At 33.8% G+C, this 1,153,433-nt stretch overlaps 1 protein-coding gene and 1 long non-coding RNA gene across 4 annotated transcripts; both read left to right on the forward strand.

Moving 5' to 3' along the window:
• The first annotated feature begins 66,566 nt into the window (after positions 1 to 66,566).
• Csmd3 (CUB and Sushi multiple domains 3) lies at positions 66,567 to 926,894 on the forward strand. Of its 3 annotated transcripts, XM_048358905.1 has the most exons (71): positions 66,567 to 66,836; positions 172,119 to 172,341; positions 188,841 to 188,953; positions 244,348 to 244,542; positions 303,823 to 304,030; positions 359,803 to 359,915; positions 385,223 to 385,534; positions 406,907 to 406,984; positions 414,256 to 414,343; positions 429,844 to 429,968; positions 459,789 to 459,910; positions 477,784 to 477,887; positions 488,926 to 489,038; positions 576,322 to 576,504; positions 578,531 to 578,857; positions 581,940 to 582,134; positions 601,181 to 601,319; positions 612,460 to 612,647; positions 617,049 to 617,237; positions 622,946 to 623,062; positions 628,612 to 628,827; positions 630,659 to 630,847; positions 665,418 to 665,587; positions 671,566 to 671,722; positions 679,911 to 680,102; positions 682,606 to 682,732; positions 685,128 to 685,330; positions 702,916 to 703,107; positions 710,001 to 710,139; positions 713,991 to 714,178; positions 720,558 to 720,752; positions 744,446 to 744,562; positions 792,270 to 792,383; positions 792,908 to 793,003; positions 794,560 to 794,763; positions 800,248 to 800,372; positions 807,843 to 807,939; positions 810,220 to 810,324; positions 824,504 to 824,622; positions 825,633 to 825,702; positions 830,642 to 830,758; positions 832,384 to 832,593; positions 835,201 to 835,389; positions 836,407 to 836,584; positions 837,443 to 837,588; positions 848,347 to 848,427; positions 849,241 to 849,354; positions 853,232 to 853,420; positions 853,771 to 853,917; positions 856,864 to 857,052; positions 857,274 to 857,459; positions 858,800 to 858,994; positions 861,278 to 861,451; positions 876,089 to 876,262; positions 880,522 to 880,695; positions 882,260 to 882,445; positions 884,295 to 884,468; positions 886,175 to 886,357; positions 888,451 to 888,627; positions 902,405 to 902,584; positions 904,152 to 904,325; positions 905,056 to 905,229; positions 905,890 to 905,963; positions 910,394 to 910,505; positions 913,207 to 913,386; positions 915,797 to 915,862; positions 916,382 to 916,540; positions 918,167 to 918,279; positions 920,558 to 920,645; positions 922,688 to 922,823; positions 926,533 to 926,894. In XM_048358905.1, the coding sequence occupies exons 1-71, from the start codon at positions 66,656 to 66,658 to the stop codon at positions 926,690 to 926,692; spliced, it is 11,127 nt and encodes a 3,708-aa protein (XP_048214862.1). In that variant the 5' UTR covers positions 66,567 to 66,655; the 3' UTR covers positions 926,693 to 926,894. The 3 variants fall into 3 exon arrangements, with proteins under 3 accessions (XP_048214862.1, XP_048214863.1, XP_048214865.1); XM_048358906.1 differs by lacking the exons at positions 385,223 to 385,534; positions 858,800 to 858,994 and having other exon boundaries at positions 66,656 to 66,836; XM_048358908.1 differs by lacking the exons at positions 385,223 to 385,534; positions 406,907 to 406,984; positions 792,270 to 792,383; positions 792,908 to 793,003 and having other exon boundaries at positions 66,656 to 66,836.
• A 181,325-nt stretch (positions 926,895 to 1,108,219) lies between these two features.
• Positions 1,108,220 to 1,139,517, forward strand: LOC125360825. Its single transcript, XR_007212811.1, has 3 exons — positions 1,108,220 to 1,108,473; positions 1,131,761 to 1,131,825; positions 1,139,079 to 1,139,517. It is a non-coding gene; the product is annotated as an uncharacterized LOC125360825 (long non-coding RNA).
• Positions 1,139,518 to 1,153,433: the final 13,916 nt, after the last annotated feature.

Below are 1,153,433 nucleotides of genomic sequence, written 5' to 3' on the forward strand. Positions count from 1 at the left end.
TGCTTTTTTTTTTTTTTTTTTTTGATACCCTTTGTACTGTATATATGTTTACCTGATTTGGGGATGGGAAGGAACATCACAAAAATGGTGAGGCAAAGGACAAAGTATGAGCCAATTCAACAGTGATACTCACAAGACACTATGTTGGAAAGGAGCTTTACAACATGGGGAGGGGGAGTCAGAGGGAAGGGGTAGGAGGAGAAAATGAGGGAGGGAGTAAGAATGTTTGATAAGAATTGTACTCATGACCTTACTTATGTAACTGTAACCCCTCTGAACATCATTTTTACAATAAAAAAAGAAAAATCTATCAAGAAATTATAAAAGTGAAACAAGCTTCCAAAATATCAACTATAATTTTATACAAATTTAAAAATCCCAAAATAGATATCCTTCAAAAATAAATTGTTTTTGCTACTTAAAGTTAGAAATTCCTGAAAAAAATGTTATATTAGGAAAACATTTGGTCAATGGTAAGTTTTATCAGATAATTTTGGTCAAAGATTCACATTATGATTGTATACATACTGCCCCACTATGAACATTATTTTAGATGACTTTCATAGGTTTATTTTTGTTTATAAACAATTGAGGAGAAATTGTCAGTCTGTTATATTTTGTGATTTTCCTGAGTAACATGATAATGTTACTAACAATAATATATTCTGTCCATATCTTATAGGTCCCTTTTTCTCTTTTTTACATATGCTTGAGAGTTATTCTTTCTTTCCTCTTCTTTAAGTTTCTTCTAGAATAATTTATAATTGTCATGGTCCCTTATGTTCTTGAGATACTATAAATTTATCAAACTTTTTATAGTCTTTTGAATAATTAAAATAAATATGTCAGAGTACATAAAACATATTATGGGAAATCTGTAGACACTGATAATTCTGATCAATTTCATCATATCCTTGGGATGCATACATTTGATTTGAAGTGTGGCATATTTTCAGTATTAACATAGGCAATCTAGAATAATAATGAGGCTGAAATACTTAAAAAACATTAATACATTCATATTATAATTCAACCATGTTGAAGATGGAAATGTTATAATATATTCAAGCAATTTTTAAGAGCTTGAATAATTTTTCATATATTTATTTCTCTAGAATTAAACTGATTGATTGAGCCTCTTAAATTTTTTATTAAAAAATTTCTCAATCACCAAAAAGTAAAATAAGAGCAAAAAATTAACAGATCTCTTGTTTACATATCATGGAGTTAGCTTAGATAGATGATAGAGAGATAGATGGATAGATAGATGGATAGATGTAAATAGTTATATATGAATAAACTATATCTTTAATATAAATATAAACTGGTATATAGGGATTGTGCCTTTTTGTTTCTGTCCTAAGAGTATCCCCTTTTTGTTTCACTGTGTGTGTAGCTATAATCCTTTGTATTTTATCATATGCCAGAGTATTTTAGATCTAATTTCCACATATCAGTAAGATTATGTAGCGTTTTTATCTCTCTGAACTTGGCTTACCTCATTTAACAAGATTTGTTCTAGTTCCACCCATTTCACTGCATATATCAGTTTTAAAATTATTTCTGAAATTAAAAATTTCTCATTTGTTATATAGAAAACAAACTAAATTGAATGATATCCATTGTACCATTCAGAAGAGTTTCTAACTGCAGGAAACAGAACATACAACTTACTTAGGTCTTACATAGTTTAAGAAGGCTAGCATTGTCTTTTATTTTCTCCTTGTGGCTTTATTATAATGTAAACATTGTTATGTAGTAAGACACTTTCAATGAAGCCAGTAGTTTTCATCCCATGTTTTTTTAAAGGCTCCTAAATTTTGGCTAGAACCGTGTCCTATTCCTCTCCCTAGATTATCTCAAGAAAGGATAATTGCAAAGTCATTAAGGAATTAAATAAGAAAGTATTCAAGGGCTAGGATAATTTTTTTTAATGGTGGCAATCCTATTAGAGATCTGTTGGCAGGTGAAGAAGGGAAAGAATGAAATGCAATGGAAGGACAGAAAGCTAGAAAATATTTCTAACACCTTGCAGAAATACAGTTAAAACATTCAAAAGGGTATGATATAACTTTATAATGTTTATTAAAATTGATATTATTTCTCACATAAACATCTGACATGAAGGCCATTTTGTAAAATAGTTGCTTGCGTTAGTTACCAATGGAATCAGAACAATATCTATTCTGAAAGAGGTTCCCAAATCAAAGAATATAGGAATTTCTGTGCAATGTAGGGAACTAAATAAGATATTACAAGAATAAAATGATCCAAGTTTCCATTTTGTGTTATCCTCACCTGGCCTGTCTACAGCACTTATGGGTTGTAAAAAAAAATACAAGTGTTCCAACTGACACATTATAATAGAAATTGGAAATCAAATGTGCTCTCAATATTTCAACTGAAAAAGGAACATGGGCTTAGAATGTAGGATAATTGGATTCTTTGCTCAGTGGATACTTATAATCCTAGGTAATGATGAGTTATGTGAACACACAGCCCTTATTTCAATCTGCTTTCAGTTCCAATAATTCTCACTTGGGATAAGCATGGGGCATCCTGAGTACACAATGTAATGATATATTAGTCATCTGGCATCGAAGATCAGTCCTCAAACGGTTGTCTTGTAAATTAAACATTCCTGTAAACCTAGGTTCATTTTGTGAAAGAAACATTTCAAATCTTGAAATACCTATGTGTGGGAAGGCTGGTATTATATCTAAGGTAATCCTGGAATTAAATAAAATTGTGCTATTTGAAATTCTTGATAGAGAAAATTTTATTGCTAGTCAACAGAGAATGAGTGATGTTTCCAGAAGAAAATAGTGGAGACTTCACTTGAAAGATGGTCCTAGGGTCCTGTTTAGAAAAACTTAGCTCGTCATCCACCATTGGTCTAACCAAGGAACATGTTTATACTGTAATGTAACCTGGAAAAGATTGTACCCCAATTCAAATGTTGGGCTTGAAATTGCTTTCAGTGCCTCATGGCAACATTGTCCCTGAATGTTCATGGTCATTTTAATTCCTTCTCATATGTGGTCTGCTGAGTATCAGTCAAATTTTCAGCCTTTATTCACTTATTCTAATTTTTTTCCTTTAAAAGTAAAACCCATCTTAGTGTTTTAAAACCATCAATTTTGCTGCTTTTACCATCCAAGTTGTCTCATATTTTTGATAAAATTTCACTTTCTGATAGGCACTAGGAAATCTGTAGTAATTATAAAAACATGCTTTTCTATGCTAATTCTTTTAGTGAATCTAATAAACTACATGCCAAATCTCCAGTTTCAAAATTTTTAGCAATTTTGTAAAAACAATAGTAATAAGTTAGAAATGGACTTGTGAGAAATATAAAATTTTAAATTAATCTTTAAGCCATGTGACTAGAACATCATTTTCTTCAGTATCCAATATTCATCATGAAGAGACATGTTCTCAATATGTGAGAGCTCAATTGGACTCTCTTAAGCCAGGAATTTCTTTAATATTAGTCTTGTGAATATTTACATCTTGTATGCTGTAAACATGGTAACCCACATTGAAATTCTAGCAATTTATTTCTGAATGCTCTCCAAATATTTTAAAGTTTTTGAAACAGCTGTATTACAAAAATAATAAGACACTTCAGAGTCCAACAGATAGCTTCTCACTTTTCAATGTACATGTATTAAGGTATTAGGTGCAAAATTCTAAGTTGTGTTTCACATACCAGGTGGTATTTTCCCCTCCGATGTGAAATTAAACATTTTTATTGTTTCCATCAGTCTAATTTTGTCAAAATTTTATTTGTAATTCAAATGATATGAAAAGGACTTGCCTCCAACAAAGTTCATTCAAGGACATTCAAACTTTTAAACAAACTCACTTTTTTTCAAGCAATTTTAAATCATAATAATAATTATTTCTTTTCTTTCTTAAAATGGAGGTCTTTGAATTCTATTTTTAGGGTATAATATTCAGATAGTTCAGCTTTACAGGGGCCATTTCTGTTCACATAGTGAAAATTTATCATGGATCATCTTGCCCCCAAACAGGTATCTATTTGAAATGTTCCTATTGTTGTATTTTGAAAAAAATAATGTAAATGAAATGTAAATGTATTTTCCTGAGAGAGAATTTTTCCATGTTCCTAGCATAGCAAATGGAGGAGGGGATTAAAAAATTAACAAATAAATCTTAGATTAAAATCATTTCTTCATCTTTTCTCTTCCTATAGCCAAGTGATTTCTATTGCACTTTATAAATATGAACATAGAGTTAGTAAAGTATATTTAGTTATCCCTAGTTATATACTTCCTTTATGGATGAAGTTCAATTAAATTTTGGAGTTCTAGTGTGATATTCTCATCTCTTGCATGGACCATAGTAAAACAAAACTTTCAATACTGCCTGGCTACTTTCATAATAGATTTTTCTTTGGTTTTGTTTCAACATTTTTCAGTTAACCTGCCATTTATAGCCTTATTAAATGAACCTAGTTGTCTAAACTTCGTTTACACAATGTAAACTAAAAAGTCTGCAGTTCTGAATTTTAGGTTCCATTCTCAGTGATACTGAATCATTAGGTTTCATGAGAAATATAGAAATATTGTCTTATGAAACTTCCTAGGTAACTGTAGGGTACCCCCAGGTATATCAGTTATGGTACATTTTACCTAAGATTTTTTTTTAATTTTTATTGTCAAACTGAGGTACAGAGAGGTTACACTTTCATACATTAGGCACTGGATACATTTCTTGTACTGTTTGTGGTGGCGCATGCCGGTAATTAACGAGGAGGATGACGCAGGAGGATCAGGAATTTGAGACCAGCCTGGGCTACCTAAGGTTTTGATTTATATAGAATGTAGCCCACCAGAAGAAAGAGGACCCTTAAGTATTTCAACCTTTACTTCTAGTGACTGCCTCATCATTACTAGGCATCTACTACTAACTTATTACTTAATGTGACCTTAATAATTCTTTACTTTTATTACTCAGCTAGACAGCCAGTGTTATAGAAATTGAAGAACACTATAGTTCACTATGTACAATAATTGTAATAATGGTACATGCCCAGTTTAGAAAGCATTTGGTGCCATGTTTCATCAGTAAAACAATTATGAGTAAATATTTGGAAATCATTTCCCTAGCTACTTTACAAAAAGCCATATAGGTTAGATTCATTTGACTAGAAAGAGAAAGATTTATGCACATTTTATAAAGTAGTATCATGGAAATTTTATTACTCTGCAGCCAGTAATTGGTTGATTATACTATGCCAAAAATACTCTTAAAAGAAGGTTCAGATTAAAAACTAGTCTACAACATCAACTTATAAATGTAGAATTATTGTAAGTGCTCTAAGAAAGGAATGCAAAAGGCAAACAGATAATTTGTGCAATTTTCTAAAACTCAGTAGTTATTCTACATCTTGGAGCTTTCTCTTTTCTCAATTGCCAAAACTCCCTGTGGATATAAATTTCCATTAAAGAAAGAGTTAGTAGCTAGCCTGTAATCCAAACTCCATTCATGGGAGGAAAGGGGGAAAGAATCAGAGTCTTGTACCTTTCTGATGTTAATTATTAGCAAAAAGAGGGAAAATGTTCTGACTTACGAATTTCTTTTAGCACAAACTCCTTATTGCCTAGGTTGTTTGTGATAAATAACCTGAAACCTGGATCCTGAAAGTTCAAATTTGAAAAAATCTCCTGAACTATGAAATGCTGACTTTCCATTGTTTGACTTGCTTTCCTTGAGGAAGTGAAAGTGGTGCATGTATGATCTACAACTTGGCAAGTTAAAATTGGACCACAGTGCTGCTTGAATAGCAATTACCTGTGGCTATGCATTAATACTATTTCTTTACGTTATACCTGTGACTTCAATTATTACTCAACCATTACTGTAATTATTTGAATTTAAACAAATTTAAAGTACAATACTGTATGATAGGACTGATTCAACATGAGCTCCAGAAATAAGATATAAATAAATGGCATCTATTCTATATCCCAACTATTGTGACTGTACATTCAACATATTTTATGAAATCAAAATCATAAATACTTATCTTTTGAAGATTTGTTTTGAGCTGCACAATAATTATATGTGTTTGTTTTTTTGAGAAAGAGAAAAAGTAGGGAGGGAGATGAAAGTAGTAGAAAGTAGAATAGGGAGTCAGAAGAAAGACGAAAACAAGAAAAACATAGAGAGGGAGAGAATGACAGAGAGAGAGAGAGAGAGAGAGAGACAGAGAGAGAGAGAGAGAGAGAGAGAGAGAGAGAGAATAAAGAAGACCTCTACAATCTCACAACCAGGATAGACATAGTCTTGGAAAAAGAGAAAACAAATAACTTCATCTATAAATAGTTTTCCAAAGTGTCAAAAACAGAATTATGTGATATTAAGATTTAAATTTCTCCATCTAAAAATTTATTTTATCACAGTGAATTCGCACATAATATCGTAGAACTCTTAGCCTACTCCTAGATTTACCAGTTAAAATTTCTTAAAGGTAGGTCTTGGAAAAGCTCATTTTGAATAAACTTCATGTTTGATTAACTGAATAAATAAATTTAACAAACAATTGTAAAGATTCACAGTGAACCAATGCAGCAGAGGTACTTACAAGACAATATGTTGTAGAATAAACTGTATAAGGCTGGGGGAGGTGGCAAATTGGGGAGGCAAGAGGTTGGGAGAAAAATGAGAGAGGAGGTAAGAAGTTTGACAAGAAATATACTCAGTACCTTATGTATGTAACTATAATACCGCTGTACATCACCTTGATGATGAAATTAAATTTAAAAAGATTTACAGAAATAGGAAAATAAAACAAAACAGTAAAAACCTATTTCAACAAGTATAACTTTGATGATGTCCAGGATTAAGTCTCCTCTTCTGGACACAAAACCATCTCATTAATGCTTCTCTTGGCTATGACAAAGATGGAAAACCAAGTAAAATAGACTTAAGCACTGCCCAATGCAGAGATATCCTTAAGGATAGAGACTATTCGGTTCATACTTAGAGTCCTAAAATAGAGTGAATACGTACTTATCTGCCAAAGCAATGAGTAATACAATCGTGAAGTTTGCCATCTCAGACAGATGTCAATTAATGGCCTATTCAAAGCACAGCAAAGTCTTTTTCGAAAATGCCTGTCAGACAACCACATGAGTACTTATCCATCCTAAATACACTGAAGGCAGTAGTTGTGTAAGGGGAGACTAATGGAAAATTACCAGCTGACAAAAGCCGGCTATGTTCTTAACCTGATTTTCCTTTGTCACTATGTAATTGGCACTTACTCTTTTCATCACTGCTACTTCTGTTAAGTTATACTTATAAATATTATCCTCTATGAAGTTTTATTGTAGTTACACCTTTTTTACCTTCAGTTTATTTTTTTCAGTAGTAATTTTATTTTATTCGCAAACTGGTAAATAGGTAATTAATATCATGAAAGGTCAAACTTTACCTATAGATCTTAACACATTGATTTTTAAAGAATTGCATTTTTGGAATAAATTGAATTCCCCAAAGGGGAAAAAAAATCAATACCTAGCAAATTGATAATCCAAGCACTCTGGCAAAAGCTGGTAATATTACAGTGAACAAAAGCAGATGGATTTATGAACACATATATCACAAATTGAAAAGTATGTCCAACCTTAATGGTTACAAATACATGATCACAAAATATAATTTTATAATACAAAAATCAGGTAAAATTAAGGTAAGTTATGTTACACAATTTTTAAAGTTCTAGCTTTCCCAAAAATACTCAATAAAGTTAGTGATTACTTAAATAAAATATTTTCATAAAATAAAGAGGGAAATTAGAAAGTGATGAATGGCTTTAAAATGGGTTGGATTTTTATTCCTAGCAACAGTAAAAAGATTAGTGCCAGGTGCTTGTGGCTCACACCTGTATTCCTTGCTAAACAAATAACAAAAAGTGATTAACTAGTTACTAATTTAAAGTTATTTATAGCATGCATTTGAAGTTATATGTACCACTTACAAATAAGTTAAGGAGCTATGAAAATCTAATGTTGCCTTCTTTCATGGCACTAATTTATAAATAATTTACTTTTCTCAGAGAATGTTTATGTATTATTTTCATAGTGTTAAGCATCAGGGGGAAATGCAGCAAAAGTTCAATATATACCCTGTCGGATGTCGGGATCTGAACGATCCCCTTCTCCCCAACCCCACGAGGAGAATGGTGAACCCCGAAAAACTATGAAAGAGCACTCGGCCTTGCCCTCCGGCAGCGGAAGGCCAAAGGTGCACTCACATGGACCTGCGCTAAGTTGAGGAAAGGTTGCTGAAGCCTCCCCTCCCCCCAGTCCCCTCCCATGTTACCAAGAGCGGGGGCGAAAAGGAAGGCATCAGGGACACGCTGCGGTGGTACTCAAAGACTTTAATATGGAAAGGCACTTATATAGAAGTAATGGCGGGAAAGAAAGGGGGCTGGCCAAAGGGCCAGTCATAGGCTAAGGACCATGTCCATCAAGTGACATCACGAAACTTCCTTTGTGGGCAGGACAACCCCATCATGGTGGCACGCACATGTTCACCTCCCAAGGGGCGGAGGCCAGAAGGTGGGAGGGACTTCCATTGTCCCAAGGCTGGTGGAAGGGCAGCCTTCCCCCAAGGCCATAATAATCCCCAACAATACCCTAAAAAATTAAGTAAAGTGAGGGAGAATACATTGGGTAGGATAGGTGAAATGTTGAAAGGAATGAAATCGATCAAGAAGCTGGGTGCTGTACAAATATATGAAAATGTACTAGCTGAATTACAGTAAATTCAAGAGTGAATTTAAATAATGTAATTCCTTAGAAAGGGGAAATCAGCAAAATAAAATACCAGGAAGCAGGTGCTTAAAAGGAGTTGGGGAGGGTCAAGGGGAAAGAGGTAGAGGAAGGAAGAGGAGGGAAAATGCAGTCAGGAATACAATATATATCCTACAAAATGAAGAATGAGTGACGAAATGGGGTAGATAGGGGAAAGATTGGTGAGAATGTTGAAAACTATGACATTGATCAAGACATATTGTATTCACTAAGTGTTTTGTTGAATGCCAACTCCTTTGCATAACTACTTAAAGACAATAAAAAATAAAAGGATAAATGCTGAGAATCATAAACTAGGTTTGGAATAGAATCAAGATAAAATATTTATCATGTCTTATTTACAAAAATCTCATAGGATATATTTCACAAATGCAATGTCAACAATTATGACAAAATGAAATATTGAAATGGAAATTATGTTGATCATGAACAAGTGGAAAGGTAAAGGAAGGAGTGAAAGTTATTTAAATCATTTCAGAAGCCTTAAAATTCTCAAGGTGCTTTTTCTCAGTCCCAAAGAAACTATGGAAAACAGAGAAGGGCAGAAAATGATCTAGCACAATAACTATGTTGTGGATGACATGTGAGTTTTACTTTACTCTCTAACTTCATATCTGAATCCTTCATTTTGTTGTGTACATACACCTTTCCGGGTCTAGCCACTATCTGCAATTCAAGCTTATGACTCCTTTCTTTGTAACTCATGTATAGCATACCTCCTTTGCATCTGGACTATTTGCTTTCTCAATCTCTCAGCTAAAAACTTTAAGTACAGTTAACTTTTAATCTCTATCTTTTAAGACACTAAGCACTAAATGCACACAATGCTTAACTCTTGATAACTATCAGACCTGTGAAAAGCTAAGTTGCTCTCTCAGACATGGTGCTTCCCTTTCGATTTATGGTTATTAGAGCAATAAAACATTATGATCCAGAATTTTGTACTTTATAATTGTGCTTTCACCTATTTGTGAGACCCTATAGATATATTGCCATTTGATTTAATTAGATAATTGCAAAGTTGATAAAATGATGTTTATGAATATAAAATCATATAATCAAAATTTAAATATTCTATTTGCATAGATTTTTATATTTTTGGATTCAAAATAGATCTGAATATATTTTTAGGATTTCCTTATTAACTGTGGATAAACTTAATGTTTTGTGTCCAATATTTGAAGGAGAACCTATAAGCATGTAATCCAAAGGAATTAATATTTACATAATAACATTTAAAAATTACTTAATAGTGCAAAGTGGCTGAGCATACATTATAACATATTATTGATAGAATATTTAAGTGTTAATACCTGTATTTATTGGAAATTGATCTCTTCATATTTTTTAATTTAGGCCACAGCCATGAATATCAAAGTTCACTTTTTAAATTTTCCACTCATCCCTATATCTTTCCAAACTATTGTACTTAGACTACCAGAACATATATATAATAAAGCCCAAATCAAAGTTTATATCATCACAAATAGTCATTAAATTCACTTTAAAAAGAATTAATCCTTTTATTGAATACTGATAAAAATCAGTTTTCCTAAAGCTTGTCAGATTTGTAAATTATCACAACAACCAACAATCATTAAAAAGAGATTTGGTATAATTCAAGGAATATCATAAATGATGGCCATAAAATAAATGTATTTGATGGTTCATGAAATAATGTACAAATGTCTATACCCATTTGTAAATCTAATACTCTATTTCTATGCATAAAGATATAGAAATGTCAAATGTTAATGCATAATAGAAACAAGTAACATTACTTAGTGTGTATATTATATATACTATGTAAGTATAGTGTGTATATATCACATAAACATATTATTACCTTACTTTTTATTTGTGTTTCAGTCCTGAGGGTTGAACTCAAGGCCTTAGCACTGACACTAAGCTTTTTGCTCAAATCTATATTCTTTCACTTGAGCCAAAACTCCACTTCCAACTTTTTGGAAGTCTATGGGAAATAAGACAGTACAAGAAATGTGCCCAAGGAGATCAGGAGAAGATGGCAGAGAAGCAACAGTGCCCTAGCTGAGCTCCCTCCAACAGCACAGTTTTCCCACCCCAGAGAAACTTTTACTGCTAGATAGACAGCTCAAATAAGTTCTAACAGTACAGGGATTCTGGCTAGGAAGGAAAAATCAACTTAGCTGGTCCGAAATCACAGATTCGAGCTCTGGGCAGAGTCTCAACACCACACTAGTGCAGGCGCCGGCACCCGCTGCACACCCCACGCAGCTCAACTGAGACGAGGGAGAAATTCTCCAGACGGCAGCATACATACAGATTGCAGGCTGAGCACGGATGGGCTGAAATCTCAGAAACAGCGTGAGTACTCCCACGAAAGACATTCTCACTCGCACCCACAGAGCAGCTCCTCCCCCAACCGCCAGAGCAAAGCGCCATCTTTGACACTGGCAAAGGGTCAGACCAGACTGGAGCTAAAGCCTGCCTGGGGAAAGCGAGGACAAAGCGGCCATCTTTGAGAAAGGCAAGAAGGACCAATTAGCAGGAGCCAGCTCCACCCAGGAGAATGACGCTTGCCCTGGCAAGGTGCTTGTCCTGGGCCTAGGCTCAGCTAGAGGTCCCGCCCTCCCTGCCGGAATTCCTAAATTAAAAAGCAAAAGCAGCGAGCAGCTATCAGTGGCATTGAACTGCCAAACGGGAGAACAAACTTCCTGAGACAGATAAATGGTCCCATTTAGATGCCCAATTCCCAGCCCGAAACAGAGCTGAATTCCATACCCAGCTCTGCCCAGAAGGCCGCCCTGCCCAGGAGGGAGGAACCTCCCCAAGGCAAGTGACTCAGCCCAGTAAACCAGGTCAGAGTCACCCCACCCTGCTGAGTCCGCAGCCTATTCAAAGCAAGGCGTCAAAGGCAGCGGCCCTACAGCAGATGGGAGGAGCCACGGCTTCCGAGACTGCTCATGTACCCACCTACAGAGCACGCCAAAGTCTTACCTGCAAGCTGACCCAGGATTGCACCAATAGGGGAGGAGGGTCAGAGCAGATCCACCCCTGCAAACTGAAGGCACGTCAAGCCAGCCAAGTGGCAGAATAGACTGCAGACCATCACAAGGAAACCAGAGACTTTAGAAAGTCCATCCAAACAAGGAAGACTTTTTTTTTTGTCTCAAAAGATTTTTAAGCTTTCATTTTTATTTTTATTTTTTTTCTTATATTTTTATCTCTGAAACATCATTGGTTTGTTTTTGTTTCCCATTTTCACCTATTGGTTCTATCATTTTTTTTGTTTTTTTGTTTTGTTGTTGTTGATCATTATTTTTTCTTTTTTATTTTTCTGTTTATTTCTGTTTTTCCTTTTTATTTTATTTAAAATAACTTTTCTCATTTATGTGCATCTGTCTTGCAGTATTCTCTCTTTATTTCTCTCTATGTATTCTCTTTCTTTAAAAATTACTTTCGATGAATAACATCTCCACTCTTTACTGCTAACTCTCTACTGCCTATCATTTTAACCTTGTTGTTTCTACTGATTCTAGTCTCCTCCACATTTCCACGTCACTGAAACTAAACCAAAATCATCATCCCCCATACATTTTACTCTAGTTTCTTTATTAACTCTAACTTACCCTCCTGACTTACTACTAGGTCCTCCAGATCCCACTGATGCCTGGATATTGGATAGAGGGTATCCCCGCTTAATTCGAGTGAAACAAAGGGGTTCATAGAGAAAGCCAGTCCAAAAGGAACTTAATATAAGAACAGGAATTGCTCATAGGGTTGTAACAGTAAATAAGTAACTACTGAATACAGGGCTCAGGATTGGTTGTTATATTGAAATTGTATTCTTTAGGAACACAAATCTAATTTTATACACAGGTATAAAAGGTATGTGTATTTCATTGTCAACTTGTAAGATTTACACAACAGTGCTTGATAAGGTCTGCTTTGGGTCTTAAACAGTGCTCACAAGTGCTGGTAGACTGGCATTCCCAATCCAAATGGGCAGAAGGAACACAAGAAAGATGGCAAACAATGAAGTCTTATCCCCCACTCAAAACAAGCAGGAAGCAGAGCAGTCAATCAAAGACATAGAAGAGAACCCCCAAAATGCTCTACAAAGTCTACTGATAAACATGATAAATTAAAAGTTTGAATCTCTTCAGTCAATAGTTCTAGAGCGTGAGGAGGCAAAGCAAAAATTAATGGAGAATTTCATGGCATCCACAAATAGAAAGATAAATGAACTTCAAGAGTCAAATGAAAAGATAGCTACGCAGCTTAAAGATTTGAGAGACAGCAGTCAACACCAAACTAATGAAGTTAATGAAGTAAAGAAGTCCATACAGGACCTAAGAAATGACATGAAAATCATCAGGAAAGACCAGTCAGAAGGAAAAGAGATTCGAAATCAAGTAGCTAGCCTACAGTCCCGACTAACCAAAGCAGAGAATCGAATCTCAGGAGCTGAAGATTCCCTAGAATCTATGGAGAAAGATAAAAAATCAATAAAAGTCCACTCCAATCAACAAAACAGATCACTCCAGGAGATTCAAGACACGATCAGGAAGCCCAATTTAAGAATAATAGGTATTGAGGAAAACTTGGAGAAAGAAGTTAATGGGATAGGTAACCTATTTAACAGAATATTAGCTGAGAACTTCCCAAATATCCAGAAGGAAAGGCCTATACAGATACAAGAAGCATTTAGAACCCCAAACCGACCAGACCAGAATTGGACATCCCACCAACGCATAGTGATCAAAACAGGATCAGTAGAGTACAAGGAAAGAATCCTTAAAGCTGTTAGGGAGAAGAAAACAATCACATATAAAGGAAAAACAATCAGAATTACCCCAGACTTCTCAGCAGAGACCATGAAAGCAAGGAGAGCCTGGAATGAAGGATACCAAACACTAAATAAAAATAACTACCAACCAAGAATAGTGTACACAGCTAAACTCTCATTCATAGCCGAAGGTCAAATAAAAGTCTTCCATAGTAAGGAAAAACTGAAACAATATATCTCCACCAAACCAGCTTTGCAAAAAATCCTTAAAGATGTATTATACAGGGAAAATAATCAAGATCCCAATACAGACAGAGAAATGAACCCTGAATAGTAAACATCAGATCAAGAAATGGGAAGACACAGCTTTTAACAAGATAGTGACAATGAAAGGAACAAACAATCATCTCTCAATCCTAACTCTCAACATTAATGGACTTAATTCTCCAATCAAACAACATAGGCTCATAAGTTGGATCAAAAATCAAGATTCATCTTTCTGCTGCCTCCAAGAGACACATCTATCCAGCAAAAGTAAACATCTTCTAAAAGTGAAAGGCTGGAATCAAATCTATCAAGCAAATGGCCCCCATAATCAGGCCAGAGTTGCAATCCTAGTATCAGACAAAATTGACTTCAAATTAAAAAAGGTAAGAAGACACAAAGAAGGTTACTACATACTAGTAAAGGAATCTCTCCTACAGGATAATATAACCATTCTAAATATCCACACACCAAATGTAGGAGCACCCAACTTCATCAAACAAACACTACTGACTCTAAAAACACTCATAGATCAAAATACATTAATAGTTGGGGACATTAACACTCCACTATCACCTCTGGACAGGTAAAGAACCACATGGTTTTATCTCTGGATGCGGAAAAAGCATTCGACAAAATCCAGCACCCATTTATGCTAAAAGCCCTGAAAAAACTGGGATTCCAGGAAACATTCCTGAATATAATCAAGGCAATTTATGACAAACCAACAGCAAGTATAACTCTAAATGGTGAAAAACTTCCTTAACAATGACCCAGAAAGGCTACAAATCAAAGAAAGGTTGGACAAATGGGACTGCATCAAACTGCAGAGCTTCTGCACGGCAAAGGACATAGCTCGCAAGATAAACAGAAAGCCCACAGACTGGGAGAAGATCTTTACCAGACATTCAATGGACAAAGGCCTCATCTCTAAAATATATGCAGAACTAAAAAAATTACCTTCCTCCAAAACAAAATCACAAAGAACCAATAGCCCACTCATCAGGTGGGCTAAAGACTTACAAAGAGACTTCTCTGATGAGGAAATGAGAATGGCCAAAAGACATATGAAAAAGTGCTATACATCACTGGCCATAAAAGAAATGCAAATCAAAACAACATTGAGATTCCATCTCACCCCGGTAAGATTGTCATATATCAAGAAAACTAACAATAACAATTGTTGGAGGGTACGTGGCCAAAAGGGAACCCTACTTCATTGTTGGTGGGAATGTAAACTGGTTCAGCTACTCTGGCAAGCAGTATGGAGAGTCCTCAGAAGGCTAAATATAGAACTCCCCTATGACCCAGCAGCCCCACCTTAGGGTATCTATCCAAAAGACCACAAACAAAATCACAGTAATGCCACCAGCACAACAATGTTCATCGCAGCACAATTTGTCATAGCGAGAATCTGGACTTGCACTTCGCAATCTTACTTTTTGATTGATAATTTTTTTTTATTCATTTACTATTTATTGCTTCTTTTCCCTTTTGGCGTTGCTTGGAATTTTTACTCTAACTTTCAAGATTACATTAAATTGAGTTTTTTACCTTATATTTTAACTGATTGATTCCCTCTAGTTCTCCAAATTCTATCAGTAAATAGAATATTGGCCAGATGTTTACCTAAATTATTATAGATTTAAATACTTAAATATTACATTTTAAAATAATTTCTCCTTAAAATATTCATAAAAACTTCTATAGCAGTTCACATATGGTAGATGTTTAGAAAATAAAGCACAGTGGTCTGTGGAGAAGCATTTGTCTTTTGAAGGATAAGTAATAAGGATAGAGGGCCTAACTCTGGGTATTAAAAAGCAATTTGAATTTATTTATCCTGCAAAATCCACATTACTGGATAAACTACAAAGAAACCAGAAAAGAAAAAAAAATAGAGAAGTAATAAGGAATAAATATTTACTGGACTTAAAAAAAAAAAAAAAAAAAAAAAAAAAAAAAAAAAAACTTCCTTAAAACTAGAAGTTAGGACAAATGGAATTGTGCCTCTTACATGACCCAGAACATCCACATCTAAGAACTTCATAATGACAATTTTCTCTATAAATGAATCTCTTTTCATGCCTGCTATTTCAGCTTGATCACAGAATGCTTTGAAAGTTTGAAATGCATTCCCACTTAGCTGTTAATGAACTTTTGCATTAGGGGAGAATTTTAAGCCTGATGTGAATCATTTTTTTCCCACCAGGCTGCAAAATGCCTGTGTTTCCCAGCTAACAAAGGTGAATATATGATCTGGTCTGTATGATTCTCTCCACAATGACCAAATTGAAGACATGATTACAGAACAGCTCCAAAAAATAACTACACCAAATCATTTTTATTCGAATTTTTTTATTTTTTCCAGTTTCCAAAGTGCTGGCATTACAATTCAATACATGGTCACGAAGACAGCAAACTTCTGATATCTGTACTTGGATTTATCCTTTTAACAATTCACTTATTTATTGCAGTTTCCCAACTTTTAAACAAAACAACTTTGAAGAAATAAATGTCAACTGTCTATGGTATGCCTCCTCAAAAAAAAAAAAAAAATCTTTGTAATAGCATAGAACTGTACCTAGAACCAGCAAAAGGAATTTTTAATGTAGTAATAAAATTTATAATGTTGAGCTGGGTACTAGTGGCTTCCTGTAATCATGCTTCGAAGCCAGTACTGACAGGAAAGTCCAGGAGACATCTCCAATTAACAACCAGGAATTAAGAACCAGAGGTATGGCTCAAAGTGGTAGAGCACTAGCCTTGAGCACAAAAGCTCTCAGACAGCACCTAGGCTCTGAATTCAAGTCCCATGACAAACAAAACAACAACAACAACTGAAAAAAGAAAAAAAGAACTTTAGATTGTGCAGGCAATAATAGCTTACATATTCAAATATAATAGGCAAAAAGCTCAGACAAAATAATTCATTACTCCATGGAACTCTAGGTAGAAAGTAAACATTTATATACCTTAAAGTAGAGATATTTCTGTTTTATCACCAGTTGTTAAACCAAACTATAGAGAGCCAGGAAAACCTAGGAAGTTGCCATCTGTTCAATTTCTTCCCTCCAGTTTCTTCAAAGTAAAAATATATAGAAGCAAATTCTTAGAAGGATAAATAGTGGGAAAATAGATTGTTGTATCATCTGGAAACATTTGAAAACAATAACAGCAATACATCAGGACTTACTATGTTTTACACTTCTATCCTTGTCAATACACAGAGATCAGGAAAATATCAAAGAAAAAATATGCAAAAATAGGAAAGATATAATAATCAATAAAACAGGTATTCTTGACTCATTTCTTCATGTAATACATGGTACATTCATCACAATAGGCTGACACTCAAACTCTGAAATGAACAAGTTAGTCCAATTCTTGGGTTTTTTTTTTTGATAGTTGACATCTAAATCTTCAATATCTCTGTCTTGCTACTTAACTAACCTTCAATGCCCCTCTGATCTATTGTCCTTCTCTTTTCTCATTTGCTAACCACAAAATTTCTAAATGATCTTTATGAAACATAGAACATCTATTGAGGCAGGAAGATAATCGTAGCCCTATCCATAATACTTTGTGACTTGTCTATTGCTTATTTGCTTACTTATTCATACATTTATTTACAATTTAGAAAGTGTTAACTATATGTTATGGCTTGGTTTCACTTTGATCTCTTTTAAAAGCTATGTTTTATTTATTTGCCACTCTAACAGTGGATCCGTTAGGGGGTGATTAGGTAATGAGGACTTCACCCTCTTCCCTGGTATTGGCGACAAAGCTGTGTGCAGACACTCCTGCTTTCACTGGCCCTTTTACCTTCTGTCAGGCAAGAATTTGGCCATTGTTTTCTCTGGAGGACAAAGAATGCAAGACACAATCCTGTTTGTTTGTTTGTTTGTTTCTTTGTTTTAAAGGCAATGCCACTCACCAAAAGCAGTTATTCTGTAAGGATCTTTATTTTAAACTTCCCAGCTTCCACAAAAGTGAGCTAATTAAGTATTGCTCATTATGAATTACCCAATCTGTGGTACTGTTTTAGCAGCATAAATTGAACTGGACAATGATTATGATGCTACAGATTTTGTGACATAGATAAAGTCATGTCATGACACTAATGTCTGGAAGAAAGTGAAGGAAAACATATAGGAAAGAAGAAAAAAAGAAATCCTAGAAAATGAAATTAAGAAACTACTTCAATGTGATCATACAAATCCTCTAAGTAGATATTTACATTCCAGTAGACAATGAAATAGAAAGGAAGAGACAGCTCAATGAAGATTTGAACTTGTTGTTTTCACTTTCAATGAATGAGTAACAATAGGATGAAATTGATTTTCCCATGTACGTGTGGCATACTAGGACAAAAGGGTCCAGTGTTTAGGGGAGTCTTACAAAAGAGGGTGAGAAAATTTTATTTTACTTTTTCTAAATATGCCACCAGGCAGACATTTAAACTCATTTATAATTAGAAAATAAACTGAGAAAAACAGTAGAATCAGATGGTTTGACAGGAATTATTTTAGCAGTATATAAGAAACATAAAATATTCTGAGCAGCCATCAGTCACAATGATGAAAATGATTGGAATAGTGGAAAATTTTAGAGGCTGAGAAGGCAAGATCTCTGAGATTGAGCAGGAAGAGAGAACATGGAAGAGAAAGGAAGTGTGCATGATTATGTCTAGTTGGGGCCAAAAAAAATGGAAAGGAAATAAATATGTTCTTGAAGACAAGCATGAACCTATTTTAAGATTTGTTAAACTTAAGATTCACTTGTGGCATCTACACATTATTGTATGAATCGTGAGTGAATTTACTTATATGACCTTAACAATATATTATTTTCTCAATACTTATCTGGAGAATCCACTGATGTGGGATATCTTTTTTGTTTTTTGTTTTTGTTTTTTTTTTGCCAGTCCCGGGGCTTGGACTCAGGGCCTGAGCACTGTCCCTGGTTTCTTTTTGCTCAAGGCTAGCACTCTGCCACTTGAGCCACAGCGCCACTTCTGGCCATTTTCTGTGTATGTGGTGCTGGGGAATCGAATCCAGGGCCTCATGTATATGAGGCAGGCACTCTTGCCACTAGGCCATATCCCCAGCCCCGTGATGTGGGATATCTTAAAAACCCATGCTGATATATACCTCTCCTCTGTTCTCCTATTGGTCCAAATTCACCTCCAATGTCTCAGAAAATAGCAGATTTTCATTCATCAGTTTTAACAGAGCTCCTGACTTAGGATGTATTCAGTTAACGAACTTTTAACATCCACTTTTTCTCATTTTTTTTTTATTTTACACAAAGAAGCTTTTTCCTTCAAGTAATATTTTGAAAATATCAAGGAACCAGACAACCACATTATGTTAAAAGGAGCCAAAACAGCAGGAAATAGAAGACAAAGAACACACACACACACACACACACACACACACACTTTTAGGAGTCAATATTCCTTAACAGAAAAGTAAAGACACAGAAAATGTAGATACTAATCTCATGTCAAGTGACCTGCTTTGCTTTCTGCCACTTCATGCCAGGTTACTAAACATACTTTAGAACCTTTTTTGCCATGTCATAATGTACCCCAATTTATATTTTCATATATATATATATATATATATATATATATATATATATATATATGCCAGTCCTGGGGCTTGAACTCAGGGTCTAGGCACTGTCCTGAGAGATTATTTTCCTCAACACCAACAATCTACCATCTGAGCCACAGCGCCACTTCCAGAATTTTCTGTTTATGAGGAATCAAACCCGCTCTTCCTGCATGCAACACAAGCACTCTAATGCTAAGCCATATTCCCAGCCCCTAGTTTTATATTCTTTATTTTATGAAAGATGACTTATTGTTTCCTTTTTCCATCCATGCCACAAAGATATGTTAATGGACTTGGATATTTGTTCAACTGTGGATTTTATTCTCTCCGTCTCTGTCCCTCTCTTTCTGTTTCTCTCTCTCACTAAGACCTTCTAGCTTTGCATTGGAACTAAACTCTGGATGGTCGGTCTCCTATCACGTGCTGTTGTGGAACATGTGTTATAGGTAGCACATTTCCCACTCAACATCTTTTGTATCTTTTTTTATTATATGACCTAGCAGGAAGTCATTTTTGTACTTTTACAGAAGCAAAAGTAAAGCCTAGGAATATTAAGACAGATCCTTTCAACTAAACTAATTATAATGATGAACTTGACATCTTTAGCCTTCATCCTCAGCTGAGGCAATTAAGGAACACTGTCTTTGCTACTGTGAACCAAAAAAGTTTTATGAGGTTTGTATTTGTATTAAAACACACAAGTTCAAAACAATACAACATAAATTGTAAAGTATTACTTATAATAAAGCAATCCCATCTTGAAACAAGAGCTATGGTTTATTTTCTTAAATATCTATTATTTGTGTCTATTATTACATAACACTATCAATAAATTCCACTACCTACAACACTCAGATCAACTCCAATTCACTTGAACTATAGCTTGGCCACATAGCTCCATAAACAAACTTACAGATGTCAGGAAAATTTGAACTCAAACAGCAAACATTTAATACATGTTCTCAATATACATTTTAGTCTCTGAGAATTCATAACTTTCATTATTTTCCAAGAAATAACAATTCATTTAAAAGTACATATAAGGCATTTCAGTAGAAGAGGAGTAGTAAGGTTTTGTGACCATAGTAGAAGAAAGACAATATGAGAGAAATGAAATATCAAGGTCACTCAAATTCTAGAAACCCCAATTATATTTTGCATAAGGAAGCAAATCATTGAAGCAATATTAAGAATATTCATTTGTGTGCATGAGTCAGAGAGAGAATAATAGAAAATGGAGAGAGACTATAGAGAAAAATATATACTTGCAGTTGCTAATATCACGAAATTGAAGGACAAGATTTTATCAAATGAATTTGGAGGGGGTATAAATAGATATTCAGGACATTTCACTATGAATAACACAGTAGCACAAAATATTTGTAACATAGATAATAAATTGAATTGTAAGTCAGATAGCTTGAGATGAAAACAGCCATTTTTCCATATACTTAATAGTTAATTGAGAGTATAACAAATTACAAAGTACAAAGAAATAATTTGAAATAATTATGTATGTCCTTCAGTAATTTCCTTAAAGCCCTAACCAATAGTACTTTTCTTAATAAATTATTTTTAATTGTTTAGGTTAACCTCCTATTTATATATAAGTTAAAGCAAACTAGTGAAAATTTTATTATAATATTTTATGTAATGGGAAAGAATTATTTTTTTTCAAATTTTTATTATCAAACTGATGTACAGAAAGGTTACAGTTTCATATGTTAGGCACTGGATACATTTCTTGTACAGTTTGTTACCTTGTCCCTCATACCCCCCTCTCTCCTCCCCCTTTCCCTTCCCCCCCCCACGGAGGTGTTCATTTCACTTACACCAAACAGTTTTGCAGTATTGCTTTTGTAGTTGTTTGTCTTTTTTTACCCTGTGTCTCCCAAATTTGGTATTCCCTTTCAATTTCATACTTCTAATACCAGTATACACGGTTTCCAATATACTGAGATAAGATTACAGAGATAGTGTAGGTACAACCACAGGAAGGTGATACAAGAACATCATCAATAATAGACACTACAGATACACATAGGACATTGAAAGTAGTTACAACTGTTTCCATAACATGGAGTTCATTTCACTTAGCATCATCTTATGTGTTCATAATGGTATAGCTATGGGGCCTTGTGATGCTCTGCTATGACTTGCCTAAACCTGTACTAATTATTTCCAATAAGGGAGACCATAGAGTCCATGTTTCTTTGGGTCTGGCTCACTTCACTTAGTATAATTTTTTCCAAGTCCTTCCATTTCCTTACAAATGGGACAATGTCATTCTTTCTGATAGAGGCATAAAATTCCATTGTGTATATGTACCACATTTTCCTGATCCATTCGTCTACTGAGGGGCATCTGGGCTGGTTCCAGATTCTCGCTATAGCAAAGTGTGCTGCCATGAACATTGTTGTGCTGGTGGCATTACTGTGATTTTGTTTGTGGTCTTTTGGATAGATACCCAAAAGTGGGGCTGCTGGATCATAGGGGAGTTCTATATTGAGCCTTCTGAGGACTCTCCATACTGCTTGCCAGAGTGGCTGAACCAGTTTTCATTCCTACCAACAATGAAGTAGGGTTCCCTTTTGGCCACGTACCCTCCAACAATTGTTATTGCTAGTTTTCTTGATATATGTCATTCGTACTGGGGTGAGATGGAATCTCAATGTTGTTTTGATTTGCATTTCTTTTATGGCCAGTGATGTAGAGCATTTTTTCATATGTCTCTTGGCCATTCTCATTTCCTCACCAGAGAAGTCTCTTTGTAAGTCTTTAGCCCACTTGATGAGGGGGCTATTGGTTCTTTGCGGTTTTGTTTTGGAAAAAGGCAATTTTTTTTAGTTCTGCATATATTTTAGAGATGAGGCCTTTGTCTGTTGAATGTCCGGTAAAGATCTTTTCCCAGTCTGTGGGCTTTCTGTTTATCTTGCGAGCTATGTCCTTTGCCATGCAGAAGTTCTGCAGTTTGATGCAGTCCCATTTGTCCAACCTTTCTTTGATTTGTAGCCTTTCTGGGTCTTTGTTAAGGAAGTTCCGTCCTGCACCAAGGAGCCCAAGTGTTTCTCCTACTCCTTCCTTTAGGGATTTCAGGGTGTCTGTTTTGATTTCAAGGTCTTTAATCCATTTGGCATTGATTTTGGTGCAGGGTGATATATAAGGATCTAGTTTTAATTTGTTGCATGTGTTGAGCCAGTTTTGCCAGCACCACTTGTTAAAGAGGGTACTTTCTTCCATACTATTGTTTTAGCTCCTTTATCAAAGATTAGGTAGGCGTAGTAGTGTGGGTTCATTTCTGGGTCTTCAATTCTGTTCCATTGGTCTTCAGGCCTGTTCTGGTGCCAATACCAAGCTGTTTTTATTACTATAGATTTATAATACAGCTTGAAGTTGGGTATTGTAATTCCTCCAGCACTGTTCTTTCTGCTTAGAATTTCTGGATTGCTTCCTCTATTTCATTAAAGAATGGTGTTGGGATATTAATGGGTATTGCGTTGAATTTGTAGATAGCCTTTGGCAATATTGCCATTTTGATAATATTAATCCTCCCAATCCAGGAGCATGGGAGGTTTTTCATTTCCGTAGTTCTGACTTAATTTCGTTTTTCAAGCTTTTAAAGTTCTCATCAAAGAGGTCTTTCACTTCTTTGGTTAAGGTTATTCCCAGGTATTTTATGTTTTTGGGGGCTATTGCAAAAGGAGTTGCTTTCCTGATTTCAGCCTCGGTCTTTGGGTCATTAGCATAGAAAAAGGCCATTGATTTTTGAAGGTTTATTTTATATCCTGCAACTTTGCCAAAGTTTTGGATCAGCTCTAGTAGCTTGGGGGTAGAGTCTATGGGATTCTTTAGGTATAGGATCATGTCATCTGCGAAGAGAGAAAGTTTAACTTCATCTTTTCCAATTTGGATCCCCTTTATATATTCTTCTTGCCTAATTGCTTGGGCTAGGCATTCTAGTACTATGTTGAAGAGCAGGGGAGAGAGTGGACATCCCTGCCTTGTTCCTGATTTTAAAGGGAATGGCTTTAGTTTTTCACCATTTAGAGTTATGCTTGCTGTTGGTTTGTCATAAACTGCCTTGATTATATTCAGGAATGTTCCCTGGAATCCCAGTTTTTCCAGGGCTTTTAGCATAAATGGGTGCTGGATTTTAACAAATTCTTTTTCCACATCCAGAGATAAAATCATGTGGTTCTTTAGCTTGCTCCAGTTGACGTGGTGGATTACATTAATTGACTTGCGTATATTAAACCAACTTTGCATCCCTGGGATGAATCCAGTGTGATCGTGGTGTATGATTTTTTTGATGACCTGTTGAAGTCAATTGGCCAGAATTTTGTTGAGAATTTTTGTGTCTATGTTCATCAGGGAGATGGGTCTGTAGTCCTCTTTTAGTTATGAGTCTCTGCCTGGTTTTGGGATGAGGGTTATACTGGCTTCATAGAATGAGTCTGGTAGTGAATGTTCTCTTTCAATTTCATTGAAGAGTTTGAGAAATATTGATGTGAGTTCTGTTTTGAAGGCCTTGTAGAATTCGGCAGTGAATCCGTCTGGACCTGGGCTTTTCTTGGATGGGAGATCATTTATTGCCATTTCTATTTCAATACTGGATATGGGTCTGTTTAGAAGGTTTAAATCTTCATGGTTGAGTTTGGGGATATCATTTTTTTCTAGGAAATCATCCAGTTCTTCCAAGTTCTCGAATTTGTTGGCATAAAGGTTTGCAAAATAGTGCCTTATCATTTTCTGAATTTTGGTTATTTCTGTGGTGATGTTACCAGTTTCATCTCTAATCTTGTTTATTTGAGTGTGCTACCTTCGTTTTTTGGTCAGGTTTGCCAGGGGTCTGTCTATCTTGTTGATTTTTTCAAATAATCAACTCTGTTTTGTTGATTCTTTCGATGGTCTTTTTCGTCTCTAATTGATTTAATTCTGATTTGATTTTAATTATTTGCTTCCATCTATTGACTTGGGGTTTGGCTTGCTGTTCTCTCTCCAGAAAATTAAGGTGCTTCCTTAAATTACTTAGTTGCTGTTTCTCCAGTTTGTTGATGTATGTACTCAGAGATATAAATTTTCCTCTGAGTACTGCCTTTGCTGTGTCCCAAAGGAGCTGGTACTTTGTGCACTCAACTTGGTTGAAGTCCATAAACATTTGAATTTCCATTTTAATTTCTTCAATGACCCACTGATGGTTCAGCAGTGTGTTGTTTAGTCTCCATGAAGTGTAGGATTTTCTGTGGTGGCTGTTTGAGTTGAGCTCTAATTTTATTCCATTGTGGTCTGAGAGAATGCAGGGAATGGTTTTGATACTTCTGAATTTGTACAGATTTTCTTTGTGCCCTAAGATGTTCCATGTGCTGCAGAGAAGAATGTGTATTCTGTTGTTGCTGGGTGGAATATTCTGTAGATGTCGGTTAAGTCTAGTTGGTCTATGCAATTATTAAGATCTGTGGTTTCTTTGTTCAGTTTTTGGCGTGTTGATCTGTCCAGAGGTGTTAGTGGAGTGTTAAAGTCCCCAACTATCAAAGTGTTTGGGTCAATGAGTGTTTTTGGAGTCAGTAGTGTTTGTTTGATGAAGTTGGGTGCTCCTGCATTTGGTGTGTAGATATTTAGAATGGTTATATCTTCCTGTAGGAGAGATCCCTTTACTAGTATGTAGTAACCTTCTTTGTGTCTTCTTACCTTTTTCAATTTGAAGTCAATTTTGTCTGATACTAGGATTGCAACTCTGGCCTGCTTATGGGGGCCATTTGCTTGATAGATTTGGTTCCAGCCTTTCACTTTTAGATGTTTACTTTTGCTGGATAGATGTGTTTCTTGGAGGCAGCAGAAAGATGGATCTTGATTTTTGATCCAAGTTATGACCCTATGTCGTTTGATTGGAGAATTAAGTACATTAATGTTGAGAGTTAGGATTGAAAGATGATCGTTTGTTCCTTTCATTATCACTATCTTGTTTAAAGGGGTGTCTTCCCATTTCTTGATCTGATGTTTACTATTTAGGGTTCATTTCTCTGTATGTATTGGGATCTTGATTATTTTCCCTGTATAATACATCTTTAAGGATTTTTTGCAAAGCTGGTTTGGTGGAGATATATTGTTTCAGTTTTTCCTTACTATGGAAGACTTTTATTTGACCTTCGGCTATGAATTAGAGTTTGGCTGGGTACAGAATTCTTGGTTGGTAGTTATTTTTATTTAGTGTTTGGTATCCTTTATTCCAGGCTCTCCTTGCTTTCATGGTCTCTGTTGAGAAGTCTGGGGTAATTCTGATTGTTTTTCCTTTATATGTGATTGTTTTCTTCTCCCTAACAGCTTTAAGGGGTTCTCTTCTATGTCTTTGATTGCTCTGCTTCCTGCTTGTTTTGAGTGGGGGATAGGACTTCATTGTTTGCCATCTTTCTTGTGTTTCTTCTGCCCATTTGAATTGGGAATGCCAGTGTACCAGCACCTGTGAGCACCGTTTAAAACCCAAAGTAGCCCTTACCAAGCACTGTTGTGTAAATCTTACAAGTTCACAATTATATACAGATAACTTGTATACCTGTCTATAAAGTTAGATTTGGTGTTCTTAAAGAATACAATTTCAATATAACAACCGATCCTGGGCTCTGTATTCAGTAGTTACTTATTTAATGTTACAATCCTATACGCAATTCTTGTTTTTATATTAAGTTCTTTTAGGACTGGGTTTCTGTATGAACCCCTTTGATTAACTCAGATTAAGCTGGGATACTCTCTATCCAATAACCACCAGTCAATGGAACCTGGAGGTCCAGGCAGTAAGTCAGGAGGGTAAGTTGGTGATAGTAAATAGAATAGAGTAAAATGTATTGGGGGTGGGGTGATGGTGATTTTAGTTTAGTTTCAGTGACGTGGAAATATGGAGAAGAGTAGAATCAGTAGAAAGAACAAGGTTAAAATGACAGACATTGGAGAGTTAGCAGAAAAGAGTGGAGGTGTTATTCATTGGAAAGTATTTTTTTTTTTTTTTTTTTTGGCCAGTCCTGGGCCTTGGACTCAGGGCCTAAGCACTGTCCCTGGCTTCTTCCCACTCAAGGCTAGCACTCTGCCACTTGAGCCACAGCGCCGCTTCTGGCCGTTTTCTGTATATGTGGTGCTGGGGAATCAAACCTAGGGCCTCGTGTATCCGAGGCAGGCACTCTTGCCACTAGGCTATATCCCCAGCCTGGAAAGTAATTTTTAAAGAAAGAGAACGCAAAGAGAGAAATAAAGTAAAAATTCTGGAAGACAGATACACAAAACAGAGAAAAATTATTTTAAAAAGAAGAAAAAATAAATAAAAAGAAAAAAAAACAGATTAAGAACCATCCAAACAAACAAACAAACAAGCAAACAAAAAAACTTGATAAAACAAACCGGCAAAAATGGAAAACAAACAAACAAATAAAAAACAAACAAACAAAAAAAAAACAACCAACGATGTTTCAAATGTGAAAAAATTAAAAAGAAAAATTTTTTTTAAAAAATTTAAAAAATGTTTGAAAAGAAAAAAAATGGAGTCCTCCTTGTTTGGGTGGTCTTTCCCCAGTCTCTGGTCTTTCCCCAGTCTCTGGTTTCCTTGCAATGGTCTGCAGTCTATTTTTCTGATTGTCTGGTTTGACTTGATTTCAGTATGCAAGGGGTGGATCTGTTCTGACCCTTCTCCCCTGTTGGTGCAATCCAGAGTCTCTGAGGTTCGCACAGCTTGCAGGTGGGCCTTGGCGTCCTCTGTAGATGGGGACTTGAGCAGTCTTAGGAACTGTGGCTCCTCTGTCTGCTTTGGGGCCGTTGCCTTTGATGCCTGGATTTGAATAGGCTGTGGACTCAGCAGGGCGGGGCGCCTCTGGCCAGTTTTGCTTGGCTGAGAGTTGCTTGCCTGGGAGGGGCGGCCTCCTTGGCGGAGGTGGCTATGGAATGCAGCTCCGTTTTGGGCTGGGAATTGGGCTTCCTCTGTGACTGGACTGTTTATCTGTCCCTGGAACTGTTTGTTCCTCCATCTGGTGTTTCCGTGCCACCAGTAGCTGCTCGCAGCTTTTGCTTTAAATTTAGAAAATCCGGCGGGCAGGACGGGTAACCTCTGGCTAAGACGCTGCCCAGGACTCGCCTCCCGCCAGGGCAGGGGGCGTTCTCCTGGGCGGAGTTGGCTCTCACTGTTCAGTCCCTCCTGCCCTTTTCAAAGATGGCTCCTTTGACCTCGCTTTCCCCAGGCCCGCTTTAGTTCCAATCTGGTCTGACCCTATGCCAGTGGCAAAGATGGCGCTTTGCTCTGGCGGTGGGGGAAGGGCTGCCTTCCAGAAGCTGCTCTGTGGGCACGAGTGAGAATATCTTTCGTGGGGTACTCACACTTTCTCTGCGATTTCAGGTCGTCCGTGCTCAGCCGCGGTCTGGAGTATTTCTCGCTGGTATACGCTGTGTGCTTTAGCCGTGCGGAGTGTGGTTGCTGTGCCGGGAGCTGTGCCAGCACCGGCACTGGCGTGGTGGTGGGACGCTGCCCGGAGCTCAATTCTGTGTTTTCAGACGAGCAAAGTCGATTTTTCCTTCCTGGCCAGAATCCCTGTACTGTGAGAACTTACTTTGGCTGTCTTTCTAGGAGTAAAGTTTCTATGGGGTGAGAAAACTGCTATGTCGGAGGGAGCTCAGCTAAGGCTCTGCTTCTCCTCTGCCGTCTTCCGGGAAAGAATTATTGAGTTGAAATATTATGTACATACACAAAAACACACACACACATAATTGAGTTTTTTATTGTTGTTTTGTTTTGTCTTTTTCAGTCATAGAGTTTGATCCAGGATGCAGTTTCTGAACTTTTCTACTGAAGGCTAGCACTCTACCACTTTGAGCCACCACTCTCCTTATGATTTTCTGATACTTAATTGGAGCTAAGAGTCTCATGGACTTTCCTGCCTAGGCTGGCTTCAAACTCTGATCCTCAGATCTCAGCCTGCTGAGTAGCTTGGATTAAAGGCATAAGCCACCAGTGCCTGACAATATTATATAATTTAATATAGAACATACTTTTCTAAAGTTTGTGTTACATTATTTTTAGGAGAGTTAAATTGTTTTAGTGCTTTTGATATCATAATTTGCTTGATAATCTTCTCAGTCCTTACATTAGGCATACACAATATGTTTCTGCTCAATGTGAAGAAATTATAGTCTTCCAGATAACATAGTTTTTACTTGTAGAGATCAATTTTTAATTGAAATGACCATTAAAATAAGTATGCTTAACAGCTATTATATGAAAAATCTAGACATTTATCGTGAAATATAACCAATAAACTAACTATATATAAAAGTATGTATTAAAAGAATATGATCATATATTCTCTGGGTAATTCTGTAAATGTATATAGTGTTCAATATTTCAACATAATATAACAACTGAAACAAACATGGCTACACTAACATCTGTATTTTCAGGACCTGTAATTTATTTCTTTATTTCATTTTAATTTATTTAGATTAATTTCTATATAACATAGAGGATGAATTTTTATTTGTTTATGAAACTTGAAATTCATTTTTGTAGTTAAAATTTAGTGGGACAGCATGTATTTTTTTGTTTCCACCAGGGAATATTGTGTAAGCTGCTTATCTTTAAAAAATTCAGTCAGCATTACCCATAGCAGAGGCATCATGGAAATATAGAGGCAATAGAATTAGTGGATAAAAAAAATAAGTGCTACTTTTCATATGTCCTACTAAAAATAAAAGGAAAAAGAAATATATCAAACAATTGGAAATTAACACTCAATTTTTATGTAAACTTATCAATAAATAAATCTAGATTGAAGTAAACACACACACACACACACACCAAATGTAGCAACTGAAGATTAGCTATTTTCAACTTTGATTCAGAAAAAAAATATATTAAGCAATGAAATCTTCAGCTTATAAATATTCAGCCTGTTTGGCCATATAGTAATTTGGTCACAAATTTGACTAGGTTGTCAAGACATAGTGTAGACTTGTTATGAACCAATATCATCTTCTATATCAACATCATATATGTATCACTAGCCAGACATCAGACAGGAATCTTGGGATACAGAATAATAGCAATAGACTACTTTTCTAATGAGCAAATTTTTCCCCACTAACCTTGAAAGATACTGTGGAAGACACAAAATCTTTCGAAGTTGGGCATTTGAGCCTGCAGCTCACACATCTAATCCTAGTTACTCAGGAGGCTGTGATCTGAGGTATTCAATCCAAAACCAGCTCAGACAAGGAAAGGCTATTCTTATCCCCAATTAATTGCCTGAAAACCAAAAGTAGCACTATGGCTAAAAGTGGTAAAGTACTAATCTTGAGAGCAAAATGATCAGGGATAGCACCCAGGCCATGAGTTCAAGCCCCACAACTGACTTTAAAAAAACTTTCAAAATCTAGTTGCTTTATTTGATCCCTATCAGTGAAGAATTAGGGAGAAATGTTAAGGTCCACCTTCTCTTTCCTAACTACTCCAGCTCCATTGACACAGAAACAGTAGTTAATTTACTATAGGGATGTCTCAAGCAATACTGCTAAATCATCCAAGTTACAACAACTTATCTCTGCCTAAGTAAAATTTCACCCCCATGCCTGCCTAATTTTTCATCCTGCGATGGATGATATTTTCAATTGATTGATTTAGTATACGTTGATTTTCCTTGTCAGTCAATAGTTATAAGATTTACTAGAGGCATTAGAGTCCTATTTACCACACTGCTTGAAAGAAGTAGAAAAACAGGCTAAAGGACTTTTACTAATTTCTTTTTAATTCTGACAAGAAGACACCAAAGTAACTCCTGCTTTTTCATAGTCAATTGGTGAAATCATCAGGCAAACTTTAGTAAAACTTTAGTAAAATCACAAGATGTTCATGGCAATATTTTTTAACACATACTATGGTCTGACATGTGAAAATACAAAAAGAAGCAATAATGATTAGATTGCATATTTCCTAGGTACTCCTATGCTTACTACATGAAATGACCATCAAAAAGCATGACTAGAAATTTCAGCTATTCAAAATTGTTTCTCTAAAGTTTAATATATGGAAAATTAACAGTAATTTGAAAACATAAAATAAGTAGCATGAAGCTATTTGGAAAATTTTTATTGGTGAGTTGGGAAAGAACAGAATTTGGAATTAATTATTAAAGAAGAAAACCTAATATAAAATTAAAAAATGATTAAACCTATGATGATGAAATAAACTTTGCAACTTTTCCAGACCCTTGGCTAGCCTTCCTAATTTATGCAAAACCCCAAGCTCTCAGAGCTGACCCAAGCAAAACATGAATATATCCATCAGGTTACTAAGAGCTTGCTATGATTTTATCTCATGCAAGGATTACAAGATAACATAATCAGTAAACTTTAAGATTACAAAACCACACAGAGATTAGTTAATTATATTATAGTGAGTTTAAAAATGTCTGAAGTTCACAAAGTCAAAATTGTCTTGAGACTCTAAATGTATATCTGGACATGGCATTATACACCTGCTTTTAAATTAATTCAAGTATCTAAAAATGTAGCTAACAACATAATTCAGTACAAAAACAAATTCTAGAGAATTCTGAGTTAAGGTCCTCAGATCAAAGTTTGCTGCTAAGAAAAGAGAGTGGAGAAAACAAAAATTTGGAAGATTGTGTAAACAGCACAGCAAAACCTAGAGTCTCCTTCAAGACCAATAAAACAAAGAAAAGAGGTGGATCATGAATATGTGTTTATTGTAAAGAAATATTGCTTGGGGAGCATTAAATATTAATTCTAGATTTTAAAAAATGCATCTACAGTATTCCATCAGATATCAAAGTGAAACCTTGACAAAATGAAATATTTATATATAAATAAAAGTGGCCATAAAGGGATTTAAAGTTTATCCCTGCATCTGCCATTCTTTTACCACAACACCAGAAGGTTGTCAAAATGACATAAGTCTACTTCCTTGACAGAAATCATGTTTGAAAAGTCACACAAAATTCTCTAGTAAAAAAAATGCAGTGAAGATAAGCATTTGATGTTGTTATTAATTTAAAAGTCACAAACATTTGTAGTACAGATTATTTTACTTTATACTTTATAATCAGTTACTCAACTATATTTTATTTAGAATTCTAGAAAATAGTAATCCAGACTTAGAAAATATAAAAATGACTTTGTTTTTATGAACCTTATATTTTAGTTGAAATAAAATTAAGATAGGGAAAGGAATATTTAAATTAGGATTTGGGTATATAGCTCAGTTGTAGAGCATGCATCTAGCCTCTATAAGGCACTGGATTCAATCCCTGGCACCAAAGAAACATAAGATATTGGTTTAGAAGTTCCATTAAGAAATTAAAGAAGGAAAAAAAAAAGAAATTAAAGAAGGATATCAAAAGAGGTATTTAATTGCATCGTTTTATTTGTGAAGATTATGCAAGATACAATGTGAAATGCAAAATTCATTCTGAAAATAAACAGCATTTTTAAGGAACTACTGTATTTGTGGAATTGATGTGCTTTTTTTCAAGTCAGCCCCATCTTTAGAATGTAAAACAGTTTTATTTTTTGCTATGAAATGTGAGCTACGTAATAAGGAACATCATTGAATTACCAGACATATCTGGATTGGTTTTGTATTAATCACTCATTCATCTGTGTGTGTGTGTATGTGAGAGAGAGAGAGAGAGTGAGAGAAAGAGAGAGAGAGGAGAGGAGGGGGGGAGAGAGGATGGGTGGGAGGCTTGAACACATGCCTCCTACCCTTGCTCTACTTCTCTGCTCAAAGATGGCCCTCTACCATCTGAGCCACGATTTCACTTATGACTTTTAATTGAAAGATTTTAATTCAAGATAAGTAGCTCTTGTGTTTGTATGTTCAAACTGGCTTTGAACCTTGATCCTCAAGTCTCTTCCTCCAAAGTAGCTAGCATTACAAACATGATTCACCAGTACCGGACCATTTAACTGCCTGAACTTATTTTTCTTCATTTAACATTCATCTATCCCACATATAGTAAAGCTAGGGATTCTTAAACAGATAGATCTCTTGGTATAGAGCAATTAATACTGCATGTAAAACTTTGACCTATTTTATTTCTATTACAGAAAATATAAAATTTAAAATAAGTGAGTAGATTTGGTTGATTTCCTTTCTCAAGACTATATCTATGATGCTGTATGCTGAATCCTATATCACCAATACTGTAATAAAGTAGATGTCTGCAAAAAATGAAAACCTTACCAAATGCCAAAACTGATTAAACTCTTGGTCATGTACAAATACATAAGAACAAATTTTAAAAACCTACCAGTTTAATACAAGCACATAAACATTTGAATGAAAAAAAGAGCTGCTGCCCTGAAAGTATCCTTCCCAACCTGTAAAGGAAAATAGTCAGAGCACGATAGTGAGGATAGGGGATGTTACATTCTTCCTCACTGCTTGTCTTTAGGTAGGATACAAGTCTAATATTAGACACTTTACTGACATCAGGTGAATAGTTCTAACAACCTAGAAGACATTTTTTCTACAGTGGTTAATGTAAACTCATTGTATGCAAACTGATTTGTTTCTCCCTCTAGTCTTAACATGTGTTCCCAATCTTAATATCAACTTGCCATCCATCTCATGGTATAAGCCAAAACCTTTGTGAGTATCTCCCTTCCTTAGCCACTTGAAAAAATTCCCTATCTTGGATTTCTTAGTCATATCAATTTTCCTTATGAATTTGTCATACTTCCTCCTAGGGCTACCATAAACCCTTTTTCTCCATTAATATTCTTGGGACTATAATCTTACTCACATAAGTAAAGTGAAATTAATAATCTCAACCTAATCATTACCTCCACAAATGAATGACTTCAGTGACTAAACTTTCATAATAATAACCTTAGCCTGGAATAAAATTTCCAGTAATTTAGTCCATAATTACCTTCTCCACCAAATATTTTCTGTGTTCAACTTATTCTTAGTTGCTAAACATTTCTCAAAGGTTTCCTTTATTTTCTTCTCCATATCTTTTATTATATTATTAAATCTATCTGATGCACCCTCACTTCCTTTGATACCTAGTTAAATCCTCTTTATCTCTTATTTCCGAGAAACCCCTCTTCTATAAATTTGCAGTCTTAGCAGGAACACTCATTTCTCCATTGTTGCTTGCAAATTGCATTAGTACTATATGATCAATATTGTTTTCTTTACTAATTTTTGAAAATTGAAATTTTCCTAGAAATCAAAATGTCTTCTCCAGTTCAGTTATAACAAGTTGTAGTCTATAGTTAGCTTTAACAAGTACTAAGAAAACTAGTTAGAAAATTAATATATCACCTGATTTCTTAACTGCTTCACTCATATCTTAACTCCTCTCATTGAGTTTAATTAACTATGTCATCTCTAAAATATTTCCTGTAGATGTTGTTCTCTAATTATTAAAATTGTGATAGCTATTGAAAAACATCAACTATATTCCAGGATCAGACATTTATTCTGAGAAGGAACTATTTCTTTTTCATTTCACACAAAACTTATATGTATGCATGCACACCTGCATATGCACTTTCCAATCAGCATATTTAGTTTTTCCATCAGTAGAAAACAAGAGTAAAGAGGAAAGATGTGGCAATGTAAACATTATGATTCTATCAATAGAATATTCAAAACTTCAATATATGCGAATGAAGCATTTTAAATGATACTTATTTTCTTCTCATAATTTTCTGAAGAAAATTCCAATAGTCTAAATTCCTCCAGGTACAGATTTGAGTGAAATAAATTCCATATCTCATTTGTATTGGTGTTACTGTCTCTGTGTTGCTATTTCTCTCTACCTCACACACACACACACACACACACACACACACACACACATATACACATACACACTCACAGCTTTGTCATTCAAAGATGAATAATATTTAAGTGTGTGGGTTTTAAATATGTCTATACATTCAGAATGCTGATGTCAATAAAAAAATGCTCTGTAAGTCAGCATATCAGACACTCTCCTAAGAAGAAAACAATAACTAAATCCTTAGACTAACAGTTTAAATCTAGTCATGCTTTCTTACTCTTGATTAAATAAAACACAAAGTAATTCAGATGCTATTGACACATTAAGCTATAACCAAGTCCTAAATAACTCAAACTTTTCTATTATTAAACATAATCAAAGAGAACAAAATAAATAACTCTTGGTAGTCTGATCCCTAATTAAAAGAGAAAAATCATCCAAGAAAATGTAGCCCACTGATGCATCGTTTTAAAGAAAACATCTTAAATATCTTAAGTCACTTATCAGATTTGAGTTAAATCTATGAGAATGCTGATAGAAGAGGACTCGATCATCACATTTAAAATCTGAATTTATGGATCAAATAATGTGGTATATATACACAATGGAATTCTACTCATCCACGAGAAAGAATGATAGCATACCATTGGTAAGGAAATGGAAAGACTTGGAAAAAAATATATTAAGTGAAGTAAGCTGTTAAGTGAAATAAAAATAGGCTGTATGATTTCCCTCATTTGTGGTAACTAGAATATGCTTATGCATCTACAAGTAAACATACTCAGTAGTTTTTTAAAATCTGCATTCAAGTCTTCATTACCTTATTTTATCCATTGTGTTTTCCATAGTACCATTTGACAGACAACATCAGAAGTGTTTTTTAAGTACTCTTATTGAGGCTTGTGTTATACTGACATGAAATTGCTTATTTTCTTGTTGTCTTCTTGCTATGGTACCATATACTGCTGGAGCACACAGTATGTTTTCTATATGTCTTTATGCTTAGTTTTGCCCATATCATTTCCTCTTGAGAAAAGTGAACAGAACTACCTAGAGCACTCTGGTAGTTAGATAATTAGAGCTGCTGACCCTTTGCTCTGTATGAAACATGTGGAGAACTACAGGCAATTCTACTAAAAGTGTGTTAGGAAGTACTTAGGAATCCCATTTTGTTTTGTCATAAGTACCTTTGGGAACTCTCTTAAGGAACTATAGGACTTTTTTCTAAGTAAGATGCACCCATGATAAGGAGTTGATTCAATGATTGGATATCTTAATGCATCATATCTGGGAAAAGTGTAAGACTCATCAAAGGAATATAATAATGTTAGGGTTTTTTACATTTTCAGTTTTTTCATGCTGATGGTGGAACTGGAACTCAGGGCCATATAGAGCCTCCTAAGTAGCAAGTGTTAGCAGAACCTGGGTATTGGCTATTGTTAATGACTTTAGTGCTTTTAAAATAGAATTTCAGACTTATTTCCATTTGTTTTTGATATTTTCTTCAGTGTTAACCATCAGAATCCTAATGATTCAGCTTAGTGTAAAGATGCCCAGCCTAGTTATCTAAGACAGAAGGTGGGTGGTCATGTGGGGAAGTGTGTGGGCAATGAATATTTGAAATTTTTCTTTTTAGAACTTTAAGCCATACCTGATACCAACTGAAAAAATAAAACCTACATGACTATGATTAAGTGAAGCCAATAGATGTAATAAGCTGTCAACCAAAACAAGGGAGAGAGGGAGTAAATGAAAGTTGTATATTGCAATTTTCTGACTTGATTAGAGAAAATGAAAGTTGGAACAAAGTTTGTCTGAAGTGGGTGGGACTAAGAGAAAAAGGTCGAAGAATGGAGAGAGGCTTGGTTGGTGAATACCATCGTAATACTCAATAAAACAAACATGAAAATAGAACTAGAAATCTTAAGGAGAGTGGGGATGGGATAGATAGGGAAAAATGCTAGAAGTTGTGACTGATTGAGATGCATTATGCACACAAAAAGACACTGAATTGAAACTCCTTTGTACATCTATTTAATAAAAAGAGTTCAAAGAGATCTGGAGGAAATATTAATTCTCTCATTTTGACCTGGTACACAATCTTCTCTTGCCCTCAAATATCCAACGGAGCTTTTGGTTCTCAGGGCTTTAGACTCAGACTATATTATAATAATGCTTTTCTGATAAAGGAGCAGATGAAGAAGGGAGAAGAGGAAAGAGAGAGAGAGAAGGAGAGAAAGAGAAAAAGAGAGAGAGCACGAATATGTTCCTAACTTTATGTAACCATTTTGGAGTATCAATAGAACTATTGCATTTAACAGATCACAGCCGTATTTCTAGCATCTTTTACATACTGAAGCCCTAAGATTGATGTCAAAAATTTACTGAATGTTGACTTGGAAATATACACAGAATATGATCCAAGAAAAATGGATTTCATTTATAACTCGACTGATACCAACTAGAAAAATGGAAGAATAAGTCCAAAAGTTTGTTCTCTCACATCTTAACTCCATGATGTTTGACTCTTTAAAAAAAAAAATCCAAAGTAAGCAAAACATACTTCCCTGTGGCTTTGATTGTTTCAGTACAACAGGCACCTGTGGTTTTCTAAGAGAGAATAGAACAGGAAACCAGTAAATCAGGTGTCTGGCTGGCAAGGAAGCAGATACTAAAAGTGTGGTCCCAGTGGCTGGAAAGGAGACAGCACTAATGGTTGTGGTGAGGATGGCAGGGAGTCTGGTGGCCCTTTTATGCCTAGTCTGGCAGGCAGCAGCTTTCTAGGCATATATTTTCAAACCGCTGAGGTATTAGATATGGGAAAGTTTATAAAGCAGCTGAGAAGTGCTGTTACTTCATACTGATGCAGTTCTAACAACACCAAAAATAAAAGGTTTGAGGGAAGAGAGTCAGATCACAAAAGAAGTTAAAGTCTCAGTACTACTTTTAATTGTACCCCTGTTTTAAGATGTGTGAGCTATTTCTTGCTGCTTTTGCAGACAGGGTGAAATGAGAGTACTGACCTTGGAGCACTGTGATTTGTGCAAGCTAATTGGGTTACAAATGGTGGCATTCAGAAGACTGGGTATCCGAAATAATTTTCTAATTAGAACAGGTGGCCTCCAAGAGCAAATGTGAAAGTACTTAATTAGACAGAAAACTTTAATTGGCAAGAGTAGACAAAAAGCAATTTCTTTTTGAAACTTGTGATTAAGATGTGGTAGATCAGTGTATGAGATCTGGCTAGAAATACAGTGCTCTTTGCTAGAATTCTAGTACTACCATTTATTTTGCTTAGAACCAGCTCATCGACGGGAAACCTTTGAGACCCTTGCCTTCTCCTCATGTAAAGTGGGAAAGAGGGGGGCAATCACCAAAGAAAACCATTTGCACTTTATATTTTTGAAAACCAGGTATTGTGTTGTGATTATAAACTGATTAATTTTAATTGATTACTAATGTCTTACATGTCAAATTTGTACAGTCATGTGAACATACTGACATCTACTTCTAGTGCTATTTCAATAAGTTTTGACAAACATAACAATGTTCAATATCTTATCAGAGAAACACTAAAGAAAATTGTTTAAAGAGACACAGAAAACTTCCCAAATTCAGAGATCTATACAAACAGCTGAGCACAAGAAGATTAAAGCTCATCAGGTAATTAAATTCAACCAAGACAAACTCTTTCTCTCTCTCAATATATAGATATATAGATACAGATATATATAGACAATATATAGATATATAGATACAGATATATATAGAGAGAGGGAAAGAGATATAGCTATACGTTTCTGTCTGTACAGAAATATATATATATATATATACAAAACAAGCTCTGAATATTAAAATCAAAGAGATAACTTTTATAGTTTCAAGAGGAAGGAAACAGACTTAAGTGTACTCAGTTTACCTTACAAGAAACTTATCAGGAGCAGTAAGTTTAAAAGATTTAAAAGGACTATTTGAAATTCTCATACATCTAAAGGAAAAATACCCTGTGATAATGAAGAATGCTGTATGCAGCATAGACAGTACTCAGAAATGAAGAAGATGTGAATACATTTAGAAATAAAAGCTGGGCTGGGGATATAGCCTAGTGGCAAGAATGCCTGCCTCGGATACACGAGGCCCTAGGTTCGATTCCCCAGCACCATATATACAGAAAACGGCCAGAAGCGGCGCTGTGGCTCAAGTGGCAGAGTGCTAGCCTTGAGCGGGAAAGAAGCCAGGGACAGTGCTCAGACCCTGAGTCCAAGGCCCAGGACTGGCCAAAAAAAAAAAAAAAAAGAAATAAAAGCTAAGAGAATTTACCAGGTCCATGCCTATTGAATATAAAATGTTGGGAAGTGTTCTTCAAAATGAAAGAACATACTATGGAATAAGAAAAAGATATTTGAAAGGATAAAAAAATCAACACTAACATTTATATAAAATCACAGTGCTCTAATATTTAAGTGCTATGTGCAAACCACTTATATTCTTGGGAAAACTTATAATACAGTTAGGTATAATTGAATTTATATGTTAAGACAGTTAAACTAAGTAAACATAAAACAAAGATTCAAAATGCAGTCAGATTTGGTGAAGCATACATGCTATCCTAACTACCCAGAGGCCCTGATGATAGTGGTTTGAAGCCAGCCTAAGCAAAACATGCAATTTTTTTTTTAAATGGTGGTAGTGTCATATTCTTTTAGTGTTAGGCTAAGTGTAAAGCTTAAATATTAGGAACACAGTTTAGCTTGTTTGTGATTCTGTTCAATAATTAACAAAAGCCAAGGGCTGGAATGTCTGCCTAGTAAGCTTGAGTCCCTGAGTTCAAAATCTAATAGGGAAAAAAAAGCAAATAAACAAAATAGAATAGGAAATGAAAAGACAAAGAGAAGAAAACTCATTGAAAAAAATTTTTTTTGTTTGTTTTTTTGGGCCAGTCCTAGGCCGTGAAGTCAGGGCCTGAGCACTGTCCTTGGCTTCTTTTTTGCTCAAGGCTAGCACTCTGCCACTTGAGCCACAGCGCAACTTCTGGCCATTTTCTGTATATGTGGTGCTGAGGAATCGAACCCAGGGCCTCATGTATACGAGGCAAGCACTGTTGCCACTAGGCCATATCCCAGCCCCCATTGAAAATTTGGTAAATAATAAAGAATAAGTGAAGATATTTTATCTGTATTTCTCACTCTTTTTCATTTGCTTATTTCTTTTCATATCTTCATGATTAGTATAATAATTGTTTCAATATAGGTCATTAAAATAAAGAAGGTATTTGTATATATCATCATAATCACAAGGCCAAACTCTATATGCCAGAAATAATGAAGGAATCAGGTCTCTACCAGGGAAACTCAGTCACACAGAGAGATTATAAGATAGGAAGTTTAAAAGAAACTAAGTTCAATAAAAAAAAAAGAAAGCAATAACAAAGGGTCAGTAGTAAGGCCTTTCCTATTTATAATTACATCAATAATGGACCAATGGATGAAACACATTAAATTAATAGATTAGTTTCCAACTAAAATGAAGGATAAATGAATGGTTATTTTTAGAAGAAAGCCAAACCACAAATACACTGATTACAAGATGAGTACATGCATAGAAAGGTAAAACAAAATATTAAGAAACGTGGAAGGTCATTGTATAATAATAAGGAAATTCATTCCAAAGAAGAGATACCATTATAATATGTGTATGAAGTAGCAGAGTGGCCAATGAAAAAGGCAAATTTTAAAAGAGGAAGGGATAGACAACCATAAATAGCCCTATAGATCTTTCTTCATTCTGCAATAAACAGATCATCCAGCCAGAAAATGAACCAAGAAATAATCAAGTTTGATTGGACCATACGCTAAATGCAAAGAAAATAAATCTATCAAGGAATTTATCCAACAGCCTCAGTTTACAGATGTGTCTCGAGAGTTTACGTAACATTCACAATAGATCATATGGTAGAATAAAATAAATATTTCAACTAATGTTTTTAAATTTGAAAGCTTATTGAGTGTATTAATGACAATGGAACAAAACTAAATATCAAAACTAAAAACAGTTTAGAAACTATACATGAAAATATGAGTAGTATATTAATGAGTAACCCTTGGATCAAGGAATAAACTAAGAAGAAATTTTAAAATTCCTCGGAAAATAAATGAAGATGGATACACAACTCAAGAGATACAGAAAAAGCAATACCAATAGAGATGTTTAATGCAATGAAATAAAATAGTGAGATCTTGAAAAGTAGTTTATTGTGTTGTGCCTCAAGGAACTCAATACACAAGAGCATGTGAAACTAAACATTTATAAGATGCCAACAAAGCAGAGACTGAGAAAAAGAACAGAAATATAACAAACTAGCTTGATATTCCATGATATAGGATAGACTAAGAAAAATGACTGAAATAAATAGTGTAAAACATAAAAATAGAGACCTTGCTTTTTGATACTACAGAAATGCAAAAAATCGTTAGAAAATGCAATATGTAATTCTCCACCTACAAATTTGATAACCTAAAGAGGTAAATAAGTTCCCTGGGCACATATACTTTTGCAAGAATAAATATTAAAGAAAACAGAAAACCTGTGCAGACTCACATGATTAATGAGATTGTGTCAGTAATACAAAGCCTTCCATCAAAGCAAAGCCCAGGAGCAGATGGCCTCACTGTTGTATTCTATTAAACATTTAAAGAAGAACAGAAATCGGTAATCATCAAACTTTTAGTATCATTCTGATACTAAAAATAATAAAAACCAACCAAACAACAACCACAATAAAGAATGTAGGATAATATCACTGATAAAAATTTGATATAAATATATTCAATAAATAATAGAAAATTGTGCCATACCTCAACCAGAAGTTTCCTAAATATTCAAACGAATAGAAGATACACTATAAGGAAAATGAAAGATAAGAAAACACATGATTATGTCATGAGAGGTAGAGAAAGTATCCAATTAAAATTAACTTCTCATAAAAAGCACTGAATAAACTCAGAATAGAAAGAATAGAACAAAAGTGGGGGTACTGGATCATAGGGAGCTCTGTGTTTAGCCTTTGGAGGAACTTCCATCTTGCTTTCCAGAGTGGTTGAACAAGTTTACACTCACACCAGCAGTGTAGAAGAGTTCCCTTTTGGTCACATCCATGTTAGCATCTGTTGTTATTCATTTTCTTGATAGTGAACATTCTTATCGGGGTGAGGTAGAATCTCAATGTTGTTTTGATTTGCATTTCTCTTATAGCCAGTGATGCTAAACATTTTTTCATGTGCCTCTTGGCCTTTTTTCTTTCCACTTCAGAGAAGTCACTCTTTGTCTTTAGCCCACTTTTTGAATGGGACATTGTTTCTTTGAGGATTTGTTTAGGGAGAAATTAATTTTTTGATTTCTAAGTATACTTTAGATATGAGGCTCTTGTCTGTTGTATACCCACTGAAGATATTTTCCCAGTCTGTGGGCTTTCTAATTACCTTGCAAGAGAACTCCAAGTTATGGAAACAAATAGTTTTATCATTCTTGTTATTTTAACACATTATATGAAATTATTTTTTCTTTTTTCTTCTTATTTATTGTCAAAGTAATGTTCAGAGAAGTTACAGTTTCGTACGTTGGGCATTGGATACATTTCTTGTACTGTTTGTTACCTTCTCCCTCATTCCTCCTCCCCTCTCCCCCTCTCCCTCTCCTTCCATGAGTTGTTAAGTTTTACAAGTATTGCTTTGGTACTCATTTGTCTTTTTATACTGTGTCTCTCGATTTTGGTATTCCCTTTCACTTTCCTAGTTCTAACACCAGTATATACAGTTTCCAATGTACTCAGATAAGATACAGTGATAATGTGGGTACAACAAGAGGATCATCAACAATAGAAGCTACAGTTTCACATGGCATGTTGAAAGTAATGGCAACAGTGATATAGCAGTCGTTTCCATAACATGGAGTATATTTCACTTAACATTATCTTATGCATTCATAGGGGCATAGCTATTAGGCTCTTGTGATCCTCTGGTGTGACTAGCCTAAACCTGTGCTAATTTCTCCCTATGAGGGAGACCATTATTTTTTATTTTGTTTATTCTCTATGGTTTAGCCCCTGTTGTCACTATATTTGATTTTAGTGTGCTGGGTATTGTACATATACATCAAAATGATGATACGAGTGTAAAAGTCAAACTAAGGCAAACTAAGACAATATGTTATAAACCAACTGTACAACTCAGGAAGTGGGGGAATTGGGGAGAGAGGAAGGTGGGCGAAAATTAAGGGAGGAGGAAACAAGTTTGACAAGAAATGTACTCAATACCTTACATATGTAACTGTGACCCCTCTGTACATTATCTTGAAAATGAAATTTTTAAAAAATAAGCAAAGAACAATATAATAAAAGCGTCATAAATTGAATAATTATCTACTTTCATATTCAATGAAGAATAGTTGCAATTTTATGAGATATTTAAGAGGCAAATTTTTTACCTTTTACACTATTGTTCAATTTAACATTGAATATCCTTTCTAGAAAAATTGGGGAAAAGAAATAAAGACATTCAAATTAGAAAACACATCAAATACTTTGTCATTGGCATGATCCTGCACATAAAAGCACCCCAAACTTCATCATTAAATCATTATCAATAATTTTGGTAGTTTCACGTAAACACACATATACACACTCACAGCATTTCTGTTTACAAATAAAGAATTACCTGAAAAATGTTAAAGCTTATCTTATTTACAACAACTGCAATCATACTATCTAGAAAAACATACATAACTCAGAGATTGAAAATTCTATATAACAAAGATTATATTGAAACTTGAAAAAGCAAACGTATTCACTGGTCAGAGGAATATATATATATAGTATAAATATCTGTACTATGCAAAGCAATCTACACACACAGATGCAGAACCACACACGCACATGCACATACAGACACACACGATAGCAATCATCACACAAAAAAAAGAACAAACCATGAAGCCTATTCCTTGAATCCTAAATATATGGCAAAGCTGCAATTTTCAAAACACCAAACACTTGGCTTACAAACAGAGACATGGACAAATAGAACAGAATTTCCACTAAACTGGTGAAAGACAATGTCTTCATTACGTATTGCTGAAAACATTAAATCTCCTCACATACAAGAATGAAACTAAATCTCAGTCTCCCGCCATAGAAAGATGTTTTTAAATGCATGTAGACTTAAATGTAAGGCGGAAACTTTAAACATACTGTAAGAAAGCAGGGTGAACACCTGGGGACATTTTAATAGGAATGGACTGTTGTTTCCTTTTCAATAAGGCCCTAAAAGTATTGGCAAATACAGCAAATAGAAATAAGATAACTAGAGGGCTGGGAATATGGCCTAGTGGTAAAGTGCTCACCTTGTATACATGAAGCCCTGGGTTCGATTCCTCAGCATCACATATAAAGAAAAAAGCCGGAAGTGGCTCTGTGGCTCAAGAGGTAGAGTGCTAGCCTTGAGCAAAAAGAAGCCAGTGACAGTGCTCAGGCCCTGAGTCCATGCCCCAGGACTGGCAACAAAAACAAAACAAAACAGAAATAAGATATCTAAGAAACAAAACCAAAAAACTAAGAAGCCTGTGTGCACTTGAAGGTAATAGTCAAAGGGCAGTATACAATTGTGGAAAATATTTACAATTTATATATCTGACAAAGGCTAATGTCCAAAATAACATATTTAAATTATTTATGGGAAGTAAATAAATATATCAAACTGTATTCAAGATCAGAAAATGAAAATATTCAATTAAAAAAGAGTACTTCAAACCTATAATTCTTGTTACTCATTAGTGTATTAAAAAGTTGCTACACACCTATACCTATTAATATCTAAGCAATGAAAGCAACTGAGGTGTCTATCACCAACTGATGAACTAAGAACATGACATAGTTGTACACATAAAGTACACACATACACACACCTTTTTAATGTTATTTAACAATAAAAGAAGATGTCCTAGTGTTTGTGCCAAAGTAGAAGGAACTGGAGGTCATGTGTTAAGTGAAATATACAGACTACAGAAAGGCAAGCACTATTACATAGTATTCACATATAGGAGCTAAAATAGTTGATCTCATCAGACGGAGTGTAAAATACTAGTTACTATAGGCTAGGAAAGGAGAGGGTTATTATGGATTTGGAAATACTGATCTATAGGTAATAATTTCCAGTTGGATGAGAGTTTCTCACTACTATCTCATGTGATATTTTAATAATAAGGTAGCTATAATGATAATGTACTATATACTTTAAAATAATAGAAGCAAAGATTTTGAAATTTCTCACCATAAAAATATGACAAATATTTGAGTAGGTACCTGGCCAATGATTTGATAGTTACACAAAACATACATTGATAGAAACATTATATGGTGCCTATAAGTACATAAATGTTTCATGATTTACATATCATCTCAAAATATTTTAAAATATCAAACAGTAAATGCATAAAATATACACACATCAAGTGTGAATTATGACATGGAGAGAAAAAGCCTGGGTTCAAGTCTTAACTTGACATTGCACTCTTTTTTTTTTTTTTTTTTTGGCCAGTCCTGGGCCTTGGACTCAGGGCCTGAGCACTGTCACTGGCTTCTTCCCGCTCAAGGCTAGCACTCTGCCACTTGAGCCACAGTGCCGCTTCTGGCCGCTTTCTGTATATGTGGTGCTGGGGAATCGAACCTAGGGCCTCGTGTATCCGAGGCAGGCACTCTTGCCACTAGGCTATATCCCCAGCCCAAGTCTTAACTTGAATATTAACCAATATTTATACTTTAGTTTCTTTGAATCTCAAGTGAAATATCAAACTAGTTCTTTAGATGGATCATGTTGGAATGTAAGATCTGTGTTGTTGAGTTCTCAACTGTCTGACTGAAACTAGTGTTCAATCTCTATTTGATTGGATTTTTTCTTTATTTTGTCTTGGTTTTTAGTTTGTATTTGGGACAGTAAGAGGGGGTCACAGAAGAGGTGGAGCAAGGGTGAGCAAATACAACAGTGGTGTTCATGAGACACAATGCAGAAAATGAACTGTAGCTCTTGTGGGTGGGGATGGGAGACAACGAAGGAAGGGGAGACATAGTTAAAAAATAATTCTACATATCACTCATTACTTGATTCATGTAACTGTAACCCACTTGAATGTCAACTCTACAATAACAATTTTGATTAAAAGGAAAATGTTTTAAATGGGTTAGTTAATATTGACTTTACTTTATCACTTCATCTTGTCATTCTCTATGACAGAGAAAAATGGCACAGAGGCAACTGGTACAGATAAGTATAATTTTTCAAATAAAATCACCCTTGTGCATATTGCTCAAAACTGAGGAGTCTAATCATACAGTTATGATTTTTCCTTTACTAGAACCACAAGTTTTAAGCAAATCTTCCGGGGGGGGGGGAAGAAATCACTGAACTTACAGGAAATCTAAATTGCATATTTTGCATACATGAGCTTCCAGACATGTAAATCATTTGAAAAATAATTCAGATCAATCGAACTGTTATTTCTATGAATTTTTCTAAGTACAACTTGCAAAAGGAGCACAAGTGTTGCATAAATAGATTAAATATTTTCTTAGAAAATTCAAGGGTACTTGATTTAAACAGGTCATATGTATCAGAAGTAGCTTTACTGGAAATCAGACTGGAAAATATTTGATTATTTTGAAAATGAGAGTCAATATAGAACAGAATATTGGCTTCAATAACTATATTATATGTAGCATATAAAAGAAAATTTGACATTAGTTTCTGCCAGTAGGGATTACCTTCATTGATTGGAGTAATTACATATACTTTAACTGAGGGATAATGGATTAATTATAGATTAATTGTATTTAGAGCATTTTTTCTGTCTAAATACATAAAATTAATAACTTTACAACCCTCCAGACATTGTCTATTAAGCATCTATTTTTTCAAGGTTATAAAAGTACATAAACGGGCTGGGAATATGGCCTAGTGGCAAGAGTGCTTGCCTCCTACACATGAAGCTCTCAGTTTGATTCCACAGCACCACATATATGGAAAACAGCCAGAAGGGGCGCTGTGGCTCAGGTGGCAGAGTGCTAGCGTTGAGAGGGAAGAAATCAGGGCCAGTGCTCAGGCCCTGAGTCCAAGGCCCAGGACTGGCCAAAAAAAAAAAAAAAAAAAAAGTACATAAACACTACATAAATGAAGTCAACAAGATAAACTCAATTTGAGTCTAACCATCCAATAAATGTCTAGTGATATTTGGACAATATAGGACCTGCTGTCAGAATGCAAAAGACAAAATGTAGTGGTCAGGGTAGTAGAGAAATAAGCTGCATACACAAATATTTATAATGCAAAAATAAAGCAATAAATGTTAAATGGAGAAAATTAAGTAATTGTAACATTACTTCTGGGTATAGGTTTCAGGAAAAACTGATGGTGGCAACCTTTGAAGAAAGATTGTGTCATTAAGAAAGAGAAATGGCCAGGCACATTTGGTTCACGCCTGAAATGCTAGATACCTGGGTCCTAGATCTGAGGATCACAGTTCAAAGTTAACTGGGGAAGGAAAACCTGTGAGACTCTTATCTCCAATTAATCCCCAGAAAACTGGAAGTTGTACTGTGGCTCAGGTGGTAGAGTGCTAGCCTTGAGCTGATCAGGATACCCTTCAGGCCTAGAGTTCAAGCACTAGGAACAACAAAACAAAACAAAAAACAAAAAAGGAGAAATGCAAGGAAAGACATTTAATGAAGAAAATGCTAGAAAAATCATCCTGTTTCCTGGCATTTGAAAACAGTATAACACAACAGAATTCTGTGAGGATGAGAAAGTCCCACAGAGGAGCTATCAAATACCATAATGACAGCCATGGGAGGCTGCTGAGCACTTGAAAATATTTTTTTTTCTGGTATATAACTGGCTACTTGTCTATTGACATAGAATTTTTATGTGTGATAAGTTTACCGACAGATTTTTTTTCATTTTACTTGTAATTTGAATTTAATTTTGACTTTGATATTTTTTAAATATTTTCCCCCTTGTCTTACTACATTTAAATCTGTTAATTTATTAATGTTTCCTATGGCCTTTTTGTATTATTTTGTTTGTAATTTTTTTAGTATCTCAGAATCAAATAAATATATTACATATTATACTTGAATTGTGAGATTTTTTCTTTTACATTTAACATCGTAGAAAGCTCTTGGATTTCACTTTTGTTAATTAGTTAAAAGTAAAATTATTATACTTATGCTTCCATTTTTTATACCATGTCATAAAGCTATAATTTTCTCCACAGGAAATTGAAATTGACCTTCTCTAATATTACATCAGTATACAATTTATAAACATTACTTAGTAGATGTGTAAAATCTATCTAAATTGGGATATTATTATGGCTTCACTTCTGCCCTTGGAAGAGAGCACTTAACTAGGACACACACAATTGAAGTTGCTATCCTAATGCAATATTGCTGCTACACTAAACAGACAGTTTTAAATTCATCTTAATATTCCCTCCTTTGCTAAGCACTACTTTCATTGTATTTTTAGGACTATATATTCTATTGGAAGTCATTTAGGGTCCTATATCTATGTTTTATTCCCTCTTGACAAATTCATTCACTGATGACCTAAATCCTAATCTACAAGCCAGAAAGACATCTTCTCCAGAAACGCAATTAATTAGTATCTGCATCCTGAACCAAACCTCTTGAATTCACCCTTTTTAAGTCTCTGAGTTTATGGTATTTCCTTTTGGAAACCCAAGCTGACTCTCCTGAACACACGTTTGGATGTGCTATTATGGCACCCTATAATCTCCTTTCAAATCAGTTAATGAGTATCAGAATGTTTTGGGCTTTCTTTTTTAAATTCTTTCAGAGAATTATAAATTCCTTGAAGATAAATACTTGGTCCAAACATGTTTATTTTTTGGTATCCTATGTAATAAGAATATGGTGTCTAACTCACAGTATTCATGTAAACAAAAAGCAGGTAAATAAATGGATAAACAATCCGAATTAGCTTCATATTCACTCAATAAATAGACAATAGTACATATATGAAGGGAGGCCTTTTAAGGTACATTTCAATAATCAGTGATGACTGAAATTCTTAGTCATGACATGAAAAGATTCATCCTTAGAAGAATTGATTAATTGCTACTGAAATATCAGGAGCTCAAGTGGTTAAGCAGCTACCAGCTATCCCCATGCTACCAATTTTGATGTTTAAATCTTGAAACTCTACGTAGTAGCATTGGCGAGGCACATATTCCTTAGTCACCTTCTTCGGTCCATCTTCTTGACACCTGAGATTCTAAGTCTCCAACTTGTTTATGGATGATTGAATTATATAATAAGGTGATAGTGTCTTTTGAGTTTAAAATATCTACCTCAATATGATATTTTAAAATCTACTTATCCTGATCATTTCATGTAGTAGAAACACAAAATGTAAATAACTTAAACATATTTTACTCTATTATATCTCTACAAACTGGCTGAAAATTTGCTAGGTACCAGTTTTGTTTGTCCTCATTTAATGAGGCAAATTTAAAACACATTACTAAATAATTTTGTTATGGAAACTTTATTTTTATCTAATTGTTGAAAATGGATTTGTCTTTTTAATGTGTCTTAATTTTTGCATTGTAACAAAGCATTCAAATTTAACTAATAGCAAATGTTTCTAGTATTGCTTGAGGCAGTTAAAATTTGAGTAGCAAATGTTTGTTTACAGTGATTGTTTTAGAAATATAAACAGAATGAAAAGCAATAATGCACTCAACTTTATGTAAATAATAATGTTCACGGAAACAAAAGCAAGGGCCCTGAGTTTTAGGTAAAAGCAAAATATGTTTAATATAAGTTGGATAAGAAAATAAACTCATTTCTTGTAACATTTCACTAATTACATAAATTTATGGTAATCCCAAATCATGGACAAATAATATGCCATTAATATGCCATGGTCTTAATATGCCCCCAAACTTCATTTGGACAACATTACCAGTTTTGACCAGCAGATTCTGGGACAACAGATGAACAGATGACAATGTAGTAATCACTGAGAATATTTTTTTAAGTAATCAATATCCCAACACCACCATGGGAATGAGGGTGAATGAGTTTAAGCCACAGGCATATTTAAACTGTAGATATGTCCCCCATATTCTAATTTTAAAGTTCATATTGGTCTTGATTTTTTTTGAGGAAATTATGGGAAAATTAGCAAAGGAGCATAATCCAAGAAGTAGATACTGGGAAATTAGGAAGCACTAAGCAGCTTCTGATAACACATTCAGGATCCAAGGAAAGACTAAGATAAAAACATACAGGCGACTCTTGATTTTTCACCAGTTTAACAAGAATGATCATACAGTCAGAGTCCCCCGTCTTTACTTAGACATTGTATAAACAACTATACAACCAGAGTTTTCCACAAATACCATTCACATGCCAAGCAAACTAGTCAAATCCTCTGACATTAGTCACAGTCCCCACAGGGCACTAGGGTTCCCATGGAAACTCAGTCCCCAATTCAGTCAATTGGAAGAAAGACCCCATGAAAGGATTTTAGGTCATAAAGTAGAGTTTCCTGGATTATTGCCATTGGACAAGAAGGGTTCATAAGAGAAAGTTGCCAACTTCCAACATCCGCCACGTGTGGACCAGAATTTCTCCTCTACGTGCAGCAACATGGCACCATCTTGGAACCTGACACCAAATCTGCTGGTCCAATCTGTTACTGGACTTCTGAGACCACAAACTGTGAGTAACAAATATCTGTTGTATGTAAGATTCATCTCTAAGATTCCAGTATAGAAATATAAAACAGACTGAGACACAAAGCAAGCATATTGTCGTAGAAAAATACTGAATTAATTCAAGTCATGCTTAGTCCCTATTCTAAACAACATTCTCCCTGACAATTAGAGATTTAAATGGAAAGATTTGAACCTATATTATTTGTAGTGGAAATGTTCTTGGTAGGAAAGGGATTTGGAGAAGAGGGCTTGAAATAGTGTCACAAACAAGGCCTTCAACTCTGATGTCAAATATAAGAGGACATCATCAAACTCTGTCCAGATAAACTATTTTAAATACCATATTAAAGAAATTAACCAATGTCTTCGTTTAAAAAAAAAAAAATAGAAGCAGGGCTGGGGATATAGCCTAGCGGCAAGAGTGCCTCCCTCGGATACACGAGGCCCTAGGTTCGATTCCCCAGCATCACATATACAGAAAACGGCCAGAAGCGGCGCTGTGGCTCAAGTGGCAGAGTGCTAGCCTTGAGCGGGAAGAAGCCAGGGACAGTGCTCAGGCCCTGAGTCCAAGGCCCAGGACTGGCAAAAAAAAAAAAAAAAGAAGCAAATATCTGTGCTCTGTATTTTGTTTTATAGCAGTCAGCCCAGGATTTACAATGCACATGGCAAGTGGAATTTTGACAGATGACAGTGGGACAAAAAAGATGGAACCACACCAGCTTTACATATTGTCACTGTTTTATTGTCATGTTTAAATTAACTTCTTGCATCTGCTTTACAATACAGGAGAAGATTGCCTTCAATGTTTGTCATCTTGAGACATGTGCTGGGAAACATGATGGCATAACTGGAAATAAGAGGAGTGGATATCATGTTGTAAAAACAAAATTAACCTGAAAGAAAATGTAAAAGAAAAGAAAATACTGCCTATGGTATGTCTCTTAAAAACCACTATGTATACATAGATTAGGCAGGAATCATGTGCAACAGAGAGCAAAAACAAAGGACGTCCCTACTGTTAATAGTATGTCGAAAACAGACATAAGATGAGTGAAAAGAGAGCAAGTCAGATGTCTTCACACTATTCAGGAAATGCAAACAGAAATTGCCATGCAAGTGTTTGGCAAATCATTGATCATGTCTGAGATGTGCAATCCAATACAGACACTGATGGCTGTGCCTTGTCTTTGAGTCATCACAATGCACTTGAGCACAGGAAGTATATGTTTCACTGTGTAGACATTTCTAGCCACCATAATTATTCTAAATAACATATATTTTGAATGATACTGAAAGCAGCATCCTCTCTGACACCTGGAAAACATCTGTGATTGAGAAACAATATATATTTCCCTATTTTTGTTCTAAAGAAATAAATTGTACTGTTGTCATGCTCGGAGTATAATAAAGGAAAAACAATGTGTCAAAACTGTAGCCATGTTCTATAAAATATATGAGGGATTGGTAGTGTTATCCAACTATGCAACATTTAAATTCAATCTTTTAGGATTCAGTGAACTTTTAGTAGTCTATATTCATTAGTTTGCTAAAAATTTAGGACTTTGAAATGTTTCCAAATGCTATAAATTACAAAAGCTCCTGATATAAAAGCCCTGAATTAAACAACAACAACAAAAAAACTATTTTATTTTGCAAAGGACAAAAAAGACTTATTATTTTCAGGTACATGAAAGACTTAGCTTGCAGTTTTCTTGAACAGTGGCAGTCAATTCCAGTATCCTGCATTCCAGTCACCAAAAAAACAGCCAAATAATTACTGCCAATATATTTATTAGAGCAGTAACTAAACTTATTTATGAATAGTTTAATAGAATGTCCTTTTCCTCCTCCTCGCTTGCCTAGAGTCTCAAATTTGTTGTGGCTGATTAAATACAAGTACCAAATATTACAACTGAATATTAAGGATCTGCTTGTATAATTTGCATTGAGAAAAAAATAAAACATTTACTTCGATGACATGCTGAAATTTATTGACATGTATTTCCTTAAATATCATATTTTTTACCTGTTTTCTCATTCACTGAGTAGCCTAGGACACCTTGAAGAATCCTGTATAAAGAATTAGAAGCCTTCATCTTTCTGGAAAACTTCATTGATGGTAATTTAGACATCCTTTTTGTCCAAAAGAGTATGATAAAAAAAAAAAAGGGGGCAACAAACCCATCAGATCATCTTAATGAAAATTAAAGTCTTATTTTATTTGTTCATGCAACAACAAATCCCAGTTACTTCGAGAGGGAAAACATTCAGAGGTTCCAGAATTTGAATGGAACATAAGCTTAACTTAATAGAAAGCAGCGGGACTGTTATAATATCCTCTCTATTGTTGTGAAGAACAGCTCTCAAGCATCCACTAGGATGGCTTTTGACACGATTTCTTCAATAATAGAAAAAAATGTTGTATTTTTCTTGTAGAATTTATCTTCTTATGTTTTATCCTTTCAAAAAGTTTGAAGAATATATTTTGTTGCTTTGGCCAGGTATCTCTTCATTTTTTCTGAACTTTAGCAAGGTACACTAAACGTAACATATTTTTGAATCTTTTTTTTTATTATCATTAAGTAGTTGAACAGAGGAGTTACCATTCTACAAAGCAGTTTATTAACACACTGCATCTTGATCAATGTCACCCCTTTCAACATTCTCACTCCTCCCAAACCATTCCTTCCTTTACTTATCTTAATTTTAAAGTATGTATTGTTGTTTTTTTGCCATTTAACAAAGCTTTTTATGTGTATAATTTATCTTGAGCTCTGTCACCACTTCAAACTCTACAAACTCCTTTGACCCATCCCTTCCCTTATTTTTCACAATACTTTGGTATATACAATGAGTTATTGCAGATGTTCTTCTCCTTTACCTTTTCATTCTTATACACCTCTCCCCTAGGCCCTTCCCTCCCCTCTTGAAAGTACCCATTTTCTACTACTTACTCTGTTGGGTTTTGAATTTTTTTTAAATTACACTATTTTCACTCACCTTAGAGTCTATTACATTACACCTAATTCATTTATAATCCCTTGCTTACCCCCAGAATGTTTACTGGTAGATTTAAAGGCACATTTTATCTACCAAAAATGTGGGAAACAATGAAAGGTATTTCTCTACATCTTGTTTATTTCACTTAATATATTTTTCAAGTCTTTTCATTTCCTTACAAAGAGTACAATATCATTCTTTCTGATGGAAAATCACATTTTCTTGATCCATTCATCCACTGAGGAACATCTGTGCTGCTTCCCTATCTTGGCTATGGTAAACAATGCTGCAAAGAACACGGTTGTACTTGATGCCTTAGTATGGCCTTGTTTGTGTTCTACTGGATAAATGCCCAGGAGTGAGATTGTTGGGTCCATAGGATAGCTCTGTGTTTAGCTTTGTGAGGAACCTATATAATGCTTCCCACAGTTATTAAATAAGTTTTCATTCCCACCAACAGTGTAATAGATTTCCCTTTTGGTTGCATCCATGACAGCGTAATGCCAGAATAAAGATGAAGCCAGCTTCTCCACTGGGTACAGAGTAGCAAGTGAAGCGCTTCATCCAGGATGAAGTCTCTCAATACCACACTAAATTTAGATATTTACACTCTACAATAGCTGTCCTTTTTTGTATCGATTGAAAGTATTTAAGATACTTGATAGATTAAGTTCAATCTACTTGAGAATATTTTAAAAGAGGATAAGAAATAGTTACATTTAACTTGAATTCTTTCAAAAACTATTTCTTTTTATTTTTAAATAGTTGTTCAAAGGTGTTTTCAAATACACAGTCACCTTGTGAGTAACATGCGTCTTGATCAATGCTTCTTCCAGCATCCTCCCCCATCTCTTTCCATCCCATCCATGCTATTCTATTGGATAGTTACTTTTCTATATTATGCATTGAATATGATGGCTGTATTTACTGACCCTTCCTCCTTCTATTTCACAAGGAAAAGATGACAATATATTTTGATTAGTGTCCCAACAGGATTATGTGCATGATCTTACAGAAGCATAGAAAAAGGATATATATATATATATATATATATATATATATATATATATATATATATTTTTTTTTTTTTTTTCCCCCAGTCCTGGGGCTTGGGACTCAAAGCCTGGGTGCTGTCCCTAAGCTTATTTTGCTCAAGGCTAGCACTCTACCTCTTGAACCACAGCATCACTTCTGGCTTTTTCTGTTTATGTGGTGTTGAGGAATGGAACCCAGGGTTTCATGCATACAGTGCTTCAAGTGGTCTATGGCTAAACCACATTCCCAACCAAAGAAGTCATTTTTTTCTTACTACAAAGAGAATTAGAAATAAGTTCTACCACCAAAATACATACATACGTACATACATACATACCCTGAATTTGTCTTTGAAGCCTCTTTTTGAGTTTTTCTTTCTTTTTTTTTTTTTTGTTTGTTTCTTTTTAGGATTGGGTCTTACTGTGTGTCCTGGGATTTTTTTTTTTTTTTTTTTTTTTGGCCAGTCCTGGGCTTTGGACTCAGGGCCTGAGCACCATCCCTGGCTTCTTCCCGCTCAAGGCTAGCACTCTGCCACCTGAGCCACAGCGCCCCTTCTGGCCGTTTTCCATATATGTGGTGTGGGGAATCGAACTGAGAGCTTCATGTGTAGGAGGCAAGCACTCTTGCCACTAGGCCATATTCCCAGCCCGATTTGTGAGTTTTTCAAAGGCAAAATAGAAGCATAAGTGAAGGGATCAATGTCAGAAGAAGGACCAACATATATCTAATAACATTGCACAGATATTTTCCCTCTTGATTTTGAAGGAAGTGTAAAGAATTAGAAGAATGTGAAGTAGGAGAGTAAAATGACTGCTTACTCCTAAGTGGTGCTTTACATTGAAGTGGATGAGAATACAAAATTAATTTTCTTTAGATTCATAGAGGATACTAATTTGAGGGATATTTAGGCAACATAAGTGAAAGAAATGAAGGAATGGGAAGAATCAGTAATAACACACACATTTATCTGTTTAGACATTAATTTCAAAATCATTAATAAACAAGTTAAAATAATAAAATATAAACATGATTGTCTGAAATAGTATCATTATTGTAATACAGAATGTCAAGATGTGTTTTTATTGGCTCACCTCAGTTTTAACTGACAGCAGTTTGGTTATCAATAAAGCTAGGCAGACACTTCACCAATGTTCATAAACCAGACAATAATTTACTAATATTGGTTTACTGTTATTAATAAGAAGATTTATTCATTTTACTACTATGATTTACTAATCTGAGAGCCATAAACATATGTATTGAACAACATGAAGATCCCTTACCCATAGGTCTTTCTTATCTTCCATAAATGAATTATGAATAAGACAAAACCAAAAGCTGTTTAAGAGATAAAAAGAATTAAAGAATTTGAAGCAGATGGTACCAGCTGTGCACATTTAATTCCAGCTCAAACAATCTGCCAAACAGTTAGACAGAACTGCTTTAGCATGTGAAAATGGAATGTCTCAAAGCCAAAGAAGAAATGAGAGTAGTCATTCTGGCATTCATTATCTGACCTCTTATTATAATTAATGTTAGTGGTCATAACCTTCCTTCTTTTCACTGCTTCTTATCACTAATATTCTCCCCACCTCCTCACTCCTCATCTCACTCCTAATTCTCCTCCTCTCTATTTCAAATAAACATACAAACAACAACACATGTAGATATATACACAACCATGTGTGCATCAAAACTTCAAAAATTAATTCAATCTTCAAAAATTAATTTGTTAAAATGCATTGAAGTAGCCGTTCAACAAATATGCATCAAATTTAGAATAGTTCATTGTGAATAGTTATAAAGGCTCTGAGGTATTTTCACCTATAAATACATAACTAACTACTAAAGCAAAAGTAGAGCAGTAGAAATGTCATCAGAAAATATGTAAATTTTTTAAAGTCCATCGGTATGGACAAATAAAACCAATCAAGAAAAATATTTGAACCTTAAATCAGAGGTGAAAACTGAAGTTTGAATAGATTGATAAAGATAAGCAAGTATGAAAGTCTGAGAGCATTAATATTCTAAAGAGAAAATATCAGTACATTCAGAATGTGCAGGGTCTTGACTGTGAGATAACAAGATGGAAAGGCCTATAGCAACTGTTGGATAAGAGCAATAATGAAGTGGTTACACTCCATGCAATAAAGAATAGCCTAGGATTGGTAAGACTGCAGACAGGCAATGAATCGTTGAGGCAAATAACATGTGAAGAGGTCATTATCATTTGGGCTCAGATTATGTCAGTGAAGCAAATAGAAAGGGACACAGTCTAACACAACTACACACAGGGAAGTCTAATAAAAGGGAGAGTTCTTCAGAGACAAGGATGAGAGGTATGCGAAAAATAACTTTGGCCAGGAACTGGTGGTTCATTCTTATAATCCTAGCTACTCAGGAGAGTGAGATCTGAGGATCATGATTTAAAGCCAACCCAGGGAGAAAAGTCCCTGAGATTCTTATCTCCAATAAACTACCAAAAAAAAAAAAAAAAAAAAGCCAGAAGTGCTACTTTGGTCAAGTGGTAGAGCATTAGAAGAACATTTCTTGAGCAAAAGAGGCCTAGGGATCCATGCCAAGGCCCTGACTTCAATCCCCAAGCCCAGCAAAAACAGAAAGAAGGAAAGAAAGTACCGTGAAAGAAAGAAAGGAAGAAAGAAAGAAAGAAAGAAAGAAATGAAGGAAGAAAGAAAGAAAGGAAGGAAGAAAGAAAGAAAGAAGGAAGGAATAGAAGGAAGGAAGGAAGGAAGGAAGGAAGGAAGGAAGGAAGGAAGGAAGGAAGGAAGGAAGCAAGGAAGGAAGGAAGGAAGAAAAGAAAAGTAAAAAAAAAAAAGAAATTGGTTCTGAGGAATGGAGATGGCAAGGGCAGTATTAGTGAGTGCATTCAGAAGCAAATGCACAGAAGGGAGAATTTTTGGGAATGGTGAATATATATATGATATATGATATATATATGATTTTAGCTACACGGACTTTGAGATTTTAAGGATAAACTGGATAGAGTTCATACTCAGGCTAAGGCAATGTAGTGCAAAATCAAACACAGATTTAGGCAAAATACAACCTGGTGCCAGTGATCATCAGAACATATGTTAGTATTTTAAAATTAATAAATGCTCACATGAAGAATGCTGCCTTTCAGATTGAGAAAAGGAAGAAATTCCCCTAAACAAAGTAGAAAGACTAACAGGACAACATTGAAATTGAAATGCAGTAAACACATTCCTAAATCCTGTGTCTTTGAAAGTTCAGGAATTAAATTACTTTTCCAAGGCTACTTTAACCGTGACCAGATACTCACTCAGTGCTTTAAATCAACAAAATTTCATTCTCTCTGAATGGAAATAAGATGTCAAAGATTTTGATCATTTGGAAGCTCTGGGACTGAATTTGTTTTCCATGACTGTCTTCTTAGTGCTGGTCATCTTTAACTTGTGGGCATCTGTTTCCTTTCTCAAACTGCTTTCTGTAATCTTTGTTTCTCAATAGGTGTTCATACTTCATATTGTGTGCATTTAAAATCTTCCCCATACAACGTTCTTGGTTCTTGTTGTATTTCTATCTGTCAAGCTCTTCTTTCTTATATAAATTATGTTTTTAATTGGCAAACAATTGTGTGTATGTATTTGACAAATGTTAGGTTTTCATATATGTGTGCATATATGAGTAGTGGTCAAAATAGTCTACCATTACCATTACTTCTCATAGTTGCCACTTTCTAAAAGCAAGATCACATTCATGGATCCCATTATACTTTGGAGAAATACTTTTCAAGCCACTAGGAGCAATGCCATAGAGGTTGAGGACAGTAGAACATAAGGCAGTTAAGAAACACATAGTTTAAAAGAAAAAGTTCTCTGATCTAGGTGAGCATTCTCATTTTAAATTTGAAAATGAGAACTAGGGTAAACTTGTAAGAGTAGCATATTTAATGACTCTCATATTAAAATGTGATACCATTATTAACCTGACTACTTAATCATTCCCAATTTTTTCCTCTCAAATGCATTAGTTCATATTGATCCAGATTGTACAAAACATATATTTTATTATTTCCCCTTTAGGATGACTTTGATTTTCTGATCATGTCTTCTCTTCTGTTTTTTGTTGTTGTTTTGTTTTGTTTGTTTTTCCGTTTTTGTTTGCATTGATTGTGCTTTGCTTATTTGTCTTTTGATTTAGAAAAGGAAAAGTTAATTGAAAAAATTCTGGTTAAGAAGAACTAATACTTTTAATATTAAGGTTATACAATAGAAAATGATTATATTATCATTAACAAATAGCTTAACTTCTTAAATTATAATGATTTTTTTTTAAATCTCACATCATGAGCCAGGAGTTAATGTCTCACATCTATAATCCTAACTACCCTGGAGGCTGATATTTGAGGATTGCTGTTCAAAGCCAGCCCAGGCAGAAAAATCTAATCCATGAGTCTCTTATTTCCAATAAACTACTCAGAAATAGATACACTGTTGCTCAAGTCATAGAGCACTAACCTTGAGTGCAAAAGGCTGAGGGACAGTGCCCAGGCCTCAAGTTCAAGCTTCAGGACCATAAAAACAAGAAATCTCACATCATGAACCTGGCTTTTGATCCAATCAAACTTACTCTATGAAATATTCCATAACTCATATCAATATTCATATGGCAAGAAGATAAACTCTAGGTGCATTTATAAATATAAGATGTGTTTAATGTCACTAGTAATAACTAGAAGCAAATAATTCTAAATGTAACTGCTAATTTATATAATTATAAAATGTGCATTGAGCCCTATAAAGTATGTTTTACAATAAATACACCATTTCTAGAGTGACATGATGGATTAAGTATTTTAAATAAACCACTGCATGCAAAATATCATTAAACAATGAACTGATTTGTTCATTTAATAAGGCAATCTAATCATTGAATTATTTAAAAATTTACTAATAGAAGTTTATATCAGCTGACCAATCATTGTTGTCCATTGAGAAAATCACAACAGAACATTTTGGATGGACTGTCATTGTCTCAATTTTCCCATCTTCTGGGCTAATTTACTTTTCCAACATCTTCTCTCATTTATTTTCTTAAATGCTAATTGACTACATTTTAAATATGCATTTAACATTTTCAACCTTATGCAGAACATTTCTGGAAAACTATCTCCCTTCTGGGATTTCTTTATCCTGTCAAATTTCTTCACATAATTCTAGGATGTCTGAAATATTTGTCTCTTTCATGTAGTTTTCTCCAGTTCTGAAATTATTAAAAAACTTCCCACCACATTGACATCCACTGACCATCCCTTCACCCGATTTTGTATGTTGATACTTGCTACTTTTATTTTTGAGTATACTTTCGCTCTTCTATTAAGCTGTTTGAAAATAGGTTAGTGTATACTACTTGTATTTGTTTCCTTGTGTTGAGGTATCAAAAATGATTCCCCAAATAAAGAAAACACACATGGAAATCATCCTACATATACGGAGTAAAGATGGAACTGATCCCTTTCAAGACATAACAGCTATTTGTACTTACAAACCAAATTGGATTATGTGTAGCCAAACAAAAATTGATTTTCTTTCCTTTTGTAGCCGAAGTGATCATTCAAGGTCATTCTTATCATCTATCTAGAAAAAAACAGGTATTTATTTTATTTGGCTTCCTGAACTCTCATTCTGGTAAATATTTTAACATTTAAAATTATAAGATACATTAGAAAACAGCTAAATAACAAGATTATTAGCAATTGTTTGGGGAGTTTAAAAAATAGGTCAAATTATATAGTAAAAATATTCATAATCTTAGTGTGGTTCAAAAGCATACAATGCAAATGAAAATAGTGAAGAACCCAGTGATTGTTTTGTTCTCCTGTGTTTATAAATATTTCACAAAATTAACCTCAGAATTAGAAGTTAAAAAGAGGTAATAAATTCTGCTTTACCATCAACAGCAGTTTCCTAGGATTTGAAAAGTAATTTTATTCATTGTTGATATGAACTTGCCTTTTGTTTAAAGACAACATTTGACTCAATTGAGACTTCTTGGGTTTACAAGAGACATAATCTTAAAAAAGATTCTCACACCTTTGTAGAGATGACTTTCAGTTGTAGGATTGCTAATGTAAATGTCTTGATATCTCAACAAAATACCCCCCTTTCAAAAAAAACCCTAAAACAAAAAACTATGAACTTTTGAAAAGTGATGAAACAAAACATATAGAAGTCTGACACATACTACATGATTCATGTGAGACTAGATAGAAAAGCAAATGCTATCACTAGACTGTGGATATCTGAGAATATACCTTTATCTTATAAAATTGTCAAGTTTGAAGAGTAGCAGAAAATGTATAAATGATACATTTTAAGTGAGAATGAATGTTTTGGCAGATAAAATCAAATGCACACTGCATTTTGATAATAATTTAGATAACTTTTCTATTATTAATTCCACAGTACTGATTTTTATTCCCTAAATAGTTATGTATTCTCAAGTGTATTTGAAACTGATAGTAGAATATAACCATATTAAATAAATAATGATAAAGAAATCTGCTACAATGGGAATTTGAGTTTGCTCAGCTAATGTCAGCATGACAACTTTATCACTTTTGAAACACAGAGACAGAGGCCACCTGGGTTATATTCCGAAAGCTATTTCTTGCACCCTGCATAGAGAAGCACAAATTAAAAGATTAAGCAATGATATTAGCCTAGATGACCAAGAGAGTGAAGCACTCAAGATAAACAGAAAATGTATTGCCATTTCTATTTGCTATTTCTTCCAGATTATTACCCGCACATCCCCCAATGCTCTATTCTTTCAGGAAACAGAACTGCATATAGTTTATGTTAAACTATGAATGCATTATACATTCAACCATCTAAATTTGGGACAAAAACCATTGTGAAAATTCAAATGTTGATCTAAATTGTTCAGGGTCAACCTCATGTCAAACACATTTGGTTTTAGGTTAAAGTATAGTTTGTTTCTGTGAATAATGCAAGTAGATACTTCCATCTATTTTAATGCTTTTCTTTGTTTACATACAATATCATAACCTTTACGTGACAGATAAACTTGATTAATTTTTTTAATGCGGTAAAAGCTTAAAAAAAGACTGAAACACAGAAAGAGAACAAGGAAAGGGGTGACATTCTCCAAAAAGGAATGCATTCTTTACCTGATTTATGTAACTGCAATCCTTCTGAATTATCACTTTTGAATAACAAAAGAAAAATAAGAAAAGACTGAAATACCTGCCAGGCTTAAGTATTTGTGAAATGGTTACACGAGTCAGGACATATAAAGAAAGAAGCCTAAGGAAATTACCTTGGCAATGTATCCAAGGAGCTGGCCCTTTACCTGTCTATTCGTGTTCTAGATTACCTGCAGGAAACTCGGATACTTCTATCTCTGCCTGGTAACTTTTCTTCATAAATGTACCTCTTATTTAGAATCATTTTATCACAGATATTAGATTTCTTCTTTTCTTTTTTTCTCAAAAATAGGTATTATTACTAATAAAGAACATGCATGAAGTTGAATTAGAATCATTGTATTATTCTGAAGTTAATATTTAACTTCAAATATTTAGTAACCAGGAGTTGGAAAAGACAGATAAGACTGAACTAAAACAGATATGTACCTAAAAAAAATTAGAAAATCAGTACCTTAAGCACAACTAGCCAGGTGCATATAAAAGAGAGATTATATACATATATGTATATATGTAGAGATCTACAATAGATATATGGGTTTTGCATAAGTGGTAGAAGATAGATTGCTATCTTCTATCCACATACATATGTGCACATATGTATTGCAAAGAGCAGGAAAAAATTCTATATGTGAATACAAACATCATCTTTATTTTACTCTATTTTTATTTCTCCCTACAGAAGACCCTAGGCCTGTACTTGAGCCTCTTAATTATGAAGTACAAATGCACAGTTAGTGGATATTAAGCTTTAATAAACAGAAGTAATTCTAATACACCACCAATAAAAAAAAGGCTTAAATTGAGCAACAATTTTCCTGTAAGAAGAAAAACCTTTTATAAGTTTATATCTCAGCCAAATGTCTATGTACCTCTTTAGAAAATTGAGGCTGTTTTGCCAAGTTTTTATGTTTTTTTTTCCCCCTCAGTGTACTTCATCTGCTTTGATCAGTTTATTCATTTTTCAGTGAAAAATGTCCCTGTGGTGCTAAAACAGAGTAGATAAATGTCAAGTCACTATATTAATGCAAGGCAATTTTTGGAAAGGGTTTTATTTTGTTCTTTTTAGTGCCAGTTCTACTACTTTAGGATCAATGCTAATTGTAAGCCACAGGTATTTGTTGGAAGAACTGTAAAAGAATGGAAATCTGGGACCTCAATTTCAAACAACCTCTTGCCTGTTTTCTACCTCATTTGTTTTTTAAGTTCTAGAGGGTATTTTTTCACTGTAATGTGTCAAGTCAGCATTCCCAAGTTATTTGTGTGAGAAGATCAATATACTATAGAAAGTAGAAAATGGATAAAACAAAGACAAGGATTTTAATGATTAATAACTATAAAGCTTTCCTCTGTATTTTTACAAGTATTTTCATTTGTGTCACTAGATAGAAACATTATAGAGGATTCTACTTAACTGTGGTTGCTTGACTTGTGTGAGTGTGTGTGTGTGTGTGTGTTGCTTCTGGGGCTTGCACTCAGGACTTGATTTTGCTCAGGGCTAGAACTAAAGCTCCACTTTCAGGTTTTTAGTGGTTAATTGGGCTACAAATCTCACCTATGTTCTTCCTTGGGCTGGCTTAGAACTATGCTCCTCAAATCTTAGGGTCAAGACTAGCTAGGATTACAGGTCTGAGCCATTGGGACCACTATCTTGTTGCTCAATTTTCAGAAAAGCATCTCCTGGATCTAGTGTTGTATTCTTTCTTGTAGGCAGCTTTTTGGCTAAGCAATAAGATTATTTGACTTCACATTTCCTTGTATATATTACTCAGGCTGAGATAACTACATTTGCCATTTATCAATTGCTTTCTCTATAAAATGAAAATAATGGCAGTGCCTGTCTCAGCAAATGACGTAAGGATTGATTGAGGTATATGTGATATGCATATAATACAATGCCCAGGACAGCATAAACATTTAAGGTTTGCTACTGTGTTAGGTATTCTTCTGTATCCAACTGTATTAATTTCTTCTGGATTACCTTTTTCCTTCCACATATAGATGCTGGACATTTTCTGTCTGGAGACAATAAGAGATTTATTGAGGTTATTCATAGATAATATCGTTTCTGAGTACTGGCTGATAATCTAGATACTTGTGGAAATTCTATCTTGCAAAACAAGTCTTGATTAAGAAAGTGAATTATTAATGTGTTGGATTAAAAGCCAGCTCTCCTGACAGGCACCAGTTGCTCATGCCTATAATCCTAGCTATACAGGAAGCTGAGAATCATAGTTCAAAGCCAATCCAGACAGGAAAGCCCCTAAAACTCTCATCTCCAATTAAACACGAATAAACCTAAAGTGGAGTTGTGGCTCACAAGGTACAATGTAGACTTGAAAAGCAAGCAAACAAACAAACGCTCAGGGACAGTTTCTAGGCCTCAATTCAAGCCCCAGGACTGGCATAAAACCAAAAGAATAAAAATAAAAAGTAAATAAAAATAACAAATGGTGGTACTTCTGATGAGGATCTTGGTTAAAGCACTTGGTTTTCTCCTGCCTTGACTTTTGTTCTGCTTTTTGTAGAATATGATTTTCTATCCTGTCTCAGAGACTGGAAGATGTGAGTGAAAAACAGTTTGTGATTTATTGTGAGCTACAGAATATGGAAACTCTAGTATTTTCAGTGTATTATGATCTACCAGATAAATCTTCCCAAAATCTCACTATGAATTGATAGGCAGGATTCATTTGAGAAAGATAATTGGATTATGGGATTACCTATGCATTTGAAAAATAAATGCCAGGGATTGTTCTCTTAGCAGTATCTTTATGGTACCATAATCAAAATTTATCTTGTGCACAATAATTACAATGCAAACATGGCTGGCTTTTGAGAAATAAAAGTTCTTTGGTTTAAAATCCTTCTGTCTGGATACATAGTCATGCATTCAAATAGATTTCCTAAATCCAAGACTTCGGCTTCCTTTTAATAGAACGTGAGACCAGTTGAGCTGACTAATTTCTGCCCACTTAGTAAAGAGGTTTTGGTTGTGTATCCTGATTAAGTGCCAGGACTCGTTTGCATCCACTCCTTGTCCAGCTACGCAAAAGTAACAGCGGCAACAATACACCCTGACATCTTGACTGAAATCGACGCCAGCGCCACTTCCAAGGTGGCTGAGCAGGCTAATGACGTTCCCAAAGCTGATCCTCCCTAAAGCCTTTCAGTCCCAGCCCCGAGGCTCACTCCCTTTGGAAATCTGCATAAGCAGATAATGAAAGGGCACGGATGCGCCGGAGCTGCATTCGGTCCCACCGCTCCTTAAATGCACCTCTGAAATTTAATGAGGTCAGTTGGGCGTCTACAGCTTTTGCCTTTTAGCTGTCCCTGCCTGGGAGAAAATAAGAAAGAAAGAAATCCCTATGTTAATGTACACACACATACACACACACAGTCTTTCACGCATCTATGTATGCACAGCACAAACACACTTGGGAATACACCTACGCATGGGAAAAAAATCACACCTTCCATCATATTGCATTAACATACACCCTTACCACTTCATTACAAGATCTCTGTGTGTGTGTCTCTCTGTGTCTCTCCCTCCCTCCCTCCCTCCTTCCCTCTCCCTGTCTCTGATTGTCTCTGTAGCTCTGTCTCAGTCACTCTGTCCTCCTTATGGATATCCGAGTGGCCCCCGCCCCCTCGCCACTCACGCCTGCGGATGCTTGCTCGTAGTGTGCCCACTTTCCGGAGAATTCCCTCCACCTGCCTTGGTCCATGGAACTGCCAGCTCTCATGCAAGCCCAGCTACAGAACCGGCCTGGGGGTGATTGTGTGGGGGCATGGGACAGAATCCATTATTTGTGAGCAAGGTGGGGAACTGCAAACTCCAATCTGGCAGCCCTTTTGAAGGCTTGCTCCCCACCCCAACAGTTTTTGACATACAAATAGGGATCCTGGCATTTGCAATTACCTATTCTACAGAACCCACAGTGTGGCCCTCCCACTCCTGAGAGGAGGCTATTCCTCGAGAGGTTAGGTCAGCAGTCTGGGTCTAGTCTGAAGAAAACAAAAAGCCAAGCAAACATAATAAAACTTGCCTGCCTAAAGATCTGGGCTGAGAAGCATGAGGAAATTGGAAAAGAGGTGGAAAACGCACAGGTCTGTGGGACGCAGCTCTTCTACACCCAGAGAAACAGAGTCCCTTCCCGGACGAGGAGAAGCGGGTGGCTCGGAGATGGCCGGTAGATGGCGGAAGAACTCTTCCATGGCACAATCTTAACCCTTGCAAAGCCTCGCCGGCTGCCAAGTCCAGATGTATAGATATATACATTTTGCATTTTGAAAGAAACCTCTCATTAACATATTTGGGACAGATTCCGAATTAAGACAAACGAGTGTGTTCTAAATAACTGCCACAGATAAAGTAGTTGAACGGAGATGCAGATCGGCTGATGAGAGGTTGGGAAGGATGAAAGAAAGAACTATTTGGGGGTAAAAAAAATAAATAAATGAAAGAAAGAAAGAAAGAAAAAGACTGACTTTCTCTCCCCACCCTATACCCGGCCACAAATGAAATCTGTTGACCAAATCATAGAATCCCTATGATGGGTGTACACGTAGTTATTTGAATATGTAAATGCATGTGTGCAAATAAATCCTCCCTTGTGGTCCCCCCCTTTTTTCAATTAAACTAAAGGATAATAAATGCAAGACTCCTGCCTGAAAATACACTGCAACTACTGTAGTAATAACACATGTTCCATTATAACGAGGTGACCATCCATGGAACCGGATTCATGGTGATCAACATAGTGTGTGTCGTTCCACCCCCCCCCCCCCCCCCCAGCAACGCAGATCTTCGGAATCAAATATTCCTTTAGCACGCTTCTGGATTCGCAGGCTGCAAAGGAGAGCTCACGAACATAATATTTCTTGGGCTGCTTTTACAGGCAGAATTGATCTATTCGGGGAGGTGGTGGTGGTGGGGAGGAGGAGGACGACGACGAGGAGGAGTGAGATAAAGCCCAAGCCCCTTAATTTCAAATATTGTGGGGAGTTTATCCAAGAGGAGAGTTGGGCTTTCGAAGAGGCTCCTTGATGTTTGCTGGTGGTTGTGCAAACCAGCTAGAATTGAGGTAGATTTTGGCTGGCGGGGTGGGGGGGAGAGGAGGGGGAGAAAAAGCACCAGAAAAGACAGAATCGAGAGTAAGCGGAGACTTTGTGCCCCCGTTGGAGAGATGGTTGAGTCCTCCTCAAGGTTGCTGTGGTATCCCAGAAACACCATTCACTCCGAGCAGTGACCGCGCACCGCCGACACCACCACCAAACTCCACTGCGCCGGGCGGAGGAGCAGGAATTAGGAGCTCGCGCATAATATGAAAAGGATCTGCAAAGGGGAGAGCCGCGGAGCGAAGGAATCCGAGCCCAGGGAGCCTGGCACGAGGGGATGCGCTAAATGTGGCCGCCGAGACTCCATCCTAAGGAAGAACATGGGGATTAAAAGTGGATTTACGTTTTGGAACCTCGTCTTTTTATTGACGGTGTCTTGTGTGAAAGGTAGGTTTGCTCTCTTTCGTGGGGGAGAGATGTGGGGGGGGGGGTCCCCTCTGTTTCACTTGTCGTCTAAGCGAGGCTGGAGAGATTACTTTGCGATTTGTACCCGGTAAAATCATCATGATAATACCGATGAAGGACTTGATTCACAGCGCTTTCACACACATCCCCCCCCCCCCCCAACTTTCAGATAGGAAATGCATTTTGGTTGCCAGATTTGGCGTTCAATGCGGTGATTGAGCTTGGGCTCAATAAATATTCTTGCAGTATGCTCAAACGAAGACGTGAGTTGATTCCTATAGCCTATAACTAGGATAGCCAGGCAGAATTCCACTGCAAGACTTTTCTTTTCTTTTCTTGGTGGTGAAGATTATCTTGATGTCTTGTTAAATCAATGAAGGTTTGAGTGGAATATTTTTTCATTGTTATTATTAAAGACATGGGTGTAAATGCTCTTTAACCCTTTGGGTGGAGAATAAAGTTAGCAATGTGGTGGGAACGTGCTCGTTTTAAGTGCATTAGGACACGGGGGATCTTCTAAAACATTTCAACAGGAATGTCTGCATACATATGTGAATTATTTCTACGTGGGCTTTTGGCAAGGAAAGAAAAAGAATAACATACAGAAGACCTTCCTTGGCATCGGTGGTAAACATTCGGCCGGAGAAAGAAAAAAAAAAAGGAAAGGAAAAAAATGAGGGTTTCAAATGGTCTGACATTCTACAAAGTGTAAAAGGTCCACCTTCTTCGGGGGATGAATGAAGGTAGGAAGAAAGTCATTAGCTCATGATCAAAATCCAACATCCCCAGCAAGTGTCAGCGTTCAGACAGGTAGAGTGTCACATGTACAGACGAGGGGGAGCGGGAGGGGGAAGGTAGGATGTAAGAAAAAAAGATTCCTAAGAAGGAAGGCAGAGGACAGTCGGGATCATTTGAAGAACTGTTGCCCAGGCGCTAGGCTTGGGGGGGGGGGGCGGGGGAGGATAGATCTCCAGCTCCCTTCCACAACTTCGGCGCCCCGTGTCCATTAATCGCTGCAAGAATTCTCAGGAGGGGTTTATGACTCATGCCATCATTTCTGAACATCCCCGCTCCAAACCCCTGGGCAGGGCCATGGCAATGGATGGACTGACTGGTTTGGGGGGCGCTGGTTTCCAACTTGGGGCGTACTCTGTCAGCGGGTGGGGGGGCTTACGAGGTTTGGAGGGCTGTTTTGGCCCCCGGCGCGCCACGGCTGTCAACACAAACTGGAGGCTTCTTCCTTTGTAAAGGAGAACCTCTCTGAACCGCAATCGGGCCGCGTCTCCATGAAACAGTTTATTGTCCAGCTTGCAGCTGGCTGTCCCCACACAAGGCAGCGCATTTGCATTCATGGAAAATGACAATTCACGGGTGTTTTTTTGGGGGGTACTGAAGTGGTTACTTCTCCCTCTAAGATGAAGGATGATGATGGGTAGCCCCAACTCCAATTTTAATTCACATCCCTAAATGCCAGGAAGTCACCCCTGGTTCCTGTGGCTGTAAATGTCTTGTAATCACCACCTTCTGCTCCTTATGAGTGTGTGTGTGTGTGTGTGTGTGTGTGTGTGTGTGTGTGTGTGTGTCTGGAGCCTCAGCACAGATCTGAGCTTATAATTGCTTGTCCCAAATGGTGTAACACTGCTGGCCGCACAAAACACGTCTCAGTGTGCTCAGAAGGGGTTTTCCGTCCCCAAGTCGACTTGTGAAAGCCACACATATCTGCTTGGCTCCCGCGTCTCCCGAGTCTGTGGTTAATGGATGGCCCGGGGCTGCCTGCTAGACGCGGCTCCAGTGGGGCAGGCAAAAGGAGCCAGCACCCTAGTTCGGGGGAAAAATAAATGTAGGACTGTCTTTTTCCAGAAGATGACCAAGGGTTAACTGTGAATTTCCCTGTGTTACCTGTTGAGCCAAAACATTTGGGGGGCACATAAGCAGGAGTGAGTCTCTGAAGCGGGAATGCTTGCCAGCCTGACAAACGCTGAGCCTGCTCCCCTGCAATTTCAGCCCAGGCTGCCCGCACCTACCGTATTTTCCAAACAAAACGCACCTGAGGATTTGCTTTTAATAGGACTGACAATGCGACCCCTCCCCTCGATTCCCAGTTCATATCATTTAGACTGAGGTACAAGGTCTTTTTGAGTATACTCCAGCCCTGGAGATTTTGGAAAGGATGAGCGTAGTATAGTCTTTCTTCGGTCCTGTTCAATCAATATTCTACAAGCCTTTAAAGTCGTTTGGTGGTAATAAAGTTCTTCATTGCCACCATTGGACACTTGAAAGACAGCTCCCTATGCTCATGACTTAGAATGTGGACCCCAGCTAATTCTGAGAAACTTACACAGGTCATGTGATTTCTATCTATACCCCGATGGCTGCGTGATGCCGATTAGGGTTCTTCTTGTTCACCTGCTCCTTCTTATATTTTAATTTCACCTCAGCCTCAAGGATTTATTAATAACAGGAATGCTGCAATGACTGAAACGTGGCGAGTTCTGACATCTGTTCCTGCTTGCTTTTGTCTCTCACACTGTTAGTTCTGGGCTCAAAGCCCACCTTAAAGCTTAGATCCAAGAGTGTTTTCAGAGATTTAGCAGATTCTCATCTAGGTTCTAACCTAGGATGAGAGTTCAAGTCCAGGCTATTGCTTTTCCTCCTGAGCAGCCCCAGCCAGGAGAATTCAACCATCTGAAGAGAATTCCCACCCCTCCACCTTCTCACTTCACAGTGCAATAGCAAAAACAATGAGCTTCCCTGGGAGGAACTGCCTGAGGTGGGAGATTGAAGTGGTAGCTGCTAGGCTTGGGCCTCTTGGGTGGGGCTGAAAAGGACTGTTCCAATATCAAGGGAATTGCTGTGCAGGATACAGGATTGGAGAGTCATGGGGTGGAGGATATTTAGACTGGATCCAAGCCAATTCCTAGTAGGAAAGAGGAGAGAGGGAGTCAGAGACTAGAGAGGGAGAAAGGGGAGAGGGAGAGAGGAAGGGGGGGAGAAGAAAGTAGGAGGGAGGAAAGGAAGAGAGGAAGGGATGAAGGGGAGAGAGGGAAGGAGAGGAGAGAGCAAGAAGGAGGGATGGATGGAGAGAGAGAGAGAGAGAGAGAGAGACATGCTTTGGAATCACCAGCAGCAGCAACTTGTCTGTATCCTAGTTGAGTTCAGGAGTCCTGCACTCATAAAACACCCGCAGGGTGCTCTCCAGGGCTTCTGGGCTTCTTCTCTGGGGACCGCTGGGGCACACACACCTGGTGCACAGAAGGAATCTTAGACCAGGACCTCTGGTTGCAGCAGGTGGGAGGGAGCCAGGTACTGCTATTTTGGGAGCATCCCATCCCTGGGTGAGCTCCTAGGATGTCCTACAAGACCTCCCTTTGGGAAGGATGGAAGGCTTCTACAGGCCCCAAGACTTAGGGGATCTAGTACTTGTATCCTGGAGATGTTCTGGGGTCAGAGAAAGGATGAAACCTCACTTCCAGTGAATTCTGTCTGGCTCAGGACCAGGTGTCCCCGTGGGGGCAGCATGGGATTGAGCCCTGCTCCTCAGTACTTTGTGCCCACTTCCTAGGTGGTCTCCCCCAGAAGGCTTAAACACTGCTGTGTCAGCCGGGACTGAAATGCTCATCCATCTTCTATGAGACTGTCCCACTTCACCTATCAGGGAAACAAACAACATGAAGAACAACAGCAAAGATACATAGAATCCCCACTGAGCTTTTCCAAGCTGGGATGGGTAGTGTGAAGACTTTAATGTATCCTCAGAAAACAACAAAAAAATAACAACAAGAAACTATAAAGAACAAGAACAACAAACTCACCCTAAGCTATGACCTTCACCACCACCCTTCCCTCCCTGCTAGGAAAGGACTACCCACCCGAGTTTGGATTGCTGTCTTTCCCTCCGGAAACATTTATGAGTTGGTTTTAGAATCCAGACTCCAAAAAAATTTTAATGAGTAAAACCAGAAGGAAACTGCTGGGTGCCTGAAGTGGGCATGGTGCAAATAACTCGGTGCGTGCATGCGTGTGTGTGTGTGTGTGTGTGTGTGTGTGTGTTCTTGTGATTGCTTGTGTGTGTTCCTGCCCATGTGGGCACGTGCCCTTGTGTGTTGCTAGGAAGAAGGATAATGACTTGACTCCCAGAAGCTCTCAGGAGGCCCTAGATAGTAGGTGTGTATGAGAGGAAGAAATACTTGTCAGTTGATTTTCTGCCCTCTAAATGGTCCCTGGGCCTCTGGGCTGCTGCTATCACAGCTCCCTTTCTCCTAGCAGACTGCAGTGATGCCCTTACAGAGCTTCTCTTCTAGGAGGCACTGGGAAACTCAGTCTAAGCAAGTAGATAGAGGTCAGGGGATGAAACAAGGTAACCTAGGTGCTCTAAGAGGTCCTCTTTCATATGCTTTAGGGTGTCCCATTGAGGACTGCAATCAGCACACAGGGGAGGGAGCATTGCTGTGCATTGCAGAATAGTAATGAGGCAGGACCATGGAAGGCAGAAAGGATCAGGGCAGGGAGTCTGAGGGTTCCTTTTTCTATCTGGGGAGGCCTTGTACCCTTAGATACTAAGCCAACCCAATATCCAGCCTAGCTAACAGAAATGTCCTTTTACAGCAAGCACTTTCCTAAATCTGCATGAGGGATGGTGAGGAGGTACTGGATTAAACCCTGGTTGGAATCTGTGTGTGAGCAGAAATAATTAAGGAGTAAGTTTCAGCACTTGAAAACCTGATGCCAGTTCCCTCGAGATCCTTCAAGGAGAAAAAAGGGTAGAATTATTCAATAAATGAAGTACTCCAAGAGCACAGGCTTTGTTTCAGTGGTTAGTACAATAAAACCTTGATTAGTTGTTCTATTTGTGGGGTAGCTGAATGTGTGAGGTATATATGTCATTCCACTGAAAGTAAAATTTAAAGTATAAAGAAACAAACCAAAATAAATTGGCAGCAAATGGCATAGAACTAGATATGTTTGTGAATAGATAGCAACTTTATTTCAATGTCTGATAAAACAAGAAGAAAATACTAAGAGAAATAGAGCAGTTAAAAAGGCCTGGGTACTCATGTGGAAAGAAATTGATGTTGAAATGCTTGCCTTTGATTTCAAATGTAAATAAGTGAAAGGCACTGAATTTTTCCACCCTTCAGATAAAGTTCTCTCTACTTCAGAGAAGCTCTCAAGCATGGAAAATTTCCAATATTGCAGAAAGTTGGGGAACATAACTTGAATTGGGGAAAATAACTTTAAAGCACCAAGCAACATATTTAATAAATGGTTCCTTTAAGCAACATGATTACTTCAGAATATATCTCATTATGTACTTTGCTTGAAACTTCAAGATTTGGGATATTGAAAGCAAACTGACTAGATAAAGGGGATTAAAAATGCACAAGACAAATAAAATGCAAAGCCATTTTATTTAAATATTCACTAAAACTTGCCATAAAAATTTTTCCGCCTGATCTCTCCTCGCTCCCCACCCCATTGCCTTTACTCACAATAACAGGAAGTCTATACTTTACAGGAATAGTGAAAGCTAGATTTTAGATGAGATATGAGAAAAGTGACAGAATAGACACAGTGGGTAAGGAAAGTATCTTTTCACTATCAGAATCAGCAAAAGGGAGACTCGTGGTATTTTCCATGAAGATTTATTTCCAGGGACACAAATTGTTTTTCCAGAATTTTGTTCTTTCTTCATAAGATTCTTATGCTCATCAGGAATAGCTCTTTGTTGAATGACATTGATAAATATTTCGTGGATACCTTCCAGAACTCACCAATTTATGCTAATGGCTGTTTTTCCTTCACTTAAGGTGCTGATGTTGCAGCCTTCAAATGAGTTGCCTATCATCAAACTAAGCTCTTTTGAGCAGATGGAAGATACCTAATATTTCCAACACATGATACTTTGTTGCCCAAGCCCAATTCAAAAATCCCTCTAAACGGTCTAAACTCACAACTTTCACATACCTTGTGGCTAGTGTACTATCAGTGCTGATCCCACATGATATTAGTCATTATATTTTTCTAGTGCTCCTTCAGTGTTTTTATTGCTGTAGTTTGCAAGTTCCCTCAACAAAGGACGCATGTTTTTTTCCTCACATGTGGAAGTTAGATGGAAAGTACATATGTAAACATATGCAGAGTCACCTGAATATATATATACATGTATATGCACACACAAACCTATTATCTAATGTATAGCATATTCAACGGAGGATTCTAATGGTATAACTCCTTTTTAACAATGAATAGTTTAACAAAACGAGTATCAGGAAGCTGAAACCTGTGTTGTCAAGAAGGTGAAGTTAAAGGGAGAAGGAAGTAGGTAGAATGGAAAGAGGTGGAGTTGAGAAATGCAGTCATAATATTGAATATACCTGTGTAAAATTGTAGCTAGGCAAACTGACAATGGATGGGGTTGGGAGAGACAGAGAAGAATGAAGAGAGGGGTATAATTGATCAAGATGCACTGTATTCACAAAATGATGTGTTGAGTTGAAATAGTTTTCTACAACTACTTGAAGATAATACAAATAAGATAAACTTGAAACTAACCTAAAAATAAATAAAAGTGTCTCACTAGCATCCTCTGGGTAGAGTTTAGAAATATAAAATCTCAGGTACAACAAGATGTGTATGCGTCGGGTGTCTGAAAGTCAGGCACATATATTTGTGATTTTAGCAAGCCATGTAGAACATACTGGTGAATTCTGACATCTCACAACCATTCTAGCAAAGTGGAAAGAACAAGGGCTCTCCAATTTCTAAGACCTGAAAGACAAAGAATGATTCTGCCACCAATTTTCTTTGGACTAGCAACTCAAATATCTCAATACTTTGTTTCATTATTTATAAAAAAGCAGATTCTACTACCATTGTGTTCGCTGTGTACATTGTATGTAAGTCATATATGTAGCCAGTACCTGGTAGGAATGTCTGTCATTAGTATTAATAAAATAAATGTGTATGTACTAAACTAGTGTGAACTCCCACACACTTCATTCCTAACAAAACAACCTTAATGTTTCCTTCACTGTAGTCTATGCACCCTAGCTATTATTTCATTTTGGCTGAGTTCCCAGGCTATCACACATCTGAGAAATACTCTGAAGTTTTTACTTATCACCTTCACACATTTACTTCTAGTCCTGGATTTCTGAATCAAGGGCAGATCCCTTCTGAAAAAAATATTACCCTGCTGCTGAGCTGATTTTTTTTTATTCCTTATTTCCTGGTAATGGTTTCTTCTAATATTGATGGATTAATGTACTTGCATGAATTTATTCATTCATCTTGTCAAAAATCATGGCACAGATAGAGTTAGAAGGGTCCTTAAATATCAGCCAGTTCACTGCTCATACATTATAGAATAAGAGAGCCTGTCTAGAATAGATAAGTGCTTTTATGCTAGGTTACAATAATCATGAGTTCTAGATATACTATAAGACTGGAGATGATTCAAGATACTGTTCAAATTTTTGTCTATGTGCTCATCAATTTTATTGCAATTAGATCCCAAGGTACCCAAAAAGATCATCAACTACAAAATTTGAGCAGCTGAGAGCATACAATGAGATCTGTCTCTAGTAAAATAAACAATAACTGGTTGTTCACTATAAGGCCAAATGATAATATGAATGAAAATATTTTGTGACTGACATACATATTATATAAATAATCATATTTTCAGTAAAACGTACCCACTTCTCGGCATCAAAAGTCAACAAATAAAACCAGTACATAGATTGCTTTTCTATCTTAGAATGCAAAAGCCTTTAAGAGTAGGAAGATTTCATGTATTTTTTTCATTTCTTTGAAACACTACATGATTTCTTGCATGTGTCTTTTTTTTTTTTTTTTTTTTTTTTTTTTTTTGCCAGTCCTGAGCCTTGGACTCAGGGCCTGAGCACTGTCCCTGGCTTCTTCCCGCTCAAGGCTAGCACTCTGCCACTTGAGCCACAGCGCCGCTTCTGGCCGTTTTCTGTATATGTGGTGCTGGGGAATCGAACCTAGGGTCTCATGTATCCAAGGCAGGCACTCTTGCCACTAGGCTATATCCCCAGCCCTGCATGTGTCTTTTTAAATCAAGATAATCTGTTTGTACTTTTCTTTATGGTTCTTAGATTAATTGATATTTGCATAAAATTTATAATTTTTATTAGTCTTCTTTTGGATTAGCACATTTTCACATTACTTGTCATTTGAATTCTACCATAGAACTAATATTGCATTTTAAAGTTATTAAGGCTGCAAGAACAATCTATAATATTAAGTGGTTATCTCCAGTTAAGTGACTATGCTAAGCAGCATATAGAATCTTATGAAGATATCTTTTAGACATGGGAGTGAAATCTGCAAAGATAATGAAACTACTAAATTTGAATGGTTGAAATGTTCAGAAAGAGACTGAGATATATAAAAAGTAATGAGTTATTCCCTTAAAAGCTGAGTTCATAATGTTCAAGAATATAAAGTTATTCTTCCTTTACCTTATGGTAGTAATTTTAAAGAAATATTTGTGCTGATATAATTTAAAGTAGAAGTGTTTAGGTACTGCTCTGAAAAGAAAATTGCAAATGGACTTGGGTTCCTTGGAGGTGTCTTTGTCAATTCCTAAATAACTTTAATACGAATGCTCCCTCATTAACTTTTCATTATACAAGTTCATCTGGGATGATGCTTAGGGGTGCTAGGTCATAGAGAAAACATGAAACATTATTACATTTTAGGACAAAAAACGAAGGATAAAATTCTTATATTCTTTGCTTTATATGGGAAACTGTTAATTTCAATACCCAAAGTGTCATTTACATCTCAAACAATCGTTGTTTCCCATATTTTCCTAATTTAAATTTCAAACAAGTGTGAGCCTGGGAACAAATTTTAATTCCAATTTGCAAAGTAAATTTTTCCAGTGCCAACAGAGATAGCAAAGCCTTGTCTGGATTACTGTTTTAGCTAGTGGTTAAGTTAAATAAGAAATATGAATTTGAAATATGTTCAACTGCTTCATTTTTAAGAGAACATTCAGGATCTTGAGATTTATCTAAGATTGACAGTCGCAATATCTACTTCATTCCACAGTGCAGGTGAGTGTCGTCTTCGAATAAAAGAAGGGATAGCCCAGAGAAACACTGGCTAGGTTAAAATGTAAACCATTCTTTAACTTCTCTATCTTTTGGAGTGTTTTGTTTTGTTTTGTTTTCCATTTTTGGAAACTATCCTAAAAACCAATTTGTTTAGTCCTAGTTGGATTAAGGAAGTAAACTTCCTGGAAAGGAGAAATCATTCTGATCAGATACAAAACCCTGTTTTGTAAAAGAACTGTATAAGAGGATATGGGTGGTAGAATGTAATAATGTAGATAAGAGGTAGTCTTAATGGGCAATTTAAAGAATAACTTAGAAATCAAATAGCCAATTAAATGTATATAAATGTATATCATAGTCTTGAAAAGAATAAAAAATACACATTTTAAATTCCACTTTACTAAATTTTGTTTATTAAATGTATTAATTTAATTAGCTCTATTTATTATTTTTTTGAAATATGGGTTTAAATATGGGATCCAGTTTCTAGAGCAGTGGAATTAGTTGATATTTTGCTCAAATTTTATAACTTACTTTCTATTGGATATGAAAAAATATATTTTCAGTTGTAATTAGTACATTTTGTCCTTTCTTTATGAAGTTCAGCTTTTAAAGACTTCCATTAAAAGCTAGCATTTTTCCCTCCTTCCGTCATTACTAAAGCTTTATTTGTGGACCTATTTTCAGAAATGACTTATAAAACTAACTAAAAACTTTAAAGCTCAATTACTCTAATCATGTCCAAGAATGTATTATTCATAGAATGTTATTATATTTGACAAATTTTATGAGGTACCCTTATTTCAAATGTTTTTGGTACACACTTTATGATTTTTTTTTTTTTGTCTTTTCCTTTTTGGTACTGGGGATCGAATCCAGGTGTTGCACTTGCTAGGCAAGTGCTTTGCCACTGAGCTACATTGCAGCCCTATGACTTGATAAATGATTTATATTACATGGTTTTTCAAAGGTGTCAAAAGTCATAGATGGAAATACAAGTTGGAGAAATTGTCTCTATGAAGGTGTTTTGTAACTATGCATTTCAATATTTTATTTAATACTGAAAATAAAGTCATCAGTTAAGTATTCCACTTTAACATTAACACACAGTTGTAATAATTGGTTATATTTTATTGAATTCTTACATCATGAATTGACATGACATTTTATTTTTATGATCTTTGGAGTGATAGGGAAGCAAATTGAAAAGTAAATGTGTGTGTTGGCATGTATCTAGCCATGTATTTCATTTACACTTAATTGAACTATTAGCTGTGCTCCCTTGCTTAATATTATTCAAGTTTTTCAGTTGTTTTACTACTTTTACAGGAGGATGTTGGGTTTATTTTTTTATGCCTATACTTGGTAGGTTTTTACTTTAAGGAAGTCTGAGAAAGGTTTTTAATTTCTATTTCTCTTAAAATACCACAAAATGAGCATATACATTATTTTAGATTATCAACTCAACTGAAGATTTAAAAATATAATTTTAAGTTTTAATTTAATTCCCTTAATACACAAGAGTAGATGTAGTCTACACTGTCATTCTATCAAAGCATAAAAATACTGTTAAACTTTCATCTTATGTAATTACCATCATTAGAAGTGATTTTGGGTTTTAGCATTTATATCTATATTTTCACATACAGAGATGATGTTTTTTGAATCCATTATTAGAGGTATAATTTGATTCCTTCTCGAATGTTGGAAATGAAGAGATTTGGCACTACCTGTGTGTCCTAGTTTTGAAATCTGTGTTGTGGCTAAAGGCTGCATTTTCAAGAAAACAGATCAAAGTTAGGAGAACTGGCAAAATGAGTAGAATTTTCCTGGAAATGAAAAGCTACAAAACTGTGGTCTACAAGAAATACAGAGTGGTCAGGAAGCTCTTTTAGATAAAATCTAAAATAAAACAGCTGAAGTGATTCAATTGTGTTGTGTAAACAAATCGGTATCCAGGCTGTCATGTGTGAGTCACACTCAAGAGCTGCATAGTTTCTAAGATGATGGAGATAATAAAGTCTCTCCAATGAAGTTTCTGTAGAACTGCTGGCAAGTTCAGGAGTACCAGGAACCAACTATTTTTCAAGATATCTGATGGTTTTTAAGAAAACCTTTATCTATAAATACTTCTTACACTAGAATGATACTTTCCCTGTAAAATCATTATAAAAGAGGCCATACAGAATCTTTTTTAAATTTATTTGTCAGTGTGATGTACAGAGGGGTTACAGTTTCATATGTAAGGCAGTGCATCCTACATTTCTGATCCAACTTCTTACCTCCTTCCTCAGGTTTCCCTTGACTTCCAACCTCTCCATTTCCCTTCCCCCATGAGTTATACAGTTGGTTTACAGCATATAGTTTTGTAAGTATTGGTGTTGCATTGGTTTGTCTTTTATCTTTTGTCTCTCAATGATGATCTTCCCCTTCTCTAGGTCCAATACATGAATATAAAATATCCAGGGTACCAAAATCAGTTACAGTTACATAAGGGGTAAAACTATGGGAAAGAAGGATAAAAGAAAAGGGCATAATCTTAAAATCAATTTTTAAGAAAGTTCTATAATGTCCTTAACCTGTTTTATAAGGTTGGCAATTTTCTTTACTATATCGATAAAGAGTAATAGCACAAATAGCATTTTGAATGTAAGACTTTAAATATTAGACATGTGCGAATCCTTAGAAATCTGTAGTTTTAGTAGTTTGAAGATCATTACTTATTTTTAAATCCTTGGCAAAATTAGTGAAAAGCAATTCTTGTTTTGGAAATACTTCATAATTATGGGCTTCTAAAGCACAAGTTTCACAAACATGACGGAAAGTTGGAAGATTTCTTTCACAGTCAAGATGTTTGCTATTTCGTGTAAATATCAGCTTAATTATTTCTATCATTTACTATTAGTAAGAGTCAAACAGTTAAGTTTGCCTGGAATATAAATAGAATTTTTTTCAATCTAGTATTGTGGAAATGACCAAATTTCGTAAATAGGAACAGAGGCTAATGTAGGAATTGTGACTGTATAGACCTCTTCTACCATCAGTTGAGCAGAACAGTGTTCTGTTCACACATTTGCCTAAATTATGAAAATATGCACATGAAGGTCCAGTTCTCTAGTCTAGAAGAAGAAATCATTCATTTGAAATAGACCTTGTAGAAATATTATATGGAAATATCACTATAGCTAATATGACTTTTCATTGTGGACATGCCCACTAGAACATTACATCCTATGCAATGTAAGTTCATTATTCTGCAGCTATTGGATGAACATGTCCAATGAAAAGCTTTGTTTTTGTTACCTATTTATTCCCTTGTAATGTTCCTTGTTTTTTTTTAATTTTCCTGGATTATTTTCAGTTAAAATGTTTATTGACTCCCATCTGTTCACCCAACTGATATTAACTGGCCTAACCAGTATTAGCAATGATCCCAAATATATTTCTGTGATAGTTAAGCACAATTATGTAATCCTTTGTGATGAACAAATGGTGCTTCTTAGAAAAACATTGTTTTCCTTTTTATAGTTGCTGCCTCAGAACTCCTCCCAGTCTTCTGAATACTTTCCACTTAAATTCAATCTTTGTTTCTTTCATAATTTACTTGAAAAATTCCCTGAGCTACTTATTAACATTGAACATGGAAAAGGCAAGAAAATAATTAAGTATCAAAGTAAGGATACAGTGAAAGTTTCCTATTCTCTGGTGTTTATTTGGAAATTGTAGGTGAAACACTGTATTAATAAATAGTGCATGTTTTCTTTTTAGTTCGTAACCTGAAGAGTAATAGAGTAACACATAGCTAATAATAGCTAGTGGGAAAAATGGCATTGCATCACTACCACTTTTACTACCTGAGGTTAGTGGAGGTGAGAGTGGTAGGTTATATCTGTGAATGTAAATGGGGCCTTCAGAATCAGACTCCACGTGATCCTGAAACATGGCACACAGACTACCCATTTATCTCTTCTTTATTTATTTCTAAATTGTAAATGGATAGATATTTACTGCCTTAACTCAAATCATCCTGTGATTCCAGTCTGTGAGGTCAACATTTGGACCAAGTGATTTATGCCTATCTGACATGCTCTTCGTGAAGCCAATTTGCATCCAAAAGGAAAGTGTGTTATTCAAGCTTCAAGTACACTTTTAACTGCAGTCAGTGAAGTGTATCAAACATGAACGTACAATATACTTTAGAACACCAGAATTTATAATGTCTGAATTTTATCATTGATATTTAGAGCAATTTCTACAATAGTTGTTATTTTGTTTTTTTACAAATAATTCAGGGACAAATTTCTTTCAGAGAGATAAGTCATCAGCATTTCTAATTATTATGTTTCTTCATCTCTGCTTTCATCTTCATGGGAGGAAAAGGAACTATCATGCCTTGTCACCAGAGACATTCAGACCCAGTGATGTGGATAGACTGAATCTCTCATTTAAGCCTCTGAACCCAGGGAAAAGTATACTTAGCTCTTTGTAATTGGAAGAAATAGCATAGGAAGGATAAATTACCTAGCAAATGTACCACTCAATGTTATGGGATTTATTTTTAAATTATATTGTAAAGGTGAAATAGAGAGGGGATATAGTTGCATGAGTCAGGTAATGAGTACTTTTCTTTTTAAGCAGTGTCACCCTGTCTTTCATTCTCTCCCAGTTTTTCACCTTCCGACTTCCCTCACTCCACAGTTGTATAGTTCATTTCCAACCTAGTGTCTACTGTCTAGTGTCTAGGGCTGGATTAGTTCACCCTTTACCCTATCATTTCTGTGGCCCCCCCTCACATCAGATAAGACAAATGGTGCAGAACTTCAAAACAGTGATAGAAGGGAATAAACAAAGAAGAAAGGAAAGAAAAAAAAAGAAAGAAAAGGACAATCACAAACAATATAATAAAACATCATCTTACTTCCATTTCTTGGAGTTCATTTTGATAAACATCATTTTATATATCCTATGCATACAACTATTGAGCTCTTGTGATCCTCTCCTAGGAATATTCTTTATTGTTCTGACTGTGTGAATATTTAGACTGCTATTTAATTAATCATGTCCAGGTGTAATTACTTGTCTTTTATTATCCATTGGATTAACTAGTAGATTTATTGATTAATTCTAGTTATTACAAATAAGGCATAACTTGTAGCCTATGTTTCTTGGTGTCTTGGATGACTTCACTTAGTATATATTTTTTTTCCAAATCTTTCCATTCCCTTATGAATGGGGCAATATGATTCTTTCTAATTGACGCATAAAATTCCACTGTGTACATATAAAGCATTTTCTTGATACATACTAGCTATGTATCGGACAAGGACCTCGTACCTAAAATATATTCAGATCTCAAAAAATTAAACCTCTCAAAAACAAATTCTCGAAGAAACAATAAGCAAATTAACAAATGAGCCAAAGACTTATCAAAGAGAGACTTCTCCAAAGATGAAGTTAAGAATGGGGAACAGAGGAAGAGCTGTTCCACATCTGTGGACATAAAAGAAATGCAAATCAAGACAACATTATGCTTCCTCCTCACCCCAGAAAGGCATTATCAAGAAAACTAACAATACCAGATGCTGGTGCGTATGTAGCCAAAAGGGAACCCTACTACAATGTAGGTGGGACTGTAAAGTTGTTCAACCACTCTCAAAGCAGTATAGTGGTTCTTTTTTTTTATTTGTTTATTAATTGAACACAAATTTTTTTACAAGGTGTTGTGCAAAAAGGGTACAGTTACATAGTAGGGCAGTGTGTACATTTCTTGTGATATCTTACGTCCTATTTTTCTATCCCTTCTCTAGGTCAGGTAGACATATATACAATATACAATGTATCAAGAACATATACAGTATTCACAGACTTGGTCTCTACCACTGTCTCTCCGTCTCCCTTTGTTAACAGTCATATATCAGAGAGATCATGCCCCTTTGTTTTCTGTGTTCTAGGCTTGTCTTGCTCAACATTATTTGTTCGAGTTCTGACCATTTCCCTGTGAATAACAATATTTCACCATTCCTAATCGCTACATAGTATTCCATTGTGTATAAGTACCATATTTTTTGGATCCATTCATCTGTGGAGGGGCATCTGGGTTGTTTCCATATTTTGGCTATTGTGAATTGTGCCGCGATAAACATGGAAGTACAAATGTCTTTTTGATATCTTGGGGTTTGCTGTTTAGGATAGATGCCTAGGAGTGGTATGGCCGGGTCATAGGGTAGGTCTATATTGAGCTTTTTGAGAAACCTCCATACTGTTCTCCAAAGTGGTTGTACTAATTTGCACTCCCACCAACAATGGAGAAGGGTTCCTCTTTCTCCGCACCCCCTCCAGCATTTGTTGTTGCCTGAGTTCAGAATATAGGCCATTCTAACTGGGGTGAGGTGGTATCTCAGGGTTGTTTTTATTTGCATTTCCTTTACTAGAAGGGATGGTGAGCATTTCCTCATGTGTTTCTTTGCCATTGTTATATCTTCTCTTGTGAAGTCTCTCTTTAGCTCCTTTGCCCATTTCCTAATAAGTTTATTGGGCTTGGAGGGGGTTAGATTTTTGAGTTCTCTGTAGATGACCGATATCAGGCCTTTGTCTGTTGCTGTGCTGGTAAATATCTTTTCCCATATCGTTGGCTGTCTTTCAGTATAGTGGTTCTTCAAAAGACTAAACATAGAACTTCCCTATGACCCAGCACTCGCACTTGTGGGAATTTATCCAACTGACCACAGCCAGGATTCACTAATGCTACCAGCACAACTATGTTCAACGCAGCATCGCTTACCATGGCCAAGTTATGGAATCAATCCATGTGCTCCTCTGTGCATGTATGGATCAAGAAAATGTGGTGTTATGGGATATTTTAAAGGATTCATTATTATGCTGAATCAAATGGACCCATTCTCAGTTTCTCACCATTGCTTCTTTCTTCATGATCAAACAGAATTTCATAGATTTGGAGAGAAATAGAATGAGGATTGTAATGATCCCTGAGGGGATTTCCACTGTTGTAAAGACTATTCCTGGATAAAGAACAGTATAGTTTGCATGTGCCAATTGGAAGGGAAATAGAAGTTGTTACAGTTAAAAACAAGTAGACTTAGTATATTGTCAGAGATAGGTCTCATCTTTGAGGAGGCTGTGCAACATCTTTTATTAAGTTACAATTTGCTCTGAAAATGCAAACAAAGAAGCATATTATGGGAATCTGTAAGTGTCATGATGTTATTATTTAGCATTTTGCTTCATAATGTCTGTGTTACATATTTCCTCTTTAAAAAACCTGAAGAAATATTATAAATGTAATATTATAAATGTAATATTATAAATGCACAATATCACTTTGTATTTTGTTATGTTCTCTTTTACACATAATTCACACACTGAGGAAAATTATATTCTTTGAGTTTAAATGAAATTAGTAACTTCCCTGAGTGTATGATGTTTACACTGTAAAAGGGATATCTCACTGACCTTTGAGCAAATCCGTATCCTCAATCTTTAATACCATATGATATCCAGAGCATGCACTCTAGAAATGAATTAAATTGCTGTATTTTTTTTCATTAACTTAGTTGAGGTCAAAACCTTAACTCAGAAAAATCTATCATTACTGCCCAAATCTTACTATCATTCTACACTTCCAAGGTTGTCAACTCCCATCATCAGAATTGTGTGTGTGTGTTTGTGTGTGTGTGTGTATAAAAAGGTGTATCCTAACCACCACCATCTCATTTCTAGATATATAGCACAACAGCTTTCACTTTACTAATAACAGTTATGTTAATATGGTACTATCATCATTATCATCACAGTAGTACTTCTTTTTTGTTAGTCCTGGGACTTGGACTCAGGGCCTGAGCAATGTCCCTGGCTTCTCCTTGCTCAAGGCTAGCACTCTGCCATTTGTGCCACAGCGCCACTTCTGGCCATTTTCTATATGTGTGGTGCTGGGGAATCGAACCCAGTGCTTCATGCAAAGGAGTCAAGCACTCTTGCCACTAGGCCATATTCCCAGCCCACAATAGTACTTCTTTACATTGTTCAGCTTGTAAAAGTTATGTTTCCTATGACAAATAAGTTCCTTCAGGATATTTTCTCAAGTAGTACTTTTAATATCACACAGCAAATTTTATTGGAAATATTGATTGTGAATATTTTAAATTTCTAATCTGTTCAGAGAGAACTTCGGTAACTTTTTCAGATTTTTCTTTTAAATTTGTTTTGGAGTTGCTGGAGTTTGCTTTACAGGTCTCACTTTTTTTTTTTAAAGGAAAGTTACTGGAGTTTCCTTAACAGCTGACTTTGAGTTGCCATCATCATATCTCAGTCTTCTGAGTAACTAAGATTAGAGGCATAAGCCACCAGCAGCTAGCCCAAATAATTTCATTTACATTTTAACATAGACTGTGCACTGGGCTTAGTGATATAGTATCTGTAGTGAAAAATGTTTCAAAATGGTCTTCATGCCATTCCAGTGTTTTAAAGAAAATAATACTAAATTTTATTTAATTGTCTTATTGGAGACGTATGCACACTCATGCCCACACACAGTTTTTTCTGTTACAGTGATTATGTTAACCATGTGATATGAGTGTGTCCAGACTTCCAGTTTTAGAAAATTCCCTGTTTTACCCTAGTTGGCTTTCTTTAATATAATTGCATCTTTTTGTTTATTTATTTATTTAATTTTTAACTCTAAACTCCTTAATAATTATTTGTTTTCAGTTTGGGAAATTTGAAGCATGAAAGTCATATTTTTGAAATTATTTCCTTGCATAGTTTTGTTTTAGTAAAAATATATGCATCAATTCAGACATTTTGTGTTTGTATTTATGTTTAAGAACAATATTGCTAAAGGATTAGCAGATATTTATGTACGTCATCATGATCATACAGTTTTTGTTCCTTATTCTTTTAGTTCAGGTTGCACTCAAAGCTCAAGAATTTTGATTGTGAGTGTGTGTGTGTGTGTGTGCACACGCTTTTAGTTGGGCTTGAACAAAGGGAGTAAGAGTTTTTTGTTTTTTTTTTTAATGGAAGGCTAGTGTTCTACCACTTGTGGCACAGCTCCTCTTCCTGCTTTTTTGCTAGTTTGCTAGAGATTAGAGATAAGATTCTCAAAGTCTTTCCTTCCCTGCTTGGCTTTGAAACAATACTCAGATCCCAGCCTCCTGAATATCTAGAGTTATCGGCATGAGCCATCAGTGCTTGATGATGTATTTTTTTCTAGAAAGATACTCTGCATGTTTCTATAATTTATTTCTATTTAGATTTCTTAGTCCTATTTGGTTTGGTTTTCTATCTTGGTAATTTTAGAGAAGAAATATTAAATTATGCTTCTATTTTCCTGTCTTAATATGACATTTGAATCAACTTTTCAAAAGCTTACTTGAAGAAAAATATTAAAGTTATATTAATAATGAACATTATTTTAAATAATTCAGATTTGGGTTTGAATTAATTCCTTCATTTAGCAAATATTTTTTTCCAAATTTAAATTATGTAGTCAAATTCATGTTATGGTAATTTTAAAATATATTACCTTGATATTACTTGAAAAATAGATAAAACCACATTTTTACTAATATATCAATACTTAGTGTAAAATATTTATGCCAGACGGAAATCAACTTTATTATTACTTTGTTCTTAAGTAATATTTTGTCAATATATATTTTCTACTTTATAGTTTATATTTGAGATCTTCAATTTTGACTATTTCTTAATCAATGCTGTTTTTATTAATTCCTAAAGTTTTTTTTTCTAATATGTCAACTGAAATAAGAAAATGTAAATTTTAACTTTCATTAGGATTTCTGTGACATTTTCATGTCTAGAAACATTTATTAAACTCCTAGCTTAAACCTATTATTAGAACTGTGGGATTGATAGAGTAATAAAGAGTTGAATAATATATCTATTCCTTTGGATATTTCACAGTTCTTTCTAATGGAAAAGGAAGTTTGTGATCAAGTGATTTTCATATACTACAATGAACACTATTATAAAGGCAGAGAAGGGAAGAACTGCGTTAATTGTAAAATAGAATAATGAATGTTACTGGAAGTAAGAACATTTTGCCAGGGTTTCCCAGAGAACCAAGATATTGCAGAAGAGTTCAGACCAGACCCAGGGGCTACAACAAGGAGCACCTTCTGTAGCCCTATCTAGATTTGCTGCCACAACCATGCTGAGCTTTTAAGGAAGTATAGGTCTTTACCACATCACTAAAAGAAGTGCTATAAAACATAAATCATCTCTCTATTTAATAAACATTTTAAACATATAAACCAATACAAAAATACATTCAATTATTTAACTATATAATTATATATTTGCATAGTTAAACAGAGGAATAGGGAGGGAAGGAGGGAGGGAAGGAGAGAGGGAGGGAGAGAGAAAGAAACAGACACAGAGAGAGATTTTGTAGGCACAATACATATAAGGTTCCTGATAAATTTTTTTCATGTAGTAAAATTCCATTTTATTTCCCCCAAACCAAACAAACCAATATTTACCAATAGGGCTCTCACTTTGTAATAAATACAAAAGCTATGTTAATAATATGCTTGATTTCTTCACTTCTCATATTGGTTTCTCTTGGCCGCATATCTTCTGGTATTACTTCTCCAGCTGGAGATTTGGATTCACAACCTGAAAACTTGAGTTTTAAATTTACTATCGTAGTTTCTTTATATTGATACCTCTCTGCCTTCGGTTGCATTTTCCACTATGCTTGAAAGAACTCTGAGTCCGATCATAACTTTTATGAAGACGGGTCTAGTCTTCCTCTTACACATAACCTTAGATCTCTGAGTAACTCAGAAGTATGAGGAGTAACTAGATGTCCCAATGAAAGTAGGACAAATCGAATTACCTACATTTACACTTGATAAAGCTTGGAAAATCCAGTATTTTCTAGTATTCTATTTGTCATTAGTTGATGTTGTTTTTTATATGCACACACTTATTTTGCCTTTTCATTCTGTTTCTGTTGATTATGTACATTTTGACTTAGTTTTGCTCTTAAATTTCTTTCTGATATTCAATATATTTCATTACCAAAATCTTAATAACAACCACCTATTTGTCATGATGCACTGAAAGCCACATGGAAGGGAGTTTGTACATTCTCACATATTCTTTCATTGATATTAAACTAGTCCTAGTTTTAAACACAAGACATGAATTTGCAATGTGTGGAAATGCCATATCTGTTTTCCTGACACAATTCTCAATGGCTCAATAGCTAATATTATATCTTCCTCTCCCCACATCTACTGCAAAATGTATTTGTATTTGAATTACAATTTTAACATAATGTGACTGTAATTAAATTATTTTTTGCAATCATTTTTTTCTCATGTAACAGAGAAAAATAGGAGGTCAAGGGCTGGGCTCTTAGCATTTCTCTAAACTTCATTATGCTTTCTAATAATAAATACTAATTGTTTTAAACTAGAGTAGACTGCAGTAGACTTAATTGACCAAGCATTTTACAATATTTTAAAATATTGTTTTGCATAATCATGTTACTTTACTTAGCTAAACAATCAGTGGCTTACAGTTTTTCTTTTCTTTTTAATATTCTGTTATATTATATTTACTGAGCTTTAGTTCTATTCTGGTGTTTTCTAATTTTGCATTTAATTCAATTTTGAGGCTTTATGCATATACTATATTCATTTTTTTCATTTTGTCATCACTTCCCTTTTGTATCTGTTAAAAACAAAATTAGGTGTTTGAAGTGTCTCTTTACCCCAGTATTGTGGCTCTGAAAAATTCTGGATGCATTATTTTTCCCGTTAGAAAAATTATTAAATAACAAGATAACTTCCTACTAAGTACTTTGAAAAAATATATAGGTATTTTTTCCTTCAACCAGGATGTCTTAAATTTTTTATTCTTCTCCTATATAAACATCTCCTTGTATTAATATTGTGGGAGTTGGCATATGTATTTAAAACTTCTATTCACTTTGAAAACTTTTCTACAGTACTCTATGTCTCACCAAAAATGGTCCTTTATTTGTTACTTATTTTCTTTGTGAAATATTTTGTTTAATTAAAAAAAGAACATATTTTGTGTTCCACATTCAGTCTTCTTTCGCTTGACCATGAGATTTATTTATGTATTTAAGTTATTTATTTATATGAACATTTGTAGGGTAACTTGCTTTACTGTGAGAGGCTTCTTTGCCTCTTCTTATAATTTCATAACTATGGCTTCACTGATTATCCTTGTCATTTTTATTTTGTGTCCAGGTAGCCAATGTCATAATCTAGTTACTTAAAATCTTTATTATTTCAGTAAAATGATTTACAGGTATATAGTGTCATGTTTGAATATTTGATATTATCTGCCAGTTTATGTTTGTTGAAATTCTTTTTCCATCTTTAGTATTGTGATCTCTCCCTCCTTCTCTTTCTCTCTCTTAAACTATCATCTCTCTCTCTCAAACACTTGCATACACACACACACACACACACACACACACTTGTTAGCACTGGTGTTTAAACTCAATACATTGACTTTGTTAGACAACCACTCTAAGATTTTAGCAATATTTCCAGCTCCACCCTTATTTTGATTCAAAGAGTAGAAAAGACCTTTGTTAAACCATATAGTTGAACTTGGTTCATTCATTTTGCCATGAAAACAATTGTAGTATAAATAATAGGGCCCCATACTAGCTGTAAGGTTTACAATGGCCTGTGACATAGTAGGAAATTCAGGTTGTAAGGGTTTGCTCTTTACCTTGCTCTGTTTTGACTGACTTCTTGAGTAAGTGGAAAGGAAGCAGATGGTGATGAACAAAAGCATATTTCAACATATATATACATATACACACATATATAGATATCCATACATACATATGTACACACATTTCTTTTTATGTGGATAGGAAGGAGATATTCACTTGCAAATACCAAGTAGATGTAACAGGTTAGTGATTATTTGCAAGGCTGACATAGTTTATAGAAATGGCATTAAAATTGTTTTCCACAGTATGAACGAATCTGACATTTTGTTTTAGAGATGTAATAATTTCCCATGCCAAGTTTTCAACTTTAAAAATTTAATAGATTGCATAAGACTTCTTAGTGAAAACTACTGTTACATTTTAATGTTATTGGCAAGAAAATAAAATAGCTGTAAAAGCATGACACATAGGTAGCAAAAAAAATTTCTGTACTCTTATAAAACAACCACCAAGAATGAGAAAATAGAGACAAAAATATTTTAGAGATTCCATTGCTTTTTTAACCCTTCAACCTTAAAAATTACTTTGTATATCCTGAAAAATGTTTTATAAGGTTTATTTAAAACATCTTTTAAATATTCTAAAGAAGTAATTTACATATTATAAAGCCTCTAATATCCCAAAACAACATGTAGAACATAGCACAAAGAAAAAAATGTAATCAGGCATGGTGGCACACACCAGTAATCCTAGCTATTCAGGAAGTAGACACAAAACCATCTGAAGTACAAAGCCAGAATGGGCAGGTAGTAGACACAAAACCAAAGGGCTGAGTCTTAAGCTCTAGTGGTAGTGGCCAACCTCAAAGTGCAAGACCTACCCAATCACTAGCTCTGAAAAAAGAAATGAAGTTACTTTAGTATTTAATAAATAATCCTCATTGTTTTATATAAACTTTTCTATCAGTAGTATATCCATTTGCCATTCTAGGTTGTGTATAACTACACAGAAGATTAAATGATCTACAGCAAATAATGATTAATATACAACTATTAATAACTTATTCATATTTTGTTTTAATATTGAAAACTGATTTTGATTCATTGTTTTGCATCTCAAGCAGGTTTATACTATTTTCCTTACTATTATCACTATAAATTCCATTTATTCATTAGAAGAAGCTAGTGCATAAGCAACATGAGACAAGAGCAAAAACACTATTAATGAGTTTTGAACCATTTGGAATCATTACATTTTTCAAAAATTTACCTTAAAATCAGGTGGAAATACATTAAAATTGTAACATGCCCATATCCTAAGTTCAAAATTATTTTGGAAATACGTGTCAGCACAAATAAAAGTATATCATCTGCAAAATATTATAAAACTCTACACATTTCTTTAAAAAGAACTTGAAAGCATGAAGGAACCCACACATACAAACAAGACATTTTAACCAGTCTCAAAACAAAGAAACAAATAATAACAACAATAACCCAAGACATCTTAAGCACTCTTTCTAAGGTTTTGGAAATATTGATTTATTTTTTATTTCTTTCTTTTCTAAAATTTATGTTTCATTATTGTAGCTTTCATCCTAGTCTTCCTTTAATGGGTCTTGTCTTTAAATAGTGCAACTCATCTGATTTCCTTTCTAGTTCTCTCTTCCCAGCCACAGAATTCTCTAGGTAAAATTTGTTGTCTTAACTTAAGATTATTTTCAGGCTCAAACACCAATGCTATGTAGCTTATTTTCAATATTAAATATTTTTCTCAGTCCTCAATGTTACACAATAAATATATAATGAGAGCTACCTATGGGATTTAGTGTTTTGATCAGCAAAGGAACTATTCATTACTATTATCATGTATATTATATGACATAATATATCAGTTTTGCATGTAAGCAATGTAACTTTTTGAGATGCTTTACTTTCTCTTTATCCTGACAAAACATTAAAATTTATATTACTAATATTTACTTTTTATGTTTTTATAAGGACACACTATTTGTCTATCTATCCTAACAAGGTATAGAAGATTGATAAAATATGAATGTACAATGTATAATAGTCAAGTCAATATAATATTCTTTTCTGTTTCTTCAAACATAAATCCCTATCTTCGGTTAGTGATTTTTTATTTTTTATTTTCTATGCATTTTGAAATCTATAAAATATTATTTATTAGATTATTTGCAGTAAAATTGCTGTACTGAGCCATATAAACCCGTTATTTCTACAATGCACTGTCTATGTATCTATCTATGTATCTATTTATCTATTATCTATTTATTCATTTGTCCAGTATGGGCTTGAAATTAGGGCTGTGCACTTTCCTTTAGCTTTTATTTTTTTATCCAATTTTTTACCTCCTCCTCTCCTTTCTCGCCCAGCCCCCTCCCCATCTCCCTCTCTCCCAATGAGTTGTACAGTGGGTTTGTACCAAATACTTTTGTGAGTATTGCTGTTTTATTAGTTTGTTTTTTTTATCTTTTGCCTCTTGATTTTGGTATTCCTTTTCCCTTCCTTAGTTCTGATACATGTATATACAGTATCCAGGCCACTAAAATCAGTTACAGTGATATCAGGGGTAAAACCACAGGAAAGAAATATGAAAAGAAAAAAAAAGGAGCATGGTTTCACATGGAATGTTGAAAATAACAGCAGTGATATACCACTTGTTTCCATTACTTGAAGTTCATTTCGCATACGATCATTTTATGTGTTCATATGGGCATAGCTATTGAGCTATTGTGATCTTCTGCTGGGACTATCCTAAACATGTACTAATTATTCCCTATGAGGGAAACCATAGAGTCCATGACTCTTTGGGTCTGGCTCACTTCACTTAGTATAATTTTTTCCAAGTCCTTCCATTTCCTTATGAATGGGGCAATGTTATTCTTTCTGTTAGAGGCAAAAATTCCATTGTTTATATGTACCACATTTTCTTGATCCCACAGATTGGGAGAAGATCTTTACTGGCCAGACAACAGACAAAAGCCTCATAATTAAAATATACGTAGAGGGCTGGGAATATGGCTTAGTGGTAGAGTACTTGCCTTGCATGCATGGAACCCTGGGTTCAATTTCCCACCACCACATAAAAAGAAAAAGCCAGAAGTGGCTCTGTGACTCAAGTGATAGAGTATTAGCCCTGAGCAAAAAGAAGCCAAGGACAGTGCTCAGGCCCTGAGACCAAGCCCCAGGACTGGCAAAAACAAACAAACAAACAAACAAAAAAACCTAAAATATATGTAGAACTCAAAAAATTAAATTCCTGCAAAACAAATTCTCAAAGAACCAACTACCCTCTCAACAAATGGGCTAAAGACCTAAAATGAGACTTCTCTGAAGAGGAAATGACAATGGCCAAGAGACACATGAAGAAGTGCTCAACATCACTGGTCATAAAAGAAATGCAAATCAAAACAGCATAGCGTTTCCACTTACCCCAGTAAGAATATCCATTTTCAGGAAAACTAATAATAACAAATGCTAGAGGGGATGTGGCCAGAAGAGAACCCTACAGCATTGTAGGTGGGAGTGTTAACTTGTTCAGCAACTTTGGAAAGCGGTATGGAGGTTCCTCAGAAGAATAAGCATAGAGATCCCCTACGTTCCAGCAGCCCCACTTTTGAGCATCTACCCAAAATATTACAGCCATACCTCAATAAAGCGTCCAGTACAACTGTTAATCGTAGCACCATTTGTCATAGCTAAAATATGGAACCAATCCAGATGCTCCTCAGTAGATGAGTGGATCCTTTAACTTTAAAGACTAGTTATCTACCACTGGTCCTCACAACTCTGCTTCTATCATCCTGCATGTTAGTCGAATTCTCATGAACTTTTCTGCCAAAGTAGCTTCAAACTGCTGTCCCTACATCTCAGCTTTTTGACTAGTTAGGATTAGAGCTGTAACAATGATATTTACTTAGATATCATTTTTGCAGTTGAAATGGTAGATTTAAAAAGCACATTATATATGATAATTAAAATGTCATAAATGTTATGAAATACTTTTGATTCCCATAATTTACATTATATTAAAAATATATTCACTGATTTTTGAAATAAATTATCTAATGTAAAAGCAAGTGTATTTTAATCTCATCATTAATTATAAAATATATAGTGTAAATTTGTGTAATTTATTTATTAGTACTTAAGTGTTATTTTGTACATTGACAGCAATTCTAATTTTATTTATATTAATCAAATACTTTGCATTCCTCTAGCTTTTGTAGAAAATTTTCTTATTACTACTTACTGCTGGAGAAATATGATGTGTATCCATGTCAGAAAGTGTGAAATTATTATTATTCCTTTGTGTTATAAAATATTCATTTTCTCTATGAATTTTCATTTCTTTCTAACAAGTTTGCAAATTAACTTTTCCTTCAATTGATGCTCAAAATTTAGCCATGCATATTTGATAAGTATCAGTAAAGAGACATAAATCAGACTTCTGATTCTGTTCTTGGATAATTGAATGTTTGGCAAACATTCTTTTTAATTCAGAGAATTTTAAATTGGAAATAACAAACACTATGGTAAATATTTGTAAAATTCATCCAGATCTCAACCACGAAGCATTGGAAAAACCGCAAATCTTTGAATATTTTGTTTTCCATTTCTTTCAACAATTTCATGAATGGTTGATGACTCATAGCTTGCATGTGTATGTACTGAATGATTTTGGAAACTAGACCCAAAAGACTGGAATGACGCACTACCTCTTGTTTAATTTTTTTTTTAAATTGGCTCGCTTTTGGCTGAACATACACTAAAACAGGAATGAAGATAGAAGATCACCGTAGCCCTTAAATGAGGATGACTCATAAATGTGTGAAGCATTTCATTTTAACTACAATATGACCCAACAATCCTCTCAGGTTCATGCAAAGCAATCAAAGTCAAGACATAAAGTCAAGACATTGCTTTCTCAATATACACTACAAGCAATGGGTGACTACAATGTAAAATGAATCTTGCGTGAGATATTAGTGGTAGTGCAATATGGAAGGTGAAAGGAGAAGATGCAAAATGATGACTATGGTCAGAGTCCTTTATGAATAGTATAAAAATAGTTTGGTTTAGGAATGGTAAGAGGAGAGGACAGAGAATGATAGAGAGGTAATCAGATCAAGGCTATTGTAAACACATACAAGGATGTCAAAATGAACTCTCTGATCAACTAACTGATGCTAATAAGATGTGGAAACTTAAAATTCTGGTATTTGATTTACATCACCATAACTGAAGCAAGCTATCTCAATCATTGTAGAAGTGAATTAAATCATATCTACTTGTACTTTTTTATTTGGCATGTAAGTTTTGTAAAAAACCTAATAAAAAGTGAAGTTATATAACAAAGAAATACAGTTTCAAAAAAGGAATACTTTAACTCGGTGTTGATTTACTATGTTCTGTAAATTACATACCTTCTAAAATGGGATGCTGTTTTTTCAGCTCTATTTTTTATTACTCTTGTTCTTATGTGAATGATTATGTACCAGGTGGTAGCTAAACATATCAGAAGTGAGGAATGTAGCTCAGTGGCAGACATTTTCTTCACTTGCATGAGAGTCTGAGTTCAATCATCAGTACTGTAAAACAAATGAACAAACAAAAATAATAACATCAAGAAGTGATAATTCAGTCTCACAGATGTTAGGATATACTCTCTGGTTTTAAGACATGTAAAGCTTCAGTGGTTTAGTTTTCTTACGTGTAACATCACTAAGATTCAGATAAAGATCACAAGCATTCTCTTCTAAGTCAGAAACATGTTAAATGCTACACTAGTGAAAGAATAGAAGTGTGACTGGTCAAAAGAGATAGTTACAACATTACAAAATATTTTATACTGTAGCTTAAGAAAAATTAGGCGAAATGTATCCATGAAGGTAGAGGGACTCTTATTAGAAGAAATGATTTCTCTCAACACCTACATTTAAGTGTGAGGTTACAGTATCCTCTTGCATCATTCACTGAATTTTCCTTGAGGCTATGTGTTTAAATTCATAAAAGAGCAACCAGTCTATATGAAGATTCCTCAAAAAATTAAATGTAGAACTATGGTATTATCAGGCAGTTCTACGCCTGGTCATATCCAAATGTTTACAAACCAGTGCACAGTAAAAAAAAAAAAAATCAGCATAACCATCTTCACTGAAGCACTATTCACCATGCCAAAATATGGAATCAGCTCAGATGCCCCTCAATGGATGCATTGTTCAAGAACATAGATATATATCTTTACTATTTGTAAAGAAATGCAAAGACTTGGAAAAATTATGGCAAATGAAGTCAGGGCCAAAGAGAAAAGGGATGCTTGGTTTTTCTTCTATGTGGAAGCTAGATTTAAGTTATGAACTCAAAAGTAAATACATTGGATGGTATGCAAATAAATTAACTGAAATATAGTAAATTTATGTGAGCCTCTATCATAATGAATAGAAGTAGAGTAACTAAAAAGAGAATACTGTACAAAGTACCTGTCTAGGGAAATATGAATGTTTCTTGCTCTCTAACTTATGGGTCAAAAGATGCAATCAAGAGCAAGACTGACAAAATAATTCAGTTTATAAATAGCTACTGAGCAGAAAGAATACGTGAGCATCAAAAATGTGACTATCACAGTGCTCACTCATTGATTAAAAATGAATTCATATTTTAGCTTTTATTACCTGGAAGAAATGAGATACATTGGAATTCCTAGTGTTCGCCATGTTACATATATTGCCAAGATTTGTCTTAATGACAACAGGTAGGAAATAAAATATTTTGGATGTAGGAAAATGTCTCACTTTGGAGTCTTTCAGGAATAAAAAAGATTTGGTATAAAAATAATAAATTGGTTTGGTCCTACAAACAATAGACATTTTATTGCAAATGTTTATTATAACATGTGCATTAAATATAGGTACTATAATTGTACTCAAACTTCTTTGTTTCTGTTTTATTCCTTACATTATTTGGACAAGACTATTTTCTGTTTAGATCTCTAGTGTGTGCATTCATATAAAAATTGTAGAAAGTAGCATCACTTGTTTAGAATTACATTTGTATTGCTTAATTTAAAAATGTTTTTGGGGCTGGGGATATAGCCTAGTGGCAAGAGTGCCTGCCTCGGATACACGAGGCCCTAGGTTCGATTCCCCAGCACCACATATACAGAAAACGGCCAGAAGCGGCGCTGTGGCTCAAGTGGCAGAGTGCTAGCCTTGAGCGGGAAGAAGCCAGGGACAGTGCTCAGGCCCTGAGTCCAAGGCCCAGGACTGGCCCAAAAAAAAAAAAAAAAAATGTTTTTGACTCTCTTTTTCACTCCCTTGATTTTAACCCTTGTTTACCACTACAGGGTCAGCCAAGTTGTTCCCTAGAGATTGGACATCTTAAGTAACATTGAAACTCATGGGATAGGCCTACTTATGACTTCCACTATTAAAAACAACTTAGAATTAATGGAACGTATTTATATTTGTTTAATTGTATTAAAATTTATGTGAAAATCAAGAGTACCACTGAATATTTTTTATCAGCCAATTGGTTTATTTTTCATTCCTATGCGCTAGAGTCAATTGGGGAACTATCAAAAAATGTGGTTTTACATTGAGCCATAAATGCTAAAAGTTGAAAACTGCTTAGTTAGATAACTGTGCTTTTTGAGCTACACAGAAATTCCCTTTGTGATTTCTGAAAGACAAAATTTACATTTTATGTTTGCTTAATGTTTTTCTTTCTCAATTTATAAACTAGTAGTAATTGACTGCTACATTTTTTAGCATCAACCTGAGATTCTGTAAATTTCACATATAAGTAGTGCACATATTTAGAATAATTTCATATTTTTCTTCCATTGACTAGAAATTACTAGTGTCTTACTTTTTCCCTAGGCTAGCTACCAATGTTTTCAATTATTAGTCACAATCTCTGAATTAATAAACCAATCAGTGTTCATTGAGCATATTGTCTGTGCTAAATCTTAATATATCTATGTTATGCACACTTAGTGTTTCCATTACATGGATGGGGATTGCCATGTTGATACCAATACAACCATGATCAAATGATGATACTGTTAACATTGGAAAATGCAAAAATCAAAGACACTCATTAATGAGATTATGATAGAAGTGAGATGATACAAAGCATGACAGTAGCACTAATTTATCTAAACTCACTGCACACTTTTTACAAGAGGTATTTTTTTTAATCTGGTTGATAAGGGAGTAAATCAGAACATTGCAGGCAAAGACACAGAATATTCAATGTATTGGAAAAGAACAAGGGATTAAGAGTCATTTATTAAGACCAAATAATAGTAAAGCATACTAGTCCCCATTTTTTTATATTTCTCTCCTCCCTCTCCCTTTAACCCTATGCCTCCTTCTATTCTTCTCCATCTCTATCTCTATAAGACCTATGTCACTGAACTAAATAAACATGTGTGTAAATTATAATCGTATTGCCTGACCACAGATTCAAAATTATGCCCAGTCTGTTAGGCTATAGGTTATAGTAAACTATTACTGGCCCCTTACTTTTTTTTTATATGTAGTAAAGATTTTATGGCTCTATCCAAAGTGTTCTAACTTACTCTTTTATCTTGGAGACTAAAATTGCCTCTTCTAAAAAGTACAAAATCTAGTTAAAATTTGTTCTAGCTTTTCATGATGTCTGGTTCTAAATCTATCACAGTCCTCATGTAATGTGTGCCCTTTCTTTAGGATCCTGAGCATTCTGTGTGTGTGTGTGTGTGTGTGTGTGTGTGTGTATGTGTGTGTAATATATTTTTCCTTAATTGTTTATCTGAATTAAAATACAATCCATTACAATTGGAGATGTTTGTATAAAGATTTGAAAATTAGAATTGAGTCTGTTCCAAAATTGTGTCAGTCTTATATGTCAAGCAATTTCCCTTGTTTTTGGAATCTGCTTCTCCCTTACTTTGATATTTGATGATATTTGCATCTACTTAATTTACATACATTGTGGCACTAGTTCCTGTGATCTTTCGGGTATTGGCTGTGGTTGTAGGACAGTGTCTGCATCTTTTCTTACCTTGCTTGTAACAAATCTTCTTAAACAGCTTGACATCCTCTAAATAATCCTCTCATTATTACTAATCTTCATGTCTCTATTTTTTAAATGAGAGATATTCTTTCTATTCTTCCATCTCAATGCCACATAGCAGAAGAATTAAAGGCAAGAGGCACCACTCAATAATATATGAAACCATTGTTTTCAAACTTAAACAAAACCATGCTACAAGGTTTCTAGCAAAACACATGCATTCGATTTATACCTGAGACCCACTCCCTTTCTCATTTCACAGTTTTGTGTATCACTGAAAGCAGGGTTTTTGTTTTTGATCTTTTTGAACTTTAGATTCTCCTAAATTTTAATTAATCATGAAAGTGGTATAACCTTCATTTTTCCTTGCTCATGAGACTTACATCATAGCCAAACCATTTGTATACAGCCGTCAAAGTGAAGTTGGTTCTGAGATTGAGTTTTCTTTTTTTATCATTATAATGAGTGCTATAGTTTCTAAGGCTTTGAAATATTTTATATTCATACCTTTCTCCTTGTAGCTTTACAGTCAATAAAACAATACTTTACTTAGTATATAGATTATTTGTAAAACTATATACCCAGGAACCTAGTTATGTGTTTTCCACACAATGCCTACACAGTTCGTATATTTTTCATAAGGGATACCCTTTTATACTTCTGTTTCTTTCCTTCCTTCCTTCCTTCCTTCCTTCCTTCCTTCCTTCCTTTCTTTCTTCCTTCCTTCCTTCCTTTTCTTTCTTTCTTTCTTTCTTTCTTTTTTTCTTTTGTTCTTTCTCTCTTTCTTTGTTTTGATGCTGGGAGTTGAATCAGGATCTCAAAGAGGCTAAGCTTATATTGCACCTCTGAGCTCTACCTTGTATTTGTTGCTTCAGTTCTCTACAAAGTTAAATACATCATATTTGTGTGCACGTGTTCATGTGTGCATGGATGGACATGATTGCATCTTTACTAGGGCATTACCTCAGGGACTCAATTATTTTGTTCTCAGCTGATGCTACTACTTGAGCCATGGCGCTAGTACAGTATTTTGCTGTTTAATGGAAAAAAATAAGTGTCTCACTGATTGGTCTTTCTAAGCTGGCTTTAAACTATGATCCTCACACATCAATAAATTGAGTAGCTAGTATTACAAATATAAGCCACTGCATCCCAGTTAGAATATATGCTCATCACTTAATTGCAGTCTGTCACCTGTTAGTACACCATTGACAAGCCCATCTGCATTTTTGAGTTTTCTTCCTCAACCTGGATAATGTCTTGTTTTTATTCTAAGGTAAGCAGAGAATACAAACATTTTGATTCCTACTCAAAATATCTCATGTTTTCAAGGACAAATGAGTAAAGAAAATCTCTTCTTTCTAGATAGTGTGATATGAGAGTAAAATATCAAGTAGTCAGCTATGGTTTAAAAAGCAGTTTCACAGAATGCTCTTCCTTTGCTGTCCTCAAACCATGAATGAACCTTTCTTAGACTCCCAAGTAACGATCATTACCGACAGTGACAACCAGTTCCTTGTTTATTACTTTAAATCCACATGCTTATTTTATTGGATTGATTTTGAAGATTATTTGGTGTTTGAAGATTTATTCTTTTAACTATATCTAAAACTTTACTTGTGAAAGAATCATAAAGTATTTCCTAACAATCTAAGAGATATCCCCTATTCTTCACAACTCTGTCCCTGATTAACTTCTATTTCTTTGAGCACAAAAGTTGCAATTTTAGCAGATACAAATATGTGCAGAGAGGAAATGTGGTCTGTCTGGTGACATGCTCCTTTATTCATCTTAATTTCAAAAGAAGTATTTACTTTTATATTTGTTATTGGTTAATTTAAAACAATCATCATTGCATAGTTCAGAAGGGGTTTCCCCCCAAAGATAAGTGCAAGAGGATTTTCTCTTCACCATTTATTACTTAAGTTTTAAATATTTCTAACAATATAAGAACTGTCTTTTATCTCCCGGTGTTCTCTGAAGTACCAAACAAAACTAGTATATGAAAAATTTCAAATTTCAACCTGGTACATTTAAGAGATTTTCTATGTATTTTCTATTCTTAAATTCTTAGATTTGAATTTATTTGAAATATAATATCTATCTATCTGTCTATCTATCTATCTAATCTATGTGTGTATATGTAAACATACACACGTATTATATGTTTTCCTTTTTCAAAAATTAACCATATGTTGGCACCATAGAAACATACTTCAAAATATTAAATTTGAAATCTTGGTTCTACACATCCATTTTCTAGACTATTCACTGATACTATCTTTTAAAGAAGGAATCCAGAAAAAGAACTGTCAAAATTTGTCACTTGTTTTTTAATTATTCATCATATTTTTAATACAAAGCAGTTAACATTAAAAATTTGATGAATCCTAGGGGGAAAAAAGCAATGGTAAAATGGACACAGCTGTGGGTTTATTAAATCCAATTCATTCCTAATTTAGTAAGTACTCCCACTGATTCCAAAGATAGTTTTGCTTGAGTAAGGACTGAAAAAAATGGTCTTTATATGCAGAGAGTGAAATTGTATTTAATGCTCTGATAGTCATTCTATTCTGTTGTGAAGTCAATAGTGCACCTGGTTTATAACTTAATATTCAGTGTTCAAATCAAAACATACTCGCTGAGAAAAAGTAAAGTACAAAAATGAATTATCTACTGAAAAGAAATATTTCATTGTGGCCTACTGAGGGAAAACATTTAACTCTTTATAATAATATTATATTTTGTCTAAAGTTATTCACTTAATTTTTAATGTCAGCAGTGCATGAGTGCTTCTCTAAAATGTCCAAACATTTCTGAATTGAGATGAAAAAGTGGGCTCTGAATACAAATATTTCAGCTTCACTTTGCAAGAGGGAGCCCTCGGTATTTAGAATGATGGTGATTATAGTCAATAAGATTAGGCCAGAATATTTTACTTTTATTAATGCATAGATACTGTAGAATATTAAATCATGGGACATTGAAACCTTACCACAACTTTGTTGGATGGAACTCAGCCTTTCTTGTGGACAGAATACTGAAACACATAATCACAAAACTCAATTTGCCCAGGGTTTGTCACTGCTATTTAAATGACTTCAGCAACAAAATCTATTTCTCATTTTCTATCTATAAAGCAAGTTTCACAGAATTGCTCCACAAGTTCTTTTTTCTAGCACAATATTAAGTGTGCCATGATGTTAAACTATGTGGATTTGTTGAACATCCATCCATAACACCTGAGGAATATTTTCCTGTATTTTGTGCATACAGGATAGGACATGCAAATAAAGTTCTCTTCTTTCTGTTTACTACTCCAGTATATCTATTCTGCAATGTTACTTTCACAAGTATTTTACAATACATTACACATTAATCAATGTGTTTCCTTGAAATGCCATTATTGGTTACAATTACTGATACTTCCAATGTCAGGACTGATGGGGCATATTGCATTCATTATTTCTGTGCTTCTCTGTGCTTCACATCTACTTTAAAAAGTTTTAGAGTCAATCGAAGAAGTAATAACCAAATCTTAGTAAGATAACATCATATTTTAGTAGTCACTGTGAGTCTATGTTAGTCATCAATTAACCAGTCTTCAAATACGCACCCAATCACACTGGTGGCGTTCACTCAGTTTCTCCATGCTAAAACAGCAAATCAGATCTAGCACTAATCCCAACATCACTGGAGTTACTCCTGAACTCAATATCCACAAAAAGTGGCTTCCATTAATATTTTCTTTCCCTTATTTGGTAAAATTGAGGTGGAAGATAATTCATTATTCAAGATAGTGTGAACATATAGTCATTTTCAATCTAGGGTTTATTATAAAAATTGTGAAAATTCTATAACATAAACAGTAAAACACCCAATGAAATAAATGGGCACATGACCTTGCATATTTCTCAGAAGAAGATGTACAAGAAATAGACAAATGTATGAAGAATAATATCTCCATTGATCAGGAAAATACAAATTGAAACCAACATAAGATACTCCTCCATTCTAGGTTAAATTGGATAAAAAAATAGACGAAAATAACAGTAACTGATGACCATATAGATTTTTTAAAGAAGCAATTATATCTGATAGTGTGAATACCTTGGTACAGCACTCTACAAAATAATTTCTTCAAAGTACTAAACATAGAATTAGCAAGTAATATACCAATTTTTACACTGGTGCAGATCCAAAGGAAAGAAGATCAATGTACTGAAGAGTTGCCTGTACTTTCTAAGGAAATGATTTATTTTAAAGAAGAAAATATTGGACTAGAGTTTAAGAAGGAGAAAAGGAGGCAGAGAGAAAATTGGGATAGCAGGATCCAGAATGCTTTTTGATTGTGTTCTACAGCCTGTAGTTTGAGGTCAGTTGAGAACAAGTCTTACCTATGTTGTAAAGAAAGAGAACAGAGAAGTTTCAGTGTTTCTCATTCAAAAAAATAGTTAAGAGATAGAAATGATAATTACCCTTATCTAGCCATTATACTTTGTAGACATTGAAATTCCATACTGTGCCCTACATTTTCAATTATTATTTCATTAAAATAAAAATATTATGCTTGTAATCTGTGTGCTATGACATACCCTATCTAGGATTCAGGTAGCAATCATTTTAGTCATTTTTTTCCTAATGAAGTAAAATAGCTAAAGATTACTATGAGGATTATAAAATATGAGGACAAAATGAATAAACATATTGTTTCAAAATGGGTATAAGTTCTTTGTCTTCAGAGCTAATTGTATATTTTAAAATTTTCAAAACTCTGAAAGACAATTTCCATTTTTGTTAAAAAAACAGTTTATTGGAACATTAAATGAGAAAGTACAAGAGAAACTGTTTTAAAGATAAAATATCTAATATTAAAATTTTTTTCTTATGAGGCCATGTTTTTTTTTTCCATTCAAATAACCTATCCTAGAATATCCACACCTTTGCTATTTATGTTCTTTCATCAGTGGATTTTGTTTCATTTACTTTGCATTGCTCAGAGAGAGAGAGAGAGAGAGAGAGAGAGAGAGAGATAGAGAGATAGAGAGAGAGAGAGAGAGAGAGAAAGTAAATAAGAGAAAGAGTAGATGTGTCTCTCTATTGGTAGCTCTGTATGTCAGCACTGGGATATTTCATTTTCTCTAAATTGTCTAAATGTATTCCTCTAGATGCCTTTGAAAATGCCATGCTACTTGCTCAATTATTTTACTAAGAAATACATGCTGAATATTCTTCTCAAAGTGGAAGGTTTTTTTATTCAGGTTTTTTATTTCTTTTAATTTACTTCCCCTTCCCCCCAAAAAAATAATCCTCATAGCACTGTAAATTTTTGTTTCTAAATCAATAATTGTCTTGCTAATGACAATAATTTTTCTTTTAATTTCATCCTAGTTCATGTCTTTCTTACCTCTCTTAACATCCTTAACCTGAATGTTTTATATATATATATATATATATATATATTTATTATCAAACTGAATTACAGAGAGGTTACAGTTTCATACATTAGGCGTTGGATACATTTCTTGTACTGTTTGTGACCTCGTCCCTCATTCCCCCCTCCCCCCTGCCCCTTCTCCCTCCCCCCCATGAGTTGTTCAGTTCATTTACACCAAACAGTTTTGCAAGTATTGCTTTTGTAGTTGTTTGCCTTTTTTACCCTGTGTCTCTCAATTTTGGAATTCCTTTCCAATTTCCTAGTTCTAATACCAGTATACCCGGTTTCCAATATACTCAGATAAGATACAGAGAAAGTGTAGGTACAACCACAGGAAGGTGATACAAGAAGATAATCAGTAATAGAGGCTACAATTACATATGGCACGTTCAAAGTAGTTACAACAATCGTTTCCATACATAGAGTTCATTTCACTTAGTATTATCTTATGTGTTCATAAGGGTATAGCTATTGGGCTCCTGTGATCCTCTGCTGTGACTTGCCTAAACCTGTGCTAATTATTCCCTATGAGGGAGAGCATAGAGTCCATGTTTCTTTGGGTCTGGCTCACTTCACTTAGTATAACTTTTTCCAGTTCCTTCCATTTCCTTACAAATGGGGCAATGTCATTCTTTCTGATAGAGGCATAAAATTCCATTGTGTATATGTACCACATTTTCCTGATTCATTCTTCTATTGAGAGGCATCTGGGTTGGTTCCATATTCTAGCTATGACAAATTGTGCTGCGATGAACATTGTTGTGCTGGTGGCTATGTTGTGCTGAAATAAACAATTTTGACAAAAATTCTTAATTCTATTCCTATGTACACAAAGATTTTCTTTTTCAGACATTTTAAAATACTTGCTCATTATCTTAATTTTCATTAAAAATGTGTGCGTATGTCCTGGGGTTTGGACTCTGAGCTTGGGTGCTGTCCCTGTTGTTTTTTGTTTTTGTTTTTTTCTTCTGTGTGTGTGTGTGTGTGTGTGTGTGTGTGTGTGTGTGTGTGTGTGTTTCTTGCTCTACCACTTGAACAACAGCTTCAGTTCAAGCTATTTTGATGCTTAATCAGAGATAAGAACCTCATATATTTTCCTGCCTGGCCTGGCTTTGAACCAGAATCCTTGGACCTCAGCCTCCTGAGTAGCTAGGAATATAGGCACAAGTCACTGGATAAGATTCATTTTTTAAATTATCTTCAAGTCGTTGTACAAAGTAGTTGCCATTCTGAACACAAGAGATGATGTTAAGTGAAATGAACTCCATGTTATGGGAATGAGTGTTATATCACTGTTGTAATTACTTTCATCATGCCTTGTTAAACCATAGCTCCTTTTTGTTATTGATGATCCTTTTGTATCCCCTGCATGTGGTTGTACCTGTGCTATCACTGTATCTCATCTGAGTACCCTGGATACTGTATATACTGGTATTAGAACTAGGGAAACGAAAGGGGAATATCAAAATCAAGACACATTGAATAAAAAGACAAACGACTCCAAAATCAATCCTTGCAAAATCATTTGGTGTAAACCAACTGAAAAACTCATGCAGGGGGAGTGGGGAGGGGAGGAAATGAGGGAGGAGGTAACAAATCATAACAGAAATGTACCCACTGCCTTACGTATGAAACTGTAACCCCTCTGTACATCACTTTGGCAATAAATAAGAAGTTATTCAGAAAAAAATTAAAAAAAAAAAACAAAAAACAAAGTATTTGCCATTCAACAAAGCATTTTAAATATCCCATTACTGTAGCATTTTTATTGTTTAGATCAAAATTTCATTAGTCTAAGAATATTCAGAATTTATGTCAAATGAATCATGTCTAATGCCACGACTGATTGCATACAGCTAGTGAGTAGTTGATGAACATATATTCTTAACTAGAGTATGTCAATACTCCGTGTAACAAATTACTGTTGTTGTGTTCCAAAGGAAAAACTCATATTTTCTTCAATCAAGAGTGTCGATTTGGGGCTGGGAATATGGCTTAGTGGTAGAGTGGTTGCCTTGCATACATGAAACCCTGGGTTCGATTCCTCAGCACCACATAAGCAAAAAAATGCAGAAGTGGCGCTTTGGCTCAAGAGGTAGAGTGTTAGCTTGAGCAAAAAATAAGCTAGGGACCGTGCTCAGGCCCTGAATTCAAGCACCAGGACTGGCAAAAAAGAAAAAAAAAAGGGTCAATTTTAAGTTATTAAAAAGTGATGGGTATATGTAAGATAATCTATTGAACAGTGAGAACATGCGACAAGCCACTGCAAATAACAATGGATTTGAACAGATTTTATTTCTTTAGCACCAAATTCTGAAAACTTTTGTTAGTAGCTTATTTGTTTTTTTACATGATCATCATTAAATGTCTGTCTAGTGTACCTGAATCTGCTCCTTGGTTCTCATCCATCTGTCTCAAATTCCAGGAAGGCAATGGTGGACATATGGTCATAGTAATGGCTAAAGACCAGAGCTGAGGTGGAGATGCATAGTACTTTGTCCTGTGTATCACATCTATTAACATGCCAAGAAACAACACAATCTTTTTCTCAGATTCAGAATTATTTCGTTTTCTATTCTTAGAAAAACTTCAATCCCATAGCAAAAGAAAATAGATGCTTGTGAGGAAAAAGAATTGGATTCTTTAAGCAATCAATCTTCAGTTACTTAACTGATCTCATATCCTTCATGTTGGATATATGTAAGAGATGGCCTTTGTTTTTGAGCTTAGTAGAGATTAAATGTTACATGAAATAAAAAGCATTTTCCTCATGTCATTCTCTCTACAATCACTGATGTTCAGATATTTTTTCCACAGGTACTTTAAAATCTTATTTTGTGTTTTAAATATTTTAGGATTTCATTTGCATATTTTCGATGATATTTGGCAATTTATCTTGTACATATTGCCTTTAAGTATTCATCAGTCACTGGCATTGTCATGTCTTTCTATTTCAATTGTCATATTTTATTTTATTCTAAGTAGACCATTAATCACTCCTGTGAAACTAGAGTTCCCTAATTCTTCATTGTATCATTGCTCTTTGTTCAGTCATTTTTCAGTAACTCAAGATGGTGACATGTTCAAAAATTACATTTTTATTAAAATTTACTGTGTTTATTGTGTAATGCATCTTTGAAGTTGCAGTAAAAATTAAATCCAAAATATTAAACTTGAAGTATTTCTGAAGTGTGAACATGCAGTTTGAAACTGTGGGAGCATGTGCTTGTAAATACCGGAAACAATTTTTTTTCTTTTTTTTATTGTCAAACTGATGTACAGAGAGATTACAGTTTCATACGTTAGGCATTGGATACATTTCTAGTACTGTTTGTTACCTCCTCACTCATTCCCCTTCCCTCCCTCCCCCTCTCCCTCTCCCCCCATGTTCAGTTGGTTTACACCAAACAGTTTTGCAAGTATTGCTTTTGTAGTCATTTTCTTTTTATCCTGTGTCTCTCGATTTTGGTATTCCCTTTCAGTTTCCTAGTTCTAACACCAGTATATACAGTTTCCAGTGTACTCAGATAAGACACAGTGGTAGTACGGGTACAACCCCAGGAAGGGGATACAAGAGGATCATCAACAATAGAAACTATGGTTTCACATGGCATGTTGAAAGTAATTACAACAGTGATATAACAGTCGTTTCCATAACATGGAGTTCATTTCACTTAGCATCATCTTATGTGTTCATAAGGGTATAGCTATTGGGCTCTTGTGATCCTCTGCTGTGACTAGCCTAAACCTGTGCTAATTATTCCCTATGAGGGAGACCATAGAGTCCATGTTTCTTTGGGTTATTCTTAAACTGTTAACTTTATGTCACTTTTCACTGAAGAGATACGATGTAAATTCTACTTAACTGTTGATGTGTTAGTATTGGAGATACATTAATTCTTTTCAATACACCAAAAAAATAGCAAGTGTGATTAAAGGAAAAAAAAAACAGAATAAAAATAATCCTTAGCTCTTTTCTTTGCTATTTGTGAGGTGAGCTAAATCATTTATCCTGTGCAGACACCTCTAAAGTTCTAGAAGTATTAGTACTACAAAAAAGATAATTTTAGTTGTGAGAATAGTCCATTTGTGAATCCTCATTTATAATATGATATTTGAAATGGCTAAATTCATCCAATTAAGAAATGCCTGACTTTATTATTGCTTTTATGGTGACAATACTTAATGTCCACTCTGTAAACTTTTTTCAAGATTATAATAAACTGCAATTAACCATAGCCTGCAAGAACAAATCATGTATATTTATTTCTTTAATTGAACCGTAAAGATGTATTCTTTGACCAACACTTCTCAGACTATATATACATTCAATTATTCTATCATTTGCTAAGGACTTTTCTGTCCTATGCTTTTATAAAATCAAGTTTTTAGAATCAATTTCTTATGCTCCTTCAGCCACATCTCCAGCCTTGTTGGTATTGGGTGTTAATTTTTATTTTTTATGTTGTCTGGCCTTTGTTCCTGAGTCTATCTGGATTGTGATCTCCCTGTTTATATTTCCTGCAAAGCTTAGATGACAAGGATGCACCAGGACACCCACTTTTTATTGAGATGGAATATGATTATTTGCCCAGGTAGAAAATTTGTCTATCGAGATTGTGGATGCACACCTTACTACAAGCTATAAAGGAAAAAAAATATAACTAAAAATATAGAAAAATATCAATTTTATATCCTATGTGATACATTTTGTTTTGAACTCTTATTGTAAAATTAATTAATATTTATGTTAAAGTTTTATTGTGAATGCAGTATTTATTTTAAAAAGCAGCAACAGCATGTAGTAACAACCAACATTGCTATTTTTCCCTTTGTGATATACTATACTACTATTAAAATAATAATAAAAAAAACATGTATTATTTTCTGATCATTTTCAATTAAGCAACATTTAATATAAAATAGAGGGCTGAAATATAAAAACACTGTAATTTCATGATCTCATAAGTACAAATAATTCTGACAGCTTAATCTGAAAAATCATAACACAATGCTGTGTAAAATATAATTCATTTTGAATATTTTTTTACAAATTTTCTTTTGTATCTTGAAGACTTTATCTTAAAACATATAAAACAAAATATCTCTGACCTATAAAATGTGTCTGATGATTTTTTACTTATTAGTTTTCTGCATAATTATAAAAATAGATACTTTATTTTGTTACAACTTATTTTTTTTCTTGTTTTATGTCAAAGTAAATCTCTAACACTTTATTCTACATGTTTTTAGAGGGTATATTTTCCTAATGTTCTTTTTTGGGTTAAAAAATGCTTCCAATTCTTTTAACTACATGATTAAAAAAGTCTACCACAACTAGAAAACTGAAGAGTATCATAAACTTGGAATTCTCTATGAAGAGATTTTACTGATACTTGAAGTGCATATTGAATCTTGAGACGCAAAAGCCAGCATTGGGTAGATTTTCATAAAACATTTTATTCATTGATACTACCTAAAAAAAATTAAATGTTTTCAGTAAATGAGTTTCAACTAATACGTCAATCTTTATTTTTTATTTTTTGCTTGGATTATACAGAAAGGCAAACATGAAATAATTGCTACTATGATTTCTTTTATTCTCTGAAGTATCTACCAGAACTTTGGAATCATACAACTAAATTTGCTAAAATAAATATACTGAATTTTCTAATTTTTGAAATAGAAAATGTACAATTACTCTTGCCATCTGGTTTAATTAATATACCCACAGCTTATAAAATGTGAACAAGCTACAAACACACATTTATTTTGAGAAAAAACCCTCTTAATTATAGACAAGTTAGGCTCATCTTTTGTAAAGCAATGAATGTGCCAGTTGCTCATGCATCAAATCTATATTCCTAGATAATTAGTAGGCAGAGACCTGGAGTATTGAAGTTTGTGATGAACCTTGTCTACAAAGTCTGTGAGATGCTCCAACATAAATAACAATAGCAATCAATCAGTCAATCAATAAAGCCAGACAAGAAGCTTAACTCAAGTGCTCAAGTGTCAGCTGAGCAAACATGAAGCCCTGAGTTCAAATCCCATCTCCAAACAAATTAAATTACACAGTAAAAGTTAATTGTAAAATGGCCTACTGAAAAGGCCACCTTACAGTAATTGTATAATGGCCTACCTATTCTTTACTTGATTTGATATCATTAAGAAAATCCTCATAAAAATTTGTCAGTCACAAACTATACATAGTTTCCTATAATCATGAGAAAAAGAAAATAGAAAAAATATAAGGAGATTTTTTAAAAAATGATGATATACCTAATGTGTAGGTGCCTTTATTCCCATTTCATTCTTAATTTTCTTGCTGCTTTTAAATTTACTTTGAAATGTATTGTTTTGTTTGATGTTTTTTGTTTTTTTGCCAGTCCTGGGCCTTGGACTCAGGGCCTGAGCACTGTCCCTGGCTTCTTTTTGCTCAAGGCTAGCACTCTGCCACTTGAGCCACAGCGCCACTTCTGGCCGTTTTCTATATATGTGGTGCTGGGGAATCGAACCCAGGGCTTCATGTATACGAGGCAAGCACTCTTGCCACTAGGCCATATTCCCAGCCCTTAAATTTACTTTGAAATGATTCTAAGATTTAGGTCATGCTTTCCTTTAGGATCATAAAATATTTTTTTTCAATTTTGTTCATTCACAAGGGATCATGCCTAGAAAAATGAAACAACCATTGTTAGACATATATTTAAAGACAATTATATTAATCGGTGAATGTTACTGTATTGAAAAGGGCCAATTGAACAAATAAAATTAGAGAAAGTATTCTAGAATGAGTAAAGAAATATGTAACACAAAAAGAAAAACAGATTACAATGTGCTATTTCTCCTTCAATTAATAATAAATTTAATGGTGTTTCAACCAAAATAACACTAATATATTTGGGAGTTGTTGACTTGAAAATTCTTTTGAAAAATCATCATGACATAAAGAAAAGAAAACATTTGCCTAACCAAATAATATTCTGTAAAGGCACAGTGACTAAATCCTACTCGTGGTGTCATAATAACTCAAAACAAGCAGAATATGGCCAAATGCTCACTGTAGCATTTCACGTCAGTGCAAAAACCTGCTTCATACACTAAACTGCTTCTGGACAATTGACTACCCATTTAAAGGAAAGCCATTTAATAGATACATCTCACACTTCAAAACCAAGAAAATTTCAGGTACATCCGTGAGTCCATAGTCCAAATTATATATACTATAAAATTACTACAAAAATGGATAAGAAGTTACAACAAGGTGAGAAGCCTCTCCCAAATTACTAAACCTAAGTCTTTATACAGCAATGCCAAATTTGTATAGAGTTTATACTACATGCAACACTTTCCTAAGCTGATTGAAAGTATTAAATGTGCTTCATTCTGACAACCATCTACATTAAACTTCTAGAGCTATTCCTATTGTGCAGATGAGAAAAAGTGGAGGCAGAGTGAAAAACACATTCAGTATTGCAATGTTAGGGTACTAACGCAATTGTTGGAATCAGCTGTCTACTTCCAGTGTCTGGGTCTCTGTGACATCACTTCTCCTTCCAAAATAACTTGAGATTCAAATAATAACATTGAAGAAGAAAATAAGGTGAAAAAAGAAAAACACTTGTTAAATATTGAACACATCTGTGGGTAAATGCCCTCTAAAAAGTAATAAGCTTCAGGTCACATGGAACAACGACAAATAACTCAAGGGGAAAATGGGTAAATAAAACAAAGAAATTATTACCAAAAAGCTCTAAGGTTTACACAAATATACTCACCTTTGCCAATATGGAGAGAAAAACACATTAAAACAAAGGGATAAGGGTTACTACTCTGGATCACAAGACATAGAGAGAAAGGAATCAATCACCATTTTTCAAGTTTCCAAAACTGCAAATTAATATTACTTGAGAAAAATATTTTCCACTTTCTATGAAAATTCAAGGAAACATTGTCTTTAATTCAAAATTCACTCAGTTACCTTTTCAATAATTATATACTGGGTACATTTTGTCTGTTATTATTTTTCTATGTGCTAGGGATACAAAGTAATGAAGAAGGTGAAAATCCTGCTCATACAGTTTCTATATTAAACAGAGAAATTAGAAAAAGCACAACAAATTGTATCTACTTGTACAGAGTATCACAAAAAAATGTGATTTTACAGACTTAATTCCTCACATTTTTTGTTAGAACATTTATACTAGACAAATTTATTTGATACTCTTTTATAAATACTCAGTTCTCTTGACTAATTTTGTTTGTACTCTATTTTCTGTTTATTCAGGAAAGTATTTGTCAGGAAAGATTTCCAAATATAATAAGGTCTTAGAATTTAAATAAAGAAATCTTACTGAAAAGCTTATGTTTACTCATCAAATTTTATAAATACCAAATGATTCAAATTAGCTGAGCAATTGGAATATAGATTCATTTTCTGTGTATGCCATAACTTAAATCTCCCCATAGCAGGAATGTTGTCTAAGTCTACAAAAACTAGCCCAAATTAGTTGATTTGGGATGAAACGTTATTACAACTTTGAGATTATTTACCAAACAGTTGTAAAAGTGCCTGAAAGGCTCTGTCCAGCTCTTAGTTACGATTTGCATACACAGCACAGAAGAGTACACAATATTTCATGTAGTTATGAGTTAATTAATAATGAACTCCAGTGGGGATCTTTCTACATTACAAAGTCTGAGCACTCTGACATAAATTTAAAGCATACAGAAACCGTTTACCCAGGTCATTTCTCAGCCAGGTTTTTACCAAGAGAAAAAAAAGTAGCATATTTAATTTGGTTAACTATTACTTGTCTACTGGAGTAGACAAGTTTTACGAGGCAAGCACTCTTGCCACTAGGCCATATTCCCAGCCCAAGAGTAAACAAGGTTTATCATCCAAAAATCCTTTACTCACCAGGAAGAAACCAAACAAGAAAACCAATTATTATTGGCAAGAGTCAAGTAAGTGACACCCAAGTAGGCTTCAATTCTACAATCCATACAGCTGAAATTTAGTAGTGATAAAAAGATCTTCATAGCAAAGGAATGTTGCAGAAATAAAGCATTTCTAGCTAAAAGATCATTTTAAATAGATATTTGTAGTACTAAGATCCAGTGGGAATATTTTGTTGTCCTCCTGTTAGTAATCAACATCAAGGATCCACACAATATAAAGTCAATACATCATTCAGACTATATAGCATTCTGAGATAGATTTTTTTGCATCTTAGATTTCTCATAGGTTACCCAATCTTTCTATGTCTTTGTATTCTTGTATAAAGTGAGGATAATTGTATTAAATATCTCATTGGGTGGTTAATAAGGTCTTTTGTGATGGAAGTAAAGTGCTTGTGGTGATCTCACATCAGGTACATCTAAAACTTGTCTGGAAGCCTAGCTATTCAGTAGGCTGAGATGTGAAATCCTCAGTTCTAAGCCAGCCCAGGTGAGGATTAACATCCCAAAGTGGACCTGCAGCTCAAGTGATAGAGTTGTAGCACTGGGCACCAAAGCTCAGAAACAGTGCAAAGATGATGAGTTCAAGCCCCAGGAATGCCTCAAACAAACAACAACAACAATCACACAAAATTTGAACTAATATTACAATTACAGCAATAGATATTGTTATATCAAGTTCATTTTTTCAGGAAATAGAGATAAGCTGGTGATACTTCTATTTTCTATTGTTATAGCATTTATAAAAAGAATATTTAGATTTCTTTGGAGAAATGTGAGAAGGTGGGAGTTATATACTATATTATTTCCTCACATTCAGCACACACTTCGTTTTTTAACGTATCAGTACTTCTCATTGCTTTTTCTTCTGCCAGTCACTGCTGTGTTTTTGATGTTGTTATTTGTTTGTTTTTTGTGATTCTGAACCCTTCCAATCTTGTGTCCCGCATCCAGTTCTCTCAACATAAACAACACATTATCACTTTTTAACTGTGTCCTCTATTCATCCAGACCCTATATTCACATATATTTCATATTTTCAGGGTAAGCAACATATAGTCTTACAGGTTTTCCTATAAGAAAATGTTAGATTTTATCATGAAACTTATGTACTAATTAAACCATCACCATCATCCTATAATTTCTTAAAGCCATTCGTTTTCACTGTTTTGGTATTGCTCTTCTAACAGAAATAATTACTTCTTTTTTCCCCATTTCTTCATTGTTAAAGTGATGTACAGAGAGGTTACACTTTCATACATAAGGCAGTAAGTACATTTCTTATCCAACTTGTTACTTCCTCCTTCATTTTCCCCCACCTCCCCTTCCCCAGTTTCCCCCCCCCCACCCATGAATTGTACAATTGGTTTACACCATATAGCTTTGTATGTATTGCTGTTGCATTGGTTTTTCTTTATATCCTCTGTGTCTTGATTTTTCCCTTCCCTAACTCCAATACACACATCTACAATATCCAGGGTACTAAAATAAGTTACAGTGATATCACAGGTAAACCATGGGAAAGAAAGACAAAAATGGGGTGGAATTTTACATGGTATGTTGAAAATAACAACAATGATAAACCACTTGTTTATTCATCGCAGCACAATTTGTCATCACTAAAATATGGAACCAACCCAGATACCCCTCAGTAGATGAGTGGATCAAGAAAATGTGGTACATATACACAGTAGAATTCTATGCCTCTATCAGAAATAGACATTGTCCCATTCTCAAGGAAATGGAAGGACTTGGATAAAAAACATACTCAGTGAAGTGAGCCAGACCCAAAGAAGCATGGACTCTATGGCTTCCCTTATTAGGAATAATTAGTACACATCTAGGATACTCTTAGCAGAAGATTCCAATAGCTCAATAGTTATGTCCTTATAAACACATAAGATGATGCTAAGTGGAAAAATAAATAATTATTTCTTAGACCCTGGTACATTTAGGAATTTATTCAAGATCTCATATACAGTCTAATCATCTGTGTTACTACTATGGGAAAACAAGAGGAACATTTGCATATATTGGATTTTCTTTCTAATTAGTACAATGTTTCATCATTAGAAAACAACTTGAAAAATTCTTAGAATATTTGAAATGTACATAAGTAGTGGCTATTGTTAGCTCTTTTATCTAGGACAACTTTTGCCTCTTTCTACTATAGATCTTCTCCTGCATAGTTCTTTAACTGTTGAAAATATTTTTGCCAAATCTATGATTTTTCAAAATTCAGTCTATATAATTTTAATAAGATATTTGATAGTTTGCCAGTATTTATTTTCACTCATCTTTCAGTCCTTGTTCCTCTAATATATAAAGATTGTCAATGACTAATAAAAAAATCTTGATTACTGGTTCTGTGACTAACGAAACATGTCAAATATGAATATTTTGTATTTAGATCATATTTAGCAATGTTGTTTCTTTCATCATGCTGATTTTTAAGATTCCTAGGCCTTAGAATTCAGATGATGTATCTGGAGATTGTTTCCAACATATTTTGAGAAATAAAATTATTATTTGAATCAATGTATCAATTCATAAAGAAGTCATTGTTAAAAGGCAATGACCATTTGAATACATCATTAGTTCTTGCATTTGGTCACTTGTTGTTCAAATTTTGTTGGCTATTTTATTGGAGCTGGATTCTTTCTTGAATAGGTGGACATATACAAGAAGGTAAGAGATATTTCCTTTTTTTGTAGGCTTTATTCATCTTTGTAGGACTATTATTTTGTCTACTTATTTTTGTTGTTGTTGTTGTCACTCCTGGGGCTTGAATTCAGGGTCTGAGCACTGTCCCTTGCTTCTTTTTTCTTGCTCAAGGCTAGCACTCTACCCCTGGAGCCACAGCTTCAGTTCTGGCTTTTTTCATATATGTGATACTGAGGAATCTAACCCAGGGCTTCATGTATGGGAGGCAAGCGCTTTAACACTGGGCCATATTCCCAGCCCATCTAGTTAATTTTTTATTATATTATTTTCCATAAGTGAAGTAACACATAAAATTCGGAGTCACTATCTAAACATGAAAGAATTTTAATCAGAAAATTAATCAATTTATTATTTATTTAGTCAATGTATTATTTATTATTATACTCTGCCCTAAGAGATAGAGGGATCATTGCTATTGTGAACTTTAGAAAATATTCCCCAGAAGAAAAACTCTGCTTGAATCTAATTCTAATAACATTTTTCCAAATGAAGAAGTCAAAGAGGACAATTCTAGTAGAAAAACAAGACAAAACAATTGCTTGTGAAATATTAGGTATCAATTTTTTGACAATTGTGTTGATTTTGTGAATGCAAGGGCAGTGAATGAGAAGGAAAGGCAGATGTGAAACCCTACAGAAATGTTTTACCATTTGATAGGGACTTGTTCATTGTAGACACAATCTACACCATTTCTCTTACAGAGTTAATGAAGCAAATATTATTGTGTACTGTTTAAAATTTAAAAATGACTAAAACATTATGAGACTTAACATTGTTGGAAACACTAAAGGTAAGAAAGTGAAAAATGTATCCCAAATGTGGATTACATGTCCACAGTCCCTGCTCGCTGCTTTCATTTAGATTAAATGTCCTAACACTCCATAACCTGTCTCACGAAGTTTGCTCTAGCTTGGAACCTTCAGTAATAGGCTTAAACAGATAATAGGCTGGTTAAACAGATAATATGGTTCATCACAGCTTTTCAGCAAGAGAGTGGCCTTATCAATTTGAAGTCTTATAATTCATAATAAAATATAGGAAAATGTCTAAGATAAAGATTCTATGAGAGAAAATAATAACAGTGAGAAAAGAATTAGTTTCCTAAATAATCTGGATAAATCATCATGATAAGCACTGAAAATATCATTATACACTCAACAATATTGTTAATGATGGCAAGTTTTACTATACTCATTTAAATAAAAATGATGGTCAATTGTTTCTGATTGTAAGAATTATTGACCTTAAAATCATGTTTTATTGAAAGCTCTCAGTCTCTTGCAAACCAAGATAATTTATCACCTTCAGTCTTGAGCTGATTAAGAAAATCTCCCAGGATCAAACAGGGAGCATATGGTCAAATCAGAATTTAAATTCAGAAAATATGACTTTGAAAACATGTGTGTCCTTGAATATGTAAGTTAATCTTATTTTTTATCATTTACTTTCCTCAAGGACAGAGTGAAGATAATGCCAATTTTTGTTTTTTGGAATGCTTTAATTATGAAATAAATTTATTAGGCATGTATGTGTATAGGAAACTGTGGATCAAAATGCTCCTTTATCTATCTCTGCTCAATTATTATATGGGCATTTGCTGGTTAAGATAAAATAATATCTTGAATGGAGAGATTGAATTAAGGATCCAAGTTCTTGTTCTTGGATTTGTCTTTGCTGCTTTCTTTTTTTGTCTTTTTGTTTTATTTTAGCCTTAAATATTCTCTACTCTACAAAGATCTATGAGAGGGCACTTACTTAAAGAAATAAGGTTAGTAATTTTAAAAATTGAATTTGAAATTCAAAATATTTTTCCCCCCAAAATGTGTCCCTGGTTTTCTCCACTCTGTTAACTAAGTCTAAGATACAGGTGAACACACCCTAATGAGGGTAAGCAATGTACATTTAATATTCATCTCAGTAGATTTGTTGTTATCAACTTTGTTGTGGTAAGTTGTCATTTTACATCTGATTTATTTTCACACATATTACCCAGGAACAAAGCAGAAGGAAAAAACAAAAAGGAGAAAAGCAAGAAGAGGGATTATGTTCTCAGACAGCTGTAAATCAAAAATCTTGCTGCATTCCCATCCTCACACTGTAATTACTCCCACCAGTGCTTTAGAGGCTGATGATAAACAGGTATCTTATTTGATTACCAAATATGTCTCAGTAGCTAATATCTGTATGCTAAAAATATCTTTGAGATGAAAGTCAATGAAGCTAAAATTGTGAAAAGAGCAATTTAGATCGCTGAAGATGTCTTTTCTGAAAGGAATGCATGCTGGTAAATTCAGAACTTTAGCAACTGTAATCATGTAAATGTTTTTCTTTAGATTGAATTTCCTTGATGGAAATTTAGTTAGCTTGGTAGTCTATTTTAAGGGCCATAGTGAACATATTCAATTGAATATGACAAATGTGTTTGGAGTCCTACTCTGTTACATTTTTAAGTGCTATGAATTAAAAAAAACCTAAAATATAAAGATGTCATTTTCTATTCAATCACCATTGAATGGTTCAGAAACTGTCTTAAGTAACTAATGCAGTGAGAAATATGCTAAATCACATAGTTAAGAAACTTAAAACCAAACTAATTATTTTACATTCAGAATGACTTTCTCGGGGAATGGTTCCATAATGCATTAATTCATATGAATTTGAAATGTGGTCTCTCTCCTACACATCAAATTCAATAATATTCTTTATTTCCTTTTAGCCATTGTATTATCACAGTATTATCTTCCGTCTTGTGTGAATATTATTTTTGATGATGAGAGGTATATTTATCTTTGTCTTCATTGCAACTATACCCATAAGTGGGACATCTGTTTATGGAATGTACCTATTTAAATACTTTGTTTTAGCTGTACAATACAGTATATACAAGACTTAAAGAGAAATTGGTTGAATGAGTGCTCCTACCAGCCATTGTAGGCTCATCTTTCACTTTTCCTTAAGCATTACAGATTGTCTAGTCAATGAACACTACAAGCTTTATGAATGTGCCACCATATCAAATGCTTCAGGTTCTTCTCCATGATGCAATTCAGTTCTGTTATCTCTTCAGATGCATTCACAGTGAGTGGAGACTTTCTCTCAATCACTAATCTCATGAAGATTTAAAACCCTGTCTCCTCCTAGTTATACTCATTTCACTCACAGAAAGCTGTAGGACTTGGATTTTTTGTCTTTGTTGATTCAATGTCTAATGCTGTCCTCAAAACCTGGTAGGACATTAATATATTTGTTGATTTATAAAGATTAGTATAATGTGGACAAGTCATATAGAAATATTACCATATTCATCAGTCAGGTATCATTCCATTCAGTTTGGAATTTCTAAAAAGGTCTTACAGACATTATCTCATTTCAGTATCATTGTTGTGAGATCACTTATTGTGATGACAAAATGTAATGCATATACAGAGAGAGATATAGATATAGATAGATAGATAGAGATATAGTGACATTCTATCCATCAATCTGTCATTCACTGCTGGATTCATAAAAATTCAACCAGGGGCTGGGGATATGGCCTAGTGGCAAGAGTGCTTGCCTTGTATACATGAGGCCCTAGGTTCAATTTCCCAGCACCATATTTACAGAAAATGGCCAGAAGTGGCACTGTGGCTCAAGTGGCAGAGTGCTAGCCTTGAGCAAAAAGAAGCCAGGGACAGTGCTCAGGCCCTGAGTCCAAGCCCCAGGACTGGCAAAAAAAAAAAAAAAAAAATTCAACCATTATGTATGTACATAGTTATGTATCTAATTTAGTATTGCATTTGTGTTGAATCTTCTTTAAGAGACAATAGAGTTGTTCTTTTAAGAAAAGAAATACTTTCCTCACAAGTGAATCTAAATAATACTTTTCCAACTTTCAGCTGAAAGCAAATTGAAATTTTTCATAATGTCTGTGTTCTCCTTGGGCTATTCCTGACAGCCTTCTGCCCTCGTGCCACCTTCTTTTAGAAATTTGGGAACTTATTCTTTTGTACAAATATTTTCTGAGAAGAATATCAGGTGATAGTGTGAAACATTTCCTAGGCTTAATCTAAGTGGTTTACATGAAGTTGAGTTGGATTCAGACATCTTCTTTAACAATGATGACAGCTTATTCTGATGTAGTAGTTGATAGATCACTCTTTGAAAAAGACTACTGGACGTAGTTAAGGAGCTGTGTTTGGCACTGAATACAATATTCTTGAGTTTTTGTTGAAAACATTACCATATGACATTGATTCATTTTAAAAATAGATTTATTATTAATAAGCAGAGAGAACGATGGGGCAGAGAAAGAGAGAGCCAGAGAGAAAGGGAGTGAATGTTACTTATTACACATTTTTTAAGTGTAGGCATTGATCAAAGTTGTTTTATGCATCAAGTCACATTGAATTCAGCTGAGTTAATGAGATATATTTGAGATATATTTATAGTCCAATTTTAAAATAAAGAGACAAGAGTCCCAAGGAAGCTACATAGTTTGCCCAGGCACCTGGAGCTTTTAAATGGGCATGTTGAGATTGATATGAACTAAGTTTCAGTTGCACACTTCCCATCCATCTCCGAAACTTTATTATTATTTTTTTGCCTAACAAAATATATAAGACAGAGATGAGAAGAACACTCCACAATATATGCTACAAAATCATGTATCTTGATTTTCTAAAACTTTTGCATTTGGGGGCCCATAATTTGTTAGTTTTGTTAACTGTACTCAAGGCAGTTTCAGAGCATTCAAGAATGATGTCACTGGAGATGAACTACCTATTTGAATTTAATGTTAATGGTTGATACAACTATCTAAAAGAGCAGCATGTACGTCTCCAAATAAAATCCATCAGACATAAATAGAAAATCTTTGCAAAGAAAAAACTTTTGACTTCTAACATAAGTAATTCAATCAATTAGACTTTTATTAAAATGCAATCTAAAAGAGCAATGTGATAGATAACAAGATTGAGCTTTCCTGAATTTGCATCTTTTACTGTTTTTCAATCTCTATTTGTTTCCATTCTTAGCCATAAACTAAATATTATTGCATTCGAAATAGCATCTGGAGCACTTTATCTCCTTAGATACAGCTCTCTTGGAAGTTTCATCCTTAGTGATTGCGAGAGTATTTTGAGAAATCCACAAATTCTATCCTTCATTGCAACTCCTTACTTGCAGTGAATGCAAACTTCCATTTCTATGAAAAACAAAGACCCCCGGTGTTATGCAATGCCACTGAATGACTTTAGCACACGACTTATTGAGTGTCTCTCCTTGATAGTGTATTTTTTACAATGTTGAAACATGGTAGCACCTAAGAATGTGGTGAGCTCATTTTTATTATAGATTACATCATTGCAGCATGGCATAAGTAAAATCCGTCCCTAATACTTTAAGATACTCATAAATCACATTTTCTTTTCATACATAAATATAATACTATATAATTTCCTTTCCTTTCTAGACAGTTTATTTTATTTACTGATTAGCACACTAGAGTAAATGTTCAGGTGTAACTTGGTTTATGCATATACTGCTTATTGTGTTATTCTTTAACTTCTAAATCTCTCCATTAATTTTGATGGAAAAATCAAAGTGAAGCAAATTTAAACACTTTTTGTGTACTTGGGCTAGGATAATGCAAATTTAATTTAGCTCTACTGGTCTCATTATCAATACTGCTAGACAATAGACAGAGTGGAGAGGAAAACCTGTCGTCCTGTTTGTCATGATTGTCTCTCGTGTTACTCAAGCCTTGACTCTGACCCTAAAATGGCACTTTGTTCAATCCTTCCAGTTTTTTTGTTCGTTTCTTAAGGATTGAAGAATAAATTCAGGAGGCAAGTGTTCTGCTCTTCCACTGAGCTAAATCACCAACAATCCAGTTTTGTTTTTGTTGTTGTTGTTGTTGTTCTAGTAGAATAATTGTACCTTCAAAAATGAGGCAGAGCTAGAAGAATGACCATTTCTTTCAAGATCTTATTCTTTGTCCTGTTTATAAGCTCATCTGATCCATGGAAAGGAATCACAGAAGCAGAAGGAAAAATGATTAATTGATTCAACAATGATACAAGACACTGTTAGAAATGAACTTTAAAAATTGCGGTGGGGGGAGGGGGAGGGAAAATGGGAGAAAATGAAGGGGACTAACAGTGTTCCAAAAGAAATATACTCATTACCTTACTCAGGTAACTGTAATCCCCCTGTTCATCACCTTCACTATAACGATGCAAAAAACATCATGATATATTTCTATGTGAAGTTGGGATAAGAGTTAAGAATTAGCAAATAAAACATAATTCATAAACATTTGATTTCCAGGTAGTTTTCTAGGAATCACAAGGAACAGGAACTTGTCAGTGTCAGTGTATTAGAAAGGTACCTTTGACCAAATTCAGAGAAAAGTGGTAAAAGTGAAAGAAATGACCAGTTAGGAAGCTATGGCAACCTAGCTAGTGAAGGGCTACAGACATCTACTGAAGAATGTGGGAACCAGAATCCGATTCCGTAATTACTAATAATAGCAGGTGGATCCAATCAACCAATAGGACATCATTCTCTTTCAAGTATTTTAATTATTTGGAACTTTCTCAACCATGCTAAAAAGTCAATTGCAAAAAAGTTTTCTAAAAATCTAAAGTCCTTATTTACTGGACATTTTTTACTAATGGAATTGGCAAACATCTAAAAATCAACACTCTAAAACCAATAATGATGCATTTTTAAATCATAGTAGACAATTAAAAGGCTTCTAACAAATTTTGTCTAAATTTATGCTTAATTAAAAAATACAAAAATCTGTGTATCGCTAGATTTTTTTGCACTAAGAGCCATCAAGCAATTGGATTATGCTATGATCTATGGATGCCAGACATGTCTCTGTCCTTTTCCTCAAGTGTCCTCTCAATATGAGCTTCCATTGCTCTTCCTATTAGGGAAATGTTGAATCAGGCCTTTCTCAGAGATGTATTATGAAACATTTTAACAGACTCAGGGTTATTTTGTTTTCTGTTCCATTCTCCTTTGATTCCTTAAGCAGTCTTTCTACAGCATAAATGTACACAGGTGATTATTTTGCGGAGTATTTTTGTTGTCTAAACCAACTCAATTGCACAATTTTACTGTAACAGATTTCCAATTTTTCTATGTTTTGTCAATCTGTAGTCCTTTAGATTTTATTTTACAGTACTCTCTCCTCATTTCCCTCAACCTCTGTGTCTGTCTTAATATATTTTCCCTTATAAAAATGGCCCACCCTTCTTCTTCATCTCAACTTGTGCTTTTGCACATATTCTATTTCCATAGTGGTCTCAGTTTATTTCCACAGTGAGGTTCTATAATGTTTGTTAAGTGTGTGCCTGTGTGTGTGTGTGGGGGGGGTGTTTAGAAGTATGCAACCAATGTATGCTGAGTTAAAAACTATGGTTTTGTAGGATTCTCAGTGAAAACTCAGGGCTTTTTCCATTAAGCTTATCAATTATAATAATCCTAATTCTGCATTTCAGTTTGTGATAATGATAAAAAATAAATAATTTAAAAAATTGTCTAAATGAGTCCTTAATTAAAAATATACAAAATATAAAATAAGAATTAAATTCCGTGCCCCCAAATGATTTCTAAAAACAATTTGGAAAATGACTGAATAAAAAAAAAATAAATGTACTCTTAGTTAAATATTAAAGGTAAATTAAGATTATATATAAATTAAACTTGGATAAATAAATATTAAGGTAAAATGAATAAAATACATTCTTAATGAACGATGTTTGTTTATAAATCATAGAAAACAGAACTAACAAAGTTGCTATAAAGTCAACTTTGTTTTAATTCAATATTCTTGAAAATGTTATAAAACATATTTTTGCAACTGATAAATATATACAAGGATCTGATAAATGAGTATCATTAACCAACTAGGTCCACATGTAGGATTTCAGGCAGATACTTGGAAATATATCCAGGTTATTTGTTATGGTAAGAGAAAATTTCCAAGGATGTCAGTGTGGTTCAGTTAGTAGAGCATGGAGCAATCAGCAAAAGCATCAGGTAATGAGTTTGAGTCCTTATCTAGGATAAAAAAGGGAAAAGAAAATACATGCATGCATATTTTGTTTGAATAAATTGAATTTACACATGTAAAATAAAGGGTTGTCAGACACACTAATATAATTAAGATACATAGTTCTGATTATGCTATTAGTAATAAGAATATCAAAGTTCTCCATTTCTGGATTAACAAAGATAAAAAGTACTATTTAAAAACGTTAGTGTAGGTTATCTGTGTGTTGCAAGTGTGCTAATTTCTTTCATAATGTTTTTGCATAATTAAAAAGTCTATGTCCACTTTCATAATCTCCTACTAATAAATAAGTTATTTAGTCATTTAGTCAATGTGATTTTTGCTTTCCAAGACCTACAGTAGGAAATCTAAACTTTATTTATTCATTTATCTATATCTAGAAACCACCATGTCAGAGTGTAAGGACCATTGAATGTTCCTTTAAAAAATGAGTAAATAATAGGACTGTGCTTTAAAAAGTGTTTCCCTCCTTCAATGGAGGCATATATATTTATTCTAATGAAGTTTAAGACTTGGAACACTAAATTTTCTGAAATCTCTGTAAATATAGAAAAGTCTGGAGTAATTTTTCTTTTCTCAAAAGTTTGGTTATTTTTCCTAAACATGAGACCCTTAACAGAAAAATCTCTAAACTTTAAATATCTGAACCTGTCTTTGTTTCTATTCTTTATTGTCTTTAATTTCCTCTTTTCTCTTCCATAGGCTCCCTTTTCATTTTAGTGAATTGTCTGTAATCTCCAAATATACTCTATAAATTGATTTCCCTCCATTTATTTCTTAGTTATACTATATACACCACTTAATTGTACTTTTTTCACTGACATTTAGGAAACCATTTGAGTACCTGTAATGATAAATTCATATCAGTTGGGCCAAATAAGGAGAAAATCTCCTAAAATAATTTGACAAATTTATTGAAGAGAAACATCTATTTTTGAAGTCAAAAAATGTGTGAGCCTGGCATTTATATATGGAAATGGAATTTGGATTCATTCCTAGCTGAAAGAGTTGGCTGCCTGGAAAAGGCCTGGGGGAAGAGATGAGAAGCATTCTTATGAGACTCTCTCTCTCTTTCAGTAATTTACTTTAGACTACATGACTTCAAAACACCATATTCTGAATAGCATTTTGTGTCTGAATAGCATATATCTAAAATAACATGAGGATATGAAACATTCCTTGAGTAAGATGAAACTTTGATTTGGTAACTTATTGACATTTATAAATTAAAAGTAATTGCTCCAGATTACACTGTGCAGAAATAGTTTAAGAGCATTTTTGTTATTATGGAAGATTATCAGTGAGAGCTCTTTGGCTGTGAAATTGGAAATTGTGTTTGATTTTCCTCTGTCAGTCTCTAGGAAATGAACAACCTTTATTTCTTATCAGGATGTTGTGGGAGCAAGAGGCTGCACTTAGCTCCATCTCAGTAGGAGATTTTTAAAATGAGACTTCCTCTAATTATTTCTCCTTCCTTCAAATTAAATAGAAGCATGTATACATCTCTATAAATTAATATTCTATTGTATATTTAGGAAAATATGCTTTGAAATGGGATGTTTTTTACCAACATAGTGTCCATTCCTTAGTGTGAGAAATTTCTTCATGCAAAGGTTCACAGCTAGAGTTTGATGGAAAGTGATGCCTTGTGAAATTAAAGAAGTGAATGAAAGGGTTTTGTTTTGGTTTTAAAAAAATTTAAAGGGAAATTGCAGTGGGAATGTCAGAAAAGACTCGAGGAAAATATTTCATTTTCTTATTAATCAATGACAGAAGAAGGTGGAAGTTATCACTGATTAAAAAGAGCATTTTTCAAAGACAGAAGATTGCTGCAGAGTGAGAAGAGTATGCAAATGGAAGCACAATCTACTTACCCACAAAAAGATAAACAAATTAAGAACACACTGGACTAGGGCTAAATTTGCATGACCATATGATGTTATTTAGATTTGTTATGGAAATTTTCTACAATATTCAGACTTTAAAACTGTTTCCAGGGGCTGGGGATATGGCCTAGTGGCGAGAGAGCTTGCCTTGTATACATGAGGCCCTGGGTTCGATTCCCCAGCACCACATATACAGAAAACGGCCAGAAGTGGCACTGTGGCTCAAGTGGCAGAGTGCTAGCCTTGAGCAAAAAGGAAGCCAGGGACAGTGCTCAGGCCCTGAGTCCAAGGCCCAGGACTGGCCAAAAAAAAAAAAAAACTGTTTCCATGCAAAAAGAATCTGATACAATGAAGAGATGTACTCTAATACATAAATAATGCAGTTTCATGTACATATCCATTTCCCCTACATATATGTAAAACTACTGAGTGATGGTCATTTTCTTCTGCTTTGTCCCTATAAGACTAATATTAGAATAATGGTTAAATAGAAATATTAATGCATTACATGGGAAGACATGACAATCACAGCAAATCTGTTCATTAAACACAATTTTCTCTCTTTAGTAGCAGCACCTGATTTACATGAGTGTCATTCTGATACCCATATTAGTTGCTCTCTGCAATTGGAACAGCAGGATGGGATTTGGGAAAGCAGAGCAGGAGAAAGAATAGATGAAAACGGAGTAAAGCAAGCTAGGACCAGTGGTCTCAAGGTTCCGGCTGGTACATGAGCCTGAATTCCTATAAGCAAGCCTGTTTATTTAGCTTAGTACAGGGGAGGTTATCATAGGTTCATGCAGAAAATGAGGGACGGCATGTGTATCTGTAGCTTCTATTATTGATGATGTCCTTGTATCACCTTCCTGTGGTTGTACCTCACTATCTCTGTAATCTTATCTGAGTATATTGGAAACCGTGTATACTGGTATTGGAACTAGGAAATTGAAAGGGAATACCAAAATTGAGAGACACAGGGTAAAAAAGGACAAACAACTACAAAATCAATACTTGCAAAACTGTTTGGTGTAAGTGAACTGAACACCTCAGGGGGGGAAAGGGTAAGGGGGACGGGGGAGGGGGGTATGAGGGACAAGGTAACAAACAGTACAAGAAATGTACCCAATGCCTAATGTATGAAATTGTAACCTCTCTGTACATCAGTTTGATAATAAAAATTTGAAGAAAAAGAAAGAAAATGAGGGACGAATATATTTTGTTATTACAGTCATTGATATGAGACAGGGTTGGTGCACTTAGTTTAACTGACTCCCTTATTGTTAGGGGGCAGAGAAAAGTAAATATATTTGAAATCTGCAACTGTAACTTAGACATTGATCTCCTTCCTATTGTCTCAACCTTCATGAGTTCCAGTTATCAGCCTCTGAGAGGCATTCCAACCATTTCACCTTTTCCTGGTCTTCTCCATCAGCCTTAGTGTTCCCTACTCCTAACCATCCCCTTTACCCATGATTCCCAGCCAAGCTATCCCTTAGTCTTTGGTATTCTGCTGTTGTGAATCTCCCTGCTTCACTTCTTTGCTTCTGATAGCTTTCTAAACCAAGCTTAAATCATATATGTTCTTCCAGGGTTGCTGTAATAGCTTTCGTACAAAGACACGCGAATGTTAATTAATAATTTAATAAAGATTTAAAATGGACATGTGCCTGTGCTCATTCACAAACATTGCTTATCAACACCAGAAGGTAGGGGCCTGTGCTTATACTTTAAGCTATCATGGAAGCAGAAATAAGGAGGAGGATGGTTTGAGACCACCTTAGCCAAAATGTTATCAAGATCTCATCTCAACCAATAAAGCAAACACCTATGGAATTTCTATGCAGATCGTTGTTGGTAAGTGGATCATTGTCTTAGGCTGGTTCTAGGTAAAAAGTTAAAAAAAAATAACTTACCACACACACAAACATTCCTCAAATTGGCATCAGCATTTGTCTAGCAAGTGTGAGAATAATCTGAAGTCAAACTCAGTATTAATAAGAAAATTGTATTATAAAGAGTAGGTATCCAAGTTTATAATGTTTCTTACTCTCTTGCAAAAAATAATAATATGGTTAATTTGCTCAAATGAATTCAGGTTTAATTATCATTTACTTGTGCCCTTATGACTGACAGGCAAATAGTGCCCTTAAAGAACCCTGTGAGTGCTATTGTAGCCTGGGCCTGCAATCCCAACTCATTGGAGGTGGCGATTACAGTTCAAAGTCAGCCTTTGCCAATGAGATTCCAAAACAGACTGCTTCTCCTGCTCAACTGGAAAGACAACCAGTGGCCCTAGTGCCTTGAGAGACAAGTAGGAGGCTTGCAGGTCCAGATTGACCTTGGGAAAAAAATACACTCATATATTAGTAAAAAGCAAATAGCAGTCTGAGGGTATGGATTGAGTGACATTACTTTGCTTCTCAAAGTAATGATTTTTAAATAGAAAATGAAATGTCCTTCATATTTTATTTTAAACATAAAGGAGGACACATATTATATTTTTTTCTCAGAAACCTGAATTCAAACTTCTTTTCCTAGACTATAAGCCTCTTCTCTTCTAGTAGTACTGTGATCTGAGAAAATTGGTACTTCTTTCAGTTCCATTAAAGTAAAAAAGCTTGTCTTTTAAGAAGGTGCTTGCTGTATATATTGGGATGTTTAGCAGTATTTTTAGTCTCTATCCTGTAGTTTTTTCTCTCTTTTTTCCTCTCTCTCCCCTTCACCCTCTATGTTTTAAAAATGGTGGGATTTTTGTGATTTAGACAACGTGTACGAGACAAACCTGTATAGAAAACAATATCTATCTATCTATCTATCTATCTATCTATCTATCTATCTATCTATCTATCTATCTATCTGTCTATCTATCTGTCTGTCTATCTAACTAATGAGCTATCTATCAAGCTATACTCTATGTGCTTTATATAGACTGAAAAAAATAATCTCAATCAAATAAACCCCAGGTCATAGATACCTCAGAAAAAATATTAACAAAACTATTCATAATGTCTTATCTCCCCTTGTGTCTCACTTCTGATTCAGTTACCTTTCTCAGAATTATACTTTGATGATTTAGTATGCTATATAGTTCATGTTCAAATACAGTATCCAGTCATATTTACCCAACAAAAAAGAAAATAATCCCTCAAGCTATATTTTGTACGTATTAATTTATTTTAGAAAAGAAAATTAAAAAAAAACATAATACAATAGTGTTTATCACTTACAAGGAAGCATATTAAACACTTTCCCTAAAATACTTGACATTCAAGTATATTTTTCCTATACTTAAATTTGGATAGAAAATGCTATTTGTAACACAACTAATTGTATTTGGCTCTTCTGCTTGTTTCCAGTTTGCTTTCCCAAGAAAATTTGAAATATCCAATTTCTATATTTATCTGATTTGCTCTTATGCCATTCCTGGTTTTGTACAATTATTCAAGCCACTTGGTTATATAGTATTCTTATTTCCATAGTTCTTATTTCATGTTGATGAAATTTTTTTATCAACGCACATTAATACTGCTGAATTTTTTTAACGTACAGAATGCTCAGTTTTAAGAATATTTGTCAAGCAAAGTACCTAAGAGAATACTCAACTACTAATGTATTGTTCTGGAGAATCTTTTTTTTAATTTTTTCTTTCAAATTTTTTCTTATCTATACTGATAACAAAGATATATATATATATGTCTTTTGATATTCTTTGCTAAGCATGAGTAGTTGCTTATTTTCCTCGACTTGATCTCTGTGTATACTTTCAATCAATAAGGGATCGAGAGCAAATTTCATACTATTGTTTAAACACAAAGTGAATTTTAAATATTACATATATGTACATTGACAACAATGACAGCAGAGGTTTATTATGGTATAGTATAGTATGTATAGTATAGTATGGTATAGTATAGTATAGTATGGTATAGTATGGTATAGAGGTTTATGGTATGCTGACTGACAGCAATACGGAGACAGCATATACTCCTCTTTTTTAACAAGAAGATGTTACATTACTACTGATTCAGTTGGCTATTTTCTAAGTTATTTAGTAAACACATTTCTAATTTACATTATTTCTAATATACATTTCTATTGTTTACTTGTATTCTGCTTAGGATGAGATATTTTTGCACTATTGCCTTGAGATTGATTTTGCAGATGAGACACAGGCTTAAACAAACTCTGATAAGTTTTTTACTAAAAAGAAATGATATTATTTTCTCATGTGTGGTAAAATGTGGTCAAAACTTCTAAATAAGTGTGAATTCATATGTCTGTATTACAGCTCAATGTCTGCCCACTGTGAGATCTACCATTGATCTTCAGATATGAATAAGGATATGTAACTATTAATCCTATCCTCATACTAAACCTTTCTCCTATTGTCATTCTGTCATTGAACATCTTTTACTCTTTAACAACAAAGGGCATATGAAAGTATGAACAAAGAATTGAATATGCACTTGTATTTGAATGAGAAGTAAATGATGAAGCCATCCACTCTTGCTGTGTTTTCATAGGAATACTTTCAAATATCTTTCTTGCTGTGTTTTCATAGGAATACTTTCAAATATCTTAAATTTCTCCACAGATGACCTAATAATATTAACAAATTATATAGGTGCTTGATTTTAAAACAGCATGAAAGTGCCTTACTCTAAAACATGCTTACTAGTTTCTAACTATCTGAAAGTCTGACCTATAATCCATTTATTCATACTTGCAGAAAGTTAGCATTATGTGTATCAAAGAATGTACTTTTCAGTTGTTACATTTGGATTTCAAACTCACTTTTAGAATACAAAACCACAAAGGCCATATAGCATGCTAACTCAAAAACATTTAATGCTTATTTGCTTGTGAGAGCTTAGTAACTTGACTAAGTCTAATTGTAATACCTTCAAGGAATTTACACAGAAGGTAGGGGTAGAGCTGCAGGAGCTGGGTGATGGGTGAAGTAAAAACCAAACGTTTATATTTCTCAGTATTTCTAACACCCATTTTTTTTTCCTCCAGAAAAAAAGAAATTGGGAACCTACAGGTAATCTAGACAAAATTTCAAACTATCTTATATATTAAGACATTTTTAATAAAAATTGACACAAAGTATAATAAAATATATTTAGTATTAGAGTGTGGATTCAGGATCTCATACTCAGCTATGTGCTAATGGCTGACACTCTACCACTTGAGCCAGGTTTCCAGGATTGGCTTTTAGGTGGTTATTTGCAGACAAATTGATTTGAACAAAGATCCTCAGATCATATTCTCATGAGTTTTTAGAGTTGTAGGCAAAAAGCACCAGTGCCAAACAAAGTTTTCTTCTTTCTCCCTTCCTTCCTTCCTTCCTTCCTCCCTCCCTCCCTCCCTTCCTCCCTCCCTCCCTCCCTCCCTTCCTCCCTCCCTCCCTCCCTCCCTCCTTCCCTCCCTCCCTCCCTCTCCCTCTCCCTCTCTCTCTCTTTCTTTCTCTCTTTCTCTCTTTCTTTCTTCTTTCTTTCTTTCCTTCTTTTCTTTCTTTCTTTCTTTCTTTCTTTCTTTCTTTCTTTCTTTCTTTCTTTCTTTCTTTCTTTCTTTCTTTCTTTCTTTCTTTCTTTCTTTCTTTCTTTCTTTCTTTCTTTCTTTCTTTCTTTCTTCTTCCTTTATTTATTTATTTTTTCCAGTCCTGGGGCTTGAACTCAGGGACTGTGCACTGACCTTGGCTTCTTTTTGCTCAGGCTAGAACTCTACAACTTGAGCCACTGTGTCCCTTCTAGCTTTTTCTATATATGTGAAGCTGAGGAATCCAACCCAGGGCTTCATGTATAGGAGGCAAGCACTCTACTACGAGACCATATTTCCAGCCCCCAAAGTATTCTTTATATGTTTTAAAACCTTGCTTTAAAACTTTACAATTTTTACATTTACTTCTGATGTTCTGTATAGTCTATCAGAGAGTGTTTGCAAATATATGTGCCTGTATGTGCTTTATAATGTACATGCAGAGTTTTTTTAGTGTATACATGTATGATTGTTCTGAGCTATACATATAGAGCATACATAAATATAATAAGTATATATGAATATATACATTATCCTTATATAATGTTAACTATTTATTTTTATTTATATCTCTGTATATATAGAGAGATATCTGTATATATGTATATATGTATGAACCGGCAAATAAGAAAAAGATATAAATGCATAGATACATATATTTATGAATTAAGTGTTTATTAGCTTTACAGTTATTGTGAATATCAAAGAAAGATTTTTGAGATGTCTTATGAAGAAATGCTTATTATTAGATATGGATGTTAGAAACATATTTAAGTAAATTTGCATCATTAAATTTCATTTTGACTACAGAAATAGATGTTCCCGTGTTTCACCATTTGTATATATGTATTCAATATAATTGATATGAATAAAGTATTTAAAACTCGAGCAGTTGGATAGAAAATCATAACTGTAATTTTCACTATTCAGAAGGCCAGGATCAGAGTATCATGAGTCAGTTTGAGCAGAAAAGTCCCTAATATTCGATCTCTGATTAACCTGCCAAAAGCTAAGTTGGAAATGTGATTCAGATGGTAGACTGCCAGAGAAACAAATAAGTGTGAGGACCTGAGTTCAAACCTCTGGACTTGCAAATATATATGCATACATAGATGTGTCTATACATATAAGTGCATAGATATGAATATGTAATTGATGTATACATTTGTATATATATGTAATATGTGTAATTCGCTTATATGTGCAAGATAAACTCATATAATATATAATCTGTATATCTCTATCTATGTAGAGATCTGTCTATCTCTATAGTGGTTATCCATTAGCATGTGACTGACATATGCCCAGTTATACTCACCGTTTTACCAGTTGCTCCAGTAAGTGATCAATTTTCTGGGCTTCTTGTCTGTATGAAAACTCAAATAGAGCTAATGTCTTCTACAGGTCTCATGATTTGGCATCTTACTAATATTGAGGTAAGAGTATTTAGAGGATATATTTTCATTAAAATAGAATATTTAATAGATAATTTTAGTTCACACATGTATGCATATATATGCAGAAGCTAAAAGTATTAACATATCTGCATTCTAACACACAATCATATCTATGGAAACTTGAGCTCCTGTACAAAGTTTAGTTTGAAAAATGGTGTGTGAAGACATGCCATAAGATAAAGAAAGTCAATAATAGTCTTAAAGATTTTATATTTCCATATAATTGAAGAAACACCTCTGATTATTGTTTTCAATAACCAGATGTCAACAGATTTTTTTTTAAAAGATAAATCAACAGAGAAAACATTTTGGGGGTGAGTTTGAGTCCAGATTTGAAGCAGGTGCTGTGTGTGAAGGCTCAGAATATAGGAATACCATCTGTGCATGTCTGCCTCTTGCCAAAATCGTTTCCTTCACAGCTACTGAAAGATTAGAGGATTTGATTCTTCTTCAGAGTGTCTGTGGGACTAGTGACTAATCCAAACGAAAAAAATCAAAGGAAAATACTAATTGTAAATAATTAAGAGGCCTGTTATATTCTCATTTAAAATTTATTGTCTAGTTCATGTGTATATTTTTTTCACCTTACAGCAGGGCATAAATCCAACAATTCTCATGTTTTTAGAATGGTGAGGCATGGGGGTTGGGGGGGAAGAAGTCAGATTCCTGTAATTATGTGTCAAAACCTATGAGCTCTTGGAGATAAGATCAGGTCGCCCCCTACTGGTTGCTTGTCTACCTCATTTGCATTAAAATGAGGGTGAAAGCATTTCTGAAACACTGAAGTCTTTATGTTTTATGCACGAAAATAATCATATGTATATATATATATAAATTGAGTTCCCATATATCAATAGATTAATGCTTATGTCCATTCTCTATAGACTCAAACATCTAATCCACATTATCAATCAAAATTACAAACAATACAGTAACTAGTCAAAACAGTAAGATAAGACATTTTGGGCAAATTTCTGCATCAATAGAAAATATTCAAAAATTGATTGGCCATAGAATGTTCAAATTACAAGAGACTTGAGAAATAGCATATCATTTACATTAAAACTTCTTTATACAGGGCTGGGATGTAGCCCAGTACCAAAAGCCGTGGCCACAAGAGCAACATCCTGGGTTCAATCCCCAGTACCAACAAAGTAAAGACAAAAAATTCAATTAAAAAATCAAAGAAAAAATTCTCTATACATATATTTTAGTACCAAAAGAAAATTTCACTAGGCAAATGAACTTGTATATATTTAAAATTTATGGATAGTCTCAAATATAGAAAGGTAGAAAATATATCTAAACTGCTAGTGTCTAAAACCTAGATTTGAGATTTGTAACCTCACAGAAAAGCAGCTTGTTTTATTATTTTTCCCCACCTACAGATTGTCTTGAAATAATCCCTGATATAAAGTTAGTCCAGTATTTATCTTACATGACTTTGGTGTAAACCAACTTCACAACTCTTGGGGGGAGAAGGGAAGGAGGTGGGGGGAAATGAGGGAGGAGGTAACAAGTAGAACAAGAAATGTACTCACTGCCTTTCCTATGAATCTGTAACCCCTCTGTATCATACTTTGACAATTAAAAAAAAGACTTTGGGAAGAAATTAATCTAATTAGCTCTGTAAACTTTTTCTAAGGGCAAAATATCGATTTTTAGATAAATTAGAAGAGATGCAAGGATAGATTGGTTAATTTTATGTCTTAGGACAAGAAGATGACAGTGAGTGAATGGCAAAAAAATTTCAGAAGCTGATTGCTGAAAAGTATATATGTATATAATAAACTTATGAGAAATTGAATGTATACTGTGTATTTAGTAAAGAATGTACAGATCAGAGAGAGAAGGGAATAAATCTTGAAAGTTAGGATAAATGGTTTGCATGTCACCCTTGAAGTGTGATTTATTTATATTGTCCTAATAAAAGCAATACATACAAATAATTTAAAATGTGTATTTAAACACAGCAAATGACTTATAATGAACATTTGTGTTATGCACTTTTGTACAAATAAGTCATAGTAACAAATCATTCATAGAGGACAAAAATCAAACACTAAGTACAACTTGACAAACATTTAGTCTTACATTAAATGAAGAAACTGAAAAGGACTCAAAAGCTTCTTTATATCATGTCAGCTACTTGTCATTTTAGTTTGTTAGACTATTCTCCATAAACATTTTTTTCTATTTTATGTGAATGCTTTTTCAATCCTGCCAACAGTCCTTTGAAATGCTTATCAGAGAAGAAACATCTTTCTTTCTCAATGCAGTAAACTCAAGCTTGAAATAAATGAAGGAAAAATTCATGTAAGAATTTGGATGTCGTTATTCCAGTTTATATACTTTTAAAAGCCTAATCTTACCTCTATTATTGCTGGCACACACATTCTCTGAGATTATAACATTTTGATTAGCTGCATGAACATGAACTCATTTTCAAATTGAAATATTATTTTCAAATAAAATGGCAGCAATTGAATATTTTTTTTAACAAACTCACTGATACTACCAAGAAGATCACAAATATTCCATTTTGGAGGATTCATACCCTATCTTCAAGCATAGTAACATATTTTTAAATAATTATTTTTGGTTATTTTTATTAAGATTAATTGAACTGGATATGACTGCTCTAGGGATTATTATATTTTTTGAGAAGTAAAACAAGTCTTATTTGCTAATATCCCATATGATTTTGTCAATCCCAACAAACTCTGGATCCCCCTATGATTTTGAAATATGATTTTGAATACAAACATAGAAAATACATCAACATTAGAGAAATATCAAACTAGTAGTAAGTATAAGTATGTGGAAATTTATATTAAAACTCCATAAGTGAAATTTTAAAGATGAAAAGATGTGATGAGTCTCATAATCCTTGTTAATCCTGGAAAAACAACCTAAAGTTTTCAATTCTTGGAAATGGAAACCTTGTTTTGGAACTTGAGACTATGCTCCAGATGGTGGTTTCACATGTGGCCCCAAGTAAGAAATTACTCTTTTACCATTACTAAGGAAAGTGGTCATAATAGTCATAAAATTGTTTCTTTATAAGTTTGTTAGTTTAACAATTGACCATTTACACCATTTTGTAGACAGTTAGGTCAGAAAGAAAATTACATTTGTTCTACAGAAGAGGACATATAGAAATTGTAATTAATTGATTCTTTAATTCAACAAATACGAATTAGCTAATATTGTTATATACACAAAAATCAGTAAGACATAAGGAAACTCAATCATTATGATATTTCTACCTCGCTGGTGAAAATAGAAAACATGTAAATATAAATCAATAAATAGTTATACTTACCACAGAGAAAATAAAAGAGGACTGTGATAGGAAGCATACAGGATATCACTATGTCCACTTTAGTTATGGCATTCAGGGAAAGTGCATCTATAGAAGAGCTTAATTTGGGACTTGTACTATGGAAACAGGATAGTAATATACTATTCGGGAGTTTGTGTTATTATTTCCAGATGAATAGCAGATGCCAAGACATGGATGGAAGACCTCATTATTTTGTCTGTTGTTGTTTTTCAGTGAAACATGAGCAAAGTCAGGTTCAAAGAATGCAATGATTTAGATATTGTATTGTTGAATGAAATTTCAGTTATTACTAAGAAACCAAGTACTTTCAGGACAAAGTAAATCAGAATTAATTTATTTTCAGTAAAAAGTTTCAAAACCTTTAAAGAATCAGAATTACAATTTAAGATATATTGTTCTCGTTTATCTATAAGGCATTGTATGACAATGGAGAAAAGATTTATGAGAAATCTTATAATTTACAAATATTTAAAATTGTATTTAATTAGGATCAAAATCTTTATGTTTTTTTTTTGGCCAGTCCTGGGCCTTGGACTCACGGCCTGAGCACTGTCCCTGGCTTCTTCCCGCTCAAGGCTAGCACTCTGCCACTTGAGCCACAGCGCCGCTTCTGGCCGTTTTCTGTATATGTGGTGCTGGGGAATCGAACCTAGGGCCTCGTGTATCCGAGGCAGGCACTCTTGCCACTAGGCTATATTCCCAGCCCGATCAAAATCTTTATGAAACATTTAAATACTTTCAATACACTATGTCACAATCCATGTTGAATAAGACAATGATTGCTAATGTAGAAAATATAGAGCATGTGCAGAAATTCTAAAGGAGGATCTATATTAAAGATTTACTGACAATGGCACAGCCAAAAGATGACTGTAGGTGGGGATGCAAACTTGTTTTATCTTTCTGGAAAGCACTGTGGAGATTCCTCAAAAACATTAAAACTTAGAACTACCCTATGTTCCAGCAATTACACTCCTGTGCATTTATCTAAAATTCACAAACCCATATAGTAAAGCCCCCAGTACAACCATGATCATTGCAACTCTCTTCACCATAATCAACATATGATATAATCAGCATAGATGTCCCTAATTGGATGAATGGAACAAAAAATATAGTATGTATGAACAATGGAATTTTACTCATCCATTATCAAGAATGATATTGTAGCCATTGTAAACAATGCAAAGACCTGATAGCATGGTTACATTTTAACAAATATTTTATCAGTATGTTCTATCATTTCTGTATTTAATATGTGGAAATACTAATAAGACTCATTGCCTACTGTGGAAAAATGGAGTCCCCTTCAATTCCATTACTATGTTTTTAGCTGTAAAATCATTTTAGTGGCAAAATTTGTCACAGGAATAACAAATATTGAGGCACGGTATGCTGTTTAGCAGAGTTTATGAAAAGGTTCCAGCTTTATTTAAGTTTTGTGAGTCATGTAGTTCACACAAACAAATTTTATCAGGCAATTAACATAGAGAGTAATATTCAAACTTTAAATTCACCCAAGAAATAATTTCAGAGGCAAGGGATATGTTCAAACATACAGAGAAAACGATAATTGGATGGTCTCAACTCAAATATACTTATTCTAATTATTAACTGGAGAGTGGGAGGATGGAAGAACATGTTTTTTTAAAATAATATTGCATATCATAGGATAACACAGTTTTTGTTTGGTTTTTGTGCCAGTTATGGGGCATGGGTAATGTCCCTAAGGTTCTAATTGCTCCAGGGTATCTCTATATCACTTGAGCCACAGCACTCCTTCTAGCTTTTTCTGAGTAGCTTGTTGAATATAAGAATTCCCTTTCTGTGACTTGTAACCTGCACTACCTCTGTATCTTATCTGAGTATATTGGAAACCGAGTATACAGGTATTAGAACTAGGAAACTGAAAGGAAATACCAAAATCCAGAGACACAGGGTAAAAAAGACAAACAATTACAAAAGCAATACTTGCAAAACTGTTTAGTGTAAAGCTAATGAACAACTCATGGGGGGAAAGGGAAAGGAGGAGGGGGGAGGGGAATGAGGGAGGAGGTAACAAACAGTACAAGGAAATGTATCCAATGCCTAACATATGAAACTGTAACTGCTCTGAATATCAGTTTGACAATAAAAACTAAAAAAATAAAAAAAAAAAAAAAAAAAAAAAACTAAGCCAAAATAAATCAAACCAAATCCAAAAAAAAAAAAAAGAATTCCAAAGACTTTTCCTGCCTGTGCTGACTATAAACTGTGATCTTCTGATCTCAGTCTCCTGAGTAAGACAAAATTCATTAGACAACAACACCCAGATTAGAATAACAGTATAGAACAAAACAATGTATACTTTAATATTATATACTTCAGTATTTAATATACTCTAATATTAAGATATTTTGTTTTGCTTTCTCAATAGTTTTTTAATATATTTCTTTTTCAAAAGAAAACCTTAAAGACTTAAACATTGAGATACTTTATAAGAATAAAGTAGATTTTTAGCAATAGATAAATCTTCAGATTCACCATTGAGATTTCTAAATAATGCTTCCAAAAATAAATGGCCAGACAGTTCTTTAGCAGGGTATTAAAAAGTAAGCTCAAAGTTGTATAGAGTGATTTTGTTCCCTGCAAAACAGAAGGAATTTCGGCAAAACAAAAGCTGGGACAAATGGATCATCCATGATACCAGAAAAGACACAATTGTCCTAGGTTACTGGTATGTGTTTGTACTAAATCCTGGATTTTTCTTTTTTCTCTTGTTTTATTTGTGTAGTTTTGTTGTATAAAATTTTGAATGCAAACTTAGCACTGACTGGGACAGTGTAGAGACACACTGTAGGATATTAGGAGAAATATATGCTTGAATTAACATTAAAATTGTTTTGGTTAAACTGGAAATGTTTTAAGTCCTAAAGAAAATAGATTTAAGTTAGAGTGTTATGCTTCCGGTTGCTTCATTCAACTTGAAATATTCAATTTTGAAAAAAATGGTGCCGCACATTAAATTATCAGATTCTACAGACTGAATAAACTGATTTCCACACACAGATGAAAAACTATAAAAGGAAACCTTTGTATTATTTCATGAACCCTGGTGTAAAAGGTAAACTTGTTCTGGATAGAAAGCTTTGTTCAAGTTCTTTTTGTTGTTGTTTGTCTTAGTTTTTCTAGTAATAATCATTGATTTTCTGTGTATTAAATGACTACCAAGAAAACAATTCAAACAGCCTCTATAGTTAATGAACATTCAATGAATAACTTGCATAAGTTTAAAAATAAAATGTAAGATACTTCTGGAATGCATAGTTTCACTATATTAGTTTAATCTCAATAAATGTCTTACAAAATGTTTTTCTTGGATGAAACTAAAGCATTAGCATAAAACTCTTTCCAAAGGAGACTTTGACTGATTTACAAATTCATTTTTTGTGTTAATACTTTGTTATGAAAATGTATTATTTTGCACTTAGACAACTTTATGGATTTTACTTAAATTAACTTTATCAGTCTTGTTATTTACTCAAGTCTGACACCTTTTTGAATACATAATAACATCTTTTTCAAATCTTTTGCATGTTGAATTTTTCCTTCTCTATTAAGTTATTTTAATTGTCCTTCTGTTTACCTTCACTCTGATTATTGTAAAAGTCATAAACCTTTGCTCATTTCCTTCAAGGAAAGCTAATTGGGTCTTTGCCTTAGGCATTGTTATAACTCAACATTTCATGTAAATAAGTTTTACAGAACACCAAGCATTTGAGAATTCCCCAAACACATGCTATTAAAAAGAATTCCAAGGACATTTATTTTGAAAATTTTGGTAGACCATGAATTCTCATTTGAAATGCATACACCGGAGTAACTAAACTATTTATGGTAAATATATTTCAAAAATACTTGAACATTATATATATATATATATTTGCACACTTCCATATAAGGACATGTTACTAATAATATACAGGGTTACAATAGTCTATTCTTAATACTCTTGTAAGAGTATTATGTATAAAGCGATCAAATTCAAAATGCATACATATGTATGTGGAGTCAAGTTGATCTACCATGTACTGTGACCTATTTTATGTTACTAAATTTCTCCATACCTCAGCTTTTCAACTGCTATAAGGAGTCTATAACGAAATGTATTCCAAAAATTACAATAAACAATAAATATATTCAAATGCATAATAATTTGCATACATCATTTATACTATGTTATCAATATCACTATTTATTTAGGTGATGACTATCTATTTTAAGTTATTCAATCATAAGTTGTTTTTCACAAATAGTTTAATTTCTTGGTATACTCAAGAATTTTTGCTTGAATTCTAAGAGGACTTGTTGTGCAAATATTTCCATTATATTTATTCTAATAATGTGTTACTAGAAATAAAATAAAAGGCTAATGACTTTCCCCATAAAAATCAGTTGAAAAGATTTAGTGTGTTGTATATCAAAATTTTTACTTCTGTGTGAATGGCTGTGTACTAAAGCTGTAAAATTGCTCAGATTCTATTAATTTGCTCCTTATATTGTGGTCAGAATTGTATAAGTACAAAGGACTGCATCATAATCACATACCTGTACCTTTTACATACTTATTTTTTGTGGGCAGGGTCATATTGAAGGCACTCTTCAGGTGTGACTGTTGCATGCTCACCACGAACTGCTGCAGGCATCTTGGCCAGTGTACACTTTAAAACCTGGCTTGCTTCAAATGACTGATTGTGTGTCTGAGAAGATCCAGTAGCTTTGTCCTGCTGCTAAAGAAGTCGACAAATGAGTGCATTCTTTAATCTCTCTCTCTCTCTGTCTCTCTCTTTCTCTGTCTCACTCTCTCCTCTCTTTCCATCTATCCTCTCTTTGTCTATATATTGATATATCTATATGCATTTGATCATCTCTCTATACATGACTGTGAAATATTATTACATAAAATTATGTTCTTCCACAGTGATATCATTATGTAGAGCAAGAATAGTAAATGAAGGAAGGAGCTGGGAACAGCAGTACTCACTGTGTTTATTAGGAAATCTCTTCTAGCCAGGCAGTTTGGGCAGTTATGGCAGTTTTTTTTTTCTTTTAATGTAAAGAAATTTCTCCTGGCTATTTTTTGTACGGATATAACATTCTGTTGTATATTTGCTTCTCAGTACCAAAGTCATTTTCTAAAATTATTTATTTATTTATTTTAGTCACTGCACTTTTTCAAGAGTAAAATATTAACTAAAATAACAGGCTTAGTTTCTGTAGTCATTTTATTTCCTGCCATTCATAAAATGGCCTGAGACTTTAGTTGGTAGTTTTACAAGGTTTATGTGTGTTAACTATGTTTTTTTTTATTGATTATTTGATATTTATTGTTAAATAGGTTCATTCTTCCATTCTTGAACTCACAAACTACCCATCACAAAAGTGAATGTTCAGCTTGTTTTGAGGTTTGGAAAATGCAATCTAATAAATTGTCTTCTCTCTGTTCTTTTACTGCTATATCTAACTATAACACTTCATCATTCCCTAATGGCAATCACCAGTTCTCTCAATTATATTTGTTTTTACATGTATGCAGGCATGTCATTATTGTAGACTTTTTTCTTCATCTATCTGTCTGTTTATTTACCTACCTATCTATCTATCATCTACCTGCCTATCAGTCTGTCTGTCTCTCTGTCTATCTGCCTACCTACATATCATCTATATCTATCATTGAGTTTGTTTGAATTTTTTCTATCAATTTTCGGGTAATTCCACAGAATTTTATCCAAGTTTTAAGTAAACAAATAAAGGCCTTGATCACACAGACACACACACATACACACATATGTGTATACACTTAAATATATATTTAAGTACATACTCCAATATACTTGAAACAAATGGTAAAAATCAGATTTCATGAAAAACTATATTGTACAACATGATAGGATTGATATCAGAAAAACATAGAATTTAAATCATGCCTATCTCAATTCTGTCAAATAATAAACCAGAACAGCCTAATAAAACTTTTTAATATATGTGACTTGTCTGTTTTGTTTAAGGAATGTAAACAACACGTTCTGGTATAAAATACCAAACTGATTTCCAACATGGATTTTTTTTTTGCCTCTTCTTCTCTCTTGATCACTCGATCCTTCCTAAATCAGTATTTAATCCACCTGCTGATCACCTAAGGCAAGAAAATTAATGGTCATATTTGCCTGATGAGAAGACATAGTTCAGAAATATTTAAAATATCAAATAGATGATGAAAGGTGTGAGGAGCTGATCTCATGTATCTAAAACAGATTTTGTTTTGAAGTTGGTATCAAGATCCCAATTCTCCTACCCAAAGTGAGAAGGAAGACATACCTCACATAGATTTTTTCAGTAATTTTAATTTACTTTTGTATTTACATATTCTACCCAATTATGAATATAAATATGAATTTGAATAAATACAAACTCTCCTTTTAATTATGTGAGCCAATTATGTAAAGCAAAATGATATACTGTACATGGCAAACACCTTACAAGAAATATTTTATGATTTAATAGAAATTCAAGCATGTTTCCAAGAACATGAAATGGAAAGAAGATGGAAATTATCCAGGAAGAAGATTGTGGAAATAGGTTAGATTTCTGGCTGATTTGAGGAACCCTTTTTAGGAAAAGGAGATTCTACATTTCCATTTCTTAACATTGTGATTAGATGTAGATATGAACATCTCTAAAAGGTTAGGGTTCTGTGTTATGGAGTTCATTCTACCTTTAAGACAAGAAGAGCGCAACTATTTCCCAAGAAAACAGGGAGAAAGAAGCTGTTATCGATGTCCACATTTATTTCTCTTTGTAAGGGTCATTAAGAGAAGATAAGCACATAACATTAAAGGAATGAGTGAATGTAACATACAAGAAAATGATAATAGTGCACTATTATTTTTTCACAGTGCTTACAGAAAAGAAAAGAAATATATTGAGTGGCTAGGTCTGTTTTCCTACCTATTTTATTTGACTAGTGCTTTAAACATTCTCATTAACATAGCAAATGACACTGTTTCATATAGTGATAGGCCATGGGGCCTCGGAAAAGATGACTTTTTAGCTATGAGGGAAATGTTCCTAACTTTTATGCAAATGCATTTTTATTATTGAGAAGTATGCCAGAGAGTGTCATTTGAAGATCAAATACACTTACTTTTCATCATGAAGTTTACCTAATGGGAAACAGTTTCAATTTTCGTCTTTGCCTCTACTATGTGTCTATAGAACCCAATGATATACTCTACTGCTATAAACTGTAAAATCATATTTTCTCTTTTGTCCAACTTTAGGACATATAAAGCCTAAGGATCTGAATGTTAAGCTGTATTCCATTTATCTTTGTATGCTCCAATCTTAGCAAAATTTGTAGCCCACTGTGTGTGCTAAGTCATTATCCCACAATAGGAATATTTCAACAAGGATGCTTTTTTAATTAATTATTAGCTATAAGTTCTATTATTGTTGGGTACTTTAAAGAGACACTAATTTTATTTAGATTATTTATTTGTGTAAATTGTTGCCAAATAGAGATTGCAAATGGTAATTTTTTTCTCCAATTTCCTTTGAGGTCAGTCTAATTTTTAAGATACATGAATAGGTAAAAGTGACTGTAACCCTAAGCATAGTTTAAATTAGTCAATGAAGCATGATGATTTTCCTGCTTTATGGCTATATTTACTGCTTAGTTTCTCAAAATTAATTTCACATGATCAAGTCTAAGTGATCTATGAAGTTTTTCTATGATTTCATTCATTTCAAGTTATTATTTTAAACCACACAAAAGTAGAAAAATACATAATTGTGTCTAAGTTTTAACATTTAATTGAAAGCATGACATTTTAATGAAGTATGATCTAGCTAACCATCATTATATTTGTCATTATATCTGTTTAGAGAATCTGAGTATCAATGTCCGAGGATCAAGGTTTGAAGCAAATCTGGGTAGGAAAATTGTTAGACTCCTACTTCAAATAAACTATTGAAAAAATTAAAAGCCAGGAATGGTGCTGTCACTCAAGTGGTAGAGTACTAAACTTCAGGAACTTGGCTCTACATTCACGTCCCAGAATGATCACACACAAACAAGAATAATATTTAGGTATTGTTACATATCATCATGTCTTGATCCATCCTTTAATTATGATTTCTAAAAGTCTTATGGTTCCAGATACTTTTTAATTTTGTTATTAGTTACACAGTTCATTAATAAAGAACCACTGAATTAAAATAGAAAAGTGTAACAGAGGTGAAATTTCAAAAATGATTTTCAACTAGGCAATTGCATATAATTATTTGTTTGAGGGTACAGAAGTCACCACAAAATTTGATTATAATAAATTTGCAGTGAAATTGAAAGCCAGTAGATGGAGCTTTTCAGTTACTGTTATATAATATTTACATAAGGCTGTCACCTAATAAAATATAGAAGCTTCAGAAGTTTTTCATGTACTGAATATTTTCCTATTAAGAACATTTCTGCTTTATGTATATATTAAGCAAATCATTTTAGTGAAATATTACTTAACAGTCTATATCATTTTATTCTGTTTTTTTTTAAACAAATCATTCTGTTAATGTCATGTATCATGCAGTTTGTTAGAATCATGACTCAGTGACTTATTTGCTGATCTTTACATAAGCAAAAATCATGTTATGTTCAAGAAAAGATTACAATAGTTTATCATGAAGTCATGATCAAAATAAATGAATGTGTCTAGCCACTAAGTATATTTCATGTCTTAATTTACATATATACTGTTATGAAGTGAAGATGATTGCTTTAAGTATATATTTTTTGTTTGAGAGAAACAGAGGCTCAAGTTCATGTTTAGATTTATAGTTACAAGGTGCCAAAGGCAGATATAAATCCAGGATTATTTCAATCCAAAAATTTTGCAGTGTACTTGTCCTTACATATGGTTTCATTTTTATGACTTCAGTCACTTTCACTCAAAGTAGGATTGTTATGTCACCAAGATCCCTTTTCTATATCGTCAGAAGATCACTACTACCTTATAGCTGTATCCCAGAACTTGCACTATTCACCTCACTTTTCAAAATGAAACATTGTATACTTTCACATCTTTATAGGAATAAGAACTATAATTATAAAACTAGTGCAAACAGAGTTGCAGCAATATTAGGACTTCTTGGCACAGGAAGAAACTTTCTGAGAAAAGATGCAGAGGTATAGATTTAGAAACAGATAAAAAAAAAAAAACCTTGATAAATGAGAATAAATAAAACCCAAAATTTCAACATGGCAAAGGATATATAGTCAATGAGCAAAATTGTAAACAAAACAAACACAAGAACAAACAAAAAATCAAATAGCTTACAGAATCGGAATATATTTTTGCCAGCTACATATCGGATAATGGCTTAATATCCAAAATACATTTAATGCTCAAAAAATAAAACCCTCAAAGAAACAAAACCCAATGAATAAATGTGATGATGACATAAGAAGAGACCAGAAGAAGTACATATGGCTGGCAGATATATGAAGAAATATTCAACATTTCTGACTATAAAGGGAATGTAAAAACAAACAGAAAACCCGAAGATTCCAGTAACTAAATTTAGAATGACCATTATCAAGAAAACAAACAATAACAAATAATGGCAAGTGTGAGTTCAACAGGGAAGTCTAATACACTTGGTGGAAATATAAACTTACAAAACTACTCTGGAAAGCAGTATGGAATAGACTATGATACAGCACTTCTACTCGGCCATTTATCTAAAAAAACAAACAAACAAACCAGGATACCTTAAAGCCAGCAGTACAACCATGTTCACTGCAACTCTATTCACCCTAGCCTAGGTATGAAATCAGCCTAGATGCTCCTCAGTGGGCCAACAGATCAAGGAAATGTGTGTGTGTGTTGGGTGCGTGGGGAGTGTTACATATGTGTGTGCATGTGGGGGGTGTTTATATGTATATGTGCACACTGCAATTTTACCCATTCATTAGAAAGAATGATATTATATAATCAAAAATAATCAGAAGTTCTGGAAAAATTAATATTAAGTGAAGTAAGATAGGACCAGAGAGTTGCGTGAATTTTCTTATATATAAAAGGTAGATTTAACTTATAAACTTATAATACATTGGTTGGCATGAACACATACACAAATGTATTATCTAAAACATAGGGGAACTCAAATCCTGTACTTCTTTAGAAAAGCAAAGTGCTATTTCAATAAATTAAACACCAGGATACTGGTATTTGAAAGAAATGTAATGGGGTAAAGGGAGAAAGGATGGATGGATTATGAGGAGAAGAGAAAGAGAATTCCATCAAAAATTCAATGTATATCTTACAAAAATATCGAGTGAGAGTGTGACATTGATCATGATGCATTGCATTCATAAACTACCTTAAGTACAACTCCTTTGTACAGCTACTAAAAAAATGATAAAGAATGATGTAAAAACAATAAAATGATGTAAAAATAAAATGAACAAGTAAGTGCAGTTAGAGAAAAGCAAATGATTCTTCCTTCCTATCACTGACCTTTATAGTATATGATTAGACTTTTTCTAGTTTCTTATTAGTCATTATTTTAAATCTCTTCTAATCCATGAATGGACGTTATTATGGACATGTATATAAGTGTACTCATCACTAATACTACAGTGTCTGTCCACATCTGTGGTTCTTTTTACCATACCTGCTATCTCTAATATCCTAGAGTGTCTATAATGCTTCATCACAGTTATTATGTATATTGTAAAACTAAAATTATATATATATATATATAGTTAAAAGCAATGCCAACAAAATTAAATCTTTAGGGAAGATGCTAAGCAAACCTATAAGGCCTTATTATAAAATATTCTATTAAAGCTATGAATAACCATTTTCCTTCTACTTTATCCTTCACTTTGGAACTTAGTGGTCTGTAGAATAATGGGAATGTATATGATAAACCAAAAAAATCTATACATTTTCAAGGTCTACCTGTCTGCTTTGTGATTCTTTAATCTGAACTCAGTTTCCATTATTCATATTGGATGTGTTCTCATTTTCATCAAAATTTTCTCCAATTCAGAATTCACTTCCTATATGACAGCCCACTGTACTATATGGAACAGGAGGCACAAATAAATTTATTTCACATTTCTACGATTTCTGATTGAAGGTGAAAATTTTCAACCATTAAAGATTATGTGTAGTAGTTATATCAGGAGCAGAGCCTAGGATGGGTAACTACTTTCTCTTATTTGGAGATTGCGAGCAGTTGGTAGATAAAAGCTTGCTGTCATGTATATCCTGCTCTCAATTTCTGAGTTTCCCTGAGCTGAGACTATAATCCCTGCTAACTCATAGAGGATCAACCTTTATCCCCTTTCATATGATCTGTGCTTATCACTTGCCCCCACTTATTTCCCGCAACAGAATTCTGGAAGTTCTCGGGCACTCCAGAGGCAAGTTATGCTCACTCCTTCTTTTACTAGACAGTTAAACCAGTCACCTATTTTCCTACAATTTTTGGCAATTTCATCAGAGTATTTTCAGTATTTCACAGATGAACAACCAGTGTCCCACATGGAAGCTAATGATTACATTTGAGAAAGAAGGCACAAACATATACCTTGGTGTGCACAGAATTTCCTCTCTGGTTCTGGAATCCATTTCCCATCAAAGAATGATTGCATGTCTTTTGAGGGAAATCATTTAAAATTCTCATTTCTTGTATATATCTTAGACAATTTCCTTTATATTTTAAGACAATTCACCTATCAAGTAAATTAATTTGCCTTTCCTCTATCACTTATGAGTTTTTTTTTTTTTTTCTGGAGTTCTTAGTTTAGGCACTCCGATTTAGGAGAGAAAAACGAAGCTGACCAACAAACAAAGGTTTCTGCTGATATATTCTTATACCTTAGCAATGTGAATATTATGTAAACGGAGAAATGAAGGGAACATTTTATCTCTCTCTAACACTGTGAGTTCTGATTTTACTTGTCATCATGTTTTCAGTACACAGAGTGCTCTTTCACTCATTTAAACAAGTAATTTACACATGTGCAATGAACAGCCTATAGATAGATATTTATAACAAACGACAAAGGATTCTCTAAAAGAAAAATAAATACTACAGAACAACTAGGAGATAAGAGGGAAAAGTTAGCAGTGAGCTTTTGAAAAGCCCAAGTAGGTCACTGAGACAAGCTGAAAATATGCAGTAATTCTTAAAAGATGTATTCTAGCCACTGGTATTTTTAATAGAATAGCGTAAGACTCAAAATCATGAAATACTATTTATAGAGTGAACCATTACCTGATTTGAGAGGAAAAGAAAATGTTCTCTCAAGTAAGTGTAAAGGACTGATAAGAAACCTTATCTGTGGGGTGAGCTCACTTTAACTAGACCATGTAAGGTCACTGCAGAGAACTGGCCAGAAGGTAAAAATATTTCCCTGAACCCAGGAGAAATGGTTTAGAATTAACTCAATTTGAATAAAATAGAGCCAAATTTAAAACAAATCTAAAATTGTCTCGGTGCTGAGGATAGACCTAAAACAGGAACATAGTAAAAAGAATGTGAGGTTAACAAATTTGAGGCAATTGAATAATTTCGTGTTCCAGTGTTGTATATAATTACTGCTCTTTATAGTCAAAGGGATATAAACAGCTCAACTGAAAATTGGTCTTGTTAGAAGAATATTTAGTACAAAAACCCTCTATCCATGATTCTCTCTACAGACTCTTGTTTGCATCATTCATATGCAAATTTTAAAATATGAGTAGGCCACCATTTATTATGCAAGAATCTCTTTCTTGGAGCCATATTTCTTAATTTTTCATTCCAGGTCACTCCTTACTTTTACTCCTCTCTGTGACCCCTAGTATCTTATTGCAGAGATTTGTTGTCTCATTCTCCATCCACTTTCATTGGTACACTATCTCAAGACAAACTCTAGAAAAGTACATATTATAATACATTTACCCAATATGACTGGAACTTCTCAAAAACCCTTTCACTAATTTTTAAATCCTGCTTGATATCTTCTTCTTTTCAGAAATTTAACTTCCAGTTTATTTTCTAGATAATGATAATAGATTTCACTTTCATGAAACACCAATATCCAGTATGCATGCTTTTGGCTTTTGTCTCCCTAAACTCCCACTACTGAAAAAGAAATCATTCTGTCATTGAACTGAACTGAGAATGCAATATCAACTCTTATAGAAAATACCAAATATGCAGATCTTTTCTCCTCGCCATCAACTACTGATTCTTTCACCTGACCACCTATTGAATTGCACGCACAGTGTAAAACTTTCTGCTTTTCAAACATGTCTTAAGTTCTTTATTATCTTCAGAGTGATGGTTCTTTCTTCTCATTTTATTGTTTCCTTTTGTGTCAGTACTTCCTTTATTGTGTGTGTGTGTGTGTGTGTGTGTGCATGTGTGTGTCTTGAACCTTGTCCCTCAGCTTTTCCCTCAAGACTTCAGTATTGTATCCAGTTGAGACCCAGAAACATTGCAAACATTTTGGTGGTTAATTGGAGATAAGTCATATAGACTTTCCTGCTCAAGTTGAAGTGTTCCTCCAAATGCAGCTCCTGTGTAACTAGGATTACAGGTATACGTCACAGGCTCCAGCCTCTCTAATATAGTCTTTGATGTTACTTTGAGAAAGAGCTTTAAATATTTTCGCCATGAATATAATTAGGCAAGTCACCAGCTTCTTGCTCTTGTGGGACTCTCTGTGACTGATATACAAAAGCAAGAACTAGATTATTACCCGAGAGAACAAATCACCACCTACTTGGTGGCTTAAAACCAAGGAAATGTAGTCTCAATAGCTTTGAGGGAAATAAATTAAAAATCAAAATGGTGGCAAAGACAAAATCCATTGGAAGCTTATAGGGCAAGATTCTGCCTGACTTTGTTTCACTCTTGGAAATGTGGAAATGGATATAATTTTGTTTATGACACTTTCATTCCAGTCTCTGTATCCATCTTTATGTGATGTGCTCCCCTTTGTAGCTGTGTGTCTGAATTAAAAAAAACAAAACCATAGCCCTGTAATATGTTTGGAACATGTATAATTTCTCAGGGACAAGATCGTTGATTTTCCCAAAACTAGATTAATGTAAAACCATAGTACTAAAACTTTTAGAGTTACTTTAGAAATCACTAAGCAATGGGAGGAAATCATAATTTTCTTCTAAAACAGATTATTGAGTACAAGGAATTTCATTCTGTTTTATAACTAAAATCAAAGACTAGGATCATTGCTTAATAAAATTTAGTGCACTTTTTTATTTTACTTAATTTATTTGCATACTATTTGTATTTTTAAAATTATTGTAACACTTAGGATCAAACAGAAATTAATGTAATTCTTTTCATTATTTTAATGTTCATAAATAATTGTATACTTAACTTACTACTTTATATTAATTTAGAAATAGGACAACATTAAGTCCTACTTCTATCATGTACATATATGAATATATATAATTGTATATATATCATTGGTTTATATGTATATATGAAATAATTTTCTCTTTTCCTCAGACATATAACCTTAACTGTTTTAGATTTCATTCTATTTTTTCCTATTTATTGTTAAAGTGATGCACAGACAAGTCATTCGATTTTTATAGGAACTGTTTTTAGAACATCTTCATAGAAAAATTATCAGAATAATATTTCTGAAGCACTTTAAACTTTATAAATATGTTCATATCCATTTTCCATTTTATCCATTATTCACCACTCAATCAAGAGACCCTGTATTTGCTAGTGTTCCTGCCAGTAAACTCTGTGTGGGGATAAAGAACTAAGAGCTCTCCTTCAGTACTTAGAAAACACATTAATGGACTCTGGTAAGTGCTACAATTGGTATATTTATCTAGTACTATGGTAATTCAAAGTTAGGGCAAATGGTTCCAACTTGAATGCAGTTTAAAGGGTAGTAGCATATGTTTCCTGTTTTTCAAAATACCTAGAAATGCTCCCTAATGGAAGAAAAGAAATTGAGACAAGGAGAACAATATATGTGATGGCATATAACCTTAACATGACTTCATAGAGTCTTTAAGAAGAGTGGTATGAATTCAGAATGAGTAAGAAACATTAATCAGATCTCAGAGGTATGCAAAGTCATGATAAGGGATTGGACCCAATTCTTAAGATAATGGGAAGTCAATGGAAAACATTAGTTTGTCTGAGTACAATCCCATCTAATTTAAGAAATGAGCAAATTGCACTAGAAATAAGCTGAGAGTATTGTGTTGAATTTGTAGATAGCCTTTGGCAATATTGCCATTTTGACAATGTTAATCCTCCCAATCCAGGAGCATGGGAGGTTTTTCCATTTCTTGAGTTCTGCCTTAATTTCTTTTTTCAGGTTTTTGAAGTTCTCATCATAGAGGTCTTTCACTTCTTTGGTTAAGGTTATTCCTAGGTATTTTATGCTTTTTGAGGTTATTGCAAAAGGACTTGCTTTACAGATTTCAGACTCGGTCTTCGGGTCATTAGAATATAGAAAAGCCATTGATTTTTGAGGGTTCGTTTTGTATCCTGTTACTTTGCCAAAGTTTTGGATCAGCTCAAGTAACTTGGGAGTAGAGCCTATGGGGTTCTTAAGGTACAGGATGAACTCGTCTGCAAAGAGAGAGAGTTTAGCTTTATCTTTTCCTTTTTAGATATCCTTGATGTCTTCTTCTTGCCTTATTGCTCTGGCTAGGAATTCTAGCACTATGTTGAAGAGGAGAGGAGATAGTGGACAACTTTGTTTTGCTCCTGATGAGTGGATCAGGAAAATGTAGTACATAAACACAATGAAAATTTATGACTCTATCAGAAAGAATGACATTGCCCCATTCATAAGGAAATGGAAGGACTTGGAAAACATACTAAGTGAAGTGATCCAGACCCAAAGAAACATGGACTCTATGGTTTCCCTCATAGTGAGTAATTATTACAGGTTTAGGCTGGCCATAGCAGAAAATCACAAGAGCCCAAGAGCTATGCCCTTATGAACACATAAAATGATGCCAAGTGAAATGAACTCCATGTTATGGAAACAAGAGTTATATCACTGTTGTAATTACTTTCAACATGCCATATGAAACTGTAGCTTTGTTGTTGTTGTTGTTGTTTATCTTGTATCCCCTTCCTTTGGTTGTACCGTGCTATCACTGTAACTCATTTGAGTACCCTGGGTACTGCATATACTTGTATTAGAAATAGGGAAAGGAAAAGGAATATCAAAACTGAGAGACAGAAGATAAAAAGACAAATGACTCCAAAAGCAATACTTACAAAACCATTTTGTGTAAACCAACTGAACAACTCATGGGAGGGAGACGGAAAGGGGGAGGGGGTTAGGGGGGAAAAGAGGGACAAAAAGAGGGAGTGAAAGGAGTCATGCATATACAGCAATGAGACGAAATATTTAAGGATAATTTATCAAACTACATGACTGAATGTTATCTGTTTTCAGATTGCTTCTGAAAGTAAGTATTCTTTTTACTCTGTAGCAGTTATTTTCCTTGTAATAAATATTTGTTTAAATTAAAGGGTAATTGTTAGATGTTTATGAAACATTTGATCCCTCCGAATGAAAGGAATTTTTATATCTTCTTTGTGTAGTCCTCTGAGATATGCTTGAGATGTATGGTTTAGATCTCATGAGAAATGCACAAGGCACATAGGTCATTTAGTTTATCATTTTTACTTTTAATAGTGGTAAGAAAATTTCATGAGCTAGCTATTTTTTTCCATAAGACGTAAATTTAATGGCCACCTCATTCAGAGGAAAAATATTATTGTGTAACAAATTACCATTATTAAAATTTAAAGAAGTAATTTATATGTTAGACATTGTTAGGACTGGGTTGATGGAGGCATTACTTTTGTGAAGGCATTAAATAATCCTTCTAATATAAACAGAAACATAGGGATAGAAATTCTTCAGCTGTGTAGCTTGAGGATAGGAGATACAGAGATCACTATCAACTGATGTGTGTGTATTGTGCATGTGTTTGTGAATATTTGTACATGTTATTTTTTTCTGAAGTACATGTTGCACTGCCTACTTTTATTATTTTCTTCTTAAACTGAAACAGAGGTACAACAAAATTTTCCAAACTAGTAAACCTCCTCAGGACCTGAAATTAATAGGTATATTTGCAATTGAACCGAAAATAAACTATTTGAAAGAGCTGGACTTAAATGAAGTTCATTGAATTAATAAAGTTCACTGCTTAAGGATTTTGAAATGAATGTACTTGAATAAACACAGGGAACATTCTTTTTTATGTAAACTTAAAAGCATAGAGTGTGAATTTGAGTTCTTCTCAGCCATAGTAAAAATAAGAAGCAAAAATAAAAACCCAAAGGTATTAAGTAAATGTTGCCTCCTTGAACTTTCCATTGCTTATTCATTCTATTTATTACAATACATCTAAGGTATATTTAAATGAAAATGCAATCAACTTGGATACAACTTCTTCCTTCTGAACATACACATACTTGCCTCTGTGAGCTCCAGGGCTCACTGTGTTATTCCTAAATCTACAATGTGTTTCCAGCCATCTTCCCCTGACTCCAAAGCTGTGTGCATGACAAGGAACATTACAAGGAACCATTTAGGATGGTTTTGTGTCTCATGAAGAAGTTTAACCAGCTCTTTTACAATAATCATTATGGGTTTGGACAGCTGGTAGGCTATCTTATATAGATGGCTATCTGTGACAGATCTTGAGAAATGAAATTATTTTGTTTGCATTGCCTTTTTTATAAAACAAGAATGGAAATTCTAGGTACTCTGATTTATGTGCTCTAATTTATTTTAAAGACTTCAGAAGAGGTCCTGACAGATCTATCAATTAACAATGGTACTCAAACTCATTGAAAATAATGAAAGATGTCAACAGAGATGTCAAGACAATTGCCAAGCATATATTGTGGTCATGTCATATTAGATTTATTCTGGTCTTTCTTTTTTTCCCACTAAATTTCTGATTAGCTAGAGATAAAAGCCTTTCTCAGTATCTGGCACCCTTTGGTGTTTTCACTGAACACTCTTATCCATACAAAGCACAAACACAACAGCAAGCCCTTCAGTTAAGGATTCATTTTTCCTTGAAGATGCTCAGTGCTAGGATGCTTAGTTAGGTCTCTTTTGCCAACTTTAGCCATGCATTCAGCATTTACACATTTTTCATATAATGTATGTGTAAAAAAGCATTTCTCTTTATTTTCATCATCCTTTGAAATGCTCTTTAAAATGTTGTTCAGTTAACATGAATGCTTGTATCTTGACAGTAAGTCTCAAATATATCTTTTTGCTAGCAGCCATCTGTCAGCAGGTTGAGCAGTACTGTCACTACCATTAAACTAAAATACACCTTCAGTGGTATGAGAACCAGTTTAATGACAATTTATCTCTCACCTCCTTTATTCGTTGCATAATGTCACATACAGGATGTGTCCCCCAAATGCCAAAGCTGACTTAACTGTCATTCATCTCTTGTTTGCCAAACACTGCAAGAACGAAAGCCTGAAAGGGAATTTAGAAGTCCGTGTCAGTTGTTGGCTGATGTGCCAAAGGTCTCTAAATTTCACTTTATCGAGCAGCCCCACTTTGGGCATCTACCCAGAAGATTACAAGCAAGACCACACTAAAGCCACCAGCACAACTTATATGAAACCAACCCAGCTGCCCCTCAGTAGATGAGTGGATCCATAAATTGTGGTATATATACACAATGGAATTCTATGCGTCCATCAGAAGGAATGATACTGCCCCATTCCTAAGGAAATGGAAGGACTTGGAAAAAATCTTACTAAGTGAAGTGAGCCAGACCCAAAGAAACATGGACTCTATGGTTTCCCTCCTAGCGAATAATTAGTACATGTTTAGGATAGTCAGAGCAGAAGACCACAATAGCCCAATAGCTATGCCTGTATGAACACAAAAGATGATGCTAAGCAAAATGAACTCCAAGTTATGGAAACAAGTGGTATATCATTGTTGTAATTATTTTCAACATGTCATGTGAAACCGTACCTTTTTCCCCCCTCTCATATCTCTTCCCATGGTTTCACCCCTGCTATCACTGTATCGGATCTTAGTACCCTGGATATTGTATATAGGTGTATTGGAACTAGGGAAGGGAAAATACATACCCAAATCGAGAGATAAGGGATAAAAGGACAAACCATTCCAAAAGCAATACTTACAAAACCATTTTGTGTAATTCAACTGTACATCTCATGGGGGGAGAGCGGAATGGGGAGGAAGAGGCAGGGGAAATGAGGGAGGAGGTAACAAGTTGGATAAGAAATGTACTCATTGCCTTCCATATAAACCAGTAACCCCTTTGTACTTCATGTTGACAATAAAGAAGAAAAAATTATATGAACCTAATTTCCCTGTTTATGTATCTCTATATGTATGCTATTCCTTTAAATTAAATAATGACTCCAGTCTTAAAAGAAGAGTCAAGGAGGTGTGGAAGGTTATACTAACCAGAACAGTTATTATTTGCAGTAGGTTAAAAAGTGTAGAATAACAGCAATGATAAAAAATAAATCCCATTGATGCTGAAATTTTAAAAAAGTGTCAAAAGTCAGGTAAAAGATGAATCCATGAAAGCTTTTCAGTTACTTAATTGATACAAATATTTTTTGTACTTTATTTTCCAGTTCAGTACTTTCACACAAAGTTATTTATTCTTTACAGAAGTTTTCAGGAATTAAGATATGAAAGCTAGCTCCTGGTCAGGGGACTGTTAAATACGTCTGGATTTTATAAAATAAGGAAAAGTGTGATTAAGAGCAAAGTACCTCAAAACATGGTCATCTAGATGAATATCTTTATTTTTTTATAAAGACATGATGAGTGGCTGGGAATATAGTTCAGTCATATAGTGCTTGCCTAGGATGTGCAAAGCCCCAGGTTCAAACCTTTGTACCACAAACAAAAAGATAAAAAAGTAAATACTGGAAGGTGAATTAAATGTCAGACACTGGGATATATTAATGCATTTTTCTGCTGGTACTCCCAAAGCTCTGGATGTCCTATAAAGAATAGATAAAACAAAACTTGATGATATCCTTAACAAAACAAAAATATAAAGTCAGCAAGCAATAATCACTGACATATGGCTAAGTATTATTCACTACAATTGTCATGCTTTAGTTGTTATGCTTTGCATTGATTCTGATGTCTAGTTCTCATAGATCTTTCCTTATTTTACTATGTGACTAAAATGGGAAATGGAGTAATATGCAGGTTGAATTATATAAGATTGTTATAACAAAGAAGGGTGAAACTACAGAAGCCATAGATGTATTAGACAAGAAAAATAAAACAAAATGGAAAAAAAAAACACTGCAACCAAACAAAACCCTTCCTTACAATGAAAGTATGGTGGGTTGGAAGAAACATTCATTTGTTGAACAAAAATCTAGCTTTTTCAACTTGTCAGATTGTAATAGAAAACCCATCTTTATTAGAATTGTGACCTTATTATGCCATGAGAATTGAAAGACCTCTGGGACTACTTGTTTATTGCTTTCTTTTGTTTGGTGATGCTACTGGAACTTGAACTTAGAATCAAAGTAGCTCAAATTTCTCACTTAAGGCCGACAAGCTATGAATTGAGTTGTACTTCTGGTTAATTGAAGATAAGATTTTTTGCTGGTTAATTGAAGATAAGATTCTGCCAGAATTGGCTGCTTGGGCTGGTTCCAAATACATATTTTAACATCTCAGCCTCTTGATTAGCTAATATTACAGACATGAATAATCTTTGAGGTTGAATCCTTTCATTCAACTACCTTTTTAAAGTGTAACTCCACAATGTGTTTCCTTGAATGTTTATCTTACAATCACGGTTTTAAGAACTCTTTTTTGGTATTTTTTTTTATCATTTAAGAATTAAGAAGAAATGACTTGAAATTCCAGAATTTAAAGCTACTAGGACTAGTCAATAATTAAACTACTGAGGGTAGATGGATAAATGATAGATAGGTAGGTAGATAGATAGATAGATAGATAGATAGATAGATAGATAGATAGATATGGGGATATATAGATATAGATATAAATATAGATATATAATTAACTGAAGATGGGTAGAAAATGTGATGATGGCAAAACTATTTTAAGAACAAAAGTGGAAGTTCCATAGTATATAATAGATGAAGATGTACCAAAATGAAATGTTAAAAAAGAAGGCAAGAGAAAACATAGTTGAAAGCTAAATTCTGTAACTTAGCTATGCCAGTTGCTGCCTCGATGATCACACATAACTTTTGACTACTGTGACTTTCGGTACTTTTTTAGTCCACTGAGAATTGAGATATGCTTCTAGTGACTTTACAGAACTATTGAAAGGATTTAGTGGAAAATTAAATATAAATATTTAAATAAAAGATCTAGATGTTATATTAATTCTTTGTCTTTCTATTGTAAAGAAGTAACTTAATATTGAGATTACAAATTTACCTTGAAAATTCCAAATGGGCTGAAACATGGCAAGGTGTTAGTCCACTGAGACTTCTGCAAGGACTTTTTTTTTTGGTGACCAGCCCACTCTGTTAGCATTTGTGCTTATTTGTCAAGTTATGTCATTTATGCAGTTTAGTAGCAATTGTACCTATAAAATGTAATATTTAGTATTCACAGCCATATTAAGCAACAATGAGCTCTCTTTCTTCCTGAATTTTTATTTCTCTTGTGTTGCTCATTGGCTGAATTTGCCTAGACGCTTGCAGGCCATAACAGAGATTGAGTCCTGGATGCTTGGTTCAAACTCTAAGAGCATAAATCACATAGGAAAGCCAGATGAAAATATTAGGGTGTGGAAGGAAACAACTACCAGACATATTTCCAAGTTTAGGACAGTAAATTACTGTAAAGTTGCCCAAACATCCAGGGACTATAACAGCTTTATAAATATGTATTTTGATATGTGAACTAATCCTTTTCCTGTAAACTTTAAAAACAGCTCAGTGTCACTCACTAAAAAAAAAAAAAAGAAAAACAAAGAAAAACAGAGGAAGTGATATAATTAAGAATATTTGTGATGGACTATAGTCTGGAATATTCAAATCTAAGTAGGATTAGCTGGCATGACTTTCAGAAGATTAAGATATAACTACCTTTTCCAATTTCCAGGAGTTTTCTCAGCAGCATTGCTAATTTTCATAAGCATTGTCAATCTTAAGGGTGATCATCTCTGATTTATAGTGCAGGAGTTGTTATAGTCTGATTCACACAGCTTTTAATAGATAAAAGGTCAGTTCCTGAAGAGAGGAAGATAGGGAGAATTCAGCAAATATTATACCATATTAAAAAAATAAAGCAAGTGAAGATTGGGAAGGAGAAATGAGAATGATGGGAGGGATGAAACTGATCAAGATGCACTGTATTCATGAATTGTTTTGTTGAATGGAAATTTCTTTGCACAATTACTTAAACATATAAACAATAATAAAAAGACCAGTTCTATATAAATCTCTATCAATTCTGTAACAGTACAGATAACACTGAGTATAAAAGACAATAAAGTTTATATATAGGAATTATAATAACTGACATAAAGAGTATAAAAAAGACTAAAAATCAATATTAAAATTTATTCAGAGGACACATCAAAGAGTGGATAAAAGCATTTTATCAGATTATTTCAAAGGCATTGAGATTATTCCATTAGGTATAATTATTTACAGTTAACACCGATTTTAGCATCTAAAGATCAGAGAAACTTTAAAGTATTATTAAAAGAAAATTATGATGTAACATTTCTACATTAATGAACTATATTAGAACAATATTTATTTCCTTCCTTCCTTCCTTCCTTCTTTCTTTCCTTCCTTCCTTCCTTCCTTCCTTCTTTCCTTCCTTCCTTCCTTCCTTCCTTCTTTCCTTCCTTCCTTCCTTCCTTCCCTCCCCTGATGGGGCTTTAACTGAGGATGTGGGCACTGCTTTTTCACTCAAGGCAAGTGCTACCACTTGATCCACAGCTTTACTTCTAGTTTTTGTTTGTTTTTTGTTTTTTGTTTTGGTTAATTGGGAAAATGTCTCACAATTTCCTGTTCAAACTGGCTTCAAACCAAGATCCTGAGATCTCAGCCTGTAGAATAGAAAAAAAAAGTGTGTAAAATATTATTTTTAGAAATAACATATTCAATTCATATAATTTTAGTGAGATGGTATGACACCTAAAATTGATGACTGACAAAGACTATAATTTCTGAAAGTTTAAATTTTCATGGTTTCCCTCATAGGGAGTAATTAGCACAGGTTTAGGCTAGTCACAGCAGAGGATCACAAGAGCCCAATAGCTATGCCCTATGAACGTATAAGTTGATGTGAAGTGAAATGAACTCCATGTTGTGGAAACGACTGATATATCACTGTTGTAATTACTTTCAATATGCCATGTGAAACCGTAGCTTCTTTTGTTGATGAACCTCTTGTATCCCTTCTTGTGGTTGTACCTGCGCTATCACTGTATCTCATCTGAGTACCCTGAATACTGTATATACTGGTATTAGAACTAGGGAAGTGAAAGGGAATACCAAAATCGAGAGACACAGGATAAAAAGACAACCCACTCCAAAAGCAATACTTGCAAAACTATTTGGTGTAAACCAACTGAACAACTCATGGGGGGGAGAGGAAGAGGGGGAGTGGGAGGGGGAAATTAAAGAGGAAGTAACAAGCAGTACAAGAAATGTACCCATGGCCTAATGTATGTAACTCTAACCCTTTTGTACATCACTTTGACAATAAATAAGTAATAAAAGATAAATAAATTTTCAATTTTTTAATTTATTAACACTGCACTTCATTTGGCTAGAGTTCTTGATATCCAATTAGTTTCTTAATCTCAATTTCTCTGTGATATATTAAAAACATTTCTGAAAGCATTGTGAGGAAGGAGGTCACATCAGTGTTTCCATATGTGTAAAATGTAGTATGTTTGTAAATTATGAGGTTATTTACATATGTTCTGAATGACACAACTCTCAGTGTCCAGGTTTGTACAAGTAACTATGTAGGAACATCTTGCTCATATAATTCGGTGTAACAGCTTCCCAGGGCTGTGGAAGGGTGAGTGGGACCTACAAACTGCCTCCCAAGCCTGTATCACAAAAGTCCAACTCATAAGACAGTGAGCTATGATCGTGTGTAGCTAGAGCATAGTTGGAGACATTAGTAGGGAGTCCAAGTGTTGTGACAGCAAGCAGTTCACCAAAACAGGGCCTGGCAAGGCTAAAATGTTATTCAGCAGAACAGAAACCTCACATTGCTATGACACAAATAGAAATTCCCAGAGGCATCCTGTTTATCTGATCTCTGCCAACCAAAATTTTTCTTGCTTTGAGACTGTTCTGAGGAGATGAAACAGTAGAGAATGTATGTTTGCTTCCTTTCTTTAGGAGCAAATCAAGAATAGATCTCTATGCTATGCAACATAGCTGTTACATCTCCACTGTACTATTAGTGGCTTTCACTATCTACTCTAGAGAGAGAGCTCCCAGTTTTCATTTATTTTGGTCCTTTCTTGTGGAGAGAATTATTACAGAAAATTCTATGCAGTCAGTTTGGTTAAGCTGTTTATGCCAAAAGAGAATTAGTTACACATAAATTTGTAAATACAACCTTATATCAAAGAAAAATGTCTTCTTTTAGATCAAGGAAAGAGCTGTATGAAAATATAATGATGCTGAGAGTTTTGCACTACAAATGATTATGCTTTAGCTATGATCTGAAAATTCTTAATACATAATTAAGGACAGAAATTAATCTGCTGAGATTGATCGGGCTAAAATAAGAATTTGAAATAATGTCCAATACTTAGAGCATTCATTGTGATTACAAATCCTTTAATTTATTCTTTCTCCCAACTTTCACTGTCTCTACTAAAATATTGATTCTCTTGAAATTTCTGTTTTTGCCTGAGCAGATATTTTCAATTAAGTTGAAAGCTTATATTTAGTACAATAGCGATATCATCTACAAATTAAACACAACCAGAGAAGTGTATTCAATTGTAAACAATGAATAGATATCAACACAAATATTAGTATTTTAAGCTTTCCACACATTTACAATACAGGATAACTTTAAAAACTAATGAATCATCCAACCATTTTTCTGATTGAAAAATACAGACCCCCCCAAGACAGGATTTATTTTGCAAATACGTTAACATAAATATAAAAATAAAAAAGAAGAAAAATTTCCTCACTACATAGATAGGAATAGATAAAAATAATATTTAGATAGTAAATTTATTTTTTATTTTTATTTATTTATGTATTATGTATTTGATTCCCTTTTAGAATAAAATATATGTATAATTAAATTAACTGCCTTAGAATATACAGTAATTCATTAATTTTTAGTATCTTCAAGTTTACATAAATATCAATGTTATCTTATTTAGCAATATGATCTTAAGTAAAGACTTTTTAATCTATGAGTCATCATATTCTACCGAACTCTTAAATCTGACCAACTCTAATCAACCACTACTCATTTTATCTGTGTATAGATTTGTCTCTTTAGGACATTTTATTATGCATGAACCATTGACTATAACCTGTATTTTTGATAATTTATCTGATCATGTTCTGGATGTTTCCACCTTCACAAATGGAAGTGGATTTCATTTGTTTCAGTTGGCATTGTCAAAAGGTAGACACTTCTACCAGTGGAATGAAACAGAAAACACAGTGACAAGCAAAACATAATGAAATAATTCTGCAATGAACATGATTGTGCTGGCAGCTTTAGTGTAGCCTAGTTTGTGTTCTATTGGAAAAATGCCAATGGAAATGCTGGGTCACAGGGATGGTCTCTATTTAGTCTTTTGAATAACCTCTACACTACTTAGTACTACACTACTTTAGTAGCTGAACAAGTTTACATTCCCAACAACAGTGAGTGTAGTAGTGTTTCCTTTTGCCACATTCCCTGACAGTATTTGTTATTGTTAGTTTTCTTGATATTGGCCATTCTGAGTGGGGTGATGTGAGATCTTAATGTTGTTTAGATTTGCCTTGCTTTTATGGCATTTTTTTTATATACCTACTGTCTATTCTTACTTCTTTTTCTGAAAAGTCTTTCTGCATATCTTTACCCCATTTATTAATTGGATTGTCTCTTTGCGGGTTTACTTTGGTTAATTTTTGAGCTCTAAGTACATTTTAGATATGATGCTCTTATCTAGTAAACATCACTCTTTTGCGAGCATTGTGTACTATAGCCAAGTTATGGACTCAATCCAGATGTCCTTCAATGGACAAATAGAGCAAAAACGTATATATATATATATATATATATATATACATATATATGTATATATATGTATATATATGTATGTATGTATGTATATTCTATGGAATTCTACTCTTCCATCAAAAAGAATGATATTGTACCCCTCGCAAGGAAATAGAAAGCCATACTCAAAAAACATAGTTGGCATGTTTTCCATCATTTGACATAAGTAGAATGTGCCTTTATGTCTATACGTAAACACACTGGAAGGTAAAAAACAAAAAAATTCAGTTTACATGAGAAATATATAGTACTCTAGACATTCACACAATGAAAGCAGAGGAGGATATTCTGAGGAGAGGATCACAAAGACTCAATAGCTATGTGCATATATAATATTATTTATCAAAAAGAACTTTATGAAATGGAAAAAGGAGTTCTTTTTCCTTTGTTGATGCTTCCTTTGTTCCTTTTGTTTTCTTTACCTTCTCATTGTTTGCGCATTTATCTATTTCAGGGAGTGTAAGAGGGGACACAGAAATATTTTTACAAACTGTGAAGAAATGCAGCAGTGATACTGACAAGACATTATGTTGAAAATGAACTGTACAACTGCTGAGGGGAGAAGGGAGGGAAAAACTGGGACAAACCCATGGAAGGGGTGACACTGTTAAAAAAAATGTACTGATTTCCTAACTTGTGTAAATGTAAGTCCTTTTCACACTCCCTTTACACTAACAATAAAACATACTGGAATAAATATTTGAAAATAAAAAGTACTTGGAGATCACACATTGGAGAAAATTCTAGCATCAAGAGTTCATAAAAATCTCTGGAATGTCAACAGAAAAATTTTCAGACCAAATAGTAAGCAAATATTATTGCTTATAGTTAATGGTGATTTTATACTACGTCAAACTCAGTTTTTATGAAAATAGAATACAATGCTCATTTTTTCTATAACTCATCTAGTGAATAAATTGACTATAAATGCAAATTGTATTCGTACGTTAAAATACTGTTATTAATCTGAATTATAATGATATTTATTTTGCTATAATTAGAAACCTGAGCAGCTTTTTTTTTGAAAAAAAATACTTTTCAAATTTTCACTGATATGTATGTATATATTCCCCAGTTTGAAAAATTAATTTGATTTTCCAAACATATTTCTTATTTTTATGGAAGAGGTAATTGTAGATATTTTCATCTTTCCATTCCCAACTATCATTAAATATAATCAGTTTACTTTTAAAGTAAGAAATAAATCAAAGTGTTGTTTTCTGAATTTATTCTAATTGCATAAGAAATTATATTAATACAGCCATCACAGTGATAAGCCATTTATTTAATTAGAAATTAGATGAAATAATAGAAACTTTTTACTTGAGTAAGTTATACTATGAAGAAAACTTTAATTTTCATATATTTTCACTTTTATATGAGTTTTAGGGGAAGTGGAAAGTCTAGCCATTACTTGGAATTTTTGAGCCTATCCAATTACACTTGACATAGTTTGTTATATTCTTTCTAAAACTGACACATTTTGTCACAAGCTAAGAAATAATTTCTCTCTTCTGATACATTTTTGCCCCTTTATTATCAATTGTGATTATGTTCAACAAAATTATTTCTAAAATATCAAAAGGTAAACTAACTTGGAAGTGTTTATTAACTTTACAAAATTACCTTTGTGAACGGCTGACATTTGTCTGAAGAGAAGGGCATAAAACCACAGAATCAGAAGAAATCAATCAATATCACAATATGTGCAGTAGAGTTTGCATGACAGTAGTGGATAATTTGAATAGATGGGTAAATCTGTGATCCAAAGGCGGAGATAGACACTGATCTATTTTGCAGATTATACTTAGTTATATAGTTATTCAGCTATAAAATGCACTGTATAATTGTGTGCAGGTCAAAAATTGGTTTTGAACATTAAATTAAAAAATGCATGTACCTGGATATGTGAAAATAAGTTGATTTTCAAAGAATCTTTTGGTTGCTTATTTGCATTTAATTTTAAGACAAGTTGTCTACACAGAAAATAATCTATGTTGAAGTTATTTTGAATGTTATAGTGAAGATTACAAAACATATACATGACATAAAGGAAACAGTAATCTGCAAAGAGAGAAAGTTTAACTTCATCTTTTCCTATTTGGATCCCCTTTATATTTTCTTCTTGCCTAATTGCTCTGGCTAGGAATTACTTTTAAAATTAAAAACATATCAAAATTGTATGGATGAGAATAGTTAGGTTAAAGAAAGAATGGCTTCTGTATCAAAACAATTTATGATCAATGAAATTCTATAAACATGTTCAGAATAACAAAAATCAAAAATAAGGGTTTTATTTCAATTTTGAACCACAAAAAGGTGAAAAATGAGAAATAAATATAAGCATTACTTATCAAGATATCACTTCAGGAATTAAATTGAGTGTATTTTTGTAGAGGAATGACAAAGGCTACTTACCATGGGTGCTGTTAAACACTGGGAAGTGAATTACAATTTAACTTGTTCTGAGTAGTTGTGCTTTAATTCATGTTTCCTAAACGACTGACAAGACCTACCTACTTGAATATTTATTTTTATTGACCTTTGCTATATACATAAAATAGAGGAAATTAATAGAAAATACTGTCACTGTAGACTTACTTTATACTGTGTGATATTATTTATTGAAAGCCTACTTCTAATGAACAAACTCCTTAATTTATGACCATAGTATACTCTCTGACAATCTGAGCCTAAGATCTAGACTGAACTGTGGAACACTGAGGAAATTGCTGGAAACAATAAAACATTTTTGGAAATTGAAGCAGAAGTCTTAGCCCTAAACAAGGTTTTGTGACATTGTGTTATAAAAGCCTTTTGTCTAAAATGATTGCACAAGATTTTTTTTCACCCAATTTACTGTTCACTTATAAATGGGATTTCTGAGTTAAAACTCCTTTCTAGAACTACTTAAAGGCAATACAAAATGGGATTTTTTTCACTTTACCTATCTTTTCATTATTGCTGAATTATGAGTGAGAAACAGATTGAGAAACTTGAGTTTAAAAGTGATGGATCTTTTCTTATTACCTAGATATTACATCTAACTTGTTTAAAGTGATCATGGTAAAAGTTATAAGGAACACATGTTCTTAAAACACCCCTTCCCCCTACACACTCATATACTTTACAATATAACAATAATTATTCCTGTTATTTTAAACTACTTAAAAATACTTTTCTTAATGGAGAAACCACATATTTGGTAGAGATTAATTGGAAGTAACATTCAGTACCTTTATTAAGATATAATTAGGACAAATAATCTGATATGCAGCTACAGAAGAAAGAACAGAGAAATAATATTTTTCTCTTACCTCAGACACTTGGTTTTGGCTTATTTAAAAATGGGCTTCATATTTATGTTGTAAATTTATGAGTAATTCAAGTGGGATAACTTGGAAACTTTAAAACATATAGTTTTAAACTCATATTAAACTTTTTCCTGAAAGAAGTAAAATAAGTTTGTTCAAACTTGAAACATCCTATATGTTGAATAGATGACATTATTGGATAATCCAGTAACTGTTTTTATTTTGGGAAATATTAAAAGTAAAAAGTACGGGCTGGGGATATGGCCTAGTGGCAAGAGTGCCTGCCTCGGATACACGAGGCCCTAGGTTCGATTCCCCAGCACCACATATACAGAAAACCGCCAGAAGCGGTGCTGTGGCTCAAGCGGCAGAGAGTGCTAGCCTTGAGCGAGAAGAAGCCAGGGACAGTGCTCAGGCCCTGAGTCCAAGGCCCAGGACTGGCAAAAAAAAAAAAAAAAAAAAAAAAAAAAAAGTAAAAAGTAAACATAGTTCAAATAAAATTGAACAGTGTGACTATTTTGTTTCTTTATTTTTAAAAAACTTAATTTCATTGTCAAGGTGATGAACACAGCAGGTACAGTTATATACATTAGGTACTGAGTACATTTCTTGTCATATTTGTTACCTCCTCCCTTATTTTTCACCCACCTTTCCTCCTCCCCAACCCCACCACCAAGTTGTACAGTTAGTTTACAACATATTGTCTTGTAAGTATCACTGTTGTACTGGTTCCAAATAAATATAGACTATGATTTCCCTTATTGGTAATAGTATGTATCTAGGATAGGCCTAGCAGAGGATAATAGTAGCTCAGTGAATATGTACATGTGATCATATAAGAGGGTGTTAAGTGAAATGAATTCCAAGATATGAAATTAAGTGGTTTTATAACATTGTTGTTATTTTAAAATTGTATTTGAAATTACTTCTTTTTTATCTTCCCTAAGGATTAGCCCATATTGTCTCTATTTGATTTTGGTATCCAGGGTATTGTATATATGTTTATCTTAATTAGGGAAGGGAAGGAGAACATCAAAATGTTGAGACAAAGGACAAAGGGTGAACCAGTGTTTCTCTGATTTTTACCATTTGTTTATTTATATACATACATACATACATACATACATATATACATACATATATACACATATATATTTGCTTAAGACTGTCCATTGTATACCAAAAATTTGTATTGGCTTTCATGATCCAGAAATTATTAAGACAGGCAAAGTCTCGAATTTCATGGCTCTTTCATTTCATTGAAAACAATTGACACCAAACAAGTTAGTAGATAATTTCAGAACATAACTAGTACTTCAAGAAGTAAGTCAGAATAAAGCAGAGTTACTGACACTGGAATAAGGTGGTAAAATATATGTCCAAGTTTTCAAGTCCAACATCGCTGTAGAATTTTATTGTAATAATGCACTGAAACTTGATGTTGCAAACATCTAATTCACTTATATTTGCCTATAGTTTCAGTCAGAAGTTCACATTTTTACTGTAAATTCACATATTTTTTTCTAAAACATTTGTGTAAGTGCAAAGTTATGCATAGAACCAAAAAATTGGATGTAGATAAAGTATGAGGACTTGCATATCTGGGTAAAGCAATTATCCTAACAAAGATATTTTGTATGAATTTATAGAACCATAAGTCTGGAAACAGATTTGCATACCTATTTTACTACAAGATGAATTGTGGCAGGAAAGACTACTGCTTTACATCAGTGGAATTGACATCATTCCTATCTTCACATAAATAACATGAGTTAATATTTCTTCTAATACCTGACTTCAAAAACTAATTGTAGATCTTAATGTAATAAGTAAATCAATAATAATGATATGTAGGTAAATTTCATCATTTTGTAATGACAAAAATGCATACTTACACATTATGTAAATCTGATGGCAATTAATATTTTAAGGAATAATGAAAGGTTTTGTCATTATATGCAGGAGAAGCTCCAGGATGAATGATAGTTCTACTTTAGATGTACTTCCTGGCAGCATAGGTTTTCATTCTGTAATTATTCATTGAATTTTCTAGGTCTGTACATTTCTCACTGCACTTAAAATAAAAAAAATAATTAAAAATTTAAAAAAGGCTTATGAAGTAATGCCATTTGTGCTTATTCAATAAAACATTGCAATGGCCTGAAAGCTTTTTTGGCATTATAATATAGGAATAGTATTCCACAGTGAATGTTATTAGTTTGAAAGGTATGCAAATGTGTTCTAATAATATGAGACTTAAAAGATAAATGCACTTACCCCAACCTTTACCAAAATCGGTTGCTCAAAATGTATAGAAAATTAAAATACTGAGCTTATTTCTTTTTGAGTTTCCTCAATTTGAAAGGTTGGATGATCTCATGGTTTTTGACAAATTAAAACTTTGAAGAAATGATCATTTGATCAAAATCATTCATCGACTTTCTACTAAACACCAGACTATTTTTTAGCTACAGTTTATAATACCTATATTTACATCTACATATATATCTATCTATCGCTCGATCGATTAATCTATCGATCTATCTATATTTGTCGCTCTGTCAGTCCGTATCTGTCCTCTGGTCTGTCTATATATTACACACTTTGGCTGTGTATATAGTTCTATTCTGTAATTCTGGCTACACAGGTGGTGGATCACATTTTCAGAGCAGTTTCATGAGATCTCCATCTCAGCAAACAAACTTGGCTTAGAGTTTCACAGCTGCAATTCCAGCTGCACAGGTATTGGTAGCGGGGAACAGGCTAGTCTGACAAAAATGCAAAACCTTTTCAGAAAATTAACCTAAAATTAAAAGGGCACAGGAACTTCTTTATGTGGTAGCGTGCTCAGTTTGCAAGTGCATGAGGTCCTAAGTTCTACAGTTCTACCAAAGAGTAAAAACAAGTCAGAGGTGATAAATACTGAAAGGGGCTTTTCAGTAACACAAGGAGAGAGAATTGAAATAGAAAAATGACCCTTTCTGTCAATATTGTAAATTTCTGATTACATTGAGGAACTGGAGGGACAGGTACATATGTTGAGACTAGAGGAAGAGGCTTTGTGCAACTTCAGAGTGAAGTTCCCAAGACACATTCAGCAATTAAAAAAAAAATCCATGTAAACATTTTCAAATTAAAATTGGAACATGACTCAGTAAAATAGAAAAATTGAACATATATTTATATATTCACACACAGACATATATGCATATGCACACATCTATGTGTGTATATATGTGTTTAGACACATATAAGGGATGCATAAATATATAGAGAATACAGAGATATTTATTGACACTGATTTCTTCAAGGAATTCATTTTAGTAATGAAGTCAGAAATTTGGGTTTGCAACTTACAGAAGACTTACGAAAAGTGTGGAAGGTTGTGTATTCATAAACTAAAGACTGTTTCAGTGTAGAATTGAATGCTACTGAAAAACTGAAATAAATCTAACCTCCTTTCATACCATGCCCCCCAATAATGCCATTAAAAAGAATGGAATAAATAGACTCAAGAGACAGTGAAGTATGAGCTGGAAAACTCATGCAACATGATTCTTTATCTACAAGTTATTCCAAAGGTTAGTAAAATAAAAATAATTACACTTGGACATGGCTAATTAAACAGCACTGTAAGCATCTCAGTGTGAAAACCAAGGGAGATATTCTTAGGAGAGGATCATGATGGCTCAATATTTATGTGCATACAACCATATAAAATGATGTTTATCAAAATTAATCCTGTGAAAGAGAAACAAGTTTTTATTGCTGTAATGCTCAGTTATTTTTTCCTTTCTTTTTTCTCCTCGATTTATTCCTTGTATTCACTGTTTTTTATTTCTGTACACTTTGTCTTGTACATAAGTTTATCTGGTTTGGGGAGGGGAAGGGGAATCAAAGAAATGGTGGGACAAAGGGTGACCTAATTCAATAGTGATATTAATTAGACACTATATTGGAAATGAACTTTACAACTTAGAGAGAAAATGGGTTTGGAGGCAGAAAGGTTGAAGAAAATGAGGGAGGGTATAACTGTTCAAAGGAAATGTACTTATTATATTAGTTATGTAACTGTAACCCCTCTGTACACCTACTACAAAATTTAAATTACGAAAATGAAGCAGTCTTTGTCATGGCACACTGTTAACAAAAACATGCAGAGCAGATAAATGGTAATACATAAATGATCATATACTTCCTTTATGAAAACCAGTGTTATTTATATCTATGTGTGTGGTTGCTGAAAGACCTGTAAAAGTGGAAGACACATGAAGAAAAAAATTTAACAAACTGATGGTACTGGAATAAGAGCCCATGAGATGAGAAAAGAATATCTTCATAGAAGTAATTATGAAAACTTACAGAAGGAAAAGGAAAAGATCAAAAGCGCCAGATGCATAAAGAAGACAAGAAGAACAGAAAAAAATGGCTTTAGTAGTAAATGTTTAGGCACAATCTTAAAAGAGTTATGCCAAAATTATATGGCAAAGATCACTTACAGGAGTTTATCAAAATATTAAAAAAGAAATGCAAACTTGAGTGATATTCAATCACACATCTTTGCTAGCACAAAATACAGTTTAAAGTAACAGTAAAATACTTTACAAATGGCCATTACAATTTTCTGTATGTGAGGAAAGATTAAATGTGAAATAAATGAGAAAGAGTTAAAAATTAAATATATTGGGTGGTATGTGTGTGTACACAAATGTGTTAACCAAAATTCTATATGTTCAGGGGAGAACTCAAACAGTCTAATTCCTTTGAATTTTTTTTTTTTTTGCCAGTCCTAGGGCTTGAACTCAGGGCCTGAGCACTGTGCCTGGCTTCTTTTTGCTCAAGGTTAGCACTCTTCCACTTGGGCCACAGCACCACTTCTGGCCATTATTCTGTATATGTGGTGCTGGGGAATTGAACCCAGAGCTTCATGTATAGGAGACAAGCTCTCTTGCCACTAAGCCATATTCCCAGCCCAGTGTAAATCCTTTGAAAGGCTTAACAATTTTTAACAAAATAAACACCAGGAAAAAGGTACTTGAAAGGGGGTAGGATGTTGCCTTTCCAAATATTTAGTGTTCCCAAAGTTGTTTCTGAAGATGGGAAACATTTCATGTTGTAGCTGTAGTATCATAAATGTCCCAATTATTGGGTGCAATTGCATTGTCTAAGTTTAAAATACAGCAACTTTAGTTTGAGGATTTCATCTTTCATGCATCCAAAGTTATTTCTCATGTTTCATATGACTAACAATAAAAATTAACAATAGAAAAATGGAAAATAAATTTGAACACAGGCATACTACATAAAATGTACTGATTTTAAAAACCGTGTAGTTGAACTATCTATTTGGCTCAGAGTTCAAACAGTGGTCTAGTAGGGATTCTATTAATCAGCATCAGAAACAAAAATGATTGGTTAGAATTATTCTTCTGAACCAGAGAAATATCACTGATTTTTAACATAAATACAAAGAATGCATATTGTATGATTGACTCAATTTTGAAAATATGTACTAATACATACTATGTGAAGATTTTTCTGTATAGTATATCTAATAAAATCTTGGAAAGTCAAACACCAGGCAGACAATAAGGACCAATTTTGTGTTATATATGAGGGAAGATATATCCTTTCTACTGTTTAATACTTTTGTCACATTATATTGATTTAAAATACAAAACTTTTGAAATAGCTTTAATTGTGATGCATAATGTCATGTTCATATTTAATAAAACTGAAAATAAGATGGGTAATGAACACAAGGCCGATTATTTTTAAGTGTGGGTTATAATTTGCCTAGAGAAAAAAACACACACAAAAAAAGATGACTTGGAAGACATGAAACATCATGCCCATGAAATAAATGTGGACAGCCCTGGGCAAGTTAACTCAGGACATATGTCCTCCTTCTGAAGCAATCAGAACTATGAGGCTTGAAAATATAGAAAACCTCCCATAGAACAGATTGTAGCTGAAGGGATACATGGTTACATTTTATCTGAAGTTCAAATTAGAAGCTGTTCAGGCAGAAAAGTAATAGAAATGGGCGATAGCTAATTAGCCTAAGGCTTTAAAGCAAATTACTCTCCAAGAAGAAATTTTAAAAGGATATATATATATTTTTTTAATTTTGACAATCATAAAGTGCCCTTTTTGATTATTGGTGCTACATACAGTTATTGATTTCTTGAATATATTGGTCCATTTACTTGCTATTTTTTGAACAACAAAAGAATACAAAAATTTTGCTTCACTAACCAAGTTTAGAGCTTCATTCCATAAAGAGATAACCTTGTCATCAGTCATCAGAGTGAAATACTTTAGAACTTACAGGTGTTTAACAGAAAAATGACTTCCTATGTAAAATACAAGATAGAGCTGTAAGGAGAGACTGTAATTGGTGTATAACTTTTACAATCAGCCTCTATCTGTCACAGCTGGAACTCGGCCTTCTAAATTGAATACGTTTACTCTTACTTTGCAAAAAATATACATATCCACATTTTATTGAACTAAATCTTCAAAAAATACAAGAGCTCAGGCTCTCAGTGACTCAGACCTCCTACATAACCAGTATAGAAGTTGAGCTCACTGCCACTAGTTTCCCATGACCAATTTAGATCTTATCTTTACTCTTCAACTGTAGGATTCACTCTGATGAGATGAATGCAGGAAAACGTTTAAATTACACTGCATTTTCTCATCAAAGGTAGAACAAAAGTATAGACTTCTTAAAATCTTTTCTGTCTAGTTTGAGGATGGATGTAGATTTTTCCTAAAACACGAATCACACAGTAGAGTTGTAGGTAAGACAAACATGTACTGCCAAAAAAAGATAAAGTGAAATTCATCCCTTTGAGGCTAAATGAACATACCATCATCATCAATTTTTATGTTATTTATTATTTTTTACAATTTCATGGGAAAAATTTTTGAAAAAAGATAAGCATATTCAAGAATTTTTTGGCTGAAATATGCAATGTATGTTGAATGTTGAATGTACATTGGATGTTTGTTTCTTTAAATGATTTCTATTGTTTACATCAATAGGAGGGATAAAATTTTCTGTATTTTGTTACAGATTTCTTCACTTATATTTACACATTTTATTTCTATTCTTACAATAAACATTTTAGTTGTGTGCATATAGTTAGGAAATTTTCACAGTTTAAAAGTGCAACCTACAAAATTATTATTAACCTCATTCTTCCACAAATAAAATATTTGAGAATGTTATAAATTAAGATTTTTAATGATATTATTATCTCTTTTTTTCTTTTGCTGCAGGATTTATTTATACATGTGGTGGAACTTTAAAAGGACTCAATGGCACTATAGAAAGCCCTGGCTTTCCATATGGATATCCGAATGGTGCAAACTGTACTTGGGTAATAATAGCAGAAGAACGGAATAGAATACAGATTGTATTTCAATCCTTTGCACTAGAAGAAGAATATGATTACTTATCCTTATATGATGGACATCCTCATCCTACAAACTTTAGGACCAGGTCAGTGTACCTTGAGTAGAAGAAGGGAAGGGAAATATTGTATGGGTAAGCTTAATTTGTGTATTGAAGAATGGTTTCAAAGTCTTGGCAATTTATATAATGTTTGCTTGGAAATATGTGCTCCAAAAATGTTTTCTATATTTCTAACAACCAAATACCGGTCTATTATTTATACCTCTCAAAAGGTAGAGACAAATTGAATTGTGGATTTTTTTACAGTGGTTAAAGTTTGGGGTTTAAGATAATTATATCTTAGTGAAGTAAGTTATTCTTTATGTTTGTAACTCATGGCAAAATGAAAGTGTGTTGTGTAATGTGTCATCCAGTGGTATGCATCCAGTTTTTATAAACAGCAATACACAAACATAATTTAAATTTAACATTGACATGCTATCAGTACACACTATTTTCATATAGTATATTAATATCTAAGCAATATATCTTTTTGTATATCACAAACATGAACATTCATATTTCCACTCTTCCAAATTAAAATGTTTATTTCAAATTACTTGATAAAATGTAAAAATTAGCTCTCATTATTAAAGTATTTCTACACAATTGCCTCTTGTTAAATAGTGTATTCAAAAATAAGTAGTGCCATTGCTATATTAGTGAAAGCCCTGTGTAATAATAAATCATCTATAACTTAACCAAAAAATTAAATATCTGCTGTAACACACTTCATTAATACTAGATTTTTACCTAGGTTTACATATTATATATATATATTTATTTACATTATTTACATATAGTTGTGTCTTAATTTCTCCACTTGAAATATTTGGAACAGAAAACATGTAGGAAATTAAAGACAGAACATACTTAGCACTGCTTGAGTTTTTATTCCATAATTTTATCACCGTTTCCTATTAGTTGATAAATATTTTCTCCTTCCAGTCCTACCTGATCATGATCAACATTGAATATCTATCATATTGTATAATTATATTGCTCACCTTTTAAGTAAAAAAATCCCTTTAAAGTTGTACTGTAAAGGAAATGATGGACCCCGACATAATATTCTTATACACGTATAGTTTTGTTACTTATTAGTTTATAGGGCAAACCACACCACATCTGCTTAATGTGGAAGATATTAGCAAAATATTAGCAAGGGATGTCATTCTCTTCATTGTTCTCTTCTGATAGTTTTTGAGAGAATATAGAAAATAACTACCTTGAGTATAACTGTTATTAGAGCACATTTGATCTGTTTCCAGTATTCTTACAGATAATAGTGCTTGAGTTGTTTCAAGTCACATGAAAAACTCAACAATTTGATTTCTGGTCAGGCTTTAACTTTCCTACATTTTCCTTCTCTGACTTAAGGGCATTTCTGATTTTGTTTTTAACTTATGTTGTTAAACTTACAGCATCTATCCATTTATAAAGACAGTGTATGTCATATATGAATGGCAGTCCTCTTATCATCAAGTCATCTTATTAACAGCTGGATGTCTATATTTAATGACACAGACCAAAGTCAAGATAGGTAATAAGGAAACCTGTGTACATATGAGTTTGTCTTAACTAGTAAGTGTGTGTATGTGTGTGCATGCTTGAGTGTGGGAGAGGGCATCTGTCCATACTTGTACATAAAAAATCAGATTATAAATCCAAGTGTAAAGGAAGAGGGAAGCCATATGTAGAATTTCAAGGCATCTAAAATAAAATGTATAAGTACCTAAACACTTTTGGATATCTTCTACTCTAACAAGGGTATATGCTTTACAAGTAAAATACAAACAAAAATGAATCCTTTTCTGCAATGTAGATTCTATAAATGTACTATAGCTTCCTCTGTATAAGTATCTATTTATAATCATATGAGTTTTGTCTTTAATTCTCAATTTTATCACATGATTGACATACATCTGATTATTATAGATACTTACACCGTCACATATTCTAAGGTATCTTATTTACTCTTATAAAATTATTTTTTCTTTTTATCTTTCTAAATGATTTATATAATTTATTTATACTTAAATGAATATTCTTTACGGTGATTCAATTATTTACCAGGAAATCACTTTCTTTCTTTAGTTATTTTGGTTATAAAAATTAATGAAAAAGGAGCTGGGAATATGGCCTAGTGGCAAGAATGCTTGCCTCCTACACATGAAACTCTCGGTTCGATTCCCCAGCACCACATATATGGAAAACGGCCAGAAGGGGCGCTGTGGCTCAGGTGGCAGAGTGCTAGCCTTGAGAGGGAAGAAGCCAGGGATGGTGCTCAGGTCCTGAGTCCAAGGCCCAGGACTGGCAGAAAAATAAAAAAAAATAATGAAAAATTAACAGAATTTTATATAATGATATAAACCATTCTTTTTTTTTTCATTATTGTAAAAGTGAAATGCAGAGGGGTTATAGTTTCATAGGCAAGGCACTGAATAAATTTCTTATCCAACATATTTACCTCCTTAATTATTTCTATGTACAAATTTTAGAAGATATCCACACACTACATAAACTTTATTTTTTTTCTATTTTTGTATATGCAACGGTAATGCATTCCTAAGTTTTTAATATAGAATTGAAAAATATTGTAGGGCTCGAACTGTGACACAAGTGGTTCAGCACCTGCCTTTGTAATGACTTGAGTTCAATTCCTAGTACTTCCAATTCACACACACACACACACACACACACACACACATACACACACACCTTCTTTAGTAGTAGAAGACTTTGACCTTGTTTTTCTCATTTGTCTTTGAATATGAAATGTCTTGTAGATATTTGGCTGTATCAGAAATCTGGGGCACAGTATCTTAAGCAGAAACAATTTTGTTCTCTAATATATCAATAACTTCATTCATGTACAACTGATCAGATTACCCAAAACTTTTTTCAAAGTCTGTACAAGATCATTTTTTTGTATTATGTTCCAGAAGATTCCTATAACATCACCTTTGGCCAGCAGCATTTCCGCTTCAGACTTGATTGTGCAAAGGATTGTGAAACCTAAGGCTTAATCAACTGGTGGAATCTTTCACAGTATCCTGAGATTCCTACTCAGTTTTTATTTTGCTTCTTAAAGTTAACCAAAAGTGAAATATGAAGAATGTTTTATCTTTAAAGTTCTTCATAAATTACACTTGCCAAAGAGGAAGTTCATAGTCATAATGTGGTTCTGTCTGAAAATAAACTGTATTTTGTAGAATTACAGAAATGTACATGAAAAATGATACTGAAATAAAAGGTAGGTTAACATTCAATACAAAAAAACATATATGCTTATATAAATGAACAAAAATTCTTATTGGCAGAAGCATAAAATATACTCAAAATGGATCTACTGCAACAGAAATGGAGAGGTTGTGATTAGAAAAGATATTTTATGAGAGACAAGCTGACATAGAGTCAGTGACAGCTGGGGAGATATGGCAAAAAGTTGAGAATTCTATGTGAAAGAACAGCCAATATAAAACTCTAATTCTGCAACATGCTCTGAAAGTGAAGAAGCAAGGAAGAGGGATAGAGATGGAAGAGGGTGATGTATCACACACAGCCACACAAGGAAACCTCTGTAAGTTTGAATTTTTACCAGAGAACTGAGCAGCCATTGTAGGGTTTTTAGTTTTTATTTTTTATTGTCAAACTAATGTACAGATTCATACGTTAGGCATTGGATACATTTCTTGTTCTGTTTGTTACCTCCTCCCTCATTCCCCCCTCCCCCTCCCCCTTTCCCCTTCTCCCCATGAGTTGTTCAGTTCATTTACACCAGTTTTGCAAGTATTGCTTTTGTAGTCGTTTGTCTTTTTTACCCTGTGTCTCTCGATTTTGGTATTCCCTTTCAGTTTATTAGTTCTAATACCAGTATACACAGTTTCCAATGTACTCAGATAAGATACAGAGATAGTGCGGATACAACCACAGGAAGGGGATACAAGGAAATCATCAATAATAGAAGCTACGGTTACACATTCCACATTGAAAGTAATTACAACAGTGATAAAACAATCGTTTCCATAACATGGAGTTTATTTCACTTAGCATCATTTTATGTGTTCATAAGGGTATAGCTATTGTGCTTTTGTGATCCTCTGCTGCGACTTGCCTAAACCTGTGCTAAGTATTCCCTATGAGGGTTTTGAGTGGAGAGATTCTGTCTTGGCTCATCACCCACAGAGCTGACAGGTATTACACAATTTGTAAGGCCTAGGTTGAGCCTCCCAGGCCCTGCCAGTCTACTCAGGTACTGCTGTAAGCCAGAGGCAAAGAGAGAAATACATTCGCAAGAGGGGTCTTTTTTCCAATTTTACCAACCAGTAGGGACACACTTTTCTAATTTCCACAGCCCTTGACACTGATGTGTTTTATACTCTCAAAAGGTCATTGCTCTATGATGATTTGTGGAGGATGGATTAGTCAAGTCCACAAAAGTTGTTATCTTGGGATGCATAGAGTTTTGTAAGTTTTGTTCTTATGGAGGAAATATTGTGTTATATAATACTCAATAATATATATATATATACCTTTACTATATAGATATATATATCTTTATTTCTTTATATTTGAAGAAACTGTAACCTCATGTGAATCTATAAATTACATCTGCTACTATCAGCTCTTTGAAGGGATTAAGCTGTGAATAATATTTAAATAAAAGAAATGTGAAATGCCGTGGTGGGAACGAAGCAGTGAGGCAGGCCTGATTTTCTTTTTCTACAGTCCCAGCTTTTCAAGAGACTGAGGCAGGGTGATTATGGGCACTCAGCAGTTAAAGTCAGTTTGGTTAATTTAGAAAAAAGTTTTACTGTATATTCTCAAGAATGAAACAATATGAGATAATAAGCACTGTTTCAATGCTTTAAAGAATATAAAGATGCTTAGTTTGGTAAGTGTACAAAAAATTACTGGTAGACTTAGGCTTAATGTTATTCTTGTCATAAAATAAGAAACAGATTCCCCAAACAGGATTGAAACTTTCTTAATTCCTTTAAGTATATAATATTTATATATGCCTGTTAACATATTGCTTAACTTTATGACTTAAAGAAGAATAAGATAGTCATATATATTTACGTAAAATTGGAGACCATAAAACTACAACTTTTTTTTTACCATTAGAAAACAAGTGAGGGAAATAGTTTTTGTATGAACGCATTTTTATTTCACTTGGATAAATGCTTAGGAGGAGAAATGTAGATATTGCATAGAAATATGTTTAATTTAATAAAAATATCTTCAAAAATAAAACAGATGTTCAACGCTGTTTTTCCATTTTATAACACTACCATTGTACAAGAGTTCCAATTATTTTATACATCTTTGTAACCATTTGAGATTATCAGTCGTCAGCCTATGTATATATCTCTCTCTACACACACAGATACAGACACACACACATATGCACTTTTGTGCTATCTAGAGAAGTGAGTATATGCTTCTTATCCATTTATTATATGCATTTATGAAGGATCTACTAAAATACTTTCCTCATATTCGCTACATTATTTTCTATGTCTTGATTTTGCTGCAATTTTTATAGCATGTAGTTTATAATTATGTGAATTGCAAGTGTATTCCAATATGTGACTTGATTTTCTGTTTTTATATTAACTTTTGATGAACTACAGTTCAAAATTTTAACACAGTACAATATATTAATATTTATTTAATGGGTTCTCCCCATATAGCCTAGTGAATATTCTTTTAGCCTACATTTCCCTTCATGTTTTTAAATTTATAAAGCTATCCTTTATAATTAGGTACACTGCCTGTCAGGTATGAAGGAGTTTAGGTACATTTTGGTCCATTTGAGTATTTCCTTGGAGAAGGCTTGACATGGCATATATTTATGAGATCCTAGAAATGACAATTCAATATATTATGTGTACCCGCTGACTGCCTCTGGGTACAATTACAATTAAGCATGTTTCAAGTAAATTTTTAAATGAGTACTTATTAGCTAAGTTTTGCTATTGATACTGTTTATTAATATTTTTAACCCTAAATTATATTTTCCCAATGTAACTTTCAATAGCCTATTGACCACAATCATTTTTCATCATAATAAGGCAATGTGCTTCACTTTTATGGTTAAAGTGTATGAACTTTAGATATTCTTGAGTGTAATACCATTTAACTACTCAGTATTTTTTTAGTATTTTTTTCACAACTTCTTATTCAGTTTTGGAATGTGCAGGATTCTTGACATTGCCATAGAATTTGCAAGCCTAAGAGACACAATCACACTCTAGGAACTACAGGGAATAAGCAACTACGTGTAGCTTACTTTACCACATGCATCATTTGTAGGACTTTCCTACTTCAGAAAAATAACAGTGTGCCATAACTGTGTATATATTGTGCTATTATTCTTACATTTGCTTCTCTATTTTGCTACCTGGACATCCTACAAAACATTTTATACTCCTGATCATTTTTCCCCTCTTGTTTCTCTCTGTTCCTTTCAATATCATCTAATTATCTGCCTCCTTACATTTAGGTATAATGAAGTAGATAAGGTCTTCTTCCTGAAAATTATTAGACAATATTGTTAATTCATAGGAACAATTGGGTATATTTTATGACAGTGTACTTTGGTGACTAATCTCCACTTGATATTTCTTTTCTTGTCCTTGTCTCCAAGCTGCTTTATAGGTTAGATTCAGAGTGGTACAACTCAGTCTAATTTTCTGTAACTGAAAATTCCTCTCTTAGAGGAAATGGAACCAGCCATGCTATCTTGATTATCTTTCATACACATGAGATGTCTGGGAAATGCAGAGGCTGTACTGCTGAGATAACAGCATAAATAATTTCTATGCGTAGGTGACTGTCCTGCAACAGCATATGTGAAATTAACTACTGTTTACTAAAAAATAAAGTGAATTAATGCCAGGCTTTTCTTATTTTATTTAAAACATTAATGAGATGCCTCAAGCAGAAAAGTGATTTTAATTTCAGTTGGACTATGACATTAGCATTGGCCTTTTGTGAAAAAGTAGACCTTGGGAAAAAGGGGACTTTTCTTGTTGTTTCTTTGTTTTACTATAGACAAGCTTTTAAAGGATGATATGCTGTTCATACCTCTTCCCTGGTGCAGTAATTTACTAAAGACATTGCATTGCCATTGGGCATGGAAGTGAATTAGCTAAAAAGTCAATTAAAATGATGATGCACCTTAGGTAGTTAATGACTCTTTCATTAAAATATCATTCCTCATTTTGAGGCATTCAGATTAATTGTTGGATAGATCTCAAGGACAGTTAGGATTTTTAAAGTTTTTGTGAACATAAAAAGGCAAGGATTCAAGAGTCTACACAGTTATTTCTTGTTGATATTAGGCATGTTGCCAAAAGTAATTTGAGGTGGCTTCTGATGAAAAATAGACCAATTTAATCCATTACAACTGATAATAAAACAAAACAAAGATAATAAGCAAGATTGTACACTTTAGTCCATGGATCATAATCATTCAATATTTTACAGGCAAACATGTGAAAGAGTTTTTGTTGTTGTTGTTTTCAGTTAGTTAACTTCACTAAAACAGCACTGATATCAGGAAATCAATTAGACATGATATTAGGAGCAAGTAGCAATTGTTCTTCTTCAAGTCACTCTTTCTAAACATGTATTTCCCCATCTGTGAAAGTACAGAATCAAAATCTCTGCTTAATTATCTCACAGAAAGGAACTTGATGTTCACATAAATGTTTATAATAAAAGAAAGTTTCCTATAAGTAAACTCCTAAATAAGAATTTATGTTTAGACAACCAATATGTATACTGTGCCCTGAGTTCTCTTCTCCTGGAATTATGTGATATTTTAACAGAAGGCATAGGAACTCAGAAGCTAAACATAGCTGTAGCATTTCTGAACACACACAAAGTAAGAATATTCATTAACTTTTTATGACATCAGTTCAGATATTCATCCCAAGTTCTTATGATACATATAATATAATCAAATACTAGTAATACTGACAATTTTGAATAAATTCAGAAGCCAAAATTCATGCACAGGTCCCAGATTTATATTTCTTTACATTTTTCAATCACAACATGTTTTCAGTGACAGACTGAAAAACTTTATTTATCATTATTATTTTTATTTTTATTTTGTTCTTCTCTCTTTGTTTTTTTGGTTCTGTGGTTTGAGTCCAGGTACTTCAGCATGTAAGAGGATCAATCTAGCATGAACTTTAAAACTCGTGCAAAATACTTGAAAATAGGCAACTCTAGAACCACATAATTTCATTGGCTATGTTATAGTTAATTGACACTATGCTTAAAATGCCAAAATGTTAAATATTACAAGTAAAGGATCCACATTTATAATGATGTCCATGTAGGAACAACTCACAAATTTGTGTATGTGTATGCCAATCTTGGGGTGTGAATTCAGGGACACAGTGCTGTTTTGCTCAAGGATGATTCTCTACCACTTGAATCATAGCTCTACTTCTGATTTTTTTAGGTTAACAAGAATTAAGAGTCTCAAAAACTTTCTTGGGCTGGCTTCAAACTATGATCCTTAAATTTCAGCCTCCTTAGTAGCAGGGATTACAGACTTGGGACACCAGTACCTAGTAGTAAATCACCATTTGTTTTTAAAGAAGCATATGTTCCAAGGATATTTTACCATGAAAGTAATTGGGAAAGGAAATACCAAAATCAAAAGACAAAAAAGGATAAAAAGACAATCCAATGCAACAGCAATACTTATAAAATTATATGGTATAAACCAACTTTACAACTCATGGCAGGGAGAGGGAAATGGAACCGGGGAGGTAACAAGTTGGAAATGTACTCATTGCCTTATGCATGAGACTGTAAATCCTCTGTACTTCACTTTTACAATAAAGAAAAAGAAGTAAAGAAAAAAGAAAAGTAATCACATGAAGGGAATTTCTTCAGAGACACCTTCAAATTTTATTTGTTCAACATATCTATAACTCGCTGAGAGCACATAATAATTGAGATTGGTGGTGTAAAAGCATGTATAATTGATTATGTTCAAGTCTACTTATTTTGTCTTCAGAAACTCCGAAGGTGCTTCAAGTACGTTTTATACGATGTTAGAAAAACATAAAATTTTAAATGGTTACTTAAAATGGCTTATTATATATTGGTTTTATAAATGCTGTAAGTTTGGGAATGCTAAGTTTGGGAAGATAAGTAATTGACTAGAATTCTGGAACTTCATATAATTACTTTGTAAATATTTTTTCTCACAAAATATTAATATCAAAGCAATACAACAGATCTCAGTTTTTGCACACACACACATAAACACATGACTGAACAGAAAATCTTTCAGATATTGTTAGTCCCAATTTATATTACAGTGCATTGTAGTTATATATTTCTATATAGTTTACAAGTCTTTTTTTTTTCTTCTCTCCCTTCCTTTGCTTTGATGACACTATGGTTTTGATTTGTCTAGACTTTGTGTTCCTATCCCAAAAGCAGAAGGAAGAGAGATCACATCTGTCTGCTGATTTTCAATATTCTCTTTTTGATAGCATAGCATTCACAGGCAATTATGCAAAATGAATTGCTCTGTGCTGATCGATTCTACTGTTCTTTAAAAAAACAAAACCAAAAAAAAAACAAAAAAAAAAAACCTTCTAATGTCTGGCCCTGCAATTATTTTCAAAGTCATTCCTGAAAATTCTTCCTTTGAAAATGAGAAGAGGGCTGGGGGTATAGCCTAGTGGCAAGAGTGCCTGCCTCGGATACGCGAGGCCCTAGGTTCGATTCCCCAGCACCACATATACAGAAAACGGCCAGAAGCGGCGCTGTGGCTCAAGTGGCGGAGTGCAAGGCCCAGGACAAAAAAAAAAAAAAAAAAAAAAAAATGAGAAGAGATTTGTTGGTACTATTCTGTATTTTTTACTTACATTAATTGGTCTGCTTTTTTATCTTTAACTTTATTGCTTCCAATGCTTTTTGACTTACTGGTGGAAAATTTATGTTTGAGTAGCATGTGTTTTGTTTTAACATGCTGTGATGAGAAGACAGTTGGAATTACACGTTCGGGCTGAAGATCTGTAATTTCAAATGCCATTCATCTTCTCATCATATCTAAATTGTGATGATAACAGTCTGTGGTGGACAGAACAAGAATTTTGTAGTCAGAAAAACATCTGTTGAATTCTAAACCATCCATTAATAAGTATAACATGGCAAACCAGTAATCCTCTCTAAGATTCACAGAATATTTACAAGGCCATCTCCACTGTGTCTGTGGATTAAACATGTAAGACATTGACTCAGTCTACAGTGCATAGAAATTATGGGGGTTTCCATAAACATTCCTTATGATTATTTTAAATTTTGGCTTCTGTAACTATCCATAAAGTTTTCGGTATTATTTAAATAGTACTTCATTTTCTTTTTCTTCTTCCATAAGATGTTGTCAGGGATGTCTTCACCAGAGTGAAAACTAATCACACTACAAGTCACTGCTTCTCAGCCAACCTTCTCCAGAAGTAGTCAATGTGTACTTTCTGTATTTCCTCTGTTGACATATCTCCCACTAATCACTAAATTGGATTTGTCATTTCAGTGACCCTACTGAGAACAAAGTAGTAATGATCCAATTGCCAGATTCGTGGATTGCTGTTTAAGTTCTTCAGATTAACTTTCAATGTCCAAATAATTTGTTTTAAAGGATCAACTCATTAAACACTTACAAAATGAATTAAGAGTCCTCACCGAAAGAGCAAAGTGATCAGGAAATTAATCTCTGATGTGGTCATTTTCTAATGATATAGCTTTAAACATAGAATTTCTCTTTGTAGATGTTTTATTTTCCAAAATAGTAAACTTAAAGTCAGTTGTAGTAGAAATGTTCTGTAGCATACTGAGAATACACTGGTAAATAGAATTATAATAGAAATTTAATCTTGTTTACATAAACATTTTACTTTTGTTCCAAAGTCATATTAGTAAAATATGCTTAATGGTAAAATGGACACATCTGTATTTATGAATAACAGAATTTGAATACATATACATAAAATTAGTTTGTAAACATAGAACCATGGTTGAAAAAATGTATATTTTTTATTAAAAAATAATATTTACAGGCTGGTAATGTGGCTTAGTGGTAGAATGCTTGCCTCACATATATGAAGTCATGACTTTGATTCCTCAGTACCACATACGGAGAAAAAGCCAGAAATGGTGCTGTGGCTCAAATGGTAGACTGCTGGCCTTGAGCAAAAGAAGCTCAGGGACAGTTCTAAGCCCTGAGTTCAAGTCCCAGGACTGGTAAATAATAATAATAACAATAATAATATATAAATGCTTTTTTATAATCAGTGAGGTAGTACTCAGTCATCTCTAATGTATTTTTCTATAATTTGGGTTTTTAAATCCCTTTATTTTAAAAATATCTTTTGTCAAAAAACCTTTAAAGTCATTTTAAAAGTTAGCCCTCTTAATTTCCTTTTCACGACCAAACTAGAAAAACAAACTGCAAAAACTGGAATTTAGTACAGGAAGGTAGGAGAGGGGAGTACGAACTAGTAGTACTGTGCTTCTGAACGGAAATGAGCTCCACTGTACGCCAAAGGAAGATTGCTAAGAGAGCTGTAGGCACCTGGATGTTGCAGTGGGGTGGGAGGCACTTAGCAGATTCTGGGGCAGTGGGGATTTCATTTATATTTATTCTGATATTTAATTTTCACCTGTAATTTTACTAATGTTGAGCTTATTTTGATCAAATTAGCTATAGATTTTTTCAATGTTAGTTTTTCAAAGACAACTAATTGTGCCATTTTTTTTTCAGTCTTCATTTCTTTAATTTCTGCCCTAACCCTTTTAGCTCATTCTGTAGGCTTACTTGGGTTTTTCTTTTTTTTGAATTTCAGGTTCGTGAAGTGCATTTGCAGTGTATTTATTTGAGAGGTCTATGGTAGACTTTTCGTTTTGTTTTGTTTGTAACTGGATACTCCAATCAAAGCTACAATTTTCCTCTTAACCCTGCCTTTGCTGTATCCTAAAGATTCTAATATACTGTGTTTTTATTATCATTACATTCCAAGAAATGTTTGAGTTGTTTTATTTTTTAAATGACTTATTGATCATTCGGAGATGTACTGTCCACTTTCCATGTGTTTGAATATTTTCTGTAGTCTCTTGCATTATTTCAGTACTAGGCTAATTCCATGGTGACCTGATAGAAAGTAGACAGTCATTTTATGTTTCTTCTTGGTTTCTTCTGATTGATTTTAAATATTCTGCTTGATTTCTAATCAAATATAAGTATAGTTTGTCCTTTCTGCTTTTGTGATCCACTTTTTGGAAGATTTTTTTCCCATCTTTTCTCTGTAAGCCTACAAGTGTCTTTGATAGTGAAGTGTGATTCTTATAAGCAGTATTAAATTGGGTCTGGGACTTCTAAGGCAAATTTTCCATTGTATGTTTCATCATTAGAGAGTTGATATGATTAGCATTCAGTATTAGTATTGAAAAATATAGTACAAATCATTTTTCAAGTTTTATGTTAATTTCTTCTTTCCTATTCCTCCTTTGATAATATATTCATCTTTTAGGTGTTGACATTTCCATATTTTAGGGTTATCCATTAGTTGACAATTATTATCTATCACAAATGGATTATATATTCCTGTGTCCTCATTGAAGTTATTTTGTGTTGAGAAGTCTGCTGTTATTCTAATGGCTTTGCCTTTTTAGTAACTCGTTGCTTCTCCTTTACAGCTTCCAATATCCTTGCTTTGTCCTATATATTTAAGAATTTTAACTACGATATGACCAGCGATGTTGCTAAAATGCTGGCAGCGCAGCCTTAATCCTCATGAAGTCACTGTCTGCTATCTGAGCCAAGCTTTACTTCACATCTCTTGTATCAGTCTTGATGAGGACTTGCATCTCTCCTGTGTACTGGGAGTCTTAGATTAGGTACATGGGTGAACAGCAGTGTCTGTGTTCTGGGTATGTCTCTAAACGTCCAGATCAAAAGTAGATACTTCGTGGACATTTTCTGTGCTGTTGGGCAATGTCCAGGCAGAGAATGCCTTTTGTTGGTTGTGGAACCTCTTCTCCAAATTTCATTTCACTCTTATAGGCAAGCTTCAGAGGTAGCCATTGCCTGGGGATCACCCCTGAACTTGAAGGACTGAGATTATGACCCCAGTGGTTTTGTCTGGCTATTGGGGCATGTGAGAACGTTGCTGGCTGATGGCATGTGCCAGTGTTGGGGCTTTTGTGGCCATAGTGTGAGAATCCACATTGCTGTGTTGACTTGTCCCTTGTGGGAGGGTGAGATCAAATTAGGCTGTTAGGAATACCTTTTTAGGGGCTGTGGATATGGCCTAGTGTGGCTCAAGTGGCAAAGTGCTAGCCTCAAGCAAAAAGGAATACCTTCTTAGAAATTCTTAACACAATTATGGTGAAAATAGTATATGCACCCAGGGAAATGCTTTGTGATAAAACTTTCTGGCCCTGGGAATATGGCCTAGTGACAAGAGTGCTTGCCTTTTATACATGAGGCTCTGGGTTGGATTCCTCAGCACCACATATAGAGAAAAGGCCAGAAGTGGCACTGTGGCTCAAGTGACAGAGTGCTAGCCTTGAGCAAAAAGAAGCCAGGGACATTGCTCAGGCCTTGAGCCCAAGCCCCAGGACTAGCAAAAAAAAAAAAAAAAATCACCCCAAACATTTCTGCTTTGCAGATTTGTAAACAAACCACTCACTTGAATAAAATCAAAACTAGTTAAAATTAGACTACAGCACTTCCAAAGAATGCCTATATTCATCCCCCTACACATTAACTGTAATGCCCCCCCATTCATCATCTTTACAATATTTTTTAAAAGAAGTAATAACATCAGAGAAAGGAAAAAATTACTCAGAATCAGTAGTAAATATTTCTTAGGTATCACAAGAAGAGGGATTTTTTTTTCTTTTCTTTTTTTTTTTTGCCAGTTATAATGCTTGGACTCAGGGCATGAACACTGTCCTTGGCTTCTTTTTGCTCAAGGTTAGCACTCTGCCACTAGGGCCACAGCACCACTTCTGGCCATTTTCTGTATATGTGGTGCTGGGAATTGAACCCAGGGTTTCATGTATATGAGACAAGCACTCTTGCCACTAGGCCATATTCCAAGCCCAAGAAGAAGGATTCTTAATTAATTTATCAGCAAAATATTTATGATAATTATTATGAAAATAATATTGACTATACATCAAGCACAGGATTAAATTTACAAGCTTTATTTCACATACTTTTTAAAGTAACATTGGGATAAAGTTTAATGTTGCATTTACTTATTTTTAGTTTATTTGGAAAAATGTTACTGGTCAAATATCAAATTGTTATAAGAAATTTTTACATGTTTTCCAATTATACATGCTAATAAATATTCTACTTGATGTTTCATTCAGTCTGAAAATTTTAATATTAGTCATACATTTCTGAAAAACCATAGGAATCTTATATATTAATTTACAATAATCAATGATTTTATTTTGTGTAGAATTGCCAATAATTTTATTTACTTTCAAATAGTAATATTTGTATTTGCTATAGTCAACTATGTCTCAAAATTATTTTAAACTTAAAAAGATATATATTTATAAACAGTTCTATCTGTGAATTTGGACATTTGAAATAGATCTAAATGTCTGACCTTGATTAATTGTGCAGCAATATTTCCTTTCATTCAAGTTATCTCAATGTTTCAATAGACTACCTTTGTAATTCCAGTTACTTATAGCCTTAAAGATCAATGATTCAATGAATAAAGAAGGGGAAAAAAAGTAGGAGACATTAAGGTGGTTTTGAAGTACACACAGAAGAAAGAAAATCAATTGAAATTATATCTTTTTGAAGGAGATTTCTTTTTCTATACTGTATGCATCCTAGGTGTAATGTTAACCTTGAAAAACAAATTCCAATGTCACTGGAAAAAAATGAGACATGGAAACAAGGTGCTTCTACATGGGGTGAAGTAAGGATTTTTTAATCTGTTATTCTGAGATAAAGAAAAGTCTTTTTCATGAAAGAAACAAGTTTAATAGTCTATATACATCACAACACTCAACATTAAATGAAACAAAGAAAAAAAATAATAGTTAAAGAGAAATGCTGTTTAATGAAAAATTTAAGCCTTGTATTAGGATATGAAAATCAGAGACAGAATTCGTTCATTTGCAGAAAATGTGAAATTTGCAGAAAATATATGATAATATCAGTCATTAGCTCAATATTTTGCAGAACCAGATATCTGCTTCAGAATAAAAAAAATCTTGTAAACAGTTGGAAACAGTGCTAGTAATTGAAAAACCTAACACACATATACAATAAGACATACTTTTAATTCCCAGGATAAATGCAGAAAAGTAGATTCACCAGCAAAATCTTAAAAAAATTAAATAAGGGAGTCAATAAGACAGGTAACAGAAGTCCTAAAATTTACAGATTTTCTAATAGTGTGGAAAGAATGAATATGAAAGCTAATAAATTCCAGGGCTTACTTTACCCTACCATCTATATTTATATTCATATATCTTTGTACAAAGATCCCATATAACATCTATACATCAACATTTAATACCTATCTGTAATCTATCTGTCCATCTATCTCTCTACCTACATTTCCAAATTTACTTCTCCACTCTGGACACATGTTCTCATTATGCTGTATTTTGCTTATTTGCACGTAATTTTTGGATTGCTTCATAGTTGTACATTGTTTAATGACAAGACATATTTAGAAATATATTATTAGACAATTTCAACATCATGTAAACATCACAGAGTTATGATTACAGAAATTTAATAGTCTGCCTACTTTAGTATGGCTACTTGTAGGTCAGTTTGGTTATTTGGTATAGCCTAGTACACTCAGTCTGCAAACCCTCCTCCTATTTTATTATAATGACTTTTACAAGCATTTATGGTACAATGTAAGTATGATACCCCTAGGAAATAAAATTTTTTGCATCATAAAAAATATCATCACATACCATGTACATTAACTATACTAACTGAAATGCCATCATATGACTAATGAATGTATTTCATAGAATTTTCATCAATGAAACATTTTAAAATCTCTCAATGACATACTTACTCAAATACTACCATGAGTATCTTTATCTTGAACATCACTGATATCTTGCCATACCTATGACTTCTGTTGTGCTTTTTGTTCCCAGATATTAATAGAACAGGCATGATTTCTTCTCCCAGAATACCATTACTTTAAGTTTTATCTCTCTTGTGTGATTTCTTGTTGGATTTGAAATTTAATTTAATAATTACTCCATGGGAAAATAGTATTATATAAAACTTCTATGATATTTTATGATCTATACTTGGTAGTATAAATAGCAAAGATATATATATATATATATACATTACATATATACATATACGTGTGTGTGTGTGTGTGTGTGTGTGTGTGAGAGAGAGAGAAACAGTCAGAGACAGAGAATTTGGTTATGTCGTTTTTTATATGGTAAAATAATTGGACCACTAACAATTCATTCCATTTTGTTTTCAGGCTAACAGGATTCCATTTGCCACCACCTGTGACAAGTACCAAATCTGTGTTTTCACTACGTTTGACCAGTGATTTTGCAGTGAGTGCTCATGGGTTTAAAGTATATTATGAAGGTAAGTGATAACTTCAGTGAAATCACTTCTCTGTTTAATGACATCAAGCACGATTTTTCAACATTGACAAGGGTGAAAGTCTCAATATGAAGAAATAGTTTGTTCAGCTACCTTCAGCCATATCACAAGATAATTTTGTTGATTAGCATTTAAATTACAGCAACCTGCTACTTTTTACTGTTTGATGTTACTCTTCCTAGAAATGGAATATCTTTCCAACTTATTTTCTTAATTTAATCATGTAGTAACTACAAAGTTGGGCATTGTCAGAAAATATAAAATTGAGAGGCTTGACTAGATTTAGGAACCAGTCATCAATAGTTCTACCTAATTGTTCCTATATGCTGCCTCTATACAGGAAACTAGTCTTCTGTGTTCTCTGAAGGTCAAGAAAAAAAACTCCAAAGAGGCACAATAGTGTGATTATTGTGTCTGAGCGGGTTTGTGGATTTGTTTGTTTTTTTGTGGTATCTCTGTGCCTGAAGAAGAGAGTCAAACAAATCAAAGTAATATCTCATATAATTAAGATGTTGAGGAAAGTATTTGTTGAATCAATATCAATATAAAAAGTATAAAATATCCATCAATATAAAAACTTATATTCTAGACAAAGTACTTAATGTAAAAAGAACAGCAACTTCATCACCTTTGATATTGAGGTGATAAATCTTCCCTTCATTTCATTTGTGTTTCTATATATGATTAATAACTTAAAATAACATTTTTAAATATACATGTGTAGAAAATATTAATTATCATATCATTTATGAGGATAAAACATCAATGTTTGTTAAGGTAGTCTGGTATATTATTGTGTCTTGATCCTCAAAACAGTTTCACACACTTGCAGTTTATTTAATTTGCAGAAGAGGTGGTAAAGTAACAGTTGAACAATTTTTGATGGACCACGAAGGTGCATCTTCTATTGCAAAGCAAAAAAAAATCACAACAATTAAATGTTACACCAATGTCAATTCCTTTTGATTTCTCTACTTCATGGGGACAGGCAAAAATAGTTCAGGAAATCATAGGCTATTCTGCCTCATAAGATAGTCTGACTGTTTACCTAGTAATTCTATGTTATCTAAAATAATTTTAATATTGTCTTCCACCGTAAAAACCATTAAACAATATTCAAATCAATAATTAATATTTTCTTAATAAATTATAAATATACAGATATCAGTATATTATTCCTATAGCAATTGTGTACAAAGACACTGAAATACACTTTCACATACTGGATTCCATATACTGTTCATATTGATATATAGTAATTTCCATAGCTAAATATTATTATTTCAATCTTCTAATAAAGAAAAAATAACCTTGAGTGACTTACAGGTAGTAGTCCAACTGAGGCAGCTCAGAGAGTGACAACAGAGTAAATGGTGCCTGTTAGTTTCTCACAAGATTTAGTAACTTTATGTAGGCACTTTAAAATCAACCAAGTGAGGTGCATTTGCCCCATACAAGTCTGCAAAGTTTCAGTAGCATTTTACTTCTTTTTTTCTTTTCCAAAAGCTAGTTTAGAAACATTTACCAGCCTAAGTTAGTAAATGGCAGGCTGATTGGCACTGAACACTCATTCTCTATGTTCTGCGTTTCTTTCTCCCCTACATTACTGGTAATCAGTTCTTTCTACACATAAGTGTTCTTGAAATCCACCCTATGAACTTGCTAAAATACAACTTCTTATGGTGCACACCTGGAGTGGAGCTCATGATCCACAAAAATTCTAAAGGATCCACTTATATTTCTGGAAGAATTCAATCTATGCCATACACCTGTGTCCCATGCATCACTAACTGGTATCAACATCCTTTCCATTTGCTTTAAAATTTTCAGTGTCAGTTTGTTCCCTGCATCATTCCAAGAGTACATCAGGGAGCCAGTGCTTTCCATAAAAGATGGAATTCCCCGTAAATGAGTCTATTCTTTCTGCAGTGACATGGCTAAATTTGATGTCAATTATTTTTTAGTTAGAAATAAAAGTAAACTTGAGCTAAGGGTGTGTTTCTGCATTCTAGTAATGAGCCTAGAATTAAGAAATTTATTCCTCTAAAAATTATAAAATTCTTAAAATTTTCCAATTATTGACTTCTGAATATACTCACTGTTAACATTAAGTACTGAGTTGAATGATCAATTGTAAAGTAATGTTGCCTATTATATCAGCTTCATTTACAATGATGCCATTAGCTAATATTACACCTGCTATAGCGCTTGATCTGGAGACATAGGAATGTCATTGCTGCTCGCCATGAAATCCGGAGTGTTTAAATTTAATACAAATTCAAATTTTCTTATAAGAATTTTCAGCATTACACACTCAATGATTTATAGTCTTCCAAATATGTGTTAGAATTATATTAGGATGACTAATGGCATCTTTATGAGAATGAACTCATTTCAGAACAGCAGTTTTACCAATAAATCCAGTATGGAGGTAGTTAAGATTTTTATAATTTAGTTTCCTTTCCATTTCTTTTTTCTTCTTGCTGTAATTCATTTTTTCTCCTTCTTGTACTCTCTATTAGCATGTAAGACAAGCATGCCATTTATTTTTCATTATCTTTATACGTGACTTTTGATACATTTGTGAATTGTAATAAATATTCATGTTAAACAAAGAATCAGGGGTTCAAATAAGTTAAATTAATTAGTCACCTAAATAAATTCAATTACTCTTAAATTAACTAATGATACATTATAAAATATTTGTCACAGTGTCAAATCGTCATTAAAATGGCAAAATTATAATAAAAAAACTGATTACCAGTGTTTTCAAATTTCAAAAATTTCAGAAGATATTTGCAAGTAAGTAACATAAACAAAATCTGTGCATTTGTGGCTTTAATATCAATAGCTTAAATAGATTTCAGGAATATGGAAAGAACTTATGGCCTCCTCTCATTTGCATAACTAAATATGTTAATTGCATTTTTTTAGCCCAATAAAATAATGATTCTCAGGCTAATAAGCAGAGAAATGGTTTTAGTTGTTAATCAGTGTGACTCTGAGAATTGCGAATTTTTAGCTTCATGCAATTAAACCAATTTAAATATCGACAAGAAAAAATATGTTGCCTTATCACTTTTTTCTGCAAAATCTTATTCTTTAGTTTTAGTTTTTTATCATTACTTTCATAGAAAAGTAAGTAGTCAATACAGGTCGTTTTCTAAATTTTGAGTATACTCAACAATCTCTTAAAATAAAACAGAATACAGTGAATGAATAGAGATCAAGACATGGAGATGTGGCTCAAGTGGTAGAGTGTTCGGCCTTGAGGGAAAAAAATGACCCAAACTACAGTGCCAGGCTCTGAGTTCATGCCCAGCACCAGCCTCCAAATCAAAACAAATGGGGGGGGGGGAGGAATAAAACTTGGAATAAGAAATCAAGTAATAGAGGAAATACTCCTCTAACAACAAAGTTTGGTTGAAAGTTTAATGATAGGTTTTTTCCATGAGTAATTAAGGAGTTAACATGTAAAAGTTTTGCATTTATGCCGTTTAGGTTAACATTATTTCAAACTTTGGAGAATGAAAACAGAATCTCTTCTTCTGTCTAATATTTTATGGTATTAAAAATGAATTAAGATCATGCATGAGCACATAAGTAAGAAAACTCTGTCTCTCCTTAACTTTTCAACATTATCTCACAATCTCCCATCTATCAACCCACTTTCTTAATTCCCTCCAGTACTGTGCAATAAATTGATACTGAATGAATAAATATCACAGGTGATCCATGGTGGCTGTAACATTGCATGTTGCTTGGAAATAAATAGAAATTTCTGATGAATATAAATGTCTAAAATAAATGTGCAAGTTTCAGATACAATCAAGATGTTCATTACATTTTTACATTTTACATTTAAAATGAAATAAAAAAGTTGTCTTCATTTTAGACACCTGAAACTTCAATTATACCTTACTACTTTTAGCCAGATTATGGGCTCTGTCATTTAATATTGTTAGAAAAAAATAGAGATACATGTTTTAAAGTGTTCCTGGGATTTAATAGCTTTTGTGTGGTATAATTCACTTTTATGTTAATGGAGCATTTTGTTGAACTAATGGATAATTATTCTCCTGTGAATAGAAAGTTCTGGTATCAATCTTCACATACGATTTGAATTTAGGTGCAGTGTTTCAACATTATACACCATTTTTAGGTACCTCTTTAATACATTTTAGTGAATTATAGAATGCTGAGATTAGATGTTAAATGTGAATATTTTTAGTGCACTATATCAAGGGCTTTTACATAGTTGCTTAATTATTTTGCGTACAGGTTCCATTATGTTTTTCTTAAAGGGCTAAAATATAAAAGGCTTATTGACTATCTACTAAAGTTAATCTCTAGTAATCAGTTATATAATTAATAAAAATCCTCAGAAAATTCTAGAAGACTGTAATGGTGAGAATTAGATTTTATTATTTTCTTCAGTTATAATGGGAATATACACTAAAATATATGAAAAAGTTAACTTTCTTTAGTTTTTAGGTTAAATTCTATCTATCTCTCTACCTACCTACCTATCTACAAATACACATATAGCTGGGTTTGATGGCTCATGCCTGTAATCTTAGCTACTCCAGAGGTTAAGACTGGGATGACTCCAGTTTGAGTGCAACTGAGGCAAAATTAGTGATATCCCCATCACATCCTGTAAAACGTTGTTTCTTCATGGCTGTTATTCCAGCTATGTGGGAGATATAAATAAGATGATCTTCAACAATAGAAGCTACAGTTTCACAGGGCATGTTGAAAGTAATTACAACAGTGATATAACACTCGTCTCCATAACATGGAGTTCATTTCACTTAGCATTATCTTATGCATTCATAGGGGCATAGCTATTAGGCTCTTGTGATCCTCTGCTGTGACTAGCCTAAACCTATGCTAATTATTCCCTATGAGGGAGACCATAGAGTCCATGTTTCTTTGGGGCTGCCTCACTTCACTTAGTATAATTTTTTTATCCTCTTGTATCCCCTTCCTGTGGTTGTACCATACTATCACTGTATCTTATCTGAGTACACTGGAAACTGTCTATACTGGTATTAGAACTAGGAAATTGAAAGGGGATACCAAAATCGAGAGACACAGGATAAAAAGACAGACGACTACAAAAGCAATACTTGCAAAATTGTTTGGTGAAAACCAACTGAACAACTCATGGGGGGAGAGGGAAAGGGAAGGGGAGGGGGGTATGAGGGAGGAGGTAACAAAAAGTACAAAAAATGTATCCAATGCCTAATGCATGAAACTGTAACCTCTCTGTACATCACTTTGACAATAAATAAGAAAAAAAAAAGAAATAAAGCAAATAAAAGTAAAAAAAAAAATAAATAAGATGATCTTGATCTAGGCTGACTCCTGTAAAATAAAAGTGATAATAAAAGTGAAAAGGCTAAGAGAAGTAGCTCAAGTAATAGAGTCCTTACCTAGTAAGTACTAAGTCCTAACTTGTGTAATTCAAATTCCTGTAGTAACCCTGAAAATTATGAGCTATAAAGATTCAAGTAAATTACTGGTTACTCCAGAACAACAGAATCAAAGAACTCATGGAAAAGCCAAACATTTGAACAGTTCTCAGTACTAACAATCAATAAGAAATACCTTTTGGTCAGAAAACTGCCAGGAAACTTAAAAGTCAAACGTTATTGCTAGAATATTTTATTTCATGTCTCCAGTAAGTTTCTGATCTTGAAAAAGGTAACTATCTCTAGATTTTTAGATACAGAGATCTATTAATAGCCCCACTAACAAGGGAATATTAGTAAATTTTTTCATCCCTCATCCTTTATAATGTTTGTTGCTTTGTTTTTGGAATAATAGCCATTCTGAATGATAAGTTGCATGTATGAAAATGTGTTAGTGACAACTGGAACAATTATTCTGAACTGGACATCTGACTCAAGCAGTAGTGTGAAAAATATACGGGAAAAGTAAGGTCCTTAGCTAATCCCCGGAACCTCAAAAGGAAAGAAAGAAAACAAATAGTTTCTCCCACATTCTGAATTTGATAATGAAATTATATCATTCATACTAGAGTAAGTCATAGAAAATGGAACAAAATTTTCAATTTTAAAGGAACTTCCTTCCCCTTTCATTGCTCTAATTAGTCTACTGTAAACTGTCTTATTTAAATAAAAAATAAAGATGGTTGACAGTTTTCTGAATAAAGAAGATTAGGGACAATATAATGAAGATGCAATATGCTCTCACAACATTCAGAATGATTGAAAAGTACTTAAGTTCTTACTTGAAATCATAATATTCCCAGAATTGTATTTTCTTAATTACATGTAATAAACATGGATAAAAAGAATTGTGAATTCTTTGTGGTTCATTGTTTTCTATTGATCATAGGACAGCACCATCAGTTTGTTTTATTTATTTATTTATTTTTAAAAGACTGTGTAAATCAATGGTCCAGGCACTGATTTTATAGTTAATGGTTATCAAATTCATCAGACAGAAATAGGAGAGTATTGATTTGGAAAAGTGGGTAGAATAGAGAAAGGAAACTTGCTAATAAGGATTTATAGAAATTAGGACAGCTACTGTGAAATTGGGACCTAACTTTGCAAAATGAATAAATCCATTAACTTTTCACAAATAAAAGTTTAGCAGTATAAAGGAAGATAAAAAAGTGTTAATTGTACTTAGCATCCCCTGTGAATATTTTAACCATTTAACTTTTATACAATATATAAGTACTAATTAGATACCAGATATTTCTGATTTTGTTTATATAAAATTTTATTTCATACTTTTGAAATGAGAAGTTAGGACCTATAAATTATATTTCCAATTTTTATATAAAGAAATGGAGTGCTGGAAATGTGGCTCAGTGGTGGAGTTACTTGCCTGGCATGCAGGAAGCCCTGGGTTCGATTCCTCAATACCACATAAACAGAAAAAGGCAGAAGTGATGCTGTGGCTCAAGTGGTGGAGTGCTCAGGAACAGTGCCCAGGCCCAGAGTTCAAGCCCCAGGAATGGCAAAAAAAAAAAAAAAATGGGCAAGGGCAATAGTTGAATCATGTCGAAATGTGATCAATAAAGTGATAGCATTGTTACTTCTTAATTTCCTGACAGATTTCTGAAATTGGGGCCAATAGTTTGCTATATATTTTGGTGTTTCTACTACAAACCAGAAAATATGGAAAAATGGAAAAAAATTAATGCTCACTTAAGTAATTGAAGCTCATATTTACAAAATAGATTAATCTCTGATACAAAGATGGACATCTCAAAATAAATATATATTTAGGAATATATTTTCCTCTGAGAGATTTCATGTAACATGACATTAAAAGAAAAATAAACTTCCTTTTTAAACAGAGTAAGTAAAATTGAGGGGAAAAGGCTTTGTGTCTTATGTTATTCTTCTCTATATTAAGAATTCAAATTATGAACTTGGTTTGAGTTTAAAACACACTCAAAAGAAGACACATGAAATAGATTAAATAATAAAGTCTAAATCTACTTCATTGTGAAAATACCTGATGTTATTTTATTTGAAAAGGACAGACTTCTTTTGCCTGATAACCAGATGTTTTTGCCCATGATCAACTGACAAACTGTAATTCATGAGTGGATACTGAAAGTAAAGGGTATTTTGTAATAATTGAAAGATTTATCTATTCCTGCTGATAGTGCTCATAAGCATCTATGCATTTTGCAATGAAGACACGACTAAACTGTCAAGAAAGGAAGTAAAATAGACAATTCAATAACAACAACATTAGTAAATACAAAATCCCAGTTTCAAGAAGAAGTATTTCAATTAAGGCAATTGATCAATAAACAAACAGAAGGTTTCAACATCATGAACATGTATCCAATGGCATATTAAATATAAATTATATTGTTATTGTATTGGTGGTGTTCAGAGGGGTTAGAGTTATATAAATCAGATAAAGAGCACATTTCTTTTTTAACAATGTCACCTCTTCCCTCACTCCAGTTTTTCCCTCCTTTCTCTACCCGAATCTTTTTTTTTTTTTTTGGCCAGTCCTGGGGCTTGGGAGTCAGGGCCTGATCACTGTCCTGGCTTCTTTTTGCTCAAGGTTAGCACTCTAACTCTTAAGCCACAGTGTCATTTCTGGCTTTTTCTATGTATGTGGTGCTGGGGAATCGAAACCAGGGCTTCATGTTTGTGAGGCAAGCACTCTACCACTAGGCCATATTCCCAGCCCCTCTATCCACATCTTTTATACTTTATTTTCTTCATAGTGTCTACTTGATCCTACCTTTTCTGTCCGTCCCACTTAAGTTCCCAAAGGCAAATAAACTCACATAACAAAAGGAAAAGAGAGTAAAAACAACTACAAAAGCAACAACAACAAAATCTCTTGTTTCCGATACTTCAAGTTCATTGTGATGAATATTATTTTATATGATCATATATGCACGGAGCTATTGAGCCTTTTAACACCCTACCATACAATAGAATAAATAAACATGCTAGAAATAAACCTTTATATTTATGATCAAATTCGTAAGTGAGAAAACGGATTTTCTTAATATACTTTAGGAACAATCTAAAATTTGCAGTTAATGGGGGAAAAAAAGTATCATAAATAGTGAAATTTCAAAATTGAAAATTAATCCTTACCTGGGTGCTGGTGGCTCATGCCTGTAATCTTCCAAACTCAGGATGTTGAGACTTGAGGATAGAGGTTTGAAACCAGACTGGGCAAGAAAATCCATGAGATTCTTATCTCCAACAAACTACTCAGAAAAAAAAGCTGGAAGTGGCACTTTGGGTCAAGTGGTAAAGCGCTAGTCTTAAGCAAAAGAAGCTTCTGGAGAGATCTTTGGTCCAAAGTTCAAAGCTCCAACTTTAAAACTTTCTTGTTTACATATTCCACAAGTGAGATATGTTTGTTCATCGAGTTATCTCAGTGAGGAAGTATTGATGATGCAAATTCCACCACTTGGTTTTAATATGGTGATAGCATTCTGTACATTTTTGTCAGATTGTAAATGTCAGCCATTTTGGCATTTTACACTCATGCTTAGGATAGGTTATCATGTCATTCTACTGATAGTATAGAGTTCATAAATCTGATTACATCATTTGAAATTACCAATACATGATAGAATTTAGAGAAGATATGACTTATGTTGGATTTTATTTTGATAATCATGCTGAAAAGTTGGGACTATATTTTTGCTTTACAAAACAGAATTAAAGTAAAATGTGTATTTTGTTTGTATAAAAGTATATATATGTGTGTATATATACACACACAATGAGCTAATTTTACATATGACACATACACATATATTATATATTGTATTTATATGTATACATGATATATTGTGATAAATTTTGCATTCAATCCATGTCGACCTATTAAAATTTGCTCTTTTCTATTGCCAGTGTACACACTTTTATGAAAAACTCAGTGATGTGTGTCAAAAGATAGGACAGATTCTCCCACTCAAGTCTTTTCCCCCTTTTGAAGTGACATTTATTCTTTTGAATTTCTAATGTGTAATGCCTTAGGTGAAACCTGTTTTATTGAGTGATTTTTTAAGTGCTTTCTTTTCTATAAAACTGTACTTCCTCACTCCTATTTTGCAACTTAGCCTTTTGTATTGAAGATGTTTGTGTGTTTTTTTTCCTCAGCAAAGACTCTATGAATTCAAGCATAGCATTTACAGATAGCATTCAAGAGCTGGTCAGAGAGAGGCTATATTCAATATACAATCCAGTGTGCAGGGGAATGCTTTATTCCCACCAAATATTGAGAATTCTGTAAGTCCGTTTTGTGAAGAGTATTTTGGAACATATCAGCATTTCATACCTGTAGTTATTTTTTTGTACTCTTTGAGAGGTCCACTGATTAGTAATCCTAAATGGGCACCAGGCATTAATACCCACACTTTTATTCTTATTCTAATTTGAAGTCAGAAAAATCTCAGCATCTCAGAATATCCATGGCTGCTATTTTAATCATCATATTTAGAATCCTAAAAGTGAATACAGACTATTTGAATGGAGGAAAGAGAAAATACCTGAAGATAAAACAAAACACTGTAGGTTAATATCTTGAAGTAGAGTGTTGCCATTCCTGCATTCTGACATGCCTCGTATTAGATTTGTGCTTCTCTCATTTTCTTGTGATAGGATGTATTATTCAGAATATCCAAATGAAGTAGTAGATTCTTAAAGATCTTTAATATGCCACTGGAAATTGGCTCAGAGAGAGAAAGAGAGCAAGACAGAGAGAGCGAGTGAGAGAGAGAGATTGCAGACAAATGTTATAGATTCTGTTTACTAGTCTCTGCTTCATGTCATTTCACATATCATTTGAGAAAGAAGCCATCTAATTTTTCAAGGTCATCTAGTATCTTTGTACAGGTGCTCAGTCTGATTCCCTAAAGTGCTAGGTTGATATCAATCCTGGAATTTGATATCATCCTTCTCCTTGGACCCCTGTTGTTTGCCACCTTAATTAAATCCTACATGGCACAAATTGAACAGATTTGATGCCAGTGTCTGTCAGTAAGATTAATTTGACTGGTTGACTAGGCAGTGTACTCAAGGGGGTATTCTTGCAGCAATTCTGTTTGTGTCATAGATTTCTGTGTGTTCTGAGTAGTGATACTGACAGTAATTATTTTGAACTACCTTCTCAAGTAATTTGTGGTGGTAAAGGACTTGGACAAACAGAGTCTTCACCTGAAATTGTAAAAGAGGAGATATGCCTAATGTCTATAAGAGTTGCTCAGGGTTCAACAGATCACACCCTTTATACTGTAAAACCAAACCCTACTAAGTTGTCAGATATTCAAGAAGCCCCTTTATTATATCAGCATGTACAAAATGACATTGGGGAAAATGAGGAACAAAAGCTCTAGAAGTCAGGTTACAATTACTAAGGTGACAATAAGAAGTTGTCACTGATGGAGTAGTGTGTTTTCTTAGGCAAGTAACTCTGAGATTATAGTAGGCTAACTTAACCTTTAGGGAAAATAAATATTAGGCCTTTCACAATTCTTGACCTTTGCTTTATCAAGCATCATGGAGTCTTTCTATGTCTCTTTTTTAAGCTCTGGTCGGTGTTAATCCATATATATGCATTATATTTTTGTGCATACATAATTATAAATTGGAACATCTTCCAAAAGAATTAGCCCTGCCATTCATCATAAACAGACATTCTTTAAATTAGGGAGGATGTAACAGTGCTTAAAAAGAAATGTAATAATTACTTTACTTATGTAATTGTAAACCCCTTAATCATCACCTTTGAAATAATAAAGCAAACTTTAAATGGGAATAGCATAAAGATTTACTAGGATTCATGCTTCCCAAAATCTCTTTATTTTTTTTGTGAAGTCGATATATTTAACATGATTTTGTTTTCTTACTAACAACAAAATTTTCCTCATTATTTATGTATTTCTCCACTTTGGGTGTTGAAAATCTTATAATCTGTATTTAAAAATAAAACACTTTTCTGCTTTATTGTTAGAAGTGGTCAGTGTCCATTTCAACAGACTTTTTAATTTTGTTTAAATAGGAACAATTTCATTGTGTAAAACAACTTTAAACTGAAATGTCAAAATTGACTAAATGATTCAAATTTACTGTTGATTTATACTTATTGTGCTTCACTTACCTTTTGAGGAAGGGGTCCTAAGCCTTCAAATAACAAATAAAGATCATATAGGGAAGTAGGGATCAATTATTTAATTAACTCTTTTAACTTCCTGAAACTTATTTTAATCTATCTTTTAAAATATGGTCAGGAAGAGAGTTGAAAAGATAAAAACTAAATGTTCCTGGTACATAAAAGAGTAATGTTACAAAACATTAAATCTGTCACAGTTGCAAACACATTTGTGGGAGGAAAACTTACACGAGTTACACAGATTGTTTGCTTTTTTGTTATTTTTTTAGCTTAAATTGAGTTTTTATGACAGTAATGTTTGTAAAAGAGCCAATGAGCCAATAAATGACTTTTATGCGTTATAATACTCTGCAATGAAGGCAAGATATTCGATTATCTTGAAAGTTTTTTTTTTTTTTCTCCAACACACTGGCATAACTCCTCCTCTAAACAGCAATGTGGAATTGGTAATGAATGCTTCCCCAAGCTACAACAGACAATCAGAGTTCATGTTCCCATTCATTGTTGTTACTAGTCCATGTAGTTCCTTGCCATTCAAAATGGAAGCCATCAGACCTATGGAACTGCAGTCATATACACAGTACAAGAAATGTATCCAATGCCTAACGTATGAAACTGTAACCTCTCTGTACATCAGTTTTATAATAAAAACTTAAAAAAAATGCGAACAGTAGTCCATACCATAGAATTACTGAGACTTTAATTTTTTCCATAATTTAAGGTCATATCAAACAGAAAAAGAAATAGAAATTAAATGTACTATGTCTTTGAAATATTGAAATATGGAAACTTCAAAGGACATTTTTTTCTTCGTCTCTTGTTAAAATATTTTAATTATAATATCATATTTTAATATTTTTCAAACATTCCATAAATCAAAATCATTGAATGTAAATTTTTCTAGAAGTAAATAACTAGTATCAGAAAAAGTACATGCAAATTACATATCAGTACATTTAATTATAACATACTAATCTTGCATACTTCAAAACTGTTTAAAATTTGCAAGCCAAATGAGATGAAATTTCCTGAGTATATGCTGAGTTTGAGTTTTAATACAAGTATCTTTAGAAAAACATTCATAAGAAAATATGTGCTTGGACCCTCACTTGCACTTTTTAATATTTTAAATTATTTTTGTATGTATAATAGATATGGGCATAAAATTTGAGACCTTGCTTATCCACTACCTGAGATACCCTGCTATTCTCCAAGGAAGTAACACTTTTATCACTTTAAAATATATCTCATTTTATACTTATACACCATTAGTAGCAATCCTGAATTTCTACCTATGTTGTAGCTGAAGCTATTGGAGACCTAAGGAACCAGAATCTGTTTCCTTAGCACTCATCAGACACATTTGCAAAAAGACATTTAATTTAATTGAATAACCTCTTGTGATTTTCTTTTCAGTAGTAGGAGCCATATAAAATATGGCAGATAGAGTGATTTAACCAGAAATCATAAGCTCTGTCTCCAGATAGTATGGAATCTCAACAAATGGCCAGAAATACAGATACTGAAAGAGTAATTAAAAGCACAATGATTATTAGTACAACAAGCTACATGCCAATGGAATCTATATAGAAAGGACAGGTAATTTACATAGGGGTGCCAGTGAAGATGTAGCAGAAAATTTTCAGCAAGGAAAAGTTACAGTCTAGGTTTCATCAACCTGTAGACAAATGTCCTGTCTGATTTATGTAAAGTTATAAGGTCAAATAGGTTTTCCTGAGGCAAATTTATTTTACAGTTTTTACTTATATTTACATTTTCTTCAACCTTGCCAACTTGTAACTTTTTTTTAAATTTACTATTTTATAAAATTTATGGCTCCAGGTTACTTCATTCATTTCTTTCAGAATTTGTAAAAAGATTGGTCCTTATTTTATAATTAGCTCTTTGTGGAAAAAAAAAACCCATATGATTAATAAGTAGGTATGTGTTTGTGTGTGTGTGTGTGTGTGTGTGTGTGTGTGTGTGAAGCAGTAGGCACAAGGCTTCTCTTTTAATAGTCTCATCAATTCAACTTAACTGTCTATTACAAGTACCCAAACTGATAAACTGTTTCAGATAAACTGTATTCATGTTCTTCAGTTTTATGGACAACTAAGCATTTGCAAATACAGACTCCCAATGTACCTTCCAGCTTAGCAGAGCCAATTAGGTTCAACAGGTCCTCCTTCTAATCTATGGTAGATACAAGGCCTCATTCTCTGGTAACATTTTGGTTAGGATTATGTAACCTTTCCTTTTGGGACTCTAGCCACTGGTTCTGTTCCTATGTTAATAAATTCCACCACAGTCTACTCTCCATGTACCCATGGCTTAAATATATATATATATAACAACAAAGCAAAACAAACAAATACCCGTACTTCATGGCTTTTATTCTTGCATTAACTTATCACTATAATATGGAATAAGTAAGGAATAAAGTCCCTGTAAACATATATTCCTATTGCTCTTATGATACAGATTAAGTTAAATATATCTAAGTTGTGAGTGGCCTGTTGTGAATGTGTGCTTCAAAATCATTTGTACTTATACATGTAGGTGACAATACTTATTAAAAGTAAAATAAAATATGTTTTCTTGATAGCTTCAGAGGAAGGAAGAATTCTTCTTTCGATTCAGTTACAGAGTAATTCATTTTACAGCTATATACTTGAGATTAAGTATTAGATCATTTAGGAAGAATCTCTATCTCTGTGAACATTAAGACAGCAAGCAGTAAAAGAGAAATTCTCCTTCACTATATCTTTAAATAAGAGACTCCATTTTAAACAAATTTTGTAATTCACAAATATAAAGTGTAGGCTTACATGGAAAATATTTTAGAATTTGATGAGTGTCCTCTGTTTTTAAAATATAAATGTAATAACAATTAGGACTTCAACACAGCATTGAGACAGAAAGAATATTGATGGTGTTTTCTCTTAAAAAAAACAAACTCTGCCGTCTCTGCTATGGTCTTTTGCACTAGTTAGAAAATTTGATATGGGTAAGATAGTATATGAGGAATATTGGAATGATTAGGTCTTGAAATTGATGAAATATTTGGTTGGATATTTAATGTGTGCAGGAAACATACTGTTTTCATAACTAGGTACCTAAGTTTTATATATCTATGCACATTTACATACTACACATTTTATAAATGACATCCAAAATTTTGTATTATTTTAGATTATTTTTACAGATGTGCTAGAGCAAGTGTCTAGTAGTTCCATGCCCTTCCATAATCCTTCTTGAATGTGCCACTTCCAAAGTAACATCTGAACTTAAAAAAAATATGAATTATTTAGCAGTGAGTTTTTTGAGTTCTGTGATATTCTTCAGTTATTAGTGGATTAGCAGCAGAACAATTCTGTATTTCAACCAATGAAATATGTGGAAGGATTAGTACTTGTATGTGTATAAACACAGCAGCACTCATAGCCTTAGCACACTTCTTTCAAGACAGCTCAATCAAATATGAGATTGAAAAGATAAAGTTTGAGTCACAATTCAGGTCATGTTTTGAGTATAGTATTGGAATTGTAAAAAGTGCTATGTGATTACTTTCTAGGTTTGTGCTTGTTAAGCTTGAATTCCTTTTTGACATGACAGAAAGATTTTGGGGATAGTTGCATTAAGTTCTTGTTCTCTTATTCATTTTAAGGTTCTAGGAGTTTCTGATGAAAATGTATGTGATATTTTTGTCTGACATTCTTGTTATTTTCTGCTGTATTAGTGAATTTGTGTCCTGTTAAATATTATCTCTGTGAGCTACACTAGTGCCAACAATTCTCTTTAAATTATTTTCTATCTTAGCTATCTAATTTAACTCTATAATTTCATCTAATTTTGCTTAGTTCTTGCTACCTTCTTCCTCCCGCTTTTCCTTGGAGAAGTGATGATTAATCAGGAAAAAGAAACTGAAAGTTAACTTGAAGAGTATATAGAAAAAGAATGTACTACGAATTTTTTTTTCTGTTTTTCCTTTCCTATGGCTTAGCCGTGGTGTCAGTGTATTTGATTTTGGTGCCCTGGATATTGTGTATACAGTTATCTGAATTAGGGAAGGGAAGGGGTAGAGCAAAATGGAGAGAAAAAGGATAAATGGAGAACCCGTGCAGTAGCAATACTCACAAGACAATATGTTGGAAATTAACTGTACAACTCTGGGGAGGTGTTGGGGTGAGAGAAGGTGTGAGAAAACTGAGGGAGGGGGTAATAAGTGTAACAAAAAATGTACTGATTATCTTGCCTATGTAACTGTAACCCCTCAGAACATCACCTTGGCAATAAAATTAAATTAAAAAATAAATTTCTAGGTATGAGTTTCGAAGTACAAGTTTAAAACCAAAGCACCATTATCTTTTTTGTTTCTTTTTTTCATTTATTTATTATCAAAGTGATGTACAGAGGGGTTATTGTTGCCTACATAATGCAGTGAGTAAATTTCTTATCCAACTTGTTAATTCCTCCCTCATCCCCCCCTCCCCATTTCCCTCTCCTCCTCATGAGTTGTACAGTTAGTTTACACTGTATAGTATTGCTGTTGCATTGTCCAGTCTTTTTATCCTTTGTCTCTTGATTTTGGTATTCCCTTTTTCTTCCATAGTTCCAATACACATATATACAATATCCAGGTTACTAACATCAGTTGCAGTGATATCAGGGGTAAAACCACGGGGAAGAAAAACAAAAGAAAAAGGGTATAATTTCACATGCATGGTGAAAAATAAAAAAAACAACAACTATGATATAGCACTTGTATCCATAACTTGGAGTTTATTTCACTTAGCAACCTCTTATGTTTGCCTATGGACATAGCTACTGAGTTATTGTGATCTTCTGCTAGGATTATCCTAGACATGTACTAATTATTCCCAATGAGGGAAACTACATACAGTCTATGTTTCTTTCGATCTGGCACACTTAGCATGTTTTTTTCAAGTCTTTCCATTTCCTTACGAATGGGGCAATGTCATTCTCCCTGATAGAGGCATCAAATTCCATTGTGTATATGTACCACCTTTTCTCGATCCACTCATCTACTGAGGGACATCTGGGTTGGCTCCATATTTTAGCGATGACAAATTGTGTTGCAATTAATATATCTTTTTTAAAAAAATAGAATAATCTTGGTAAGATGTTATAAGTGATAAATGATAAAATTATACAAAACCCTTCCCACAATATTCCATCACATACAAAAACTTTCCAAATATTTCTGATAATCATACCATTGTTTCCTGTAACATATCATTAATCCTATCAAAATTAATTATTATACAATTATTATAGGACATGGAAGAAAGGTATTGTAATAATTGTATAGATCAGGCAGTGGTTTCAGCCAACTATTTTTTTCCACAGACTATGATGAAAGCCTCCTTCAAGAATAAGAATAGAATTGGAAAGTTTGTGTAGCCTAGCACGATCTTATCTTCTTGGTACAGATTGTTTTTCTTTGAGAATATAGAATTAATATGTTAAATCACATACTGAGGGCAATAATCATGAAGTAACTTGTAGTTCTTTCTAACAAACAAGATTACCTGACCTAATTTCTCTTGAGTCATTGTAAAACGTGGATTGAACCAACAAAGTCCAGAGAAATTAACCTAGTGACGGACCATGTGTGTAATGAAAATGACTCTAGGTCAAACATCTGTTTATTCAGAAAGATTCATAAATACCATCTGTGCCTTATGATTTGCAAAGATATATTGCAATGTGTGTGTATTGGTGTGTACAAATTAAAAGTTATATATGCTTATGTAAAGTTGTTTAAACCATAAACCAGTATGTTTTAAATGATGTTATGCCTGTATTAAACTTTAATAACTTTAATAATTTTGAAAATTGTGGCAGTTTGCTTTCTTCTTTACAATATAAGTATTTATTTTTGACGAGTCCATGCCACATTCTGATGAGGGCATTATAGTGTTTATTACTAAGAAGTATGAAAGCAAAAAATATTGTGTATATTCCAGCCTGATGAAGAAATTTTCATCTAGATACTTAGAGACACAGGTCAGCATAGAAATGTGTCATCATTATCCTTTTTAGTTTCTGTTCCTAATGTTTATATTTACATGCTGGATTTTTATCTATAAGATTAAGTATAATGCTATTAAAGAAATCTGTTCATGTAAACAACAGTATTTTTTCCATACAGCATATTTTCTTGTTCTGTCTTTCAAGAAGTAAAGGACAAAATGCTGTTTGGGGAAACTAAAATTTCTCTTTATCATTTTTGAGACAAAAGAAATGTAATATATGACTAGTGGAGGAGGGCAACAACAATGTGATGTGTTAAGATAAATGTCACATACATCCATAGAACAAACAATTTCTGCATTTTCTTCCTTAGTAGTTCAGTAAAGTAACCCACCAGAATGATTCCGTTTTCTGTTCTCTCCAGTATCTTCTAGCTGCTGATCCAGGTATTAAAATGGATTAAAAAAAAATGCTCCTGTATTTTCCAAGCCACCTGTATTTCCATACAAACTTTATAAGTACAGCAAAGATATGAATCCAGATTTGGGAGATAACATTGTGTTTAAGTCTTAGCTATTCTTAAATCATAATTTTTGTTGCCATTGTTATCAAATCACATAAGATTAAAAGAAGAAATGCAATAATACATTCATTTTACTCTATTGCAGAGTCAAACTTTAACTTTTCAGGTACATATTAAGGTCTAGGAAACCACCACTGATGTTTGTTTAGATACAAATGAACCCTGACACCACAAACCACTTTGATCCTGTCACATGAAAAAGAGAATCAAAGGCAAACAGGATGATAAACAGAAATAAATTTATAAACAAATCACAGCTGGGTCCAAAAGTTGCATAATCTGCATCTACTTTTCTGTTGTTTGAGAATGGACAGAGGGATGGTACACACACACAAGTTGGTTGTAAGCAAAATAAGCTCTGTTTAAGACCATGATATAGAGCTATGTTACTGGAAAATGATTCTACCCATTTAATAGCATATTTTACACGATTTCAGTGATTAGTTTTTTGCTTATAACAATTATAAATTCAAATCTTATTGCTTTCTGTATTTGATAAATAATTACAAGCAACATTCATCCAGCAAAGGCATGATTCAAATTAACTTGAACTGGATAAGTAGGTGAATTTATTAGTTACATGCAATAAGAACAAACCAATAATTATCAATATAATTTGAAGGAAAGTGAATGAATAACAGTGTTCTTAAAAACAGAATTTGCAGATGATAGTGAATTTTTACTAGGGATAATTATACATGTACAATTCAAATCTTATTTTTATAAAATTTGGTTTCAGTTATGTAATATAAAAGTTATTTTTAGAAGCCAATGCATTAAAATATGTGTCTCTGTGTGTACGCGTATGTTTGTGTGTTTCCCCAAGTAGAGATGTGGTGTGGGAAGTTATAACCACATTCAAAATATGTGGCTTCTCTGTGTTATTCTGGTTAATTTATATTATTTTGTTTTCAAATTCAATAATCTTATATCATTAACAACATGCTGTTAAGTCCCATTAATGAGCTACTCATTTCGGAATTTTCTAATATGAAAATTCTAATCATTTCCCACTTTTTTAGAGTGAATTTCTCTGCTGAAATTTCCCATTTGTTGATTCATTATGTCTACTTGAAAGCTCTTCCTATTATACTCAATGTTTTTTGGTACCCTTTGATTTGTCTCTCTCTTGTCTTTTCTACTCTGTTTCAATTATTTTTCTTTTATTATGGTTTAGTTTGGTTTGATGGATGAACATTTGGAATATATCTGTATTATATTCTCTTTACCCCTTCCCTCATTTTTCTCCCACCTTCCCACCCCTCATTACCCTCCCCCACCCCCCAGTTGTATAGCTAATTTCCAACATATTGCCTTGTGAGTATTGCTGCTGCATTGGTTCATCCTTTACCCTGTCCCTCCATTCTGATGTTCCCCTTCCCTTCCCTAATTTTTATTTCCATTCTTTTAAGTTTGAAAACATACAATGAACTATAGTAACCACAGATTTTGTCAATATCTCCTTTCATTTTAGTTCAAATTCATAGATATGAAATTAAGTATAGTGAATTTCTTTTATTTCAATGATTTTGAAAATGTTTAAGGAACACACTATTTAGAAGAAATATATATATATATATATAGAGAGAGAGAGAGAGAGCATAATGCTTTTAAAGAAATCTGTTCATGTAGACAACAGTATCTTTTCTCATTTTTTTTTAACATTTTATTTATTTATTTGTTTTTTGCTAGTCTTGGTGCTTAGACTCAAGGCCCAAGCACTGCCTCTGGCTTCTTTTTGCTGAAGGGTATCACTATGCCACTTGAGCCACAGCACCACTTCTGGCCTTTTCTATATATGTGGTGCTGAGAAATCGAACCCATGGCTTCATGTATACGAGGCAAGCACTCTTGCCACTAGGCCATATTCCCAACCCAATAGTAGCTTTTCAATACAGCATATTTTCTTGTTCTGTCTTTCAAGAAGTAAAGGACAAAAGGCTGTTTGGGGAAAAAATATATATACACACACACATAGACACATACACATATACATATACATACTTTTACCCATCAAAGTGGCATATCTACTATTAATAATTAATTCATTTAGGTCTACTTAGTTCATTGTATGAATGAGTGATAATTTACCTGTCATATGAAGAATATTTATTTTATTTTTGATAACATGAAATATGTTCAGTACAGATGTTATTCTTCTAATTTTTTTCTATGTGATAGATTCCTTATGTGAATTTGCTGGATCAAAGGGTAAGATGCATTTCCATCTTTTGATATTACTTAGGCATTAGCAAATTTCTTCCACCCACCAGATAGAACACCAGTCACTTGACCTTCACAAAACACACTCGCAAGATTAATGTATCTATTTAGTATCAAACTTCTTTTAAAATTACTTACAAGAGGTAAGCCTGACTGATATGGAATAAAAGGTTGCTCTAATTATAATGTGTTATTTTTAAAATATATGAAATGTTTTCACAAATGAATTAGAACATTTGAAAGTTATGTAAACTAATATAAACTGAAGCCAAACAGAAGGAAAATGAACATGTTATTATTTATCTAAGCTTATTTTTGTTTTGTTTGGGTTTTCATTATCACATTTAAGATTGGAAATGTAATTTTATTTTGAAATTGATTAATTGGCATACTTACTTGATAATAAACAACTTTCAGAAAAGAAGATTTGCAGCTATGAGTTAATGACCCAAAGTCTGTATGAAATTATTTTCACCTGCAGTGGAAAGTCCTTTTAGAAGGTAATGATTTTTTTCCCAAGGTCAAATACAATTAATTTGAAGGCACTTCCATTTTGATTAGCAATTTCACTCACATCATTAACAACAAATGGTCTACCAGCCTGAGAAATGTTAAACCCACCGACCTATTGAGGAACAACACTAATCTGACTTAGTAATGTTTTTTTTGCCTTTAGTTTTCCATCTAAGATAGGAAAATATGAAAAGAAATCCAGGACTTGCAAAAAAAAAAAAAATAAAAGAAGAGTACAATACCATACCAGCTTTAGTGGTTTAATAACTGTTTTATGGCAATATCTTCTTTAAATAATATTTTTATTGTAAAGGTGATGTACAGAGGAGTTGCAATTATGTAAGTATTGAGTGCATTTCTTGTTAAGCAGTATTATATCCTCCCGAGTTTTCTTCCACTTTACCTCTCCTGCCCTCTCAAGTTGTAAAGGTCATTTCAAACATAATGTCCTTTGAGTACCACTTAGTCTTCTTTGTCTCACCATTTTGTTATCCCCTTCCCTCCCTACAAAATCAAGGAAAGTGAGGTAAGTGGTGAGTTGGGAGGGATGGATGAAAATGTGAAGTGAGATAACATTGATCAAAGTGTATTGTATTCATAAGCTGTTCTGTTAAATGTTGACTCCTTTATATAACTGCTTAAAAATAATAGAATAAGGGCCTGGGGATATAGCCTAGTGGCAAGAGTGCCTGCCTCGGATACACGAGGTCCTAGGTTCGATTCCCCAGCACCACATATACAGAAAACGGCCAGAAGCGGCGCTGTGGCTCAAGTGGCAGAGTGCTAGCCTTGAGCGGGAAGAAGCCAGGGACAGTGCTCAGGCCCTGAGTCCAAGGCCCAGGACTGGCAAAAAAAAAAAAAAAAAATAATAATAATAATAATAAAATAAAAATAAACTTAAAAGAGTTCAAGAGCTCTATGTCCTTTTTAAGTACAAATATGTTCTTAATTAAAAGAAGGAAGACTTGGAAGACCAAAGATAGGTCTTTTTTATACTTTACCAGGAAGAAAAGTCATATTCTTGTATTTTTTTCCATTGATGCATAATGCAGTATCACAGTTAATTAACAAAACACACATTGACAATGTACTAGGAGTAAGGCTAAACAGCTGCCGTGAACATTCAGGATGACCCACGTTTTCTCCCCAATTATAAATACCATAGACACATTCTGTCTACAAACTGCATTGGCCAGGGATACTGAAAAGTAAAGCAATCTAAAATAAGATATATGTTTTATATCTGAGGATAGAATATACTTGTTACCTACTCAAGGAGGAAAACTTGCATAAGATTAATAAGAATCAAAAGGTACATTTTATTTTAGGTTTCACTGAAGCATTCGACTCTTTTTTTTTTTTTTTTTTTTTTTGGCCAGTCCTGGGCCTTGGACTCAGGTCCTGAGCCAGTCCCTGGCTTCTTTCCGCTCAAGGCTAGCACTCTGCCACTTGAGCCACAGCACCGCTTCTGGCCGTTTTCTGTATATGTGGTGCTGGGGAATCAAACCTAGGGCCTCGTGTATCCGAGGCAGGCACTCTTGCCACTAGGCTATATCCCCAGCCCAAGCATTCGACTCTTAAAGACTTGTCTGCATTGTCTCATGATCTTCATAGCATCGATTACTAAGATATATAATTTATATATGCATTGCTATAATGGCAATGGCATTTATTGTAACTGAAACTCTTTCATTTCTGTATCTGACTTCTGATGCCTTCTCAATAAAAATTTGTTTATGGGAGTAATAAACATTAATTATCAAAGCACTAGCATTCATATGATATAGAAAATGGCTATTCCACTAGTCACTAAAAGGAAGGTAGACACAGGTTGTTTTAAGATAATAGACATGTGCAGGAAAATAAAGTAATAGTTCAAGGCTGGTGTAGTGCAATCTTAGACGATGGAGGTAGGACATTCAAAGGGTCATAGCTTTAAATAAGGCCAGAAAAAAATGTCTTGAGACAACATCTCAACAAATAATAAATCTGGACACACTTGCATTCTGTCATCCCAGTCACATGGGAACCAAATATAAGAGGATATTATTCCAGGTCTAAAAAGAAAGAATTATATAAAGAATGACATAATCAAAAGTGTGTGTGTGTGTGTGTGTGTGTGTGTGTGTGTGTGTGTTTAGGGTGGGTTCATTGTGACATTTACTTATATACATATATACATTCAGATATATTGGTCAAATCCTCCTATCTTTTAATCACTCTTGTCTGTTTCTAATTTTAGCAATTTCAACAGGCTTTAGTGCTCTATTTTCACACAAGCAAATAACAACTTTGTCAAGATGACCATATTCAACCTCCTTATTCACACTCCCAAGTCCACTGAAATCCCACCCATAGGAGCTTGTCTTACTTTTTGCCACTTATTTGCATGTGTATGTGTGTTATCTGTTTCAAGAGTCTTCACTCTGATATTTCAAATGTCCCTACATTTTAATCACAATACCCCTTTTAAGTGCTTTCTCTTTCCCTACCCCTCAACCCCGAGGGAACAATAGCTTTCATTGAAATTTCTTATTCTATCATAAAACATGATTGCAGTGTGAAAGGATATGTCCCGGCCATCCCAGGGGACCATGCGGAGATAATCACAGACAGGAGAAGAAGGTTCATAAGGAGGTTTATTAGTGGGGCCATAGTTCCCACGGGAGAGGGAGCTACAGGGCGTCTGCACCTTATCCAGGTCCCAGCTTCTCTCTCCCGGGGTAAAGGGGAAGTGGGTAGATAGTGAGCAGGAGTAGCTCACTAGAAATGGGTGGATCTGGGGGCTAGTGGGAGGAGCTGAGGACCTAAGGCTAGGGAAGTGCTAACACAGTGTATTTTCAAATTATTCACCTGTCCACTTTCTATTTTAGAGCTTTTACCATAGTTAAAAATCATAGCATAGGTTTTTCCAAGGGAGCCATTCTGACTTCCTAAGAGCCTATTTGGATTTATTGTTCCGATTATGATCAATAAAAATGATGAAATTAAATTTGAATTTACAGAGAATTTATTCTCTTATCAGGAATTAAGTGTATATGGAGACTTCTCTAATGACTTAAACACTATCGTTTGGACTTCAGTAAAGAGCACAAAAGAAAAACAAATGCCATGAAATTTTTCAATTGCTTTCCAGAAACTAGGGAAGCTTGTTAATAGTTCCCTTTGAGTTGTTGGTCAAAGCCAAAGATCAAGGAGGTGGAGTGCGTCCATCATCCCTGATTTTCCTCCAAGGAAGGTGCAAATTAGAGGCTTTTCAGGCTGGTCTGTCATCCAAATTTAGAGGCTCCTCTCATGCCCTGTCCGGTGACTCACAGGTGACATTGAATGGAATTACTCCAGAGTAGTTGGTGTTTGTGAAAACTTTTGAAGAAATGCCTCTATGGAAAAGTATAAAACTTCATATTCCATTTTAATTTCTGAAAACTCTGTCCCTCTCTGTCTCTCTGTCTCTCCCATTCTCTCCCCTCCCCCCATGTGTCTGTCTGTCTCTCTGTGTCTCTCTCTCTGTCTCTGTCTCTTTCTCTGCTGGTAGGTGGGACTCGAACATTGTCTGTGCTTGAGTGCTATCCCTGGACGCCTTTTGCTCAAGGCTAGCTCTCTCCCACATGAGCCACAATCCCACTTCCAGTTTTTTTCTGTGATTAATTGGAGATAAGAGTCTCAGGAACTTTCCTGCTCTCTCTGGCTTCCAATCTCCATCCTCGGATATCAGCCTCCTGGGTATATAGGATTACAGATGTGAGTCCCTGGCATCTACAATCAATGAGACCACTCAGATGACAATCGAGGATGCAAAGAATTTTATTTAACTAGAAAGTACTGACCCACTGCACTCGAAATCAAGATCTCAAGATGCAGCCTAGAGCTTTCTTAGCAGGCTGCTTATAAACCCCAAACCACAGAAATTTCCCCTTTAGCCTGACTATAGTGACTCATTACTTTATAGGAACCAGTCACAAACAAGTCAGGGCATCTTGACCTTTTCTGGAAATCATCTGACCAGGTGATAAAACAGGATAAACTCTCCAGGGGTCTTACAAGTGTGGGCAACATAGAGCAAAACAATTTCAAAACAATTTTGGTATATACAGCTCAGGCCAGGTTACATTAAACAATACCAGTCATCGTTGTTCAAAGCTAGGGTCCATAGATGGTCAATTTTCTGCATTCCCATCATTTAACAGCAACCAGCCTGAAAGTCATCTTAACTTACATAAAACAAATTTCCCAGATGAAATTATCTACAGGTCCCATTGAAGACTGCAATATATAAGGGTGGTAGGAAAATACAGCCTTTTAACAGTTGCTTCTTCAGGTCTGGTGTGTGGAGTTTTATTTTCTTCAGAATTTTATATATTGTGAAAAAACCTGCATCATTTGATGCATTGCTGACAAATATATATAATTTTGTGATTTTATTTGAATTCTATGATGCCCAGATAAGAAATTTGAGAAGAGTTTTTACAAACAAGTTGAATGTGTGTCTCTTCTACATGGATTCATTCTTTAAGTAAGATTTTTTTTTACTTTATTCATTACACTTTTGTCAGTCTATTGTTTTTGATAATCTGTGATGAATCACAGTGAAGTACCTACATAGTGTTTACTTAGTGTTTGTTTTTCTTTTTTTTTTTTTTTTTTTTTGGCCAGTCCTGGGCCTTGGACTCAGGGCCTAAGCACTGTCCCTGGCTTCTTCCCGCTCAAGGCTAGCACTCTGCCACTTGAGCCACAGCGCCGCTTCTGGTTGTTTTCTGTATATGTGGTGCTGGGGAATCGAACCTAGGGCCTCGGGTATACCGAGGCAGGCACTCTTGCCACTAGGCTATATCCCCAGCCCCTAGTGTTTGTTTTTCTGAATCCTGCCAAAAACTTATAGAATGGTTCTCGTACACAGCAATTCCAGAAAATTTTAAATATTGGAGCTTCTTTTATCTTATCCTATAAGGCATGCAGATTTTCTGAGACAAAGAACAAAACATGAAACAGCCATACTCACAAGACATTATGTTAGAAATTAACTTTACAACTTGGGGTGTGGTGAGGGAGGAAAACTAGGAAAAAATGGGAGAAGGAGCAATACTGCTTGACAAGAAATGTGCTCATTACCTTTCTTATGAAACTGTAATCCCTCTGTACATCACTTTATAAATAAATCAAATTAGAAAACACAAAATATTTTATTCACTTATTTATATACATTCGTTTTCTGTTCTATGCATTTTGAAAATTTTCCAATAAGTTTCACTAGCAGAAACTATTTAAATTCTTTTTATCCATCAGATTCTACTTTGAGTTAAAGAATTATACAAATACATTATATGTAATTTATTAGACTTTTCCAATTATTCAGCAGAGAGGCACAGTAATGTGAGAAATTATCTTGAGTCAGCCCAGATGTCATGGTGAATCAAAGCAAAACACAGGTTAATTTTCCCCTAAGGTATGAGCTCAACAAACATAAATTTGCATGTTTCATTTCCCATGTCTACAGAATTATAAATACATTAATGAAATTCAGAATTATTAAATGACTACATGAGCATTTGTAAATATAGGTAAGTTTTCTGTATGTCAGTCATTAATTCCTTTGATAGAGATGACAGTAAACATGGTAGTGGCAAAGTTTAAAGCTCCTAACTATCTTCTATGCATAGCATAAGAAACTGTTAATGCTGTTTCATCCAAATGTATGTTTTGAAGGCATGAGGACTGATTTGTGGACACTATATCTGTACGGATGCATGTATAGAAATATGTGTAAATGTGATATACATATATATGTGTGCAATGTATGTATGTGATATATATATGCATATATATGCATGTGCTATATACACACACATATATCTGTATCATTTATATGTGGTATATATGTATGCATATATACACAACACATGTATTTATATATGTATATATGTGTAGGCATATGTGTAGACATATATGCATATAAATGTGCATATACCCATATGTATATACATATTAATACATATATAAACATATGTACAGACACACACATATATGCACATAAACATAAACAGCTTTTTTATCTATTTGTTCATTGAAGAGAATTTGAGCGATTTCCATATCTTCGCTATGGTAAATAGTTTTGGAAAAAGCATATCCTATTGAAACAAAAGCATAATATGAATCATATGGTCTAGGCCAAATGGCCATAACATGAGAATTACCTTGAAAAGTAGGTTGACATATAACTGAGCCTAATCTTTGCGTTCCTTATATATTGAATTGAGGATTCACCCTTATTCACATCCTAATACTATAAAAAAGAAAAAAATGACTGTCATCTGTTACTATGATTTTTTCAGTACTGAAGGAATATATCTATTCTAAAGATACTTAAAAATATTTAAATATAATAATTATTGAACTATTGTTGGTTTTTGGGCATAGTATTTAATGTAGTAATATATAGTCTCCTAAGTGACATCTCTAACATATGTTGCAGAAATGCAGTTTCAATTTCATATGTTTATTTTTATATTTACAATATAGTAAAACTAATGAACTAAACGTAAAACATAAACAACCATAGAGCCTTAATCATTTTTTTCAGTTTTTTGGAAAAAAGAATTTCCTAAACTTGTATTTGGATAGTAAATTAAATAAATATAGATTAATGCTCTGTGTTTTCCAGGAATGTTTCAAAATATTGAAGGATGCCCAAATGGAAGGCCAAGTTTTTCCCTACAGATCAATTTGAAGTCAGACAGGAAACGGGCTCCTGACTTGTCATATATTACTAAGTAGCAGATGTCTTAATTAGAAAGCTAAATGTATATTATCAGTCAAAAGGTGTGGGAGGGAGATTTTTCAGGTAAATGTGGAGGCATGCTATGATGGACTACATCACATAAAAAACATAGGAGATATATTACCAATAAATTATCTGAACCCTACTCCACACTTTTTGTCATAGTCTCCGTTTGAGGAACACAAACTATCCACATTTTAAGCCCAATAAGTCAGTAGAATAAGGTACTTGAGAAAATCAATTTAAAATAAATTATCAACAGATAAGCACAGACTGGACAATATGTGTGACTACTTGCACAGGAATTTTATTGCAATTGTAGTTAGTATGAAATCAATGTGGAATTGACAATAACATGAATATCTATCAGGTAGGAAGATGACTGAATACACTGCTGTGTGTACATGTTTGTGTGTGTCTCTGTGTGTGTGTCTGTGTCTGTTTTTCTGTGTCTGTGCATGTATGCATTTTTTTATGCTTGTATGTGTTGTTTAAAATTGCCTTACAACTTCATAAATCAATCTGGCTAAAATCTCAGAGTAAAAAGTCAGATAAGGAAATGCATTAAATGATACTTCATATTTATACATAACTGTAAATTCTGAAAAGAAAGGCAGAAAATGTAAAAATATAAGCAATATGTTTGGTTTTTTAATTGTATTCCTTTTGTCTCTTCACTGCAAAGTTTCTCCTCTATTATGTGAAATGATTTAATGAATTTTATTGATTTAGAACACCAATTTATTCTAATGCCATAATACATTCTTCTCAAGCCTCTGAAACACCTCAAAATTTTAGAGAATAAATTTCCAGGAAAACCAAAACCATCAATACTATTCTTACTTCTTCATGACAGGATAGATCATTTCAAGGAGAGAAAATGAATACAAAAATGTATACAAGTGATAAATGGGAAAATAAGTAAATGTATGTGAGAGCAACAAATGCTTGTTCAAGAAAGGAAATGTTTACTAATTGACTCTCAAGTGAATAATGTTTTTCAGATTTAGCTATATAAACAAACATCATTAATATAACTAAAGTGAAGCATACACCTGAATAAAAAGTATTCAGATTAGAAAAGATTAGAAAGAGGTTCATCTTCTTGAAAATATTTATTTATTCATTTATTTACTGTCAAAATTATGTACAGAGGGGTTACAGTTTCATATGTAAGGCAGTGAATGCATTTTTTCTCAAACTTGTTACCTCCTCCCTCATTTTTCTCCCACCTTTCTCCCTCCCCAATTCCCTCTCCCTCAGGGTTGTATAGTTTGTTTGCAGCATATTGTTTTCTATGTATTGCTGTTTAATTGTTTCACCCTTTACCCTTTGTATCTTCATATTGATGTTCCCCTTCCCTTCCCTAGTTCTGAAAAACATATATACAATACCCAGAGTACCAAAATCAGTTACGATGACATCGGGGATAAAACCATGGGGAAGAAAGACAAAAGAAAAAGGCCTAATTTCACATGGTACATTGAACCTAACAATAACATTGATAAACCACTTATTTCCATAACTTGGAGTTCACTTCAATTAGCATCATCTTATATATTCATATGGACATAGCGATTTAGCTATTGTGATCTTCTAGGATTATCCTAGGCATGTACTAATTATTACCAATGAGGGAAACCATAGAGTGTATGTTTCTTTGGCTCTGGCTCACTTCACTTAGTATGTTTTTCTTTCCCAGTCCATTTTTCCTAGTCCATTTCCTTATGAATGGGCAATGCCATTCTTATAGAAGGAAAGAATTCCATTGTGTATATGTACCACATTTTCTTAACCTGAGGGGCATCTGGGTTGGTTCCATATTTTAGCAATAGTAATTTGGGCTGTGGGAGTGAAGTATTTATATGGGAGATGAAATTTTACTTGTCTGATAGTAAATAAAACATTTTATATTATTTTAAAATGCTTAGTTTATCATTAAGATAAAAATAGAACATTCAAATTTTTGTCTATAAAGACCAAGACAGATATGTGAAAATGCGGAAGTAGAAACATTTGAGAATAACTATGTGCATTGTGTATAAAGAATTTCTAAAATATATTAGCTCACCAATGAAAAACTAAACTTCTTTAATACTACAGGTTTCCACAATTAAATATGGTTTTGCCAAAGTGCCAGAAACTTGGATAATTGTTCAAATGAAAAGTGTTTTGATTTTAAAATAGAATTCAAGTACACTTTCTTATTTTTGATTCATTATGGAATTACTATTCAACCCCCACGTTGCATGTTAGCATAAGCCTATAAATAGTTGCCAAATCATTATTCTTTCTCAGGTTTGTTCCAAATTGAATTCATCAAGATATGGCAGTTTGAAGTAAAAATAAGTGGGTTAAAGTCAATCTTCTGTGTGTTTATCTGTATATGTGATTCTTTTACAAAGGATTAGGGATTTTATCCACTCTTCACTTGAGACGTGACACCAGTTTATTGCTTAAAAATGGGTTTTACATATAGAGTTTCTTGGTCACTGTGCCTAATATGCTAGTAAAATATTCCCAACTTCTGCATCTCCTGTAGCTGGGATTACAGGCATGTGCCACCATGCCAAAATCAGTCTTTATATAGAAGTGTGTCAGAAGTGCATCCATTTCTGAGAAGGATAGCACAATTATACAGACTTAAGAAGAAGTTCTAACCAAATATACTAACTAGTCTTTAAGACTAGAAAAAACAAAAAGAAAACAACAACAACAACAAAAAACAACAGTGCCACTGGGATGTCTGATGGAAATTTTTCAGAACTGAAATACAACATTAAGTGTCGCAACACCAGACTTGTGAAACAGGCATTTCCAGTATGGAAGCTCCATATCTATGAATTTCATTCAAAATCTAAGGAGGCTTTTTTTTTTTTCCATTGGCAACAGCCTGGCAACAAAATTTGCTAACTCTCCCCTTTATTAAAATTCATTGTTGCTTTCATAGTTAGAGAACTATAATTTCAAAGAGCTGAGAAGTCCAGGAAGAAATAACATTTTATATAATCACTTTCCAGAGCTGCTATATAATTAACCACATGTGCAATTAATTTTAAGCAAAAACAGCAGCGATTATGCAGTGGAAAGTTGCTTTCTACTAACGCTGGTTTATACCAACAGAATGCATATGATGTCAAAATGTTACGATTTGGAGAGATTCCAGTAAACTTAGAATTTTGCAAAGCCCCATCAGTAGAGCATTGTTTTTGCTTCATTTTACATTTTCCCCAGCTTTGTGTCTCTGTTTCTGTAGCAAAACATGCATTGTGCCATTTGGGCTATAGCTATTGGACCTTGAATGCCAATCAATGGATTTGAAAGATGTTTTATAATTTATCTTTTCTTCAAATTGGTGAGAAAAGTGAATGGAAAATTGACACACTTGCACTTTCATATTATATAATTTATTAAACATATAATTTATGCAATGTATTTATAAGTGATTATGATTTGCATTGGGCAATTAAACATCAATGTTTTACTATGAAGTTTTATATAAATATTGATTATTAATTTCCAAATATCATACAAAAACAATTTCCATATTAATTGGTAGTGAAGTCGAGAGGTACAGTAACATATGTGTGCTGGTATATGATACCTTTTACACAAAATTCTATTTTATGCCTCTAGATTACATGAAAAATTGTAGTTTTTTAAAGAATGGATTATGGCAAAATAAAGTTTCCTTAACGCACGATAAAAGTCAAACAGGCCAATAAAAATTGTTACTTTAGTTTCAACATTAGGTAATGTTTAAATGAGGTCAATCTAAGACACCTGTTACATGAGTGGTTGAATATACGTTTGACCAGAATTGTGAAATTTGGTATTACCAGTTCTACTTAATCATTGATTAAAAAACTACATAGGTATTTCTGAAATTATATAAAGTATGGGGGGAAACTATAAGAAAATGAATGCAATCATATTCTCAATGAACTTCACTTCATGACTGAAATGCCAGCAGATGCCAAGAAATTATTAAACTGGAAAAGTTTTGAAGTAACAAGAAGATTCCTAAATCCTTTAGAATACATTCAGCAGAATTAGGACTATAGGGAAAGATTTAAATCTTACACCAACTCATGAATGTGGCTAGTATTTGCGTGCTCCTTTCTTGCCACTAGACATGGCACAGTGTAATAAGAACCATGAACAAACAAGTAAACAAAACAGTCATAGGCCCTACCTAGAGACATTTTATATTCTTCATATATGATAAACAAATATATGTCAAGTTCAGTAATTATTTTCTCTAAATGCTATTGAAAGATAAAGATTTCTTTTTTGAAAAAGAGAATGCCCCTTTTCGTTTGTGACATTTAACATGGGATTGAAAGGGAAACATTGAAGCTGGGACTGGAAAAAGGAAGTAAATGTAGGAATAAATTTTCTTTGTTTCAAGGAACAGGAAGAGTTCTATAGAGCAAGAATAGAACATTTTTGTGTTTTGTATTAATTTATTGTCAAAATGATATACAATGGGGTTAGAGTATCATATGTAAGGCAGTAAGTACATTCCTTATCCAACTTGTTTCCTTCTCCCTCATTTTTCTCCAACCTTCCCCCCTCCGTATTCTCCCACCATGAGTTGTACAGTTGGTTTATAGCATATAGTTTTGTAAGTATTGCTGCTGCATTGGTTCGTCTTTTATCCGTTGCTCTTCATTTTGAAGTTCCCCTTCCTTTCCATACTTCCAGTAAATGTATATACTATACCCAGGGATCCAGGAATTTGATATCACTGATGGCATTATGAAATGAAAGAGAGGCACTGAAAGTCAAATGTAGAGTTGCTATACTTGATATACCTTCTTAGATGACCATACTCAGAATAAAATAACCTTCCAAGCTACTGAATGAAAGTAGAAGAAAAAAAGGAATTAAAATCTAATTTTAGTTCCTTTTTTAGAGGGTTTAAATTTATAGGTAGTTTATATAGAAGAAAATTAAATATTTTTTTATGATAGGCATATTAGCCTTTTTAAAAAATGAAGCATAAAAACTATGTGTATTCAAATTATTCTTGCACTAGAAAATCAAGTGTAAACTTGGAATTGTTTTGAATTTTTTTTTTTTTTTTTTTTTGTCAGTCCTGGGCCTTGGACTCAGGGCCTGAGCACCATCCCTGGCTTCTTCCCGCTCAAGGCAAGCACTCTGTCACCTGAGCCACAGCGCCCCTTCTGGCCGTTTTCCATATATGTGGTGCTGGGGAATCAAACCGAGAGCTTCATGTGTAGGAGGCAAGCACTCTTGCCTTGCCACTAGGCCATATTCCCAGCCCTGTTTTGAATATTTTCTAAAGAGTAAAGAATACTATGTGTGTTTCTGTGTCATCACAACATTCTTTTAATTTAGATGCTATATACTTTCTTATACAAATCACTATAAGTCAATGAAGAAAAATCAAACCAAGCTTAATCTATTTTGTTTCTCCATTTTCAAATGAAAAGCTTGAAATTTATATCCATGAAAAATAAATGTCTATTCAGTTTTAATTCTAAATAGTTTATCCTTCTACAAATTTTGAACAGAAAGGATTCATTTTGACATTCAACATATAATAACTCACATGACTTATTTTGGGCAGAGATAATTTTTATCTCTTTTTGCCAGCATCTCTTTCTGTTTATTTTCTTGATAATGGCCATTATAACTGGAGTGAGATGGAATCACTGTGTTATTTTGATTTTCATTTTGTTACAGCCAGGAATGTTGAACATTTCTTCATATGTTTATTGACCAATTTTACTTTTTCTGAGAAGACAATCTTTAGCTGATTAGCCTAAGTATTAAGGAGGTTGTTGGTTTTCAGACGGTTTTATTTTTTGAATTCTGTATATAGTCGGAATAGTAAGCCATTGTATGTGGCTTGCAAAAATCTTCTCCCAACCCATAAGCTGTCTTGTTTAGCTTTTTGGTTATTTCCTTTGCCATGCAGAAACTTTTTGTCTGACGTAGCTCAATTCATCAAGTATTTTCCATCCAGTGCTTCATCCAGTGCTTCAGGTTATTTACTCAGAAAATTTCTGCCAGTGCCCAGGAACCCTAATGTTTCACCAACTCTTTCCTGTAATAGTTTTTTATTTCAGGTGTTGCACTGAGGTCTTTGATCCATTTTGAATTGAGGCTGGTGTAAGGTGATATATCAGGATCTACTTTCAGTTTTCTGCATATGAATGAGTTTTGCTGGCACCATTTATTGAAGAACCTGTCTTCCAGTGTGAATTTGGATTCTCATCAAATATTAAATGGCTATGGTGTGTAGGTTTATTTCTGGGTGTTCTATTCGATTCCATCAGTCTTCAATCCTGTTTTTCTTTCTTTTTTAGTTTCCTTTCCTTTCCTTTCCTTTTTCCTCTCTCTCTCTCTCTCTCTCTCTCTCTCTCTCTCTCTCTCTCTCTCTCTCTCTCTCTCTCTCTCTCTGTATGTGTGTGTGTGTGTGTGTGTATGTGTGTAAGTACCAACTGTTTTCAGCTTGATAATAGAGTCTATAGTTATTCCTCCAGCACTATTCCGCTTGCTAAGGATTGCTTTTGGTATTTGACATCTTTTATTGTTCCATATGAATTTTTGGATAGCCTTTTCTATCTCTTTAGAGAACGCTGTTGGTATTTTGATGGGTATTGAGGTGAATTTGTACATTGCTTTTGGCAGTATTACCATTTCCAAGATGTTAATTATTTTCATCAAGGATCATCAAATGTCTTTATATTTGCTTAAGTCTTCAATTTTATTATTCAAATTTCTAAAATTTTCACTGCAGAAGTTCTTCATGTCTTTGGTTAATCCCTATTTCATGTTCATAAGGTTATTGTAAATGGAGTTGCTTTCCAGATTTTAATCTCAGTCTTCTTCTTTTTTTTTTTCTTTTTTTTTTTTTTTTGCCAGTCCTGGGCCTTGGACTCAGGGCCTGAGCACTGTCCCTGGCTTCTCTTTGCTCAAGGCTAGCTCTCTGCCACTTGAGTCACAGCGCCACTTCTGGCCATTTTCTGTATATGTGGTGCTGGGGAATAGAACCCAGGGCTTCAAGTTTAAGAGGCAAGCGCTCTTGCCACTAGGCCATATCCCCAGCCCAATCTCAGTTTTCTTGTTGGCATACAGAAAAGCTGCTAAGTTTTGTGGGTTGATTTTATGCCTTGCTACTTTCCCATAGTTTTGAGTCAATTTCAGTAGCTTGGAGGAAGAGTCTGTAGGTTCCTTTAAGCACAGGATCGAGTCACCTGCACACAGGACCATTTTATTACTTCCTTTTGTATTTGGGTCCACTTTGTGTTTTTCTTTTGCCTTATTGCACTTGCTAGGAATTTCAGTACTATACTGAAGAGGAGTCAAGGCAGTGGGCATCCTTATCTCATTCCTGATTTGAGAGGAATTGCTTTTAGTTTTTCACCATTAACAGGGTTGTCTGGAGGCTTGTTATACACAGCCTTCATTATATTAAGAAATATTCCATGTATTCTTCACTTCTCCAGAACTTTTATGATAAAGGGGCATTGGATCTTGTCAAAACTTTTTCTGCATCTATTCAGATGGTAAAGTGATTCCTGATCTTCTGTTGATATGTTATATTACACTGATTGGTTTACATATGTTGAACCAGGTTTGCACCCTTGGGATGAATCTTGTTTGGCCATAGTGTATGATTTTGTTATTATTCATTGTTAAATTCAATTGGCCAGATGCTGATAAGAATGCAGACAAAAGGGAACACTAATATACTGCTAGTAGAAATGTAAACTTCTTCATCTGGTTTGGAAAGCATTGTGGAGGTTCCTCAAAAAAAAAAAAAACAAAAAAGCACAGAACATTCCAATGATTCAGAAATTCTACTCCTGAAGATTTAATCAGAATATTACAGACCAGGATACAATAAAGCCACCAGCACAACCATGTTTACTGAAACACTATTCACTATAGCCAAGGTAAGGAGCAAAACTAGATGTGTCTAAATGGACAATTGGATTAAAAAAATGTGATATATATTCATAATAGAACTTTCCTCATTCATTAGATTGATTTTTTTACCACTTGTAAATAAATTAAAAGACTTGGAATAATTCTGTTAACTAAAATAAGTCAGTCCAGATAGAAAAAGGACCCAGGTTTTTCTCTGTATGTGGAAGCTAGACAAACCTTACAAACTCATAAGAAAATAAGTTTGGAGGTGTGCAAGTGTTCTTAGCTGAAGATCAGTAGATTCAAGGGAGATCTTAAATAATATAATTTCTCAAAGAAGACAAAATCAAGCTCAGGCAAAATAAAACACCAGGAAGCTGCTACTCAAAATGGACATGGTAAGTGAAAGGGAAGAAGAATGAAGAAAAGAAGGGAGAAATGCAGGCAAGAATCTGATGTATACCCTACAAAATTAAAATGAGTGAGTGAAAGAAGGAATTGGCAAGGAGGGATGGATAAGGATTTTTAAATGGGTAACAATTAAGATATATTGAATTCATAAACTGCTTTGTCAAATATCAATTCCTTTCCATATCTTCATAGAGATAATAATAATGAAAAAAGTATTATCTCATTATGATACTCTTGAAATGACTAAAGTTCTTTCAAGATCACAGAGAATCAACAAGAAAATAATATATGTGCAGAGTAACTATGATATGAGTTATTAATGATAGCATATAGTTAAGCATTAGGCAATGTGACAATGTGTTAATATTGCCTAGACCCAACATCATAACACCTATAAAATAATATGTACATTATTGTCTGCATCATGTACATATGGACAAAGTCAGAAGGTAATTTAACAATGGTTACCTAGTTTATAAATGACACAGAGACAATATAGGTCTATGATCCCTTCAAACTTCAAATGCAAATCTTCAAAATCATGATTTACAGCTTGTATTTATATATATATATACACACACACACAATAAGTACAAATATAGATACATGTATTCATGTATTGATTATTTCAACATGACTTCACCCATGTTTTTGTTTTAACTAATATATGTAATAATTCTATATGCTTCTCAGATATAAGTATATGACAATATTTACTTTTCTAGGGCATTTTTTTGTTCACAAACTAGATATTTATATAAGTGAATATTTCTGCTTAATTCTGTTCACAAAGTACATTGATGTTGTCTTGTATATACATACTACATTCTTAAATCAGAATATTAAGTGAGATTTAATAATATCAATGAATTTTATAATCTATTATTGGTAGAGAAAATATAAATTATTCTGGGTTATCTCATCTTTTGTGGTATTTATATATCTATAGAAAAAATTGAATATAAATGCATCTTGATTGTCTAGCAATGGTATAATACTGTTTTTTTAAAAAGTCATCAAATTTAAAGTTTTACCTATATTACTTTTATAATTTTACCCTATGCAGTTACAAATATGTACATATATGAAATATTTTGAGAATTAATAGTAATCCAACTAATATTTTAAGTGACTTTATATTTCATAAATTGTTATAACCCTACAGTCCTTGATTTGTAACATCAAAGTACCAGTATTTAGTATATAAGACAAATATATTTTTATCATTTTATTTAATCCATGCTTATTGTGCACTTAATATGTTGTATATCCTGGCTTTGTAGGTTCATTGAACCAATCAGCAAGCAAAAGATTGTCCTTCAAAGAACTTAGCATACTTAACTGAGACCACACCACAAAATATGCACAACTAAGTTTGATTTCAGGTTTCCATTATATTACTTTATTACAAGTTTTAGGATCATGCTTACATGAACATCGAGCAGGAGAGGATTATGTAAAAATGAGTTCAAAGTGTGGGTGTCATCAGTACCAAGAAGATTAAGGCTTTCAACAACTGTGAATAAGAAACCCCTGGTCTAGCATACATATTTGTTTTAAAAACATTAAAGCCACTCGGCGGCAGAGCTTGTGTGTGGGGATGTAGTATGCTTTAAAAGGAAGCAAATACAAATAAGTTAAAAGAAAAAGAAAAATGAAACTCCTGATCTGTTACTGAGCATGAAATCAACTTCTCTACTGAGAAGTTAGTTAACTATTTGTGCTAAGCATTTATTTTCTATAATTGAGAAATCAGTAATGATTCTTTGGTCTTTATTCTTCTGCTGCCTGTTGTTCATATTCAGCTTAACTCTGCTACCTCAACTGCATTCTAAAAATGTCATCCTGGCTGCCGTTTAATTTCTGTGAAAGTGTTCCATGCACACCATGATGGTGAATTGAAATCTAAAGAATAACATTTGCAAGTAACTTCAAAGCCCAACCAATATGTTGTCATATTTTGAGTCAATTTCAAACATCATCATGCACACTCTATTCAGGTCACGTATTAGGTGTATTTTCTAACAAATAGATTCAAGAGATTGGGGAAGATAATATACTCCCTCACATATGCAGAAGTTCTAAAACTTCTGCATGGGAATGATGTGCAACCCTCTTTCAGAAGTAAAGAAATAGAAGTTAAAATAATTATCAATAGCTGGGGAAGAAAGTGTCAACCTATAATTTCATCTTCACTATTATTAAGGCAGAAGAAGAATTTCTTTTTTCTTTTCTTTCTTTCTTTCTTTCTTCTTTCTTTCTTCTTTCTTTCTTTCTTTCTTTCTTTCTTTCTTTCTTTCTTTCTTTCTTTCTTTCTTTCTTTCTTTCCTTCTTTCTTTCTTTCTTTTTTTTTTCCGGTCCTGGGGCTTGGATTCAGGATTTGAGCACTGTCCCTGGTTTCTTTTTTGCTCAAGGCTGGGACTCTACCACTTGAGCCACAGCACCAATGCTGGCTTTTTCTGTTTATGTGGTTCTGAGGAATCAAACCCAGGGCTTCATGTATATGAAGCAAGCACTCTTGCCACTAGCCCTTATTCCCAGCAGATGAATCTCTTAAGCACATAATTTGTGATCAGACTGGACAAGAGCATAAGATCCCATCATATACAAAATAAATAGTAGTAGATATAGATCTATTTTGTCAAATACTTGACATCAAGCAAAAACATACATATTTTAAAAACCTCTTATATAAATTTAGCCTTAAATCCTCTCTTACTGTAATAACCAGAAATTCAGTTCATTGTGCATTACAGAGCTTTCCATTTTTGATAATTCAAACTGAGTTCTTAAACCCACACCATTGAAAGCATATAAAATAGAGAATTTATCTTATATTAAAACATTGTTCGTTCTTATATCAAAATTCTATTTTAACTAGATTTTTCTGACAATCCTACTCAATAAAGAAAAACATAGTCTTCAAAGGAGAGATGTTTTTACACAAATTCCATTTAGTGCTCAGTTCCAAAGTACTTTCTTTGTGATTTATAAGACCAAGGTCTTTAGAAGTGAGCTATTTCAATAGTCTGCTTGTGTTCCAGACACTTCAAAATCATGTTTCATCCTGAAGTACAAAAGTCTTTAGCAAGTACCCGAAGCTTAAAAAACACAAGAACATAAAGCATTCTTGAAGCAGGGAAAAGGCAGATTCAAAAATAATTTCTCTTACTGAGTGTTCCTTAAAAGAAAGACACAAAAAGTAGCTCATTAACTTCCTTTTATGAAGAGAATGTAAAAGATAATATAAGACTAATATTTAAATGTCATTGATCTCTTCATAACAGTGAGGTTGAAATAAAATGACCTGAAATCAAGTGGAAGGGATTATAGCAGTGCAAATGACTTTGCTGGAAGAAAATAGAACCAAGTGAAGATGGAAGATAATTTAATGTACTATATTGTGCAAATGATTTACTGAAATCTATTTTATTGGTGTATTTCTTCACTCTGTCAGATGATGCAGAAGCCATGAAATTGCAAGCTTTATAGAAATGGCCTGGAGAGTGCAACAAGTTTTCATCCATTACAATTCCCCACAATGTCACAGACATTCTCTCAGCATCCTATTTAAGAATGGTACAATGATTGCCTTCATTGAGCCTTCACAATGCATCAGTTGCTTAACAAAATCAATAGCTTACATTAGAATTCATTCACAGTGTTTTATATTTTGGAGATTATATTATCTACCACTGTTTTAAAAGTGCTCTTTGCTCTTAGTTACCATCCTATCTTTCTGCCTGTTTTCTCTTTTTTATCTCATTAACATGTTTGATGGATATGTGCTATGAATGTCACAGTATGGTCTGCAGACATTTGTAAAAATTGATCAAACTGATAAAAATGCATATCATTCTTGATAATTAAATAGTTAAAAAAGTAATTTAAAAAATTAAGTAGTTAAAAACTTTAGAAAATTATCTTGAATATTTGATCTACTTGGGAATTCAAGATTAAAGGATGACTGAATGTGGTCAATTAATGTCAGGATCATAGTGTATTTTGGTGTTAGATTATGATACACAATTTTGCTTCTTCAGGGACTTATTCAGACTCTGATGACAGATATCTGAGAGAACTGCTTTGTAAAAAAAGAATGATTTACTCGTGGTCATGGTTGGCTGGCTCCATTGATTTGGTCCTGAAGTGAGGCAGAAAATCATGGCAACGGATGTGTGTGACAAATTTTGCCAGTCAAGATGCAGAGAAAGATAGGAAAACTTCAAGGCAAGTTGTCCTTGGAAGACATGTCCCAAGTGACCTGCTTCCCCCAAGCAAGTCTCATATCCTGATAGCTGACTGATGAAGCTATCACCCTGGTGTCCAATCGTCTTTCAAAAGCATCACCAGGTGACACTGGCTTTCCTTATGCGTGTGTGTGTGTGCGCACGCACGTGTGCACGTGCATACTGTTATCATTCCTGGAACTCAAGATCTTGCACTCAATCAGATTTGCTTGTTCTTGACTGAATCACACATCCAATTTGGTATTTTTGCTGATTAAGTGGAAGGCAAATCTCTTGAATGTTTCAGTCTACACCGGCTGATCTGTGATCCAGTAGTTCTGAAAGTTTCCTCAGTTGCTAGGATTAAAGGTTTGTGTATCAGTGCCCAATTACAAATGACTCAGAGGACAATAATTGAAATCCAAACCACAATTTTTGAAGTTAGTTTTAAGGAATATATTTTGTTGTGGTGAGGTATCTTTTTTAATAGATAGTTTTTTATTTCATGACATTTTTCTAATTTGTAAACCTGTTGACAACAACACATATTTCTTTCTATGTTATTAGTGTTGCTTTATGTAATATAGACTAATGAAATGAAGTACAGTACATATTGAGTTCAATTTAAATAACTAGCAGTCATATATTACGGATACAACATATTTGGTAATTTAAAGATTCCAAACGCTCCATAAAATTATATATTATTATAAATATTCATATTTATTTTTAAACATCATTACACATTATAAAATATGTTGTAAGAAAAGTTCTGGTGGATACAATATTGAATGCAGCTATTATCTATCTGTAATCTAATTTATGTACAATATACATCATGAATAATACTCACTTTATATTTTATTTAATTTTGAAGCAATGTATGCTTCATACAGAATATTTTGCAAAGATTAATTATTAAACATTTGTTCTATATCTTTTGAAATCTATAACATGAATTAGAATTTTAAATAACACAAGTGTAAGAACATACAATGGAAGAGTATGAAATTCAAGAAGCAGTATTAGTGATGCTAATCACCAGATGAACCAGTGGCAAGAGACTTAGAAGTCATCAGAGGTTTGAATCTTGAGTCTTTAAATGAGAAACAAAAAAAAATTCGATTTTTACCTCAGAATTCCCAGAAATCTCCTGATTTGGTGAAACCTCAAACTTCTACAAGAGACAGTGATGGTCAGGCTTAAAACAGGAAGATGGCTTGAAAATACAATTAAGATGCAACAAGAAAACCCACAAACACTGCTACTAGGCAATTTCCTTTTTCCTAGCCCAGCTGAATATTTGTGGTCTCTCTGAAGGGAATATTACAGTCTTTGCATGTGGAATCTCAGATAAAATTTAAAACAGGTATACTGTGGTAATCAGGTGGACAAACTGATACAGATACTGACATATTCTGTACCGATATTATTCACCACTGTCTGCTGTCAGCAAGTGATACGTTTTTCCAAGGTGATGATTCTTTATGCAGAACTTTAGTAGTTCAATAGGGAAGACCTGCTGTTATAATGAGTCTCTCACTAAAGCAATCAAGACAATCAGCTCACAGTTAAGTGCAAATGTGCCAAAAGCTACCCAGGTAGTGAGAGTACCTATTGAGATTATTTAACTACTGTACTTTTAAACAGCAAACAAATATTATTTTACTGATGAAGAATTTTCTAGTAAGGGAGCTGAAGTCTAAAACAAACAGAGTAATTTCAAATAAACAGAAATAACACAAAGAATACTTCAAAAATGAATAGAAACCTAGTACAAATATATTCCAGAGGTTATAAAAATTGAAACAGGATACTACAGAATAAATAAGAGAAAGTGTTATTAAAAATTAAAATACCCAAGCTTATTACAAGTATATAACTTTAAGGCTGACACTGAAGAAAAGTTCTCATAGAGGAGATGAGGGTCAATTTCAGGTAATAGAAATACAAAGCAGAAGCAGTCACAGTGATGACGTAAGGAATAGTGCACAGAGCTTTCCAATACTAGCTATTGTTAAAGAAAATCATTAACAAAATTAAGAATAGAAACCAGTGGAAAACATCAAGTACATTTTCTGGGACAGGTAATGAAAATCTCTTTACTGAAAAGTCTAGAATAAGCAGAAATATGGTCCCCATTTATTTCAGTATTTTTATGTGATTATAAATTTGACAGTCATTACAAAAGCAATATAGAAAAAAATTCAAGAAAACTAAAAGTGTACCATCCAGAGAATCTGATTATCCTACTCATGGATTTATATGAAGTGTACATAATCAACATACAAAAGGAATATTTTGACACTGAAAGTCACTAGAGCATTGTTTACAAATAGTTAAGATAAGAAATTAGCTAAGTATCTATCTGTGAATATATGGATATAGAAATATTAAGCACCTATTCTCAGGAATTTACTGTTATTTCTTCATAACAAAAAAGAGTGTACTGTGGCATAAGAAAAGAGAATCATTTAACTGAGAAAAAATAATGGAATATCTATGCATGTTCCTAGTCATAGCAACAATGAAAACTAGGGATCACTTTGCCAAGACAGAGAAGATCATAATGTGAATATTTTTTCTGATTATAGTTGAATTTGAATATGTCACACATTCCTTGCCACCTCTTCAGTTAGTCCACTCTACTTATAAAGGATCATTACTATCTCATAACACCAAAAGGCATGCTGTCTTTCAAAGTCGTGGCTTCATTGTTTCTTGACCTTGGATGCTTCATCAGATATCCTGTTTTCCTTTTTAGTGTCTTTCTCTATTTTTATTTTTATTTTTATTTTTGCGGTCCTGGGGCTTGAACTCAGGGCCTCAGCACGGTCCCTGGCTTCTTTTTACTCAAGGCTAGCACTCTGCCACTTGAGCCACAGCGCCACTTCTGGCCTTTTCTATATATGAGGAATTGAACCCAGGGCTTCATGTATGCAAGTCAAGCACAATTTCCACTAGGCCATATTCCCTGCTCCTTTAGTGTCTTTCTCTAACACGTATTGTTAACTAATAATCCAGTATATTCTTTATTTTATTTATCATCTGTGTTCGCTCTCCACCATTTATTCACAAATATATTTCAGAAACTCTGTGAGGATCAAATGTGTAGTTTAGTGATAAAACATTTGTTTAATATGACTGAAGCCCTGGATTGGCCTCCCTGCCAGACACAACATGAAAACAGGCTCCTGGAGGAAACACTGTTCACTGTGTAATCTGCAGCACCTGCTTTGCATTTGCCAGGTAATAGATGTTTAGTGAACAATGTGTGTTGCACAATATTATGTAAAAGCATGAAGTAAAGAAATACTTAGGGATTGACAGTATCAAATGCTTATTGAATAGGTTGAAAATTCATTTCTAGGGCTGGGGATATAGCCTAGTGGCAAGAGTGCCTGCCTCGGATACATGAGGCCCTAGGTTCGATTCCCCAGCACCACATATACAGAAAACGGCCAGAAGCGGCGCTGTGGCTCAAGTGGCGAAGTGCTAGCCTTGAGCGGGAAGAAGCCAGGGACAGTGCTCAGGCCCTGAGTCCAAGGCCCAGGACTGGCCAAAAAAAAAAAGAAAAGAAAATTCATTTCTAAATATTAATTATATCCCAATAAAATAACAAATAAATATCAGTTTTAAGTAATTAATGTATTAATTGTTTTTGTTGTATGTGAAGTATTTAGATATAAATGGAATGTAAACAGCCTACATATTATCCCAAAAAACATGATCATTACCAAGAAGCAAAATATAACAATTATTTTTTTTCTGGAGAAATTCATTTGACTTGCTCTGCTTTTCAAAAGGTAAAAATAGTCAAGCTATTTTCTTGCTCGACATTTCTTGCAAGATTCCATTTTATTAATAGTTTCATTATGTAGAACTCAGTTATTGTCATTCAGATACAGTGTGGAAATATATGTAGTTATAGAGTTTGCATGCATAAATAAGCATATTATTAATAATCAATGGAAATTAGCACACAATACACTTCCTCTTAAATTTAATTATATGCTTGATTAAAATCGTTTGGGTACATAATTAAAATAAGAAGGTCCAATGATACTTAATTCTTTCTTATATTCATACTACAGTCCTAATAAGTGCAGTCTTCACTCAATCCATGCATAACCCTTATTAATTTTAATCAGAACTGTGCCTGCTCATTGAATAAAGCCTGAAATGCAATTGGGCAGGTCACATCAGGGAAAACTGTATGCAATCTGACAGTATAACATGTGGGAAGAGTCTACTGGAAGCTATTGAACAGAGATAATTGCCATAATTAGATTCAATTACTTTTCAGAGTTGTAGTTAATCAATATGTATTGTACTATACTGTAAGCTATAACTAATAACAAAACCAGTCAGTATGATTAGAAGGCATTACTTTTAAGAGCTAAACATATACTAAATGTTAAGATCACAGTGAAGATAAGTGAATAAAAATGGAAGTACATCATTAGAGGACCTTTGCATTGTTAAATAAAATATGGTTTGAGTGGATTGAAAATTATTGACATAGTCTATAAACATGGGGCCAAAAATAGACATGCAAATATCTATAATAGGAAAATGAGTTCCTGTATAAGCCATCTTTTCAGTATGAAGCAAATAGAATAAAATGAATACTACTATGGGTGATTAGAGTACCAGGAACTCACAACTCAAGGAAAATCTTAGTGAATTTTTATCAATTTACTTGAGTCACAAAAGTAAGTCTCAGAGCAAAGGATGATATGCAAAATGATATTAAAGTATAAAATGCCCAGCTCAATGATGTAGATACGATTCAACGAAATCTTATTTGAGTTCATTACTGGAAATTTTCCCACTTTATTTCATTGTCTAATGATAGAGTCACTTGTAAGAATATAAAACTGCAAAGGTATATTTCTTCTCCTTTCCAATTTTCTTTCATATTTGCAGAACAGTTTCAGTAAGGAGCTAACTTTGAACATTACTCTAGAAGAATAAAGTCAACAATATTTATTGTATTGTCAGCTGAGAGCTTCTTATGTAATTTGTAAATCTGTGCTTCCACCTTCCCAATTATTTCTGCTCTTGAAAAAATATGGTCTAAATACTATACTTCCCTATGTCAGTTAGAATTCAGAGAAATTTCTGTCCAAAGGAGACTTCATGTGGGACTTCTAATATTTTCTGATTTGTCCAATTCTGAAGCTAGTTCTTCAAGCATAAGCAGACAATGTGGAAAAGCTTGATGGAAAAGCTAGAAATAGATTTTAACGGCTAGAAGATCTGGATAGAAGAAAGGATGTATATTCCAAAGTAGTGAAGAAAGAACACATACCATGTATTGGAGGGAGGGCAAGGAATATCTGAATAGGCAAACACCAAGAACTGTGATTAATGAAAATCTTTATCTTTAGATGGTATATGAGACATCGTCAGTGCAATCAAAGTTAGACTATTTAGTTGTGTTTTGGAAAATTAGCCAACGAATTGAAGGAAAAAAAAAACCGAATATACAAGGAAACATGATTGGATAAATCATATGAGTTTCCATTTCATTCTTATATTTGAAACTATTAGGAAACAAGATAATCAAAATCACAATTTTGAAGTTCTTGTAGAATGTGAATCAATGTTCAACCACTACAACACACTTCTGTGCAAACAAAAACATGCATTTTCCTTGGAGATTCTGGAATTTGGTTTTGATGTGAACGTTGAAATCTTCCTAGTGACTATATTAGTTGCCCTTGAAGTGGTTTCTTGATCCTTGAAGTTGTAACTCTAGGTGATATTTTTTTCTCTAGTCTCTTTTTGCTATTAGGGATGGGGGAGAAGAGACTAGGTTAATTTAATTCCAGTGGTGGCCTCAGAATAACAGTCCTCTTATGGTAAGCAAAGATTTAATAATTAAAGAAGCTTAGCCTAAAGTCTGTTCCTAGAAATTATACTAAATTTATAGCTTTTTCATTTCTGAAAGTTGTAAGTAAAATGCAAATTATGTGTTACTATGAAGTCAAAATAGTAAAAAGTAAGGGTATTACAAATCAGAACTTGTAATCCTTTATCATGAGGCAAATGTTCAGTGAAATCACAGGTGTACAAGGTGGAGGGTAGAGTAAGGTTTAAAAGATCACCATCACATGACCTGCCCCAGAGCGTCATATCACAGGTATGAAGTAACTATGTTCAAGGAAGGCCAAAAGGAAATTCAAACTAAATTTGGGGAAAATTATTTGTTTTTGTATACAGCTGCAAGAAATTTAATAAAAGAAAAAAAAAAGAGCTTTCCCAGAGAGTGTCCTCTTAAGTTTTTTAGGTAATGGATGGAAACTTACCTACAACTTAATAATCAGATAAGCCACGTAGAATTCCTGCCCGAGTTCCTTTTTTTTTTCTTTCGGATCAACACGATGCCTTTCCAATTAGCAAGAGAATGAAAGTAACTGGTAACAAATAAAGCATTTTTTTTTTAAGTTACTTGAGGGACGTTTAACTAAACACATTTCATGACTCATCTACAAAACTCTCAGACCATTCTGGCCTTGGGAGATTTCAAGGACCTGACATGCATCAGCAATGTAGTCTAGTACTGTGTACTCCAGATGATAGTTTATCCTCCCACAACCGCTGTAAATCTGTCCACAGAAAATGTGGACATGAAAGAACTATTCAGAAGAAAAGACAGGACACAAGACAAAGGAGACAAGAACCTATGTCTGACAGAGCAGGTGGCCCGTTATAATCTCTGTCAAACAGAATCTATTCATCCACATGACCTGTACAATTAGCTAATCCTCTCTGTACTTTACACAAGGTACAACATAATTTAACACTTTGTGTTCTAAATTTCTCTGATCAGTGGGAATACATGGTTTCTCTTGGTGAAAACAAAAAGAAATAAAACATTTCCAGCAGCAAATTAAAAAAAAAAACAGAAAAATAAAACAGCATTGCTGTGCATATTGTAGAAAATTGAAATTGGGGCTCCATTCAATTGCTAAAATACAGTGGCATTCTGCGATTAAGAGATTGTGGGGGGAAAAAAGAAAGAGATTGTGTCAACAATGAAAAGGCAAACAGCACAGACACTGAAACTACTAATTTTTATCTCTGTAATGTGTGGCATTACAATTATTTTCTGATATTAATTCCATTTTCCTCATATGGATTTGGTTCTGTATAAGGCAACCTGATTTGCATTACCCTGGGTTACTTCTTACATGTTCTTTTGTGTGAGTCTCACACCTGGAATGTATTTGAATATTCACTCTTCACCAACTAAAATTCTGTTATCTCATTTCACACAATAACATTCCTTCACTATAAATATATAATAAGAACAATTATTTTCTTTATAAATGCTTAAGTTATAGAAATATCTTTGATTACTAGATTGTCTTATGATGCTTGTCTTCTTATTCCAGTGTATTTATAAGTTCCAACAAGAGTGATATGGTGTCATTTTTATAAGACCTGATTGCTGGTCCTGCTACAGGCTTCAATAATTAGGTGCTCAGAAATTGCTATAAAACAATCGCATCTCATTTATCATTTTTGATGATTATATAATTCATTAAATTACCCAGGATCAGCTTAACACATCTTTTTAAAGAATCAAATTGCTTTGATTCCAAAGTTTTAATTCAGATCCTTGTCCTAATTCTGTCACAGGGGAAGCAGAGTCAATTCACATATTTCTGTTCATCTGAATCAAGCTATTAAATGCCACCCTGATCCACATGCAGTATTATTCATTTTTAGAAACATTAAAGCGAATGCTTCTATTCTATGTTATTTCTTTGGGCTTTGGTAATATTTTAGCACCTATATCCCATGCAACTATATTCTAAAAGACTCCAATTTTTTCCATATTTTATTAAAATTCTACCAAACTCTCTTTGTACATTTGATGTTAGATATATTTTTTTAAATATCATTTTCTTAAATTTACCTTGAGTTTACTTTTAGGTAATAAAACTTATTGTGAAAAAGAGAGCAGAGATATTTGACTAAAAAATCATGAGTTATTTTTTACTTCTAAGACAAGATTATTATTTAAAAACAAGTCTTTATCACATCAAGTATTTTATGTTCTATATGAAATTAGTCCTCAATTATTTGCCTATATTTCCATGTGGCCTATTTACATACTTAACATAAAAACAAATTGGTATAATGTAGTTATGATAGATTTTTATGCATCTGTCTTTGCACTAACTCTTCTAGTACTTCAGTTATTTTCTTTGGGAATATATTCATAAAAAATATGGTTTACCTTAACTTTTTTTGTGTAAATTGCAACAACAGACTTTTCCTTTACTATCTGAAGTATACTTAATCGCTATTGGTTCTTTTCCCCAAATCAATTCTGTCACCTTTTTTTCTTCTTAGGCAGACAATGTGGAGTACCATTCCTTTGTTCCCACAGTCAATACTTGATTTGGGTTTCTTTTCTTAAAGTTAAAATAATAACCAATACTCAGATTTCTTTTTTCCATGTACAAGACAACCTTTTGCAATTTCATGATCAATTTCAAGATGACGAATGTGGCCTCCTATATGCTCTATCTCTAGCTTTCCAGTGAGGACCATGGCACAATCAGATACTTTGGAATAATGTTTATATAAAGAAAATTATTATAAGTGATAATATTTTCATAGACAAAGAATTGAATGCAAGTCAATTTAATCTCCCTCATACAAAAATTACATTCCAATATGATTTAGATCTTACAAAATCTAGTATAGTACTACAAAACTAGTTCTATCCTGTTATTTTGTTGTGGCAATCATTTATAATTTCCTATTGAATGAGATATCTAACCTGACAGTCCTGCATTGCTTGCCTCAAACATGACCTAATGAATTCCTGATGCACAGGGTTGAGTCCGAGTCCCTATTCACAAGGTTCTTGTACTAGAGTGTGGGAACACAGACACACGCACACACACACACACACACACCACACACATACACACACACTAGTTTTATGCAGTTATATTTAATGAAGAAAAAGTGCTGGGGATAGGATTAATAATTAATTACATTTACAAAACTTTTGTTCAACCAAATTCACAAATAAGTTATCATACTCCAGTAGAAATGACTTATACAAATGAACTGGTGCAATATCTGTAACACAGAAGATTTTGCATCATTGACAGTTCAGAAAATGTGTTCATTTGTTAAGTGGTTTGAGGTCTCAGGTACTAGGTACAAGCATTTTTCTTTACTTTGATGTTATGCTCTCCTAAATTATTTTTAATCATCTGGGAAATAAAACCCAGAGATTAGTTTTCTGTAAGAAGTACAAACAATGTGATTTTACTTCCCTTCCTAGATATAACTTTACAATGTTTTAAAGCATTGTTAATTGATCTCAGCAGGACCATGCTTCATCTATTTGATGGAATAATTATGCAATTCTGCACACAAGTGCCCTGTATCTTTCCTTTCATTTTTTTATTCTAATTTTCAAGGTCAGGTTTTTTTCTAAGTTATTTGTTAGAAATCTTGTTTTTCCCAATTATCAACATATTCCTAACAAGTTGAGTTTCTTAGAGACAGAGCTGTTTTGATATGCTTATTTGTGTAAATCAATCTTTTTTCTAAATAGATTGATAGAATTTTGTTGGATATCTCTAAGGAAACCATGGTTTACTATTGTGTGTTTCCTTATGTACAGCGTCTATCAGGATTTACATTTTATCTTACATTTTTAATATGTTTAACTTCCCTAGATTTTGTTAGTTAACAATATGTTAAGGATGACTCTCCAATTCCTGTTATGGTATTGCATATTCAATATCAATCAAAAGATGCATGCACACAGGAATGGATGAAACAGTGACACCTGTATAGAAGTTTGGTGAAATTGGTTATAATTTTTTAACAAAAATGTAGGTAAGACCCACAATTTCTTACATGATTTAGAAAAGAGTAATGGAATTTTACCCCTGACTAAATTACTACTATTTAACATTGCAATAAAAAGATGTAGTAAATAGTATTTAATGATAGGTGGCATATACAATACTGCCTCTACAGGAACATTACATATCTATGTTGAATTTAAAAGCCTCAAATACCAATTTAGTCATAACAATGAAGAGGAAATTTACTTTCCATGGATTGCTCACGTATTCACCATATAAATTACACACATAAAAACTTTTAAGTACATTTATAACTTGATGCTCAACAAAAATTTCCTGCTAATGATTGAATTGATACTAAGAAAATTCTCATAGTAAATATATCATACATAAACATGAAAATCCATATTTGATTCATACTTAGAATACATTTCAGTTATTTATTTTCAATTATTCTACTGTGAAGAGTCGACAGCATCCCCTCTAAATATTTAATGTTAGACATCACTTCTTATTCATGAGTCCATGCAAAAAGTCTATTACCTTTTTCTGAATATTTTTCCTAACCTACTTTCTATTTTGTCATTACTATAAAACCTATCCTCCTGATTATGCCAATCGAGTAACTATTTTAGTACTTTGATTCTTATTCCTCAATTTTGAGTCACCTAGTTTTCATGTCTTTTTATCTGTTTAATTGAAAGCTTAATCTTTGAGTATCATAAATTAAACTTGGCTTCATTAGGAATTCCATTATAGATTTAGGATTATTTATTCTCATCATATTTTTATAAAATACTTCTTTGTATCACACGTCATATAAAATTTCTATACTAAATTATTTGCATTCCCTGAGGACAGGACCATGTATTCCTTTGGCAAGACCATCACCTCAGAACATTGCCAAAAATAGATTTCAATAAACAGTTGGAGAATGATTATTTCCTTTTTATTTTGTAGTTAGCATTACATATTGTAAACTGATCTAGTGCTTTGAGAAAATCTAGACTTGAATTACAAGTCTTGTATTATTTTCTTAATTATGGACTTTAGTTCATTATCGACCTAAGTATCAGTGTTTCTCATTACACACTAGGGAAAATTATGTATTTTTTGTGATGAGATACAAGAGGAAAAATATGAATGCTTAAATGTCTAGAAAGGGAATAGCTGAGTCTTGATGCACAGGGTCCACATTGACTTCTTGAAATGGTTAATGAAAAAGTGCTATTTTCTTCACTGGTATGTATCATATGACAATGTTAATGTCACATGAGCCATAAGGTTTTCTGATGACTGACTTAATATGTGCTTCTTACCGTATCACTTTTATTGTATTTTAATATAAAATGGTCAGTGTCACCAAACTCTATCCTCGGTAAAAATTTGTACTTTGAAATTATGATGACTTTTCATGTTCGTGTTACACTTTTATTATATTAACAATTATTTCCAGCACACAATGGTTTCTTTTGCCTAAAGTTCCTCATATTATTTGCTGATGCTTTTAATATTTAGAGAATTAATAAAGAAGACATTATTCCACCTGAAAAGCAGCTACTATTTTTTTGTCTCAGTCATGGTTTATGGGTAGCAGAGTAAAATTGACAGTAAAGGTCTCTGACATTTTTCAGACATTTTGAGTGCAGTTTTGTTATTCTTTTTCAAGGAGAATTACCTAGGCTAAGCATTTCTCCAATATCTATGATCATGACCTTATTGGACAGTTTCCAAGGATTTGAATAAATTCAAAGAAAGCTGGAGTACATGGATACTTTCTTTTGTTTATTCATATTTTCCTTTTAAAAATAGTTCAGTGTCAATAAAAAAAATACTGTGAAAACAATTTGAAAGTACTCCCTCCCCTACTCCAATTTTATTTTAATTTATGCATAATAGAGTCTTTTTTCAAGGTCAATACTTGTTTCATTATAGTCACCTAAGCTTTTCAATCGATATACTGATTTCACTTGGTGGTGGAAGTAATCACTACAATCTTTTCAGTAAGTCTGCCTCTTAGGTAATTATTTATATCAGAAGCAAATTGAAGTAACAGGCTTTATAAAAGCTGGCTTACATGTATATTTGAAGATTTATATGAAGATTTTCACTGTATTTCTTAAACCTGTTAATGAGTAAGATTAATTTTATAATTTTTAAATAGTATTACTACTTACTATAAATATTTGTATGACGTGTGTGTGTGTGTGTGTGTGTGTGTGTGTGTCTGTGTGTGTGTTTTGGTATTTCATCCTCTTATATGGCAGCTCTTGAGGGATATAGAAATAATACCTAAAATAGTGTGTGTTGCTTAAATATTTCTAAAACAATTTATTATGTAGTTATAACAACAGCTTAAAATGCAGTACTGTCTATTTTTAAAATCAATAAGTGATGATTATGCAGAACACAATACTTTTCAAGGTGGATCATAGAATTCTACACTTGTTAACATAGTGTCTATTTTCTTCAGTTTTAAAATGGAAATAGACACATTAGAGGAGGATCCAAATTTAAAGGTTTGACAAAGAGCTAAAAATATAATCAAAGAGGAATGGATACAAAATGAAGACTTCCTTAACTTCAGTGTGAAGTATCTTAATTAAGCTCAGTTATTCAATAGTGGGTGAACAGATGTTATTACACACAGTGGCAGACAGGAGCAAGAAATATTAGGGCTTTCCTGAAAGTGAAGGACAGAAATGTTTGAGAATTCTCTTTTTAGCTTCATCTAGAAACAGCCCAAGTTTATATCATGTATCCATTTTGGATCTATATAGTCAAATCATGTTAATCATTCATGACTTTACTTCATATGTTGTCTTCTTTTACTTTAGACACTTTGTTCTAGGTAACATATTTATGCATTCATTTAAATATAAATTAAATCTGAGTATGAAAAACTATTTAGAGCTTTCTTCTCTATTCTTTTATTTCCCATCAAGCTACTTCCTGTGAATTAATATGAAAACTACCCATACCCTAGATATATAAATTTATAAATAATTGAAGTCCTGACCTTAATTATTTTGTAGAGGGTAAAAAGGAGAAGAGCAGTTTGATTATAAGGCCCAAAGTGGTAGTTTCATTAAGAGTGTTGCCTTTGTTAATACTATACTCAAAGGATTGAATTGCTATGCATTTTATCAAAACTTATTAGCTCCAACATCTATTCCAGAAAGCATTTTATCCATTAATCACATGAATTTTCAAAACTGAAATATTTAAACATAAACAAATGTTCAAAATCTACAGAAAATATTTGTATGTTTTAGTGAAAATGTAAGATGTTATATATGAAGTAGAAAAAATAAATATTACAAATAACTAGTCTGTAATTTTATAACTATTTTTCTCTTTTCTTTTGTCTTTTTTTTTTTGGTACATGGGATCAAACCCAGGACATCATACTTGCTAGAGAAGCACTTTGCTGCTGAGCTACATCCCAACCCTTATTGATATTTTAAATATTAATAATTATCTATTATTAAATTATTATTAAATATTTTTACTTTTTAATATTTATTCACTTTTCTAGGTTGAGAAATTTGAAACAGGTATTTTAAACTCAAAGTTAATATGTTATTTGTAAAATATATCATAAATTCTATGTATTTTTTGTCCTTAATACACATTTCACCAATTAAAATGACATACTATTTAAAATTAATCAGTGGTCTTTTTGTCCTTTAACCAGAGTTGGAAAATTTATAAGTAAATGAACATAAGCAAAATATTTCCCAATGTCTCAAAAAACTTACTGTATAGAATTATAAGCTTGAACTCTGCATACAAGTTGAATGAATAATTATCTTTAAGTTTTGTAAATTTACTGCCACACATAACCAATAATTTTGTAGTCTGATGTTTTGCCTAATATTGAAATTGATAATTTCAGTGTTATATTGGTTTATAATTACTTGGTTAAAAAATAATAATGTTATTGTCAAGAAATAACTGGGGCTGGGAATATGGCCTAGTGGCAAGAGTGCTTGCCTCCTACACATGAAGCTGTGGGTTCGATTCCCCAGCACCACATATATGGAAAACGGCCAGAAGGGGCGCTGTGGCTTAGGTGGCAGAGTGCTAGCCTTGAGCGGGAAGAAGCCAGGGATGGTGCTCAGGCCCTGAGTCCAAGGCCCAGGACTGGCCAAAAAAAAAAAAAAATAATAATAATAATAACTAACTGAAGAAAGGAAAAAAATGCAAAAAATGAGAACATTTTACTACCACCATACTCATTTATTCATACCATGTTCTGTAAGTTCTGATAAAATATATACATATATATAGATCACCATTTTAATTTAAACATGGACGTTTTTTCTAAAGTGACTATTCTTTTAAGGAAAAAAAGACACATCCGTATTGTAGTTACTTTGAAGCATCACATAATAAAATCAGGGGCTGGGGATATGGCCTAGGGGCAAGAGTGCTTGCCTAGCATACATGAAGCTCTGGGTTCGATTCCCCAGCACCACATATACAGAAAATGGCCAGAAGTGGTGCTGTGGCTCAAGTGGCAGAGTGCTAGCCTTGAGCAAAAAGAAGCCAAGGACAGTGCGCGGGCCCTTAGTCTGGAGCCCTAGTCCCAAGGCAGAGGACTGGCAAGAAAATAAATAAATACATAAAATTAGTGACATTTTCTGACCCATCAGACACTTTAATTATACTGGAATAGGCGCTATGGTAATTATTACTATATTTTATTATAAATTCAAGGTTAAAAAAAAGCACATTTTTCTTTGGCAATTTACCATTTTTATTTATCACTATATCCTATTTGAATTTTACCCCCAAATGTTTATTTTTTCTAAATAAATGCTCATTGTAAGGGTTTACTTAGAAATAGCAGAAGCACATAGATCACAATAATGAAAATAGAATTACTTATTATGGTTTTATTAGAATTCTACCTTGAAGAAGCCATACAGTGTTATTAATCTTAGTTTACTTCTCTGGGAATAATAAGTAATACTGATTTCAAAGCTTGCTGTGAAAACTGAATGATGCCAAATAACTAAATTTTCCAGCACATATAATGACACAGATTACCTGGGCCATAAATGGCTTCTTTTTCCAAACTTGACTATAATGGGTGTTGAAATAGAAGGCATTTCTTTTGTGACTCTATCCAAAGGAAAAGTGAATACTCATATCCACACATGATTTTACAATTTAACACATTAATATACATTAAATAACTACCAATTCTCACTTGCTCTTTTTTTCTGTAGAACTGCAGAGTAGTTCCTGTGGAAACCCAGGAGTTCCGCCTAAAGGAGTATTGTATGGGACAAGGTTTGATGTTGGGGACAAGATCCGCTACAGCTGCGTAACTGGGTACATACTAGATGGACACCCTCAGCTGACCTGCATAGCGAACTCGGTGAATACAGCCTCATGGGACTTCCCTGTTCCCATCTGTAGAGGTAAATATTATATTTTACACTGATTAAAAATTAAATTGACCCAATTAAAACTTGTTAAATGTAGCAGTTGTCACCAGATAATACACTTGAAGATAGCACTCCTTAAGTAGAATCTGAAAAGTAATATATAGTCAATGTAGTGTATGTATATATATTATATATAAATTATATGTAATATTTATTATTTCTTACATATACTACTATATGATGTATATACTATATGATGTATATATTAACCTTTTACAATTTAAATCTAAAATACATATATGCTAAAATGATTGACTATAATTCTGGGGTTTGAACTCAGGGACTCTACTTCTAAGCTACCTTTCTAGATTAGTATTTTTCAATGACATATTTATACATATTTACATATATACAATGTATATGTATAGGCTTTCTGATTTGTATAGGAAAATACAAGGAGTTTCCAATGCTTAGAAACTAGATTTCTTGTTGCTTGGGCTTTCATTAAGTATTAAAGAGATCTCTGAACCTTCTAAAGATTTGTCAAAGAGAACCTAGCATATTTGCTTTGTTATCAAGAGTATAGCAAGTACAGTTAAGATCATAAAACAAATTGCACTACAGGAAAAATAATGTACAACAATGTGGACAAATGTTTCATTAAAGAACATAGAAAATAGACAGCTTAAATATGTCTAAATACGAAGATGATGCTAGCCCCCCCGAAATGCTGAAGATGGACATTTTTTTCCCAAGATTTCCTTCCCTCATGATTGCTGTTTCATTTGTCTTTTGGCATATTTGACACATTTGTATAATTCCACCATGAAAGAAATGTGGACATGTAAATTACTAGCTTTTTCCTGAGCTAAGACTTTAAATGAATGTAAGTCATCCATGTACATCACACACAGGCAGCTTCTTACCCCACCTTCATCCATTAGCATGTGAATTAGCCTAACTAATTCATGTCAACAAAGTGAGTCTCATGTATCTCTCCTCAGTGAGAGAAAATCCCCCACATGTTCCATTTGTTACACATTAAATGAGAAAGCCTATAGCTCCCGCTTAATAAAATCTCTGCAATATATTTACACTATTTTGTTTATAAACGCAATTCCTTCTGTTGCTGGCGCTTCTAATGTTATTATCATTGCTGTTGCTTCTTTCAATTGCTGTCCATCTTTCCTTATCTGTCATTGCCAACACTGAAAAATGCTGGGGAAATTACAAGCATTATCTCTTTTAAATTTCATGATCACAAGCTGAAGTCCAGATATTTTAAAATAATTGCTAGAGGTTTCTGAACTAGTAAACATCAGAAAGAGGAGAGTGTAAAACTTTACTTGCAAGTTTTCCAGTTTCTCTACTAGTCTTCTTTACTAGTATTCCACATAGAGATGAAAGTCACAAGATTCCTAAGTCAGAAATGAGGGATTTGTGCAAATGTATGCACCTCCAATCCCTAATTCTTACAGTTCATTATGATGGGTGAATCCTGAATTCAGGAAGCTGAAACTTGTGTGGTAAACAAACACTTCCTCTCCTTGCTCTGAAAGCAGTTACCATCTATATGTCACAAGGTTTGTACATAAATTTGTTCTTTGTTCTTGTGGAAGACCATATATATATATATATATATATATATATACACATATATATGGATATATATACTTCTGTTCTAGGGCAAGCAAACGTTTTGGTGAGGGTATTCTGATTCAAAAAGACAGAATTTCTTTTCAGAAGATATGTGGCAATATGAGAATGTCATAGAAAAATGTCTTCCAAAGGCAAATGGAATGATTAAGAGAGGTTGGGTTTGAGCCCATTTTCTCTGGCTTCCATCCCCAACTGTGCTAGCACTTTAAAGAAGTTCACAAAATTAAGTTATATCTCCCCATCAAATAATTTTATTATAATGAGAAGAAATCGTATATTTTGTGTAAATCAACAGATGTGTAATTTTATTTTATTTTTTTTGAAGAAGCTTAGAACTCTTTAACTCAAAGGATAAGCAAATGAATCAATGCTACTCACTAGTCCTATGCTGGAAATGAACTCACCAGGCACCTGTGACTCATGTCTATAATCCTAGCTATTCAGGAGGCTGAAATCTGAGTATCAGTCCTAGCAGAAAAGTTTTCATGAGACAGTTACCCCCAGTAAACTATTCATAAAACCTGCAATGGGTGCTGTGGCTCAAGTGGTACAATGCTAACCTTGAGCACAAAGAGGCTCAGGGACAGTGCCCAGGCCCTGAATTTATACACCAGGACCAGCAAAAAGAAAACAGGAAAAAACGAAGAAATGAGCTATATAGCTTGTGGATGTGGATGGAAGGGTAAATTGGGAGAGAGAGAGAGAGAGAGAGAGAGAGAGAGAGAGAGAGAGAGAGAGAGAGAGAGAGAGAGAGAGTGCTCAAAAAGAAATATACTCTTTCACTTTTTTCTTTTTTTGGCCAGTCGTAGGCTTTGGACTCAGGGCCTGAGCACTGTCCCTGGCTTCTCTTTGCTTAAGGCTAGCACTCTGCCACTTGATCCACAGTGCCACTTCTGGCCATTTTCTATATATGTGGTACTGGGGAATCGAACCCAGGGCTTCATGTATAGGAGTCAAGCACTCTTGCCACTAGGCCATATTTCCAGCCTGAAGTATAGTCTTTATCTGACTTATACAACTGTAACCCCTCAGACAACAAATTAAATTAAGAAAAAAAACTGTGAATGAATAACACAGATAGAAATATTTTAAAAGAAAAAGTATCAGAAAGTATAAAAGATTAAATTATGCACCTTGGAGATGTACCTTGAAGTTTACAAACAATAAACACATGTTGAGTTTATAGTAAAGCATTCCTAGTTTACCTAATTATTTTTTGTTATGGGTATGATACTAGGTAACATAAAGACTGACATACAGATATTTTAAACATCTATTCTGATACTTATTGATAAGAGCTTTTGAGAAAAATGCTTAATTTTAGAAACCAATGCTTTCCCTACATTGGCTAAAATACATAGTTAAGAAGAGAAGCACAATACTGTTAAGGTTTAATGTATCAGCACAAATGCACACTGAGTTTATATTTGCAATAGCTCCATTATCCCAGCTTTTCTTTAGCTTTTTTATGTGGTCTACTTCTCCACATATACAGAGAAATTAATTTGAAATAGGTAATATCAAGCAAAATTAATTTGAAATGGTTAATACCAGGTAGCTCTCTCTCCAAGTCTTACCCTATACTCACTACATCTCTTGTTTTCTTGAAGTTCTTTTATTTCAGGACTAAACTCAGCTTGCAGGGTGCAGACAGAACCCTATTTCTGCTTCCTGCAGACGTATTTCTTTGCTGTTCACACTAACCTGCATTATTAATTCATGTCATTAATCAAAAAAGTGTGGCAAGGTTGAGAATGTGGCTTAATGGTAGAGTGCTTGCCCAGCACGCATGAAACCCTGCGTTCAGTTTCTCAGTACCACATAAACAGAAAAAACCAGAAGTGGCACTGTGGCTCAAGTGCTGGACACTAGCTTTGGCCAAAAGAAGCTCAGGGACAGAGCACAGGCCCTAAATCCCAAGCCCCAGGGCTGGAAAATGAAACAAAACATAACAAAAAAGAGCTCAGAGACAGCTTCCAGGCCCCATCACTGACCAAAAACAAACAAGCAAACAAACAAGGAAAAAATGGCACACTGCATTTGGAGATATTGCCAGCTTCCAATTAGTCTACTAAGCTCACCTTTTCTCCTCCTAAACAATAAAATTGAGAGACACAGGGTAAAAAAAGACAAACAACTACAATAGCAATACTTGCAAAACTGTTTAGTGTAAGTGAACTGAACACCTGGGGAGGGGGAGGGGGGTATGAGGGACAAGGTAACAAACAGTACAAGAAATGCATCCAATGCCTAATGTATGAAACTGTAACCTCTCTGTACATCAGTTTGATAAGAATTTGAAAAAAAACACAATAATGCTCATAAATACATTTACTCATCCAAATGTATTCATGAAAGCACTGTCCTATGAAAAGTAGTATTTCATACGCTTAGGGTCAAATAATTGATTAAGAAACACTTCTTATCTTTAAAAACCTGTAGTCCAGTGGGATAGATTGTATGGAAATCAAGCAATTACAATAATGGGTGATAATTGCTTTAATGGCAGAGTGTGTGGAGAACAGGAGACACCTTGATAAGGAATGTATTAATGTCTCTGTGGAGGGGATGGAAGTTCATTTAGGGACAATGATTTAAGAGAAATGTTCACAGAGGATAGCTAAAAATACAAAGTATATGGAGCAGGAACATTGTGAATGAGGCAATAATTCATGTAGAAAGTACAAATTTTCCTTTCCAGCTTCAAAAGTACTTCTCATGTGTTACTAATATTTACAGGCTTAGGGTAGGCTTGAAATCATACTTCACAGAGCACATGATCTAATTTTCTAAGTTGCAATTTATCTCCTACTAACCTTTTTTAAAAAAAAAACACAAAAAACCTAAGACTTAAGGCTAATATACTTACAATGAATATCTTTTTCATCAAGTTCTGACGGGTAGGGTGGGACAAAGCTAGGAAACTCTTCAGTTCATATCTTCCTTTGTCTGCTTCTTGCCACTTGATAGCATACTGTTTCTTTAATTTATAACTTTGCAGGGGGCTGATAAGTTTGTAATGATCTGCTCATTGCTACTCCTGGAGTTTACATGACATCTCTCCTTGAGGAAACCTTTGCCTTTTCAGAGTTCTTTGAGGGTTCCTAACAATGATAATTTAATTAAGGGAAAAAAAAAGTAAAAAGAATGCCACATAAACCTAGAGGGTATGGTGCAAGAGGTTTTTGTGTTTGTAGGCAGGATGGCTTTTATCAACACCATCTGCTGGTATTCTTGAAAGGCAAAGAACTGCCTGCTGCTGGGCTAAGCGATTTCCTATAAAGGGAAGCCTAATGCCTGTGTGCTCCAAATCCCCAATGAAAGTGCCACAAACTCAGAGCCCTCACTTCTCTGCACCAGCTCCTTTTATTCCCACTGAGCTTCGATGTGGCCTGTGTCCTTGCAACCCAGTGCTCCCAACACTCCTGTCTAATTAACAGCAATTGGCTGGCGAAGTAAAACGGTTATACTATTAGTTGGTGAAAGCTTCTAAATCTCATGATATTCTGCATCCAGTAGGGCATTTGCATAGATATAGCACATATCCTAGGGAAAGTGAATTAAAAAAATATATATATATATGATTGATACTCAAATTACAGTGCTGCACTTTGAATCTAAAACTGAATCTACCTTTCTTTAAACAATTTATTGGGAGTGTTGCTGTAAAAATTTTAAGGAATCAGTTATAGAAAATTTGGGGCTGTAATAGAAAATGCTGAACATTGGATTAATTAGAGAAAACAAAGGGTATTTTTACTCTTGAAGATTTGGTGATGTTATTATAGCCCCAAATAAAAATGTAAAAATTCATACAAGGGGTAAAGAAAAGCCATGAGCAGAGAAGGGGCAAGGGGTGATGAGCTGTTGATGGGATTAATTTTTTTTTTTCCTGATAGGAAGGTGATAAATTTGGAGAAGTCTTGGATATCAGTAATATAGATGTCACATGGCCAATTGGTGCTGTGTGACCTGAATGATATGTTTAACAGTGCTTTTAATCAGATGGGCTAAAGGAGGGAATTCATATCACTGACAAAGCAACAAAATGTCCATTAGCTGAATCAATAATGAAAAGTGAAAAAGGGCTTTCTAACAGTTACTATTTTTTCTTGGAAGAAAAACTGAATTCTAATACAATGTAAAGAAAATTGCTGAGGGATAAACAACATTCAATTTGCTTATCCAAATTACTATTACTTGCTAGAAATCTTGATCAAGAATTCTGGATAAGAATGTAATATAAAACTGTACATATGAACCTAATTTATTCATTTAATTTTTATTGTCAAGGTAATATACAGCGGAGTTATAGTGTTAGGTAGTGAGTACATTTCTTGCCCAACTTGTTACCCTCTCCCTCATTTTTTCTCCCAACTTCTCTCCTCCCCATGCAGTCCCCTTGAGTTATACAGTTAGTTTACAACATATTGTCTTTTAAGTATTGCTGTAGTTTCCCTTTTACCCTTTGTCTCACCATTTTAATATTCCTCTTTGCTAATTCATCCAGACATATATAAATAACCCACGGTACCAGAAAATTCACATAGTTGGTTGAAAATAACAACATCAATGATAAATCAGTTTTTTCCATATTCTGGAGATCATTCCTCTTAGTGTCATCTTAATCTTATGTACATAGCCATTGTGCTATAGTGATCATCTTCTAGGACTCTCCTAGACATATACTAATTATTACCAGTAAGGGAGACCATGCAGTTTATATTTATTCGGGTCTGGCTCACTTCACTTATGGAATTATATGCTTCTATCGGAAAGTACTGAGCCTAATTTTAAAATAAAGTAATAGTAGCTGCAGACATAGAGACTGGACATGTTATACTTTTTTTTTTTTCTGTATTTAAATTGCAGCCGAAGTTCTCCAAAGAAGTAGTGACTTAGGTTGTGGAACAAAGTGGTGTGTTTACATGTGGTTAAACTTATTCACTAAAAATCACTTCTAAATGACATTAGAAAAATATAAAGGCAGTTTATTGTCTGTGTAGAATGCAAAGAATAATTAATGCTAAAATGGTGTATTCAGCAATTAGACATTACCTTAATAATTTATTATTGATAAAATGTCAGTAAAAGTAGCTTAATGAACTATAACACAATTACTCTATGGAGGAAAAAAAGTCATACTATATTCATATCTGCTTCCTGGAGTGGGTGGGAACCTCTAACAGGTTACATAATAGCTAAAGGAGAGACTGGAATCTTCAACCCACCCACTTATAATGTGTGAATATAATTTGACACATTATCGAGAGCAAATACCTATATTTCCTATGTATTTATCTTTAATAGCCATGGACTTCCTGCTCTAATGTTAATTTTGTATAGCCTGTTATAATGTTATAAATATCCAAATGTCCACGTCAGAGGAAAAGTTTCTGATATTACCAATCCAGTAAATAAAAATAAATTGAAAACCAAAGTATAAAAATATATACAATTATGATATATTAAATATTAGGATGTGAAAGAGTTCAGTTTTGTCTGCTTCTTGGTCATTAATTTTTTACATTTTGATAGCTAAAATCTGTTCACATTCACTTAACAAAACTTTGCAAATTGCTCTCTTCCATTTCAGTCTACTCCCAAAGAAGAGAATGTCTTTTTGTAATTCTCTAAGTGGTAGAAGAACATGAATAGTAAACTGCCTTATGACGAAAAATAAAATAATTCAGATATACTGTTGACTCTCTAGAACACATGAACTATACATTAAGTAATGGAAAGACCTGGAAGAATTATATTAAATGAAATTACGTCAGGCCCAAAGAGATAAAGGATGCGGAATCTAGAATTAGCTTATAAACTTACAAGTAAAAACAATGGGTTACATAGTGTCCAAGTATATACAAATATTTTAACTAAAATATTATAGCTTCAAGGGAAATCTCAAATAAAGTAAATCTGTAGAAATGCAAAGGAAAAATTCAAAAAAAAAATACCAAGAAACAGGTACTTAAAGGAGTGAAGGGTAAAGTTATAGATGAATAAACAGGACGAAGATTGGGAAAGGCAGTCAACAATTCTATGTCTTTCCCACATAATTTTGAGTGAGAGAATGTGTAGGTTGGGGAGGGATAGATGAGGATGTTGAAAGGGAAGAAAGACATTGAGCAAGATGCACTGTATTTCCAAATTGCTTTGTTAAATAGAAAATCCTTTTTACAAGGACATGAAAATAATGCAAAGTAATGAAAAAATGAGAAAGTATTCCTTAAGGACATTAGAGAACTGATGGTTTGATTTATTTTAAATATTTTTTTTTTTTTTTTTTTTTTTTTTGGCCAGTCCTGGGCCTTGGACTCCGGGCTTGAGCACTGTCCCTGGCTTCTGCATGCTCAAGGCTAGCACTCCGCCACTTGAGCCACAGCGCCGCTTCTGGCCGTTTTCTGTATATGTGGTCCTGGGGAATCGAACCTAGGGCCTCGTGTATCCGAGGCAGGCACTCTTGCCACTAGGCTATATCCCCAGCCCCTATTTTAAATATTTTTAATGTTACCTCAGAAAAATATTTTAGTATAGACTTTGAATTTATCACCATTATTAGAGCAATATTTATACGCACAATTTTGTATCATTATCCTGATCATCCAAGTACCTTCTAGTCTCTTAAAAGGAACATTATTATTGATGCAAATGAGAAAAGCATTTTCTACACACAATTACCTGTGGGTCACTTTGAAATGAGGTTCTATGATCACTGCAGTACCTCATACAGAAAAGTTCCAGTATCAATAGGACACCTGCATGAGTTTACAAATATCACAGGTCACTTGCTGCTTTTCCATTCCCTGGAAATAAAACTGTTTAACCAACAACCGGGTCAAAATTGGATCATTCTTTCATGAAGACCAATCCTTTTGTGAATAGTATGTTTGTGATACAATGATTTATATGTCTCGATGTGATTGTTTCAGGGTTTGATTTGTATTTCTAAGGGCACAAAATATGAGTTATTTTTAAAATATTGTGAAGGTTAAAGAGATTAGAGAAAGTGTGGTTATTATATTGAAATACTTGTATATTATTTGTAAATAGGGCTTATAAAGTAGATACTATATACAGAATATATATGTATATATGTACATATACATATATGTGTGTTTAAACGCAAAAAGAGGAATAATATGAGAGTTATCTGAAAACAGCACCAGAAAATGACATATGCAGATACTAAGTAAAATTAGATTTTTCTGAGTTGTGGTGGATAAGGGAAACACTATATCCCCAAATTAACCTATTAAAATTGATTGGAATGAGTAAGCAATATACACCACTGTTAGTGCAAATGAATGTCCTAACTTCACTCCAGCACTGCAAAGTCCACTTATTTCCAGATATTCTCAAACTGAAATATATCCAGTGCCTGGACTTTTATATATGCATAGCATGAATTATGCACGAGGCCTCCTGTGGATGGATGAAGGAGCCCCAGGTTTCATGAAGCTCATTAAATATAGAGGCTTTGTATTTGAAAAATAAACTCTATGGTGACCAGGATCATTGCTCAAATATAACTTTAATGTTTTGCAAAAGAGAGTAGTGCTCTTGTGCAAGCAATATTGTCTAGCTGCTGGAGTGTTTCTTATGTTTAAAGAGTATTTGTAGGACTTCAGCTGGATTGTTGAAATCACCAGTAGTATCTTTAATATTCAACTCACTCTCTGCAATTCAGTATAGGTGAGTTGTAATTTCCTTCACTCAATAAGTAATTTTCATTCTTCTCCGTCATGAATATAATTACTCATTTTATTGTTTTTTGGGACTGAGGATTAAACCATCATCACACATATACTAATAGCACTATGACACTAATTTGCATCTCTTCCTCCTCAAATAGTTTAGCTTCTCTCCCTTTATTGTAAACTAATTCACATACTTTGACATTTAAGAAATAGACACCCTATATACTTATCAGTGTTTTATAGTATGACAATTAACTTACAGATATTTGTTCCTTTAATAAATAATGTTCGCTTCTGTCACTTTTTGTGTAGTTCTAAGAAAAATATGTCGACAATAGTACTTTAAAATCAAAGACAAAAGCCAGCCATTTTTGAGGCTTCTTTGAGTTAATTTTATGACAATCGTGTGCAAGTTGGAGCTATATTATTCTGTGAAATCTTTGATTTACAGATATTATATTTCAACTTAATTGTATCTTTATTATAAAACTGATGAGCGGGGGGGCTTCCAGTTGCTTAACAAAGGTAATGATTACATTTGTTTTTAAACAATGTTACCCTATCTTTCCTATTCTCCTACTTCCCCTCCCTACTCCCACTTCCTCCCATCCCCATGTTATAAAGTTGATATCTAACCTAGTGTCAAGTGAGTATCATTGTTGCATTAGTTCATCTTTTGCTGTTTCTGTAATTCACTTTTCCATTCCCTGGTCGAATAATTTTATATACAAGACACAAGGTACTGAAAATTACAAGAGATGAAAGAAAAAATAAAACTGAAAAATAAATAAATAACTATGTACAGCATAATAACAGCCTCCTTTTTGCATATATTCTATTTGTGTTGACCACAAATAATTTAAACGTATAAGTCCAAAAATATAGTATACCTCCAAATCACATATACCTACAGAAATCGTACAAATAATTTAATAAAATTGTTCTCCAATTAAAAGCAATTGATAGCTGCTAAGTACTCATTTCTAATATAAATCTCCATTCCATATTAAGTAGAAAGAAAAATTATATCAGTGTTTACAAAACAGTTATATGATTTCACAGACACATGATTTCGATTTTATTATTTTAATAATAAAGCATCTTCAGCCAAAAAAAATCTATTGACAGCTTCAGCATGCCCTGTAGTAAAATAGACTGTTTGATGCATGATAAGGACCTTGAAAAGCAATCATCTAACTTTCTGCTAGGATATAAACTCAATGAACCACAGCAATGGCCATCTGGTATTAGGTTACTCTTTATAAGGCCACAACTTAAATATGAGGCAAAATAATTTAGGACAAATAAATGGAAAGAGAAGAATGAGCATTACAAAAGACACTGGGTAAACTATGAGATATATATTTTCATGGACTGTCCCCTCATTAAAATGTCTATATTTTATGTTGTAGAACATAATCAGAAATTCATTTGGGAAAGACACTCTACCATCCTTTGTGTGGGATTCTTTTTTCTAATAGTTGCCTATTAATTTAGGTCCTCTGTCATTGTTCAGTGATAAAAATTCTTCTGTGAATTTAATCATAGAGGACAAAATCTGAAGTCCTGAAGCTTAAGTGGCTTTAGAGTCACTCGCTTTGTACATTGATTGATGTTCTTAAAATCTAAAACCCGTCTGTAGTTATTTTCCCTTAAGCTTTTCCCAGTGCTAAATCTGACACCAAAATATAGCTTTGCTGTTTAGGAATTACATATATGAAAGTGTCTATAAATGAACGAAATACTGAAGAAGACTTGGAAGAGTGTATTTCTCCATGGTTATTTTTGTTCTTGGTTTTGTGTGTAAGTTCATTGTATTTATGGCAAAGGCAATTGTTTTCATCATTCTCTGCCTCAATTTGAATATCATTGCATTCACTAACCTAAATGTAAAGACTACTTATAATTGAATTTATGACTGACATTTTACAAAAGAAGTCGGCACAGTCTAAAAATGAAATGGACACAGCAATTATCATGTATTAAAAGCAAATGAAGAGGGCTGGGGATATAGCCTAGTGGCAAGAGTGCCTGCCTCGGATACACGAGGCCCTAGGTTCGATTCCCCAGCACCACATATACAGAAAACGGCCAGAAGCGGCGCTGTGGCTCAAGTGGCAGAGTGCTAGCCTTGAGCGGGAAGAAGCCAGGGACAGTGCTCAGGCCCTGAGTCCAAGGCCCAGGACTGGCCAAAAAAAAAAAAAGCAAATGAAGAAGTCTATGTACAGATAAAATAGTGAGATAGTTAGATGAAATAAAAATGTACAAAGTGCGGAAAGGAATGACAAGTTCTGGATCTCCCAGAGATCCTTATTGAAATCAGCCTTCATTTTAGCTGTGTTTCATTTGACAGATTAAATAAATTTAGAAAACATATTTTATAATCTCACAATGTAAAAGAAAGCCATGTGGAATAAAACTTTTTCAATACATCATAAAGTAATCAGAGTATAATTGAATATCCACATCCGGTAGATTTTTGTAACATAAGCTCAGGAAATTAATTTCCCAGGCCACAGCACAACTCTCTAATGATACATGAATACTTTGTTCCTTAGAAACCTAAGTATTTGTAGAATAATATTATCAGAACACACATGCATAGTGTCAGTAACCACACACAAATATTGTATAACTGTCTGAATTTAATTGCATATCTACACATTAAAAACCTGGAATTTGGGCTGGGATATGGCCTAGTGGCAAGAGTGCTTGCCTCTTATACATGAGGCCCTGGGTTCAATTCCCCAGCACCACATATACAGAAAATGGCCAGAAGTGTCGCTGTGGCTCAAGTGGCAGAGTGCTAGCCATGAGCAAAAAGAAGCCAGGGACAGTGCTCAAGCCCAGGACTGGCAAAAAAAAAAAAAAAAAAAAAAACCTGGAATTTAAAAATAGCATTTCTTTATACCAAGTATGGAATCTGGAAAATACTTATCTATAAGCAGAGCCCAAACCACAATAGTTCTATCTAGGCCATAGATGATCAAGTAGTTTAACATTTCTTTTAAAGTTCTTAGTTATATACAGAAATTTCAACATGATTATAGTTGAGAGGTATTTTATGCTTTGGCTTAACTTATAACTCCCTTTATGTATAAATTCAATATTTGCATATTAATGTTCACGTTTTGTGAAAGTGTTATCTGATTGTATTTATTGCAACTCATTCTAAGTGGCTATTGCTTCTAGTAATTACATACACAATCAAAGAAAATAGTCTAGAGAATAGCAGTAAAGTCATTATCATTGCAATTGCATAGTTAGAAAATGATCACTTCACAAAGTGCTAAAAGTCAACAGTAATATGAGCCACTGAATAGCTCTCTTTCTAGTTTTCTAATAAAGCACAGAATAAAATTGTGGAACTATTAGTAGCATATGTAGACTTAATATATTCACTTATTAAAGTGTAAATAATTTTGTTTTTATGTTCTCTGAATACATATCTATTGTTAGGTAATGATGTAGGCCTATATACAGTTGTTGATTTCAATGAACTATATATTGATGAAGTATGAGATTCCTCCCCCCAAAACAACCTGTACATAAATTATTAACTCTGCCATAGACAGTTGAGAGTTTCGTCCATTGGAAGTTCCTCCAAAATTAACCCATTTTGTCTTTACACTCCTGCTTTGTAGTGGGAAAAAACTGAAAGTCCATTTTATTGATCAAGAAACTGAAGCCTGAATAAGTTAAGAAAAACAGTGTACAGAATGAAACAACTATTGAAAGAAGTGGCTACGATTTTTTTTATTAAAAAATTGGACAATGAGGACAATTCTATCCTCCATACACTGTCATGAATCTTTCTTGGTCTAATTTTTTTTGTCTCTTATCTAATGGAAATACTCAGTATTTTCTTATAAATGAATTTAAATTTCTAACAATTTATTTACTTGAGCCACTCTTCTGGTCCTCTGTATTATTTCCATTTAATTGTTACTAATATTCTTTCCATTATTCCTCTCTCCTAACCAAACATTATTTCAAGCTTCAGAAATTTTAGTTGTGGTAGAAAGTATAACACACACACACACACACACTTTGACCAGGAACTGGTGGCTTACACTTTTAATCCTAGCTGCTCAGGAAGCTGATGTCTCTTGGATTGTGACTCCAGGCCAGCATGAGCAGCAAAGGTGCTGCTCACCATTTCCAAATATAACCAGGGAAAAGCTGGACTGGATGTCTGTCTCAAGTAATAAGAGTGCTAGACTAGTAAAAATGTGCCTCTGAGTTCACATTGCATTAACAATAAAAAAATGAAGGAAAATTAAAGGAAAGGAAGAGTTAAAAAAAGTAACGAGAAAGGAATGAAAAGGAAGAAAAGAGAAAGAAACAGAAAGGAAAAAGGGAAGGGAAGGGAATGAGAGTGAAGAAAAGGGTGAGAGAGGAGAGGAGGGCTAGTAGGGAGAAGGGGGAAAAGAAAAGAAGGAATAAAAAAAACAGGGAGGGAGGGGAGAAAAGAAGAGCCTTTTGTAGAGCTCTCTGGACTTATATATAGTCATAAATATAGTTTACATAATAAATGTATACTTAAATGTATTTAAACATATGAATTTGGGCAAACATAAATTGAAGGTGATTATAAAAGTTTTTAGTTTTAGTAAAGAACATCACTTGAGAAACTAAAACTGAATTATCTTTGACTGATCTAGATGAATATAATGGGGATCAGTGACTGCTGGGCTTACTCTACTTCCCTTCCGCTTGGGGGGGGGGGGGGTGGTCCTGGGCTTGTCCGCACCTTCCTGTGTGGTCCTTTATCACTCTCACGTGGGAGCGATGGCCACAGGTAGCCTCTGTAGCCGGTGGTCCCAGGGTGCCCCAAACCCGCCATGGAAGACACAGCTGCATGGGGTCCCGGGAGAAGCCTCAGGGATGTTCTGGTTTATTCAAGGGAGGGGCTAACAGTTTATACCCCCAGAGGCCCTCGATTGGCTGATGGACGTTCCATCAGGTGATGTCACAGAACTTCCTCTATGGGCAGAGACCACAGCCCCCCAAGGACCTTGTCTCCCCCATTACACATGTGGCCGAGCTGAGAGGCGGGGCTGCTATGCTTCTCTTCGGGAAGGTGGGAGGGGCCACCCTCTGCACTGCCCCAGGGCTGGGGGAAGGGCAGCGCCCCGGGACCACTCCCATCGCCCTTTCCCCCTCAAGGCCAAACAGAACCCCCAACAGGTGACTATTTCAGTTTGAAGACTGATGGTTGTTAAGGAATGGTTGAGGATACTTTGTCTTTTTCTTTAAAAGAGAACTGGGGATTTGAACTCCAGCTACTAGTCAGGTACCAAATGGCTACCCTGTACCTCCAGAACCATTTTCATGGGTGTACCTGTGTACCTGTAGTCTGATGTACCTTTCTGTTGGGTCTGACCTTGCACCTTAGCCCTCAAAGTTCAGCCCCCTATGTAGGTCTGAATAATAGGCAGACGTATGTGCAACTACAGCCAGCTGTGGATTGCAAAATGGTTTTTGACGCTTTCTGCGGGGGCTGGCCTGGGTGTATGACTCTCCATTTCTGATTCCTCAATAGCTAAGATTACAGGTATGAGCCACCAGTGCTCAGCTGAGGGTTTTTTCTATTTAACCTTTCAAAAAAATAACACAGCTTTTATTAAATTTATGTTCTGAGCCAATTCTTGAACCTTATATCAAAATGATCATATTTGACACTTATAAAAACTAATAACATATGTGATGTTTTTCTTCCTTAAAAGTTAAAAAAAATCAGAGTATCAAAGTTAATAAACTTATCAAGTCCACACAAAATGAAGAATTAAAATCTAATAATTTAGAACAACTTTTTGTAACATCATTTTGAGATTCTAGATCCTTCCTAAATACTCAGTGTTGTTAATACATAGTTTTAAATACCACCAATCCTATTCTTTCAGATAAATCAATGGTCTTCATCTAATAGGCGTTAACAGAAATTGTGCCTTAGAAAATACATTATTGATGATAATGTTAAGTAAAGTTGCTGAGCCTTTTCTTGATTATTATAGAAGGAACATGTACTAAAATGGTTTTTATGTTATGTTTAAATGCACAACCTTCAGAATTAGTTCACTTTAGATCTTATTACTAAACTTTATTGGCATGCAATAAAAATATTTGGCTTCATCACTTTATGGAACTCATATTTAAATGTCATACTTTGGGATTTGAGGAAAATGTGAATGCATGATTTGTATCTATAGTCATTTGAAAAAAGTGTCAATTTAGTGCCATGTGTTTACTTCCCAGAAAAAGGGTTTTTTCAGTGGTTTTCTTTCTGTGCCAGGGGTGCTGCTACTTTAGAGGGAGGGAAGCTTTGTTTCCACATATTCTGATGCATCCACTAGATGAAATAATTAGTGAGCAAAAGCTGCTTTGATAGTTCTTGTTAGTTAAGCAATAAAGCAGTTATTTTATATTCCATGGGGTCAAACAAATGACTTAAACATGTAGTTTCTATGGTTTTATAAGAATGAGCTTCAGTGAGAACATCCTACCCATTTCATCAATTTTAATTAAATTTAGATTAATTCCTTTTATTCTTGTGTTTAATTCAGATTAAGAGAGATGTGATGAATTTTTTGTATATGTTTATATCAAATGACTTGAACTTACTCATTCTATTTTAGTTAATATGTAAATGTTGACTGATTGTAAATTAGTTAGTATATTAGTTAGTATTTGTTTATAACAAGTAATTTCAATAATATCAGTAGCATCATAATTTTTTTGCTTACCCTATTAAATTTGTCCCTACTTAGGATATTTCATCATAACTGCTACAATACAGAAATATCATAGTCCCCTCCAAAAATGATAGCTAAACATTTTTTTAATTAAAGATGTTGGTGAGAAATTAGAAAAAAAAATGCCATATGGTGTATCTATTTATATTTCATTGGTCAAAACCAGTCACACCAAATATGCTTACTTCTTAAAGTACAAAGAAGAACAAATTCAGGAGACATGAACTTACTGCATATCCTCACAGAGCTTATTTCCTGTCTGGAATTTCTAATAAAGCTGTATTTTTTTATTTGAAAGCCTGAAGAAAAACAGCAATGTTGTTTGACAGGCAATGAAATCTTAAAGATGTTTGTTTGGCTAATGTAGGGAAAACTCTATAAAAATCATGAGACAAAGACAAAGGGTGAACCAATGCAACAGAAATACTCACAAGACACTGTGATGGAAATGAACTTTACAATTTGGGAGGAAAGCGAGTTGGTGGGGGGAGGGAAAGTGGGAAAAAAAACAAAGGAGGAGGAACAATGTTCAACCAGAAATATACTCATTACTTATATAACTGTAGCCTGTTTGTACATTACATTTACAATAAAATTAAATTAAAAAATAAATAGCACGGAAACAATACTATAAACAATTTTTTTTTTTTTTTCCAGTCCTGGGCCTTGGACTCAGGGCCTGAGCACTGTCCCTGGCTTCTTCCCGCTCAAGGCTAGCACTCTGCCACTTGAGCCACAGCTCCGCTTCTGGCCGTTTTCTGTATATGTGGTGCTGGGGAATCGAACCTAGGGCCTCGTGTATCCGAGGCAGGCACTCTTGCCACTAGGCCATATCCCCAGCCCTATAAACAATTTTTAAAAGGAAAACCTTCCAAATTTTAAGACTACTTGGTACAGTTTTTTTTTTAATTTTTTTCTCTTAAATGTAGGAAGCTGATTACCTCATACCAGAAATATGTTAACATTTCTATATTACCATGTAATATGTAAAATATAATATGTAAATACTATGTAAATTTATACTCATACACATGCACCTCCACACATATATATATATCAACATAATTGTGTCCTAGACATATATATCTTTGCATAGCACAATATCATATAGGCTTCTCTTTAAATGGATAATTATAAGGACTTATTTCACTTGGGATTACCTATGCTTTCAAGAATCAGTTCTTTGCCTTTTGAATAAAGAAAAGATTATGCTTTGCTTCAATTTGTTCTAAGAATAGAAATGGTTAGTTCAGTTTGAGAGCTGCAAGCTCTAACAGAGTCACTTCATATAGCGATAGCCAACTTTTTTTCTTGTATTTTTGTTTATAATTATTGATTGCACAAATTCAGGAATAATGTGGGACAGACCTTCTGCTATTGTACATGTGGTCTACAATTGTCCAAACATTTATGGGTGTTATTTCCGTGCTCTATATACCATTTGTCAGGTCACTATCCACTAACATTGGATGACTGATCTATTTTTCACTCCTCTTATTGTGTATGAATATTAATATCCTGCAAATTTTTAATCATAATTAATGGTAATAGTGAAGGCATTTTCTCTGCCTTAGATGTTTGTAAACAAATACCTAATGTGTGAATTTTCAACTCTCTGTTTTCTGCCCACTTATGTTTGGAAATGATCATAAAAGTCTTCATACTGAAAGGTGATTCATAAATATATTCTGAAGAATTGTATTTTTCCCAGGAAGCTCACTAGAGGCAGAAATGTTATGGTTCAAAATTCTGAACAATGCTTTATTTAGCATTGTAACTTTTTCAGAGAATAGCATCAATTTGATTTCTTTGCTTTTCTTCATGAGGTAGCCATTTTTATAGCTGTCACAAAATTAGATTTAAATTCACCGTGGAGAATTTATGAATTCAGAGAGCTGTGCGTATAATACACCTCTCTTCCTCTGAAAATTTAACTGCCTCTGCATTTTGAATAACTATTTCTGAAGTACTGAATGCAAAAATACAAAGCATATGAAAATATACATGCTTTCTTCCTTTCCACTCCATCAATGTTCAATGAATTTGATGTACATTCTTCAAGAAAAAAAGCACGAAGGAACCATTAAGCATTCATAATCCACAGGGCTATATAAAACAATATTTTTTGGCATAAGTAACATCTACCAGATGAAAAACTGTGCCATAAATAAAATTTCTCAGATTTTTATTTACCTTCGAGGAAAACCAAGAGAAAAAAGTACAATGCTCTCCAAAAATATGAGATGGCACCCAATTTTTAAATCTCAGAAGTCAGCCTGTCACATTGCTTTATAGGCTAGTTAACAACAGGAGACTTCTGGACCAAAACCAAATGACTTTATTAATCAAATTACAAAACAGCCTGAGACTCCTAATCAAATCTCTTCTCTCAGTAAAAGTTGCCATTTGGGGAGCCACCAGGTAATGTGAAATCACTCAGCAGACTCGGCAATTCAGTGAGCTTGTATCATATGTAAGAAATCCTCATTAGTGCAAAGCCCATCTAGCATGTTTATATTAAAAAAAATATTGTTGCTTCACTATATTATATTCCTACCAATGACTTAACATTATACAGCATTTCTATTTTTTTTGAAACACAATCAACACTTTCATTGGAAAGGAACAATAGTGAGGGAGGCTTAAACTCAGGGCATAGTCACTCTCCTTTATCTTTTTCTATTCAGGATTGGCTCTCTACCACTTAGTCTATAGCTGTACTTGGGGATTCAATTGGAGATAAGTCTCATGGAGTTTGCTACCTAGCTTTGCTTCAAATTTGGGTCTTCAGATTTCAGGCTCTTGAGTAGCTAATGTTAGAGAAGTGAGTTGATGCCCTGGAACACTAAGTTTTAATTAATGAGATGAAATTACCCCTTAATTATTTTATATATAATTGAAAGATACATTGATTTGCTACCATCATTCAGTATAAGTTGGCTCTATTATAAAGTCAGGAAAATTACAGTAGAAAAATGAAAATTAACAGTAAGGAACTTCTAACTATGTATTTATTCACTGGGCTGAAAACCCACATATTACTTTAAAGTAAATAACAATATAGTTCTTATGATGGAGAGAACATTTTAGTAAAGAAGAAAGACTCTGGCATTTAATCATGTAATTACAAATTATGATGGGAAAAGTTAATAAAAAGGACAAATTAAAATATGTTTTTGTATTTATACATAAACAAACATTATGTAACTTGTTGTTTATATAGTCAGTGTTAATAAAGAGATATCACAATTGTCTATAACATGACAAGAAAACAAATTTATATTTGGTACATCAGTAAACTTTAAACATGAGTTGATAAGCACATTAATTTTAAAGGTTAACAAAGAAATTTTCCTTTCTTAGTGTTTTTTTCTTTCCCCTTTGTTTTCGATTTTAAGCTCCATTCAGACTGACAAGCTCAAAATGCTCGACGGTTGGCTTACTGCCCATTGCAAAGTACTTAATGATGGGAAACAAAACAAAATCAAGGAAATGAGAGACCACCTATAACCTTGATTTTAGTCTTTAATTCCAGGAAGCAAAGAATTTTCAAACCTTATTACAGACAGCCGTTAGCAGCTGGAGAATTTGTAACCCTTCTTCCAGAGGTCTTCACATTGCCACATGACTTCCACCAGCTGGAGAACTGAGAAGTCTAAACCTTATAATTAATCACTCAGTGTGAATACATCCTACTCCACAGCTTAGGACAAGACTTACTGTCAGAACTAACATTAGTGTAATGCTACATTTCTACTGTAATGAAACTATTGACAAAGATTGAACTAATTTTGTTTCTTTGTCTAGGAGTCTTTATCTCAGAATTGGTGAAAGACTTCAAGCTCACTTCTGTGTAGGAATGTAGATATTTAAGAATGAGGATGGATGGGTTAGATTCTCTTCTATCTATGCCCCGTATTCTCATGCTTCTCCTCACATAAGAAAGTACTGATGTATATTTGTCACAAGTTATTGATTCTTGTTCATTTGAAGTGTAAAATCTGCTTAAACAGTCTAGTGCTAACATTTTCTTGTCTTCGTACTCTCTGCTCAATCAACTATCTTTAAGTTTTGTCCAGATCTTTCAACCTTTGTTTGCATAATGTGAATGAAGCATGAAGCAATGCTCAATTCTTTCCAGACAAAGTGGATCAGAATCCTGGGTAAAAGGCTATAACATGAATACTCTTTCTGAGACAATTCTCAAGCCACATACTATCACACTGTATGGATTCCCACAGAGGACTTCTACTGTGACCCAACTACTGGAATGTACATCATGGCCAAATAACTTATAAACAAATGTTTAAATGTATGGGACTTGAAGATTTTAATGGTACAGCTTTGGGGTCATAAGTACTTAAAAATTAATACTAAACTATCTCCAGAAATTTCTAAAAGAAGTATTTTTCACCAGTCATTTGTTGAAATTCCTGTTTTGTCCTACAACAATTTGGTATAATCAAAAGCTTTAATGCATGCTATAGAGGGTAAGCATGTTTCCAAGATCATATACTAAGATTGTGGCAGGAATAAAATTCAGTTTTAAGCAGCTTGACTCTAAACTTTTAGGCTGTCTAGAGTAGTCTGTTCTTTGAGAATACTCTTTAGGGAATAATCTATTCTTAGAATAATCTTTTACCAAATATCTGCAAAGCTTGCTTCATTCTGCATGTGTTTTTTATTGCTTTCATAACAAAATCACTGAGAACTTAACAGCTCAGAAAAAAGAATTGTTTTGCAATTTGTGTAGGTCAAGACACCTGGCATAGGTTAGTTGGGTGCTCGGACAAAAGTCTCACCAGACTGACCACACATTCGAGTCTACGACGCTTTTCACGATTAAATATCAGACTTTTGTTCCTTGCACACTGAAATGAGGCACCCAAATATAGTCATTCTTTGCCACATGACACTCTCTTCAAGGTAGTTTCTTTACATTCAGTAGAACAACTACTGTTGCCTTTCTTTCCTTCTATGAGCTCATTTGATTATATCAAGTCCACCAAGAACATTATACTTTTGTGAAAAACATTTAAAGTTAATTAATTCAAAATCATAATTACACTCAGTCATAACAATATAATAAAAGAGAATTGCAAAGTGCTATGCAACCCAGGATCTGTCAATCCCCCGAACAGAGCATGGTATCCTGCAAATTGTACCCTCCTGCAGAATATTCTGGAAAAGCATGAAAAATTTTAGCTTGTTTGTTATTTAGCCATGGTAAGTCTCATGGAGTCATGATTAAATATTTACTAAATTAATGAATGAATAAATGAATGGATGAATCTTGTATTTAATTTTGTTACTCTGCTAGTAAAATATTTAATATTCAAAAGTCATTCTCAAATAATGACTTTTAGTGAAATTAACTTATTTCTAGGAATGTAATTCTGCTAATTAGTTCTGACCTAATCCTAAATTGTTGGCTTGGAGTCTGTGTTGATGGCATGCATTTGCTGTTGGAACTGGATTCAGCTCACAGACGGCTCCCCAGCTGTTACACCTTGGGGACTTTATCTTTGAGGGATAACATATGTAAAATCTCAAGTTTTTTCCAAAGTAAATTCCTCCCTCATAAATGGTCAAATTAAACTAGAGGAAAATATACTAGCTATAGTCTCTAGTTAAAAGTACACTCTGGCCTTATATCAGGTATAGTTAGAAGACTTGGATCTCACTGACAGTGCAAAAATCAGAGTTGGAAAAGAAAATTAGTCAGAAGGTCACATTTTGAACCTTTGGCACTGTGAAGAATTTAATATATTTTAAGATAACTAAGCAACTGTAACTTAGGTGATAAAAATGTTTGTTTGTTTTATGGCTTTACAAAGAGTAAATTTTTGAAGTGGGAAATAAGAACACATCTATATTTATAGATAACAAAGATATTTAGGGAAGCCAATGAACTTCCACACCATATGTGTTACATTAGGGACTTGTGTGTAAGTAACACCAGAAATGAAATAGAATCAGGCAGAAGCCATACAATTGTGCAAGCATTGTCCATGTACTAGGTATTGTGAATTGTATGAATGGAACTATAAGATTCCCTATCTAAAACATTAAATTTACTCTGTAAGTCAAAAGTTTCACAATAATTTTTGAGTTGCATTACCTAGTCAGATTGAAATGTTAAATTATATCTCAAATGCAAATTTTCAGGACGACTGAACACTATGCATAAGCATCTGTGACAAAATTAGATTAAATAGATACATATAAATACGGTCATTTATTGTATTTACAGAAATTTCTATAAAATTATAAACTAAGTACTGAAAGATTATATGGAGGTATAGCATTCTATATGATATGATAGTATTGGTGTTATTTTAACCAAGTTTAACAAACTATTATGTTGGTTTTTATGAAAATTCTATAAAAGATTTCTGTTTTTTCATTGCTTTAACAAATGGTAGAAAGGGTTGCTCCTGGAAACTTCAAACAAGACAATGCTGAATTGACAATTTGAGGGTATGCTCACAGAGATCATTCAATGAAATCATAACTCATTGATTAATTTACTATTTAATAGTAATTAAATTTTTGCCCTATGTACTAGACAATCCTAAGGAAAGATACTCATATCGATATATCAAGATGAAAAAATAAAACACACACAGCAAAAGGCCATGGTAGAGAAGGTTGAATGAAAACAATTTTAACATTTGGAACAATTACATGGTCTGAGGATATCGGTTCAAAGCTAGCCCAGATAGAGAAGTCCCAGTGAGACTCTTATCTCCAATCAACCACTGAAAACCTGGCAGTGGAGCTGTGGCTCAAAATGGTATAGTGCTAGCCTTGAGCAAATGAGGTTAGGGACAACAACAAGGCCATGGGTTCAAGCCCGACAGCTGACAAAAAAATAAGAAAGAAAGAAAAATAACAGAATTAATGGGTGATAGAAAATGGTAGAGAAAGTTTAAAGGAGTTGCACTGATCAAGGTACATTGTATCCACAAACTTCTTTGTTAAATATCTCCTTTCTGCAACTACTTAAAAATTATTAAGATGGGGCTCGGGATATGGCCTAGTGGCAAGAGTGCTTGCTTCATATACATGAGGCCCTGGGTTCAATTCCCCAGCACCACATATACAGAAAATGGCCAGAAGTGGCACTGTGGCTCAAGTGGCAGAGTGCTAGCCTTGAGCAAAAAGAGGCCAGGGACAGTGCTCAGGCCCTGAGTCCAAGCCCCAGGACTGGCCAAAAAAAAAAAAAAAAGATTTTTTTTTAAGATATTACTGTTTGAACAATAGTGTATAGTCATGGATAGACTGAAAATATTATATTAAGAGGTCAGGCTCAGAGAGACAAAAGGTACATATATTTCTCTTTTATGTTAAAGATAAACCTAATTATAGACACACAACCCATCATTTTGACTTACATATGCTGTATTTATTTTGGAAAATGAACAAGCAGTTTAACAAAATTTATATTAGATAGCTGAATCATGTATTCCTTGTGGTGAGCAGGGCACAGGGAAGTGAGTGGACCAAAAGAGAGGGGAAAGGTTCACAAATCTCCTCATACTATTCACTGCATATATGTGAAAAATAGAACAAGGTAACTTGAGGGGATGAATATGTCTTGGGCAGATAGGGTGGGAAGAATGATGGAAGGAGTGAATTGATCAAGATGCATTATACTAACAAATTGACCAATTAAATTGAAACCACTTTATATAGCTATTTAAGATAATGACAATTTAAAAATGGAGCACATTTGCAGAGGAAAGAGGTGGCTGGGACTGAGCTATATTAAGGAATGGAATTAACTTAAATGAGAGATTAATTTATATGTGGGTTGTGTGCAGAAGTGATGAAGACCTACTAGGCCAGGGTGGGGGATATGTGGCTTTTACATTGATGTTAGGAAAGTTGAAAGGGAAAAAAAGTTTAAAAGAAAAATAATATTTGGGGGCACTTTAATCTTGAGGTAATACTGATAATTAAATACTAATACTAATAATTAAATAAAAATACTTAGAGATGAGTCTGTCTGATCAGAGAAGGGGAAAATGGAGTTATAGTCTTGGGGAGATTTTGAAATGTGGGATGAGTAATGAGTTAGGACTACATGCAAGTATCATGGAATACATAATGAATGTCTATCCTCATAGAAAACCCTTCTTGAAATAATCTCTTTATTCCACATTGGAAAAAGTACTAGTATATGTGATATCTAGCTGTTTTATTTATTTGTTAGTGATTTTCATTAAGCTAAGGGATTAGTGATTAAAGATAAGCCTTATACAGCTGTAAAAACCTACATATTTTCATTTTCAGTTGTATTTTTGTTCTATGGTACAAATAAACATTCCGGTAGCACATAGGACAAGTGCTCAATCATGCACATCACTGTTAAGTGCAACAGTTTAGCTACTAACTGCATTCATAATGATTCTAAAGCTGGCTGCTTTTCATCATACATGAACATCATTTTCCCACCAAGCAGGAAACACTTTCTTAAGAGACAATATGTTTTAGTAATCTCTTACATAGTCCTAACTAATGATGTGTCATTCTAAGGTCTCTGCATTACCAAAGACTAGCAACTGTTTCCATGTACAAGACAGGATAAATAAATGAGTCACTCAGCTGGTGGTTACACTATTTTTTTTTAATGTCCAGATCTTTTCCAGCTACATGCATTACTTGTTTAGCTTAATTTGTTCATTCTGGCTTGTGTATTTTCCCTATGAAGGCTTTTAACTTCCCTTTGTGAAGCTTCTTCCTCAGACTGAATAAAATGAATATTATTTTAAAACTTATTCAAATTATACTCCCTATCCTTATATTTACTCATTCACCCATTATGCCATCATTTAGACTTTTTAGGTTTTCTGGCATTAAGAACATAGTTTGTGCTGAACGTATGCATGTTGAAAACAAATAGGTAAAGGTTAGGCCTAATGGTAATTGCAGCTACTTGGGAAATAGGGGTAGGGGGGGTCAGTAGTGCTGTTTGATGACAGGCCAGGCAAAAGCATGAGGCCCTATCTGGAAAACCAACTAAAAGTAAAAGGACACACACTGCTAGAGTGCTACATTAGTAAGTCAAAGGACCTGAGTTAAATCCTCAGTATTGCCAAAAAAGTAAAATAATCATTGGCAAAATTTTATATCGGGCACTTCAATTCTGTCACTTATTATACCTGTATGACATAAACAGTCATTTATTACTTTAAAGAGTGAGTACAATTGCCAATCAAAATAGGATATTCATCTATTTAATACATTCTTATTATTTACCGACATTGAACAATGTATTACATAAAATGAAAGTCTAAATTGAGTGGAACAGGCCAACTATCTACGGCATATATTCTAGTGAGAAGAGACAAGTCAGTATAATAATTGCAATTCATTCATTTAAAAAACTGAATTGAATTACCTTGTGCAGAAATACTAGTATATTTCTGAATCAGATGGCAATGTAAATATATTATTATTGTTCCCTATATTTTAATAGAAACTATAGTTCATGATAACTTTGAATATTACAGAAGAAAATCATTGCGGCTACAAGCATAAAAGACTGGGGAAATATAGAGAAATGAGAGTTACTCTAGCAGTGAGCAATAGGAACATGTAGGTTAGGTAAATTTTGTAACAATAAGATCTTATTTTGATAGACATTGAACAAATATGCAAAAAATCTACAGAAATTGTGTCTAATAAATTATTGAGCAGGGTGCTGGTGGCTCAAGCTTCTAGTGTTCACTACTCAAGAGATTGAGATCCGGATAATCACTGTATGGGGACATTGTCTGTCTTCTTGGCTCCATCTCCAATTAACCAGCAAAGTCTAGGATGGAAGTGTAACCCAAATTGTAAAATAAATCTTAGCAAACTTGGAACCTTGAACTCCCATCATAATACCACCAAAAACTAAAAGCATCAAATGGCAATGTTATTGTAATAACCTTACATAAGGCTAGAGTATTTCACACCCCTTAATTGCATTCCATTTCACTTAGCAAACACCAAACCTTTACAATCATCTTTAAATACCTACACCATCTGCAGCTCCTTTTCCTGACTTGTTTATCCCCAACTGTTCCTTCACCACTGATCCCAATGTAGCCATGCCAAACACTTTTGATAGAATCATTCCACCTGCAAAGTATGCCCTCCTCAACATTTAGACTCATAGTGTTTGTAATCCCTTGGCTTCCTTAACCAGACAGCTGTTAACTCATCTCTATTCATCATAATTTTTTAAAATATTCCCTCAACCATCAGGCCTTCTCAGATTTCCTAGAAAGCATGGACCATCATAATTACCAACATTTTTCCTTTTCCAAATATATAGTTTACCTCGAGATTTTTGTGTGTGTTACCATTACACCATACTCTTATTTCCTTTCTCTCTTATCAGAATACCAATTACTGAATTATAAGACTTGGTCTTCTTCACTGACTGTTTGCTTGGATTTTTTTACCATCTAGGTCTGGATCCTTACACATAATAACATTTAAAAGATGCTTGTTAAGTGAAAAAGTGTATATTTTCCTAACTATAGAGATAAAATGCACTGAAGTAAATATGTTCAAGTAAATTTTCTGTGGCTTACTTGGGGTGGAAGGTGGGAACATGAGAAAATAAGTCTAAGTAGTTCAAATAAGTATATACAGATTACAAACACTGGATTGTAAACAATCCAGAAACAAGCCTAGGAAAGATCCCATTGTCCACTCCCTTGTTTTTCTCCCACCTTCTCTCCTCCCTAACCCCCACCCCCAGTTGTGCAGTTAATTTCCAACATACTGTCTTCTGAATATTGCTGTTGCATTGGTTCGCCCTTTATCTTTGTCTCACCATTTTGATGTTCCCTTTCCCTTCCCTAATTCAGATAAATGTATATACAATACCCAAGGTACCAAAATCAAGTACAGTGACAACAGGGCATAAACCATAGGAAAAAAATGAAAGAAAGTGATCATATGAACATAACTATTAAGCTATTGCGATCTTCTGCTAGGACTGTCCTAGACAATTATTATTATTACCATTGAGGGAAACCATGGAATCTATGTTTCTTTGGGTCTGGCTCACTTCACTCAATATGTTTGTTTCCAAAGCTTCAAACTCTGAAATCCTTTGCAGTGCCTTTTTCTCACTGATTTCAACTCTGGCACTAGCTTACTCTGGAGGCTGGAATTGAGAACATATGAAGGACATTGGTAATTTACTTTAGAACACTTGTGATTTCTTTCATTGAGAAATTTACAAGTAGAAAACCTTTTAATACAAATAACAAGAATGAGTTATTACACTGTACTTTAACAAGACTTCTATTTATTTATTTATTTATTTTCCTTTATTGTCAAAGTGAAGTACAGAGGGGTTTCATATGTAAGAGGGGTTTCATATGTAAGGCAGTGAGTGCAAGACTTTTATTTTGAGGTCATGGGGATTCATATATCATTGTTACAAAAATCAAAGAGGTTCCACCTGCCTTATAGTTTCTCTCAATAATGTCTTGAAACTACATAATCCAATATGATGGCGAGGATGTTGATACTAATAATTTACAGAACAGTTCCATCATTACACAATAATTTTGCCCTCATGTATATTTATAGTCAAACTAGGCACACACACAAATGCGCATGCACACACACAGATATACCATCTTCTATTTAAACTCTTGCAATAAATAAGCTAAAAATTTCTACCATTTTATAATTGTATAATTTATCAAATATTATAGGAATGGGAACATGATACTTGTAATTTTTTCAACTACATTTTTTACTCAGCTAAAACCACTGGAGATTCCTTCAGTTGGCTGTATGTATCAGTAAGTTGCTTCTCTACATTGCGGAGTTGTATTTCATTGTTTGAAAGTACCGAATATTCTGTCTTCACCATTCACTCCTTAAAGGACATTTCTGCTATTTATGTTCACCTGCTATGTATACAGTTTTGGATGTGAGCATAACTTTTTTATGACACTAGGATAAAAGCTTAGAAGTGGTCTTACATAGATGTTTCATGAATCGGGAAACTTATATTTTGAGTGTAATTTAGTCAAATCATTTTCTTATATCAGTTGATGTTGTGATGTGCTTCTTGTCATTTAGTCTGCAAATATGGTGGTTTAAAATGATTGATTTTTAAATATTCAATGATGCTTTTAAGTCTGTGACACATTTCAGTTGGTTTATTATGTTTTAAATGTTTTTCTGTGTCTATTTTAAAATTCTTTAAGAGGAATTTTACATGTATATGTTCATAAGGCATATTTCCACAATGATCGGCAGATTTTTCCCCCCTCTTTTCATGGGAGTTATTAGCCATCTCTAGTTTTGGTACCAGGGATAATAATATCTTCATGGATCATTTTATGAAATACTTTCTCCCAATAGGAATTTTTAAAATAAATGATATTATTTATATTAAACATTTGGTAGAATTCTCCAATGAAAATACATAGGCATAGAAATGTCTTATTCTGAAATTATTTCTATTACTACAATTTTAACTTCTTATTGCTATAAAATTATTGTTTATATTATATTCTTTATATCATGCAGATTGATTTTTGATTGATGAGTAGAGCTGAACTTTATCTCAGTCATCAAATTATGTGTGGATTATTACAGTATCTCTTTCTTTATGATGTCTTCAGGCTTTATAGTAATTTTTCATTTCCAGTTCCTCATATCAATAATTCTTTTTTCTTTTATCAATCATGGCATTGTGCTTCCTAAAGACCAGAATTTCTTTAATTCTGTTTTTCAGTTTCATTGATTTGTGTTTTCATTTATCTCCTTTGGGTTTCATGAACCTTCTTTTTAAAAAGAAGGTTCTTTATTGTGAATGTGATGTACTGAGGGGCTACAGTTTCATACGTAGGGCAGTGTGAACATTTCTTATCCAACTTGTTACCTTTTCATTCTTTCTTAGTGTTAAAGTGAGTGGTAATTACTAATTTAAGATAGTTCACTGTTAAGTACATAAGTGTAATACTAAAAATGTTTATGTTATTATTTGTTTTATTGTGTTAACTGTATTTTGTGATGTTCTTTCCAAGTTGTCACCCGGATAATTGTGATTTATATTATACATGAGGCTTTCTCTTTGACTCAGATTGTTCTCAAATACATGCTTTATTTCCAAGGATTTGGAGGTTTTTCTGTTATCTTTCATTCCCTAAATTTCTAGCTTTATTCCATTGTGGCTACAGAACATAGTCTGCTTAATTTTTGTTCTTTTAAATTTGACATAGTGAATATTGTTGTCCAGAGTATTGACTGTCTTTCGATACATGGCTTGATCACTTGAAACAATGTATATTGAGACCCAGTGGTAGATGGGGACATATTCTAAAAAAATGATATATTTAAAAAAATAATTTTATTGTTGAGATGATGTACAAAGGAATTATCTTTTAAACTTAATCAGTCTATATGCTTAGTGATTTCTTTTTTCTGGATTTTCTATCAGTTAGTCCAAGAGAGTGCTAAAATGATCATTTATAGTTGCAGTTTATCAACTTGTCAATTCTATAGGTATTTTCTTTACAGACATTTGTTTTCTTGCCATACTGCTTTATTTATTTGCTATTGTGGTTGCTCATACACATTTAGGACTACTGTATTTCCCCTAAATTAATAAAAATGTTTATACCTATAGATGTATAGGTACCTATACATAGATAGATAGATCTTCGTGCATAATACACACAAATACCTACATATGTGCATATACATCTCAAGCATTGTAGTGGAAATGGGGACATTGTAAACATGTGATTGGATATTAAAGGTAGTGACCATAAAATATGCATAACTATATTCCTATTCAGTTTTTTATGGCACTTAAACTTGTTCTTCCAATCAAATATGTTAGTAAGTTTAAGTACTGTTTAGAAGCACAGAAAGCTCTACCACTCATGAGTGAAGAATTAATAGTCCACACAAGTAAAGTTATGCACTATAACTTTCACCATTAGATACAAGACCTGAAGGAACAGGCTAAATTATAGAGTTGATGTGTTATTGTAGTACTGGGGACCTAGGAGAGACAACTAGATTTGATGGTCAACTGTCGAATCAGAATATAGACTATTTAACTTCACTGATTTCCATTTCCATAAGTTATTCTCACAACTAAATACAATATGATGTATATCAAAATTATTTTCAGAATTAAATACCAATGTGTGTGTGTGTGTGTGTGTGTGTGTGTGTGTGTGTGTGCAGCAATAAAATAAAATGCCATCAGTGGTATGAATCCTCATTGAACAAACTTGTGGCACCTACTTGTAGCTATCAGAAATACAGAAACTCAAACATATTTATGGGCTGAAATAAAGTACTGAATATTTAATAGTTAATGATTAATCCTTAATACGGTCTAATTGCTTTTGGCAATCTGGAACAAAGCAATTAAGGTGGCCGATGAAAAAGAGCCATAATTTAGAGCACTGTGTGTGATTTGATTTTTCCCTTATGAATTCTACAAAAGCTGTTATCACATAAGAAAAGTGTGTGATAGGTAATGTTAAGTAGGGATGTCTATGAAAATTATTTTTTATTTGTGATTTTGTTTTTCCAGTCCTAGGACTCGAACTCAGGGTCTGAGAACTCAATACTAGCACTCTAGCACTTGAGCCAAAGCACCACTTCTGGCTCTTTCTATATATGTGAGGCTGAGGACTAGAACCTAGGGTTTCATGTATGCTAGGCAAGCATGCTACTACTAGGCCATATTTCCAGCTCAGTCTCTGAAAATGATGGTGTCATGAGCTAAATAATTCTGCTTTCTTACAAAAGTATCAAGACACTCCTTTTGAATATTTTTATTATCTTTAAGTAATTGTACAAAGGAGTTGCTGTTCACTGAAGCAGTTCATGAATACAGAGCAGCTTGATCAATGACACCCTTTCTAATATTCTCACTCTACCTTTCCTTCCAATCCACCCCTTCCCTTACTTATCCTAATTTTTGGTTATGTGTAGGTGGTATTATTATTTTTGCTATTTTGCATTTTATCAGGGCAGTTTATGTGTACAGTGCATCTTGACCTGTGTTGTCATTTCAACATCTTCACCCGTCCGTCCTCCTCTGTGGACCAACCTCTTCCCTTGTATTTATCGATTCCGTTGTGCCTACAATGAAGTCTTGCCTTCATTCTCCCCTCTTCCCCCTTCATTTTTTCCATCCCGCTTCCATGAGCACCACCCTCCCCTCTTGCCAGTACTCTTTTCCTGCTACATATTGTGTTGGTCTTTTTAAAGAACTGTACTATTTGTGCTTTCCATAGAGTCTGTTACACTTCAGTTAATTCATTTGTACCCCCTTGCTTACAACTCAGAATGATTTCTTGTAGACTTATAGGCACATTCTAGCTACTACAAAGAAGAAAAACCATGCAATCTGTATTTCTGGGTCTGGCTTACATATTTTATGAGCCAGAAATTCCAATCCCTGGTGCTTGCTTATTCAATAGAGCACAAACAAGGCCACACTGAAGCTACCAGCAAGCCTATGTTAATCACATCATTATTTGCCATAGCTATGATGTCGAATCAACCCAGAAGCCCCTAAATGGACCACTGGGTCAAGAAAATGTTATATACAGTATACACAAAATAGAATTCTACTCATCCAGCAGAAAGGATGATATTGCACCACTTGTAAGGAAATGGAAAACTTCAAATGTCCTGTTTGTGGATGAAGATTTAATTTAAAAAAGAAAAAAAAACAAGCAAAAAATCCAAAGCCAAGAGTTCAATTTTACATGTTAAATTTACCCTAAATACTAAGAAGATAAAAGCTTAAAATCACTATTTCCAAGGCTAATATAACTGTTAAAATCTAGGCAGGCAGGAGAGTCCTTGAGATTCTTATTTCCAGTGATCCACCAAAAGTAGAGTGATGTTGGAAGTGTGGGACATTAGCCTGAAGCCAAAACAATTAAAAAAAAAAAACACTAGCTTAAAAAGAAAACAAACAAAAAACTCGCCTCGCCTCGCTCCCACAACAAGATCCTGAATCCTCCAGGAGGCAAATCCAGCATCTCCTTCTACTGAGAAGCTCCTGCTTTGCCTATAACCAGAGCAGACACTTGAGAGATTGAATGTTAGTGTTTCCTGTAAGGCAAACTAGTGGATGGGAGAGGGTTATTGCACAGGAGGCTGGCTGCTCAGTGGCTTTGTTGCCTTCTTAAGAGCCACACAGAAGACTGCCTTCTAGACTGCTGAGAAACACATTTAGGGAGAAAATGGGATTCTTGGTATCCATGCATTGTTGGTTCTGCATGGAGCAAAACAAAGATGGGAAAAGAAATTTGGCAGGGCCTTCCCTGTCCTGGTATCAGTAGTTGGTTGGCTGGTCAGGCATCCAAGAATGGATATAAGAAAACTCAAACAACCTGTCTGTCTCTAGGGGGTGGGATGGGGTGAAACATAAATAGAAACAGTATGAAGGTGTTGGTCTCTCTCTGCCTTAAACACTCCATGGTAGGAAGTGCTACCACCAGAAGGGCCTTCCCTTCCAAGATTACCACAAAACCCCAACACCTTTCCAATGTATTTTCCTGCAGTCTTCTTGAACCATCTTGTTTTTTCTTGACAGCAGTCAACAAAAGCCAGTCTCAGTCTTCTGCTTTGTGGAAGATTTTACACACTAATTCTCTTGAGTAGTCCATTCCTGAATCTAAAACAATGGCCCAGTCTCACATACAAATCTGTGGAGGCTGGTTGTGCTCCTAGTCTTGACAGGTTTACTTCTAGATTGTTCTTTGTGTTTGTCTCATCAACTTAGGTCTAGGCCCCCTCTCCACAGTTCTTTCTACACAAGACCTCCTAGCCTCTGCAGGACTTAAAAAAACCATTCAGATACTTCTGAGTACTGGTCTTAATCAGTTTTCTTCCTTGCTTTGTTCCTGTAGTTGATGGGAAAAAGGCATGCTTAAGAACCTTGGGTTTGTAGGTTTGTTTCTTTAATGATACCTGAAAAGTTGTTTTTAAATATCAGCTTCTCATAGCTTTTCTAACATCTGGGAGCAAGCACACCAAAGCAGAAAAAGAGCTTTTCCAGCCACCTGTGGAAAGCTCAAAAACCTCTGGACCACATTCACAAATTCTGCTCCTTTGGCCAGGATGTTAAGTAGCCTGCCAACAAAGGTAGTGGGCCTGCCCAAGTTGTGTTGCATCTCCTGCCTGCTAGAGATCTCTGCTCAGCCCAGAAGGGCTGCAGCCTCCATTCCCCCACTTCCCTGAATAACAGTCAACAGGAGACACTCTGGGTGCTGCTATTGCTCCTGTCTGCAAAGCTCATGCCAAATGCCAGGTGTTCTTGTCATTATTAAGCTTAACTAAAGTAACACCTTGTATAGTCACAGTCATGTTTGCTTAGCTGCATAAGTGCCTACAGGAGCTCTATTTGCTATTACTGACCTATTGAGAGGTCTGCATGGGGCTGTGTGAACCAGAGTTTTTACCCACTTCAGTTGCCCTGCAGACTCTGGAGCCAAGAAAGAAGTATTTCATTTGATTGTAAGATTGCAAATGGGTTCTACTTAAAATCATTTATAAGGATTTCATCTCAAATTCAGGGCATTTTTTTCCTGATTAAAGGAAATATAAATGATTCTTAACTTTTTAAGCCAAAACACAGTAACTTGTTTAACTTACCAGCAAATACTCTGATGGTAGCAATGAACCTTTTTGTGACTGTTTTCTTTATGAGAATTTTACTTGTGAACTCTGAGTCGGATTGCGAAGAAGAAATCCAACATTAATTACTGTGCTGATCCAGTGGAAGATAATCCAGTCATAGGGACTTCTGGATGAAGAGGAAGCTACAGCAGCAGCCCAAGTATCCTCAACTCGCTGGGAAGCAGAGTATCCTGCCTTACTTTCCCTTTCTTCCTCTTGTCTTCCTATGAGGCTGTGGGTTGGGCTTAGAGCCTAAGCAGTGTAAAGGATCAGCTGAGGCCTGTGGGTGAGGTTATCATTTGTATGGGGCCTCTGGAATGCCTGTGTATGGATGAATACTGTTCTCCATTCCTTGTTACATTGAGAAATTACTAGTTTGTATTTTTAAGCCTTAAAACTTCTTTTAAGAGCATTTGGTGCCAACTTTTTTTCTACAGCCGTATGAAAACCTGTCCTCACATCACAAAGCAATTTTGATAGGAACATTTTATTTTTATGAAGTAGAATTGGATATAATTTAATTAAACTTAGTAACCATGTAAAAATGTACAACAATTTTAAAAACAAGTTTGTTTTGACAATGGCACTGGCAGTTAGATGCAAAGAATGTATTTTAGGGGAGGTATATGTATTTTAGGGATGGCAGGTTTAACATTAAAATACTCTATCTTGCCTTTCAATAAATATTTTGACTACATCATTAACATTGAAGTAAAGTTTGTTTAGATGAAAGCTTATACATTTCAAACGAATAAAAAATATAAAGTTTATGTGAACCAGAGTGCTTGCCTCTTGTCCCTGGCTTCTTTTTGCTCAAGGTTAGCATTCTGCCACTTGAGCCACAGCACCACTTCTGGCTTTTTCTATATATGTGGTGCTGAGGAATCGAACACAGGGCTTCATCTATATGAAGCGAGCACTTTACCACTAAGCCATATTCCCAGCCCTCCTCCACACCTTTTGCACAATTTTTAATCCATCTTCATTATTCTATTTTTATACCTGTGGGATGGTAACCAAATTCGTTGTGCAGGGCAAAGTATTCTCCTATGTATATGAATCAGAAAAAAAAAACCTGAAATCTATTTTCAGATACTATGATGCATTTCTATAGAACTGAGCTTTATTCCAATATGTTTATTGTAATAAGGGAAAAGTTTGAGGGGTTGATCATTTCTGTGATTAAATGATTTTCGCCACCCAAATTCACATTAATTTCAAATACGCTTTATTGAGAAATGTTGCTTTGGGAGTTCCCCAAGGCTTGATAATCCCACCTAAGGCATGTGATTAGAAGGCCTTCCAAATTTTTCTTTAACCACTTAATTATCCATGTAATAGTTACAATGGGCTTGTAATGTAATTTGATAAAATTCACCTCCTCTATTTACTCTTTCTTTACTATCCTCTCTTCTTTCCTTCATTGTAACAGTTTTTGTTGGGTTTCATTCTGCTATTTTCATACATGCCATTTGTATGAAATTTAATTTATAATTTAACATGTAAAATGTACTGTAGAAAATTCTAATGTCCATAATAGCTGGACTAACAATGGTTACACATCAACAATAAATAAGGTTCCCTTTCTCCCATATGATGGCAAGACACTTTATGAAAGGCTTCACACAGTTTCTACCCCTGCCTTTCTGCCTTCTTCTATTCAATGATACAGGAAATATGATACATTTTAGAAGCAGGAATCAATGGACACCTGACAAACAACCTGCCATCATACCTTAATATTGCACAGATACGTATACCTCCTCAGGAATCCCCATTGAGGTAGTTTTTCCTCCTTCATATTTCCACAAGATACTCTACCTTTATATGCAATTTATTATTTCCTAAGTGATTTCTTGAGAATGTTATGAGTCATTTGTTTTTCTACCTTTTACGTCAGATACAGTGAATGGCATTAACAGGTACCAATAATTATTCACTGAATTAGTAAATATTTTATCATAAGCCATATTTTCTGTCAATATATTAACACAGAGACGAAATACTTTGTGTTCTTAACTTTGACTAGGAGTTAAGGAGACTAGTCAGAATAATAGGAGATGAAATGATTTGCTTATACATTTCTAGCTGGATTCTTTTATTTATTTTTTAACCATTTGAATGTAAATATAGTATGTTTCTTAAATCCTACAGAGGAACTTGGTCCAAACTGTCCCCTCAATACTTTTAATCCCTAGATTTTAACCTGCAGGTTCTTCTTTAGCTTTAAAGATTAAAGTGGCCCCTGGGTCTACTCTATTGCTTGGCAGTTGCTGAATTTCTGCCATTCATATTTATACCAAAGACAAATATAAAAATATGGGCTAGAGTTTTACCCCTGCTATCACTGTAACTGATCTTAGTCCACCAGATACTGTATGTTTGTATATTGGAACTTGGGAAGGGAAAGGGAATACCAAAATCGAGAGGCAAAGGATAAAAAGGCAAACCATTGCAATAGCAATACTTAAAAACTAGTTGGTGTAAACAAACTGTACAACTCATGGGGGGAAGGAAGTGGAGAGTGTGAGCTGGGGGGGAAATGAGGAAGAAGTTAACAAGTTGGATAAGAAATGTACTTGCCTTACATATGAAATTGTAACCCCTCTGTACTTCATTTTGACAATAAAGAAGGAAAGAAAAGTAAAAATAAAAACAAGAAAAACCAAAAAAGAAAACAATTATGCATGTTAATATTTTTGTATTCAACAATTCATGGCTGCCATCATCATTATTGAGAAAATATGAAAAGTCTACTGATTGCTTCAAAATATATGGCAGAATAGTATCAAATCATTGTTATTCACATACACTTATTCAGTAAAGTGAATATTTTGAGTAAAAATGCATTTTGAGATTTGATAAAGTATCATACCAACCAATTTGACAAATCTGTATATAATTTAGTTGCTTTTTGCTACACCATAAGGATTGAATTTATACAGTAACACAGTGCTTTTGAGCAGCCTCTACCTATGTACTAGTCTGAAAATAACACAATCAATGAGAGCCATATTGGACTTTTTTCCTAAAATTACAAATCATCATTAGTATGGCTTTCCATTTAAGGAACTGAAATAAGACAGTCTCTGAATGTATATCATATCTACAATGTTTTGTTTAATCACATTTACTATGAAAATATTTTCAAATATTATTGAAATATATTTGCTTTATTAATGATTGATGTTAAATATTTGAATTTTTGTATAATTTATTACTTGAAATTTAGGTAATACAGCATTTCTAAATTTTCAATTTGATCTGCTCATTGAATAACTGAGTAAACATTTTATGTTCAGAATTTATTTAGCAACTATTTTTGAAGTTTGATATCTTTTGTAGAGTGACAAACCCATAGATATTACTTTAAAAAGTATTCATAATGCTCTTGTATTTTAATAGAGAAATAGTAAACAAAAAACATATACAATTTTTCTTACCTACTTTTACTTTCATATTTCTTTTCCCATTTCTCTTTTTATTCATTTGTTCACAAAGAAGCTTCACCATGGAACTAAGCCTGGATTTTTTTCTCCCGCCTTGCAATGGGCAAATATAAGTTGTATAATTAGAGAAATGTTATATTGTGCAGAAAGCAACTTGTTTCACAACAGAATAAAAACATAAGAAAACACAATATACAGACATTTTATATAAAGTAGTCAGACAGACTTATTTTGGTGGCCAACAGTTAAACTAAATTATTTAAGATAGTAGATAAAAATAATATATCCACAATGGGAAACGGGGTAAAGAAAATCATAGATAATGCCCTATTATTGCAACTAAGTTGTAGTGTTTGATAAAAGAAAAGAAAAACAGAGGGTTGTGTTAGACTGGAGAAACACAAAATATGATGGGGCTACCTTATCAAGCAGACTTATGAGGCTTAGTATACTGAAGATACGTAAATTAATAAAATAACAACTGCTTAAATATATTATGAATGCAGTGCTATGTTCTGATTGATATTTTAGAACTTAATTCTTTTCGATGCATCCAGTATTGATCAAAAATGACTACAATTCAAATATAGATGTAAATAAGTAGAATTTGTTAATAAGCTATAAAGGCAACATGGACGAAATCAGTGATGCTGTTGATATGAATAGAAATTCAGGATTCTTTATAGGATAAAATGAATAGGATATGTTTATAAATTAGGTATGAGGAGATTGGATAATGTGAAGTAGAAGATTGCAAAAGGTTCTTTTTTTAATAATACAAAAATATTGTGATTTTTTTAAAATTTCATTTTATTGTCAAGATGATGTACAGAGGGGTTACAGTTACCTACATAAGGTAATGAGCACATTTTCTGTCATACCTATTAACCCCTACCTCGTTTTTCTTCTACCTTCCCACCTGCCAGCACCACCCCCCAAAGATGTGCAGGTAATTTCCAACATATTGTCTTGTGAGTATTACTGTTGCACTGGTTCTCCATTTATCCTTTGTCTCGCCATTTTGATGTTCTCCTTCCCTTTCCTATTTCAGATAAATGTATCTAAAACATTCATGGTAGCGAAATCAAGTACAGTGACAACAGGGAATAAATCATCAGAAAGAAAAACAAAAGAAAAAAGAAATAATCTCACACATTACATTAAAAAATAACAACAATGAAAAAAACCTCTTGTTTCCATATCTTGGAGTTCATTTTTCTTAGCCTCATCTTATGTGATCATAAGTACAGAGCTATTGAGGTGTTGCGGTCCTCTTCTATGAACATCCTAGACATATATTAATTATTATCAATGAGGGAATCCATGGAATATATGTTTTTGGTGGTTTGGCTCACTTCAATTAATATCATTTTTTCTAAGTCTTGGGGCAATGTCATTTTTTTCCAGATGGAAGCATAGAATCCCATTGTGTGTGTATATATATATGTATATATACGTATACGTATATATACATACATATCTATATATATGAGATTTTCTTGTTCCATTCATCTACTGAGGGATATCTAGGTTGGTTCCATATTTTGGCTATGGTAAATAACGCTGCAATGAACATGATTGTGCTGGTGATTATTGTGAGTTTGCTGCTGTTTCCAAGATCGTCAAACACACAGATAATTACTCAATATATGCTAGAATGTGAATAGCTACTGAATAAATTGATGCCCTTAATAAAAGGAGAAGGTAACAAAGAAATGTGGAACAAGTGAATTTGACCAAATTACATTATATGCATGTATAGAAATATGAAAAAGAAAAGGATGCAAAAACAGAAGCAAAGCATGACCTTATTTTATTCCTATCTAGTGTGAAATTACTGTGAGATGCTCAAGTTAATATTACAGATGATGGGTAACATGATTTTTTGAGCTCTGATTTATAATGTAAGAATCTTTCTTGGTTTGATAATCCCCTCTCCAAAAGTGACAATTCATCATCTCCCATAAGCACTCTTCTAGAAAAAAAAATGGGAACAGGTATAAAGTACATATTTGGCCTCAAAGACTCCATTGTTGTCCTGAAGATACAAATAAATAATTGTATTACTAGAAAGTAAAGCAACCACTTAGGTGAAGATTATTGCTTGGTTTGGAAAAATGCCTTCTTTAGGAGAACAGTGACTTAGATATCGCTGATACCAAAATTTAAAGCTCTTTTCTTGGAGAAGAGGAAAAATAGGAAGAATTATCAGGGAGAAGAGCAAAGGGATTCATTTCTGATGATGATAATAAGCTTGCTGGATAAATTCAAATGAGCAAGAACATAACATATGAAGGGCAAGAATAGATATAATCGAAACTTTCAAGATAAACAGTGTCTTCTGTGTAAATTTTCTGTAAATTGACTGCAGAAAATCAGTCAGCACTAATGGTTAAAAAAGAGTTGCTGTCATTGACCCAATTCTTTCCTTTCCTCCTGCTCTTCCTTTTTACATTTCATATAATCTGTGCTATCCTTTGGACACTCTGCTTTGAATGTCATCAGCTCATCAAAATTATATTCATTCATCCCATGGAAATCATTACCTTTTATGTATTATGCTTTTCCCATCAAGTTTGTTACACTTCTTTTTTCTATTTTATATGTTATTTTGTTTCCTATCACTTTTTTTTTTTTTAGACTGGAGACCGTGTCTTTTTATATAGCCCGGACAGGTCTTGACTTGAAAATCCTCCTGCCTGAGAGTTCTCAAGTGCTAGGATTAAAGATGATTATCACCATGTTTGCTTTATCACTTCAAATATGGATATACTTTATATGACTTTAATGTCATACGTCCATATATTTTTCACACATATGTGTATATTTGTATAGATGCAGTTTTGATGTTTCAAATTTTCTTTCAGTTTTTCTCCTCCTGAGAGTTTGTTATCTTCTCTGTTTCTTTACATAGCTTTACATTTGTTCTCAGACTATGAGATGTTTGCAACCTGAATTTTAATCCTAGCTTCTTGGTCTCTCAACTATAATAACTCTTTTATCTTGTTGCCTTTCACAGACTTGACTAAATAAACTTATTATCATGAAAAAATTAATAGAATTTGAAGAGCTACATAATTCTTAAGACTTTTGTTATCGAGTACATTGCTATTATAGCAGAGATCATTCATATCATAAGAGAATATTGAAAACATATGGCTTATTTTGACTTAGGACCAGATTAACATTTCTTATGCACATCAAATTTTACCAACCTTCCCTCAGCCTACTCTAACTTTGATAAAATACTCAAAGGCATTGTTTAAGTATTGTTCAGTTCCTTTTTCTCTCCTCTCCATCAGGTTTCTAATCTACTGATGAAAAAAATGTATCATTGACTAAAACTCATCAGTAACCTTCAAGTTCTCAATCCAATATCCAAATCTCAGTCTTTATCTTGAAACATTTTATTTACATAATTTCCAAAATTCTTTACAGTCATAGCTTAAGTGTACTATGCTAGCTATTTCTTCCCACAATTTCTTCTTTTCTACTTATTCCTCTTCCTCATCTATCACTTCAGAGTACTTTAGAGACCTAGCCTCTTTACTCTTTTTCTTCTTACTGTCTCTCTATCAAAGCTTCTTTCCCATCTTCTATTCTTCAGTTACCTAGACATTCCAATGTGGTGTATCAACAGATAATTTTACTTGTCAGCTTTATGCTGAAAACTTTCGAACGTTTATATCCAACCCCAAATTATTACTTAAGCTTTTGGTTCAACTGAAGTATCTTAAGAAACTTGCTTTGTTTTAGTTTCAAGCAATTAGGTGATAGTGAATAGAGAAATAGTTATTGGAGAATAAAGTGAATAGAGAAACACAGATGAATATAGAAACACAGAGGTAACTTTAAACAAGAATGATATATATACCACGGGGCCCAAAGCACTTCAAGATAGTACCTATAGTCCTAAATGTTTTTTCTTGTATACTCCTGCTCTTTCCAGAGCACAAAAGACAAGGTTATTCTTTATTCAAAAGTAGATTTTAGAATTGATACATGAAGGATGCAGATAAAATTTTGAAGCAGAAAGAAAATACTCAGTCTTAACAACCCAGGAATAGCACACAGCTGTGTCAGGAAGACACAGGTTTCAGTATGTTCGTAGGGCTCATGAGATTCCATATTAACCTTTAACCAGCCAGCATTGTGTACAACCAACTAAATGGTGTTAAAGACAATCACATGAAAAAATTGTATTTTAGAAATATTATTTTAGTTTAGATTTATAGAATAAGGCCAGTGGGAGTAACATTTTATTTTTCAGATTGGTATCTGTGATTTCCTTGGGTGAGAAAAGAGCAATAACACCGGAGTGTTGAGGTGTAAGGAGAAATGAGAGATGACAAATGTGACAAAGACTTGAAGTGACAAGTTTTCTTTCCAAGCAGGGATCCTTGCTAAGCTTCTCAACCCTGACAGTGTGATATCAGGCTCACTGATCATGGCTGACTATTACTATAATACATAATATATTTTTAATCTAGGTACTTTTCAAAAGTTGTAACTTCTAAACCTTAGCCTCTATTCATTTATTAAATATTTCACTGAAAACCAAAAGAGATTTATGGAGAAATAAAGGAAATTCCTAAGAGAATTACTTACTGTGATGTTCAGTGAAATGAACCCCATACCGTTGTTTTATTTTTCAGATTTTGTGGAGGGATATAATGAAGAATGATCTCAGAATCTTTTTTTCTGAAGTGTCTGAGTTGGTATGCAGAGAGTTCTTTGTATATAGGCTAAAAATAAATACTATGATATTCAGAAAAAGGAAATAATAGTGCCCATGTTTCATTGACACTTGTCTCATGCATTTTATATCCATAGATGAGAAGTCTAAAGGCTAATACAATGTGAAATTGATGGTCTTTATTTTTTGAGATGATTCTTAAGATGTGGACCATCTAGCCAATAGTAAAAGAGTGATCTATATGCATTGGCAACATCATCCTTAGTCTTGTTTAATATCTTTTCATAATCATCTCCTAATGTTCTTTGATTTATTGTTGTGGAATCAGTAGAGACCTTGAAATTAATAAATTATTAGATATACACCACCACCTGATATGTAGTATAGATACAATGAAAGAGGGAAGAAGTAGGCTTAATTTCACAATTTTTTCTTTAAATAATGAGTCTGGATTGAATCTTGTAGGCAGAGAAAGAGGGGGTGGGATAGCTCATTATAAAACTAGATGTGGGAGTAACTGGAGTGGAATTGATAGAACAGTAGGTTTTCTTAAAAAAAAAAGTTAACCTGAACACATTTAATCATAAACAGATATTGTATAAATATTTGATTAAATTTATCTAGAGCCCCAGAGTCAAATTTGCATTTATTTTAAGCCACATGGAGTCTATATTCAATAAGAGAGTAAGTATATAGTTAATCGTAATGTTTTCTTTATCTAAGCAGAAGTACCGAACAACCTAATAAAGCATTCAATTGCAAATATTTTGGTATTGTAGAGTTTCATCTTTATGTCTGAGGATAAACCCCTCAACTTATCTTATGCTACTAATTCTATACCCAACCCAGGAGGTTTAATAACTAGTGACCAACCTAGAAATTATATAGAAAATGTAGGAAGGCTGAAGCATTTCAATTCATCTCATTCTAGTCTTTTAAGAATTGGCTACCGGGCTGGGAATGTAGCTCAATGGTTAGAGAGCTTGAAAAGTGGTGCTGTTGCTGAAGTGCAGTGCTAGCTTGGAGCAGGGCCCAGGCCCTGAGTTCAAGCCCCAGGACTGGCAAACAACAACAACAAAAAGAATACAAGTTTTATACCTGTACAGTGTGGAGGGTGACAGATCTTTCTCTATAGCATCACAGTAAATACTTGAGTCTGTGAACTTTCCAGTGTCTATCAAACCAACTCAATTCTGACACAGTGAAAAAGGAAACCATAGACAATGGATGACAAACAGGTATGGCTGAGTTACAATAGAACATCATTCGCAAAACTCAACAACGAACCAGATTTGTCTCACGAGCTGCTTTCTTCAGTCTTCTTTCAATTGATATTGGTAAGTCTTGGTTTTACATTTGATCATAAGGCAAAGAGAACATCAGCACATGGGAAGATTGCTATTGAGCTTTTTATTTAATAAAGAAACTACTTAAAGCAAGCATTAAAATAAGCCTAAGTTTATAACAAAAGCTAGGCATTTAAAGACAATTTTAGAACAAATTTACTGGACTATTTATAATTAAAAGCATTAATCATGCTTTAGTGTTATTGCATCCATCACACAGAATCTACTGACATTTTTCTCTAATAGACAAATGATTTCACTAAGTCTTTTTATCAACAACAGTACATAGTTGGTCAGTAATTCCATGTGTAGGCCATGACATGCCACACTGTTTATGACCTCATATCCTAGCTTCAAACTGCGTCACAACATTTAGACTTCAAAGCAATTTAAGACTTATAAAATTATGTTAAATGCTTATTATATATACTGCTTTAACCAATTATTATAAAATAATGTTTTATTTATTTAAGCAATTATATGTATATTTATTTATTTACTGACCTACTTCTGGGAAAACAAAATCAGGACTTCCAACATGTTTGCTTATTTATATGGCCACTTCTCTACCACTTCAGGTACACTTCCAGCTCTGTGTTTTGCTAGATAATTCGGACATAAAAGTTAATGGACATTTATTTCTTCCACGGATGGCTTGGAACTATTATTTCTATATCTCAGCCTCCTGAGTAGCTATGATTGCAGGCATGAGCCATTAACTCTCAGCTCAAACATAGCACTTTAAAACAATACAATTTTATTGTTTTTTAATTCTGTAGGCCGTAGGTCTTCCAGATTGTGATAGGCTGGAAATAAAATGTTGGCAGGTCTGTACTTTCTGCAAACTTTAGAAATGAATGATTTTGCCTGACCTTCTCTAGCATCTAGGGTTTAACTGTCTTGCTTGTCTCCTGATAGTCAAAAGTATGCTATTGCTCTTTCTTCTATTTTTTTCATTTTTTAGATTCATTAATTACATTGAGCTTGCTGGAAAAATCCAGATATCTTTTCACTATGAGTTAGCAATTGCACCTTAATTATGTCAGCTTAATATCCTTAATTTCATCTTCAACTTTCTTCTTTATGCTCCTGAAGAAAAAAATTCATAAAGGGTGAACCAATGCAATAGTGATATTCACAAGATGATATGGTGGGAATTAGCTGTACAACTCAGGGTGGGTTTGGGGAAGGGAAGCTGGGAGAAAAATGAAGGAGGAAGTAACAGGTTTGATGAGAAATATACTCAATACCTGATGTTTGTAACTGTAACTCATCTTGACAATAAAATCAAATTTTTAAAAAAGAACATGAATTTCTCAGGGATTTGCTGTTTTGGGAGAGTCAGTATTTTTGCCTAGGACACATTGTTTATAATATTCAAGTATAGATGCTTTTACTTATTTGCATTGTAATGGAGATACATTAATAACCTTCTCTGTGTTAACTTTGCTTTTATGTAAAACAGCCTGGTGAATATAGGATAAATTATCCCTGAAAGTAAACTGTCTAACAAAAGATTTGTTTAGTGCATATGCTCAATTAATGAAGCTACTAATTTAAGAATGGAAAAATTGTCTATGTTCCTGTAGGTAGGCTTCAAGTAGAAAGAAAGATGATTGTCTGAGAACAAAAATTATAAGTATTATAAATATCTCAGCTGAATTGATCTAGAGCCAAGATGGAAAAAAAAGATATGTCAAACATACATGATTTTGTAATGTTTACTTATTTTATTTATAATTTATTATTTGGATGATTTCTTAATAACAGCAACAATGTAATTCATCAAAAATTCAGATTTCAAATGTTAATATGAGATGGATTATTAATTACCTGAGTAAATAAGGATTTTGTATTTTAGTTATTCTTTGATATCCATTTTTTTAATTTTTTTTTTTTTTTTTTTTTTTGGCCAGTCCTGGGCCTTGGACTCAGGGCCTGAGCACTGTCCCTGGCTTCTTCCCGCTCAAGGCTAGCACTCTGCCACTTGAGCCACAGCGCCGCTTCTGGCCGTTTTTTCTGTATATGTGGTGCTGGGGAATCGAACCTAGGGCCTCGTGTATCCGAGGCAGGCACTCTTGCCACTAGGCTATATCCCCAGCCCCCATTTTTTTAATTTTTAAGTTTAATATTTTACTTATATTTTTTGCCAGTCCTCAGAACTCTGGAGCTGTGTGCTGTCACTAATTTCATTGTGCTCAAGGCTAGCACTCTACCACTTGAGCTACAGAGCCACTTCAGTCTTTTCCCATGATTTAACTGAAAGATAAGAGTTTCACAGGCTTTCCTACCTAGTCCAGCCTCAAACTGCCATCTCAGCCTCCTGAGTTACTCGGATTACAGGCGTGAGTCACTGGCAACCCACCTAAATGTTGATATGTTTAAAATTCATAAAACAAACTCCATACAAACCACTGCTTTTTAGAAGTTGTGCTTTAGTGATCTCTAATTATTATAGATGTACCTGCCAATGTCTTCATCAACAATTTTAGATTATAAGTCATTTAAGGAAAGGATTTACTGTTAGATTTACTATTCCTCATTGCTTGCTAGATTTGGAAATTTCCAGCTATTTATAAAGTTGTTTTTTGTTTGTTTGTTTGTTTGTTTTGAGTTTTCAGCCTAAATCAGTTTGGTTCCAGATTGAAAAGAGGCAAAATGTTTGGTAAGAAAGTCACTGGGATTAAGTAGTGGAAGATACTGTATGTAGCCAGGAATGTAATCGATGGGCAAAAACCTACCAAAGGATACTATAACAGAAGATACTCTAGAGGAAGGTGTCCTTCGAGGGATTTCCATAGCAAGGGGTGTTGTAGAAAGAGATATTGTAGCAGAGAATAGTGTAACAGGGATGCTCTATCAGGTCATGTTACAGCAGTGGCTGCTGTACCCAAAGATGCTGTAACAAGTGTAGCAAAGGATGCTACAGCAGAGGATTCTGTGGTAAAGGATCCTGTAACTGGGTGATTGTGTAACAGAAGGAAGATTCTGAAATAAAGAATGTAGCAGGAGATAAAATAGTAGGAGATGCTCTGGGAAGAGATGTTTTAACAGAAATGTAGCAGGAGATGCTGTATCAGGGGACCCTGTCACAACAAAGAAAAGATCATTCAGGGAATGCTGTAGCAGCAGATGCACTATCAAGGGATGTTGTAGTAAGACATGCTATAGCAGAGAACGTTGTTGCAAGGAACACTGTAGCATGGGATGCAGTGCAGAACACATAGTAGGATGTGATATTGTGCAGTGGATGCTGTAGCAAGGGCTGTTGTGGTGAAGAATGCTTTATTTAGCAATGGATTCTCTAGCAGTAGATCCTGCAGCAGATGTTGTGGCAAGGGATTTTGTATGAAGGGATGCTGTAGCAACGGATGCTGTAGCAGATGATGCTATAGCAGGGAATGGTGTAGCAGGTGAGGATGTAGCAGGGTATGATTTAGCAAAAGATACTATAGCAAGTGATATTGTACAAGAGGATTCAGTGTGAGGAGATGTGGAAGCAGAAGACGGTTTAGAAGGTAGCAGGAGGTGCTGTAGCTGGAAATTCTGTAACAGGAGATGCTGTAATGACTATTACTATAGTAGGTAGCACTGCAGCCATTCTTTCCAAGAATTGATAGAGCATATATAGGAGTGCTGACAGTTACTGCTAATAAATCCATCTTGATAGAAAACAGTAGTATGCTCAGAAGCACATAATAATTCATACTGGAACTATTAACACTCCACCCCAATAGTTTCATCCTGAAGGACAAGAGAAGCAGATGTTTTCTACCCCCAGTATTTAACACAGTCGATTGTGCATGACTAATTCTTTTGCTAATCTTGTCTGGTGTCAATCTTTCGGATTTTAGTGAAGGTTTCCTTTGGGGATTTAGACACACACATGGCTGACCTGCATACTCCTTTATCTCCAGGGCACTAGTGAAATATTAGCACACAAAGCTAAATTGATTTGGAAACATAAGGCACAGAAAAGCTTGTTTTATACAAATGTTAACACAGTTTAAAAAGCCCTTGGATGTCATTTATAGCACAGCTTCACCTCACTAACGCTCACTGACATTTGGATAGGTGCTAAAATTTACCATAAATAAAACCCTAAAGTATTGCCTTGTCTAGTCCCTGCATGTGGTGACTCCTACTCTCATTCACCTTTTAAATTTTGGGGAAGCCAATCTTGCAATAATCATGCCAAATGAAAAAAATATCCAAAATGGCTGAGTAGCCAAAATTCATTGAATTTGGCTTTGGAATCCATAAAAATCCATCCATATTCCCTAAACACATGCTAAACAACATACTGAGTAGGTGACCCAGATAAATAGTAGGTGGTAAAATTTTGGCTGAGCAATACAACAACTTGAAATTTACATCTGGGATACTGATTAGCCATATTTTTGGATAAATATGTTTATTCCCTGCAAGTTGAAAGACACTTTTTTCTTTCTTCTTTTTTTTTTTTTTGCCAGTCCTGGGCCTTGGACTCAGGGCCTGAGCACTGTCCCTGGCTTCTCTTTGCTCAAGGCTAACACTCTGCCTCTTGAGCCACAGCGCCACTTCTGGCCATTTTCTATATATGTGGTGCTGGGGAATCGAACCCAGGGCTTCATGTATACGAGTCAAGCACTCTTGCCACTAGGCCATATTCCCAGCCCTGAAAGACACTTCTGACAATAGTAACTTGCTAAAGGTTAGTGCTAAAATTATCTCTTGAGTAAATGAAAACAGTTTACTCTTGTGTAAAGCAAAAGTTATTTGTTAAAGATATTAGAGCTGGGAATGTGGCTTAATGGTAGAGTGCTTGCGTAGAGTTGTCTACTCTTTATAATCATTAAAATTTCTTAGATGAATATTTTAGTATAGATGAACACTTGCATGTGTACATAAAATGTTTCCTTTTCTGTTGTTTTTCTCCCGTTGAAACTCAAAGCAGTGTATTTTTCAAGGCTTGATTTGCTTAAAGTACTATTTTACCATTTTAGCCATGTTCCCAAGTTGGCTGTTTTTTGGCTGATTTCTGGAGGTATAATCTAGAGAACTTTCTACCTGGGCTTGCTTCCAACAGTGATCTTTTAGGATTACAGGCATAAGCAATGGGATCCTGGTTAAACCTCCCACTTTTGTAATAAATATTTGAATAATTGAACACTTTGTTAAAGAAAAAAACACCAATAGTATTAGAGAGGAAAACAGATTTCCACTCTAATACATATCACTTTTTCTGCTAATTTAGGGCAATATAATCCAGACAGGAAAAAGAGCATGAGAGAGGGAGAGAATTAATCTGATTATTGTTACTCTGAATGGATCTTTAAGTACAAGATTTATCCAAGTGTTTTAATTTTAGAATGAATGTAGGTAATGAAGCAAATGGTATTTACCCTTTATAAGGAATGGGAAATATTTCAATGGAACCAAGTTTTTATAAATGTAAGAGTAGATGTATAAATTTTCACAAGAGCATTTTGTATAATTGATTCCATTGAAATTTTAAAGAAAATCTTGATGGTTGAAGTCAGTTATAGTTACATTCATTAAACATTCTCTTATAAATTTGGTTTTGTGCATACATACACATGATTATACACACATATATTTATGATGCAATTGTAGGATCATACTTTTTCAGTAATTGATTAACTAACCAGGAAAAAAATGTTTACGTAAATTATATAAATACCTAAACAAATTATCAACCACTTAATGAAACTTTAACCAACTTACTTTAAGTCTACATTCTAGAGAAAATAAAATTACAGTAATACTACAAAGTGTAATAGAAATATTACAAAAGTTTAATTTCTGTAAGTCAATAACCTTTTACTTCTTAAATAAAAACAGTCTTAAATTTAATAAGCATTCTGACTTCCCATTGTGGTAACCACACAATTCTGCACTGTATATTAATTATTTCCGTGAAAAATCTAATTCTAAAAAAATAGACAAAAACACAAAATTCACTGCAAATATTACTTATCATTGTAATACTTGCTATGTTGGATCATTGAGGGATTCTCTAGAAGGAACACAGGCTGTGCTTCTCAGAGATTTGTTTTTGTTAAGCTTCCTTTGGTTTTTACCTTCAATTTCCCTATTTCTTCTCTGTCATTGTACATGTTGGCATGCTTTATTCTTGAATTTCCTGTACTTTCATATACTGAATTTCAGGGTATTGAAGGATTGAAGGTATTTTCTAAGAGGCATTCTCTGGAAAAATTAAAGTAATGAACTTAGAAGAATCATGGAGCTAACTTGCTTCATTTGATCTCCTGTGAATAATGAAAAATAATTTTCATGGATATACATATCTAAGTACATCTTTTCTTTTCTTTTTTGGAGGTAGTAAATTTGATCTTAGGGTCTCCTATACGTTAAGCTGCTACTCTACCGCCTGAGCCATATGTGCAGACTTACATATTGCTGATTACAATAAAAGTGAATTCTCATGAACTTTTCTGTGTGCACTGGCCTCTATCTGCATTCCTCCAGATCTCTGCTTCTTGATTAGCTAGGATTACAAAGATGAGCCAGTGATTCCTGCCTAATTGACATGTTTTGTGTGTTTTTTTTTCGTTTTTTTTTTAATTTTTGTATGTCTTTCAAAGATATTGGTAGGATTAAGTCTGAAAATCTGTTTTATTGTTCATTTTTTTTTGTTTGTTTGTTTTTTGGCCAGTCCTGGGGCTTGGACTCAGGGTCTGAGCATTGTCCCTGGCTTCTTTTTTTTGCTCAAGGCTAGCACTCTGCCACTTAAGCCACAGCGCCAATTCTGGCCGTTTTCTGTATATGTGGTGCTGGGGAATCGAACCCAGGGCCTCATGTATACGAGGCAGGCACTCTTGCCATTAGGCCATATCCCCAGCCCCTATTGTTCATTTTTTAAATTAGAAAATATTAATTGTACATATTTATGGAGTATAGTATTATGTCTCAACTCATGCATATAATATGTACTGTTCAAATATAAGTACTAGCATTTCCACTTTGAACTGGTGGTGTGTTTTTAAGATTAAGTAGCTTTTAGGTCTGCAATAACATGAACCATATTCACCAAAATTGTCTAGTCAATATTTTATGTAATTAGCATATAATCTCTCCTGTATTTCACTTATACATAGTAATTTTGAAAGCAAACTTTATTTAAAATATAGAATTCAGGGCCAGGTTGAGAGAAAACTAATGCTTAAGCCATCAGGCTCTGTAGAGCTATTTAAATAATCAAACAACAACCACTCACATACATTGCTAATCTCAAGAGTCTTTTCATGGACAAGAGTTTGCTGCTTTTTTTCCCTTCTTTTTCTCACTTTGTTTTATCTTCCTTCTACTCTATTTTGTAGCAGAAAATGGGAAACAAGCAGCAGCAGTGAACCTGTCATTTAGCTAGTAGAGATGACAAACGTGAAAAGAAATGCTGGGGACGGAGAATGCCTCCTCCGTAGCCTGCTGTGACAATTTTGCAAAAGGGAGTAACAAGTCAATTGTGCCGCCACCCTGCAGGAAATTCTTCTCACCTACAAAAGTAAAACTTCTGTGACTTGATGACACTGGGAAGCAAAAAATAAAATCTATAACTAAGAGACCATTGGCCGCATTTAAGACAATGATCATGAGCTGTCTCATAATGATTTTACAAATAAGAAATCACCCTAGCAGTTAAGTAAACTGATAGAGGGCACACTATTATTGCCATATTTGTCCCTAGCACTTAATTGTTCCAGAGCATACATTTGTAATGGCAGTATGATAGTGTCTCTCAAACATTTGCTTGAGAAATTATATGAAATTTCAGAGAAATACCATGCATATTTAACTACACAATACTTTCTTAGATAACTACTGTACGTAAACTATATTCTAGGTACTTAATAGTACCCCATGACTGTTGTCATAATAATAGTTTATAATCTCATGATATTCATCCATTTATGCTATTATTTCTCATAGTTCTATACATGGGAAATTTAAGATCTAGTTATTTGTAGAGTCAGTGGGTAATGAGAGCCATAATACAAGCTTTCTATTGTTGTTTGGTTGGAGCATACCCACTTCATTTCCATTTTTGATACCTCTGCCCTCATAAATCTAAATCATACTAGAATACAATTTCTAATGCAATTGCCATGGCCAATTGGATTCCAGTGTTGATTTGCGGTACAGACAGTATGGGTCCAGAGAAAGACTGCTATCAGTGTCCATGTCATTCTCAGTGCAAAACAGAGTTCCAAAGGATGTTTGAGAGGACAAGACAAGTCTGTAAATCCCCAATCCTATTCCCTGTTAAACTGTCCTTATCTTGGGAAGACATTGTACCTGCTATAGTGATAGTAAAAACAGACTTACTGAGGCAACAAGAAAGAGTCTCCTTCTTGTGTTCATATCATAAATAGTGTAAATATTATGAAAGCAAAGAGTCATTATTGAAACACTAGCAATTTATTGGTTTACTTGTCGTCAGCAACTGTGTCAGACTCTTACAGATTTTGAGAGACTCTTGCAAATGATAGTCAATATTCTTGCCTCACTGAATTTCCTGTAACCTAAACATTCCTTAAAATTAAATAAGTTTTGGGAAAACTAATTTCTACTTAAAGTATGAAATATGTTTCACATCTATTAAACATTTCACCCAACAGTTGAATGAGTGAAGTCTGAACTAAACAACAGAAACTACATAAATATAATAATCACCATATATTGATGATAGTTGAAATAAAGAGAATAGTTGTAAATTTGCCAAAAAGAAAACAAAACATGTATTTGAACAGTAAAAGCCTGAGATACAATTACTATTTGAGCAATGTGGTAGATGAATGAGGTTACGTATATATTCAATTATTTTACAAGGAATCAATAAATGGAAAGAGATTTCTCAAAGTAATGAGTTGGTCACAATGACAAATATCATGAGAAGCTCTGCTAGAAAAAGAATAGTGAATATGCCCACTTCCATTAAGAAGTTACTGTGAATTTAGAAAAAAAGAGTTAATATAAAACATGGTACATGTATACAGTAGACTATTATTCAGCTATAAAATCTTAAAGAAGCCACAAAGAATGGCATAGTCTTATCATCTCAGCTACCTGGGGTTTGTGGGTGGTTGGAGATTGAGCTGGTTCTGCTAGAACATGGCTAAAATTCTAGGCAGAAAGAGGAAGATAGGAATTTAAAGACAGCTCTGAAAATGAGCTGGACCTGGTAATTCATGACTAAAATTCTAGGCAGAGGGAGAAGAATAAGGGTTTAAGGATGCTAGGGAATGCTGTATAAAAATAAGCTAAATTTGAAAAAAAATACTCACTATGGTATAGTTTAAGAGGTAGAATTCTTATATATATAACAAGGCTATAAGTACACACTAGTAGAACATACCACATCAGATACAGAGATAGAGATCAGGACAGTAGGAAATGGAGAGGGAGAGGAAGATGCAGAGAAAGAGGGAGATGGAAAGGGAGAGTGAGAGAGAATGAAATTCTACCACTCTTTGGAAAATGCATGAAGCCAGAAGACATAACATTAAGTGAAATAAGTCACACACTGTAGGAAAACTACCATATATTTTCTCATGTGTAGAAACAAACAATGAGATGATCTGAAGGCACAAAAGACCATAAGGAACTATGAGATGATTGGAAAGAAGGAGCTGTGGAAGTAGGAAGAACAGAAAAGGAAGGGAAGGACAAATCCATGTAGAATAAATATTGCATGTATGGGGCTATCAGAGTGAATTACAATATGGTGTACAATTCCTAAATGCTAATAATTATAATAAATGAAAGTACAAACAAGATCATAGCCAATTAAGGGATCTCATGTAAAGAGATGTTTAGTAATACTAAAGATGAGTATTATGAGAAATATGAAGTGAAAGTGAGGGATTTACTTAGGATATAAGGAAGCTAAAGATGGAGAATTGTCTAAGAGCTGTTAGTCTCTAATTGCTAAAAAGCAAAGGAATTTCCTTTATTGCATTCTTCCTCTTTATTTTTGAGCTTGAACTCATAACATGCACAAGCTGTTTTTTTTAAATATGGCAACTTCCTTCATCTTTTGACGATGTTTTGTCATTCATTCTTAGTTGCCATGCTATTTCTGTTTCATATGACTTAGATATGCCGTTTTCATTCTCTTTAGTGGATAGATAAGAAATGAGGATGCAAGCGGCAATCGATTTAAATTCTGGATGTACTTATTCGTTCATATCATATTTTACTCATTAATTCCCTATGGATTCTGCTATATATAAGTGTTTTAAAATTATAGAGACATGATATAAACAAAAAGTGACTAAATCCCTTCCCTTTTGGAATCCACATCCTAAGTAACTGGGAGCTGGGAGATCATGAGTGTAATCCTAGCTACTCAGGAAGCTGAAATCTGAGGATAGCAGTTCAAAACTAGCCTGAAAAAAGACATCTGTGAGAATCTTCTATACAATTAATATGAGAAAAAAAAGTGGGAATTGGAGCTATGGCTCAACTGGTAGAATGCCAGCATTGAGCCAAAAAAAAAAAAATGCCAATGGGACAATGAGTTCAAGCCCCAGTACTGAGACAGAGATAAAACTTTTTCGAGTCTCCTATCTAGCCTGCCTCAGTACCTGACACACATAAAGCAAAACTGGAAATCTTGAAGCTGGGCTGATTCCTTGTAGAGTCTAGGAGGAGTGTAGTCTAGGGGGAAAAGTCTTTGTAAAAGCAAAAATTTATAGCCTCAAATGATTAATTGTAACTAAGAACAGTTATGATGAAGTGAACTGTTCCATGTATACATGGTAGTTAATAGCGGTGTAATTTTTATGCAGTTTGTCTAATTATGAGACACACAACCATGCCTGTCACTAAGACAAGAAATCCCACGTAGATGTCGGATTCGCTTCAGTGCTGATGAACGTTTGTGATTTAGCAAGGGAGGTTGCAGCAGCAGATCCCATGGAAAATTTAAGTTAGGGTTAAGCACATAGCATCTGGAATTGACCATGTGTATGTCTCTCCCACAATTTACAGCTCATTTTGCTTTGGGGACAAACCTATTTCCTACACACACACACACACACACACACACACACACAATGCCCTCTCTAAGCTATTTCAGAAGAAATTGATAGCAAGAAAGATACTGATCTCACACAGCATGAGATCAGTGTCTGAAAAGATGTGTTACAAAAAGCTGTTATAGGTGATTTTTTTGAACTGTGTTCATTTTTTTTTTTTACCAGCTATGCTTTGGAGCAGATCCAATCTCTATTATCTTACATGAAACATGCAGTCTCATATCCAAGACCCACACATGTTCACTTATTTTTCTGAACCTACATAAGTATGTTGGGAATTAAAAGTAAATAAAATGTCATCCTAATATCTAGAAATGGGTTGAATTTTAATTCTAATCTTTGCATTAAAATAAAATAACTTTATTACCATTTATCCTCTTGGATAAATGAGATTAAGTAGTGTTGATCACTTTTATAAATTTAATTATTTAAAAATATTTAATAACGATTATTAGATTCCAGTTTCATACTGTAGTATGATTAACTACTAAAAAGAGGTAAAAATGTTTAAATTTAAGCAGGGTTACCTATTGGAAAATCTAAGAAAAATATATACCTAATTCCTAACTTTCAGTCCAATGCACCAAGTTTTGCCAGAAAATTAGAGCAGCTATATTGACAATAGTTCTTTCATCTGGCAAGAATAAAATTAGGCACGATTCAGACATAGTAAAGTAACAGGAATGCTTCCTAGAAAGCAAATATGGCAGAATTAGAACTCATGGTATATTTATGCCACTTTAGCCCATGTTAGCTACTTTGTGTCATCTTCCCAGATAGAGAGCTTAGCATTGGGTTAAACAGTTTCGTAGTCCTTAAAGATAGTTTGTTGATTGGTGGGTCTTCTTTCTGTGTCCTAACATTATTTGATCCTTCTTATTTCCTCATACTTTTCTACCTCCATCCTAATTTATTGTCAGAGAGGTTTTGGCTTTTCAGCATTATCCGGCTGTAGTATATATTCAAATTTGCTACATTCCTGATTTTTCTAACTGAGAAAATATAATCTTTTTGTAAACATTTGGATGTATTCAAGGCCAGTTGACAATATAAAGTATCTAGTGATTAGGTAGGTAGGACCAAACCAGATTTCTTTTTTTTTTTGCCAGTTCTCCAGCTTGGACTCAGGGCCTGAGCACTGTCCCTGGCTTCTTTTTGCTAAAGGCTAGCACTCTGACACTTGAGGCACAGCACCGCTTCTTGCCGTTTTCTATATATGTGGTGCTGATGAATCGAACCCATGGCTTCATGTATATGAGACAAGCACGCTTGCCACGAGGCCATATCCCCAGCCCCCAAACCAGCATATTTTGTAAGCATGTTTACATATCATACACTTTCTTGGGATCTAATTATGTGATTAGCTCTGTCAATGAAGAGGGTATAGAAATACTAAACATATAGCAAAATACAAGAATTCAAGGACTTTGTTTTCAATTCTTGAGGAACTGAATCTTCATCCTTGTTTTTGAGTGCAAGTCAGTCAATTTCTTTGTTGGATCCATTTTATTTCCTTAAATCAGACTACTTTGTAAGTTGATCTCCCTTCTATGCTTCATCTGTTTGTAGTGATTTGTTTTTGATATGAAGCTAAGAAAACTCCAAGCTCTACAACTAGAGTAGGCAATGCATTATTAATGACTGAAAGGTTTAAATACATACTTTTGACTCTGAGTGTTCTGTTTTGACAAAATTACATTTTTCACAGAAGATAAGCACATAGACACACTTTACCATTTTCATTTAAACAAATGCAGATTTGAGGGAATGTTTGATTGACATCATTTTGATTCTATACAAGAGGCCCACCAAGAAAAGTGTGGGGGCATAATTGGAAGGAAGATGAGACTATAATGTTCTGCCTTCTAGTATGAGTGAAAAATGTAGTCAACAAACCAGACATATATTTGTTGGCAGCAGAAGTGATGGGAGCACATGTGAGCATCTGATATAAAGGCCCTGAGCTTTCTTTGTTAAATAATCTGGGAAAACCTTGGAGCACTGTGACCAAATCAGGGCAAAAAAAAAAAAAAAGAGGAGGATTCATGTCCTCCTTTCCTTTCTACTTGCCACTTACTGGGGATTATAGCATTCTCAGAAAGAGAGAATAAATAGAAATTTAGGCAGGGAAAACTGAGAGCAAGATCTCACTCCTCTGCCTCAGCTCAACCTGGCAAGACCAAGTGTCTGATGGAATGCATGTCCTCCTCAGTTACAATGTGCAATTGATCCCTAGTGTGAAAGTCGCTCCTCCAAATTCCCAGTGACCAAGTACATTCTGTCTCAGACATCCTTAAGTTGTATTACCTTCTATTGAGAAATTCAAATACATGTACTCCTTCAGACTGGCTTATTTTAAAAGCAGATTTTCGGTTGAGTCAATCCTTTCTTTCTTCTGTGGTAGAAAGGCTTTTCTGAACATGTACACAGTTTCTAAACCTTTACTTATTTTCTTTCAGTCCAATCTTCCCCTTCCTAATCGGCCCCATTATATTGAATGTTGTGTGTCTACAAACTTTCCATGAAATTAGTCACATCAAAAAGTCTCTGTGTAAGCAGGTTACTGGTAATTTTCTACATAAGGTTATATATCCAATCTTGAAATTAGACTACCAATGACTTTATTTATTAATTTATCTTTATTTTATATATGTAGGTACATATGTATATCTATATGTCTGTCTGTATGTCCGTCTGTCTGTCTACCTGTCTGTATGTATGTATTTGGTTGTGAGGTTTAAACTCAGGGTCTGAGTACTGTTCCTGAGCCTCTTTGTGCTCAAAGCTAGCTCTCTACCACTTGAGACACAGCACTATTTCTGGTTTTTGAGTGGTTATTTGGAGATAATAGTGTCACCAGGACTTTTCTACCTGGGCTGGTTTCTAGCAGCAATCGTCAGATCTTAGTCTCATGAATAGGTAGGATACAGGTATGAGCACCCAGCACCCAGCTTGATTTTATCATTTCACAATCCTATGATATTAAAGGGTCTATTGATGTTACAGTCATGTTAATCTGTATAGGTATATACCACTTTCCTCACAAAACAATGAAATTGTAATTTTTTGGAACATATCATTAAGCAATGCTTGGCTGTGTGCATACCTGGTGAATAACTAAACAGTATAGCAAACACATCTGTTACATGACATCCTTGCCAGGTATTGTGGTATCAACAGATGAGTTATAATCTTTGAACTTGAGGAGTTATTTATTTTATATGAGTATGAAACAAAATAATATGTATCTACTTCAGCTTTTATCTATGCAAGAAAGTAAACAGCTAATAATTAAACAGTGGATCACTAAACTTACGCTGGGTTGTGACATATTTTATTCCAATGTTTTTTGCAAACTTTGAATTAATACTTAGATATTAAGAAGTAGTCCTGATTTGCAATTGGGAGTCATGAGAGGCAGGAAAAATTTATGGGAAACTTTAAAATATTGAGAACATTGTGTGGAGAAGCACAGCTGCAGTAATATACTAGGAGGTCTAGATAGGACAAATTGGGCATTCTAATTATCTAACAAACATGAGCCATAGAGAAAGCATAGAGTAAAACGTGTAGTAAAATCATGTATCATGGGCTAGGAATGTAGCTTAGTGGTAGAGTGCTTGCAGGGCATGCATGAAGGCCTGGCTTTGATTTCTCAGTAACACATAAACAGAAAAAAGCCGGAAGTGGCACTATGGCTCAAGTGGTAGAGTGCTAGCCTGGAGCAAAAGAAGCCCAGGGAGTGTGCTCAGGCTCTGAGTTGCAGCACCAGAACTGGCAAAAACAAACCAAAACTAAGTATAATATTTACAATAGTATCTGATGAAAGTTACACGTTTTAGGAGGAATACATGTGTGTTTCAATTCAAGGATTCTGAAGCTAAATGAGTAAAGAATGTGATGGAAAAGGCTAGCACAATTTGATTCAGAAGATATAGTAATAATGTTCTCACCTGTTGTCAGGAGTTAAGTGGAAAGATATTCTTTTCTATTTATTGTGCTTCTAGAGTTATCCATTACATCAAATAATAATTGGTCATTAAGGCAACATATTTTCATCAAATGAGTTTAAATTGAAGGAATTCCCTGAGTGGGTCAAAGAAACCACAAAAATCATGATACAGTTCATTGCACAGGTAAACTTGTGGCCTATTAACTTGATTGTGCTAAACAATGCTATAATAAGGCAAAAGTTAAAGCTTCAATTCCTTTCATCAGTAGCGGTTCTTTCTGACATTTTTATTCTAAATCCAGCAGCTCCTGAAACCATTCAGTCAGAATTCTAACATCAGCCAAAGTTCATTATTTGAAATCATAGATTTAAATGTAAAGGAAGTTGAGAAGTTGGTGTTTTTAGTATTGTATATGCATGTATCAAATGATGCTTTGGTTATAAAAATTTACATTATTAAATGGAACAATATGAAATGTTTTCACATGTAAACCTAGTTAATGTATTATTTCTATTTAGTTAAAATAGTTTGATCATATGATATACATTTATCTGATTTGCATTCCCAGAAATATTTTTTTCTATAGCTTTCAAGAATATACCACAAGCAAACTATATTATGTTCTTTCTTAAGCCATATCATTTTGTTATACAACTACATTAAAAAGCAAAACTACCGTAATCAAGCAAAAAGTAATTGACAATTTCCTTCAACCCCTTTGGAAACATATTTCTTGGTTTTAGTCACTTTGTGATGTACATAAAAAAAACAGGATTTAGCATTACTGTCCTATATTATTATTCTACCATTAGTTGTACAGGTATGTTTTCTATTTACATATGTGATTGCAAATTTCACCTTAGGTTTATTTTATTCTGTACAACTGGCTGTCAATATGACAATATTAAGATTGCTGTTTTTATTCAACAATATTGAGTTGTCTTAAGGAAAATTGCATTTACCGCAATAGCTTACAAGTCAGCTTTTGTTATTGTCTCTCCTAGCTGAAGATGCTTGTGGAGGGACATTGAGAGGTTCCAGTGGCATCATATCCAGCCCTAGTTTTCCCAATGAGTATCACAACAACGCAGATTGCACCTGGACCATTGTGGCAGAGCCCGGGGACACAATTTCACTCATATTTACTGATTTCCAAATGGAAGAAAAATATGATTACTTAGAGATTGAAGGTTCTGAGCCACCTACAATATGGTAAGTAGATAGTTTCTATTAAACTATCATTGCTGTCATTGTCTGAAGCAATTTGAAAAATGGTGGATCTTAAAATGTTTAGACAAACAATCATATAGTTACAGGAAAGTCATAAAGAAATACTGTCAGAGCTGAGGGATATTTTTGAGAATTGAGGTTGCTGAAGACACAGAGTGAACTTTTGCAATATGAAGTTCTCCATTAGTCTTACAGTATCAGTCAACCAATGAAAGGAAATCAATATTTTTCACAAATTTAAGGAAACTGTATGTGCTCCTGTAATAATATGCATTTGTAGTTCATAGCGTGTTAGTTCATCCTTCACAGCTCCTTTTAAATTAAGTGGATAATCTTATATATGATTTGTTGTGTTTATGCTGATAGATGATTTACACATTCTACCATCTGAAAGTAAAAACTGTGTATAATTTTTTGAGTGGAAGATGTTCTGTTTATCTGGAGAGTCAAAATGTAGTCTAAAAAGCATGACATGTTTTAGAATATCAGTTTTAGGGCATACTGTTTCTCTTTGTTCCACTACAAAACAGTCACTATTTATGTACACATATAAAACCCATAATAGATTCATTCTCCATGTAAATTGTTGTCAATGAAAAGAATTAAGACATAGATACAGCTAAATGACTATGCTTGGCAGTTTGTGTTTCCATGCAGAACACCACAACTGCTTGGAGTACTGTCCAATAAATTGTGATTATCAAAACAAAGTATATGTTTCTAAGACATTTAATTTATGAGCATGACTATTAATTTAAAGTAGCCATTAGAAAATCAACTAAAGAATCTTAAGAAAAGGAAACTTCCTTTCCTTGGGAACCTCTAGGACATCTGTAAATGCTAAGTGTTTTACATAATGTATATACATTTCATTCTGTCATCTGAAACTTAAGATGGTATATTTCTTTCCCAATAAAGTTGCACTTGGATTCCATTTTCAAAGTAATGTCATACTGCTAGTCATCTCATCTGAATTCTAGGCTGGCAGCAGAAAGGGAAGGAAAATGAAGCAGTACACCTTTCTGATGAAGCATCTGGGTGTAAGATGCCACCCAAAATGCTATATAATTAGTATTTACATTACTGCATTCAGATATCAAGAATGTTTCAATATGTGTCTCAGTAGAATTGGTTTTGTCACTGACACAAGGACTGGAAATGATCACTGGAAATTTAATAGAATGTCTTATGCCATATTCTAGACAGACATTTGAAGCCAGCCTGGGTAGATAGATCCACAAAACTCTTATCTCCAAATAAAATTATACTATTTTTATAAATTGGATCTATTGATGTTGACCAAATTATCACTTAGTTTTTTGAGTCAGGGAGAAAAATGATATCTTTAGTTAAGAAACAGGTAAATATTTGATTAGGTAAACAGGTAAATACTTGATCTAAACTTTGTGGAGGAGCTAGGATTTTTAGCATAATTACATGATGAAATTAAAATTGTCAAATTGTTACTTTTACTAAATTGTACAAGTTATTTGAATTGGAGTTCTGTTGACTAAAGGATGGTTACTTAAGAGGTGATTATATAGATCTAAGAAAATATGAAATCTTGGATTATAATTTATTATTTTCCCTGCTTTTAAAAATATATTTTTTATGGTTATTGTCAAGGCGAAGTACAGAGAGGTTACAATTACATACACTAGGCAGTGAGTACATATCTTGGCCAAGTTTTTACCACCTCTCTCAGTTTTCCCCTACCTTCCCTCCTCCTGAGCCCTGCCCACCAGTTGTATAGTTAGTTTACAATATATTGCCTTTTAAGAATTGTTGTTGCATTGCTTTACCTTTTACCCTTTGTCTTGCCATGTTAAAGTTCCCCTTCCCTTCCCTAATTAAGATGGGATCCAGAATGAAATACAGTGACAACAGTTGCTAAATCATAGGTAAGATGGACAGAAGACAAAAAAAGTTCACAATTTCTATACTTCTATATTGCAGCCAAAAGGACTTACAATGGATTAGAGATAAAAAGGAAATCTTAAAAACCTGTTTTTCTGAGTTAAAAGATAGTGAAGAAAATAATGATATTCAATTAGCTGGACAATGCTGAAATAACTTAAATTTATAATAGGAGTCTATACATATTGAGATCTACTTTGAATGCACCAAAGCTAAATGAAAGGTAAGATTGTAAGATCTGGAAACTTAGAGTAGACATAACACCGAAAAGAAGCAGAACACTGTTGTTTAGCTGGTATGGGTCATAGCTTAATAATTAGGAAATGATATATTTGACTAGATATAAACACCATGGAATAAGATATACAATGTGAGGGTGACAGTGCATCTTAGGTTCAAGAGCATGTGAAGTCAAGACATAAGAGTGTGATCCAAAAAAAGAAGAAGGAAGGAAGGAAGGAAGGAAGGAAGGAAGGAAGGAAGGAAGGAAGGGTGGAAATGTAGGCGGAGTTTGGAGGGATAATGTCCTATACAAAAGTAAGGAAAAGTAGATGCAGGTACTGATGGTTGGCAACTGTAATCCTAGCCACTGATAAGACCAATATCTTGAGGCTCAAAATTAAAAACCAGCCTGGGTAGACATGTTCACAAGACTCCAAGTCCAAAATAACTTCGAAAATACAAAGACTGAGGCATATTTAAGTCGTAAAACACCAGTGAAGCCAGAGCCAGTAAAGCTACCAAATGTGAGGCTTTGAGTTTGAAATTTGGCACTAGCAAGAAAGGTCTAGAGAAGTAAAATCACATATTGTTGTAGATTTTTGCAAAAAAGAAGAGAGGTAACTGTTAAAATAATAATAACAATAATAGAATAAAATCAAACAGAGTTCACAAAGCTACAAGTAATGCATCAATTCTGTTATTATAAATGGTTTTTTAAAATATGCAATGAACTAATAAGTAACACTTAGCTACCACCATGCATATCCCATTCTACTTCTAGGCCTGTGTAATTAGTTACATGATTTTACTCATTCGCATAATAGTGTTTATGTCAGAGTGCCAGAAAACATGGAAAATTTGGGTTTATCATATTAAAGAATTTTAAATGTAATTCAACAATTTCTATGTGATTCACATTGAGTTCACATAGAATAAATGATAGTGTCATGAATACAGACATTTTAAAACTTACACAGACTTTTTTAAATGGATATAATGAAGAAGTGAGAAGTGTTGTTTGGTAGTGATAATTGCTTTGTTGCCACTGTACTCTAGAAGCTAAAATTAACATTTCATTCTGTGTATTATTATATTCTTATTTTCAAGAAAGTCAGTTTCTCAACTCATAGTAATGGATTGAAAATCATAGTAATCATATTAATGAGTTGCTAGAACAATGGAGGTTATCTATTAGTGTAAGGGCTAACCTGAGAACCTGAGTGACTAAATATAAGTTTTAGTGTTAAAATTGTAACAGCTTCTAAACCCTGGTGATGACTCCATGCTAGACGGCTGTACCCCCACCCGTGTGAGACTAGTTTTTTGTAGTTTGTCATTTAAAAATATAAAGAGCCCTTGTTCCCCTCTGTACCTAGGTAGCAACCATGGTAACAGACAGTAAAAAATGATCATAGTCCTAGACTAGAAAAATAACCATAATAGTAGTAGAGAAGCCATGGTAACTGTTGGGTTGGTTTACTTATGATTGAGTACTGGATTGTTTTAGCCGGCTCATGCTTGCTTAGTGGTAATGGGAAAACATGGTAGCAATTGTTAAAATAAAGTTGGTACTAGATCAGTCTGACCACAAATTTCTGCTTTTGTAAACAGCTTGCTTAACCCATTTGTGACTTGCTCTACCCCCTGCATTAATCCCCTGTATCATTGCTATGTGACCACCGGCTGTCATTTCCTGATATTAAGGCCAGTTCCCTATATCAAAGCCAAAATAGGTAACTGAAAGGGTAGATAGCCAATAGAAATAGGACAAGACTTGCTTGCTAAATGCCATCCAATCAAGTATCTGCCAAGTTAGAAATACCCTGCCCTGTTGTAATCACAATAAAAAAACCCTGCCTATCTGAGGGTCTGGACTCTCAATCCAGATCTGCTGCGTAGGTGACAGTTGAAAGTCCAGACTGGAGCTTGGGAAAGACTCTCCTGTGTTTGCATCACAATCGGCTCCTTGCTGGTCTTTGGGGACCAGAAATCTAGGCATAACAATAGCACAAAATCCATAAATTTCTTCTTCTCATTTGTTTTTCATTTTAAAATATATTGCCCTATATTATGTCCCTCCTGATCTGAAGCAAATGGAAATTGAGAAAAAAAATGTTTCATTGGTTTTCAAATTAGTATTACAGTGAATATCTAGGTAGACTTGTCAGTACATTTGATATATAATAAACCAACAATAAGGTGATTAAAAAGGTCCAGGTGATATCACATCTCCATAAATTCAAATGTAAGGAAAGAGGACCAATGTATCAAGGCTATTTTAAATGCTCATTTAAGTAACATAAAGGCACTCCTTAAAATTTGAATTAGTTGAATAATTAATTATAAAATTATATGAGAATGAAGTTTTTATATCAAACACTATTAAATTATTTACCATCCTCATGCTTTTAAAATATACTGTCAAGAAAAATGTATTATTTTCAGGAGTATTATTTTAAGGGTGTTCCTTTTTCATTATTAATTATTCCAATTTTCCAATTAATAAGAGCATTCAAGGAAAATATGAAATATTCAATTAAAAATAAAATTACAAATAGTTTCTTTGACTTCAGATTTTTCATTCAGATCATCAACTTTTCCCTGGGTACAATACTTCATAGTTTTTTCTCTAAAGTTCTGACAGCGAGGTAAGGCTTCATGTAGCTTGTGTTTGTCATTGGCCACTCAGACTAAGTGAACCCAATGAACATAATGTGTTTTGACAACTCATGGCTCACTACAAGCTAAATTATCTAAGTCATTAGTTCTTGATGATTAGAAAATAATCAGCAGCAGCACTGCATGCTCCAAAAGGAGTGCAATGGCATCAATAGTGGATGACAAACCTTCATGAGATTTGATTATGTCAACTGATTTTTTATTGTTCAATAAAAAATGACAGAGCTTATAGGTATATGTATCCTAATTTGTTGGGGGTCCTGGGGCTTGAACTCAGAGCCTGGGAGCTGTCCCTAAGCATCTTTGTGCTCACGGCTAGAACCAACTGTGCCCCGCTCCTGGCTTTCTTATATAGAGCTTCAAGACTTCTATTAATTTAAATACTGTGTGGTATTATTTGCATTTATGTGATTGCAGGGACAAAGAGTTGGAAAGTAACATAATCCTGTCTTATTTAGAAAACTAGAATTAATCACTGGATTTTATTCTCTTTATAATTATTTCCAAATGCCATTGATCTTATTACTGTAATTCCAAGCACTTGATGTTCATTTTAAAAGTAAAGACTGGAATATCTGCTAGACAATGTCATAAGAAGAAGAAAACAATCCATAGATGACTGTGGAGGTATGATCTGGAACTACAATCGTCACGTCTTGAGTTTGAGATGTTGAATAAACAGCCAATTAAAGATCTCAAAGAGACAATTGAAGACATAAATCTTAGCTCACAATAGAAATTGTGGGCTGGATATCTGAATGGAAAACTTTAAAAGTAGAAGTGATTACTTTTACTTCTACAAACAGATGTTGTTAAACTAGAGTGGGGAAGTTGAGACCAATGGCAGTTCAAAACTAAAATCTCAACAAAATTGTAATAAACTAGTAAAGGAGATAAGGAACTAGAGCAAGTGAGGAAGGCAGGAAATGTACAAGAGAATACACTTTCTGGGGAGCCAAACAGAGGCAATATCATAAAATCGATCAATTGTATCAAATGTCAGAAAGTAAAAGTGACAAAGTAGTTTTGCAGGTGACAGTTTGATTGGAGTGGATTTAAGAACAAACTGGAGAGGAGATATTGCAAAAAATCCCTTCAAACAAATCACTCTAGAAATTTTGCAAGAAAGTTTCCTGAAGAAGTGAGAGAAAAGGGCTGGGAATGTGCCTTAGCGGTAGAGTGCTTGCCTAGTATGCATGAAGCCCTGGGTTCAATTCCTCACCACCACACAAACAGAAAAAGCCGGAAGTGGCTTGTAGCTCAAGAGAGTGGTAGCCTTGAGCAAAAAGAAGCCTGGGACAATGAATGCTCAGGCCTTGAGTCCAAGCCCCAGGACTGGGAAAACAAACACACACACAAAAGTAATTTTCAGAGACATTCCTACTTAACATTGCCTACCACACATCTTTTTCTTATGTGGTAACAGCTTTTGTAGAATTGATATGAGAAAAATCAAATTACATACTGTGCTCTAAATTAGGACTCGGAAGTGGCACTGTGGCTCAAGCGGTAGAGCACTAGTCTTGAGGTGAACAGCTCAGGGACAGTAACCAGCCCCCGAGTTCAAGCCCCTTGACCAACCCGAAAAAAAAAAAAAAAAAGTATTATCGAAAAATTTACATTCACTGGCTAGCTAAAATCAGGACAAGCCATTTAATTTATATTATTAAGTCAAGCTTATTAATTTCCAGTTAAAGGTAGTTCTTATCTCAAGTCTTCGGTGTTGTTTGTGCTTATACACTAGGTCATATTCCTTCTCACCTCCAGTGCCATGCCTCCGATTTCCTTAATTCTCTGCTGCTCCATCAATTATTGTTCTCTGAGTACTAAGACTTCATTCAAATAGCTATGTTTTAGTTTGTTCCACCATGTCCTTGAAGGTGCTTTTCACAACATGGCCAACAAAATTTGAGTTCCTAATTTAATAGTTAACTCAAATTGATTTGTCAGGGACAGTTCAATTTGTGGATTGTTTCCTGTGTTCTCCAACTTTCTTCTACCTTGGCTCTTTTCTCTCTCTCCTCTTTTTTCCTTTTAATGATTGGCTGTCTTTTCCACTTTTCTTTGTTTATTAGTGTTTTGTACTTTCTACATATGTTATCCACATATATATATATTTTGGTCCTCTCTTTTATACCTTGTTCAGTTGGATTGTGGAATTAGGGTTGAATTCCCTGACTTCAACTATTTTAAAACTTTACAATTTCCATTTAGTAATTATTTGCAATGAATAATTGTATGTACCTATATATGCTTAATAATAGGTATACATCCTGAAAATTCCAAAAGGTGATTTTGTTATTGCATAAATCCCATGAAGAGCTCTTAAATGAAATAGGATGACATTATACTCATAGCTATATTTTTACTGTTTCATTGCATATAAATATGTATGTATGAATACAAGTGTGAAAATGTATGCAAAAATATATTTATGTTTTACTTTCTATGGGCAAGGGCTTAAGAAATCTTTTAAAAAATTCCAAAGTGTGTAAAATTTAGTCTTTTACATGTGTAAAAATTCAGATAATACTTTTCAAAAAAATTGAAATATGTCATATTGTTCCTTGAGCACCCCTCAAAAATGATAACTTTCTCCATTATTCAAAAAATTGACAAACCAACACAATTTATAAAGCTAATTAATACGTTGTTTGATACGATTTGATATAAATTATGTAATAAATCGAAAAAAGATTGAGCTACTAGATTAACAAATTGTCCAACAGAACAAATTACCCAAAGGAACTACTTACAACTCTCATTAAATAAAATAAACAACACACACACTAATCTCATCAAGGAGACTCTTCAGTCTGTTATTTTAGAGTGCCAACTGTGGGACTAAACATACAATGCCTCTATGGTTAAGTTACAACTAAGCTGAGTGCCAAATATCCCTTAATTCAACATCATATGTACACACACAAACACACACATACATATATACATATACATACATATATATATTCCATATGTATGAAAATATATATGGATATATATATATTATACACATGTAAAATATATCTATATTTTATATAGATGTATACATGTATAGTATATTGCATAGATATTGCATAGATATTGTCATATATTGTCCTCATATCTTGTCATATATTGTCCTCAGTCATCAGGCTTGAACTCAGAGCCTGGACACTGATCTTGAGCATTTTTTGATTCAAAGTTTTAGCTCTCTACCACTTGAGTTCAACCTCTGGCTTTTTCTGAATAGTTTATTGGAGATAGTCTGTGCTCTTTTCTGCCCAGGCTAGTTTCAAACTGTGATCCTCAGATCTCAGCTTCCTGAGTAACTAATATTAAGCCACCACTACCCAACTGTATGACAATGATTTTTAACTATTTCTTTTACGTATTTTTGCCTATCTTTATGGAAATCTATCAGAGTACTATTAAAACAATAATATAGCTTAAAGCAACTCTTTAAATACTGCTCCCGAGTTTCAACTTATGATGGAAGAAGAAATTAGGGCTCCCTGTGATATATTAAGATTCCAAGTTGATTCCTAAGATCCAGAAACCCACAAAATCAAAGAAAGACTGAATAAATGCGTTTACATTAAATGGATGAGTTTCTGCATGGTAAGTACATAGTTAACAGGATAAATAGAAATTCCACAAATTGGAAAGATACATGCTATCCATACATTAGACAAGCGCGTCATATCTAAAGTATACTTAGAGATAAAGAAATCAAGCCCCCCCAAAAAAAATCCTCAAAGAAATTGCAATCTCAAAAAGTAGACTAAAGACTTAAAAATTTAAAGAGAGACTCCTCAGAAGAAAGAATAGCAATGGGCAATAGACAAATGAAGAAATTCTCAACATCTCAGGCCATAGAAGAAATGCAAATCAAACAACATTTAATTCCACTCAACACAGTTAGAATGCCCATTATCAATAAAACTAAAAGTGACAGGTGATGGCAAGGATGTCACCAAAAGGGAATGCTACTGGTGGTAGGAATGTAGACTTGTTAAGCCACTCTGAAAAACAACATGGAAATTCCTCAAAAGACTAAACATAGACCTTCCCTATGACTCAGTTTCACACTCCTGAGTATTTACCCAAATGATCACAAACCTGCATACACTAATGTTACCAGCACAACAGCACATTTATTGCAGCATTATTTACCATAGCTAAGATAAAGATTCAACCCAGATGCTCCTCAGTACATGAATGGTTCAAGAAAATATGATATAAATACACAGTGGAATTCTGGAAACAGAATTCCATCAGAAGGAATGTCATCACATCATCCATATGAAAATGGGAAGACTAACAAAAAATATGTTAACTGCAGTAAGCCAAAGAAACCTAGGCTTCATGGTTTCCCTCATTTATAATAGCTAGAATGTGTCCAGACGCTTACAAGTTAATCCAATGGATATTAAAAGACAATTAAATGAGGACATGATTAATTAAATTGCACAGTTTAAGCATAGCACAGTGAGAACATAGGAGGGCATTGTTAGGAGAGGATCACAATAGCTCAATATACATATGGTCATATAAAATGATGCTTATCAAAATCAACTGCAAGAAATGAAACTTATTTTTATTATTATTGTACTGTTTTTGCTGTTATTTCTTTTTCTTTTCTTTTTTGTAACTTTGGTTTATTCCCTGTTGTCACACTTTTTGATTATTCTACCTTTTGTCTTTCTGAATAATTATATATTTATTGTCAAAGTGATGTACAGAGGGGTAACAATTCTATACCTAAGGCAATGGGTACATTTCTTGTACAATTTGTTACCTCCTCCCTCATTTCCCCCTCTGCCCTCCCTGTTTCCCTCTCCCCCTGATGAGTTATTCAGTTGGTTTACACCAAATGGTTTTGTAAGTGTTGCTTTTGGAGTTGGTTGTCTTTTTACCCTTTGTCTCTCGATTTTGATATTCCCTTTCCCTTCCCTGGTTCTAATACCAGTATATACAGTATCCAGGTTACTCAGATGAGATACAGTTATAGCATGGGAACAACCACAGGAAGGGGATACAAGAGGACCATAAACAACAACAAAAAGCTATGGTTTCTCATGACATGCTGAAAATAATTACAACAGTGTTATAACACTCGTTTCCATAACATGGAGTTCATATCACTTAGCATCATCTAATGTGTTCATAAGGGCATAGCTACTGGGCTCTTGTGATATTTTGCTGTGGCTAGCCTACACCTGTACTAAATATTCCCTATGAGGGAAGTATAAATTTATGTGGTTTGGGGGATGACAGAGGAAGCACAGTTATAGGGGAACAAAAGATTAACCAATGCAACAGTGATACTCACTAGACAGTATGTTTGAAATGAACTTTAAAACTTGGATTGGAGTGGAGTGGGAGGCAGAAGAATGAGAGAAATGCAGGAAGGGATATCAGTACTCATTACCTTACATACATAACTGTAACACTCTGTACATAATAAAATATTACAAAAGGAATCCAAGTTAAGAGTGGAGATTTTTAACATATATTCCACGTACATTTTCATAAACTAGGATGTATAGGTGTATATACCATTTTGTAATAAATGATATATTTATTTACATATATAGTTAAATGTATATATTTATTTAAATATGTTCATGTGTTTTTCCTTAAATTTCCTGAAATCAAACTTGATATAAAGGGCTGGGGATATGGCCTAGTGGCAAGAGTGCTTGCCTAGTATACATGAGGCCCTGGGTTCAATTCCCCAGCACCACATATACAGAAAATGGCCAGAAGGGGCGCTGTGGCTCAAGTGGCAGAGTGCTAGCCTTGAGCAAAAAGAAGCCAGGGACAGTGCTCAGGCCCTGAGTCCAAGCCCCAGGACTGGCCAAAAAACAAACAAACAAACAAACAAAAACTTGATATATGTCATAGTATAAATTAATGTTTAAAAATAAAGTCTAAATTTACTACTCTAGATTACATTTATATTTAATTTTATTTTTAATAGGTATGACTTACCAAAGCTTAAAATTCTCAATATGGGTAACTATCAGTCTTAGTGTACTTAAATGAGTTATTAAAAGGTTTAAGAAAAGTTCATGTGACTTTGCTACAAGAAGGAAGGACAATCGGTTATAAGGCTTCTCCCACATGTACAAAGGGCAGATATAAGTGTATAGGGAAGTATTTTCAAGGTTTTGAACAAGGCTATTTCAAATGAAACGTCAAAATATATTTCTTTAATTTTATTAGTAATTTGTTGTCGATTGCTTCTTTAAGTAGTCTGAAGCTAGTCAAACAACATGACAAAATCCTCTTAAATAGGATAAAATGTTAAAATCGAAAAGAAGAATCAGAGTATAAGTGCATTGTTGAGATAAATAAAATATATACTAGTCCTATAGAAGCTTAGTTGCACAAAAATCAAACAAAGCCTTCCTGTTTAAAATTTAGGAAATTAATTTGAATATTTGAAAAATGTGTAATGCATGTTAATTTTATAACTACCTATACTAATTTCATAAATGTACATATCTTGCATTGATTGGGTTTTGCCATTTCATTGCTTCCATTTTTTTCTTCTTTTGTGTCCATCTATATTTCAATTTCTTTCACTGAACTTCTGTATATCTTTATCATATATTGTCAAAATGTACTTCAACTGTTAATCACCTTGCACCATTTCATTCTCGTTCTTGCTTTCTTTCTTGTTCTTTTTTCATGCCTTTGATCCTCAGACATCCCTCTATTCGAGGTTATAGTCACATATATGTAGAGTGTGTATATTTGTGTCTGAAGATACATATGGTATAAATACAATGTGGAATTCTATGTTCCTTTAGAAAGAATGACATTGCATCATTCATATGGAAATGAAAATAGTAACAATATATTAGCTGAAGAAAGTCAAAGAAACCTAGACTGCATGATTTCCCTCATTTGTAATAACTAGAATGTGTCTATAAATTTACTTTACATTGTTTACCATAGCCAAGATATGGAATCAATCCAGATGCCTCTTAGTGGACAAATGGACACGTATATACAATGAAAATCTATGCCTCCATCAGAAAGAATGGCATTGCCTCATTCATAAGGAAATGGAAACACTTGGAAAAATAAAACACACTAAGTGAAGCAAGCCAGACCCAAAGAAACATAGACTGCATTGTTACCCTCAAATTTAATAATTAGAATATGCCTATAAATTGACAAGTTAAACTCAATGGATACTAAAAGACAAATAATCACACTTGGACATGATTAATTAAATAGTAGTCTAAAGAGGCAAACTTTTATCCCCTTGAGCTGCACTTATTTGGCTTAAAAATGATAATCTCCAACTTCTTGCATTTACTTGCAAATGCCAAAAATTCACTCTACTTTATGACTAATACTCCATGGTCTATATACACCACATTCACACACACACACACACACAAACACACACACATATATATATATAGAGAGAGAGAGATGATGGGTGTATATTATGATTATATATATGCACACACACATATATATACATTTATGATTATGTAATGAATAATACAATGATTGTGCTAGAAGATTAACAAGTTCTCCAACAGAACAAATTTTCCAAAGGAACAACTCACCACCTTATTCAATAGAATAAACACCACAGAAACTGATCTCATCAAGCAGGTTTCCCTGTCTGTTATCTTACAGTGGCAATTGTGGGACTATGTGCATGGTTAAGTTACTATTAATCCCTGTACCAAAGTACACACACACACACACACACACACACACACACACACACACACTCATCATTTCCAGGGTCCTACACTGCTTTTATAGAAGAATGGGTTTAAAAGTCTTTCTATCATATCCTGACTTATATTACTTCAGATATATATAAAAAAGTGTAGCATTGAATTATGTAGTACTCTCATTTTTACTTTTCTAAATTATATTCAAAGATGTTCAACTTATTGTTTCCTTTCAATCTAATATAGTTTTCTGTAAAGGTGTAATAAACCTTGTAAAATTCTAAATAAACCAGAGCTCTATGTAATATGTGGCCTTATTTAGCTCATATGAATATAACATCTCCTTGTATATCATCATGATCCAGGATGAGGGCTCAAGATGCACAATTCATAATCTCCTGCTTTCCTCAGTGAATGACTCCTTTTTACTTTAATAAAGGACTCTCAGGAATATCGCGAGAGCCATTATGACTCTGGCATTCTGAATGGAATGCCACTTACTCTTTCTGTTATGCACCTTCGTTTATTTTTTAACTTAATCAGAAATTCCAATTCTTTCACAAGCTTTATATAATTTAGTATAAAAGTTTTCTATAATTTAGCAATGTAGGATGTGGCTTCAGTTTAGAGTAAACACCATTTCCATTTTAATTGAAAAATTATTTTAAAAATAATTTTCATTGTTCCAGGTATTTTTCAAATGTGCTGCTTTTTAAAATATATATTCATCTTTACTAAGTAATTTGTTTTGGCTTATTATGAATATCATTTCATTATTTCATTTAAAATAAATGTGATATTAGTAAAATATTTAATCTGAAATGGTTTTGAGACCACTGAAGAGGACAATCTCATTTTACTTAAAAGAATTTTTTTAATGTAGGTAATCAGATTTTTTAACTTGTCCAATTATTCACAGAGCTTTGTGGTTTACTTTTTACTTTTAGTAATTAACATTTGTTATTACTATTTATATAATTATTACATCTAAATTTATATGTGTAGTGACACAATTGAACTATTTTTCTTTTCATCAAATCCAATTTTCTCCCTGACGGGAAATACACAGACAAGTTCTTAATATGAGGAGCAGTGATTTTTAGGTTAAGGATTCTTGGAAGAGTGAGATTTGCCTGAAATACATTCTGAGGAGAGCGAGGAAAGGAGAGGATAGTTGAAGGATTACAGAGCATTGTGCCTCCAATCTACTATTTAGTGTAATAACAATTTATGAATGAGTGGATTATTCCTACCACATGGGTTGAAAATTTCAGTGTAGATCCAATGAGACAGACAAAGGCTTTCTAGGATCAGAAAACACTGACAATGAAAGCTTTGGCAGAGAATAGAATGCAGAGAGAAGAAAGGGTCTTCCAGTGGTAGTTAGGTCTTCTAAACACATGGGTTTGTTATCAGTGAATTTTATCAGTAATGTAATGGAAGCCATACCTTATTCACAGATTTATTAAACAGTGGATGCTAATCAAACATCTTTAAAAAAAATTTAGGAAGCTGAGGCAGGAGGATTTTAAGTTCAAGGCCAGGCTAACAACAGTGAGACCACTGTCAAGATAGAGAGAAGAGAAGGAAAGGGGGAGACAGGGAGGGCAGTGGGCAGGTAGGAAGGAGGAGAAGGAGGGAGGGAGGAAAGAGTAGAAGTACAATATGTGCTTGATTCTTCTACTCAGTATTATACTGGATGTTTAACCCAGGGAATGAAGGCAAGAGGAAAAAAAAAATGAATGCCTTCCAGATTGGATAGGAAAATATGAAACATTTCTTTCATAGATAAAATGATCATCTATATACAAACTGATAGAATCTGAGAAAGGTACTTAGAAGTACTAAGTGAATTCAGCAAGTTGCAGGATACAAGATTAATGTACAAGTCAATGTTTAAAGTTCCTTCTCAATACAGCCACACAAGACTGGTTCTGCAGGAATGTAGGGTGAGCTAGGTGTAACTGTGAGATAGCAGGTTGAAAGACAGGTGTTAACATGCAGTGTTTTTGCTTCTACACTTAGTGTTCTCTCATACTCTTTCCTCCGTGTTTCCTTCTCTGCCTGCCTCCCTTTCCCCACTCTCTCTTTTTCTCTCCTTACTCTTTTGCTCTCTTTTCTTCTCCTCTCTCCTTCCCTCCCTCCCTCCCTTCCTCCTCTCTTCTCTTTCTCCCTCCCCATCTTACATCTTACAATATATAAAATATGGAAATGTAAATTTTAGAGATATTATAGATTATTTTACACACAAGGTACACAAAATCATAGTTTCTAAATAAAAAATAAACTTTGAAATACGCCCAATGTATTTATTTTAGAAGGACAGTTTTTGGAGACATTTATTTCAATTAATGTAAATCAAACTATAATCATTTAATTATCAATTTAAAAATCACTTGCTGTAACTTTTGCCTTTTGGTATGGTCATTGTTATGTTTCTGGTCTATGCCTAGCTATAGTTCTTTGAGATTCTTGTGTGGAAATTAAACTTTTATAGCTAAATGATTTATCTCTAAGGTGCATATATTTCAATCAAAGATAATCAATTAATTCCTAGAAAACTATTGTTATGTAAACTATAGCACAAAGGTTAAAGTTTCAAATCTACTTTTGAAAGAGCTCTTGATCAAACAACAGAAGGCATTTCCAACCGTTCATTTGGCCCATCCACAATGCTGTCCTCTGCTGTGGTGGTTTTCACATTTTTCTTGAACATACTGTGCATGTGTGTGTGTGTGTGTGTGTGTGTGTGTGTGTGTGTGTGTCTGTTTCTAAAATTCATTTTGCCACAGGCATTCAATAGCATCCCACATAGCTCTAAAATAATATTAAATTGATTCAATAGTCATAATGATTAGAAAATGTGGGAAGTTGTGCTTCTCTTTTTTACTTTGTTCTTGCTCCAGCATGAACCAGTAAAGAGAAGAGACCTTGCAAATTGACATGATGTTTTCAATTTTGGAAAAAGCAGATGGCATACCAGAAACTAGGAAGAAGCAAATAGGAATCTTCCCCTGGATTGTTCAGAGAGAATTCACCATTGATGATACTTTGGTTTTGGATGTCTGAAACCCAGAATTAGGAGACTCATTTTTTCTATGGTTTAAAGATCACCACCCACTTTTTTAAGTAATCCCTTCCCCATAATTTATTAATCATTTAGTTATTTTGAACACTTTGTTTCATATTCAAACTATATTTATAATGAATTATAAGCTAAACTTCTCTATAGGGTAGACAATATTGTACAAGGAGTTAAAGAAGTATAACAGTGTGCAATAAAAAATATAGTGTCACTCAGGTTATCCAGGTGAACATGAGAGAAATGGAATCTGAATTTCCCAATTTTAGCAACAGTGCAGTACAACATACAATATGCATTTTACTCATTTTTTTCGATTTCATTGCTTAATAATCAAATAATCATGTAGAAGAACTTAACTGACACTGAAACAAATTATCATGGATTTTTGTGTTTCTTTCTCTCTTAACTGGAAATAGAGAGAATGCATTTGTATGTTAATTATTATCCCTCTTAATCAAATGTGTTTTGTATAATCAAAAGCTACACCTAGGAAAATCTCTTTAAACTTGCTGAGCAAACATATAATTTTTCCCCCTTTCTAGTTGCTTGTTACAATGAAAATATGCAGTGCTATATAAAATAAAACCCTAACAGGACTTCAAAAAATAATAGCTGCTTTTTCTGTAGCTCTATTATTTTCCTATTAGAATCAAAGCCGGTCTTGGTTCATTTATAGGACAAAGACTTCACAGTAAGTAGAAAATTAATAGTTCCTTGTTTGCAAAACTACTTGTGGACATGCGAAAGCTCATGCATTTATAAGTCCCTAGACAAACAAATCCAATTACAAGACAAGTGATTGGCTATGCTTCTTCTATGTCTTTTCCATTTGTCAAAGGCTACAAAAATTTGCCTTCTACTATCTCATTTAAAAGAGTTTTCATCTTTCTGTAGCTGATATGTCATTCGTTATATTCATTATGCTGCCTTAAATATGAACTTTATAGAAATCAAAATTTTGTAGCGGCTTATATAATATTATTTTCTGTACTAAAGAGATAAATAAAAATAAGACTAAACTGAATGGAGTGACAACTAGAAAATGATGCCAGTGAAAATTATTTTGGTCATTATCTCACCATTGCCAGCAAGTACAGTTGGGAATAAACTAACTCTTGATGGAGTTGTAAGTGTAAAGTGGGCACAGTGGCCCTCTGTAATTTCAACACATGGAAGACTTGAACAAGTGGACCCTGAAGTTGAGGACACCCTGGAGTATTTACCAAGGTCAGGAACATTCTGGATACATAGAAAGACTGTTTCCAAACAAAGAACCAATTAAATCAAAGATACATGAATACATATAAACATAGAGTTTATATTAATACAATAATTTTATGTGTGGTTTGCTAAAATTAGAATGTATTGAAAATATATGTTGAGTAATGATATTTATTGGAAGATTTCTAATTATTTTACTATCACATCAACTCTTCAGCATCTCTACAGTAGTCTCACTCAGTTTGTAGGAATGTATTTACAGATCTCAGTGGCTATGCACCCCACAGATAGTGCTGAATCCTATATACACCTTTCCCCTACTCCTTTTCCATACTATTGGTCATTGTTATCCATAGGATTCACAGTCACAGATTCAGAGAACCTAATATTGAAAATATTTAGAAAATATAGTTACAGTACTGAATATGTTCTCTTATAATTGTATGATAAACAGTAATCAAAATTAACATAACATGTATGATACATAATTTGACATTAGAAACTTAAATATAATAAACATTTAAGAAAAATGGTGAAAATTACATTCAAATATAGTTTAACTTAGTATTTCTAAAATATAATACGAAAGATGCAAGCCCAAAGCAGATTTTTCTTTTGAGTTAAAAATATTTTGCCTATGAGACATAACATTTATCTCACAAGTTATTGCTGAAATAATCCTGGGTGTTCCCAAAATGATGGAATACAATATAGGAAAACTCTAGGCCACATAGTCGCTGATTCAAGAGTCCTGGCATGATTTTGGTCTTGTTTTTGCAGGTGAACTGTGAGAGCTCCTCTCTGCCGCATTTACATGTAGATGGGGATTTTAGGAGAATTCCATTTAGCTAGTACTTTGTGAACAGAATCAGAAAAAGATGCAGTGCTTTTAGCTAACTCATGATATTTTCAAATTAGTTTTAACCACAGAGGAGAAAAATGGGCTATATAATGAGGATTTCCACCTTCATTAAAAGCTAACATGATGTTCAAAAATTAACTACAAGTGAAGCTATTAAAATCCTAAAATTTATGTAAAAGCAAAATGACTAAAGCTAAAGTGGCCATGAAAAAATTAAGTTTTATGTTCACATATCTTTATAAAAGGTAGATTGAGATTTTGTGTGATTATGTCCTCACTTTTTACTAGGAGGATTTTAGAGCACAGGTCATGTTTGAGGTTAATTTGCAAAATGCCTGTGCCCATACATGTTGCTGAAAGCTACATATGTACTGAAAGATGTTCATCAGGATTAGTATCACAAGAAGATTACTTTTCCATTTTCTGTGCAATTTATTTTAATAGGAATTATATGGCACATAGATTAAATTAATAAACAGTGTTCAGTTCACCTGAAAACCACTATAAATAAGCTTATAAAATAAAAACATAGTTCTTCAATATTTGTTTTAGTTTATAGGGAAAATCATTGCCACAAAACAAATAATGATATATATTTTGTGGCAATGGCAGTAAACATATGGCTTCTAGTTCCTTGACTGTTGTCTACCAAATGTTCTAGCTAATTATAGCATGTAAGATTATATAACTTAATCCCATTTATTAAGCCTCTGATTGGAGCATGCAAAAGTTTTACATTCTAATTTTCTAGTTATCTAGGTTTCTTCAAATGACATACTATTAAAATCCTGGTGGAAAGGTCTGCCTTAAGGTTATACATCCCATAGCTCTTGATAATATTCAGTTTCCAAATTGAAATAACTTAATTACATTCTCCAAGGATCCATTTGCCGAGTAGGTGCAGCTGTTGCATTTTCTTTTTTAGAAAGACAATTATAATTACAGGCAACTTGCTTAAGAAGATGGAATTAATAATGCATTAGAATCTTAGAGAAAGAGTGAGAATAAAGTGTTGGTTCATGTTCAAAAGAGAGACAGGTGATGATAGATAATAGGAAGTTATATGTGTGTTTAATACACATCTCCAAGAAATCATAAGGAAAATAATACATAGTTTCTCAAAAAAGTGCCCCCCACTGTCACAAACAGGCATGTTTTGTCTACTATAATGATCATGATCTGAGAATTAGGCCAAGTAAATTCAGGAGAGGTCACAAAGATAAATATGAAGCTATATGTGGAACAACATACAAATAGAGTTGCTCAAGGATCAAAGGAAAAATCACAGAAGGATTATATTTTAGTTTAGTGTTAAAGTAAGCCTATGATCAATTAGGATGATAAAACTGGAAAGCTTAGAAAGTAAACTTACACAATATTCCCAATGGAGGAAAATGATAAACTGGAGAGGCACAGCAGAGCACTTCCTGTTTGTCAGTAGATTGCCTTGCTAGGTTTCCAGTGTGCTTCATAAAATTTAAGGTACCTGCTTTCTGTAACATGATTGATAAAGATTATTGTCGGGGTCTCAGCCCCCAGCACTCTCCCGACCTGCCGGAGAGACTGGGAAGCTTGCCCCAACCAGGGTGGGCCAAGAAAGGAGAAGGGTCGTTGGACCGCCCACACCCAGCCCCCCCTCGCTGGAGGACAATCAGAAAGAGTCCCAGAGAAATGTCTGTGCATGACTTGCTTTATTGAAATAAGCTCAGCTCTTAAATATATCAGAGAGCAGCAGGAAGGGGAGAGGTGTACGTGTACCTATCTAGGGACTGTGAGGGGAGGCCTGAGCTGTCCGTCAAGGGTGGAGGGCCGAGGGACCAATCCTAAGGGGTGGCCTAATTCTAAGTCACAGCCCACAGGACCACCTCTGGGTTCACCACCAGGCGCCATCTTGGCCACACATGATCCCAAGGCTGGGAGGTGGGGCCAGCTAGGACCACCTTTCCAGGTTCCCTGTAATAGCCACACATGGCCCTGGGGCCAGAAGACAGGTGGGGTCAACTAGGACCGCCTTTCCAGGTTGTGGCATAACAGCCACACCTGACCCCAGGGCTGGGAAACAGGCAGGACCAGCTAAGGCATCCAGGCATGCCTGCACAGATTATTACTTCAAGGTTGACAGGGACAATGGTGCTAAATAATCATGATACAACAATCAGGATGAACATCAGATTTGCCTCAGTTTAATTTTACACATCATCATGAAAAGAGCCAACAGAATTGTCAATGTGCAAAAAGCTAAGCCCTAGGACTGGGGAAAAAAAATTCCCAAAGTTAGAGGGTACAAAATCACATATAAAGGGCTGGGAGTATGGATTAGTGGTAGACTGCTTGCCTTGTATGCATGAAACCCTGGGTTTGATTCCTCAGCACCACATAAACAGTTTTAAATTTACACAATTGTTGGGATCCGGCCCTTAGGCTTGACGCCCCTCCCCCAAACCCTGGGGGAATGTGGAAGCAGGCTGCCCTCTCTGGGTTCGCCCTTGCACCCAGCCCACAACTCTCCAGCCAGCCCAGGCGTCTCCCAGCCTAGCCAGCCCGGCGCCTACCAGCTCCGCCCTGGCTAGGCGCTCTAGTGACTTTAGCTCACAGGGATCAGGTGATACCTCTCAGCCTATCAGCATCCTGGCCAATCCCCCCCCCCCTCGGAATCATCTCCCGTTATCCTTGTCTCAATAAAGTTAGTTCGCTCTAAGAAGCTGACCCCGAGACATGCGTATGCCTGACTTTGTCTAAAGGGGGCGGGCACACATTCTCGGCCAGGCCAGGAGCGCGGCAGGCGGTGCTGGCTCCCCGGCTCTGCCCTAGCTTCATCTGCGGGCCCGGTGACTAGGGGAGAGGGCGTGAAAGGGAGTGTGGAAAGAAGAGTACCCGAGCCCAACACACAATAAAGGAATTCTCTTCATTTTTTTTATTGTCAAACTGATGTACAGAGAGGTTACAGTTTCATACGTTAAGCATTGGATACATTTCTTGTATAGTTGTATAGTTTGTTACCTCCTCCCTCATTCCCCCCTCCCCCTTCCCTTCCCCCTTTTCCTCTCCCCCCCATGAGTTGTTCAGTTAGTTTGCACCAGTTTTGCAGCTATTGCTTTAGGAGTCGTTTGTCTTTTTATCCTGTGTCTCTCTGTTTTGGTATTCCCTTTCAATATCCTAGTTCTAATACCAGTATATACAGTTTCCAGTGTACTCAGATAAGATACAGTGGTAGTGCAGGTACAACCTCGGGAAGGGGATACAAAAGGATCATCAACAATAGAAGCTATGATTTCACATGGCATGTTGAAAGTAATTACAACAGTGATATAACAGTCGTTTCCATAACATGGAGTTCATTTCACTTTGCAATTTAATGGCATTTACATGCACAAATAACTAATCATCTAAAATGGAAATTACAAAAATATAGTAATATCAATATAAGTATAGGTATATAGAAATAAATTTATTAAAAGAGGTACAACAAATCATTCAATTAAATTTACAATATTTTATGTGGTAATTGCTCACGCCTACAATCTTAGCTATTCAGGAGGCTTAAATCTAAATGATCACTCTTCAGAGCTAGCTTAGTTAGAAAAAATTCCACAAGAGTACATCTCTAAAATAATCAGCACAAAGCCTGACCAGAGGTATGACCAGAATCATAAAGTGCCAATCTACCAAGCAGGACAAGTGACAGTACCTGCATTCAAACACCAGATCTAAATAAATAAATATATTAGAAATCAACACATATGTATAGCTGTGAGTGTAACTAACTAAAATATAAATATAAAATACCTTGTACACATTCATAGGAAGAGAATTTTTTAAAAAAATATCTTCTCTACACAAAGTGGCCTACAAGCTCCATGTAGTGCTTATCAAAAACTAGAACATTATTTCCACTAGAAAAAAATAATGTTCTAAAACTAGCGGAACAACAAAAACTCCAATTCCAATGATGGCTTTGAACAGCTATGGCAGTCTTGAACAAAGCTGACAGCATCAAACCTGATGATTTCAAAATTATTGTATAACCTCAGCAAACACAACTGGATAGTGCTGTTATAAAAACAGACATACAGATCAATAGAACACAATAGAGCCTCTGGAAAATAAATCCCCACCTAGAAGCCAACTGGTCTTAGATGAGGTTGTCAAAACACAAAATGAAAGAAATCTTTTCCTACATAAATGTGGGGAAATGCACATACAGAAGATTGAAAACGCTAAATTATACAAATCAACTGAAAATGGGCAAGATACTTAACTATAATACCTGAAATCATTACAAGTAAAGAGAGATAGACTGCTTGACTTGGATTTTAGGAGTAATTTCTTGTTGTTATGATATAATACTAAAACACAGTAGAAAAAATAAACTTGTATAGCTTCATCAAACTGAAGTTGTTTACGGCACATAGGTAAAATGTTTTTTGTTTAAAAATTTTTCAGTCAAAGATGTGAAATCCTCTCTAAAAAAACTTAGTAATGACTAAAAAGTCTAGGTATACAACTGAAGTAATTTAGCATCTGTGTAGGAGCAAGACAAACTTCAAAATAAAGTGCTGAAGAAGGGAAGGATGAAGGGAAGAAAAGAAAGAAGAATGAACTAAAAATTGAAGAAAAGAAAAAGAAAGAGTTTGAAGAGGAAATGAAAACATGAAGCAACAAAATGAGAAAGTAGCCTATAGAATGAAAACTAATTTCAGATGCTGAGGGGGAGATGACCAAAAGAGAACACTAAACATAGAGCTCCTTTATGAGAAAACAATCCCACTCCTGGACATTCACCCAAATGAACACAAACAAGACTACACTGAAGCTCTAGCACAACCAGGTTCATTGCAACATTGTTGTAGCTAAAATACAGAACCAACCAGATGCCCTTCAGTAGATAATAGATAGACAGATAGACAGAGAGATACATAGACACATAGATAGATAGATAGACATAAAGAAAGGGAAGAACATGGGGAAAATTATATTAAGTGAAGCAACCCAGATCAAAAAAAGCATAAGTAGCATGTTTTCTCTCATTTGTAATATCTAGAATATGTCTATGATAGTCTTAGCACAGATCACAATAGCTCAATTGCTAGGTGCATATGACCATATTTAATGAAACTTATCAAAATGAACTCCAAGAGTTGGTTCTTAGAAAAAATTAGCAAGATAGACTGACCCCCAGAAAACCTGACCAAAAAAAAAAAAAAAAAAAAAAAAAAAGGCAGCACACTCAAATAAACAAGATCAGAAATGAAACAGGTAACATCACCACAGAAACAACCAAAATTCAGAACACAATAAGGGACTATTTTGCAAACCTTCGTGCCAACAAATTCGAGAACCTGGAAGAACTGGACGATTTCCTAGAAAAAATTGATATCCCCAAACTAAACCATGAAGATTTAAACATTCTAAACAGACCCATATCCAACATTGAAATAGAAATGTCAATAAGAGATCTCCCATCCAAGAAAAGCCCAGGTCCAGATGGATTCATGGCAGAATTCTACAAGGCCTTCAAAACAGAACTCACACCATTATTTCTCAAACTCTTCAATGATATGGAAAGAGAAAGTTCGCTACCAAACACATTCTATGAAGCCAGTATAACCCTTATCCCAAAACCAGGCAAGGACTCATCATGGAAAGAGAACTATAGACGAATTTCCCTGATGAATATTGATGCAAAAATTCTCAAGAAAATTTTGGTCAAACGACTTCAAAAGGTAATAAAAAAATCATACACCATGATCAAAATAGATTCATCCCAGGGATGCAAAGTTGGTTCAGTATATGCTAGTCAATTAATGTAATCTACCACATTAACCGGAGCAAGGTAAATAATCACATGGTTATATCTCTAAATGCAGAAAAGGTGTTCAATAAAATCCAGCACCAATTTATGATAAAAGCCCTGGAAAAATTGGGATTCCAGGGAACACTCCTGGATATAATAAAGGCAGTTTATGACAAACCAACCGCAAGCATAATTCTAAATGGTGAAAAGCTAAAGCCATTACCTTTAAAACCAGGAGTAAGACAAGGATGTACTCTCTCTACCCTCCTCTTCAACATAGTACTAGAATTCCTAGCCAAAGCAATTAGGCAAAAAGAAAACATAAAGAGGTTACAAATAGGAAAAGACGTAGTTAAACATTCTCTTTTCGCAGATGACATGATCCTATACCTATAGAACCCCACAGACTCTACCACTAGCTACTAGAACTGATCTAAAACTTGGCAAAGTTGCAGGATATAAAATAAACCCTCAAAAATCAATGGCATTCCCATATGCTAATGACCGGAAGACTGAGGCTGAAATCAGGAAAGCAACTCCTTTTGCAATAGCCTCAAAAAACATAAAATACCAGGGCTGGGGATATAGCCTAGTGGCAAGAGTGCCTGCCTCGGATACATGAGGCCCTAGGTTCGATTCCCCAGCACCACATATACAGAAAAAAACGGCCAGAAGCGGCGCTGTGGCTCAAGTGGCAGAGTGCTAGCCTTGAGCGGGAAGAAGCCAGGGACAGTGCTCAGGCCCTGAGTCCAAGGCCCAGGACTGGCCAAAAAAAAAAAAAAAAAAAAAAAACAAAAAAACATAAAATACCTAGAAATAACCTTAACCAAAGAAGTGAAAGACCTCTATGATGAGAACTTTAAAAATATGAAAAATGAAATTAAGGCAGAACTAAGGAAATGGAAAAACCTCCCATGCTCCTGGATTGGGAGGATTAATATAGTTAAAATGGCAATATTGCCAAAGGCTATCTACAAATTCAATGCAATACCCATTAATATCCCAACACCATTTTTTAATGAAATAGTGGAAGCAATCCATAAATTCATATGGAACAATAAAAGACCTAGAATTGCAAAAACAATCCTAAGCAGAAAGAACAGTGCTGGAGGAATTACAATACCAAACTTCAAGCTGTATTATAAAGCTATAGTAATAAAAACAGCTTGGTATTGGCACCAGAGCAGGCCTGAAGAACAGTGCAACAGAATTGAAGACCCAGAAATGAACCCACAAAATGATACCTACTTAATCTTTGATAAAGGAGCTAAAAAATAGGATGGAAGAAAGATAGCCTCTTTAACAAGTGGTGCTGGCAAAACTGGTTCTACACCTGCAACAAACTAAAACTAGATCCTTATATATCACCCTGCACCAAAATCAATTCCGAATGGATCAAAGACCTCAAAATTAAAACAGATACCATAAAACACTTAAGAAAGGAGTAGGAGAAACACTTGGGCTCCTTGGCACAGGACGGAACTTCCTTAACAAAGACCCAGAAATGCTAGAAATCAAGGAAAGGATGGACAAATGGGACTGCATCAAACTGCAGAGCTTCTTCAGGGGAAGGACGCAGCTCGCAAGATAAACAGAAAGCCCACAGATGGGGAAAAGATCTTTATTGGCCATACAATGGACAAAGGCCTCATATCGAAAATATATGCAGAACTAAAAAAAATAAATTTCTCCAAAACAAAACCACAAAGAACCAACAGCTCCCTCAACAAGTGGGCTAAAGACTTGAAAAGAGACTTCTCTAATGAGAAAATGAGAATGGCCAAGAGACATGATAAGTGCTGTACATCACTGGCCATAAAAGAAATGCAAATCAAAACAACATTGAGACTCCACCTCACCCCAATAAGAATGTCCTGTATCAAGAAAACAAACAATAACAAATGTTGGAGGGGATGTGGCCAAAAGGGAACCCTACTTCATTGTTGGTGGGAATGTAAACTGGTTCCACTCTGGCAAGCAGTATGGAGATTCCTCAGAAGGCTAAACATAGAGCTCCCCTATGACTCAGCTGCCTCACTTTTGGGCATCTACCCAAAAGACCACGGACAAGAACACACTAAAACCACCAGCATAACAATGTTCATTGCAGCACAATTTGTCATAGCTAGAATATGGAATCAACCCAGATGCTCCTCAATAGACGAATGGATCACGAAAATGTGTTACATATGTACATTGAAATTTTATGCCTCTATCGGAAGGAATGAAATTGCACCATTTGTAAGGAAGTGGAAGGACTTGGAAAAAATTATACTAAGTGAAGTGAGCCAGACCCAAAGAAACATGGACTCTATGGTCTCCTTCCTAGGGAATAATTAGAACAGGTTTAGGCTGTTCACAGCAGAGGCTCACAAGAGCCTAATAGCTATGCCCTTATGAACGCATAAGATAATGCTAAGTGAAATGAACTCCATGTTATGGAAACAACTATAGTATCACTGGTGTAATTACTTTCAAAATGCCATGTGAAACAGTAGCTTCTATTGTTGATGATCCTCTTATATCCCCTGCCTGGGGTTGTACCCGCATTATCACTATATCTCATCTGAGTACACTGGATACTGTCTATACTGGTATTAGAATTAGGGAAGTGAAAGGTGATATCAAAATCGAGAGACAAAGGATAAAAAAGACAAACAACTCCAAAAGCAATATTTGAAAAACCATTTGGTGTAAACCAACTGCACAATCATGGGTGGGAAGGGAAAGGGGGAGGGGGAAGGGAGAATGTGGGAAAGAGGTAACAAACAGTGCAAAAAATTTACCCAAGGCCTAACATATGAAAGTGTATCCTCTCCCGTACGTACATCACTTTGACAATGAATAAGAAAAAAAAAAGACAATATGCTATAAAGCAACTATACAACTCACAGGGGAGGGGAGGGAACTGCAGAGGGAGTAGGTGGGGAAAATAAATGGGGCAGGAGGTAACAAGTTTGAGAAGAAATGTACCCACTGCCTTACTTATGAAACTGTAACCCCTCTGTATATCACTTTGCCAATAAATAAATAAGTTTAAAAAATATTTTAAGAGATGTGTTTCACTCAGATAATAGTGGAATACTATTTATGCATATAAGTATTTTTTAATGCTTAAGCCTTTACCTTTAATGTTTAAAACAAAACCCAGAAATCACCTTAACAATAAAACATGTGGTAAGAAAATAAAGAAAAATAAGCCAAAAAAGAAAGAAATGGAAACACTAGTAATATAACATACTATTTGCAGTTGTTTTTAATTAAATTTTAATTTTTAATTTTATGATTTGCATTTTCTCTTTTTTTATTGTAAAGGTGATGTACAGAGAGGTTATGGTTAAATACGTAGGGTAAAGAGTACATTTCTTGTTGAATATTCCAACTCTATCCCTCATTTTTCTCCCACTTTCCATTCTCCCTCCATATTTGCCTCCCTCCCCCATTTTTAAAGTTCATTTCCAATGTATTGTCTTGTGAGTATCACTGTTGCATTATTTTACTCTTTGTCCAATGTCTCACCATTTTCTTTTTCCCCTTCCCTTCTACAAATCATATAAAAGTGTAAACATGCAAGATACCAAAATTTAAATAAAAAGTAATAATAGGGGATAAACAAACGCAGGTGTGTTTGTGTGTAAAAAAATAAGAAATAACTTTCACACAGTACATTAAACAACAACAAATTAGAACCTTTTGTTTCCATATCTTGGAGTTCATTTCAATTATCGTCATCTTATATGATCATATGTGCATAGCTATTGGCCTATTGTGTTTCTCATCTAGGACTATCTTAGATATATACTATTATAGGTGAAGGAAGGTATGACTTACTACACTTAATATTTCTTTATTTTTTATATGTTTTCTTTGTTTTATGCCCTGTTGTCACTGTTTTTTTTATTATTATTATTTCTGTATCTTTGTCTTCTACAAAATGTATCTGATTTGCAGAAGGGAAGTCGAATCACAGAAATGGCTGGTCCAGGGGTGAACCAATGCAACAGTGATACTGAAATGAAGAGCTTGGGGTAGAGGGGTATGGGGGAAAGCAGGAGGAAATGTGGGATGGAGTAACCATTCAAAAAGAAATGTACTCACTATCTTATTTAACTATAACTTCTGGGCACATCACTTTTACAATAAAAAGGAGAAAGTATTTGCAAATCTTATATCTGACAATAATACCAAAATATTATCATGCAAATGAAACAATGAAAAAAACATTTGTATTAAGAATGAGCAGAGGATCTATGCAAGCATTGTTTTTATAAAGAACCAGCAGTTGTAAATTGAATAAGAAATAGGTATGTTTATCGGAACTAGAGAAGAAGAACACCAAAATGGACAGACAAGGGTAAAAGGTGAAGCAGTGCAACAGCAATACTTACAAGACAATCAATCTGCTGTGAACCAACCGCACAACTCTGGGGAGGGTGGGGAGGGAACAAGGGAAGGGGTAAGATGGGAGAAAAACTAAGGAGGAGGCAAAAAGTTTGCTAAGAAATATACTCACTGCCTATGTATGTAACTGTAACGTCTCTGACAATAAAAAATAAAAAAACATAATAAATATACGTGCTTGGCATTCATTAGATGTACTGGATGTCAGGTTTTGGTTGCAAGAATGCAAAGAAAATATCCAAATTTCAAGGAAAATCATAAAACTATTCAAATTCATTTAAATTAGATTTCAAAAAATTTGGCTTACATTAATTAAATTTAAAATAAGTGGAATAATTTTTAGTCCCAACCCCATATAAATACAAATCTAAAACTGTACAGGCTACCACAACATCAGAAATAGGCTCACAAAAGGCAAGGTGGGTACTGTGTGTTTTCACATAAGTCATGGTTGGGATCCACAACCTTGTCTCACCCTGCTGGGCCACTTTCATTCACTGTCATCCCAGAGGACAACTGGGGATTGAGTAGTCATACAATTTTACTGTAAACTACCAGGGGGACTTGAGAGTGTGTACCATGTTAAAAACAACCCAGTTTATTGCAGAGAACTAAACCACTCCTTGAAGCAAATTAGGAAAGCTGATACAATTAAAAAACTTATCTCTAGACTAAGAACCAAAATTGAGGGAAAGAACTATTTTGTATGAATATGTATGTACATATATAATATGAATATTGATCTATGTATTAAATATTAATATGAATGTCTAGTTAATATGAATATATATGTAATATGTATATAACATACATGTGTATAAGTATATGTACATATACATATATGCATTTTATATATAAATATGCGCTTACATTTACAAAAATATTTTTAAAGTGATGACATATTAAGTACAATATGATGTTTCCATTTCAATTAGCAATAGCTTCTGGCTTTGTCAATATTTTGATGGTGAAACCCAGTGGCTCCATCTGATGCCAATGGTTCATTGTCTACAATCCTGGCTACTCAGGCTGAGAATAAGATTTAGACCCAACCAGGGCAGAAAAATGCAGAAGATTTTTATCTCTAGTTAACCAGTACAAAGCTGGAAGTGGAGATGTGACTTAAGTGATGAAGCACCAGCTTTGAACAAAAAAGTCACGAGAGAGCATGAGGGTATGAGTTCAAACCACTATACCAGAACACATCACCACTCCACCACCACCATCATCTCTATGCTTTCATTGAACTACACTCTGAATCCTAGAATCATGTTTATGTAGATGTGAAGGCCTGGAAAACTTTAACTTTTATTTTAGTTTCCTTTTTTGCTCTTCATGGAACTATGGAGTGATATAGAGAGTAAGTCTACTCAGAATCCTCAATAGTTTCATGTCTGTGCTTATGTTTTTATTTTTTATTTTTTGGATTACCCTTTCTATTGTTTGATCTTGAAGATTCCTATTAGGAATCACCACATAGGCAGCTCAAATGAAATTGTTTTTAATGAAAAATATTCACCCCCAATTCGTAATTAAATAAATAAATTGGGAATTTATAGCGAAATTGTTTGAGACAGCATTTTTCTTGTACTTCAGAAACATGATTTTACATGAACAATTTTGTTTTAAGAACAATGGACCACCTCATAGACAATAATTAAAGTAATGAAATTTTATTCAAAGTACCTAAGTCAGTCCCTTGTTGTTAATTAGGTATCAAGGACGTGTGATTAAATTAAAAACCACCAGGGCACATTTAAGGCATGAGAGTGGGTTACCCGGGTAACCTGGCAGTGCCTTGGGAGTATTGCTTGGGTCATTTATTATCATCAAGTTAAAAAGCCATATAAACTCTTTCAAGCCATCAGATGCGAATTGGCTAATATTTAATCCTGTGTCCTGCCATAATTTTTATGTGTCTGAGAATCAGCTAAAGACATTTGATAAGTTTGAGTGTTCTTACTGTTAATAACATTTTCCGCCAAGTTACAAATATTTCAATTTAGAAGGCTTCGAACTGTGCTGACAATGCATTCAATAACGCTTCATTCTGTGTATTTCAAGGGGATAAATGCCATAATTTCCACAACTTCACACACTTTTAAGATCTGAACGGTCTTAGTTAATAAATCTTCAATTGCTGTGACATACTCTCTTTTAAATTGCATTTTATTCAGTCCTCAGTAATAATTAGTAATTACTGAGAGTCATAGTAAGGTTCTCCAGAAAGGAAACACGCCACATGGTTCAGGCAGAAAGGAGTTTATTGCGGGGAAAGCAAACTGCCAGCCCACCAACATAGAGGCCTGGGGAGACAGAGGGGAAGGAAGAAGGGGAAAAGAGAGAAAAGAGCAAGAGAAATAGAGAAAAGGAAGAGAGCGGAACTGTGTTCAGCCAGATTATGTAGGAAAAGGTGGGAGATATGGCCAGGTGGATTGGATGTGACCTCAGAGAAGGAGGAGGTAACTGTCTCCAGGTGTGCCAGTTACCTGGGTAACTCAGGTACTGGGCACAGACCTAAACAGGTGGGGGACATATGCATGGATCCCTCCCAGGGGTTAACCTTACAGTCATCAGTTTAGTGTCACTGTCATGTGATGACATTTCATGAGGATGAAACATTTTTTAAATGTGTCAGTATTGGTCATTTTTTCCTAATATTATAACAATAATCTTACACATAATTGAAAATTGTATTTGTCACATTTATTGTTAATGTTTTTAAACCAATTTGTCAATAATTCAGTATTCTGACTGCTTACCTTAAGTAATGACTCATTCAAGATAGATCAATGTACATTCAAATGTTTTTAGGTAGTCTACATCTTGTCTATAGCTCATTTCAGGACTTAGATTATTTATCCCCCAACTCTCCTAAAATTCTACTCTTGTCTAAATTTAGTCAATTATATATACCTATGTACTCCCAAATAGCTGACAACAATAGGTAATCACTATTCTGAAAAGCAATTTTTATACATACTAAATTTCTATATATGTGGAATTTGTGTGTATACATATATAAATATATACATATATATTTATTTACTAAACCAGTAATGGTTTAATATGCCATATCTTTAATAAATGTGCAATAAATTTCTTTCTTGAAAAATATGGCATATATATTCTATATATGTCAATTACATATATATAAATAGTTCTACTTAGATAACATAAAGTTTTTATAGAGGATATATACATTTTTATTTTATTTATTTATTTTTTGGCCAGTCCTGGGGCTTGGACTCAGGGCCTAAGCAGTGTCCCTGGCTTCTTTTTGCTCAAGGCTAGCACTATGCCACTTGAGCCACAGCGCCACTTCTGGCCATTTTCTGTATATGCGGTGCTGGGGAATTGAACCCAGGGTCTCAAGTACTCTTGCCACTAGGCCATATCCCCAGCCCTATAGTGAATTTTCATCTAATTAATTCCAGATTTATTGCATTGTGTGTTTTATCAATTTATTTAATTGTTGTTTTCAGATTTTTGCTTAAACACCTGTCATTGTTTTAATTTGATTTAAATAATTTGATTTAAATTATTCCCACAAATGCCTTGTTTGCAAATTTAATATTCAGCACATTACTTTCTTTTCTAATTTCCTTTCCAATAATTGATGTAATAAGTATAGAATTCCACTCGCCAACATACCACCTAATGGATTTTGTAGAAGTTCTTTTTGCTCTTTTAAGGCTTTTTTTGTGTAATTGTAAAATTAGTTCTTCAGAATTATTTCAATGTGACACAAATTTACATAATTTACATTCTCTCAAAGAGATAAAAGTATTATTTCTTGGTTATTTTAATTATGCCCCATTTGTTGATGAGACACAATTTCTGCAAACTTACATGATTCAGCATTGATTAATTTTTCTCAAACAGAAAAGCAAAAAAAAAAAAGAAGAAATCACCTATTTGAATCAGTACATTTAACTTTTAGATTAAGTTGAGGCATAGTGGTACAAGTCTGTAATCCCATCTTTTAAGAGGGCGAGGCCGACAGATCTTGAGTTCCAGGCCGATGATGGCTACATGCAAGACTGTCTTAAAAATATCCATACGAAAGAATTTAGATCAAGTGTCTTCTTTAAATGCATATATAGTATTCATGTATTCCTGTGTTATTTTTTTCATGTTTTTATTTAAATATAAACATACATTTATTTTGTATTTATATAGAGTATAGAATTCATACATTAGGTATATGGCCCTCAATAACTAATATAAATTCATGAAGTTATGTAAGCATAAATATGAAAAACAAGTATACGTTCAATAAAATATAAGGAAATAAAATTTTAAATTATGATGTAAGTTGCCATTCAGTCTAGGATAGTCTGTATAGCTATGATGTCATATAATACAAGAAACACTCAACATTTTGTAGAGAACTAAAGCAGTTGGGATAGTTTTTATAAGTACTCAAGTGTCAAAATCTGAAACGGTTTAATCCACTTCCTTTAATTTTCATCCATATATCAGAGGCAAGTTAGCCTATGATTTACTTCATCTAAAATTTTGAAGGATCATAAGCTTTTCTAATTGACTAAATGAAACTGTCAAGTCAGTCACTTAATTCACCTGCCTGTAATAGCCACTTAGTTATAAAAATAATTTATAACTCAAAATTCCCACTGAGATATGTGCATCCTGTTGTATATAAAAAACTTCCCTTCCCTAACTGATTGTAAGAGAGAAGAGCTCTCTACTATGTCCACTATCACTGAAAGGCAGGAATGAGTGGTCTGGAGACAGAAATACACTAAAATTTAGAATTCTGTTTTAGAGCAGGTGTAGTGACTCTGATTCAGCCTGGATCACTAGAGGAAAACTACATCCTAGTAGAATTTAGGCTAGATCACTATGAGCAAATCTGCATCCTAGCAGAAGGCAAGTAAAAAAAGGAAAGAAATATTATCTATTTACATATTTTTCATAAGGCTTGGAAGTGCAAAAATATAATCTGTTTTAGAATAATCTTGTGCTTCCCAATTCAAGATGAAAAAAAAAGTCAGTGTTGTATTGTGATCTCAGTATTTATCCTGACCCAAATATGGTATGCTCTCTTTCCTATCAACAAGCAAAATTATTTTACTCTGATTCCATACATGACTGAATTTACTGTAGAAAATCATTTCAGTATTACAAAGTGAACTACCACTGACCTATTTTTTTCCTGAATTTGATCCGACTTAATATGTGTTTAATAACTGCCTCTACAAACTCATGATTTTAGAAGGCTATTCTCAACAGATCTTTTTATTCAATCAACAATTTTCTTTGCAGTTATAATCAGAAATAAGGACAGATTCTGACTTATCAACACAGATGCTCTACATGAGGGCTATATATGAGGGTTATTATCTCAAGTTTATAAAAACCATAGTAGCCCAAACAACTAATAGTAAATTCTTCATTGACTCAAGTTGGAGCAATCTAACTATATCCAAACATTTATTTTCAATTTAATCCAACACATTATGGACTTCTTGTGTTTATAATATTAGCAAGCTATTTAAGATTTATTAACACAGCACTAATGACCTATTATAATACTGTTAAAAATGATTTCAAATATTCCAAATAAAATAATCCTCTTCAGTTTTAGCTCTAAAAAATGAACATTGCCTAACACTGGTGGCTCACATCTGTAATCCAAGCTACTAAGGATGCTAAAATGTAAGTGTTTTTTTTTCTTTTTTTTTAATCTGAACCCAGACCAAGCAGCATGATAGTCAAGTTCAGACACCAAAGTCTAGACTGTGCAGGAACATTCAAGTGGCAAGAGAACTATCCTGGATTAAAAAAAAAAAAAATCTCAAGTAATGTGCCCAGAACTTGATATCATATCCCATGACTAGCTGACAAGCACCAGGAGAAAGAGAAAGAAAGAAAAAAATAGAAGGAAAAAGAAGATATGCGGGGGAGGGAAGGAAAGAAAGAAGGAAGAAAGTTATATTTTGAAAGGTCTTTCTCATAATTTTTTTTTTTTTTTTTTTTGGCCAGTCCTAGGCCGTGAACTCAGGGCCTGAACACTGTCCCTGGCTTCTTTTTGCTCAAGGCTAGCACTCTGCCACTTGAGCCACAGCGACACTTCTGGCCATTTTCTGTATATGTGGTGCTGAGGAAATGAACCCAGGGCCTCATGTATATGAGGCAAGCACTCTTGCCACTAGGCCATATTCCCAGCCCTCTTTCTCATAATTTTAAGCCTAGGTTATCCTATTAATGAATCACTTGGTAAGTTTGTAAATCTTATTTTATAAGTACTGTTATTTACACAGATTTATATATCTATAAGCAAAACTATATCTATAATAAGTGAGGTACTTTCTTTTGAACAAACTGAATGGTACAATATTTGGTTGGTAGTTACATGTTCTCAATAGAGAGGTGAAATGTCACACGGATTGGTAGTTGTTGACAGATTTATGGAGACCAGCAGGTGACTAACAACTACACATATAAGATGATGTCCTTGAACAATGTGCTAATTTACTAGGTCAGCACTTTAATTTATAAAGCAAACCAACTGTAAAAGTGATGACCCCAATATGAAAAGGGTGAATATTTTATCAGCAACCTAAAAACCAACTTAATAATTTGGCAAACAAATTACATATTAAAAGTTGAGTATGCTGTACTTAGTATAAAACATAATGTGTTGAAATAGTTTCCCAAAGAAGCACATGAAGTTTGAATAACTAATGATAACTAATGATAACTAATGCCATAACAATGACTCTGTATGAGTTAAATTGCAGGTAATAGGGAAACAAGAAAATATACTATCATTTTAGAGTAAATGGAAAGGGATAACTAAGCACCAGTGGCTCTTGCCGGTAATCCCAGCTATTTGAATAGTACAGATAAGGAGTACCAATATTCCAGGGCATCCAAGAGAAAAAAAGTTCATGATTGTGTTTTCCTGGATCTGGCTTACTTCACTTATATTTTCACAAGTCCTTCCATTTCCTTAAACATGGTGCCATACCACCCTTTCTGAAACATGTGTAGAATTCTATTGGGTATATGTACCATATTTTTAATCTCTTTGTTCATTGAGGGACATCTGGGCTGATTCCATATCTTGGCTATGGTAAATAATGCTGCAATGAATATGGTGGTGGTTTTAATGTATCCTTGTTTGTGCTCTATTGGATAAATGCCCAGGAAAGTCATTGCTGGGTCATTGCATAGTTCTGTTTGATGTTTGAAAGCCCTCCATACTCCAGAGTAGTTGAGTACATTTTCAGTTCTCTTTGTCTACATCCACCTGCATTTGTTATTGTTAATTTACTTGATAATAACCATCCTGACTTGCGTCATGCGTTTCCTCATTTGTAGGAGCTGGAATGTTCATATAAATCTGGAAGTAAACACCCCGAGTAGCATCCAAGTGGTTATGGATGAATTAATTGAAGTATAATATAATCAATAGATGCACAATTTATGTAATTCATTAGAAAGATTAAGTCAAAGCCTAACAAAAGAAGTATCAGGAAATGGGTACTTGTAAGGGAAGTGGGCAAGGGAAAAGGAGAGAAATGAGTAGAATTTCAGGCAAGAATTCACATGCTGGCTGGGAATGTGGCCTAGTGGTAGTGCTTGCCTAACATATATGAAGCCCTGGATTCAATTCCTCAGCACCACATAAATAGAAAAAGTCGGAAGTGGCGCTGTTACTCAAGTGGTAGTGTGCTACCCTTGAGCAAAAGAACCCAGGGACACTGCTCATGCCCTAAGTTCAAGCCCCAGGAGTGGCCAAGAAAAAAAAAAATTCACATGCCACTGAACATTGAAAAATAAGGAAAAAGGGGTGACTTGAAGCTAAAGTGAAGATTTTGAAGGGGTGACATAGATCAAGATGCAGTTTATACATACATTCCTTTGTTATATGACAAAATAAGTGAATACATAACCTAAAAGTTAAAAAATATGAAGGAAGGAGTAGGTTGGCGAGGTGGGTGGGGATTTTTAAAGGGATGACATTGATCAAGAGGAACTATATTCATAAACCACTCTCTTGAGTGGCAACTCCTTTGTACAATTACATAAAGAAAATAAATAATGTATATTTTAAAACAAAGTTCATGACTCTACATCCTGACAGGCAAGCGAATTAAACCAAAACAAAAAAAAACCCCAAACAAACAAAAATAAGCAAAAAAGAAAATCAAACCTGGAACTACGTAGACATCTGTCTAGTTAAGCAAGGGGCAAAAATGGAAGCAACACTGGGCTAGATACTCTGGGTGAAGAGCAAGACCCTATCACAAAAGTAACCAGAGCAACAAGTGCTCAACTGATAAAGCAATTAACTCCCTTGCAAGTATGAAGTACTGAATTAAAACTCCAGTACTGGCAAAAAGCTAAAATACAGAAAAGAATAAAAGAAAGAGAGAGGTTTGGGTGAGGATATCAAGAACCCAGAATTTGAATCTTAATTATATCATTATGGAGCAAATATATTTTTCTTCCAATTTTACCTCTTATAATCTGGAATTTTTCTAGGTAAAATAAATATTTCAATGTATTTTTTAACTTAAAATAGGGTTAAACATTTTGAATTTTTTTCCATTCAAAATCATTATTTATATAAATAGTTGAATTATCAGATAAATTGGCATTTGTTTGCCAGTTTTCCTTTAATGAAAAGGCAAATAGAAATCATTGTCTTGATTGATTCACAATATTTATGCCATAAAATATCATATTGTATTGAACAAATGTGTATGAATATTGTATATAAATGAAAATAAAGAAGTAAAATATCACTAAATGCATAATCTGAAATTACTTTCATATTGAAAAATGAAAACTACAAGTAGAAAATTATGCATAATTTCAAATAAATTTAACGATAGACATCAAACATTGTAAAAAACAATTTCCCAAACAATAAACTATAATACTTAAGAAATGAGGAAATTAAAATAGAGTATATACACTAAAAAGAGACAATAGAAATATTTTCTTCTGTGTTGTTCTTCATTTGATATTTATAACACAGGGAAAAGTTTCTCATAACAAAAAAAGAAATGTATCTTTTTCATTTGTTTTGGATTTAAACTCTATTAATTACATTATAGACTATAACATGGTATATATTGAAAATTATAATTTCATATTGTCATTGTTGGTTTAAAAATCCTACTAATAGATTGTATAATTATAAAGGAACTTTATTAAATGCTTTTCAGCATGCTTTCCTCCATCATATTATAAAATTTGCAATTAAGAAATAATTTGCTCATTATTAGAGCAAATCATTCTTAACTTTTTTTTTCATTATTGATCAAATTATATCCAGGTTAATGTCAAGCAGAAATGGATAGTAATATTACTAATATGAACAATTTTAAAGAGACACAGGGTCTATTTTGGCAATCTGGGCAAGTTTTAATCTTTTCTAACTGCCTGTTTATGAGTTACTGCTCTATTCCATATTCATGTAGTAGATAGGTAGATAGCTAGATAGATGCCAACGGTTTACATTATAGAAACCACAATTTACAGCTACAAACTGCCTTTTTAAATGCTCTACAAATCTTCTGGATCAGCAAACACTTTTTGTATATTTGGGAAAATAAAAATATACTGAATTATTTCTGTGGTGATACAATCTTTTGTTTGTTTGTTTGTTTTTTGTTTTTTGCCAGTCCTGGGCCTTGGACTCAGGGCCTGAGAACTGTCCTTGGCTTCTTTTTGCTCAAGGCTAGCACTCTGCCACTTGAGCCACAGCGCCACTTCTGGCCATTTTCTGTATGTGTGGTGCTGGGAAATTGAACCCAGGGCTTCATGTATATGAGGCAAGCAAGCACTTTTGCCATTAAGCCACATTCCCAGCCCCTTGATATAATCTTTTTAGTCACCAGATTCTTCTGAGGATTTCTAATAATTTGGTTCCAGTAGTTTGATTTTAGGCTTACTTGATTTGAGTTGTTTGTAGTCCACAATGACTGTGCCTATATGAATTAGCTTTAACATGCATGTTCAGTTGACATAATGTCAAGAAATAAACATTAAAAGTAGTCTTTTGCAAAAATGCCAACTTAAATACTTTTGAAAATTTTAAGGAGTCACAGGATATTCCTATTCAATGTGGATATAGGAAAACAATATGAAATAACCGAAAGTAAAATGTAATAGAAAATTAACGGTAATAACAACAGAGAAGATAGAGAAGAGTTTTGAATGTGAAAAAAAATCAAGGCAAATATTCAGTCTAACTGAACTTTCAAGAATTTGAAAGAACGAAAAAACATTGGTATTGATATTGGTGATATATAAAGAGACAGAATAAAATAATTGCAATTGAAACAGAGATATTTATTTAAAGGAAAGCTCCAAAGTCTATATAAGAAAATTGATGTATCTATATAACAGAATATAAATATTTAATTAATTGTTTTCCTTCATCATTTTCTATGTCTTCATTTACGTCTTTGTTTTAAAACTGGGATTTTTTTTTGCCCTAATAATGGCTAATAAATTTGCTTCTGCTATAGAATATGCATGTGTTTCTCAAAATATATTTCTGGAGTTAAAATCAGATACCAAACATACATAAGAACTAAACTCGCTGTAAAATCCAAAACATTTTATGACAAAATCAAATTAAGTATATCACCAATTAACTCCATATGTATGACTTTCCTGTTAATTCCAAAACACAAGAAATTACCAAAACTTGTCTCCTCTCCACTACATGTTTTTCTTTTTCTCTTTCTCTTCTCTTCTCCTGTAGTTGCAGCTCCTTCTCCCCCTCTCTCTCCTCCTCTTTTCCCTATTCCTACCTTCCTTTCTCTTCTTTCCTCTCCCCTATCATTCTCTCTCTTTCCATTTCCCTCTTATCTCCCCTCCTCTCCCTCTTCCTGTTCCTGTTCCTCTTTGATATGTCAACCATGTATCTACCAACTGATCCATTGGCCAATCTATCCTTCCCCACTTTCATCTTCCCTTCCCACTCCTTTTCTTCCTTTTTCCCATTTCTCCCCTTTGCTTCCCTCCTATCACCTTCTCTCCTCTCTTCTTCCTCCTCGTATTCCCCCCTTCTTGTATCTATCTATCTATCTATCTATCTATCTATCTATCTATCTATCTATCTATCTATCTATCTCATGATGCTATTCAGGTTATAATCCTAAATACTTGGCTTTTTCCTTGTGTATAATAACTTAATGTCAATATAAACAATGATTCATTTAGCATCTGTAAAATCTGTTTGACATGAATTCTGGTGCTCAGTCTTTAAATAAAATAAATCTTTAAAGTAGATAAGATTTTCAGGGTGAAATATAACTTACAAAACATGATAATATTGAACATGTTATTTCAGAGCACTAATGAACAAAGAAATACAGAACCACAAAGGACCCTTGGGGTCCAACAATACTAGTGCTAGATATGTGGGACAATAAGAATTATAACAATATGGTCCAAAATAAAGGGATGTGCTCCACAAAACAAGCTAATCTGAGGATTCAAAGATTGTTCTGATCAAAATTTTCCAAGTGGTTTGAGAAATTAGTGGAGTTCTATCACTTGAAGTCAGATGACACAGACTTGAGGGGAGGACAGTATAAAAAGGAAAGAGACAAAAAGGACAGAATATTTTTCAGTGCTATTTGTGATAGTGATAGTTACAGGAATTATACTCTAGTTCTTATATATTGTGGGTGGAGAAACTTCAACTAAACAAACTCAGGTCTCAGGTACTGATAAAAACACAGATAGCCCACATAAAATGTGGCATGGAATCAATCAAACCCCCGAAGTTTTTCTTACCTTATTCTTGGTTAACTGCCATTAATTGACTTACACAGGGTATTTAAAGGAAAAAGTACTACATCTTGGGCTAAATCCTTGGTGTTAAGCATCTGGCTACTTCTGTTTCTCTGCAGCTCAAATTACATTTCCAGGTTCTTCACAATTAAAGCCCAGTAGCAAAGGCAAAATTCTCTTTCCTGGATTTGTTTATCTTTTGTACTACAAATAAACCAAATTTTATACAGAGCAACTGAAGCCTACAAAGGCATTCACAGTTCTGAAGCTAAATTTCATCAGCCTGAACTAGCTAACTCTTACATACAGCTTCAACCATCTCGTAGTTGTTTTCAACATCTTATCCTCTTTCAGATTTGATGGAAACACAATACAGTGTTAAAGTTAAAATTTTTTTAATGACTTAAAAGTCTTTTTAAAGAGCAAAAACGTGAGCTTGGAAAATTCTATGTGATTTATATGTATTTGCAACAGGCCAGTGGCAAAGAGTTGATGGGGGAAGGAAGAGAATGAGATAACTGAAAGGTAGCTTTTAGCAAAGCATTATGCACGGGCATTCCAAATAAAAGGTGAGGGCACCAGGGACAAATGTTTTCATTTTCCATTTCTCTAGGCATTGTTTGGTGTCTCAACACACAAAACTAATAGGATTTGTCTCCTGCAGTGATGGAAATGTGTGTTTGGAGTTATATAACCTAAAAAAAAATCACACTAAATAAAGCTATACAAATGGCTTTGAGATGCCTAGCAAGGTATCCATTTCTATGTGCATTTACCCTCCATTTCTATTTGTAGTTAACTATTAAAAATGTCTTCAGGGAGCCATGGAAAGACTTTGCTCCTGTATTATAAGGAATTATCATTGTCTTACGTAATTTGTTGAACAAACTTGCCAATTCCAGATGGCTATAATATTATTTGCCATTTTTATGGTAGCTTTGATGTGATTTGATGGTTACTAAGCAAGAATAATTACAGAATATTTGTGAAAGCCAATATTATCTCCTTTATGCTCTTTTATATTAGTCAGGAGTTTTTGAGTGGAAAGAATTAAAATTTTAATTATGAACTAACCATGAAGCAAAAATGTAATTTCACCTTTTTCATCATTTCAAACTGAGCAAAGCTACAGAAAATTCTGGGGTTATAGGTACCGCTAGGGAAATTTCTTCTTTATATTTATGAAATAGTTTTAATTAAAGAATAAGAAGTACCTAAGGGAACATTTGGCAATAAATTTAACAATATAAATATATCCAGGTTGTTAATACCAACTCAGCATTATGTTGTATCCTAAGAATAAAAGTGTAAATAGATCAATTGCCCTATTCTATATTATGTACCAATGTGAGGTTTATTTTCAACATCTGTCTGAGTTATCCCAGATTATAGGATAATGTTTTTCCATGTAGGCTTAGAAAAAAAGAATGAAAATTTCAGGGAATGACACACATTGTAAAATTTTTATTTGAAAAGTCAAAGATATTGAAATTTCCAGATAAATATATTTTAGTTCAAAAACATATAAAGATCAGACACTATTTTAATACCACACGGAATTTTTAATTACTTTATTATTTTCACTTTGTTCCTTCTATTCTTTCTCACCCCTCTTTTTCTTTCTCACTCTTTGTTTCTTTCATTGCTTCACAAAGTGGTTTCAACTAATGATATCTCTTACATTATCTTCTCCCTAGTGAACTGAGTTTGCTGATTCTAGTTTCACATATGTACATTGAATAATATACCTGTGTATTTGCTCATTCCTCCTCTCTCCATTCACCTTATCTTCTTAATCTGAAAAATAATAAGAAAAGTAGGTAAATAATTAAGAAAAATGAAAAGATAAAAATATATTCTTTTCCAAAATTTCTAAACAAAACAATTAAATGTATTTTTAAAGAATTTCTTTTAGCTGGTATTAGGATCATAACACCTAGAAGTTTTAATGTTTCACTCTGAACTTTTCTCTTCCAAAAATTATCCTAATAATAAAATAAAGCAAAACAAAAAAGAATTGAAAATGTATAAAATGTTATTATAATTATGCATAAACTACTCATTATCCAAAGTGATTACATTGCTTGAATGCCAATGGAATAATTTTTGTGTTATTTCTCATGTCTTCTACTGTGCTTACTATGTATTTATCATTAAAATGACAAAAAATAACGCACTCCTGTTACCACAAAATTTTTATTTTGGGAGGAATAGTTTGTTCAATAATAATAGTGTTTTATGTAACTCAATTTTTAATAGGTTTAAAAGAGTGGAAATTTTCTTTTTTTAAACTTTTTTTATTGTCAAAGTAATGTACGGAGTGGTTACAGTGACATAGTAAGGCAATGAGTACATTTCATATCAAACGTTTTACTTTCTCCTTCGTTTGTTTTCCCCACTTTGCCCCCTCCCCGGTTCCCTATCCACCCTCCCCTGCCTTGTGCAGTTGTTTTTCAGCATACTGTCTTATAAGTATTGCTGTTGCATTGGTCACCTTCTACCCTTTATCTTTCCATTTTGGTATTCCCTTCCCTAGTTCCAATACACGTACCTACAATACCCAGTGTAACAAGTTAGTTACAGTGACAACAGGGTAAAACCATAGGGAAGAAAGACAAAAGAAAGAGGCATAATTTCATAGGGTATATTGGAAATAACAACAACAAAGACAAACCACTTATTTCCATGTCTTGGAGTTTATTTTGCTTAGGATCATCTTATGTGATCATATGTACATTGCTATTGAGCTATTGTGCTCCTCACTCATTGGAAACAATTAGTACTTGTCTAGTATAGTCCTAGCAGTGGAAATTTTCTTTTACTTTCCTATAATAGAAAAAATAAAATTTGAATTGTTTATTTTTTAAAATCAGAATGTATCTGCTTTATTTTATATCATCTATGTAATAAGTAAATTGCACAATATATGTATCATATAGAATTTATGTATAGTAATTTACTTTATTATTGAGGTGAGATACAGAGGGATTACATTTACGTGTACAATGTAATAAGTACCTTTCCTTTCATACAGTGTCATCTGTTTCCTCATTCTCTACAATTCCCTCCTTTCCGCCCATGAATTGTACAGCTCATTTTCGTCAATAGCCAATGCTCTCCCCTGCTGCATTTTTTTTCATGTTTTCCTCAAGTTCTGTTCTGTCCTGCCTATCCTTCCTCATATATACATGTGAAAACACCGTATAGAAGGTAAAGACTACTGAATCATCAGGAAAAGATAAAAATATCTTGTTTCCATATCTTTGGAATTTTTTCAATATGTATGTTATTTCATATAAATATGAAGAGGCACTTAGGCATTGCACCTTTTTGGAATTATATCTTAAAACTATTCTCTTTTGTTCTCACTGTGTATTAGATTTAAAACACACTTGGATATGACAAACCACATAGTATTCTGTTTCCAATACTTGGGCTATAAGCTATAAACTAAGATGAATAATTCTTTCCCAAACTTTAATGCTACAATTTATTTTGGATTTGAAATGGGCCAATCTCTCCTTTTATTTCTTAAATTATTTTTAAGTACTTGTACAAAGGAGATGTCGTTAACAAAGCAGTTTATGAATACAATATATCTTGATCGATGTCACCCCTTGGATTCAGGGCCTGAGCACCTTCCCTGGCTTCTTCCTGCTCAAGGCTAGCACTCTGCCACTTGAGCCACAGCGCCATTTCTGGCCGTTTTCTGTATATGTGGTGCTGGGGAATCGAACCCAGGGCTTCATGTAAATGAGGTAAGTGCTCTTGCCACTAGGCTATATCCCCAGCCCCTAGGGATTTTTTTTTTTTTAATTCTTGAAAGTGACTAGTGTAGAATAGGTCTACATTAGTTCTGTTCACTCCTTCTGCAAGTATTCATACAACGCCCAGGAGTGGTACTGTGGCTCAAGTGGCAGAGTGCTAGCCTTGAGCAAAAAGAAGCCAGGGACAGTGCTCAGGCCCCGAGTCCAAGCCCAGGACTGGCAAAAAAAAAAAAAAAAAAGGAACTCTGAAGAATATGGACTGTGGGTGGTAGCATTGTGAGAAGCTTCTTTAAAAGACAATTGCATTGATCCTGTTTAGGACTAAGAAATTAATGTCAAGCTTGCATTTTGGGGCAAATGGTATGACTCAGAAAGTCAAATAATAAAGTAATTCTGGAGATATAGATATACAATATTACTTTCACTTCAAATTTTCTGTCTATTGTATTCATATAAAATTTTATTTTATTCACAATCAACATGCTATAATTTATCTTTCAGTTTGTAGCAACACAATTTGAATTAGCAATACTGACCACAAGAATACGATTAAGTTTGTTAGTAATATTTAACAATTTTTTTACTTATTAAGAATATATGGAGCTGGGAATATGGCCTAGTGGCAAGAGTGCTTGCCACCTACACATGAAGCTTTTGGTTCCATTCCCCAGCACCACATACATTGAAAACGGCCAGAAGGGGCGCTGTGGCTCAGGTGGCAGAGTGCTAGCCTTGAGCAGGAAGAAGCCAGGGACAGTGCTCAGGCCCTGAGTCCAAGGCCCAGGACTGGCCAAAAAAAAAAAAAGAATATTTGTACAATTGTTTTTTAAACTAAATTCAAATCTTAGAGAACATATCATTTACCTATAGAAAATTGCTTCTTTTCCCAGTAAAAAGATGCAAATTATTATTAAAAATATAGGCTAGAGGAAAACTTCATGTTCTTTCTTCTCTATAAAATGCTAATCCTAATTTATTGGAATAGCTAAAACATTTTTACAGTATTTCTTTGGGAAGAAATTTAAGTAAAGCTGATAGACCAATTTAGTTATCCTCTATGTAGGAAAAGCAAGCTCTTTAAGATTTATGGAAAATGACATTTTAAAATATTTACCTGCATATTTATTAAATATATGTAATTCATAGCTTTTGTTTATCGTGTTAAGAGTATGAAAGTATTTTCAACACCCAAGTATTCAAGCTGTATGAATAGGTTATTGCTATAAATATTTACAAGTTACCAGAAATAGATGTCCAAATTTATTACAATAGAAAAGCTGAAAATGAATTTAGAGCAAAATCTTGAAAATCCTTTCTCCCTAGTTTGTTATTGACATATCATCTTGTCACATTTGCTCTTTTCCTTGATGGTAAAAAGTGATGGCTTTTTCTTGAAGGTTAGGCCTTGACATTTAATGCAATTCAGAATGCATTTACTGAGCACCTGTTATGGACTTAAACTATAAGCAATGTGATGAATTTCTAATGAAGGCCTTGACCTTTGTGAAATTATAACACACATGAGTGACCAAAGTGGTACATAGGCTGTTTGTCACAAATATAGCAAGTTTCCATTAAAACTAGTGAATTAGACCTTTGAAGTCTTCAATTGGAGGTGGTCATTAACCATCTGTTGATAACCTACATATATACCTTTTAATGCATAACGATGAGTAACTATAAAAGATTCAGAGAACAAAAAATAGGAATTTACAGATGGCCAATCCAGAAAAAAATATTCCAGAAAATACTATTTATTTAAAATGAACAAATAATATATTCTTCATAGAAATATTTTATTATTTTCACTAATACGAGGGTTCAAACTAAAGCCTAACACTTATTTGGTTTTCTTGTTCAGATGATGTAATACAGATCCAGACATGTTGCCAGCCCAACTAGCTGGCTGCTTTGGAGATAGAGTCCATCAAATTTATCTATCTGTGCTTGTTTTGAATTCCTTAATAACTACAATTATAAGCATGAGCCTAGTTTAGGAAAAGCTTTATAGTGATTTTAAATGTCCATATAATTTGGCAAACACTCAAATTATTGTTTTTGGAGATATTAGTGACTAATGCTTTAGTTGCTTTAGTTGGATAATAGACATATAGGAGTCAACTATTTCTCTATTGTACACATGTACTTTTCTAACTAGAAGCAGCAGCTTGGAATAGCCTTACAAACTATAGGATAATTAGCAACATATGTTTAAATATAAGACAAACAGCAAGCAGCCAACTCCCACTGCCACAAGAATTACAACAAATTAGATTTAATTTATAGATGTAAACATAAACAGGGTCATATATATGCATATATATATAATCTTATCAACTGAAGTATGGTATATGCAAGCTAGAATTCCACTGGTGTCAAGAGCCTAAGGGAAGCAGGATAGACAGATGAAATGAGGATGGATGAGTGAATATGTAGTAATATTCAATGGACATATGTAAAAATGGAGCGAAGGAGATTGAGGACATGGGTGAGTTTGAGAATGATTGGGGAGAATGTGGGGAGGTGACATTGATCAAGATGCACGGTACCCATATATTGTCATGTTGTATCGAAGCTCTTTTGTACAACTGTTTAAAGATAAAAATACACATTAAAAAGAATTACCAAAATTTCAGTAAGTTGTGGGAAGATTATTATAGTATTTTTCACTTGTAGTGTTGAAGAGTTGCTAAACTGTTGAGATGAGATTAGAAGACAGCATTTTGGACATTATCCCAATTCACAACACCCACTTCCACATATCCCTTCTCCCTCCAAATGTTTCCTTACTTCTTGATCTGGAAGGCTTGTTTTTGTGCAGAAACTCACATTGCTTGAAAAATAAGAATATTTATAATCCTATCCCCAAATTACAGAAATAATCATGTCTCTATAGTTAAAAAACATTTTGATTTTTTATGTTTAGATTACTTGCTAAAATGTTTAATTTAAAATCATTTTATGTACTTTTATTTGCCCCTAAGACATCCCCATTTAGTAATCTGGGCACAACTCATGAGCCTAAAAATATTATTTCAGATCCTGAGAGTTTAAACAGAATTTTTAGATATGTACAACTGTACTTTTGAAATATTTTCTTAATTTTCAGTATCTGTAAAATTTGAAATGAGCATTCTAGCTTTGACCTGCGTTACTTTTTATATCACTGTAAGAATTGCATAATTATTTAATGCCATTTTCTTATTTAATAGGTGGCAGTTTTTGTGTTTCTGATACATTGCTACTGAACTCTGCTGGCAAGCTTATAAATCAGATCACCAACCATACATAATTTATTTCTGTAGGTAACTGAAAGTGAGGTGTGGAATACAAATATGGTTTCAACACTATTACTGTGTGTCTTACATTGAATAGGTTTAAAAGTTTACAGAAGAAAGCAAGGGTTCTGTTCATGTTTTTATAACTCCTTTTCCTGTAATCAACCACATACACATATAATACAGCATATATATATGTATATGCTGTAATACAGTGTATGTGATATTACAAGGTCTTTAAGGCCTTTGGTAGTAGTCAGATATATAGCTTCTAAATTGTGCATAATTTATTCTAATTTGCTTTAGATATTTTATTCTAAATCTATTTTAGTTTTTTATTTGCATTAAAATTAAGTTGCTTCATACATGAAGCAGCATTGAACCTCCTCTCCAGAAAATTGAATGAATGTACTTGTGAAAAAATAAATCGTCTCATGAGAATGTCATTTGAGACAAGAGAGATTTTTGTAAGATGAAATGTGGCACAAGGCAAAATATCTTATGACACATTCTGTAATGTGAAATCGTTTGGCTCACTCTGAATTAAATCAGATGGGTATGGATATATGGATATATACCCTGAAATTACCTTCATCAAAATTTATATGCATTATAAGAGAGAAAATGAAATTCAAAAATTAACTAATTACACGCAATAAATTCACTCTTCAAACTGTGCTAACATTTAAACTTGTTTGTTTATAAAATTTTGTAAAATTAAACATGTTAACCAGAAAACAAAAGAAAGAGCATTTTGGAGATCTTTGCATTCACTGAGCTCTTTTGTGTTTGTGTCTGTGTCTTGTGTTTGTTTCCTTTCTTAGAGATAGCCTTCCTTGTCAGTTGGTCTGACATTGTTAGATACATGAAAGCTCATTTTGGTACTGAGAAATGGATGTTTCGATGTTCATATTAGCAAAACTGGCTTACATATTAGAAGCTTCATCCGTGTCTTTTAAGTAAATGAAACCAGAGTGTAACTCCACAATTTATGCTCTTCAGCAAATTTCTTGTCTCTCTCTCTGTCTCTCTCTCCTCTCTCTCTCCCTCTCCCTCCCTCTCCGTTTCCCTTTCCCTCTCCCTCCCTCTCCTCTCCCTCTTCCTCTTCCTCTACCTCTCCAGTTCTCTTTTTCCCTCTTCATCTTTTCTTCTCAGGTTTTCTCTCTCTTGTGGAGAGTTAACCCAATTAGATGATTGCATATAATTTTGTTCAGATGTTAAATATTCACTGAAACAAAAATGTAATACAGGATTTTCTATAGAAATCATCAAGCTCATAGAGTTTAAAGATCATTGATTCATATGAGTTTAATTATGCTTTCATACAACTTTAGTTTGCTGATAGAAAACAAAAATTACAAAGTAGGCACAGGACAAAAAAATGAATATTCCACAATGTACTGTGGTTTTCACATTCCTGCTGGCATCTTGGATTTGATCATGCCTATACAGTGTTCCTGATGTGCAAAGTCATTATAAGAATAATTAAAATTAAATCAAAACACTATATAGTTTTAAGTAATACATTAATATGTACTCATGCTTGTTTTTTAATCCAAAGTATCTTTTGCAAAAATGTCTTCTGATTATGAAATAATGTTTTTCAAATCATTTACTACTCCTTGTCCAAAAATATAAATTTTGTGGCCACAATAAGTATTCATAAACAAGTCACTTGTGTGAAGTTACATGAAACTACTTTAGAGTATATAATCCTGAGTTTCCTATTATCTCAGTTTCTTTATTTTTCCAGAATGTCGGGCTTTTTATTTTCGGTGCAATGATTAAACATGAACATATCTAGAATAGTCACTGTGACAGTCAGCACAATATAAAATTCTTGCACTACTATGTTTTTAATGTTTAAAACTTAGGTAATTTTGTGAGGAAAAAGCAAAAATTTGTTACTTGCTTTTTAAACTTTTCCTAAAGTAAAAATTAAAAATAGAAAAAAACAGTATCTGATCATTCAGATATTTTTGACATGTTTTAACTAATATATTCTCATTATCTATGTGTTTGACACGTTACTTCCTGCCATCTCAAGATAAGTGGTAGGTAATAGCAAGAGAAAATGTTAATATCTCTGTTCTAAATTATATTTTCTTGCATTTAAACCTGGCTTCTCAACTCCTTAACATACAGAGGAAATTCAAATATGGCCCCCACATTCTCTAAGCTCTTTTCATATCTCTTATACTATCATGGCTGTAGAATACATCTGACACTATCAGATCAAATTTTGAGTATTCCTCCTTTACCTGTGTAGACTTTGTCTACTGTCTTCCTCATCTTACATAAGGGTTTTCAAAAGTTGAATTATTTTGACTCTCTCTTTCTCATGGAAATTTGTAGGCTCTGAGAAAAACTGAATCAGACAAAAAAGTGACTCAAATCAACTACGAATGAACTAAATTCATTTAATTGAGGATACTATTGAACCTTTCTTATTGGTTACACAGAACATAAAATTATAAATGCAAAAATTTATAGTATCTTAACTATAAATATAAGTACTCATATTTGTATTGGTAAGTGCATAAAGCATCCTTAACTCTTAACTTTGTTTTATTACAGTTTTTGTTTCACAGGCAATCCATAGAGCAATATACCATAAAATATTTCTACTATAAAATTAATTTTATGAACATTTCTAACTTAAAGAAGTCTTGAGAACACTATACCATAAAATCAGTTTTAAATATATATTCTATTTTTAAAAACACATTTAGAACACTCCCAAGGAATCAAATTGTAACTGAGGTGAAATATGATACAGAAGAAAACCCATTTCCAGTTCATCATATTAATAGTTATTAGTTTAAAAATGGGATACAGAGATAGAATGGCATGAAGAAAATGGAAATATCCACAAAGAAAAAGCAATTATATTCTGACTATAACCATTATAAATTGTGTCAGTTGGGAGATCTATTTTTAGGGGAAATTCAAAGGACAAATGCATATTGGAAAGGAGTGATTTTATATTGTATGCTCCTGAGAGTTGTTTTTCCTTCAAGGGCTTCCATCCAGGAGCTCTGTTCCTTTCACAGGAGTGAAGCAAAATGGATGCTTCAATTGAACACTTCTTAAAGCCACTAAAGGTGTGCACTTTCCTTAATACAATATGCTTTCTTCACTAAGATGATAACCAAAGACAGGAAAATTATGTAGGTTATACATTTTTACTTTTATCTTTGTTTATAATTTACATTTTTTGCTGATAATCTTGTTCAAGGTAACTGCTGATGTTTATGTTTTATAAAAGAGGTAGTAGTAGATTTATTTTACTCTTTGGCATGTCATAAATGATTGCGTGATTAGTAGAGAGAAGACATTTGACATTTGCTCATTGAGTGGATTCATAGCTTAGATAAAAATCTATCAGTATAAGTTTGATCTTTTAAAGATGATTTTGTTATATTTCTAAAGATGACTGGTTGTAGATATCTTTAATATGTTAAAAATTCTCCATGAATGCGCTTGTATAGTTGGGTATAAAATTAGATATTTCTAGATCCACAGAAATGGATATGCATATTCTGTTGCACATAGGTTTTATAGGTAGATGACAATTTTCTTCCTTTGATACTAGGTAGTGTTTAATCCTCAGGATACCCAGGTAAAAACATGCTTATATCTGTGCTGGCCTTTCTCTGTCGTTACCATTTCTTTCCATTCCTGTTTAATCTCTTTGTTCTACATTATTTTCTGAAGATTTTCCCCCTCTCCAGCATCCTTTTGGGTTTTGCCACAAGTGAAACTAACTGGTAAGGGCTATAATAGTGTCTGGCATCAACTCATAAAATGAACATTTAATTTACAGACAGTTTTTTTCAATGTGGAAATCATTTTTCTTAAGCATTATGGGTAACATTGAAATCTCTTACTCTTGATGCCATATTATTCCATTTTATTTACTACCAGATGATTCTATATACTCAATCCTTTCATTAAATTTTCTTTAAAAATCCTCTCTAAATTGTTTCCACATTTTCCTTGAAATTTAGTGTGAAGTTACTTTAAGCTTTTGTTTTCTTTTGTTTTGAATTTTGCGCTAATGCATCATTTGCTACTCACATTATTACCTATACAAAAGGAACTTGAGATCTTTGAGTTTTGAGGATTTGTAGACAGTCATTTATGATTAACATTAAAGTTAAGGTCACAAAACCCAAAAGAAGATAATTGTTGTCAAATCCCCATTTGAATCCAAATATATTTATTTCTCTAAATAAAATAGTAATTATATTATCAAATCTCTGAAATAGTAAAAGTATTGAAACTTGGAGTAACTTATAACAGACAATTAAAATAGGATAAGAGATAAAAATGTCATTAAAACCAATGTTGTATATCTATATGTGTTTGACTATTTTTGGCATTCTTATTTATTGGTATGTAATGATATATAATAAGTGATTTAATATATGCATGTAATGGTTTTTATACATGGTCATACTATACTTTGACCATATTATCCACCTATTTCCTCATTTTCCTAAATTCTACTATCCAATTTCTTTCTTTACTATGTCATAGTTTTATCAGTAGAGATATATGCACTCTGATTAAACCTTGTCTTATGTATTTTTATGCTATTGTGAATGAGAGGTGTTTTTTTTCAATAAAACTCATTTTTGATGTACACATTAACTTTTTATAATAATATGTTTAAGAGTCTTCTCCAGAAGTCTTTAGGATCTATACAACATATGATTATATAACCTGGAAACACTTTCAGTATTTTTGCAGTGTAATTTTTGATAAAATTCCATTGTACCGCTTCTGCTTTGGTGAGATATGTGAACTTTGTATTCCTGGTTTCTGCATTTTGTTTTTGTTAATGGATGGTGGATCTTTTTATAAGCCTTCTTTAAAACCATTGTAATGGTTCTAGTTTTTGCTTCTGTAATAGCCCTTATTATGCTCATCAGTGTTTATCAGTTTGTATATACTAAACCATCTTTACATCCATGGAATGAAGCCAATTTGATGAGTTAAAGGATCCTTTTTACAATAAAAAACTGAATTTTCTTTGCAAGTGTTTTGTTAAGGATTTTGAAGTCCTTGATCCATTATCCATATATCTCTGCTTTAAAAGTAACTGGGATTACAGGGTTGAGTCAATGGACGTAGCCACTTTTCTTCATCAAAAGGTGATTGTACATCTTAATATGACAAAATGTATTCCTCCTTAGACATGTAGCATATGTATTAATAGTATTACAGAAAGGCTTATCTAGGGTGAGTTGTATTATACGATATTTACTTTGATTGCACAGCATAGAGATTGAAGAATACTTGGTGTGTAAATTTAATAAATTCAGAGGTATATCCAAAAAAAAGACTTCTATGAGAATATATTGTAACAAAAGAGCAATTGAGAAAATTATTGAGCAGTAGAAGTGCCCCTAGCCCCAAAGTATTTTAATAAACAACATTCGGAGTATACTATGAGCAATTTAAAAATCACTCCATTTAATTAGCGTCACCCATTATCCATGACTAGAAATGCACATTTGAATTGGTAAATCCAATGTGACTCCTGCTCTGAACTTGTTATCATTCAGAGAGCCAATAATAAAATATGGTGATACAGTGAGACTATTTATAGGCCCAGATTAAATAAATATGGTTTATATCAGAGAACAGAATGATAACTTTCAACTAGTAGACTTTAAGAGAATTTGGGACAGAAACAAGTTTAAATGAGACTTCACTGGAAAATAGAACATAAAAGTGGTGTCAAAACAAAATTAATGGCGTATATTGTAAGGAATACCAATAAATGCATAGTTTCTATTCTCTTGATACACATATCCAAACTACACATAATATGGTTAATTCTTACAAAATTTAAGAGAAAAATGTCAAATGGTCAGAAGCATTGAAAATACACTGTTATACAAAGTGATAAATGACATGATAATACATGTAAATATGATCTGTTGTCAAATGCATTTCATTTAACCTTGGGAAATTAAGTCTGCCTTCTGAAAATGATTAAGAATATAGAAACAAAGATCAAAAAAATTATATGTATTTTATTCAAGAAAATAATGCATATGTTCAAATACTACTTTCATAACATTATAATGATCTCAAAGTACAAGAACAATGATTTTGGAAATTCAGATGTGCCAAAAAGAAGCTGGAATGAGTTAATTAAGTAAAATAGATTAAAATTAAAATATAATGTAGCAATAGACAATAGTTTTATAACCTTTAATTACTCCGTTTCTGAATTAGTCTATAATTAATTTCTGCTAAATACATGTAGTCACTAGTTTATAAGTAAACATAGACAAATAGTAAAATAATTTTGTGTGTTTATATATGTATACATATATATACATACATACCCAGATACCTACACACCTAGATACATACATATTTGCGACACATCCCCTGCAGATAATAGAAAATTTAGTCACTTTATTTCCCTCCCCAATTAAACTATCAGTGTTTGTTCCATTCCTTGTAGCTCCTGCTTAAGCAAGTCTAAAAGTTTCTCTGTTCTAAGCTCTTATATTTGAAGATAAACTTCAATTTCAAACTCTAGTTGAATAGCAGTTATTATTTGCCCCTGCCTAACTACTGAAATTATCTTGGGTATCTTTTAAAAAGTTGCAAGTTTATCCTTTTAATTCCATTTTTCACTTTCTTTACTCTCACATTTCTTACTGTTCTTATAAATTACTTTTCAATTATAAGATTTTACAATGATCTATATAAAATTTGTTATTCATTTTCAGATATCCATGGTGTATTGTTACATGGAATTTAATAACATATGCCTCTCATAAAATAAGTTAACTTTCCTGACCAGATATTTAAGCTCATTAAATCATAAAACACACTACAGCAAAATTATAAATCAAAATCTGGCATCAACCTCGCTACTGTATTGAAAATACAGCTATATCTATTTTTCCCCCTGAATTTCTACTTGAATAAAACAAATCAACAAATCAGAGTAAACATAACATGGGTATCTCCTAAAATTAATGAAGGTAAAATTGAACATTAGAATCTTAAAATTATTGAAGCAGCATATTGTATATCTTCATTTACTATATAAAATATTTATTTACTAGACATGACAAAAATCTTCAAAATTTACTACATGAAAAAAGATCTTCACTTTCTAGGCATGAAAAAATCATCCAGCTTGTATAACAGTCACTTCTAATCAATGAGAAAACAGAGCAGTTAAAGATAAAGACAGATAATTCAAACAAAAGCAAACAAATCTTAAAATGAGAATCTTTAAGAGGTAGACTACCGATGGTTAACATTGGACTTCAACACTCAGCATACCACCAAACTCAGTGATACACACAGGATATTTTGTTATTTAGTGGGCAAACAGTCATTCACTGAATATGACACAATATGTCAAAATTGAGAACCTGTGCATTCTCACAGGTAAGCAATGTGCTTATTTTTTGATGAAAGGTCCTTGCATTACACTGCGCACACTTCATCAAATGATTTCAGGTACTCCAACAGATTTTTCATTCCTCTCCTGTTGGTCCCTGTGCAGGAAAGACATTCACATACGCTGAGAATTCCAATTACCACATAAACAAATACAACTCAGTCAACTAATTTGCTTCTGAGAAAGAAAAATGTGAACTTAGAGCAAAAAGTAAATATATATCATATAGTAGATACAAGGAAAACTTAATCTAAAATTTCCACTGTACAATAGTCTTGCTTGTTATAATTCTTTATTGTGGATTTGTATTGCACATCCAGCATTCAAATACATATGAAATGTATGAGGAAGATATTAGTTCTTTGACAGAAATAAGTTAAACGACTTCACTACAATCTTTAAAAGTGTGTGAAGAAAGAATTCTTTTACAATTAGTGTCATGGCAAATATCTACAATGTTGCTTATTTTTGCTTTAAGTACTGTTTTTTTTTAAGATTAAAGTGTCAGAATTAAATATGTTGAGACAATACATATCCAAAATGAATCTACTTTATTCTTATCCATTGGAGGAGGCTGCTAATCATTCTAGAAATATGCATTATATTGCCAGATTATGAAAAGTCTCTAGGAAAATAACTCTAAAATAGGTCATGCAAATTATTTAAGAATGTACTGAACCATAAATGGTATGTTTGATAATGTAGGAAGAGCTGCATCTTTTCATGTTGACATAGTCAACAATTGAAAGTATAACTATTTTTTTCTAAGTATATATTTAGAAGAAGGAGTTCTTCATTCATATGATTGTCTACTACCACGAGCTTGAATTTCTTTCCTACTTGCTTAGGTCAAAATTTAACAGAATTGCTTTGGCTTTTCTCCCCTAAGTATGATGCAAGTTTTCTTGGAACCATTTTATCTATCTTTCATGACTGTAAAATGGCTTCCATGTTTTAAACACAATTCATGTAATAGAATAACTAAGTAAATAAATATTACTTTTAAAAGAAATACAGTTATCACCTAAAGGAGTATATATTATAAAGTAAATTATAAAATGTATGGTATTATGAAATTGACTTAAAGATAATGATTTTTATGTGGAAACTTGCCATACAATGTGGAACATTGAACGTGGTTGAGCAGCAGGAAGTTTGAGAAAAGAACAATTTAACCTCACTCTGGAAATAGGGGTGTCAATTTCTTTGAGTAATTTCTCCTTTGCACCTGTAATTGCATCAATATGTACCAAGGAGCAAGTACAATGAGCAAGCAATGGCTTCAGATCAATAGGAAGTGTGTTTATTATTTCCCATGTGATTAAATCTATCAATGTAATAAATAACTTTATTTGAATCAAAACCAAAATGGGATTGCTAGTTTTAATAGTGTATACAATTATATTGGAATACAACACTAGAAATTGCGCCAGTCTTTACACTAATTTTATAATGTACAGACTATTTCACTTCTTAACAAGTCAATAACATTCAATCATGAATATGGTGTGTAGATAGAAACAATTTCTGTTCCCAATTCAATGAAAATGTTCATTGCTGAAAAGCTTTTTAAATTTTTATGTTGTTGTCTTTCATAATTCAGGTTATCTGGAATGAATATACCACCTCCAATTATCAGCAACAAAAACTGGCTCAGACTACATTTTGTAACAGACAGCAATCACCGCTACCGTGGATTTAGCGCTCCATATCAAGGTATAATTAATTAATACCTCTGCTTCTCTTGTGTAAAGTGATATAGGTATGCACAATCGCATTTCTGAAAGAAGAAAAAATAAATCCTTAGCATTTATAAGTGATAATTCGAATAGACAAAAATGATTATTTTCTTCCTGACAACATAATATTATCCCAACTAAATTACATTATTAATGTTTGCTGATAGTTATATCCTAATGTGAAAACAAAGAATATGGAGATCTTTTAAAGGTAGCATGCAAATAATATAACATAATGCAATCATGAAGATTTAGCACTTGGACATGCTACTAAGCTATGAAAAAATCTATAGGTATAAACAGGCCCTTTATTGTTTAAGATTCACTCCCATATGCTGTATGTCTGTTGTTTCTATTTTAATTAAGTTGCCTAGAATTATTACCTACCAATTTTTATTAAAACTTCCTTTGGAATAACTATTCTGGAGATAGCATATTCAATAATATCTGGAGATAGCATGTTCAATAATACTTGGTGTACTTTATTCTTAGACTACTTAAACTAATAATAGATCTCACTCTCACTAGTTTATCAGCAAATGCTCAGGGAATGGTGTATATTGCCACAGTTACATTCTTCCATTTATCTTGTTCCATTTTGTTCAGTTTTTTTTAAACAAAATTTTCTGCTTTAGTAGTCTTCAATCTGAAAAAATTTGCAAATTTAATATGGTAGCCATATACACTTTAAAATAGCATTTGAGCTCATCATTTTCTCAACTGCAAATTTTCAGCAATTCATTTCTATTTACTAATAATCTCTTAACAGATGTTTGATCACTATTACTTCTCCCAATAATAACCAAGAAAAGAATTTGATTCATAATTTGACTTTTATTATGGTAGATTGGATGTCAATATAGTAAAATCCCAAGAAAAATAACTTAGTGATTTCAGGTAAAATCCATTCTAGAAAATATTCAATAATATCTATTTCCAAAGTAGACAACTAGAATGGAAAATACGTGCAAATATTCTTTCAAGGCCATACACAATTACTAACATTTCTGCAAAGAGACAGTATTGTCATTCGCAAATGCAGTATTTTAAAAATAAATATTTATAGAAAAAATCCATGGAGTTTACTAAATATAAAGTTAGAGAATTTGAATCACATGTAGTTAAACTAGTGGCATTTTTAAATTTGCAAAAGTGTTCTATTCAATTTCCAATTTCTTTTTATTTTGTATGTTTGTTTTTATTTTTTGATGTGGGCATTTACTTTGTAGTCCATGTTGGCCTTGAACAGAATGTAGAACAGAATGGCTTCAAACTTCTGTCTTCCTTTTACAAGTGCTGAGTTTACAGTAAACATTTACTGTGACACTTATTGAAACCTAAAGTATCTCTCCTTCCCATTATAATACATGAACAATCATGCCCTCTTATTTCTAAATTGGAGAATGATTGTCATATAACACTTATTTACCTAACATAGACGTTACTTCTAGAAGATCAATACTGTAAAATATATTACATTAATTCTTAAGATTTCTTGAATATGAAATATCACCAGTATGTTTTATTTTATCAAACTTGCATATCATTGACTTCTTAATGGGATTATTATAGATACAGTTGTAAGAATTCATATAATTTTCTTCTGCAACTCAGGAACTCTAGCATGTAATAAAATCCAAACACCTAGCAAATTAGTTTATTTAACTCTAGATAAATAGCTCTGTTTTTATCACATCTTAACTTTTGTTTTTATTCCATAACATTGTCACACACTATGTATGTAAATATTTTAGAAATATTTATTTTAATATAAATGCATTGATTTGAATGAACATTTAACTTTATGAATAGTATAACATAGAATTTCAAGGAGTTTTGTATCCTTTATGGATAAATATTTATTTCTTTGAAATAAGAAATATTTTTGAAAGATACTTTTTTGAACTGTACTGAAAATGGTCTTCTACTAATCCTCAGTCATAGCCAGTCTATGACATTGAGAAGCCTGTTGTTTATACTGTAAAGGAAGAAATTTTGGAGGACTAGAGGCATGTCTCAAGTGGTAGAGTGTCAAAAGTAAAGTTACAGATGACTTTAAATTATAGAACATACAAACTACATCAGAAGGCCTTTGGTAAACATGTGCAGATGGTTACTGAACCAGGGTAAATAAGTTCATCTGGGACATAAACTATGATAAGGGAAGCAGCAGCATTTTTGGTTAGAAGATGAAAATTGAACAATGCAATTATTAGTTGTCTGGTTATGGTGAGCTTTTTCTTCTCCTATGTAACATAATCAAAACCATTAATAGCATAGGTACAGTGCAAATTCAAAGATATTGGGAGGTTCTACATGAACATCAGCTAGATAGTAAATAAAGATGTTTCAGTGCTAAAGGTGATCAGCGCTCATGTGGGATAAGTGAAAAAGTACATGTCACAGCCATGAGGAACAAATACTGGAAATATTTAGATCAATTATATTAGTTGAATCTAAGAGACATGGTAAAATCTGAAAATGTTAAGTCTTTACATTACAAACTATCATAGCTGAGGATGCCCATGTTTGGCAAAGGAAGAGTATTTCTCTTTGGAAGCAATTGTAAAACTGTATATTTTGCAAGTAAAACTAAAGAACAGATTTGATACTGCAACAGATGTATATCTATATCTATACCTATATCTATATCTATATCTATTTATCTGGAGAGAGAGAGAGAGAGAGAAAGAGAGAGAGAGAGAGAGAGAGAGAGAGAGAGAGAGAGAGAGAGAGAGAGAGAGAGCACATCAAAGCATCAAGGCAGGGAGTCATTGCCTAGCCTATTTGTATATGTTTTCCATTTCAACATGTGAACAAAGAGAATTATCAAGCAGGGCATAGGTGGCTCAGACCTGTAATCTTAGCTACTGAGAAGGGGATGAAATCTGAGATTGCAGTTCAAAGCCAGTTTGGGCAGAAAAGTTGCTGTGAGCCTCAACTCCAATTAACCCTCCCTAAACCTGAAGTGGTTCTGTAGCTCCACTGCACTGGTAGAATGCTAGTCTTGAGCACAGAGGCTCAAGGACAGTGCCCAGGCCTTGAATTCAAACACCATGACTCACAAAAAAGAAAAGAAGGAAGGATGGAAGGAAGGGAGGGAAAGAGAGAGAGAGAGAGAAAGAAAGAGAAACAAAACAAAGAAAGAAAGAAAAAAAGAAAGAAAGAAAGAAAAGAAAAGAAAGAAAGAAAGAAAAGAAAGAAAGAAAGAAAGATTATCAGCCTGGACTACTTCAAAGCATAAAAGAGATCCAGGGTCAGGGAGGAGAGAGGAGTAATGATTACATGTCCCACCATACTAATTGTGAAGTCCCTAATTGTAATTTGACAGTTGTCTACATGAGCCATACTGGATTCCAAGGTTCAGATGGGAAATCTTCATGTATGAGAACAGAATAGCTTTTCCTCAGACAATTCAGTTATTCTTTAGTCATGGGAATGGTGTAGATACTTCTTGTCAATATTGTAGAAATTTATTACTACGTTTCCAGGAGCAGTTAACATACATGTTTATACATGAATACATATTTTTATAGGGTGGTGTGTTGTGACTGTTAGCGAGAATCATCTCTGGGGAAAAATCATCAGCAATATGTTTGAATATTTATCTCAAAATACTTTTTCTTGCATACCAACTGTATTATTTTCAGTTTATGTTATAAATTAGTAGTTTTGAGAGAATAAATATTCCATTGGCAGTTTTAAAATAATTTATAACATAACTTCATACTTCTTTTAAATATTGGTAGTATTACTAACATCCTTTTAAATTTACTCTCACCTAAAAATACATTCTTCTCTAATATTTTTATAGAGCACAAAGAAGAGATGATCAATTTATTTTTTACATTAAAAAGCTGTAGGATGAATGGGATTTGAGCTTTAAATTAATATTATGTCTATATAAACACACAAATATTTAGTGTACTATCTCTAAATAAACTTTTAATGCAATCATTTTGTTGCCAAAAGTCCCTGAGAATATTTCTTTGTGCAGTCAGTTCTACATCTTGTACTGTATGATTTGTTTATTTGTGCTTCCCATCCACTCTTTATTTATATTTTAAGTCATGTTTTCTACTACAAATCATCATTTATCTTTTTCATTGTATAGCTAACACAAGGCCTTGATTCTGATTAACTCACTTGCACATATCTGCCTCCTAATACTCATCCTTCAGTAAAATATGAATTACTAACCAGCTGAAGACATATGATTTGAAGGTATATTTCCACTCAGCTGAATGTGGGTGTGTCTTTAAAGGACTTCACTTTTTTTTTCCTAGTAGAACGTGCCTTAAGATTTGAGAAGAAAACTATCTAGCTAATGGAGTTTAAAATATTGGTAGATGTGTAAGTGAACTCTGAGTGTTCAGCATCCTCCACAATGCTTTTTATATTAAGGTTCAATTTGTACTTCTCATTGGATGGTGGGCAGAAGTTTTGTTTCTTCATGTACTAAGTTCTCAGTAAGCTTGATCTTTTATAAAACTATGAACTTCCAAGCAAACATCTCAGTCTAAAAACACACCTATTTGAAATGTGTACATATTTTGTAGTCTATCATAGTCTCACAAAATGTATTTTTGAGTTCTACGTTTGAAATGTGTACCTATTTTGTAGTCTTTCACAGTCTCACAAAATGTATTTTTGAGTTCTACTGCAATATTGTAGAACTGAGTAGAACAAAATTACCTAAGAATTAAAAAAAATTTCTTTGTTTCTTCATCTCCAGCATCTACCTATGGATGCTTGCCCCATACAATATTAAAATAGTGATTAAAAGTTGCATCATTTGTAAGAAACTGTAAAACATTTGCATTGCTTTATTTTGCATAATCCTCAAAAACTCTCATTAATTAAATTTTTCCCTCTATTTTCCCATGATACAAAGACCCTAGGACATTATACAACTATCACCTGCCCAAGGACACTCCGACTATATGGCAAGTCAGAGCTGACAATGAAAACCATGTGCCCTCTTACTAAGCTGGGGAATTGATGTATGCATCCAGAAAAGGACACATTCCCTCAGATGTCTTATTTGAGCAAAGAGCAGCTTTGTCAAAAAGAATTAAGCAAGGTTGCATTATGCAATACCTAAACTAGGTCTTAAGCCTTACAGCTCTCTGAGACTAAGTCCAATGCTAATGCCCTAACCTTAGTTAACCTCAAATTCCAAACTATTGGAAGAAAAGTTGTCTTTGGAAAAAAACAAAAAAATTTAAGTAAATTAGATGTTAATTCAGAAATAAATAATTGAAATTTTGGAAATATACTATCCCTGATTAAATATGTAAAAGAAAGCAAATGGCTGTTGATAAATTAGTTATATATATATATATATATATAACTATATATATATATATATATATATAACATATATATATATATATATATATATATATATATATATAAGAGTTTGGGTAAGTCTCTGGCAGGAAGCAAGGCTTCTATAAGTTATTTGCTCTTATTATTACTGTCTTCATATCCATAACAAGGTAGCATGATTGCTTTTACTGTTTGACTAAGACTTACTTGAAAGACATTTTCAAATACATTATTTGTTTAAAAAGCATTAATTGAAAAGTTACATTTAATAATGCATGGGGCTGGGAATGTGGCCTAGTGAGACAGTGCTTGCCTTGTATGAATGAAGCCCTGGGTTCAATTCCTCAGTACCACATAAACAGAAAATGCCAGAAGTGACACAGTGGATTATGTGGCAAAGTGCTAGCCTTGAGCAAAAGGAAACCAGTAACAGTCTTCAGGCCCTGAGTCCAAGCCCCAGGACTGGCCAAAAAAGCATTGAATAATGCATAATGATTGCATTTTGCTGATTAAACAAATAGGCTGTTAATTATAGATTTCCATATAGTAGCTATTATGAAAAAAATGTCCCCATCATACAATACAATTATTTAACAGATAAATATCTTACCATTCAACTATGTGAAATCTTAATAGACTGTATTCATTGACACTGTATATATATTTCTAAAACAAGGAATAATAAAGCTCATCATTATGTAGTTTTCAATTTTCCTATTAGTTCAGGTAGTGCTGACATCCTGAGAAAACCAAGAAGAATTCTGTACTTCCAAATGAGGTGAAAGGTTTCATAATGCCCAGGGAACCTCTGCTGAAAACACATCAAATTAAAACACTGCATTATTTACACAAGAAGAAAATAACCTTGTTGTGTTGTTACATTATATATCCCCCTTACTATATGCATCTTTTTAGAACTCTTGTAACTATCATACTAGCAAGATCCACTATTTTCTCTTAATGTAACCCTTTCAGATTTCAAAAAAGGTATTTAGTTTTGTAGATTTTCAATATCATGAAAAGCTATAAACACCATCAATGTATATGTAAGAGAGAGACAGAGACAGTCAGAGACAGATAGAAAGAGACAGAGATTGAGACAGAGAGACACAGAGACAAAGACACAGAGAGTGGTAGACTGGGAGAGTTTGTAAACCAAAGAAAGAGCAAGAGCCAGAGAGACAGAGAGACAGAGGGAGAGAGAACACACAAAGAGAGACACAGGAAAAGAGACATGGAAAGCTGAGGGTTGTAAGAAGAAACAGAGAGAAAAGAAGGAAGGAGGAAGAATAGAGGAAGTGGAAATTGATGCACAAGCTTAATGTCTTTTTTCACACCTTTTTGTGGATAGATCACTGGATTAGAAATAGGTAAATCTTGGTGAAATTGGTGAATTCACTGCAAACCTGAATAAATTCCCTAACTTCTCAGTACCGTAAACTCTAACTTAGAAAATACAGTCCACAGTGATCGCATCTCAAACTGCTTTCTTGGTATCTTTCCTTCACTAGGAAATGTTTTCAGTATTCATTCCTTTGGGAAGTCATAGCTCTCTTTACCTTCTAATGAACTGCTATCAGGTACTATGCAGAACATAAATCAAAAGAGAGCCTGGCACTTGTTGCTGGTATCTGTAATCCAAGCTACTCTGGAGGTTGAGATGGGGCTGGGAATGTGGCTTAGGGTAGAGTGCATGCCTAGCATGCATGAAGCCCTGGGTGCGATTCCTCAATACCACATAAATGAAAGAGTTGGAAGTGGCTATGTGGCTCAGGAGGTAAAGTGCTTGCCTTGAGCAAAAGGAAGCCAGAGATAGTGCTTGGGCCCTGAGTTCAAGCCCGAGAACTGAACAAAAAAATAAAAAAAGGAGGATGAAATCTGAGAATAACTTTTCACAGCCAGCCCAGACAGGAAAGTCCATGAAACTCTTATCTCCAATAAACTACTCAGAAACAAGTCTGAAGTGGTGCTGTGGTATTGTGCTAATCTTGAGCAAGAAGAGGATCAGGGACAATGCCCAAGCCCAGAGTTCAATCCCCAGGACTGGCAAAAAGAACAAAAAAAGGAGAGAGAGAGAGAGAGAGAGAGAGAGAGAGAGAGAGAGAGAGAGAGAGAGAGAGAGAGAGAATCAATAATATGACACATAGATTTATAAAACTATAAGCTTTCTTGTAGTCAAGCATATAATAAGAAAACTCATAGGTATAGTTACCAATTACATTTAACTAATATTTCACAAAATATTTAGTCACATAACTAAAGGTTTTTCCATCATATTTTCATACTGCATCTTGAAATTCTAAGTGGAATTTAATATGTACGTTATATCTTATTTTGAAGACTAGTTTTCCTTTGACAATAGTTGATATTTAATAGAAGGGAAGGATCATTTATTTATAATTAAAATAGGACTTCCTTAGTACTATTATCCACTATTATTTACTTAGATATCCGTGACCCTTGCTTTCTTCATAAAATAATCTAATAAGTACATTTAATGTTGCAGAGTTTATGTTTCAGCATATTTTTGAAATACAACTTACACAATCATTTAGGGTACAACAGTAAAAGTAAAGTATAATCCACTGAAACAATGATGTCATCTTAAACCAAAAATGTTTTGCCTTACATGCTACTAAATTTAAGTTTAAAATAATTATGGTTACATTACATTAAAAATTGAGCTACACGCTAACTGCTCAAAATCCATTAGTAAGTGACTAATTGGTGACATTTTAGCCCTTCTTAGCCAATGAGGCTAGAAGTGTCCTGTTACAAGAAAGCATTGCATTTCAGAATGCTTCTAACTTTAGAACTTAGAATTCATAAGGCATTTATAAATTACCATTGCCCTCCTCATTCCATGCAAATTAAAAGACATATTTCAAATAAGAGGAGTCAAGAAAACTCTAGTCTTCTCTTTTAAAAAAATGTTGTAAATGTATGGAACACAAGGGTTATAGTTAAATAAGTCAGATATATAGCACGTTTCTTTTTGAATATTTCTTCCATCATTTTCTTCCAGTGTTTTTCCCTCCAAATTTCTCTCCTCCCAAGTTATATAGTTCAATTACAACGTATTATTTAGTGAGTATCACTACCAAACTTGTTCCCCCTCTATTTCTCCATTTCTGTCCTATCCCCTCCCCTATCCAAATCAGATAAAATTACGTAAAATACAAAAGGTACAGAAATAAAAAACAGATATATAGATATTTAGGGTGGTTGTATCCTCCTGTACAAGAGATCTCTTTATTAGGTGCAATAACATTCTTTGCCTCTTCTCATTAATTTTAATTTGAAGTCTATCTTATCTGATACTAGGATTACAACTTCAGCTGCATTATGGGGGCCCTTGCATGATAGATTTTACTCCAGCCTTTCACTTTCAGAATATGTTGGCTTTTGTGGGCAAGATATGTCTCTTGAAGACAGAAGAAAAATAGATCTTGCTTTTTGATCCCATTTTTCCATCTATCCCAGTTAATTGGTGAGTTAAGTCCATTAATAATGAGAGTTAGGTTTGAGAGGTGTTATTAGTTCCTGACATTATATCTACCTTTTGGGTGCTGTGCCTTGTCAATTCTTGCTACAATTAAATGAAAAGACCACAAAGAAGGCCATACTAAAGCTACCAGCACAATCATGTTCATTATAGAATTATTTACCATAGCAAAATGGAGCCAACACAGATGCCCTTCGATAGATGAATAGATCAAGAAATTATGGTACATATACACAGTGGAATTCTATGCCTCTATCAGAAAGAGTGGCCTTCTTTGTAGGGAAGGTGGGAGAAAAATGAGGGAAGAAGAGAAAGTTAGAAAAGAAATGTGCTCACTGCTTGGCATACTGTAACTACTCTGTACATCAACTTGACAATAAAAATTAAAAAAAGAAAACCAGATAAAAGGAGAAAACAGAAAGAAAGACAAAACACAAAAAGTAAAGCATCTGACTGCACTTCTTTTTAATACCTGGAATATATACATTATTTTAGAAATATTTTCTTTCTTATCTTTATATTAATGCTTAGGCTCACTTTGTCAGATCCATACCATAAATGTCTTTTTCAATACAACAAATATAGTCACAAAGTATTGTGATCTTTAAGAAACTAGAAGAGAAACGCCGATGGCTCTAAGAGTCTACAAAGACGGTGAATTAATAACATTCTTTTGTGTGTTACTTAGTTTTTTTTTTTTTGTTGTTTTTTTTTTTTAGTCTTTTCTTTCTTTCTTTCTTTTTTTTCTTTTGGTACTGGGGATCGAACCCAGGACGTTGCACTTGCTGGGCAAGAGCTTTGCCACTGAGCTACATCCCAGCCCTGTTGCTTAGTTTTATACAGTCCATTTTGTTTTATTTTTCTGGTAAAGAAATTTGCTCCCTATTTCACAAGTATGATAGCTGTATATGAAAAACTGAACTATTTAGGTATTTTAAAACATTTATTAATCATGACAACCAGGAATAATTAGCAAATTTAAATGTTACTCTCTGGTTCACCTACTTGCTTTCCAAAAGTGTTCTGCATAAGAAATGCTAAACAGGGTTGATTTACTTTAAGTTTTATCTTTGAGTTGGCTAATTTCACTATAAAGTTACCTTGAAATAAACATACCTCCTAAATGCAGGATTAAAGACTTTGAATTGAAAAGATCATTCCATAGCACTCATGAGAGGGAAAGGAAGTTCTTTTACTTGCAATAAAGGGCACAATAACTTCTTTTGCCACAACAGTCAACCACTCTTCTTTGGGTTTGAACGCTTTTAGTTTACCTTTGGATATAGATTACCTTGTACTATTCTTTTCTCCCTATGAGATTCCTCCTATATAATTTATCATGCATTTTCATGCTACATTACCTTGCTTCTTTTGCTGTGCAGCTAACTTAATGGCTCCACATATTGTACTCACTTATAATTATATGATAAATAGGACTGCAGGACAAAGTCAATCTGAAGGGAACAATTTGCCTTAGATCCTATAATAGAATTTTGTTCCATATTATCTTGTAAAGAGTGGTCAGTGTTCTACTCTTAATTTGATGGACACCTTTTACTAAAAAAATTCTGCTTATTAAATGCTTTCTAGTCCAAAAAATGTCATCAAAACCATGAAAAATATATAACATACCTCTTTTTTTTGCATTTCTTTTTCTTTATTGTCAAAGTGTGATACAGAGGGGTTACAGATTCATATGAAAGGCACTGAGTACATCTTTCATTCTACTTGTTACCTCCTCCCTCATTTCCCCCCTCCCCACTCTCCTTCCCTTCTCCCCCCAAGAGTTGTGCAGTTGTTTTACACCAAATGGTTTCTAAGTGTTGCTTTTTGAATGGTTTGTCTTTTTGTTCTTTGACTCTCGATTTTGGTATTCCCTCTCCCTTCCCCAGTTCTATTACACGTATCAGACAATATCCAGGGTACTCGGATGTAGTACAGTGGTAGCGAGGGTACAGCACAGGAAGGGACTTCAAGAGAAACAAAACAAACCCCTCAGTCAAACAGACAAGGAAAAAGAGAAAAAAAGTAGTACGAGTTCACATAGCATGCTGAGAATAATTACAACAGTGGTATAACTCTTTTTTTGTAACATGGAGTTCATTTCACTTGGCATCTTCTTATGTGGTCATATGCGTGTAGTTATAGGGGTATTTTGGTCTTCTACCATGACTAGCTTATTCCTGTGCTAGCTATTCTCTATAAGGGACATCATAGGGTTTGTGTTTCTTTGGGTCTAGGTCACTTCACTTAGTATGATTTTTTTCCAAGTGCTTCTATTTCCTTTCAACTGGGGCAGTGTCATTCCTTCTGATGGAGGCATAGAATTCCATGGTGTATATGTACCACAATTTTCTGATCCACTCATCTACTGAGGGAATTTAGGTTGGTTCCATGTTTTGGCGATGACAAGTTGTGTTGAGATGAACATAGTTGCGTTTGTGGCTTTAGTGTGATCTTGCTTGATTGGGTAAAGATCTTCACCAGCCACACAATAGACAAAGGCCTGATATCTAAAATATACACAGAACTCAAAAAGTTAAACTCCTCCAAAACGAACAAAGAACCAACAGCCTTCTCAACAAATGGGCTAAACACCTAAAAAGAGACTTCTCTGAAGAGGAAATGAGAATGGCCAAGAGTCACATGAAAAAGTGCTCTACATCACTGGCCATAAAAGAAATGCAAATCAAAACAACATTGAGATACCACCTTACCCCAGTAAGAATGTCCATTATCAGGAAATCTAAGAATAACAAATGCTGGAGAGGATGAGGCTAAAAGGGAACTCTACTACATTGTTGGTGGGAATGCAAACTTGTTCAACCCCTATGGAAAGCAGTGTGGAGGTTCCTAAGAAGGCTAAGCGTAGAACTCCCCAAAAACCCAGCAGGCCCACTTTTGGGCATCTACCCAAAAGATAACATCCCTCTTTAGGTAAATAGTGTTAGAATAATTTATTTCTATCATCATTTCATTGTTTTCTGTGAGGAAGACCATAAAATGTCAGTTAGGAAAATTAATGAGCTCTATTGAGGTCAATGTCTTCTCAGAAGTGGTAGAAATACCCTATTAAGGGTATACTTAGGTGGCCTATACCTTTTGTACAATTTGATTTGTAGGTTGGGGAAATATTGGTTTTCTTTGGTGGCATCGTCTGAAGATAAAAACACTACTAGGTTTTGTGTAATACCACAACAGAGTTTCTGGATCAAATCCTGGATTGCCACCATTACAAAACTAGATTCTTTTTCATTTTCTTTCTTAAAGAATGAAATGAAATCTTCATATTTTGAGATTGTTATTTTGTTCTTTATCCTCAAAATATATGTTAGCTATAATATTTTCTCAGAGCTTATTTCTTTTCTTTTAAACCAATTCAATATTATGATTGAAAGTGTTTTAGGGATTCTATTAGTGTAATTCTATCAGTAAATACGTTATTCATAGTTTAAACATAGCAAAACCACCCTTATGAAAAGTCATGCATAGGAAAAATTTACAAGATTACTAAAATATCCTATGTTCCCCTGGTTTTTATACTATGAAATGAAGAAAAATAAAACTTTTGAAGAGTAAAATATAAAAATAAGATAAAATAAATGAGAATGACCAATTTCAACACCAGTTAGTTCTATATTAAATTACTAAAAAGCACACACTATTTTCTACTCTTTCTCAAATTTATCATTATATAATATATATGTATGTATGTATGTATATATATTGCCAGTCCTGAGGCTTGAACTCAGGGCTTGAGCTCTGTTGCTGAGCTTCTTTTTGCTCAAGGCTATCACTCTACCACTTGAGCCACAATGACACTTCCGGCTTTTCCTGTTTATGTGGTACTGAGGAATTGAACCCATGGCTTCATCCATGTTAGGCAAGCACTCTACCACTAAGCCACATTCCTAGCACCTTATTCATAAGTATTTATGCATTTTTCATGAACTTGAAATCTATAAAACTATGGAGGTCAACTATGATAGGCATCAAATGGCTAATTACATGTCCTTTAGTAAAACAAGTTAAAGGGGAGGTCTATATCTTCTAAAAAGATATGGCAGGAACCATTGGAAGGAAGATGTATAACTTTCAAGTTTTAACTTCATCAAATGCAATCTTCTGACTTTCAACACAATATGATAAATATGGAAATCTGCCTTCATTTAAACTCTTAAAATTCTGACCTTCAACTTTCATGTCAGCACAGAAAAAGCAAATTAACTCTCATAGTTGAAGAAACAAAGATATTTTTAGCCTATGTGAATATTTCAAAATTTCTTTTTTTTTTTTAAATTTAAGCTGATTATCTCAAAAAGAAACCCATCCTTCGGATATCATTTTTGCCCCTTCTTCCTCAGAGACTAAGTATTTTGTTTCTGGATTCACAGATTCCCATCCTTGAGAATCACAGTTTTCATCACAAAGGAAGAAAAATAATAAATATAAAATAATTTACATTTAGTTATTAAGTGCTGGTCTCTTAAGATGTAATTAGGACTGCAGACTCAAACAATTCCTAACTTTACATCTTTACTGTTATCATTAAGCAGTTATATGAACAAGTTGCCATTCAACAAAGCAGTTTATTAATATGCATTTAAAATATTGTTTCCATATTGTACTTGTTCTAGGTCTGTCTTTGAACTATATTTCAATGCTGAAAAAATTAACGTTTTTTGGCCTTGAAATAGAGATATTATAGTGATGTCTTAAACAGTGAAATTAAGACCTTGTTTCCTACAATCAAATAGTTCCATAGGTGTCAGACTCTATTATTCCAATTACCTAACAAAACAGATAATATATACTTCTATGGGGAAGGTAAGACAGTCTTCTATGAATAAGATACAATTTCTCATACTTATTTATTTATTTTTATATTTCAAAATTTTATTATCAAACTGATGTACAGAGAGGTTACAGTTTCATACGTTAGGCATTGGATACATTACTTGTACTGTTTGTTACCTCGTCCCTTATTTATATCATGATATTATGAAAATTCCATAAGAGACCACATTGAATTCACTCTCATAATCTCACCTTGATCTGCACTTAAGAATTCATAGACATTTATTTATTCAAAAATGCTTAGTAAGAATATTCTAGGGGTGTTCTAAATATTTTGCGAAGGACAGTATAGTTAATGAGAGAGGCAAAGTCTTTACTTTTATGGCTCTGGAAAAGTAGCTGATATACGGTTAAAAAATATAAATATGTGTGCATTTGTATACATGCATATGTAAAGGGAAATGAATATAGAATATAAAACCTGTGTACTAGTATATGTACATATAAGCATTTAAGCACTAAAAGCATAAATGAAAGAATTATATAATTAACCAAATGAAAAATGTGGAATTTATTCCAATGCTGAATAATATGTAAGGATCTAACTTTAGCTTTCCACACATGTAAAAAATATTTAAGACTTTCTATTTCACTTGACTATTTCTGCTCCCATTCTCATCATATTGTAAAGTGTTTTACAAATTAAAACACTGAGGCGTGGTTAGAATGGTTACATTTTTATTTATTTGAAAAAAGAACTTAGTATTTTAGAACTTTTAATAGATAAATTGCTGTTGCTTAAGAATTTCCTAATTAAAATTTGAAATTAAATATTCATTATACCTCTAAGTCTGGTTCAAAATTAAAAAAATAAGACTTAACATATAAAACTTATGAAAGGTTTCTTCAATCAAATAATTTTTTAACAGTAAAACTATGATTTCTTACTGACCCAAAGAACAACAAACACCTGCTTTCATGTGGTACATTTGAAGTTATTATTTACAGATTCTCTTTTGAAATTCCTTTCACATTATCTGCAAAAAAATTGAATTCACTGTCATTTTCAATGTGTTTCTTCCATATCTCTCCAGCCTTGTACACATTTTTTTTCTTTTGACCTCAATTGTTCCCTTCCACAACTGCTTTCACTGCTCAAATATACCCTACACCATACTTTTCCTTATACAACAATTTAGTTATGATCTTTCTCCTTACTCACCTTCTCTTGATTATAGTCCTCTGTGTACATCCAGTAGTTCCCATAAAGTAAAAAATCTTTATGCTTGATTAGCCTTTATAGTTTTTAGACCTCAAATAATGCCTTAAAATTCCTAAGTCTAGAAGATATCATTTTAGAATTAATACCCTGTTTCTGAAGTTTGTTCATGGAATGCTTTATGCTGGGTACACTTCATTCCATGCCAGACTCTTACAGATATTTCTTGTCCAGAAAAAAGAACAAAGGCATTCATATCACTAGTAATATATAGTTCCATTCATTTTACTCAGTATAGTCAATATTGTTTAGGCATTGAGTCACTTGATTATGTATTATAATTCTAAGTAACTATACATTCATACCTATGGAAGCCTACATTTATATTTGAAATAGGGGGGGAGAGTATGGGATTGTAACATGTTAAGAAATAGCTATATAATTTCCAGAACTTGGACTCTCAATTTTTTCAGTGACAGATTTTTCTTTAATTTTCCAGTAACCTTCCAAGGACTAACTCCTCCTCTTTTTTTTCTTTTTTGTTTATTTTATTTATTTTATTCCTGGGCAACATAGTGAACCTTTGTGTGAGGGAAGAGAGAGAGAGAGAGAGAGAGAGAGAGAGAGAGAGAGAGAGAGAGAGAGAGAGAGAGAGAGAGAGAGAGGAGATGTAAGGACAGAGGGAGGAGGTAGGGGGAAAGGAGGGCTGAAAGAAAGGAGGGAGGGTGGGAGGGAAAGGAATGAAGGAAGGAGGAAGAAGAAAGAAAGAATCCCACTCTTCTTTTATACATAAAACATTTTATACTTTTAAAATTCTAATCAGTATGTACTATTTTATCTTTAAATTATCTTCAATTTATTGGTAGTTATTTCCCTTTAAATTTTAGATTAATTGTATCTAAACTGTCTGAAATTCTTTTAGAAGAGAGGATATGCAATTGTTTTGTGTTTTCAACATATTAGTGAATAAAACTTCAAAACGAACTTATCAAGTGGACCACCAAAAATACATGCTTCTCATCATGACATCTTATTCCATTGTCTTAATTCTTCAATTAATCTAACTCAGATCATTCTGTAGAATGTCAAACTCTCCTTTTATACTTAAGTTCCATTTTAATCTTAATCTCCATATTTCTACAAACTTCAGAGAAGACCTTTTTCTGAATATTTTGACTATCTTTCTTCAACATGTATGGTTGGCTTTAGGGGTCAGGCAACAGCTTTATTCACAGTCACATTTGTGCTGCTCACACCGGACTCTCCCTGCTGCTTTTAGCATCTGGTATTTTCAGGGACCATGAGGCTCAGTTTTTACTATATCCAAAACTTGGTGTGTTATTTATTTGGAACATTGGTTTCAATTAGCCTTTGGTATACACACACACACACACACACACACACACACACACACACACACACCACACACACTTGTTATTATACTTTCCAGATTAACCAGAAAGTTTCTAATTCTGTATAGATCCTACAGTGCCTTTCAATAAGGAATTTCTAGCCTGATATATTTACATATTTCTAGACATTGAAATGTTCTTTCTGGTACAGAAAGTTGGTGATGGAGATTTTTTCACATTTCTATTTTTGAGATGCTTTCATGGGACATAGGATCAGTCTCATTATCTTCAGAATGCTTTGATTACAATAGCAACTCCAAATAGATCCAACTAATTCAAACAGATCTAACATGAATTGCTCCACACACACCCATATTCACATGTGCATATGTATACATGTGCATACACATGTGTGAAAAGATTTGCTCACACACCTTCATGTAATCACTCATAAATTTATGGACATATAATATACACACATTAGCACACCCATTAACAGCGCCCAAGCAGCTTCACACACACACACACACACACACACACACACACACACACACAGTAGAGTTCAATAAACTAATACATCGAACTATCTTCTCAATTGCTGTCTTCTAATAAATTAGAAAGTGAAGCTCAAATAAAGGGATTGGAAGTCTTAATTTCCTGAAATTTAACATTCTCTCCCTTTTTTGGCGTATCATATATTTTCTGTCTTTTTCTTTTTATATCTTTTGATAACTCTGAGTGAAAAGTTACAGTTCTCTGAGCTTACCTTGTATATTTTACAGTTTACTTTCAAGTGACATTTAAAAAAATTTCTCTATCTAAGAGTTATAATCTTCCTATCATCTAATCTACACTAGTTTCTTTATCTAAAAGGTATTCTCCTTCTGATTAGTGAGCATAGTCCAGGGTTTTCAAAGTCTTTCCAGTTCTTGTGAAATCCTGTAATGAACACATAATATTGCTCTGATTATAAAAACAAATAAAAATAGGTATGATGCTGTCATTTGTAATTAGTTCATGTTTCTGAAATAGCAGAGAAGCAGAAGCAGATCTTTTAAAACTTATAGGTAAGGTATTTAGAACCCAAACATTGAGGAAACCAATCTTCATTCTCTGTGTTATAGGAGGAAGAGAGGGCAGAAGTACACCTAAGAATATAACATTTGCATTCTCTGAAATGAGTGCAAAAATAGTTTCACTTTAAATATTTACAAAAATGTAAACCAAAACCAGTTTCTGGATTTTTTGGTCCATGTTTTACTTAATCTGGACTTTTTGTTCAAATTTCACACCTTGTTTGTCTCAGCAAGTAAATTCTGTTCTAAATTTCACGATTTTATTTGCAGTTGAATCACATATGTATCTATCTCATCTCTTGGGCTTCTTTGAATTAAAGCTGAATTAACAGTCTGATTTATAACACAATATACATCAAAGTTTGTTCCTAAATATAAAAAGAACCAAAGAGAAATTTCTAGGTGTCATAATGTTAAAGTATATATGCCTAAAATCATTCTCGGTCACACAGATTAATTTTTTTTTTGAATTTTAAATAATTTGTTGCCTGAATCAAGCCAAATTTCAATAGCACACTTGAAGTTAAGTATATACTGTGTAAACCCTTAAACATAATTTAACAGTGCTGATAATTATTCGTTAATAGTATAAAAACATTTAAGTTAATAACTTCAAGGTATATATATATATGTGAGTGTGTGTATATATATATACATATATATATATATGAGTAAATGGCATAAAGAAAGAGTAAGGTGTCAAGGTTTACCCATCAATTAAAATATATGCCTATGATAGAACACATATAATTCATAATTAATCATAAGAATTCAATATGCAATGAGTAAACATAACTGCCTTTTAGGATAATGATTACCTTTGAAGGAAAATTATGGGGGATTAGTATTTCTGAAGGTAATTCTTTCCTTCCTCCAATGTGCATGCCATTTTTCTAAGCCAACATAACATTTATAGTCATGCCAGTTGTTCTACCTCTGATTTCATTAGCTTCCTTGAAATGAAGTGTTTGTAGAGTGATGGAGGAAAACATAATACTATTTTATGGCATGAGCTTCCTCTTAAGCTGCTTTACTTTGGCATATCTATGCAGAGTTGCACCTGTAGCTCAGAAGCATTCCACAGCTGACACCATAATAGTCCTCTACAATTATACAGTAGAAGGCTTTTCTTAGCCAACCATATCTTTCTCCACCCATCTATTAGTAATGAAGTCTGTACTTCTACATATAAGTTATTGGAACTGTTATAAGTTAGTGATAAATCGAGTATCAGATATGTTTATTAAATAGTCATAAGACAAGCTTCACACTCCATGTTTGTGTATGTATAATACACACACACACACACACACACACACACACACACACACACATATATATTCCAAACTGACTTAATATTCTTCCTAGGAGAATGAAAAAAAAAACACATTCATATCATTTCATACCTCAAGACTGTGAAATACTGGTCCTCATATAACATATTTTACTCTATTTTATCCATAAATGACTGTAAATCTTATGTGAACTCAGACATACTTCATATATTTCTCCACAGAATGCAATAGAGTAAGAGCATGCTAAGTTTTATTTTCTTCATTTGGGAGTAAATCTATATCACAGGTAGATCGGCTCTAGTTCATTGGTGAGAGAAGCTATCACAAAGGGGTGTTGACCTGGGTGATCCTCTTTGATGTTTTATATAGAGATGAAAAGGCTATTTCCCTTCTTGTGAAATCCATCAATGATTGCCTGAATCTGACTCTTAAACTAGGTCTTTTACTTTTAGGTTACTATGCTTTCCTACATGAAAAGCAAGTAGTTCATATTCGGTGGCTTATTTAAAGTTCTTATGTGTATTTGTGGGTATGTATAGCAAAATTTAACAAGTATGGGCCCCAGGATCAATAGTGCAAATAGTGTGGATTTTTTAAGGTGTATGAAAAAGAGATTTATAAGATAGAGAAGCCTGATTTTCTACATTGATATTAAAGCAAAATTATGGAAAAATTTCAGTAACTTCTTTGAGATATCTTTAAGGTTCCCAAAACTCTATTAATTTTGCCGTAGTTCTAAGAAGTAAGATATCTACACTTTCACATGATTTTTACAATGCTGGACTGATAATTAATGGATTACTCATATGTGTATGTATATATGTATATATATATGTGTGTATATATATATATATGTCATTGTTGGCCAGCATATTACTCTCTCTAATGCTTTTGTATTATTATTCTTGAAATTTTTGTACCTTCTATATAAATTTGTGTTTACCAAAGTTAGGTATATGGGTTTAACAAATTAAAAAAAATCAGAATTTGTAATCCATATATTGAAATAATATAGATTAATTTGCTTAATATTTGTTTTATAATAAATATTTTTGAGGTTTGTTTTAGTATATGCATCACTTAATTTACAAAAGTATCTTCCCATTCACATTTTTTAAATAATCACAAATATTTTATTTTTTCATTTATTTATTTTTTCTATTATTTTATTAAGACTATTTGCAAGTTGTAAGCAACAAATCTAGTTGGAAATTTTAATGTTCCTTTCCTGCTTATTCCTTACAAATTTAAATTCTTATAGATGTGACAAACATATGTTCATGAAATTTGATAGTTGCATTTAAAATAATTGTTTTATTCTTTAAAATAAGTATGTAAATCTGTTCCTAAACTATTAATTTTTTTTCTTCTTTAACTGACATGAATTAATTTCATGCTATAAAAATCTCAAGAATCAAGGTGCAGTGTGTATTATTTTTCACTGTCATTTTGTGTGTTAATTGTTAAAGTATATCTTATTTGGGCTGGGAATATGGCCTAGTGGCAAGAGTGCTTGCCTTGTATACATGAAGCCCAGGGTTCGATTCCCCAGCACCACATATATTGGAAATGGTCAGAAGTGGTGCTATGGCTCAAGTGGCAGAGTGCTAGACTTGAGCAAAAAGAAACCAGGGACAGTGCTCAGGCCTTGAGTCCAAGGCCCAGCACTGGCAAAAAAAAAAAAAAAAAAAAAAAAAAAAAAAAAAAAAAAAGTATACCTTATTTATAGAATAAAATAAAAGACTGCAATCTTATGTAGTATAAAATAAAGACTTTAATCTTATATTAAAATGTTATCATTCCCATATACACCTATTTCTTTAAATTGAATCGTAAACTCTTTCCATATTCACTTACTATTCTCCCAATTGGAGTTATAATATTTTAAAAGTAGCAATTCATCAAAGAAATACTTCAGAATTTTAAAGACCAATGTTTAGCCATTTATGCTCCAGTTTGATCACTGAAAGTATGCACAACCATAACCATTTTTAACTTACCACATGCAAACCCACACCACTTTACCTTACCAGAATCAATAATGTCTAACATAAAGAATGCTTTCGTTATTCTCCCAAGAACTTTCTGATTATAGGAAATGGTATTATGTAGCATGTTACACAGATTGACTTTGTTTAGTTCATTCTCATATTCAGTCAGCTTGTTTCTGTTAATGTTGACATGGGTGATGCTTAAAGAAATACAAAAATAAATGATAAATTCAATTACATGTCTTAAATTTCTTTGAATATCAAAATGATAATACAAATAGAATTGTCGCATTAGTAGTATCCTGATTTTTTTGTGTTACATTATTATGTGTATGTATTCTTTTCAGTTTGCATGTTTTCATTTTAAGTGTTGTCATTATATAATATTTTGTTAAATATCTATTCAATTGCTTCAGATGAAATATTATAACTAAAAGAAGAAACAGAATATCTGAAGATAATGTCCACAATGTGTCAAATATAAATATCTAATGGAAACTTCTTTAAATATGAAATTATCTTTCACATGTTCTTATGTATATGTATTACTTTGGGCCTTCTATTCTGCTCTGTACTCTTGTGATGAGTTAGATGGCATGTTATAAAATTGGGAAACTATCTATGATACTGGAAGATCAATTAAAAGGAATATTAAATCTAATTATGTAATGACAGTTTATTCAATACATTTTCTAATGGATTCCTTTATTAAGGCCTTGTAACAGTAAGCCCTGTTGTATAGATAGACTAATATCATTAAGCTTTCAAAACATTTTATTCAATTAGTACTGAAATTTGAGTTCAATATTTTATGAAATATTATTAATACATTTTCGAATTTGCATGTCAAGCCTGTGTCATTATCCATGATCACAATTTTAAAATCTACATATATTTATCATTTAAAGACGCATGCTTATATATGTAAATCATTTCATATTACTTTTTTGTTTGTTGGGAAATATTTTGTTAAATAATAAAATTACATTGCAAATATCATTCTCATATGGCAATCATCTTATTTTAAAATGTATTTCAAATGATTCAATGACAAAATAACTGTAATAAGCTATAGCATATCAGTGATTTAATTTCAAATACAAAATGAATTTTCTGAATGTACATTTTCTTGCTTTAATTTGAGTTATGTGATGTATACATTTTTCTGTGCAATGAGACAATGTTTACCTAAATATGCAGCATATTTCATTTTTTAGAAAAGGGAGTTAAACATCATAATTTAGTATTGATAAGATATATTAAATGCTTAATATTAGATGTTGCTATACATAATCCTAAAGTTATTTTTTGACATTGGCTACTCCCTCATAAAACAATTATGTATTCAATCATTTTTGAGTGTTTTTAAGCTGTTAAATTATAAATTTTGATAATTAAAATATTTTTTATAATTCACAATTTATCATATGCTAAACCATATTATTCTTTAAAAAACTGGATTACATATATACACATTACATGGTTGTATAGTAAATGACAGTTGCTTAGTGATGAGTCAATATTGTATTCTTATAGTTTCACTGTAAGTATCAAACTTATTTTAAGTTTAGATGCATTTCCATTTTCTGCTTTCCTGAATTTACATGTCCTCTTTCCTTTCCATGAAGTTTAATTTTAAGTAAAAACACTACAAACTAATAAACTTTTATATTTTAAAGTAACAACAGAAAACTTGAACATATTGTTACTTAAGCAATTGAGCTACCAGATTCCACATGTTTTCAAAATGACGATTTGAGGGGCTGGGGATATAGCCTAGTGGCAAGAGTGCCTGCCTCGGATACACGAGGCCCTAGGTTCGATTCCCCAGCACCACATATACAGAAAACGGCCAGAAGCGGCGCTGTGGCTCAAGTGGCAGAGTGCTAGCCTTGAGCGGGAAGAAGCCAGGGACAGTGCTCAGGCCCTGAGTCCAAGGCCCAGGACTGGCCAAAAAAAAAAAAAAAAAAAAAAAAAAAAAAAAAAAAAAAATGACGATTTGAAAGTTAAAAACAAAATCATCCATTTCCTGTTTTCAGTTTAGAACTGTTTCTCATTTATTTCAATGTATCAACAGTAACTTTGCCACGATAAAAATGATCATCATATTACTGACTGGAGCTGGCTCTCATGCAGACAACCTTAGCTAGTTACCAAGCTGAGATCTAAGAACTATAGTTCAAAGCTATCCCATACAGGAATGTCCATGAGACTCTTTATTCTCAATAAACTAACTAAATAAATACAATAAAACACAAATATGGAACTTTGGCTCAAGTGATGGAGTACTGGCCTTAAGAAACAAAGCTCAGGCAAAGAATCCAGACCCTAAATTCAAGCCCTAGGACCAGCACCATATATGTGCATATTTTTTCTGTGAAGGAATTATCACTTCAAAATATGATTTCAGCTTTGCTTTTACATTCATTCATTTATTGTAGTTGCTTTGAAGAATATTTCTTAAGCATCTGCAGTGTATTAGGAAGTGTTTTAGATGTTTTCTTCTAGCTATGAGTACAACATACAAAACCTCTCTGGAACTTACAGTCTAGTATGGGGAAAGAAATTTTTATGGATATAGTATCTTTTGAAGCCTCGGGAATAGTTGTCAAAATATTTCATTACAATTTAGATCTTGTTAGACTATGGTTATTATACAATTGTGCGTTGCCAATGATTTAGCATTAAACCATTACCTGCTTGTAGGTTAAGGGAATACTACGGAACTACCACCACTGGTTTATAGTTCTGAAGATTTCACGATTTGAGTGGCTAAAAAGATTAATTCAAACCTGGATAATTCTGAAGTCTTCAAAAATGGGAGTTTAAATGTTTGTGTGGATTTAGGTGATTCATTATAGAAGTAGTATAAACCTGTTTCCAAGGATTAACATAAAACCATTGTCTCAAATGCCAGAAAAATTAGGAGATGAATCATAAGGTCTCTGTAACAAAATATCATGTCATGTTACCTCTTTGTTAAAGGCAGATATTTGAACAAGAGTAAAAATTCTACTTTTCTCATAATTATGACATACCAGTTAGCCCATGTTTATAATCAGTGGTTTTCTTCTTAACCCCTGAAAACCTGAAAATACAAATTAGTTTATAAAAAGATTACAGTATTTGATATTCATCTCAATTCTATATACATGCTTTGAGAATAATAAATTTTGATTAAATTGACATGATAATGATTAGGAGCAGATTTTAGAGCAATGAACACACAAGGATCCCCAATCTGAGTGTCATGAGCTCTGTTAGTCCTATAAGCAGTTACAGATTAAATATAGCATTAAATGTTGTATTGGTAAATATTACAGAAAAATGCACACATCTTGAGTTTGATAATCTCTTGGTAGCTTTTATAGTTGCTTTTTCTGATTGATTCTTTAAAATACATTAAAATATTTAAAATTATTTGATAGTTGCCATACTCAATTTATCTCAGGTCTCCTTAAAATATATCTGTTACTCATGTTGGATGAATTTGTAGCAAAAAGATGTGTGTTTTTTTTTTTTTTCTGCTTACTGATCAGATAAGGGATCAATGATTGACTTTCTTGATTACATAAAGTATAACAACATGGAAAGAGTAAAATGGTAGAATATTCTTGAACCACACTGAACAAAATCAGTCTTTTCTGAAGTGGTATGTATAGCTAAAACATCTAAATTAAATATTGTGAAGAGAATTTAAAAGTATTTACGTGGAGGATATATGAGGACATATATCCACATACTGCTCATTGGTGTTAAAAACCATCCAGGAATTTTTTTTTCAATCTAGGATCTGACTCTGATTCCTAAAGTATACTCTCATCTCAGGTTCAACATTAAAAAAATACATCAAAGGAAGAAGAAATTTGTGATCTGGAATATTAAACACATTTTTTTAATTGAGTGAAACCTTAGGACAGTTACGGATCCAGCAATACATTTGAAATTCCTCATTCTTTGCTAAAAATAATAAATAAAAATTCATGTAGTCGGTTTTTATTGTTTTCTATTTCAAACATATCTAAGTGATTTTACCTTTAATTTGAAAATTCAGAAAATATTTATATAGAAATAATAAAGCATTTTTTGAAGATTTAAAAATACACGAAATTTTAGAGCATGTATACTTCACAACAGAGTATTTTAATTTTTTGGATGTTTTGTAGCAAATGAATTGAAGATAGAAATTCACATAGAGTAATTTCAGACACTTTTTTCACCACTTTGTTTACATTTTTGCTTTGACTTTAAAATTCTTTCCTTCACTTGCTTGTTTTGAATAGAACATTCTGATATCTATCACAGAAAATAAGAATAAGATACAACATAGAAAATCCAAAGCATGCTTTCGAGAAAAGTATGGTTGCATAAAACTTGGCAGCCATTTAAATGTTGGTCAAAATTCCTCTATGGATTAAGAAAGCAAAAACAAAAGAGAAAAAAATAATTTCATGCCACATAGAACTTTGCTTCTTCACTCCTTTCCGCCCTAATGTATTCCAGTTGAAATGTATTGTATTTTGGTGTGTAATATCTACCCCTAGGTTGATACAAACAAACCTACAGATCTGGTGTGCTTCACATTTTAGTGGTGTGTTTATGTTTTGCTTCATCTTGTTTATTACTCTTAAGGTAATAGAACAGAAATATAATTTATTAAATTTAGCAAACAAAATTTAAAAGAAAAAGTTAGCATCTAGTGCTACTGTATCCCACAGGTTCTTCTACATTGACCCACACTCCCTCCACTGGTGAGTTAGAGGAGCATAACACGACTACCACTGGTGCTCTTGCTGTTGCTAGCACACCTGCAGATGTTACTGTATCCAGTGTTACAGCTGTCACCATCCGTAGACTTTCCGAGGAACAGCGAGAGCAAGACACGAATCTCAGAAATTCAGGTCTGGACCCCAACACGTCCATGGACGGGCTTTCTCCTCATCAAGCAGATACACAAAGTACAAAGAGAAGACCAAGAAATGCTGAGCATATAGAAAGAACTAAAGAGCTTGCAGTTGTTACTCATAGAGGTATTGGATGTTATTTTACTTGTGCCCATTTAGTTACAGCCAAAGCTATCTTCTGGTAATGATTCTAATTAGAGATTGATCTGAGAGCCAAGATATAGAATGTGATGGGGAAAAAAAAAAGTCTTGGAAGTAGCTGGACACTATAGATAGTAACAGCAAAAGCGAAAACTGGAATAATTTGGAAGCATAGAATTTAAAATTTGGGGGAAAAAGAAAATGAAGCACAATGAAACTGCTGTAAGGGGTAAAATTAGAAAGAGAAGAAAGCATAAAAAGGGAAGTAAACTATAATACTAAATACACATTGCATTCCAGTTAAAATGTCCAGATAATAGGATAAGTATACGTATTTAGACTGAGATGATTGATACATATGAAATTTTCAGTGCTTGAAAAATACTTTCATGCTATAGACAAAATAAAACATCTGATGAATATAAGGCTGCATCTATTTTTTTTCCAAATTTACTATCATTGCCCAACACATATCTCTATACTTTCTGGGATGTAGATTTCTCATGTTGAAAATATAAGCAGTATTTATTGGTATTATGCTTCCAAAATTAAATTTTCCTCAATTTTCAATTTTTTTTCAGAGAAAAAATATGTCCCCCAAACCAAATGATATCTTGATCATTTTGACTTGATTAATTTGGCTTCACTTTGAAAAAAATAGGAAGTGTAGAAAGCATGCTTTTATGTTGCTAAGTGGAAAGACATATGATGCTCTTTAGGAAAAAATACTATTGTAGTATTAAAAGTAGAAGTCCATATGTATCAATATATGCACGGTTTTAAACATTAATTTATTAAATATATTCCAAGACTAAAATATCTGTTCCATTTTCAACTCAGTGTTTATTCATCAAACCAGTTCTGACATAATTGTATAGTGTGCTCATATGTGGTTTATGTTGACCATGATACAAGAAATTTTAAAAATCATTACATTTTCAGAGCACTTGATGGACAGAAATCAAAACTGTTTTATGTAACTCAATTGAAAATAATACCCAAAACACAAGAGGAACTTTTAAATAATCATTTATATTGAAAGTACTTATTGGGCTGGGGATGTGGCCTAGTGGCAAGAGTGCTTGCCTCATATACCTGAGGCCCTGGGTTCAATTCCCCAGCACCACATATACAGAAAACGGCCAGAAGCGGCGCTGTGGCTCAAGTGGCAGAGTGCTAGCCTTGAGCAAAAAGAAGCCAGGGACAGTGCTCAGGCCCTGAGTCCAAGCCCCAGGACTGGCCAAAAAAAATAAAAAATAAAAAAGGAAGTACTTATTTTGATGTTGTTGAATAAGACACATCCTAAAACGAATTCTTATCATGAAAGTCTCTAAATGATGAAGGTAACATAACTATTATCTATTCATTTGTGTACCATGTATAGTGTTATTTAAAATTATATAAGGATCTCATTAATATTCTATTTAATTTTTTACTAGAAATAAATATTGGTCAATATACCAAAATATTAAATATGTATATTTAATTCTCTTTGGGTAATTGCACACATAATCATTTTGATAAACATATCAAAGTCATTTTACACTCCATCAAATAGAATAGAGTGAAGTATGTATAGTAATTCAAATTGAAAATAGAAAAAAATTGTAAATAATTGTGTTAAATTGAGTAAGAGTAATTTTATATAACAATTGTAAACGTATTCATGTGAATTTCAGCTATGAACGTCACCAGTTTTCCTTGATAGATATCAAAACAGTGCTCAAATATTTTCATCTAATACCCTAAACTTCTAATGATGTTTCACCTTTCCTCATAGTCTATTTAAAATCTGGCCTCTAAATACAGTATTTACTTCATTAGTACAAGATGATGTGGAAATGATATTTTTCATTTGACAATGTTTATATTACATGGGAAGCCAGTTGCCAGTGGCTAACTTCTGCAACCCTAACTTCTCACAAGTTTGAGATCTGGAGAAGTGTGATTTGAAGACACTCCAGGAAGGAAAGACCCTGAAACTTCATTGCTAATTAACCAGAATTAAATTAAATTGCAGTTGTAAGTGATGTAATAAAGGACACCTATGAGAAAAAAAATAAAGGACAGGCCTCTTCAAAGGCTCTGATTACAAGCAACAGTAGAGAAATCATATAAGGAAACATTTTAAATTTTCACAATCCACAGTGAAATATGAGTTTATACTTTTATCAAATATCAGTTAAAATTGGCCCTACTATTTCTTCTTTATGAACTATTGCAATTCTCTGTTTTCAGTGTTTTACTTACCTTTTATATTTTAGACCAAATCTATTAACATTATAGGCCAAAGATTTGTACGGGAGGAGAATAACGGATATATTTTGTATGTATTGCTTAATGTCCTTTTGTTTTTAATATCTCAAAACATAGCTTTATTTTCACACTTAAAAAACAAAGACTTTTTGTCTGATAGGCACAAATATCTGAACTTGAATTGGCTAATATCTAGTAAGTGTTTTTAAAATAATTCCAGTTCAAAGAACATGCCTAAAATGCTTCCTGAGTACTCTTCAAAGCTCAGTTATAGGATAAATAAAAATAAATAATACATGATTCTTCCTGTAAAAAGAATTAGATAAGAGTGTGCATCACAGAGAAAATCATCTTGGTGGTACATCGAGGCTTTTAAGACTCATGAGTTATCAGCAGTAAATCAGTTGCAGAGTGTAGTCACTGAATACTTAATTAAGTTGATTTTAAAATAAGATTCAGTAAGCATAAACTAAAACGAATTGCTTAATTTATTCTATTTAATAAAAATTTTCTCAAATATCACTCTACTTTAAAAACATTAAGTGATGACCTAGTGATCCAGGAATTAAGCAAACACAGTGATATGAGGGCAATCTTCACTATCAGCCTTGTACCTATATCACCAAAATCATCTCATGCAGTTTCACAAACACCTTCTCTTTATTGGCCAATTTCTTTCAGTTTTTCAGACATACTTTCTGCCCCCAAACACTTCTCATTAGCTGTTCTATATTCTTTTCTTGGAATATATCAAATTTCAGTATTAAATTAGTATTTGTAAGAGGACTTGATCATAACTTGCTAATATAACATATGCCTATACCACACAAAATTTAGCAGACCTTTGTATTTTCCTATAAAATTTTAAGATCTCGATCTGTAAGGCTAAACAAATGAGAAAATCAGATAACATAAGTGGGAGGTCATTTGCATGCTTCATTTACAGAGACTATGAAAGTGTCTGACTTATTGATGTGTATAGAAAATATATCCTAAAGTAATGACTAAATATTAACTAGTTCTAAGATTCATTTTAAATACTAAGGATTCAAAATTATCTTCTTCAATGTAATGAAATATTCATGAAATACACACATTTATCAAACAGTATGTTTATTATCCTACATTAATTTACTATTAATATATCCATACATGAAAATTCATAATATTAATCAATATGACTTATTAGTATATTTATACATGTTTATAAAACCAAAGTATATTTACAAATAAGTAAACTGCAAGGTTAATAAATTGCATAAAAGCAATCATTTGTATAATGCAATTAATGCGTTTTTGCAGAAGTTAATTAGCACCTAAATAATAAAACTTATATTTTTATGTCTATGTTACAATTTATCATCTCTTGCATGTTTTGTTTACATTACTGGTAAATATTTCAGTACCTCTTGGATATTACTTCCTTATAATTTATATATTTTCATTAAACTATTAACTAGACACACAATTACTGTAAACAAAAGGAAATACAAATGATAAATTTTCATCTTCAGTCCTTGTTACTTGTCAACTCAAATCTGTGGTGATTTATGATAAACTATAACTCAGTATAGCTATTTTATATTATACCAATTGTGGAATGACTCTTAAAAGCTTGTCGCATTTATTAAAGTCTTTACAATTCTCTTTGTGTAAAACCCAATTAATTTCATTATATAACGTAGTTAAAATATTATTAGTTTTATTTCATTTAAGATAAACTTTTTTTTCTTTTTTCCTGTTCTGAGTAATAGAAAACCATCTTAAATTTTCCACATTTGAAAAAAAAATGTTTTTACAGTGAGATCTAAAGAGGCAAAAAAGAGACTACTCATAATTTTTTACTGTTGCAATCTTGAGATGGTGCATTGCCACCAGAGCACAATGTACTGCCTCCATGTATTCAGTTCTCACCAAGGAAATTCTGTATTGGTTGGGTTCTAGTCCATTTGTACAACCTACTATTAATGAGACTCTGTTCAGATTCCATGAACTCTTAGAACTCAGTTTCCATACTTGTGAAAATAGATCCAGTAATACTTCCATTGTTCTGCTAAAGTTCCTGTGAGGAGTAAATATGACAGAGGTGGAAGAGTTAAAACTTTTTTTTTTATCAGAAGAAATATAAAATTAAGGACTTGGATGTAGCCTAGTGGCAAAGCTCTTGCCTTAACAAGTGCAACAATCTAGGTTCAATCCCCAGTACCAAAAAAGAAAAGACAAAAAAAAGTTAAAAATAAAAGCCAACCAAGAAATATAAAATTAAATTGATCATCATCAACATGGATCTTCTAGGTCTAGCCTGAGAGAAAACTGTTTCCCTTGTGAACATTAGGATATTGAATAACAAGTTCAATCCCCAAGCCACAACATAGGAACTGGAAATTGATACTTCTTAGGTTTATGGGAAATGTTTAATAGTTGCTGATGTAAGTGATCAACACATAGTAATTATTCTTATGGTTATTACTATTAACCAGATATGAACTAGACCTTGTTTTACACATGCCATTATAGTGAATAGTATATAACAATGCAGTAGAGTACTTTTCTGTTGAATAATCTACTTTCTATTACAAAAAGAATAATTAAAACTTATTGAAAGTAACATTGCCACCACAGTATTTTTATTTTTTTATTTTTTTTTACCACAATATTTTTAAATGGTCATTCAGAACAGAGGAGGGACAGTTTCTAAAGCTAAAAGTAAAAAAAATGCATAGTAAGTAATTAAAATAATTCTTAAAAATTAAAGGTGAAATTCATACATTGTGTTTATAATATTAAGCCCATGGGGGGGGAACTGATTAGTTTGTATATATGTTGAAGAGAATTAATTATATATAATCAAAATCAATTAAAGTTGTCAATTTTAAAAGGTCAATGATCTTAATAGAAGTAAACATAAAACATGTTTTGTAATTTATAAAAACCTAGAAAAATTGCAATTTGTAGAATATCTAATGCTGTTCTTTAAACCAGTAGAATTGTTCATTGTCTTAAGCGGGAGATCACTTTCAAAACCATTTTCACTACTTAGTTAAAATAATATTTTCAGTTATCACTATACTAACTAGTAAAAAATCTCAAAGAAATATTAATGCAAATTGATTTAAAATAATGCTTCCATAAAATATCTTGAATATAATAGTAAAGTGATTTGTATTTCTAGAAACAATATCTGGTAACTTATTACAGCATCATTTTTTGGAGGAAATTGCGATTGGCATTAGACCTGGATTAAAACCTAGTCAGTATATTTCTTGTTTAGGATTCACTCTCTCATTCATCCATTAATTCAAATTTCATATAGATTCTAATATGCAATATTTCAAGGTATAATAGATTATAATACTGTAATAGATTATAAGCAAAATTCATCCTGATGGAATTATTGTCCATATTATATTATTTTAAAACATTAAAATTGGTTCTTGTACACAAAAAATATTTTAATGTTGATTTTCTTAGAGATTGCTAATAGAATGCTATTTTTACTTTGCTTTCAATTTCCCAAAAATTTCTGTCTGAATTTAATGAACAGTCTTCTTATACACATTAAGTTCAAAATATAGATACAGTCCTCTAAATAAATTCTTATATAAGCATATTATCATTATCAATTCTTTTTTATTATATTTCTCAGGGTAAGTTAAAGTGGATAACATAAAACATGATGTGGAGTCGAATGTGTGTTATTAGAGGTTTCTATAGACATGACTGCTGTTTGTTTTGACAAAGTATAGACAATATTTCCACAGCATGTTAAGTACTAACGTTTCTATGAAGAGTTTCAGTTTGCTTTGCAACATCATATGAAATTATTTTGAACTGAGACGGAATATAATGTATATTTTTTTCTTCAAAGGTAGATTGTAAAAAGAAATGGCCTATCTCAGCATAAAACAATTCACTTATGGTTGGCAATTTTATTATAAACAAAAACAGAGGATTTTAAATTTCACCATAAGTTATAATTTCAACAATGGTCATTTGATTACAGAAAAAATTAACATAAATGAAAAAGCAAACTAGTAAAAACTATCCACAGCAAATTTCGAGCTTTTTGCAGAAATGAAGATTCAATGATACACAAGTCTGCTTCAAATACTAATTCAATTCATAGTAAAATACCCCACTCTGTGGAAATGGTTACATCTAAAATGTATACTGCTTATTTACAATATTTCCAGTGTTTCGGACAATTGATCATGTGTCCATAAAATTCTACTAATAATATTACAGGGTATAAAGTTGTAATTTCAATACATATCATCTTATTTTTGTTTTAAGCTTCATGAGCATTCTCATATTGGAGAAATATAGGGGGTTATGTAAATAAATCTCACTGAGAATACACACGGGTCTGTATTCTGGAAAGTTGTAGAGACAAGATTAGTGCACTGTTTTATTGTATATGAGAGAGCAAGTTTGTTGTCTAACACAAGTTGCTGACAGTCATTAATACAGAGTGGCTCACTGAAAAGATTTGTGTAATATTTGATTGGATTAAATTATAATTTGGATGTTTCAGGGAATTGTCAACTTCTAAATCACAAATAAGATATATTCAAAGATAGCTTGATAGATGGACAGAGCTGGACACATTTTTATACATCAATGAATGTTGCAATCCTGTGATTGCTACTATCCCTACTATTCAGAAAAAAATACAGTTTTACTGTGTTACAGTACACTGATTTAAAACATATACTATCCTATACTTTTTCATTGTATCTTAACCTACATATATATTTTTCAGTACTTTTGTAATTGGTCTAAAAGCAGAATAACATTGATCAATGTCACTATCTATCAATATATTTAGAAAGACAGAGTGGCAATGAACTAATGAATCTAGAAGAGAGAAAATCATCCAAACATATGCTTTTCTCTGGGTCTAGTGCCCACATAAATGGCTGAAATTCCTATGTTTTTGTTTTTGGTTTTGCTTTCTATTTGAAAATTCAGTCATAGCTTTAAGGCACTACTACTCTTAGTGCTATTGCTACATTTCTCACAATCACATTTTATAACTTATTTATTCTCTCATTAACTTCACTTTTCTCACCTCTCTTCTATTGTTCTTTCTATACTCTTTTTGAACCCCTTCCCTCCATTTCTGCATTTTTCTCCACTCTTCTATTTCCTCTTTTACCCCCTCACATTTTCCAATTGATGATATATGGATGGATACTGAGATGATCCTCCTTTGTTTGATGCAAAGTCAAGATTTGTGGGAAAACTATTATCATATTCTAAAAGAGTTATATAGTAAATTACTAGAGGTTACCAGATGATATATGTTTGAGTAACTAAAATTTAACCCAACCTAATTAGCAGGAAGGAGATAAGCAGACTCTCTCCTGTAGAGGTTCTTTTCCATGCTGTGGAGACACAGAACATATGCCAAACACAACTTTTTTTACTAGGAAATTGGAGAGACTTGAATTGTACTGAGAAATAGAATGCCTACTATTTCCAGATATCACTCTATTAAGAGATTATTGATTTGGGAAACAGTAAGGCACAAGCAACTTAGTTGTAAGGCTTTGGGGAAAAAAAACTTGTATGTCAACATAAACCACTGATGTGTTATGACAGGGAATAAAAAAGAAATAATGTGACAAAAAATTGAAAATCAATTTTAAGTACATAGAAACAGGGAAATCGAGTAAATGTGTGTAATCTGCAGCTGAGTCTTCATTTTAGACTATGCTTCTCTGACCCAATGTGCACACAGATAATCTGGCAAGCGTATGGAAATACAGGTAGTGACTTTATAGTGTTGAATTGGGGGTCTTAATTTTGCATTTCTAACAAGTGTTGTTCTGTTTTTATGTGAAGTGTCCAGCAAGGAGAGAATAAAAAATGGGCAAAGATAGACCCTCACTGGAAGCAGTCTTAACTCTGAGTACTCGCTAAGAGATCATCTTCCCTGTGTGAATTATGTTGATATATTTAACTTGGTTAATATCTTAAAAGCTATATTTAAATTATGTAAAGTGACTTTAAGCTTGGTAAATTCATGAATGGAAATGGTCCTTTAAGACATATAGACTTTTCAGAATCAGTCTTCATGACAACAATTCTCCCAACACTTTAGAATGATTGGTCTGCTGACATTTATTATAATTTTATTGTGAGTCAATGAGTAAAATGGATGAGAAACAAAATCAGTACCAAGCCACGTGTTATCATTTTAGTTTTATCCGGTACTTCATGCCTTGAAGTGCATATTATTTATATATTTTCAAGTAATAAAATAAATTAATGCATCAAGAGATAACTTTTCTTCAAATCTCTGAAAGATTAAGACATAAAGGTTAAAAAAATTATGACCAAATAAAAATTATGATATGTGAGTGTTTAAGCTCTATTTTATTATTGGTATTGAAATTTGAATCTCCTGGCCTTTTTTAGAAGAATAACTGATGTAATTATTTTCATAGTATATTTGAAATATAAATCAACATGGTAGAATTTTAAAACTGAGAAACTATCTGGTCATATTTAGTTCTTATATGACACTTCTATTTATTACTTAGGAAATGCTTTTGGAGTTAAGAGCACTGATGTTCATATAGACAAAGTATGCCACGAGTAGAGAAGTGGTAACTTTTGGAAAGAAATGTCTCTCTATCTATCTACCTACCTACCTATATCTATCTATCTATCTATCTATCTATCTATCTATCTATCTATCTATATCAATAGATAGAGAGAGAGATCTAAGAGAGAGAGAATTACATTCTCAATATCTTACCATTTTCATTTTTTGTCATTGTTCCCTGTTGTCTCTATTATTGTTGTTATTATTATTTTATTATTATCTGGAAATTGTGTTCTGTGTTGGCACTTGTGGCATTTGAAAAAATGTACATCAAGAAATGTATCAGTTTATTAAGTTAAAACCTAGCTATTGAATATCATTCTCATGTCTGTTACATGGACTATTTCATCACCTTTGTGAAATTATAAAATCAATGTCAATTATAATAGTAATTATAATTTCATATTTCTACATCTTTTCAATGCTGCAAGGATTTCTTTTTGAGAGAAACAAAATAAAATTATGAAATACTAGGATTTTACTTATCAACAGAGTTATCTCTTTTGAAAAGTACTAGATAAAAACAATATAAACACCAGAGTGCTTGTATGGTAACATGAAGCAACACCATTTTATTTTACTCACAAATGACAAATATGCAATTAACCACCTCAGTTTATTTGTGGGATGCTACCTTACCATTTTGAGTTACTTCTATATATAGATGCAGAGATTCTGATGACCCGATGTTCTTATTTTTCGTCAATATATCTAAAGGAACTTAGATATTTTTCACTAATTCTATGAACTTACAACAGTAGTGTTTGTCCAAGTTTACCACATTACTAATATCATCAATATTTATATATGTTTATTGTAATTGGATGCTATTTCTCATTTTTATTGAGTAGTTATATGAGAAAACAACAATATCATTAGGTGCTTACCCTATCAAAAGAAATGAATTTAAGAATAAGAGAAAAAGGTTTTGATATACTATTTAACTTGTAGTTGTGATGGTCAGAGTGGATATTTAGTATGACCTTTAAATAGTTTTTCTTTTTAAAATATTCTGAAAGGGGTAGACATTCTATTTGTGCTCAAAGCTGATGCCAACGACTTCTCTGCTTTTTTCAGTAGAAGAAAGTGGACCTATGTTAAAGACATTTTTTTTCCTTATTCTGAATTATTTCAGGACATTTTCACCCACTTTTGCAACAAGCTGCTTTTCTTGTATGTAGCTTTCTAAAGCATATGGCTGCCCTGCTGTGCACTGAATGAAATCACACAATTAATCTTTGCAAATTTTAGAAGAACAGAACCTTCATATATGGCAGAACTGTATGGCATATACAGTTTTGTAAGGCATTATATATGATACATTTCACAATTACATTATTTTTGTTCCATAAAATGGACTATTGTTTCTTTTAGTGTTTAGATTTGATCTTCGATATACTGTCCATTTCATTAAAATCCAAATGAGATTAAAAGGGCATACCTTTCTAGACTTATTTGATTTTGAGTCTAAAGAGGTTAGAAATATTTCACTGAATAGGCTAACATTTAGAAAGGAAAATGTCCTATTACAAGGGATGAAGCCTCCATTATTTTATATAAAAATAGATAATGAATTGAATTCCCATTAGCAATTTCCTTTTGTAATTTCTATTTTATTCTTGCTTTCATAAGTTTAATATTCAATACCATAGGCTGGAAATATGGCTGAGCGGTCGAGTGCTTGCATAGCATGCATGAAGCCCTGGGTTCAATTTCTCAGCACCACATGAACAGAAAAAGATGGAAGTGGCACTCTGGCTCAAGTGGCAGAGTGCTAGCCTTGAGAAAAAAGAAGCCAGGGACACTGTTCATGCCCTGACTCCAAGCCCCAGACTGGAAAAAAAATGCAGTACCATCTTATGATGCTTCAACCCATGAAATTATACTTGAAGATCTAAGCAAATGTTATTTTCTTTGATAGTAAATCATTTTAAGCTTCCAAGCCTTGTTAAAGCAAAAGGTACCTGAGGTCATATAGTACTAATAATTTTGAATTTTGTATGAGTTTGAAAAAAAAGAAAGATTATGTTTAACTTATTCATCAGTTTTTGTTTTTTATGATGGGTATTTGAATGTTCTAATTGACTATATGGGATGCTATAACTCATAGTTAAATGGCTGAGTAGATGCTGTTTCAGAGTTGAATAAAAGAACACATTGTGCTAAGATATATTATTCTGAGCAATTCTTCTAGTGCTTCTCCATTTCCACATCTGTGGAAAGAATTTTTTTCATGTTATATGATCTGTGATGAATAGATAGACACAAGACAAGGTATATAGTGTTTTCAACATGTTTCAATAAATGGAACTGACCCCTCTTGAAACCTTTAAAAAGAAACAAAAAACGTAATCTCTTAAAAATCTCTTGAAGTAAAAATAAAATATAAAAATATTAAAGCAAAGGTAAGCACAGAAATTTAAGTTGCATAAGTTGACTTTTAACCAGTTTTGATAGCATACTTTGGATACAGGCATATATACTCTGATTTAACATTAAGCATGTGGTCATGTATAAATTGAGCTTAAGTAGTAAATAATCATCTCAAATTTTGGTTAGCTTCTTCTCTAGTTTTTTTTTTAAATTCAACAGTGCTGGTTCGTTTAACTTTCTTTTTATCTAGACTATGGTTATGATTTATCAACACCATTTGTACCAATAATTGTGAAAATGTAAGTCTTCTATCCTGTAGTGTGGATCTTCAAAATATTTTCAGATACATGGAAAAACCAATTGTAAGGCCATTACCAATGTTCTCCTGACACTAACTTCAATATCAGTGATCATAAATTGAGAGATATTGTTGAGTATGATTTCGTGCACATTGTATTTAATATCAGATCTCTAAGGGTTTTCATGTGCCAGAGATACACCTACCCGAATCTATTTGGAAACTGCAGAATATTGTGCTTGATATTGGAGGTATGTCTTGGTTGGTAGTGCCAGCCAATAAGAAGATACAGCAAGTACTCAGTTCAAACCCCTGTATCAGTCCTAAAAAACACAAACAAGCATTGTTCTTAGACAAGTAGAGTACTTGATAAAGAGAATACTCTTGCACAAGTTACTCTAAACGAACCAAAATGGTTATGCTATAATCTATGATAGTAGCAGCTGGGAATTGGTGGTGATTCCCAAGACTAACAGAAAAAGGGCAATGTGTCCTAAACAGCCTTATACAACAAACTGGCTTCACAGAATCCAGGTCCTTAAATTTGACAACATGGACCAATCTAACTAATGGAGGTGTGCAGGAACCTATGAAACTCAATACCATTTCTCATTTTTCCTTCCTCCTTCCATATTCCTGCTGGATTTGGTAAGAGGATAGAGTAAATTATTGATAGTGTCCTGTGCCAAAATATTACCAAGTATCACCAGTACATCTTTGTAAAGAATAGTTTGTTCTTAAACCTCTCATTAGGTCTGTAGTTATTACTTGATTTTGTGATTTGGAGCTAGTAAGTTGATACAGTATGTCTAATAAGCTTATAAGTTATTTAGCTCAACTATCTGAAGAGATGAATCTTTAAAGTGTAGAATGAGAAGAACTATGGAAAAGGAAAATGGGTATATAAAACTAAGATGGGTTATGACGAGTGCTTTGCTTTTTTAGAATAGCTATTAATTTAGCTGCTCAACTTTTCATGTAATGCAAGTATGAGAGCTCAGCTATGTTTGTCGATATAGAGAATCCAGGTATTAATAGAACATCTTTTAAAGAACTTAGAAAATATCCAGGGTTGAAGTTAGCACAACGAAAGCCTTTGATGTGAATATAAAACACATACGTGATACATTATTATTTCAAACCTAGAAAACATTCATGTTATCATTTTCATGCTAAACTTCATATTGAAATTAGAGGAAAATTAATTCATGGATAAAGGACAGAAATCTTATTTTATTTTTTTAAATTTTTATTGTCAAACTGATGTACAGAGAGGTCACAGTTTCATAAGTAAGGAATTGGATACATTTCTTGTACTGTTTGTTACCTTGTCCCTCATTCTCCTCTCCCTCCTCACCCTTTTCCTTTCCCCGCATGAGTTGTTCAGTTCATTTACACCGAACAGTTTTGCAAGTATTGCTTTTGTAGTCGTTTATCTGTTTTACCCTGTGTCTCTGGATTTTGGTATTCCCTTTCAGTTTCCTAGTTCTAATACCAGTATACGGGGTTTCCAATGTACTCAGATGAGATACAGTGATAGTGCAGGTACAACCACAGGAAGGGGATACAAGAGGATCATCAACAGTAGAAGTTACGGTTACACTAGTACTTTGAAAGTAGTTACAACAGTGATATAACAATCGTTTCCATAACATGGAGTTCATTTCACTTAGCATCATCTTACGTGTTCATAAGGGTATAGTTATTTGTCTCTTGTGATCCTCTGCTGTGACTTGCCTAAACCTGTGCTAATTATTCCCTATGAGGGAGACCATAGGAGGACAGAAATTTTAAACAAACTATGCAAGACTTACCAAACAAAACAAGATCTTAGGAAATGCATTAAGTAGACATTAATATTTAATTTTAGGGCCAAATACAAATTTAAAATTTGATTTGAAGTAGACAGAAAATAAGGATTAAAAACTTAATTAAAATCCCGAGACAGTTCTAAGTGTTAAAAGTATCTGCAAACTATATCAATGGTAACTTTCCATATGGTGACTTTTATTATGCCAATTATAAGAAACCTTAAAGAGAATATAACAAATCCCACATTTTGCCTATAATCCTGACATTTTATATCACACCCCAACTGTAAGACCCTTTATGCCAAACATCATGATTGCATCTGTTGTTACCTAAGCAAGTGTGATGACTTCCTGGATTTGTTACAGTTGTCAGAGGAAAAAAGCTCATGCATAAACGTGATAGTCTTTACACAATAATTAACCATGGCTTTTCAACAGTCTGTCCACTGTAAGAATCAATTCACCCAATAAGTCCAATGAAAATTAACAAAATATTTTATTAACTATTAGTCTTTTTTCACTAGTCTGTTTACTTCCCAAGTGAGAATATTTACATGTAGATCTAATTCTAAATAGAAAGGATAGACTGCAAGTCTTCCTTCCATAGATATAGAGTTCGGTAGCTTTAATATAATTTTTTTGCCGAGCGCTGGTGGCTCATGCCTTTAATCCTGGCTATATAGGAGGATGAGGTCTGAGGACCGTGGTTCCAAGCCAACCTGTGCAGGAAAGGGTGTGAGATTCTTATCTCCATTTAACCATCAGAAAACAAAAAGTGGCTCTGTGGCTCAAGTGGTAGAGTCTTAGCCTTTTGCTGAAGAGCTCAGGGACAGTGCCCAGGCTCAGAGCTCAAGCCCCATGACAAACAAACAAGCAATCATCTTTTTGTGAATTTAATATGATCTTTTTGAAAAGTTCTCTTACATAAGTGTTATAAAATATGTGAAATAAATTTCATAAGCCTATATGTTCAAATAAGATTACAATATTTAAGATGTCACATTCTTAAACATCTGATATTTTTATTAAAGGTATAGTTTTCTAACTTCATTTATAAAACTGATATTTAAGTTAATATTCAGAGGAAATTGTAACAATTTGTACATCAAATATACACAGTGATAAGGACATAATAGAAAAGGGTCAAACTATCAATTTATTGACAATTGAAATGTTTTATGGGTGATTGAAATTGTAACTTTCAATAAGTCTAATACAAATGACAAATACTTAGACATTTGCTGTATTCTCAAGAGTTTGCACATAATTTAAAAAGTAATAATTTATTTAATCATATATTGCAGTTAAAATTGAATGTCACTTATATTTCAGACATATATATTCTATATGAAAGTATCAATACTTGTCCCAATATAGTATGTTATGGTTATATTACAAGAATGAAAACAAAAAAAGCAAAAGAAGAAACAAAAAACTTTGGGGCTACCTCTAATTATTTTTAGTTGCAAAAGTACATTAAAGATTTTAGTATGTATAAAATGAACATATAGGATACTCTGTCTTTATAAGCACTATATGTCTTGCATATTCTCAATATGTATGTCTCTACACATGTATTTTTCAATATATTTAGTCACACATCATTTTTCTTTTCAGGAAATGGTGACTACTCTTAATTCTTTTTATAAAACATTCTCCATCTTAAACATAGTATGAAATAAAGTATTTTAGATATGTATAAACTATGTTAAATATATTTTTTTTCTACTGTGCTTTTTTTCTACATAATCCAGAAGCCTTATTTCATAGGCAACATCTAATGACCTGCTAAAAATTGCTTTTGGAACTTTCATAAATCAAGAATCATTTTCTCTTTTTTTTTTTAGTTTAGTACTTTTCTTTTGTTAATAATAGAACGGAATAAATGAGAATATAAGTTAGCTCTTTTGTATCCTTCCCTCTTGTGAGGATCTTATGGAAGAAATTACCAAATAGACACTTTTATAATAAATCTGTTCCCCCAAAATCACTTTGTTCAACCATTACAGCATATGCAAAAATGTTAAATTTCAACTTTTGTAGAACTGCAATACGGGGCTACTATTTATCTTTAAACTAATAAATCAAGAAAATATATCATCACAGTTACATAGCTTTCAAACCACTAAGTAAATATTATCTCTAGATAGAACTGAGTGTCTTGATTATATTAGTCATTCCTCTTTTGGATATGAATTCGATTTTCAAATATCTAAGGACAACTGCAGGAGTCTCATACATTTGAATGAAGACATTACCTATAAATCTTGTGTTGTTTTGGGTTGTATTTTATTTTATTTTTATTGTCAAAGTGATGTACAGAGGGGTTGTAGTTACATACATTAGGTAGTGAGTACATTTCTTGTTCAACTTGTTACCCCTTCCCTAATTATTCTCCCCCTCTCTCTCCTCCCCAATTCTGCCCACCCCCAAGTTATACAGCTAGTTTACAAAATATTGTCTGTTAAGTATTATTGTTGCATTGGTTCACCTTTTATTCCTTTTCTCACCATTTTAATGTTCCCCCATATATCTTGTTTTAAGGGACTAGAAAACTCATCTTTTTACCTCGCCTCAAGAGAAATGCCATAAATATCATAAGCTCATAAATTTCTTAGAGGTGATGTAATTAAATCCACTGACAATATATTAAAATTGATAGGTACCAAACTCAAATATAAACACATGTCAGCAATTAAGTTTCAAATAAAAATTAATCAGTCTCTAAATAATATACTCTATTTGGGGGTTTTAAAAAGCAAAGATAAGATTACAATTAATTCAAAATTAAAAGTAGTATTCATGCAAACAGGTACTGCCAAACAATACCAAGCATCAAAGAAAGGCATTGCACATTTCAAAATAAACACTAAAATCAAGCAGAAATATTTTTTAAAATAAATCAATAACTCTCTTTGCTTAATCATGGTAACTTACTTTTGTTTTCAGAAGAGTGATTATAGGGGCTGGGATGTAGCTCAGTGGCAAAGCACTTGCCTAGCAAGTGCAACGTCCTGGGTTTGATCCCCAGTACCAAAAAGCAAAAGGCAAAAAAAAAATAATAATAATGTAATAATGATTGTGCTCCAATTGAATGACAGATTTAATGTAAAGTGTGGTTGTAATTGGACATTTTATCATCAATAGTTCAAACTTAGAAAATTAGTATAAATACAAAGTTAGCATATCATGTTTATTTTATTTGACTATATTACAATCCAGTCTAAATGAAAAGTAAGAGGTGTTTCAGTTTGTTATGGTAACAATCTAAACAAAGTGAAATTTTCTTATTCAAGAGCCACATAAATTTTAAAAATTATTTCCAAAATTGGAAAAAAAATGCTCCACTAACTAATTGGAAATATGTTTCTGCATTTTGAGACATAAATGTCCTGCAAATCACAACTTATCACTTTAGGCACATGCCAATGAAATAGAATCATACATTATGGATATGTAACTTTTGAGATTATGTAATGAAAAACTTACTCAACTTCCAATCAGGTACTCAAAAAGAGTATATTTTATTTTTTGACTTTATGTCATAAAACCTTAGTGTCAGAACAAGTTAAAAGATATCTTTTCAAAGCTCTAGTTTATACTTGGATTCTCCTTTAGCAATGTACAACATAATAATTTCCTAGTATTAAAGAACATAACCCGCAGCGCACTAGAAGCTCATGACTGTAATTCTTGCTACTCAGGAGGGTGAGATCTGAGGATCCTAGGTGGAAGCCAGCCTGGGAAGAAAATTCTGTGAGACTTTTACCTCCAATTAACCATCAAAATTCTGGAAGTGGAGGTCAAGTGGTAGAGCGATGGCCTTACACACAAAAGCTCAGGGATAGCACCCATGCCTTGAGTGCAATCATGAGGGCTGTCATCAAAACAAAACAAGCAAACAAACAAAAACATCTTTCAACACTCGCTGGCAAAGCAGTTCAGAGCCAGGTGCTATTTGCAAAAACATCTTTCATTAGTAGAACACAGTATAATTTTATACTAGGCAAGGTTCCTTAGCAGAAAGAGTGAAGTGAGATGCTATTTCAGAAACAATGAACAGATCAAATCAAATTTCTATTCAAATATTTGCATAAATGATTATTTTTATGATAAACAATACCTTGAAATCATTTCAAAATGTAATTTGAGCAGAATAGCATGCATTCTAGTTGAGACATAAACCATAGTCATCATTACCCCCCAAGGATTTTAGATGCAATTTAGAGTTCAAATAATTTGAGAAAAATAGCATAATAATTAATTTGGAAGGTATCATAGTAGTAATCCACTCTCATGGTTTAAAAGTGCTTTGAAGAACATTGCAGAACAAAAGTAATTTTGCAATGAAAGAAAGATAGGTTCAACTGGAATCTACTATGGGTCCTTCCTGCCATAACTTCACCTTTCAAAAATGTATATTAATCTACAAAGCAAGAATAAGCTAAATTAGGAAATGTTGCAAAAATAAAATGTGATCACAGTTATTTAACGATGAAAATGAAACTAAAAAAGGAAATTAGTATCTGTGCCCATGTATTGAGGTCATGCAGTGTATGCTTTCTTAATGTATTACAGAGTACATAGATTTTCTTGTATTTAAAAATAGCTTTAAAACGAGTATGCTTAATCTTGAATGCTTATTCTTTTTATCATTATACCATTCCTAATTTGAAATTAATAAAGGAAGTTTTGTCAGCAAAATAGTCTTATCTCAGTGAGCCAGGAATAAAAATACTTTATGGATTTACTTATGCAAGAATGCAAGTACAGCCTAAGCAAAATATATATTTTTTGCCCTTGAGGAACTGAGAGAACCAAAGAAAGTACCTCAAATTACACATTATATTTTAAAATATCTTAACCAGTGAATAAATTTCATTATGTATTTTACATTTTTCTTTTAAAAATAAATTTTACATGCTGTTACTGAAATGCACCAGTTTTTGATTAGATTTTTTAAGTTAAATGAGTTTAGTAAATCATGAATAGTGTGATTACATGTGAAAATATATAGTGTATTCTTATCAGTATAGTAAGACTGACGTGTTTGCCGTATGTGATATTAAATTTCTTATACAGGATATACACCAAGTTCTCATAATTGATATCTGACATATCCATGCCCATTTACTAACTCATGAAAATATAAAATAAGTATGTGTTTAACCAATTATAAAGAGTATCTAAAGCATATTATATACATATATATATAAATTTTGTGTGAATATAAATTTTCTATTATCATGTAGTTAAAATCCTTTTTCTCCTAGTGTTTTTTCTCCTGATTTTCCATCTTCAGCAACATGCAATGATTACAGGTTTTACTTATATTGTGAGAAATAGAAGCATATGTAATCAATAAAGAGAAACTTAATATATTGAAGATTAAATAGAAGAAAATGAAGATGTTTTCTTTTTAAAATCAGGAAAACACTTAAAACTCCTGACTGGAAATAGGGATTTCTGTTCTGAGTAGGAATACTGACTTAAACTTCAGATACCGTCCTTTCCCACACACAACCCTCTGGAAGACTGTAATCTTCACACCTATTCACCTTCATTCATAATGCAGAACTTAGTGACAGATTATTGATAATGGATGCCTTCCAAGAAAAATTCTGCAGTTTTCTCCTTTGGGTTTACTATCATTTTATAATGTTTTCTTTATTCTTTTAGATGTTTAAATTTGAGAACTTAATCTTCAAAATCATTTATAAATAATTAAAAGTCAAATTGTTTAATGTATACACATATAGAAATAAAGCTCTAGTGACCATTCATGTCTGAAAAGCAAACCTAAGCTTTCTACCATGTAATGCAAATTTTGTCAGCTATCTGGAAGTAGTAGGGAACTTTACAAATAGTTGATCTACATTTGAACTCAATGGTTGTTTCAGTAGAAGTAAACTTTAGGTTACAGTGGGGCTGTGGATTGGAGGTGGAAAAGAATCACAAAAGCAAACCTCCCTGGAGAAAGATGATGCCATTTCTTGCTTGTACATAAGGTTTAAATGGAACATTAAAAGCTCACAGAGAGACTGGCCATTTACTTCCAGCTTCTTGATGGGAGTTGGCTGAATCCTTCTCCAAACTACACAATTGCAAAGGACCGAATCTCTCTTTTTTTTTAAATTGGTAAAGCCAAATGATTTATTGTCTTTCAGTATATACACGTGCAGCCAAATTGACTGTGTATTACAATTTTCAAATCTATCTCCAATGATCGTTTTCTCTGTTAACATATTCAGTATAGATTGTTAACAATTATATACTCTTGTAAGTCACCAGGCTCTCTCTGTTTTCAAGATATTGAAAAGAAAATAAAGGGCTGTAGCTCAAGGGATAGAGCGCTAGCCTTCAGCAAAAGGAGTTTACAGGACAGTGCCCACGCCCAGAGTTCAAAGCCCAGAATCGCCACCAAAGAAAAAAAAAGTTAAAAAAAAGAAAATAAATTACCTTAAAATGTTGCAAAACTAATTAGCTATCCATCATTTGGACCCATTACTTAAACATAGCAGTTTAAAACCATGAACAAAAAACCATTTTATGCTATCAAATATGATCAGTTCTTTTCAATCAAATTCATAACAGGTCAATGGCATAATATTTATGTCTATTATTCTTTGCTATAAATTTGATAAAAAGTAATTCGTAAAACACTTCTGAATTTTAATTGGAAAAGGTACACGTCTCATCCATTCTTGTTCATGCTGAGTGTTGTTTAAAGAAAACACCTGGTATTTAAATATATCATTAGGTCAAATTATGTAGACTTATTTAAGTGATGATATCTTTACTTCAACGAGTGTCAACTAAAACTGCAAATAGTGTTATGAATTATTTTTATAATAATCATTATGCTTTTCTTTATGTCCTTTAGTTAGAACTTTTGGATTTAGGTTCTTATAGTTACTAGACAGGTGCTCTACCATTTAAGTCAATACCCAGTCCTATATTGTTTCAGCTCTTTTTCTGTACAGTTTTCTATTTTGCTTATTGCTACAATCAATATCAATTCTTCCAAACTCTATGTCTCAAATACCCAGGAGTATGAAATTTAGTACCATGCCTGACACTTTTTAAAATCAATTATTGAAATTCATTGCAAATACAGTCAATCAAATAGACTATAACCACAAAGAAAAATAACTCAGTTTCTTTATTCAAGATCGTTGAACACTATCAGCATATTTCAAATTTTAAGAACATCCAACTTAGCAATGAACACAGTATGTACATTTAGACTATATATAGATATATAGTCTATATGTAGTCATTATATTTACATATGCACACACACATATATATGCACATATATAGAGAGATATATTTATATGGCTAAGGTTATATACAATCTCAAATCTTATGGATAGAAGTGGAGTTCAAGGCGTTGCAAAACTGTATAAATATTCACAAGAATCCACAAACATTTAATCCAACCTTATAGGTTTGATGTAGTTGGTTATTACGAAAAGTAATACTAACTCATAAAAAATATAACAAAAGTCGAAAAGCATGTAATTTCTTTTCTCATTATAATGTAGTCTAACTCATGTCCATCACTGTAAATAAAAAAGATTTTTAGGATATTTAATTCACTTTAAAATCAAATTTATTAAATTATTTCTACTATTTTAATAAACCAGAATCATTTAATTTTCTTGTTTAGGTTATTCCTTGAAAACTGATGAAGTCAAGTCTTTTATAATAATGTATAAATATTTTAGTTTGATATAAAAACTTGATTTAAAAATATCTATGTAAAAGTATAGATTTCTTCCAATACACAATTTTAAAAACCTTACTATTAAAATCGTTCACTATTTTACTACTAGGAAATTTTATTGATTTTTATTTTATTATTTTCTTCTGAATAACCTATAGCAAGCTTAAAAAGCAATTTCTTTAACTTGCATAATTCCATGCTAACAAAATTTGTTAACTTGAATTTCATTTTCAAATTGTATTTCCTGATATATGTTTTTGTTTGTTTTCTTAACTAGTGAAAAAGGCCATAGATTTTAAATCTAGAGGATTTAAATTGTTTCCAGGGAAAGACAACAGCAACAAGTTTTCTCTCTGTGAGTGAACTCCTTTTTGTTACTTTCTCTAGTACAAGAGTGAAGTTTGTGGTGTCTGTGTTGTGTGTTTTATTCAAACATTTTTGCATTTACTAAATTAACTGTATTAATATCTAGATAACATGCATGATGGTTACTCAATATGTTATTGTATTGACACATGCATTGAGGTAATGGATTGTGTGACAATATCCCAACCTCTGATTTTTTTTTCTAAAATTTATTCTAAATTTTAACTTGTAAAAAAGTCTTTGGATCTTCTGAGATACTGAGAATCATGTTGTGTAATTGTAGAACATGAGGTAAATTAAGCACAGTTACTATAATTGGTTTCCTGTATGTTTATTTTTATACCTGATATAAAATTCCACAAAAAAATAGATTTTTCTTAGGAACATTTGTTTTCTAATGGCAATTTTCGCCTTGAAAATAGGGTTTTAAAGTTAATTTATGAAACCTTTAATTCTCTGCCATCTAAAATAAATTTAATTAATATTATTCATACTTTACAAAATCTTAGGGAAATAGCCTGAAATATTTTTTCTCACAAATTCAGTGCTTTACAGATCATTTGATAGACATGCATTTATCAGAAATTAAAAATAATACTGATTTTTTCATTTCTAATATCATAAATAAACCTGGGATATTGTTTTTAGTAAAGCTATTTATGTCTGTTGTATGAATGAATTGTAATTAGTACAAGTTCCTTACCTTAATGCTGTATAAGTGTATTAGAAATAAACACTTTTAATTTCAAATTACGAACACTAGATGATTTTGAGGGGTTACTATGAATACTAATGTATCAGCTTTACCAGGACACTTTTTTGAAGATTAAGTGGTGAATTTTATTTGTCATAAGGAAAGTTTAAAAAAGGAAAACATGGACTCTAAATGATAAAGAAACACACTCAGTGAAAGTCAGTCATTGCACTTACACTGAAACAGGATTTCACCTTTTAATTTACTTGTATATATAAATAGTAAAAGATACAAACGTAACTCTTAAATCAATTATCAGGAAACTATCTTGAGTCCTCTACATTATTATATATTTTATGTTTACCCAACTCTAAAGTGTGATTTTTACATTTTGTTAGTTAAATTTGAGAATACTAAAAAAAATATTTTAAATATTAATTCAAAAATCATCAATCTGAGTTACATGTTTGAAAATCATTCAATAGTTAATTTCTAAGAATTTACCTTAAATACTTTTTTATATATTTTGTAGGCAACAATATCTTTTAGGGATTGGTGGATTTTGCAAAATATTGCTATATTGTGGTTGTATAAATATTTAGAAATACTTCAGAAAGACATCAAATAAGTATCAAGGTACTCAGGAAATGTGTATGTTTTATAATAAAATTATTCTTTTATGTCAATTTTTATGTCATTATAAAATAAAAGTGCAGTATTGCAGACTCAAATATTTTGCTTTATATATATATATATATTTTTTTTCTGGCTAGTGTATTTGAATTGAATTGCAAATTATAATACTAGTTCTCATTTTTTATCTTTTTGTACATAAATGTTGTTTTACATGCATACTTCAAAATTCCAAATGTTCCAGTAAACTAAAGGAAATTACAGTAAATTAGTGTTTATTAAAGTATTAGCTGGAATATGTACTTATCTATCTTGATTGGTATATTTCCTTGGGGAAATATCTATTTTGTGTTTTCTATGAGCTGTAAGTGCAAACAATATTCCCTGTTTAAGGAAAACAAAAGTCTCAATGTTTGCTTTAAGATGGTTAGGCAAAAAGTTATTATGAAGGAAAAATATTAACCAAAGCAGCATATATGTAAATGTGCATATGTGCATATCTCACATGTTTTTATTACACTTTATATAAGTTATGTTTTTTCCTTTTGAATATAATTTACCAACCAATGAGAAACATTTCATGTTTGCAATAGAGCATGCCAAAATTATTTTAAATTTTACTCCAATTGATTCTCATTTATTGGCTTGCTTAAAAAGATACTATCTCATGCTTGTTTTTTAGCAAATGTTAGGTCATCGCGATTTGTATTATCATTTTGTATCTACCACCAAGTTTTCATTTGCTCATCTCTCTGTCATTTATTTCACACAACACAAAGTAATTTTATAGAAAGATTTTTTTTATCTGACAACTGTCTTTCAAATAAAAAACTACTCTCGATAAAGTATATATAAATGAAAGTACTATAATTAACAGTGAAGTTACTTGATAAAATATCATTTATGTTACTGGCATGAGAGAAATGAGTAGACAGAAGGAAAACACTTGCCAAAACTCACATGGAATTTTTCTGATTTAACCAAGAAATGACTTAATAGTTTCAAGGAAATCAATCAGGGTTTATTAGGAAATTTCAATTGTAGTTCAGATTTCTTTCAGCTTTTGAATCTGAACTACAGAAGACGACATTCATCCATTTCTGTTCAAAACAATAAGTTTTTGCCAAATCTGCTATCAAATACTTTAGGTTTACAGAGGAAATAAAAATAACAAAACAGATTTTTTTAATAAAGTGATTGAGTTTAATGATTTGCCATCGTGTCTCATAGTCCCTGGCAAAGTATTAAAATATAATTATAAAGAAAGTGTGAGCGCTCCATAAAAGGTTTTGCTTCTCTTTTCTATTTCAAAATCATCCACTCATTCATCCATGGGATCCATTCATCCACAGTTCCTATTGGGAGCCAATATAGTAAAGGAAACATAACCTCAGCTTTTAATGATCCAAAATTTTACTGAGAAGTTAAATGTATTGAAAAACTGTATGTTATAGAATATTGAGTACACTCTTAAATGAAGAACTTTGGGCCTCCATCATGTTTGACCCCAAACACTTTATTTTTGTTTGTTAGAATATATGACAAAATCTAATTTTTTAAATCATGAACCATGTGGTGATGTGAACATGTTAATGAGGAAAGGTTGGAAGTGCATTTCATCAGAATCTCCTCATTTCCAACTTTTAAAATCATATGGAGTTATTTAAAATTAACTTTAAGTTGATGTTTGGCCCAAGATTAGACTACACTTTTCTGTTTATAGTATTTTTTCCTATATAAAAATATAAAATTAATATTCCTGAATAATAAAGTATTTATTATTATAAGGACATGTCATTTTTATAAGAAACAAATGACTCAATTTTTAAATTCTATGCTTTGGTCCATCTCTTTCGCCTTGTTTTGTGTCCATAAGGGACTCACACATCAGTAACAATAATAATGTTAAAAAGTATTTTTAAAGAGTTGCAATACACTGCCTAACACCAGTAATGTGAGCTTTTAGAGAAGCAGAGATAGGAAAGGTCAAAAATCAAAGTCAGCCTAGGGAAAAAGTTACTGAAACCTCATCTCAATGAACAGGTAGACTTGGTGGTACATGACTATAAAATCCCGCTATGTAGGAGACATAAGTCAAGAGAATCATTGTTTAAACCAGCCTAGGTAATAGTCATTAATGCATTTGGTAAGGAATACCTAAAGTAAAACAAAACAAAACAAAACAATACAAAACAAAATAAACAGAATTGAATAAGTACTTGAAGAAATAAAGCATTTGTCTAGTAAGAGCAAAGCCCATAGTCTAATCAACTACTAATAATCCCAAGTACGAGGGAAGCAGAAATGGAGACATTATCGTTTGTAGTTATCCAAACCGAAAGAGTAAAAACTAGCTTAAACAAATAAACGGATCATGAGTTCAAGTCTGTAATCGCAGCTACAAAAGAGCTAGAGATGGGCCGACTGGTCTCTGATGCTAGCCCTCGCTAAAAATGGGAGTTTACCTGGAAAAATGAAATTAAAGAAAAATAAAGTTACTTGGAATGTGGCTCAAGTGGTAAAGCACTTTAACCCTGAGTTTAAAAAGAAAGAAATAAAAACAAGCAATTGAAAAGAATAAAACTCAGAAAGTTCTTTGCATACAGATTTCCCATAAATGATTTATTTTGCATAGGAAAACATCCAGCCAGTTAATTAAATTTTAAGAGTGTTCACATTCTTGCCGTGGTGGAAGATACCCTCTAACTTAGGATATGATGTGGTTAAAGAGGCTTGACCGAATGACAGGAACTCCATGTGAATGTGTTCGCATCTCTTAGCAACGAGAAGTTCTAAAATGTGCATAAATCAGAGAATATATTCAATTTTTCATTTTTAAAATTTCTACCCTATAAAATATTAAACATTAAATACACATAAATTTAAGGATATATTTAGTTTGCCAATTGAATAACAATTTCTAACCAGACATAAGTAACAACTCGATTATTCATAATCTAAAAACTGAAATTACTTGAATAGGCCACAAAATTATAAATATTCCCTAAATTTTAAGGTAATATACTTGCAACGATATTCTGAATTTTATACACTAACAGAATTTCAGTTATAGTTCTAGAGATTTAGCCTAGCCTTAAATATAGAATTAATTCATTAGCAATCTGGTATATTCTTTGACATTTGAATTCACAGCCTCCCATTTTGCACTTTACCATTTGAGCCACACTTCCAGCCTAACCTTTGCTAATGATTATTTTATAGTTGGAGTATTGTGGACTTTCTTCCTAGGCTGGTGTCAAATCATAATCTCCATAATTCAGTCTTTTTCATAGCTATAATTACATGTATGTGAAACTCATATCAGCACCAATCATCCTTTGACACATTCCCTAACACCTCTAAGGGTCAGTTCTCACATCTAAAGAAGGTGTATAATAATAACAATTACCCTTAATATTGTTGTGAGGGTCAAATGAACCATAAAGAATGTAGAATTGATCCTCACACACAATACATTGTAAATGCTAGTCATGCAAAATATTTTAACTTTCTGAAGCAAAATTCCAAAAAATCAAAATGTATATTTTTCTTGCTTTTATCCTCTAATAATGCACTCACAAACTGCTTGTATAAGTGGAGTAAATGCATGCTATATATTATGCTATTACAGGTAATTCTAAGTCAGGCAACCTCTTTTTCTGCTCTCCAATCAATGTTTAAAAGTCACATTTCCACAACTTACTCTACAATATCATTAGAAGTCTCTCAAAGATTAAGAAGAGAAAAACTCCATAGAATTCTCATTTTACTGAAAAAAGTGTATCAAGAGGTATTGTCAATCAAAGAACTAGAACCTATTTATTAAGAAGTTACTAACCTATCTCCAGAATTTGTGGTTATTAAAATAATTGTAAGTTTTCCTTTCATCATTTTCAAGTATATAATCTCTTTGTATAGATTACTAAAAGAATATGAAACTCTTAATTTTAATATGACATAACAATCTCAAATCAAACTTAAAATTATCAAAATAAAATACTCCCAGTTATGTTAAAAGATGAATGAGAATGACATGCAAAACTTGAATTCTTTTTTGGATAAAATGGAAAATTGAGCTGAGCATTATATTATTAGATATGGTTTTAATAGATGAAGGAAAAGAAATAGCAAATGTGAGGACGAACAAATGCATGCAGGACCCCTTGTGACAGGGAGACTACAGAAAAGTAAGCATGCAGTTGGATTTAGATAAGGGTGAGAAGAACTAAATCTATTGAAGATTTAAAAATTAATAACTGTTCTTGGGGCATTTCATTTTTTTTCTAGTATTCATAATAACCCCAAGGTAGTCACAGCAATGAAATCAAACTATCTGTGATTAGGCTTAATTTGAATACATATAGGAAATGACAGATCCAAGATCGAAGAGACCACAAACGTTTGCACCAAATAAGGAAAACATTCATTAGGGGATACTATGATGGGGGCACTTTTTATTTCTACATTGAGGAAAACACAAACTATGGAAATCTCTGGATCATTGCCTTAGCTGTAGTCCACAGGAATAGAATCAGTAAACTTTTGTGTGTGGCCAAAAAACAAAACAAAACAAAACAAAAAAAACACCCAGAATGATTGAGAAATAGATTTAGAGGAACAGGGAAGGTAAAATGCTTGTTTAGATTGAATGAGCATGTAGTAAAGTTGACAAGAGAGATATTGTTGAAGATATTCAAGAAAATAAGTTTTACAAACATAGAAATAGAATAGTATTTTCTGATTGAGGCATGATAGTTTTACTACAGTCACTATATCTTAGCATTCTATGGCCTTTAGCTGTTATCCTGGGAGGCTTAAAAAGAGATAATTTTGTGTTTAGTTGTACTCAATGTACAATTTTTATTAGGAAGACTTTGCTATTTATTAAGAAATTCAGAAACTTATGACCGGGCTCCTTCTCTAGCTTAATTGCATTGCCTTGTCCAGAAGTTAATCTAGACATCATCATTCTTAAAAAAAAAAAAAAAAGAAAAGAAAAAAGAAAAAGTTTTACAAGTGATTCCAGTACCAAAGTTATGGGTGATTTCCTTGGAATCTATCTGTTCACTATTTCTTTCTTAAAATACGTGGTAAACTAGTAAATAAGAAAATAATTATTTTCCAGTTCACTAAAAGATTAAAATGGTTAAACATATTTAAGGTATTTTAAAAGTAAGGCTTGAGGTTTTAAAGCCTGTTTGGAATATATAGGAAGTTGAATCACAAATATAAATAAATAGGTAATACAATTCTCACTGAAGAAAAAGTCGATTTTAAGATTAAATTATCCAATGTAATAATGGTTATTGATTCAAATTAATATATCTTAATTAACAAACTCTTAGAAAGAAAGTGAAAATGTGTGTACTGGCTAAATAAAAGACCATGGTGGAAAGCACCTGTGTGCTTGAGAGTGAGGTTATTATTTGTTACTGAGCCTTGTATTGTGTTCCACTGGCCTGCTATACCACTTTTGCCATTGGTTGACCGTACTCATGGCTGACAAATTTGCTTTGTTGCTTATGAAACGCAGAAGTTTTCAAATATTATTATTTTTCCTGTTGCAATGTAAAAAATAACAACACCTAAAATATTATAACTAGTATCAATCTCTACACTTCCATTTATTAATGGGAAATCTGACACTGATAGGCTGAAAATATGTTTTACAATTTTAAAAGCATTAGTTGTTAATATGTTAATCTTCAAAATAATATTCTACAGTGGGAATACGAGCCTTACGGGTAAATTTGGATATATCACTAAACAACAAAAAATGTTTTTATACTGTCATCACGTTGCATAAAAATATATTTGAACAATAGTGATTATAATAGCAAAGTACAATAGTACAATTTATGTACATTTATGCATTAAAATAATTCTATATTTCTAATCATATATGTTGCATTTTTTCTCCTGTGTTATTACAGTAAATGAAGGAGGTATTAAAACAGCTTCCAATTTATGCCCAGATCCAGGAGAACCTGAAAATGGGAAGAGAATTGGATCAGATTTTAGGTACTAATTTAAATTATTATATTATTTATCATTTCAGTGTTTAATTTCATTAAAATTTGAAAAAGGGCTAAATATATGGAAATAATCACCTTGGGACTTTAAGGTGTGTGGACGCAAGATTCAAATGATGTTGTTTGATTTTGTATTGGCAATTTAAAGCTAATATGTCTACTTAACAACACTCTTTGGATAGTTGAATGATCATTGTGTTTTGTTATGTAGAAGGAAAAATATTATGTTTAAAATGTACAAATTCTGTATTTATGAGCTAGCCAGATTTAGATAACTTGCTTTGTACTGCCACTCTGAGTGTCCTCTTCTGGAATGTGGAATGTGTAAATCAAACTAAGCATACACAATGAGGAATTTCCCATGAGGTGATGTGTGAATGTCTCCATCAACTGGTCTATAAGCATTATACATTTACGCTGATAGCCCTACATACATGTGCTTGGATCTTAATTTTATCTCCATTATACCTTTAGACTTTATATCACTAAATTTATCAACAAATAAGAGAATGCATATAGTATACTGTGAAAGCTTTTAATTTGCCTAATTTATCTAAAATCACTTCTTAATAATGTTGAATTTTACACAGTGTTTGACTTTAACACTTTACTACAAAATATTATAGCTTTTATCAAGGGCTACAGATGCACTTTGATGACAAAACATTTTCCTTACACTGCCAATGTTCTTTTGAACACAAAGTCTAGGCACTACCCTTGAGGATCTCTCTCTCTCTCTCTCTCTCTCTCTGACTGTCTGTCTGTCTGTCTCTCTCTCTCTGTGTCTCTGTGTCTCTGTGTCTCTCTGTCTCTCTCTCTTTCTCTCTCTTTGCTCAAGCATAGCTAGTCCTCTACCACTCTGATCCACAGCTCCACTTCAGGTTTTCGGGTTTACTGGTGATTAAATGGAGATAAAAGTCTCATGGACTTTCCTGCCTTAGCAAGTTTCAAACCATGATCCTGAACTTTCAGCCAGCTGAGTAGCTAGGATTACAGGTGTGAGCCACCAGTGACTAGTCACATTCAAAGCTTTGAACAACAAAATCAAATTCCATTCAAAATGTTAAAATATTATTTATTGAAAAAAATCACAAATAGGTTTTTCTACATATGTGTTATTCACATACCAAGTTATATTATTTGATTACTGATGATAACATTTTTGGTCATACATAGTGCATATTCAGTCTTCACCTTTTATAAATATTTATGAAGTATAAATTACATATAGATGATATGTTCTAAAGAACATTCCTAGGAGGAAGGCAAAACATGTATCTAGACTCTTAATGGACTATGAGGCAGGAGGATGAAGAATTTAAGGCCAACCTGGGCTATGTAGCAAGACACTGTCTTAAAGAAAATATCAAGTAAATATTTTACTCTCAATAATAAATACTTTACAGACCACTAAGTGGTAAGGAAGTTACTAAGTGGATCTTTTTTTAATCTTTATTGAAAAAGTGATGAACAAGGGGATTACAGTTATACAAGTAAGGAAAAAGAGTATATTTTACATGCTGTCTTTACTTCTTTTAAAAATCCAATATTCCTTCTCATTTTATCCTCATATTATAAATAAAATGATTTAAGATTCCATTGCCTAACTTAAATTGGTAGGACTGAAATTATAACAGACGTCCATAGGTCTCCGAAATTTCATACTTTCCCATGGGTATTTTATGTAATGTTTTATATTTTATCAATATATTAGCTGTCATCAATTACACAGTCTTCCTAAGTTGGTTTGCTCAGATCTGTAAATAGATGCAATAATGATTATCCTATTGGGATGAGAAGAATGCATAGTTGATGCAGGTATAATAATCACAGAGCTTGTGAAAAATATATCTATTCAACTGTCATAATATGACATATATTTATATATAATTGACAACTTTGTGGACTGATTGCTTAACAATATATTGAAAATCAACATGGAAGAATTATAATTTAATAGAAATGCAGTGAACTATATTTTAATATAGTGGATTCTCCTTTGATTTCAAATTTAGAAAGTAAATATTAAGTTTTTTTTAAGTAAGTTTCTGTAAGTGAGAGTAAAGAAGTCTAAGGGTGGGCCCCAATCCAGTTTTACAAGGTCTTCCTCTGCTAATAAGCGAAAGATTTTATGTCTAATCTGAGGGGAAGGAAGACCTGTGCATTAAAGAACAGGATGTGCTATTCCAAGGAAAAAAGCTCAGTTACAGGGTACTAATGAGTTGGAAAAATAAAACAAAATGAAACTGAGGCGATATGAAGAAGCCAGATCTCTTTCATAGAGAATGAATTTGGCAACCATTCAACATAATCTGGACTGCACTGGAAATAGGCTTTGTTATATATATAACATTATATATAATATAATATATTATAGATATAACATATATTAATTTCCAACAGGAAACACTCAGAGGATTTCATTCCACATCTACACACACAAACACACATACACACAGAGGGAGATAATTTTTTTCTTAATTCACTTCTTACATTTGGCAACACTAACCATCACACATGCAAAAGGCAGTTCCCAGCATCTCCCTCTTGGCTAGTCAGGTTGTTTCTGGTTCATCATTGTTACACTCAAGTCATTTTCCAAACTTTGATGGCAAGTTGTCACAAGTTGAAGAATCTGACCTGATGTAATACATATTTTCAGTAAATATGTTTGCTTTTTTCTGTAAATGGTGAGGATGAAATGTATGCTTTCGTTAGGTTACTACATGAGTGGAAGATGATAGAGACTAAGACTATCGTGACTTCAGTGAGTCAAACTGAAACAAGATATCAAGATATTTGATGAAAAAATTCTTCTTTATCCAAGGATAGTTTGGTGCAGCAAAAGAGGACATCAATAGAAAAAAGTAAGATTATTCTAAGGGTTGAACAGTGTGAAAATAGGAGGTATATTTATTTTTATTTACTGTAGAATTTAGAGAGTTCTTTTCATGAAAATTTTCAGATAACTTTGATTTCCAAATGCATCTGTGAAATTAGTAGATGAACATTCAAGTTCAGCAGCATTAGGGAACCATCTGCCTCAGAGAAAGAGGGCCAGATATATAATTCAAACTGTAGAGCAGCTACCTAAGAAGCAAAAGTCTTGAGTTCTAACCACTACTACCAAAAATCAATTCCTACCAAAAATATAAGGAAACTGAAATAAAGAAAAAGATAACTTTAATGAAACCCCCCAAACCTGTACTTTCTGATGGACTGATACAGAGACAAAGGGTACCATATCATCCCATGAATGATATAGGGAGATATCACCAGAGGAAAAAGAAGGAACTCCCTAAAGGTGATATGGGGAATATTGAAAATATGAAGATGAGACAGGTAGCAGTCTCTTGAATTTGACAATATGAGGGCTGTTGATATCATGGTTTCATTGGAATAATAGAGGTTTAAAATCAACCCAGTACAGGCTGAATGAAAAAAGTACATACCAGCTAGGTAAAGTTTTGAGAGTTTTTCATTGTATTAAGCAGGAAATAGGGCTGGGGATATAGCCTAGTGGCAAGAGTGCCTGCCTCGGATACACGAGGCCCTAGGTTCTATTCCCCAGCACCACATATACAGAAAACGGCCAGAAGCGGCGCTGTGGCTCAGGTGGCGGAGTGCTAGCCTTGAGCAGGAAGAAGCCAGGGACAGTGCTCAGGCCCTGAGTCCAAGGCCCAGGACTGGCCAAAAAAAAAAAAAAAAAAAGCAGGAAATAAAGAGGGTAGTAACATTGCCATTAGGAAGTCTAGAGTGATTTTTTTTTGGAGATACAAAGAAATAAGCATGCTTTCTTGTTACTACAAATTGTACAGGAATAGATAAATAACACGGGTTATAGAGTCCTTAATAAAGGGAGCCAGTGAATAGGATCAGAAGAACAGGAAATGGGAAACACTCTTTTATAAATGAAGGGAAATTGTGGCTAGCAAGACTTGCGGATTTCATGATAGAAGATATGAGTTCACACTTAACATTTTTTATAATTTGGAAGTCCTGTTTCAAGAAAGAACATCAAGTTAAAACCACCAGGGTACAATAATGGAATAGATGTAAGAAAATGGTTGATACTGAAAGAAAAAAGAAAGAAAGAGGGGGGTTACCAAGAGTGGGAGAGCAAACTTCAAATAGAAACACTTTTCTTGTTGATTAATTTTGAGCGATCTCAAGATTAATGATCATTCATCTGCCTGGTTAGAGAGTTTCTATCTATCAGTACTGATCATTTCAACTATAAAAAAATAGGATTGAGTAGAAGAGTAAAGTGCTGCTATGCATAGTAATTATTTCAGGCAGACAAACTTAAAACAGATCTACAGTAAAGATGCCTTCAAGAAGAGGTGCACATGGGGATTTTTTTTAAAGAGAAATGGGATACATTGTTGTTCAGGATAGATATCAACAATACAGATGTTACTGACTCAATAGAAGCAGTGGAAGTTGTAATTCTCATGACTCAGAGGGAAAATAATATTTTATGCACTATTGAAGTGCAATCATTCACATTATTTTTTCACAGTTTTATGAGACTCACACCAATGATAAGGATTTTTTTTAATCTGCAAAAAAATACATCAACTTTTTATGATTTATTTGCCATTGGGTCTTCAATTGTCAATTAATTCTTTCCTTTGTACCTTATTATCCCAATAAAGCTAGCTTATTTCCCATTAATAGTTTGTGTGGTGTTTTCCCTTATACTTACTCTCAAGAGTATCAGATTTCCTCTGACGTCAATATATTCTTCCTGGAATATCCTACACCATTTAACGTCTGTGTTATCCTACGTACTTTTCTTACACTCTCTCAGACCCCTCAGGCATACAGTTTTTCTTATTTTCTCAATTGCTGAAATCAAGTTCATAACCTCTCTTCCATTGTATGACATGTTAATATATAGAATACTTTGGAATTCTATGTTTCTATCAGAAAGAATGGCATTGCCGTATTTGTAAGACAATGGAAAGATTTAGAAAAAAAACCATACTATGTGAAGTGAGCCAGACCCAAAGAAACATTAACTCTATGGTCTCCCTTATTATTAATAATTGGTATAGGTCTAGGATAGTCCTACCAGATGATCACAGTAGCTCAAAATCTAGGTACATTGATCACATAAAGTGACACTAAATAAATTATCTTCAAAATATGGAATCAAGTGGTTTATCATTGATGTTGATATTTTAATGTACTATGTGAAATTATTTCTCTTTTCTTCTGTTCAATTTCCCTATTATTTAGCCCCTGTTGTAATTGTATTTCTTCTGGTAACCTGGGTATTTTATATATGTTTGTCAGAATTGGGGAAGGGAAGGGGAAGGTCAAAATTGTGAGACAAAGGGTAAAAGGCAAACCAATGCATCAGCAATACTTACGAGACACTATATTGTAAAGTAACTGTACAACTCAGGGTGGGGCATTGAGGAAGATGGTAGTTGGGAAAAAATGAGGGAGGCTGTAACAACTTGAACAACAAATGTGCTCACTACCTAACGTATGTAACTGTAACCCCTTTATACTTCACCTTGACAATAAGGATTTAAAAAATCACTTTCCCTAGTCTTTGAGAAAGTTTTCAAGTATAAAATATGGGAAATCAAAAAGGAGAATGCTCATATTTCTGTATGCCTGACAAAGACAGTTAGATAAGTCTAATGAACTGAATTGATTTGAACAGCAAAAGTGCATCTATAGCATTTCTCCATCAATTTCTCTGAGAATGTGACCTGGTAGATGACTTCAAACTCATCATAAGCTCAATGACTTAACAGGCTGCTGAATACAAAACAGAAACATTCTGGGGTGCACATAATCAATATTGTCACAATCACAGAGGAAATCTATAAGAAAATCCTTTACAAACCCATGCATTTTACTTGGTATATTGTGCTTACATTTGTGCTTATATCTTCAAGGTGAGAGCCCCAACAGCTGTGTTTTGAAGGTTTAAAAGTGTTTCTATCTAATTTGAAATGCCTATGGAAAATGACTGGCTTGGAAGGAGAGAAATGCTGCCAAAGAGATATAAAAGCTGGCACCCCTTCCCTGTACCAAAAAATAAATCAAAAATTTAAATGTCTCTTAAAATTGCATCCAAGTGTCTGTGAAAGCCCAGCTTGTGGGCGTCTTAGTTCTCACAGACTTTCCTTCTACAAGAAAGGCCTTATCTGTTGTCTTCTTATCTAGAGTGAAGAGTATTCACCTCTTAATTTTGGATTGGTATTCAGATAATTAAAGTAATGTTGTGTCTCCCAAATACATTACTTTATTTAGTAGTGACATAATTATACTACATACATTAAAGAAAACCATAAACTTGTAAATTATTCAAATGGTAAATATGGATTCTTCTTTAGTTCCTTTCTTAAACATGGGCTTTCCAAATATTCTGGTGTATTCACTTATATTGATATTTTATAGGGGAACTCTCTCTACTTGCCAAGTAAACTACCCTAAGTTACCTGTCTTCATGTTACAGTCACCATTGCCACAGAAATAACTATGGTAATTACCACAGAAATGACTTTGTCCACCCTGTGTTAAAATGGGAAGACTAAAATTGAATTTATCAATTATCATTCAAGTCTATACTATTTAACTTAAAATTGTCTGTAAGAATACCCAAGACAAAGTAGAATTCAACAAATTCCAAATTGCCTATTTTTCTTTTATCTTTCTAATTTTTTGTATGATTTTCTCCTGTGAATTCAGATTAAAATATTTTCATTATTTGCCAGCATCTTAAAATCCTGTGTTTCAATCTTATTCAACTATTCAATCTTCCATCTTATTCCATCTTGTTGGCTTGGGATCTTCAATTCCTATTTTCTTTTTTTTTTTCTCAAATTTTTATTATCAAACTGATGTACAGAGAGGTTACAGTTTCATACGTTAGGCATTGGATACATTTCTTGTACTGTTTGTTACCTTGTCCCTCATACCCCCCTCCCCCTTTCCCTTACCCTTTCCCCCCCTGAGGTGTTCAGTTCACTTACACCAAACAGTTTTGCAAGTATTGCTTTTGTAGTTGTTTCTCTTTTTTTACCCTGTGTCTCTCAATTTTGGTATTCCCTTTCAATTTCCTAATTCCAATACCAGTATACACTTTCCAATATACTCAGATAAGATTACAGAGATAGTGTAGGTACAACCACAGGAAGGTGATACAAGAACATCATCAATAATAGAAGCTACAGATACACATGGGATGTTGAAAGTAGTTAAAACTGTGATATAACAATTGTCTCCATAACATGGAGTTCATTTCACTTAAGATCATCGTATGTGTTCATAAGGGTATAGCTATTGGGCCTTGTGGTGCTCTGCTATAACTAGCCTAAACCTTGTCCCATTTGTAAGGAAATGGAAAGACTTGGAAAAAATTATACTAAGTGAAGTGAGCCAGACCCAATTCTTATTTTCTTTATCTTAGTTTTCATCTGTTTAATTCCAACTTACATAGACTTCTATTCAAGAGCTATTCTATATTACTTGCAGGAAAAGATTTCTGCTATGCAACTATTGTTCAACATTTTCTACTCCAAAGATGAAAAAATCCATTAACATACTTTGTTATCCATTTAAACACTATGTGTCAATCTTTTTATTTTACTAATAAATAAACTTATATTCCCCCACAGGCTTTGAACCAGGTTTTTTGGACCTGTAATTCTTTTGCTCTTTCCTCTTTTTTTTTTCTTGCTTTTACATTTGTGTCCTAGCATCTAAGTCCTTTTTAAAGACAGGATAAACCTCGCAGGTATCAATTTGAACCCTATCACATTATCTGACAGAATGTTCAGTCATTCTTGCAGACATAAAACAAATGCATTTCAGTTGTCTCATGTTTTTTTTTAAACAAGTTAATTTTTAAAAAGGTTTACTATTACATAAGTCTTACCAAACCCAGACAAATACTGTGAGCATTTGCCATCTCTGAAACGCAGCACATTGTGTGACTTCAGAGAATATAATCATGACAATCTTTCCTGCCCGAGATCATGTCCATTCTTCTAGTAGGTTTTTTTTTTTTCCATCTTTGAGGGGACACTCACTTGGCTTATTATTTTATCAATACTCACTTCACTTGCATGAGTTTTGGTTATCTGTTTTTCCCATCTGTATATTAGATGAATCTTCTCTACATTACAAGAAAATACTACTTTATTTTCTATCTCCAAGCTAAAAACAAATGTATTGATTCTTAAGAAAAGCTTTATATGTTGAACTTGAATAAACCATGCCTACCACTTTCTCTAATTCTATGTTTTAATACTAAGGCAAGTAACTTTTTTTTCTTATCATCAATATGGAAAATATTTTGGCCATTATGAGAAAAATCCTTAATAAACACATTATTATAAGTGCTGAAAACAAAGAGAAATAAAGAATGACTGTTCTGTTATTGCTTGCTGCCCCAAATGTATCATGTACAAACTAGCTTGTATAAAAATAAACCCATACTAAATTGCCTAAAGATAGAGTGGAAATATGGTAAATGGGTTTTAGAAAGCCACTTTAGCTATGTTATCTTTGCTGAAAGAACACTTAGCATACAAGACTTAGCGAAATACTCCTGTTAGACAAACAACCTCAAATGACATTATATGAATGGCATGAATAAACTGTGCACTGTCTGATAAGCTTAGTACCTTATCTACAGACTGAGGATTTAATGTTTCCAAATTTCTGGAGGGTTAATGGAAGCTATTATTGTAATACTATAGAGAAAATATTTTTAAAAGTATAAGTAAATATAATAATGACTTGAGTCCACAAAAATAAAACATGATGATATTATAGAGAGTAATGTTTATAATGCATATGTTTAGAAATACTAAGCACATTGTGGTTTATTTATTTATTCGTTTATTTTCTCTTTTGGTGATAATGAGGTTTGAACATTTTGGGGGCATGCACTCTACTACTTGAACCACAACTCTAGACCTTTTAGATTAATTATTTTTAGATAGCATCTAGTACTTTTTTTTTCTTCCTCAACCCTGATCTTAGAATTTGGTCCTCTCAACTATATTTCCTGTGAAACCAACATTAAAAAATGCACCTCTCCATACCCACTTTGTTGATTAATATGCAATTTCTAAAATTTATGAGTAATTGGCTTGAAGCTTTCACTTTTCTCATAGCTTCAAACATGATTGAATATTTAAGAGATTGAAGCAATAATGGATAGCGCAAGTAAAGAGAAAGAGTCAAATATGGAATTCAAGTCCAGGTGGAAAGTGGCCATCTATAACAGAGTCAATTCCTTTCATTTCAAATGAAGAGAGGAAGAAAGGTATATTTATATTAGTAAAGAATCTAAATCCTACAAGTGGGACAACATTTTATTTATTTATTTATATTTTTGACAATACAATGCATCTTTTAAAATATTTTATTTATTTATTTTTATTGAACTTTTTATTGTCAAAGTGTGGTACAGAGGGGTTACAGATTCATTTGTAAGGCAGTGAATACATTTCTAGTTCATTTTGTTATCTCCTTCTTTATTCCTCCCTCTTCCCCCTCCCCCTTTCTCTCTCCCTTCAAGAGTTGTGCAGTTGGTTTACACCACATGGTTTTTCAAGTATTGCTTTTGGAATGGTTTGTCTTTTTGTCCTTTGTCTCTCAATTTTGATATTCCCTTTCCCTTCCCCCATTCTAGTACTGGTTTAAATAGTAGCCAGGGTATTCGGATGAGATATAGTGGTAGCGGGGGTACAACCACAGGAAGGGAATACAAGAGAAACAAAACTAAACAAAACAATCAAAAGAAAAAACAGACAAGAAAAATATACAAAAGGTATGGTTTCACATGGCATGTTGATAATAGTTACAACAGTGGTATAACTCTTATTTTCGTAACGTGGAGGTTATTTTCACTTGGCATCATCTTATGTGATCGTATGGGTGTAGCTATTGGGGTATTTTGATCTTATACCATGACTAGCCTAGTCATGTACTAGCTATTCCCTATGAGGGACACCTTAGGGTTTATGTTTCTTTGGGTATGGGTCACTTCAGTTAATATGATTTTTTTTCCAAGGGAATGGGAGAACATTTTTTTTTTTTTGCCAGTCCTGGGTCTTGAACTCAGGGCTTGGACTCTCTCCCTGAGAGTCTCTAACTGAATTAGGTGAGGGAATCGGAGCATCAGAGGGAAACAAAGACAAAAGTCAGACCAATGCAACAGGGATACTTACAACACACTATGTTGTAAACTAACTGTAAGACTTGGGAGGGGGAAGTGGGGAGGAGGGAAGGTGGGAGAAAAATGAGGGAGGAGGTAATAAGTTTGACAAAAAATGTAGTCACTCCCCAATGTATGTAACTGTAACCCCTCTGTACATTACCTTGACAATACAATTAAATTGAAAAAAATTTAAAAAATTAAAAAGAATCTTATTCCTGGCATTAGATTTTAAAATCATGTTAAGAACATAAATGATAAAAAAAATCTAAAATAGTCTTTTTCAAAAAATTAATGTAAATTGAGAACATCCTATTGGGCAAGATAAACCAAGCCCATAAAGCCAAATGCCATATAGTTTTAGTTCTATGTGAAAACAAGTTCTAAATATCCATAGACAGTATTATTAATTTAAGCATACAACATGAGTCAAGCTAAGATATTACTCAGGAAAAGAAGCAGAAATGATAAAAGAAAGAGGTGAATATTTGTAACACTTTGCAAGTATATATGAGAGTAAAATAGAGGAACTCAAGAAAAGTTTATTGTCAGTATAAGAAAGGTGAAAGAAGAGAAATAGACTGTGAATGGCAAGGACTAGCTGCAGGAGGTTTTTCTGGGCACGCAAACAAGGAAGATTGGAAACTGTGTCAAAATACACTATTCAAAACTATGAAAAGAGAATAAGGAAACCTGCACACGACACTATTCCTTTGAGAAAAAGATTCGTGGAATGTGATAGGATGGTAAAATTGATTAAAACACAGCACAAACATGTATGAAGGTGCAGCAATGAAATCTACCTCCTCTTTTATCACTTCATAAGGCAATGCAACAAATAAAGATTTTAAAATTGCTATACTATTTTTTGTTTTCAAAATTTCCACAAGAATTATACACCACATATATAATTACAAAGCCTATAACATATAAAAGTTCTTTATTCCTAATTTCTTTTTGGTAAAATGTAAGCTTAGAACTTTAAAAATATAATCACTCAGCTTTTAAATTGCTATTTTTAATTCATTAATGAATTGTTTCATTTTCAAAAAATTTAAACTGGGATTATTGATATAATTTGGATTGTAGTCAATTTCTGCATGCTTAGTATTTTTCTTTTCCATAAACAAATGCTTTACATGTCCTTTAATTTCTATATATATATATATATTTGCCTGGATAATTTCTATTTGTTTAGTAATTAGTTAGAATGCATTCATTTGATTTACTGTTAAATTTCTCCATGTATTAGAAAATTATGTGGACTTTTAAGTAAAATAATATGCTTTCCTATTTCTCACATGTCTTTTAGTATTTTATCACATGTTTGTTTGGATACAATTAAAATCCTATGTTCACTATCTTGGGTCAAAATAGGTGAAAATTTATATATCTCAAAAAATCTCAACTTTTCCACTGACGACTTCAATTATAATAGGATGTTTTTGCAATAATAAGCATCATTTCTGAAAAGATAATGCCACTTAAACATGGACAGGGGTCAACATTTGTTTCCAAATAATGTCATCACAGATCATATTCTTGATGCTATGATTCTCTCAAATTAATGTGTTCAATCATTTCTTTTGGAATATTCTATCAGACTATTCTTTAAAATGGAAGGTTTCATTTAGCTCAGCAGAGAAGAACTCTCTTCAGCAATGATGGAGAAATTACAGTGGGCATAGTTTGTCTTTTTAGTTTTTATTTCACTGTAGTCTACATGTATGTATGTATACATAAATATATACACACACATTTATATAAATATATTTTAATGAAACTCAAATCTTAGAATATTCATAGAACACAATGCAATTGTTCAAATATTCATTGAATTTCAATTAGAATGAGCAATAGCATATTCTATTGATTGTCTACGCTCATGTCATTTTGTATTTTTATATTGTATACACAATGTTAAGTACATATATGTTTGTGTTTACTGATATTTATATTTCAATTAGATAAACTATACTAATGATCCTGGCTGGAGATGCTTGAAGATTCTCCAAAATAAAGTGTACCTTCAATAATGGAGGCAATATCAATGACTTCCACAACAAAAAGGAGTGATTAGTAATATAATTTTAGAGCCTGGCTTGTGGTGGCTCCCATTTGTCATCTTAACTACTCAGAAGGATGGGATCTGAAGGATCACAACTTGAATCCAGGTCCAAAAGAAAACAAAGTTTCCTTCAGAATTCTTTGGAATAAATTAGGAGAATAAATTTTTAAATCAAGACAAACAACAAAATTGGGAAATATGAATGACTGTAAAATTCAAGAACTCTGAGAGTCAGGATTTCATTTTATTATAACTTGATTGAGGAAAATAATTGAGTCTCTGTTATGTATTAGATATTGTACCCTTAATGATTGATTTTTGGTCAAACTATTACAACAAGTGGAATAGCTATGGCTTATAGGGATTGTTTATCTCTTTGATAGAGGGCAGAATTATGGTTTAGAAGAGGGCTCTGACTCAGTAATATAAACTGTTGCCAGTACTTTACTTCAGTCCAAATGTAAAACAGTATACCTAATATGTTCCTAAAGGGAAATCATTATTGATTTTTTTTGGGGGGTGTGCATAAATTTCAGACTGTGACCAGTGTGTCTTTGGCAGCAGAGTAGTTTTGTCTTTCATGAAAATGCCTGTCTCTAGACAATATAAATTAATTTGCTGTAACCCAAAGAAAAAAGCTAAAACTCGTATCACTTAATAACAATGCCATAATTTCCTTTTAAAATCTAAACTCTCATTAAAACTAAAATACTATATTCATCAGTGACAAATGTAATGACCTCTAGAAATTTTTAATTTAATAATTTAATGAAAGTAGCATTAAATCCTGTAGACCAGGCCCTCTTCTAGGTCTCCCTCCCTCCCTCTCTCCCTTCTTTTATCTTTCTTTCTTTATTCCTTTCCTTTTCTCTCTTTCTTTCGTTCTTTTTTCTTTCTTTCTTTCTTTCCCTCCCCTTTCTTTCTCTTTCTTTTTCTTTTTTCTTTCTTCTTTTTTTTTTTTTTTTGGCCAGTCCTGGGGCTTGGACTCAGGGCCTGAGCACAGACTGTCCCTGGCTTCTTCCCGCTCAAGGCTAGCACTCTGCCACTTGAGCCACAGCGCCGCTTCTGGCCGTTTTCTGTATATGTGGTGCTGGGGAATCGAACCTAGGGCCTCGTGTATCCGAGGCAGGCACTCTTGCCACTAGGCTATATCCCCAGCCCCATCTTTCTTCTTTCTTTTATCTTTCACCCTCTCTCTTTCTCTCTCTCTTAATGTTTTATCACCACTTGTGTTTACTCTCTTCCTAGTTCAAATTACCCTAATGTAACCTCCATTATATTGAAGGTTACTGAAATAGCTTACTAACTGCACTCCCAACTCGTAATTTGACTCTTCAAACTGTATTCATCACTCTGCAATTATAAGGAACACTTTAAAACATAGCATGAGAAAATGTCATTCACATGATTCATAGCCCTATCTATACCTACTGCCCACTTTCCTTAATCCTTACTAAATCCTAGAGTTGTAGTCAATATGGCAGGAAGCCTAATTTCTTAAGTTATTGTGATAAATCTTTATTCATACCTCTCTAGTCACATTATTTCTCTTGGTCCTGGAAAACCAAGTATATGTCAGATGAGGTATTCCTAGATTGTAAGATTCAAATAGCTTTGAGAGACTATCCTGAACTAAGAATATTTTGTCTAATCACAGATGTATGGATAAATTGGAATTCATTAGGCTATTTTAGATGAGTAAGCAATATAACTGCAAGGAAGATTTGAAGTAAAGGAATTTCTTAATTAGAGCTGTTATTTAAATGGATGTGATTTAAGGATTGACTACATGGAATCAAGGGAAGGGAAAGGGAATATCAAAATTGAGAGACAAAACATAAAAAGACAAATGACTCCAAAAGCAATACTTAGAAAACCATTTGGTGTAAACCAAGTGTACACCTCATGGGGAGAGAGGGAAAGGGGAAGGGGGGAGGGGGGAAATGAGGGAGGACTTAAAAAATTACACAGGAAATGTACCCACTGCCTTACCTATGAAACTGTAACTAACCCCTCTATACATCACTTTGACAATAAATAAATAACTATTCAAAAAGAGAAAACAATAAATAAACAATAAATATTTACATTTCTATTTATTAATACTTTTGTATACCAATAACAAAGCTTGTGTCTTTTCTCAAAAAATAAAAATAAATTTCAAAAGAGTGAAAATATGCTAAGTAAAAGTGATAAATATTGAATTATGGGTTTTGAAATCCAACACAATATTCTCAATGGAACAGATAGAAGATGTTATAAAACAACTATAAAAGCTCATGAAATGACATTTTTGTCTTTTCTTTATTCCTCTTCTCAATAAATAGAAACTATATTTTCCTTGTTGTAAACTAGTTATAATAAAATTTTCAGAATTATTTTTGTGTTTGGGGATTTTTATTGACACATACAAATTGATGTATTTTCATTTGTACCTTGATGTTTTGAAGTATATATAAGTTGTAGGGTTAAATCTAGCTAAGAACATAAGTACTTCCTCACATAGTTAATTTGACTCATTTCACAATAACCTACAAGAAAAAACAACAACAATGTGCAGTCTGTATTTTGATTCAGAAAAAGCATCCACTATCTTTGATAAGTAGCATTATTTTTATACAGAATTTTAAGCTTCATATTCAAGGAAGGAAAAAAAAACATTTTACCATGAATTAAAACTTAATTTAATCTAAACTTAATTGGTTTAATTGTAAATCACCAAAATAGAGCAGAAATTTTATATGGAATGAAGTCAGCAAAAATTTGAAGACTTAAGTATGGATATTGTCTAAATACATATTTATTTTGCAAATAAGTATAGATATTTACACACATGTTCACCTGGAAATTTATACTAGACATGTACTTGATATGATATGAACCTAAAGCTAAAAGTTGTATCTAGCTGTCCATTTTGCTCATATTTACCACCTACTGAGAATGGTGAACTCAGTTATTTTTCCTCAGTCTCTTCAACAAATAGTGAAATATTGAAGATGATTAGCAAAATATTACTTTAAATTTCCATTAATCTTATCAATAAATGCATTTACTGATTCACACTAAGTGCATCTGTTTTTAGTTTTGCAATATATTAGTTTAAATTCTATATGGATACACTGTTTTCCCAGACAAATTATTGTTTGGAATACCACCTATAAATATTGGTCTGAGTATTATCCTCCATATTTCTAATCATAGTTTTCAATCCTTTGTTCAATCTTAGCCTTGGATCAACTGTTCAATTCTCTTGTGATGAAGATTATGTCCTACAGGGGGCAAAGAGCATCACTTGCCAACGGATAGCTGAAGTTTTTGCTGCTTGGAGTGACCACAGGCCTGTATGTAAAGGTAAAAACAGATTTTTCAATAAAAAAAACCACTCTTTGAACATACCAAAATAGTTTTAAGCTTGTCTCACTGAGCATAAATTGCAATTGACTATGAGTTGTAGTGACTAACAAATCATCTACTGAGCTATCTAAACAATATTTGTTGAAGATCTGTAAAATGTTGTGTCTCTGTATAAGGTTTCCAAACAAATTCCAACCTAGTAATCAAGCAACAATACACAGATGTACAAAGTTTGCATTATAAGACATTGGTAGTTTTCCTGGATTACTTTTTGAAAAAATCACTATTGTAGTCTTTTTTGGGGGGCCAGTCTTGGGCCTTGGACTCAGGGCCTGAGCACTGTCCCTGGCTTCTCCTTGCTCAAGGCTAGCACTCTGCCACTTGAGCCACAGTGCCACTTCTGGCCGTTTGTATATATGTGTTACTGGGGAATCGAACCCAGGGCTTCATCTATATGAGGCAAGCACGATTGCCACTCGGCCATATTCCCAGCCCACTACTATTATACTCTTTATTAGTAATGGCATGTATTGTTTTCTTTCTCGTATCTTTAATTATAAAAATCATTTGAGTTGTGATATGGTAACAGTGGACTGACTGCTGAATTTGTACCGAACAGATAATTAAGGTAAACAAAGACAAGTCAGTCAGTGTTCTGTCTTTACCTATTATCAGCAATTTTAGATCATTTATATATAGGTGCATATAAAGATTTGGTGTTTATATCGGTGAATTTATAATAGATGCACATGTATGCAAAATACCAACTGAAGAAAATGTGAGCTATAGTTGTGTTAAATACAGAGAATATTATTGTAAAAGAATGTGAAATCTTAACTGCTTGGGAAGAAAAAAAAGGAGGTGAAATCTAATTCTGACTATCATTTTTGTGTGTGTGAGAGAGTTCAAGTATTAAAATTTGTTCATTCCATCTGTCATTAATTCCAGCAAGTATTATACAAAGAAATATCTGATTAGAAGGCATGATGCTTTCTTTTAACATCAGTATCATAAATGTTATATATTTTTAAACTAATTTGCAAATATCATTAGAAAAAAGCATAAACATTGTCAAAAACTAAGCCTTTGATCTATACTGAATCCCAGAAGCACAAATTTTTAGTTTCTGCCAGGAAAATTCAAATCCACTTCTCAAATTTAAACCCCAATCACCATTTTTGACAAGGTATAGAAATAAGTATGACCTCATTTAGACAAGATATGAATATAACTAAATAATGCAATAGCTTCCCTTGGCTTCTATAATGTTATACTCTTTTCCCACCTTCTGACTGCCTCTTTGCCATCTGGTGCACTTGCTCATTTTCCTCTTCTTTAAACTGGATTGCCAACAAAGAAAACATAGTCTTTCTCCTCTTCCTAGCTTCCACTCCCACTACATGTCTTCAAATAAAAATGTTTCTGTATGAACTAAAAGGAGCTCTTCCATTTAAAACTTCATGAAGTTTCACTTGAAAATGAGCCTATTGACATTTCTAGTAGTGCGCATGTTGTGCTGCTGGTTATTTTGAATAATGGCCTTTTTGTGTTTGTGTTCATGTTGTGCTGGTGGCTATTTTGAATAATGGCCTTTTTGTGTTGCTGTAGTGTACTCAAATTGCCTTTAGCTCTTGTATCATAGGGAGAACTTTAGATTCACCATATCTTTGAGTGAGGATGATGTCAGGGGAAGAGAAAGGGCAAGTATGAGAACTACTACCAAGAGGAGAAAGCACAGTATTTCAGAATTAACTGGATGTAGAAGTAGGAAGTGACAAGGAGGATGGAAAGATGATGTTCAAGTATTTTTGAGTAAAAAAAAAAAAAGTCTCTTGTGCTGTTAATGAATGTGAAGGCAGTGAAACCCGAGCTATGTGGGAAGTGGGCACAGTTACTACAATGTTGTCATCATTGGCACAATTTCCAACATTTACTATATTCCAGGGATGTACTAGGTCTCATTTAATCCTCAAAACAATCCCAGGGAACTATCATCAACTTTATTTTTATTTGAGAAATGAAGAACATACAACATATAATGATCTGACCATTTTCTGAAATGCAAATGGCTGGAAAATGGCAATGTCTTTTTAAAAGGCTTTTCTTAAGCTGGGAGGAATATGCCAGGCTTCAGACAATTAGAAGGAACAGAGAAACAAATTAGAAGCAACAGAATACTTGATCCACCTGGTAACACAGTGAGAAATTCTCAAATCAAGTAAACATTCCTGGTCATGTATAGATGTCTATTCATTATAGTTCTCATTTTAAATGGCACAGAATTTGCTTACATTAAAAATAATCCTAAAATGTGTATGATGAAAATATCAATCATTAATGGAAAGACATTAAACTAAAAGTTACGTACTATTGTGTAAATTATCTTGGAGCTAGTTTGCAAACTAGATTTAAATCTTAGGCCTGAAAACAGGAGAGAAAACAGGAGAAAGAACTTGAGAAAATAGCTCTAAGAAATTCAAATATATGAAAGCACAAAGAATGCTACCATTTTCCTGTGTATGAAGCATAAAGCATCTTTGATTTTTCTTCATCAAGTGATCATTGAGTACTATGGTTCCAAGGAATTACTCTTGCAAATTTTCTGGCAGTAAATATATCACTGCCCTTCTGAACAATGAATTCTTATGATGTTCTCCAGTAAATACAAAATGGTAGATATAAAGAGCCACTTCTTGTCCTCTAAATCATGTGTTCCAAGTGTCCTACTTCAGTGTTACATAAATTAGAAGTATGCATTTTTGGTCACAAAAGTGAATATAGAAAGAAATGGTATACTAATAAGTAGGAGAATAATGTTCACATGCAAAATAAAAGTTCACTGAAGAAATTAGCGCTAGATCACAGAATGTAAAATCTGTGTAACCTGAAATTTCAACTACAAACCATTTTTATTCAAGACTCTCATTTTGACAAAAAAAAATAAATCATTCTTGAGATTGTAAATAGTTCAAAGGAAGAAATTATATGTCACATTATTTTGTTATTTTTCATCAAGCCTAAAGCACAAAGAGCAGCTCTGAACTGACTTCATTTTCAAGGAATGTTTGTTGAATATTAATGTGTGGTTGTTTTTCTTCAATTTCCAGATAGATGTTTGTGTCTGGTATATCTACATCTATACTCATTCAATAGTCATTAGCAAATAGGTATAAAAATTGCATGATTGAGATTCATATATTGTAATAATTCCCTGTAAATTTACAACATTTCGTCTGATATTAATCATGTCTCCATAGCTTTATCTGCTTATTGCTTGTGAGGCACATATGCATATGCTTTATAAGACACATTTTTTGCTGTTAGAAATTACTATCTGTGATGCTGGAGACAGTAATGGAGAGAACATGTTGAAATAGTAATTGAAGTTTGAAAATGACTACCCATTGTGAATTTGAACAAAGAATAGTTTTCATGTCTCATGGGTGCTTGGGCAGAATAAATATGCTTTCTACCAGAGAGCAGCATAAATTGCAGTATCAGTACACTGCACCTTTGAGAGATTATTAATATAGCTCTGTCTGTGTATTTCATGGTTGAACAATCAAGAAATGATGATATTTTAAAGGGACCAAAAGTTAACACAAGCAGAAAATTATGAATTAAGGATAAATAAAAAATAGAAATTATTATGCATGATTTTATATAAACTCAACTGATAATATTATTCTCTGAATGGAATGTGTATATGAATGCTCAGTTTACTTCTATGGAAATAACTGTTACTTGGTTGGAAGTGCAGTACATGTCTGCAAGGTAGAGTTTCTGCTAGTAAGTGGTTGACTTCTTGTAGTAAGCTGTTGAATTATATGTTCCATATTTACTTTAGAATTCTTGATATTTAAATAAATTATACTCCAGAGGTAGAATTGACTATCATATTAAATTGGCAGGATTTAAGATAGTTAATCAAGATAGCATAGAGTAGATCATTTTTGCATTAATGTAGGTATAATCATTTGAATACCCAAATAAGAGAGAATATTTCCATGCTTAGAGATGGCCAGGACTTAGAAGTATTTTCTTTTGGTTTGTATCAACAGAGAGAGTTGAATTTGGAAATCATTCCATGTACAGTAGATATACCATGAGCAAAATCAACACATGAACTTCCCATGTGGGGAATGAGGTTGGGTATGGATACTCCCTGTAACATAGTGAAAGATCTAGAGTGAAGAATTATGAAAATTGTCATATTACTCCTTCGTTGTCTCAAGATATATTCTCACGTCATCATTCCTTTCGTCATTAAGTTTCCTATACTATTTCAAGCCTTTCCGTTTTGTTTTTAATTTGGTCTACATATGGCTGACAATTTAATCCCATCAAAATGGTACTTCCATTATTTTTGAAGAATGTTCCCCAATTCCGTATCATAATAAAAGTAAAATGATATATATGATGTATATAATCTGAAAAATCCATAAGCTATAATCAGATCCATAATCTTCTTATAAAATAAATTACCATTTTTACAGTGATATTCTATCTATGCATAGAGGTTATATTAGTACTGTACATTAGGAAGTTAAATGGAGATGGAGATTGAATTAGACAAGCAGTCATTACTAGAGTTGGTATAGAAGTTATTTTGCTCTCAAGGCTATTTCTTATGATCACACTTTTGATTTCCAGAATAATTCAAGAATGAATTCCATTTAATTTTGATTCCTTTTTTATCAGAAGTTCATTTCAACATCTCAATACTAAGCAGAATCAGGCTTTTTATTTTCACCTGTCCTTGAATAACAAACTCAAGTTAACTAAAGTCTTCCCATTTATCAAGGAATCAAGTGTTACCTTCTCCCAAAGTCCCTTTCTATTTTACTTATCATTTACCATGTTCAATAAAGTTATTTTATATTTACTGTCATTATGGCATCAGTGACCATTTCTATTTGTCAAGGCTAACTAATCATGTCATGGGGAGAAAACATATGTCTTTGACATAAAATACTCAAGAAAATGAAAAATAATAAAAACATTTAAGATACTTGTAATTTTAATGTACGTATTTCAAATTTTCAAGAAATTGGAAGTAGTCACTGATATGTTGCAAGTTTTCTTTGATTCAGCAAAATATAAATGAAATATAATTACATTTTCATATATAATTTTTAAAATGTGCATATAGGCTACATGATTAATACTTACTGGCCAAATCTAAGAACTATGATCCTCACTGTCATAAATTCTTAAACATAATTAATTCATCAAATGCTTTTAGGATATTTAACGTTTTGATAATTTAAAAATCATTTTTATTTTATTCAAATTTTTATTTAATCATAACATTTAGCCAAATTGACTATTATATCCGTTTTACACACTTATTTAAGTTTATAATGAATAATCATATAACTGTTATGTTAAGATTTAACTAGTTATAGTAGACATGTTAAGAAGATAGCAATGCAATCCTTGCAAGTGAAGAAAGTCACTGGCAAAATGCTTCCCGTGATGCAAAAGCAATTAGAGCATTATGCCTAGAAGCAAACCAGAACCTGCTGAAACTTGTCATCCAGAAATGTACATACCAGGTGTTTTTCTGTAGTTGTTGTTGCTGTCTTCTTAGTTCCATCAAGTAATGTTACAGATGAAATGATGCATAATAAAGATGATATTAGCAGTAAATAGAGTGGCATATGGTGAGGAAGATAGGCAGATGGTGCAGATACAGAAGTTTATCACACAATCATTTTTCTTGGTGGTCATTTTTATTTTCAGTAAAAGCAATAGTTCTAAATTTGTGTTATGTAATTTGAATTAACAAATAAATCTTGCAGTTCTCTCTATATAAGTTAACAGATTTTAATAAAATATTATTCATGGTTATTTGAAGGAAATTCATAAAGATACATTGATAAACACCTTACTTGTAGAAAATTAATTATCTCAAATTCAAAACTACCCAAATAATTCAAAATTTTATATTTCAATGGTGCTTTTCTTGTATATAATTGTTCTGAAATCTGCCTAGCCAACACAGCATTAGAAAAATATGCAAATAATGAACAAAATAATTTTGAAGGTATGTCTTTGCTTATTTGCTTCATCTCTCCTGAACTTCAGCTTTTTTATTTGTGATGTCATGAAGTACACTGTGCTAGCTGTAGGGTTTGCCTAGGAAATTCAACCTACTCCCAAAGAGTTATTTCTTTCTGGGACACTGGAGAAAATGTTGCAGTTATTTTATTTCAGTATTTTATATTTTATTTTATATTTTAAATTAATTTACTTAATTGTTGTTATAGAGACATTACACAGAGGAATTACAATTATATATTTCAGGTAATGATTACAGTTACTTTGATAAGGTGTCTTCTATTCCTTCTTTCCCTCCCAGTCCTTTCCTCCCTTATCTACCCACAATTGTATAATTCACTTTCATCAATGTTCAGACAGCTCCATTGTTGTATTTTTCCACCCTTTCTCCCTCGGTTTTTACGTCCTCTCCTTCATCCTCCTGACGATATACACAGGAATACACAATACATAAAGTATTCATAAGCTTACATGTTCAATTTAAACCCCTATGTACAACTACTTAAAGGTAATACAAATAACACATTTTATTGAAATTTAAATACAAACAATTAGCAATATATGTTAAGGCTTCCATATGTGTTCAATAATAGTAACAGAAAATAAGGGAAAGATAAGGAAGGGTTGGCTTTGGTACCACGAGTAGGGTAAAACTAAGGAAGGAGCAGGTAGAAGAGGCCTTTAGTGTCTTAATTCTTGGGTTGGGTATAGGTTCAAGCCTATTCATTGAATTGCTAAAAACAAATGGCTTACAGAAAGAATAAATAACAAACACTCAAAAAAAAGAATATTCAAAACATAAAAAGTATTTTGTTTCCATGCCTTGGAGTTCATTTGATTCTGTATACCATTTTAGATAAATATGAAGAGGCATTTAGGCATTGTGCCTTTATGCTTTTCTCCTAAAATGTCCTCCTTTGGTCTCACTGTGTGTGAGTATCTTGTATCCTGTATAATTTGTCATAGCACAGTGCATTTTATTTGTAATTTCCACCTATTAGAGAGAACATGCACCATTTGTCTCTGAGTTTGGCTTACCTTACTTAGCATCACTTATCCTAGTTCCACCCATTTGCCTGCAAATTACCTTATTTTATAATTTCTAATGGCTGTGTAAAACTCCATCTTGTATAAGTTCCACATTTTTCTGGGCTCCAAATCTTGGGTATTACAAATAGTGTGGAAATGAACTTGGATGCACAGGTGTCCTTATCATATCCAAGATCATAAGCCCAGAATGTGTCCTACACATAGAGAAAAATAGTAATTTTTAAATGCTTAATAAACTATTGCTAACAAAAATGCTATTGTTTCCTGTAGTATTGCATTTGGAATATCCATCTTTAAGATAAATGTATTTAGTATCTAAATAGTTACTGGTAACCAAACTACAACATAATTTAAGTTCTATTGACTTTTTACATTACATTTCTTATGAAAATATAATTTCAAATGAAAGTAAACATTTTTTCATGCATTTCCTTTCTATTATTATAATATGTTACTTTTTAAAATAAAAATCTATGAAAACATAATGTGATTCTAAAATGTATTATACACTAAGGATTGTGATTTTGAAAACTCTTAATGATTAAAAATTTTACTATTTAAAGTCACTAAACAAGAATTCAAGGAGATTTAAAAACCAGAAAATTAAGAGTAAAATAACTTCCAACATTAACAAAGGAAGCCACAAATTTTAAATATAATAATGGTAAAGCCAATGTCATTTATGACCAATAATCAAGAAACCAAAGAAAATAAAAATAAATAGTAACTAATGATGGTACTTGTGGTTGAAGTAGATTTCATACATATAGATAGCATGATAAAACACACCAAAGAGTTTGGGAATGTGGCTTAATGGTAGAGTGCTTGCCTAGCATGCATGAAACCCTTGGTTTAGTTCCTCAGTATCACATAAGAAGAAAAAGCTAGAAGTGGGTGCTATAGCTCAAAAGGTAGAGTGCTAGCCTTGAGGAAAAAGAAGCCAGGGACAGTAAATTTAAGAAAAATGCATCATAGATTTGCATGTAAGTATTGCAATGTCCTTATTTGTGCAATTAAATTTTGATAATAAAATTTGGATAAGTAGCCTCACAAAAATGTATGATGGAGCTTAATTGAATAACCAAGATCTGAAAATATAATATCTTAATATAATTATAGGATAAAAGGAAAGTAATAAAATTATTGTAAATGGTTGAAAATATTGAGTCAAAGCCACTGCTATAGAAGGAAATTTAAAGAATTATCTATGGAATTTACTAAACTATCTCCATGATATACAAAGGATCATTTTTTGAGTTTGCTGAAAGGACTTGCTCTGAGTATAAAGATTGAAGGACCTAGTATGTTTTTCATTAATTCTATTAATGCATAAAAGGGAAAATTTAAAGATATGAAATACATACCCTCTTAGTTTGCTTTTTCACTGTAAAAAAAATATCAGTTCTTAAAGTAGCAACAGATCTGTTGGGCAGGATAAAAGTAATAGTACCGATGGGTGTCATGAACTGTATAGAAGTCTCTCAAATATTAAAAATAAGATTAGGCAATTCCATTACTGTGTGTAACATGCAAAAATTTTAACCAGTATGTCTAAGGGTTAACATTATTTTCATATTCATTGCCATATTATTTTTAGTGTTCAAGACATGGAATCTAACAATGTGTCCATTAACAGATAAGTTAAGAAATCATGTTACATATATCACAGAATTCTATTAGCCTTAATAAGAAAGAAACTGTAATTTTTTACAATATGATTGACCCTAGAGGACTTTTTATTAGGTAAAACACAGAAGGCAGAGAAAAACAATTACACACACACACACACACATACAGAGAGAGAGAGAGAGAGAGAGAGGAGAGAGAGAGAGAATGTCTACAAGTAGAGAATAAAATAGTGATAATTAAGGTCTTAGGTTTGAAGTGGAGACAATTGGTCAAAGGGTACAAGGTTTATAATATATTCTACATTTAAATATGCTTACAAATTTGATATTATATTTGCTCACCAAAATGAAAAAGCCAAGGGATTGAGTTTAGAGAGATCTTAACTATTTTAATGTAATCTATTCACAATGTAGGCATGAATCAAGTGTATATTGCATATGATTTTTCTTTGTCAATTACACATTAATGGCTGGAAATTGTTTAGAAATAAGTAGCATGCAATGGAAAACAAATGAAACAATGGATGATCTGACAGAGGCAATACTAAACATTCATTTTGGAAGCAATTGTCATGAGTGTGAAACCTAGTAGGCCTTTACATCAGTGGTAAGAGAAATAGGATTAGAAGAGATATTATCTAAGGAGACATTGATATATAAAGAACAGCTGAAGGAAGTGGAGCTTGTGAAAGAGACTGGGGAAAAAAGAAACAGCTCAAACAGGAGCAAGACTGAGAGAGAGAAATTTTTGTTAAGCCATCACAGAAAAAGATATGGTTGACATGGTTAAATGCTGCAAAACAATCAACAAAATAACTCATTGAACTCAAAAGCCCAGAGGTCCCCAATAAGCTTGATAAAATCATTTTCTTTGGAACTATTATTGTACAAGCTACATGGCTATCGCGGAGGAGTAATGAGGTGAGAAAATCTGGCTTAAAAAAAAAAAAAACAGAAGCCAGATATCCAGAACAAAGACAAGAACGACTTAGGTTACCAGAGGACATTGCAGTTAAGGAAATACTGCTTTTAAGATGGGCGAGGCTCATAATGAAGACAAATATATACAGCTTATGGAGAGAGACAGGAGTTGCAGGTGACAATAGAGTCTATGGGAAGATGAATGTCCTGAGATGGGGAGACTTTGGTACTTAGAATTGAGGGGCTGGTGTTGCCCTTGCCTAGGAATTGGTGCATCCTGTTTGCCCAAGTGGGTGACTGAGGAAGGAATTATGCAAACTATAAATGGTATTTAGCTGGTAATCAGAAAAGGCACCATTTTCTTGTGATAGAAGCCTTCAATCCCAACGGTTTTATTTCTGTGTGTAGTAAATTAGGTGACGTTAGCTGAGGAAAAGTTTTATAATGAGGGGTGCATGGAATTGAAAATAAAATCGGTACAAATGGGGGAGGGGGCCAGTAGGCAGTTAGCCTTTAAGATGTCATATCCAGAGGCTTTCATCTAGCTCAGTGGTCTTCATCTCTTGTGGCACATTAGAATCACCTAGAGAGCTTTTAAAATAAAAAACCTGTGCCTGAAGCTTACCTCAAACCAATTAAATAAACTCTCTGGAGGATAATTCAGTTAAACCATCCCTTTCTGTGATAAATTGATCAATGTAACCACATGAAGGATACAGAAAACAACTTGAAACGATCTTTCTTCACATGTAGTCGCTCAGTTATTCCCAAGGATGTTGTCACTCCCTGGCAGGCGGTTCAGCATTTAGCTAGACACATCATATTCCCTACGGACAGAATGGCACCATGGGAGTTGAATGCATTCTATTTCTTGAGCAGGAACAACGGCTCATCATGTTTTCTCTGTACTGGATACATGCAGATACTGAGAGAAATGCAGATTTGCAATGTTAAATGTCAAAGATGGACTCATTTTCATAGTTACCGTGTAGGATTACCTTGAGATGGAACAGATTTTCTTTTGAGAAAAACTTTCCTTGGGAAGACAAGAAAAGGGGTCACAACTAAACGGGTTGAACAGCATTTACAGTCCTGTTACCCCTTCCAGACACCTTTTAACTTATTTATTTCAAGAAACCAAGACAAGATAAATGTAGTTTTGCAGCATAGAATTAAGTTTTAAGAAGCAACTTAAATGAGCAAATATTCATTTATACAGCAAGAATTCCTTAGAAAGATTTTTCAAAGTCCAACTTTTCAGCATTACTTTTCTCCTTCCAAGCATTTGATTACCTGGTTCTCCTCTAAATTGCCTGATTTAAAAGCAAACTTTTTGAAACTGTTATTTTTAAGGAATTGTACAAACAGATTACAGTTCTTTAAGTTATGTTAGGAGTGATAGTACAGTGCTTCTTGGACAATGTCACCCCTCCCTTCTTGTTCATCCATTCTCCCTACCCATTTCCTAAACACAAGTTACATGGTTTATTTTATGCATAGTATATATTAAATACAATTACTGTATTTGTTCACAGTTTTTCTCTCCATTCAAATGTACATTTCTATTAGATTGTTAAGGTCAATGTTTGTATTTTTTTCAGAATGGAACATGCTAAGAGCTTATAGTTAATAATTTCAGTGTTTGAAGGATGTCTATGTTCTGTGAAATATACAAACCTAAATATAGTATGAAAATCACTTTGGGATATTGTGACACCATTGCCTTAAATAACCATTAATATATATCATATACCTCCAGTTCCTGGTGGGGAAATGAACACAATTTTTTTTAATATGAAGAACATAAATCAAGAGAAAGAAGGAAGCATTTATTGCCTTCTAAGTCTGCTTTGCTGAGTGTTAAAAGTGATTTTTTTCTAAGACTGACTGAAAGTTTTTTGAAAATCTCCTCATTTCATAACATTTACATTTATGTTGTTTAGTCTGCATCAAATTTCCTTATAAGTTATGAAAACCTCTCACATTGTGTGTGTTCCCTTCCTTGGGGCATTTTAATGAAAATTGAAACATCATGAAGATGATGTACTAAGGGGAATTCTGTGTTAACTGAAAGAATTCCAATTGTTTTCATTTTCACAATCACAAATATAATTATGAATTACACACAGTAACCCTGATTCTGAGCCATGAATTCCAGTGGCCACTTTCCACTTTTTTAAAAGAAAATTTCTCTTTTCACTAGTTCATCTCCCAGAAAGTAATGACATTATTAGTTACAATGAAGCCGTTGCCTTTTTTCCTAGTAGAAACAACTGCTTGATGGCTGTGAAATCTGGAAGCAATATGATTAGCTTATTTTACATATATAATAAGTAAGGAAGAGAGCAGTGAGTATCACCAGAGAGAGCTTATTTAGAAATTCTAAAGAACCATCTTAGATCATATAAGTAATTGAATTGCACCTATGCGGTTGTAAAGATATTGTAAGGCTGTCTTAAACTTAAGCACTAAAGACTAAATTGATTCAGAAAAACCTGGGCAGGGAGGATGTCAGCTAACACTACATTGGGATTGCAAAACTGAGGAACTTGAATACATTCATTTAGACATAGGCTCAAAATTGAAAAAGAATATGTGATGTAAACCTATAATAACCTAGAAGTATTCAATTTTAAGTGTGCTAAGAACAATTGTTTAATACTTATATTTATATCAGGCAAAGAAAATGAGTTCCTTTGTGTTTTATTTACATTTTCCTTTCTTGCTCTTTCTTTTTATATATGCATATCAATGTATAATAAGTATTAGTAGGCTGGTAGAAAATGTATGCAGTGGTATTCAGATAAGATCAATTTCTAAGTTACTTGTGCAAAGAATCTTTATTATCAGTATCATTGTATATTACTAAATATAGACATGTAGCCTGCAAAACAGATCCAAAAACGATTATCTAACTGATGAATTTGATCGATACTGGTTAATTTTGTGAGATTCTAGTAATCATGTAGCTCTTTTTAGCTACAATTTTTGCATATCACTACTAGACTGTTCAAAAAAAAAGGCCTCTTTCAAATACCAAATCTTTCCCATAGACAATTTATAGACTTAAAATTGAAGTTAAAACTTTTAATTTGACATTTTGGACTTTCCAAACACTGACATTACTATCAAATTTACTTTTTCTTTGTCCCCATTACTAAAGCTATACAAAGCAGAGTTGACCATGACATTCTTTTCTTTAAATATAGCTACATTCATGAAAAGAAGCCAAGTCTTAATGTTGAAGGTCATGATTTCATTCTCCATTGTTTATGGTAATAAAATATACTGATACTTAATGCAGTTTTCTGTTTTAGAAAATGTACTGACACATATATATATATATATTTTAAATTTATATTTATTTCAACATATGTAATAATTAGCAAATAATATATAATAAAATGCATTTAATGCAAAACTATATAATACATATGTAATGATATAATTTTAAACTTCAGAAAGCATGTCTCATAAATTATTCAGGATAACACCAACACCAATCCTCAATACATGTAAGGTTCAAAGGAAGTAAATATGTTCCAAGTCCACAATTTTTTCTTCCTTTATCACATTTAAGTAAAGAGCACCAACACTGAAAAGCATGATATTTACAAATCATAAGCATGATGAATTTCAGGTCTTTATTGCAAATTCATAAAGGTTTGGCTCTTCTGAAAATGCTTGCAAATATGGCCAACTCTAAAGTTCCAGTATATATTAGACAGTTTTATTTCCTTAGATGTACCAAGGAAGTCCTAACTCAGCAGTTCTGGTGAGGCTCTTGTGGTATGCACAGTTGCCATTCTGTGTTAGCTTTTTATATATTTCATGGAATTGTCAGAAACATATACTTAACATGGTGGAATGTCTGAGATTTCCAAATGAGCTAGTTAGCAAGTTGTATTATTTTAAAGGGATGCAATATTTGGCCCATAGCAGTTCAATAATTTTTTGTGTATCCTGATAGAATTTAGACTGCCATTGTGTTAGCAATAAAATATTCTTTATCATTTACAACAAGAGAAGCAAACAAAATATACACTTTGGCTATTTCTTGGGCACCATTTCCCACACAGTCATATGAAGAAAATTAGATAACAGTTGCTCATACAGGGAGTTAAATTATATAAAAGAACCCTAATCATAGATTACCAAGACAGTTCTAACTGATAATATGTAACAGTGTCCTATACCTCCATCAGAACAAATAAATTTGTATTTTTCTGATGTATAATTAACATTAGAAAGGTATTCCACAATAAAGCTTTTCAGTAATTTTGCTTTCAGTATGTTCTGAAGTGTAAGAGTCACGTGGAATTGCCTCCTGAGATTATCAACTCCTTATTTGTACATTTGTCTTCTGCTATATTTTCCCATGAGAAGTCTCATTAGCCAGATAGTAATATGGATGTCAGAGGCTGAGAGAAAACCTATCATTAAGCATTTAATTAAGACTTTTATTAGTAAGATTCAAAAGTGCAGAATAAGGACAACCTTCAGGAGCACAGACTCAACTTACTCAACAAATACATCAATATTAATTCTGACTTTAGACAGTTAGGTGGCTTTGTCCTAGACTTCCTGTATTGCTCTTTGCATTTGCCTCACAATATCAATCCAAATATTAAAGATACATTAACAGCTTGTTTGTTCCACAAGAGTCTAGGGAAATTATAAGCTTCGTACCAACCCTGTTCAGTAAAATGAACATAAATACCTTCAAGAATTGAGGAAGCACCATTCATCATTTCATACAATGACAGGGGCTAGTTTTCTACCACCTTACATAATTCAGATTGACCCTCATTAATATAAAATAACTGACCTCTGAGTCCTCAAAAACCGAAACAAAATCTTGAACCACATGTTCTTCCAAATTTTCCCCCTAGTGTCTAAAGTAGCTTCATATTTGCAAAAATATCTTCAATTATCTAAGAGCTGTGTGACTAACTTGTCACACATTTATTTATTTATTTTCCCTTGATGGTTAAACATCTAAGTACTTGTGTATTATGGGATATTTTAACATACACCCATATAAATACCTAAACACATGCAAACCCACATATGTAAATTTATAAATGATGGAATATTTAAATCTTGATAACTAAATACTAAATACATTACTTAATATCCTTGCCTTTTTGTGGCAAAAATATTCAGCCCTTTTGAAGAATGAAAACTGTATCATTATCACCACACCGTACAATAGATCTGAAGTACTCAATATCATACCTATATATAGCTAAAAATTCTATATCCATAAGTAGCATGAAAATTGAGCATAAGAAACATGGTTCCAAATTAAAAGTCTAATGCATAGTATAGATGAATTTTATTAACGCGAAAGCAACAGAAATATAATGCCATCAGCAAACTAAGCATAATTATATTATTGGCAGAAAAATTGAATTATTCAAGCAAAAGGACATTTTCTCTGAAATCAATCCACCAGTATTACTATCTTCAAGAACTGAAAATAATGTGACTAGCATGCTTAATACTTTTTTTCATATTCATTTCCATTAGTAGCTATTCCATGTGTATTGACCTTCTGCAAGATTGCTTTAAGTAATATTATAAAGCCATGTGGGCATACTACTAGGTAAAAAAGATACCTTGCACTTACAACATATTTAATTTAGGTATCAAATAATTTATCTAGCAAATACAGGGATATTGGGAAGCCTTTTATTTTCTATGAAATGGCTAGTTACAGAATCAGAAATCATAGGAAAAGAAATTACTCAAAAGAAACTTTACAATCACTAACAAAAGAGATAAAATTTATACTAAGTGTGCTTTGTAATCTTTTAAAGTTAGGAATAGTTTCTCTGCTCAATGGTAGTTATTTACAGTGTGATTTGGATTTTTAAGATATAACAAGCTGCCAGGTGCTGGTGGCTAAGCCCTGTAATCCTAGCTACTCAGGAGGCTGAGATCTGAGGATAGTGGTTCAAAGCCTGCGCGAACCAGAGACTCTTACCACCAATTAATCACCAGAAAACTGGAAGCGATGGTGAAGCTGTGCCTCAAAATGGTAGTGTACTAGCCTTGAACAAAAAAGTTCAGGGACCGTGCCCAGGCCTAAAGGTGATGCCCTATTACCCACAAAAACTTAAACAAAATTATAGATGTAGTATACGTAACTGAACTACATGTTTTCTGGTTGATAAATTCTGATAATTCATTTGATTTTAATATAGGAAAATAATTATATTAATCCTCCCAATCCAGGAGCATGGGAGGTTTTTCCATTTCCTTAGTTCTGCCTTAATTTCATTTTTCATGTTTTTAAAGTTCTCATCGTAGAGGTCTTTCACTTCTTTGGTTAAGGTTATTCCTAGGTATTTTATGTTTTTTGACGCTATTGCAAAAGGAGTTGCTTTCCTGATTTCAGCCTCGGTCTTCGGGTTGTTAGCATAGAGAAAGGCCGTTGATTTTTGAGGGTTTATTTTATATCCTGCAACTTTGCCAAAGTTTTGTCTCAGCTCTAGTAGCTTGGGGGTAGAGTCTATGGGGTTCTTTAGGTATAGGATCATGTCATCTGGGAAGAGAGAAAGTTTAACTTCATCTTTTCCTATTTGGATCCCCTTTATGTTTTCTTCTTGCCTAATTGCTCTGGCTAGGAATTCTAGTACTATGTTGAAGAGCAGGGGAGAGAGTGGACATCCCTGCCTTGTTCCTGATTTTAAAGGGAATGGCTTTAGTTTTTCACCATTTACAGTTATGCTTGCTATTGGTTTGTCATAAACTGCCTTGATTATAGTCAGGAATGTTCCCTGGAATCCCAGTTTTTCCAGGGCTTTTAGCATAAATGGGTGCTAGATTTTATCAAATGCTTTCTCTGCATCTAGTGATATATAACCATGTGGTTCTTTACCTTACTCCGGTTGATGTGGTGGATGACATTAAGTGACTTGCGTATATTGAACCAACTTTGCATCCCTGTGATGAATCCACTTTGATTGTGATGTATGATTTTTTTGATGACCTGTTGATGTCGATTGGTCAGAATTTTGTTGAGAATTTTTGAGTCTATATTCATCAGGAAAATCTGTCTATAGTCCTCTTTCTGTGATGAGTCCCTGCCTGGTTTTGGGACGAGGACTATAGTGGCTTCAAAGAATGTGTCTGGTAGTGAACTTTCTCTTTCAATTTCATTGAAGAGTTTGAGAAACATTGGTGTGAGTTCTGTTTTGATGGCCTTGTAGAATTCTGCAGTGAATCTGTCTGGACCTGGGCTTTTCTTGACTGGGAGATCACTTATTGCCTTTTCTATTTCAGTACTGGATATGGGTCTGTTTAGAAGGTTTAAGTCTTCATGGTTGAATTTGGGGATATGAATTTTTAGTGGAGAATTATCCCAGATTACATAAGAAAAATCATGTATAGGATTTTGTAATGGATTTAAGAAGTTGTGGAAAGAAAATTCAGTAAATTTCTGATAATTGTACAAGATATTCTATGTAGATTTTTTTCTATATAGTTCTGGAAAATTAACTAATATTAACAATGAAATATTGAATACTTAGTGAGGTTACACCTTAATACTTTCCTCCACTTCATTTCTTTTATCATGCAAATAAATCCTTGTAATTGGTTGTGATGGTGATTAATTTCATATTTGTTTATTAGTAAAAAAAAAAAAAACCAAAGCCTCAGAGATATTGGAATATTGGAGTGCTTGCCTTTTATCATAAAGCTTTGAGCATCAAACACAGCCTTCCCAGCCTTCCAAAACAGGGGTCAATTTACTGATCAATATACAATGTGAAATACTCCCCAAGTCACTCTCATTACAGAGGCTATGGCTCTGTCAAGTTTTGGAAGTGTGATGTTGTACAATGTAACAAAATAAATAAACATTACTTTTCAAAACCAATTCATTTCCACCAAGTATTCAGACTTCATTTGAAATCAAATGTATTTGGCATGTGAGATTTTCATTATTTGGTTTTATCAAATCCAGCACAAAGCTTTTGTAATCTATTAATGCCAGTATTATCATACTAAAAATGATAGTTAAACCTGAAAAATAAAGTGTATTTTTCCTCTTTGTATATTGGTCATCAATTCTGCATATATAGTGCCTTGAGAAAAGGAAGCAATAGTTACTATTTGATTCTTGTAAGTGTAGAAATAGAAATAAAAAATCACAAATATTTCTTTTTAAGTTTTAGTTTTTTGTGTTTCTTTTTGATGATTCTGTTTTCTTTTCTTTTCTTTATGTATGGTGTATTTAAGTACACACAGATTTCTTAATCCTAGAGTCCAAGTTAGGATTACTGAATTTGGAGTACTAAGATTCTCCCTTCTGAGTGTGCAAACTAGAAAGGGACCATTGGTTAGAACTTGGAGATTCAAGGACCAGATAATTACTATTAAGACAAAGAATCTGGGGGAATTGAGTTACTTTACTTGAATCACAATAGTTCGTCAGTGCTGGCTATCCTTTACAAATATATAGAAGCTTTGAAAATAGGCTGATATCATGACTCACCCATCAATATTTAAATTTAATTGATTGAGTGTTAATGATTGAACTTCAATAAGAATTCCAAAGATAGATTGTTATACCAATATCCTCACATATATTCCAGGCAACTGTAATAAGAACCAAGGTTGAGAATCACTTACAACAACCTTGCCTTAACTTTGATGACTTTTTTATCTAGAAAAAATAATTAAATGATAAGTCCTCTCACAAGCTGTAAGATTTGTAAACAGAAAGCAGATAAAGCCTTGTAACTAGTGTGTGTGTGTGTGTGTAACCTGTACATACCACATGCATATATATAGCTTGCACACACACACACACACACACACATACACATGCCCCACATCTAGCCTGTACATAGGCAGAATCCAAAATATAAGCTAGTAGCTGTGTTTCTGTTCCTGATAATTTACTGTATGTTGTCTGTAGACCAAGTTTATCTATTAGTTTATGAATAGACTGTTTGTCCAGTCATTTATTCAACAAGCAATTGCTCTGAGTCTGGTGTTTATCAAGTATTACCGAAACCTGGACAGGATGGTTATCAAAGCAATGAACTTTCATTGTAAGTTGTGCAAAAAATCATGAAAAAATATAACCTTGGATAGAGAACAATTGCAGGATAAGTGCCTAGAAGAAAAAGTAATGGAATGACAGCCTACTATTTTGGATGTGGCAGGAAAGTTTTCTGTGAGTCAACATTAATGTAGCTTCCTCTGTGGAAAGTGAACACATATTAGAGGAAATAACATCCCTAGCAATGCTAGGGTTATATTCACCCAACTCTACCTAGATAGGATATTGTATTAAGAAGAATGGGAGTAATGGGGAGAAATACTTCTATGACAAATATAAAATTAATGTGGAAATGCTTAATGAGAAATAGCTTTAAATACTAATGGAGGGGACAGAAGCTAATACATATAATAACACTCATATTTTACAATATTCTTAAATTATCTACAGTGCTAGTTTGTTGAAGATTTGAAGGTTGTTGTGATACTGATTTTGTTTTCTCACATTTGTCTGTACCCAATGTAGCACACACAGCACTCACACACATACACATACTCACACAAAGCAAACTCACACATGCATATTTGTTGGGATCTGAACGATCCCTTTCTCCCCGATCTCCCGGGGAGAATGCTTGAACCCCAAAATCTATGAAAGAGCACTCGGCCTTGCCTTCCGCCGGCAGAAGGCCAAAGGCGTACTCTCATCGACTTGCGCTAAGTTGAGGAAAGGTTGCTGAAGCCTCCCCTCCCCCCAGTCCCCTCACATGTTACCAGGAGCGGCGGGGGGGGGGGGGGGGGGGTGGAAAAGAAGGCATCAGGGACATGCTGCTATGGTGGGATGAGTCTCAGCCCTCTGAGGGTGGGCCAGAGATATTTATTATGATGACAAAGACGGAAGGGGAAGGACTTGGGGTGACTGCCTGATTGGCTGACTGTGCTGCCACTCAAGTGATCCTGGAACTTCCTTTCTGGGCTGGGCAACTATCATGGTGGCATGCACATGTTCGCCTCCCAAGGGGCTGGTGTGGGGGGGGCTTCTTTTCTAGTTGAGGCTGAAAGGTGGGAGGGGCTCCCTCCCATTGTCCCAGGACTGGGGGAAGGGCAGTGTCTCTCTCTTGGTGCCCTTCCTCCACCAAGACCAAAACAATCCCCAACACATATTGACTCACTTTAATAGAAGGAATTAATACTAATCTTTTGATTATGCAAATATACTTTGGGATTAGAAGTATATAGGTTTATTTTCTTATTCCAAACTTAATTTCTATAACAATATACAAGTAAAATATATAATTCTATTTCATAATATACAAGACAGAAATAATCAAACTTATTGCATGGATTTGTACAGTTATTGTATGTACATTAGAATTGGCTTGCCTGTATAAATTAGCCTTTCTTGGTTCCCGTTTCACAGCCATGCTAAAAACTGACTGGCATGGGTCTGTATTTGACACAATATCTGCAAATTAAATTCTTCTCTCTTCAAACTTTATAGCCCTTTACTCTGACACACTGCTAGAGAAGTCACCATGAAATAGGCCCAATACAAGCATGCCCTCTCTTACATCATAAACAAAAAAGGGTTAGGTATAAAAGTTGAATGAGCAAGGTTTCTCATCAGTAGGCATAGTGAATTAATCAAATGATAAGCAACTGTGAGGAATTTCTGCACAGGAGAGAACTGGGTGAGATGAATATACAGATCTATTGCTTGGGTGACTCCATAATGGTGATTTTTGTTCCATAAGTCTTGGCCAGCAACTGGATTCTTCTTCCTTAACACTTGCCAAGTAATGCTGCCAGTTCTGCAGATTATATCAAATGAGATATTAAAGTTCTAGGGAATCGGTTGTGTAGTGCACATATCAACCCCAGACATTAATATTGAAGTAACCATTTCTAGCCTTCTTTCTTCTCTCTTGAAATGTGATTATTGAAAACATGGTACCATAGATGTGGCCTAAGACATGTCAACATACATACATATGGATATATTTGTATATGCGTATATATAAATATATACATAAAGTTAAATGTATATTAAATATACATAAAATATCAACAATATAAGTAGAGAAAAAGCACAGTTGATCGACAATATTTTAAATGTAAATATAAAATACTGAGTTCTGAAATCCAGAGGAATAATGCTAGTCTCTCCATGCCCCTTTGATCCTGTATCTTTCTCCTTCCTTTCCATCATTAATCCCCCTATTATGTACATCTATTACATAAGGATGGTCATAGGGAATAAATGATCCAGGTACTAAGTTTCAGCAAACATGTGTAACTGAACAACTAGGATGATTGTATATTACTAAAATGATTTTCTTTTTTTTTTTTTTTTGCCAGTTCTGGGGCTTGAACTCAGGGCCTGAGCACTGTCCCTGTCTTCTTTCTGCTCAAGGTTAACACTCTACCATTTGAGCCACAGTGCTGCCTCAGGCTTTTTCTGTATATGTGGTGCTAAGGAATAGAACCAGGGCTCCATGCATGCTAGGCAAGTATTCTACCACTAGGCCACATTTCCAGCCCAGATTTTCATTCTTAAGTATATTCTTTTATAAATGGAACATAATGAAGTTTGAAAAAGCGGATGGATTTATAAAAGCCAGTGTGTAAAAATCTGACACTTTTAGGAGTTTGGGTATTCATTTACATGCTTTTTGCAATAAGAGGAGATTGTAATGTATGGTGATAATATCTTTGCCCTGCAATGTGAAATCTTTGAATGAAAAGGACTTTTACTTGGCTCTGTTCCTAGGACTATGATGAAACTGTATCTATTAAAGGTTAAGAAAAGAAAAACCCTAGTGTTATTTCATGTTTCTAAGATGGCTGTCCTTAAATCAAGATCTTTCTTCCTCTCTGTGCCACATATTTAGTGCAACGACATTATCATCACCTCTGAGAAAAGTACTGGCAATCACTGTTTGAATTGTCATCTATCTTCGATAATGGCAATTTAACCACATGGCAAAATGCTATTGTCACTTGATGCATTTTGATGGGAAGTGTGTCACTGAAATTTCATTTCTCCCATGAATTTTAATGGGAAAATAAACCATCAGTGCCAAAACTGACTACAGTATACTTCTATGACACTGTAAAAATTGTGCATACAAAAAATGACAAGGGCTTTTTTTGTGTTTTTTTTAAAGCTCTGCTCATTTCATATCTATTATACACTTAAAAATATATTCTGAAGGCAAGTTGCTTCTGTTCCCACAGCAGTGATCTGGCTGCTTATCAGGGCCTATCAGGAGATTGAAGTCTGATGCAGGAAACACTCAAGACCAATTATGAGGATTTCTATCCTGAGAACTGTCTTTAAACATATCCTCTCACAAGACAGTCTGGGGGTGGAGAGTCGGTATGATTGCAGTTCCCTTGATGTATTTTAATTTAAAATTACTTTCCAAAAAAGTAGAGTTGATAGAGTCTTTATATCTATAATGAATATTGTCGATACATAGCTTTCTTTTTGCCTTTGAAGAATCCTAAGTTTTCTGTTCACAGGAAAGCATAGAGCCATCAGGCAAGTGTAGTAGACTCACTGATAGGTCAATTGGAGTGTTTCCCAGGCAAGGAGGAAGTCAGAGATAGAGATTTAGAAAGTTAAAGCTAAATGTGTGAAGAGTTAAGGCACTGATTTCCATAGGTGCTACCTGGAAATACTTAGGCAGATTGAGATCTAGAAATAACCTGATGCTAGGCTGGTACTTTGTGAGTCACCTCATTTGAAAAAGCTCAAAACTTCCTCTTTTTAAAGTCTCTTGGTGGCGTTTCTCAAGCATCTCAGCCAGGTCTCTCTGTCTTTAATGATTTGGAAGAGAGCCAGCTCATCTCTTCTCCAGTCTTGGCTGCTGAAAGGAGCTGGAGGCTCAGCGGCATCTGAGTCCAGAGGAAATGAATGGCACAGCTGAGTGTCATCAGGGTAATGATGGTATCTCATGGCTCTCAAAATCTATCATTTGGGGACAGAAATAGACCAGGGGATTTTCCTGGCATTTCAATTATAAGAATTAGAAGGAAACTGTGAAAAATATAGGGGCAGTTAAGGGAAAGTTTTGGAGACAAACCCAGAATGCACTGAATTGTTTTTCTCCCATTAGCAAAAGCAATATTTCAAACTAGAGATTAGTTTGCTGTTTTAAAACAAACTGGTTCCTCAATGATTTCACATACTAAAAACTATTCAAGGGGATTGTTATACATGATTCATCTTCATATTCAATTTTTATTGGAGGAAGCAATGTATCCAAACACGCCTATGCACTTTGTAAATCCCTGGGCCTTATTTTCTCTCTATTTAATGATTTTGTACACATCATCAGAAGCCTCCTTCTGCATCTAGCTTCCTGACACATAGCTCCTCCATATCTGGGACAGGGAGCCAGTGAGCTTAATTTGCTTTTACATAGGTGTTAACAACAACAACAAGAACAAAAGACTGAAGATGCATCCTGTATTTTTTTTTCAATTCTCTAAGAATAATTTTATCAGAAGTGTCTGCACCCAACTACATTACCCTAGGTAGTAGTAGATTGGATGAATTTGCCTTGGATTGGCTTCCCTGATTTTTAAACTCATTTCATGTCACTAGATCCTCATTTCATTTGTACAGACTAATAAAACCTTTGACACATAATCCTTCATCTCAGAGTTCCTAGATAAATTTGCCTAAGACAAGTAATTTAGTGAGTGTCCCTAGGTTTCCCTTTGGCTTTCAGTCTGCATTAGATAATTCTTATCAATCACAACTTAACCTTCTGCTTATCTTTTTTGCTCAAGACAATGTAATCACTTAACCCATGCTTGTGGAATATTCAGAAATTGACATTCCCAGAGCATGAGACAACACAACAATAGGATAGTAACCATTTTGGTTGAATTCCCATGTGTTTTCAATCCCAAAAGGTATTTAGATTATTTCCCTAACAACATGAAAGTAGTGTTAATCGCTATCATTTAGTCTAATCTCCAGGGAATCATGTTCCTAAGGGATAGATATCAAAGATAATTGCATCCAAAGCTGTAATTGCTGTTGTATTTTGTCATTTGTATTTGTGGTTAGCTGTATGTGCAGAGAGGACAAGAGCAGTTGCTGAAACAGTGTTCTGTGGTTTTCTGCAGGGAGCTGGAAATGTTACAGTTTCCTAGGGAGCCAGGCATTATGTAAACATTTCTTCAGTGACAAATAGGATTTATCATCAGGTGGTATGCTAAATGTTTGATTTATGGACTAAATAAATGTGATTTTATTAGTGTCTTCTTTTGAATAATGAATCTAAGTGCTGTGGGAAATTCATGAGAATCCTGAGTTCATGGATTGCGCAGGCTATTTTTTTTAGCATATAATGTTTTCTTACCAAACAGTTTATTAGGCAAAAAACTATCCATCCATAGACTAAGGAGCTTTTCAATTTTGTTAAATATGCTAAGAATATCATAAATGAATTATACAATGTGTACAGAATTAAACATTATTTATAAGGTTCGAGTTTTAAGAATCAGGGAACTAAAAGATGTGCCTAAGCTATTGATGTTCTTGCATTATTTTCAGAAATTCTATGAATTCAATATGAAAAAATGCCTTATATTGTAATTTACTGTAAATAGTGATACAGTGGTTATAGTAACAGATTTATGTACGCAAATAATATGCTATTAATATACTACTAAGTTGTTGTTACAGGTATTTGTGCTGTCTGTAGACACACATTCATTGATGTATAAAATAGAAAAGTGCAGGTCACCACACCTCTCGATTAGGAATTGCTTGAAAGTAGAAGGTTCTATAACACAATATAACAGCAGCATATCTTATGTTAATAACTGATTTCCCTCTATAAAAATATACTCCATTTCCTGTGGGGAAGAGCAACAAAAAGAAAAAGAAATAAGAATTTCAAGTGATGTGTGAAATACCTACCCAATTAAGACAAAAATGTATTATTATGTAAACTGAGTAGGACATTTAACACCCCCCCAGTCATATGTGTGTGCATATGTGCATATTCTTCAAATTCCAAAACAAATAAAAACATATATATATAATGTATATATAATATATGGTGAAAAATTGAACTCATATAAGGAATACAGTTCTTAATATTATGTAATAAGTATCATAAGGATATATTTCCTATTACTCTCATGTATGTTCTTTTGCACTGTCCCTGGCTTCTTTTTGCCCAAGGCTAGCACTCTACCGCTTTAGCCACAGCGCCACGTCTGGCCACGTCTATATATGTAGTGCTGAGGAATCGAACCCAGGGCTTCATGTATAGGAGGCAAGCACTCTTGCCACTAGGCCATATTTCCAGTCCCTTGTGTATGTTCTTAATCAATATCACAGAAAAAAAGAAAGCCATTCATTCGGGTCAATAGTACCGATTTTTCTAAAATATTTGGAAAGCCAATATCAGTACCTTCAGATGCTCATGTGGCAATGATAGATTAGTTCTGAAAGCGCTTGTTACTAGTGGTTTTTTGTTTGTTTGTTTCTAATAATAGCCTTTAATTAAGTCTGGGTAAGGGAGAGATAGGTGAGAATGTTGAAAGTTATGGTATTACTCATGATATATTATATCTACAAAGTGTTTTTAATGGCAATTCCTTTGTCAAATAAAAGAAAAAAAGTAACTTAGAAATAATAGACTTTGTCTTCCTTGGATACTGAGTATTAAGCTTTTCTTTAACAGATATACTGAGTTAGAATTATGTACCACAAGTCATGATTGGAAAAGGCTATTGAGAATGCCAGTGGATTTTTTAGAATGAACTAATGAGATATTAATACGTAAAAATTAACTATGGTCAAAGGATTTTATACATATGTAGAAAAACAAAATAATGAACTCAGTTGAATTTTTTTAAGAAGAGAAATGGAATGGAGGAAGAGGGATAGTTGGGATTTAATTGGTACATTGTGCATATGGACATGATATCACAATAAAACTCCTTTATGCAACTAATACAGGCTAATAAAATATAGAATTGTTTAATCTATTAACAATAAAAACTACTCTGAAGAAACAACTCAGTAATATCAAACAAAATAAATCACAATAATCACTTGTGACTATACAGCAATCTGTTTTGCAGTGTTTATTTTACAAGCTTAGAGTTTGGCTTTAGACAGAGAAAACTTGAATTTCACTCCCTAGAATACATGAAGTACATAGCAGCTTCAGGAAGGACTAGATATAAGAATCCCACGTGTTGGGTAGCTTTTTGGTGGCATTTCTTACAATATTCCATTATTTAATGGAACATTTTATGACATCCTATTCTGTGACTTCATAAATACTTCAAAATGCATCTCTGCATAGAGTGAATATTTAATAGATATACTACTTACAACTGCCTCCAGGTATTTTGTACCCAATATCTTTCATGAGGCTTCTTTCCTCCAGCTATACATGTACAATATCCTCATTCATTCCATGGTATATCAAATATGTTTGGTGCTTCAGTCAGGGATGAATTTCCTATGAGTTTATTTATTTAAAGGAAAGTAATTACCTATAGGAAAGTCAGTCTTATACATAAAGTCTCTCAAATAACCTCACAAATATTCTTTGTAATATATCCTGATTATATGGTCCACATGTACTTTGCTCTTCCATGTTTGTCTGGCCTCTGACATCAGTATACGAAGCCAGGACCTGCCTTCAACTGGATAACCACATATTTCTAAACAAGTCCTAACTCTAATATCTACAATAGATTGAATGAGTGCTTAACAAAGTAATAGATGAATAAATATTTTAATCCTATACTTAAAATGAAACAATTATTTTGCATAATTTTGCACAATTTTGTTCGACACACACATATATAGTAAGTAAAATAAAAGATAAATTAGGAGTGCATGTTTATACATTATTAATTATATGGAAAATTCAGCAGTGATGCTTTGCTCTATTTCTAGGCATACTACTTGACTCTCTTAAACCTAGTCTTCATGGGCAAATGGACTAATCAAAGCATACGTATAATACATTTCATTAACTGAAATTTCCCTCTCATAGATTAATGTATTTCCATCATTTTGGCAGTAAAACAAAAATCCTACCGTGCTTTAGAATACCACATGTGCCCCTCCCAGTACTCAGCATTGATTCCCCTCACCAATGCTATCTAAAGAATGACTCCAAACTTCTCCAAATCTTAGATGTATTGAGAATTATAAAATCATAAGACACACAATTTGCTACTGAGTTTCTCTCCACCCTTGTCTGAATTTTGAACTTTATTTTCATGGTATTTTAAGATTCAGCTTCTATATCACCCCATGATGCTGTACCTAAATCCTCACATAAGAGAAATTGAATTTGTTTCCATAATACCTGCATATCGTAAGTCTAAAACTTAGAACACATTGCTACAATGGTGTGCTTGTATCCATTCAAGACATCAAGATTCATTGTACTCATAAACGGACATGACGAATGATAATGTCTTTGTACAGTTGCTTAAAAATGAAAAAAATCATTAAGAATTGCTCAAACATAAATGTCAAGCAAAGGAAATAAACTATAATAATAAAGCTGTATTAAACTGTTAACAGTGTGGAGATAGAAAAGGAAATTAAGAGACTGAGGTAGCTAACAGAGCAACAAAGGTACAAATGTTTGATAATGTTATTTTATGTGACTTTTTTTCCTTTTATGCTGTTTTTCCTAATATATTGAAGAAGTTTTTAGGCCATACATTAGGCACACTTAAAAATACTCACATATTGAATACTATATAATTTCCCCTTGTAAATTTTATTTTAAAATAAACACTAATAATGTAAAGTACAAATAATACTATGAGTGTACAGATAGAAGCACCAAGGTCTTAAATTGAGTCCTGTGCAGATATTACAGTTGAGCAATAAAAATAAATTTTCATCTTATGTGGCAAAAATCAAAGATAGGATATTAGTTCTTACAACAATATGTAATTTTCTATGCGATATGTTGAATGTTGTATTCATTGCTCTGTGTGAATTGCTGTTAGGAAAGCAAGTCTATTCAAATTGTCTTTGTATTCTTCATACAATAAGAAAGAAACTATATCCAATGCTATTTTCATAGGGAAATCCTGTCAAATTTTAAAAAGTATATACCAACTACTGTGTAGACTACAAAAAATTATGAAACAAATGTTAAATGTTCATATGATAGGAGGGCATGGTTCAGAGGGCTGTGTATAGAAACACCTCCATTGTTTTCTTCTGCAAACAGAAACACACAACAATCACAAATGTCTAAAACCAAACACACGCAGACACACTTATACATACACAAATATACACATATATGCACACACACAACCCTAAAGAAAATCCAAGAAAACACTTGTTAAATGGTTACTCTCAGATTTAAATGGGGAAAAAACCTATTCACATGTGATTTTTTTTTAAGAACAGATATATTCAGAACACACACACACACACACACACAATTTAAATCAAGGGAAATTATTTCCACAGATTGATGCTGAGTTACAATTATTTTCTTTTTTCAGAATGAGGTCAAAATTTACTTTTCACTCTTCTTAGAATTTTTGCAAAAGAACTTGGTATTGGTTATTTTAATAAACTGCTGACATAGTGTAAACCACTACAATGGGAAGAAACCCAGATGATAAATAAGTGTTTTCCTGAAAAGAGGACAACTGTGTGTGCATTTTAAAAACAACAAAAAGCCAGGATTTCGAAGAATTATATGGCACAAAATATGTAATATGACTTATCAGTAAGTGATATATGGTAACTTCAAACCAATTTCATGTTGTGACTAGCATAGCATTCTTATTGCTATAGAAGTCTTAATCATTATAATTGTATTATGTATTTGAAAATAACAGGTAACATGCACCCAAACATTTTTATAGATGTTCTGTTTCAACACTTAATAGTAGTCAAGTACCTGTTATCAGACCAGGGAAAATGAATTCAAGAGTTGGGCCTCAAGAAGAGAATATTGCTAAAAAAAGGCTGCGTTTAAAGACATATCTTCAGTCATTATAATTTGCATTGTGGAGGGATGGTTGGTCACCAATATCTAATGTAAACCTTCTTAGTGTGTCTCCAAAGAGAGGATATTTTTAACCTACAAATATAGAGAGAGATGCCAAATATTGTGATGTATATTCCAGATTTATCAACAGAGCATTCAAGTCATACATGTAAATTTACTAGGAATGTGAACTTGGCCAAGTCAAACAAATGTTCAAACTGGTGATGATAACTATGCAAAGACTTAGGTGCCTGTATGTTTAATTGTACATGATTTATTTATTTAATAAATGGTAATGGTCATACTAACAAAATACACGTGATTTTAAATAGAATGAGGCAATTAATGCAAATTAAAAGACTGAACCTCAAAGAGCAAATTGATAAGCAGACATAGAAAGGTAACTAGCTTTTTTATCAAGAAAGAAGAGTTAGAAATCTGAGGCTATATTAGATTTCTTAACTTTTATGGGAATTTATTAAAATTATGTAGCTCATTTCATTTCTTAGTGGGATACTCACAGGAGAAGAATGATTTCTTTTAATATCGATATCTTTCAATTGTGCTATTATGGGTCTTTGGAAACTTAATAAATAGAAATGAAATGCTTTTCAGATTGCTTAATCAATCCAAGACTTTGATTCTTTCTCTTTGTAGATTTTTTATTAACACCACATTGGGTAAATATACCTCTGTCTAATTAAAGCCACAAGTTTACAGTTGGAGAACAATTTATCATGCCTCTCACTTTTACTTGTAACTAGTTTTCGATTAATACTTAAAACATCCCGCTTGCAAATCTTGGTATACAAAAAAATAAAAAACACTAATTCTGGTAAGTGATGTTAGAACCCCAGAGAATATACTTAATGTGCTTTAAACTTCTCTGTAATAGGAGTTTTGCCATTAGGGTTAGAAATACCAAGCTCATTAAATCTCAGCATATTACAAACACTTTTAATTCTGATAAAGGACTTTGGAATATAATATATATTTCCATGTTGTTATGATCATTTAGTTTTTAGTGTACAATCCATTGAAAAATATTTGATTATAAGGCTGTTTACCTTTGGTCCATGGCCATTATTTTTCAATTGCAATATCTTTTTTAGTGAAAACGTGTGGCTCTAATCTTCAAGGACCCAGCGGTACCTTCACGTCACCCAACTTTCCATTCCAGTACGACAGTAACGCGCAGTGCGTCTGGGTCATCACAGCAGTGAATACAAATAAGGTAAGGAAAGTCATATCTGATATAAAAGCAAAAACAAAAGAGATGACGTGGAAAAATACAATGGAGAAAATTGGTAACTGGGGCTGGGTATATGGCCTAGTGTCAAGAGTGCTTGCCTCATATACATGAAGCCCTGGGTTCGATTCCCCAGCACCACATATATAGAAAATGACCAGAAGTGGCACTGTGACTCAAGTGGCAGAGTGCTAGCCTTGAGCAAAAAGGAAGCCAGGAACAGTGCTCAGGCCCTGAGACCAAGGCCCAGGACTGGCCAAAAAACAAAAACAAAACAAAAACAAAAAGAAAGAAAATTGGTAACTGTGGCTTGGGCCATATTCCCTGCTTATTCATTTTGTAGAGTCAATTTATATAGGTGAGAAATTAAGTTAAAAAGTCTAGTTTCCGACTCACAAATACTAGTAAATAAATAGAAGCACAGCGGAATTATAAATGAGTTTTCTGGTACATATTTTTAAGGCTTGTAAAAACATGGTGTTTTTTTATTCGAAAAGGAGCCATGTTTCTGCTTGAAATATCTTGAGTACATCATGTTCTTATATGCAGGGAACTTTCACTTCAGTGTTTCACTGTTTCTAAAAATCACACAGTTATTTATTACACATAGCAGATTTAATTGTTCTGTGCAAAGGAGAGTTGTTATTACAGATATTGCAAAGGTTGGATCATTTTTCTATTTGATTCCAAGATGAGCAATCCATCTAAATATGTATGTGTGACTGCACTTCAAACAAAATTATAACACTGGATGACTACACAAACAACTGAAAAATTACTTTTTTCTTCTCCTGCTCTCACTCATCTGCTTCTCCTTGTAAGCTGTGTTTTATGTCACTAGAAAGATATGAAATGTAAAGAATCAAAATGTCTTTCAAAACCTCAGTCAGATCCTGTGATAATTTCTCTGGTTTAAAGAAATTTTAGTTGTCAAGGCTATAAAATTGTATCAGACTGTGGTTCCAAACACTGATTTATAATTTAATCAACTTATGCCGTTTAACTTCTGAAGTTTCTTTTAATTTTGAAATGTGACTGAAAATTCACAGCACGTATTTGACAATTGTGTGATGAGAAGTGATGTAATACATATTGAGATCTTTTAAGTATTTGAAAGACATTAGCTAATTGTTAGTAGAAAAGACATATGTTAACTCCCCAGAAATACCTGTGATCCTCTCCAAGTTCTTGAAGCCTAACTGTAAAAACAACAAATGGTTTAAAAATCAACTCAGTAGACAATTATATTTATCTCCTAGGAAAATCTGAATTGGGGAATGAGAAAAAAAATTAAATAAGGTATTTATTGCTCAAGAAAATCTCTAAATACATGGCAGCTTTATAAAAGAAATTCTGTCTACACAATTTGTGTTATTAGCTCAACTCAATGCAGAAAATATTTATTGACAGTCTGATTTATGCAAAAACTTGGCTGTTCAAAATATTATAAAAATCAAGAGATATATAAGAATTAAACTGAAATTTATTGAGCACATAGCAAAACATGAGACATCACTCTCAGGCCTATTTTAAATCACTTTTATAAATCATTTCTCATAAGGCAAAGTTTCTGTCTACTTTTAAGAGAAATCCTAAATAACTTCCTATAATCACATATTAGCAAAAATATGATTATGTAGGAAGGAAGGGTTGTCTCACATGTTATTGAAACAAGTGTGAAAGAATTACATGATTAAATATGGAACAAACACATTTCATTATGTCTAATGCCATCAACATATAACATTACCTATTATATTAAAAATACCTATTAGTTTAATTTTCAGTTGTTGATATAATTGAGTTAGCATGAGAAGTTGACATGTTTTTACTTATTTATTTTATCTGTTTGCTAAACTTTTATTTCTTCTTTTCCTTCCCCAAATATTCCATTTAATTTCTAAAGGGGGCATAACTGCTTGCACTTCTTTACTATTTTTATCAAATACCTGACTAAATATTAAGTTATATCTATTGACTTCTCTATTTTAAATGTCCTATAAAATTGTTTTTCAACAATTTAAAGAAGAACAATGATCCGATATTATACTTTCCATTATATTTCATATAGTGATCGTGTTCACACGTACATCAACACACATCATCACAATACAAATGAACATCTATATTGATGATTTCAATCTCATTATTTTAAATATCAGGCATATGCTACTAAGTCAGTTTCATGATACCATAAAGGTTATAGCATATCTTTAGGAAAACAGTGTTGGAAATATTTACTTCCAGAGATTAATAACTCAAAATCTTCTGGAGAAGACAATTTTTAACATAAAACATAAGCACACAGCTTTTGTAGCTGATGTAAACTTAGCTAGCCACAGTGCTTAATCATTCATTATGTATAATTTCCTTTAACAATTACACATTTTTCCCCTTACATTTGAGCTTTGGAATTACAATCATGGCATTATATATTTTCAAAGAAAATGGCTGTTAGTTGAGGAAAATTAACCCTGTGATTTGAAATTGAGTGAAACTAATACAATTGGTTTCAAATCAGGGCTGTGACTATGTGTATAATTTAGGACATAAATATTAAGTACTATGGACCACAATTTTTCATGAATTATAGATTGTAATACAACCTCATAAGATTGTTACACTGATCATGTGAAAGGACTAAATATCAAGATAATCTTAAATTGTATCCTTCACATATTATTTTATGTTATAATATCTTTAGTAATTCTGTTACACCAAAATACCAAATATTAATTCTAATATAGTTTTTAATACTGATCAATTTATAAACATTGAAACTTGCTTCACAAAAAATAAAACAAGAATCCTCTTCTGAAGTTCTAATATATATTAGATTATATAGAATATATTAGAATTCTACATCTAGAATTCTATACATAGAGAATTATATTAGAATATATATCAAATATATATGTCATGTTATTCCATGACTACATCGCAGAATTCTGAATGATGAGTATGATAGAGGTCTTTTTCAGTAGAACAATTTAAAATATTAAAACTGGTAAGTTAACTTGGTTAAAGAATCAAGTATTCTGGGTAATCAGTTAGTAAAGTCAGGTAATCCATTGACTCTACAGAAGTTGCAATCAATAATAATGTTTATTTGTTTACCATTACTTATTAATTCTATATTACATATGCTTTTGGTTTGCAAATTTTTAGGGAAGTGGTCAAGCATTTGTCTGATACTACTCATGTCATGTTAGCTAACACTTTCACTTGCCAAACACTGGAATTTGTGTCTGAAAAAAAGTATTTTGAAATTATGGTAAATCAGTGTAGAAACACATTGAATGAACACTCATTGCCTCTGAAGGCATGTTTCTAATCCCTTTGCACATAAGATTTAACTTGAGTTTTACAATAACCATCAGATACAAATGTACATATTTTCCCAATTTTTTATATATAGAAACAGCTTCAAGAAGATGAGTTAATGTTCCCAGTGCTGAAATGTGTCTTGTTTCCATAACCTTGTATGTTCAAACACTTAAGTCTGTAAACTTGCTTACTTGTCACTCAAGAAGTTGGGAACAAGGAGCTATTGGTGCAATCATTGCTTTTGTTTTTCTTTGATGTTATGAAAGTTGACTACATCTTATTCAGCATCCTTGTTGGCTTACTCACTGATCTGGCATACTTGCAAGTTGATAATATATAGATTTCCACTATCTATAACTATATCTACATTGATATCTGTATCTTTATCTATATCTTAGAGGCATAAATCTGATTTTAGTTCAAAAGATTATGCTGTAAACCTAATTCTTGGGTTTAGAAAGTGAGGGTTCTATCATAACTGTATTGATAGTATGATTCATATTTTAAAATTTTTATTGTCACACAAAATATAATGTGGAGAGCTTTATTGTGATAAACATAATCTACTTTGAATTTATTCAACTTCTCTACTGTATTTTTCTGGATCAATTTATATGATTAAATTTTTTATTATTGTCTGGAGAGCTATGGTGCAAATGTTTGAAAAAATGGAATTCCTAGTAATTTTGTGAACATTATCTGTCCTCATTTAAAAATGTCCAAGATTCATTTTGTCTATACCGAATGCTTCTGATAACCATAATTCGGATCTCACTGAAGTGTCAGCAAATCTTGAAACAGAAAATTCAATCCACTGGAAGGTTAGCAATAAAATATCAAATTAAATGAACACAAAGATATATAATTCAGGAAATAAAGGCATACATACACAAGGTCAAATTCAGTTCAGATTATAACTCTTAGTATCTGAACAGAAGTCTTAATTGTCAGAAATGGAAATGTGTACTAGATCTTCAAAAGAATGGGGATTGATTATAGCTTCAAAAAATTGTATTGAGTAATACTAGCTAAAAGCACTTTTTACAAAACAGTTGAAGACTGTGAATTTGTGGTTTCACATCTTATACACCTTGTGGTTCAAGAAATATTGAATTGCATGGCCTGGGTGCCTCAGTGAAGAAAGTTGAGAGAGTGACAATTGTAACTGTATATATTTTTTTAAATCACCCTAGAGTATACTAACGTTAGATGGAATAATATGTGAAAAGTTTGACTATACATCAAACATCTTCAACACTCTGCAGTTCCTTTCACATCTATATCCATGTCTGTTTCCTCATCCTATTGTTTTATTTATTTACTTCATTAGTTATATATTTATTTACTTATTGCCAGTCCTATATGTGGGTACATATGTATGTACAATCTATACTTGCATGTTCTTTTTCTAAAGTACCAAAGGCTTAAATATTAAGATTTTGTAAAGTTCTGACAAATTTTAGTAGCCTATATAATATCTTTCCATCTTGAACTGCAGAGTTGATTTCCATGCACTGATAGACTACATGAGAACATTGTTTTCTCATCTTTTCAAGGACTACTGTCCAAATTGGAATTTCAGATTAGGAAAGCTGAATTTTCCTAGTGGTGAGAAAAATCTCTCCCTGCTTAAGTTATCACATTCTTTTACTTAAGTTAAAAGTAGCAAAATTCTATTTTATAGTTACTTTTGAAATACAACGTCTGTATATTCATTACAATGGTTCTGGTGCATGGATTTTCTTTATAACCATAAAATAGTCATTCAGTGCCCTTCACCATAAACTCTTCAGGCATCAGAATACAGCTTCAATGTCTACTTTTAACGTGGCATCTTCCATTCTCGATACTGGAACTAGGCTTATGCCCTTTCCTTTAACCTGCCAACTCTACAACCCCTGCGTCTCGGTGCCAGGATTTAGAGACTTGGGAACTGTGCCAAATTTCAGTGCCAGATCTGTAGCCTTAGCTGGCCATGGCCAGTTAACTTTTATGCTGACAGAAGATGTACTTTTTAGGTTTCCAAAACAGCAGATCCAAGATGAAATTGAATGCAAGTGAATTATTAAGAAAGCTCACCAAGGAGAAACTATTAAGGGAGTTATAGAATCAGGAATGAAAGAAATGAAACAAAACTGCATTTAAGAGAAAAAACAATCCTTAGTAATTCTTGTACTGTAAAGTATAACTGACAATCTTCCCCATTGTTAAACAAGAGATCTAAGATGTCATACTCTGTCTGTGTGGGAGAAGACATCACCAGTCTCCCAAGAGCCTTGGTGTGAAAGTGCATTAGAAACATGGTGATCAGGCAACTTATTGGGCAAGGAATGTGAATGGAATGTGAATGTTTTACTGACCATAACTTCAAAGTGACATTTGATACAGTAAAGGCCCAAGCAAGGGCTAAGCTGAGGCCAGAGTTCAAGGATACACTGAAAGACCGGCTGGAAGCTTTACTAGGTCATAATTGAGAATGAGTCTTGGAATAACGTGCTCTAGTCATAAAACAATAGAATGAAAATGAGGAAAACCAACCAGGGAGCCAGGAAAAGTATTTAAGATCACTATTTATAGGATACTCTGGGCTTGGCAATAAGAGAACTATTTTAAGGTGCTGATATTTTATTTTCCATCCTCCTGACTAAATCATGCCAATATAGCACTTCGGAAACCATTCCCAGCCCTTGCCAATAGAACCTATTTTCTCAGTCAAATGGATAATTTATTTGAAATCCTTCACTTAAAATTAATGATTCTGTGAACTTACAGTGAATAGCTAACTATCTGAAAACCAGTAGCCATTCAAGAAAAACATGATTTTTACTTCTTGTGGTATTGTTGTTTATCTACATCTTCACCAGAATTTATTGTTTGTTTTCCTGATGGTTACCATTCTGGGTAGGGTAAGATAAAATGTTATTGTGATTTTGACTTGCCTTCTCTTTTTGGGTAAAGACATTAAATGTGTCTTTGGGTACCAACTGGCCAATTGTATTTCTTTATATCTATTTGATTAATTTACCCCTTTATTAATTAGATTGTTCCTTTCCTATTTAATTTTTGAGCTTTTTGTATATTCTGATGTAAATTCTCTGCTGCCTAGCTGATGAAAATTTTCCAGCACTTTGTGGAAGTCTCTTTAATCTGCTAATTGTTTCTTTTGATATGCAGAAATATTTTAATTTTAATTGTTCTTTTTTTTCTTTTTATGGGGTATTTGAAGTCCAATTCTGGAAATAATTTACTCTCACCTAAAATGACCAGAACCTCACTTAGGTTTTCTGTAATGGTTTCAAAATATTTGTACCATTTGGATTTAGTGTCAGTACAGGGTAAGATTCAGACTTATAGTTTCAGTCTTGCATGTGTAGTTAACTAGTTTTCTCAGAATTATTGTTTAAGAAATAATCTGTCTGGTATGCTTTTTTTCCTGTTTTTTTTTGTTTGTTTTGTTTTGTTTTGCCAGTTTCAAATAACAATAGAAATGATTTTATTTCTAGGTCATTTGTTATATTACCCTGGTCTTCATTTTTGGGGGGAGTTGTGCGGCTAGTGTTCTAGTGCCGTATTTTCCAACTGAAGTTCTTTAGTATGATTTTAAATCATACTAGTATGATTTAAACATTGCCAGTATTATTCTTTTTGTTTAGCATTACTTCTGGAATTCAATATAGTTTCTTCTCCCATAAGAATTGAAGGTTGGGTTTTCTATTTTTTTTTCTTTTTTTGCCAGTCCTGGGCCTTGAACTCAGGGCCTAAGCACTGCCTCTGGCTTCTTCTTGCTCATAGCTAGCACTCTGCCAACTTGAACCACAGTACCACTCCTGGCCTTTTCTTTATATGTGGTGCTGAGGAATCAAACCTAGTGTTTCATGTATACGAGCAAGCACTCTTGCCACTAGGCCATATTCCCAGCCCAGTTTTTTTTTTTTTTAATTTCTGAATACCATTGGCATGTTCAGGAAACTTGTATTGAATCTGTAGATTACATTGGAAATACAATTATTTTCACAATATGAATTCTTCCAGTCCTAGGAAAATGATGGCCTTTGTATCTTCTGGTATGTTCCTCATTGTTTTTCTTTTTACTTTTTCCTGAAAGAATGTATAATTTTCATTGAGGATTTTTCTATGTCTTTGTTAATTTTTTTGGTTGTTATTTTTAATTTTATTGTGAAGGTGATGTACAGCGGGGTTACAGTAACAAAAATCAGGTAATGAGTAATTTCCCTTTGCACAGTGTCACTTCCCAAGTTCTCTCCAGATTTTTCCTCTTCCGTCTCTCCTTCCCCATCCCTAGTTGTATAGCTCTACTTAACATAATTTCATTTCATTTGAGGCTACTGTGAATAAAATTCTTTCCCTGGTTCCTTGTCAGACTGTTCACATTCGGTATACAGAAAAACTACTATTTTAGGTGTTGGTTTTATACAGTGCTCCATTGTTTAAAATGTCTATGACATGTAGGAATGTTTTGATGGAGTTATTAGATGATATAGTCCATCTGTGATCATGGATAATTTGACATCTTCCTTCACTAGTTCAATCCCTTTTATTTCTTTCTCTTGCCTTAAGACTCTGGATACAATTTATATTTTATGTTGAATAAGAGGAAGAAAGTTGACTGACTTAACAGGAAATCATATCACTATATCCCCATGTAGTAAGAAGTTGACTGTAGGATGATCATACATTGCTTTTAATTACATTGATGTGCATGTATTTTTTCCTATTTTTAGTTAATTTTTATCCTTAAAAAAAGAAGCTTTTTAATCCAGTACAACCACTATATAAATCAAATTGTGGCTATTTCAAAGCAACTAAAAAAGACATAGCTTGTTGTTTTGCCTTACCAAACTTGGGCATGTCTCCAAAGGCGAGTAAATGGAAGAACTAACTGATTCAATTATTTCAGCTTTGTTTATGGTAACCAAAATCTGGATCAGCTACAATGTTGAACAATAATTATATGAGCAAAATACACAATTGTATTTATATATAGATATTAGTACTCCAAAAGAAGAATGAAATTATTCCATTTCCAGGATAATGGTTGAAATTGGAGAACATTATGTTGGGCAAGATAAATATGAAAGGCTTCTTGACAAAAGAGAGAGAAGGAGAGGAGGAATGAGAATATGGGATGGGGTGTGAATATCAAAGCACATTGTGCTCATTTATGGAAATATCACATGAAACTCTTCATATTACGAAGGTATCTTAAAAAAGTATAATTTTAAAAGACAAGGAAGTGAATGGAAATATTTCAAGTTTTAAAGAGTTATCTCTCGATAGAATAGGTATATTGCTTGTTTTTTTTCAAATTTTTATTATCAAACTGATGTAGGTATATTATGTTTTAATGTGAAGCTAGTGAAAGTTCTGTCAAAATTCAATAAGATGTGATGTTTTAGCATAAATCATTGGAAATAATGATAAAGTCTTAAAAAGCAAGGAAAAAGTACATTTGGCTGCTTCCTGAAACTTGAAACTTCTTTTCATTTTTGGTCTTTTTTTTCTATTTTCCTAAAATTCCCTCTACTCCTTCAAGTCTTTGTCAATATGTATGTTCCTCTATCTAAATTCAAAATCCATTGGCTTCTTAAAGCTCTTTAACATTTCTCAATATTGTTTAAATCGCTTTCACTCACATTTCCATTATTCTCTTTTAGATTATCAACTGACTTCTCAAGTAGTGAATCTTCAAGTCATTTTGATGCATACAAAACAGCCTTCTGATGCATATGAAATATTCTAATATGACAGTTGTCCCTAAGGTGATATTGATTCTTGATAAAATGTTTAAATGTTTCCATATAACTTGATATGGGGAGCCTTGTGCAAGCTAAATTACTATTATATTTCTGCAGTACTTTTGCTATGCATTTTCAGAGATTTCCAATGTGGAAACATATCTCTGTCTTTCATGGAAATGTACTCCTCTGTTTTGTTTGCACCTCTTAAAACTCACAGCCTTGGTTTACTTGTGACCTTCTCTAGGATTTAGGTAACCTTTCCATCTTTTCACAGAAGCCTGTGTTTTATCCTATTCGGATTAGTAATTCCTGCTCTGAATACAGTTTCATCTATCGCCATATTATATTGTTAGTGTCATTTTCCTCTCTTAAGTTCCCTTAGTTTGACTGTGTAGGACAAAAACAAGTTTTGAGTTTTTACATTCTTCACATCTAATGCAGTGATTATCAAGTGGGGACTTCCTCCTGAATATTTATTACAATAACTACATTTTTAAAGAAAACATATTAGTAAGTACATTTCATGTGTTCTTGCTTTCCATGGGCATTTCTTTGATTATTATCAAAAAAGTCAATGTATATTTGTTTTGTTTTGTTTTTGCTTTTTCATTTGTGCCACTCTCACTTTTTCAACATGGAATGTTGTCAACATTTTAATACTGGCATTGAAATTGTTTAAAAATTATTTGAATAATCAAACTTTAATATTCTATACAGCCAGGGTCAAAGAGGATATGCAGCTTCCAAGTGCACAATGTAATCGCTTTATTTAACATTATACATCTTCTTTGATTTTCAGCCTTTCTTAATTTAGCAGCACAAGTGCCCCCAATACATGATGCCAGGACAAATAGCAAGACCAGGGGGAATAGAAAGACTGCAGAACTACAATTAGATAGCTGTACCATATTTTCTTTCATAATTGTTTTTGTATCCTTTTAAATTTAGTCTGCAATGATCATTCACATTCAAGAGAAATAAAAACATTTCATGCATTTTGTACTTGATAGCCAACCCAATGACAAATTAATAAATACAAGACTACCTGGCAAGTACAATATTTTCACTGAATAAAAATCTGTCTACAATAGATATGAAAAAGAAAAAAAACCTGATTTCTTCACTTTAGGAAGTTTCTATTAAAGTTGTTTAAATAGAGAATATAAAAGAACAATCTCACAAATAAAAAGATAATATCCCACCTGGAACAAAAACAGTGCCTGATGGAATTTTCAGTGGTCTGTGAGAAGTAGATTATGTTCAAGACTATGTTGCAAGATGGCCAGGAATTACCAAGGCAGAGAAGAGAGTTTCTGGAACCAAAAAATGATCTCATAAAGGCCCCTGTTGAACTAGATTGTTGTCTACAAACTGAAAAAAAAATGACACAAGATCTTAGGCATAGTGAAATAAGTGGAGAAAGAATTACATTCGGTATATCCAGATGTCTTGTATAAATCATGTATAGTAATAGAAAATAATTTCACTGAGCCTCAGAAATATGTTTCAAAATTATTTGTTAATATTCATCCTAACATAAAGTTGTAAGAAATTTACTTCTAAAACCAAGAATATTACCTATTGGATTTAGTATTCAAAGTAGGCTCCAGTAGCTAATCCTGAATAAATGACAGAAAAGAGACAATAATTTTGTACTGTTGTTCTATAGATATAATATTTGGAGTATTTTCCTTTCATGTAGCCTCTTCTCTAAAGCATTTGTACTGTCTTATTCTGTCTGTCATTGTTACACGCTTACAATCTCCTTCAGGGGCAGACCAGTGCACAGGTACAAAAGGAATAGGAAAATAAAACAAAACTAAAAGCTTTTATCATTCCATCAATAGTTCACCGTATCCCCAGGCTGTCCCCCTGTACTGACTCTAGAATTTGAGCACTTGTAAGAATTGAAACTATTAACCTGGTGCTGCCATCAGAATGGATGAACCCAGAGAATTCCCTGAGCTGGCACTTCTCATTTCTAATGGCCCAGCCAAGCTTCTTGGAATATATCCTCTGTAATAAAATATCACCAAGCTTCTTGGAATATATCCTCTGTAATAAAATATCTAAATATAGATATTATACTTCTATAGTATAAGAGATTTCTTTTTTCTCTAAGATGAGGGGATTTGCAAATGATCAAATATTGGATACTCACGTGACTCACTTTACAACTTGACATATTTCTCTGTTTTGCAACCTGTATAAACTTCTTTCTGTTCCTCATAAAAATGTGCAATTTAGATTGATTACTAATTAATCATTCATAAGTAATGTATATATATGAATCAGCTATGAATAAATGTTCATATATTGTGTAGGTAATTTAAATATTTATATCACAAACATTTTCAAATTTTACTATTAGTAAATATATTTAAATATAATTTTAAAATATGCCACGTGACTATTCTATAAAGTTATGTACTTATAAGTAATACCATCTGAAAACTAGATGTACCAGGCCTTTAAATACTGCTCTCAAATGTATGAAACATTAGAAAGGAAAAAAAAATGTAAGCATAATTATTTGAAGTAATTTTTTTTCAAGGTTAGCACTCTACCCCTTCAGCCACATTGCCACTTCCTGTTTTTTGTTGATTGATTGGAGATAACAGTCTCAAGGACTTTCTTGCCCAAGCTGGCTTTGAGCCATGATCCTCAGATCTCAGCTTCCTGAGTAGCTAGGACAAGCATGAGTCACTGGCACCTGGAGTTCACTTTTCTTGACTTTACGCTGTATATTATTATGTTTTTGTTTAAAAAAATAAGTCAATGGATCTTGATCTATATAATTACTTCAACATCTTCACCCTCCTTCGACTAATCCCTTCCTTACATTTCTTAGTTCTGTGGTATATGCAATGAATTCTGGGCTGCATTCTTTCCCCTTCTGTCATTCATTCTTCTGCTCCTCTCCTCTTGGCCTCACCCTCCACTCTTAAAAGTGTCCATTTCCTGGTATTTTTCTGGGATTTGACTTAGTCTTTTCAAAGAATTACTATTTGAGCTCTCCACAGTCTATTACACTTCAGTTAATTCATTTGTAACACCTTGTTTACCAGCCAGTGCATTACTTACAGCGATATGGACATATTCTAGCTTTCACAAACAAGGGAAACCATGCCACCTATATATCACATTTTCTTGATCCACCTATGCACTGAGGACACACATAAGCCATAAACATAACCATATTCATTTCAACCTGTAACCATTGTTCTTCATACCTATTTTCACATGCCAGGTAGAGGTTTTCACTCTGGCTCACCCTTCCCTCTCTCCCTTTGCATCTAGGTTTTCCCTGCTTCCAAGGAGATCATACAAAATGTAACTATCACCATATGAATACCATTTAAAACCCATCATTTGTTGCTTATCACATACAAAACAAAGTTCATTTTCTTTAACCCTGTCTGTTTTTTCTATTCCTATTCAACATACCTCCTCATCACTTTCTGTCTCACTGCTTACATTTCGGGAACAAAGAGCTCATTCCACCATGCCATTTCTTATTCCTCTGGTATGTTTGTTTCAGAGTCTCATTTCCATTGCACTAGAGGTTTCCTGCTGTTGGAAATCTTTATTTCCGAACTGTGTTAGTTGGTCATCATTTCTGTTTCTGTGTAACACACAAGTCCATGTCTCTACATCCTCATATTGTGCAATGCCTCATTCTCCTGTCTAGTCTCCTCGATTGCAACATGATTATCATGATCTAGAGGTATATTAAAAAACAAGTGCTTTAATTTAGGTGTCAAATTGATTGTGTTACAAGGCATTTGAATACCATAAACTTAATTAAATGTTGTCTATTTCCTAATTATGTATATATTATGCATCAAGAGTTCCTCACCTGGTTTAAAAATAGTAGATTATAACAAAGTGATTGATTGTCACTTTGAAACACACATGACAGAGGAAACTTCTAAGGGAAAAGACAATTTTAACAACTTAATGTGTGGGGGAGAAACTATCCTCTTTGGATTACAGTGGAGTTGACAAAAAGGAACTTCCTTCTCGAGTTCCATTGTGAAGAGGTATGACCTACTTTAGTGTGATTAACTTATCTTATCAAAAAATAACTCCTTTATTTAAGCACTGAATATGTGATTTCACCAACCCGTTAATATAATATTTATTTCAACCTTTGGAAGTATAAATTATTGGAATTCATTTATGAATATCAGAAAATTTTATAAAGTAATGCAGTGTTTGTGATACTGATGGAATGTGAGATTTATTTGACAATATTTGGTCATAGATAGATAGATTACATATATTAGGTTGAGAGATCATATGTTATATGTAGATTATACCTAGATTATATATTATATTGATTATATATAATCTCCATATATTATATAATATAGTAAAATATATAATCTATATAGATTATACATATAGATTTTACATATATGTGTGTACATTATATATGGGCATTATATATAGGTATATAATATATATTATACATATATGCACATGTATATTATATATGTTTATTCTGTCAAACTGGATGCTACTAAATGGAATGGGATTTTCAAGATTAGCATATATGATTAAGGTGTACATCATGCAACTATGTGGAACAATCATTACCTATAGTGTGACGATGTACTGAAGAGAATGTACAATTGAACAAAATTAAGCTTTGTTTAAAATAAAGTTTCAATGATAAGAAGGAAATAGCTCTGAGTACATAATACTTAGAATCAGCCATTTTACTTCTGTATTTATCAAATGCTCATCTAGACCCAACCATTTTACTCTGGATCTACTTTGAAGAACATATTTCTGAAATATATTTTTTTTCTATAGTAAAAAAAGAATCCCAAACTCTCATCTCTTTGCTACATTATAAGGCTACATATAGTTCCTTAGAAATGTACTGACTTCTTCAGTACAACTAGATGAAGTATCTTGTTGTGATGAACACCGGCTTATACTAAACAAAAAGCAAACAACATAATTGCCATCAACCTTACTTTTGGAGAATTGAAATAATATTATACTAACAACCCTTAATCAGCTATATTCCATTGTAGTAGACCTGAGGATGACTAGTTATTTGTAATAGTGAATTAAGTTCTGATGTAAGCCTGGCGTATAAAACTATTAATTGAAATTCTTCATTAGATTATAAAATACATAGTGTAAGACTCATGTTAAATCTCATATGTATGAAACACGGAAATGAAAGAGAAATAGGTATTACAGGAATTGTAGTAAATTACATTAAAGATATATTTCTTAGATTTTATAGAAAGTGGATATACAAAGAATTTAACATTTATTTCTATTGATGCCTTTCTTCTAGATTTTTTTCAGTATTAAAATGCATATTAATTATAATTGACTACTAGTAATGTAAAATCTTTGATGATACCTTTAATGAGCAATAAGATATAAACCAGTCATACACCAGAATTGGAATGAAAGTGGTGAATTACTGTTTAAAAATTCAAGAAGGTTGTACATCATTTCAATCCTTTGAAAGTATATTTTATTTCTGCAGCTTTTTCCTTATCAGTATTACGAGATAGGGTATTTTTCTCTGTGGTGCTTGGTAACAAGATAACCACAGTGTGAGACATTCTTTCTATAGTAACAGATATATTTCCCCTATTTCCCTAGTAAATACTTCAGGGGTGATACAAAATAAACATGTATTGACAACATTAATATTACATTTATAATTATCTGTTTATTTTTATATTACCCTTCACTTCACGTCTACGTTTTGTGAAGATAAACTTATGGGCAGTTTCATATGATACAAGATTCCATTCAGAAGGAAATTTTTAGACTAATTGGATAATATATATTAGCTTACAATGTGAATGAAACATTTTCATTTTGTTTTTATTTTCGCAACTTAATTGTTTACTTCCTGAGAATTTTTCTCCTTGAAAGTATTCCGATAGAATATTTTAAACTTTCAACATAATTCTTTGTTTGTATTAATGAAAGCTAGATTTTATTGCATAGATTTTACTCTGATGGAAAAATTCCTGCAGTAATGTTTAAAAACTAGGAATAAATGAATCAAATTAAAAAGAATGGGCTCTACAATGTCAAACTGTTTTGCTTCTCAAAGATTGTGTCATTGAAAATGTTCCAGAATGACAATGTCTAAGATTTCAGTGATAGCTCAATAGTTAAACAATTTTCCAAACATATATGAATCAGTTAGTAATTAATCATAATTTAAAATGAGGTGAGATTTTTATTGCTTCATACATTCATGCATGAGTATCGGTTACATATCAGAAAAAATAACATCTATTATTAAGCTGGTTTCTAAATTCTTCAGAATATAAATAGATAATAATGGATATCAAGAGCTTGGCATACAACTAGAACTCAATTGGTCTGTCATTTTAGGTGCTTAATTTGTTTGTACTAGCCTTTAGGTTTGTAAAGCATGTGAAATGAAACGTTTCCTAGCTTTAATTGTAATGTATCCTTGCATCTAATGTGAAATAGATTCCATTAAGGTAGATCACCGTTTTGAGAATTCAGATGGAATAAACAATACATGAAAGATACTTCCAATGAAACAGTGAAAGAGCATATTTTTCATTGTATGTTGCTCTATGAAACAATAATGCAACAGCAATACTCACAAGACAATATGTTGGAAATTAATCGTACATTTTTGCGGGGGGAGAGTAGGGAGAAGAAAAGTGGGAAAAAGTAAGGGAAGGGGTAACAGGTTTCACAGGAAATGTACTCACTACCTTACGTATGTTACTTTAACCCCTCTATATATCGTCTAGACAAAGAAATTGAATTTTAAAAAAAGAAAGCAAATAATTCTCTAAGAACAGAAGATGGATAAAACCTTGACTCTTCCTGAAGTATATGGTAATAAGTCTGGATTTAGTTCTCTAAATATTCAACCTACTTTCCTTGTGTCAGTAGCTGACATGACATTTAGCTAAGACCTCCTCAAAAGTATATTAATGGGTTCCAGTTTGAAAGTCACACTTGGATTCAATTAGAACAAAATTAATATCAAGTTGAATTCCTGAGATTCACAAAGTTTAAATTCAACGGAAAAATACGTTCACTATTCACAAATGGAAACATGCGTTTCTGAAGGCAACCTTAAAACATCCAATATTCTAAATAGCTAAAAATAAGGAATACTGATATATGTTTATCTATGTTTTCTTGATGTCAGAATCTCATTTTAATAGATGCATGGATGGAGGGAGAGAGGGAGGGTTGGATGGGTGGCTCAATATTATGATATAGATAGATAGATAGATAGATAGATAGATAGATAGATAGATATAAAACAAGATATATTTCAGGTTCTTTACCCATTTATCTATCTATAGAAAGCTAACTGTATTCCATTTGGGGCCTATTATAGGTAATATTTCAGTGAGCATAGAAGTATATGTTTTCTCTCTGTATTCATTTCATCTACTTACTTCATCTCCCTTTTGTGTATATAACTAGAATGTGGATTACTTCATCAATTTTGGTCTACTTTAAGATTCTTTAGGAACCTAGTTATTAGTCTCAATATTGTATCTATCTGCCTTTCAAATAAGAGGATACATGGGGATATCTCCTTCATTCTCTCACTGATACTAATTATCTCCTTGTTGTGATAGTGGCATATCTAATAACACTCCCTATCATTTTTAATCACCTCTAGAGACACTAGTATGTTCTCTGATTGTATTAAATCAATGTTTTTAATTTTCACATATAAGAGCACATGATTATTTTTATCCTTTTATTTCCATTTCATTTAACATAAAGTTTTCTTATTATATCGATGTTAGCAACAAACAGAATTTCATTTTTTTATTTGTATGACTATCTTATTTTATTACACATAGAAGATACACATGCATATTTGTGTCACATAGCTGCACAGATTTGTATTTATTCATCCATTCATGAAAAGAATTAATAATCCTGTATGCTGACAATTATAAATAATCAGCGATGAATAATTGTCAGAATTTATAAATCAGTGATATTAACATTTATTCTCTAATAATGTTGATACTTATATTTGTTATCAAATGTTGAATTGTACATTATTATACATTATTTTTACTTCAATACCTGATTACATGTGGGATAAGATTGGGGTAATTTCTCCATGTAATATTGCCTATTTGTAATATTATGTTACATACTTAATAATTAGAAATTAAATAAATTTACAGTTTAAGTAGGCATACTAATAATGTATGAATATAAGCCTATATCATAGTAGGAAATTACATATTATAGTTTAATGTGTCTCTCAAAGTGTTCTTAAGACATTCTGTTACAAAAGGATATTGCAAAAATATACTTGATATAACTAAATCTAGTCATGTAGATTCAAGTTTAGCTGCACCAATTTTCAGGCATTACTATTGATGATAATTGTTTTTCCAAGTTAATGTTTTGAAAAATATTCACAACTATTCTCAACCTACTTGTACTTGTACAAAGTCTTCTTAAAGTAGATTTGTATTAATCATGATTCAAGTGCATCTATAAGAGTGTTATATATGCAGAAACTGCACCATTCATTGAAAACTTAATGTAGAAAGTAAAAGACAACATGTATAAATCCCATGATGATCTAATGATTAATTTTGAAGACCACTTACACATGATTTGATACCATGCTTTGAAATTCATAGAGATTCTGAAATTTATTTAATTTTTTTTCTGCCATTGCTTTGTATTTTATTTTATTTTGTTTCCACGATGCAATATTTCATGGTTTACGTCTTGGTGTATTACTAGGTTATCCAGATAAATTTTGAAGAATTTGATCTGGAGATTGGCTATGATACCTTGACTATTGGGGATGGAGGTGAAGTTGGAGACCCTAGAACAGTGCTCCAAGTGTAAGTTATCAAAATTTTACTTTTTTTGTCTTGATTCTTCATATTTGTCAGATTTCACTCTTACATGATTTTGCATAAGTCTCTCCAAATATCAAAAGCAGCAGAGAGTCGGGGGCTGGGGATATGGCCTAGTGGCAAGAGTGCCTGCCTCATATACATGAGGCCCTGGGTTCGATTCCCCAGCACCACATATACAGAAAATGGCCAGAAGTGGCGCTGTGGCTCAAGTGGCAGAATGCTAGCCTTGAGCAAAAAGAAGCCAGGGACAGTGCTTAGGCCATGAGTCCAAGCCCCAGGACTGGCCAAAAAAAAAAAAAAAAAAAAAAAGCAGCAGAGACTATCTTAGGTATCACCATCAATTTAAATAGCATCTAGTTGCTAGTCCATCTACAATACATCATGAGGCACGTTTATTGTCTTACCCTGTTGGGGTTTATATAAATATATATTGGTTAGCTTCTGCCTGACAGAAATGTATTTCATACAATTCTATAAGATTAAAAAGTCCAAAAACAACGTGCCAGAAAATTAGTTGTTTAGTGAGAGCTTGTTCTTGTCTAACCTCATGTGTTTTCATAAACATCACTAACACTTCCCAGCAAGTATCCCATGCACTTTTCAAAATCATGATCTCTGGACACTATTATCTCAGTGATCCTGTTTATTTAGAGAAATAAATCTAGGGATCACAGTTCAATACTACCATGCACAGTAAAGTCCACAGGACTCTCTGGCCAATTAACCACCAATAGCCAGCAGTGGGTTTCTGGCTCAACTGGTAGGGTTCTAGCCTTGAGAAAAAAGCTCAGGGACATTGCCCAAGCCATATCAAGCCCAAAGACCTGCACAGACACACACAGAAATGGAGATCCCAGCAACTCTAAACAAGATTTACGGAATTTAAATTCTGACATTTGGAACCCACATCTAAATCTTGGAATGCTCACTAGGTAATAGCTAGTGATGCAAAAATTTGAGAACAATTTATGAATATAAACAATTTATGAATACACAGGAAAATTATTTTGGCATAAACAACTCCCAGAGGGCAAGACATTACCAAGTATGTATATATGGAATCTTACAAAGGGAATCTAATTTTTTCGTTTTCTTATTTTCTATGTTATCCTATTCTCTTTAATTTTATATGGTGTCCTAGTACTATTATTCCAGATGCAGTAAATAAAGCTAAATGTCATCTTAATGGTTACATGGAGTGTATTATAGCCCCTAATATTACACAGGTTTTAAGTATAATATTGTATTAGCAATATACGTTACAATGATTAAAAATTTCCTCATAAATATTTGATCACATATTTTAAATGTACCTGAATAATTATATATTTGACTATATTATATATAATCCGTTATATGTTATATGCTATATGTTATATTAGTATATCATATATACATAAACATATTGAATATATTATATATGCATGATACCTATCATATTATATATTATATTATGTATTATATATAATTCATTATTACATATTATATGCTATATATTATATTATTATCTCATATATATAAACATATTGAATATATTATATATGCATAGTACCTATACATATATGTATATATGCATACATATACATATACACTTATATGCAAGTGTTTATATATAAAGAGAGAAACACACAAACATGCAACCATTTAAGTATAGAATAATATAGTATGCACCTAGTCTGTCCCTGTTCCATTGAGTGTGTGTGTGTGTTTATGTGTGTGTATTTGTGCATGTGTGTACACACAAATGTGTATATATTTACACATATAAATATAGAATAACTTAGGAAGGTTACAAAAGAAGCTGATCACATTTAGTGCTTCCATGTAGAAACGAATGCATAAGATTGTGCTGACGTTTTTTAAAAGATCTCATTTTTTAAATATGTATTTTGTCCCTATTTCTTTCATCTCAGGTAACAAAAGTGAGGTTCATTTTTAAATATCATTAAGGAGATTTGGTCAAGAAGCATATGAAAGGAGAAACATGGAATAATTAGATAATTAAATGAAAGAAGTAGGCCAGCTGTTGACTATTTGCAGATGAAAGTGGGGCAGAGATGAGCTAGATAACATAAGAACAGGACAAATGTGTTGGAAGGGCAGCCTTTATATCCCAAATGAATAATCAGATGGAAAAACTGTGTATCATAAACTACAGCTTTCTCTTCTACCATATTTAGGAGAAGGAAAATAGAAATGTTACATTTTTCTTATTCTCAAATCCCTGTTATCATGGCATCCTTAGCTTATATGGAACCTGTACTTTTCTCTTTTTCTATTTCCATCTCTCTGAATAATATTAATTTTGAAAATTTTATACATTTTTTCAGTTTACTCTGCATCATTTATCTACAAGTAGGAACATATATTTCACTTGCTTTTCTCCAAAAGAAGTAATATTATATTGATGTAAACACTTTGCTCCAGAAAGAAAAACTAAAATAAATCTTTACTAAGTCGCAAATCCTAGAAGTCTTTCACTAGAACCTGACTGATTAGCTAACAGCTTTCCCAGACATGAACTTAGATCAAAAGATATATATAGCCATTCCTGGGGCTTGAACTCAGGGCTTGAGCACTGTCCCTAGTTGTTTTTGTTTTTGTTTTTTTTTTTCTCAAGGCTAGCACTCTATCACTTGAGCCACAGCACACCTTCTGACTTGTTCTATATATGTGGTGCTGAGGAATCGAACCCAGGGATTCATGTACAGGAGGCAAACACTCTACCACTAGGACATACTCACAGCCTAATAACTTTTTTTAAAAATAATGCTTTTCTACTTTTTATTTCTCTTTGACTGCCTTTCCCATTCCTTTCGCAACTTCCTTTGTTCCTTTCTTTCTCTCTCCCTTTCTCTCTTTCTCTGTCTGTCTGTCTCACTCTCTATCTCTGTCTTTCTCTCTCTCTCTAGACTACTATGTTGGGTGGGCCTCATGATTGCTAATCAGACCTTGTACTATGTGAGTCATTCCCCTAGTACTTACTAATACTTCAATCAATGTTCTTACTAGCTTCATGAAATGATCATTCTTATTCAATTAGACTTATGAATAAATTTGTATTTACTGTTTATTGCTCTTGGCTAGCTAAGAAATATATTTTGGTGAACTAATACTCAAAGATATTACTTTTTTCCTTGTGGTTGTTCCACTAGCTTATCCATTGCTTTAAGGAGGAATTAGCCCATGATATAATTTTGTCCAGTCTCTTCAGAGAAATACAATCATATCTACAATTTTGGAGATTCCTTTCTTTTGCCTCAATACTGACTAACCTTTGCTAGTATTTAAATACTTAGAAGTTGTTTCAGTGTCCAATTTTGATGTGGAATAATGAAACTTTCATGTACATAACTGAGACCTCTGCCTATTTTACAAGACTGATTTCTTTTTTTTTCAAATTTTTATTATCAAACTGATGTACAGAGAGGTTACAGTTTCATACGTTAGGCATTGGATACACTTCTTGTACTGTTTGTTACCTTGTCCCTCCTCCCCCTTTCCCTTTCCCCCACTGAGGTGTTCAGTTCACTTACACCAAACAGTTTTGCAAGTATTGTTTTTGTAGTTGTTTGACTTTTTTAACCCTGTGTCTCTCAATTTTGGTATTCCCTTTCAATTTCCTACTCCTAATACCAGTATACACGGTTTCCAATATACTCAGATAAGATTACAGAGATAGTGTAGGTACAAACACAGGAAGGTGATACAAGAACATCATCAATAATAGAAGCTACAGATACAGATGGGACGTTGAAAGTAGTTACAAATGTGATATAACAATCGTATCCATAACATGGAGTTCATTTCACTTAGCATCATCTTATGTGTTCATAAGGGTATAGCTATTGGACTCTTGTGATGCTCTGCTATGACTTGCCTAAACCTGTACTAATTATTCCCAATAAGGGAGACCATAGAGTCCATGTTTATTTGGGTCTGGCTCACTTCACTTAGTATAATTTTTTCCAAGTCCTTCCATTTCCTTACAAATGGGGTAATGCCATTCTTTCTGATAGAGGCATAAAATTCCATTGTGTATTTTTACCACATTTTCCTGATCCATTTGTCTATGGAGGAGCATCTGGGTTGGTTCCAGATTCTAGCTATGACAAATTGTGCTGCAATGAACATTGTTGTGCTGGTGGCATTACTGTGATTTTGTTTGTGGTCTTTTGGATAGATACCCAAAAGTGGGGCTGCTGGGTCATAGGGGAGTTCTATATTTAGCCTTCTGAGGAATCTCCATACTGCTTGCCAGAGTGGCTGAACCAGTTTACATTCCCACCAACAATGAAGTAGGATTCCCTTTTGGCCACATCCCCTCCAACAATTGTTATTGTTAGTTTTCTTGATATATGACATTCTTACTGGGGTGAGATGGAATCTCAATGTTGTTTTGATTTACATTTCTTTTATGGCCAGTGATGTAGAGCATTTTTTCATATGTCTCTTGGCCATTCTCATTTCCTCATCAGAGAAGTCTCTTTGTAAGTCTTTAGCCCACTCGATGAGGGAGCTATTGGTTCTTTGCGGTTTTGTTTTGGAAGAAGGTAATTTTTTTAGTTCTGCATATATTTTAGATATGAGGCCATTGTCCGTTGAATGGCCGGTAAAGATCTTCTCCCAGTCTGTGGGCTTTCTGTTTATCTTGCTAGCCTTTGCCGTGCAGAAGCTCTGTAGTTTGATGCAAAAAATGCAGAAGTGGAGCTGTGGCTCAGGTGGTAGAGTCCAAGTCTTGATCAAAAAAGGCTTAGGTACAGTGCTCAGTCCCTGAGTTCAAGTTCCAGGATGTGTCTGTGTGTGCGTGAGTGTGTGTGTGTGTGTGTGTGTGTGTGTAGAGTGAGACAGAGAAAGAAAGAGAGATTAGTGTTTTAGGAATCTTTAGATTTCATTTCCCAGGTCAAGTATATCTACATTGTAATCCTACTTAATTGGAGCCACCAATGAAAAGATTTTTGGTCAAGACCAACCCAGGCACTAAAGCTTTTGAGATCCCATCACCAGCAATGACTGGGCACCAGCATCTTCAGTTTCACAGAAAAGTAAAAGTATGGGCTGGGAATGTGCTTAGTGATAGAATTCTTGCCTAGCATGTATGAAGCTCTGTGTTCAATTTCTCAGTACCATATAAACAGAAAGAAAAAAATAGAAAGAAAAGTAAAAGTATGAAGGTCATAGCACAAGTCTGCCAGGGCATAAAGCAATACTCTATTTCAAAATAAAAGTGCCAAAAAGGGGATGTAGGCACTCAACTGATACAACAATATTGTGAATGAAAATCCAAGCCATAGTGTAAGATCCTGAGTTTATGCTCCTATACCAACACACACACACACACACACACACACACACACACACACACACTGAATCAGAAATATGGTTGTTCTTTTTAGAAACAGGTTAGTCTAGCAGTTGTTGTCATGCTTTGCTACTGACTAATTTGTACAATCAGTTTTTAGGGGCAATGTAAAAAATGTAGAAGTTTGAGTCAGCAGCCAGAGTCTCATTTTACACCTATAATTCAACTACAGAAGAGGCTGAGATTGAGAGAATAGGTTCAAGGTCAACCCAGGCACAAAACCTCTCAAGATCTCTTCTCAAAGGAGAATTGGACAGTTACATGTGCCTGATCTATTAAGTATGATGAGAAGACTAATATAGTAGGATCACATCTGGTGTGCATCTGGGTAAGAATTCTGGCCCTCTATCTTTGCTAGCATCAAAACATCGAAAAACAGGGTTGGAGGTATGGTTCTACAGTTACAGAAATTGCCTAGAAATATGCGGCTTTGATAATGGTTTGTTTTTTTTCTTCCCCAAAACTGTATATTTTTATTTGTATGAAAGATTAGAGAAAAATATTCTCAAATGAACATGAGGTAAAAAGAAGAAAATAGAACCTTTTGATAGATGTCACTATAGGCCCTGCAATTTTACTTGTATAAAAGGAGTTTAAAAATTTTTTAAAAAAAGGAATTAAATCATCCCTAGTGCCTCTGAGAGCAACCACTCTGTTGTGTGCTCATTTTTCAGAGTTAAGAGAGTCACAGCAGCTTGGGAGCTCTAGATGGCACAGACACTATATTTTACACACACACACACACACACACACACACACACACACACCCTTTTTACTCTAAGGAGCCCCTATAAATACGATTGGGATTGTCCTAGTAAAATCATCAGAATTGTTTCTGTATTCTTTTTCTATTACCACAGCATAACACATCTCCAAAACCAAGTGACTTAACGTAACCCATTTACTGTCCCACCTACTCCATGTCAGAAATCTAAGGCTGGACGGGATTTCCTTCTGAATGTCTCTCAGCATGTAGACCCCAGGATGGCCTAGGCAGTGGCTTTATCTGAAGCTTGCAGTATTCTTTTAGGCTCTTTTAGATTGTAGGAAGTTGTCAGTATCCTAAAGCTGCCTAAGACCCATTTGATTTTTTCCTGTTGGCTGACATGTTGAAGGTAACTCTCCTCCACTGAGGCCATCATTAGGTTTTGGCAGTATGGGGCTCTTAACAGGATACTTACATTTTTTTTTTCTATTCTTCCACTTGCTAGTACAGAATATTGGCTTAAACAAGTTTTTCTATACACAAGGAATGAAAGCTGTACATATTTGTGTTCATCACTAATTAATGACAACAACAAAAAAAAACAGGAAGAACAAATGAAAGAATGAATGTACTGAAATTAAAAGAATCAGATAATATGTTTATAGTATAAGAAGAGGAAAATTACTAAGATTAAATATATATATATATATATATATATATATATATATATCGTTACCCCATGCATAAGAGTTACTAAAAAGAAAGAAATCTTTTCTTACTTTTTCACTGCTTATCACTCCTCCAATTGTCTCTTGCCAACATGCACAAGTGTATACACACAAGCAAGCACGAACAAATTTATGTCTATGTATTTACACACACATACACACACTTTCTCATAAGTTCACCAGCTTCTCGTTGGTTTCCTCAAATACCTATGTTAACACTGAAAGGTATTAACATTATTTATAATGGAGAAGAAAAATCATTCTGAAACAAGACATAACTACAGATTACCTAGAAGAGAAAATGGAATTTTTATAAGTGTTAACTGGAATATTCTCTGATCTATAGGGCTCAGGAGGCCCCCTAAAGATTTAAAAATGATCTGTACCACATCAACCAAACGGAGAGTAGAAAATATCATGTAGACCAAATCTGACATATAGTCATCCAAAGGATTGTCATCACACAACAATAAAAACATGCTCTTGAAACTCAAAAATAAATGTGCTACAAAGGGAAAAAGAAACTCTGCAATATTATTCATTGGAAATCAAATATAAAATCTATGGTGCAAGTTATATTCTTTATGGATCTTTATTCTTTCTTATTTTTTTTGTCTTTTTATAGCCTAGTGATTTCACAGAAAAAATTTCTAATTTCCTTTAATTTAATTTGTATATATGTGCATTTATTTTTACATGCAGTAATCAAGTAAAATAAACTAAATAGGTTTTTGTTTTTTCTTTTAACTCAGTGTTTGTATTCTGATATCAATAGTCTATATAATAAAAGAAATTTTGACAAAACACAGAAAGAAAATAAGCTAAATTTACACACACAATGACAAACAATAAAGCATCCATGAGAGAACACTCGGATAATTGTGGTGAAATCTTGGCCACCAGGCTCAAGTTCAGGGTACAAAACTCGATGTAGAAATGTATTTGTACAAATAATGAAAACAGAGAAGATTTTCACATAGCTTTGAATTACTCAATTAAATGAACTGTCAATGTCTGTCCAGCCACATTGTTTTGTAGTAAAGTAAATATCTTTATTTTAGAAATATTATATTATTCTTCCAAATTGTTGATTATTTGTGAAATGTCAGTGTACAATGATATTTCAGGGTTGTGGTTTTAAAATCATTTTCTCAGACAGTCATGATTCTCAGTGAATTGCAGGTACTCTAAAGTAAATATAGGTATCACTTTTGATAGCCTTGTGCTAGAAAATAAAATATAAAATGGATTTTCATAAGAAGCGAAAGTTACATCTTTCTGTGACACAAAATAGGATATAAGATTGCAGTCATTTCTGATGGGAAGATGCTTTGAATGATTACAAAGAAAATTAAGCATTGAGCCTAGTAGAAATTTAATTGTTACTTTTTAAAAATTTATTCTTCTACATTGGTGCTTAAGCAAACCTTTTAAGTGCATTTATTTAGGATTTTTTACACTTTTTTTCTTGCAAGACAGAACAGAGAAGTTTAAAATATGTTGTGAATATACACTGAACTGAGACTGTTCACCTTGAAAATAAGCATAAGTAAAAAAGATGTTTAATAAGACATGTTTAAAAAAAGACATGAATAATAAATTCAAAAACATTAATTAAAAAACAATTAAAATGATTTGAACAATCAGTTGAGTGTTTTATAAGGATGACCAAAGACTTGTATTGTTCTCTCCAATTATATTTTACTATCATGGATGTAAGCTGAATACTAAGTTACCCAAAGCAAGTACATCCTATTTGAATCTAAATCAAGCTCTAATGGGATAAAATGAAGAATGAACTCTTGGAGTTGCATGAAAAGGGCCTAGTTTTTAGTTAGATATCCAGTCATGAAAATGAGGAAATAGAACCATTTACAAGTACAATCAATCCTCTCTACAAACTGCTGTAAAAGAATAAACAGTTTTTCTACAAAATTAAGGATTCAAATAGACTAATGTATATCATAGGTAATCTCCTAAAGAGATTACAAAATAAAGTAGTAGATATCACTTCTACACAGCTAGGTAGATATAACCCAATGCATGTATCATATTTATACTTATTAAAGAGGAAAACAAAATCCGTCATATTGTAGGACACGTTCCGGGGAGTTCAAGCATGTAGCCACATGCCCATGTAGGCATTCAAATAGAGACAAGGAGACAGGGCATTCTCCTTCCCCTCAACCTTCCTGTCTCAGAGACCTCAAAACAATTTATATTCTTGTACTGAAAACTAGCAAAATTCTCAAGTCATTTTACAATATCTATACACATCTGAAAGAAACTAAAAGCTTGTTATTTTACCTGCTTTTGTTTTAAGTAAATTCTAGAGAACAGTAGGAATTCTGTTTTTTGGTGTGTTTTTTTTTGCCATCAAAGACAATTCTAAGTTTTCAGGTGCTTTTTAAAAAAATTCTATATTCTTATACTAGCAATGACTATGGAATTAGAATCTGGCTCAATATTAGAGTAAATTATCAAGGGAACACTTTGATCTGTGTTAGTGTTTTTTATGTACTTACAAAGTACATTTATAGAGGCTTATGGCTGTTAAAATGATTCAGAACTGAAAAGGATGTTGATGTATGTGATAAATAGCAACAACTGAATTTTCCCCAAAATACTACTTTTAACTTTCAGGATGAAAAGGATTGGTGGCATATTTTATGTGGCACATTTATATGCACATTTTATAAACTTGAGCTCTTGTGCCCATTTTATAATGGGCTCATTTTATTTTCTGTCATGGCTCTGAACATCAGTTCTTATTTTTGCTCATTAACCTGCATCTGTCTCTCTATGGTAGGTCACAAGACCAACACCTATGTTCCACCAAAATTCCAGTGACACGTTGAATATTCCTGTATCAAAAAACATGATTAAAAGATGTTTCAAATAGCTTCTGTTTCAAATGCTTATGCATATACATTTATATGCACAATAAATGCATGTCCTATATGTTTTTTCTAATTCTTAACTCTCTTTATAATGTTCCTCAATATCATGTAGCTCTCCACCGAGTAAACTGCAGTATTCTAATGAGCTACCTTAGTGATTACACACTAGACACTGGAGACCAACTTATACTGTTTATGCAGTCTTTTTTAATGTCATTTTTCTCATGGTGGTAGCTGACTCTCATGAAACAGGGCATTTTACTGCCAGGGTAAATCAATGCAAGGATGTGGCCATTCATGCTGCCCGCTACTGGTTTCGTTGTATCGTAGCCACTATTTAGAAGACAGGTTTCTTTTCTCACTTCTAATGTCCTTTCTGTTGTGAAAGGTGACCTGATATTTTCTCTCTGGATCTAATTTTCCAGGTCCTTGTATGTTAACAATATAGCTCCTAAACATTCATTAATTCCTCTTGTAAAAGCCTATCTGTGTAATATGGAATTTAGAATCTCTATATAATTTGGACATTTATTCTGCAATGAGTGCATTTATTTCTGCCATTCGGTGCTTGGAGAGTTACTCTTCAAAGGTCTAATGTATTAACTTACTGTCATACTTCGTTTGACCCTTAGAATCAGTTCAACTCTATCACAAAAGCATTATTAAGCAGTGAGGAAACATGAAGTAATTTCCCTTCAGTGGCTATGAAAGCAGCCTTGCTGAATGAGTTTGTTTACACATGTATACATAAAGTTATGACATCTCCAATTAGCATGTGGTACACTTAAATACAATTATTTACAATAAAATACTTACAACATGGGTAAGCTATAATGGATATACTCATGTTATGGCCCATGGGCTCAATATTTATACTGGAAAGAGTTAGGCTTACTACTTATCGTATTATTGTGCATGGTAGTTGAATAGTTTTCACAAAATTTATAATGATCTCTGAATCTTTAAAGGTTAGAATGGTACACATTTTCAGAACTAAAGACACGAAGATTTTTTAAATCATCTTTTCCCTTTGAGTTCAAAGTATACGACTCACTGATGATCTTAACTTTGGTAATCTTGCTTCGGGGATATGAAAGATCACACCCAGTTAAATTCATTAAAATTGTATTTTAAAATTATAAATCTTAATCACCAAGTTGTGTAGTTTGCCTCCTGCAGGTACATCCACACATAACCTACCAATTTATCTGCCAGCTGTTTTCTTTCCTGGTAAAGCATTGAGAAACATATTTATCTTATAGTTCATATGCAGAGAGTGTTTAAATAATTGTCTCTCCCTTTTTATTGATGTCTTTTTTTTTAGGCTAACTGGAAGTTTTGTGCCAGACTTGATAGTGAGCATGAGTAGCCAGATGTGGCTACACCTTCAAACAGATGAAAGTGTTGGATCTGTTGGCTTCAAGGTTAACTACAAAGGTAATGAGGAATTGCTTCTTTCAGAAATATTTTACCTTAATATACCCAGAGAATACTTTTGAATTCAAGTTTAATTGCAGCTACAAAAAGTTTTCCAGAGTAAAAGCATGACTACTTTCCAACCAAATAATTTCCTCTTTAATCTAATAGAAATTGATTCCACTTTAAATAAAATTAGTTTTCTTTACAAGTGTGTATTTTGCATATCTCACTCTCTCTTCCTATGCTTCAGTTACTCTGAACTCCTTGCCTATTCCAGAACAAAACATAAACTGTATTTTCTTTAAGTCCCCAAATATTCCAGAGTACTAACATTCTTCATAAGCCATCAGATTGAATACATGATTTCATTGTTGAGATTATCTCTTATATAAGTCTTACTTAAAATATATTAAACTCCTATATCCCTCCCACTTTGGGTGATGATGCAAATTAATAATTAATTACACCTGAATATTAAATATTTTGTTCCTGTTTCATCTATAAGAGGTCAATGTGAACATGATAGAATCATAAATATCCTTCAAACATGTTCAGTTATTACAGCCAATACTTAAACACTATGTACTTATTAAAGATCCCAATCTGCAATTCAAACTGATAAAATATGTAAATGTTAATAAATTCAATTAAAATCTGTGCTTTAAAAGGAGCAGGTAAGAAACATTATCAGAATATTATGTTGCTTAATTATTACTATTGAGACAAATATTCAGCATCTTGCCAGTGAAACAATGGCTATGAAACTGTTCCCTTACTTTCACAATAGTAATTTTAATCAGTTTGCTCTTTCAAAGACTGTCATGCTTTTGTATAGGGACACAGTGAAATGAATATACAGTGTTGTCAGGGAGACAAGACACATTCTGTGTTTTTCCTTGTGACTAAATTTAGTGCTATATTAATTTGAATAGGGCAGGAAATCTCTGTAATATATCACTTTTCAAAAACAAAAGTTCAACCTGCTTCCAGTTTAAATATATTCTCACTCCATTGCAATCCACATCTAAGTCCAGTACAAAATGGAAGAAGGTGAGGACATTGAAAGATCAACTTATTTCAAACTGATTTTTTTCTCTTTCTTTTTTTCAAAATTTCCAATGCTTTTGCATGACATTAAAAGTGACTGTGATTCTTCTTACAATTTCATCTAAAATATATTTATTTACTTTCTAAAGTTTAAAAGGTTGTACAATGGGATTACAATTTAACTTTTTGTGCATGCTTAGTGCCATCTATTATATATTTTATATTACTTTCTTCAGCTGTGCAAATAGGTTTCAGTTCAGCAAATCACTTCATATGTACAAATTATTTTGATTATATCACTCCTCCCCTTGTTCGCCCCCATCTTTCCCAGTAATTCCTGTTCCCTCAATTAATGACACTGCCCCATTCCTAAGGAAATGGAAGGACTTGGAAAAAATCATATTTCGTGAAGGGAGTGAGGACAAAGAAACAGGGACTCTGTGGTTTCCCACATAGGGAATAATTTGTACACATCTAGGACAGTCCTAGCAGAAGATCACAATAGCTCAAGAGCTATGCCCATATAAACACATAATATGATACTAAGCAATATGAACTTCAAGTCATGGAAACAAGTGGTATATCACTGTTGTTATTTTCAACATGCCATGTGAAACCCTCTCTCTCTTTCTCTCTCTCTCTCTCTCTCTCTCTCTCTCTCTCTCTCTCTCTCTCTCTCTCTCTCTCTCTCTCTCTCTCTTGCTCTTGCTCTCTCTTTCTCTTTCATATTCCTTTTCGTGGTTTTACCCCTGATATCACTGTAACTGATCTTACCCTGGATATTGTATATGTGTGTATTGCAACTAGGGAAGGGAAAGGAAATGCCAAAATAGAGAGAAAAAGGATAAAAAGACAAATCAATGCAACACCAATACTTACAAAACTATATGGTGTAAACCAACTCTACAACTCATGGAAGGGAAAGGAAAATGGGGAGGGGGGAGGCAGGACAAAAATGAGGGAGGAGATAACAAGTTGGATAAGAAATGTACTCACTCCCTTACATATGAAACTGTAACTGCTCTGTACTTCACTTTGACAATAAAAAAAGAGGAAAAAATATGTGAGCTATTTCCCTCCATGTACAATGAATACAGTGACTATTTGCCCACCCTTCCTCTCTCTCCTTTATCTGCCCCATCACCTCCTTGATCCTCCCCCCATCAAATGTATTTTAGCTTTCTGGTATTTATTTTATTAACTTGATTGTAAGTTTGGCAAAGGAGTTGCAACACTGGGATTTTAACTTGAATATACCACACTTATTTTCCTTAATTTTTAAAATTGTCTTTAAGTAGTTGTGCAAAGGGTTTTACTTCAACACCTTAGCTTTGTGTACATGTGCTTATAGCCCTGTATATCTTTTTTTTTCTATTTGCTTATAATGTAAACCTAACTTTCTCCTATGAGAGAAAAACATGTGATATTTGTCTATCTGAGCTCAAATTATTTCACTTAATTTTTTTACAGGTCTATTTCTCTGAAAATGACATATTACTTTTTGGATAGATGAGTAAAATTACATTATTATATACATTGTAAAGCATCTGCTCTGCACTCTTTTCATAACTTGGCTAATGTAAATGGGGAAGGAATGAACATGTATGTGCAAGTATATTCGCTATATTTCTGTGTTTTAACTTACATCACTATTGATAATGCCCAAGAATGGTATCACCAGATTATAGGGTAGTTCTAGGTTTAGTTTCTTGAAAAATCTCAAAATTGCAAATCTCCAAAAATCTCCAAATTGAGAAATTTCCAAAAGGTTTGCACTAGTTTTCATTGCTACCAAGAGTGGGTAATAGCATTCCTTTATCCTCACATCCTCAACAGCTTTAGTGCTTCTTCAAATTCTTGATAATGGGCCAATCATCATGGGGTGGGATAGAACCATAATGCTGCTATGATTCACTTTTCCTTTCTTGCTTGGTAGGTAGAGCATGCCATGTGTTCATTCGTTTTTACTTCAGAGAAGCCTGTATAGAACTTCTTCGCCCATTTATTTGATTGTATTATTAATTCTTTGGGGCTTTAATTTCTTGAGCTCCTCATGTATTTTTTTATTGTCAAACTGATATACAGAGAGGTTACAGTTTCATATTTTAGGCATTGGATAAATTTCTTGTAGTTTGTTACCTCCTCCCTCATTCCCCCCTCTCCCCTCCACTTTTCCCTTTCCCCCCATGATTTGTGTAGTTGGTTTACACTAAACAGTTTTGCAAGTATTGCTTTTGTAATCATTTGTCTTTTTTTACCCTGTGTCTCTCGATTTTGGTATTCCCTTACAGTTTCCTAGTTCTAATACTTGTATACACGGTTTCCAAAGTACTCAGATAAGATACAGAGATAATGAAGGTATGACCACAGGAAGGGCATACAAGAGGATCATCAATAATAGAAGCTATGGTTTCACATCGGATGTTGAAAGTAATTACAACAGTGATGTAACAGTCGTTTCCATAACATGGAGTTCATTTCACTTATCATCATCTTATGTGTTCATAAGGGTATAGCTATTGGGCTCTTGTGATCCTCTGCTGTGACTAGCCTAAACCTGTGCTAATTATTCCCTATGAGGGAAACCATAGAGTCCATGTTTCTTTGGGTCTGGCTCACTTCACTTAATATAATTTTTTCCAAGTCCTTCCATTTCCTTACAAATGGGGCAATGTAATTCTTTCTGATAGAGGCGTAAAATTCCATTGTGTATATGTACCACATTTTCCTGATCCATTCGTCTACTGAGGGGCCATCTGGGTTGGTTCCAAATTCTAGCTATGACAAATTGTGCATCTCAGCCCAGTACGAATGTCCTATATCAAGAAAACTAACATTGTTTCATTGTTGGTGGGAATGGAAACTGGTTCAGCCACTCAGGAAAGCGGTATGGAGATTCCTCAGAAGGCTAAACACAGAGCTCCTCTATAACCCAGCTGCCCCACTTTTGGGCATCTACCCAAAAGACCACAAACAAGAACACACTAAAGCCTCCTCATGTATTCTTTTTTTTTTTTTTTTTTTTTTTTTTTTTTTGCCAGTCCTGGGCCTTGGACTCAGGGCCTGAGCACTGTCCCTGGCTTCTTCCCGCTCAAGGCTAGCACTCTGCCACTTGAGCCACAGCGCCACTTCTGGCCGTTTTCTGTATATGTGGTGCTGGGGAATCGAACCCAGTGCCTCATGTATACGAGGCAAGCTCTCTTGCCACTAGGCCATATCCCCAGCTCTCCTCATGTATTCTTAATGTTAAATCTGTATCACATATATGCCGACAAAGATAGCATGCTATTGTGTATGATGACTGTCTCTTTAGCTTATTAATTAATTGCTGTTCAGAAACATTTTTTAGCTTGATTCAATCCCATTTGTCAATTCTGGAAAATGTCCCCAGCCCCTGGAACTTTGTTCAGAAATGTTTTGCCTATGCCAATAAGTTTTAATGTTTCTCACAATCTTTGCTGTAGTTTTTTTTTTTTTTTTTTTTTTTCCCAAATGTTCAGGTCTTGCATTGAGGTCCGTGAGCCATTTTGAATTATTATTAACCCAAGGTGGTGAGAGACAAGTATCCATTTTCAGTCTTCTGAATATGGATGTCCAGTTTTCCCAACATCATTTTTGAAGAAGTTTTTTTTCATATATATATATATATATATGAGTATACATATATATATATCCATACACCTTTAAAGTTAAGTTAATGAACCTGCCATCATCATATTCCTATTAATTTTATTCTATCATCTTGTAAAAGTTATATGTCAAAAGTATAATAATTTAGACCTTTCAAGCTGTATTATTAATTAATGACAATGATTCAAAAGGAAATATAGCAATTAAAATCCATGATTAGATTGCAGCAGAAGGGTGTTATAGATGTTTATACAGCTTTCCTTTCTGCTCAGGTGAAGAGCTATAAATTGTAAACCAGCAGAATCAAATATAATTTCATTCTGTTTCTACTTAGTTTGCAACAATAGTAATTAAACAAAATTATAAAACATCTGCTTATGTGCCAGGTACCCAATGGCTTGTTGAATACAGAAAGAAAATGCTGATTCTCTCTCAAACAGATCATAATCAAATATGCACAAAAATGTACACACAATTATCCACAGAGATGACATCCTGACCAACTCAGGAGCTTCTAAATGGATAATGCCATCATTTTCTTCCTTCCTTTCCATCTTCTGTACTCCAAACTCCCCTTTACTAACAGGGATCTTCTAGTACCAGAAAAGTGACTATACTTTAGTCTTGCTCAAAATATTTAATTTTTCATTGTCTATAACATTCATAGGTAAATCCTTCAGCTTTCTAAATCTCTTTTTATATCCCCCTGCAGTCTGTTTGTATTCTCTGCATCCAACAAATTATTTCACACCACTACCTATTTGGATATTGAGTAAATTCTGTCAGATTCTCACTATCTTTACCTCAAATCCATCGCAACTTCTTTTGAGATAGATCGGGAATTTCCTATTCAGTTAATGCATTCTTATCTGTGAATCCTACATACAACTACTTTGCTTAGTACATTCCACTCCACATTTCCCCTACAGTCAATCAAGGGACATGTCTTCCTTGACTTCATATGTCCACTAACCAAAGTCTGGATGTGTTATCCTCATTATTTATTCAATTAAACCAAAAAAGTAATTTAGCTATAGTAAAATATATACTCAAAATTCTACTTAACTAATTTTCATTTTGGTGCAAGACAGGTTTAGCTTCAATGTAATTAAATCCTGAACTCAAATTTGAGTTAAAATTAGTCTGAGGAGTTTCAATTTTTGATGTTCATACAACTTCAACAACTTGGCCTACTAAAAATAATTATCATAATTACTGTGTTCTTGTTTGCATGGTGTGTTGATTCTAAACAGAACACCTGATAAAAACCATTCAGATTAGATCTAAAGTTGCCTTTCTGTCATCCATGGACCTCAAAGAGATAAGATTAAGTATACATCTTCTCCAAATTAAAACATTTCCGATGGTGTGATTAAAACATAAAATTTAGACCTTGCTTTTCATATTATAATTAACCCTGAAGTTGTTGTTACTGATTACTTCACAAAGAGTTTAAGCAACTTGATCTTGAAGAAAATAGGACAGCAAACAGCATCTCTTTGGAACCCAAGCTATAAAAAGGATGACAAGTGGATGGGGGAGGGGAATGGGGAAAATGTGAGTAACCCTAGTGGAATTCATTATTTTTTACTCTATTCAACATGGGAATAACATTAGGAATACACAATAATAACAAGAATGATAGGTCAAAATAACTGTGCTAAGACTAAATTAATCAATGAAAGGCAAAAGTCTATCTAAGAATTTGCGACTCCAAAAGCAATACTTAACAATTTGTTGTAAACCAACTGAACAACTCATGGGGAGAGGGACAGGGGAGGAGGGGGTAATGAGGGAGGAGGCAACAAACAGTACAAGAAACGTACCCAAGGCCTAACATATGAAACTGTAACCTCTCTGTACATCAATTTGACAATAAAATGAATTTTTTTAGAAAACAATATATAATAATACATGGTCACCTGGTTAAGTTGGCATTGACTAAAACTTCAATTATAATATGAGGAGCTATTGATGCATGTTGTCTATGTAATCTGGACAATACTCAACCTTAAATACAAGGATATGAAACATGTTGTCCCTCAGAAAAAAATAGTTCTGGATTTTATATTATTTTTATTGAATCAGGACAAATTTAATGTTTATCATGTTCACTGCAGAGCTGTGATTGCTATATACAATGGAAGTGAATAAAATGCCACTCGCCTCTAGAGAAGTTAATGATAGGATTCGTTTGTTAAAATCAGTAATATCTATGCTGAGTACAATAAGTCACTGCCATCCTGATTCACAGATTTGTGTTTGCCAAAACTGTGATTCAATATGTGATTCTAGATGTTCCTGCAAAAAGAGAAGAATAACCTTGCTTCTGACCTTGTCTCATTTCCTTTAGATGCATTAGTTTTGTTTGCTTGTTTTTATATTGCCATTATTTCTAATGCATATTAACTAGGAAAAAAGCAAAATGAAAGAGGATCTTTTCCAATGGATACATTATCATCCATTAGCACTGTGTTATTTCTTTGGGAAATATTTTCACCTTCATCTTAGAAACCAAAAGGATAATTAACAATTAGCAAGAGCCTTCCCCATTCCACTCTTTTTCCCTACATTAAGTCATTAAATCTTATTAAAACTGCAAAAGATAAGAAATATTACTAATTTTTACTGTTGAAAAAAACTGACCAGTATATAAGTACTAGAATGATAGGAAGTTTAATCTAAGTTGCTAACTTTTGCATTCTAGGACCTAACACAATGCCTAAAGTATACTGTAAGTGTGAAATATTGACAGATGCACTACAAGAATCAAAGAATGGTTATATCCTTTGTTAAATACAGAACACAGGTGCAACACTTAAGTTTGCTGCTTCCAGTCATTTTGCTATTACTACGATGTTGCTTTGTATGTGATTGTGAAAGGTGTTTAAAAGAAGAAACTAGAAACTCTAATAAAAAATAAAACATATAACATATCTGTGCATACATACAATATGACATGATCCACCTGCCTGCACTAGGGTGTCTCTGTTTATTTTATAATATTTAGTCTTGTTTGTTTAAGGGTATTCAGTTACTTTATCTTCTGCAATTGAATTTCTATGAATGAGGAACTATAATGCGCAAGTCGAGAGAAACCCACCAAGAAGACCACCGAGAGCCAGACGTTCGGAAATGCAAAAGCAAGGCTTTATTCAGGCGAGCTGCAACTCGGGCCTCATCCCTTACACCGACGCAGCGGAGATAGGGAGGAAGGCCCTGAGTTGGATTTTTACAGGGCTTATAAAGGCAAAAACTACGAAATTTACAGCAACCAGGTGTTTGGGCAGAATTAGGGTACAGACTGAAGGCTGATTGGCTCGGGGCTAGGGGCATTCTAGGAAGGTCAAAGGTTATCAAGGGAGTTTTCGGGCTGTCTGGGTTTTTAATAACTGTCCTGCCAAGTGGGGTGATTGACAGTCTTTTCCAAGGCCAGGCACAGCACAGAGTGGAGCCTGACTTTAAGATAGCTTTGTTCTAGGAATTTGCAGCTCAACAGCTTCAGCACAAACAAGCCTGGGTTTTATGCATGCTCAGGGTCATTTATATTTTAATGTAAACAACAAACTGACTAACACCTCAGAACAGAGTCACTTTAGTTTAACCCTTCAGAACCTTTATGGTGCTCTAAGATTATAGTATTTCCTATTTTTTAATTAAACTTTGTCGTTACCTAAGTTCTGTTGTATTACACCATGTATCCTTAACAATACAGCTTTACAAACACTGATTCAATTAGGGCCGTGTATTTTGGAGTACATGTGACTTCATTTAATCACTACAATGACCCAATAAAGTGAGTCTTGATGTCATCTCTACTATACAACTGAAAGAATTGAGGTTATCACTTCAGGTAACATATCATCACATGGTTAGTAGGCAGTAAAATGTCACTCTAAATTTTGTGCTTTTAGACTAATACCTTTAAAACCTTGTATATTATTCTCATAAATCTTAGCAGAAATTTAAATTTGTTTAGATGGCTACATTTTCATATACCTCTGAACTAAATCCTGTAGCAAGAGTTTAAAATTTTGATGATGCCATCTGGCTTTATGAAATGACCTACAGATGTGTAAAGAAATGCATTCATTAAATATGGTTCTTCTTAAATATTTAGTATCATTAAATTTGATGGTATAAAGTGGTCTCAGAGTCCTTTTGCTTTATTGCAAAGCTGAAGAATAAAAACTTTACTCCTTTCCCCGACCAATATCCTTTAGTCATTACCACATTTGCTGGTGATAGGATGACTTAGTAGCAACAACTTTTAAATTAAGTAGTTTAGTGTAATTAAAAATATATTTATTTATATTTTCTTAATTTTGCTTATTTATTTATTAAGATGTTGTTTGTTAATTCATGCAATAATGTTTTGGGAAGTTTATTAGAATAAACTCTGTAATTAGCTTTCTGATATTACTTCAAACAACAACTTTAATAGTAAACTATCCTAAATTAGATTTGGGTATAATGGCACATAAGTTTAGCATCTGTGAATGTCTTGGCAGTCAACAAAAATAGATAGGCATCATTCTTCTAAATGAGGGTATAGTATTCCACAAAATAGAGACACCAATATAACATTCATTTGGCTAACTGACTTTATTGTAATATGGAGTACTGCAGTGTTGAAATAAATTTCTTGTACAAACACCTACATAATATTTCTCCTGTTTCAAGAGGCAAGTAGATTATAGAAATAATCTGCATATCTAAACAGGTAATTCACCCTGAATCATTATGTCTTAGATTCCCCAGTTCACTTTATCCAGAAGTACAAAATTGAGACCCTTTCCTAATACTTAAAAGAAAAAGAGTCAGGTCTTAGATGATTACAATCTGACACTCTACTATGTTACTGTGTTTTACATTTGTAGGGTAATCACATTGTCTTAGATTTTCAGCCACTTGGTTTTCAGGCTTTTTGGAAGTTTTTAACCTTTATTTTCTGTAGAATATACTACTCCTGGGTGCAGTTTATTTGTTGCTGTTGTTTTTTTGTTCTTCCTATTATGGGTAAACAGTGAATTATATTTCCTGATCTTATTTGCATTCATTCCTGGTGACTAAAATGGGAGTAACTGGAGCCACCCCCAAAGCAATGAATTGAATTACTAACGTTGTTTGTTTTCAAATGAAGAGTTAAGTTGTGTTGCTCAAGTATTGGAGCTACAGTTGAAGATGCTCCTTCAGGCCTGTGTTCTGAAGCCCTGATCCTCACCATACCCATCGTTCCTGTCTTTGTAGCACATGCTGTATATGCAGAGCTAAACTGCTATTCTATCACAACTCTGACTTCTACATCCATAAACTGTATGTGTTCCACCTAGTAATATTGTGACTAATGTAGAAAATACCTCAGTCTACCTATTTCTCATTGACAAATTCTTACTAATGTAGGCAGATTTAGACAAAAAAGGAAAATTAAATATTTCCTTATTATCCACATTGAAATAATTCCTTCCAAAATATACTGATTGTAGATAATTTTCCATACAGTCTTTTCCTTGCTTTTGTTGTACTCAAAATTCTAATTTGTTCATGTTGTTTTGATTTGTTCATGTGCTGTGCTTTTTTTTAATGTTTGAGATTTTGTCTAGCAGAAAATATATGGCCATGCTCTATCCTCCCTAAGCACAAACATTTCATATTTTATCCAATCCTGAATTTATTTTGATTGCAGTTTCCTCCCAGAGATGAAGATCACTTCCCAACATCATTATCATTTAGTCATTTTCAAATAGAACTGAACTATCACATTTTGTACAACCATTTTTTTTTCTACCATCATGGGACTTGAACTCAGGTCCAGGGCTCAAGGCTAGTGCTCTACAATTTGAGCTACAATGCCACTTCCAGCATCCTGTGAGTAGTTTATTAGAAATAAGAGCCTCACAGAATTCCCTACTTGGGCTGTATTTGAACTACAGTCCTCAGATTTCAGCCTCCTGAGTTGCTAAAATCATGAGCTACCAGTGCCCTGCAGTACATTAGTGTTTGTTTGTTTGCTCTTTTTTTTTTTTTTTTTTTTTTTTTGGCTAGTCCTGGGACTTGGACTTAGGGCTTGAACACTGTCCCTGGCTTTTTTGTGCTCAAGGCTACCTAGCTCTCTACCACTTGATCGACAGCACCACTTCTGGCTTTTTCTATAGATGTGGTTCTGAGAAATTGAACCCAGGACTTAATGTAAGTGAGGGACGCACTCTACCAGTAGGCCATATTCCCAGCCCTTGTTTGTCTTGTTTTTAATTTACAGTTTATGTTATAAGTAATGTACAGAGGGATTACAGTTGCATGTGTCAGATAATGAGAGTCCATTTCTTTTTGAAGAGTGTTTCCCCTTCCCTTATTTTCTCCATCTTTTTCTCCTCCAACCCCCTCCCCACCAAGTTATAGTTTGTTTCCAACATAGTGTCTAGTGGGTTTCACTGCTGAATTGGTTCACCCATTGTCCCACCATTGTGTTTCATTTCCCCCTCCCCAAATCAGATACACTATGCTGGTGCTGGTTCATGGGCTAAGGCTAACACTCTACCATTTGAGCAACAGCTCTACTGCCAGCTTTTAGGGGAAAATTTATTTGAAATTTGAGTATTTTGGAAGTTCCCTCCTGGGTTTGCTTTGAATGACAATTCTCAGATCTCACCCTTCTGAGTAACTAGTATTACAGGCTACCAGTGCCTAGATGACAGGGTTTTGGGCTTTTCTGTAAGCATTTATGTTCCCAATCCAAATATTTTGTTGTTCAAAGAGCATGATTTTATCCTTCCTAGTGGCATTATTGCTAAATATTTTCTACTTTCTGGGCATGCTTCCAAATATGAGGACATTTGTTTTTTGTGTTTTTTTTTTAAATTTTCTATCTTTATATATATAATTTTCTGTTGTAAATGCATGTTGTTAATTTTCACACATGTAGCTAATATTTAGATATCATATTTACTGTTATTAATTTTGTTTATTTTAATTTACATATTATAATAAAAAAGAATATGCAAAAGAAAACTACAGAAAAGCCAAATGAATATTTACCTATACAAATAGGGATGTACTGTTGCCACAGGGAATATCTAGAGAAATGTAAATGGAGATGTTGGATCCTTGTTTAATATGGCCAATTGTTAAATTTATACTCTACCTTCTTTAGTACATGTACCTCTGTACCTTCATTCTCAAAACTACTATAGACAGAGATATTGTAGGAGCAGATTAAAACTTTCTAGTTTCCATTAAGTAAGAGTGATAGGAGCTGGCACTTCTGTCTACATTCTTTTCTGAGGGGAAGTAGCTTCTTTTGAGCATGAACATGGGTATTTGAACAGGAATCTTTACCGTGTATAGAGATGTCAAACAGTGTTAGTTTAATTTCTAGCCAATGTTCTACACCCAATCACATATTTAACTATGAGAGAGCTTTAACTATATTCATAGGTTTTCTAATACTGGGACACATTTATCCAATTAATATTTCTTGAGCATGACAACTAACATTAATATTCAATGTATTCATTAGTTATTAATTTATTTATTTGTATTTATTTTGGTTGTACTAAAGAGTTTCAATTCTACATGTGTTCTTTACTTAGTTCTCTAACATGCGAATGAAGATTTTGCATGTAATTAAATGTGATTGGTTTCCTGTGGACTTCTTTCATAAACATTTGAATTTTGAGTTATGGGTCAACAATGAGTGGAGAAATTTGTCAATATTATGAAATCTGTTGAACTAAAATGAATAATGTGTCATTTATAAGTGTTTTCACATATCTCCTTGTATTACATCCTAGTGGACAATTTTCAGACAATGACATCCAAATATATGGACATTTAATATGCAAATTTTAACTAAAGCTATACTAACCAGTTAGTTGATTCATAAGTGTATGCTAATACAAAATGGTGGAATTTCTCACTGTTATCTGTCTTTATTCAGCTTTTGTTTGCCAGATCACCAGCAAGTTTTCCCATTGTTCTACTGATTTGACCTCTTGGTTACTTAAAGGAACCTTATCTCCCAAACCTGTATGGTGCTATAGCTTTGATACAGTTATCACTCTTGAATCTGGGGCAATTGATATGGATTCTGGGTGAAAGGAAATCTTTTCTGAGCTTTGAACAAGGAAAAGGTCATTTTACCTGCTGTTATTGAAGGTCAACTTTTCTTATCTTATATCAGTAGCCAACAGAGAGAAAGTAAAGCCAACAAATAGAAAGAAAGGAACCAATTTTATGGACATAGTCAATATCTAATTTTATGGTTCTTCCTTGAAAGAACACTAGACTTTAGTTTTCCATTTCTGGAGGCTGTGAAGATCACGTTTAAGACATAGTGTGTCCAGTTTCTCTCCTTGAATTAGCATGCCAAAAAATGAGCTGTGATTAACAACCCTTGTTTCTGTTGCTTCTTGACTCTAGTAAGAAGAAAAGATCTACATTATGGCCTAGTCCTATGTATATCTTTTTTTTTAATTCTTAGAAATGTATTAGCATAAAAATATACTAACAATATGCCCAAGAATGATTGTGAAATAAAAGAGTGAACAGTTGTGTTTGAGTTCATTTTCACTGAATCTTTTCTTCAAGTGAAAGAGAATTATAAAAATTCTGCAATTACTTCCTACTCATAATACATGTTAATAATGTAGAAATTGTTTTATTAATATTAGCACCTGTTCTTACATGCCAGTATTTATTAAGTAAAATATATTATTATTTAGTTTTGTCTTTAAATCATGAAATTTAGATATTTTGAAGACATCCTCAGTTTTCATTTCTCCTACATAATTAGTTTTAACACAAAGAAACAATTAAGTGGCTATTATTAAAATTATATTGTATAAATTATACAAAATTACATAACTACTATTATTTATTTCCCTTAAGTTTTCTGTTGTCAATTGTCTAGGAATGGATCCTTGTGTTCTATTGGTTTTAAAGCAAAGTGTTAGGGAATTAAACATGGAAAGAAATTTTGTTGTTTTGTTTTGTGGGTTTTTAATGGTTCTGAACCAGTTGAAAAACCACATGTTGTTCCATGAATCATCTTATCACTTACCTCATAGAATACTGAAATATCAAGTTGAAGTAGATTATGTACTTCAACCTGAGACTTTTATAAACTCGAAAAAAGTTTTGGTTAGAATCCTTGATTTAGAGAAAATTCTTTTACACAGAACAACACAACATATTGAATGTAAAATGTTATAGACTGGCTTCATGTTCCAATGTCAAACTTTACACTGAAGCACTTATGCCCCCCTCCCCATGCCACTGTGGTGGTATTTTTAGTCTGGGACTTTGAAAGTTTCAAAGAACTCTTGGATGTGGGGATTTCATCTTGAAGCAAGTGACTCTATAAAAAAGAGACATAGTTGAGCTTGTCTGTTTCAATCTCCCTTAGTTGTATGAGGACAAGCAGGAAGAAAGTCATCTATATAGCAAGAAGTACCTTCACTACAACTTGACTGTGTGGGTATTTTGAATAGAGCTTTCAGGATCCCTAGTCTGGTAAAAAGAATGTTTCCTTATTTAAGCTACTTAGGCATATGTCATTTTGTAAAAGAATAAAGGCAGATGAAAACATTATGGAAGACAAAATCTGACAAATTGAATTTCATAAAAACTGAAAGCAACCATCAAATGGCATAGTTAAGAAAATGAAAAGGAAAGTTACAGTCAGGGGGAAGGTATTTGCAAATATACATATACAGAATGAGTAGACAGAATACATAATAAATTTTAAGAAACTGAATAATTTAAAGCAAAAAAAGGAAAAAAAAAAAACACACGTTAACATAAGTAAAATACAGCAGGCAGGGAACTGGTGGCTCATATTTGTAGACCTAGCACTCAGGCAAGTGAGATTTTAGAGTTGTGGTTTGAAGCCAGCCTGGCTCTGAATAAACATCAAAAACCTAGATGTAGAAATATTGCTCAAAGGATAGAGTGCCATGTGTAAGCAAAAACCAACCAAGAGCAAAAATCTGAGTACTGACATACACACACACACACACAAGCACACACACTACACTATATATATGTATATTCATATATACTTGTATAGGTATAAAATTTATAAGCATATAAGTATATGAATATATAAAATTATATTTCTTCCCTAATTAACATTAATAAATATAAACATTTATTAAAATATGTAAAACAATTAATAAGATGTTTTATAAAGCAAAGAAAAATGGATAAGATGAATATTAAAGTAGTCCCAATGATTGTCTTATTGTCTAAGACCTTGTGAGATAATACTGTAAGAAAAGACCACAGCAGAACCAGAAGAATTATTTTCTTATTAACTTATTAATTTTCTTGTTATTATTTTTGTTGATATATTGTTGTATAGCATACATGACAAACTTGTCATTCTGTTGCCTCAGCCTCCTGAACACTGAGATTAAAGGTGATTACAACCATACCTGCCTTAATTTTTGCTTTGCTCTTACTTTTTTGTCAACAGTGGGGTATGAACTCTGGGCCAGAGCACTGTCCCTGAGATCTTTAGCTCAAGACTAGTGCTATACCATCTGAGTCATAGTGTCACTTCCAGTTTCCTGGTGGTTAATTGGAAATACAAGTCTTACAGACTCTCCTGTCTGGGCTGGCTTTGAACAACGATCCTAAGATCTCAGCCTTCTTAGTAGCTAGGATTACAGGCATAAGCCACTGGATCCTGGCATTCTGCTTATATTTTACCCACCTCTTAATTAAGCTTATTTTTTTCAAGATGTTTTATCATTAGCTTATCCTACATTTTCAAAGTTGGGCCTCACTCTACTCTTGACTACAATTAGCTGAAAAAAAATAAAAATCGGGCTGGGGATATAGCCTAGTGGCAAGAGTGCCTGCCTCGGATACACGAGGCCCTAGGTTCGATTCCCTAGCACCACATATACAGAAAACGGCCAGAAGCGGTGCTGTGGCTCAAGTGGCAGAGTGCTAGCCTTGAGCGGGAAGAAGCAGGGACAGTGCTCAGGCCCTGAGTCCAAGGCCCAGGACTGGCCAAAAAAAAAAATAATAAATAAATAAATAAATAAATAAAAATCCTTCAAACAAGATTTGTATAATTGACAAAGAATGAAATCTCGAGTTAACTATCTTTGTACTTCTTTGTTAAAGAACTGCTTTTATAAAATTACATCCTTAATTTTCACATTTTAAGAATGAAAATCATAATAAACAGACAACTTTTTCAAGACTTTGTATGAAATACAGAATTTTTTCAAGCTTCTTGCCATTACTCCTTGCATTTCTAGTTCTAAGGAATTAAATCAATGAAATGATATTATGTCTGAGTGATGTCATCGTATGTAAATATTGCCAGTTTTCCCATATCCTCCCTTTTAACTGTAGTTAAATTCAATCTACAGTGATCCAAGTCTTATATGGAACTAGCAAACATAGTATGTTTGTGTTCTTCTAAAGAGAATTTTGTCAATAAAACAAATATTTGCTCATATAGAAAATAAAATGAGGGGCTCGAATATGAACTAGTGGCAAGAGTGCTTGCCTCATATACATGATGCCCTTGGTCCAATTCCCCAGCACCACATATGTCGAAAACGGCCAGAAGTGGCGCTGTGGCTCAAGTGGCAGAGTGCTAGCCTTGAGCAAAAAGAAGTCAGAGACAGTGCTCAGTCCTTGAGTCCAAGGTCCAGGACTGGCAAAAGAAAAAGAAAAGCAAAGAAAAGGAAAGCAAAGCAAAGCAAAGAAAAGAAAAGAAAAGCAAAGCAAAGAAAAGAAAACGAAACCTTCTAAGCTTAAGAACTGGACTATTTTCCATATGTCTTCGTAATATTAGCATGTTACACAGATATATTCTGATGCTGGTATAATTAAATTAGAGTCCAATCAATGCATCACTGATTTAATAGTTGCTCTAAGGATGATTTCCCTACCTTTAAAAATAAGGTTCTTGGCCTTAATGATTTCTTCCTTTTCTTTCAGCCCTAGCATTCTTTTATTAGAGTTGATAAATTAAATATTGATACATCTATTATACTGTCCAGGAATATTATACTCAACATTTATTCATTGTAGTAACTAGAGATGTCTTTAATAAGATGCCCTTTGTGTGAGCTCTGAGATAATAAATCTCTGCTTTAGAATTTTCTTTAGATTTAATATCGTTCTATCAGACATGGTCTGTTAAGGGAGTCCCTTTGCGTTTCCTTATTCTAAATGTAGTTTGAGATTTCTCTTCTCCTCACATTCTTTTCACATTTTTGTTGAAATCTTGTACTTTAAAAAAAACAAAACAACAACACTTTCTCCTGCCTAGAAAATGTTACAAGGTCACAAGCAACATTCTGTGTGGGATTTTTATGATAACACTTCAATCTGCCTCTCTTAATAAAAGGGGACATCTAGTACAATTTATTCCTTTTGTTTTTGCTCTTAGTTACCTTATCAGTTTACTTTACATTATTTTACATTTTAATGCTTCAATTTCCTTCTTAAAACTACTGTTCCTAAATTATCCAATTGAACTGTGTTTATTCCAGCTGGCGGTAAAAAGTAAGCCCTTTGGTTCTGTAGCTCCAGAACTGAGGTTAGTAGGAGTAGTATTGAATATTGTATAACTTTTGGAGTGCTCATTGACTATCATCTGTATTCCAAGTATTGTAAAGGAAATACAATGCATAGCAAAAAGCTAGGACATTTAGTCACTGTGTTCAGCTTAATTAGACACAAACTGGCATATAATAAATAATTTCCGGGATGATTCAGGCTAAAAAGTGAAAGCAGTGCGTATGCTCTCTGCTTACAGCAACCAGGTACCAGATCTAATCTTTAAGTAAAGCAGTCCTGATCTATCAAATGTGCAAAGAAAGGGGAGGCAGAGGAGCTAAGCAGCACAACAAATGTGAGCAGGTAGTCTTATTGGAGAAGCTGATGGCATTTTGGGAGTAAGGAGGAAGGGAAGATGATGAAGTGGGATGAAGGGAGTCCTATTGGATAAAAGTGAAGAGATGGACCATTTGGTGCATGGGACACTTGTAAATTCTTCCATTAAAGTGACATCAGTTTATTCAATTTAAACCAAATATTCTTCCTCTGCATTCAGGCAGGTTCCTGTCTCAGTTTCTTCAAAGACTACAATTAGTGTTTACTGAAACACTGAACTCATAAACCAGGGAAGCTGGAATGTACTATTTTATGTGAAATCTTGTGAAATATACTTATTTACTTAACTACTTTTCAAGCAGCTATAATGTACAATGAAATGATAGAAGCTTCTTAGTAATATGAAATACAACCTTATAATATGTATGCTTTAGCATGCATATATAATTTCAATAAACAATTGCAACTTTCTTTAACATTCATATTTCAAAATAACATTTTTGGTCAAGCTCAAACTGCTTAAATTTGCTGCTGAAATAACTTCCCTGTCATTTTACAAGTTAGGAGACTGAGATTCAAAAAGTATATATTTTCAAGAGACGTCAAGATACAATAATATTTAAACATCTTGCTTTAAGTCTAAGCTAACCTGAAGGTTTTATACAGAAACATTCATGAAGTTAATAATAAAATAGTATTACTTTTCTTCTAGCATTTCAAATTATTGTGAACTAGACCCTAGTCAATTTCAAGTTTATATTTATTAGGTGATACAAATTTTTTAAGAAAATAACATGATGTTTTACTGGTGGCACTATTCATGGAAACAATAAAAACTGATAATATGAATCAATAAAGAAGAAAATGGAGCAAATAGCCGAGCACCAATGACTCCTGCCTGTCATCCTACCTACTTAGGAGGCTTTGGTCTGAGGATCTTGATTCAAAGCCAGCTAGGGGAGGAAAGTCCCTGAGACTCTTTAAACACCAGAAAACAGGAAGTGGCACTGTCTCCAGTGGTACTGAAAATCTCAGGGACAGCAGTCAGGCCCAGAGTTCAAGATCCACAACTGACGGAAAAAATAAAAGAAGGAAAGAAGGAAGGGAGGGAGGAAGAAAGGAAGGAAGGAAGGAAAGAAGGAAGGAAGGAAGGAAGGAAGGAAGGAAGGAAGGAAGGAAGGAAGGAAGGAAGGAAAAGAAAGAAAGAAAGAAAGAAAGAAAGAAAGAAAGAAAGAAAGAAAGAGAAAGAAAATGGGCATAATTGTTACATTGATTTTTGTTTATTTTGTTTTTGTTGCCAGTTCTGGGGCTTGGACTCAGGGCCTGAGCACTGTCCCTGACTTCTTTTTGCTTAAGGCAAGCACTCTACCACTTGAGCCAGAGCGCCACTTCAGGCATTTCCTATATATGTGGTGCTGAGGAATTGAACCCAGGGCTTCATGTATACAAGGCGAGCACTTTACCACTAAGTCATATTCTCAGCCCTCCATATTGTTACATTGAGTAATAAAACTACATTATTGGCTTCAGTGCACTCTCTTTGACAAATTGGATTAGAAGAATATATATTTGGGTGTTGTTGTTAATGTCTCCCATAGTGTATATAAGAATCCAGTTAGAAAATGGAACTAGGGTTCAATTACTCTGTAACAATAAAATAATCTCTGAAAATACCCTTTTCCATACATAGCTTACTAAGTCGGTAGGCTATACCTATATCATCTATACCTATATCTATATCAATGTATCTATATATAGAGAGAGAGGAGGGAAGGGAGAGAGAGATAGAGACTTATTTTGCAAACTTCATTCCTTAATTATCATCTGAGAAATTGTAAAAGTGTTGTGTGATTTAATGTTCACATGTACTGAACAAATCAGCAGTAAAGGTCCTGCCTGGATTATTTTAAATGTAGTTGATAAAAATAAACAGGTATCATAATCAAAGGTATATTTGTTATCGTTGTTTTAGATTTTGGTTGCTTTGTGGAGAAAACAGTGTTTGCTAAGTATGCATACTTTTGACATGGATGGAAATAGTTACATTGTGCAATAGGGCTTGGCATTAGATCAATGACAATAAAAAAAATCCTTTTCATCAGTGTTTCAAGTGCCATATTAAAACAAGCACATGGGGAAATCCAACTGTGAATAATAATGTATGTATTTTGCCTACCTGTAAACAAATCTGTACTGGAAAAAAAACTCCTTGTGAATATTTACCTATCTTAAGCTGTTTACCAGCATATGTTCACCAGAAATTTAATATATTGTAAAATTAAGATTTAGATGTAGAAGAATTAATGTTTGTTTTTACTTAAAACCTAAGACTATGCTTAGGAACTGGAAAGTAAAACCTAAGGAATTCAGACTGACAAATGCTTAATTCAGAGATTCATTAAATTACAAATCATATAGCTCAATAATATTCCTAGTCATTTATCAAATCACTCTAACTTTATGAACTTTTGCTATGAAAAAGTTCTTCATTTAGTAATGTCTATGCTTTGTCAGATCGTAGATAGACATAAACAAATAAAAATATGTTGTTTTGAAAATAAAAATAGAAGTTTCACTAATTCAGAATAATATCAAAGTGGAAGGAGCACTTTAATAAAGAGACAGGACATTGAAATAAGCATTAGGGAAAAGAGATCTAGGGTTAGCAAAGGGAGAGACATAAAGCGTGTGGATCATAGAGTTACAGAACTCTGAAAAGCCTTGGTACAAGATACCAATTGTTATTGTTTTTGCAACATAATGATAACAAGGATCAAATACCACAGAAGACGGGAAATGCAGTTTCAGTGAGTCTACAAAGAGATTTCGGCTGTCAGAAATATTCTATGATTTATATATCGATAAGATCATTTCCAGTAATTTCACAGAAAGTGAATAGCAAAGGAAAAGTGAATCAGGAAGCTATTCCAATTGTACAGAAGAGAGATAAGCCCTAACACAAGATATTAGCAATTGAGGTCATAGAAGACAAAAATCCAAAGACTTTTAAAAGACAAAATTGGCACTCTCCAATGTTTAAACAAGATCTGTAAGAGCAGCATTTAAGCAGAGGAGATAATCAGAGAGAATGCCCGAATTTCTTCTTGAGTTGACAGGGAACATCTAAATTAAGAAAATATATTTTAGGGAAAGGAGATCCAATGTGAAAGCAGAGAAATAAAATGGATTAAAGCTCATTGTATTTCACTGAGAGACATCAAATTGCTACTGGGAGTACATATCTGGAACTCAAGAAACAGATTTGGACTCTTTTTATTAAAAAAAGGAAGAAAGAAAGGAAGAAATGAAGACAGGAAGAAAGAAAGAAAGAAAGAAAGAAAGAAAGAAAGAAAGAAAGAAAGAAAGAAAGAAAGAAAGAAAGAAAGAAAGAAAGAAAGAACATAGCTGATAAGCTTTGGAAGACTTGAGGAACTATCAAGTAAATTGAGGGGAATATAAGAATAAGCAAGGTGCTATATATCTGAAAAAGAATCCTAGAAAAAATATTGGCAAGCAGAAAACTCAACAATATACCCTAAGGTCCTCAAGAAAATAGATCAAGGGCAAAAAGATAAAAGAGTTATTAGCAGTAATAGATATATTGCACCTGAAGGTATTATGTATGTACAGATATACTTGATAAATATACATTTATGGATACAGAGTGAAGGGAGGAAAAATTGTACCAGAGTATTTCATATGCTTTGTTTTCTATAGTCTTTTAATAAAGAAACAAGGTATCCTTATGACATGTACAAGTGCATGAAGGAGTGAAGGTAATAACAATATAGACATAACTGCTCTATCCTCCAGTGTCACAAGGTCCACATGTAGCAATAAACACTCAAATCTATCTATCTATCTATCTATCTATCTATCTATCTATCTATCTATCTATCTATCTTCTGTCTGTCTGTCCATCTCTTTTTCTAGCTCTTCTATCTATATAGAACAGTATATTTCTTTTCTCAGACACACACTCTCTCTCTTTATATATATATATATCATATTATATCACTATCTATCTATCTATCTATCTATCTATCTATCTACTATCTAAATTATTGTGTGTTTATATGCTGGTCTGATCCTATTACTTGAACACAGGGGCTGGGCACTGTCCTTTAACTATTTTGCCATTTGCCACAGCTCTGCTTCTAGCTTTTTGATGGTTAATTAGAAATAACAATCTCATGGACTTTTATGCTTAGGCTTTCTTTTAACCACAATACTCAGACCTCAGCCTCCTGAGTAGCTAGAATTACAGGCATATGCCAGAAGCACTTTGCTTATATATATTGTCTATCTATACAGAAAAGTATATCCTCCCCTCTTTCTCCGTGTGTGTGTGTGTGTGTGTGTGTGTGTGTGTGTGTGTGTGTGCTTTGTCTCTACATGACTCTGATCACTATCATGGTGGCAAAATTGAATATATGTTGTCACTACTGTTGAAGTTTTCTCCATCAGCTCTTGTTTAGAACAATTTCTAGTGGTTTTACTAGAAGGAAAGTTGTGTGTAACTCTTTGTTGGTGATCCAAAGACATTTTCTTATAGCCCCTTCAGAACAAGTTCTATCATCAGATAAACACTGAGTCTCTTTTTCTAATTTACTACAGTAATAGTGTTCAGACAAAGTTGACTTTTTCTGTTCTTACTCATTTCATATATGATTATCCTAGATGGAGAAGGCTCCTTTTGTACTCTTATCTTCTATACTCTTACTTGCATTTTCTGTTTCCTGTTCATTTGGAAGTCTTCATTTTCCCCTTGTGTTACTCACCATATTTAGCATGAATCCTAGCCTTCAATACATATGTGCATCTATCTCACAATTGGTGCTCTCTGAGACTGCCACACTTCTAAGTCACACTTCTAAGTCACCTTCTGGTAGCCAGCGCTGGGAAATGCCAAGTTCCAACACAATTATGATGTTTTGACATTTAATATTCGACTTTCTATTTATGCAAGGTTTTTTGTTTTGGGTTTTGTTTTTTTTTTTTTGGTGAGGGGGGGAGCAGTACTAGGATTTTGAACAATGACAGTCCTTCTATCTCTAGAGTCAGGCCCCCTAGCCACTTTTTACATTAATTTTCAGATAAAGCTTCATACTTTTTTTCTGGGCCAGATCCATACCATCATCCTGGAACCTCACATTTCTGCTTGTTTGTTGGGATAGTATCTCACTGAATTTTGCATAGACTGGCTTGCATCCATGATCCTCTTAAAGTCTGTTTTCTGGGTTGCTGGACTTATAGAATGAGTCACTGTCTCTGACCTACCAAGTGAGTTTGCTTTTGCTTTTATGTTCTATGAGTACTTTACTGCTTTATTTTTTTCAGAGATGTACTTTTAGTTCTTCTCATCAACTCTTTACACTCATAATCCTCCAGGTAAACTCTGGGATTTTGTTGTTGTTGTTGTTTTGTCCATCAACTAGTGGGAGCACTGTTATTTTACCCATCAATGCTGAAAACTTAGGTCACATATAAAGTATGAAGAAGATTCTGAATCAGGGCAACAACTTTTTTTCCCATGGTGTATTCACACAATCCTTAGTCATAGTTTGACATAAGACAGAATTTGTCAGGTAAAAATGCCAGTTTACAAATTACAAACTGAAGGACAACAGAATTACATGAATGGGTCAAAGGGTAATAGCTGCTAGCAACAGGATATGACTGATTTCTGGATTTCCTTACTCTAATTTCCATTCTTTTCTAAATATACTGTGTTCCTAAAAATTAAATACAGTTCATTTTTGTTATGAAAGTTTAATAATGAATTAAAAGTCAGATCAGAGTCAAGTAATAAATTTCTGATGGGCATTTTGGAACAGAGTAAGTGAAATATTTTCAGTGTATCTGACAATGAGTGAACAATGTAATGTTCTCTACACCTGAAATTTAATTGTGATAATCTTTTTTTCACATTTATTTATTTATAAAATACCTCCAGTACTGGGGCTTGGACTCAGGGCCTGAACACTGTCCCTGGTTTCTTTTTGCTCAAGGCTAGCACTCTGCCACTTGCGCCACAGTGCCACTTCCTGTATATGTGGTGCTGGGAATTGAACCCAGGGCCTCATGCATACGAGGCAAGCACTCATACAACTAGGCCATATTCCCAGCCCACTTGTAATAATCTTTTAAGAAGAAACTCTAAGAGTAGATAATTCACAATGGAAAGAGTTATTGTGAAGAGTAGAAAGTCAATGTCAAGGAGTCAATGTATTGGGCTTCTTTTGAAGGCCTATTCTGCTTTTCAAAAATCACATTGAGGGCTGCAAATATGTCCTAGAGGCAAGAGCGCTTGCCTAGTATACATGAAGCCCTGGGTTTGATTCCTCAGTACCACATATATAGAAAAGGACAGAAGAGGCACTGTGGCTCAAGTGGTAGAGTGCTAGCCTTGAGCAAAAAGAAGCCAGGGACAGTGCTCAGGCCCTGAGTTCAAGAGCCAGGACTGGCAAAGATAAAATAAAATAATAAAAATCACATTGAAATCCAAATCATCTACTAGATAAAAGACAGGTTCTATATCACAGAGAAGGTGGAAGGGCCAAGAAAAAGAGCCCATGATATTAGTTTTCCTAAAGGCAGAAAACCCATTTGAGGACGTGGAACCCTCATAGTGCAGTCACATTTAAGGGGCCAATCTCCCTCTAGTATTTCATTAGCAATTGTATTTCAACATAAATGTCAGAGTGGAGTAGCCTTCAAGTTACATCAATAATTTATTTTTAATGTAAATAAAATATTAGCAAATGAAATAACAGTTTCCATTTTATTAATCATATTAATTAAACTGAAAATACAACTGTCTCTAACTTTTTAATAAACCTATATTCTTCAGTTTAGTTTCTGCATATACAATTTGCTGTTGATAGAAGTCTAGTTTAATTCTGGTTCTTTGAAATGTTCAGTTGCACACAAAATGAGCTACAGTATAAATCTTTAATTTCTAGATTAGCAGTGTCCATTTGCTTGTCCCTTGTTTTAGTCAGATGGCTAGTATCTTTCAATTTTTGAGAATTGCTAGTTCTATGGAAACAAAAATTACATATACATAACCTGTCTATGTAATCATGTGTGTATATACACTTATATGTCACTAATTTACAGTTTCAATGAAGTAAATGCTTTTCAGTGCATATTGATACTATATCATGTGACATATATAATTCTGATTCTGGCCAAAGGGGGAAGTATAATATTTATCATGAAAAAGTCAAATGATGATTCATTTATAAACAGTCAAAATCTGATTAAATGAAATTTCATCTCAAGGTATTATTTCAAAGGTATAATTATTAGTTAATTATGTCTAGGAAAGGTTACAGACATCTGATGCATAATATAAACTTTCTAAGAGTCTGTCTGTATATTTCCTATTATTTCAATAATACTCACCAGATTTGAAACTCACCTCCCTACTTTTAATTGATAATGAAGATTTTGGAACATAATATTTGCCCTAAAATGTGACTAATAAAAATGTTTTTATAGAACAGCAAAGTTTCCTTCATGGTCCTAACCCATCTAATAGAACAAGGCTAGAGGAACCAAAGGGATTATTACAAGGGCCAGGGGGAACTCTAAGTGATGTCATAGATAGCCTTGAATTTTACTCAGGAAAAGAGGGAAGGAAAGAAGGAATGATAAAGGAATGAGGGAAGAAAGGAGGGAGAGAAGGAAGGGATGGAAAGAGGAAGGGATGGGTTCATTGAATGGAATGCTATTCAAATTTATATTATTAGTACAATGATATAGATAAGTAGAAAATAATTTTTAAGCAATTTATACTGTGGGGGCATTATTTGAAATGATATTAGTAGTCATAATTGGAGTGCAATTAATAGCTAGTTTGCATGAATCTAGTGCTCTACTTGATTAAATTTCAAGTTGTTATACTGAGCTAGATTGGGTTACTAACAAGTCTTTATAGAGGAGGAAACTAAGACACAAACAAACTCAGTAACTTATATATGGCCCTATAATGAGAAAAGCTCCAATTCATTTTCTTGACTCAAGTGATATGATCTCAATGTCCATGTCTTCTCCACCAATTTCTCTTAGAAACTATTGGTCATTTTCTAACCTGAATAGTGTGAGGTATCATCCCATATTCTTGTTTTGTTGGATTTGATTTGTTTTACTGGGTAATGATTTTTCAAACTGCCTGCAGGCTGCATTTCTTCAATACCCCTGTCCTAACAGCAAAAAAATCTCCCCCTTTCTCACTGCAAATCACCTAATATATCAATGTATAACATCATGTTTAAATCATTGCTATTCTTGCTATCAATCCTTATACACTAATTTGCCTCTTTATTTTCTCGTCCAGTGTGTCAAATACTTTCTGCTTTAGCTCCAATGTGTTTTTTTTTCACAATTCATCTCCTTACTTTATTTTTGCTTCATCAAATCCAAAATATACAACAGAATGAAAATTATTAATGATCAATCCACCTTTCATTCCAACAAATTAGGCACTCCTTAATTGCTATTTCTGCTCTCCTTTCTCCTTTACAAAGGACTTGTAAGCTAAACCATTATTTACATTTGCAATTGTTTTAAAGGTTTACCCTCTTGCTTACCAGTAAAAATTTAGTAAGTGGTTGAGCTGGGATTTAAGCCCCCCAATTCTAATTTCAGAGATCTTAATGACTGAAGTTCTCTGTGCCATTAGGAAGATTGATGTCCTAAATTAGGACATAATTTCTGCCTTTTAGTGTCACTTGTTTCTTTACGTTAAATGTCCCCTAACATAGCAAAATGACCAATTATCAAAGGAAATCCATCCTGGGCCATGAAGAAAAGGGGAAATGCTATCTCAGTGGTTTTGCTTTCCACAGTTTGCTAGTTACCTCACCAGTAAATTTGCTTATTTTTTTCAGAAAGATTGCAGAGCTATCATTAATAATTTTCAAGTATGAACTGCTCATATATTTATTTATAACAGCAACTTGTTGCTAACTTCTAAATATGCTTGATATTTTATAATCAAATACAGCATGTAACACAATATTAAAGTTCCTAGAAGATACTAAAAATAAAGCAATACAAAAAAAAGGAGATGAGAGATAGTGATATCTAAACCTAGATGTAAACAGAGAACTCTATTATGCTTAATCTGTCTTTACAACTTCTTACCAAAAATATATTGCAGAAGGAGTCTTCCTTCTGGGCAATTTAATTGCTTTTATCCTTCACAGTAAGGGGTAAAGTGGCTTAGAGTTAAGACAAGTAGGTTAAGCTTCTGTGAGCTATTTTATTTTATGCATGTGATTATTTTCCTCATAGACTACATCTGTGTTCCTGATTCCTCAAGATTTGATGATAGATAAACAGAAATGAAAATTTCTGTCCTATATAATGAATGATCCTATAGAAATCCTCTATCTTATAGAAAACTCTTTAAAAATGTTGGAAAATGTGTGAAAGGTTAATTTAAGGTCAACTAGAAAAGAAAGATATGTTACTGGTTGAGATCATCAAGTTTGGGGGGGTTGTTTTTTGGTTTTATTTTCTTTCTTCGTTTGAATTCATGGACAAGCACTTTTTGAATAGGTACTGTACCATATAAGGCATTTTTTCAGTCCTTTTTATTGCTTTAGTTATTTTTTTAGATAGGGTGTTTTCTTTTTGCCTATAGTCAGTCTCAGTCCATACATCTTTATATACACCTCCTACATAACTTGGATTACATATATGAATCCAGTTTGTTGAGATGAAATCTTGCTACCATTTTTCCCTAGGTTGAACTTCAGTTGAGATTCTCCTATCTCTGCCTCCAGCGTAGCTAGAATTTCATGTATGAGATACTAGACCTGGCTCCAAATCATGAAATATTACTGTAAATGAACTACTATAGTTTCTCAATAAGTTATCATCCAACAATATCTGTTGAAGACAGGTTAAGTTTGTATTCGAAGCAGTAAATATGGAAAATATATCCTAGGATATATTGCTTACATTGAAATAAAAACAGTAGAGTGTAGTCCCAGATGCAAAGAAAGGGTTGGCATGAACTACTTGATATTATCGAGTAAAAATAGAAACTTGAAAAAGTAGGACCTGAAAATAAAACTACAAACAGGAAATAAGTCCTTAGCCATAGCAAGCACTTGAACAATTGTGCATTGAATGAAGAATGGTCAGGAGATAAATTGGATACAGACAGTAGAACTGTGAGGAAAAAATATAACTTGATGCATACTTTACTAATCACATTTCAGCAGCTCCTTGTTTTACTGTCCAAGAAAATGTCCTGTCTCGGGTACTTGATCCAAAAATGTCAGTCTCATGCATTCAAACTCCTAATTATCATATTCAAGTTGCATTAACCTACACCTCACCTTTCTTTTTCTTTCGTTTTCCACATCAATGCTAATTCCTTCTGCCACAAGCTCTTAAGGTATTTTCAAATTCAAATCCTCTTTCTAACATTTCTGAAGCCTATGTGTTAGAAAATTGTTGTCATACAATTAAGAGAGCCTCCAACTAGATTGCTTAGTTTTCTCTAAGTCATCCTTTCTATGGATAAAGATCAAATCTATGATATCAGGATGTCTCAGTCCCTTTGCATTTCTCATCTTTAATAACTGTTTCTATCCCTGGGATATAAGATAGAATCCATGGCTATGTCAGTATGCTTTAATGATATCTGTCTATCATTATACTATTATTATTATTATCATCACCATTATAGTCCTGGGTCTTTAACTCTGGTCCCACATGTTGTCCCTGGTCTCTTTTACACAAGACTAGCACTGTATCACCATGAGCCATAGTGCCACTTCCAATCCTCGATGTTTTTATGACACATTCCTCTGGCCCTACCTACTATTTTGTCCTCACATTTCCTAATTGGATTCTGTGACACTCCTACCTACCATTTCCTCCTCCTCCTTTTTTTTTTTTTTTTTTTTTTTTTTTGGCTAGTCCTGAAGCTGGAACTCAGGGCCTAAGCACTGTCCCTAGTATTTTTGCTCATGGCTAATACTCTACCACTTGAGCCTCAGGGTCATTTCTGGCCATATATATATATATGGTGCTGAGATATTGAAACCAGGGCTTCATGTATCCAGGGCAAACACTTTACCACTAGGCTATATTCCCAGCCCCTCCTCCTTTTTCTTATTACCCATCATTCACTGTACCACTCCCAATTGTCTGTTCTTCTACAGCCATTGTGTTCTCTACCCCCTCTCTCTATATATACATATACATATATATATACATGTATATATGTATATATATATACACATATGGCATAAATATATGTGCATTAGATCTAGAATGTCCTTCCATACCACCTATTTATAACCTCCCTTTGATGCCCACTCAATACTAACACTAGTTTTCCCTTATGTCTAAAATGGTTCATTTACACAAATATATTCCTCAGCTTCAATTGCAAAGGCATCTTTGGTTTCAAAATTCTTGTTTATACCAAATACTTTTTAAGAACTTGAATACATACAATACTAACAGGTAGAGTCAAATGTTGCAAAATAGTGATTTTTATAAACTTTTAGAGTTATATTTTGTTGAATTTTTTTCAAAATTGGTAAATAGCAACCAATTTCTTCCTGTGTTATTCCCCATTGCTAAACATTTCACCCATGTATCTTTTTGAGAAAAAAAATCCAAGTCACAGTAACCTATAGTAAAATAATCACCTTGTACTTATTGATACCTAGACTACTGCCATTCACATTTATCAAATGTAAATACAGAGGAAATCTTCATTAACATAAATGAGTCAAAAGTCTGCTAGCAGGGGCTGGGGATATAGCCTAGTGGCAAGAGTGCCTGCCTCGGATACACGAGGCCCTAGGTTCGATTCCCCAGCACCACATATACAGAAAACGGCCAGAAGCGGCGCTGTGGCTCAAGTGGCAGAGTGCTAGCCTTGAGCGGGAAGAAGCCAGGGACAGTGCTCAGGCCCTGAGTCCAAGGCCCAGGACTGGCCAAAAAAAAAAAAAAAAGTCTGCTAGCAAGGAACCTTGATATTTCAGAGAGTTTGTTCCATACAATCTATAATATAATTGAAATTTCTGAATAAGCCTTGTTGGATCCTACCCATTACTTATTTTCATTATATCCACTAGAATTTGACCATTGAATTAATTAGCAGTCAGGTAAAGAACTCTACTGCAGTTATTTTCTGTGTGATACTATTGTAAGGCATTGAGAATACACTGCTATAGCAGCACATTCACCATGCTGCCATGGACAGACAGCTGCTTCATATTATGTATTGTTTCATTTGAGCTATCTAGTCCAATAGTCTTATTTTTAGATGGCAACATAAATGTGTGAAAAATTTAAAAAATGGATAAAAGAAACAACCTGATCTAAATCTCTTTAAACACATGTACTTAATTAATGAGATATATAAAATGATGATACTGACATTTTTTAAAGAAGACTTACTTAATGAAATAGTTGTTAATTCAGAAATGTTTGTGCCTAATCACAGACCCATGAGTGCCATCTGGTGGTGACTTATACAAAGCAGCTATGTTAAATGACCTCTATCGTCAATGGAAGGTAACCAATTAGTTGAGATTGGTAATATACTTTTCAAGAATGAAATGATGTTAAATGTAAAAACTTGAAAATATACTATTTTGTACATTATTTATCCTGTGAATTAACATATCCACCTTCATGAAATTGTACTGATTGGGAGAGGGGTCCACTAAAATATAATAATACCAATTCAATTTATTCCAACTTTTACACACACACACACACACACACACGTATACATGCAGATACAATATAATGCATTGAAAACAATAGCACTTCTGTACAAATTGTAAGTAAACAGAAGGGAATGCGCAAAAGTCTTTTACAAACAGATGTATAATTTAAATTATTTATATGGTATGATTTTGAACATGTGAATTAAGCACAGGCATTAAATTCCTCCTGGAAGTTACAATAATTGGTTAATGACTATTATATAAAACAAAATTAAAAGTATACAATTATGATTGCATTTTGGCAAATACCATTGTCTTCTTTTAAACTTGATTGGCAACAGAGAGGTAACAAACATAAAAAGTAATATTACCTAAAGATTTTTACCTAATATAGATTTAAGTGATTTACTTGGAAACTAAAATACTGTAATATTGTCAACGAAAAGAGGTTAAATATTAACTTCTCTGAGTAATGAGCTAGTCTATCATACATTCTTTATATATAGTCTTCTAGTGGCATCTGCCTCTCTAAAAACAAACAGAAAGCACATGTGACATAAATTTTAATCATTGAATATTTTTATTGCTGTTCTTATTCCTGTATCAGTAAAGGAAATTTGTAGAAGACACAATTCTAGAGGTTTATTCAAATATACATGTCTTCACAAAGTAGACTAGTTTCTTGTACCGTGGTTTAAAAAGACAATGTTTTCTAGGAATAAAGATCACATTTCTTACAAGACATTTCTTACAAGATTCCCTTACTCACATTAGAACAAATTGGAGTTACAACACTCTTGGGGATCCCCTGAACCATTCTCTAGAAAAACAGCCACGACTGGAAATTACTGCTGTTGAATATTGATGCTGGAGGTCTATGGGACATCAGTTTACCAAAAAGAAATTCACCATGGCTATAAGGTGTCAAACTGTTCTTAAAACCCAATGGTGTTCCAAAAATAAACATGAAAGGAAGAATACTTTCATTTGCAGAATTTATTGTTAGACTCCTAAACAATTAATAAATGTGTTTCAGGTTTCAAATGAAGTATTTTAAACTTGTTACACTGATACATGTTCGTTGTTATATAATACATTTTAACAGAAATGGCAAAGTAAGCCTCTTAACTATTGATAGTGGAGCATTTAAGTATAATGTGAGGGATAAAGAAAAGAACATGAAAGTTGATACACACACACACACACACACACACACACACACACACACACACTCCTTCATATCGCCTCAACAAATAACCAAGTGTCTCATTAAAATTTTCTTGGTAATCTCTTGCAGGGAGAAATGAGATGCCATCCTTGCCCACTCTCTTTGCCCCACTTCAGATTTGTGCCGACTAAACGTCAGACTTACTAATTAGTCTACTTAATTTAGATAAGAAAATTTTATATTTTGACCTAAAATCCTTATGTTTTATTGATTATTATTGTGACAACATCATATTCTTTACATTTTAAACAACCCATTATTGGATAGTTGTTTGCAATTGGACTTTTAGTTATGGAAGAGCAGTTTATGGAGGAGTTGATAACACAAAGGTTAAGAAAGTAGTGTTAGAGTTGAATGAACTGACTTCATTTGGGATTCCCATACTTGGTGGCAGTAGACTCAGGGGAAATGACTCATTATTTTTCTAACTGTACCATGTGACTAATAATAGTAACTCGTAGCAATATTGAGAGGACCACATTAAAATCCGTAAAACCACCTGACACATACAATACTGAACAAATAAATAAATATTATTCAAGGAAAGGTTGCTATTACTACAAGAGGGGATCTTGCTCATGTATAGAATTTCTTTCAATTAATATTGTATTCTGACAAAGAAAATTACAGTGAATAACAAGAAACTGAGCAAATAATATACTTTATAATCATAATTTGAAAATAAAATCAATTTATTGTTTGCAAATTGAATAGTGTATAGTACTCTATACCTTAATCAAACACAGAATGAGTGTTCAATTGCAATTTTTGTGTTCTGTCACCATATGCAATTGCTGTTTGGCAGTCATTCTTTAAATATTGCCAACAAAAATCTAATCATACAGCAGAAATCAATTACAGTTTAAAAGGTTCTTTCTATACAATGCAATGCAATGTAAATTTTGTCATTTCACCAGTGGGGCTTTCTTATATGAGTTTGAAATATAAGCTTAAATTTTACTAGGACTTGAATGGAAAATGGAAAATAGAAAGTTAAGTAAGAGATATCACCACTAACCTTTCTATAGTGAAGAGAGCTTTTTCCGTAGGTCACCAAATACATGTGACATTTATGTTATATAATACAGTGTGCAAGCCCAGTAACCTCACAACTGACTACTGCCTTGACCCTGTCATTCTTCCTTAGGTTTCTGGTCTGTTAAAGACCTTAGTTATTAATTAGTGTGGACATAATGATTTGGTCCAATACAACAACTCCCATTTTTTTTTTTTTTTTTTTTTTTTTTTTGCCAGTCCTAGGCTTTGGGCTCAGGGCCTGAGCGCTGTCCCTGGCTTCTTTTTGCTCAAGGCTAGCACTCTGCCACTTGAGCCACAGCGCCACTTCTGGCCGTTTTCTGTATATGTGGTGCTGGGGAATTGAACCCAGGGCTTCATGTGTACGAGGCGAGCACTCTACCACTAGGCCATATTCCCAGCCCAACAACTCCATTTTCTTGAGAATAGAATTTTCCTTCAAAGAAATCTTAACCTTGTGACCAATGCAAGAAAAAATAATGAACAATTTCTATTTTCTTAATTATCTCCCTAATGATGTATTTAAAATCCCTGAGTCAAATCCAACAAATATTTTTTCAATATTTATATAGGTAGACTTTTCACTATTAATTAGCTTCAATTAAAGTCAAGCTATGCAACACGGTAGCATGAAAATATAAAGGTAAGAATATTATTACTCTAGTGGAAACCTTCATTATTTTTAAAGAGACCATTTCCATTGTTAAAGAATAAATCTTTGGATTATTACTCCATATGTTTATTTCTCAAACCACTTATATAATCCTAGATATACACAATCACAATATACAAAAATGATTTTCAGATTGAACTTGAAAATCTTGTAAATCATAACTTAAGCTCATTAAAGTAAATGTTGTCCTCTTTTAAAAACTACATTGTCAAGTCCTTACTTTATGTGTTACCCTGTTAAATTTCAAATGTATTGCTTTATAAAAGTTTATTACAGCCATTGGAATAAGAATTATTCTTCCCCACTAGCATACAAGGTGATGGAACTTAAATAAATTAAATTATTGGGAAAATAACTTGTGGATTTATGTAGTTTCAAATCATTCATTTTCTAGATTAGTTTTCCTCTGATTATCTTGTATACTTGGGCAATTTTCTTGTTAAGGCAAGAATTGAGCCTATGTGATGTACGAATGACATGAATTTGTGATTCATGTCAAGATTAGTGGAAAGACATTAACTATCTTCAGCTAATCAGAGTCCTTAATGACTTAAGTCATGTTAGAGATGTGAATTAAACTTAATTTTTTTGCAAAGGATATTTGTAAAAGTTTGGGCTATACTTTACAACATGTGTAATTTGTTAGCCTCAAAGTATCACTATTAAAAACTCTTACTTGGAGACAACAGGCTTCTGGATTTCCCTGGAAGTAGCCTAGAAATCACCTTTCTTGGACAAACAGTAATAAAGTTTTTGAAGAAATTAAAATCTGCATTCAGCAGAGGACTGAGTTCACTGAAGAAAAAGAAAATTAAGAGCCAGGCAGATACAGAAAATTTATAATGAAAGGAGATGCATTTTGCAATATAATAGAGACAGATGAATTATCCTATGTTAACAATGGAAACTTCTGTTGATTTAATAGATTTCCCTACCAAGAACCAAAACAAAAAATACTAAAATTTTAATAATGTGCAGGTGTTCAGAAATATTATTGCACTTAGATCATGTGCCCTTAAAATAATGTGTCCTTTATCATTATTTCTTGATGAAAGAAATGAAGCAAAATGTCAGTGACAGTTTACCAAAAACAGCTTACAATTGCATTGTCTTACAACTTCGAAAATCTGAAAGTGAAGCTTTGGCTCAAGAGGTAGAGACCTTATCTTGCACAAAAATCCTAAAGAACATTGCCTGGACCCTGAGTTGAAGTTCCGGTACTGAAATGCACACACACACACACACACACACACACACACACACACACACACACACACACACACACACCACATGCACAAAAAGAAAAAGGAAAATGGGGGAAAAAGAGAAAAGAAAAGCTCCAAAATATGCTAGCTTCACTTCAGCACCTACTGAATCTTGTGTTCTGATGTAGCATATGTACAGCTTAGAAGACATGCCAAGACAATTGCATTATTAACTTCCTTCTAAGAAAAGCAGATGGCAATATAAATTATATTCATGGGAAATTTTCTTACAATTCCTGTTTCTGGAAACTGATCTTCCATGAAGGAAAATTAGGAGGTTTAGTGGAAATGTCCCTTCATGAAATCACTCTAGTGAAAAAAGTTTGTTTGAAATTGCTGTGCTAATTTTATTGCATTATCACAGAAGACATATCTCTGTAACTGGTACTAGCACCTGTTGATAGGCAGCTCATTGCAAGTTTGATGTGCTTTTCTAAACCTGCTTTAAACACATATTAAAGAACCTGATTTATATTCTACCCCCTTTTTTTTACATAACCAGAGTTCAAACTTTTGAAAATAAACATTAAAAAATTGAGGTAGTAACATATTTTACCATTTTGTCTGGGGAGTTAATTACCAATCCAAAAATTTGTTTCTACTTACTGTTTGAGGTCTGGTAGCTGGGTCATCTTAACTCTTAAGGGAATCAAACTTTCATCATTTATAATAATTCCATTTTTCTAGATGTTAGAATTGTCAAAGTAATGGCAGTCTTTTATTATTTGAAAAATGGGAATGGAATGTCTACTTGTATTTAATTTGTGTGTATGTGTGTGTGTGTGTGTGTGTTCACATTAGTGGTAAACTCAGCAACACTGGCTTTCTTGTCAAGCATTCAACTGCATGGGCCACGAACACAGCTCTTTTTTGCTTTAGGTATTTTTCAGGCAGTGTCTTGTGCTTTTGCTTGGTCTGATCTTACACCCTTGTCTTATTAACTCTACCTTGGATTATGTGTGTGTGTGTGTGTGTGTGTGTGTATACATATACATATATTTGCATTTATATGGCACTCCACCAAACTTACTCTTTAAGACACAGTCTTGCTAATTTGTTTGTCAAACTGATCTCAAGTCAGTATCCTCCTATCACCATCTTCCAAGTATCTGAGCTTACCATATGAACCTAGACAGTATTCCTTTGTTTTGCACGTATTAATATTACAGAAATCAATTTACTTATGCTGTTTCCTCACTCTCCATTACAAGGAATTTTTGGAAGTGATTAGTTTTGTTAGATAGGTTTCACCATACACTATGTCATTAGAAGTGGTCACCAAAGTTGATGATTGAAGCCAACCAATTTCTAAGAATGTGTGTTCCCCCTAATGGGGAGGAGTATCTTCATCTATAGAAAGGAGCCATGCTTGCCAACACTATTCAGTATCAATTTGTCCAAGAAGGAGCATTGGGATGAGGATTTTAAAACAAAAGAGAAACAGAGGTATCTGACCTTCAAAGGTCAGATAATGTGGCTAAGCCATAGGTTTCTGAGATGGCTCACTTCACGTTGCCTACTACAAAACTACACATAGCTGAAATGATCATCACTTTTCCATGACATGTAATTCCTGATTTACTGAATGTTAGTTTGCTTCTCTGCACTGACAATCACTTGCCTTCCTCTTCTCTTTGAACATCTAATTTACGTGTAGTAATTGATCATTCTTGCCTAAATGATGGATAAGATTCTGTTTTCCCACTAGAAACCCAAATGATACTGGACTAATTACTGAATTCCCTGCTAACAAACATGAGAAATTAATGCTTTTTAGCATAAATATAAGTGTGGTAATGTATTCCTGAATTGCAGCTCCTTAGAATGGTAAAATGAAGAGGATCATGATCTGTGGTTGGTTCCAGATATATGTATGAGATCATGTGTCAAAGTGAACTAAAGGGCAAAGTAATTCATCATCCAAATGGTAAAGCATCCCTGAAGCCCTGAATTCAAATGGCAGTATGACCTTCCCCAAATATAGAAAGGAGAGAGAGATGAGAGAGAGAGAGAGAGAGAGAGAGAGAGAGAGAGATGAGAGACAGACAGACAGACAGACAGACAGAGATGAGAGAGAGCAGCTTGATGATTTACTCAATTGAAGGTTTAACTTTTATTGAAATATTTTAAATACTTAAAAGTTATCTTGCCCAACTTTTGAATTAAAATATGACATCTGTGTGTTTTGAACTAAGATTCTAAATAACATTTTTCTTTACTAATGTAATAGCTCTCACCATGGCAGAAAAATAACACAGTTAATTGCATCTTGACTTCTGCGTCTATTGAAAAAAAATGTCTTCTTTTTTTAATTAGAATCCTCCCTATCTTGTACTGCCTTGACTGAACAAAGAATCTCATGTTCTCATATAATTTGGAAAATGCCAACATAGTTACTCCCATTGCTCAAGTTCTGGCATTCTTTTTTTTTTTTTGGCCAGTCCTGGGCCTTGGACTCAGGGCTTGAGCACTGTCCCTGGCTTCTTCCGGCTCAAGGCTAGCACTCTGCCACTTGAGCCACAGCGCCACTTCTGGCCGTTTTCTGTATATGTGGTGCTGGGGAATCGAACGTAGGGCCTCGTGTATCTGAGGCAGGCACTCTTGCCACTAGGCTATATCCCCAGCCCAAGTTCTGGCATTCTTTCTAATAATTTTCCTTAATGTTGACTGTCTCTGCTTGCATATTTCACCATTTTTTCCTCCCATTCAACAACTTCTCCATTCACAAAATTCCATTTTTCTTTCTCTGATCCCTTGAGAATACATTTTGGCAGTTTATACAATATTCAAAGTTTTTGTTCCATGAAGACTTCAAAGATATAAACAATGAGTCATTTTAAAAAAATAGATGGTTTGAAAGCACAAAGAAATTGGGACAGAAATGAAACATGGAAGTTTGGTATCATTAAACTGCTCATATATTTGTTGAACAAACTCTTACCTGGTGGTACATGAAGGATACAAGTCTATAAAATGTGCCTTTGTATTGTAATTTCCTAAAGCTTTGAACAGCAAGTTGATAGCTCTGTTCAGCTCAGTATAATCACCCTCTATTTCCTTCAGGATGTTATTTCCATGAAAAGGCCACATAGAAAATCTTATAAAGAATACTTAATGTTCAAAAAGAATTCCTAGTATATATAAACTCTTGAGTTGCTTCTGTTCAATGTTTAGAATAAGATCTTTGCCTTCGAAATACAACTTAATTTAATTTAACATCGTTATCTGTCAACTACAACTTGAGCACAAAAAGATATTTACCTTTCTCAGAAATATGAAAAGATGTATTTCCTTTCTGCAAAATTGATTTCAATATTTGCTTTAGTAACTTTTTGTAAAGATGATTTTTTTTAATTATAAGGTCTATATATCATGAAATATAAATACTAAACAAGAAAATGTACCCATATCTGTTTATTGTTAATTTATGAAATTTAGGCACTGTTTATTGATTTCACAATAAAAATTATTATTTATTTTATTTTATTTATTTATTTTTTTGCCAGTCCTGGGCCTTGGACTCAGTCCCTGGCGTCTTTTTGCTCAAGGCTAGCACTCTGCCACTTGAGTCACAGTGCCACTTCTGGCCATTTTCTGTATATGTGGTGCTGGGGAATCGAACCCAGGGCTTCAAGTATATGAGGCAAGCGCTCTTGCCACTGGGCCATATCCCCAGCCCCCACAATAAAAATTATTGAATTAATGTATGTTACTTGTAATCTAGCTACTCTACACATTTCCAATTTCTAACTCAACAATGGATACTATTTGTTTTTAATTAAGCACATTAATTAAATATGTTTTAAAACTTAATTTTATCAAAAAATTAGTCTACAAATAATATTGTAGTGTTAACATCATACAGAACTATTCCTTACCAAGATAGTCTATATTTGTATTTTAGTTTTTCTTTGTAGAAGTGTCTCATTCATTTCACATTTTTTCATGTGTTTGCTCATGTATTCTTTTTGTTACCTTCTTTATTAATGATATTATCAGTTTTGTTTCCCACAATATACAAGTTATTTATGAGTAATCATTACAGAGAATTTTCTTTGTGTTATTTTTTGTGTGCGTGTGTGTGTGTTGTTTTCTGCTTTTCTCTAGATGTACTCTATTTTTATTTCTTGTTGTAGAATCTGCTGAATTTTTTTCTGAAAAGGATTTGATTGAGTGTAACAAAAATGTTATCTAGACATATCTAGGTATAGATCTCTCCATCCACATCTTCGAAGCAAGCAGAGACCTTGGAATTCATCAATAAAACAATTCAACATTTTCTCTCTATTTGGCAACTTCAACCTATGACTGTGTACATCATGTGTACCAGATGGACAGATTTGTTCTACAGTCTCTTATTTTCATTTTTTGCTTTACTATTCTGTAAGTCTTCAGCACCTCTTTCAAGAAAATCACAAGTAGCAGATGATGAGGGCTTCCAATTTTAGCATCAATCACTTTGGTTTTGAATTAATGATGTCATTTTTATTTTCAATAATTCAATGCACATTGAGTGTAGTGTCACATACTTTTCTTGTTGTTTGGTTTGCATGAGTTGAAAATATAATGAGTATTTATTTATCTCATCATGATTGATATTAAAAATGAAACAAATCTTTTTAAATGATAAAACTTCTATCATAATTTAGCTCTGTTCTAGTTACTGTATATTGAAGTATACATGTTATTTCCATCTAGTTAAGTTTGATTTAAATATGTAAAGGATAAGGCACATAATGCAAAATTTAATAAATATCTCAATAAAATAAAGTATTCTCTTAAACTTTTGCTTTGTGAACATAAGTATGCAGAAGCCCTTCTATTCTATGCTGTCTGTCTGACAACTTAATGCAGGATCTTTCATTAATATTTTGAACTATTTCACTATAATTTATGATACTCTTCAGTCTAACCTGTTTAATATGTTTTGTTCAAAGAAAAATATAATTCATTTCTAATTTTTTTATATTTCTTCTAGTTAAAAGAATAAAAACTTGTCCAACATTGTAATACTCTTAATTTGAAATCACAGTACAAAAAGACTAGGAATTTATCTTATGAACATACAACAATAGCTGATGTGCAAAAAGGAATCAATAAATATTCATTAAGTAAATACTTTCTTCTCTGTAAATTCAAGTAGGACCTCTGTCTTAATTTCCTTTTCTTTTCATTTTTGTGTGTGATAAAAATATAATGATAGTGTTAAGAATCTGGGCCTAACAGTGGTAAAAGAAAATTGTAATATTTTTATATTTAATCAAATAGAGATAATTAAATTAGTTAAATACCGATGAAAATGGACTAATCTCTACATTTGGTTTCTATTCAACCTTTCATTTGCAATTTATGTACATTCGTGCAAAATAATGTACTATAAAGTTATCTGATTGCAAAAGCCAAATATTTCTTGCTGATGAATTTTTCTCTTTGTGTAATTATCTGAAGTGTAAGTCTGTAGAGAATAGAATATTTCCATGAGAAAAAAATTTAAGGACTAAACTCATGTTGCTCTTCTTTCTCCAACATAACCATTGCATGATGTGATGCCTGGTCACAACATCATTTTTAATATTCTGTCCTTATTGAATTTAAAAATACATGTTATGGTCCTCAGGCTAAAAGTCTTTACTTCTTTGAAATATTAACAGTGATTCTGGCAACTTTTAAGGTATATTCAATATTTTCCTTTATAACATCCACCCTGTATAGACTATATGGTTTCCCTCATTGGGAATAATTAGTACACACCTAGGAATATTTAATTATTTTTCTTAAAATAGCAAATACTTTGAAATATTTTCACCCAAAGAAACAATGTTTTTTTCATTATTTTTTATGAAGCTAATATGTTTGCTCTTAATTTTTATGCATCCTCATTCACAAAGAAAATGGAAAATATTTCATTGGATATTTCCTATTTATTTATAATATGGCATTATAGAATAAAAGAAACTATATTTCTGTAACAACTCATTAAAGAACTAAGTGAAGGAAGGCAGATGGTTTATGTCCTATTTTTTTCTTTACCTGGAGTATTTCAATGATCTTACAAAAGAGGTATGTAAATATCAATTATTTTGGTTTTAAAACTAAATAAATATGGGATATATCTCCCAACATTGGTGAAAAGAATAACTGAACGTTTCTGATAGCTTGGGTACTTATAGGCTTAGTTTGGGAAGATCACAGTTTGAGGTCAGTCTTTGAAGAAAGTTTGTGAGACCATTTCTCAATAAATAGGTGAGCGCAATCATTTATATTTGTAATCTGAGCTAAGAAGGTGCCTCATATTGAGGGGGTCATAATTCAAGAGCTTTAAAAGAGAAGTTTATTTGAATGAATTTCAGAAGAAGTTAGGTGTCTGCAACAAGCTAATGAACCAAACTACCACAGGTAGTAATACTGTATTACTATTCAGTCACATGATTCATCAGGATGCAAGACTCATTTTTTTAATCTCAAAAATAATTGATACTAAGAGTGGTAAAAGGGTATGTCAGAAAGAGTGCAATATATATACATATATAAATATATGAATATATATTTTTATACAGACAGACAGACATAGCAAACAATTATTGGAGAAAATATTTTTACATTACTATAATTACTATGCATGATTGGTTTACTGATATACAGAACTGTTTTTAGTTATGCTATAGAAAATTTATGCTTAAAATCTATATATAATTCAGCTGTTAATTGTGCGCTTATAAAAATCACATCAGTAGATATTGAAAAATTGAGAATGGATTCTGGATTGCTAAAATAAGATTTCTACAAAAGTAGAAGAACAAATGATTAAATATGTAGGCAACTGACTTAATAAAGAAAATTTATATGTGAATGCAAGTTACAGAAACTTTAAAGAAACATTTTGATAACACCATATATCTGTTAGGTTTTTAAAGTAGGTAGCCGGTAAAGGAGAACGCCACGCGGTATTCAGGCAGGAGAGAACATTTATTACCGAACTGCTGGCCTGTGGCCAAGATGATCCATGGCCGGAGAGAAGGGAGAGAGAGAGAGAGAGCCCTGCTTTATTTAGGGCAGGGGCAAGGGGTGTGGCAAGGTGGACTAGGAGGTGACCTCAGGGAAAGGGGAGGTAACTGCCTCCAGGTCTGCAGGTTACCCAGGTAACTGGGTGGAGACTTAATGAGGTGGGGGCATCTGCATGTAGCCCTCAGGGAGAGGACCTAACAATATCTTCAAGTTATTCTAACTACTTATTAATGACAAGATTATGGTACTGGTGAAGATAAAACCATTATCTTTTGATTTTGTAGTATTCAAAAAATTTCTAACAAGCACAGTGAATTTGTTATTGTTATCATACTATAGATTAAGAAAACATAAAGCTTAAGCTGAACACTGGTGGCTTGAGCCTGTAATGCTTGCTACTCAGGAGGCTGAAATCTGAGGACAGTGGTCCAAAGCCAACAAGGCAGGAAAGTGTGTGACTCTTATCTCCAAATAACTACCAGAAAACCAGAAATGGCACTGTGACTCAAGTGGTAGGGTGCTAGCCTTCAGCTAAAGAGCTCAGCAACAGCACCCAGGCCCAGAGTTCAAACCCCAGGACACACACACACACACACACACACACACACACACACTCACACACACACACACACACACAGAGTTTAAAAGCAGCTGGAGAAAGGCATGGTTAAAGTACTTAGCAACCCCAATGATACCCATTAGTAAGTATGCTACAAGAATGTTTTATTATCTAAGCAATGATTATCAATATGTTGTCATATGGAGAGTTGACCCAATTGTCCTAATAACTTCCAAATAAATTGTTTTATAGAAAAATATTACTCTGCTATCGATGAATTGGAAAGTATTATTAAATTAAATAATTGACACTTCTTCCCAACTATTTAATTATTGTCTTAAAATTAAATTTATTCCTTGGCAAAAATTTAGAACTAAACAAAGTGAATTATTTGTTAGCCATATGATTAATGGTTTAAGGTTGTCAGGCTCCCATATTGGTGGTTTATTCCTCTATTCAGCCAAAGTGTGAACTTCAAAAACCCTTTTTTTTGTAATTTATTTATTAATTAAACACAAATTTTTTGACAAGGTGTTGTGCAAAAAGGGTACCGTTACATAGTAGGGCAGTGTGTACATTTCTTGTGATATCTTACACCCTGTTTTTCTTTCCCTTCCCTAGGTCAGGTAGACATATATACAATACACAATGTACCAAGAACATATACAGTAGCCACGTGGCCTACGCCCAAGAAAATTCGCCTAGGGCTTTAAATGTAATGTCGATATTAGACAATATGTCGACAGTAGTCTTATATGAACATACATACATAGCTTTTGAGCTATTGTATTCCACTGAGAGGTCAATTTTTGACCTTTATATGTTGAGTAGTTTTTTGGTTTTAGTTACATAATGTTGGGTCGCTGCCCCAATCCTGTGGGAAATACCATTTAACAAGCAGTTTTTGGTTTCACAGACCTGGTCTCCACTGTCTCTCCGCCACCCCTTCTTAACAGTCATATATCAGGGAGATCATGCCCCTTTGTTTTCTGAGTTCTAGGCTTGTCTCGCTCAACATTATTTGTTCAAGTTCTGACCATTTCCCTGCGAATAACAATATTTCACCATTCCTAATTGCTATGTAGTATTCCATTGTGTATAGGTACCATATATTTTGGATCCTTTAATCTGTGGAGGGGCATCTGGGTTGTTTCCATATTTTGGCTATTGTGAATTGTGCAGTGATAAACATAGACCTTTGGTCTTCCCTTTCCTTCATGTTAATCAGTGCCTATTGTTCCACTTTTTCAATGTTTCACATTTTCCTATTCTCTTTCATTACTATGGGAATTCTCAACTGTTTCTCTCCAGTGGTACTTTACTTCTCCAGCTGAACAAAAAAATTATGCAGGCTCCTTGGATGTGTTAGTATGCAGCCTATTAAAATAGAAATCAGTAAAATATATTTTATAGCATTTACTTGAAATATTTTAACACATGGTATTTTTAAACCAATTTTATGTTCACAATAAAATTAACTAGAAAATAGAGAATTCTTTTGCACATTTTTCTCTTTCAGTCACAGCCAATCTAGATTATTTTTAGGATTCTCAACTTCAAAGTTCTAAATCACAATATTGCATTTGTTACAATTCATGAACTCTTCTGAAAACCCAACATACAAAGTTTATGTTAGAGTTCATTCTAAGTGAACCCATTCATACCAGATCATGGCATTGGTAAGTAATGCCAGTGATAAACAAAGAAATGAGCAAACAAACAAATAAATAACATAACTGGTCTAAGTTCTAAAAAAGGAACTGGTAAATATTGTTCTTATTGAAATATATTAACTTTTACAAGCAAAAGAAAAAGTGTGACTGAACAATCCTGGCTGTTACTAAGTAAAAGTGTATTTATAAAAGCATTCAGTAAGCCAGATTTGTTTTGGGGGCCATAACTTGCTAGTTGCTTGTAACCCTCCTGTACTTCACTTTGATAATAAAGGGGAAAAAGAGGGGATTATGGATGAAAGACTCTTGGATAGAATGCTCACATGAATATTAAAAGATCCTACAAGAATAGCCTGGGATATCTGGGCAATAAAAAACAGGAGGAGTTTAGTGATTGGCAACTTGTTAATGAGGCTGTGAATTTAGTAGTAATAATGACAAGTGCTACATGGAATTTTCACCTCAGCTTCCCCACAACTTGGGGCAACAGACACAGGTCACTGTGCCCTTCCAGACAAAGATTTCACCAGAGATTAGGTACTTTCTAATTTTGTGTGAATGCTGGAGGACCATAAGGGAAAATCTTGGACTTTAAGAGAAGATCCCTAAATTGCCACATGAGAAGATGCTAACTCAACTAAAACCAAGGTAATATATTTAGTGGCCTTGTCACTAAAGGTGAAGATTTGCCAATGTTGTTAGCTAGGGACCAGGAGATCAAAATCAGCAGGCTCATTTTCCTTGCAGCTGGTTTTCTAACACCAATGAAACAGAAAAGAATAATGATTGCTACAATAAAACTGGGAGGAAGAGGAGTAGTGTTCGCATCTCTTCAACCTTGGTAGCCAGTAGAGCAAAAATAAAATCTAGGAGCATTAGGAAATCAATCTCGGATTATTTCTTCCAGATATCTTGGAGACATATCTAATTAGTACAACCTAATTAACATATAGAACTATGGTTGCAATGGAATCTGAAATATAATTTTGGGCTTTCTGATTCTACTGTACTGAACAGGTGAAAAAGAATTATGTCTGTAGAAATGTCAAGTGCCATTTGACCACATCTCTACAAGTTTGTTTTTTCCTGAGAAAAGCAAAATAATGATTGAGCAACATATTGTCACAAAATTTTCATGTAGATATTATACTCTCTTGTTATTCTTTTGTGAACTTAGAAAAAAAGTGTCTGACATGTCTGTTAAAGGCATATAAAACTTCTAAGCTAAAATAAACACCTTATGCTATCTAACAACATTTTCTTTAGTAATTATTTTAAGTATATTTCTTATATATCCTAAGGATTATGATCTTTTCCATAAAATGGAACACATTTTGGCATTGTTAAAAGCCTATCTCTTAATAAAAAGTCAAACAGTAAACTCAGTATTGATATTAATTTTATTTGGAAACAAATTAATAATCATTATTTATCCAATTTATTATTTAAAAAGTTATTTTTACAGCAAGGTCAGTATAGTGGTTATTCTCTTTATTCTCCAAATATTCCTTACTATACAAACAATTGTGGGGAAATTACAGGCATTGTAAGCCTTTAACTTAAAAAGAAGGAAAATGTATAAGGATTTTATTTTGTAGTCTAAATTATTTTTTCCATTTAAGAAAGTCATGTTTGAAATAATATGAAGCATGTTTTTCCAAACTCACAAGTTGTAAAGTACTTTGATATTTTGATTTAGTCATCTCATAATTTTAACCTACTATAATTACCTCAGCTCTTGGCAAAACGCTATGAGAATATTTCTCATGCTCACTTACAAATATTTTAGCAAATTTAAACAATTTATGATTTGATCATTGTTTTGGCAGTTTCTCCTAGCTCACCAGCCTTATCTCAATTATTGTATATCAAAAATGACCTGGTCTTTCAACTTTCATTCTCTATGCCACCCACAAGGTTATGAATCTAAATTAGCATCATAACCAAGATGTTTATAATGCCATGAGAATAAAGCCTGAGCTCCTTGTGAGCTTTTGAATCACTATCTGGAAAAACCACTCTGAATCTCTTTCCTGCTACACTCCCGTCTGTCCCTATGTAGGTCCTTACCTTGTGATATAGATTAAACTTTAGACTCCGTCAATTTTGTTTTGTATCTGACATTTCTTACCCTTTCAAACATCCATTTCTGTGAGGTTTATATCTCATCAATTTTGATCAAGATCATCTCTCTTCATTTTATTTGGTAATTAAAAATAAATAAGCAGCCAGGCATAGAGAAGCTTGATTGTAAAATCCCAACACTCAAGACTGAAGAATAAGGCCAGTCTAACACCACAGTGTAAAAAATAGTATAATAAATAAATACATACACACATACATACACGTTAACATATACACAAGTATGCATGCATACATACATACATCGTAAACAAGATAAAGCAATATGCTGGCCATTATTAGTAGTTTACACATGCAGTTCTACGTATATGACAAGTAGAGATTCACACTCAGAAGCCAACCTGGGTCCATGAGATTTCATCTTCAAAATAACCAGGAGAGAAATAGTAGAGCACTGGGAAAGCAATCAAAGAATGGCTCTGAGTTCAAACCACAGTACAAAATAAGAGAGTGATAGAAAAAACAAAATATAATATGGATACAATATTATACATGCATACATATAAAGTCATATTAATGTATTGTGTTATGGTCAATTGTATTCATGTGTATCTATAAATATTAATATATGTATAGCATATATTATGATTGATTATTGAAAAAGATAATTACTATACCTATTAAAATATGCATTTAAAATTGATGAGTATATTTACTGAACACAGATTTGTGTTTTTCACTCAGATATATACATATTTAAATTTAGAAACAATTAGCCATGTCTCAGTTGCTAATACCTGTAATCCTAGCTACTCAGGAGGCTGAGATCTGATGATCAAGGTGTGAAGTCAGCCTGTGCAAGAAATTAACTGTGGGGGGAAAAGAAAAATAAATGATATATGGCTCAAGTGACAGAGGGCTTGCCTTGAGTCCCAGGACTCCACTCCCCACCCACCTACCTTCCAAAGGAACAATTTCATTTAACTTAAATCCATTTGTGCTATTACAATGTCTAGGAATGGATTAAGAATTACTTATTGTTCATATGGGATTAGTCTTGTAGGTCATGTATGCATATACTTCATTCTAAAATTAGAAGGACTTAGATTCAATTTAAAATGTCAATAATACTCATAAAACAGACTTCTACAAATATACACAGACTTTGCTGAATTCTGAAGAAATTGTTACAGTATATTCAACATTCTTAAATTTATAGAAATAAAATTGTGACAATTTTTAGATGTTTATCTCCTTTTAGCTCGTTTTGTTAATATGTTTTGACAATTTGTAAAAGTTATGCTTGTAGACTGTGTATAATATCATTGCCTAACAGACCATGTTACAAATTTAAGATTCTCTTCAGGAAACAATTTTACCTGGAAGTTATTTCAAATATGCCTGGTTGTGTATCAATTTGTCTTCTCCGTTTGATCATTTTTAAAACATTTTGGCACAAGGAGCAGGCAGTCATTTTATTTGGCATATTCCATGAGTATGCAAAATTGTTTTAGGCATTTATCATATTGGTTTAATTTATATGACATAAACATATTGAAAGAAAATTCATGTGGCAAAGACTACTTGCCTATAAGTATGGTTTAAGATATTATTTATATTTTAAATAGTACATGAATATGAATTTTGCATATTATTAAAGATATTCTATGATCTATCAACATATGATACACTGTGATTAGAATACCATTTATTCTGATATTACGAACATAATTATTTGATGTTTTTGTATAAATACATAGTCACAAAAACAGTTTAAGCAAATGGTTGATTTCTTTTTTTAAATTGATTTATTTATTGTCAAAGTGATGTGCACAGAGGTTATAGTTTCAAAAGTAAGGCAGTAAGTACATTTCTTATCAAACTTGTTAGCTCCTCCCTCATTTTTTCCCACCTTTCTCCCTGCCCAACTGCCTCCCCCCACAAGTTGTACAATTGGTTCATAGCATATAATTTTGTAAACATTACTGTTGCATTGGTTAGCCTTTACCCTCTGTAAATTTTGATGTATATACAATACCCAGGGCACCAAAATCTGTTACAGTGATACCAGGGGCAAAACAATGGGGAAGAAAGACAAATCATACTAAATGAAGTGAGCCAGACCCAAAGAAATGTAGACTCTATGGTTTCCCTCATTGGTAATGTCATGGTACATGTCTAGGATAGTCCTAGCAGAAGGTCAAAATAGTTCAATTTCTATGCACATATGAATACATATGATGCTAAGTGAAATGAACTGCAAGTAATGGAAATAAGTGTTTTTGTTCAATGTACCATGTGAAATTAAGCCATTTTTTTCTCTCCTTTTGTTTTTTTCCTTTTTGCCAGTCCTGGCTACTCTCCCTAAACTTCTTTTGCTCAAGGTTAGCACTCTATGACTTGAGCCACAGCACTGCTTCCAGCTTTTTCTGTGTATGTGGTACCAAGAAATTGAACCCAGGGCTTGATGTATGCTAGGCAAGCAATCTAGGACAAGGCCAAACTCCTGGCCCCAAATGGGTGATTTCTTACTGCTTTTTTTCCCCTTGTTTAAAGCTCTTTCAATACAGTTTAATTTGGAAATGAGAAAGAATAATTCTTCATGAATACTAAGGAGCACTTGGCATTAAATAATGTAAATAAGTCAATGAGAAATCTACATCTTTTGATCACTTATTATTTGAACAGTATTTTTCATTTATGCACACATATGTAGGAATAAACATATATATATATATATATACATATTGATAATAACATTAACTCTTGTAGTCTCCTTTACTATGAATGAATCATTTTAAACTACTGTCAACAGTAAGCTTAATTTTCTTTTTATAAATTTTGGGTTGCAATCATATTTAAAACTAGACACATACTCACACACAACTATTTACACATGTACACACACCCTCATATAAGATTAACTACTAAATGTGCTGACCAAGCGTCAGATATAAAATTTATAAGGCTAAGTGTCAAATGGAAATGTCAGATCTTATGCTCAAATTATTAAGTAATTCAAGATGGCAATAAAATAATCTCTCAAGAAATCTAGAGGTAAGACTTTTCTGAGAGTAAATGCCTGCCATTATGCAGGTCTGGCATCAGTCTCACAAAATTGTGAATCTTGTTCCTTTACATGCAACTGATCAAATAATAAGGATATAAAGTATTGAAATAGCAGTTAATATCCCTTTTATCTAAAAAAGTTCAGCTATAATTAATTTTAATACTCAACCAGTACATAGGTAGTGTTTCTATTCTTTTGCCTAGGGCATAGTAAAATCAAATTGTTTTAGTGCTTGATTCTGAAAGAATTTTCCTCACCTATTATATTTCTAGAGTATAACTTACCCAAATGATAGATGAAATAGAACAAGAAGAAAAGTAAAGAACAGAAAAGGAAGCAAGCAATGCCTAGTTCTTAAAGTATAATATTTCGCCTGTGTTTCAACACACAGATATATACATTCCTGGGAAGGGAAATGCCTAACCACTTTCCCTAATATATAAGGAATAAAATCTAACCTAATAACGTCATTGTAATTTTCAAAATAAATTGTTCCTATTTTCACAAAAGAAAAGACTTTCAAATATTTTGAAACTGATACTAATGAGAAATAGGAGGCAAAATTTTGATATGACTGGGTAGGATAGCTTATGAATACACCTATGCAGAAATAGTTTCAAAAGGATGTTACTTCTATAGTACACTATGGTTTAAAAGGCAAGAGAATTCATTGCCTTTCTCAGTTAATTTATGTCACATTTCTTTCTGAACTAAGAATTTTTAGAAACATAGGTCTTGTCATAGACTGGAAGGTGTGACTCAGGTAAATAGCAACAAAGTATAGAGTCGACAGTGTGTTACAGTTTTACAGTCATAATAAGAAATATTATTTAAGAGGACTGTGAAATTAGTGATGATGTGCATATTATTCATGATTTTAAGAAATGCTATTTATCATGACTTTAATGGAATGGAGGAAAATCATATTTTAAGTCAAATGTGATTTTCATGTTAATCAGTGAAGAAAATTAAGTACTATGAAAAAAATACAAAACCAAGCAGAAAATAATACATGAAACATCATGGAAACATAACATGTTAGAAGATTCAGATACTTTTAGTGTAAATTATATATTTCATAACATTCATTCTACAGGTTTTCACTTCATTGCCTTAAGCTTCTATTTATACACTGGATGCTTCAATAGCATATAGATTTATTTTCTTTGGAAATATTTTCCTATGTCTTTTTAGACTTAACGTCAAAGTACTGAAAAAGTAGTACAAGGGTATCTTAGACATTTATCTATATTCAACCTGTGTTTTATTCAGTCATTAGAAGTAACAGGTATTTTAAGATAAAATGGTATTGAGAAAATCAATGTAATAGAATCCAATGTCCAAAATTCTGCAGTAACCACCATATGTACAGAACACAGGATTACACAACATTTTGTCTTAAAATAAGTAAAAATGCTAAAAATAAATCTATTGCCAACAAATTTAGGTAAGGTATAGACATTGATTCAAGAGTGCTCATTTGTACTCATCAGCATTTAAAAAATAATAGTTTATTAAGTGTAAAGCAACATCCTTCACCCCATATTTGACATGATAGTATGTCTTTACTCAGAGTAACTTTGCCCAAAACTCCACACTTTTTCAGGTAGTCTCTTAAATCTTTCTTCTTCTGAAAATACAGAGCATGTTTTCCCTCTTTTCATGACTTGAAAACTTCCCCATTTCTTAAAGGTTTAAAAACACAAATATGTATTAGTTATACAACAGTGTATTTCTTTTTTTTGTTGTTTGGGTTTTGTTGTTGTTGTTGTTGTTACCAGTCCTGGGGCGTGAACTCAGGGCCTGAGCACTGCCCTGGCTTCTTCTTTTTTTTTTTTTTTTTTTTTGCTCAAGGCTAGCACTCTGCCACTTGAGCCACAGCGCCACTTCCGGCTTTTTCTAAATATGTGGTGCTGAGGAATTGAAAAAAGGGCTTCATGTTTATGAGGCGAGCACTTTACCACTAGGCCATATTCCCAGCACAACAGTGTGTTTTATTGAGACATTCTTGTGCATACATAGAATGTACTCTACTCATGCTCCCTCCTTTCTTCTTTCTCCCTTTTCTTCCTCCCTTAAAATGATTCAAATGGTTTCATTGTATAATTTTTATACTTGTATATAAAGCAATTTGACCATATTTATCTTCATTTCTCTACTTTTCTTCCCTCTTCCCAGAGGTACTTGTCCTTCAACTTGCCAGGTTTACTTGTGATTCATTTTTTCAGCATACATTAATTGTACAAAGTGCTTTCATCATGATAATTCATACAATCATATATTAGAACTCAATCAGAGTCACCTCATCTGTTACTCTTTCCAGATCCTCCATATTCCTTGGCATTCATTGGCTTTCCATGAGTCTCTTTTCATTACATACACACAAAAAATGTGTTAAAGAAACTGTATTAGGTACACTGGAAAATTTACATGAGACCTATGATAGCAGTAATCATCTTACTGTTAAATAATTTCATAGCACAACTTTTTGTAGAGATTGTTGACAAACATTTTACATACCAAGACCTCAATGAATAACTGTATAACCATAGGCATCTTTTTTTATTCTACAACTGTGAGAGTTTTAATCAACCTTTGAGATGCAAATTTTATGAAATGAATGATAACTCATTTTAAATACTAATTGATTTTTCTCTTTTGCAAAACTTAAATAAAAGCCATCTGGACACCACATTTTTATGGATTCCTGGGCTGATTCCCTTTCCAGTTTCATCTGCAGCAATGACACCACAATCTATAAAGCAAGGTCACATCAGTCTACACTTACATGTTCATTACCGATCAGGACTATTTTGCACTGAGCTATCAATCAAACTATCATCAGAACATAATCATAGTTCTAAGAATAGGAGATGAGTTTAGACAATGATTTATATTAATAAATAATCTACTTCAGACATTAAATGTTTTAATTTGCAATAGAGATTGTCATAGATGGAAATGTAAGCTACTGTAATAGATTCATAAACGCATTACTTGGAAAGGTCATGGAAGGTTTTCCTTCCCTGTACCCACATTTCTGCAGTGTGTGGATACACAGGTTAAGCCTGCTTGAGAATGATAAGTATGAGTGCTTAGGAATCTTGAGTCAGCTGTTATGATATTTAAATTGTTTTTAGCACATCAAGCATCTATATTATGAGCTCATCACACTCATTTTTCTTTTTGCTCATTGTTAAGGTGGAAACATGATTTATTGTTCCAGCCAGGATGCCTCTGAAAATGACTTGGGGTGTTAATAACAACTACAATGGCAGAATATGTATAGGCTGAAAACTGAGAGCAAACCAAGCTGCTTAGTTATCCTCAGTAGTAATTTTTCTTTTAGACTTTTTCTACCAGGAAACTCGCATTTGCCGTTCAGAAAAATCAATGCCCAGCTTTTGCACTATAAAACATCAAATACCAATAGCTAATCAACATTTATGTATGTGAAACTAATATCACATTTAACTAAAAATTAAAGCCTTGCGTTAAAAAGTTGAGACGCTAATCTGATCTTTCCAAAAATCACCCACAATAGTGGAATACTCTGAAATTGTGCTAATTTAAATGCCGTGTATTCACTGTCTTACTGAATTTGATATTCTGTCAAGTCTCAAAAATTTCCAGAGATAATATGCTTTGTTACACACATTGTTGTATTTTATCTTCATTTCCCCAATTCTTTCCTTCAAGCAAATTGTCTTGCATACTGATAGCCAATGGATGGTTCATCCAATTAATTATTTTTGCATTACCTCACTCAAATCTTATCTCTCTCCTAAAATTTAGTCTCAATGAAGGTTGTCTTAACTTTCCTAAAAGTGAGGACAAGAAATAAAATTTAATAAAATTGAGGTAACTTTCCAAATATTTAAAATAGAAAACAATAATTAAATGCCAGAGGAGAGAGATTTTACAAAACTTTATCCGCTATGTCTGTGAACCCATTAGATGAAAATACTTTAATTTCTGCCTGGGGATTAGGTACTAGTATGGATTCAGGCATGTTCCGGTAAGCTTCCCATCTAATCTATAGCCATCCATCCATCCATCCATCCATTCTTCATTCATTCAACTCCCTTATTCAACAGATCTTACTACAGATAGCTTATGCTTCACAGACCCTCAGATAAATACATGAACATAGAGCTACCTCATTAGAGAGTAAACAAAATTCTGTATAATAGCAAAAATATGCCCCAAATAGTTTGCTATCTGGGAAAGATTCAGAGTTCATAGAGCAAGGGACACTTGGAAGGATGAGTGAGCATTTGCGAGGCAGCTCAATGGTAAAGTGATGTCCCAAGGCCAAGAGAATTAAAAAAGAAAGAAAGAAAAAAAAGAAAGTCCATGAGAACCTGTGAGTGGCTGGAAGCAGTTGTGTGTCACAGCAGACAGCTAGTTATATACAGGCAACATGGGAAAGGGTTTCTAAGATCAGGAAATAGCCATATTTTTAAAAAAGAATACATATCATCAATCTAAAATAAAGTCAATTCTGTTATCAGTATGAGACATTTTTAGGTATATGAGGGGAAAAAGTTAAGAGCCAAATGCAAGTCCTCCAATGTGAGGAAAATGACATCTACTTTATCCCCCCAGCCATGAGACCATTTGCATCTTGCTGGGTGAAGCACCTCTCTTTTCATAAAGTTTAAAATGGTTTGTATTTCCTGCCTAATTTGGTTTTTAAGATATATAATTAAACTTTTTGAATATTAGTGATGGCTATACATGGTTGAGGATTTATGTTAAACACATACATCTTAGCTAACAACTGATTCCTGTCCAAAGATAAATGGTAAATCAATATAACAGTAAAATGCCCCGTGCTGTTGTTGGCAGGTTTCTCTATAAGGTAAGATGATGACTGTGACTTTTCTCTTTTATCTGGACTTTGGGTGTCTTATTAACAAGAATTATGAATGTCTTTGTATATTTTCAGTGTAGAATATAATACTGAAACATAAATTTACAAACGTTAACCAAATAAAGCACATTACAAATGGGTATCAGAGATAGGAATACAGGGTAATTTCAATTGTCACTTACGTGGGAACTTCTGGTACAAATCTTTCTCTCTTTTTCTATTTCTTTTTATTTGTGCCTTTCTTGCTTTCTCGCTCTTCTCTTACTTTCCTTTTTGTCTTTTCACTTTGACAATAGTAAGGACTGAACTCAATGCATCTCACACTTTAGGCAGGCCTTCTACTACTTGAGCCATACCCCCAAAATAATCATTTCATCAACTCACAATGTTTGTTGCACTGTTTGGAGATAAGAAGTGGCAAATTTATAGCTGATTTTCTGTCCTACTCTTGTTTGTGCTTTGATGACTCTTCTAGGATTTTCATTATGTCTTGTTGCTTGCATTCACTGTGGTGACTAAGTGGAAATAATCTGATAAATTTCATCTCATGTTTCACCATATGTAGGACTAGGCAGATATGGCAGATCCATTGGCATTTTTTTTTGGCCAGTCCTGGGGCTTGGACTCAGGGCCTGAGCACTGTCCCTGGCTTCTTTTTTGCTCAAGGCTAGCACTCTGCCACTTGAGCCACAGCGCCACTTCTGGCTGTTTTCTGTATATGTGGTGCTGGGGAATTGAACCAGGGCCTCATGTACATGACGCAAGCACTCTTGCCACTAGGCCATATCCCCAGCCCCCCATTGGCATTTTTATATGCAAAATATTTTTATTCTCACTACTTTGCTCAAAAAGTTCCCTGACTTTTGAACATATTTTTTTTCAGAGAACAATTTTCTGAATAGTGTTGGTAAAGACTTAAGAATTCTAGTCCTCAAAAAAAAGAGAAAAAGAGTAATTTTAAAACTAGGGTGTCCACCATGCTCTTTCTCCTTTTACAGAAATGTGAAGACTGTTCCCTCTGCTGCCTTTTGCTTATAAAGCTGTAAATTATGCAGATAAGTGAATATAATAGAAGGAAAAATTATTAAAGACAAATCTCTCATGAACTTTCATCACAGTTACAAATATAATTGCTACCAATCTTAAAACATGTGGTATTTTTCTTTTATAGTGTCCATGCCTTAAAACTTACTTACATTTGTATATCTGAATTAACTCTATGAGGTTGTATATTGAAATATATCAAAATATATTATTCATAATTCCTGTTACAGTATTTTACAAAGAATTGAAACAAAATTGTCACTCAACAAATATCAGATATATTAATTTATTTTCTGTTTCCTACATTTTAGAATAGTTATTCCCTTTGGAATAAGCAATGTTCAAAATAACACTATCTCTGTAATCTTATCTGAATATATTGGAAACCATGTATACTGGTATTAGCACTAGAAAATTGAAAGGGAATACCAAAATTGAGAGACACAGGGTTTTAAAAAAAGAAAAACAACTACAAAAGCAATACTTGCAAAACTGTTTGGTGTAAGTGAACTGAACACCTCATGGGGGAAAGGGAAAGGGGGAGGAGGATGGGGGGTATGAGGGACAAGGTAACAAACAGTACAAGAAATGTATCCAATGCCTAAGGTATGAAACTGTAACCTCTCTGTACATCAGTTTGATAATAAAAATTTGAAAAAAAAAAAAAGAAAGATCATTTTACTATCCTTTGGAATACCATGAATTCAAGTTGTTTTCTTTCTCTGATTTGGTTCTTAAGAGATTATTTAAGTAGAAATGGAAGAAGGGATCTGGGAAAAAAGCTTACAGAAAATCAGACTCTGTTTTTTGTTACCCATTAAAACTTTTTTAAAGAGTTAAAAAAATTGCTTCTGTGAGAATTGTGTCCAAGTTTAAATGAATAGAAACGTTTTAGAATCATACCAATTGAGATTTGGGAATATTCTGAAGGTTTCAATTATTTATAGATAATAATAGCAGCATTAAATAGTACAAAAATAAGAATGTTTTGAGAACAAATCACTATAAACCCATGGATTATTATAATTTTTTTTTTTTTTTTTTGCCAGTCCTGGGCCTTGGACTCAGGGCCTGAGCACTGTCCCTGGCTTCCTTTTGCTCAAGGCTAGCACTCTTCCACTTGAGCCACAGTGTCACTTCTGGCTGTTTTCCATATATGTGGTACTGGGGAATTGAACCCAGGGCTTCATGTATACGAGGCAAGCTCTCTTGCCACTAGGCCATATTCCCAGCCCCGATTATTATAATTTTTAAACGAGTAATTTAGAAAAGCTTGACCACCTCCTATTTGCTAAGTACTATCTGATTCCCAAGACAGAAATGTTTCCTATAATCTCACAAAAAGTCTGGCTTCCGTTCTGATAGGAATAATTAATAGTCTATCATTTTTCTGAAATAAGTCCCAAAAATGGATTTGAGCAGGGCTTAAGGGAAAATTGACAGGTAAATAAAGCCTGGAAGTATGAATGAATATAGTCATAAGATTAAATGTACCTTTGTGACAATGGAACTGGGTAGCTTGATGGGGGTGGGGATACATGGGAATAAGGATAGAAGGTTTAGTGTTATCAAGATGGATTCTTCTCATTGATTAAAACATTGAAATGAGTCCCCATAGTAAAACTACTTACAGGTACTTAAAAATAAAATTAAAATTGATTTTTAAATGGTAAGCTTTATTCTGCTCCAAAATTCCCTTGTTTTGATTCTTAGGACACAGGCTGGCTCTCCACACACTAAAAATTCATAACCTTCTGAATCAGTTCTTTCTTATTTACTAGTTTTCAGAACTAGCTTTCAATTCACCCATACACTATTTATCCACCCTCCCTTACATTTCACAATTCACCTTAACGCATTCTTTTCTGTTGTTCATTAAAGTCTCTCTCTCTTCCTTACCTCCCTCCATATATATGTATGTGTGTATATATATATGTATACTCATATATATACATCACTGTAAATCACATTATTGATTTGCTTAATCCCCATCATCACCCTTTATTGACCAAATTTTTCATTTATTTAAGGTTTCTTCATAAGTCCTAGCTTTTAGTTCATGTTTTGCTGCTCAGTACAAGTTATTTCCAGCTCTTCTGGGGCTCAGTAACTTGGCATTCTTCCATTTAGCCTCTGCAGGCAAAGTGAAAGGAGACTCCTACAGGAATAATAGCTGGCAATGGCTGGACTTCATGCATTTTCCCATGTCCACAGCACCTCAGAGAAATTAATTAAGCCTCAGAGAAACCCTTTGAGGTATTATTATTCTTTGCATTTTACATGCCCAAATCTTAACACAAACACCAATATTTTGCCCAAAGTTAAAGGAAAGTGTCCGTTTCATACTGAGATTAGCATTTAATTATTATTGCTTAAAGTCAATACTGTTCTTTTGCCATAATGTTTCTCTCACCATTTTTGTTTCTTGGGTTTTTTGTTTTGTTTTGTTTTTGCTTTTTCTCTACAGACCTTACATGATCTCATTGTCATATGGATAAAAACTTGCTTCAAAATTCTAAAGTCAACTGTTTACAAAAGTAGCAACTACAAGTATTTTTCCCCTTTTGGGTCTAATATTGGGAATTGATTCCACCTCTTGTGTTGCCTAACAAGTTCTCTATCTCACCTTTTCCCCTTTTTGCTTTCGTAAATTATGAGTGATCCTTATTTTATACTAAGACATACTGGAACTGTGACCCTCTATGCAATTCCCATGTGTTTGGCATGACAGGCATGTACACCTTTTAATTTGCTGTGATGGTTTCTCCACTACTATTTGCCCAGCTGGCTTTGAGTTCTGATCTTTCCAATGCTGGATGACCAGGTCAGTACAATTATATGTACGAAACATTTCATAAATGCTTTATATTTATTTCTAATTGCAAATTCCACATTTATAAATGTAATTTCTGATTTCTTTGTGAGTGATACTTTATGGAAAATCTTTCTCCACTGAAGGCTTTATTCCATGAGCATTTTAAACAGAAGCTAAAAAGCTCTTTTGTGAAAACCTGGTATATTCAAATTCTAATTGATTTAAGGAAATAAAGTTATAAACAAAAGTTTAAATAACAAAATAATGAATAAATTAAGTTAACCATTCAATCAATTTAGAGTGGAAAATTTGCCTATTCTCTATTTTGCATTTTTTTGCTGAACAATGAAGAAGACAATAGTGTGTTATTAAGAAAAAATAGTATTTTATTAGGGCAAAGTCTTATTTATTGCAGCAACCTCCCAAAAGTTCAGAACAGAAAGAATGGTCATATTCCCAGAAGGATAATTAACAAAATACAGAAAAATTAAAACATTCTAAAGCTGAAAATATTAAGACTCAAAATGGATACTTAAAAGTATTCTTAAAGAAATATTGCCCATTAATTCATCAAGGTTGTTAAAATTTTTACATTATTCTTGGTCTACTGTAAGATAAAACGTGTCACTTCTTTTATATTACACTAATGAAGTGGAATATATATTTTGATTGGTGGTAATCATCATTGTTTGACAAATATGCTTTACAAAATAAGTGTATTACGACAAAGACTATTCTGTCATCTCCAGGTAATTTAGTTATGCAATTACAGAAACAAAAAGGAATTAAAGTAGGAATGTTTTGTGAGTGCTAACTATTTTTTAAAAAACATTTCCTGGGCTGGGAATATGGCCTAGCAGCAAGAGTGCTTGCCTCATATACATGAGGCCCTGGATTCGATTCCTTAGCACCACATATACAGAAAATGGCCAGAAGTGGCGCTGTGGCTCAAGTGGCAGAGTGCTAGCCTTGAGCAAAAAAGAAGCCAGGGACAGCGCTCAGGCCTAGGCCTGGCAAAAAAAAAAAAAAAAAAAAAAAAAAAAATCCTCACTGCCTTCACATCTTGGTGACTGGTTGAGGGAGGGTAGAATTGAAGGTGTTGTGTCAAATAAGCTTATGTTAGTTCAAGTTTAGCTGCAATATCTTGGTGGCAAAAGAATAATGGTTTTTGCTTTTCCAGTGGTGTGATCTTAGAAAAGTAGTGTATTGTATATATACATGTATCTGAGTTAGGGAAGAGAAGGAAAACAACAAAATGGTGAGATAAAAGACGAAGGGAAAACCAACGCAACAGATACAATAACAAGACAATATGTTGGAAATGAACTTTGCAACTTAGAGAAGGGGATTCAGAGGAGAGGGAATGTGGGAAGAAAATGAGGGAGGGGGTAACAGTGTTTGTCATGAAATATACACTCTCTTACATAGGTAACTGTAACCCCTCTCTACATTATCTTGACAATAAAATTAAACAAAAAAGAAAAAACAAGGAATGGAAATGAAGAGTAATGCAGCCTGATAATAACAGATAGGGAAAATTACCATTGCCCCTGCTCCATTATCTCTCTACAAAAAGTCTAAAATTAATTAGTGTCACTGCTTATGCTGAGCAATGAACCCAAATAACCAAAGGAAGCATTTAAGTCTTTTTTTATGGCAAAGCCATCTTTTAATTTTTTTCCTTTATTGTCAAAGTAAAGTACAGAGGGGTTACGGTTTCATATGTAAGGCAGTGAGTGTATTTCTTATCCAACTTGTTACCTCCTCTCTCATTTTCCCCTGCCTCTCCCTCCCCCTTTTCCCACCCCTTGAGTTGTACAGTTGTTTACACCAAATGATGGTGTAAATATTGCTTTGGGAGCAGTTTGTCTTTTATCCTTTGTCTCTAAATTTTGGTATTCCCTTTCCATTCCCTAGTTCTAATGCACATATATACAGTATCCAGGGTACTAAGATCAGATACAGTGATAGCAGGGGTAAAATCATGGGAAGAGAATGAGAAAAACAGAAAAAAATAAAAAGGGTACTGTTTCACATGGCATGTTGAAAATAATTACAATGGTTTACCACTTGTTTCCATAATGTGGATTTCATTTCACTTAGCATCATCTTCTGTGTTCATATGGATACAGCTATTGGGCTATTGTGATTCTGTTATGACTAACATAAGCATTTACTAATTGTTCCTCATAAGGGAAACCATAGAGTCCATGTTTCTTAGGGTTTGGCTCACTTCAATTAGTGTGATTTTTTTCCAAGTTCTTCCATTTCCTTATGAATGGGTCAACTGCCACCTCAACAAATGGGCTAAAGACCTAAAAAGAGAATTCTCTGAAGAAGAAAAGAGAATGGCCCAGAGACACATGAAGAAGTGCTCTACATCAATGGCCATAAAAGAAATACAAATCAAAACAACAGTGAGATTCCACCCCTCCCCAGTAAGAATGGCCATTATCAGGAAAACTAATAACATGCTGTAGGGGATGTGGCCAAAAGTAAATCCTACTACATTGTTGGAGAGTATGTAAACTTTTTCAACCACTCTGGGAAGAGATATGGAGATTCCTCAGAAGGCTAAACATAGAGCTCCCCTACGACCCACCAGCTCCACTTTTGGGCATCTACCCAAAAGACTACAAACAAGACCATACTAAAGCCACCAGCACAACTGTGTTCATCACAGAACAATCTGTCATTGCTAAAATATAGAACCAACCCAGATGGCCCTCATTAGAGTGGATCAGGAAAATGTGCTACATATGCACAATGGAATTCTATGCCTCTATCAGAAAGAATTACAAAGCCATTTACTTGAAATGAAAGTTACCTCAAAACTGATTTATCAGCCCCAGAGAATTAACATTAGGTATCTGAAATGTGTACTTTCTGTTGTGTCAGAAAGAAATATAATGTTACTCTGGCTACATTCATTTTAAAAGTTGATTGTATTTTGACTCCTTAAACAGAAAAAAAAAAAAAAAGGAGTTTGTTTCTTTTAATGGAACTTTAAAATTTATCTTATTTTAACCAAGATCATAAAATACTATCCATAAATTCTGAAAGAACAAGCACAGTAATGAGTAAAACTTTGTTTGTAGCATGGCACATTCTGATCCAATATAGGAACTTATATAAATATATGAAATATGAATAATCTAAAGAAATAAAACCAACTGTAGTAGCAGAGTTCTAAAAGTGGAAATGCAAAATGAAAGCTGAGGGTTTTGGCTTTCTGTACTTTTGTTTACTTTAACAATTAATATTGACATTTACATGTATATAAAGCTTAATTTTTCATTATTTTAGTTAATAGATAAAATATATCTAACTCATATTGCTTATTCAGTATTTGAAATTCAATTTTATCTATTTTATTGTTCCTTTTCTAAAACCAATTCATCTAATAAGTTTACTTATACTGTAGGTTGTTATAATTAGTTAATTATCTTGAGAACACTTTATCTTGTCTTAATGGAAGGGTATTAAAGCTCCAGTCAACAAAACTGTCATGCGATTTATATCCTCTGACTTCCATCAATGAATATAATGTTAATGACTTTTAGCTTTTTATGATAAATAGCATGAAAACATGTTAGAAAAGGAATTTAGTACTGCACTAGAGAATTTCAAATTGATACCAATTGCAACACAAGAGTTGATAGTCCAGAAAAAATGGTAAGTCAGATTTTTCAGTACTAAGATTTAATTATTTCTTTTTTTCAAAATCATTCTGTCTTTTTAGTTAATGAAATGACTTTGCATATAGTGAAACCACATTTTAAATAATTTTAAAACTGCCATCTCGAATTGAATGATATTTTACTGTTTCACATAATTTTGAATAAGACTTGAGTGAAAAAATGCTGATTTTTGAAAAGTAGCATAAAGTATACTGTGCAACATAATAAATCTTTGATTTTAATAAACCATAGATTGTAAAAGTAACAGATATTAAATATAATAGCAATGATATAAAATTGTAACAATTAAATTTTGATTACATTCTTTTATTTGCAATATTGGCTGATTGTAAGCATTTTGTTCAAAGCCAATTTTCAAACTAGGAAGTAAAAATTATGCTATTTTCAGTGAAGCCATTTAGAATCTTGATGCACTGGGTAATGTCCTCCAACAACAGTGCTTGGAGTTTAAATGTTCAATCACTCTCTTTGTTAGTTTAGTTTAATATAAAATATCTTTTTCACATACTAAACAGAGTGAGAGTGAAACCACAGAAGATCACAATTACTTAATTTTAATCTACAACAGATATCATTTATGTGCATGTAGCTTTGTTCATAATCTCCTTTCTGTAGCACTATAAGCAATTAGTTATATAAAATTGGTGGAAAATGAGATGTGCTTCATTAAGTATTTGATAAACTATGTATCTCAACATTCCCTGCCTTAACAAACTATACTAAAACTTTACTATGTATAATGTGATACCTATCAGGAAAACTGTAATAAAACAACATGTATATACTGCTATTGTTTTAGCTTTCATTCAAAATGTAGTATGAATCATAAATACAGTATCAGATTTTAACAGCACTTGAAATTTCATAATGCAATTTATATTACTTTAGCTTAGGAAAACAAGATAGTAAACACACCATGTGGCAGTCATATTCATCCTTATTTCTTTTCTTATTCAGAAGTTGAAATGAGGATAGAATGAGGATTTGAGCTTGGTTCTTCGATCATGCATGTGATTTCAACTACTCTGGTGGCAGAGATCAGGATAATGGCAGTTTGAAACAAGCCTGGGCCAAAAACAAACAAATAAATAAATAAATATTAAATAAATAAGTAAATAAATAATAATAAATATGTTAAAGATAATTCCATTGCAACAAACAAGCTGGGCATAGTAGTTCATGTATATAATCCTATTACACAGGAAGCATGGTCTGATGCCAGCCTGAAAGGAAAATAAGACTCTATCTGAAAAGTAACTAAAGCAAGACAGAACTGGAGAAAATATTGTTCCAATAAAAAAGCATTTACATGCCATCAAATCTGAAGCACTGAGTTCAAAGCCCAGTCACAGAAAAATAATAAATTAATTAAATGAAGAAATAAAATTAGTTCAAAAAGAAAGTGAATGAACACTAATCATACATTATCCATTGAATCTTATCTTTAGTAGTTTTTGTCTTTATACCCAGTACCATTTGCCATTTAGTGAAATGAAGGACTGATTCAAGAACGTAATATGACCTACCATATCATTTTAGTTCTCATATCTTTCTTATTTTACTAGTAAGCTACCTATAATATTTGCATTATTTTCAGTCTTTCTGTTGCCATAAATGCATGTATAATTGTTTGGGAAAAGGAAGAATTCAAGATGGGAATAGCTGATACCTTTTCTCTCGAGGTGCAGCCTAAAACCACGTCCAACTTAAGCAATAAACACTGGTGTTTGTGTAGTATTCAGGACCCACTCAGTTCAATCTTAGGATGGGAAAAGAAAATAGATTATCTCTCTTTCAAGTCCACATCTTTTTCCAACACCTTCTCTAAAATGCCCCTTCCCAGGCTAACTTTAGTAGTGCTTCCCTTTTCTTTCTAAAATTATCTTAACTATTGCTCTAATTTATAATCATTGATTAAATACTTAGAACACATGAAATGCCCAAAATATGCAGAAATGAGATATTAATTATTCTCATTGCCTACAGTACCTACACAATACTCATGACATAATTACTGCTAACAACTATCACTAGAGAGTAACCCACTATGTATTCAGAACAGCCTTACATAGGCCACCATATTCTATTTCTTCTCTCATGTATGTAGGTCACAAAAATTCAACAAGATATGAATAAACATTATTCAAAGAATAAACTTCATAGTGTATAACATACATTTGAAATATAGTTAATCAGAAACAAAGCCCTAGGTCATTTGCTCTTAAACTCAGGCAATGTTTTGTCATACTATGTCTTCATATTATAGGATTAAATAAACATGTCCTTATCAATTATCTTTTGTGTTCTAATTAGCTTGTTTTATTTGTGTGGTTATTTATTTTATGCAGTACTAGTAATGAGCTCAAGATTGGGCTATGCACTTAATCTTCTATGCTATTCTAATGCTTTACCAAGTGAGACATTACTTCCAGTTTGGGGCTGATTAATTGGACATATGGGTCTCTCATAGACTTTACTGCTGAGGCTGGCCTCGAACTATGATCTTCAGATCTCAACTTCCTGAGTAGTTAGAATTACAAGTGTACCTACCAGTGCAAGTATTTTTATTTCATTTATTTTATTCATTTCTTTATTCCAATACTGAGGCTTGAACTCAACACCTGGTCTCTGATCCTAAGTCCTTCTAAGGCTATCTACCACTTGAGCCACACTTGCAGTTTTCTGGTGGTTAATTTTTTGTAACAGTCTTGTGAACTTTCCTTCCTGTGCTGGCTTTGATCCGTGATCCTCACATCTCAGTCTCCTGAGAAGCTAGGATTGATTATAGATCACTATTGTCCACCTATTTTGTGTTAAAGTTTAATTTATTATTTTCTGAATTTCAAAAGGTTTCAAAAATGAATTTCAATTTGATATATCCACCAAAGTGTTAAGTGCCTTTCCTCATTTTCCTCCATTCTCCCCACAGACTCATTTTATATTTTCCCCTTCTTTTATCACATATGTGCATCCAGTATTCTTTCAGTATTTTCCTTTTTTATTCATCCATTCCTCTTCCACTAACATCTCTTTGTAAATCACATTTCAGCTTCTTTTAATCATTCATTATGCTGTCAATTGTTCAATAAGTTTACTCCATGAAAATTCATCCTTCATACTATACTTCTCTTTGTAATATATGCAAAAGAAAAATAATGTCAAATGCATTTCAATCTGTGCTAGAAACACTTGTGTAAATATGCTGTACAAAAGTGAACTGATAGAATCAAATAAGCTTATTGCCTCTTGAATCTTTATGGGATGAATTAAAGAAACAAATTAATATTTATGTTTCCCTCTAGTTACAAAATTTTGCACTCATTAAAATCTTTATCCTTTATGGTATCTTACTACTTGTTAGGTAAACAACATAGCCATGTTTTCTATATAAAGCCAGTCTTTTCATTAGGCTATTATAATCCATAGTCCTTCTAAGACATTATGATAGTTTATTTCTCCTCCTTATTTTGCATGACAGATTATTGCTCATGATTAATTTTTTCCTTCTTGAAAACCAAAAATCAAGTTTGTTTTTACTCCATTTTTCTTGATACCTGTTGGCCCATATCTGCTTCTCTTTACTGAAAAATTGCCAATAGAATCATCCTTCCTTTGCTGCCTCTCATTTACCAGATCCCATGGCCTCCTAAACACTCTAGTCTGGAGGGTTGACTACTGTGAGACCAGGCATTTGATTTTCAAGGTCAAAAACAACTTCTCACTGCTACATCTAATAATCAAAGAACTGATGTGCACACATCGTACTTGATAAATCAACACTTTTTATCTTCGTGTTAAATCCTCAGTTTTCCATTTTACTATATTTCCATTCCAGGACAAGACCTTCTTTAGCATTCCTTTAATTTCTTCATGGACTTAATTGTTATGTTTAACTAATATGTAAAGGCAGAAAAGTTACAAATCAAATAGGGGTCCAGTGTTTGATATTGTTTTTTGTTGTTGGTGGTGGTGTTTTTTTTTGTTGTTTTTTTTTTGCCAGTCCTGGGGCTTGGACTCATTCAGGGCCTGAGCACTATCCCTGGCTTCTTTTTGCTCAAGGCTAGCACATTGCCACTTGAGCCACAGTGCCACTTCTGGCCATTTTCTGTATATGTGGTGCTGGGAATTGAACCCAGGGCTTCATGTAAAGGAGGCAAGCACTCTTGCCACTAGGCCATATCCCCAGCCCCCCAGTGTTTGATATTGTATACGTTCTGACAATGTGAAATTAACTCACTGGAACACTCACATCATATTGATGATCTTAATTTCCCTCATTCAGTCCTCTGTGTGTGTGTGTGTATTTGTGTGTGTGTCGTCTGTCTGTCTATTTGTGTCTGTGTCTGTGTCAGTTTCTCTGTCTCTATATCTGTCTTTCCCTGTTTCTCATTTTCTCTTTCTTCTGACTCACAACATCTCTGATTTTATCTTGTTGCATGATTTCAAATATTATCTATTCATCAACTCGCATTTACATTGCCTCCCCTCAGATGTACTGCTAAAGATATAGATACTCATCCCCACAACTCTATTCATATATTTAACACACTGCCAAGATACAACTCATTTCCTATCCAACAGCTCTACCTATAGTCTTCTGTATACCATTGAATAGAAATCTCCTTTTTCCAGTGGCTGAGACAGAAATTATTAAAGACATATGTTATGCAGCTCTTTCTCATCCTCTCATATATTATCAAACCCTCTTGAAGATACTTTGAAAAAGAAGCCAGAATTCTATCATGTGTCACTACCTCCACTACTAACCCCCTAGTCAAATCACCTTTTCAGTGAACTGGATGATAACAATAAACTTCTAATTGATTCCTTGTCTTTCATATTTCTTTCCTCCTCAACAAAGTGGTCAAGATGATCTCTTTGAAATTTCAATCATATGGGCTTCTTACTCATCTTTAAACACTCAGGCATAATACCTCCTGCTATCTTTTCTCTTGTTACATACAGTATAAGCCCTTCATGTTTTTTTCAAGTTTCAGCTCTAATGTCAGTTTGACAGTACATGCCTTAACTGGGGCATTAAAATTTAAACCCATGTAACCCTCTAACATTTTGCTACACTATTCCACATTTACAACTATAAGACTTATCAACTTGTAAACGGTTATATAATTATAATATATGTGTGTATGTATATATATGTGTGTGTGTGTATATGTGTATACACACACACACACACATATATATATATATATATATATATATATATATATCAGTTTTCTTTTTCTGGCAGGGTGGTGAAGAGGTCCTTTACCATTCCTTTCTGTGAGGCAAATGCCTTGGCAATATCTGCCTCAGATGGGTTCTCCATGCATATTAATTGAATTAATGGATTTTTGTCCATAGCATGTGCCAGGCAATATACTACGCTATGTTGATTACCTAAATTTTTGGTTTCAATAAAACTCTATGAAGAAATTATTAGTGTGTTCTTCCTAAAAGAGATGATGGAATAGAACTTTCAGGATTATAGGTACTTTTCCCAGAGTTATAGTTAACAGTAGTAAAGGTGGGATTTAAAGGGTGCTAACTTCACTCCAAAACCTCTACTTCTAATCTCTACTCCTCCCATCTAAGCATTAGCTCATTATTGCATCAAAAATAAGGTAAACCAAAGAAGTCAGACTGTAAATACGAAGTTTATACTTAATAATATAGCTCCCTCTTCTTGATGACAATGAAATGTTATTGTGTTGCTATTTGTGTTTATACTTTATCTTCCCTTAATGACATTAACCAACTTCGCTATTTCCTGCCTTTCTGAGTGTAATATGTGACATGTCAGGCCTAATATACTCACTGGAAGAATTGGCAGAGACTGAAATGCTTCAGAGAAATGTACTGAACTGTTGTGACCCATTGGTGGCACATTGACAGGGAGTCTCTTCCTTGGGAAATAGGAAGAGCATGTACCCTGTCACTGCTGCCAGGCAATCTAGAAGAAAATGAGTAGTCATCATTCTTCAAGAAGAAACTGTAATGTCAGCCTTGGCTTTGCTTTCTCTCCATGTTAACATCTCCTCCAAGACAGATACTCAGATATGCAAGCTTACATTACTGATGATTGTATTTCTAGACTTTCAGATTTCTAGACTAACAAGGCTCTACATTTGTCAGATTAACAACGTGTTTAATTTTCTGCTTTGCATTAGAAGATTGGTGCCTGGTCCCTGGAAAAAATGTCTGAATATTTCTAAAGTGCTAAATAATACTTCCATTTGTACTCTATTGTATAGGTTTTTACTTAAGAAAATACAAGAGTTCTTATAGTTCATGAATTATGACTTTTCTTAGTTAAGTTGTTTATTCTCTGCTTTCATTAAAAAAATTGAAAAATGTTTTTCCAATCCTGGAGCTTTCTTGACTCTTGCTTGGTTTTTTTCTTCAAAGTTGTCACTGCAACAACATTTTCTTGGTTAATTGGAGTTGAGTACCTTACATATTTGTCTGGATTTGACAAATCCTTAGTTCTCAAAGCTCTGAATCCTGAATAGCTAAGATTATAAGCAGGAGCCACAGATACCTGGTTGAAAAATTGTAAATTTTATCAAATGTAAAAGAATAATAAAAAAATTAGATTTATCTATTTTTAAGACTTTGCCACATTGACATTTTCTACTCTCTTTATCGCTCCTCCATCATGCATTATCACACACACATATGTACATGCTTGTTTGACTATTTTATATTCTAAACCATTAAAATATAAGTTATGCACATCATGCTGCTTCATCCCAAGTAGAAAATCATGCTAATAATAGTATTCCTGTATAAAGTCACAATAACAATGCACTTTAATAAAATTAATGTTTGTTTATTCATATTGCTTATAATACAAAACACCTTCAAGAACTTAAGTTGATCAAAATATCTTTTTCTTTCTGAAATAGAAGGTTCATTTAAGTTTTAGTCCTGTGTTTGATTGTTATACTCCTTAAATCCCTTCCTCTTGATGAATTCTCTTGCCTTTCCTGATAATATTTCTGAAATTGGGGCTGGGGATATGGCCTAGTGGCAAGAGTGCTTGCCTCATATACATGAGACCCTGGGTTCAATTCCCCAGCACCACATATACAGAAAACGACCAGAAGTGGTGCTGTGGCTCAAGTGGCAGAGTGCTAGCCTTGAGCAAAGAGAAGCCAGGGACAGTGCTCAGGCCCTAAGTCCAAGCCCCAGGACTGGCCAAAAAAAAAAAAAAAAAAATTCTGAAATTTTTAGCGTGCAAAACAGTTTTTTTTGAAGATTATGTTGGTAATTATTTATACTGAACAGTTATAGTTTATACAATTGTGAATAGAACTGTTAGTCTTTTATAAACATGTATTTATAGACATATATATTTATTTTGAGTCTCTAAAAGGTGAAATAACTTTGAAGGTAAAATGTTTTCATTTGAAATTAATTTATTTATACATTTAGTAGGTTGCCAGATTTCAAACTCAAGAGCATCAAATTTAAGATCAAATCAGCAAAAGTAGCTGTAGGACTTCACTGGGTATTTGTTTTCTTTAATAATATCACAAAGTGCCAAAAGCTAATAAAGCAAGACTTCATGGAAGAAAACATATTAGTGAAACCCCGAGCAAAGTAGCTTTGCTTGATCAAAAACAGGAATTTGGAAATTACTACTGCTATTATGAATATTTATTTTTTTCATCTTATTCCTGCTAACTCTACAAAATCTATTTTTACCTCACATTTGACATTTTCATATTAGTAGTATAATTCCTACTAAGCCAAATGATCCCTATAGATTTTGGCTTTCCTGGAGATTTTTTTCAGTATGTCACATATAAGTGCTGTCAGGATATCCTACATAATTAACAAGTTATATAAACATTCTGTAACTCTTGAAAGTGATATTCACTGTCAATAAGATATTGTTATTAACTATACATGGAGATATCAACTTTTGGACAGTATTGGACAGTAGTACTGTTTTTTTAGTTTAATTTTATTGTCACAGTGATGTCCAGAGAGGTTACAGTTACATACATAAGGTAGTGAGGACATTTCTTGTCATACTTGTTACCCTTGTTATAAACTGAGAGCAAGAACACAGAGCAACAACTAAAGGTGGAAAGGGGTTTGTATTTACAAAAGAGCTTTATTGACAACCTAAAATCCAAAACCAGAACAGCCCTCCACCTCTAGGACTACCTTGTCCTAAGCTAAATTACCCAGAACCCAGAATCCAGACTAGCCCTGACCTCTAAAACTCCATTCCTTAACCTCCAACAGCTTCAACCTCCAAACCTCCAGAGGAGGTTTCTATTCCTCCTTCTTGAAGGCCTCGCCTCTCCACAGGCCCCAGGCCTATCCACAGTCCTCAGGCTTTGGACTTCTGGAAGCCTCACCCTTCAGGCTCCTCCTGGGCTCCTCTGCAAGCCTGAGGCTTCGTACTTCCCCACAAGACTCAGGATTTGTCAGCTCAGCTCCTCTCTACTCCACCACTCCAGTGGGCACCACCCACTTCCTAAACCCCTCCCTGTACTCCCTTCCTTGAACCTACAAACAGGCAGCCTATAATATACACCCAGGCCCTCTGACGCCCAGCCCCCCCATCCAGCAGCTGGGTCCACTTACTAGTGCCACCATGGCAATGAAGCAGGCATGGTGGGACTTCCTATTCTGCCCCTCCCACCCTCCTGAAGCTCCAGCAGCCAGGTCCAACCAGACCCTAAGGCCACGCCTCTTCCAGAGGTCCAATCCATGTGGCAGTGACACCAGCAAGGGGTAGGACCGCCCCACCCTGGGGGCTTCCCACCCTTCCTGCACTGGGACTTCTTGCCCTTCCTGTCCTGCTGGTTATTACACACCCTCCCTCATTTTTCTTCCACCTTCCCTCCTCCCCACCAGGTGTACAGTTAATTTCCAACATACTGTCTGGAGAAATCGCTGTTGCATTTGTTCGCCCTTTATCCTTCCGATGTAAGGGTGATCTGGCTGGGACACCTGTCACCCATTGATCGCCAGGATGGATTAGGCTGGTCTGGCTGGCTAGGCAGGTGCCCCCTTCCTGCCTCACTGCTCCATGTACATCTCTCCCTGAAGCTCAGTAGAAGAGGACCACCATCGCCGATAGAGGAGGGTCAAAGTCAAGGGTATTTTATTTTATTTTAGTTTATTTTTAGAAATATACTACACAAAACACAAACTGTGTTGTTTGGCATGGAGAAAGTTTTAGTGACTGGCCGTTGAATAAATTAGCCTCGTTATTGGTAGGGATTGCATTATCTAGTGAACTCCCATCATAGCAGTAGTGACTTTATCTTGCCTCCTGTTTTGTATGTACCTCAGTCTGATTCCTGTATTTTCACAGGATCCCTAAAGGCCTATAATAGTAAAATGTAAATAATTTTTGGTGACAATGTTTTACATGTGGCTCTTTCTGTGGAGAATTTTAATATTTTATAGAGCATAATTTGGATAGAATATCCACACTTCAGCCAAATAATTTCTTTAACCTATTGCTTCCGTTAGGGCTTAGTGGAAAGAAACGTTTTATACCCGCCAAAAAACCAAAAACTAAGCAAAATAAAACATGACAAGTGAATGTTTTCTACCAGCTGTTTTTTTCCACTTGCTACATATGTAACTGTTATAACAGTCAGATTAGTGGGGGTAAAAAGAAATCACTAAACCATGGTACTCTGAGAGTTTACCAAAGAAGGATAAGTTATCCAGTGATGAATGGAAAAGACTTTATTTAGTTAGTTAGTTGGTTGTGGAGCCTTGGTGCTGTCCTTGGACTCTTCAGCTCAAGGCTAGTGTTATAACACTTGAGTCACAGTGCCACTTCCAGTTTCCTGGTGGTTAATTGGAGATAAGAGTCTCCTGGACTTTTCCTGTCTTCAGATCTCAGCCTCCTCAGTAGGTAGAAGCCACAGGCAACCGGCTCTAGACAAGACTTTAACATCAAAGACACTCAATGACCAGGAATTTCTTCCTAGACAGAAGATTATATGCAATATTATATAGGTAGCTCTTGCTTTTCAAAATTCACCTGAATGAACCTGATTGACTGTAGCTAATTCTCAGCCATCATCCTAGTTAAAAGAAAAATGAAGGAGAAGGTAACAAGTTCAACAATAAATGTACCTTATGTATATAACTCTAATCCCTCTATACATCATCTTGACAATAAAATTATTTTTGTTTTAAAAAAAGGACAGTTAAAGAAATTGCCACCCCTTTGCTTATTATTTTATTATTTTTTGGCACAAGAATATATATATATATATATATATATATAGATAGAGTCGTAATTATAGAATGTAAATGTGCTTCTCCTTAATAGTTTTCTCAAATATTTATTTCCTTCTAGTCCTTTGCCCTAATGTATGAAACAAATTCTATTCCCTGACAATGCCTTAACAACCACTTAATTTAAAGATATTTAGAGGTAGTGTCATTAAAGGGTTTAATCAGTTGTAGTGGTTAAGAGGCCTTGTGATGTAATTAGAGACTTATGAAAGGATATGGCCAGTGTGTTCCCTTTTTTTTGTTGTTGGTATATTTTTGGCTTTTCTGCTAAAATTCTAATTTCTCCTTTGGGAAAATACACACATTTTTTATTTATAATTCCAACTAATCAGTGTGACATTTCTTTGAGGCTACTTATAGCAATGACACATGGCGTTTTCATATTTTTAGTAACCATTGTATATGTTATCTTTATTTTTTCTCTATACGATGTTTGATACATTTAAATGATTATCAATTAAATGACATATTTGTTTGATGTTGATATTTGAATATGTTTCATGAATATGGAATGACGTTATTCAGAATATAATTTCTGTTCTGTTTCAACAATGGCCAATTTAATGTTTTTAACAAAATTAAACATTTTAATTTTATAAAGAGATTTATCCTTAGTAACTAATAAAAAGCATTTAATTATTATGCAATGATTTTCTCTCTCCTAGGCTCCAAGTTAAGTAATCAAATGAAGTGAATAAATAGACAAACTTCATACATATATAACTCCAAGAAAACTGGAGAGAATTCAAATATATAGGTCATTTGAATATGCACATTCAGCATTTAGAACAAACAGAAATGATTTGCTAAAAATGGGGGTAGCCTGAGGATATGACACTTTAGATAAAAGTCCTAAAAGATGCATAGGAATTTTCAAGGTGAATTAGTAAAACATCTGAAATTATATAAGTATGTGAAATAATGTTTTATGTCACTTTTCTCTCTTGCTTTGCTATACATATGAGCACCATCCTTTGTCAAAAAAAAACATATGTTAGAATGAAAAATAAACTTAGTAAATTCTTGACTTCCTACAAAAAATATCAACAATAAAGGATTTCATACATTAGGATCTCTTCCATGATATAAGAGAACCTTTTCTACCTGTGCACACATCTTCAAACTCACTGAGATAGAAAGGAAGAAGCAGCCAGCATCACCATTGAACTGAAGCACACAATAGTAAGAGTAATTTCTGTCTTTTCCATGAATATTTTTTCCTGTATGGACAGGCTAATAACCAGCTTCCAAAACTGTGGAGTTGAGTGATAAAGCCCCCAGCACCTAACTGGAACCAGTTTGCTATTAAATATGGCATTGGAGAAACTTAAAGCCCTTCTTTTGTTTGGACTGTCAAATCTTGATATGCTATTAGAAAGCAATAATGCCCACTTGCTCAAATAATTTTGCTAAATTCCTTGTAAAAATGTGAATAATACAGATCAATAGAGAAAGATGTCAAAAACACCTTCTAAAATCTTCTGGCCCCCTCATCAAGTGGGCTAAATACTTACAAAGAAACTTCTCTGATGAGGAAACGAGAATGGCCAATAGACATATGAAAAAATGCTCTACATCACTGGCCATAAAGGAAATGCAAATCAAAACAACATTGAGATTCCATGTCACCCCAGCAAGAATGTCATATATCAAGAAAACTAGTAATAACAATTGTTGGAGGGGATGTGGCCAAAAGGGAACCCTACTTCATTGTTGGTGGGAATGTAAACTGGTTCAGCCACTCTGGCAAGCAGTATGGAGATTCCTCAGAAGGCTCAATATAGAACTCCTCTATGACCCAGCAGCCCCACTTTTGGGTATCTGTCCAAAAGACCACAAACAAAATCACAGTAATGCCACCAGCACAACAATGTTCATCGCAGCACAATTTGTCATAGCGAGAATCTGGAACCAACCCAGATGCCCCTCAGTAGACGAATGGATGAGGAAAATGTGGTACATATACACAATGGAATTTTATGCCTCTATCAGAAAGAATGACATTGTTCCATTTGTAAGGAAATGGAAGGACTTGGAAAAAGTTATACTAAGTGAAGTGAGCCAGACCCAAAGAAACATGGACTCTATGGTCTTCCTTATTGGGAATAATTAGTACAGGTTTAGGCAAGTCATAGCAGAGCATCACAAGGCCCAATAGCTATACCCTTATGAACACATAAGATGATGCTAAGTGAAATGAACTCCATGTTATGGAAACAATTGTTATATCACAGTTGTAACTACTTTCAACGTCCTATGTGTATCTGTAGCTTCTATTATTGATGATGTTCTTGTATCACCTTCCTGTGGTTGTACCTACACTATCTCTGTAATCTTATCTGAGTATATTGGAAACCGTGTTTACTGGTATTGGAAGTAGGAAATTCAAAGGGAATACCAAATTTGAGAGACACAGGGTAAAAAAAGACAAACAACTACAAAAGCAATGCTTGCAAAACTGTTTGGTGTAAGTGAACTGAACACCTCGGGGGGGAGGGGGGGAAGGGTAAGGGGGGGAGGGAGGGGGGTATGAGGGACAAGGTAACAAACAGTACAAGAAATGTATCCAATGCCTAACTATGAAACTGTAACCTCTCTGTACATCAGTTTGATAATAAAAATTTTGAATAAAAAAATAAAATAAAATAAAATCTTCTGGTGCCCCAAGATTTTAAACAGTTACTACTCCAAAAAAAAATAATAAGCCAGTTACACTACATGCTTGGTGATATTAAATTCAAAGACCCTCCATTAAACAGTTCATTTCCTTTTCAGGATTAAAATAGTTTACCTTTTATTAGGAAAGAAATATTTTTATTACCTTTACAATAACAATAAATAAATAAATGAATAAATTCAGTATGTATTTTACATCAGAAAAAAGAAGGTTCATTCTTACACACACATACATACACTCACACAGAGGCATTAATGTTTATAAAGTTTATATAAAGTTTATAAATAAGTACTTCCTATAAGTAAGCTTATAAAACTTTAAGAAAACTGTTCTTTTTGAAGAAGTGACAGAGGCAAAAAATTGCCACAAGGAATCCCTTAAAACAAAACAACAAAATAAAATTAAACACACACATGCACACACAGACACACAAACATACAGAGATCTCCTTAGTAAAAATTAAGTTACCTAGAGAGATTATTTTAATTATTTGGTCAACCATGTGTGTATATGAAATATTTCCAAAGGATTGTGGGTTGAAAGCTTAGAGTAATGAATTGATATTTTATGGAGTATCTAAAGGTGGGTCCTTTTTAGTTGATTTCATTTGATGTGGAACACTTGCCTCTGGTTTATGCCCTCCTTAAAGTAAGTCACTTGGTTTAACCAGCATCTCCAAATCATGATGTGTTGTTTGTCATTATTTGGATGAAGAAACAACAGATCCAAGTGACCATGGACCAAAAAATCTAAAACTGTAAACCAAACTAAATCCTTTCCACTTTAAGTATACTCCAATATGTTCTCACTGTCATGAAAAGTGATTAATTGACTATTTTTACCTAATTAAAGTAAAATGCTGATCTCCCTCTTTCCACTAACTTACAATGTGGTTCTAGTTTTCTTTCCTTGTTTATTTAACAACATAATGTTTCATTGATAATAATATTCTACACATAACTAAGCTTCCATGTTGGTCACATTGAGCTCCTAGATTAAATCCTGAAATTATTTGTAGTGGTAGATGTAAAAGGAATATGCTTATCCTCAAATGTTTCATCTGAGGTGTATATCATCGCTTTCTTTGGTGACCAAGTCTTACAAATTTCACCTTTTTCCTTCAAAATCAGATTTTCTCTTTCTGAGCTGAAATTTACACTTGAAGGCCAGGCTAGGTCAAATCTAACATTTCTTGGTAACATTTCTTTTCCCTGTCCAACCCCCCACCCCCAGGATGTATACAAAATTATTTTATCTCCTTCCCCCATGTCCTCTCACCTACCAAAGTCTCAGACCACAGGTGGCTTAACAGAGATGACATATCCTAATAAAAGTTCTTCCAAAGCACATTGACAATAGAAAAGGTATTGATTTTTTTTAAAAGAAAATGATAACGATATATCAATTGTAGCTTTGATTACAAGGGCTTTTGTAAATCACATATAACAATAATTTGTAAGTTCAGATCACTTTGATTGAGATTAGTTTAGTTTTAACTAATTAGTGAGACCTAGCTTTGACTTTCAATTTTCCTACCCCTGATTTCCCTTGTGATTCATGAAAATAAAGAAAAAATAACATATGGGATGCCTCTCATTTTGCTGGATGACAGAAATACTAAATTAATTCAGCAATGTTTTCTGCTCAAAGACTCAACAATCCAGCAAAGTCATCCAACTCCTACTTTTTTTAAGGGATCCTTTTCCTCCCTCTTCTACTTTCTCACAACCTTGATTCTGTGTAAATTGAGATTCTTTATACACTAAAGGCTGGCTTTATGTATATTTTGGGCCTCTGGCCTATTTCAAAGAACAGCTCTCCATAAAAAGAAAAATTCTTCTAGTAAAGTTATTTCCCTATTGTAGTAGTAACAATTGCAAGTAACTTAAAAACTGTTTGCCTTCTACCTAATTAAAAGTACCAGGTGTTATGCAGTTTTTCATCTATATTAACTATCTGAGACACTATGCTGTAATCAGGTTATGAAAATGTTCACTGTAAAAAAACAAGTATTTATTTAGTTATGAATGTTTAGCAGATAAAGAACAATTAGCCTGATCTAACAAACTAGACAGTGAGGCTCTTCATCAGCCTTTTTGTTGACTTGGCTTTGGCACAAAAAATTAGTCCTAATTCAAGTTTGTTTCAGGATCTCTCTCATCCTTACAGTAGCCAATGGCAAGAATCCCAGAAGAAGAAGTAGAAACATTCAAATCCTCTTAAAAATTGTAAAGCTTTTATCCAAGAGCTCTCAGCCAAACTCTCATTGCAGTTTCTTGGTCCACATTGTTTCAATCATCACTAGTCAGTCGTAAACCAATCACTGTGGCTAATTAGAAGTTAATGGAGTTCCACCCCTGGAGCTATGTAGATACGCAGTGAGAGAATGAGTCAAACACCAGGCCCACTTTCCAAGTGAGTTTTGGTTTACACTTATATCTAAACATGAAAGAAAGTATATTTGTCCTGAGCTACAATGAATAACCAATGCAAATCTTATATAAAAAGCTTTTTGTTTTATATTTGGTACTCTTCCAGGTTACCTTTGTTATTTGCTTGTCTTTGGTATTAATAGCTCTCAGATGTGGTTTCAAGCCTTGTATCATTAACAAGAAGGGACGTTCTTAGGCAGATAGAATTAGAAACTCTGAGGTAGGGCCCAACTGCAAGAACTTTGACAATTGTGTGATTTTTCTAAAATTTAACATCTCTTTTCCTAGGACTTTGCCTTTCTCAAGAAAGAGAACATATTTACCTAGTGAGCTCTATAGTTCAGTTGCAAGTCTAGCTTAATGAAATCAGGCACTGGAAGGCTGTGAATAATAAATGTCTGTCATTACAGAGAAAGTAGGAGAAATTATTCTTGTTACTTAGGAAAAGCTTACATAGACCAGCATGCAGCCACCACCAATACCACCATAATTACTAAATCTGTAACTTAGGGATTTAGGTAAGCTGCCTTGAAATATGTCACCTGTAGTCTTTTTTGCCTAAGAAAAACTAGTAAGCGAAGCTAAAATTTATGGGATGTGTATTAACATAGGTTATTTATGAAATATGAAATCATGAAATATGGCTAGAAAGAAAATATTTGTGGCTTATAATCTGTATCAAAGGAGGAGAAATTCTGCTTTCTCACTGCAAGCCTGATTCAACTGTCTTTTAAGTGCTTTTTTATAGTGAGTACTCAGGAAAATCATTTTTTATGCTATCCTTCTTTTACTGATAAATTTGCTATATCAGTCTTAGCTTCCCCCCACATATAGTTCTTCCACCTATAAACCTTAATACAAAAGCAAAATATTTTTTAAACATACACATCCTTCTACTGGTTATATCGATGTATAAACTGTGCATTCATATGTATATATTATGTATATGTGGTTACTTTTAGGAATGAAATTAAAAACAAATTTCCATCCCAGAAACTTTCTCCACAAAGATAGTACAAACACACACACACACAGAGGCATGCATGCACACACACATACACATACAATCTATGTTCATACTGAATGAATATTAAAACAAAAGAAGATGGGTATATTATTACCTGATAAGGATATTACAAAGACAGAAGACATTTGTCCCTTTTAATTAGCAAAGCTGATAGATCATGTTTCACACATGTTCTCAAGATAATAACTATTTCTCAGTAAAAAGACTTTTATGCCACAATTGTATATTCTTATTATTTATTATTCACTTACACATTATTTATTCTTTTTAAAAAAATTTATTCATTAATTAAATTTTTTTGACAAGGTGTTGTGCAGAAGGGGTACAGTTACATAATAGGGCAGTGTGTACATTTCTTGTGATATCTTGCACCCTCATTTTTCTTTCTCTTCCCTAGCTCAGGTAGGCATACATACAATACACAGTGTACCAAAAACATACACAGTAGCCACGTGGCATACGCCAAAGGAAATTCACCTAGAACTTTAAATATAATGTCATCAATAGAGTTTGCTTATCCTTGTCTTATATGATCATACATACATATCTTTTGAGCTATTGTGATCCACTGAGAGGTCTATTTTAGACCTTTTTATGTTTAATAGTTGTTTGGTTTTAGTTACATAATGTAAGGTCACTGACCCAAACCTGTGGGAAATACCATTTGACAAGAAGTTTTTTTGTTTCACAGACCTGGCCTCTACTGTCCCCTTCTCCCCACACCTTAACAGTCATATATCAAGGAGATCATGCCCCTTTGTTTTCTGTGTTCTAGGCTTGTCTCGCTCAAGATTATTTGTTCAAGTTCTGACCATTTCAAGCGAATACCAATATTTCATCATTTCTAATCGCTATGTAGTATTCCACTGTGTATAGGTACCACATTTTTTGGATCCATTCATCTGTGGAGGGGCATCTGCGTTGTTTCCATATTTTGGCTATTTTGACTTGTGCAGTGATAAACATGGAAGTGCAGATGTGTTTTTGATATCCTGAGACCTGTTGTTCAGGATAGATGCCTAGGAGTGGTATGGCTGGGTCATAGGGTAGGGCTATGTTCACTTACACATTATTTATTCTAAATTCACCCATAAATATAGTTGCCATATGTGTGACTATCTGGCTATATCCAAAGGAAGTAAATCTGTTCTTCATAGCAGAAGTTGTGAAAATTAAACTTAGGAACCCTGCTCCTCCCAGATAAAGACCGGTCTTCCTTTAGGAATACATTTCAAAGAGATAGCTATCATTTACCATTTGAAATGATGTACATACATCTGGGGAAAAAAAGGATTGACATTTACTAGATTTCTCAAGCAATAAAGGGAAATAAAAAGGTTCTGCTCTTATTTTCAATAGCAACCACTAGCATTTTTAAATTTTGTGTTTGGCTTAACATTGTCCCCTCAGTTTTTGACAGGGCTATTCTCTTTGTATTCACTTTGCCCCACCCAGTGCACATCCACATTCTAGTAACAGGTCATAGGTCAAGAAAAATTGTTTCAGAAAAAAAATGGGATTAAGTGATATCTAAATAAGCATTTTAAAAGATTTATCAAAAGTTTTTCCTTTCTTGATTTTAGTATTCTTCTCATTGTACTATTATTTCTCATTGAATGTTTAGGTTTAGTTTGTACCAAGCTTATTGGAGGTTAATGAACATCATGCAAATAACAAACCAAGGTTATTTATGTATCGTCTGGTATAGCAAGGGCCAGATAGAGAGGGTTCATCGTAATTGATTTGTTTACACAGCATATATCACTTTCCTCATATACTGAATGTAACTGTGGGAAGGTGAATGAAGGGAATTTGCTATTGTTGATCAAATCTGTCCTTTTTTGTTCTTGACTGTCCATGATTCCATAATACTTATTATGTTGCATCAGTCTCCTTTTGTGTCATGTACAGTATGATTACTCACCACATATATATTCAAGCCTTCAGAAAATAAAACTATAAATCTCTTTTAATAACCCATGGATCTGATGTTGTTTTGGGAACTATTTTGTTTTAAATTTAATTTTATTGTCAAGGTGAGAGTGGTTATAGATACATATGTAAGGTAGTGAGCATATTTCTTGTCAAACTTGTTACCTTCTCCCTTATTTTTCTCCCAACTTACCTCCTCCCCAACCCCCAAGATGTACAGTTAATTTCTTGTAAATGTTGCTGTTGCATTGGTTTGCCTTTTATCATTTACCTCACAAGTTTGATGTTCCCTTCATTTTCCTAATTCAGATAAATCTATATACAATACCCAGGATACCAAACCAAATATAGTGACAACGGAGCCTAAACCATAAGGAAGAAAAACACAAGAAAAAGAAATAATTTCACATAGTATATTAAAAATAACAACAATGAAAACCCACTTGTTTCCATATCTTGTAGTTCATTTTACTTAGCATCATCTTATATGATTATATGTACATAGTCATTGAGCTATTGTGATCATCTGCTAGGACTATCCTAGGACATCGAGTAATTATTACTAAGGAGTGAAAATACAGTCGATGTTTCTTTGGGTCTGGCTCAATTCACTTAGAATGATTTTTTTTTCCAAACCTTAAATGGGCAAATGCCTCTTTTTTTCCTTGATATAAACACAGAATTCCATGTGTATATATACCACTTTTCCTTGACTCATTCATCTATTTTAGCTATGCTGAATCATGCTGCAATGAATATGCCTATGGTCTTGTTTGTGATCCTTTGGCTAAATGCCCATTAGTGGGGTTGCTGGACTATAAGGGAACTCTAAGTTTAGTCTTTTGAGGAACCTCCATACAGCTTTCCAAAGTGGTAGAGCAAGTTTGCACTCCCAAAAACAGTGTAGGAGCATTCACTTTTGGCCACATCCAAGCAAGTCCCCAAAGCAAATCCTCAAAAAACAAACAAACAAACAAACAAAAACAGCTTCCCCATTAATAAATAGGCTAAAGATTTAAAGAGAGACTTCTCTGGAGAGGAAATGAGAATGGATAATAGACACCTGAAGTGCTCAACATCTCTGGCCAAAAAAAGGAATGCAAATCAAAACAATATTGAGTCTCCACCTCACCCCAATAAGAATGGCCATTATCAAGAAAACTAACATCTACTTTTATTTTTTAATCTTGAATCATTATTCTTCTTCTACCCCATATTATTTCAGAATTACATGGTTTCTATTTTACCAGAATTTATCATCTATAATTTTGTTCAAAATTATCATGCTTGTGAAATTTTATTTTTCTTAAGTTATTCCAATTCCTAATTCTAGCTTTCTCATAAATTCCTAGTTAGTTTTATCTATTTCTCTCCTTCAAAATCTTTACTGCATTTGTTGTAAAGTATTGGTTAAGAAGTGAAAAAAAAAAGTTCAGAAAAAACTGGATAATTCTTTAAAAAAAAATCATTCAGTTTGCTGAAATATTATCCCCAATTTATAACTGAATACCTACTATGAAATTAATTAAGTTTGAGAGACTTAATTGTAAATTTCAATGAACTTAAAAGCAAACCTAATATATATATATATATATATATATATATTATATATATTAGGTTTATATATATTAGGTTTGCTTTTATATATATTGCTTTTATATATATTGCATATATATATATATATATATATATATATATATATATTCTTTTTTTTTTGCCAGTCCTGGGCAGGGCCTGAGCACTGTCCTTGGCTTCTTTTTGCTCAAGGCTAGCACTCTGTCACTTGAGCCACAGTGCCACTTCTGGCCACTTTCTGTATATGTGGTGCTGGGGAATTGAACCCAGGGCTTCATGTATACAAGGCAAACACTCTTGCTACTAGGCCATATCCCCAGCCCCCCTTTTATTTTTATCTGTAAAATATTTACTAATTTAGGATTTCTTTTATACTCATTAGGGAACATAAAATTCATAGTCTTTCCTATGATCATCTCTACATTCACCTATTTCCATTATTATATCACCTTTATTCCTCTGGAATTTTAAAATACCATGATTGATTGACATCACACTTGTTATATATCTCTTCATACATATATCACATCTAAATCTATTATCTAGGTTTACATAATACAGAATCAGTATCTTAGTTAGCTTCTGAACAGTTATAACCCAAAACACTGTCTTGTACATATTGTTTTGTTGGATGACACAAACAAAACATTATCTATTCGCCAGAGTATATTTCAGAGTATATTCCAAATATAACTTTTTGCTATTTTAACATTATAGTGATTGTTTAGATAACTTGAGGATTTTCAATGCAGAATCTATCTAGTAATTCAATTTGAAAGAAGAGATACTCAAATGGAGTTCCCTCTTTAAAACAGATTTTCAGGAGATTCAAACCCTGGGATCCTGAAAAATAAAGACAAAAGAAATGTGGTTATAATATGATCTTCAAGGGTATAACTTGACGTGATAAAATCAGCTCCGATTGTGTGTGTGGGTATGTGTAGCATATAAGCATTGTTTTTACACTTAACACTACTGTTGCAAAATGCCTGATTAAATGTTATCTGTTTCCTTGAGCAAACACCTTATCTATCCCTTTCCTCATATCCAGCTCAACACATACTCAGTAACTGTTCATTACATTGAAAGAGCTTGAGGTAGATAGTTCAATAACTTAATTCCATAAAAGGCTAATTCTGCATCAACATGACTATTATTAAAGTAAAGAATATATTCTGTTCATTTGTTGCACTCTGACTTTTCTCAATGTGGTATTTTATAATGGGAGTATTTGATTCTTTTTACCTGTTTTATACTTATACAAAGGTCTACCATAACATAATTGTGAATTCTTTTACCTTCTAGTGGATACAGAAGGAGCAATAGAGTTTTGACATTTTTGATGGTAGCTAGGTGACCGCTAGCAGTTTTGGTTCTTTGGAAAGAAAAAAATCCATTTACTTTGATTGTTATTATACTTCAGAAAATATTGATCTACCCTTGCTTGCAAACTCTTTAAACAGGTAGCTACAGAGATTTAGACAAAAATCTATATTTCACTTTGTACTTCCTTACAAGGTACTTCAAAGGAAAATGTTTAAAAAATAGACAGGTTAAGTGAGGTTGCACGTGAACTATGCTTTGAGTCTTCAGATAAAAAGGAAGGCTTCCTGACATTTTCATTTTTTTTGACCATTATTAGACTATAAGCTCTTAAGTCTGTAGGTCATATTTCCTTAATTGACTCTACATTATGCTTAGTTCATTCCATATAAGGTTAATGTGACAGTTGCTGTGGATTATTTTTTTTATGTGTAACCGCAGTGCCTCATCAATGCCTTACCTACGCTTAGAATAAAGTTCAAAGCACACAAATGGTGGCCACATCTCCCCCCTCATGCCCCTTACACCTGAAATCCACCCATACTGAGCTGCTTTGAGTTTTTGAAAAGGTAATGGTTTATGTCACACAATCATTCCTCTGATTAAAGTGCTCATTCGGCCCAAAATATTACAATCTGCCTTCACACATATTTCCAACACATGCACATTGTTGCAAATCTGTCAACTCATGTTTCCATTTTTATATGCTTCTATTTGTAAATAGTATAAACCATAACAATATTTCAGAGATTTTGAGAAGATAGATAGATAGATAGATAGATAGATAGATAGATAGATAGATAGATAGTAGATAGATAGAGGGATTCATAGAATAATGGTGTTATTTCTTTTGAGTAATATCAATATATTTGATTGTAAAATATAATGAAAGAAAGATATTTCTGGTTTACTCATTTTTCATTTTTCCCTGTTCTGCTCTTTGTATCCTACTTCACAATGATTAAAAGCTAATAGGCAAGGGCTTTTAATAGCAAGGCTCCTGTGCTATCTGGCTTTCTGCGTGCAATGTTTCGGGGTTTGCCACTTTGTCAGAGGAATGGATGAAGTGGTCAAGACATGAGTTCAGTAGAGTTTTTCTGTCTCAGTCCTTCATCTGATCACTACAGATGACGGAACTCATGATTAAAAGCCAAGATTATTCATTCAGTCCTTCCCATCCAATTCCCTATAAGTACATCCCTTGTTACCTTTCTTAAGCTGTGCCCACACATACCCAGTATGAATGTACCATTTGTTTCCTTTGGGTTGTCTTACTTGTAAAACTTGGCTTACCATAGAAATCTCAAGTGTGAGCCTCTACTGATTCTTCATTTTACCACCTTAGAATAATTTCATCTCTGAGTATGAAAGGAGGTTGGGATTTCTTTAGCAAAGGTTGCCTCCACTGTGAGTGACCCCAATAACAGTGCATCCTTCACAACTAAATTTGGAAGGAGCAAAGTATCCTCTATCCTCAAAGCCAAAGATCAGCACAAGAGTAGCTCCTGGTTCTCATTTCTTTTCCTTTCCTACAGTGTAGACAACCAAGTAAAAATAAGAGAAAGAATTGCTGAGATAAGGGAATGGCAGATCAGAGGAAATGCTAGAAAAGCGCTCTGAACTCTCTTACGAAGTATCTTGAAAGCATTATGGGAAATGTAGGTTTAAATGGCAGTGGCTGAAATTTGTAGAAACAGGCATCTTTCAACACGTTTTTTAAAAGTTTGGTCACCAAGTTAACTTTGATCTTTGATGCCTAAAGTAATAAACTTTAATTTTAAATTCAATCAGCTTTCCATCTAAACTGTAACATCTGGCCTTAAAGTGACATAGAACCACTCATTGATCAATCTCTGACTTGACAACAGTTGACACTGTAATTCAAATATTTCACAGAGAAACTGTGTAGGTTAAAAGAAAGTGATCTGAAAAACTTGCTGTTTTGCTGATTCTTAATGTTAAGGAGCCTCTTGGGAATCACGTTACCTCAGCAACTGGCTTACAGCGGTGGTGCTATATGAACAGTAGAGCTAAGAGTGGGTTGCCCTAGGTTTCATCTTCAAGCATGGGAGACAAATGGGACTGCAGTCAATGTTTAAGGGGATTTGTGGAAGGAAATGTACAACTTCCCAAGCAAAAGGCAGGAGGAAAGTATTTGCCATAATAAATGTGGGATGTGTTTTACAAACATGATGAAAACACTGACATTTAAAATGCCTCAGACCAAGGACAAGCGTTTAATAAAAAATATGCAAAATTCAGAATGCTGGCAAATATGCCCTGTGATAAGACTGAGTAATTTATACAAGCTAATATAGAACATAAGTATCCAGTAGGTAAATCATGCTTTTCCAAAATAAGCTTATATTTGTATCCTACTTTTGCCTTGTTACTCCTACCTAGAATTGTTCGTAACTGGGGCATCCTTATTCTAGGAATTTCTGTCTCTTTATATCTTCTTGAAAACTATGGGATTTAGTGATTACTAATATTATTCTAAAAAAGAATCACATGTTATGTATGTTAATTGTTCATTTTTTGTCCTTTTTTAAAAACCTATAGCTCTTTCTTTAAAAACATTTCTCCAGGAAGGGATAGTGTCTAAGAATTGATATGAAACAACCACACAGTCTAAGTTCACATTACAGCTCTCATTCATAGAATTTGTGTGACATTAAGGAAATACATTATTTAATTGTATGCCCATGGAATGATGTCAGCACAAATGCTTGCAATTTTAAGGATACATAAAGAGCATATAAATATTTGTCATCACCAAGCATAAAGATATGAAATGCAAGGTGGGGAAGGCTCATAAAAGAGAAATCAGTACATAAACAAAAAATAAGATAATGTCTATGTATCAATATAGACATTTTCTAAGCTCTATAGAAGCTGGGAGAAAGGAATAGCAAAAGATGCACATTCAGGGTAATCTTTATGAATTTTAGTAGCAGTCTTGTACGAATTGAGAGATGTGTAAAATCTTCTCTAGGTTTTAAATCCTTGTACTGTAATTCCATATGGTTTGGATATGTTTTGTTCTGAATGGATCATGTGCTTTATACTTGGTCCCTAATAAGGGGAAGTGGGATGTAACAGAGCCTTCACTATCAGTCCCAGTGGAAGTTGTCTCTGCCATTGGGAGTGTGTCCTGACAGATTAATAGAGTTACAGTGGGAGTCGGAGGTGGTAGTCAGGTAGATGATTCATTGCATCAGTGTTTCAGTGACTCCTGAATCATCAGCTGGCTTCCAGTGTAACTGTGGCCTCTCATCTTCCTTCATGTGTCACTGCCATTGTGATGCCACCCACCACCAGATCCTCAAAGCCCTGAACAAGCCAAGTGTTATTTTTCACACTTGGTAGAAACTAAACCTGGATTTAGTGAATAGATAATTAGTGAATGAAATATACTCCTCTGTATTGCAATGACTAACGTTTTGACTTCAGAAAGATGTAATTTCTGCTATTTATACAGTTGTGAAACTATTCAAACTACTTAACTTTCATCTACAAATTTCTTATCTATAAATGGAGATGAGAGTAATTCCTTTGTAGGTTTTGTTGAGAGTTAGATTGCATTCTGAAAATTTATTATATTTTCACAGTTCCAGCACAGTTTCAGTGTGCAGTAAATGATAGCAGTTTTTCCTATTCTTTGTGCATAGCTCTATCATTGCATTCTGTATTGCATATTTGCATATTGTATATTTCATCTATTGTGGGGATTATACTAGATCTAAAAGTTTGTCTTTCTATAAAAATTTATGATCAATTGTAAAGAATATTGCACTAAAGGAACAAAGAAAAATTGTTCCTTCAAAATACTAGATTGATTTCTCACTCCCAGCCTAAATACAGAAATAATTAAAATGATATAAAGATAAGGTAATGATTCAGAATAGGAAGAAAAAAATCAAAGTTGTTTTGGGGACTGTAGTATCCTTAAAACACATATATGTCTATCTATCCCTATTATTGACCTGTCTATCTATCTTGCTCCTCCTTCCCCTCCTCCCCTCCTCCCTTCCTCTTGATCCTCTTCCTCCTCCTCCTCCTCCTCCTCCTCCTCCTCCTCCTCCTCCTCCTCCTCCTCCTCCTCCTCCTCCTTCTTTCTTCCTCGTCTTCCTTACCTATACATTTAGTAAGAAGATAAAGAGAGATAGATAATAGATAGATGATATAGAGATAGGTACAGGCAGAAAAAGACAGAAATAAATAGAGAAGTACAGAGAGATATATTCGAAAAAATAAGCTGAGTTTTTCAAAACCAGTGTTCCCTTAGAGATCTAGCTGCAGTTTTACATTGAAAGTCTTTCTGCCTCACGGCCAGAATTTCTCCAGAAAGGCAACAACTAGTGATCCTGAGAAAGCACCTGCGGTACTTTCTGAGAAAAATACTTCAACTACAGATATACCCAGAGATGCAGTCAAAGTCAATGAAACTATCCAGAGAATCTGTGTTGACAAAAATAATTCAGACTTTATCACAATTATTCTTTTAGGAATATGTCCTCTGGCAATCTTATTAGATATAATTTCAGATTTCCCAACTTCTCTTAAAGTAAGAGAAATACACACCTTGTCTTTTCTTTCTTAAAGAATATTTGATTAAACAAGGTCATTTACTAATAAGGAAAAAAAAGATTGAAGAATGTATGAATACTTTACTCTGAAATGGTTTCACATTAAGAGTATATATATTAGGCTCATGATCAGCATCTAGCTGGATACATTGGAAGGTAACGTCTATGTTCTCTCTTTACAGAAATAGAGAAAGAAAGTTGTGGTGATCCCGGGACACCCTTATATGGAATTAGAGAAGGTGATGGTTTTTCTAACCGTGATGTTTTAAGGTTTGAATGCCAGTTTGGGTTTGAATTAATTGGAGAAAAATCCATTGTTTGTCAAGAGAATAACCAATGGTCTGCAAACATACCCATCTGTATCTGTAAGTACCAAATGCTTCCTTCTAGATGGCATATGCCTCCCTGTCCTTGCATGTAATTGCTTTTGTAATTAATGGCAAAGCACTGGAACCATGTAATTATTTCTGGATGAGTAGCACTCTGTGATACTATCTTTAACAAGTGTGCTTATAAATTTCATTAGAGATTTAAATAAAGTTAACATAGTTCATTTGGTAATTGCAAAATATATATTACATGTGTTCTTATAACACTTAATTTGGTGGCTTTTTATACTTTATAGATAGCATGCTTATGAAAATTATACGTTGACGCTAACTCTAGTAGATTCATTTAACAAGATAGTCTATGCTTATGCACAAGCAAATGCACCTAATATATTTAAACTTGTATCATGTGTGTAATGCATTAACTTATTTTTGCATGTATATAAAGCAATATATAAAGTAGCATTTATTTATATTTCAACATAATAAAATCCATTCATGTTTATGATACATAATATGCTTGGGTAAAAATAAATATGCTTTCCAAAATACATTAAGTGTGTCATGTTTAACTAAAAGTAAAACATAGTTTGCATTACCTACTGATATACATAATTTTAATTAAATATTACCTTCATTATTTTACAATAAAGTGGGTATTCTTTTTGTAATCTGTCAGAAATGTCCCTGTTTTATTACATTTATTGTTCAGAAATTCAAGACAGGAAGAGTGTGAAGACACTCTCTTATCGGATCTCTTTCAATTTAGGTGGGTTCCTCTTCCTAGCCTGGATCACTTGTGAGGCTCCTGCTGTGAAAGGACAAGATATATTAAGATAATCTTATTTGCCTTTGATTAATATCCAAACCTTACTAACAACTTCAAAGGCTTTACTTGAAGTTCTTTTATTCTAAGTGGTCTAAAAACGTGTTCTGTAATAATAGCTGGGCACCAGTGACTCACGCCTGTAATCTCAAAAAGTTTGAGTTTTGAGGATTATGGCTTGAAGCAGGTCTGGACAGAAAAGTCCCACTGAGACTCTGATCTTCAATTAACCACTCAAAACCCAGAAGTGGGGCAGTGGCTCAAGTGTTAGACCCTAAGTTCAAGCCTATATTATTTGGGCTATATGATATTTAGAATCTATTAATATAATATATCAACATCAAATATGAAAAAACGGGGTGCTGCTGATAGAGACCCGGGTCTTTAGAAAGCTAAGCAAGCACTCTTCTGCTGAGCCCCAATCTAATGATGGAAATACTTTAAAAGGCGTTTTAATAGACACGAGAATACCTTTAATGAGAATACATTGTTGATGAAAAACAAATTTAAAAATTTATAAATTATATATGTCTAATATCCTGATGTGCAATAAAAGTTAGCAAGTAATATTCTATAAGCAATATTTGAAAAATATTCGGAAGTTAATTTATTTGGAAGAATAAATTGCTATATATATATATATACATATGTATGTATATAATCATAAACATAAAACCTGACAGAAGATACACTTATGTAAGTGATAAGGCTGTTGTGTGTGGTAACTTTGTCCACAAATGGAGATGATAATTTTTGTGTATGTGTGTTTTTAAGTACTTACCAGATTTGAACTCGGTGCCACACTCTTGTTGGACAAGTGCCTTTCTAATTGAACCATACCCTCAGTCTTGTACCTTAGGGTTTTCTGTAGTTGTTTATTTGTTTTAAGATGGGCTATTTTTTTTTCAAGCTGACATATTGACTAATAGTGCTAATTCTACCTTGAATAGTTCAAATTATAGGCATGCATCACCACACCAGGCCTGTCTGATTATTTTTTAACTTAATTTTTAAAATTTTTATAATTGAGTAGTTGTAAAAAGAGGCCACAATTTGAAAAAAAAAAGTATCTTGATCAATGTCATTTTCTTCCTGTTTTGTAGAATAAATTACACTGTTTAATATTTTTTTAACCAAAGTGCTGATTAAGACCTAAACTGAAGAATATGACAAAATAAGGTAAACCTTGTTACTCTGGAATATTTATTGTACTTTATAATCTTCCTTTTTTGTCAGTTCCTTGTCTCTCCAACTTCACTGCACCAATGGGAACAGTACTTTCTCCTGATTACCCAGAAGGATATGGAAATAATTTAAATTGCATCTGGACAATAATCTCTGATCCAGGAAGTCGAATACATCTTTCCTTCAATGACTTTGATCTGGAATCTCAGTTTGACTTTCTTGCTGTTAAAGATGGGGACTCTCCAGATTCTCCGATTCTTGGAACGTTTACTGGGGCTGAAGTGCCTTCTCACCTTACAAGTAATAGTCATATACTGAGACTGGAATTTCAAGCCGACCACTCAATGTCAGGACGTGGCTTTAACATCAGTTATAATAGTAAGCTTTCTCTCTGTTGCTTTCCATGTCACATACCTCTACAATTACATTTCAAAAACAGTGATGCAAATCAATTCTTGATTCACAAAGAAGCAAATTCAATCAAGCTAAAGACCTAGTTTTGCCAAGGGTGGTCATTTAATTCTCGATTTCCAACTCCATTTTACTCCTTACTCCGTCATTTCTCTTTGTCAAAGAGGCTGAGCATTAAGGAGATGCATTTCAAATATCATTACTATATCAGCCAATATATTAGCTTATTCTATTAAGACTTGTCATAAACTCAAACCTGCTATACATCATGGATTTGGCTGTTATTTATATGCAAATATACAAAAAATAGTTCTTTTCTTCAAGCTACTCACAAATCATTAGGACACTTTAAATTAATATTGACAACACAGAGTTGTACTTCCAGTTTGGCGGGGATGGTAAGGATCATGTCTTCAAAAGCATTTTAGAGAAGGAAATCATGAATTTGGAGGCTGGAGAACACTGAGATGACCTAGCAAAGCCAATTTGGGGGAGGGTGCCTTAGTACCTAAGAGTGTCATCTCTAAAGTCAAGTTATCTTATCTCTAAATCTCATCTTTACTAAATTTTTAGTTTTGATAGAAGAACAACTGCAGTAACGCTATTCACAGTAAACTAGGGAGTGTTGCTTTAAGGAGTATAGGAGATGATAGACAGAGAAAATTTAATAGAGAGTGCATGATATTTAATAATCATCAAACTATTGTGATTTGGCTAACTTTTAAATTGTACTATCACGTTTGTCTTATCCTGTGTTCATTTTTTTTCTCTCTATGTGGGCGGTCTTTGTGGGATTGGTTAGTTATTCATGTCATACACACATTATTTTTTTTTGCATTTCCAAAGGATGGGTATTTGTTTTATGAAAAAAATTTCTAACTGTAGCAAAAAAAATCAGCTAAGGGAAAAAGAAATCCTAGTGATTTATGATGCTTACTAACACTTTTCTTTGTAAGAGTTTTCACTATGTCACATATTGACCTTCCTGATGAGCTAATAGTTAAGTGTGGTACAATCTTAGGACTTCATTTCCCATGTTTGATGTTGCCCTATAAAACAGAATTTCACTCTTTGCTCCCATCCTCATTGCTCAGTGCTGAGCAGTGGCAATTAGTAGCAAACCACAGTTATTGTCCTATCAAAGTGACACTCATGGTGAGCACTATCTTTTCTGAGTTCTAAATGCACTCCGTTAAATTTGCTGTGGTAAGTATTACAAGGAATTTCTGTGGAAAATGATCTCTGTATCTGAAATTTCTCCAAAATTACTGTATATATGTATCAAAGAGAGATATACATGTCCATCTATAACTTTCATTTTGGCTTCAATTTATTATTTTTCATATCTTATATATGTTATTCTGTTTCTATAATGACTTATTTAATTGATCACATGTGAAATTTTGTTTATTTTTTCCTAATTATGTTCTTTTTACTTTCACATATACATTTTGTATTATGTAGTGAAGTAATTAGTCTTAATCAAAATTGAGGATTTTGTTGGGGGGAGTGGGAAGGGGATTGCCAGTCCTGCACCTTGAACTCTGGGTATGGGTGCTCTCCCTTAGCTCCTTTCACTCAAGACTAGCACTCTACTACTTGAGCCACAGTACCACTCTAGCTTTTTCTGTGATTTCTTGGAGATAACAGTCTCATAGACTTTGCTGCCAGAGCTAGCTTTAAACCATGATCCTAAGATCCCAACTTCTTGAGTAACTAGAATTATAGGTGTTAGACACTGGCACCTGGGTTTCAAAATTGTGTTTTTAAATCAGATGATAAAACAAATATTAGATGTAAGTACATACACATGTATGTTATATATTTTAGTATTTAACTTTTGTCCTTGGTTTAAACTTAAAATGAAATATAAAATGATGCATTTTTTCAGCTTATGAACTTTTGAATTTAAAATTATATATATATAATTTAAACACTGCCTTTACTTAAATAGTATGAATCTAATATTAAATCATAATCATCTATATAATCTGTTTTACATATTTAGAATATATTGGTTTGCTATGATGGAAAACATTCTTTTATTTATACTATAGTAAATTAAAATTTTATGACACATATAAAGACACCCAGATGAATGAAGGGGAAAATAGTTAAGTTTATATATTTGTAACTTGTTCAAATAATCACTCTGTATTTATACATCTGCTATTTGAATTACCTGGGCTGAACATACACCATGGACAAAATAAGGTAATATAAGGTCATTCTCCTGAGAGGCATAAACACATCACCCATGTATAACAGAATGTTAGAGGAAAATTTAAAAGCCAGAACAAGGGATACATTTCAAGCCCATCAAGTTTTATTTGTATTACTGGAGGCCAGTGACTTCACTTTGGCTAAGCTTAGCACTGCCATTTGCAGTAGTAAAAAAGACCTTAGCAGTGAGTGACGCTTTGCTCATATGTTGTTCTAAATGAGTGAGATAGCAACTTATCACTGTGTGCAGAATGTGGGAATTACAGAAATCAAGTCTCTTTTCTCTTCCTGGATGGTGGTAGAAAGTAAATATCATAGAAACTCATAAAGAAGTAAGACCTTCATACTGGACTGAAACATTTCACATTATTTCTCACAAGGAGACTTTTTCCCCCATTCCCCACAGAGTGAACAATAGGAGCTTCAATAAAATGAAATCAACCTGCTGAAAATTTATATTAATTAAAATTGTAAGCAGCTGGAATACTAAGCAGCTTAGACTGGCAAGTTGTGCATGGAGCAAGTCTAATGAAATCCACAAATAAATAGAAATCATAGATTTTAATATATCTCAAATGTTATAAGGTAAATAATTCTGCTGTAATTCATGTTTCCAGTTAATCATACCATCAAATATCCCAGACAAACTAGAATCGTCATAGCAGATTCTTTGTATCTTGAAAAAGAAAAAAAAAAGAAAGAGAATAAAACACTTTTCTAGACAAAAATACAAGCTTTTTTAGAGAATTTATTTTTCTTCTTCCAAAACTATGTGTATGTCCCTCTCTTTCATACTCCTTTTATGTTTTTCTTTGTCTCTCTAAAGCATTTGGCCATAACGAGTGCCCTGATCCTGGAATACCAATCAATGCTCGGCGATTTGGAGATAACTTTCAACTGGGGAGTTCAATTTCAGTTATATGTGAAGAAGGATTTATTAAAACCCAGGGGACAGAAACAATTACTTGCATCCTTATGGATGGAAAAGTAATGTGGAGTGGACCGATTCCAAGATGTGGAGGTAAGTACAAAGGAGGACGAGAAAGGAGGACGAGAAATGTGATAAGCACTGTTAGGAGCCATCATAGGAAGTTTCTCAACCTGCCTGGACTGTTGTGAACCAGTAGCCTTATCGTGAAGTGCTTCTCAGTATTATCCATCATAATATGGATAGTTATGCAAAAAACTCACTTTTAAATGTTTATGATTTTTTAGAAACATTTTAATAGCTTCCATTTGTGCGCATGTCTGTGTTCCTGTGCTGATTGTCACACTGATTGTGCTCACACTTCTTTTTTTTTTTTTTTGCCAGTCTTGGGGTTGTGTACTCAGGGCCTGAGCACTGTCCCTGAACTTCTTTTTGCTCCCTGAACTTCTTTTTGCTCAAGGCTGGCATTCCTCCATTTGAGCAACAGCACCCCTTCTGGCTTTTTCTGTGTATGTGGTACTGAGGAATTGAACCCAGGGCCTCATGAATGCCAGGCAAACACTCTACCACTAAACCACTGGTATTGTATTAATGGAGCCAGAACTCCACTTCTAATACTACACTTTTTTGTTTGTTTGCTTTTGTGTTTTTTAAAATTTATTGTAAAGGTGATGAACAGTTACATGAGTAAGATAGTGAGCACATATCTTTTTTTTATTCAAATTTTTATTATCTAACTGATGTACAGAGAGGTGACAGTTTCATACGTTAGGCATTGGATACATTTCTTGTACTGTTTGTTACCTTGTCCCTCATACCCCCCTCCCTCCCCCCTTTCCCTTCCCACCCCCCCCCCCCCGGAGGTGTTCAGTTCACTTACACCAAACAGTTTTGCAACTATTGTTTTTGTAGTTGTTTCTCTTTTTTTACCCTGTGTCTCTCAAATTTGGTATTCCCTTTGAATTTCCTACTTCCAATACCAGTAAACACGGTTTCCAATATACTCAGATAAGATTACAGAGATAGTGTAGGTACAACCACAGGAAGGTGATACAAGAACATCATCAATAATAGAAGCTACAGATACACATAGGAAAAGTAGTACACATAGTTGAAAGTAGTTACAACTGTGATATAACAATTGTTTCCATAACATGGAGTTCATTTCACTTAGCATCATCTTATGTGTTCATAAGGGTATAGCTATTGGGCCTTGTGATGCTCTGCTATGACTTGCCTAAACCTGTACTAATTATTCCCAATAAGGGAGGCCATAGAGTCCATGTTTCTTTGGGTCTGGCTCACTTCACTTAGTATAACTTTTTCCAAGTCCTTCCATTTCCTTACAAATGGAACAATGTCATTCTTTCTGATAGAGGCATAAAATTCCATTGTGTATATGTACCACATTTTCCTCATCCATTCGTCTACTGAGGGGCATCTGGGTTGGTTCCAGATTCTCGCTATGACAAATTGTGCTGCGATGAACATTGTTGTGCTGGTGGCATTACTGTGATTTTGTTTGTGGTCTTTTGGATAGATACCCAAAAGTGGGGCTGCTGGGTCATAGGGGAGTTGTATATTGAGCCTTCTGAGGAATCTCCATACTGCTTGCCAGAGTGGCTGAACCAGTTTACATTCCCACCAACAATGAAGTAGGGTTCCCTTTTGGCCACATCCCCTCCAACAATTGTTATTATTAGTTTTCTTGATATGTGACATTCTTGCTGGGGTGAGATGGAATCTCAATGTTGTTTTGATTTGCATTTCCTTTATGGCCAGTGATGAAGAGCATTTTTTCATATGTCTATTGGCCATTCTCATTTCCTCATCAGAGAAGTTTCTTTGTAAGTCTTTAGCACACTTGATGAGGGGGCTATTGGTTCTTTGCGGTTTTGTTTTGGAAGAAGGTAATTTTTTTTAGTTCTGCATATATTTTAGAGATGAGCCCTTTGTCTGTTGAATGTCCGGTAAAGATCTTCTCCCAGTCTGTGGGCTTTCTGTTTATCTTGTGAGCTATGTCCTTTGCCGTGCAGAAGCTCTGCAGTTTGATGCAGTCCCATTTGTCCAACCTTTCTTTGATTTGTAGCCTTTCTGGGTCTTTGTTAAGGAAGTTCCGTCCTGCGCCAAGGAGCCCAAGTGTTTCTCCTACTCCTTCCTGTAGTGTTTTCATGGTGCCTGTTTTGATTTCAAGGTCTTTAATCCATTTGGAATTGATTTTGGTGCAGGGTGCACATATCTTTTTAAACATTATTATCTTGCCCTCATTTCTTATTAAAAAATGTTAAATATTGGTTGCTGGTGAAAACATCCTTTAGTACTCTCAGTTACATCTATACATGCAGTTATAAAGTTTTGTATATGAAATTGCAGTTTATAACTTCGACATTTTTCTGCTTACAAAAAATAATGAAAATAAATTTAAGCTAAGACCGTCATATGTTTAAAATAATAAGGTTTGAAAAATTCGTTTTCCTTTTTTTTGCAATTTTTATTTCCACCTTAACACATAAGCACACACAATCGCATGGTACAATGTGCTAGTCCATGCTTGTCATTCCATGTTCTTAAATGTGGTGGTCAAGGTGCTGGGAATGTGGCCTAGTGGCAAGAGTGCTTGCCTTGTATACATGAAGCCCTGGGTTTGATTCCCCAGCACCACATACATAGAAAACAGCCAGAAGTGGAGCTGTGGCTCAAGTGGCAGAGTGCTAGCCTTGAGCAAAAAGAATCCAGGGAAACATTGCTCAGGCCCTGAGGGCAAGGCCCACGACTGGCAAAAATAAAAAATAAAAATAAAAATGGGGTGGTCAGGAGAATCTCCATTTGAAATCAGCCTGGAGTAAAATGAAAAATATTCTCTGAAATGTAATAATTTATAAAAAAATGACTGGGGGTATGGCTCAAGTGATAGAGTTCATGTAAGTACCAGTCCCTGACTTCAAGGGGGGGAAATGCTTATTTACCTGCATGCTTATGTTTGTATGTTGGTAATAAAAAATGTCTAGGATTATATACCTTTGTATATGCACATGAAGTTGAATTTATGTTGACAAGAAGATAATACTTAAAATGCTGATTTTAAAGGGTATAATTATAGATTCCACAGAAATGATTAGAGGGGGTAGTAATTATTTAGAATAGCCAGACAAGAAATTTGTATTATTAAATCCATTTCTCTTTCCTTGCTAGTATCTAGTGATTGAGTATGTGTGTGTGTGTGTGTGTGTGTGTGTGTGTGTGTGTGTGTGTGTATTTACTAAAAGAGCATAAAAAAATTTTGGAAGAGATCAAACCATGAAAATTTAATAGATTTGTAAGCAGTAAATAATTGATTTGTTTTTATGATTGTAGTACACTGATAGGTGTCAAAACTATGGGCTTAATTATAGGCAAGTACTTTGCCCTGAGCAGAATCATTTTGGAGAACAGAGAGCTGAACTTGATTAACTTAAGGTCTTTTCCTCAACTTCAAATGTTATCCGTTTAGGAAGGGCCATTGTCAATGACCATGAGATTTCTTTTAAAAACTATTGTAAATGACAACAAAAAAAATTGAAATAAAAAGAGAAAAATAGTAAGGATTATTCCTTAGATACTGCTCTGTCCTGTAGCCCAATTCTTCTTTAATCAGTTTCCTGGCCCAATTTGGAGCCAATCAAGAAGGCCTACATTCATATTTTTTGTTAAATGAGAATATAGGAATAAAGTTTGTTTCAGTTAGAAGGATGTAACAGGCATTCAGTCAGACTGTGTGTAGGGCAGAAAAAGAAGTTTGGATGAATAATTGGAAGCTCTAGAGAAAGCATGCTTGCTTTCTAAGTAGGTGATTTTATTCCCAAGTCCTGCTGGGGACATTTCATGTGAAATACCTCTGCCCTAAAGGTCTTTTCAAAACTCCATGAAGAACCCTAAAGAATAGCTTCTTTAACTATCACACTTTGTTGTATCCTCATTGGCAGAACATGGGCGTTGATTGTGAAACAGTTTGGTGATTAACTATGTCGGGAGCTAAAAATAAGGAAGTTAATGATTTCATGAATCTCAGATAATTCAGCAAAACAAGTTCCCAGTATTTGTGAAAAACAAATGCAATTTTACTTTTAAGAAATAAGTAAGACAAAGTATGTATGTAGAACTCTTTTTGAGGGGCAAGACTAGAAAACTCTCCGAACACTAAAGAGAGTTGCTGGATGAGGTTTGTAAAGACAATGAACAAAATGATGGGTAGTTGATTCACCTGCCTGTTTGTGGTTTCATCACCAATGTGGAAACACCTGGAAAGACGAAGTTCCATGAAGGAGGACAAGCAGCATTTTAGGATTGTGCAAGACAATGTAACCTTTACAGCTTTGAAATGGTTCCTACCACCATAACAGCAACTGCTATGTATTGCTTTATAAATAACTTAGATTTGATTTCTGAGACTCTACAGTAGGTTTATAAGGATTTCCTATGGATTTATCTCAATTCTGCTAGGAACTAAGAAAAGCCTGAGCTTAGCTGAGGAAACTTCTTTTCCTTTTTTTTTTTTTTTTTTTTTAAACACTTTTTCTGAAGCACAGTCATTTGCACTTATACAGAAAAGTGCATGTGGCTACCCTCTTCTTAGCTCTTTTTTTTTCAGAATATTGCATAATTTGATATAAGCTTTTTTATATAAAATAAGTTTTTAAAAGGACTTCTCCACATGTACTGATTAATGTAACTAATTTCCTACTTGTATTTTGTTCTCTTTACATGAGACATTTCAGAGTCAAATGCATCCTTAAAATTTATCTTTATATAGTAGTTGTCCCATTTCAGCTAGATAGTAGGAAGCTATTTGTTTCAGTCAGAATTTGTAGAACAAAGGAAGTCTGTATCAAATATGTGTTTAGAAAACCTTCAAGACTACTCATAGGTCCTCTCTTTCACAGCTGCTTAGAAGGTTAGACCCGCTGGCAAGTCAGCACCACACTCAAGTCAATCAACTCTCAAAACTGTAAGAGTGACACATCTGGAGAAAAAAGAGAAGCTTTTCTTCTGCTATAGTTTTTAAGAGACGTCTGACCATATAAAATAATTGATATAATGTATTTCATTTTTATAAACCCACAGCTAAACACAGATTCATTTTAAATATTTTAAATATAGTTGTAGAAAAGAACTAGGTTTTACATGTATTTTTACCGACCTTAAATGAAGTTCAACACTACAACATATAATAAGTTGAACCTAGACATTCTGAAGGCTGGAACTTTTGTCTCTAAAATGGGTTAAATTTATCTCAAAAATTATTCAAAGAAGATATAGAAATTAGATGTCACTTAAAAGCCTTATGTTTTTTCAGTTCTGGTAGTGGAGGCATATATATATAATACATATGTATATGTACATATATGTATAACATATATATTAGCAATGATGGAATACTATAGTAAGAATATAGCATATATACATATATAATTCATGTTTGTATATATTATATATGGAATAACTTCTTTGCAGCACTGAGATTACAGCTTGAATATACTTGGTTGTATATAAGGCCACAGTTTGTGCTTTCTTTATAGAAACAGCATAAATCCATGAAGAATAGTTATTGGAAGTCTCATTGATGATTATTTTAACTTTCCTTTAATGGGTATACTTAGGGATTTTCAGTGTGGACAAAGGGCTTCCCCAAAGTCCTCTTCCTTTCTCCACCAGTTTTCCACTCATGACATCTTCTTTGCTAATTTCTCTCTGACACTGTTCTAATGACTTCACGATCCCCATATGCAGCATTGTCAGTGTTGTTTATTTATTTTCGTGAACAATAGAAGTCCCATAATCAGTCTCTATGAAGCTCTTTCCTAAGTATTCTCGGCATATTTATGCATGGAATTATTTGTTTATATACTTTAAATTCACTTTCCTTCACAAGAGCCCAAAAGCTATACCCTTATGAACACATAAGATGATGCTAAGTGAAATGAACTCCATGTTATGGAAACGATTGTTATATCACTGTTGTAACTACTTTCAATGTGCTATGTGTAACTGTAGCTTCTATTATTGATGATCTTCTTGTATCCCCTTCCTGTGGTTGTACTTACACTATCTCTGTATCTTATATGAGTGTATTGGAAACCGTGTATACTGGTATTAGAACTAGGAAATTGAAAGGGAATAACAAAATTGAGAGACACAGGGTAAAAAAAGACAAATACAAAAGCAATACTTGTAAAACTGTGTGGTGTAAATGAACTGAACAACTCAAGGAGAGGAAAGGGAAAGGGGAAGGGGAATGAGGAGGGAATGAGGGATGAGGTAACAAACAGTACAAAAAATGTATCCAATGACTAACGTATGAAACTGTAACCTCTCTGTACATCAGTTTGATAATAAAAAATTTAAAAAATTTCCCATAGGCAAAAAAAAATAATAAATAAATTGGGGCTGGGAATATGGCCTAGTGGCAAGAGTGCTTGCCTTGTGTACATGAAGCCCTGGGTTCGATTCCCTATCACCACATATATAGGAAATGGCCAGAAGTGGCACTGTGGCTCAAGTGGCAGAGTACTAGCCTTTAGCAAAAAGAAGCCATGGATGGTGCTCAGGCCCTGAGGCCAAGCCCTGGACTGGCCAAAATAAATAAATAAATAAATAAATAAATAAATAAATAAATAAATAAATTCACTTTCCTATTAGTGTGACCAGGAATCTATTCTACCTGTCAAAGTGCTAGGAAATTTGAGACAAAGGAGGTGAATGTCATGTCATAACACCATTTAGATTTCATTCATCTCCTCACTTCTTTCTGGGTGTATCTCTTGAAATTTGGATATGATTCTTTCACTTAGTATTTTACTGGAAGGGACTAATGGAGTCCTAGATTTCTTGCACTGTGTCAAGCAATTCTAAGGATAGCTATCTGTTCAATGATAGAATCCCTTAACACAGAGTAAACCTCCAGATGATTTCTTATGACTAATTTTTTTTTCTGTGAGCCTTAAAACTATGAACAAAACAAAATGTATATTTGACTTATGAGAGAGATTTTTCTTTGAGGCTTTGGGAAACCCATTTATCTCTGTCGACCCACATTCTGCTCATCCTGAGGGCCAACTCCAAGTGGCTGGGACAGTCTGTCTCATTTTTTGCCAAAAAATTTTATCCTCATTAGCCATACCTCAAATAACCTGAGCATCATATCTTGTCCTTCTTCCTTAAACACACACACACACACACACACACACACACACACACACACAAACACACAGCTATGAATAATTCATTTTTTCTCAGTTTTCACTTGCTTTACCAAATTCATGGATTTCTGTGACTCTTAGTAGTGGAATTAAGCCTGTGATTATTTGGTAAATTGACTTTAAGACAGTTATAAACTTGATCCTTCAAATCTGAATCTAACTTTTCCTGGTGAATGTCAGTCAGGCTTTTTAAGATTTACTCTGGGTTCAGCACATAGCCAGAAAAATCTCTTTTTAACATTTACATGCAACTCAACTTATCTGGATATTTATGTCTTTTGTGTGAAGCCAACTGGCAGGAGATGACAGTTTTGATGGATTGAAATCACAAATAGAACCTAATGCTCAATGTGTTCAGTAGGGTTCAGAACCTCAAAAGCCCAAAGGAGGAACAAAATAACTAAAATAAATTAAAAGTGTTAATGAAAACACTCTATTCCCATAATGGGCAGGTGTGTTTTGTGAGAAATAATTACAGATAAATATTTCTGTACCTAACCACAACAGCTACTATTTTACTATTGAAAATTGGCATTAGCCTACACAGAACCTTCCTGAACACACGACTAAAATGTGATCTGCTACCAAAATTAGTTTATCTATAATATCTTTTCTTGAATGGTGCATTTTCCCTAAATGGTGCCAATATCCTAACCTATCAACTTGGAATTTATATAATGCCTGTGTCTTAAAATCCTCCCCCCTTTGAATTACACCCCTCAATTTGATCAATATGACATAGAACAATTTCTACTAATCATTTAACCATTGATAGGACTATACTAATTATAACTAGTGTAGTTAAAGAACAATTTATACCTAACAGTCATTAATCTATTCTTTTATTTGAGATGTAACAGAAATGTTAATATATAACAAAAATGCTAATATTAACAGAAATGTTAATATATGAAATAAAAATGTTAATAGTTTTAAACTATCCACATTCAAAGTACTGTCACCTATAAAAATCAGCAGCAGCAGCAGCATTATCAATGTCACTGTCTTCATCATTATTTCTCTTCCTCTCTGTTTCCCACAGATACAATCCTTCCTTCACTAAGATGTTTTTCTCCTCATTCTCAGTGTTCCTTACTCTGGTGTATACTTTTGCTCACATGTGTTCAGCATCTCTGTCCCTTTCATAGCATTGTAGTTAACATGAAACTTAATTCACTGTATGTAGGGCATAGAAAAATGAGTTCAGTTGGGCATTGGTGCCTCATGCTTGTAATCCTAAACACTTAGGAGGCTGAGACTTGAGGGTTGCAGTTTGAAGCCAGTCTGGGTAAGGAAGTTCGTGTGACATATCTCCAGTTTACCACCAAAAATACTAAAAGTACAGCTGTGGCTCATGTAGTAGAGTTCTAGATTTCAGTGAAAAGAATCTCAGGAACAATACCCTAGCAATGAGTTGAAACCAAATGGCCTGCACCAAATAAATAAATAAACAAATAAATAATGAAAATGAGCTCATCCTTTTTTCTTGGCAGAAAGCATTACCCACTTAGAACAAAAAAACACAAACTAACAATTTTTATCTATACACTGGAAATCCATGAATAGCCACCACAGGTTTTCAACAGAAATTCTGTCTCCTTGGAAGCTTGGTGAATATATTCTCCACCTTATTATAAAAAATTATGCATTTTCAAGGAAGAGAGATAATGTTTTAGACATATCTTTTTAAGCTACTTTCTGAGTTGCATTCCTACTTTACAAATCCTTGCTTCTATATTTGCTACCACTAAAAACCCCAATGAATCCAAGAACTTAAAAGAGATATGAGACTTAGGATAAAACAAATAAGTTCTCTTCCTAGGTGTCAAACAGTGAGTACTAAGTCGTTTTGAGATTTTTAAAGTCAAGACAGTTGGACATAAATAAATTCTCCTATCTCTATTACAGCCACAGAAACATTTCCTGAGTATGAGGATTTAGTATCCATTGGCAAATGTCATTTTTTTAAAAATAAAAGTGTTATTCAATTACTCATGTAGACTGAGATTATTTGTGACAGCAAAACTGAAAGATTAAAATGTATGCATTATTTTATTATAAGATCTATAATCTGTGCCATTTATCATTTATAATCAAACATTTTCCAGTGGTTTAATTTTGAAAATTGTTTAGCATTTTCGGAAAAAATAAGCTTTGTTAAATTTTAATTTTAGTAAATAGGCCATTCAGAGTCATTTTTCTCCCTTCCTTTCTCTTCATCTGTGTGACATGAGCCAATGTCGCAAAGCCATGTCTTGGATACTTACTCTTAATAATTTTATTTCTTCTATAGATGATTTTTACTCATTTTCATGTAGTAATACCTTTCAAATTCACACATGCACACATACACACATACACATCTGCATTTTTCACAGTTAGACCTACACATTTCAAATTCTACTCAACATCATCCCTTAGATGTTCAATAAGCTTCTCAAAATTAACCTGTACAAGCTTAGCTACTCTAACCCACATCAAAGCACGTCTGCTACCCTGACAAACCTTTCCACCACTGTTAGTAGCATTGTCACTATTTCAGTAAATGGGATCACATTGTTTAAGATATTCCTGACTCCTTTCTCACTAATGTGTCATAACCAATACCTCAAGAGAACTCCTTAGCTCTCCCTTTGAAATACACATAGATACTAGCCAGTTCTTATTATCCCCATTCCTGACATCTTTGGGACAGCCACCAATATCTCTGACCTCATTTGGGGAGGGGAACCTTTAACAAGTCTCATTGCTCCTATTCAGGTTTGCTCTCAATATAGAAGCCAAAGTGATGTACCTCTCTTCTCTAAAAATACCTGGTATCTAGAGAATTCTGTCCTGAATAGTAGCTTGCTTTTCTCTCCTAAAGCTCATGTATACAGTGGAATTTGTAGTTTAAATTTAGAAATGGAGACTGGGGATATGGAGCAATTGGCAAAGAGCTTGACTAGTAAGCATAAGGTCCTAAATTCAACCCAAGTACCTTTAAATAAAATAAGATACATTTAGAAGTGGATTACTGTTTGTTTTATTCGTGACGATTGGTTAATGGTTTCTTCATAATATTTTCCTGTAATCTGTGTCCCAGAAAGCTCTTATGCATATGCACTATCTACTTTTGTCTTCCTTTTGTTCTGGTTTTCTGTGCCCTCTACCAATTGCACTGTAGCCAGCAATGCCTTCATTAATATAGTACAATCTCCCCAACATATATGTAGTAGAATATTGGCCTTCTGGATTACATAATTATGTTCTTGAATATGAATGTTTTGTTCTAACACATTTCAGAATGTTTTGTAAAATGTTCACTCATGCAAGAATTTCTTTGCCCTCATAATAGAACTCTCTGAATCTCTATGGCACATATGCCTTCCTACTATGTGTCAGATATCTGAGAAAATCCTTCAGATGAATAGGATGGACCTGAACTCCTTGCAGAACTGTTGTGGAGAGAAGCCTAGTCTGGCATGCCTAATCAACTTTCCCTTTGAGGATTAGGGGTTTTCCCTTGAATCTCAATTAACCTCAGAGGAAGGGAAATCTGTCTCCTTCTCATGCATTATGTACTCTTTGAAATCTTTTGAGACAACATTTTACATCAACAATTGATTTGTGGCTGCAAATAGCCAGGATGTTTGTTTATATGCATACATATTTATATGTAACTATAAACATCTCTTATTAATCATATATAATTGAATTTCAGGTCTCATTGATGTCTGCGATAAGAAAATTACTTTTAATATACCTGTAATGGTTTTCTTATAGTTTACACTGAACTATCCATGAAAAAGGAGAAAAAGGGACCAAGGAAGTGGGGAAAAAATGGAACTGGAATTCAAGCTTCTTTGTAATTTTTGCTTTTTAATCTTGAACTTAACTCTTGCTTTCTCATTTTGTCTTAGGGCTAGTGCTAGAGAAAGTTGGAAGTCAGAGAAGTTAGGGGGCCTGTTAAATCAACAATTACCAAGCAAGTTAAGAAAAGGAAATAAAAGAAAAAAATAAAGTGGAGCCACCATTGTTAGATGAGGTTCCAAAGGGTTTTGTCAGGCAGCCATGTACAGAGCAGTATTTATCAAACAAAGGCTCGTATTCCTGGAATGCCTCCACATTATGTCTAGGCCCTATATCTTCACATTCATATGACATAACAACATAACAAATGTGGAAAATGGAAAAATGAATTTACTTAATAAAAGATGAACCACAAACCAGGAATGTAAGTGTTAATACTCTGTCCTAGGACATGCTTTCTTGGCCAGGGTTGTAGTAGGTATCCCACCCTCAACCCAACATAGAATTTCCCCAGCCCTGGGCCTCTAGTTTCATTAGACTGTTTGCTTTCTAATTCAATTATTATCAAGTTCTAGGTACAAACTCAGACCTCATAGTTCCAAAATCCCTTCAGAACACCTGAGTGACACTTCCCAGATGGAAGAGTATCTACATTTGCAAAACACCAGATGTCCCTACCATTTTCATTAGTCCAAGTGTGTTTTATCTGAATGCAGTCTGAAACAATTTAGACTCTGTGAATGAGATCCTTTCCACTAACCATAATACCCAAAACAGCCCATGTTTCAGCTGTATTTAATACACTTTCATTAGGCATTAAAAAAATGAAGTACATCTATCTTATATTGCTCATACTTTATATTTCTCTTACTTTGCTTTTGTTGTTGTTTCAAAGAGAAGATTAGAAGCAACAACATGCATTTCACTAATATATCCAAATCACTGCTTCATCTTAGCAGCTTGTGAGATCAGAATCTTGAAAATATAGATCACTTACATCCTGTTTTGTTTTGTTGTGGACCATGGAGCCTACAGAATAAACACAAAATAAAGATTAGGATAAGAGATCTTGTTCATTTGGGGTTTCCTGGTCCCACCTTACAATCACTAGAAGTTTATTCTGGAAGTTTTACATTTGCAGTTCCTTAGGTATCTGCTAGTTTAAAAGTCTTTGAAAATCCTAATTACTGCCTGAAACCATGAACTTCCCCTCTCTTCTACTAACAATATACTGACCGACAGCAACAAGAAAACACACTTGACTTTCTCCCATACAAGCTAGTATGTCTCATTTCATGTCTGTATTCATTGTCTACCTCTCCCTGACCCTACCTTCTATTGGTTCTTTAATCTGAACTCCCCTCTGGCAACTTTTATGTCAATATTTTTTCTTCCTTCCCTAGAGTACCACCTGTCTTCTCTTTATATTTCCAGACCATTTACCCAGCTCAAATGTGCTTATTGTATTTCAGATTACTGATGATGGTTTCTTGTAAAAGAAAATGTGTCTTAAAGTCAGATATGATATCATATCAGTATATATTTTTAAATTTCAGCAGAGAATACATTATCATACATATAGAAGAAATACTGTATATAAATTAATGGATTATATATTATTGGGAAATAACTTAAAATAAGAATTTATATCCTCAAAATAATACTAGAAATATTTTGACTGAATATTGTTTTTTATTATTTGATACATTTCTATCTGGATTTGACATTTAGTAAAGAGAAGAATAAATGTTTAAATAGATACCTCCTTTAGAAAATTAATGAGTAAATACATCACAGAAGTGATTGCTAAACTGGAATCAAAATATTTAATTTTAATTTCAGATTTGCAACTTTTTCTGATCAAATATTGTATTTCCCCATTTATAAAACTAGCAAGGTAAAGAACATAGCAGTTATTTTCAAAAGCAAATTATCTATAAGATCATTCTAAACACAAAATACTGCAAATTGTCTTAATTGATGTAACAGCAATAACCAGCTCTTGATGTACTAGTCAAAATGGAAATGGCCTTCAATGATATGAAAATTTCAGGCATTGAAAATACTACAGAATTTGTCATGCTGGGTCTTGAGGGACTAGGAGGGTAAAAAAATGTTTTACTGTCAATATATTCACATATTTGGAGTATTTCATGAGTATGAAAGAAAGTTTTCCACAACAGTGAAATAGGCAAGAAAGATTTTATTCAGAATTATTACAGTAAGGAAGAGATAATGTGTTTACAACTTTTGAAAAGGAGGAAGGGTTTTAAAGTTCAGGTAGCTCTTTGTAGAAAAAATGGGAATGTGATAAGGTCATTTATGTCTGATAATTGGATGTTTTTATAATTGGAGTTTGTGAAGTATAGCATCTAATCCTCTTGAAGAGACTAGAAGGGCTTTTGGTAACATTTCAAAGGGATACCTGCCAGGTTATTAAAGAAGAAATTCTGGTTTACAAAACTAGTAATCTGGAAGAAGGTTTATATCTCAAACAAACTGATACAGAAAGCATGAATTTTCTAAATAAATGCCTTATATCAAGTAAGGTAGGGAGCCCAGAGCTCCAGATGCTACTTTCTTTTATTATTCTTTATTATTCTTTTTGACCTTCAACCTCAGCAATGAATCTCATTGGCTTCCCACATGTGACTTCACTCCTTCACGTTCCCCACTTTAGTAAATGGAACAAATTTACATCCTGTCATATCTACCACAAGCCACGAGAACCTTATATTGTTCATGCTTGTTGGGGATTATTATGGCCTGGGGAAGGCTGCCCTTCCACCAGCTTTGGGACAATGGAAGTCCCTCCCACCTTCTGGCCTCCACCCCTTGGGAGGTGAACACGTGTGTGCCACCATGATGGGGTTGTCCCGCCCACAAAGGGAAGTTTCGTGATGTCACTTGATGAACGTGACCCCTAGCCTATGACTGGCCCTTTGGCCAGCCCCCTTTCTTTCCCGCCATTACTTCTATATAAGTGCCCTTCCATATTAAAGTCTTTGAGACGCTTCCCACCACCGCAGCGTGTCCCTGATGCCTTCCTTTTCGCCTCCGCCCTTGGTAACATGTGGGGGGACTGGGGGGAGGGGAGGCTTCAGCAACCCTTCCTCAACTTAGCGCTTGCCCATGTGAGCACGCCTTTGGCCTTCCGCTGGCGGAGGGCCAGGCTGAGTGCTCTTTCATAGATTTTGTGGTTACCATTCTCCCCGTGGGGGGAGAAAGGGGTTGTCCAAACCCCAACAATGCTTGTGTCATGTCATCAATAAATGTTCTTACTTCTGCCTCCTGAATATCTTCTTCAGCTCCACAATGTGACAGAATTATTTCTGAATCTAATTATCTCTTTCTTAATATTAATAATAATCTCCAAACTGATCTCTCAAGCCTTGAGTGTACTAACTCTAATCCATAAGTTCCATTTAAATGAAAACCTTATCTTTATATACATATGTATGTGTATATACATATGACTCATTTTTAATATAAATAAGTAGAAAATCAAGTGGTGAGGAATCAAGTCTTGCACAGTTTTCACATGTCAAGAGAAATTAATAAACCAAAATCTTTCTGAGAATGAAGTGAGGCAAGTGCCTACAAAATTATAAGAAAGAAAAAAGGAGAAAGCCTGAGGAACTAAGTATAGGCTACTAACAACCTTACCGGAAATAAAAAGATCTATCAGTCAGAAAGCCATCTTCAAGGACTTCAATTCTCGCTATTTAATCCATGGCCTCTGTTAGTAGAAAGATGGCACAAGTTGGCTGATATGGGTGGAAATGCTGTCTTCCAGTGGCATTTCAACGCCACATGTTCTTTTCCTTTGCCTTATTTTTTTCTGCCAAACTTTCTTATCACTTTTAGTTATGTTCATGTCTTGCCTGAATTCTTCCCTTTGCCGGATGCAAACCATGAGGTTAACTGAGCTGCCCTAATACAACACGATGTCTGTAAATTTTCTATTGCTTACAACTCTCCTATCTCTCTTGTAACTTTCTTGAATCATCTCTTCTCCCTTCTTGATGTACTGGAATTACTTAAAATGACTCTATTGACTCAATTCTCCATACATTTGCACAATCCATTTCTTCTATGTACAATATCTTCTCCTCCTGGAGAAGTTGGATTTTCCCTTAAATACTCAAACGGAAAACTGTTTGTGAAGCCTATATTCATGTCCTTCACCATAGCCAAATTCTTGTTATAGAATGTAGTACATTTTATATATTGCTTATTCTTCTATGTCCTGTATATTAAATAAATGAAGAGCAAATGTTGAGCAGCTTAATGACATTTAGAAATAAATGTCTAGTCAGATCACTTTTCCTCAAATCCCTGATTGCTAATGTGCAACTTACTTTCATTCTCTCCACATCAATGTTCTTGTCTATAGTAACATGACTGAGTGGCTGAATTATTTTGAGCATTCGATAACATAATGCTGGAGGGTACCTTAACAGAATGCCTGGCACACAGGGAACATTCAGTAAATATGATTGTATTGCATAACTGGAATCTTGTTAAATGAATGAATGAATGAGACATTAAAAATAACTTATTATGGTCTTGGTCTCTTTCCTATTTTTATGTATTCCACTTCCTTTTTCAGAAAAGGCAGTTATGATCATTTAAATGAATCTTCCTTATAACTACTTATTTTAGAGTTGGAGACCTAGGAGGTTATGTTAGGCCTAAAATGTGTAAGCATTTCTTAAATTCCAATAGCTACCATGCACTTTCAAAAATTTTAGAAATAATATAACTGATGCATAAATATATGAAAGCTATTTCTGCTTGGAAAAATCAAAAGGTGTTATTTAAGTTAAAATAAAAGTGTCTATTTAAAAATATTAAATACTACAGGCAATGTATGGATTTAGCAAAGTGCAAGTCTTGTTCAACTCAGTATCATTATGTTTATATTATTCATTTTATTTAGGTTTATCTAGAAATACCATCTCTTCCTGTAATATTATTAAGAAGTCTTTGTTTCAAAGTTCACTCCTTATTTTTTGGAATGTTATCCTACTTTCTCTAGCTTATCTTGCAACAGATTATATGCAGTATTTTTTTCATCTTCCTCTTGATTATTTTCTTTATACTTGGCTGATTCATTTTGGGAAAATGATCCTTTGCTGCAGATTCATTGGAACTCTTTTCCTGCCATCTCATTTTTAGCTTCTTCAATCAATTGTGTTTTCCCAAATGATTCAGTGTACAACCTTTTCCTTCCGCTGCATGCCACCTGGAGAGTCTCTCCCTACACATTTGGAGTAGTAATTTTGGACAGTCCCAACCCTAAAAGTAAAGATAAACAATTTTTAAAAACTTGCATAAGTAGGGCCTGTGATCTAAGGATAACTTCTGGAAAGCCGTTACAGAAAATATGCAGAAACCACATCTTTATGCTACTCCAACATTGTGTCTCCTTGACACTTTGGACAGAGGGATTAGTACAAATATCACTTAGCACTTTGCTGTTTAATCTTTTTCTAGCTCATTACTTAATTGTTAGTTGTATGACTAATTCCTTCATTTAATGATGATTAAACTGAGTGCACAAATACTTTTTTCCGGACTGAGTTGATAATATAACAAAGGTTTCTGTTGAAATGCTTTCAATTTTTAGGTTTCTCTTTCCCATTAAAATTTTTAGCTTGTCTTTTAAAATATGGTAATGTAAATGACTGTTATGCATATAATTTAATTTCTGAAGTACATAATAACCTTTCTGGAGACCTAATTATGAGTCATCATAACTAGAAGGGTAAATAATCCTTATGAAAATGGTCTCCTTTTAAAACTTTATAGGAATGTCAAAGTCTCCTCTGGGAGAAAAAAAAAGTTTGCTTTTCTTTAATGAGGTTCTAGGGCTGGGAACATGACCTAGTGGCAAGAGTGCTTGCCTCGAATACATGAAGCCCTAGGTTCTATTCCCCAACACCACATATATATAGAAAATTACCAGAAGTGGCACTGTGGCTCAAGTGGTAGAGTGCTAGCCCTGAGCAAAAAGAAGCCAGAGACATTGCTCAGTCCCTGAGTCCAAGGCCCAGGACTGGCAAAAAAAAAAAAAAAAAAGTTCTATTGCATACAAACATATTTGGCAACTTCACATAGAAAATACTCAATCTGGCACATGCTTGTAATCCCAAAATTAAGGTGGCTGAGGCTTAAGGTTTAGACAATTTGAAGCCTATAGGTGAGAGAAATCTAATCGGGAACATATGAACAAACAAACAAGAAAAAATAAAACTTTACACAAATGTATATCATTGTACTTGATAATTAGGTTATTATATCATTACTAATTTTTAGTTACTTTTAAAAACAGAAGATAATAAAAATAGTGTTGACAACAATAGGTTTTAGAAATTCCCTAAGAAAAAATAAAAAGAAATTAGTAAAAAAATAAAGAAGAAATAATAAGTGGAAGTTTTAAATCCATAGTAGTAAGTCATAGAAAAGAATATAATGTGTTGAAAATTTAAATTATATGTATATAATATATACACATAAATCAATATACATATAATTTATATACATTATATATGCATATGTGTGTATCCTCATAATCTTCAGCATTTAAAAAATTCTGCTATGGTATTATTTTACCTGTGGTTATTGGTTGAAAAGAGAACATGCAAATGTAGCTGAGCTATGGCATGAAGGGCCAAAGAAAGAAAAGGCAAGAGATCAGTAATGGAAGGCCTACTCGACTTGTAGAGTAAGAGAAAGATGCCATTTTACGGACATGGTAAGATGTGTGAAGTAAATAATTGGTCTGGTTGATGAATGATGGTTAGTTTTAGTGGGTGCTGGGACACAAATGTCTGTATACACCAGAGATGAGTTATAGTAAATTAAACTAAGATATTGAAGAAATAGGAGTGAGGTTGAGGACAGATTGGATGTAGAAATAAACATTAAGGATAAGGGAACTAGGAAGAATGAGTCCTCATAGCTCTCTGATGATTCCAGTGAATGGATAGATAGTGTTGTCATTTATCAATACAGGAACTCATAGAATTTGATTATTTTTGAGTTTTTGTTTTCCAAAAGTTTACTAGTAAATGATTTCAACTCTTTAAAGTAAAGCCTAAGCAGTTTACCAGCTCTCTCTCTCTCTCTCTCTCTTATTTAGAACACTTAGAGAGCAGTGTTTATAGTAAGTGATCTAACCATTGGAGCATATGGAAACTGTAATATCATCATGCTTTCTCTTGTGTTTGAATTTAAGGAAATGAAGTGTATAAAATACAATAATATTCATGACAAGTAGATAATTTAAATTTGATGTTAAAGAGGATCAAAATATATGTCCAGGAAAGTGACTTTTTCTATAAAATTGTGTGATATTCTTCCAAAAGATGAACCATGAGCAAAAAGGCATTTTAGCAGATAAGAAATAAATTGACGATTGAATCAATTATAGCACTAATTCTAGAAAATAAAAGGTCACAGTTTTGGACAATCTGTAGCCTTGACTAGTAGGATCTGAAACACACAAGATGTAAGAGATTAACAAAAAAAGCTTGCAGGGCACTGGTGGTTCACATGTATAAACTAATGTCATCAGGAGACAGATCTGAGAATTGCAGTTCAAAGCCAGCCTGGACAGGAAAGTCCTTGAGACTCTTTCCCCTAATTAGTAACCAGAAAACTGGAAGTAGCACTGTGGTTCAAATGGTAGAGCTTTAGCTTTGAGTAGAAAACAACTCAATTACAGTGCCTGGTTGTGAGTTCAAGCCCAATGGCTGACAAAAAAAAAATTAAGAACAGCTCAAAATATATTATTTCTTTAAGCTGTAAAGATGTGGGATATGATGGAAAGATAAACAGGTATTTAGAAAAATCACTCCGAAATTTGAAGATGAGGAGAATCGGTTTATTGATTGACATAAATATCACTATATCACATTTTTAAGTGAAATGCTTTTAGGAGAAAAACTAATCACTGATTACCAGAAGGAATTGACACAATTATGCATTTACTTTTAAAAACAGTATTGACTAGTATTTAATAGAGATAAAAGTTATAATTGGTAATAAAAAATAGTACTCCCATGTCATTTGTAGTCTTACTTGTTCTGTGGTTTTCTTTTTCAGCTCCATGTGGTGGCCATTTTTCAGCTCCAAGTGGTGTGATCCTCTCTCCGGGCTGGCCAGGATACTATAAAGACTCTTTGAATTGTGAGTGGGTGATTGAGGCTGAACCTGGACACTCTATCAAAATTACCTTTGAAAGGTCTCTGCAAATGTTTTATTTTTCTACCTTTTCAAGGAAAAATGATGTAAAATAATAGATGACATTCTCCATTGTTTTTAAAGCCTGATCAATGCATAACTTATTACAATAGTCAATCGTTGCTCCTGGAATGATTTAAGTTGTTTACCCCTTCTGACCTTTCAACCTGTTTTCAAGTTAATTTTCTATTTGTGTAATGCTGTTTCTATAGTACTGAAATATGCAAGACCGACCTTTTTGGTTTCCTGTACATGAACATTACTGAGATAGGAACATATGACCTTTAATTTAATGGGTTCAGTTTTCCTGTATATTGAAAGGCCTGTGAATTCTGTTATGCTAGGTTTAAGAAAACAACAGTGCTATAAAAGATTCAAATTCATAGGTAATTGCAGCCCAAGTGTGCCCCTGTACATACAACCATACAGAGTAATAGATGTCTCAGTCAACATTCTGTATTAATAACTATTGATATTTGCTCTCCTTTGAGATGAAAATTACTGATCAATTAATCTTGATAGGCTCTAATTTTGAATGAAAAGTTAAAAGAATGAAGCTTCTGGTCTACTATTGGATCAATATCTCAAATTCAAAATTCCCCAATTGTATTTCAAACTCCTCTCATCTATCAACCTGTTTCTGATAAATTAACAATATTTTAATATAATTTTATTGTTATTGTTAAGGTATTGTATACAGGGTTTACCATTTCAGAAGTAAAAACATGAATAGAATTATTTTAGACAATGTCACCCTCTGCTCCTAAGTCACATAGGTAATTTTCTACATGCTGTATATTACAAAGCATGATTGCATTTCTTCATCTTCCTCCTTCCATTTCTGTACTATACCCTCCCCGGGGCAAAACAGCAGCATCAACACCAGCAACAACACCAGCATCAAAAACAGTTACCTCTACTAGCAACAACAACAATAATAGAAAAAAAATTCTATTTCCTGGAATTTGTTTCAAAAATATTATATTTTAAGCAGTGGATCCACTTGATAACACAGTGCAACAGAATAACTTGAGTTTTTCCTTAATGGTTGATTAGAAACCCTGCTGGAAGTCTCCATGAATCAAAGTCTTTCATTGAATCAGTCTAATACTAAGAAATACATAGAAAAAAAAAAGATACTATTTTGAATAGGTGGTAAGTGTTAAACATGTTTTAAATGCATCATCCTACCTTATTATGACCCTGATAATGTGTCAGGACTGAAGTAATAAAGTACCTAAAAAACAGAAATTAGTTTCTTTCAGTTCAGAAGGATAAACTTCTAAGATCCAAAAGATTTTTCTTCTGATCTTTATCTTTGTCCTGTAGATGTTATGTTTGCTGTCTTCACATGGGTTCCTGTCTCTGTATATCCTTATCCTTGTTTCTTCTTCTTCCATGTATATCAGTCATACAGGTCTGCAGGCCACTCTTCTGACCTCATTTTCTTCTTTAGAGCCTTTTTATCATCAACATACTCTGAAATATGGGTTGAGATTCCAAAATATGGATTTCATAGACATATTTGAGTCTCTAGAAATATTCTACATATGTCTTAGTACATATGTACATATGTCTACATATGTCTACATATATTCTTCATATGTCTAGTGAGTATCACTATTGGTATTGGTTCACCTTCTGTCCTGTCATTTCCATGATTCCCTTTACCTTCCCCAAATAAGATAAGCTTATATACAAGACAAAGTGTACCACAATCAGAAACAGTGACCACAGAGAATAAACAAGAGGAGAAAAATAAAAAAGAGAGAAGCAATAACTGCAAAGAGTAGACTTAAAAAAGGAGGAAAAGAGACAACAAAAAATCCTCTTATTTCTATATCGTGTGGATCATTTAGATTAGCATAATTTTATATGGTCATATGTACATAGCTATTGGGCTATTGTGAACTTCCACTACAGCTATCTTAAATATATACCGATTATTACAAATGAGGGAAAACATGGAGCCTATGTTTCTTTGGGAGGGGCTTATTTCACTTAATATGTTTTTTTTTCCAATAGTCATTCTTTCTGATGGAAGCATAGAATTACATTGTGTATATATACCACATTTTCTTGATGGATTCATCTACTGATTAGCATCTGGGTTGATTACATATCATAGCAGTGGCAATAATTCTGCAATGAATTTGGTTGTGCTTACGGCTTTAGGGTGTCCTTGGTTCTGGTCATTTGGGTAAATGCCTAGGAGTAAGATTGCTGGTGTATAACAAAGGATATAACTAGCAAGATAAATAGAAGTCTCACAGACTGAGAGAAGATCTTTAGTAGCTATACAACAGACAAAGATTTCATATAAAAATATACTTAGAGCTCAAAATATTAAAGCTCCCTAATACATATCCTCAAAGAAAAAACTTACTGCCCTATTAATAGTCAAAAAGAAACTTCTTTGAAAAGAAAATAAGGATGGCCAATAGATACATGAAGAAATGATCAACATAAATGTAATGAAAATCAAAACCTCATTGAGATTGCACCTCACCCCAGTTAGAATGGCTATTATCAAGAAAACAAATAATAACAGATGCAGATGGTAATGTGGTCAAAAGGGTTCAACTGTTGGTGGGAGTGTAAACTTGTTGAATGACTCTGGAAAGCAATATGGAGGATCTTCAAAAGACTAAACATTGAGCTCCCCATTTTTTTTAGTACTATCTTTAAGTAGCTCTACAAAGAAGTTACCATTTAATGAAGAAGTTTATGAATAGTGTGTCTTGGTCGATGAAACCTCTTTTAACAGTCTTATCCAACCATTACAACCCACCCCCTTCCTTCACTTTCCTTAATTTTCAAGGACATACAATGATTTCTTGACTCCATTCTTCCCTGCACCCTTCTCCTCTTTGTTTACCCCTCTCCTCTTATGTTCACTCCACCCTTAGCAATATTTATGTTGCTTACTTTGATGAGCTTTTTTTACTTTTGCACATTTTTAAAAATTTTAATTTTAATTCCAATTTTATATACAGAAGAGTTATTTACAGTTTTATGTAAGTAAAGTAATGAGTACAATTCTTGTGAAACATGTTACCCTTCCATCATGTTTTTCCTTTGATGAGCTTTGAATTTTTTTATAAGGAACTTCACCATTTGAGTTCTCCTTGATTCTACCAAATATTTTAAAATGTAGATTACTTTTGTAGGGCTTTATTGGTTTCAAATTTAACTATATATTCTACTCAATAGTTGATAAAGATTGTATTGCCAGTGGCTTTAGTAAACTTGAAAACATTTATTTATATGGTACCAAATTTTCACCTCGTATGATTTTTCCATGACAGAGTGACATAAACTAACTCACTTAATTACATAAGATTCAGTTTGTTTTTGAAATACATAATTGAGCAAAATTGTATTAATTAAATTGGGTAGCTTCCAGAACTATATTGATTTGGCACTATAGGAGAGGTTTAGTGGTTTGTGTTTGGTTTGGTTTTTTTTTTTTTGTTTTATTTTGCCAGTTCTAGGGCTGGAACTCAGGGACTGAGCACTGTCCCTGGATTCTTTTTTGCTGAAGGCTAGCACTCTACCACTTGAGCCACAGCACTACTTCTGGATTTTCCTTTTTTTTTCTTTTTTTTTTTTTTGGCCAGTCCTGGGCCTTGAACTCAGGGCCTGAGCACTGTCCCTGGCTTCTTTTTTTGCTGAAGGCTAGCACTCTGCCACTTGAGCCACAGCACCACTTCTGCCCATTTTCTGTATATGTGGTGCTGAGGAATCGAACCCAGGGCCTCATGTATACGAGGCAAGCACTCTTGCCACTAGGCCATATTCCTAGCCCCACTTCTGGATTTTTCTGTATATATGGTGCTGAGGAATCGAACCATGGGCTTCACTTATATGAGGCAAGCACTCTACAACTAGGCTGTATTCCCAACCTAGGTTTAGTATTTTTAATTTGATAAATTAGAGCATTACATTTGTAGGGAAAGCATATTGGTCAATGAGGCATAATCTCTTATTGCCTCTGGTTTATATGTATTTTATATCAAGAATATGAGTTTGCAACTTCTTTTATTAAAGTTAAATAATATTTAATGCCAGGAGTCATAATGTAAAGCTAATTGAAATTCTTCACATTTTCTTATGTTTATATGCTCAACAATAACTATCAATGAGTGGTCCATACTAGTCATTTTAATTCAAAATCCAAATAAAATGGGATAATTTCAATTATATATTCAGAAGGAATTTTAATTCCTCATGAAATTTTCTGAAAACTATCACAATTTTCTTACCTGTGAGACACGAGGCTTCTTTAATCTCTTAACTGCTCATTATTTTGTTATGAGTATCATTCTCCTTGTCCTCTTGAAACAGAACAAAATGTCCTATGAAGGTATAACCAAAGAAGATTACTGTAAAAGATAGAATAATTGAAGATGAAGAGACCCTTCACCCATTCACATTGTCCTAACAGTTTCTATCACATGCATAGTGCATCCATCTCTCCAGTTCTTTCTTTTATACAACCTCTTCTTCATCTTTAAATATTGCTGCCTGTAGGAACTTCAACTCAACTCCTACTACTCCCCATTCTCTCCCTTAGTATTTAGGAGGGTAGGTTGTAGAATGCCAGTTACTTTGTTGTGCAGAGCACTTTAACTCTTTTTTTGAGTATCGCGTCTAGTGATATTCACAACTAGAAAAAAGTATTGCTTTGCTTTGCAAACATAGCAATGAAGTTTTCTTTTTCTTGTCTCCTGTTTTTCTTTTCTAAGTCAAACAGTAGTGTTTTCCTATGAAGGATTTAATCTTGGTCTACCTTCCAGCTGACTAAAACTCTACCTGACCTTTGCACTAACATTTTTTCATTTTCCTAAATTTAATTAAAAAATACAACATAAGTCTGAAATGTATTACTAGGAAATTAGTTTAAATGACAAGAACACAAAGTGCATTGTTATGCTCCAAACAATCCTATGTTTGCTAATGAGAATATCAATCATCATTAAATTATGCTATATTTTACTTTACATCTTTCAGTCCTAAGAAGGGTGCTTAGAATTGTGTACGTAAAAAGTTCTTTGACTACAAAAGAAAACCTGCAGTTCAGGGAATTCACATTTTAACTTTTTTAAAGTTTAGATTCTTTCTTGAAGCCTGTATTTTCTAGTTCCAGAATTCCCAATAAACATCTTTGACCTCTCCTCAACATCTGACCAACCTGAAATCTCTTCAGTGTTACGAGTTAACAATAGTTAAAATGATATCACCTAATTATTTTATATAAATAGGTTTGCTTATTATCCCTATTTCATTCATGTATTAGTGGTAAAACATAAATCTTTTCAATTAGCTAGAACCAAGAATGTAGAATAGAGGACCAATTTTCTTTCTTTTTTTTTTTTTTGCCAGTCCTGGGCCTTGAACTCAGGGCCTGAGCACTGTCCCTGGCTTCTTTTAGCTCAAGGCTAGCACTCTGCCACTTGAGCCACAGCGCCACTTCTGGCCATTTTCTATATATGTGGTGCTGGGGAATGGAACCTTGGGCTTCATGTATACAAGGCAAGCACTCTTGCCACTAGGCCATATTCCCAGCCCCAATTTTCTTAACTAAGGAGTCTTCCCAGCACCTATTACCAATTCTAGGAGAGTTGTAAGATGCCTGGGGTGGAGGTTTGAGATAACAGTCTAGAGTCCTGAAGATTTTGGCTTCTTCCCATGAGTATCATGAAGACTAACTTCTCAACTCAACCGGTTTCTTGTTCCTGAAATGAGCACTCCAGTAGCTACTAGGCTCAGCTCCCTTTATCACCTTGATATCAATCATTTCACAAAAAGATTCTGATTCTGAAATGTAATAATGGATTTGAATCAGTTATGTTCATGAGATTATCTCAAACAACTTCAGTGAAACCTTAAGAAGTATGATGACTCTTTTTTTGGTAGTTCTAGGACTTGAACTCAAGATTTAATCTTGCTGAGTACCACCCGAGTCATACTTTCAGTTCTTCACATCTTATTAATTTAATTTATTATTATTATTTATGTATTCTTTTTTGCCAATCCAGGGACTTGAACTCAGAGCCTGAGCACTGTCCCTGGCTTCTTTTTGCTCAAAGCCAGTGCTCTACCACTTGAGCCAAAGTGCCACTTCTGACTTTTTCTATATATGTGGTGTTGAGGAATTGAACCCAGGGCTTCATGTACAAAAGGCAAGCAATCTACCAGTAGACCATATTCCCAGCCCCCTTCATACTTTATTTTTCAGACAGGACCTCATGTCTTCCCACATATCCAGGTGAATACTAATATCCCTGGCTTATTAATTGAAATGTCATTTTGTTAACTTTGAGCTAGCCTCACATTGCTATCCTACTGATTTCAGACAGGATACAAAACAAAATAAAAGTATCACTAAACGTCATATACATTTCAAATTATTTAATGATTTTAAGTATACAAAATAGTTAATCATGCTTATTCTCAGTTCTGCAGGGGACTTTTATTTTTACTTCTTCCCACAGTCCTACATTGTCTCACTCTCTGGCAGCTCTCTATACAAGTCCCAGAAACTCCCTTTGTTCACAACCTAATACAATAGGAGTTTTCTACTTGCTTTTTCACCCAATTTAAAGACTTTAAAAAATTTTACATTATTAAATCTACATTGATATGCTTCAAATAGATTTAGATTTTACCCAGAATGTTTCTTAAAGACAAAAGATGAAAAATACTAGATCTAATATTTAGAAAAAAAATCCAGTGGTTCTGTAATCTTCATTTGTCATAAACAATAAATTTAATGTCAAAAATGAATGCTTAATTGATGCAATTCATGAAGACCTTAACAACAATGTGAAGACACAAAGTGTAAGAAATTTAATTCCTTGTACAATCTTATCCCATTCCGTAAGTTATTGTAATTTACTTTTATAGCTCCTTAGAGCGAATCTGGGAACTTTTCTTTATAAGATTCACTGCTACTGAACAATGTTCCCTATATTACCCATTAATGTTGCTATTCTATTAAAAACTAGGTCTTTTATGTTTTATTTCAAAGTAATCTCTAACTCTTCTGTGCATTTTAAATTGCTATGTTAGCTGACAGGCGTACCAGTGAAACTCCAGTTTCAAGTTTCACCATAAATTGCCTACAAGCAACTAAATAATGATTCCTTTACCAAAATTGCCTGATCGTTCAAAGTATTTAATGTGTTCTTTTATATTTCATCCTGCCACACTTATTTTATTTTCTTTTCTTATGAATAAGCACTCCAGGTTGCAAGTAAAATAAGAATTGAATTAAATAATGTAAAATAGAAATAAATACAAAGTAGAAGTAAATTAAACCTATCAAAATCAATATACATTTCACAATATTGTGATAATATATATGGGATAGTAATAGACATTTAAAAAGTCTTCTGACACTCTATCTTAATGGTAATCTGTTATATTTCATTTTAATTGCTTAGGTGGCCTGTTCACAATGTATCAGTTTAATAGTATATTATAAAGAAAAAATGTTTAATTTAAAACATCTCAATTAGTGCAAGACTTGATTTGAATGAGTTTGCATTTCACTTATTTTATTTTGTTTTGAAAAGTACTTTAGTTTCTCTTTTATTTTATTCAAAATAAAACTCCTGATAGGCATGATAGTAAATAAGTCTCTGAAATTAAGGAACATTTTAAACTGAAAGTCTTCTTTTATTTTTTATTTTTTTTAGATAGTCTGGCTTTATAACACAGGCTGATCTGAATTCATCAACCTCTTATCTCAGTCTCCTGACTGCTAGGATTATAGGCTTGTGGATGGATGTAAATTATTAGTTTTTAATTTATTGGAGAAAACTGGAAAGATATACGGAAAGATTATTGAAAGAAAGTTTAGATGTGTGAATTGTTAATATTGAATATACAATTGTTTTGAACACATTTTTTATAAATTTAGTAACTATGCCAAAGTATTTTGCATTTGAAAAGTATATTGCATTTGAAATATATCCCACTTTTTAATTTTTTCTCAGGAAATATTTCTGTAATGATTCTTATATGCAAAAACAGACACTGACCAAAACTATATTGACAAAAACAGAGACAAGTAGAACAAGAAATGTACTCAATGCCTTTCATATGAATCTCTAACCCCTCTGTACCACACTCTGACAATAAAGAAAAAAAAAGGAGACATCTTAAATCTGAATTTGGTTTTAAATGATTATTTGCAGACATTGATTTTTACCATTAAAATTTTCTTATAGTTTACCTATAAGAACAGTTCTAACTAGGCAGTAGTGCTATAGCCCAAGTGGTAGAGAACTGGACTTGTACATTGTACAAAAGAGGCTCAGGGATAGCATCCAGGCTGCGAGTTCGAGGCCCAAGGACTGGGATCCTCTTTTGCATAGGTGTGTGTGTGTGTGTGTGTGTGTGTGTGTGTGTGTGTGTGTGTGTGTGTAATCATGGATAAATAGTAATAATGATGAAATTGATGATGTTCTTTAATTATTTAAAACTCAGTTGAATTTATCCATATTAGTATATTCAACCTTGCACTGTCCTTAGATCATAGTTCTTATTGTTATCCCCACATCACAAATGAGTAACCTGAGGTCTTCAGAGCTAACATTGCACAAGACCAAATGAAATGACATTTCAAACCTGAGTAATTGTGACCATAAGAACTAGGTTACTTGACATATTGGAAGCTTTAGTTGGTGTTCATTTTGTTTTAAATTTTTATTTGTTTAGCAGTACTTGGAGATTTAACTCAGGTCTTAAAATTTAATATATAGGTGGCACTCTACTTCTTGAGCCATGACTCCAGCCCCATGTTACTTTGGCTGTTTTCAAGATAGGGTCTTTATGCCCTTGTTTGCCTCAATTAATATTTTCCTACATATGTTTCAGTGATATGTTGGAAATGAAAGAAACGTATCATTACACACAGCTGTTTTGCTCAGATGACTGGTATTCACTCCCATGCCCTGATATTGGTTGACATGGAGTCTCAAAAACTGCCTTTCAACCTTGCTGGCCTCAAACCTTGATCTCTCATCTCTTCCTTCTACATATTAATTACATGCTGAGTCACCATGATAAATTGGTTTTCAACTTTTCTTTTTCTTTATTGTCAAAGTGAAGTACAAAGGGATTGCAGTTTCATATGTAAGGCAGTGAGTACATTTCTTATCCAACTTGTACCTCCTCCCTCATTTCTTCCCCCCCCCGCCTCCTTCTTCCCCCTTCCCATGAGTTGTACAGTTGTTTACACCAAATGCTTTTGTAAGTACGGCTTTTGGAATGGTTTGTCATTTTATCCTTTGTCTCTCAATTTTGGTATTCCCACTCCCTTCCCTAGTTGTAATACATGCATATGCAGTATCCAGGGTACTAAGATCAGATACAGTGATAGCAGGGGTAAAATCATGAGAAGGGAATATGAGAGAAAAAATGAAAAAGAAAACGAAAGAAAAAGGGTACACCCAAAATATTACAAGAAAGATCACACTAAAGCCACCAACACAACTGTGTTCAATGCAGCACAATTTGACATTGCTAAAATATGGAACCAACCCAGATGCCCCTCAGTAGATGAGTGGATCAGGAAAATGTGGTAACATATACACAATGGAATTTTATTCCTATATCAGAAAGAATAACACTGCCCAATTCGTAAGGAAGTTGAAAGACTTGGAAAAAATCATGCTAAGTGAAGTGAGACAGACCCAAAGAAACATGGACAATCTGGTTTCCCTCATAGGGAATAATTAATACATGTTTAGGTTAGCCAGCGCAGAAGATCACAATAGCCCAATAGTTATACCCGTATGAATACATAAGGTGATGCTAAGTGAAATGAACTCCACATTATGGAAACAAGTCGTATATTGTTGTTGTAATAATTTTCAACATGCCATGTTTTCAACTTTTAAAGACTCTGCTACATATGGAACTGTAACCTCTCTGTACTTCACTTTGACAATAAAAAGAATGAATTATCTTATAACCGGCAATAAACACAGAGTTATGTTTAACATAAACACTACACAAATGAAATGGCAATTTCCTTGAACTCGAACATAACACAGGTTGAGAATCAGGATCAGGGTTCTGAGCTGCGGAAAACTTAATATGGATGAATAGACAAGTGAGCATCCTTGGCCTTACATATAAATTTCCACCAAACCAGGAAAGCGGTTTACTACTTTCATCAAGATTTTCCTACATATCTTGCTCTCATATGTTGACAGAAAGATTTCCTCTCTCCAAACAGTGCAGGTTAGGTTATCTACCATGTTAGCAGCACTATTTGTCTTATAAATCAATGTTTCGGCTCATTTGACAGTATAAATTTAAGGTAAGGTTCAGGATATCTGATTGAAAATCAATATAACCTATATGGAAGGGCTCAGCTACTTGGAAGCCAGGATTAGGAGGGTTGTGATTCTAGGCCAACTCAAGTAGAAAGTCAGCAAAATACTATAATAAAAGAAATTCTGGGTATGTGAGATGAACTATTTGTGGTGAGTTGCATAAATAGGATTGTGGTTCTGTCTGGGATGACCAAAATTTGAGACATTATTTCAAAAATATACAGCTCAAAAAAGCATGGAAGTGTTGTTCAACTGGTAGACTGCCTGCCTATCCAGCATGAAGCCATGAATGCATATCACAGAAGGAGGAAACAGAAAAAGAAATCAGTATAAGTCATTTCCTCAGAAGTGAAAATGGAAAATAAAAGTTAGTCCAAAAATAAGCTTAATTAAAGAACAGTCATTTTTCTACTGTAGATCATGTATAATGTTTGAAAAATGTTCCTTATGAAAAATTATATATATGTCCCTTTTTAAATGACAATTTTCCATAGAAATAAGAACTCAATAGTCTTTAATTCTAAATTCCTGAATCAGGAATTAAAGCAAAAATGTTTCTCTCTTCCTCTTTCTACCTACTTTGACAGTGTTATACTAAAATAAATCCTTACAAACTTTTTCAAATCAAATGACCAAATGGTTTGCTCTTTACAAGTTAAAGGACTTTAGTTAATAACTTAGATCATAGAAAGAAATAATTACATAATTTAGATAACAAGGTAAAGCCTTATTTTCCCATATAGTACTATTCTAATAAATATTTATTACATGTGTGTCTTTTTATCATAGATTTCAGACTGAACTGAATTACGATGTTCTAGAAGTTCATGATGGGCCAAACCTTCTGTCACCCTTGCTTGGATCTTACAATGGCACACAGGTGCCTCAGTTTCTGTTCAGTAGCAGTAATTTTATATACCTTCTATTTACAACGGACAACAGCCGTTCCAACAATGGCTTCAAGATCCATTATGAAAGTAAGTCATTAAAAATATTTTATTCCCCCACTTTGTTTACCCTAAACTTGATATTATCACTGTATTACTAAAAGAGCTAACATCTTTGTCACTTACAAAAATAAAGCTTTCTTTGATTCATAGGAAATCTAATGCTTTAGAAAGTGTATGCTTTAATACATTTAACAATGGATTTTCCAACAATATATATCCAGCAAGCTTATGAAAGAAAATAACATGGAAATGTCAGAAGTACCAAATCATTCTTTAACAATGACTTCATGTACCAGTTAGGTAGTTTTAGAAAGCAAGCTCTAGGCAGTAAATGTTAAATCTAACATACGTAAGAACACTGGCTTTTTAAAAATCATTTTCTCTAAAGTTTAATTATTCTTTCAAATTTTACTCACATTAATTTCACTTGTATTTGATTTAAAATTCAACTTTATTTTTCTAAAGCATTAAAGTTACATTACCATTGAAATGTAGGATACATATATCTACAAATATAATTAACATAACCAGGCAAAGACTATCTATATCCAAACCAAGTACAATCCAGAGTGTTAGAATCCATTTTTAATTATTGCACTTTAAAAAGTATATATGATATGCTTAAAAAATATAAAGTAGCTGAGTACAGATGGCCCATGCCTGTAATTCTAGCTTCTTTGGAGAATCCAGAATCATGGTTCAAAGCCAGCATAGCAGATAAGTCCATGTCTCCTATACAACCAAAATATCAGAACACACACACACACACACACACATATTACTAGATTTTGTGTGTGTGTGTGTGTGTGTGTGTGTGTGTGTGTGTGTGTGTTACTCCTGGGGCTTGAACTTGGGACACAGTCCCTGAACTTTGGGGCTTAAGGTTAGCACTATACAGCTGGAGCTACGGCTCTTCTTACAGCTTATTTCTCTGGAATTCCAAGAAAGTCGAGTGTCATGACATTTCCTGCCTGGGCTGTCTTTGAACTGCAGTTCTCAGATCTCAACATCCTGAGTAGCCAGGATTATGGTATGGAGCCACTGGAGCCCAGATATTATGTTTTAATGTATTAATCCTGTGGTTTAGTTATTATTGTAAAATAATTCATAATTTCCAGAATATTATTTTTAGCAAGTAACAAAAAAAAATCTTGGATGGCACTTTACTAATAAATCTCCTTAGTTGAAGGTAACTAAGGTATCTTAGTCATTCATAATGTTCTCAATCAGTATATTATTAGCCAAAATGTTAAAAATATATTTTTCATTTGCTGAGCTTCTACTTTAAGAATCAAATACACTATAGAAATACTATTACATAATTATTTTGTGAAATAATATTTACCAAAATGTTACCAAAAAAAGAATATGATTTCTAAAATTAAAAAAAAAATCCTTTGGGAATGATTTTGACACAACCACTTCACTTCTCCAGGCTTTCATTTTCTTTCCTTTCCCAAAGCACTTTTACCACACTAACTTCTTCTCAAAACAGGGAAACTGAAAAATAAAGAAACAGACAAGCAAAGACAAAAACCTCTACCAATAAAGGAAGATGATCTATAGTTTTCAAAACTCATTAAAAATAATGCCAACAACAAAGTGTAGGTTGTAGAAACATAATCCATTTTGTGTTTTAGTATAGATTTTCCTCCTAGGAAAAATCACTTCTGTTTATGATGTTATATTGTTTGAAATACAAACCAATCACAAATGCACAGGCATCTTGGAAGCATTACCACAAGGGTATTGAAGAAAGAGTATGTTAGTTCTTCCTGCATATCCAAATACTACAAAAATTGTTCTTATAAATGGATTAAGGAACAACCTATTGACCCAGACATCCACCACGAAAGGTATATTTAGATATATGTGCATCTCAATATAGTTTCAGTTTTATTTATGGAAACTGATACACATCTAAAAGCATGTTCTATGCAGTGGATATTATGTAGTGCTAATAGGAATTTTAATTTAAAATGTTTGAATAACTATTACAAAGAATAAATAAGCAGAGAGTTTAAATGTTTGAGATATTCAATTCTATCAAATAAGAAGTATGGCTGTTGTCAATATTTTAAATAGCATTTAAACTTACAATCACTTTTTTTTTTACAATGACTACTTGAATTGTTATTAAATCATACTGATGTCTGTACACCATGATCTTTCTCATTTCCTCAGTTGAGAAATGGAGATGTATTCTTTTGTATGGATTTAGTATGCAATAAGTTATCTAATTCCTAATAATTATGAAATGTTTCCTAAGACATAGTTTTTGAGCACTACATCATTGCAGAAAAGAGAGAAGACAAAAAGAAGGAATGTATTACCATATTTCATTCAGCACCTCAGGGAGCAGAGGTCACATTGAACTATTAGAAAAATCTGAAACCATTTCGCTCACTTAAGATTTTTACCCTTACATTGTATATCAGTCCTGAAGCCTCCATACCTGTGCTTTTCTAGATTTCAGAACAGCATTGGTGTCTCTGATAATAAAGGTGATAGCTGAAGCAGACTATGGGAGAAAAGTCAAGAAAAGTTAAGAAGAAAGGATATACACTATGGTTAAAGACAAGTACGATCATGTATTTGAAAGTGATAAGTGACATGTTCCTGAGAGAGAAAAGAAGTAATAAAACTAACTAGGAGGTTTATTTGATTGATACAGTTAATAATTGAAAGGCAACAGAAATTAAGCTTAGTATGGCCCAGATTAGTAATTACAAATTGCAGAATAAGCACTTGGCAAGTGATACCGTTATCAATAGAGAATAAAAAACAAAGAAATGATATGTTTGCACACACAAATGTGTGTATGTATATATGTATATACACACATATACATATATACATATATCCCAAATTTAATATAGAATATTACAGAGATATAAAATATTGAAAGAAGCCATGTTAGTTTTTCCATAGACTTGAAAGTATGAAGGCTTTGAGTGAGATAATGGGAGGGCCAAAAAAAGTGTAATTTTCAGCAAGGGAGCTTTCATTATAGGGAGGAAATGAAGAAGAGTAGTCAAAAATAAATGAGGATTTCAAATCCTTGAGTGACTGGAAGGGTATTGGTTATACCAAGAAAAGCAATGATGTGGATAAAAACAATTGACTAGAAGATGAAATAGACCATGGTTTAAGTTTTTTGTTGAAACACAGTAGCTTTTAAACATATTAGTCAATATATGTGATTTAAAATATATTTATCACAAAGGTCTTATTTGCTTAAAGTTTAGCTTATAGTTTATAGTAGTTTCACTTCATTTATAATTTTTGTTGTTGTTGTTGTTGTTTTTGTGGCCAGTCTTGGGCCTTGGACTCAGGACCTGAGCACTGTCCCTGGCTTCTTTTTGCTCAAGGCTAGCACTCTACCACTTGAGCCACAGTGCCACTTCTGGCTGTTTTCTATATATGTGGTGCTGGGGAATCGAACCCAGGTCTTCATGTATACAAGTCAAGCACTCTTGCCACTAGGCCATATTCGCAGCCCCCATTTATAATTGTTGTAGCTCTTAGAAATAAATGCCTTCTAATATGAATGTGACAATATAAGTATTCAATTTTCAAAATACTAGCTTTAAGCCATTGGAATATAGAAACAATAAATTTTCAATATTTACCTTTCTCATGTAGAGAGAATAAGACAGTTATTTATTATATCTTACACCAGTGACCCTCACCTGGGGCATTTCTGTACTCAGAGGATAAATGGCAATATCATAACGGTTTTGATTGCACTAAAAAATCAAAGGCAAGAGCTGTTAAACTCACTAACTACCATGCACAGAACACTACAAACAAACATATGCCAAATTAATAGTCAATAGCGTCAAGATTGAGAAACTACATCACATTGAGCAAAAAATATTCTCATGGTACAATCTCAGCTTACCATTTTCTGTTAAGAAGATTATCATCAGTATATGCTGCACTACAGATGACTGAAAACACTTCCAACTAGCCACCATAACAATTTCGACTGTCTTATTTTGAAAGGTACTGATAAAATATTCACATAATGTAAAATAATTCTACCATAATTTTCATTCTTTTACTGCTCAAATGAGTAAAAAATATTGTCCATTATTTTCCCTCTACCTGTAATATATCAAGCTCAAGAAAGGATAATTACTACTGTGCACATTTATATATGAAATTTATAATAATGCACAATTTGAAAAATAAGTATATGTTTACATCAGGTTTTTACCTGACCTAATTTGGGTTTATCCTGCTAGAAAATACAAAAAAAAGCCTTACTTAAATGGTTAGATTTGTTATATGCCAAGTTTCAAGTACATTCATTTATTTGTAAAAAGAAAATCAACATCCATGATTATTTGAAGAAGTAGGAACCTTTCCAGCAAGTCTGACTCCCATGAATCTTATTCTCTGTTTTATTGCTTTGTGTCTCAGGTGTCACAGTCAATACCTATTCCTGTCTGGACCCTGGCATCCCAGTCCATGGCCGTCGTTATGGTCATGATTTTTCTATTGGATCCACTGTTTCATTTAGTTGTGACCCAGGATACCGGTTGAGCCACGAAGAGCCCCTTTTATGCGAGAAGAACCACTGGTGGAGCCATCCTCTCCCAACCTGTGATGGTAAGAACGCACTCAAAAAGAAAACTGTGCCCAAAGGACATGGGGAGTCATTTTAAAAGATTTTAATGTTGGATTTCAGGCAATTTTGGTTACCAATAATAAAGAACTGTGATGACCAATCAAACGTATTCTGTGCTTCCAGCTTTCATATATCCAGACCTATGTAACATTTTTAAGTAGATATTGTGGACTCGTGGACAAAATTATCACTGAAAATACCAAACTGATGTGAAGTGAATGCGTTGAAGGAATATAGGATTTGGTTCCTGCCCCTCCCCCCAACCCAACACAATACTTTCAAGTACAAGTCTCCTTATTTAACACCCAAAGTCTAGCTTTGCACAGGACAATTCACACAGATATAGTAAAAATGTTTTAATCATGAAATTTTTCGTTAACTAGGTGGATGCAAGGTAGATTAATTCTGTCTCTAACTTCATTCTTTTCAACTGATTGCTTGGCTATTTAGATGTCTTTGCAGTTTACTTTTTGGCTTTGGAGACAGGCAGTCTCCCTTTGTAGGCAAGGGTTGTTTTATACTTAGAATTGTTTTAACTTAGCCATCTGTGTATGGAGATTATAGAAGGCCTGACTTTATCAAGATGTGTTGTACTCATAAACTAATATGTTGAATTGAAGCCACTTTTTCTAAATGTATATTTCTATTTTCTTTATGTATTTGCACAAAAGACTTGTGATACAACAGCACCATTTATTAAAACAATGCTTCTTGATCAAGGTCACCCCTTTTAACATTCTTATCCACCCCTCTTACCTCATCCCTTCTCTCACTTCCTTAGTTTTTGGGATAGGCATCAAATCTTTTTTGCTATTCATAAAAGCAATTTATGTATACAATGCATCCATACTTGTGTCATCCCATCTTTATCTTCACTCACCTTCCAACCATCCCTTCCCTTATTCTTCAGCGTGTTTTTCCATATAAAATGTATTCTTGACTGCATTCTACTCATTTCCCATGTTTATTCTTCTACACCCCCTCCTTGCTCCTCTCTTTGTATAACTGCATAAAGATAATTCTTAAAAAAAATAATAAAGTGGAAGGCCTGGGTTTCTTGCATCTGTAAGCATTACTTTTAGAAAGATTGTGTCAAACTCTTTCCACCATCTTGATCTGGCTTCTATTTTCATTTCATAAGGAGTGTAAATGAACAATGAATGAATTATACTATTTTTTAATGTTTGAGTTGTCCAAAAAGCAACTAGTTGGTATTTTTTTCTCTGACATAAAATCCACAATCCACTATGAGATTGACATCAGTATGAAGGATAAATTGAGGCCAAATTCTTGATATACAAATGTTGTCACAAATTCCTTATATTACTCTGTATTTTTCAGTGTATTTGAACTTCATTCTATATAAAAATAACAAGCAAAATATCATATGTAAAATTAAATTTACTTTAAAAGCTTATGTCAGTTAAAGGATTGGCAGACTTAAGAGAATCAAATATCATCAGTAGGACAGAAGTATTTAGTTATAAATTAAGCACTGTTAAAACTAATCCAACTTAACACAGGCTTCCTATTTAACATTAGGATTTGTCACAGTTCATTTTATCAGTGCCTGTTAGTCAAGCACCTGTAATTGTGCAAGATGATGACCGTATACAGCAAATGCCATTCAAAACATTTGCAATGTAAAATAAACTCATTTAGAAGTATGAAAGATTTCGTTATGTTGATGAAAATGATGAGGCTTCAGAAGATGAGCGAAAATTATTTCAATGACAAAATGATTGGCAAGTGGAGAATTTGGAAGAGACAAATCAATTAAGGTCCATACGCAAGAATACTGACAAGTGAGGTGTTTTGTGCTTTAAAAGTAATGATTTGAAGAAGAATGGGTTAAAAGAGTTCTGAAAAATGAATAAATAACATATTTGAGGATTTTTATTTTATAAGAGACAAAGTGTTGTTATATTTCTTTGACTTGTCTTCAAATCCTGGGCCTAAATGATCAATCTGCTTCAGATTCCTGAGCTGTTGGTACTATAAACCTAAAGTAGTAGTATGCTCAGCAATTACAAGATACACTATGAAGATATAGATATTCTATTTGAACAGGATTTCTTTATATCAAACATACATGAAAGACTTCATAATTTGATGATTTTAATGAAAAAACATGACTTGTAATCTGATGTAAAATATTTGATTCAAGAGTCTACTTAAGATTGCATACTAAAATTGCTTGAAAATTTCCCTTTTGTGTATGGTGAATAAAGAGAGCACTTTTTATGAAGTTGTTGGGAGAGTTCATTGAGTTAATAAAAGCAAAATATGAAGACTAGTGCCATTCATATTGTATTCTCAATGTGTTTCGTCTTGCTTTTGATGAAACAAGTGATTAAACAAGTGTTAAAAACACGTGGTAATTACACCCTAAGGTTAATAGATATAAAATTCATATATTGTCGTATTTTTAATTTGATTTCTCAAAGTAAAGAAACTTTTATCTCCCTACTACTATGAAATTCCATCTATAAATCAATTCTCTTCAAGATTTCACACAATCCTAATTATTTTCAAATGACAGGAACTTCTGCTAGATCATAACAAGGAGCACTATATTTTGCTAATTAATTATAAAAATATTACAGTTGTGAGAAAGTCATTACTAATACATTACTTATTAATCAATATTCTTAAATATTTTAAGTGTTTATGTTTTAGCATATAAAGTATTTCAATTCCTTTCCCTCCTCACTTTCTAAGGAGGTAGGTAAGTGCAACTCATAGAAACAAGTTTGCAGAGATACTATAGACGATATAGAAAATAGATTATCTCACAAAATAACAGAAGAACACTAATGTACAGAAAATCTGTGTGGATAAGCCTGGTACATATGCACACTCACCCATACACAATACAATTTGGAATACTTTTCTCTATACATCTTCACACACAAAAAAATACTAATATGACATATTATCTCCATGTGCCATACTCTTTCCTTTCCTCACAGACACACAGAGACGCAGATACACACAGACACACTCATAAGGTTCTTATTTTGCATGTTCTCCCCTCTTTACACACTCCACCCCCCCATATATACACAGGGCTGTTTGTGGCCTACTCTAAACATATATACATGTACATTTAAACACAGAAACACACCCATGCACAGTACCCATGTGTCATGTTTTCTCCTTTACATACACACACACACACTCACACACACACTATGGTTTCAATGGGGCCTACTCTTTTTTTTAGTCTGAAAAATTATTTTAAAAGGTATCTTTAAGAATTTTACAAAGGATTTCAATTCAGTGTGTCTTTTTGTGAATACAATGAATCTTGAAAAATGTGTGACTTTTTTGAATATATTATCATCTTTAGTGGTTGTTTGAAGTTTATGAGTACAGTGTGTCTTGATCAAGTTCACCCTTTCAACATTCTCACCTTTCCCTCCTAACACTCTCCCCTTACTTACCTCAATTTTAAGATACTTATTGTTTTTTTGCCATTTAACAAAGCAGTTTGTATATACACAATGCATCTGGATCTGTTGTCATCACTTCAAAATCTTCACACCCCCCCTTAAGCTACCCCTTCTAATGTCTCAATTCTGTGGTATGTACAACAAAAATGATTGCTTGCATTTTCCTTCTTCTCCTTTATTCTTCTACCCCCTCCTCCCATTTGCCTCAACTTCCCCTCTTGAAGGTACCCATTTGCTGGTACTTATATTGTTGGGTTTTGACTTAATCTTCTTAAGAATTGTACCAATTGGGCTCTCCATAGTGTCTATTATACTCCAGTCAATTAATCTCCCTTGCTTACTACCCAGTATGTTTACTTGCAGATTTATGGGCACATAAATGTGCTCCTTTCTTTGTTTATTACTACTTTTACATTGGACTGAATCTTAATATTACTCTGATTTTTTTTTGTTTTTATTCATTGAGGGTATTTTAACTATTTGGGGTATATTGTTGTCAGAGTTTTAGGGTTTTAGCAACATTCTTACTTAACACAGTTAATTCAACTAATGTGTATTATGTTTTATTGTCAAAGTTTTATGGTTTGGGTCTCAAAATGGGGAAAAAGGTGCAAAATTAATTACAAATATTTGTAATACATGGGTATATATGTAAACATAGTCTATTTTAAGGAACCTCTCTTGGATTCAAGACAACCTAAGTGAATTTCTAGAAAAATAAGCATAGTTCTAATAACACCAACATTATTGGCAAGACAAAATATGTAATGGAGATGGTACACTTAGCTCTTATATTGAGAAGATAACATGACAATAGAGCTTTCTAGAATAGTTATAGGAAGGTGATAAATTCAATACGAATATTGAACAATGGCAGTATGGAAGCTCTACGGTATCAAAGTAGTCATGTGCTTCTGGTAATTTGATACTGCCTATATTTGGAAGAAGTCATTTTGTTACATGAAAACATCTAAAAACACATATCCAAAAGAGGTAATTCCCAAATCTTGGATAATATAAAACCTTGGATGAAATTAAAAGAGTGAATGGTTTTAAATTTTGCTTAACATCATAAATGTGAGCCTACGTGCTAGAACACTCCTCAGAAGTACAGACTGAGTATTTCTAGTCTGAAAATCTAGGACCAGTGCCAGATTGCTTCATGTCTTATATTTAACACTGAGAGCTAGAAAAAAAAAATCATGGTTGTAATTAGCCAAATTCAACTTTTCTATTCCACTAGAGTTCAGCAAGCTTGAAAATAGAAAAATATGTGTATTGCATTCACAATTCTCATTAACCTTCTGTATGTGTATTTCCTAGTAGCTCAGAATTAAGGATCCATACCTCGTCACTCCTCTTCTGTTTCCACTAGAATACAAATCATTGCTAGGCAAACCTTTGTCTCTTCCAGTTTATAACTTTGACATATTTAGCAAAGCAGAAACACTGGTGTCCATAAGGCATAAGAAGACATTATAAACGTACTTGTTCTCAAATAAATAATTATTAAGTTAGTGGTTAATTTATACTATTTAGATAAATTTATTATCTATTAACCATTGTATGAGAAAATTTCAACTCAAAATGCCAATTTATGTGTACAATGTATCTTGATCAATGTCAACCCTTATTTTATTCTCCTCCCAAAACTCTTCCAACCCCACCATTACATTTCCTTGATCTCAGCTCACAGACATTATTTCTGGTTACTTCTTTGTACTATTTACTTATGAATTCCTAACCCTTGCAAAGTTTCATTTTTTCATAACTTCGATGTTTTAAAAGAAATCCCATGTAGAATGATACATATCCCATTAGGCAACTATAAGAAACAGTTTTACATAATTAACAGTTCATTTCTTACTGTTTAATAAGAGAGACTTCCAAACAATTAATTACTCATGTTTAATTTACCACCGATTTATGCAAATGTTGCTTATAATTAGTAAAGTATAAGTGTGTACTTCAAATTCAAATGTGGAAAGTTGAGTATGTTCTCTTGGGATTGCTACTAATTCTCGGGGACTATTAAATACATTTTTCTTCTGAGCTGCTGCAATGGATGAGATGAATTTCTAGTATTTGAAAGTCTTTACATGCTTCCATTATTTACTAGGAATTTGCTAAGGTAAAGATAATGGGGATCGTCCTGGCTCAAGAACTGAGATAAGAGATGTGTACAGCCTTTTCCTCCCTGTGACTGATGGCATTATATTTCTTTGTATTTTCAGCACTATGTGGAGGTGATGTTCGGGGGCCCAGTGGAACAATCTTATCACCTGGTTACCCAGAATTTTATCCAAATTCTCTCAATTGTACATGGACTGTTGATGTAACCCATGGAAAAGGTAATTTTACTTATGCAATAATAATTGGGATGTCTTCTGAATTTTCACTCGGCTTAGATTTTTTTAACTTCTTTGCCCTTGACAACATCATTTTTCATGACTAAAAACAGGTAAGTGATAAAATGTTCTATAACAAAACTGAACTTGAGTAAATAGAGAATTTGCTTTTCCATAATATTATACTGAGCTCATTAAAAAAATCAGAAGGGCATGTTAGATATTCATTTGATTTGAGGTAGTACACAATTATTACTTAATATTTTCATATTATATATCCAACATGGTATTAGGCTGGTATAGGGCAGTGCAATAATTTAAATGTGAGTCTACTGGAAAGCAGATAGTGAATGTTTGTATACAATTGTATAGTTTTAATTACATTTCTCAAATAAATTTGTCCCCACATAACTTATTGTAGTTCAGTGTTTTTAGCACAGAATTGAAAATATTTCCCAAGTACAGTGTTTTATAAAATGACATTGTGCACTAGGTAGGTATTAATAAGTATCCTTTCACAAACAAATTAATAAAGTTTGGGCTGAACTAAAATGATTCATTCATGCAATAAAACAATTTAATTGATCAAAAGAAGAGTGTGACAAATGAATATCATATAGTAGAATAAAGTAGACTTTGCCTTTCTTACCTGGAACTATCCATAGGCTGTTTACTTATTTATAAAATCTGCTTTTGAAATGAGTTTCACTTTTAGATCCTTTGTTATATTGTTATTATTGACTTTTAGTGTTTTGGTATACATTGTGTTTCTACAATAAAAAAATCTAAAACTGTCAGAACAAAAACCTAGAAATATTAAAAAAATAAAAAATTTACTCTGCAAGTGTAAACTGATTGTATTTTCACACAATGTTTACCTATGAAAAAATCATGAGCTATTTTATTGAAGGCATTTTACAGGGTATTTTACAGGGACTTCTGCTTGGTGTTAAGTGCTATTGAGAAAAAGCATGTGTAAAATAAGAGTTCTGGTGCTGAAGAGCCACAGTGTGGTGGACTTCTTTGTGAACAATTTTGCTTTTTTATCTTTTACAATGCAAGAGTCTTTGCTGGAAGTTAAAGTGTCCTATTATTCCAGTGTGCAGTGGATTAATGGAATTAATGCAAGCTTCCTCATGATGTACAAGAAAAATGAAAGCTACATACTAGTTGCTATGTAAATACAGGTTTAATTAACACTTAAGGTTTCCCATCTTCACAGGCTGCAAGTGTTAATTATATCTGTAGGTACAAGGCAAGACATGCACATTTAGATGCTTTTCTTTAAAGAGCTAACAAAATTTGTTTGAAGTTCTATTCCAAAGACCAACCAAAGTTACATGAAGGATAATCTCTTAAAATTAAAAAAAAATAACATAATACTGTCCCACTTTTCACCAGGAACTTGATTTTTTTTTTCTTTAAGTTTCTGAAAAAAATAATGACCTAGCTTGATAGGGGCAATTTCTAGTTAGACCAAAGACCATGAGAGAGAAATATTACCATTGTAACCATTTTGAGTGTGTTTTAACTTGATCATCTCTCTCAGATTGTGGTTACCAAATTAACTCTGCAAATCATTCCAGGAATGAAGCTTATAGTTATTTTCATCCATTTCTTTTGCTACTATGTCATATCACTAAGATCTCTTTGTATATAATTAGGATTTTAAATGCTAGTTAAACTTGTTGCCCCAAATTCTATATTATATGCAATTGATAATTTTTGTCTCCATGCAGTGTTATCTCTACTCCTGTTGAATTTCATTTCATCATATTAACTCAGAGGTCCTTTGATACACTATTAAAATCCAATTCATATTTACATTATATAGTCAAATATCTATAGTCAAATATATAGTCAAATATAACTCAGAGTACTTTAAGGATTTATAAAATCTGGTTAGATAGATATAATATCTAAATATTTGGAAATAAGCTGTCAAACACACCATCATTAATCTTTTGAAACTTAGCATGAAGTCAAGGAATTTGAGCACATAAAATTGTTCAATGATTTGGAAATCCCATTGATAATATCGTTTAGCCTATATTGTTCCTTGTTTGGAGTTTAAGTTCTCTTAAAATACATTACAGACACCAGGATGTTAATTCTCTGGGTCTTCTACTTGTAATGGAAAACTTTGGAGTAGCAGATAAAACTACATTAAAAAAATTAGGCTTTTAAATGTGGACTTGTTCTTCCACAAAGCATAGTCTATAATAATCTAGACTTACCAGTTTGCTAGCTGAAAAAGCCCATCAATAGATCCTCATTAGTCTTTTTTTTTTTTTACCTAAAACATATATGAGGGTTGTTTCACACCTTTATAAATGTACATATATATAAATGTATCCATATAGATGTATATATAAATGTACACATATATGTATATATAAATGTACCCATATATATGTGTATATATATATATATATATATATATATGATTTTGTGTACCAGTCTTAGGGCTTGAACTCAGAGCCTGTGCACTGTCCCTAAGCTTTAACTGCTCAAGGCTAGTGTGCTATCACATAAACTATGCACCACTTCCATCTTCTGTGAGTTATTAATTGGAAAAGACAGTCTCATAGATTTACCTGCATGGGCTGGCTTTGAACCACTATGTTCAAATCTCATCCTCCTCAGTAGCTAGGATTACAGGCATGGGCCACCAGCACCTGGCTTACATGTTAGATATAGGATATCTAGAAATGTCATTCGGATGAAGACAGTAGGGTATGGAGATATTGGCATTTCCTCACTGTGCTGTCTGACTTGGAGTGTCTTTACTTGTCTAGTTTCTTCTTTCTGAAATAGCCAAAAGAGTCCTAATTTTCCACCTATTTCTCTTTTGAAGGTCTCTGCCTTCTAGAGACTTCTTTAATAAACTAGTGTTATCTGTGTCTATGCTCCTATTTTCACTCATAGTAACCAACTCTATAGCACTTGGAATAGTTGGATTTTGGGGTTGTATGTCATAACCACAGGTTACTTACAGTCGTCTAAATCTACATGACATAATATAGTAGGTTCTTGATGCCATGTTGAGGGCTGGTTTACCTGACCATTATCATACCTTTGAAGTTCCTATATTTTTCTGCAGTTCTTATATTTTTCTGGAGATTGTAGAGCTTATTCAATATTTGGTTAAAAGATTCATTTTAAAATGACTAGTCAGGGCCTGGTGAAAATAAAACCATTAGCCCTTATGATAGAGGAATAATAATAATAATAATAACAATAGAAGAAGAAACAAAAGAAGAAGAAGAAGAAGAAGAAGAAGAAGAAGAAGAAGAAGAAGAAGAAGAAGAAGAAGAAGAAGAAGAAGAATTATTGCTAGGCTCTTCCTCTGTACCAGACACTGTAACTCATTTTCACTTGTTACCTCACTTAAAATTAAGGCAACACTTCGAGAACACCATTTCATTGATAGAAAAAGTGTAGCTAAGAAAACTAAGTACTATTTGTCAGTGATCTTACTGTTTTTGTTTAGCAGGAATACGTTTTTTTTTTACTAATTAAGTTGATTACTACACAAATGCAAATATTTGTCCTAAAAATATGAATGTATCTATGTTGATTTTTTTCCTCATCATTTCCCCAGGTACTCTCCCATTTGTTTTTTGTTTTTTTTCTTAACTACATGCTGTAGTAGAAATAAAGCTGATTTTTCTGAACTTCTCTCTTTGTGTTATTTGGTAAAGAAAAAGAATAGGTAATCTGGATGGTAAAACTTGTGTTTTCATGTTAATATTCCCTTGGCATTAGCCTTTTATATAAAGACCATTTGAAACCTGGGATCATTACACACTCTAAAAGTGTTATAGTATTTATACACATTGAAGAGAAAAAGTGGGAAAAGCAATACAATATTCACTTAGATCTTTCCCGTATAGAAAAGCCACTGATTCCTTATGTAAGAGTAACTTTATTTTGTAGTTAGCTGTGATTTAGTTTTAATTGTTCTGGCTTATAATGTATTATTTTTTCTCCCTCTCATGCTGTTTGCCAAACCTAGCCCTTGCTCATGCTACGCATGCATTTTATACAACTGAGTAGTATCACCAGCTCACATTTGATTTAGCTAAAACATTAGGGACTCCAAGAATTTCTGCCACAAAGAACTAATATATACGAAAATAAGGAACATTGCTAAAGGTATTCTGGAGAATTGGTGTTTCTGGTGATTGTTTTTTGTAACTTAAGATGCATATTTATTTCTAAATATACTTCTAGATATATCTATATAAATATATCTATAAATGTCTGTGTATAAATATATATCTAAATAGATATACAGATGTGTAGTATACTTGAAGGATAGATGTAATAGTCATTCTTTATTATATATGTATGTATTTATATATATACTAGGTGAATGTGTATGTGTGAAATTATTTGTTTTTGGTGTGGTTTATAGATGTCATTTAAAACTAACACTAGAACACAAGGAGACTGATAAATACTTACCAGAGTGGAATGAATGGAGAAGATGCACATTTTAAAATACAGTAAAGGTGCAGAGCAATCAGCATAGTCATTTTGAATAAACAGTATGCATTAAATCTGAGCATATAAAAATTTTAGACATTTATTTAACAGAAATAAAAACATATACCCATCAAAAGAAGTACAGAACTGTCCCCAAACCACTATGGACATGAATGGTACAATGCTGACCACCTAAATGTTCCTCAACAGCTGAACAGTTATCAGAATATGATTTCCTCACAAAATGAAAGAATACATTTTAACCATAGTAGAGCGAAACACCTCACAATTGCATGCAGTAATAGAGATGAATGTCACATAATCACTGTTGAGAATACACCAAAGAATATATATTACATGATGCCATTATCTGAAGAAAACATTTACATTAACCAGGAAAATGAGTTTGTCCTTTTAGAAATTGAGTGATTATTGTCACTAAAGTTGCACAAAAATAGTTGTGGGATTTGTACGATTGTGTGTCCTGGTTTCACTGCTATTTTCAATTGTGTGTCTAGATGTAGAATAATCAAGGAGTTTGACCCTTACATGTGTACATATCAGTGTACTACACTCACAGGTGGAAATGTGTAAAAAATAAATACATAATCATTTGACAAATAGAACCTCTCTGTGCCTGTTTTGTATTTATATTGTAAAATAGATTAAAGCTCATAATATGAGGTAATTAAAGAACTGCTTGCAAGGTATTTGAGATGTCTGGAGAAGGAAATAAGAGAAGCATGTAAGATGGTCACTAGGAAGGGACATCTCCAGTATAAACAGAGCATGCATATTTTCTTGAAATCTTCAAGTGATACATGTATCTTATGTCTTACATTGACTGACTGTCCAAGATTAGCCTCTATTGTGTATGTCAAAAGTAAGCAGAAGGAAAACATAATCAACATATAGTTTTTATTATACATTTAGAATATATAGCAGTGAATTCCTATTTAGGGGAAAACAATTATCGAGAACATATTGGTTTTAGTTTGATAGTAAATTTCTGTGGATTATTATGGTATCTTCAAGTGTAATTTCTCCCTACTTAATATCAGGTGTGCAGTTCAATTTCCACACTTTTCATCTGGAAGACCATCATGACTACTTACTCATCACAGAGAATGGAAGTTTCACCCAACCACTGGCACGCCTAACTGGCTCAGAGCTTCCTTCAACCATCAATGCTGGTCTCTATGGCAATTTCCGAGCTCAACTGCGCTTCATTTCAGATTTTTCAATATCTTATGAAGGATTCAATATTACATTCTCTGGTAAGGGAAGAAACAAAGATACCTCCTGTGTTAATTTATAAAAAGTTAAGTTTCGGGCTGGGGATATGGCCTAGTGGCAAGAGTGCCTGCCTCGGATACACGAGGCCCTGGGTTCGATTCCCCAGCACCACATATACAGAAAACGGCCAGAAGCGGCGCTGTGGCTCAAGTGGCAGAGTGCTGGCCTTGAGCGGGAAGAAGCCAGGGACAGTGCTTAGGCCCTGGGTCCAGGGCCCAGGACTGGCAAAAAAAAAAAATAAATAAATAAATAAAAGTTAAGTTTCTACATATTTGCCAACCTTATGACCAAAAGAGAAAGATTTCATTAAAGATGAAAAACTAAAAACTTCAAAGTTAAAAAAAAAGTGAAGTGTTAGTAATTATCTCTAGTAATTATCTTTAGGAATATATTAAAAGAACTTTGAAATATAAATTAAAGAATAAATTAGTTGACAAACGGTACACTGTATGTTCATTAGAATCCTTTAAGTTCAACTTTTGTGGAATTCAAACAGATGGCAAACAAGCTAAAATTCCTAGTGAACTTGAAATGAATTTCATATACATATTTATTTTAAGCTTCAATTGGAGTCAAAATAAAATGTGAACTAAAGCAGCAATATTCAAGTTTTATGTGTCTTTTAAAAGATAGTGATACAGGCTAAGATTTAAATACATTTATTTTTAGGGAAAAAGATGATCTAGAAACAAATGGGCATAATTAACTTTTCTTATAGAACAAACTCGCATGTGGACAATAATATCACTTGGAACCCTGACCATTACATATGACTTTGGGCCAAAACTCTCTATTTTTCTTATTAAGACAGAAAAAAGTTATAACATACATAAAAATGTTGTAAGTGAATTTATTTCCATTTTTACCAAGAACTGTGAAGAAATACATTCTTAATTTGGCTTTTTGTTTCTTAAGAAAGGGGTACTACTAACAGAAAAGAGAAGACAAGCTAGGAATAACATAGCTAAGAATTAAGATCAGGGGGCAGATAACTAGATAATAGTCTGTTGGTGCTAGAGATCTTAGCTGAGGAATTTTCACTTCCAGCATTGGTATTTACTGAAATATCCTAATTCTCAGCATCTTAATGTTGAGTTTGGTTCTATATATATATTCATGTATACATATATACATTTGCATATATCTACATATGCAATGGTACAAATGTTTCTCTTGTTTTTTAAACTATTCCCAAAATAATTTAAGTACTCATTATTAATGAGTAGTAAATGAGCAAAATTACATTTAGTTTAGAATGCTAAAAATATGCCAAATATATGTTTAAAATACTGAAGTAATTTGCAGCAACAAGACATGTTGTTCTTTTTTGTAGTTGCCCAGTAAATAAGTGCTCTGATAACATTTTTAGCCAAGCTATTTCTTCTCAAGACTGCATATAAATTATAATGTTTAATCAACTTTACTCTCACACCTTAAAGACTGCTTAATTGTTGATTTTCACAATGTCCATCCATTGTCTTGGGAAATCTGTACAAATCTGTAATGTGGTAATTGTGCATGCGTATTTCAGTTGTTAGAAATTGTACATTTCTTATTACTATAAATAAAAAAAATCTATGAATTGTAAGGGTTTCTGATGCAGAGAAAAGATGCATAGCTAAATTTTCAGTTCATTATTCAGAGGTGACATTCTCTCAATTACATTAAATTTCACATGAATTATTTACTGTTATTAGACAATACACAAAAGAAGAAAAATCATACGTTTTATGTATAGTCGTTTAAAAAGTACCTGACAGGGTCTTGAGAGTATCTGGTTTTAACACAGGAATTCTTTCCCCTGTGTTACAGAATATAACCTTGAGCCATGTGAAGATCCTGGAATTCCTCAATATGGTAGCCGACTTGGGTTAAGCTTTGGGGTCGGTGACACCCTGACCTTTTCCTGCTCCTTGGGTTATCGGCTGGAAGGCAGCTCGGAGATCATCTGTCTTGGTGGCGGGCGGCGAGTGTGGAGTGCACCTCTGCCAAGGTGTGTGGGTACGTGGTCAGCTGCTTTCATTTGCTTGTATGTGTAGTCACTGTCCATGGAGTTGCATGTTTATACACCCTTCTTTTTAACTCCTTTAAGATCCTTCATTTATTTCATATCAGTTTTATTTATATTTTATTTATTTTTAACTTGGCAACCTGGTGTGCCTCAGTTTCTATGCTACTGCAACCAAATGAAAATCCAACATTTGTTTTCTGGGATGACAATGAGAAATAAACAAGATAGAGTATAGATATAGATTACATTGGTACATTAGTACATAATAGACTCGATCAATAGATTAAGTAGAAGAGATAACAGAAAAATGGAAAGATAATATAAGCAAAGAAAATATAATATAAAATGAAATGATTCCTCATACAAATATTTTTGTAAGATAGCTTTATGAGATGGACAGACATTCGGTCGTTCTAAATGCATTCAGAGTGATTCAGAGTGATTCCTTTGTTCTAGGGAAAGTGCCAGAGTTCTGATTTATATGACTTGCTTCTTTTAATCTTCATAACTTATAACAATGAGTTGTCACTATCTTAAAGATGAGAAAAATGTCGTTTAGAAAAGTGGAATTTGCCCAATATCAAACAATCAGGCACTCTGAATCCCACACTTGAGCAATTTCTGCAGACAGAGCTCAGAGAAAATGGATCCTTCTATCCTAGTAATCGTATATTCTGACTGAAGTTTGACAATATTTTGTAATTTGGAAAGAACATGTATAAAAGATGGTTACAAGGAAAGTGTGTCAAGTGAAGAATAGATCATTAATTTAAGAGCTATTAAGGCATTTTTGACTCATGATAGATGAATTATGGTTGTTATTCACTTCATGTGGTAAGGAAAAGAATAGCAATAATTAAAGTTTTAGAAGTATGAAATTACCACCTCAACTTTGGAAATGGATGTTTGAATAATGAAGAATATCTTGTCAGGAGAAAGCTGTGAGGACCTTTTTATTGTAACTTAAATTTATCTCCTAATTAGATAAAAACTACAGAGGTGAGAAAATTTTCAGTCCATCAACCATTCAGTGATTATTAGTTCTTATTTTTAACATACACTAAAATGCTAGTGATCACTTTAATAATTATTTCATAAAAATAGTGAAATATTTCCCAATATTTCATTTAAATATATTTTGATTCAAATAGATTTAAGGGTGGACCAAGATCTGGTAAATTGTAATATGTTGCAAAATTGTATTGGTAGTGATTTTATTTGCAGTTGAGTCACTGTATCCTTTCCTGGCTTCAAAATATCCGAGAGATGATACATGTGAATGAAGAAGAGGATACTCTACTGATCTAATAATATAAGGTCTGATCTTAATTATAAAATATATAATGAGTAAAATTTAAAGATCTTATGGAGCATCAAATCAAATCATAAATGTGAAATTCCAAACTAATGTGATCTGAAACTTTTGTAATGGTGAGAATTCTTCATCATTTCACAGTTATAAGAAGGATGAGGTGATGTAACACATTAATTTCATTTGGAAATCCTAGCTTCTTTGCAAAATTGTACAAACAACTGTAGAGGCTTAAAGTCAAAGTGGGGGGGGAGGGTAAGTCACACAAATACAAATACAAAACCTTTCACAGAAATTAATACAGGATAGATTGTTCCTAGTGTTTGGATTTGCTTTTGTTTTGATTTAAATTTGTAGTTTCACACCCCCAACCCCCTGCAATTGTCACTTTGGAAGTGCTCTTTTTTTTTTTTTCCTGAATAATCTCCATTACCATTTTCACACAGCATGACTACATCTAGTTAATGACCACTGAAAGCTAGTCCAAGTGAAGGATTTAGAGTGCCTCCTACTTTGATATTGAGACAATTGTCTTTCTAAAGTTGATTTTGCTTATTTGAAAAATGCAGTCAACTGTAGTATATGTATATCATTGTCATGATTTAGCTATGAGCTTCAAAATAGATAAGACAATCAATTAAGACAACTGACATAAACACTAACACATAAGAATCAAGAATACTTTAGGTGTTGTCTTAGCCCTAAATTGTATTGACTACTAATGTTTCACCAGCTCATTAATCTAGTTTAGCAAATCAAATATAGTATGGAATAATTCAATTTTAATAACTCATATATATCAATGTCTAATTTAATCTTTACTATCATCTTGATGTTCTTCTTCTTCTTTTTAATTACAATTTGAGCCTTACTAATGTTGAGTAATGTGTATAAGATCAAGTGGGGAAGTTTTGGGCCCATGATTTGCATGGAAATTTATTTGATCCTAATGTCCAACATTTTCTCTGTAACATCTAGAGAATGAACTAGGATACTAGGTCATACAGAGTTAATATTGCTCTGTTAAAATGTTCATTAAAAAATGTTTATGTGCACTTTGTCTAAGGGTAGTCCAGATTAAACATACATTTTAATATGTGGAGTAATGAAACCTGACATTGCAAAATTAACTTAAATGTTTCTTTTCTTTTGTTAAAATGTGTTAGGGAATGGGTGGAGTGTATGTCTACAGAAAACCTTTAAAGTAAAGGATGAAACCTTAAGGACAAATTTAGAAATCCAAGTTTCATCATTCAAATTCTCCCTCCACTAAAAGTAAACATTTGGGGCTGGGAATATGGCCTAGTGGCAAGAGTGCTTGACTCCACTCGTATACATGAAGCCCTGGGTTCAATTCCCCAGATCCACATATACAGAAAACAGCCAGAAGTGGCGCTGTGGCTCAAGTGGCAGAGTGCTAGCCTTGAGCAAAAAGAAGCCAGGGACAGTGCTCAGGCTCTGAGTCCAAGGCCCAGGACTGGCCAAAAAAAGAAAAAAAGAAAAAAGAAAAAAGAAAGAAAATATTTGGGTTTGCTTTTTTAAGTTTATTGAAATTTACAATTAAGTCTATCAAACTTAATTAATTTCATAGTAGGTATTTGGTTATTAGTTGGGGATAATATTTCCCCAAACAGAATGATTATTATTTTTAAAGAATCATCCAGTTTTTTCTGAACTTTTTTTTCACTTCTTAACAATGCTTTACAACAAATGTGTAGGTGTGTGTGTGTATATATATATATATATATTTATTTATTTATTTATTTATTCCATGTGACTTGCTTGTATGTTCATACTTTTGTAACTTCTTCAAAATTTATCACATTTAGTTGTGAAAATAGTTAATACTGGGCTGGGAATATGGCCTAGTGGCAAGAGTGCTTGTCTCCTACACATGAGGCTCTCGGTTTGATTCCCCAGCACCACATATATGGAAAACGGCCAGGAGGGGCGCTGTGGCTCAGGTGTCAGAGTGCTAGCCTTGAGCGGCAAGAAGCCACGGACAGTGCTCAGGCCCTGAGTCCAAGTCCCAGGACTGGCCAAAAAAAAAAAAAAAATTGTTAATATTATTGAAATTATTCATGTGGGCAGATGGCCAATTTTAGCAGAAATCCATTTTATCTGGATAGCTTTTGTTTCTGTCTCTCAGATCTATCTCCCACTGATTGATTCTCTGTTCATGAATGCCTAATAGTCACTCTAGTCCTTAGCATTGAAGACCTCATAATATTATGCTACAAAACCAAGAAAATTCTAATTAAGTTGAAACTAGTTATGTGATGGAACTAATTCTGAAAACTTGCTTTCTGTTTGTTAAATTTTGTTTATTTGTGTTCATTTTTTATTATATATTGAGTGTATGTGTTAGTGTAGGTTCTTTAATCTCACTCTGGTCTTTAGGAGTATAGTTCAATGAAATTTATTTTGATTATAGTTGATAAATGAGCAATAAGTATTTTCTTTCAAATAATTCTCTGCATTATTTATATGTTTGTATTTTATGGTGATATTTTCAACAACATATTCAAAAGTAATAATGCCATAATATGGCTTGTTATATCAGTAAGTGATTCTATTATATAGTATCTCATTCAAATTCCTACCTATAGTGTGAAGAACACTTACCATGAGTATTTTACCAATGAAGATATAATATCTGGGACTGGGAATATGGCCTAATGGCAAAAGTGCTTGCCTCTTATACATGAAGCCCTGGGTTTGATTCCCCAGCACCAGATACATAGAAAACGGCCAGAAATGGCGCTGTGACTCAAGTGGCAGAGTGCTAGCCTTGAGCAAGAAGAAGCCAGGAACCGTGCTCAAGCCCTGAGTCCAAGGTCCAGGACTGGCAAAAAAAAAAAAAAAAAAAAAAGATATAATGTCTGTAAAATCTCAGGGTGACCTAGAGACTTCGGGGCAGAGGGATTTTTCTTTCACTATTGTCCACATATTTGGTGTTGCTTCAGCACAAGCAAGTTGTCAAAGGCAGGAGAAGAGTATTGATAGAACTCAAGAACATAACACCTATAGACAGACATTCTTCTTATCAAGCATGAACTCCACAAAAGGAACCTAGTTCCTTACACTCCAGTCATTCCTAAGCTTGGTGATCAAAGGGCATATTATTCAACATCTTTACTGTCATGTTAGCATGGTCAAATGTGGATAATCATACTTAGGGCAGAACAGAAGAAACAAAAAACAACTCAAGAACAGTTCAGCAAATAGCCCATGAATATAAATTATGAATCTATTTTCTTGTGCCTGATGCCCACCTACTACCACAATTACCCAATTATCATAACAGCTCACATAACTAACAACTTTGTCAGGAATTGTTTTTACCTATTGACAAGGGTGAGGGAGAGCGAGACAGAGAAAGACTAGTGTTCATGTCCAAAGTGTTATCTTTTTAAAATTACATATGTACACATGAATAATTATGAGTCATGTTCTGAAGAAGATAAGACTAGCAGCAAAAATATTTCAGTCAAGGTAGTTTATATTTGACTTGCCTAGAGAGCTAAGTCTTAAGGAACTGTATTCCTGATCATGTTTTATAAAATAATGTACAAATTAATTACTTTTAAATTAAATAACTATCTTGGTGCTTGTGGTTCATGATAGTAATCCTAGCTACTCAGGAGGCTGAGATCTGGGATCAAAGCTATCCCAGGCAGGAAAGTTTGTGAGATTTACTTCTAATAAGCTACGAAACAAACTAACAAACAAACAAAATACATGCTCCAGGACAGGGCCTAGGACCTGATTTAAACTTCCAAGACTGGCACAATATCTGATTTCCTTTTCTAATGTTATACATAGGGGCTGGGAACATGGCCTAGGGGCAAGAGTGCTTTCCTCATATACATGAAGCCTTGGGTTCGATTCCCCAGAACCACATATATAGAAAATGGACAGAAGTGGTGCTGTGGCTCAAGTGGCAAAGTGCTAGCCTTGAGCAAAAAAAAAACACAGAAGCCAGGGACCATGCCCAGGCCCTGAGTCCAAGGCCCAGGACTGCCCCCCCCCACAAAAAAAGATAATGTTATACATAGATATATGTATATACATACATACATGTATATACATACATACACACATACATATATATATATATATATACCCACCAGTGTTACCTATTTAAATTAGAATAACTTTCATGTCTTCAATCACCATCGAAGCCTACAAATATCCAAGCCACCGCATTTTAGCGGTTAATAAGCTGCTAATGTAAAAATCATGTTTTGGAAAGTAGGTTAGAAAGCTAAATAGTAGTAGTGATTTCTCTTTAAGCAAGAATCCGCACATTTTTTAGAAAGCAATCACATTTTAAAATCATTTTGAAGAGGTTAATTCATTTATCCTCATAATTCGTCATCTAACACATCTTCTGTTTCTCATATGTCACTGTTTCCTTGCTTTTATTTTTTGTTCTGACCTTGGGAAAATAATATCTTGCTGTAAACATGAGCCAAATGAGAAAAGTGATAACTACATTTCACTGCTACCTATTTTTCACTTTTTTGTCCTCTTGGGTAATGTATGATATTTGTTATTAATTTTATTTGTTTAAAAATAAATGTTGAGTGTAGGAAAAATTGCATCTGTACCATATATAGTAGCTCTCTGCCATCTTTATAATTTCTCTATTAACCTAAAACCAGTCTGAAATTAAAAATATGTTTATAAAAGTTTATGAACAAAAAGCATTTTCAATAGGTAATTTATTTTTAAAATCTATTTACTCCATCAGAATGTAAATTTTTATAGAATAATATTGTACATTGAAATATGAAAAATCTAACAAGTTACTTGTTATATAAGATATATCATTATGAAAAAATCAAATTAGGGATTCAGGCTTGCATTGATCTGGGATTTTCCCATTAAGTAAATATCTCAATTTTCTTTTTTGTTTCTGGACAATCCAATATGGTTTCTATTGAATTTAAACATTTCATTTGAAACTAGAATTAAATATTAGAAAGAAATCTATTCAGTTAAGCTTCTCACAGTTTTTTTTTCTTGATGGATTTCACAGTTTAACAGTCTGAACAGCTGTAACATTAACTTATATTTATTCACAGCTTTATAGACTTTTAAAAAAATGTTTTGTTTTGTTTTGTTTAATTTTACTTCCAGCTCTGCAAAGTAAGCCATAGAGACGGTATTATTTGTTGCAGCTGAGAAAATTCATGCCCATAAAGGATAAAAGTAATAATTTAAGAATGTGCCAGAAACTAAATCTGATTGTTTGATTAGAGTCACAGATTCCAGGTGGTATTCTTTTACAGCTTTACTTGTTGATGCCAAATTTTGAAACTTGAAGAAATCTATTTTTAAAGACTTCGTGGAACACATGGTCTCAGAAACTATGGAACTCTAATATGTACTGTAAAAGATGAAATAGACAATATGTAAATGAGTGGGTGTAACTGTGTTGCAGTACGTTTTATTTATAAAAGCAAACAATAGATTGGACAGCACTATAAGGACCATAGTTTGCTTACTACTGCAGTTGACTTCAGTTCAATCAATATAATATCCTCTGTGTATTTAATAATTTGCTACTGATTTATCGTTTAAGGGGAGAAAACAAAATACTCTCTTCCTGCTCACTAATTTTTCATCTTGGACTGCCTATTAAAGTAGCTCATCTTTTATTACTGCGAAAATCGAAGCGCCATCTTTTTCAAGAAGAATATTGGAACTGTATGTTTTTGTGTTGGGTTAGTTGCTTTACAAAGAATTCTTGTGACCAGATATTAGGCAGTTTATGAAAGAATAGATTTATTTGGACTCACGATACCATAGCATTCCATCCATGGACGTTTGGCACCATGTGACTAGGAAGATCATCATGGTGATAGAATTGCATGGCAGTGAAGTTTCCTCAACTCATTATGGACAAGAAGTAGAGAGAAATAGACCAGAAAGATTCAAGGACAAGCTACCCCCATTAGACTGCCTCCTTTCCAGTTAGTCCTACCTACTAAAGCTCCCAGAACCTCCCAAACTAAAACTACCATCTGCGGACCTGAGTGTAATACACGATCCTCTGAGATTTATCTCAAATTCAAACTGTAACATGTGCCTGTGTGTATGTGTGAATACTGATGTAGTTTATGCATAACATAATTTACAAATGTCTCCTGATCTATCCATATACCCAGATCTTTTCTGGGTAGCAAGTCTGCATCTCCAGCTGTCCTCTGGACCTCTCCATATGCATGCCCTCCCACAGGCACATTGATTTCCTAGTGCCAAAACAGAACTCATTATCTCTCCAGCCAAATCAGCTCTTCCCTCTGCACTCCCTATTTCAGTTAAAACAACATTCTCATCCAATCATCCAGTCCAGAAATTACATCATCTTTCACTCCTTCCTCCCTCTGTTTTTCTCTTTTTTGGGAATATTCACTAAGACTTACCACCTAAAACTACTGCTCATATTTATCACCATTGATTGCCTTTCCATCACCAATATTCTTTCCTAGGTCTCTGTTCCTCATAAAAATTAGCATAATGGTATAATAATGTGTACTGGGCATTGTGCTAACACATATATTTTCCTTTACATGCTCATTTAAAAAACCATTTAAGAGAATGTTATTATCCCATTTTATAAAGTAAATAGATTACATAACTTGATAAATCCCGGAAACAAGTTCAGTGCTGATTCAAACGTTCATGTTTTAGCAATTACATATATATACACACCATATTAGCTCCTTCTTGTTAATCACCTTGTTTCCAAATTTCCTTAATCTATTTCATCCTCGTTATTGGTAGTTATATTAGATATTTGTTGGTAACACATTACTACAAACTCAGAAGCCAAAAACAACACAAAGGAACAAAACATTCTCAGGTTTCTTTATGTTAGAAAACTGGTTGTGAACCTTGGGGGCAACAATCAAGGTGTTTAGTAAGATGATGTTCTTACCTCGGGTTCCACATCATTCCCGAACCTCACATTTTATGTTAGCTAGTAATTAGTTCCTTATTTTGCACTATAATATAGCGGCATAGTATAACAGAGAATAGCACGGTATGTTATGGCATGGTATGTTATGGCATGGTATGGTATGGTATGGTATGGTCTTTGAACTGTATGCTTCAGTTGCTTAGACCCATAGAGCATGGTGTGCAACTGAAACTTAACCTTTTGAACTTGCCAGCATATCAGATTACTTAACCAAAAGAAGGCTAAACTCTCTAGTGAATCTTCTAGAAAGATGAATATAACCATAATAATTGTAAATAATGAGGAGCAAATCACAGGTGCAAACCATACTCAAGGGATAGTGGCTTCACTAAAGCACAAGAACCAGAAAATAGACATAATGGATGTTTTTACCTCAAATTCCATCTACCGTGCTAGTTATACTTGGAAACCCTAATTATTCTTTCCCCTTACTAAATGACTATATCAAATATTTTCAAGTTTATACCTTTTTCTGTTTACGCAATGTATCTGTGTATCACTTCCAAACATTCCAAGTGGTTTCTTTACTTCAGGCATTAAAAAATAAGGTAAGGTCTACTCCATGAAAATGAGCAATCTTTCACTCTTGTAAATACATAAAAAAGTAAACAAAAATGTTTCCTTAACATGAAGTGTTTGGTTTGAAAGTGCAAAGATAAAGTACTGAAAAGACTTTTCATTTGCTGGAGCAGACCCGGTATTGTTCCAATCTGCTTTTATTTCTAACACCCCCCCCCCACAGTTAATGATGCCATTGTTTGTTATTCCTGTATTATTTTAATACCCTATGGCACCCTAAGTTTTTACTTCTTTTTCATTTTCCTAAAACCAATATTGGAGTCAGAACCAACCTCGTGTGGCAAAAGTGTGAAGCTATTGTGTCCTGTTCTAATTCTTTTTCACTGTTCTCTAAGTCCCTTAATGTGAAATTGAATGTTGCACCCTTATCTTCTAACCTCACCTCATAATTTGGCCTAAATCCTTTCTTCAAACTCATTGACCCATGCAAATAAGCTCCTCTTGACCTCCCAAGAGTAGCTATATGTCCTCTCTATAATTTTCATGAACATTTCTGTATTTTCTCTTTCCAGACCTCATCATGCTATGCTTGGAATGGCCCTTGTATCTACAGTAGTATTTAGCATAGAGAAAGACTTCAGAGAATTTGTTGAAATAATAAAGAAATCTGAATATAGCATACAAGGTTCCTTTAATTTTACATTTTCAATATATTTTTCCAGTTACATGAACAAAGCTGTGTCCAAAGAAACATTGACTTAGTTCAGCCTAGTCCCACAAAAACATATACATGTCATTAAAGCCTGGGATGCCATTCTATTCCTTACATTACATTGCATTTTGGGGTGGCAATTAACACCTAAGTTCTCAAGTCCAATTAGTGAGTCAGAAAACCAACTGACAGTGGAAGTCCCTATTAAGTAGACACTTATAGTTTTGAGAGAAACAAAAGAATTGAATATAGTAAGAAAAAGATGATACCTATACCTGTACTAGTAAGAAATCTTTCCTGATGTGTAGAAAAATTCAGAACTCAACAAGGACTATCCAAAAGTGCGTGTGAAACAAATACATTATTTCTGCACAATTATTGTCTTAAAATGTTTGCTTTGATTTAAGAGTTATACATAAACAATTTGCAGAAAGACCTTCAGTTTCTAACCAGTAAACAAGCTCCTGAATGTGCATTATTGTACTATAGTAAGCATTTGAGTATAGTTTCATTTTCCTTGATTCTTTGATTTCTTTGATTCTTTGATTCCCTGATTACCTTGAATATGGAGGTATATATTACTTCCCTTTGTATTTCTTGTGTGTCTACGAGAAATTTTTAATTCTCACATACCCTTATTCTGAGCATAAAGCAATGTAAAGCAAATTTATCATGTGATCATTGAGAACCAATGCAATCACAGGAGATCCTTACTTATTACCCCTCCCTGAAATGATTTTCAGTATTTTTAGAGTCTCAAATTTCAGTGGGAAAAATCACATATATTGATAACGTAAAAAAACACACTCCTAAAAATACTTTTTCTCATATATGTCCTCTTGCACTGACTGTATATCTTGTTGTGAACTAAAATCTGTCTGCTAATTGGAAAGTTTGACAAATATGAGTTACATTTGAAGATTGCACACAGGGCTCCAACTTTCTTCAAGACAGTTTGAGTCACAGAAGAAAAGTAAAGGATAAAGTTTCTATTGAAATGTATGCTTCAGTATCTTGTTCCACAAACAAATGCAATGGTGGGAGTTTCACACCAAAAAGATTCACAAAAGTACCAGAAGAACTTGCTCTTTGTGTATATTCTGGGTGAACTCTTCTTGCTTTGAGAATATGCTCAAGTCCAGAAATATCGTGCTCATATTTTTCTTTTAGCTATGTGTCTACAAAAATTAACCTAGACAAATCGAGAAACATGTTGGTAAGAAGAAAACTGAAACTAGACCAGGACTAAGTTGTGTTTCAAAGATTTATGAAAGTTATCATGGATACTCATCAGCCTTGTCATCAAACTATTTTATATTTTAGCTTCACACGTATTTACTTAATTAAAATGCTATGGGTCCCTAGTCCATAGAAGGGCCAGATAAGAAATGTTTTAATTAAGGAAATAATAAAAGCTAATATTTGCTGTGCATTTACTCTATGTTAGTCATGGTAACAGCGGTATGAATAAGAACATTTTGACACAGGATTTTGAAGCAATTTTTCCCTGGAAGAATATATTAGCTCTGTTTTCATTAACAGTAGTTTAGATTAGGAGCAAAGGATTGATGTATGTAAATATGAGCCATAAAGAGTAAAAAATATGAAACAAGTCACTGTTGTTCTGGATATTCTGTACATGCCCCCCAATTGGTTCTTGCTTACAACAGTGACATCTGTGGCTACCAGAAAATACTGTCATTTGGCAGTGATATAACAGGAGGAGTTAATTAAATGTTATTGGTACTTGTAACTGAATTCAATTTTGATGCCATGTCTCAGGAGAGGATAGTATTTAATTGAAGTTGCAAGAGACTGGCAGTACCTGAAATCCTTTTGAAACTGAGAAGAAAGGTCATTGTAACATGTGGTAAATAAGTTCTAATATTGCTTCCAAAGTCTATGTGCCTGTTTGTATTGTGCATGTTAACATAAAGATAATTTTTGCATTTTATCCTTGGTAATACTGAAAACAGTAGCAGAGAATACATGCACTAATACTGTGGGGATGGATTCTTAATGACAGAGTTAAATTTTTATCACCTGGTAATTATCTAAACTATGATATACTCACTTGTACCTAGAGCTTTCAAATCACAGTAAAAGAACATCAAACAAACGGGAGAACATGGTACTATCTATCCAGTCAGTCTACATTTCAATAGCAGTTAGAATAGGTTTAAATTGAGTCTAAAAGAACAAGAATTTGACGACTAGTTCTAGTAAATTCATGTCACCCCTAATCAGATGTCTCAAATAAATGAAATATCTCTTTTCATCAGCATTTGTGGTTTTCAGGTATTTTTCTTTTTATTGCAAGCTATCCTACCCAAGTCTAATGTCAGCCATGAGGATGCAACAGCTAATGTCTTAACCTCTGTTTACACCATCAGAAAGCTGCCATGGACAAAAATGTAAGGTTATAAAATAAGCATTAGTAATTAAATGTAGCCACAGGGCCATGTATAAATTCAGGCATTACTGTGAACGTTTAAATAAATAATAACTTTCATAGTCTTAAAAGGGTCAAAATACAGAAAATATAGAAAACATTTTGAATTTAGGACCTTAGGATGCGGTTTGCAGAATTTTAATATTACACATCAGGAAGGTATTTAAAAAAAAAGAAGTTAGGGGCTGAGAATATGGCCTAGTGGCTAGGATGCTTGCCTCGTATACATGAAGCCCTAGGATCAATTCCTCAGCACCGCATATATAGAAAACGGCCAGAAGTGGAGCTGTGGCTCCAGTGGCAGAGTGCTAGCCTTGAGCAAAAAGAAGCCAGGGACAGTGCTCAGGCCCTGAGTCCAAGCCCCAGGACTGGCAACTAAATGAATGAATGAATGAATGAATGAATAAAGGAGTTAGATGACTCTCAACCTCCCTCAAGATAAATTTCTGGCCACATGGCCACAGTTATTTTTCAATGTTTCTGATTTGCATCCAAATACTCTGTTTAAATTTTATATCAGTTTGCTTGATGTGAGGATAACATTTTTCATTTATGTGTCTTAATCAACCTTCATACTTTTAAAAAGTGCTGGGTTGCTTGTATTTAATACATTTTACTGTATTTTCCTGAATTTTTATTAAGTGATATTTAAAATTTGGCCACAGAATTCTGCATATGGAAAGACTTACCTTTCTCATATCATATGAGACTATAGTTTAGTTAAGTCTTTGCTGTTTTCTAAAGTAATGTTTTGTTTCTTTTAGGAAACATGTTGAGTCCCTTTTATTTTCAGAATTTTTTGTTTTCTGATAATTTTTAAATACTAGTCTAAACAATATTTGAGGTAGTTTTTTAAAATTGTATTCTCTAAATACCATATTATAGTTTTACCACTATATTGTCATCACATTCAATGTAAGTTCTGAGGGTTTGCAGCTTCAAAATAATGTATGATCAACTACATTATTTAGGCTTTTGTTTTTGAGTGACACTCTTCTACTCACTTTTCGTCTACCTTTTTCATCAAATGTCAACTTATTAGTGAATTTAACAAGATTCCTACATTCTTCCACTTAATTGAGCACAAATTAAAGAATATATATATGTGTGTATGATATATATGTATAAGTACATATACTCAAATGTAATTATATATATATATATATATATATATATGTAAGCCTTTATTCTCCTAATCTTATTCTCAACATCAGTCACACCTTTCCAGATACAAGATCATTCTGACAGTCACTCACCATCTCTAATGGCATTAAATAATTTTCTCAGGAATGTGACTGAAAATCAAAAGTTGAAACCCATGATAAATAAGCTGGGATAGCAAAGTCCTTGAAGTTTATATTCTCCTGTGACCTTTAAGAAAGCATTAGGCTGTGTTACAAATTTGTCTATCAGGTTCATTTTCAAAAATATCACCAACTATCATATTTGGTTTTCTCCTTTCATTTTAATTACATTACTTTAATTGAGTACCTGATGATGACTTTATCATAAGTGTAAAAACAAATACACATACAAATAAATACCTAAAAACAAATCAAAGAGGAATAAAATAGTATGTAAATTATTGAGATGTATTTAGCACTTATAAGGCTTTGGTTAAATTAAAAAGAAAATCCCTATAGAACTTGACTGTTCACAATTTCAGATTCAGTACATCAGACTCACTATACACTGATATTGCCTACTCAAAAAAGCCTGTCAGTTTCAGGTATTCCTCTATCTAAACACTTGAAAGACTTGGAAAAAATAACATTAATTCAAGTAAGCCAGACCCAAAGAAACAAACGTTGCAGGGATTGCCTCATTTGTGGTAACTATAACGTACCTCTAAATCTACAAGTAAACACAAAAGATGGTAAAAGGAAAGAAAATACACAGTCACATAATAAATTATAGGGATTCCCCTGAGTGAGACCAAAGGAGGACTAGCTATGTGCATTTGATTGTATAAAATAATATTTATTGAAATGAACTCCGGAAGTGGAAACAGAAATTTTTTGTTTTCTTTGTTGCTATTTGTTTTCTTTTCCTTTTGTCTTGTTTGTGTTAGTATGCCTTTGGGAGATAAGTGTGGGCAAAGGGTGAACAAATGTAGCAATGACACTCACTAGACACTATGTTGAAAGTGAACTATAAAACTTGGGGGAGGGATGGAAGGGAAACACTGGAAGAGAGCAAGGGAAGGTGAGTCATTGTCCAAAGGAAATGAATTCTTTATCTACCTTATATAACTGTAACTTCTCCATGCATCATTTTTATAATAACAATAAATACATTTTTAAAATCAAGTTTTTACTATTTTGACTAATCTCCCAAAAGATATAAGAGAAAAAGTTGAGAAATAGCATAGTTTACTGCTTACCATGAATCATGCCAACAAACACCATCATGCCAACAGATGCATTCATTTATATTATGTACTATATGTGGTAATTTCTTTGATTTATTTAAAATGGTAATAATAGCTCTAATTTGGATAAAAGGAATCAAGAAATATGAAGTAATTCAGCTAGTATATAGAAAATAGATGTGTTTCACTCTACACTTGATATTTGATATGTCTTACTTTGTACTCTGAATATTTTTAAAGTTACATTAACAACAAAATGTCTAGTAGCATGAGCAATGTCTATACTGTACTCTCTGAGAATTATACTTAGTTTAACGGTCTTCAGTATAAAGGAGAATCTAGTTTCAATGCCAACAACATTATAGAATTTGACAAATCATACTTTTTAAAGAATTTGTTTAGTTTTACTATAACTATTTTATTGTAACTGTATAAATGATATACATAATAGTTTGAATTACATAAATCATGTAGTAAGTACATTTTGGAACAGTGTAACCCCTTCCTTCCATCTTTCCCCATTTTTACCTCTTCCCCCTCCTCCAAGTTATATAATTCATTATGAATTTTGTCTCAAATTTATAAGTTCAAGAATCCTTTTATGCATCCTTACATGTTCATAATATATAAAGGGTATATAAAAATAAAAGATAAAAGTTAATTAAATATTACAGTATGTTCTAAGTAGACTTTGAATTTCTTTTTGCTTTGTTCATGAGTGCTAACTTTGAAAATGCTGATAAGCATTGAAGGGTTATTGCTTCTTGTTTATTTGATTTTAAGTCTTGAAAAATGCTCACCTTTAATCTCAGAGAAGTAAACTGGGCCAATTGATAGATCAGTTCTCTCAATAAGCTGTCTGACATCTTCACTTTGGGTATTCTAAACTTAGTACTTTGACATTAATGTACTCATTTATCTGTTCATTATCAAATATTGTTTGGATAACACTTTGTGTGGTATACTTTGTTAGGTAGAGGTGATATAAATAAGGTAAATTAGATATAGTACTTATTTCAAGAGTACATATTGAGGGATTCCATGTATTTATTCCACTGCCCAAGAAAACTTAAAATAATAGAATTAAACATACATTTAAGGAGTACTGAATTATATGGTCAAGTAAACTGAATAAAACAAGCTTACTAACAATAAGTAGTATACTGTTTGTTAAGGGGAAATACATATTTAATTTTGACACAAAGACATGAGAATTAGGAAGACTACAATAAAACATAACATGGAAGACAGATTTCTTTCTGACATGATAGAAAACAGCTTGTTCTAAATAGCTTATTTCTGAAAAAGTAAACTGTGCTTTAAGACTATATATGCATGCATAGAAATGTCCTGATGAAATACCTTACTATGGATAATTTAATATATGCTCAAAACAAAAGAAAACATGCAGGAGTTTTCTAAGAGGAATGTGCTGGAGGCCTTCTAGACAAAGGAAAAACTATAGAATATAGACACAGCCTTTTGGGAATTGTTTAGTGTGAATCTCTTTCTTGTGTAGCCAACAAACCATTAATAAACTGTGCTTGTTAATAAATCATTGATGGACATATACCCTACAATGATATTCTTTTCCTTTACTTGTAAGTTTTGATTTGTTGACCTCTTTCATCCCCATCTATGAGGTGAATATATGATGAAAATTTCTTGGGCTATTAATTTCTCATCTCATTCAAATATTTTGTTAAAAGATCTACATTTAACAAACATTAATTTTTTTAAATCATTCCTAGGGCCTGGGCACTGTTCCTGAGCTCTTCAGCTAAAGGCTAGCACTCTACCACTTGAGATACAGTGCCACTTCTGGTTTTCTGGTGTTTAGTTGGAGATAAGAGTCTTATGGACTTTCATGCCCAGGCTGGCTTTGAACTGCAATACTCAGATCTCATCCTCCTGAGTAGCTAGAATTACAGGTGTGAGCCACCGGCACCCAGCTCAAACATTTAGCCTTTTCAATAATTCTCTGATGTAGACAACTATTACTATCTTTTCTGTTTTTACAGATAAGACCAATGAGATTCACAAAGCCATCACATATACATAGCTGTGTTCCATAGATGACATACTGCTTATTGCCTCATTTTTTTCTTCATTATAAGGTTCATATGAATATAATGTGAATGAGCTTGAGTTTATCCAATGTATATCCTTAACTATAAGACCTACTCTGTCTTCAACATTGCTAAAGCTGAAAGTAAAACATTCATCAAGACTTGGTGCAACAAGACAAAGGACTGGACAAAATGATACAAGTAAAGAGTTTGACAGGAATGATGGAGTATCGTGTATGCTGTGTTAAGGAGTAATGGAAATCCATTAAAGGGTGTTAAGCAAAAGAATAACATTTAAATGTACACCTTACAGCATCTTTCAGACACTTACATAAATGGATGATGGATTTGGGCTTTCCTTCCTCTGATTTACCTTACTGAAGCTAGAAAAACCCATTAGGAAGAGATTGCAGTCGCTCATGCATATCATCATGGGGAAAGACAACAACACTGGAGAAGATATTGCACATTTGAGAATTAGTAAAAAGCTAGAGATGTTCCAAATATTTTATCATAAACACCTCTATGTATTTGAGTTACATGCCAAAACAGATATTTCTATTAAGATGTCAATTCTTGGAATCAATTTAGCACATCTTGATTGGTAGTTATTTGATATTCTCTTCCACTGATTTCATTTTTTATTAATTTATTTATGTATTGTCAAAATGATGTACAGAGGGGTTACAGTTTCATTCATAAGGCAGTTAGTACATATCTTCTCAAACTTTTAACCTCCTCCTCATTTTTCTCCCACCTTCCCCCATCCCAAGTTCCCTTCACCCCATCCCACCCCCAGAGTTATATAGTTAGTTTCCATAATGTTGTCTTGTAAGTATTGCTGTTGCATTGGTTAGACTTTTACCCTTTGTCTCTCCACTTTGATGTTCTTCTTCCCTTTCCTAGTTTGGATGAACATATATAAAATACCCAAAGTACAAAAATCAGATACAGTGACATTGGGGCAAAACCTTGGGCAAAAAAGACAAAAGAAAAAGGCATAATTTTACATGGTACATTGAAAATAACAACAACACTGATAAACCACTTGTTTCCATAACTTGGAGTTCATTTCAGTTAGCATCATGTTATGTGTTCCTCTGTACATAGCTACTGAGGTATTGTGATCTCCTGCTAGGATAGTCCTAGACATGTACTAACTATTACTTAAGAGGGAAACCATAGAGTCCACTGCTTTCTTATAACAACAAACATCAGATCTACTTTTTTCTTGAATATAACATGGAGACAGAAGAAGATTTCAGCTGAATATACAGTGTGAAGACTTTGAGAGAGGTCCAAGTCTAAGGAAAAACATTTAGATTATAAATTCATATTGTAGATATTACTTAAGACCACAAAATTGGGTGAGATAAGCAACAGAGAAAGCCTAGACAAAGAAGTAAAGAACTACAGCTTAAAAATTATTTGCAATCTGGAATATAAGAATGGAGAAGCAAAGGAAACAGAAAAGCAAGTCGAAAACAATGTTCTGGAATCTGCGTTGGTTAATCATGAGAAAGGAATAATTCCTGCTGAAAAGTCTTCTAAAAGGTTGAGTAAGGTGAGACATGCAAGTGTATCTCATATGGGACTCTACTAGTGACAATGACAAATTACTTTTAGTGTATATATGACAGCCTGAGAAAATGAGAGCTTTTCATGGAATACACACATAAAGTGTTTTGTTTTTTTTCCTGCTACAACAGTATACCTGAGACTTTTTTTTAACAGAAGAGAGATGCTTATTCCTTGAGATAATTACAGATTTGAAAATGTTCTCTACTAATGGGCCTGATTATTTTTAGCTTTTGCAATTTGTTTTCTCTTGACATGTTTACACATAACCTACCAGAAATTTAAAAGATGTGACTTGTGTTTCAAACATTAATTCATGATAGTCTTTTAGTAATGAACTAAGAAGTAATGTGTATGTTATGAGAAGTGGTCGTTTATCTTTTAACATGGAAAATAAACTTATAACATAAGTGCTAATGTTTTGTCTAAAAATAAATTTATAAATTTTATATCAGTATTCTTTCTGTTATAGAATATGGATACTTATAGTTACACCAAATATTGTAAACCTACTGCTCTCTCAGCTACACACAGTCTATATTGTCTTTTTTTTCTTATTTATTGTCAAAGTGATGTACAACGAGGTTAGAGTTTCATATGTTAGGCCTTGGGTACATTTCTTGTACTGTTTGTTACCTCCTCCCTCGTTCCCCCCTCCCCATCCCTCTCCTCAAGAGTTGTTCAGTTGGTTTACACCAAATGGTTTTGCAAGTATTGCTTTTGGAGTTGTTTGTCTTTTTATCTTTTGTTTCTCAATTTTGATATTCCCTTTCACTTTCCTAGTTCTAATACAGTTCTAATACAATATATACAGTCTCCAATGTACTCAGATAAGATACAGTGATAGTGCGGGTACAACCACACCAAGGGGACACAAAAGGATCATCAACAATAGATCCTATGGTTTCCCATGGCACGTTGAAAGTAATTACAACAGTTGTATAACAGGCATATCCATAACATGGAGTTCATTTCACTTAACATTTTCTTAGGCATTCATAAGGGCATAGCTATTAGGCTGTTGTGATCCTCTGCTATGACTAGCCTAAATCTGTGCTAATTATTCCCTATGAGGGAGACCATAGAGTCCATGTTTCTTTGGGTCTGTCTCATTTCACTTAGTATAAATTTTTCCAAGCTCTTCCATTTCCTTATGAGTGGGGCAATGTCATTCTTTCTGATAGAAGCATAAAATTCCAATTTGTATATGTGCCACATTTTCCTGATCCATTCGTCTACTGAGGGGCATCTGGCTTGGTTCCATATTTTAGCTATGACAAATTGTGCTGCAATGAACATTGTTGTGCTCGTGGCTTTAGTGTGCTCGTGTTGTGGTCTTTTGGGTAGATGCCAAAATGTGGGGCTGCTGGGTCATAGGGGAGTTCTATGTTTAGCCTTTTGAGGAATCTCCATACTGCTTTCCAGAGTGGCTGGAGCAGTTTACAGTCCCACCAACAATGAAGTAGGGTTCCCCTTTGGCCACATCCCCTCCAATATTTATTGTTAGTTTTCTTGATAAAGGACATTCTTACTGGGGTGAGGTGGAATCTCAATGTGGTTTTGATTTGCATTTCTTTTATGGCCAGTGATGTAGAGCACTTTTTCATATGTCTCTTGACCATTCTCATTTCCTCATCAGAGAAGTCTCTTTTTAAGTCTTTATCCCACTTGTTGAGAGGGGTATTGGTTCTTTGTGGTTTTGTTTTGGAGGAGTTTAATTTTTTTAGTTCTGCGTATATTTTAGATATGAGGCCTTTGTCCATGTTTATCTTGCGAGATATGACCTTTGCCCTTCAGAAGCTCTGCAGTTTGATCCAGTCCCATTTGTCCATCCTTTCTTTGATTTGTAGCATTTTTGGGGCTTGTTGAGAGTCTGCAATACTCTCAAATCTTTGAAAGAAGGAATCAGCAGAAAGTATTCTGATAACCTTGCACATTTCTGTGTAGATCAGTGTGTAGATCGTGCAGGTAGAATCTGTCTGTAGTTTAACTTGGGTCATTTCAGAAGATCCTTGACTTCCTGATAGAATATTGATAAATTAGCAGCCAAATGATGACTTGCCAGTAGGCTTTTTCTCATTTATCATTTTCTAGTAATTCCTCCTTGGAGGTAAAGTTGCTAATATATACTTTTTACATGCATTGGCTGTAATTTATAGTTAATTTCTCAATGGCTAAGGAGTGTTTCATTCCTGAACATAAAACCTTGTGTCCATCAAGGGGGATGAACTTCCTATTGCTTTGTGAATATCTTTATCAGAGAACTGTCATATGACCTCTTTGGTTTGGTTTCCTCTGTGATACAAAGGATGCAAGGAGCTTACATTGTGCTAATTTAAATTTCTGCCTTTCATAAGTAAGAAAATAATGGAGTCCAATTGTTATTGCCTTAGCAGCCCAATCCATATAAGCATGACAAGCCAGTCTATTTGTGGAAGTGAAGACCCCTGTCTTTTATTTATTACAATTGTGTGGCTGATCAAAGATGATTTGCCTCTTAAGGGTATCATAGCTCATTAATGTCCAATATTCAAGCTTTTACTATCTGTATCTTTTTATCATATAGGGTAAAAGTGCTTTTTAGTTAGTAGAAGGCGATATATGTAACACTAGTATGAGAAAAGGTTTTCTGGTAAGATTCACACTAAAAATAGCTTTATTATGTGTAAATTTAAAAATATGCCTTTTATATATTTATTATCTTTAAGTAGTTGTATTAAGGAGATGTCATTCAACACAGCATGAATACAATACTACTTTTAAATACTTACCATTTCGTAGATTTATTTCAAACCCACTACACTCATTGTCAAACCCCCAACAATCCTGGTTTGCTACTGAATTACAGTATACAAACTTTAAATATGAAGACTCATGAGACTTAGAAATTTGTTCAGACACAGTTACATAAGTAGATGCTAGATGAGACTACAGGTACTTTAAATTGTGAGTAGCTATAACTTACTGTATTTTATTGTACCAGTCAGATGTGATAAACATTTTTCAGTCAAGAATGATATGGATACTTTTTGCATCATTTTGGATCCATACAAATTGTCATTACACATGTATGGGCAAGAAACAGTGGTCAACCATTCATGAGAAATCTATGTGTCTGTCTCATCATGTACCAAACAATTTTGAGAGCCACATATTTATATGGCCTGTAGCCACCATGAAAATCTCCCAAATATTACCATTTCTTTGGGAACCACACGAAGCTTTATGGTCACTGTACTTGGAAAGTTCTATACTTTGAAAATTAAATAAACATAGAAGAAAGGTTATCTTTTCTCAGTCCCAGAAGTAATGGTAACTTCCAGTGGGAAAAAGACACATTTAGCTCATCTTACTATTTCCTGTGTGAAATTGAGGATATTCTTTAGGCTGTTCCTTTGTTATATTTTGGCAAGAACACCTTCACTATCCCTAGGGATTACAGACATAAGCCCATGACACTGCCCAGAATATCATAACTCATTTTTGTAGGTTAGAGCTAAATCTTTTATTAAGGTCCATGTTTGGTGTCAATCTATTGTATAGTGGGTTTTTAATAGTTACATTATTTATTAAATTTTATCATGTAGGCATATTGTCTGTCTTGTATGAAGTGATTATAAAAATTTTGTATCTGACCCTTTTGGGATTGCATTAAAATAGCTTTCTGCACACTTCTAAGAAGCAATTACTGTGGTATCTTGACAATCTGGAAAGATCAACAAATTCTCAATTAAAATTTGCAGGCTCAGTAATTTTATGACTACTTCCACGGTCATTTAAAATAGCACTAGGAGACCTAAGTTCAGGTTTTATCACGATGTTAACTCTTGGGGGAAAAGCCCATATTTGTTCAACTTTTGTCAAATGCTATGCTGTCATGGTTCAAAGCCCTTAAATTAATTTTTTCCTGGGTGAGCTGTGACAGTTCAAGTTATATCGTTTATGAAAGACTGTGATATGCTTCCTTTTGCATTATCTCGAGGAAAAATATAGAAAGGATGATATGAACATGTTAAAATTATGATTAAGAGTATCCATTTTTCCAGCCAATTGTATTGGCATATATTTTATAGAATAGCATAGCATGGTTTGAGGTTTCATCAACTGCTATGGCCTAGTGAAAATTAAGCAAATCTCTTCAAATATTAATTTTTAATTCCCTGATAGTAACAAAAATGGTCACAAAATCCTTAAATACAAAATCATTTTATGTGAGTTTTAGATTAAACATATCATCTAATTTTCCACATAAGTTAAAAAGCCCTTAATCATAAAAAAGCATGTGAGTTTAATTTTTCAGTTTAATGCATCTAAATTTATTTGGAGTTTATGCATGATGAAGATGACCATTAGTTGATTAATTCATTCTATTTCTAGGCTCTATAGGGTTTTTTTTCACCTTTTATTCAATTTCTAAATTCTCATTAATCATCTTAGTGCAGTTTAATTAGTATTAGTTTCTGAGCCTGCCACAGAGACTTATGTATGCAGTTCTCATCATTTTTATTTCATCAATGAACTTTTAGCCAATATTTCACTAGACACAGTGTTGTAATTAGAGAAAAATAATATTACTACTACATTACTACAACGATGACAAGTACTGGACTGCTTTTAATATCACTGACTATATGTTCACTAATGACTATGAGCCTCACCATGTGTTCTCTATTTTAAGTGGCTCGTTTCTAATTCTCAATAGTAAAAGAGATTATATGTTAATTTACAGAGAAAGGGCTAGAGTACAAAGTTAGGTAACTTGCCAAAAAATTACCTTGTAAGTGTAAACGATGGATTTGAAGACAGGTTGGTTTGATTACAAAAATTATGCTGATATTCATGGAGAACAGTATTGCAATTGGATATGATATCACTCTCCCCAAAGAATATTCACCAGTGTACAACTTTGTCCACAATAATTAACCATTTGACAGTAATATCAACATTTCTGTTACAGAGATTCTGTTCCTTTACATCAATCCTGTGGCAGTTGAAATGTTTTTTATAATTTTTTTCAGACTTAAAACTAATAATTTCCTTCTAAAGCATTTCATTTTGAATGAAGAACTACACAAAGTAATATACATAAATATATATAATATATATACATACTTAATCACTATTAATACTTTCCCATTTGCGTTTCAGTGGCCTGGAATCTGGGTCCTTCAAACTTCTTAAGTAATTTAGTAAACAAGTGGTAATTTTTGCATGGGAATATCAGTTCATTTTTAAATGCTCAAATTTAAGTTTCTACAGTTTTCTTATGACATCTCTATTGCCCAGCAATAAATCAATAGAGAGGAAGTTGAGTTGTGGCTCCAAGTGGTAGAGCAATTGGGATCATAATACAGATAGAAATGTCTCTATTTACATCTCATAAGGCAGAAAGTAACACTGATTCTCATAAGTTTATATTTTAGACAATTACCTTGTTTGAAAAAATATAGAATATAAATTGATGACTTTATATGATATAAATTAGGGACTAATGTTGATTGTTATATTAATGAAAAAGCATGTGCTGAATATCCATCCATAATATCCACTTTGGGCCAAAAAGTAAGCTGGACAGTTGGGATATCGTATCCCAGTGTAATGCTAATTTGATGTAATTGAAATAATTCACAGGACTAAGAAGTTACAGAGAAAATTTCAATACAGAGTAGGTGTTCTTATTCAGTGAGACTTCCTAGAAGAGAAAGAGGAAATGTTGACCAAAGGTGGAGAGATCTTAGAATGGGGGATAAGGGTTTCTTTGGAAGGGTGATGACGCGCTTGCAGAAGGCTAATGTCATCAAGTGGAAGAATAGGTATAGATACATTTTTGGCTGCTGCTGTTGGGTGTTTGGAGAAAGAAGTAAGGAAGGCTGTGATCGAAAAGATAGAGTTGCTAAATCAATCTGTGGAGAGATTGGAGATGGGATTTGTCTATCTTAGATGATAAAGGGATTTTCCAATGAGAGCATATATAAATTTATTTAATTGTATGTTCCGCAAAGTAGATACTCTAAACCAAAAGGAAGTTTAAAATATAAATGTTCCATGAGAAGGCAAGAAACTAATAGCAAAATGAGAAATACTGAGAGAAGTTCAGAGGTGTTACAACCTGGACAAAGGTGTTATGGAAGATATTTTTATTCATATATATAATATTGCATATCAATGTATTATCATCTATAAATGATATATACACATGTATGAAATATGCTATATGTCATATATGTTGTTTCATATCTCATATATTATTATCTATATGTGATATAGATGATCCCCCACATACAATGTATGTTCATAGCATTAACTAGTATTTTTTTGGTGTGGAGTAGGGCCTTGAACTCAGGGCCTGGGCAATTTCCCTGAGCTTTTTTTCACAAAGCTAGTGCCCTACCACTTTCAGCCACAGCTCCACTTGCAGTTTTCACGTGGTTTAATTGGAGATAAGAGTCTCAAAGCCTTTCATGCTGGGGATGGCTTTGAACCACAATCCTGGATCTCAGCTTGCAAAGATAGGATTACAGATGTGAGTCACCAAGGCCCAGCGTTACCTGGTATTCTCAATTGTATTTGTCTCCAATACACTGTACTCAGAATCCCATCAGAGTGGAGCACTGCAGAGCCAATGCAACTACAAGGGGGCTGAGTAGGTGGAAGAATGGCATGAGGTTAAGGACAAAAGAGATGAGAGCATGGATACAAGGCAAGCACTCTTGCCACTAGGCCATATCCCCAGCTCTCTGTGTTCTATTACAAAGCATTGGGATTTACTTAGAGGAAGATAGAGAGCCACTGAAACATTCAGAATGTGGGCTCTTAAAGTGGAAAGATACCTAGGGGAACAAAAGGATGTCTACAAAGGATTGCTCTATCTCTGACTTCCAAATGGGCTGTGGGGGAGCTAACTTGGAAGCAGAGTGATGAATTTTCTGAGATGTGATGCTTCAGATCTTTCTTTTTAAATTTCCTTTTATAAAGCAATTTCTGTGTAAAGAAATGTAGACAAGTAAACAAACCAACAAAATAAAGTAAACAAATCCTATTGAAATAATCAAGGGAGAGGAAAAAAAAGGAAGAAGGAAAGAAAAATTGAGCATAGTCAGGACTGATAAAAGAAACAGTTTTAACTAATAAACATGTTGAAATAATGTTGGAATTATGTATGTAGGAAATGTTTGTTTTTCAGTCATTTTAGGTCACATTGACTCTTCCCTAAAAATGATATTTACAATGTCCTTATAATTGAGACTATTTAAAAACACACATGCACAGTAATAATATGTTTTTCCTTCGTTGTATATATTTTAAACATTATTTCCTAACTGTAATCATAGGCTATCTACTTTAGATCTGTTAGAATGGCTATGGAGAAATCAGGAGGGGCCACTTGCCTGCTCTGTAGTTGGTCCTTTAATTTTATAAACTCCTAACATTTTTTTCCCCATCCTGCATGCTCCTCTTTAAATGCTTTGGATTTCATAGTCATTCCTCCTTAAGATACAAGAGGGAGAAAGTCTGCATGTTATATAAAGTGAAAGAGATTCAACGAATCTTCAGCCTCATCCTTCTTGAAAACCAAGGGAAAATAATAGTTTCTTATTCACATTCGTTCAGAATGTAGGTCTCTGAAGACAAAAGCAAGCATGTTTTTCCTGATTGGCAACGTTTCTTTATGAAATGTAAAAAAGATAATGAACTGAAATGTTTTGCAGGAAAATTGAAGACACTGTAGAATTGTAAGAACAGACTGTATTTGTCTCTCTGGACTTCTCTCTACTTCCATGAGAGAAAACTTGGTTCCCATTCTAAACACAACCTTCAGTGCGTCCATGTTTGTTTTTATAGCACTTAGCACATTCTGTAAAGGTTGTATTTTAATTTACATGTTAATCCTTTTGTTTTGTACTTGGATACAGAGTATATGTCACAAAATACAATTTCTATTAATCTAGCAAAGATTTAAAGTACAACATCTTAATTCATGGTGCTATATTTTAGGTATTTAGCTTCCTGTCACATAGTGAAATTTGAATTTATTTTGTTTTATGTTCATCACTTGTTTGTTCTTCAAGATTACTTGTCTAATAAACAAAGAAGACACATTCAGAGTTTAATTTTATTAGCAGAATCAGTAATGGAAATGTAAGATGACTCAATATGTATTGTTGGTAGAAATAAACATCCTGCTAACAGCAATGATTTGTATCTTTTTGAATGGCTCAGCCTCAGAGAAAGACTGTTAGGACTCAGAACTGAGAACATAGAATACACATGGCAGTACTGATATCAGGTATCACATTTGACATAATTTGCATTATTTTTGAATTTTGAAATGTTTATCATAGGAATCCCAAGGACAGAATGAAAGGTAGAAGCCTTTCTGAAAGCATTTTCCCCATATTTTAGTTGTTAATATACAGAACACAATAAATGATCAGAAAATCAAAGGGGAAATATCTAAAGTGGTTGATTTTCATGGTTTAATTTCATAATTTCATCCTCTCATTAGTGTAAATTCTCTCTGTGATTCTTATAGGAATATTTTAGTTAGCATTAAGCAAATAGAAGATATACCTATTCAGACATACACACACATGCACATGCACACACACACACACACACACACACACACACACACACACCAATTAGTTGTTAGAAATCTAGCTCCACAAACATATTTATGAATCTTCATTGTGCTTGATTTTATTTTTTCACATATAAAGGAAGAAGAAATTTTTTCATAAAGGACTGATAATGATTTGTGTCTACTAAAATTAATACCTGGATTTTGTACTTTATTTTGTTGATGTGACAGCATATTTATGGAATTGCATGTGACTATCTTTGCATTCCAGGAATAAGTCCTACTTCATCCTGGTGTATAGTCATTTCATGCTCAAATGGATATGCTCATGGGTTGTTAAATATTACCTCTGTTTATTGATGATATTTATTTCTAGTTTCCTTTGGTGTAAGCACAGATCTTTTATAACAAGTGTGGAGAAATGGTTACACTTTCAATGTTTTAGAATGGTTTGATAGAAATCAGTGTTGAGATTGTTTTAAAGTAATAGATTTCAATTGAGAAACTTCAGTACTACACATTTTTAAATTGAGAATAATGAGTTTTTTAACTAAACATCTTTATGTACAGAAGGGTTACAGTTATGTAAGTCAATAATGAGTATATTTCTTTTTGAAGAATGTCACCAGTTCCCTTATTTTCTCCCAGTTATTCCCACCTAAACCCCCCCCCCGACAAGTTATATAGTTCATTTGAACACAGTATAGAGTATTACTGCTCCATTTGTTCACTATTTTCCACACCATTTCTGTATTCTCCCTTACACTGTCTAAAACAGATAAGACCAAAAGGTGAAGTGAGCCAGACACAAAGAAACATGGACTATATGATTTCCCTCAGGGAAAATTAGTACAGGTTTAAGCTAGTCACAGTAGAAGATCACAAGAGCCCAATAGCTATGCCCTTATGAACACATAAGATGATGCTAAGTGAAATGAACTCCATGTTATGAAGATGAATGTTATATCACTGTTTTAATTAGTTTCAACATGCCATGTGAAACCCTAGCTTTTTGTTGTTGGTGTTCTTCTTGTATCCCCTTCCTGTGGTTGTCCCCGTGCTATCACTCTATCTCATCTGCGCTACCTGAACACTGTATATACTTTATTATAACTAGGGAAGGGAAAGGAAATGTCAGAATTGAGAGACAAAGGATAAAAAGATGAATGACTCCAAAAGCTATACCTACAAAACAATTTGGTGTAAACCGACTAAACAACTCAGGGGAGAGAGGGAAAGGGGGAGGAGGAAAGAGGGGAATGAGGGAGAAAGTAACAAATTGTACAAAGATGTACCCTCTGCCTTATGTATGAAACTGTAACCCCTGTGTATATCTCTTTGACAATAAATAATTAATTATTCAGAAAAAAGACAAAAGGTACAAAAATTCAAAACAGTGACAAAAGAAACAGAAAAAAAGACAAAATAATAAAAAAAACTTTTGTATTCTTCATGATTGAATTAAATATATATATATAGATATATAGATATATATATCTTGGCATTTATCCATTTACTCTGTTTCCTTTTTATATAATGCTTGTTCATGGCAGTTACTAGTCCTCAGTATTCTTACCATAAAAGCTTATCTCTGATTTTCATTTGATTATTCTCTCCTTTTCTTTCTAGATCTAATTAAAAGTTTGTTGAATTTACTTAGCAAAACTTTTTAAGCACATCTTTATTGAGATGTAGTTTAAATAACTTATATAGTTCACTCTGCTAAAAATGTACAGTTAGTATGATCACAATGTTGTGCAACTACCACTATCGAAATAACTGGAATAGCTATTACCAGTAATAATGTGTGAAAAGGGAACAGTTGCACACTGCTGGTGGGATAATAAATACCTATTCTGAACAAAAATAATGTAGTTTTCTAAAAAGAGAACCACCACAAGTCCTAGCAAATTCCAGTTCAAGTATATGAGTAAGAAACAAAATATGTAAAAGAGAGTACCTTCCTCATGATTTTGCAGAAATATTCAAAATAGCCAAGTTATTCTATTTTCATTAATGGGCAAGTGCATAAAGAAAGTGTGATACACACTCACACTCACACACACACAATGTTAGCATTCTACCATTTAATTATTTTACAATTGTCCTTTTGAATTTATCAGTGAACGAAAATTTCTTTTCTGAATTTCCTTTTTCAGGTAGTCTTTTCTCACAGACTTGACTCATACTTATTTGTAAAATTTTTCATTTCTCTACAGTAATTGATTTATTACTTCTTCCATTTTAGTTTAGTCAGAAATGAATTGATATGTGTTAGTCTTCCTAAATTTGTTAAGACTTCTTTGTGGCCCAATATGTCATGTATTGCACATATTGTGCATATTCTATATGCTTATGAACAAATGTATATATTCCATGTACATATGTGTGTGAACTCCATTTAGTTTTCATAAAAACTCTCTCTGAAGATGATTTCCCTCCATGATACCAATAAGTAGAAAGTGTATAACTGCCTTCTCCAACATTTTCTTATAACATGGTATTCAGAACTTTAAACCTGATTAACGCAAGTACCTGCTTTTCATTACACCTATGAGTCACCTTAGACTTTCCTTTTCTCTTTTGCTTGTCACCCCATTGGTGGATTTCATCCCCTTCCCTGATATTTTGTGGTATTCTGTTTGGCATTTCTTTATTTATTTTACAAATGTAATGTTTTACATTTCTGAACTCACCTAGCCTTGAACAATAGGTTGTTTACTGCTGCCTTTTACCTCCTTTCCAAGCCATTAAACTTTTTCTGCAGTACAGCATCTGATATTTCATAAATATGCACTTCTTGTATCCCCATTATTACCCATATTCCTTTTAAAGAAAATTCTTAGAAATTAACGGGAAAATACCTCTTCAGTTGTAAAATAACTTTAATAATCTCTCCTTGCATTTGGAAGTATGTGCATTAAACTTTGATAGGCTGGATGGAGAAAGCCAATAAAATTCCACTTTTTATCCTTTGTCTTTCAATTTTTGTGTTCTCGTTCCCTCCCTAATTCCAATACAAGTATACACAGTATCGGGGTACTAAGATCAGTTACAGTAATAGTAGGAGTAAAACCACAGGAAGGTAAGACAGGAGAACAAAAAAAAGGTAGGGTTTCACATGGCATGTTGAAATTAACTACAACAATGATAAAACACTTATTTCCATAACATGGACTTCACTTCACTTAGCATTATCTGATGTGTTCATATGGGAATAGCTATTGAGCTATTGTGATCTTCTGCTATGGCTCTCCTAGAGATGTACTAATTATTCCCTATGAAGAAAACCATAGAGTTCATGTTTCTTTGGGTCTGGCTCACTTCACTTATTATGAATTTTTTTCCAAGTCTTTCCATTTCCTTTTGAATGGGGCAATGTCATTATTTCCTATAGAGGCATAGAATTCCATTGTGTATATATAATCACATTTTCTTGATCCACTCATCTACTGAGGGGCATCTGGTTTGGGTCCATATTTTAGCAATGGCAAATTGTGCTGTGATGAACATAAGTTGTGCTGGTGGCTTCAGTGTGATCTTACTTGTAATCTTTTGGGTAGATACCCAAAAGTGTGACTGCTGGGTCTTGGGGGAGCTTTTTGTTCAGCCTTCTGAGGAACCTCCACACTGCTTTAAAGAGTGATTGAACAAGTTTACATTCCCACCAACAATGTAGTAGGGTTCCCTTTTGGCCACATCCCCTCCAGCTTTTGTTATTATTAATTTCTGGATAATGGACATTCTTACTTGGGTGAGGTGGAATCTCAGTGTTGTTTTGATTTGCATTTATTTTATGGCCTGTGAAAATGGCCAAGAGACACATGAAGAAGTGCTCTACAGAAATGATTTTTTAATTCACTAACATTTTATGAAGTACAAATTTATTAAAAAATATTTTTGTGGAGAGAGCATATTAGAAATGTTCTAAAATATCAAAGTTATGAACATATTAACCAATTTGTATATAATGATTTTAGAATTGTACAATTAAGAGAATTTTATGTATACCTCTGTCAATGACTATCATAGATTACTGGCTGCTTTTACTTTTTTACTTTCTTAGAGATACAAAGTGGTACATCTTATTACCAAAGGTGTTTTGAGTTAATGAGTAAAATAGAAATTGTATTTGGACTATAACAAGCTAGCAAGAAATCGATGTACATTTACATTTAAAATAGTCATATAAATTCAGTTGGATATTCTTCTTCATAGAATTACATTTCCATTACTTATTTTGGTAATAATTTAACACATGGGGTATATATCATGCTTAATGCTACACCTTTTTGACTTAGCATACCATATGTTTATGTTTGAAGCCTTTATAAGTTTTTGAGAAAGCTAAGCAACAATTATTTGTACTGCTTTCACAAAATACTTAAAAAAAAATCTGTGTTGCCATAAGAATATCTTGAGATTCATTTGCAATACTATTTTTTAAGTAACTGCAAACTTCACTGACAGTCATTTTCCCAATATCCTAGCCCACTTTGTGAATAGCATTTTACCACTTCATCACACATTAGATATTACCAGATTTCCTAAAATTCACAATGGAGATTAATGATGCATTAGCTACACTGTTCATTATATGTGTCAAAGAAAAAAATACCTTGAAACTCTATAAGTTTCCCTGCTCTAGTAGATGGGTTATTTTTGCAAGGTTTCCTCTTACCAGATTTCAGTACATATTTCATTCATACAGCAATCCAATAGAGCTACATTAATCAATATTTATTTTTCATATTTAGAAAAGAGCTTCATCAAAGTAACACCAATACGCTTCTTCTTCTGTATGTTTACATAACAAGTATTTTATTTAGGACTATATTTGCTGTTGCTATTATATAGGATTTGTTAAAAAATAAAAAAAGGATTGTTTATTTACTGTGTGCGATTTTTACATAGGATTGTTTCCCCCAAAAAAAGCATGTTCATATATTATACAACGATGAGAGGTTTAGCAGAAAATATTTCTAAGCCATAAAAATTATTGTTTTAGTTTTGCATATTTTTTATGATTTCATGTTATTACTTCCCATAATAAAGAATGACCACCCTGCAATTCAAGATAGGAAGAGGAAACATTATTACCTATTAAAATCTTATCTTCTATTACTGTTTAAGAAATCTATATTATTAAACTTAGAGTTTATCAGTAACAAGAGTTATCAATAATATAAATTTCTCTCCAGATCAATATATGAAGAAAACTGAGGCTGAGTTTATGCTAACTTAGGAAGTGTTTTTACTTTACTTTGAGAAAATGTTGACTTGCTTTAAATCTCAATTTATTTACAACTCCACATCTCAAAGTTTTATGAATAGAACTCCTTTTTCCTTACCTCAACTGCTACCTTAAAAAAAGGAAAATGTATTACCAGTCCCCTTCACAAAAGTTATTAAGTAAATAAATAAGCAGCCCATGCCTACTAACAATATTCATTTAAAGATACCCAAATTAAGGATATTCTTTATGTTTATCATATTACATAAATAATAACAAATGAAACCACATCCTGAAAGATCCACCTGTAGCACAACCTTGCAAAAATAAAGTCTTCTCTTGAGTAGAATTTCTAGCTCCCGTCACTTGCTACAACAAACTCTCCCAACCCCTAATCAAATACTTTTGATGAAAATTTCATCTGATAGCAATATTCTTTCCCTGAGTCACCTTATCTATCAGCCTTCATTTTTTGTCCATTTCCAAATTTGATTCCTTTTGGTCTTTTCTAAGCACTCACAATTAAATCATATGTTCCATTTAACGTATGCTTTATTTCAATGGATATAAAATAGGCACTTTTCTGTTATACTTCAAAGTTCTGTATGTTTTTCAATGCCCTTGCATGCCTAATGCATAAGAATAATTCAATAAATAGTAAACCAATTTGTTTTCTAAATCAACTTTCATTTTATATTTGTTAATATGTAAAAGTATAGCAATTCCTATCATTCACCTTCCTGTATCCCTCTTAATTCTCTTCATAAATTATTATATTAAAATCTAATTTCTTAGAAATAATGGCTTATATATTTTTTTCTTTTTAGTTAAGTCTTTGGAAATTCAAGTCTTCCATTCTGTGGTATAGGAATTAAACAAGCAATCAGATAAGACAGAAATCTGAGTAAACAGAATTTCTGAAACACATTTCAAAGTTATAGAGCTTTCTTTGTTTTTTGTAATGTTGCTAAAACTTTTTAAATCACTACAAATTAATTTTGAACTTCATTGGATGAGAAATCCTCAGTTTGCCATAAGGGGTTAGGTACTTCCACAAACTTTGCCAATACAATATATATAACATAACCCAGCAGCTCAGGCTCCATTATGGGAATGCTTAAACTCAAACTATTTTTTTAGTTTATTTATTTTTTTGCTGTACTGTTTTGAACTTTGGTTCTTATCATTACCAGGCAAGAAGTCGCACTGATGAATCATGTTCTTACCTCAATTTTGCTTTGCTAATTTTTGAGATAGAGTCAATCTATCAGTTTAGGCATTGCAGAGATGATTACAATATATTTTTCTATTCCTAAGATAACCAGCTCTTCATTGAGAAAGGATCTTACTAACTTTTCTATCTCAGATAGCCTCAGACCAGACTCTTAAACTATCTCAACCTCCAAAGTAGCAAAGACCTAAGCGCTGGTGACTTATACCTGTAATCCTACCTACTCAAGAGGTTGAGATTTGAAGATCATGGTTCAAAGCCAGCCTAGGCACAAAATTCCCTGTGATACTCATGAGACTCTTATCTCCAATTAAGCTTTCAAAAACCAAAAGTGGAGCTGTGGCTCAAAGTAGTAGAGCGCTATACTTTAGCACAAGAGAAGAGCTAAGGGAGAGCACTCCGGCTCTGACTTCAAGGCCCATGATGGAGAAACAAATGAAAAGAAAAAAGAAAAAAAAAAAACAATGAATATTACAAGGCTGAGCTTTCAGCATCTATCTAGTTCAAAACATTTATTTTAATTGAGATGAGTGCTACAATGCCCAGTAATTTAGAGTTATGATAATTATTTGTTAGTGGACTATTGTGTCACTTTTCAAAGATAATGCACTATTTAGCCCCTCTATTGTTATTAAGGCTCTAGAATTAGATCAAAAATGGTCAAAAAAGAGCTTAATGTGAAAACAAAATGATCAAATTAGAATTATGTTCAAATTAATCTTTTTTTTTTTTTTTTACCACCAGTACCCTTCTCTTTCTCTTTCTCTCTTTACTAGTGATACTGGCGAACTCAAGGCTTCGCATTTGCTAAGTACATATTCTACTGTTGAAACATGCCTACAATCACTGTTATTTTGGAACTGGAACTTGTGTGTATGTGTGTGTGAGTGTATGAGTGTGTGTGTGTGTGTGTGTGTGTGTGTGTGAGATATCTCCTTGCCCAAAGACAAACTTGGACTGCAATCCTTCTATTTTTTCATTAGCCACTGCAGCTAGAATGATAGTTATGTATTATTATATATATATGAGTTGAACATTCCAAATCTAAATCTAGAATGGCATCAAACTATGACCCTGTCCAACGTTAGCTTCACACTTAGCTTCGATGGGAAATATAAAACTCATTCCTCAGGCACCTTTTTATACATTATAATAATTAAATTATAAATTTAAATATATGTAATAGAAATAAACAGACTTTAGAGATATACCAGAAATCTTTTGCTCTCATCCTTTTCCATGCTGTTCTTCCATCCAAAGGAAAATCATAATAGTGTGCAATAATTACTACTTACTTATGTCTGCCATTGGTATGCAACCTCTCCACAGGCAGTAGTTGGCCCTTCAAATGTGCTATTACAGGAAGAAGTCATTTGATACATAGTCATTCCTTACATTTTTTTCTAGTAGGGCCTAGGTTGACTATTGTGCATTTTCACCATACATGACATGATTTGTGTGTCCTGATACCCTCTTTTAAACTGCACTTTAATGTTTTGTTTTACCTACAGCGGAGTGTGGTGCATCTGCAACAAACAATGAAGGAATTTTGCTGTCTCCGAATTACCCACTCAACTATGAAAACAACCACGAGTGCATTTATAGTATTCAGGTTCAAGCAGGAAAGGGAATCAATATTTCAGCCAGAACATTTCATTTAGCACAAGGGGATGTTCTTAAGGTAGGTAAACTTAGACATATTTGCATTTTCATTGTTTCAGTCAGCCACACACCAGCAAATATATTCAAATATATTGCCTGTTTATCTAGAAACTTTAAGTTCATTCTTTTATTCATATGTGCATATTGTTATTTACTGCCGTGCTTCTATTATAATTTTAATTGAAATAGAATGTTCTGCTACCAATGTTTATTCATAAGAAAAGGTAAATTTTAATTTGATAATACATGAATTTTTATGCTTCAATAACAGCAAGATAAAACTTTCCTGAGAAATACCTCATCCAACAAACATTATGTGCAAAAAACTTCATGAAAACACTAATAGTCCTTTCTTTTTACAAAAAAAAAATTGGTGATTATTTGTATTTAATGTCTATTAAGTAACATTTTTTCTGTTGACAAAGGAAGAATGCTTTACATTCAGGACTGCTAACTTCATGAAGGCATACATTAGCAAATGTCTGTAGAGCTTAGAAAAAATAAGTTTTTTGTTAAGTAGTAAGTGTAAATTTGAATATTTAGAATATTGAAATAAAGCCAAATGTCCATGGCTCATTCCTATAATCCTAGCTATGCACGAGATTGAGATCTAGTTTTTGGCAAGACATAGTAGCACACATCTCTAATCCCAGTATGTGGTAGGGTGAGGTACTATATCAAACAACCATTTCAAATAATAAATAAAATAAGTTATAATTGCAATTTTAGCAATACTGTTGCACAAACTATTGCTGAAAAGTATTAAAGTTACATCTAATCAAATTCCAATTAAATTAACTCATAATTAGACTAAATAAGAACAAGAGAAATATACAGAGCTCTTAATTTCCTAATTATTTTAATAGTAGTGCTTCTGAGATATCACATAGAATTTCTATGCGGCCATTTTTCTAGACCAGTCTAGTATAGCTGGCTACAGTACATCAAGCTAAAAATCAGAATGGATTCACCAGTGTTTAAGATCCATGCGTCAAGGCTAAACAGTGATGCTCAAGGTGATGCTCAAATCTCCCAAATCCTCTAGATTCAATTGACATTACATTGAGATTACCTGTTCTAATCATTAACTGTATGAAGTAAACTGAATTGTTTTCATATCAAGTAATCAATATTCTTTTTATTTTTCCATCTGAATATTCTCATTATATAAGAAAAATAACTTCCATGTGATCGAGCTGACATGTCTTCTTTTGTTTGTATATTTTGCAGACTTTCTTGGCTATAAAATCAATCTCCCTATGAATGAAATGTTGCTTGAATCTAGCATAGAAAGCAGTTTTTGTTGTTGTTTTGTTATTTACCAGTTATTCAGACATTTGCCATATCTCTGTTGTGGAGATGTGATATCACCATGTATGTTTACTAAAGTCAGTGCAAAGAGATTATATCACACGGATAGATAAGTTAATTCCAGCCACAAAGGATGTGTACCACAGAATGCAGCAAGCGTTACATGTAGATTTGGATTTATATTGTATTATTCATTATCTAGACTTTAGTAGAAATTGGTTATGTGGGTTGTCTCTCTAAGTGTTATGCTGTGAGTAGCAAAAAGCTTTTTTGTCTACTATTTTAAAACTACTTATGATTTAGCACAGAAGTTGATATCATTAGCATACAAGTAAAATTCTTATATAATCATGTATTTAATGCTACACTTTCCTGTGATTACCATGAAAAAGCAAGATTTAGTTAGAAACTTCATTTGCTACTCAATTATAATCATAATTTGCCTATGTAAAGTTGGGGGGAATGAAAGCATTCTAGTAGAACTCATTAGTGATATGACACTTAAAATAACAAATATTATATACTTTTTATTATTTGAAATAATATGCTAGGAAGCCTTAAAATCAGAGATTAAAAAAAGAGTCTGTGGTCCCAGTTTGGCTTGGCACCTGCTTTTGTTTGACAAGAGATTATGTATACGAGGCAAGCACTCTTGCCACTAGGCCATGCACCCAGCCCCTGACAAGAGATTATGTTTTCTGACATTGCTCATGCTGATCTTGAACCTCTGGGTGCAAGGGATCCTTCTTGTCCAACCTCATAGTAAGCTGAAACTACAGACATGTGACACAGTGCTTCCTCAAAAATTTTTTGTAAATAAAATTTTAGTTGGGAAAAGTCATGTTCATGTATTTGCATACTGTCTGGGGCTGCTTTTGTTCTTCAATGGCAGGATGGAGCAGAGGTAACAGGAGTAAAATTATCCCACAAAGCCCAAAGGACCTGCTCTTTGATTTAGGAAGGAAGGAAGGAAGGAAGGAAGGAAGGAAGGAAGGAAGGAAGGAAGGAAGGAAGGAAGGAAGGAAGGAAGGAAGGAAGGAAGGAAGGAAGGAAGGAAGGAAGGAAGGAAGGAAGGAGGGAAGGGAAGGAAGGAAGGGGAGGGAGGGAAGGGAGGGAGGAAGGGAGGGAGGAAGGGAGGGAGGGAGAGAAAGAGAGAGAGAAAGAGATAGAAAGAAGGAAGGAAGGAAAGAAAGAGAGAGAGAGAGAAAGAAAGAAAGAAAGAAAGAAAGAAAGAAAGAAAGAAAGAAAGAAAGAAAGAAAGAAAGAAAGAAAGAAAGAAAGAAAAAGAGAGAGAGAGGGGGAGGGAGGGAGGAAGAAAAAATTGTTATACTTTATAGATCAACAAAAAGTTTTATTTAAAAAATTCTTACAAATGGATGTACACAGTTACCAAATTTGTTTTACAGCTGGTTGAATATTTTTCAGCATTTCTTAGATCTCATGCACTTACCTGATAACCATTTCTGAACTCTTCCCTGAAACATACTTTAAATATACACTCTTTACTAGTTAGGCCTCATCAATCGACACTTACCTCCATACTAAGGGTCAGGAAAATAAATATTTTTTGACATACCATTGAACCTTAATATAGAGTTGAGATTTCAACTGCATTTCATCATAAGTATCCTGTAAAGTTCACCTTTACTTAAATAGACTAAAACATATTACATAACTATTTCAAATACCTACATTATTGAATATAAATAAAAAGTCTGTAATATGTTTCATCATTGTTTTAGGAAGAATATAATATTTCTGTAGAATAGAATGCTTTTTGTTTAACAAATGCAAAACTATTTTTTGTGCAACTAATTGAATTCACTTGAAAATTATATTTATTTTATTCCAGATCAATGTACATAAAAGATAACCAAAATTTTATTTAAAAAATCCTAATTTCCACAAGGAGAAATGATGTGGAGATTTGAGTTATTATCTACAAATATAGATGTAATTTCTTATTCCCTCTTTTTTATTTACTTTTGATCTTAGATTAGTATAAAACAATACCTTTCAAGTCACTAACAAATAACAATTTGTCTTCCAATCCTACATTTATGAAGTGTTGATAATCCATTTATGGAATGTTGACAAGCACTTTTTCATTAAAAGATTTAACCTGTAGAGCATAATTAATTTTAGGTTTTAATCGGGTTCAAAAACTAAACCATGTTGGTGTTAAGCTCTAATTCTTTCTTGTGTAATACAACCAATTGAATTTCAGCCCTAAAGCTCACTGGACTCTCACTAAAGAATGTCATTAACATCATAGAAACTTTCAGTACTTTTCTTCTAGGGCTTCAAGTTATTAACTTATAATTAAAAAATAAATGCTGACTGCCTAGCACTCAAATACACCCTAAAGCCAATGCATATATATTTTTAACTGATTAATTTTCTTTTTTTTTCTCTTTTTTTCTGGTCCTGGGGCTTGAACTTATGTCCTAGGTTCTGTCCTTGAGACTCTCTGTGTTCAAAGCTAGCACTCTACCACTTGAGCCACAGCGCCACTTTCCTGGTTAGTTTTAGAAGAAAGAGATCAGTACTTTTTGTTGTCAGGAATTCAGTGATCCTGTTGGCTTAATTTGCAAACTTACTTCTTAGTTTTCCTCTTAGTTTCATCTTCCTGTCTATGGTAGTATGGATAGATAGATAGATAGATAGATAGATAGATAGATAGATAGATAGATAGATAGATAGATAGATAAAAATAGATAAAAATGCTATAGCAAATTAAACAGAACATGTAAGACCTATCCATCACTTGCAAATGTAGAGAACAGAAAGGTACTTGTCACTTTATATTTCAGAATTTCTAGGTAGAAATAGTTTGGGTAATAGGATTAGAAGAGAATACTAATAGATCCAAAAGAAAAAAAAACAGCAACATTTGTATAACATGTGATATTTAAGTCTTTTTTTTTTTTTGCTTTGACCCTGTGTTTGCAATAACAGTGCATATATCCACCAGTATCTGGAAATAAAGAATGCACAATTAATGAAACTTGTTAAGAAGAAAGATAAAGACCAAGTTCAATTTCTCTAAAACAGATGATGAGCCTTAACTTCCATGTAGGGAGGAATTAAAAGAGAAGACTGAATTTTGTCAAGAATGTACTTGGTGAATCCTTTCTCAGAGAAAGATTTTCTACTGGTTGAGGCATAATTTTGAAATTTAAAACTTAAATAAAAGATTGAAAAACAAAATCTTGGTCATTGCAAAAAAAAATAGGATTGTTACTATGAAAGTTCCAGTGAATGCTTGTTCATGAGACAGAAGGAAAAAAAAAGAAATGGATACATTTTATAAAAAAACTTACAATAGATTTGGAATATGTTTTATGTAAATAGTAGGCATCTCTGGTTAGAAGTGTCTTGTGTGGTGGGGAGGAGTAAAAGACAGTATAATAATCTAAACCTCAAAATATGTTTTCATTAGTTGAAGTAAAGAACTGCAGTCCACAAACACAATGAAAATTTCCCAATTGTTTAGATGTTTTTACCTTAACATTAAAAAATGACAAAGATAATTTGAGAAAGTGAAACATTGTATATAAGTTTATTATGTAGAATATTATTAAAAGTCTGTTAATTTTAAGCAAACAATTTATCTGGAGAAAAATATAATAAGAAGATAAGTTGTACCACTTAAACATTCCATTCTCTCTACCCCCAAATAAACAAGTTCTTTAGCATTAAGAAAGAACAAATTTTAAAATGACATGCTATAGCTTCAAAAGAATGAGCTGGATGAAAGTCTGTGGAGGAGCTGGTCAAATTTTCTGTATCGTTTTGTCTTGCTAATTTACCTTCTCAAACATTTGCCTGGATTTTAACTTAGACATTTTTTTCCTGTTGCCAATGAAGAAATTAGGACCTCAACCCTTTCTCTTCTACTGATCTACAAGCCTACACAGTAGCATTACATTCTCAATACCAAAAATAAAAAACATTAGTGAACATGAGTAAATTGTAGAATTTTTAGCAGAAATAAATTTTAAATTAATTTACATTAATTATGTTATGAGAAAAGTATTTGGTTACCTGAGAAAACTGCCGAGAACCAATTAACCAACTTTGGGAACCAATGTTAATATTAAGTACTCTAAATCTCAAATTGTCTTCCATAATAAGTTGGATAAGAAATGTATTCACTGCCTTACGTATGAAACTGTAATCCCTGTGTACATCACTTTGACAATAAATTAACTAATTAAAAGTTGTTGATACAAAACTAAAGCTATATAACCTACTTGAAGTATGTTTCGAGGTCTAATAAACTTATAACTTACAAAATTCCAATGAGGGGCTGGGAATATGGCCTAGTGGCAAGAGTGCTTGCCTCATATACATGAAGCCTGAGGTTCGATTCCTCATCACCACATATACAGAAAAGGCCAGAAGTGGTGCTGTGGCTCAAGTGGTAGAGTGCTAGCCTTGAGCAAAAAAAAGCCAGGGACAGTGGTTAGGCCCTAAGTTCAAGCCCCAGGACTGGCAAAAAAAAAATTCCAATGAAATCTTGATTAACTTGGGATTAACTAATGCATTTAATTGTTGAATAGTATGTACTGACATGGTTGTTAGGAACAATTTAACAATTTCCTCTTTCTCTGTATATGAGTACATTATTTTGTATTGACTATTAAGGCATATTTACATTTCGATTATAAATATACCTTGCAGATCTATGATGGAAAAGATAAGACAACACATCTACTGGGGGCTTTTACAGGCGCATCTATGAGAGGACTGACCCTTAGCAGTACTTCTAATCAGCTCTGGCTAGAATTTAATTCTGACTCAGAAGGGACAGATGAAGGCTTTCAACTTGTCTATACCAGTAAGTACTTTAGGAAAAAAATGGTGATTAGATAACTATGCTGAATATTTCTTTGTGAGGACAGTGTAATAATAATAATGAAATGTTATCTCATACTTAATTGTGAATTTTGAAATTTATAACTTCCTGCTTCTATGTGATTTTTGACCATAACAGTTCTCAAAGTTAAAGATAATCTATGGCTGACAACAGTAGAAACCACCAAAATTCAGAGAGATTAAATATTTTATAGAATTGGAGTTTATGGATTGACATATGCTTTAAGTGGTCCACCACTCCCCCAGAATACTTAAATACTAGTAAACTTTTTAAGACCTGGAAATTTAGTATCACTGTGAAATGGATACAGTGCTTGTGTAGTGTTTATAATCAATTAGATATTAATGAAAATGTCACAGTTTAAGATAAGACAAAGTAGCAGAAGTTTTATTATACTTGGGAGCCAAAATGCCTGATTAAAATAAATGTATATGGCTTTAAATTATTATGTTACTTTCATCTAATCAGACAAATATTAGATATCCAAGACAGAATAGTATGCAGATAGATTAACCAATTGTTACATATAACCAGTACCATAATATAAATAATGAAATAATTACATTAAGAAAGAAAATATATCAATACTTGTATCTAAACTCATATATATGCGTACACACCAGGAGAGAATTACTACTCCATGTTAACAACATTGTTATCAGCAATCAAGTTCTAGTTACTTAATATTTGACACTCAATGGATTCCTCATATTTTAAAACCATACATCTAAATATAAATTAAAAGTTTAAACATGGTAATGCATTTCCTCCCGAGGAAACTTTTTGTCATACAGTGCTTTAAAATCTAAATGCTCCATTACAAGTCTAATTTATTACTACTATTTCTGGGAGGTATGTTTTGTAACAGATGATTTTAGTTTTATTTGAAGTCACCCAGATGTCATTCTGTAGAAGGGAATTGATGATCATCTATTCAAAACTAAACTATTGTTTGATGGGTTACATTGTTACTCTATCAAGGCTCACCTGATAAATATCTAGGATGCTCATCTCTGAGGTAGTTTCTCTGGATTCAGATATTCTTTTGTTACTATCATTGCACATTTAATTGCCTAAAAATAAAGTCTCTGAGGGAATATGTATTATTTCGACTTCAAATATATTTGGACATTCTTAGTCTCCAAGTTTTGTAGGTTCAAATGTTTCAGTATTCTATAGAGAACATGGGGATTTCTAATTTTATATTCACATTACAGATGGGCCTTAGCTGATTTGGGATGCCTTTGCTGGAGTACTAGCTTATAAATTTACTTCAAATTATCCTGTTTAAACACTTTAATTTAATTACCAGCTTGTTGCTGGCAGTGTTAACCATAAAAACTAATCAAATGACCTATTTACTTTAGCTTTATTCTTAGAATATAATTTATTTAATGCAAATGAAAGTAGAAAATAAGTGAATTATAACAGAGCACAAGATATTCCATGTACTTCTATTACCTATAAACCATTTAATGGATAATTCAGCATTTCTTTTTCTCTCTATATTTTGAAAATAATCAGACAATTGAAGGAAGTATTGATTAATGGAGAATTATACAGTTCAATGTATTTTAAGAAAAATAGTAAATAACTCTTAAGGCTAACTTATACAGAAAATATAAAAGCCAATTTCATCAAGCTAGATGACACATCTCAGCCAAATGATCTGACCTAATTAATACACAGCCAATTTTTAATTACACCACACTAAAACAAGGAACAAATTTACAATGTATGAGACACACTGTGGAATATTTGATGACACCTTTCCATACTCAACAGATTAAAATCTAAGAAAAAAATGTCAGTGACAATTTTTGTAGTCATACCTTCGTATCTAGAATCAGGATCACAATAAATTTTTGAGGTTTCAATGCATGACTTTTATTTTTATTTTTTTCTCATCTATTGTCAAAGTGATGTACAGAGAGGTTACAGTTTCATACGTTAGGCCTTGGGTACATTTCTTGTACTGTTTGTTAACTCCTTCCTCATTCCCCTGTTCCCGCTTCTCCTCTCCCACTCCCCCCATGAGTTGTTCAGTTGGTTTACACCAAATGGTTTTGCAAGTATTGCTTTCGTAGTCATTTGTCTTTTTATTCTTTGTCTCTCAATTTTGATATTACCTTTCACTTTCCTAGTTCTAATACCAGAAGCCTGTATAGAACTTTTTTGCCCATTTATTTGATTGTATTATTGATTCTTTGGAGCTTTAATTTCTTGAGCTCCTCATGTATTTTTTCTTATCGTCAAACTGATATACAGAGCAGTTGCAGTTTCATATTTTAGGCATTGGATACATTTCTTGTAGTTTGTTACCTCCTCCCTCATTCCTCCCTCTCCCCTTCCCCTTTCCCTTTTCCCCCATGATTTGTGCAGTTGATTTACACCAAATGGTTTTGCAAGTATTGCTTTTTTAGTCATTTGTCTTTTTATTCTTTGTCTCTCAATTTTGATATTCCCTTTCACTTTCCTCATTCTAATACCAGTATATACAGTTTCCAATGTACTCAGATAAGATACAGTGATAGTGCAGGTACAACCACACCAAGGGGATACAAAAGGATCATCAACAATAGAAGCTATGGTTTGCTATGGCATGTTGAAAGTAATTACAACAGTTGTATAACAGGCGTGCAATAAATAAATAAATGTGCAATTGTGTTTCAATATTTTTTTCTGATCCCCATTGTATTCCCGTTATGTTTAGATGTATTACACCTGTTATTTGTGATCTTGGATTAGTTCCTGTTTGTAAATTTTCTTGTGGCAAAAATGGCCATCTATTTTATACATTCTTTCACTTAAATAGAAAGAATTGTGGGGTGGAGACCCAGGTCAGAGGGTGATCACTTGCTTAGCATGTTTGAGGAACAAGGTTTGAACCCTAGCACTATACATAAACATATACACAATTCTAAAACTAGGCTTTTCCATGCAAGTTTCATGCTCTAAATGGAATTTAGTAGGAACATATGAATAGGAATATTCTACTTAGTATAATGAATTAAGTAAATAAAATAATTTTTGGAGAGTAATATCATTGTAAAATAAGCTAATTTTGGGGCTTCCTTACATTATTTTACCTCACTAATGTTCATGGAATCAAATATTTTTTTCTAACAAATTTCTTTAACATACTTTGTAATTTTCTCTTCTTTTTTCCTCCATTCTTAGGGCTGGAATGAAATGCTAACTGTTTTGTTCAAGGCTAGTGCTCTTCCAGTTGAACCACATTTCCATTTCTAGCTTTTTGAGGATTTACTACAGAAAAGAATTCCACAGATTTTTTTCCCAGGCTGGCTTTGAAACACAATCCTCAGATCTCAGCTTCCTGAAACTTGCTAGGATTACAGGTTTTAGCCCAGCTTTCAAAAAATGTATTTTTAAATAATATATTTTATTTTTTAAATTTGAAACATTAGCTTTGCCACTCTCATGACCATACATGAGATGCAATAAGACAACGAATAGGTTGCTCAGTGGTCCAAGAAAATATTCTGGGAAACAGAATTCATAGTGCAAATGGAAAATATTCCAGGGAAACTGGGCTGGAATGCAGGGAACATGGGCTGAAGAGTGATTCTCGTTCTCTACTCAACACTCCAAACCTGGTTATTGTTGGAAGACAGTTCTTACTGATTGGTGGCTATAAGCATTTTATCATTCATTTGCTTTCTTCCTTGTATGACCAGTATTTGAAGGAACAACCATATCTGTATAAATATAAGGAAGTAAGTTCTCTTCTAGATAATAATAGTTTGACAAATTCCCAGAATACTTAATGAATTGCATTGCTTCATGCTTTCCTACCAAGATCAGGCCCATCTTATACATATACATACATATATATTATAATGTATTATATATAAATATATACTTACAAGCATATCTATCTTATAAACATATCTAGAGGAATTATTTTCAGGCTGAGAGTCAATTACTAATCTTGAAGTAGGTCAAGACAAAAGTTATATAGGAAGCTTATAAAATGTGACTGATGAGCACAAAATTAATTTTGGCTTACTGTATGGTGTAAACCCTACAGAAACATTTGTACTTATACACAAAGAGAAATGGAAGTGTTTGTTTATTGTAGCACTGAAATAATGTAAATGATTATTACCTGGAGATTAACTGAATTTGTTTGGGATTTGTCTTTAATGGACTATGAAGTAGCTAAAATGTGTGAAATGTGTGCATGCATATATACATATTCATAAAATTGTAGAAACAATTTGAGACCGAGTGATTCACACCTATAATCCTAGCTACTCAGCAGGCTGAGATCTGAGAATTGGGTCAAAGCCAATTTGGGCAGGGGATTCTGTGATATTCTTCAAATAAATATCAGGGGGGAAAAAAAAAACACAACAATGAAAGAGAAAGCTAGAAGAGGAGCTGTTGTTCAACTGGCAGAGCACTATAATTGAGTAAAAAGCTCAGATATAGCACCCAAGCCCTGAGATCCAGCATCAGGAACAATACAAAATAAATAAATAAATAAAATAATGAAATAGGGGGCTGGGGATATGGCCTAGTGGCAAGAGTGCTTGCCTCGTATACATGAGGCCCTGGGTTCAATTCCCCAGCACCACATATACAGAAAATGGCCAGAAGTGGCACTGTGGCTCAAGTGGCAGAGTGCTAGCCTTGAGCAAAAAGAAGCCAGGGACAGTGCTCAGGCCTTGCGTCCAAGCCCCAGGACTGGCCAAAAAATAAATAAATAAATAAATAATATAAATAAATAAATAATGAAATATTAGGCAATATCTAAAATATTTTTATTATTAAAAAATAATATAAATATTTGGAGAATGCACTATAAATTACTCACAAATGCAAATGTGTAGAAAAGTGTATATGTGAGGATAAAATAACCAGAGTATTTTGTTGGCTCTCAATAGGGAAAGAACAAAAATAATACCTGATAATAATACTAATATGAGTAAGGTAAAATAGTAATAAAACATTACTCTGAATACAAACTTTAATTAATAATCTGAAATAACTATGACATGATACAAGATGCTGATAAGATTCCTTATATAATAGTTTCTTACATAATCTTTGTAATCTTGTAGATTTCAAGTCATATCTTGAAACAAATTAAAAATCCCTAGAAAAATATGAGTATATGAGTTCAGTCTGTTAAATTATTCAGGAAGTCAGTAGAATTTAGATAATTTTCACTTAGAAACTGAAAACTTTTCATTTTATCAGTATATAATTTCACAAGAGATAGTGCATGTTTGTATTGTATTTTGTGTTTCACACATGTTTGTATTTAATTGCCAGGTTTAAATGTTTGAGCTCTCAACAAATAGACTGACAGCTGAACATTTTCAAGGATATGACAGTCCTGAATATTTATGACTAAGCTACAATAACTCCACTAAATTAGATAAAATTATATTTTTCTCTGTGGCTTATACAGTATTATCCATGCACATTTCAATCTATAATGAAAAGTACTATAATATAGCTTAATTTACAAAGAATATCTCCATTTTTACCTCATCACCAGCAATTGTAGATGACATTTACAGAATGCTTAAAGTAGGGAAGAATGAACTTGGTAATAAATCTTGAAAGCAGAGCTTGATTTCCATATTTATTTTGAGACGAGATCTATAGCAAAACTCAACACTCACTGAAATTTGAATAGCAAAGTGAATATTCAACTCTGGTGGAAGGAATGCATGCTCCTAATATTTGAGCCTGGACACTTTAATCATACTATTAACTATGCAGATCAATGAAAAGTAATGGGTTCTGAAATTTTTGTTTTTATGTAGGTTCCATCTATGTTTGAAAGACTAACGTGTGGTTTTTATCCTTTCTATATTTATATATATATATGCTTTATATATATTTTACATATATGTCATGATTTGAGTTGGTGGCCTCTGATCTGTATGGCTCAGTCTTTGAAGATGCTTACATTTGCTTTCTTCTAAAACATTTTGACCATTTCATTCCAACAGGAAATGTCTAATGCTTGCCATTTTTTTGTCTATCAAAATTCAATTTCTTACCAGAATTACCGTATTTTGGTGTTATATCTTAAGAGATAATTGGCTTTAAGAACTCATACACATTTGTGAATGTAATTCACCATCTCTTACACACAACTATTTGTGTTGACTAGGTCCTATGGATAAAAAGAAAATAAAACAAATAATTCTAGACTTAGATTAAAAAAAAGAAGGAAAGAAATGACTGTAGTGAAAGCAACTTTGAAAAAAGATTCCAAGTTTTCATAAATAACAGAATGGTTAAGATCCCCTTGAAAAGAGTAAGAGGATTTCTATCTCTCATCATTCAGAAATTATAGAAAACATTCAATTCATCTGTACAAGGTCTGGAGTCTTTAAATATGTTTGACATTCCAGGAAGGCAAAGGTGAGAAGACTGCACTAGTATATGTAAATTTTGAAGAGACATATTAAATATGCTATTGACTGTTCAGATAAGTGTGAAATAATATGCCCTGCATTTTTAAAGCCTTTATTACAGTTGTCCCTTCTGTGTTTGCAAGGTAGACTTTCTTTTCTATGAATCTATCTATCATCTGTCTGTCTGCCTGTCTGTCTGTCTGTGTGCCAGGATTTACACATTATTTACATGATGTAATTTAAAGACTAATAACCTCTTTTAGGGGTCTTAGTTTTACATACGTTGTTAAAAACTAGAGAAATTAAGGGTGGGAATTTGTGATCTGCTTTGCACAGTTTTTTATTTTTATTTGATTTTGGGCTTGTTTTGTTTGCTTGGCAGTTCTAATCTAGTTTAATTTGATCATGTCTCTATTTCTGTGTACAATATGTATATATTTTAAATCATAATTTGGGATACAAATTATTTTTTCTCCTGTACTTCTGTCTTAAAGAACCCATTTCCTGCATTCCTCATGGAGCTGACGTATATTACCATTCCAGCATGTGGGTAGAAGCTCTCATCCCTCAAAGTGTATTTGTTTTTGTTGCTAACGAATCTACATTTATTGCCAATGGGTAAAAGCTGGAATGTTCCCAGAGATAGAAAACCAGATGTAGACCTTTACCCAGTTTTTCTAGATTATTTCATCATGTCAGCAAGAACTCTGAGAGAAAACAAGCAAAGGAATTAACAGGAAGTTTTATGATAACCCACAATGAGATTCTCCCAGGATTTGGGATAGTTAATTTTTTCAGGAAACTTGAATGGAAAGGAGTTTTATTCATGATTTTCAGGAAAGGAATTCTAAAAATATGTCAGATTTTCCTAGAATGGAGTTTGTTGTCCCTTTCCATTGGTTTTCACATGTACCACCATTGTCACATGCATGGTAGGATAATTGATTATAATCGCCTGCTTTATTTATAATAAAGATCTGCCAAAGGTAATAAAGATCAGACTAACAATCTGTTTTATTTATAATTACATAAAAGGACAGATAGTGGTGGTCCCTGTAGACCATGTCAGTCCCAGGTGTTTGTGAGCAGTGTCCTAGTTTGCTGCTTGAGTGGTCACATTGTATATTGTAGTAGAGATTTGTGGTTACTTTGGCCTCTTGCCAACATGAAGACTACCCCCCCCAACACACACACACACACACACACACACACACACACACACACACACACACACTCACCTTTCTTGCCTACTTCCCTACTTCATATTCTCCAAGAGCAAGAGGTACACCTCAAGATCTTCAACTCCTGTATTTGGAAAAGGGTTTAAATAACAAGAGATAATCTCCCCGTCGCCCCCCATAATTTTGGAAAATCCAAAGTTTTTAAGAGTTTTCTGCAGGCACCAGCAATAAAACCAAGTATATATTTCTTGTTATATCACAGTACAGCTGTCAGAATCTAATATTAACTATAAATTGCATGAAACTGGCAGGAAGATTAGTAATAAAAGCCATGATGTAGTGATATAGACTGCATAATGGATAAACCAAAAGTACAACAAATCCCCTTTATCAAGAAAGAAGTACTTTGTCTTTGTGGTTATTGTAGCATACCAAATGATGTTGGGAACAATACAACTAGCAGTAAGTTTATGATCATATTGAAATAGTAAAGGAAAGGAGCAAAGTGTGTACTTTTCAATTCTCTTTCCTCAGTTTGCCTTTACTCTGTTCATGTTTATCTCAAAGGTTTTGAACTTTCACATTGTGAAGATCCTGGCATTCCCCAATTTGGATACAAGATCAGTGATCAAGGCCACTTTGCTGGGAGCACTATCATTTATGGATGCAACCCTGGCTACACACTTCATGGAAGTAGCCTTCTCAAGTGCATGACAGGAGAGAGAAGGGCTTGGGACTACCCCTTGCCTTCCTGTATTGGTAAGATATTCTGCATTTTCATTGAATATGTCTCTTGAAGTGTTTTTGAAATATATCCTTCTAGTCTCAAATGACTCCCTCTGTCCAGACACAATTCATACTTCGTTAAGAAGTTAATAAACTAGTAGCTTAATTTCATGTGAAGTTTCCATCTTTTTATTGTCTTATTAATGTGTACTTATCAAGGTACACTTGAGGGGATAATATGATCTATGGGGGATATTGAAAGCATATTAACATATGAACTTATTTCATTTCTATTCTTGCATAAATAATTAACTCACTACAAACATGTCTATAGTTTTAATTGTGTTCATATATTAAACCCAGTAATAATATTTATTTTATTTTATAAAATTATTGCACATCTTTAAATCAAAATGATTTAAAAAATAAACTATTCTCAATAACTTCAAAGTTATATGTATATGTGTGTGCATCAAATAAAATGAATTGACTTTTATCCATATAGAACACAGAAATGAGTTTCAACAAGAACAAAACAGGTGATAATCAATAATATAAGTTATATTGTCTTCATGAAGCTAAAGAGATAACAAGATAAAGACATTGTTTTCTCTCCAGTATGGCCTGGTACCGTGTTATGTTTGTACATTAGTTAATACATTACTGGGTATGCGAGGGTGAAATAGTATTGCACATAGTGTGGATACAGACCTTCCTTTCTTGTTCAAAAAATCAGGTACTTCCCCAGTTAGAACACCAGGGTATCAAGAGAAAACAACACTGAAACAACTGATTCCCAATAGGCAAATATACTGATGCCATTGGTGGGGACAAAGACATGTTGGGTCAGACTTAGAGCAATAAAGCACAAGGGATAAAAATTCATGTACAGAATTTATATAATCAGAGTTTCTTCAGTAATGAGTTCTTCTTTTCAAAAAGTAGTGGGTTTTAGATCTTCCTCAGGGCTTGAACTCATGCTAGTCCTTGGGACTTGAACTCAAGGCCTGGGCACTGTCCCCAAGTTTATCCACTCAAGGCTAGTGCTCTACCACTTGAACCACAGCTCCACTTCTGGCTTCTTTTTTTTCAGTAATTAATGAAAGATAGGAATCTTGTGGATTTTCCTGCCTTAGTGGACTTTGAACCGGAATTCTCAGGTCTCAGCCTCCTGAGTACATAGGATTGAAGGCATGGGCCACAGAAGCATGGCTGGTTTTATTTTACATCTTAAGAATTAATTACTATTTACAAAAAAATCACCCACTTAGTATTGTAAGTTAAATTAATGTCACATTAACAATTGAAAAACTTGCTAGCCTGCCACATGTGCCTTGGATTTAGCAGCAGCCCAACAGTTCAGCCAAATAAAGTTTTCTCTTCTGCCCTGCCCCCCAAACAAAAATAACTACTCTTTGTTTCCTCTTTGGTGTGTCAGTCAAGACTCTCACCCCATCCCCACTCCCCCAAAATAGAAAAGAGAACTAAATGTACTCTACCTCCACTCTCTTTCTCTATTTCAATTTCTTTCTCTTTAAAACATTTCTTTATTTTTTTATTTTTCTTTTTGTAAAGAACATTTTCATGAAGTTGTGTAGACTGGTAAGTCCAAAATGTACAGGGAAAAACAATAGATAGTAAACTGAGGCTGAAGTAAGGCTACTGTTTAGAAGAGAAATATTCGTTTCTTACAAAATAGCTTTTGCTTTTCTAACCTTTCAACTCTTTGAATGAGGCTTATCTGCATAATCTGCTGTAAACTCCTTTTAGATATCAACCAAAATTAGGATATACCTTGACAGCTAAATCAGCATTTGATTAAATAACTAGATGTATAGTGTGGACAGTTGACACTTTTGTAAAACATGAGATAGGAGTTTGGTGGATTCTTATTTCTCCAGTAGCAGGTAGTATCAAAAATAATGCCAGGAACTATGAACACAGTTTTAAAGAGTTTATTTAGTAAAGAGAAAGTGAAGGCCACTCAGAAGAATGAGCCGCAGTACTCAACCAGTGGGCGCATCCTGCAGTCTTGGGAGTAGAGTGTTAGAAAAGGGGAATAAAAGGACAATGGTATCTCAAAATCTGGGGCCTGCAATAAAGATCAGTTTCTCTCAGATGTGGGGATAGCGGGATGATGAATTATTCAACCAATAATTCATGGACAGTAAGTAACTTGCCATCTGTTTCTCCTTTAAAGTTATCATTGCTTAACAACACATCTTAAAATGTTTCAAAGCTGAACTCAGAGACTTTGAGTATATCCTTTTAAAAATAGATTCATCATTGGGCATGTTTTATTGTTTTTTATGTGATCTGGCAGGAGGCACAACTATTTTATTGTATGAAATATTCTCTCTCTACTTAATACTTTAACCTAAGAAAGTTTATATAGAAGTGTTTACTTTCAAGGAGAAACAAAGTAAGTCTTTGGTTTCCTTAAGGTAAAGAAAGGACACTTTTTGGAGAAATTTGTATATTGTCCTGAGCAGACTGGTATTCAGTTGTGACTTACATCATTGTGATCATTTACTAGCTGAATGTGGAGGTCGTTTCAAAGGAGAATCCTCAGGAAGAATCTTGTCTCCTGGCTATCCTTTCCCATATGACAATAATCTGCGTTGCATGTGGATGATTGAGGTAGATCCAGGAAACATTGTAAGGTAAGGAGATCCCATTCTCTTAACATTACTAGGAAATCTGACTTTGATGATTCATATCTATATGTAATATCAAGAATTAAAAACATTTTTTAATCTTTGCTAAAGGAAACATGGTCTTTGAGTGCCTAAACTAAAACATGAAATATTCCTTAGTATGATTTTGATTTAGGAAGAAGGTTTTCATACCTTTTATTATTTTTTTTAAGTCCTGAGGCTTGAACTTAGGGCCTGGGTACTGTCCCTGAGCACCTTTCAGTCAAGGCTAGTACTCTACCACTGGTACCACAAGAGCACTACTTCCAGCTTTTTCTGTGTTATTTATTGGAGATAAGAGTCTCTTGGGATTTTCTGCAGGGCTAGCTTCCAATCCCCATCCTCAGATCTCAGCCTGCTGAGTAGCTAGGATTACAAGCATGATCCACCAATTCCTGGCTGATTTTCAAACTTTTAACAGGGCTCAGAGCTGGAGAAATTACACCTCTAGGGTCTTTGCTCTTTTAATTTTTGGTGACCACCAATGTTGGATCCATTAGTGTGATAGGTGTATAAAGTTGATGAGTCACCGTCACCAAGTTCAACTTCACTAACTTCTAGAAGAAATAATAATAGAAGTAGAACTGAATACAATTCTCTGTCTGCTCATCAAAACACATTTCTAAATTGTCTGCTTTGGACACCCAAGTTATATCCTAATTTCTTTTGTGGGTTTGTAGGTGGTTCATAATTCTTTATCCTATGGTAAGTACTAAACTAAATCAACACTGAAACTAGGTTTTTAAATCCTAGACCAAAGGTCCAGGAGTCCCAAGCTAGGCTTGATCCCTTATAGCAAATAAAGAGACATGGTGAAGAGCAGAGTAAGGCGATTTAATACCTGGCAGTCTTGGGAAGGCAACAAACAAGTCAGTATATCTTCATCCTTCTTCAGAGGTGCAGACATTGGCTTCAGGAAAAACAGGATTATGGGTCAGAGAGTGAGAAGGTTCTGCACAGTTAAAACTATCTCACATTACCAGTGTGGCCAGGCTAAACTTTGGCTCTGTTTCTGGCCTTGGAGGAATTGCACAAAGCTGTTATGACCACAGGTTTATGATGTTAACAGGAACAAGTTGACTGAGATACAGTTGCCTGGGTGTTTTGTTATTTACTTTAAGATGATAAAAAGAAGACAAAGCCTGTTTGGGGATAGTGTGACGTCCATGAAAAATGCTTATGCGGGCATTTTTCCTTGGAGCCAAGGTGATACTAAAGTGACTACAGCAAAGGACTGTGTTTAGAACAAAGGGTAGAGCAACAAAGTTACAGGCTTTTAGTTTAATTCAAGGGGTTCTGAAAAGGCATCTTTAAAAAGTCTTAAATATTTCCTCTTACAAGAATATCACATCCCTTCAGTAAGAGAGCTTTCTTTTCTCTGTTTTATGGGAATATATTAATAAATGAACAAAATCTTTCCTGGCATATGAAGTAATTAGTGTGTTATTGTTCTCTATAACTCTCAAACTTCAGAGCAGTTATTATTTGAGTGAAATTTCAGTCATACTTCTGGATGGCTCACTCCCCTATATTAAGATGTTGAATTTTGCAAAGAAACATGTAGAAAAAGAGATGCTCCATAGGATCTGTCCTAAGTCCTTTTCTTTAGTCTAGATGATACATTTTCTTATGGACGTAGTAGCCTTATTAAATTCAAAAAAATTAAACTCAATAGAATTATGGGATTATTTTAAAGAACAATTTGATAGTAATATGTAACCCAAATTGAAAGTTATAGAACATGCAAAATGTGAACTAGAATATAGCATAAAGCCTGCCCATCTAATTGAACTGCTTATATTTGTACTTGCCACAAACTGTGTCAGACACTATTTTTTTCTCTAGGTTGGCAAAAAGCAGGGTACATTTAAAATGAAACAGTGGTAAAGTATGTACTGTGCACTCACACATTCGAAGTTCATCTTAGGACTCAGCCACCCTGTAGGCAATCATTTCATCTATATGAATAACATTAACCAACTTTATGAAATTGAAGTAAAAATTTGTTCCTGTTCCATTAGGTCACTATAAGATTTAAGCAAAGAAAATGTATGCAATGTATTTTATACAGCATCTGGTACTTAGAAAGTCCTAGATAAGTGCTACCTTTTGTGAGCACAGTTAAAATTCATGAACAATGAAAAAACAAACTGAAGCTACTGAGATTTACAAACTGTTTATAATCTCATTGTAAAGCAATAATCATTTCAGTGCTCAAGAAAAGTTCACAAAGGTTATATGTGCTGTTGCCATTATTCATTTTTATTTCAGTTAATACTTAATAAAAGCCAGGAAGTGTATTTGTTCTCTTCTTTATTTACAAGTGAATCCTTGTTGACAGAGATGCTTGCTTCTCCCATAGCCTGCAGTTTCTTGCTTTTGATACGGAAGCGTCACATGATATTCTTCGAGTTTGGGATGGGCCACCTGAAAATGAGATGCTTTTAAAGGAAATTAGTGGATCTCTTATTCCCGAAGGGATCCACAGCACCCTCAACATCGTAACCATCCAGTTTGACACAGATTTTTATATCAGCAAGTCTGGATTTGCAATTCAGTTCTCAAGTGAGTCTTTCTTTTTTCATTTCTTAAATGCAAAACTTAATGATTCATACTAACTTGACTAATCAATATTTTCATTTTAAAAGATTAACAGACTGAAGTATTATTATATCTGGTTTTCCTGTTCATTTACAGGTAAGGTAAACTATACATGGCAAAATGCCAATACTTTTTCAGTATTAATTGAGGACACTTTCCAGTTGTCAATGCAGTTGTCCTTTATATGAGAGTGGTGATTTTAAAAATTCAGGTAGTAAAAAGGTTTATAAAACCAAAGTTTACATGGGTTAAGCATCCATTATCCAAAATATATAGGGCCAGAACTGTTTCAGACTCAGAATTTCTATGAGTTCTGGATTATTTGCATATACCTAATGACATATCCTTAATGAAATTCAACTCGAATCAATTTATGTTTAGTATATACATGATGTACATGGTTCAGAGGTAAACATAATCTGTATATGCCATCAAATATTAATATCTTTAAACTGTGAAGTTTTAGGCTGGCACTTGTAGCTTATGCATATAATCCTATTTATTCAGGAGGCCAAGATCTGAGACTAGTAGTTCAAATCCAGCCCAGACAGGAGAGACTCTAAGATCATTATCTCCAATTAAATACAAAAACAAAACAACCACAACCACAAATGTGGAGCTGTTGCTCAAGAGGTAGAGCACTAGCTTTAAACAAAATAAAGCTCAGAAACAGCACCTAGTCTCTGAGTTCAAGCCCTAGGACTGGCATAAAAAGGAAAAACAAACAAAAAGATATATTGTAGATAAAGAATGAAATGAATATTTGGCTTTATAGAAAAGTCTACCATATATTTTCACAAATTTAACATTTATTCTATTACAGATATTAATGGTATGTTTACATTTATCTTTGACAAAGAGCTCCTAAAACAATGAAATGATATGAATTTGAAATAATTACCAGTGTTTTGGGTTTATTTTTTCACATTCGTTTTATTTTTTTCACCAGTGTTAAACTTTTAAATATATTTTGTCCTGTAAAAGGAATTTTAATGTAATAGAAATCATTAGTGTAAACCAAAAAAAAAATGCTATTTTGCTTTTCTTGCCAATTCATTATCTACTTGCTGGTATTATATTAAGAAATGTATGTTTGTATAATCATAAAAAATTTGTATTAATAGAAACCTATCAAGATTTTCCAGGTCATCTGTGAAAAAAAATACAACTAGTTGTTGAGCTAATATATCAAAACACTTGATTGACATGTGATTAATATCAATGCACTGTTTTAAATTATGTAATCCAAGCTTCTCTGAGAAAAGTATAATTTCAAGAGTCAATATCTTCACTTTTCACTTAAGACCTATATTTTGAAAAAAGGAAGAAAATGGGAATTAAAATAATCATATAGCTTGTAAACGTAAATGAGATCTACTTAAGAAACAGTAATCACTTTAAATAATATTCATACCTGCACTATATTCTCTTCTTTCTCCATGTTTCTGTCTGTTTGTCTCTCTTCTCTCTCTTTCTGTCTGTTGCTGTCTCTCTGTCTCTCCCTCTCCATCTCCCTCTCACCGCCCTCTGTGTGTGTGTGTGTCTGTGTGTGTGCGTGTGTGTGTGTGTGTGTGTGTGTGTGTGTGTGAGATTAGGAACAACAGGACAAAATGTTAGAAAACTGTTCAGCCTATGTTCATTTTAGTGGTAGCTTAGCAATTAACTATCCTCCTTTCTTTTACTTTAAAATTAGCAATACACTGTACTTTCCATGTAAATAATATTGTGGTTAAAAATCTGTGTACAGGAATGTGCAAAGAAACTTTAGATTCAGAAACTTCATTTAATTTGTTCACTCCTAGTCCCTTCAGATGCCTAGATTTATGACTCATGCCCCCATATGCTTGAAATGAGAATAATTTCATACTAGGTATATTGTAAATGGTCAGAAGTTGTCATTGTGTCATTACTTTAGACCTGTATGTCCTTAATTACATCATTATTATAAAGGAAAGAGAATGCTTTCCCTTATAATCTATTAGTCATAATAAAGTTCTACACCTTAATCAACTTAACTTCCTAATAATGGTCCCAAATCACTCCATCAAAGGCCTCACAGCCTGAACCAGAGGATACACACACATGAAGCAGAGAGAAGCTGGGGAGGATGCAATCGTCCTTTACATAGGCAGGTTGATTTTAAAATGAAACTGGAAATAATGAATTTTATAAATCCCCTAATTATCAAACAAGTAATATTCAAGTTAATATGCATAGATTACAGACCAATAATCAACAATTACTGGTTAAATCGGTTTGCAGGTCTGAGGAAAAAGTCATTTTTTACTAAATATTTTTGCATAAATATTTTTACTAAATATTTAGACCACATACTCTATCCTACTTGTAATTTTTTCCTCAGTGTATAGAGTGTAACAAATGATTTAGATTTGACTCTTTTGGAAATGATTTTATTATGTGGCCACTGCTCCTCCCAAAATATGTTTCTTTGCTTTCAAAGTATCTATACAGAACAAAGATTGGAGTACTGTAACCTGCTAAATCATAGATTTGCTTTTACAATAAAAATTAGAACTATTAGAAATTATGCATAAGAATAGTCATAAACCAGGAGAGTCCTAGAAAATCTGGATGTATTTACATTGTCAGGTTCTTATTTGGTGCTCCTTCAAGCCCCCTTTTAGAACTCCTTCCTCTTCTGATTGAAGAAAAGTTCCTTATTAAAAGAGTACTCCATTTTAATTAAAAAGAAAACCTGAATCAAGCAACAATAACTACCATCTTCATCAATGAGATGCAAACAATGAAGTATATTTTAGCAAATTTGGTGAAGTGTGAATTTAAGTGAAACTTAGGTCACATACCAACTTTATACTCCTCATCAAGACACAGCAGCCTCATGACTCCTATCTACAAGTCTGCACGCCACTTGTGCTTAATCAGAGCTACTTAAGTCGGCCATTGCCACTCCATGCTATCGTATGTGCCATCCTCGCTTCTCAGCAGTTGCCTTTCTGTCCTTTGCTTAAATTTGTAATTTTCCAAGCTTCTTCCACTCCAGTTCTGCAGGGAAGACATCATAGGGTTTCATACTGTCATTTGTCCACAAAGTAGTTGATTTGAACAAAGCATTTTCCATACTCTTCACTCTTTAACCTCTTTGTTAAGGATCTGTCCCTGCTGGGTAATACAAAATACCCAGGCTCATAGCTTTGATTGTTATAAATTTTCAAGGAAATGGATCCCCTAGCCACTAGGATCTGAAGTCCTCCAGCCTTTAAGACTGCATGGCACCCTGCCTTTGTTCCTATCATCATTACTGCTCCCTGCACTGCTTTATTAGTCAAGTCGCCACACACTTCATTCTTCTTGCTAGCTGTTCTCTCCATTTCTATCTAACTGATCTTCCTGAAAAGTAACTGGCACATCATGCTTCAATTTACAAACCACATGGCTCAAAAGTTAAGACTCAAGCATTCTGTCAGTAGCTTTTATGACTGTATATTAATGCTTGTTTGCTTGTTTCTTTTTCTTTTCTTTTCTCTGACTCTTGTTCTGCATGTTTGTCTTTTGGCCCATACATTTCCATTTTGATACACAAAATATACACACAAAATGTGAAATCTACAATTCTAACACATCTAGCTTTATTCTTTTGTTATGAATAATTTATTTGGATTATTTGTAGTTTCATATAAATTGTCAAGATGGGAGTTTTTTTTTTTTAATTTTTATTATCAAACTGATGTACAGAGAGGTTACAGTTTCATATGTTAGGCATTGGATACATTTCTTGTACTGTTTGTTAGCTCCTCCCTTATTCCCCCTTCCCCCTCCCCCTCTCCCTTTCCCCCCATGAATTGTTCAGTTCATTTACACCAAACAGTTTTGCAAGTATTGCTTTTGTAGATGTTTGTCTTTTTTTACCCTGTGTCTCTCGATTTTGGTATTCCTTTTCAATTTCCTAGTTCTAATATCAGTATACATGGTTTCCAATATACTCAGATAAGATACAGAGATAGTGTAGGTACAATCACAGGAAGGGGATACAAGAAGATCATCAGTAATAGAAGCTACAGTTACACATAGCACATTGAAAGTAGTTACAACAGTGATATAACAATCGTTTCCATAACATGGAGTTCATTTCACTTAGCATCATCTCATGTGTTCATAAGGGTATAGCTATTGGGCTCTTGTGATCCTCTGCTGTGACTTGCCTAAACCTGTGCTAATTATTCCCTATAAGGGAGACCATAGAGTCTATGTTTTTTGGGTCTGGCTCACTTCACTTAGTATAATTTTTTCCAAGTCCTTCCAGTTCCTTACAAATGGGGCAATGCCATTCTTTCTGACAGAGGCATAAAATTCCATTGTGTATTTGTATCACATTTTCCTGATCCATTCCTCTACTGAGGGGCATCTGGGTTGGTTCCAGATTCTCGCTATGACAAATTGTGCTGTGATGAACATTGTTGTGCTGGTGACTTTAGTGTGACTTTGTTTGTGGTCTTTTGGATAGATACCCAAAAGTGGGGCTGTGGGGTCATAGGGGAGCTCTATGTTTAGCCTTCTGAGGAATCTCCATACTGCTTGCCAGAGTGGCTGAACCAGTTTACATTCCCACCAACAATGAAGTAGGGTTCCCTTTTAAGATGGGGATATTTTCTATCCTAAAAAAATGTACTTGGGATTTTGATAGAGATTTCATTATAGTTATAGCTTTGGGCATTGGGTGTTTTAGCAACCCATGAACATATATCATTTCTCCATTTGTTTTCATTTCTTTTTAATCAATAATTTGTAGTTTTCAGTATAAAGTATTTCATCTTCCTAGGTAAGTTATTGATGCAATTATAAAGGCAAAATTTAAAGTATTATTTTCTTACGCTGTATTGTTATAGTTTACTTACACACAGTTGGGTGTTTTTTTTCCCTGACTTTTACATCTTGAATTAATTTGGCAATCTGTAATTAATATTAATTGGTTTTTCAAATTCCTTTTCCACATATAAGAACTTATCACTTATATCTGGGACAGTTTGACTTATTTCTAACATAAAATGCCTTTTGATCTTTTCTTCCTAATTTCTACACTTGTAACTTTAGTACTGCACTTAATAGAAGTGATAAGAGTGCCTATCCTTGTTTTGGCCCTGACTTAGAGGAAAAGTTCTCAGTGACTACATACATAGTACCTGTACTATGTATGTACAGGCATACATAGTACATACTAATACATAGTACCTGTCAGCCAGGAACTTTGCTTAGTTGGCTTTTATTAAATAAATTTATATCACTAAGAATTTCAGATATAAGAGCAGCATCTTGGGCTGGGAATATGTGTAGTGGTAGAGTGATTGCTTCATATACAGCACCACATATATAGGAAAGGCCAGAAGTGGAGCTGTGGCTCAAATAGTAGAGGGCTAACCATGAGGAAAAAAAGCCAGGGACAATGCTCAAGCCCTAAGTTCAAGCCCCAGGACTGGCAAAAAAAAGAAAGAAAAGAAAAAAGAAAAAAGAAAAAGAAGAAGAGCAGCATCTTTTTTTCATACATTTTCAAGTAAATTTTGCAATCTTCAATGCAATTTGAAAAAAATGTATCTAAATACATAAACAGAGGGGGTAAAGTTTTATTAATACTTGTCTAGTATATATGGGGACCTGGATTTCATCTTCAGCTCCAAAATTCAACATACCAATAGCCCAAACAAGCAAATAGAAATCATTGCAAAAATAACAAAAATGTAGTAAGGCAATGTGAACATGGATTGACCATAACAACAATTTGAAATGCATTTAGAAGTCCACAAAAGAGAGTATATACTACAAATAATTATTTTATATGTCTTGTTTAGTGTCCTGACAATTCATATGAAGATATTTGTAGGTATGTATAGATTATTCTAATTTCTTATTTATTATTTTTATTTAAAATAATCTTCATGTAGATTACTACTTTGAGAAGTTTGTTGTCAAGTTTACTGTCTGAGATATATTTTTACATCACACAATCTAAATTATCTTTAATGTATCTTCTGCTTAAGATATTTTCAGTTTGAGTTAAAATATGAGTATACTACAGCAACCACCTTAGTATTTTAAAGCTATTACGTGTGTTCTTCCCTTCCTAACCCATTTCTTTGAAGAAGATGGATGCCAGCCTATTGGTATTTGTGAATCCAGGATTTGGTTCTGCGTTTGGTTCTTTGTATTTAATTCATGTGAAATCTGAACTGACTGGACAAAGTTTCTAAATTGCAAACTGAAATCAAACTGATGCTAAATATTGTCTCTCAGAAATAATGTGAAACTGTTTAAATAGGATTTCCTCTCCCTTTTGCTTACTTTTTTTAGTTAGTCCCAAATATTAAAATTCTATTTCAAATTCAATCTTTATATAGTAGTTTATAATCTTTGGATGTAGTGTTAGTTTCTTGTGCAGCTAACTTTAATACAATTCTATATTTGTATTCCAAAAAAATCAAAAAGAAACTATAGCATTGCTTATATTCCCACTTTTGGTGGAATATTTGAGCCTTGGAGTCAGGAAAGGCAGGGAAGTCCCATCTACTATTAAAGACAACTACCTTGTCAGATGTAGAACTCGTTTGGGCAGCTATTTGGGTCAATAAACAAATGCATATGCTTTTAAAAATCATATATTATATATATATGGAAGTGTATTAAAGCCCTGACTTTGGGGTTTCTTTTGAAATAAATATGTTTGGCCATGTTCATTCCCTCCTGGGTTGATGGGAATATCTTTTCCCTGCTGCCATCTACTTAAACCAGTCTTGCCATATCATTAGATGTATCCTTAGAAATAAAATGAAAGTCTAAAGATAGCCACATATCTTTGTAGCCAGCAAAGTGCAGGCCTAATGATGATGGTGAATGTTCTTTGTAAAATTGATGGTTCATGTACAATGTCAAGGACAAACTTCTCCAAAATAAAATCCACCTCTAAGTGAGCATCTGCATTTTATGTATTTTCTTATTGATTTGTCTTTGAATTGGGTTTTCCTTCCAGGTTAAATATTCCCATTTCAAATTTGATTTAATTATAGATGCTAAGGAAATAAGACTGAAGTCCCCCAGAGACTATAATGACATATTTTTAGTCAATACAAAAATATCAGACAAGCTGGTTACTGGTGTCTCACGGATGTAAACCTAGCTACTAGGAAGGCTGATAACTGAGAATGGCAGTAAGAACCCAGCCTTGACATAAATAACCATGAGCCTCTTCTCTCCAGTTAACCACCCCCAAACTGCAACTGGAACTGTGGCTTGAAGTGGTAAATGGCTAGCCTTAAGCAAATAAGTTCAGCTAGGGGACAGCACCTATGTTCAAGCACCAAGACTGGCCTTCCCCTCTTCACAAAAATGAAAGCATCAGTAAATACATAAAATCAGGTAAAAAAATGGAAGAGAGGAATATGAATACCTGTGAATACTGAATTTAAACCATGTTACTGAAGACCCCAAACAAATATTGAAAATCTATTAAATTACTTATATTGAAAATATGTTAAATTAGGCTATCAATGAATATTAAAATATAAATTTCTAAAATTTTATTTAAAATATATTTCTACAACATATCACTGGTGAAACAGAAAATTAAAATTTCCACATAATTCTTTAAAAAGCACATAAAAGATTTATATGATACCTTTTTAGATGAGGCAACAAAAGTTCAGAAAATAAGACACTGATCAATATTCTTTTCTTAATACAGCAGAGATTATAAAGTAATGTTTTTGCTTCTACTGGCATTGTTAACTCCACCACACAACACAAAAGTGCTTGTTTTAAAAGGTCTTGACATAAACAAATATAACCCAAACATTTCACTTTCTAAAAAGGACACTTAAGAACTTATGAGTAATGTTAAAATATTTATTGTTCATCATATTCCAAAATGTAGTAAGAAAATTGTAGTGCTAATTTTCTCATGGATACCACAGTGGAAATTTAGAATAATCTGTCAATAATCCAAGTAATCTTCTCTGTTTTAGTTGAAATGTACGTAAGTACTAGTAAGAATTATGTAATCTATTTAAAAGAAATACACATTTCCAATTATAATATACTCTCATTTACATGGAAACAAACATAAGAAGTTAAAAGAATGTTTATGGCAGTAATAAAGTACAACAATAATATGTCAGTCAGGTATGATAGTAGTTACTATTACATGCTCTCTTGTGAAAATAATCTCAGGTTTTCCAAAATAAATTAAATCAAATTATAATGCAGTATGAACATTGTCTTTATATACTTGGGATAAATATCACAAAGTTTCTGGAATACCATATTACAAATAATATACGGAATGCCTAAATATGGTTTCCATTCATTTCACAAATATTTACTTAATGAACTATTCCTACTAATTGTAGAAGCTTGTTGCATTCTGACTCAGAGGACAATTCAGCTCTTCATGAAGTATAGTAAAGCTAGAGCTGGTCAAGTCATATATTCTTATTAACAAATGCAATCAACTCTTCTAGTGGAATTAGCTCATTGGTGAATAAAAGGTATCAGAAAAACAAATTTTAAGTAAGATATAAACTTTTTAAATGTATAATTATTCTGTAATGCATATGAAGAGAGTCACTTACAAATAAACAAATACCTTGTGATTTTTTCAATGTAGTATAGGAAGAAATTGTTAAATGATTACTCTTTTATAGAGGTTTCAATTCAACAAGGCATTATGAGTAAAGTGAATCTTGTTCAATGTCCATCCATCATTCTCCTGTACCTTTCCCATTGCCATTCATATTGTATTACTTCTCCATGTCTGTATATACACACTATGGGTAAAAAATAATAAGAAAAAGTACCTCAACAGATACAATTTTTAGAAGAAAAGGTTTATTTCTCAAAGTTAAAAAAGTAGTAGAATATTTATTTACAATTTATTTTAATAACCAGGTAGAAAACCACTTTTGGTTAGAAATGTATGCTACCATATAAAGCAAAATAAGTCACCAGTATATAAATAGAAAAAGAAAATAAGAATTCTGTTTTGGCAAGATTTAATCTATGTCTTTTTAAGTGATTTTAATACCTCAGATTTTTGTGGGTTTTTTTGGCTATGCCTGGTATTGAACTCAGCCTCTCAAATTCTTATTCAGCTTGCTTACTCACACTTGGTGCTCTATGATTTGAGTTGAGTCACACCTTCTACCCTAGTTCTTTGTTGGATAATTGGAAGTTGAGCCTGGAAGAATATTTGCATGCCTCTGGCTTTGAATCTTGATTGCTCAGGTCCCAGTTTCCTGAATAGGTAGGATTACAGGTATGAGTCATCGGTACTTGGCTAAGATTTTATAATTTTACAATACTTTGGGTAAAATAAATTTGAAGAACCTATTAGATACCTATATGAAAAAAGTAAAATGTCAAACAGAATTATCTAGAGCATAAGAAAGAAGTTAAGAAAGGATATGTAAATTCAGAAATTGTAAGCTAAAAATGATATTTTTCCAAGAAACGAAAAAGTAAGAAGTTAGGGAAAGAAATAAGCAATCATTCAGAATTAAACTTTGAGATTCCTTCTGTCATCAAGCTAACAAGTTGACAAAAGTCATAGTTCCCCTAAAAAAAAAAAAAAAAAAATCAGCCAAGAATCCAAAAAGAAAACCAGAGCAAGGTGCTGAATTGGAGGCTAAGAAGTTGCTATACTCCAGCAGTTCATTTCTCTAATCCTAGCTACTCAGGCATGGGCCACTGGAACAATGGCTAACACATCTGACTACAAATCAGAAGATTCTAGCTACTCAGGAAACTGAATTCTGAGGGGTCCAATGTGAAGCGAGCTTGAGAGATAAAGTCCATGAGACTTAACCACCAAAAAGCCAGAAGTGGAGTGGTGGCTCAAGTGATAGGTTGCTTATCCTTAAAGAAAAACAAAACAAAAACAACAAAACCACCTCAAGAACAGCATCCAGGCTCTGACTTCAAGCCCCAGACCTGGCACAGAAAGAAGAAAGAAAGAAAGAGGGGTGGGCAGTGGGGGAGGGAGAGGAGGAAAGTAGGGAGGGAGGTAAGTAAATGAAAAATTGAAAAGTAGCATTTGGCTGCTTGGATTTATGTAACAAGCTAGTTACCAACACAGATGGAAGTCTGATAATAAAAATGGAGATACAGGAAGCTTTATGAAGTAATGTTTCATAAATGTATTAGTAGAGAAACTAGAAAAAGATTAGGAAACATACTAGGGAAAGAATGTGGCTTTTGTTGTCTATTGTTTGTTTGTTTTTCTGATCCTGCATCTTGAACTCAGGGCCTGAATTCTGTCCCCAGCTTCAATTGCTCAAGGCTAGCACTCTACCACTTGAGCCGCAATGCCACTCTGGCTTTTTCTGAGTATACTGAAAATAAAAGTCTCATTGGCTTTTCTGTCCAGGCTTTCTTTGAACCATGATCCTCAGATTTCAGCCTCTTTAGTAGCTGAGATTACAGGGGTGCACCGCCAGGGCAGAGCTTTTTGTTTTGTTTGTTTTCCTTTTTTCATTTTCGATTGCTAGGATTGAAGATACACGCTAATTATGCAAGGTAGTTAGGAGAACATTTTAACATTCAGAAAAGATGAGTGACACTTAGAAGTGATGAAAAAATAGAGGGTTGAAGAATGACAACACTAAACCTAGGATTGAGAGGGCATATTTTTAAATTCTTCATTGTAAAAGCAGTTGACTTACATGCTACTAGTATGACAAGAATGAGCTAACCTCACTCCTTCTAACTGTCAACAAAATAAATTATAAGGGAGAATATCAAACAAAAGATGAGGTAGAAAGAAGAAAGAGAGAACGAAGATACAATGAGAGGAGAAAGGTCCTTAGTATTGTAATTACTGAAAATAATATCCACCTGGCTGTTTATGAATACATTGTATTCTATTTCTGATTTTTACTTTTCTAGTTATCTTATAAAATGATTTATTTGCTTTACGAAAAATCTCAGCAGCATACTTTTTGTACCTATAATAAAGGAATTGGACTTTCCATTTTACAGTGGATCTAAAGTTTTAGGAAGTGGCATTATTTTCATCATTAAATAGCTCTCAGATTCTCACTAGTAGAGTATGTCTCTGTGTTCTTATTTCTGATGGTGGGACTGATTTGTACTATAGTAGTTAAGAACATTAATGTATGAATTCAAGTTCCGGCTCTGCTAAGATAAATTACTTCATATCTCTTGGGCTTGCTATTATATTTAAATAGGCAGATGATAACAATTTTTCATAAAGGCTTTGTGTTTTACTTTAGGAGTATAAATTTAGCCTCTAGTGAATTGTCAAGCATATTCTATATTTTCAACAGAAAAATTTAATCACTGTTTTAATCAGTATTTATTGCTTTGTATTATAAACTAATTGCATCTATGTTAAACAACTGTTTCCACTTCTTATATACATACACTTTAATTTAAGCATCTACAAAAAATTCAAACCTTATGGGTCAGACTCTGATATCCAGTTCTGTGCAAATATTGTTAGGATTTGCATTTAATATATTTAAAGTTTCATAAATGTGTATATTTTACGATTCCTGTTACCAGAACTTAGATATCTACATAATTGGTCTTCGGACTTTGGAACAGCACATAAAGCTTAATAATCTGTTTTAGAAGTTTCCATGGTAGGGGGGCTGGGAATATGGCCTAGTGGCAAGAGTGCCTGCCTCGTATACATGAAGCCCTGGGTTCGTTTCCCCAGCACCACATATATAGAAAACGGCCAGAAGTGGCTCTGTGGCTCAAGTGGTAGAGTGCTAGCCTTGAGCCAAAAGAAGCCAGGGACAGTGCCCAGGCCCTGAGTCCAAGTCCCAGGACTGACAAAAAAAAAAAAAAAAGAAGAAGAAGTTTCCATATTAGTAATTTTGTCACTGAAATTAAACTATGGCCATTCATGTAAAATAATGAACTCATATCACTGGTTTTATCACAGATTATCCTTTATTACTAGGTGTCCTTTGGATATTATATTGACTCATATCTGCATTTCCACTTCAACTGCTTATAAATACTGGTGTAAAATTAAGAGGTTCCTCAGTTATTTAACCCACAATTTTCTTACTAGAAAAATAAGGATAATAAGAGTACCCATGATTCTTATGGATTACATAAAATTCAGCACAGACTCTGGTGCTTTAAATGAAAAAAAAAAGATGAATAAATAGTACATCTTAACAACTTAATCTGCTCACAAACACTTCTATCCGTATAATATGCTCCTCAGTGATGATTTATTAAGAAATCATGTAACACAAGAAACAAAATTCACAATTACATACAGATCCATCACTGGATGATTCCCATTTTATATTAATAAAAAGCACAAATGGCCCATCCTGTTAAAGTGTAGAATGCAAGGAAGGAAGTTATCTTATTATTGTCAATTTCATAGAATGTTTGGAATTAATTCCATGCTGTATTTTCATGTCCTATCATGTAAGTTAACTTATTTGCCTTCATGTCACCATCAGAAGAAGGAAAATAAAATAGTTAAGACCTTTTTTTTCTGATGGTATGTTGCATATTTATATCTGGAAAAAGGTGACATGAATTGCAAGCTGATAGAGCAAAGGCACAAACATTCATTATTGAATAGTTAGCAGTTTGAACTAAGGAAATCTAGAAGAGAAATAGAAATTTTCTATGGTAATACACTGATGAACAGTTTGCTGCTTTTTGATATGGAATTAAAAATTGTTTCAAATAGTAAATGAGACATTTGATTGTATAACCCTCTTATTCTATATAAACAGCCAATATAGGATCCCAGGTTAAGACAGAGAGTGGATTAAACTCCTACTGAAAAATGATTATACCAACAACAAAAAGAAAATGCAATTAAGTAATGAAATATATAATTTCTGAAAAAGTAAAATATTAGTAACTAAAAAGCAGTCATGTATTTTATATGATCAATTCTTAAATAAAATTATATTATTATGCAATTATTTTAATCATTCTAATTACATGACATTATCGTGCTCCTACTTCCCAAGGAGATATAGCATAGTTCCTTGAATGGTTCTACTTAATTAGGGGAACATAAAAAAAAAAGGAATGATTGATGTTAAAAATCATTATAATTCTGTCTGCCCACAAACACAGAGAATAATCAGTATGGAAGCAAAATTGAATAAGTAAAGAAAATAAGATAATAGTATTCACAGCAAGTAATTGTTTCTTTATGTATGTAAGTAATTGGTTTTGGAACTTAAGCAATTCTGATGTAAAAATAAAAGTCTTATAGTCTTCATTAAACTCCATTATTCTATGTGTGCTTTAAAATCTTCTGATTTGTTGATTGAGAGAAAAAAGAATGAGTACTTACTAGCTCTCTCCTTTCAATTCAACAAAGCCAAAAGGTGAACTTTTTCTCACATTCATGTGTTTGTTGTCATATGAAAAGCATTTTAGTTATTTCTTCCACTTAAATCATTAAAGCCAGGAAATCTGAGAAGAGAGCAGAATTTTATTTCTCTATCATGCTTGGCTAAGACATGACTGTCTGACCACTTTCATTTCAGTTTTTCTCTAATCGTCTTATACATGTGCTTTTATTTTGTTGTTGAGTTTTTGTTTGTTTTCAGTGCTGGCTATCAAAACTGTGCTCTCACGCATGGAAGGCAAGTACTCTATCTCTGAGCTACATAAACATAACACTTTTCTGAACAACGAGTTCAACAAGTAGCCAAAAAAATCTCTGTAATATTTAATATGATTTGTGGTTCATTTTTTAAAACTCCATTGCATATTTTCCAATTGCATCACTTATTTCCAAAGATAAATTTCAAAACATATGTCTTGAATAAAAACCATGTTTTTTAGTCATCTATTGTAAATCAAAGTCAGTTTTAGTTTTGGTGGAGTCATCATGCCTGAATAAGTTAAGGAAAACTTTATAATTGGGTTTACCAAATGGACACTTGTAAGAGATTCATATTCAGAGAGGGAAAATATAACTGCCCAGATTTTATGATTCACATTGCTTAAAAACTAAGACAATGTTCTTATCTTACTTCCTTTGATAATCTTCAACCTGGATTCAGTTGCAATTTTAATAATAAATTACAAATTCTACAAGAGCAGTTGATAGACAGGGCTGGGGTTGTGTTGAGCCCTGAGTTCAAAGCTAAAAAGAAAGAAAGAGAAAGTGAACATTTCATAACGTGTATTTGAATTTCTGCCAACTAGAAATTTTCTATTCATTACAAGCATTTCGACCTTCTAGCATTACCTTAATGAGGCTTATTATTTTATGTCCTTATCTCTTAAAAGGATAATTTTTGTCTCCAGAAAAATGAGAGATAGAAGACTACATGATATAACATTCAATAGTTTAGATTCAGAAGACTACTGGCTGAGGTTGAGATTTGGGTTCTGCATTCCAGTTATTGTAAAAATTAAAGTAGTTCCTTGACCTCCGTGAATTTACATTCAACATGAGGATGGCAAGGACATTTTGTTCCTAGAGTTGCCTTCCAGTGGTTGTACCTACACTATCTCTGTAATCTTATCTGAGTGTATGGGAAACCGTGTATACTGGTATTAGAAGTAGGAAATTGAAAGGGAATACCAAAATTGAGAGGCACAGGGTAAAAAAAAGACAAACAACTACAAAAGCAATACTTGCAAAACTGTTTGGTGAAAATGAACTGAACACCTCAGGGGGGGAAAGGGAAAGGAGGAGAAGGGAGGGGAGTATGAGGGACAAGGTAACAAACAGTACAAGAAATGTATCCAATGCCTAACGTAAAAAACTGTAACCTCTCTGTACATCAGTTTGATAATAAAAATTGGAAAAAAAATAGAGCTGCTAAGAGAATGAAAAGAATTATACTGGTAAAATCCCAGGCAACTGCTCAGGGAAGTTGCTTTATCAGAATAGGAAAGGCAGTTGATTGCTTGAAAAACATCCTTCAGGAACAGAAGCTAGAAAACCAAGTAGATTTGCTTTATTTTTTGTGATTGGTAAATTATTTGAAATATACATGTTGCAACTCTGAAGATGCTGATTAAACTACTCCTTTGAATGTAAATACAAATATCTACATCCATGTAGCCATCTACCTGTAGCCTGGATACTTCCATGTAGTATCAAATTTGATATCATGCCATTTTTTTTGTTTCCTGTTAATGTCCTCTTGATTCCCATATAAAAAAAGTTAGAACATTTCAATACCATGCTCCTATTGACTGATTTGTTTGTTATGCATGTTTATTAGATCACTGAGAGGCAACACGCTTGATGGATGACCAGATTGGTCAGTGTATTAATAAATGACTATGTCTATTGATATTTCATCAATCAATCTACCTACCAATCTACTTATGTGTCTACTTGTTGTCTGTTCAGTTCTTTTTGTGTCTACTCATTTCTTTGTAGCCCCTGCACCTGGTACAGTGCTTGACCTATACTTAGTGAATGACTGAATAAATCAGTGAACATTGTTTATGGGTCTGTAATCCAGCAATTTAGGTCATTACTCCAATGTACTAAATATTGAATAATAATTTGGACAAGTACTAAGTCCTGCAATTATACAACAGATCAAATAAAATTTTTAACAGCTTCTTTGTCTGAAATTTTAATACTTAGTTGGTCATGTGAATAATTCATGATAGTAAATTTACACTTTTCTAATTCAAAATAATATTTTTGTTTCCTTAATTTACAAAATTGGAATTAACTCATTCTCAAATATTGCATGCACATTCTGTATGCACATAAATGAATGTTTATTTTGTTATGGATTCATTACTTTCTAATTTCTAGTGATTTTTAACTCTTTTTCTGAGATAATTGTATGTTCATGTGGCTCTAAGTCCATCCACCACTTTTTCTCAATGTGAGAGCCATAGGTACAGTGTCACAACCAAAAAGCTGACATTAACATATGCAATTCACATGATTTCTTTTATATTCCAATTCATTATTTTTTTTCTATAACAGGGACTGTTCTTAAGGTATTTTATATGATAAGAATAGGCTCTACCTCCTGAGTCATGGCTCAGAAATCAACCTCATTTAGATCTCACTGGTTTTACAAAGACACATGCAATGGTTATTTAGCTCTAGTTGTATTTCTGTGACCACCACTGCAGTGAAGATTCAGATAAGTTTCATCACAGGGATCCTTGATCCCACATCTTATTGATTTATAGTCCCTCCATCTTCTGACTCACTCAAACCCTGGCAACTGTTAACTAATTTCCTACTTTTACTATCTTTTCACTTTAAGAAGGTTATGTAAAATAATCAAATGAGAAATATTTTTTGAAAAAATGTTTTTTTCAGACAGTAATTTTCTTGGCATTCATTTAAATTGCAGGTGTAGATCATTCCGCTTTTCTGTGGAGTATCATTTCATAATGTGAATTTACCATCATTTTACCATTTTCATGGGGATAAATTTACAAGGGTGAAGTTTCTGTGTTGTACAGCAAATAAATGTTTAGTTTTACAGAAAATTTGCTCCAGTTCGTTTTTTCCCAGAGAAAATATTCCTACCCACAATGAAAGTTTTTCCCATACTTTTGCCAGTATTTATTGTTTTCATATATGCAAAGTAGAAACCTAACAAATCTGATATGTATGTAGTAATATTTTGAGGTTTTGTTGTTGGTTGGTGGTGGTGGTGATAGTGATACTAGAGCTTGAACTCTGGGCCTGGGGGCTGTCTCTGAGCTCATATGCTCAAGGCTAGTGCTCTATACGTGTGAGCCACAACACCACTTCTGTTTTTCTGGTGTTTTTCTTCAGAGTCTGAAGAACTTTATTCCCTGGGCTGGCTTTGGACAGCAATCCTTAGATCTCAGCCTCCTGAGTAGTGAGAATTACAGGTGTGAGCCACTGGTGTACAGAGATATTTTAATTTATATTTTTGTAACAATAAATGGTGTTAAACATTTTTCAAAGAAAGTCTAATAACTTTTTTATTGTTTTCCTTTTGGTCATTCATATTGGTACTTTTCTGCTTTCTTTTTATTAAAATTCAAGTTTTGAGAGTTTCTTCTTAAAAGACTTTCAGTACAAATTATCTCTCACATGTCTTTTGCCTAGTACAGAGTTTCCTTTCCAATCTCTTCATGGTGTAGTTCTTGGAATATGCAATAATTTGGAGCACATTAAATATTTAGTGACTAAAATGCTGTGCCACTTTTTTTTTTTTTTGGCCAGTCCTGGGCCTTGGACTCAGGGCCTGAGCACTGTCCCTGGCTTCTTCCCGCTCAAGGCTAGCACTTCGCCACTTGAGCCACAGCGCCGTTTCTGGCCGTTTTCTGTATATGTGTATCCGAGGCAGGCACTCTTGCCACTAGGCTATATCCCCAGCCCCTGTGCCACTTCTTAAAATAAATTATTCAATGTAAAAAAAAACAAACACTTATTGTACAGCATTTTTAAATTGATCCACACACTTTTAATTAATTTCTAAAGGCACACAGATGGGGGAAGGTTCTAAAAATCTAAACATTACACTACTTTAGGGTTTAGAGCCTTGGAAATGATTGGGTCGTTTCAAACCTGAAAGTTCTGTTCTATCTTTTCTTAGGCTCTGTTGCTACTGCATGTCGTGACCCTGGGATTCCCATGAATGGGACTCGAAATGGAGATGGACGAGAACCTGGGGACACTGTTGTTTTTCAGTGTGACCCTGGATATGAGCTCCAAGGACAGGAAAGAATAACCTGCATTCAGGTAGAAAATCGATACTTCTGGCAGCCCAGCCCACCAGTCTGTATAGGTATGGTTAAAGAATAATTAACATCTTACATAAGTATAAAATAATACTTGAAAGTGGCATTGATGTTATTAAGAACCATGTTCTAGAACAGATCCTATATGCCTATGGAAGCTTTCAGAGGAACACTAGTGTCCCCAAAATGTACAAAATTATAAAGCATCAATATGTTTTTCTGAGTATAAGGGCTCAAAGTTTCATTGATTTATCTATGTTTCCAATATTCTAAAAGAAATGTCATGAACTGATTCTTTTGAAAAATCTGTTCCTTCTTATTTACCCCATGAGTTTAGTTTTACACCATTTAAAAAAACATTAGAATTGACTCTGATCACCTACTGTAAATTGCCTACATTGACCTTACCTCTATGATACTTAGTTCTTCTAAGAAGAAAATTTTATCAGGATGTATGATTTTTTATTTTCCAAACACTGCCTTTCCATTCAATTCCTATTTATTTTCATTCTTATACCTGGTATCACTATTGAATACTTAGTAGAGCCATATTATGTTAAATCATTTTACCTGTAAATCTAAAACATTGAATAGATATAATGAAATTATAGAAAACACTGAAGTTGGTAATGAGAAAATTATAATGTTGTGAGATAGGTTGTTTTAAAAGTTCATTTTAGACAATAACATGCTTCCGCTACCAGGTCCTAATTCTAAGGGCAAAAAGTAAAGCACTAAATCTTACGTAAATGGAGTAAGTTGAAACAAGTTTCCATATGGATTATGTTACTGTGTATTATTTTTAGGAAAAGAAAGATAGCTTTGGAGGAGATATGCATTACAGCCTCTCTGAGAAAGAAAATGACTTTTTAAAAAATATCTGAAAAATTGCTAAGGCTGCAGAAAGCTTGACCTCCAAAATAGATAAGAAACAACTGCATGATTGGAAATACTATACTAAAGATTAAACCCTGGACTTTTTAGAAACTCTATAAATCTGTGTCTCAGACCCAAGAGCGTAAAGCATTTTGCTTACATGTAGAAGCAGTCAGCCTGAGAGCAAGTCCCAAATAGAAGGAAGTCATCTATAGAAAGTTAATCGAATTCATTCCAACAAAATTGACAGTGTGAAGATTACCTTGACATTGCCAGAGGGAAAGTAGCAGCGTTCAATAAGAAGATAAATAACAAAGACTTTGTTGTAGGTGGGACTGATGAGAATGACAATAGGAGTAAAAGAACTGAATTGGGAGGAAAAATTAAGAAGATTGTAAGATAGTTTTCTGTTGATGCTCCCAGGAAATTTTACCTAAAACAAACCATTAATGTCACCATCCCATGGAGACAAACTGAAATTAAGTCATGGACCTTGCCTCATTGGCAACATATATACTAAGATGCTTAAATATATGCATAATCAATGTTCCTTTATTTTAGTGATAAAATATGTGTTTTTGTTGTATGTATATTGGCATATAGGATTTTGAAAAATAATGATGACCAGTTTTCCTAGTAGAAAATATGTAAAATCAGTTTGACTCCATTGTCTCATGTCTGTCATCCTAGCTACACAGGAGGCTGAGATCTGGGGATCTCCAGTCAAAGCCAGCCCAGGAAATCCATGTGACTCTTATGAAGTCCATGTGACTCTTATCTCCAATTTATTTATTTTTTATTTTTTTTTATTTTTTGCCAGTCCTGGGCCTTGGACTCAGGGCCTGAGCACTGTCCCTGGCTTCTTCCCGCTCAAGGCTAGCACTCTGCCACTTGAGCCACAGCGCCGCTTCTGGCCGTTTTCTGTATATGTGGTGCTGGGGAATCGAACCTAGGGCCTCGTGTATCCGAGGCAGGCACTCTTGCCGCTAGGCTATATCCCCAGCCCTTATCTCCAATTTATTGTAAGGTCTGTAGAAAGGAGACCTCCACATGGTTGTTCCGGCAGTAGAGAGTTTAGCAGAACTGAACCACAGGTGCACATGAGATGTAGCTGCAGAGGGAGAACTTACAGATGGCAAGGAGAGAGGTTATGTATGAAGAAGACAGGAAGGACATGTGGGGATGCAGGGGATGTAGAAGTGACCTCAGAGCCTGGGGAACCCTCACTATCTGAGGAAGGCCTGGTGGCAGTGTATGAGGAAGTGACATCAGAGGATGGGCAAGTTACCTAAGAGGATGAGGGATCTCCCACTGCCTCCAAGTGGGCCAGCTGACTGGGTTACAGGTACTGGATGGGGACTTGACAGATCAGGTAAGAGTTGATGCCAAGATACTCTTTTTAATTCCAATTGAAGCAATCAGGAGACAAAAAAAAATAGTTTTTCAAGCAGGGCTTAATTGGAAGTTACTGAGAAGAAAAGTTAAGTTTGATGAATAAATACTTGTAAGAGTTATTTATCCCTCCATGGGTCTGACTTAATGCTGCAGAGCATCAAATCTCTAATGACAAGACTCAATATTGGTCATGATGAGAGTTTTGAAACCACAATTGATTAAACAATCTAGTCAATTTTTAATTGAACATAGCACTTTAGAATACTGATTGAGATTAAAACCATCGTCAGCTTTGTATTCAAGGTGGATTACATGCTTGTGAAACAGAAATTAGATAGTGAAACATAGCGTTCAAGGTAAAAGGTGTTCATGTGAAGGACCTTGACATAAACAAACACTAAAGTGAACTTTGGCTTAGTTACATAAAAATTACAAGCTTAACATTGACAATTAATATACGGTAGTAACCTTTAGACATATTTTGTAGGACCTACGTCTGATGAGCTTCTATGTGGTTTGAGTTTAAAACTTTCCATTTTTATTTTTGGCATGCTGAGCCAGTTAAATCTTGGTTACCATAGAACTGCACACACCCCTTTTTTTTCTTTTGGCCTGGGGTGCCAATTCAGTCATTATAATTGAGGCCAAAAAGCAAATAATTCCAGGAAATATCAGTACTAAAAAACAATATTTAAGATAAAAGTGCTTTAGTTTGAAATGAAAGCCTGACTTGGCTGGCCAGAAGCTTGAAGGAAGAGGACTCTTGATGGAAGTGTGAGGGTTGCATGAAAACCAACTCTGTGGCCAAGATGGAAAATTTCTAGAAAAGTCATGATGGTAAAGGAACTTCACACAACTTTACTGAGTAAGTAAGCAAGCAACCAACCAGGCAAGCAGACAAGCAGACAAAGAGATAAGGCAGAAGGGCATACTGTAATGGAGTGTAGATGCTCTCAAAGTAGAGAAACAGAGAGACATCCTACTACATTCACAAGACCATTAAATTTACCTTTGCAGAGGAGATAGGTGTGAATCTTATTCCCACCCCATTCTGTGTCAGCCACAAAGGTCTGGCAGGCACCGGGTTAGTGGTCTATAGAAGGAATTTGTTTAGAGAGAGACAGAGCAAGATGAGCAAGGAGAGCCAAGAAAGCCTGAACATATACTCTGACCATTTAGTGTTTTGTTGATTTTATAGAGTCCTTTAGAGGAAGCCTGGTGCGGGCATGGAAGGAAGGAGTCTATGATGATGGAGAGGGCAAGAGTCTGTGAGGATGCAGAGGGGAGGAGTCCAGAAGGAAGTAGAGGGGGAGAGTCAACAGGTGTTAAGTTTCCTAGTCCACCAAAGGTCTCTCCAGCTGACAGTCAATTTTCTTTCTAGGCATCCCCAAATGAGAACAGATGGGCTAAGAAAGGCATAGGGGTCTCTCAGCCATGATGTCATGTGGAAAGAGAGAAACAGACGAGCATAGGGTCCATAGGTAAGAGTCATTCACTGCACATAGACAGGAAACTGGAGACAGTGTACTGAATGCGCAACCAGCATTCCTACAGACCAGAGGTCCAACACGATGAACATTTGTTCAACAATTTGAGTTTGAGGAGAAGGATCCAGGGGGCGAAATGACTCAGAAAGAGAAGCAAAGGGAATCTAGTGACTCCTGACACTATCCCCTCCTGGATTTCAATACTACATGTAAGTGTTTGGAGAAAGAAGAGTTCCACGCGGTTGTTTGGGCAGAAGAGGAGTTTCTTAGCATCATTGAACCTCTGGCCCTCATGAGATGTAGTGTGCAGAGGGAGGACTTATGGTGGGAAGACAGTTTATATGGCGAGAGGGCGAGGAGGAGGCATGGCTGCGGCAGACGTGACCTCAGGACTTGGGGAGCCTTTCACTGTTGCAAGGAAGAATCATAGGGGCCAATGAGAAAGTGACTTCAGAGAATGAGGAAGTGACATCAGAGGAAAAGATCAAATAAAGACATCTGAATGATGTCGATTGAAATGATGACATTTGAAAGATCAAACAAAGACATCTGAATTCTGTAGCAATAAGGAGTTATTGTTTCTTGCTAAATATAACTTAAAATAAATAGAATTATAAATCTTAAGATAATGTTTTCTCACGATGAAAACTTTGGCACTGTTCTCTGAAATACAACATAACACAAACATACAGTTCCCCTTTCCTTTTAGTGATTTGCTGTGCTAAATATTTTAGTATGCCTGTAGGAAAATACAGCATACAGGTGCAAAGACAATGAGATTAGTTTTCCCCTTGGAAAAAAAATGTGGGTTGTAGCACATTAAAACAGATCCAAATTTAGTGAAAAGAGACTTCTATTTAGAAAATATTGTTGCACAGCTGTGGATATAGAAAGCAGAGATTATGATATAGGTAGAATACTTCACTAGGGAAAAAAAGACCAATAGCAGTAGAACTTGAAGGAAAACATGAGTTAGGCTGACCTGGGGTTTACAATAATAGAAGTTAACAAAACTAGAAAGAAGGGAGGAGTGGTATAATAGGATGGCTTGAGAGAATATATAGTGTAATTCAGTCTCTAATTAGAAAGCATGGTTTATCGGCATAAATCTTCTCTAAAGAAAGAAAGAAAGTTTTGTCAAAATCTGATTGACTAGGATTTTATTCAGATTGGCCAGGATGAGTACACAGTCAGTTACTCTGGTCATCAGTAGCCTGCAGCTAGTGATTCTGGTCAGTAGGAGCATGCAGCCAGTGATTCTTGGAGGAAAAATGGAGAATTTGCAAAGTCTATATTTCATTTTGTTATAGATAAACAAGGGCTTTACATTTTATGAGGAAGAATGTTTCCTTACAATTAACACTTTTCCTAAACACAAAGGATGTAGTGTCTTCAGATGAAAAGCACGTGAAAGGAAGTATGTTGTAGGGAACTTTGTTTTAGATCTAGAATGGAAGAATAAATAAAAGATAATTGAGCCAACTTTATCAAAAAGGCAGAGAGATAATGTCACTAAGTCAAGGCTGTTATGGTTATTAAAAGATACTTTTTTTAATCCTCAGATGCAACAGGGACTTGAATTTGCTGAGGGAATCCTGGTAAAGCATGTGATAGTTTTACGTCTAGTTGTTTCTCACAATCCATACTTTAATAAGAAATCAATGCCTGAGCAACTGATTATTCTCAGAACGCTAGAACCAATCATCTTCTACAGAGCTTCTGGGGCACTGAACCATATGTAGCACAGCAGTGGAGGGACATAATAGTTGAATCATCAATGATAAAATTGTACTGATTATATTGCCTTTACAGACCCACATAGAGAATAGAGATGAATATGATGGGCAAATTAAAATTATGTTCTTTATGAAAACAATTTTGACTTCCAGTAGAAACTGTATGCCTTTTTGAATGAAAGTTAACATTTACTTGAAGAAACTCTGATTTTAAAACTGAGATAAAAAGATAATGTTGATGTGCTGGTTCTAGATAGCAGTCATTAGTAAGAATACGAAAACCTTGGTTTTTCATTCACAGGCACATACACACAGACAATACACATATTTGTTAATGTTAATTTATATTTCCCATTCTTCTATTCTTCTACTAAGGAGACATGTATCTTCATGTATGTGTGTGTGTATGTGTGTGTGTGTGTGTGTGTGTGTGTGTGTGTGTATCCTGCCAGTACTGGGGCTTGAACTCAAGACTAAGGCCCTGTCCCTGAGCTTTTGCAGCTCAAGGCTAGTGCTCTACAGCTTAAGTGACAGCTTCACTCCTGGCATTTTTGTTGCTTAAATGGAAATAAAAGTCTCAAAGATTTTCGTGCCTGGGTTGGCTTTGAAACCCCAGCTGCAGATCTCAGCCTCTTGAGCCACCAGGCACTACTTCATATAGCTATTTTTTAAGTAATCAATGCTGTATATTATTTTCTGAATGTAACTGTGATGGTCATAGTTCAAAATAATACCCTATAGTATTCCTTCTCTAAAAATCACTATCAATTTTTGAGCATCTCAAATAAAAGATTATAGAAATTTTTGTTTGGGTAACTACTTATTGTTTTTTCAATTTAGGTAACATAATTTTGGAATATCTATTTTTTGGAATATTATAAAAATGTTCTCAATTAGTAGACCATTATTCATTCTTACAGATTAGCTATTATTGAATACTCTTCCTCCGTAAATATACAAAAGGTACCTCCAAAGACACAGAGTAGTAAATGTTCTATTGTTCCATTTATTACTTGAATTTTGTTTTCTTTCCATTTCTTTCTCTAGTTACATTCAGATATTTTTCTAGTAACCACATTCAATGCTTTTTGTTCACACAAAGTAGATATGTATGTATATATAAGCAAATTTTGAATATAAGTATACTTATTGACATATTCTCTCTCTCCCACAGAGCATGCACACACACATACACGAGAGAGAGATAGAGAGATAACCCCTTTGTAAGTCAGCAAAGCAGCTAAATACAACAGATCTATATATATTTTGTATATTTTAATATCCTAAGAGTTTAACTGGAAGACAATGGAATATTCAAGTATCCAGTTCTATAAAAGCCACATCTGTGCAAATATTACCCTCTTACAGAAATGTCTTCACAATTATTGATAGCTAATAAATCTTATTAATCTCTTAAGGGATTTTGTTTGCTTGTTTAAATTAAAGCACCCTGTGGCGGCAATTTAACAGGATCTTCAGGGTTTATTCTTTCGCCAAATTTCCCTCATCCATACCCACACAGCCGGGACTGTGACTGGACCATTACCGTCAATGCGGACTATGTCATCTCGTTGGCATTTATCAGGTGAGTTCTTTAACATTTCTACAGCTAAAAAGTAATATTTCTGGTTATATTGCCTTTGTGTTAAGCAAAACTGTACGTCTATATGTGACGTTTTTTGGTATTTTTTTCACTAATCCCAACAGTAATACTTTGCACTTAACAATTTACAGAATTGTGAATAACATTGTGACAATTCTGAAGGTGAATGGGTAAGAATCTTCCCTAATTTTCCAGAGTAGGGAAAACATGCTAAAAGGTCAAGTCGTTTATTGATTTTCATGAAGTTTAATCTCTTCAAAACCTTTCTTCCTTCTTGGTACTCATCACTGCTCCAAATAAAGAAATCAGTTTTTCCTAAAAGTTAATCATTAAAAGGTCAAGACTTCAGTGTTTTTCCTCCCATAAACCCAAAACTGTCTGAGCTACCTAAAATTTCATGGAAATACTATGGCCACTGGGTTTGAGAGGACTCATATTTAATCATTATCTTTTTGGTGGTCTCCTTAGGTAAAGCTGACACAGAAGAACTTGATGGGTCACTTCTGTGTACCAGCAGCACTTGTTTCCTGGTAGAGCTTTATGTTGGAAGTGTTCAAAAATACACGGTTGTTCTCTGGTAGTCTAAATTTCAGAGTAGGCTTAGTATTAAAGAAATTAGGAACAAGGTGTGGCAGGCTAATGCCTGTGACCCAAGGCACTCAAGAGGCTGAGATTTGAAGATTGTGGTTCAAAGCCAGACTAGGCAAGAAAGCCCATGAGATTCTCATCTCCAATTAACTGCCAGAAAACTGGAAATAACACTGTGGCTCAAAGTGGTAGAGGTCTAGCTTTGAGCAAATAAAGCTCAGGGACAGTGCCCAGGCCCTAGTTCCAGTCCCACAACCAACAACACACCACCGACAAAAAGGGAAGAAAGTTTTTGAGGTAAATGGGCAGCCCAATTTGAGCTCTGTTACTATTACCTTTATTACCTTGGATAACTTATTTGAATGAATCACTTTCTTCAATTAGAGGCAATAGCTGTATCACAGAATGTGCTATCTCTCTTATAAGATGTCAGGGGGAGGCAAAATGGGTGTAGCTTAGTGGCAGAGCATTTGCCTACCATGAGCAAGGCCTTAGAACCCAGTAGCTCAACAAAACAGCAACATTTATTTCAGTAAGAATGTTAGATAGTAACAACTAAAATGCTTTGCTAATTAGAAATCTCCTTAATCTTCTTCAAGACTGATGTAATCAGCAGTTGACTGTGGTAACCCTGCTTGATTTTTATATCATTAATGGATAATATCAAATTAGTAGTAATATTTAGTTATATTTCATGACCTTGTGAGTTATAAGACCAATTCCTGAGGTAAATATTATTATTGTTGTTGTACTTATTTTTGCAGTTGATAAAATAACATTAGTACCAGAGAACATAAAGTTAAATAAGTCAGATTTTAAAAGATAAACATCACAGGTGTATTCTAGTATGTGAATATAAACACACACAAGGTCAATGAAGATAAATATTATATTTGTTTGTAATTGTGAGACTATTTCAAGTGATTAGAGATGGGAGTAGAGAATTTTAGAGAATGAACAATACCAAAATATCTTTCATCTGTGAATGAAGTAGCAAAAGGAAACTCATTGAAAGCTGCTGAGGAATAGTGGGTATGATGTTTTGAGGGGTTATGAGCCAGGAGGAGACAGTCAATCTGATTCCTGTATATACATTTTTGAAATATTGTGAAATACCTTTGGGTATTAAACATATACTTAAAACTGAAGGGTGAAAATGTGAGAGGGTTAACAGGAGGCTGAGGATGGTGGATATGTTAAAACCTACACATGCAAATAGAACAATGAAGCTTGTTGTGATTCCTTTGGAAAGTGGGAATGAGTGGTGTAAAGGAGTAATGGAAGGAGGGAGCTTGATCATGCACATTGTATGCATATCTAAACATGTCAAGTGAAACCTTTTTGTACAATTAACTGAGATGCTAGTAAAGAATAACAGGAAAAGATATTTGAGACAAAATTTAGTTTACTTATAAAACTATTTTAGTTGGTAACGAAGTAAAAGTCTATATTCCTGGAAATAAATTACATGCATTTTATTTCCAGGTTTGTCTTTGTTTTGTGACCTTAGGGAGACCACTAACTTTTCAGGGTTTTAGTGTTTTCATTTGTAAAACTAGTATCATAATCCCTTCCTTATATTACAGGATTATTGGCAAAGACCAAGTTCATATTTATGAAAGTGCCTTGCAAAAGGACAGATTTCACCGTCATTCCACTTTTTGTGAAATATTAATGATTACGGCTAAGATTCTAAAAATTAGAAAAAGAATATTTCCTTTATTTTCAAACAAGCTATAAATAAACATATTAAATATTTATGTCAAGACCGGAAATGAAAATCAAGTGTTCTGCACTCCATTGTTAAATAGATTTTGAGCTTCCCAAGCGTAATAAATACTACTGCATCCTTGGAAAAGCACTTGTTGCCGTTCCTCTTCCCAACAGGGCCAAAAGAAAGGAAGTTTTAATTACCACTAAATTTTGATGCCCCAAAAGAAAGAACTCAAAAGTATAGGTTTAGTTCCCGAACAAGAGGAATAAGCAATAAAATTAGGCCTAATCTGATTGCTGCTATTTAACATCAATAGTATACCACTGAAAGAATAGTAAATATACCACGGAATATATGTGAGATAAAATAATAGGACTTGGAAAGCTATAAATACACTAAAACAATAAATATGTGTTCTTACACTTTTCTATTACAGGAAACCTTATGCATGGGAAGGCTGTTGATTTGTCTACCCCATGGCTTTTCTTCAACACTACTTGGTCACAAGTAAATAGAGAAGCTGGATTTATTTTTCTTGGTATAGGAATATTTGAAATATGGCAATAGTGGAAAGTTAAACACTCTGCATTCTGGTAGATATGGACTTTTTTCCATAATAAATCCCTCGTTTAGCACAAACATGATGATATGACAATATCTTTATGTGTATCTTCTTTTTTTGAGCCTTTAACAACAAAATCTTGGCTAGTTTCAATTCATAGAATGAACTTTTTTAACTTTTCTTGGGGACCTTATTAATTCTCTCTTTTTACTATTTTTCTGCCACAGTATAAAAGTAGGTAGAAGATTTATTGGTTGCCTGGCTCCTACTTTTATAAGAAAACAAAATTGCACATATAATTTAAAATTGAAGGTGAATACTACCATCAAGAAAGAAAAAAGTGTATTTTAACAATATACAATATACAAATTAAATTTTTTCCAAATAGATACTATTCTGTGAATTATGTACAAATGGTACAAAGTAGATTATCCAAGCACATGCAGAGCTTGGATAAAATAAAGGCTTTGGCTGGGAATATGGCCTAGTGGTAAAGTGCTCTCCTCATAGACATGAAGCCCGGGGTTTGATTCCTCAGCATCCCATATATATAGAAAAAGCCAGAAGTGGTGCTGTGGCTCATGTGGAGAGTGCTAGCCTTGAGCAAAAAGAAGCCAGGGACAGTGCTCAGGCCCTGAGTTCAAGTCCCAGGACTGGCAAAATAAATAAAGGCTTTAACTCACATCTTTTGACATACATCTATGCCACTCCATCAGGTAAATACTGCCATATAATTCTCTTACCGTATATCTTATAAACACACTGACACCATAGAAATAGAAAATATCAACATATTTTTATCTTTTTTCCCTGTTGAGGTGTTATTCATGCTCAGTATTTATTGCTAGGAAATATTTATATTAAGTTATTTGATTCAGTGTATTATTCTTAAACATTGCTTATTTAATTTCACCAATATTCTAGTCATAACTATTCTCTTTTAACTCTCTCTCTCTCTCTTCTTTTTAGTTTTAGCATAGAGCCAAACTATGACTTTCTTTATATATATGATGGGCCAGACAGTAATAGTCCACTGATTGGAAGTTTTCAAGACAGCAAGTTACCAGAGAGAATAGAAAGCAGCTCGAATACTATGCATTTGGCTTTTCGGAGTGATGGATCTGTGAGTTACACTGGATTTCATTTAGAATATAAAGGTAAATATTTAACATTCAAAGTGACCATTATAGTTGTGAATAATGGATATTGACAATTGTCAATTCTTGTTATTTTGTAATTTGCTTTTATTATAAAGATGATTTAGTGAGTTACAATTACCTAAATCTGTTAATGAGCACATTTTGTTTTGAACAATGTCACCTCTTTCCTCCAGTATTAAAAAGAAGATGTACCATTTTGAAAGAATATTTCAGTCAAGCATTCCCATTTCTGAGAAAGAAATTAGCATTTCCTTAATTACTAGAGAACGAAATGCATCAAGCAAGCACATTAGCAGTTAGTATACTGCAGGAGTTGGCTAAGGCCACATAATAAAAACCAAAAGCAAAAACAAGACTTTATGCTTTCAGAAGTTAATCTTTCATTCAACTACTTTAACTCAGAATGACTTTCAACAGTAAAGAGCAGTTACATGTCTAAGAATATTAACAAATCCTTAAATATATCAACATTAAAGTGAATAATACATAGTGATAACTATGTTTCAGGGTGTTTCTTTGGGTATTTAGTAAACCGTGTTATAACGTTTATGCTTTCTTTATTGTACTTTAAATTTAGCTGTATTCCTTTTAATTATTCTTGAGTTTGAAAATGAACACATACAAACACTTTACACATACTGTGGTGCAATATCATGCTTTGATACATGTATGCATCATGTATATGAAATTGTTGAATTTAATTCTATATAGCTAAATTGGTCTCTAAAAAGAGTACACTCATTTCTACTCTACTTTGCAAGGCAATAAGATTCAGAAACTTTAGAGTTGTGAAAAACAATTGCTCTTGTGAAACATGAAAGTTGTCAATCTCATCATTCCATAGTATCTTAGAAAAATCAGATATTCTCGTCAAATTTAAAGATTTTCATCGTTATTGCATGATGTCTCATTGTCAGTTTTCTCCTAATTTTTAAGTCAAGCATCTTTCCCTGTTTTGCCCACTGGTGTTTCCTTATGGTTAGCTGAGTATTTTTGGTATTGCACATTTTTCTCATTAGGTTAGTAAATTCTTTCTGTATAGGAAATATATTATGTGTGGTGGTTATATATTCTTTGTTAATCATCTTTTTGTGATTATTTCTTCATTTTCTACAAATGGAGTTTCAGATTATTTCTTTTATTTACAGTTGATTCTCCTCTACAAACATCCTAAAATTCATATTAAAACATTTAATCTTTATGTTCCTCATGGTTTATAATTTCTATTTCTTGTTTTATACAAACATATTTATAACAGAGTTTCATGAGAACATTTTTCTGAGCTTGTTTCTAAAGTTTCAAAACTTTACATTTTTTATCCATACATCTAATTGAAGAAAAAAATATATACGCTGACTCATCTATTTTTTGAGTAGGCCACCTAATTGCCCTGTTTGACCAGCATAAACTGCTTTCAGGTACAAAGTTTCTATGTTTGCCTTTGAATTATCCATTCTGGTCCATTAGATTATTTTCAATCCCTAGTACCCTCAGAACATTACTTCTAAGGCTTTAGACTAAGCCAAGATTTTTTTTTTTAAGGAGTATATCATCTTGTGTTACACTTGTCATCACAGTTACAGAGTACCTAACCAAGCAATTTTAAAAGAAAAAAACATTATATAAACAGTATGGAGATAAGAACTATATCACTGTTTTACAAATGATGGGATTGAAGATCAGATTCATGGAATGAATTGCAGAAGACCATACCAGTTGTATTACTACAAAGAGTGAAAACAAAGAAACATACTGGATTAACATGAGGAAAGAAATTCATAAAATTCCAATCAACTAGGCCTCTTTTACACCTCTCATAGATACTATACAATAGCAGTAGCTTCTTCAGTAAACCCCCAATTACAATTTTATTTATTCTGTCTGCAATCTACCTGTGTGTCTGTGTGACTGTGTGTCTGTCTATCTATATCTATCTACCTACCTATCTTTGCATTTACAGTAGTGCTGCTTGAACTCTGAACTTATGCTCTCATCTTTTTGACTCACTGCTACCATTTGAATTACATGTTCACTTTCAGATTTTTTCCTAAATATTTGGAAATAATAGACTCAGGCTGCTTTCAGACATTGATTCTCAGATCTCAGCCTCTAGAGCAGCAAGGACTATGGGCATGATCCACCAGCATCTAGCCTATTACGGTTTCACAAAATTCCTTTTTTTTTAAAAAAATGTTCAGACAATATTTATTTTCAATAATACTCCACAAATCTAAAAGCTGGCTCTCAGATTTGGTCTTCTAAATGTTTTGCCTAAAGAAAAATCCTACACTTTCCACTTCAGGATTTTTTAGATCATTTTCCATTCTGTCAGAGTCTACTTATTGCCATTACAACAGATTATGACAGTGGGTAGTTTACAAAGAAAAGGCCATTATTTAAAATGATTTTGGACACTAAGATTACAATTGCAAAAGGGCAGCATCTGGCTGCCATAAGCTACATATACCATGGTAATGAATGAAGTTAGAAAGGTGGAGTCAGAACCAAAAAGACAGAGAAGATCAAATCTTCTTATGTAAAAACAAATACCAACTCACTAACCAGCTGCCCTGGTAAGCACAGCAACTCATTCAAAAGGTCTTCCAACATTTCCCTAAAATTCAACAAGTTTGCCTAACAATCTCAATGACATCTTATTCAAACTTTGTGAAAAATAATTAAACAAGGAAAAGTGAACTGTAAAAGAGGAGCACTAAGAAAATAAAGTTGTCAAAGAGATTAATGCCTGGAAATGGGAAGTAATTCTTCCTCCTCCTCTGGAGACTTAATTCAATTCCAGGAGGGCTTCGTTGTGATTCCTCCTAAAAATTAAATTGTGTTTTCCTGATTTTTAATGAAAGATTGAGCATGAGGTTTAGTTGGTAAAGATAAACAAATTAATCTTTGCATCACTATACCCCCATTCTTGGTGACCACCTCTAGCAATCACTCTGATGCATTTTTCCTACTAGCAGCGTTCTCTAAATAGTTTATCAAAAAAGAAGTCTTGGGCTGGGGATATAGCCTAGTGGCAAGAGTGCCTGCCTCGGATACACGAGGCCCTAGGTTCGATTCCCCAGCACCACATATACAGAAAACGGCCAGAAGCGGCGCTGTGGCTCAAGTGGCAGAGTGCTAGCCTTGAGCGGGAAGAAGCCAGGGACAGTGCTCAGGCCCTGAGTCCAAGGCCCAGGACTGGCCAAAAAAAAAAAAAAAAAAGTCTTGTGGTTTCCATGGAGAGCTAGCTCCAGGAGTTCCTGCAGACCCTCAGAATCCATGTATTCTCAAGCCCCTTATAGAAAATGGTACAGGAGTTTGGAGGGTGGCTTAGTTGGTAGAGTGATGCTAGCCAATGAATAAAAATGTAAGGTACCAAGTTTGCTTCCCTTTTCAAACGAAAAGAAAATAAATGATGAGTTTTTCATATAATACATCCATATCCTCTTGTGTTACATTAAATTATGTCTACATTATTTTTAAAAAAGAAACAAGTACAGTCTCCATGACATGCAAGTAGTTATGCTGCATCATTTAGGATTTAGGGAATAGTGATGAGAAAAATACAGGGTCTAGAAGATCTTGAGCATCTTGAACCAAACTACATGATACACTCAGAGACTGTAATAACAGTGCCCAACATTTCTGGAAAAAGCCAGGATGTCACTGGGTTTGCCTGGATTCAGTGTCATGCTCAATATTCAGAAAACTCACCTTTAGCTTTTTATGAACTTTAGGATTTTTTTTCTTTTCAAATAGTTTTGTCTATGGTTCCCTGAATCCCATAGCTTCAGTTTACAGTCTTTGTTTTAAGCAAAGAGATAAAACTTTTATGACAATATTTGTTTTGGTTGGGATGAGGGGATTCAGTCATTTATCATTTCTTTGAATCTTGGGAATTGGGATTAACTAATCTGTACACTCTATACATAACTCCCCTCAAATTTCATTGTATGAGCTCCTCATCCTCCCAATATTCACTTGAATTTCATCTCTTTGGAAGGCTTCCTGCATTGATTTCCTTCAGTAACAATCACCACAACTACAAGAGTTTCCTTTATAAAATTCTTGACAGATTATAAACTCCACGAGTACCTAAAGTTATTCTGAAAGTCTGCTTAAGTGGTGTACTCAAGTATTTTAAAAGGATAGAAAAAAAAGAAAGAAAAAAAAAGGGGGGGCCATTTTCATTCCTTTGATATTTTATGAAGATATTTTTAAATACCTTTAAAATTTGACTATACCATTTTCTTTTTTTTAATTCAATCAAGAGAATTTTTATAGTGTTCTTAAAGCTCGTGATTCTCCTTATGTGTAATAAATGAAGACATACTCTTTAAAGGAAAATGTAGTTTTAAATTATTTGCAGATTTTTATGAATGTAAAAAATATATTCTTTTTGAAATTACTATTTCAATTTTTTTCAAGTAAAAAGATGGATTTATTGGGGAAGTAAAAAGTATACTGACCAGCCAGAGTGATGGCCCAGACTTGGGAGCTGAAACCTCAGCTGCAAAAAGCAGGCTGGCCGGCAAGGGCCGCAGCCCAGACTCGAGATCTGGGACCGCCCGCCTACTATTTCAAATTTGTATGAAAATTTCCTTTTACTGTTAACTTAGGAGGTAGTCAATCCTGATATATTCAATCTGGTATTTTTTTCATTTCTTTATTGTAAAATGGTGTACAGAGGGGTTACAATTTCATACATAAGGCAGTGAGTACATTTCTTATCCAACTTGTTACCTCCTCCCTCATTTCCCCCCACTGCCACCCTCCTCATCCCCCCTATGAGTTGACAGTTGGTTTACAGCATATAGTTTTGTAAGTATTGCTATTGCATAGGTTTCTCTTTTTATCTGTTGTCTCTCCATTTTTACATTCCCTTTCCCTTCCCTAGTTCCAATACATGAATATACAGTATCAGGGCACAAAATCAATTATAGTGATATCAGGAATAAAACCATGAGAAAGAAAGACAAAAGAAAAAGGGCATAGTTTCACATGTGGAAAATAACAATGATAAACCACTTTGTTCCATAACCTGGAGTTCATTTCAATTAGCATTATCTTATGTGTTCATTTGTACATAGCTATTGAACTATTTTAATCTGCTAAGACTATCCTAGACATGTACTAATTATTCCCAATGAGGCAAACCATAGAGTCTATGTTTCTTTGGGTCTGGCTTACTTCACTTAGTATTATTTTTTCCAAGTCTTTCCATTTCCTTATGAATGGGGCAATGTCATTCTTTCTGATAGAGGCATAAAATTCCATTGTGTATATGTACCACATTTTCTTGATCCACTCATCTACAAAGGGGCATCTGGGTTGTTTCCAAATTTTACCGATTCAATCTGATTTTTTTAGAGGAGCTTATAGAATATTTGTTGCTGTTTATAATGGGGATATATTGGATAGAAATTGGATATTGTAGACAAAATAAGAAAAGCGTTTGTCAGAAAGAGAACAAGGTTTTCACACTCCTACTAGTAATGAAATGGGTGGACTACATACAATGGAAGGGTAAAGTTATTTCTAGGCTCAGAAACAATGCAGGGGTGTCCATTACAAGGAAAGAAAAGCATATATTTGTTGCCCAGCCTGGAGCTTGAACTCAGGGCCTGGGCTCTGTCCTGAGCTTTTTGTACTCAAAGCTAATACTTATGTGAACCAGAGCTGTCTTCAAACTGCTACTCAGGAGGTTGAGATGCTGCCAAGGAGTTCACAAATTTCATTATACTCTTATTTCCAATAAACTACCCCCACGAGCCAAAAGTGGAGCTCTGCTCCAAATGATAGAGAGATAGCCTAGAGCAAAAAGTGCTCATGGACTGTTCCCAGGCCTCAAGACTAGCAATAGTACCCAATTCTTAACAAGCCCCCCAGCCCTGCCACACACACACACACACACACACACACACACACACACAACACACACACTGTCTCTGTCTCTCTCTCTCTCACACATACACACACAAAGACACACACTTGTATTAAGAGATAGTGACTCTTTTCCAAAGAAACTTACTTAGTGTACTTATGGTTGTGTTATACCAAATACCTTATACTGCATTATAAACATCTATGTTTGTCTAGGTACATTAGATACTGATTTCAAAGAAAAATGCTGTTAATAATATGAAAGTATGTAATAAACTATATTAATCGATAATAAACCATATGCATCAATATAAATTTGCCAAACTTCAGAAATGATTAGTGGATACTTTATAGGTTAAGCTACAAACAAAGACGGAATAGGTGCTGGAGTATTGCCTTCTGACTTAAAAAAAAAACGAGAAATCAACATGTCCTTAAAGTTTCCCAGAAAACAATATTTCAAAGCAATTAATGTCCCATCAACACTGTCTTACAGCAAAACTCCGGGAGTCCTGCTTTGATCCAGGCAACATAATGAATGGGACCAGACTTGGAATGGACTACAAATTAGGGTCAACGGTCACCTATTACTGTGATGCTGGCTATGTGCTCCAAGGTTACTCCACACTCACTTGCATCATGGGGGATGATGGAAGGCCTGGATGGAACAGGGTCCTACCAAGCTGTCATGGTAAGAAATGGACTTTTTACAAGTGAGTTTATTAAATATTAAAGGCATTTCTGCAGTTAAAAATTACTGACCATTCTCCATGTAATTTACATATGTGATATAGGCAATGAGATGTTTTTCAAGGATTTTAAACTGATTTCAATCAAGAAATAGTTGTTGAAAACTGCTGATGTTTATCAGTTTCTGTAAAGCAATGTGCTGATCTCAGTTAACAGGAGAACTCTCTCCAAGCAGTATTAATTGTCTGTTGTTTCCCATTCTTCACCTTCAGGATTTAGCAATGTCCTTTAAAATATCAGGTGTCTGGAAAATTTTGATCTAGTAACTGCAGAGAAAAAAAAATACTAAAACTAACATTTCAATAGATTAGGTAAATGCAATAACTTACGCACAAAAAATGGTGAAAATGCCACATCTGATATAAAGATACAGAAAAATATACATATTTTCCCAAGAAGCATGTCTAAAAAGAGTAGTACATGTGATACAATTATGTTTAATTACCATATGATTTCACACAACTCTAACTATATATATATATATATATATATATATATATATATATATATATATATATACTTGTGCAATGAAACAGAGTTCAGTAAAAGCAAAACTTGTAGAAACATCACAACACCAGTGATCTCACTGTGGAAGGTCACAAAGGATGTCCTAGTCAGCTGGATGATGTTAATGAACAGAGATGAGATCATCTATTGCAGCCCTTCCAAGCTAAGATCACCATCAGTGACTCACATATCAGTTCATTCAGCCATGACCAGCATTGTTAGACTATGCACAGAACTGAGTTGAATCAAATGACATACAATTAAAAATAAAATGAAAAGAGAAAGTACTTACAGTCCAAATACATAGTAATGACAAGTGTTATTTTGCAAGTCTTATTTTTAGTTGGAAATACAGCTAGAAAAAGACAACAATAGACATATACCCACATGTGCATATATGTGTAGCCATTCATGTGTATGTTTGTATTTTTGTTTGGATCATGATAAAAATGAAAATCTTTCCAGAATGATTTTTCATGATATCTCATTTACCTGTCATTTTGTCTCCCTGAACTTATTTATTCTCATCTCTAAAATGTATATAAATAGAATTCTTATTTCAAAATGCTCTTAAAGGAAGTAGAGCCAGGCCGAATGGCGTAAATTGGTAATTCAAGTTTCTTGGAAAATGGAGGCATAAGTATAGTGAATTTGGAATCAGAATGGATTATATAACTACATAGTAAGACTGTGACAAAAGAAGAATGGTTGAGAATAAATCCCAGTGCTAAAATGCTTGCTTAGTATTAAGGGTTCAAATTTGTATCACTAGAGCATGCTGAGTATTTTCTGAATTGTTCTAGCAGTTAGCAGAGTATGTCTGCATTGTTATTAATGGTTAAATCTACCAAAATAGATAAGAAATAAAAAAGATAAATAACAACTAGTTAGACACCAGTAGCTTACAACGAGTAATCATGGCTATTTAGAAGGATGGGATCTAGAATATTGTAGTTTGAAGCCAACCCAGGCATAAAACTCCAAGAAACTCTATCTCCAAATTTGCTAGGGGGAAAGAAAGCCAGCATAGGGATAGAGCTCAAGTGTTACAGTGTCAGAACAAGCAAGCCAACAGCAAAACTAACACAACTTTAAACCCAGGTACTAAGGGTAAAGAAAAAAAAAAAGAACACATAACAAAACAACAAAAACTACTTTGCAGTTAGCTAAAAAGAAAATATTTGATGGCATTGAAGATTATAGACAACAAGATATTGTTCAGAATGTCTTAGACTTTAAGATTGAGAAGAGTCATACAAATTAAAATTGGGGTTTTATCAAATAAGTACAGTGAACATAGGAAAATATTTTCAATGTTTCTGTTAATAAACATTTATAAACCATGGAAAGTTTCAGAAATGTCATGGGAGACAAATGTAAAATAAAGCTCTGATGGAGAGTGTCAAAGGATTCAGAATAGGAAACTAGAAAAAGTGTTAATCACTCTTTGCATAAATATTCAATAACTGAGTTTCTATGATAGAAAAACAAATCAGAAGTACCTGAGAATATTATTCATTCATGTGTATGTTTATAAAACATAATTCTATTTCTTTCCAAGAGACTTTTATATTGGTAGAAATAAGAACTTCAGATTTCAAATATGAGGAAAAATGATTGTATCATAGACTATACCTATATTTACAATTTTCTGATAAAAATTCATAGGATCAATATTACTTAGTTCTGTATACTAAATATTGGTGCTATCTATATGTATATATATATACATATATATACATATATATATATATATGGCATTTTCAAGGACGCTCAGACATAAGTTTAAATATTTGACACAATGATACAAGGCAAGCTAGTCTTTTTTTTTAATTTTTTTTGCATTTTCTTTTTTTTTATTTTAAGTTTTTATTATCAAACTGAATTACAGAGAGGTTACAGTTTCATACATTAGGCATTGAAAACATTTCTTGTACTGTTAGTTATCTCATCCCTCATTCCCCCCCTCCCCAATCCCCTTTCCTCCCCATAAGTTGTTCAGTTCATTTACATCAAACAGTTTTGCAAGTATTGCTTCTGTAGTAGTTTGTCTTTTTTTTTTTTTTTTTTTTTGCCAGTCCTGGGCCTTGGACTCAGGGCCTGAGCACTGTCCCTGGCTTCTTTTTGCTCAAGGTTAGCACTCTGCCACTTGAGCCCCAGTGCCACTTGTGGCCATTTTCTGTATATGTGGTACTGGGGAATCGAACCAAGGGCTTCATGTACAAGAGGCAAGCGCTCTTGCCACTAGGCCATATCCCCAGCCCCTGTTTGTCTTTTTTTACACTGTGTCTCTCTATTTTGGTATTCTCTTTCAATTTCCTAGTTCTAATACCAGTATACATGGTTTCCAATATACTCAGATAAGATACAGAGATAGTTTAGGTACAACCACAGGAAGGTGATACAAGAAGATCAATAATAGAAGCCACAGTTACACATGCCACGTTGAAAGTAGTTACAACAGTGATATAACAATCATTTCCAAACATGGAGTTCATTTCACTTAGCATCATCTTATGTGTTCATAAGGGTATAGCTATTGGGCTCTTGTGATCCTCTGTGTGACTTGCCTAAACCTGTGCTAATTATTCCCTATAAGGGAGACCATAGAGTCCATGTTTCTTTGGGTCTGGCTCACTTCACTTAGTATAACTTTTTCCAAGTCCTTCCATTTCCTTACAATGGGGCAATGTCATTCTTTCTGATAGAGGCATAAAATTCCATTGTGTATATGCACCACATTTTCCTCCTGATCCATTTGTCTGCTGAGGGGCATCCAGTTGGTTCCAGATTCTAGCTAGGACAAATTGTGCTGTGATGAACATTGTTGTGCTGGTGACTTTAGTGTGACTTTGTTTGTGGTCTTTTGAATAGATACCCAAAAGTGGGGCTGTGGGGTCATAGGGGAGCTCTATGTTTAGCCTTCTGAGGAATCTCCATACCACTTGCCAGAGTGGCTGAGCCATTTTACATTCCCATCAGCAATGAAGTAGGGTTCCCCTTTGGCCACATCCCCTCCAACAATTGTTATACTTAGTTTTCTTTATATAGGACATTCTTACTGGGGTGAGATGGGATCTCAATGTTGTTTTGATTTGCATTTCTTTTATGGCCAGTGATGTAGAGCACTTTTTCATATGTCTCTTGGCCACTCTCATTTCCTCATCAGAGAAGTCTGTTTTTAAGTCTTAAGCCCACTTGATAAGGGGGCTATTGGTTCTTTGCTGTTTTGTTTTGGAGGAAGGTAATTTTTTTAGTTATGCATATATTTTAGATATGAGAGGTTTTCCATTTCCTTAGTTCTGCCTTAATTTCATTTTTCATGTTTTTAAAGTTCTCATCATAGAGGTCTTTCACTTCTTTGGTTAAGGTTATTCTTACGTATTTTATGTTTTTTTAAGCTATTGCAAAAGGAGTTACTTTCCGGATTTCAGCCTCCGTCTTCCGGTCGTTAGCATAGAGAAAGGCCGTTGATTTTTGAGGGTTTATTATATAGCCTGCAACTTTGCCAAAATTTTGGATCAGCTCTAGTAGCTTGGTCATAGAGTCTATGGGGTTCTTTAGGTATAGGATCATGTCATCTGTGAAGAGAAAGTTTAACTTCATCTTTTCCTATTTGTATCCCCTTTATATTTTCTTCTTGCCTAATTGCTCTGGCTAGGACTTCTAGTATTATGTTGAAGAGCAGGGGAGAGCGGACATCCCTTTCTTGCTCCTGATTCTAAAGGGAATGGCTTTAGTTTTTCACCATTTAGAGTTATGCTTGCTGTTGGTTTGTCTTAAAATGGCTTGATTATATTCAGGAATGTTCCCTGGAATCCCAGTTTTTCCAAGGCTTTTAGCATAAATGGGTGCTGCATTTATCAAATGCTTTTTCCGCATCTGTGATATAACCATGTGGTTCTTTACCTTGCTCCAGTTGATGTGGTGGATTACATTAATTGACTTGCGTATATTGAACCAACTTTGCATCCCTACCAATAATCCAATTTGATCATGGTGTATGATTTATTTGATGACCTGTTGAAGTCAATTGGGCAGAATTTTGTTGAGAATTTTGTGTCTGTGTTCATCAGGGAGATTGGTCTGTAGTCCTCTTTCCGTAATGAGTCCCTGCCTGGTTTTTGGGATGCGGGTTATACTGGCTTCATAGAATGTGTCTTGTAGTGAACATTACCTTTCAATTTCATTAAAGAGTTTGAGAAATATTGGTGTGAGTTCTGTTTTGAAGGCCTAGTAGAATTCTGCTGTAAATCGGTCTGGACCTGGGCTTTTCTTGGGTGGGAGATCACTTATTGCCGTTTCTATTTCAATACTGAATATGGATCTGTTTAGTAGGTATAAATCTTCATGGTTGAGTTTGGGGATATGAATTTTTTTCTAGAAAATCATCCATTTCTTCCAAGTTCTCAAATTTGTTGGCATAAAGATTTGCAAAATAGTCCCTTATTATTTTCTGAATTTTGGTTGTTTCTGGGGTGTTGTTACCTGTTTCATCTCTAATCTTGTTTATTTGAGTGTGCTGCCTTCTTCTTTTGGTCAGGTTTGCTAGGGGTCTGTCTATCTTGTTGATTTTTTTCAAAGAACCAAATCTTTGTTTTGTTGATTCTTCCAATTTTTTTCATCTCTGATTGATTTAATTCTGATTTGATTTTAATTATTTGCTTACATCTATTGACTTGGGGTTTGGCTTGTTGTTCTCTTTCAAGGAAATTTAGGTGCTTCCTTAAATTATTGAGTTTCTGTTTCTCCAGTTTGTGGGTGTATGCACTCAGAGATATAAAATTTTCCTCTGAGTACTGCCTTTGCTGTGTCCCAAAGGAGCTGGTACTTTGTGCCCTCATCTTGGTTGAATTCCATAAACATTTGAATTTCTGTTTTAATTTCTTCAATGACCCACTGATGGTGCAGCAGTGTTTTGTTTAGTCTCCATGAATTGTAGGAATTTCTGTGGTGACTGTTTGAGTTGAGCTCTAATTTTATTCCATTGTGGTCTGAGCAAATGCAGGGAATAGTTTTGATACTTCTGAATTTGTACAGATTTTCTTTGTGCCCTAAGATGTGATCTATTTTGGAGAATGTTCCATGTGCCACTGAGAAGAATGTGTATTCTGTTGTTGCTGGCTGGAATATTCTGTAGATGTCGATTAAGTCTAGTTGGTCTATGCAATTGTTTATTTCTGTGGTTTCTTTAAAGGTTGAGTTTTTGGCATGTTGATCTGTCCAGAGGTGATAGTGGAGTGTTAAAGTCCCCAACTATCAATGTGTTTGGGTGTATGAGTGTTTTTAGAGTCAGTAGTGTTTGTTTGATGCAATTGGGTGCTCCTGTATTTGGTGTGAAGATATTTAGGATAGTTGTATCTTCCTGTAGGAGAGATCCCTTTACTAGGATGTAGTAACATTCTTTGTCTCTTCTTACCTTTTTTAATTTGTAGTCAATTTTGTCTGATACTAGGATTGCAACTCCGGCCTGCTTATGGGGGGCATTTGCTTGATAGATTTGATTCCAGCCTTTCACTTTTAGAAGATGTTTACTTTTGCTGGATAGATGTGTCTCTTGCATGCAGCAGAAAGATGGATCTTGATTTTTGATCCAACTTATGAACTTATGTCGTTTGATTGGAGAATTGAGTCCATAATGTTGAGAGTTAGGATTGAGAGCTGATCATTTGTTACTTTCATTATCCCTATCTTGTTAAAGCTGTGTCTTCCCATTTGTTGATCTGATATTCTGGTTTACTCTTTAGGGTTCATTTCTCGTCTGCATTGGGATCTTGATTAATTTCCCTGAGGATTAATTTCTTTGAGGATTTCTGTAAAGCTGGTTTGGTGGAGATATATTGTTTCAGTTTTTCCTTACTGTGGAAGACTTTTATTTGACCTTCGGCTATGAATGAGAGTTTAGCTGGGTACAGTATTCTTGGTTGGTAGTTATTTTATTTAGGGTTTGGCATACCTCATTCCAGGCTCTCCTTGTTTTCATGGTCTCTGCTGAGAAGTCTGGGGTAATTCTGATTGCTTTTCCTTTATATGTGATTGTTTTCTTCTCCCTAACAGCTTTAAGGATTCTTTCCTTGTACGCTACTGATCCTGTTTTGATCACAATGTTTCAGTGGGATGTCCTATTCTGGTCTGGTCGGTTTGGGGTTCTAAATGCTTCTTGTATCTGTATAGTCCTATCCTTTTGGATATTGGGAAGTTCTCGGCTAATATTCTGTTAAATAGGTTGCCTATTCCACTAACTTCCTCCTCTAGGTTTTCCTTAATACCTATTATCTTTAAATTGGGCTTCCTTATTGTGTCTTGAATCTCCTGGAACGATCTGTTTTGTCAATTGGAATGGTTTTGTATTGATTTTTGATCTTTCTCCATAGATTCTAGGGAATCTTCAGCTCCTGAGATTCGATCCTCTGCTTCAGTTAGTCAGGACTTTAGGCTAGCTACTTGATTCCGAATCTCTTTTCCTTCTGACTGGACTTTTCTGATGGTCTCCATGTCCTTGCTATACTTATCTGTTAGGTCCTGCATGGACTTCTTTACTTCATTGATTTGGCTTTGAGTGCTGCCTCTCAAATCCTTTAGCTTGGTAACTGTCTTTTCGTTTGACTCTTGAAGTTCAATTATCTTTCTATTTGTGGAGGCCTTGAAATTCTCCATTAATTTTTGCTTTGCCTCCTCACACTCTAGAATAGTTGACTGAAGAGATTCAGACTTTTCATTTATCATTCTCATCAGTAGACTTTGTAGAGCATTTTGAGGGTCCTCTTCTATGTCTTTGATTGACTGCTCTGCTTCCTGCTTGTTTTGAGTGGGTGATGAGACTCCATTGTTTGCCATCTTTCTTGTGTTTCTTCTGCCCATTTGGATTGGGAATGCCAATCTACAAGCACTTGTGAGCACAGTTTAAGACCCAAAGCAAATCTTACCAAGCCCTGTTGTGTAAATCATAGAAGTTCACAATTATATACAGATACCTTACATTCCTGTATATAAAATTAGATTTGGAGTTCCTAATGACTACAATTTTGATATAACAACCACTCCTTAGCCCTGTATTCAGTAGTTACTTAGTTACTGTGACAACCCTATGACCAATTTTTGTTGTTATATTAAGTTCTTTTTGGACTTTATGGCTTTGTCTTTGAACCCCTTTGATTCACTCTGTTTGAGTAGAGATACCCTCTATCCAATAACCAGGGCTCAATGGAATCTGGAGGTCTTGGAAGTAAGTCAGGAGGGTAAGTTAGAGATAGTAAAGAGAATAAAGTGTATGGATGGTGTTGGTGATGATTTGGCTTAGTTTTAGTGCCAAGAAAATGTGGAGAAGAGTAGAATCAGTAGAAAGAACAAGGTTAAAATGATAGTCAATGTAGTGTTAGCAGAAAAGAGTAAAGGTGTTATTCATAGGAAAGTAAATTTTTAAAGAAAAGGGATATAAAGAGTGAAATAAAGAAAAATACTGGAAGACAAAAATTCACAAAACAGAGAAAAGTTATTTAAAATAAAGAAAAAAAAAACAGTAAAATGAACAACCAAAAAAAAAAAAAAACTTGATAAAACAAACAGGTAAAAATGGAGAACCAAAAAACCAATGATGTTTCAGAAATGAAAAAAAAAAAGTTAAAAATGTTTTGAAAAGAAAAAAAAATAGAGTCTTCCTTGTTTGGGTGGGCTTTCTGCAGTCTCTGGTTTCCTTGGGATGGTCTGTAGTCTATTTTGCTGTTTGGCTGGTTTGACTTGCTTTCAGTTTGCAGGGAGTGGATCTGTTCTGACCCTCTTTCCCTGTTAGTGAAATCCTGGGTCTCTGGTTCACACAGCTTACAGGTAGGCCTTGGACGTCCTCTGTAGATGGGGGACATGAGCAGTCTTGGGAACCTTGGCTCTTTCTGTCTGCTGTGGGGCTGCTGCCTTTAAAGCCTGGCTTTAAATAGGCTGTGGACTCAGCAGGGCGGGGCACCTCTGGCCTGGTTTACTAGGCTGAGAATCACCTGCCTGGGGGAGGTTCCCCCCTGCTGAGAGGGGCGGCCTCCTGGGAGGAGCTGGCTATGGAATTCACTTCGTTTTGGTCTGGGAATGGGCTTCCTCTGTGAAGAGACCATTTATCTGTCTCAGGAACTGTTTGTTCTCCTATTTGGCTGCTCTGTGCAACTGGTAGCTGCTCACCACTCTCAGTTTTAATTTAGAAATTCCAGTGGGGAGAGCAGGGCACCTCTGGCTGAGTTCACCTGAGTGTGTGAGCCACAGCCCAGGACAAGTCTCCCGCCAGGGCAGGGGGCGTTCTCCTGGGTGGAGCTGGCTCTCACTGATTGGTCCCTCTTGCCCTTTTCAAAGATGGCCGCTTTGTCCTCTCTTTTCCCAGGCCCGTTTTAGTTCCAGTCTGGTCTGATCCTATGCCAGTGTCAAAGCTGGTGCTTTGCTCTGGCGTTGGGGGAAGGGCTACCTCAAGGATCTGCTCTGTGGGCGTAAGTGAGAATGTCTTTCATGGAGTACTCATGCTTTCCCTGTGATTTTGGCCCATCTGTGCTCAGCCTGCGATCCGCGTGTGTCCGCCGCCGTCTGGAGGATTTCTCTCTGATCTCCGCTGTGTGCCTTAGCTGTGCAGAGTGCAGGGTGCTGTGCAGGTGCTGGCACTGTTGTGGGGGCGGAATGCCGCCCGGAGCTCAAATCTGTGTTTTCAGATCAGCAAAGTCGATTTTTCCTTCCTGGTCAGAATTCCTGTACTGTTGTAACTTACTTGGGCTGTCTTTCTAGGAGTAAAAGTTTCTCTGAGATGGGAAAACTGCGATGTTGGAGAGAGCTCAGCTAGGGCTCTGCTGCTCCTCTGCCATCTTCCCAGACATCTCCAAGCTAGTATTTTAAAATCTCTAACAGTAGGAGGGAATTTATTAAAAAAGTAGGCCAGTTGGTTGTTGTGCAGACTTTATGAAAAATACACTATACCAAGATGGCCAAGTAGAATCTCTAACAAATATTGGCATATTAGCATGTGAGAGCTGTGCTGTCAAGTCTTCATAAAGAATGGAGGGCTAAAAACAAACACTGCCAAGCCATTGTGTATAGTGAACTTCTTGAATATATATTGCTGCATTTGAATATTATACCAATGTAATCTGATTCTGTTTGTATGTAGCATACATATTAGTTCATTCTTAAACATAGGACAGAGGTGAATATTTTTAAATTTCTTAGGAGATATAATTTACCATCAATTAAGTTTGATATCTGTGAAGTGCTAACTGAAGTGCAAAGATTCTATAAAAATCAAATAAAATTTACTCAGTGAATTCATTGAGCTACTAGAAAATTAATCTTAAGATAAATTTGTAATCACAACTAATATATTTTTTTAAATTCAGGTGGAGAAAAATGCCATTCTTTTTCAGAATGAACTTTGTATATTACTAGGAAGAATAATTTTTTAAAACTACCACAGGAACTGCTGCTTCTTACTCAAATTATTCATTTAAAGTATTATGCATGTGTGCATGTGTGTTGTTAAAAGAATTTAACAATTAATTTTAAATGCCAATTTTAGTTATGTACATTAAGTACTAATTAATGCAAAAAATGAAGGATTTGATTACCTTACTAACAAGTCTCTATTGTGATTGGGCTTTTCAATTTACTTTGGCTCTTAATATTAATTTTGAAAATACTGATATTGGAAAAATGGTACAAAAATGACCATGGCTTAAAGTATTTTAGGATTTTGTTTCTATTTTATATTATGGATATCTCTGGTAGAAATAGGGAGATAACTGTTTTAAAAATATTAAGAGAAAAAAATATCTACATATGCATACACACATATATACATATGAGTATATATATGTATATACATATATGTATCAGCTATGTACCCCTTATTAATTATTTTAATTTATTAGTTTACAATATTATATCTGTTAGGTTGTTGGGAAATAAATTACACATCTAAAATACGTCTATTTGTATTTATTACTGTCACATTAAGGGCTTACAAAGTTTTAATTTTCTAACCAACAATACATATTTCTAACTCCCTTAGAGTAATTAGACAGAGAACTGGTTAAATTTCTGATGTAGCATAAAATTTGTTGATTAAAGCACATAAAATGGGACCAAAAGTATTTTTTGTCTATAAAGATTTATGCATTTTGTGTGTGCTTGTGTTTGTGCATGTTCTTGCATGCTAGGCCTGGGGCTTGAACTCAGGACTTTGAAGTGATCCCTGAGCTTTTTTTACTCAAGGCTAGTACTCTACCACTTAAACCACAGCATTTTTTCTAGCTTTTCAGTGGTTATTTGGAGATTAGAGTCTTAACAACTTTTTACCTGGGCTGGCTTTGAACCGAAATTCTCAGATCTTAGCCTCCTGAGTACCTATGCTTACAGGTGTGAGTCACTTGAGTATGGCAAGAAAAATTATTTTTAAGATATATATTATATTTCATATGTGTGTATTATATGTGTATATATATGATTATGAGACAATAATGCATAAGGAACTTTATTTAACATGGGTGTCATCGGCTTAGACCTTCTTGAGCTTTTATCCAAATATTGTATTTACTAATAATTTCTAATTGTTCTTTATGAACAATTATTCTTCATGAATGTATGTGCATATGCAGCTACAAGTTACATCTACTGATCTCGGGATAGATAAAACAGTTCAAGAACATGCACAAAATTCCCTTTATTGTCCCCAAGTAGTTATATTTTATTTTAATTCTGCTTTGGTCTTATGTCAGAATGTTTATAACTCTAACTTCATCAGTGTTTTAAATTACATGACTTGTCTCCTTCAGGTATTCAGTCAAAGTCTTAAGTTATAATACTACCTTCAGTTCTTAAGAACATAGCCAGTAAGTTTTGACTGACTAGTCAAGCTACAGAAAATCAAATAATATTCATACTTCTATTAGGCTTAAGTAGTTATATGGAAGGATTACTATTCAGTACATCAGCTTGTGAGTACAATGCATTTTGACCAATACCACCCCTTTCATTGTTTCCCCCATTCCTCCCAACCACATTCCTCCCCTCATCTTTCCTAGGTTTAGAGGGTATTCCTTGAATGTTATGACAGCATCCACCTTCTTTTCTCTTTTCATTTCTTTACCCTCTTCTCTTTGACCCTTCTCTGCATTTCAAATACTAGCTTCCTGGTATCCACTTATTAGACTTGAGTTATTTATTCTAAGGAGTTACATCATTTGAATTCTCTCTTGTGTATATTGTACATTGATTAATACATTTGTGTGATCCCATGTGTGTTTTTTCATTTATTTATATATTCTAACTTTTTAAAAATTTGTTTTGAGGTACTAAGGTTTGAAGCTAGGGTCTTGTGCTACTTTATTTTTTTAATGTAACAGTGAATATTGGCATGATGACCTCATTCTTAGGAGGGAGTTACCTTTTTTCCTTCCTGTTATTATAATTACCTCAAAAGACAATGAGCATTATGAAGTCATGGCCGGATTGTCTTGTTAAGCATGTGATACGTTTATTGATAACAATAAACTCATGGAAATATTTAAGTTGAAGAGAATGATGAGAATTTCCATACTTTAACAATTTTAGAAGATAGGTATATTATCACAGTTTACGATTAAGTATACACATTAAACCTGAAAAAAAATGCTCTAAAGAGCTTAAATTGAACATGAAGAGATTATATTTGTCAGTAGTAGATCCAAAATGATTGCAGCCTGTCATAAATCCTGCTTAGTGATGAGAAATCCTGCAGTTTATCTCATAAAAATGTCACACATATTAAATGATACTAGAACAAGCTATCTGTACATACAATATATTTTGTCACTTTAAAAATCTGTTAGAAAGTGATTCTTCTTTTTTATTTTTTCGTAGTTCTTAAACTTTCTACTGAAACTCTGTTAATTTGTTTGTTCACAAATATGTAGGATTAAAGCAGAAGTCATATATCATTCTTATCCACAACCTGACTTAATATTAAGTAAAAGTCATAAAACAAAAATAGTGACAGATTCCATACTTCCCTCATAATATCCATTGTTTGATTTATTTCAGCTCTTCATTTTGAATTGATTTGTTTTATCTGATAGAAAAGCTCAAGTGAAATTTAGATCCCCAGCCTTCTTTACCTCTTAGCTAGTTTCTCCTAAGTTTTATCCCTTTCTCCTTACATAGTACTGTGTGAATAATAACAGAATAATCTTTAATGTATACCTCATGTTCGATCAGGTTTTACTCAAAGCTTATATGACTTCCAAGAGAAAGAATAAATCCCCTAGTTCTAACATATACTCCTTCCTCTTCCTATTTATGCCTAGATTTTTTAGATATTGTATGATAATGCCTTTTTTGTTTCTCCAACCAGCAATTGCATTTCTATTTTATAACTTTTTTTTTTTTTTTTTTTTTTTTGCCAGTCCTGGGCCTTGGACTCAGGGCCTGAGCACTGTCCCTGGCTTCTTCCCGCTCAAGGCTAGCACTCTGCCACTTGAGCCACAGCGCTGCTTCTGGCCGTTTTCTGTATATGTGGTGCTGGGGAATCAAACCTAGGGCCTCGTGTATCCGAGGCAGGCACTCTTGCCACTAGGCTATATCCCCAGCCCCCTCTATTTTATAACTTTTGTATATGTCATTTCTCAGACTTTTTTTCTACTCACTCTCTGGCTGCCCATCTCTCTTTGGTTCCTTCAGGCATATTGTCTTATTAGACACAAAAATTTGTTAACTTTCCCCCAGCTCCACAGAGCAACCCAGATGGACTCACAACCCATATCTAAAATTGCAACTACATGCCCTTGGTAAAGATTTGTCTGATACAACTCAAACCACAGACAGAGCCTCAGAACACAGAGAAATCAATCATAAAATATAGAAGTATGGTCCCTAGCAGCAATGCAGTATTCTTTATCTTTTTCACAATAGCGACAGTGAGCATAGATTGATAGTAATTATAATATCCCACTGATAAGTGTATTGAGACTATTAAAGAACTACAAGTTGTTAACTAGTGCAAAGACATGTTCATGCCATTTGTTTCATTCCCTATTTTAGACACCAAAAATATTTTCTTTGTCCTACAGGGGTAGTAACACAAACATAAATTCAACTTAGCCTTCACTTTAGATATATACATTTTAGAAACATTAATGTCTAAAATTCTGAGGACATGTTCTTGCGCCTAATGGCCTGGGGCTAATATTAAAGCCATTTTTCCAAAAAGGTAGTTGCATGGTCTCTCATACAAAGTTAATCTTCTTTGGCTTCTACTACATCACTTATTTTACTTCAAATATTCCTAAGGTACTAGCAGTATTACAGATAAGATGGATAATATTATGCAGAATGTTGAACAAACTCAAAGGATCTCTTCTAAGAGCCAAAGAACGCAAGGTATTTCATAGTACTATGATAGGTCATGGAAAGATTCAAATGATACTAGAACAAGAAGAAAAGGAATCTAAGACTAGCCAAATCTTTACTTCTATTGGTAAAATAAAAATCGTGCTAACAGTATTCATTCTAAGGAGTAGGGAAAACAACTAAAAAGCAATTTTATTAATGAATAAAACTACCCAAAATGCAATGAACTTTGCAAAATACACTAAAGAGAACAGACTGGCTCTCATACAAAGTTTACAGAATAGTAAAAGAGAGTACAATTAAAATGATTCTATTTCTTTGAGAGACAAACTGGTATCTATTGTCTCATGTGTACTGAATGTGAGACCCTGTGGGTAGAAAACTGGTGGTTTTATTCTATAATGTCAAAAGGCCATGCTTATTATTCTTTCAAAGAGATACTTCCAAGGAGAGAAGTAGGTTAATGCTTCCTTCCCATTCTTGAACAAAAAAAATTTCACTAATTTACCCTTACACTTCAATCAGCAAACCATTCACTGTATGGTTCCTAAGGGAGTTAGATGCTTCAAAGGACACAAAATAGAGTACTATATGCAACAGTTATCTGGTCCCTAATCTCAAAATACAAATCTAGTGAATTAGACTGAGCCACTGAGGAGAGTTAATGAGCAAAGCTAGCATTTATTTAGGCTATCACTCTGAACAACTTTAAGTTACACCAACCCTAAAACTGAATACTTCTCCTCAATCCCGACACTAACTTTGATCATCTTTCTGATTCAGAGAAGAATTGTCTGAGGGGTTCAATAAGAAGACCAAAGAGGAAAAGTCTTCCAATGCATTAGATATTTTCCAGGTCTTCAAGGTGTAAGGAACCTTCCTCCCCCAAAATTCTTTTTATTAGCATATATTAATGCTACAATGGAGTTTTCGCATATTTTAATACAAATACATATATAATTGACTTTAATTCACTTCCTCTATTACTTTTTCTTACCCACTTACATCCTCTTTAAGCATGATTCTACTTTTATACATGGATGTAAAACACTTTGATCATATATACCCCCAAAGATTCTCTTTTTTTTTACATTTTCTCCTCTGTGTAATTTTACCTCAAACTGTCCAAGTCTTCCTGCTGTTTCTAATAAGATTTGCACCTTCCTGGGATTCATGAAATTAGTTTAGGTTCCTCAGGCCTTGTCAGAGCTGTATTATGTACTTCGAGAAACATCTTGGAGTGGGATAGAGCAGTTTCTCAATTACCTAAACTTACACTATCTGATTTAACAGCAATTTCTGTTGTAGTTCTACTTATATTTGTTTGTCTTCCCCATTAGTCATTCAATAAAAATGAAGCTAGAATGTAAAGTTAATTCTTTCTGAGTTCCAAATGGTGATTTTTTTTAAATTTTCTAGTCTGATATGCTATATTAAAGCTTATTTTTCATGTATTTACTCAATGATAAGCTGTTAATTAAGTATATTTTTATAATTTTTCCTAAAATGACATCATTGAAATTTTACTTTATATACAGACACACTGCTATGCTCTAGAGTTTAAAATGGCATGCCAAACAAAACAAAACAAAACAAAACAAAACATGGAAATGTTGACTTAATAGATTTTGTAATCCGGAAATAAATGTAGAAAACAACCAAATAAACATTCAAGTAGATGCATAAATACTAGGTATAATCATCATTCTAAAAATATTGGATAGACTATTGCAAAATAAAAAGGTCTTAGCTGGTCTGGAATTCAATGAAGACTTTCTTGAGAAAGCAGCATTTGTGAGGAGATTTGGTAGGAATTAAGTTATTAGATGTTTTTTCTTCTAAAATCATTTTATAGTAATATACTAGTTATTTTAAATATTTACTTTTGGCAGAACCAAGGTTTGAACTCAGAGTCTCTCATACTCATGTAGCTTCCTCAGTTGGTGCTTTAGTTATTGAGCTTTAACTCCATACTGGCCACTTCCTACTTGTTTTGGAGTCTTGCATATTTTTCAAAAGGGATGGATTTGAATATCCTCTGTCCTCCACATCTCAGCTCGTTAAGTACCTGGAATAGTAGACATGAAGCCCAGGCCCGCTGTATAAACAAATTTAAATATAGTAACAGATTGGCATAAGCAAAAAAAAAAATTAAAAAACAAAAACAAAAACAAAAAACAAACAGTAAACTGAAGAGAAATAAGAAATTAATGGACAAAAGGAATTTTAATTTTAAAATTAAATTTTAAATTAAAATATCATTTGATATGACCTTTCTATGTATACTTCATTACAAATTTATAGACTAGTGATGGTAAAGACTTGGCATTATGGGAAATAGATGGTTGCTTTTCATAGACACTAACGTTTGGGGTAGGATAAATGAAATATTCTGAGGTTGTGTAACTGTGTTCATACAGCTAGTATATATGCTGAAGCATATCGATTTTTAGAAATTAGAAGGGTATATATTGTACTATATGAATTATGTCTCAATTTTTGGGAAGGCAAGTAAAAGAGAATAGCACACGTATCATAGATTAAATATTCATAGCCCCAAGATTGTCATTAATTTATTTTTATAAAACAAGAGGGAAGGTCTCTACAAGGAGTATAGCCATTTTGCTATAGAATGAATCTTCTTTCTGTAATGGCACATTGATTTAAAACACAGTTTAAAATATTGAAGGATAATGAGTTGGCTTTTTAGCTAACAAAGTCAAGTGGCAACCAAAAGAAGCTCATATCCTGTTTAATTGACTTACTGAGTAATGGCTTAAAAGTAATTGTTTTCCAAGATTGACCATCAAAATGAAGAACATATGCTTATGTAGTAGACATAAGGATAAAATAAAAGGAATATCAATACAGGTAGATTTATTTTCATTTAATTTTTGCTAAACTCAATATTTTGAACATAGGAGAGAAAGAACAGTAACAATTTGAATCCTAAAGTAAATACTTGGAATAGCAGCTGTCTACAGTTAAAATTCATATCACATAGTTTAAGGGTCAGGGATGGCTTTGTCTTAAAAAATGATCCATGGGGATGCAAACACAGTCTCTACTAGGATTTATGATTTGTGACATTCAATCAGGCTATTTCAGGGCATAAGTAATTTACTAGAAATGTACTAGCAGTTTTGTATGGTACAGCATTTTTTTTTCAAATAAAGGAGTCACAGGTCACTTCTAGTAAATTACTGATTTAATAGAGCACATTGCTCTTTATGTGACCTGCAAGAAGTCATCACTTTTCAAAGTACCTACCTTGCATACTGAGAATAATTTATATATTGTATAATAATTCTCATTATAGAATATACTTGATAATAAATTATTCATTACACAAGTAAACAGACATGTGAAATTGTAGGTAGCTTAAGGATGCATTGCATGAATAATAAAGTGTTTTAAGGTATCTGAACTTTCAGGTAATATATTTTTTTCCATATACATGCCTTGGTATTCTTCTGTTCCCTAGGCAGTGAATTATTTATTATTTCCCTTCCCATTTGTTTCTTCTTCTGCAACCTATATACACACCTGCTCAATTTACAGTTGGAGTAGTTTCATGGGTTGGCTAGAAGCTATAAAACCTGGTTGCATCTCATGCTGCTTTCTCTAGAAATAACATACTACCAATTGTATCTCTGCATACATAATTCAGAAGTAAAACATATATATATATATATTATATATATGAATTTGATCATGAACCAGTTGAACACATTTTATTTATAAGAATTAAGAAAAAAAAGCCAGATTCCTATGACTTTATAATGGCGATCCTAACTACTTGACAAACTGAAAATAGGAGGATCATGATACAAAGCTAGCTTGGAAAGAGTTTGTGAGACTCCTATTGCCTGATAGCTTGGCACGGTATTGCTCACCTGTTATTCCTTTATCCTTTTGTAGGGAATGCTGACCTGTTATTCATATTTCCTTTTGTAGAACATCACAGTTCTAGGTTAATCTAGCCAGAAAAGTCCATAAGACTTTATCTCAACACAACCACACTATGTGGTTGCACATACCTATCTTCTCAGATAGTGTGGGAAGTATAAAATAGGGATATTTCAATTCAGGCATATGCCTAGGTAGAACATGAGACCCTCTCACCAAATAACCAACAAAAAATTGTTGGGGGGGGGAGAAGAGGAGAATATAAATAAATTGCTTAGAGGTAGAGAGAGACTTCCCAGCAAGCACAAGACTCAGAACTCAAAATCAAGTACTTCAAAGGAAAATTTAAAAGTAAACAGAAAAAAGAAATAACAAGAAATATGATAAGAACTTTTTTTCTGGGTAATTTCACTCACTCATTGAGGCTAACATTGCACATGAAAAGAATGTAGACATGAGTTTACAACAATGCACGGGAAACAGTTTGAGGAACTCCATATTTAATATCAGTTTCATATTGCAAAATGATAGTATTCATTGTAAATCTAATGATGTATTTACACACACACACATACACCTTTGAAGGTAATGCAACAACTCAGCAAGTGTTATTATTAATATCAAATAAAAAACAAGAATATTTAATTAAAAGAATTTTGTATGGATTTATTAAGAAAGGATATTTTGGATTTATGTGATCTATTTTCTGAGAAAGCTTTAACAAAGTAAGACTGTTATATATACACTGTGGAATGAAATTATTGTAACAACATGGTTGTATGGAGAGCCCAGATTTTACATATATTGTCCTAAAAATAGAGGAGAAACATGAAAAAACATAAGTGTGAGAAAAAAGTTGCTAATGATGATCTGAGTTTAGGATGGTGAGTAGTAAGGTGATGGTTAGGGTGGTTCTGGTGATTGCATCTGCACTGTAGCATGTAAAGTGGCAGGGAAGATAGAGAGAAGGGGATAAACTTCACAATTAAGCCATACATCAGTGTTGCATTAGACTCCAATATACAGAAAATGAGAAATAATACTGTTTTATAAGTAAGCAGTGAACATTTAAAATCTCTAAAATGAACTGATTTGCTGGCTGAATATAGATGTAAATATATATGTATATATATACATATATGCTGTTTGATATGTGATTATATATAATTGTGATTAATTACAATCAATTATGTAAACAGAATTATTTTCAAAATGGTAGCATTTTTTTTGGGAACATCCGTTTCTCTTTTTTTTTTTGACACTTATTTTCTAGAGGACACATCCTATGAGATGTAAGACAGTCATGTGTATTTGCAAGATAGGGCATAAAATTCATTAAACTTTACTGAAGTCTTGAGTTATTAAAAAAAGACCTTTATTTACTTATTGGTCTAATTCTCACACTTAATCATAGATGTGTTTTCTCATAAAATGTATGTTTAACAAACATGCTATTAAAATATAGATTTATGTACCATGTAAATTATGATCAAGATAGGAGAGTGACTACATTTAAGGCATTCTAATGAATGTAAGATATTTTGCTAAAACTACCAGTGTGACAAAAAGCCCAAAAGCATAGGAGAAATGTGTTAAAAAGGATAAAGAAGTGTCGATCTGAGTCCTTGTTTGCTTTCCCATCTTCTATTCGTTGTTACCCTAATAATTATAAAGGCTGCACTTTTCTAAACTAGCCATTAAAATGAAATTATAATAGAGAATACGATCTTGTAAACCTACTAGAGGATAATATTAGGAGCATTCAATGAAATTAGTCTGGATTAACCATTATTACATTTATTCTTTATAATCATGAAGTACAACTTTTATAATAGGCCACTGTCTCTGAGCATAATATCCTCCTTTTTGTATTAGTCATAAATTGAATAATTATTATTTGCCACTACAATGTTCTGCATTATTGACTATAAATGTCACCAAGTTGGAGGTTCAGAACTAGAGAAACAAAATCATCAAGGCTACTAGCACAAGTAACAAATCAGAGAACATATGACTAAAATGCACTCTGTTTTATGCACATGGTTTTAAAAAACCTTCATATTTATAGATTAAAAATTTCAACAAAAGTTGCCTGAAATCTCCATTATGCAAAATGAAACATATGAAAAAAGTGAAAGTTGAAAGGCACACATTAATATGTGATGGCGGAACATTTGAGAGTAAGGCAGAAGAACTGAACGGGGTACTTAACAGCTCTCGTTACTATTTATTCTTCCCAAATATAAAAATAAGAGCTTTTGCCACGTACATTCAAATTATTATAATTTTAACAGTGGAGCACCTGACAATCAGAAAGACAGTTACCAAAAAGCACACCACTCATTCCTGAACGATTCCCTCATCAGTTATATTATCGGCTGAATAAAGTTATCAGTGCTGAACTAAGAACACACCTGACTACTCTAATTTCAAACAATAATGAGTAATGAGCGCTATGCATCTTTGGTCATTATCATCACTGTCATTTTTTTGTTGTTTCTGGAAAGTTCTAAGTTTAGTATGTTTTATTCCAACTGCTTAATACTATTTCATAGAACATAAAAAAAAAGTTGAAGGGCAAAATGTTCACTAGCTACCTTAATCAATACAACACTGTGTGTTTTCCCTTTCAAATATTTTGCTATATTTTTAACTCCATCTATGATTCTACCCAAAGCTGATTTAGCAAACTGGCACAACCCTCCTAGAGGCAACTAATACACTACTGTGCCAAGCTATTATTCTTATTGTTGTTGTGCTTCCTCCTTCTTCTTCATCTCACTCTCATGTTCTCCTCATCCCCCTTGTCCTTCTCCTCTGCCACCGCTGCAGCCATCTGTCCTCTCCTGCTCTCCATCACCTCTCTCCCCATCCACCTTCTACTCCTACTTTCCCTTCTCTTCTGCCTCCCCCTCCTCCTCCCTTTCCCTGTTCCTTCTGCTCTCTCTCCTGGCATTAGGGTCGAATCCAGGGACTCCACCACTTGTGCTACCAATTGGGCTATATTCCCAAACCTCAAAAACACTTTAAAAGAAAAAGTTATTAAATACATTTCCAAGATAAATCTTAATCTGGGTGTTTGTTTCTTTAGACTTTTTTCAAGTCCCAAAGGAACCTCACTACTATTATCTAAAGTTAATCGCTCCTCTTTTGTTCCTAAGAAGTTTGTTCCTTAAGCCATTGTTGACATGTTATTCTCCTCCATCATATGATTCTGACTAATCCATTATATTTCCTTATAGATCACTTGTTTTTATTTTCCCCAACTGTAATAATAGATTTTATTCCTTTACTTCAGAAACTGGAAAAGTTTTTGTAAAGGACCCAACTGTATTTTGGTTTCTTTGACTACATGTTTTAGTGGCACATTCTACTATAGAACTATTTTGTTTGAAAACCTTTAAAATGTAAAATCTTTTTTGGTCACAGACCTCAATTTAACCCACCAGCTGTAATTTGTAGAAAATTCTTTAAATAAAACTATTCCTGATAACACAATAAAAACTTTTGTGATATTTGAAGAAAGTAATAAATCATATCATGTTCTTTTTACACAAGTTCAAAGCCATATAAGAAACACCAAAAGAACATGTGGTGGCAGAATCTTGTAATTCCAGCATGGGAGATGCTGAAGCAAGAGGCTCTGTAGAGTTTCAGGGAAGCCTAAGTTACACAGTGAAATATTGCAGAGAGAAAGAGAGTGAATGAGAGAGAGAGAGAGAGAGAGAGAGAGAGAGAGAGAGAGAGAGAGAGAGAGAGAGAGAGAGAGAGAGACAGATAGACAGACAGAGACAGAGAAAGAGACAGAGACAGAGAGAGACAGAGACACAGAGACAAATTGTTAGGAGAGAAACAGAAAGAAAAGAAGGAAGGAGGAAGGAAGGGAGGGAGGGAGGGAGGGAGGGAGGGAGGGAGGAAGGGAGAGGATGGAGGATGGTAGGGAAGTGTAGAAAGGAATGGAGAGGAATGAAAAGAAGAAAGAGAGAAAGAAAGGAAGGGAGAGAGGGAGGAAAAGAATGAATGAAAGAAAGAAAGAAAGGAAGGAAGAAAGGAGGGAGGAAGGGAGGGATGGGAGGGAAGGAAGGAAGGAGGAAAGGAAGGTAAGAAGAAAGGAAGGCAGGAAGGAAGGAAGGATGGAAGGAAGGAAGGAAGGAGGGAGGGAAGGAATGGAGGAAAGAAGGAAGGAGAGAAGGAAGGAAGGAAAGTAATGAAACAAAAGTTGTCACTTGTGACTCGTGCCTGAGACTGAGATCAGAGGATTTTCTCAATTTAAAGCTAGCTTGTGTAGAAAAATCCAGTAGGGCACTATCTTCAGTTAAGCATCAAAGATTCTAGGTTATTCAATCAGTAGAGGACAAATCATAAGCAAGCATGTCAAAGAAATGTGTAGGCCCTGATTGCAACCTACACACACACACACACACACACACACACACACACACACACACACACACACTTATGGGAATGTCAAACCATAAGCTTTAATGTGGATAGGAGAGGCAAGCAGCAAGGAGAGGGAGAATCTTGGGAAGGGCAGGAGGAAGAGAAAAGAGAAAAGGAGAGGGAGACACTGTTCAAAAAGTATCATTCTCATTACCTCACTTATGTCACTGTAATTCCACTGAACATCACCTTTCAAATAAAAGTTAAAGTTATAAGACAAAACAAAACAAGTATGAGCAGAAACAAGTTTTCTATTAACTATTTACATAGCCAAACCTTGGTAAGACATACAATGCAGCTAAGAGGACTAAGTAACTATGACCACCAAAGGCTGAATGGCTCCAAACCCTAGTTAACTAGGGCTTTTGTTCCAGGTACATATTTCTTGAATCAGGAAATTCATTCTTTTTTTTCCAGTTGTGAAATATTCCTCACTCCTTATTCTTTCCTCAAACCCTTTGCAATGTTTACATCTTTTCAGCAAAACTTTCTTGTCCCTTGGATGCCAAGAAATTTTATTTATATACCTCTAAACCTTTGGTATTATGAATATCATCATTGGCTATCTTTCCTCCCTGTGCCTTGTTTTCTGAAGGATCTCATTCACTTTTAGAATATCCATTGTTCTTTTCTAGTAGTTCAGATCTTTCTCTGAGTGTCAGAACTCTGAATCTTAATGCATCTTGTTTTGAGAATTATAGTACATAGCTTTTAACTTTGCCTTCAAGCAAAACACATAGGAACCTATAGACCTGAAGGTCCACTAACCACTCCTTCTATTTCAAGGGAAATTTATAAAAACAGGTGAAGTCTGGTGAGAAAATAAAATTCTTAGAGTGGCTGAGAGTATTTGCACCATCATTCATGGTGAACATGTAGAAATGCTTAACAGCCACATTATCTTAACTAGAATTGAGTCTAGTTTCAAAACCTGACAAGTAACATAATGTCGTACTTACATATGTAAATTCTCATCACTATAAAAAAGAATACTAATTTCTCATCCTTCCAATAACTAATAAAAACAAGATGATTATTTATTACTTCTAGAAATAACATTACAACAACCTATCACTGTACTCCAGAGAGAATAATTTGAATAGTTATGAAGTTTTGTAAGGGGAATTTTCTATTTTTAAAATATTTGAGACTGGAGACATTTTTTAAAATGTAGAAATATATGGTAAACCCTAAAATCTAGTACTCATTAAAAGGTAATCTTAACCAGGCATAGTGATACATACTTGTAATATCAATATTCAGGAAGCAGAGGTAGGAGAATCCTAGGTTTGAGGCCAGGAAAGTGAAATTATGTCTCAAAATAGATAGATAGATAGGTAAATAGATAATAGATACATAGATGATGAAGATATTCATAGAGTGAACTTTTAAATTTGTCCTTAAAACTCTATTTTTATCTCTTTTATTTTTCAGCACCCTGTGGGAGTCGTTCAACAGGATCCGAAGGCACTGTTCTATCACCAAACTACCCAAAAAATTACAGTGTGGGACACAACTGCGTTTATTCTATAGCTGTTCCCAAGGAGTTTGGTAAGTAATTTTCCTCTTACCATTGCTTGTTGCAGATATGCTTGATTTTTTTTACTATATACTATTCAGAAAAAAATTATGAAAACATCTATTATTCATAAAATGCTTTACTCTGCAATTCTTTTGTGATGATAGCTTTGCAATAAAGTATTGAGGGCTTTTACTCCATCTGAATTAACAGTCAAGTACACAGGTAAACAACAATACAAAAATGAAAACAGGATTGTTTTTAATTTTTAAAAATAAGTACACCCAGTAACTCTTCAAGTGCCTTCATAATAGAATTGCACAAAAATGAGAAATTATCAGAGTCTAAAGTAGTAGACTCAGCATAAAATCAAACATAGAACAAACACAACAATAACAAAAGCATTTGCAAAACAATCCCATACTTAAGGCCTTACAGTGTGTGAACATGTTTCAAGAAAACAGGGCTTGCTTGTAAGTTTCTAGTTTCTCGGACAGCAATGGATATAAAAAGACCACAAATGCCATTTCAGCTTCTCTTGTCAATTGTCAACCTGCCAGTTGGTTCTCCATTGGCACTAAGAAAGTGCCGTGTCCTTTGCTGCCTTCTGTCTCCTGATAGAAAGTCTTAGAAGTCACCTATATAGCTTCTAAAGACTTTGGATCTGAGATCCAGATGGACCTACACCAGATTAAATTCCATTTATGCATGGATAGGCAAGGGGAATTAAGTGAGCACTGAAGTATGAGAGATGCTGAAAGTTCACAAACCTCTAGAATTTAGATTTACAGCATTGCATTGCAATGTGGTAAAGGATTTGTTATAGCTGTCATGAATGTCTGGGTCTAGATGAATCAGTATTCTAGCAGAAGGACATGGGTTTAATCATTAATGGTTGTTGGGTAACATCTTGCTTTATCATTCCTGTGCTGCTAATAAATAAAATAAGCTGATGTTTCCAGTCCAATTTCTTAAAACTAGTTATGACTTACACATCCTCCTTTTCTGTCCTTGGAGTCAATTCAGAAATCTCCACCTTCGTTGAAAGCATTGGCATTAGAAGTGAAATAGTAAACCTTTTATTTTAACATTGAGATAGAAGGATGGTGCCAGACTAGCAAGATTTTTCTTTCTGTACTGTGCAAACATTGCCTTTCCCTGCCTCGTTTAAGTTATTGGCTGAATGAGATTTGAGCCGCTGGGTAGTGCTGAGAAGGACAGTTCAGAAAGATTATTTCCTTCATTTGGTTCAACATTTGTCTTTTGTGCCTAAGATAGTCCTTCTTCTGCTAGGGATTTATAATTCCCAGATGCCAAACATGTACCTGGCTATTGACAAAATCCTGGCAACGGTTGTGTAGAAAACTGCATGATTTTCTGAGTCCTCTTTGAAAGCTATTCCTTTGTTTTCTGTCATCATAGGGGAGTTAGAGGAAGAGAACAATGAGAAAGAGGTAAATCAGCCATCTTATTTCCTGCTGTCTGTATATGCTGGTCACCTTGGAGATAATTGAACTAGCTTTTATATACATAGACTTCACAAGAGAAGGAAAAACATACCAAATAAAATAAAGTAAATTCAAAGATCCTTAAATAATGTAATATTTATTTTGAAATGTTACTATAAACTAAGTTCAATCCTCAATGCAAAAAATGATACAAAAATGAGGGACTTTTAAAAGTTTTATTTATGTATTTATTTTTAGCAGAGATTATTCTTTTTAGATTTATTGTAATACAACTATGTTTTGGCTTATTAGTAGTGAAAATGAGTTTAGTTTTGAAAAATTTAATCATTTTAATTCTGAAATATATACATATAGTATATGTGTGTGTTTGTGTGCGTGTATATGTCTATATATACATATATATATATATCCCCTCTGGATTCTAATTTTATCTCTCACCTCTGTATTCTTTGAAAACAATCATGTAATAGACAAGTTGCATGCTTCCTTGAGCCTAATTCCTTTTCTATAAGTGGAAACCATTTGGTCAATAGAGAATAGTTGTAAAATGTAAATGAGATTACAAATCAAAAGAGTGTCTTAGATACTTCACTAGACAATGTGCTTAATGGTAGCTTTAGCCAGGCACCATTGGCTCCTAGCTACTCTGAAGGCTCAATTCTGAGGGCTGCCTTTTGAACCCAGCCTGGACAGGAAAGATTGTGAGACTCTTATCTTCAGTTACTGAACGCTGGAATTGGAGCTGTGGCTCAAGTGGTAGATTGCCAACACTGAGCAAAAGAGCTAAAGGATAGTGACCTGGCTCTGAGCCCAAGGTCCACTAGTGATGCATTGCATGCGTGTGCGCACACACATACACAGACACACACACAGACACAGACACTGGTGCCAGATTTCTTGATTTAATCTCAACCCAGTAATCTGCTCTTTTCGTGGAACAATTCAAATGATTAGTTGAAGCCTTTCTTCCCTATCAAACAGTGATGATAACTATTAACATCATAGGGCTATTTAAACTAAAATGGCACAGTGATAAGAAATAATCATACACAAATCCACACAGGTACACATGCACATTTCACTTTGGGTTCACCTTCCTACAGAATATCCCTTCATGCCATCTATTCTCCTCATAAAGCTAAAATAAAATGACCTTGATGATCAGCTAACTTGAGTGTTAAAAGAACCCTGATCCAAAATAACACAATTATTTCTCTTATTTAAAATATAAAAATGTGAGAAAAAATATTTTAAGTTCTCTTTTCTAATGTATATTTAATCATCTGATCATCCAATAAACTCTTACATCTTTCTGGCAGTAGGGTAGTGAAGTTAAATAAAAACTGATGGTTTCCAAGTCCTTCCATTTCTTTACGAATGGGGCAATGTCATTCTTTCTGATAGAGGCATAAAATTCCATTGTGTATATGTACCACATTTTCCTGACCCATTCGTCTCCCGAGGGGCATCTGGGTTGGTTCTATATTTTTGCTATGACAAATTGTACTGCGATGAACATTGCTGTGCTGCTGGCTTTAGTGTGTTTAGTGTTGTTTGTGTCTTTTGGGTAGATGCCCAAAAGTGGGGCTGCTGGGTCATAGGGGAGCTCTATGTTTAGCCTTCTGAGGAATCTCCATACCGCTTTCCAGAGTGGTTGAACCAGTTTACATTGCCACCAACAATGAAGTAGGGTTCCCTTTTGGCCACATCCCTTCCAACATTTATTACTGTTACTTTTCTTGATAAAGGATATTCTGACTGGGGTGCGGTGGAATCTCAGTGTTGTTTTGATTTGCATTTCTTTTTATAGCCAGTAATGTAGAGCACTTTTTCATATGTCTCTTGGCCATTCTCATTTCCTCATCAGAGAAGTTTTGTTTTTAATTCTTTAGCCCACTTGTTGAGGGGGCTGTTGGTTCTTTGCAGTTTTGTTTTGGAGGAATTTAATTTGTTTAGTTCTGCATATATTTTACATATGAAGCCTTTGTCCTTTGAATGGCCAGTAAAGATCTTTTCCCAATCTGTGGGCTTTCTGTTTTTCTTGTGAGATATATCCTTTGCCCTGCAGAATCTCTGCAGTGAAGTGAGCCAGACCCAATGAAACATGGACTCTATGGTATCCCTCATAAGGAATAATTAGCACAGGTTTAGGCTAGTCACAGCAGAGGATCACAGCCTAATAGCTATGACCTTATGAATGCATAAAATGATGCTAAGTGAAATGAACTCCATGCTATGGAAACGACTGTTATATCACTATTGTAATGACTTTCAACATGCCATGTGACACCGTAGCTCTTTTTTGTTTATGATGATCCTCTTGTATTCCCTTCCTGTGGTTGTACCCACACTATCATTGTATCTCATCTGAGTACACTGAATACTGTATATACTGGTATTAGAACTAGGGAAGTGAAAGGGAATATCAAAATCGAGAGACAAAGGATAAAAAGACAAACAACTCCAAAAGCAATACTTGCAAAACCATTTTGTGTAAACCAACTGAACAACTCCTACGGTTGGGGGGGGGGGAGGAAGGAGGAGAGGGAGGGGAGAATGAGATATTAGGTATCAAACAGTACAAGAAATGTACCCAAGTCCAAATATGAAGCTGTACATCACTTTGACAATAAATAAGAAAGAAAAAAAACAAAACCTGATGGTTGACTTCTCCCTACCCATATCTTCTCTCTGGGAGATGAGAAAGAAGATCAAGCAGTGTCCAATGATCCTCCACAAATCAAATTCCTGTTTATCTGATGTTTCATTTCAATCTCAGTTTGCCCTAATTCTCTGCTATTGCAGCACTGTCCATTCTGGGCTATTTCTTACTACTTTTTGATATGGATATATCACATATTATTTCTCCTATTTTCTCTGTTCCTATCCTTTATTCCAAATTGTAATTCCTTCTTTTATATCTTATATAAGTGGATGCTCTTAGAACTTGACTTTTAAATCATTTTGTGCATTATCTGTCAAATATGCTCAGTTCATTTGCATTTTGAACGGGAGTTAAAATCCCAAAATACTTATGTAAGGAGAAAATCATATATAATCAACATTATCAATATAAGTTTCTTATTCTTGGGTGATCATCTGCATGGTTTCACATATACTTACATTGTCATTCTGGAAGCTTAATAGAATATTTTTCTTTCACTGTCGAAATTTAGATGAATATTTTAAGAAGCTACCAGGTGAGCTAGTTGTGTTTTATAGGTTATATCAGATTATTTTATTTATTTTGCTTAATGTAAAGTAGAATTCAAATAAATTTCAAATGTTGATAACGTGATTACTGATTTATTGAGTATATATTATTTGGCTATATGTCTACTTTTCTATTTTTCTGGATAAGCTAATATATGTTATCATATTTCATAAGCACTCATATTTAATTTGAACTTCATGTATGAGATTCAGTTAGCATTGAATGAATAGTAGTAGTTATATTTCTGTAATAAAAAGAAAAATGTATTAATTGAATAGCACTCATTATAATTTTACTCTATTCCTTCCATAATATTAAATGAATGCATTTGCCTTTTAGAATAAATAATTACATAATAAAAATTTATCTTCTTCCCACTTTCAATCTTTAATCATAAGTTGATGTCCATTTTTGGCCTGGTTGTTAAATATTTTTGCACTACTTTTAAGTGCTGAAACTTGAAACCAGATTTTAGGTTAGTTTTGTTGTAGACATGGTAATTTAGAATGTGGACATTTTCAGGGAAAAAATACTTTGTAAATACACACCTATACCCAAAGCACATGGAATTTAAACTGTATTGCAGAAAAGTGGAGATTAGCAAAAATGGGGTAGGAATGTTGATAACTATTTCAGCAATATTGCCTGAAAGACAAAATTAGAAATAAGATACTAGTCAATGTATCCAAGGGAAACCAATAAATAAGAGGACTCTTTTTAAAATTTTCTCTTGGTATTGAGGATGCTGATATATGTATTTTAAATTTACGCACAGTAAGGAAGACTCCATTGAGAGGGTAAAGATGAATATTTGAGATGAGTTAGCTGGAAGCAGAGAATCCTTCAGGAAATTTCGGGAGATGTAATTCTTTAAAAACATGAGAGTTTATTTATAATTCATGATACAGGAATCATAATTAATAATTAATTGTTACATGTGGTATTTGGCCTACCAGCTTTATCATCCTTCTTAATTTTCTGATATCCATTTCTCTTCCATGACCCTTTTTTCATAGGAATATTCTGTAGAGGAAGCTATCGTAATGCTACTCTAAAAAAGTACCACAAAATTAGTGGATAAAAGTAGTAGAAATTGATAGTGCATTTTGGAAGTCATATACCTAAAACTAAGATTTAAAATCACATATCCTCTTCTTCGCCTCGTCTCATTTTCTGATGGTCTCAAAGAATGCTTGAGGTTCTGATCTGTATTCACAAATCTTTTTAGGAAACCTATATGACTAGCTGTGTTTATATATAGCAGTCTTGTTATCTTCTTAAGATAACATCACTTATTACATTTAAGCCCCTCTGAATCAGCTTGGTGTTGTCCTGATCCTTAGGTGATTACAACCAGAAGGACCCTGTTTCCAAATATGATAATATTCTGAGCTTTCAGGTTAAACTGAATTTGGGGAATACTGTTTAACTTACCACAGTAGATATCTATTGGACAATGGAATACTCTTTTGTCAAAAATATTTATTTTTGTTTTAAAATATCTTCACAAATTTTTATAAATGTGAAGATGAAAATGGTTATACATGATTGCATAAATGAGTTCTAATTTTGTATGTCCAGTTATGCAGACAGTGAGTGCATTGTGGTCATAGACACATCTTCTGTCTTTCTACCCCCTCCCACCTACCCATTTTTCCAACAGTCACATTAAATTTCCTCCTTTTTTTTTTTTAGGTATGCACATTGAGTATTATGACTGTATTTGCTCACTATTTCCTTTTTCATTTTCCACTTCCTATCGATTAATTTGCAGTCAGGGTTTGCAGTTGTTTTGTTCTATGTATTTGCCTTTAATATTGACAAGTAGCTGGTCCTTTGCCAGTTGATCTATGTCTGTGCTTTTAAAAATGCACTGTTTATCTCAACATTATTTATATCATTTATTGCAGTTACCTGTCTTTATACTCAATTCAGTAATTGATTTGACTAATTTCCCCAATGCTTTAGTAACAAATTATTTTAAGACCATTTCTGTAGGGTCAGTAGATGTATAAATAATATTATTGGCATTAAACTTTTCCTCCTGTGAAATTTTCAGCAATGAATGACCTTCCTGAAGATGAACAGTAAAGGCTTTTCATATCTTATATTAGCTTGTTTGTTACTTCACTTTTTAACATTACAATTGCTTCAAAAATCAATGGCACTTTTTTAACTACTACATTTATTAAACAGGGACAAACAATTTTCACAACATGCGTGTTCATTCAATATTTGCACTTACTATTTATCATCACTTGTTAGATTTGTAGAAACTAATAAGAAAATTGTTTTAGGTACTCAGTTGGCTTTTATTTTAATATAAGTAAGCAGAAGGGAGTATGCTTCTTTTGTGTTTATAAGAAAGAAAACCATTATTTTGAGCATTTCAATTTGTGTATCACAGCATCAGATATACACCAGATTTGATTATTTAATTTTCACTTAAAATGGTGTAGATAAAAGTCCCAATAAAGTATATTAGAACCAACTAGACTTCATTTAATAAATCTGCAAAGTGCCTGAACACACTTCTTTTTATAAATACTATCTTTTGTACACAGCAACTAAAGGGAAATATAATAAAATATTTTGTGTGCTTAAACAAAGGAATATACTTAAACACATAAAGTTAAACAATATAAAAGAGAAAATTGAAAATATAGACTCAAATGTGCAACAGAATGATTTAATAATTATGACATTCAACATTTTTGAAGGTAGTCTATAATTTTAAAGAAGATATGACCATTATAAAACTATATATAGTAATAATTATATATGTATATAACTATATATAGCTATGTTTAGTTATATATAGTATAGTTATATTATTTGATTCTTAAGTGTAACATAAACATGATATATATATATATATACTTAGCTTTTGTCTATATCTGTTCAAAATGCATCTATTGTCTCACCCTCTAGCTAAATAAATCTGTGTACATAGAAGAAATATTCCACACATATACTTAAATTATTTCAATGTTTCATCATTCTGAAATTTATATATCAAAATGTATTTTTTTACCTGTATGAAGATTCTGACTCAAGACTATGTTCTACGCAGGTGCTATGCCACCTGACCCACACTCCAGGCACTTCTGCTTTTGATATTTTCTGATAGATAAGTTTTCATATTTTTATTCAGGCTGACCTGCATAATGATTCTTTAACATAAGCATCTTTACATAATCATCCTTCCTGCCTCCCTGTCTCCCTCCCTCCCTTCCTTCTTCCTTCCTTCCTTCCTTCCTTCCTTCCTTCCTTCCTTCCTTCCTTCCTTCCTTCCTTCCTTCTTTCCTTCCTTTTGTCCTTCCTTTCTCTCTCTTTTTCTTCCCTCTGTTTTTTCTCTCTTTCTATGTTTCTCCATATCTTTCTTTCTTGCAGTTACAAATTATTGGAATACATATTAAGTACATATAATGAAAAATCAAGTGCATGCTGTGGTCTCTAGTCTGGAACTCAAGAGTACACAGAATGTGTCTCAGTACTGTAGCCACAGTACATATAAAGGCATATGCCACTGATTATACTTTGGGTTTCTGTGAAGAAAGTGGCTCTTAGAGATATTTGTCTCATAAGGAACAACTCTGGGTATGGAAATATTTCCATTGGCTTTTCTACATGTCTACACTACTGACTCTGACTAGAGGGTCTAAAAAAGCAAATAGGTGCACCTGCCTTCTCACAAGAACATAGAAGGTAAACATTGCCACTGATCTTTAGATCCTTTACCTAGGATGGGATGGTTTGTGTATTAAATGTTACTGGTCTGTAGAATTCAATCTTATATTATGATAAGTCATGTAGTCTATGAAGTATACAAACTCAATTTCCTATTTATTCTAATAGTCCTCCAAAGCTCTCATGGTTGCAAATATTTCCAAAAGTTGGGTGGCCTCATTCAATGTCTGCCTAAGAAAGTGTGATGTATCAGAGAATCTTGGTTTGGCTCTAATACGTAGGTACGTATAATTTTTTTTAAATCAAAGAGTGTTAAATATTATGCGTATAGTACTCAAGGTACAAGGGGCCTGAGTTTGGAGGGTCGTAGACTTAGAGCATCTGAAGGGCTCATTTACATGTGAGCCTGTGGTTGTGGACATGAATTGCCACTGTAATGGCAATCTGAGATGAAATTGATAAAGAGAATTTCTTCTGTTAAGAGTGTACAGGTAGTCAGTCCACAGAACTCTCCTGAATGACCCAGAGACTCCCTGAAGCATGAGAGAAAGTTATTGTGACCTCTATAGTGAAGTGGTTTCTTAGTGAATAATGGCAGTTATATTACAATTTTGAAAGTATCTTGAATCATTTTCTATAGGCCTTGCATAAAAGATGAGTTAATTGGCTGCTATCAGCATAAATGGGAATAAGACAAATGATGAGAAATGAAGAATTTGATTTCCTCAGATGTTTCAAGCTAGTTTTAATATTTTGATATTCTCAGGTCTGTTAGTTATTTCTTTATATTATCAGGCTTAGTGTTGTGTGACTGACAAAATATTCTGTGGAATTTATTTGTGGCACAAAAGCCTTGTGTTATGTGTGGGCTAATGGAATTTATTCTTTTTGTGGACTCTTTTGTGATGATGTGGATGTCTAAAATAATTGGGAAGTGAGTATTCTTGGAGGAAGATGACATTTTTTCTTATCTGTGCTTCCCCAAAATGTTAGATATTGTTGTAATCTTGTTTATATTGTAAAACTTCACAGTTGCTGGATTACTAAGTACCCAAGAGTTAGCCAGTGAAGGCAAAGTATTTCCTTTTAAATAGAAAGTGAAAGACATTATTATATCATGGTTATCACTAAACTGAAAATCTTTTGAAATAGACACTAATGGGAACATGGGGATGTAATAAATGATAGCAGGGTATTTACGAGTTTAATATTACATAGAGCTAGTCATTTCAACAATATTGATTACCAGTTTTCAAATGGACAGACAATAGTTTTGCAGTAATCCACCATTTGATAATATTAACCCCCCCCCAACCCCAGTTTCAAAGCCAGTTTCAGAGCCAAATAAAATTATAAACTGGAGGAGTAGGATAATCACCTTCTTTTCATTACATTTTGGCCATAGCTCCCATAAATACCAAGATATATTTTGAAAATACAATAATTCTGAAGAGCGTGAGGCATACTTCCTTATTCATTATGTTATAGTTTATAAATCTTGAAGCTTACAGGATGTGCCTTGTTTAAAGTAAGTAATATTTCTAGGAATACATTTAAAATAACTATCCTTTCTAATTAAGATTGCAAAAGTTTTCCAGTTAGTACATTCAGTGTGTGTTAAAATTAATTCAGAACATATGTACAGATAGAAAAAAATACCTTATACTAACAATTTTATTTCGTAAAATTTTGATGAATGTTGGATTTCTAATTGGATCACATGGTGGGTCTATTTTAAATTCACTTTCCTCATCTATTTAGAAATATATATGTTTCACTTCTTTCCAAACTATGTGTATGTGTATCTTCATTTTTCCCTATTTTCACTGGTTGAATTTCTAGCAGTTATTATATTGACTGTAGTTATTATATTGGATATATTTTGTTTCTGTTTCTTCTTACAAACTCTAATAATTAAAAACAGACTTTAGGGTGTTTGTGTAAGGAATTAGCTGCTTTGTAGTGTCTACACTACATTTAAGTTGAGCTTGAATTAACTCCTTGGGTTTACTTTATGGGTGCTAAATGTTTTTCTCTATGAAACAGAATATCAACCTAATTCTTTCAAGGATCTATGCACCTGTATTAACAAAATCATTTTGTGGGGTCTTCTTGAGATAGATGCTTTTATGAAATTATAGCTGAGCACATTAAGTAATAAGCTGTTCTTCTACACAATCAGCCATCTAATGTGCTCATATGATGTACAAGGTATCAACACTTGCAGCATATTCTGTAGAGAAGATCAATGCCTGGGTGATACACACAATCACAATTTAAGTCCCCTGAATCTACATTAATCATAGTATATACCATTCAAAAAATCTAACTCCATATAGGACACAGTCTATGACACATATTCTAGGCTTACTTTAAAGTAGACTCAACTCTCATTTCCAAATGTTTTCATTGTATTACAACTTCTAAGTTAAGTTAACAAAATCTGTGATAGAGGTTCTATAGAATTCAGCAATGCAGTACAAAGTAGAACAACCCAATGTACAAGTTTCCCAAAAGGCAGCCTAACTAGTTACAGAGCCAAATTATAAGATGAATACCCTTGGTTGTCATTATCATTCCTGGCGAATTCTTGTAGTCATCTGAACTCTGAGACTGACAATATAATAAAAACTTTTATTATTCACAGATGAGGCTGTTTGAAGAGACTGGGGGCAAAACCCAAATTAGATAAGGCCTAAGGGGAAGAAAAGGAGACAAAATTTTGAGTTTTGTTGTGGGTCCATTCCAGGGATGGTGGTGGATGAATGACCCTTTTTTCCAGACAGAAATCTGCATGACTTAAACTTCTCACTGTTACCACAGGGAGAGAACTCAAGTTTCCTAATAAGCTCACCATCCAAGAAGCAGAAAAGGAATAGGGAGTAGAGAAGCTTCAAAGTACTAACATTCAAACACCACAGATGCTCTCAGAATCTACTATGAGCTATGATTCATAAAGTGCTATTTATATGTATACCATATCATATATAACTATTTTCATTGTTGTATATATTCTTCCCTCTTCAAATAAAAGTGTTTATTTTCAATTTGTAGTAAAAGAGCTATAATGTGCTCTACTCTGAATGTGATCAGGTAAATTTTCATAATAAATATCCATTGATCTGCTAGGTTCACTTGAGGACTGTTTCTTTCTATCAGTGTATAATGAGTGGCAGTGTGGATGCTTCACATTTTACCCATTTCTAAAGCAGTCATAGTACTAACTTTTGATTAATAATTTAAAAGGTAGATCTGGGAAGTATTGTGCAGGTCAGATTGTTTAAGTGGTGGTAATGTTTCTCCATACTGGCCCTGAAACTTATGTTTGCTTAATTTTTTGCTTCATTTGACCATCATTTCATTTGTTAAATAAAACTACCTCATGTCAGTTGGCATCAGATTGCTGAAATTAGTGGTGATGTAAGGTTCAAAGTCCTCCATAATCAACTTACTGAGGAGATGCTAAGAAATTAAGTAAGGAATGGTAGAAAATACAGTTGAGTAGGAGGCCAAAGATTGTGTTTGGCTTCCAACAGGCTATGGGATCTTTAGAGTGTCTAACCCATCTCTTCTTATTTTCTTGTTGTGTAAAAAGTATAATTTGTATACAAGGACCTGCATCAATACATATATGAAAACTGCTTTTAGCTTCAAAAACAAGTAAAATTTAAGGGAATACCAGTAGTATAGCTAACAGAAGTCCGTGGATTTGTGTAATGTCAGTGAATGTCAAAGTTATTTAAGCTGGTTGCTAGAGGCTCATGACTGTAATCCTTACTTCTCAGGAGGACGAGATCCAGGGATTTCAGTTTATAGGCAGCCCCACAGAAAATTCTATGTCATTCTTCAACTAACTAGCCTAAACCCAGAAGGAGAGTTGTGGCTTTTGTGGTAAAACAGGAACCTTGAAAGGTTCATGTTTAAGCCCTGGTACTAGCTTGAGTGTACATACACAAACACACACACACATACACACAAGCACACATACTACTTTAAAAATACATAACAATTCTGATTCTTCTGCAAATTTCTGATGAGTTACTTTACAATATTATATGACATTTTTTATTTTTGTTCTTTTTGTTTTCTCCTTTCTGTTGTATCGTATCTTCTGGATGGTCCTTTTTAATTGTGTGCACTACTATTCCTGAAAGGCCCATGAACTTGATTTTCTACTTGATTGTTTAGCTGTTATTTAGTTCAAAAAATGATTTTTGAGTGCACTTGAATACATATGTATAGGGAATTCTATCAATTAGAAAATTTTACTGTAAAATTGTTAGTTTTCCTTTTAGGAAGATAATGTGTGAGAACACTTAGAAAGAACAATGAAAACAACAACAAAGAAAGTTATATGTATGTGTATGCATTACAATTTCTGGAAAAAAAATTGAGGAGAAATCATTACATGCACCTTTTTAGCATTTTTCTGTCATACAGAATGACATTTATAATATTTCAGACTATGAGAGATTAAAACTAGAAGATAAGTTAATCACAAAATATGTAGTGGACCACAGATTAAAGCTTTTGCAATCACAGAGTCATCATCATTTCTTTTGGCACTTACCTGCCAATGTTCCATGATAGTATTGTGATGCACAGTGGTTAACACCAAGCTATTAATGGTTACAAATGAAATACAGGTTGGTTTGCTCTCCAGATGACCCTAGAATTTATCTGCTATACTCCTAACAATAGCAGCCTTTATATTTGGGGATAATTTACCACTAACTTCAGTCAAGTATATCAAAAGTAGGTGAATTGATTATTGTGAGGTTCATAGACAAGCACATAGTAGAAACCATACACTATAGATATGCCTCTCTAGTCTCTGTGTTAAGAGAGATTGAAATAGTGTCTTCCTACTCTTATATTAACTTAATATTTTAAGGTAGGATCAATATTATTTAAAAATTGCATGTGCACTTGGAAAATACTGAGGTTAAAATCCCTTTGAACTTTTTCAAAGATGAGGTGCAGGAATGTTAAATAGATCATATTCGGCGAAGGCATAGGTGGGAGGGGTAGGTTAAACATAGAATAAGGAGGGTGAATATGTTTAAGAAAAACATCATGTGCATATGTGAGGATGGAGAAAATTAAGTTTGTTGAGATTTTTTTGAGAAGAAACAAAGAGGGATGAGGAAGGAGAGTCTGACCAAGGCATATTTTTTGTATTTGCGTACCTGTTAAAACAAAACTTTTTTGTACAGCTGGCACTAATAAAAATGTGGAGGAAAAGCAGAAAATGGCCATATAAAGAATGGTTTCTGCTTCTCAGGAAATCATAGGAAAGGAATTAGATAACTGGGAAGTTTACTTAGGAATCTGGAAATGTCTATATAGAGTTTAAATTGTAGTTTGTAAGAGTTATATGGAAAACTCAATGAGGGCACATAAGGTAGACTGGAACTGATTTGGGAGATGGGATAACAATGTCAGAAACATCCTTCCCTTGGTCAGACAGATTGTGACCTGAGTTTTAGATTGTGTGCCATGATTAGCTTGGTGGAAAATGGCTTCTTGTCAGAACTTCTAAAATTCTCTGGCCACCCAATCCTTCTATTAGCTTTTATTCTTGGCATCTAAGAGTTACTTCTTCATCTAGCATCAGTTCTGACTGGACTGTGTTCATGTCCTACTGCTTAAAGACATCGTGAGCCACTGGTAAATAAAATTAAATGACCTCAAGTACACACACACACACACACACACACACACACAGAGTATGACCATAAGTTCTTGTAATAACCCTATAGGGTAAGGAAAAATTAGAGAATGCTGAAGAAAAATAGACCATTTTAGGAGATTTCTGTATGTTGATAACTGAAGGAAGAAGAGTAGACCAAAATATAGCCCTGAGTAGTGTATGAATTAATGAAAGCATATAAAGCAGGAATTTGAAAAAGCCTTCTGCACAACTTGGTGATATCGTGGATGACAGGAAGAATGGTTGTTTCAAAGCCAGCTAGAAAAGGGAAGAATACTGTAAGAGAAGATATTAATGAATTAGAGGTGTTTGACAGGGACAAGAGGAATGATATCCTAGTATTCAATGACATTCATGTCTTAAGAGAGATAGTAGTGGAAGTAAAACATTAGTAGAAAGGCATAATTGAAATCACAGAGACAATGAGACTTGTTGCAGGAAACCTTCCTGTGAGAGCATTTGCGATAGGAACACACAGTGTAATCATAGTTTTAAAGGTGCAGAAAAGTCCATGGTCAGCTAGCTGAAATTACATTTAAACTTCAGATGACTGACTGACACTGATCCCCACTTATCAAACCCCCTGAGGGAATGACTTATAAATCATAATGCCAACTGACTGATGAATTGTGAAAGAATATCCAAGAAGTGTCAGTCTGGCTGTGTGCCTAAAAGCTTTCATGTTGGTAGAGAGATCTACATGTTGAAGACATAAATATAATTCCTTATCCAATTATATATCAAAAGCTTAGTGACATTTAAGGACATATTACAAAGGAAATGGGAAAAGTTTTGGGAAATAACCGTCATACTATTACAGTTAGGAGAGAGTTAGAAGAAATAATTTCAGAATTCAATAAATCAACCATTATCAAAACTTTGAACACAGAAAAATTACAAAAAAAATATATAAAATTCATTCTCTGCCTGTGGAATTTTTAGTCTTCCAGTTTCTTTTCCCTAAGCCTTATCAAAGCATTTAATATACCATTAATACTTCTCTCTCTTTCTCTCCCTTCCTCCCTCTCTCTCTCTTTCTCTCCCTTCCTCACCCTCTCTCTTTCTCTTTCTCTCCCTCCTCCCTCTCTCTTCTTGGCTGAGCCTGTTTTTATAAAGTTGAAGTGAAATGAAATATTACACTAATATGTCATCTCTTCAGAATCAGAATCCATATTTTCATAGCTACTAAGAACTTGATTTTTTTTTCCAAACATGAAAAAATTCTGTTAGGCATTAGTATTCCACACAAGTGATACTACCTACCTAGGAGACTGAAGGAAGTCAGCCCAGGCAAAAAAAGTCTCTGAGACTCTTTTGTCCAATTAACTGCCAAAAAAGCCGAAAATAGAGCTATGGCTCAAGCTGGTAAAGCAGTAACATTGTGCAAATAGACTCAGAGATATTGCCTAGGCCTAATTTAAACCCTCAGGAAACACACAAATACACACACACAGACACACACACACACACACTCACACACACATTCTGCATGGTATATTTATCAACTGTATAAATGACTGAATTAATGATTTAATCAAATAATTCTTTATCTTGAATGAAAATGATGCCATCGTTATTAACTGAAGTTAATCCTGCTTCAATTAAGAAAATGCTGGTTGGGAATATGCCCTAGTGGCAAGAGTGCTTGCCTCATATACATGAAGCCCTGGGTTAGATTCCAAAGTACCACCTATATAGAAAATGGCCAGAAGTGGCGCTGTGGCTCAAGTGGCAGAGTGCTAGCCTTGAGCAAAAAGAAGCCAGGGACAGTGCTCAGGCTCTGAGTCCAAGGCCCAAAACTGGCAAAAAAAAAAAAAAAAAAAAAAAAAAAAAAAAGGAAATGCTTTGCTAACCCCAGTCTATTTTTTATTTCTCCCATCCCTCTCTCTCTCCTTCCCTCCATTCCTTTCTCCTTTCCTCTTTCTTTTGAGTACTTCTTGGATTTGAACTAAGGGCTTCCTGCTTGCTAAGCAGACACTACCAACAGAGGTATTTCTGCAGCCATTTTTACTTTAGTTATTTTTAGATAAAGTTTTGCATTTTTGTCCAGCCTTATATCACTCACCTCCTTTTTATAGTCTCCTGGGTAGCTGGGATTATAGGTATGGTGTACCATGTTTGGCTTATTGATTGATACTCTATTTAAATAGTTTTGTCTCCTCAGGCTGACATTATGATTATCCACATCTCCATCTCCCAATAGTTGGGAAGTGTAATATTTCTTAAATGAAGCTACCTTAATACCTTAAGGAATTTCTTAGTATTGGTCTTTGCAGATAACATATCCATTTATATTGTTTATAATAATTTGTTTTGTTACATTGATTACTAATTAAAAGCTGTATTTTATAGGAATTATAAAAAGACTGATGAAGCTATAATTGTAAATGAGTATGAGAATATCATTTGTTCAAATGAAGGTAAATATGTAAAGTTTCAAGTTTTGGGTTTACTTTTATTTGAGAAAAAAGCATGCCAACTTCCTTGGCATTCTATAAAAATAAGAAAATTGGTGTGAAATAATTTAGAGCATTTAATTGAGAATTTAGTATAGAAAATGGTTGAATGAATTTAGCTTGGATTTATATATAAATACCTCTGAGATAATTGTTTTCTATTGAATTCACTAGTTTATGACTCAAAAGATAGTCTAGAATTCTTCCAAATATTGAAGAAGGTAGATTTTTGCAATTGCAAATATTATATTGATGTAAGCAAATAATAGTTGCTGTAGGTAAATATAAAAATCATTTTTTCCTTTCACTGTTGTGTGCTGCTGTGTGTAGGGTATGTCAGTTGTTTACACTGATATTATGGTAAATAAAAACACAAGTCTGGTTTTAATTGATCCTATAGTCCTGTTTATTCAAGGGTATTAGCTTACTGAGTTATATGGCAAAATAACCAAACCTGTACATCCGACAATGTACACAACAATGCTAGAGTGAGAAGGATAGAATTCGTTTGAGTTCTCTAGCCATAAATGAAAACATATATGCATTATTCTAAAAAGCAAGATTTTAAAAAAAGAAGATATACGATATAGCTATGAGATCATCAAAAGTTACCTGAAAAGTCTTTAAAGTACTAAAGCTTACAGTTAACAGAATTTTAAAGCCTGAACAGAATCTTTCCTAACATTTAGTTTATTTCACAACTTAGAAATAAACCAACTATGTATATTAGATGAAGTTGTCATAGCCCTGTGTATTTAAGATATTTTAAAGAAAATTATATCATGAAATTGTACTAGTGTAAAATATCTAGTTTTCTCTTTATTTACTTTTAATTATTTGATACACATGCACATATTTTTAGAAATTATATAAAATATACAAAAAATAGTTTTCACCTCAATCTTCATTGAAGGATCTTTTTGTTTTCAGGACACTGTATGTGTTAGTACTATGGCCATAATCTAAATTCATAATCTAACTTCAACCAATAAGATATGAAAAATATTTGTCAAGTACTGTACACTTCAGAAAGCCCAAATATAAGTTCTAATGATGCCTTCATTTTATGCAAGTCAATGACATAGATTTTTTTAAGACTTAAATAGTATAACATAGATGTGTGTGAGATAATATTGTAGCCTCATTCTCCTCTTATTTGGAACTTTTATGGAAACCTAGTTTGGCAGATTGTATAAAAACAGACCATACATCACAGCTGGGGAAAATTTTAGTCACTGCTTTGATGTCGAAAATGTAAGCCAAGTGAGCAGATGTCATGATGGGAAATGAGTATATCACCAAGATAACAAATTATCCCAAGCCATATTCAAGAAATTTGATCTAAATTCTGGATCTCTTTCCTGAAGAAAAACCAGAAATGCCATTAAATTTTACTTTTAATCATCTACTTTCAGAAAGATTGTTAATGCATATAATTATAATGTTGTTCTCTCATATTAGTAAAAGTCTATAGTTAGTGAAACTCAAAACAACAATATTTACATTCTAAAATTTTTTTCTTTCCATTCACAAATAATGCTCCTATAAATTGTTGTATTTATGTATTTATCTTTGCCTATTTTATGGTAATTCTAGGAAGAAATGGAAATCATTTGCTTTAAAGTTATCCATTCTCCAGCTGCAATTTTTACTTTTATTTTAACCCAAATCAGATGTTTTCATGTTACTTATATTTATTTCACAATATAGTCACATAAACATTTATTTAACCATGTTTTAAATGTAGGATATTCTCATTTTTCCTACCCTTCATTTCATTTGAAATAAACACATTTCTAAGGCTTTGGTGGGAATTTCTAGACTAGATTCTAAGAAATCAAGTTACTAGATTGGGGAGCTTGGGAAGTTTTTGAAGCTCTTGACACAATTTGGAAATTGTTTCACAGAAAGATGTAGATTCTCACCAAATGGGTAATAAATTAACCCCATTTTTGAACTCAATTGCTCATTTGATGTAAACTTTATGTCCTTTAAGTAGAAGCAACAAGCCAGTTGCCTACAAATTCAAAAGCACTTCTTACAATTAAATTTTCCTGGAAAAAAGGAGCTATTCAGTGTGGGTCTCAAGAGATGCCTCTGCCTGAATCAACTCACCAAGTCTTGTCAACTTTACACTTTGAAAACCAAAGTTTGGACAGTTCCTTTGGGATCCACCCTCTCTGACCATGTTTACAAAACAGTAATTCATAAATCTGATGACATTTGTTATTTTACCCAGAAAATTGTATGCACCAAATAGAATACTTATTTTGAAAGAAAATGTAATCTCTTTCTGACTGGAATGCTTTTGAAATAAGGCTGTCTTCTAAAGATTATTCTTTAGTATGGAATCACAATAGGAAACATTACAGTGATAATAAGTCACATTTTCAGGACATGACAGTCTTAGGTATACTTTTATGCTATAGATGATTCCCTTCAAATGTTAAAACAAAAGTCATGGCTCTTCTGCATTTTTGTACTTTAAACATTGCATCCCCTTGTGGTACTTTATTTTGAGTGTCAATCATTTTTAAGTAAATAGATTATCTCAACTTTTTTTGGGTTGATAGTTGGAAATCAGGTATCTCCATCAACAGAATTACAAAAGCAGAGCTTGATGTTTTTGAATATCCCAGTGTTTTTCGGTTGTCTTTTTTGTTGTCCACTTTCTGTTTCAGAAATGAAATTTTTAAAGTCTTCAATATTCAAGTTACTCATGTCAAATTATTCTATTTGCTGTCTGAAATGTAAAATGAAGCTAAAGACCTTGGATAGTCTGCCTTTTAAATTTAGACAGAACTACATTTTATAGACTGGCTTCTAATCCTAATGAAAGTATGACACAAAACAAGTTTTTCCTACTACTACTACAAGTACTGTCTTTGAGTAGTTGTACAAAGGTGCTTTAATGCAACATATAAATTTATGCATACAGTGCATTTTGATCAATATTATACCTTTAATCATTGGACCCATCTCTCTCAAACAACCTCAATTTTCCCAGCTCCTCTCAACCTCAATTCTCCTATTTTCGTTTTCACACATGTGCATTGGATTTCATGACTATTTATGCATTGAATGTTATGCCTGGTACCTGGAAGATATGCAATAGTAGGAAGTAAGAGGTAAAGAAATTGTTATAAGACAAAGGTGAAGAATAAGAATGTGTCACAGACATCCTCAATCAAGTGCAGTGGTTTGAACAAAAGAGAAGCTCTGTTCTCTCTGGAGTAGCAAGCCTGTGACACATTCTCAATACAGGACTGCTCTGCCTCCCAAAGAACAGGCTGTTCACTCTCCATCACTGACTCAGATTCAGCTTGAATTCCTGCTGTGGGATAGCTGACATGAATGAAGTGGGAGCCACATAGATAGGATGCCACATAGGATGTCACATAGATAATTTACCTAATAGTTCTGTTCATATTTTGTTGGTGAGACTAGAGTCAGAGGAGTTAGAGAAGTCAAAGAATTCTGACTCTAGTAGCTCTTAACCATTTATCCTACCAAAGTCTGCGAAGCAAGAAGATAGTGTGGAAATGGGGAATAGATGCTATATCTCATCTATCAAAGAAAAATATCATTGTGTTGGCATCCAAATCTTACAGTTTTCAAATGAAATTAACAAGGGTCACGTTATTAAATGTGCCCATGATCCTATGGCTACTAAATGTCAGACCAGGGTTGTAAATTCAAATTTTGCTTATACTCATAATGATGATGTCCTAAACCCTTCTATCTGTCCAGCTTCCATCATTGATATTCAAATGAGTGAATAAACAGTTTAATCTAAGATGTTTATACAGGTTTTGCACCTTTTATTCTTTGATTATTGAGATAATTGTGACAGTTTCTCCAAAAATGGCAACACTGTGCAATTTTTTAAAATTACATTCAATTGCATTGTATTTTCCAAAGTACTTACAGATACAGAATCTCATCTTATCATTATAATACTTGTGAAACATGCAAAGACAGCATGAATATTGCAATCTTCTTCATGAGAAATTTAGTTAGGGAGGTTTGTAAACTTGGAAATTTAATCAGAATTCAAAAGAGTAACTAACAACCAGTACTACAATCTATTCTTGTTTCTTTCTCTTTGGAATTTAGTGCCATTTACAGAGGTTCTGGAAATTTATCAGTTAATAAGGTACACTGCAAATTTACTAAATTAAGAAGCTACTATATGGGTTATAAGCATTTTTAAATTAATTTCTCCAACTTTTATAAGTCTGTGCTCTTAGACACTCATATCAAGATGAAATCAAATGTAACCTTTAACTTATTTTATCTTTCTTGCTAGTACTTGGATTTGAACTCAAAGCCTGTTAAATATCCATTAGCTTTTTTTGTTCAAAGCTGAGACTCGGGCATCAGAGCCACTGCTTCACTTCTGGCGTTTGGGTGAATAGTTAGAAGTAAAAGCCTCTTTATTTTCTTGCCTGGGCTGGCTTCAAATTTCATTCCTTGGGTATCAGCCTCCTGAGTAGTAAGTGGCACCTGGATGACCCTTGAATTTTGAGGGCTAATTTAGCACTGTTTAGAGAAAAGAAAATTTGTCTGATTTATTGGCTAGGTTTTTCATAATGTTTGTATTTTTATTTTTATTGTAAAGGTGAAGTACATGCATTAGGTAATGAGTACACTTGTTTTTGAACAGTGTCCTCACTCATTTTCTCCCAGTGTTAAACAAAACTCTCATTGATCTTTATACTTAAAACAAGGAATTTTTATATTTAATAACTTCAGTTTTTAAATATAAAATCTGAGAACAGAATCAGAAACTTTTTAAAAAAGAAATGTTAAATTTAGGTCTGATGGCAACTTTGTGAATGTTCAGGTCATTTTGCAGCATCCAAAGACAATAAGTTGGTTATATAACTAGAGAAGTTGACAATGAACTCAACAAAGCATCACTTTAGTGACAGTCAGCATTCACATAAGTTAGATATTTTATTCTAAAGTCAACATTTGTCTGTAATGTGTTCTCCTACTTGTCAGGTCTTTCCACCAACAGAATTCTTCCTTTAAAAAAAAATATGCCAATAGGTACTTTTAGTTTCTTAAATTTTAACAAGCCAGATCTTACTACCTTTCTTTGTGTCTTCATGATTATAAATACTCTGACATTTTTCTGTCAGATTGCAATGACAAGGTCAGAAAAAAGAAGTATATCATAGAAAACTATCTTGACCCTAATAATCCCTGAGTGGGAAATGTATGGTTGGATGAGTGATTGTTTCTGAGTGAAGTTAAAGACCCTGTTCCTCAAGAGATAATAGATGGTGAGGGAAATGGGGTAGGACGGGTGAAAGGAATGACATAACTATCAGATAATTTTAAAGAAAACCATGCTTTCTTATGCTCAGTAGGAAAGCATAAAAAGCACTAAGTAAAAGTAATTGAAGGCAGGGAAAACATTCCAGGTGTTTATCAGCTATGTGAACTTCAATACTTACTTTTTATTTTTGTTTTCCTCTCAAAATGCTATTAAATCTGACAATTTTGTAAGAATTAAACTTCTAGGAAGACACTGATTAGGTAGTAAAACAAAAACACACTAAAATCTTACAAAAGAAAAGAAAGTATAGTCTTTAAGAAAAGTTTCCCATATCTAAAGTAAATTGTTTATTTTGTTTTTAATCTGTAGAACTCTGTTAATAATATTCTAAAATGCTCCAGAAAGTTAAGATATTTGTGTTTTATTGACACATTTATTCCCAAATATAAACATTCTTTAAGACAGCTGTTCATAGATGTCTACTGAGTCCTCTACTATGCTGAAAGCTATTGAAAGATGTTTTCTTAAATATAAGGGCTTTACAAACTTCTGTACAAGTATACTCAATTCAGAGATTAAGCCACACTTAAAAGTAATTATATAGCAAAGTAGTATTGTACTTTTTAGGAAACATTTAAAATCCATGAAATATAACAGAATGTGTGTTTCCTTGCTGGAAATGATAAGACATTGACAGAAAGACATGTGACATATTGGAATAATTAAATAGAGTGATACGATGCTTCATCTGCTTTCAGTTGTTGATTTTACTGGAAAAGTGATTCCTTCCAATATTTGAATGTTGCTCTGCATCTTTATATTCTTCTTGGTTTACTTGCTAAACCTTACATAAATCTGACCGGTGTCATTAGAGTTGCTGAATGTAACTTACCTGATCCCTAGCTGTGCTTGAATAAGACCTTGTCTTCTAGCAGAATGTTAAAGTCCACATTGGAGGAGAACCAGATACCCAATCAGAGGGATTTCCCACTGAGCAGGCACAGGCTCACATGGAAGTCCCAATTCACTGAAGTCTCATATGACTCTGTTTCATCTTGCTGTTATACTAAGCTGATTTTCAATAATGTATTCAGAACACCAGAGCATGAGCATCCCAATCCACACTGATTTTAAGAATCAACAGTGAAGACTGAATAGAAAATACTGATAAAGGTGTGTGTACATGTATACACACACAGCAAGTTTAACCTCTCCCCTGAAATTTTTGAAGTAGAAAGAAAATCACTGCTTCTAGGCAAAATGACCTCTATATCTTGAAATATTTTATTTTAGTCTAAGTATGAGGTAGTACAGGAAAATTATAAATATTTACATGCCGAGTTTTAGAGTGAATTATCTGTACAATGACTCATGTCATTATCCTAATCAGTCTCTCAATGAATGAATAATGGATAAAATTGATCTTTTTTTAAATTAAAAAGGCACTCAAAAGAACCCATCTGTCATCTAATGATTTTCTTTATTATGCTTCTGTATATATTTATAATGTAGTTAGTTGTACATGTTTGTCTTTTTACTTAGATTTGCTTCTCTAGATGAGGAGCAGTTAATTAATAACCAGTAGAATGCTTAAAGTTTTTAGGCTTTATCCCATGTTTAAGATAATAAAAGTATTCACAATGATTCAGATATACTCTATATTTAACAAATAGTGTTTTAGATCTGAACTCCCTGGAAGTAATGTATTATGTCTTATTTATCTTTATCGCAGTTTTCAGGGCACTGTCCAAAATTTAAATTTAATTGGATTAAAATAGTTTTCCTCACTTTCTCTATGGTAAATACATTATGCTCAAAATAGAGAAAAAAATGAAACAAAAGAAAGGTATTTACAGGGTGTCTAAAGCATGTTCAAGACAGTATTTTCACCAATTAGCAATGACAACACAATGAAAAACTAGAGAGGAAAATATGTACATTGTTCTCAGTGCATAGTCTATCAAGCACAATTTTGAAATATAAGTCATAAATCATTTTAAGCTATTTTGAAGGCACCCAAGTTTAAAAAATATGCCTCATCTATGGTTTTGTCTTAGTAAGCACTCTACCAACTTCTGTGTAAAACGATTACTTAACAAAAATATTTTAAGTTGTTGCATCACACACTCAAGGATTATTAATTTCCAGAGCTGGGTCTGACTTCAGTGAAATGCACCACAGAACCTGACCTTAGAAATGAGCTCATGTTGAATAACAGGCTTTCCACCTTCTCTTCTACCTTTAAGAGATAATATTTGTTCTCAGTGCTTTGTGCACAGACTGGTACAGTGGATTATTCCCTACTACTTATCGGTATGATCATGTGCACATTACTGAATCCTAACTATCAATTACCCCACGTATGAGACAAAATGTGAATATCTGCCTCACATCATATGGCTCTGTCTGTGTCATTGTTATTTTGGTTATTATTGTGATTATTGTTGGCTTGCCTTGGGGAATGTTATCCTCCCCCCTGAAATAGTTATTCTCTATTTTAATGGAAGCCAATTGCATTTTCAAAATCTTTGCATACATTTTCCCCCTCTGAATTGAATCTACCCTTATCTCAGAAATGCTATCCCAAAGCTTGCACTCCAAGGACTTGGGTTTCATTTGCCCCTTCAAAAATCAGTGTTGTCATGACCAATACTTCGTACTTAAAAATAGAAAAATCATGTATGTTTTTAATGTTTCATGAAGGTATGGAGTGAATATACAGTGAGTACTTAAATCTGGCTGAACAAGTCATCAACTTTGTTTCAAAATTAGGCTATCAAAATTATTTCCAAGTTTGAAATAAGTACAAATAGATGAGTTCATAACAAGGCAAGAGAATGGATACAAGTTTGGAGTAACTAAAAACTTATTTGAGGAAGTCATCTTTAAGAAAAATTTTCTTGCCTTTGCATATTTTATAATACCATATACACTTTGGACACACAGATGTGTCTATACAAAGGAGTTGTCTTGTTTTCATAATAATTTATATCTCTAATGAAGCTTGAAATCCCCCCTCCTCCTTCTCTTCCTCCTCCTTCTCTTGCCTCTCCCTGTCTATCAGTTTTCCCCTCAGTCCCTGCCTCGTACTTTCTTGCCTCCTTTTCTTTTTGTGTTTGTACTATTATTCCAGGAAATGGCAATGTGCGCATACAATAAGATACAGATTTTTGACATGTTATAGCATAGGTTTTAAGTAAGAGAATATCTGTAAAACAGAAGAATGGTGATAGTCATTGTAATGGGGAGACCAGATCTGCCCAGTGCCATTAATAGCTGTGGAGGGACTTCAGGTTGACTCTAGCTCAGATTAGAGCAGAAGCCAACTCCATCTCCACTAAGCCCTCCCCCACCCTATTCAGGGAAGCTCCCTTTACTATGTAGATTGACTACCTGAGGCCTGGGAGCTTCAAGGGAACCTGTGTCCTCCTCTTTATTATGATAAGTTATGTAGATTAACCACCTGAGGCTTGGGAGCTTCAAGGAAACCAGCTATGAATAGGCATATCCGCCTGCATCATGTGTGCCCCGCCAAATCCATGAGTCAATTCTAACTAGAATGATAGGTTAGTTCAAATAAATATTATGAGACAGACTGTAACTCTATTGGCCACCTGCGTGCGGCCTAGCATGCTCTGTAAGTGTTGTATCTTCATTGGTCACCTGCGTGTGACAAGTTTGTCTGTGATGTTTGCCTTATAACCAGGCTGGAAGGCCACACGGGGGCGGTCCCAGCTCCTGAGTCTGGGCCGCCCAGGTGTGTACAAGCCCAGCTCCCGAGTCTGGGCTCCACACGTGGTCGGCAGTTTCGGCTCCCGAGTCTGGGCTGCGACCAAGGCCTGTCGGTTCACTTTTTGTTCACTTTTTACTTCCCCAATAAAACTGTCTTTTTGTCACCTTGTAGCTGGAGACTGTGTGGTGGACTCTTGGGGGAACCAGGAATCCCCTCCCTTGGGGGGAACCCTGTTTCATTGTAGCGAACCCCCACTCTACTTCAGTCATTTGGTAGGGAATAAAATTAAACTAAAAACTCTCTCAGGACATTAATGACAGATGGTGATAATGATAAATTTGAAGCATGCAATGAAAAGTTACACTTATAAAACATACCAAAAACTTAATGTTGAATTGTAATTCTGCTGCTACATATATTCTTTAAAATAAATGCAGTTATGATTGCATGCCGTATATATGTCAGGGATTTGGATTATTCAATCTGTATCTCTGTGGGATAAGTTAGAATTATTTCATCATCTTATTTAGAGTGACAAAACTAATTTTGGTTGTATTAGAGTTGGTTTTGTAGCTCAAATCTGCCTGAATTATTATCTAACTATGATTTCACACTACCTTGAGGACTGTCTTAAAAATGCTTGCCAGAAGGGAAGATCTCTTAGTTCTGCCACACACCAACTGGCTGTCTGGAGTTAAGTGCCATTAAAAACCATTGGAAGTCCCTGGCAGCCTCTCTTGTGTACCCTCCTTAAGAAATAAAATAGCTCTTTCCGCGCACATGCTCACTAAAGGACCTTTGCAAATCATTTCCACGATATTATGATGGAAATTCATTCAATGAATGAAAGAAATAACTCATTTTAACTCACCCAAAGAGATATTTTCTGTCAGATTTTTAATGACTAAATATCAATTGTTGCCATTATTAATATGATTAAAATAATCTGCAGTCTTTTGTAAGGTAAAAGATAATTATTACTATTTAGGTAACTTTATAAAATGACAATTAGACATGAATAAATCCCTGAATTTTCTGCCCCCAGAAATGCTAATTCCATTTCATGCAATGGAATACACACACACACACACACACACACACACACACACACACACACACACACATTTCCTTCCTATTATAGATCATGTAGCTCATTTCTGCCCTTGGGATGTTACTTTCTGCAGTGCTGTGCATTTGTCTCCTTAGTGTTTGAGTCCAGTCACTAAATTGCTTTGTAAGTAAACAATGATAACATTGCTCTCTCATAAACATTTATTTGAAATGATCAGTCAGTACCTATGGAGAGTGAACTGTATTGGAGTCTATTACTGTTTTGTCCTCCAAATCCATGTCAAAGTATGAAAATAACTGAGAAGCTCTAACAAAGAATTAAACATTTATTAGAATTGTTTTAGAATTTGTGTAGCGTTACAAACAGTTATTGTGTGTTTGTATTTGCCTTAGCATTGTATATTTGTTCTAGTTAACTAACAGTTTAACTAGTATCTTAGATCAGTATCCATCTCCATATTTTAAAAACCCACATTAACAAAACATTTTAATATCAAGGACTATGTGCAGCTCAAGGGCAGAAAACTTGTCTATTCATTTGTCAGGCCATGAGTTCAATCCCCAGTACTGCAACACCAAGAACCAAAAAAGGGAAAAAATATGGGCATCAGAATGGATAAATTATACTGAGGAATGGAAAAAAATGTTACTACGATTGCTTACTTCACTTTTGGTTTGTCCTTGCGTATGCGTATGTCAAGTATAGAGACTTTCATGACTAGCCAGTCAATCCTGGAAAAAGAACAAAGCTATAAAGTATAGCAAGTTTCACAGTCTGGGTAACAAGCATGGGTCAGCTCAAAAAAGTTTCACTATGTAGGGAGAATAGATTTTACAGCTCAAGGTGGCCTTCATATATCTATTGAGTAGTGCTGTCTACAGAATTCATCCATCATTTCTTTGTTGTTTAAGCTCTGCCTCTCTAAAGAAATTAAACAGTAGACACATGCCATACCTCATCACCACTCATTTTTCTTTCTGCCCTTTTCTCTAAGTCATTACTTAACAATCTGCAACTTTCATTGTGCTGCATGTTTTATGTATGAAATACAGTGAGAAACTTTTCCTTTCATAAAAATACTCAGAAAAAAGTTATCACTTCTGCAATATCTTGCTAGTCAGCTGAAAATAAACATAAAATTTTAAAAAATATTGTTTTCTTCAATAACACAGTTGAAAATTATGTTTGCACTTCCAAATGGAGTCCCTCTTATAGGTTAACTCTTTAAATATCAAAAACAAAAGTAGGAGAAAAGGGTCTGATGTACAAAAGGGTACAGGCTTCTTTCACTTTTGTTTCTTCTGACTATTATTTAGTGACCTATAGTCTCATGAAGTTTATTAATCTTAAATCTGCAAAGATTTTGCTTTCTATCAATAATACTGACATTACCTGCAAAGACTACTTTGTGAGATGTCTGATTTATGGAACTAAATTTCATGAATGCCACTCTATATGAATATAAGTTGATTATTTTCTATAATATCCCTGTAAAATAACCTTAAATGAAATAAGCTATGACATACACAGAGAACAAAGATACAGGCACATATAAACACACACAGAGAGACACACACACATATACTATACACAGTACAATCTTTTTATTTCCATTATTTGCGTTTCTCTTGAGAGAAGTTAATGCAGGCTGCATAATCCATCTTAGAGCTGATTCCATCAATCTCTAGACCAGTGAACTGAGTATTATCCAAAATCAGCACTCGTCATCCATTGAAATTCGGAATCTTACTAATACTTCACATAGGGTTGTTTACCAAATGATTTATGTGAGCAATTTGCTGTGTCTCCTAAGATATTTATCATCAGGTTGATAAAAATCACTTATAAATTCACATCCATATAATAAATTCCATTTTGTAAACATTTATAAAATTTTTGCTACTTAAAAGCTAGAGTCTAGGGCTGTAAATACTGCTAAAGTTGCAGAACAGTTGTTTAATATGAAGCCCCGAGTCCCACCCTCAACATTCAAAAAAGAATATACTTGAAAAAATAACACTTTCTTGGATTTCCTGATAATGGACATTCTTACTAGGGAGAGGTGGAATCTCAATGTTGTTTTGATTTGCATTTCTCTTATGGCCAGTGATGTAGAGCACTTTTTCATGTGACTCCTGGCCATTCTCATTTCCTCTTCAGTGAAGTTTATTTTTAGGTCATTAGCCCATTTGTTGAGAGGGCTGTTGGTTCTTTGATTATTTGTTTTGGAGGAATTTAATTTTTTGAATTCTGTGTATATTTTATATATCAGGCCTTTGTCTGTTGTATGGCTGGTAAAGATCTTTCCCCTATCTGTGAACTTTCTGTTTATCTTGGAAACTATGTCCTTTGCCCTGCAGAAGCTCTGCAGTTCGATACAGTCCCACTTGTCTAACCTTTATTTGATTTGTTGTGTTTCTGGGCCTTTGTTGAGGAAGTTTCTTCCAGTGCCAGGGAGTCCTAATGTTTCTCCTATTTTTTCTTGTAGTGTTTACAGGGTATCTGAATTTATTTCTAGGTCTTTGATCCATTTGGAATTGATTTTGGTGCAGGGTGATAAATAGGGATCTAGTTTTAGTTTGTTATAGGTGTTGGCCCAGTTTTCCCAGCACCATTTGTTGAAGATGATAAAAAATAAAAACAGAAGAACCAGAAATTTTTTTAAAAAGTTGAGAATGTCTGGGCATTTGGGGCTGGCCCTGAGAATCCTGAATCTTTAGCAATTATATTTGATTTATATAAATGAAGAAAATGAATCATGTAATATGTTTTTCAAGAAGGTAGCCTCTATGTCAGGTTTAAGTGAAGAAACTGATATGCTAGGTAATAATTACTTTCTCCTTTTTCTATGCTTGTTTCTTTTTCATTGAGTTGACTTATGGTTAATTTCTGAATTTGTCTGGGAAAAATGTAATGAAAAAATAGGGAATTAGACTTGGAAAGTTAATTTTAAAAGCTCCACAACATCATGGAATTAATACCAGTGTTTCTGTTCAATAACAACATTTAATACTCCTGTATGAAGTATGAAACATTACAATTTTTAAAGACCTTTTAAGAGGATGTTATAAAACTATTATGAACTAATATACTACATTCAACTTCATAAAATGAAAAATTGCATTGGGATTCATAACATTTCATAAGAATTAAATATATATAGGCATTACTAAGAATTGTATCATTGATTTGCATTATTTTATATAATCACACACAAGCCACTATTTTTGTTAATTCAGTCAGTTATTAAAGTGCAGAATATTTAACCACTAATTTGTTTTGCCATTAAGTTCATAGACTAGCTGCTCAGAAAATACTGTTCATTGACCAATTCACGGATAATTTCTAATCTTAAATTGCTTACTTAAAAGAGAGATGGAGAGAGAGAGGAAGAGGAAGAGAGAGAAGAAATAGAGTTGGGGGTGGGTTTGGGGTAAAGAAATAGGAAACTATCCTTTCAGTTGATGCCCCGTTCCATTGCCAAACAACCTAACACAAGGAAGGAACATGGTCAGACTTACATTTTAGATTAACCACTTTCACTAGATATAGAGAATGAATAGGACTTGCTCCAGATTTGTTTTAAGGAACATCATTGTGAGGCTACCAGAGGACATAGGCCTAAAGTGAACACTTACTGATAGAAATGGAGACTGTCTACTAAAATCAAGAGGCATTTAATAGAGAATGAGGACATACATATTGAGTGTCCGAGGTTACTCAAGTAAGATATTCTGTGGGATGACCTGTAACTCATAGTCATGAATGGATTCAGATTAGGTGCATCAGAAATGTTACGTAGATTAGGTGGCTATGTAAATATTCCTCAAATTCACAGAGGTTCTGGAAAGTAAAATAGTAAAATGAGGTTTTGTTTTCCTTTATCAATACAGGTTTGTTTGTTTTTTTTCATTTGACTTGTGGCACTCTGCATTTCTCACAAATACAGGAAACACTGACTTCATGTGAAATCAATTAAATACTATTATTTAAATTTTTGTCATCCTTTAAAAGCAATCTAGGACAACTCATTTCATCATTAAGGAAACTGTCAGATATGATTGATAATTGCTTAAACAATATTGATTGTAAAACAAAACAAAAATGAAAAAAAGGAGAGGAATGCTGACAAAATATGTTTAACACCTGGTATTTTAAATTATTACAAGGTATAGTGATTACCTTAAAGGAGTGAATAAATTGTCTCAGTGCTTCTATTTTTGATACCTAATTGCAGTATCTGCCTTTGTTGTACAAATACCATGTAAATGACAAGGTAGAGGTATAAAAAAATAATCTTGACTAGTAGAGGAAAACATTGCCAAGAACAATAATAGTTTCTATGATGGAATAAGCACTGAATATAATACTAGATATTTGGGTAAATCCTAACCTGGTAAATTCTGAAGTGATTATCATGAGCATTAAATCCATAACCTAAATCTGTCAATTTGATTGGCCTTAGTGAAGATAAGCTACAGAGGTCAGCCTGAACAAGAAACAGACTTTATATTTTTCCTTTTAAGCAATTCTTTGTAGCCATCAGGGTTATCATTTATTCTTGAAATTAAACAGCAAAACAAATATGGAGGCCAAATTTTGGTAAACATATTTTCCTGTTTTGCATCCATGTTGTTAAAGCCTTACTCCATTACACATTTTCTATGTACCTTAAGATATTTCTTCTTATTTTGAATTTTTGGTACTATGATAATACACATGATTTAGTAAAATAAACTTTTTTGTCTGTATTTTCTAGACATGACTATTTGCTTTGTGCTTATTAGTGGAAGCACTTTTACAGAGGAGGGAATGATAAACAGTAATTTACACTGAAGGGTAAAAACATGCCTCAAGTTTTAGCATAACATTCTCACAAGTGTGAGACCCTAAGTTCAAGAAGCAAGACCATCCCCCACACAAAAACAATACAATCTACTCCGCCTGTCTAATTTACTTAAACACCAGTGTTTCCTATAATTGTTCAAAGAGAGTAACATTAATGTAAGAGGCCCGGAGTGTAATTTCCAATTTGCCCATTTCCTTTGGTTAGGTGATGTTTCAGCTTCCTCATCCTGACCATAAGCATAGAATTTTAGGAGCTTGTTTTCAAGTTATTGTCAATTAATTCTGAGATGGTGCACATTGAACTCTTATCAGCAAATAGGTAGCAATGGGACCATGACAAAGTGACAATATTTCTTTGGGTTTGTTCCCTTGGCTACTTCTCACGCTTCATGAAGAGCAATTTTATAATCCATAAATTCTGTCCAAGGTAAAATAAAAGAAACTTAGGAGTCCAAAATTTAAAGTCAGAATATAATTTAATATGTTGTTTGTCTATCATCAGTAAACATAAAGTATCAAAAAAGAACAAAAGTCAAAGTTAGTGTAAGATTGTGAAACAGTGGAGATGGAGTCCAGAGCCTGGTACAAATCACTACCATATGATTATACCCCAAGACCTTGGAGAGTTCACACAGGATCTCAGTTTGGAACTCAGTCTGGCCTCAAACTCCCTACTTTCCTCACTTCACCTCCAAAATGAAGAATTAGAGATGTAATCCATTACTCTTAGTTTACTGTAATATTTCTTGTTAATTAAAAGTTCAAAACTTTTTAGACAAGCCATGTAAAACCTTTTATAGTGTGCTGAACCAATAGTTTTCAAGATCTTTCATTTTCAGACTATTGTATAATGATATATCAGTGATAATAAAACCATTTCTCTATAGTTCTTTTGATTAATATTTACTGAAGTGATATCCAACACAATTTAACTGTAAAGAACTAATTAGAACTAAATTTTGATTATGTAGAATAACTGTTTAAGAAATATTGAAACAAAACTGTGATTAAATAAAGAAAATGAAATTGAACAAATATTAATTTGGACCAAGGGTAGACATACTTGGAGGAAATAAATTCAGTATTTACATATATTATGAACCCTGGTTTCTTGTGGAAACTGTATTAAGCCTTAGCTTTTAAAATTAGCTGTACCTGCCTATTGTCCCAGCACTGGGGGAGTGAAGACAAAAACATAGTTTAGGCTACATTTGGAAGCTCTTTCTTTATAAACTAAAATTGTTTCATTGTTTCAAGTGAAAAAAAAAAACAAACAAACATTTGACCAACCCATAGTACAAAGTTAGTCATAGACACAAATAATTTCTATTCTTTTTTATTTTTTAACTGGAAATGGTAATGTAAGTCTGTACATTAATTTTATCACTATTTTAACTTTTCCATCCATGGCAAGAAAAAGCTAGTAAATAGATGAGTTTATTGGTTTCCTCAATCAAACCTTGTTGTTGTTATGATTATCAATTTTGGTCATGGGGACTGAGCACTGTCCCTGAGCTCTTTCTGCTCCTCAAATCTCAGCCTATTGAGGAGGTAGCATCCAGCTTGCCACTACATTTTAAAAGACCCTTTTCTCAGTTTGCCTTTGTCTTTGCTATTGAACAAATTAACTCTACCTGTAATTGAGAAGAGTGGAGTTAGCTCCTAGTACATTCCGATACAAAGTGATTGTCAAGTATTCTCCATTTGAAAACAATCTAGTGCAGGCTTCCTTTAAAAGCTAAGGGCTTACCCTTGTTGTCACTGTAAATGACTTTGATACATTGGGCATTATATTTATATCAGAACTAGGGAAGGGAAACACCAAAATGGAGAGAGGAGGGATAAACGGCGAACCAATGCAACAGCAGTACTTACAAGACAATCTACAGTAAACCAACTACATCTCAGGGGAGGGTGGGCAGAGAACCAGGGAGGGGAGAACTTGGGAGAAAACTGAAGGGAGAGGTAAAAAGTATGATAAGAAATTACTTACTGCCAGAAATGTACTTACTGCCTTATAGATGTAACTGTAACCCTCTGTATATTGCTTTGACAACAAAAAAATACAAATAAAGCTGAGAATATGGCCTAGTGGAAGAGTGATTGCCCTAGGTTCTATTCCTCAGCACCCACATATATAGAAAAAGCCAGATATGGTGCTGTGGTTCAAGTGGTAGAGTGCTAGCGTTGAGCAAAAAGAAGCCAGGGACAGTGCTCAGGCACTGAGTTCAAACCCCAGTACTGCCCGCCCAAAAAACAACCCTAAGTGCTTTATGTGTTTCTATGAATAAAATTTAAAAGTTTTTTTTAAATGCAGTATGAGGTATTTCTGTTGGAATTAGAGTTAATTAAGTCATATAGGATGTTTCAAGCAACTATATACTTCCCTCAGATTTGGAAATGTCTAGAAAACACAGGGACTTGAATTCTTCGTTATTGAGATTTGAGTAATTTAACGGTTTTCATTCCCTTGATAGCAGATGAAAAAGGCCCATAATGCAAACAAAGAAGAATTATTATTAATGGATAGAATAAATTAATTAATTTAAATGAAAAGCAGAGTATAGTCGTTCTCATTCTCAGACTACATATATACACATTCCCATTCATAAATACTATAGTTCAGCTAATACAAACACATTTCACTTTTTCCTTTCGTATCTAAGTGCTTGATTTGGAAATGCTTTTGAGAATTAAGGATACAGATATAAGATAAAGTTATATTTTCTAAAGAGTTGCAGTAATTAAAATTTTGGAGTCTAGAATTTTTAACCTTTTATTTTTCTCTCTTAGTGGAGTCCCAAATCCTGCTTTGGTATGTGTTTCTTACTCTTTCAATCATAGCATAAAATGCATTATCCTATAGGAGTGGTACTGAAAATCATTCAGCCTTTCTGTACTTTGATTACCTCATGTGTTAAGCTAGAAATTTAAATTAGATGATTGCTAAGTTTCTAGTATAGTTAAAATTTTCTGTCAATCTCAATAATTGCAATGGTTTCAAATCAAATTGATGTGTGAGTTAGTCTGCACTGTTTCAATGTGAACTTAACATTTAAAAATGTAATCAGTTCCTTCATGAATTACCTTTCAAATGCCATCCATTTATAGGTTTGGATATCCCTTTTATGTGAGTAGAAGTAGGAAGTGAGGAGGCCCCAGACATGAAATTTTGAGCACTAGTTTTTGTTAAGAGGAGGCCACTTTGTAAAATTTCAATTGTATTACTTCACTCAAAGTGTAACCTGATTTAAAAGAACTCAAATTAATGTATATATGCAGAAATTTTTAGTCTAGATACAGATTCAAATGTTAATAGGCTTATTGTCTTCTAATGAGTCTACTAACAAGTTTTACATGTGCACTGAGTGAGGGAGAGAAATTTCAAACTACTTCGAGTCAAACCTTTATTCTCAAATGATTTTCTAGGTAAAAATCTTATAGGAAACACTGAAGCATACTTATTAGTGAAAATGTCTTTCACTAATTTATCAATTCAACAAACTCATGTATTTACAATGAAATTGTGTATTTACAATGAAACTGTGGGTGAATATTAGGTGTTTAGAAAAGATTGATAATGATAATGATAATGGTCCCCAAATCAATGATAAGGGTGATGACACTGATGGCAAAAATATTAAAATATCTTTAATGTTGTGTATTACTTTATCTACATTTACAAGACTGGCTCTTTACAGATTACACCTAGTTCTATACTTTAAATTTTTTTTCTTTATTGTCAAAGTGAAGTACAGAGGGGTTACAGATTCATATGTAACACAATGAGTACATTTCTTGTTCAACATGTTACCTCCTCCCTCATTTCCTCCTTCTCCTTCCCTTTCCCTCTACCCCCAAGAGTTGCAGAGTTGGTTTACACCAAATGGTTTTGTGAGTATTGCTTTTGGAATGGTTTGTCTTTATCCTTTGTCTCTCGATTTTGATATTCCCTTTCCCTTCCCTAGTTCTAATTCCCGAATATACAGTATCTGGGGTATTCAGATGAGATACAGTGATAGCAGGGGTACAACCACAGGAAGGGAATACAAGAGAAACAAAGCAAAACAAAACAAACAGAAAAAGTTTCACATGGCATGTTGCAAATAATTACAACAGTGATATAACACTTGTATCTATACTTTCTTGTACTTTAAAAAAATTATCTTTAAGTAGCTGTACCAAGGGATTTTCATTCATCATGTCTGGTTGTGAATACAATGCACTTGGTGGGCTGGAGGAGTGGGTCGGGCGGTCCTGGTGTTTGAATTGAAAACTTGGGCACTGTCCTCTTTTCCTCAAGGCTTGTGCTTTACCACTTGAACATCAGATTCACTTCTCGAACTTTGGTTGTTGATTGGAGATTAGCCTCACAAACTTTCCTGTCCCAGCTGGCTTTGAACTGTTATCCACAAATCTGTACCTGTGGAGTAGCTAGATCACACACATAAGCCATATAGAGGCAACATAATGCATCTTTTCTATCTTTTTGTTTTCTTAATTTATTTCAATTCAAGTCAGATTTTTAGTACAATGCATCTTGGTCAATGTAGCTCCATCCATCACTCTCCACCATCTCTCTCATTCCCACACATCCCCTCAATTTACCTTGTTCCATTTCCACATATGTACATTGATAATATGACTGTATTCACCCCTTTTACTTTCCATTTGTTTACACCCCTCTTTATTACTATCATTCCCCATGACAGATTCCAGCTGTCTGGCATGCATGTGTTGAACTCTGTGTCAGTTGTTCAAAGGAATTATGCTATAGGAATCTTCCTCTGATTATCATACAGTAGCTAATAGTTATATACATATGTGCATATGACCTTGTGCATATTTACAATTTAGACCTAGCTTGTGCATATAAAAGAAGTTATTTCTTTGTATCACTGAGCCCAACTTATGTCACATAACATATTTTTCCTCTAGTATACCAATTTAGATTCTATCTTAGAAATGTCTGTTGTTGAACAAAAACAATAAAAAAGAAAGTCAATTTGTCCAATCATGCAGTTTAATGTGTTCTTTGAACAATACATAATCTTCAAATTGATTCCAATAACTCCTTCATGCTCTGTTATGTGTTTGTGTAGTCTCTGGGGAGGGTTTGAAAGGCTGTGTGTGTAATATCTGATGATTTGAACTGAAAATTGAGATTTTTGTTCCAATTTATTCATCTTGATTCTTGTTTTCTGTTTTGTTTCTCTTGTTGAGATTACTACTATTTTAGTGACTATCCAATTTGTCAGCAGAAAAAAAATGAATAACCAGTTTTATTGATTTAAAAATCTTATGTTAATTTGGAAATCTTTGAGAGAAGAGACTGAAGGATTACAAACTGTAGTATATTTATTGTGTTTCTAGGTATACAAGTGACATTTCATATCCAGGTGCCTCTAGGCAAGACGCTTTACAGATAATCTTTACAAAAATCCTAAGGAGTAGATGTTCTTTTCCAGATTAGGGAAAACATCCTCAAAGGCTTAGTATCTTGCTCAAGGTCACCCAACCAATAAGCAGCAAAGCTCGTCAAATCCAGGTTTGCATGGCTTGTAAATCCTAGGCTTTTTGTGACTCACATTTCATTTTGTAATAATGGCACAAACAAAAATTACTTAATAAGCTCTGCTACTCTTTTTGAATTATAAAATGCAGCCCAAAAAGTGCTGAGTCTACGGAACTTTTAGCATATTATGTAGAATACACTTTTATATAAATATGTATGCTTTCAAGATGACAGAAATGCACTGCTTTAATTATTGTGATAAATATTAACTTGATCACTGGGGGGTAAATGTATTTATAAATATATTCAAACCTGTGTGCTTTCTTTATCAACAAACTGTCCAATTATTTTTGTCTTTTTCACTTTGAGTTCAGATTCTTTTTATTGTTTTGCTTGATTTATTGTTATTATAAAGATGTATACAAAGGAGTTAGATTTACATAAACAGGCAACAAGTGCATTTTTTAACAGTGTCACCTCTTCCCTGTTTCTCCCAGGTTTTCGCTCATGACCCCATTCCCTCACAAGTTGTATAGTCTATTTTCAACATTATGTCTAGGGAGTATCAACTGCTGTTCACCCTTTGTCCCATCATTTCTGTGCTCTCCAATACTCTCCCAAAACAGATAAATTTATACAATACAAAAGATACAGAAAACAAAAACAATTACACAGAAGAAATGAAACAAAACAAAAAGCAAAATAACAATAAGAAACCCTCTTGTTTCCATTTCTTGAATTTTATTTTAATAAACATCATATTATATGACCATATGTACATAGCTATTGATGAACATAGCTCGTTGGGTCTGGTTTACTTCATTTAATATAATTTTTTCCAAGACTTTGCATGTCCTTATGAATGGGACAATGTCATTCCTTCTGATAGAAGCATAGAATTCCAGTGTGTGTGTGTGTGTGTGTGTGTGTGTGTGTGTGTGTGTGTGTGTGTGTGTGTATCACATTTTTTTGATCCATTTATCCACTGAGGGGCATTTGGGTTGATTCCCTATCTTGGCTATGATAAACATGGTGCAATGGACATGATTATGCTGGTAGCTTTACTGTGGCCTTGTGATCATTTGGGTAAATGCACAGGAGTGGGATTTCTGGGATTGCTGGGATTGTTCTATGTTTAGACTTTTGAGAAACCTCCATACTGCTTTCCAGAGTGGCTGAACAAGTTTGCATTCCCACCAACAGTATCCCTGGCCAGATTGTTATTGTTAGTTTTCTTAATAATGGCCATTCTAACTAGGGTGAGGTGAAATCTTTTCTTGTCTTCTTCTTTATTTGTTGGTCATGGGACTTGAACTCTGGGCTTGGGCATTGTCCCTGAGCTCTTCAGCTCAAGGCTAGTTCTCTACCACTTGAGTCATAGGGACACTTTCTGCTTTCTGGTAATTAGTTGGAGATAAGAATCTCACAGACTTTCCTGTCTAGGCTGGCTTTGAACTATGATTCTCACCGTGATCCTCAGATCTCAGCCTCCTGAGTAGCTAGGAAGACAGACACAAGCCACCAGCTTGAGGTGGAATTTTAATGTTGTTTTGAGTTAGATTTATTTTATGGCTAGATATATTGAACATTTCTTCATGTGTTCATCAACACCAAACTTCAAAGTCGATTACAAAGCTATAGTAATAAAAAGAGCTCCTTACTGCCACAATTCTAGGTCTCGTGACAATTGGAAAAGAATAGAATACCCAGCATTGAAACTATAAGACTGATATCCACCTAATATTGATTAGGGATACAATAACAGGATGGTAGAAAGAGTGCCTCTTCACCACTAGTACTGGAAGAATTGTTTTTTTATTTTTTGTTTTTTTTTTTTGGCCAGTCCTGGGGCTTGGACTCAGGGCCTGAGCACTGTCCCTGGCTTCTTTTTGCTCAAGGCTAGCACTCTACCACTTAAGCCACAGTGCCACTCCTGGCCGTTTTTTGTATATGTGGTGCTGAGGAATCGAACCCAGGGCTTCATGTATACGAGGCAAGCACTCTTGCCATTAGGCCATAGCCTCAGCCCCCTTTTTTTTTTTTTACTAGCCATGCATCAGACAAGAGCCTCATATTTAAAATATAAGTAGAACTCAAAAAATTAAACTCCCCCAAAATAAGCCCTCAAAGAAAACAAACCAATTAGTCAGTGGGCTAAAGACAGAGAGACACTTCTCAGAAACAGAAGTGTACATACTTTTTTTCCTATAAATAAATGCAGGTTCCAATTTTACACAATAGTGTAAAAGTTATATCAATGAGAAAAAAAAAAAAAAAGGATGGCATTTGGGATTCCACTTTGATTAACCTAACTTGAAAGAGAACAAGACATGGTTGTTAGGTAAAGTAAATGCGTAATTTTTACTTGGGTTATGTCTAGTACTTACATTATGGCTATTTGTAATAAGTACTTATTGGTTAGAGATAGACAATATGTTTATAGAAAAAAATATGATGCCAGGATTGTTTTAAAGTACACCAGTATTGAGGACACAATGGGGAAAGGAAAACTGAAACTAGAGTTACCAAGGGTGTTTATTTTTCTATTTTCTCTATTTGTTGTAAATTTGAAAGGGGCTATAATAAAAAAATCCACTGATAAAAATGATAACCCATATGACAATATTGTCTTATGACCTACATCTGTCTACCTCATTGGGATATGGAAGATGCATTTTGGCAAGTGTGTAGGAATAAAATTTAGGGATGATTACAGAAAAATAATCTTTTAAATTGAAAATGAGCTAATAGTGAAAAGAAATGCTAATAAGCTGTATTAACACTTTTGACTTGCAATCATGAAATAAAATTGCTTATTGTGTTTTCCTTGATTTTATTGCTTTTAAATACCAAATTAATTCTCAGCTGTTGGAAAATGTTACAACTGCCAAATTACAGATAAAGTGCTTGCTTGCAGTTGAGCAGACAGTTGCTCATGGAACAATTGAAGAAAATTAAACTATACTTGTTGTAAGATGGTTCTTGCAATGTTTGTCTGTTTAAAATATGTCAAGTTGGCAGTTTTGAAATTTTAGTGTTAGGGAAATGGCCATTATACGGAATGAAAACTGGCTGTGGAGAATTCAAAAAGGCAATATTACAGATTTAACTCAGGACTTTTACTATTTAGATTGATAGAAACAACACAAAATAAATTGTTAACAGGAAGATAAATTAGAACTTCATTTATTATAGTACATTAAAATAGACACATGTTCCTGGAGCTACTGGAGTAATAGGAAAATTGCTTACTAAAATACAAAAAATAACTACTTCCTAGGTATTAGAAAATATCAAAATATAATAGGACTTTCACATGTTTCTTGTCAGGTGCAATGTCATCTTATTGTACCATAAGAGATGCTGATATTTCACTTTTAGGTATTTTGATATAGATTAAAAAAATATTCTTGTTTTGTAGGGTATAGCATGATTCTGTAGGGATATTTTGATTGAACCAAGGTAATTAGTTTGTGATATATGCAGTGTACCATCATTGTTTTGATGAATGGTATGTCATCATGAGTAATACTTTACAACCACTATGGTGTGATAACAATTTTGAATATCGCCAATGTGACTTGGTGTGAAGAAAACACAGTTGTTACAAAAATCTACAGGAAACCTTTAAAACTTTGACTTATTATTTTAAAAAATGAATGTATAGTCTAAAATTTCCTAATGACCATTGATATTTGTAAAATAACTTGTACACTGAGTTTTGTTTAATATCCAGATCCTTGGAAATATATAGTACATTGGTTGTTTTCATTTGGAAGTAACTTTAAAAAGTTCTGTCTTTTGGATGCTTAATTCTGAGAAGAAATGTTATAGCAATGCCTTGTAATCATTTTTACATAGCAAGGATGAACCAGGCTTGGTAGCTCATACCTGCAGTCCTTGCTGCTTGGGAGGCTATCAAGGGTCGCTGTTGATAATAGCACAGGCATAAAGCTATCAAGACCATAGATCAGCAAACAAGACATAGGTTGGTGCATAGCTGTATTCCTAGTTACTCAACAAAGGCATAGATAAGATGATCCTGGCCCAAGGCAAACTCCAGTAAAACATGTGAGAATCTACCTAACAAAACAAAAAAAAAAAAAAAAAAAACTACAGCAAAATGGGTTGAAGAAATGAATCAAATGATAGAGGGCTTGCTTAGCAAGTACAAGCCTCTGCGTTAAAATTTCACTAACAATAAACAAACAAAGGTATCCTAAAGTACAGCCTTGTTATTGTTTACACAATAAATAGATTTAACCACTCAGTCTATAGACAGTGAAGATTTTTACATATGATGCATATTTAAAAGAGATGTTTTGAATGCATAAGACATATAGGGAATATTAACAAAAATCATCCTAAATTATTTTCTTAAAATATTCCTGCAGATGAGCATATGAGGCAAATTGCATAGAGATTTAGATCATCTTTGATAACTTATGACACCAACAGTAATTTTTTTCTACATTCATAATCAAGTGTATTTATGAAATCATCTTTGATTTGCTTCTTTCAATTTTCATTTGGGTACTATGTGTGCACATGTGTATTTCATCTTTCCTGTGTTAGTAAATAAGAAGAAGGCACAGAAATGGGTGGCTTCTTACTTTTTTTTGAGCAGAGAAGCCAGCTTAGTAGATGATAGACTTATCAAAACAAATTCTAGAATGCAAAATAATGTGGAGGTTCTGCAGAAGCAGTATTTTGAGAGTCAGGCAGATATTTAACAGAAATTGATCATCTTTTTTTTCTATTATTTTCACTTACCCATATTTCTTTCCTTCTTCATGAAAGTTAGGTAATATTTTAATGTATTTATAACAAGGAGATTTAAGATGTAGGTAGGAAACAAAAATAGATTAGAATGAGCTTTTACCTTGTTCTTTCCTGAACTCAGATAGGAAGCTGATAATTGCATTTTCTTCTTCCACTCAAAAGAGAATGTGAAATCAAGGAGACAGAGAAGTGCATAGCCATGTTTAAATGGTGAGACAAATTAACCTTGATTAAAGTGGCTGGTATACTCCTTAAGCCAATTAGTCCTACCATTTGTTCTAATGCTCATATAGAAAGCACAAGATGAATAAAGATATGCTGACAATATAGCACAACTCAATTTGATCAGTAAAATTTCAGATTGAATCCGTAGTATCTATTTCCAAAGCTAAGTAGAATCCATTTCCAAAGCTATTTGGAAATCTAATTCATTTCCAATCTATTTCCAAAGCTAAGGAAATAGCTATTTTTTTTTTTTTACTATTTGGGTCATTATTTGAGTGTTTTCCCTCTGTTTGTTTAAATAACTTCACTGTTTTTACTATTTTTATTTTTTATCATTATTATAAAAGTGATGTACCCTAGAGGGTACATGAATATATTTCTTTTTGGACAATGCCACCTCTTCCCTCTCTGCCTCTCTTCCAGTATTTCCCTCTCTTCCCCACCCACAAGTTACAAAATTCATTCTCAACATACTGTCAAGTGAGAACCACTGCCACATTTGTTCACCCTTTGTTCTTGCTGGGAGATAAGTCCTTTTACCATCCCAACTTAAGGATAAAGGAAGTGAAGCACAGAAAGCTGGAGAAATCTTCATGGATTCAGTCCTGGAGTCTCTTTATGGAGCTTTTCTTTAGTAAGCTTTGCGTAATGCCACAATATCAGAAGGCATTTCACACCAATAAGATGACCATTTGAAGACATTAGTCATTAGATCTGCTCATTTATGAATACTGACAATCTTTAAAGTAATCAATGCCACCTTATTTCTTTTATTATTTTTTTGTCTTCCCTCTGTATGGGAAGAAGTCAGTAATAGAGTTGAAGTCATAGCCTCATGATTTTAAGGCAGATACTCTACCACTTGATCCATACTCCCCAACAATTTTGTTGTTGTTTTGCTTCATTTTTCTGGTAGGAGTTTGCATATTAGCCTAAACCCAGTCTCACACTTCTATCTTCCTAACCTGTGCCTCTACATAGCTAGACTCTTAAGTACCTACTACCATGGCTAACTATGGTTGGAGATGGAGTCAGATTAATTTTTATCTCAGGGTAGCCTCAAATCACCATCCTCCTGATATGCCACCCATAGAGCAGGGATTACATGTGTGAACTACTATGTCCCTTTTCTCCTCTCCAATCTTCTCCTCTTCTAATCTCCCATCTGCTCCCATCTCAGGCCTCTTTGGATCAAATCTCAGGCTTCAAACATTCTAGCAAGTTGTTCCCTCTTGATTTTTCATGAACTAAAGGTACATCATATAACTAACTGCATTTTTACTGCTATATGGAGGTATGATTCTGCTTTCCCCCACAGTATCCAAACCTCTCTCCATCAGAACAGACTTCTATTATCATCATCATCATCATTTAGTGGTTGTACAAAGAAGTTACAGTTTCATAATTCAATTTATGAGTATAGTATGTCTTGATAATGTCATGCCTTCCATTTTTCTCCACCATTATTTTCACCTTCCTATTCCTAGTCTAATTGTATATAGTTCAATTTTAGCATAATACGCAATACACATAAGAACAAACTTTAATCAAACCTGAAATGATTTTTTTTCTGGTACTGTGTTTGAACTCAGGGACTGGCACATTACCCTTGATTTTTTTGCTTCCTGTTGATGTATTGACACTCTACCTCTTATGTCTATATCACTAGAGTTTGCTGATTACCTTAAAGATGGAGCTTTTCAGGTTTTTTGGCCTACCTGTCCTTGAACCAGAGCCCTATGGTTTTAGCCTCCTCTTAGAAAGGATAATAGTTGTGAGTCATAGGCATCCAGCTTACCCAAACTTCTTAGATATCTGTACTGATTCACCATCTTCTCTAGGATCTACTAGATTTCTATTATTCATGTTATACTAAATTTCTCCTTTCTCTTACTACCTTTCCATTGGGGTGCTCAGAGTTAATTGCTTCTGAAAGAAAAAGACAGTAAACAAGGTTGAAAAGCATTTTTATTTGCATAAATTCAATCTTCATGTTTAATTTAATAACTCTGGTCCTGATCACTGAATTACAGTAATCGTGTCCATATTTGTTTTATTATCCTCACTTAAAGTTAATTAATTTCTAAATCAGTGAGCCTTGATTAAACCAGCTATTTATTTTGATGGCACAAAAATTTAATGTGACTTCCAAAATTTGGGTTTGTTTAGACAGTATTAGGAAAAACTATTCATTCACTTGGTAGAGAATAGAAGCATGGAGTGTATGAAAAATTATCAATCTAGGCATGAGTCATGGCTATGTGGTTTCATAGCAAGACAGAGATTGAAATCAACTCCATGGAAGGAAAAACAGAAATTTATTGAGAAGAAACAGAGTGTGAATAAGTAGTTACAAAATTACTCAGAGGAAATTCAAGGATAATAGGACATTCTACCCTGATCAAGTTAGCAGTAGTATTGCTGACGGCTGCTGGGATGATAAGAGGTTGCCTAGGGTTGTGGGGTGTGTGTGTGCGTGTGTGTGTGTGTGTGTGTGTGTGTGTGTGTGTGTGTGTGTGTGTGTGTAGATATGATCCAATAACTCCTGGTAAAGCAGCTTGACAGGTTCTTGCTAAAATGGAACAGGGCATAAATAGAAATGGACGGAAGAATATAGTCAGAAACTAGTTAGGATCCAAATGAAAGTTTGGTCAGGAAGATGCACATTGCCATTGGTGACGGAACCTTGAGGCATGTTGCAATAGGTTTTAAATTCCTATTTTTATGTTTATTCATGTCCTAAGCAACTGTACGCTCCATGAGTACTACTATAGAGCAGAAAGCAAATGCGTACAGAAAATATCATCATGCAAATCTTTCCAGTAAGTGGAAACTTTCATCTGTATCCTGATTGAATGTGATTTAAAAAACATTAGTTCTTAAAGTAATCTTGGTTTATTTGGAAAGATAGATTCAATAGAGTTACATTTCTCCACATATAAGAAGTCAATGAATTAAGACAAATTACAGACAAGGTAGAGTAACAAACTTTAGGGTTCCTTTTCATTTCTTAAAATATCTGCCTGAGATGGTGGAATTTGATTCAGGAATATAACATTAGTTTAATGATAATGTGTAGGAAATTAGATTACTGCCATAGATCCTGAATCTTTATGCTATGAAATGGCTCATCAAAGTGGTACTTTTACAGAGTAACTTGTTTCCTAAGTGCAACTGTTTTTTTTTAACTTAATGTCAGTTACTCCCTTTAATAGATCAATTGCAGTTTTAAAAAAAAAAGTAGCTTGTCCCTTGCTTAATAAGGCATGATTCAATATTCCATTCTGTAACCCCTATTCTTCTCAATCTTCTCTGCCCTATTTCAGAGTTACTATAACAAATTCAGACACAAACTACTAACAATATTCAGAACAACTTTTCTTAATTAAGAAGGAAAAAATATTAACTACTACATCACTAATAGTTATAATCTGAATGTATTCAGTTTGCAACTTCCAAGAAAAACAAATGATCAGTCTGAAGAGAAGCAACAGTTGAGAAGGGTCCAATGACAGGGAAAATGATCCAACCCATCTTTTTCCTTGAAAAAAAAAATCTAGGAAACCAATTTGATTGATTTGAATATTAGTAAATATAAAGATTTACTGGGGTATCAAATATATTTCCTGGTAGGATACTTTCGATATCTGGGGTTGAAAAGTTCAAGTCTGACACTTGGTGACTTTCAACAGTGATTAGAGAAAGAATAAGTATGTTGGCCTATGGTCTTGCTGCACAGTGGATTTGGTAAAGAAAAGTTCTCCTGGTTAAACACTCTTTTCTTCTCCCAGTGAGGGACATAACTGGAAAGACTAAGGCAACTATATTGCATTATCAACTTCTTTTTTTCTTTGCTGCTCCTGAGTTTTGAACTTGAAACCCAGTCATTGTCCCTGCACTTCTTTTGCTCAAGACTAGCACTCTACCACTTGAGTCACAGATTTACTTGCAGTATTTTGTTAATTTATCAGAGATGATTCTCATGGACTTTCTTGTCCCAAGCTGACTTTTATCAGTGATCTTCAGACCTCAGCCTCCCAAGTAGCCAGATTTATAGGCATGAGTCACATGCACTCAGCTCATTAGAAACTTTTGAAGATCCATCTGAAATCAGATTACATGAACATCATGAGTACAGAAACAGGAAAGAAAACCTTTCTGAATTTATTTTTCAGAGTGTTTCTTTAAAAAAACAACAACAGGATTTAGGGTTAGATGTACCAAACTCTACCTCTTTTAGTTCTAAAGTCTCTCTGTCTCTGTCTCTCTCTCCCTCCATCTCTCTCTCTGTATACATATGGCTTGCAAACCATAGAATCGTACATTTGTTTTAATAGTATTTAGGAAATATTTTTAAAGCAGATTATTTATAAAATGGAGAAATGCTAGTACTCAGAAGATCTTCTACACAATGGTTCTTTATCTACCAGTGTGTTCCTTTCCTTTTGTTCCACGAAGAACTGGACTACAACCACCAGCTTCTTTTTGCAGGCCAAAATACAAGGGTAGCTTTGTTTGCAGTATTGTGTATATGCCTTTGTTCATTGGCAAAGTTCAGCATGTTTCCTGAGAACATGAACACTTTCAAAGGGACAAGTGAGGGATATTCATGACCTTGATTTGAGGTGTAAAATATGAAACAGGACTTTAAAATATGTGTGTTTTATACACATACAACCTACCACTTAACTAAAGTAACATGCTCCAGAATTTATAAAAGTTCTACTACTTTTACATGAGCAATCTTCAGTAATTCCTTATCTTTTAAATCCCATAATTTTTCCTATTCAAGAAAATATTTTAAGGACAATCATTATTATTCCATTTTGTAAATAGCACAAAGTAGATTTCTTTCTTTCTTGAATATGTTTTTTCTTTATTTTTTTGAAATTGTGGTTTGGGTGGCCTCTACAGATAAGGTTACTCCATAATTCAAATAAGTAAACATAAAATTAAAAAGAATAATGTATAAAGCTCTCTTGGTAAGTACTTCAGAGTTGTTCTTACCATAAATAAGTGTTCATCTTGTGAAGTTTTGTAATATTTTAATTATTGAGGGTTGATATAGAATGTGTCATTGCAGGGGCAAAAGATGAATAAAAATGTTCAGGAGTCAATTTGGATTGTGTAAATTAAAGACTAACCCTTAAAAAAACTATCTTGATATATTTTCTAGTGAAAATATTGTTCATAATGGAGTACCATTTAAGAATACTCTAGAAAACTATCCCGAATTAAAACCTTGTCTTTCTCATTGAAGGAGGAGAAAAAAAAAATTAGAAAAAGAGAAGAGAGTCACAAAGTGTAAAGAACCAACTTACCATTAGGAAAAAAAGAACAAATCTACTATTAGTAAAAACAAAACAAACCCCAAACAAGTTACTTTTAAGTATTTAATCACAATAATCTTATTATCTGTGATCTAAATTTCATGCCATACCCAATTTTTTTCTTTTTTAGAATAACTCTAAAAAAATTGCCTTTATGTTATGGTCATTAACCTATGACCTGGAAATACTTGTATCAGGAAGATTAATCAATTGGCACCTCTCCTCTCTGAAAACTAGAAAATTAAACCAAAAGATGACTATTATATTGTAATACTTTGTTCTCTCTCTCCTCCTCTTTCTATTTTTTTTTTGTTTTTCTTTTTTTCTTTCTTTTTTATTTTTTTCTTTTGTTTTGTTTTTGAATGGTTGGTGATTTGTTTGCTTCTCCCGGTTCCTGTTGATCAGTGGTGTTTGGCCAGTTTGTATTTTTCCAGACATCACTCCACGATGTTGTTGAGGTGTTTGATGGGCCAACTCCGCAATCTGCTCTGTTATCCTCCCTCTCAGGATCCCATTCAGGTATCCTTTCACAGAACTGCCATGCCTCAGGTGTTGATTAAAGACTGACATTGATTAGTGCTGTAGATGAAGTTCAAATTTATATAATCCATAGTAGAAATAAAGTAAACTGAAAATAGACTCGCATTTTTTTTAATTTTTATTTTTTTAAGAATTTAAACAAAATGGATCAGTAGCTAAGAAGCTTGAGAAAAATAGAAACAACATTTTTCTGGGATTGTTATCAAGTAAATTTAAGATTTAATCACCATCTGTGGTGTTTAATATAATATAAAATATTTAAGGATTCTTTGAAGAGTAAGACAATATCTATTAACATGTAATTAATAGCTTTCTTGTAGAAAAGATGATACGTGTAGCTGAAACCAAAGAAGCAATATATTGTTAAAGATAGGATATTTTAAAGTCATTTGATAGCTAAAATACATTGACATTTTTCAATTGACAGTGTAAACTAATATAATTTGTTAGGTATACTGAATGGAAATTATTTATGATATCTTAGTGTTTGTTTTGTTGAGTAGGAGAAACACTTCCACTGAGTTCAGGTAATCAGATCACAATTCGATTTACTTCAGTTGGACCAATAACAGCTAAGGGATTTCACTTTGTTTACCAAGGTAAGTGACCCTGTAGTCTAGAAACACTCTAAGGAATGATATCAGATTCCATGCTTTGATCAGAGTGTTCAAGTAATATAATCTTCATAACCATAAGGAGAGGTTAAGATTTTATTTCAAACAATTTTTCCCTGTACCTTCCACATCTGCCTCGTACTAGAACATAGTTGCTTTGAACCGATTAAAAAGCATGACCTCATGTTTCCATCATGATTCTCAGTTTCAACATATGATTTCTCCTCCTTCCCCCAACATCTATGTTTAGTGACAATCCTTTACTCTACATTTCTGTTTCCCTCACATTCCAGCACTCTACAATAATAAAAATATGTACAAATTTTGTACAGTGATGTATTTAGAAATGCAAAGGACATTATCACTTCAATCTACAATTATCCTTTCTTGTTCTCCAAGGAAAATTGAGACTTCCCACTTATTTAGTAAAGATTTTACACACTAGAACTCACTTATATAGTTCTTTTCTTGACACTTATAAACAACCAACAACCTTGCCCATTACTGTTAAACAAAATCAATGGCCAGTATTGGAAACAATCTAGGTATTGTGAAGTAGCTCTTCTCTAATGTATCTTGAAGTGTATTCCTTAGATATATATATATATATATATTAACATTAGTGATCTGAAAACTTTAACTCCTTAACCTATTAATCACTTTGCTATACATTTTATTTTCTTATTTTATTACTACTTTTTTCCCTATAAACAATGTATAATTTTAGGAATCAAAAAGGCACTAAAAATTTAGTTATAATTACTCTCTGTCACAAAAGATGAATTTATTCATTTGGAATGAATCTACTTGGAATTCATCATATCATTTCTTGGACTCTTCTCAATCTTTTTGGTCACATTTGTGTGTCTTTTAAAAAGAAAAAACATCCTGTTATCATTCTATTTTATTAAATAAAAACACTATTGAAGGGCATGCAAACTGTAATAGCAATTTCAAAATTGGCATGTGATTATTAAAGTACTAAATTTTATTGTTGTTAATGTGTCACTTTTATTCTGCATAGCTTTAATGTAGCTATATTCTTCCTCGATAGCAATATGTTTTAAAAACTAAGTTTGAGAACTTGTTATGAAAAATAAAATGTTTTTGCTGCTTTAAAAACTGTGTTTTTAAGGACCAAATAATGAAAAAAAAATCATGTAACCTGAAACATATGTTTACCATTGGTATTCCAAGTTTTAAATGGATTAAAAAATTGTTTCAGTTTGTATCAATAAATTGTAATATGAAAGTATAACTATTTTATAGTATAACTAAGACTGGTAAAACAAAAATGGACATAATTGATGTTGTTTAAAAGAAAAAGGTAGAGCTTTTCTAATATGATTTGATGACAATAATAGTATTTCATTTTAAACTGTATCTTATTATTATGGAATTTAATGCTTTTAGAAATTGTTACAATTATTGATTAACATTCTGACAAAGTAGATCTTGATATCGAGATACATATTTATGTTTTAAAAATCTATTTTCATCTCATCAATGTGAAATTAAAATTAATCGTTATTTCTACACAGCTGTTCCTCGGACAAGCTCTACACAATGTAGCTCTGTGCCAGAACCAAGATTTGGAAGGAGGATTGGCAATGAATTTGCAGTTGGTTCATTGGTTCTCTTTGAGTGTAATCCTGGATATATTCTCCATGGATCCACAGTGATTAGGTGTGACACAGTCCCCAACTCTTTGGCCCAGTGGAATGACACCTTACCTACCTGTATTGGTGAGTACCCAAAGTTATAGGCCCTATAGAACAATAAATTTTTCCCAACTAACATGTATTATTTCAGATTCATTTTACTTTTAGGGAAATAACCCTTTACATGCACTCAGCATTTTTCAGAAAAAAAAAGATGTTGTGATCAACTAGTGTTGTACAATAGATAGCTTGAAGTTTTTGCTCCAATATAACTGTCATTTTGTATCCTTTATCTAAGGTCTTTTTTTCCAATTAACTCGGATTTTGTTATCAATACTTTCATATTGAATACCTAAGAATGCCTTATTGTCTTTCTTTGCCTGACTTCCTATATCCAGTGCTCATGTTGTAATAGTAGAATTTTCTTTTTATACCACATGAATAATATCCAATTATGTGTATCAAGCACACTTTCTTCATCCACTCAACAGTCATGACCATTTAACTTGCTCTTGTTTCTTGGTTTCATGGGAGCGTAAATATCTCTTAATATATTGATTTCATTTTCCACCTACGAGATTGCTGCATTATAAAGATGATTTTTGTTTGGAGGAACCTGCATAATATTTTCCAAATATTCTGAACATATGTGTCCTTACAAAACTTGCATATTGAAATGTTAACCCCCAAGGTAATGGTCTTATGTGGGGATGCCTTAAACAGATAACTAAATTATAAGGGGCAAAGCCTTGTGAATGGAATGATTATCCTTGTGAAGAGCAATCCTAGAGAGTATAGACATCCTTTCTGACATTTTTGTACAAAGTGAAAAGCCAGTCAACAGCAAGACGTCCTTTAGTGTACATCAATCTTAGCCTGCAACACACATTCAGTACTGTGACAATAAATTTCTGTTCTGCGCAAGACTCACAGACCATAGTATTTTGGTACAGCATCATTTTCTGCCTCAATCTCCACTAGAGAATAAATACAAAGGTAGATCTCCATGTTTCATTAAGAAAAAAAGTCTGTGTTTTCATCTGTACCCTCTCCCAGAAACTATCTAGGGTCAGGTTCAACCAAAAGAGAGTATGGTACATAATATTTTTTTCTGTGAAATATTTATTCAATGAGTAAAAGTTTTGCAACTAATACTGATCATTACCAAATTCTTGTTGAGGTCTAAAGAATTTCTAGTTCCAGGGTCCATGTGCTTCAATTCCAGAATATACCACAAGGTGACACTCTTGTGCACACAGCTTGCTTTGACTTTTACTAAGCTGAGCTTTCAAACTCTTCATTGACATAAGAATAACACCTTGTTAAAATACTATGAGTCAATTTTTTTCCCAAAAGAGAAAAAAAATCCTCTATTTAGATAGAAAAATCAGTTCAGGTATAACTTTTCAGTCTCCTCACATAATTTATACAAGATGGTTTTCTCTATTTCCTACTTCAGAGTTTGCCCAGTTAAAACAGGTTAAGTCATGTGAGCATCTAATTGAAACCAAATAATATAGCTTTCTACACTGCTAATGATTTTCATATCAATTGAATTGTTTTAGTTTCATGCTTCTCATTGCACTATCAATACTTTCAGGTTTTGTCTACCATAGTAAAACATAGTGAAATGCTCAGTAATTCTTCATACACATAAATAAATGAAACTGTTGAGAAGAAATCAGCTGCATTAAGCATGATTATGTTAATGGATAAAATAAATACTAAATTAGGGGATCCAAAAATTTGGACAGCAGAATGCAAACAATGACCATCTTATCCAAAGCTCTAGTACCAAAGTTTTCTTAGATAAATTGTAACAATATACAGATATTTTAAATTAAAAAAAAATGCTCTTTGAGACAAATGTAAAACTTAAAAATAAAGCAAGTTGAAGGCAAAATCTTTGTCTTCCAAATTTAACCTTGCTACAACTCAGATTTGGGAATATTTTTACTCTCATAACCCCCCAGGCTGTCCTGTCTCTGAGACTCTGTGATTCAAATAACCCCCTGAAGTCACTAATGGCTTTTACAATATATAGCCTCAAGCTTAAGTACTGTTAGTGGGAGTTCTCCTTTGAAAAACCCCAGAAACCTGCACCTAAATCCCTTAGGCAAGAAGTCTTTAATTAGCTGCTTATCCCATCACCTTTATCTATTTCTGTGTTTTTAAGTCCTTTTCCTAGCCAGAATTATTTTCACTTGGAGTTTCTCTATGGAAATATCTCTATTCTCTATTCTCTATTTCATCTTTTCTTAGAGTGGGGATTAATGAAGAAAATGCACTGCATCTTAAGTTTTATGCCCATGTGTTCACCTATCCATTCATCAAAAAAATAAAATAAAAAAGATGCCTACCATTGGCATTTATAGGAAGTACTATTAGGTATAATGTAATGTAATATTAACATCAACTCCAGGAGGTCAAAAAAATCTTTCTCTTTACAAGTAGTATCATTATATTTTAGCTGGAGGCCAAGGGCTCAGGCTTATAATGCTAGCTACTCAGGCCATTCTAGGATTGCAGTTCCAAGCCAGTCCAGACAAGAAAGTCTGAGATTCTTATCTCAGGGAAAGAACCCAGGCCCTGAAATCAAGCCTCAGAACCGCCATACACACACACACACACACACACACACACACACTCACACACACACACACTCCGTGCTTTAAAAACAAAAGTATAATCAAGATTTAATCCAGGTTACTATTAATAATCATGTGTTTTCTTGGGTAATGTTGACCAGAAGGAATATTTTGTGATTTTTTTTCACATATGCTTTTAAAAATAGATGTAAGTAAGTGTCAGAATTTTAACTTACACAAGATACAGATAGATGATAGATTTGTAGGTGATAGAAAGATAGATAGATGATAGAAAGAAAGATAGATAGTATATAGATAGATAGATAGCTATGTATACATATACATGAAATGAAGGAAGGATGGAAGGTAAAGGAATGATGGAAGTGAGAGCACCACTATCTATAAATGGTGTTCTCCAGGTAAGAGAAGAAACCAAGTGCCTTCATCAAGAGCACATTACTTTACATGGCTTGAGGGGATAGGTTTAATGTTGGAGAAATACTGGAGAAAAGTTAGATATAAATGAGTGTGGAGACAGAAAATAGAGGCTCATAAAATTAGCTCTTTGTAAAGTTGAGATGCTAGAGTTTGGAAAGAGAATTCACCTGTCATATTGTAATTTCAGAAAAACCCAGTTGAGGTACTTTGGAGAATACATTACATTATAAATATATGGAACCAAGGAGGCCGTGGATATAATTTGTAATGAGACTATTCTACATAGAAAGGTGGCATAGTTTTTGGTGAAGATGGAAAGGAAGGTCATTTATAAAGGAATTTTATTTATCTTAGGATCAGTGCTACTTGAGCCATCTTTTTTCTTATACGAGTGGAAAAATAAATCTGTAATAATTTCCCCCATTCCTGGCATGCAAAAATGATTTTTAAAAATAAAATGTTATTTGCACTTTTAAAAGGGCTAAATTCTTTCTGGCTAAGTGAAACTGAGTTTAACCTAATGGCACATATTTATAAGACAACACAACAAAATGACTTTCTCTTTGAAAGAGCAATTACACTATGATAAAGTATCTAGTTCTTGTTTTCAGTAATTGCTTTGGCTTTTTGCATTTGGCTTTGAAAGTAGAAAAACAGAAACAGTTGTTATTAATACCCAAATGAAAACCAAGGGAATAAAACAAACAAACAAAAAACACTTCTTTCTAGCTATTTGTAGAGACTGAGATTTGGACAATTGCAATTTGAGGCTAACCTGGGCAAAATAGATCAGGAAGCCTTCAAATCTATGCATAAATAGGTCCAGTGGCTCTCACTTGTTATCATCATAAATTATGTGGGAGGCTGAGATCTGAAGATTATGTTTCCAGATCAGTCCAAGCAGACAAAGCCCAGGATTCTCAATTCCATAAAATGAAGCTAGGTGTAGTAATGAACACCTCTGATCCCAGGATCATGGAGATCCTAACATAGTTGGATAGTAGACCAAGTTCATGCCTTAGTAGGAAGTGCAACCCTGTCCTAAAATTAGCCAGTGATAAACAGGACTGTAGGTATGGCAGTAGTGTCCTACCAGCCTAGCACGCAACAGGCCTAGAAGATAAACGTCCAGTACCACCACCAAAACAAAAATAAATAAAATAAATTTAATTTAAAGAAATAAAATTTAAATTAGGATCCTTGCCTTTATCTGCCATAGCTACCATTATAGGTGGGCCAGGGAAAGTTAAAGACCAGAGAAACTGTAACAGGCTGAAGAGTTTACATCATTTTTTTTTTTGGTAATAATTTACTAGCTCTACTGAGTGATAAGATTCCTACTCTAAACTCCAAGTTTCATATCTAGCTTCCCTTCTCATTGTGTAATCTTGGGCAAGAAATTTAACCTCTCAGTGTTTCTGTTTATTTGGCTATGGAATAGAAAATAAAAGTACAGAGATTTTCTTTTTTGACTTGGAGAGTGTTAGCATTTCCTCTGTCTCAGGTCCTCAGCTCCTCCCATTAGCCCCCAGATCCACCCATACCTAATGAGTCACTCTTACTCACTATTAAGACCTACCTACTTCCCCTTTAGCCCCAGAGAGAAAAGATGTCACCTGGATAATGTGTAGACACCATGTTGCTCCCTCTCCCACGGGGATATGGTCCCACTAATAAACCTCCTTATGAACCTTCTTCTCCTGTCTGTGACTATCTCTGCATGGTTCCCTGGGGTGGTGGGGACATATCTTTTCAGAGAGGCTTAAGTGAATTAAGATATATTAAGCATTTAGAAGAATGCCTGGCATAGTGGTCTCTGCAAATGTTTCAAGTAGAATATAGTTTTTACTGTCATCACCACTAACTTTTAGAGGATGTTGTTTTTCCTCAAGCTATGCATGGTCAAAGGTATGTCTAATATCGTCAGTAATACTTTCAAAATCCTCTATCATAATAGGATATATATATACATATATATGTATGTACATATATATGTATATGATCTCAAAATTGACTACACCTAGCTGCAATGAACGTCCTGTATATGTGTATTTGTGAATTCAGAAGAGTGACTGAAATTGGGAACTTGTGTTGTCATTCAGCTGAATTATAGCTCCAGTCCAACGTTTGTACTGATTGTCTAGACATGGAGTGTCAAAGACTTTTCTTCCTATCTGGTTTGTAGCATGTAACTCCAGATATCAGCCTGCTAAGTAACTAGCATTACAGGTGTGGGCCACTGGCATCTATCTCAATAATCTTTTTCATAATATATTACAAATGTCATGACATTATTGAAATAATTGTTGTATGATTTCAGATATGCTGTTGTAAAGATGATTCATTAGTATTATATAGCTATATTCTTTCAGCATTTTGTGGTATAGAAATTACTAATTTACATTATTATTAGGCATGTATAAATAGTATGATTTGATTTTGTTTGCAAGAATATTATGTTTGTAATGTTATCTATGAACTGCCCTCTTACTCTAATTCTTTGCACTAGAGTTAACTTCTTCTCATGTTACTTTACTTGCAGTGCCTTGCGGGGGAATTTTAACTAACCGCAAAGGGACTATTTTGTCGCCTGGATATCCTGAGCCTTATGACAATAATCTGAACTGTATATGGAAGATCACAGTGCCAGAGGGAGCTGGAATTCAAGTAAGGACACTTGCATTTTTTTTACAATTATATATTTGAAATTATTATTAATGTTAAAGTGAATTAATATTGAGTCTAAAATACCACAGGTTACTTTGGTTGTCATGGATAGATTTAATATAAAGATATTTACTAGGTTTTTTTTTTTTACTTGCAAGTAACAGAAAGCCAATTCAGTTTGTATGCAATGTGAAACAGTATTAAAAACCTTTAGGTCACGGAATTTGAGTGGTTTGTTTCAGTGGTCAGGTCTTTCCTGACTGGTTGATTCTACCTAACTCTACTGTTTCCTGTTCAACATGATCTTCAGTTCTTGATCATCTTTTTATGTGATTATGAGTACCGAAGAACGGTGCTGACTATAGACATTCAGTAGAGGGAATTATCACAATGAAACTGACTGTTATTAATGTATTGTAAGACAAAATAGTACACCTAACTGAATAAATACATAGCAGACTCTCAGCATAAGAGGATTATGCCACAAAGGTGACTTTCCAAATTGGAATACATTTGTCTTAAATACACTTTTTCAATGGAAAAAGAAACACAAAAAAAAATTAAAGAAACTTACCTGGAGATTTTCCCTGCCTTACTGAACAAGAGAACAATTATATTGTCTTCTAAAGCTTGTATTCAACAACAGCCAACCAAATACTGTGATTTGGTTCAATAAACCTATATTAATTAACCACCGGAGCTGGAATGCATCAGGAGTTCTCCTTTCTCTGATGTATGCATTTCTCATTACATTGAACTTGCTAGGTCTCTATTACTCATAAAGATGAATGCTGTTCTACAGGCAAGCAGAGTGTTGTTTTAAAGTTATTTTAACTTTGAGGAGCAATTTTGCCTCTTATTTTTGCTTTGCTAAGGGACTCATTTTTATTAATGAGTTGATGTTAATTTACTTTTGGGTCTGTGTATTCCACCAAGTATTACTCTATCAGGTCTTCAAAAAAATTAATTTGATCACTTCTCTGATTGATTCATAAGCTTATCTTGTGGAATATAGTTGTGGTTAAGGTAGCTAAGACACCAAACCTTGAAACTGAATCTAGGGATGGTGCCCAGTGGTGAGTGCCTAGAGTATTTAAGACTGTGTGCTTATCATGTATAAGGGGCTAGATTTGATGCTCAGCACTGAAAAAAACAACAACAAAGATAAAACAAAATCTCTGCACTTGGTTTAAACGTACAGATTTTGGTTTAAAAATCAAATTTTAGGTTACCTTTACAAATATCCAGAAATTGCAAAAGAAACAATAGATGTCTCAGCTATCAGTCAAAAACTAATAAGTTAAACTTCAAACGAGGAAAGATTTTCTTCGACTCATGATTCAAAGGTCTCCTTCCATAAAAATTGTACAGTGGTCGGATCATATGGAAGAGGAAAGGAGGGAGGGAGAAGAGAGAGAGAAGTAGGGAAGGCAGGAGGGAGGGATAGAGAGAAGGTAGAGGATCATCACCTCCAAACAGGCCATGTTTTGAATCCATGCATGGATTTACTGATGACATCAGAATTGTCATAATACAGTCACTTCCCAAAGGCATCACCTTTAGAATACAGCTGTCTTGGGTATGAAGGCTCAAACATGTGAGTTTGGGGAATTTAAATCTTATAATAGGTATCAGTAGAGAAATAGCCTAGCTAAACCATCCAGAAAATACTTGGAGTTAGGTTTTACAGTTTTAAAGACGACAAATATAAGATATACGCTCAAATTCTGGCTAGTCCTATTGTGATTTTTATAGTATTTTGAGAAATGTAAAATAATGAAGCCTATCTTGTTCTCATGAAAGCAATGAACACTTCACAATTTATGTTCCATATTGTGTGAAGGAACAATTGTGAGTCTATGAAAAATAGCCTAGAGAATCTTCACATTGATATCAATTCATTTCCATCTCATCTTAAAATTAATTTAAGGAAAACATGGCATTTTTCTCTATCTCACTGTATTTTTGTCCTTCTTCAATGGGGTTTCAATGATGACATTTTACAGTCACTGTCATAATGAACACCTGTATGTGCTTCAATCCTCTGGACTGTGGGTTTTCTTTGTTCTTGTCAGAAGCTTCATCTGCTCATCTTCTCTTCCCTCCAAAAATAGTTTCCTCCTTTACTTTCTTCACTATCAACTTTTACTTTAATACACACAAACACACACACACACACTCACACACACTCACATATCTTGATTCTATACCTCATATATTGTTTCTTCTTTCCAATCAACTCATCTTTCAAATACTACTGTTATACATAGCCTTTATTCATCATTCCTTTTGTCTTCTCTACTTCCATGGTTTCAGAAATCATTATATATTAAGGATGCACTGAATTGCAATAGATTGCCAAAAAAGCATTTTGGAATTAAGCGTTGAGTAAATGATTTCCAAGCCACTATAGCTAATGTGGTCATCTCACCTAAGCCATATAATCTATATCTAACTCTCTATGGAGTCACTTCTTTAAATTTCATTTGGGCAGCCCAAATTCAACCTTTATAAAAATAATTTCTTGAAATTTTATCAAAACTATAGATTTCTCCAGTGACCTTTGTCTCATCACGACCCCCTTCTTCATTTAGTTACAAAAGGCAGACATTTTATGCATTAAAAATCTTTTTGTCTACCCTCTACTGTGCATAGCAAAATATATCATGTCTTTTCTCCATTTTTCATATATGTCTAGTTTTCTTTACCTATACTTATACCATCCAAGGTCAGGTTATCATCATTCCGATCTCAGCTTCTTATACTTCTCTAGTCTATTACCCCATTAAGCAAATATTACAATGATCTTTAAGTTAAAATCCAGTACTTTCACTTCCCTACTTATGCTTCTTCCTCCACTTATGCTTGTCCTCCACCTTGTGAAGTCTTTGACAGAGCATTTGTGATCTCTTCTCATTCCTTACTAGTTCTACTCATGGAATTTCACCACTCTATAATAGCTTGCTTTTCTCTTTCCTGTGAGCTAGAGTCAGTCACGTTGTTTTCTGGGCTGATGACATTCTCCAGTTTCTCCCTGTATCTGGCTCAGTCTTATTCCTCATTGTTTTTCTTAGCTGAAATGTATTTCCTGTAGTAGACTTTCTGTGAACTTGAAGAAAGATTCAGTTTCCTTGCCATAAGTTCTCACAGTTCCCTGTAATGACTTTATCATAACACCATCACATTTTAATGTTATTACCTAATTATCCCTAAGCTCCTGAGGGCAGTAACCAAGACTGCTCTGGCAGCCTGCACAGTGCCTGGCTGTAAAAGTTCAGTAAATATTTTTTAGAATAATCAATGAATACTTCCACAAGCAGTAGAGTTAAGACTATTTTAGAAAGTTAGTACTGCATAATGAACTACTAAGATCTGTGCAGAAAAAAAATATTACATATAACTTGTCCTAGGCAAATATTGTTGGAAATTGGACACTTACCAAAAACAATATAGAATCTTTCACTCAGAAAATACTTTGGTGATTTAAACAAAATTTGAATGTAAAAAAATGTAGCAAACTCATAATATATAAATACTCTGAGTGACCATAAACTACTTTGTAGAAACATTTGACCCTTTTTATGGCACTAGTTTTAGATACAACACTAAATAATTCAGAAGAGCATAACACACACGTAATATAATGTAATGTATGATATGTATTCAGAACTTTTTAACCTTTCCTACTATCTGGCTATGGCATGGGTTTAGAGTGATATTTAACTTGGGGTGAGAGGATGAATATATGTGTAAAGAATTACATAAATCAAATGAATTCAAACTAATCAATTATGAGACAACATAGGATTGCTATATGTAGAATAAAAAATACACATCATACAAAAAATTATAGTTATTTAGCTGATTTGAAAATTCTTTCAAAATTACCACAACAAGCAATTTTTATATTACTATCCCATGATAAATTTATGGGCGAGAATGGATTCATTTATATTTGTTGATTTTATCAGAACATCTTAGAGTAAATCTCCAAAAAGATTATTCATTTAACAATAGTATCCACCAAAGTGAAACTTTTGTGATGAAAAGCAATATATATTAAATTATTAAATGAATTTATAACATGATCATCATAATTTCATGGTTTTCCAAAGTCAAATATTTGTACATTCATATGATAGACAAATGACTGATTTTTGTGACTTCATAAAGTTATACAAGTGTTAAATCAACTCCATCCAATGCATGGTTCTCAATGAAGAATCAGAAGCCTTAAAAAGAAATCTTTAGTTGGCTCTAATTTGACTTACTGCCACTGTAGTTTTTGATCATTTACTCGAGTCTCTTAATGGATCGCACAGCATCATTACTTTATAGTTCCTCTGGTCATTTCATGCCTCTGTACCCTTTATGATTTTATTATACCAAGTTACATTTGCCTTGAATCCTAGTAGCAAATTGTATTAGCCTCTTGTGGTTGCTGTAACAGATTACTATAAACTCAATAGCTATAACAGTAGAAAATTATTTTCTCATAGTAATATAAGCCAGTAACAACAACAACATCTAAAACAATTTCCTTACAAATACATCAAGATGGTAACAGATCCTCTTCCCCTCACAGGCTCTCAAGAATTTGTCCTTTGCTCTTTGAAATGTGCAATGGTTACCCTGGTTTCTGGCCACATGATTCTAAATTCTGTCTCAGTGGACCCTCTTTCTGTCTTTCTTCAAATTCTCAACTGAAAGATATTTTTATAAGCTAAGATTTACAGGCTACTGATATTAGGAGCTGATGTTTTGGGGGGCATCATTTAGATTTTTACGAGTATATATGTATCTAGCATGACAAGAGTTCTTATTCCTTCCATTCTTGCAATACATTTTTATGAATCTGTCAATGATTTGATTCAGGCCATTCTTTTGCTCTTAGTTATTTTGTGTGAAAATAGAAATTATACTTGAATATTATCTCTTCCTTTCCTGTGTAAATAGCAAAATATGTAGTAACTTCACCAACATCAACTGATGTGATATCTGGTCTCTTTTTTGCTCTTTACAACCATGTTCAAGTTTAGTTTCTGTTGCTTCTCACTCCACTATATATTAGAGTAGAACTACAGGAGATATTGGAATTTTATTTCCACTCCACCTTTGTGTGTGTGTGTGTGTGTGTGTGTGTGTGTGTGTGTGTGTGTGTGTGTGTATGTATGTGTGTAACTGAGGCTTAAACTTAGGGACCCTCTGCTTCATTTATTTATTTATTTTGCTAGAACTTGAACTCAGGGCCTCTTACTTGCTGAGCAGGTACTCCACACTTGAGACATGCCACCAGCTCTTTTTTTAAATCTCTATTTCCTTCAGGGAAGTAATGTATTTAAAACAGAGTCATTATTACTTAATTATTTATTTATTCCTATGTTCATCCATTTATCATTCAGTTAGCAAATTATTTATGACAGGGATTCACCCTGTAACTCATGCTGGCCTCGGACTATTGATCCTCCTGCCTCAGGTTCTCTCAGCTGCCATTACAGATGTAGCCCGCACATTGAGCTTTGAAGTACAGTTTTGATTATACCCCTTTCAGCCCCTATCCACATTTCCGATGCCTTTAATGGGATATCAAAGCTATTCCTTCAAGGTAGAATAGAAATCATTTGGTTGGTGTTTGGTTCTTATTGATTTAATGACTCTTTCACTTTTTTTCTTTTTCTTTTTTTTTTTAGCTAAGTTTCTGAGTCCTTAATGTACATCATACTATTCTTAGACTCCTATAAGTATTAATTAATTTAATTTCTAAAGTGAATCTATTCATTAGACACCTTAGTGCAATGACTTATGTGAGTATTTAGAGGCACAGAGCGATTAACAACATTTCTCGAGTTTTATACCAGTAATTAGAGGGAGCCAAGAAGTCGCAAACTTAGATGTCTTAAGATTTTTATATTGACCATTTCCTGCTATTCTTTCTAACCGTCTGTGCAGTTTCTGACTTTGTATGTGTATTTCTTCATATATAAACACCTTCAGCTGTCGCTAAATTGTAATATGGATGGTCGACTGAATCCAGCTCATGATTTCCCTTGCCTACATCTTTACACACTCAGTAATTTCCTCTAGTGGAAAAAAAGTCATTATGTTAAGCTCAGCTCAAACATCAACTCTTGCAAAAATCTTTAGATTTTTTTTTTGGTTGCATGCACTCATGTCTTTCCCAGAACTGGAGTAAAAAGAAATTCAGTTGTGAAGAGGGAGCTGAAGAGTGTTTAAGGAAATGTCAGTTATGTTGCAATCATACATCTTTAATTCTGGTCTTCTATTTTGTTCTGGAACATTGCCATTAGGCCTAGTGCCAGTCACGCAGACAGGATATGTAATGCCATGTGGCATGCACCCCTGGACAAGAAGTGGCAGCGTTCACTTGAATGGAAGTTATAATGAACTATTTTTGAGATAAGAAATATTTAATGAAGGCTGTTATCACAATTATACACAGATTGCATGGAGTTCCTACATTGAAAATAGATTTAGTTAAATATGATAATTTTATCATAATCAAGTTATTGATTTTCTTCTTTGAAACTGTAATTTACTTAATAAACAAGGAGCAAAATCGATTATTTCCATAGTTGTGAGGGCCCTGTGTGTTCTTGCAAAGATTCAAGCTGTGCCAAGTGATGTACAACAAAGTAACAAATGTCTGTTGCTTTAAATAAAATTTAATTCACATGAGAAGAATTCAATCCTGCATTTTCCTCCCAACTGGGGAGACTTTCACAGTGATTTAGTAATTATGACTCCATTCTTACAAAATCAACACATCTTTAAAAGTTGCATCCATATCTGTGGCAAAATATTTTCCTAGGCTACTCATATTGACAGTAATGTTAAAAAAATTAGAAGTGAAATTAAACAAAGATTATGAAAGAACAAGAATACTAGAAGGAACCCAATTGTAATGTTTATTATAAATTCTTTCTGGCTTGTGGGCCACAAATGTAACTGTTTTCTAAGAGCTAAAAATAACAAACACTGGGGCTGGGATGTAGTTCAGTGGCAAAGAGTTTGCCTAGCAAGTGCAACGTCCTGGGTTCGATCCCCAGTACCAAAAAAGAAAAAAAGACAAAAAAAATACAGTTAAAAAAAATAACAAACACTGATAAGCATCTTTCACGTGAAAATGTCAACAAATTGCTTGGGATTCATACACTGGAATTCTTAGCATGAACTCATTAGTTTAATTCAAAGCTTTTCACTATGACACTACTCTAAAGAAATGACATTCTCATCATTAAACCTGTAATAAACATTGCTGGGTATTTAATGAATAGTTTCTCATACAGTCAGACCATGAAAGTCAGTCCCATAATGTCAAAGATCAGTTTTATTAAACTCTTCTGCAAGGGGTCACCATGATGTAAAAAAATATCTTCCACTAGGAATTTCCATATTGCAGCAGTATATCCAGTTAACACTGCATTATTACCAGTTATTATTATTTTGCAGGTTCAAGTTGTTAGCTTTGCTACAGAACATAACTGGGATTCTTTGGATTTTTATGATGGAGGAGATAACAATGCCCCAAGACTTGGAAGTTATTCAGGTAAAAAAGAGAATACAGTTTAATGAAAATGCAGCTATAGTTAGGCATTCAAAGATACTTTTAAAAGAACTGCCAAAAAATGCGGACTGGAGTTTAATTTAGTTTATCTAAACTAAACACCATTAACTAGACCACTTTGGAGGTCTTAAAAGTAACACCAAAATTACTGTTTAAAAGCTGATCCTTTCCTTACTATGTTTATTTAACTAAAGATGGTTTTATAAAATGGATCACATTTTCACTGAGGTGTGATTTAGAAATAATATGGGTGCCCTTTTCCTTAAAGATCATGAAAATTTCACCTATGCTTGGTAATTATAATATTTGCTCTCACTAGAATGTGTAATCAGTAAAATAATTATGTTGATTGCATAATGCTCTAAGAAAGTATTGAGAATTGACAAAGTATTAATTATTTCAATAAATATAATTATATGAAACTAAAATGTGTATTTGTAACATTTCCAGATGGAAGAGCTGAACAAAATATTCTGACTTGTTATATAAGATAGTGACTTTTTAAATCTTTTGTAGATTTATTAAGGTTTAAAGATAATTCATGCAATAATCTACAAACTTCTTTTGCATAAAATCAAGAGCTTTTATTTTAAAGCACTTTAAGCTCTGAAAATTCTAGGCTAATCCATAAAATTACATATTTCAGATAAAACTGAAAAATGTTTCAAATGATTTTTAGCTTTTAAGATTTTTCTTTAAAACAAGTGTAACTAGTTCTTTAGAATCATCTGTGAGGAGAGGAAAGAATTATCTAGAGCAGTATTGATTTGACTTAGACGTAAACATCTTTTAAAGGAGATTCAGGTAAAATCACAAAAAGTTTCATGAAATTTTCAGCATACTTTCACTCTGAATGGATTAGGTATTTTATTTTCTTAATAACAAATATAATAATGATGACTTAGTTAAATCTGCCAAGCTGTAGGTCTGTATGAAGTTTGTCTTGTCTTTCTCTTTTGTTCTTTCTAGAAGAACCAGTAGTTATTGAGGTTGAATGAGATTGTAGATCAAATGCTAAAAGGAAAAGTGGGATTCAGAGGGTAGGACCCCACAACCAGAGTTCTTTTCTACCAGGATTCTCTAATGGCAGGTCAAGGGATCTTGAGTTTCTGTTTATTCCTGGCTCTGGGGCTCACACCTAGGACCCCAAGGAACATAGTTACTGAACGAAAAACCAACAAAAATAGTGTATGCTCTATTCTTAAAAAAAAATCCTTCCTGTTCTCTTCTAGCAGGCATATAGAATAAGGTCCTTAAACTTATAGAAAGCATCTATGAAGGAACTAGTTTCTTATAATGAGATCTTTCCAACATTGTCAACTTACATGCTTATTGAACTTTATCTAAAAATATGCAGTTGACAGTTGTTCTTATATTTGAAATTGCTTCAGTTGGCGTCTTAAGACTCGTATGACAGTTAAACAGTAATTAGTTCAAGCAGATATCTTGTATTTTCAGACTCAATGATTACATGAAATAAAATTGATTTCTTTAAGAAGTTCCAAGTTCCACTACAATGTATTTGCTGAGAGACAGGCTAATATTAGTTCAAAATTATCACCTTTTTTTTGTCAGAGCATATACACACTAAGGTATTTTCTCTGATATAGGAGATAGATAGATAGATAGATAGATAGATAGATAGATAGATAGATAGATAGACTAGGGAAATTAAATAACTGTACTCTGAAATTCTCCAATCTTAAGTTACTATGCCTTAGAAATCACACATCAGTTTTGAAATTAAATTTATATTAACTCATGCATGGACTACTGAAATGCACATGGCATCCAAAACTTTCTAGTTAGCATATAAAACTTATTGCTTTGAGGGCTGGGAATATGGCCTAGTGGCAAGAGTGCTTGCCTCGTATATATGAAGCCCTGGGTTCGATTTCCCAGCACCACATATATGGAAAATGGCCAGAAGGGGTAGCCTTGAGCGGGAAGAAGCCAGGGATAGTGCTCAGGCCCTGAGTCAAAGGCCCAGGACTGGACAAAAAAATTTAAAAAAAAATAACTTATTGCTTTGAATTTGTACAGAATTTTCTTTTATTTTTCAGACATCTCCATAAAAATAGTCATTTAGGAAATGATGAGGAACAGTATAATGAAAAATAATTATGCAAGAAATATTTCTAAAAAATAATTGTTTAAAACACACTTTTTATTATAGCATATTGGATGGTTAGTATTTATTTACCTAATATTACTGAAGTTTATGTTGTGATTTTTGACATGCCTTTTAAACTGTCATTTCAGGGACAACAATACCCCATCTTTTGAATAGTACATCTAATAATTTGTATCTAAATTTTCAATCGGACATCAGTGTTTCTGCTGCAGGATTTCATCTTGAATACACAGGTAAAAATATCATCATCTGAGAACACATTTTTTACCTGTCCTCACATATTTTGTGTGTCCCAAGACACTTTTTGTGAATGTAGAAACCACAACAATTTGTGAAAGAAACTTTTAATCTTATTTAAAATTATCAAAGTTTCTTGAAGTGCTCTTTAATTCAGTTACAAAAGTATATGGATAAAATTGTAATGATTTTACAGGAACTTTATGACTATAATCCTAGATACTTAGGATTTTGATACTTAGAGAATCTTAATTCAAGCCAGCCTGGACAGAAGAGTCCATAAATCCTCCATCTTTAATTAACCAGCAAAATGCTGGACTGGTGGTGTGGCTGAAGTATTAGAGCACCAGCCATGAGCAAGTAAGTTTAGTGAGAACTGAAGACATGATGTTCAAGCCCTTGTACTCACAAACACACAAAATTTTTAATGATTTTCCTAGAATTTACAAGCATTTCCTTTGTTAGTGTGGTAATAATAATTAATATGAGCTCCAACCGGTTAACAAATTTCTGATGATGGTGTATTATTGATAATCCCAAATTGGGTAACTAAAACTTTTCACCTGTTGACAAATGTCTGCATCATACTTTCTCCAATCACCTAGAATCATTCTAATATATTTAATATATTGTAGATATGTTATGAAAGTTGAATCTTGTAGTGTTTTTTCTTTCAGATTAGTTTTTGTTCTATATAATATCCTCCAGGTTCATATATATTGCTTTATATGGATTTAATTTCCTTTTTTAAGTTTGGGAAATAATTTATTGTATGTGTATTTCACATTTTCTTTATCTGTTCAACTGTTAATGAGCCTCTAGGTTTTTAATTTTATGTTTGACATTATTTGAAAAAATGCCTTAGTGAACACTAGAATGCAAATGTCGCTTCAAGTTTCTGATGTTAATCCCGCTGCACATAAATTATGAAATAAGATAGCTAAAAGCCATGCTGTATCTATTTTTCATTTTTAGACATATCTCCAATAATTATCAATTGTGACTATGGCATTTCAGATTTCTACTAGCAATGTACAGAGATTCTAATTCTCCATAATGGACCAATTACATAGTTTTGATATGCTATTCACTAGTGACTGGCTATACAGAATATTCTTCATATATCAGGCACTAATGCTCTGTATGTAGGCAGAATGCATCATCAACATACAAAATGTCATATAATAATGTTGACTTTATTGTAGAAGAGGCAGCTAAAAACAGTGTATATCTGATAATTATTCATAATGAAGACCATTAAAATAGTGTAAACTGAAGAAACCTTTTTAAGCTGTGTAGTGCTTTTCTAACTCTGAAATGCATTGTAAATGCCAAATTGATCCTTTGCTTTGTAGCATAAGATTATGGAAATTTAATGGGATTATTTACATAATTATTTAAATTGTATTTTTGCTTGGGAACTCTTATTTTCAACTAATGAAAGAAGTAGAGCTGCATGCTAATCAATAAAAAGGAGGCATTATTAATGTAGATAGATTCCTTTGACAGAAAATTGATAGTTTCACTAGTCTATGGAAGCAAACAATGACAAGTAGCTTTACATCTCAGAAGTTTGGAACTAACAAACAAATGCCTTTGGAAAGAAACAGCATGTTGGGCTGGGAATATGTCCTAGTGGTAAAGTGCTTGCCTTGTATACATGAAGCACTGGGTTCGATTCCTCAGCATCACATATATAGAAAAAGCCGGAAGTGGTGCTGTGGCTCAGGTGGTAGAGTGCTAGCCTTGAACAAAAAGAAGCCAGGGACAGTGCTCAGGCCCTAAGTCCAAGCCCTAGGACAAACAAACAAACAAACGAACAACAACAACAAAACAAACAGCATGTTGGATGTACTGTAAATCATTTCGTGTGCATGTGCCACTACTGGAACTAGAACTCAGAGCACACTGTTGCCACTTAGCTTTTTTCACTTAGGGTGGTGCTCTAACCATTTGAACCATGTCTCTACCTTTGACAGGTGACATGGTAACGAGGGTGTCCCCCAATGTTGTCTGCCTTGGCTTGTTCTGAATAGGATCTTATACTTGGTGCCTGGGCTAGCCTTGGACTCTGATTCCCCTACCATCATTTCTTGCATAGTTTAGATTACAGACATAAGTTATTTATTTAATTAATTTCCTTTGATATAGAGTGTGTCATATTTTTTGCCCAGGCTTGCCTCATCCTTCCAGTATCAGTCTCTTTTTGACAATATGTATGAGTGTCCTTACCAGTTGAAAAAAATGTCTTAATGTTTTCCAACTTTTGAAGAAATGGCTTCCTTAATAAAAACAGAACCTCATCTGTACTATGCTGGAATACTTCAATATGTGTACCATGAATAACAACCAAATTAGGATAATTAGTAATCATTTCTTTGTGTTGGGAACAGTCAAAAGTCTCTGTATTATTTGTCTTTTTTTTTTTTTTTTTTTTTGCCTGTCCTGGGGTTTGAATTCAGGGCCTGAACACTGTCCCTTGCTTCTTTTTGCTCAATGCTAGCACTATAGCACTTGAGCCACAGTGCCACTTCTGGCATTTTCTTTTTATATGGTGCTGAGGAATTGAACCCAGGGTTTCATGCATGCCAGGCAAATACTCCACCACTAAGCCATATTCCCAGCCCATGTATTATCTGTCTTTAAATGTGTGATTAAATATTGTCAAGCATCACTTGCTGGGCTGTGGAATATTTGTAGCCAATGGCTGTCTCCACACCACTCTACAAAGGTGACCACGGTCCTACTCACTACTTCTAGGCGATTCTTTTCACTTCCACTTGTAAGTAAAAACATGTTGTATTTTTTTTATCATGCACATTGCTTATTTTACTTAATAACCTCCTCTTCTCAAAATAACAAGGCTTGAGCCATTTTTATTTCTGAAAAAATGTATTCTCCTATATACATGTACCACATTTTCTGTACCTGATGCGAGGTTGATATTATAACTTTGATGAATGCAGTATGGCAAGGGGAGGTGAGCTATCACTTTAACATAAAGGTTCTATTGGGCATGGGGCAGTAGGTATATACCTCCTGTCCAAATGAATTGTGGCTTACACTCTGGCTTTTTCATGCATATTCTTGCTTTTTTTTCACCCATAGTGGATATATCACACCACACACACACACACACACACACACACACACACACACACAACTCTAACTGAAATACTTTAGATGTTTAGATATATAAAAGTACATAAAGTGTTAGGTTCTGGAGAAATATATATATATATATATATATATATATATATACATATTTTTTTTTTGCAGTCCTGGGGCTTGGACTCAGTGTCTGAGCACTGTCCCTGGCTTCTTTTTGCTCAAGGTTAGCACTCTACCACTTGAGCCACAGCCGCCACCTCTGGCCTTTTCTATATATGTGGTGCTGAGGAATTGAACCCAGGGCTTCATGTATATGAGGCAAGCACTCTTGCCACTAGGCCATATTCCCAGCCCAGGAGAAATAATTTTGTAGGAGATAGGTGATATATAAACAAGGTAGTTATGCTATGTATTTTTTTTTCTGTAAAGTTAACACCTGGTTCTGTTGCTTTTTTTTTTTTTTTTTTTTTTTTTGGTAGTTCATTGTGACGGTCTCTGAAGTACAAGTTCTTCCCACAGGGTGACATAAGGAAAATGAGGGCCTTATAATAGCAACGCAAATGCCAGCACCAGATGCAGAACACTTCAAGGTTTCCTATAAAAACAAGTTAGATTTTTTTTTTCATCCATGAAAATAGATTCTTACTACATTCCTAAAGGAACATTTTAAATAGTAAAGGATTCAGGAAACAGAGCAGGTGCTCTTCTGTTTTGGGAAATAAATTTTGGCTTAGATGTTTCCTGCAAATATTTGGTACATCTGATTTTCCTACTATTGATGAATTTTTTTAAAAATCTAGATTTTTAATGACACAGGCGTTACTTTTAAAGGAGATATGCTAACAAATTAGCTATATTTAACATAATGAAGTCTCTCCTTTAAATTTAAGATAGTGTTATATGAGCTTTAAATCTCCTTTTTCTCTTTTTAATCTTCCTTTTTTCTTTTGTAGGACTAGGGATTGAACCCAGGTCCATGCTCTCTGTATCTCTAATCTTATTGTGATTGTGATAATTTATGTCAGACAAACTTATTGTTCCTTTTTCTCAATTTATCATTTGCAGATCATGGTCTCATTAATATTTCTAAATATTTGATTATTTCCTAGTGTTGTCATCACAATATCTCCTAAGTATAAGAACAACTTATTAATTAATTCTTAAAACTTTAGTTGAGCACTTTCCTAGTTCAACATATGAACTCTAGGAGTAAGTGCTACACATATGTATAAAATCGACCTCTAAAAGTATTTCACATAAATTGCACATAAGAATATGCACACAAATATTTGCAAAATTATGGAGGCATTATTGATGTTTATGTAAACCATCACTTCTCAGATAATTGTCTTAAAGACTTAAAAATACCCAATGCCATGATTTCCCCCAGATTTTTTTAATTTCATTTCTGAGATTCAGCTTGCTGCTTGTATTTTCCACAAGCTCCCAAGATGATTTTCAGAATGATCAATGTCTATGGAGATTGTATCTTATTTTGGTGACACAGAAAGAACATGGCGATCCTATGTATAGATTCCTGTGGATGGAATTAGGGAAGTCGCCATTAAAAGGGTAAATATTTTTTTTTCTGGTGGATAACAATTAAGTGATAAATTTGTAGGAATCCTGGTATATGAAAAGATCTACTGGAATTTGGATGGCTATTAGAGCATTTACTGATATTAGACTCAGGTATCTGTCTTGGCACTGACTTCTTCCTGATAGCAATGTGATAGAAAGTTCCAGAACTCCCATAAAAGTCCAGTTCCCTCATTCATAATATGAAATTCTATCCCGAAACATTGTTTGTTTGGCATTATCCATGTCAACTACCTATTGGCCTTAGAGCTGTGGTAAACCTTCAAAAACTTTAAGTACTGTTGATAACCATAGAAAGCTTGAATACCCAAAGATTATTTGAAGGGCTCAATGATAACCTTAAAACTGTAGCATATATCTTCTCTTGCAGAAAGAGTAAACACATTCATTGATTTCAATTTGGAGAGTTATATGGCTTACAGTTGTAGAAGTGGAAAATGCGTTACATAGAAGGACAATCCCATGGGAGGGAGGTTGAAAGGAAGCCATCCTAGTGGCTCACAAGAGAAACTCTGAAGGTGGGCAGTCATTGTGGTAGAGATTGACAACAAGAGAATATGTATGTGGTGAAATTGAGGCAGATAGCTGGTTAGGCATTGATGATGGGAGAAAGAGAGGTTGAGGAATGGATGTTTCTCATGATCTTGGACTTCTGTTTGGGTTTGATTTCAGAAAATATCTGCTTATCTGCTTGTATTCCAATGGAAAGCTGGTCATTTTTATTTTGTCCATTAAAAATAAAGGTGATTCTTAGGTTTAGATATTGACTTAAAGAAATCAAAGTCAATACAAACACTTTCATTTGCTTGTAATAATCAATGCTCAAATCTCTTACTGGTAAATAGGTACATAATGAATTTCCTAACTAATGATAATGTAGAAATACATACTTCATTAAACAAAGAATATAACTACATATTTATATCTATCTATATCAATAATGAAAGAAAAATGAATCAGGGAAAACTTTCAGTTGCAGATACACAAAATAAGGTAAAGAACACATATTTCTAAGTTAAACTTTTACTTCAGTTACTTTTCTGTTCCTGAAAGTTTGCTGTTTCCTGCTAATTTTAACATAAAATTCTAAAAGTGTTGGGAACATATAAATTGATACTTAATACTAATGGAAAGATTAAGGAAAGTAATCAGTTTTGCTTTTTGTCAATCCAAGGGAAAGATAATAACAAAATCAAGAGACAAAGGATCAAAAAAAAAAACCATTGCAACAGCAATGCTTACAAAACCGTATGGTATAAACCAACTGTACAACTCATGGGGGGGTGTGGAGGGAAATGGGGAGGTGGGGAGAAATGAAGGAGGAGGTAACAAGTTGGATAAGAAATGTACTCACTGCCTTACATATGAAATTGCAACCCCTCTGTACTTCACTTTGACAATAAAGATGAACAAAATTAAAATATAATATTGAGGAAAAGAAAAAAAGAACAAAGGTAATCATATTCCTCTAACAGCCTTTGGAAATTAATGGAACATAATCCAAAATTGGGGAATGCATTTCTTCCTGTTGAAAATATGAACTGTAAGATCAGATTCATATCTTTGACACCACTGATCATCACATGTAACAAAACTACATCATTCTTTATATGATGAGTATTGTACCAACTAAACATTCACTATATATGTACATATACATATATGTATATATATATATATATATATTCAGAGTAAATACATCATTCAAGTTTCCTCTTATGGAAGGTATTGAAATTTTCTCTTTCCTGATCCACAGTAGAATTTATGATTTTGAGGGGGTTTTGTTTATTTGGTTGGTTTTCAGTCCAGGGGCTTGAATCGGGTGCTGTCCCTGAGAACAAGGCTAGTGGCTAGTGCTTTGCCACTTGAGACATAGCACCACTTTCAGCTTTTTTGAGTAGTTTGTGGGAGACAAGAGTCTCACAGGGATTTTTCTGCCCAGTTTGTCTTCAAACCATGATTCTCAGACCTCATCCTCCTGAGTAGCTGGGATTATAGGCCTAAACCATTGGTGCCTGGTGATTTTGAGAATTTTTAAGAAAATGTGTAAGGTGAGTTTTGAAAAAATAATTCACAAACCTTTAGCTTGACAGAAAAGAAAACAAGATGGAAGACCCAAATGGCGAAAATACAATGAAAGTGGTATATTCCTACTGATTCCACATTGCCATGGGATGAGAAAAGCCTGGCATAATATAGTAGTGGTATCAGCTGGTCCTATTCTTCTCTTTGTGGAAATCTCTGCCATATGTTATTGGTCCCTCCTACCTACATTTTTCCTACCTACTTACAAACCAATTTTGAAGGTTATCCATCCAGAAATATATATGTAAGTATATCTAGCTAGCTAGCTATTATCTATCTATATTACATTTTCCTATTCATTACAGAGAAGTTGTTTCTGATAATCTTTACAGCTGCATTTCTGAAGTACCAGTTGAGATATACATGTGATTTTATATTATTTTGTTGTCCACAGTATTTTATGCATAAATTCATAGATTATCAATCCACAGACCTTTCTGCATTTTTTACTACAATATCCAAAAGCACATGGTTCATATGACAACTCTGTCAAAGCCATGGCTTTTCTTTTCTTTTCTAAAAGTTTCAGTTCTCTATTTAAAAAGAGATACCACACTGAGGTTGTGAGAAGGCAGCCAGGTCCCCAGGAAAAACAAAAACAAAAACAAAATGGATCTCAGGTTGTCATGCCACAGATTGCATCATTGTATGTCTTGCAAGAGGAAATATTCTTAGCTTATGAGATTCCACTACATATATCAATTATTAACTTCTTTCCTCTTTATACCTAATGATACTTGTGATATGTGCTAGAATAATTTCTCTGTAAATTTTGGAATGTCTCTTGTGGTCTGAAAGTAACTTTTTATAATAGGTATAGGTGTAGGACTACTTTGAATGTCTCCCTTCATAAAAGCATCAAAATAGCCCAGAACCAATAAATACTGAGTTTATTCATTTAACTATAACTTACATTAGGAAAAGCTTTGATTCAGCAAACATTGCTTCTTTTTATCCTCAGGCAACACACTTAAGACATAATGTATTAGCTCTTAATGAGTTGACTTTCGTAATCACTAAATATGGTCTCCAATTTTAAGAAATAATATACTAGATGATTTGAGAAAAGCAGGGATTTTAAGATTAATTATACTTCTACATTCAGTACTTTTTAATTTAAACTAGTTTATATACTTGAACATCTCATAAATCATTGAATGTGGAAACAACTCTTTCCCAAATTAAATTATCAATATTTGTCATTTCTAATTTTGATTGCCATTAATTCAGGATATATTTTATGCAAATAAGCATAATTAATCTTTATAAACAAATTTCAAACCTTAATCCTATATATTTCTTACAAATTTATCATAATTTATTTCGTCTCTTCTTTTGATCAAAATTTTATTTCCTGATAATCTCACTGTCTTATATATAGTGATGATTTATAGTTTGGACCTAAGTTTTCAAATTCTGTAATCACTGTGATTTTATCTTTATAAATTTAGTTCTATCTTTAACTTATAAGACTGCTCCTTCTCTCCTTGATCTCCTCGCGGTGAGACAGGAAATGTGTTAGTTACATATAAAATAAACATTTCATTTTAGGTCACTCAATAGACTAAGATAATTAAATTGTTGGTGTTTCATAAAAACCATCACATATTTTCTTAATATGAATATTCTTTAATTATTTGTTGGAAGGAGTCATATAAGATCTATTAATTTTTCACAGAAATATGTTCTTCACTTCACAGGAAAAATATTCTCTGGCAGAGTTATATATATCTGAAATTCAGGTGCCTAAAACCCTTCGATGATAGCAGAAGCATTTCTATTCTATTCTTTAAATATCCTTTCCATATTATATGTTTTTTTCATACATTGTCCTTTTAGGCAATCAGTGAGTATTAAAGTCAAAATTATTGCTTCTAAAAACATACTTATAATCGTTCATCATATTGCAAATTACCTGGAAAATACTTGGCAAATATTTATTTGGTAGAGTACTTAATTCTGATACACATTATGTCATGGAAAGTCTGGATACATACAAATATAGTTTTATACCGGTTTTCAAATTATATGACAAACTCATCCTGAATAATCCTTTGATAATCACAAGTATCTATTTTACTCGCAAATGCCTGCCTTCTTTCCCTCCCTCCCTTCCTTCCTTCCTTCCTTCCTTCCTTCCTTCCTTCCTTCCTTCCTTCCTTCCTTCCTTCCTTCCTTCCTTCTTTCCTTCCTTCCTTCCTTCCTTCCTTCCTTCCTTCCTTCCTTCCTTCCTTCCTTCCTTCCTTCCTTCCTTCCTTCCTTCCTTCCTTCCTTCCTTCCTTCCTTCCTTCCGTCCTTCTCTTGTTCCTTCCCTTCTTTCTTTTCTTCCTCTTTTTTCTTTTTCCTGTGTCCATCTTGGGGTTTGAACCCAGGGTCCAGGTGCTGACTCAGAACATTTTTGCTCAAGGTTAGGGCTCTACCTTGTTGAACCACAACTCTCCTTCTGGATTTTTTTGGTAGTTAACTGGAGATTAAAAAAAAAAAAATCGGGCTGGGGATATAACCTAGTGGCAAGAGTGCCTGCCTCGGATACACGAGGCCCTAGGTTCGATTCCCCAGCACCACATATACAGAAAACGGCCAGAAGTGGCGCTGTGGCTCAAGTGGCAGAGTGCTAGCCTTGAGCGGGAAGAAGCCAGGGACAGTGCTCAGGCCCTGAGTCCAAGGCCCAGGACTGGCCAAAAAACAAAACAAAACAAAACAACAACAACAACAACAACAAAATAATCCAGGTATTACCTTCCCAGGCATGACTTTGTACCTTCATCCTTAGATCTCAGCCTCATGAGTAGCTAGCAATATAGTACCACAGCTAAGCCACCATCAGTCAACAAACTACTGCCTTTTCTAGTGGTAAACATGGTATGCTAAATTGTAATTGTAAGAGATTTTTTTTTCAGTACACAAACAATGGTGGAGAACTCCAGGCAGTATTCGGGCAGAAGAGAGAACTTTATTCAACTGAGCAGTGCCAGCTGCTAAAGCCAAGGCACAGGTGACAGGCTCAAGGGTCACTCCAAGGCGATGCCTTACCTAGGGTAGGGGGTGGAAGGTGTGTCCAGGTTGATTAGGGTGTGTCCAGGTGGATTAGGTGGATTTGGGTATCTCCAGGAGACTTTAGAATGAGACCTCAGAGGTGGGGGAAGGTAACCGCCTCCACGTCAGCCAGCTACATAGGTAACTGGATTGAGATTTAAACAGGCTGGGGCATCTGCTTGGAGCCCTTCCCGCGAGACCTTACAGTGATACTAGCCTGTATTTTTAAAAAAAAAATCATCTAAAATAGCATGAAAATAAAGAAATCAGTTATTTTATATCCATTATTTAGAGATAAATTAAAGCTGAATGCCTCTTCTACTATCCTTAAAATACAACTTCTTGTTCAAAGGCTCATGATTCAGCTTGACAAACCCAATATTTTTCATGTTCGATTCATGTTCAATAAATTCATGTTAAATGAATGTATGTACAAATGGCTAATCAAATTTGAGTTTTTCCTTGAATAAAACAATGTAACTGGGAATCTTAGAAGTTCTTCTTCTTTTCCCCTCCCCATTCTCCTCTTTAAATGCCTTAAATATATTCAAAATCATTATAGAACACTAGAAAACATATTATGTATATATTTATGCACAATAAGAATGAATATGTATATATGTGAATATATTTAATATCATTTTATGCTGGAAATTGTCTTGGAAATAATATTTGGGAAGATTACTTTTTGGTTACAAACATTAATAATATGATAAAAGTGGTAGCTTCTAATACTTTGAGCCAGATTAACTGCCTAGAATAATTTGATACCAGTTAAAACAGTACATTTTAAAAAATGGATTTGTCTCTGAATCTTTTTCTGTTTGTTTTTGGTTTCAAAAAATTAACTCAATCCCATTATAAAAGAATTACTTAGGAAGTGTCTTTGAATGTTAAAGAAATAATTTTATAAAATATATACTCACAAAGATAAAATGACCCAGTCTTTTGGCTGCCATTATTAAACAGAAAACTACCCTTGGTAAGTAGAAAAGCAGTTTTGTAATATTTTTGCAAAAATCCTTTCTTTTGGTGATTATTCAAAACACTTATAACTTAATAAAAATATTACTTAAAATGGATATTTTAAATGTAGATTTAAACAGTTTTACTTGAATAACAAAGTGCTTGTAATTTTGAACTTCAGTATTGCTAGATATTTCAAATTTACTTTCTTCAATTCACATAAAATATTAGCTGCTATGGAGGGCAAAAATGAATGAGGCTGTCATTGTCCTGCTCTGACTTTTCTGATCACTGCATTAGTTTACTCTCCTCCTGGAAGCTATTGTGTCTGGTAGATATTAATTAGTCCAATACAATCTCTTCTAGAAATATAGATGTGCATACTTTCACTGCCAAATCCACTGCTATCATTAAGTCATCTAATTAATGTTACTTCATGTGAAAAAGAATTCTTGTCATTATAGAAAATTTAGAAATGGAGAAAATTATAAGAAAGTGCACACAGGCCATCTATAATCTCATAACCAAATGTCAGAAGCACCATTAGTTGATGCATTTCATTTTGGTATTTTTCTGAGTATAGTTATTTAAGAAATTTTAGTTTCAAAATATCTATCACATAGGTTATTGAGTTTGTATCTTTTTTTTTATAGTGAAAATGCTTTGCAAGCATCTTACCACTCATTCTTTGATATACTATAAAATCTTTGCTTAAAATGAATGTCTCAGTATTCTACAGCATCAATGCCACATACCTTTATTTATTTGACTCAGAGAATGCAATCACTTCTACTGTGGGATATTATAGTCACTGTATCTGCGACCTTCAAGGAGTACTTGTTGGATGGAAAAGAAATGGGAGTGTGTGAAATTTGATGTTCTCTGTTAAGAATGAACACAAAATGACCTTAATGGTGAAAAGTAATAAATTTTCTACTCAGGACTCCCCAGATAGTGAATGTATAGAAAGAAGGTCAAATCATACTGAAAGATATATATGCTTATACCATAATTCACTTTTTTTGTGTGTGTGCCTGTCTTGGTGCTTGAATTTAGGGCCTGGGTCTTGTCCCTGGATGTTCTTACTCATGGCTAACATTTTACCATGTAGGCCACAGGTCTATTTTCATCTGTATTTTGGTGGTTAATTGGAAATAAGAGTCTCACAGACTTTTCTGTCTGGGCTGGCTTCAAACTGTAATTCTTATATCTCAGCCTTGTGAATAGCAAAGATTACAGGGACAAGCAACTGGCACCCAGCTTCATAACTCACCTTTAAAGTTTAGTATTTCCTCATTTGAGTTGCATAGAATAATGTAGTTTTAATCCATGATGCCTACTAATGTGCATTAAAACTGATCTGAGTCAATGTGACAATTCTTTTATTTTACTTATTTTGTGGTGCTGGGCTTTAAACTCAGAAAATCACACTTGTGTAGAATAGTCTGGGTCTCAGCACTCTATCACTAGAGCCATGCCTCTGACCTAGCATTTTGCTCTCTATATTGGAGATGCTGACAAGTGCTATACTGTTCAGGCTGACATTGATCCACATTCCTTCAGATCTCATTCTTATAAGTAGCTAGAATTACAGCCATGTGCAATTCACACTTGGCTTAAATTTTCTTTTTATGCCACAGAAGCTAATTGAGAAAGCATGACTTATTCACAACAATTTTTAAAAATATGCTATAATCTAGTCGTAACTGGGTATTTCTTGATTCCTACTCCCCCCAAAATCAAGAATTTAAAACTATTGAGAAATATGGAATTTGGTGCGGGTGTAGAGGCCTAGGTATTGTAAGAATGAGGCCCAGGAATTCCAGCTTCCAAGATCACATGCAAGAGTGTCTCACACTTATTCCCAAACACTTGCTCTTACTGTTTCACAATCTCCTTTATGTATTTTCTCTGCTTAATTCTGAATAGTAATTGATAAAGTATCATTGATTGGCAAAATTAGGCATTTATATTTGTTGGGAAACAAGCAAGACAAGAATTCACTCTGCAGCTTATGCTATACTTTCATTCATATAAGCAGAACATGTGCACAAAACTGCCTTTTTGTCTATTCATACAGAAGACAAATATTGAACAAATAACGGCACGAATTATTCATTGTTAGGAAATGTAGAGCTTGATCCTACAAAGATATCTGTCAAACAGAACAAAAAGTATGACCCAAGAATAAAGGAATATATAAGCAATACTCATTTTTAATGCTTTCTTGCTTTTTCTTGTGTGTGATTTTGAACCAGGGAAACTATCATATTCCGATTCCTTCCTGCTTCAGTTTGTTTTTCAGAGGATTTTATGTGGCTTAGAAAATAAGCCTAAACCACCATACTCAGGTTGAGATAATGTCTAGATAACATGTTTTGTTGTTGCTTTGGGGGCTTGAACTTAGGGCCTGGGGGCTGTTCTTGAGCTCTTTTGCTCAGGGTAGCTCTACCACTTTGAGCCACTTCTGATTTCCTGGTGGTTAACTGATAATGAGGGACAAGGCAACAAACAGTACAAGAAATGTATCCAATGCCCAACGTATGATACTGTAACCTCTCTGTACGTCAGTTTGATAATAAAAATTTGAGAGAAAAAAAAAAAGAGTTTCTCTGCATCTTTAGATTTCATCCTTTTAAATAGATAGGATTACAAGTGAGAGTCAACAGCACCTTGAGATATCATTTTCTTATTGTTGCTATTGTTGTGGTTTTGGTCCTGGGTGGCCTTGAATCACATTCCTCCTATTATTATGTTGTTGTTGTCTTTGCTGTTGTTTCAATGCTATGTACATGTAAAGTAGTGATAGTAGAATAGTGACTTCTAATAGACTTCAGATCTGTTTAGCTTGAAAAATGTAAATTGCAAACAAAAAACATAATGAAATGATGGCTGTTAATGTTTTTGATGATCGTAGTCTATAAGCACAAAATACTTTACAAAAAAAATCAAGAAACTTATTAAGGCTTTAAACAATATAGTATATACTGAAGTATGCTGCAGGTAAATTTTATAAATAGAAAATACTCAGTGTCTCTTCAATGTAAAAATACAGTTTGAAATGGCATCAGGATTCAGGTTGACTAGCAGTTGTATAGGTGATACAAGAATACATACAATGAGCCAGATGCTGGTGGCTCATAACAGTAATCCTAGCTGCTCAGGAGGCTGAGATCTGAGGACCGTGGTTTGAAGTCAGCCCAGACAGGAATGTCCACGAGACTCTTATCTCCAGTTAATCACAGAAAAACCAGGTTACAACTGTGCCTTGTACAAAAAGGAGCTCAAGGACAGTGCCAAAACCCAAGCCCCAGGACCCCCCCCCAAAAAAAAAGTACAATGAAAGTTACTGATATTACTATAATCTTATATTCATAGCCATTGGTTTGGATTCTTGTCCTGAGCCACAAACTCCTAGCAGTGGGATTAAAGTTGGAGACAGATACATGGTGGGTGATGTCGTGTCTTTCCAGTGTGACCAAGGTTATTCTCTACAGGTAAGTCAATTGCCAAACTCTCATCTTGATTTTGATTGTGCTTTTAGAATATTCATAGACTTTATGACAATCGTTTAGACTTAGAGGATATTAGTGAAATATATATGTGGGAAAAAACTGATGAATGGCTGAAAATATTTCGGGGGAAAGTAATCAGTAGTGATTTTTAAATCAAAATGAATCTTTACTTTCCTTTAAGTCTTATTCAGATAGGAGGGACTATGACAAACTAAATAGGAAAGTAAAATGTAGTACTACTTCTAGTATTAAATGAAAGTTCCATGATAATATGGTAATTCTCCAAATCAGTAAAAACCTACTAGAATATATTTTGTAAAAGGAATACATTTTCAATTTATAAGTTATTATTATTCCTGATGTATTTGAAAAAGTGTTTGGTCGTTCCCCCCCCCCCCGCCCCCTTGGGCACTTTTCTTGAGCTATACCTTATTTGGTGGTTAATCTAACAGATTTTCCTGTCTGGGCAGGCTTTGAATCACAATCCTCAGGTGTCAGTCTCCTGAGTAGTTAGGATTACAATCAGGAGCCTCCAGCACCCAGGTGTAAAATGTTTTTAAGAGTCATAAATCCATAGTATCCCAAAATACTACCTAAGAATAGACTGTGAAATCACTATTTAAAAATCTTTGAAATACTTATTTTCATAGCAATATATTATAAAACACTATGCATAAGGTCCTTCCTTTAACATTTCTAGTCCATTCAGTAACAATAAAACATTTTTGCATAAAACATGTAACTACAGTTGTAGTGACATGTGGTCTTATTTTTTTCTAACAAAACTTTAAGATAGTTTATCACATTTTATTATAAGTCTATGTAATTGCCTTTGTAGAGCACGTTATTCAAAAATCTCTAGTAAAAATAAAAATATATGTGAAAATAGCAATAATTATTTAAGCTTTTCTTTTCAGTAATCTTTCAGTGTGTGTCATTTAATCTGGTCTCTTTGGGAATTATATAGTGAGCTGTGTATCTTGCTTGTGTAGGGTCATTCGCACATCACTTGTATGCCTGGGCCTGTCAGAAGATGGAATTATCCAATCCCTATTTGTTTGGGTAAGTTTCCAGACTATAATGTGTAAACTTTGACAACTTTTAAAGATATACCCTTTATATAATGTTCCAAGGATACAACTTTCCTCTTTTCAGGTTTTGTGGAGACGTATGTTTCATTTTGTTCATTCGGTATTTTTACAATCTTAACCCATACATTTCTATACCAGTGAATGAATTTTAAACTGTAGGTACTGGAAGAAAGAAATAGTGTGGTTATTTTTGTTGTTGTTGTTTAATTTCTGTGGCATTTTCTCAATATGACATGATACAAATAACTAATTCATGGGAAAAAAAAGTAAATATCCATTGCTTGCTACTAAACCAAGTAAACAAAGAGCAGAATCTCCCATGGAGCTGGGAGCTGGGCATACCATGCGACTTCTGTAGCTAAGACAACTGAGATAAGCAATTTATCAAAGAGGAAGATATTTCTTTTCTTTCTGTTGCCATTTAGGGTGGTACAAATAGAAGAAATTAGAAATAATTATTTAATGTTAGCTAAGACCATTGATGACAGTGTAGTATTTTAGAAAATCAAACAACATGGTGCAGATTAAAGTTACTGGAAAAAATAGTCACATAAAGTTTTTTAATGAAGTATATTTAAGACAAATAACAGAAAACAGTAACCATTTTTTAAACAATTTTTGCCAGGAAAACAGCACAAGCAAGAGAATTTCCATGACTTTTGTGACTGATCCATTGTACAGTGACACCTTTGTGTTTATTAATAAGCTTCAGTGACATGATAGACTTTTTCACATTTTGGGGCTTAAAGAAAAATATTTCATTTTCTCAGTTTTCAAAAAACTAAAAGTCCATGAACAAGCGGCTATCATATTGATTTCTAGATTTCTTTTGAGGGTATTTCTTGTTCTTACTTGTTTTTTGTTTATTTATTTACTTATTTTGTTGATAATTTTATTTATTTGAGATGAATGACTTCTTCATTAATTTCATACGCATTTTTCTGTAAAGAGCAGTTCTGTAAGATTTAAAATTCACTCTGGGAACTGATTCAACCTTAGTCACCTCATTAGCAGGCCTTATTTACAAATGCAATCATATTGGGGGTTAGCCTTCAATGTGTAAATGGGAACATTTTACTTTTAGTATCCATGTACAATGTATTTGAAGTATTAGGAAGTTACATTGAAGGGTAAAAACTGGTTTAATTGGTAAAGCATTCTGAAAGACTTAAAAACAAATAGTATTCTTTAGGAAATAGTTTTAGGCACTAAATATCTTATTTAAATTTTAAAACTACATCTACATGAAATTACGAGTGTAAATTCTTATGTAGCAATACTCTTGTTTGAGAATATATGGTGTGAGTGCATGTAGAGTGCGTGTAGTGTGTATAGGATCTAAAAACGTAATATGAAAGAATATGAGGAACAAAATAAATACTATCCTGCTGATATGTGGAAGAATAATTGTCTTCTTAAATATTTATTAGATGTTTACTAAATATATAGGCAGAATCAATTATTTTTTAAATGATTCTTTATAGGAAAAGTATAAAATTGCTTTTGAGTAAACATGTCTCTTCATTATGTAATATTATCATGGCTTGTGTTAAGAGGAAGGAATCCTGAAGTAAAATTAAACTAAAGAGTGTAAGCTTTATTATGTAGGTTAATTGGTTGTAAAATTGGACGGAATACTTGTCCAACTTTCATGTCCCATAATTGAAATATAATGAACTCTATAGAGAGCTCAAATAGTATAATTCTTTAGAAAGACTAAGTCAAAGACTAACGAAGTTAGTACCAGATAATGGGAACTTGAAAAAGGGGAGAGGGGGGTTAAGGGAAGAAGGGTAAAAGAATGAAAGGAGAAAGGAGGGAGAACAAGAATTCATTATATATACATCAAAATTGAGAAGATAAGGGAAAGGGTGAGTCTAAGGGGTATTAAGTTGGTTGAAGTGATTACAGAGATCAAGATGCATTGGATATATAAACTACTCAGTTAAATGACAAAAAAAAAAAAAAACAACCCTAAACCCCAAATATATAACCTAAAAATTAAGCAAAGTGAGAGAGTTGGGTGAGAATGTTGGAAAGAATGACATTGATCAAAATGTCCTGTATGCATAAACTGCTTTGTTCTATGGCCAAAATAAAATAAAATAAAAATCCCTGCTTAAATTAAAAATAAAAAATAGATAGTGCACTAGTTTTTCATTTATCTGTTTACTAGCTAAATGAGATAAGGATGTTTGCTTTACAGACTTATTATGATAATCATAGAACAGAATGTGTTTAAAGTGTTTATTACTGAACCTGGAATATGTTAGGCCTCCAGAGTTGTAGACGTGAGAGGAAAATGCAAGCATTTAGGGGTCCAATATTAATAGGACAGACTTTTGAAAAGGAAAAGGATATAATAAGAGATATAATGACAACGATGAAGTGTATTTTATAAAACTACCAGAAAGCTTAAAACAGTTCACAGTATCGTCTTATTTTTGTTAGACATATAGAAATACGTATTTGTGCAAAGAATAAAGGATGTAGAGATAATGAGATTACCTGTGTGTGGCAGATTTTGAGATCAAGTTTTGAACGACAAGCATCTACTTATCTACTACAGTTGGCAGGAAATTTAAATACTTTCAGTAAAGTCATTCTCATATTGAAAGCAGACAATGAAGTCAGGAAGTGGTTTGGAGCATGGTTTGTGAACCTGAGTCATCAGATAACAAAGTTACACACTTGTGACCTGGAAAATAAGCAATCTGCTGCATATTGTGATGGGGTAAAAGAAACTTAGGGCAAATTTTAGGTAATAGAAACAAACATAAAAGGGAAAATCTAGATGATTTTCTGTTGGGGAGTGTAAGTATATTGGTGACATGTGAGGAAAAATTAATGGGGCACTAGGAATGTTCTTAAAAGCACTGGTAACACGAAAAGCTTCGATGTAAAAAAATGAAAGCTTGTGAAACCACAGACAGGAATCAAAGAGAAATGATCTAGTAGCCAGAGGTATTCAGATAAAACTTCCATTTTCCTTTTGTGTGTATGTGTTTTGTTTTGTTTGTTTTGCGGTTATTTCAATTCTGGTTTATTGAAGTTATTTCTTTTTTTTTTTTTTTTTTTTTTTGCCAGTCCTAGGCCGTGAACTCAGGGGCTGAGCACTGTCCCTGGCTTCTTTTTTGCTCAAGGCTAGCACTCTGCCACTTGAGCCACAGCGCCACTTCTGGCCGTTTTCTGTATACGTGGTGCTGAGGAATCGAACCCAGGGCCTCATGTATACGAGGCAAGCACTCTTGCCACTAGGCCATATCCCCAGCCCTGAAGTTATTTCTGAATATTACATTTCATCCTTAGGTTTCGTGTTTGTTTGTTTGTTTATACCATTTATTGTGATTCATCATTTCTTTTCTATCCTCTGCTTTATCTGTTTACCATTAAGTCTCTTTCCTTTTTCTTCCTTGTATTTTGGGATTTCAGTGTGGTTCACGTTGAATGAAGAGCAAGGTTTTGAGATGACATCTAAAGAGATGGTGACAGCAGAATAGAGCAGAAGTGAGCAGTTCCAAGTTAGAGTTCGAATTTTAAAGACAAGGAAGCAAATGAGTTCTTACTTTTGATGTAGAATGACTCAAAACAAGCCAAAAGTGCAGTCAAACTTCAGAAGTAGTTTTGATTGAAAATATTTCTCTTTTTTACAACTCATTAACTATCACGTTTTGTAAATATAAAGGGACAACTTAGAAAAGTGGATTACAGAATCTTCATAGTGTATAATAGTGAATTGTGCTTTGGATCAAGCATGGGTGAACTAAGATTTCATAGGGCAGCAAAATATTCAAGTGTACTTGAATATTTGTAATTTTGACAAAGGTAAAAAAAAAGGTTTATATCATGTTGAGTCAATGTGTGTGTATGTGTGTGTGTGTGTATCTTCAACTTGAGATGTAATTTATTCCATTCACATATTAAGAAAGAACTGTCAAACTGATATCTCAGTATTGCCCAGAACCACAAAAATGTTTGCTGTATTTAACTTTATGTATTAACTAGAGTATGAATGTCTGTCTGTTGCTATTTTTCAAGTTGAAAATAAGTGCTATGTGCAAATCTGAACTTGATATGCAGTTTTAAAAAGTAATTCATGTCTAATGATTAACACATGTGGCTCCTTAACTCATTAGCACATGAAGGGTTTTTCTTCGGCATTAAATGCTTATTTTTATGGTAAAAATAACCATAAATTCTTAGAATATTTACCTAGTTTATTTATCAATAGGAAAATAGTGTTAGAATGTTCTCAAACAAGCACATTTATGATTTCTGCCAAAATTTTCAAATATATATGCATCCCATTCTTTGTTTATACTTTGTTATTATTTGCAAGCTAAAATAAGATGATATATCCTAAATGCTATGTACATCTTTCAAATATCAATGAAAATTAACCTTTTTTCTTAAAATTCTTTATTGAGCCTTTATACAAAAACATCAAAAGAAAGAAAAAGGATAAAAATTATCCCCTAGTGTACAGTCTTCTGTCAGAGCTGAAAGGCCTGACTAGAGTTTAGTCTAAATTATATCATATTTGGAATGATTCAAAACATTATTAGAAGTACATAAGAAGCAGATATATACTTCCAGCTGTGGGAAAGGGCATGTTCTCCTCATTTGATTGTATTCATTACACATGAGCTGTTACTTGCTGAGAAATGATTGACTTGGGGTTGCACTTATTTCTGAAGAAGGAAGTGTGATTTTTTTAATGCAGTTTTAAAAAATGCCTTGCCACCTAATTATATGTGATTACTGGTATGTGGTGAATGAACTGATAATCTTCAAATCCTATCAAATTGTTTTCACTGACTTGATGGAAAATTTAAATGAATTCAATGTGGTTTTAGTATAGCATGGTATTTCCCTAACCTGGCTTATGTGGGACTTCTAACCTTTTGCAGCTCAGTGTGGGGGCGCCATGTCTGATTTCAGTGGTGTGATCCTGAGCCCCGGCTTTCCTGGAAACTACCCCAGCAGCCTGGATTGCACATGGACTGTAAAACTGCCCATAGGTTTTGGTATGTTCACTTGAAACACAGGAAGAGCTTTCAATAGTCACTAATTCATCCTTAAAAGAAATATCAAAAATATTCGCTATTATCAGCTTAGTTTGGGAGTACATACAACTAGGTCAATGGAGGAATGAAATTTGAATAATTATTGCTTGAGATGAACACTTTACACCCAGAGCACTTAGATAACTGAAAGGATGTGAACATTTTCTTTTCTTTTGTCCATTTTTTATTTTAAACTGACACAAAATTAAATAGATTTATGGTACATGACATGATGTTTTGAAATATGTATGCATGGTAGCATAACGCTATTAATCTAACAATCATGTATCTACTCATAACGATCACATTTTTTGTGGTGGACACATTTAAAATCTATTTCATTGGTAATTTTCAATACAGGACAATATATTCATATGTGTTAAGCTCATATTTGTACAGCAGACTTCTTGAATTGATTATGCCCATGTAACTTCTATGTGTATACTTGCATAAACCAGTATTCTTTTCTAGTCCTTAACATATTCTTCTCCCTGATTCTGTGAGCTCATTTTTCTGTAAATTCCACTTGAAATTGATATCGTGTATTTGTCTCTCCATGTCTGGAATATTTCACTTAACATATAATCCAGGTTCAAATAGGTTGGCTACATAGCATCCTCACTTTCTTAAGCAGAAAGAATATCCCATTGTATGAATATTATATTGTATTATATATGATATATATATATGTGTGTGTGTGTGTGTGTTTGTATTTGTACATTGGTTGTTCATACAATGATTTATTTAGCCACCCTCCATTATAAGCACATAAGTTAATGCCATATTTTTCCTACTGATAATTATGCTCTTAGAGTAAACATAGACAAAGCAACATATCTTTGACATACTGATAGCATACCCATTGGGTATTTTCCATTGTGAAATTGGGATAAGTCCTGATAGCAATATATAGAAACATTATAAAATGAGATACATGTAGCAAATGTAAATACAACATGACTTTCATGTATGATTATTTCTGCTATTGTCTTATTACCCATAAGCAAATAGCACATAGACTGTTTGTTTTCTGCTAATATATTGAATTCATCCCATTTTCCTTGTAAACAAATCCAATTTTATATTTTCACGTAGTGCAAGATTTCTATGTTTAAAATTGAGTACACATTGTAGCTATAAAAACATTCTAATCACAATACATTCCCTAGAGCATGGGATGGATCATGTTATACATGTTGTATAACAATAAATTTGCTAAACCAAAATTATTAAATAATTTATCAAATCATGAGTACAATATTTAAAAAAAAAACTGAAGCCTTTATATGCCTTAAAAACTAATCTGGTGAGTCTTTATATGCTCATAAGGTAGTGCTAGATAGACTGATGGTAGACTTGTTTGTTACATCTCTGACTCCTAGAATTAGTAGATTCTTGTTGAAGGAACTTAGCAAATTTTATTTTCCTTGTGTAGGCAGGAAACCCATGACCAATTATCAAGGCTATGTCTCCTTCTCTACATGAAAATGTATCTAATGTGTGTGTGTGTGTGTGTGTGTGTGTGTGTGTGTGTGTGTGTGGTGAAATTTAAACTTGCTTTATATTTGTTTTCATTTCTTCTTTAGGTGTACATCTCCAGTTTGTAAATTTTTCTACAGAAACTATACATGATTACTTAGAAGTACGAAGTGGATCCTCAGAAACTAGTACTGTTATCGGCCGGCTAAGTGGTCCTCAAATCCCATCTTCCTTATTCAGCACAACTCATGAAACCAGCTTGTATTTTCACAGTGACTACTCACAGAACAAGCAAGGGTTTCACATTGTATATCAAGGTGAGGGGAAAGATAAAAAGTGAAGACATATTGAACCAGTATCTGATATTAAAATCCTTAACTAATACAAGTACTTTAGATGTTGTTTTACAAGAAGACTTAACCCACGCCAAGCTTTGATTTAGATTTTCTTTTTGAACAATGCAAGTTTCAGGCAACTGTACATGGCATGGCTATTTTCTGAGATCTTAGAAAATTCTAGTGTAACACTTTGAATTAGACAGCACACAAGTTTAAACAATTAAGGCAAACTGGATATCCATGTTTTACTTTTTATATTGTATTTAATATTTTAAAGTATTCTTCTATGGCAATTATATTGATTGTGAAACTGTTTTCTTAAAATAAAAAAATAATAGGACATTCCTTGATTTTCTTCTGCTGCCATAAAAATATAAAAATACTCTTTTGTATTACATTAAAACTATCTCAAAACTGCTACATAAGCTTATTCAAAACTATTATCCCACTTGAGAAATAGGGCCTTATGTGGAGTAGACCTCAGCTCAAATGCTGGCTAATTCTATCTAATCCCATACAGCTCAAACTTTTTTGTGTTTTTTTCCCTCTCATTTATATATATATATTTGATGCTTTATATTTGATGTAAATTATAGCAGGTGTCAGATAAATTGTGTTGAGATCTATGTAATAAGATACATATGCAGAATGTACCATGATGCATATTATTTTAGCTCTTGCTATTATTATGGAATTGTTTCATATATGAAAAATTTAAAACGTATTAAAACTACATATTTAAAATGATGATATTTTCACACAGTGTAGTTCCAATGACCACAATTAATCAAAAGAACAAAATATTTTCATAACTCTGCATCATCATTAAAGGTGATCCTTTTGAATCAGAGCTCTGCAGTAAGGACACCTGTGTTGCTCTATAATGCAACCAGAACATTCCATTCTTTCCACAACAAAGGAATTATCTTAAGCTCCTTTCACTGTAGAGTTGGCTTTTTTCCTCTACAATTAATTATTTCACCAAAGTGATTTTATTGGATTTTTTTTTGTTCTTGTTTTTCTACTAGTAGTCTCACATTTGTGAACCACATTTGTGGTATACGCTAAATTCAAATGGTAGTATCCTCTTTGCTAGTGACCTAAACCTTTTATTTTCTTTTTTCTACCCTCATTTTACCACTGCCTCTTAAGAAAGTATTTTCACATAAATTTTATAAATCCAGGATATAAGCTCTATTGATGCTCTGCATTCAAAAGTATGTTTTAAGTAAAAATTAACTATATTAGAACAATGGAATTCACCTCATGATAAACTGATATAAACATGTATAACACAGAAAACTTGAAAGTGACATTTTATACATAACATACTCTATGACAGGTTAAGAATATAATCACTTATTATTTTAAAAGAATTTATTCATATGACTTCTCTCTCTTGAGTGGAGATGGTGACTCAGGTATGTAATTTCAGCTACCCCAGAAGAAGCAATAAAAGGTCAAATGAGCCCAGCTCAAAATCAGCCCAGGCAAAAAAGTTAGCAAAATTCCATTCCAACAAAGAAGTTGGCCTAGCAACAGGGGCCTCCTATTTTTAGGCAGGAAATGAATGTAGAAGAATAATGAGCCAGGCCAGGGAAGGAAAAACTATGAGATCTTGCCTAAAAAATAATTAATGCATAAAGGTCTGATAGCACACATGCAGTCTTATGTCCAATGCCACCAACAAAAAGCACACCAACTAACACAAAACCCCAAATAGTCTGGTTCAAAACATTTGAAATATATTTCAAGAAGCAGCAAGGTAACTTTTTCAATTTCAGTAATAATATTTTGTATTTGAATATAGCACTTATAATACTTTTTTGTTGTTTAAATGTATTAATCAAAAATATTATGGAATTTTAATAATTGCACATATTTGCAGGACATACATCTGTTGCTTGATCATACATTCAAAATTAATTCACTAATATTTACTAAGTTTTTCTGTATTAATAAAATGAGCTAAGTTTCAGGTTTTTAGCAATAAAACAAGCACAACAGAAGAATAATATGGACAAAAAGGAAGTTATACTTTAGTATCAAAAATCCACAAAAGATTAAAATCAAACTTATTTTCAATTAGAGGGAATATTCCTAAAATTTCTACTACTCTGTAGACATTCAACAGAAATGTGGTTTATTTCCTTTGGAGAAAAAATATTTTTTAGTATTGAAAAATCTCAGAATTAGGCTTACATATATAATATTTTGAAGAATTTTATGTACATGCAACCTGAGCACTGAATTCTATTTGAAACAGTCAGAATATATCTGACTAAAACTGTGACTACAGATAAGCTTACATTTCTACTTATGTTTAGAATTAAGATAGATTGTACAAGGGGTGAACCAACTGATGCATTTTTAAAGTGAATGATACTAGCAATTAACATATAAACATTGAAGACTTAAAAAAATAGTCCTATCACACTGTCATTGATAGCAGTTTTCATAAAGCTGACTTACTATTAATAATGCACCACAAACAGAAACATACCTGCTTGTAAGTTGCCAACCATATTCAAATGTATTGTTTGAAATTCATGAAATATATCTTTCATTTTTCTTTTTATTCCCCAGCTTATCAATTGCAAAGCTGTCCTGATCCACGACCATTTCGAAATGGTTTTGTAATTGGTAATGATTTTACTGTGGGTCAAACCATTTCCTTTGAATGTTTCCCAGGATACACACTAATGGGAAACTCCGCCCTCACTTGCCTTCACGGAGTCAGTCGTAATTGGAATCATCCGCTCCCGAGGTGTGAAGGTAAGCTTCCAAAGTGAACTTGTGTCTTAGGTGTTACCACTTTAGTAATTCTCCTGTTGACCTTCTGTCTTTCCCTTCTGATAAATTTGTAAATACTCAGTTTTTCAGTAGAAAAAATAATTTTATTAAACATAAACACTGTTAAGAAATAACGTTGAACAACCGTATATATGCATATATATATATATACATACATACATACACACATATATGTGCGTGTCATTATTAATAAATAAATAATACTGGAATTGAGTTTCTCTTAGAATAACTATATAAATATAAAGGCCTTTTACTGGGCACCACTGTCTACAAGTATAGCTTGCCAGGATGCTGAGACCTGAGGATAACAGTTCAAAGCCAACTCTAGGCAGGAAAATCTTTGAAACTCTTAACTCTAATTAACGATACAAAATCCAGAAGTGCACCTGTGTTTCAAGTGCTACAGCAAAACAGTGCAGGAACAGCACCCACACTCTGAAGGGAAGGCATGGAGGATGGGGTTGTGGGCAGACGAGATACCTTAATTTTGTGTTTATATTGATAGAAAGTATTTTTTATTTATTTATTTATTTTTTTGGCCAGTCCTGGGGCTTGGACTCAGGGCCTGAGCACTGTCCCTGGCTTCTTTTTGCTCAAGGCTAGCACTCTGCCACTTGAGCCACAGGGCCACTTCTGGCCATTTTCTGTATATGTGGTGCTGGGGAATCGAACCCAGGGCCTCATGTATATGAAGCAGGCACTCTTGCCACTAGGCCATATCCCCAGCCCGCGATAGAAAGTATTTTTAAAAGGAGAAAGCATGCAGTTCACCAATCTTGCTTGTGGTTCACAAATTTCATGTAATGTTCATCAATTGAGCTTACATATATACATACACACACACACATATATATATACACACACATATATAAAACAAAAAACCCAGATGTAGTCTACATTGATTAAGAAACATGCTTTTTCCGCTGTTGACAGTGTATTATTTTTAATATTTTTGTGTGTACATGTCTTTCTCTACAGCTCTTTGTGGAGGGAATATTACTGCAATGAATGGCACTATTTATTCTCCAGGATATCCTGATGAATATCCAAATTTTCAAGATTGTTTTTGGCTTGTCAGAGTTCCTCCAGGGAATGGAATCTACATCAATTTTACTGTCCTTCAAACAGAACCAATTTATGATTTTATTACTGTATGGTAAGCCAGGACCATTGTTTTTGATTGATACAACTATATATAAGAATGAACAAAGAAAGGAATGAAAATATATCACAATTTTCTGTTACAAATTGCCTTCTGATATTTGAGTTGGTGTAACTGTGGTTGACAGAATGTGTTTTAAAGAATGAGACAAACAAGAGAAATAGGTGTTGACTTATTTATACAGTAAGGTAGCTCAATATTATAGAACAAAAGTTTAGGTGAAGAAGAAATTGAAAATATTTATAAATGTAATGCCCAAATGAACAATTAACATGATAATTTTAAAGTATAAATTAGTAGGCAAAACTGATATTTTCAATGTCTATATTTGTATCATAATTATTTAATATAAGTCATGTCATGACAACTTATCCAAGATAGAATAGAGTATTATCCTCTCAATTAATAGATCTCTAAAAATATGAAAAAAACCTGAACTAAATGTTGACGAGTCATCAAAAAAACTACTGTAGGAGTTCATGTGTTCTAAGAATTCAGACTGTACTTGCTATGACTCACAAGATCATTGCTGAAGAAAATAAAAGGAAAAAAATCCCTGAAGCCTTTTATATAATCTGAGTATTGGTTAAAGAGAAGATAATTTATTGATTTCAAAAAATGTTGGTATATTTTATTTAGATGAAAGTAGGATCCATTTTTAATTTTACATTTTAAACATGTAACCACCTATGTAGACATAAAGAATACCAATAGGTATTGTCTCTCATTGATTACTTTATCTAGCGAATACGATCACATAATATAATTACATGCAGTACCTTCACTAAACATGTTCCAAACTTTTCCAAGAAATTAATCACCCTTTCCCATTGTCTCCCTTCTGTTTAATAGGGATGGGCCTGACCAGAACTCACCCCAGATTGGTCAATTCAGTGGCAACACTGCCTTAGAATCAGTATACAGCACGTCCAATCAGATTTTAATCAAATTCCACAGTGACTTCACAACAAGTGGCTTTTTTGTGCTCAGTTATCATGGTTGGTATTGTCTAAATGATTCTATTTAATTTCATAAAATTAAAGTGAATACTGAAAAAATGGATGCAATGTATTTTTAACCAATAATTGAAAGGATATTAAAATTTGACACATTGGTCACCGCTGTAACATTAGCATTTCAAATACATTTACTTGCCAACTATGGCCTCTGCTAAGTGTTTGGGGACATAAAAATGTGAGCAAATGGATATAGCAAATAAATCAGGCAGTAATTACCCAGTGGAAAATAACCATTATTTTTTTTTGCATGGAAACCAATAAAAGAGAACCAGCTGTTCATATTTTCCCGCATGTAATTTGGAGACATCAATAGATTTTTTTCATACAAAATTATAATATCTCCAACCTGCTGTGAATCTATCTAAAATTAGCATCCAATAGAATTATGCTATGGATCACATTACTCATTCCTTTATAACTCTTGTTTGGAAATTATCTCTTCTAGACTTTCACATTTTCAAGTGCCTATTCCAGATCATTAGGTTCCAAGTTGTTAATATTGTGAAACAATTTATGGAGTCTCAACATTGTTTCTTTAAGCATTTTTTTCTATTCTACCTTCATACTATTAGTGTAAAGAGGACATTCAGGAGATTCACAGAGATGTGCCTTTCTATTTATTTGAATCCATTTTAAGAAAGTTTTACTTACATTGATCTTTCAATTTTTTATGACCGTCTCATAAAGACACATTCTGCCTTACATAAATCTAATCATACTAATTCCAAATATTTCACAGAAAATAGACTACATAAATTCCTAAACTTACATAATTTTTCCCATGGACATGCATTGGACACTATATTAATATACAACTTAATGTTTTATCTACTTAGAGTAATGAAATATTTGATACATGAGCTTCTTATTCCATGAAAAATATGTCACATGTGTGTGACAAAGCCATTTAAAGCACATTAGCTATAGCAGTGGTGAATTAACTATAAAAATTCTTGAGTTCCTAATCTGAACATTTACCAGACAGTTTTGTGCTAATTAGTGTCCCACAGTGTCCTAAAGCTCCTGTCACTGTTACTGCCGGTCCACTTCAGCACAGCACTTAAAAACTGGAGTGTTCTGATAGACATACCTATTTTGGATGTTTATGTCTTCAGAAACTAATATACCTAGTCTACTGAATTGGATTAAGGCTGCCAATATGTAGATAATGCTTGCAGCTGAAAATATAGCATCATTTCTTAGATAGACAACCATACCTGGGAAACAAATAGTTATCAGCATCAAGGAGGATATTTTCTCTCTGCACAAATTTTTACGCATGGCCCTGCTGAAGAAATATATCAAGGAAATATTCTTAAGTATTACTATATATTCTTACAAATATTTATAAGATAATCCTGTAGGAAATGAAATTTTCTTATACAGTTTTGGAGCCCTTCAGAAGGAACGTATTATTAGAGGAAAGGATACCAAGTGCATATGAACACTTACAGCATATGTGAATAGCAGGTATATACTTATATATATACATATATATTGAGAGAGAGAATGAGTGAGAGAGATTTCATATATATGCACATATATTGCCAGAACACACATACACAGAGAATATGAAGGTGGGTTTTATAGAAACAGATGAATTTATACATGTCTGCTGTCATTCATAAATGTTTAGCTTGATTTTTGTTGGATTTTGAATCATGTTTGATAGAAATAGAGTGCTTTAGGAATAAAGATAACCAAATGCTTTCTAGTAGTTTGTTTTTCAGATCAACTTGACAAATTAGCTTTTTAGCCTTTTTCCTCAAGTATAAAAACAATTTGGAAGGGTTAGTGGAAGAATGAAATGAAATACTGCATGTCTAAAATCTACTTCCTTGACTGCTAAGTATTAGATTGAGTCACCTACAGTTCTAGTTTGAATAGCTCACCTCATAAAGCACTATCATTGTTAAGATTATCATGGCATTGAAAAGATATTGAAGAGACCACACAAAATGAACTACTATTAGCAACATGCCTAACAGAGAAAATACTTTACAACTGTGTTTGCTTATCACACCTCATTTTTAAGTTTAGATATTTCTAAAAATGCATATATGCACACATACATGTCTGATATGATAGTGAAGGCCAATGTGACAGTGCTTATCACAAACTAATCAACATCTCTGCTGATTCAATATCTGTTGGAATTTTACCCAATCCTTCAATTTTGGGATATATCCTCAAATTACCTCAAATTTTGCTAAAATTACCCAAAATGTTAACTTCCTCCTATTATATCAGGACAATTTTCCTAAAGCGTTACTTTCTCCTTATTCACCTTTCTAAGATCTCCTTGTACAGATAGATAATCATGAAGAAAGCTACCTCACTTATTAATTCATTGACATTTTTCTAGCCCCTTCCTTACTGCTATTAGTGTGAATTCAATTCTTAAATCTGTGTCTTCCACCCTGTCTACATACTCATCTTCAGATCTTTGACTCTCCCCGTGAGTCTTATCTCCTCTATGTCTTGATGACTCAAAATCAACGTGCTTGTCATTATCTCTTTTATGATTGCACTAATTCTTTTTACAAAACTCTTGAGAATCCACGTAGAATGTTCTATATTGTTTCATGCGCCTTGTTGTTTGGATACTACTGAGTGTTTTGTTTTTTTATGACAAAGATCAGTGCTTCTTCTTTTCTTTTCCTTTTTTGTTATTTAGTAATGACTAATTATGTTTTAGTGGGGGAAGTATGTAACAGATTCTTTTTTATTTAAGTTATTTAAACGAAGGGTTTGTTAAGTTGCCTTTGTTCTTGTTTTATGCACTCCTAAAGACTGATCCATTCCCCTACCCTTTCTGCTTTAGTTTATTTTTCAGATGTTTTCCTGCTTTTGAATGGAGGAGGCTGTAGTCTCAATTGTACTTTTCCCCACTTTTTGAGAAGCTAAGATTCCAAGCATCTAAGGCTTTTGTTTTTTCCTCTGATACAGGTGTATTTTATTAGACTCAAATTTTATGAATAAGTTTCTGTATTTGACCTAGCAGCTTTTGTATGATTTTAAACCAACCATATGTTGATATTTCTCAATAGTCACAATATTTGCACTCCTGAAAAATACATCATATATGATACATTATATTAAATGTAAATATATGTGTTGAATTCCAGTGTTCTGATGCTGTGCCTGGCTTGTTTTTTATGTTTGTTTATTGATTGATTGATTGATTGATAGGATGTCATGAATGATTTTGCACTAGCTGAATTTAAATTGTGATAACCAAAATTCTACCTCGCACATAGTTTGGATTATGTCAGTGCTACTATGCACAGCCAGCAACAACTATTAAAAATCTCAATTTTAGAATCACTAGGTATGTGTTCTGCTTATATATACTCACAAAAATAAACAAGATGTCAAATTATCATTAATATAATTAAATAATGGTATTTACTATGATTAAAAATATCCATCTGCCAGGCTTATGCTTAGTAGAAGTTCTGATAATGGTAAAATGCTTTTCATTTGGTATTTTTGATTACTAACCTAGATATACAATTCATATTTACCATTTATTTTAGGCTAATTGGGGCCTGGGGATATGGCCTAGTGGCAACAGTGCTTGCCTCATATACATGAGTATGGGGTTCGATTCCCCAGCACCACATATACAGAAAATGGCCAGAAGTGGCGCTGTGGCTCAAGTGGCAGAGTGCTAGCCTTGAGCAAGAAGAAGCCAGGGACAGTGCTCAGGCCCTGAGTCCAAGCCCCAGGACTGGCCAAAAAAAAAAAAAAAAAAAAGAATGAAACTATTTTAGGCTAATTGTATATACCTAAACCTATAGTGAATGATTCCTTTATTATGCTTTATTATGTTTTCTTTAAGTTTTTCTATTGAGTAAAACCTTCCTTTTCTTAATCCTTTGTTATATTAGTTAGGTATGATTTTCTCAGGAATTCTGTGTTTATTTTATAAGTTTGACATCTTTAGTGTCACATATTCATAAGATTGCATTTGTCATTTAAGTTTTGCTTATTAATACATTTCTTTGTGAAAAACACCTGTTTATCCTTTGGTTTTCCCTTAAAGATATGCTTTAAAATAGAATAAGAATATGTTTTGCTCCTTTGTATTTTGACTTCCCTTATGAGGTTCAGGTAGCCCTGGGTATTATTTAAAGCATAAACCTCATAAAGCCTTTCATAATAAGTAAATTATATGCAAAAAGTATGGGACACATGTGAATGTGGAGGTACCTGAGTTGTATTTTTCATTTGAAGAAATGTTTCTTTCATTCTCTCTACTGGTGTTAATGTAATATCTCAAACTAAGAACTTCTGTTCTTTATATACCACTAATTTATGATGACCTTGGATTGTGTTAAATAATACTAATGGTTATCCTAACCAAGGATTCCAAAAAGTAAAGAAAACCCATTTCAAATGCAAGAGGTTTGCTTGTTGTTGGTTGTTAATTTATAAAGAGAGAATTTGTGTAACAGTCTCTGTAATAAGACATTTGTTGTTTACCAAAAAGTTTATTTGCTAGGTTATATGCTACATACCTAAGTGACATTTTTCTAAAGTATTTTATCTCTATAAGACTTAAAGTATACTCGATTTTAATAATGAAATAATTAAAAGAAAAGTTAGATAACCTAGACAAAACCTGAGTACTAATAAATCTATAGGCTTATGAGGGTATATATAGAAAGGAATCCAAAGAACAACTTATTTTTGAAAGTGAAAAATAACAATACCTAAGAGTTAACTATGTTCTTATCAACCACAAGAAGTGTCCTAAGCTTGTATTTCTTCATGAGTAGATTGTGATTCATGTAATATAAACTTACGTTTTATAAAATGTTTGGCAAATGTGAGTTTACTCTTTATGAAGTAACAGAGTTACTTGTTTCCTAGAAAAGTACCTTTCTTTTTTTTTTTTTTTTTTTTAGTTTGACAAACTGTTTATTCACAAAATATTTAACAGAAAGTCAATTACAGAGATAAAGAATTATAACTATATCACTTTAAATATTCAAATATTTACAAGCATATTCATACATAATTAATAACACAGCCTTTAAAAATATTTATTTATTTGTTGGTCCTCGGGCTACCTTTCTTAATTGTACCTTGGAACTTTAATCCTGTTAGTACGACTTTGGTTCCTCAAGCTCTACAAGGTCATAGTAGCACATTGTCATAGTTATCTCAACTTGGACTAGTCTTCTTTATGGTTTCTAAAGTGTTGTATAGTAATCTTGTGGAGATAAAATTAGTTTTACTGAAATGTGACTCACTAAAATACTATGTGCTGTAAAGTACTGTGGAAATGACACTATAGCAGAATAACTTAAAACAGAATTTGCTTATATTCATTAGACAGGACGTTTCATTCTCATGTGAAAGTATTAAGGTAAACTCATTATGTCTATGGAATATTATTTAGAAAAAAATTTAGTTCCACTAGTTCTTTGGCTTTTTTTTCTTTGATTTCAGTTACCCACAAGTCAACTATACATGGCCAACTACAATATGAAAATATCGAGGAAAGAATTCCAGAAATAAATCATTCATAAATTTCAAAAAATGTAGAGGGTAGTTTTATAATTGCTTTTTTTTATCAGATCAGTTAATATTTTTAATATGTTATTATACTCAAAATAATTTTAATGTAAGCATATCTATGTATGTATAGGAATAAATATGTGCAAGATTCATATTTAGGATTTGAACCATTCACTAAATTGACAGAATGTAACAGTCATTGATAAAGGGAAATAGTTATAATATTATTTAGCAAATTTTATTACCCATAGTTTTTTAAATAAAGCATAGCAACTATTAAGTAATAACTTGATATTTTTGAGAATGTATTTAGAAGGCTGGTAATGTGTTTCAGGTCACATTTTTTTAGTATATGTTACCTGTACAATAAATGATGTATTGTGGTATGTACAGTTAATTCCACAAAGCCTTCTACAAGAGGTTGCTATAGAAATGAGAACAAAATTTATACAAAATGTGAATCAAGACTACTTCAAACTGTGTGACCTCCTTGACTTATATGACTTAAATAATGACTTCCATTCACACTTCAATAAGTAGAGCACTGAATTCATAAAGCGTTTATTTGCATGATGTCCATGATTCATGGAGGAAAATGGATGTCATCCAGTAGGATGTGTGTGTGTGTGTGTGTGTGTGTGTGTGTGTGTGTGTGTGTGTATGGGTATGTTTAGGTGTTCATAAAATGTTGGAGCTAATATATAAAATAGGTGAAATTGTTCTGAAGAAAATACATTGCAAACTACTGTTACCTAAACCTAATTGATTTGTGTAAAAAGTTGTTAATTATATTTTGATATTTATTGCATTAGTATAACTATTGACAAGAATAGGTATTTTTATTTCAAACATCATATTGCCTGTCTTCTGTGGTCAAAGGTGAGGAACAACATGACTTTCATAAAACAAAAGTAAGTGCACTTGAATAATTGACAGATTATATCATTAAAGACTGGCATCTTAACGCAAAGGGTGTGAGGCTTTCAGGCTTTGAATTGTGGGAGGATTTTAGAAAAGGTTCAAAGAAGCAAAATTTTCTTGTGGATTGTGTGGTGTCAAAAAAGTGAGTGATTTTTTTTTTTATTGGATAGAGTAGCAATTTTTGGAGAGGATTCAAATAAAGGTTCACATCCATATCACCGATATTGAAGTAGTACTCATTCATGTTAGGTGAGATTGAAAAGTCTTGGTTCACCTTATCATTTTATAGTCTGAATAATACTGTCTTTTTTATTGTCAGTGGTACTGAGGTTTGAAATCAGAACCTGTTTTTTGCTTGACTTGCTTTCCTAGCTGTCACACTATCACTTAAATTATGATTCCACCCTAGCCTTTTTTCTGGTTATCATGGACTTTTCTGCCTGAGCTGGCTTTGAACTTGATCCTTCAGATCTCAGCTTCATGAGTAGCTAGTATTGCAGGTGTGAGTCACCAATACATATATATGAGTTCTAGTGTATTGTTTTTGTTATATTTACATCAAGGACTTATTGTGTCTTGTTCTAACAAGTATAAAGAAATACGCTTCTTGAGTCTGAATTTTCATTTTTAGTTAAACTATTTATGTTCGTCAAAAGAGTATGTCTTGTAGTTAGTCATGTAAACTCTAAGCTAAAAGCAGATGAGAATAATAGTAATAATAATAGTAAATTGCAGTATACTACTGTCTATTGTCTACTAATGTAAAATGTACCTCTATTAGGCAGAGCAGCCTTAGCCTATTGGTTTTCAAGTCTAATGGGATTAGTACTATGACAAGATACCTTTAATTAATTTGAATATGAGAAAGCCAATTCATGTGATAGATAGGGATGTTTCCTGTGATAATTCTGAAATGTTTGATAAGTGGTTTAATCCCCATAGTTTCTGGTATTCCTTCTCTAAAAAAACACCAGAGGCACTTTTTATTAATCTATTTCTCATGAAAACATTTTTCTCTCAAACTCAAAACCAATAGTATGCATTGACTATTTATCTGTAATATTCTCCTTTACAGGCAGAAATGAACTTACTGGAAAATTTTCTTTTTTTAGCAAAGGTATATTTAACAGTAACGTAAGTGTATAGTTGATGCATACTTCAGGTTCAGATATGCTAAACTAGCAGATTTTCTTCCAAGATGAAAAATGGTTTAGTTTGCTCTGTATATCAAAACTGAGGTAACATTTATTCCAACACCAAACTCTGCTTTAAGTGAAATGGCCTACATTAATTTTAGTTAAGTTTAGAAATTGTACTGCCAAAATTATATAATCATATATATATATACATGCATATATATATATGTATGCTTTTATCCATCTCAATCTTCCTCAAATAATATCTTCATACTTGAGCTAATGTGGGTCACCACTGAAATACACGGAGGCTTACATAGAGCTGTGAGTTTATAAGTGTACACAGAGCATTATTTTTGTCCTCTGTAAGAAATATCACATCCTTGTTTTACAGAAAGGTTATGTACTTGGAATTTTTTTCTTTTGGTTTGGTGACGAAATGGCAATTTGCCAATGTTCTATTTTTTTGTTTGTTTCAAGCAGCCTTTAATAGCTCAGTTGAATAGCAATGGAAAAATGAATTGAATTTATTGAATTGGATTGGATGTTTCATTGCAAAGGAAATAGAAAATTAAAAATACCACAAAAACATTGCCAAAATCAAATGCTAAAGCTATTTCAAGAAATAAATTTGTTGGATCCAGAACTAAATATGTCTGCACATCTGAACAAATGGGGCACTTATTCAAGTAATATCCACCCTTGAGAGCTACTGACATGTGGAATACTATGTTCTTTTGTTGTTGAACTGAAAATATTATTTTAAAGCTGAATGATATGTCCAACAAATGAATCTTTCAAGAAGAATATAGATTAGGATTGACTGTACACCATAAATATCTATTTCATATAGCTTTTTAGTTAGTGATCCTAAGTACAAAACTATCCAAATTGAAAACTCATGAAAATATGGACTAATATATTTAAATTCATTTGAATTACAGATTAATTTTCAGCAGTCCTATTGAAAATAACATTCTGAAGTTCCATGAAATGCCTGCATTTAGGATACATGAGTTTAGGGGACATTGTTCAACCAACTGCAACAAGTATAAAATGCAAAATGTATAGACAGAAATGTTGCTTATGGTGATATAAAAGCCTTACAGATTTGTATGTCTGGATTGGTTTCAAAAGACAAATCTCCAATCTTAGCCTTCTGAGTAGGCAGAGTTATCATAGATGAGATCTATCTAACCTGGGTTATAATCACCTCTTTAACTTTATAACCATTCCCCATTTAAAATCTAAATGCATTAAATAAATTTTCAAAATTCCCAATTATTCTTCACTGGGCTTTTTCTGAACAAGTGTTTTCTTGTGTCTAGTAATAAGTACATCATTAGCACATTTATACTCTTTGATCCCCACCCTGTGCTTGAGTCAAACATGAGAGCATCTAAAAACAACAGGAAGAGGTAACAAACTGTACAAGAAAAGTACCCACTGCCTTACATATGAAACTGTAACCCCTCTGTACATCACCTTGACAATAAATAATTATTCAGAAAAAAATACTGAAAGGGAAACATTGCAAGTAGGTAGACCAGTAGCAGTTGGAAGAATGTTTCTAATACTTTTCCTTGATTCGTCATTCTTTGCTAATACTTTTTTTTTCAATTTTTAGTTACCTCAATGTTATAAACCTCTTGCAAGAATTATTTTGTTTGATTAAGATAACTTGATTCCTGGATTATTTGCTCAAGTTTTGTTCAGTTGTTATTTTCCCTCTGAATTGCCTTATGTCCATCTTTACTACAGAACTGGAAATACCTTACTCATTATTTTTGTTTTTTGAAGAGATGATACTGGGATTTGAACTCAGGACTTGGATTTTGCCAAGGATAGGAATTTAACACTTGAGCCACTATCACACTTTTGTCTTTTTTTTTTTTGGTGCTTAATTTGAGATAAGAGTTCATGAACTTTCCTGCCCATGATGGCACTGAATCATAATTTTCATATCTCAGACTTCTGAGTAGCTAAGGTAATGCACACATGAGCCACCAGCACCTCACATACTAATCTTCCTTAAATTTTCTCTAATTCATTTACTTTGTAAAGAGTCATCTTTAGCTAGTCTTGTTGATATTTATTAGTATTCTGTAATATTCTTACAATAAAAGAAATATGAATTATATCTCTTTGAAAGGGTATAGCTGTATTCTCTTTATCTCCATACCGTTAGATCTTGTATAAAGTACTGCATTTCTAAAGTCTTTTCTTTACATACTCACTGACTTTCACAAAGATCTTTTATGTAGTGAAAATAAGCAATATATATAATAAATAATATATAATATATAATAATATATAATATATATATATTAACCTCAGCTGCTATAACATTATAAATTGTGTTTCTTTAACAAATGAGGCTTTAAAGATTGTATTATTGATTTTAGATAGCACTTGTGGGTAGGTAGTAAGCATGATACTTAGATTCACAGATACTTTTGCTTGATCATTTTAAATTAAACTAAAATGACCTACAAATTCAGTGTACTAATGTGATCAACTGATAAAATCCATTAGAAATATGACATTCAACAAAGGTGTCTCATACATCGGCAGGAATACCAAGATGAGAAAAGGCTCTTGAACTTCACCATGTAGTATTAAGCTCAAGCTCTAATAGGAGAGCTTTGTAGTTTAAGTTAAATTTTATCTTCCTTTACTAATTTCCTTTTTTATACAATGTAAATAATTATGGAACTTGTTACAAAAATAAAATATAACTTTGAGGATCAAATGAGCACTTACAAGGAAAGTGTCTATGTTACTTGGAAGAGTGTAAGCACTACAGTTTCTATCTACTTGTGATTCCAAGTACTCTGCTTAGTGCAGGGAAATCTGTGATGAACTGTAGAAAAGAAAGGCACTTAACCTTACAGGAGTACAGAATTCTAAACTGTGATTTGGAATGTATTGTGAGTCACATACCAAGGAGTATTAGAAGGATTTTATTACAGGAGGCTACATCTTGCCATTTTAAAGAATGATTAGGTTCTTTCATTTATATATACTTAAAAATAAATAAGAGTGCTACCATTTTTATCTTATTAAAACATTACGCTTTTCTTCTGACATGTGTTTGAGCACCTGTAACTGCTCAGGAAGGGAATAAATCAATGTTGTTTATTTTTTATAGCTTACCAGCTAAGAGTGTGCCAACCTCCGCCACCAGTAGCCAATGCTGAAATTTTGACAGAAGATGATGAATTTGAAATAGGTAAAATCTGGTAAAATATTTTTAAGGAAAATAAACTAGTAACAGTATATATGCATGAAAATTTCCAAACTTAAAAGTTATAGCCTACTGTCTTTCGACTTATTTTCTGTGGACTCATGGAGATTTTCCAGGATTCTTTTTAGGAGCCAGAATAGGAAACAGACAAAATAAAGTAATCGGGGAAGAGGTATGGATTCTCTTTATCCGGGAAAGACTTTAAAAAATAGTGTTGTAACTTAGCATGTAACTATATTTTGGTGTCTCTTCTCTAATTATTATCTTTCTGCTTCCTGTTCCACAGTACTAATATTTTTTTACTTGTGATCAAACCATTACTCCATAGAATGTAAAATATATTAGAAGGAATATTTATATCCAAATCTTAGAAAATGCTTGGTTGATCATGCTCAATTTGACAATAAATCTCTTTCAAGTAATGTTTCATTGCTTAAAAATGGCATATGAAAGCTAACATAAGATAATCTTATCATATTAATTTGTGTCTAATCGGTAGAAAATGTCATAATTTCCAGTGACCAATGGAAGTGTGCTCTTAAAAATAATTAAATTGAGTGTCTTGTAAATACGGAATATATTTTAAGTGAATATCATATCTTTACCAACCAAACGATTCTCATGAATGTGGCATCTGTCCAGCACCAGTGCAGCTGCACTCATAGTTTCCACTTTACTTTACCTCTGTTTGGCATTGAAAAAATCTGTCTTAGTTACAATATTCAATGTCTATTTGTTTAGCATTGGCTTGAGTCTCCATGGATATTCCACTGCTCTTTTTTTTTTTTTTGTAAATAGGTGATATTATTCGATATCAGTGTCTACCTGGATTTACCCTAGTTGGAAACGCAATTTTGACTTGTAGATTAGGAGAGCGGCTGCAAATGGATGGGGCACCTCCAGTTTGTCAAGGTATCAATTTTTCTGGTTATTTTAATTCTTTAAGATTTTCTTGGTATTTAACTCAGTAAAGGGGACTTAAAAAAGAAACATTTTTTCCAATATTAAATATGTAGCTGAAATACTATTATGAGGTATGCAAATTTCATGCATTTTTTTCATTTTTCTATGTCTCTAACTTAGCTTTAAATGTCTGATGTGTCCAAGGTTTTCTTGAAGTTTAGCCCAAAGCCAGTGGACTTTATTTGAATTACTTTTGCTTTGAGATGTTGGAGGTGATGTGCAGAAAAAAAAAAAAAAAAAGCTATTTTCAATACAAGCCCCGAAGTTGATTATTGTTACTTGGAAAAAGACTTACTGTAAGCACTCATTAAACCTTGACAACTTAGTAAGTAAGAGGAGCTGAGGAATGGGCCTTCCTGTTAAGGCCATTTCTGATGGGGAAAAACAACGATAATGTATTCAAGGAATAGACAAAGAGAATGCAGCATCAGAATCTGTAACTGTTTGTGGCTCTGGCAAAGCTTGTGGAGGCATAATTCCCGTAGTTTCAAATCACCAACCAAATTTACACTAGAACAAAGCTAAGGAAGGCCAATCTAAATGCCTAATGACTATGCAAAGACTCTCTGAATGTGCAGAATTTGCTCCTTTAAGAAATTTACTGATTCCTGAAAGTAGTTACAATTGTGATGTAGCTTCTATTATTGATGATGTTCTTGTATCACCTTCCTGTGATTGTATATACACTATCTCTGTAATCTTATCTGAGTATATTGGAAACCGTGTATACTGGTATTAGAACTAGGAAATTGAAAGGGAATACCAAAATTGAGAGACACAGGGTTAAAAAAAGACAAATAACTACAAAAGCAATACTTGCAATACTATTTGGTGTAAGTGAACTGAACACCTCATGGGGGGAAAGGGAAAGGGGGAGGAGGGACGAGGTAACAAGCAGTACAAGAAATGTATCCAGGGCTGGGGATATAGCCTAGCGGCAAGAGTGCCTGCCTCAGATACGCGAGGCCCTAGGTTCGATTCCCCAGCACCACATATACAGAAAATGGCCAGAAGCGGCGCTGTGGCTCAAGTGGCAGAGTGCTAGCCTTGAGCGGGAAGAAGCCAGGGACAGTGCTCAGGCCCTGAGTCCAAGGCCCAGGACTGGCCAAAAAAAAAAAAAAAAAAAAAAAAAAAAAGAAATGTATCCAATGCCTAACGTATGAAACTGTAACCTCTCTGTACATCAGTTTGATAATAAAAATTTGAAAGAAAAAAAAAAGAAATTTACTGATTCCATGGCCTGGTGATGATGTAGCTTGAATGAAATGCATAATGGTGATACTCTGAATTCAGTTATTATTGATTTGTGTAGCCAGAGAGGTGTTTAATGCCCAGTAACTAATCATAAACATCATGATCAATCATAAATGCTGACTAATCTGAGTAAATTGAATTGAACTTGATTATCCTCCAGATTTTATTGAATTGTTTTCTTGGGTACTTAATTCATCTGGGTCTATTTCTGAGGTTTGGACATCTTTATTTGGGAAAGTATCTTAAGTGTATAAGCCTCAAAAACGAGCCTGCTTATTATTCTAAATATTTAATAAATAAGTATTATCTTGTGGGGATGGGAATATGGCCTAGTGGTAGAGTACTTACCTCACATACATGGAGTCCTGGGTTCAATAACTCAGCACCACATAAACAGGAAAGGCCAGATGTAGTTCTGTAGCTCAAGTGGTAGAGTGCTAGCCTTGAGCAAAAAGAAGCCAGGGACAGTGCTCAGTCTCTGAGTTCAAGACCCAGGACTGGCAAAAAATAATCAAACAAAAACAAAATACTAGTTTTTCTACCTACATTGAATCTTTTTCAGGAAATATTTCCCCAAGAGACTTTTAAATTTCCAAGAGCAAAAGGTAATTTTAGAAGAATAAACAGTTCCACTGTGAGAATTTCCCATTATTTAAGTCACCACTGCTAGAACATCTTGGTGGGAGTTTGGTGGTTTGGTATTTTGATGTTGTCATGCATATTCTTCATAGGCAGGTACCATTCATTCAGCTTTCTACATCATAGAAGGACTGTAATATTTAGGATTATATGAGATTAATATTCAAGTACTCAGATATATAGATGAAGATGATTGATTTCTGCCTTTTAGAAAATAATACATTGGAAAATAACTTGAACAGACACAGTAATTTTAGTGTTACTATGATTTTTAATGGTAGTGTTAGGATTTGATCTCAGGCCTTGGAGAAAGCAAATATTTTACAACTTGATTCAAGTTTCCAGGCCTTTATACATTTATTTATGGTTTTGAACAATGTCTAATGCATATTCCCATTGGGTTTGGACTATGGTCCCTCTATTTGATATATCCACATAGATGAGTCAGGGACACACACTACCAGGCAGTTTTTGTTGTTGTTGTTTGGCTGGAACTGGGAGCTTGAACTCAAGAGAGTCCTAATTCTTCACTGGCTTTTTAACTCACAGCTGAGTTCTGCCACTTGAACTCTACTTAAAGAAATGTATTGAATATCTGACTTTAGGGCAAATGATAAGAATCCCAACAAATAAAGTATACTGCAATTTGAAGGACTGTAGAACACAATTATGTTTTTGCAAATACACAATCAATTTTATATATTTGTACACACATGTGCACACATATATATTTACTCTTATTTTCTGTTAATAAGACAACAGAAGCATAAAATAAGAAGTGCATTATCACCAAACTACCTTGTAAAAAGGTATGAAAATGTAATAATGAAACCTATTGTTTTGAAGACTTGAGGAATATGCCTATAATTTCAGCTAGCTACTAAGGCGATGGATTGGAAGGATCGGGCTTGCATACAGCCCTGGCAAAAAATTAGAAGATCCATCTCTATAAATAAGCCAGGCATGGTGGTATGTATCTGTGATACCAGCAATACTGTATGCATAGGAAAGAGGATCAGAGTCTGAGGCATGTCTCAAGAAAAAAAAATATACTCTATCTGAAAAATAAAGCAAAAAATGGCTTTTATAATAAATTGATTATTGAATTAAATACATAAAGAATAAATAGTGTCTTAACCCACATTTAATACCTGAAACTAGTATGAGAAACTCAAGGTAACTTGTAACACAGAATTGTCTGAAATCCTCATTGATTTTGGATGTGGTGGTACAAACTGTCATCCAAGGACTTGGTAGACAGAGGCTACAGGGGTGCCAGTTCAAGGGCTGCTGGCCCTATGCTGAAACCCTACCTCAAAATAAAATAAAGGAAGAATACATTCAAAAGACTGACCAAGACTTACTCATTTCCAACCATGAGATCAGAAATAAATGTACCTTAAATGAGCACTTTTAATAAAGAGGTTAGTTTCTTGTCTGGCCATGCACATCTTCAAGAGGCAAAAGTGTAGAGGGAGAGAAGTAAGGAAAAATTTAAGGAAAGGGAAGAATGAAGAAATGACAAAGATTAAGGGAAAAGTTTTAGAAAAAAAAAAAAGCAACTTTGGGAATGAGGGAGGAGGTAACAAACAGTATAAGAAATGTACCCAAGGCCTAACATATGAAACTGTAACCTCTCTGTACATCACTTTGATAATAAATAAGAAAAAAAAAAGAGACTTTGGAAAACATATTCAGAAATAGAGGAAAATACATCTTATCTTATATGTATTTCATATAAATGTAGTAAACGTCCATGTAATAATTTAGATGATTTCTCTGTATTTTAATGGTAACTTAATAGAAATGTCTATAATTCAATGGCATCATCTTTATAGTTACAGAACATGACAACAGGAAAATTCAGTATTTAAGAAGCAGTTTTCATTTGTGTTCCAAACCACTCACATTTCATGATGTCTGTCTTTGACAGTGCTCTGCCCTGCCAATGAATTACGGCTAGATTCCACAGGAGTCATATTGAGCCCCGGCTATCCGGATAGTTACCCAAATCTTCAAATGTGTGCATGGAGTATTTCAGTCGAAAAGGGTTACAACATCAGCATGTTCGTAGAATTCTTCCAGACCGAAAAAGAATTTGATGTTCTTCAGGTGTATGATGGTAACCATGGGTTATTTTACTAGATGTTTATGAATTCAGTCACATGCTCTAACCATATAAGCAGACTTTTGTGGAGAAATACTGCTTGTGAGATTTTATCTTATAAGCATTTTGGAAAAGATCACAATTAATTGCATTTTTAATTGCATTTCATAGTAAAACTGTAGTTATCTTGTTGATATATACAATATAATTATTTCAATTTAAAGGCCTAAACAACTTACCATTTATTTTTACTTATTGCTTTGAGATGAGAAATGTAATATTATTTTATGTGTGCATATATGTGACAAATGAGAGACAATATACTTATGCAGTTACATCTAAATTGTGTTACTTTCTTTCTAAAGGACCAAATATTCAAAGTCCTGTGCTGATTTCCCTCAGTGGTGATTATTCAGCTGCTTTTAATATAACAAGCAATGGTCATGAGGTATTTCTTCAATGGTCAGCAGATCACGGCAATAACAAAAAAGGCTTCCGGATAAGATACATAGGTATGTGTGACTCATCATTTCAGTACAAATCTCTCCTACAACCTAACTGTGATTGTGTTTGAACTGTAGATGCTATTCGATTAGACATGAATTCCAATACCAACTCCTCCATTGATGTGCCTGATCAGCTTATGTAAATATGACAATGACAATATTATAATTCTTCATAGCTTTGTAATAGCTTAAAAGCATATAGACTATTTGTAACTTCAATTAGTTACAAATTAGTCTGAAATTCTTATTTTTTCAATAAATTTGTTTGCCTTGAATGTTCAGAAAATGATGTGCACTGAAGTTAATTCACACTCCCTCATCTATTTAATAACTCCTTTAAATAACAACTTAAAAGATAAACATACAGTAGTGAATATCTCCTTTAATTATTATCTATTTTTATGATACTTACTCAGATATCTTCATTATAAAGAGATTCATGAGCACATTATTTAAAACCCTTAAATTTGAAGAAATTGTTTAGCACTGCTACTTTTCACTGCGAAAAATTTAAAAAGTGGTGGGGTGAGCATTCTTGTTAATGTTCAGGTAACAAAGCTTCTTCCATAGGCCTTCCTGTTCTACTAATCATGAACCAGTAATCAACGTGTTGTGTGAACACATATAAAGTGTCCTCTATATGGCTTTCCTTTTTCTTTTTTTTTTTTTTTTTTTTTGAATTCTTTTATAGTTTAATTTAGGGATTGGGGATTGATGAGAATGAAACAATCACAAGACAACATGGGAAATGTTCCAGTGAGGTCTGTGCAAATTGCTAGGGTGAGAACAGAGGAAGAAACAGCAGTATTGCTTTTGGGGCTGAGGATGACCTTGGGTCAGAGTTAACCAGAGGTTCTAGGGTTGCCTGCATTTCGTATCAGTTGTTGTGGACTAGTAGGTATTGACAGGCTGGGTAGTCAGGTGCAGAAGAGCAGAGGTGGACGAGTGGGTAAAGGCAGCTGTGAAGGGGGTAGGTGTGAAGGGGGACACAATGACTACATGAGGAATGGACTCAGCCCTACGAATGAAGAGCTAGGTGTCACTCTAGAACAGCCATTTAATGCCAGGGCATTTGGACTTTTCCTGTTGGGCAATGGAGAGCCGGCCTGCAGGAGCTAGCTTTGGTTTATGCAAGTTGACTGGAGCACAAATTTGGAGCATAGAATACAGAGGATCTGACGAATCTGGCAAACAACCAACCAAAGAAAACCCCAGATATCGGTAGGACCTTACCCCAGATTTAACTAGCTGGTTAGATGATTGTACTGAGCAACTGTGACTGAGAATTACTGCTTTAAACAACGCAGTGACCAATAAACTTGAAAGAGGGGATTCAAATGCTTAGGAAAGGAAAGCACTCGTGTACCCTGCAACAGACGCCCATTCCACTCACATTTCATTCTAAGAAGAGATAAAAGGCCCTCCATTCCATAATGGCTTTCCTTTTTCCATCCTAAACCCTGTCAGAAGCTGCAGATGTGGGCTCAACCTATAGAATGTGCCAGGGCTGCTCAGCCAGCTCTTCCTTTACTGTGTTCATTGTTTCCAAATCATGGATCATTTGATAATTGCCTTGATTAAAAAATTATTTTGTAAATGCTTTATACACTCTCACAGACCCATGAAGCATAGCAAGTTAATTTTAAAGTTCAATAAAAAAGTTCTCAAACTCTGTGCATTTTATAATTTTGCAAATATATGTGATGTACAAATAAAACTTTCTTGTCTGAATGCTTTGTAAAATTATGAGCTGATGCTTAGAATTTTACTATTTACTAATACTAGATCTTATAAAATAATTTGCAAAAATGAGATAGTACTGATATTGTAATATGTGTGTGTCTTTGTTAAACCATGAATGATTTAAAAACTAAAATATATGCCCAAGAGTTAAAATTGACTATATTGAATCAATTTTTAATATTTAAATACATAAATGTTATTTTACTGTTTTTTTTTTACTATTAGCTCCAAAAGCTAGAACAGTAAGTTCCATTTTAAATGATTATGATTGCTTAAAGGGAGATGTTTCAGATTAAGCAATTATTACATTACATTGTAGACTACTCCTTATTCTTGTTAATATTCATGACAATGTTTGATATAAATATACAGAAAACACCACTTTTAGCTACTAAGAACAGCTTGACATATTTAATGTGTATGTCTTTCTTAAGAAATGACAGGGTATGGGATATATATTGTAAGTCCGATCAGCTGTTATTACTTACCTCTAAAATTTCAAATTTTTTTCTTCAATGAATACATTAAAGTTTCAAAGGGTAACTGGAACCTGTCAGGCTAGAATGTCTTGAAAGCATATTTATGAAAAGCTTCTTGACATTATCTTTTGACATTTCAACTTCAAGAGAGGGGAAAAATGTATTTTATTGGCAATTTTTATCAGCATATGTAAGCAGTCCTGACAGAATGGCAACTCTTTAACAGACCAGAAAAGAGGATTATGGAATGTGGGGGCTGATTTTAGGCATCAACCAAAATGAAACACATGCCTACCTTGATTTAGGTGTCTAGTGATAACTTCAAAGTGACATAAGAACCCCATGCTTTAAAAATATTGCTCTCTCCATATGGCTTTAGACCTTGAATGTGACAGGAAATCTAGTCTCCAGAATTCAGTGAATTCAGTGGTAGGGCTTTTAAGCTTCTAGGATGCTAGGCCCAATATGCTTCAATACAGAAGAAATCTCAGTTGACAATATAACAATAGAAGGAATCCCCGTTATTGGCACCTGTCCTGGAAAGTTCTGTAAGGAAATTATTCTCAGGAGATAAAAACTAAATGGTGTTCTTATGAAACAAAATTCATCATGATGAGAGTAGATTTATTTTAGGCAGGTGTATTCTTGAAATAGTTGTTGAGTATTTTAGTTAGTAAAGGATTTCTGATTCGTCCATTAAGCATTGATTCTTTTTTTTTTTTTGAAAAAGCTTTCTACTGTAGCACCCCAGAGTCCCCTCCTCATGGCTACATCATCAGTCAGACAGGTGGGCAGCTGAACAGTGTGGTCCGCTGGGCCTGTGATCGAGGATTCCGACTTGTTGGAAAAAGCAGTGCCGTGTGCAGGAAGTCTACCTATGGGTACCATGCGTGGGATGCTCCAGTCCCTGCCTGCCAAGGTGACGTATGGAGCCCCAAATACATCAGAGCTTTCAAAACTGATCAGAAAAGAATACTCATGAGTTATTCTGAATTTCTTTCAGAGGAATGGATTAAAACCCCAAGTGTCTTCAAATGTTTCAACAGATTTATGTAATGCATTAAGTGCTTGTTATTCATGTTAATACATTTTGCTTTCCATACTTTTGTTTCATATTTTTCCATGCCTGTACCGTTTTAGCAATTTCCTGTGGGATTCCTAAAGCACCAACAAATGGAGGTATACTCACAACGGATTACCTGGTGGGAACTCGAGTCACCTACTTCTGTAATGATGGATACAGACTATCCTCCAAGGAGCTGACCACAGCTGCCTGCCAATCTGATGGGACTTGGAGCAACCATAACAAAACCCCTCGCTGTGTGGGTGAGTTCAGCCAGGCAGTGACTATTAGTGTTTCTACTGCCATCATGTATACATTGACATTCTATGTATTTTTGAATTATTAAAACGAATTTTTTAAATGAACTGACCTAACAGAGGATAAAAATTAATTAACTTGTCTTAAAATGAGAAAACAGGAAAAATGATTTTTAACTCTTTCTGGAACCTGAATATTTATATTTGAAAAAATAATGTAACTTGTTATCACATGAAATTGGTATTCATTTATTGTAAAAGTTATCCATTGACCAACATGTTTTCAATACACAGACCTTTGGAGAAAAAGTTTTAAGTATTGAATTATAAAATTATATTTCACAAAACTCATCTCTGAGTTTTATAAAACAAAGGATGTGTTGAGATTATCCATATATATATATATATATATATATATATATATATATATATATATATATACTTTCTCAGTATTCTTCAGGTTATTAACACCTAGAATATTTTCCATTGCTGTCGGTACTATTTTTTTTTTTTTTGGCCAGTCCTGGGCCTTGGACTCAGGGCCTGAGCACTGTCCCTGGCTTCTTCCCGCTCAAGGCTGGCACTCTGCCACTTGAGCCACAGCGCCGCTTCTGGCCGTTTTCTGTATATGTGGTGCTGGGGAATCGAACCTAGGGCCTCGTGTATCCGAGGCAGGCACTCTTGCCACTAGGCTATATCCCCAGCCCCTGTCGGTACTATTTTAGTAGTTTAGTGAATATTACATGATTATTGGAAATACTTCTACTAAGGAAATTGACAACAAAAGAACTGTTGGTTAAAACTGTTAGTTTTAAAAAGAATCTTCGTGTTTTTTTCACCTATAGTTCAATTGTCTCCATTTTAACATTTCAAATTTGTTGTGGTTTCATATAAAGTTAGGGCTATTTTATTTGCAATTATTATATAAGTATTTCGTTATCATTTTTTTTTGCTTACAAATATTGCTTGAACAAATATTGAATAAATCACAGTTTGTGTTAAAGGTCTTGCATATAAAAATATTCACATCAAACAAATTTGCTACAAATGTTCCAAACACATAACATTAGAAATAAAAATAAGTGCAGTAGTTGGGACTCTATAGGAGAATAATGTTGATAAAAAGCAGGATTTTGTAAATGCAAGCTATGTAGGGAAATTCAGTACTAGATCAATTAGAAAAGATTTATATGGAGAAGAAATAGAAAATAAATACTAAAGACATCATGACAATAAATTAATTAAGGCATCGATATATACAGAAATAAGTGCATGTTTATGTAGAGTTAAGATATGGAACAGATACAATTGACTTTCAGGAATTTGTGTTCTTGTCTTTTGCATAGTTGTTACATGTCCAAGCATCAATTCCTTCACCTTGGAACATGGAAGATGGAGAATTGTGAATGGATCACATTATGAATACAAAACTAAAGTTGTTTTCAGCTGTGACCCTGGTTATCACGGACTAGGTCCTGCTTCTATTGAGTGCCTTGCTAATGGTACCTGGAGCTGGAGAAATGAAAGACCATACTGCCAAAGTAAGGATCTGCTCTGAAATGTATTCCATAATTATGGTTGGTGATCATATTGCTTTATTGATTTATCTTGTTTGCAAATATATGAAAGGAATAATGTTATTATTATTTTTCACTGATAAAACAGGGGTCATTCTATATTACTCAAATGGCCTGAAATATCTCGATTCAAGCAATCTTCCTACCTAAGTATTCCCAGTAACTGGTATTACAGGTTTATGCCACCATGCATAGCTAGATAATAAGATTAAAGTGATTATCTCATTACATATTAAAGCTTCTCAAATATATTTTATTAGTAAACATTGATGAAAGAAAAGCACATGGATTTACAATTTGGTAGACACTAATTTTAGCATTTATTTATATATATATATTAAGCTCATATTAAACAAAAATGAAACTAATCACAGATATAAACATATTATATTGCTTTTCTATACAATACTTAGTCTCTGCGATCCCAGATTTCCTCAACAATAAATTAAAATAGCATCTACTGGGTAGAGTGGTTGTAAAAGTTTAATTCTAGGACATATTTGAAGTACCAATTGGAATAAGATTCATAAGGAGTTCAATGAATCCTAATGAGTATAAATGAACAGTAATAAATCAGTTTACTTCCACATATTTCCATAAAGAGCCAGGGTTTAATACAAACAACCTGTCTCAACTCAGGAAATTCCAATGAAATAGGTTGCAATCCATTGAAAAGCATTTACTCTATTTATATATTTTCTTTTGTCTAAAAGACATGCTATTCTGAAGATTCAGCTTTTCCATTTGCATCCAAAAAGTGTATATCATAGAGTATAGACATCTATAATATTTAAATAAGGAAAAAAAGAGTTGTGATAAATGTATGATGATTCAGAAGTGTAATATAGCAGATAGTTCACTTAGTTGAAAAAAGTGCATAAGAACCTGTTCATATTTTATTTATGCATTTTCTATGGTTTTTGGTTTACCTAATCTATATAGCAGGATAGAACTTTATGGCTGTCATATGTTAAAAGATGATTGTACTGTTTAATTAAAATTTTAAAAATAGTTTTCAAAATTATATTTAATTTTCTAAAGTTTTGTTTTTGTCAGTCCTGGAGCTTGCACACTGGGCCTGGGTGCTCTCACTGACTTCTTCAGCTCAAGGATAGCACCCTATCACTTTGAACCACAGGGCCACTTCCAGTTTTCTGGTGGTTAAATGGAGATAAGACTCTCAGGGAGTTTTCTGCCTGGACTGGTTTTGAACTGTCATCCTCAGATCTCACCCTCCTGAGTAGCTAGGATACAGGTGTGAGCCACTGGTACCTGCAGTATGCTCTAAACTTTCTATGCATTTATTTAACATTTATCAACTTGGTCATGTAAGAGATATCAAAACTAAAAACTGAAAGCCATAGTCTGAGAAAGAATGAATTTTATGAGTCAATGGATATATTTTAGATTCTAGAATTACACTGTCAATTTTAAATTTGATCTGTTTACATGCTTTGTTACCTTATTAAATTTATTTGACTTTTCTGTGTCCAGGATCACTTAAAATCATTCTGATAACTGTTGTATCTACTTCAGAAGTTGTTCTGAAAATAACTGAAAGTGCTAATAATAGTGCCTGTTACATAGGAAGCAATAAATGTTAGCTATTATTGTGTTTATCCAAGAATGATGCTTCATTAGCTGTTTTTTTCTTTAATGAAGGAATTATAACAGATAACTTCTGAATGACTGAGCAAATCAGTTAATATGCCTTCCTTACATGACAGATACTGAGGCATTCTGTGAAAATGAAATATTATATATACATCTACATATAATAATTGTTTTACATAAAGACTTAATATAAATATTTCTATTGTAAAATTATTTTATAAAGATTTTTTTCATATATTCTTTATGTAGTACTTATATATAAGGAAACTAGCTTAGACAAGTCAAAAGACAAATCTTCTACTTGATCATTATTAAACAATAAGGAATTGAATGTACTGATAAAATAATGTGTTATTTTGATATGTGCATACATTATGTAATGCTTAAATTAGGATAAAATTTTAGCTTCTTAAAGTTTGCACAAGATCTTTTTAGTGAGAGAAATCTGCTGAAGTTATTTTCCTTGATACATTTTTAGGGGCCAGGGGGGCTCTTAGTTAATCTGATTTTATTGAAAAAGCCATCATATTGTTAAAGTGTATGTAATTAATTAGTTCGAAGCCTTTTCCTCATCGATCAAGTATGTATTGGTTGCATTTGAAAGAGTTATTTTTTTCATTTCTTCTTTCTAAGTTATTTCCTGTGGAGACTTACCCACACCTCCTAATGGAAACAAGATTGGAACGCAAACCTCCTATGGTTCCACAGCTATCTTTACCTGTGATTCAGGATTCATGCTTGTTGGGTCAGCTGTGCGGGAATGCCTTTCTTCTGGTCTTTGGAGTGGATCTGAAACCAAATGTCTGGGTAAAGTTAATTTTTAATTTGTTTTTTAATTAAGACAGGTTAGAGTTACATATTTAAGGTGGTGAGTACATTTATTGTCATACTTGTCATCCCCTCCCTTATTTTTCTCCCATTTACCTCCCCTCCCTGTCTCACTCCCCTCCACCCCGCCCCAAGTTGTATAGTTAATTCCTAACATATGGTCTTGTGAGTATTGCTGTTGCATTGGTTCACCCTTTGACATTTGTCTTCTGTCTCACCATTTTATTGTTGCCTTTCCCTTCCCTAATTCAGCTATTCATAAACACAATACATACAGTACCAAAATCAAATATAGTGACAACAGGGGATAAACCATAGGAAAAAAAAAAGAAAGATTAAAGAAATAACTTCAAGTAGTTCATTAAAAACAACAACAAAGAAAACCTCTTACTTTCATATCTTGGAGTTCATTTCACTTACCATCATCTTATATGATCATATGTACATAGCTATTGAACTATTGTGATCCTCTGCTAGCACTATCCTAGAAATACAGTAATTATTACAAATGAGAGACACATGAAATCTATGTTTCTTGAAGTCCAGCTTACTTCACATATGACTTTTCCAAGTCTTTCCACTTCCGTATGAATAGGACAATGCCATTCTTTCTGAATTCCATTGTGTACATAATCCACATTTTCTTGTTCCATTCATCTATTTAGGGGCATCTGGGTTGGTTCAATATTTAGATATGGTAAATAATACTGCAGAACATAGTTGTGCTAGTAGCTTTAATATGGTCTTGTTAGTGATCCTTTGGGTAACTTCCCAGAATGGCATTGCTGGGTCATAGCTCCATGTTTAGTCTTTTGAGAAACCTCCATACTGCTTTCCAGAGTCTTTGAACAAGTTCATACTACAACCAATAGGGTAGTAACATTCTCTTTTAGCCACATTCCCACCAGAATCTGTTGTTACTAGTTTTCTTGATAACGGCCATTCTAATTGTGTGAGGTAGAATTTCATGTTGTTTTGATTTGCATTTATGGCCAGAGATGTTGAGCATTTCTTCATGCAGCCATTGGCCATTCTTATTCTCTCTTCAGAGGAGTCTCCAAGTCTTTAGCCCACTTATTAATTGATTATTTTTCCTTTGAGGATTTGTTTGGAGGGATTTACTTATTTTTTGTTCTAACTGAATTTTAGATATGGGGGGCTCTTGTCCATTGTATGGCTAGTGAAGTTATTCTACCAATTTGTGGGCATCCTATTTATCTTGCTAGCTATGTCCTTTGCAATGCAGAAGCTCTGAAGTTTAATGGAATACTGTTTGTCCAACCTTGCTTTGATTAGTTGTGTTTCTGGGTATTTATTAAGAAAGTTTCAATCTATGCCTAGGAGAACTAGTGTTTCTCCTATTCCTTCCTATAATGTTTTCATGGACTTTGCTTTTACCTCATGGTCTTTGATACATTTTGAATTGATTCTGGTACAGGGTGATATTTCATAATGTAACTTTAGTTTTCTACAACTGTTTTACCAATTTTGCCGGACCACTTTTTTTGAAGAGGCTGTCTTTCTTCCATCCTATTTTTTTGAGGGGGGCTCCTTATCAAAGGTTAGGGAGTCATAAGTCTGTGGATCCATTTCTGGGTCTTTGGTTCTATTCCATTGGTCCTCAGGCCTGATCTTGTGCCAGTACCAAACTGTTGTTATTACTATAGCTCTGGAATAGATTTTGAATTTTGGTATTGATATTCCTCCAGAACTATTCTTTCTGCTAAGGATTGCTTTTGGATTGCTTTTTTGAGTTCATTAAAAAATGATGTTGGGGGGCTGGGGATATATATAGCCTAGTGGCAAGAGTGCCTGCCTCGGTATACCCGAGGCCCTAGGTTCGATTCCCCAGCACCACATATACAGAAAATGGCCAGAAGCGGCGCTGTGGCTCAAGTGGCAGAGTGCTAGCCTTGAGCGGGAAGAAGCCAGTGCTCAGGCCCTGAGTCCAAGGCCCAGGACTGGCCCCCCCCCAAAAAAAAAAATGATGTTGGGATATTGATAGATATTGCATAGAATTAGTAGATAGCCTTTGCTATATTAGCACTTTCATAATGTTAATCCTCCCAATCCATGAGCATGAGAGATTTCTTCACTTCCTTAGTTCTGTTTTAGTTTCTTTCTTCATGATTTAAAATTTTTCATCATAGAGGACTTCCCTTCTTTGGTTAATTCCTAGGTATTTTATTTTATATTTTAGGGCTATTACAAAGGAGTTGCTTTCCTGATTTCAGCCTTGCTCTTCTCATTGCTGGCATACAGAAAACCATTTATTTTTGAGTGTTAATTTTTATCCTGCTACTGTGCCAGATTTTTTAATCAACTCAAGTAATTTGGGAGTGGAGTCTATGGGGTGCTTTAAGTACAAGATCATGTTCTCTAAAAAGAGGGAGAAATTTATTTCAACTTTCCCTGTTTGGATCCCATTTATATTTGCATCTTGACTGATTGTTGTAGCTAGGAATTCTAATACTATATTGAAGAAAAGTAGAGAGAACAGACATCCTTCTCTCATTCCTGATTTCAGAAGAACTGGCTTTAACTTCTAAACATTAAGTATAATGCTTTATGTGTGTTTGTCATGCACAGCTTTGAGGAATGTTCCATGGATTCCTAGTTTCTCCAGAGTTTTCATCTTAAATGAGTGTTGGATCCTGTCAAATGCTTTTTCTGAAGAATGGGTGATTGATTTTGTCAATTTTTTTCTGAATCTATCAAGATGATCATGTCAATCTATTCCTTGCTCCTATTGATGTGATGAAACACATTATTGACTTGTGTATATTGAATCAGCTTTGCATCCCTGGAATGAATCCCATTTGAGCATACTGTATAATTTTTTGATGTGTTAATGAAGTTGAATGGCCATAATTTTGTTGCGAGGCTTTGCATTGCTGTTCATCAAAGAAAGGGGTCTATAATTTTCTTTCTTTGATGAGTCTCTGTCTGGTTTGTGGATGAGAGTTATGCCAGCTTCATGGAAAGAGTTTGGTAGTAAATTTTCATTGAATAGTTTGAGGAGTATTGGTGTGAGTTCTGCTTTGAAGGCCTTACAGAATTCAGCTGTGAATCCATCTGGTCCAGGGATTTTCTTGTATGCTATTTCTATTTCAGGACCAGATATGGGTTTATTTAGTTGGTTTAAATATTTTTAATTCATTTTACCCAACATCGAGAGACATGGGCTAGAGATATGCCCTTCAAATATATGATTACAAGTACTGTTCATTTGATTAAGGATGCTAAAAGTCAGAAAATACTTTAAAAACTGGATTATTTATTGTAGAAACATTATTAAACAGAGAATTGAAATTTATTAAATGTGTGAGTGTGTGTGTGTGTAGTCCCGGGGTTTGAATTCTGAGCCTGTATGCAGTCCCTGAGCTAATTAATACTCTAGAATTAATGCTCAAGGCTAATTAGTGCACTAGAATTTGAGCCACAGCTCCACTTCCAACTTTTTTGTAGTTAATCATAGAGAAGGCTCTTATAGACACTCCTGCCCAGACTGGCATCTACCCTCAAACCTCAGATTTCAGCCTCCCCATGCCACTGGTGCCCAGCTTAAATTAAAGTTTTTAATTTAATTTTTTCAAGAGACATGTTTCCCTTGAATTTGCAGAATAATTCAATGTATATATACATCAACTATATCCTAATCTTTGTAATAAGTCCTTTAAATGAAAAGTATGAAGAAAAGATAAATAGTAAATATCTTGCTTAAATTACTATGTATCATTTTGTGGTACATGCTAATACATCTTTATTATTAAAAGAGAAAGATGAATGTGTTACTTAAACCTCTTAAGAGTTTCTTTTTAGTATTCATAAGATATAAATTTGTTCTTTTTAATTAAGTTCTTAGAAACTGCTTCCACATGGCATTTTTGTATGTTTCCTTTCTTTATTTCTACTATATCTAAAATTTTTGTTCAAGCCCCACATTTTCCTTCTTCATCATTTGTAGTATTTTTGAAGCCTTCTATTTTATTTTTCATGCCTTGACATGAAGTTTAATTGTATTCTGGGATTTCCATCTCTTTATTGTGATCCTTTTTGTTGCTTTACATTGACTTCACTTAATGAGTTTATTTGCGACTTCTTTAATCTCCTTTAACTATTTATTTTTTAAACATATATAGTTCTTTATTGTCTTCACTTGAACTTTCAGCTAGCTTCTCAGTAAATTCCTGTTTTTACTTGTTTGTAATTTCTTTGGGTTCAAATAATGGTTCATTCAGGTTCATTTTTCGTTTCACTGAATGTATCTTATCAACTGTCCTTTAAGCTAAACATGTGGAGTTTCCTCTACTGGCTATTTGTTTTAAGATTCTTATTTTCTAAAAGCGATGTACAGTTTTACATTTCATTCACAATTTCATTGTTTTCTGTGTTGGGATTTATTCTTCTAAGGCACTTTTGCAGTATGGGATTTTATTTATTTATTTTTCTTTTAATTAGTTTTATTGCCAAGGTGATGTACAGTGGAGTTACAGTTACATATATAGGTAGTGAGTACATTTCTTGTCAAACTTGTTTCCTCATTTTTCTCCCACTTTCCCTCCCACTTATTTTTTTTTTTTAGTATTTTTGTTTTTATTTTAATTTTTTTAAGTTTTATCTAACTGAATTAAAGGGAGGTTACAGTTTCATACATTAGGCATTGGATATATTTCTTGTACTGTTTGTTACCCCCTTCCTCTTTCCCCCCTCCCCCGTTCCCCCCCCCCATGAGTTGTTCAGTTCATTTACACCAAACAGTTTTGCAAGTATTGCTTTTGTAGTTGTTTGTCTTTTTTTTTTTTAACCCTGTGTCTCTATTTTGGTATTCCCTTTCAATTTCCTTGTTCTAATACCAGTATACACAGTTTCCAATATACTCACATAAGATACAGAGATAGTGTAGGTACAACCACAGGAGGGTGATACAAGAAGATCATCAATAACAGAAGCTACAGTTACACATGACACATTGAAAGTAGTTACAACTGTTATATAACACTTGTTTCCATAACAAGGAGTTCATTTCACTTAGCCTCATCTTATGTGTTCATAAGGGTATAGCTATTGGGCTCTTGTGATCCTCTGCTGTGACTTGCCTAAACCTGTGCTAATTATTTCCTATAAGGGAGACCATAGAGTCCATGTTTCTTTGGGTCTGTCTCACTTCATTTAGTATAACTATTTCCAAGTCCTTCCATTTCCTTACAAATGGGACAATGTCATTCTTTCTGATAGAGGCATAAAAATCCATTGTGTATATGTACCACATTTTCCTGATCCATTCATCTACTGAGGGGCATCTGGGTTGGTTCCATATTCTAGCTATGACAAATTGTGCTGTGATGAACATTGTTGTGCTGGTGGCTGTAGTGTGATTTTGTTTGTGTTCTTTTGGATAGATACCCAAAAGTGGGGCTGCTGGGTCATAGGGGAGTTCTATGTTTAGCCTTCTGAGGAATCTCCATACCGCTTGCCAGAGTGGCTGAACCAGTTTACATTCCCACCAGCAATGAAGTAGGGTTCCCTTTTGGCCACATCCCCTCCAACAATTGTTACTGTTAGTTTCTTTATATAGGACATTTTTACTGGGATGAGATGGAATCTCAATGTTGTTTTAATTTGCATTTCTTTTATGGCCAGTGATGTAGAGCACTTTTTCATATGTCTTATGGCTATTCTCATTTCCTCATCAGAGAAGTCTCTTTTTAAGTCTTTTGCCCACTTGACGAGGGGGCTATTGGTTCTTTGTGGTTTTGTTTTGGAGGAAAGTAATTTTTTTAGTTCTGCATATATTTTAGATATTAGGTCTTTGTCCTTTGATTGGCCGGTAAAGATTTTCTCCCAATCTGTGGGCTTTCTCTTTATCTTTTGAGCTCTGTCCTTTGCCCTGCAGAAGCTCTGCAGTTTGATGCAGTCCCATTTCTCCATCTTTTCTTTGATTTGTAGCCTTTCTGGGTCTTTCTTAAGGAAGTTTCGTCCTGCGCCAGGGAGCCCAAGTGTTTCTCCTACTCCTTCCTTTAGTGTTTTCGAGGTGTCTGTATTGATTTCGAGGGCTTTGATCCATTTGGAATTGATTTTGGTGCAGGGTGATATATAAGGATCTAGTTTTAGTTTGTTGCATGTGTTGAACCAGTTTTGCCAGCACCATATGTTAAAGATGCTATCTTTCTTCCAAACTATTGTTTTAGCTCCTTTATCAAAGATTAAGTAGGTGTAATTCTGTGGGTTCATATCTGGGTCTTTAATTCTGTTCCACTGGTCGTCAGGCCTGTTTCGGTGCCAATACCAAGCCGTTTTTATTACTATAGCTTTGTAATACAGCTTGAAGTTGGGCATTGTAATTCCTCCAGCCCTGTTCCTTCTGCTTAGGATTGTTTTTGCTATTCTAGGTCTTTTATTGATCCCTATGAATTTCTGGATTGTTTCCTCTATTTCATTAAAAAATGGTGTTGGGATATTAATGGGTATTGCTTTGAATTTGTAGCTAGCCTTTGGCCATATTGCCATTTTGATTATATTAATCCTCCTAATCCAGGATCATGGGAAGTTTTTCCATTTCCTTAGTTCTGCCTTAATTTCATTTTTCATGTTTTTAAAGTTCTCATCATAGAGGTCTTTCATTTCTTTGGTTAAGGTTATTCCCACGTATTTTATGTTTTTTGAAGCAAGTGCAAAAGGAGTTACTTTCGTGATTTCAGCCTCAGTCTTCGGGTCGTTAGCATAGAGAAAGGCCATTGATTTTTGAGGGTTTATTTTATATCCTGCAACTTTGCCAAAGTTTTGGATCAGCTCTAGTAGCTTGGGGGTAGAGTCTATGGGCTTCTTTAGGTATAGGATCATGTCATCTGCGAAGAGAGAATGTTTAGCTTCATCTTTTCCTATTTGGATCCCCTTTATATTTTCTTCCTGCCTAATTGCTCTGGCTAGGAATTCTAGTACTATGTTGAAGAGCTGGAGAGAGAGTGGACATCCCTGTGTTGTTCCTGTTTTGTCAAAGGGAATGGCTTTAGTTTTTCACCATTTAGTGTTATGCTTGCTGTTGGTTTGTCATAAACTGCCTTGATTATATTCAGGAATGTTCCTTGGAATCCCAGTTTTTCCAGGGCTTTTAGCACAAATTGGTGCTGGATTTTATTGAATGCTTTTTCCGCATCAAGTGATATAACCATGTGGTTCTTTACCTTTCTCAGGTTGATGTGGTGGAATACATTAATTGCCTTGCATATATTGAACCAACTTTTCATCCCTGGGATGAATCCAGTTTGATTGTGGTGTTTGATTTTTTGATGACCTGTTGAAGTCGATTGGCCAGAATTTTGTTGAGAATTTTTGCGTCTATGATTATCAGGGAAATCGGTCTATAATCCTCTTTCCGTGATGGGTCCCTGCCTTGTTTTGTGATGAGGGTTATACTGGCTTCATAGAATGTGTCTGGTAGTGAACGGTCTCTTTCAATTTCATTGAAGAGTTTGAGAAATATTGTTGTGAGTTCTGTTTTGAAGGCCTTGTAGAATTCTGCTGTGAATCCATCTGGACCTGGGCTTTTCATGGATGGGAGATCACTTACTGCCGTTTCTATTTCAATACTTGATATGGGTCTGTTTAGAAGGTTTAAATCTTCATGGTTGAGTTTGGGGATATGAATTTTTTCTAGGAAATCATCCATTTCTTCCAAGTTCTCGAATTTGTTGGCATAAAGTTTTGCAAAATAGTCCCTTATTGTGGTCTGATTTTGGTTGTTTCTGCGGTGATGTTACCTGTTTCATCTCTTACCTTGTTTATTTGAGTGTGCTGCCTTCGTTTTTTGGTCAGGTTTGCTAGGGGTCTGTTTATCTTGTTGATTTTTTCAAAGAACCAACTCTTGGTTTTGTTGATTCTTTTGATGTTTTTTTTAGTCTCTAATTGATTTAATTCTGATTTGATTTTAATTATTTGCTTCCGTCTATTGACTTAGGGTTTGGATTGTTGTTCTCTTTCAAGGAAATTTAGGTGCTTCCTTAAATTATTGAGTTTCGGTTTCACCAGTTTGTTGGTGTATGCATTCAGATATATAAATTTTCCTCTGAGTACTGCCTTTGCTGTGTCCCAAAGGAGCTGGTACTTTGTGTCCTCATCTTGGTTGAATTCCATAAACGTTTGAATTTCCATTTTAATTTCTTCAATGACCCACTGAGGGTTCAGCAGTGATCTTTAGTCTCCATGAACTGTGGGATTTTCTGTGGTGACTGTTTGAGTTGAGCTCTAATTTTATTCCATTGTGGTATGAGCAAATGCAGGGAATAGTTTTGATACTTCTGAATTAGTACAGATTTTCTTTGTGCTCTAAGATGTGATCTATTTTGGAGAATGTTCCATGTGCCACTGAGAAGAATGTGTATTCTGTTGTTGCTGGCTGGAATATTCTGTAGATGTCGATTAAGTCTAGTTGGTCTATGCAATTGTTTAGTTCTGTGGTTTCTTTAAAGGTTGAGTTTTTGGCATGTTGATCTGTCCAGAGGTGATAGTGGAGTGTTAAAGTCCCCAACTATCAATGTGTTTGGGTCTATGAGTGGTTTTAGAGTCAGTAGTGTTTGTCTGATGAAGTTGGGTACTCCTATATTTGGTTTGAAGATATTTAGGATGGTTATATCTTCCTGTAGGAGAGATCCCTTTACTAGGATATAGTAATATTCTTTGTCTTTTCTTACCTTTTTTAATTTCAAGTCAATTTTGTCTGATACTAGGATTGCAACTCCAGCCTGCTTATGGGGGCCATTTGCTTGAAAGATTTGATTCCAGCCTTTCACATTTAGAAGATGTTTACTTTTGCTGGATAGATGTTTCTCTTGGAGGCAGCAGAAAGATGGATCTTGACTTTTGATCCAACTTATGAGCCTATGTTGTTTGATTGGAGAATTAAGTTCATAATGTTGCGAGTTAGGATTGAGAGATGATCATTTGTTCCTTTCATTATCCCTATCTTGTTAAAGCTGTGTCTTCCCATTTGTTGATCTGATATTCTGGTTTACTATTTAAGGTTCATTTCTCTGCCTGCATTGGGATCTTGATTATTTTTCCTGTATAGTACATCTTTGAGGATTTTCTGTAAACCCGGTTTGGTGGAGATATATTGTTTCAGTTTTTGCTTACTGTGGAAGACTTTTATTTGACCTTCGGCTATGAATGGGAGTTTAGCTGGGTACAGTATTCTTGGTTGGTAGTTATTTTTATTTAGGGTTTGGTATACCTCATTCCAAGCTCTCCTTGCTTTCATGGTCTCTGCTGAGAAGTCTGGGGTAATTCTGTTTGCTTTTCCTTTATATGTGATTGTTTTGTTCTCCCTAACAGCTTTAAGGATTCTTTCCTTGTACTCTACTGATCCTGTTTTGATCACAATGTGTCAGTGGGATGTCCTATTCTGGTCTGGTCGGTTTGGGGTTCTAAATGCTTCTTTTTTTTTTTTTTTTTGGCCAGTCCTGGGCCTTGGACTCAGGGCCTGAGCACTGTCCCTGGCTTCTTCCCGCTCAAGGCTAGCACTCTGCCACTTGAGCCACAGCGCCGCTTCTGGCCGTTTTCTGTATATGTGGTGCTGGGGAATTGAACCTAGGGCCTCGTGTATCCGAGGCAGGCACTCTTGCCACTAGGCTATATCCCCAGCCCTCTAAATGCTTCTTGAATCTGTATAGGCCTATCCTTCTGGATATTTGGGAAGTTGTTGGCTAATCTTCTGTTAAATAGGTTGCCTATTCCATTAACTTCCTTCTTCAGGTTTTCCTCAATACTTATTATCCTTAATTGGGCTTCCTGATTGTATCTTGAATCTCCTGGAGCCATCTGTTTTTTCGATTGGATTGGTTTTGTATTGCTTTTTGATCTTTCACCATAGATTGTAGGGAATCTTCAGCTCCTGAGATTCGATCCTCTGCTTCAGTTAGTCAGGACTTTAGGCTAGCTACTTGATTCTGAATCTCTTTTCCTTCTGACTGGACTTTCCTGATGATCTCCATATCCTTGCTGTACTTATCTGTTAAGTCCTGCATGGACTTTTTTACTTCATTTACTTGGTTTTAAGTGCTGTCTCTCAAATCTTTTAGCTGGGTAACTATCTTTTCGTTTGACTCTTGAAGTTCAATTATCTTTCTATTTGTGGAGGCCATGAAATTCTCCATTAGCTTTTGCTTTGCCTCCTCACACTCTCTAGAATAGTTGACTGAAGAGATTCAAACTTTTCATTTAACATTATTATCAGTAGGCTTTGTAGGGCATTTTGAGGGTTCTCTTTTATGTCTTTGTTTGACTGCTCTTCTTCTTGCTTGTTTTGAGTGGGAGATGAACCTTCATTATTTTCCATCTTTCTTGTGTTTCTTCTGCCCATTTGGATTGGGAATGCCAATCTACAAGCACTTGTGAGCACCGTTTAAGACCCAAAGCAGATCTTACCAAGTACTGTTGTATAAATCTTAGAAGTTCACAATTATATACAGATACCTTGTGTACCTGTATATAAAGTTAGCTTTGGTGTTCCTAAAGAATATAATTTGATATAACAACCACTTCTGAGCCCTGTATTCAGTAGTTATTTATTTACTGTTACAACCCTATGAGCAATTTTTGTTCTTATATTAAGTTCTTTTTGGACTGTGTGGCTTTGTCTTTGAACCCCTTTGATTCACTCTGTTTGAGCAGAGATACCCTCTATCCAGTAACCAGGGGTCAATGGAATGTGGAATTCCTGGAAGTAAGTCAGGAGGGTGAGTTAGTGATAGTAAAGAGAATAGAGTAAAGTGTATGGGGGGGGGGATGATTTGGTTTAGTTTCAGTGACATGGAAATATGGAGAAGTGTAGAGTCAGTATAAAGAACAAGGTTAAAATGATAGTCAATGGAGTGTTAGCAGAAAAGTGTAGAGGTGTTATTCATAGGAAAGTTAATTTTTAAAGAAAAAGAATGTGAAGAGAAAAATAAATAAAAAATCCTGGAAGACAAATTCACAAAACAGAGAAAAGTTATTTTTTAAAAAAGAAAAAAAAACAGTAAAATTAATAACAAAAAAAAATATCTTGATAAAACAAACAGGTATAAATGGAGAACCAAAAAACCAATGATGTTTCAGAAATTTAAAAAAAAAAAAGCTTAAAAAATGTTTTGAAAAGAAAAAAAAAAAGGAATCTTCCCTGTTTCGGTGGGCTTTGTCTAGTCTCTGGTTTCCTTGCAATGGTCTGCAGTCTATTTTGCTGCTTGGCTGGTTTGACTTGCTTTCAGTTTGCAGGGGGTGGATCTGTTCTGACCCTCCTCCCCTGTCAGTGAAATCCTCAGGTAGGCCTTGGATGTCCACTGTAGCTGGGGCATGTGAGCAGACTTGGGAACAGTGGCTCCTCTTGTCTGCTGCGGGGCAGATGCCTTTAATGCCTGGCTTTGAATAGGCTGTGGAGTCAGCAGGGCAGGGCGCCTCTTGCCTGGTTTACTCAGCTGAGAGTTGCTTGCCTGGGGGAGCTTCCTCCCTCCTGGGCGGTGCGGCCTCCTGGGGCAGAGCTGGCTATAGAATTCAGCTCTGTTTCAGGCTGGGATTTGTGCTTCCTCTTTGTTCTCCCCTCTGGTTGCTCTGTGCCGCCAGTAGCTGCTCGCCGCTTTTGTTTTAGTTTAGAAATTCTGGTGGGGAGGGCCGGCACCTCTGGCTGAGCTCATCTGAGTGTGTGAGCCGCAGCCCAGAATAAGCCTCCGGACAGGGCAGGAGGCATTCTCCTAGGTGGAGCTGGCTCTCACTGATTGGTCCCTCTTGCCCTTTTCAAAGATGGCTGCTTTGTCCTTGCATTCCCCAAGTGGGCTTTAGTTCCAGACTGGTCTGACCCTATGCCAGTGTCAAAGATGGCACTTTGCTCTGGCGGTGGAGGAAGGGCTACCTCCCAGAAGCTGCTTTGTAGGCGTGAGTGAGAATGTCTTTACTGGGGTACTCATGCTTTCTCTGCGATTTCGGTCCCTCCGTGCTCAGCCTGTGATCCGCATGTGTCTGCCCCCATCTGGAGGGTTTCTCCCTGGTCGCCACTTGTGTGGTTTAGTTGCATGGTGTGAGGGGCACTGTGCCAGCACCAGCACTGGTGTGGAGGCAGGACACTGTCTGGAGCTCAAATCTGTGTTTTCCGGCCAGCAAAGTCGATTTTTCCTTCCTGGCCAGAATCCCTGTACTGTTAGAACTTACTTGGGCTGTCTTTCTAGGAGTAAAAGTTTCTTTGGCATGGGAAAACTGCGATGTTGGAGGGAGCTCACCTAGGGCTCTGCTGCTCCTCCACTGTCTTCCCCTTGACCGTGGTATAGGATTTTAGATCCCTACAATCTTCCCAGTAGGTTACTTGAATCTTGTTGAACTAGTTGTTAGGTGAATTGATAAGCTGTTTCACTCCACTCATTTGCAGAGTTATATATCTGCTTTTATATCTTTTCCAATCAAAACACAGTGAAATATTTGTATAGATAAAATGACATTGGTTTTTTTATGTACATTTTCAGTAATGTTCACTGTAATGTGGCTGTTTTTTTGTATTTCTGTAGTGGTTAGAACTAAGCTATTAGAATTGTGCATAATAAAGAAAAGTATGAAGTAAGAAAGATAGTAGACAGGGAATGAGGGGTGCTAATTATGTAGCTCAGTTGTTAGAAAAATTAGGAATTTAAGAAGTTACATTCAAGTGGAAAACATGAGAGTCATAGGTAAGAGAAACATGAGTTGTTGAGCAATACTTGTAAGTGGTTTGAGATAAAAGAAAAGACTCAGTACAAATCAAATAATCAATATAAATAAAAAAAGATAATCTGAAAGTGTCTCAAAATACACTATTGTCCTAGGTGAGAATATAGATTGTTATGAACAAATATCTGTCGTCAAAGTGGTTTATTCTTCCAATCACATGTTCTTCTATTTTATCTGGGTAGATTTTCTGTTATAGCATATCTATGTATGTATCTATCTATCGATCTATCTATCTACCTACCTGTGCCAATCCATATATATCTTCCACATATTCCTCATATCCTCAAGTTAATAATTCTATTATTCTTCCACATGTTAACTTTATGGACATGACTGAAGAAGGAAATTAATCTCTTGTTTAAATGTATTTATCTTCTTTTTATTTTATACCCAAGTAACCTTTGTAAAACTACTTTTTATTGAAAATTACAATTTTAACTGATTTTTGACAGATTCTTTTTACTAGTTTTAGCTCATCATCTTTAATGTAATTATATCATCAAGGTAAAGTACAGAAGGGTTACAGTTACATAGATAAAGTAATGACTACATTTCTTGTCAAACTTGTTAGCTCCTCCTTCATGTTTCTCTCACCTTCCCTCTTCTAGGTCATTATTAAAAGCTATTCAATAGCTTAAGCTGCTGAAGTAGCTTTGTCTTCTTATCTATCTTGTGTTTATTATTTAAAAATGTACACTGTCTATTTTGTAAGACTAAACTTTTTAATACTGGGCTGGGATGTAGCTCAGTGGCAAAGCACTTGCCTAGCAAGTGCAACGTCCTGGGTTCGATCCCCAGTACCAAAAAAGAAAAGACCAAAAAATGCAGTTACAAAAAAATTTTAATACTAAGAAAAATTTTGACGTCTTTAAAAAAAATTTTATGGTATGACAGAATATTGAATTAAGTAGCTGAAAATTATTCTAATGAATTGTTAACGTATCTATAAGAATTTGTATACTAATTTAAATTTCTACTTAAGGAAAATAATATTTTGTGTGTTACTCTCTAAGAATTTACAAGAATATGACACATGGTGCAAAACAACTGAAATCATATATTGTTCTCACAGTATGTTTAAAAGTACTCATGATACCATGATAACTGTTTGAAACTTGAAAGTTTCTATATAAGTATGGATTAAAAAGTCAGTGGGCATAAGTAAAAACCCAATAATAATAGTTTTGTATGAAAACAAATTTGAATATTTTGAAAGACAATTATATAAAATAAAAGATGCTAAATAAATAAAATTGTTATGTGTTAATATATGATTAAATAATCAAAACCACTTCTTAATAGTTTCTGCATTGATTTTCTTTATACTTATTTAAATTACAGATTAGTTAGTTTGCTTGAAGAATTATATGTAAAATAAACTTTAACACTATATTTTGTGGTAGTATTAGTTGACAATCTTATTGTATATTTTGTGTGATATATTTTGCTTACTTCTTTGATTTCTGTAGTTTTCTGATATAGTCTCTTCAGTTTATTTAATGTATCTCAATTTCATTTTTCTTTATTTTCTTCTAAAGCTTAGATGTTAGGTTATTAATAATTTATCATTTATTTATCTGTCTATCATTTAATCTACTTTATAATGTGAACATTTAAACCTGTACGTTTTTTGCAAACACTTCTTTATCTGTATTTTCAACTTTTGATGCAATGTATTTTTCGTTCTGATAGACTTAAATTATTATTTATGCTTTCTTTAAGATTCACATCATAGTGGATTCATTTCATTTCTAAGTATTTGATGTGCTGTTAAATATTTGATAGTTACCTCATGTTGTATACTTATGTGGGAATTACTTTTTACATACTTTCAACAAACTACAAAAGTTACATAGAAATCACTCACTAATACTCTATGACCTATTTCAGCGGGTCACTGTGGAATTCCAGAACTCATTGTGAATGGTCAAGTCATTGGGGAAAATTATGGATACAGGGACACTGTTGTATATCAGTGTAATCCTGGTTTTCGATTGATTGGTTCTTCAGTAAGAATCTGCCAACAGGATCATAATTGGTCTGGTCAGCTCCCATCCTGTGTGCGTAAGTAAGCATGACAAAATAAATTAGAAAATTCTGGTATTAAAGCAAATAATACTTTCTTTAGCTGGAAAAGTGATTATGTTTGCATATAATATGTAGCTAACTGTACAAAATAAACTTCTCCCACTTATTCTTTTATACATTTATGCAATAGCCTTTAAAGAGGAGCATGTTCTAGTACCTGTAAAGCACACATAGAAAATTATGGAAAAGTTCATAATTTTTGTTTATAATTTTTATAAAATCAAAAAATAAGCATGGTAGTTTGTTTTTGCAATCTGGACACTTGAGAAGCAGAAACAGGAGTACTACGAGGTCAAGGCCATCCTTGACCAGTGAGATTCTATATCAAGCAGAAATAATCAGTGACACTTAGAAAAGATATGACATATCACCAATTACTCTTTTGAAAAGTGTCAAAAGAGTAAATTCCCCTCATATGTATGTACAACATATCTATAAATGAATATTTACATACAAATTGTACATTCTCAACACATTTTTGGATATAAGGATTTAAGTATTTTTATACCACAATGCAATGTTATTAATAGTCTTCTGTTGTGATCCTACAAGCTTTATTTTAAGTAAGAATTACTTCTGATAAATGTTTTCTTGAAAAGAATGAATGCAGTAGCTATCACACCAAATAATAGTCTTACAAAGTAAAATTATTATAAAAGGAAATCATCATCTATGATGAGTCATTACATGACAAGTTCACATTACAGCCCTATTGATGATTATGGGAGCTAATAGAAGTAATATTCTCTTGTTCTAGACTCTTTCTTTCTTAAAGAAGTAAACAGTTAAATGTTTTGTGGATATGACTCCTGCTAACTCCAAAATCCAAGATATTCATAAATATATCAAGAGTAAACATGCATAATCAATGTAACTGTAGTATTTTTTCATAAAATTCTGAAATGTTTAACATATTTAAAATTATATCTAAAAAGTATACTTCCATTATTTTAATCATCATACAGAATTGTGTGCCTATGTACTTTCAGAATTATTTTAATGGACGTGCTTAGTATTTCTGGAAACAATCAAAATGATCTTTTATTATATGTTAGATCTGAACATACACATGAAAATAAAATATATTTTCAATTAATATTCTTTCACTATAATTCTCCCTTTGCTTTGTGATTTTAATGCATCTTTTTATATCTCTATGGCATGGATTTAACCATTGTCCATTTTTATTTACTTTTATTATTTATATGTGGAAAATGCATGAGAGCTTTCCACACCGACAAAGGAAAGGAAGGAAAGGCCTCTAGGATTGGCAAAAGGCTTGTGGAAAGATGAAAGAGCAGTGAGTGGTGGTCAGAATGGTGTAACTGGTGGTAGGTCAAGACTGGAATTTGTGTCTCATTTTGGTAGGGATAGAGACATTTTTATGAATTACCCTTCCTGCTTAGTCTTTGTCCATGTTGTAACTAACCATTAAGTAACTGGGATCAAATTAAACAGATTTGATGACAATGTGTAAACAAATCATTTCATTTTTAAAATACTGTGGATTTTAAATGACACCTAAACGGTGTATACCTGAGGTCCTATAACAGTAAAAAGCCTTCTACTGCCAAGAAGTACTTTCTGGGCACAGCATTTTGTGGGCCAGTATCTGCTGATGCCCTATAATATCCAGGGTCTTAGATATACTTTGGCAAATATTTGGGTAAGTTCCACTAGACTATATCCTCAGCTCCTAAACAGGGCTCAAAATACTACCTCAACTGACCAAGTCAAGGGATAGCACTTAGTCAGACTCAGTGTTGAGTCTCTCGCTGGGGAGTGCATGTTGACATTGTTTCACTTGTATAATAGAGATCTCTGACCACTCTCTTGTGTATGTACAGCTACCAGCCCCAAGCCTTTCATACTTTAAAATAAAAACTAAGAACTCTTATTGTCCTCGCACTCCTAGCAAGCCAGATCACTTGAGGCAACTTGGCTATATCAGTCACACTAAATCTAGAGTGAGACTATCGGAAAGTTAAACCCTTATGGAATATCTTAAGATAGTCAAATCTTCAGGGTCTTGTACGTGGTATTTATTATGATCATTGTAGTACAAACTAAAAATATTGTTGAATAATGCTAAATCTAATATGTTTTCATACTCTACTGAATGCTCAGATCACAACTTACCTTATTTTAGACTTAAAGTCAGTTATCCATGTAATTTTTGGTCTCAATACATATCATTATTACTGACATTTATTTTAAAATTCTTATTTGTTGATTTATAATAATTATTGTGCATATATTTACATTTTAATAAGAGAATAATGGAGATTTTCAAAATTTAAGAGAAATAATGTGATAAGAGAGAGAGAGACTGTATGTGTCTGTGTCTGTGAGTGTGTGTGTGTGTGTGTGGTCCTAGGAGCTTGATCACAGGGCCTGGGTGCTGTTCCTGAGCAATTTTGTGCTCAGGCAGGTGTTTTACCACTTGACCTACTGCTCCACCTCTGGCTTTTTTGCTGTTTAATTTGAAGTAAGAGTCTCATAGACTTTCCTTCCTGGCTTTGAATCATGATCTTTGGATCTCAGCCTCTTGATTAGTTAGTTCCACAGGCATGAGCCTCAGGCACCTGGCTTGATACTTTAATATAGGTTCCCAGGAAACATTTCCTTTATACTATTACTAATTCAACTTGCATTTATAAATTTATCAGAAATTTTTTGAAATTCAAATTTCATAAATAAATACTTCAGCATTTTGAGATGATAGAATAATAAAACATATAGGTAATGTTTAAAACCATTCTTCTAAGCCTGGCACTGGTGGTTCACACCTGTAATCTTGGCTCCTCAGGAGGCTGAGATCTGTGCTTCACAGTTAAAAGCCAGCCTGGGCAGGAAAGTACATAAGATTCTTATGTCCAATTAACTACCAGGAAACTGGAACTGGTGCTGTGGCTCAAGTGGTAGAGCACTAGCCTTGAGCTTAAATGCTCAGGGACAGTGCCCAGCCCCAGAGTTCAAGTCACATGACCATCCAAAAAAAATCATTCTTCTAAGACATCATAAAAACACGCATATACACACACATATATATTACATACATATATACACACATGGATACACAAAAACACACATCATCGAAGAGTTAATGACTTTAAGAACAAGTCTAATGATTTATTCTGCTAGCATAGGTCCTACATATTTTGTTTTTCATTTAAATTCAAGCATAGCCAATTTAAGTCACTGTTTTTCTTGTTGAATAATTGAGACTTTAAGTGAAAACTGGCCCTCAGGGTAAAGCTAGTTTTGTTATTGATAATTTTAAACAAGAATAAGTTGCAGTTAAATTCCCCAATGAGTAGATGAGTAGACTGACATTAACAGTGCAGCTGAGAAATAATTATGTGCAGGTCATTTTGAAGGTACTAAAATTGACTATGGTCGTTCACTGTGCCCAATTATGAAGCCCTGCTGCTGAAACTGCCTTGATTAACAATGTGAGGTGATATAATAAAACTGTTCATAGAAACACAGTGTGTTTGGGAAAAACCAAATCTTCATAAAATTTATAGCAGAACTATAACATTAAAAGAGGTTAACTAATCCATCTGAGAACATTGTTTCTAAGCAAAATTGTGAGAAATTGTCAAACAGCAATTATGGAGAATATAAACCAATAAGATTAAATGGTTTGATTAATGTTAATATTAGAATCTCAAAACATTAATAAGAATTATACAGTATCATGGAACATCTTCTATTGTCCATATTAAATAGTCATATAAATTGATATCCAAACTCACTTCTGCTTATCAGTCTATTATTTCCAAGCGTAGATTGCTTATCTAGTACAAAGATCTATTTCAAAATTAACTATGATAGTACCTTCAAGTATTTTTAGTCCAGAGATTTAGCTAGAAAAGGAAAATGGCTTCAGTTTGGGTCCTTCCTCCAAATTAACAGGGACTTAATTTTTCAAAAATTTCCTGTTATTTCCTTAACATAAAAAATGGAGATAGAATGAAATAATACCATTAAACGTCGAACAAGTATGTGTCACTTAAATAAAATTATCACTATTTTAAACAGCTATTTAATTTTGTATTCCTATTTTATATATTTTTGTAATTTTTTCCAAGTTTGTTACTTCAATATATATTTATACATATAATCGAATACAAGGTGTTCTTTCTATTTTGTTTTTAAAAGATTAAGAATAATTACATCATAGTTGGTAACTGAGTATTCTGTTTTATCCTCACTTCCAATGGTATTAGCTGTAAGCTGTGGTCATCCTGGAAGTCCAATTTATGGAAGGACAAGTGGAAATGGTTTCAACTTTAATGATGTGGTCACATTCTCTTGCAACACTGGGTATCTTATGCAAGGACCAACAAAGGCCCAATGCCAAGCAAACAGACAGTGGAGTCATCCTCCTCCTGTGTGCAAAGGTAAACTCAACTCTATGTCCTTGGGATATAGTATTAACATACATGTGTGAGTAAAGATGTTAGCTTCGAAACAACTTGGACAGAACACTTGGAAAGCACTTTAATATTGCTTTCACCTCAAAATCAATGCTTTCCTTTTTTTCCCCTAAAATGGTTAAATTTTATATTTAAAAATCACACTGGTAGGCTTTCTGTGCCTTTTACCTATTTGTGAGTCCATGTATAGGCACATAAAGGCTATTTTAGCTTGAAGTTTGCTTCAAGATTAATGTAAGGGGATCGTGCAGATAGGAAAGTGAGTTACCAAGAGCCTGATCTTATTAAGTATATACATATGTGTGAAATCCCAGGGTAAAAATCCCTTTGAAAAATGAACTTATAATTAAAAAAAATGGATGACAGATGTTGTGTGATGTGTGCAGATAGTAGTGGAGGTTAAGATGGAAGGACAGGGGAAGGTGTGTGCATATTGTCTAAACATACGTACAAGTGTGCAAATGGAACAATGAAGCTTGCAGAGATGATTTTAAGAAGGGTGGTAGGGTGATGAGGAAGAATAATGGGAAGGTAAGTCTGCTCGAGATACATTGTGTATATGTATATATATATATGTGGGGAAAATCACCTTTCTATATGTTTTCTTTTCCTATAGTCACCATTTGCATAACAGATGTCATTTTTAGACTGGAGATGTGACTTCCATGGTTGTGTGCTAGCCACAAGTGAAACAACTGAGAAGGGCTCACATCTTATTTCAAGCCCTTAGTGGCACCACATCCAGAAAAAGAAGTCATTTGAAAATATGTTACAACAGAATTTTATGGGGCAAGCTCTTGTTAAAATATTGCTACTTTTGGGCTGGGAATATGGCCTCCTGGCAAGAGTGCTTGCCTCCTATACATGAAGCCCTGGGTTCAATTCTTCAGCACCACATTTATAGAAAATGGCCAGAAGTGGCGCTGTGGTTCAAGTGATGGAATGCTAGCCTTAAGGAAAATAAATAAATAAATAAAGAAGAAGAAGAAATAGCCAGAGACAGTGCTCAGGCCCTTAATCCAAGGCCTCCAGGACTGGCAAAAAAATAAATAAAACAAAATATTGCTACTTTTTTCCTTTTATATTATTTGAGAGACAAATTCAGTCCAATTTGTAGATAGACAGTTCATGGATTGATTTTTTTTTTTTTTTTTGGCCAGTCCTAGGCCGTGAACTCAGGGCCTGAGCACTGTCCCTTGGCTTCTTTTTTGCTCAAGGCTAGCACTCTGCCACTTGAGCCACAGCACCACTTCTGGCCGTTTTCTGTATATGTGGTGCTGAGGAATCGAACCTAGGGCCTCATGTAAGCACTCTTGCTAGTAGGCCACTTCAGGCAAGCACTCTTGCCACTAGGCCATATTCCCAGCCCCTCATGGATTGATTTTATCTTGTAAACCTTTCATTTACAAGATTGAATTTAGTTCAGAAAAGTAAAGTTTCAGAAAACTGGGGTTCAGAAAACTAAGCTTTTCTTAGAAATATATGTATGTTAGTAAAAATATGAAAATAAAAGTTTTTCTCTCTTTAGTGGTCAATTGTTCTGACCCTGGAATTCCAGCCAATTCCAAACGAGAAAGCAAAATCGAACATGGAAATTTCACATATGGCACTGTGGTTTTCTACGACTGCAATCCTGGATATTTTTTGTTTGGATCATCAGTTCTGATATGCCAACCAAATGGGCAGTGGGACAAACCCTTACCAGAATGTATCAGTAAGTAGATAATGTGAATTGTTCCTTGAGATTAGGCTGGGGAAGGAATATGGATTTTTATTGCCTTTATAAAATATGCACTCACACATGCACACATATACATACATATTACATTTTCTTCACTATTCTTTGATTTTAGCTTTAGTAAACAAACTATGACAATAATTGTCTTTCATATACTGCTACTATCTATAAAGATGGAAATTCTGTTTATTTTGTGTTAAGGATTTTATGTTGTGTTTTTATTTCAAATTTCATTGAACACAGTGTTAATATGAGCAGCCTTCAGGGTTTATGAATACTTGGAAATGTAAACAAATGTGTTATTTAAAGTTTACTGATCTTAAATATGTATCATATACAAATAAAGATTTAGTAAAATAACAATTTACACATCTTTCATGTCGGTGAATACTGGAGGATAGTGTTTTGCTGCATTTGTATTAAAGTATAAAAAGTGTAGCAGAACCACATATGACTTGCACAGGTTATGAGAAAAATAATTTAGCAGAAGTAAATCCAATTTATTTTACTGAAAAATAAATTAATAGAAGTAATTCTGAATATCTTAACAAAAATATATCCATAGAAAATTCTACAGATTTAGTCAACTGACACACCTCAAACTGAAAGAACTGATGAGGATTAGACATGATATAACATAAAGAAACTAGAATGAGGGTTTAGTGTGTCAACACATTATTGTGGAAATAATTTTATCTAAGTTATACTGTGTTGTTACCTTATAAAATTATCTTATGATCTTTTTTATCAAGAGGCATTCCTTATATATTCCAGCAGTAAAATTTGTGACCATATACATGTATCAACAAAGTTTTTCACCATTCTCACAAAATTTCAGATTTTCCATGAATCATTCAGCAAATTGGCCTAATGGCTGGAAATTAATTGCTGTCTTTTAGTAGACTGCTCTAAGTCACTGAATCAGTTTTGTTTAGCTATATCATTAGTGGTCAAAATGATTTATAGGATTTGTGAACCTGAAGTTCCTCGAAATTACTTAGCTCTCCTAGACTTTTTCCTTTTTACTTCTTGTAACACTCCCTGTTGTGTGCTATGACATTTATGGGTCCTTCAGTGATTTTCAGTTTGACTATAGAAATACATGGCACAATGTCTTTCTAAGACTGGCTAACAGGGAACATGCACTAATATCTCAAGACACCTCTATCTTATAAAGAATATTGTACATTCTTTGGCCATCTGTTTCTGTTATTCAAATGACAAACCAACAAATATTTTCTTGGAATGACACATCAGCAATTTAATGACTCTATTCTTAAGTTACATTGTGAATCACAGATCCATCTTCACATGATGATCTTTACTCTCAAAATCCTTCCCTGGTGATTTCTGCACAGCACTACTTTGGATCCAAGATGGCTTCTTATATCCTTATTTAGCCAACCTACCATATCCCTCTTAGTGTATGTAAATCCTTGTGCAGGTGCATAGATACAGATGCACATGTCCATGTGTGCACACACCATCCCCACAGACTTACTCTCATCACGTGAATGTTTAGACACTTACTTCTCTTACAGATTATTTCGTACTTCGATTTTAAGTTCTGTTACAATTCTTCTCAACAAAAGTAGGTTGATCCAATAGCTCCCATAATTCTAAGCATAGGAGCCCAAATGTTCTTACAAAATTCTATGAAATATTTTAAAGCCACTTTTACATAGAGGAAAGATGTGCTATTTTTGGAAGGTTTAGATGTTTGAGTCAAAAAAATGTACTTTTGAATTCTATTATAAGCGTGTTGGTTCAGGTCGTCTGGTAGGAGATATAAAAAAATTTTATATTCAATAATTATGTATTGTAGTGATTGACTGTGGACAGCCTGGGGTTCCTCCTAATGCGGTCTTGTCCGGCGAGAAGTACACATTTGGGGCGACTGTGCACTACTCCTGCACAGGAAAGCGTTCTCTCTTAGGCCAGTCATCAAGGACCTGCCAGTTAAATGGCCACTGGAGTGGATCACAACCTCATTGCTCAGGTACCACTTTGGAAATAGCATATTATGTGTGGGGGAAATCCATTATGGTTACTTTTTATGTATATATGAGCCAATTAAAAATTCACCAGGAAAAATGAAACCCAGTGTTCCTATGTATTATAATAACCTGAGGTAATATAAATTTACAGGCAAATGAATACTGATTTTTGAAATTGAGTGTGCGTTTTGAGCTGTGGTCAGCTTTATGCATACCACAATGGGGGTTTACATGCAATCCAGTGCAAGTATTCTTGCTTACAAAATACTAAAATTGAAAAGGAAGCAGTTATTCTATTTGAAGAGATATCAAAGCCATTTTCTCAAATTCTTTTTCATTTTCTACAGATTGAACCTAGAGGCTCACCCTTGTGCCTTCTCGTTTGAGCTACTATCTTGGGACTTTAATTTGTTTTTGAGATAGCTTTTACTAACTCAGTCCAGGGTTCAGATAAAACTTATGATACTTTTACTTCTATGATTGTGTAGATCATTCATTCTCAGTTTTATTCTATTTTTATGGAAAGTATGTCAATGACTTTTGGTAGTCATTTCTCCTTTCAAGATGGATATTGTGGAATGATTCTTTAGTTTCCAAATCTTGTTACTTGTGAGGAATTCCTGTGACGTGACAGCTTAAGATTTCAATTTTAATCACAATGTTCTAAGAAGAATCTTTTCATGTGACCTTAAAGCTGATTTTGCAGAGAATTGAGCGTTTATTTTTGAGTAACCTATTTTAACTTCACTCTCAGGTGATTAATTATCCATAGCTCTCTTTACAAGTGGATTAACAAACAGCTACTAAACTGCAGAGAAAAATATATAGATATTTATGAGGTTTTAATGTATAACACTAGAAAAAGAGGAAGTGTAAATATTTCCACATATATGAAACAATGTCAAATGGATCTAGAAAGAACATTTTTCAAAGCATATATGCTCAACTCCCTAACATCTCCCAAAAGTGAATTGGAACTTGGACAACTTTGATTAAAATTGCTTAAGAAATGATGAAGACATATTGTAAAAGCTGAGAAAAATTCCTAGGACTACAATAAAAAAGTGAACGCACATAAATGAATCAAATCCTTAATGAAGAATGAAGCTATAGTTTTTCATTTTAGCTTGTTTCTAATTTCTTTTTATGTTTTCCCAATAGGAATAGAATAGTTCATCTTCAGTAAACATTTATTGTTACAATAAATTAAAGGAGAAATTGTAGCTTAGAGGCAGAACAGTATTATATTTACATGAAATGGCACCCCACAGATATAGGTCAATAACAATGGGGAAAAACCTTGCCAGTAATTAGAAAATTTAGAGAAGGAAAATGTGAACTACTGAATCTAGTTTATAGTATTAGTTTGATAAGAACCTTGCCATGTGAATTCATATTCCCCTCAGTTACAAATTTTCCATTAGCTTGGTAATTAGCTAGGTCTACAAGCACTAATCAAATACCTGTAAATGGTTTAATAGCTCCAAATATCACTGAAAAGGAAAGTGGCACTCTGCTCCACAGAGATTTTCTTTTTCGTTTGTTGCTTTTCTTCTGATGGTTAGCATCAAATGGGAAATACAAATTACATTTCTCCTCCATCAAAGTACCCTCCAAACATACTGCAAACAAAAATAAACACCCGCTACAGTATTTGCCTAACTAGTGAATGAGCACATTAATTAATTTTGAATTTCCTGCAATGCAGGTGATGCTACTGGTACATGTGGAGATCCAGGTACCCCGGGTCATGGTTCTAGACAGGAAAGTGATTTCAGAACTAAAAGTACTGTGCGCTTTGCTTGTGATGCTGGTTATATCCTTCATGGCTCAGAAGAAAGAACCTGTTTAGCTAATGGCAGTTGGACTGGAAGACAACCCGAATGTAAAGGTAATCTGGAGAATAGTGTATATGAATAGAGTGTTTGTGGACAGTGTGTCTTCCTCATAGTCGTTTGGACTGTATTGAGACATTCCTAGGAGATTAGTGAAGCAAAACACTCCTCAGTGTTATAAGTGAGATCATTTTTAGGAACAATGAGATAAAGAGAGCTCTGGTTTCATGAATGCTTCACCAATTGATGCACAGCGATCAGGAGATGGTAGAACTGTGGAAGGTGGGGGCTAGTTAAAGAAGTGGTCACTGGCTATTGAGTTTGAAGAGCAAATATTGGCCCTGCTATTTCCTGCAACACTTTGTTCCCTTATGACTTGTGAAGTTAGCAACTTTCTATTGTTTTGTTTGTTTTTAATCTACTGCTAGCGATAAATATTACTTGGTTGACAAGTGACAATTAAAATCTCTTCCTCAGAGTTTAATATTAAAAGAAAAAATATTTGCTACCTCTTTGCTTTGGTTCCATCAACCAATCAACCTTCCCTAACCATAGATAATTCATCTAACTTTTCTCATCTTAAGTTTATTTTGCTTATGTTTAGTAATATTTGTATTATCAGTCAGTAGTTGTGCAAAGAAGTTGCCATTTTACAAAGCACTATATGAATACAGAAATTATACCTTCTACCTTTCTCATCAGTCCTTCCCAACTCGCTCTTTCTCTCACTTGTCATAGTTTGTAGGTTATATATTGAATTACTTGTATATTCTCCCTTTCTCTTTTGTGTTTAGTTCTACTAAATGTATTTTTAAGGAGAAATTTGTCTATTATGTAAAGGAAGGGTAAAGATGAAAGCACAGGATGGCAGTATGATTTGGTTTTGCCTTAAACTCACCATCAGTAAAGAAAGTCCTGCTCTCATGGTGTACAAATTTGGCAGAAAATGTGAATTGCATGACATCTGAAAACAAGCATAATAAGACTTTGATAAATAATTTTTGCATTGTGTCACAGCTATAGAATATTATAAATAACAAATGATTTTTACCAGTGTTTTATTTTAGAAGCTAGTGATTAAAGTTGTTTTCTGTATGACATTCTGCTGAAAATATAATGTAGAATTTAATCTTCATTTATATCAGTAAACTGTAAAACAATTCTCAATGCAGGAAAGCACATTTAATTAATCTTGGACATAAATTCTGTAAAGTTACAGAATACCTTCTGATCGGATAGTAAAATTTATATTAATTGGAACACACTCCTGACATTCTTATTTTTATTTTTATGGGTGGTAGGGCTTCAAAACTGCCTGCAGGCTGTCCCTTAGCTCTTCAGCTCAAGCTCGTGCTCTACCACTTCAGCCACAGCACCACTTCTGGGTTTTGTGGTGGTTAGTTTGAAATAAGGGTTTCATGAACTTTCTTGCCCTGGCTGGCTTTGAACCTTGATCCTCAGATCTCAGCCTCTTGAGTAACCAATATTTCAGGCGAGAGCCACTAGTGCTTGGCTTTTTAAAAAAATAATAAATCTCAAGTGGTTAAACATATTACATAACAGCCAACCATGAAATGACTTTGTTAGTCCTATTTAAGATGGATGGAAAATGTAATAACTGTTATTACTGAATTTTAGTTACTTAAATTTTACTCAGTTTACATATTGCACTTTTGGACTAGAGATAAAGATTGTGTTTTAATGCAAATCATTCCTATGTTTATATAAAATATGCATGAATATTTATAATTTTCAAATTGTGTATTTTACATTTGCCCTCTAAGAAGTATAAAATGAATAAATCTCTATTACATCTTATTGTAGTTATATATCTCCCAGTTTTACATGAATTACATGTTAGGGAGAGAGTCTTATAATTCTTCTCTGAAGTATTTTGTGGCACCCAATGGCAATTTGCTTCAAGTACGTAATTTATACTGTTTGTACTGAAGCCAGTAGGAACAGTCTTTTAAGTATCTGTTATTTTTGTTTGCATACCAGTAATTAAGCTATTAGAAACCATATAAATTCATTTTGGATTTCCACTCTATGTTGCTAGTGTGGGCAATTAAAAAGTAGTCCTTAACTCTTTGTAAACATTTCCAGTTGCCTTATTTTTACAAGGAGTCTTAAACATTTTGTCTTATAGCTGTGCAATGTGGTAACCCAGGAACCACAGCCAACGGGAAAGTCTTTAGAGTTGATGGCACCACATTTTCCAGCTCAGTCATTTATTCCTGCGTGGAGGGATATGTTCTATCTGGACCTTCAGTTAGGCAGTGCACAGCCAATGGAACATGGTCTGGAGCTTTGCCTAATTGTACAAGTAAGTTTTTCTCACTGTGTTTCCACGTGCATGTTGTAATTCATAAAACTACAAATGATTTTGAGTAATTGTCATGTCTTTCAGATTAAAGTGTGATCTATTATTGTTAGGCAGTCCAGTGGCGACTTTAATGCAGTCAAAAGTTCAATGTATGTCCTACACAAGTAAGAAAAGTGAAGGAAGGGATGGGGTGGGAGAAATGGACGAGAATGTTGAAAGGGATGACATTGATCAAGATTCATTTTATTCATAAATTTCTTTGTTAAATGACAGCACCATTGTACAACTGCTTAAAGATTAAAAGATAATTAGTTTGCTTGTGCAAGGTATTATGTTGCCATGAAGACCGAAAGAGGGAAAAGAAATCAAAGAAATTTATAATGATTAAATGTAATTCAATAGACTTCTAAGAACAATGATTAAAAATACAAAAAATTTTTTTTCTAGTTAAGAAAATAATAATCTTGATCTTTCAACATGTATACCAATTTTTTATGTGTTTGGGGGTATTAACCTTGATTTCCTCTCTTAGGAAATTCAAATAGGTAATTTGCAAAATTAAATCAATTTAGATAATTGATTTGCCATGCTAAATTCTTTAAATTATATAATGTAATGTCTATGTACAGGTTCGTATAATATTTAAGGCCAAGGGTGTAATTCAGTGATACCATACTTGCCTACCAGATGTGAAGCTCTGGATTTGATCTTTATTGCTGAATTAAAAGAAAAAAATCAACAACAACATGAAAAATATCTTAAGAGGTTTCTGGTGGCTCATACTTGTAATCTAAGCATTGTAGGAGGCTGAGGATAGCAGTTCAATTTCAGCCCAGTCAGGAAAGATCGTGGGACTCTTATCTCCAATTAATGACTAGAAAGCCAGAAGTGGAGTTGTGGCACAATGTGGTGAAGTGCAAGCCTTGAGAAAAATAGCTCAGGGACAGAACCCTGGCCCTGAATTTGAACCCCACAATTGACCCTCCTGCTTCCCCCAAAAGATTCATTATTCAACAGTATGGAAACCATGTCAGTAAATTACTGGTAGTTGTTTCTCCTTTCAAGATGGACATTGTGAAATTATTATTTATCCATTGGAAAACTATGGCTGATTATGGTAAACCTTTCTGAGAATGCGTCTATATTTTCAAATGTAATGTAAGTATCACCATAGGATGAGAAGGTTTGCCTATATTGGGTCAGGTAGTACACGCAAACTGTCCCTGTTTGGACCTTTTCTGAAAGTTGAATAGTACACTGTTGACTACTTGAGTAGTTTCTGGCCAACATCAGCAAAGTTGATCCTCTTTTAGTTCCTGCCTGAGACATTGTCTTCAAAGCTCTATCTACATGGTTATTTCTTTCCTTTCAGATCTCTTTCTAAACCCAGGTTGTCTACTGGACTCTCAAGAGGTTCTTCTTCCCTTTGCCACAGCCTGTAAACTGTAAGACAGCAAATAGGGCCATCATAACACTCATCAAATATTTCTTCTATCTCAAAGATCACCAAGCTTTGTAATCACATACTATTCCTTTTTGTAAAGAAAAAAAGCTTTTATTTTATATTAATCTCACAAAATGTAAAATAGATTGGTCAACATATGGTGTATCTTAAAAGCCCTTGTAAGAGCCTCAGTTTCTCAAAGCTTAGAAGATTGATGTCTTTTTCATTGTTCCATCTGCAGTTCACTTAAAGATCATCTGAGGTTCCTGTTGCTACTAAAATCAAACTTGTTCTGCTCTAGCCAGTTCTTTGATATTTTTGAAATTATAAAGCAATGTTTTTACAACTCATCTACCTCAAAACCTCCAATTCAGATCAAGAATCACTTTAATTGCTTACTCAGCTTTCCCAAACTTTAACGTGTATTCTCATTGCTTTATGATCTGAGAAACCATGCATGCCAAATAGATCATATTTTTCCAATTTTACCATGTTTTACATATTGCTCCTTAGTTACCAATTCCAAATCTTCAGATATCTGTTCTGTACTGTACTGTTTTCTCTATAATGGGACCAGTCAATGGGATATTTACTTATTTCAGCTAATGGATTTGTATCTTAATTATTTGATAGCTATCTTTCAGAGTATCACCTGCTCTGACCTTGCAACCTGGGTCTTTGATCTTATCTATATACAAAGGAGCATGTGTTCCTGCTGTGCACATATTTGCAAGAGATTACATTACTAGGCCACCAATCTTATCAAGAAAAGACTTGCTGAATGGAGCTGAAGTCTTGGTCTATCCTGTTCCTCATACACTAGAAGAGGAATAGCAACTTGGGGAAGCTGTGTTAGAATCCTTGAAATATCTTCTGAGGATTAATCTCAAAGTATCTACTTGTCTTTTTATGTAAAACACTGAGTATAACAATGACTACCTCATTCATTCCTTCCTCCTCTCTCATCATCTTCATCTTACTTTTTGTGTATGTATTTATGTCTCTGTCCCAATTTTTTCCTCATTTCCTTGTGTCTTTCCAATTTTTGAATGCTTTATTATCTTTAGTCGCAAAAAGGAGTTGCCATTCAACAAAGCAGTTGATGAAAACTGTTTCTGGATCAATGTCACCCCTTTCAACATTCTCACCCACCCCTCCCAATGTACCCCTTCCCTCACTTTTCTTAATGTTTAGTTTATATATTTTTTTGGTCATTTAACAAATCAAGTCATGTATAAAATGCATCTAGCTTGATCTGTGCCATCTCTTCAACATCTTCACCCTCCTTCCACCACTTTTTTTCCCTTAATTTTCTCTATCTGTGATCTATGCAATGAATTCTTGTCTGCCTTCTTCCCTCTTCATTCCCCTAGCCCTCCACTTAGCCCTACCCTCCCCCTTACATGTACCTATTTTCTGGTTCTTATTTGGTTGTGCTTTGGCTTAGATACTCTAAATAATTCTAAAAGTTTTCTTTAGATTCTATTATACTATAGTTAATTCATTTTATAAACTGCTTGCATACCATCCAGTGTGTTTATGTATTGATTTATAGGCAGAACGGAAACTATGTTTCTCTGTCATATTTCACTTAATGTATTCTTTTTCAAGTCTTTATATTTCATTACAAATGGCACAAGATCATTCCACTGTGCATATATGCCGCATTTTCTTGATCCAATCATTCATTGAGGGCATCTGGGCTGATTCCATATCTTGGCTATGATAAATAATGCTCCAATAAAAGTGGCTGTGCTGGTAGCTTTAATGTAGGCTTGTATGTGTTGTATTGGATAAATGTCCAAGAGGGGAATCACACCAGTTAAATGAGGTGAGGGAAAGGCACAGATAAACAAATTAAAGATGTAAAGAAGAGTTGTTTTTCCAGTTTCTGCTTGCTCTGTTCTCAGATGCTTTCCACTTTCTAATGAGCACTAGAAAACAGGATGGTATTCATCAGCTAGACTATTTGTACTTTCGCAGCAGAAAGCTACTGGGTACAAAATCTTTCCACTGGTAGTACCACTGCTGTACCCACATGTTCAGGAGCCACCTCGGCTCGAGTCAGTAACTGGCAACTGACCAGGTACTTTGTCCTTTGTCACTTTGCTTTAGTGAGAGGGACCTCATTCATGTGAGTTGGATACAAAGGGTTTTGTATGCAAGCTAGACTTGTACTTGAGTCGCTAGTTTCCAGATCCAGGTCATTCAGGATCATTGTTCACCCTGGGTAGGGGTGTAGTGAGAGTGACCTGTTGCAAAGCCCAGGTGGCAAAGTCCACTGTGACTCCAGCTTTCCATGGAGTCCTGGGAACACCCTAATGTCACTACGTTGAAATCTGTTTTTAATATTCCCACTTACTTTTGTTCTGTTTTATATTTTTGGTTTTTCTTTTTCTTTTTCTTTTTTTTTTGGCCAGTCCTGGGCCTTGGACTCAGGGCCTGAGCACTGTCCCTGGCTTCTTCCCGCTCAAGGCTAGCACTCTGCCACTTGAGCCACAGCGCCGCTTCTGGCCGTTTTCTGTATATGTGGTGCTGGGGAATCGAACCTAGGGCCTCGTGTATCCGAGGCAGGCACTCTTGCCACTAGGCTATATCCCCAGCCTATTTTTGGTTTTTCAATGGACGATAAATTCTTCTCTATAATCCCATCTCCAGAAAGAGCACAGTCCTTCATCTTGCTTCTCTAAAAGTCAAGAAGATGGCTCACATTTGCAATGCCCAACATTCTAGCAATTAGCAAATGTACTTTGCCACTTCTACATTACTCAGTCCTACCTCAAGATTTAAAAACGTATCCATCTTTCTGTACTGCAATTCATTTATGACAGTTGACTGTAGTACTTAAGTGTGAACTTAACAAAGCCCACATAACTAACCTTCTGGCCTTAATCTTGTTGACCCTATATAGACAACAGTATCTAGTCTTGTAGTTGTTGTGTGATTGGACTATATCAACTCTATTTTAGCTAAAGGTATTCATGATTTACCTTTCAATTATGCTAATTAACTTACTGGCAGGTTGTCCCATAATTTTATAGGTAAGATACCACATGTTACCAATTTTAATAAAGATAAATCGATATCATAGTTCTTGTGATGTTACATGGACTTGGGGTTTCCAGCACTGCAGAAGAGAAAAATAAATAATTTTTAAAAGCCAGGCATGCTAGAATTCATCTGTAATCTCAGTACTGTGGAGACCGAGGGAGACAGAATGAGATCCTGAGGTGAAAGTTAGTCTGAACTACATTGTGATTCCCTGTGTCAAAAACATAAAGCAAAAGAAAACAGACATTTATTTTGACTTTTTAATTAATCTAATAGCCTTTGCTTTTCTTTAAGAATTTTTAATAAAATTAAAAATCACCTTAGGATAGACTTTTTTTTTTTGCCAGTCCTGGGCCTTGGACTCAGGGCCTGAGCACTGTCCCTGGCTTCTTCCCGCTCAAGGCTAGCACTCTGCCACTTGAGCCACAGCGCCGCTTCTGGCCGTTTTCTGTATATGTGGTGCTGGGGAATCGAACCTAGGGCCTCGTGTATCTGAGGCAGGCAATCTTGCCACTAGGCTATATCCCCAGCCCAGGATAGACTTTTTTTTAAATAATGTATCAGAAATATAAACTCATTCCTTGTGTTGAAAAAAAATGTGGGGCTGGGGATATGGCCTAGTGGCAAGAGTGCCTGCCTCATATACATGAGGCCCTGGGTTCGATTCCCCAGCATCACATATACAGAAAATGGCCAGAAGTGGCACTGTGGTTCAAGAGGCAGAATGCTAGCCTTGAGCAAAAAGAAGCCAGGGACAGTGCTCAGGCCCTGAGTCCATTCCCCAGGACTGGCCAAAAAGAAAAAAATGTAATTTAAGCATTAGCTTTCCAATGACAAATTACGGTTAAATTTAAGGATGAGATTTCGTAAAGTTCTGTTTGCTTCATAGGCAAAAACAAAAACAAAAAAATTCTATATTACTCCCTACTAACGATTTAAACAATAAGCAAAAGGAAAAATCTGTCCCAGAAGTAAGCAAAGAGAAAAATTCTAATGGAAAATAAAAACAGCCTAAATTTCTATAATTAAGAAATGTACTCATAATATCTTTATGCACAATGCAAATTGAATTTGAACTAATGCTGCATATTATTTTTCACTAATATACAATGAAATTTAATTGGATGTGTGATTTGGAGAGCCAATAATTTTGTTGATTGTTCTGGACTCTCATTTCATAGTCAAGGAAACAGAGGCAGGATGGCATTAAAGGACTCCCTGACTATTGCAGATCTCATTGCTAAGCAGAAACGTCTATCATATAAATGGATTAAACTTTTCATTTCCTTTAGGTATTTCATATATATATGAAATATATATATATATCTCCAGAGAATTACATTTAAGTAAAAAAATTAATATATTTTGGCTTTACCTTTTATGAAGTATTAGTTTTGATGACAGCTCTACACTAGGCCCTATATGAATTTTAAATGACTTAAATAACATGAAACAATACGTAACAAAGATGAAATTTTCAAACCAAGCCTGAGGGAAATTTTATGAAAACCCAAATACCTTAGCCTATGCAGGTTATCACTACACAAGATCGGACAATAGGTTGTTTACAAAGAAATTATCTGAGTTCTGCAGGCTGGCATATCCAGGATCAAGTAATTACAGACATCCATGTCTGGTGAGGGTTGTTTCTGCCTTTAACATGGTGTCTTGTGACAGTGTGTGCATTTAGCAAAATAGCAAAATAGTCTGGAGAGTTCCTGGTAGCTCATTTGTATGGGCCTTGTCCCATCCAGGAAGACAGAATCCTCGTAACTTAGCTGACTTCTGAGTGCCAGACACGTTAATGTTGAAGTATGAGTTTAGTTTCTATATTTGACTGTGTCGGCTCACAGATAATGGTATGTGTCAATTGGAATATTTGTCATTTAAAATCTATGCTAGGAGCTTTAGGTAATTGACACACAATTAGAGCTGTTTTGCAAGATATATATCCTATCCTTACCCATGAGAAGTAATTATGTATAAGAGAGTAAACATAACATTTTTTTTTTCACAGTAAGGGTAGGATTGAAGATTAAACCCTAGTCTATTTGTCTAAAGAGAAAATGATCTTTAGTCTACTTCTCTCCTCACCATTTTGTATTTTTTTGCAATTTTTCCCTTTCTTTACAACATGATACATATGTAGTATGATATGCTAATAATACATTGCTAATAAAACACACAGTAATGCCTTATTAATTTATAGCCCATTTCTCTCTAAATTTCCTAATTTCATCATTTCCCTATTGGCGTTTCACCAAACTATGTCATTTCTCATTGAAGTTCCTATGAGTAAAATGTGAAATAACTACCTTTTATGAGGTATTAATGCTTATGGTAACAGTATGCTAGACCATATATATGAATTTTAAATGAATCTAATAATACATGAAAAGTTATATGACTAAGCTGAATTTTCTAACCAAGACTGAGGGAAATTTTGTGAAAACCCATATGCCTACTTGTAAAATATATTTTTGCACAATAAAAATTCCAGGATAATATTATAATTACCTCTTTACATATCATTGTTGATTGATCTACTGTATAAAGAAAGCACAATATAAGTCAATAATGAATCTGCAAGTGGTGAAAGAGGTGCTATTTTCTAATGTGATGAGTCAAAGGAAATGAACTAGGCTAATGTGTATAATTATTGGCAGAGGAAGTTTGCTACAATTAGGACAATATCAGCGAAAGACAAAATAAATAAGATGGATGATATAATAGATCATTCAATACAGAATGAACTTCATATGAAAGAATCAGTAATGGCTCCTGTGGATATTAATAAGGCCTATTAAGCAGTTGAACTATCACTTTGCATTTCTGTGCTGAAAACAAAATATAAAACTCTGAATTGTCTTTTTAAAAAAAGTTTTCTTTCTTAGTGAAAGTTTTTGTAATTGTACTTGTTTTCTCCTCTAATTATCTTTTTGCAATGGATATCTCCTACATTATGAAAATCAAACCAATGATCCAAACTTAGTACATTATTTTAGCATTTAATAAATGCAAAATAATAATAAATACATATAAATACAGTAAATAAGTAAAATAATAAATAATACAAGTGTTTTATCCAGTCAGATAAAAGAAAACAAACATTTAAGCTATGTGCTGGTAGCTCATGCCTATAATCTTAGCTACTCAGCTGGTTGAGATCTGAGAATTGCAATTTAAAGCCAGAGTTGGAAAGAAAGTACATGAAACGTTTGTCTCTAATAAACTCTCAGAAGAAGCCAGAAGTGGTGCTGGCTCAAGTGGTAGAGCACTAGCCTTGAGCACAAAGAGGCTCAGAGTCAGCATCCAGGCCCCAATTTCAAGCCCCAGGACTAACAAAGAGGAAAAAAAAAGTCTATAGAGAACTGTGGCTATAAGATTGGTGTTTTTTTTCTTATGAATTTACCAAGTATTAAAAGAAAAATTCATAAAACCCATCATCATTGGACTCTTTCAAGACATGGAAATTAAGAGTCCTTTATTCTGTAATATGTTACTGGCTAGTGATATACTTTTGAAATCCCCAGCATGATTATCCTTTGAAAATTTCAACCTCAGTGATCTTCAAATATACCTTTAGTTTGCTTAGTTGCTAAACATACACATGCACGCTTCTTTGTTACACAGCAATGATTTTTCTTAAAAAAACACACACACCAATACTCCATTATATGTTGTAGTAGCTGTAATATGCCTTATCCATTTGCATGATTACAGAATATTTTGCAATACATATTATTGAATACTAGTAGAAAGTATGATTGTCTGTATCCAGTGATGAAAAAGATGCTACTTTGCTTAACCAGCTTTAGATTATAGAAGAGCTGAGGAATTACCCTTTTGCATGCATTTCTATGGAAGTGCATATCACTAAAGAAACCTTTTTATCCTCACCCTTCATTCCTTCTTTCTGCCACTACAGTTATGTCCTTCCTTAAACCAAATGTCAATGCTTAGCATGAAGTTTCCTCATGATCACAATTTTACTGCTCAGTGGGTAAATTTTTGCATTACATGATCAAGATTATGTATTGAAAAATCATACACACTTTAACTGCTAAATTATAAATGACAAGTAATACCTGTGAACTTCGGCCAACCTAGGAGAAAATGCTCTGCACCATAATAATGAACAGCTCAAAATAATACCTGATGTTTAAATCCAGGGAAATTATTTTTCTCTGATGTTCAAATTAAGAGACAAGAACTCAAAATTAAGCAGAAGTAAATACTAAAATTAATTTTTGTTAACTGAGAAAATACTTTCCTTTCTGAATATTAGGTAGTTTTTCTTATCTTTCCAATTGTACATGATAAGGCCTACTGTGATACTCAGAGCCTCTGGTATAAACCCTGCACCTGGAGTTTGGAGAAGGAGTCCCAACCTGTGCCAGGACTGGGCATTCAGATGTATAGCATCAGGTGTTTTTCACGTCTACAAGAAAACATGTGCTCAAAGATTTTGTTTAATAGGTTTTCTATTTACCTGCTAGAATGTCTGCTTCCAAAATAACCAATGTCCAATTAGCTGCATCTGCCATGTTTGGGGACAAGAAGAGGCCAATAAAAAAATGAAATGATAAAGTTTAATAATAAAGAAATCAAGTGCTTTTTTGTTCAAGAAAGCCAACATGGAAATAGCCATTACTGAATCTTTGTCACAAACCTGAGAATTTTGAAAATTATTTTTCTTATAGGGGATATTTCTGGATATTCTGCTAATCTCACCCTGGAGAGCACTGGGAGATATACAATGGTGATGCTGAATAAAGTTAAAAAAAGATTTTAAATCTCCTCAGAGAAATAATGAGAGAGAGACAGGGAGAGAGTAACAGAGAGAGAGAGAGAGAGAGAGAGAGAGAGAGAGCGAGCGAGAGAGAGCACTGATCCTCATGGTGATAATTCTAATTCTAAACCAAAGCCAACTTTAGTATCCAGTAGGCATTTGGCAATCTCCGCAGTTATCAAAGCCCAGGAATGGGCATGAGATTAGAATTCTGTATGTATGACCTTATGTATGAAACTGTAACCCCTCTGTACATCACTTTGATAATAAATAATTATTTAAAAAAAGAATTCTGTATGTAAATGCTGATATAACCACAAGCAGTCAAAATTAACATGCTTGAGAAACTATTCTTCTTCAGATCTAAAAAAGAAACCAACTTTTAAATTGGGTGATGATACAAATTCAAAAACATTATGAGAATGGTTTGGCTATTCATCTGTAAGTTCATTCTATATCAGTAGAACTCTGCTCCAGGCTTGAAATCAGAAGCCTGGGAAAGCTGGTGTGGAATGGATGTTCCGATAGAATTTTTGATATCTGTGTTGTCTGAAACTGAAAAAAATAAAAACAGTAGACTAATTAGAACATTAGTCCATAAGGATTTAGTCACATAAATTAGAATATGTATGTATATACTCGTACCAGGGGATATAATGACATTAAAAGTAAGTTATACAGGTATATGTGTACTAGCATACAAAGAAGTCCATCTGGTATTAAATTAAATATTAATTTTCTCAAAAACAATTACAGGAAATTTTATCTCATTTTATTTAAATATGTATGTGTGCATGTATACCTATATGTGTGTTTATATACATATGTATAATAGAAAGTGATTTTTTTCCAAGTGGCAAAAACCTATAGAAATTACCACAATTATATTTCACTATTACAAAGGAGTTTATCAACTCAGATTTGTGATAAATTCTACCAAATGGTCATCCATTACATAATGGGGTGATGAGATTCCTCTAAAACAATTCATGTTTGTTCTTCAAGAATCTCAGCTGACAGTTTAATCATTCTTCACATACACAGTCATTTATTCTTTAAGCAAATATTTGATCTCTCATGATGACTCAGGCAGTGAACTTATCCTGTATGGAGGATAGCATAGATATGAGAAAATATCAATTCACAGAATTTATTACTGTGCAAGCATGTGTGTGCCTGTTTGTGATAAATATTTACAACTCTCAGTGATCTTATAAGATATGCGTGTTGTAATCAGCAGAACACTGTTGTATGTGTCTTGATGTTTCCAAAATTTAAGATGAATCCTTAAAGTAAATGTATTCTGAACTTTTGATTGAAAAGACTGAAAGCCTTATTTTGTTGTTAAAAACAACCTGGTGATGAATTAATTCACTTGCCAAACAGGTGCTATTTACAAAGGCTGTTGCTATTAGAAACTGCCTCTTTGGCCTTTGCTTTATTAGGAAGTCACCAGACAAACCTTTCTAAGTTTTTATTTTTATTCATGATGCTGCCACAATATGTGCAGCTCTTTTTTAGTGCCTGGATAAAATAAGCCCTCTGTCTTTGTGTGGATACATCTCAGCTCTTGGTGTTTTATCAAGCAGTTGGCTTCTCCTTTTTGACAAGATAATAAGCATTATGTAAAAACACTATCCAGAAAATAATAATTTGGAGATACTGTTGTCAATTTCTTCTTCCTGATTAGGAATCTGATTGTATAAGATAAAATAATTTAAAATGAAATTAAATTCAAATAAGAAGAAAATCTGTGCTTATTTTTATATGGCTGTACATTTTGAAACCAAAAAAATGGTATCTTAGAGTTGAGCAGGAATATTTAATTTCCTCTCCAATGCATTTGTATCATTTAAGAAAGCTGTTCTTCACTGATAATCACAGGAAGGAGATTCTTCTCATATATATACTTCTAAGGTCAGATTAGATTCAATAAATTTGACTTGCACAAATCATCTTGAGAGCTCAGGAATTACAAAGTGAGATGTCCTTGATATTATTGTTATTATTATTATTATTATTATTTTGTTCAAGGCTAGCAATCTGCCACTTGAGCCACAGCACCACTTCTGGCTGTTTTCTATATACGTGGTGCTGGGAATCAAACCCAGGGCTTCATGTAAGCACTCTTGCTAGTAGGCCACTTCAGTCAAGCACTCTTGCCACTAGGCCATATTCCCAGCCCGATACTATTCTTTAAATACCATTGATCATACAAACACAATTTCTTAGGCTAAACAGATTTAAATGATATGAGAATAATATTGACATATATAAATTTGAGTGGAAAATTACTAAATATAACTTAATTGTCTTGCATTGAAGTCTTCAGTTTCTTAATCCATCTTAGCCTATTACCTTGAAAGTCCAAACTACTTGGAAAATGAGTTAATCAGTGAGAAGGAAAGAATAGAGAACCATAAATTCTACCCTTTTAAGAGCAAAAGATTCAGCAGAATAAAAGCTAAGTTTACTGTATGATTTTTTTAAACTCTGGAAAATGAATTGTGTACTTCGCATTTTTCTTTTCTCAAGCTACCCCAAAGCTTTTCATCAATTCTTTGACCAAATCATGATTAAATCCTGTGCTTTAAAACAACTATTGTGTGACTTTATTTACAGTCTTTTTTCACTTATCTTTTAATTCTCATTTTTTTTCCTGTGTCACTACTTTTTGCAAGTTTCTATGTGACATCATAATAAGTCATTGTGTTAGTTACATGGACATGAATGTCCATGGGCATAAGACCAGCGCAATTGCTAAGAATATTTTGCTTCAAATTATCCTGTGCGTAGAGCTAATAATCTTTCATGAACATCACAAATACCTCATAACTTTATTTTTTTTTTTCTTTTGCCAGTCCTGGGGCTTGAACTCAGGGTCTGAGCACTGTCCCTGGCTTCTTTTTGCTCAAGGCTAGTACTCTACCACTCGAACCACAGTGCTATATATGTGGTGCTAAGGAATCAAACCCAGGGCTTCATGTATATGAGGCGAGCACTTTGCAACTAGGCCATATTTCTAGCCCTCATAACTTTATTTTTAAATAAATATTTGTGATTAGATTCCAAGGCTTTGTTTGTGAAAACTCTGACTCCCAGTATTCTAGCACTGCCTTCTAGGATTTCTGCTCCCACAGCCTAGTGCCTCTGACCCTAACTGACCTCTTCCTCTCTGCTCCTGCCTGCTACCACTATTACCCTTTACATGGTCGATTGTATTATCACCAAAGTTTCTGGCATTGCCATGGAATTGGGCACAAGTGTGAAGTGTTGAGAAGAATATATTTGTAGAGTTTGGAGGCAGAGAAAAGCATTGATTATTCCCTAGTCTGGTGAATAATGTTATGAAGTATTTGGAAAGTGTTTGGACTGGGAAGGCCTCATCTGAATCCATTCTATAGTGTATTGGGGGGGGGGGGGTGGGCAGTAGAATTCCTTTAGAGCTGTCCTGCTGGGTTGGCAAGTGTTAAAATGGGAAATTGATTTCTCCACCATCAAGCTAACATTTTCACTTTTCACTGAGCTCAGAAATCGGATGCATTTTTGTTGTTTGTGATAAATTTAAATTTTATAGTTTAGTCATTGCTTTATTTTGTAACAAGGTTAGTTTGGGATTTTTATTTTATTCAAAATGGAAGTACCCATCTGAGTAATTCAGTAGAGAAAGTACAGCAAGCAATACAAAAAGACGATTTCTGGAGGAATACAGACTTCAAATATGATAGAAATATGATTGTGTTAAGTGATTTTTCCCACAGGCATATAATGCAGGCTAACACAGTTCATCCAAAGCAGTTGGTTATAGTGGGGCACACACATAATTCTAGTTACTCAGGGGGCAGATGAAGAGTTGATGCCAAACCTAGAAAACATTTGACTCTATTTTAAAAATCAAGTTAAGCATAGTAGTAAAAAACTATATTTCCAACTACTCTGCAGAAAGTGTTGGGAGAACAACAGGAAAATTTTAGCATTTGAAATTATCAGAGGAAAAAAAAACACACTGAAATCAAAAAGGCTGGAGGCTTGGCTCAAATGGTACGTTATAGGCCTGTGTACCAGAAAGGAAGAAGGAAAGGAAGGAAGAAAGGAAGGAAGGGAGGAAGGAAGGAAGGAAGGGAGGGAGGGAGGGAGGGAGGGAGGGAGGGAGGGAGGAAAGAAGGAAGGAAGGAAGGAAGGAAGGAAGGAAGGAAGGAAGGAAGGAAGGAAGGAAGGAAGGAAGGAAGGGATTGCATCATGGTATATGAATATAGTTGCAGAATATCATTAAATGAAGTTTCTAAACCATGTGCATCCACACTGTAACAAGCATACATAATCAAGACCTGCCAGTCTGTGGTTTAAATATGCTTATATTTTATGATTAAAAATGAACATGAAGATCTAATTTTCCCTGCTTATGTGCTAAGTACAACATATGCTTACTACTCCTTTCCACTAAATATGAGTCACATTAACCATCTGCTCTTTTAACTCAATCCTGATAGTCATCAGTTGTGGCGACCCAGGTATCCCAGCCAATGGCCTGAGATATGGAGACCATTATGTGGTTGGACAGAATGTTTCCTATATGTGCCAGCCGGGCTACACAATGGAATCCAATGGTTCCCGAAGCAGGACTTGTACAACAAATGGCACATGGAGTGGAGTGATGCCAACGTGCAGAGGTACGATCATGATTTCACCAACATATTCCCTTCTTTGACATGTGAATTGAAAGTATATTTATATATTCTTAATGTCTTTCTATGCTACTAAAAACATGGCTATAGTTTCTTTTTTGAAATAAAGTATAACGAGTCTATTGTATTATTCAGGATATTAAAGTGATGCTTTGACAAAAATGTGCATCTCGCTGTGAGTAATAATAATGAATACAACAACAAAATTAAAGATAAAGCACATCTGGTATGTGACTACCATTGTTACACTGAATGGTGAATGGTTGTAAAAGAATGTAACATTAAAGAATCATAGCTTTAATTCACTAAACCATTTTAGTCAAGTCATAAAGAGTGAAAGGACAAGACTTTCTCTAATTTGAGAACAGCCTGAATTATAAAACTTTTTTCATAAAAATAAGAGAGTTCCTATTTCATTAAAAATGCTGCAGAGAATAATCCAATAATTCAACATAGGCATATACTTACTACTCTATGCTTTTATTTATACAATGGGAATATTTTCATGTGTTTTGTGATCAGCTCTTACAATTAGATGCAATTATGTCAGAGGCTCATGATTCATTTTAATAATTGGTATTTCCCATTCATTCATAGTTCTTATGTCTGTGATTCGATAGGTTCATATCTCCTTGCTTTTGATTGTAGCAAAAATAATGATTCAAAAGTGCTTGTGTATATTTTGGGCAGAAGGGAAATCATTAAGTTTCTGAATCAGATCCCTGGTAGTTTTATATACTATTTATAATTATGTATAAGGCAGAGTAAAACAGGGTCACTAGAGTGAAATTTGTAGTGAAATATCTATCATTTAAAACAGGCAATATCAAAGATAATTGAACAGACATTTCATATAATTAAATTTGATTTCAGTGCAATAAAATTCCAAAAAAGCTACATATATTACTATTAATCATAATACTATCACTCCTCATTTTTAGATTTTGAATCTGATAATTCTTTGAAGACAATGTAAAACAATTTCTGTTTAAATTTTCTTTATATATTTTTTTCTTGTAATTAACTTAACATATGAAACCAGTAATTTGTAGAAATGAGTTTAGATCTCATATGCAGACTTAGGATCTGTGTTTTCAAACATGCTATAAAATGATTGCTAAATTTCTTAGCTATAAAGGAAAAGAAATCCTTAGCTATTATATAGAGTCAGACCACCTTTCACCTCAATCTCTCTAAAGGTTGTTGGGAAATAATTTTACATAAAAGCAATAATTTATCAGTTACAGTATGCTCAATGGAAGGTCACCCTCTGTTTGCCTTCCCTTCTGTGTCAGGCAACTTGCTATTTTGTAGTAGAATCTCTGACAAGGAGTGGTCATTATGTTGCCAAAAAAAGTGCATCCTGGTGGGATTAATTCCAGGATGCTTCAGGAATACTGCTAGCAGAATAAAACATGTCACGCGGCCTTGTCCTCTTGAAAGGTTAAATTAGCACATATGCTTCTCTTAATGATATTTATTTATTTATTTATTTATTTTTATACTCAGGAGATCTCAACAGCTGTGTCTAATCACTTTAATGTAATTGCAGCTGTTACCTGCTCAGCTCCTCCCCAGATCTCTAATGGAAGGCTGGAAGGAACAAATTTTGATTGGGGCTTTAGTATCAGCTACATCTGTTCCCCTGGATATGAATTGTCCTTTCCTGCTGTTTTAACCTGTGTAGGAAATGGCACCTGGAGTGGCGAGGTACCACAGTGCTTACGTAAGTGTAATTTCTGTGTTTAAGGTTATGTTCTAAAGTCACAATTGTTACTTCAACTCTTCAAATTTGCTAGTGCAAATATGGAGTTGCTAAAAATCCTCAAAATACCTAATTTCAAATCTAATGAAGCCTGCTGTGTGTTGGTGGTTTGTTCCTGTAATCTTAGAAGCTCAGGAAGCTAAGATCTCAGGGTTAAGGTTCAAAGTCAGTCCAGCTAGGGGGGAAAAAAATCTATGACCCTCTTGTTTCTACTGGAATTTAGGTACATTCCACAATGCCTACCTTTTGTTTTACAAAATGATTCCTCAAAGTAGAGATTGTCTAGAATATCAGTAGTTTGGGGGTGAGTAGGAAGGATAAAGTAATTCAAGTTGTAGATAGGGTCTCAAAGGTTCTACCTGAACCTAGTTTCATACCACAATTTACCTACTTATATCCCTGCATGGCTGGGACCATATATATATGCCACCATGCCAGCTTCCTTATTGAGATGAGACTTCCTAACCTGTTCCCCACACTGTTCCTGAACCATAATCCTCTCAGTCTTTACCTCCTAATTATTCAGTATTTATTTGTGTAGCTATAATCTAAAAAAAATCACTGGGATAGATTATAATGAATAACGTGTCACTTTTGTGCCCTATTTCTGTAATTTGGCCCTACTTTTGCAAACTATTTTTACTCTGCTGAATCTGAGTTCTTTATGATAAGTTTTTGTTTTCACTTCCAGCCAAGTTCTGTGGTGATCCTGGTATACCTTCCCAAGGAAAACGGGAAGGCAAAAGCTTTATCTACCAGTCAGAAGTGTCATTCAGCTGCAATTCTCCTTTCATACTAGTGGGTTCCAGCACCCGAATATGCCAAGCAGATGGCACCTGGAGTGGCTCATCACCTCATTGCATAGGTAACTGTAATTATAGGCTGATGATCTTCATTCTTTGGGATTTATAGGTAGCAGTGCTATTTAATGATTATCTTTATCATGAAACCTATAGTTAAATATTAAGAAATTACTTTGAACATAAAAGCAATTTGAAGGCTCTTTCTCTCTCTCTTTTCTTTCTTTCTCTCTTTCCCTCCCTCCCCTCCATCCCAACCACCCTCTGTCCCTCCCTCTGTCCTTTCCTCCCTTCCTTGCTTGCATGTGTGTGCAAATCTCACGATTTGAATTCAGGGCCTGGGCACTATCCCTGAACTTTGCTCAAGGCTAGAGTTCTACCACTTAAGCTATAGCTCCACTTCCAGCTTTTTGTTGTTGTTGTTGTTTGCAGGGGGTGGATGGTAGTTTATTGGCAGTACGTTTTTCAAGGACTATCCTGCACAGTCTTGTTTTGAACTGTGATCCTCAGATCTTAACCTTCCAAAAGTACCTGAATTTCTTGCTTTTAGACTAGCCAGCTTCTGTCCGTGGAGATATACTATTGTAATTGCAGAATTTATCATTACCCAGCACATTCTCATGATGCCCCAGACACATTTATATCTCTCTCATACATGCTTTCACTGATGGGGATCAAGCTAATGTAAATTTTAAGGAATAACTTTTTTTTGACCTTCACATTAGAACCGACTCGTACCTCCTGTGAAAACCCTGGAGTCCCGCGGCATGGGTCTCAGAACCACACATTCGGATTTCAGGTGGGTATTTCTTTTTGGTTATTTTCCTTGTTTCTGAGACAGCACCTTTGCTGTGTAGAACAAGTTAGCCTCAAATGTGCTTCCTGCCTCAACCTGATCCTTTTGCCATAGACCTACTCCTCTCGATTGTGAATCCCAAGGGCTGTGATTATAGTTGTGTGCAACTATGCCCCAGTTAAGTAGGTGCTTTGTACAGAAACTTGCATTTAGTACAGCATCAACTCAAAATTTCTTTGATTCTTGTGCTGATAATCTTAGGAAACAGAAAATATCGGCAGCTCATATTGTCATTCCTGAGTATCTTGACAAGGCTCTGGTGTAGGTGGAGTGGGGGAGAGTAAAGAAATTAGAAAATGAAAAATATGCTTCCCAAAACAGAAAATATTTGCATGAAAATGCAGGAAAAGAAAAGGGAAACATAATATTGAGCATTTGAAAATGTGTAAGTGGTGCAGTACAAAAAGTCTGGTTGATAGATTAGAGAGTAAATGAGTAAACTCTAAAGGAAGGTTGTGGGTGCCATAAGGAAAAGTAATATAAGTAGAATTCAAGAAGACACTTATGAGTAAAACAGAAATATTTAAGGGTATGATTATTCAACAGTGCTGCTGTTGTACATATTGACATTGATGTGGGGAATTTCCTAAAAATAATCTAACCATAGCCCATTATTTTAAACACATGTTCTTTAGTTGGTCCAGTCATGCGTGACTGCCATTCTTGTTCTCTCCTTTTCCAATTTAGACTTGTATAGAGATTCAGCAAGTTTTCTGTGACAGGAGTCTGAGGGGAGCCAAAGTGCACACTGATTCCAAAAGGAAATAGCCAATTTACACATTACCCAATTGCTTTCTGTTGCACGGCTTCCTAAATTGTGCTATTCTGAGTCAAATTCAGGTTGAATCTGAAAAGCATTCATTTCTAAAAGAAGGGCTCCTCTAAAGTGCCATATTTTTGTTGCTAAAAATAGATTCCACTTATCTACAGTTCAGTCACAGTATGAAAGTTGGTTTGATAATGTTTCCAATTCTTCTGCTTTACCTACCCCTGGTTCAGATTATATAAAAGTGGGAAAACAAGTCTTGGGCTCTATTATAGCTAGGTTTTAAAAAAAGAAAAACAAAAACTTTAGATTCATATCTCCATAAAATTTTATCACTTAAATCTTGAAAAATGGGCAGCTAACTTCTCAGCACGGTTCTCATCATTAAGCAGACAACCTGAAAGGAGATTTGTTGTGATCACATAACATGTTGGTGACAACCTTTCAGCAACATTGGGAGTGTTGAGGTTCCTGTCTCTATAGTAAGTCAGGTTGATTTTCTGAAAAGTAGGACTCCTTCCTCATGCATAATCTTGGGAAATGGTTGGATTCTGAAGTGTCAATCAGTAAACAGATGGAACAAAAACTTTAATTCAGCATTGAGAAGCATAATCATAAAAGTTAGTTTAACTGGGAATACCCATTATTTGAGCTAATATACATATAATAGAAAATTTAACTTTACATAAATATGAGTAGATTCAATTATAAGTGTGTAAAACTATAACTTTATCTGTCTACTAAAATAAAAATAGACTTAGTATATTAAACTGGGAATACCAACTTTGCTATCTATGTGTATATACCCACACATACTAAATAGATGTTAACAAAACCATTATGGAACAAAAAAATTTAGAAGTTAAATAATTGTAGCTAATAATTTAGAGGTGAAAACAAGTGAACGTGATCTCATATGCAAAGATGTTTTACTTAAGAAAAATTCTTGCAAATATCAATCACTGTTTTGAGCTGGCTAAAACCTAAAGGTGTTACCAATAGTGTGCAAGTATGTGTTCATCCTCGCCAGAAAGAATGGACCAGAAGGTGAAATACAGAAATACCAGAATTGAAGACTTACCAGCATTAATAAATCCTTCCTACTGATCCTCTTATATCTTAATCATTTTTAAAAATTATAGTTTAGCTATATAACCAATCAAATGTTTCTCTCACCAGCACCACCTCATAAAGAGAATGACCATCTCGTTCCCACTTCCTAATTTCCAGAAGATGGCTCAGAGCACTGCTCGGGGATAAAGCATTTGCCAAGTGTATGAGGCACTTGATTCCAATCCCAGGGTGTATGTCTGTGGGATTCACAGATGTTCAGAGTTAAGACTATCTCAAATTTTATATTTACTCTGGTTTGATCAGATGCGAAGTGCTCAGTAGTGAGCTAGGAATGAAAATCCTAGCTAAAGAAAACTCAGTCCTGGGAGAGTCAAGAGTAATCTTGGGAATAAATAACTGTTGTAATGATAGATGAAACATGTACATTAATAATTAATAATGGAGTAAGTGCCAAGAACATATACTTCAGTAATTGCTTTATCTCTTTTTAAATTGAGCTCCAAGCAATGAAAGAAACATTGCTTGATTCAAAGTTTGTTTCATAAAGTGGTTAAAGTTAAGGACTATTTTAAATCTAACACTTTAGATATTTATTCCATTTATATTTAACCTTACCAAACTAAACATGGTAATGCCAAGTTTAATGTGATTGTACATGATATAAGTATGTGTGATATAATTATGTATGTTATAATCCTGTATCAAAGTACAATTTTAATTGAAATTATTGTCTAACTGTAGTAAATTGTTAAAAATGTTGTATGATGTTTTAGAGCCTTAAATAGTAGGATATAAATCATAAAAGAGGAAACTCCATGAATATCCACTTATTTCAGTGAGGACCTTTGTTTTATTTTAAATAATTCATCAAAAGTCAACTATTCTTTTTCTTTTGTGTACTGCTCTTGGTGCTTGAACTCAGGGCCCAGGTATTGTCCCTCAGATTTTATGCTCAAGGCTCGGGCTTAGCCACTTTGAGTTACAATTTTGCTTCTGACTTTTTGGTAATTAATTTGAGATAAGAGACCATAGACTTCTTGTCTGGATTGGCTTTTAACCTCAATCCTCAGAACTCAGCTTCTTGAGTATGTAGTGTTACATGTCTGAGACATCATCACCTGAAAAATAAAATTCAAGCATTTTTTAACCTGAAAGAATAGGACTACTTGATTCTTCATCTTCAGAACAGGAAGACAGAACATTGAATCTGAGTGATAAATTATAAAATACAGAGTTTGTTAGAAAAATGTGAAATATCATATCCTAAATAGCATTTATCTTGTATTTACCCCTAAATATCTAAAATATTGTGTGATTTCTCCTTGCAATATATTTTGGGATAGTTAACATTTCCCCCTGGCTCACCACAAGTTCATCTAAAATGAAAGTGTCAGCCCCTTAATTAGGACTAATCCTCTCATTCTTTCAATTGACAGACTGCTATTTCAGACTTCAGAACTATTCCTTACTTATGTCTCCAAATTCACCATTATAAACGGAATTCATTTGAAAATTGTGTGTGCTCCCAGGATGGATGGATGGATAGATGGATGGATGGATGGATGGATGGATGGATAGACAGATAGATAGATTGATAGATAGAGATAGAGAGAGATCCTATTTCATATGATCATTAAAATAAATCTCCAGATAAATAACAGCATAAATGTTATTTATGGTAGAGAAAGTAAGTCTCAAAAGGTTGTAACTTGTTTATGTAATATCAGATCCAAAATTAAAATCAAGCACATTACTCTGGACTCTGAGTTTATTCAATATATCCCAGGTCTTGCCATTGTACATACCACCTAAACTGTCATGTTTTTGAAACATCCACATCAATTATTCAAACATATTTTCTTCCCAAACAGATAATATATATGATATATATAAAAGTCTATATATGCTCATTAAGTCATTTTTCTTTAACATTTATATCAGTCATTCTCAAGTCCCTGTGATCATTAAAATTATATTGTTTTTATTACATAAAGTTTTTTTTCTTCCTTAAGAATCTCTTTTTCAGTGTGTCTGGAATATGCTCCAGGATTCACATTATAAATTACTAGCTGATGTTGATCTCGTACTTGCCTGGATACCACATTTTGAGGACTGTATTGTTCTATATAGCTATACAAATTCTACATCCTTAGAAACATTGCAAACTCTGTGGCTTTAGTTGTTTGGTTTTGATTCATCACATTCATTAAGATTAAATTCATTGAAATTAAATCATTTTCATTTTATTCTTACCTTGTATTTTCCCATTTTCAAAATTAATTTACCTTTTATATGCTTAATTGACTTTCACTCCCATGGTTATCTTTTTTCAGTGTTTATTTATCTTTGTCTTAATTCTCTATCACACACAGACACACATGCACATAGTATGTTGGCTTTAGTCCTCATGTTTCTTCAAATCCCATGACTAAATTCCAGAATTTCATCTGAAAGTAAGTCACAGGTTTCTCTTATTCTTGATCTGTTTACAAGTGTGTTGCAAATTTGTTTTCCTTTCTTTAATTTGCTGTAGGTAGGAAGTGTTGTACAATTCCACTGTAAAAAGGGACATTTGCTTCAAGGATCTACAACGCGAACTTGTCTTCCTGACCTCACATGGAGTGGAATTCAGCCTGAATGCCTACGTAAGTATAATGTGCAAGAAATGATCCTTATCAGGGGTAGAATTTATATGTATCTTATATTTCCAAAGGTGAGAGTAGATATGTGTGTGTTTGTGTGTATTGCCTTCTGAAAACTTAGGTTAACAATTCTTTATCTCATAAATCTGCCCCAATATGTTAAGAGTCTCTTAGTGTGTAAGGAAAATTGAAAATATCTGCTAAAAATATCATGGATGCTAATTAGAAATTTGGAACTTACTTCAGTGTTCTCAAACTGACATCATTTACTGTACAGATTATAAAAACAAAACCTGACGTGTTTGACTGGCCTTTTAAAATATACAATTTGAAATAAATTTCAGGTGGTAGCTACTTGTATCTTCTTCCCTTCTACTTTCATCTTTTTAATCTGTGTGTGAATTGTGAGTCTCTTGTGGTAAAAAGGACTATGCTAGAGTAGAAATTGTAATTATGAACACATTCAATTTAAGATTTACTTAAGCTCAAATAAGCCTTGCACATTTAGCCTTGCTTTAGATGATTCAAATGATCCAAGACACCCTGGAGGAGGGGCAGTGTACCAAAAGCAGCAGAGCATTGCATCGAGACATCTGTTAACTTCTTTGCATGGCCTTTTATTTAATTAGAGCTCAATTCTTTAGAAGAAAAATTTTCAGGATATTCACTTTACCGTAGATTTAGGAACTACAACTAGGTAATCAAGATTCTTTGATAACCTACATTTAGGATATGATTATTTAAACAAGTTTAATATCTGTTACTGTCTAACATGTGTACAGTATGGAAGATAGAGTGCAGTGGGACTTATCTGTGCTTGCCTTTATTCATAATGCACGAAGATTAAACTAACCAAATTATAAATTAACCACATTAAATATACAACTATTAATGTATGATTTTAAAATGTTAGCTTTTTTGTTCATGGCTTTATGAACCTCTGTTAGGTAAAAATAAACAGTGTTTTTTCAAATAAATTTGTCCACACAGTACTTTGTTTTAGAGACCATCTTGAAGGATAGAGATTAAGATATAATTATTTACAGACATAGATATATCCATCTATAGATATGGCTATATCTACATAGCTTAAAATGCTGCCTGCTCATTAGGAAAATATCCTTGTAGTATTTATTTCTGATTGAGAAAGAATAATTTTGCATTAGACATAAAACCAGATGAATTCGAATATCAGATACCATGGAAACAAAGGAGAGAATTAGAAGTGGATAAAAAATAGAAAAGGAGCCAAATGATTTGATGAATGATAGCCAGACACCACTGCCTCACACCTGTGATCATAGTTACTTAGGGGGCTAAGATCTGAGGATTACAGTTCAAAGCCAGCCCAGGAAAGAAAATCAGAAAGACTCTGATATGTAATAAACTACAAAAAAAAAAAAAAAGCTGGACATGAAACTGTGGCTGAAGTGGTAGCTTGGTGGCCTTAAGCTAAAAGAGCTCAGGGACAGTCCCAGATCTTGATTTCAAGACCCAAGAATAGCGGAAAGAAAGAAAAAATAAAGGAAAGAAAAGAAGAAAGGGAGGAAAGGGGGAAGGTGGGGGGAGGGGAGAGGGAGAGAGAAAGAGAAAGAGGAAGAAAGAAGAAAGAAATAAGGAAAACTTAGATAAATGAATGACACTTTCAGTTTATGAACCCAAATATTGTCTGAAAATGTTATGTTTAAAATTAGTAAATGATACTTCCTAAGTAATAAAGTATTAATAGCAGAGAACAGTATAATGAGGCTGCAGTTACATGATTCTTTGTAGAATATAAATACAAATATTATCAGGAAAATTGTTTTTCACAATTAAAAATATAATTTTTGCACAGTGGTATAATTATATTGACAATATAATGTGCCCATAGTTTCTCTTAGCTTGAGATTTTTAAGTCATTTAAACTTTATACAATAGAAATTACAAAATAATATTTTGTAAAGTAGTCTGGAGAATCTCAGCTTGACAATATTTAAAACAATTTATTGTGAGATAGTATTGTTTGTTTAAATGTGATTATTCATGAGGACTTTCTTGAATAACATTATAGTCAAATCCATGGACATAATTAGCAACTATAAGTTATTTTTATCTTCATTTAATCTGCTAACATCTACCACTGATCTACATATGATAGTTTAGGAAACACTAGGCTATGAAACAGTGTATTGATATGGATTTTTTGGTTCTATAGAATAACTGTTATATTTAAATTATGGCAGAAAATGTATCTACTGGGTATATTTTGGTGAATCTCAAAATAAATTTGGTTTTTATTTCTGGCATAACTAGGCTATAACCTCAAGATTTCACATTTTCTAGGCATACTGTCACTGGAGCAGCTCTGTCAGTCTTTTTTATTTTTTTATTTAAAAATAGATGTCTTTCTTTATGCTCAGGCCATATCAGTTCTCCTATATGGATTTCACTTTGTTGCTGGAAGGACAGGCACTACACAAAAGCCAGTACTTCAAACTGGACTGTAGAGGGCAGGCACATCCCACTGGGCTATAAAATCATTGGGTGGAAATGGAGTCTTGTGACTGTTTAGGCCTGAAGTGGCCTTGAACTGCAATGTTCAGTTCTGTGCCTCCATAGTTGCTATGATTATAAACATCTCATGAAAAAAAAAACATGTCTTTTCTAAGAATTTTAACAGCTACAGAATATTAATATTCTTTTTTTTTTCTTTTTTACATAGCCCACAGCTGTAAGCAGCCAGAAACACCTGCTCATGCTAATGTAGTAGGAATGGACCTTCCTTCTCATGGGTATACTCTAATTTATACCTGCCAGCCTGGCTTTTTCTTAGCAGGTGGAACAGAACATAGAGTGTGTCGATCTGATAATACCTGGACTGGAAAAGTTCCTATTTGTGAAGGTAAATTTTAGATACACAAGGGATTGTACTAACAAACCTTCTTGGATAAGAGAAGAAACTTCAGTTTAACTTATCTTTGAAACAAGCGGAATTTGTCAGCCCACTCCTAAGACAGGGATTGCATTGGTGGTGCAGGATTCAAGAACACAGAAATAGTATCAGATCTTTTTGTATCTTTTTTCATGTTGACCTTTCCTTTGGTCTTTAATCTTCCATCAAGCTCTTTCTCTAAGGAAGATATATTAGCTTCCCCTGGCTGATATAACAAAGTTCCTGAATATTAGACTCTGAACACAACAAGAACATTCTTTCAAAGTTCTGAGGTCCTAAAATCCAGAATCAAGATGTCAACATAACTTTTGAATTCTACAGGTTTTTTCCTTGCCTTAATTTTTCCACTATACTGGTAGCTCCTGGACATCGGAGCTCCCATTGGCTGTGCTTCACTTTGATTCCTAGCTTTATACCTGATTTCTTTTATCTTGTCTTCTCTTCTTACAAGAGTCATTGTATTTAGACCCACATTAATTGAGCATATTTTATTTTACTGTAACTTATATTTTCAAAGATATACTAGTGAAACCATTAGAGTAAGAAAAATTGCTTCAAGAATCTCTGGGGTCATAGATTGCTGTGGCACAATATTGAACAAGTCGTCTCTGTATCTATTAGTCAGAATTATTTTTTATTACATCTATGTGGATTGCCCTGTCTAAGCTACAAGTTGGGCAAGACAATCTACTCTGGAACACCCACAGGAACAAAATTTCTGATGCTAGAAGTAGCAGAGAAAGTTGTCCAGAGTTCTTGATCACACCATCGATAAACATTTCTTCTTTGTTCTTGGAGTATTTACAAATCACAACCACATGTTCTTTCTTATCCATAACATTTCTTTTTTCCAAAATTTTTAGGTGCTGGAAATTCCTACTGTATAGGCAAATCTTATATATGTCCCTTCTAACTAAAATTTAATTATGGCAACAAAATTTTATTCAAAGATTTTACAACTGTAATTTTAACGTAGCAGTGAAACATTTTCAATAGATACTTGTTGAATCAATATTGCATTTCCTCCAAGTAATAGTTATATGTTATCTATTTTAGTCCTCTACATTTCCTCTCTCTGTCTCTGTCTCTCTTTCTCTCTCTCAGCATGAATTCAGGGAACCATGCACTTTTTAGCCTTTTTTCTTTTAGATAACGCTCTACTAATTGTGCCATACCTCCAATACTAATATTCTAGGGAGAGGGGCTGTTTAATTGGAGATTGAGAATCTTTGCCTTTTCTTTGGGGCTAGCTTTGAACAACAATCTTCTATCACAGCCTCCTATGTTGCCAGGATTGCAGGCTTGAGCCACTGGCACTTGGGTCATTCTTCATTTTTATTTATAAAATTCTTTCTTCTATTTAAGGTTTTTCTAAAGATTCATATGTAGCCATTTGCTCTTTTCCTCTTTCAAACTCTTCTAGGAAATCTCACTCATATGATAATTTTGCTTATTTTAATTACTTACAAATGAATACTTCCAGCTCATCTGTCTACTTTTAACTCCAAGCTATGTGTCCAAATGCTTAATTAACATCTTGACTGGAATTCCTCAAAGACCTTAGTACTCAATAGTATCTATGTGCTTTCTTTAGGAATTCCTTGTCTCCGTGGTACAGTCTGTTCTCATATAGTTGTACATAATAAAAATCTAGTACTTACCTGACCTAAACTTCCTATAATTTTCATAGCCTTCTATTTTCTCTTTTCATATCTGTAATGTGATTGTAAAACTCAGTGTCATCTCTACTGAGATTACTGCAGCCAGTTCTTCTCTGGCTATATCAGTATTTCATTCAGATATTCTTCACTTATCAGAAAAATAATTCCTCACTGAAATCACTTCCAATTAATTCTTTTGAAAGACATTATTATATTTTTTAGTTTAGCTTCCACAACTTTCCATTCCATTCCTGATTTTCATGTGATATGCCATGTTTGGGCGTGGCTTAAAAGATTTTATCTTTGAGACTTCATTTAATGCGCCATCCAGGTATTTTAACAAAGTTGATGCATCTCAAGTTTACCAAAACAGATTCACCTATTGTTAACAGTGAAATACCTTCAGCATCTGTGTTGGAAGCAACTGGTTGCATCTAGCTTTTGCCTGTATGGTAAAGTGTCTCATGTTGATAACATTAAAATAATCTACCTCTTTCTTCTGGACTAGGTTGGCATAAATATCAAAGTCTTTATACAATAATACTTCTGAGCAGAAGACTGAGATAACATAACAAACAGGACATTTTGTAGAAAATTATATATCTCAGAGAATGAAATTTACAGTGTGTCAACACTGCAAATGTGTGTCTCTTTGTGTAATTTCATTCACATTTGTAAACACCCATTTCTTTTTGTAGCTGGTTCCAAAATCTTGGTAAAAGATCCTAGACCTGCATTAGGAACACCCAGCCCAAAGCTAAGTGGTAAGTAAATGAATTTGTCATTTCTCTAAGTCATGATTTCTAAAACAGGTCTACTATTTTCTTTACAAAGTGAAGTTATTTGAAAATATATATATATTCCATATTGATAAAATTATGCATTTGACTGAACAATGTACAAAGCATAGTTAATCATTGGAGCTCATATCATACTATGAGGAATTAAAGTTAATGGAAAAATGAATACTTTAAAAAATCCCTCTGTGTTTGGAAATGCATACACAATCTCATTTAGTCTGCCAACATGTCAATCAGTGGGAAATTTGGGGATTAGACAAGTAATTTATGCAGCAGAATAAGGAATTTCTTATTGATGATGTGAGAAAATACTATTTGATTTATTCTAAATAACCTTTTATCTGTACAATTTATTTAATTTAGACACATTTTCATCATTGTATATTGCTCAGTAAGCTAAATATTCTTGATGTTAATATTTGATACTTGAATTTGTAGGAAGTCATGAAATTAAAAAGTGTGGTTTATGCATCTTACTCATAGTTCCTGATGATGTGTTCGCCCAAAATTACATATGGAAAGGTTCATACAACTTCAAAGGCAGGAAACAACCCATGACCTTGACCGTGACCAGTTTCAATGCTTCCACTGGGAGAGTTAACGCAACACTGAGCAATAGTAACATGGAACTGCTACTGTCAGGTAGAGATACAAAAATAGTACTTTGGGGCTTATGTTTGTGATGACTTCATCATTTTTATTAGTAAGTTTTATACTATGAAATAGTTGTTCTATTTGATTTTAAAACATTTATAATTCATTCAGGAACATGACTGTCTGGTTTGGGTATTGATGAATTGATTGTACTCTAGCACTCCTCCCAAAAATTCTGAAGACATTTTGTTTGTTCTGTTTGGGGTTTTCCTGCTGTGCTGGGGATCCAACCTTTTACATGATAAGTAAGTCTTAACCAGCTGAACTAAATCCTTAGTTTAAAACTCTGAAAGTTGGAAGTTAAAAATTTGCAAGAGGATTTTTACAGGTTAATGTCATTTAATTTAATATTTAATTCCCTGTTTCCTTGATGTTTTAACTCAAACTGATCTATATTTACATGATATGGAACACTTCAAAAATAGATTCATACAAATAAAAATACACAAAATTAATATTACATTTTTCTCACTATATCAATAGAAAATTGTGTCATTTTGCCACCCAATTACTTTCAATCCACTTATAACCTGTCCTTGATGATTACAATTTAACTTAGATCAAGACTTTTGTCTCATTGTTTTTATATTCTTTTGAAGCCCTATTTATAAGTTACTAGTAGGTAATCACAAAAATTTTATTTTATTTATTTTTTTTTATTTATTTTGCCAGTCCTGGGCCTTGAACTCAGGGCCTGAGCACTGTCCCTGGCTTCCTTTTGCTGAAGGGTAGCACTCTACCACTTGAGCTACAGTGCCACTTTTGGCCATTTTCTATATATGTGGTACTGGGGAATCAAACCCAGGGCTTCAGGTATATGAGGCAAGCTCTCTTGCCGCTAGGCCATATGCCCAGCCCAACAAGATTTTAATTCTTAAGCTTTTTAAATTTTTTACTACTTAATCAAGTCAATTGTGAAATTTTGTGTTGCAGCTTTCTTGCCTACCCTTCCCTTAAATCGGTGTATATTCTGTTTATTCCCATGCTTAGAATATTCAGTATTGAAAAAAACTATTTGTGTATGTATTTTTTCTTCACTTTATAGATTACTTGTATTTCTCTTTTTGGACTAAAATTCTTACTTACTTTACAAAAACAATTCAAATATTCATTTTCTGAGCATTTCCCAATGGCTCAGTGTTTATGATTTCTCTTGCATCAATCTTTTGTTTACTTATGTGTTTAAAAATACTTTCAAATTGTTAAAGTTCCTAAGCCTAGGAACAATAAGTATTTATTTTGTGACTCCAGCAACACCTGGGACAATTTCACGCAGTGATAGCTCCTAATTGATAGTTAGAAAAGATCATCAATTTAAACTGGACATAGACACTTCTAATTTTAAATCTGATTTGAGGGTCAAATCAGGTTGTTTGTGGATATCAAGGAATGATATTACCAATGGTATTTCAATTCCCCAGATATGATTTCAGCCGAGGTTCCTACTGAAAAATCAATGTACAGTACAGGGTTTAAGGAAAGTATTAATTGTTTGTAATGGACATCATTTTATTTCTTTTCCTATCACAGTTCTTCCATGAAAATATTTAAGAACTTAGAGGTAATAAGATTAAGACTATTTGCAAAATTAAGTAAATGTCCTTGCATTTACAGGAATATATAAAAGTCAAGAAGCTCGTCTAATGTTGCACATATATCTTATTAAAGTACCACCTCATGCTTCTGTGAAGAAACTGAAAGAGGAGAATTGGGCCATGGATGGCTTTGTAAGTACATGTCTTTAAAAGTTTGCTGCTAGTTTTAATAACGAATTTTCAGCTTGCTCAGGAAAAGGGAGTTTTCTAAGTTTGGCTAATTTTGTACACACTCTTACAAATGCCTACCCACAAAGTAGTATCTATATATACTGTTCCAAAATATCAAGGCAAATGTGACTCTATTTTTATGTAGTATTTTTATAATATATTCGGTGTAGTATTTTCATTGTTTTTTATCAAGGAAAAAATTAGTAAAATATATATTTGGACCTGGAGAGTAATGAACATGCCTGTTATCCCAGCATTCAGGGTGCTGAGGAACAAGATCATGTGTTTGACAACAGCATGGCCTAAATGGAAAACTCAAAAACAGAAAAACAACAAAAAACAAAACCTCTGTCTCTAAAAATAAACAAGAACCCCAAAACCCAAAAGATGAATTCATCAATCTTTAAAGCACATAAACCATTTTTATAAAATCAGTCAGAAAACTTAGTATGTCTATTTAACCAACATGGGAGCTCCATATTTTCTAAAATGCCTTGTGAGGAAAGGGATCCCCCTTGCAGCTTGCTGTGGAGACATGGTTGCTGAAGATTCCCTGTTGATTCTGCCACATATTTAATCATATATTGGAATGGAAAGTCCAAAGTGAATTTGGGCAGTGATAAGTTCACATTAACAAACTGGGCAGGAGAATAAGCGCTTGCACTCAGAACATGTTCTCAAGGAATGCCAAGCATTCCTTTCCAAGGAGGACTGGAGAAAGACCGAAAGCTTTCTCTCCTGTTCTATGTGGATGTTCTTCATCTTTATAATCAAGACAAAAATGTCTCAGGGTCAAGTGTAAGTATTTGGTTCTTTCTCAATGTTGGGTGAGCTGTGTGAGCTCTGCTTGTAGTTGTGTGCTATGAAGTTTATGCCAGCTTCTCACCTTATTCTGAGGTGGAAACTGGAAAGGCCGCAGAAAACAAACTGTGTTCTCTTCTGAGAAATCAAAAGCTCTCAACGGGACAAAAGGTGCTGAAATAGGGCTGGGGATATAGCCTAGTGGCAAGAGTGCCTGCCTCGGATACACGAGGCCCTAGGTTCGATTCCCCAGCACCACATATATAGAAAAACGGCCAGAAGCGGCGCTGTGGCTCAAGTGGCAGAGTGCTAGCCTTGAGCGGGAAGAAGCCAGGGACAGTGCTCAGGCCCTGAGTCCAAGGCCCAGGACTGGCCAAAAAAAAAAAAAAAAGGTGCTGAAATAAACTCAAAAGTTCTGAAATGAATTTAAATACAGTGGCAGATAGTATTCATTTGGAACAGAGATTTTCTATGTAGCTGGAATGACCTTAGATTCACAATCCTCCCATGTCAGTCTCCTGAGTTCTGGAATTACTGGCATGTATTATCTACCATGTTGGTCTGACATATGCCATTGATTAACAGTTTATTTTAGGCTTAATTCATGTATTCTAAAATGAAATGTAAAATGGACTCGGGTTTGGTTTTAAAGAGTGTCCTCAGATAAGTTTAGACAGCAGCACAACTGGATTTAGAAACAATATCATTCCAAAGATAAACCCCACAGCATTTACCTATTTATCTCACCTCCAACTCTGATTCTTGCTGTGCCCTGGACAACTACTGGTCCAGAGGCTTCGTCTCTAGAGTTCCATGTTCTGGACTTCGCTGGGTAACATCGTCTAATATATGGTATTCTGTGACTGGCTGATTTCTCTGAGTATAATGGAACACACAAGTGATTCTGTAGGCTTACAGGTATAGGCTAAAAAGTGACACATTATTCCTCCAAGTCACATAAAAGTGGCTAACTCAGTTTTGAGAACTACTAAATTCATTGAAATCATAAGGACACCCTTCCCATGAAGGTGTGGGGATGTGGAAGGATTGTACCTACACAGGAAAAGGCAATCTAACCTACAAAAAACAGCATTATACTCTAATTTTTAAGTGACCAGTAAAATGAGGACTCTGTTTCATGTGACTGCCTTTTGTTGGTTGGATAATAGGTTCCTAACCATTGAAAGATCTATGTATCTATGTCATTGTATCAATTACCAGGCCCATTTTAATAGTATCATATTTATTCAAAGTTGTAAATTAAATTTTGCTTTGTTTGATGCAAAGTGTATGGCATGTGCTGTTTACTGAGGAGAAAGACATAGAAGATAAGAATAGCATGTCATATTCATTTCAGAATAAAACTCAGCATTTATTCAGGCTAAGAAATATGGCCATAGCTGGTCTTCATAGTTATAAGACTTTCAAATATTTTTAGGTTTCTGCTGAGCCAGATGGAGCTACTTATGTATTTCAAGGATTTATTCAAGGCAAAGATTATGGACAATTTGGACTACAAAGACTGGGTAATGCATTTACTTTGATTTTTGTGTGGGCTCTTCATTACTGCAGATGTTATAAGGAAAGACAGTAGATTCTGTACATTGAGCACACTTACTATATTTTGATTTGTTCTTGGTAAGAACTATGTACTGAGGCATTGGATAGTTTTGTAAATAATCACTTCCTTCCAGACATCATTTTCTATGTGACAACTCTATGCAATGTTTAGCTTTTCATCAAATTTCTAATATACATGACAAGCTGTCTTGCCCTTAAGCAAGGGAGAAGAAAAAGTGATGTAGAAGAAAAAAGGAAATATTAAATTGTAAATTATTTGATGTTATCTTCTGAGAACTACACTACTATTTCTCAGTTTGAATATTGTTACAAGTTTCTTACTACCCTGGAAATGTAGCGCATTTCGAGAAACCTATAGACTACACAGAAGAAAGATAGCTTTGATTAATGGGCCCCTTTGGGGGTTTTGTGCTTTGCAAGTATGTAAATTTTCTGTGATGGGAGACACAAGCTTTTTCCTTTCTCATTTCCAAGTCTTCTACCATGTGAGTGAACATTTAATAACCTTTCTCAAAGATATCAGAAAATACAGCTTTTAGGAAATTCTATTACTGAGATATATTGTCTCCCATTATTAAACTGTGACGTGGTTACAGATATAATAAATCCAGGCTATAAAACCTACTAACATACATTTATCTTGCTAAACCATTACTTTTAAGATGTATGTGAATATACTGAGTCAATGGAAAAAGAAGGTTTAGAAGAATGCCCTATTCTTTTTTCAAAGACAAATATTCTATTCAGACACAGTTGTATCTAAGTTGCATGTGACTTAGTCAGAAAGAGAAATTAGCTCTCTGTAAACAAACAAGAATAATATCTTTTAATATGATGTGCTGCTTAAATACATGTGTCTTTTTTAAGCAGAAGAAAACACTCATTAAAGTGGTAGCTAAACACAGCTCTGCCATTGGATACCAGGAATTTACAAAAATTTCTCAAAAGTCTAAAGGTCTAAAATAGAGTCTATAAAATAGGATCTAATACTTTCTGAATAAGACCTGTTAGGTATTCCCTCTTCCCATCACTCTGACAGTATATTAGCAAACCCACTTCCTCTTCCTAAATCAGCTAAGACCATGGCTACTCAGCCTTATCCACAGTACATTGAATTGTCTGTTTAACCTCTTTCATTCACAGACTCTAGTTACGTTGACATTAGCTATGAAATATTCCCTCAAGTTTTCTTTTCTGTTCTTCCATTTGCTCTAATTTAAATTTTAAGTATTTTTCTTTTAATCAGAATCGTAACTACCACCTTCTTCTTGTATCTGTGGACTGTGCTCTCCAAACTCTCCTTCCATGACCATTTCTTTAGTTGTCCCTCACAGAATATATTTGGGATATTTAGAATATTTCTGTCTTCCTTCAGTGTAACCGTGGTTTATTATTTCTGCACCTAATTCCAACCCCAAATCAATGTCTGTCACATTCCCAAATAAGACACCTATATTCCCATTTGCAGAATTACAAAACTGTTTCTTCCTTTTACATTAATTGTTCCTCAGAAGCTTCCAAGTGAAACTTATATCCTATCTCCTCTAGAAAACATTCCTAGATATGACAGAAGGAATTATACCTTCATTCATAAAGCACACTAGCCACTTTTTCGTTCCTGAGGTATGCATACTGTTCTCTTCAAGTCTTTCCACTGTTGTATAAACTTAGTTCAGAAACAAAAACTATTGGTCAGTTTGCATACTTTCCTGGAAAAACAAAGGCTATACATGTGCAAAAGAAAAAAGAAAAAGCACAAAACAAGTATGGTAATAAGTTGAAAATATTTCACAGTTCACAGATATTTTGTGGTATATGTATGTATATGTATATATGTATTGTATATATGTATGTATATATGTCAATAAAATATATAAAAATATATAATAAAAGATATTTTTGAAATTCAATAAATTGTTGAGTTTAAGCAAGACTCCATTATAATAAAAATTTATTTTATTCTCATCAATGACTTTCTATTTTTCAGGATTGAATATGACAGAAGGTTCAAATTCTTCAAACCAGCCTCATGGTACAAATAGTAGTTCTGTGGCCATTGCTATTCTTGTGCCTTTTTTTGCACTTATATTTGCAGGCTTTGGGTTTTATCTATATAAACAAAGGTAAGCTCTCTGACTTCTAATTCCATAAGCATTCCACAAAACGTTCAGGCTAACTTTAATGCTTTGTTTCAAATCCTCATTTCTGTTTTTCCATGTTGTGGAACTCTGTGTACATAATTATTGGAAATCATATTTTCCCTCCCATTTTCACAACACTACATACACATTATAAACTTGTTCTGCAACATTGCATTAGCAGTCAGCCTAGCCCTTCCTCATTTTTTCTGTCAATTTCTTAGTATAGAACTGGTTGTACATATTATTCTTCCATTATCCTTAATAAGACTTCAAAGAGAGAAAATGGTCATTAGTATTTAAATGGCAGAGATCATGTCATTGCCATTTGTGTTGAGGCAACTGAGAGAAAGTATATATCTAGACCTTTCTGTTCACATAACAGTCCTGGCTGATTTTATCCTAGCAGATAGGTTTGATATATTTAATCTTTCAACTTATCTTTTGTATCTTTCACAAATTATGCAATTACTACGATGCATTTGTGATAGAGCAAGTAAATGATTGCACACATTATTTAGACCTATTAAATCTCTACAGTGCAACATGGTCTGGAGGGACTTTAATATGGAATTCACTACTATTTAGGGAAATCTCTAGTAAGGAAAAATAAATAGTTAATGAGTCAACTCAGCTTTATTACCCAAATGAATTTTGTGTCTAAATGATGTTTTCAATATCAATCAGTCTATGTTCTCTAAGAATAATTCATTTGATATTAGGCTATGTATAAATAATTATGAGTTAGTAAGTCTTGTCAAGATCAGACTTAAGTTGAAAATAGGAATTATCACAAAATTTATTTGTAAAATATAAAATAATTTTACATTATCATAAAGTAGTGCAAAGTTACCATTTTGTACCATAGTAGGTAGATACATCACACTCTGCTTGCATTATAGTTCCAGGGTACTTTCATAGACCCCTAAGAATGCTAATCAATAAGTAGACACTTTCCATTTCCCTTACTTCTAACTTCATACAATCATAATTCTGGATAGTCATGTAAGTGGGGTCTTTTTGAACTCAGATCAGTGTCTGTTTCTTATACATTTAGCAGGATGTTTGCAAGTTTCATCCTTGCTATATAGCATCTCCTTTGGGTCCATGTCTAAGAATGGAAACATTGTTATACAAAATTGTGTTTGTAACTTATTTGGAGAGCACTAAATAGTTTTGCACATCACTAGCTCTCTTTTAGATTTTGAATACCCAAATGTGTTTGTTTCCTAACAAGAACTTGTTTCATTGTGTGTGTGTGTGTGTGTGTGTGTGTGTGTGTGTGTGTGTGTGTGTTGTGCTTCCAGTTCTGAGGCTTGAACTCAGGCACTGTCCCTGAGCTTCTTTTTGCTCAATACTAGCACTCTACCACTTGAGCCACAGTGACACTTTTAACTTTTTTTGTTTATGTGGTACTGAGGAATTGAACCCAGGGCTTCATGCATGCTATGCAAGCATTCTAGCAAGCCACATTCCCAGCCTTAATATTCATTTTATTTTCACCATATTGCATGTGAAATACTTCTCGTTAGATATGAATACATGTATATCCTAAATATTCTCTATAATAGAACATGTTCAAAGAATTCATCTAATTTTTAATTAAGTCATTTGTTTTATTGCTGGTGAGTTATAAGTGTTTCTCTGCTCTGTCTGTACTGTAAACCTCTGTCAGATACACAGTTTGCATGGATTTTTTCCTTATCTGTGTTTTTTTGGTTTGCATTTTTGTTCTTTTGGTATGGTGTCTTTTGATGTACAAAGGGTATTTGTTTTGTTGTTTTGATGGAATCCAATTTACCTATTCTTTCAACATTTGGGCATCACATGTCATATCTGAGAAATGCTGGCCACATTCAAGACCATGTAAATTTGCTCGTGTTCTTTAGAGTTTAATAGATTTAGTGTTTATATTTGTGATTTTGATTCATTGTTTTGCTTAAAGTTATTGCTCACTACTGGGAAAAGACATCGTGTAAAATTTCATAATAATAATAATCCAAATTTAAAATGTTGTTGCATGTAGTTTTATTGTAAATTAAGTTTTAACAGATAGGGAAAATATGATTCGTTAGTTATGCCAGAAGGTACACATCATAGGAGGTCAAGTTCTTAGGTTATATCAATGAAACTTTAGATTAATTAGAATATTTCCAATTCCCATGTTTTCCTACTACATTTAAAAGCATTTCTAAACATTTTTTGAGGCAAGATGCCACTAAATAGCCTTATCTGCCCTTAAATCATGATCTGTCTGCCTCAGACTCTTAAGAACAGGGATCGCTTAAAAATAATTTTACATAAATCCTCTAAAGTATTTGAAATATATAAAAATTCAGAAAATGTGTTAAATACAGTAAAGTGGCATAATATGATAATTACTTGGAGTTATAACTTACAACTGAGATTTACAGTGTTAGGTAAAACAAATTTAAAAATGTACCTTAAGGTATTAGATTACAGAAATGGGATCAATTCCTGACATATATAATTCCTGATGTATATAAATGAATTATGCAGTAGGACATGGGGAAAATATCTGTTAAACAAGCCTTAAACAAGATGGGAAATGAAGAAATTAAGAAGAAATGCTAGACCATTAGCATAGACAACATGTTAGTTAACTACAAACAAAAGTTAAGTCATCAGTAACTTGGGAATCTACTTTTATGACATAATATCATGCTTATATTTGAAGTTTGACCTCACTCTAATAATGTATACTAAAATCAAATTGCGTGTTTTTATTTTCCTAATACTTGTAGTACATTCTGTGTTGTCTCTCTGTGCTTCATAGAATTCTCCTTTCCTTCTTATTGCAGAACTGGCTCCTAATTATCCTGAAGGTCCCAGATAAATTTTGCCTCCTTAGATGTACTTTTTTTTAAATCACTATTCCTGATGTGGTTCTCAGAAGTTCTTTAGTGTATCAACTATATTTGTTTATATCATAATAATTCTTATCCATTTTTGTTATTTCTTTTGCTGATCCTGGGGCTTGAACTCAGGGAATACACTCTGTTCCTGAGCTTCTTTTTGTTCAAGGCTAGTGCTCTACCACTTAAGCCCCAGCACCACTAGTCAGCTTTTTCTGAGTAGATTAATGGAGATGAGAGTATCACTAATTTTTTTTCCTGGGCTGGCTTCAAACCACAATCCTCTAGGTCAGCCTCCTGAGTAGCTAGTATTACAGGCATAAAACACCAGCACCCATTATTATCTAATATTTTTGTTTCATAATTATTCATTATTTCCTATCATGTTATATGAAAACCATCAGTAGTACCTTTATGTTATTTTAAAAGTACATAAACAATTGTGTCTAGAATGATGCATAGCACATAATAGACACTCAGTAAAAATTTAATTAGCAATAAATTCCAGAAAATGAGCATACAGCCCATTATCATAATGTATTTATATTATATATAAGTGAAAGTAATAACTTAGTTTGTAAGAAAATTGAAACTAGTTAATATAGCTCATTTATATTTGTTCCATTATTATTGTTGCTATATATAAACATACAGTATATGTAAACAATAAGTCATTCAGGCTTTAAAGATGTATTTGTTGAGTTTACTTTTAAGCGACATTATCCACAAAGGCAATAAGTGAAATGTGGTGTTTGAGCCCAACTTTGCTATTTCGAGCAGAAAGTGAACCCATAACTAATTGGTGTTCTCCTCAACAGGACTGCACCCAAAACCCAATACACAGGATGTTCAGTTCATGAAAATAACAATGGCCAAGCAGCTTTTGAGAACCCTATGTACGACACCAATGCCAAGTCGGTGGAGGGAAAGGCAGTGCGATTCGATCCCAACTTGAACACGGTTTGCACAATGGTATAATGCAGCAGGCCTTTGCCTTCCTCTATTCTTGGAAATCGACTCAAAACAGTGCACATTTAGTCCACTGCTAAACAAAGCACACTTTTCAGGACTTGCTGGGTCACCTATTCCTGAGGAATGATGGAGAAGAGTGTTTTTTTTTTTTTTTTTCATAAACTGGATCAAAATTCTTCTTCATGTTTATCATGGAGAGTTTTAAAGAAATCCGGCTGCACTCTGAGAGTGCTTACTCACAGTTTATTTGCTTTTTTTAAAAAGGAGATTATTCTAAAACATAAACTTATTTGCATATATTGGAGGAGCATCCACTATCAGTATTTCTGTGCTTTATAAACTATATTAGAGGAACTGGGTTTAAAAAAAAGATATAGGGTAGAAAATAAGAGCTATACTTACAAGAGTCAATAGGTCACTGAGTCATTGTCAACTGTCCTAAACTACATTGCATCCATAAGTCTGTATTTCCCCCCACCTATCCCTTGTCCATTCTTGTCAATCAAGGCATTGTTTTCCTGATTTCCATGGAGATTTACAATTGAGTCATGCTTTTAAAAGTTTATAATTGATTTCACAGTAAAGATAAAGCTTCCTACACCTATTTGACTTTCCTAATTCTGTAGTGAAGTATCTTCTTTCTTTTTCTTTTTGACTATTTGTCATTATTTCTGCAAAAGGCAAGGTCCTTGTGCTGTTCTTTAGTTTCCCAACTTGGAGAAACCAGTTTCATTCGGTGAGATACAGAGAAGTTTTTAACTAATCCCTTTCTTAAGTACGCTTTTTTTTCATTCAATAACCATTTGACTGGCAAAAAAATGACTTATCATGATGGTTATATTTCAGTTATCAGAAACACCAGCCTTAATGCCATGCTTTCTAAAACCAATCTTTCCAATATGATTGAAAGACCAAATAAAACAATATATTATATTTAATTTAGGCCTAACTATCCTATCAGATAAAGCTTCAAGTTCACTGCTTTTGGCATTTTCAAGTTTCTTCTAAAAGGAAGTTAAAAGCATACTCTGTTCTATCTCCTTAACATAATGACCAAGTCCGGGGAGGGTGGGGGGGGAAACAGGTGTTTTGTTTTCCAAATTGGCCATAAAATTTTGTTTCCTACATTTTGGGGTTCATCAAATTTTCATATTTTTTAAATGTTTAAACCCTTATTCTTAAAAAGCAGATTTCAGATACAATAGGTGTCTTTATTGTCAGATTCAGATAGGATTTTGTATTTTATTGGTCATTAATTTATGACCCTATCATGCAGTAATGGTAACATTTTTATTTCATAGGGTATTATCTTCCATTTTTTCCCATTGGAAAAAAATGTGTACCCACTGTGATTTCTGTTGTTGTCCTATTCAAATATGGAATACTCTGTGAACCATCTCCACTTTTATATCATGAGACAGAGTGCCTAAGAGAAACCATTGCACTTGGGAACACTGCTTCAATCTTTACATTCAGTGAATTTCTTGTAATCCACTTTGAGATACATTGTTTTGGAAATTCATATAATTTTCTCAACATTGTACTCTACTGACAGGATGAGGTTTTAGATTTTCTGCCATCAGTTATTTATTCTTGTTTATTCAAATGACTGCAATAACAATGATTCATTCACTAATGTTAAGGTTAATACATTTAAGATCTTGTTTAAACAATGTTTCTTCTGCAACTGGCTACTCCTCTTATATTAATGCATACACTTTTGTAAAGAAGTATATTTTTATGAAAAAGAAAACTTTGTAAAAGTATGATGTAAATTTTCAGTGCAATGTAAACAAATAAAAATGGATAATTGCTTTTGTAAAATGTGTTTTCTTTCCAAAATTGTCTCTGCTGGTTCTGATTAGTTAAAGGAATCAACAACCTACATTGACTTAGTGCTTTTAGAAGTTCCCAAATGGCATATTATATACGTTTAGGACAATAATTATAAAATATAAGTGTCTTTCTAACTCATTCTTCAAATATGGCAATATTTTAGAAATATTTTTATCCCATAAATATATTGGCATTTTAACCAAGCAGAGGCTTGTAGTCATTAACAAATCAAAACCAATACTATTGCTACTGGTTTGATAAAAGGAAGGGAGTTTATTGAAGCCTGACCAGGAAGCAGATTGGCAATATGCTCAAGTCCATCCCAGGATCAGTAGCATGGATGAGAAGGGAATTTTTAGGGGGTATTTTAAGTGCTATTTAACATAAATATAACGAATGATTACTTTATAGATGAGTATTCAAAATATTTATGAACGTAGTTTATATATGCTCATTATGACTAATAAAAAGATTGTTAAGTTAAAAGATCTTGAGATATAAGTAGACATTTACCCATGCTCAGTGGGGGATAGCAAGTTTTTAGCTGGCCTCAGATAGGTTTTAAAGGTGTTTCCGTCTAAATAACCTGGAAGAACTTTAATATCTGGTTAATTCATGCATTATTTCTAGCCAAATTCATTATCCACAGAGCTTCATCTGTGGCACATGTGTTTACATGTGAGAAAGTACACTTGTACTTGAGAAAGTTATTGTTTCTATAAACTTGGGGTGATAAATTTGATGTTATTTGAAAACATTTTCCCACAACAAGACATTGTCCTGTTATTGCACAATCTCAGATTCCAGTCTTTTTATGCTAGGTCACTTTATGACACTTTCATTTCAAAAATAAACCTCTTGATGGAATTGTGGAATCTTTAGCCTTCACTCAAATCATGTCCTACATATTTGCACTTGTCTTTGACTTTATTTAATTCTTCTCTGTACATTCCCTTTCTAATTTAACACTTTGTTACCTTTATTTTAATTTTTTCTTTATTCCTAATGGTTAGCCTTTTCAAAAGTTAGCATTAATTCATGTATAAATGACTTTCAAAAGTAAGTTTTATTATGATTCTCCTTTTTTACTATTATATTAAACTATAGTACACAGGTTTTCAATCCAAATTCTTGGTTGTGATTATTCATATAGTTATCAACATTAAGTATGTTAATCCTGGCCAGAGACACTTGGTACTAAAGCCTGATGTGTGATTGCAGAAAGTAGCCCAAAGGACAAGATTTATTTCACTACCTTGTCCATTTAATGATTAAAAAGGCCAATAAGGTAATTGGTAGGTACTATTCCCTTACACGAATAAAAATCTATTGCTTCCCAAAGTCATAATCTGTGAATCAACACATAAATTTAAAACAGGCATCCTAAAGTAAAATATCTGTTCTATAAACAGATTTTAAAAAGGCATGATTCTGAATGATGCTTTAGAATGTGTATTTCTAATTTTAGTTGCTAGAAATATTGATTTGTTTTCGGTTCTTTGTTGTATTTTTTAGAATGAGTGCAGGTAAGGGAATATTGATCTGAGAAAATATACATGTTGTAAAAATTGAGAAATATCATCTGTCATTGCTTCTGTGAGCTGGGTGTTCTAAACTAATTTGACAAGATTTAGAAGTTTTGGGGGAATAGAAATGGCCACTGGACATTAGATTTCATTCTTCTGCATATAAAACAATGGCACTAGTGAATACTTGTCAACTTCTTTCCCAACCTTAATGAGTCCCTATGTGGAATAATTTTATTTGTGTTAGAAAAAGAAGCATATCTCACATATTCAAATTCATAGCTATACATTGCATTGTACAATGTAAAACAGGAAATCTGTTTAAACTTTCATAATATACAAGCTTTCTTGTAAGACTCAGCAAGCAGATATAAGTTTGCATGTTTTGGCAAAAACAAGGATATAGAGAAAAATATCAAACCATCTCTGGTAAGAATTTTAAGGACCCCTCTTTATTTTTTTCTCATACCCTTGAATTCAGATTTATGTCTCCAGAAAAGAACCACTTAGAATGAGATATACTATTGTTTCCAGAAAGAACCACTTAGAATGAGATATACTATCTTGAAAATAACACTTGTCAGCATTTCTGTCCCAACTAGCAATAAAGAGATTGTTAGCAGAGAAAGCAGAATTGCTTGAAAATTAACGGCCTATTTTTTTTTTCAGAATGCCATTTTAAATGTATAAAGTGAAATAAGAAAACTGGTCATCATAAAGTATTTAAATACTTTAATATATTTAATGTGTTTTAATATTACATACATTTATATATGTAGTTACATATACATCTATTCACTCAAACATTAAGCAGTAAAACTAATAATATTCAAATTTTCAAGGACTAGAGATCATTAGCAATATTTTGGGATACTGATAACATTAATGATGATATGTAAGTATATGTGATTTTATTGTTAAAAATCATAGTTTGTTTTTGTCTGACTATATAACTGAATGGAATGCTGTATCTGATAGACAAAACCAGCAATGGTAAAGATGTAAAGGTGGTTTTATTTTTCTAACTCTGCATTAGCATTTAATCAGCATACCATGTTAAGAACTCTGCCTTATAATTGTCAATTAACAGCAATTGCATTGAATGAGTAGATTCTGCAGTGACAATGGAGTGTATGATTTTTAACCTTGGTTACCAACTACCAACATGAAGTAAATGAACTCACATGTAATTCATACCATAACTATATATAATTCATATGAGAACTATATGCATAAGATATAGATGGATAGATATGTCTTACCCTGAAACAATTTAACGTTTTTGCAATTTGTAAAACATTCTGTGTTTTCTGTGGTGAGGGCAAAACTGGAATTTGTGATAGGCAAGTTTGCTACCACTTGAACCACACTCTAGCACTTTTTACTTTGGCTACTTTTCATATAGGATCCTCATACTTTGCCTAAAGTAATCTAAAACCTATGTCAATCCTATCTCCACCTTTCTAGTAGTTGTTGTTCTAGGCACATACTGCCAAATGACCTTATGTTATAAAATAATTCTTTCTTTTTCTAGATGTTTGTTTTTTTTAATTTTTATTGTCAAACTGATACACAGAGAGGTTACGGTTTTATACATTAGGCATTGGATACATTTCTTGTACTGTTGGTTACCTCCTCCCTCATTCCCCCTTCCCCTTTTCTTTCCCATCCATGAGTTGTTCAGTTCATTAACACCAAACAGTTTTGCAAGTATTGCTTTTGTAGTTGTTTATAGCTAGAACCAACCACAAAATGTCTACTGTGTTTATATCTACATTTACTTTTATAATTTTACTACTTTTTATTATATGAAATTGAGCCTTCCAGAATGTAAAAGGCCACCAGAACAAGTCATAAGCTATCGAGTAAGGTACTACTCTCCTTTTCTAGAATAAGGATTGTGGAGAATAGAAATGACTTGAACTCTGCAATATCAATATGTGTTTGGAGGATATTCAAAAGGTAATGAAGTTATTACTAGGAAGCATGTACATTAGGACAAGTATATATTATAAAACTTGCATATGTACAGACAAAATAGAACTTTGACAATTTCATTTTAGAAAATATAATTCACATCTTATTTTTTAATGTATCTGATTTCTTAGGAGTCTTTATTTTGTGACTCTTTTTGGTTTTTATTTGAAAATGCTAAAAACAGAGGGGTTACATTTACATATTTATCATATGATATATGCAATTACATATAACACATTTTATTATATGATATTTTATATTCCAGTTTAACAAAAGAAATAGCAAGAATGGATGATTTTAATAAAATCTGATGAGGTAATATGAAATAAAATTTATATTCAATAAATTATGGGAAAGGAAGAATCAATATCCCTTTGAACATTGTAATTTATTATTGTTACCTAAAGGAAATAATCAAGTAAGAGTAATTATTTTGAATACAATATAATGAATCAAAAGGCATGATGACTTCATAAATAGATGCAATATTGTTTCCTCAGTTTAATATGTAATTTTTCAGATACTTATATGTCCCTCCAACACTACTCATGTAATAGAATGGCAGTTCTAGAAGTTAATGTTTTCAGAAAGCAAGCCTCAAATGTTCGTATATACAGTTCTGGATATACTTTTTTTTTTTTTTTTTTTTTTTTGCCAGTCCTGGGCCTTGGACTCAGGGCCTGAGCACTGTCCCTGGCTTCTTTTTGCTTAAGGCTAGCACTCTGCCGCTTGAGCCACAGCGCCACTTCTGGCCATTTTCTGTATATGTGTTGCTGGGGAATTGAACCCAGGGCCTCATGTATATGAGGCAGGCACTCTTGCCACTAGGCCATATCCCCAGCCCACTATTTTATTTTTTTTAATTCATTTATTAATTAAACAAAAATTTTTGACAAGGTGTTGTGCATAAGGGGTATAGTTACATAGTAGGGCAGTGTGTACATTTCTTGTGATATCTTACACCCTGTTTTTCTTTCCCTTCCCTAGGTCAGGTAGACATATACACAGTGTACCAAGAACATATACAGTAGCCATGTGGCCTACACCAAAGAAAGTTCGCCTAGGGCTTTAAATGTAATTTCGACAGAAAACAATATGTCAACAATAGTCTTAAATGAACGTACATACATAGCTTTTGAGCTATTGTGATCCACTGAGAGGTCTATTTTTTATCTTTATATGTTGAGTAGTTGTTTGGTTTTAGTTATATAATGTAGGGTTCCTGACCCTACATTTTCTGTGGGAAATACAATTTAACAAGAAGTTTTTGGTTTTGCAGACCTGGTCTCTACTGTCTCCCCCTCCCCCCACCTTAACAGACATATATCAAGGAGATCATGCCCCTTTGTTTTCTGTGTTTTAGGCTTGTCTCCCTCAACATTATTTGTTCAAGTTCTGACCATTTCCCTGTGAATACCAATATTTCACTATTTCTAATTGCTATGTAGTATTTCATTGTGTATATGTACCATATTTTTTGGATCCATTCTTCTGTGGAGGGGCATCTGGGTTGTTTCCATATTTTGGCTATGGTGAATTGTGCAGCAATAAACATGGAAGTACAAATGTCTTTTTGATATCTTGGGACCTGTTGTTCAGGATAGATGCCTAGGAATGGTATGGCTGGGTCATAGGGTAAGTCTATGTTGAGCTTTTTAAGAAACCTCCATACTGTTCTCCAAAGTGGTTGTACTAATTTGCACTCCCACCAACAATGGAGAAGGGTTCCTCTTTCCCCACACCCCCTCCAGCATTTGTTGTTGCTTGAGTTCAGAGTATAGGCCATTCTGACTGGAGTGAGGTGGTATCTCAGGGTTGTATTTATTTGCATTTCCTTTACTGCCAGGGATGTTGAACATTTCCTCATATGTTTCTTTGCCATTTTTATCTCTTCTCTTGTGAAGTCTCTCTTTAGCTACTTTGCCCATTTCTTAATTGGTTTACTGGGCTTGGAGGGGCTTAGTTTTTTTAATTCTCTGTAGATGATAGATATTAGGCTTTTGTCTGTTGCTGTGCTGGTAAAGATTCTTTCCCATATGCTTGGCTGTCTTTCTAGTTTGGTGGCTATGTCTTTAGCTCTGCAGAAACTTTTTATTTTGTAGTAGTCCCATTTGTTGAGTCTCTCCTCTAACTGTTCTGCCCCTAGGACTCTATTCAGGAAGTTCCTTCCTGTGCCTATATATTCTAGCGTCTTTCCTACTTTGTCCTTCAGTAGTTTCAAGGATCTAGGTCTGATGTTGAGGTCCTTGATCCATTTTGAGTCGATCATGGTGCATGGTGATAGGCTAGGGTCCACTTTGAGTTTTCTGCATATGGCTGCCCAGTTTTCCCAGCATCAGTAGTTGAAGAGGCTCTGTTTATTCCATTGTATGTCTTTAGCTCCTTTGTCGAATATCAGCTGACTGTAAGAGTGCAGTTTTATTTCTGGATCTTCAATTCTAATCCATTGGTCTTCAGGTCTGTTTTTATACCAATACCAGCTGTTTTTGTTATGATGGCTCTATAGTAGAGCTTGAAGTCTGGTATTGTGATACCTCCTGCACTGCTTTTTTTGCCTATAATTGCTTTGGCTATTCTAGGTCTTTTGCTGTTCCATATGAATTTATGGGTTGCGTTCTCTATTTCAGTGAAGAACGTAGCTGGGATTTTGATGGGGATTGCATTGAATTTGTATAACAATTTGGGCAATATGGCCATTTTCTCTATATTGATTCTGCCTACCCATGAGCATGGGAGGTCTTCCATCTCCTTGTGTCTTCTTTGATTTACCTTTTCAGATTTTTATAGTTCTCATTAAATAGGTCCATCACGTCTTTGATTAGGTTGATCCCAAGGTACTTTATTCTTGTTTTGGCTACTGTAAAAGGAATTATTTCCATAATTTCCTTTTCTGCTTGTATATTGCTGGTGTACAGAAAAGCTGTTGACTTTTGTGGATTGATTTTGTGTCCTGTTACTTTGCCAAAATGGTTTATTAGTTGTAGGAATTTGGGGACTGAGTTTTTTGGGTTCTTCAGATATAAGATCATGTCATCTCCAAATAGGGGTAGTTTGATTTCTTCCTTGCCGATGTGGATCCCTTTGATGTCCTCCTCTTGTCTTATTGCTATGGCTAGGGATTCCAGCAGTATATTGAAAAGAAGTGGGGAGTGTGGGCATCCTTGCCTTGTTCCTGAGTTTAGGGGGAATGATTTTAGTTTCTCCCCATTTAATACAATGTTAGCAATTGGTCTGTTGCATATGGCTTTTATTGTTTTGAGGAATGTTCCATGTATTCCTATTCTCTCCAGAGCTTTTAATAAGTATGGATGTTTCATTTTGTCAAAAGCTTTTTGGGCATGGACTGAGATAACAATGTGATTCTTGATTTTAGTTCTGTTGATGTGGTGAATTACATTGATTGATTTACAGATGTTGAACCATCCTTGTGACTGTGGGATGAAGCCTACTAAGTCATGATGTATAATTTTCTTAATCAGTTTCTGGATCCTGTTAGCTAACAATTTATTGAGGAGCTTTGTGTCTGTGGTCATTAGTGATATTGGTCTGTAGTTCTCTTTTTTTGTGGGTCTTTGCCTGGTTTGGGGATGAGTATAATATTAGCTTCATAGAATGAGTTTGGGATTTCTCCCTCTGTTTTTATTTCATGGAAGAGTTTGAGGAGTATTGGTACTAGCTCCTCACTAAAGGTTTTATAGAACTTGTTGGTGAATCCATCTGGGCCTGGGCTTTTCTTTGTTGGGAGGCTCTTGATTACCCCCTGTATCTCGCTGTAAGTTATTGGTTTATTTAGTTGATTTATTTCTTCTTGGTTCAGTTTAGGGAGTTTATATTTCTCTAAAAATTTATCCATTTTGGTAAAATTATTGTTTTTTAGTGAGTAGAGGTTCTGGAAATAGTTCCTTATGATTGTTTGATTATCGTGTGTATTTGTTGTAATTTTTCCGGTGGAGTCCCTGATTTTACGTATATGAGTCTCTTCTCTTCTTTTTTTTTGTAAGTCTTGCGAGGGGTCTGTCGATTTTATTTATTTTCTCAAAGAACCAGCTTTTGGTCTTATTTATTTGTTGAATGGTCTTTCTATTTTCAATCAGATTTATCTCTTCTTTAATCTTTGTGGTCTCTCTCCTCCTAATCATTTTAGATTCAATCATTTCTTGTTTCTCCAGTTGTTTTAGTTTCATTGTGAGGTTATTTACCTGCTCTGCTTCTATTCTTTTAATGTGAGTGCTGAGGGCAATGATCTTGCCCCTCAGTAATGCTCTAACTGTATCCAATAGGTTTCTTTGTGATGTATTTTCATTGTCATTGTCATTGTGGCTTATGAATTCGTTAATTTCATCTTTAATTTGGTCTGTGGCCCAAGTGTTGGATAACAGTGTGGGGTTTAGCCTCCAAGAATGTGTATAGCCTCTGTGGTAACTGTTGTTATTGAGGGTTACCTTTATTCCACTGTGGTCAGATATAATACATGGGATGACATCAATACTTTTGTATTTGCTGAGGTTCTTTGTGTGGGCTATGACATGGTCTATTTTGGAGTATGATCCATGGGCTGCTGAGAAGAAGGTGTATTGTGTCTCTGTAGGGTGGAAGATTCTGTATTGATCTGTCAGATCCATTTGGGATATGGTGTTACTTAGGTCCTCAGCTCCCTTGCTAATCCTCTGGGTGTTGGATCTGTCTCTTGGAGAGAGTTGGGTATTAAAGTCACCCACTATGATTGGGTCTATCTTGTTCTGTAGTTCTGTGAAAATTTGCTTGACATATGTAGGGCCTCTTTTGTTCGGTGAATATACATTTATCACTGTGATGTCTTGATTCTGGATTTTTCCTTGTATTAAAATGTAGTGTCATTCTTTGTCTTTTTGAGTTGATTTTAATGAGAAATCCAGCTTGTCTGAGATCAGAATGGCTACACCTGCCGTTTTGGTAGGTGCGTTTGCTTGGAAGATCTTGCTCCATCCTTTCTTTCGGAGCCTGTTTTTATCCCTTGCTGTAAGATGGGTCTCTTGTAGACAACAAATGGCAGCTTTTTGTTTGCAGGTCCACTCTGCCAGTCTTCTCCTCTTTATCGGAGAGTTTATACTGTTTATATTCAAAGAGATCAAGGATAAGAGTGTTTTTTCTCTTTCCATTTTCCTGTTAGGCTGTTTTTCCTCTTTTTTTTCTTCTTGCCTTTAGTGAGCTGCTCTTTCTGTTGGGCTCTGGCTCTTGTAGTTTCTTTCTGTTTCTGTCTGTGTGTCCTATACGATTTCTGTTGGGTGGGGTTCCCCTCTTACAATTCACTGTAGGGCTGGTTTTTTATTCACATACTCCTTTAGATCCTCTTTGCTATGGAAAGATCTGGTTTTCCTCTCAAATATGAATTCTAGCTCCCCTGGATATCTTATTCTGGGTTGGCAATTGTTGGCCTGTAGGACTTGGATGGTGTTCTTCCATTCTCTTCACGCATGGTAGGTTTGTGTGGAGAGGTCTGCTGTTATTCAGATGCTTTTCCCATTGTAACAATTTTTTTTCTTCGCTTTGGCTGCATTCAAAATTTGCTCTTTATTCTTGAGATCTGAAATCTTGATTATTATATGCCTGGGCGAGAATTTTCTAGGGTCTGGTCTGCCAGGCATCCTATAGGCTTTGGTTACCTGGGTGAGGTCCCTTGTGAGATTGGGGAAGTTTTCTGCAATCACTTTATTGAAAATATGTTGAAGCCCTCTGCTCTGGTATTCTGCTCCTTCCTCTATTCCAATTATGTGCAGATTATATCTCTTGTCTTTGTCCTCTAACTCCTGGATTAGTCTGCCCTGGAGCTTTACCGTTTCTTGGAGTGTGGTAATTTTCTGGTCCTTGTTGGCTGCATCATCATCTAAGAGAGAGACTCTGGATTCAATATGGTCAATTATTTGTACTGTGGATTCAAGTGTGGAGTTTATGGATGTCAGGAAGCTATTTATGGTTGCCAAATCAGCTCTAATCATGGAAATTTCTTCCTTTAAAGAGTTGCATTTTAAATCTATTTTTTCGTGCATTTTGCTTCTCATGATGTTAAGGTCTTCTTTAATGGAGGTTTGCATTGTATCCATTTTTGCTTCCATTTCTTTCTTGGCTTCCTGAAGGTCCTTTGAGAATTCCATTCTAAACTCTTGGAATTGTTTTCTGATTTCATTCCTGAAGCTTTCTATCATTTCTGCTATCATAGCCTCAGTTGCTTTTTTATTCTCCATCTCCTCTTCGGTCGTACTGCTTTTTGGAGCTGGCGAGTTGGCTTGCCCTTTCATGTAATTTGTAATATTTCTTTGTGATTTGCACATCTGGGGATCTGTAGGTGGCTTCCTTGGGTTGGCTTTGTGCTGGTTCCCGCTGGTCAGTCAGTGGGAGACTCGTTTGTGTCCTGGCTCTGGGTATGAGTTTGGCTGTTGAATCTTGCTGCCTAATGGGTGAGCGTGACCATCTTGGTTGTTGCCGGGGTCACCCTCACTGCACTTGGGGGTGGGTAGGTTCTGTGTCTTTCTCTGTGGGATAGTGTCCTGCTGCTGTGTTGTGCTGACCCTAGCATGCCCCTGGTGGGGGTCGCTGATTCAGCGTGGCATGGAGGCATTTATCTTCTTTGGTTCTTTTTTCCACTCAGTACCTTGGTCAGAGGAGCTCACCTCTCAGATTGAGATTTGCTGCTGAGAGGCGGCTTGCCCACCTGTGTGGATTGCTCCTGTTGGAGCAAGTGTTGCTGTTGATGGGCAGCCTGCCCACCTGTGCGGGGTGCCCCTGTCAGAGCGGGTATTGCAGCTTGCCCACTTGTGCACTCCCGAGGCAGGTTGGGCAGGAGATTCTCCTGCTGGAGGGCTAGCATGCTGGCCCACACTGGCCCTCCAGGGGGCATGTACATGTGCACTCTAGTGCTTCCTTTGTGGGCGTGCTGCCCCGAGTTGTTGGAGGGTGCTTGTGTCCTCTCGCAAGTTTGCTGTAGGGGGAGGTATGCGTGGGCCTCAGCAGGATCAAGTGTCCGGGCGTGGGTTGGTGCCCACAGACTCTCTGTGCCTTCACTGTGAGAGGGGGCATGTGTTTGGGCCCAGGTGTCCCTGCTGTGCTGGTGTTGCACACCAGCAAGCCTGTGACTGTTGTTCAAAAATTCCTCAAGGACCAGGCGCCTCAGGTGGGGCTTCCAATGACTACCAGACCCTGGGCCCCTGCTGGGGAAGGGGCAGGGCTGGTGCAGCCAGGTTCAGGCTCCCCAGCTTGGGCTTTGGGGGGGCTGCCTTGGTGCTGCTCTGCCTCTGTTAGTTCCCACGTCCTCCCAGAGGTCTTAGTGCTGCCAGATATGGGGCTGCTTTATTCCCTCGGAGTATAGAGGGGAGGGAGGGAGCTCTAGCTTCTTTGTAGGTTTTGGGTCTCTGCTAGTGCTGGTCTCCCGTTTGGGGGGGTGGGGGCAATGGGGAACTTACTGGTCCTGAATTGTGTGTGTGTGTCCCGCGCTGCTGTGGGCTTTTCGGGGCTGTGGTGCTGGGGTGTGACGATTGGTCATTTGGTGATGGCGGCCCCAGCTCTCCCCTTCTGCACCGTGGGTTCCCCTGCTCCTTACATCTGATCTCAGCCATTAGGTCCTGCAGCTCTGGTGCCTCGCCACCGCCATCTGTCTCGGTCGGTCTGCACTCAGTCTAGGGGTCTGTGGAGCTCCTGCTGTCTGGAATCTGTGCTCGTGGCATGACTTTTCAGCAGTCGGTTTGTTGGCACCGGGTCCCCTTTCCTAGCCTGGCCCTGTTTGGGCTGGGGTTGGCGGGTGGGGGAGGGTACCCTGGAGATTTTCCGGCTCCATGCAGGTTATAGGCTTTTCTTTTTTTGTTCTTTTTTCATTTCCTGTGTTTCTCTGTTGCTTCTGGTTGTTGGGTTTGCTGGATTCTTGATGGGGTGTTGAGTGCTGGAGTTCCCAGCTCACTATTCCATTGGAGCGAGTTGGGGTGCCTCCCTATCGTGATGGTGCCATCTTCCCTCTCCTCTATACTATTTTAATAATAAACTCCAACAATAACATAGTGCTTAAAATTACAATTTTATTTCCATCTGTTAATGAAAACTGCTATTGTGTAGGTAACAAAAATGTGCAAAATTGCTTAGAGGTAAAATTTAAGGTTGTATGCAATTAGTATATGGGTGAAAAGTTAAAGATAGCTTAAAAGTGCCAGGCTTCACTCTACCCCTCCCCATCCACATGGGGAGGGGTCCTGGGCTTATCTATCTCTTCCATGTGGGATCCATACTCACTCTCTCATGTCCCCCTGGCCGGTAGGGATTAGACGTGGGAGCAGGAACCTGGGTGCCTCGGTTTGCGTGTGGTTGCAAGAACCCCTTGCCCACCAGCCCAAGGAAGACATGGGAGCGTGGGGTCTCGGAGACCATCTCTGGAACAGATTCTTATTTTATTCAAATGAGGAGGCATAGATATACCCGGAAGGCGGGCACAGGAGAGGGACAACAGATTGGCCACGAGATCTGTCCGTCAAGTGATGTCAGGGGACTTCCCTTGTGGGCGGAGGCCCAGCCCCCCAAGGATTAGGTTTCTGGGGTTCCCCCCGCCATTGCACACATGCTCGCCCCAGGAGCAGGGGGCTTCTCTTCCTGTTAAAGGCGGAAGAGGGGACGGGCCAAGCCAGCTGTGGCCTCTTCAAGGCACAGCTGACCCCAATATAAAAGAGAATGAAAAAAAAAATGTAAAATTGTCATTAAACATGTTAGTGTGTAAAAAACAATAACAAGAGAAAAAATTGAAGCTTTTTGGTATGTAACAGAAAGTTATTTTTAATAACTCTGAGGATATACACAAATATATGATCAGATAAAATCATAATGTATAAAATTTGTAGTATTGATGTAATAATCAAAAAGTATGGTATACACATATCATATATACATATGTCATATATATACATATCTCTTGTATATACATATGTCATAAACATATACATAATACATACACAATAAACATTTGATTAGCTCTTGCAAGTCAATGTGACCTGAACCATGGTAATACAATGGAACAAACCTAGACTTTTTGTACATTGTATAACTTTGTTTCAAAATTCCAGATTTTTACAATGAGGATATGAGGAAATAATTTTGTATTGACATTTGCAGGACTGTGTCAACCTTTGACAAAGGAGAATGTATGATGTGTTGAGTTTTGCAGCACCCTGTTACCCATACACAATGGTGAACATCTGCTTATCCTTGCAAACATTTTACCAGGTACCTACCTTCCCCTGAGTGTATCTGGGTCACACTCATGCATCTCTCTTGTTACAATTCTCCATCAGATTTCAGACCATCCTTATCCTCATCACCACATGTTAAAGCTTGAAGCTTTTCTGACAGCAACTTCCAGAAGCTAGTTCACTAGGTCTTTTTTTTTTTTTTTTGCCAGTACTAGAACTTGGGACTCAGGGTCTGAGCACTGTCCTCGGTTTCTTTTTGCTTAAGGCTATCACTCTACTCCTTGAGTTACAGTGACACTTCTGGCTTTTTCTGCTTATGTGGTGCTGAGGAATTGAACCCAGGGCTTCATACATGCTAGGGAAGCACTCTACCACTAAGACACATTCCCAGAATCAGAAACTAGGTCTTTTTCAAGTAAAAGAGCCACATTTATTGTAGAATTTATATATTTCCTAACAATGAACATATGTAAAATGGGACTAACATTTTTCATTAAATTATTTTTTACACCATTGACAACTTTGGTGTGTCATTTCCCCAAGTGTGAATTTTTCCTCCTAATAAACTATATGGTTTCATGGCACATGAATTTTAAGAAAAACAAATGATGATGCATGCCCATAATCCTAGTAGGGGAGGTTGAAGAAAGAGGATTGTGAATCATTATTTTTTCATTATTGGGCATTTTCCTGTTGTTCGTATTTGAAACAATGAAATGTTATAAAGCAAAATTACCTCCTTCTGGTATTCATATTCTTAATGCCCACACACCTCAAGTTCTGCTAACATTACTGAGATAGTTACATGCAACTAGAGGGACTGTTTTCTCTCCTAATTTTGTCAATGTCAGTACTTGCTACACATTTTTCCACAGCTTGTGCATTTTCATTTACTATATCTTGTAAATCTTATCAACAGCCAGAGCACTTTCCAAATGCATGCCATAATTTATAGCTCCCTGTTAAAGAACATTTATATTGACACTCCATTCTCATGTTATTGCAAACAACATTGCCACAAAAAATCATGTACTTTTATCATTTTGTATGTGAGCCAATATAACCATGGCCTACATTTCTAGAAATAGAGCTGTTGTAGTGCGGATGTAATGTGTTTGAAATTTTAATAGTAATTCAGAATCTCCCTATGAAGTAGGGTTGTGCATCTTTAAAACTTCACAAGTAATAAATTACAATGGTGTTTTTTCTCCACATGTTTAAGACTATAGTTCCTGTAACCTTATGGCATACAAGATAGACAAAACTGTAGTTCCCTAAACTTCAAATGTCTATATGCAGTGTACAGTTAACCATCTGTTGTAGCATTTTCCTTATTGTGTTCCACAATCTATTGACATAGGATTAGAGAAGTGGCTCAAGTTCTAGACTACCTGCCTAACCAGTTCATGTCCCTGTGTTCAAACTTCATTATAACTGAAAAAAAATACCAGTATTGTTCAAAGTGCTTTGACCACATTTTTTATATTAGTGATGACTGTCTGTGTGAAAGATACCTCTGACTATCTTTTGTAGTGTTTGAATAATGAGGTGAAGTTGTTTCTTGCATCTATGAAATATTTTTATTTACCATTCACTGTGAATGAAAGTTTCAGTGAAAGAGTTGAGGACAGGCAATTGTTTACTTTCATTAAATCAAACAAATTATTCTAATCACTAAGTGCTGTTAGGATTTCTGCTGTACCTCAGTTCTAATAGCTTTTCCAAATCATAATGCAGTGAAATAGTAACCTACAGTGTGATAATTTTGGTAGCTTTACCTACACATCCAGTTCTGACATAACACTTGTGTTTGGGTTTTTATTTTCTATAATAAAGTAAGTGATAGAAGTAAACAATTATGGATAAAGAGGATGAGGAAAGAGCTATTGTGTTATGAAGATGTTGAACATGGAATGGAATATACTCAGTGTAAAGATACAGTTAGAATTTCAGAAGGAGTGGTGATATCTGGAGATAGATATGAATAGATAGGATTTGTGTTCTCAAGTAGAGGGATAAATTAGGCTATCAGAAAGCAATGAGATAAAAAGGGAAAGAAAGAGCAAAAATCAAATGGTAAGCAATCAACTCAAGTAAAGGTAATGAAACAAAACAAAATAACCACAAATTCTAAACCAAAACAAAGAGAGAGAGAGAGAGAGAGAGAGAGAGAGAGAGAGAGAGAGAGAGATCCCTAACAGACAATCCTCTGTTCACACTTCCTCACACTTCCAGTCTCATGTCCTGTTTTGTGTCTAGGATATTCAAATGTCTAGTGGGGAATGGGACATGGTGTCTCTCTTGAGGTCCCCCTTAGGCTGTTCTGTATGACTTAGCAGTTCCTGACTACAAGGTAAGGTACAGGAAGTCCTTAAACAGCTTCTTTTATGTTCTCTAAAACCAGCGCTGGATAGTGAGGGTTATGTCCAATTACCTGTCCCCCATGTCCATCAGTGATAGGCACAGGGCCCTCTGCCTCAACTGGAATTCTCATCTGAGTTTGTCCTCTTGGATTCAGTTGGGCAGTGTGGACTGGTCCTTTGAGAGGAAAGGCAGGTTATACATAAGTACAGCAGGGATTGCCACGTAAGTCTTCTGTAGAATACATTCTTAAAAATAGTCAGCAACCCTGTTGTTTGTTTCCTTGACAGGGAGTCACACTCCCATTGTGGCTAGGGGAAATGGAGTTTCTTGCCTCCCTTAGGAAATGGCTGGTGCAGCACTTCGCTCTTTGCTGCTGTGTCTACTCTGGCTTTTTGCAGACATCCAAATCTGTTTCTGCAATTTCTTCTATCTTCTGCCTTTATTCTTTCAAGGCATTAAAGAAGTAATAAAAGCAAGCAATTTGGGTCTGAGGATGCCACAAAACAACTTTCAGCTGAGTGGTGGATCCAGGGGCCTGAGTGGGTGTGAGGAGTTATTGTTGTGGTGGTGGTTTTGTTTTCTATATTTGTTTGTTTGCTTCTTTACAACTTTTAGAAACTGAAGGTTAAAGAAAGCATATTTCTACTAATATTCATGGTTTCAATAGCTATCGTGTATAAGAAAGTCTTTAATGTCCTTGGTTTAATTGATTCCTATTTAAATTTTGTAGCTATTTGAAATGAGATGTTTTTACTAACTTAAGGAAATTTATTAATGTTATGTAATTAGTTATTACTATACAGAAAATTTATGGTTTATTTCTATGTTGATTTTTCATCCTGTAACTCCAATAAAATAATTTGTTAGCTGTATTTTTTGTTACATCTTTTGACTTTTCTACCTAATACAATGTATCTTCATTTTCAATGTTAAGTATCCTCTTTGAATTTCTCTTGAACATATAAACTATTAACAAGTCTGTAGTTAAAGACATCAGATATATATCTGTTATTTATTTCTAATCACATTTTCATCAGTGAAGATAATATGATTTGAATTTGTTTATTAGAATGGGTTTACAAAGCAGTTTATGACCCAGAAATTGGTTTAACTTGCTATATGTATGATGCGTGTGTGTGAGAAGAATGTGTTTGCTATTATTTAGTTGGGTGTAATATAAATGTAAATTAGGTTTATGGAACTGTATAGTGCAACATGATCTTACTGAGTTTGAGTTCTTTTTAAATTTTATATAAGTTATTGTAGTAGTTACAATAAAACATATGATTGTATTTGTAGGTACATATGTATGCATACATACATGTATACATACATGCACATGTACACATGTATAGATATATACATGTATCTATAGATAAATAGATAGAGATAGGTAGATTTAGACAGATGGATATAGATAGATAGACAGATATAGATAGATCAATAAATATAATCCATTTCAGTATTGGTAGAAATTATTATTTTTTGCCTTAAAATACTATTCATTTTTACTTTGTATAATTGAAGTTCTCATGCTGGATTCCTAGATCTTAGCACCTCAGACACATGATAGGCTATGTTCTTGCACTGAACAATAATTTAATTTAACCTACAATATCATTTTTAAATACTGGTTTCAGTAATTTCCTCAAAACTTATGTAATTTTGGGCCTATATAAAGGATTGTAATGGCTACATTTGTGGCTGATAGTCTTTGAAACCAAAGTCCACCAGCAATCCACCTGTTCTCCAATAAAAATGCCCAAACTGGCCTCTGCAGTGGTGGCTTCTCTGTTTCTCGTGACTCTGTTCCCTTAAAACAAGAATGAATCTAAGTAATGCAGCACACTTTTTATAAGCCTACACAAGTTACATATAAACCTCTACAAGTTGTGTTGTGCTATTCTTGGATATTTCTCCAGAGGAACTACTATCATATACACATAGTAAAGAATTAGCTGATAGTGTTATAGAGACTTGGAACTCCTATTTCTTGTCTGAAAGCAGGTGACTCAGAAATACTGAAAGTGAGGTGGAGTCAAAGTCAAAAGCCAACCACTTAGGGAACTAATTGGTGGTATAAAGCCAAATAAGGAACTCTCATGTCCTAACTTAGAGAGAGTCAGGCACAGACTGACTTCTCACAGCAACTTATGTTTTCCTCTTTAGACTCCATGGCATTTTAGTCAGACATCATTAGTAAAGCAGACATTATTTCATATATTTTTATGTGCACAATTAATTTCTATAATTATGTTTGATTTATTTGCAAACACTTGGTTATGTGATTTCTGATGAAGACTTGGCTTGTGAAGTTATGTAAGCTGACAAAGCCCACTGTGTTCTCTGCAACATGCAGGGCCAGGATGGTGGTAGGGTAATTCAGACTGAAGGCAATGATCCTAGAGACACTCTGAATAACTCCCATATGAGATAGAGGAAGAAGTAAGATGGAAAAAACTTGGGAGCAGGTTGGGCAGCTGGAGATAAATTCCATCTGTTTTTAATTTTATTCTTTTCATAAGATGAGATTCAAAAAATAAGATGAGGCTCAGTCACAAGGAAGAGTGTAGTGAATTTTTTCTACTCCAAAGATCCAGATCTTAATCTAATAAATTATCACTATCACAGACATATGCAGAATATTGTTTAAGGCAATACCTGTCTACTCTGTGCCCCTATACATGAAGATATAAAAATCAGCCATTGTCAATGAGATTCCTTTATTCCTATAGAGACAGTTCTGACTCTTTTATCACTTCCTTAACTGAGAGACTTTTGTTTTCTTATTAACACCAGTTTTAGGGCTTGAACATAAGGCTTGGGTATTGTCTCTGACAATTTTTTTTCTCAAAGCTACTGTTCTACCTCTTAAGACACAGCTCCAATTCTGGCTTTTTTTGTTTTTTGTTTTTTTTTAAGCAGGTGCAGACTGTTTATTAAGGAACAGTAAGGGGCACAGACCTTCCTGTGGGTTTGGGAGTTGTGCTGCAGACTAGGGTTTGGGGTGGGCTAATATAGGGCTTAACAAGGAAATAGAAAACAGGAAATGGGTTATGGTTCCAAGATGATGCCCTTGACCTACAGTTGAGTGTCCCACCTGCAGTGAGGCCCTATTGTCTGTTGGGGACCAAGGGCGGTTTCCTAGGCATTGCCCAGATTGGAACTGCCTGAGGACAGGCATATGGTCAAGTTTGTTATCTTGTTTGATCTTGTGGAATAAGGCAGGAATCAATCCTTCCTGTTCTGTCTTTAGATACATAGAAAGAATGGACCTACAAGGGACAGTCAAGTAATCAATCCTTCATATAGGATCTTTGGATACATAAAAAGGATGGGCTGAGAGGGGAGCAACATGGAGTTATGAGAACAAAGTAGATTCCCATCATTTGAAACCCTGAAGGAATCTAAAAAGTTGAGGCAAGTCGTGGTCTTTTCTGGCTACTTGCTGCTGACATGGTGGCAGTTGAGAAGGAACTGGAGCTGGGGTCTTCAGGGTCCAGGTATGTGCTGGGCAGGGGAGCAGTGTAAAAGAAGCCTTCAGTTGCCTGCAGGGCCTTGGCATGCTCCCAAGTACTGTTTGAGTGTTTTTGTTTATTAATCAGGGAATAGAGTCTCAGACTTTCTTGTCTAGGGTTAGCTTCAAACTGCAATCCTCAGATTTCAGTCTCTTGAGTAGCTAGGATTTCAGGAGTGAGCCAACAGTGCCGGGCAATCTGGGAGACTTTTTGATAATATTTGATTTACAACATTAAAATTTTTAACTTTTTATTTTAAAGGTGATGTGCAGAGGGTAATGAGTACTTTTGTTATTGTTGTTGTTTAACAACGTCACCTGCTTGCTCATTTTCTCTGAGTTTTTCCCTCCTGAACCCTCTCTTCCCCGACAAGTTGTGTAGTTCATTTTCAAAATAGTGTTTAGTGAGTTTCACTCCTGAATTGGTTCACCCTTTGTCTCACCATTTCCCTTCCCCTCTCCTAATCAGATAAATGTATATACAATGCAAGGAGTACAGCAATAAAAAATAGAGGGAAAAAGGGGAATAAATCAAAGAAAAAGGAAAGAAAAAAAGAACCCCAATAGTTCAAAAAACGTCATCTTATTTCCATTGCTTCAGCACACTTGGAAAGCTTCACTGGGTAGATCAGTAGTTGAATAGAGATGACAGAGAACAAGACTAAATTGAATGACTTTAATCCATTTTACTCAAGCTGAAAAGTACAGAAACAAAACAAAACAAATCAAAATAATAACTGCTCTCAGACCTGTGAAAAAATAGATCACATGTTCCAGTGTTCATGTCATTGAGTCTTAGAGTGAGAGGAGCTACTTGGAGAAGAGATCAATTTTTGAATATGTAATTTTATTTAACCTACCAAGTTTGAAATAAGAAAAAAATTCCTTACCTAACAAGTAGATTAGTAACAACAGGAAGTCACTTGAAAGGCACAAAGAACTTCACCTATCCCATCTAAAGTGCTAAACCTGTCTTTCTCACTGTATACAAAAACAAACTTCAAATTTCTTAAATGACCTAAGTATTAATCCTCAACTATGAAACTCTTAAAAGAAAAAAATATGAGAAACACTTTGAGATAATTGCTACAGGCATTTTTTAAAGGTATGACCATGAAACTCAAGAAAAAAATATACAAATGGTACAAATTACGTTATTAACTAGACAAAGTTAACTTAGTAAGCTGTTGAACCATTCAGGATAAAATGAACACAGGACAGAGACAGCATGTAAAAGGAGAGAACAATTTTGTAAACTATTATCCTGACAAGTGATTGCAATCACAACATATAAGGAATTTACAGCAACTCAATGACATAGGGGCAAATGCATTAAGAAATAAAAAAAGGTCAACAATTTTGTGAAACAAAGTATGCAATTTTCTTAGAGATCACAGAATTAAAATGAGAAACCCAATAAAATATTTTTTCTTCCTAATTCATATTGCTCTTATTTGAAAGATTAAACAAATAAATAAATAACTGCCAAGAAGCATTATAATCAAATGAGATCTCCATAACCTGTAGCTGGGACCATAGTTAACATAAATATTAAGTAGTTCAGCATGGAGGCTTCTTAAGGAAACTAACAACAATAAAAAAGTAATTATCATATGATCCAGTTCTCACAAACACCCTGGGTATATAGTCAAAGATACTAAGAAGCTATATGTATGACCATATTTTTGCTTCACAATTTTAACAGTTAACACATGAAATGAGCCTAAGTGCTCATAAATTGACTGATAAAGAAAAAAAGGGATTTTTAAAAAATAGAATATTCTTTAACCATAAAAGGAATTATGTGTTACCACTGGCAGAAAATTGAATGGAATTGGAAGCAGTCATTTACATGAAATAAATCAGATGTAGATAGACAAAAACTGCATAGTGATTCCCCTCATAGTAGGTGTTAAAATAGACATTTGAAATCTATAATGGTAATTGCAAAAGACTGGGAAGGTAGATAGAAGGTATGACTTCCATTGTACTACAGAACAATGTAGAGACTGTAGTTTTTAATCATTTATAAGACATGTAATAAATAAGTAGATAATAAGAGCTGTGATTTTCCAAGCACAGAACACATAAGGAGATGGAAACATTCATTACTATAAATAGAGCAGTACATATTATATGCATTTATTTAAATATCATTCTAACAAAAATATGTGTTAATGAAAATATTTTCAAAGGCAAAGATTAAAGAGATGAAGTATTAGTAACCTCATTTGATAATTATAAAATTGTCTACATGTACGTACTGAGTTATCATGCTATATCCCACATATATACATATATAGAAATATAGATATAGATATATAGACATATATGAAGTAAAAAATACTGAACTAAAAACAAAACAAAATTAAAAACATGTTGACATCGATCATGAATTGAGAAGAGGAGACAATAATTGAAGGCTCCTTCCTATAAGCATGAATAGCTCTGGACTCCCTCCTTCCTAGGTTTCTTCAGAGATCAGCTTGTCAGAAACCAGCAGTTCACCAGAAACCCTTCTTAGGCTATTGAATGCACTAAAGCCTGATACTCTTTGAGCAGCCGATAGTCAGATTTTTTTGGGGGTAAAAGCAAGTCCTGAATCTCTAGAGTGCTTCCAAGCATCTTATTTCAGTACGAAAGAGTTGGTTACCCCAAAAGGCCCAGTGGTATATTTGGCAAAGGTCTTGACATGAGGCTTTTGTGTCTTTCCATTAGTACCTCAAGAACAAAACAAGACAAGGAAACTAGCTTGACAATTTTCTAGAAAGGCTATTCAGTTTGGGAGTTTGGTTTTATCTCACAAATATGTGACTATCCCTTACGACTTCCTGGAATATTTTTTAATTCCTTCTCATCTATAAAGAATAATTTGAGAATTGCAGAGCCAAAAACATATTTGGATACTTAAATGTGACTACAGAAATCTCTCTGAAATACTACTCATGGCAGATGCAAGGTTTGTTCTTGCCTGTTTCTCTAGGTCATCATCATAAGCCCATTTTTCCTTTCAAAGATCATAAATCTCATTTGTAAATAACATTGTATTTACACACACATCTTAAAGAACAAAGAAAAAATCAAATAATTTATCCATGTTAGGACTAAACAAAACCTACCGTGTATTTTAAAAATTAAAAATACAATTTGTAAGTTTTACTAAGAACAAGAAAAGTGAAATGTCTCAGCAGTATCAGAGATGTTATGTAAAAGACAATTCAAGGCTGGCGATATGGCTTAGTGGCAGAGTACTTGCCTTGCATGCATGAAGCCCTGGGTTCAATACCTCAGCACCACATAAATAGAAAAAGCCAGACGTGGTACTGTGGCTCAAGTGATTAGAGTGCTAGCCTTGAACAAAATTAAGCCAGGACAGTGTTAATGCTCTGAGTCTAAGCCCCAGGACTGGCAAAAACAAAAGAACCTGAGAAAAGACAATTCATTGTAATTGTCTTTCTAGAGAAAGCTTATAATGAGTCTATCTTTATAATCTAATTTTTTGAAGTCCAAAGAATTTTTCAGAGGATTAACTTGTATTTTACATTCATGATACAGTACCCACTTTCCATTTCCCTTGAGCAGCAAATCAACAAAAGGACAGAAATAAGCTACCTTTGACATGATTTGAAATGTGTCTTCTGAACTTTAACCATCTTGTGAAAGGGAAGTTTACCAAATTCAAAAAAATAGCTTGTTGTTTAGCTTTCTTAATCTAAAAACAGAAGGATTCTAAAAATTTAAAAGAAATGGAGAACAAAAAATGTGAAGTAATTAAGGGAATTGTACAAGTAAATTGAACTATAATGATATCAAGGTTATTAAAAACATTTTTCTTGAGTTTTTAAAGTATGTGCTATGTATCCAAATAACTTTTTCTTTAGCCATCCAGTCTATTTGACTTTCTACTTCCCTAATCATGTGTCAACCTTTCAAGCTTTCTCTTTCTACCCCTTCTGAAGCACATACAATGCAACTATTGTAAGTAACTATGGAAGTAACAATGATTATTGAATTGGTGATAAATGTATGCTAAACAACTTCAACAAGTTTTACTTTTTAACCCTTTATTTCCTTCACCTTTTTCACTTATATTCTTAAAATGAATATCTGTATTCTTAATTATTTCAAACATTTCTCCTGTTGTGCAGTGCTTTAAACTTACCTTTTCTGTTTCTGAATTTCATGTCCAACAATTCTGTCCTGTTTCATGTCTTGCTAATGTCTTGCTAATGTATGTCTTTCCATTTAATTTCTTTTTCCTTTAAGTCTGCTTCATTTTTGCAACCTTGAGACTCATTTCTTTATAAACACATCTTTATTATGAATCCGCACTGGTTTTTCCATTTTTTGCCCTCAGTGTATTTCCAACGACAGGTTTTTGCAGCTTTTTAAATTTACCATTTCCAGGATAAATCCAACAGGTTCCAGTGCATGGGTGGTGTGTATGCGAATGGCGCCTAGCCAATTGGAATCTGGGAGACTGATCTCCCCTAATCTCCCCACTGATCCCAGGCAAGACTATGGAGAGAAGATTCTTGTCCTTCTCAACATATCTTCCTCCTCTCACTCCCAGCCCCTCCCCTCCCCCACAGGCTGCCTCCCCCTGTCCCTGGAGTAGGGGTGAGGGGACCAAGTTTGCTTTAAAAAACATAACATTTTCAAAGTTAATTTATCATACCAAAAAGAAAGAGTATCGAGATGTTATTATATTGAATGTTACATCTAAAAATTTATTAGAGTAGGTAATATCTATCTATCTATCTATCTATCTATCTATCTATCTATCTATCTATCATCTACTTTTGTCAGTCATGGGGCTTGAACTCTAGGGCCTGGGCACTGTTCTTGAGCCTCATTGTGCTCAATATCAGCACTCTAAATGAGTCACAGCTCTACTTCTGTTTTTTGAGTGATTAATTACAACGAAGAGTCCTATGGGGACTTTTGTGCTCTGGCAGGCTTCAAACTGCAATCCTCAGATCTCAGCCTCCTGAGTAGCTAGGATTACAGGCCTGAGCCACTTGCACCTTGCTAATTCTTTTAATCTCATGTTTAAATGAAATTTGGAGTGCTAATGGACTCAGTATTATTTAGATTAAGGAGATTAGAGTCATTATAATTTTAGCAGAACTCAAATTTGATTCTGTTCCCCACGCATTTTTTAAAAAACTTTTTGTGAGACAAGGTCTTACTGTGTAGCTATGGCTTCCCTTGAACTCATGACCTTTCTAGCTCAGCCTTTTAAGTGCTGGGATTACAGACTCTCTTGTCCATCATAAGTCTTAAGCAATAATCACTTATTTTTATAAATCAATTCAGGTCTAATGAAACTTGATGGATCTACTGACTGATTTAAACTCTAATATATTCACTGGAGGTCAAATGGTGAAATTTCTCTCAATTCTTGTGGTGAGTTTCTTGTCTAGGCAGCTCATTTGGGAGAAATTACAGCCCTTATGTAAATGAAGGATATCCTAATTTGCTCTTAAAGAGTGAAAAATAGCCTAAGACACTAGATTAATTTTTCTGCGCTCACAATAAGCTGCCAGAAAAGATGGATAGAAAGTTAATTGTGACTTTTTACATCTCATATTTTTGTTAATGAAATGTTATTATTTGAATTAAGTAGGGACCAAAGAGTCATCTTCTGTCTCAGTGATAATAGAAATAAAGTTGAGATGGAAAAGAGTAAACTTTTTAAACAAATACTTTACTAGAACAGAAAAATTGTCAAGACACTAGGTAGCACTGATTAAGAGATTCAGATTGCTTCAGAACAAATGAAGGAAGGGGCATTTTTATTGGGAATCATTGCTTGATTTGGGTCTGCTAGTCATGAAATTGGCTTTTTTATAATGATTCTCTTCTTCAGATGTTAAGATTTATGTCTGGATGTGTGTGTGTGTGTGTGTGTGTGTGTGTGTGTGTGTGTGTTTGCTCCTCATGTACCACATGGATCATTTTTTTGTAGATATCAAGGCACCACCCTGAACTTGATAAGTTTTTGTCCTTATGATAACAACAATAGGGGGTATATAAGGGACAAGGAATAGGAATATTTTATATAGAATTGGTGACATAAGGACTTTATTTTCTCACAAATGGGTAACAGTTTTTGACCAGATCTTCAGAACCTGTTTAGTTATTGCCTTCCTGATGGTCCATATCTTTTTAAAGAAGATTATTTTAAAAATCCCACTCATTTTTAAAGTAGGTCTCTGTTACATAAATAAATTGGCTAAGGAAGGCATTATTTTTTACGAATTTGAATTAGTTGTGGGGGGACGCATTGTTAAGTGTATCCACATTTGTAGAGAATATGTCCTAATCAATTTCAGCACATCTCTTACCCTTCTCTTCCTTCCTCTCTGTTCATAAAACAACTACATTCTATGTGCATACATGTAAATAGGCTACAGTCACTATATTCATTCTCATTCACCCTCCCTATTTGCTCCTCCCAGTCCTGCTGATGCCTCCTATCTGAGCCTGCTTTATCACTCTGTCATTCATAGCATATCTTTTTCAGTATGGAATAATTTCATGTGTATATAGGTTTTTGTTTATGCATAATGTTTAGTGTGCATTAATTTTATCAGGGGGTTTTACTATAGTATTTCAGATGTTCATATATAATATTTTGCTCAGAATAAGCCTTGCTATTCCTTTCTCTTCACCAATCCCATACAGAGAATTTCATTTAAGCTTCATTGAGGTTTCTTATGATGTTTTTATATAGGATGGCACAGTTTTTCAAATTTTTCAATCCCCATTAGAAAAACAATATTTTCTTTATCGTGCTCCTATATGGAGAAAGTGAGTGAAAAGCTTTAGTGGAACAGAGTATACTTTTGTGGTTCCTGAATTTCTTCAGTTCAATTACAAAACACTGCAAATATGTTACATTTATTTTGGGAGGTGTTGTGATGTGCATTTTAGCTACCTTATTTAGTGTATATCCATCTGGTTATCTATTTCTGGGTAGAGGATAAAACATTGTTTTCCTCTTTTTTAGATGACACATTTGCCATAAATTTCCTATTAGAAACATGTGTAGCGAGATATGAGTTCCAGGGGCCAGCTTCTTTTGTTACACGCATTACCTGGAGAACATGCCTTTTTCCATGGAATTCCACCAGCCCAGAATCCTCTACACCTCTCCAGCCAGATCAATAAAGACTGAAATTTACTTTTTTGAGATATTGAGAGTTTCAATGAAGCACATACAAGCATTTTCTCAAAGGTAGTATCAATCTAGTATACTAACAGTTGAATTCACAAAGTCATCAAAAGTGATAAGAGGCCAGGATACAAATACACTATTTTATTGAATAAGACACTATTGATTGTAAGACACACCATTATTCTATTCACCCATGGGGAGGACAAGTTCAGCCATGACACAATGCTTTATTTATAGCTCTGAGCAATGCTGGCATTGATCATACCAGACTCTCAACCTCTGATATTTCTTTCTTTTAATCTGAGTAGTTGACAGTTTCTTTGCCTTTCCATTGAATAGTTTAGAATGAGTAGGACACACACACACACACACACACACACACACACACACACACGTCTCAGTGACAACAATTACATTATCTGAAACCTACTTGTCATAAGATTTAGTACTGCTTTGTTAGTATCAACAACATAATGCTGTGGTGGGTCACTCTTCTAATGACAAATACTTGTATTAGTAACTATTTCACTCTTAGAATGCAATCTATTTGAATTGGTTTTTTTCACATTTTGCATTTTCTTTCATTTTCAATACTGCTGCCAAATACCTACTGAAAGTTCCCATGTGTAGTTCTAATTAGTACATAGTATTTCCTATAGCTGCGGATCAGATAATTTCAATAATTTTGATTGCTGGAGTGGTTGGGGAAATTATACAAAATGAAATCTACATTGTTCCCTAGATTGTACTACTTCCTCATTCACATAATTTGAATATAGTATGGAATAGAAAAACAGGCACATAGTACATCCCCTTAAATTACTCTGAGGTTCATAGTCAAATACTAGCAATAATTAAGCACTTTGATGGGGGATATTTTAATTCACATGTAATTTATAACAGCTCATATTATTCCCTTCATTCAATAATTGTGTCTCCATTCTCATTCAAGAAACATCAACTATGTCTGTTGAATTGAAGTAAATCATCAAGGTACTTCTTTATTCCCATCCAGGCTTGTTAAATTAATCAATACCTGATTTCTATTATGTGGAAAAACACACACACAGCTCAGTGGCTTGAATCATTTCACACGTGAGGAGGAGTTTGAATGCTATGCTTTTGTGTCAGATGGGGCTCTGGCAGGAATGACTGGCACACTAAAGCTGGGATGATGTAGGTGAGTTTCATAATAGTATTATTTACAAAGCCATAGGCAATACTTGTGGAAAATAATAAAAGATAATGTCGCCAGCTACTAGCACTACTTATCCTTGAAGACACAAGTTAGGGGAGTGTTTACCAGGAACACAAGAAGGCCACAGAAGGACCATATCTTATAGGGAGATAACCTATAGAACACCTTGCTTTTCCTGAGTTCACTTCTTGAAGCAACACATAACCATTCAGAACAAATTGAAGTATTATAAATTATACGTCATTTAAAAGTGTGTCTACTACAAAGTTTTGTGTCCAAGCAATTACAATTTTTTTTTTTTTTTTTTTGGCCAGTCCTGTGCCTTGGACTCCGGGCCTGAGCACTGTCCCTGGCTTCTTCCCGCTCAAGGCTAGCACTCCACCACTTGAGCCACAGCGCCGCTTCTGGCCGTTTTCTGTATATGTGGTGCTGGGGAATCGAACCTAGGGCCTCGTGTATCCGAGGCAGGCACTCTTGCCACTAGGCTATATCCCCAGCCCAATTACAATATTTTTAATAAAATTGTATATATAAAAATATATGTAATACATTACATATGTAATACATTATTTTGTTAGATCTCATACAATATTCACACTGTATAATATGTATAAAATGTAATGTAAAGAGTTTATATTTATGCAAATATATATAACCATAAGTATATATAATCTCATATACCTTTCACTTGTCTAAGAAAATTTTATACTAAAAGAACAAGTATAAACTGAGCATCATTCATTAAGACTGTAATCCCAGCTATTTGGGGAGCAGACATTGAGTAATTACTGTTCAAGGGAAACCCACACATAAAATACTTCAAGAATTTGTGTCAGCCAATGGCTGGATACAGTGATATATTTATGTAATCCCAGCTAGAGGAGAAGCACAATAGCCAGATGCAGTGACACATGCTTGACATGCCAGTGAGATGGGAAGGCACAAATATGATGATTACATTTCAGGCTGGCCCTGGCATACATTGAGACCTTATCTGGAAATTAATCAAAGCAAAAGTATGAGAAATTGGCTAAAGTGGTTGAGTACCTGCCTACCCAATTTGAGATTCTGGTTTCAATCACCAGGACTACCAAAAAAAAGAGCATTAAGAAAAAACCTCTGATAAGACTTTTTGCATTAATAAATACATTTTACAACACTTTTCTTTGACTATTCAAATTCTATCACCATTCTGAAGTATTCTGCTTAAAGGTACACTGATTAAAAAAAAAAGACTTCCAATTTTCCTCTGGCTGATTTGATTGCCATTTAATTTAGGTTTTGTGAATGCAATAATCCATAAAGGTGTGAGTCATTTCATCTCTGATAACATGCTCAATAATGGGAGGGGAAATAGGCTTTCTTTCCTAAAGCCTTTGGAGTTAAATGTCAGCTCACTCATATCGACAGGCATGCTACTGAGTGCCATTTCATCTTATTGACCTGGATCACATCATAAACCCAGAGAACTGGAAGCTTGCCACCTAAACAATTTAGACTGCCTACACTGACAGAAAAGAAAATCTTGGAAAGCAAATATTTCTTGTAAACTGTCTAACTTGTCTACATAGATTACAAGGTTATATAGAGAAATCATCTATGTTCTCTCCAGTACACCCAATTGTTACGGCTATAAGGTGCCTGCTTGTCTTGATTTATCTTTGGAGTGAGCCTTCCTTCCATTGTGGGATCATCTCCATCACTTTCCTGGTACATCAATAATGAGCTCCAAGCCATTACATATCTTCCTCTAGAAATGGAATCTGACTACATGTATTTGAGAGTGTATTTCTATATAAATATACATATTCAATTGTTATATAAAGGGGAAAACAATTGCTAAACTAGGAGTTGTACCATTCTCTCTGTCTCTCTGTGTCTCTATGTCTCTCTCTCTCTGGCTCTCTCTCTCTCTCTGTGTATGTGTGTGTGTGTGTGTGTGTGTGTGTGTGTGTGTGTGTGTCAGTTATGGGCTTGAATTCAGGGTCTGAGTGCTGTCTCTGAGCTCTTTCACTCAAGGTTAACATTCTACATCTTTGAACCACAGCAACACTTCTGGTTTTCTGGTGGTTAATTGGAGATAAGAATCTTACCAACTTTCCTTCCTGCACTGGCTTTGAACTGCAATCCTTAGATATCAGCCTCCTGAAAGCTAGCATTACAGGTGTGAGCCACCCAGGTTCTATTTATTATTTTTTAAGATAAAAATATTTTATGCCTGAGCAGTCTTAGAGATTGATGCTATTTGTGCTTCCTTTTTTTTTGTTGGGATAAAAAGAATATGCCACCATATGTATAGTCATTGGTTGGATTGACTATTTCAAACTCTAAGGCTAGACTTAAATGGTGATTCTCCCAAGCTCTGCCTTCCTTATAACTACGATTACAGGTTTGAGCCATGGTGTCTGAAAATTTATATCAACATACATTTGAATTTTGATTCTTTTGAATATGTCAGGGAAAGACAATGTAAATAACATATTCCAGTAAACTGACTAAAATACTTTCTGTTTGGAAACCAATTAAGCAGATTGAATTGGAATCCTCAATTTCTTCTTGGACATTAGATTCTCCATTTTAGCTGAATTTCCACATGTGAACAAAAACACACATTAACTATATATGTGTGCCAATGCAAATTCTGCTCATTTGCCCAAGAAAAACTTATTGAGAGGATTCTATGTGTAGGCATTATTGGGCACAACGGGAAAGTTAATGATGATATTTCACAATGCCATTAGTAAATAGAGAAGTGATTGTGAGTGTTTAATGATATTTTCATGAACAGTTTCCAAACAAAATAATATTTACTTTTAAATAACTATTAGCACTTAATTCACATTCACAATAATACCGTAATGATCTTTTAAGCCTTTAATTTTTAATCAGTGTGTATCTCCATGGCTCTATAGAAGCAGTTGAAGTTAAGAATATAGCCTGACATTGGTGGTGGAGCTGAAACATTAACAAATGATAATGAAAGGCAAGTCCCCAGTCCTCCTTTCCATTTTTTTCATCAGGAATCATCTGTCAAATCATAGCTAACCAGCTTCTCACTGTGCTCATTTTATGCACTATTCACTTTCTTGTTTCTGTTGATACTTCCCACAAGTCTGTAATGAGAAAAGCAACCTTCCTTCAAGGTAAGTTCTGGCTCCAGAGTTACAGATCCTGTGGATGCAGGGCCCACCTAAAACAGCAGAATGACTCGGGAGAAGAGAAAATACTTATTTGGTTGGGGACCTAACTTTTCAGTCAGGATTTTCCCAGTCATTCTGGATTATAACTTGACAGAACTACCATAGAAAACAGTGGCCCTGAGGGATCTACATGGGAGAAAGTGGATGCTCTGTTTCTGTCTCTATGTCTCTGTCTGTCTCTGTTTCTTTTTCCCTGCCTCTATCTTTCTCTCACTTTCTCTCTATTTGTTAACAATGTACAATTAATTCCCAATATATATTGTATTTAGTTTAACAGCTAATTACCACTTTGTCTTTCCTGCTAAATAACCATATATATTTTTTACTATATACCCAAAAGGCTAAAGTCAGCTTACACTGGAAAATAAATCATGGACAGAAATATTTCTTGTGAAGGTGTTTTGGGAATTGAATAAGACAAATACAGATAAAAGTATGATCACTTTAACCACATCAAATCACCCTGAAATTACCAATTGCTAGTATCTATTTTCACCAGCAAACTCATAGAATCTCACTGTGCCTGGCAAATGGTAGATTATTCAATACTAGCTGTGTGAGTAAACTATCAATTAGCATCTGCAAACAAGTAATGGGGTTTATCATGATATTTCCATCCATGCATGTAATGTACCTCCATCCTATTCACTTATATTGTTCACTTGATCCTATTCACCACTTCATCTTCCCATCTATGTTCCCAATAGTCCTCTTCTTTTTCATATCCTTTTTTACTTCCAGTTGACACATATGAGAGAAAACATTGAATACTTACTTTCTTTTGTGAGTCTGCTTATTTTACTCAAAATGATAATTTTCAGTTTCTTCCATTTTCTTTCCTTTTTTTTTTTTGTTCCCTGAATGGAAATCGAACCCTGGCCATGGTGGTGAGAGCGCCGAATCCTAACCAATAGACAACCAGGGAAGTTTCTTTCATTTTCTTGCAACAAATACTGTTATGTCTTTCTTGTAACCAGCATATTTGACAAGATATAGTCAGAAAGTAATAAATTTTAAAATAAAATATCCAAAATTATAAATCTACAAGTATGTATTACACAGTTCAGTTAATCGAGAGAAATTACCAATATAGGTTTATCTTTATAGTTACAGATTAAAACATGAGACATCCTGGTCATTTCTCTACCCATAATTTTTAGAACACTTGCCTTCAAACAGCAAATGTTGCTCATAAATCAAAATAAAAGTTAATTTTCTTAATTTGAATAATAAAGTACAATTTTTAGTTTTTTTTTTAAACAAGATGACATGTGTTTAGTAGAAGTCAAGTGGTATTATGGAGAAAATGACACATTTGCAGTACAGTACTGACATTTTGTATTTTAATCATTCATGGACTTTGTTCAATATTGATCCCCTTGGAACCACTTACCCAAGGAAAATAGCCTCTACTGCAATTTCATTCTTCTGTATTGGTGAATAAAGCTCCAACAAATACGTAACACATCTTTTATCAACTTATCTATCCATTGTTGAGCACCTAAATTGATTCTGTAAATTGGATATTGTGTATAGTGTGTTGATAAACATGGATGTAAGCTGACTTTATTCTTTGGGTATACACATAGAAGTGTGAGAGCTGGATCATGTTAGCACTATTTTTAATCCTGATGGATTTCCATGCTGCTTCCCATAGTAGATGTGCTACTTTACATTTTTACCAGTAACATGATAGGCATTCTATACCCTCTCCTCCTTGTTGGAATTTTGTTATATTCATTTTTTTACAGTCCCTAGGGCTTGAACTCAGGGCCTGAGCACTGTCTCTGACTTCTTTTTGCTCAAGGCTAGCACTCTGCCACTTGAGCCATGGACACTTCTGGCCGTTTTCTATATATGTGGTGCTGGGGAATCGAACCCAGGGCTTCATGCATACGGGCATGCACTCTTGGCACTAGGCCATATTCCCAGCCCTATTTTCATTTTCTTGATGAGAATTATTATGATTGTTGGGTAGACTAATCATACAGATTTGATAGTATTTTCCTGATGGCTAAAGATGTTGCAAAATTTTTTAATCAGGTATTTACTGTTCATTTGTACACCTTCAATTTAAGATTTTCTGTACAGTTCATTTGCATTTGCCTACTCATTGCTTGGATTTTCTGTTCCTTTGGCATTTTTAAGTTCTTTGTATATCCTACATATTAATCTCTTATTAGATAAATATGTGGAAAATATTTTCTCCCATTTGGTAGATTATCTTCTGACTTTGTTCACAAAGTACATTTGATGCTATAATATTTTTTTTCAATTTTTCTCATAATTTTTATTTTTTTGAGATACTGAATTCCTTTTCAGAAAACAATTGCTCACATTTGGGTTTGGGAGCATTTTTCTTATATGTCTCCTATAGTAGTATCAGCATTTAAGGTCTTATTTTGAAATTTTCTATTTTTGAGTTGATTTTTCTACTATAATATTCAAGGATATAACTTCTTTTACATGTGAATATTCACTTTTCCCAGCACCACCGATTACAGAAGACTTTTGTTTTCAATATTTATTTTGTCACCTTCCTCAAAAATCAGGTGGGTGTGTTTGTGTGAGCTCATGTTTGTTTTTATCTTTTATTCCATGGGCATGCATGTCTGCTTTTTTGTAAATATTATCTTATGTTTTTAATTATGGCTAGGTTGTGTTACTTAAAGAAAAATATTATAACAGCTTCTAGGATTTCTATTTTTACTCAGCATTTCTTTGGGTACTCACTCTTTCAGTACTATAATTGGTATTATTATTACTCCATTCTTTTATTACTGTTTCTATCACTAATATTTGATTTTTACCATCAATACTGATATTATGAGAATTATTTAGAATATTTTTGTTCTACTACTGTTAAAGTGAAAAGTGATTGATAATTTAGAGAAAATAATTATAAGGGGTATGAAATAAATTGACTTTGTATTTAATGTTTCCAATAATGTAAAACTATTGATGTAGCATACATTATAATGTACAGATGATAGCATGATGTGAGCCTCTTGTGTCTAACTAAATACACTGGACTTAAGAATGCATGGTCAATTAAGGTAGCTTTTTTCTTATGGAAGTGTATGATCAAGTTTGCAGAATGTCAGTTCAATAAGAACGTAAGAAAGTAGGCAATACATTTTGAATATAATATTAAATATTATGACATTTGTGTGAGTATGAATTTATTTTATAAAGGCAATGATCTAAGATGACAGCCATAATTGCCCTGTAGAAAATACAATATTTGGTATTTGATGGTGTGATAAACATCAGGAAATTTCTTAAATGGGCCATGATAGAAATTACTTGTGCCACTGAGTTCTAGTCGTAATCAAGTACTGAAAAAAACATGATTTGAATCAATGCACTTAAAGTAGAAGATGCTGCAAGACAAAGATGAATTTGTGATTAAGAGAAGACTGTATCCAACAAAGAAGTAGGTCAACATAATTAAAAACACACTTGGTATGAGGTCAAGAATTGAAAGAAAGAAGAAAATGAGGTGATCTTTAGCAGTAGAAGCAGTAGAAACACTCAGACACCACGAAGAAGAGCATTCTACTTGTGGAAGACAGGTAACTTCCACAACATGTATGAATACGTGTACATACCTACAATATGAAGTACTTGGTTAGTCCTTTAGTATTTTTGTAGGAGAAGGCCAAGATCGAATTCAGAATATAATTTTTGTTTTGTTTTACACAAGTATTGCAGTGTAGCTCAGCCCTCTAACGTGTAGCCCTTCTGACTCAGACTCCTGAGTGCTGGGATTATATCTGTTTACCACCATAGATTGAAAAAAATAATCTTTATAATGAAGCACTGGATGTAGTTTTAAATAGGAATTGAGGGCCCAAGGTCTTACTAAGGCAAAGTTACATTATACCATCCATTTATTGAAAAATACACATAAAGAAACTAAATAGCCTAATCTTATGGAAAGTCACAGATATGAAGGATGAGTGTGAGAGTGAATATATGAATATTTTAAAGTCTGTCTGTACCATGAGGACTGTCTTGATGTAACCTCATTGTTCTGTTTCCAGTAAACACATAGCTTCCTTTTAATTTTAGCTTGTATCCCAAACATAAGTGCTCAGTTTAGATGTTTTTCTGTTATTTAAATAACAGCCTTTATTGTACCTTATTTATTTTCCCAGAGTGCTTTATATACACTGGTGAATTATGTACATAATTAATGTTGGTCAGTTTCTTTTATAATTTCATAAATATTGGCTATATTTACAGGCTATTAATTAGCTTATTTGAACTTCAGGATGAAACTTAAAATTTATTTAATACTTCTTAGGTGACTAGCCCAGTGATGTATTATAATGGAAAGTGTCAGTACTCGATAAATAAATGTAGAGAAAATCCTTAAACCTTTTTATATTTTATATAAGTCAGCATTTGAAAGTAATCTAATATGATAGTGGCATTGAGTTTAACAAGCCTTTTTAGGATTTATATATACATCCTTAATGTGTACTATGCACAATGTAGTTATGTAAGCATATGAATATGCTAATAACATTTTTATGTAGTCTATAACTCTGTAATTCTGCTCAGAACAGAATGAATAGTGATGGTTATGCCACTGAGTTTTATCTAATCCTAAATGATTTCCAAATATGCTTAAACCATGGAATGCTTTCTCTTTATACTTAAGTGATGAGATTCAGTTAACTGATTCATTTTCTCCGTGTCTGTATTCATTCATTTGATTAGGTTAGCAAACGCATATTTCTGACTAGCACCTGATTGACATTTGATAAGTTCAGAACTGACTTCAGGGTTTAGAGATAAATAAATTCACTTCAAATATGCAATCAGGTAAGAAAACATAAATAAAATATATGGATAAAAGTGAAGAAAAATACCGTTGGGTTTAAGATGGAATATTTCTATCTTGTCTATATATCTAAGTGTATGTAGACATAGATATTAGTTCTACAACCCATGACTCGTTAGTTAGGTTATATAGCAGCAAATACTAAACTTTATGGAAGGAATTAATGTTCAACTCTATATATCTTAAGATAGTGAGTCTAACTATATTTTTAAGTGAACCATTGTAAGCCCAAATGTATGTAAGAGTGGAAGAAGGATGCAGAAGGGCAGGAGAAATGGTTGCATATATAAGACACTAGCTTGATAGATGAAGGCAGGAACCATGAACAAGGCAACAGATGACCTCTAGAAACTGGTAGGGAAATAATTATCCTCTACAGCCTCTGAAAAAGAATTCAGGTTACCCTCCCCCGTAATTTTAGGTCATTGAGACCTGAATGAATTTACCGATTTTTGTAGCTATAAATAAACTTGGTATTTTAAACCATTGAAATGAGACAATTTGGTATAGCAACCACCAAAAACTAATATGACTCTTGAAACCTTTTCTCATAGAAACTTTAAGTACATTTTTGTTAACTCATCTTGATTTAGTGCTCCTAATAAAAATTACATAATCATATATGACCAAAGGGAGTTTAGATTTGATCAGCAAATGTGTCTGACCCAGACATCATGATCTAGAGGCTAAACTGCTCACAGAAATATTGATCTGATGACAAGGCTGAGGACATATTAGGACATAAAGTCAAACAATGACATTTAAGTAGTATGTGCACCCCAGAAAAGCTGTATGGGCAGGGAACAAACAAAACTAGAGCACATAATTGATTTTGAAGAAGTCAGAATAGTTTCCATGAAATAATGACATTTAAGAAGTGACCTTGGGGCTGGGGATATGGTCTAGTGGCAAGAGTGCTTGCTTTGCATACATGAGGCCCGGGGTTCGATTCCCCAGCACCACATATACAGAAAACGGCCAGAAGTGGTGCTGTGGCTCAAGTGGCAGAGTGCTAGCCTTGAGCAAAAAGAAGCCAGGGACAGTGCTCAGGCCCTGAGTTCAAGGCCCAGGACTGGCCAAAAAAAAAAAAAGTGACCTTAATGGTAACTAAATAAATTATCTATAATAGGGTTTTGGTTACAGAATCCCAAGGTGAAAGCATAATCTGTGTATATTGCTTCAAATGGGGGGTGGGGTGGGCAGGCACATATTTCAGGAAAGCCATACAACAGGCACCATGCTCTATCTTTTAATCTAACTCCTTCAGAAGCTTGACTTGTATGCTCCCACATCAGGAGCAACACAGAAGTCTCTGCCTTCTAGCACAGTCTGATCAGAATACCTTTCTTCTTTCTGGTTGTACTTCTACAACATTGACTTGGCAAAGTCTATATATATAACAAAGTCCCCTCTCATACCTCACAATTAGAAACAGTCATGTTACTTACTTCTTTAGCATGTTATCTGTTCTCCTTTGGTATTTATCACCCTCTCCTTTGTGGCGTAGTATTTTCTGAGCAATTCTTACTTTCCAGACTAGACTATTGATTTTTAGCTTTTTTTAAAGTGTTCTTAGAAAGTGTGAAAGGGCACCAGGCAGCATATGGTGTGATATAGAGATGCATTCTAAAAAAAAATAAAAAAAGGAAAAAACTGGAGAGCTGAAAAACACAAATGTAGGAGGAAAGGATTGGAGCTGAATGGCAGCACAAGACGGATTTTAGCCTTTTAAATTCTATCAAGCCCGGTAGCCACATGTGCATAATTATCTTTCAGCTAAACAATTGTTATGATTCCTATTCCCAGTTCTCTGCCATTTATTCCAAACTGGAGATAAACTACAATGAGCTATATAAGTAAAACTCATCTTTAAAGATCTTCAGTTCTTCTGTCACAAAAGGATGTGGCACAGTCTACGGTTAAGCATCTAAGTAGGGAACATATGGAGGACAAGTAAAAACAATCTGGGAGCTCTCTGAGATTCTTCTGTTCAGCGCAGAATATCTGAATATTTGAAAACACTCTCATATTGCATTTAGATATTTTAGTGGCGAACACATTCCAAAATTAAAAGTAACAACAACAACAACAAAAAAACCTCTTCTCCAATATACTGTACTCTATCTCACTTACATATATCATATGTGTTAGGTAATGTTGTTATTAAACTAAACAGAAAATTAAAGCAACAAAGATATTTCACTTATGGCATATCTCTTGAAGGTTGCATGGTCTTTATTTCTCCTTGTCATCCTCCAGGGAAAAGGAACTTAATTCACCAGCTGGAATGAGAATATTTACCATGACTGTGGAAAGAGAGCCTGAAGAATTGATTTGGTAGTGGCTCCTAACTTCATTTTATTGACTTAATCATATCACATGATTATTAGAACACCATTTATAGTAAACAAGGTAGGTAGTTCAATTTTTCAGAAAATGGACCGAGACCATAGAAAACATATTGTTGAGTACTCTAATACTTACTACAATTATTGATCTACATACAATATTCTAAAGTAATGCTTTATGTATATATATATATATATATGATCTACATATACATACATACAAACCCAAAATAACAGGACAAAAAGGACAATAAATTGGACATAGGATAGTGACCCAAATGAATTCCACTAGAAAAGGATCAGTAGAGGTCAGTCTGAAGCACTGAAGCACATCTCCTAGTTTTTCAATAGTAATTGCATTAAATTATCAAGAAAGTCACAGTTAATGAAGAACAGCTTTAATTTACAAAAGTAATGGTAACTAATCATAATAGAAAGAATATCCTTAGCAATTGATAGTTTGCAACTTTGAATAACTGCCTACAGCAAGAAAGGCCATGGGTCCTGATTCCAATATGGCAGTGTTGCTTTACAATGCAGTGTTTATGGCTCACAAAGATGAAAACTGGCTTTCCCATAGAAAAGTCTAGCAGTGTCTGCTTTCCTTGGCTTTATATTATGAAACAATATTCAAAAGTAACCTCAAATGTTCAAGGTTTGAGGCTATGGTGGACAGAAAAGATGTCACTACATTGTGGAAATACAACACATTAAACTGGTAAATATCAAATCCTTGGTTCAAATTAAGTGTGTCCCTAATGGCCACATTCCTCCAACCCTTTGACATTATGAAATTATACATTCTCCAATTTTATCCGTATCCCTTTGTCAGTAGTAATTTGTACTTAGGTGACCTTTCCTCCTCCCGCTCCCCCTTCTCCTCCCCTCCCCCTCTCCTTCCCCCTCCCCCTCTCCCTCCTCCTTCCCTTCCTCCTCCCTATTTTCTTTGTGTTCCTGTCCTGTGACTCATACTCAGGGCCTGGCCACTGACCCCAAGCTTCTTCTGCTCAAATACATCACAGGTCTAATTTCAGTTTTGCCTGTGTGTGCATATGTACTTTATTGGAGATGAAAGTCTCACAGAGATCCCCCTTAAACCGGCTTCAAACCTTAATCTTCAGATCTCAGCCTCCTGAGTAACTAGGATTACATTTATGAGGAAACAATGCTCAGTTGTATGATAACTTCTATTATAAGATTATATGTGAGTGGAAATGAAGTCTTTTTGTATTTAGAATTAGCATTTAATATGGTTATCATACAGTAGCATTCAGATAAGTATGTTTGCTTGAGTTAGCTGAATTTCATATATATTAAATGAATGTAAAATTGAGAAGGAATACATGAGTTAAATTAATTGTATTTAAATAACTACTATGGTAAATATTAACTGTGAAAATAAAGTTCACATGATCTTATAAAAATGTTGCCAAATCCAGCAACACTACTACCAGAATAGAACCTAACACAATTTATAACCAGTGAAAGTCAGAAGTTTCTGTACAAAACCATTTAAGAAAATTCATCAAAGTTTACAACTTCATGAAGTTCATTTACTTGACACTTTAATACTTTTAATCATATATTGGCTTTTCTTCAAAACTGAAATTAATGGCCTTTGATATATCAGTGTTTATGAAATTGCATAAAGAAATATAGTTCCCTGAATTTCATGCAGTTGGGGGTATAAGAAAAGCACTGCAATAAATAATCATCCTCATAAATAAAAGATAACTACCTTTATTTGTATGTATATCTTAACAATCTCTAAAGATATGTATATCTTTTCATCAAATCTATGTCAGTTAGCACACTAATTCATAAATTACTCTCCACATTTTATTTACTCTGCCAAGCAACTTTCATTTTGAATGTATTGTTGGGCATACACTTGAATTTATATGAACATTAAATTTGATCTGAAAATTTTAAGTACATATTTCCATGGCCATAGTAGAAGATATATGGCAGTGACAGATAAACTAAACTAGATAAAATTTGCATTGATAGACATAGATCACTGAGGTAATTCTTCCATTTTCAGCTTCCAAGGTTCCAAAGAATTTCTTCATAAAATTTTATTTATTATTTATTCATTATCGTAAACAATCTCCTGTAATGCTTTACAGAAAATTGTGATAAAGGAAAGATAGGAAACCAAAACACTTTCATTCAGAAACACTCATTTGGAAAATATGGAGTGATCACTACCTTCCTGCTCAGTTTCTGTAAGCCTGCCTTTCCCTAAAACCTGAGGATGCACTCACTGGTCCCACAAGGGGAAGACTGCACTTGGCAGAGCAAATGTGGCAAGTGAGTATGGCTACATATGAGTGAAAGCAACAGAACTAGGAACACTCACCATTCTGTTTGTATTGCCTCTGCTGAATTCTTGGGCAGATAAGGCTCTCTCCTCTGCAACATTGTTTCCAGCTGGATATTTGATGTCACTCAGTCACAACAATGACTAAAGACTTGCTCTAGCTGCTCAGATGTACTCATCTGTTAACAATGTAGGAATTTCCTATTCACTGGTAGAATAGAAGATTATTAAAGAGAAATAAACAGCAGTAGTCAAGAAACTAAATGTAAGGGAAGGACATGAAAAAGATTATTCAATTCAGCAAGTAACAAAACACTTGTATTTATTGCTCTTAGTTTAGATAAGTTAGCATTTCACAAATCTTCTAAAAATCACATGGTTATGCCAAAGTCAGTGATAGATCTTAATTTCCCTTTCTATTGCACTGAAAATGGATTACTTTGTATCTGTCTGTAAAATCCTTATCTTCTACATGTTAAAAGCATGTGTTCATGTGTTTGAAGTAAATTATAAGTGAGCGCAAATGATCAATTTTCTAATCTAACGTAAAAGAAATATATCCACCATCTAACAGAAGACCCTAGTATTATTTCTGAGCTGATCTTTTTTTTTTTTTTTTGGTCTTGATGTCAGTCATTGGCTGGATTACAGCTCTGCGAACACAAAATAAATGCTGGTGGGAAACTGAGGATCTCATTTGTTTCTATGACATTAACATTTTTGCTGGTCAATTCATGAAAAATTATTGGCAAGCAAGGAAAATTGTAAACGTTTTTATTTGGTAACTAGTAAGAATCACTTTTAATCATCACATCTTAAAATGCATAATGATGTACTTTGTGTAAAAGACTATTTGTTAATATTTATGGAATTGGAGCTTGAACAAATGACAAAAGTTGTGCCAACTCTAGTACTTCTAAATATATAGACATAGGAAAAATCACCCATAATCTGTGAGATGTACTTTGTTTTACTAATAAATGTGTGTTGAAGTAAAAATAGTTTTAGAAATATACAACATTCAGATTTACATAATTGATCAGAACAGAGAACTTCATTCTTTGACCACTGAAATTCTTAAATGTTTTACTTGAATTGGAACTGACCAAATATTTTCATTGTTGTATAAATGTTCAAAATCCTTTACAATTAATTATGTTTAATTATAATATCCCTTATAAAAGCTATTTGACAGAGTACCAGCAAAAGTGTAATGATCGTTTCTTTATTGCCATTTCATTTGCACTAGAACATTCTAGAAATTCACTATTTATATAATTAGATATTCATTGACTCACTTAATAACATAGTATGCAAGTGGCTCACACTTCTAATACTGGCTCCTTGGTAGGATTGTCATTTGAGGCCAGCCTGGGTATATACACAAGAGCCCTTCTCAATCAATAACTTGGCTCATTGGTATACATCTGTTATGCCAGATACAGAGGAAAATGAAAAGAGACGAGCATTATGGTACAGAGACATCTGTGCAGGCAGCAAGACCTTATCTCAAAAATAAATAGGACAATGATTGAAATCATAGCTCAATAGTAGAATAAGTACCTAGCAAATTTGAGACCCTGACTTCCAACTGCAAGGCTGGCATTCCTCCAAAATTTACTGAAAATATACCCTTGGAAATTCTGTGTAGAATCAAAGAAACAACAGTGAATTGTCTCTTTGAAAATGGTAGTACTGACTTGAATTATTGTGGGGACAGACAGACTTAGAGAAGAGTCTAAACATGGGGATATTCAATTACCAAAGGGGTTGGCTGATACAAAGTATAAGAAAGAAAAAGTAAAGAAAATGATTAAGATTTAAGTACAGAGAAGCATATAAATGTAACCATTTTAGACAAGTTTATTGCAAAGTACCAGGCAAAGCAGAGATGGTAAAAAGATTACTGGATTTACAAATATCCTACTCAAATACAGGAAAAATATAGTTGCATATTTCTATTGTCAAAATACATGTTGCAGTTCAGAATAGCTCCTTTATAGGACTAATTTGCCTTTCCTTCTTTTGAATTGCAGCATTTCCTTATATCTGCACAGGATCAGATAATATCCCTTCTTTTCACTAATTCAAGTCCTACCTGTCTCTCAGTAGAGGCCAGTATTAAAACCTGTTAAGACTCCTGCCACACCAATCCTCATTCTCATCTTTCTTCCTGAGAACAGCATTTAAATAAAACTGAGGAAAAATATAAATATGTATAAGAGCTTGAGAATTATAAGGTTTTTGGCAATTAGTTGAATAGCTTATTGATGAATTGTTAGAAAACACTTCAATCATGAAATGTTTGTATATTTTCCCTTTTGATAAACACACCTCTAAGATATGGCCAATTTTCCTATGGCTTAAGCTATTCTCAATTTGTTAATTCACATCTAGAATCTGCATTAGTAAGTATTCATTTATTTTTATTTTCAAGGTGATGAACGGAGGGGTTACATTTATATATGTAAGGTAGTGAGTACATTTCTTGTCAAACTTGTTACCTCCGCCCTGATTTTCTTCCATCTTCCCTCCTTCACAATCCCTCCCCCGCCCCACACCACCCAGGTTGTATTTGATTTTGTTGCCCAGGGTATTGTACATAAGTTTGTCTGAATCAAGGAAGGGAAGTGGAACACCCAAATGGTGAGACAAGGGTAAAACGTGAACCAATGCAACATCAGTACTTACCAGATTAATAAGAAATTTTAAATGTCCTTTTACAGATTAATAAAATAACTCTTAATTATCCCATTCTTTCTCTAAACTTCTAACCATTGATGCTTGGGGCATTTGTACATAAGTCTGTTTATAAAGTTTTATTTTTGAAAGCTTTAGTTGAGCTATACTTGTGAATAAATATACAATAAAATTAAATGGCTATTGTTTTATAGATGATCAGATCATTCAAGTTTACATAATACTGACTTGGAGTGGCTAAGGGACTATATATGGCAATAGGAAGAAAGGGAGAATTGTTTTAACACTTTATATATAGATGCTAATATTTATCAATTCATTCAGTAACTAACACATATTTCTTCAATAACTGCCTGGAATTGAACACTATCTTTGGGATATATCAGCACACACACACACACACACACACACACACACACACACACACACAATTTTTAAATAAATTCATTTTTCACATGGTGATACTCTATGTGATAGTTACCCATTTTTACAAAACAAAACAGAGAGACAGAATTACAATGTGAACATTTACATGCTAGTAGAGCTTCAAGACAATTGTCTATATGACAATGTTGATTACTCTTGTGGATAACTGTGCTTCGTGAGATAGACTACTAAATTAGCTTTTGGCTGTGGTTTGGGCATCATTCTTGTCATGTGTTCTTGTTATGGAGATTAAGCAGAATGATCATCAATGTCCTATGTTCAAGTCCTTCTCTGTGATTGGCAGATTACAGGATTACACAGCTCAATCATTTCATCATCCTTTGTATTCCATCATCCTTTGTACGTATCCACATCATCCCACTGACCAAAACAAATCAGACACTTTAACAAGAAACAAATCATAGCAAAAATACTAATGCTTTGAAAATGAAAGAGGAGACTTGGAGATGAGAAATTATTTCAATGACAGTGGTAAATACAGATATTATCATTTAAGTTAAACAACAGAGAGAAAATTGGTTATTATAAAGTCAAAGTAAAATGTATAGAAACTTAAGATTATGAAACCAGAGTCCATGATATAAACTATTGAACTATTACTGAAGAAATAGTTGTACTTTTGGCTACTTACCTCTGGAAAGACCTTCATCATAAATTTATCATGAATTACTAAAATATATGTGCTACTTTTGATGCATAAATAGTTTCTGAACAAGTCATTTATCAACATTGTTAGAGTTATGGCTTTATCTTTTGTTATTTTACTATGTTTTTAAGAGGTTGATTCCTTAATTTTAATTTACAAGAAATCACAATGATCTTGATATATCTATGAATATCTATCAACAGTTATACAGCATGATATTTTTGAATATTATAAAAATTAATTGAATGACAAAAAAGAAACACAATAGTGTTGCAAAGAACATGGTTGTACTGGTGCCTTTATTGTATCCTAATTTGTAATCTTCCAGATAAATGCCCAATGGTGGAATTGCTACATTATAAGGCAGTTGCATGTTCAGATATTGAGGAAACACCATATAGCTTTTCAGAGTGATTGAAAAAGTTTTACCTACCTACCACCATACATTAAGGTTCTCTTTTGAGTTAGCAGCATCAGTTATTGTTTATATTCTTGATAATGGCCATTCCAAATGGAGTGAGGTGGAATCTCAGCACAACTATGGTCACTGTAGCATTGTTTACTACAGTCAAGATATAAAATCATTCCAGATGCCCCTCAATGGATGAATGGTTCAAGAAGATGCACACAGGGGCTGGGGATATAGCCTAGTGGCAAGAGTGCCTGCCCCGGATACACGAGGCCCTAGGTTCGATTCCCCAGCACCACATATACAGAAAACGGCCAGAAGCGGCGCTGTGGCTCAAGTGGCAGAGTGCTAGCCTTGAGCGGGAAGGAGCCAGGGACAGTGCTTAGGCCCTGAGTCCAAGGCCCAGGACTGGCCAAAAAAAAAAAAAAAAAGATGCACACAATAGAATTTTACTCATTCATTAGAAATATTACTATTAGATTATTTGCAAAGAAATGGAAGGATCTAGAAAATATTAAATTAGGTGAAGCAACTCATGCCCAGAAAGACACACATTATATGTGTCACTCACATATGGAAGCTAGAATTAGCTTATAAACATATAAACAGATACTGTGAGAGGTATGCAAATGTATAGAACTGCATTAACATAAATATGGAAGATTAAGGAGATAACTCAATAGTGTAATTCCTTAGAAGTCCTAAGTTAGAGTTCACCAACATAAACACCAAGACATGGATACTTGATAATGGATGTGGTGGTTCCAAGGGGAGGGTGGTAGATGAATGAAGAGAAGAAAAGGGGGTTGGAGAATAACAAAGAAAATTCAATTACTTAGAGAAAATAAAAATATAACTTAGGACAGGCATTTCTGACTCACAGGTGTGAGGTGTAATCCTACTCGGGAGTCTGAAATGTGAGGATTCTGGTTCAAAGTGAGCCTGGGCAGAAAAGTCCCTAGAGACGCCTATCTCCAGTTAACCACTGAAAAACCAGAAGTGGAGCTGTGGCTCGAGTGGTAGAGTGCTAGTCTTGAGCAAAAGAGCTCAGAGACAGAGCTAGACCCTGAGTTCAAGTCCACAATCAATTATATATATATATATGTATATATATACATATATGTATACATATATATGGTTACACACATGCACATACATAGTTATAGTTATATATAACGATACATAATTATGAACATTTATATATAGTTGTATGTAAATAGTTATATATACATTGAAGGATTGACCCCCACCCTATTGCTTCAGGCCTATAGAGACACCAGACAGGAACCTCAATATTCAACCTGCTTTGATATGCAGGCACCAGGCAAAACCTCAATATGGGAATCTGCTTTGATATGCAGGCAGGACATTTCACCTAAGCCCAGCTCTAAACAACCCTTTGTGGGCCCCAACTTCCTAGACCTAGTGGTGCTTCCAATAACCTGCCTCTTTGCTCAGACCCCATATAAGCCTGGTTCCAAATTCACGCCCCTTGAACAACCTCCAATCCCAGGGGAAGGTCTGTGCCCCTCGCTCTTTCTCAATATAAACACCTCACCTGTTGATGATCAAGTCTGTCCTATTCCTTTTCTGTTCTCCTCCACTTCCCCAACATATATGTATATAATTTATAAAACAAAACTCAAAGCAGCTATAATACTATACATAAAACTTATTCAATGAATACCATAAAAACTTAAGAAAAGAGTGAGAAGTGAGATTAGTGGTGTTTGGTAGAGAGGAGTGAGAATGTTCAAAGGGGTGACATTTCTCCAGACGTATTGTATTCATAAACTGCTTTGTTGAGTGGCAACTCCTTTGTGCAACTACTTAAAGATAATACAAAGTAAAAGAAGATATATAAGGAATGAAATATATGTAGATATACCCAATTTATGGATATAGTGATATATCCTGTTAAAAGAATCATTAATCCCATTGAAAAAGTACTTTATTATAATCTAAAATTTAAATAACCAAAGCCTATGTATGTACCTGCATATGTTACTCTACAACCTAGTTTTGATGCATATACAGAATAAAGCCAACATTAGCAAGGGATTTTAAATATGAAAACTATGAAGATGTGTTCTATCAGAAATCAAGGCATATAATACATCTGTGGTTTTAAATAGGGTAGTCTCATGTGAGATTTAATAAACAGATCATTGGATGAAAACAGGATACTAAATCATTTACACATAAATGTGTCATTGATATACACACAAATTCTTTAGGAAGGGCGAAGAATAATAAATTAAGGAATAAATCATATAGAAATAATTAGCTATCTTATGAAAGTACAATAAATTTAGCACCATATTTCATAATATAAAATTCTAATTCTATGTGGATTAATGCTTTTAATGTGTGAAGAATTCATTTGAGACATTTGTTTAATAAACATAAAGTGAATTTACAATCTCAGTTAAAAGTTTATGTCACAAAGGTACTAAAAACAATGTTTGAATCATAAAGTAACAAACTCAAGTCTTGGATTGAGAGATATGTTTATCTGAATTAAGGAAGGGAAAGAGAACATCAAAATGGTGAGACAAAGGACAAAGGCCTAACCAATGCAACAGCAATACTCACAAGACAATATGTTGGAAATTAACTGTACAACTTGGGGGGGGGGGCTGGGAGGGAGAGGAATTTAGGAGAAAAATGGGGGAGGGGTAGCAAGTTTGACAAGAAATATACTCACTACCTTACATATGCAACTGTAACCTCTCTGTACATCACCTTCACAAAAAATTAAATTAACAAAATAAAATGCTTCTAGTGAAGAAAAAAGAATATTTGTGTATCAATATTATGCACTGGTATTTGCACAGCATTTGTGAAAATCAGTGAATACAGATCCCTACAAATAAATGTCAGAAATGTCCATGGATTACAAATATAGAATGAATAATTCACAGAAGATCCAGAAATAGACCAAAATAAATGTGATAGTCTTGCTAACATGCACAAGGGTTAAACATAAATAAGTACCTAGTATTTTCATTTAAAAACCAAAAAGATTTGATTAATGTTAATAATAAACCATGGTGAGAATAAAAGGAGGGAGAAGAACAAATCTAGTACAGAGATCAATTCTAGTCCATGAAGTAACTTCTTCTAAATGACGTTTGCATCTTGTTTGAAGAGACAGTACTGTTGTTGAGAGCAATCCCTGTCATCACTTCTAAAAGGTTTCTTTGTACTGATGCACTAGGGATTGAAATTCAAACTGAATTTTGTAGATGGTGTCATTGTTCCTATAAAATCATTAGCTTCATAAACCTTTTAAAATTATGTATTATGTATTATGAATACTGCATTCTTATTAAACAAACATTTAAAAGCAAAGCTCTAAATTGTTTATAGAAATAATATTTAGCCATATACAGAATCAAGGTTGAATCTTCCTAGATCTCCATTCCCAGAAAAAAAAATAAGCTGAGTCTTTTTATATGAAATGAGTAGATGGGGATAAAAAGTCTGCCTGTTGAGAAATGGGAATATAGGTATGTGCCACCTTTCCCATGTAGAACTTATTTTTAAATTAGGCACACTTCTACTACATTAGGCCAATTCCTGTCTCTAATTCTAATTGGAAAAAGTTAAAATATCTTAACAGTAAGTTTCTTCATACTTAAAAGGAGGACATTATATAATCAGATTTCTTTAGTCCCTACAAAATGAATAACTTGTTTGACTCCCCCTGTCTTCATAAACCCTTCACTACTCACAACTTATGGTTCATTCCAGACAAATCAGGAAGACATGCAAAATCCAGAGAACAGAACAAAATGGATATCATTCAGGTTTCCAAGCATGTCACAAAGCTAAAATGCTTCGTTTTCAAATAGAAATAAGTGGTCAGGCACTTGGATTAATTCCTTGAGGAAGAACAGACTCCAGCTTGGATTTCTGGAGGTGGTTCTAAGTGTTGATAGCACATTGGTGCCTGGTTTGGAACTGTGTGAGCTTCCAAAACAGGTTTTAATACCAAGTCAAGTCAAAGAGTTAAATGAAAGCAACAAGAAAGTAACAGCTGATAAGTGTCTGTGAACCCAAGTTGGATGGGAACACTGATCTCAGAAGACTTGGCTGAGTGTGAAATGATTGTTGCTTGTAGCATCTTTTCTGGGTTGGCACATGAAAAGGATTCAAACTATATTTGCTGCCTCTAGCATGATCCAAACTATATAATCTGTTCTTTCTCTTGTGCTAGACCAAATAAGAAGAACTTATGGAACACGAACATCATAGTTTCCTTTCTTGTAAAATATTTGCCATGGTTCAGCTGTTCTTAAAATTTATTTTTGGCAAATTAGAAGATAAGCATAAAGCATATTCAATTTTCCATAATTATTGAGTCATAATTAACAAAATAGTCAATGAAAAGGCTTCAGAACTGATGTCTAACTGGAGATTATTTAGAGATAAGAAATTATGTTGCATTTTTCTTTATTATTATTACTAGCAGTGATAGTGCTAATAGTAGTAGTAGTAGTCATCATCATTAATAGCACAAGGGATTTTCATTATGAAAATTTCATATGTACATACAAGTACATTCATATGTACATTGAACAAGTTTGCTCTCTACATGATATTCAACTTAACCCCTCCCTACTTCAAAATTTCAAGTAGTATTTGGTGGGTTACTATCTCTATGTATGTACATAAAATACACTTTATGCCCAAGTACCATCACTTCTTTCCCTCACTCCTTCCACTGACTTTGTATTATACTTAGATTCTCTATTTAAGTAAAAAATATCCACAGTTTAATTTTTTAACTAAGTAAGGAAAATTATTCATGATTATTGTAATTATTACATACTTAAACTAAAGGATTTCAACCCAATAAGTCAGATGATGTCTATAATGTGTCATGATCAATATCATTCCTTTTTTCTCTTGTCAAAGTGAAGTACAGAGGGTTACAGTTTCATACATAAGGCAGTGAGTATATTTCTTTTTTTTTTTTTGGCCAGTCCTGGGGCCTGGACTCAGGGCCTGAGCACTGTCCCTGGCTTCTTTTTGCTCAAGGCTAGCACTCTGCCACTTGAGCCACAGCACCACTTCTGGCCATTTTCTGTATATGTGGTGCTGGGGAATTGAATCCAGGGCCTCATGTATGTATATGAGGCAAGCACTCTTGCCACTAGGCCATATCCCCAGCCCCTTGAGTACATTTCTTATCCAACTTGTTACCTCCTCCCTCATTTTGGCCCTGCCTCCCCTCCCCTCTCCCCCCATGAGTTGTACAATTGTTTATAGCAAATGGTTTGCTAAGTGTTGCTTTTGGAATGGTTTGTCTTTTTATCCTTTGTCTCTAGATTTTGGTATTCCCTTTCCCTTCCCTAGTTCTAATACACATATATACAGTTTCCAGAGTAATAAGATCAGATACAGTGATAGCAGAGGTAAAACCACGGGAAGGGAATATGAGAAAGGAAAAAAGGGTACGGTTTCACATGGCATTTTGAAAATAATTACAACAATGATATGCCACTTATTTCCATAATGTGGAGTTCATTTCATTTAGCATCCTCTTAGATGTTCATAAGGGCACAGCTATTGGGCTATTGTGATCTTCTGCTATGACAACCTAAACATATACTAATTATTCCCTATAAGGGAAACCATAGAATTCATGTTTCTTTGGGTCTGGCTCACTTCACTTAGTATAATTTTTTTCCAAGTCCTTCCATTTTCTTAAGAGTGGGGCAGTGTCTTTCTGATAGAGGCATAAAATCCATTCTCTCTCTCTCTCTCTCTCTCTCTCTATATATATATATATATATATATATATATATATATATATATATACATATATGACATTTTCCTGATCCACTCATCTACTGAGGGGTATCTGGGTTGGTTCCATATTTCAGCAATGCAAGACCACACCAAATCCACCAGCACAACTACGTTCATTGCAGCACAATGTCATTCCTTTCATCATCCTCTTCCTTCTTTTCCCCATCCCATTAATATGTATCCTCAGTTAGGTAATGCACATTAAACATCATGTTTACTGAATAGAATTGTTTATCCTTCCTTTCTTCACTTGTGTCCTCACCTCTGTAATAAACGAAGACAAGTTTAAGCTTCCTGGAATTAATTTTATTTAGTGGTTCATTAGTAGTTCAGAGGGCTCATTGTTTGATTTTTTCCAGGTTGGTATATTTCACTGAGTATGACTAATGATCTCCAGTTTTATCCTTTATCTTGAATATGACATGATTTTGTTCTTCATTATGGTTAAGTAATACTCCATTTTGGGGTGTGTGTGTGTGTGTGTGTGTGTGTGTGTGTGTGTGTGTGTGTGCACATATGCATGTATGGCATAAACATACATATATCATATTTTCCTTATCAAGTCACCAGTTGTTGTGCACCTAGCCTGATTGCACATCTTGGTACTGGTATATAATGCTGCAGGCAACATGAGTTTGCTGGTTTCCTGCATATATGTTGCTTGATACTCCTTCAGATAGGTCCCCAAGAGTGGTAGAGCAAGATTATATGTCAGTCTGTTTTTACCTTTTCAATGGGCCTCTATATTAATTTTATACAGATTAAACAAGGTTTTAATCCAAAGAGAAAGTCCCCATCATTTTTATATCTACAAATTTCATTGCTAGTCTGAGAAATGAATGATTAGCTGAGAAAGATAAAGTTAAGGGTTTTTCCTACATTTGTTTTGTCCAGAGAATATTTTCTGGTTGTCTCAATCTACCCACAAAATAAATATCTGACAAGAGCGAAATATTTATTTTTCACAAATGATTTGTAGAAACCAAATTATACTGAACACCTTGACCTCAAACTTGTTTTGTGATATATATTTTATTTTCCTGAGGAATTATTGCTTTTATAGTGAAGTGGCATTTTAATGTCTCTGTACGTAATATAAATCAAATTGTGAAAGCAAATGGGAAAGAATTTTTATTTTAGAGGCTCATAAACACAAAGTTTTATTAAGGTCTGCAGTTGCTTTTAACTATGTACAATTACTGTGATCATATGCTACCAAAACACATAGAAAATATGTGACTGGTAATTCAGAAGTAGTATAGGCATATTTTAAAATAAATTAGGTACCATTGCTAATGTTCAAAAATCTGATTATTCAATGCTTCCATTTTACTTTAAATATTTTATTACTAAAATATTATAATATACTAGGATATTTACATATTTAAGGTCCACAAACTTCAAGAAACATGTGGTCAAATATTTGGCATTTTAATAAAAGATGATAAAAATGCAGAAAAAGTTATGAGCAGTATATTTGTCCACATATCAGTCAATTAGTTTCTACAGTTTCCATGCAGAGAAAATGTTCAATCAGGAAAATATGCTTTAATTTGTTTTCCTTGATTAAAATGTGTTACTAGATAACAAATTTATAGACAAAACTACATTTATATTTTGCATCCAGTCCTTTTTTGGTGGAGTATATGTAAGTATTATAGTTCATTTTTTAAATCTAGATTTTTAAATTTTCATAGAACTCTTAGATTTCTACCAATTATTAAAAAGAGAGTTTTCACATAAATCTGATTCATCCTGACCCTGTGTTCTAATGAACTACTTAAGCCTATGACTTTTTTAAACATTAATAACAGGTACTTATGTTTACCTCACTATATTAGTGTGAGACTTAAATGAGATTAACACAGTTCTTCCTATTATGGCCAAAATGGGGACTCTTATTTTTTTCATTTTTTTTTCTACTTTCCAGACATATATACCACTGATTATAATTGGAGTTACAAATACTCCATATGATATAATAATTGGAGTGAACAAATACTCCATATGATATAATAAGCTTTAGGATCCAGAAATACCTTCTAAATTACAATATACTTAATAAATCTGTTACTAGTTATGGATATAAATTCTACTGGAAGAGGACCCACATAGCCTATATAACTGTGAAGTCAAAAAAGTATATTTTGATAGCCTTAGATAAAATATGAATATTATTTTCATTAGCCAGCGACTATGTTGTAGATCTTAGCAGATGTGATTTAACCTGTGGTGTCTTCTCCATATCAATTTACCTTTGAATTCAGGTCTCAAACTATCAATGTAATCATTTTAAAAGCATATTTCCCAATGTAATTATTATTTGATCCATGTTATTATGTAATATTTTGTGTGACCCTTTCACTCTCGCGCCATGTTCTGCCCCATCCTGCAGGTGGAAAAGCTGGAGTGTGGCCTCATGTGCAAGCCTTGGATCTGTGTAGCCTTGGATCTGTGTAGCCACCAGACGTCCCTCCCCCACCACCCCCTTAAGAATGAGGACGCAGGACACGGGGGTATTCTGGGGAAAACTTCTTGGAATTCCATTTAATAAAGGGAAGAACAACCACATTTATAGCAGTAATGGCGGCAGGAAGGGGAGGGATCTGGAGCAGCCAGCTAGACGCTAGTGACAGGCTATCTGACCTATCCATCACAGTGATGTCATGCAACTTCCCCCAGAGGTGGAGATCACAGCCCACAGGACCGCCTCCCTGGGCCCCCCACCTTTTGTCATTATTTTGTATATGTGTGTGCACTGAAGCAAGCAATTTAATGTGTTAATTACAGCAGACTTAATGTTTGGATTGTATTTATTTTTCTCTAAAACATTTGGGAGTACATAAAAACTAATTACGGAAACAATGTTTTTATGAGGTTTTTAGATGAATTATTAAGTAAAGATTTTCAGCACACCTGTATAAACTCATTTGAAAGCAGAAGATATAAAATTGTTTGCCTAGGAGAAAAGTGCCATGGTGACAAAACAGAAAATACCTGCATTTATTTCCATAGGGTCTTCTTTTACAAAAGTTGTGTCCAATTAAATTATTGTGGGAATGTGTGTTATTTAAAAATAAGTCTGCATAAATGTACTTCTAAAATTCAAAGGACTGAGTTTGCACTTTTTGCACAATATAAATTACACACGTAGTTAAGTTCAAATTGAGTATCTGTGATTGCATTTTGTTTTAGCCATGAAGAAAATTAGGAGAATATTATTGAAAAGGGCATCTTGTCTGGTGCAGCCTAAGCTCTAATTTTCAAATCAAAGTGATTGAACTATTTAACAAAGGAAAATGCCTTCGAGAATGCAAAAAAAAAAAAAAAAAATACATTACATCAATATCAGTCCCATGCAAGAATTATTGTAAAAGACATATATATATTCAGGATGTGAGGGCGATCTGGCTGCGACATCTGTCACTCCATTGATCTCCAGGGTTGATTCGGCTGATCTGGCTGGCTAAGCGGGTGTCGCCTTCCTCCCTCACCGCTCTATGTGCGTCCCCAGCCCCCAAAGCTGTGAGCTGGGTCGAAGAGGAGGACCGGTCTCCCGTCAAGGGTATATGAGTAGGAGTAGCTGCGCTCCCCTGCTAGAACCTCCAAACAAGCTCTCAAGACATCTATATTCATCCCAAGAAAATTAGGGTGGCAAAAAATAACACACTTAAAAAGAAAATAAAGTCTTTCACATTTTCACTGTGACAATGTCCCTTTGCTACTACATAGGGTTCTGTCTGTTGATGTATATAAAAGAGTACATATTTGGTTATGTAGCCAATGGGAGAGCTCATTTCTTAATCATGTACTGGTCCAACAAAGGAAACTCTGATTGGATGATTACTTCTCAATTCCAGGGCTGATCTCTTCATTCCATGGCTATTAAAGCCCCATGCTCCTGTCATTCTGTGCTGTGTTGTCTTCTGTGGCTTTACAGTCTGTTTCATTTAACTGTCAGATGAAGAAATAGAAAGAAGATAAAAGTAAACAGATAGTTGCACATAGTTGCAAAGCACCTAAACACACAGTTTCCAAGCAGTAAATCATGATACTACAGAAACAGGTACTCACACTAATTTCTTTAAATATTTAGGGCTTAAATGTGCATACTTTTAAAAATTAATTAAGTATATGAAAATATTCTGTCACTTGACTTTTATTTGAACCAGTTTTTTTTCTTTTTTGTTTTTAGAGTCTTGTAAACTCTGCCTCAGCTCATCTCAAACTCCTGGTCCTCCTACCTATACCTCCCATATAGCTAGGATTAAACACATATGCCACTGCATTCAGTCTCATTTGGAAATGAAGGCAATCAGGTAAAGATAGTCACAAAATTATTCATATCTATAGTCTTATTCATATTTTAAAATATATATGAACATTTTTAAAGAAAAGTGTGTTAAATTTCCAACTTGATGGTAGTGTGTTTACAACTCATTTGCTTTTTATAGGTTTTGTTTTTTAAATATTGATGTTTTGTTATTAGATATGTATGTCCTTAATATGATTATATATTTTGCTGATGAGATGACTATTATTTAATTGTGCACTAAAGTCTACTACTATTTAATATCACTGTAGACTCATTTTTTGTACTTATCAATACATTTTAATAAAGATTATTATCCAGTTTGTATCTTTTAATTTAATTCACATTTTATATAAGTAAAATATAGTAATTAGGGTCTTGTTCATATACATATATGTATATGAATATATGAAAATGTATGTTAATTATTTACATTTCATATGATTATTACTGTTCATGCATTTGCTTATTGCATTTTGCTCTGTTGATTTTTCTTGATAGTTTGATTTTGTATACATTTTGTTAATTAAACATATATTTCATTTGATTTTACTCCATCTATTGGCTTCTATTGATCATATTTATGGTTAAGTTTGCTTTTACATTCTATTAATCAATACATTTTGCTGTTAAATTTAGAGATCAACAATCACAATGTTATCAAAAGATTACATAAGCATACAGTAAGACTGTTAGCACAAACATTCTCATAGAAGCATATTGTTCACTATTGTCATGATATGGAAGTGGCCAGATTGTTTTCAGCAGATGACTGAATCAAGAAAATATGCCAGATACACACAACGGAATTTTATACATGTTTCAGAAAGAATGATACCATATCATTTGCAAAGAAATACAAGGAAATGGAAACAATTATCTTAAGTTAATCAGGCCAGAGAAACATCATGTTTTCTTTCATATGTAAAAGTAACAAGTATTTTATAAATGTGGAAGCAAATACACATACTAAGTACATGCAAATGCATTAGTTGAAATATAGTAGATTTAGGAGATAACTCAGAGACTTTAATACCTTAGAAATACAAAACCATAGTTGAACAAAATAAATGTAAGGAAAGTGATACTCAAAACGGTTGGAATGAGATAAATGGGAGAGGGGGAGATAGAGGGAGAGAAGAAGTGAGGAGAGAATGCAGTCAAAACTCAATGTGTATCCTACAAAATTTTTTTACAAAGTGAGGAAAGGGTGTAGTTACTTAAAGAAAATAAAAATATTTTATAGAAATAATAAATAAAATAATCTTAAATGTATAATAGACATCATTGATGCAGATACCATCCCAAGGAATATTTCTCTCTAGTGTCTAGAAGTGATATCCAAGTTCCATTGCAGAGTGACAACCATGACTCATTGAGTGGCACAGAAATCCTGGTGATGTTGGCCACAATTTGCAGGAAATCCATTCTCTAGGCTACCAGAACAATCTGTTCAAAACAGGATGTCTCATTAGAAATACTCACTACAAAATTGTCTGATGGCCTTGCTGGCAGAAGTCACTGGTTTGGAGTGATGCCACCTATTGTGGATGTTATGAGCCAGTAACTGGGACAAGATGTACATTGCAGAAGAAGGTGCTGTTGTGGGGAGATGGTTTTTATGAGCCAAGTGGGGAATCCTCACTTGAAACAAAATATGCTGACACCCTAATCTTGGAATTTCCATCCTCTAGATATGTAAAGATATATTTTTCTTGTTCAGAAGCCATCTAGTCTATGGTAATTTTCTTTTAGCCAAAGCTGACTAAGTGAGTAAGCCAAAGCCATTTCACTGACCACATGAAAGTCAGAAGATAAAAATGTGTTCAAACATTGATAGTTATTTTAAATGATTCTGCCCAGTGATCATGATTTAATGCTTGCAGCTGCTGAAGTTATGTCTAATTAATCACTTTCTGAAGCTTGACTTTTCATTTAGATGAAATTACTGCTCCTGTGAAATCATTTTGCTCATTTCAAATTTTGAGTTTTCTTATGTATTTATGAAAAATGAAGTTACAGCTCCATTAACAGGAGTGCTTCTTAGCTATATGATGCTGGTTTTATATTGAAGACATAAATGTTAAAACTAGAAAAATAGTTAATTCTGGTAATGGCTTGGCTTTGTTCCTATTCAATTTATTAATGAAAAAAAAGCACTTAAACTGATCCAGTGAAATATCTACTAAAACTGGGATTACTACTACTGATAAATTCAATAAAGTGTTTCAGCATTTAAAATAAAAATTAGACAGCTCACGTGATATTTCAAACAAGTAAGTGGAATGATTTTGAAAGAACACAAGAGAGGTTAAGGTAGATGGGCAATTTGGAAGTCTACAATAAGGAGGGAAATTTAATCCATAAAACAGAAACATTTTTTACTCTGAAATTGTAAATAAATCAAGTTTTACATGTAAAACCATAATTCTCATTAAGATGGCTATATAAAATGACTTATCGGGGCTGGGAATACGGCATAGTGGTAGAGTGTTTGCCTTGCATACGTGAATTTCTGGGTTTGATCCTCAGAACTACATATACAGAAAAAGCCAGAAATGGCAGTGCGGATCAAGTGGTAGAGTGTTAGCCTTGAGAAAAAAAGAAAAAGCCAGGGACAGTGTTTGGGCCCCAAGTTCAAGCCCCAGGACTGAAAAAATAAGTCAATAAAATGACTTATCAATTGAAAACCTTTGGGGCTGGGAATATGGCCTAGTGGTATGAGAGCTTGCCTCATATGCATGAAACCCTGGGTTCGATTCCCCAGCACCACATATATAGAAAATGGCCAGAAGTGGCGCTGTGGCTCAAGTGGCAGAGTGCTAGCCTTGAGCAAAAAGAAGCCAGGGACAGTGTTCAGGCCCTGAGTCCAAGGCCCAGGACTGGCAAAAAAAAAAAAGAAATAAACATGCAAGCAACTTAATAAATATTAAAAAAAAAAAGAAAACCTTAAAATTTGTTGCTTTCAGAAGTTTTTTGTATAGTATAGTTTTGTTTTCCTCAAGTAGAATTTTGCTTAATTTGGATAGTAGTGATATGGACCCAGGCAAAAAACAAAAAGGAAACACAATACTAACAAACAAACAACCAAATAAATAAAATGATGCTACAAAGAATATATGTGAGAAATCCTTTTTGAACAATTACAATTTTCATTAAGAGTAGCAATTGCTTACATTACTTTTGTGATTGTATTTCCCTTGTGGTTTAGCATGGCTACTAACAACTACCAAAATTTTGAATATCATTTCATGAAAAAATTTGAACCTAAGAATTTTATATTCATATATCCAAACTTTTAGTGTAAAAAAAGAAGTCTCCTGTTCTGGATAGTCTAACATCAAAGTAGTTTTTTAGGTCTCCTAATTTTTCCTCAAACTTTTCTTATCCTCTATTTGTAAAAGCCAATATCATTAACAAGATCAGAATTTGAAGACTGATTTTTTTTCAAACAGAGAGAATAAAGTCTGCTTCTGAGGATGACCCCCTAGATCCAGTCCCACATTATAAGATGGTCATGAAAAGCACCACCCAGACCCAGTGTTTTGCTTCCTATGCCAACAATTTGTTTTTCATCAGTGAGAATGCTAATAGACATATAACACTATTCATAACTATAGATCTAAATGCCTTGTAGGGGGAGAGAAAGGCAAATTGGTCTTTCTTCTTTAAGGCAAGACATACCACTTGTAATCTGATTGCTTGTTGTTTTACCATTTCTATTACTTTAAGACTCATTCAAAATTAGAATATCTGTCTTCAGAGAGATCTGAAGTTTATGGATTTTATAAACTTAGAGACTATTTTATGCCCATGTTTCTAAAAATTAGACTGTTCAGAAAAAATAACACCATATATCAGGTAATATAATTATAGTCTCTGTTAAGTTTTTAGTTATTTGAACTCTTCTATTTGTTACCTTTAAAAACAAAAACATGGTTTGGTGCTAGTGGTTCATGCCCAGAATCCTAGCTTCTCAGGAGACTGAGATCTGAGGATCGAAGCTCAAAGCCAGCTGTGAAAGTACAGTTGGTGAGACTCTGATCGCCAATTAACCACCACAAATTATAGAAGTATAGCTGTGGCTGAAAGTGGGATAGTGCTAAACTTGAGAAAAAGAAGCTTAGGGACAAAACCCAGGCCCCGAGTTCAAGCCCAAGGACTTGCAAAAACAAAAAGAAAACAAAAAGAAAAAAATATGCACACACGGCACTTGAAAATAGAGACATAAAAACTATATGGATTTTACAAAGAGAGAGAGAGAAAGGAAGAAAGGAAGGAAGGAAGAGAAAGAAAGAAAGAAAGAAAGAAAGAAAGAAAGAAAGAAAGAAAGAAAGAAAGAAAGAAAGAAAGAAAGAAAGAAAGGAAGGAAGGAAGGAAGGAAGGAAGGAAGGAAGGAAGGAAGGAAGGAAGGAAGGAAGGAAGGAAGGAAGGAGAGAGAGAGGGGAGGGAGAGAGGGAGGGAAGGAGGGAGAGAAGGAAGGAAGCAAGGAAAGAAGGAAGGAAGGAAGGAAGGAAGGACGGAAGGAAGGAAGGTAGGGAAGGAAGGAAGGAAATAAGTGTTCATAGCAAACAAATAAGCAGAAATTAAATCCATCCTTCAAAAGGAAACCCTTCACTTAGAATATGTAATGTGTAAAAATGCCACTATTTTCTTAAATTACCATACAGAAAAATCTCATCTTAGCTTCCTAGCACTTAAAATACTTCCAAAATAAATGAAGTCATTGCTTCATTTCACACATCTTGTTAAAAAGAGAGAGAGGGGGGAAGCTATCTATTTAAATCACTATGCTTGTTGGTTCTCTATTTTATAACTTGATACAGCCATAAAGTTCTTAGGTCTGAAATTTAGCCAAAAGTTCCACTTTAAATGACAAAGTTCTTCCTCACTTCTAAAAAACCCTGAAAAAAAGAAAACTTCCTAAGGCTGGCTTCTTCTTAAGACTGGGACATCTTCAGTCCCTGTCAGAGTATGAGTGAAGTTCGTTCTTTGTTGTCTTGGGGTTGACCCCAGGTAATTAATGCCAGACAGGTAATTCTAGCAGGCGATGTGAGAGCTATTTATCTATTATTATTACCAAGAAATTAAACTTTTATCTGAGGACATTTCAAATGAGGTGATGATTCAAACTGCATAATTTATTAAGGAATTGCATACTAAAACATTGTGTGACCTCTCAGTCAAGTTGTTTATAAGCAAACAAATATACTGAAGTAAAGATTCAGTAAAGTTATTGTTACACGGGGTCCAGGGGGTGTATCCTAAGTGGGACTCAAACCCACGCTCCTCCAGTGTCCACCATGCAGAGACATTCTCAAGCAAAGGTGGATTTATTGGAGAAGTAAAAGGCAAATTGACCTGCCAGGGACACACACAGACCCGGGAGCTGAAACTGCCCCCTAACAGTCCTTGAGCTGGGGTTTAGAAAGGTAAAAGCATAGCACAGATGTTGTGGGTTGACACTGGTGGTAGAGCAAGCAAGAAGCAAGCCATTCATAGAAGCAGAATTTTGCCGTCAGTTTGACCGAATGTTTAACTTCATTTTAACAATTGCTACCATGTTTCCCTAATCAAGATGGAGTCAGCTCTGTTCCCCCCAAAACTTATCTGAAAAGAAAATTAAACTGGTACTTCCTAAAGTTTGCTACAGTACAATATCCTTTTGACATTACATTTAAAACTGAGATTCTACCTCACCCCAGTAAGAATTTCCATTATCAAGATAACTAATAATAACAGATGCTGGAGGGGATGTAGCCAAAAGGGAACCGTACTACACTATTTGTGGGAGTTTAAACTTGCTCAACCACTCTGGAAAGCAGTAGGGAGGCTCCTCAAACGATTAAACATAGATCTCCCTAGGACCCCACAGCTCCCCTTTTGCACATCTACCCCAAAGATGACAAGAAAGACTACATCAAAGCCACCAGCACAAGTATGTTCACCGCAGCACAATTTGTCATCGCAAAAATATGGAACAAACCCAGATTTCCCTTAGTAAATGAGTGGATCAAGAAAATGTAATACATATACACAATGGAATTCTATGCCTCTAAAGGGAAAAATGTCATTGCCCCATTCGAAAGGAAATGAAAGTGCTTGGAAAAATAATCATACTAACTGTAGTGAGCCAGACCAAAGAACTTCAACAATATGGTTTCCCTCATTGGGAATAATTAGTACATGAATAGGATAATCCTAGCAGAAGATCATGATAGCTCAAAACCTGTGTACATTTGAACACACAAGAAGATGATAAGCAAAATGAACTCCATATCATGGAAACAAGTGGTTTATTGTTAATTTCAACTACCATGTGAAATTATGCCTTTTCTTTTGTCTTTCTCCCCCATGGTTTACCCCTGATATCACTGTAACAAATTTTGTTACCCTGGATATTCTATATATGTGTATTGGAACTAGGGAAGGGAAGGGGAATATCAAAATGGAGAGACAAAGGATAAAAGACAAACCAATGCAACAGCAATACTTATAAAGCTATACGCTGTAAATCAACTGTACAACTCATGGGAGGGGGAAAACAGGGAGGGGGAGGGCTAAGGGAGATGAAGGAGGAGGTAACAAGTTGGATAAGAAATGTACACATTGCCTTACATATGAAACTGCAACCCCTCTGTACATCATCTTGACAATAAAGAAATAAATATTTTTTAAATCCTGCTATTTCCAGTTCTATTCCTTCATAAGTAATGCTTGCCTTACTTGTAACATATAAGAAATATGAAAAAGATGCTGTATGTTTTCTATTACTTGGTTATAAAAAGAACTAAAGCTTCTCCTCTCCACTTGTAATCTGTGAGAATCATTTGGAGCCTAAATCCTCACTTTTATGTCTACTTGCCAATCCATGCACTAGTAGCTCATGCCTATTAGCCTAGTTAATTGAGAGGCTAATAATTGGACCTTAGTGCTTTGAGGCCAGTCTAAGGAGAATGGCTCACAAGAACCTCTTCTCAATCTGTATGTATGCACAGTGCCACATGTTTGTCATTTCAAGCCACCTGGGAACTTAAGACACAGTGGTTCATGGCCTGGAAGAAATATCACAGATATTGGCATGAACCTGTGATCCTAGCAATGGCAGGAAACCTGAAGTGGGTGGGTCACAGCTTAGACATGCCCTTGGGCAGGAAGTGAGACCTTATCTCAAAGATAACTGATGGAAATAAAAGGCAGGAAGTGTAGCTCAGTGAAATTGTACTGACTAGCAAATACAAGGTCATCACTTCAATCTCCAGTAAAGAAAACTAGCTACCATGGGCTCAGCAATAGATTCAAAGTTAATAAAAGTATGTGACTGTCCCAAAGCTTCAAATGTGATCCAATGTAATAACATCAGAAGATACTATGTACTCCAATGATCAAATTTTCCCTTAACTCTGTATGTTCATGGGATAGTTCCCAGCTATGGGGAAAAAGAACAATCATTCTTACCATGATGCTCTAAATTCTTCACTCCCACAATCTGTGAACTTGGTAAAATCATACTGTATACAAGAAGCTTAATTCATTAATATATTTTTGATAGGACTAGAGTTTTAATCCAAGGTCTTGAATTCACTAGGCTAGGCAAACATTGTACATGTAGAACTATAATACCTCAAGATCAAACTTTGCAAGTTTTCCTACCTCTTTTACTATGCCCAGATTTTTCTTAGAGATAGACTCTCTCTAACTTTTTGTCCTGGGCTAGTCTCAAACTGCAATCCTACCAGTGTCCATCACCACACCACTGGAATTGTAGATATGAATAGTACATTCTGCTTGGCTCATGTCAGTAAGTTTTAAAATGATTGCTACACAAGTGTAGCAACAGGAAAAGAACACTTCACTGTGAATATACATAGTAGAGAATAGAGGATAATTGAAGAGTCACATAAACTCTGAACTGTGTCAAAGCCAATGAATGAAACTGAGAGACCCAAGATCGATCATTTGTACAGAAAATGTACCTTGAGCAGAGTAGGAGGACAACAGCAGAGGATTCGATAGGCAATGGATATTTCAACCAATGACAGGAGATATAACACTGTCAATTGTACACAGACATAGGCTAAGGGGAAAGATAGCAGGTACTGGGCCTTTATATATCAGATCAAGTCTGCCTGAGAGGGTGAGGGAACTTTGTAGCTACACCCCAGAGTTTGGAGCTCAGATAAAAGAGATAGCTGAAGAACAGCTATTAGGAACATCAATGGGTTTCTGGTTAGAAAGCTCAGCAAGAGACTTCTGAAGAGCCTTGGCACTTGTCCAAGATTGAAAGAGTTTTATACATTTGCAAATCCAGGAGAATGAAAAGCCAGCTTACAGTAGTGCAATTCAATACCATACTTTTCTCTCTTCCCCTATCTTTCTTTTTTTCTCTAGGATTATTCTTAGGGAGGAGATCAGAAAAATAAAGTGAAAAGGAAGAAGATCAAACAAGAAAAAGAGGCCTTTGTAGACAAAAGGCATATGGGCTGGCAGGAATACACACTTAGCCCAGAGTAACGGGATGAAAGGTAGTGTATGTACACAGATGAGCAGCAGAATATCTTCTTCTAATTCTTCCTTTGGTTTTTCAATGAAACATTTAGTAGAGTCATCATCAAGAAGGAAGGTAGAAGACACTACAGAGGTTGAAGAGAAAAGAGAAGTTATAAAATAGTCATAAGGAAGAGTGAGTGAGAAGACTTCCAAGAAGATGGTGGAGTAGCAAAAGGAAAGCAAGCTCTTTGTCTCTGACCAAACACTTCCCAGCACACACTTCACTTCAAGAGAGTCACCTCGATCAAACTATGAACAACCCGAGAACGTTCAAGCAAAGCATGTATACAGCAGGCCTGCAAGAACAGAAATCAGTGAACAGGCACTACAGCGAGGTGACTCCTGCTGGGCAGCTGTGTCCGTGCAGCAGGGAGTGACAAACCCGAAGAGGCACATCAGGAAAATAGATCTCGATACTGCCACATCAAGACACAGACGCTTCACAAGGACACCATGGGCCAGCTCAACACCAACTGTAGGAATGAATGTTCAGTATCTCACAGGGACCCTTCCTGTTGGGGATCAGCTCCTGTAGTGACCCAGAGCACCTAGACCGGATACCCTGCCCGAAAATTGGGACCGTATTTCAAAAGAACAAAAATGAAAATTTTGCCCATATCTTCCACCCTGGGAAAAAAAAACAGTGGGTCACGGTGTAGCCCCTGCACCAGGGAACTGTAAATCCCAACAATCCCCGAAATGCTTGCTAGTCCTGGCAGACAGTAACATGGAGCTGACAGAGTCAGGGAGCCACCTAGGAAAGCAAAAAATTCAAGCAATCCCTCCTTGTAGAGACATAATCAGATGTTTAAAGAGCCCTATAGATTCCTCACACAAGTTACTTGAGCTGTTCTTAACCTTTAGCAAAGAAATAGGGTATAAAATTAAACCACAAAAATCAGTAACTCTTCTGTATGCCAACAATGAGTAGAAAAAGACTGAAATCAAGCAAGAAAGTAACAGAGAGAGAGAGAGAGAGAGAGAGAGAGAGAGAGAGAGAGAGAGAGATAAAACACAAACACCCAGGAATTATCTTAACCAAAGATAGGAAGGACTCTATTGTGAAAAAGGAAATTGAAGCCAATTTGAGGAACTGGAAAATTTTTCTATGCTTCTGGATTGTAAGGATTGACATGAAAATTGCAATATTATCCAAAGCATTTTACAAATTCAATGTAATACGAACAAATCCCCAACAACCTCATGTGAGTTCTGCTACTCAGAAGGTGAAGACAGTAGAATCATTGGTTCAAAAACACCTAGGACAAAGATGAGTAAACTTTACCTGAGGAACACAAATTAAAAGAAAAAAAAAGTAGCAGTGCTTGTGCTTGGGTTGTGGGTCCTTAAGAAAAAGGCTCAGGAGTTTCATTACAAATGCTACAGAACAAAGAGTGAGAGGGCAGGAGAGAGGGAAAGAGAAAGGCCATGGAAGGAAAGAAGGAAAAAGGGAGTACATGAAGAAGGAAGGAGTTGAGAAAGGAAAAAGTGAATGAGAGAAGAAAGGAAGGAACAAAGGAAGGAAAGAAAAAGAAAGGAAGAAATGAAGAAAGGAGAAAAGGAAGGAAGGGAGGGAGGGACAGGGGGAGGGAGGGAGGAAGGGAGGATATCAACCAGTGTTGTGCCCTTTTTCTCTTGCTCTCTCTCTCTCTCTCTCTCTCTCTCTCTCTCTCTCTCTCTCTCTGTCTCACATGTGCACTGTTTCATCAACTAATGACTATTACCCCTAGGAGACAGAGCCACAGGCCCTTGCTAAATGCTACAGATATACTCCTGGACTTCCTAGTCTCCAGAATCATTGACAGGTACAGTTTTATAGTTCATGATTTACAGACTTCAGAATTCTATCTTAGCAATAATCATGTATGGAATAAGACCCTATTCTCTTAATGTAATGGTACAATATCATTCTTTCTGATGGAAGCATGGAATTCTATTGTTTCCATTGTGTGTGTGTGTTTGTTTGTGTGTGTGTCCATTTATCCACTGAGGGGGATCTGGGTTGATTACATATCTTGGCTATGGTAAACAATACTGCAATGTACATGGTTGTGCTGATAGTTTTCCTGTGGCATTGTTTGTGATCAATTTGATTCATGCCCAGGAATGGAATATCTGGGTCCTAAGGAAGTCCTATGTTTATTTAGTCTTTTGAGGAACCTCCATACTGCTATGCAGAACAGTTGGATAAGTTTACATTCCCACCAGCAGTGTATTAACATTCATTTTTGGCCACATCACCACCGGCATCTGTTATTCTTAGTTTTTTCTTGATAATGACCATTTTAACTGGGTTAGGTGGAATCTCCATGTTGGATGGATTTGCATTTCTTTCTATAGCCATAATGATTTTTACTTTTTTTTCCGAGAAATTTCTCTTTACGTTTTCGGCACATTTATTAATTAAGTTGCTGGTTCTTTGAGGTTTTTTTTTTAATTTTGGGAAGTTAAATTTCTGAGCTCTAAATATATTTTAGATATGAAGTCCTAGCCAGATGCATGGCTAATAAAAATCTCCCATTTGTGGGCTTTCTGTTTATCTTATTAACTATATCACTTGCCATACAGAAACTCTTCAGTTTGATGAAATCCCATTTATCCAATCCTTCTTTGATTTGTTGTGATTCTGAATCTATACTTAGGAAAATTTGACCCATGCATAGGTGTTTCCCTTATGCTACCCCTAATATTTCTATGGTGTCTGCCCTTACATTGAGGTCTTTGATTCATTTAGAATTGACTCTGCTGCAGGGGGATATATAAGGATCTACCTTCAGTCTTCTGAACCTGTTATAACTAGTTCTACTAATACCATTTGTTGAAGTGGCTGTCTTTCTTCCAACCTGTGTTTTTTGGCTCCCTTATGGAATATTAGGTATCTATAGGCTTATGGATTCATTGCTGGGTCTTCTTTTGTGTTCCATTGATTCTCAGGCTTATTCCCGTGCCAGTATCAAACTCTTTTTATTATTATGGCTTTGTAAAAAGGTTTGAAGTTTGTTGTTCCAACACCTTTCTGCCAGCTAAATACAGTTTTGCTATTCCAGGTCTGTTATTGGTTGTTGTTGTTTTTTAACTGTATTTTTTGTCTTTTCTTTTTTGTTATTGGGGATTGGACCCAGGACATTGCACTTGCTAGGCAAGCAGTTTGCCACTGAGCTACATCCCAACCCTCCAGGTCTTTTATTAATACATATGATTTTAGGGGTGTTTACTCTATTTCAATTACATAGTTTTTATCAACATGCCTATCCTGTAAGGAACAGGAAAGCAACTTCCATGATTATTAGTTCAGTCTCAAGATAAGAAACTTAATCTGGTCAGAAGAGCTCTAGTTTGCTTGTTGGTCACACCTTCAGAATACCATGCAATTCCAACATGATTGTTACAAGTGACATTCAAACCACAGGCTCTGATAATTACAAATCTTTCCAAAACTTGAAAAATTCATTTTTTAATTTAATTGAAATTAAGGTATATTATTCTCCATATATTCAGAAACACACACACAGACACATGTATGCACACAGATGCATATTCTAATATCATTATTTGAGAAAGATAAATTTAAGTTGAGAAGAATGTGTAAAACTGTGTTATTTCTCTCAAAATAAATTATAAATCTATCTTAAACAATATAATAGTGTTATGCATATTCTTAATTTTCCTTTTATCTTTGAAAATGACTTAATTTATTCAACAAAGTCTGCAATTTTCAGATTATTTATAGTTTCAGAGGCCATTAAGCCTTGTTTCATAAATGACAAATCGCAACACCATAAAAATAATCCCTTAATATTGCCTTATAAATATGTATGGAAGTATTGTAACACTAATTTCTCAAAACTTCCTTCCAAACAAGATAAGCACAAATGAAGAATCAGTAGGTACTTCAATCATATTGATTCTGCACATAATACATGTATGAATAATTTATATGAAAATCTTAAAGAGATTTGAAAATTATCTCTTAGTTCTTAATGTTAAAACTTGTGTTTTAAAAGTAGTTCTCTTGTCTAGTAGATAACACAGGAAGAGACAGGGAAATATATCATAGAGCAGGTGGGTAAATCTGGATGCAATTATATAGTTATCTTTCATTTACAGTTACTTTTACCATTAAGATTGCATCTCAATTTTACTGAGATTTGTAAGTAACTTTCTTATTAAAATATTTTCCACTTTGGAATATGTGGATGCATTATAAAAGCTGAATTGTTATGATTTTTCTAGATAATTTCCTACAGAAATAAATGTTAGATTAATAAAGTTTATCATACAATTTTGTTTTACCACTTTAGAAACATATACCTTTCTGCATGTAGATAGCATGCCTACTCTCTAGCACATGAAAATTGAATTTCCAACATGGTTACTCTAATGCTTTTTTGAGTCATTATTACTTAAAATTGATTTTTAAAAATGAATGGTTGCAAATATTAATAGTTACTCTCAAAACAAAGTGTGCCTAGACTAGATTTGCTGGACAGAGGGTGGACTGAATTGCCAAATACTTCATCCTTGTATTTTTGACGAGCATGCATCTTCAAACATGGTTTGCTGTATCTGAATACTTTTTTTATTTAGTATTTGCAGACAGTTATTTGCTATGGGCAATCAATGCAACTGAAAGTGAAACTGAAGGTAATTGAGTGCCTTCTGTCAAGTAACTAGCTTTTAACAAAGAAAATGCCAAGTCACAGAAGCAAAAAATAAACAAACAAACAGGAAATGGTGATTCCCAAGATCTCCTGAAAGGACACAGACCAGTGACCCATGTTTTTCCCACAGGAAGTCTTCTTTAAGCGCCTCACCTTCTCCCAATAAAAGAACTCTGGGTCCAAGATTTTGACACATCAAAAAAAATATTATTACCATTATTATTAAGTGATCGTACAAAGAGGCTACAATTACGGTAAGTAAGGTTGCGAGTACAGTCCATATTGATCAATGCCATTCCTTCACATTTTTCTCCTGCATTTTCTCCTTTCCATTCTTACTTTCAAGTTACATAGTTCATTTTTTTTACATAACACACAGTGAATATAATGACTGCATTTACTCATCTCCATTCCTGTGCCTCTGCTTGTTGCCATCGCCTTCAAAAAAGCATTTTTCCACTTCCCGCTATTCATTTTTATATTAACATTAGTTTTCTTGAGTAGCTACCCCTTTGGATTTCTCCCTTCAGTATGCCATTTTTTAGTCAGTGTGAATGTGTGTATTTGAAGAAAACATTTTATGTTTTATCACGTATATAGCTACCACACTTTCTAAATCGACTCCTAAGTTGTGGGATATCTGGGATATTTGCATAACTTGACTACTGTGGATAGTGTAGCAATGAACATGGATGTCTTTACTGTCCTCTATTTGTAACAGTCTGGGTACCCAAAAGTAGTATCTCTTGATTACATGAAAGTTCCACTTGTTTATTTTTTAGGTGTCAACTTCTGAACTAAAATACCATGTAAATAATTTATTTAAATTGCAAAATTCAGTACATTTTAGTACATTCACAGTTATGTAAACATCCTAAAAATCTAATTTTAAAAGTTTTATTTAAGTCACTAAGTCATATATCCAAAGTCAGATGTATTATACATTGTGCCACTGGCCCAACACCCCCCCAAAATCATACTCTATGTTTTCCCTCTTTTGTAATAATTAGTATATGACTAGGATATTTGTAGCAGAGAATTTCAATAGCTCAATGACTATGTACATATGATTATGTAATATGATGCTAAGTCAAATGAACTCCTAGATATAGAAACAAGTAGTTTTTCATTGTTGTTATTTTTAATATATTATTTGAAATTATTTTTCTTGCATTTTTCTCCCCTATGGTTTAGCCCCTGTTGTCACTGTATTTGATTTTGGTACCCTGGGTATTGTATATATGCTTATCCAAATTAAGGAAGGGAAGGTGAGCATCAAAATGGTGAGACAAAGGATAAAAGGTGAACTAACATGACAGTGATATTTATAAGGCAATATGTAGGGAACTAATGGTACAACTGGAGGAGGGGCATTTGGGAGAAGTTGAGAGAAAATGAGGGATGGGGTAACAAAGTTTGACAAGAAATGTACTCACTATATCACATATGAAATTGTAATCCCTCTGTACATACCTTAACAATAACATGAAATAAAAATAAATAAAAATATAAAGAAAAACAAGTGTCTTCAATCATGCAGACCACTTTGTGCCTGGAAAGTATTAACTTATCTTTTTTTATATACAGAATGTTTTATTCTAACATTTCATATAAATAGAAGTGCAAAATATAATTTTGTGTTTCCTTTCAATTAGATGTTGCTCTATCACATATAATTAATTAATTGATCTTGTTGAATGGTATTTTATGCCTATGTCACATTATGTTTATCCATACATAGATTGAAAGACTTTTAATCATTTTTGATATTATGGATGATATTATTCTGGCTATTTGCCTCTAAGTTTTTGTGCAGAAATAGGTGTTCATTGTTCAAGTGTAAAATTACTGGGTCATGTGAAAATTATATGTTCATCCTTCCTGTAAATTCCACAGAACTTTTTCCATTGTAACATTAGCTCTGCTTTACTATTAACAGGACATAAGGTTTTGATTTCTTCACATTTTCAACAAACATTTATTATTGTCCATCTCTTTAAAATACAATGATCCTGATTTGCAGTGAAGTGATTTATCATCATGGTTTTAATTTTCATTTGCCTAATGAAAAATTTTGCTGAGCAATTTTTCATGTGCCTATTGCTTATTTGTTCATTTTCTTTAATGAAATCTCTATTCAGATAATTTGCTTATTTTAATTTGGTTATTTGTCTTATAGTTGTTCAGTTGTAAGATATTTTTAAAAATATATTCTTCAAACTAGAACTTTAACATACATGAAATTTTAAAATACTTTTATTTATTGGGTTGTTTTTGTATTTTCTTATTATATTTAGAATACATGAATGCATTTAATTTTGTTTCTTATTTTTCATATTGTCTGTGGTTTTGGGGTGACATCTAAGTAAAATAATATCTAACTATAGCTCACAAAGGTTATTTTCCCCTGTTTCTTTTTGTAGTCATATTTTAAGTATTATTTCTATATTAAGGTGCGTGTGTTTGTGTGTGTGTGTGTGTGTGTGTGTGTGCATGCACACACACATATGAGCTCATTTTAGCTGATATTGAAACTTGAATTCACATCATTATATTCCTGCTTGACTTTCCTGGCACATGGCTGTTGCTTTACCACTTGACCCATTCCTCTACTTCCAGATTTTTGCTGGATAATTGAATATAAGAATCTCACAGATGTATTTTCACTTTAAACCCAAATCATCAGATTTAAGCCTCTTGAATATCTCGGATTGTAGTAGGTGTAAGCCACCATACTCTAGCTATTACATTATTTAATCAAGAGTTACTTTTTGAATTTGATAGTAGGTAGAGTTCTGACTATTCCTTGCATATGTAATTATTTCAGCATGGCGTGAAACCATTTATCTTCATAAGGAATAGTCTTGGCACCTATATCAAAAACCAACTATACATCTTTGGGTTTTTCCTGAAGTTTTATGTCAGTAGAACATTCTAGTGATTACTAGGGCTTTGTTTTTACATCTAATATTAAAATATGTAATGTGTCTATATAATTTCTCTGTTTTAAAAATAGCTATTCCTTTTCCCTTGTATTCAATTTGCATTTTTATTTCACCATTTCTATCCACAAAAACATGTCCATGGATATTTGGAGCTATACAGTTATCCTTCAGTATCTGGTAGATCCTAACCTCAGTGAATGTTCAAGTTGTCCACCTCAATAATTTTAATCATCTCTCTAGATTTCTTGTAATATACATAGCATGTAAATAATTGATGCATTGACTTGTTTATGGAATAATAAGAAAAAATCTACCTGCTCAATATATAGAGAGTTCTAATATAGCAAACAGTACCAAAGGAAGGTGTCAGATAAACATAGCACAAATCTCTATTGGTAGTTGAAGACTGAGGATCTGTGATGTGTTACATGCAACTGCAGTGTGGGACTGTATGTCCTTGACGTCCTTCAGAATAATACTCAGTATATTCCCAATTCAAATTATGTTATCTTGTAACTTTATGAAGCATTTCTAATACTGTCGAAAAAAATAAATATAGAGAGCTAGTGGATGTATGTGTGTCTTCACATGGTTGTAGAACACTTAACATTTTGGTCACTAGTTTATATGATAGCATTCCTATAGGAACAAATCACAAACCAGGCAGGTAATCTGAATAGAATGATAGGCACTCAGGAAACTGAAATCTAGAGGATTTTAATTTGAAGTCAGGACAGGTATAGAAAAGTCAGCACACTTCAGTTCCAGAACAATATTATACAAATAAATATTTCTAACAATTCATTTTAGAACTCACCCTCATTGTTAATCAAGACATGACTCCATGTATATACTTAAAATATCTATCTGTATCTATATCTATAACTCTCCACACTTGCATGCAAGCACACACACACGTAAAGAGAGAGAGAGGTAGAGAGAGAGATTGATTGTATATAAGTGATTTCTCATATCATTGTAGAAATAGAAGTTAATTCCCATGTCAAACTCACCTAAGCATGTCCAATAAATTATTTTCATGTTTGTAATGACATATTGAAAAAAAAATTTTAAATCCATATGCAAAATATTCTAGGTTACTATGCCTCTTTCTATGCTCCTTTTCCTTTATTGATTGTCTAAAAATATACATATAAAAGGTTTTTGTTTTACATTTTTATTATCAAACTGATATACAGAGAGGTTACATTTTCATACGTTAGGCATTGGATACATTTCTTGTACTGTTTGTTACCTCGTCCCTCATTTCCCCTTCCCCCCTCCCCCTTTCCCTTTTCCCACCATGAGTTGTTCAGTTCACTTACACCAAACAGTTTTGCAAGTATTGCTTTTGTAGTTGTTTGTCTTTGTTTACCCTGTATCTCTCGATTTTGGTATTCCCTTTCAATATCCTAGTTCTAATACCAGTATACACGGTTTCCAATATACTCAGATAAGATACAGAGATAGTGTAGGTACAACCACAGGAAGGGGATACAAGAAGATCATCAATAATAGAATCTACAGTTAGACATAGCATGTTGAAAGTAGTTACAACATTGATATAACAATTGTTGCCATAATATGGAGTTCAATTCACTTAGCATCATCTTATGTGTTCATAAGGGTATAGTTATTGGGCTCTTGTGATCCTCTGCTGTGACTTGCCTAAACCTGTGCTAATTATTCCCTATGAGGGAGACCATAGAGTCCATGTTTCTTTGGGTCTGGCTCACTTCACTTAGTATAATTTTTTCCAAACCCTTCCATTTCCTTTCATATGGGGAAATGCCATTCTTTCTGATAGAGGCATAAAATTCCATTTTGGGTATCTATCCAAAAGACCACAAACAAAATCACACTGAAGCCACCAGCACAACAATGTTCATCGCAGCACAATTTGCCATAGCGAGAATTTGGAACCAACTCAGATGCCCCCAGTAGATGAATGGGTCAGGAAAATGTGGTACATATAAAAGTTTTATAGTCACTCATAACCTCTTAAAATACACAGAAAATAATAAGTATCTAAAATGTATCCTATATTTTCTGCTAATACTGTTTAATGCAAAGTCCCCCTCATTTTGGGGGTAGAACACAGGTAAATTAGACATCCTCAGGCCTCATATCCTTGTAAGACAGTCACTTACTGTTTTCTAACAAATCTTTTTATATAATTTAAACCAACCAAAACTAATGAACTTTCAGTCCATGTCTTTATACTGAAAATGGAATAAATTTCTTATTCTTTTTACATATGTACCCTTTTGAATTTGTATCTCCCTGTTAGTATATCTTTGCTATCTCAGCCTTCTTATTCTTCAAGCACATCCAAATTGCCCACAGTATTCTCTCATCCAGAAGCATCCTTCCCTTGTTTCTAACATGGTAGACTTGGTTACTAGTATCAAAACTTCAAGTCAACTGTCATTTCTTAGAGATATTTTCTCTATTCCTCTATGTAAAGATTTTAAGTTCATCACACCACTGCCTAGCATATAAATTGTTTTTTTTGTGTAATTTATCCAGCCAGTAGCTACAACAGTTACATCTACTAATATATTTAATTTGAGTCTATCTTCCTTTTTTTGTTGTGTTTGATTCCAGAATTCATGGAGTTTGACTTTATTATCTTTACTCTACCTATAGTACCTGGAACCTTTAAATGAACTGTCTTAATATTGATATAAAGCAATGACATTTAGAAACTATTACAAGCACCTTCCAGTATATAACTTTCCTAGAATTTGAAATAGGTTTAGTACATAATTCAAAAGAGTGCTCAATACTTTTAAATATTGACTTACAGTGGAACTCTTCATTTTTCTTAAAATGAGGTATTTGAAGAGTTTGAGATTCTTTGTACTCTGTGTCAATAATTGCAGAAAATATAAGCTTATATGAAGGACTGGAGTGGCTAATCATTGATTCTGAAGGGAAAGGATTAAGCCTAAATTATATTTAAATAACTGGGACACCAAATTCTCCTCTCATTAAAAATGTTTGGATGGCTCTACTTATTATAATCTCCCAAATGCAACTTCATTGGTTAACTTCAAATCAGATATTTCACTTGAAAAATTTCCTCATCATGTGGAAATTATTCTAAAAAAGAATCTTTAGGAGTTCCCGAGGAAGACGGCGGAGGACAAGCAGAGCCCTAGCAGAGCTCCCTCTGATATCGTAATTTTCTCACCCCATAGAAACTTTTACTCCTAGAAAGACAGCCAAAGTAAGTTCTAACAGTACAGGGATTCTGACCAGGTAGGAAAAATCAACTTTGCTCGTCTGAAAACACAGATTTGAGCTCCGGGCGGCGTCCCGCCGCCCCACCAGTGCCGGCTCTGGCACAGTGCCCGGCACAGCCCCCTGCACTTCGCGCAGCTAAAGCGCTCAGTGTAGACCTGGGAGAAATACTCCTGACGGCGGCTGAGCACGGACGACCTGACATGGTAGAGACAGCGTGAGTACCCCACAAAAGATATTCTCACTCGTGCCCACAGAACAGCTTCTGGAAGGCTTCCCTGTCCCCACCGCCAGAGCAAAGCGCCATCTTTGCCACTGGCATAGGGTCAGACCAGATTGGAACTGAAGCAGGCCTGGGGAAAGCGAGGTAAAAAAAGCCATCTTTGAAAAGGGCAGGAGCGGCGGAATCAGTGAGAACCAGCCCCGCCCAGAAGAACGCCCCCTGCCCTGGCGGGAGGTGAGTCCTGGTCCTCAGCTTAGCCAGAGGTGCCCCGCCCTGTCCGCCAGAATTTCTAAATTTAAAGCAAAAGCTGCGAGCAGCTACCGGGGGCACGGAAACACCAGAGGGAGGAACAAACAGCTCCTGGGACAGCTAAACGGGCCCGTCACAGAGGAAGCCCAATTCCCAGCCCAAAACGGAGCTGCATTCCATAGCCACCTATGCCAAGGAGGCCGCCTCCCTCAGGCAAGCAACTCTCAGCTGAGCAAAACAGGCCAGAGGCGGGGCTGGGGATATAGCCTAGTGGCAAGAGTGCCTGCCTCGGATAAACGAGGCCCTAGGTTCGATTCCCCAGCACCACATATACAGAAAACAGCCAGAAGCGGCGCTGTGGCTCAAGTGGCAGAGTGCTAGCCTTGAGCCGGAAGAAGCCAGGGACAGTGCTCAGGCCCTGAGTCCAAGGCCCAGGACTGGCAAAAAAAAAAAAAAAAAAAAAAAAAAAAAAAAAAAAAACAGGCCAGAGGTGCCCCGCCATGCTGAGTTCACAGCCTAGTCAAGACCAGGCATCAAAGGCAGCGGCCCCACAGAGCCACAATTCCTGAGACTGCTCACGTCCCCATCTACAGAGGATGCCCAAGGCCTGCCTGCAAGCTGTGTGAACCTCAGAGACCCACGATTGCACCAACAGGGGAGAAGGGTCAGAACAGATCCACCCCCTTGCCAACTGAAATCAAGTCAAACCAGCCAATCAGGAAAATAGTCTGCAGACCCTTGCAGGGAAACCAGAGAATGGGGAGAATCCACCCAAACAAGGAGGACTCCTTTTTTTTTTTCTTTTTCTTTTCAAACATTTTTTTTAACTTTTTTAAAATTTTCTTTTTAATTTTTTTCACATCTGAAACATCATTGGTTGTTTTTTGTTTGTTTTTTATTTGTTTGTTTGTTTTCCATTTTTACCAGTTTGTTTTATCAAGTTGTTTTGTGTTTGTTTATTTGTTTGGGTTGTTCCTTTTCTGTTATTTTGCTTTTTATTTACTTTTTCTTCTTTTTTAAATAATTTTTCTCAGTTTTGTGTATCTGTCTTCCAGTATTTTTACTTTATTCCTCTCGTTGCATTCTCTTCCTTTAAAAATTACTTTCCTATGAATAACACCTCCACTCTTTTCTGCTAACTCTCCAGTGTCTGTCATTTTAACCTTGTTCTTTCTACCGATTCTACTCTTCTCCACATTTCCACGTCACTGAAACTAAACCAAAATCACCACGCCCACAATACATTTTACTCTATTCTCTTTACTACCTCCAACTTACCCTCCAGACTTACTGCCTGGACCTCCAGGTTCCATTGACTCCTGGTTATTGGATAGAGGGTATCCCAGCTTAATACGAGTGAATCAAAGGGGTTCATAGAGAAAGCCAGTCCTAAAAGAACTTAATATAAAGACAAGAATTGTGTATAGGGTTGTAACAGTAAATAAGTAACTACTGAATACAGGGCCCAGGATCAGTTGTTATATTGAAATTGTATTCTTTAGGAACACCAAATCTAACTTTATAGACAGGAATGCAAATTATCTGTATATAATTGTGAAATTGTAAGATTTACACAACAGTGCTTGGCAAGGGCTGCTTTGGGTCTTAAACCGTGCTCACAGGTGCTGGTAGACTGGCATTCCCAATTCAAATGGGCAGAAGAAACACAAGAAAGATGGCAAACAATGAAGTCTTATCCCCCACTCAAAACAAGCAGGAAGCAGAGCAGTCAATCAAAAACATAGAAGAGAACCCCCAAAATGCTCTACAAAGTCTACTGATAAACATGATAAATGAAAAGTTTGAATCTCTTCAGTCAATTATGTTAGAGCGTGAGGAGGCAAAGCAAAAATTAATGGAGAATTTCATGGCATCCACAAATAGAAAGATAGATGAGCTTCAAGAGTCAAATGAAAAGATAGCTACCCAGCTTAAAGATTCGAGAGACAACACTGAAAACCAAAGTAATGAAGTTAATGAAGTAAAGAAGTCCATACAGGACTTAAGAAATGACATGGAAATCATCAGGAAAGACCAGTCAGAAGGAAAAGAGATTCGGAATCAAGTAGCTAGCCTACAGTCCTGACTAACTGAAGCAGAGGATCGAATCTCAGGAGCTGAAGATTCCTTAGATTCTATGGAGAAAGATCAAAAATCAATACAAATCCAGTCCAAGCAACAAAACAGATCGCTACAGGAGATTCAAGACACGATCAGGAAGCCCAATTTAAGGATAATAGGTATTGAGGAAAACTTGGAGAAAGAGGTTAATGGGATAGGCAACCTATTTAACAGAATATTAGCTGAGAACTTCCCAAACATCCAGAAGGAAAGGCCTATACAGATACAAGAAGCATTTAGAACCCCAAATCGACCAGACCAGAATAGGACATCCCACCGACACATTGTGATCAAAACAGCTTCAGCAGAGTGCAAGGAAAAAATACTCAAAGCTGTTAGGGCAAAGAAAACAATCACATATAAAGGAAAAGCAATCAGAATTACTCCAGACTTCTCAGCAGAGACCATGAAAGAAAGGAGAGCCTGGAATGAAGTATACCAAACTCTAAATAAAAATAATTACCAACCAAGAATTCTGTACCCAGCCAAACTCTCCTTCATAGACGAAGGTCAAATAAAAGTCTTCCACAATAAGGAAAAAATGAAACAATATATCTCCACCAAACCAGCCTTACACAAAATCCTTAAAGATGTACTATACAGGGAAAATAATCAAGATCCCAACACAGACAGAGAAATGAACCCTAATTAGTAAACACTAGATCAAGAAATGGGAAGACACAGCTTTAAACAAGATAGGGATAATGAAAGGAACAAACGATCATCTCTCAATCCTAACTGTCAACATTAATGGACTTAATTCTCCAATCAAACGACATAGGCTCATAAGTTGGATCAAAAATCAAGATCCATCTTTCTGCTGCCTCCAAGAGACACATCTATCCAGGAAAAGTAAACATCTTCTAAAAGTGAAAGGCTGGAAACAAATCTATCAAGCAAATGGCCCCCATAAGCAGGCTGGAGTTGCAATCCTAGTATGAGACAACATTGACTTCAAATTAAAAAAGGTAAGAAGAGACAAAGAAGGTTACTATATACTAGTAAAAGGATCTCTCCAACAGGAAGATATAACCATCCTAAATATCTACACACCAAATGCAGGAGCACCCCACTTCATCAAACAAGCACTACTGGCTCTAAAAACATTCATAGACCCAAACACATTGATAGTTGGGGACTTTAACACTCCACTATCACCTCTGGACACATCAACACGCCAAAAACTGAACAAAGAAACCACAGAACTAAACAATTGCATAGACCAACTAGACTTAATTGACATCTACACAATATTCCACCCAGAAAGGACAGAATACACGTTCTTTTTGGCAGCACATGGAACATTCTCCAAAATAGATCACATCTTAGGGCACAAAGAAAATCTGTACAAATTCAGAAGTATCAAAACCATTCCCTGCATTCTCTCAGACCACAATGGAATAAAATTAGAGCTCAACTCAATCAGCCACCACAGAAAATCCCACAATTCATGGAGACTAAAGAACACACTGCTGAACCATCAGTGGGTCATTGAAGAAATTAAAATGGAAATTCAAATGTTAATGGACTTCAACCAAGTTGAGGACACAAACTACCAGCTCCTTTAGGACACAGCAAAGGCAGTACTCAGAGGAAAATTTATATCTCTGAGTACATACATCAACAAACTGGAGAAACAGCAACTCAGTAATTTAAGGAAGCACCTTAATTTTCTGGAGAGAGAATAGCAACCCAAACCCCAAGTCAATAGACGGAAGCAAATAATTAAAATCAAATCAGAATTAAATCAATTAGAAACGAAAAAACCATCGAAAGAATCAACAAAACAAAGAGTTGGTTCTTTGAAAAAATCAACAAGATAGACAGACCCCTGGCAAACCTGACCAAAAAACGAAGGCAGCACACTCAAATAAACAAGATAAGAGATGAAACAGGTAACATCACCACAGAAATAACTGAAATTCAGAAAATAATAAGGGACTATTTTGCAAACCTTTATGCCAACAAATTCGAGAACTTGGAAGAAATAGATGATTTCCTAGAAAAATTTGATACCCCCAAACTCAACCAAGAAGATTTAAACCTTCTAAACTGACCCATATCCAGTATTGAAATAGAAACGGCAATAAATGATCTCCCATCCAAGAAAACCCAGGTCGAGACGGATTCGCTGCAGAATTCTACAAGGCCTTCAAAAGAGAACTCACTCCAATATTTCTCAAAATCTTCAATGAAATTGAAAGAGAACGTTCATTACCAGACTCATTTTATGAAGCCAGTATAACCCTCATCCCCAAACCAGGCAGAGACTCATCACGGAAAGAGGACTACAGACCAGTCTCCCTGATGAACATAGATGCAACAATTCTCAACAAAATTCTGGCCAATCGACTTCAACAGGTCATCAAAAAAATCATACACCACGATCAAACTGGATTCATCCCAGGGATGCAAAGTTGGTTTAATATACGCAAGTCAATTAATGTAATCCACCACATCAACCGGAGCAAGGTAAAGAACCACATGGTTTTATCTCTGGATGTGGAAAAAGCATTCGATAAAATCCAGCACCCATTTATGCTAAAAGCCCTGGAAAAACTGGGATTCCAGGGAACATTCCTGAATATAATCAAGGCAGTTTATGACAAAGCAACAGCAAGCATAACTCTAAATGGTGAAAAACTAAAGCCATTCCCTCTAAAATCAGGAACAAGGCAGGGATGTCCACTCTCTCCCCTTCTCTTCAACATAGTACTAGAATTCCTAGCCAGAGCAATTAGGCAAGAAGAAAATATAAAGGGGATCCAAATAGGAAAAGATGAAGTTAAACTTTCTCTCTTTGCAGACGACATGATCCTATACCTAAAGAATCCCATAGACTCTACCCCCAAGCTACTAGAGCTGATTGATCCAAAACTTTGGCAAAGTTGCAGGATATAAAATAAACCTTCAAAAATCATTGGCCTTTCTCTATGCTAACAACCCGAAGACCCAGGCTGAAATCAGGAAAGCAACTCCTTTTGCAATAGCCCCCCAAAACATAAAATACCTAGGAATAACCTGAACCAAAGAAGTGAAAGACCTCTTTGATGAGAACTTTAAAAGCTTAAAAAATGAAATTAAGTCAGAACTAAGAAAATGGAAAAACCTCCCATGCTCCTGGATTGGGAGGATTAATATAATCAAAATGGCAATATTGCCAAAGGCTATCTACAAATTCAATGCAATACCCATTAATATCCCAACACCATTCTTTAATGAAATAGAGGAAGCAATCCAGAAATTCATAGGGAACAATAAAAGACCTAGAATAGCAAAAACAATCCTAAGCAGAAAGAACAGTGCTGGAGGAATTACAATACCAAACTTCAAGCTGTATTATAAAGCTATAATAATAAAAACAGCTTGGTATTGGCACCGGAACAGGCCTGAAGACCAATGGAACAGAATTGAAGACCCAGAAATGAACCCACAGAACTACGCCTACTTAATCTTTGATAAAGGAGCTAAAACAATAGTATGGAAGAAAGATAGCCTCTTTAACAATTGGTGCTGGCAAAACTGGCTCAACACATGCAACAAATTAAAACTAGATCCTTATATATCACCCTGCACCAAAATCAATTCCAAATGGATTAAAGACCTTGAAATCAAAACAGACACCCTGAAAACACTAAAGGAAGGAGTAGGAGAAACACTTGGGCTCCTTGGCGCAGGACGGAACTTCCTTAACAAAGACCCAGAAAGGCTACAAATCAAAGAAAGGTTGGGTAAATGGGACTGCATCAAACTGCAGAGCTTCTGCATGGCAAAGGACATAGCTCGCAAGAGAAACAGAAGGCCCACAGAATGGGAGAAGATCTTTACCGGACATTCAACAGACAAAGGCCTCATCTCTAAAATATATGCAGAACTAAAAAAACTACCTTCTTCCAAAACAAAACCGCAAAGAACCAATAGCCCCCTCATCAAGTGGGCTAAAGACCTACAAAGAGACTTCTCTGATGTTGAAATGAGAATGGCCAAGAGACATATGAAAAAATGCTCTACATCACTGGCCATAAAGGAAATGCAAATCAAAACAACATTGAGATTCCATCTCACCCCAGCAAGAATGTCATATATCAAGAAAACTAATAATAACAATTGTTGGAGGGGATGTGGCCAAAAGGGAACCCTACTTCATTGTTGGTGGGAATGTAAACTGGTTCAGCCACTCTGGCAAGCAGTATGGAGATTCCTCAGAAGGCTAAATATAGAACTCCCCTATGACCCAGCAGCCCCACTTTTGAGTATCTATCCAAAAGACCACAAACAAAATCACAGTAATGCCACCAGCACAACAATGTTCATCGCAGCACAATTTGTCATAGCGAGAATCTGGAACCAACCCAGATGCCCCTCAGTAGATGAATGGATCAGGAAATTGTGGTACATATACACAATGGAATTTTATGCCTCTAGCAGAAAAAATGACATTGCCCATTTGTAAGGAAATGGAAGGACTTGGAAAAAATTATACTAAGTGAAGTGAGCCAGACCCAAAGAAACATGGACTCTATGGTCTCCCTTATTGGGAATAATTAGTACAGGTTTAGGCAAGTCATAATAGAGCATCACAAGGCCCAATAGCTATACCTTTATGAACACATAAGATGATGCTAAGAGAAATGAACTCCATGTTGTGGAAACAATTGTTATATCACAGTTGTAACTACTTTCAACATCCTATGTTTATCTGTAGCTTCTATTATTGATGATGTTCTTGTATCACCTTCCTGTGGTTGTACCTACACTATCGCTGGAATCTTATCTGAGTATATTAGAAACAGTGTTTATGGGTATTGGAAGTAGGAAATTCAAAGGGAATACCAAATTTGAGAGACACAGGGTAAAAAAAGAGAAACAACTACAAAAGGAATACTTGCAAAAATGTTTGGTGTAAGTGAACTGAACACCTGAGGGGGGGAGGGAAAGGGGGGAGGGAGGGAGGTATGAGGGACAAGGTAACAAACAGTACAAGAAATGTATCCAATGCCTAACGTATGAAACTGTAACCTCTATGTACATCAGTTTTATAATAAAAACTTAAAAAAATCAAAAAATAAAAATAAAAAAGAATCTTTATTTCTATTCACCAAACAACTTCTAGATAAGTTCAATTCAAACTCAATGAAATATCAAATATATATGTGTATGTGTGTATGTGTGTGTAATATTTGCACAACCCAAAGAAAGCATAAATTAGTTTTGATTAAAATAAAAGATAAACATATATAAGCAAAGAAGTTACAGAAAGTAAACATATAGAACAGATACAAATACCTTTGAATTATAAATTGAAAATAAACTGCTAAGTACCAGTGGTTTATGTCTGTAATCCCAGCTACACATAAAGCTGAGATCTGAGGGTTGTGCTTTAAAGCTCCTGCTGGCAAGAAAGCCCGTGGGGCACTTATCTTCAAATAACTACCCCAAAAAACCAAAAACACATAAAGACTGGAAAAAATTAAGTATAGGTAGTTAGATCTGTAGATAGATCATTATCTGATCTAAATTCTGAGAATAAAATGTTTAATAAGAATTATAGTCTGGAAAATGTAAATATTTGTAAATAATAAGTTACTTTTCACACTTAGTGTATTGGAAGAATGTTATAATATTAATTTTGTATAAAATATGGTAAATAGAAGGGTATACACTCATTGTGAATTGCATAGTTGTATAATATTTTATGGTTACTTGTCTTTATCTGAGGAAGTTGACTACATGTTTTTTCAGCAGTACAGTAAAGCCACTTTTGGACATATTAGTACCAGGGTATCTCAAATAAATTAAAAAAAAATTTCCAGATATATAACTGAATCATGTGCACTTTAAAACAGGAAAAATCACATAAATATCCATCAAAACTTAAATGTTTGGTTATATGATAGAAAGTATTCCATCATTTGAGTAAGTAAACTAGACATTCTCAACGTTTGGAAAGTTAGAAATAAAATGTTTACTGATCAAATACTTTGCATGAGACACATGATTAAATATTTTATATGTAAGAGATAGCATTTAATTAAAATATAGCAAAGAAAATTATGTCATATTCTTTAGAGATGCATGAACATGTTCTACAATATAAAAACATAAAGGGGAATGTTCCACTGAATTTCAGGAGAGTAGTAATATTGGAAGAGTTTGGACACTTTAAGAGATGACTATATTAATTATTTTTACATCTATACTTTATAAAGTTTACATGATAAACATTAATACTTTGTTATATTTCAGTAGTAAAATACAAATGTTAGATTCTTTTTCTACTTTCCATGTGTTTTAAAATATTACATGTATTAGATTATTATGGCTATTTTAACAAATTATCACAAACAGTGATTTGAAACAAGAGACAACTATCATCTCACATTTAAAATAAATTTTACTAGATTCCATTCCATCTGTTCACAGGACAGCAATCACATTGGGAAATCTGTTCTTTGTTTCCTACTCCTAGTTAATGGTATTGCATCTTCTGTAACTATGTCCCTATGATCTGTCTCCATTGTGTATCATTTCCTCTAAGTTCTGTCATATCTCTTTCTTCAAGTTTTGCATGGTCTATCTGGCAATACAGGATAACTTCACATTGACATTTTTATTTTAATCACATCTCGAAAAGAATTGCTCGTGGCTCAGTGTCAGTGTTAACCAAAAATCCTAGATACTCAGAAATATGACAATTGTGGTTTTTGACTGAGCCAGAAACAGAGGCCTGGCTCAAGCTGTACAACACCAGCTTGAAGCAAAGCAAACCAACCGACCACCCAACAAACAGAAAAAAGAAAATGAAAAAAAGTCAGATTATAAGGTCATGATTTCAAGCCCCCGTAATAACCTTTACCATAATGCACATTTGCTTTGAATTCAAACTTCAAATCTTTGTAGGACATTATTCAATTTTCTACATTTTGCATCAAATATTAGAAAAGAAAACAAACTAAAGAATATGTTTTTATTTTTCATCTTTATTATTTTTCCCCTGTTGTCAGCAATTATTACTCTACAGTCTAATATAAGTTTGGCAGCCTTTAGGCTTTGAGGCTATGATGGCAAATAATTAAAAATAATAATACAAAATGGAGAATAATAATAATACACAATGGAGAATAATAATAAATAATAGAATAAGTAGCTAGACTGAAGGAAATTTATATTTCAGCAATAGGTGCAGTGCAGAATTATGTAAATAAAATCAGTATAAATTGTGATAAATCTTGTAGTGGAAGTGTACAACATATGATCAAGAATACTGAAGCATGCAAGAGGGCTACTTTATCTTATTTTCCTGGGAAAGACTTTTCTTCTTTATTTTTTTCTTCTTTATTGTCAAAGTGAAATACAAAAGGGTTACAGTTTTATATGTAAGGCAGTGAATACATTTCTTATCCATCTTGTTTCCTCCTCCCTCATTATCCCCCCTCCCCCTCCTCCTTCACTTCTCCCCACCATGAGTTGTACAGTTGGTTTATACCAAATGGTTTCATAAGTATTTCTTTTGAAGTGGTTTCTCTTTTTATCATTTCTCGATTTTTGGTATTCCCTTTCCCTTCCCTAGTTCTAATACATGTATAAACTATATCCAGGGTACTCCTAGTTCTAATACCTGTATATACAGTATCTAGGGTACTAAGAACAGATACAGTGATAGCAAGGGTAAAATCATGGGAAGGGAATACTAGAGGAAAATAAAGAAAACAAAAAGAGTACAGTTTCACATGGCATGTTGAAAATAATTACAATGATATACCACTTATTTCCATAATGGGGAGTCCATTTCACTCACCATCATTTTATGTGTTCATATGGGCATAGCTATTGGGCTCTTATGATCTTCTGCTGTGATGAACCTAAACATGTACTAATTATTTCCTATGAGGGAAACCACTGAGTCCACATTTCTTTGTGTCTGTCTCACTTCACTTAGTATGATTTTTTCCAAGTCCTTCCATTTCCTTACAAACGATTCTGTCTGATAGAGTCATAGCATTCCACTGTGTATATATACCACATTTTCCTGATCCACACATCTACTGAGGGGCATCTGGGTTGGTTCCACATTTTAGCAATGAGAAATTATGCTGCGATGAATATAGTTGTGTTGGTGGTTTTAGAGTTGTTTGAAGAGGAAATGAAAATGGCCAAAAGACATATGAAGAAGTGTTCTACAGCAATGGCCATAAAAGAAATGAAAATCAAAACAACAATAAAACTCCACGCCACCCCAGTAAGAACGTCCATCATCAGGAAAACTAACAACAAATACTGGAGTGGATGTGACCAGAAGGAAACCCTACTACATTGTTAGTGGGAATGTAAACTTGTGCAACCACTCTGGAAAGCGGTATGGAGGTTCCTCAGAAGGCTAAACAAAGAGCTCCTCTACAACCCAGCAGCCCCATTTTGGGGCATTTACCCAAACGATTACAGAAAAGAATTTTCTGATTGACCTTATTTTAGATATTACTAGAAGAATGAGACAACTTGGTACTTTAAAAAATCAAGGGAAGATTGAACAAATTGATCATGGAGTGACAAAAATCCCATAGTACAATTGGATGTGTCCTAGTAATTCCTTGCTCTATTTTGCAAATTTGGTTTCTGTCTCTGGAAATATAGCAACCATAAGTGCAGGATTCAAAGTAAGAGTCTTGAGGTTGGGCTGGTATTTTGCCATTGGTGTGTAATGATGAAAAGAAATTCCATCTCTTTCTTTTGATATACCCAGTAATCTCATATAATTTATTCAGTTGTTATGCAATAACAGCTCCCCAAAATGCATAAATGTAATGAAGTAAATTTTGTGTATCTTATCAAGGTTGATAATGACAAAGAAGAAAATTTATTATTACAATACAATAAAATTTATGGTATTAAAATATTTGAGAATCTTATCTTTTCCATTTATATGCATATTTTTTAATCCATGGAAATGATGAGAGTTTTTATGCCTATTAAACATCATAGCAAGGTCACTTTCAGAACAAAAATAATTTGAGGGTGAAGAAAGGTGAATTTAGCTGGAAGATACTGAAAAAGAAAAAAATAAATGAGGAAACATAATCGATCGATGGAGGGCAGGAGGTCATTAACCATTGGCAACACTGATTTTTTTTTATGTGTGTGAGAATTTAAAATGAGAAATATATAAAGACTCATTTTGTGCACTAAGTGCTATAGAAGTTAAAGGACTGCAGAAAAATATTCAGAAACAATGGAGTCCCAATTGCAACTGAATACCTTTGCCTAGAATATTTCAAAAAATACTGAGAGTCTGAATCTAAGACCTTTGATGATCTTGTTCAGGCATGTAAAAGTGTGGCTTGTGTTAATTTAAAAAGAAGGAAATAAAGAGAGGAAGAAAGAAAGAACGAAAGAAAGAAAGAAAGAAAGAAAGAAAGAAAGAAAGAAAGAAAGAAAGAAAGAAAGAAAGGAAAAGAAAGAAAGAAAGAAAGAGGACTAAAGCAGCAACTGCCTGTTCCAATCCACTGTACATTAGCATTTGATTTCTCAACAGCAGGCAACTGTGTGATTCAGGAAATAAATACCCTGTCATCAGTCTTCTGGCCCATTTCCCTCCCTGCAACAAGAAAAGATTTGGACCTTTAACATGGAGTGCCTCTGTTTATACCAGAAAATACATGTCTTAGAAAGCTAAAAAAGACAAAACAATCAAAAGCATAAACAACACATGTCTAAATCTCAAGAGGAAAAGCATTATTTCACATCTTTTAATCTCATGTTTTCAAAGGAGAGCACACATAAAATGCAGAGGTCAGGTTTGTGCTTAGAGTTGTATATGCTTTAATACATGTTCATTATTGATATTGTTATTTGGGAAAGACATACTTTGAAATGTGAAGGGGTAATTGATGCAGGAGTTAATGAATGTGGAAATTAATTACTCATTTTAGTGATTTCATTTTTCTGCCAACCTGCCTGACTTCCTTCCTTCTTTCCTTGAATCTCATTTTCTGAAAAAAGGAATAGACTTCTTCAATATATAGTCATAATCTTGCTACCATAAATGAGGGAAACCATGAAACCTTTGTTTATGCTTGTCTGGCTTACTTCACTTGACATAGAGTTTTCAAGGTCTTTGTACTTCCTTACAAATGGTGCAGTATCATTCTTTCAAACTGATGACTAAAATCCCGTTTTTCTTGATTTATTAATCCATTGTGGGGCATCTGGGCAGATTCCATATCTTGGCTATGGTGAACAGTGCTGTAATGAACATGGTTGTGCTGATGGTTTACTGTAACCGTATTTGTTCTCTATTGTATAAATGCCCAGGAGTAGGATTGCTGGGTCATATGATTTTTCTACATTGTTTTTGAGGAACTTCCATACTGCTTTCCAAAGTGGTTGAACAAGCTTACATTACCACTGACAGTGTATTAGAGTTCCCATTTTGTGACATCCTTTTCAGCTTTTGTTGTTGTCTGTTTTCTTGATGATGGTTATTCTAAATGTACCATGAAACCTGTGTTGTTTCTTTTGCATTTCCTTTATGATCATTTCTTCATGTGTCTATTAGTCCTTTTCACATGTTATTCTGAGAAGTCTCTCTTTAAGTCATTAGCCCATAAACACATTGGGTAGTATGCAAGTGATTACAAATTAATTAACTGAAAGAGACTAGACATCACAGAGTGCTCTGACAGTATAATTACTTAGAAAGACTAAGCAAAGACCCCAAAATTAAGCACCAGGAAATGTATACTTTCAAAAATGTGGGGAAACCAAGAGGAGAAAGGTAAACAAATTAAGGGGCAAAGCTGGGGAGAATATATATAATGAAAAGTGAAAAACAAACAAACAACGTTTGGGTTGGAAGGATGAGTGAGAATGGCGAAAGAATAGCAGTAATCAAGATGCATTGTACTTATTACCTGGCTTATGAAATTGTGACCTCTTTGTACTACTACTTAGTAATAAAATTTTAAAAGTGAATACTGAGCCTTAAACCAAGTCCTTGTCTGTCATGCCTCAATAAGAAAAGTAGGTACCATTTTGGAGCTACTTATTTCTTCCTATCAATCACCTCTATTTTGCTTTATCATATCCTGAATATATTCCAATCATTTAGTGATAACTGAAGTTTATGAAATTTTGTGTTTGAGGAAGAAAATTCTCTAAAACTACACTGTTTATGTTAAAGATTTAAATAAATGACATCTTATGAGAAAATTTTCCTCACACAGGATTAAATTCTTCACTGATTGCTGGAAATAGTTCTAATTTTGAAATTGTATAGAGGATTGTAATCAATTACAGTACACTTCAGAACTGATAAATGCTATAATGAAGTACAGGATTTCTTGCTAAAAAATTATTTTACTTGTTCTTTCATGAAAAATTATCTGTATATAGATCAATCTTGAATCAGACGTCTGTTCCAACATGTGTATACATTTATTTCCGGATAGTTAAAGAACTCAGTACATACTATTTATGAAATGTGATGTGCATAAATGTATATTTGTATGTGTACAAGTATGACTTGTATTATTCATGCCTAATATATTTATGTTGAATAAATAAATATGTATATAGTTGTAATATTTCATTGATATTTTAAAATTACATATTTTCCATCTTATTTGTAGACATGGGGATAATTAATCATTTTTGGAGTTTTTTTTTACTTTTCCTTACCACATTAATACAAATATCTACTGTTTCCTACATAACAGAAATACAGACCTGAAAACAGGACATGCAATACCTAATACTCCATATATTTCCCCAGAACTGTACTTCATATTTTAAATCATACAAACAATTTCCCAACTCTATAGTTAAAGGGAATCCCAGGAACTGCTAAGTTGTACATCTGTATTGTATACAGGGAAAGTAAATGTTTCTTCATGAAATCACTGTACAAGTTACGGACATTTAATAACTTTCATCTCTGATTTTCAGTGTAACCTTGGGCAGCCTTAGCACTGTGTCTTTGTTGTCTGCAAGCCCATATGGCCACTCTCTTGCATTGGCTGTACTCACTGCCTACACGTATTCACAGCACCTTTTCCAGTTGTTACTATCTCTAATTTCCCAGAGTCTTGATTGTATCTTCAATATCATTTATCGGAAAATGACCTAGACATATTCATTTTAACGCTGACAAATAAAGTGCTGATATTTTGCTATGCCTTAAGGCTTTGTGTGGGTCTGAGTTTTTAGGTGAAAGGGTGTATTGCTTGATGTTGAGAATTTCAAAGTAGTGCAGCATTTTTTTCTGATAATTAATCAATACTTTATCAATTTTCAAATAAAGGTAATTGGGGATATTTTTGTGCCAATTGTAGGCTTTGAATTCAGGGCCTGGTTGCTGTCCCTGAAATTTATTGTTCAAAGCTAGCACTATATCTTGTGAGCCACAGATTTACTTCTGTACTTTGAGTAGTTAATTTGAGATAAGAGTCTTAGGGACTTTACTGCTTGTGCTTTCTTTGAACTATTACCTGAAGATATCAGACTACTGAGTAGCTAGAATGACTGGTTTGAGACACTGCTGTCCAGCTTACTTCAGGATTTTTAAAAGACAATTCTTGTCTTTTTAATAGAACTTAATAGAAATTCTACAATTAATTATAAACATTATGAGGGAGAGGTTTAGAGTAGTGAAGAGAATAAAAATCACACAAAACTAAAGAAAAATTGGATTCTATGATTATAACAAAATAACAAGTTTTTAGTTATAACAACTAAAAAATGCAAAAAATATCTTACTACACTCAGAAACATTATAAACTTATAAAAATAAAAACTAATCATTTGCTAATACAATAAAATGATCAATTGTATTCCAACAAACTTGATAATATAAATTTAATGGACATACATACTACTTACTAAAAACCAAATTATAAAGGACTAAAATTTTTGAAAAAGGACATAGAATTATAACAAAAAATTTGGTCTGACAGCCTCACTGTATTGCTGACAGAAGAATTATATCTATCCTTATACCTATCTAGGGTGATTTATTTTAGTAAAGTGAGAGACATTTTTTCTGAACTTTTCTGTGATCCTTTGTAAGTGTAGATGGTTTAGTAGAGAAAGAGATATCCTTTAATATACTTATGGGTAGGAAGGGTATTTTTCCCCAGACATTACACACTGTGCAGTCTATAGTGGTACAAAACATATTAGATCAATTATCATTTCTTTGTTTATTGAAATCTGAAGGAAATTATTTCTTTCTTTGGATGCAGTATTAAAACTACAGGAGTTTATCAACCTCAGATGATCAGTAAACTTTTTCCTATCCTTTACATGCAGGTGCCACTGAATATTGACAGATGCTCAAACCTTTAAGCTATGCATGTACTTTATAAGACAGAAAGGAAGGCTGACATGTATTTCTTAGAGAAATACCTAGAATTCCTCATATAAGAGGAGAGAAACTATGATGAGTGGTTTGACAAAAATGTTTTGGCCAAGTTCCCAAAAGAAAAGCTTATATGTTCGTGAGTACATTTGAACTCATACTTTATTTGCAATATAGTAAAAATTCAAGGAAACAATTTTTACAGAATTGCAGCATAGATCGAGATTTCCAGTAACCACTGAAGTGATGAACTTCCAAAAGGATGATGATTATATTTTGTCTTCCCTACTCTCTGCTAATGCCACCATAGCAATTGGTTTTGCAAGTAAAAGTAAAACCAACTTCTACATAGTCTCCTAGAGTATAGAACATTGATAATAACAGTTCCTCTAGAATTTTATCTACTCTACTATAAATTGTATTCTTTGTTCTAAAAAGTTATCAAAGAATAATTATACTGTGAGTAGGAATGATGAGTTTTGGTAACATTTTAGTACAAAGAATAGAATTTACAATAGCAGAGTAGATAAAATTCTAGTGGAAATGTTATCCATGCTTCCTCCATTATTCTCTCTTTGGAATACTCATAGAAGCTATTTTACTTATCTTCCTGTTTTTGCTTTCTGGGGAAATAAAAGAAACAACACTCTGTGCAGATTTTTAGTTACCAAAAAATGCTGATTATATTCAATGTTATATATCATTTTCTGTCAAATAAGCCATATTTGACAGTAACCTTTTAAATTGTATTAGTATCTTTTGCCAGAAGAGGCCATGATAGTAAAAGTCTTTTTGTTTGTATATCTCAATTTTCAAAGGACATGGTCAGTATTATGTACAAGAAGTTTCTACTTGTATCCTTTGTGCCCTCCACTCTGTCTCCGCATCTGTTGTTCTTCCTCTTGATCACAAGGAGCAGCAGCATATATGTAATGTGTCCAAATGACAGGGACAAAAAGGTTTATTGGACTCCCTTCCAAACGTCTTTCATCCCATAGCTCTTTCGTACAGCAAAAGCATAGAGGTCATGCTGAGGGAGAAAGCTATAACCTTGAAAAAGAACCACATGAAGACAGATGTACGCTAAAGGCTTTAATCTAAGATTAATTATACATAATTTATTAACAATTAGATTTGGCATTAGAGAATTCCTGAGTTTGCTCTTTCTGGTGTAAATATGTTCTCCAAGAACCACTGGAGTCAGAACAATAGATACGAAAATAAAGAATTTTCTCATCAAAGCAAAAATTTACTTTTGCAGAAGGGTATGCCAGGAACCGAAGATCTGGAAAGCAAGCACACAGGGCAGGAAAGCTACCCCCGCCCCCGCGCCGCCCCCCGCACATTTATCCCTAACATCTCAGGCTCTGCCTCTCTGCTCAGATTGGTTGATCTCAGCTCACAATTTGCTCTTGATTGGCTAATTTGAATAGAGTAAAATGTACTTACATAAAGTGACTTTGAAATAAGGTAAACAATATACAAGTAATCTCAAAATATGGCCATACCCTCAGCTATTTCTTTACTAATCTGACACGTTTCTTTCTTTTTCTTTCAAATTTTTATTATCAAACTGATGTACAGAGAGGTTACAGTTTCATACGTTAGGCATTGGATACATTTCTTGTACTGTTTGTTACCTTGTCCCTCATACCCCCTCCCTCCTCCCCCTTTCCCTTCCCTCCCTGAGGTGTTCAGTTCACTTACACCAAACAGTTTTGCAAGTATTGCTTTTGTAGTTGTTTGTCTTTTTTTACCCTGTGTCTGACACGTTTCTTAATTCAATCATGAAAAGCAATCAGTGCAGAACTAAACCTGACCTTTCAAAAATACTTCACTATCCTAAAGCAGTTTCTTCCCCCACCTATCCTTCCTTAACAGGAGACAAACCACCAGGCCAATGCAAGAATTCTAAGCAACTCATTTTGATAGAACAGAGAATTTTTCTCACACCCACTAGGTCTTTATCACCTTTTTGAACCAATGCAATGTTTTATGTAAAATGTCACATGAAACTAAGAAAAAACATTGAAAAGAAAGGGATGCAAACAGCTTAATAAAATGTAAATCTAAAGTTTTCTGTATAAATGTTAAAATTTCAGGTAATAAGTTGTTGTTGTTGTTGTTGGTTTTTTTTTTTTTTTTTTTTTTTTTTTTTTTTTTTTTTTGGCCAGTCCTGGGCCTTGGACTCAGGGCCTGAGTACTGTCCCTGGGTTCTTTTTGCTCAAGGCTAGCACTCTGCCACTTGAGTCACAGTGCCACTTCTGGCCATTTTCTGTATATGTAGTGCTGGGGAATCGAACCTAGGGCTTCATGTATACGAGGCAAACACTCTTGCCACTAGGCTATATCCCCAGCCCCCAAGGTAATAAGTTTTAAGAGAAAATGGTCATCTAGTTAAGGAAGGATACTGCATGTGGTATAGGGGAGACATGGACTTATTACCTTACTTATGTAACTGTAACCCCTTACAATAAAATAAAAATAAATTTTACAAAAACAAAATAAATGAAATAACATAAATCTTAATAATATACCTGGTATAATCGCTGAAATAATTTATTATAAGAAATAAGAGAGTTCTATATATAATGTAAATAAGCAAAACACCTCTCAGAATTGGATTTATTAAAATTAAAATTACGGCATTCATGGTTAATAGAATTAATAAGAAATGTCACAAGCTTTCCTTCCTTCCTTCCTTCCTTCCTTCCTTCCTTCCTTCCTTCCTTCCTTTCTTCCTTCCTTCCTTCCTTCCTTCCTGTTTCTTGTCAGTCATGGGGCTTGAACTCATGGCCTGGACACTGTAAGTGAGATATCATGTTTAAGGCTTATGCTCTATCACTTGAGCCAGAGTTCTACTTCTGGTGTGGTGTGGTATGTGTGTGTGTGTGTGTGTGTGTGTGTGTGTGTGTGTGTGTGTGTGTGTCTGTGTGTCTGTGTGTGTTTAATTAAGGATAAGAATTTCATGGGTTTTCTCCCTGGGCCATCTTTGAGTCAAGGTCTATCAGCTTCCTGAGTAGCTAGTATTACAGGTATAAGCTGCTTGCACTCAGAAATAAGCACTTTATAAAATAACTTTGCCTCTGAAGAAGATAGAATACAAAATTTTCCTATGCTTTAGTGAACATCTGACTCTCACAACATTGAGGATGTTTCATCTCAAAGTACACAACAATAATCTTGGAGAATTAGCTTCAAAAATCATGCAAAGCCTTATTATATATATATAATAACAACATTATCAAAAAGAAAACCAAATATTTTCTGAATTAGCATTGAAGATTTTAAAAACAGGTTAAATATGAAAAATAAGGAGACAAACCAGAGATATTACCATGGATGTTAAGTGAAGTATTTAGCACAGTGAAAATTTGAAGGCAAGCTGACAATAGAAGCATATCTACAATTTCAGCTACTTTAGAGGCTGAGATGTAAGGATCAATTTATCCTATGCAATGAAGACCAGTCTGTGTAACAGAATAAGACTCAATCTCATATAAAAAGAAGTAGGAAATTAAAAAAGATAATAGGGACATGGAGAGAATAAAAGATGTTATAAAGTATTTAGAGTTTTAAATACCCCCAAAAGCATCAAATGATGTAAATAAAATAATCATGCAATTCAGTATGTCATAAACAGAACAATATAGTAAACTGAAGTGTTAATACAAAATAAGGAAAAGCAGAAATCTGTAGATGAAATGTTACAAAGAAAACCCCAAGGTAACAAAACTAATAATAATAAATATTCATAGAAGTATCCATGGGTAGATTTTGCATTTGTGGTCATAAAACATATACAGACCTGGGAATTCCCCAAGGCCTTTCATGGATTCTAGATGAATAATGTATGTACTGATATACGTGACATTTAAATTTTAGATATGCATATGCAAACCAATAATTAACAATAAGTATAGGTGAGGATAATTCAGTCTTTACAAACCAGAGGTGAAATTTTCCAAGAATACACATGGCAATATATAACTAAAATATTTGAAGTTTACTTCAAAAGATAGGATGGGTTCTATAATTTTGTATCAAATTTTGTTTTGACATTCATTTGACAATTTACAGTGTGCTTATGTTTGTAAGTGTAATCTTAGCAAATGTAAGTGTAATTCTCTTAGCAAATGCCTTAAGTGTGGCAATTGTAACTATTTCTCAGTATATGTTTTTATCCATTCCTTTTATTAGTAGAGTCCACTTTTAAAAATCAGAAAAAATTCATGTAAGAGTCTGCTATCAAGCAGCCTTTTATATTGCAATTGAGTTGTTATTTTTTACATTAGAATATGAAAAAAATGTCAAAGCAATTAAAAATAAAGCAATATAGAAGCCTGGTTCTTATTAGAATTAGATCAATTTTCAAAAATAGTAATGTTTTAGCAATCCTCCATTCATTTTAATTCAGGAAAATATTACCATGAAACTATGACACATAAACAATAAGTAGATGAAATCCTAAACTCTTAATTTTTTGTGTGAACATAAAATATTAAAAATGGAAGCAATGAAAGGAGAGATTGAGAGTTTTTGAAAAACTGTGTGTGTGTTCAGTTCTTCAATTTTTTATTACATACTTACAAAATGGAGCTTTCTCACACTTACTGATTAATCTTTATAATTCTGAATTGCAGCTATCATGAGCTTAAGTGCCAGAAATGATTCCCCTTAACTTAAATGTCCCTAGGATATTCCTCGTCCTTAAACATCATGTTAATCCAACTAGAACCTCAGTCTTATAGCCACTGGCCATTTTGAAACATTTCTGCTCTTCATTTTGGCTTTTTTACATTGTTTAGCTTTCTCAATATTTAATGTCCCCAAAGCACTTAACAAATTGAAGTGGCTCCTTCACACTCCCTGACCTCTTTTCCAGTGTCACTCAACCATCCATATTGCATTCATGATTGGTCAGAATATGGGAGGGAATGGAAAAGAACAGTCATATTCTTTACACAAAGACTACTTCACTGTCTACAGGAATCACCTCAAATTTACTTGGGATTGCCTAAAGTCATACTATAGACTAACAAAACCCACCATCCCATTTACTAAGGGTTACTTGTTGTAAATGCAGCTCTGATTTTACTGGTGTTTATTAAGAGTGTGATATTCTGCAGGTAAGTTGTGTGTGTGTGTGTGTGTGTGTGTGTGTGTGTTCATGTATTTGTGAATTTTGTTTAGATTTCAAGAGCAAGCATGATATTAAATTCTCTTCAGATTCTGTTTTCACATTTATTGTAACTGTAGGCAAGACTTATTCTAATTGACTTGTTCTGCCCTGATTCTCATTGTTTTCACTTTGGTTTTGTAATACGAAGGTCAGATCTGGCCAGTGCCATCATTGGCTCTTGAGGGGTGTCAGAATGACTGCATCTCACATTAATTATAGAAAGTAGAAGCTGACTCCATCTTCACTAAGATTTCTCCTGCTCTATCCACGGAAGTTCCCCTTCGTTGTGATAAGATTATGTAAACTGCTTGACCACCTGAGCTGTGGAATGTCCAAGTTAAACCTGTGCCCTCCCATGAGTAGGCATATCTGCTTGCATCATGTGAGCCCTGCCAAATCCATGTGCATCAATTCTAACTAGAATGATATGTTGGTTCAAATAGATACTATGAGGCAGACTGTAACTCCACTGGCCACCTGCGTATGACCGGGCATGCTCTGTAAGTGTTGCAACCTCATTGGCCACCTGCGTGTGGCCAGCTTGACTATGTGTTTGGCTTTATAACCCTACAATGAGCACATCCCCGGTTCGCTGTGGTCCCAGCTCCCTAGTCTGGGCTGTAACCCTGGCCCATGGGTTCGCTTTTTACTTCCCCGATTATTCCATCCTTTTGTCATCTTTTTGCTACTCTCTGAGTTGTGGACTCTTAGAGGGATGGAGAATCCTCTCCCTTGGGGGGACTCCATTACATTTCTGTTCAATTTTCCTTGCTTTATTCATTTTCCCTTTGGTTCCAATCATCTTTTCCTTTATTATCCTCCACAAAAGAAAGAAAGAAAGAAAGAAAGAAAGAAAGAAAGAAAGAAAGAAAGAAAGAAAGAAAGAAAGAAAGAAAGAAAGAAATATAGAAAGAAGAAAGGCAGGAAGGAAGGAAGGAAGGAAGGAAGGAAGGAAGGAAGAAAGAAAGAAAGAAAGAAAGAAAGAAAGAAAGAAAGAAAGAAAGAAAGCCATTCTACTCTATTTGGTAATTCCCTTGGGTGTAAAATACTTTTGAAAAATATATTGGGAATAATGAATAAATGTATCTTATTTAAATACCCTGTTTCACAACAGACATACCTAAAGATTCTTACTTTAAAAATAAACCAAAAAAATTATAATCTATCAGTTCCTGTATCCTGAGCTGAGGATGTAGTTCAATGGAAGAGGGAACCATTAGTTTTCAAAAGGCTTCGTGTTCAACTTCAAGCACAACAAAACAAAACAATTTCTATTTATCTCCCACTGTGTGTCCAATGACAGAGTATGCATTCCAATGGATAAATTGCCATGTGTTACTGTAATGGATACTGGGCTATTATAATCCTTTCTTCTCCCTGAAGGCAGCAGCCAAGCAAACCAGGCACGTTCATAGTAACATACAGTAAACAGAGTTTGATATCAGCAGGGCTGATAGGCTAGCTCTCTTGGGATAGGAAGTAGCAGACTGTTGGGGACTCAGTTTTGGCCTTGGTGGGGGAAGGGCGCTTAGAGCAAGAAGCTGCCCTTCCCCCAGCCCTGGGACAGTGTAACAGCGAGTCCCTCCCACCTTCCGGCCTCAACTGGAAAAGAAGCCCCCCGCCCCTGGGGGGCAAACATTTGTGTGCCACCATGATAGGGATTGTCCATCCCACAAAGGAAGTTTCATGACTTCACCTGATGGGCAGCCTGGCTTAGCCAATGGCCCAAGTCCTTCCCATTCCCGCCATTACCACTATATAACCCCCCCTCCCAATTTAGTCCTTGGAGACCCATTCAAAAATCCAACCGTCTCCCCGATATCTTTGTCCTGCAGCTCCTGACACATTATGGGGGGCCGAGGAAGGGATTTTGGCATCCCACTTCAGCTTAGAGCAGTCTGGTAAGGACATGCCTTACTCCTTCTGCTGCTATGAGGGGTAGGGTGGAGCTTCTTCCATAGAATTGAGGTTCAGGCATTCCCCCGGGAGATAGGGGGGAAGGGGTCCTCAGAGGCCCTGACAGCAGACTGCACTTGTGCAGGAGGATTAATTATATAGTGAAAGGAAAGCTGAAGGTGCAATAGGGAAGTTAAGGGGAGGAATTTCCGCTGAAGGAAGGAAGTACTCTGTAGCTGGAGACTGCGCTTAGCCAGGGCACACCAACAGCTGTAGTCAGACTTGGGCAGACAGAATTCTGATGATGCAGCTGGAGACTAGAGATACCTGTAGTTTGGGGACTGCGATGGGACTATCAACTGTGGCCTGGCCTGGCATAGTCACCTGATTTCTAGGAAAGGACAGAGGAACTAAGACCGAGGCAGTCAATCCAAAATAGGGGAGGACATGTTAACACTCCCCAGCTCCTAATTGCTAGAATCTACATGAATGTTTGTGAGTTGTTTTGTTTTTTTTTTTGTTTGTTTGTTGAGTATAGAACCAGGAAACATATGGTATTTCCCTAATTTACGCTTATTTATTTTTTAAGTATTTTGCCCCACAAAAAGAAAACAAGGAGTTGCTCCCCAATAGATGTGTGAATGAAATAAATGTACTTACACACAATGGAATTTTACTCATCTATTAGCAGAAATATTATGTCAGTTTTAGGAAAATGTATAGACCTAGCAGAAATCATATCAAGTGAGGGAAGCCAAGCTCAGAGAGAAAAAGGACATGTTTTCTCTCGTATGTGAAAGGTAGATCTAAAATGCAAGTAGATATATTAACTTATATATCTCTCTAAGTATTGACACACAAGCAGACTAAAGGAACATACTCTTAGGGGAATAACCCAAAGATGTAACTCTTCTGTACATCTAAAATACTATTTATCAAAACGGTTATCAGGAAATGAAAATATCATTTTGTTGTTGTTATTTTTCTTTGTTTTTTTTTTTGTTTGTTTGTCATTTTACTGAGGCAACAGAAGTACCTAAGGGTGGAGGGAGGAATGCACCCCTGGTATTAAATATACCATACGTAAAACATGAACTGTGCAAATTGTGGCAAAACAAAATAAATGATAACAGTGTCCAAGAAGAACCGTAGCAATTGGAACTACTCTGTACAACTCCTTAGTAATAATACAATAAATTTTAAAATAAAAGAAAAAATGTATGACAGTGAATGAAGGTAGGGGAATAAAAAAGACATCAAGAGCTTAATTTTCTTAAAGTAAGAGAACTCCTGTTCTTTTCACATTTCCCCACAGGATATGAACTTTTATTATTCAGTTTGGTCATTAGAGTGTAAAATGGTATCTCTATTTAAATGTACATTTTTCTGATAATTAAAGAGAAATGATGTTTATTTTTATATACTTATAAACATTCTGTACATTGCCTATGCAGATTTGTTTTTCTAATCTTCTCTTGAATTTTTTATGTTTTCAAGTTAATTTAGAAGTTGATTATATATTAAGATATTGTATTTGTCACACTAAGCTGCTGCAATACATCTTCCTTGAGTGCTAACTTGCTTTTCTATTTAATTCACCCACAGTTTTCACTGCTGAGAATAATGCCTTACTTTTTATTCCTCACATGTATGTTTTAAGAGTGTGAGAAGGGTGGTTTGGCTGGATATAATTTCATTTTGGGAAATAAAAGCATTTTCTGAATTCTTTTTTTTTTAATGGGAAAACTAAGTCAGTGAGAGAAAAGAAAAAGTCTTAACATTAAACACTGAAATTTATAATAAATGTCTTTGTCATACTGGATATTATTGGTATTATTTTTATTATTATTCTGATGCACTCTCAATAGCAATAGTGTTCATAAAAGTGTGATTTTAATGAGATCCTAGATACTGACTATTAAGACTTCCTTTGAGTAAACTGATGATGACTGAGTCACTTACCTAAAATACATCTTTTTACTTAGTTTTCACCCAGGTTGGATTCCAATGTTTCTGCAGTAGTACTACTGGCGACTTGATAATCCACAGACACAAGTTATCTGTAGAAGCATTAGATAAATATTACTACAGAATACATTTAAAAGATCACATCTGAAAATGGGAATTGTAACAGGCAGCTGCAGAAGGCTGATTTAAATATCACTGTGTAATGTATGACTTTTCAGTTACATCAGATGACTACTTGGCTTAATTAATTTGGCTCATTTTTGTTACACATTTGTATGTGCCTGTGTTCGTGTTCAGAAGAAGTGTGATTATAGCTCTTGAGGTGTGAAATACATTAGCAGAAGAACTTTGTAAACAGTTGCATGGTGCCAGTAAGCCAGTGTCATCACGTGCTACAAACAGAACGAAAAGACAAAAGGAAGAATTAGATCCAACTATGTACATTTAGTTCATCCAAAATACAAAAGCAAAAAGAAAAAAAATTAAAACCATAACTTTTTGAAGTTTACTACTTTGGAAACATCTGTGTTTTTTAAAAAAAATAACAGATATTTAATTCTTGTGATCAATGTCAAATGTACAAACTTTTGTTTTCTAACAAAATATCAATTTTGGGAAAGCAAAATGTCATGAAATCAACATTGTTCTTACTAAATTTATAAAGCCTCTGAGCAAAATGTTCTTGATTTTGAGTGTACAACATGATTTATAATTACATCTGAGAAAGAAATATTCTATTAATCAAATAGGAGGTTGTCATAGTAAAATACATTTGTTATTTTTTTTTGTTTTTTTTCTCTTATTTATTGTCAAAGTGATGTACAGGAGAAGTTACAGTTTCATACATTAGGCCTTGGGTACATTTCTTGTACTGTTTGTTACCTCCTCCCTCATTCCCTCCTCCCCCCTCAGCCTTTACCTCTCCCCCCATGTTCAGTTGGTTTACACCAAACAGTTTTGCAAGTATTGCTTTTGTAGTTGTTTGTCTTTTTATCCTTTGTCTCTCAATTTTGATACTCCCTTTCACTTCCCTAGTTCTAATACCAGTATATACAGTATCCAGTGTATTCAGATAAAATACAGTGATAGTGCGGGTACAACCACAGGAAGGGGATACAAGAGGATCATCAACAATAGAAGCTACGGTTTCACATGGCAAGTTGAAAATAATTACAACACCAACCCAGATACCCCTCAGTAGATGAATGGATCAGAAAAATGTGGTACATATACACAATGGAATTTTATGCCTCTATCAGAAAGAATGACATTGCCCCATTTGTAAGGAAATGGAAGGACTTGGAAAAAATTATACTAAGTGAAGTGAGCCAGACCCAAAGAAACATGGACTCTATGGTCTCCCTCATAGGGAATAATTAGCACAGGTTTAGGCTAGTCACAGCAGAGGATCACAAGAGCCTAATAGCTATGCCCTTATGAATGCATAAGATGATGCTAAGTGAAATGAACTCCATGTTATGGAAATGGCTGTTATATCACTGTTGTAAAATATGTTTTATTTTATGTAAATAGCTTCTTTAAAAATTATACACATCAAATCAGGTATGTAATACATATTTTCTCACATGATTTTATTAAAGGTATTTAAGTCCTTAAGGCACAGCTGCTAACTATTTTGTACAATGATTTTAATCATTTTTTTATGAATGTAACTTTTAAAATGATGTATGTGTTTCAAAGTCTATTGGGAATCTTTAAGCAAGTCAATTGTAACCAATAATTAAAAAACAAAATAAACCTGTCAATGTTTTCATAAACGGTAATTATTTAAATTAAATTTAAAATAATAAAACAATGTGTATTTCACTGACATAGAAAATAAACAAATTATATGATGCAAACTCAAACAGTGCGTGACTTGGTCAGTTCAGATTACTTTGACAGAATGATATATGTTTAATTTTATTAAGACTTATGTAAGAAATTGAATATAGGTAAACTTTTTTCAACAAGAAAATAGATACAGAAACTAAGAAAATAAAAAATAGCATAATCATATGTAATTTATTATAATTGGATGTTTTGTTTGTTGCCTACATTAACAAATAGTTGAGAATTCAAAGTGAACTTATATATGGACATAAAAAATGAACACTAATTATGTATTCAATATTTTTCTTGAATTTTTAATTTTTTGAATTCTACTCTTATGTATGAATTTCATTTGTATATCTTTTTAGAAGAACTATATTGGGATTGTTGGAAGATAAAGAGCAAGTAATACTGATAAGATGTCAACAGTAAAATTACTGTTTTTCCAAGGAGTCATAAAATATCAAACCAATAAAAGACTTCTTTCTTTCTCAGTCAGTAGATTAAATACATTTTTAAAAGATTAATTTTCCTTTCTTCATCTCCTATATTTTAATAAACATTCCCCTTTTATTATTTTTTACAGAAAGTAACAGGAGCCATAAAGAAAAAGGAATCCAGAAATAATGTGAGTGTGATGCTAACACAATCTTGTATATTTTATTTTTATATTCATCTTGTACAATCATTAGCTTGAGAATACTTCTCAAGTCTCTAAGGTGAACTCTTTCTTTAAGGAGTTTGAGGTCTTTTCTTGGAAAAACATCAGGGGAAGTTGTATTTCTTTTTGAAAACATCAGCAAGGCAGTGGACAATAAGTAAGGCAAACAAGCAGTGAGTAAACAGGTGCAAAGGTAAAGAATTGTACATGAAATTATCATTGTGCTATGAAACAGAACTTTCAGGAATGTGGAGGTGGAGTGGTAAATCAAAATAACCTTAAATAGTACTTCATTTTGCTTTTTTTTTACTTTCTTTAGTACCAGGTACTATTGAAACTCATTCTTATGTATTAACATAGGTAGGATGGGGGATCTGCATTGGAACTGACACTTTTTGCAAATTCAGAACTGGACAGAGACTGGTGATATGGCTTTTTCAAATGACACAGCCATTTCATTAGACCAAATTATATCAAACTGAAGGTTGAGATTAATGGCATAAAGAGCACAGCTTATTAATTGTAAAAGGCATTTAAATACCACTACTACTTATAGTAGACTGATTCTATATATCAGAGGCATTCGTAAAATGCTGATACAATAATTTAGTCTTCTACATTAAGCATTAAAAATTATGATCATTTTAATCTATAGATGCTGAAAAAAGGCAACTATGAAAACTATGCTTGTTGTGCATATTAGTTCTTTTTAATTTTAATTTTTTGTAAAGGAGGAATACACAGGGGTTAGAGTTTCATTAAATCAGGTAATGAGTACATTTCTTTTTTTTTTCCTGCTTATATTTCTTTTTTTTCAAATTTTTATTATCAAACTGATGTACAGAGAGGTTACAGTTTCATACGTTAGGCATTGGATACATTTCTTGTACTGTTCGTTACCTTGTCCCTCATACCCCCCTCCCACCTCCCCCTTTCCCTTTCCCCCCATGACGTGTTCAGTTTACTTACACCAAACAGTTTTGCAAGTATTGCTTTTGTAGTTGTTTGTCTTTTTTTGCCCTGTGTCTCTCAATTTTGGTATTCCCTTTCAATTTCCTAGTTCTAATACCAGTATACATGGTTTCCAATACACTCAGATAAGATTACAAAGATAGTGTATATACAATCACAGGAAGGTGATACAAGAACATCATCAATAATAGAAGCTACAGATACACATGGGACGGTGAAAGTAGTTACAACTGTGATATAACAATTGTCTCCATAACATGGAGTTCATTTCACTTAGCATCATCTTATGTGTTCATAAGGGTATAGCTATTGGGCCTTGTGATGCTCTGCTATGACTTGCCTAAACCTGTACTAATTATTCCCAATAAGGGAGACCATAGAGTCCATGTTTCTTTGGGTCTGGCTCATTTCACTTAGTATAATTTTTTCCAAGTCCTTTCATTTCCTTACAAATGGGACAATGTCATTCTTTCTGATAGAGGCATAAAATTCCATTGTGTATATGTACCACATTTTCCTGATCCACTTGTCTACTGAGGGGCATCTGGGTTGGTTCCAGATTCTTGCTATGACAAATTGTGCTGCGATGAACATTGTTGTGCTGGTGGCATTACTGTGATTTTGTTTGTGGTCTTTTGGACAGATACCCAAAAGTGGGGTTGCTGGGTCATAGGGGAGTTCTATATTTAGCCTTCTGAGGAATCTCCATACTGCTTGCCAGAGTGGCTGAACCAGTTTACATTCCCACCAACAATGAAGTAGGGTTCCCTTTTGGCCACATCCCCTCCAACAATTGTTATTGTAAGTTTTCTTGATATATGACATTCTTACTGGGGTGAGATGGAATCTCAATGTTGTTTTGATTTGCATTTCTTTTATGGCCAGTGATGTAGAGCATTTTTTCATATGTCTCCTGGCCATTCTCATTTCCTCATCAGAGAAGTCTCTTTGTAAGTCTTTAGCCCACTTGATGAGGGGGCTATTGGTTCTTTGCGGTTTTGTTTTGGAATGTAATTTTTTTAGTTCTGCATATATTTTAGATATGAGGCCTTTGTCCGTTGAATGGCCAGTAAAGATCTTCTCCCAGTCTGTGGGATTTCTGTTTAGCTTGCGAGTTATGTCCTTTGCCATGCAGAAGCACTGCAGTTTGATGCAGACCCATTTGTCCAACCTTTCTTTGATTTTTAGCCTTTCTGGGTCTTTGCTAAGGAAGTTCCGTCCTGTGCCAAGGAGCCCAAGTGTTTCTCCTACTCCTTCCTTTAGTGTTTTCAGGGTGTCTGTTTGATTTCGAGGTCTTTAATCCATTTGGAATTGATTTTGGTGCAGGGTGATATATAAGGATCTACTTTTAGTTTGTTGCATGTGTTGAGCCAGTTTTGCCAGCACCATTTGTTAAAGAGGCTATCTTTCTTCCATACTATTGTTTTAGCTCCTTTATCAAAGATTAAGTAGGTGTAGTTCTGTGGGTTCATTTCTGGGTCTTCAATTCTGTTCCATTGGTCTTCAGGCCTGTTCCAGTTCCAATACCAAGTTGTTGTTATTACTATAGCTTTATAATACAGCTTGAAGTTTGGTATTGTAATTCCTCCAGCACTGTTCTTTCTACTTAGGATTGTTTTTGCTATTCTAGGTCTTTTATTGTTCCCTATGAATTTCTGGATTGCTTCCTCTATTTCATTAAAAAATGGTGTTGGGATATTAATGGGTATTGCATTGAAAATTCTCAACAAAATTCTGGCCAATCGACTTCAACAGGTCATCAAAAAAATCATACTCCACGATCAAACTGGATTCATCCCAGGGATGCAAAGTTGGTTTAATATACGCAATTCAATTAATGTAATCTTCCACATCAACCGGAGCAAAGTAAAGAACCTCTGGATGTAAAGTAAAGAATCTCTGGATGCGGAAAAAGCATTCGACACAATCCAGCATGCACTTATGCTAAAATCCCTGGAAAAACTGGGATTCCAGGGAACATTCCTGAATATAATCAAGGCAGTTTATGATAAACCAACAGCAAGTATAATTCTAAATGGTAAAAAACTAAAGCCATTCCCTCTAAAATCAGGAACAAAGCAGGGTTGCCCACTCTCTCCCCTGCTCTTCAACATAGTACTAGAATTCCTAGCCAGAGCAATTAGGCAAGAAGAAAATATAAAGGGGATCCAAATAGGAAAAGATGAAGTTAAACTTTCTCTCTTTGCAGACGACATGATCCTATACCTAAAGAATCCCATAGACTCTACCCCCAAGCTACTAGAGCTGATCCAAAACTTTGGCAAAGTTGCAGGATATAAAATAAACCCTCAAAAATCAACGGCCTTTCTCTATGCTAACGACCCGAAGACCAAGGCGGAAATCAGGAAAACAACTCCTTTTGCAATAGCCCCCAAAACATAAAATACCTAGGAATAACCTTAACCAAAGAAGTGAAAGACCTCTTTGATGAAAACTTTAAAAGCTTGAAAAACAAAATTAAGTCAGAACTAAGGAAATGGAAAAACCTCCCATGCTCCTGGATTGGGAGGATTAATATAATCAAAACGGCAATATTGCCAAAGGCTATCTACAAATTCAATACAATACCCATTAATGAGTACATTTCTTTTTGAACGGTGTCACTCCCAATTTCCCAATTTCCCCCCCCCCCCGCCCCATGCCCCCAAGTTGTTCATTTCCAACGTTGTGTCTGACAAGTATCAGTGATGAACTGGTTCAAATTTTGTCCCAACATTTCTGTGGTTCCTCTTCCCCTCCCCAAATTTGAAATAGTTATAAACAAGACAAGGGGACAGAAATAAAAAACAACATATTTGTTCTTTTTTTCTTCACATTTACTATGGAGCTCTGCTTCTGAGTGGCTTCTAAATCTTTCTCCATTTGTGAGTTCTGGACATGAGAATTGATGTTCAAAGAAAAACATAATTAGATTAAAAATGTTTACTTTCTTGGATTGGATGCCCTCCAAGATGAAACCTAAAAGTACTTAATTAAGGTTGAAACTGTTTTTTGGTGTGGTATAAAAAGAGTAGCTTCTCTGATTTTTGAGATAAATTAAGTATTATGAATTTCCTCTCTTAAAAACAAAGTAAGCAAAGACAAATATTTTGATTTAATATATATGAGAACTCATTGACTCTAGGATAATTGACCCATAGGTTAAAATATATGAAAGCATGAAATAAAAATATTTCATAACTAATTTTTTCTTTCTCAAATGTGAGTGCATTTAAGTATGGAAGCTGTTAGACTGAGATAGGAGTAAAGTCTGATAAAATAGGAGAGGTAAGGCAATAAGTTCTCAAGATACAGGAAAGACAATAAATAAATAAATAAATAAATAAATAAATAAATAAATAAATAAACCGACAACAAAACTCCAGAAAATTGAGAGGGGAGGAAATTGAGTAGGGAAATAGTAGGCTATTGTAAAATTCCTTCCTACCCCATTTCTTTATTGAAAGATGTTTCTCTAATTAAGGTGGGATAGAGAGATGAAGGCCTTTTAATTAGCTTTTCTTTAAAACTGCATTATCTATTGGATAAGTCAGTTAGATAGGTAGGGAAACCTGCTGAATTACAACATTGGTAAATAAAAGCCATTTGATGCTTGCCAAGGATATAATGTGATTGACAGAACTAGCAACATGCTCCAAACTGCTCCTGGGTATGAATGTCCAGAGGGTTTCTCATTTACAGCATGGGCTTAGCTAAGGCAAAATAAACTACAGTGTTAATGTATAAAGTCCGTTGATTCTGGTGAGAAGCGGAGCTTCTCTCCTTGGTTTTAAGACGGTATAAGAAGAGAAATGGTTCAGATGGAAAATTGCTCTAAGTAGAGCCTCAAGGGAAAGCTAAAAGTTAATCCCAGAAGGACCAAGAAAATTGACATGCAGTATCTTGGCCTTTTCTCCCTTCCAAAAATGTGTGATCTTTTCTGAACCCGGCCTGAGGCTGAGACCTTAAGTTGAATTCAGATTGAAGTATCTTCTTTCTCTTACTGAATTTGAGTAATAATTGGGCCAGAGCCTTTAAAATATTGTGTTGCCAGCAATAATTTTAACCTTGAAGCTATCTTATGGAAGAATCTCCTCTGCACATGGCAGTTTGTAGAAGAGAGATAAGAACAACTGTACTCTTTGAATCTAGAATGTCTCTTACAAAAGACTGACTGATAATATTAGGTTACTGAATTTACTCTGCTGTATATATAAATGAGAGCTACCTAGCCAATATAGAGACAATAACTGAATTAATTTAAATGTCTTATAAGTTTGTAGTGCTCAACACTGTGACATGAAATTAAAATTCTATGCATAATCTCACAGATAATATACTATGCATTGCCATTTTCTTTTTACTTTAGGAGGTTCTAGTTACATTGATTCATTTACATTTTCTTTTACATATTTCAAAATATTAAGGTTGATTTTAAGATATGAAATTGATTAAATGGCAACAGAGAGTTATATCTAGATTTCCATAAGTCAGAACCCAAATGTATGCGTGCAATTAAGCTATTCAAAAGGCTGACATGGGAAGGATCAGGTTGAACTGAACCAATGTAGTTAAGTCCAGGATACTCGAGAAAATAATCAGCAAAATGCAGGGCTGGCTGGAGGAGTGGTGCCACTGTCAAATCACCATCCATAAGCAAGCAGTCTCAGCAAGTACGGTGTCATGAGTTCTAAACTCAATACTAAATTTAAAAAAAAACAACAAATAAAACTAGTTTGTGATCATTTGACAACTTCCTCCCAAATTTACTGTTTTTTTTAAAGTGCCCTAATATAAGTATTAGCCCTCACATTTTGTTATCCTTAGTGGTTAAGGGTATATATTTTTATTAGAACTATAAGCCCTCATTCCAGAACTCTACCCAGATGATATGAAATAATTAAAAAACAAGTTCTAAGATTTATGCAAAACTGATAATAGCATAGAAATTTAATATAATTTACAGAACATTGTGACAAGATTGGATAGCTGCCTGGTTGTCTTTGAGATTGTCTTGCTCATAGGAAAACAGAAGACGTCTCGTGCCAAATGTGACTACTTTATATTGAATTAAGAGAACATTGATAGGAATGCTGCTTACCTATTGTGTGTTTATTTTCACATTAATCAAGTCCATCAAAAAAGTAGGCTTGGCTATATTGTAAGGAAACATTTAAATAATTTTTCACTGTGGGTTTTAACTGCCAATAACAAACAGATTTGTTTCACAGATGAGATACATAAATTAATCAGTAAAATTCAGCAGACAGTAAGTCCTGTATTTAAAATCTAGTTCTAATGTATAGTTGAACAGATTGTGAAGATGAAATCTGCTAAAAACAACCAGGAAATAATATAAAAGCTTAAAATTTACAATAAGCTCTTATAAGTAGAAATCTATGCCCAACATAGGCTGGGGAGTAGCCACTAAAACATTCTCAGAGTAAAGGCCATGTACACGTGTACATTATATTATCCAACTTGTAGACCTCCAGTTTTCAACGTTATCCCCATGGACGGAAGTGGTGGCATGCCTGTGGTTATCACAATAAAGGAAACCCTAAAACTAAATGGATTTGGGCTCAGGCATGTGCTCAAGGTAAAGGGAGTACCTGTCTCAAATTTTACCAGTGAAAAGTAGGGCTGAGATGTGGCTCAATGATAACATGTCAGCCTAGCAAGCTTAAGGCCCTAAGTTCAAACCTCACTAACATCCTTTTCCACACTCATTACAATAATCTTTCTTTAAAAGAAATGTTATTAAACATTTTTACGTTTGTATTATGAGTGAGTTTCATTGTGGCATATTTCCAAACCTATGTAACTTACTTGAACAAATTCACCCCCACAACTATATTGTCTTAATTTTGAAAAATCAAATAAGGTTAACAGTGTAGTACCCCAGGGAAGTGACTCAATGCATCAAAAGATGAGTTGGAAAGCTCATGTGGAATGCATTAGGAAGTCCCCAAGTACACATGGAGGTTTAAAGTGTAAATGCCAAGACAAAACGCAAGGAAGAAAAAAATACATGGAAGAAAGCTGGAAGCTAGGGATAGCAGTGTATTTCTGTAATCCCAGCTACTCAAGAGGTGGAGGAAGGAGGATTGTGGTTGGCCATCAACCCCAGCAAAGTTCCTGTGAGATTGTATCTCTAAAATAAAGTAAAAGGGAAAGGATGAAGGGCCAGGCTGAATTCTAGATCACTTCAAAGCTACCGTGTATCCTGAGTTTAATCCCAGTGCTTCCAAAGTAACAAAGACCAAGGAAAGAAGCACATGTCTATTGTCATAGTGAACAACAAATTGTGAGTGCTTTTCCTTGGCAATCATCCAGAAACTGCCAAATGCACTGTGAATTTAGGCAATAGGTAGCTGACATCTATATGGAGAAACAGTGCAAAGGATTCCTAAAGTTGCAATATGTTTAGAAATATGAGAAGATATTGTATCTGTCAAGTGAAAAAACAAGGAAGGAAGCATTTGTAAAACAAATATAAGTACTAGAAATCCAAAATATGAGAGCAGCAGGAAAAGAAAATACCATATACAACTGAAGAATTTCAGGAAGTAGTCGTAAAAAGCTAGAGATGAAAAAGCAAACGACAACAAAACACTAAAGTTGACAGACACATATTTAGAAGAGCAATCTGTATAGTTGGATATCTAAGAAATCATGCAAAGAAAGAATTAACAGAAGAAAATAATCAAGAAACACTGAAATATTTTACTTCCAATAAATGTGGCATTAACTATTCTACAAAAGGTCCTCAAATAAAATAATTTGAAAGACTAATGCAGCATTTTTGTCAAAATAAGGCTGTTATTAAAAATATCTTAACTAGTAAAGGAATATGATGTGAAACAGATTTTTTTTAATAGGTAGTTATGCAGAGAGCGTAAGAAAAGTCCTCTGAGGACAAATATGAGCTGGGATCACGAATCCAGTTCAGCAAGTGTATTAAACCTACAGCTGCCCTGAGGAGGTCTACCTTCAGAGCTGTGTTTTCATGTTTTCACTGGAGAAAAAAAAACTAAGATATTATGTCTGTGCAAGGTTGATAAAAAAAATCCATTTCATCAAGGGAAATGTTCAGTAAATTTCTTCACAATTTTTGTACTTGTGTGTAGGAAGTTACCCCTGAGAATTAACACCTAAATGCAGCCTTGCTGTAAGACTGAAGTTTATAGATCTCCTACATACCAATTTTTTAAAGATGTCACCTGGGAAGTTAATTTATAAAGGCCATAAATTTCAATAACCTTGCATAACCATGGATCCTCACTATGTAGTACTGAGTGTGTGTGTGTGTGCGTGTGTGTGTGTGTGTGTGTGTGTGTGTGTGTGTGTGTTTGCCAGTCCTGGGGATTGGACTCAGGGATTGAGGACTGTCCCTGGCTGCTTTGTGCTCAAGGCTAGCACTCTACCTCTTGACACATAGCACTACTTCCAGCTTTTTCTGTTTATGTGGAGCTGAGGAATCGAACCTAGGGCTTTGGCATGCTAGGCAAGTATTCTAAAGGAAAACCACATTCCCAACCCCTGAGAATTTATATTTATCCACAGAAAGTTTTCTGAAAAAAAAAAAACACAGAAAACACTCTGTCCTTTAAAGTGCAATCAATGCATTAGGCAAAGGTCACAGGTATTTCCTCTTACAGTTATTTCCTCTCACTGTCAATCACTCCAAGGATGAGGGAAGCTTAGGGCTTTCACATTTTCAAAAGCAGCATCACTATTCTATACCCAAGGTGATTTTACTTAGAGAAAAAATCAAACCACTTGGATTGGACTCACTATTAGAAACAGGTTTCAAGGTTGCATGAAAATTAAAACTATGCGTACGAAATATTGAATGAGTAAAAATATTTTATTATAATATTCATTTGTATGTATATCTGTAAAGATACAAGAAGAATTACTGAAAGATTCAAGCATTTTGGGGGGCTGGGTATATGGCCTAGTGGCAAGAGTGCTTGCCTTTTATACATGAAGCCCTGGGTTCGATTCCTCAGCACCCCATATGTAGAAAAAAGCCGGAATTGGCGCTGTGGCTCAAGAGATAGAGTGCTAGTCTTGAGCAAAAAGAAGCTACGGACAGTGGTCAGGCCCTGAGTCCACACCTCAGGACTGGCAACAAAAACAAAACAAATAAACAAAAAGAGTCAGCATTTTTAAAAATGTGAAGGACGAGAGTATTTGCAAATAATTGTACTAGAAGATGATGAATGCCAAAATAAACATACTCAAGTTTGATCTTTAAGCTATTCCAAAATGAAAGATTTTATAGTCCAGAAGTTGGCAAATGAGTTAGATACTAAGCAGCCCAAACTAAAATATCAGGCATATACTTAAAAGTTTAGAAGGATTCATAGTATTTCAAAAAATATAGATAGTTCAGGTTCTTGAATCAGTTGACATTAAAGAGGTTGCCTCATGGTTCTAATTATCTCCTATCTTTGCTGACCACTCTTCTAAATACACATGAATTTATCTTCCCATATATTTGTTATATTCAAATGAACTGAACTAAATGCAATATAATTAGCAGTACATTTTACAGTGGTCAGAGTTGTACTATAGAAGAATAAGCACCAAATTATAACTTCAATCATACTTTTGCAATTTCATTTAGAAAATGAAGTTAGTTTCTTAAAATTATTTTACTAGAAAACATGCAGATGAGTTCGGAATTATTTCATATTAGAAATGTGTTTCTTTAAGTTGTCTTTTTTTGTCATCTTGAAGAGTTTACAGACAGAGTTGTAGCAAGTAATTCTCAACATGAATTTTGTCTTTCAGACACTACAATGATGTGCGTGAAACATTTTGTATGAAAAATTGTGAAATTTGTGAATATGCTTCTAGAGTATCTCAGCTGATTGTGGTCCAAATGCATCCAGAAGGACTGACTCTAAGGGTGCTTCATAGTGTTCTGGCTGTCTATCTCACAATTAACTTTTTATTTTCATTCTCAAGTGATATTTTAGAAGGCATTGAAATTTCATTTATAGTGGTTTATAGTTCAGGTGATTTTAAGGCTTAAGGTGATATTATTTACTCAGTGAATTGCGCCAATTTTTTGTTTTTACATATTTTTCTATATAGCTGACCATTATATTTCTTTATGTAATTTGTCAGTTGATTTAGATTTACTTCAGAAATGACACAAAGAATAGCGGTTCTGAATTCAGTGATGTCTGGGCTGAAGCCCAGTTCTGGGCTTAAACACAAATAGCTGTGTTTTACTTTCTTTGAATAAAATGTAGAACAATATATCATGAAAGCTGTTGACAACTCCATGAAAGTTTCATGCCAACTTTGTAACACAGAGGCTAAGAGGAATTTACTAATTTCCTTCGATTACAGAATCTCAACGTTTCTCCCAAGTACCTTGTGCTTGAAAATAACTATATCAAGTTTTTTTAACTGCTAAGTCCATTCTTAATGAGTACAAAAGCATACCTGATCAGATATGAGTAATAATATTTTTTACCTTTTTTTTTCTTCCAAGGCTCCAACTTGTCCCTCAATTATCATTTTCTTTGGGTGATATTTAAATTGTAAAATATAAATTATTTGAAGTATTATTTTGGCTCATTACTACATTTTATGCAAAATCATATCATAATTGCTTTAGCTTTTCATTATATAACTCAATTTTATGCTAAACTGAATATGAATGATTGGGTTAAACCAAAAATAACTGCCATTACTTAATGCACTTGATATGCAAAATTTTCAAAATCTTAGAACAGACTAACAAATTCCAAAAAAAGTACTTGAAAAGCAAAAGTACATACCAATATTTCATGTATTAATTTTCACTCATCATCTATTCTATACATATATGTGTATAAGACAATATTAGGTAATTGAGAAGTTAGAATCCCTAAGTTAGCGGGCTGGGAATATGGCCTAGTGGTAAAGTGCTCACCTCATATACATGAATCCATGGGTTCGATTCCTCAGCACCACATATATAGAAAAAAGCCGGAAGTGGAGCTGTGGCTCAAGAGGTAGAGTACTAGTCTTGAGCAAAAATAAGCCAGGGACAGTGCTCAGGCCCTGAGTGCATGGCCCAGGACCGGCAACAAAAACAAAACAAAACAAACACTGAATCCCTAAGTTAGAATGAATACCACTCCATTTTTAAGTAAAATTGTAAAGAGGAAGAAAACTATGATCTCTTATTATTAGGAACTATATTTAAACGTTTAATTTTAATTGCTTCCCTTGAAAACACAATAGATACAAATTGATTTTTAAGCAACTTTTTTAAAATGATGAGCTTTAATTCTACATCTGGCATTCCTCTTGAACAGCCATTACATTAAAAGAAAACTGAATTCAAATGTAAATCTTCTGATAAATTTGAACAATTTGTAGGTCCATAAATAGAACTGTTGAAGGAGTTCCTTCCTGAATTGTATATCTTCACTTTAGCAAAATAAGTGAGTAAATAAATAATAATAATAAAAGTCATCATTGAAGATTTTAAAAAAGTCCCTTTTTAAAGTTTCTCCACACAATATCAACAGTCCCTGAAATTATCATTTGAAATGTTTTCTATAAGATGATATTGCCAATGGCTAAGATAATGACAGTCAATTTCCTACTTAAACTGTTTTAATTATATCCATTTTTCTTATACTCTCTAATCCTACTGAACGTGAAATAGGTAAGAAAATGCCTAGATTAATGTCTTAATTATAGTGTTGCTTAATGTTGCTTGGTAGATGATTCTTTGGTTTTGAATAGTCTTTCTAGCCCTCTGAGTGGAAAAGGGAAACCTTTTAAATACATCATCTATCCTTGTGTACTCCTAATTCTGGAAGATAGGTCCATAAAATACTCCTGAAAGGAAGCTAAGCATGGACTCCATAGAACAAGCCTCCTCTATTGCATTATGCTTAGGGCCACATTGACGTCCTTGGACCTTTTATTCAGGAGGCAGACACTGAAATGTATCTACATTTTGCTTAGGAATTTGCTTTCACATTCATAACTTTTATTCCATTATCATTATTAGTAATGTTTTTTTCTTTCTTTCTTTTTGTCAGTAGTGAGGCTTGACAGGGCCTGGGTATTGTCCCTGAGCCTCTTTGTGCTCAGAGTCTCATGGTGACTTTTCTTCCTGGACTAGCTTCAAACTTTGATCCTCACATCTCAGTCTCCTGTGGATCTAGGATTATAGGAATGAGCTACTGACTTTTGGCTCAATAAACCTTAGGAATGATTTTTTTTTTTACCAGTATTATGCTGATATTTTAGCAGTTCCCCAAAATACATAGTTCATAGTTCCTATGGACATGTTAATATAAAAATGGTTAAGATATACAGTACAAAGTATTACAAAACTCTTTATTAAAAATTCCACTAGAAGAACTGATCCTCACAAAAGGACTCATTCTTAGCCAAATTACATTTCAACAAATTTGTGAATTCCAAACACATATCAATGTAGCTTGATATTTTAATATTGATATGATAAAGGTAAATATACAAAGGTATATGCCAGAACATTACTTTGATGCACATAGTTGCTTTCTTCAAGTGAATAATAGTTTATAGATATTTGGGAAAATATTTTCATTCTTTCTGACACTCTATAATCCTACAGCTCTAGATATTTTTAAAATGTAATCATCATTATTAACATCTGACATATTCCCTCTAAACAATCAAAAAGATTATAAAGTCTGTAGGGTTAGAGATTTTCCATGTTGTAAATATTCCAATGATAAACAACACACTATCTTTTTATTTTAGACGGGGAAAAACATGCGTTTAATCCCATTATGTAGATGTAATAGATGAACATGAATTCAAGATCATAGAAAAGAATACCAATCAGTAAGATGATTAGGAATTAATAATATTCAAATATGTTTTACTTTGGTTTCAACATTTTTTGTGTTAAAGTTTTGATACTCATGTTACTAATATTACTATGACCATTGACCCAAAGTGTTATAGATATGAGGTAACTATCTTAATTATATTACAATGCATAATGAATCTCATCTATTGTTCTCTTCGCCACAAAACTGATATGATTGTAGCCAGGTGAAATTCCTGCCTAAGTAGCTGGGTATTTCATTGGGAAGGAAGAAAAAAACAATGAATTACCCTCTATCTCTCTATAGGAGAGAGAGTCAAAGAGACAGAGATACAAAGTGAGAGCGAGAAAAAGACAGAGAGAACTTGTTCTTTCAAAGAGATAGTTATACAAAAGAGAGTAAGAACCCCCTTTTATTTTTTAATAAGTGGATCTTAGTTTCTCCCACTCTAGTACCTTAACATAAGTTTTTGGATGGAAAATACATCTTTCACTGGCCCAAAACAAATTCCTAGTAACTGTCACTTTTGTAACCCTATTTGTGGTTGTAGAAAGCCAAAATTATATTACAAAGGTACATTGTTTGGACTTAGGGCAACTCACTAAGTTTATGGTGATAGGTTATAGCATCAATAAGAAACTAATACAAATAAATCATCTAAATTTTGACTACTACCTGAGTATGGCAATTCCCAGGAAAATGTTAAGAACCCAATAATTATACGATATCTCAACTGGATTAGTCCATCAGGGGCAAATAAGAAAAGAAACATGCATCAAAATAGAGAAAAACACTAGGTTTTTAAAAATTGGATTTTATGGCCAAAATTATATGACAAGACATATGTCACACAGTACACAACAAATATAGTTATTTCAAGACATTCATTTAAATTCCTGCTTTTTTCAACATTATGAATTGTGAATGATAATGCAAGGAGTGCAAGCTTCATGGTACACATGGGACTTAAAAGCTGATTAGTGAATTCATCCCAATGTACATCAAGCAAATATTGGTTGCACGGTGACATTCATTTCTATTTCTTAAGCAAAAATTTCTGCTTTGGGTCCAAAACTTTAAATACATGGAAGAAAAAAATACACTACTTATTTCTCTGCCAAAATATGATCTTTTGAAGTATAGCATCCCTTGGAGATGCTGATTTTCATAATGTTCACTTTGGCTTCTTTACAATGGAGCTATAAAGTTAAACTATTGAAATCTGCCCCTGAATCTGAGCATACTTATGCCAAGTTGGTAGCTTCCAGAGGTATAAGACACTAGTTTTCTCTTGTGTTTAAATATAATACATTTTCTGCATCTCTCAAAGAAATGGTTTGGGAAATGGAAGGAGCTATTGCCAAAGAAGGAATGATATGTAATTATAGGTTACTGTGGAACAGCGGCTTTCTGAGTAGCTGTAATGCCAAAGGTGCATACAATTATATTTTCTTGGAGCCATTTAGTTAAGGAGTGATTCCTGTGCCAGGCTCTTGCACTGAGTGTGTAACACCATACAAGATATGCTGTCCACATTGTATTTGATACATATAATCATTGATGATGCACTTGGAATTATGATAATTGGGTACTTTCTTTCATATATACTTGAGTTCCTACTCTCTAGCTTCTTAATGGCATTTACTATCTCTCTTATTGACTTAATTTTTCTATCAGCTAGCAAAGTTTATTTTAATCCAATACTAACATGGGCAAAATGAATATTAGAAATAATCTTATTTCAAGGGAACCATTTCAAGGGAAGGGATTGTTTATATTTAAATAAGGGAATGATGTAAAAACTCCCATTACATTTCTTACAATTCCCTTCAGAAGCAGACTACCTCTTCTCTATGGATTCTGTGAAATGTAAACACAGATAGCAATTGTGATTGCATGTATATTTTCTTGCTAAACAAATCCTACATAGCAGGTTATTAACACTTTATTCATCACAGATTAAAGTGAAAGAAAACACATACCAGATTGGATCCACTAATGTTCAAATGGAGAGCATTGCCCAGAACAAAGTTACTAGTTACATTATAAAGAGCAGCCAGATCTTTTAGAATTAGTTTCACTAAACCAGAAAGGAAAGAATTCCCCTGTCTAAAACAGCTCATTTTGAAAATAAAAGGAAATGCTTTCTTGTATTGGAATGCCTGCACCTCTGTTCTAATTCCATGCCTTTTTCCTTTAATTGCTGACATACCTGCTCCTTTCAGTGCCTAATCCTCAAATTATATGCCATATTTCCTTTACCTCTTCATTTACAAATAATGAGGTATTGAATCTTACTGTAGCTTACAGTAGTGACACCTCCATTTCCAGTGAAATGTTGTTACCCAGTATTTGAATATGTTCTTCAGTGTTTACTAGTTAGTTGTCAATGTTGTTGTTTTCAAAGTGGGTCTTGGCCATACATTTTCTATCTTCTGTGAATCTTATTGCATATTACATTTTAGATGGAAGATTTAATCTGTAGCTTGTGTGTGAATTTTCTCTCATCTTCTCAATCCTGGGGAGATTTTTCATTAATTAATTGACAATCATTACTGAGAATCATTAATAAGTGTGTGTGTGTGTGTGTGTGTGTGTGTGTGTGTGTGTGTGTGTTTCAGTCCTTGGACTTGAACTCAGACCTGGTTACTGTCCTGTCTGACCTTATTTTGCTCAAGGTTAGCACTATACCACGTGATCGATAGCTCTACTTCTGGCTTTTGGTGGTTAGTTAGATATAAAAGTCTCATGGAAGTCTGGGAATATGGCCTGGTGATAGAATGCTTGCCTCATGTACATGAATCCCTGGGCTTGATTCCTCAGCACCACATATTTAGAAAGAGCCGGGAGTAGCACTGTGGCTCAAGTGGTAGAGTGCTAGCCTTGAGCAAAAGCAAGCCAGGGACAGTGCTCAGGCCCTGAGTCCAAGACCCAGGCAAAATGCAAAACAAGGAAAAAAAAGTCTCATGGACTTTATTGCATGGCCTGGCTTCAAATGATGATCCTTAGAGCCCATCTTCTTGGAGTAGCTACAGTTATGGCATGAGTCTCCCGCACCTGACTAATAAATTAGTTTTTAACAGAACCAAATGGAAACTACATTTAATCTTGATTGGATTTTTATTGGTATTGGACAATGCATTCCATACTTGCATTGTTTGATATCAGGACTTCAAAATACATTTTTTCTACTTTCCTTTCTATCTCCTTGACCATTAATGCCCCTTTACCATTTTTTTTCTCCCTGTGCTTCAACTCTGTAAATGACATAGCACATCATTTTCCCCTCTTTTGCCACTGCTCTTTTCATTTACACATTGCGAGTGACCTGATTTTAAAACAAGGTCTTTAAATCTACGTAGCAATGTTCTTTTTTCATACATTCTTACCACCCATTGGTGAAAAGTGCATGATTTCAGATGCCTATGTAGATAACTCAGTTTTAACATGACCAAAATGTTGATTTCTCTCTTCTGCATCCTCTTCATCTCATCACACACTGATGCTCATTTGCTTGAACCTATATACAGTGACTGTCTACTTTTTTTCAGGATCTGTTATGGAATGTAATCACTACTTATCTATACCATAAATAACTAAAATAGCCTTAGTTGTAGTACTACCATCTTTCCCTAAACAACTGACCTCATAACTTGTCTTCTTGTTTTTCTCTTCAATTTCTCAATTAGAAAATATATTCTGGGCAAAGCCCTTGAAGACAATCTATCAGAACATCCATATGATTCACTTATTTTATTATTTGGACTCAGAATGATAAAGAAGAAATAAATCTATTTATTATATCATAAGCATTGAAAATCATTCTTCTAGAATTTTCTTCTCCAGTCACAATGTTTTCTTGAACTACTTCAATGATTTTTTTGCACCTATTAATGTGTAGTTTTTATAGGGATAAAAACCATACTGCCTTCCCCCCCCAAAAAAATGAAACACACAAAATGATGATACTAGCAAATACAAAATAAACTCTTCAATTTGCATCATTTTTTTCAAATTTTTATTATCAAACTGATGTTCAGAAAGGTTACAGTTTCATACGTTAGGCATTGGACACATTTCTTGTACTGTTTGTTACCTTGTCCCTCATACCCCCCTTCCTCCTCCCCCTTTCCCTTTCCCCCCATGACGTGTTCAGTTCACTAACACCAAACAGTTTTGCAAGTATTGCTTTAGTAGTTGTCTTTTTTTACCCTGTGTCTCTCAATTTTGGTATTCCCTTTCAATTTCCTAGTTCTAATACCAGTATACATGGTTTCCAATACACTCAGATAAGATTACAGAGATAGTGTATATACAATCACAGGAAGGTGATACAAGAACATCATCAATAATAGAAGCTACAGATACACATGAGACATTGAAAGTAGTTACAACTGTGATATAACAATTGTCTCCATAACATGGAGTTCATTTCACTTAGCATCATCTTATGTGATCATAAGGGTATAGCTATTGGGCTCTTGTGATCCTCTGCTATGACTTGCCTAAACCTGTACTAATTATTCCCAATAAGGGAGACCATAGAGTCCATGTTTCTTTGGGTCTGGCTCACTTCACTTAGTATAATTTTTTCCAAGTCCTTCCATTTCCTTACAAATGGGGCAATGCCATTCTTTCTGATAGAGGCATAAAATTCCATTGTGTATATGTACCACATTTTCCTGATCCATTCCAATTTGCATCTTTATTTAAAATTCAGGCATGATTCAGAATTTTATGACAGCAGCAAATAAAAATAAAAGCTTTCTGTCATTTTGTTTTACTTTTGACTTTCTAATCTCTTTGATTGGATAACATATTCTTAGCTTTTCCAGAATTTCATCAACAAGAGAATAGTTTGTAGATAGAATGGTAAAATCTAATGAGACTCAAGCTGTTGTATTTGCTAGTATCTTGTAGATCAGAAGTCTGAATATTAATCTGTAGAAATGTGTAGTTGGTGGCAGTTGTGGTTTAAGATCTATTGTACTCTTGAGAGTTACCTTTCAATCTTATCCTGTTATGAATAATATTCTAACGATAGTCTACTTAAGATTTGTTTCTCATCTCTGAGACTATCACCCAAGTGGATTCCTTATGATTAAACTTTTTCACTCAGATAGGGTGTTAGATCCTATCATCCACTCCCCTAATATTGAGCCAAAAGACATGGAAGGGGAAGTGTGTGATTATGAATAGGAAGCCTACACTCTGATACATTATATTTTTCATCCATCACTCAAAGAAGAGAAACTTCCACTGTTGTTTGTCATTGTTTTTCTCTTTGCGTGAGACAAGGTCTCACTGTGGAGTTTAGGCTGATATCAAACTCACTATGTAGTGTAGGCTGACCTTTCACTCACTTCATAATACTCAAGATTTAAACTCAAAATCCTCCTGCTTCCTCTGCTGAGTGCAATCGTTAAAGCACAAATAATCACCTGTTCCTTCTGATAGGTTGTGAAGCTTGGTGATGGAGTGAGAGTTACAAATGAGATTTTGATCTGGAATTTCAACCAGCTCTTAAATATGAACACTTTCCAATTCAGTTTTGTGTCCTATTTAACTTTACTGCCCAACTGAGACAGTAATGGTTGCGGAATACAAACAATTCTTTGGGAAGGTAATAATATAATAATAATAATAATAATAATAATAATAATAATAATAATATGACCAATACTATGATGATTTTTAAACTTTTATAATTGATGTGAAGTGAAAATACATCTTGGTCAACTAAGTACTTCCATGTGGCACTGTAATAGACGTGCCTTCAAAAATGACCTTGAGGGAAAAGGTCTATTGAGCTAGAAGGTAAATGTAGGATTTGTCCAGGTAAATGTTAGCAGAAATAGTGGTAACAAAGTAGAAAGTATATAAACTCCCAGAGAATTTGTGTAAAGATCTATGCCAACTCAGTGTGCCTAAAGTATTGAACAAAATGATGTTATTTTCTTTGAGGCTTTTCTTCTAGATTTTTCTAGAAGTGTAAGGGTCTTTTTTTTTTCTTCTTAAAATAAGGCATCCTCCTGCTATATCTTAGTTGTTATGCTGAATTGTATTATTTATAATTTCTTTCTTTGGTGAAAGATTTTTATGGGTATTTTTCCTTGACTGACACTCTAATACACAGAAGAAATTTTATTCAACTACTTAAGACCTCTCCAAGAGCAGTAGCTTGTGTGTGTGTGTGTGTGTGTGTGTGTGTGTGTGTGTGTGTGTGTGTGTGTGTAAGTTTGGTAAGTTTGGTGTTCATACTTGTTTTTAATTTATAAGTTACTGATATACAAATTACCTTTTGGTAAGTTCCACAAGATTCATAAAATACCTGATAGAAGAGAAGAAAACAAATAAGGGTTGTTATCTAAATTTTTAGGCTCTGAAATCACAGGGCTTTCCAAAATGGCATTAGCATTCATAAATTATCTTTGAAATAAAGTGTCATGATGTTTTTGGAAACTCTCCTTTAATAAATCATTGCATGCCAGAAATAATTTCACACTATGAGAATATCTAGAATTAATGTGATAGCATTTATATTTCTCTTATTCCAAGTATATTCTTTTGACAAGACATATGAATGGGCCAGTAGAGGATACATAATTTATGTTTTTTCCTTTATGTTGAAGAGAGGTTGATTTTCTGAAATTCAGAGTCACACTGGAATCTTCAAGTACAGGATCCTTGCAGCATTCTATGACTGGTTAGACTGAACGAGAATGATTAATACCAAATTTATGCACAAGTTTCTGTGCCTAGCCTAGCAATCATTCCACAACACACATAGAGTTTCTAGGTTGAGACTCTTTCCTAATAAAACCATCAGCCCTTAGTGAATCAATTTCTGTCTGACCATGTTAACTACATCAGTTTTAAAGTGTTCTTTGTATGTACAATCAAATATACTGGTGTTCTCATTTATCATCAAGGGTTACATAGGCAAAACAGTGAATAAGAAGCAAGATAACTAATTTTTCAGTTTTTTTAACAGTTAAATGTACTAAAACAATAAATGCAACTGTGTACAAAGTAAATTGTTCTTATTTGAAATTTTCAGGTATCTTGTTTCCACATGTTGTCTAGCAATATCCTAGAGTTTTTCTTCTCTTTTGCTTTTGCTTAGGTTTGGTTGAAACATTGTGATTTATTTTTGAAATAGTTTATGTTCAGGAATATAGGTACTGTCTCCTGTCAGAAAGATATTTTATTCCATTTTTACTTTTATCGACCTCCCTGTTAAGTGTCAGAGGAAAAAAAGCACAGGGTAAATACAAACTTTGCATTCAAACAACTTGCTATGTACTTGCCTATGAATCCCAGTGAAGTGCATGCGTATAGATGCTCAGGAGGCTGCGAAATGAAGATCATAGCCAAAGGCCAGGCCTAGAAGGAAAAACTATAAGGCTCTTAACTCCAATTGACCACCAGAAAGCTATTAAGTGGATGTGTGGATCAAATGATACACTGCTATTCTTGAACAAAAAAACTTCAGCGACATTGCCCAGGACCTCAATTTATGTACTAAAACTGCCCCCCCCCTCCAGAAAAAACACACACACACACACACACACACACACACACACACACACACACAGAAAAAGAAAATAAAAATAAATTGCCTTTGAGAGTTAAGCTTTCTCCAACAGCTATTTTTGTCAACAAATTTTTTAAAAATAACACAAATTGATAGAATAAATTGATATCATTTAAAATGTTTCTGAATTTCTCAAAATAAGAACATATTTTGAAGTTATTTCACAGTTGGAATAAAAATGATCTATTGCAAAGCATAAAGATCACACAAATTTCTTTTCCTTATACTTATAAAACTTGTTTCTCAACTCCAATGAAGTTTTAACCTTTATGAGGACTAATGGGTCATTTATTCCTACTTTGAAGTGATTTTTAAACCACAATCCCCATATGATTAAATTGTCAGTATATACCTTTTCCAATATACATATACGCATATATATGTATATATATGCATATGTACATATACATATATGTATATATATATTTGTATATATGTATATAAACATATGTGTATAAATAGATATCCTTCCCAAAATAAAACGTGTGCTTTTATAGGCAAAAATAGTATGTATAGATACACAAATCACTAGAACCACAAAAATGTAATTCTATGAATCACCCATGGAATATCTTTATTATATTTCACATGAAAACTAAACTGATTGAACCCATAACATATTTGCAATGTCTTTGAGTTACGTGAGGTGTTTAAGTGTACGGAATGGGAATGGAGTGCCAATTACCACCTTAGATGGCAATTCCTATGGTTTCCTAACAGAATACCTGAAGAATAAGTCATGCAAGGAATTTCTTTTCTTTGAGAAAAACTTGAATAATTGATAGAGTCTATGATGTGCTCAAAAATTATGTATGTAGGGGCTAGGGATATGGCCTAGTGGCAAGAGAGCTTGCCTCGTATACATGAGGCCCTGGGTTCAATTCCCCAGCACCACATATACAGAAAACGGCCAGAAGTGGTGCTGTGGCTCAAGTGGCAGAGTGCTAGCCTTGGGCAAAAGGAAGCCAGGGACAGTGCTCAGGTCCTGAGTTCAAGGCCCAGCACTGGCCAAAAAAAAAAAAAATTATGTATGCATTCTTTTTCTTGTGGACATATCACCATACTGATTGCTGTCATTTTGTAACAGTTTACCACAAACATGAAATTGTCAAATGTTTTATCTCACAGCCCTGAAGGTCAGAAGAGTAAGTCAGTCTCCACCAGGCCTTACCAATATGTCAGAGAGGAGTGCTACCTTTGGTGGCTTCAGGGGAGAATGTCCCCCTTGTTTTGTCTAACTCTGGTGGCTATGGGGGTCTTTTGATTTTTATAGCATTCCTTCTTTTTCTGCCCCTAAGATCACAAAAACTACTTTATGGACTCTCACCAAATCTCCTCAGTTCTCCTTTGTAATGACATCCGCCTAGATATTCCAGGAAAATCTTCTAATCTCAATAATTCTAAATGTAACCATAGCTAAGCTAATATGTATAAGTTATAATGATTAAAAGCTAATGTCCTAAGGTGTTACTGTTTAGTCACCTATAGTCAGTAATCATAAAATGATGCTAAGTATGTTTAAATGTGTTCAATGAGCTGCTTTAGATGGAATGCACAAGGCAGTGACTGTTCATCTTTCTACTTCTTGAGGAAGACTTGAGATTCTTGCCACTTCATAGAGCAGGAGAAAAGTCTACCCCAATACTTTTGACCTCTGGCTGTCTTGCAATGGGAACAAGAAATGGACCTCATTCTTTTCCATTACAGAGTTGATACCTTCTATCATTATCAAAAAGTTACATGGGCTGGGAATCTGGCTTAGTGGTAGAGTGCTTGCCTTGCATTCATGAAGCCCTGGGTTCAAGTTCTCAGTACCACATACACAGGAAAAAAAAAAAGTGCCGGAAGTGGTGCTGTGGCTAAATGGCACTGTGGCTCAAGTGATCAAGAGCTAGCCTTGAGCTGAAGAGCTAAGAGACAGTGCCCCACCCCAGACTTCAAGCCCCATGAATGACAAAAAAAAATATATTTTTAAATGCTACTTTTGGGGCTGGGATTGTGGCTTAGCATTAGAGTGCCTGCCTAGCATACATGAAGCCCTGGGTTTGATTCCTCAGCATCACATAAACAGAGAAAGCCAGATGTGGGCTGTGGCTCAAGAGGTAGAGTGCTAGCCTTGAGCAAAAAGAAACCAGGGACAGTGCTCAGGCCCAAGCCCAAGGACTGCCAAAAAAAAACCCCAAACACCTTAATAATACATAACTTTATTTTATAAAAATTTCATAGAGTGCAAGAATATCAGCAAGACAAAGAATTTAGTAGATTTAATTACTAAATATATTATTAAAAATAACTGAATACTCATTGATATTATTTTCTTAATGACAATTAAAGGTTGGTAGAAATTTTCATAATATATTGACAGCAGTTACTTGAAGTTAAATAAGAAAAAGGAGTTAATTTGATGGAAATATTTGTTTCTCCATGTCTTATACATCAGCTCTAAATGCTTACAAAGAAATGAACAAAACAACAACAATAACAAAAAAACCCACATTATTATATTGATTATCCATAAGAACTTCAGACTTGAAGCATACAGTAGGTTTTATTTAAGAATGATAACAAGGGAAATAATGGAAATGGTGCTTTGAAAAGATGATTGTTTTGCCTTGGAGCAGGTTTTAAAATTTTATAAAAAATGCTTCCTTGAGCATTTGTGAATTAGTAAAAGTAATGTGAATTTTCTGTTTTTGTTTTCATTCAACAAATAAATGCAAATTCCCAAGAGAAAAGCTGCTTAAAAGATATCAATTAACTTGTTTGATATTCAATGTTAATGATCAAACCACTGTCTGTTACTTTAGGCATTATATAGTCATACAATAGCCCAAAGTTTACATAAGAAAACTTTTACTCCTTTGGCATAGGTAGAATTGAAGTTCAGAATCAATATGTTTTCACTAACAAGCATTCTATACTAATGAAGATGTTCATTTTATAATCTGCTCTTATCTGAAAAGTTTTATATATCTTTGGAACTAAACTTTCCAGTAGGTAACTATAATTTAAAGGGATGCAATGTAGGCTAAAGGAAAGTGGAAAATGAGTATTTAATTTTTCACTGCCCATATATAGCCTGTATTATAGCTATGGGTTAGCTAGCAACCTTATGCAATAGACTGAGGCTGTAGCTGGATGCATATTTAGATTTCATTTTGACTATGATCTTTAGTATCTAGGGCCATTGCCAATGAGGGCCGGGCCTTACATATTTCTTATTCTCTATGGTTTATTGCTTGCTTATTTCTTTCAGTGAGGTGAATGAATTATCTGGGATTACCTGTAAAGTGATAAAAGGCTAACTCAGAGTGGTTGGAGAAATAAGATTTATAATATCACTTTTATGGTAAGATCACTACCCATGTAGACTTTACCCAGTGTTGGTACAATTCCATTTCAAAGACATGACTCATTTGGCAGGTCTTTCTGCTTTGCTATCTCTGAAGCTGAGACTATGTTTTAAAACCCATACTTTTGTCAAAATGATTGCTGCCATGTGAAGTTAAATGAACAAATAATCCTTTTTGTCTGTCTTCTCTATCCTCCCTTCCCCCTCCTTTCTCTTTCTTTCTTTATCTCTCTCCATCCTCACCTTCTCCTTACCTCTTTTATATCGCAAGCACACTCAAGAGTTTGACAAACCAATCTTTGTTAAAATTAATGAAATTACCCTATGTACTTTAAAATAATTACTGAGGGTAGTTTTGCTTTTGTAGTACTTATTCAGCCATTAGGGAAATAAAATTATCCACTTTTAGTCTATTGTTTAGATGCTTGTATTGATCAGTTACTGTTTGCATTTGTGTATAAGTGTGTGTTTGTGTGAATTCACAGGTATTTTCAGAACCAATTTAAGAGGAAAGAAACTGACAGCAGGTAAATATAGTACTACTTTTTCTGTGGTTATGGAACATAAATTCTCTCTAGGAAATAATTCACCGGATCATTATATCTCTACACATAATTACACTCTGTTAGGGTTTGGAGTCTGGTGAAGAGAGAATACTTTATTCATTTATTTTATAAAGCCTTCTCACCTCACAATGAATTGAGATGGGAAGTAATTATAGATTTTATTTTACCTCGGATGCTCCTTCATTGTGCAAGCTTCAAATAATGATTGTCTAATTAATAAATTAGTGAAAATTAACAGAATCTGTGGAAGCATATTAGTCAAGAGCAGAAGTTAAACAGAAGGCACAAGAGCCCAGAGCAGCTATCAGCGTGTAATGACAAGGAGACCTACAGATGTTATGCAAAGGGCCCAGACAGAAGCTTAATGAGACCACCAGGACGCCAGCTGCTGCTGGGGCAGCTAGCTCGCAGCTCAGCATCTGGGTCAGAGCTGCCATATGAAGAGGAAAATGACCAAGCCGTTTAATGTGGCAGGGCAAAGGGCACCTTTCCAGCACTGCACAGTTACCTTTTAAAGATGGTATTTAAAACATCACTTGCCATCTCTGTGAGAAAAAGACAGGGACCAACTGATTTCAGAGCTTCAGACTCTTACCAGAGTTGCTCAGAATAACTTAAAATATTTACATTACATAAAGAAGACGTTGAAAATCCCTCAATCTTCTCATCGCTATATATACACAGATGTATGTGGGAAAATGAGAAGGTAAAATACCTTTAGAACCCGAAAGCAAATTTTTAAATCGTGTACATTTTGGCTGTCATTATGTTTAATATTCAGTGTTATAGTCTAAAGGCAGTGTGGAATAAATGTAAGAATTCCTGATGTTGCTATGATTGAAAATTATATAAAACCATTCTATTCAAACTCCTGGAATATTTTTATTTCATTTTAAGTTACTACCAGTGCTTTTCTTGGAGATCTGATGCTCACTTTGCTTATTTTAACCTCAAGGGTTGGGTTCTAAAGATTGAGACATGCAAGCAGCCTGGGTTATTCCTGGTTAATTGGCGATGGAGTCTGAGTAACTAACCTGCTGGAGTCTCTTTGTAGTTTATCTGTTTCATTTTGTTTGTTTGGGGGTTTATTTTGAGTTGGTCCCTGGGGTTGAACTCAGGGCCTGGGCATTATCCGGGCTCTAGGTCAGCACTGTAACCTTTGAACCACAGATACATGTGCTGCTATTTTGGTGGTTAGTTGGATATAAGAGACTCAGACTTTCTTGCCTAGTCTGTCTCTGCACCTCAGATTTTGGCCTCCTGAGTAACTAGAATTATGAATGTGAGCTCTCTGTCACCTGGCAACATTGTTTTTATTTCTTGAAAATAGGATAATTATGTTTTTAATACTTATAATCTATAACATGAGGTATGATTGCCATAAGATGACAATATCAAAATTCTATGTAAGAAAATGTGATATATATACAAAATGGAATTCTGTTTCCATCAGAAAGAATGGTATTACTCATTCATAAGGAAATGGAAAGACTTGAAAATAAATCATATTAAGTGAAGTAAGCCTGGCCCAAAGAAACAGACTTCCTAGTTTCTCTCATTTGTAATAATTAGTATATGTCTAGGATAGTTCTAGAAAAGGATCACAATAGCTCAATAGCAATGTACATATGACCATATAAAATGATGGTAATCAAAAAGAACTACAAGGTATGGAAACAAGAGGTTTTGTTTTCTTAGTGTACTGTAGGCAGTTGTTATTATGTTTTTTTCAATTTTAAATAATTTTTCTTTTGTTTATCCCTTGTCATTGTTTGGTTGTTGTATCTTGGTACACTTTCATTGTATATAAGTTTATCTGATTTGGGGATGGGAAGGGGAATTACAGAAATGGTGAGACAATGAACAAAGGGTGAACTAATATAAAAGTGATACTCACTTGGAAATGAACTTTACAACTTGGGCAGGGAGAGGAGTCAGGGAGAAGGAATAACAGGAGAAAATGAGGGAGGGGTAACAATGTTTGACAAGAACTGTACTCATTTCCTTTCTTATGGAACTGTAACCCTACACATCTACACAACACCTTTACAATAAAAATATATTGTAAAAAATTCTGTCATATCTTTAAAATTTATTACAATGAGAGCTTTTACTTATTTATTTTGTTGTTGTTTTTACATTTGTGTGTGTGAGAGACACACACAGAGAGAGAGAGAGAGAGACCAATATCTCCTTAATGTCCCCATCCCCAACACTAGTAACCACCTTCTGACTCCTTGCTTATATGAAATCAAATATTACTTTCCTTTCTTTTTAATTGTTTTTTTATTATTACTTTCTGTGGTTTTTAACTCAGGATCTCAAACTTTCTAGGAAGGCATTTTACCACTTGAATTTTTGGCTCTGGATTTCCAGTTCTTTTCCAAACAACATCTTTCAGTTTTGCCTATAACCAGCCTTAGACTTGAATCTTTTTACCTATACCTCCTAGGCAACGAAGTTTATGACTAGGCATGGCTTGGGTCAATTCTTTTACATTTGCAAATGTCAAGAAGATATTGATAGTACTCTTTTTCTGTGTTTCTTTCACTTAATATATTACCTCTAGGTTGTAAACAACAGTATTAATTCATTTTAAAGGCTATAAAATGTTCCATTTATGTACACAGGTAATATTTTCCTCATTTGTTTACTAATGGATATGTAGATGATATGATATCATGGTTGTGGGCAAGAATGTGATAGGTGTATAATTTTTAAAAATCTGCTGATTATACAGATCTTCTTTACATCTAGGTATATACAGAGTAGTGAGGTTATTGGCTGGAATAATAAGAGTGTATTTTCAGTATTTTGGAAAAACTCCACACTCCACACTGAGTTCTCTGTGGCTAGGCTAATTTATTTTCACATCAACAGTATTCAAGGGTATTCTTTCCTCGACATGTTCACCAACACTTGTTGCTACTCATTTTTTTTTTTTTTATAATATTCCTTCTTGAAGATATGGGGTGCTATCTTATTGTGGTTGGTTTTTATTTTCTTAAGGATTAGTGTATTTGTCCTTAACTGTTGGCTCCTTGTGTGTCTTCAATTAAGGGATTTCTTTGTAAGTCTTTCCTTGTTTTAAAAAACCAGACTACTTGTTGTGTTGCTGTTCAGTTGTTTTCATTTCTTGTACAATTTGCATATTAACTTTCCAACAGGTATATATTTCTACCATTCTGTACCATCAACTTCACTCTGTTGATTTTTTTTAATCTTGAGCTGTACTGTATATTTTAACTAGAGTTTTTTAAGTAAGGTTGATACAGCCCCACTTGTTTACTTCTTGTTTATTTGGTTGCTGATTGGTATCCATTTCAAAAAAAAGATTTTCGGGGTAGGGGGAGTTAAGGAGCTTTCTCTCCCATTTTAATTTCCCAATTGTTGTGCAATTTCTATTCTTGTGTTTTTCTTCAATTCATTTAAGCTCAAATTCAATTAGCATTCAATTGAAGGTGATTCATTAATTAACTTTGGGGCTGACCATTCTAATCTAATGGTCTACAAGCCTATTTTTGTTTCAATGCTAAGTTATAGTTCTGGATTACCACATTCTTTGAAATGTAAATGTGATGTACAGAAGAGTTACTGTTGCATTAGTAAGGTAATGAGTACACTTCCTATGATCAGTGTTACACCCTCCCTAATTTTCTTCCAACTTTGCTCCCCTCCCCAGTTGTAAAGGTAATTTCCAACATAGTGCATAGCAACTATCACTGTTGCATTGGTTCAACCTTTGTGCCACTGGTTCTGTGATACCCCTTCCCTTCCATAAATCAGATAAACTTATATATAAGCCAAAGGGTGTAGAAATAAAGAACAATGACAGTGAGGAATAAAAAAAAGGGAGGGGAGAAATAAGAAATAACTACGAAGAGCACACTAAAAGAATAAAAAAACCTCTTGTTTTCTATTTTTTAGAGTTCATTTCGATAAGCATCATTTTATATAACCATATGCAAATAGCTATTGTGATCCTCTGCTAAAAGCACCCTACAGATATTCTAGTTAATACAAATGAGGTGTATCAGATTTTGTAACTACATAGTGTAATACCTCCAGTTTTGTACATTTTGATGGGATAGAATATTTTCTTTTGTTTGGGGGCCATTCAGGTTTCATTAAAATTTATTTATTTATTTCATTATCATTTTTATCATTCTTTTCTTCTTTAAAAATATTTTATTGAGTCAAAAGGTGCTGATGCACATCAGAACTGCTTCTTTGATCTCAGAAAACAGCTTGATCATTCTTTTATTTTATATATATGTATATATATATGTATACATGTATACTAGAAATACTCCTGATTATATAGATTACAGCAAATATTATAAATCTTTATATAATATCAATGTTCAAAATTCCTCACTAAAGGGTTCACTCTACTTTTTTTGTATTTTCATTGAGTTAATTTTTCAATGTGAAACAATTTATACTTTTAATTAGAAACAAATTCACCAGTGCTGGTGCTCACACTTGTAATCATAACCACTGAGGAGACTGAAATCTAAGGATCACATGGTTAACTCTGACTAGGCAGGGAATAAGACTGTTCCCAGCCTTAGATCAGACAAAACAGAAAGATTGTAGTTCAAAAAGTGAGGTGTGCAAACAAGCTGTCCACTTAGAGATCTCAACTTACCACAAGAGAAATAAATGTGAGAGAGAATTATGAGTGAACAAGAGAAAATACCTGTCAAGCATCTGGATTCAAATCCAAGATGGGAAATCTCATGTAAAAGTTATGTACATTATAGGCAGGGAGCTGGGAGAAAGAATTACCTTAATTTCAGACTTGAAATAAAACTTCTATTCAAGGATATAGTGAATTGAAAATGGCTATAGTAAGATATTTCATTAGAAATTATTAGATAATTTTATCTTTCTGAAGACCAATAAAAATATTTTTGTTGTTACTGTTAAACACTTTTTGTTCTATAAGATGAGCTCATTTTTTTTATTTTCCTCTGAACAAGTCACCTGGGTAGTTTTTAGTTATATGTAGAAATAGTGCCATCCTAGGAAGCACTAATTTGGGTGTTACACAAATCATGTTCAAATGTGTTTCCTGGAAATAAATAAACTGTTTTAATTTGAAATGTGATTTAGAAAATCTGAAATATCACAATTCACAACTTGCAAATTCTGGATTATTGTAGTTAACTCAAAGATCTTCTTTTAATCGGAATTTATATTCCTAATAAAAAAATTGATGTATTGTGTGGCTTAGTATAAGAGGCCACAAAAAATGTAAAATGAGGGCTGGGGATATGGCCTAGTGGCAAGAGTGCCTGCCTCATATACATGAGGCCCTGGGTTCGATTCCCCAGCAGCACATATACAGAAAATGGCCAGAAGTGGCGCTGTGGCTCAAGTGGCAGAGTGCTAGCCTTGAGCAAAAAAGAAGCCAGGGACAGTGCTCAGGCCCTGAGTTCACGGCCTAGGACTGGCAAAAAAAAAAAAAAAAAAAGTAAAATGAAAGAAAATGTACTTGAAAGGGAAATATAAATTTGATTAAGCTAACTTGGGTATTCAGCAATGATATTGTTCCACTTGTAGAAATTATACAATCACATGAATTAACTAAATTTAAGCATGTATATTCAAAGTTTGGTGCTGTTCTATTTATACATTATTAAAAAAAAACAGATTGTTACTTAAATTCAGTATTTAAAATAAATATGTGAATGTGTGGGGATGCTGACTGCATACGTAGAGGTCCGTCCCCGATTGACCCTCCCCTCCTCCCGTCCTGGGGCCATATGGCCGGAAGCCACTCCTATGCCTTCCGGGTCGGAACTGGAGGGAGTAGTTCTGGCTTGGCCCGCCTCCCATCCCAATCCCGGGTCCACGTGGAAGCCTTCAAGATGGTGCCACCGGAGCCCAGGGGCGGTCCTATTGGGGCATGATGTCAGCCTGTGGGGGGAGTCCCAGGATGCCACCCTTGCCGAGACAGCCCTGCTCAGCCAATTAGCCTAGTCCTTCCCTTCCCGCCTCCGTCACCATAATAAATCCTTCCCCCCCCCCCCCCCGCCCCCGCAGAGTTCAGTTCAAACCTCAGACTGTCTCCCTGTAGTTTTCTTTCCGCACCTACCTCTGACATGTGAGAAGGGGCAGGGAGGGAGGCTTCAGTAACTCACTCTCCTTGGCTAAACGCAGTCCACGAGAGTATGCCTCGGCCTTCTCCTGCCAGAAGACAAGGCTGAGTGCTCTTTCACAGTTTTTTGGGTTCAGGCATTTTCCCCGGCAGATAGGGGAGAAGGGGTCCTCAGAGGCCCGACATGAATGTAAAAATATAAATGAAATACATATTATATAATTTTTGGCCAGTAATCTCAGTGCTATGTGTCATAAAGATTATAACTATTTTTGTTCCACAGAAAGTGAGCCATGAGAAGCAGGGAACAAATAAATTTATGATTCCTTACTTACTCAATATTGACTAATGTGAATAAAGTAGCTGATAGGATTCCTACCTATTCAATTTTCTTTAGTTCATAGATGTCATGTGTTATCTCTTATTTGTTGATGTGTGTCACAATTATTTTGAGCATTAGAAAGGGTCATGAGTCTGAATCTACTTTTGCACAGTTATCTAGTTGATTTCAATTTAGGAATAAATTAGAAATAATTCACTTTTATGCTTTTACAAGTAGAAAATGTTTAGATGGTCCAGACAGAGATTCATCAAAACGCTGCCTAATTGTCCCACAAATTGAAGCAAAGTTAGAAAATACATTAATTTTAATTTAATAGTATTTCATATCCTTGAAAAATATGTTAGGGCCATACTTGCCTTGAATAAAAACCATCTAGCAAATATGTAAGTGATGTATCTACTGGAAGTGGGGAAAATGCTGAGTATTTAAAAGAAATTTCCAAATAGAATAGAGATAACCTTGGTGTGCCTCATATTTCAATGAAAAATACTTATATTCTTAAACATTCTTCTTCAAGTATAAATTTTCCCTTAAAATATGTCAGCAGTTTTACAGTGATAGCTATTGAAGGGGGGAATGGAAAGCTTATTAGGGCACAACCGGTCAAGAACTCTAACCACCTGGGAATGCTTAACTCTAACCACCCCTAGAATGCCTCGAGCCCTGAGCAATCAGATTTGTACCCGTAATCTTGCTTGCTTGAACACCTGATTGCTGTAACTTTGTGTTTTGCCTTTATAAACTCTGTGCGATCACAGCTCAAGGCCGCCTCCTAACCTCCGCTGTGTTGGTGGGTAGGACAAGGCCCAGGCAGCAGCCCTGCTCGAATAAAGTCTTGCCTTGCTATTGCATTTTGGAATGTCTGAGTCTCGGTGGTCTTCTTGGTGGTGGTTTCACGACTTGGCATAACACTATCTTGATGCTTCATGATAAAAATGTATAAGAAACATATCCATAAAAGAGAATACTGAAGCTTTATATTTATTTCACAAATATTGACTAATTATCATTTTCAAAACATATGGCCTTTTTGAAAACAAAAATGACTTATTTTGATCAGAAAATAATATATTACACATTTATATGGTCAACAGGAAACCCATAAATATCTCATAAAATTTAAATATCAAGTTTAAGTGATACACAAAATGAGGACTTAAAAGAAGCAAGTTATACTCTGTAACTAAAATTGATAAACTTTGGAGAAACCTCTATTCACTGATAGTTGTTTTCTTCTTCAGAGTTTTGAATTCAATCATTTTAGAAATCTATTTCTTATCAGATGGCATGTTTTCATTTACAACAAATGAAAGTAAATTTCATTTATTACAATTAATAATGATGAGTTTCCTCATTTGCTCATTGCAAGTCAGTAATCAGATTGAATTAGCAGTTTGGATTAATTAGTCTACAAAATTAAGAGGTTGTAGTGATGCCAACTAGAGGTAAGTGAACAAATGGATGAGTGGATAGAGCTAATGAATTTAAATGTGTGCTGTGTGCTGAAATAGAGCTATCAATTTCAGTTTCACTAAGCTCAAAATTATGTCTTTGATATTATTTATAGAAATGTGCTACTTCTAAGAATCATAACTGCTTTTACATTGCTAGATGAGATAAGGGTTTTCTGTTAATCACCAGGAAATTGGATTTTATAATTTTGAACACATTTTGAAAAAGCCTATTTCACAAACCTAAAAACTATTAGAGGTATCATATTAACTAGGGTCGAACTAAACGAAAGCAAAGTGAAACATTGTTTATATTCTTTTCTACTCTATTTGAGGCAAAGGGAAGTGGGATACAGAATGAATAATATGGACCCTCACTGAGAATTATCATGCAATATTGTATCACAAGGAACATAGGGTGATATGGCCATATAGTCCAAGAGTAAAAACTCAAATAAAAAAATTAGGTCAAAGTATTCTAATATATCGCAACTTCCCAGCACTAGACAAAAGGATAGAGAAATTTTCTGAGTTTATTGTTTAAAATATAACTTGAGAAGAGTAGAAACTTATTAAACAATAATAGAGTGTATACTGAGATCAAAGGAATGAAGATGAGTCTGAAAACTTAGTAAATTGGAGAGAATAGAAGAAAATTATGTAAATAATTTAATGACGTTTCAAACCAGATCATTACCAAGTACATGTAAATAAAAGGTTGAATGAGTTTAAGAAGGGATACAGTTAGACAAGATACAAAAAAAAAAATCAAAGAATACAAACAAAAAGTGAATGAATAAATACATAGGATTTCAGAAAGAAAAACAAATCCAACTGAAGTACTGGATATGGAATATAAAATGGAAAACCTCCCAAATAGAGTAGATAAAACAAATGATATTCATTCAATTGTGGACGATAGAATAGAGTTGAGAAAATGCAACAAAATACAGGAAAGGAAGTAAAAAAATTGAAAGGAATTTTCAAGAAATTCAGAAATTCATGAAAAGACAAAACATGGAAATAATAAGATAAAAGAAAGAGATAAAGCAATAACTAAATCTAGAAAAAAAAATTCCAGAAGACTTTCAAACTAGAGGTCACATGAAAAGCTACCACCCCCACTAAATACAGAGAATAAAGAAGTGAATATGGGAACAAAGACAAGGAATGTCAGTTACAATGGGAAACCTATTAGGATAAATCTTAAAAGCAAGGAGGGCTTGGAATGGTTTATTTCAATTTCTGAAAGTTAATAAAAGCCAATGTAGAATACTCTATTCGGAGAAACCCATTCATAACTGATGGAGAAACATAAAGCATTCTATGGCACAAAAAACTAAAGTAAATTATCATCAACAAAGTAGCACAACAGACCATATTCAATGAAGTCTTGCACAAAGGAAGAAAATCAACACAAACATGTGCATAGTGGAGTAAGTAATCATCCTAAATGAGTAGATCTGCATAAAGAGGTAAGAAAAAAGTAATATGAAAATTAATGATAGGATATGCTCCATGATTTTCTATTTTAACTCTTAGTGTTGTTGGATCCAATTCTCAAAAGACATGGAATGACTGGGTATTGATGGCTCAAGCCTTTAATCCTAGCTACTCTGGAAGTTAAAATGTGAGAATTATGTTTCATAGCCAGTCCACGTAGGGAACTTCACAAGATTCTTCACAAGATTCTTTTGGAGATCCCAGAAGCAAAACTGTGCTTCAACATGCAGAGAACAACCCTTGACTGCAAAAATTAAGGGACAGTGCCTAGGGCCTGAAAGTTCAAGATTTAATTCTCTCTCTCAGAATTTCCATGCCCCTTCTATCTCTCCCCTCCCACACACATACACACATACAAAATGAATCAAAAATCCAAAGATAACATCTACTTTTTTGTTCTCTATAAGAAACATATCTAACAAACAAAACAAAACTTGGTCAGAGTAAAAGTTTGGAAAAATCTCCCAAATTAACCTCCAAAGCCAGCCAAAGTAGCTATACTCATATCTGATAATGTAGAATTCAAATCAAAATTAGTCAGGACACAGAACAACATTATTTTATATCAATAAAGAGCATTTTAAAATAAGAAATCATAGTACTTTTCCACCAAATGTCAATTTAAACAACTTCATTAAACAAACATTTTTCAACCTTAAATCATTCACTGATCCCAGCACAAGATAGTAGAAAATTAATATGCTAGTCCTTCCAAGCAAAGAGTCAATAAGGATGCTTCAGATTTAAATGACATCATAGAACAATTGGATCTAACATACATCTCTAGAATATTTCATCCAGCAATCAAAAAATCCACATTCTTCTCAATATCCCAGGAACTTTCGCCAAAATAGACAATGTTAGAGGACATAATGGAAGTCTTTGGAAATATAAGATAATTCAAATAACTTCCTGTATTCTATTATATGAAAATGGGATTAAGATAGAATTTAAAAACAAAATATACTATGGATTATAAACATTTAAATAACATATTATTGGGCTGGGAATATGGCCTAGTGGCAAGAGTGCTTGCCTCGCATACATGAAACCCTGAGCTCGATTCCCCAGCACCACATATATAGAAAACAGCCAGAAGTGGCTCTATGGCTCAAGTGGCAGAGTGATAGTCTTGAGCAAAAAGAAGCCAGGGACAGTGCTCAGGCCCTGAGTCCAAGCTCAGAACTGCAAATAAATAAATAAATAAATAAATAAATAGATAAATAAATAAATAAATAAATAAATAAATAGATAGATAGATAGATAGATAGATAAATAAATAACATATTATTGAATGATCAGTGTAACATTGAAGAACATTGAAGCACATCCCACAAGTTCTTCCAATTCGGTGGACATTAAAAACACAACCTGCCAGAAATCCTTCCTTTTAATCAGATTGGCTAAAGATTTATAATTTGTATTTATCATTTTGAAATACCCATGTTTTTGTTTTATTGATTCTTTTTATAGTTTTGTTATTTGTTTTGCTTTATTTTCTTTGTTGTTTGTTTTATTTGCTCTACTTCATTGATTTCTGCTCTAATAGTTACTATATATTCCTGTCTGCCATTTGGGGATTTGACTACCTCTTTTTAGTCACTTTAAGTGAATTATTAGAGTAATTATTTGAGACTGCTACTCATAGTCATAAAGTATTCCTCTTTAATATCCAATCTAATTATTCCTTTACTTTATTTGTAGTCTCAAGAATATTTAATGAACAAAAACAAAATATTAAATGATAAAATATGCTATATAAAGGTTCAACATTTTGTATAGCTTTGATCTTTCTTTCTCTACATTCAACTGGTTTTGCTAATCATATATATGATGGGTCCTTGAGGTTTAAATGCAATGATGAAATGTTTTATTTTTTGGTATAATATGATTTGAATTCAGCCCTTTCCCTTGCTGGGAAAATATTTTACAATGGCGGATGAGCTTACTCTTGTTTGGTCTTTATGAGATAAATATTTGCTTTTTTCCAGACCAATGCTGGGACTTTGAACCTCCATTTCAAACCAGAGCTAATGACACTGAACTCATAGGTTCTTCCTTTGAGTCCATAAAAATTTGTGTCTTTGTTACTCAGACTAATCTAGCATTTCATTCCTTCTTATCTCAGTCTAGCACATACCTAGGCTGACAGGTACAAAAAAACACATCCAGCTATACATTGAAAAGAAGTCTCACAAACTTTTCATTTGGGAGAATTCTACAGGACCCTTGCAACAGCATCAAGTGGTTAGGCAAGAATACAGGTGTGAGTCACCACCCTCACCTGTATAAAATGTGTGTGCATGTGTGTGTTCTAGGACTCCATCTCATTTATCTTAGCTTTTTAGTTCTCAGTTGCCTTTCTACCACTTGAGATATGCTTCCTCTCTTGGCCTTTTGATGGATGATTGGAGACAAGAATCTTGTAGATTGTTCTGTTCAGACTGACCCCAAGTTTAGATCTTTCAATTTGCAGCCTCCTGGGTATCTAGGTTAATAAGCATAATCCACTAGTACCTGGGATACAAACTTTGGGTACCATTCCACTTGTCTATTCTAGCTGCAGTTCCTAAGAAATTAGAAAACATTTCTACCTTTCGTTCATGTCCAATAGTCAATTATTTTATCAGTTTTGGAATTGAATGAATCCATTTCCATTTCTAATTCTTTGTTAGATAAAAATAGATTTGGACAGTGGTCTATTAGCTAAGAAAAATGTGATCAACATTTCAATTTAACTTAATTTGAAAGCATTGAAATTTGACCAAAGTTCAAGGCTGCATTTTTTTCATATTACTTTTAGTTATATTTTACTTTGGATTCATGTATCAGCAAGTAGCTGGTAGAGCAAAGGAATATGCATTATAATACCTGTTATCAGATATGAGAGTCAAAACATGGTCAGCTAAGAAATTAAAATTCCTGGTAGACCACAAAGCTTGCTTTTATAAACATGAGAATTACGAATTACCTTTCCATTTCAAGCAAGGAAGATAACTTTGACCTCATTCTAACACTTATTACCACACACATTTCAGAAAGTAGATTAGGCAAATGTACCTTGCTTTCATTAGTATTCTCAGCATTGTGCCATAACTAATGATTTCTATTACTTATAGTCATTACTGAATAATTCTTATCCGAAGCCTTTATGACAATTTTTCTTTTGCTTTAATTGCTGTGAAGAAAATAAAATTTTATTATGTAATGATATCATCTCTCAGTCAGCTAGCAAAATAAATTGGTAACCCACTGAGTGAATAATACTGTGGTAGACACATTTGGGAAGGTACAAAGGAAGGAAGTGACATTTCCCTTCTCTTTCCTGAAGTTCATAAGATAGTTGAAAGGCAACTGGCCAGTGAAAAAGATTTCTAAGTCCTGGGGACTTACAGAGTTTCTTACTAAAAAGTAGTTTTTTTAAAGAAAAATTCCAATTTAAAGGTGATGTACTGTATTAATAATGTAATATAGATGATCTAGGTGGATGATACACATAGGTGATATTTGTATTGAATCATGACTTTAAACAATTACTTTTTATGAGGAAATGAAGGAAATATTGAAAGCAACTGGATGTTTGCAATCATTGAGGTCATTATCTTAAAGTGGATGCAAAATTATGTTCTTTGCTTCCTGCTTCCTGTTCCCATCTATCAGTGAATATTTTGGTTGCAGATACTGGATCAGCCCGGTGAAAATGGCTAATGCACATAAATCCTTTATCAGAAAATTTATCAGTCTTAATATTCAACTCTTTTCTTTCTTCTAAATGCATATTTCAGTTTTCATACGTTAATTCTTGTTTTGAACTTAAGGACAGTTCAACCTAGTTTTTACCACAGGATTGTTGAATGTGTTTTGGTCAGCATGGTAGATTAGCATCTCAGAAAAAGAGATGATAACTAGACTTGACAGTAGATACAGAAAGGAAATCAGAGAATAATAAAAAAAACCCCTGCTTTATTACCTATTTCCTGATTAAAAAACAAACAAGACATAGATCTGTAGCATAATTTAGATGTGGTGTGTTTATAGTTCATCATGGCTTTTCAAAATTATTTCTCATTTTTGTAAGGATATTCTGACTGAAGTGACAAGCAATCCTAAGGTCATTATTATTCATTCTCTAAACTCATTAAATGTCTGTTCAGAAAGAGGAAAAGAACACAACATTTTATATAGAAAGTTAATTCAATATGTAAATAAGTCAAGAATTCACATTAGGAGGTCTGGAATAGAAGAGAAGAAGACTTTGTCACTCTGATACATTAGTCACTTTGACTGAAGAGACAAATGTATGCTTCAGTTTCAGGACACATTAACCCTAAGAGGTAGTTAATGTGTTTGACTAAATTAATATGCCTAATAACTGAGTTTAGTGAGAGAAGTGAAATAGATTTTTGAAAATACATTTATATACCATAAATACACACACTGCAGTTAGTAAACTACAATACAGAATTAAAGGGTAAAGGATCCATTTATTAGTAAACTTATATGATACTTTTGAATCTTAGCTGTACACATTCTACTAATACAATAGTGTGACACACCTTTCAGGAAAATAATAGTAGGAAGGTTCATATTTGCAAAAATTATAGAAAGGGGAAAAAATACAGGACATGGATGTTTAATGAAAAGATGATTCTTAAACAAGAGAACTAAGATTATCACCTATTCAACACCAATAGAAAGGATAAATAAATGAAAAAAATGCAAAACAAGAAAGGGTAGAAAGACATCAAAGACTTGGAATTTCAAAAACTACACCAAAAACATACACTTTGAGATGGCTGAAATGATGCTACTTGAAATAGGAATTCACTTCTGAAAGTTCTTAAAAAGTACACCTTGATGCTGTACTTGAAAGAAAAAAAAATTACTTGTGAGACATGACGCTATAATTTGACACATGTCTATAATGTGAAATGATCAAATATTCTCTAGTGTTCCATCTTTTTGTATCAGGAACCTTCAAACTCTTCTGCAGTTATTTCAAAAGGCAAAATTAATTGTTAGAGACTCTCTGATGAATTTTTTTTATCTAATAATGTATAATGTTCTGTGCCAACATTCATTTGAGTCTATTTCTGTTCATTAACTTGTGTCTTAAGACTCTATTATCTATTTACATATAGATTGTATATATATGGGGGGGGGGCACGCCCGGCTGGCCACGCCTGTGTTCCCGCCCTGGGGTCCCATGTGGCTATTATGTGGAACCGGAAAATGTGGTTCTAGCTGACCCTGCCTCCCAGCCTTGGGACCATGTATGGCCAAGATGGCGCCTGGTGGTGAACCCGGAGGCGGTCCTGTGGGCTGTGACAGAATTAGGCCGCCTCTTAGGATTGGTCCTTCCGCCCTCCACCCTTGACGGACAGCTCCGGCTTCCCTTCACAGCCCCTATGTAGGTGCAGGTACCCTTTCCCTTCCGCTGCTCTCTGACCCACTTCAGAGTGGCGCCCTCCTCCCAATAAAGTGAGACTTAGCACTGACTAGCTCCCGGACTGTTTGTCCTCCAGTAAAAGAGGGGCTGGGTGTGGGCAGTCTGTCGGCCCTTTCCTCTTCTTGGCTCGCCCAGTTGGGGCGTGTTTTCCTGTCTCTCCCACAGGTCAGGAGAGCACGGGAGGCTAAAAACCCCAACATACATGTATATATATAATTTCTTTGTATCTCATAAATTTTTGTTGGATCACAATAATTTGTGAGTTTTCCTTCCTCTATGTGAATTTATTGTATGGCTGCAAATTTTTCTGGAATTGCTAGAGGGGCAAGAGAAAAATTAATGGGTACTGAATTACAAGAAAGATTTTATAATGTCTACTATTTGGTTTTGCTGCATTCTTGGGATTTTCCTTCCTTTTCACCTCCATTCATCACTAAAAGAAAACGCTATAAATTTAACTCTTACTAGTCTGTTGGTGAGTAGGTGAAACTAAGACCTTATTTCTGCAGTAGTAAGAGAATTAACCTCATTGTTGAGATATGCAAAGACCTTCATTCTCCTGCTTAGGAACCTCTGTTTCCTGATCCAAACTTAGCTTGGATTACCCCGTGTTTATTTCCTGGTTCACAGGCTTTTCTCTTCAATTCTTTCTGCAGCATTTGCTTATCACTAGTGAATTATTTAGTGTTAAGTGCTATCCTCATTTACAAGGGCAACATTGTAATCCCACCACAGAAAATTTCAGTTTTGAGACCATAAAAAAAATCTTAGGAAAGCTGAGAACTTTTCCAGGCCCTGGAATTTCTGTGCTAAAGTGAAATCCTATAATGCAAAGAAATTGATCAATTTATCACATGAGAATGATAGATTTTTGTGTTTGTTTTTACCTCTGAAAAATTGAGTTACAGGGAAATTTGAGTATGTTCTTAAGGGTATGTTTGATTCACCACATTAAAATCAATGTCACATCTGTCTAATTTATATATTGTAGATTGTAATTGTATTGCATACTTCTAGCACACTATATTACAATTGTATATTAATATTTGACTCATATTGACTATTTTTGGTCAGAAAGTCTCTACAATATTTTCTATCATGTTTTATTTGTACAAGTAGATCTCGTTTATTTAAAAAAAACCTCTATCATATAAGAAACAATATCATTCCTCTTTTGCTTAATTTCATATGCTCTATCTAGAAATTTGTCCTGAAATTTTTTTTATATTCACTTAAGCTCTATTGTGGGATGAAGAGTCTTAAATTTCACATCTAAGAAACTTAAGTTACTCACAAAGAGATAAAAAGTTACCAGTTTAATTAAATAAACCTTGCCATAAAGAACGTGAATAAAATATTATTTACCATCTGCCAAGTAAATATCATTATTTTTTGAATTTATGACAAAATGATGCTTATAAAAGTGTTATTAATTTGTTTCCATTGTTTTCAAAATAGGTGCCTTGTGAAGAGGAGTGGATACATTTATGAAGAAAAATAAATGTCATATGAAATATAACATCAAGCAGCACTTCCCTCTCCTTCTCTCTCTCACACACACATATTTCATATTATGCATAGATTTAGTATCTCATCTATCACATATACTAGTGAAATTAAAGAAACTGTTCTTTATTTCACATTGTGAATAGGAAAGATCAATTTAATTCTTAGCATCTTCAAGTGAGCCACAGCCAATAAATTTTAGAGCCTCAATGTATACAATATTTTCATACAATTAATAATGACATATTAATAATGACTCATATATACACATGATGCTAAAAAAATAAAATACATTAAAGAGATTGAAGGTCTCTCACAAGGAAGAGAGAACTTAGACAATTTAGGTAATTTATTGGCTAACCCAACTGTACCCACACTTTTTAAATTGTTACATTCTTCCCAGATTACTCAAAAGCAATAATTTTATAAAATAGCCTTTCTTAAGCACAAAATTGACTAGTAAAAATGGCAAGAAATGAATCTTCTTTCAGTAAATCAGTTGCTTGTGTATTATAAGATTTCAGAGGTTGTTCAGTCTTTCGGCACTTGGACAAAGCATGTTATATCAGTGTTAAATATGTCCATACATTAGATAATATTGGTAACTGTAACTTAGGTAAGACAAAGTTTATATCTACCTTACATGTTAGAAGAAGGCTAGAGGTAAGTAGTCTGTTTCAGGTTAGGTGACCCCACTATAATGAATGATCTGAATTCCTTTTGATTTTCTTCTGTTGCTCTTGTGCTAATTTCCACAGTCTTGTTGAGGGCAATATTGAAGATAATTGATAGCAACATTCCAGCACTCAAGGTAAAGCCAGGATTGTCTACAACAATCTGCTTTTGTATGTCCAGATACTCTGGAAGTATCACTAGAACTGACTTTCTAAATAATATTTTTTAAATTTTCATTTATCTCTTTAGAGCTAGGCAAACTCTTTGTTTTACATTTATATGAATTAGTTTGATTCACTCTTAAATTTTTAGTTCTAACAGGGAATTTGATGATTCCTTGGTCCAAAAACACCGCTGTTTTCCTTAGAATATTTTTCTGTGATAGCCACTAATTCCTTTGGGAAAGAAATACTGCTTTCCCTTAGGGTAAGTGATATGACTCAGCAAGACAAATATCAGTAATGATTTTGCAAAGAGAAAAAAAATGTTGATGCAATGAGAAATTTTGCTAATAATTTGTCTTATAAATTTCCAATAAAGACACATCAAAGTCAATAAAATTTGGATTAGACAGTAATAATAACAATGAGAATCCAATGTGATGAGCTCTGAGTTAGAACTAAGAAAATATTAATTTATCTGAAAAGTATGTAAGTGAAAATAATGGGCTGGATTGTAGCTCAGTGGCAAAGTGCTTGCCTAGTAAGTGCAATGTCCTGGGTTCAATCCCCAGTACCAAAAAAGAACAGACACACAAAATACAGAAAATACTGTGGGCAGTCACATACAATATAATAACAATGCCAGATTTATTCACCCATTTATTTACCCATTTCTTGCTTACTTACTTGTCTGTTGTATCTTACATCAATAAAATAAATATCTGATAATATTAACTATGAGATAGGTGCCATCAGGAATCTATCCATTCCTCTACCTCTGATACTAATCAAAGTTTTTGTTTCCAATTCTTTTTTTGTATTTTCCCCTGGTCACTTGTCATATTTTAACATTTTCCAAGTCATTCAATATAAGCATGTCATAGGCTACAGCAGAGTCTGTGTCAACTTTTTCACATGACTCCAGTTACCCAGGAACCATTGATAATAATCAAGTCCTTTCTCTAATTCAATGTATCTAATTACCCAAGAACTCTAGTCCTTGTCTTTTTTTTTTTTTTTTTTTTTTGGCCAGTCCTGGGGCTTGGACTCAGGGCCTGAGCACTGTCCCTGGCTTCTTTTTGCTCAAGGCTAGCACTCTGCCTCTTGAGCTACAGCGCCACTTCTGGCCATTTTCTGTATATGTGGTGCTGGGGAATCGAACCCAGGGCCTCATGTATATGAGGCAGGCACTCTTGCCACTAGGCCATATCCCCAGCCCCAGTCCTTGTCTTTTGGCTCTATCTCTCACAACTGTCATTAATGCATTTTGTCATCTATCATTCTTACCAATATTTAGAAAGTATTAGTTTGTAATTTGAATCTGATATTAATGTTAAATAGGTTTCATAAAACTTTTTGGGAAGTAATATTGAAATTAATTTTAACTTATCTAAACTTCAGAAGAGACAAGACAGTAAGATTGAAAAGAATTCTCAAAATTTTTTCAAGAAGAATATTTTTCTTTTTATTTTTTCCCATTTTCTCTAGCTCATTTCACTGAATCCATGCTATGAAGACTAATTGTTCCTAGTTTTCTGATAAGAGTAAAAGTTCATAACACTATTAGGAAAATGTTGACATGATATATTAACAGCGTGCGTGCAAACTTGAAAATTCATACAGCTGTAGAAATGAATCTATGACATCTATACTCACAGTTGTTATGAATAGCAAAATATTTCACAAAAAGTTGTATAATGAAGATGCATTTCTATATGATGCCATCTATATTTTAAAAAGTAACCAAACAAGTTGACTGTAGTAATTAGCCATTAAAGTTCAGAAAAATAAGGTTAATATAAAAGAGAAAAAAAGTAATTAGAGTAAAGATAAAAATAATGAGCATTTTCTTTCTTTTTTTTTTTTTTTTTTGTTTTTTTCCAGTCCTGGGGCTTGGACTCAGGGCCTGAGCACTGTCCCTGGCTTCTTTTTGCTCAAGGCTAGCACTCTGCCACTTGAGCCACAGTGCCACTTCTGGCCATTTTCTGTATATGTGGTGCTGGGGAATCGAGCCCAGGGCCTCATGTATATGAGGCAGGCACTCTTGCCACTAGGCCATATCCCCAGCCCAATAATGAGCATTTTAAGATGGAAGAAGCAATAGAGAGATGGTGAAGGAATGCAGGTTTCAATAGGGTGGAGGTTGATGCTAGAAATGTTTTATTTCTTGTTCGCAGGGAATGTAATCTAGAAATTAATTATAGGGTAAACTATTCATCATATTTTTCCTTAGATATGGTACTTGTTTCTAATAATGAAACATTTAAAATATTTTAATACTTATAGGCCAATTTTATATTTAAGTTCTCTTTCAAAACCATGGAAATGACCATAGTGTCTGAAATAATTCACTGATGCTGGGAGTAGCAGATGCATTGTTCAATCAGTAGATTGAACAATTGAACACTTTTCTCGGTGTGTTTATATATTGGGCCTTTTTGAAAGTTAAATGATGTAGTCAATGCTTATTAAAAATTCCAGCATATCCTTCTATGAATAAGGAATTTCTAAAATAAATAGTGAGAGGAAGCATTTCATCTCTTGCTATGATACTAGAGGTGAGAGTTATCCAGAGAGCAGTTATTGAGGAAAAATAAAAACTGAAGTTATGATTTTTTAAAATGATACAAATATAAAAAGAGTGAAAGTGAAGAGAGAGATTACAAAATTTCCAGGTAATGAAAATATGAACATCATGTCTAAAGAGAAGGAAATGCAGTAAGCTGTATTTATACTTTCTACTCCATTAACCTTCCATTCTATAGCTCTAGAAATCTTTAGACCTGAAGCAGCATCTGAAATTTTCTTTGTTAAGATTAGATTTCATGGCTTTATATCCATAACAGTTATCTGTAGATTCCAATTTTATGGCACAGTCCATGTGAAATGAAATCTGTTTAATATAAGCTTATATGTGAGGAGAAGAATGCTTTGTCTGTGAAAATATAATGTAAAAATACATATATTTCACAGTCTATATCTCTGTGGTTGATGCTGGTACCAGTTTATATTAAGGACATATTCCATGTAATTCTTAAGACACAGTTGACATATTGTTCAATATACCAGCTGTTTTATGTGAAATCAATGCATCTATTGAAGATAAATATCAGTGGAAATTGGAATTTAACATTTGTCCTGAAATGTATGCATACCTAAGACTTTTAGCTACAGTTTATAAATATATCTCTAATACTATACTCTAAGTGTCCTCTTGAACCTATAAATCATAGTGTATTTTATTCTCACTATTTAACATATGATTATAAACTCCCTATAATAATGATTGTATGTATCCCCTTATAGAGTGGACAATCTGTCTCTAATTACACTCAATCATTTCTTAAGAATATTATATATCTTTATAACTTTCACATATGAGGCAGAACTACAAAGGAAACCAATTGGAGGTCCAAAATGGAGCAGGGAAGATAAATTTATTAAAATAGTTTATTGTAAACCTGTAGGTGGAATTGGAGGCTCTCTCAACCAAACTGTAGTTACCTAAGGTGATCTAGATACTCATGTAGCATCCTGTGTTCTGGAGTTCAGATCTTTTCTGTAGTCATTGACATAAGCTACCTGAGAAAATAAACATCCTGACCCTAGGATCTACTGCAAAGGGTCTCCCTCCATTGTAAGTAACTAATGCAAGGCCATGCTGGCAAGGACCATCAAGATAAAACTCTGTTACAATCATGTCATTTTAATCATTCCTTTTAGGTCTAGATTGACTCATGGGCAAAAAGTAAAACTACTTTGGGAGATGAGTGAACAGTAGGTGATGTAAGGGGGAAAGGAGAGGCTAGTGAGAATCACTGGAGACTATATATATATATATATATATATATATATATATATATGTATGTATGTATAGCCTATATACAAACGTATATGTATATATATATATATATATATATATATCCAACAAAAACTGTTAAATTAGGGAGGAAGGGAAATCATTTAAGGAAGAATAATATAGATGAGTTAAATTTAATCAACATGCATTACATTCAGCTTGTAAATAACCTAGTGAATCCCCTTTGTCAAATAATTTTTGAAAATAAATGAATTCTTAGTTTGTTTTTTGTTAAAGATAACAGAGAAGGAGAAAGCAAATAGAAAATATCTAACAGTTTTGCAAAAATAACAAAAGATCATCGCCTTCTTTTTTGAAACATTGTAATGATTTGAGAATATTGTTTGTCTTTTGTAGCTATTTATGATGGATTGTTCTGCAATGTTAATTAATGTGCTTTGCCAAACTTGTATCCCACAGGTTTTATTTTTTAAATAAAAACACATCATGAATTCAGAAGTCTTATTAGCTCACTAGTGAAGATATTTCTGCCTGGTAGGAAGAATACAGATTTTGAGTCAGAAAAGCATGACTTCAATTCTGACTAATTTATTTTTGTAAGATATGTTAATTAGATAATCTTCATTTTTTTCATTTGAAAAATAAGAGATTGTAATATCACGTAATAATAAAATCTCCAAAGGAATAAATTAAGAATAAAATGTTTAATACAATTTAGGACTCAGAATCTCTCTAAGGCAGAAAATATAATGAATTCCTGCAAACAAGAAGAATAAATGCAGGGCAGAAAATGTGTGAAAAGAATGCTTCTGAAGTAAGATTTTAAGACTGAATTCCTGAGATTGTCATTGCTGTGGGACACAGGTATGTGATTTTACCAGAGTATTATACAAAGCAAGGGCACCAGATGATAAATAATTTCTCCTCCTTCTCCCTTTCCTCCTCCTCCTCCTATTGCTTGTTCAGAGAAGAAACACCTTTATATGCTTCCCCTAAGTTTACCCCCTTTTATTCAGCTTGCTTGTGTATAAAAGCATCAAGCCCTGTTTATGCTGCCATTTTTAGGTCTAGCTTCCATATATGAGAAAGAAAATATATGTCATTTATCCCTTTGAACTCAGATTACCTCACTTGAACATGATTTATTGCACATCCATCCATTTCCCTGCAAATGATATATTATCATTCTAATAGATTAGTAAAATTCCATTACTTATAAGAAAAATATTTTCTTGATGTAGTCTTTGAAAGATTTCACTCTTTCTTCTAGGCCCAATCTTTCTGTGTATCTAAAGATGATTCCTGCCTTATTTCCAAGGTCAAGCAAGACAACAAGCATGACTACATGTCTGTCGACAAGCAGTCATTCCAATCTGGGCAATGCCTAGGACACCACCCTCAGTCCCCAAGGGACAACAGACCTTCACGCTATGAAGCATTCCACTGTGGGCCTGGCTAAGGATATCATCCTGGGCCCCTAAGAGACCATAATCCATTTTCTATTTTCTACTTTCTTGTTAATCCCTATAAAAGCTCACTCCCAATATCCAGTTCCAGACACAACCTACAATACCTAGGGAAGGTCTGTGCCCCTTGCTGTTCCTTAGTAAACCTTCCTCTCCTGTTGAGGATCAAGTCTGGCCTATTCCTTTTTCTGTTCTCCTCCATATTCCCAACACTCATCTTTTCAGGTTACCTAGGCTGTTTTCATAATGTGGCTATTGTGAATAGTGCAGCAATGAACATGGGTGTCAAGTGTCTTTACCATATACTGAATTGTAATGCTCTGAGAAGATGCTTAAGAAAGGTATCACTGGATAACATAGGACAGCTATACTTTTAGTTCTTTGATGAATCTCCAAATCATTTTTTTTCAGAGTGTATGTACTTGTTAATACTCTCACCAACAGTGTAATACTGTTCCTTTCTCTCACATCCCTTAACATTTTTGTTTATATTAAAATTCATCATGGTGCACAATTTAACTGGGAGAAGATGGAATCTAAATCTTGTTTTAATTTGCATTTCCTTTATGGTCAGGAATACTGAGCATTTCCTCTTGTAGATTTTGGCTATTCCTTCTTCTTCTGAGAAGTCTCTATTTAGCTCCACTGCCCATTTGCTTGTTTATTTATACATACATACATACATACATACATACATACATACATACATTCATACATTCATTTATTTGGATTTTGATTGGGTGGGTGGATTAATTTGGTGAGCACCTTGTATATTTTGAATATCAGGCTGTTGTCAGACAGATGCTTAGGTGACAGATGCTTGGTTCTCATTTTACTTTAGTAACTATGTCTTTCACTGTGCAGAACATTTTAGTTTGATTTAATTACATTATCACGTCTCTCTCTCATTTACTGTCTCCCTAAGACTTTCTTTACAAAGTTTCTGCCTATGCCAATTTCTATTATGTGACAGATACACAATAGGCTACACATACCATTATATTTCTATTTTTATCATTTATGATCTCCAACATTTATTTAACTCTGGTTCTGAGAGTTGGTTGATCTAGCACCATGAGAAAATATGGTTCATTGTGATTTACTCACTAACATTTTATATTCAACAGTGTTTGTTTTTGTTTGTTTGTTTTTGGTGCTTTTACTTCTTGGAAAGAGTTATTGTATAAAAATAAATCTTGTGAAAATTGTGTTCTTTCGGCTGGGTATTTTCTTTGACTGAACATGTCTGTTAATTAAGCTTCTTTAGAATTCTATGAAAGGTTTATAAGACCATCCACTGAAAAATAATCATCAATAGTTTCTCTATAGGGGCTATGGAGTGATGTCAGGTGGATCATCTTTATCTTAATGGTATTTTCCTTGCTTTTATTGATAAGAAAAATCCATTATAATATTTAGTCATATGTACTATGAATATAAATAAATGAAAAATATAGTGATATTCAAAAATATGTGCATCACTGTTTGAAAATCTACTACCATGACAATACTAACAAATTATATTATAGCCTTTTTGAAACATTTAACATTATCCTAGAGAAAAATTATGGAGAAAAATTCTCAAAAATTAATTTTAAGATCTGTAAAATCTTACTGGAAATATTCTGCATGTGTGATTTTTTAACACATTGATTTTCATATTTCCAAAGTAACATAATGACTAATTAGGAGAAAAAAGATTCCTTTTTACCCATCCTCTCCCTGATCTCATGATGTTTAGTTAGTTGTACAGCTTTAATACCTTTCTTATTATTTATGTCTAAATATTTATAATTCTGAAAAACAGGGATCAGAGTTCTGTGCTTTTATTGATAACCACAGAATTATGTATCTACTGGCAACATAGAAAGATGTTACTACCATTGTCATTATTTCACTAGGGCAACAACATAAATCAGCCCATCTTTTATGTAGATTCATCTTGATAGATTATTATTATTTTTTAATTTTCATTTAGTAAAACCCTGAACTCCTACAAATGAGTTGGGAAAACTGTCAGTGTCAATAATAGGTAAAAGCAAGGTTCTGTTGTGTGTGTGTCTAATTACAGTTAAGAATCTCAAACTCTTTCCAACCTGGGCTTGTTTGAGACTTGATTCTAAGGTTTCAGTCTCCTAAATATCCAGGATTACAGTCATGACGACCAGTGTCAGGCTCAATACTGTTCTTGTGCTCAGTCTTGTTCCTTTAAAATTTGGACTGGCCTTAGTTCTGTTTCTTTCTGGCCATGTAGAACAGAGAGAATAATTGTTACTTCTGTCATAAGGAAATACCAAGACAGAGTTTCACTAGATACGTATACTCAACTCAGAACTTCTACGAATATCGAGGTTCTAAAACCTCAGAGAAGCGTGATACAAACTCTGTGAAGTGAAATAATGGAGTGAGCAGACTTTCTTAGGATTCAATTCATGAAGATTCTCATATTTGGTATGTCTTTTAAAAAATTGATCTTCTTTTATATTTGAAGTTTCAAATTGTAGATGATTGTTATACCAATTGTACATTACCTTTTACAAGCTGTGCAGCTTTAACTCTGATTTGAATGCTATAAAATTTAACATTAAAGTGAAAACAATATTTTTATATTGTCAAATTTAATTTAAAAAAGGATTACTTTTTTAATGACAACTCCTTTGTACAACTACTTACAGGTAACAATAAATTTAACAAGTATATAAACACTTTTGTCTTTTCTTTCACCTTGATAATAAAAGTTCTAGTTGTGTTGTGGATTATCTATTTTGTCCAGCTATATTACAAAGATAGGAACCAGTTTTGCTTTGTATAAGAGTAAAACAAGAGAGAAATAATATATTAATTTCATACCAGAGTTTTACCAAATTTTATTGCTTTACCAAATTATAAATTTGACACTAATCACAAAGAATCTTTCATTATACTTCAATAAAGCACCTTTCTTTCCTTGGGATATACTGCCATCTTCAAAATAATTATGATTGTAACTATACAAATCTATATCAAAACTAACTGAAGAACGTGCATTAGAATTTATGCAATTGTACTTGTGTGTTTGTTTGTATATGTGCGTTTCAGTAATTTCCTAGCTAAAAGAGTTAAAAGGTGACATATTATTTCCAAATTTAATGTTCTGGAATTTTAAAGCAAGTACGTGAAATATAACACTTGCAAATGCATTTACATTTTATTCAATTATTAATGTATGTGTGTGTGTATGTGTGTGTGTGCATGCACTGCTCTGGACACTGTTCTTGAGCTACTTTAGCTGAAGGCTAGTGAAGCCATCTATACTTAAGCCACAGCTACATTTGTGGATTTTTTTGTACTTTATTGGAGACAGAAGTCAAATGGTCTTTTCTGCACTGGCTGGCTTGGAACCACAATCTGAGGTTCTGAATCTCCAGAATAGCTAAGATTCCAGGCATGACCCACTTCCACTTAGCAGGTTGATTCCAATTTCAAATAATCAGAAGTTTGGGAGGATAACACAACTCTATTTGGAAGAAAAGAATGTACTTGATAAATGCAATGTTAAATATATGCCCCAAATAAAAATGATACTCAATGTAGACATGAAAGTATTGTGTTAGGTGGTGAAGTATTCAAAATCATACTTTAAAATATTCAATATTCTCCAGAGTTTTAGTTGTGGTAAAGTTAACTTAGATTACTTATTCTTTAAACGCCCTACAAATTGTTTGATATGCTCTGAAATGTTCTTATAAAGTTTTCCATAAGCTCTCTTTCATGAGAAAATGAATACATACATTTTTAGGTGAAAGAGCAGCACAATTAGAGAACTCCAAAATTAAAAAAAATCAGTACTGATATTAAATATGTTATGAATTTGAAGACATTGTCTGGGATATGTATGTTCTACAAGGTAGTTTGAATCAAGAGGCTTGCAGACCAATGGAAATAGAAATAGAGGAATAGTAAAAGAGGGAACTGTATCATATTTTTACATCAATTCAGCAGGCTGTTCCCAATTCTGCAATAAACAAGAATTAATCCATCAATCACTGATATTATTATCACTTAGTGTCGTGAAAACAAAAGGAATGCATGCACTTGTTTTATACAGGTAAAGTAGTTGTTTCAAGTTATCTGAAATTCCCTTTCCTATACTCTAGGAGCATAGATGGACAAAGTGATCTTAGAAGGTCCCAGAACACAATTGAGAACATAAATCTTGCTTTAGATGAAAAAGGAAAGGTGAACAAGGGAGTCAAGTAAAGGAAGATTATGTTTGACAATACCAAAAACAAGGTATTAATTTAATTGTACCTCGAGGAAAATAAATCATAATTGATATACTGATGAAATGTTGATCTTTAAATACTTAAATATTACTATAGGGAGAAATGTACGATATATATATATATATATTTTTTTGTTGTTGTTTTGTTTTTGTTTTGTTTTTTCTCAAATTTTTATTATCAAACTGATGTACAGAGAGGTTACAGTTTCATACGTTGGGCATTGGATACATTTATTGTACTGTTTGTTACCTTGTCCCTCATGCCCCCCGCCCTCCCCCCCTTTCCCTCCCCCCCCAGGTGTTCAGTTCACTTACACCAGTTTTGCAAGTATTGCTTTTGTAGTTATTTCTCTTTTTTTGTAAGATATATTTTATAAGATGATATTTCTCAAGCACAATTTAAGAATAAGCCTTGAAAATAATTTTGCCTTTGTTTTGGAAATAATCTTGATTAGTCTTGATAGTTACCAGACTATCTAACAGCACAATTTAAAGAAAATGTTGAAGGTCCTGTAGTACTTTGGAAGCATTTTATCCAATTTATAAATTATTATGCATGTAATGTATTATTATGCAACAATGTACATAATATAGCATAAAAATTATATGCCTAAATATAACATTAAATATTTAAATCAGTTTGTAATTATCTTACTTTTATGTAAATACATAAAAGTGAGATCTTCAAAGCAAATGTAACAAAATGTTATAAACATATTATCTTGGAAGTTGAGTTTAGGAAAAAATTATCTTGAGCTTTCTGTACTTTCAATATGTTTACATTAGCATCTATTTTCTGATGTAAACAAAATGCTGTTACTTGACATATGCCACTATGATAATACAATGGAGTGGAGACTGAACTTGATATCCTAAGCCAACACTTATCTGACCTTTACAACTGTATCAAGGAACCTTCGATTCCTTACCCTAAATAATGATGTAGAACATCAATCCATGCCTAATGAAAGATGCACTTGGGACACTTCATTTTCTTTACAAGCTTTGAAAAACATTTAAATTAGACTTTTTAAACAATAATTATTTATTTATTGTCAAAGTGGTGTACAAAGGGGCTACAGTTTCATAGGTTAGACCATGGGTACATTTCTTGTACTATTTGTTACCTCCTCCCTCATAAGTTAGACTTTTATATCCTCCTTTTTCATAAAACAAAGCTATATTTCCTCATAAATAATGCTAATGGGATATGTAAGTTAATCTCAGACAGAATAAAAAACTGGAGTAAGTGTGCCTTCAGAGATAGCATGATTGATTACTTTTCAATATGAAGAGGTAAGAGGGATACAACCATAGATTTCCTTATTATGGATGAATGGAAGTGAAGGAGGGCTAAGAAAATAAAAATGAGTGAAAAATTAAACACATTTGCTCTTGAAAAACTAAATGAAGGAGGATGTAAGGAATTAAGATGTATTTTAAGCCAAAGAAAATAGTGTAAAACTTAAGTTTAAAAGTTTTATACTTTCTAAATATATATTTTTAATATTGTAAAGATGATGTACAGAGGGATTACAGTTATGTAAGTCAGGTAATAAGTACATTTCCTTTTGAACAGTATTACCCCTTCCCTCATTCTCTTCCAACATCACCTGCCCCGCCCCAAGTTGTATAGTATCTATTCTATCTTGGACTACAGAGACTCTGTCTTCTTCATGGTCTAATCTGCTGTCAAGACTTTCACTGTTTTCTAATTGGTCATTTTTGATGGCTTCAGTCTTTTTTATCAGGGCTTTATTTCAATTGATACCGACTTCCTTGATTTGATATCCTGTGTCTTTTCTCATTTTCTTCAACTGAGTAATTTTTTCATGGGACTCCTTGCGTCCATTTAGCTTTCTGTTTATGGATTTCATGAATTCCTCTAATAATCTTCAGTTAGTCTCATCATGCTCATGCATAGCCTTGTGCAGGCATTCTATATTTTCATTCAAAGTATTTATCAGCAGTGTTCTTAAAGAATATTGAGTACAATCTTATAAATCTTGCACTAACGACTCTATTGTCTGGTTATTTTGTGTGGTAGTTCAGGTTCTTTGACTTGCCATTCCCTTGTATTTCTATGGTTTGTTCTGTCCATTTGGAAATACAAGTAAATCCAAACCCACAATAGAACACAATTTAAAGTATAAAACCTTCTAAAGTATAAAGCCTTCTAATTTCACATACTTTAGAGCTTCAAAATAATAGATAGGCATTCATTCCCCTATTTAAATACCCTTTTTCTTTTGTTTGGGGAGGGTTACTGTTGGAAAGGAGACTATATATAGTTGTAGCCAGTGATCAAATCTGTTGTTAGTGATAAAAAAAATCTAAACCAAAAATTTATAAGCAAGTAGTGAAAGGAAAATTATCCCAGAAAACCACAGACCATGGCGAAGTCACATAGAGCAAAAGTTTATTGCCAGCAAGGTTGGCAAGGTCAAGTTCCCACAGAGGAATAAAGGAAAATGGCTGAGGAACTTTCTCTCAGGGGGTCTTTATACCTTCATGCAACTAAGGTGGGAGGGTGCTCTGCCTGCCCCTCAGGTATCATCAGCCAAGGGTGGAGTCACATTACCAAAGGGCAGATCTTATGTCTGGGCCGGGGGCATTCTATAAGCTTACACGTAGGAATAAGTGGACTAAAAGAGGAGGAAGAAAAGAACAACCACAATTAAAGGAAAACAAGTTAAAATGATTTTTTTTAATGTAGAGAGAAAAAATGAAAAATAAATGGAGAAGCAAATTGTATAAAAGAATAAATAAAGAAAAGGAACAGAAGAAGAAAATTGGCACCTAAAATTTTCACATACATATAAATATATATATTTACACACACATATAATAATAAAATAAAACATTAAGAAATAGAGAATTTGAAAATTGACCTATCAAAAATATAGCCAGAATTTAGTATGCACACAACTAAGAAAGAGGCCTAGTAATCACCATGGACTGTATGTCTAAGACTAAAGAGGACAGCAATGAAAAAAGAAAAGAAAAAAAAATCAAGACCTAAGAAGAAAAAGAACAACAAAAATGTTTGTGGGTCCTTGTTTCTCTGGATGGTCACTCTGCAGTCGTTTAGTGGTATCTGTTTCCTTCCTGTGATCATCTTTCCTGTGGTGAAAGTCTGGGCTGCACTAGGGGAGGAGTGTGGAGTTCCTTATTTCTCAGGTAGGAGGCCTCTGAGGTGTTTGTAGGTTGGTGTCCACCTTGCTTGCTTGCATGTACAAGGTCCTGGCATAGTTGGATTCAGAAGTCTTCTTGATAAGGGGATATGGCTGTTTCCTAGATTTCATCACCAAGGCCTGTCTGAATCAATGAAAGTGAACAGATAAGGGCTCTAATCAGTTTATATAGCCAGAAAAAGAAATCTGTCTTACAAATTTGTTGGAGTCTTTATAGGTTTCCTCCCAGCCTAACCTAGGCTACAGTGGAAGTAGGGGGGAGGATTTTTGTGGGCTAGAACAGAGGGAGCTGACTTTTGCCTGCCAAGTAGAATTGGGCAGCACTGCAAAGTATCTGGGATCAGAGGCCTTCCCTGGTTGGGGGGAGTTGGGTTTGGGGCGGGGGAGGGGAAGGCTAGCTTCTGAAACCCTCTTCATAGCCCTGCCTGTGATTGTTCTCAACATTTACGACCTGTCCAGTTTTCCTTTCAGTGAGATTCTAGAGACTTTTGGTTTTGTAATTCCAGGGTGTTAGGCCTGCTGAGCTGCACTATCTGGAATGCTGAGCTTGTACATGCTTGTGCGTAGGAGAAAGCCTGCCTCCCTTGGGTGAGGCTTCCTCCCCCTGAGTGAGGTTTTTTGTTTTCTGCCAGAGAAGGGTAGTGCCAAGTTATCAGGTTCCTTTTCCATTTTCAAAAATGGTGCTACTTCTCTGTTGTTTCTGGATAGGTGCTCTGGCAGGCTCTTTGCCACTTTCAAATATGGCATTCTTTCCAGCGAGGGGGTCAGTTTACCCTCTGTTAGGTTTTCAAAGTAGGTAGCCAGTAAAGGAGAATGCCACGCGCTACTCAGGCAGGAGAAGAAAGTTTATTACCTGTGTCCAAGACAATGCTTGGCTAGAGAGAAGGGCTACCCCCCACCTAGCCCTGCCTTATCTAGGGCAGAGGCAAGGGGATGTGGTCAGGTGGATTAGGATGTGACTTTAGGGAAAGGGGAGGTAACTACCTCCTGGCCTGCTGGTTACCCAGGTAACTGGATGGAGACTTAATGAGGGTGGGACATCAGCATGGAGCCCTCCTGGGCCAACCGTACACCTTCCAGATGATGTTATCTGGGAAGGAGGGAGGATGTCTTTTGTGGGGTACGAACATTTGTCCTTGGCATTTTATGTGATGAGGTGTCTCTTCAACCCAGTGTATTTGGCTGGGCTGTGGGCTCCCATTCCCAAACAATAGATTCATGTTGAAGGTAAGTGCAAAGCCCTCTAGCTTGGTAGACACTGCTGCTGCTGTCACTGGCCAGTACTTAATTCTGTCTTCCTTTGCAGGCAGTGTATAATTTTCTTCTTTGGTATACATCTCTTTGTAATTATAGCTTACTTGGTACTACTGTCTAGATGTGGATAGTCTGGTGAGACCTTTAAACTCTGCTTCTTTGGAGAGAGCTTAGTCGGTTCCGTTATATTTTTACCATCTTCTCTATCCTCCCTATGTATAGGTTTAGAAAAAACACACAAGAAAGATTTGGGGCTCTTTTTTATCACAAACATTCTAAGAGAACAAAATCAGCTATAAAATAAAACTAAGCTAATGAAATTGAGCTAGGAGAAAATTAATTTATCAGAAGTAAATATGTAAGGAATTTAGATTATACACTCAGATTGAAGTTCGCAGTATATGAGAACCATAGGGCAAGAAGTTCCTATCTTGAATCTTTTCTTCATTTGAACCTTTCCCTCAACACAGGGTAGATTCTCCCACTCTTTGCCAAATAATGATTAAAAACTTTTTATTTAATTTGAACACCAAAAATAGAAAACAAAAATATTTTAAAATATTGCAACTTAAATCACAGGCAAAAAAAAAATCAGTTTGTCTGTAGGAGGAGGAACAAATTATGCATTTAGGATTTACAGGGTCACATTAACCAAAACAAAAATTTAGATTTGGGAAAATGCATTGTAAAATGTCATTATCTACCCTACCAATACTGAGAAGTCATAGTCCTAAAAATTACATATTCTTTTCCACTTCTGACCTCTCCAGAGGGGCTCACCTCACATTCACTGATTAAAAAGCATGCAGTAAAACATCTCCTTGGTGCACCTATAAAACAGAATGAGTAATGAACTTTTTAAATTAGTGATAGGTGAATCACAAAGCTTTGGGAGGTTGATTTTTTTTTCCTCATCTGAACTTTCTTTGATGAAGAAATAGGGCTAGAAAATATATGAGAGTTCATTACCTCTTGAGGAATCTAGTACTTCTACTTCAGCCTCCAGCTTTACAATGTTTGAAAATATGAAGAATTCCCTGTATGTAGTTCAAATCTCTCTATGTTCTTTTAAAAATATGAGTAACACTCTGTACATCAGTTTGATAATAAAAATTTGAATAAAAAATATGAGTAACAGAAATTTAGACATATTTTATTTTCACTGTCTTGACATTTCTACTCATTATAAATAAACATATAAAAAACAAACATGTTTTGACTATGGTAAAGAAACAAAAAATAAAATGCACAGTTTTTTTTCAGAATACACAATGAATATATGTATGAGCAAAGAATAAAAGAGGAGGAATAAATGAAAGGAAAAGGAAAGGAAGGAAGGAAAGCAGGAAAGGAAGAATGAAGAAAGGAAAGGAGAAAGGAAGGAAGTATAAGAAGAAAGTTAGATAAAGGTAGCCAGAAAAACAAGGACTTGAGTTATGAGCCTCTTTAAAATTTCTCTGGTTCCCCTGGAAAAAACATGTTTTTATTGCTTTTGAGCCTAATTTGTGATTACATAATAAATGTTTTGGCATAGAGTATATCCTTCTATAAAGTTTGTTATGGAGTCATTTATTGTACTAAGTACTCCTCTAGTATATTTTTATAGAAAAAAAGTTGTGTAAGTACACAATTTTTAAATCCTTCAAAAAGTTTCTTACAACTGATATAACAAATTACTAGAATGGATGACCTATGGAGTGCAAACTTGTTTTTACGAATCTTGATACTGAGAAATTAAGACTTAACTGCTAGCAGATCCTGTTTATGGTGCCCTTTTCTTCGTGTAGGCTGCTGTTTTCTCAGAGACTCCTGATATGATGGCAAACTGGACCACATGGTCATATTTCTTTTTCTTTCCTGTGCTATAAGACTTGTACTGTGTGCCTTGACCCCTCACTCAGGGTATTCACTCATGTCTGTTGCCCTATCACTTGAATTATAACTCTAGTTCACTCATGTCATGTATCTTCTCAGAGGGACATTCATCTCATTCAAACAATCTGCATCTTGTTTCCAAATAATCCTGTATCCTGAGTTGGAATTTTAACACAGGAATTTGGGGGAAAAATTCAATACATAGAAGCAAAAGAAATCATTATAAAAATCATATGTAATAAAACTACCTTAAAGCAAAAATCTGTAAGACAACAGAATGTTTAATTATGAGTTACACATAAATCTTCAAGAAGATGTAAATAGAAAAAAAATTTAAAGATTCAAACTATACTTCATATTTGGAATACCACAGGGGAAAGGCAACTAATGCAATTCCCTTTTTATCTCACTTTTTAAAGTAGTTATGGATATGTTTATGCCTGAATCAATCCCAAGGAACTCAAACCCTCTTATTTTCATTATCTTTCATTAATTTGGAGTTCTAAGAACTTTCATTAGTTCTGTAGTTAGGTATATGGATGTTATGACTCCCTTTTTCTTTATTTTTACTTCCTAAAGTACTACAGCCTAAATTTATTAGTGACTCTTTTTAAAATGTTCATTATATTCAAAACACACATGTTTCAAGATTATTGGATCAACACCTTACTGAATTCATTATTTTTTTGAATATGGAACTTCTACTAGACTGTGGCTCTATATGTCACAAGCAATTCATTAATAATCTTGGTTTTCTTAAGATATCTTTTAAATTTGTATGGAAAAATATACAGCAAGTTAGACTATTCAGAACTCTAATACTATTGTTTCCTTTTCCTTTTAAAATTAAAATTATATTGAGTGATTCAGTCATCATCAGTTGCAAGTTCATTTCCGTGGTATATGTTGCCAAGATTTAAAACACTGCTATTGCTTCTCTCAAGGAGAAAAATTTATAAATGAATGTATTTATGAAAAATAAAAAGATTATCAGGACTGGAGAAAGAGGGAGATAAAATTGAGAGAAACATAGTCCATTCCAATGGCTTAGAAGGTACTGATAGGCTTATCTTGCTTTTGAAAAGATTCCTGCATTCAGGTAGTAGCAGAAACCCAGATTTTGATATGGTGCTATACATAGAATTTATGAAGACTGTAGTTGAATTTTGCAAGTAAAAATGGATTGGGAAACTTCATTAATATTTCTCCAGTCCCTCTCCTCTATCTTTAAGCAATGCATAGAATTGTAACAGGACTTTGAATTGCTAGAAAGTACTTAGTTGTCTTGTTGCTGATATTGTTATGATTTTATTTTGTTGTTACTCTACTTATCTGGAAGAAGAAAAGCTTCAGTTATATACAAATAAAATACCTATATTATCTCATTGATTGTGGCCACAATATTCATTCACTACATTGACTCATACTGGAATACAGAGCACATACAAAATGCTGATTGTGCGTATTGTTTGTAATAGTGCTTATGGCAAACTGTCCCAAGCTAAAAGTACTGAAATACATATCTTCTGAAAATTGAATAAAGAGCTGTGGTTTTGCATAACAAATCTATCTTCATGCATTCATGGTATATTATTTTGTAATTGGTTATTTTTCTTTGACCTTTCAAAATTTATGCCAGGGCATACCTTTCTTCCTGGGAATAACTTTCTACCTGACTAAAATATTGTAATTATGCTATCAAATGTAAATTTCTAACAGGAAATAAATATATATCCAACAATAAAAGTTCATGTAATTATAGAGGTATAAATAAAGTATAAATTGCAATTCTGTATTATACAATTCTAATATACATGATGTGATTTAAATAATACAGAATTTTCCCACGGAAGGAAATGAAGGTCAAGAATATCTTATTAAAATGAGAAGAGTAAGGTAAATTGGTATTTAAATTTTAATTCCTCTTTACACAGAAAAGTAAAAGTTGGTCAAGACCTGCTTGTGTCTATTAAGTGAAAATATCAATTTTCACTTTCTCTTGCTAAGGACAAATTTTATTTTTATCATTTTAAGAAAACACATATTTGCAATACTTATGAGCTTCTTTTTCAAGATTTAATAAAAGTGGGGGTTACTTATTTGATTAAAAAATAGTGGCCAGCTGCCAGTGTATTGTGTTGACAATTTGTAAAGTGAGACCAAATTCTTTTAGGAAATAAAAAATAAAGCCAGGAATCTTATTCAAGTGAATAGAACAGCGTCAATGTGGCAGAACTCCTGGTATATTACATTCAACAAAGGAATCTTACATCAGCCCTTACTTCCAAATTGAATTGGATGTTAAGTTACCACACTAAGGAAAATAAAGATATAAGAAATAATCAAGCACTTTATGCAGGGAAGACATTCAATTCCCATGATGGATGTTATAAAGCTTCCATGAACAAACTGCATGGAACAAAACATTTGTAAAGATACAGGTAAAAAGAATATGGAAGGATAAATTATTGTAATGCATGTTGTCATGTTTTGAAAATACATGCTACAAAAATGAATACTTCTGGAAACTTATAAGTCATTCAAATATCAAGTCATTCAAATCTTTAATCTCCAGGAATAAAATTTTACCATATTCCTAACTTTCAAGGATAAAATTATACACTGTATATATCTACAGTGTGAAGTTTGATGTCAATTTTCATTTTCCCATTTACAAAATGTTCTCAAGTCTGTCTGAATATCTTACCATTCATCATTAACTTGTACTAAACCTCCTTCCTCACTGTACTATGTATGATTAAAGGAACACTAGCATTCAGTCTTTCATCACACTGATATCCATCCCCTCATCAACTCCATCAAAGCCTTATATTCCCCCATTGTTTTTATTAACATGAGCCCTGGCAGGAAATGATGGCACTTATATTCTGTAAACTGAGGAGACTTTAATAAAGTATTGCTCAGTAAATTATGAGCAGGATATTATAGTGATTGCCCTCCTTGTTATAGGTGTGTTAAAGCTCAGTGTTCCTAGGACTGAGAAGGAAAAAGACAAGTTTTTAAATCACAAAAAGAAGATCATCCCAAGGAAAAGGCCATCTAGTAGGATTTTAGCTTAAAGGATTTAGTAGCCATGGGGTAGCACTCCTGCCCCATAGGAAAGAAGCAAGATAGAGTTATCTAAATTGATTCGTTTACCTCACCAATTCTTTTGTCAGGGCTTACTATCATGACAAATAAAAACTAATGGAAGAGGAAAAGGAAGCCTCTTGATGCAATCCCAACTTTCCAGTCAGATGTTTATGAACACAGAGTATATTGAAGAGGGGCAGATGTAAAGGAGACTACATATGCTGGAACGAATGGGGAATATGTATACTACTTCTATAGACAGCAAAGTGATATATGTTAGTATTTATTAAAGGATTGGATTGCAGTGGAAGAAGTATCATACTGAGTAGAAAGAAATACAATACTTTATGTAATTGTAATTGACTCCAAGCCAAAAGCCTAAATAAAACCCTTCATAATAGCTGCCATTTTTTCAGTATCCACTTCTTTTTTTAAAATTTTTATTGTCAAACTGATGTACAGAGAGGTTACAGTTTCATACATTAGTCATTGGATACATTTCTTGTACTGTTTGTTACCTCTCCCCTCATTCTCCTCTCCTCCATCCCCCTCTCCCTTTCCCCCATGAGTTGTTCAGTTGGTTTACACCAAACAGTTTTGAAAGTATTGCTTTTGTAATCGTTTGTCTTTTTAGCCTGTGTCTCTCGATTTTGGTATTCTCTTTCAGTTCCCTAGTTCTAATACCAGTATACACAATTTCCAATGTACTCAGAAGAGATACAGAGATAGTGCAGGTACAACCACAGGAAGGGGATACAAGAGGGTCATCAGTAATAGAAGCTACGGTTTCACATCACATGTTGAATATAATTACAACAGTGATATAACAGTCGTTTCCATAACATGGAGTTCATTTAACTTAGCATTATCTTAGTCATTCATAAGGTCATCGCTATTTGGCTGTTGTGATCCTCTGCTGTGACTAGCCTAAACCTGTGCTAATTATTCCCTATGAGGGAGACCATAGAGTCCATGTTTCTTTGGGTCTGGCTCACTTTACTTAGTATAATTTTTTCCAGGTGCTTCAATTTCCTTTCGACAACTTCTAACATTAAATCTATCTATAGCTTCACTTGCCTATCTAGGAACATGTTTTTTTCAATGTACAGTTCATGTACTCATAAAATTCTTCAAGATTCCTCCCTTATTCTTACTAATATATTTCTCATTCATATTTCTGAAATAACATTCAGATGACACATAGATTCATTAGGAATGTGCATGGGACATTCCATCACAAATAGATACTTGGAGGAGAGCTATTAATATCACAAAAAACTGTACCAGTTGATCACCCATAAATGTGCACAAAGACACAATAGTCATTTCCACATAAGTATGTGTATTGCATACACAATGAACACTATTATTTCTCTAAGACAGCTCACTAAAACCACAAGGAGAAAATAAACATTTTTTCCAACTGGAACATTTTCAATACTCATAATTATCAAGGTCAGCTCTCTGACAATGAAAATATTACTTTGCATTACCATGCAGAACCATTGTATTGCTTCTGTTTATTTCCAACTGCCCTCTCTATTCAAATAGTGCCCTCTTGGGTCTCGAGATAAAAAGAAATGCAAACCATATTGAGTTATATATAGCAGAAAATTGCTTGTCTACAAGACAGAACATGAGAATCATCCCAATGACTTAGTTAATCTATGATGACTTTCTATGATCATTCCTTTGAAATAAACACATAAAAACAACAAAAGATTAAAAAATAATTGAAGAATTCTATGCCATACAACACAGAGTATGGTAATGCCATCCTCTGTAGGTCTATGAATAATGACTTAGGAATAACAGGTGTCTCTGTCTGTACCAGGTGAGTTGAGAAGCACAGATCATGAAGTGACTTGAGGGGCAAAGTTAAAATATCATGGTTTTCATGGGGCTGAGGATATGGCCTAGTGGCAAGGGTGCTCGCCTCCTATACATTAGGTCCTAGGTTCAATTCCCCAGCACCACATATACGGAAAATGGCCAGAAGTGGTGCTGTGGCTCAAGTGGCAGAGTGCTAGCCTTGAGCAAAAAGAAGCCAGGGACAGTGCTCAGGCCCTGAGTCCAAGGCCCAGGACTGCCCCCCCCCCAAAATAAATAAATAATATCATGGTTTTCATAAATAAAGATATTTTAAGTACTAGTAAGGATGCATCCCAATTGTTCAAATTATAATACCATATTTCATTACATACATCAACAAACTTTGCAGAAATAAGAGCTGCAGCAATTTCTTACTATTAAACACTTCTTTATCTTACAATCATATACAAGTTTGTATAAAAATTCTCATTGCAGAGAGGCATGGTCTAGCACAGTGGATAATCCCTGAGCTAGGAGGACTTAGAGGTCTACCCTAAGCTAAATAATGAGATTCTCTCTCTCTCTCTCTCACCTCTCTCTAGCTACAAAACAACTAAATAACTACAAAAGATATATTTGCTAAAATATGTTGTGTTTATTTTTCTGAATATAGGTTTATTATTAAAAAATAAGGTCTTCTGAAAAAAGCATAGATCTGAGAATTTCTCACTAAACATTTTAAATATGTTTTTTATTAGTAACTACTAAAATGTAGATACTTGACTTAGGATGTGGCTCAGTTATAAAGCATTTATGTCGCATGAGGATGGCACTAAGTTTAATCTTTTGAACCAAAATCAAATCAAATATAAAATAATTTAGAAATAATTGCTTGGTACTTAGATGAAATACTTAGACAAAATGGTGAACTCTCCCATGATCTCTGAGCAGGGAGGAATATTCCATGTTTTTAAATTTAAAAATTAAGAAATATATATTCAGGAAAAGAGCCAAGGTAATTAGGGAATTTCATTGAGTTATTGGTCAGCAAGGCTTAATCCACCTACACTAAAATCGAAAATGTATTCCTTACATAGTGACAACAAAATAGATAAAGGCAGCCAAATCTTCTGTAGAGCTAGCAAATGAACTTAACATGAATTATTACCTTCCTTCCTCCAGGTTATCAAATTTTGTAGTACAAAGAGAAAATCTGAATATCATACCTTCCACATTCTTTCAGAATATTCATAAAACTCTCCTCACTCACAGTTTCAGTTATTTCATCCAGTATCAAATAATGCATTGGAACTCTACTAGGTGTGCAAGATAGCAATGTTCTTTAGTTTTTGCTTTAGTTGGGAAGGAGACAATTCATAATTAATAGGAAAAAAACACCAGAAAACAGAAGTAAAAATGGATATAAAACCTGAAAGTACATTCCTCAAAATTGGATATAAATGTCTCACAGACATGAGAAAAATAGCATCACTGATTCCTTGGCCAATTCAAATTAAAAGCCTCAATAGCATCTGAACTATCACTTCTAAAAATGTTATTAAGAGTAATAACTATAGAAAAGAATGTGAAGGTAAAAGAAAAAAAAACATTTTCAAATGTCTTGCACAGCAATGTGGATGAACTTGAAGTGGAGTATTCTACAGAAAACAAGAGAGCTACAGAAGACAAATGCCACATGATCACATATGCTTTATTTAAATATGTCAAAGTAATAAGGGTAGAAATCAGACATACTATTCTCTTTGCCTTTGAGAAGAAAGTGTCCTGTGATAGAGAGGCTCATAGAGCAGAAAACGGTGACTTCATCTACAAGTTATAAAATAACTCCGAAATAAACAAACAAAACAATCTAGTTTCTGCTGAAAATTATGGACCTTGTAAAGGAGATGCCTCAAATGATATCATGGCCCTGTCTGAGTTGCCTATATCCAAGATTTAAGATAATTGTTGTTGCAACTACTTGACAGGTAAAACCATGGTTGTATTTCAGATGTGGGAAAGCTGTGAGATAAGTAACATTTACTTAGCAATTAACAACTAATATAATTAGAGTTGAATGAAAAGCAATTAACTTATTTATTAATGAATTGTTTACTAATATGTATATATAATAAATATATATATGCAGATTGAGAGAGAGAGAGAGAGAGATAAAGGAGATCAACAAAAAACTGTAAAGTCCAGTCCTAACTCTCAAGAACAGTATAGCAGAATAAAGATGAGCTATGGTATAGACACAGTTACAAAACAGAACCATGGCTTATAAAATTATAATGTGATTTGTATATACAAATATTTGACTATACATATATGTTTCAGAGAATCTATTCTAATTTCAAGCGTTAGATATTGACTTTTAGCAAGAGATTGAAATAAGTAGTAGAAAAGATCCTCCAACATTAAGAAGATGTTTCATGACCATAGCCAGAACACAAGATCCTTCCTGCCTTGTAGCCTGCTTCCATTAACCAAAAACAGATCCTTGAATTCATATATTATTTTCATTCACTTTTATCCATGAGGTTTGTTTTTTAACATAGTGACATGCTTATTATATACTGGATGAACAAATAATGAACTCTAATAATAGAAGGGAGTAGGACTGGGATATATTTGAAAAAATATATGGCTCATTTTAGAACTGCTCCATGATGAATATCTGGATCTGTATTATTTGAAAATTAAGCTGACATATTAGGATCATTCCTTAAGAGAATTAAATGAGGAGATGGGAGGAGGTGGTAAATTAATTCTAGTTTCCATGACTGTTTAGTCCCAGAACTCATAAGAGGAAGTCATAGTTAACAGGGTATGCAACTAGCAGAAGGGAATTGACAAACACAAGAGTCTGGAGAATGATATTTTTCCAAGTAGCAATAGTGTAGAATTGTAAAATAACACTGTTGATACAGAAGATATGAAATGCAGGATACTTGATCTAAAGGGGTTTAATACACACAATGACAAATGAGTAGTTGTTTGCTTTAGTAGTTCTTCATTTACTAGTTCCATATAAAAACAATATTTTCATATTGAAATAACATCTATTGACTGCTAAATGAAAGGATTATCAAACTTTCTAGGGTCACTTCTCAGTTTCTTAAGGTAAATAGTCTTTGAAATCAAGGCCCATAAGGATCTCAGTTTGAGCACATCCCACTTGATTCAAAACAGAAGTTCAAAACTGGAAGTGGAAAGTGTAGGTGCAAGGGATGAAACATAAGCAATGTTGGGTCAGAGTACAGTGATTGAAGCACTAACAGATATTTTCCTCTGGCTATTCTTCTTGTCAGATAGTTACTATAGGTAATAAATGTGTCTGCTAGACAAAAATGGTCAAAATTGACCATCATAAATTGGCCACTTATTATTTAATAGTCTTAGGTTGGATTTATGCCACTAACAGACCTTATCAGGCAATATTAACAACTCAAATTCATGCATTAATTGTTCTGCAGTTAACCAATATATTATTCTGGAATATTCACATTATAATTTGAGGCAACAATTGTCTAAATGTAAAAAATGCTATGAAAACAAAAAAAGTGGTTATTATAAAATCAAATCACTAATCTGTATCATAAAAATTATCTCTAGTAATAAAAATGTTATTAGCTCCTTCTGGGGAAGAAATTTAACTTTGATAAGATAGGAGAACCTAGTATAGCACCTGGGAGTAGAAGAGTTAAGCTATTTCTGCGAAGATATTTTATTAACCATTCAAAATAGTGGCCCTTCTTTAGAATTTTATGTTTTCAACTATTTCTCCTTTATTACTGAAAATATTTGGATGGAGAAACTGCCTGAAGGAGAGTAAGTGAATTCCCAGTGATTATAGGTTAGTGGAAAATAGAGAGACATTGAGCTCAAGGCAGTGAATTTCCAAATGTCAGGACATTTTCCCTAAGCTCCTCTGTGTGTTCAGATGGACTGCAATAAAATGTGTAATGCGAGCCAAGTCACATATTCGGCAGAATAGTAATTTTAGTGAGGTATACAATTAATTTAAAAATCAAGTACTACTCAATATCTTGATGAAAATACTTCAGGATTTTTCATTCTGTTTCATTTTCACCAAAATTTTAAATTCTAATTCAAATATATTTTCTGTATAAACATACCTGTTTTGACTTTAATAACACAATATCAAAGAATATGTATCTTTCTTTAGTTTTCAGTTTGTTCAAAATATCTTAATGTTTACTCTCACAGTGACATTTTGAATGGAAGACTTGGTAAAAGGAGTTTTAAAATTATTTTAAAAGGCTATATAAATGAAACAGCAATAAGATATTCTGGCTTGACTATCACTGTAATCAACCCAACTTACAGAGGCAGTTAGATTTATTTCAGTTCATTGATTCAGGAATTTTAGTCCATCATGGCAGTCAAGAAGCAGAGGGAGAGAGATTGTCTGCACTAGCTCATGCTTTCTCTCTTCTCCATTTTAATCCATCTTGGTTCCAATCTATGGGATGCTGCTGCTCACATTCATAACAGTTCTTCTCTGCTTACTTATTTCTTTCTGGAAAATTCTCACTCATATACCCACAGGGGTGTAAATCTCAAATACTTCTTAATTCTATCAAGTTGGCACTTACTAACCATCATACCTGAGATAAAATTTCTTAGATAAATGTTAGCTACAGGTGATAAATATGACTGGAATCTCAGAAAACAAGTCTTAATAAATGATACTAAATTGGAAATCACAAATTTCTGGCCACTAAAGATGATATTGTGGAGATGTTCATGCAGCAGAAGTGGAGTAGAAGAGAAAATGCAATTTTCTCTGGAAATTTTGGAATTTTTTTCTGGAATTTAAAGAACTGGTGGAAGAGTAATGGACCTTAATAATCCTTTCATATTGAGGAGAAATGTTAAGATCAATCAGGAGAAAGGAGAAAACAATACTGAAAGAATTTTTTTGTTTTCACAGAAATGAGTATTGAAAGTAAGGCCTTGTGCTTGTTAGAGTTAGATGCAAGTTCCATCATTTAATTCATCCTTCTAGTTCACCAAAAAAATATTTTCAAAAAGAAATTAAAAACTGATTAAAAGTATGCTGATTTGAAAATGGACAAATGGTGACCTTAAGAAAGATATGTTTGTGGTATACTAGGGTCAAAAGATAAATTTCAGTATGATAAACAGAAGGTTATCCTAGAGTAAAGCAGAGCAGGAAGTTTGAGAAAACATGACAACAAGTAAAGAAGAGAAAAAATATCTGATAAGGAAAGTGAATAGGAATGGTTGTATTTTACTTAATTAAAATCATATTTATACACCAAGGGAAAAATTCATTATGATGACATTAAAGGTATATTTGAGAGAAACATCATGATTATGAGTAAGACAGAGGCAGGAAGGAAAATTCTGAGTCTTAGGCTAGCTGGTAAAAAATTAATGAGACTTTATCTTACAAATAAAAACAAAAGGAATAGAGGCATGGCTCATACAGTAGAGACAAGAAGCCCTAACTTGATTTCTTGGTTGTACAAAAACAAATTAAACAGAGTTACTTAGTAAACTGTAACCTTATAGGATAAAAATAAAACTTAGACCCTAACATACTATAAAGCATATTTATATTATAAATATAATTACATAAACTTTAATAAGCTTTATAAACTTTCATAGTTGAGGAAAACCCAAGTATATTAATGTAATTTTTCTCCTGGCTGTTTCAGAATGAACAAGCTAGGACATTTTCTTTGCGAAGGAAAAAGCTAACAGTAGGAAATTTATTACTATTTTTATTCTCATAAGGCACTTCTTAGAGATGCAAACAAAACAAGCATTATTTTACACAAAATCAGAATTATCCTCTTCACAGGAAGTTGTGGATGACTTGGTTGATTAGAGATAGTTTTGTATTCCAGAGTTTCTATTCTTTGTTGATACTTAAATGTGTGAAGTACAGGGTCACTAATTAGAGAAATCACCATATTTTTAAACCACTTATTAGTAGAAATAGCTAAGAAAGTGATTGTAAGGTCATATGTAAAGGTAAAGTCCCAGAATTTATTTTACCTTATTTCTTCAACTTGTTTCTCCATTACAAATCACTCCACTTGCCACTTACTATTCTGGAAGACTTAGTGAACAAAACATTACATTTTGAGAAACCAAAGCAAAGATTATTCAGACTCAGATTATTAGAAATGAGTGGAAGAAGTAGTTTCACAATATAATTCACTCCTGTCTTTTGTGGGTGGTGATATGTATATCTCTCTATCTATATCTCTCCATCTCTTTGTCTATATCAATCTTTCTATCTCTCTATCTGTCTCTCTATCTGTCTCTCTATCTTCCTTTATGTTTGTATATATAAATCTTCCTTTCTTTTTTACAATTTTTGGTCATTTTAGAGGTGAATGAAAGTCAACAAAAAATCCATTTGTTAAATAGGAGTGTAAATGCAAAGGAAGGAACCATATTAAATCTTATGTGCAAAATTGTGGCACTCATCTTGGTTAAAAAGTCAAACGTATTTTTTCCTTGAACTCTGGAAGAAGTATTATTTTGCAAGAGTTTTTTTTTCTCTTTTGTTGTAATAATTTTGAAAATGTGTTAATTGGTAATTAAATTGACTTTTGTTTTGTTTTGTTTTGTTTTGTTTTTACTATAGACCTGGAGCCCTCGAAGAGTACCAAAATCAAGTGGGATTTTTTTCCCTAATTTTCTCTGACCATAGAGATAGAATTTGATTTTCTCCTTTTAATATAAGTTCAAAAAAGGGCAAAAGAAAATAGGAAATGTGAAGAAAATAATTAGTTGATGTATTGGTAATCCAACTGAAAATTATATACAAGTTGAGGAGAAGCAAAGACTGGAAATTTATTTGGATGAGTTCTTTGAATGATTATGTGTAATAATTGAAAAATTATGAAGCAAGATAGAATCTCTATGTATCCATTAGATAAAAGATTTTCAAGAATAAATGCTTTGAAACAAGATATAGTATGAGTTAAAAGTAATATCAAACACTCAACTCCTGCTTTGTGTGGGGTGGGGGTTAGAAGTGAAAATGTTTATTTTTACTTAAGAATGTAGTAAAATATTGTGACCATAAAGAAAGTAAATGTTCCCATCCACATTAGAAACATCCCCACTAGCATTTATTATTGTTAGTTTTCTTGATATTGGCCATTCTAACTGGAGTTAGAATGTTGTTTTGATTTGCATTTTTTTTTAATGAAAAGAGTTATGGAACACATCTTCATGTACCTAGTGGCCATTCTTACTTCTGCTGAGAAGTCACTCTTTTAAGTATTTACCCTCTCTGCATAGTTGTATGGAGGTTCCTCAAAAGACTAAACATAGAGCTTTCCTAATACCCACCAATTCCACTCCTGGGTATTTATCCAATTGACCATAAACCAGGCTACACAAATGCCACCTGTTGGGGACTCAGTTTTGGCCTTAATGGGGGAAGGGCGACAAGAGCTCCCGAGATGCTGCCCTTCCCCCAGCCCTGGGAAAGTGTTAAAGCTAGCCACTCCCACCTTCCAGCCTCAACCGGAAGAGAAGCAAGCCTGGCTTGGCCTCCCAGCTTGGCCACATGTCTAATGGCGGGCCCGGCCCTTGGGGGGGGGGGGCTGTAATCCCCACCCACAGAGGAAGTTCGTGACATCACCATGATGGACAAGGTCTTTAGACTATGCCTGGCCCTTTGGCCAGTCACCCTTCCTTTCCTGCCATTACCGCTACATAAACCCCCTCCCAATTAAATCCTGTGAGACCACTTCAAACATTAAGGTGTCTCCCTGATGTCTTCTTCTGCTACTGCTCCTGAAACGTGAGGGGACTGGGGGTGAGGGGAGGCATCAGCAGCCTTTCCTCAACTTAGTGTAATCCATGAGGGTATGCCTTTGCCTTCTGCTGGTGGAAGACAAGGCTGAGTGCTCTTTCATAGTTTCTGGGGTTCAGGCATTTCCCCAGGAGATAGGGGAAAAGGGATCTTTCAGGTCCCAACAGCCACCCATACAAACATGTTCATTGCAGCATTTTTTTTCCATAGCAAAGATATAGAATCAAACCAAATGTCCCATTTGAAGACAAATGGATGAAGAAAATGTGTCATATATACAGAATAGAATTCTATGCTACCCACAGGAAGAATGATATTGTACCATTCATAAGAAAATTGAAAGTCTTGAAAAAATTATATTAAGAGAAGTCAAACAGAGCCAAAGAAATGTTGGCATCATGGTTTCTCTCAGTTTTGGTAACTAGAAATGCCTATGAATATACAAGTGAACACAAAAAATAATATATAGACAGATATACATATATATGTGTATACACACATATGTATATGTGCACACACACACACACACACACACACACACACCAACTAGGACTCTTGACACTCACACACTGAGGCCAAAGGAGGATATGAATAGGAGTAGTTGACAAAGGCTCAATAGCCATGTGCATATGATAATGTAAAATAATATTTTATGAAATGAACTCCAAAATAAATCAACAAGAGATATTTTTAGTTGCCATTGTTGCTGTTTTTTGTTTCTTTTCCTTTTGTCTTTTTTGTTTATTTTTTGGGAGGCCAAGGAGGGCGCACAGAAAAGGTAGAATAAAGATGAATAAATACAATAATGGTACTCACTAGAAACTATGTGGAAAATGAACTGTATATCTTATCTATGGGGATAGGAGGGAAAAACTGGAAAAGAGTGAAGGAAAGGGAGACATTGTTCAAATACAATTGTGCTCATTACCTGATTCATATAGCTGTAACCCTATGTATAAATCCTCTACACTAACAATGAATAACTAAAAAAAAAAAGGAAGGGAAATATTAGTTTAAGCCACATACATGAGGGAATGCACTGCAAAGCTGATAAGTTACAGCAGATAGAATGATTTTTTTCTGAATCTGTACATGTTATTTGACAAAGAATATCTGAAGGTAAAATGGCGAACAAAGGTCTAGAAATGGCAAAAGTATTCTTGGTTATCCAAGTGAGCCAAATCTTCTCACATGAATGTTTAAAAGAAGAAATCCCTCCTATCATGGTCTATTAGAGGCAGAAGACACAAAACAAGGATCAGAAATGTTCAGTTTCTCGATTTCAAGATGGAACAAGTTGACAATAAGAATTACAGGTGACCTCTAAAGTCTCTAGAAGGTGACACAGCAACTCTGCTGTGTCTCAAATACCTTGTAGAAAGAAATATAGCCTAGCCCTGACACTATTTCCAGAATTTTAAAGTAATCAGCCTGTGCTGTTTAAACTACCATGTGTATGAACTTCATTGTAACAACTGTGAAAATTTATTTTTCCTAGAATGAAGTTAGCCACAGAGTGGAAGGTAGTATCTCCATTGGGGTACCCATTTCAAAAACTGTTGATATAAATAATTGAATTGAGATGCATAAAATGCTTAATAGAAATCTGGGAATACACAGCTATTTTCAGAAATAGTAGCTGTAATTTGATCTGTAAGTGCTACAAATCAGACAATATATTCCTACTGGTGAAATGATAGAAAATCTGTACATGGAATTAGTCCTGTGTAGCTTTCATTTGCTTTTCTGAAATTAGAATTAATTAGTTGTACATAAATAAATGGCTTTCTACTGAAGTAAATACAGAATGGTGTTCCATCTTTCCCCAAATATTTTATTATTATCATTTGTGTTACAGTTTTTATTTATAAAACTAATGAAGTCAATTGACCTGGAATGTTTGAAAAATACAATTTAATATTTGATTGTTTTTTTTGTTTATCTGCCAGCAAGCATGTTTTTATGCGTTTCTGTATGTGTGTATGTTTGTGTTTGTCTGTGTTTACATGTACAATCCTGAGCATACTTTGGGAGAAAAACAGCAACTATTCTTGTCTTCATCACTCTATATTTGGCTACATTACAAGCAGTAATAGAGACATGGTAAATGGCATTAGGTAATGTGAATTTTTCACGTTATTAGTAGTGATGTCTGTTAAGTGACCCATTTATTTGTAGAGCTGCCATGGATTCACAATTAATGAGAAACACTGAAATCAAGAAAGTGTTTCTTAGTAATTTGTTGGGAATCAATTTAATTGTCCTTTGGCATTCAGTGCTACTGAAACTCAATAAAGAGTTCACTAGAAGGAAATGAGATGATGAGTAAAATCTGGAGAAAAACAAGGTAAGGCATAGTTACTCACTATTTAAATTTTGTCCCAAGGACAACACTGTCACATTATGTGTAAATAAATGTCACATCATGGAAAACCTAAGTATAAGAATAAGGAACTTTGTGGTCTTGGAGATAATTCAATACTTACTTACTAAGAAACATATACCATATGCTTCATTAATTTTTATGCAAAAGTGAATTGGGAGAAATTCTTAAATCCAAGAATAAAAAAGAGTAACAACTGTCACATTAATAATGTCCTGTGGCATACAAATCGTTTTATATAGTTTCTTGTATTTGGAAATGCTAAGCCTTATGAGATATATAGGAGTTTTTATTTAAAACAGACCTTCTTAAGGGAGTAGTAAAGAGCAATAAGTGACTTTGGCCAGACAGCCGTTGAGGTTTTAATGGAAGATGAAAACTCTGAGTTACTCATTCAAAAGCTAGATTGTTGTGACTCAGTTTTCTTAGGATTTTTTTTCACTTTTATTTATCTTTGCAAATCTGTGTAGCAGTATGTTAAGAGAATATAGACATACATAAAGAGAATTAACCATTTATTCCAGAAGTTTATAAGATATCTTTCCTCTAATCATGGAGTTACAAAAGTTTATTCAAATGTTTTTTATTTATTAATATCAAAATTACATGAAGCATTTTAATCAGATCTTGCTCTAGTTTTGAGTGTTGATTCCACTGCACTACATCTTCCAATTCTACCTATTGTCATTTCTTTCTGTAATTTTATTTTCTGCTTACTTTGTAAAATTCATTTCTTTTGAATGAATTTTTTGTTCAATGACCATGATTTTGTTTTATTTAAATTAAAATATATATTATATGCAAATTTAATTACCATGTCATTTACAAATGTATGCAAAAAAAGTTCCTTAATTAGGCCTTGCATATTTATTTTGTTTCAAGTATTCTCTCTTTTATGGAAATTCCATTAAACTGAGATCGCAATACTCTTTAGAATTTTCTTTTTTTATTTTTCCAGATGATTTCACCTCACTATTTTCCTTTGCCTACTCACACATCCTTAGAATTTAGTTCCACTCAACCTTAATAAATTATCATCTCATCAGCTATAAGAATTAAAACTTTTCCTATGGGTTCATTGAAGGCTAGGAATCAAAACCAGTACTTGGCCTTATCATATGTAAAGAATGGTGCTATATGGAAGAGGACTGGAAGGAATGAACTTTCTTGTTTCATTTCTGATTTAAGGGAAAATGGTTTCGGTTTTCCATCATTAAGGAAAACCCTTCAATGCTCCAGGATAGGAAGAATTAACATCATGAAAACGGCAATATTGCATAAGTCCATTTAAAAATCCAATGCAATGTCCATCAAAATCCCAACAACATTCTTTAATGAGATAGGCAAATCAATCCACAATTTTTTTTGAAATAAGAAAAGACCCTGAATAGCAGGAGAAACCTTAGCACGAAGATCAATGTTGGAGAAATAACAATATCAATCTTCAATTCCAATGCAAATGAAAATAGTTTGGTAGTGGCATAAAAGTGGACATGAGGACCAAAGGAACAGTACAGAAATCCAAGAAACAAATCAATTGACCTAAAATTGTCTAACATTCAATAAGGAAGCAAAATATATATATATGCTGGAAGAGAGACAGCCTGATCAACAAATGGTGCTGGCAAAACTGGATGTCCATATGCAGAAAACTGAAACTAAATCATCATATATCACCTTGTACCAACATCCCTTCAAAATGGATCAAAGACATCAATGTAAGAACTTTTACAGGAAGAGGTAGGGGAAACAATACGACTCCTGGGCACAGGTTGAAACTTTCTAAGTAAAAATCCAGAAACAATGAATCAAAGAAAAACTTGATAAGTGTGAATACCTCAAATTTAAAAGTTTGCATATGACAAAGGACACAGGTAACAAGACAAATATTCATATTTATTTCTCAAAATTGTATGGAGTTAAGATGTGAAAAATATATTTTAGGGTAGATTAGAAGATAAAGGCTAATTTTGGATCCTGATTTCAGACTAAGAATAATCACTATATGCTTATATGGTTCGATACTGGAATTTATATCTCATGAAATTCATACTCATGTATACAGAATTATCATCCCAAAATATTTTTATGAATTTAAAGTTAATCTAGAATTATTCAAATAAAAGGGAAAATATGCAACTGTATCTCAGTGTTGATGTGCTAGGAAACAAAATTATGTGGTTTCAGATAAAATGTGATTACTTATAATGAAGTCAGAGTAATACAAATTTAAAACATGCTCCCACATTGAGCAAGCTGCTAACCACTACATAAATTTCACAACTAGTAATTTACTTTTTTCTCATCTGAAAAGAAGGGAAAAATGGCATAAATATAACCTGTAAAAAAGGAAATTAACTATCTGGAAATTGTTTCAAAAGATCATTATTTCAGTTCCTTTTTTGTTAAACTATTACACAGTTCATTTTACTATATAATTGTTATAGTTCAATTTAAATAGAAAGCAGAAGTAATTTGATCTAGTAGAAACAATGTTGTGATAAAAAAATTGGTTTTAATATGATTTGATATTTTAGATTTTAACGTTTAATAATGACCACTGATAGACTACAATATCTATACATTTTAGTCAATTATGAGCCTAAATCACATTATTTTCTTTTATAGGGCTAATCTGAGGACTAAATAATAGAATATATATTTAAAATTCAATGTGAACTAGGCACTAGTGGCTCATTCATATAAACCTGCCTAATCAGAAGGTTGAGGTCTGAGGATCAGGGGTTCAAATCTAGCACAGGCCATAAAGTCTGTGAGTCTAAACTTCAATGAACTATCAAAAAGCCAGAAGTGGAGCTATGACTCAAGTGGTAGAGAACCAGCCTTGAGCACCAAAGGTCAGGGACAGTGCTAAAGGTCTCAGTTAAAGCCCTAGGAATATCATTTTTTTTTTTTAAAAAAAAACCTTTACAAATAAAAAAGTAACAATTTCACATTGCTGTTTGCATCTTTGCAAAATACTATACCACAACAAAACAAACAAAAGAATAGCAGGGCACAGTGGTTCTCTTTAAACCTAGTTTCTGGGGAAGTGAAGATACAGAATCTCAGTTGGAAATAAGCCCAAGCAAAAAGGTCAAGGTATTCCATCTCAACCAATGGCAGGGAAAAGTCATCCCTAAAGACATGAAGAAGCACAAGTAGGAAGATCATGCCCAGGCTGGTCCAGACGCAAAGAGAGATGCTACTTTGATAATAAACAGGGAAAAGATGGACCAGAAGTATGGCTCAAGTGGTACAGTGTCTACCTAACAAGCACAAGGCCCTGAGTTCAGGCTCCATTACTACTACTAAAAATAAGAATAATAAAATGATTTTAAAGGCTTGATATGGGTGGCTCAAACCTGTAATCCTAAATACTCAAGAGACTGAGATTAAAGGATAGCAGTTCAAAGCCTGCCCAGGAAAGTCTGTGATACTCTTATCCATGGTTAACCATCAGAAAATCTGAAGTGGCTCCAGCTTAAACTGATAGAGAGCTGGACTTCAGTGGAAAAAGCTCAAGGGCAACAATCAGGCCCTGAGGTCAACCATCACTACTGACAAAAAAAATCAAAATCAATCAATAAATAAATAAACTAAGAAGAGATGAAAAGTAAATATAAAATGCTGTTTATGCTACTTAATCAGAATTAATCAATATTCAATGTAGACATATGACAACATAACATACCTCATAGATATGTTCAAATTTGTGTCAATCAAAAAGCTAAAGCAAATATAAAATAAAAATAATATTTGAGTTTTTTAAAAATTGTAAAAACATTGTTCTCCAAATTTTCAGGTCTAATATAATGTGTCAAATCATTAGAATCATAACTGATTGATCTTCAATTTTACCTTTACCTATTTGTAGTACTAAATATCCAGTATCTATTGGCCTAATGACACAGCCAATGAATTTCAAGTGTCAGAAGGGATTTGGTTCAGTTGACAGCAAACTGCTTTAAAGAGAATTAGATCGTAAGCATTTATCTCTCTTCTGCATTCTGTTTATCCTACTACAACAAAAACATCTTTCCAAAGACAATGGCTAACTTTTGGATTTCATTTGTTCACAAATTATCAGCAATATATAAATATTTGGGTTTTTTTTTTTTTTTTTTGAAACTCTTTTCACTTGGAAACAATAGGGTTGAAATTCAGGGCCTTCTACTTGCTCGACTGGTGGTCTATCATACCCCCAGGTCTGTTTTTGCTGTTTATTTCTTTTTGATCTTGTTCAGATACAGTCTTGCAAAATGTCTCTTACTAGCCCTGATCCACCATCCTTTTACTTTTCCTAGCATGGGATACCAGTTGAAATAATGGTGTGTGTGTGCGTGCGTGTGTGTGTGTGTGTGTGTGTGTGTGTGTGTGTATGTCTCACTGGGATTTGAACTCAAGGACTTTACTCTCTTCCTTAAATTTTCTGATCAAGACTCCACTCAGTCAACTTCAACTCCACTTTCTGCTGTTTGGATACTAGGAGATAAAAGCCTCTTTGGCTTGCAATGTTGATTCTTGCATCTCAACCTCCTGAATGGCTAGGGTTGTAGCTATGAGCCACCAGAGTAGACTGAATAATTTTATTTTATCGTTTTCACTATGTTAACATTCTTTTTCTAATTTTACTCAATTTTCTCAATTTTAATGCTTACTTTCAATTAATTTCAATTTCAATGAAATTTGATGAACTTGTCAATTTTATATTCAAAACTGTGAAATATCAATGGAATCAACAGAATATAACAAATCTTCTGCAGCGGCACTGAACTGCCCAAAGTTTCCAGGATATTATTTGTTTCTTGCTTTTATGATTCTACCAATTTTAAGAAAAAAGGACCTCAATTTCTTTATTTTTAGAACTAATACTTTATTATTTTTTATTTAGAACTCTGTGGGACTTGAGAACACTGGCTGCTTAACCATTTATTTTAGTTATTTGTAACTGTACTCTGAGTGAGAAAATCATGAAGCTCTTAACAGATTGTAAGATCAAAGAAAATAGATGATACTAAACGGAAATAAGATAGCATTTGTCTATATATTTAGGATGCTAAGTAAGTAATGTGATCTCTAAAATTAGTTTGCTCTATTACCAAATGAGAATAAGAGAATGGTAACTCTAATGATGCTCTAGTAGAATTTATTACATGCTATAATTTTGTATTTTCTATAATTGAGAATCATTAATATCCCCAAAATATTCTGATGTTCTCCAAATAATACAAATACATTTATTGCATTAATATTTGTGGTTTTCTTTAAGCTTAGATGGGTGATTAAAATTGTAGAATAATTCAATTCCCTTATAACAATTATACTTTTTATCCTGTGCAATAATAATCCTCAGAAGGTATTTGAAATGAAAATTTATATTTTACTATCTCCCAAAATATTACAGATATCCTAAAGATTATCTTAATAATAAAATGTTTAATATTTAGTAATGACATTATTTTACATAAAAGATGTCTTATTTAATATCAGAAGGATTAAAGTAGATGTCCTTAATACTTTCTTTGGAATATGAATTAGGAGAAAGCAGGATTATTAAAATTCATATAATGAGATGATTTTTGTTGCAAGTAATTGAAACTTTACTTAAGAATATTTAACCAGCAAAGTCGTAGGATGAAATGTCTGGAGACTGACTTTACAATATATCACACTTATTAGCTCTATTTCCATCTGTCTATTTCAAACTCTGCCACTCTCAACATGATGTTAAATCCCCAAGGTTTACAACATGGTGCTAGCAGTTAGAGGCATTGTTTCTTCACAGAAAAACATCCAAAGGTGAAAAGGGCCATTTCCTTTTTTTTCTCCTTTCTCTTCATGAAAGAATGCTTTTATCAAGTATAAAAGGAAGGTAATTTATATTTATTATAATATAATTATAATTTATTATCAATGTCATTGGGGAAGGTTGAAAAAATAGATGCTAGTCATTGGTACCTGTGAAAGAAATACTTATCTTTTTTTGTGTCTGAACCAAAGTTTGAACACGGGAGCCTCTAGAAGATCTGATTGGGCTTGCTCACTCACATTTGCTACTATACCATTTGATCTATGCCTCTTATCCAGCATTTTTGCTGATTAATTGATGGAGTCTTGTGAACTTTATTCCCTAGGTGTTGTCTTCCATCCATAATTCTTCGTGTCTTAGCACCCTGAGCAGCTTGTATTTTACACATAAGCCACTTATGCCTGGTTCTGCTTTGATTATCTTGACTAACAACCAACATTCTTTGTAATTAAACATTGTCAAGTGAAGCAGGAACATGACTGTTGCTTGGGAGAAGGATATTGAAGGCCTAAACAAGTGACTTCTGTTCTTAAATGTAGGATAATACTGCGGTGGTCAAAATGTATTAATGAATAGGCATCACTAGACAATGTAGAGATATCACCTTACAAGTTAACTGGGGAGCTAGGAATGAAAGAAAATGAATGGGAGTGGCAACACAATGCATAAAGGATTAACTGAACAATTTCCAACTTATGATCCTCATTTCAAGGTGGGAAAAATTATATTATGCTACAAAAACTTAGAAATTTGTGGACCTTTTGCATTATCTTTTGAATTAATAGGAACTTTGCTATCACATTTTTACATAATAATTCAGTTTATAAAGTGCAAATTCATATTACTTTAGTGCATTACTGATAGAGTTTTGAATTAATAGATGTTTACAACACTGATTTCTTTTACAAATAAAAAGAGATTATGGCCATGGATACAGGCAATGCTTAGTAAAGACACCCACAGTTTCAAAATGAAAATCTGTGCAAAACACTGACTGCATGTTCCTATAGATCTTCATGTCTAGGTAAGTTCTACTGTTCAATATAGATTTTTTATTAGGTGAGGCATGGATCCATAATGGTAATAAGTTTTCCTGTTGGAGGTCTTTACGCTGAAAGGTATAAATTATGCAAAAATGCAAGTTACTCCTAAATCTTCTAAATGTGATGCCTGTGATTTAGCAGATGGAAAATATCCTAAACTACAAAGTGATTTCCAGACAATAAATGTATGTTGAAAGAAGAATACTGGGGAATTTAGTCACCTTAAGATTTCCTGATTGAGCTTTTAGTTAGAAAGCATGAAAGATTTAAGTGTGATTGTCAATGAGGAAAATGATATTGGGCTACAAGTCAAGGTGAGGCAGGTCTGTACATGAATGAATAATTTTGACATGAGCCTGTTTAAGAACCTCTAACAGTAGAAAGGAAACCAAGGGAAAACTGAATTTTAGGAGAATTGGTCAGAAAAATAGATTTGAACAAAACTTTGATGAGTTTGCTAAGCATCCTTCTCCTCTTAATAAAGGCCTCCCCAAAGCATTAAGAGTTTGAACTAGAGAAGAGTTAGAGGAGCAAGTGGGAAGATAAATAGTATGCTTGAAGGATCCATGGACTCTAAAAGTAGGCCACTCACATATAAAATGCTCATGACTTTCCTATTGGTCTGAATCAATTCACCCATAAAAATAGAAAAATAGTACAATTACCCTATTGAGTTGCCAGGGTTAAGTGGGTTTGAAAACAGAGTGTTTAAGAGTATGTCTATAAGTAAATTCAAGCTCAAAAATTATATTTGGCATTTTCCCCCTCTCCCTTAAATTTAAATATGAGAAGAAATATATCATGCACATATTTGAAATTGATTACCTTTGAAACATTCAGTTCAATATTTGAAAAAATACACTATATTGTGTACATTTTATTACCACTATTGACTTAATTCAGAGTATTTCTTAAAATTGACACTATGAGATAGGTCCCTTTATTAAAAAATAATGAGTACATTATATCTGTATATCTTTTCAAAGTGATCACTTTTCCAAAGAAAAGACAACTGTTAAGAGAGCTCACTGTGTTTTCAACACAGCACATGTTATTCACCAGACAATATAATAATGTCAGCAATCAGGATTATGTAAATGGAAAAGTATAAAAGCAGCTTAGTTCAATGGTCTCACAGAGGGTCATGCATTAACAATTTTATGAGCAACCATATGACAAGAAATGGATTTAAAATTTTAGCTGGTAGCATTCAATTGAATTATTTTCTTTAGAAGTTCTGAAGTTTTTATTTGAGGGCTCCATATGAGAAAAGGCTGTTGAATTTTTTCTTGATAGCTTTCATGGTAGACAAGGCAAACACACCTTGCATTACACAACTTGTAGCTATTCAATCTCCTCCTAAATTGAGGTATTTTTTAAATGAACAGCACTGTAAGTAATTACCAGTAGATAAAATGACATCACAAGTCATGTAAACATGCACTAACTAGAAATTCATAATCTAGTAAGTGATGAGAAAAAAGTCATAGAAGCATGGCAAAAATTAACATCAGTGACATCATTTAAGTCACAGTTTTAGGGGTAATTGGGGAGGTAAATAAAATAAGCTATTTTTATGCCATGCATTGTTATTTATAAGATGGTTTAATTTTTACAAGTATTTGTATTTGTATCAGTATCCCATTTCATTAATTAAATAACTGAGGCCAAGATTTCTCTATGAACTTAGCATTGGTATCTAATTAAATACACTTTATACTCCTGAAATTACAGTGAATAGACTGTGTCAGATCTATTATAAGTTCTTGATTTAACACCATTTGTAAGACATATCTCAGAATTACCACATATGACTTTCTAGAGCTATGGTTTATAATTGACTCTTTAATATGCATCTAAGCAACTGTGATACTTTAAAATACACAGGAAAGGTGTTTTATTGGCTAGAAAATTCAAGTGACTTTAACTTCTTTTTTTGTTTTGGCCAGTCCTGGAGCATGAACTCAGGGCCTGAGCACTGTCCCTGGCTTCTTTTTGCTCAAGGCTAGCACTCGACCACTTAAGCCACAGCGCCACTTCTGACTTTTTCCATATATGTGGTGCTGAAGAATTGAACCCAGGGCTTCCTGTATGTGAGGCAAGCACTCTACCACTAGGCCATATTCCCAGCCCCTATTTTAACTATTTTTAAATCGTATTTTAAAACCTTTATAGATTATTAAGAAAGGTATGGTGACACAGGCCCATTATCCTAGCTCAATGGAGTGGGAGGCAAGAAGATTGAGGGTTTGAGGCCAGCCTGGGCTACGTATTGAGATTCTGTCTCCAAAAATAACATGAAGAAATTTTTATAAATTGAAACTTGGATTTTGGGAGAATCACAAATTTGAAATTACAACAAACTAAGTGCACTGCATTGAATAACTATTAGATAAATTTATGAGTATTTATAAATAATGCACTTACATAGCTTGCACATAAATAATTCTTAAGAATGTATCTCCAGGGACTCATGTTTCTTCCATGTGTTGATGATGATGATGATGATGATGATGATGATGATGATGATGATAGTAATATAGAATCGAGGGAAGGAATTAAGGCATTATTTTTATTATCAAGTTTCTTACAAACTGAATTCCTTCACACTTGTTCCATAACATAATGGAAGTCTCCTCTCTGCTAACATAAAGAAAGGACATTTGTATTTTAGTTATCCTAACATCAGCTTTAAGAAACTCAGCATTAGTTGTTATCTTTATCTCTTACATATAAAAAGCCTTGTTTCCTTCCTGCATGATAAACACTATAATATATACTATAAATAGAGATACATAATACAGAGGGAGAAATCATATTAGAAGTTTACCATAAAATCATTTTAGAAGGCTTTGGGATCACGTTTATGTTATATTCTCCTGAAATAACATAATATGCTATTAGGATATGAATACTATTGATTAAATTAATAATTCATTCCAAGAAGATAACCATTGGTAAACTAATAATCACAGTGTTAGAATATGGCATACTGAAAGTAGAGTTGTTTGTCTTTAATTTCGAGCCTCATGAGATTATATTTTAGGCAGCATAAAGAAGTTCGCATTCATGCTCAGTATGTTTTGTATGCTTTTGTTATTCTCTCAGGATATTATTATGCTAGCTCTATCTTGTGGTCATATACAATTATTACACTTAGTTAATAAAAAATTAAGAAACGTGTTCTAACATACAATGGGTTACTCCTTACTGTCTGTAAATAGAATAGCAAATTTCACTTTAATTCTTTTTGTAAATATTTTATTAATTATGGAGCTGGGAATATGGCCTAGTGGTAAAGTGCTTGCCTCGTATACATGAAGCCCTGGGTTTGATTCCTCAGCACCACATAACATGTAGAAAAAGCCGGAAGTGTGGCTGTGGTTCAAGTGGTAGAGTACTATCCCTGAGCAAAAAGAAGCCAGGGACAGTGCTCAGGCCCTGAGTCCAAGGCCCAGGACTGGCAAAAAAACAACAACAAAAAACAACAACAAATATTTTATTAATTATGATATAGGTTCTTAACATGAGATATATTTCCTTCAAAGTATATTTAAATGTTTCTATATTATTGTTAATTATAGGTAGAATGTTATACTGCTGTTCTCTAGAACTTAAGTATTCTGCTGAAAATTTTGTTGAAAAAGACATGAAATGGGAGGCTTGCTATTCAAACATCATTAGTTGATCATAACACTATTCGACTCCTCAATTCTGTGGTTATTGTTCACAGAAGTCATTTTTGCCAAGTTTATTTATTAAAACGGAGAATATTGATTTATATATTTTTGGCATTGATTTTCATATGTGATGTAACTTAAAAGTTGAAAGAATTTTTAATTCTTTTAAAGCTCTTTATAAATTTACATATTAGATGAGAGTCTCAGATATGATCTTGAAAACTTCAATGGTATTAATAATAAAAAGAGCAAAGTCTATTATTTTTGGGATATAAAATATTTTTTAACAATTTTTTCAAGAATTGAGTCGTTGGGGGGGCTGGAGATATGGCCTAGTGGCAAGAGTGCTTGCCTCGTATATATGAGGCCCTGGGTTCAATTCCCCAGCACCACATATATAGAAAATGGCCAGAAGTGGCGCTGTGGCTCAAGCGGCAGAGTGCTAGCCGTGAGCAAAAAGAAGCCAGAGACAATGCTCAGGCCCTGAGTCCAAGCCCCAGGACTGGCCAAAAAAAAAAAAAAGAATTGAGTCTTTGGATCACATAAAGCTTAGCTGTGTATTTTATTGTATAATCACATTTCTCTTGTTTACAATGAACTTTACATATCATATAAGGAAATCATAATCTAATATTCAGTATCCATATTATTTAGTGGCTTTATATTTAAACAGAGTGGCAAACCTGCTTTCATTAAAACCATACTAATCAACACTTGATGACTTCAAACCCAAATTATCTCTTTAGATCATGAATCTTTGTGGACTCAAGGGTGGTTCTGCTGAACTAAACTAGATGTGATCCTTCACTGAGTACATTCAAGTAATGGTAGTCAGTTTCCAGGTTTCCTACTGGGTCAGCTGGACACAGGTTGGTTGTTCCAAGATATTCTCACCTAGATTCCTCTGTGTGATTCCATCCTGTGAAATAGTCTGGGCGTGAATTGTCTTGATGTGGACATCTGCAAAGTCCACCTTACAAATGACATGGACCATGGAAGAGAGGTAAAGAACTGTGGTTATATTTCTAATCTGCCATGAGTTTGATAAGATTTTTCAAAGTACATGTTTTAATTCATTTAGAGTAGGAGTGTACAAATGTTCCGTTTCTATAATTTAACATGATGTTTCTTTTAAGTTCAAGGAATAATTTTCACATCATTTTTTCTCTTATATTTTAAGAGTGATAATTATCCCTCTTTGATAAGCCAAAGTCAATAAACACTTTTTGCTTACAAATGAAGGAGGATTAATTTCAACTTAGTTTATTGTAACTGTATGCCAAAAATCCATACTCTTCAGTAGAAATCACAGCTTTAGACTGTAAATCACAGGAGCTGGTGATACAATTACTAAGTAGGTGGATAATATTAGGAAATTTACTGTACGCCCAGTTCATGCTTTTCCAAACAATACAATGAAATTGAGTGGTCAGCATTCCATGTTTCTTTGATCTTCAATGTTCTATTTTTCTTTTAATTTTAAATTTCAGAGTTTGCTGTAATATTTTCTTTCCCACTCACAAAGTCCATTTTTTTCTCTGCTAAAAGTAATCAAGATATTCTACCAAGCAATTCATATCCATTTGATTTAAAACATTGATTTGATTTAAAACATTGTAACTATTGCCTAGATTAGAATGTGCCAGTACACAAGAAAATTATTTTTCTCAATAGAGTCTTGACAATTATCTCTTTGATTTATGATTTTGTAGCATATAATTTTAGGTTAACACTCTTTTAAGCAAGACAAAAAAATTACAGAAACTGATTATTCTTCGCACCAAATGGAAGTGTTATATGAAGAACATTTAACTATACAAATGATCTAGTCTACCTCTACCCATTTGCCTCCATATCTGCGTTGTCATCTGTTTGATATTTCTAGAATGCTTATAAATTTGCAGTACTAATGTTCTTTAAGTTTTGGCAAGTTTACCACCATGTGTAAGATGATAATTTTATTCAATGTGAGATAGTATGTCTCTGTGGGTTAATTTTAACTTTTGTAATTGTGCATGTTGGTGAGTTTGCTGGAAGCTATTGGACATTAGGTCTGCTTTAAGTCCATTCAGACTGCTTTCCCAGTTTTTGTTTGGAAGATATTTTTTCTATTTATATGCTTAAGATTACTATATATTGGAGATACTAACTTTTAAAAATAGGTGTGATTTGAAATAGTTTCTCCTATATTGGATTGTGTGTCTTCAATAGGTTTAGTATTTTTGTTGTTGTTGCTCAGAAACTCTTAAGTTAAAAGCCATCTTATTTGCATACCTTTGCTTTTATTGTCTATATTTTCAGGGACATTTAAAAAATATCGCCAGAAATGTATCATGGATTTTTTTAATGCTAAAAACAGAGGGCAATAAGTCAGGCAATTTTTCACTTGCATTTTTAGTAGTTTCTAATTGTCAGATTGCTTATTTGAATATTTAATAAATCTAAGGTGATTGTCTATGCATGAAGCAAGACAAAGGTCTATTTTTATTCTTCTGCATGTTAATATCTGATTTTACCTTTAGTCTAATCAATTTTATTAACTTTTTAAAACTATTTGCAGATCCTCTTCAAGAGAGAACTACTCTGATTTCCTAATGTTATGTGGAGTAAGAGTGGTTTTCTATATTTACATTGTCATACATGTCTCTGACTTGTTTCCCTTCCAGCCAAGGAGGTGTATTTTTTGTATATATTTGTTTTATGTTCAATCTTTTGTTTTATGTTCAATCAATTATGGTATTCTTTAGAATTTTCAGTTCAATTAGTTACATGGTCAAACCAAACATTTCAATATGGTAGTTAATCCCATTGCACTACTACTCAGGAAAATGTTTACATGGTTAAATACCTAGATTGAGTCTATGTATGATGAATACATATTTTCCTAATACAAAAGTGTTTTGAATATGCATATTTACTTCCATTTATAAAAATAATCTAAAAAGCCATAAATATTTTACTCTAGAAAAATAGCCATACAACTATTCTTAACTTTTTGTATAGGTACTATTTTCATGTTACACATTATTGATTTTAATTATCTAGACAATTTATCCCATTTGTTTCCATCATTCCATTACTTTTAACTACTAACACCTTAAATCACGTATCCCCTGTAGTCAATTTCAACCTTGCTAGTTTCTTTTTATATCCAAGATGCATTGTATTTTATTTTGTATTTTTATGTTCTAAATGTGTGAGTAAGTTGGGCAATAGCTATATTTCTTGACTTAATACAATAACAGAAGGATGTTAAGGATATATTTTAATTTAGTTCAATAAGTATGCTGAGTACTTTCTAAGTTAGTAAAGTGAAGTAATACAAATAAAGGATTAGAAAGAACACACCCTTCACTCCTCAGAATAAGAAAATTGCATTCAGCAACATTTTAAAGCATTTTAAAAGATGAATCATATTCACATATCTTCATAACGCCTACTCCTCCTTTTCACCTACATTCCTAACACTAGATAGGAATGGTACTAAAGAATTGCATTTTAAAATTGCACTGATTAATATCATAAATAAATTGCATACTGTGTCAAGAATAAAATCTACTTGTTTTTATAGCACAGTGAATAAAGAGGAAAATTTTAATCTTGCCAACCCAAGACTATTGAGATACAAGTGTATCCCAAATTAAGAATGTATTAAATTTCCCTTAGGATGAAATGCTGTGGAGGTAGATGGAGAAATTTATATCTGCTCCAAATCCTAAATGACAATTAAAATGAGACCAAATTTCCCAGGGTCCAGTAAATGTATGAAACTAAATGTTTATTTAGAGTTGCAATGATTTACAATAATTCGTATATTTATTGAGTCCTTCGGAAACTAAATAAGACTGACAGGTTCAAGGACTGTGAAAGGTATGAAGAAGAAACATTCATCTGGCCTTCAGATCTCGCATTTTGGAAAGAAAAGTGTGAGAAGCAGGATTAGGCATATATACTCTCAGATAAGAATATAGATATGAAATTATTTGCGATTAATTCTCAAATTGACCATGAGAATAGTATTGAATTAAGAAGTGTCCAGGCCTAGAACCCCAAACATGTTCAGTAGTTGATTAATATATGTAGCACAGTTATAATTACTGGCTTTGTTAAGGATGAACTACATACCTCCCATAATTTTCAGTTCTTTGCACAACATAGACTGCTGTTTTCATATGGATAATGGAAGAGGTTTTTTCCAAGGTTTCAAATCAGACACTCTTGTCTATAAATTATTTTATATTTATTTTAAATTATATTTATTTAAGTTATATTTATTTATATTATATTTATTTAAATTATATTTATTTTGTGTGTGTGTGTGTGTGTGTATCTGTTGGTAGAGGTCACTTTCTAGGAAAAAAATAAAAGGAGGAACAGTACTAAGATAAATTATAGGGCTGGGAATGTGGATTAGTGGTAGAGTGCTTGCCTAGCATGTATGAAGCCCGTGGTTCAATTCCTCAGCTCCACATAAACAGAAAAAGCTGGAAGTGGCACTGTGGCTCAAGTGGTACTGTGCTAGCCTTGAAAGAAAGAAAGCCAGGGACAGTGCTCAGGCCCTGAATTAAAGCCCCAGGACTAGCAAAAAAATAAATAACTAGAAAGATAAATTATAACATTCCTCACTATTGAATATTGGAAAACTTGTGGAACTCAATAATTCTTTCTCTAATAAACATTCTAAGTTCTCTTTCCTTAATATTAGTACTGTTCTTAATTGATTACTTAAAAATGTCTCTCAATTTGTCATTTCTAAAAGGACTGAACTACATAGTATCATGTCCTTGTCCTGTTGGAATTATTTCACCTACTCACAGTTGAGGAAAAAAAAATCTAGGAAGCTCCTAGAGGATTACCTGATTTCCACATGTAATCTACCTTTTTTGAATTGTTCCACCTCTGTCCTTCTATTCATCTCTTCTAATTCAGATAGTGAGTCTTGCCATTAGAAACATGGATATAATTACCCCCAAGGTACTAAAAAAACAGTTAAAGATTCTACGTCAATGAGTCCCTCACATGTTGTGTAAAAAGAGACATTTCATGCTGAAACTAGAACCATTAACCCTGTAAACCTCAGAGTTGTAAAGATGAAAAAAAAATGTGAATGGGACACTTATTCCTCAATCTCTTTATGTTACACTCATTTATTTTCCTATCAAGGGTATTTGGGATAACAGAACTGAATCTGGCTCTGAAAATCTCCTGTCAAACAGTTTAATTTCAAGAGACTCTGATGTTTATGTGTTCTTCCTGTTGTATATGGGCTGACACTTGTTCTGTATTTTGGGACTACACAATACTAATTGCTATCAGTGATCAAAGCTAATGAACAGCCTCTTTTATCTTAGCTCTAGTTAATGGAGGAGAGCCTATATGGAGCATCTTCAGCTTCACGTCTCTTTCATGAGCACTTGATGTGCAGTCTTTGAAAATAGTTTATTTACATTACCAGTGTAAATTGACCTTGTAGTTATCTCTTAGCTCTGATATATATATATATCTATATATATCTATATATCTATGCCAAGTCTCAACCTTTAAATCTTTCTTGTACCAGTTGTCCAGGTAATTTTGGCATTTTGACTAAATCCATCATTGGCCATACTTTTCGTTGGTTAATAGAAATCACTTTCACCAAGGAATTGCATCATATCCTAGTATACTCATAAGATAGGACATTCTGTGACTTAGGTGTGAGATTCCAAGTCAAAGAAATCTTAATCACCTAGTTTTATAATCCTTCTCTCTTGGTCAAGTTCAAAATTAAGTCTCATAAGTTCACCTTTGAACTCTGGTAATGTGAGCTAGTACTTATAGCTACTCTGAGTGCAATGTTTACTTTTGAAGCCAGAACCAAATGTTCCTGGATGAACTAAGCTGATAATCAAAGAAATCTGACTGATAAGTAAAAAGATAAGCAAAATCTTAATGGAGGATTTGTAGATGTAGGAGAAGGCTTTTTTTTTTTTTAGATTATAGTAATTGCTTAGATTTTGCAGGTGGAAAGCACAATTTTGTTAATAGTAAGATCACTTCCACAGGATTTGGGGGATCAGAAGAGTGACATGTGACAGTCACTATCAAAGTGCTTATGTTCCTTGCTTAGAGGAGCTCAGTGTTGTCTTTGTTTTAAAGAAATCATTCTAACAACAGATTTTTCTCTTCTTAGTCAATTTATAAATAAAGGTTTTTCATTGTTGTAATTTAAAAAATATTATGTGAAATCATTTATTTTTTCTTGTGTTTTTCTTTCCTATGGTTTATCCCTTGTTGCCATTGTAATTGAGTTTGGTACATTTATCTGAATTAGAGAAATGACAAGAAAGAAAATGGTGAGACAAAGGACAAAGGGCAATCCAATGCAACAGCCATACTTATAAGACAATATGTTGGATTAATTGTACAAATTGTGGGCGGTTGGGGTGAAGGAAAGGGGGGCAAAATGAGGTAGGAGGAACAAGTTTGACAGGAAATGTATTCTCTACTTTATGTATGTAACTGTTAACCCTCTGTATACCACCTTGACAATAAAATAAAGTTGAAATAAATAGTAATTGAGTTGTCTTCACTGTTAAATGATGAAGTTAATTTTACTTGCATTTATTTTTCACTGTAAAAATTACAAAACAGGGCTGGGGATATAGCCTAGTGGCAAGAGTGCCTGCCTCGTATACACGAGGCCCTAGGTTCGATTCCCCAGCACCACATATACAGAAAACGGCCAGAAGCGGCGCTGTGGCTCAAGTGGCAGAGTGCTAGCCTTGAGCGGGAAGAAGCCAGGGACAGTGCTCAGGCCCTGAGTCCAAGGCCCAGGACTGGCCAAAAAAAAAAAAAAAAAATTACAATACAAAGCAATCACACATGTATGCAGGTTTAACTACAGAACACCAATGAAAGAAATTGAAGATATGAAAAATAGACTTTTTTTCTGAATAATGCCTTATTTATTCTCCAAGTGATGTACAGAGGGGTTACAGTTTCATATATAAGGCAGTGGGTACATTTCTTGTACAGTTTGTTTCCTCCTCCCTCCTCCCCTCTCCATCTCCCCCTTTCCCTCTCCCCTCATGAGTTGTTCAGTTGTTTTACACCAAATGGTTTTGTAAGTATTGGTTTTGAAGTCGTTTTTCTTTTTATCCTTTGTCTTTTGATTTTGATATTCCCTTCCTCTTCCCTAGTTCTATTGCCAGTACATACAGTATCCAGGGTACTCAGATGACCTACAGTGATAGCACGGGAACAACCACAGGAAGGGGATACAAGAGGATCATCAACAATAAAAGCTAAGGTTTCACATGGCCTGTTGAAAGTAATTACAACAGTGATTTAACAGTCATTTCCATAACATGGAGTTCACTTCACTTAGCAGGGGATCTATATATTCAATGTTCATTCTTATCACAATAGTGTCATTTTTTTTTTTTTTTACAAAACACCAAAAAGTAATCTCAAGTTGTATATGTAACAAAAAAAGAAAGTAAAAAGAAAGAGGGAGGGAAAGAAGGAGAGAGGGAGGAAAGGAGAGAGGAAGGAAGGAAGGAAAGTAGGGAGGGAGGGAGGGAGAGAAGGAGGGAGGGAGGAAGAGAAAAGAAAGAAAAAAGGAGTCTGTGTGTGAGAGAGAGAATCATGTAAGCTGCCAAAAAGTGTTTCTAAAACAACGCTAAATGGATTAAAGATTAGTAAAACATAATTAAAGTAGAACAAAATGAGCAAAATATTCTAGGAAATGAGAATGGGATAGAAAATTTTAGAAGCTCAAAAGTACAGAAAAAAAATAACAAAAGTTGACACTGAGTAATTCAATCAAAGTTAAAATGGTTTTCATAGCAAAGAAAATAATTGACCAAGTCAGAATTTTCCAAATGAAGCAATAATGTGCAAAAGCATATTGGAGAAATTAATATCAAGAAACATAAGGAAATTTAAGAGGTAGTAATACAGAAAAACCAACAAACAAAAAACAAATTACAAATAATTCAATTAAACTGAGCAATAGAACTAAACAGTTCCCAAAAGAATACAAATACAAGGCTAATAAATATATGAAAAATCCTCAATATCACTAATCATGAAAATCAAAATCATAAATCACTTATCACCAGTATGGTTATGCTTATTCAAAGAGATAAAATTTAAAAAGTCCTAGATATGTTTAGAAAAATAGTAAATGCTTGCCCATATTGATTGAAATGTATTTGAGTTCAACTATATGAAATCAATACGGAATTTCCACAAAATTCTAAAAGTAGTAATACTATGTGATATAGCAATGACATTATTGTTTCTAACTATCCAAAATAAATGAGTAGAGCTTACAGCTAAAATTTGTGAAATAATACTTCTTGAAGCTGATAAACAATATTTTTCATGCTATGATGTTTAAGGTACATCTGTAGTAGAAAAACTATTTTAAAAAGTAGTTAATTGTGTTGTATACATTGGGAAAACTTAATTGCTTGATATATTTCACTTATTGATTATAGTGCCATTAATAAATAAGGATAGTCAAGCTCTAGGCACATAAAAATATATTCTATCATATGAGAATATTCTAAGCATTTCTAAAGTACTTAAAGTGCTTAGTGCAGTTAAATTATTTTTTTAAGTAGGTTACAGAGAAAATTTTGATTTTTATTTATTTAATTACTGTAGTTTTCTAATTTACATTTAAAATAAATTATATTTCATGGATCAAAGCTCAATATATATTGTACTCATATCTTCCAAAATATAGTCTATTAAATCAACAATAATAAATTCCACTAAAATAACTTTATATTTTGACTATATTAGCATAAAATGAATAGAAAATATCCAAAAATGAGACAATCTTTGGTCAATTTAGAAATAAAATAAAACAAAATAATGTATGACAGCAACGTTTTAATGACATTTCCAAGACATGAAGAATTACAAAACAGAAAGTAGAAAGCACTTCAATAAAAGAGTGCTGTCATTACACTATTGTTTTTTGTTAAATTTTTATTGTCAAACTGATGTACAGAGAGGTTACAGTTTCATACCTTAGGCACTGGATACATTTCTTGTACTGTTTGTTACCTACTCCCTCATTCCCCCCTCCCCCTCCCTCTTTCCCTTTCCCCCCCAAGAGTTGTTCAGTTCAATTATACCAAACAGTTTTTCAAGTATTGCTTTTGTAGTTGTTTGTCTTTTTTTACCCTGTGTTTCTCAATTTTGGTATTCCCTTTCAGTTTCCTAGTTCTAATACCAGTATACACGCTTTCCAATGTACTCAGATAAGATACACAGGTAGTACAGGTACAACCATAAGAAGGGATACAAGAGGATCATCAATAATAGAAGCTACAATTTCACATTGCATGTTGAAAGTAATTACAACAGTGATATGACAGTCGTTTCCCTAACATGGAGTTCATTTCACTTAGCATCATCTTATGTGTTCATAAAGGGTATTGGACTGTTGTGATCCTCTGCTGTGACTAGCCTAAACCTGTGCTAATTATTCCCTATGAGGGAGACCATAAAGTCCATGTTTCTTTGGGTCTGGCTCGCTTCACTTAGTATAATTTTTTCCAAGTCCTTCCATTTCCTTACAAATGGGACAATGTCATTCTTTCTGATAGAGGCATAAAATTCCATTGTGTATATGTACCACATTTTCTGATTCATTCGTCTACTGAGGGGCATCTGGGTTGGTTCCAAATTATAGCTATGACAAATTGTGCTGCGATGAACATTGTTGTGCTGGTGGCTTTAGTGTGTTCTTGTTTGTGGTCTTTTGGAGAGATGCCCAAAAGTGGGGCAAGGAAGCTCTATGTTTAGCCTTCTGAGGAATCTCCATACAGCTTTTCAGAGTGGCTGAACCAGTTTACACTCCCACAAACAATGAAGTAGGGTTCCATTTTGGCCACATCCCCTCCAACATTTGTTATTGTTAGTGTTCTTAATATAGGACATTCTTACTGGGGTGAGATGGAATCTCAATGTTGTTTTGATTTGCATTTCTTTTATGGCCAGTGAAAACACTAACTGAAGGAGTAGGAGAAACACTTGAGCTCCTTGGCACAGGACAGAACTTCCTTAACAAAGACCCAGAAATGTGATAAATCAAAGACAGGATGGACAAATGGGACTGCATCAAACTGCAGAGCTTCTGGAGGGCAAAGGACAGAGCTCACAAGATAAACAGAAAGCCCACAGATTGGGAAAAGATCTTTACTGGCCATACAATGGACAAAGACCTCATATCTAAAATATATGCAGAACTAAAAAAATTACATTCCTCCAAGACAAAACCACAAAGAACCAATAGCCCTCTCAACAAGTGGGCTAAATACTTAAAAAGAGACTTGTCTGATGAAGAAATGCGAATGGACAAGAGACACACTATTGTTTTTGTATTAATCTTGTTTTCTTAAGTATAAGGGAATAATGAATAGGATAGTGAACAGAAACAGGACTGTTCTGCAGTAAGGGAGGAAGAAAACATCTTGATGTTTTACAATTGATGCTGGTAACTGCAGTAGACAATGACCAACTGCAGAAAACAAAATTGCTATATTAGAATGCTTGGCACAAAAATATGCTGAACATTTGAGGTGTGCCCAATACTGTGATCTCGTCACTGTTATTATTATATATTACATTACAATTATATTATTATATATTATTATTATACATTGTACACTTGTACTATCACACCATACCTCTTAAATATGTGGAATTATTTTGTGCTAATTTAAATTCATATTTAAAATTGTGGGAAAAAGTTGTATGATAAATTGTAAAATATGACCCTCATTTTAAAGTCTTTCAATTTTTGTGTTTGGCCTGAGCCTAGTATTTACAGTTTGCATACTATAATGCTGTTTGAATTTCTTTGAGTAAAAAAATCATACAAATAGGACATATTTCTTTAAAAGAGGATATTCAAGAAGATTGTACACTTAGGAAATAATAGAATTGATATTGCATACATAGCAATCCCTTTTCTGTATAGAACCTTTGGTTGAGGTTAACAAGTAGCTGGAGGTCTCTGTCAAAATTTTACTACACCAACATCTGCAGCTCTAGTGAGTGAGAAGAATGAAAATCAGATTTAAATAATGCACAATACTCATATGGAAATCTTCAGCTACATTGCCATCTGGAGATTTTTTTTATATGAAAGAAGAAAATTTTAATTGAATTTAGAGTTCTAGAAGATTAGGTTGTAGGGGCTGGGAATGTTGGTTAGCAGCAAAGTGATTGCCTAGTGCTTGCTGTGTTCGATTCCTCAACACCACATAAACAGAGAAAGCTAGAAGCTGAGGCTAAAGAGGTAGAGTGCTAGCCTTGAGCAAAAAGAAGACAGGGACAGTGCTCAGGCTGTGAATCCCAAGCTCTAGGACTGGCACAAAAAAAAAAAAAAGAAGAAGAAGAAGAAGAAAAAGAAAATTATGCTGTGTAAGAGTTTATGTCATTGAACACAAAGTACTTTTCCCCAATAGCTTATGTATCACTCTACTTGGCAATAGAGAAAAAAATGAAAATATAATTCACCAATTACATCTAACATAAACTTTCTCATTTGTTGAAAATGCTTTAAATAGTAATGTACTCACTTACAATATTTGTTGAATATTGCTTAGTTGTGTTTCTAGATGTTGCTTGGGAGGCTAAAGTGTTAAACTTACTATGATAAGAAAAGTTTTAAAACCGAATTACTTTCAATGAAAGATATTATGAAATGTCACCAACAAAATTGGTACTAGGGATTTCAGTCATTTTTGTATGGATTTGTTGATTTATGTTTAAGTAAATAAAGAAGAGGTGCCTTTCTAAGTCTCACATATGAATCTTACCGTTTTCTATTCCTAATGATGAATTTAATAAAAGTAATTCATCATATCTATTGGCCATATTTCCATTGAAGTGCAATTGAAGATCTGAATATATTGTTGCTCATATACATGTCCAATATTAAAATGCTATAATTATTTTTATCCGTTGAGAAAATTCTATATTTAAATATAGAAGAGACATAATGAAATAAGCAAATAAGGCAGATGAGTTCAACAATCAGTGATAAAGCTTGATATAAATTTCTGTGTGTGAGAGTAAGGGATTTATGTGGATCATTGTGTAGCACACCAATAACATTGTTCCTCCTTGTAATTAGGTCAGATGTACTTGAAAATATCTTTATGTAAGACTTTGGAATCTTGGGATCACAGAATTTTCAAAGTCTAAAATTGATGTATTTTTTAAATGCTTCATCAAATGATTTTCTGAAGCTTTTAAGAAAGTAAATTAGCTCACTTATAACATCAACATCTGAGAAATAAAAGCATGAAAGTTATTTATTGGGATGACTTATTCATAAAAACCTTTTTATAACAATGTTTATTTTCTGCATTTTCAAAAATGGCTTTTTAACAAGAAAAAAATCCATTAAAAGTATATACCTATTGTTGAAACCATTAAAAAGATATAACTAAAAACCTAGGATAATTACCTTAGAGTAGAAAATCATAGTATAATCATACAATCAAGTCATACTCTTTCAAGCCTTTTAAAAAGGAATGTGCTATTTTTCCCTTTCTGCCTGAGCAAGTCTCCTAACTCTAAGATTAAAAATAAAAAGGTAAGAGGTTATAAAGATTTATAACCTCTTGGAAATAATTTGATTACATTGATAAAAGAAATAAGCTCTAGATAGTTTACAACATAGAAATTCAGTTTCCTGGGCGATTAAAGATGTCTTCCAATATGAGACACTATAGAATAGTAAACATAGCCACAGAAATAGAAAGACTGCAAGTCTTCGGGTCAGAAAAATCATTCATTATTAATTGAACAATAAATTAATCCTGGGGTGGAGGAGATTCACATGGGGCACTGGAAGACACAAGCTGATTTATTGTGCAGGCTTATTTATAATTATCATACATTGAAATGGATTCCAAAGATTCTTACTTTTGTAGTATATGAAGAGCTCTATTGCTGGGCAGTTGAAAAAAAGGATGATCAATTTTTAACCATGTATTGGAACTGAAACAGGTTCATGAGGATGAAGCATGTTTTGCATTGTTTTTATCATCAATAGAAAACAAAGAAAAATAATAGATTAAAAGTGAAATGTTCTGAGTATTGCTTTAGAGTTCCTGTAATTGTTCCAATCTTAGGAAAATAAAATGATGAAGACACAATTCAAAAGAAAGCTAAAGAGCCTACTAGTAATGAGAATAGCAGCCTGGTCCCAAACAGAAACAGGTGAAATAGACCACATTTTAAAGAGATTTACTCCATTCGAAGTTTGTCAAGAATAGCTCATAACTAAGTATAGAGTGGACATTTACCATAGCTGACTCTGTTCTATATTCTAATGTGATAAGACTTTTGCAGCCATGACTATATTTTCAAATATTTAAATGCATACACAGAATGTGACTGACAGAAAGAAAAAAAGTTTGACTAATTATGCAAAATTTCATCAATCAGGTTTTTTTCACAGTTGAAATCTGAAGGAAATAAAGGTCAGCCATAGAAAAATAAATTATTTAACTCAGCTTTCTGCAACTTGTCTGAGTAAAAATTGTTAAGATGTATAAAGGTTTTACAAAGAAAAAAATTGGTAATCCAAGAAATGTTCAGACTTCCAGATGGTATACATATTCAGCAATATAATTTACTGGGCACATATTTTAAAAATATCTTTGTCATTGTTTTATTATTATTTTATCTTTTTGTACACAATAAATAAGAGACAAGATTATGAAGAAAATAAAAAAAATGGAAAAGAGAGAATGAGAGAATGCTTAGCTTCTTGCCCACAGCAATCTAGCACTGACGATGTTAAATACTGACATAGGTCCAAAGATTAGTTTCCAAGTACCGAAAAAGTGAGAATTTAAAATGAATATTGGGAGTGGATTAAACTGATAGATAAAAACTCAGCATGACCCATGAGGAAAATGCCTCAAGAAATTCATCTCATTTGAGAATGAGGAAATTCTAGAAGAGATTTTCAGCCAATGGCATGAAAGTAAACTGGTTCAAAACAAACTCAAACTTCCTCCAACTCCTAGTTTCTGATTCTGTGAACACAAACTCATCTACAACCACTAATGGTAATCCACAGGAGAAAAGCAAGAAGGAAAGCAAGAATGAGAGAGTAGTAAAAAAGCATATATATATATATATATATATATATATATATATATATATTCAATAACTTACAGCAAAACTCTTTTATAATGTTAGTAAGTTTAAAACTATAGTTTAGATTTTCCAAGCGGAGGTGTTCTCCGGTTGGAGAATTACACTTTATTAGGAAACATGAACCTGGACATATGCTTTCTTTCTTCATTGCTATGTAATGTTTAATGGAAGCTGATGGGTTCCTTTCTTAGGAAGTTTAAGAAGAGAGAGTTACACTGGCATGATTTCCAGCAACCAGGAATCTTGTTTGAAGTGCATATAGAGATTGTGCTGCTTTATTTATAGTTAAAATCACCTACTTCTATTAAACACAGGTATACAATAACTAAGTTACTGTAAACATCTTCAATAACTAGTGAGATAACTCTGTAAAAGAACAGAGTAAAAGACAATCCCCATCAACTGGGGTACCCATTGGGACATTCCTCTGGGCTAGGCTGATTCTTTTGAAGTTCATTAATTACCATGAGAACTCACAGCAAAAGTTGGGCCACAGCAACTAATAATATTCCTTGGATAGTCCTGGAAATTTCAGTTTTAATATGACATTAATTTTGCTTTCCAAGACCTTGAATAGTAAGAGAATGAAAGCTTCTGGGTGATAAAGCTTTCCAGAGTTTCTTAATTACTTTCATACTGAATGGATTTTTAATAGGCTTTTTCCCCCTTTCTTTTTCTTTCTCTTTCTTTTTGTGATTTGGTTGCATTTTGAAAGACTTCCAGAAAATGGTAAGAGAATGTCAATGTCCAATAAAAAAAAACATTGAATAAAACTCTGTAGATAATGGACTATAAGACATTTGTTCTTGGGCTTTGTTGCTGCAAAACTTTTTCCAGCCTAAAAATGTGGCAGATGAGGAAGGGCAAAAGTCCTTAGCATTAAAAAAGTACCACAAGAAACAGCATAAGATGTACAAGGAAAAAAATATTATTAAGAATTGAAGCTCAGAAAAAAAAAAAAAAGAATTGAAGCTCAGAATAAGGCATAGTGGAGCCTAACTGGTGGTCCCATTTATTTGTAATATTGAGGCTAGGACTTAGAGATCAATTGAGTGACATAGACTTACTTCAACAACAACCACCTCATGTAACTACAGCTTGAAGATTAAAATATAAATGACCCTTAGTAATAATTTAGCACTTATAATGAAGAACTTTGAACTAAATCAGTACTTAGTAAAAATATGCATTTAATTCTATTGTTAGTTCTTAGCTAAAGATGGAAAGGAAAGTATAATATTTCCCTGAGAGAATTTTGCAAACGATCAAAAACACTTTTTTTTAAAAAAAACAAATCCTCAAAGAACAACTGTTGCCTTAATAAATGGGCTACAGACTTAAAGAGAGACTTCTCTGAAGAAGAAAGGAGAATGGCCAAGAGGCACATGAAGAAGTGCTCAACCTGGACATTAAATAAAAGCAAATCAAAACAATGAGATTCCACATCACCCCAGTAAAAATGCCCATTATTAAGAAAACTAATAATAACTGATGTTGTCAGGGATGTGGACAAAAGGGAACCCTACTACACTGTTAGTGGGAGTGTAAACTTGTTGACACACTCTGGAAAGCAGTGTGAAGGTTCCTCAAAAGGTGAAACGTAGAGCTTCCTTATCAACCAGCAATCCTGCTTTTGGGTATTCACCCAAAAAGTTACAAGCAAGACCACAATAAATTTACCAACACAGCTACATCCATTGCATCACAGTTTACCATCGCTGAAATATGGAAATAACCCAGTTGCACCTCAGTATATGAATGGACCAAGAAAATGTGTTACGTATACACAATGGAATTCTATGCTTCCATCCAAATGGCATTGCTCCATTCGTAATGAAATGAAAAGACTTGGAAAAAAATCATTAAGTGAATTGTGCCAGACTCAAATAAACAAAGACTCTTTTTCCCTCAATGGTATTTTTAAATAATCTACACAAATAAAGTCCTCAAAATTAATGAAACAATGTATTGTATATCTTATCTAACTTGGCAATGTAATCTTTTGTTGTATTTCAAAGCAGTAAAGAGGGACCTCATAAATAAAATATGTCTACATTGGAGATATTCCCCTAAACAGAGTATTACAACTTACCATTTCAGTATCCTGGAATAAACCATAATTCTTAGAAAGGTCTAGAAATAAACATTTTCTTTTATTCCATATGACTATGTGTCCAATGGTAAAATAAACACTGTCCTGCTTCTTCTGCATAGGATTTGAACAATTCACTTATCCAGCATAACAATGCCATGTCACTATTTGTATATCTGATTGTTAGACAGATAGTCACTGTGCCACAGTGCTTAGACTAGGAGCTGAGACTATGAGACAAAAATGATTATATTTAAATAAAGTTTATTTTTGTATATTGTGGTAATTATTTTCTTTGTTGTTACTGTTGTTAATCTTTTAGTTTGGCTAATTTATGAAATATAGCATAGATTCATTGGTATATAAAATCTATATTGCTCTTAGAGTTTGGTACTATCATAAATTCAGTTCTTAACTATTCGGTCTTGGAATTATTAAGAATAAAGATGTAGAATCTTCAAGTGTACGTTCTTGAGCACTACATGTACATTCATATTTACTAAACTTTTGAAATATTTATGAAGTGTTGATGAAGTTATACAATGGAAAATTTATAGAGATGATTCCATTCACTAAGGACAAAAAGTGACCCAATTCTGGATCCCATTCTGCAAATGGAGATTAGGAGTGTCACCGCTTTCATGGCCATCTTTAACCTGGGCAGTTGCCCAAGCATTCCCTCTCTCAATTCAGGGATATTACCAGCGTGAGGATGAGTAACAGCAGACTCCGAGGTCTATGAGGTCATTTGACTTCCTCAGTTTCTCGTGTGTAGCTCCTTGGTCAGTTTTAAATTTGTAGCAAATGAAACAGGAATCCAGGCCCTTCTAACTGACATCGTGGTTGCAGGAATCTTGCTCCAAAACCAAATGCCCAGGGAGGAGGGTGATATTCATTATTCAATTCCCATATCTTTCTAGCTAAATATACTATACCTTGTTAGAACCTAGCTCCCAAAGAAGCCTTGGAGGTGGTGTGTCCTTTAGACGAACAGGGTGCTTCCTAGCTAATGGTGGACTACCTGCTCTGTAAAACTAGCACAACCAGACCCTGCTCTATACCACAAGCTCTAAGCTCAGTACCTGCCTCATAATGGAGCAAAGAATGCTTGAAAAATGCTTACATGTTTCCATCAATTTCTGGTCCTGTTCTCAATATGACTGCCTGCTGAACTAAGTGTGCATGTAGGTGAGCTATGGAAAAATGCACATTAGATTGAGTTCCTAGTGAGCAGGAATGACATGAGAACAAAAGCTAGGCAGACTGTGTTTCAGAATTATTTTCCCCTGACTTTGCCCAACCCTAGCTGGGCCCATTTGATTATCAATTTTGAGACAATTTCTCAGTTACTCAGGTTTAGTCAGAGGTGGGGAAATAGAGTCACAAGGTTCATTGCAAAAAAGAAAAAAAAATCAGAATGCATGCCTAAATTGTTGATGACTGGAGGAAGTAAATAAGTTGTTAGTTCAATGAAAAGCAAAATGGTATAAAATATTCTTTAGTATATTTAATATATTTTTAATTTATAATATATAGTATACATAAATGTGGTATGGTGCTTCCAATAACATTGTTTAAGTACAAGAAGGAAGACACTGGAGAATTTTGACAGATTCTGTCAAAATTTAAAGGTTATATATCTTTTCTTCCAACTATTCTATTCTAGAATGTGTTGCTTAGAGTGACAGAAAAATATATGTGGGATATAAAATCACTTTCAAGAAGAATGATTTCATAAATACTTCTTTCTGCCAATAACTAAGTAGGCATCTTTGGAGGAGTTACCTAACCTACTTGTATTTTAGTGTTTTGGGTTTTTGGGGTTTTTTTGGGCATCAATGTTTAAAAGCATTTAAAGTACTTGCTACTCTGCTATTAATGCATTAGAATTCAAAATCCAGTATAATGATATGAGATGTGGGTGCTTTGAGATAAGTAGGCCAATGAGGTTTCCGCCCATATAATGAAATTAATAGCATATAAATTCGGAGAAACTGGCTAGGACTACTGAAAGATGAATTAAATATTAAAAGAGAAAAACAAAAGCTAGTATTTTACACTTCTGAACTTACTCCATAGAGCTCAGCCAGCTTCAGTGTAAATAAAAGAATAATGATGAAGAAATGTCAGAGCCCCAGGCTGGGGCAGCCTCTGTTTGTGCAAGGGTCAACAGTGATGATATACTTGGCATCATACCATTAAAAAATCGGGATGTTTCCAAGTAGCTTTTATGCTGATTACTCCTGAAAAGGCAGTATGTTATGTATGTTCATATTTCTATGTGTATGTGTGGTCTGTTCCTGGATGAGACTTTAAAACAACTATGAATTGTAATAACTTCTTCGGAGAAAAACAGCACTTTGGATAAAAGCCAGAATGCATTTTTTTATAACTATAAGCATTGGAAATGATTGAGTCCTCCCTTGTACTAAGGACAATTATTGCTCTCATAGCATAAAAGAATAGCAGAATAATTATGATAAATAATGTATGAATTGTTCATTTAAAGAGTTTCACAGAATTTATCTCAGATATTTAACATAAAATCTATACTCATAGTGTGGCCATATTTACAAATAAAGGTCCTAAGAAACAGATGACTCTTTTTCATAAGAACTATAATTATTATGAAAAATTCTGTTTAAACGGGGATATGTGTGTCTAGATCACTTTGAATTTAGGGATCATTTTCTTTCACTGTGTGTTAATTGTTTTTAAGTTTTCTTTTTTTATTGTTATTGTAGAGTTGATATGCTGATGGTTTATAGTAACATGAATCAGGCAATAAGTAATGAGACCAATTTATTTATTTATTTTTTATTGTCAAACTGATATACAGAGTGGTTACAGTTTCATACATTAGGCATTGGATACATTTTTTTGGACTGTTTGTTACCTCCTCCCTCATTCCCCCCACCCACCTCCCCCTTTCCTTGTCCCCTCATGAGTTGTACAATTCTTATTGAGCTATTTCTCCCTTTCCATTGCTAACTCCAGCTTTACTCCTACTGTCTACTCCCACAAAATATCCCACAAAATATTAATTTTCCACATAGTGTCTAGTGAATATCACTGTTGAATTTGTTCATTCTTCTTCCACCTTTTCTGTGCCCTGCCAGATACGTAGCCAAGGAAACATGGGCTGCATGGAGTCCCTCATTTGTGGTAACTAGAAGATGCCTATAAATCTACAAGTAAACGCATTGAAAGATTCATATGTGTATATGCACACACTGATTATATGGCACTGCAGTCATTAACATACTGAGGCCAAAGAAGGAGGTGCAAAGGATTGGTGGGAGAAAAGTTTTGAACAGATGATCATATAAAACAGTATTCTATGAAATGAACTCCAAGAAAAGGAAACAAGAGCTATTTTTAGTTGCCATTGTTGCTGGTTTTTGTTTTCTTTTCCTTTTGTCTTGCTTGTTAAGTTACTTATTTATTCATTTATGGGGGGGAGGGCAGTCCTGGGGCTTGGGACTCTGGGCCTGACGACTGTCTTGGCTTCATTTTGCTCAAGGCTAGCACTCTACCTCTTGAGCCACTTGCGTCTTTTTTTGTTTATGTGGTGCTGAGGAATTGAACCCAGGACTTCATGCATACTAGGCAAGCACTCTATTGCTAAGCCACATTCCCAGCCCCTGTTATTTTTTAATTACTAATTATTGATATCAGAGTAAGGGCTATTAGTTACTACCTAGTGTGTCTTTGAGACAATGTATAAACACTATTTAATGGACTATTTTATTTTTGTTCTTAATCATTTTATGTATTCATTTATTCTTATTGTTAAGTAGTTGTACAAAGGACTTTCAACACCTGAGTTCGAGAGTACACTATATCTTGATCAATATCATCCCTCATCATTATCTAATAAAATATTAATAAATCATCATAAAATTTTTGGTTTATCTTTTATGACTTCTACATCCTAAGCATTCAGACACAACATTGCTTTTGTGCTGGCTCTTAAGAATCTGGTTAAGATTGATTTTAGAATTCTAGGGTAACGTGTTTCATGAGTATTCTATGCTGCAGAAAGTTCAGAGAACATTTTCTTTCACATGACTTACACTGGGTGAGAATGCCATATATATGAATACTATAAGAATGACTAGGAAAAGGAGGTAGAGAAGAAAAGGAAGGTTGCTATATATACCAGGAAGCATTCTGAAGTCTTTCATTTGCTTTTCTATTTTTTTCCTATTGCCATTAGCCATTAGTAAAAATGCAATGTAACTGTTTAGAGAAGGAAAGAGCATAGAGGGAAGGACAGAGGCTGAATGACAACAAAGTATATGGCATCTATGTAAGGAAATTCACTGAAAGGTGGTGAATATTAGAGAGTTAGAGGAGATTGGAAAAGAAAGCAATATATATGATTGATATCAATAAAGTGCATTAAGTATACATGAAAAAGGTAGTGAAACCCCTTTGTGCAATAAATATTTGCCAAACATAAATGACAGGAAAGTAAAACAGTTTAGGTTTAGGTTGGGTATCAGCAGGTAAAGGGAAGATGAAAGGAAGAGGGTGAAGGAGGAAGAATATGAAAATAGAACAATGGAAGCTGTTGAAATTGTTTTAAGGATGGGGGAAACGGATGAGAGAAAGATTGAAATACTTTGTATGCATTTACAGAAATGCCATTATGAAATTCCATTGTACAACTAATCTATGCAAAGAAAAACATTTTTTAAAACATTGGCTCAATACATTTTCCACTGTCAGGGAAGTTCTTCACATTCCATGAAATAAAATGGATATTTGAATCTTTTTCTTAAAGTGCCATGTTAAAAGAGTTTATCCTTCTCATATTCTTCTAAATTTAAAGACGGTTTATATGCCTCTATGAGAATCATATCACAGACTTCAGGCAGTGGTTTCTGCTTACTGTAGCTATTCAAGTTGAACTAGATGTAGTTCTGAGAGGTTTCCTCCACACCAATACTCTCATCATTGAACAGTATACAAATAACATAAGAGGCACATAGTCAGGACAGCAACATCAAGTAGTTTATATTTACATTACTGTTTCTTAACTAGTGAGCTCTATGTTTATGTTTTATTTTAATTTTACTGTTATTGTAGTGATGATGTACAGAGGGATTACAGTCACATAAGTCAGGCAATGAGTACATTTTTTTAAACAGTGTCACCTCTTTCCTTATTTCCTCCCAGGTTTTCCCTCCTTACATGATTGTGTCATTTATTTTAACATAGTGTCTAGGGAGTATCACTGATACATTTCTTCACCCTTTGTTCCACAATTTCTGTGATCCCCTTAAACTCCCCAAGTCAGATAAACTTACATAAAAGAAAAAAGGAATCAAAAACAACAACAGAGGAGAAAAAAACAGAAAAATAACATAAAAATCTTGTTACCATTTCTTGAAGTTCATTTTAATGAACATAATTTAATAAGATCATATACCCATAGCTACTGAATCTCTGTGATCTTCTCCTAAGAGTATCTTCCTTTGGTATCACTGTAAAAATGTCTAGATTCCCACATAATTTATCATATCCTTGTGTACTTTTTTGTCTTTTACAATACAGTATATTCAATTTTAGGTTTATAGACACTTTCTAATTACAACAAATTACCCCCCCCCAAAAAAACTCACAGAAACAATAATTCAACCAATAAATGGCCTAAGAGACTTCTCAGAAGAAGTAAGGATGGCCAATACACACATGAAGAAATGTTCAACAGCTTTGGCCATAAAAGAAATGCAAATCCAAACAACATTGAAATTTCACATCATCCCAAATAGAATAGCTATTATCCAGAAAAACAACAATAACAGATGCCAGTAGAGATGTGGCCAAAAGGGAATGCTACTACAATGATGGTGGGGAATGTAAATTGTTCAACCACTCTGGAAAGCAATACAGAGGTTCCTCAAAAGATTAAACATAGAGCTTCCCGATGACCCAACAATTCCACTCTTGGGCATCTATCCAACTGATCACAAAATAAACACACAGTAAAACCACCAGCACAATGATATTCATTGTAGCATGTTTACCCTAGCTAAGATATGGAATCAACGCACATGCCCCTCAGCAGATGAATTGATCAGAAAACATCCCATCTCTACACAATGGAATTCTATGCTTCCATCAGAAAATATGACATTATACCACTCATAAGGAAATGGAAAGACTTAGAAAAATATTATTTTAAGATAAGCCAAACCCAAAGAAGTATAGATTGCATTGTTTCCCTTATTTAGTGTGATGTAATTTTAAGGCACTGAAAATATCAAGAAAAGTTTTTATTTTTCATTTCCATTTTTGATTTATTGAAACTATTTTCTCCAATTAGAGTAAGAGAAGAACTAGTGCTTTTTCTGATCCAAACACTGAAAACTATTCTAAACTAAGTTTTTCTCATTATGAGCATATTTTGAAGCCTTTAATATAAGACCTAAAAGTAAAGGCAGCCGTAATGAATTTGGGTTTTCTATATAATTACCACTGTGGTGTTTGAAATTTTTAATTATTTTTTACCTAGGTTCTATAAAATCATCTGGTGCTATAGCCTATCTCCAGTCTGTAACCTTTTAAAAAATTAACTTACTTTATTGTTATTGCAGAGGTGATATACAGAGGCATTATAATTACACGAGTCCTATAGTGAGTATGTTTTCCTTTTTTACAGTGTCCTCTGTTCCCTCACTTTCTCTTAGTGCCTTCTCCTGTCTCCACCTATGAGTTGTATAGTTCACTTTCATCAGTGTCCAGTGAGCACCACCACTGTATTTTTCACCCTGTTTCCTTATGTTCTGTATCCTTCTTCCTCTCCAAAAATATACACTTGAATACATCATATATAAAGTAAACAGACCATCAAAAATTAAAACTAAAAACTAAAAAAGGAAAAATAAAAGGTCTCTTGTTTCTATATCTTGGAGTTTGTTACTATATATATATATATATATATATTCTTTTATACAAATATGCAGAAGCACTTAGGTATTGTGCCTTTTTGCTTCTCTGATACGCAGAAATTAGATCTATAATACACTTTTCTATGATAAATTATCCAGGATTCTAGATACTCACACATAGAGAGACCAAAAGAAGATACTTTGGAAAGAGACTGTCTATAACCTTTTATATAAAATTAATTAAATTCCAGAGAAAAGCTGTGTGTGTGTGTGTGTGTGTGTGTGTGTGTGTGTGTGTGTGTGTGTGTGAGGGGGGGGGGTGTCCTGGAGCTTGAATTCAGAGCCTGAGCCCTGTCTCAGTCAGATCTTTTTTTCTGAAGGGTAGTAGGCTACAACTTTAGCCACAGCTCCACTTTTGGCTTTTTTGGTTGCTAAACAGAGATAAGACTGAGGGAGGATGTAACACATTTGGTAAGAAATGTGTCTTACATATGAAACTGTAACCTCTCTGTACATCACTTTGAAAACAAATAATTTAATCAATTAAAAAAAGAAGACAATATGCTGCAAACCAAATGTACAACTTCGGGTGTGGGGACGAGGGAATTGAGGTGGGAGGAAGGTGGAAGAAAAATGAGGGAGGAGGTAACAAGTTTGACAAGAAATGTACTCACTGCCTTAAATATGAAATTTTAATCCCTGTGTACATCACTCTGACAATAAATACATAAATTAATTTTAAAAGATGCATTGTATTCAGAACTGGCATGTTGAATCAAACCTCTTTATACACCTAATTAAAGATAATTTTTTAAATTATAATTTAAAAAATGAGGGGAAAAGAAAGAATGTCATGAACTTTCCTGCTGGTTCTGGCTTCAAGCTGCAATCCTGTTTCTAGCCTTCTGAGTAGATTAGGATTGTAGGTGTAAAACACCAGAGCCCAGCAGGGAAAGCTACTTTTTAAACACCATTAGTGAAGAAAACATGTTTTCAGGTTGTAATATGGAAACTTACTAAACATTTATAATATGAAAACAATTGGAGACATTATTATCCACCCACTGGATAGTATCTTCAGTCTGTAAAGCACTCGCAAGAAGATAAAATAATCTATCCAATAGTTTCCAGAAAAATACATTATGTGCAAGAGAATTTTTAGATGCCATTTTATGTGCTTACGTGTCACTTTCACACTACCATGGGTTATGTAAATCTATGAAATGTTATGAAAATGGGCCATCAGTCCATATTTTGCAGGAAGTTATCATTTTCTCAAAACATAGAAGTCATCCACTGATATTACATTTAAATATCAATTACACAGTATACTGGCCACCCAGGACTTGCACCCAAGACAAGAAAGTCACCAGCACTCAGTCAATCCTGCTGGGAGTGTTTATGTAGCTGTGCTCGATGTCTGTTCTCCACCATCAGGATGGTAAAGAATGAGCAATGAGCCACTGCAAGGCTGGGTTTTTAAAGGTAGAAGCTATGCATTCTACCGCGGGTGGTCACGTAGCAGTAGCATAGTCATGGGGTTAAAGCAGGGGATAGAGCAGGTCACAAATGGGTTAAGAAAACTGCTTACAGAAGCAGAATTTTGCTGTCAGCTGGCCTAATATCAACTTTATTTTAACATTTTTTTCCATGTTCCCTTAATATCAACTAAGCAAGCTTGAGCAGGCTAAAACAATCCAGTACTCAATCATGAGTGAGCCAACCTGACAGAAGCCATTGCATTGCTGTAACTACTACTATAGTTGCTACTTCTATACAGAGAGGAACAAGGGCTACATATATTTTTAAATGTCACACTAGTCTTGCGGGTGGGGGTGCAGCCCTATAGCATGGAGTCACCAAAATGGAATTATAGAAGCTAAGAGTAAAATATAAGGCAGTGAAATTTTCCAAGCCCTATGGTTTCTAGGAGCTCGGGGGGCTACACTTATCCTTGGTTTTCACAAATTACAAGCCATACTTCCTTCATGTACTTTAGCATAATTATAATAGCTCAGCTATAATCTTTATCTGTTAATTCTAGTACCTAGTCATTTGAAGAGCAGCATCTGTTTCTAGTTACAGTGTCAACTACAATATGTGTTATATATCAAATGCATGAACATTTCTCCCCTTCTATTTGTCTTAGAACTTAGAATTTAAGTCTATGTTAAGATCATGTTTAGCACATTTCAGTTTTTCAAAATTTTTCTCTCAAATATACACTGAAAATGTTAATGACCACTTAATTACAGATTCAGACTATTTAAATTAATTTGTATTGTTTACAATTAACCTTGTTTACATATTTATTTAAGCTTAGGAAAGGAATTTGCCTATGCATAAGCAATTCCTTCCTAGGTTTCTCTCTGTGGCACAGGTGTCTTTTTCATTACAAATGACACTTACATAGATAGAGTGTATATAATATTAGTGTGGAGAAATTGATAGAGCAGTTAGACATGAAAAGATAAAAACTTGTGTAAAATTATGATTTTAGAATGTGCATGATAAGTAATAGCATCACATCTTTTACCATTTATCTAGATGTTTCATATTATGTTGGCAGTTTTACTGCATTTCCTCAATTAAAGATATTTTGAAATAAGTTCTGGTGACTGTCATTAATCCAGCTATTGGAAGATTGAGGCAGAAGCATCATAGAGTATAACCAAAAATAAATAAAAATTATTCTTCTCTCTTTGTAAGAAAGGAATAATGAAAAAAAATAGAATTTTCTTATTATTCCTGTTTTGATCTGAAATCTCACCACCAATTTCATAGAGTAAAACAAAAATTCCAAAGCTGGTGAGTAAACTTGGTGGAAACACCTATTCAGACCTTTGTAATCAAACTGAACAAAGCTTATGCATATTTATGTCAATATTCAGCAAACTATTTAGGCCTTTTTCTAGAACCATACCTGTGTTCCACACTCACATTTTCCAAGTGAAATATTTAAACATTCTTTTGAAAACAGTTAACATTCTGTGTAGCTAAATGTCTTCAAATGTCTTTGGTGCTGACTGAGATAATGAGATCAGCATAGCTGGAATCCTATTATGATTGTGCTTTTAGGCTCTCATTTTTTGTTCACAGTTCATAAATTGTTATATTATCTGCCAGTAGTCTGATTCTACTTGAGAAGTAAATAATAAGATACTTTTAGGATGAAAAAAGATGATATGCATCTTTGGTTCCTTAAACATATGATATTTGATATGCTTAATAGCATTAAAATATAACGATGCTGTCGTCTCTCTGTAAAAATGCCACTGTTGAAATATGCTCAGTGGAGTGGCGAATACAAATTGCTATCCTGCAGCTGTGTGATGTATGACATTACTCACCCCTTGTCTTTGCTCAGCCCTCTGGTAACAAGTACAGTACACTTCCTTATTTTTGTTTTATTTTAGGTGCTCCATTTATGATTTATGTGGACCTATAAAGATGATATCTTTGAGAAACAGTGGCTTAAAAATGTATTGTGACTGTGGAATGCTGTTTTCCAATAAAAATCTTTTTTGAAGGCATGACAGGTAAAGCTCATAAAAGTCGGTCCAACATCTCAGAGGAGATGTGATTCTCTTCCTTCTTCCCCTAGCCACTCAGAGGGGAAAGGAGCCAGAACACTGTGAATGAAAAATCCCCAAGCTTTAATGTCTCATCAAAGGCATGCAGGAATCAAAGAACCAGGCTGTGAATGCATAATAAATGAATAATTGTGTTATTGTCATTCCAGCAAATATTTTTGGATTATTATTTGTGAAGTATACTCGATGCTGGAGCTGGATTATGCCAGTTATCTCATCAGCTGAAGGTACTATTGGTTTTGCAAACTATTCTTAATTCATTATGTAAAAAGAAAACTGAAGTTCAATCTGCATCATTAAATTTTCCTATATTTAACAGGTAGGAAACTTTAATACAGATTTCAGACAAAGCTTTTCTGATTCAGAAATCTTGCAGTACACATATGTTAGTTATGTATTTAGTACTTTTTTGTCTCACCTTATTTTTTTCATTATATAATTTTTCTCTTACTGAATTAAATTTTTGTGAACCTAATCGGGATGAAAGTTAAGGCCCACTACATTGGTCTTTTATTCAAAGTAATCTTCAAAATAATTTTCCAGGTACAAAGTGAAAAGGAAGAATGGGCTATTTAACAAAGCCAGTATCATTTTGGACTGTCTTCATGCAGAAAATAAAAAAAAAAAACACAAAATTTATATGTATGTATCATTTGGGATTTAAAGATGTGGCATTTGGGATTTAAAGCAGAAGCCATTCTCACAGCACGGTTGTGTGTTTCTGTTGGTTTTTTTTTTTTTTGCCAGTCCTGGGCTTGGACTCAGGGCCTGAGCACTGTCCCTGGCTTCTTTTTGCTCAAGGCTAGCACTCTACCACTTGAGCCACAGTGCTACTTCTGGCCATTTTCTATATATGTGGTACTGGGGAATCGAACCCAGGGCTTCATGTATACGACATAAGCACTCTTGCTACTAGGCCATATTCCCAGCCCAGTTGTGTGTTTCTGAATCCACATCAAGTATGAAAACTACTCACCTGAGTTTCTTGATCAGGAGAAAAAAAATGCATGAGCCTATTTGAGCTGACATTTTATCTTCTGAACTTACATAGTTCTCAATGTTATATTAGAGGCCTCTTATTTATCCTTCATATTTCATTTGCTATTTATATTGAATTAGTATTTAGGATACACAATCAAAGAACATCTGTTCAAACACACTCCTATTGGCAATATAGAAATATGTAAGATTTAACTTTATCTACAGTGAGGACTGAAGCAGACAGATCAGTCAATTGCACCTGAGGGGATGCAATCTAACTAAGCTGTATTTCAATTAGCCACTGTGAGTACAAAATCATGACTAACTCTTAAGAAAAATGATGTAGACATGTAAAACCTGAGTTGCTCTTTGCCAACAAAAAAAGAATGAAAACTAAAACTAAAATTTGGAATAATTTTTTTTTTTTGGTCAGTCTTGGGGCTTGGGACTCAGAGCCTGAGCACTGTCCATGGCTTTTTTTTCTTTTCTTTTTTTTGCTCAAGGCTAGCACCCTACCTTTTGAACCATAGTGCCACTTCTGGTTTTTGCTGTTAAGTGTTGCTGAGGAATCGAACCCAGCACTTCATGCATGCTAGGCAAGCTCTCAACTGCTAAGCCACATTCCTAGGCCCTGGAATAAGATATTTTATAACGTAAATGCATGATGTAAATAGACAATAGCCTGCTTACTTAAGAAGTATTTGTAGACAAGAGTCAGTGGCTTATGACTATAATCCTACACGTTGTGGAGATTGAGGTATGAGGATCAAGTTTCTATGTACAAGAAACCCTGTCTCCAATAAATCAGCAAAATGTTAGACTGAGCTTGTGGCTCAAGTGATAGAGTACCAGTAGTAAAGAAGCCAAGCCAAGCCGGGAATGAGATTTCCTGAGTTTCAAATGCATAATGCAAGAAAATATCCCTGGTTTGGGTCAGAAAATGTAGGAATAAAGAGAAGTTTCATGAGAAAATGTAATGTTATTAATGGGAAATGAATATTCATAATTTCGACAATAGCTTAATTGAATCAGAGGTTTATATAATTTTTTAATATTCATTTTTAATAAAGGGAGTTTCTATAGGGATCTAGTTTTAGTTTGTTACAGGTGTTGAACCAGTTTTGCAAACTGGTTCAACCACTCTGGAAAGCAGTGTGGAGGTTCCTCAGAACGCTAAACCTAGAGCTCCCCTACAACCCAGTAGCCCCACTTTTGGGCATCTACCCAAAAGATTACAAGCAAGACCACACTAAAGCCACCAGCACTACTATGTTAATCACAGAACAATTTGTCATTGTTAAAATATGGAACCAACCCAGATGCCCCTCAGTAGATGAGTGGATCAAGAAAATGTGGTACGTGCTGGGGATATGGCCTAGTGGCAAGAGTGCCTGTCTCATATACATGAGGCCCTGGGTTCTATTCCCCAGCACCACATATACAGAAAATGGCCAGAAGTGGCGCTGTGGCTCAAGTGGCAGAGTGCTAGCCTTGAGCAAAAAGAAGCCAGGGATAGTGCTCAGGCCCTGAGTCCAAGCCCCAAGACTGGCCAAAAAAAAAAAAAAAAAAAAAAAAATTTGGTACATATACACAATGGAATTTTATGGCTCTATCAGAAACAATGACACTGCCCCATTAGTAAGGAAATGGAAGGGCTTGGGAAAAAATCATACTAAATGCAGTGAGCCAGACCCAAAAAAACATGAATTCTGTGGTCATCCTCATAGGGAATAATTAGTTTATTTCTAGGATAGACATAGCAGAAGATCCCAACAGCTATGCCCATATGAACACACAAGATATCGCTAAGCAAAATGAAGTCCATGTTATGGAAATAAGTGGTATATCATCACTGTAGTTAATTTCAACATGCCTTGTGAAACTGCACTTTTTTTCGCTCTCATATTGCTTTCCTGTGGTTTTACTCCTGCTATTACTGTAACTGACCTTAATACCCCAGATACTGTATATACGTGTATGGGCATTAGGGAAAGGAAAGGGAATACCAAAATTGAGAAACAAATGACCAAAAGACTAACCATTGCAATAGCAATACTTACAAAACCAATTGGTATTAACCAATTGTACAACTCATGGTGGGGAGGGAACTGGGGAAAGGGGAGATGGAAGGGCCTGAATGAAGGAGGAGATAACAAGTTGGATAAGAAATATACTTCCCTTGCATATGAAACTGTAATCCCTTTGTACATGACTTTGACAATAAAGAAGAAAAAAATAAAGGTAGTTTAATAACTTTTTTCAAATTTACGATATAATATATGCAATAATTTCACTAACCATACCCAGGTTTCAATAAGAGCTAACTTCTACAATCTGATGAAAATAAAAAGTAGGACAAAAATAGTATTTTATAATATATTTTGAATTTGTGCAGATAGTAGACATTGGTAGTTATTGGACAGTTAGTAGTTGTTTTATGCCAGCAGAATTAACACAGTATTAATTCTAGGATGAAAATATATTGATTTTCTAATTCTCCAACTGAGGAATTTTAGATCCACATTATAAACATTGATAGGCCCATTTTCCTTAGTATGAAATGTTGAAATTCTAAATATCAAATTTAGTTATTTACCAACCTCATTTCCTTCTATTTACTGACTCACATATGTTTTTGGTTATACCTGCTATTTCCATGAAACAATATGTGCATTATTCCTTGTATACCACTGAATATTTTCATTCATGCTTTCTATCCCAAAGAAAACTTTTCATTCTTAAAAATGTAATTCAAAAGTCATTTCTTAAAACACCTCAATTTTAGATTTGTATTTGAACAAATTTCTGTTGTTATAACCACAATTATTTAGGAAAATATGTAGTTAGAAAAACTGTAATATTCAGTTTCTCAAAGAGAAAAGAGAGAAAGATACAGAAAACAAATTATTGACTTTCAAATTTGTAAAAATGTATTGGAATGATATTCATTTTCATGCAATTATGAAAGTTCATTATAAAAGATTTTTTGTTGTTGTTCTTCAGTAATGGGGCTTGAACACACAGACTGGATCAGCTGTCCCTGAGCTTTTTACAGAAGGCTAGTGCTCTATCACTTTGAGACACGGCTCCATTTCTGGTTTTCAGGTGGTTAATTGGAGTTAAGAGTCGCATGGATTCTCCTTCCCCGGGCTCGTTTTATACTGTATCCTCAGATATAAACCTTCTGAGTAGCTAAAATTACAGGAATAAGCCTCCAGCACCTGGTATAAGACAGTATTTTTGGCTTTCCCTCTTCATGTATGTACAAACTTTTCTCAATTATGTATTTATTTATTCATCCAACAATTAGCTGTCAAACCCTGCATCATACTAAAAATTCCAAACTTTTGTTTCAAACACTTCACGTTTTTTCCTTAGTGTCTGACTATATAGCGCATTCCAGAATACTTCGGATCACCTGGCTTTCACCTCCACAGTGTTAGTTTTGGAGGTATGTGACCTTAAGCCTGGTCTACCAATAGACTTTCATTAAGGAAAAATCTCTAACATCAAATATTATAAACAATCATGTTAATTTATGGGCATAAAAACAGGAGCTATTTAGTTTATACATCATTGCTTAAAATATTTTAATATCATCTCACAACTAGTTTAACAGTTAACCTTATTAATGTCCTTTGCTGTTCATGTATAGAAATAAAATCAGAAAGTCATAATTTACAATGCATTTACCATATGATTTTTTCCTGAACCACTAGAATTTCTGGAGCATATAATGTAGTGTTAAAATATTAAATAATCTTATAAATAATGGTTCCTAACATGATCATCATGAAGGCATTAAAGTTAAAAACAAATCAAATCAATTTTAGGTGCAAGAATGAACATACCTGTAAGCTCTTCATGTTTAGTTTCTGCCACACACAAATGATTTCCTCAGTACTAATGTGAGGAACAATATAGTACATCAATGTTAGGTTTATATTCTGACTAATGTAAGTGTGATACAAGTAATCATTTTCCCAATCAATTATTTTTTCATTAAAAGTTATGTTCATTAATCAGAATTGGAATTTACACTTCTCTCAAAATGTTTACTATCAGATAAAATGTTCTTGTCTGTAAACATACTAAGGAAAATCTGGGAGACAACTGGGAACAATTATTTTCTTTGCCTTTTCTTCAATGCTAAAAACAAACAATAAAATACCCTTAGGTCTACATATCATCATAATGGATTTTTGTGAGGAAGTAATTAGTTCTAGTGTAGAAATGGTCTTGGGTTTTGTTCCTATCTAGTTCCTTTATCCACATAAACTATCTTGTGGCACATTAGTTTTCATGATGCTATGTAGCATAAGAGTAAAATACTATGAAAAACAATAATAGTATTTAATGCTTATTTTTGAGTTTCAACTAGTCGCTTTAGATAACGTTGCAATTTGGAAAATATTTCTTCTTAAAGAAATAGGTCTTTTTTGGCTATTTTTCTATTTCAGTATTCACCAAAAAATCTTGTGCACTTGTATTTTCTAGTTGTGGCTCTTTATTTCATTTAGGGTTTATGTATGTAATAAGCATAAGCAGGTAATGAAATAATCATCAAATTTTTTTCACATGTTTTAAGTACCCAGAAATGGTTAGGAATTATATTAGTGACACACAAAAATGTATTAAGTGAAGTAAGCCAGACTGAAAGAAACAGGTTGCATAATTTCCTTCATATGTAGTAATTAGACTGTGCCTATAAATTCACAAGTAAACCCAATGGATAGCAAAAGACAAAAAATTATACATGGGCATGATTAGGTAAGAAGTACCTTAAACATTCTTACAGTGAGACCAAAGGAGGATATTCTTACAAGAGAATCACAAAGATTCAATAGCTATGGAGATATGATTATATAAAATGTTTATTGAAATGAACTCTAAGAAATGGAAAGAAGAGACTTTGTGCTATTTTGTTCCTTATTTTGTTGTTGTTGTTGTTGATGATGTTTCTTTTCTTTTATTTTCTTCATTGCTGTTTTTGATTCCTGTACCTTTTGTCTTGCATGTAAGTTTGTCTGTTTGGGGGAGGATAAAGGAGAACACAGAAATGGTGGGAAAACTTTACATTCTTAAAGATGTAATTCAAAAGTCATTCTTTTTTTAAGTTTTTATTATCAAACTGAATTACAGAGAGGTTACAGTTTCTTACATTAGGCATGGGATACATTTCTTGTACTATTTGTTACCTGCTCCCTCATTTCCCCTCTCTCCTCCCCCTTTTCCTTCTCCCCCCATTAGTTGTTCAGTTCACTTACACCAAACAGTTTTGCAAGTATTGCTTTTGTAGTTGTTTCTCTTTTTTACCCTGTGTCTCTCGATTTTGGTATTCCCTTTCAATTTCCTAGTTCTAATACAAGTATACATGGTTTCCAGTATACTCAGATAAGATACAGAGATAGTGTAGGTACAACCACAGGAAGGTGATACAAGAAGATCATCAATAATAGAAGCTACAGTTACACATGGCACGTTGAAAGTAGTTACAGCAGTGATATAACAATCATTTCCATAACATGGAGTTCATTTCACTTAGCATCATCTTATGTGTTCATAAGGGTGTATAGCTATTGGGCTCTTGTGATCCTCTGCTGTGACTTGCCTAAACTTGTGCTAATTATTCCCTATAAGGGAGACCATAGTCTATGTTTCTTTGGGTCTGGCTCATAGCTAGAATCTGGAACCAACCCAGATGCCCCTCAGTAGACGAATGGATCAGGAAAATGTGGTACATATACACAATGGAATTTTATGCCTCTATCAGCAAGAATGAAATTGCCCCATTTGTAAGGAAATGGAAGGACTTGGAAAAAGTTATACTAAGTGAAGTGAGCCAGACTCAAAAGTCATTCTTAAACACCTCAATTTTAGATTTGTATTTGAACAAATTTCTGTTGTTACAACCACAATTATTTAGGAAAATATGTAGTTAGCAAAACTGTAATATTCAGTTTCTCAAAGAGAAAAGAGAGAGAGATAGAGAAGACAAATTATTGACTTTCTTTTTTATTTAATTTATTTATTAATTGAACACAAATTTTTTGACAAGGTGTTGTGCAAAAATGGTACAGTTACATAATAATGCAGTGTGTACATTTTTTGTGATATCTTACGCCCTGTTTTTCTTTCCCTTCTCTTGGTCAGGTAGACATATATACAATATACAATTTATCAAGAACATATACAGCAGCCATGTGGCCACGCCCAAGAAAATTCGCCTAGGGCTTTAAGTGTAATGTCGATATTAGACAATACGTCGACGGTAGACTTATATGAACGTACATACATAGCTTTTGAGCTATTGTATTCCACTGAGAGGTCGATTTTTGACCTTTATATGTTGAGTAATTGTTTGGTTTTAGTTACCTACTGTTGGGTAGCTGCCCCAATCCTGTGGGAAATACCATTTGACAAGCAGTTTTTGGTTTCACAGACCTGGTCTCTACTGTCTCTCCGTCTCCCTTTCTTAACAGTCATATATCAGGGAGATAATGCCCCTTTGTTTTCTGTGTTCTAGGCTTGTCTCACTCAACATTATTTGTTCGAATTCTGACCATATCCCTGCGAATAACAATATTTAACCATTCCTAATCGCTATGTAGTATTCCATTGTGTATAGGTACCATATTTTTTTGGATCCATTCATCTGTGGAGGGGCATCTGGGTTGTTTCCATATTTTGGCTATTGTGAATTGTGCTGTGATTGACTTTCAAATTTGTAAAAATGTATTGGAATGATATTCACTTTCATGCAATTATGAAAGCTCAGTATAAAAGATTTTTTTTTGTTGTTGTTCTTCAGTAATGGGGCTTGAACTCAGAGACTGGATGCTGTCCCTGAGCTTTTTACAGAATGCTAGTGCTCTATCACTTTGACACACTGTTCTTTGAACAGTGACACTCCCTAGACTCTAGTGAGGAGGTAACAAACAGTATAAGAAATGTATCCAATGCCTAACATATGAAACTGTAACCACTCTGTACATCAGTTTGACAATAAAAATTTTAAAAAAGAAAAGAAAATGAACCATTCAGCTTGTGGAGTAGGAAGTTCCAAGGGAAAACCTGGGAGAAAATAAGGGATTACATGGTCCAAAAAGAAATGTACTCATTACCTGATTTATGTAACTATATCACCTCTGTACATCATCTTTACAATACAATTAAAGAAAATAGTGTACAGAATTAGAAATTGGAATGGAATGGAAAATATCTTAGGAGACATTGCAAACAAGTTGCTAACAAATGTGCATTATTGCACTTAAATGGTCTCAAAAAAAAATAAACTAAAGAAAAACTCAAAAAATGTTCAAGCCAGATCACGGAAATAGAGTCAGATTCCTGTTCCTCTAAGAATTCAGTGAGACATTTTTATACTAAGGCTTGAGAAAGGAGGAAAGAAAAATGAGCAGTTTTTCAAATGGGAATATAAAATTGAAGAAAAAGACTTGTAAAGGCCAAAATTTAGAGCTGAGTAAAATAATAGATAACATATTTTACAATTAAAAAAATGAAGGATATATCAAAGACTAGTTTCTGTAAGGTAGATACTGACTCACCCAGTGGTATTTACAACTAGCACAGAAGCAACAGGAAAGGAATTTAGAGCAAGTGCTTGGACAGATATCCATGGATTAGCAATAAAGATTATTTTTTTGAATGCTATAATCAATAAAATCCCTCTTCTAACAAATCCCTCTTCATTTGAACACTAAGAGTTAGATCATTACAGTCTCTTCAAATTTTACAAAAGCTACTTTGCACACATTCACACATCTCAGTGAAGAAGTTTTTTTTTAGTGAAGTTTTTTTTTCAGAAGTTTTGTATTCAGAAATGTCTCAATAATGATTTCAAAACAGAAAATTCATAGTAAGAGAAATACAAATGATATGTGTTTCCATATATATGTATATGGAGTTTTCTTTCTTTCTTTTTTTTCATTTCTCTTAATTTTCTATACCTCATGTCTTGTATATAAGCTTATTCGAACCAGGGGCAGGAAAAGGGAATCACAGAAATAGCAGGTCGCAGGACGAACTAATACAACAATGATACTCACTTAACAATAGGTTGGATATCAAGCTTTTAATTTGTGGGGATGGAAGAGTAAGGAATTAGGGAGAGGTCAGTCGGAGAAAATGAAGGATGGGGTAACATGATTTAAAGACAAATGTAATAGTTACATTACATATGTAACTGTAACACCCCTGCTCATCACCTTTTCAATAAAGATAAAAAATTGAAAATATATTGTGTGCATAATTTCACAGAGCAATTAATTGGGATTTCACAGAACTGACTACCACAGACAGTCCACAAATTGAGGACAGGCAAATTAATATCCTTAAACTACAGAACTGTCAACCTGGGAACTCAGTAATTGAATCATAAGATGCTTTTTGATGATTAAGTTAGATATGTAGATATGCATTATTTGTGACCTTGCAAGAGGTAGCTGTAACTACAAGTACTATCTGCAAGTCTCAATTTAGTTCCCCTCTCTTCTACAGATTCCTCCTTGTTCATGACAGCATGAAGAGATTTCTCTCTTGCCTAAGTTGCTAGAGTGCTCTTTTTCCTGTCTTCCTACCTTCCTTCATATGTTCTTCATTTGTTTACTCATCTTTCTTTTCTTACCTATTTCTGCTGCAAATGAAAACTCTAGAATTCTGCCAGAGTGCAGTCAAAGTTTGGTAACTTGGAAGTTTCTAATAATAACCCTGGATTTACATATTCTTAGGTTTCCATCCCAGAAAGCTAATTTACTCATTTGAGCTCATGGAAATAATTGGAAAAAAAAAGTGTTGAAAGCAGCTATGGACTCAGTTACAGAAAACAAAGGAAAATACTACTTTAACTGCTGCTTGAAATTGAAATGTCATCTAAGGATCATCAACAATAGAAGCTACTGTTTCACATTGCATGTTGAAAGTAATTACAACAGTGATATAACATTCGTTTCCATAACATGGAGTTCATTTCACTTAGCATCATCTTTTGTGCTCATAAGGGTATAGTTATTGGTGTCCTGTGATCCTCTGCTGTGACTAGCCTAAACCTGTGCTAATTATTCCCTATGAGGGAGACCATAGAGTCCATGTTTCTTTGGGTCTGGCTCACTTGATCCTCTTGTATCTCCTTTCTGTGGTTGTACCTGCACTATCTCTGTATCTTATCTGAGTACATTGGAAACCGTGTATACATGTATTAGAACTAGGAAACTGAAAGGGAATACCAAAATCGAGAGACACAGGGTAAAAAAGACAATCGAAAAAGCAACACTTGCAAAACTGTTCAATGTAAATCTACTGAACTCGGGGCGGGGGGTGGGGGGGGTGGGGGGGTAGAAGGGAAAGGGCGAGGGGGGAGGGGGGAATGAGGGAGGAGGTAACAAAGAGTACAAGAAATGTATCCAATGCCTAATGTATGAAACTGTAACCGCTCTGTATATCAGTTTGACAATAAAAATTTAAAAATGTAAAAAAAAAATAAGAAAACATTATACTTAAATTTTGTACTTAGTTGGATTTTTTAAACACTTAAAAATGTTCATAACATGAATAAGTAATTGTATTTATGTTAATATAAATTTAAAATTGTGTCACTTAAATACTTGACTAGTGATCTGATATGAATTTTAATTAACATGTACATTGTAGTTGTAATCCTCACTGTCTAAATAATGAAAGCTCTCATTTTCAAATGCATGTTGATTTTAAACAGAGAAATGAATGGCTACAAATTAGAAAATATTATCAGTGTCCTTCTTACCTTCCCTAGTGATCCTTGGATCACTGCTATGGAGGACCTTGGTGTATTTTAGAAGGAGAATTCACCTGCATTACTCAGAGAGAATCATGTTTTGACTAATTGCCTCCTGGAGACTTTGTAGCCAAGCTACTTAAAAAAAAAAAAAACCTATTGAAAATAAGATTAAAAGAAGGCTTCTTCAGTAAGTGGTGTGGTGACAGGTTCACTACTTTTCTTAGTTTTCAAAAGGTCATCCACCCAGTAGGTAAACAGTGAAAGTTAAAATAATTGGTTATCAGTGGTACCAAAGTGTCAAACTCTAATGGAGCTGGAGAGCTCCTATGTGACAAAGATATCCTGGAGTTTTCAAGGCTGTAGTGAAGGTTTTATGAAGGCAGAAATCTCTTTATTCATCAACTGAGCACATTGTATCATCAGTAATCACACACAAATAAGCAGAATGAAATTGTGAGCATAATCAAACATCATTTTCATGTATTGATTATAAATAAACAAATATAAGTATATTTTAATTGTTATATTATCATAAAATTTTACAAGGACTAAGTATGATATTGTCCCAGATGTTTTAATTGCTTATACATTTTATCTTTTCTCTACTTTTCTCTTTTCATTCGATCAGAAGCTAAATATTGTTTATGGTTATCTTCTCTTGGCACAATTTTCTGTAGGCCCAATCACAGCTTAATCTAGAGATTTTTTTTTCATTCTTGACAACAAATCTCATAAACTTGATACTTAAAAAAATAGTAATACTTGAGCTCTCTGATGATTTTATGACTTTCTGTTGGTCATAAGATTCTTTAACTAAAAAATCTCCCATGTGTTTTGAAATACAGATGTGAGTTATAATTCAGTCAGTAGACAATTAATTGAGTAATTTTACTTATTTGTCAGTGTTTTGCTTAGGTAGGAGAACTACTTGTTTGTACTACTTGAAAATACATTTTTTTTTCAAAAAAAGAGAAGAAGAGAAATTGATGGAATTATGTCCATTGTGGGCCCCAGATTTGTTTTCAAGGGAATATGAAACATGGCCATTTGAAAAAGAAATTATCAAACATCAAATTATAATAAAGTTGAAAGTAGGGAATTTTGAACTCTTGAGGTCAAGAAATAATCATCGGCCCTATGAATGTCAAGATTTCTGATTGAGGGGGCTGGGAATATGGCCTAGTGGCAAGAGTGCTTGTCTTGTACACATGAAGCCCTGGGTTCGATTCCCCAGCACCACATATATAGAAAATGGCCAGAAGTGGCGCTGTGGCTCAAGTGGCAGAGTGCTAGCCTTGAGCAAAAAGAAGCCAGGGACAGTGCTCAGGCCCTGAGTCCAAGGTCCAGGACTGGAAAAAAAAAAAAGATTTCTGATTGAAATTGAGCATGTTTCTTTTCTGTAATACCTCTCTGCTATAACAGTCTCCATTTAAAAATTAAAGCTTGTAAAATTTTCAGTCAGATAATAATTATATATTGGTCTTCTACTTTGTGTTGTAGATTGTTTTGTAATGCTGTAACCAAGAGTAATGTCAGATGTAATCAAATACGAATAAGAAAAATAAGGCTGATGCTGCTACAGGTAGAAGGAACCTGATCATAGAGTCCTATAAAGCACAGGAAAGGCTGTGTGAGTTATCAAGCCCTGAAAATATTCATGAAAGGAACACTGTGATTTGACTGATCTTTACAAGATCACTGTCATTGTTCTTCTAAAAGGGATGGTATAGACAATCAGAAATGAGGGAAGTGGGCTACTTTTTATAGTAATTGTGTTTTGTTTAGGGATGCCTTGGAAAGATGGATGCATAAGGCTAGTGAGAGATCAATTTTTAACACCATTTTAGAATATGGCCGATGATTTGGGCATTGTATTAAAGTATATGCACACTGCACACTTCTTTTAGAAAACCAAGTTGCTATCAAGGATAAAGATATTAAGAAACCTATTTTCTCTATTTTTCTTAACATTTATGTTAATCTAAACTTCCGCCCTATCAAAAGCAGAAAAGCCACTTCTCATTTTAAGTATGATCCCACATCCAGCTTTTCTGCTTCACCTAAGAGACGTGATCAAAAACAGACATATTAAACCATTTTGTGTGTGTGTGGTACTGCAGTACTGAATATACTAGGCAAACACTCTATAACTGAATTACATGCCCAGCCCTAACCTGTTATTTTTTAATTCAGTCTGTTCATAATTCATTTTTTTAAATTTCCTTCACCTTCTACTCTAAAATATGTTATAATTACATGCATAAGCTCATAGTACATATTTCCAAATCAATTTTAAATGTAAAAGATTAATCATTCAGTATTCTTCTATTTTAACTTTTAGGTTAGAAAATGACCCCACACTTTTTATGCAAGAATCAGCTACCACTAACTCAATATGTCATTGGGATAAATATTTTTTATGTTTTAGTTTTGTCTTAAATTTAAAATTTTCTAATAATGGGGATGAGAATGTGGCTCAGTTGTAGAGTGCTTTCCTAGCATTCATGAAGCCCTGGGTTTGATTGCTCAACAGCACATAAACAGAAAAAGGAAGAAGTTGTGCTGTGGCTCAAGAGGTAGAGTGCTAGCTTTGAGCAAAAAAGAAGACAGGGACAGTGCTCAGGTCCTGAGTCCAAGCCCCAGGACTGGCAAAAAAAAAATAAATTCTAATCATAAAACTTTGGGGTTTAAAGTGATACTATAACATTTATGGATGCAATATGAAATAGTTCAATCAAATGAATTCATATACCCACCATTTCAAATACCATTTTCGGTGATAAAGACATTTGAAACCATTTTCCTTTCATTTTTAATTCTTTTATTGTAATGATGATGCACAGAGGAGTTAGTTACATAAGTAAGGAAAACAGCATGAGTGAATTATGCCTTATAAATTCCTTAGTGAAATTCCAACTCTTGACTAACCCTACATAAAAAGATGTATCTTAATAAAGAGGTCTGGAAGAAGTTACAGAAAACTGAAAAGGTAAATCTGGAGTTGACGAATAGTATAAAGATTATTGTTCAGGGTCATAAGAAGATAATTGAAAATAATGAAAAGTATCTGTATATTCTAAGAAGAACCCAGAGAAGGTTATCACAGATCTGGCCTTTTAAGCAATGTAACTCTTGCTTTTATGCCTCCCATTGATATTGCAGAGTGCTACTCTTGAAATAGGAAGTTCTTGTTTGGTAGTATTGATAAGAGTGAACATACAAGTGGATTGTCAATGTATGGTGAGTGTTCAAATAAAAACAGATGGCAACTTCTGAGAAACTGAGTACATTCCTCAAGAGATAAAGTGGAGTATTAAAACATTTTAGCAATGCACTGGAGCAGATAATTAGTCTAATTACAACTCTTCAAATATGCAAGGAATAGTCTAAGCCAACTTCCTTCCTCACTTCAAAATGTTAAG

The sequence above is a fragment of the Perognathus longimembris genome, chromosome 12, assembly GCF_023159225.1.
Source record: "Perognathus longimembris pacificus isolate PPM17 chromosome 12, ASM2315922v1, whole genome shotgun sequence".
Classification (NCBI taxonomy): domain Eukaryota; kingdom Metazoa; phylum Chordata; class Mammalia; order Rodentia; family Heteromyidae; genus Perognathus; species Perognathus longimembris.

Coding starts and splice junctions, on each gene's coding strand:
- Csmd3 (XM_048358905.1), top strand. CDS start 66,656: ATGAAAAGGATCTGCAAAGGGGAGAGCCGCGGAGCGAAGGAATCCGAG. Junction 406,985..414,255: donor CAGCAACAAGTTTTCTCTCT/GTGAGTGAACTC, acceptor GTGTTATTACAG/TAAATGAAGGAGGTATTAAA. Junction 630,848..665,417: donor ACCTCTGCCAAGGTGTGTGG/GTACGTGGTCAG, acceptor TTTTACCTACAG/CGGAGTGTGGTGCATCTGCA.